This window comes from Leptodactylus fuscus, chromosome 1 (assembly GCF_031893055.1).
Source record: "Leptodactylus fuscus isolate aLepFus1 chromosome 1, aLepFus1.hap2, whole genome shotgun sequence".
Taxonomy (NCBI): Eukaryota; Metazoa; Chordata; class Amphibia; order Anura; family Leptodactylidae; genus Leptodactylus; species Leptodactylus fuscus.
Genome location: NC_134265.1, coordinates 290,313,834 through 291,467,266, shown reverse-complemented (window position 1 = coordinate 291,467,266; position 1,153,433 = coordinate 290,313,834). Strand labels below are relative to the sequence as shown.

At 40.4% G+C, this 1,153,433-nt stretch overlaps 4 protein-coding genes and 1 non-coding gene across 7 annotated transcripts; 4 read left to right on the top strand and 1 right to left on the bottom strand.

The window, feature by feature from the left end:
• Nucleotides 1-84,575: 84,575 nt before the first annotated feature.
• Nucleotides 84,576-147,695, bottom strand: NPY5R (neuropeptide Y receptor Y5). Of its 2 annotated transcripts, none has more exons than XM_075265755.1 (2): nucleotides 147,620-147,695; nucleotides 84,576-86,249 (listed from the first exon to the last, which is right to left on the bottom strand). In XM_075265755.1, exon 2 carries the CDS (start codon nucleotides 86,238-86,240, stop codon nucleotides 84,861-84,863), a length of 1,380 nt encoding a protein of 459 aa, XP_075121856.1. In that variant the 5' UTR covers nucleotides 86,241-86,249; nucleotides 147,620-147,695; the 3' UTR covers nucleotides 84,576-84,860. The 2 variants fall into 2 exon arrangements, with proteins under 2 accessions (XP_075121856.1, XP_075121848.1); XM_075265747.1 differs by lacking the exon at nucleotides 147,620-147,695 and adding an exon at nucleotides 147,385-147,600.
• A 1,909-nt stretch (nucleotides 147,696-149,604) lies between these two features.
• Nucleotides 149,605-196,516, top strand: NPY1R (neuropeptide Y receptor Y1). The gene is made up of 3 exons (XM_075265734.1): nucleotides 149,605-149,879; nucleotides 193,350-194,190; nucleotides 195,108-196,516. The coding sequence occupies exons 2-3, from the start codon at nucleotides 193,501-193,503 to the stop codon at nucleotides 195,522-195,524; spliced, it is 1,107 nt and encodes a 368-aa protein (XP_075121835.1). The 5' UTR covers nucleotides 149,605-149,879; nucleotides 193,350-193,500; the 3' UTR covers nucleotides 195,525-196,516.
• A 136,404-nt stretch (nucleotides 196,517-332,920) lies between these two features.
• Nucleotides 332,921-376,563, top strand: NAF1 (nuclear assembly factor 1 ribonucleoprotein). Its single transcript, XM_075265721.1, has 9 exons — nucleotides 332,921-333,005; nucleotides 340,861-341,342; nucleotides 345,656-345,800; nucleotides 350,881-350,974; nucleotides 355,444-355,526; nucleotides 361,596-361,756; nucleotides 372,760-372,811; nucleotides 373,842-373,935; nucleotides 375,913-376,563. Exons 2-9 carry the CDS (start codon nucleotides 340,867-340,869, stop codon nucleotides 376,362-376,364), a joined length of 1,557 nt encoding a protein of 518 aa, XP_075121822.1. The 5' UTR covers nucleotides 332,921-333,005; nucleotides 340,861-340,866; the 3' UTR covers nucleotides 376,365-376,563.
• Nucleotides 376,564-591,201: 214,638 nt separating this feature from the next.
• FSTL5 (follistatin like 5) lies at nucleotides 591,202-1,121,784 on the top strand. 2 transcript variants are annotated; one of them, XM_075288178.1, is made up of 16 exons: nucleotides 591,202-591,538; nucleotides 663,097-663,225; nucleotides 758,748-758,781; nucleotides 860,927-861,175; nucleotides 902,087-902,283; nucleotides 909,306-909,426; nucleotides 963,036-963,202; nucleotides 1,021,406-1,021,526; nucleotides 1,028,115-1,028,276; nucleotides 1,042,311-1,042,445; nucleotides 1,067,201-1,067,227; nucleotides 1,084,351-1,084,469; nucleotides 1,095,628-1,095,777; nucleotides 1,104,393-1,104,500; nucleotides 1,117,543-1,117,667; nucleotides 1,121,002-1,121,784. In XM_075288178.1, exons 2-16 carry the CDS (start codon nucleotides 663,103-663,105, stop codon nucleotides 1,121,702-1,121,704), a joined length of 2,541 nt encoding a protein of 846 aa, XP_075144279.1. In that variant the 5' UTR covers nucleotides 591,202-591,538; nucleotides 663,097-663,102; the 3' UTR covers nucleotides 1,121,705-1,121,784. The 2 variants fall into 2 exon arrangements, with proteins under 2 accessions (XP_075144279.1, XP_075144286.1); XM_075288185.1 differs by lacking the exon at nucleotides 1,067,201-1,067,227.
• On the top strand, nucleotides 831,142-831,245 carry LOC142190918 (U6 spliceosomal RNA). Its single transcript, XR_012714564.1, has one exon. It is a non-coding gene; the product is annotated as a U6 spliceosomal RNA (small nuclear RNA).
• Nucleotides 1,121,785-1,153,433: the final 31,649 nt, after the last annotated feature.

The window sequence follows — 1,153,433 nt, the reverse complement described above, 5'->3', positions numbered from 1 at the left end:
GAAATTTGCTTGATTGCCAATCTGGATCCGATCTTTCCCGATTCCGATCGCTCAACCCTAATTGTATATTATATATACGGTAGGGTTGGGCCAATCTTGAGATTTTCAAAATCCGATTCCCGATCATTTTCCAGCAGATCCCGATCGCGATCGTGAAATTTGCTCGATCGCCGATCGGGATTCGATCTTTCCCTATCCCGATCGCTCAACCCTAGTAGCAAAGGTTTTGTTTTAATGGTAGTCATGTACAAAGAGGGGTAGCAGTTTGGACATACACAAATGAGGACACCTGCTAAAAAGCTATGCATTTTGCACTTGGGGAGTTGTGTACTTTTTCATCCCGAATTGATGCGCACGGGTGAACCTAGTGTCTGTGCTGCCTGAGGGGAACTATAGAAAGGCAACCCCCCCAGCAAAAATACCTTATTTGGCTCCCACATAGTATAACACCCCTTTCTTTGGCCACAACATTATATACAACCCTTTTTTTTTTTGGTTCACCACAGGATACATGACCCCTTTTTCTGCCCCCCATCCGCATGGTATATGACTCCCTTTTTCTGACCCATCACACAGTATATGATGACCTTTATTTTGCCCTCACACAGTATATGACTCCTCTTTTTTTTTGCCTTCCACACCCCTTTATTATTGATCCTCACAAGATATGATCCTTTTTTGCCCCCCACACAGTATATATGACCCCTTTCTTATGCCCACCACAATATATGACCACTTTTTATGGTTTTCACAGAAAATATTACACCATTTTTTTACCACTTTAGAACATATGACTCCCACACCGTTTCTAGCCCTTTTTATACCACCCCATACACAGTATATGACGCTCTTTTTCCCCAACCCCCACACAGAGTAGTGGCCAATAATTTTTACTCATTGTAGGTGCATGCTGAAGGATTTGTTGCTGTACGTAGCATTTCAGCATTCTTAAACATTATGATGCAAGTGTAGCATCGCCTAGACTAGGTAGCGGTAGAGGAGGGCACCCAGGATATCCTATGTGGTGGATGGATGAACCCATGCTCTCATTCACTCCAATGGGAGTACCAAAAATAGTCAAAGAACAGTGCTCAGCTATCAGTGGTGTTCCTAGATTGGTAGCATAGCTCCATCCATTCACCAAGTGACACATCTATATTGAGCCTGGATATGGTCAGGTTTAATTGGCTGTGGGGGGAAAAGACTCAATTTTCAGGTTCAGTGGGGATGGGGGGTGTCACCCTCTAATCAGGTGTTGTTTATCCTCTGTCCTATGGATAGAAGAAGTATTTTTCAGAACATTATTTAATTAAATAAATATATAGAGCTTGATTCAGCTGGTTAGACGGGGGGCCAGGAAGGAAGAAGCCAGCAGTGCTAAACTTTGGAGCAGGGAGACCGTAGGAGCCAGACAGAAAACTGTAGAATTGGTTTGGCATCACGTCAGGTCGCGTCGCTCTGGTGATTTGACTGACAAGGTGACGCACAACGTGGGCAGAGGGGCATATTTCATTATACAGTAGACTGAGCAGCGCAGGCCAACACTATACACATCATAAAGATAGTTACTGCAGCAGTGTATAGTGCCTGCCTTGGAAATTTTTACAATCAGTTGTTGGGAGGTGGGTTTTTTGGTTCCCTATTGATCCGATGTTTCCGATATTAGATTATCCTAAGAAGTCATACATACTAAATTCATGGATAACCCCTTTAATATATATTTATAATTACAATGTTTTTCTCTGTGTATGTAGAAAACACAACGTATTCCTAAGTTTGATTTGGATGAAAATGACACAGTGATATTGGAGAAGACAGGTAAGTGGATATGTACTTCTGAAGTGCATAATAATTGGCGTCTCCTCTGTTTGTTGAAAATGTGAAAAAAAGAAAAATGGACTAGTACTAGGAATCATATTAAGAGTCGGTAATAACAAGAAACTAGTGAACCGTCTGTTTTTTAGTGTGCCTCTGTTTTTTTTAGATTGTCTGCTTTTAGCTCTGGACTTCAATAACTAGAGTTCTATGTTTTTCTACGTTCCGGTCCATTTTTCTTTTTCTGCTGTTTGGACTATGACCAAGTATGGACCTTTGTACACAATCGGTGTGCTGGATCTTCTTTTTCTTTTTGAATTATCCTTGATGCTATTGTATATTATTATTGCTCTCAGGCAAAAGTTTTTTTTTGGTTGGATATATTCTTAACTTTTTCTTTCTTGTTGCAGAGAATACAGAGGGTGTTCACAGCCGTAATGATCCTGCTGGAACTGCCATGAAATGAAGGTATGGTTTTGATCATGTCAATCAAGAAACAATCTGTCTCACTTAAAGATGTACTGTGTTTGTTGGTCATGGCTATCAAACAGACCACATGTATCATTTAACCAAAGACTGTTTTCATCTACAAACTTCATTCAAATCCCCACACATTTCTTAAACCTTTTTATTTTCTTATATTCTCAGATGTCAGCTCTATTGAAGATAACAGGCAGGATGAAACAGAGTCTGCCAATGAGCCAGTATCGACCGTTACTGGTACATTTAGACTGGTAATTATTGAGTTATTGAGTTGATATAATTTTTTTCTTCTTTCTTAAAGATAGCAAGTAAAGGCAGCTATTTACATATCGATCTCCAATCCTGTCTATGGCTATCTCTTCAGCCTTTCAAGGGCCCTGTGCGTCCAACATCTTAACAGCATCAAGATTTCACTAGAGGCTTAAGGGAGAAGCTTTAAAGAGACTTTGGCTTGGTTCTTCGGTCCCATGAATGAAGTCACAAACCACTGGGGCCTGTAAATGGGTTTTGCCTGTGTCATTATGCATTGTGACTCCAGCCTGACTCACATGACCCTTGAATCCCACTTACCCTGGACCTCTGCACATTATACTCTGGAGTTATTGTTTGACCCAAAATTAATCTTTCGGCTGAACAATCCTAACCCGAAACAAAACTAATCTTTAGAGGTTTGCCCATCCTTAGCTAGAACCTTACTCCAAAAGGCACCTTTACAACATTGATCAGAGAAATTCTTTTGAAGTTAAAGAGTGTTAAGGCAACTTAACATCTGTATTGGTTAAAGAAACTTGAATGTCAAATGAGATGGGAGAAGACGGGAGCTTTGAGGAAGAATTTAGGCTGGTGCCCCACGTGGTGTAAACGTTGATATAGCAGCATTTATGGGGCAACACGGTGGCTCAGTGGTTAGCACTGCAGCCTTGCAGCGCTCAAGTCCTGGGTTCGAATCTCACCAAGAACAACATCTGCAAGGAGTTTGTATGTTCTCCCCGTGTTTGGAAATGGGATTTCCTCCCATTCTACAAAGACATACTGATAGGAAAAAATATATATACATTGTGATCCCTATATGGGGCTCACAATCTACATAAAAAAAAAACTGCAGCATTTTAAAGTCACTAAAAAGTGAATGGGGTCCTAGCAGTTTCCCTTCAGGTATAATGGAAGCAGAAGGACTATGTGATAAACCGTAATGCAGGGCCGGCGTCAGCGCACGGCATAGTCGGGCAAGTGCCGGGGCCCACAGAGCCCCTGGGGGCCCCCCGGCACTTGACCGCCCCAGCACTTGCCTGTCCTGTCAGATATCCGTCGGACGCCGATGAGCTGAATTAAATGCGTAGGCGATTAAAGCAGGAACTGTGATCTCAGCTCCTGCTTTAAAGCTGCGGCCCGGCTTGCGTGTGTAGGCGCGATGACGTCATCACATCACGCTTGCACATGCACGCCGGGCCACACAGCTCCTGCTTTAATCGCGTATGTGAATGGAGTGAGAGAGAGGAGCGTCGGGGGAACGATGGGAGGTGAGTGTAAGTGTTTGTCTTTGTGAAGGGGAGGGGGGGAACGGCATGACACTGGGGAAGATGAAGGGGGTGGGGAGAGAACGGCATGAAACTGGGGACAGAGATGGAGGGGGCCCAATGAAACTGGGGGGCAAATGGAGGGGGGGGAACGACATGACACTGGGGAAGATGAAGGGGGTGAGGAGAGAATGGCATGAAACTGGGGAAAGAGATGGAGGGGGCCCAATGAAACTGGGGGGCAAATGGAGGGGGGGGAACGGCATGACACTGGGGAAGATGGGGGGGTGGAACAGCATGACTCTGGGGCAGAGACAGGGGACATGAAACTGGGCAGATGAAGGGGGAGAACGTGATGAAACTGGGGACAGAGATGGAGAGGGGGACATGAAACTGGGGGCAGAGGAAGGATGTGTATGAAACAGGGAGAGATGGAGGGGAGGCATATAATTTACGGGTGACTGTAGGAGGATCATACTGTGTGGGAGCACATGATAAATTAATGAGAATGGGCGGAGTCAACATAAGTGGATGGAGCCAAATTTGCCGTGGCACGCAGAGCACGCCGCACATTTTGCCCCTCTTTCTACTCTTTAAAAATTAGGAGGTATGGCGTTGGTGACGCCACACTCCTGCATGACGTCACTCGCTTGATCTGCGACGCACAGTGTCTCAACTCCCCTCCTTTACAAGGGGGCCCACTGAGGCTCTGTCGCCCAAGGGCCCATAAAAACCTGGAGCCGGCCCTGCCGTGATGTGTTGCTGCTGTGGTTTTTCCCACAGCACTTTTTTATGACTTAGCCTTAAACACTGATCAATACACAACATACAGTACAGACAATATAAAGAAAGCCATGCAATAGTGATAGACTATGGAGGCGGGGGGGATATGATGCATGTTATTCTGCCACTCTATATTATAAATCTGATGAAGCAGCAACATGTTTTGTTGCTGTAGAAACATGTTCATATCAAGTGAACCAGGGATAGAAATTGAGTTAGTTACTGCTAATAGCTGATGCTCAGAGAAAGCTCAAGAAGTGAGAGTACAGTATATGTGGTTCTCACTGGTATAACATTCAGATAGTATTGTAGCACCTTCCTATACCATAGCTCAGTCGTGTACTAGCAGCTAGGTCAATTGGAATGTACTGAGAATATCGGGATAGAAATTGAGTCAGTTATTGCCGCTAGCTTATACATAAGAAAACCTTTATAGGTGGATGTATATGTGCTTCTCTGGTTTAGCATTCAGAAAGTGTGTCAGCACTTACCCATACCCTCCACCATCTGTGGTTTGGGATAGCAGTTTTCAATTGAGCATGTTGTTACTGAGAATATGACATCATCTTCCTGCCATTAACACTGTATGTGCGCCCCTAACCTTGAACCGTGTTCAGTGCACTTAGTCTGGCAATGCGTATTTTCAGAACATTCATACTTGTGATTTGCCTGCTATACACTCCGGAGTTTGGCTATGAGAGGTTACATTACATATTCATATGTATTCAATAATAGGTTGAATATGCACATAAAGTTTAATATTGTTATTTAGTATTTATTAATGTTTTTTGCATTTCACATTTGATTTAGAACATCACATATAGGATTAATGGAGGAGGATAATGTTGAATATCCATAGCAACTGATTCATATAATGTTATGAACCATCTTTGTACATCTTAGCTAGAGATGAGCGAACAGTGTTCTATCGAACACATGTTCGATCGGATATCAGGGTGTTCGCCATGTTCGAATCGAATCGAACACCACGTGGTAAAGTGCGCCAAAATTCGATTCCCCTCCCACCTTCCCTGGCGCCTTTTTTGCACCAATAACAGCGCAGGGGAGGTGGGACAGGAACTACGACACTGGGGGCATTGAAAAAAATTGGAAAAAGTCATTGGCTGCCGAAATCAGGTGACCTCCATTTTAGACGAATAGTGGATTTCAAATCCGGGTCATATGAGAATGTGAACTTTGTGACTATGAGACAGGGATAGCTGTACAGGCAGGGATAGCTAGGGATAACCTTTATTTAGGGGGGAATGTTATTAAAAATAACTTTTTGGGGCTCTATCGGGTGTGTAATTGTGATTTTTGTGAGATAAACTTTTTCCCATAGGGATGCATTGGCCAGCGCTGATTGGCCGAATTCCGTACTCTGGCCAATCAGTGCTGGCCAATGCATTCTATTAGCTTGATGAAGCAGAGTGTGCACAAGGGTTCAAGCGCACCCTCGGCTCTGATGTAGCAGAGCCGAGGCTGCACAAGGGTTCAAGCGCACCCTCGGCTCTGATGTAGGAGAGCCGAGGGTGCACTTGAACCCTTGTGCACCCTCAGCTCTGCTACATCAGAGCCGAGGGTGCGCTTGAACCCTTGTGCACACTCTGCTTCATCAAGCTAATAGAATGCATTGGCCAGCGCTGATTGGCCAATGTATTCTATTAGCCTGATGAAGTAGAGCTGAATGTGTGTGCTAAGCACACACATTCAGCTCTACTTCATCGGGCTAATAGAATGCATTGGCCAGCGCTGATTGGCCAGAGTACGGAACTCGACCAATCAGCGCTGGCTCTGCTGGAGGAGGCGGAGTCTAAGATCGCTCCACACCAGTCTCCATTCAGGTCCGACCTTAGACTCCGCCTCCTCCGGCAGAGCCAGCGCTGATTGGCCGAATTCCGTACTCTGGCCAATCAGCACTGGCTAATGCATTGTATTGGCTTGATGAAGCAGTGCTGAATGTGTGTGCTTAGAATGCATTGGCCGAATTCCGTACTCTGGCCAATCAGCACTGGCTAATGCATTGTATTGGCTTGATGAAGCAGTGCTGAATGTGTGTGCTTAGCACACACATTCAGCTCTACTTCATCGGGCTAATAGAATGCATTGGCCAATCAGCGCTGGCCAATGCATTCTATTAGCGTGAACTGAGTTTGCACAGGGGTTCTAGTGCACCCTCGGCTCTGCTACATCAGATTGCTACATCTGATGTAGCAGTGCCGAGTGTGCATCAGATGTGTAGTTGAGCAAAACTGACTCAGCACTGCTAAGTCTGCATTCGCATAGGAATGCATTGGCCAGCCTTCGGCCAATCAGCGCTGGCTCTGCCGGAGGAGGCGGAGTCTAAGGTCGGACCTGAATGGAGACTGGTGTGGAGCGATCTTAGACTCCGCCTCCTCCAGCAGAGCCAGCGCTGATTGGCCGAATTCCGTACTCTGGCCAATCAGCACTGGCTAATGCATTGTATTGGCTTGATGAAGCAGTGCTGAATGTGTGTGCTTAGCACACACATTCAGCTCTACTTCATCGGGCTAATAGAATGCATTGGCCAATCAGCGCTGGCCAATGCATTCTATTAGCGTGAACTGAGTTTGCACAGGGGTTCTAGTGCACCCTCGGCTCTGCTACATCAGATTGCTACATCTGATGTAGCAGTGCCGAGTGTGCATCAGATGTGTAGTTGAGCAAAACTGACTCAGCACTGCTAAGTCTGCATTCGCATAGGAATGCATTGGCCAGCCTTCGGCCAATCAGCGCTGGCTCTGCCGGAGGAGGCGGAGTCTAAGGTCGGACCTGAATGGAGACTGGTGTGGAGCTATCTTAGACTCCGCCTCCTCCAGCAGAGCCAGCGCTGATTGGTCGAGTTCCGTACTCTGGCCAATCAGCACTGGCCAATGCATTTCTATGGGGAAAAGTTAGCTTGCGAAAATCGCAAACTGACAGGGATTTCCATGAAATAAAGTGACTTTTATGCCCCCAGACATGCTTCCCCTGCTGTCCCAGTGTCATTCCAGGGTGTTGGTATCATTTCCTGGGGTGTCATAGTGGACTTGGTGACCCTCCAGACACGAATTTGGGTTTCCCCCTTAACGAGTTTATGTTCCCCATAGACTATAATGGGGTTCGAAACCCATTCGAACACTCGAACAGTGAGCGGCTGTTCGAATCGAATTTCGAACCTCGAACATTTTAGTGTTCGCTCATCTCTAATCTTAGCGTGTCATATATGAGATGCCAAAAAAAATAAACCAGATTCTGTCTTCTATATTTTATATGTCCTTTAGGTTAGGAATTACTCACCTATCCCAATTCTTTTTACCTTGATTGTCGGCGCGTAATACCCCTATATTTCTATACTTACCTTTTGCCTGTCTTCTATATTGCTATATATATGTTGTCTGAGATACTGCATGAATGGTTATTTTAGAGGTATTTACCTTTAAAAGAATTGATAGTGACATGAAGAATAATGACCGTGGTATGTATGCTCATTGATCTGAGGTTACGTCCGGTGGCATATATTGTAAGTCCCGATCGCTCAGAAGACAAATGATTGTGACCTGTGACCATAAACTACTTTGCTCCCTTAAAAAATGATTTTATGTGGTTATGCTCTTTGTACAGCACCTTTTACAATCAATAATTTTTACATTAAGTGTGAATTTAATTTCATTGACTTCTGAAAACAGAATCAATCAAATGGTAACCATAGCATAGTGATAACAAAGGAGGCAAAAGATGCTTGAAATGAGGTTGGGTAGAGAATCTAATGCTCATTGATGTTGATATCAGTTGCCTCTTCTACAATAACATGCAGTACCTGTGTCACAAGCAATCAGGTTAGACTCTTGCTATAATGCTATTTGATGGCTACCACCAATTTTTTCATAATGGCTACTTATGGCACCAGAACAGAAATGATGATATATCAAACAATGTGGGAAAATGATCAAGCTATTTGCTCAAAATGTACTCTTATACAGGTTTGCTGTTTATCTTATTTATGTAGTGCTTTCCTGTGCTTGCCACGTTTCGTTTTTTGCAATTCCGCTACATTTTTGTATACACGTAATACATTCTATAACAACTGTAGCGAATAAAAGGATTTCTACAAATACAAAGGAGCTGTCTACATAAGGGAAGAGATATGTGAAATAAATTGCAAAACATTAGGGAATTTATTATTTGGGAATTCTATACCAGGTATTTTGCACACAGGTTTTTTTTCCGTTATGTCGAAAATTGTGCAAAATTTATCAAAATGGCTAATTTTGTTTTATCGATTTTGTGCCAACTACTCCGCTTAATTATTCCCTTGTATACATGGCTCTCTTGTATTAGGAATGTCTGTTTCCCATGCTGCCTATAGAGTAAACTTGCACAAATATTTTGCACAATTTATAAAAGGAGCACATAATAAGTTACTGTTATATACTGGAGATACTTCAGTAAGACCATGTCTTCTCAGTGAGCAAAAAAAATCAAGCTGATGAGAATAGTGAAACGGTCATTATTTTAACAACAAAACACAAAAGGGATCAAAATAAATTTTTATTAAACCATAAACCATAAACCATATTTTTCGGACTGGACTATAAGACGCACCCAGGTTTTAGAGGAGAAAAATAAAGAAAAAAAAATTTCAGGCAAAAAATGGTAAAATATTTAATGTATGGGAGTTGTAGTTTTGGAACAGCTGCAAGGCCACATTGACAGGTGACCCTGCAGCTGTACGGGGATGTATAGGGTGTTTTTTTTGTGGGGCCAGGTGTACTTTTTAGTTATACCATTTTGGGAAATGTTTATTGCTTAGATCACCTTTTATTTAAATCAGAGGCAAAACGGTGAGAAAAACCCGGCGGTTTAGCACTTTTGATTTTGACGTTCACTGTACAGGAAAAATATTAGTAGACATTTTCAGACACAGGGATACCTAATGTATGTTTCACAGTAATGTTATACTTTTATATGTATTCTAGGGAAAGGAGGTGAACTTTTATTTATTTTATTTTTTATTATATTTTTTTAAGTGTTTTTATTTTTTTTATTTTTTTTTTTACTATTTTATTATCCCCCGCCTAGGGGGCTTGAACCTGCAATCATTTGATTGCAAGTCCCATAGACGGCAATACAAGTGTATTGCCGTCTATGGGAGATTCTATACATTACTATCGTGGAGTGTCATAGACCAGCCGCGATAGTAATATATAGCTATGACAGGCCTGGGAGCCTTCATTAGGCTCCCAGCTGTCATCGGAACAGGTCGGCTCCTGCGGCCTCGCCGTGCAGGAGCCAGCCTGCCTCACTAAAGGTATGGGGCCGGTGGGGACCGGCCCCGGGGCTAACTTTAAACTGCTGGGACCTGCGGAGGAGGAGCGGATTTGCAGCATGGCCGCGCTACTGCCACTGCTGGTTTTCTTCAGCGGCAGGAGAGTGGCAATCTGCAGGCTCCGGCAGCTAAGACAGTCCCCGGCATCTGCTGTAATAGACCGGCGGATGCCGGGGAGTGTTTTAGCTGCCGGGGCCTGCAGTATTGTCACGCACCTACCGCTGCAGAAAACCAGTGGTGGCAGTAGCGCGGCCATGCTGTAAATCCGCTCCTCCCCCCACATTCGGACTATAAGACGCACCCTCATTTTCTTCCAAAATTTTTGGGGAAAAAAGTGCGTCTTATAGTCCGAAAAATACGGTAATTTTTATTTTTTGTGCAAACAGCTCTTTATGCTAAGGCCCCATGTGGTGGAACACATTTACAAATGTTGTGGAAAAAGCTACAGCAAAAACACAGTATTTTTTTCCACAGCATTGTTTATTCAGTTTTTGCAGCGTTTTTTCTTTCTCTATTAAGGATAAGGCGGAAAAGCTACTTTTTTGTTGCAGTTTTTCAAGCCAGTAGTGGAGTTAATAGAAGGGAAAAGTATAAGCGCGTATAAGGGCTCTCTGAAGATATGTGAAGGACAGAGGACCGGACCGGACGAAGAAGAACTGGGAGCTGCAGCTGTGCAGGTAAGCGGACACCGGTGTGTGTGTGTGGGGGGTTAATCACTACACAGTGTGGGGTCCAAAAATGTAATCAATTTTTTGACTACATGCTGTGTAGTGAATAGGATCGTTTTTAAAATCCGATCTCCGATTATTTAAAAAATCCCATTGACTTGCATTGGGATCGGAATTGGGATTGGGTTTGAATGGAAAATGATCGGAAATTGGATTTTAAAAACGATCCTGAAATTTGAAGATCGGCTCAACCCTAATAACTATGTAACTATGGATCAATTTATACGTAGCAATAAAAAGCCAGTGGCAAAACAACCTTTTTTTTCTATTCCTTTCCAGAAAATTTCAACAGTCAGTATATCTACCCCAAAATCCCACAAAAATTTGCTGTCATACTGTTACATTGCTTATATACATCCACCATTTAAAAGAAATATCTTTTTATATACAGTTCTATTGAATCCTGCAACTCTCCACTAGGCATTTCAGTACATCTGGGTCTGAGAGATACTGACATGTTGTGGCCAAACAGATATCCTTCAGGCATACGCTTGCCTGTTGAAATCTATAGACACATTGGCGTACATGTTCTAGTGTGTATGCCAAGAGTAGATGTAATTCCACAGTAAATGTCATTATTCTTTCATACACTATGTAACCTATATAAAATAACATTACTTGGGTTATTGATATTATAGCAATTGACATTTAAATCTAAGAAATAACTCTGCTCTTTGTCCTGACAAAGGAAGTAAAGAGCGATGTTTCCATTCGTAATGAATTTTAATGTAATTTATTCATTGTCTGCTATTGTTATGATAAAGAAGCTAGTGTAGTGAGATAAAACAGAATTATGATTCACAACAACTATTGAAATGATAATTCGAGCAGGTCATTTCAATGCACAAAACTTAAAAGACATATCATGGCTTAAAGCCAGCTGTTTTACTTTGGCGTAAAATCCATATGGAGCAACTCTTGTGACGGAAAAATCCAAACAGACAAAAAGTGAGTTGGAGGACATTTCTATGAGGAATAATCCTAAACATGTTAAGATTTCCACAGAAAGTCATGAGTTGCATCTATAATTAGACGATAAGAACAGTTGGCGGTTGCTGGAAATGAATGACAGCCAGCGGTGAAATTTAGGAATGCGATAAACATCTTTGCCCATTGCTATTCAGACTTCATGTATGTTAAAAGCTGGACTTTAAAGGGTGTCCTAATTTCTGTTTTTGAAACGCAGCAGAAGCTTAAAACAAATTCTATATACTCACTTCTCCATATGGGTCCCCAGTCTTTGAGAACATACGACCCACATGGGAGTGCGTCAGCCAATCTTGGTGGCGATGCTCCATTTAAATCAGCCACAAATTGGATATATCGCTCATGTGCAGTCAAATTCGAAGGTCTGGAACACCAGAGACCGAAACAGAGGCTCTCTGATGGATCTCTGTCCGAATACGATGGTGAGTATGCAGAGTTTACTTTATGCCTCTTCAGGATTATAGATTGACCTTGATAGACTTGTGACTTAATTTTCCACATTATCAACTATTAGAGATGAGCGAACAGTAAAATGTTCGAGGTTCGATATTCGTTTCGAGTAGCCCCTCAATATTCGACTACTCGAATCGAATATCGAACCCTATTATAGTCTAAGGGGGGAAAATGCTCGTTTCAGGGGTAAGCAACGTTCGATCAAATTATACTTATCAAGTCCACGAGTGAGGGTTGGGCTGGATCCTCCGAGAAGTCTTCTCCGTGCAGCGTCCCCGCGGCATCTTCCGGCTCTGAATTCACTCTGCCAGGCATCGGGCCTGGGCAGAGCCGACTGTGCATGCCCGCATTACAAGCGAACATGCGCAGTCGGCTCTGCCCAGGCCCGATGCCTGGCAGAGTGAATGAAGAGCCAGAAGACGCCGCGGGGAAGCTGCACGGAGAAGACTTCTAAAGGTAGGAGAAGAACCAGCGTTGATTGGCCGACTGTATAGCATTCGGCCAATCAATGCTGGTTCTTCATTGAACTTTTACATTCAAACAGCGAGTGGTACTCGATCGAGTACGAGTATTTTGAATACCGTAGTATTCGATCGAATACCTACTTGATTGAGTACTACTCGCTCATCTCTATTAACTATGCAACTATGTCATAAGAACCTTTCTGCATACTCTTGGGTGAACAGTGGGCCAAAATTTGCTGATGCAACACTGGATCTGGATCCAAAAGAACAATAATAGGGATGCAACAGCCTGGGCTGTAATTGGAGACGAGCTCTGAAAGATTAATACCAATTACCAAAATAAATAATGTGTGTAGGTAGGAGTACAAATAGGAAATTGTAGTTTAGAGTGGTGTCACTCAAATAACTTGCTCACAGACCTATGCCTGCTGCAGGTCTTGGAAACTTACAACCCTTAGCTCTGCTGGGGAGTGTTTTCCAAAATCCCGAGAGTGACTTGTGAGTGGTTCCTGTATTATTAGTAGAGATGGGTGAAATGATTCCACACAAACCTGGCTCAACCCAAATGTTCCAAATTGTTTTTCATAGAATGGAACAAATGGCGATTTGTCTCTGATGAACAAAACGGCCTGTCACCACATGTATTGAGCAGCAAATGCAGAAGTAACATTCTAGCACCATGTGACGTGACAGCCTCACAGCCAGTAGACAGTGGTAGGTAGACACGTTACAGTACTATAATATATAAGATGCTGTACGCTGGAAAACAAGGCATTACGGTGATAATGGAGATAGTGAAGGGTCTGTGTTTTATCTCACTTCATCATACAGAGTACTCCGTTCTGAAAAGCTTACAATTACAAGCAATAGTTAGGAATAGGAGGAGAATTTATTCAGAAATAAGCAATTCAGTAGCGATTGAAGTAGACAGGTAGCCATCTTTCTGCTGGGCCATGGAGGTAGGTTTGGCGAGGTCTGAAAGTAGCTACAGGTAGCCAAAATATACTGACTTTCTTGGTATTCTTTCCCATAGTTTAGCATTGGATAGTTGGATAGTAGTGGATTCTTTTATAGAGGTAGCACAGAGTCTGACTTCCTCACAATCTTATAAATTGATTTTTTAAATAAAATGTAACTACAAGTTAGCTTCAACAAAATCAATTATTGCATTCAATAGTTTTGTTTGCCTTAAGTATTGAAGTGGTTTCAATTATGTGATATTTTGAATTATTTTTTCAAATTAAATAATGAATAAAACTCTATTTTATTTGGTTTATATGTTTTGTATACGGGTTATATTGTACAACAGGCAGCATATTTTTTTTAGATCTTTGAAGAAAAGAAAGACTTGGAAAATGAGTGTGCATAGACTTCATTGTTGACTACATGACAGGCTATGGTGAACTATCTTGCTGTAAAATTTGTGACTTTCAAGTGTTAATGACTAAAGACCCAGTCAAACGTGCAATGTATCACTCTGTAATATTCCTTGAAAGTGATGCTAGTGCCTGTCAGTTCTATACATCTAAAAAGTGACCATGCATTATCATTCTAACATGTGCTTACATCTTCATAAAATGATTGTCATTGCCTACAATTCTGATTTTCTGCTTCAATAACATTTACAGATTTGTCATCGCTTCTGCCAGCTAGTGAAGCGCATCATCCACTGAGATCTGTTTAAAGTGCATAACAACATCAGGATGCGTAAGAATTTATATTAATGTCTAAAATGTCAAGGAGAAGTGGCCACTTTAGCAGAATGTTTGCCGTGTTTACCGTGTATTTTCTGTCCAAGGATACAGAAAAACATGGTCAATAACAAAACGTTCTACCATTTTTATTCCCCCTAAGAATATTGTCAAAAGAAGTTTGGTGATCAAGTTCAACTGTCACCACCATGTTACAGAGCACCTTACACTCAAGAACAACATGTATGTAACTTTTGTAGATTGGGAGAAAAACAAGTTTGAAGTCTTATGCAAATGAGTCAGTTGGTGCATTGGAGAAAGGCTTGAGCTCTTGTCACTCAGACCCCTGCCATCTTCTTCCTGCAACACCCTGTGCAGTGAGAGTTAATCCACTCACCGCTATAACACCATTAATTCTACTCGAGCAAGAACAGTGCTTCCATAGCAGAAGGCTCGCCTCCAGTGCACCAGCTCCTAATTTGTGTAAGAGTTGTTCTCTCCAAAACTACAAAAGTGACATACATAACAGACGTATGTTGTTAGTCATTGAATGTGCTCTGTAATGCAGTGCTAGCAGCTGAATATGTTTGATAAGCTCTTTAAAGGGGTTGCCTGAGTGTTGTGAGAAGGTGACAGGCAAAGTGCTGGAGTCTCGCTATATCAGCCCCAGATACCTGACTTATGTGTGGTCCAGTGCGGGTCTGGAATAGGTTTGAGCCCCCAGTGTGGGTCCTAAGGCTCGGTACTGGCCCATAAAAGGTTGCAGAACCTGCATTTCAGGGCAGATCCAAGAAGTGAGGAGGTGGCTGGGTCTGTCCTGTAACCCTAAATCTGGTGAGATCAAATTGTGCTAGCTTTTTTTTTTGTGGCTGGTAGTAAGCCATACATATAGTTAGGTAAGGGAGCGTTCACACTACCGTCGGTGTCCGACATGTAGTGTCCGCTCCTAGTGTCCGCTCAAAATCTGTCACGGACACTAGGAGCGGACACTAGCTGTGTCCGTGACACCTGTCATTCACTTGAATGGGCATCGGGTGCGTTCTTTTGCACTCCGTGCCCGTCCTTTCCTGTCCGCAGGAGAAGATGTCCGACTTCTCAAGCGGACAGAGGAACCCTGCATGCAGGGTTTTTCTGTCCGCTTGAGAAGTCGGACATCTTCACTTGCGGACAGGAAAGGACGGGCACGGAGTGCAAAAGAACGCACCCGATGCCCATTGAGATGAATTACAGGTGTCACGGACACAGCTAGTGTCCGCTCCTAGTGTCCGTGACAGATTTTGAGCGGACACTAGGAGCGGACACTACATGTCGGACACCGATGGTAGTGTGAACGCCCCCTTATTACTTCTTTTTAGTTAATCACTCGGACGAGTAGGGATTGTTTGCATTTTTGCCTGAAGTTAAGGCTGTATTTCTTTTTGCTCATTTGTGCCTGAATTCTAAATAAACCAGTTTGCTGCATATTTTGTGCCTCTGTCTTGACTGTTTGGATCAGCACCACTGCTTCTACCGAGTTATCGTATCCACAGTGTTTAGAGGCAGAAAATTTTAAATGTTTATTTTCTTACCTTTCTACTTGGCTTGAGAGCACAATTTGACTAATTTAAAAAATAAAAAATGAAAAATAAACCTCATGCGATTTCAACAGTAATGCAAAACAGCTGGTTATCTCATGCCAGTTATCTCAGGATATTGAAAGCAAGAAGAAAAGTATGGAAGGAGATATCTGTGCTTCCACATAACCACTGCAGTCTATCACTATCCTCAATAGTGCTGCTAGCAGGTAATACACAGATGAGGCCATTGACTGGCTGCAGCAGTCACATGGATTTATGGTATGTCATTGCTCCAGGAAACTTAAAGGGGTTGTCTGGGATAACTTGAAATCCCTACACTACTCTAAACAATCCCCCCCCCTACTACTTTCTAAGTAACATCTATTATCAAAAATGGATAGTTACTCATATTCCTGGGGCGATCAAGACAATACATTTCCCCATTTCCGGAAACGGATTGTCTCTACTACTCCTTCCTCCATTCTACTCCATTATATTTACCATTCAGACTTCTTCCAGCGAGACAGCTCCTCCTCCTGTAATGATACTGTCTGTGCGGTGCACGCTCTTCTCACTGTGTGTGCCACCGCCACTGGTATTTCACCTCTACTACGCTTCCACACATGTGCAGTTTAGGTGGCTCCTCACTGCTGAGAAGGAGAAGTATGGAAGCAGTACAGAAGAAAGGGCTGTCTTGCCGGAAGAATTGTGGAAGGGTAAGTATATAATATTGGTTGGGCTAAATAGCTACGGAAGAGCGTGATTGTTAGAGAGACAGGGAGGGGTTGTATGGGGGGGGGGGGTATAGGAAGGTGAGCGGGAGCAAGGGAGGGAAAGGAAGGGGGGAGGGGAGTAAGGTGAGAGGGATCATAAGGAAGTTACATAGCAGAAAGCTGAGCATGCAAACAAAAGCAGAAATACCAGAAGCCCTCAGAGACACCCAGAAATCACACAAAAGCTGCTAGGTATATGGGTGCATTTATTAACCCATTAGTAGCACTAACAGATATTTGAAAAACAAACACTTTTTGCCTGTAAAACCCCTTTAAAAGAATGACATGGACCATTGGAGTATTGGGGCTAGCATGGCAGGTACTTTAGAGGGAGTTTTCCTATATTGCTAAAAAGTCATACAAAGTTAGTAATTGTGATAAAAATAGAAAAAAGCTAGCTGTTTACACAAAACTACATCCTCTGGTCTCAGAAGTATTTATGGCGGCAGCCGGCGTGCAGGTGGTTAAGTGGCCAGATGCCGGCACAGATGCCGGCACAGGCTGTGTGCCGGCTGCATCCATTCATTCCTATGGGACCTAGCTAACATTGTTAGCTTTTCCCACAATGCTTGGCCAGTAGCTAAGCATTGTGGGAAATAACCTCTGACCTCGATCCTGCCTAAAAAGATCGGGATCAAAATTCCGATTGTGATTGTGAAATTTATTCGATCGCCGATTGGAATCCAATTTTTTTTCCCGATCCCGATCGCTCAACCCTATTTAAGGCTAATGACCCATGGGACGTCCCGTAGCTAAAAAGCACTGCGGGAAAAACTGCGGTGGCAATGCATCGCGGTTCTTCCCACAGCGCTTTAGACTGAAAGTTTGCAGAGTTTTCCTCCACAGACTTTGTTACAATGATACCTATGGGGAAACTGCCAGCAATTCCAAAGGTATAATCGACATGCTGCAATTTCCAAAACCGTTCCAGTTTTTGTAATTGAGGAGTGTCTGCACCGCAGTTTTTACCGCAAAGTGGACATGGTATTCAGTAGAATCCCATCCACTTTGCACTTACTGTAAAACGCTGTGACTTTTCTGGGGCGTTTCCGTCCCGTGGGGCCCTGGCCTAAAGGATTCTTAGACTAAAGCCCCTTGTTGTGGAAACAGCATTCTGCCTGCTGTGTAAACACATCAGAAAAAAATGCAGCATTTTACAATGCTAACAAAGTGAATGAGATTCTAGTTAACCCCTTCCTACTACGTGCCATAGTAGTACATCATGACAAGTACATTGTTAGCGCTCGGCGCCATACTATTACAGCGCGGCTTCCCAGCTCCCTCCTCCATTTCCTGCCTTAGAAATAGCTGTAATGGCTGCTGTCTTATACAGCAGACCATCACAGCCAGGTTGTAAAAGACAAATTGTAGTGGTCCCACATTGGCTATTAGTCACTGACTGATTGGAGACTAATGGTGGTAATCACAGAAGTGGCATCACCAGTGTTTCTCTTTGACCAGGTATATAAGCTGTTATGGCTGCGGACCATCCCAGCTAATTGCCCTGTGACAAATGTCAGTGGTTCCACATCAGCGATTGCCACCATTAGTCACATGCGTCAGCTGCCACGTGCCTTTATTTCAGCTTGTTTCAGCATTTATCCTGCTGTTTTTGCTGTGATGCCTGTTGTCCAAGCAGAACACCATAGCTTGGTGTAGGAGATGCCAGTGATCCCACAATGGTGATTTCTGCCATTAGTCAGTGATTAGTCAGTGACTACTTTGAGACTAATAAAAAAAAAAAATCTAAAAATATACAGTTTGGTTAGTGTCAGGAGTGTTAGTAATTAGTTTTAATTTCAGGAAAGTTTGCTCCAAATTAGTTAGTGTTATCATCATCTCTCTCCCACGATTGTGGGCGGGTACTGGGAGGGGAGCACTCATGTCTCCCCGCCCTGTACCCGCCCACACTCTCCTAAGCCACAAGCCCCGCTTTCTTCCTATGTCTGTAACACTAACTTGGGAGGCGGGGACAGCAAGGCGAGAACAGGAGCAAGAACAGGAGCGAGAACAGCGGGGACCGGACCAGCGGCAGCGCTTCTGTGCAGGTAAGTAGACACCAGGGGGAGGACTAACTAGCCAGAGGATTTTTTTAAATCACTACACAGCGTGGAGTCTAACAATTAAAGCGTTAAATTTTTAGACTCCATGCTGTGTAGTGAATAGGATCGTTTTTAAAATCCGATCTTTGATTAGTTAAAAAATCCCATTGACTTGCATTGGGATCGGAATTGGGATTGGGATCGGGCTCGAATGGAAAATGATCAGAAATCAGATTTTAAAAACGATCCTGAAATCTCAATATCGACTCAAACCTATTGAAGAGGTATTTCTCCCCCTTGACAGCGATTCTTAACATGGTGCTATACTTTTTATTTGTCATCCTCCTCAGTCTTGATGAGGACAAGGAAATCCCTAGAAAACGCCCTAGACCCACTCTATTTGAGACCACTTAAAGGAGTGATACAGCCACTGCACAAAGCCCAGAGAGAAGAAGCCCCATTTGGACTTCAGTTCCTAAAAAATTATGTGCCCAGATCCCCAAGTACACAGGTACCCTGGGGACCACATTTGACAAGGCAGGGCTGAGTGAATTTGATCTTTTTTTTCACTGAAGACCCCATAGATCTCAAGGTGATGTAGATTAATCTGATGCCCAGCAACACAAGACCAAAAACCCTACCTCATTTTTTTCTCAACCCTGGGCCCCTGTAATATTAAAAGAAATGTGCATATTTTGGCGACTCCATTTAAACATGGGTATTTTGAAGAAGCCATCCATTAGAGCAGGCATGTCAAACTCAGGGTACCCCGAGGGCCACATGAGTAACAAGAGGTTGTTGCGAGGGCTGCACACAGCAGCTAATGTCACACACGTATTTTAACAGCAGTCATGAAAACAAGATATGAAGTAGTAATATGTAACAGCAACTAATATATTTAATAGAGATGAGCGAACAGTGTTCTATCGAACACATGTTCGATCGGATATCAGGGTGTTCGCCATGTTCGAATCGAATCGAACACCACGTGGTAAAGTGCGCCAAAATTCGATTCCCCTCCCACCTTCCCTGGCGCCTTTTTTGCACCAATAACAGCGCAGGGGAGGTGGGACAGGAACTACGACACTGGGGGCATTGAAAAAAATTGGAAAAAGTCATTGGCTGCCGAAATCAGGTGACCTCCATTTTAGACGAATAGTGGATTTCAAATCCGGGTCATATGAGAATGTGAACTTTGTGACTATGAGACAGGGATAGCTGTACAGGCAGGGATAGCTAGGGATAACCTTTATTTAGGGGGGAATGTTATTAAAAATAACTTTTTGGGGCTCTATCGGGTGTGTAATTGTGATTTTTGTGAGATAAACTTTTTCCCATAGGGATGCATTGGCCAGCGCTGATTGGCCGAATTCCGTACTCTGGCCAATCAGCGCTGGCCAATGCATTCTATTAGCTTGATGAAGCAGAGTGTGCACAAGGGTTCAAGCGCACCCTCGGCTCTGATGTAGCAGAGCCGAGGCTGCACAAGGGTTCAAGCGCACCCTCGGCTCTGATGTAGGAGAGCCGAGGGTGCACTTGAACCCTTGTGCACCCTCAGCTCTGCTACATCAGAGCCGAGGGTGCGCTTGAACCCTTGTGCACACTCTGCTTCATCAAGCTAATAGAATGCATTGGCCAGCGCTGATTGGCCAATGTATTCTATTAGCCTGATGAAGTAGAGCTGAATGTGTGTGCTAAGCACACACATTCAGCTCTACTTCATCGGGCTAATAGAATGCATTGGCCAGCGCTGATTGGCCAGAGTACGGAACTCGACCAATCAGCGCTGGCTCTGCTGGAGGAGGCGGAGTCTAAGATCGCTCCACACCAGTCTCCATTCAGGTCCGACCTTAGACTCCGCCTCCTCCGGCAGAGCCAGCGCTGATTGGCCGAAGGCTGGCCAATGCATTCCTATGCGAATGCAGAGACTTAGCAGTGCTGAGTCAGTTTTGCTCAACTACACATCTGATGCACACTCGGCACTGCTACATCAGATGTAGCAATCTGATGTAGCAGAGCCGAGGGTGCACTAGAACCCCTGTGCAAACTCAGTTCACACTAATAGAATGCATTGGCCAGCGCTGATTGGCCAATGCATTCTATTAGCCCGATGAAGTAGAGCTGAATGTGTGTGCTAAGCACACACATTCAGCACTGCTTCATCAAGCCAATACAATGCATTAGCCAGTGCTGATTGGCCAGAGTACGGAATTCGGCCAATCAGCGCTGGCTCTGCTGGAGGAGGCGGAGTCTAAGGTCGGACCTGAATGGAGACTGGTGTGGAGCGATCTTAGACTCCGCCTCCTCCAGCAGAGCCAGCGCTGATTGGTCGAGTTCCGTACTCTGGCCAATCAGCGCTGGCCAATGCATTCTATTAGCCCGATGAAGTAGAGCTGAATGTGTGTGCTTAGCACACACATTCAGCTCTACTTCATCAGGCTAATAGAATACATTGGCCAATCAGCGCTGGCCAATGCATTCTATTAGCTTGATGAAGCAGAGTGTGCACAAGGGTTCAAGCGCACCCTCGGCTCTGATGTAGCAGAGCCGAGGCTGCACAAGGGTTCAAGTGCACCCTCGGCTCTCCTACATCAGAGCCGAGGGTGCGCTTGAACCCTTGTGCAGCCTCGGCTCTGCTACATCAGAGCCGAGGGTGCGCTTGAACCCTTGTGCACACTCTGCTTCATCAAGCTAATAGAATGCATTGGCCAGCACTGATTGGCCAGAGTACGGAATTCGGCCAATCAGCGCTGGCCAATGCATTCTATTAGCCCGATGAAGTAGAGCTGAATGTGTGTGCTAAGCACACACATTCAGCACTGCTTCATCACGCCAATACAATGCATTAGCCAGTGCTGATTGGCCAGAGTACGGAATTCGGCCAATCAGCGCTGGCTCTGCTGGAGGAGGCGGAGTCTAAGATCGCTCCACACCAGTCTCCATTCAGGTCCGACCTTAGACTCCGCCTCCTCCAGCAGAGCCAGCGCTGATTGGCCGAATTCCGTACTCTGGCCAATCAGCACTGGCTAATGCATTGTATTGGCTTGATGAAGCAGTGCTGAATGTGTGTGCTTAGCACACACATTCAGCTCTACTTCATCGGGCTAATAGAATGCATTGGCCAATCAGCGCTGGCCAATGCATTCTATTAGCGTGAACTGAGTTTGCACAGGGGTTCTAGTGCACCCTCGGCTCTGCTACATCAGATTGCTACATCTGATGTAGCAGTGCCGAGTGTGCATCAGATGTGTAGTTGAGCAAAACTGACTCAGCACTGCTAAGTCTGCATTCGCATAGGAATGCATTGGCCAGCCTTCGGCCAATCAGCGCTGGCTCTGCCGGAGGAGGCGGAGTCTAAGGTCGGACCTGAATGGAGACTGGTGTGGAGCTATCTTAGACTCCGCCTCCTCCAGCAGAGCCAGCGCTGATTGGCCGAATTCCGTACTCTGGCCAATCAGCACTGGCTAATGCATTGTATTGGCTTGATGAAGCAGTGCTGAATGTGTGTGCTTAGCACACACATTCAGCTCTACTTCATCGGGCTAATAGAATGCATTGGCCAGCGCTGATTGGCCGAATTCCGTACTCTGGCCAATCAGCACTGGCTAATGCATTGTATTGGCTTGATGAAGCAGTGCTGAATGTGTGTGCTTAGCACACACATTCAGCTCTACTTCATCGGGCTAATAGAATGCATTGGCCAATCAGCGCTGGCCAATGCATTCTATTAGCCTGAACTGAGTTTGCACAGGGGTTCTAGTGCACCCTCGGCTCTGCTACATCAGATTGCTACATCTGATGTAGCAGTGCCGAGTGTGCATCAGATGTGTAGTTGAGCAAAACTGACTCAGCACTGCTAAGTCTGCATTCGCATAGGAATGCATTGGCCAGCCTTCGGCCAATCAGCGCTGGCTCTGCCGGAGGAGGCGGAGTCTAAGGTCGGACCTGAATGGAGACTGGTGTGGAGCTATCTTAGACTCCGCCTCCTCCAGCAGAGCCAGCGCTGATTGGTCAAGTTCCGTACTCTGGCCAATCAGCACTGGCCAATGCATTTCTATGGGGAAAAGTTAGCTTGCGAAAATCGCAAACTGACAGGGATTTCCATGAAATAAAGTGACTTTTATGCCCCCAGACATGCTTCCCCTGCTGTCCCAGTGTCATTCCAGGGTGTTGGTATCATTTCCTGGGGTGTCATAGTGGACTTGGTGACCCTCCAGACACGAATTTGGGTTTCCCCCTTAACGAGTTTATGTTCCCCATAGACTATAATGGGGTTCGAAACCCATTCGAACACTCGAACAGTGAGCGGCTGTTCGAATCGAATTTCGAACCTCGAACATTTTAGTGTTCGCTCATCTCTAATATTTAACAAAAATACAGCAATTAAAAACTAAACATTTATTTGCTATAATTTTTTTCAATATTTTTTAGGGTTTTGTCCTGAGGCTTGACACTTCTTTGTGCTAACAATTGTTGGTATATCAGGCTGAAATGACAACGCAGTGCCTACTTTGATCAAAGATGATAAGTGGTGATCAGTCAGCCTTGTTCTCTGAGAATATTTTGTTAGTTTCATAAAAGAAAATTATCTGTTTACATATACACCCTTCATCTGCCCCAGTTTCATGTCCCCCCTCCATCTCTGCCCCCAGTTTCAATTCCCCCCTCCATCTCTGCCCCCAGTTTCATGTTGCCTCTCCATCTCTGCCCCCAGATTCATATCCCCCTATCTCTGCCGCCAAGATTCATATCCCCCATCTCTTCCCCCCAGATTCATGTCCCCCCTCCATCCCTGCCCCCAGATTCATGTCCCCTCCATCTCTGCCCCCAGATTCATGTCCCCCCTCCATCTCTGCCCCCAGATTCATGTCCCCTCCATCTCTGCCCCCAGAATTATGTCCCTCCATCTCTGCCCCAGATTCATGTCCCCTCCATCTCTGCCCCCAGATTCATATCCCCCCTCCATCTCTGCCCCCAGATTCATGTCCCCCTCCATCTCTGCCCCCAGATTCATGTCCCCTCCATCTCTGCCCCCAGATTCGCTCCCCCGCCGCACTCTCTCTCTCTCGCGCGCGCTAACAGTTGTAGACGCAATGTGACGTCATCACATCGCGTCTACACAGCGAGTAGCAGCGTGAGTTTTGTACATCTGTGGCCCGCACAAAAGTCTCAAACTTTGTCTCTAAACTTTAGAGACAAAGTTTGAGACTTTTGTGCGGGCCGCAGATATGCCTGTAAAGGGCCACATGCGGCCCGCGGGCCGCATGTTTGACATGCCTGCATTAGAGACTACTGGAGCACGGACATGTTATACTACAACCCATTATACTGAACCACAATGTCCAGGATGCATTTTGAGACCATACTTCGATTCCTACACCATTCTGATAATGAACAGTGCCCACCCGGAGATGACCCCAGTTTTGACCATTTATATAAACCCCTAATAGTCCATTTCAGTGTTCGGTTTGCCCAGGCCTACATACCTGAGAAGTGAATTTCTGTTGATTAATCGCTGGTACATTTTAAAGGGAGCCTTCAATTCTACAAATACCTGCCAAGCCAGAGTGCAAGGTATGGCATGATGATGTATAAGCTGTGTGAGAGTGCATAAGGGAATACCTACAGATTTAATATGTTTACAGGAAAGGACACCAGAATTGATCCCCCAAAATGAAGCCCCTTTCTGGGAGCTACCACATAAATTGTGTGGGATTTGGTACACCCACTGCTGGACCTCTACTTGAATAATTTTTATACCAGCAAGACACTCTTCAATAGCCTCACTTCCAGAAGTACTGCGCCATTTGGCATCATAAAAACAACAGAAAGGCCTCCCTAAGACACTTCTTGGACAAACCCTCAGGGTGTTTCAGAGCAGGACTCAATGTACCAGCAATGTATTGTGTATCAAGTACAGGTACAAGTGAGATGTCCCTGTACTGACAACACTACATGGCCACACCAGCACCCATGTACAAGTATGAGGTACCATTACAGACACCCCCACTGCATCCTGCATCCTAGACATCAATAGGAACTTGCGGGGGGTTGACTTGTCAGATTAAGTCCTGAAAGTGTACAGTGCAATGCGCAAATCGAAGGTGTGGTATAGGAAACTGGCCAGGCACAGTGTATAGATGGCACTGTACAATGTATGCATGCTATTCTCATGTACAGTCCAAAGGGGAACTTTCCTGGAGTTTGAAGAGGTGGTTATCAAGAACCTCCTTTTTAGAGACCATTAAATGGAGAAACCCAGGACTTCTGAAAGCAAGGCCACACATATTGTAACAGTAGTGCAGTGCAAAATGCTAAAAAAAATTGTACCAGTAAGTGTGGCCAGAATTATTTCCATAATATTTTCTACAATTCCAGTTTTGGCATTTTTACATCCAATATACCTAGAATCTCTTATTTTCTTCAGTAACTTAAGAAATCTAAGTACATTTTCAATTTTTAGGGATAATTCATCATAACATATTATTAGTAATGGAAGTGGAAATGTTGTTCCTACTGCCGTACTGCTATTTCATTACCAGCAATTCTCTGCTCTCTGCTCAGCAAAGCTCTTCACTTGCATCATATTTGAAACATTTATCTATAGTGGTTCTTATCCTCAGGAATGCTTTGAAGTGGATGTTCTTCATTTATGCATTAATCTCAATGTGTTTGTATATAGAAAGCTTGTATTCAGCCTGTTGAACTGGTATTGCTGGAACTCAAATACTTCTACCATAATCTGTCACCTTCTCATTTGCACACCAAATAGTACAGGGGATGTTTGGTTTTTAAATATGGCTCAATGAAGCCATTAATAGAAGTTCTAGCATTCTATAATTAATCTGTTTTCCCTTAGTCCTGACAGCAGCACAATGTGGGGTATTTCTGCCCCTGTGTGCTGATATTTTAATTAACATAAAATATGGTTGACTACAATCCTATAAGAGGGCAAAGAGACCTCTCCCATGTGTCTGTAATAAAACAAAACCCTTCTTAGAGAACGAAGATTGAGCTGCTGTTAGGACTAAGAGAAAACAGATTAACATCATAATCAATGATTCCCTTAAGTCCTACCAGCAGCACAATGCTGGGATATAGCAAGTAATCCCCTTAAAGAGGGTCTCCTCACCATACAGAATCTAAGACAGAATGTCCAAAGGCAGTTGCCTCTGAACTACGAGAATTTAATCTATAGTGTTTCACAAATGTGATCTGAGATGACCAAGAAGCGACAGACCAACTTTAATCTAAGGGCAGTGCCTGGCTCTCAGCCCAAGACGTAGTTAAAGCCCTGGTAGAATGGGCTGTTAGAAATTCAGGGGAAGATAACCCTTAAGCCGAAAAGTCCTGATGGCTTCCTTAACCCATCTGGAAAGAATAGGCTTGGAGGCTCTCCCACCCTTGAGCCTACCACACGTATTAATAAGGAGGTTCTTAGATCTCTTGAAAGAAAGGGTATGAGAAAGATAAGTTCGTAGGCACTTTAACACATCTAAAGGATGGAGTCTTTCTTCCACCTCAGAGGAAGGAAGTGGGAAGAAGGCAGGTAAGGAAACCAACTGATTAATGTTGGAGGAAGATGGTACTTTGGGATTGAACCCAGGGAGAAATCTGAGTTGGACCCCATCTTCAAAGAAAGATATGTAGGGTTCCTTGGAAGAGAAGGCCTGGAGATCACTCACCCTCTTTACAGAGGTGATTGCCAACAAAAAGGTGTTTTTTGTAGGCTATGAAATTCAGATCCACCTCCTCCAAGGACTCAAAGGGAGGATCACAAAGACCTGAAAGGACCGATGTCAGATCCCAGAAAATTAACCACTAGGGAAACTTGAGACAAATGTCTCCCCAAAAAGGCGAGCAATGCAGAAACCTGTACTTTAAGAGTGGCTAGAGAAAAGCCCTTATCCAAACTGTCCTGAAGAAAATTCAGAATCACACCAACAGGAAGATCTGAACTACCAACCCCACATGTGGAGCACCAAGACCTGAAAATGTTACCAATCCTAAGGTAGCTCCTATTGATAAACTCTGCCCTTCTGACAGTCCACTAGACGGCTTCTGACAGTCCACTAGATCTCTATAGGGACTGGTTAACCTCCAGGATGTTAGGTTGAATCTTCCGAGATCCTGGCACTTCTTAATTCTTTGGGAGAACAGGTTCTGGGTTGGGGAAAGCCTCTAATAAATCCCTCGACTCATGTGCATGAGTTTGGTACACCAAGACCTCTTTGGCCAGAATGGAATGATGGCTATCACAGAGACTTGGTCCTGTCTGGCTTTCCAGGATACATCGAGTATTAGTGAAAGTGGAGGAAAGATGTGCCTGAACCTCCAAGGGATGGACAGGGCATCCACTGCCAAGGGATTGTCCTACTGATACAGTGAGCAGAACCTCTCCACCTTGGCTTTGAGTCTGGTTGCCATGAGGTCCACATCTGGTAAACCCCACTTCAGGGTGATCTAATGGAAAACCTCTGGATTGAAGAACCATTCTCCTGATACAGTAAAACTCCCAAACGACTGATCTGCTACTATGTTTAGAGAGCCCCTGATGTGAACTGCAGATAGATGGGACAGATTTTCCTCCGCCCAGGAAAAAAAAAGATTCACCTCTTTGAGGAGAGAGAGACCTGGTGCCTCCCTGCTTATTCAGATACATTATAGTTGTCATACTGTCTGAACAGATCTTAATAGCTCTCCCTTTGAAAAGAGGAGAGAAGTTAAGCAATGCTAGGTAGACTGCCCTGAGCTCCTTCCAATCGGATGACAGTCTCAACTCCTGTTTGCTTCAGAAACCTGGGACAGTCCTGTTGTCTAGATAGGCTCCCCAGTTTGCTCCAGGTGCCGCAGATCCCCGATAAAATGGCGGTGTGCAAAATGGTGCCGCAGATCCCCGGTAAAATGGCGATGCGCAAAATGGTGCCTTGATCAGCTTTGACCAAGGCACAGAGGGGGTTAATGCCCTGATAGCAAGCATTAATGCCAGGTGTCTACTGTATAATACCTAAGCGGCCACCATGTTTAAACAAGTATTTTTTTTATCGGAAACTCTAAGGGAGCAAATGTTTTCATTCCGCATATTCTTTAGCTACCAAGCGACATGCCCTTCAATTTTAAGTGTCTGCAGTTCCCAATCCAACTTGCATTTGCTATGACTATAAACAAAGCACAAGGTCAATCATTTAAAGTAGCCGCCATTAATTTGGAGAGCCCATGTTTTTCACATGGACAGTTGTACGTTGCTTGCTCTAGAGTGGGTAACCCCCAAAATCTTTTTATATACGGTATGCACCTGAAGGTAAAACCGGAAACATTGTTTAACAAAAAGCGCTACAATAGATAGTTGTGTAACTGTAACCAATGAACTACTTATAGATTACACTGGAGGGAGGGGGGAGGGGCTGCACTATGTTGTTAATTGGGTGTAAATGTTTTATATGTTTGTGTAAGGCGCATACATTTTAATTTTTGATAAAAATAAATGGTTCAAGAAATAACTGTAAGTTTATACTACATAATATGTATTGAATATATAAATTCAATAAAAATGTTGAAATAAAAAAAAAAGTTGTTCACATCAATGTCACAACATATTAGAAAAATGACAAAATAATAAAAATTTAAAGTGGAAAAAAGATTTACTGTAGCATTCTGAAAATGTCAATTTTAGTGTGACACTGAAAATTTTACTTTGACATGACCAACAATGCAACATATTTTCCGCAAGCGAAAATATTCTACTTGTAAGATCTAAAAGGGAGAAGACATCACACTAAGTCCAGGCACTGAGCATACATATGAAGAAGAAAAAGGAGAAAGAGTGGATGAATAGAATTCATCGATATATTGGTCACTGTAGTCAAAAACTATATCAGCGAACAGCTTATTTGATCACCTAATAAACGTAATATGAAGCCTCCCTGACATATATTACCAATAAAGAAAGTTGCTTAACCCCTTCATGCAAAATCATGGAATGGAGAAAGGAAAAATACAAATCTAAAATGAAAATTGGCTGTGGTGTGAACGGGTTAAAAGGACAGAACCATAAGGCGATTATGTCACGTTACACAAACTTGTCAATTGTCACTAATATATATGTTGAATAATTAAAAAAAAAAAAAAAAAAGAACAAATATAACACATAAGTGGAAAATCTTAATGAGTTTATGAATGTATGTGGTGAAAAAGCATGATTGAGGCAAAATGATGTGTAATACATGAATAAATAAAATAACAGTGAGTGTGTACTGTGTGAAAAGAGAAAAAATATAATTATGAATAAACAAAAGGGAATATAAATAATTGATTAAATGTGTGATAGAGTGAAAGTAAACTGTATGTGTAAAAATATTGAATTAAATAAAAAATGTATGATGGGTGAATGAGTATGTGAAAATGAGTGACAAAAATGAGTAAAAATAAAAACTATATACTGTGTGTGTGAAATTGTGATGTGAAATGAAAAATTGGAAGATGCCAATGGCAATGAAGTGAGAAAAAATATAAGAAAATAAAAAAAAATCAAATCTAAAATATGAAGTCCCAGTGGACCCAGTAGTCCCAAACAGTAGTCCTAAACAGCCCAGTAGTTTCAGTTGAAGTATGCTAATGTTCATATCAGTCCTCCATCGTAAAATTTATAGCACTGTAGGAGGATTATAATGTCAAATTTCTCTACATATATACAAAATATTTGCATGGATGAAGTTTCAAACTCTTACTGGACCTACCCAAAAACATGAATTTAAAATATGATAAATACTAATAAAAAAAATTAATAATATGGAGACACACAAGCAAACTTGTGCATCTACGGCTATATCATTCAGATGGGTCAATCGTCGCTAGATCTCCAGTGTGGAATGGCCCTTCAAAAAAGCAACCAAAACCTTGTTGTTTAGCCCTTTTGGTGTCACTGTTTATAATAGACTAATCCATTTGGTTCCTAATTGTAGAAGTCAGGTCATTGCATCACCCTCTCTCACTCCTAAACGTATCTGATCAATGACCCTTACATGTATATTTTGAGGTTTAGATGGATGAAAATCCTTGTAAAGTCTAGCAACCATTTTTAAGTTCGCTGTCCAAAATTGTTCCATGACTTCCAATGGTCTTATAAATATGGATTGTTCTAAAATTCTTGTCCATATCATATACACACACACCACCCCTTAATTTCTACATTTTAAGATGTGTACTATTTTGTACTGTTGCTCACTTTGAGAGTCATTGAAGCCATTAACCTTTATCATATATCTACATATGTCAGAAAAAATAAGTGTGGATACTAGTCGTATATAATGGCTTTTGATGAGACAGTCAACCAAACTTTTACTTTGTTTCACCACCATTTGAGGTTTACATAGTAAAGCTTGCCAAAGCTTAATATTGGCCAAAATTGGTTTACAGTATTGGTGAGTGCAATGACCTGAGCTGGACCTTGGAACTTTTTTAAAATGAGAAGATTTTTCCATTGTTCTGTGTGGGCTTTCTCATATCCATGATCCACACCTATAGGTGAATATCCTTGAGAAATATATTGTTGTCTTAGCTCTTGTGCTTCATTTTCAAAATCCTCATTGGTATCACAAATATGCCTGGCATGCAAAAATTTGCCAGTTGAAATGTCTGGGATCAGTAGATTTGTCATGTAGTAAAGAATTAATGATCATTTTTATTTTTAGGAAAAATAGTCATATGTAAGTTTCCATAGCAACTCGTATCTAAGTCCAGAAATTCAGATTCGTCCTGAGTTACAAAATGTGTTAGTTTGATGGTCATTGTATCATCATTGAGATGAGTGAAGAAATGATCTAGTTGTGGACAAGTGCCCAGACACACAAATAATACATCACTAATAAATCTTATCCAGGACAACACTTGTCCACCATCCCTGGACATGTTCTTGACTGTTTCTCTAACCCAGTACCCCAAAATTAGGTTGGTACATGAGAGCACACATGAAGTTCCCACAGTCACACCTTGGATCTGGAGAAAGAAGTGGTCTTTAAAAAAAAAAAAAAACCTATGAGTCAACACATGTTCAAAGAGTGTTAAAACTAGCTCCATCAGATCCGGACACATCTCATTATCCGTCAGGAAGAATTTGATTGCTTGCAGTCAAAAATGATGTGAAAAATGGTCTTGTATAAGGCTTCAATGTCTGCTGTAACAAAAACATTTGATTCCAAAGTAATTCCATCCAATCTCTGTAAGGCCTCAGTTGAGACCCTAATATAGGAAGGGAGAGTCAAAATAATAGGTTTTAAATAATCGAGAAACTTGAAAACTAGTTCAGATAGATTTCCTTCCTGAGACTAAAGGACATCCCATTGTATTGTTGTGAACCAATGATAAAAAATATATTCTAGGGACAATGGGAAATTCAACTTATAAGTCTCCTGTGATATAACCTTTTGTTCCTGTGCCCCTGATGTCTATTAATGGTTTCTGAAATACCTGTGTTGAGTTGCCATCCGATTTCTTATAACTTCTAACATCACATAATTGTTGGAACGCCTCCTTCTTGTGACAAAGGATGAGGTACTTTTTGAGACATTTTTGTGGCTAAGGAACAATAGTGCTGATACAAGATATTGAACTATCAGCTGTGTGCATGAGATCTTATTACCTACCAAAGGAACTGCCACATGTTATCGTGATAGCTGCGTGATATCCCCCATCTCTGCAAAAACTGTTTCTGTCTGTGATGCCACATTATGACTTCCCTCCTTGTGTCCTCCAACCGCAGTCGGGCAGTATTATCAACATCGTATACATGAAGTAAGGTGGCACTACTCAGACAAACAGGAGCCTGGATAGGGGTGATGAAAAAACGCTATATGAGGGTGGTGCTCTAAGCAGAAAAGAAAAGTCCAGATAATGTAATAATAGAAAAAACTTGGCACTCACCCTCTGCGTTAAATGTCCAAACTTTATTGTAGAAGTCCAAATAAAATTAAATACGGGAGGAGGCACGCTCAATGAGAGAGAGAGACAGCTGTGTCGTGCTGTTCGGCACTTTATCAAGCTCTCATTGAGCGTGCCTCCTCCCGTATATAATTTTATTTGGACTTCTACAATAAAGTTTGGACATTTAACGCAGAGGGTGAGTGCTAAGTTTTTTTCTATTATTATAATATTATCAACATCACTTCACACTAAATGATCCTGCAATGTCTTTTGTTTCTTTCTTTTTAGTTGCAGTTCTAGTATCTCTCTATCTGCCATGAGCTTGTATGTGTAACGCACGTAACACATTGAAATCAATGGGTTAAAAAGCCTCCCATTGATTTCAATGTGTAGCGTGCGTAAGACTGAACTCATTGAAGTCAATGGGATTCTGTTTTGAAGCGCTGACTCTGACACGTGTTTACATGTCATAATGAGCCCCGCGTTACATCGTGGGAACGAGCCCTGATAGTTGGAGGAAATTTGCTCACCTTATCACCTTGTTGCTCCATCAATAGATCTTCTAGACTCTGGAGTCCCTCCAATTCCTTCTAGACTCTGGAGTCCCTCCAATTCCTCCTAGGCTGTGAAATTAGACATGATGTTATCTTTTGAAATGTGCTTAGTCAAATAAAAGTTTTCGAGCAAACAGGAAAACACCTTTGATAGCATCTATGCTGCTGGATAAAATGTTAATCCTACTGATAAATCTTTTTTCCTGGCTGGTTATTAGCACGCAATCAGATAAATTAATTACCTTAAGTGTAGATCCTTGTTCGAGACTTTGAACAAAAACCCAAAACACATTAAATCTTATCCTCTCCTTAGTCCCATCTCCCACTGAGTGGATAATCCAAGGCCTTTCCCTGCTATTGCACTGTGATATAGGTCCAGCAGAGTTGGCACTGTACAATGATGCCTTTATGTCACTTGCACCAGAACATGCTGATCGTCACACTGTCTTCTGTCAGAGCAAGAAATCTACAAATCTTTCCCTGCTCTTTCATAAACTTCATCAATATTTGGGTGCAGAGCACACCAATAAAATTGTTAGTGGAAGAATCAATCCAAGTTATCAATCAACCCTGCTTACAGAACAAAAAACTGTACAAATACTGTTCTCAACGGTTAAAGGGGTTCTTCAGGAATTTGAACAACCCAGTGTGACTGACCCATGGTTTTTCCTGCAAAATGGACATGGCATTGGCTAGAATCCCATCCACTCTACACTTACTGTAAAATGCAGCAATTTTTCCTGAGGTGTTTCTGCTGCGGGCAAATCATGGCGTTTCCAACCCGTGGGGCCCCGGACAAAATCTGCAACAAAAACAAGCTTTCCGCAACTTGGAGCTTCAGCCTTAAAGGGGTTATTCCCATGAACATAACCATATCTACAGTGGCGGCCAAAAAAAATGCACCACCAGTGGATTTTGTCAGATGTATGCAATGTGTATAAATTGAGTCCCAATACTGCTACATCTCGGCATAGGAATGCATTGACCAACGTTGATTGGCCAAATGCCATACAGAGTACAGCATTTGGCCAATCAACGCTGATTCTGCTGGAGGAGGCGGAGTCTAAGATCGGTCCACAGCAGTCTCCATTCTGGTCCGATCTTAGACTCCGCCTCCTCCAGTAGAATCAGCATTGATTGGCCGAATGCTGTACTCTGTATGTTATTGGTGCAAAAAAAGTGCCAGGAAGGTGGGAGGGGAATCTAATTTTTAGTGAGTTTGCTACGTGGTGTTTGACTGTAATCGAACATCTTGAACAGCCTGATACCCGATTGAACATGTACTCGATTGAATGCTGTTCGCTCATCTCTAAACACCAATAAAACTGATCCATTTTTCTAATGACTGTTAACATATGCAAAATGGATGACACTCGACTGTCAAAAATTGACGTACAGGCATGGAATGGCCATTTGTCCTAGCATTTTTTGCTTCTATGGTGCTTTTTTAACAGAACAAAGTCTGAGACTGGCTTTTTCTTAAAAGTTTTCTTTATGACTGAGCCCCCAAGTTGCGGAAACACAGCTTTTTTTTGTTGTACATTGTTATTGAGCTGAACTTAGGCATGTACTTCCTATATATCTTCCATTAATTTTGTAGCAATATTTGGCTATGGCTCGAAAAACTGCACCAAAATCTGGAACAGAAAAAGCTGCATTTCTGTACCATGGGCAAGAAAAAAGCTATAGCAATATAGACCTTTTAGAAATTTGTTAACAAAGTGTTGCTATGAAGAAATGTAAGTATGTTGGAGCCTAAATTTCCTGAAATGTCAAATCATAGTTTAAATTTATGTTTCTTTTTCCAAAAGAATATTGTTGTTCTGAAATGTAAGGCAGTTACATACCCTCGAGACTCGGAATTGGACAACCTTGTATATGACATTTCAAGTGAGTGAAGTCTAATTTCATTTTTTTTCTCTCCTATCTTGTTCTCTAGGCACATCAGCATAAAATAATGATTAGAAAAGTGTTGTCGTGAGTACATACAGCTGTTCAGCTACTCGGTAATTACTTGGCTAAAGTCACATAAACTAAAATTTCATCAAAGCCATTTCTATCTACAAACAAATGTTGCGTTTCTGTAATACGTCGATTCTGTTACTATTCGGTGCATGAGCAGACGGATGATTAAAGGTAAACAGAGATCAATACAGGAAGAAAATACAGTAGGGTTAGTGGGTAGCCACTAGGCTCCAGAACAAAGTAATTGTATACAGATATGGGAGACAATTAAGGTATGTATGCTGAAATACTAAAATGTGTTGTTTTTCAGTTAGTTACATAGATACTATGGTAGAAAAAATACAGATGAATCTTGTCTTTTGAGACATGGAACAGATTTTCTTATATTTCTTCTATGGGCCATTTATATTATATCTCCCCTTAAGCACAAAAATTATTTATAAAGTGGTTATATTACATCCATGTTCTGCCAGTCCATACCCCTTTTAATACATGACAATATCCTTCTGGCCTTTGAAGCAGCCGATTGACATGGCATACTGTTATTTAATCTATGATCTACACATACACCCAGTTCTTTCTCTACCAATGACTCTCCCAGCATTACTCCTCCTAGGACATTTGTTGCATGTGGATTATTATTACCCATATTCATAATTTTACATTTATCCACATTGAACCACGTTTGCCACATGGAAGTCCAAACACTCAGACAGCTGGGTCCCAAGCTACTTGTTCACTTGTTCCACCACATGGTTACTTGGCACCAGGGAGACAGCAAGCCACTCAATTGATGTGGTCTTGGTAAAAAATTATGCAGTCTTCCTGCCTATAGAATTCCCTATAACTAGTCACTACCTTGGCTTACTACACTTCTGTCCCCCAACTATTAGGCTAAGTTCAGACGGATTATTTTGGACCGGAACCTGAGACGGAGGCCGTCTCAGTTTCGGATCCGCTCCGGATTAGGCCCAATGAATGGGCCTACTCTGGAGGAGGGTGTGGTTTCAGGCCAAATCGCGAGGTGAAACGGTGTGAAGAATGAGTACCTCGCTTCTTTTTCTTGGAGCCAGAACAAGCCGGCTCCTGATAAAAACTCCTGTGCAGCTCCTATCCATTTCAATGGGAGCCGTCTTTTCGGTCAGGATTTTGAGGCGGATACAGATAGCTCACTTAAAGTCAATGTCTGATTTTATGGGAGGTTCAATTCTTTTTGGGGTGTCTGCTTTCCTTGATGAAGGGTCTACTATATCAATTCTAAAGTATTCTATTTACTCCCCCCTCCCCATGTATCGCTGCCTGGACACTTTTTTATGTGAACAAGGGCTTATTTTCAGAGTAGGGCTTATATTTAAAGTATACTCCTGAAAAATCATGCTACGCTTATATTTGGGGTAGACCTTATTTTTGGAGAAACATGGTAGTAGTCTGATCACTGAAACAAATGTCCAATCTTGCTAGCCATAATCTTAATTGATGATGATTGATGGGCAAAATAGTAGTGAAAATGTCTTACATTTGTTTTGCATCTAAGGGGAAACCATTTTAATTTTGGTTTTGGCATGCAGATGAGAGGTGGGATGAGTCTTATGTGGCCTTTCATTTATTAGTGAATGAAATTAATATTATTCTTACTTGTATAGCGCCATCATATTCAGCCCATGTAGGGGTCACAATCTGCATTCCCTATAAGTATGTCTTTAGAGTGAAGGAATAAACTGGAGGAAACCCATGTAAACATGGGGAGAACATAAAAAACTCCTTGCAGATATTGTCCTTGGCAAGATTTGAATTCAGGACTCCAGCACTGCAAGGCTACAGTGCTAACCATTGAGCCACCATGCTGAAAGCCATGTTCTATGTCATTACAAAGGTTTCCATGTGCTAAATTCAGCACACTTGTGTTTTCTTCTTAGTGCCAAGTAGGTGGGCTTTACAACTCATCATCATCACTAGGCACTGGAGAATGCCAATCTGACAGTTCAGTTGTATAGCTTTGTACTGTGAAGGAGTTGTGTCCACGTCCCAGTAATGATGGTGTACTATGCCAGTCTTAGCCATCAGTCATGCCGGAGTGAGACACACCTCTTAATTTTAGTGTAAAATATATATTGCGCAGGACATATATAGATAAATTACTCCATTCTGATTAGAAACACATTATCAGTTCATTAATTCTTTTATTTATTTATTTAATTGATTTTTTTTTTTTTTTTTTTTTTTTTTTTTAAATTTGGGGTAATATTCCTTTGTAACTGTATAAAGGTATAAATATAAATGACTGAAATCCCTGCTCAGGGTCACATGCAATTTTAAATGACATCAATAAAATATGTACAGATGTGGTCTTTAATAAATAGTAAAACAAGCAGTGAGTAACAAATCCAACCGCAGGTACTGCATGATGCTACAGCTTCTATACAGATGGCATCCTTATAAAATCATTATGTAGGTGAGCTGCGGTGGCATCTTCCACACAATGCCAGTGTATCACCCAATCACATCAATCTGTGCTTATCTACAAAGCAAATCTGACAATATGTCAGGTCTTGTTTGCCTGTCTAATTGGACTGAGTTCCTGCTGCAGTTGCATCAACATTGTAACATTATAACACCTCTATAAGCCTATATAATGCTGTAGGATAATACGATGGGAAGAAGAGTAATGAAAAGCATGGCTGTTCAGTGTTCAGGGACTTTTTTTGAACCACAAATGTAATTTTAGAGGAAGTAAAAAAATTTGATTCAAATTCATATATTTCTCTGTTTCTGTTGCTTGGTTCCCCCACTGCTGTCTATGAACATTACTATGAAATGCTGCTTAATGTGCACTGGCATCACAATGGTGAACCGCAATTTGTCTCATGAGAAGCTCCTTTCATCACAACCTTGAACCAAGCAATACAGTTTGTTTATAACTAGCTGCGAACACAGAGAACCAAATGAAACTATTTGGCTGTGAGCTCTGCCCATGTCACGGATGAAAAAAGGCTGAGACATGCAGCGAATAGACCATAAAAATGAACTACAGTATTTTTTAATTTGGCAGAACACGGTGTGTAATAATTGCAAAAGAATGAGTTACAGCAAGCATAGCACATAAAAATGATTCTGATGATTTATTATTTCTAGTGTGCTCTGCTCATGTCATAGCCGAAACAACTGGAACGCTGCAAAATAGGACATTTAATGTGTGCCAAAATAGTGTAAAAAGAGATTTTTAAGAGGCAAATGGGGGGTGGGGAGGTTTAAAACTATAGTATGACCTACTGGGAATCTGGTTTGCAGTTGCCCTGTGTAGTGTTTAAGAAAGCCCCAAAATGCATTATCCATACCAATAAAAGTCCTTTGTTGTACTATGAGCATATCATGCCCTACTTGTCTCAGAGAGAGAGCGAGAGAAAGAGAGAGAGCGAGTGAGAGCACATCCTGGCAAATTCGTAAATTTATTCCCTAAAATTCTCTCTGAATATTAGAAAAGAAACATATTAAGGCCAGGGCCCCACGTGGCATAAATGATGTGGTTTGCCTGTGGCAGAAACAAGTTTGGTGACAGCATGGTGACAGCAAAGTGGATGGGATTCTAGCAAATTCCAGCTCCACTTTGCAATAAAAAACACACAGCGGACACATTGCGATTTCCAAAACCCATCATAATTTTGGAAGTCGCACCATGTCAATTATACTTATGGAAATGCTGCCAGTTTCCCTATAGGTATTATTAAAACAGAAAGTCTGCAAAGGAAACCTCTGTGAACTTTTTTGTGAAAAGTGCTGCTGGAAAAACCACGATGTGTCACCGCCGTGCTTTTTCCCACAGCGCTTTTTTGCTATGGGACGCTACGTAAGTGTAATGATGCTAGTTACCAGATTTGGAGTCCAAATGTTGAGGCAAACAGTACAGTACTTAAATAGTAACAAATGCAGGATTAGTACCTCAGGAGTAGAAGAATCCATGGTGAGATGTTTGCAGGGATCGGTACAAAGGAGCAGCAAATCATCCATAGTCAGATATTTGCAAAGTTCAGTACACAGGAGCAGTAGATCAGTCATAGTCAGACGATGCAGAGATCGGTACATAGGAGCAGTAGATCAGCTGTAGTCAGACGATGCAGGGATCGATACATAGGAGGAGTAGATCAGTCATAGTCAGACGATGCAGAGATCGGTACATAGGAGCAGTAGATCAGCCATAGTCAGACGATGCAGAGATCGGTACATAGGAGCAGTAGATCAGCTGTAGTCAGACGATGCAGAGATCGGTACATAGGAGGAGTAGATTAGCCATAGTGAGACGATGCAGAGAACGGTACATAGGAGGAATAGATTAACCATAGTCGGACGTTTGTAGAGATTGGTATATAGGAGGAGTGGATCAGATGTAGTCAGACGTTGCAAAGTTCGGTATTCAGGAGCAGTAAAGTAGTGGTGAGGTTCAGCATAAACAAAGAACAAACAGCCAGAATAATGGGGTACAGGATGGAGTAAGTTGTGGGTTTATATGGGACTAGCTAAACTGTGATTGGCCACAGAATAGGTCATATCCATAAGCCAAGTCATATTACGCCAATGGAAGAGACCAGACCAGGCAAGGCAAAGAACAAACAGGATTCTCAATGGTATAATGGTCAGGGCTGCAGAACATATCCAAGAATTTATGGGTTCAAGACCCAGAGAACTCATTGCATGACAGTGAGTCTGTAGCCTAAGAGTCTATTCAAACAACCAAGTGTATGAACCAGATGGTGCCCAAGATCACAATTTTATATATTTTTTTTAGATTTTAGTATTGAAGTGAATGGGTCTATAAAAAAGGCATGTGCCACACGAATCCTGCACTGAACATGGTCGAGTTAGTTGTGTTACAGAGTTTGCTGCAAATTCGGAAACTTGTACTTTCTAAAACTTTCTATTTTTAGACCGGGTAGTGGAAAAATAATGAGGAGCCTTAATTACATTGTATATGACTGCTAGAATTTAGGGATAACAGCATGAAATATCAGTGTTTTTGTCACAGCAATGGGGCTTTGTACTGTACTGCTGATCCAATACAAAGAATAGTAAAAATTACTGAAAATAAAACTGTAACTTGTCAGGTAACTAGGAGAACTGACTTAGACAGTTGTGTCTGTGCGTTTTTTTAATAAGCTAAAATGTGTCATCTGGTAACACAGATGATCTCTGATAAAGCCTTTAAGTTTAGTCTAAATGTCACATTTGCGATAAAATATTCACTGTGTAGACTGCCTTTTGAAAAATAATCAATCCTTCAATTAGTGCTATATAAATATATTGCGGGGAATGATTCTCGTTTCTATGGAAATAAAACTGTGACACAGATTTCATACTGAGGTTTGACAGATAACAAAATAATTGTTGCATAACCATATATACTGGATATACACAAGTATAGTTTAATATACAAGTTCACTATTATTAAATTTTAAAAAAAATTAGATTAAAATTGTCCAACATACTGTGAGAGTCACATTTCTAGGACTTGACTGAACCCTACTCTATGCGCTATACTGATCTAGGATACTGTGACTGTGCTGTAAAAGTGCACTGACCCCATAGATTATAATGGGGTCCGTGTGCTTACCAGCAGATGTCCGAAGCGATCGTGCGGACAGGAAAGTAGTTCACCATTACTTTCCTGTCCGTATGATTCGTGCAGGCAGCGCACGGCAAGTAAACGAACCCCATTATAGTCTATGGGGTCCGTGTGCTTTTACTGCACAGCGCTTGCAATTGCGTTTGTATACCAACGCAGAGGTGAACCAACCCTTCGTCTGTTTTTATCTCTGCAGCCATATATACCATGGCATACGTTAAAGGACAAGAAAGGACTTCTTAAGCTCAGTTTTCAGTCTCGGATTTACAGCTGAATCTGACTTTGAAAAGCCAACCTCAGAATTAATAGCGAATTGTACTTTGTTCCACTTTTAGTGGCTTATTATAACCACAGTGCTTTTTACCATTTCCTTGAAAAAGCTTATTTTAGAAATATGTGAATAATGCTCAAGTGAAGTGAAGACATGCCAGCTTCTTTTATAGGTCTTGAAATGTCTGTATGATGACTATTCAAAAAAAGCCCAAAATGGCCATGTGAATAAAGTCTTTTTGAAAATATGTTATTTATAATGATACTTTTGAACTGTCTCATGTTTGAAATTTTTATACAGTACATACTATAGGTACTGTACTTCAGCTGTTACTGAAGCATATATAAATAAATCGTACGTGAAAGAAAAGAGCCTTCATGTATTTTTGCACCAAAATGTCATGTTTGTAAAATATTCATAAATGGTTATTCATTCAAGGTCTAACAAAAGCAGATTGGATGCAAAACATTGATATTTATAAGTCCTTCATAGGAACATAAGACAAGACTGAGCTGGAAAGATGGATCCATCTAGTGATAGACTCCAACATATTATGACTATGTTCAGCAACATTTTGCCAGTTGAAAATCATAAATGCAAGACTTTTCTGGTTACAATGGATTCTGTAATGGTGACTCCTAACGGAACCTTCAATGCAGACATGGACTTAACCAGTAGCTGCTAAGGGGCCCCGCGACTTTACAAGTAGCCCAAGCAGGTAAAAGGCCCTATTTACTTACTGATCCCCATTCCTACTCACGGCCGCCTCTACTTCCCTTCTGCCTACCAGGGAGCCACTTGCATCCCATAGCACGTTGCTACCGCTGAACAGCGTCAGAACATCGTTGACAGTGATGTGATATGGGACAAAAGTGTGCTCTGGGACCTAGCCTTTGCTAGTTATGCCCCTACAGAAATGAAGTCTCATCTGCAATAGAACACAAGATGCTGCAGTCAATCATTAGACTGGTAGTGTATAGCTGAGGCCAATGATTGTCAATGTTACCGTATGACCTCATCGCTGAAGTAAGATAATCAGCCAGTGGCAGGGAGGACTGGAGCGGCATCATTGGAACAGAAATCCAATGGATAAGGACTGCTGCTATTGTTATTTTGTACCATTCTAACCACTTTTAGTCATAGACAAACCCTGTGATAAATGTATTTACACATGGATTAAAAATAAAACAAAAAAAAAATGATCCACTAAAACCCTTTATTCACAAAATGGTGCCTTAAAAAATACATTTAAATGTGGGTAATACTATGGGGTGATTTGTTAAAGAGGACCTTTCATGTCCTCATCAATGTGAGGTATTATATACTGCTAAAAAGCTGACAGTACGTTGAATTCAGTGTACTGTGGGCTTTCCCGTTATGCTCCCTGCTGCTGGAGATATCGGTGCCATTAATTTCAACACTGATATCTCCCCACTGTCAGAACAGCTGGCCTTACAACCTATCATCATCTCATCATCCCTGGGCTGTGAGGAATGCTCCTCACCCTCCCCTCAACTGTACTGTAAAAAAGCCCTGTACTCAGTGCTTAACCACTTCCGGACCGCCCATAGATTATATACATCCGGGAAGTGGTTGCCTAGTTCTGACAGGACGTACCTGTACATCCAGTCAGAACACAGCAGCTGCACGGAGATCGTGCAGCTGCTTTCAATAGGAGCCGGCTGTAACTTCAGCCGGAGCTCCTAGAGAGATAGCAGGGCAGGTTTATTACCTCCCCTGCCTTCTCCATCGCTGTGTATACAGAGCTCAATGAGTGCTGTATACACAGCTATGGACGCTGCCATAAATCAGCTGCCCTCTGACCCGGCGGACATGTGTCCTACAACCCGGCGGGAGCAGAGTCTTACAAGAGCTGCTTGGTCCTACAGGACCCCAGATCAGCTCAGTAAGCTGTGTATACAGCGTGCAGGAGGCTGTATTTCTTCTGCAACTGGGGTTAAATGTAGCAGCCCCAGTTATAGGAGAAACCAGCCTCCAGTACAAACAAATAAGTGATCAGATGTCCCCAAAGGTCTCTTATCACCTTATGGGGACACAATCTGGAAAAAAAATAAAATAAAAATACAATAAAAAAGTTTTAAAAAAATGTAAATAAATAATAATAAAAAATAAATAAATAATACGCTAATAAAACGCTGTTATTAAAGGTTATAGCCCCACCCCCGACGACACCATACAAAATAAAAATTACCGTAACGGAGAGGAAAAACTATATTATAAAGTTTTTCAGTGACACTTTGTGTTATTAAATTAAAAAAAATAATAAATTGAAAACCAGACACAATTTCCCTCCTATTTTGTTTATATTTTCCTGGATATAAAAAAAATTAAAACACATTCGAAAATAAAGATAACATAAAAATAAAGCCCTATGTGTCCCTGAAAAAAGATGCAAAAATTAGTTGACTGAGACATGCGAGAAAAATGTTACAGACCTCAAAACTGCACATACAAAATAAACCTAAAATGTGTCTGGTCCTGGACCACAAATTGGCCCGGTACTGAAGTGGTTAAATTAGGAAAAAATTTTAGGGGGAACTCTAGAATAATTAACCCCCCCCCCCCGAATACCCCGACCAACTGACCAACCCCCAGTGCACACACTATTATGGCCGATAGTGTCCCCTGCACATAGTATTATGCACCATAGTGGTGCCTGCACACAATATTATGCCGCATTGTAGCCCCTGACCACAGTATTATCCCCCATAGTGTCCGCTGCACACAGTATTATGTCCCATAGTGGCCCCTGCACACAGTATTATGTCCCTCAGTGGCCCCTGCACACAGTATTATGTCCCATAGTGGCCCCTGAACACTGTATTATGCCGCATAGTGGCTCCTGCACACAGTATTATGTCCCATAGTGGCCCCTGCACACAGTATTATGTCCCTTAGTGGCCCCTGCACACAGTATTATGTCCCATAGTGGCCCCTGAACACTGTATTATGCCGCATAGTGGCTCCTGCACACAGTATTATGTCCCATAGTGGCCCCTGAACACTGTATTATGCCGCATAGTGGCTCCTGCACACAGTATTATGCCCTATAGTGGCCCATGCACACAGTATTATGCCCCACCTATGTGGGTATTGTGGACCACATGTACAATTATTATACATCTTTTTTTAAAGAGGATGAAATAAAAACAAATGTTTTATGTATCCCGTGGCGGGTGAGTGCCCTGTTTTCTATATTTCACATATGATAATTATTATACATATTATATATAATAATCGGAGACCCATGGGAGGATACAAACATAAAAAACACTGTTACTTACCTCTCCTGAGCTCAGGCGCCCTCCTGGCTGATGTCAGCCATCTCCAATGATGGAAAAGATGTTATTTGAGTTGGGCTTGCGTCATGACGCATAAGAACGCAAGCCAGGCCCACGTGACATCTGTGACATCACCAAGTAGGCCCGAATCCTTCTGGAGCCAGGAGAGGTAAGTAATAGGTTTTTTTATGTTCCCTCATCTCTCCTAGCCCTCCGATCATTATACTTGGGGCTCTGAAAAGACCCTGGATATAATGATAGTGGTATTTGTGGGGTTCTTTATACCTAAACGCTGAAAGACAGTTTGTGTTTATGCTGGAACTGAGCTCTGTTGTGTTCTGGTCCAATTTAAGAACTGCCTGTACTATCAGAGGAGCGTTCCTCACAGCTAACCTCACAGCTCAGCAATGACGCAAAGCTGTAAGGCCTGCTGTTCTGACAGTGGGGAGGTATCGGTGCTCGAAATTAACGTCACCAATATCTCCAGCGCTGGAGCTTATACTGGCAGAGTTGTAAGCTTTCTAGCAGTATATAATACCACACATAGATGAGAATGAGAAAAATGTATCGGAATTCTGGCAAATTTTACACCAGAAAACTAATCTAGCATGCTTTATGCCATATTTATCAAGTGTTTTAGACACATTTTAGACACTTTTCCAACATGACATAAAAGGGAGCTTAGCTTTAATTTGTAGAATCCACTTGTATTCTAGAATGGAACGATTATGGAGTACATACTATTAATAGAGATGAGCAAACACTGTTTGGATCAGCCGATCCGAACAGCACGCACCCATAGAAATGAATGGAAGCACCTGTGACGCCGGCCGGCCGCCGGCAAACTCAGCGTCACAGATGCTTCCATTCATTTCTATGGGAACGTGCTGTTCGGATCGGCTGATCAGAACAGTGTTCGCTCATCTCTAACTATTAATTAAAAATCTTTTTTTTTGGGGGGGGGGGATTCTTCCATTTTTGGGGATTTTTTAGTGTTTTTGATATCATTCACCATACAGTATAAATGAGATATTAACTTCATTCTGTGCCTGTCCATTCGATTACAGCGATGCCTGATTTATAAAGTAGTTTTTACAGTTTACTTCATTTTCTACAATAAAAACACTTTTATAAAATTACTATTTTGTTTTTGAATCCCCATATTCTAAGAGTATTAACAAAAATATACATTTTTGTGTTGTTTTCTTTTTTATCTTTTAGACAGTATCCACTGGGTGGATTAAATTACATATTTGCTACTTAGTACAGACTGTTTTGGTCCAGGAATACCAATTATGTTCTAGAAAGGTTATTTTTTTTTATTATTAACTAGCAGAAGGACCTGGCTTTGAACGGGTATATTTAATTTTTTGTTTGTGTAGTGGTGCCCCATAAGAATTGACACTGGTCTATTTTGTATGTCCTTTGTGCGTAGTTTAAATACATTTCAATTTATAAGAATGCCGACATCCCTTATGGCAGTCCAATATAGGTATAGTCTATTTATGGCTGCGTTATGGCTGGTAAATTAAATGTGAAGTGATATTGACTGATACAAATGAATAGTTAAGGACCTGCGAACTGCTATTGACTAATACAGGTCATAAATAGCTTGGTTGGTAAGGAAACCTGGTGTAAAGCTGTGTGTATGTCAAGACTGAAGAACCTGTGAGTTTCCCTTGGTCCATAAGCATCATGTGATCATATATACAGTATATCAGTTTGATCGCGTAGAAATAAGATATAATACAGCTATGTGTTAGGGAAAAGTGTGATTTTTTTCTTACTTTTTTTATTTTAAACTATAAAACTTTTTAATGTTTTTTCAGTCCCATTAGGACACTTGAATCTGCGATCTCATAATCTCTTGCATACTACTCTGCAATACTTATGTATTGCAGGATATTACAAATGTTAATGTTATACTGACATTCAGCCTATTGGACCCAGCCTATGTGTATGAGATACGGATGCAAATAAGACACTATATGTACCTTTATTATCCATTACAGTATTACATTAACAACGACAGTACATTCTATATTCAACCTTGAAATTCACTTTACCCATAGTTCCTTGTTTTCTAATTAAAATGTAAGCAATCTAAATGTAGTGTAGTCATAAACCATGAAGTCAAGTAATTTAAGAAACCCATATGAATATCTGGATGAGTTACTGGGAATAAAAATCATAGTCACACTCATATATATCAATCTCTTATGATCATATGCTCAGCTTAACATTTGACGATGGTTCAAGGACTTAATTTAATCTGATGAAAAAATGACTTTCATAATCACCAAACTGGAAGACTTTTAAATAGCAAGACAAGATGTATTAATACAAGGAATGATCTTTAAGTACATTGAAATTATTCTATTGACTTTAAATAAAGAAGAGGAAACTTTTTGAGGCAAAGAAAAGATATATAACTATAGTATATATTATATTGACCATATTTATTATATTGATTATATTGAGTTCTCGGTAGGAGTGTCCTCCTTAAGGCAACTGTGCAGAATTAAAAAGCTACTAATCTAAAACACTACCTTACCTGTCCTTCGGTTGTGCCTGGTGTCCCAGCTAAGTTGAATGGAACTGAATCTGTGGTTAAGCATGGCACTGATTTTGGAAGAAAGCAGACATGTTTAGTTTAAATTTAAAAATAATATATTATGTATTATTTATGATCTTATAAGTTTAGGATATAAAGTAAATTTTGTAAAAACTTATAAAATTCATCGTCCGACCTTGAAACCTTGATTAAGAGGAATGCAAAATAAACCCCTTGAGGTGGATGCCAATCACTGCGACAGGAGGAAAAATACTTCACAACTTCAAATAAGATAATTATTTAACAGTCCCACAGTGGGGAAATTTCAGCATGTTACAGCAGCATAGTACTACAGATACAGGATAATACACAGTAATATATTACAGACATAGACACACGTATACTGAGAAGAGAAGATATACTAGGAGTCCATAGGAGCTAAGGAAGAGAAGAAAAAAGAAAGAAAGAAAGAAAGAAAGAAAGAAAGAAAGAAAGAAAGAAAGAAAGAAAGAAAGAAAGAAAGAAAGAAGGAAGGAAGACTTCAGGATCATAATCATTAGTTCTCTGTGCAGAGTGATCTTCGCTTGGTCTGATGTAGATTATACAGCCTGATCGCGGTTGGAAGGAAGGACTTGCAATAGCGCTACTTCTCACACTTGGGGTGAAGCAGATGGTCACTTACAGTGCTGCCAAGTGCCGTCAAGGTCTCATACATGGGGTGGGAATTGTTCTCCCGCATGGAGGTCACCACGGACAGTATCCTTCTGTCACCCACGAACTCTACTGGGTCCAGGGGGTTCCCCAGGAAAGAGCCGGCCCTTCTGATCAGCCTGTCAAGTCTATTAAATATGGCACCAGGACGAAATCCCTGGATCAACATTATATTCCAAAAATTCTAATTCCCATAAAATGTTTTTTTTTTTCCATAGTCTCACTGTGCCTACTATAAAAAAGCCCCACCTATGAAAAAAGAATACCACTCTGAATTATTTAATGTACCAGAGGGTGCTTGCGAGATCATATGTCAGAAAAATGAAGTTCACCTGAAACATGCTGCATGACAATGACAAATAACATGAATTAGTAGATTTTAAAGTGATCAAGTCAAAATATACCATACTATCAAGATTTTTGTGCAGTAGCTCATTGAAAGGCAGGCCAGGAGACTGGCAGTAGTAGTTGCTGTGATCATGGTGGCAAAGATTTCTACCGCATCCTCCACATAGGCTGGTGCAATGGTGGGAGATGGAAGGTGTTCGATGGTGTTAGTAGGGTTCCCTCAGGGCATAGTAGTAAACCCTTCCTGAGTTTTATGGTCAGTGGAGTGCTTCTCATGGTAGGTGTAGGAATAAGACTCAGGACTCAATGTATTAATGAAGAACAGGCGTCTAACAACTTCTCCAAGGAGCTAGAGGTAAGTTAAGTGCATCCATTGGAGCTGGAGCTGAGCATTAAAGTAACCTACCTGGTAGCAGTCTGTGCCTCCCTTACTGTATCTTTCTGTTTAACAGTGTACTGAACTCTCTAAAGCCAGCAAAATGTCTGAAATGGCCTAATTACGGGGTGCAGATCCAAAAAGGGTTGCCCAGTTTGATCTGAGGCTAACAGACAGGGTCATAGCTATAAGGTCCTTATAACATTACCCTCAGTTTTGTCTTTCACACAATAGCCAACAAACATCTTTGAGCTAGTCTGAGACCAGCCCAACTAGGGAGAATGGCTCAGTTTCCTCACACTCTCTGCAAATGGGCAGAACTCAATTACTTCCTCCTACTAGCTCAAGGAGGAAGAGACTGTTTTCTCCTCTTCCCTAACTACAAGCTCTTCAGTTATGAGTCACACTAAGTGCTCAGTTCGCAGCCCAAATGGTTTGCACTATTAAAGGGATCATATCATACAGGCTATTCTTCTCCTATCTTTCGTTGTCTTCTCCACACCATCGTTCCGTAGGAATCCCGATTTTTGTCGGCATGCAAATGAGTTCTCTCGCAGCACTGGGGGTGGGTTCCAGCACTCAAATAGCACAGGGGGCATCCCCAATGCTACAAATCTGCTACATCTGCATTACTGTACATTGACTTGTCTATCTACTCTTCTGCTTTGTCCCTGAAGCAGAAGAGTAGATAGACAAGTCAATGTACAGTCATGCAGATGTAGCAAAGTCCAGTCTAAGGCACAGCAGAGAGGAAACAGAAGAGTAGATACTATCTACTTTTCTGTTTCCTTCCTGCTATGACGTAGGAATGAATTGATGCAGCCGGCGCGCATGGGGTTAAGCGGCCGAATGCCGGCACAGGTTGTGTGCCGGCTGCATCCATTCATTCCTATGGGAGCATGCTATTCGAAACGGCAGTTTCAAATAGTACTCGCTCATCTCTAGTAGCTAACATTGTTAGCTTTTCCCACAATGCATTGTGGGCAATAACCTCCGACCTCGATCCCGCCTAAAAAGATCGCTCAACCCTGATCTTGGTCCATGTCCACATACATTTTAAAATATACATTTTAACCTAAAAATGTTTTAACTTATAACAAAAAGTAAACCATTTCATAGTGGTATATACACTAACTTGTGCATTATTTTTCAGTAATGGAATGCTGAAAGTACAAACAATTATGCGTCATCTCTATTGTATTGCATCTTTCGTATCCATCATAATTGTAAAGGATGTGCGGTATTTTACATTCCAAATATAATAATGTAATGTGGATTAAAATGCATTTAATTAGAAACAGAACCCTACAAAATAATATTATTGATATTAGTAAAAAGAGAACAGATCTATGAAACAAAACATTAGAGGAAGTTTGATACTGCAGAACACAACCACATTTGACCAAGCTGTTCCAAAATTTCATGTGTGAGTTGGTTAGGCTGAAAAGCCCTGTGGACTAAAAAAAAGTGAATATGGTTCATTTCTAATCAGAAAAGGCCATCTGCGTCTATGGGAGTTTTGCATTTAATCTGAGAAGCCCTGTATTTGCTTAATTGCTTATGTTCTTAATATTCTGTTCATTTTATTAAATGCAAATATTTTAATTTGTCTTTGCAAATTTTTCGTAAATATGTTTGGTTATTTGAGGTTTTGTCACACTAAAGGCACAACATCTGATAAAGAAAATGAGGTTGTATTCACTTGTAATACAGTACAAGTACAGTGCTTTTATTCACATATAGCATTTCTATCTGCCCTTCTTTAAGGAGCTGTGTCATCCTTTCACTTGGCAGCATTTTAACTTAGTAATAGTTAAACATCACATAAAGACAAGAAACTTCACAATCCCACCAATATTGTAACTGAGTATACCAATATTAATAGTTACATATAAAAAAGATCATTTATTGGATGAGGAGTATTTGGTGGCTTCCATTTTCAGATCGCTGAGATGATTTGGCTTAGTCGAAAAAGATGGGGCCACACGTGGCGTAAAAGCCTCGGTTTGCCTGCAGTGGAACTGCTGCAGAAAAAACAGGGCGTTTTACAGTTCCTGAAAAATGGATGGAATTCTAGCGAATCCCATCCCCACATTGTGCCAAAATACGTGCAGCAGACAAGCTGTGATTTCCAAAACCACCGCGGTTTTGGAAATTGAAGCATGTCAATTTTACCTATGGAAATGCTGGCAGGTTCCCTAAAGGTAACCACCACGATTTTGGAAATCGCAACACGTTACCGTATATACTCGAGTATAAGCCGACCCGAATATAAGCCGAGGCCCCTAATTTTACCACAAAAAACTGGGAAAACTTATTGACTCGAGTATAAGCCTAGGGGGGAAATGCAGCAGCTACTGGAAAATTTCAAAAATTAAAATGGTCGAAACTTTTGGGTGCAGTAGTTGCTGTGTGCTGGGGAAGGGGAGGGGGTGTTTTGGTTATCTGTCTGCCCCATTCCCTGAGCTTGAGGACTGTTTTTTTTTCTTCCACTTGGAATTCAGTCTGACTGAATATAGGGTATCTGCAGTGCTCCTATTAACCCCTTTCCGACAGAAAAGGAGCACTGCAGATACCCTATATTCAGTAGACCGGGCACTGTCAGACACAGGGATACCTAATGTGTGTGTGTTTCACAGTAATTTTCTACTCTTGTATGTATTCTAGGGAAAGGAGTGATTTAGAACTATTATTTGTTTAATTTTTTTTTAAAGCCTCTTTTTTTCCCCCACTCTTTTACGGAAGCTTCTATACATTGATATTGCAGCTGGTCATAGCCCCCCCCCTCCAAAAAAAATTATATATATATATATATATATATATATATATATATACATTTTTTTTCTTTGCTGACTCGAGTATAAGTCGAGGGTGCTTTTTCAGCACAGTTTTTGTGCTGAAAAAGCCCCCCTCAGCTTATACTCGAGTATATACGGTAATTGTACCTTTGGAAGTGCCGGCATTTTCCCTATTGGTATAATGGAAGCATAAAGTTCATAGAGGAAACCTCTGAGGAACTTCTGTGAGAAGAACTGTAGAAAAACCCAGATGCGTTGCCGCCGCAGTTTTTCCTTTTTTACTGTGGTACGCTACGTCTATGCCTTAGCCTAAAGGGGTTGTCCAGTTCCAGCAAAAAGATTTTATTGTTTGTATAGTGAAAAATTATACAATTTTGTAATACAGTATAATTCCTGTATCAATTCCTCATGGTTTTCCAAATTTCTGCTTCCTGCCATGCATTGTTTACTTTATTGGGTAAAAAGCAAACCAATGTCATGTGATGGACACACATGTTGTCTGCTTGTTACAAGACAGGGCTCTGATTATTGTGACTGTGACAAGCTTTGAACCTGTACATCACATAATCATGGACTGTCCATCACATGACCATGGACTGATTTTTATCCACTGAAAGTAAACAAAGAATTACATCAGATTAATTACCTAGCAGAGTGAAGAAACAGCAATTATTTGAATGCCTTTTCTACCCCCTCCCGTCTTCACAGACTTATATGTAGAAAGTAACTGAGCCTGAAAAGTGGAGAAGAAAACACATTTCCTTAATAAGATATATTATAAACTTGCAGATATTAACATGTACTACTCTTTTATAAGAAGTTGTTTATAACTGGAAGTATGCTTTAAGGCTAAACTGACTGCAGCTTTAAGGCCAGGTTCACCTCTGCGTATGGTATTCTGTTCAGGGAGTCTGCTTGGAGACCCTCCAAACTGAATATCTAGCGCATTAAAAAGCAGTTAGAAAAGAACTCACACGGACCCAATAGACTATAATGAGGTCCAAATCGTGGAGAGGAAAGTAGTTCATGAAGTAATTTTCTCTCCGCATGACTTGTGTGGACACCATGCAGAAAACACACGGACCCCATTATAGTCTACAGGGTCCATGTGTTTTCATTGGTCACTGCTTTTTATTGTGTTCGATATTCTGTTTGGAGAGGGGTTCCCAAGCGGTCTCCCCGAATGGAATATGAACGCAGATGTGAACCAGGTCTAAGAGAATGCTACTGGAACCAGGTCAATTTTGGACTTCGGGACATATACATTTTCATTTTACTTTACTGTAAGCAACTTTACGTTTTATAGAATACGTGATCCATTCTCTATGCCATGTTTTAATGCAAACACATTAGGGTTTAATATTATACTTTTAATTTGGTAAAAAAACACAGAGAATAAGTAATTCTTGTATTTTATTATGCTGTAAACTGCTAATAATAAAGTAGGTTAATTTATTCTACATGTTGTTACAGTTTCAGGGACACAATATTATTGTATGCCTTGGGACTTTGGACTTGGATTCTTCGCAGCCTTTTTGTCCCCTTTTGTCTTTTTCATTGTTACATTCACACAGCTGTCTGATGACTTGTTTTCTGTAATGTATTTTCTAATGATCCAATTTAATTTTCCATATAATGCAAAGCTGTAAAACATTATGTCTGAGGTGGAATTGAGACGTCAGTTTCAACAATATCAAATGTATAGAGATTATGTTTTTTTTTTTTTGCTTAACTAACTGTTTTGTTCTGACACCAATAGCTGCAGCTGTAGTTTTTACTAGTAGCATTATGGCGCATACATTATTTTTTTGGTCATTTACTTATCCCATTTTGTTGGGGAGGATAGATAGATAGATCGATAGATAATTTGGGCATTATGACATATATATATATATATATATATATATATATATATATATATATTATATTAGATTTGAATAGATCTAGCATTGGCGGATTCAGCAGTGCCAATATTTTCTTTTGTTTATTTTTATATCTATAAACGGAGGAAATGTGGGTGTTTTGAGTCTTTTTTTCTCATAATATTTTTAAAAACTTTTAACTTCTTCATTTTAGTCCATCTATGGGATGTTTAAAAGGTATGGGCCATGATCATTGAATCCATAACTTCAGTATTGGTGCTATTGTATGCCACTAGAGATGAGCGAACACTAAAATGTTCGAGGTTCGAAATTCGATTCGAACAGCCGCTCACTGTTCGAGTGTTCGAATGGGTTTCGAACCCCATTATAGTCTATGGGGAACATAAACTCGTTAAGGGGGAAACCCAAATTCGTGTCTGGAGGGTCACCAAGTCCACTATGACACCCCAGGAAATGATACCAACACCCTGGAATGACACTGGGACAGCAGGGGAAGCATGTCTGGGGGCATAAAAGTCACTTTATTTCATGGAAATCCCTGTCAGTTTGCGATTTTCGCAAGCTAACTTTTCCCCATAGAAATGCATTGGCCAGTGCTGATTGGCCAGAGTACGGAACTCGACCAATCAGCGCTGGCTCTGCTGGAGGAGGCGGAGTCTAAGATAGCTCCACACCAGTCTCCATTCAGGTCCGACCTTAGACTCCGCCTCCTCCGGCAGAGCCAGCGCTGATTGGCCGAAGGCTGGCCAATGCATTCCTATGCGAATGCAGACTTAGCAGTGCTGAGTCAGTTTTGCTCAACTACACATCTGATGCACACTCGGCACTGCTACATCAGATGTAGCAATCTGATGTAGCAGAGCCGAGGGTGCACTAGAACCCCTGTGCAAACTCAGTTCACGCTAATAGAATGCATTGGCCAGCGCTGATTGGCCAATGCATTCTATTAGCCCGATGAAGTAGAGCTGAATGTGTGTGCTAAGCACACACATTCAGCACTGCTTCATCAAGCCAATACAATGCATTAGCCAGTGCTGATTGGCCAGAGTACGGAATTCGGCCAATCAGCGCTGGCCAATGCATTCTATTAGCCCGATGAAGTAGAGCTGAATGTGTGTGCTAAGCACACACATTCAGCACTGCTTCATCAAGCCAATACAATGCATTAGCCAGTGCTGATTGGCCAGAGTACGGAATTCGGCCAATCAGCGCTGGCTCTGCTGGAGGAGGCGGAGTCTAAGGTCGGACCTGAATGGAGACTGGTGTGGAGCGATCTTAGACTCCGCCTCCTCCAGCAGAGCCAGCGCTGATTGGCCGAATTCCGTACTCTGGCCAATCAGCACTGGCTAATGCATTGTATTGGCGTGATGAAGCAGTGCTGAATGTGTGTGCTTAGCACACACATTCAGCTCTACTTCATCGGGCTAATAGAATGCATTGGCCAGCGCTGATTGGCCGAATTCCGTACTCTGGCCAATCAGTGCTGGCCAATGCATTCTATTAGCTTGATGAAGCAGAGTGTGCACAAGGGTTCAAGCGCACCCTCGGCTCTGATGTAGCAGAGCCGAGGCTGCACAAGGGTTCAAGCGCACCCTCGGCTCTGATGTAGGAGAGCCGAGGGTGCACTTGAACCCTTGTGCAGCCTCGGCTCTGCTACATCAGAGCCGAGGGTGCGCTTGAACCCTTGTGCACACTCTGCTTCATCAAGCTAATAGAATGCATTGGCCAGCACTGATTGGCCAGAGTACGGAATTCGGCCAATCAGCGCTGGCCAATGCATCCCTATGGGAAAAAGTTTATCTCACAAAAATCACAATTACACACCCGATAGAGCCCCAAAAAGTTATTTTTAATAACATTCCCCCCTAAATAAAGGTTATCCCTAGCTATCCCTGCCTGTACAGCTATCCCTGTCTCATAGTCACAAAGTTCACATTCTCATATGACCCGGATTTGAAATCCACTATTCGTCTAAAATGGAGGTCACCTGATTTCGGCAGCCAATGACTTTTTCCAATTTTTTTCAATGCCCCCGGTGTCGTAGTTCCTGTCCCACCTCCCCTGCGCTGTTATTGGTGCAAAAAAGGCGCCAGGGAAGGTGGGAGGGGAATCGAATTTTGGCGCACTTTACCACGTGGTGTTCGATTCGATTCGAACATGGCGAACACCCTGATATCCGATCGAACATGTGTTCGATAGAACACTGTTCGCTCATCTCTATATGCCACCCATTATGAGCATAATTATCATGTGTTGACAGTCAGTTAACATCACCATTTATTGTTTTTGGGTTTGATTGTAGACATTTGCAACTTTTTATCTTTTTATCTGTACAAATGTGTTCCAGTATGGACCCTATCATAATTTGATCTTAAATAATGAAATTATTCACTGTCTAGGGGGCTGTATAACTTGTTCACTAACCTGTTGGGTGTGTTCCTCCTATTGTATTTTGTCTGTGGTGGAGATGATGGACTGCTATGTAGGTATCAGCGGTATAATAACTGGAACCTACCTTGTAGACGGTGTTCCAGTCCAATGAGAGGAGACACTGAACTCACAGTTTAGTTGTTTAAATGAGTCTTCCTTGACCAGCTGAACAGAGCAGACATCATTGCACCCCCAGTTAAGGATAGTGGGGTGGGGTTCTTTTTTACAGCCTTGGCCCTGCAACCCCTACAGCCCTGAGACAGGGAAGAATTTGCTGTCAACCCCTGAGAGAAGTTGAGGTTTACCATATACTCACAGCCTTGGCTCTGCATTACACAGGTAGATAAGGATCTTTGGGTCTTACTCATATCAGCCTGCATATATTGTAGGAGATGCAGGAGTAAATTATACATGAGTAGAGTTATTAGGCATTGGATATCTTATATTGGCCATACCCAATGAATCAATGCCATCAACTATAGTCAAACTACTGCTGCACTACTACATCCATCTGTAAACTGCTTTGCTTGCCATTATCTCAGTGACTGCTGTCTCCTTATTAATTTATGCATTTACCATCCAGGGACATAGGGGGAACTACATCCAACATCAGGTACACTGCAGGCCCCCTCAACACTGCCTCAACTCAGGAGCTGGGCTGGAGGTGTTAGTCGATTGTCCCTGACCACCGTTGGCTTCTACTACTCCCATTCTTTTGTTCCTTCCATTGGATTGTAGCATGTAGAAAGTGAGTAAATAAATTACTAGCTGCCAGCAGCCTTCTCCTCCCCTCTACATGACAGTTCATATCCACTTGCTAGATACAGGTTTTATTAGTGCTATCAGAATAATTGAAGTGAGAGGGGAGGAAAGCAGCCTGATAGATGGAAATGGAAGCAGTTACCAATTATAAGATATATTGCAATGTTTCAATTTTTAAAAAGTTGTTTTATAATTAGGGATATGTTTTTTTTTAAATACAATTTTCCAAGGTTAAATTTAACCTTAAAGAAGCACAGTCCTCTAAACAATACTGTATAAAAAGGGGGTGGATGCATCTCTATGGCATCCATTTGTCCTAAAAGAGCTCATGAGAAGAGGTTGTCTTATTGAGACAATGCCATTGATTCAGCATTACTATAATAAAAGAGTTAAAAAAAATATATCTGTCAAATACAGTGGATATTTTCAACATAGAACTTTGATGTGATTGAGCTGATACAATGAAAGTATTGAATGGATACAAAGACTCCAGTCTGTTATTACTAGGATTAGATGCAGAGGTGTAATCTCGTAATAAATCAGGAGCTTTGTGGTTTCTCTATACAATTATGTGTATTTCTGCTTTTAAATGTTATCAGGACACTCTGATAACAAATGGCTGCATCCCTGGCATTGCTGTATTGATCCTATGTACAAATATTAATGTTGACAAATATCTCTAAATTGATCTACTTGTCATCACAGTCTTTCCCTTGCCATCTATTCATTTAGGATTCACCTAGATAATATCATTCAGTGATTATATAATATAGTCATCTGTGGCAACTGCTTATCACCTTACATAGGCCCTGTCAACAAACTTTGCATAGATCAATATTACAGATGATAACAACAAACTTTGTTTTTATATATATATATATATATATATATATATATATATATATATATATATATACAGTCCTATGAAAAAGTTTGGGCACCCCTATTAATCTTAATCATTTTTTGTTCTAAATATTTTGGTGTTTGCAACAGCCATTTCAGTTTGATATATCTAATAACTGATGGACACAGTAATATTTCAGGATTGAAATGAGGTTTATTGTACTAACAGAAAATGCGCAATATGCATTAAACCAAAATTTGACCGGTGCAAAAATATGGGCACCTCAACAGAAAAGTGACATTAATATTTAGTACATCCTCCTTTTGCAAAGTTAACAGCCTCTAGTCGCTTCCTGTAGCTTTTAATCAGTTCCTGGATCCTGGATGAAGGTATTTTGGACCATTTCTTTCTACAAAACAATTCAAGTTCAGTTAAGTTTGAAGGTCGCCGAACATGGACAGCCCGCTCTCAAATGATCTGAAAACAAAGATTGTTCAACATAGTTGTTCAGGTGAAGGATACAAAACGTTGTCTCAGAGATTTAACCTGTCAGTTTCCACTGTGAGGAACATATGGAAGACCACATGAAATGGAAGACCACAGGGACAGTTCTTGTTAAGCCCAGAAGTGGCAGGCCAAGAAAAATATCAGAAAGGCAGAGAAGAAGAATGGTGAGAACAGTCAAGGACAATCCACAGACCACCTCCAAAGAGCTGCAGCATCATCTTGCTGCAGATGGTGTCACTGTGCATCGGTCAACAATACAGCGCACGTTGCACAAGGAGAAGCTGTATGGGAGAGTGATGAGAAAGAAGCCATTTCTGCACGTACGCCACAAATAGAGTTGCCTGAGGTATGAAAAAGCACATTTGGACAAGGCAGCTTCATTTTGGAAACAAAAATTGAGTTGTTTGGTTATAAAAAAAAGGCGTTATGCATGGCGTCCAAAAAGAAACAGCATTCCAAGAAAAACACATGCTACCCACTGTAAAATTTGGTGGAGGTTCCATCATGCTTTGGGGCTGTGTGGCCAATGCCGGCATCGGGAATCTTGTTAAAGTTGAGAGTCGCATGGATTCCACTCAGTATCAGCAGATTCTTGAGAATAATGTTCAAGAATCAGTGACGGAGTTGAAGTTACGCCGGGGATGGATATTTCAGCAAGACAATGATCCAAAACACCGCTCCAAATCCTCAGGCATTCATGCAGAGGAACAATTACAATGTTCTGGAATGGCCATCCCAGTCCCCAGACCTGAATATCATTGAACATCTGTGGGATGATTTGAAGCGGGCTGTCCATGCTCGGCGACCATCTAACTTAACTGAACTTGAATTGTTTGTCCAAAATACCTTCATCCAGGATCCAGGAACTGATTAAAAGCTACAGGAAGCGACTAGAGGCTGTTATCTTTGCAAAAGGAGGATCTACTAAATATTAATGTCACTTTTCTGTTGAGGTGCCCATACTTTTGCACCGGTCAAATTTTGGTTTAATGCATATTGCACATTTTCTGTTAGTACAATAAACCTCATTTCAATCCTGAAATATTCCTGTGTCCATCAGTTATTAGATATATCAAACTGAAATGGCTGTTGCAAATACCAAAATATTTAGAACTAAAAATGATTAAGATTAATAGGGGTGCCCAAACTTTTTCATAGGACTGTATATATATATATATATATATATATATATATATATATATATATATATATTAATGTTCTTTGATTTCTCCAGTGCGGTCAACACCATTCATCCAGGGCTATTGAGGGAGAAGCTGAACCTTGTAGTAGTACGGGGGCACCACAAGGTACTGTTCTTGCCCCATTTCTCTTCATACTGTACACTGCTGACTTTAGGCACAACTTATCCAGCTGTTACTTACAGAAGTACTCCGATGACTCTGCTATAGTAGGCCTTATCACTGATGGTGACGATAGGGAATACAGAGACTTAAACTGGGATTTTGTTGAATGGTGCCAGCAGAACCACCTTAGGATTAATGCTGGGAAGACCAAGGAGATGGTGGTGGACTTTAGCAAACGGAGAAGTGCTCCGACCCCATTGGAGATCCAAGGGACAGGCATTGAGATAGTCAGGACCTATAAGTATCTGGGTGTGCTCCTCAATAATAAACTAGACTGGGCTGATCACCTGGAGGCACTGCACAGAAAGAGTCACAGCAGGCTCTACTTGCTCAGGAGGCTGAGGGCCTTTGGAGTCCAGGGGACACTTCTTAGAGCCTTTTTCAACTCTGTGGTTGCTTCAGCCATCTTTTTTGGTCTGGCCTGCTGGGGGAGCAGTATATCAACCAGGGACAGAAATAGACTTGACAGGCTGATCAGAAGGGCCAGCTTTGTCCTGGGGAGCCCCCTGGACCCAGTACAGGTGGTGGGTGACAAAAGGACACTGTCAGTGATGAGCTCCATGCTGGAGAACAAATCTCACCCCATGTATGAGACCTTGATGGCACTTGGCAGCACTGTAAGTGACCATCTGCTTCACCCCAAGTGTGAGAAGGAGCGCTAACAGAAGCCGGCTTTATGAGCGCTCCCATTGAAGTGAATGGGAAGTGTTTAGAAGCGCTCACGTGTGCGGCTCGGAATGAGCCGAGTGCTTACGCCATGTGAAGGGGCCCTGTGTGTGAAGACTAGGAAGTGTGGCACCACACTGAGTTGAACTGTCCAGACTGGCCCTCCAAACCAGGTACTGTGCCACCCGTTGTTGTTGCCAAGGTGGGAGACTGGTAGCCAGTCTCCTGTATAGTCAGGGAAAAGTTTTCTTATGTTTAAGTTAGTTTTCTCAGCCGAGAAAGGTTTTGTTTTGTTTAAACTGTGGCTTTGCAAAAGCAGTGTATGCACTACATGTGAATAAAGCCTGAATTCGTGTGCAATCCAGTGTCCGTGTCCCTGTTTCCTGCACTGTTACCTGAGCGGTTCCCCACTATATATATATATATATATACAGTATATATATATATATATATATATATATATATATATATATATATATAATGAGGAAATTATTACTATTTTTCCTTATCAATGTGTTTCAATTCTCCCCTTACCACTGCAAAACCAACTTTCATTCCAAAAATCCTATTATATCTATCTTAAGGCAGACTGCAGGTAGGGGCATGACTTGAGGAGGTGCACAGGGAGCACTTGCACCCAGGACCAGGAGTCTTAGGGGTCCCATAAGTATTGGCATAACTGGTACACTAAGTAGGTGTGCCCAAAATTTTTGCCAAGATGATAGTATGTCCAAAATTTTTCTGCAATTGTTTTCAACTGTCACTCTCGACACAATGATGATGTGGCATTTGCTCCCATACAGGGATAAGCGGCAAGATCATCCAGGTTCTTTTCAGCCTTCCAAGTGTTGTTCTAATGGTCATAGAATCCTTTCTATTTGATAAGATATTTTAGCTTTTTCAGCTGCCAGACCAGGCACATCTACCTTTATCACCATATTTGATTTACTGTACTGCTGCTGATGCTGTCTGCTGCGGTTATTGCCACAGCTACCGTCAATGTCACAACTCAGCCAGACATGTCCTGCAGCCTGGTTCCTCTAGACCACACTTTTGGTTGCCACAGGGATGGTATAAGAAAACTATAAAACCATCTACTCTAATAAAGAAATAACTTTTGGTGTGGTGTTTGTTTTTTTTTTTGAAAAGCCAGTTTTTCATTACTTTTCAACTAGGCTCACAGCCACAAATGTGTCCTATAATAAATTCTCCATTAAATATCATTAGTTGTGGAATGCTTCCGGTCACATAATGTCTATCTTTTTATTATACAGCAAAGCAAAGGATGGAAAAGCTGGAGGGTTTGTTCATACAAGAGAAGCTTTCGTTTTATTCCTTGAACCTGTGGAGGAGTGTAACTCTGATGTTACTAATGTGAACACTACTTAAACGCAACACTATTTTTGTTTTAAGGATAATGCCTATACTGGAACAATTGTGCTGTCCTTTAGCAGGCTTTCATCCACATGTAACTCTCATGTTAGCATAAAGGAAAAGCGAATGTCTGATGGTCCACTGCATCTTCTGAACTGTTGAGCAAGCACACCAGCGCTCACTAGTCCACAGCAAAGCTCTTCAGCACAGTAAAACTGGGTCTAGTAGGTCAGGGGTCATGTGCACACTACACTTAAGCCACAAATAAGGACATCTGGCATGAAATTTCATAAAATGCATTCAGATTTAGGACACCCTCTGAATTATCAATTACACCCAAAGAGTCATGTATGACGTTTGACACCCTACGTCAATTACACCACTATGGACGTGATTACAAGGGGAGATTGGTGACTATTCAATGTTTCTTTGTTTTCCAGATGACTAGGTCAGGTAACTTGGATAAAGAATAAAAATATATTTGTAACATTACCCCCTAGGGTCCATTCACATGGAGGGAAATGGCGCTTTATTTGGCGCTGAATTTTCAGCGTTGAAAAAAAGCCTCCGATTGATTTCAAAGGGTCCTGCTAGCTTTTCTCTCCGCCGGCGTTTCCATAGATATAATTGACATGCTGCGATTTGCAAAGCCGCAACGGCTTTGCAAATCGCAGTGTGTCAGCGCTGCAATCTTTTCCGCAAAGTGGGGATGGGATTCGCATGAATCCCATCCACTTTGCTGCACTGTACAACACCGCGATTTTTCCCGCAGCGTCTCCGTTGCGGGCAAATCGTGGCATTTTTGTCCTGTGGGGCCCTGGCCTAAAGGTGTTAAATTTGTTTAGTTTGAGAAGAGGTGTTTAAGGGAAAACATGATAAAATTGTATAAATATATAAATGGACATACAAAAAATGGGGAAAAGCTGATCTATGTAAAATTGTCTTAAAAAACAAGGGGGAACTCTCTCTGTCTAGAGATAAAGAGGTTTAATCTCCAGAGACGATAAGGCTTCCTCACTGTCAATACTGTAAATCTGTAGAATAAACTACCCCAGGAACTGGTTGCAATAGATGGCAGCTTCAATAAAGGCTTTGATGCCATTTTATAGCAAAATATATTTGCTACTTATAGAAATGTATAGAATAGTTACTTCCTTCATTCTTGCTGTTTCCCATCCCCTGGTTGTATTTTATGGGCAAATGTCTGCTTTTTTTTTAACAATACTATGTTACTATGCTTTTTGGGCTACTTTTTTTTTTTTTTTTTTTTTTTTTTTTTCAGTGATGCATAGGACTTTATTTTTGTTATTTTATTTTTGCATTTTTTTTTTAAATATCTAGTAAATGTAAAAAGGGAAAGCACAAACTACTGCTAAAATATTTTTTTAGAATAGTTTTCCCTCTTTCCCTCTCTGTTCCAATAATTTTGTGTCGTGGATGTGGTAATGATGTACTTTTTTATTTTATTTTTTGGCTAGCTGGGTTTTTTTTTTTACTCCAGTGGCTGGGCCGCTTTTCAACCTTTACATAATGTTGAAAACCTTGCCTAACCCATAGGAAGAAATTGACCTGCTGTGGCCTCAGAACATCTCACTTTGCGCTGCAGTTCTTTTTTCAGCAGTGTGTGAACTATACTGGTACTACTGTATATATTGCATTTCCGCTGGCACTTAACCCACTCAACTATACCACTTCTGGCCTCCGCCTATTTCTTGTAAGTGGTTCCAGTCCAATCTCTATACATTCTGTAATGAGAAAATGAAATTATTTTATTTCGCTCTTGTACTTTGTTTTCTTTTGTTATATAATAATACAGACGAGGTAAGTGCTTTAGTATAAGCTGTAATGGGAAGAATATGCAAATCTGTCTTCCATGATGTAATATAGGGTCTAATAAGGTCTATTGTATATATTCTCTATAGGGTCTAATGTAATAGTCATTTTTAGGCTGAGCTTATGAGACTTTTTACCGCTTTACAAAAAATCCCTGTCAAGTCTCTTGCCATAGGAAATGCTTTAAAAAAATGAAGATTTCTTCAAAATTATTACAATTACTAAATGCACTTCTATAGATGACGCCTTCATCTCATATGTAAGGTCAGCTGTATACATTCTACTAATAAACACAAAAGTCTTCCTGAATCTATACAACATACACAAAGCAGTTATGACTCACTCACTGCAAATGCGCTCCACAACTTCTATGAATCTTTCTTTACCTCAATTAATTTGTGTTACAACATTAAAGCCATAGCAACAGCACTAACAGACCGTTGCCCGTTTCCTGCCTAGTAATTTATTAATTAAATTGACATTAGAGGAACTCAGTAGAAATAATTGAGCTCATTTAAAACATAATAAAGAATAATGAAAAACCTCTTGATGTTGCTGCTGTGGAGAACAGAGACAATAGGATGGCATACTGGTGGTTTTGTTGGCCTTCGCACAATACTGAAGTTATTACGCTCTTCAGGACAGCTACAGGATATGACTAAGGCTTGTAATGTCAATGTTATTTTATTAATTTATTGTAAATATGGGAGAAATAAACTAAAAAAATATTATTTTATCATGCTCATTGAAAGTAAAAACAAAATCCATAATCCCCTTAGGCATTAGAATTAGAGATGAGCGAACAGTGAAATATTTGATATTCATTTTGAATAGCCCCTCAATATTCGACTATTCGAACGAATATCAAACCCCATTATAGTCTATGGGGAAAAAAGCTTCTTTTTAGGGGAAACCACTCTTTGATTCAGGAGTCACCAAGTCCACTATGACACCTCAGCAAATGAGGACAACACCTCTGAAATGCAACTGGGACAGCAGTGGAAGCGTGCCTGGGGGCATCTAACATGCCCAAGTCCCTTTATTACACCACTAATAATGTGAGAGCTGACTTTTTCCCATAGGAATGCATTGACCAGCGTTGATTGGCCGAATGCCATATAGAGTACAGCATTCGGCCAATCAATGCTGGTTCTGCCGAAGGCTCATCTGTGAGGAGGCGGAATCTAAGATTGGTCCACAGCAGTCTCCATTGTGGTTCAATCTCAGGTATAGCAGAGTTGACACAGCTCTGCTACATCTCAGGTGTAGCAGAGCTGTGCACTGAACTCTGCTACACCTGAGATGCAGCAGAGCTGCCCGTGTGGTGAACTCTGCTACACCTGAGATGCAGCAGAGCTGGCCGTGCGCTGAACTCTGCTACACCTGAGATGCAGCAGAGATGACCGTGCGCTGAACTCTGCTACACTTGAGATGCAGCAGAGATGGCCATGCAATGAACTCTGATACACCTGAGATGCAGCAGAGCTGCCCGTGCGGTGAACTCTGCTGCATCTGAGATGCAGCAGAGCTGGTTATGCTCTGAACTCTGCTACATCTGAGATGCAGCAGAGCTGGCCGTGCGCTGAACTCTGCTTCACCTGAGATGCAGCAGAGCTGGACGTGCGCTGAACTCTGCTAACCTGAGATGCAGCAGAGCTGGCCGTGCACTGAAATCTGCTACACCTGAGATGCAGCAATGCTGGCCGTGGGCTGAACTCTGCTGCACCTGAGATGTAGCAGTGCTGTGCGCTTAACTCTGCTATATCTGAGATGTAGCAGCGCTGTGTTAGCTCTGCTACACCTGAGATATAGCGGTATAACAGTCTCATATGAACCAAATCTGAAATCCACTCTTTGTATAAAGTGGAGGTCACCTGATTTAACCAGCCAATTACTTTTTCTGATTTTTTTTCAATGCCTACATTGTCATAGTTCCTGTCCCACCTCCCCTGCACAGTTATTGGTGCAAAAAAAGCACCAGGGAAGGTGGGAGGGGATACAAATTTTTAGTGTGTTTGCCGCGTGGTATTCGATTGGAATCAAATATCTCGAGCAGCCTGATATTCGATCGAAACCAATTCGATCAAATGCCATTCATTCATCTCTAATTAGAATACTTACATCAAGGATGCCAAAAGCCAGTACCTATGGTGGAAAAAACTAGGTAGATAACAGGTGTATGAAAGAGAATAATAAAATTGCTTCTAGCATGAATGATGGTATTGGAAACACATGCCTTTATTTGTTATACTCCTTCCTTACTAATCTGAACTCAGTTTCTAGGGAGACGTTGTTCTCGCACTGTATAATGCAATCTTGAGTACAATATGAAATGGATATGGTCAAGTGATGGTGTGGACTAGTTAGGGAAAGATAGTAGGGATGAGAATTTGCGAAAAAAACAAAACCCTGTCTAATATTATTTGCTCTACATTTTTACACACTTTTCAACTTATATAAAAATAAAAAAAATTAAGATGCACGACTGTGCTCTAAAAAATGTGCCAAGATTTTGGAACATTTTTCTGTCAAGAACTAAGTCAACTAATAAGTAGTGTAAATTTAGAGAAGACAGTCGCATGATAAGCCACATTTATCAAACATAATTTCTAGCTCTCTAAGGCAAACACAGTAAAACATTTTATTAGTGAAATGTGTGTGCCCATGGTTTTTCAGACATACATGGCGGTTATATTGCAAAAAGCAATGGTCTTGTAAAAAAAAAAATAGCTGTTTTGATGGCTTGTAAGCGCTACAGGGAGACACATTTGTGGCTGTGAGTCATTGCCATAATGAGCTCATCCTCCTGGATTTTATTTATTTGATTGTCATCATTACTGCCCGGTTAGGTCTACTGTTCACCCTTTCTATACAAATTTTCTTCTCTGCAAGTGGGAAGTCCACTTAAATAATATACAGTAGAGAAAAAAAGTCTTAAGGTTAGATTTTGTCAATAATCATTATATCAGACTCTTACCATGTTCAGTGGAAAGTCCAATAGTGGACACTATAGGACAGGGGTAGGGAACATACAACTCTCCAGCTGTTGCGAGACTACAACTCCCAGCATGTATACTTGCTCTACTGTTCTTGGAACTCCAATGGAAGTGAACGGAGCATGTTGGGAGTTGTAGTTTCACAGCAGCTGGAGAGCCGAAGGTTCCCTTCCCCTCCTATAGGGCATGTCCCTTGTCACAGACAAGTGATTTTATATTTGTCATTTTATCCAATGCACAACAACTACAGTATCGCACCTGATTGGATGTAAATGGGATATTCCCTATTTACAGATGCAGAAAATGTTAACTTGACTGAAGAGATGTTAACTTGACATTTAAAGCATTACATGTTTTATGCTGGATGTATGTAACATGATAATTGTAAGTTAACATTTTCTACATCTGTAAAGCAAGTATGAAGTTATGTCACACAATCCTTGAACACAGAGATATTATCAAGAGGAGGCAAATGCCAGTGGAATGACATATGAACATGTTCATAATAACAATGCAAAATTCTGAAATTCATGGGATTTGAACATGTTCACCCAAGTGTCTAAAAAGGCAATTTGGGATCAAAGGATACTAAAGAAAGGGACAGAGGATTTACAGTTTGAGCACTAAAGAACAAATTATCTTAATGAGATGTTTTCTTATACAGTGCATGTTCTATTACATATTAAAGGGACACTAAACCCTGTAAGCTAAGCAAAAAAAATCTGTATGATATAGTTCATCTCTTCTTATGTCTGCAGTATAATCTGCTAAAATGTTGCTGTTTGCAGTTAAACAAAAACTGAGGTGGGTCTAAATTCTATTAAACACTAAAAGTGGCACAAATATTTAATACTTAAGATTTTATTGAATTCCTATTAAAAACATATATATAGCCACACACACACACACACACACACACACACACACACACACACACACACACACACACACACACACACACACACACACACACACACACACACACACACACACACACACACACACACACACACACACACACCAGGTTACTCCTATTGAATTTTGTATCACCAGTTCCCATACACAGTTAGTCTGGCAAACCTGGAGTAAACACTCATTACCTGAGTGACCTATTCTGGTCGGGATACAGATACAGCAACACTAGATTGCAAGCCTAAAATTATTTGAGCATTATTCAAATATGGATTGAGCCACAATTTAACTCACTAGCTTTCAGACTGGGATTTCAGTGTGGTGGGGAGGATACTCATTACCATGTCAAATTACAGAGCCGATGGAGCTGCATACCCCCACCCTATCAATCTATTAGCTCACTAATCCGATTATACTGAAAACTTAGGGAAGATACCAAGATCCTAATGATATCAAAGGATATAGTATCTACAATGTCCCTGGATTGATAATATTAATGCTCCAAAGGACACAGCAACTATCAAGCTCACAGCTAACTGCTATGTCCCGCTCAACATTACATATGGTCGGGGGTCAAATAGAGACACATTGTTTCTTCAGCGTCTCTCCTTTTTATAATTGAGCTAGTCAGTCAACCTACTCTGATATACAGCCTTAGCTAGATATATTGCAGCCCGGCTCAGTCGGTGTTTCCATTGTTACTGATCTAGCCCTATCCATTCCTCTCTACGCGTTTCATCTAGTGCAGCCTACACACTAGACTCATCAGGAGACTAATATTTTAGCTAATAACCACACGGTCGGAGATGCGGTTAAAACCGCAGTTCTCGGCGCCCTGATGGTGGACGCCGATACTTTGATATTAAGCCAGGAATTCAATAAAATCTTAAGTATATTTGATTTGAGTATTTAAATATTTGTGCCACTTTTACTGTTTGCAGTTAAGCATTAATCTTGCAGACATACAGTGGTCACACAGTTCCTACCTACCTCTCTGAGGTGCCATTATTGGCTGAAGAATGGCTATGCAAGTATGAGCATGACATCACAGGAAGTTCAGGCGATGGTAGGGCTTTTTGCTGAGGGGTGAAGGTTAACTCCAGTTCACTATAATGCTGTATTGGAGTGCCATTGAGTGTAATGGATATGAAAAGTGAGAATCCCATGTTTGTTGTTTTCATCTATTTTGTGCAAAATATCTAGTTTTTCCAGATTTCTGAAAAACAAAACTAGCTACCTGAGTCATAACTTAGAAAGAGGCTTTTGTAGGTACATATTGCTTCAACAGTCCATATTACAGCACTAACTGGTATATTATCCTGCTTTTCTGGGACCATGAAAGGCACATCTGTCAAGTTAATGAATATTTACAGAGAAACAAGGATGGTTTACTTGGGTACATTTAGTACTCGGCAGTCTTTATTACAGCAGTACCTTGTACCCATCTTTCCCAGCACCCTGAAGAGCAAATCTGACATGGTATAACACAATTAAAGAGTAAGGAAGGAATTTTATTTAGGTAGATTTTGCTTGAGTTGTCTCTATCCCAGTTTACCATGGCATGTCTCCAAGTCTTCCTGGGACCCTGAAATATCTAACAAATTATTGAACAATTTTAGAGCTAGGAGAGATTATTTACATATATTTATTTCTTATTTATGTATATTTAGTACTCAGCAGATTTTTCAGCATTGTCTGATATGTTACTCAGCTCTTCCGGAAAGATGAATCTTCCAAAGCATGGTACAGAGAAGAATACATGACTTTTCACATTTATTATGATTATTTTTTTTTTTGTAATTATTGTATAAAACACTAAAGCACATAAATAAGGAGATGATGGAGATTATTTATTACTTTTTCATTTGTTTGGATTCTGGGTTTAGTCATCCTGTAATCTTAGAGATGCTTTCATTTATTAGTCCCTGTTGAGGAAAAATGATGGCTTATGTTCTGATATCCCTTCATCCTTTTACTAAAACTATTAACTTGGTCAGTCTGAGATTTGTCTTGCTCAGTCTCAGATTTTTCTTGACCTACAATTGTGAGACACTCAGAGGCTTTTGTGCATAACACCTTAGAGAGTCTTTTATATGTCACCAGATGGGACAACGAATATACAGTAGATTTTACTGGATTACAGATATCTTTCCTGGCTGGCATTACAGTGTTTTGCATACTGGGTTCAGGATAAATTCTACAGGGAATGACAGTCATGTAATAAGGGAGTGCCCCACATTCTTTATAGACCATGGTTATCTTTATTTTTACTAACATTAGAAACATCTTGCACAGGAACCCCCCCTTCTACTTTGTAAATATAATGTATGAAACAGCTGGGCAATGTGTAGTCAATCTAATCATAGTATAAGGAGTGCCAGGGAGCTAAGCTGTCATATCATGCTGCATATTAACTAAGACCTAGCATAAGGAGTGCCTGAGTACTGAACTCTTATGTATTATGTACTCAAAACATAGCGCATGGCACGCTTGAGTGCCAAACTGTCACAGCCTTATGCGCAATAAGCATGATAATCACACACATTGGATACTACAATTATCTTTAGCAATTCTTTTATTATGTAGATTGTGAGCCCCATGTAGGGCTCACAATGTACATTTACCCTATCAGTATGTCTCTGTAGTATGGGAGGAAATCTGTGCAAACACAGGGAGAACACTCAAACGCTTTGCAGATGGTGTCCATGGCAGGATTCGAACCCAGGACTCCAGCGCTGCAATGCTGTAGTGCTAACCACTGAGCAACTGTGCCACCCCTTGCATTTCTGAAAAGTGTTGTAGTAGGGTAGTAGTAGTAGTAGTAGTGTATTACTAGCGTAGTAGTAGTGTAGTAGTGCCTTAATTTTGTAATGATGGCGCACAGGGAGCATGAGTTGCATGGTTGCTATGGTTACTGAAATGTGTCAAACTGTCACTTCCTGTCTACCCACTAACTTGGTTTAATGGTTGCCGTGATGCTCAGATCACTGAATGGACTGAGTAGCTCACCCACTGACTTCTTGTGATGGTTGCCATGATGCTTTACTCCATAAGTGAGTGGAAACTTTCCGGTGTTGTTTATATTTTATTGGGGACCTGTTGGCTAGCTTAGCACAGACCCAATACTCTCTTCTTTCCCTCATATGTGTGATCTGTATGATCAGGGGTTGGATCTTTTCAACATGTGACAGCGGTTTGTGAATGGGGTCAGCACCTTGGGAATAAGTAAGGAGTGAAAAGTCTCAAAGAGTTGTTTAGAGTTATTGAAGAGACAAGAAATAAGAGCATTGAAGGAAGCTTGTTTGGCGAGGTTAAGAGCAGAGCTATAGGTTTTGAGAATATACTTTAAGTGGAGGAAGTCTGCAGGTGTATGCGATTTTCTCCACAGACATTCAGGACACCTAGAGAACTACTAAAGAAAACCTGTGTGTGTCAGGGTTACTGCCTCCTGTTTAGAAATTTTGAGTGGAGGGGAGAGCTGCTTCATCCAATACTCTTTTAGTAGGGTGAGCTAGGTGGACAGTAGATTACGGATATACGTAAGGAAAGTGGGTGGAAAAGTCTGATGGCATGGACCTGAAATGAGGGGAAAGTGAGTGAGGGTACTGGGGTAATGACCTGAAAAAGGCGCTGCGGTGATTGAAGTATGCCTATCTGTCCACCAGGTTTAGAAGAGTGTGAGAAATGTAGACCATGAGACAGAGCAGCAGGGCAGGCCACTTCAGACTGCTGGATCAGGTTTCAATGAGGGCTAACAGGTTAAGAGATTTACTATGGAATAAGTCATTAATATATTCTAGTTTGTTAGACACTGAGTGAGTGTTCCAAAGAGGACAGTTAAAGGGATAGGAGAAGGACTATGGTGAATATTGATGAGGTTATTGGAACTATGTGTGCAGGGAAAGGAAAAGTTAGTTAAAGAAGGTGGGTTTGGAGAGATGTCAGCAACCAGATCAGTGATTTCTGTGGGCGCTTCTGTTTAGTTTTACTGATAAAATAAGTATAGGGATTAAAGTGATTAAAGAGAGTGAAAAGTGTGTGAAAGAAGTACATGAGGGAAGGAAAGAAGGGGGGACTGATGTGGATAGTGTGCACTGGTGGTACAGATGGAGGGAAGTTTTGCAGTACAAGAATAGCTAAGAAAGTAAGTGTTAATGTATCTCTATGGAACCCTGTGTAAAATCTTGTTTTCATTGGTGTAAATTTATTTTGAGTACTTTCAAAGCTTACTTGTCTAAGTGTCATGTTTAAGTGCACTTGATCTAATAATGCACTTTGTATGATGTGTGCATCTGTATTAGAAATGCCCTCTTGCATTGAAAATGCTTCCCTCATAAGCTGTCTCTACATTTCTAGGGAAGTTGGGTTTTATTACTTGGCCTAATTCAGATCTTTAAACAACAAATTATGACGAGGAGACTGAGCTATGTACATACAAATAAACCAGCACTGGCCAGGAATTACCATAAAATTACTGAGGATCAAAAGACTGACTTTAGTACAGATAATGAGACATGGAAAACTGATGAAATGCTAGAATAGGGTTCAAGAGACAGTAAAACAGTTGGATAGATTATGAGATAAGAACCATTCAAAGTTACAAGAATGAATTGAAACCAAAGCACAACAAGCAGAGTTGGATGGAAGATGAGATAAGAACCACATACCCTGTGGATATGTCATCAGTATGAAATTGGATTTGGGGCCAGACAACCCTTATAAACAAAAGGTTCTGTTTCCAGGGCTTTCAGGGTTTCTGCTTTCTCTATCAGGAATAAGACTTTATTGATACTGCAGGTCTTTTGATACAAACCTGGCTTTGATCCCAGACCTTCATTTATCTTTCAGTATTTGCTATACTGTATATACTGCACTTTTTTTTAACTGTCTCTGTAATATTCATGGTAAATTAAAATGTGTTAAGACAATTTCTGCTAAAGTTTTGTCGAGCAAAGTTACTTTTTAATGAGACATTATTATCACAGTGAAAATGTATTTTAATATTGTCTTTTACAAACTATAATAAGATAATTAAGCAGAATGTCAAGAATTCTTGACCCCAATTTTCAAACAGTTCCTGCAATTTTGCAGAAAAAAGCTGGGGTTATGAATCACATAGCTAACATTACTTTCTTTAGCATGCAAATATTTAACATTTGAAGCCTATTTATGAAGAATATAAAGCCTTAAGGAGGAACAGAAGAGGTCTCATAAATCACTGAGGTGTTAGAATTGCAAAAGAAAGCCCAAACTTAGTGGCGAATCATGAACTATTTTATACAAAAGAACTCATCTATATGGACACCTACATTAATGGCGATTATCATCTAGTAAATCCTCCAACTATACCAGCAATTTAAGGTGTGTCTGCCCCTGAAAGTGAATGAGAATGTGATCAGATTCCACTCTTAGTTTTTTGATATTCCAACACATTTTTTTATTATCTTAAACTGAGCCTATAAAAATAACAAATAAGTGCTCACTTCTCACCGGTTTCCAGTGGTGATAGCTCCATTCTTCTATATACAGGTCCTCAGGCTGACTTCACCATTGATGTCCTGCATGTGCAAAGGGTCTGCAATAGCTAATCACAGGCCTCAAAGGTGACCTCTTCAAAATGGCAAGTGACTTCTGGGTTGTGTCAGTTGTGAAGAGTTGATCACTGAGGCTTGTGATTCAATTCAGTGGTCACCAGGCACAAACAAGCCAGGGAACCTGCATACAAACGGACCTGCGGCCATTGGAGATTGAGGCCCTGGGACAGGTGGGTACTTGTTCATTAAGACAAGATAATTAGAGATGAGCGAGTACTATTTGAAACGGCCATTTCGAATAGCACGAACCCATAGGAATGAATGGAAGTGGCTGGCATGCAGACTTTGCCGGCAGCTGGCCGCTTAACCCCCTGCGTGCCGGCTACATCCATTCATTCCTATGGGTGCGTGCTATTCGAAACTGGAGTTTCGAAAAATACTCACTCATCTCTAAAGATAATCCTTTAATAGTCCCACAATGGGGAAACTTAGTGTGATACAGCATCATGGATAGTACAGTAGTATATAGCAGGAGAGAAACACATACAAGCTCATGGCAGATAGAGAAATACTAGAAGTCATAGCAACTAAAAAGAAAGAAACAAAAGACACACTGCAGGATCATTTAGTTCTCTGTGCGAAGTGATGTTGATAATACTGCCCGACTGCGGTTGGAGGACACAAGAAGGGCTACTTGCAGCAATATTAAGTAATATAAAATGTATATTAAAATTGTACTAAGAACCCATGAATTGTTTGTTCTATTGAGATAGCACCACATTTTGGGCGATCTCTTTATTTTCTTCAAATAATTAGTTGTTTTAGACCAACAATAGTGCAAAGTGTAGATGTAGCCTATAGAAATCATAGTCAATTCTAATGAGTTCAAGTTAGACTAAGTTATTATTGTTGAGGGAGAACCCCCGTCAGAATACGGGTCACTTACAGTGGTCAGTCACCTGCTCCAAATTAATCATGCATGTGTGCGCTGACAAAGATAAACACTGACATTGATGCAGTTTCAATCTCAGTCCATGCAATGAGCGTGATGCCTGTTCACACAGAACTGAGGTTTATTGAGGAAGTTACAGTTTTTATACAGGAATGCAAGAAAGATAAGAAAAAGGCAGGCTGTAAGCATATACGTCTTGTATCCGAATACACTGGCGATCAGTCATTGGCTGTTAAATTTCAACATCTCTTAGCTTTCGAGTTCCCAGGAAATGATACGGTCTTTCTTGTAAACCACATGACGATCATGTGCGTCAGCATCTGGGTGCGGTACTGGATACAGGCGCCATCTTAATGTATAAACGTTGCACAAAGAAAAATATAATTTCTTAAGCAGTATAAAGCATGTATAAAAATAAGAATGGACATGGTCTACCTTCACATTCCCCCCTAAATTATATTTTTCTTTCCCTACACAGTGTTATCTGGAATGTGAGTACAACATTCTTCACCAATCATGGAGCAGACTCCACCTCTTTCTGCTGTGATCATATCTATAGCTAGTCGGGTTTGGAGAGAGGAGGAGGGTGTGGTAGAGTTTTCCATGCAGAAGTCAGAGCCAAATATGCCTAGTTTGACTCCAGATGTTTCATTGGCAGTAAAACAGGTATAGTTACCAGCATGTATATACACATGACCTTAATAGTCCCCCCTTGAAACAGCTTCCAGACAAAGGGAATGCAGGGTGGGATGTCTGTCCCTATCTCTCACTACCGGACTGTAAGGAAATACCCTTCAGATCTTATAGAAAGCATATACATTGACTATTGTCAGACCTATAAACAATATGAATATAATAACTATAGAAACATAACAGGAATATAAGTTCAGATAGATCCAACAGTCTTCAAATTTTCTCTTCTCAAAGTCCATATCCTCTAACAGTTTATTGTCCCATTTATTTTCAAGAACATCATCAAGTGGGCAAAGGTTTAAGGTTTTCCTTATACTCTCACAGCTGTACTGGCGATCAACAGGAACCGGAAGTGACCATTGAATCTCATATATCTCCTTATCACCATCCAATCTTTGGGTTTTAGTTTAGAAGTTCCTTCCACTGACTTAGAATCTGGAGGGAAAAAGGGAAAAACTCGAGAATATACATTAATCATATGTCTTTGATGATTCGTCACATAGTCAGTCAGCACAACATATTACATCTGGAACATTTATAAAAGAATACAATCCAAAGACAGGGCTAAATATCAATTTTCCTCTTTTCAACTTAGTGTGCAACACACTGCATACTTATGGACAATAGATTCAGGTAACCAATAATGACACGCGTAGACACGTCTGCCCCAGAACTAGTGGACTTTGTACACGGACTGTTTGTGATGGTTTTTCCTCACCAGATATGCCCCAAGCCATCCTGAAGGGAGACAACTACACACAAGCACATACTCATACCGTCTCACTGTATATACTCAACCTGCAATCTCTGGAACAGGTACAAGGGCTTCAGGCCTGGCTCTTTGGCCTAGCACATGCCATGCGGGCTCACATATATATCTGACTATAGTGATGCTAAATCCTGCAGCTGCCCATCCTCCGCTCACCAGGTCACACATGGCTACTACTAAACAGTACACTTAGTAAGAAGCTGCTTATGCCATAAGTGGGAACAATGTTCTCAGTACATACTCTCTTACCACCAGACACAAGGACTTGTACATCCTCTTTCCAAGTCTCCTTTCCTCCTGGACCATCTTCGGTGCATCAGTGTCATAAAACCTGAAAAGAGAGCTAAAAGGTTTGGGTCTTACCAGTAAAACATGTCCCCTAGGCCTATGCAGCTGGGCTAGTGGCAGTGTCTGCCCACATGCTACCTCTACTTTCTTTCGTATCAGCCTTGGTGTGTGCCATGACTTCTGACTATACCACCCTATGAGCAGCTGCAGGGTCTCCATCACACAAAAGTTCTTGCCCTCCAGATCGGACCATAATTCTACTATATCCAACACCTACCCTCAGACATTGTACCATGTTCAAGCGATGGCTTCAAGTTCACCTGAGACCCGTGGAGTCCCATAATAGGTCTCCTTACGCTTGGTTTACCTCATATACGGTGACTGTGGCATATCTGATGCAGGATTCACCATCTTTCCCAAATATAAGACCATCTATAATAGAGCTCAATCAAAAAAGTTATCAACAGATTCATATCAGCAAAGTTTTCTTAACATCACGGTTCGGTTGTGTCAATGCCCAAACAACCATATACTGAATGCTGCATGCACCTCTATGGGAATGGGGTAGGAAAACTCTCCCTGGCGCTACTGGCTGACTAGGCCCTGCCTGCGGGTGTTGGTCAGCTGTTCCCAAGCTAAGCTTGGCCCCGACAACTTCTGGCTCTCTAAACACGAAGACCTAACAGACAGGTGGGGTGAGAGCTGAAAGAGGCTAGGGACTGGGATACTAAAGATGGTCACCCCTAATGAAAGAATAGGTGCAGCTGCCAACGGTAACAAATAGGATGGGGCGTGCTGGAAAACAAACAACAATTTCCCAAACAACTCAGATCCTGACAGTTAACCAGTTAAAAAGAACTTTTAGTGCAGAGTGGAAAGGCTACATTAGGAGACATAAACACGACACACTTCAACAAAACTCATTCCCATCTTTACTTCCAATGTGAGATTTAATCAGTGTCTTCTTGTGCAAGCAGCTACACATCCCACACATGACTGTGCTGTCTTTCCCCCCTGGAAAAAAAACAAAAAACAAAAAACAAACAAACAAAAACAAAACAAAAACCTTCTAATGCAGCAAGCAAATGTGACTTGTCAGAAAAATGAACTTTAACACAATCTTAATGTTACGTGGACTGGACCCTTTTTTTTTTTTTTTTTTTTCCAAAAGTACTTCATGTTCTGTGAGAGAGATACATGTCTGACGGGGCGCAGGAGTCTCTGCAAGGTCAAAGCTAGACAATACAAGAAGAGCCAGTACTATCTTATCATGCTGCAGCTCACATAGCTGCTCATCCCACTCATAGCTGCGGCTGGGTATCCCCCCCTGTATCTCATAGCTGTGTCTTGTGTAGGACTACAGACTTCAGCAATCTCTCTTAAAGAAACAGAAACACATTTGTACAATCTCATAATATCAATACAATAAGGTTAGGCACATATTCAGAACATATATAGAACATATATATATATATATATATATATATATATCAGCAGAGAAAGCAGAAACATTAACTGAGGGATCAAATCAATCTCCTGGTCACACAACAAAATCATACACACAGAATACTATACAACAGGTATGAGAGTGACTTCTAATTCTTTTTTTTTTTTTTTTTAGACACAAAGGAATTTTTCTCTCTCTTTCCTTTTTCCTAAAACCAAAACATCATTACAAAGATAATCTGTTCTACGTCTTTTTTTTTATCAACATACACACACACGTTTTCAAATTCGGACACCTTACTGAGTTTCTAAGTTTCAATAACAGTTTTCCTACAATGGGGGACGATCCTGGTTTCAATCAGCTTACATCAACCTACGTTCACTTTCTTGCGCAATCTTTCCACTTGCTTCACCCTAAAATCCGATACCCATCCTATTATGTGCATGTTGTCACATCACTTTATGGTTCAACATTCCAAGTTCCATCTCTTTGACATCCTAAACTTAGGCATTAAACCTCCTGTTTCATGCCACTTTCTGGCACCTCTTCATTACATCAACATTTTTCAACCATTCATTTCATGATTCACATAATCTAACACATTGTGACCGCTCATTGACTAAAATACATGTTTAACACAATTTCACACTATATTCCGGATTATTGGATGGACGTCTCAGAATTCCAGATTATCAGAATTTACCTAGAATTTTACTTTTAAGATCAAAATGTTGCTAACAACACAGTCCTAACAAGAAAAACCTTCTACCGTACCCCTCTTATAGCACTATATGTTTTCCCAACTATCTTAAGGGGTTGGGTACGGCTTTAAAGAAGGCAATACCAAATGCTTTACTAAGACAATTCTATGTGGGATCAGTGACTACATAAAAAGAGAACGGAAGCTAGTGTGATATTGTGCACACTTCTGTATGATACAAATTATAAAGATTAATATACAAAGATTAAAATACAGCACAGACCAGATGAGTTACCTTCCCTCATAACCGCGATCTGAGTCAGCTCAGGAAAAGGATTCTGGTCTCTTATGGTAAATTTTTAGACAAGAAGAAGACACATTAGAATAATTAGCATAATGGGATATAAAATTCCAACATAAATTTCAACACATAACTATGGGATAAGACACAAAGAAGAAGTTTCATCTCATTATTTCCCACTCCCATAAATAAGACATAAACACATAGAAATATAACCAAACAAGTAAAAATCAGAATATTCTCTGTAATACATAGATGATACCAGTAATCCAATCTCTGTGTGCCGTGAACCTTTGCACAAAGATTTTAACTTGGGGTAAAACCCCAACTTGTAGGTTGGCGAGGCGACAGAGGGTGAGTGGCCGTCTCCCCCTCCGTGACCTCCCATACCCACGCTGTGAAGATTCAAAACTTCTCACTATCACCTTTTTGCTCTTTTGTGGACACAACAGTTTAAAAGACAATAACAGACAAACAATAATTCAAAACATAACCATTACATCATATGCTTGGATATCCCTATATACACATTGTCATTATACGTTACTCAGGTTAACCCCTTTTTTTTTTTTTTTTTCCTTTTTTTGTACCAAATCACTTCTTTGGATATAATGCATAGACTGTGGACTGTGGTGCTGGCACAAAGCCAAGTTTCATCTTCTTTGCTCTTCCTCCAGCATCTGGCAGTCTATGAGATAAACGACCTTGAAGCTCTTGGCAGTCAATTAAAATGCTTTGATTGCCCTCTACAGAAATAAAAATAGGAATAAAACTCAAACAGCAGTTAATATACTGACACCAAAATTACACAATATTTTTGTGCAATTTTTATTTTCATAGGAAACCTCACTCTAGTAATTACCACAAGTGTTCAGAATCTCTTAAACTATACTTGAAGTTAAGAGAAATTTACCAGACCTTCCCAATTTTCCTTTTCTTTACTAGATCCCAACCAAAGTTTTGAACGTATAATCCTCTAAACATCATAATAGTGGTATACAGTGAGGTCCTTTATAGCTGAACTGGGCATAGACACTCGGACACTCAGAAAGGGGGCGGGGGTTTGACCTCTTCCGGGCTTGAGGGTTTGTGATAGGAACTGGATGTGGCTATCACTGGAATCACCGGATAAAGGGGGCGTGATCTGAGGGGCGGTGAGGGCCGGAGATGTTGGTCTGGGTGTACTAACATGGCTGCCAGTGGGAACAGCCATAACCTCACTTCCGCCATCCCTGGGCGTGGGTCCGGAAGATGTGACAACAGGGGATGGGCGGGGAGCTCCACAGGCTACACAGACATCTTGCAAATCAGGATTCAGCTGCCTACAGACGTCACAGATCCACCCATCTCCACTACTCTCGGCGCCATTTTGGGGCAGTGGCGCACAAGCAATTATACTCGGCATAATTATACTCGGATAACCAAACAAAGAAACAAAGGTTCAGCATTTTCATATCCCTCACGTTCTAGAGTCCTTGCGACCCTGTAATGAGCTTGGGCGGCTTCCAGCAAACCTTTATCTTCTAACACTCCCCGTGACTCTTCTAACATTTTTCTCCACATACTAGGTTGCAATCGGCCCGTAGGAGGCACCTCAGCCAGTTTATACATTCTCAAAGCTTCTTTCACGTATTTCTTGCCCTCCCCAACTCGAACCAAATCAACAGCAGTCTGTGCCCCGTCAGGCAAAACATGTTTCCTTTTGAACAACCGCAACATTCTCACGGTCCCAAATATTGCTTATCCGCCTGTGCACTGACGGATATGTGACCCCACAACCTCACCACCAACAAAGTCACCTTTACCGGTTTCAGACTCTTGTTGTCAGGTCCCTGACCACAGGTTGCAGTCACTGGGCAATATCAAAGCCTAAAACAATCCAACAGCACCCGTCCTCCTCCCTGACGGCCTCATGCAGTGGATCAACAGTCAAATCACACCCACCACCGCACCCGTCCTCCTCCCTGACGGCCTCATGCAGTGGATCAACAGTCAAATCACACCACTGCACCCGTCCTCCTCCCTGACGGCCTCATGCAGTGGATCAACAGTCAAATCACACCACTGCACCCGTCCTCCTCCCTGACGGCCTCATGCAGTGGATCAACAGTCAAATCACACCACAGCAAGGCTTAGTGCCAGGGACCACTAGTTGCGACTGTCCAAAAAGATCACATATACTACTCTATATCAAGGAGGGCAAGAAATTCACTTCCTGGAATCTGCAGCACCACAGGTGACTGAACACTCGGTGATATATATATACCGTGAGGAAAAACAAGTTCAGACTACGGCTCTAGGACCCACCTATCTGTATCACTCAGACCGGACAATCGATCCAACTGGATCACCTGTCAGCCAGACAACGACACACCGACAGTCACAGGCAAATGACACATATTCATATGAATATGCATACACTTACCGTGATTCTAATGAGGGTGATCAGGCCTCGGGTCGGTGAGACGTCGTCCGGCGTCCAGGGTCCTGCGCGGGTCGGTCATCCGCGGTGGTCCCATGGCCGTGTTCCCGGGTTTCGGCACCACTTGTTGAGGGAGAACCCCCGTCAGAATACGGGTCACTTACAGTGGTCAGTCACCTGCTCCAAATTAATCATGCATGTGTGCGCTGACAAAGATAAACACTGACATTGATGCAGTTTCAATCTCAGTCCATGCAATGAGCGTGATGCCTGTTCACACAGAACTGAGGTTTATTGAGGAAGTTACAGTTTTTATACAGGAATGCAAGAAAGATAAGAAAAAGGCAGGCTGTAAGCATATACGTCTTGTATCCGAATACACTGGCGATCAGTCATTGGCTGTTAAATTTCAACATCTCTTAGCTTTCGAGTTCCCAGGAAATGATACTGTCTTTCTTGTAAACCACATGACGATCATGTGCGTCAGCATCTGGGTGCGGTACTGGATACAGGCGCCATCTTAATGTATAAACGTTGCACAAAGAAAAATATAATTTCTTAAGCAGTATAAAGCATGTATAAAAATAAGAATGGACATGGTCTACCTTCACATTATTAATACGCGGTATAGATCAAACTTCTAAGCATTTTTATAGATAAATTAATATTAAGGAATGCTCAAAGCCTGGAATTTATTATGCAAGGCAAGCATTTTAGTGAAATCTGACATAATGTTAGAGATATCTGGTGACAGCTCCCCAAACGAGAATTGAAGAGATTAACTTGAAACATAAACTTTCACAGCGTGAACTTCATTTAATTAGTGCTGTGAATTCCCAGAATTTCATGGCTTCAGGAAGATTGCGGTTTTAAATATCTGCTCCTAGATACCTTATTACTTGTGCACAACTTATCATTTACCTAAAAAATGCAATATACTACTTGTTTAAAAAAATAAATGATCTATTATAGAATGTGCTGCTTGTTTTGTATATACCCCAACATGCTATATGAAAGATATATTTATCATGAGCAATGAGCAATTGATGCTCCATGATAAAAATATCCATGAAGTGAATGTTCACTTGTATGCGTACAGCCTTGTCATATATGTCATCCAGCCATGTGTCACTTATCCCCGCTATGTGATATTCCACTTCCAATATTATTGCTTTTAATTCTTCCTTTTATTTTTGAGGATCCTGATATTAGTGCACATACACTTTGGTTGTTTTACTTCATCTCTTTCCTGAATTTCCTTATTAACTATTCTAACCCTTCCCTCTGCTCTATTCCCAGTTTCTTGGCTTAGCCCCATGTTACTATGTACACTATTCTCCTCTTATATACCATTTATGCCTACCCCATTTCCTAGTGTAAACACTCCTCCAATCTTCTAACAATTTTCTCTGCCAACACAGCTTCACCATCCCCATTGGGTGTAGCCCATCCCTACTGAAGAACCTGTAGCCAACACAGAACTCTGTTCTTCAAGAACCTAAACTCATCCTTCCTACAACCAGCTCCTAAACCACTAATTTTCCTCCCTAATCTCCTACTGGCTGGCCCATCGTTTAGGTAGTATTTCAGAAAATACCACATTTAAGGTCCTTTGAGGTCCTTGCCAATGCACAATAAGAGTCTCGCAAACATCAATAAAACATAAGCAGCAGTTACACAAGCCAATCTTGTGTAAGACGTAAGTCATCCACTTAAGGGCAAGTCGCCCACCTAGTATACCACCTTACACTTCTCCGACACATTATGTAGCATATTGGTACAAACTTCCCTCTGAAGTTTTAATACACTTTATATTCAACAGTTCATGAAACCTTCTGTAAAGTAAGTCATTTGTGTGGGCTTCTAGGTTGTTGTTTTCTTTTTGTTTTTTAGCTTACAATGTACATTTAGGGCTCACAAAATATGTTTTTTCCCAATCAGTATGTCTTTGGAGTATGGGAGTAAATCCATGAAAACACAGGGAGAACATGAAAGGATTCAAACCTAGGACTCCAGTACTTCATGGCTGCAGTGCTAACCATTGAGCCCCCGGCTCCCAGGTTGTTGTAATTGAAATCAAGAGTAAAGACAGAGAAGTAGACCAAGAACTGTAAAGAAAAATGTATCAATGTATAAACTCAGGTAGGACCTAGTAGTAGTGACAATGACATTGCCAAGTCACTTCCTTGTGAAATAATGACATGACATCAGATTGGATTAAATTGGCCACAGCATAGTCTTTTATTAGATAAGTATAAATAAACATAAATAACCATTAAAGTGCCAACATTTATAAAACCTCAACATTAACCCTATAGATACTACAAGTGTATATTGCTTTAAATGTAAACAGTATACCCTGATGCTCGACAAAGGAGGTTCTCGAAGCCCGAAAATCAGTTGCAAGCAATATCTCAATATTTCTATCTCAATATTCCTTAACATCAGAAATATCACCCTCAGCGATTCCACTAGCTTGGGGCACCAAGCTCTTAAGGCTCACTGGTGCTTGGCTTCCCATGTACGCCACTGAAAACCAAAACTTTCCAGAAATACCAAATGGCCTAGGGAGTCCAGCCCCTCCTGCGAGCCCCCCCCCCACACACACACCAAAATCCTTTCCATACCCGACCAGCTTTGAGGACCCCTGGTTTAACTACTGTAACATAAGAAACCTCCCAACAATAACCAAATAACTAGGATGGGTGGGGGCTGTTCTAGCTGTGATCTCCTACCTGACTGGAGCCAATTCTCCCTCTCTTTCTTAAATACCAAACCTCTGCCCCTCCGCTCTATACCTCCCCAATGGTCAAATTAACCCCTTCCTTTCTGCTCCTCCCATCCATTTCTGACATGAGTCCTACCTTTAAGGCGTTGCTTTTTAGTCCAACCTTTCTGAATACTAAAGTCTGAACATGGATAAAGCTCTTTCCTGCTGAAACACCTAAATAATATACGGCACTTTTTTTCTTTAGGACATTGTCAAAGCTACATCTTTAAATCAGATAAAACAGATGTGTTTGTGCCAAGAGAAGAGGTGGCAGCAAAATGCAAGGAGCAGACACTAGCTGTGACAAAAGGTGATACATTGTGTTATAAAATTCTACTCCATCGGCCACCAATAAAGCTACTATACTCAGGAGTGGGATCTAGCATGGCCACTTTATTATAAATATTATACAGTATGCGGGCACTATATGGGACATGATATTGTATGAAGGCCATTATATATGGAACATTATACTCCATTGGGACCATTATACTAGATGGAGGTCAGTATACTATGAGTGGGCATAAAACTGTTTGGGACATAAAGAGTATGCTCACATGCTAGTCACATGGCAAAATCTGGTACTGATTTTGAGGTGTATTCCACCCTGAAATCAGTACCAGATTCTCCCCTCATTCTGGCTACCATTATTTTCAGTGCAAGGGCAAGAAAATTAATTTGAATCTTGGGTGGATTCAAATTCCTCTTCATTTTCTTCCATATGATTCTAGACTTAAAGGGATTAAATACCATTCAAATACTGTCTAATACTGATGATGGAATTCAATTGTTATCCTGCATTCCTCAGACAATGAGAGATGCAAATGAAAGACCCTTATGGGTTGCTGCAATCTGTAAACAACAAAGTCTTGACTATTATCAAGATGGTATTTGTCAAATGTGATATGGGCCTTTGTGTTCTTTTTTGGTCTTCAGTGGTTTCTTATTTTGATTGATCCCATAGATCCCATTTTTATCTAGTCTCTTCTGGTTCTTGAATCATGAACACTGACCTTAACTGTGGCAAGTGAGGCCTGCAATGTTTTACATGTTGTTCTGGGTTCTTTTGTGACCTTCTGGATCAGTCAGCACTGCACTCTTCAAGTAATTTTGCGAGTCAAGATTCAACACTGCTACATATTTTCTCCCATTAGTAGATGATAGCTCTCATTGCAGATCACTAGAGTACAAATGGAATTGCGCTCAAACTGTCGTACCTGTGACCTGCAGGCCCTGCCCAATCTGAGTGCACAGGACAAGCTGGGAGAGAAGCAGAACAAGAGTTCTGTTTGCACTTGAAAAAGGGCCCGCAGCGGCCCGAAACGCGTCGTGCTATATCACAATAAATTTATTCCATTGAACCATTTGGTCTCTAAATCATTTCCCCACCAGCGAGCGCAGATTCAACACGAACTTCTGGTTCTTGGTTCCTATTCTTCTTCGTTTATTCGGTGCTTCGTTGTCTCTGCTGCCACTCTCACCTGTATTTCCAATCAAACACATATAGAGGTTGTGACTGCTCACAACCTTTTCAGGTGAGAGGCCAACTGGTATTATTTTTATCACTTATTTTACTCTCATGCCAAACTAATATAACTACTGCACTCAGAGAGCTTGGTGTCTCTCTTTTGTGTTCTACAAATTTGTTTGATAATATGAAACATTTTAGTGTGACAAATGTGCAAAAATACAATAAATCTGTTTTGGAGCAAATACCTTTTCACATAAATATATATATATATATATATATATATCTATATATATATATATATATATATATATATATATCTAGTGAGACGGTAGCAGGTAAAGTGCTGGAGTCCAGGAATATCAGCCCCAGGTCTCTGACATATGTATGGTCCAGGGCGGATCTGGAGTAGACCTCAGTCCAGGTGTGGATCCTTGGCTCATTTTTGAGCCAGAAAAGGCTGCAGCTCTTGCATTGCAGGGCAGTTCCATGAGGTGAAAGGAGGTGTATGGGTCTGTCCTGTAACCCTGAGTCCAGTGAGACAATATTGCTCCTGTTTTGTTTGGTTGTCTGGTAGTAAGCCACATGAATAGTTAGGCTAACTTACTGTTTGGTTAGCTCTCAAAGGAGAAGGTATTTATTCTGTTTTTGCCTGAAGTTAAAGCTGTATTTTTTGTTTTACTTTATTTATTTTGTGCTTTAGGTCAAGATGTATTTATTTTTGTGGTTTTTTTTTTTTCTAAATAAACCAGTTTGCTGCACGTTTTGTGTCCCTGTCCTGACTGTTTGGGTCTGCACCACTACTTCTACCGAGCTAACTTGCCCACTATATATATATATATATATATATATATATATATATATATATATTCTACAAAATATCACCATAGTACTTCTCAAATATGTTTACTGATTTGTTGTTGATAGGTAAACTAAAACTGCTAACTATGAGTATACGTATGTATTTAGATACATTTAGATACATTTAAATATAAAGTGGGTTAACCTTATCTATAGGTTCATTTACTTATAAAATTACTAGAAATCTATAAAGTGTTAATCTTCATTTAATACTAGAAAATGTATGTAAAGTAGAGTGTAACAAGATAATTGCTCATTTATTGTTGCTAAAGTTATGAACAATAACATATAATTAGCTATCATTAGGTAATGCAACAATACAAAGTAATAATTCAGAAATATTGCACAATATATAAGAAGGATTACCTTAGAATATTTTATTATATATATGTACTGCATTTTTATTTATCATTTCCACAGTAAATCCACATCAGCAAAAACATATTTAAAGCTTTGCAAGTACAGTATGAAATAATTAAAAATATAAATTACTATTTTACAACATCAATTATTTATTCACAATTACTAATGAATTTCACCCAGTAATGAGCATAAAACATTGTTATTTCAGATAAAAACAAATCTCATATCATATAAATACAAAAAATGGAAAATAAAGGATCAAATATTAAAATTCTTTTTCTTTCCTTCTTTTTTCTTTTTTTTTTTTTAAAAGACCAAGTGGTAAACACATGGGCAAGTATGGCACTGTTTTATTCATATGTATACATATGAAGGGTTGATATTGAATCAGTAGATCTTATATATAGTTATATTACAAATACTCAATATTGAAGGTAATGCCAATATGCACAACATTGTCTCTTTTTACAGCAATAAAGAGATTAAAAATAGACCTCATGGAGATCATATGCATCCTTAAAAGAAATATACAAATATATATAATGTCCATCATGTTAAAATTAGCTGAAACTATCCATCTTACTTAATTCTGGATAATATTATGCCGTCAAATGAAATTAAACATCAGACCTTGTAAGGTGTCCAAGTGATATGTTTTTTAAAGAAGAAATTGCAACAGCTGGATCAGCCTACGATATCTGGAAACACTGGATAAGCGACATCAAATCTGCTTTTATACCATCATTTAAAAATCCATAGAGTATGGGATTTAGACAACAGGAGACCATGCCAAGCAAGTGACAGATGCAGTAAACTAATTTGAAATGTCGATTGGAAATGAGATTGGCATTAAAGTCAGTCACAAGGTGAAAGAGGTGAAGTGGCATCCAACTGACAGCAAAAGCCAAGATCAATACAGTTAGTCTACAGAAAACGCGCCTAGACCTCTTCTTTATCCGAGTTATAGATTTAGATACAGAGTTAATGTTGTGTAGTTCAGAATTATCTTCTGGCTTCATCTCAAAACATATGGGAACTCCTGGTAGGTAGACGCTCGAAGGTAAAGTGTGGACACTAGTGTGAATACTAGTGGGTAAGGTGTGGCTCCTCTCTGTAGTAGACGTCTCTGGAATGTCACCGGTGTTACTCTCTTGGTGTCGTCTTAGTATTGCTGGGACGACACTTGCTGTCTTTTTGCTGTAACGTTTTCTATGTTTCCGTACACAAGAATAACTCCACTTTCGGCTGCTACAAATTTCCACTTCAGATTGATTTGATTTTGGTTGTTGAAGAGTCAAATTGATCATCTCATTTTCTTCAACTTTCACATCTTTGTTTGGTAATCTTGAACTTATGCTTCTACAAACACTGGTATGGCTAATTGTTAGACAAGACAATGGCAATATATACTGTACTAGTAATAAAGAAATGGTGAAGGCAATTCTGTAGGAATCTGATGGCCACGACTCAATACACAGATAACTGTTCATCAATGGTTCCAAGTTGAAGGCTTCTCTCAAATTTATAATTTTATGAAAGACCGGTAAAGGGGAACATATGGTGAAACCAAGAGTCCAGACGGTAGCAATCAAAAAGTATCCATGGTTTGCAGTTAAATTGGTTGAAAGAGGATGTTTTATCATGTGGTACCTCACCAAGGCAATAGACATGAGCATCAGAGTAGAAATTAGAACAGACACACATTGGAGAAAGGGCACAACATGACACATGACTTCACCAAAGATCCACTGGTCAAGCAAGACACATGTCAAGGTAAATGGAGAGCAGAACAAGACAACTAAAATATCTGAAAAGGCTAAGTTTCCGATGAGGTAGTTAATTATGGTTTTCTGCTTGCGTTTTCTGAAAATAGCCAAAAGAATTAGGAGATTTCCCATAAATCCAAGCAGGCTTACAAATGTATAAAGCCCAATTAGAAAGTATCGTATGTCGTCCACACTGCTATTGTAATCCTCCCAAGCAGGAAAATTGGTGGCTGATGTTGCAAAGCTGCTGTTTTCGTCTTTCATAACAGTTCTGTTATTAAAGTCTTTTATGTCCAAATCCATTTCACAGTCCTAAGGCACAAAGAAAAAGTAATTATTAAGGAACCCATGTGGGAAAAAAAAACGGGCTTTTAAAACCTGAAGACTTATTGATTGGTTACTGGTTCTAAAGTTACAAAAGACCACTTTTAATAAGATACAGACACACAGACTAATTATAAATTGGCAACTACACAAGAATTAATATGACAAGGTAAGCAACGCATATACAAGGTAAGCACATCCATGATTACATATACCGAAAAAGGTTTATTAAATCATAAGTACACTCCACAGATGAAAAAAAGTTGTTAAAAACTTGCCAAAGACAGGAATCTACTGAGGGAGAATTAACTTGCTAACATACTATCCTATGCTAAGGGCACATATAAGTTCTAAAAACAAATACATTAGACCCATGAAAACCCCCCAAAAACTATACAAAATATATATGTTACTAAGATAGCGTATGCAAGCTGGATATGCATGTAGGGTAAATAAAGTGAATAGTGAGTATGTGGCAAAAAAGCAAATAATGTGAAATCGGAGATTGCAAAGGAATAAAATAATGTAATCTCAGATGTAGCAGAGCTTGTAATGCAGATGTATTAGAGTCCAGTATATGGCACAGCAGGGAAGAAACAGAATAGTATAGTCCACTAGAAACAGAATAGTTCACTTACCTGCACAGATCCGCTGCCGCTGTCGCTCCCCGTTCTTTTCAGTCCGGTTCTCTCTCATTTACAGGCTTTCACAGCGCCGTGCGTGCCCCTGCCTCCCAAGTTAGTGTTACAGACCTAGGAAGAAGGCAGGGCTTGTGGCTTAGGAGAGTGTGGATGGGTACTGGGAGGAGAGACGTGAGTGATGCACTCACATCTCCCCGCCCTGTACCTGCCCACACTCTCCTAAGCCACAATAAGCCCTACCTACTCCCAGCATCTCTAACACTAGCCTAGGGAGGCGGGGGCATGCACGGTGCTCTGCAGTCCTATGAATGAGAGAGGAGAGGACTGAGAACAACGAGGAGCAGCAGCAGCAACGATCTGTGCAGGTAAGTGGACACCAGGGGGGACTAAGTAGCCAGAGGATTTTTTTTTTAATCACTACACAGCGTGGAGTCTAAAAATTAACGTGTTCAATTTTTGGACATCACAGTGTGTAGTGAATAGGATCGTTTTTAAAATCTGATCTTCGATTATTTAAAAAAAAAATAGAATAGAAGAACAACTTGCAATTGGCCACCTTAAATACCTTTTCTCATGATTGGATACATCTGGCTATGAAGTTCAAAGCTCAGTGAGGTTACAAAACCAATTTTGTGCTTCAGTAAGTCAGTAAAAAGTAGTTAGGAGTATTCAAATCAATAAAATGATAAGGGTACCAAAATTTTTGCACCGGTCAAATTTTGGTTTAATGCATATTGCACATTTTCTGTTAGTACAATAAACCTCATTTCAATCCTGAAATATTACTGTGCCCATCAGTTATTAGATATATCAAACTGAAATGGCTGTTGCAAACACCAAAACATTTAGAACTAAAAATGATTAAGATTAATAGGGGTGCCCAAACTTTTTCATAGGGCTGTATATATATTTACATTTAGTGATGTACGGGGGATTCAGAAGCTCTGGTTTCTTTCCCAAAAGCAGTCTTTATTGCAGCAGACAAGCTTAAAGGCACAGGTAGTGCTGCTCAGCAGTTCAGCATGTCAAATCAAACAAATGAAAAGAAAGACCTACGCCTCTCCGGCGGCTTACTACACGAGTTATTCCCTCACTAAACAGGGGGTCAGCCTACCGCTGACCTCCTAACAAACAGGGTTCACAAGTAAACAAGGGGTACACATACCCAGCCTTTTAACAGTGTCCTTTTTGGCAGAGCTTTCCCAGACTGGTTGAGTGTGTGTTTCAGTCTCTCTCCTCTCTCTCTCCCACTAACCAGCACACCTGTGCTACTTACAAAGCCCTGCTGGTCTGTTTCTAAGCCTGGAATGGATTGCCCTAAAGGACTGGCCCGAACTTTAATCCAGTCCGGGACCTACATGCTAAACGCCTGTGCATACTGCAACAGTCTTGGGGAAAAATAGTGGTTCTCCCACACTATACCCCTCTCCACTTCACAATATATATATGTATATATATATATATATATATATATATATATATATATATAATTTTATACATTATATTATAATTTTTATAATGACTTTAACATATAACATACAGGTACAGATTAATTATACTGTGAATATTTTATTAAAAGAACAATTTTATGCTATATCACTCCTACATCCACACCATTATAATAGTGTATGTATATATATATTTTGTGTAGTGTTTCTTGGTCTTATTGTATATCAATAAACTGTTGTGCTAGAAGGATTGATTATGAATGGAAAATAGGATAAAAGGTAGCTGTCACTTGCACGTGCTCTTTTGGAGGCATCTGGAGCTGGCATATGGTGATATGGGGACATTAGTGTCTTGCATATATTCTAAGGGGTGATGTGTGTCTGGCACACATACTGTCATAATGATGGTGTCTGTAATTGGCATACACTGTTATGGCTTTTGATAACTGTTGGGGGCTGTGACTAGCACCAACTTTGCGCCTGGATGACTATATGAACATATCTTTGACTGACATACAATTATGATGGCATTTGTAACTCACACAATGTGCAGCACAGTTGCGTCTCTGGATGGCACACACTCCATATGAGAGATTAACAGCACCATTATTTTTAGAGTAAATGTCGGTTCTAATCTCAAACCTGAAAAATGCTACATTGAGCTAAAGTGTCTGTGAAAACGCATGGTTAACTAAGAGTGCTGTGACTCTGACATGGTTGACTGAGAGTACTGTGACTTTTCCTTACTTAATGACTGACACAATTTTTTTTATAGAGCATCTATACCTGCCTTACAATTAAGGAGACATCTGTGGCTGGCATACTTTGCTTTGTGGGCATCTACTGTATGGCTGATGAACACTGTTACATGGACATCTGTGGCTGAACACATGCAGTTTTGAGGGCACTTGTGGTATCTATACTTCAAAAAAATAAGTGAAATTTAGAATACTCTCAATTTCTAGTCTAGATACATTTCTAAGGAGGCAGTTAGTAAGTCATAAAGAATGACACGTACCATTTAAATTAAGTCTGTCAGCAGGAAAATCATTATCAAGTTAATGACAGTACCTTTTAGGGCTGCGTTTAAACACTTTCCAAAAATGCCTTTTCTTATTTTGCATTGCAGCCCCATTTTCATGAAAATCAGAATTTTATTAATATTCAAATGACTTGAAAAGGGCTTTAAGGGCGGTTCTTCTCCAGCTGGGGCCTCATGCTCTACTCTAAACAATTACCCCTAATCTGTTCTGCCCCCAATGTGACATCTCCCACTTTGTTATGCTTTCTCAATAGATGGGTCAGTTATCTGGATCAGAGAGTGAAGGCTCAGCAGGAGAAGAAATGCCCCTAAAGTCTTTTTAAGATATTTTGCATAAGAATAAAATCCTGATTTTCAGAAAAATGGAGCTGCAATGTAGAATAAGAAAGGCATCTTTGGAAAGTGTACGAGCCACTCTACAAGGTGCTGTCATTAGTATAATACCAACGCTTCTGCTCACAGACTCTTTTTGAAGTATACAGTTGAAGAATAATCATAATAGCTTTTGCCAAATCAGATGCTATATTGTTGATATATTGTAATCATATATATACTGTATATATATATATATATATATATATATATATATATATATATATATTTATATACATTTATTTATTCACTCTTTCAGAAATGGATAGCACAGGTGAATTTAAGCAAATCTAATAATATATAGAGATGAGCGAGTAGTATTTGATCCAGTAGGTATTCGATCAAATATTACGGTATTCGAAATATTTGTACTCAATCGAATACTACTAGCTATTCACAGTAAATATTCGATTCATAACCAGCGTTGATTATCCGAATGCTATACAGTGTATAGCATTCGGCAAATCAACACTGGTTCTGTAGCAGGTTCGTCCTAGCTAGGAGCAGGCAGCTTGCTGTTACGAGGGAGCTGACTTTTTCTCATAGGAATGAATTGACCAGCGTTGATTGGCTAGTGTACAGCATTCAGCCAAGCAACGCTGGTTCTGCTGGAGCCTTGTCTGTGAGGAGGCAAAGTCTAAGATCGGACCACAGCAGTCTTCATTGTGGTGCGATCTTAGACTCCACCTAATCAATAATGGAGGCTGAGATCAGTTGATCAGTATAGATTCCAGCTGTTGAAATCCTGCCAATATGATATTGATGACCAGTGGCGTAACTAGGAATGGCGGGACCCCGTGGCAAATTTTTGCCCCCCCCCCCCCCACACACGTCAAAAGTTACTCAGCCGGTTAAAGGCCCATTAAAAAAAAAAAATCTGCAGTAGTAGCAACTGTCACTGCACCCCCCTAACGTCCCGCGCCCTGTGACAGCCACTACTGCTGTTACTCCAGTAGTTATGCCCCTGTTGATGACCTATGTGAAGGATAGGTCGTCAATATAATATGACCAAAACCCCCCCCCCCATTAAATTGTGAAAAATCATTAATATATCATTCATAAAATACACAAAATGCATAACAAAGTATTCTATTATGCCGTAAAGTATGTTGATTATTTTGTACAGCTATTTGTGTTGCCAGAATTACTGATCTTACTGTAATAACATGTTTTTAAACCTATGAAGTACATTTTGTCCTCGCTTGACAATATTTATCTTGTTATTCATGATCACATTCAGTACGGTACCAATATTCTCTTGTAATGTGAAGTATTTCTAAGATGTTTTTAAATACTCTTCAACATTCCTCTTCAATTTTCGCAGTAACCAAGCAACATTTTAAAAGCTCAAAATTAGCTCATAAACTAAAGTACGTCTAATGGCTGCAATTCCTACAGTGGAATCCGTTATGATATCTTTATTCAAGGTTAAGAGTCTGCCAAAAATCTTCTTGAAGGCACGGATGACAAACCACACTCTCGTTTCTAAGTTCTAATTCCTATTCTTAAACTGAATAACGATTTCATGCCTTTACCATTAAAATAACAGAAGTTTTATTTCAAGCACATAAACATCAGTTGTCCACTCTTACCAGAATGGTTTGGAATCATTATATACAGTCATATATAGTCAGCAATAGAGTTCAGTTTCTTTCTTGCATTTCCGCAAAATTGATGGTAAATCTGCTGAACGCTTGTAAGCCAATGGATTGGCACAGATGCTGGCATATATACTAAGTGTGTCCAACAGCAAATTCAGCTCCATCCAATATAGAAACAATATTTTCTATAATATCCATTAGAGAAATGTTTCTGTTTTTATGCAATTTTTAGTAACTCTCTATATAATGCTATTTTTTTTAATTTTTAACATTGAAGGTGGAATTTTAAATCCTGCTTTTTGGGGTAGAAAGTGAAACGCTGTAATTAGAGATGAGCGAGTAGTACTCGATTGAGTAGATATTCGATCAAATACTACGGTATTTGAAATACTCGTACTCAATCGAGTACCACTTGCTATTCGAATGGAAACGTTTGATGCAGAACCAGCATTGATTGGCCGAATGCTATACAGTCGACCAATCAACGCTGGTTCTTCTCCTACCTTTAGAAGTCTTCTCCGTGCAGCTTCCCAGTGGCGTCTTCCGGCTCTTCATTCACTCTGCCAGGCATCGGGCCTGGGCAGAGCCGACTGCGCATGTCCGCTTGTAGTGCGGGCATGTGCAGTCGGCTCTGCCCAGGCCCGATGCCTGGCAGAGTGAATTCAGAGTCGGAAGATGCCACGGGGACGCTGCAAGGAGAAGACTTCTCGGAGGATCCAGCCCAACCCTCACTCGTGGACTTGGTAAGTATAATTTGATCGAACGTTGCCTACCCCTGAAACGAGCATTTTCCCCCCATAGACTATAATAGGGTTCGATATTCGATTCGCGTAGTCAAATATTGAGGGGCTACTCGAAACGAATATCGAACCTCGAACATTTTACTGTTCGCTCCTCTCTAGCTGTAATGAAAACCTATCAACTCCCCAAACCTGACTATTTTAATAAATAGTTGCATATTCCATTAAATATTCCTGAAGTATCATTTCTTATAATTCTCCATTGTGCTGAGGCTCACACATTTCTCCTAGAAATGAATAAATTGACAACTTGACAACTTGATATTATCAGCTGAAGGTTTCTCCCTGCCAAGTCTGACATTGTCCAGTCAGTGTCTCGGGAGAGACAACCAGAGAGAGCCACTGCAGATCTGTAGCAGGTGGGTCCGGCTTCTGAGAACTCTAAAATAGTTGATTTTCTTCATACAGAACCCCTCTACTGAGTGAGACATCCCCTCCTCCCTCCAGGAAGTCAATATCAGCCAACTTGTTAAATGCAAGAATAGATGGCACTTAAAATTGGTCCCTTCTGAAGTAATTAAAGCAAGTATACAATTTCAAGAAGTAAAACTATATCAGTAAAGCAAGAGAAGCATCAAGGTTGACGCTATCCTCCTCCTTTCCCATATGGCCCACCTCTTCACTAGTTCCCACTCTTTTTTACTTATTTCCATGCTCTTTATATGTCTTATACAAGTTATTAAACATCCTGTCCAAGGACTAGCCTCCTCCACCTATACATGGACATTACGAATTTTTCAGTTATAGATTGCAATATTTCATCTCAATGGAAGTGTCTGCCATCTTTCCATTCCAATGGCAGACACTTCCTCAATGGATCCCTTTATGTCATGTTATGTATTATTTAATTATGTTCTTTCCATTAACCCAGTAATTCTTAAGTAATTTATTAGCTATACTGACTGTGTGATTTGTAATAAAATGTATGCAATAAAAAGATTTTGAAGAAAAAATACAGCAAGCAAAGTCTTTAACACACAAATCCCACTTGACGTGGGCAACCACCCATACATTTTCTCTTCATGCTACCCACATTTCTTCAAACCAATGAATTTACGTAAATGTATCTATTTGTATATGTTATTATTCTGTCCAAAGTAAAGCTTGCCACATTTTTGGCAATCTTAGGCTAAGTTCACATGGGAGTTTTTTAGTCAGGATTTTGACGCGGAATCCGCGTCAAAATACTTAAAAAAAACCCCGCCTCATATTCACTTAAATGGGAGCTGGCCATTTCCTTTTTCCACAAGCATTTTTTTCCTGCTCGCGGAAAAAAGAAGCTGCTTGCCCTTTCTTCAGGTGCATTCTGTGGCTGATTCATCTACGGTCGTTTGCCTCGCGACACTCCCTCACAACTAGGCCTTCATTTGGGCCTAATCCATAGTGGAATGCCAGGACTGGATGCGGTGTCATTTTTTTGGACTGTTTTTTTGTCTCCGCCTCAGAATCCAGTCCAAAAAACTCCTGTGTGTTCCCATGTGAACCCGGCCTTAAGGCTAAGGCCCCACACTGAGGTAATACAGCTTTTTTGTTGCAGATTATGTTACATTTTTTTGAGCCAAAGCCAAGAGTGGTTTGAGCAGAAGGGAGAAGTATAAGTACTCTATCTATCTATCTATCTATCTATCTATCTATCTATCTATCTATATATACTGTATATCTCCCTTTCGTCTTTTAACCATTTTTCGCTTTGGCTCAAAATCTGCAACAAAAAAAGCTGCATTTCTGCAATGTGGAGCCTTAGCCTAAAACAGTCTTCCTGAGGAAGAAGAATCCAGTTTAAGTGCCATTGGCTAAATTAGATACAACATGCTCAGTGTTACTGCGCTTATATTCATTTCCTTGTTTGTTATTTTCCTTTTTAATTCATTCTGTACCGTATTAGACAAGCTGTCAAGATATGTTGTCAAAGATTGGTCTTCATGGTTAAAAATGGATCGATGATTGGAAGCAGCAAGCTCAAATTTGACCACAGTAGATGAAAAATGTTCAGAATTGGCAGAAATCCAGGACAGCTACAGAATATTGGAACCATTAGCAAAGCTGGCAGATGATTGCAAACACAAGCCGACAGTCATGTGCCAGCTGGATACATGGACGTACAGGAAAAGCATAACAATTTTGATTGGATCATTTACAAATATGCCAAAGCCTTTACGGCTACACAAGGCTATTGCTATTGCCACCAGTTACAAGGATAAATAACATATCAGAACAAGTACTGTTTTGGCATATATCAAATATATTCTAAAGTTACTGTACATAGCAGACATCACTCAATATAAGCTTTGCGGCAATATCATTTTTACAACATACAGATAATTTGATGAGTTGCGAGACTGACTAAACAACTATTGCTTTTCACTAAAGCAGGGAAAGCTGTCAAATAAAAATCTATCAAGATGCATCTTCACTCACCAGCATCAGCTATGACCAGGTACCTTGTATAAAAATACAGGCAATTTCAGGGGTTAAATGAATAGTCTGCAACATACTTATAGACGTATCTAGGTGTACGTCACTGAATTCTGTTCACCTTCTCTGTCCCTGCACTTCCATACACAAAAATCCTCACTTACCTTAAATTCCCACTGGCAATATGGAACTGTATTATAATTTTTTTTAGAAATGATATAACCCGCCACTAACTAAATTCTTCTGCATTTACTTCTCAGTCTCTTTTCCAACTCTCCATATCTTTCCCGAATTTTATACTCACACTGAGAGCTAAATCCATCTAAGACAGTCAACTTTTCTTAACTAGCCAAAGAGAGGGTGTTACAGCAAATAGTACACTATCTTACCCCAAGTGCTTTATTTTCATCAATACTGCTTAGTACTTTTTTATAATGTAGTCCATGTTTCTGAGTGAGACATTATTTGAGCGGGGAACCTCCTACTTTATCCATGTGCTGTATTTTGGAGACACCAGAGAGGGAAGCTACAGGATACAAGTCATATAATGGTCAGAAATACCATAGCGTTAGTCCTCCTATACACACACATTGCAGTTATTCTGAAAAGTCACCAAAAGTGTACTCTTGTTTTTTAAAACTTCACACAAGGTAACCTTTATTTCCTGGTATTTTACCTTCCAACATGAATAAAAAAATATTAACTACAGTTCACACAAATATGGTTACATTTGATTTCAAACAATAATTTCTAGTATTCCAGGCAGAAGCCACAGAAAATTGTTGGTCTGTCTCAAATTCATTTTCCCCGTTGCCAATTATCTATCGTGTTTGCATTTCTTTTTACTGCTTTGCGAAAAACAAACTGGGCTGCACATGATAATTTGTGAAATCGTGTTTAGATACAGGCCATTTTATCCCCTTGCTTAAACTTGCAGAATAATCTACATTATCTATGAAGTGTGGCGGGATGATGAACACGATGTCCTAATGAAAGTGCAGAAAAATGACTCATTTCTTTCAACAAAGGCTGCTGATAAGACAATGTCCAAAACTGCTGTTCACTCACAGTTTCCTGCAACATGGGAAAGCAAACTGAACCAGTCTGAGTGATAATGGACACAGTATTGCCATGTCCATAGACCTTATAGAGTGATATCCAGTGACCTTACCGGTTTATGCTATTCAATTTTGAGAGCCCTTAGAGCTGCAGTGTGTTACAGTAAAGAGAAATCCATATGAGCAATACTTCTCCATGAGAGTACTGTATACTATTACAAGGAAACCATTTATCCTCATGGATGAAGCGCTGCCTGAATCTGCATATAGTTATAAGCAAAGGATTATTATTAGAGATTAGCGAGTAGTTAAATACTCGATATTCGATATTCGCTTCGAGTAGCCCCTCAAAATTCGACTTTTCGAATCGAATATCGAATCCTATTATACACTATGGGGGAAAAATGCTCGTTTCAGGGGTAGGCAACATTCAATCAAATTGAACTTACCAAGTCCACGAGTGAGAGTTGGGCTGGATTCTCCGAGAAGTCTTCTCCGTGCAGCGTCCCCGCGGCGTCTTCCGGCTCTGAATTCACTCTGCCAGGCATCGGGCCTGGGCAGAGCCGACTGCACATGCCCGCACTACAAGAAAATGGCCGCTTACAGTCAAAGTGGCCATTTTCTTGTAGCGCGGGCATTCCCAGTCGGCTCTGCCCAGGCCCAATGCCTGGCAGAGTGAATTCAGAGCCATAAGACGCCGCAGGGATGCTGCGCGAAGACTTCTAAAGGTAGGAGAAGAACCAGCGTTGATTGGCCGACTGTATAGCATTCGGCCAATCAACGCTGGTTCTGCATCAAATTTTTCCATTCGAATAGCGAGTGGTACTCGATCGAGTATTTTCGAATACCGTAGTATTCGATCGAATACTTACTCGATCAAATACTACTCGCTCATCTCTAATTATTATCACCCATTGCAAACTATTGTAGTCATCTTTGCATAATGGCCAGAAATACCATAGTGTTACTCCTCATATACACACACATTTCAGTTATTCTGAAAAGTCACCAAAAGTTTAGGCTTGTTATAAAAACTTAGATGTTGAACCTTATAAAAATGAAAAATAATAGTCGACTCTCAGCCTGTGCTGTGAACAAGCATTCCGGACACTTGCAGGCCAGGCAGCAGCAGCTCCGGGGATGACGTGCTCCCCGCTCTTAGGGATGGAGGGAGCCGGGATGCTGCTTGTTCACAGTGCAGGCTGAGAGTCATCTCCGGACACTGGCAGGCGGGGCTGCTGCAGCCAGAGCCTGCCAGTGTCCAGAGATAACTCTCAGCCTGCGCTGTGAACAAGCAGACACCGGGGATCCCTGGGCGGCCACAGAACGCCGCTGTCTCCTGCTCTCACGCTCCGCCCGGCCCCGCCCACATACATGCCCACCCTGCCCACAGGCCCGTCCCAGCCCCCGCCCACAAGAAGTGGACAGTAGATCTTTTGCCTTGGTCAGTTTATAAAGTAGCTCACATGCTGAAAAAGTGTGAGCACCCCAGATTTAAGCGTATTAAAAAATAAATATAATTGTACATGCATTTAATGCATTGAATCCAGATGATCTGCAGTAATATTCTCAGCGCTGCTTATTTGATTTCTGTTACTTGCTTTGTCAAAAACTTAGCTCCAAGTATATTTACTGTATTTAGGGAATAACTGTACACATGCAGGGGGGGAATTCCTTGGGAAAGTTAATCTAGTCACTGTTCTGAGATATTAACTCTCTGAGGACCTGAATATTGTCCATTTATATTTACTTCCCGCAGTCCAAAAGCCATAACCTTTTTATTTTTCTGTTCACAAAGGCATACGGGATGGCTTATTTTTTGCACAAAAAAATCATAGTTCATAATGGAACAATTTAATGTTCTTTACAATGTACTAGGAAACTGAAGAAAAAACCCATTTAGAATGGGGTGGAATTGGAGGTTTTATTTTTACTACTTTCACTGTAATATAAAAATGGTATTCACCCTATGGGACAAATGGTTTTAGAATTTAATAGCTCATGCAGTTTTGGACTTGGGGATGCCAAATGGGTTTATGTTTATTTTTGGATATTTATATCTACAGTATAGTGTGCCCTAAGGAAAGAAGGGTAATTGGAACGTTTATATTTTTTAAATATACTTTTCAATCGCTTGTGCTTTAGACTGCAATACAACTGGTAAATACCATATGAAACTATTAAAGTCTGTTACGGGTAGGCTATGGGTAGGGTAGTACTGCTGTGTCTCTGCTGTGTAAAGTCCCCTAGGGGGACAAAAGAATTGTACTTTAAAAAACACAAACACATAAAGTTTAAAAATAAAAACACAGTAAAATCACATTAAGGCTAAGATACCACAATGTGGAAACGCAACATTTTTTTTTTGTAGATTTTGATGCATTTTTTTTCGCCAAAGCCAAGAATGGCTACAAAAAGAGTGGGAAATATATAGGTCATTCTTAGGGAGGGTTCACATGACCGCAAAATAGCGCGGCGCATACGATCCCCGCTCCAATTGAAATCAATGGGAGCGTGTACGGCCCGCAAAAGCTCTCGCGGCGTAGACGTGCCACATCACGCGGCACGTTACACCGTGTGAATCCTCCCTTATACTTCTACTTTCTGCTTAATCTAGTACGGACTTTGGCTAAAAAACTTGCAGCAAAATCTGCAACAAAAAAGGCTGCGTTTCTGCAATGCGGGGCATTAGCCTAACCAATTCACTGTGGAGAATCTTTAAAAGCAATCCTTAAAAGCAATCAAAAAAATAAAATCTAAAACTTGACTTTTATTAAATACTTAATCTTTAAAAATCTTTAAAAGCAATCCTTAAAAGCAATCAAAAAAATAAAATATAAAACTTGACTTTTATTAAATACTATTAAAAAGTTGTCCAAATGGACCATGGTCCATTTGGACAACTTTTTAATAAAATTTAATAAAAGTCAAGTTTTAGATTTTATTTTTTTGATTGACCTTTGAGGATTGCAAAGCTTCTTCACAGTGAATTGGTTTTGTATGGGAATTGTAGATTCATTGGATTTCACAGTGATTTAATTGTCAGCATTAGCCTAACGCATTAATTTCCCCCCCGCTGCTCCAGCATTTTCGTAGTTGTAATTGACCTGCTGTGATTTCCAAAACCACAATGGTTTTGGAAACTGAAGTGTGTCTGGTGCACGTATCTTTCTGCAATGTGCAGATAGGATTTGCTAGAATCCCATCCACTTTGCGGGACTGTAAAGCACCATAGCTAGCCAAACCGTGGTTTTACGCCACATGAGGCCCCGGCCATAAAAAAAAAAAAGGATTTTATTTTGCAAAAGTAGTAAAGCTTTAAATAAATAAATAAATAAACAAATATGGGGACAATTTAATCATATGAACCAGTGAATACTTTTATCAGGGTATTTAAGCTGCATGTCCAATGGTGCAAAATTTATATCATAAAAAGGCAATAGTTTACTTTAATGTAATTATTTTTTTCTATTCCTTCCTAGAAAGTATTAATCCATTTAATTAATGGGGTATATCTACCCCAAAATAGTGACATTATACAATGCCTCTTCTCTCTAAAAAAAAACATGTTCTCATACAGTCGCATTGACTGAAAAATAAAACATCTATAGGGTTTAGTATGTGAAGATAGAAAAATGCAAAAAAATAAATAAAATGGATTGCTGATCAGGGCCTAGAAGAGGCTGGTTACTGAAGGTTAAGGCTGGGGTACCATGGGATGGAAATGCTGCGATTTTCCCATGGCGGAATCGCCAAGGGAAAAATCATGGTGTTTTACAGTACAGGCAAAGTTGATGGGATTCTAGTTAATCCCTTGCCCACTTTGCAGTAAAACGGCTGTGCAGACACACTGCGATTTCCAAAACTTTCACATTTTTGGAGATTTCAGCATATCAATTACACCTACGGAAATGCCAGCAGTTTCTCCTTAAGTTACAGTCCTATGAAAAAGTTTGGGCACCCCTATTAATCTTAATCATTTTTTGTTCTAAATATTTTGGTGTTTGCAACAGCCATTTCAGTTTGATATATCTAATAACTGATGGACACAGTAATATTTCAGGATTGAAATGAGGTTTATTGTACTAACAGAAAATGTGCAATATGCATTAAACCAAAATTTGACCGGTGCGAAAGTATGGGCACCCTTATCATTTTATTGATTTGAATTCCCCTAACTACTTTTTACTGACTTACTGAAGCACAAAATTGGTTTTGTAACCTCAGTGAGCTTTGACCTTCATAACCAGATGTATCCAATCATAAGAAAAGGTATTTAAGGTGGCCAATTGCAAGTTGATCTCCTATTTGAATCTCCTCTGAAGAGTGGCATCATGGGCTACTCAAAACAACTCTCAAATGATCTGAAAACAAAGATTGTTCAACATAGTTGTTCAGGGGAAGCATACAAAAAGTTGTCTCAGAGATTTAACCTGTCAGTTTCCACTGTGAGGAACATAGTAAGGAAATGGAAGACCACAGGGACAGTTCTTGTTAAGCCCAGAAGTGGCAGGCCAAGAAAAATATCAGAAAGGCAGAGAAGAAGAATGGTGAGAACAGTCAAGGACAATCCACAGACCACCTCCAAAGAGCTGCAGAATCATCTTGCTGCAGATGGTGTCACTGTGCATCGGTCAACTATACAGCGCACTTTGCACAAATAGAAGCTGTATGGGAGAGTGATGAGAAAGAAGCCGTTTCTGCACGTACGCCACAAATAGAGTTGCCTGAGGTATGAAAAAGCACATTTGGACAAGGCAGCTTCATTTTGGAAACAAAAATTGAGTTGTTTGGTTATAAAAAAGGCGTTATGCATGGCGTTCAAAAAGAAACAGCATTCCAAGAAAAACACATGCTACCCACTGTAAAATTTGGTGGAGGTTCCATCATGCTTTGGGGCTGTGTGGCCAATGCCGGCATCGGGAATCTTGTTAAAGTTGAGGGTCGCATGGATTCCACTCAGTATCAGCAGATTCTTGAGAATAATGTTCAAGAATCAGTGACGAAGTTGAAGTTACGCCGGGGATGGATATTTCAGCAAGACAATGATCCAAAACACCGCTCCAAATCCTCAGGCATTCATGCAGAGGAACAATTACAATGTTCTGGAATGGCCATCCCAGTCCCCAGACCTGAATATCATTGAACATCTGTGGGATGATTTGAAGCGGGCTGTCCATGCTCGGCGACCATCTAACTTAACTGAACTTGAATTGTTTGTCCAAAATACCTTTATCCAGGATCCAGGAACTGATTAAAATCTACAGGAAGCGACTAGAGGCTGTTATCTTTGCAAAAGGAGGATCTACTAAATATTAATGTCACTTTTCTGTTGAGGTGCCCATACTTTTGCACCGGTCAAATTTTGGTTTAATGCATATTGCACATTTTCTGTTAGTACAATAAACCTCATTTCAATCCTGAAATATTACTGTGTCCATCAGTTATTAGATATATCAAACTGAAATGGCTGTTAAAAACACCAAAATATTTAGAACTAAAAATGATTAAGATTAATAGGGGTGCCCAAACTTTTTCATAGGACTGTATAACTGTAACGGAAAATCCGCAGAGGACAACTCTGCAAACTTTCTGTTTAAAGTGCTGCCGGAAAGTTGCCGCCACATTTTTTTCTGGGGGATATTTCATTGGAGCCTTAGCCTAAAGAAAGTTCATTTCCAGATTTGTCTTTATACAGCTATTAGCATGTAGGGCGATGTCTGTTTGCTGAAATAAAGCTTTTATTCTTCATGCCAAACAGTTCAATGGTGCACCAGGGACATGCCACAGCATTGCCCTACACACTACTGCTAATAGCCGCAAACGGGCCGATCTGGTGGTGGACTCCCTTTACAAGCAGTGATAAAACTGTATTACAGATTGTCTGATATTTCAGTTCTATATTGTATAAACATATGTTCACCTTCACTAGAAAGCGATTTTTTATCTTAGCTTAACAGCTGTTTCAATAAATATATGATGCCATATTGTCTAATTGCTGAATATAATTTATAGCCCCTCGTCGTCAATAATTTAATATCACTTCTATATTTGTTGAAGGATTAGGCCTGACACCTGAGCAGCTACAAGAAATACACAGCAGTGCGCTAACATATGCTACAAATATTTACAGTCACACCATAGTGATGTGATCACTCGTACAGATTGTATAACTAAAATACATGAAGGATGTAATTAAAGAATGAGCAGTTATTAGATATACGGCGTCAACTACGGCATATACGTGTCTTTTCTAAGGATTTTAGTGACTATTCTCCATCCAGTGCTGGTGCACTGATAGTATTCATTCCTATGGCTCCGAGGCAGCTTGCGGCATCAGGACCTCCATCTCACTGCTGAATATACATATATATTATTTTTACCAGAATGGTCATGTGAATGGGGATTTTTTGAGGTTGGAAGCGAATGTCTAAGAAGAGAACTAATGTTCATGAACTAATGTTCATGTTAATGTAAAGTCTTCCATAGCGGCTACGTTTCAGATGTAACAGTGTTTAACATTACAAATGATTACACATTACACTGTGCCATAGAGTGCTAACTTGGTTTTTTCAATAGATTTTCAATGCTTTTTTGATGCCTTGAGTGCAGTGTGTTAACAATGTACTGCTTAACATGCCACATAGCTTGATTCTGCGGAGAACAAATCAGATACATAAGCCATTTCTATGGGAGCACCTTTAGACAAGGAAACAATGACGAATGTCAAACATTTCTAATGCTCTTTTCTCACAAAGGCCCTCAAAGCATAGAGGGCATTGTGGAGTAGGATAGTTAGTGGCCCACAAGGGTCCGATGTTTTACCTATCAGTATATTTTTGGCATGTGTAAGGACACATACAAACACAAGGAGAAAATACACACTCCATGTAGATTTGGGTCAGATTTGAACCCAGGACCCCAGTGCTGAAAGGAAATAGTGCAAAAAACTGAACTACCATGCATAATGATCTTATGCATTTTGTCCCTTGCACAACTTTCTGATAATATCTATCTTTCTGATAATATGAATCAAGTATCTTTTAGGAGTTTTATTGTATTATTTATCAGTTTGATAGTACTTTATTTGTTGAACAAATAACAATTTTATGCTAAGGGATCCTTAAATGTGCTGTCCCGGTAAAGATGGACAACCCATTTAACTTTTAAATCAGCTGAGTACATTGAAAAATATATTTAAAAAAATCATACTCACCTGTCCCCAATGCTCCGGCGGCTTTTCCCGGGTCTCTACTGAAGTTCCACTAAAGCCGCGGATTAGCCTCAGTGGTCACATGACTGCTGAGGCAATCGGCGGCCTCAGCAGGTCTCAGGAAGAGGACCCGTGATGTGGCAGGTAGTGACATTGCAGGCTCTTCGCTGATTGGCCTCAGTGGTCAGATGACGCTACCGGAGCAGAAGAACCGGGATGCGCAATGGCCACAGATGAGTTTATATTTTTTTTATTTTTTTTTCAATGCCCCTGCTTCATTTAAAAGTTAAAAAGGTTGTCCATTTTTGCCTGGACAACTCTTTAATGTAGATTATTACTGTGGAAACAGACAACAGCCCTGTCTTGTGCTTGGTCTGATACTTTAAATACTATTCAAAACATTAATAACATAACTTTGTAACCATTATTATTCATTCTTCTCACAGAAAATATCCATTAAATAGCAAATCCAGTACAGTACCCTTTCTGTAATTGCTGCCTCGCTGGCCTGCAGTGCACCAACACGTTTCCTGCCACTCATTCTACTAGAAGTGGAAAGTGCAAACATGGAGGAGGTAGAAGTGCTTTACTATAAATATACAAATCAGCTAATTATTCAGCGTAACAAGCGATTTCTGTCTACAACTTGTTACTTTGATCTCTCACCAGTCTGATCCATTAGCCCATGTATAATGGATTAGTCTTTTACTCTATTTCAGTTCACAAGAAACATGGAAACAAAAAGATAAATCTCATCATCAACTACCAACGCACAAATCCAAAAATCACACACAATATTATGCTCCATGTCCTATAAATGTTCTTAAAATCTTGATGTCATTTATTTCCTGTTATAGATTATTAGTGACAGTGCCCTGTACATTTTGAAGTCACTTTTAGTGGCAGAACTTCAACGCAATACGCAGTACTATAGAAAGTGTTTAAAGGGGCTCTATGAGCAACATTTTGCTGTATGAGCCCCACATATGAGTGAATAGCCTTTAAAAAGGCTATTCAGGCACTGGTAATCTTATTTTAAACCCCACTCCCGTTCTAAAATAAAACTATAAAAACATATATGTAAATCATACCTTTGCATGCACAGGGGGCAGTCGTGCACGATCTGACGTCATCTTCGATCCGGCCTTCTTCTTCTTTCTTCTTCCAGCAATGCCCTCCTGTCCTGGCTCTTCTCCGCCTTCATCTTCTGTTCTTCTGGCAGGTTGCATTCAAATCCCGTGCGTGTGCAGTAGCGCTTCCTCCAGAGCGCTACTGCGCACGCGCCGGCACCATTTTTGTTGTAGTTCTAAGTATCCCTTAGAACTATGCAAGCATGCGCAGTATGCTCGCGAATGTCTTCACTCTGGAAGAACAGAAGATGAAGGTGGAGAAGAGCCAGGACAGGAAGACGTCTCTGGAAGAAGAAAGAAGAGGAAGGCAAGAACGAAGATGATGTTGAATCGTGCACGACCACCCCCTGTGCATGCAAAGGTATGATTTACATATATGTTTTTATAGTTTTATTTTAAAATGGGAGTCTCCCTTGTCTGCCGGAGACTCAACTGTGAGGAGGCGGAGTCTAAAATCGGACCACAATGGAGACTGCTGTGGTCCGAACTTAGACTCCGCATCCTCACAGACTAGCCTCCGGCAGAACCAGTGTTGATTTGCCGAATGCTGTACACTGGCCAATCAACACTGGTCAATGCATTCTTATGAGAAAAAGTAAGTTTCATGGTCAGCAGGGTTCATTAAAAAAAAAAACTAAACAACTGAAAAACCCTGCGGAGCCCTCTGGGCTAATGACTGCTAAAAACCTGGTGTGAACAGTGTCTGACAGTTGATGTCACTGCCAGCTAAATTAAACAACCAGGTTTGCTCTGTTACCAGTCACAGAGTCCTGTGCAGTCAGAGCAGCCACACAAATAAACAAGCTGGCTAGTCTGAACTCCAGGACAAGCCAGAGACCAAGTAAACCCTGTGTGTAGTTGTTTTCCACCCAACCACCCAGGCAACAACTGCCAAGCCCACTCCCAGTCACCCTGTCTGAGAAGTATTGCTAGCTAAACCTACTGAGTTCTACCACACACATACAAGGCAGCATGCTGCCTGACTAACACTGGCATTGCTACCTCAGGGGTAATTTACTAGCTAGGGCAATTCATGTTTACAGGCTGGAACCCATACATATATACATACATACATACATATACATATACATATACACACACACACACACACACACACACACACACACACACACACACACACACACACACATTATTTCAGGTTTCAGAATGTGATCATAGAGCTCCAAGGTGTCCAGACCAGCCCCCTTATATAGGCAAGGGGTGGTCACCAGCAAATAGCCCAGCTGCCCAATCCGAGCGTCCATAGGTCAACACACCAGTCCATCAAAGACTCGACCACACCCAGCTGTTGCAAGGCAGGTTAGCCCCTGCAACCCTGGACTGTACAGAAGAACAAGCAGCAACGTCCATCTCATGGCCGCAGCTTCTGCACAATCCTAACAGTAAGCTCCCTCATCACAGCAAGCTGTCAGCTCTCCCGACTAGCAAGGACGAGCCTGCTGCAGAACCAGCGTTGATTTGCCGCAGGCTCGTCTTTGCTAGTCAGGAGAGCTGGCAACTTGCGGTTACAAGGGAGCTTACTTTTTATCAGTGCAACTGCAAGCGCTGTGCAGTTAAAGCGCACGGACCTCATAGACTATAATGGGGTCCATGCGCTTTAACTGTACAGTGCTCCTCCTAAACACTCTCCTCCTGCTACTGGTGACTCTCCTTTACGCTAGGTTCACACCTGCGTTCTGGTCTCCGTTCTATGGTTTCCGTCTTCTGCATGCCAGAAGACGGAAACCATAGACCGGGTCCGGCCGTGAGCGGCGGTGAGCATTTTAGGCTCTCCGCCGCGAAACCGGATTTTTTTATCCGGACACAGAGTACTGCATGTCCGACTCTGTGTCCGGATCATAAAACCTGGTTTCGCGGCGGAGAGTGCAAAACGCTCACCGCCGCTCACGGCCGGACAGCTTTCTCACCCATTCAAATGAATGGGTGAGAGACTCCTGCAGGCTTCCGTCTCCTGCCTCTGTTTTAGGCAGGAAACGGAAACCTCAAGTACGGACTGCCAGCGCAGATGTGAACGAGCCCTTAGTCAAATAGTGGTGTCCCCTGAAACAAGAATTTTTTCCCATAGACTATAATGGGATTCGATATTTGATCGAGTAGTCGAATATTGAGGCTCTACTTGAAACAAATCTCGAATCTTGAATATTTCACTACTCGCTTATCTCTATTAATAAACTCAAATGTTTCAGAATATTCAGAAATGGTAAAATGTTTCAGAATTTTGCTCAGTAAATCTCATCCTCTTTTTTAATGAAGACAAAAATTACATTAAAAAGATGTCAATGCATACCTAATTGTAGAACCTAGATAATAGTGATAGTAGGGAAAGAACAGGACTCACAAAAGTACTTCATAACTCAAATTGCTGAGCTCTAATGAACCAAAGGATGACAGAATCTGCACCAGAGATACACCAGACACTGGACTGTGAGTTGTGCATGTCTTCTCACTTTTCACCTTTTCATAAAAGTATAACTATATTGTGGGGAAGTTAGCTCAGTAGAAGCAGAGGTGCTGACCCAAACAGTCAAGACAGGGACACAAAATGTGAAGCAAACTGGTTTATTTAGAAAAAAAACAGGAGAATAAATAAACCTTGACTTCAGGCACAAAATATATAAAACAAAATATAATCTAAACTTCAGGCAGATACCAAATAAATACCTGATAATCTGAGTCACTAGCTAAAGAGAATGGATAACCTAACTATACGTTTGACTTACTTCTTGCCACATGAATAAAACAGGTGCAATATTCTCTCACCAGACTCAGGGTTACAGGACAGAACCAGACACCTCCTTTCACCTTATGGAACTGCATTGCAGTGCAGGATCTACACCTGGGCTGAGGCCTACTCCAGATCAGCCCTGGACCACACACATGTCAGAAACCTGAGGCTGATATACCTGGAGTCCAGCACTTTGCCTGTCACCTTCTCATATCCTCTCCCCACCTTTGTTCGGACCTGTAGGAGCAGACACTTTCTACCCACCTACAATGGGTCCTGGATAGAGCATCTGCATTAACCTGCAGCTTGACTTTCTATTAGGACCTGCTAGAGGTTTGTCCCAGTCGAATACCTGATATAATTCAGTGACAGGCACAATATACTTGAATACACTAGTATTTTAGTTACTCCTTAATAATGTGATAAGGTCAGGATAAAGATGTAATAAAAATAAATGGAATCCTCATTGATTTCCAGTTTTGGTTGGATTCCGAGTTTATTCTGGTCTGGTCTGACTATAGGCTTTGTTCTGCTTCACATCAGTTCATACCCATTTGGCTTCTGTCTGGCATTGGTTTTACTATTACATACTTCACACTGTCTTTTTTTCTATATTCTCATACCTGGCAGGAAGGTTCACAGCTGGAGAAAAAGACTAGCACAGAGCCCAGAAAAAGAACTTTTTATATCTGAATTTACACCAGACAATAGAATCTTTTACAACAGAAATAAAAACAGATCACTGAAAATGGAGACTTAAAAAATTATATATCCTGTAGTAAAGGTGCCATGCTTTACGGTTATGGTGGTTTATAGTTCCCTAAAGGGAGTGACTCTTAAGTAAAAAAATAAAGTACATGCAAGCAAATATAACATTAGAATAATCGTTTGTTGAATAGCTCTGAATCTCCCTGTATTCTGGAAGCTTACCCTGTACTAGAAATTCTTACATTGTGTGTGATATTAAATGTTCCATAGAATTTGCTTTTCTGTGTATTGATCAATAAATAAATATTTACAAATTAATACATTTTTATTGGACAAAAACAAACAAATATGCTGGTCATTTCTATAACATAGTTACATAGTAGATGAGGTTGTATGAAGACATCAGTCCAACCTATAACCCTACAGTCCTCTGCAGGGTTGATCCCGGGGAAGGCAAAAGACCTCAATGTCTTTGTCACTAGTCTGTTGGTTTTCAGCCATGTTTACTAATTCACCCCCTAAAATACAGCATATCTTAATATATGCTGAACTAGGAATTATGACAGAGCTTAACCTCAATGAGCGCTGTATACACGACTATGGGAGCCATGATGCGGCCGCCCTCTGACCCGGGGGTCACGTGATCCGCCGGGAGCAGCGTCTTGCAAGAGCTGCTGGGTTCTAAAGAACCCAGATCAGCTCTGTATACTGTGTATACAGCATGCAGGAGGCTTTCCTCCTGCAACCGAGGCTAAATGTACCAGCCTCAGTTGCAGGGGAAATCATCCTCCAATACAAAAAAAGTGATCAGATGTCCCCAAAGGTCTCTTATCACCTTATGGGGACACAATCTGAAAATAAATATAAATATATATATATATATATATATATATATATATATATATATATATATATATATAGATATATATAGATATATCATCCAAAACTGAAGGGAAGGGGGGTAAAAAGGGTATCCCCATGAACATGACTATACATACATTTATAGACAATGAAAAGTTAAATATTTTTGCAAACTTAATAGATTAAACAATTTGCAGAGTTTCTTAGATCTGTTGTCTTGATCGGCTGCCAATAGATACGACCACGAATACAGAAACGTTCTGTGGTCAGAAACTCAGCCATGATTTCCTTATTTGGCCAGTTTATTAAGGATAGACACTAGATGCACAAGAACATATTTCAGCTACAGTAAGGAAATCATGGCTGGATTTCGGACTATAGAAAGTTCCTCTCTTCATAGTCATATCCATTGGAATCGAATCAAGACAAAACACTGTCACCACTACGATAGTAAGAGAAAATCCTTAAAACTATGCAAATCAAATTAATTACTTGTATTTGCAAAAATGTTTAACTTTTAATTATATTCGAATTTAATCACCGTGGCTTAGTTGCAGTGGAAACACTGTGGAAAAAATGGCACCATTTTACAGTCACTGCATGGTAGAAGGGATTCTAGGAAATACCATCCACGCTTGTGGAAAAATATGTGCAGTCGATATGCTGCAGTTTCCAAAACCATTGCACTTTTGGAAATCGCAGCATGTCAATTATTCCTACGGAAAAACCGCAGTCTGTTTTAGTTTCTGCCCACTATGTAGGACCTTAGCCATAAGGTAACTCATCTGCTTAAGGCTGCATTCACACAGAGTAACGCCAGGCGTCATTTGTGTGTAATTTGTGTGTCTTTTACGGCCGTCATAAAACGTTTACATAGAGTTCTAAAGGAAAAGACGTCCTGAATTTACTGCCGTCATTTACGGCTGTCATTACAATGACGGCCGTAAATGACGGCCGTAAATGACGGGCGTCTTTTCCTATAGAACTCTATGTAAACGTTTTATGACGGCCGTAAAAGACACACAAATTACACACAAATGACGCCTGGCGTTACTCTGTGTGAATGCAGCCTAAGGGTTCATTCACACGGAAAATGGTGAGGAATTTGGTGTGGAATTTCAGCGCTGAAAAAAGGTTTTTTTTTTCAGCGCTGAAATTCCACACCAAATTCCTCACCATTTTCCTTCATGTGAATGGACCCTAAATCTTATGTCATGATGAGGAGAGGTTACAGGGACTGTGCAGTTAGAAAAAAAGGAAAAATGTGCTAAGTACACAAAGAAAAGAGTACAGTACGTTTAAAGGGGTTGTTGACTTTCATACCAATATCAAGAGGCAAATGTTCCTATTTGCATAATATAAAGTTATACAATTTTCCAATATATTTTGTGTATCAAATCCAAACAGCTTTCTAGATTTCTGCTGAGGCAAAGTCAGCAGAGTACAAGAGATTTTTATGATATAATGCTCAAAGCCAAATTGCAAAACCACGTACATATGTAGCAAGGATTAACTTGACCCATTGACTTGATATGTCTGGGCGGTCGGCAGTTATCTCCACAAGGACGTAGCAGCTGGTTTAGATCAGACAGTTGCAAGATTGGGGGTCTAGCTGTTAGTGACAGATATGCCAAAGAAATGGTAGGAATGGATTAGTACTGTCTCTGACTTCCCAATCATGGTATACATAGTACTCAATGCATGCCAGGAACTGCAGAAGCTGCTGCGTCTGCATTGTATACTAGGAGGCTGTATTCCTCCTATAACTGGGACTAATGAATCAGCACCAGTTATATGGGAAATCAGCAAAAGTAGTGAAAAAATTCTCCCCAAAGGTCTGTTATTACCTTATGGCTCAAAAAAAAAAGTAATAAAAATTAATACAAGATATATATAAAATGATTTTATAACATATTAAATATAAATTAAGAGAAACACCACTAAGGGTGCGTTCACACGATGTAACATTGCGCATGATCTGGCACGTATACACGTGCCGCCAGATGACGCGCTCAAAATGCTCCCATTCATTTCAATGGGAGTTTGGAGCGTATACGCCGCGTTATTTTGTGCCTGTGATTTTTTTTTTTTGTATCGCCATCTTCTGAAAGGCATAATATTTTTATTTTTTTGTTGACAGAGCTGGTTGAGGGCTTATTTTTTGTGGGATGACCTCTGCTTTTTATTGGTACCATTTGGGTTTTCATTTGACCATTTGATTGCTTTTTATTGAACATTTTGTAAGGGAAAGGTTGTGAATAATCATTATTTTGTGCGGTTTTCTACGTTTTTTTTTATGTCGTTTGCCGTTCGGGTTAAATAATGTTTTAATTTTATTGTTCAGGTTTTTACAGATGCGGTGATACCAAATATGTAATTTTTTTTCTATTTTTCTTTATTTTACATAGTAAAACATTTTATATGGGAAAAAGGGATTTTTGGGACATTATTTATTTTTAATTTATTTTAAACTTATTTAAACTTTTTTATCTTTACTTTTTTATAACTTTTTTTTCTGTCCTCATGGGGGATTGAAGCAGTGATCTGCTGATCACTGCTTAACTACATGTAAGCTGCAATACACGTGTATTGCAGAGTGTCGGAAGCTCTCAGCTCGTGCAGATGCACGGGGCTGACAGCCTCCATTCCTGGCAGGATCAACCAGGTACGTGGAGGGAACGACATGGGGCAGACCCGGGGTCACTGATCAGTCCCCAGGCTTCCCATTAGCAACACCAGCACCCCCCGAACCTCCCGGGGGGGGGGGGGGGCGATCAGACACAAAACATAGCAAAACCCCTGAGATGCTGGCGGTCATGTTTGATCGCTGGCATCTCAGGGGTTAAGACCTGTGATCGGACCTGGTTCTGATCGCAGGTGTTACAGGGCAGTGCCAGCCGTAAGTTACATCTAACACCTGCAGGCCTTGGTGTGCACACAGTTTCTGTGTGGGCACCATGCAGCCACCATAGTACTACGGCGGTTTGCGGGAAGTCCTTCCCAGCAGCACCGTGGATGTCGGGAAGGGGTTAGCGCTGAGAGTGTCATTGCATACAGGGCCGGCGTCAGTGCACGGAATAGTCGGGCAAGTGCCGGGGCCCACAGAGCCTCTGGGGGCCCCCCGGCACTTGCCTGTCACAATTTCAGCTCATTGGCGTCCGTCCGCCGATGAGCTGATTACATACGCGATGCAGGAGCTGTGAGATCAGCTCCTGCTTTAAAGCTCCGGCCCGGCTTGCGTGTGTAGGCGCGATGACGTCATCACATCACGCTTACACACGCAAGCCGGGCCGGAGCTAAGCAGGAGCTGATCTCACAGCTCCTGCATCGCGTATGTGACTGGAGTGAGAGAGAGGAGCGTCGGGGGAACGAGGGAAGGTGAGTGATAGAAGGTGAGTGTAAGTGTTTGTTTTGTATTACATATTAAGGTGAAACATAATGAAGGGGGCCCATGAAACTGGGGGGCAAATGAAGGGGAGGGGGGGGAACGACATGACACTGGGGAAGATGAAGGGGGTGGGGAGAGAACGGCATGAAACTGGGGACAGAGATGGAGGGGGCCCAATGAAACTGAGGGGGCAAATGAAGGGGAGGGGTGGAACAGCATGACACTGGGGCAGAGACGGGGGACATGAAACTGTGGGCAGATGAAGGGAGAGAACGTGATGAAACTGGGGACAGAGGTGGAGGGGGGGACATGAAACTGGGGGCAGAGGAAGGGTGTATATGAAACTGGGGGAGAGATGGAGGGGGGGCATATAATTTACGGGTGACTGTAGGAGGATTATACTGTGTGGGAGCACATGATAAATGAATGAGAATGGGTGGAATCAACATAAAAGTGGGTGGAGCCAAATTTGCAGCGCCGCACATTTTGCCCCTCTTTCTACTCTTTAAAAGATTGGGAGGTATGGTGTTGGTGACGCCACACTCCTGCATGACGTCACTCGCTTCATCTGCAACGCACAGTGTCTCGACTCCCCCACCTCCTTTACAAGGGGGCCCACTGAGGCTCTGTCGCCCAAGGGCCCAAAAAACCTGGAGCCGGCCCTGATTGCATATTATATGCAGCTGTATGAGTAAGTTATAAATATGTAATAGGAAAGTTTTCATTGTATTATTTACTTTTGTAAAACACTGAAATTAAATTGCAGTAGTCGAAATTTCCATAGTGAGAGGAAATGTATTTTAAGTCAGTGAAAATGACTTTCTCTTGTTATACATGTATTTATAGCTAATCCTTCAGGTAGATTATTGCTGTTTTGTTTCCCTTTTTGAATTTATCTAGACAGAATTATTGATGTGCAGCGATGAAATCCCGTGTATAATTTACAGCATACAAGTCTGCTTCTATTTCTGTCAGTGTAAACTGTTATGTAGTTTGTATCTGTGCCTGAAGCTGGCTTTGCTCTTGCTTGAAAATCCTTTCCAAAATAATGAAGTCTATCCCCGCAAGAGTCTTGAGATTAAGACCGACCACCTGAGTCTTAAAGCGCTAAATGCTTGGATCGTATTTTATTCTAGAAATGTATTATATGCCTGTGATTAAATCAGTTTCTTGTCTGTTTAATATATAGTTTTATTTTCTTGCCAATGCCGTGTTTAATATAGACAATTCCTCGAACATTGTTCTCCTATAATGTGTTGTCAGTTTGCCAATGACATTAATAAGTGTCAGCACCGGCGGCAATTTCTATATCGTAACTAGTTTTCTGCTCAGTTATAGATGTAGCAAAGTATAACTGACGATTATGTGGTGCAGAGCGTTGGCTTAACTTTATCAATGGCTTTACAATGGCTTTTGTTGCGTTCTGTGGTAAGATATCACACTGCAGCTAGTTATCATTGTCAATTAGCGCCAGTGGGGGTTTTTTCCTTCTCATATAACTTTTTTTATTTTATCCCAATCTCAACTTTGTTTTTCAACCAGTGATATCTCTGGAAATTATTTGGATAGCACTGAAACCTTAGTGTTAGGCCCGATTCACATCTGTGTTTGGTGATCCGTTCGGAGAGTCTGCATGGGGACCCCCCGAACGGACTACCAAATGCAGTGGCAAGCTGTGAGTAGTGAAAGCACACAGATCCCATAGACTATAATGGGGTCCATATTCACTTGACCTAGAAGTATAGTACAACAAAGTGGATTTTCTTTGTTAATCTCCCGAGATGTTGATGGTAGTATTTTTACTAACATTTTCAGGAAGGAAACTTCTACAAACCCTCTTCTTCATGCCACTTCTTCTCATCACTATAAAACGATTGAAGCTATACCGGTTAGCCAATTTTTACGTGCAAAACCTATCTGTTCAAGAGAATCTGATTTCAAAATACAAGCAGCTGACCTTGCAGTTCGTTCCATGATAGAGGCTATAAAACCAGGGCTATAAAACATGGATATCATCAGGCCAAACATGGTCTCCGTGAATCATTGCTAGTGAGTCAAACCAATCAGGCAAAAATGTAAAGACAAAGTACCACTAATCAGCAGTTGTGATTTATCACTACTTTTAATTCCAGGTGGAGGGATATTTTGAAAGTTCTTCAATCCCATTGGTCGGTGTTATTCACTGATCCAGACATCGCCAAATACTTACCTGATATACCAATTGTTACCTGGAGAAGATCCCGCAATTTACGGGATCTATTAGTAGATAGTCACTATGTGGTAAAATCAAGCGGCATATTTGGCTGTGCGCACATGGAACGTGCCACTGAGTTCACCGACTCTCAAGGTGTAAAACAATATAAAATTTGACATAACATCACCTGCAATATATCTGCCGTTTATACTATGCTACCTGCCCGTGTGGCAAGATTTACATCGGCATGACCACCAGGCTTCTTAAAACTTGGCTTTCCAAGCACATTAGTAAAATCAGAGCGGCTGCAACAGCAGTAGACTTTAAAGACTTCAGCCTGTCCCTAAACATTTTAGGGAAGCCCACAATTGTAATCCTAATGGACTCAGAGTGCGTGCCATTGATCACGTAAGTCTGGGCTCTAGGGGAGGTGACATCAGGAGAGTTTTACTACATAAAGTAGTAAGATGGATTGTCACACTAAATACGGCATCCCCACATGGGCTTAATGAAGCCATGAACTTTGGTTGTTTTCTATAAATTGGAGTGTTCCCTTTTTTGTTATATTTTAGTTTAATTATTATTTTTTTGATTCGTTCAGCATCATGACGGCCTTCTTCTTCCTTTTTTTGTGTTTTTATGTTGTCTTTATACTTATTTGTTGTGTTTGTTTATGCAGTTATTTACTCTTTGGTAGAGCGTTTTGATCGAATTTGGACATGAAGTATACCCTAGCAACTGTTTAAGAACAAGAATGAAATTCACACCTGGAAATATTGGATCTGCTACAACCATGAATAACATTTATTACAACCACGCATAATTGAGACTTTTATAATAAACTGTATTACTTTTTTTTTGTTAAATGATTTCACAAGTAATTTTAATATTTTGCCATGTCACGTTTTGTATGTCTGTATACATATTTTTATAAATAATTTCATGTTCTATGATGTTATGTCTTTGTATTCACTTTTTCAGCAATTTATTTTGCTGTCTTATTCATATAGCATTTCTTACTATATCTCTTCTTCACTTTTATTTGTATTTTCACTTTTTATTTCTTCACTTTCACTTCATTTATTGTATAATCTTTCATTACATCTTTCATTATCTTTCATTGTATAATCTTTCATCTTTCATTGTATAATCTTTCATAATCTTTCATTTATTGTATAATCTTTCATATATATATATATATATATATATATATATATATATATATATATATATTATCTTTCTTTATATACATTTTCTATAAAATAATTTTCTTTTTTATATTGATATACCCAGGAAGTCTGATGGACTTCTTGGTTCTTTGGTTGTGTATCTAACTCTCTTTTATATGGGTATAGTAGTATATGTGCCTTTTGTTTGCCTTTAATCAGAGGTAACGGCAGGTAAATGTTTTATTTCACGGCCTTTTAGTTTCAGACATGCGCAATACGAGCGGATACTTAGGGCTATGTTATCCTGTGGTATATTGGCTGCTTTGTATCTTGGTGCAGCCAGTACATGTCCTTATACCTACGCTCATCAGTGGGATGCGTGCCTCCTCCGTGCGCTGACCTCATGTGACATGGTAACATTCCTCTGCGGTCAAGTGATCGACACGTCAATGATGCTGCCGACACTGACACACATGCGTGGGCCGTCTTGCATTACGCCATCCTGGAGTGGGTGCGCGCCGGACGCTGAATCACCAATGAATTAATCTAGATGAGAGTATAAAATGGGCTGCTTTGTTCATCTGTATTGTATGCCTCCTGAGGAAGCCTCATAGCAAGCGAAACGCGTCGAGTCGTTCAGATCTTGGGGACTTCATTGTGGGTAGTGCGGACCAGACTTGTCATCATGTCCATAGGTATCTAATATTCAAAACATACAGTAGGTACACTATGTAATTTTTTAGTTAGGACATTGGTATTTACTATATGGGCATAATCTCCAAATCTGCCATTTGTAAGCCTATGTGTTTTATTTATAGTCCCTTTAGATCACATTGAGTGATTTTTACTTTATATAGGGCATTGTATTAGACCGTTGGTGCATAGTTGCTTGCTATAGAGTGTGTATCGTAACCTAGTTGCGGAAAGGAGATATAGAAAAACCGGGAACTGACAGAGCGCTAATGGCAGCAAAATCTGTAATAAACTTGAAAATAAAAATAACGATGTACAAGGTTAAGATGAATTGGTTCTGTTTTATTGCTCCAAGGACATGAACAACAGCTTAAAATAGCTACACGTTTCCACACCGGGCGGGTGTCTTCTTCAGGCCAAGCAGGAGGTGTCCAGCAATTTGGTTCTAAGGCTATTGCTGGACACCTTTGTGAAGTTTTGGCAGGTTGAGAGTAGATACACTATTGCAGTGTAGCTCTGAAAAGAGCTGTTGATTGAATTTTACCTGCCTAGCAGTAGTTAAACTCTCTCTCACCCTCAGCACAATGTCTCTCTATCTCACCAAACCGCATCTGACACGAATATGGCTTCCACTAGTCTTATAAATCCGAGGTCACCTGATTTAGCCAGCCAATGACTTTTTCCTATTTTTTTTCGATGCCTACATTTTCCTGCTTCCTGTCCCACCTTCCCTGCACATTGGTGCAAAAAAAGCCCCAGGGAAGGTGTGAGGGGATACACATTTTTACTGTGTTTACCGCGTGGTATTCGATCGAAATCGAATATGTTGAATATTATTCGATCGTATACCTACTCAATCGAACGGTATTCGCTCATCTCTATTAATGAAGGATCCAAATGAAGCCTAATTTTATTAACATATGTTATTTAAGTTATCGCTACTTTGGGGGTACTTAGTTGAGATATTTTCTCACTTGCAGGTATTTTTCTTCAAAGATTAAGAACCACTGGTTTAAGCCACCTTGTTGTTTTTTTCCCCCTTTTTCTTACCAAAAAGAGTTAATTAAATGAATCAATATCATATATGTACACCAAAATGGGTGTTTTGAAAATGGGGTCACACTTTTTTCCATGACCTCTTTGACTTAAGATCCACAGTACTGAGGTATTCCATTTCTCATTAATTATAGTCAGATTAAGACATATGAGACACATTTGGTTGGTATCCTGGAACTGATGGCATTAAATAGTTCCCAGTATTGGATTGAATGTAAAGGTTATTTTTTGTGCTCAGCTTGAGTCATGAAAATCTATGAGCAATAGTAGCTCATTAAGATGTTATCATCACCATTTATATATGAGTATCTATATACCATCACACTTCAAGTTGACTATCCAAATTTGCACAAAAAAATATCTTTTATAAGGGTGGTCCTCTCAAGAAAAAAATACACAAAATTCAGGTTAAAGGGTCTAAGAGTGTCAGCAAACATGTACAGCGTACCAATACTTGAAATGTTGAAAGAGCCCAAAATCATACAAAAACTAACAATTATAAAATGTCATGGTACTGTACATAAGTCACTCCATATTGGGCCCTAAATACCCCCTTCTTCATCATTTATTCTTGGTACCCAGCATGGTATATTTTCTAAATATTGGACCCCATCATGGTTTACTTTTCATGTTCCTAGTCACAAACATGTCTCCCCTCTCATTCCTGGTTTACAGTATGGCATCCCTTTAAATTGTGGTTCTTAGCATGATTCCCATCTCACCCCTAGTCCCCAGTATGACCCTCCTCTCATTCTTACTCCCAGCATGTTTTCTCTTTAAATCTTGGTCCTTAGCATGGCTACCCACTCATTCCTGATTCCTAGCATAGTTCCCCTTGTATTCATAGACCCCAACTTTGCTCCCCTTTCAATTTTCCCCCCTCACTGCTAACTTTAAAGATACTTGCTGATATTTCATAGGCCAAAATCTGAACTTTAAAGACCACTGAGCAAAGCTGGAACTGTTGGCATGTGTGCTCGAAATCACTGTGGTAGCTTTCACTGGTCACGGCAACTATTTAAGTCCAATGTGTGGTCTTTTCAAACATGATTCCATTGAAAGCATGTCATCAAAAATATTGTCTTTGATTGGATAAGGAATAGTCTGCTTATAGAGAGGTAGCTTCTTTAGAGTATAATTGAAGAAAAATTAGTTACTTCTCAAAGGAGTAGTCTTCTGTAGAGGTTTCATAACTTTTTAGAACATAAATTTATATTGTATGATATCTTGCTATTCTAAGAAGGGTATATAGGTAAAGTCATGGAAGAATGTGAAGTTTTAAGAGTAGATAATAAGATCGCACATAGCGAAGTTTGTGGCTTAGTTGATATTTGGGGATGAAATATATTGAGAGGCAGCTACCCAAGGCCATTGTGATGGCATGGGCAAAAATGAAAGGTGGTTATGGAGGACTTTTAAGTTAGAGATGACACACAGTAAGTGCATAGATATAAGGTTGCAAAGCCAACATGTTTCCTAAGTTGCAGATATGTTAAATTGATGTGAGAGGATAAGGATGTTGTCAGCAAGAATGTGGTTGAACTGCAATACTAGATTCAGCCATTGAAGAGTTGTGCTAGGTCTGCAGAAAAGTGAAAATGGTGTTTTCATACTTGTGATCAATGAGGACAAGGAAATGTCATCAATATTATACATCAAAAAAAGTCCTTAAAGGGGCTCTATAATTGGAAAGTCATTTTTAGCTAAGCACATACTAGCATAGCCTTTAGAAAGGCTATTCAACACATATATTTTGTATGTTACTCACCTCAGTAGTTTTTGAGCCCATTTTTATTCATATGCTAATTAGCCTCCAGCGTGTGCTCTGAAAGTCTCTTGGTGCAACCTTTGCTATTCTCTCCTATGTCTGTGTACAGCACAGGCTGCTGCTGCTGACATATCTCCCTGCTCTCACACACATAGGAGAGAATAGCAGAGAGGATGCACGATGAGAACTTCCTGTGCTGGCTGGAAGCTAATTAGCATATGAATAAAAATGGGATTATTCAAAAACCACTGAGGCAATTTACATACAAAAGGTAAGTGTGGAATAGCATTTCTAAAGTCTATGCAAGTATGTGCTTAGCTAAAAATGACTTATCCCAATGGTAGAGCCTCTTTAAACATTTTTTGCATTTTTGTTCTACATTGTGGTTCAAGGTGACAATGTGACAAGCTGCTGGAAAAGTCCTAGATAGATGAATCCATTACAATTTATGGTAATTTGCTGCTTTTATTTTGCATAAATGCTTTTTTTTATTCTATACATTTTTTCAAAGGTATAAATTAAGTATAAATTCAACATACCCATAAAGATGGGAACTCATGCATGTTGATTGAGGTGGTATGTTGACATAATATATGCTAACATAGTAGAGCAGTTTCTAAACGCTTGAGGATATCTACATAGTGCAACTGGCTGTGAACATCTTTTTATGGCAGTAGTGCATCCATCTGAAGCAAGTTAATGACTATGCCACAAGCTAAGAATCCTTACGTTATACACTATAGAATAAAGACAAATTGTAAGGATTTAAAAAATAAAAAAAAGACCTTATGAAAAAATAGAATTATGGGTCATGGAGAATATTTTTACAATTGTAAGAATTTAGATAGTTTCTATCAAGATTATAATAAGGGTATGTTTGTGTGTTTAGAATTTGCCATAAGTAAATCTGATATAGGTCTTCGAAAGAATCCTAAGCAGAAATTCAAAACCAACACTAGGTGGAAATTGCTCAATCAGGACTAGAGATGAGCGAACACTAAAATGTTCGAGGTTCGAAATTCGATTCGAACAGCCGCTCACTGTTCGAGTGTTCGAATGGGTTTCGAACCTCATTATAGTCTATGGGGAACATAAACTCGTTAAGGGGGAAACCCAAATTCGTGTCTGGAGGGTCACCAAGTCCACTATGACACCCCAGGAAATGATACCAACACCCTGGAATGACACTGGGACAGCAGGGGAAGCATGTCTGGGGGCATAAAAGTCACTTTATTTCATGGAAATCCCTGTCAGTTTGCGATTTTCGCAAGCTAACTTTTCCCCATAGAAATGCATTGGCCAGTGCTGATTGGCCAGAGTACGGAACTCGACCAATCAGCGCTGGCTCTGCTGGAGGAGGCGGAGTCTAAGATCGCTCCACACCAGTCTCCATTCAGGTCCGACCTTAGACTCCGCCTCCTCCGGCAGAGCCAGCGCTGATTGGCCGAAGGCTGGCCAATGCATTCCTATGCAACTGCAGAGACTTAGCAGTGCTGAGTCAGTTTTGCTCAACTACACATCTGATGCACACTCGGCACTGCTACATCAGATGTAGCAATCTGATGTAGCAGAGCCGAGGGTGCACTAGAACCCCTGTGCAAACTCAGTTCACGCTAATAGAATGCATTGGCCAGCGCTGATTGGCCAATGCATTCTATTAGCCCGATGAAGTAGAGCTGAATGTGTGTGCTTAGCACACACATTCAGCTCTACTTCATCGGGCTAATAGAATGCATTGGCCAGCGCTGATTGGCCAGAGTACGGAATTCGGCCAATCAGCGCTGGCTCTGCTGGAGGAGGCGGAGTCTAAGGTCGGACCTGAATGGAGACTGGTGTGGAGCGATCTTAGACTCCGCCTCCTCCAGCAGAGCCAGCGCTGATTGGCCGAATTCCGTACTCTGGCCAATCAGCGCTGGCCAATGCATTCTATTAGCCCGATGAAGTAGAGCTGAATGTGTGTGCTTAGCACACACATTCAGCTCTACTTCATCGGGCTAATAGAATGCATTGGCCAATCAGCGCTGGCCAATGCATTCTATTAGCTTGATGAAGCAGAGTGTGCACAAGGGTTCAAGCGCACCCTCGGCTCTGATGTAGCAGAGCCGAGGGTGCACAAGGGTTCAAGTGCACCCTCGGCTCTCCTACATCAGAGCCGAGGGTGCGCTTGAACCCTTGTGCAGCCTCAGCTCTGCTACATCAGAGCCGAGGGTGCGCTTGAACCCTTGTGCACACTCTGCTTCATCAAGCTAATAGAATGCATTGGCCAGCACTGATTGGCCAGAGTACGGAATTCGGCCAATCAGCGCTGGCCAATGCATCCCTATGGGAAAAAGTTTATCTCACAAAAATCACAATTACACACCCGATAGAGCCCCAAAAAGTTATTTTTAATAACATTCCCCCCTAAATAAAGGTTATCCCTAGCTATCCCTGCCTGTACAGCTATCCCTGTCTCATAGTCACAAAGTTCACATTCTCATATGACCCGGATTTGAAATCCACTATTCGTCTAAAATGGAGGTCACCTGATTTCGGCAGCCAATGACTTTTTCCAATTTTTTTCAATGCCCCCAGTGTCGTAGTTCCTGTCCCACCTCCCCTGCGCTGTTATTGGTGCAAAAAAGGCGCCAGGGAAGGTGGGAGGGGAATCGAATTTTGGCGCACTTTACCACGCGGTGTTCGATTCGATTCGAACATGGCGAACACCCTGATATCCGATCGAACATGTGTTCGATAGAACACTGTTCGCTCATCTCTAATCAGGACAATTGGGACAAACGTCAGCTTTAACACGTGGCATTCATACAAAAAATGAAATTGATGCAGAGTTTAAAATCTTCAGTGGAGATTATATATATATATATATATATATATATATATATATATTTTTTTTTTACCCTATATAACTGGGCCATTGACTTGCATTGGATAGTGAATGTCAGCAGATGAGGTCACATGTTGCACAAAAAGTGTCATATTTACTGCATGATTTTGCTGTGCTTAAGCCAAATCTAGAAGTGGATTTAAGGATTTCCCATTCCTGTTGAAGCTACTTTTGGCACTGCTGTAAGAATCTGCAGTACAATATGCTACATGTAGCCTAGCATAAAATTGGATTTATACGTGGAATTTTCACCTATTTCCTCTTTGAAAGCATGAACATAGGCTTATGCTAGGTTCACACTAGCCATCACGTTTTCATTCTTTGGGTCCACTTGGGGATCTAAAAAATGAAAACCCTATCAGCTTAAAAAGCGATTACCCCTAGATCCCATAGATTATAATAGGGTCCGCCAGGTTTGCATCTGAAATCGGCAGAGAGAAATGTGCTGCGTGAAGGTCTTTTTCTCTGCATATTTTAAACAGAATGGGGGACTCCAACCTCGAACACTAGTGTGACTGCAGCCTTACCTTGTTCTCCTGTTTATAATATACAGTACTGTATTGTGGTAACTATATGAATCAATGCAATGATATGCTGTTATTTATTTTGTTCATAAATTCTATAGTTGTATAGTGAAATATGGTGATAATGAAAAGTATTTGCCCCTTCAGATAATTGATATGATAGTATATTTTTCATATATATGTGTATGTGTGTGTGAAATAGTCTAATTATAAGCAGGAAGTGAAAGTTTCTATTTCATGTTCAAATCTGTTTCTGGCAGAGGTTGTGTCTTTGAATAGTTAGTCCTTTGTGTGCAGTTCCCAGATGTGGTAATCCAAACTTTGCAAGACATTCAGAGTTACATAGTAGATGAGGTTGGATAAAGACATCAGTCCATCAAGTCCAACCTATAACCCTACAATCCCTACAGTGTTGATCCAGGGGAAGGCAAAAAAAAAAAAAAACCCTAGTGTTCCATACTATTTAATAGAGATAGGTTAGACTAAAATATCCCAAATTATTTAATTTTTAACAAAACTGAGCAATTTAGGTTTTCTCTTGCTCGAACTCATTATGGACGCCATGACATACATTGCGGTAAATTCCATGGGCACGTCAAGCATCGTGATGACGCCCAGTGTGCCCATGTCGCTGCAATGGCCAAAGTAAAGGTTTTAGTAGTTACCCAGGGATATGATGTCATCAAGAAGATGGAGAGAATGTACCAGACACTCCGAGAAAGAGGTGGGGGAAGGTGAATATAAGGTTAAGGCCCCACATTGCATGGAACTGCAAATTTTGTGGTGTTTTTTTTAGCCAAAGTCAGGAGTGGCTTAAAAAGAAATGGAAAATATAAATGTTCTTAGACATTTCCCTTCTATTAAGTACATTCCTACTCATAAAAACGCAGCAAAATCTACATAAAAAACGCTGTATTTTTGCAATGCAGGGCCTTAATATTTTTTATTTTATTTACCTCTCCTGGGCCTACATCTATTATACCCTTGAGTCTGAAGAGACACCAGAGTATCATAATTTCACTTCTGATTCGTACCAAACTTGTTCGATCCAAAATGAATCAGGAACCTGAGCCACGCAAACCCAAAACGAGTCTTTGGAGATTCACTGATCACTATTATTTAAATAGGACTGACACTTTTAAAATAATATTTATCTATTTTTACAATTATAATGCATGCTTTTCAGATAGATTTCGAAAGCTGAAGTCATGTACATCATTTTTGTTAATTTTTTTATGATATACAAAGCTACAGCCAAAAGATACGTTACTTTAAACTCTATAGTGAAACATAAGAAGTTCTGGGTGTTTTTAAAGAAACTCAGCATGCTTCCTCTGACTTTGGTGTAACATTAACTGGGTTCTTCACTTCAGACAATAGCGATGCTATTTTTTGTGGGTGTACTTTAGAGTAACATCATTCTATGGCTGGGTTCACACCAGTGTTTGCTCTCCATATGGGGAGTCCCCTCTCTGCTTGAAGCAGCACTTTTCTCACTGCATTTTTCACCCTTTTTGGGTGGAAACCGAGTGGAAACCATGCAAACCCCATTACAGTCTATGGGGTCCATGAGTTTCCGCAAGTAACCACTTTTTTGTTACGTTCGTGTCTATGCCCAGACCCAGAATCTGGACTGCAGACTGCACCGCTAAGGGAACAGGGGAAGGAGACTTTCCCTGATGCTACAGCGGCTAGTTAGGCCCTGCCTGCGGGTGGTGGTCAGCTTTTCCCAAGGTAGCCTTGGCCCCGACAACTCCTGGCTCTCTAACACGAAGGCATAGCTGACAGATAGGGCAAGAGCTACAATAAAGCTAGGGACTGGGGATACTAAGGTGGTCACCCCTACCGAAACCAAGGTGCAGCTGCAGACAAAACAAACAGGATGGGATGTGCTGGACAACAAACACGCAGCACAACACAATACGCAACAAGAGAATGAGGAGAGGGACTGTAAGGATTGGAGTCAGGGTCAGGCAGTGCAAAGTGACACAGCTGGGAAAGCAACACTGTGCAACTAATGACAAAAGGGGTCGTAGGCCCTGCAGCTATGACTATGCTGTAGTATCTGAGATGAGGCAGACCAATGCACTTCCTAATTGAAGTGTGCCTACCACGACTCCTTACGCTTCTATCCCGGCGGCTAGGATAAGGGAAGAGGAGGCCCTGAAAGTCCTAGGGACTGGAGTCACGGGGGTCACACCTAAACAGAAAGCACAGTGTAAATGCAATGCAAAACAAAAGACTAAACAGCATGGAACCAGGGAGGACCACAAGTCCCAGCAAGACACAGAAGAGAAGGCGAGGTCACACGAGCAAGAGGTCGAGCCAGGAGATATAATAAAGGTACCGAATCAAAAGACAAGGGATAGTCAAAAATACAAGCCGGGTATACAAACCAAGGAACAGACCGAATACAAACAGACAGGGAATCAGACTGAGCAGGGGGACCAGGAAACACAAAGTGAATGGCTGGCAAGGATCCATGCCTGGGTGGGGATTAAATAGCAGCAGAAAAACACACCTGATGGCTAATGACATGGAGACTGAAGGCAAGGAAAAGATTAACCCTTAATGACCTAAGCACACCCAATAGAACTCCTAACACGTCTCCCAGGGAGACGCCGCGCAGCAAGGAGACCGCGGCAACTCCGTATCCTGACAGGGACAGTGGAGAGGTGAGGAAAGGGTTAACACAGCACTGGGGCAAAACAAACTGGAACCCAAACCTCACAAACAACCAGATAGTGCCAGGCAAAGAGAACTGAAGGACAGGGTAGAGTAGAAGTGTGGAGGGACAAACCAGACTCACACACAAGGCAACACTCACACCGCTTCCTAGTCAGTTGTAATTCCACAAAACAATCCTCCTCCCAGAGCCACAAATTCCAGTTGGTAACAACAAAAACTGGCAACTAGTGAAGCCAGACCTCCTCCTTATACAGGCCCCAGAATCGTCCCATAGGATAATGGTAACAACCAACACCTGAGGTTCGATCCAAAAAACCTCAAGTAAATTCTGAAGGCCGATGCTCAATGCCCAAACAGATGGCCCAATGGCAAGGAAACCACCAAAAGACCCCAGACCACTGGATCCAAACCCCACCAGAAAAACACAGAGTTTTTATACAAGTCTTCAGGTTGTGACATTTTTTAAGCGGATTAAGTTTCCATTTGGGGGGGGGTCGCCAGGTTGAACCCCCCCAAAGGGAACCCCGAACCCAGGACCTAGCCTATGTCCATTTTGTTCCACTGTATCTTTCATATATCCTTATTTACCTGCTGTTTTATTTTTTTTACCATTATATACTGTATTTGTTATTTTTAGCAGATGCTCATTTATTCATTCTAATATTGTTACTAATTGAGTCTACTATCTCTGAAAAAAAAATTACAGAATTTGAAAGCAACTGTGGAGAAGAACTTCATTAGACTAACCTTTAAGGCTTTCTTTTCTAAGCTGTTCGGAACAGAGAATACATGAATCCCTAGAGAACACAAGCAGAAGCAGAAAGATAATGTTTTCTTGATTGTTTCCCTTACTATAGTGCATGTGGCAATTGATATAAACTGCCAGATCCTAGCAGGATATACAAGTTTGTTTGTTTTTTTATTATTATTTATTTATTTTTAGAATTTTCTTTGTGTGCATTGCTAATATATATTGTGTTAAAGATTTAATATTACATTACAAATGGTTTTTGCCACTTGCTGTGTTACAAGAATTTAACTGTGAGGAAGGTTCAACCAGTTTTCTACTAGACACAAGTTATTTACTATTAATTATGGCTTCTTTTATATTTTCCTTATTTTCTTCATACTATTATTGTGGATGTTGGGTCTTTAAAGATGAAGGCCTCCTACTGCACAACTGCCGCCATAGCTACTGGGTCTCTACTATACATTGCAGAGCCTAACCACTGTATTTTTTCCATTTTGCCTCCCATAAAAATTTGAATAAAAAGTGATCACTGCATCCCTGTACACGAACATATAAAAAATAATAGATGTCAGAATATGGCAATTCCAGTAAAAAATTTTTTTGCAAAGTTTGAGATTTTTTAAGGGGTTAAAACATAAAAAACTGTATAACTTTGGCATCTCCAGAATTTTACTGACTCATAGCATATGTGTGATATGTCATTCTGACTGCACAGTGAACGCATAAAAACAAAGCCTGTAAGAAAGTTGCACACCAACAGTTTTTCTCCAACTCCCCCCATTCTGAATAGTTACGGGGCTTGGAAGATGGGTAGTCAAAAACGTAAATGAACAGCCAAAATTGAAAAATTCCTTGTGGTGGGAAGAGGATAATGTGTCTCATTAACCCCTTCCCGCCGATGGCACTTTTTGACTTCCTGACCAAGCTCGATTTTTCAAAACGGACATGTGTCACTTTATATGGCAATAACTTTGGAACGCTTTAACTTACCAAAGTGATTTTAAGATTGTTTTTTTCGTAACACATTGTACTTCATGTTAGTGGTAATTTTTGGTTGATATGTTTTGTGTTTAATTATGAAAAAATTTGAAATTTGGTGGAAATTTTGAAAAATATGCATTTTATAAAGTTTGAAATGATGTACATTACATACAGATAGTCAGACCACCAAAATTATATCCTAAATCTCATGTCCCAGATCTCTGCTTTATGTCGGCATCAAACTTTAGGCGCCCTTTTAATTTTTACAGACATTATAAGATTTACAAGTGAAACAACAATATTCAAAATTTTCAAGAAATTTCCAAAACCCATTTTTTAAAGGGCCTAATCCAGTTATGAAGGGGTTTTGAAAGACCCTTGTATTAAAGCCCCCCATAAATCACCCCATTTTCAAAACTGCACCCCTTAAATAGCCAAAACAACATATACCTAGTAGTTTAACCCTATAAGTGCTTAACAGGAATTAATACAAAATGGAGGTGAAATTTTCAAATTTGAATTTATTTTACTAATATTTTCATTTAGCCCTAGAATTTGCACATTCACAAGGGGTTAAAGGAGAAAACGCATCCCACAATTTGTTAGGCAAGTTCTCCCGACTACCATAGTACCCCACTTGTGGGTGTAAACTAATATATGGACTCACAGCGAGACGCAGAAGGGAAGGCGCGCCAAAGAGCTTTTAGAGGGCAGATCTGGCTGCGATCAGTTTCAGGAGCCATGTCGCATTTACAAAGCCCTTGAGGTGTCAAAACAGTGGAAACCTCTAGAAAGTGACCCCATTTTGAAAACCGCACCCCTCAAAGAATTTATCAAGTGATGTAGTGAGCATTAGTAACCCCAAAGTGAATGTGTAAGCTGTGCGGAGTAAATTGGGTACACCAAATCCTATTTTATTTTCCCACTAGCTCCTATGACATGGACGGGGAAGAGGGGCATTCTGGGGGATCAGCGCTGGTGTATTATCCCTCATAAGCTCTAAATATGGGGGGTCCCCTGAAAACGCTCGCACCGCTTACACATTTCCTTCTAGTCGCAGCCACTTATGTCCTAATGATTTGGCGACTTTTGGGGTTTTTGTCTTCACATTGTACAAGCTAGATTTTTATTTTTATTTTCTGGCAATGTGGCCATATGAGGGCTTGTTGTTTGCGGTATTAGATGTGCTTTTCAATGCCGCCATTTTGGGGCCTGTAACTTATTGACTACATTTTATTAACTCTTTCTGGGTGGGATGTAAAAGGAAACATCAATTCTGGCATTGCTTTTTAGCATTTATTTTTTTTCCCGCGCAGCATACAGCATAAGTAACATGTTACCTTTATTCTGCGGGTCGGTACAGTTACGGCGATACCTCATTTATATGATTTTTTAATGCTTTGCTATTTGTGCAGAATAAAATTCAATTTAGGGAAAAAAATCATTATTTTTGCATCGCCATCTTCTGAAAGGCATAACATTTTTATTTTTCGCTAGACAGAGCTGGTTGAGGGCTTATTTTTTGCGGGAAGATCTCTTCTTTTTATTGGTACCATTTTGGTTTTCATCTGACCATTTGATTACTTTTTATTGAGCATTTTGTAAGGGAAAGGTGGTGAATAATCATTATTTTGTGCGGTTTTCTACGGGGATTTTTTTTACGCCATTCGCCGTTCAGGTTAAATAATGTTTTAATTTCATTGTTCAGGTTATTACGGACGCGCCGATACCAAATATGTAATGTTTTTTTCTATTTTTCTTTATTTTACATAATAAAACATTTTATATGGGGAAAATGGGATTTTTGGGGCTTTATTTATTTATAATTTATTTTAAACTTATTTAAACTTTTTTATTTTTACTTTTTTCTAACTCTTTTTTTCTGTCCCCATGGGGGATTGAAGCAGTGATCGGCTGATCACCGCTTCAATACATATACACTGCAATACACGTGTTACACGTGTATTGCAGTGTAGAGGAAGCTGTCAGCCTGTGTGGACGCACAGGCTGACAGCTTTATTTACAGCAGGATCAGCCAGGAGCGAGGACGGGGTAAGTGATGGGGCAGACCCGGGGTCACTGATCAGACCCCGTGCTGCCCCCTACGAACACCGGCACTCCCCGAAACCTGCGCGGGGGTTCCGATCGGCACCATACTACACTGTAACCCCGGAGGTGCCGGCGGTCATGTTGATCGCCGGCATATCAGGGGTTAACACCCGCGATCGGACCCGGTTCCGACCGCGGGTGTTACAGGGCATTGTCAGCCGTGTATTACGGCTGACACCCGCTGTGCATGGTGCGCACACAGTTTCTGTGTGCGCACCATGCATCCGCAGTAATAGTACGGCGGTTTGCGGGAAGCCCTTCCCTGCAGCGCCGTACTATTACGGCGAATGTCGGGAAGGGGTTAAAAAAAGTTTTTGCATCTGTTTTCATCAACATTGTAGTTCTATCAATGTGTTTTTTCTGTTCCTCAGATAATTGCATGTTTAATTGTTTGTCTTTTGTTTTTCTTAAAGTGATTCTATCGTTGGCTATAGTTTAGCTAAGCATGTATTTGCATAGCCTTTAGAAAGGCTATTTCAGATATACCTTTTGTTTAGTAATCCTCCCAGTCATTTTTGAATTAGCCCACTTTTATTGATATGCTAATTACCTAGCATGGTGCCCATGGAAATGGATGAGTCCTTATCAGCAGCAGCCTCCCTGCTCTCACCTACCCCCTATGTACACACAACAGACAGTGCTTACTGGACTTCCGGGGCTCCATGATGGATAATTAGCATATCAATTCAAAAACGACTTGGAGAATTACTATATAAAAGGTATGTCTGAATTAGCCTTTCTAAAGGCTATGCAAATATATGCCTAGTTAAAAATCACTATAGCCAATGAAAGAATCTCTTTAATGAGATAAAATTAGTATGGCAGAAAAAAAGAGTTGGTTGTTGTTGGGAGTGAGAAAGGTAAAGTACCTTACCTATACACAAAAATATATGGTTTTACACACAGGAGAAGATTTATCATGAGGGGAAATTTTAGAAACAGTCTTACTATAACTTCTCATGCTGTAATTGATATGGGACAGTATTTTGCTGGGAGGCAGGGACTCCTAGCACAAAGTTCAAGCTAGTATATCTGGCTGACACACAGCCCATGTTTCACATGTGCTGCTCCCCTTAGCGTGAGTCATGGAGAAAGCATATAAAAATAGCAAAATCTCTTTGACATTTCATACTTTTACTTAAATATGGGGTTATTTGCATAAATCCACATGTACTGTATGTTATCACACAATAGATGGACGTACACGATATGTTTGTCCCAGAGTATAATAAGTATTCTGGTGCTAGCACATAACAAACATTGTTTATGTTGTCAATGACAAACATTTGTAATGCACTTTTCTCAAGGAGCTCAAAGTGCCAGGCCTGGGCTTCAGATTTCTGGCATCAACAACAAGATTGTTTTACTTTTTGGCTTTATTTGCAAAGAAAAACACAAACTTGACTTTTTACATTTGTATCTTGTTACCTCCAGTTTGGAATAGTGGGTGAGAAAGTGTACACAGTTAATCTTGCCAAGTTGCATAGCAAACACAGCTCTTTAAAAAGTTGCAAAAATGGTTTCAGTAGCGGGTGGTATAGAGTAACATCTCAAGAGAGAAGTGCTAAACTTAAAAGGACTAGGATATTGATTGCCTTTTCACTATTTATCAGGCACAGTGCCTCACATTGCATAGTGACTATGTTTGGTATTGCAGCTCAGTCGGATTCATTTGAACGGGTCTGAGTTGCAGTATAGCCATTTGACCAATGGACATGATGTTATTGCCCAAGAAAAAGAAGTGGAACTCGGTATCATAGTCATTGATAACACCTTTAAAGACATGCCAAATTTATCAAATGTTCTAGCAGGAAACCTTGGGTCTCAGGTTTTATGTACTATCTACATACATAGACCAAGTACAGTGGCTTCGGTCAGCAAGATAATGTGCCAGTCTTACTGAGATAATTTTTCCAAAATGATTTGAGGATCATAACAGAGAATTGAAAGTATTTATTTGGCCTCCAAATTTCCCAGATCTCAATCCAATTGAACATCTGTGGGATGTGCTGGAAAATAAATCTGTACTATTAAGGCTCCATAATGCAAATTACACTACTTAAAAAATATGCTGTCAAACTTGTCCTGTTCAGTTTAAGGTTGAACTAATAGGGGCCATTTTGGCAACACAATTTTCATCATGTGATCTTAATGTTCTGTCTGGTATCTCTGTATGCAAGATATGCAATATGTGTCTGATACTTTTGTCTAGTTTGAACTAGTTTCATATAGTTTTATATTGCATCCCATAACTATCCATCAAGTCTTCATAAACCATAACCTTCCATATTATTCAGAAAAAATGAGATCTGTATAGATTATAACTATTAACCCCGAAATCCAATTTCAGCTTAGCTGAAACATATTTTCTGTTTCAATAGCAATCCAATTTACCATTTCTGTAAAATGTATCATATTATAAGTCTAAATGACCGTGGGAAGATACAGATCTTGCAGATTACAATTTAATGTTGCACAGCTGCAAGTTATATTATGCAAGTGTTGTAGATGGAACTCGCTGGGCTAGAAATGCTTTACAGATTAAAGCCCCATGTTATGAAAACGCAGCGTTTTACATTACCTGCAAAGTGGATGGGATTCTGGTTAATCCCATCCTCAGAATGTAGAAAAAAATCTGCACCGGAAAAGCTGCATTTTTAAAAACACTGCGTTTTTGAAAATTGTAGCATGTTAATTATAGCTGTGGAAACGCAGACATTTTCCATATAGGAGCAGAAAGTCTGCAGGGGACAAGTCTGCAAAATGACAATGAAAAATGCTGCGGAAGAAAATGTGACCAGGCGCACTTTTTCTGTAGCTTTTTTTTACTTTTCTTTGTTACTTGGGGACTTAGCCACAATCTCTTTAGGGATGAAACTTCAACAGAACCTTCTTCGCCAAGACTGTACAGAGGCAGCTTCTGAGTCAAAGCTTCCTCTCTCATACCCTTCTTATTTTTCAGACACCGATGCACTTACAGTAAATACATGGCACTAATAAATACAATTACATCAAGGGAATAACTCATCAAAGACCAGAGAGATGTCATCTATGGTGTCTCACTTAGAAAACCTTCAACATGAAATTCAATATGTAATTGGACATGAACATTAGACAAATGGTAAAAAATTGACTAGTTATTCAGGTTGCAATCTTCTCTTAATGATATGCAGTGCTAAAGTGAAGAAACATCTATGAATAACAGTGGCTTGTTAGGTTAATAAATGCAAAAGATGGGATCATTACAGTTTATTCGTTTGTATCTTTTCTGTTTGTTTGTTTTTTGCACGCTACATAAAAAATGTCTTGTTGCTTCCTGGAAATCAGCAACAAGCTACTGTTGACAGATCTATTATTTTCATATCCATACTATACAGATTCCAGGGTTTGGATTCAGGTCTAGGAATTGTGGGCTCCTAAAGTTGGAATTGAATAGAATTTGCACACTGAATTTAATGAACATATAAAAAAGGAACTAGTTAATTCATACTTAATATGTATTGTATAAGAAAAATTCTGCAATGACTATTGTATGGTGAATATGGATATGAAATTACATTCTGTAAGAAGGGTGTTCACTCTGGGGGTGACTTCATATTAAAAAATTTTAGCCATAAGTTTTCATTGGCAAATAAAATCTAAAACTAGTACATGAATGGTTGAATACATATTACATTCATTTCCTAGTGGAAAAACTAAGGAAAAACATGTCCTTTCTGAATTGCAATAAGTTTAGATAGAAATAATCACTCCTTTACCAGTCCTCTTAGCTATATGAGGCCAGAATATGCGAATAACAATTTAAAAGGGGTTTTATGGACTAAAAATATTGATGGCCTTTCCCAAGGACAGATCATCAATATCGGATTAGTGGTAGTCTGACATGCATCACCTCCATTGATCAGCACAAAGAATACAGCAGGGAGCAGACAGCTTTGTTCTCTGTACTGGCTGAACTGAGTCACTGCAGTTTAGCGCCCATTCATATGAAAGGGAAATGATCTGTTGTAACCTGGACTGGCTTATACAGAGAACAGAGCTGTCTGCTTCCTGCTCCATTCTCTGCGCATCATCTGATCAATAGAGGTGTTGGGGTGTCCTTGGGATAGGTCATCAATATTTTTAGCCTAAAAAAATCCCTTAAGGGTGAATTCACACTGAGTAAACACTAGCTTATTCTGAACGTAAAACACGTTCAGAATAAGCGGCGTCTAAAGCAGCTCCATTCATTTCTATGGGAGCGGGGATACGAGCGCTCCCCATAGAAATGAATGGGCTGCTTCTTTCACTCCGTGCAGTCCCATTGAAGTGAATGGGGAGTGCCGGCGTGTACGCTCTGGCATGAGCAGAGCTTGCCGTATACGCCGGCACTCCCCATTCACTTCAATGGGACTGCACGGAGTGAAAGAAGCAGCCCATTCATTTCTATGGGGAGCGCTCGTATCCCCGCTCCCATAGAAATGAATGGAGCTGCTTTAGACGCCGCTTATTCTGAACGTGTTTTACGTTCAGAATAAGCTAGCGTTTACTCAGTGTGAATTCACCCTAAAGCTGCTTTTCTAAACACAATGTGATTTTGCGATAAGTTATTACATAGTCATATACAAACTATGATATTTCTGTCTATGTGGAGGAGGGTAAATTGAGTCTTTTGAAGGCTTTTCTTAGCATGTTGTAATATTGTGTTGAACTGGTTAGAAAGAAATATAGATTCTCAACCAAACTAGACATCAGTTAAGTGTGGATTCATCCACAAGTGCGGATTACTCAGAGTTGTCCAGCTTCACCACATAAATGTTATTGTTTATATGATAAAAAATCCTATACAATTTTCCAATATACTTTCTGTATCAATTCCTCAGGCAGAGTTTCAACACAGAATATGAATAAGGTAAAAATGAAAAACAGAAGGGCTCTATCACAGCAGAGCTACAAGCAAATATGCAAATCAGAAGCGTTCCGTACAAATCATGGGGAGAACTTCATCAGAATAAAGTGTACAGAGAGTAGGAGAAACGTGTAAAGGATGGGGAGAACAAAAAGCAAAGGGACAAAGAGAAAAGAGAAGGTAAATAGGGGAGAAGGGGGAGGTGAACGAAAAAGCAGAGAACTGGTTAGTATACCCAAAGTATTTACAGAGTACAAGAAGAAGCCCAGGGACTAGATTTGGTTGAAAACCAGAGGAATACTAAAATGTATTCCATAATAGTCAGACCAGGAGCCAGATCAATATGTTCGGCGGGGGGAAGGTAGTGTACAGTATTTCCACATTCTATGAAGGACGGATGGACATGGCTGAGACAAGCATGAATGCAACTAACCTGCGAGTGTGTTTATAAAAAGTAGGAGAGTTGCAGGATCATTCCTCAAAGCAACACTCATCACTGTCTCAATGATCCCACAGACCTCACCCCAAAAGGGCTGAAAGATGAGGCATTTCCACCAAATGTGCGACATCGTTCCCCTAACAGTGCCTCATGGAGGGGAGATGCCACTCTGTACCATCAAGATGAGATTTTAGACTTAGTTTCCTGCGTTTTGCATCAGGCAGAAATTTTGCACCAAGGTCCTTCTCCCAACCTGAAGTGAAGGCCGATAGGAACCACTGGGAGAGTCAGAGAGCATGGTGTAGATCAGGGATCGGCAATTCCTGGCACTTGTGCCAAGAGTGGTACACATGGCATATTTTGCTAGCACAGCAGCCAGCATGGGACCTGCAGGTATTAAAAGAAGAGGGAGTGTCACTTTAGTTGTCTGCTACAGCAGTGGTATAGGATGCTCCTTCTTCTCTCACTGCCCTCTGTGCCCACCAATGAGAGGGGTGAAGGAAGCCAAGGAGATGGCACTCCTCACTGTACAGAACAAGGTCCCTACCTGCTACAGTGATGAGCTCCTGCCAGTAGGAGAAGGAGGAGAGTGCCCTTCAGCAAAGTGAAAGTGAAAAATACAACAGCAGGTACATGATGGGGTTACTGTTTCTATTAATGTCAGGCACTTGGGGTTATTAATTTAGTTTTATTAACTCCTGGTGCTTCACATTAATAGCAATTAACCCCATCATGTCCCTCATATTAACCCCTTTTTGTTTCACATAATGGTTACTAATATGTAAGACATATGGAGGTACTAATAAAGGCCTCAATGCTGAAGATACTTAATTAGTAACTCCATGTCTCTCACATACTAGTAGCCCTTATGTGAAGCACACAGGGGGTTAATGTGAGGAAACTGAGGGGATTACCTGCTATTAATATGAGGCACATGGAGTTACTAAACTGTAATGCACATGATCATACTTTTTATCCATGACTGTGGATAAAAGTATGGACTATTATATTTCAATGGGCCTATACACAGACATTGTTTTTGCGGCTGTTGTCCAGGCCAAATTGAAGAGCTGCTAACTATATTTGTCATACATTTGCAGCCCTGTAAATTCATTTTTAATGTATAGGTCAGTGAAAACCACATCTGTGCCATTTGTGTGCAGGAGGCCTAAGATGGAGGTTGCACATTGCAGAAACATAGCATTTTTGTTGCAGATTTTGCTGTGTTTTTTGAGCCAAAGCCAAGAATGGCTACAGAGGGAATGGGAACAATCTTGGAAGCTTCTTATACATCTCCCTTCTGCTCAGTCCACTCCTGGCTTTGGCTCAGAATAACGCAGCAAAATCTGCAACAAAAAAAGCTGACTAGACCTCAGACTTAGGGTGCATTCACACGGAGTAATGTGCCTGGCACGTATACACCGTGTGAGATTTTGAGCACCGTATACGCTCCCATTGATTTCAATGGGAGCCTGGATCGTATACGCCGCTTTATTTTACGCCAGTGATTTTGCACCCTTAGGATGTTCCTTTTCGGGTGGTGACACACTGTGTACCCAGGTGCGGCTATAACCAAATCTAGTCCCTGGGCGTCTGTGCTGTCACTTTAGAGTAAATCTAAGTATGACACCCATTAATTTCTGGCTGTGGTTTTGCTATTACCGCACGGCCAGGAATTAAATGTGGCTGAAATTAATCTGTGTTTCACTTACAGAAAATGTGAAAGTACTTGTGGCCGGAGATGCAGTACCCAGGTACATAGTGTGCCGCCCCCTAAAGGTGTGATGGCACTCTGCTCCAAGCTACATACATTTACCACTAATTGGAGGTTGCACATGTACTTACATTACTTCTGATGGAAAAGTAAAGGTGTATCCAGGCAAATAGTGGTAAACACATGTGGCTGGGAGCACAGTATGACAGCACCCCTAGGTTACAGTTTGTGCTATATGACTTTAGTGTAGGTGACATGAGCCTCACAATTATTGCATGCCACTCTAAGGACCTCATCTTTGATTCTTTCATTTAAATTAGCATGCTGAACAAAAAAAGTTCCCTACCACTGGTGTAGATGACTGAGATGATGTGTATAGGTGAAGAAGAGGTGCTACTTAGTCTCTCAATCAGGAGTAAAGGTCTGTGAAGGTTATGTGTGCGCCTAAGGGAAGAGTAGAAGGAGATGGAGTTGAGTGTCTTGCCAATGGGAGGTAAGACACCCATCAGCCGGTGGCACCAGTTCTGAAAAAGAAAGGAGTGCAGTGGGGGACAGAGAATACTCAGCTGAGTTTTTGATAAGATAATGTTCCTGCATTCATGATCATATTGATTGGCAACTGATCAAGACAAAAGACTGTCACCATTACAATGGTTAGAAGTTTTTTTTAGTTATTTACATTAGCAAAAAATTTTCACTTTTAATTGTCCACTAGTTTAATTATACTTTTGTTTTTTTGGGGAAACCTCTTCAAGACTATTTTTGATACAAGATTAAAATAATATGAATAACTTGGTTGTTTCTAAACAAAACTGGAGATTTCTTCACATCTCTTCTCTGAAGAATTCCTCTAGTTTAGCCACATTGGTTTTCTAACCTCAACTGTATTTTTAAGACTCTTTTCCTGCATCTCTGCGAGGATGAAGCTATGGCTTTCACTAAACTACTCCAAATTCTTCATTTTTCTCTTTTGAGTCATTCAGAGGTGCAATTGTTTTGTGCTTCAACTTGTTGTCTTGCTATATAAGTCAACTGCACTTAAGCTTCAGATCACGGACTGTTAGAAATTGTCCTTCGATTTTACTGGGTTACACAGTTCAAGCAGAAAATGTTTACAGCATTGTACCTGCTTTGTGGCCAATTTAGAGGGTGCTTTATATGGATGTCATGTTCACCTATGACAGGGGTCAACAACCTTCGGCACTCCACCTGCTGTGAAACTACAACTCCCAACATGCTCCATTGACTTCCATGAGAGTTCCGGGAACAGCAGAGCAAGTATGCATGCTGGGAGTTGTAGTTTTACAACAGCTGGATTACCAAAGGTTGATTACCCCTGACCTATGATATGTCCACTATCCATTTTGCACATACTTTAGTCCAGATGTTTACCATGTACCATAAATTTATTTTCCCTAGACTGATATCTTTGCTTGAAAATGTCAGTTTTAATCTATGAAACATAATGAATCCGATAATGCCATAAACTAGTTGTAAAACAGAGTGTCCTTTTTTCAGATTTGACCATAGAGTGTAGTTTTTCTTTTTAAAGGCTGCCTTAAACCTGTTCAGTTACCCAAACATCATTTAGATTGAAACAGTTCATAGAAGATGAGGAGAGCAAGAGAGCGGAAGCTTCAGAACGCTATCTCATTCAATGTATGTGTACTGTAAGAAATAAGGGGCAAACAAGTTCATACAATTTCTCTACCAATGACTGCTGTTTATGAGACTATATGAGGGTGAGACAATTGTATTCTTTTAATATTTTTGTTACATTCCTCCTGGATATATCCATAGAACTCCTGGTTATCCGAGTATTCCATATACATCACAATAACACAAAAAGATACTTATCTAATCCCCCTCCCCATCCTTCTTCCCTCCTTTCTCAGTGTCTTCCTCCTCATTCTTTATACTACAAAGGGAAAACTGTCCAGTATAGAGAGAATGCTCTTTTCCATATAACACTTTTTTGATTATATCTAAAAACATCCTTTCTTAATGTATTAGTGATTTCAATATACCAAAAAATATGATATTTTTGGTACAGGGACTAAATCAATTATTCAAAGCATTTCTTCTTGCTGAAAAAAGAACCAGATGACTAGATTACATTATAGATTTATCCTTTCTTGCTCAAAGATCATGGACTAAGCAATACCACTTCTCTCATTGACCAAGGTCACACATTACATGGCAAAATCCACATGTCCCTAAATGCCAGATGTCAGCCTAACTGCTGGCTTCACAGGGTCTGATTTACCATGATGATCACATGACTAGATGAAACTGCTCCCCACGTCACCAGTTAGAGTGAATTTTCATATGCCAACCTAAGTTTCTAAAAGCTTATAACATGACTTTTTTGCCACACAGGAAAGGTCATTTCTTGATTCTGCACATACTGGGCACAGTCTAGGGTGGAAAACCACTCGATAGGTTCTTTTTAAATAACAGTGGAAAAAGTGGGTGTCCCCATTAAGTTCCTTTATACAAAATAAATCTTGGTGAAATTATACCTTATGATGCCACCCATATACAATATGTCTTATCATACACAGCTATAATTGCATAAAATGTTTGGTGAACAAGGGCTAGGCTACATTTCTGAATGTTTTTCAGCATTCAAGGAAATGATAGCTGCCTACTTGTGGTCTGGTTCTGGTATAGTAAAGGTCCAAACAAACTTCTGTGATATTATAATCCCATGCCTACTCTTACTGAACCTGAATCTATTTTTGTTATAAATACATTTTATTGAATTATATCTGGTAATAATTTCAGAAGCCTATCAAGTAAGATCTAAGAATATTTTTTAATCTACTGTACATTTATTCATGGGATACACGTATATCACACTGCTTCCTTTGGGTTCTTATCATCCTTATAAATAACTCTAATATATGCATTTTTCCTGTTTCTAAAGTATCACCATTCTTAAACACATCATTATATAGTCCCAGATGAGAATAAATTAAATGCTCTCTCATCATGCTGAAAAATTTCCCAGTTCATCCATATTGCTCCAGGGACTTTTCCAGCACCAGAAAATTAATATTATTCTGCAGTTCCTGTAATTTTTGCTGATGGAACCTGTTTCATTTGTTGCTTCAGAACTAATATGTTTATCTTTAAAAAAAAAAAAAATCCTCTGGTTGGGGAACAAATATTTATGTCCCAGCATATAACATCTACCAGCATTTAGACAAATTTCCATTTCTATTGGGGGGTTAACTATTTTATCAATACACAGTTTTAGACCTGGTAAAATATCTCCGGAACTCCATAACATTTGTGCAACAAATTTGCAAATTTTTAATTTTTGCACCACTCACTCCACTGTTGAAAAATGAGCGGGAATGTCATCGAGGTTAGACAGTATAGCTGTCTGTACTCCAGATTAATTAACTGCATTTTTTTTAAAAGTTGCAAAAATTTTTGCAACTTTTTAAAATTCAGTGAGGGGCATAAAAAGTAGTGTAACTTTTCAGAACACAAGTCATACTTATAAGTGAATCTAATTTATCACATCGTACTCCATCAAAACTGACTAATAAAAATTTCCCCAAAAGTATTTAGCAGATATAATTCATTATTTCAGTACTTTCTATTCATAAGATTTGGTTCACATTTGCACACAGATTTCCATTCCGCAAGTGGATCCCCCAAATAAAAGAAGAAAAAGTCTCTCCATGTATAAATACATTTTTTTCAGGCGAGTGGAAACCCACAAAACAGTTAAGTAAAATTTTTTAAAAAATTTGGGTTTGAAGAACTACAGAGAAGACAGATCACATGATTTCAGGAATCAGGTGGACTTCCCATAATGCATGATCTCCGTGTTTACGTAAGTTTCCTCCAGGTACTCCAGTTTTCTCCCACAAGCCAAACATATACTGATAGGTAAACTAGCCTCCTGTAAAAGAATTGACCCTTGTGGTTGTTGGAGTGCCTACACATCAATTACTAACTACCATACTCCACAACACTCACTGCACTCGGGGTTCCATGTGAGAGAAAGGAGAATTACAAATGTTTGTCATTGTCATTACCTTGCAAGAATCCCTTATGAAACCAAATAGCCAATCATGAGCGACTACGAGTCAGAGGTCAACAATGACTCATGGACATTATAGAAAGAGGCAGAAGGAGAAGGTGTCTAGTTTGTGGGTAAAGATTAGACAGATAATAGCATCTCAGACAGTCAAACAGAGAGATAAGAAATATTACACATATAATCCAAGGTGAGGTTTCAGGGGAAGTCTAGTGTTCTTAGGACTGGAGAAGGTGACTTTGATGTATTTGATAGAGATAGGAGACTGCATTTACTGTGTCTATCTATTTGTCACATTCTTAAAGCAGCCAGCAGCACAGGATTTGTGTGTCAGTGAAATGTGGTGCTACAGTTACCATGCCACAGCAGATGCATTCATCTCAATCAGAATTCTCAGAGTCAAAACATTCAAATTTATTCTGTACTGTATCCAAGACCAAGAACAGACAATTTTGTCATACCACAAAGCACTCTGCGTGTATCTGGTATAATATAGCTATTTTTTTCCTTGCCAAACGCCAAACCCGAGCAAAGTTATTTACACTGCCTGATTCATTATTTTGTTTTATTAAATATATGGGTTAGGACAGGGATATATCAGGAGTCAGTACTCTCTTTCTGGTTTATTTCATCTGCTTGTATGCGTGAATGTGTGTGCATATATGTATAAAAATATATGGAATTCTATATATTTTAATATATCTTCTACTTTCATAGATGTTGCCACACTATTATATGTGGATTGGATCTTACATTTTGGCTAAGGCCTCACGGTAAAGAAACACAGCATTTTTAGTTGAAGATTTTGCTGTGTTTTTTTGAGCCAAAGTCAGGAGTGGATTTAATAGAAGGGAAATCTCTAAGACCTTCCTTTATATTTTCCAATCCTTTTCAAGCCACTCCCTGATTTAAGCTTAAAGGGGTTGTCCCATCTCAAGGATCTTATCTATACTGGTAGCTTATGTAAATTAAAGCCTTTTCCTAAAGATATTGCTTTGGAATCCTGCTTTGTTTGCCTGCTATGTGACCTTATTCCTCCCATTGTTTACACAGAATTGCAATAACCACGAACCTATAGGACAAGTGATGTCACTTACTCACTGCTCTTGCCAGCAGGACAATCGTTCAGCTAATTGCAGTTTGCTGATAAAGCCCCAGTCTCTTATATAAAAACACAGATAACACTGAGCCTGTTCTGTACAACCTTGTGCATATTACCTGATCTGTATAAGTATTGTGTTCCATTCAGCCAGAGGGAGGAGGGCTGAGAGAAATACAGGAAGTGAGCAGAAGACACTACAGGCAGAGTGCTGAGACACTGAGATGAGAAAACCCCTTTAAAAAACTAAAGCAAAATCTGCAACAACAAACATTGTTTTTCAGCAACATGGGGCCTCACCAATTTTTTCTACAGCAATGTGTGGATGGGATTTGCTAGAATCCCATCCACCTTGCTGTGACTGAAGAACACTGTGACAAACTACGGCATTTACACCATGGTGGGCCCAGGCCTTAAACATGTTTTTCATTAAATAGTCACATCTTGTTTCTTTGCTATTATACCAAGTCTCTTACCGCAGGGGGGAGCAGTGTTCTCAGCTGCAGCATGCACCCCCAGGACCTGAAGGGCATACTTCTTGGGGTACGCATACCATTCATTGAGAATCACTGATCCATTACATATTTTACAACAGAAAACTCAATTTTCTTTTAATACATGATCTATGATTTATTGTGCAAGAAGAGCATTCCACAACTTAGCCTGGCTCCCACGACACCAAAGAACTCTATTAGCAGCTATTCTACAGTGTCCTCCTTTGGGTTTTGTCTACTCTTGTTTACATATCTAATGGTAGACTTACTTGACATTTCATCTTCTTATTGTTAAACACTGTAATGTAAATTCCTTTCCTCTTTGTTATATACTATGGTATAAATAGGCAAACCATAACAATATGTGTAAAGTAGAGTTACAGGGAAATAACATTTCCCTTCATCCACGTCAATTCTCCATGAAGAGAAGCTACAATATAGAGCCCAAATATTACAAACACACTTAAGCAACCATGTAGAGTATACAGTTTAATAACCCCGACAAAGTCTTTTGTACTAGACAATCTATGCATAATAGTACAAGATAGATGATGTATCAAGATAGATTATTTGAGAATATACATTAGATGCTGAGGTCCTGTGAGTCACAAAGTGATGGCAGATTACAAAAGGGGCCACTACTCAACAATGCAGATCTATGCAGAGTCAATCGCATATATTAGGTCATCATAACTGACAGCTTACGTTCCATTCCATGAGGTTCTAGCATTAAGAAGACAGTGATGGTTCCATAAGTGGTAACTCTAAGGTGTAATTTTAAGCTATCTACCTTGTGCTATTTAGAATAGTAGTATATATTATGTGGCAGAGGAAAATTTGGGGACCCTTCAGGGTCCAGGGACCGGTAGCATCTGCTACCACTGCATCCCCTCTAGCTACATCCCTGCTCTAACCATATGTCATAGAAACACTCTGAATACAGAGGAGACCACAACGATTTTTCACCATTCACATTTCTCTCAACCTTGTAGTCCATTTGAGTTTGGAATTTATTTCCTTTTTTTGTTGTGTAGGAGAGGTTTTTGGTCCTTCCCAAGGATAGTTATACAGTCATAATAGCTCCGTATGCTTCAGGAACAGCGTAGTACTATAAGCTATTCTATAAGTCCTGAATTATAGAAACAGTGTAATTCACTCTGCTACACTGTTTCCATAGCTCCTGTTTAATTCTATGAGAATTACCATATTTTCCGGCATATAAGACGACTGGGCATATAAGACAACACCCAACTTTTCCAGTTAAAATATAGAGTTTAGGATATACTCACCGTATAAGACTACCTCTTCTGTGGGGTACCTCTTCTTAATGCACATTTACCCCTTGTCATACTCTTTAATGCTTTTTTTATTTGTTTTCCAGTCCTGAACCATCTTTTCTGTAAAGGAGGGTTCACACTACCGCTGCTGTCCGCCCTGGGGTTTCCGTCCTAAACCCTGGAAAAACTGAACAGGCGGCAGCTTGCCAGCGATCTGCTTTACAACCCATTCATTTGAATAGGTTGTAAAACAAACCGCTGGTGTCCGTATGCGGCCTCTCCGCCTGGATAACCTTTTTTTTTGCACTGACAATCTGGCGGGGCCAGAGTTACCATAGATATACCATTTTGGGGAATGTCTATTGCTTAGATCACCTTTTTATTTTTAAATCAGAGGCGAAACTATGAAAAAAAAATGGCGGTTTGGCACTTTTGATTTTGATGTTCACCATACAGGAAAAATATTTTATAAGTAGACTATGTATCACAGTAGTTTTCTAATTTTAGATGTATTCTAGGGAAAGGAAGTGATTTAGAACTTTTTTTATTTTTTAGATTTTTTTTAAACTTTTTTTTTTTTTAAACTATTTTTATTAGCCCCCACCTAGAGAGCTTGAACCTGCAATCATTTGATTGCATGTCCCCATAGACGACAATACAAGCGTATTGCCGTCTATGGGAGATTCTGTACATTACTATCGCAGCTGGTCATAGACTAGCCGCAATAGTAGTATCGCTATGACAGGCCTGGGAGCATTCATTAGGCTCCCGGCTGTCACCGGAACAGGTCGGCTCTTGCGAACTCGCCATGCAGGAGCCGGCATGCAACTTTAATGGTATGGGGCCACTTTGTGGACGGGAGTGGGGTTAAGTTTTAATGCCTGGAATCAGAGTACATTCTGATTGCAGGCATTAGCATCTGGTCATCACGTATAGCGGAGACCCGGTTGCTCTGGCGACCGCTCTGCAGCAGAGCGGTCACCATTAGCTTTGCATACCCGGCGGATGCTGTGGAGGCCGGGGCTGCAGCATCACTCCACTCCTGCCGCTGCAGGAAGCCATCGGCGGCAGGAAGGTTGCAATCCCATTCCTCCACCCCCTGCCACCCCCGTATACCCGGTGTATAAGATGACCCCCAACTTTTCAGAAAAGTTTTGGGGGTTAAAAAGTCATCTTATATGCCGGAAAATACGGTACTGAAAAAATGGAGCGCCGTGGTGTTAGGCTGTTTCCAAAGCTCCTGACTTCGTGGCCGGACTCCAAGAACTCAGCAGGGGGGAGGGGATATGCTTTCATTTATGCCTCAAATCTAGGGTAGATGGGTGTAAATTTGGCATATCTTTAGCACATGACTCATATTTGCTCTAAAGATGCACCACATGTAATTTCACAACTTCTGTGCTACTTTTGGAGAAGTGGACTAAGTCCAAAAGAGCACCTTGGTCTGATTTATAATAAGTCTAACCAGAAGACTGGCAGGACTTATACCAGAAATCGTCACCGGTTCTAACTAGAACAAATTTCATTTCTGGTGTATTGGATGTTCCTTAATGTGCTAGAAATATTAAGAGCCAGATAATAATAACTATAACCTTTTAATAATTTTCACACTTCTGCTGCCAGCACACAAAATATTAAAAGGGTTTTCTGGGCAATTTTTTCCCCCAAAAAAAGTCTGTTAGTGCTAATAATAGGTTAATAAGTACAACCAAATACCTAGAGGGCGGGTTCACACCTGTGCCCAGTCTCTGCTTTGTGGGTTTCCATCTTCTGCCTGAGAAATTGGACAGGAGACGGAAACCCGGGAGTCAGTGACTGCCCGTGAGCATCTTGGGCCTCTCTGTGGTGAAACCGTTTTGGGTTTTTTTGTAAAAAATAAAACGATTTCGCCGCAGAGAGGCACAAAATGCTCACGGGCGGTCACTTTGCAAACCCATTCAAGTGAATGGGTTTGAAAACTGACTGCTGGTTTCTGTCTCCTGTCAAGTTTCTCAGGCAGAAGACGGAAACCTGCTAAGCGGAAACTGGGCACAGGTGTGAACCCACCCTCCGCAGTGTTTTGAGTGATTTCTGGGTTTCTCTGGGAGCTCCTGGCATCTTATATTTTGCATTTCTTTACATGGGTGTTTTCATTCATTCAGAGCTGACTTCCTCCCCTCCCTCTCTTACTTCCCTCTCTTACTTCTTCCCCTCCCTTTCTCACTCACACCCCCTCCCTGTTTTCCTATCTAGCCCACCCACTACTAGCACTTCCTAACTAACTCAAACTCCCCCCCTTCCACAGTCCATCATACTTACCTATGCTTACAGACAGGATTTTCTTGGCACAGGACTTCACCGGTCCTGGGCAGCCGGAATGTGCAGTAGCTTAGTTTAGAAAGTTCACTTTATCCTGGACAACCCCTTTAAGACTAGGGTATACACCAGTCTTAATAAATCCTCCCTATGTGTTGGGTCATTTTGTTTTATTTTTTTACTTTTCCAAGAAATATGAACATACAGTACTGACAACTAGGTGATGCCATATCCTTTATTCAATCAGTGCTGCCAGTGTCAGGCTAGGTTCACATCTGCTTTAGCGTCTTCATAGTCTATAGGGGGCACGGGTGTCCGCGGGTAACTGCCCGAATGTAAGAGAGATGAACGCTAGTGTGAAGCTAACATCAGACTGCGTAGGGACATACCCTTTTCACAAAGTAATCTTTTCTTGGATGGTACAATAGTAAGGCCTATGCCTTTGGACAAAAGCAATAGAGCCAAATGTGCCACAATGTCATTTACAAAACTAGCAAAGAAGGATGATATTGTCACACATTTGGTGCAAGGCCCTTTCTTGTGCCAGTCGTGTACCACGATTCTCATTCTGCGGTTTACTCACCAAGGTCATTATAGCTTGCGTCAGTTTTCTGGCATGAGTCATAAGTAGCGTAGATTTCCATTATAGTGCAGCTTCTCCATAAATATCTCATTCCTTGCACCAGTCAGGGCCTTTATTAAAACTGGTGTAGGATACCCCAGCCATAATAAATCTGCCCCATCGTGTCCACGGATTCTTTACCACAGGTCCCTGTCACACAAATACATCCAACAATTTATACCCCAGTAGGAGTAAATAGGTTTTATGGTTATTTTATTACTCAGGGGTACCACTAAACATGTAATATACAAGCCCTTCTGAATCCTGAAATACATGGAATCTAGTTTCTACATATAACAGAACTACAGATATTAAAAAACCCAAGTCAATGTAATAGTTGGTAAAATAAAAAATACTCTACAAAATAAACATAAAAATTTACTAGAAATGATATTTTACCGTAAATTAAAGCAAAATATATTTGCTAAAAAAGGATGTGCTATACAGTAAGATAACAGGAAGATTTCTATTAAAAGAAATATTCTTACCATGATAGCTATCCTTTCTTTTTTCTTTTTTTTTTACAAACCTCCATCTTTCTAAGAAAAAGAAATATTACAAAAGTGCTGCTACTTAGTGACCACATATATGTAAAGAGATATACTGCACACTGATGTTTTGTCTCTTGTCCTTGGGGTGTTAATAAGTTTAGCTATTTGTCAGAAGAATGAGTATAATACTTCATTATACAACCATTTATATCAGTCTCATTACAATACTTCATTATATAACCATTTATATCAATCTTATTATAATACTCCATTATATAACCATTTATACCAATGTATAATATATAGGGAAGACATTAAGTACTTCACAAACTTCTGTATATATGGCTCCAAGGACAATGCACACATATAAGTGTCAATGAAATGCAGTGGAGTGTATATATGCATATAGCCGAATAATATTACAAATGCCATAATAAAGTCTAGGAAACAAGTAGCATAAATATATCATAGAATGCACATATTATAAACATGTCAGGATACAAGTATCCCGCTATAGGAAATAATTTGTATAAATATGTCATAGGATATATATATATATATATATATATATATATATATATATCATAGGATTCAAGCATAAATATGACATAGGATACAAGTAGTATAAATATGTCATAGGATACCAGCAGTATAAATATGTCATAGGATACAAGTAGTATAAATATGTCATAGGATACAAGTAGTATAAATATGTCATAGGATACAAGTAGTATATAAATATGTCATAGGATACAAGTAGTATATAAATATGTCATAAGATACAGGTAGTATAAATATGTCATAGGATACAAGTAGTATAAATATGTCAAGTAGTATAATTATGTCATAGGATATAAGTTGTATAATTATGTCATATACTACAAGTTTTATAGTTATGTCATAGGAAACAAGTAGTATACATTTGTCCTATCTAGATTAATTGTAATTTACACATAATGGTAATATGAGAAATTCAACAAATTATTGTGTAAGTAACAATGGGGTTATATTATTATAATAATCTAGTATTTATTCCCCTACACATGTTGCCTAGCATACACTGTTACTATAGACATGTCCATGTATGAAGGCTTACTTAGCTAGGCTATGAGTATATGAATGCTCAGTGCACTGTACCAAGAATAATGAGAAGATGGAGTCTGATAGCTAAGAACTGAGCAGTAGCTACAAATACTTTGTAGAACTCTGGCACACAATACCGATCATGTCATGAGCAGCTCTCATGAAGAAGATGTAGTATGGAAACAATGCCCTATAGGTTCAGTACAGGTTCTGTCACTGACACTATGATGCAATAAAAGTATCTAGACAGTATAACAATTGTAGGAATTGTCATTGTGATGACCCAGCTATTCACCTGTGCAGAGAAGTAAGGAAGTAGAAAAGTACAAGGAGCTATGTACTAAGTAATAAGTAACACCCAAGCTGCAGATATGACAGAATAACACAGTGAGCAGAGGTAATGCTACAAGGACATGCACTGTACCTTGTCGGATCTCAGTTTCAGCTGCTATTTGTAGTGAAGGCTGGACAATGCATGGAGAGAAGGAGAGACTGAGGACAGGGCATAGCTCCAGTTATTTCTCTGCTTGAGACTGTAAAGATTGTAGAAGATGAAGCGACGCCCCTTAAAGCTGAACTCCACCTTACACCAAAACATCACAAGCTGATCTGCAAGGATTCCAGCAGAGCTGGTTAAAGAGCCATTCCCCTCACATTACCTGTCTGGCTGGGTTGCTAAGTAATCCCGAAAGAAATGCAATTACATCTAAAACAACAGGACAATACAGCTATGAGGGATATGGAAGTTTGGATTGCTAAGAAGCTTCAATATGTCTATAGTGTATCTGTTCGTGACTGCCACCTAGTGGTGGAAATGCATTAATGCGTTTCATCAGGTTAATCTGCCAAAATATACATTTGCTACATACATAGGATCTATCTATCTATCTATCTATCTATCTATCTATCTATCTATCTATCTATCTATCTATCTATGTCTGGCTATCTGTCTGTATGTCTGTCTATTTATTTATATCACTCTATCTATCTGTTTGTCGCCCTATCTATCTATCTCTATCTTTTTATCTATCTATCATCTATCTATCTATTTATCTATCTTCAATCTCTACCTAATTATCTATTATTAATCTATCTATTGATCTGTCTATCTATCTATCTATCTGTCAATCAATCAATCAATCAATCATTCAATCAATCAATCATCTATCTCTATCTAGTTATCTATCTAGTTATCTATCTATCTATCTATCTCTATTTATTTATCTATCTATTCATCTATCTGTTTGTCGGTCTATCTATGTGTGTATGACTGTCTATGTGTGCCATAAGGATTGCATATAAAAAGATTAACAGAACATCTTGGTGATCTGTCCTTTCTTCTTCTGTAGTGTTCTATAGAGAGCAATTTCTAAAGAAATAGCTCAGTTGCAAACTCCACATCTTATAGATTTCTTACTACATAAGGCATACTGTGCAAAGTGTCACATTGTATCTTCACAACATTCATCCATAAAAAGAGATGATGGTGATGATATGCCAGAAGACAGCATACGTTTTCTAGGACACACAAAAGCCCAGTACAGCAGCTCCCTATAGGACATGACTATGATGTGAGATATAAGTGCTTTAAAGCCAGAAATGTGCAGCTTCTATGCATGAGCCTCAGTACCCCAAGGAGTCTTGTGCTTGTAAGGGGTAGCTACTGTCTGGGATTCATCTACAACGAGTCTGACAGCTCATGATCAGTTGATGGATAGATCTGTACAGGGAGTCAAGTGAGGAAGGAAATCTGAGAAAATCACATCTGTCACGTATATTTAATGTAGTATATTTCCTGCAGTATATACCTTCAGATATACATATACAGGTAACTTCCCATTTATGAGATCAATACCTATGTGATAAATAATGGTCATCTTGTAAATGGTCCCTTCCTATGCAATAAATAAGAACTATGAAGCAGTAAATCCTGTGTGTGTGTGTATGTGGCTTTAATGAGGGATCACTGGACTTGGCATCACTGCCTGAGCTGAATTTCTAGAGCAGAATGTCTGCTGGTATTTGGAAGGGATATTTCTGTGCTGTTTGCCTGAAGCAAAGCATTTTCTGCCGGATTGCTGTTATATTATGAGATAAGCAACTCTTATCCTATCAATGTAATAATGATGGATTATACCAAGAATCTGGAGGCGCTGTCCAAGGTGCTGAAGGTAGATAAACCCTTTTCTTTCCTTATCTTATCGGTTTTGTATCAGCTCTGTAAAGTCATTCTCTTTGCAAAGTACTAGCATATGAAGAACATGCAGGAAATGACTCAAGCTGTATTCTTTAAACATCTAACTTACAATATCCAGGTGTCTATCTATGTATCTCTCCATGTATCTAGATACAGAATCTGGTGTATTTTACCAGCCATAGTCATAGTAGTTACTTTAACTCTAACAAATAAGTGACTCCAACAAGAAAAACACAATAGACTTTTTAGTGCTGTATCCCTCTTTCCAAGACACACATTACATGGGAACAATAAATAAGTCCAACCACCAGGGGGCAGTGACCCGCACAAATTCTTCAGGGACACAGAAAGTGATTGGCAATAGAAACTTGCACAGACACTTGAAGCTGTTGTCAGCTGCAGCAGGATTCTTCCCATGATTTTAGATCTAATTGCATTTCTCTCAGGATTACTAAGCAACACTCCCCCAGATGGGTAATGTGAAGGAAGGTGATGGCTTTGTAGCCAGCTCTGTGAAGTGTCTTGCAGATCTGCATATGATGGTAGTGTAAGGTGGAGCTGAGCTTTAAGGGGCGTCGCTGAATCGTCCACAATCTTCACAGTGTGAGCAGGGAAATAACTGGAGCTATGCCCCATTCTGCCTTTCTTTCTGTACATGCTTTTCCCATCTATCTTCCCACATATCCGTCATTGGTTTGCATAGGAGCAGGAGTCTCAGCAAGGTACAGTGACAATCTCCTTACTGCAGCTTTAGCTTGGGATAACATTTATAACTCTGCTGTGTTCAGTGCAACTATGGCATATTCTGTGTCCAGTGCACCTTGTCTACTCCTCAAGTCAGGAGGCGTTTATGTGACAGCTGAAATATGGAAAACCTTAGTATTCACTGATAACCTATTATGCATGTATGTATATGAGTGAACTGGAGCTTGCTCCTCTATTTCAGCTCAGTTACTGTATCTGTCAGCAACATTGCACCTTATATAACATCCTGTTCTGTACTATACCCTCAGCACCTGTTCACTCCTAAGTAAGCTGTCTTGGTCTTGATTTCTATGCTATTCTTATTATATTGCAATATTGTGAATTTGGGGAATTTTATAGTGTAATTCAACCTGGGTTACAATATGGTTACATAATGGCATGAAGACTGTTTTTGTCATTGTTATAGTTGCATGTGTTCAGTATATATGGTACATAACTGACATATATAGGAGTATCATGTATGATAGATATAGATACATAGATATAGAGTGTAAGTGAGTAATGCCTAGAGCAGTAAGAAATTCTCCTACTTTGTATACTTCTTGTGTATTCAGGTATGTTTGTTACTAGAGAGAGAGAGTAAAGCGAACACATTTACCTACCAATGTATTGTTCTCATTCATTATGTGATCTGAGCTAGATACAAACTTGTAAGTTCACAAATGGTCATGACCCTGTGAGTCTAATATGACACTTACAAGGCTCAATGTGTTATATTGCTACATCTAGAAGGTGTTAATCATTTGTGCAAGGTTTAGATGACATTTCATGTACTGGCCAGTCATAGTGCTGGATACATGACATAGCCTACTGGTATAATAATACATTCATAAAGGCTTTTCTATTGCTTTGATCTTATCTAAGACATTGCATTTACTGGCTTGTCTTCCCAATTGCATGTATGTTCTGGATTAAGAACTGTTCAAGTGTTCAGAGCTGTTGCTTTCTGTAACTTTACATAGTCAGATCTTTCTAAAGGGATTTTATGGCTATTTTCTGGGGCATTTCTTGTTTGGAGAAAAGTAATAACAACTTGACCTCCATTGCCCAGACTAATATGATTTACTGAATAAAGAGAGCAATGGGTGAATCATTTTAAGCAGGTAGAGAATGTGTGACTCAATGTCATATTGGAGAGTGAGGATGATCACAGTTGTGCGGTCTATTTAATAGGAAACATCTGTCCTGGTTTCATCATAGAAGACATTGCAGTCACCTGGTTGTTCATATCTCTGATATCCAGATAACGGTGGTATCATCCAGACCCGGAACTCATTTGCTTTGTCTATTTTATTTCACTTTATTTTATCCTAAAGGTTTACATTACAAAACAGACTGTATCTGGGAATGTGAAGCAGAGTCCTAACATCCTAAATATTTATCCTGACTGGCTCTGCTTTCCGATAAGATATCCTGTATACCTGACTTTGTGTTGTATTATCTGACCCAGACTGTATGACAATGGGCTCTTACAATATGTTCTGTAATAATGTTGCCATGTCATATTTAACATGTATAGTAAGCATACTGAAACAGTTTAAGGGCAGAGTAATGAGGAATTGTGGGTAGTGTTTTCTTTTTACTCAATTTATTTATTTATTTGCATATTATTTGCCTTACCATATTTTCTTGACTGTGAAGTATATATATATATATATATATATATATATATATATATATATATAAAATACCTATGGAAGGTATCTTTGTATAGATACTATTAATATTTATTTTTTTATTCGTTATTTTTTTTGGCGCCATTGATTCCATGCTGCTTTACATTTGAAGAGGGTTTTTGACCCTGTCAAGGTCTTACAATCTATGAGGTAGATAGAGTAATGGCCTCTAATGGTCATCTCCCCAGATTGCCTTTGTTGACCTGATATAGTAAGCATTGCATAACTAGAATACCATAGTAAGTATCACCGTATAACCAACTGACTGTACACATTGAGGCTACGCCGTGTGCAGGGTATGGTTTACTTTCACTGATTTTCCATGATTGTCATTGACCCATACATGAATTGACCAAACAACAATTAGGGACAGGTATAAGACCTGCTATATATTTTGCCATATGGGGCCATAGAATTGCATTGGCCCCTACTTTTATCTGATATTGGGGATTCACCATTGCCAATAAAAAGTACAGTTATTTGTATGAGACCATATACTCACGTGTTATACCTTGTCATATTTTAGATGTTTAATATGCTAAATATTAGATTTCTAAAGGATTTAGCAATAACTAGATTTGAAAAGGCCTTCTAGCAAAATCTAGTAACTCAGCATGAGCATTAAGTAAAGGTTGGATAGCAATGAATATACTGTATAAGAGTTTCACAAAAACTAATCATTATTCTGCCGCTGAGTCCCTTAGGCTTAGCAGCTGCTATAGCGTTTAGTAAAGTGACTATTCCTGAAACATACAGCACTGTATTGGAAAATCACTGTACAGAGCATGACATTGTCACAGTAAGCATTATCTAGAGAAAGGCTACAACTACTGTACATGTCAATGATGTCACATATTGTCATCATACTATATAGTATACGGTAGCACTACACACATCTGCAAACAGGTCAGAGTCAATAAATGTGGCCTCTGTGCACCAATAAGGTAATGTAACCATTGTAAGTGTCTGTCTTGCAGGCCTTGAGCGGTACATTCAGCCTCTGGGACAGATATCTACTTTGAAATATATTAGGGAACTGTTTACACGCATCTTCTGTGTGAGTACTAGAATCATCTGTCTTGCTGGAGGAAACAATCTACAGCTGCCAGAGATCAGGGCAGTTTAAGACTATAGAAGGTGCTCTGAGAATCTGTCAGCAGACTATACTGTGTACTGCCTGTCAAAAGTTCGCCACGGGGCCCCGCCATTCCTAGTTACGCCACTGCATACCCCATAGAGTGTAAGTGGCACACATGCTAGACCATAACTTACATGCTCAGTACTCTACTTGTTATTGTCAGTTTGTCCTCATGTCTTATGGGAGGGATAGTTATTCATTGAAAACACAAATATTAAAAGTGATTAAATATTTTAACTAGGAAATAGGTTAGTTGGAGCATTATTCTTAATGGCCTACATTGATATCAAATCAGTGGGCATTCAACTCCCAGGACCCCACAAATCAGCACTGTGGCATTGCTACTTGAATGGGACTGAGAGTCAGTAAATGATCACAACCATCACAAAATGATCAGGGGCAACATGGTGGCTTGGTGGTTAGCACTGCAGCCTTGTAGTGCTAGAGTACTAGGTTCGAATCCTGCCAGGAACAACATCTGCAAGGCGTTTGTATGTTCTCCCCGTATTTGCGTGGATTTTCTCCCATTCTACAAAGACATACTGATAGGGAAAAAAAGGTACATTGTGATCCCTATATGGAGCTCACAATCTACATTTTAAAAAAAAAATGATCAGAGCTGTGCCTGCTTCCAGAGCATTGCAGCCTCTTCAATGAACTAATTCATTATTTATGTGCCAAGAGTTAGAACTGATATTAACCCCTTCCTTATACCCGCTGTAATGGTACAGCAGATGCTAGGGCTTCAAACCTGGTTGACACGTAGGTACTGAGCAGGCGCCATCACTGCTGCAGTGACAGATCCGACCGCAAAGTTCACAATCAGAAACTGATCTGCTGGCATTAAACTTTTTAGATGTCCTGATCATTTACAACCAAGGCAGAGTGGCAGTACACAGGTGTTGTCAACTTGATTGTGGTCGCCCCCTAGAGCATGATCTGGGGGTTGCCATTGGCAGCAAACAATAGAAGTGAAGGAATTCTATAATAAACTACAATACGTTATTATTGCAGTAAAAGTATGTGTGATCAAACCCCATAGGACGTCTAAAAATAAAAGTATAGAAAAAAAGGCCTTAACTAAATACAAACATAAAAGTGTAAATGACCCCCTTTCCATAGGTCAAATAAATAAGTATCCCTATGTTCAATAACATTGGAGTTGTACAAATATTTATCCCAGTACAGTGAACACTATAGTGGGAAAAATCTAAATGGCCAAAATACATTTAACTTATTTGGCCTAAAAATTTCTTAACTAATAATGACTTTTGGAGATGAGGAAGTGAAAAAAGAAATGGCAGCAGTGGAAAAGGTTAAAGACTCATTGACTGAACAAATAAATGACTTGTTGAGTGACAGTAGATTTTCTGTTTCCTTGTACAAAATAAAATTATTAAGGTAATTATCAGTTTTCCTCTGCAAGTTCCTCCAATAACTATCTGATCATGATGGTCGCTCTGCGGGGATCTTGCTGGGATCTCACTGGGATCCTTCAGCTGATACTGATGTTGGAATCTGGTGGTGAATGTATTTTTCCTGCATTGTTACTATATGCCATTAATATAAATATATACACCAGTCATGTTAAGTCATTCAAAGTGAGAAATTCTCTTCCAATGGCACTTAATGCTAGCTAATAAAAAATGTACTGCACTATGTACTGCACTATGTACTGCAATGGTACCTGTAACTGTATCCCAGACACCTATGGTCACACGAAGGATTTGGCTCACTAAATACTACTATTTGGTTGTGAAAAACAAGCCATTTAAGTTCTGCCCATTGACCATGAGCCTACTTGGGATTACAGACTTAGGGTGCATTCACACTGAGTAAACGCTAGCTTATTTTGTAAAGTAAAATTACACTTGTAAATTTTGCTATCCCATTGACTTCAATGACATTTTACAGGCGTATTTTTACAGGCGTATTTTTACAGGCGTATTTTTTACAGGCGTATTTTCACACTTGTAAAAAAATATCATTGAAGTCAATGGGATAGCAAAATTTACAAGTGTAATTTTACTCTACAAAATAAGCTAGCGTTTACTCAGTGTGAATGCACCCTTAGGGTGCATGCACACTGAGTAACGCCGGGCGTGTATGAGAGCCGTACATGCCGGCATTACAGCAGACTGCCGAACACTTCCCATTCACTTCAATGGGAGCACTCGTAACAGCGGCGTTTACGAGCGCTCCCATTGAAGTGAATGGGAAGTGCTCGGCAGCCCTGCTGTAACGCCGGCGTGTACGGCTCTCATACACGCCCGGCGTTACTCAGTGTGCATGCACCCTTATTGTGCAGATCCCACCCATTATGGGCTCAGGACAAGACAAATGTGCTGGGATTGTTACTGAAAACTGGGGACATTTCTGGAAAACTTTGGGTTGTTGACAACTATGTGTGTAGAGGGAATCACATTGAAATTGCAGTCCAGTCTGCAGGCAGCATCTTATAAAACAGGAGATGCCAAGCAGATTGATATATAGTCATGCTCCCAGGATAAAGATATGCTTGTTGTGGGCTTAGTTATTATAGGAGAAGTTTTACTCAATAGCTGACAACCTTCGCTGTATGAGTGTGTATAGAGAGATAGCTGTCAATCACTGACTACTAAAGCCACAAATATTAATGAATAAATAAAAGATACATTCAGTCTTTTCTCATAAACTGTATAGCAATCGGCTCAGGTCCTCCTACTCTATAAAATGCTGAAGATGGGACTGAATTTTCAATGTGACAGATTTGCTTTAATATTCATACATGTATTGCAGATTCCACATTCTGTAAATGTAATTACCTAGGTACATTAGCATAATATGGGCCCAGCAGTAAATATATGAATATTAATGATGTGATTTCATAACGATAAAGCCATTTTTAATGGATCTGGTCTCTCCCACTCCCAGCAAACAGCTGATTTTGTGGATAAAATTTCCTTAATTATACTGTACACTTCAATCGCAAGGATAGCTCAATCTGCTTTTAGCAGATCGCTGCTTTGGTTCATGGAAGGGGGTTACAGGTGGGGGTCACATATTTTATCTGTAATCCCATTCTTTTTAATATGGACATGGGAGACAACCCTTTCATTGATCTATGCCATCATTATAGCCATTGGTATTCACTGTCATTCAGCATGATGGTTCTCGGTTAGATTGAATAATTTTAGTATTTCCAAAATGTGTCAATTCTAACAGCTTTTATTTAGATATAAATGGCATTGTCACCAGTAGTGAGATTGCTCTTATTTTTTGAATGTTTCTATAAGAGCGCCCCAATTTAACTATCAATTATCTAGTATTGGGCAGATTTGTCATTTTGGGTCCATGTTTTCTTTAAGTAGATGTGATAATGGTCTTACTAATGGGTACGATTGTTTACTTTATAGGATTTATGTGTTTATATATCCCAAGCATTTGAAGACTACAGTGCGTTGACTATTTTGTCCATAAAACCAGCATGTACTCTAGCTAGCAATATGTGCCAAGAACTCTTAAAAGTAGGAGCAAATCCATTGAGGATGAACTTTTACGTCTTTGCTTTGGTAAATGGCTCTAAGATAATTTTGTAACTTCGGTAAGAAAAAAATGCAGTGGGTTTTTTTTTCTTGCTGTTGGATCATGAAATATTTGGCAATTAGGAAAAAATAAATCTACGTTACACAAACAGTTTTACAAGGAACAGTTCCCTGGTTGTCATCTGGATTCTACATTGTGTCACCATCTGCAGTGGATCATTTGTATTCTGTATTAAACAGGTCATCCTGGTGTCTGCAGATCATCAGAACCTGCTAGAGTTTGGCTATAGAATGTGGATATACTGAATACTAACGCTCCATATGTAGGTCAGAAAAGTACTCTGCGAAAAAATGACATAGTCATGATCTCAAATGTAGAAATTATGCTTTAGCAATGACATCTGTATCTTTTGAGCAATGACATCTGTATCTGTAGTCTTAAGCAACACTTGTTAGTAACACTTACACATATTGTACTTGTTTGTATATTTGACTGTATGTATCAGCCTTGAACATCTGACCTATAGCTATATCATAGATGGCTGAGGGTGTGACAAAGTTACAGTAGGTTGCTTAAACAGCTCTGTAGTGAATTGGTTTGTAAGGTGTTGGACTCGATACAAATTTTCCAAAAAGATTTTTTGGGTTTGCCACACCCAAATCATTATTATGCTCAATGATCTATTCATATAATAATTGGAGGCCCAAGGGAGGATCAGTAGAATATTAAACGTTGATAGTAACTAGTGTTGGCCACATCGGCTCGCAAGATTCACCCTGAATATTCCAAATTGTTTAGCCACAGAAGAGCAATAGAGTTGGCCTCTGGCCCTCTTCTAAGACGTCATGCAACCTGAGGAGCAAGAAGATGCCATGAGGAGGCCCAAAAGAGGTGAGTGAAGGTAAGTATAAATGTTTTTTTTTATTTTTAAACCTCCCTTGGGCCTACTCCTATTATAATCTGGGGTCTGAAGAGACACCAGAGTATAATAATTTCATATCCAGTTCTATCTGAACAAGTTTGGATCAAACCCAACTGGAGGATCACTTTGCCGAAACAACAGAGTAAATAAATCTTTAGAGCCCATCCTTAATACTCACCTCTCTCACTTTCCTTCACCTCCCTTGAGCTTAACTGATGCTCCGCGGTGCATGCTCTGTCCCTGTCTATTAACCTGTCCATAATAATAAAATCATGGTTGGGTTTCTGATTGATAGACCATAGAAAGTTGCTCCATTCATGGTTGTATCCATTGACAACCAATCATGACAATTGACAGCAACATGCTTATAGAAAATCTTTAAAGCTCAGAAAAACTTTTAATTATTTATTCAACTGAATGTGAAACTCATAGTACTCCTTTAATGGAAAAACACAATGGAGGATGGGAATTTATCCTGTATGATATGTACAATAAAAGTTTAAAATTTTGGTGCACAGCTATTTTGTAAAGCAAAATTTTTAATTTTTTGTGCATTTCCTCCCTGGATACCACTTTTTTTTTAAAGGCAGGCATGTGGGAACTTAGTGGGAAGAGAATGTTCTCCACACCCTGGCAGATTTACCATAATTTACTCCAGAAACTGTTACGAATTATAACTCAAATCTCAGTCAGCTAGAAACTAACTATATTTACAGGTGCTTTTCGGGTAAAAAAACTTTTTTTTAGTGCTATTAACGGGTTAATAATTGCATCAAAATACCTTTAGCAGTGGTTTGAGTGATTTCTGGCTTTCTCTGGAAGCTCCTGGAATCCTCTGCATTTGTTTACAAGCTTCCATAGCCTTCAACTCACATGACCCCCTTCACTTTTCCTCTCTCACACCCTCTCCCTATCTTCCTAGCTAGCCCTATCTACAGTAGCGTAACTAGGAATGGCGGGGCCCCGTGGCAAACTTTTGACATGGCCCCCCTCCGACGACCTCGACCGACCCCCTCCTACGCATTCCTGCGCACTCTATTATGCCCCATAATGGCCCCTGCACACAGAATTATGCCCCATAGTGGCCCTTGCACACAGTATTATGCCCCATAGTGGCCCCTGCACACAGCATTATGCCCCATAGTGGCCCTTGCACACAGTATTATGTCCCATAGTGGCCCCTGCACACAGTATTATCCCCCATAGTGGCCTCTGCACAAAGTATTATCCCCCATAGTGGCCCCTACACACAGTATTATGCCCCATAGTGGCCCCTAAACACAGTATTATGCCCCCATAGTGGCCCCTACACACAGTATTATGCCCCATAATGAACACCCATAAACAATTATTATACTCTGGGGTCTTTTCAGACCCCAGAGTATAAGAATTGTTTATGGGTGTTCATTATGGGGCATAATACTGTGTGTAGGGGCCACTATGGGGCATAATACTGTGTTTAGGGGCCACTATGGGGCATAATACTGTGTGTAGGGCCTAGGACATTAGGGGCCCAGTGACAGCCGCTACCACTGCTATTATTATACTCGGGGGTCTTTTCAGACCCCAGAGTATAATAATCGGAGACCCAGGGGGAGAAAAACATTAAAAAAAAAAACCTCTGTTACTCACCTATCTCCCGTCTCCTATGCTGTCGGCCTCTGAAGTAGTCAATCTTCAATTACATCAGACGTCACATGACCCGGGACGCAGGCCCAGCTCATGTGACGTCGGACGACTAGGCCGAAGCCTGCATGGATCGTGGAGAGGTAAGTAACAGTGTTTTTTATGTTTCTTACCTCTCCCGGTCCATCAATCATTATACTTGGGGGTCCGAAAAGACCCCCGAGTATAATAATAGCAGCGGTAGCGGCTGTCACTGGGCCCCTGATGTAAATACAAAAACGGAATGTTACCGGATGATCAGAAAATGTGCCTGGGGCAATTAGAAGTTAGACGGGGGAAGGGGGTTTAGTTTAGGAATTGATTTTAAATTTATGCCAGACAACCCCTTTAATATTCTGATGGAAAGAGATCCAAGACATTTAATAAATTAGGAGCATCTTGTTTTGATGTAGACAAGTTCAAGACTAGAAAAAGAATGCAAATGTTGTTCAGTCTCCAAATGTTCACTCTCCATTAAGCATTTTAAGGCTAAGGCCCCATGGGACGTCCTTCAGCAATAAAACGCTGCGAGAAAAAACGCGGCAGCCACGCATCGTGGGTCTTCCTCCAGCGCTTTAAACAGAAAGTTTGTGGAGTTTTCCTCCACTGACTTTGTGTTAAAATTAAATCTATAGGGAAACTGCTGCCGTTTCTGTAGATATAATTGACTTGCTGCGATTTCCAAAACCGCGCCGGAAATTTGGAAATTGCGGTGTGTCTGCACCACAGATTTTACTGCTAGGTGGGCATGGCATTCACTTGAATCCGATCCACTTTGCTTGTACTGTAAAATACCGCGATTTTTCCTGTGGCGTTTCTGACCCCTGAGGCCCCAGCCTAAAACCTCAAGTTGCTTTGGTGACTTTTTTGGACACTGACTACCGTAGAAATTGATTTTTTCTCCTAAAACTGTAAAGAATTATCTCTAACAACATTTCCTAAAATTGTTTGAATACTGCCCCCACCCCCAAACCACAAAATAGTAATCCATCCTTTGAATCAGTATTGATCCTGCATTTTTTAGTTGTTTTGAGTGGTAATAATACAGTATATAGCTGCACTACTATGGCTACTATGTGAAGGTTTAGCGTAATGTATGTCACTTCAGGCTGCCTAGCAACTACCGGATTGAAACATTTATCATAATAATATATGTCATTTTAATATCTGCATTAAAGAGGTTATAGGTTTGCTATAAATAACACTATACAGTGCTCACAAAGGCACCAGTGTACAGGGACAGTTTCACGCTCCTATTAGCACAAAATACACAAAAAATTAGGCTAATGGGCATAATCAAAAATGTAATTGAAGTCATTCTCCACTAGCTCTGTCAACAGGTATTGATGATCTGTGTGTACATGTAAATTTATATATGTAAATGTAACAGCTGGTCAGGTGTTCAGCAAAGAGAAGTTGGGTGCAGCTCTTATATCTTTGGCAATCTAATAGAGATGCCTCGTGCATACAGTACTTGCAGTTTAATTTACACAGGGAATATGGGACCCCTATTCTTGTGATTAGTGGCATCCCAGCAATGTGGCCCCCCACCAGTCAGGCACTTTGGTTAGATGATATACCTTAAAACTTGATAAAGCTTCTGTAAAGCGTCACTCTAGCAACTTTTACTATCCCTACCTTGCAGTACAGGATATACTATTGTGTAATGCACAATGCAGCCATTCAGTGGGCACATTTATCAGCTTCAGAATGGGTCCCTGAACTGCTATTGTGGTAGGCAAGCTGACGTGCCAATTCATACACCTACTGGAATTCACTTTATCTATGTAAGACAATGAAAGTCTGAATTAGTGGCTTAACTAAAGTCTTATGGGCCCCGGGGCAATCCTTTGTCCAGGGCCCCAAATCTCATCCCTACAACAAATTCTTGATAGTGATGATTATGGATACTAATCCACCTTACTATGGTTAGGGTAATCTGTGGGTCTTCTTGGTTTACGGGCCAGATAGAAGCTGCAATCTCAATACTGATGCCAGCGCTTATGGGCCCCAGAGTAACTGCACCCTCTGCACCCCCTCAAGTTACGCCCTGGTCTGAATGTTACACTTTCATAGACTTAAGGGCATTCACACTGCCGCTGATGTCTGCCGCAGGGTGTCTGCTGTAAATCCTGGGGAAACCAGACAGCAGACGGCTTGCAAGCGGTCGGTTTGAAAACCTACTCATTTGAATGGGCTTTGAAAGGTGACTGCCCGTGGGCGTTTTCAGCCTGGAAACCTTTTTTTTTTCAGCGGACACAAAATTCAGCATGTAGTACTTTGTGTTCCCTGAAAAAAAATGGTTTACAGGCAGAGAGGCTGAAAACGCTTACAGGCGGTCACCTTTTAAAACCTATTCAAATGAATGGGTTTTAAAGCCGACTGCTCGTAAGCTGTTTGTTGTCCGGTTTCCCAGGGGTTTACAGCAGACACCCTGGGCGGACAGCAGCGGCAGTGTGAACGCCCCCTTACAGAGAAAGCAGGTACAGACTTTGTGCAGATCAGTCTGCCTATCACATGATCGGCCAGTGGATCCATTCTGAAGCTGAATAATACAACAATGACCCACTGCTTTGCTTCATCATTTACTGCACATTAGTATTCCATGTATTACAGGGCTAAGGAAAAAATAAAATTTGCTGAAGCAGGACTTCACTTTTAAGCATGCCCTCATGATATTTTATTTTCATCTCTTGAGAATTAATTTCTTTTACTTTGTTCCGATGTACTGTTAAGAATATATTATTAATAAGCGCTAAATTATCTGGATTAATTATTTTTTAATTTTCTGCTACATTTAACAAAAAATTAGAGCTAAATAAGATATGACCAATAGAAAAGATATTAAACCATGAAGACCCTGAAATATAGAGGTAGCTGTGTATAATCATACAGTCAAAAAAGTGAGTCTTTTCACTAAATATAGTTTTATGACATTTTGTATAACAATTAATCATTCTGTATTGTACAATCAGATCCAAAAGGATACCACAGGTCACACGGTTACGTCCATGCTAAGCAGTATTCGTTGGTGTTGGTAAAATCTATAGAATAATCTTAGTGGTTCTTATCACTGGTAGTAACTGGAGTCACTCCATTAGACTGTGGGTGCTGATCACTGTGCAGAAACTAAGGCTTTATGGGCTGTTATCTTCTGTAATGTACGATATATATATTTATATTTGATATTGAAAAATTAGGGGAGTCACGTGGATCGATGTAAAGGTCGTCATAACTTTAAGAGGTACCAGAGTTTTCATGAAAAGTTGAAACACGTGCTGGGTCTTGCTGGCCAGTCTATTCTATAAATGTAGCCTTAACATTTGGTGTCCTATTAGCTGTTCTGCTGCTAATAATCACATTATGGCTACAGCACATTTTGTATTTTTCCCTGTGACAGGGGGAGCAGTTTACCCATTTTCCTATCCATTACTACTAATACTGGTTTTAAGTATAATTCTGCCAAGAGTAAATGTAAAATAGCAAATCATTAAAAAAGCCAAAGTGAGCATAATATAGGAACACTGAACTGCAAACATAAGACAAAAACATGCAGCATGCAGCTAAAAAGATGCCTGACACAGAGCGATCAATCTATGAGTACATTCAGGAAAGCTGCTTGCTGTCTGTGAATAATATCCCATCTGTAACCACACTAACATCCAGAAGTAATACAAAAATAAAGATTTTTCTTACATTACTGTGAGATGTGCAGAATGTTCATTCCAGTGCAAAGAGAAAGCAGTTTGCAGATGTGTGTGGAAGCTTTGAGGAAAATCGGCCCCTCCCTTATTTATTCACTCTGTGAAGGCAGAATAGATCCTCTCCCCTTCACTCACTGTGAAGCTGTCTTGCATATATGGACAGAAGTTCCTTGGTAACAGGAAGTGAACTGCAAATTAGCTAGAAGCGAGATACCTAGTGGCAGGAACATTTTTAATGAAAGTACATTACATCTTGATCCAGAATCACATAATCTATTAAATGAGGCTAAATTGTCTTAAAAGATAGTGACCATTTAACATTACTTTCGGTAATAATGGCAAAACATAAAACGATTACTAAATTATTTATCTAATTGAGGCATTGCATAGCATAGAAATAAGAGTTAATGAATTTCTTGCGAATGAAAGCTTATTTATAAAACTATTATAGCTCATGGCGGGTAGACAGTAGGAACAAGTGTGAACGCCCCTTAGCTGTACATGCGTCAAAATGATGATGTGTATTTCCTCCCATGTGATTGCTGTTGCCAATCACAGGTCTCAGTATTTATGTGGAGGTCAAATTATATTGTCAGGAAAGAAGGGGATCAAAAAAACAGTATCTGCTGTGAAGGGACTAGGACGGGTGATTATGGATTTTTAAGTTCCTTCCAGACTCAGAAAACAGGCAGAAAATGGCAGATACTTAGACTAATGCAGTTCAAATGTTTGGAAAATGAATAACAAATAGATTTTTCTATGAATTATCTGCATATTATTAACTTTTATTATTTTTTGGAGGTGTAGATGAATGCTTTAAAAATCGCAGTGTTAATAGTTTATTTTGTAAATTAAATAATTAAATGAATGAACAAAAAATAAATTTTATATAAAATCCAATCAATATTTGGTGGTATTGTGCAGTCAACATCAAGTCTGTCTAGGATTATATGGGTTTGGGGGGATATCGTCACTCCATAGGGAGAGAATCACCATTTAGGTGTGTGGAGTCTTATTAAGCCATGAGCGCTCCACTGTGCAAAGGAATATGGGAAGAATATGCAAATCTGACTTCCATGATGTAATTAGGATGCTAGTGCCTCAAGTATGCACACCAATAGAGGGCGCTGACTGAGAATGTGCAAGTCTATCTTCCATGATGCTACCCACTGGCTAACACAGTACGAGAACAAACATTTTCCTTATACTATGATGTAAGTAGGAAGACAGAGTCTCAGTCAAGCAATCCAATAGAGGGCGCTCCCTTTAACATCATGCCGACCTTCTCAGAGGCTGTCCTTGGCTGAGAGACTGTATCTGGTAAAATCCCAACATCATTGCAAAAAAAGGCCTCTAAGAAGGTCGGCACGATGTTAAAGGGAGCGCCCTCTATTGAATTGCTTAACTGAGATTCTGTCTTCCTAATTACATCATGGAAGATAAACTTGCACATTCTCAGTCAGCGCCCTCTATTGGTGTGCGTACTTGAGGCACTGGCATCCTAATTATATCATGGAAGTCAGATTTGCATATTCTTCCCATGTAGGATTATATGAAGAGACAGAAGATTTTGAGCAAGAAGATTTGGGGTTAGTTTTTCAAGATGTTTGGAGCAACCTCCCGGCCAAGTTCCTTCAAAAACTGCGCTGTCTACCAATAAGTATTTGGACACCCATGCAAATGAAGATATCTGTGGTCGTGATGTACGTCACACCTTCTGCCATTAAATAGGAAACAGCATTGGCATTAGTCGCATGCAAGATGCCATGAAGTGCAAAGTTGTCCAATTTCTATTGAGGGGTAATTGTGGGGTACCACAGAAATAGTTGATCCTTAAGGAGAAAGAGCAAGTGAACTGAATTTCTCAACATTGACAGTGGCCTATGTGATTATGAAGTAGAAGGTGAACGGTGATTGTCGGAATGTGCCCCAAATCGACAGACCCCTGAAACTGGGAGATAGAGACCGACGAGTGCTGGCCAGAGAAACCGCACCCAACCGATGGCTCACATACACCAGGAGTTTCATCAGGCATCCAGGAGTATTGTGCCATCAATACCATCTGTAAGGAAGCATCTGCTGGGTTCTACCAACTATTGAATATGAATAAATGTTGTTTTTCTATTCTACCACAGGTGTCCAAATACTTATTAGTAGACAGTGTAGAAGAGTTGATGCTATTTTCAAGGCAAAAGGTGTTCACACCAAATATTGATTTCATTAGGTTAATAGTGGTAACTATAATTAATAATGAGTAATAATGGTAATTGCACATTCCTGAGACACAAAGATTGTGAGGGTTTGTGTAGAACAGGAGCATGTGACAGGTGAGTGTGTTTAACAGCTGCTCGTTCGGGTGCCATTAATGTCTAATATGAACCAAGTAGCTAAATTATGCCAGCCTAAATGCATTCCCCAATGGGCACCATAAGTGCCAGGGTTACTAGCAGGCTCCAGCTTCTTAATAATTCTTGTGCATGTACCTGCATCTGAAATTTCCAGCAGTCAGGGCCTGGTGCAGATTACTGGTGTAACTAACTCCTGTTTTCTAGTGTGAGTTATAGTAAATCTGGTGGACTGTGGGATTCTCCCCACCCCAACCAGCCTAGATTCCTGCCTTCTCCAACCAATATCTAAAAAAGTGCAAGTGGGGTGCTGGAGCTGAGATGCAACATCATGTGCCAAATATGTGCAAAGTTGAGAAACATTTTTAGCCACTTTCTAGGTACAGCCCAGTTGCTAAACCGGAGCCATTGTATCCAGTGCTTGACTTTATACTTGCAAACTGCCTCATTCATGGTAAAAGTATATGGCATTGAAAGATTATGTCTCTGAAAAGTTCTGTCACTTGTCACATTCAGTACGATGTAATTCTCTGCTCTTTTGGATTACTAGAGTTCTCCTATTTGGGATTCTGGTTTCATTCGCACTCGCATAATACTATACTATAAATTCTCTCAATTCCTTTACTTGGAAGATAAATTGAAACTAATCCTAGAAAACCCCCATAGAATACAAGTATAGCTGAGTCAAGATATTAAACCAGAGACCATGCCTTTATTCATGCTACGATAATACATGCTTGTTGTAAAATGCCAAATCTAATGGCGGCTGCATTATTTACCATGTACATTAACTCTGCCTTTTAATGCGCTTTATCGTAAAATCAGTAAAATAGATTTGTTTTATGCTGTCAAACAGCAGAACAAGGTAAAAAGAGTTTGCAGCCTGCTAAGTGCATTGCAGTAACTAAAATGGTTTCCTGTGAAACACAAACACTGAAAACATGAAATGAAGATTGACTGGGACTTGTTGCTTTCAATAATTCATGATTTCTTTTACGACTGAACAGCAGTAGTAACATATCATTAAACTGGAATTTGGAAAATGAATAAAATGGAATGTAAAAAGTCTTTACTATTCATGCAACATTACAAGGGAATTACTTTAATCACATGTTGCAATTGTTTCCTGCACCATTGGCCATCATTGCTAGTATGTCTATGTAATAGCTGAATTTACAATTGAGACTGCAATGAAAAGTTAATTTGTATGCATACTTCTCCTCTCTCATAACTATTCCAATATTGGGGTGTCCATTCCTAACAACCAGATGGTCAGGAGCTACTGATGTGCCTAATATATAGCCTCAGTTTTCCTTGCTTGTATAGGCATACTGTATTTTGTCATTGCCATGCCCTTGATCATTCTCTACCCTGAATAGTGTGTATGTGATGTGCCTCTTTGCACTTATATATATTCAATACAATACATAAGTGAGAGGCTGAGATTAAAGTTAAATGCACCAGAACAATGCTTTAAGGGGTTTTACGGGCAAAAAAGGTCTGTTAGTGCTATTAATGGGTTAATAAATGCCACCAAATACCTTTAGCAGTGTACTGAGTGATTTCTGGGGCTCTCAGTGAGTGCATAGCATCCTCTGTGTATGCTTACATCCATAACTTCCTCCTCTGTGTTTCCTACAAGTTCCATGATGCCTCACTTCTCCCTCTCCTACTAACTGACCCCTTTCCTTTCTCCCACACACCCCCTCCCTGTTTCTTTAGCTGGCCCGCCCAATACACCCTCAGCAGCCATCATTAGAATCCTAGATATCCGTCACCACACCTCCCTCTCACACTCATTGTCCCCCTCCCTTTTTCCCTAGCTAGCCGGCTCACGCATGCGCAATACCTCAATGCGTATGTTGCTGATGACGCAACCAGAGAGGAGACAGCAGGAAGGAATGGTAGGTATGCCGGGGCTGGTGTAGTGAGGGGAGGGGACAGGAAGCGAGGAGACTGGAGGGCAGGGCTGGAGACAGGAGCAATGTAGTGAGGTGAGGGGATGGAAAGTGAGGAGAAGGGAGGGGAGAACTGGAGATAGGAGAAGAGGGGAGGAGAGAGAGGGATGATATAGTATGTGATGCCCATCTCCGGAAGCGGTGAGACGGAGAGTCACATGATACTATAATGATCAAGTGACTGCCCCTGCAATCAGGGTAAATATTCACTTTTGTTAATAAAAGTGAATTATAAAGAAGATGGGGAAGGTATTTAGGTTAAAAAATTCTTTTTACCCTGGACAACCCCTTTAAAGTATAGGTGGTAAACTTTGGCCCACGAGCCCAATCTGGCCCACAGTGTATTCATATTTAGCCAACAAGAACATGCCAAATGTCTTCGAGAGTGTCTAGTAGAGTAGATCAGAGTGTAGCAAACTGGATTAAGCTTTACATGTTCCAGATTCTATGTATAAGTAAAACTTAAGTTTGTTTCCACATGAAAAGGTTTATCGTTATAGCTAACAAGAAGGAAAAACATTCTCAATTGTAAAAAATTTTTTCCAATAAATGGATGGCCCACGACTTTATCCAAGTTTTTAATCTTGGCCCACTGTGTATTTGAGTTTGACATCCCTGCAATAAAGTGTACCTTCAATTATAAAACTACTTTTCAATGAATAGTACAAGTGAATATAAAAAACTTGGAAATAAATTTTACTAAATAAAATACTTTGCTCTCCAAGGGTAAGGAGGCTGCTGGAAAAGACAAATTCTTCAACAGGTAAGCTCTGCTACACTTAGTAACTAAGATTAGAGATGAGCAAGTAGTATTTGATCGAATACCTCACACCCATAGGAATGCGTGTAAGCGTCCAAACACCAAGGGGTTAAGCACAGTGAATATTCACTGTGCTTAACCCCTTGGTGTTCGGCCGCTTACACACATCCCTATGGGAGCGAGGTATTCAATCAAATACTACTCGCTCATCTCTAATTAAGATGGCTCTTTTGTGGAGAAGGAAACATTTTATATTAAAATGTATTATAAAATGTCTATTCATTTCTGGAGAATTACTTTAAAATTGGAGGTACATTTTAATTTGCTTTTATATGCCCTGTGTTTTAGACATTTTTTGCACCTAGATAAATAGTTTTAACCCCTTCCCAATATCTGCCATTCATGTATGGTAGATGTCAGGTCTTTGAATATGGTAGGAGCTGTAGGCATCATATCCAGAGGATCTCTGCTGTTTTAACAAGGTGAATATCTTCTAGTAGTCACCACAGCTTCTGAGAGGTTATTTTCCATTAAGGCAGGGGCACAACTACTAACATAGCAGCCATAGCAGCCTAACCTACGTTCACACACACACACACAAACACAATTTATTCACTTATCCTTCCCAAATCCTGTTCATTGCAATCTCCACTTTGCCTTCACCTTCAGGGGGCACTGTGCAACATGTCCCGACATTATACAGTGTTCAGATGTCACATCCTCTATGGCATGGCGCTGTTCAGCTTTGCTATGTAACATGCAGCAAGTGGCTGAGAGGAAAAGTGGAGAAGACAATGAGCAGGAACACAGATGGGTAAGTCAATATCAGCCGTTACCTGCTAGAGCAATCCATTGATGGCCTAAAGTCACTCTGTGGGAATCAGTGTGGGGGCCTGTAAAGAGGGCCTTGCATTATGTGGGACGTGTAGAGGGGGCTGTTACTGTATGGCATTGTTTAGAGTGGGCCCTTGCTGTGTGAGGGAATATATGGGGGTTCTTTAAGTATGGGGGCCTGTAAAAGAGCAGTATACTGTATGAGGGTCTAGTAAAGTTGTAAATTACTGTGTGTAGGACAGAAAAAATATTGTGTGTAGATTCAAAAAGAGGGTGTTTTGTCATGTGTGGGGGTGGGACTGTACATGGGTGTTATACCGTTTGGAGGCCCCAAAAGGTAAACCATAAAAGGTAAGCAAAACTACTGTTAAAATTTTAGTAGTATTGCAGTCAGTGGCATAAACAAATGTAATCAAATTGATATGAAGGAGTTCCAGGAACAAATATCACAAAATAGCAGGATATGGTTGATAACAGAGAGTATTAGAACATCTGCTTAAATATCATATAGTGCTGAGAACTAGGCCCAGACACCTAAACACCTTCACCAGCGCAAGGCCAGATGGAGCCATTAGGAAATGCCATTTGTCTCACAAAAACCAAACCCAATATAAATCCATTGCTGTTTTCCTTATAAAGTGTCCCCTGAATGATATGTAATATTGTCTGCCTCCATGCGTAATTGTAATATTGTCTGCCTCCATCACATAAGTAATGCTATTACATGTGGGGGTGCACTATTACTGTAATAGTACTCTAATAGCACCAGATAATAGTTCCCTCCTCACATGACTAATGCTATTTCCTATAAGGGGGTACTATTTCTATAATAATGCTCTAACACTCCCCCCCCCCCCATTCCCTGCATAGGCAATAATTCCCTTCTCCACATAAGTAATGGAGTGGGGTCTATTACAGTAATAGTGGCCTAAGTGTGCCCCCACAGGTAATAGCCCACCCCATCACTGCTGTGTAAATACAATAATTTTACATTTCAGAGCACATGGAAGTCACTTGAGGGAACCAGTGGCCCAGTACCAGGTGATCCATAGCATGGTACTAGGCCGCAGCCCGGTGTTTGGGGACCTCTGCAGTAGCCTATACCTTCCTATACAAAACAAAAAGTATATTCAGACAAAATGGACTAGCATACGCCAAAAGAACACTCTTATGTTGAGTGCAAAGGGGCACTGATGTTGATATGTTATTTCCCATGTCATTTAAAGCCTGGAAGTATTTTATTTACGGTATTGCTCTTGCGTTATACAGGACAATCACTGTAAGGTTTTGTATTATAACTATCTTATAGTGGCAGTCCAGAGGAATACTTTGAGTAACATACAGCTCAGTGCACTCCCATGGGCTAAGGATGTCACAATGACTGTGTATCCCTAGATATGGGAGGGAGGATGGTGTGTGATTGCTCCTCATATCCTGATATCACTTGGGAGAGTCATATAATAGTTTCTTATTAAGTTTATAGAAGGCAAAGTAACAGAAAACGAAGGTGCATAGTACAACTTGCAACAATAAAAGTCATCATTGGACGACGTGTTGAGGATTAGCTGGTGCAAGAAACAAAACAAGTATTTTACAATATCAAAGGGAAACAAAGGGGGGGAGGGAAAATTTAGGTTCAACTTGCAAAATATATAAAAGAATGATGTGACTCACGTTCTTGAAAGGGTAATGCACGGAGAGTTCTTGCGGCCCAAGAAACTTGTAATCAGAAACTTCTCAAAAATGTAAAACTCCAGCATAAACGTCCTTTTTCATAAAAAATAACTTTTAATGAAAAAACTTTTAGTTAAAAAATCCACAAGTGTCTCTTAAGCAACCTCTGAGAAAACAGAATATACTGTACAGTGAGCTACATTGAAAAACTAGCAAATGCTAGTAGACACTGACTGACGCGTTTCGACACATGATGTGTCTTAGTCGTAGCCTGTCGTAGCTACGACTAAGACACATCATGTGTCGAAACGCGTCAGTCAGTGTCTACTAGCATTTGCTAGTTTTTCAATGTAGCTCACTGTACAGTATATTCTGTTTTCTCAGAGGTTGCTTAAGAGACACTTGTGGATTTTTTAACTAAAAGTTTTTTCATTAAAAGTTATTTTTTTATGAAAAAGGACGTTTATGCTGGAGTTTTACATTTTTGAGAAGTTTCTAAGTATTTTACAACCTGACGCTCACTCCATGGTTCAAAGCCTGAGCTTAAAAAGGCAAAAAGAGAAAAACAGAGAAGAAAGGACAAAAGAGGAGAAGAAATGAAGGTAGAAAAGGGGGAGTGTACAAGATGGAGAAAAGTTGTTAGAAGGGTCAACCAAAATCCTAATACAAGAAACCTATGCATTTTGTAATCCACACAGAATAAAGACGTCAATGTCCAAACAGGCATCAAGTCTTCTTTATTGTGAGTGAATAGGGGGACTATTAAAGGATTATTTTATTTTAACTTATTATCTTAACTTCTACCTTGCAATTGTTGTATATTTAGACATAATGACTCCTATTATTATTAATATGCTTACATCTTTTAAGGATAAAATCAAGATTCACATGACAGCATTTGTAGTGGGAACATTTTATACTCCCTTTCGCTTCAATAGGAGGTTTGGTGAAGAATCTTTGCTGAAGATAGGATGCTATTTATCCCGTTAGCTGAATTTTTCAGCAAGCGGAAATGTAAGTGTCTTTAGATGTGTAAATTGTCGCAAAGCCAGAGATCGCAAGATCAACTAAAGAAAGTAAATGTGATTTCCTTGTGAATGAGCTTGTGTTCCAATGTTGTGTTCTGGTCATGGCGGCTTCCAGAATACAATGAAATCACTTTTACTTCAAATAGTTGCATTGCAGACAATGTAACCGCAATCACTGGTCATGCAATGTGTGCGGTGCGGCCATAGTCACTGTGTAGCCTGCCCTACTTACATACTACCATAGACATACTGGAGAATTATTAGTTTTCAACACAGCAAAATTTTTGCTCAATCTCACACCAGTAGGTGGATAGGAAGAAAGATTCTGAGACATATATAAATATGTGACAATGTTTTGCCTCCAGCCAAACTGACCTAAATATATCACACTTAATAAATGTCTTCAGTTGTATCCAGAAGTCACAATTCTTTTCACTTCAGGTGGGCAAGCAATAAGCCAGACAGTTCATCATTATCGGGAATGCATACAGAGGACCATTTGCCACCGCCACTAATTTCAGTTCTATGCATACTTTAAAAGCACTGCTTCTCAGATTCTGGGAAAGTTGGAATTTTTCCTCTAACTCCACATCTTTCCTAAGCAAGTTTTGATACATAATATGCTAACTAGGCTCTCTACTGACAAGTAGGTGGACTTAGGTAAGTGGTTTTGCATAAAGAAGTGTGATTCAATTATCTCTGTTCAATTAAATGCAGACAGTGAATCATGCCCCCTTGCCTACTCCTGCCTGAGACCACCCACCTGACAGTAGAAAAACTACTGCACTGACTACTCATGAATAAGAGCTACAGGAAAAAAATGAGCTATGTTAGAATCAGTGGAGCACCACCTATTAAAGAAGACCTTTCATGCAATCCCTTTCATCATTTAAAGAGGACCTGTCATGTTCTCAGGCACACATGGTTTTATATACCGCTAGAAAGCCGACAGTGCACTGTTGGCTTTCCCATTATTTTTTTTTCTTTTTAATGTAGATTGTGAGCCCCACAATGTACATTTTTCCCTATCAGTATGTCTTTGGAATATGGGATGGAAATCCATGCAAACACGGGGAGAACATACAAACTCCTTCCCTTGGTGGGATTTGAACACCAGGACTCCAGCGCTGCAAGGCTACAGTGCTAACCACTGAGCCACCATGTGGCCGCCGGCTTTCCCATTATGTGCACTGGGGGAAGAGCTATCAGCACTGTTACCGATAGTTCTTCACTGTCGGAAGGGCGTTCCTGACAATCTAACTGGGCTGTGAGGAACACCTTTCCTGACAGTACTGTCCGTACCTCTGTAATGTCAGAGGGGGTGTTCCTTACTGCGAAGCCATGATGCTGAGTGGTGAGGAACGCCCCCTCCAGGACTCGTCTATGGACGAGTACTTTCGGGGGGAGGGCGTTCCTCACCGCTCAGTGCACTGTCTGCTTTCTAGTGGTGTATAAAACCGCATGTGCCTGAGGACATGAAAGGTCCTCTTTAAATGATGCAAGGTACTGCAGTTGGAGGAGGTGATGAAAGGTCTTCTTTAAATCATCCATAAGACGCACTATAATGCAAAGCTAATAGATGACATGAGTGTATGTACCAGTAGGCATTTAAATCTGCAGGTTCATGTCCACTGGTAAATGATGGTATGGTCCACAGGTGGTAATGGGTTGTATAATGCGTATATGATGCTACCACTCACTTAATCCCATATCACCTTGCTTGAGACACCTATATTTGAAGTGCATCTCCTGGCAGAAGAACTTTTAACATATCTTCGCTCACTTTATTTCAGCGAGCTGTAAATTTAAAAAAAAAAAAACAAACAAAAAAAAAAACCTAATCTAAATGATGAAAATGTTTAGCTACGCTAACACAGGGAATGAATTTGACCTTTGTCAAGCTACTGTACTTCCCTGTGCTTTATCTTATCAAATTAATAAATTGTAAGCTCTCCAAGGAAACTGCTTTGTGATTTCCTTTTCACAACGCTAAGTACATTCTTAGAACTTGGCTGGAAAAAAACAAAACAATATCTGTTTATTTTGTGGCCATGGGGCTTACACATAGGGACAATACAGTGGGCTACTAAGATGGGAGTTTTTACGAAACATATATAATTAAGCAAATCCTTGCATTATCTTATTTAGCCATTGTGTTGCCTTTTGGTAAGCTGTGGAATATACATAAATTTTCGTACAGGATAAAAGAAACATTTAGGCCCTATACAAAACACCTCTTGCTACTGACGTGAATGTTACTCAAACATTGTATATTTAAAGTTGAAGACAGATATGGAAGCTGTCAAATAAAGGAAAGGTCACAACTTGCTAACAGCTGGCAAGAAGTTCACATTTCCTAATGGACGTATTGTAAATGAAAACTGCTCAGCACGAGAAGCCTAGCGTATGCGTTCCTGCAAATTAAACAAGACATGTAGGTGAAAGGGAACAGTAAACATGTAGTTTGTGTCCGAGCCGTTTAAGAAATCAACTTTGGATAGGATAAAATGCTGTCTAGTTTGTCACACCAACATCCCGGTTATTTATCTATACACTATTAAACCATTTCTCCCATTCATGACATTGTGTATTTAGGTTTGCACTTAATCTTGCACATCAATATCAGCTGATATGGAAAATAAAGATAGCCGGCAGCTCATTATTGATTCTAGCCTATAAACAATACAAGTGCAATTAGTCTTAATATAGGACTGTTTTAGATCTGCTCTATTTATTATATTTATAGCAAACACAATTTACTGCCGGGCTCCATCAACAGATAAAGGTGCTGTGGGATATTGCACGCTGAAAAACACTAAAGAGTTGCTTGTTCTAGTGAGACATTGTATTGGCAAAATTCTAAATTAATTTACGTTGTTATGGTCAGGTGCCAGCCGTATGATCCCAGAAATAATATTAGCAAAAAAAAACTATAGACAAATATTGACTAGACATTGGATTTCTTTTTCATTACAGCTGTTTTAAAAATAGATTTCATTAATGGACAACTGTTGCTATATACAGTTATATGTGTTTTATCTATGACTTCGATGTATTGGCTTTAGTAACATTTAGCGATATCAACTTTTATAACATAGATCAACTGCTTAATATGTATCCGTTAAAAAAACAAACAGAAAAAACAACCTACTACAGTTGGAGTACGAGTCGGCCAGAAACATCAATCTTATTCCATTATAGTAAATATTTCCATTGTGGACATATTTTGTCCGGACATGCAGGACCGGACAAAAAAACCCCGTTTCCCCGCAGAGAGGCTGCAGGCGGACACCGGTGGCTTGCTTTTAAAATTCATTCAAATGAATGGGTTTTATAATTCACCGCCAGGAAGCTGTCCCCTGTCCAGTTTCTCCGGGGCTGAGGATGGAAACCCAGAGGCGGAATGACACAGAGTGCTCAGGGGCACAAGTGTGAACATTGCCTAAGTGGCCCCTTTGCAAACACAAATCATGCAACAGCAGAGTTTTCCTGCAATAGTAAAGCAAAAAAACACCAGAAATTGGGTAGTTTTTCCTGCTTCAGCCTGCGGGGATGTTGTGGGTCTTCCATAACTTTGCATTGTAAAGATTAACAACTGTGGGTGAAGTTTACAGCTATGATTCATATGCCCCAACATGTGTAATGACCCCTTATGACCCATAATGTACAGCGGTCCCATATGCCTCCATACAGTATGACAGCCTCCTTATAACCCTATATAATAAACACATATGTTACCATGGCCCCCTTATGGCCTCATATAATGGTCCATTATGTCCCCATACAGTACAATGCCTCCATATAATGATCCCTCATGCCCCTATATAGTACAGTACTCCTTGATCCCCCTAAATAATGCCCTTTATGTTCCTGTACAGTACAGTTCCCCCTAATTAACGCCACTCACTCTGAAAGAGTTTACGTTCAGAATAAGCGGAGCGTTTACTGCATGTGAAGGCTCCCTTATTATGAAAATCTGGTTCACATTAAGCTGCTCTCAGCCTCCTTAACTTCACTAAGTATGTTTGATTACATGGTATCTGTATCCTGTTCACACGCCCAGAACGCTATGGAAAGGGGAGGGGAAGAAGGGGTCTGTTAAATGATTTATTGCCTTATACTGTGCAGTGGTAGAGTCAAACATTATTTGAATAACTCAAAGGAATAAAAATGTTATAACCTTCAAATCCACATGTCCAAAAAAAACAAATATGTTTCTGGTCCTGAACCCTGAAAAGTAGCCCAGTACGGAAGTGGTTAAAATACAGATAATGAGAAATATTTATAAATATATAATGCCAGTGGCATGAAAAAGTCACAGACATCAGGTTTTTTTTTTTTTTGAAAGGCATTTACAACAGGTATTTTTATGCCACCAACATCACTTTGCTGAAAAGTAGGAGTGGTGGGGGTATGTTGAGGGTGGGGCCAGGATTTTTTGTATCATTTATGCCAGAAAACTGGAATAATAATGCTAGAAATGAACACTAGCTATGGACTGGCATAGACTTTATCCCAGATACATGGCCTCATTTAAAAAGAGGGGTTTGCCACGTGATGAATGAGGCACACGCTTCACTGGCACAGGGGATATGAAGACTGGCAATAAAAATGCCAGTCTTCATAAATCATCCCCAGTGACTGGGGAAATAAAATATTCATCAAAAATCTAGTAAGAAATATGTACATAAATTATTTTTGGAGGCCACAGTAATTACTCTTGGACATATAGATAATATTTTTTACACATTTCTAAAACTTCAGCTATTTTTGCTTTGTTGCGTGACATTAATGAAATATATAGAGACGTGTTCCCCTTCTTGGCTCAGCTCATCTATTCTTCAGTTTGATGGCAGCCTTACAGTTGTTTAATTTAGAGACTTCAGTCTAACCAGTGAGTAATGTTAATGGTACTAAATTAATCAGGAAGTTTGCCTATATTTAGAGCAAAACTCATTTCATAAAACAGAGATACAGAGTAAATCTGCTACATTTTTAATTTCTTGCTTTTTATCTAGGGATGCAGTGTGACAGTGCTGCTGTCCATCTTATCAGCTACGTATTGAGAAATACTTGGAAGTGAATGCTGATTCTGGACTTTCTGTGCTGTCTGAACAGTGGAGCTATCACCCCACAAGATTCATTGTAGCCACTGTTGCCCAATGATAAGTCATACAATTCTACGGCAATAACAGCTCCATAGCCAGATGTTATAGCAGGAGGCCCCCACTATGAAGGATAGACAAACTCTAAGAGTAAAATAAGATTCCTCTAAGATGACAGGGACACTGTTTGAGTGAATTCAATTGAACACAATATCTCTTGTATAATGTTTATGTCAAACTACAACATGTCCCCCCCCCCCCATTGCTGTACATAGGGAAAATGTCTGTTGTATTACTTGCTGCAATTCATAAGAGCAATGTTTTGTGTTTTGTAATTGAGAAATGCTATCATTTTTTAACCTAGCCTTATGTGTAAACTGTAAGATGTGTAGAATCTTCAGACCTTCCAGTTTACAGACATGTGTGTGCAGACTATGATGACAATCATCCTCTCCCATCCACATTCACTTTGTGAAGAGAGAAAACCCCTTCCCACTTCATCTCACTGACTTTGTCTTGCTGCTAAGGACGTACTTCTCTAGGAACAAAGTAGTGAACTGTAAATTAAGTAAAAGTATGCAGCCTCTCACTGATAAGGCAAAGTGCTGTATGAGCATTGGGACACATCATCATTAAGAAAGTGATCAAAGGGGTCTGACACTGCCTAGTCTACCTGACTTCAGACTATGACGTCAGGTAGACTTAAGACGTAAGATGCAGTGGGTTTTTTGGCTATTTTTTTCTTGCTAAGTAATATGTTTTATAATCCAAAATATACCAGAATGTTTCCTACAGCTTTATCTCCAAATAATCTGATCTGAGCATGTCATGTTTATCTGGAATAAAAGACATGCAAGCTGCAGCTAACTTAGTTTACCAGAACAATAACAGTTAAGTAAATAGTTACTCCCAGAAGTTAATGCTAATCGATATTATAGGGACATTAGTATGTCAGGTTTCCTTTGGGAGAACATCTGCTGTCTAAAGTCATTATTGACTGATCTCACCACGTACTATATTGCCTATTTCACAATGTGGTCATGCATGTTACGCAACCGTATATATGTGTTTAGAAAACTATATTTATGGGTTTAATGTAGAACTAGAATATATGTTTAACTACTTCTGGACTGCCCATAGATTATATACATCCAGGAAGTGGTTGCCTTGTTCTGACAGAACGTACCGGTACGTCCAGTCAGAACACAGTAGCTGCACAGAGATCGTGCAGATACTGAAGCTGGGAGCCGGCTGTAACTACAGCCAGAGCTCCCAGAGAGATGGCAGGGAAGATTTATTCCCTTCCCTGCCATCTCGATTGCTGTGTATACAGCGCCCAATGAGTTCTGTATACAAGGCTATGGACGCTGCCATAATTCAGCTGCCCTCTGACCCGGCTGTCACGTGATCCGCCAGGAGCAGCGTCTTACCAGAGCTGCTGGGTCCTACAGGACCCCAGATCAGCTCAGTAAGCTGATGAAAACCAGACACAATTTCCCTCCTATTTTTTTTAGATTTTCCCGGATATAGAAAAAATTAAAACACATTTGAAAATAAAAACAACATAAAAATAAAGCCCTATGTGTCCCTGAAAAAAGACGCAAAAATTAGTTGACTGAGACATACGGGAAAAATATTACAGACCTCAAAACCGAACATACAAAATAAACCTAAAATGTGTCTGGTCCTGGACTACAAATTGGCCTGGTACTGAAGTGGTTAAACCATTTTATGTAGTTTATATTGTTCATGTTTACTCTTGGGTAAAGATGAGCTAATTGATTCATCACAAATAAAATCTGCTTAAATTTCCTGAATTTTTAGGATTCAGGTGAATCCAAAACTTTCCGGATTCATTTTGGACAAATCACCAAAACTAGTATCTGGCTATCTAACTAGAAATTCATGGACCAAATTTATTAGGACTAAGTCAAATCTGTTGGCTGAGTTAAGCAAATTGGACCCAAAAGAAATTTAAGGAACGTTGTTGACCTTTGTTTATGCCGTAAGGCCAATTGTCAGTTGGAGGGTCCATGTTCATTACTTCATGGCCTCTTTGATTTCCGTATAGTCATTCCCAGTTTTCCTGGCTAAGAATTTCATGTTGCCTTGGCAATAAAACGCATGCTGATGACTTTATTAAGGCATGGTATAATGTGTCCAGATCCCTCATCCATTGTCTCAGCTTTCTTGAGTTTTCTCCCACACTACAAAGACCTACTGATAGAGAATTCAGATTGTGAATCCTCTATGGAACAGTGACTGACAATGTCTTTAAAGTAGGCTGGTGCTATAGAAGTAAGAGAAATAAATAATTCTGTTTCTTACTTCTGGTGCATCCCTAGTAAAATGATTATCTTTTCAACTCCTGATTTGACTTCTACATTCAATGGATGGGTTCAAATCTGTGTTGGAGTCTCTGTCGCAGTGACTGTCAAAAATTGGATAAAAAAAGGGCTGCAAGTCCTACTTTTTCATCTGGTGGTTTCAGGAATATTTTCCCCTGAAATGGGGCAATTGACATAACACTCATAGGGCTTTTTGCCTTTCTCCGGATCAACATTGTAGGGGATTGTAGGGTTAAAGGTTGGACTTGATGGACTGATGTCTTCATCCAACCTCATCTACTATGTAACTATGTCTAATTAATGTGATCCATCGACACCATTCAGGTCCACTATTTTAGCAGTCTTTGTGTCTTTGGTTCTGTTCCCCGATGGACCAGAACAATTCACACATGGATACAGACGTGAACATAGTGGCAGACTGTGACTACCATCCCATCCTTTATTATTATCTCTGAGTAAGACAATTTACTTTGATTTCAGTATGACTTTAGACTGCTACAATTCCTGCTTTTAATCCAGTTCCTACACAACTACCACTGATCGGAGACTACTTTAGGGACCAAGATCTGGCAGACTTTCCTGCAGCAAAGTGCAAATCACCTTGAAGACCATTGGTTTATATTGCATCAGTCTGATTGCGGCGTGGAAGATGCGCTTATCTAGTATGTCATAACATAAAGGGGACACACACTATTCATTGTTCAGTACTAGAATAATAGTAGGGTAGGTACTCTATATTTTGCTTTTTCTCAAATTTTGTATTTATTTTGTATTGCTCAATATTTATCAGGTCATTTCTTCTTGAGTCATTGAAATTTAATGATAAAAGAGAACCTTTCATGTCCTCAGGCACATGCGGTTTTATATAGTGCTATAAAGCCGATAGTATGCGGAATTCAGCGTACTGTAGACTTTCCTGTTATGTGCCCTGGGGCAAGAGATATCGGTGCCGTTACCAATAGCTCTTCACTGTCAGAAGGGTGTTTCTGACAGTCTAGCTGGGAACACCCCTCCTGACAGAACTGTACGTAGCTCTGTAGTGTCAGAGGGGGCATTCGTTACCGCCAAGCCATGATGCTGAGTGGTGAGGACGTTCCCCTCCAGTACTAGTCTATAGACAAGTACTGTCAGGCGAGGGGGCATGATTTTCACATAGGATAGTTGACTTCATGTTTGTGCACGATGAAGAAATACCTTCATATGATTCTGGCTGTATATTTTTGCTGCACAACAGTTTTACTCAAGTCACTTCTTCTAAGGTAAAATATACATACAAGTACTGTATAATATAATATGAACTGTGCCCATGTATAGAATTTACTTATGCTGTCAAAGGAACCAAAACATTGGCATTCTAAATTCTAAATAGGAAAATTATAAGTCACTATACAATAATTACAACCTGTAATATTCACCCAAATTATAACCCTATAACTGTTCGCCTCATTTGAAAGTTGTTAAATGTAGGTGTAAAATGTTTTCATATTACATTGTATATTTAGGCTCAACTCCCACGTTGCAAAGATGCAGCATTTTACAATACCCGCAAAGTGGATGGGATTCAGCTTAATTTCATCCACACATTGCAGAAAAATATTAGCCGTGGAAAAGCTGTGTTTTCAAATACACAGCAGAAAAAACCACAGCGTGTTACACTACCGGCAAAGTGAATGAGATTCGAGGTAATCCCATCCACACATTGCAGAAAAAAACACAGTGGCAAATCTGAAACCATCTCAGTTTTGGAAAATGCAGCGTGTCGATTATACGTAACAGAAACGTGGTATAATGTAAATCCTTAGAAGAAACGAAGTTTGCGTATCCGCCATGGATTTTCCCACAGTGCTTTTTTAGGGGCCTTAGCCTAAAGCAGATCTTCAGTCTAAGTATGCACCAGATTTAGAAACCGGCATTAGTCACTGGCGTATATTCAGGTTGACTGTCTAAAGGTCCTATTACTATTAGGAATGCTCTTTGCTGATAATAGCCCTGTCTAATACTGCTACCGATCTGCTGACCAGAGAGAAAAACTCCTTGTTCAGCTGATCACAAACCTTATACAGAATAAAAGATACAATCTATTGCCCTATGTAATAATGTAGCACTTTGCAGATAATCCATGCAGATAATCCAAGTAGATATTTCATGCTGCCGATTGGAAGAGGAATGAACGCAGCGGAGATCGTTCTTTCCCCATTCAGTTTGCATTGTTCTGTGTAATTAGACCAATACAAACGAATGCTGATCAACATGTTTCTCATTGATTGGAACTCCCAACCTTAGGTTTACACTGTCTAACTATTAGTAAATGGGTCAATGTGTCTGACATACAACAAAATTCACTAGTTAAACACAACATCACATTACAAAGAGCCAGTTTATTCACTATATCTGGTCACCTTGGATCATTGCTTTCAAATTCATTGAACTCAATGGGAATACGGTCATATAAAAAGTGAAAGGTTTATTGTAACATCTTTAATATTACTGGTATCTAGAAATCAGCTGTGTGTAGGCGACTTGTATCAGCTAGTACATCCCTGCCAAAGGTTTAGCAGTTTAGCATAAAACACACAATATTTCATATGCAATGAATTTCTTTAAATTTTATTTCAATGTGATTGGTAGAAAAAAAAACCTAGTATAGGCGAAGAGCAATAACTCCAAATTAGATAAGACACCTGCATTTTTTATGATTATAACAAAGAGCATTAAGTGCATTGAAGTGGCTGATTCTTGAACTGTGGGCATGAAATTGTGTAATAAAGAGCTAAAATAATTATGAATAATTATAATTATGCAGTAATTTAATTCTTCAGAGTCTTAGCACTGAGGTCAGAACAGATTGACTCAATGTTTAGATTATATTATTTGCAGTACATGGAAAATAAAGAAATTATGTAAATTGCAATATTGTGTTAACAATTTATGATAATCTTATTGTGCTCTTATTTTATGATAAGAATACAGAGATATTCTCGGAATTGTTATAGAGTATATTAGTTGAAAAGATTGAAAAAATTGACTACTTTATGAATCACATTTAAGAAAAAATGTAAATGAAATGTGTAATGGGGAAAAACTTCAGTTTACAAAATGAAAATGTATTAGCAATAATGGCCCAGATTTACTAATCGTCATACGGTATAAACTTAGACAGGCAGTCTGAAAATGTGCCAGATTTATGATTTACTAGCTATAACTTGCGACTTCATCCGCTGTCCCCTCACCCTTGCGCAAACCACCTGCATCGCCACCCGTGGCCCCCATGGCCCTTTCCTTGCGGCCGGCGTGGGCCCCTCCCACAGCATCATGGGCCGGGACCCCACGGCCCCACTGCTGCACCTCCGGCCCTCCCTTTTCCCCCGACCTGCGCCCCCGACTCTCCCCTTCCCCCCCCTTTACAGATTACAGTCATCTCCTACATGTACCCCTCCCCCCCTTTCCACATGTGCAATCTGGCCCCCCTCCCCCCTACTTAACTTCTGCCCTTTGTTGCCAAACCCGCACCCCCTGGCCCCCTCCATAACCCATAGCACCAGCACCATCCCACTGTCCTCTCCTCCCCTCCCTTAAGCATCCTGCCGATCCCTGTTCCCGCAGTACTCACCATTTACATGCTGGGGAGGTGTGTGTCTTGTGGCCGCAGCTTCAGCGAGCATGTGTGGTCCTTCCCGTGGCGTGTGTGTTCCCGGCTGCACAGTTCGCTGGTAGGTGCGGCTGGGATTGTTCGGGCTGGATGCGCTGCTGCATGCTACGCCGGCCTGAGGCAATGTGTGGCCGGCCGGTATGTCAGCAGCGTTTGGAGCGATGCGGGCAGCTGCCATGTTGAGTGTCGGGTTCCCACGCACACAGGCCACGACCACAATTTGGCGACCACCTATGGGCCGCTGTGCTGGTTCCCTTTCCCGCCCACACACCAGCATGCACCAATAGCAGCTGTGTGTAAGTCTCTGCAGTGACGTCATGCCCGGGCTGACAGCGGAGCAGGAGACAAGTTTGGAGGTCACGGTGGTGATTTGGGGCGAGTGAGACACTTTTAAAGTAGCCTATTACCCCTTCCTGGCCAATATGTAGGTGTGTGCAAAATTTAGAGGAGATCCATTCAGCCGTTCGGGTGTGATTGAGGAACAAACATCCAAACATCCAAACACACAAACCTATTAATAGAATTTGTAGACTTTATAGTCTAGGTTTAGCCCACCTTACTTTGAGCCACATCAAGTCATGCCCCTTTCTTGCAGAAGTCATGGCCAAATGTTTAGCATGTTAGAAAAATTTTAGCTCAAACTAGATGCACCAAGTTGCATTAAAAGACCTTAAAAACATCCTGGACATCCACTTTAATGTAAAATTGATAAGATCCATAAAATAAATCTTTGATTGTAGGTAACAGTTCAAATTATATGGCTATCAGTTACTGTCTGTTGCCCATAGACCTCAATTTAAAAAAAAAAAAAAGGACACTTACTGTCCGTTTTTTTTCAAACGGATAGAAAAGTCCTGCATGTAGGATTTTTTTGTCCGCTTAAAAAAATGGACATGGTTGTAAACGGACACTTAAGGACACAAGATAAAATCCCATTGAAATGAATGGAAATTGTAATGGACCAGCTAGTGTCTGTTGCTAAAATCTTGAACAGACAATAACCACGGACACTGCTGTTGGACATCAACGGTAGTGTGAATGCCCCCTAACCTTCTGTGAGCATTTTTATGGAATGTGAGTAGAAACCAAACAACTTGGAGAAAAAAAAAAAAACACAAATAAACCCAGACAGTAGAAAATCCATGTTATCCTTGATCAGATTCTAACCCAGGATCCCAGTTCTGCAAAGCAATAGTTTTGACATACTTGGAGTCACTGGAGCAGATTTATTATGCACTAGCTGGTACCCGCGACTTCGTCAGCGGTGATTGTAGAAGTGGGTATATACAGGCATGGGTAAGGTTTTCGTAGTGTGTATAAGGGATGGGATATGAAATGTAACTTTGTATCTTGTTTTTGCTGTAATTCAGAGAATATGTGAGACTTTTGTGTTGAAGTTAATTTGTATTTCAGCTGCTATACGGTGTTGTGAGAAACTTTACATAGTGACTTTGGGACAGAAGTATTTGAAGTTCCCGCCGATGGCATTTTTTGATTTTCGTTTTTGACTCCCCTCCCTCTAAACCCCATAACTTTTTTATTTCTCCGCTCCCAGAGCCATATGAGGTCTTAATTTTTCCTGGGACAAATTTTTCTTCATGATGCCACCATTAATTATTCTATATAATGTACTGGGAAGCAGGGAAAAAATTCAGAATGGGGTGGATTTGAAGAAAAAATGCATTTCTGCGACTTTCTTACGGGCTTTGGTTTTACGGCGTTCACCGTGCAACCAAAATGACATGTCCCCTGTATTCTGTGTTTCCTTACGATTCTGGGGATACCAAATTTATATGGTTTTATTTACATTTTGACCCTTTAAAAAAAATCCAAAACTGTTTAAAAATTTTTTTTTGAAAAGTCGCCATATTCCGACAGCCGTAACTTTTTTATACATGCGTGTACGGGGATGTATAGGGCGTCTTTTTTTGCGTGACCGGGTGTACTTTGTAGTTCTACCATTTTCGGGAAATGTTATTGCTTTGATCACTTTTTGTTAAAATTTTTATCATAATCAAAACAGTGAAAAAACAGCGGATTGGCACTTTTGACCATTTTTCCCGCTACAGCATTTACCGAACAGGAAAAATATTTGTATAGCTTTGTAGAGTGGGCGATTTCGGACGTGGGGATACCTAATATGTATGTGTTTCACAGTTTTTAAGTACTTTTATGTGTTCTAGAGAAAAGGGGGTGATTTGAATTTTTAATCCTTTTTATTTTTTTTTTATATTTTTTTTTACTTTTTTTAAATGTTTTTTTTTTGCATTTTTTAGACCGCCTAGGGGTATTGACATGGGTGGGGGGTGTCGCGGATTGTCAGAGCGGTGGGGGTCGGCAAACATGGCTGCTCCAGAGCGTTAAAGAGAGCCTCCTGGAGTATCGGTAAGGTGAGGGGCAAAGTGGTAAAGTATATGTATATGTGATTGTGTGGGGTTAGGGGCGAGGCTGTAGAGGGCAATATGAATTTTGTGGCTTGCTATGGTCCAAAGTGTGTGAGATTGCAGAGATGGTGGTGTGAGTTAGGGTTTTGTGGGGGTCCTGGGAAAAACGTATGTGTGCTATTGTGACGAAAAGTAGCCTATTGTTTAATCGGGTGTATTAACTATGTTTGTGGAAAATTTCAGCCGAATCGGTCGAGCGGTTTTTCCGTGATTGAGGAACAAACATCTGAACATGCAAACATCCAAACACACAAACCCACAAACCCACAAACTCACAAACTTTCACATTTATAATATTAATAGGATTATATGCCAGTTTTTATAAAAATTGCACAAAAAATTATGACTTTTTGTTTTTTGTGCCACTTTTATCACTTTCCTGAACAGAGAGCATGGTAAGGGCATACATTGACCCCTCCTGGTTTATTATCTTTTATGCCAGAAATATGTATAAATAATAATGGAATTCTATGCCGGATATGAGCTGGTGTAGATTTGCCCCCAGGTGCATTGTGATACAGTCCTATGAAAAAGTTTGGGCACCCCTATTAATCTTAATCATTTTTAGTTCTAAATATTTTGGTGTTTGCAACAGCCATTTCAGTTTGATATATCTAATAACTGATGGACACAGTAATATTTCAGGATTGAAATGAGGTTTATTGTACTAACAGAAAATGCGCAATATGCATTAAACCAAAATTTGACCGGTGCAAAAATATGGGCACCTCAACAGAAAAGTGACATTAATATTTAGTACATCCTCCTTTTGCAAAGATAACAGCCTCTAGTCGCTTCCTGTAGCTTTTAATCAGTTCCTGGATCCTGGATGAAGGTATTTTGGACCATTTCTTTCTACAAAACAATTCAAGTTCAGTTAAGTTTGATGGTCGCCGAACATGGACAGCCCGCTCTCAAATGATCTGAAAACAAAGATTGTTCAACATAGTTGTTCAGGGGAAGGATACAAAACGTTGTCTCAGAGATTTAACCTGTCAGTTTCCACTGTGAGGAACATAGTAAGGAAATGGAAGACCACAGGGACAGTTCTTGTTAAGCCCAGAAGTGGCAGGCCAAGAAAAATATCAGAAAGGCAGAGAAGAAGAATGGTGAGAACAGTCAAGGACAATCCACAGACCACCTCCAAAGAGCTGCAGCATCATCTTGCTGCAGATGGTGTCACTGTGCATCGGTCAACTATACAGCGCACTTTGCACAAATAGAAGCTGTATGGGAGAGTGATGAGAAAGAAGCCGTTTCTGCACGTATGCCACAAATAGAGTTGCCTGAGGTATGAAAAAGCACATTTGGACAAGGCAGCTTCATTTTGGAAACAAAAATTGAGTTGTTTGGTTATGCATGGCGTCCAAAAAGAAACAGCATTCCAAGAAAAACACATGCTACCCACTGTAAAATTTGGTGGAGGTTCCATCATGCTTTGGGGCTGTGTGGCCAATGCCGGCATCGGGAATCTTGTTAAAGTTGAGGGTCGCATGGATTCCACTCAGTATCAGCAGATTCTTGAGAATAATGTTCAAGAATCAGTGACGAAGTTGAAGTTACGCCGGGGATGGATATTTCAGCAAGACAATGATCCAAAACACCGCTCCAAATCCTCAGGCATTCATGCAGAGGAACAATTACAATGTTCTGGAATGGCCATCCCAGTCCCCAGACCTGAATATCATTGAACATCTGTGGGATGATTTGAAGCGGGCTGCCCATGCTCGGCGACCATCTAACTTAACTGAACTTGAATTGTTTGTCCAAAATACCTTTATCCAGGATCCAAGAACTGATTAAAAGCTACAGGAAGCGACTAGAGGCTGTTATCTTTGCAAAAGGAGGATCTACTAAATATTAATGTCACTTTTCTGTTGAGGTGCCCATACTTTTGCACCGGTCAAATTTTAGTTTAATGCATATTGCACATTTTCTGTTAGTACAATAAACCTCATTTCAATCCTGAAATATTACTGTGTCCATCAGTTATTAGATATATCAAACTGAAATGGCTGTTGCAAATACCAAAATATTTAGAACTAAAAATGATTAAGATTAATAGGGGGGCCAAACTTTTTCATAGGACTGTAAATGAGGCACATCCTCAGCTGGTGATGGGTTTATGAAGACGGTCATTAATAATTCCAGTCTTCATAAATCTCCCCGATTGTGCTGACGATATTACATTTATTTTTGGAATTAAAAATCCGTCTAGGATATCAGAAATCAAAATGTGAAATAGTTTTTAAATTTTTAATTACAGCAGTAACCAGGCATGATCTTTTTTATTTCCATCAATATACCAATCATGGTATTGACAAAATTAATTAATTGCAGTTGAATAATTTCAGGTTTCAATTAAGATTTATTGTAAATACAGGATTAAGTGAGATTCCGAGGTTTCTATGATATTGTAGCATGTGCTTGTTCCATGGAATGAATACATTGTTCTTTGCCCCGTTATTCTCTAATATTTATTTACTTATAAACCATTTCATTTATCAGTTTATACAAAACTCCGGGAAGGAATTTTATGCTACATCTGGCAAATGGAGCAAGATAGATAAAGCAATGTATTGGGTAAAACACTTCAGTTAGCTTAAGTTACAAGCTTGAACATGATTCTTGAAATGTGATACCTCTATTAAATTGTTCCCACATTAGATTTTTGTTCTGTCTGTTGTAAAGACTACACTTTCCAGAAAGCAATTAATAAGCACACGCTTTGTGCAAATATTAAGCCCAGAAGGAATAGGAACGTTTAACTCTAAAGTCAGTATACTTGGGAATTCTCTGGACTATAATACAAACTATAAATCAGGACTGCTACGGAAAGTCTAATTTCATTTTCAGAATTTTATGAAGAATACATTTACAAGTAAATTTGAAAAATGATGTTTAACTGTTTGACTACGATGTGCTACTTTAAGACTTTTATTGGTATGTATACTGTTTAGGAATGTGTGAAAGGTAACAAGTTTATTTTTGTCAATTATGAAAATTAAGGGAATGAACAAAAGAAAGATATAAATTCAATGAAAAATTTGTGTGGTCACGTTGCCTTGAATATTCAATTGCATATTGTTTTTGAAAGGAAGTCACAAGGAGGTTGTTCCAAAAATCTCAGAAAACAGACCACAGATTTTATGTTTATATAGGCTTGATCTAATCCTTCTGTATCTTCATGTAATCCCAGGCAGACTCAATGACGTTAAGATCAGGGTTCAGACAAGTTAAAGTTTGCTAAATCTGTAGTTCAGTGAAATTCGTATTCTGCAACGTAACTAACAGACTTATTGGTTTTATTTAAAAATTGCCTTTTAAATTCAGGTAAATCCTTTATGATGATCAGTGTGTTACCAAAGTAGCTAAGAAATGGTTTTCAATTACAATGTTATATTACCATAGTAAGGGCAAAATAAAATATTGTTCATTCTCCTCCTAGCTTCTACACGAACAAGTAAGAACTGCAAACCTGAAATGCTATTTTTAAATTGTGAAGAAAAATTTGCTTAAGGCAACATAAATAATTGAACATGATCTATATTCTGTTTCATGTTGAATGGTAATATTATTTGTCTAAGGTGTTGTTCTGTAGTAGGACAGGCATTTTTCTAAGCATGACATATCATTTGCAAGGAGGTGCCTAAATTGCTTTTGCAAGGTAACATTTTATGAAGTATGCCATGTAATAACTAGAAACATCAACCACTATAATTTAAAGGTTTATAAAAGAGAAACAGCTAGATATTTCCTAGGATAGATGTGACCTTAAAGAAGCACTCCAATGCTTTTTTGTTCCCCAGCTTGAAAAATGAATTACTATGTGTAATGTAATATTGGTGCATAACTTATTGGCAACTTTACTGTAAAGTTATGAGCTCTCCTTCTGAGCACTAACCCCCTTTCTGTTCCTCTGATGCACACAGTGCTTCCTATATAAACAGGAGCTTAAGTTCACAATGCAAGTCTTTTATGGCCTCAATATGACTGCCATAAGTCTGTATTGATCATTTAACCTCCTGATCATACAGGTTGTATGCATCAGATGAGCAGAGAGGAGGTCAGTACTCTAGATGGAAAGCACATAACTTCACAATAAAACTGTCAGTAAGTTATTGAATACATCATACATATTCATTTTTAAATGGAGGGGACTAAAAAATTTTTTACTACAATTCTTATTTAAAGACAGTAATAACACTGGTTCCAAAGTAAACATTTAAAAGACTTCTCCTCTTTAGACAATATATCTTTGTAAAAGGGTAGTTCATAAATTATATCTTTAATAGGAGGTCTCATTACCTGGTTTTAGGTAAAACAATAGAATGCAGACAGGCCCAAATGGTATATGATGGAGATCACACATGTGCAAGTTACTGATAAAACATCCACTTACACACCTCTAATATATTATGGGATAGAGATGACTAGTATTCCAAGTGCACACAGATAAGGCGTCAGTCACATGACAATGTGAGGTGCACAATGCTGGTTTACAGCCATACTATTATATCAGGTAGGCTGCCCAGCACCTATATTTGTTTATCACACTATTTCCAGCACTTCATTTATCCTCAACCAACATGGAACCTGGCTGTATCCTGTAAAAAAATAAAATAACCATGAGTTAATAGGAGATACTTTGGACAAATATTTTGGCCCGTGTGTCTTGCAAGTCTGTATGCTAAAATAAACAATTCACTGAAATGAACATATCACTGAAAAGAAGCCGCACGATGATCCATGATACCATTGGTCCTGTCTACGTCCTGCTTTCAACTATTGCCTCACCTAACATCAGGTAAATGTGGCCTGTTTTGTTAGAAGGGTACCTTTGACAATAAGCCATTCATTACTACCTTGACCCACAGCAACCAACTGTGATCTGTGGGGAAGTCTTGCTACAAGTAGTCAGTGTTGATGTTGCTGTAGTGCCACCACAGGTGACATGAAGCATTACAACATGACCATTGAAAGTAATGGGCTGTCAAAGCAATCTATGGATGTGCTGAGTCTTCTAGAGTAAGAAATATTTGTTGTGCCAGCTCTCCATTCTGGCTTGTATATGGATCCATAATTTGTTGTTGAAAGTAGGAATTCCATTTCCTCTGTGAGTCACTATAAGACAAAGTGTAATTGTGACTTTGTGAGTCTCGGCTAATTACCACTGCGGGAAGATGATTACACTCTTCCTTAGTACTATTTCATTTGGTCCATCAATTAATTGCTTCAGTCAAGCATTCAAGTAAACTCATTTTTTTTCTGATCAAGCAGCAGTAACTCATAAAGCTTCTTCCACGACGTTCCATGTTTATTTTCAGATAATTACTTTGTTTTCTACATCTGTTTTTTTTTAAATTTGAGCTTAAGAACTTCTTGACCAAACCTTAATGCTATGATATGCACTCTTGACAAACCCATTAGGAGACTATTATAAAAGTATATTCATAAGTACAGTTTCATTAATATAATGTTCTATTATTACTGACCTTATTTCTGTTTAAGTGTAGGTTTATTTCTAATATTTAACCCCTTAACGACATTGGACGTACTATTACGTCCTGTGCGCTAGGTATTTCGCACAGACCAACCAATTGCAGGCGTGCAGGACAGTGTAAACTAACGGTCACTGCTCTGCTTGCATCATTCCCTCTTGGAATTGCGAGCAGAGCAGTGTCCGTGCTGTCCTGTGTGCATTTTGGTGCATTACCGCAGTGATTTACTGTGGTCTTCATCTGTGTCTCCTCCAGTGTTCTCCAGCATTCTCCAGCCTCCTCCAAAATCCCAATACCACTTCTTCCATTCTGGACCTTATATTGTGCCCATACATCACTTTACATCCTCATGTAGGGTATTTCTGTAGTTGGGAGAAAATTCTTAACAAATTATGGGGTGCATTTTCTCTTTTAACCCCTTGTGGAAATGCAAAAATTGGGGTTAAATCAACATTTTACAGAAAAACATCTCATTTTCCTCACTTGGCCCAATTCTGTGAAACTCCTGTAGGGTCAAAGTGCTCACTATATACCTTTATCAATTCCTTGAGGGTGTAGTTTCCAAAATTGTGGAAACATTTTGGGGGGTTTCACTGTTTTGGAACCTTGGGGGTTCTGCAAAAGAGACATGGTGCCTGAAAACTATTCTAGCAAAATCTAGCCTCCAAAACCCAATTAGCACTCCGTCCGTTCTGAGCACTGCTGTGTACCCATATATCAGGGTCATATATCATCATATAGGGTATTGTCATGTTCAGGAGAAATTGTGTAACAAAATGTGGGGTAAATTTTCTACTTTTACCCCTTGTGAAGATGAAAAATTTGGGGCTAAAGTGACATTTTATTGTAAAAAAAAAAAAAAAGTAATTTTTCATTTTCAAATCTCAAAGGTAAAAAGAAATCTTTGAAACACCTGTGGAGTCGAAGTGTTTACTATACCCCTTGATAAATTTCTTGAGGGGTCTAGTTTCCAAAATGGGTTATTTTAATGGGGTTTCCACTGTTTTGACACTTCAGGAGCTTTCCAAATACAACATTTCCCCTCAGCCTTCAAACACGCCACTGTCACTCCTATACTTAAGAAACTGTCCCTCGACCCGTCCTCTCCTGCCAACTATCGTCCCATCTCACTGCTCCCGTACGCCTCAAAACTTCTTGAGCAGCATGTCCACTCCGAACTCTCCTCCTATTTCTCATGCAACCTGCTCTTTGACAGACTTCAGTCAGGCTTCAGACCCCGGCACTCCACTGAAACTGCCCTAACAAAAGTCACTAACGACCTGCTAAGCCAAGCGCCATTACTCTGTCCTCCTCCTCCTCGACCACTCCTCTGCCTTTGACACAGTTGACCACTCCCTCCTGTTAGAAATTCACTCATCCCTTGGTATCTCAGACCTGGCCCATTCCTGGATCTCCTCATACCTCACCGACCGCCCATTCAGCGTCTCCCATTCGCACACCACCTCCTCACCTTGCCCTCTCTCTGTAGGTGTCCCCCAGGGCTCCGTCCTAGGACCCCTCCTGTTCTCCATCTACACCCTTGGCCTGGGCCAACTCATAGAATCTCATGGCTTTCAGTACCACTGCTATGCCGATGACACCCAAATCTACATCTCTGGACCAGACATTACCTCCCTGCTGGCCAGAATTCCAGATTGTTTAGCGGCTGTAGCCTCCTTCCTCTCCTCCCGCTTTCTCAAACTCAACATGGAGAAAACAGAGTTTATCATCTTCAGCCCATCCTGTATGGCCCCTCCACCTGACCCATCTATCAAAGTTAACGGAACCACAATTACCCCTGTCCCACAGGCCCGATGCCTTGGGGTAACCCTGGACTCTGACCTATCCTTCAAGCCACATATTCAAGCCCTCAACACCTCCTCCCACCTCCAGCTCAAGAACATCCACCAAATTCGCCCCTTCCTCACCCAGGAAACTACCAAGATGCTCGTCCAGGCCCTCATAATCTCCCACCTAGACTACTGCAACACCCTTCTCCATGGACTCCCAGCTAACACCCTCGCCCCCCTCCAGTCCACCTTAAACTGCGCTGCTCGCTTAATTCACCTCACCCCCCCGATCTTCATCGGCTGCTCCCCTCTGCCAGTCCCTCCACTGGCTACCTATAGCCCAGCGAATTGAGTTAAAGCTACTAACGTTAACATACAAAGCCATCCACAACCTGTCCCCTCCATATATCTCTGACCTAATCTCCCGCTACCTGCCCACACGTAACCTCAGATCCTCCAATGACCTCCTGCTCCGCTCTGCTCTCATCCACTCCTCACACAACCGTCTCCAAGATTTCTCTTGTACATCCCCTATACTCTGGAACTCCTTACCACGACACATAAAACTGACCCCCACAATCACAGGCTTCAAGAAGGCCCTGAAGACTCACCTATTCAGGAAGGCCTACAACCTCCAATAACACTATCACCACACTGCCATCTATACAGTCTCCCCCTCTCCTTCTGTCTCTAACCCCCTTCCCTCATAGATTGTAAGCCCTCGCAGGGCCCTCTACCCCACTGTGCCAGTTGGTCATTGTTAGTATTATATCTACCTGTATATTCTGTGTATTGTATGTAACCCCCAAACGTAAAGCACCATGGAATTAATGGTGCTATATAAATAATAATAATAATAATAATAATAATAATAATAATAATAATAACATGGTGCCTTAAACAGATTCCAGCAAAATTTGCCCTCCAAAATCCTGATAGCGCTGCTTCTGTTCTTTACCCTACAGTGTCCCTATACATCAGCTTACCTCCTCATGTGGGATAATTTCCTACTTGGGACAAAGTGCATTACACATTGTAGAATGAATTTTCTCTTTTAATCCCTAAAGAATATGTAAATTCTAGGGCTAAATGAATATATTAGTGACAAAAATTGAAAAGTGTAAATTTGACGTCACATTATGTTTCATTGAACAGAAGAGAATTTTTGAAGATTGCAAAATATAAAAGCTGTGAGCAGATAGGTAGCCATTAAGTTACTAATTCTAGTCAATTTCCTTAATACCTTTAATAACCATGAGAATAATATTATGTATTTGTTACCAAACTGCTGTGTAGACAGATAAAAGAAGGATTATATCAAATTCCAATTTAACTTTATTTTGCATTTCATGTTTCCACAGATTATCCATAGTTGGTCTCAGCATGAACACTTTACTGATAACCTCATGCAGAATGGAAGCTAGAAAATCATATTGTTTGCAACATTGAGGCCTCTGAGTGTCCTTGCTACATTTCGTTGTCATTGGTGGTACTGTGAGGACAATTTACAAGATGAATTTTTCAACAGATTACAGCAATCAGCCATCTAATGAATCATTCTTCCAAAATCTAACCAACATACTGCAGCTAGACGAAGACTGTACTTTGCCATTGGCAATAACTTTTACCTTGTGTCTGGCCTATGGAATTGTTATCATACTTGGCCTCTCTGGAAATTTGGCTCTCATAATCATTATATTGAAGCAAAAAGAGATGCGCAATGTCACCAATATTTTAATTGTAAATCTCTCATTTTCTGATCTTTTGGCAACAATAATGTGTCTCCCGTTTACTTTGGTTTACACGTTGATGGATCACTGGATTTTTGGAGAAGTAATGTGTAAGCTGAATGAATATATTCAGTGTGTTTCAGTCACCGTTTCTATTTTCTCTTTGGTTCTCATTGCTGTTGAACGTCACCAACTCATCATAAATCCTCGCGGATGGAGACCAAATAATAGACATGCCTGTGTTGGAATCACTGCAATATGGATTGTAGCCATGGCTGGTTCCTTGCCTTTTATGATATACAATAATCTAACAGATGAACCATTTCGGAATATAAGCATTGATTCATACATTGGGAAATATGTGTGCATGCAAGAGTTCCCAAAGGAGAAATTCAGACTTTCATATACAACTTTGCTATTTGTTGTACAGTACCTTGGACCACTCTTCTTTATATTTATCTGCTATACAAAGGTAACCTTCTCATTTTGTTAACCTCCGTGGTATATTGCACGCAGAATCTGCATACAATTAACATATATGTTGCTACAGTTTATTGCATTATTTTATTTTAATGCTTTAGGATTCCTCCTAACTCCTTCTTATCCAAGTTGAAAAGGCCAATACAATTTTGCACAAACAGTAGTCTTATTTGCCAGTGAGGTCTTATTTGTATCTCTTACTCAGCTTTAATGTATAGAGAACAACTCATTATATTAGTTCTGTCTCTTCTACAACTCTGATCAGCTTCGATTAACAGATAGAATAGAGATAGGATAAAGGTAAAGGTTGGACAACATATTCCTGGGGAATACTCTGCCCAACAGTGACATGTCCCTGACCTTCTGCTCTTCAATATATAAAAATCTATGTGTGTTTGAGATTAACAATGACCTCTACTTCTGTATCCAGCTGGTGTGTTGAATGACCTGTGCTGAAAGGTAGGGAAGGGATAACGCCTTAAATTACTGCTTCAATGCAGATCACTTCTGTCCTGTTATCTTACTTTCTTTTATCCACTCTGCTCTTACAAAGTCTCTATTACCTTCCTACACAAAAGTAAACAAAAGTAGAAAAACTCCAAAAATTTGTTATCACTGTAGCTGAAATGATACAGTTTTCCTTCCTGCATCAACTACTCATTGAGCTCAGTCTGCAGTCATTCAAATGAAACTTTCTTTACTCACTTTTAGTGAAAAAAAAAAAATCTGTCCATAGTCATTGTATGTATGCATAGGTATCTGGCTTGTTACAACTGTGATAACTATATGGGGCTCACAATCTACAATAAAAAAAAAGAGAAATAACTCTATACATTCCTCCAATATGCAAAAATAATTCTAGACGCAATAATTAATATGGATAAATTTAATATTTTTCTTTCCTTTTAGATATTCCTCAGATTAAAAAGACGGAACAATATGATGGATAAGATGAGAGACAATAAATACAGATCCAGTGAAACAAAGAGAATTAACATCATGCTCTTTTCCATTGTGGTTGGATTCGCTTTGTGTTGGCTGCCATTTTTTATCTTCAACTTGGTGTTTGATTGGAACCATGAGGCTATTGCAACCTGCAACCATAACTTGTTATTTTTGATATGTCATCTGACAGCAATGATTTCTACTTGTGTCAATCCAATCTTCTATGGTTTTCTCAACAAAAACTTTCAGAGGGACCTACAGTTCTTCTTTAATTTCTGTGATTTTAGATCTCGAGAAGACGATTACGAGACTATTGCTATGTCTACCATGCACACTGATGTTTCTAAAACATCTCTTAAACAGGCAAGCCCAATAGCATAAAATGAATGATGAGATGCCAGTATATTGGCAGTAAGTGTGTCAAAAGTATGTTCCCCGATAAGCACAAATCCTCTCCATTGAGTAAGACTTCACTATCACCAATCACTTCATTTGTGTTTTTGGAACTTTTTAACTCTTGCATTACATCTGGACTTTGGGAGTCTTTGCATTGTTATGTCTGTATCTCCCACCATTTCAGTATATGTGATTTTGTACAATGACACTTACTGCCATACCTTTATATAATAGGATTTTGCGGCTATGTGCGTTTACTTTGTTCTAGTGGGTTAAAGTGGCTTTTGGCACTTAGAACAACAAAAACTACACTGATCACCCAAAACTGTGAATGTTACAATATTTTATACTTAACACTTAAGCTTGTACTATTACTTATAACCACAATATATCAGATGTGCTATTTATTAAAATTGTTGCTTTTTCATAGAAGTGTACAGAAACACATCAGTATATTTTACAATGTGTTATTAAGGCACTGCTTTATAGGTATATGCTTAATTTTTTTTTCTTTTACTATACACTGCATCTTTAGTAATACCAGGGAAGACAATATTTTAAGGAAGTGTGCCTTAAAGTTTATACAGTGGGAAAATAGTACTGTAGATGTGCATTTCTTTTATATAGGAGTTGTATTATTGGTTTATTTCCCTGTATTTTTTGTGGTATATGTTTTCATGGCTGTTAAAATGAGACATTTTTTCTTAAAAACTAGGTCCATTTTACTAAAATAATAAATATTAAACACTACTGAATAGTCATATCAACTATACCTTACTGTATCTGCTGCCCTGTCTTTGTATACTGTCCTGATACAAACAAGATAACATTTCAGTAGTACTTGCTTACCCGTTAATGGGGTGACTTGAACATTGAATTGCCTCACCCTCGGAGTTTATGCTCTCAACTTCATTCATCTGATGTATTCAGTTATTCCAAGCAACCAGGAAAAAGAAACAAAGAGAAGGCAGCTGTCACCAAGGAATAAATGATGTAAGTCGCTGTCACAGTAATACAGATTAACAATCAACACTAAATAGTATTTAATATTATGTGGCAGTTAATATGTGTGCCTATAGACTTGTACCCACTTTTTATGATTCTGTAGCATTGCACAAATATGGATAATTTTATTTCTACAAACATAACCATATTTAAATTTATAAACCAAAGTTAAACAATTTTGCCAATAAAAATAATTCAAATTTTGCAAACTTTTAAAGATTTTCTCTAATCAGCTTAGGCCTGGTTCACATCTGCATTTGCTATTCCATTCAGAGAGTCCGCATGGGGACCCCCAAACAAAATACCAAACACAATGGCAAGCGGTGAGCTTATAAAAGCACACGGACCCCATAGACCATAATGGGGTCTATGTGTTTTCCGTGCGCTGTCCACACGGAACATTCGGACAGAAAAGTACTTCAACAACTGCCTTCTTTTATGCATGACTCGCGTGGACAGCGTGCTAAAAACACACGGATCCCATTATAGTCTATGGGGTCTGTGTGCTTTCATAAGCTCATCGTTTGTCAATGGGTTCTTTATTCCATTCAGGGGTCCCCCTGCGGACACGCTAAACTGAATACCCAATGCAGATGTGAACCAGGCTTTAGTGGTGAATTTTAGAACCATGAATGCAGAAACCTTCTATGGTTTGATACCAGTCAGAAACCAAGCCATGATATCCTTACTGTGGCTGAGTTACCTTCTCTTGCATGCACTATTCCTGTGTGATAACCTGCCCCCAATAAGTAAAAATAAGTAAATCATTGCAGGATTTCTGACAAGGGCAAGACCATAGAAAGTTCTTGGTTATAGCCATTGTCAACCACTGAGACAAAAAATTGTAACCGATAAAAAAGTTAGAGAAAATGTTAAAACTTAAATTTAAATGGATTAATTTTTTATTTATTTTTTTATTGTTTACAAATTTTAAATATGGTTATGTTCATGAGAAATCTCTTTAGGCTGAGGTCCCAAATTGTAAAAACGCAGCTTTTTTTAGTTGCAGATTTTGCTGCCGTTTTTTGAGGCGAAGCCATGACTGGCTTCAAAAAGAATGGGAAATATATAGGAAGTTCTTATACTTCTACTTTCTTCTAAATCTACTCCTGGCTTTGGTTCAAAAAATCTGTAACAAAAAAAGTTGCGTTTCCGCAACATGGGCCCTCAGCCTTAATATTAACATTAGACAAATTTCCAACTATCAACAAGTTGTGCATCCAGGATCTAATTTTCATTTTCATCAGGACAGTCTTCACTGCTGGATGATGGCTCTTATAAGGCTAAGGCCCCATCTAGTGAAACACAGATAAAAGTAACACTCTCGTGTTTTTTTTAAAAAAAAATGCACTGGTTTTCCCCAACTTTTTTTCTGCAATGTGTATATGAGGTCAAACAAAATCTCATTCACTTTGTTGGTCCTGTAAAAGTTAGTGCATTTTTCATCTGCGTTTCTTCTGTTGCCAAAAACACTACGTTTCTTCAGTATAGGGCCTTATCCTTAGAGTTATTCACTAAGCAATATTTCCCATTGTGGATGTCGATATGAACTTAATTTACATTTTCTGATTGTTGCACTAAATCCGTAGGATTGATGGACATTGTTTTAAAGTCTATTGTTGATCATCTTTTTTCATATACGTTACGTATTCATTACTAAGATAGGCACTTTAGGATGTTAAATGTGTCAGTCCATACCTTTCCTCTCGACTGGGAATGTCCAGATACAGATGTAGCAAAGTTTAATGTTACATCTAAGTTTAATGAGTTAAATAAACAGTTGCAGCAAATGCTAAGTTGATTTTTTTATATCAATGGCTTTTATCGGGTGAGATCATGCTGCACGTTTTATCAGAATCAAGTACAGACTGTCACTAGATGATTAGCTTCTCAAGACAATATTGTTGCGATAAACTACAGTATACATGTCTATATGTGGCCACTCATCGGCTTTGCTGTGAAGGGTTTTGTTTGCATGTGGTAATATTATATTTAGAGATGAGCGAACAGTAAAATGTTCGAGGTTCGATATTCGTTTCGAGTAGCCCCTCAATATTTGACTACTCGAATCGAATATCAAACCCTATTATAGTCTATGGGGGGAAAATGCTCGTTTCAGGGGTAGGCAACGTTCGATCAAATTACACTTACCAAGTCCACAAGTGAGGGTCGGGCTGGATCCTCCATGCAGTCTTCTCCTTGCAGGGTCCCCGCGGCGTCTTCCGACTCTTCATTCACTCTGCCAGGCATCGGTCCTGGGCAGAGCCGACTGCGCATGCCCGCACTACAAGCGGACATGCACAGTCGGCTCTGCCCAGGCCCGATGCCTGGCAGAGTGAATTCAGAGCCGGAAGACGCCGCGGGGAAGCTGCACGGAGAAGACTTCTAAAGGTAGGAGAAGAACCAGCGTTGATTGGCCGACTGTATAGCATTCGGCCAATCAATGCTGGTTCTGCATTGAACTTTTACATTCGAACAGCGAGTGGTACTCGATCAAGTATGAGTATTTCAAATACCGTAGTATTCGATCGAACACCTACTCGATTGAGTACTACTCGCTCATCTCTAATTATATTAAATTGATATCATGAGAAATTGGAGCCTTAACCACATTCAAGCTCAATTATGTGTGAACACATTTGTATATAGAATAAAATAGTCTGTTTTAGTTTATAAAAAAAAATGTTCTAGTAGTAATAAAAAAATTGCACTTTTTGTGACATATGTTAAAAAGTGAGAAAATTTAAATTTCATTTATCCAAAGGTGTTCATCTTTAGAAAGAATCAGACCATGAAGAAAGCAAAAATCAAATCTATTTTATTCCATGTGTTAGTTTAATTAAATACAGTATGTAAAGAAAAATAATATATACATACGTACATACACTAGAAACATACTTTAATAAAAAAAAAGAAAAAATGTTGTGTCACAATAGTCGAAAAGAGACCATTTCTAACAAATTCATCCAGTAGTTCTGTCATGTTGCATTTTGTAGAGCCAGCTAATCATTTTCTATGTGCGGGTATATATGGCAAATAGTAAGGCATTCAGGCATGTGCATTCAGTAATATTCTGGCCAAACGTATGGAACAGTAGATATGGGTACATTTAGTGTATATTTTGGAAGCATTTCAGGCCTACACATCAAATGTACACCAAAAGTATTGTTTGCACAATTTGGTATCCTTGTTGTTTCTGGTTGATTTGTGCAATACCGTAGATAGGGGAGGCAAACTGACACTAGGTACATTTTTGTTGTGCCCATGTACTAAAATATCCACCTAAAATTAGCAAATTTAGCACATAATATTAATTAAAATCTCCCTGTGCAAATCTTTTGTGCCTCCTTGGTTACAAAAACCATGTCTATTACTGCAGTTACATTACTGCTTTTTACATAAACTACCAGTACAGATAGGATTCTTGAGATGGAAATACCCCTTTAAAGCCTCTTAATTCTGGCACAATATAAGAGGGTGCATGATGTGCTGGTCTTAATAAATTCCCCTCCATTATCTGTATTTGGACAACAATTCTGTTAAAAGAAAAAAAAAAGGAAAACATATTACACTATGTTATATCCATTGTAGCACCTGAGGAATGTAAAATAGAGGAATGGTCATGGACCTGCCTTATAATACTGTGTATACTATGTATACTTTATCAGTTTCCATTGGAATGTTCTTTAAACCAGTCCCTTTATATAAAGAAAACAAAGTACGCAATGTCGTATGTAGTCTTAGATTTTTGTTACATTGTGCTTTGTCACAAAATTACTTTAGAGTACTCATGTACTGCACAATTCTAAAATAGCGCACAGTGTCCGCCTTATAATACTGTTCTGTATTGTGCACATTCATTCCTACAGAATAAAAAGATTCTAAATTCTAAAAGAATTCTAAATATTTTTTTTTAGGTTCCATTGAGTACACTGAGCCCCTGAATATAAACACCCCTAATGTTTTGTAAGTAATTTAGCAGTATGTTTCAGTAAAAACTTAGTAGATATAGTATCCGATATATTGTGATAATCTCACACCATGTTGATGATAGAGCAGCCGTATTATTTACTGTCTATTTTTAACATAGAAATACATACAATATAAACGTTCATAGAACAAACTGTTGTTGGTAAGGTTGTACCTATAGGGAATGCGGAGGTAACAGTCTATACTGGGCCCTGGAACCTGAGGAGACTCTAAAGGTCCCCCTGCCACAGAAAATATACCACCATTCTAAATTGTACATTGCAGGTAGGGGCTCCATTTCCAATTCTGAACTGGGGCTCAAGAGCATCACATTATGCCTCTGCTCTATGGTTATACAAATACACTGCTCAAAAAAATAAAGGGAACACTCAAGTATCAAATCCTAAATCTGAATTAATGAAATATTCACATTGAATACTTTGTTCTGTACAAAGTTGAATGTGATGACAACAAAATCACGCAAAAATCATCAATGGAAATCAAATGTATTATCCAATTGAGGCCTGGATTTGGAGTCACCCCCAAAATTGAAGTGGAAAAACGCCCTACAGGCTGATCCAACTTTGATGTAATGTCCTTAAAACACGTCAAAATGAGGCTCAGTAGTGTGTGTGGCCTCCACGTGCCTGTATGACCTCCCTACAATGCCTGGGCATGCTCCTGATGAGGTTGCAGATGGTCTCCTGAGGGATCTCCTCCTAGACCTGGACTAAAGCATCTGCCAACTCCTGGACAATCTGGGGTGCAAGGTGACATTGGTGGATGGAGCGAGACATGATGTCCCAGATGTGCTCAATCGGATTAAGGTCTGGGGAGCGGGTGGGCTAGTCCATAGCTTCAATGCCTTCATCTTGCAGGAACTGCTGACACACTCCAGCCACATGAGGTCTGGCATTGTCCTGCATTAGGAGGAACCCAGGGCCAACCGTACCAGCATATGGTCTCACAAGGTGTCTGAGGATCTCATCTTGGTACCTAATGGCAGTTCGGCTACCTCTGGCGAGCACATGGAGGGCTGTGTGGCCCTCCAAAGAAATGCCAACCCACCCCACTACTGACCCACTGCCAAACCAGTCATGCTGAAGGATGTTGCAGGCAGCAGATCGCTCTACATGGTGTCTCCAGACTCGTCTGTCATGTGCTCAGTGTGAACCTGCTTTCATCTGTGAAGAGTACAGGGCGCCAGTGGCGAAGTTGCCAATCCTGGTGTTCTGTGGCAAATGACAAGCGCCCTGCACAGTGTTGGGCTATGAGCACAACCCCCATCTGTGGATGTCAGGCCTTCATACCATCATCATGGAGTCAATTTCTAACTGTTTGTGCAGACACATGCACATTTGTGGCCTGCTGGAGGTCATTTTGCAGGGCTCTTGCAGTGCTCCTCCTGTTCCTCCTTGCACAAAGGCATCCTACTGCTGGGTTGTTGCCCTTCTACGGCCCTCTCCACATCTCCTGGTGTACTGGCCTGTCTCCTGGTAGCGCCTCCAGCGTGTCACGTTTCAACACAGACTGTCCAGGAGTTTTCAGATGCTTTAGTCCAAGTCTGGGAGAAGATCCCTCAGGAGATCATCCGCAACCTCATCAGGAGTATGCCCAGGCATTGTAGGGAGTTCATACAGGCATGTGGAGGCGCTACAACACACACTACTGAGCCTCATTTTGACATGTTATAAAAACATTACATGAAAGTTGGATCAGCTTGTAGAGTGTTTTTCCACTTTAATTTTGGGGGTGACTCCAAATACAGACCTCCATTGGTTAATAAATTTGTGTGATTTTGTTGTTATCACATTCAACTCTGTACAGAGCCAAGTATTCAATGAGAATATTTCATTCATTCAGATCTAGGAGGTGTTATTTGAGTGTTCCCTTTACTGTTTTGAGCAGTGTATATACTGTAGCATTTACTTAGAAATGATAACTATAAATTAAATATAATGCAAAATTGCACTGAAATAATCTTCTAGGGAAGATTATTTCAGTGCAATTTTGCATAACAATTTTGAATAATATTCATAATATATGGTAAAACTAAAATCGGTTATCTGGTCTGGTTCAGAGGGTGGGCTTCTCAGTGAAGTGGTCTTTTAGAGATATTTCACTGTAAAGACCTATCCAGATCATAGATATAGAAATTTTTTTAATCCTGACCTTTGTAACAAGATCACTACTTCAACAAGGACTTCATGGAAATCTCTCTATATAAATGAGTGTGTATGTACATATATATATAGAGAGAGAGACAGTCTGAATATAAATCCAAATTGTGGGATACGGTATTTAACCACCAGTTATTCTCTTCAGTAAGGAAACATGGAGTTTCTGTATTCACTTATAGACAAACTCGTGGAATCTATTCTGATAGTTCGAGAGATACTTGCTTGAAACAAAACACTTATGGTAAAATTGTGAACTTTCCTATACACAAAGTAAATGACACTTTGTAATAGTTTATTTTAAAGATGACATGATAATTGTCGAGCTATAATAGATTCTCTGTCCATGCATTATGTACAAACAATGCTCTTACAATTTTAATTTGCAAAGCACTGCTGTCTGCATTATTGATTCTCGAGAAACATACTGTGTTCTCCAAATGTGCTCTTCATTGTAACAGCTTTAAACACCCATATGCTTGCACTGTGCCAACAGCAAGCTTAATGTACTGACTCTTTTCATATTCTAAATGAAAAGACTATATTAATAGACTTATTCACTTACTCGTTGAATTATTTATTTTTCCTAATGGATAAAATTACTCTGTCCAGATCCCTTGATATGAGCAAAACAGAATTCGCAAAGTACTTAGATGGATTTATAGAGCAATATTATCCAAGGAACATTGGTTAAGAAGTTGCCAAGAAGTAATTTATCATTTTTTGGCAAGAACATAAAGTAGCTCACAACAAGAGCAGAATCAAGAAGGTAAAAGAGCTTGGAATTAAAATAGGCCAGGAACTATGGCATCATATTGTAGGTTTTATAGCAATCATATTATGGACAATAGAATATTAATGGTCATTTACCTGAAGTAACTGAGATGGATTTGGTTTTAAAGGGAACACACATCAGGCTCTGGATACAGGGGTGTACTTACAGTGCCTGTTATTATGCCTACCTTCAATGCTTAATATGCCATATTATCTGACACAATAGTCCTATGTTACATACCCACAAGTGAGATTTATTCCACCTAATTATCTTTCATCAGTAAGGCCTCATTCACATCTTGTTCATATTCCATCCGGGGGAGTCCACATGGGAACCAAATACCAAACACAACTGCAAGTGGTGTGCCAGTGAAAGTACATGGACCCCGTAGACTATAATGGGGTCCATGTGCTTGCCGCCAGATCTCCGTAGGGATCAGGCAGACAGAAAAGTAGTTCACAATCTACTTTCCTGTCCGCATGATTCACGTGGGAAATTCCCGGTAAGCAAACGGATCCCATTATAGTCTATGTGGTCCGTGTGCTTTCACTGCACAGCGCTTGAAATTGCGTTTGGTATTCCATTCGGGGGGGTCTCCATGTGGACACCCCTGGATGAAATACCAACGCAGATGTGAATGAGGGTAAGAAAGTATATACTTAACTTGGTGCAAGGCTTAGCAGACCCTGTATACCCTTTTGTTCTAGCAAAGGGAAGGAAAGTTTAGCACTCGGACTCACAAATCAAAACTTTCGATGTGTTTCATTGGAAGTTACCTTCTAAATTGAAGCTTTGATTGAAATTTATTGACACAAGCCAAGGCTCTACTCTGAGAACTCCTCATCCATCAGCTGTGTAATGTATGTAGTTCATGAACATATCCATCGTAATGCATAAAAATGATAGCTATAATAATAGTAATAATCCCAGAGATCCCTCAGAGATCATTACGTCGGGTACAGCGATAATAAAGAAAGATTAAATGAACAAATTTATGACTTAATAGTAAAATCTCAATGTCTTATGCAATAAATCTTACTTTTTGTGTTGCCATTAGTCTTATAAAATGATACTAAAGTGCATGTTCCCTGTAAATACATTGCAGGAATAAAGAATATTCTTAGATATATGCTGAACAGTCTTGTATGATACCAATTAAAGACAAATATATAGCATTTGGAAATTACATGGGTTGTCCAAGGCCTTCAAAATAATTAAATAAGGCCTGGAAATTGATGGGGATTTTTTTTTAATAAAAGTAATCGACTGATGTCCTTACAGCCCAGCCTCTGGTGTTTTCAGCCTTATTTTAACTGGTTTCTTAGGTAACCGCTTTTTAATGCGTATAGGTTTCCATTTGGGGGATTCCAGAGCGGACTCCCTGAACGGAATCCCGAACGCAGATGTGAACTGGGCTAGAGTTCAGATTCCACGAAAGGTGCAATGTATTGATTTGATAAAAGGTACTACATAGATAGTACTTTAATAATAAACTTTAAATACCATTTCAATCTATTGCCATCCTTTAGTAAGGTTTCCTCCTATGGTGTTTTCTTGTGCCAGTATTTATGCACTTCGAATACAATCATTATAAAACTGGGAGCATCATATTTTGCGTGTACTGTAAGTGATGGAATTCCTAAGTTTCTGTGTCATTGATATGAGTAACAATACTCTATAGTACAATATCATTGCTTTGATATATTGAAATTCCTGTAAACCATTTGAAACAATCCAAGTTTCCTGATATTTCTATTATTACAGAAGTGGCAGATTGTGTTTGAAAACACAACTACAGAACACCATTAACCAAAACTTAATATTAACTCATCAGATGGCTTCAAAATAGGTATATTATATTGTAGCAAAATAATGAAAATATATATATTTATTTTTATAGTGCTACTAATGTCAATGCCCAGGATGCTGTACATATGAAATACAGAGAGATACTTTTATATAACCTGAGTGTTATTAAAAAAAACAAACAAAAAAAACCTCAGAAATTAGAATTATTGATTTTGCCTACTTATATAGCGCCAACATATTCGGCAGCACTTCACAGATATTGTGATCACTCACTGCCCCAAGCACAATCTAAATTCCATATTAGTATGTCTTTTGATTAAGTGAGGAAAACCAAACAAATTTGGGGACAACATATAAAACTCCATGCTATGTTGTCTTTGGCTGGATTGAAACCCAGCACTACAATTGTAAATCTGGTACAGTAAAGTTGGTGTTTCATACACCTTAATATAAAGCCCACATGCTCCTTAATAAATTTGGTATATCTCTGAGCTAGTTTCTGACACAGACTGAAATCTGCGCAATTTCAGTTATAATTTATGCCAGTTTTTTTGGCGTGAATTATAATAAATCTGTCAGGCCCTTCCTCTACTGCTAAGCAGTAACCACATTTTTCAAAAGTGTTTCAGTAATGGAGAAACATTGTAAATTTTTTGCCAATTCTGTGACTTTTTTTTTAAACTAAGGGATAGATATGTTGTTATGTGTCACTAAGGAAAATGTCTTGTAGGAAGACATCAGGCAGTCTCTTACTGGTCCAGCCTCTTCTGTTTACCAAACTTGTAAAATTTTGGGAATAATTGTACTAGTGGTGCTTAACAGTATTGTTTTTTTGTTTTTTTTTTTATGTAGATTGTGAACCCACGTAGAGCTCACAATGTACATTTTTCCCTATCAGTATGTCTTTGGAGTATGGGATGGAAATCCACGCAAACACGAGGAGAACATACAAACTCCTTGCAGATGGTTTTTTGCCCTTGGCGGGATTTGAACCAAGGATTCCAGCGCTGCAAGGCTGCAGTGCTAACCACTGAGCCACCGTGTGGCCCCTTTAAGACAGTAACTTGTAACACATATCTCTAAACATGTCCAGCTGAGAGGAAAGGTAAGGCAGGATACATCTGTATTTACAGATGGGATATTACTTCTTAATACTCTATTGGCAAAAAATGATAAACAGTGATTTTAAGGATTTACCATGTCTCATCATGTGCATGAGTTGGCACATGGATAATATCTGTGTGCCACCTATGCTTCCACAATAGCCCGAACTACAAAGGGACAGGAGTAGGATCTGAGTTTTGCTTGGGGTTCACAGGCCCAGTATAATATAGGTTGGGTGTATGAGGACGTAGAATATAATGGGTCAGAGTGCTAGTCGAGAAAAACTAGTAGAACAACACAAGTTTTCTACAATGTGCCAGGTATGTTTATAAGCTACAAGGGACACAGATACAGGAAAACATACAAAGAAAACAACATTCCCATGGTACATTATATTTTTTTAATACTATAATTGACATTCTACACAGCATGCACCATATTTGAGGTGTCTCATTTGCCTATTATGACTGTTCCTGCCTAAATCCACTATGGAGATTGAAAATACTTATTACCATGAGATCTCAGATGATCCAAACAAATTTAGACAAACATGTAAATTTATATTTTAATGTTTAGGAAAGATGTAGGAGATATTGCCTTAACTAAATATGTCATAAAGTTATCTAAAAATGTATAAATGTATAAAAATGTAGATAGATGCAGAATAACATCGTAGACAGTAATGAGTATGGATGTCAACAACGTATAATACTCTGGAAATATATACCAAAATGATTTATTTGTAAATGAATAATGTATTGTAGTGTTATTATGCCATTGAAATGAATGCAAGGCAGATTTTCAGGTTTATCAGAAAACATATCAAAATCTGCTTCAAATTTGTGACGTGGGTGTCTTTCTGCCTGGCCAAATTCCTCTGTATGAACATACCTTTATTTTCAGGATGATTTTGGGCCCCATCAGTCATAAAGTGATATCATGCCCCAATAGTTTATGTGATGGGAACGCCCCTTTATATAATGTATAATTGTCTTAATTTGCAATTAGTAGGTTTGCAAATTGTATTGTATGAAAACAGATAATTTGTGAAAATGCAGAGTATATATAAGAAGACTATCATGTCACATAGTATATGATATACTCCGTACGGGATGTATGTATGGTCATTGCTTCCATGGTTACAAGTTACCATGGTAGGGAGAAAATCCAGAAAATAGGAGTTCCATTGTTTGAATAATATAGAAAAGCATTACTTCAGTCTAACTGTATGAGATAACATAAAGGCGCATTCTGCATGTAACCTTGTCCTTATAAATGCGTATTGTGCTAAACTCTATATATTCTCAAATCACGCCTATCAATTCATTATATGTTCTACAATATATAACCGATCTGTATGGATAGTATGATAGTTGGTATACAGTCTTATGTTATATACAGATACTTGAGAAATGCTACTATATTACTGTCTCAATAGTAACTTGAAGGGGTCATTGTAGATGCGTATCCCCTACACACAAGATAGGGGACAGGGGATGGGTGTCTATAGTGACAAAACCCCTTTAATTATGGAGATAATGTCTATTTACTAAAATGTATTTACAGTTGATGTAAAACATCATTAAATTAATGAATTATATATTTATATTGTCAGTAGATTCATTATATAGTGGTAGTCTACAACTACACTGTACCATAGGCTAATTCACTTTATGTTTGTAATTGTTAAGAATGTGTATACAGTATGGTACGAGGGGTAAGAAGTTATATCAAGCGTGAAGTAATGGTCATGCCAAGGGTCATGTCTGGTATCGTAGCTCACTTCCAATAAAGTTAATAGGGTTGATCTACAGTACCACACACCTGTATTGGGATGTGTGGTAGCCATGTTTTTCTAAGCTTGTATAGTTCTTAGGCAAACCCTTGATATGTCAAAAACTGTGTAAATAAAATAATAACTCTGCCCCATTGTGGATGAATAAAATAAGAAAATATATCACAGTTTTGTAATAAACTTACTCAAAAATCAATCATATTACCCACAGCTATTACCCCTATTACCATCTGATATGCTATACTGGGACTCACACATAGGTCTTGACGCTAATACATATGAGTCCATCTGTTTTGCATTTCAGTATTATAGTAATAAAATGAAGACAACCAAGTACTTATAAATAACTATCTGAAATATATGTTTCTTGTAACAAACTGTTGCTTAGGCTTCAGTATTGCCTGCATTTTTGGGAGTATTCCAGACTTTGCAAGTTATCCCCTATACATGGGTCTAATAAGTGGGGGTCCATCTAATGAAACATCCGCTGATAATGAAAACAAGGGCCCAATGTGCCCTGAATAAATGGAGAAGTAAGTCATGCATGTGCTGAAAAGAATCCCAGGCCTGACTCAAATAGTCTCAAAAAATTGTATGAAGTGCCAATACACAAGCACCCATGACCTACAACTCACACGGGATCCCACTAGGACCCTCAATATTCACAAGAACAGGGATCCCATATGATCGGCTAGTTATCCCTTAAAGTTTGTTGGATATGAAAATGTACAGATCCATCTTACATTGCTTGTCCTCTCGCCTTATTGTGAATATACTGCATGTCTCACAAGCAGTTTTTGAAACTGAACATGGTTTTGTGACAAATTTATATGAAAACTACTCTATTTAATTCTTTGTGTTTGTATCCAATGTAGAACACTTTAGTTAGCATGTTTTGATATTGTATTGGTTTTCATACAAATTGGAGAAAAGTTAAGTAAAGACTAGAGATGAGTGAGTAGGATTTGATCGAGTAGGTATTCGAGCGAATACTACAGTATTTGAAATACTCGTACTCATTCGAATACCATCGCTATTCGTAGTAAAGATTTGATTCAGAACCATTGTTGATTTGCCAAATGCTATATACTGTATAGCATTCGGCAAATCAACGCTGGTTCTGCAGCAGGCTCGTCCTTGCTAGTCGGGAGAGCTGGCAGCTTGCGTTTATGCGGGAGCTGACTTTTTCTCATAGGAATGCATTGACCAGCGTTGATTGGCCAGTGTACAGCATTCGGCCAATATACACTGGGTCTGCCAGAGGCTCGTCTGTGAGGAGGCGGAGTCTAAGATCGGACCATAATGGAGACTGTTGTGGTCCGATATTAGACTCCGCCTCCTCACAGACGAGCCCCCGGCAGACCCAGTGTTGATTGGCCGAATGCTGTACACTGGCCAATGCGTTCCTAGCATTTTTTCCCATAGACTATAATGGGATTCGATATTCGATCCAGTAGTCGAATATTGAGGCTCTACTCGAAACGAATATCGAATATCGAATATTTCGCTACTCGCTCATCTCTAGTAAAGACACATCCATAATTTCTAAATTATCTTTTACAAATATGTGGAGATCAATTCTCTTAAATACTTAAAAAATCTTTGTTACTTTGTTTATCCTCTAAGATTTACACTAAAACCCTTAAACCTAGTGGAACACTTAAAGAGAACCTTTCACCACCTCCAATAAGTCCAGCTCTATACATTAGTTAATAGCTGCTGATCCACTGAAACTGGAGCAAGCAAGGTATGTGATTCTCAGCTCTAACACTGGCTGTCTCTGATTGGAGGTCTGAGTCACCCCCCTTCCTACGTGAAACCAACCTATTGACATTATAGAGACTAAAGAGCACATCACACACCAAAACTAACTGCACTTGTTGCTCAGGAATTGCGGGGGCTAGAGAAAAAAATGTATCAGTGCTGGAATCAGTGAGGTGGCACCTATTAACAGAACTAGAATTGGTGGAGGTGGTAAAAGGTCCTCTTTAAACTTGATGATTCAGTTCTACCCTGTCTATGATAAAGCATTAATTTACAAAAATGGAATACATGAGTACTATGACACGTAATTTGATCATGACTACACAACATTTTCATGCTTAGGCTTAGTAGTTATTGTCAAGGTTGTGTCCTGATAGGTCAAATTTGGTTATTCCTTGTATAGTGAAAAACTATAAGATTTTCAATATGATCTTATGAATGCCTCATAATTTTCAAGGTCTCTTCTTGCTGTCATTTACTAGGAATCTTCAATGTTTACTTCGAAGGACTTAAACTCTTTTCTGGTCATGTGATTATCACATATACTGTAGGTGCACAGGTCATTACCAAACATAGATCTAATACAGTGACTATACTGTACCTATTTGTCCATCACATGACAAGGATAGATATTTTCCTTGCAAGTAATGTAATTCGTAAATGTTCCCAAAATGAATGGAAATAGAGACTAACATACCCCAGTAAGCAAAAAACTGGTTAATAAATTAAAAGTACATAAAACTAATTAAACTCCATATTCTATCACCACCAGAAACTGTATATGCATAATGTGAGGTACCAATATGTATGAACAATAATTGTACAATAATCTTGAATAATGTGCTGCACTGTATACAATAAAGTCTTATAGGGGTATTCCCCTGTGGGACAATTATGACATCTAAAGGATGTATCATACATTTCTGCTAGATATGGGATGTACTTCTGGTGGGTCCCATCTCTCTGCTCGGCTCACAGATGTGAATAGAGAAACTAGGCATGTACAACATACTCTCTGCTTACTGCAGTCATGAGATATGGGCCCCAAATGTAAACTGTGGATATACCATAAATGTGCCCAATGGGAATACCTCTGTATAGTCTTTGATTCATTTTCATACGATTTTGTAAACTGCTTATATAGGCGTAATATGTGTGTGTGTGTGTGTGTGTGTGTGTGTGTGTGTGTATATATACAGTCCTATGAAAAAGTTTGGGCACCCCTATTAATCTTAATCATTTTTAGTTCTAAATATTTTGGTGTTTGCAACAGCCATTTCAGTTTGATATATCTAATAACTGATGGACACAGTAATATTTCAGGATTGAAATGAGGTTTATTGTACTAACAGAAAATGCGCAATATGCATTAAACCAAAATTTGACCGGTGCAAAAATATGGGCACCTCAACAGAAAAGTGACATTAATATTTAGTACATCCTCCTTTTGCAAAGATAACAGCCTCTAGTCGCTTCCTGTAGCTTTTAATCAGTTCCTGGATCCTGGATGAAGGTATTTTGGACCATTTCTTTCTACAAAACAATTCAAGTTCAGTTAAGTTTGATGGTCGCCGAACATGGACAGCCCGCTCTCAAATGATCTGAAAACAAAGATTGTTCAACATAGTTGTTCAGGGGAAGGATACAAAACGTTGTCTCAGAGATTTAACCTGTCAGTTTCCACTGTGAGGAACATAGTAAGGAAATGGAAGACCACAGGGACAGTTCTTGTTAAGCCCAGAAGTGGCAGGCCAAGAAAAATATCAGAAAGGCAGAGAAGAAGAATGGTGAGAACAGTCAAGGACAATCCACAGACCACCTCCAAAGAGCTGCAGCATCATCTTGCTGCAGATGGTGTCACTGTGCATCGGTCAACTATACAGCGCACTTTGCACAAATAGAAGCTGTATGGGAGAGTGATGAGAAAGAAGCCGTTTCTGCACGTACGCCACAAATAGAGTTGCCTGAGGTATGAAAAAGCACATTTGGACAAGGCAGCTTCATTTTGGAAACAAAAATTGAGTTGTTTGGTTATAAAAAAAAGGCGTTATGCATGGCGTCCAAAAAGAAACAGCATTCCAAGAAAAACACATGCTACCCACTGTAAAATTTGGTGGAGGTTCCATCATGCTTTGGGGCTGTGTGGCCAATGCCGGCATCGGGAATCTTGTTAAAGTTGAGGGTCGCATGGATTCCACTCAGTATCAGCAGATTCTTGAGAATAATGTTCAAGAATCAGTGACGAAGTTGAAGTTACGCCGGGGATGGATATTTCAGCAAGACAATGATCCGAAACACTGCTCCAAATCCTCAGGCATTCATGCAGAGGAACAATTACAATGTTCTGGAATGGCCATCCCAGTCTCCAGACCTGAATATCATTGAACATCTGTGGGATGATTTGAAGCGGGCTGTCCATGCTCGGCGACCATCTAACTTAACTGAACTTGAATTGTTTGTCCAAAATACCTTTATCCAGGATCCAGGAACTGATTAAAAGCTACAGGAAGCGACTAGAGGCTGTTATCTTTGCAAAAGGAGGATCTACTAAATATTAATGTCACTTTTCTGTTGAGGTGCCCATACTTTTGCACCGGTCAAATTTTGGTTTAATGCATATTGCGCATTTTCTGTTAGTACAATAAACCTAATTTTAATCCTGAAATATTACTGTGTCCATCAGTTATTAGATATATCAAACTGAAATGGCTGTTGCAAATACCAAAATATTTAGAACTAAAAATGATTAAGATTAATAGGGGTGCCCAAACTTTTTCATAGGACTGTATATATATATATATATATATATATATATATATATATATATATATATATGTTTTGTTTCTTATATTAAGCATGCTTTTTTTAAAGTGTACGATTATATATAGAAAAGTCATATTGATTTTTTGCATTATGTGCTATTTTTTTTAGGCTTTTCATAGTCTTTTATCTTGTTATGATTGTATTTCTTTCACAGCATGAAATGCAAGCAATCCATTATAAGGCAATAATGTATAATATAATACCTGTCAGCTCGAAAAAAAAAATTTGCGATAGAGAAATGATATGTTGCTGTATATTGCCATGTTAAAGTATATGCTTTGTTCATTTGTTAAGCGGAAAAATTCACTGTTGTTTACACAAGATGAAATAAATGAAAACATTTAGCCAAAGTAAGATATTGTAATTCACGGATGTTCATTGATGTATGGAATGAAATGTTTTTCATGAACCATCCAACAGTAGTTATTAGCTTAGTAAAGAACGGAGATAGCAAACTGGTAACAAGTAAACTGTAACCTGTGTACTCCTGCAATGAGAGTTCCAACAGCATTGTAACATACAGATGTGTTCCTCCTCACCTGTCTATCTGGCTGGACATATCCAGATAAGCATATCACAAGGTAAGCAGCTTTAATTTAAGTCAAGCCTTTCATGGATTTTACAAGCATGTTGTTATATTGTGTTGATTTGGTTTCATGAGATATTGAAGTCCTTAACCAAACTGAAGATTAATGTGGTGTGGACACATCTGCACTTACCAATTTTTTACATCAGTAAAATAGGAATATTAAAGTTTGCACTAGGAGCCACAAGATTTTAGTTACACCACTCGTTTTGATGCCATTTTTTCCAGTACAAAGCAGGGAACAATGTCAATACAAGGTGACCTTTTTACATAATTACCTTTGTCAGATGATCGTGAAACCCATCATTAAGAAGTACAGTTTTTCTTTTAGTGTTTGATGATTGAATACTATAAAATTAGCTTGTATGGTTTGAAGGAGGATGCCGAGGATGCTTTCCCAGCTCCGAAGTTAAGATTATGTTTACACATAGCTAATCAATGGAAACCACGCTGGAATGTCCTCTTGTGAAAAGGGCAGAGAGCTATAAATGTACAGTTTAGATATATGCTGCAGCACACGCTAGCTGATGTGAAATACTGGTAAAATACAAACATAATCCTAATGATTCTTCATGGAGTTGAAACAAGTTTCCGTATGTGTTACGTGTTTATACATATAAGCCTAAGTTTAGGATGTAAATTTAATGCATTGTGTTCCTAGAGAACAAGGCACAGAAGGAATAGTGGTTCCACAATGAAAAGTAACAGTAAGCTGTAGCTGTAGATGATGTGACCCGGTTGGAGCTGTGACATATACAAGTTCTCTAGTTATATACGCTGCTTTCAAATTACATCCTGGCATACTGTTCAACAGAGTTCTACGCCCCAATGTAATTTCATTATAGCACAAAGTAGCCCCACATGGTAGGTTTCATAACACAATTATCACACCAAAAACGCTGCAGGAAAAACCATGACCGCAACGCAACATGGTTTTTACCGCAGTGCCTTTCACAGAAATCCCAACAGGTAAAAGAGCAAAAAGCTGGCACAACTATAATCGCTAGGCTTCAGCAAAAACATATAGAGGAAAATATATAACTTGTGGTTAGGTTGCAGCCAACGCCTCTATTAGGGTGGTGATCAGCTGCCCAGAAATGTAGTATGTAGAGATGAGCTAAAATGTCCGAGGTTCGAAATCCGATTCGAACAGCCGCACACTGTTCGAACGGATTTCGAACTCCATTATAGTCTATGGGGGGAAATGCTCATTTCAGGGGTACGTAAAATTCGATAAAATTATACTTACCAAGTCCACGAGTGACGGTCGGGCTGGATTCTCCTTGAAGTCTTCTCCCGGCGCAGCGCCCCCGCGGCGTCTTCCGGCTGGAATTCACTCTGCCTAGGCATCGGGGCCTAGGCAGAGCCGACTGCGCATGCGCGGTCAGCTCTGCCTGGCCCGACGCCTGAGCAGAGCCGACTGCGCATGCAAGGGCATGCCCACGCATGCGCAGTAGGCTCTGCCTAGGCCGGATGCCTAGGCAGAGTGAATTCCAGCCGGAAGACGCCGCGGGGATGCTGCACAGAGAAGACTTCTAAAGGTAAGAGAAGAACCAGCGTTGATTGGCAGAATGTATAGCATTCTACCAATCAACGCTAGTTCTGCATCAAACCTTAAACTTTGAACAGCTAGTAGTGTTCGATCGAGTACAAGTATTTCGAATACCGTAGTATTCGATCGAACACCTACTCAATCGAACACTACTCGCTCATCTCTTGTAGTATGTGTATACATAAAAAAAAATTAAAAAAATGGGGGCACTCACCCAGGAGGTTTATAAAATATTGTAAAGTTTATTACATCTTCAATTAAAACCAGCACATCGAGAGAGGGGCATGCTAAGGACAGTGACGATCATTTTGCACCTCCTGGGTTATTTTCACAGAAAGTCCACAGAGGTTTCCGTAGGTATAATTTATATGCTGTGGTTTTCAAAACTGCGAGGGTTTTGCATCTTTTTCCGCAAGGTGTGGAAGGGAATCACTAGAAGCATGAGGAGGCCATAGGCTTTTCTCCCACTTTTCCTAGCACTTGCTGACATCTCTCCCTGCACTAAGTACACTGGAAAATGCCTGAATCCAAGATGGTGGAGGTTATTTATAGGGCCGTGGCATCACAGGGCTGGCTTGCTTCTGATTGGCTGCACACATGGCATTATGGGTGATCCCACATTCTAAGAGTTCTTTGCCCCATGACCTAACATGTGTATCAGCTATTTTAGGAAAAAATGTGATTCATTACCACGAAGCGTTAGGAAATACAGATTCGATACAAATTGAATATTTCCTGAAATTTGGATCAAATTCCATTTGTCAGCTTCGATTCGCTCATCTCTACTAATTAATAAACTTTCCTAAAATTGCTGCTTTAGGCTGGAGCCCCACATTGCGAAATTATTTAGTTTTACAGTCCCTGCAAAGTGAAAGGCTAATCTCATCCACACACTGCAGAAAAAAATCTGCAGTGGAAAATCTGTGTTTTCAAAAATGCCAACATGTCAATTATAACTGGGAAAACACGGGTATTTTCCTTATATGTATAATAAGAGCAGAAAGTCCACAGACGAAAACTTTGTGAAAATGTGATGAAAAACACTGCAGTTTTTTTTTCTGCATTTCGTTATATAGCCCAACTAAGAGCTTTAGAACTTTACAAATAGTCTTGACTATTGTGAATACACAGGATTTGTTTGCACCCCGGCACTATGAAGGCATATATACTGGATAATGGATATATGGACAAAAGAATTGGAGCACACTCCTTAACAACTGAATTTAGGTATTTCATTAGTCTGCCTTTCTAAACATTCATGAAAGAATGGATTGACCTAAAGAATTTACTGAATTCCAGCATGGTACTCTAATAGAATGGCGCTGTTGCAACAAATCAGTTTGTGAAATGTCTTTCCTCCTGGACGTTCCATAACCAACTGAGTAGCATTATTAACAAGTGGAGGCCTCTAGGAACCACAGCAACTAAGCCATTTGGCAGACCATGTAAGTTACAGAGAGGGGGTCACTGGATGCTGAGACGCATTGTGCTTAAGAGTCTCTAATGCTTTGCTAACTCCTTAAAGGGGTTGTCCTATAACAAGGATCCTATCTATACTGCTTGTTAATGTGGATTTAAGACTTTTCCTAAATACACTGCTTCAGCAAAACTGCTTTGTTTGTCCACTTCATTGTTGACACTGCGTTTCTATGGACCTTGGGATTATCTGCTCAAATGTCAAGTGACGTAGCTGCCTGCTCTCAGGGAGGAGGGAGGAGGGGCTAAGAGCACAGGAGCGAGCCTGTGTATCTAGCTATTCCTGTGTCTACACCACGTGACCTAGCTTCCTGCTCTCATGGGGAGGGAGGAGGGGCTAAGTGCACGGGAGCGAACCTGTGTCTGTAGCTGTTCCCCTGTCTACACCACACATGTGACCTAGCTTCCTGCTCTCAGGTAAAGGAAGGGGGAAATGAGAGCTGCTTTCTTATATAAAACAGTCTAAATCCTAGTGGGCTAAAGGACCTTGTCCCTCTGCTCACTAGGATTTAGCTTTCTTATATAGAGCAGGCTAAAAGCTAGTGGGCAGAAGGACCTGGTCCCTTAGCCCACTAGAATTTAGCCGACTCTATATAGAACAAGCTAAATCCAAGTGTTCTAGGACCTTTGATGACATCACAGGCCCTTCAGTCGTTCCATAGGATCACGCTATGTGGTGGGCGGAGCTACACGCTAATTTGGGGGCAGAGCTAAACTGGAGGTAGTCGGACAGTATGGCTTTGCATATGAAACCCCGCCAACCAATTAACATTGAAAACCAGGAAGAAAGAAGTCTTTGCAGCAGCGAAGACTGGTGAGCAAGGGACATGGGAATACCCCTTTAACTGCAAACCTCCTCTAACATAAGCACAAGTTCTCTGCAGGTAGCTTCATGACATAGGTTTCTATGGGCAAACAGCTGAATGTAAGGCTTGGTTCACATATGCACGAACGTTTCTGCCGGGCTGTGCACGGCAAGCACATGGACACCATTATAGTCTATGGGCCCGTGCGCTTGAACTGCACAGCGCTTGCAGTTGCGCTTGTGTTCCGTCCGTAGGAGTCCTCATGTGGACCCTTATGGACGGAACACATCACACATCACATCACATCACATCACATGTGTGAACCTGGCATAAGCCGTATACTAACACGCACAATGGAATGGTGTAAAGCACAACACCATTACTGGACTCAGTGGAAATGTGTTCTGTGAAGTGATAAATAACATTTCTCTATAGAGTAATCTGATTGATGAGTCTGGGTTTGGGAAATGCCAGGGGAATGTTACCTGACTGCTGCATGGTGTCAACTGTACATCTTATTTGAGGTGAGTTTATACTATAGTTTTTTGGGGGGTTTTGTGAAATAAAATAGATGCTTTTCTGTTCCAGAATGATTTTATCCCAACACACAAAGCCAGGTCAATAGTCATGATTGGCTAAGTATGGCGTGGGATTTGACTAACCCACACAAAGCCCTAACCTGAACCCCATCGGGAAGAGCTAAAAAGGAGATTGCAAGACAGTCTCTTTCATCCAAAAGCCTTTCTGCATGAGTGGACAAATATTTGAATAGGAACTTGAAATTCTTGTAGAAAGTGGTCCCAAAAGAGCAGGAGCTGTGTTAGTATCAAAGGGTGAACATATTAATGCCTGTGGATTTAGAATGGGATGTCAGTAAATCTCTAGTAGGTGTGATGTGTAGACATCCCAGTTTGTAATAGTAATACTAAAGATGATTCAGGGAAATACAGCCAATAAACCAGCAACATGGTCATAGATGCCAAGGGCCATTTATGTGTTCGAAGAGTAAAGGATAAGATATCTGGTCCAATTCCATAGAACGAAAGTTAGCACTGTAGCATAAATTTCTGTAAAAGTTAATGATGGCTATGATAACATGGTGTGAGAACACTGTGCATTGCGGTTTGATGCTTATGGGCTGCATACAGTATCCACTAGCCATTCTGACCACTGTCAACTGCCAAGAATATATAAACTGGGCATGTAAGTACTGCATTATGGGAAGAAGTCATCAGAAGCTATTTGATGTTCTGGAAAGCCTTGGGTCATGGCATTCAAGTGAATGATACTTTGACATATGCTAGCTACCTAAGCACTGTGACAAGCCAAATATACCCCTTTGTTTCATGGGTATTCTCTACTGGTAAAGGCCTCTTTCAGCAGTATAATGTACCCTGTAAAAACTGTTATGGAATATTTTGAATTCTAGGTGTTGGCTTGGCCTCTAAATCCCCCAGGTCTTATTACAATTAAGCATCTGTTAAAAATAAGTATGATCCATGGAAGGCCCACTTTACAACTTACAGGGCATCTTTAAAGGCTTTCTATCATTTGGAAAAGTCATTTTGAGGTAAACACATGCCTGAATAGCCTTTACAAAGGATATTCAGGTACTGCCTCCAGTTCTGCCAAAGACCCCCCAGTTTTTAGTAAAAATGGGAAAATAGCATATGCAAATGAGGCTTACCGAGCATCCTGGGTGTTCCCCGGGGCCTCCAAATAACCCCCGCGTCATGCCTTATGAAATGCCCCTCCATAGCTTGTGCTCTATTATGCCTTCCTCCAGACGTCTTGTACCATCTTCAGCATTCTCACTCCGGGTGGTTGAAATCCCATCCCTCTGTTGTGAACATTACTGTGCATGCCCGAGCAACATTTTATTGTAGAGAACTGCACGACCGTACTGCATATGTGCAGATCACTCCTGAGAACATGAGCTTTCTGAGCATGCGCAGTACGATCATGAGACCGTACTCTATGTTCCCCTGAGACCTGCATGCACAGTACAGACCCTCTGTATGCTCAGTTCCCCTGAGAACTACATGAGAGTTCTTCGCATGTGCAGTATGGTCGTGCAGTTCTCTACAACAAAATGGCGCTTGGGCATGCACAGTAATGCTCACAATGGAGTGTTACTGTCCATGCACATGATTTCAACCACTCGGAGCGAGAATGCTGAAAATATGGGCAGTACAAAACGTCTGGAGGAGGGCATAACGGAGCACAAGCTATGGAGGGGTGTTTCATAAGGTATGACATGGGGGTTGCTCGGAGGCCCTGGGGAATGCCCAGGGTGTTTGGTGAGCTTCATTTGCATATGCTATTTAACCATTTTTACTAAAAATTGGTGGTCTTTGGCAGAACTGGAGGCAGGCATGTGTTTACCTCAAAATGACTTTTCTAAATGATAGAATCCCTTTAAAGGTCTTGTGGGGTCTGTGTCTTGACATATCAGAGCTATTTTGACAGCATGAGGGGGAACTGTTTTAGTGTTATGACTGAAAATTGTAAACTCCTAATATAAAATAATATATAATATATATATATATATATATATATATATAGAGAGAGAGAGAGAGAGAGAGAGAGAGAGAGAGAGAGAGAGAGATTTAAATATATTGATAAATATTTATTATTGCATACCTAATTGATACTCCTCTATAATATATATATATATATATATATATATATATATATATATATATATATATATATATATATATATATATATATATATGATATTTAAATATAAAAATTCATCAGTATAACACATGGTGTCAAACAATACATTCACTTTAAAGCGACAATTGAAATGTCATATTTATTTTTGTTTATCAGTTACACAGAATTTAATGTAATGTAATACAATCAATTGCTTTATAGCTCTTGGCTTAAAACCCTTTTATAACATCTGATCAATGGGCAATGATGTTAAACACCTTTCATTGGAATATTCAATGCATCAAGAAAATAGCTTCATTTAAAAAAAAAAATCTTTCTGCATTTAATTATAAATATATTAATATCATGGCTGCAAGTTCTGGCAGTAAAAACTGACAATAGAAAATTTTTGGTTGCTAAGCAACACACTTGAATCATGGACTCACGAAACATTTTATGCACTATATAACACCATAAGGATTATTTTTAAGAACTGTGAAATTCACAGTTTGATCTTTAGGCAGAAAGGATATACAAAAAAAAAAGGTTATTTTCCTGTTGCTTATATTGCGGCAACATATTCCTCAATACTGTACAGATTTTATCACACACATCATTTCTATATTGAAACACACAAAGGTCAATTTCATAGGAAACAGAATAATAGGTAGTTTCTTGGAATGAGGGAGGAAAAGAGAGTTGTAGGTAAGTGTAGAAAAAAAATACTGAAAAGTAAGGAGGCTAATATTTTTTGTCCATTCGCAAAATTAAGTGAATTAATAAAAGAGAATCTAAATCTCAAAATATTTGGTGTGACCGCCATTTGCCCTCAAAACAGCATCAGTTCTTCTAAGTGCACTTGCACACAGTTTTTGAAAGAATTTGATAGGGAGAATATTACATGAATCTTCATGTAATCCCAGACAGACTTGGTGATGTTGAGATCAGGGCTCAGTGGGGGCTACTGTTGAATTGGGTCACCTAGGGCCCCACCAGTAAAATTCATTCTAGAGGCCCACTGTATCTACACTTGTTCCCAAACTCCTAAAATTGCATACACATTTTTTTAAGTAGTAGCTAACTGTGTAGTCCTTGCGTAAGACTTTTTCTGTCCTGGGTTCCCTGTCAGTAACCTGCCAACTGCCTCACACAGGTTATTCTTATACAGTCTCACACAGTAGTAAGTCTCAGGCAGCAGAAAAACACTGCAAGATGTGACATTGGGAAGATAGGACCGGAGAAGGGAAAATACCTTCTATTTTTGAAAGCTTTATTCCATGCCTGCCTAAAACTTTTAGACAGTACTGTGCCTAGTGGAAACCCACACAAACACAGAGAAAATGAATTATGGGGATAATGTCACTCCATAAGAAGAGACCACCTATTAGGTGTGTGGAGACTTATACAGCCATAGTCGCTCCACTGGAATATGCAAATCTGTCTCCCTATTTACATCTTGGAAGACAGATTTGCATATTCCTCCAAAGAGAAAATGCAAATTTCATACAAATGCTGCATTTGGTAAGATTGAAATCCTGGATACCAGTATTTGTACAACTGAGCCAATGAGAAGACAAAGCTATGCTAAGACTTGTTTCAGTTAATCATAACGCAGTTGCATTTTAGTATCCACTATACTGTGCAGGTACAAGACTACCATCCTCACAAAACCAATCTGACAAGATACACTAGAAAACCCATAACAGCCTGCAGTTCACAATACAACAAGTGGAAGGCCACACATACACATACACGGGTGTTATGGTCAGCAGGGTTTATTAAAAAAAACAAATGAAAACCCTATGGAGCCCTCTGGGCCACTGACTACTAACCAACCTGGTATGAACAAAGGCTAACAGTTCCTGTCACTGCAGCTAAATTAAATGACCAAGTGTGCTCTGTTAACAATTCACAGAGCCCTGTGCAGTCAGAGCAGCCGCACAAATAAACAAACTGGCTAGCCTGAACTCCAGGACAAGCCAGAGACCAAGTAAACCTTGTGTGTAGTTGTTCCACCCAACCACCCAGGCAACTACTGCCAAGCCCACTCCCAGTCACCCTGTCTGAGAAGGAATGCTAGCTGACCCTACTGAGTTGCACCACAAACATACAAGGCAGCATGCTGCCTAACAGTGGCATTGCTATCTCAGGGGTCATTTACTAGCTAGGGCCAATTCAGTTTTACAGGCTGGAACCCATACATGCACACACACATCATTTCAGGTTTCAAATGTGATCATAGAGCGCCGGGCGTCCAGACCAGCCCCCTTATATAGGCAAGGGGCGGTCACCAGCAAATAGCCCAGCTGCCCAATCCGAGCGTCTATTGGTCGATTCCTATGTCGATCACCCAGTCGACCACGCCCGGCTCCTGCAAGGCAGATTAACCCTTGCAACCCTGGACTGTGCAGAGGAACTGACAGCGACACCCAGATCATGGCCGCAGTTACTGCACAATCCTAACAATGGGCAGATAAACTAATACTGACTTCTAAGATTCAGACAGAGCAAACTTAGACTAGACAGTCTTAAATTATGTTAGATCTTTCAAAGTGTCTAATGCTGTTTCTATGCCAGTTTCTGGGAAAAAGTACACCAAAATTCTGTTGCATTTTCAATATTTTATCTTCCATACAATATATAGGGTAGACATCTCTTGACAAATTATTAAGAAATCATATTATTTTGAAAAGTTGGTTATCTCATTACTCATATGTGGTCATGTCCAATCTATAGCAAAGGAAAGAAGGGATATATCTGTGTCATAATGCTACAGCTCTACAGAACTGAACTCAGGTTACCATAGAGTTTTATGGTAACCTAAATTCTGTTGTTGTATGTCCACCACCTTTATTGAGTTTGCTGTGAGGTTTAGCCATAGGGGTCTCCATTTTGTGGCCATAAGAGGGGCATTAAAATTTGCCCAGAAAAAGGTTGTCTGACTTAATGCTGTACTACGCTGGTATGTATTTTTATTTAGGTTTTTTTGTATTATTTCCTAACTATGTTGATAGACCATTTAAAATATTTGATATTTCTGCCCCTGTGTGCTGGTAGGACAGAATTGAATTTTTAATAAGTAACAAATGGTTAAATTATTAACTGCCCCCCCCCTGCTTAATATAAGGAAGGAAGTATCAACCCCCCAACATGTTTTTTCTGCTCTATGTTGCTGGAACAGTTGGGGGAAAGGTTATTCCTTCTCTATAGTGAGTTTTTGGTATTTTTTCCTGGATGACTTTCCCTGATTCAGAACCTGGTGTCTCAGAGGCCCAGGCTCTGCCATGATCTAAAATCCTTCAATTTAACACCATGGAAGTTGATCAGTCCATACTACGATCAAATGGACTTTCTGGAGCCGTTCTAAATACTCTCTTTCTAAATCATAATTAGAGATGAGCGAGTAGTACTCGATCGAGTAGGTATTCGATCAAATATTACAGTATTCGAAATACTCGTACTCGATCGAGTACCACTCGCTATTCGAATGGGAAAGTTCAATGCAGAAGCAGCATTGATTGGCTGAATGCTATACAGTCGACCAATCAACGCTGGTTCTTCTCCTACCTTTAGAAGTTTTCTCCGTGCAGCTTCCCCGCGGCGTCTTCCGGCTCTGAATTCACTCTGCCAGGCATCGGCCTGGGCAGAACCGACTGCGCATGCCTGCAATACATTTTCTTGTAGTGTGGGCATGTGCAGTCGGCTCTGCCCAGGCCCGATACCTGGCACAGTGAATTCAGAGCCTGAAGATGCCGCGGGGACACTGCATGGAGAAGACTTCTCAGAGGATCCAGCCCGACCCTCACTCGTGGACTTGGTAAGTATAATTGATTGAACGTTGCCTACCCCTGAAACGAGCATTTTCCCCCCATAGACTATAATAGGATTCGATATTCGATTCGAGTAGTCGAATATTGAGCGGCTACTCGAAACGAATATCGAACCTCGAACATTTTACTGTTCGCTCATCTCTAATCATAATCTATGCCTATATGTTGTAGTAACACTCTGTTTGTGATATTAAAATGTATTTCTGTCTATTAGACAAGGTCATAATTTACATACAATTAACTTTCAAGCATTTACAGTAAAAAGCAAAAGAAAATATAGCAACTATGTCACCGAAGAAATCATAAAAACAAAATAAAGCTTCAGCAAGGTGTTTGTGCGATATGTCAAACGTGTGACGAGAGTAACACTATAATTTCTGTCATACTGAGCAAATTACCAGGTAGAGTTCTTGTCATCTGTGCATTATGGGAGAGGGTGCAGTGTAGTGTTTTACATTTTAAAGAGTAAGAACACAACTCATTTTCATGTTGGTATAAATTCTATAGTACAGAAGACAATTGGGAATGATAAAAGAAAAGCTGTTACAGTGGGAAAAACAAATTAAAATTTGAAATAAAATAGCAAAATAAGTTTGTTTAGAACTGAACAAACAAGAAGAAGTTTTCAGATAACGCCATAATAGGCTGTGCCGTAAAGATATAAAGGTCTCCTGTGTGCTTGTCACATCTTAAACTTAAAAATCTTTTTTTCACTACTCTACAGTATTTTGCTTAGCATGTTGTTTTAGAATATCTGAAAGCTATGATAATAGGTCTACATTAGGTATTATTTATTTTGTAATATATTGCTTGTGTTATGTTCAGTTATACTATAGGGACATTAACTAGATGTTTATTATTTCAGAAATTCATAGAGCGAGCATTAGGTCTCATTTATATTGAGGTCAAAAGGAGCAACAGTCCAGAACACATCATTTAGGGGCCATAATCTCCCAGTTTCCTTCAGACAAGACCTAGGAGTCTCAGATATATATTTTTTATAGAAGTTTTAATATGTGGCAGGAGAGGTCTGTTGTCCTAAATCACAGATCAGAGTGCATGTTTTATTACTATGAGGAGAAAGATAAGCAACTGCCAAATAGCTCTGGCTGTGATCATACCCTGGATAAAGAAAAATTATAGCCCGACGTTCACAATTTATTTATGTCGCTCTGTTATAGAGTAAATACATTTTTCACAGTGCTGTACAGACATAGACAACATCACTTACATGGATCCCTATCCCCACAGGGGATCACAATCCTTTCTTCCACAAATAACACATATGAGGGGCAGTCAGGCTATATCACACGCTTTTAAACCTCCTGAAAACCAATAAAAAAATTGGATATCATATGTGATCCTTCAACAATCTAATGTATTACTGTGTAGAAGTCCCCACTTTAAAGGGATTGCCCAGGAATTTTGTACTAAAGGCCTACCTTTAAGGTAGATAATAAACATCAGATTCATGGGGAACTGTAAAGCTACTGCTGCCTGTATCATCTGTATGGGGCTCTGAAAGCAGTTGGCCCTGGGACCTGTGTGTTGGTGGGGGTCTGATCCTGTAGCTTAGCTCCCTTGCTATTATTATTATTATTATTATTATTATTATTATTAGAGATGAGCGAACACTAAAATGTTCGAGGTTCGAAATTCGATTCAAACAGCCGCTCACTGTTCGAGTGTTCGAATGGGTTTCGAACCCCATTATAGTCTATGGGGAACATATACTCGTTAAGGGGGAAACCCAAATCCGTGTCTGGAGGGTCACCAAGTCCACTATGACACCCCAGGAAATGATACCAACACCCTGGAATGACACTGGGACAGCAGGGGAAGCATGTCTGGGGGCATAAAAGTCACTTTATTTCATGGAAATCCCTGTCAGTTTGCGATTTTCGCAAGCTAACTTTTCCCCATAGAAATGCATTGGCCAGTGCTGATTGGCCAGAGTAGGAACTCGACCAATCAGCGCTGGCTCTGCTGGAGGAGGCGGAGTCTAAGATCGCTCCACACCAGTCTCCATTCAGGTCCGACCTTAGACTCCGCCTCCTCCGGCAGAGCCAGCGCTGATTGGCCGAAGGCTGGCCAATGCATTCCTATGCGAATGCAGAGACTTAGCAGTGCTGAGCCAGTTCTGCTCAACTACACATCTGATGCACACTCGGCACTGCTACATCAGATGTAGCAATCTGATGTAGCAGAGCCGAGGGTGCACTAGAACCCCTGTGCAAACTCAGTTCACGCTAATAGAATGCATTGGCCAGCGCTGATTGGCCAATGCATTCTATTAGCCCGATGAAGTAGAGCTGAATGTGTGTGCTAAGCACACACATTCAGCTCTGCTTCATCGGGCTAATAGAATGCATTGGCCAGCGCTGATTGGCCAGAGTACGGAACTCGACCAATCAGCGCTGGCTCTGCTGGAGGAGGCGGAGTCTAAGATCGCTCCACACCAGTCTCCATTCTGGTCCGACCTTAGACTCCGCCTCCTCCAGCAGAGCCAGCGCTGATTGGCCGAATTCCGTACTCTGGCCAATCAGTGCTGGCCAATGCATTCTATTGGCGTGATGAAGAAGTGCTGAATGTGTGTGTTTAGCTCAACTACACCGGTGGAGTAGTTGAGCTAAGCACACAGATTCAGCTCTGCTTCAATCAGCGCTGGCCAATGCATTCTATTAGCTTGATGAAGCAGAGTGTGCACAAGGGTTCAAGCGCACCCTCGGCTCTGATGTAGCAGAGCCGAGGCTGCACAAGGGTTCATTCGCACCCCCCCTGGCTCTGATGTAGCAGAGCCGAGGGTGCACTTGAACCCTTGTGCACCCTCGGCTCTGCTACATCAGAGCCAAGGGTGCACTTGAACCCTTGTGAACACTTGGCTCTGCTACATCAGAGTTGATGGTGCGCTTGAACCCTTGTGCACACTCTGCTTCATCAAGCTAATAGAATGCATTGGCCAGCGCTGATTGAAGCAGAGCTGAATCTGTGTGCTTAGCTCAACTACTCCACCGGTGTAGTTGAGCTAAACACACACATTCAGCACTGCTTCATCACGCCAATACAATGCATTAGCCAGTGCTGATTGGCCAGAGTACGGAATTCGGCCAATCAGCGCTGTCTCGGCTGGAGGAGGCGGAGTCTAAGGTCGGACCAGAATGGAGACTGGTGTGGAGCAATCTTAGACTCCGCCTCCTCCAGCAGAGCCAGCGCTGATTGGCCGAATTCCGTACTCTGGCCAATCAGCACTGGCTAATGCATTGTATTGGCAGGATGAAGCAGTGCTGAATGTGTGTGTTTAGCTCAACTACGCCGGTGGAGTAGTTGAGCTAAGCACACAGATTCAGCTCTGCTTCAATCAGCACTGGCTAATGCATTCTATTGGCGTGATGAAGCAGTGCTGAATGTGTGTGTTTAGCTCAACTACGCCGGTGGAGTAGTTGAGCTAAACACACACATTCAGCACTGCTTCATCACGCCAATAGAATGCACTGGCCAGCGCTGATTGGCCAGAGTACGGAATTCGGCCAATCAGCGCTGGCTCTGCTGGAGGAGGCGGAGTCTAAGATTGCTCCACACCAGTCTCCATTCAGGTCCGACCTTAGACTCCGCCTCCTCCAGCAGAGCCAGCGCTGATTGGCCAAAGTACGGAATTCGGCCAATCAGCGCTGGCCAATGCATCCCTATGGGAAAAAGTTTATCTCACAAAAATCACAATTACACACCCGATAGAGCCCCAAAAAGTTATTTTTAATAACATTCCCCCCTAAATAAAGGTTATCCCTAGCGATCCCTGCCTGTACAGCTATCCCTGTCTCATAGTCACAAAGTTCACATTCTCATATGACCCGGATTTGAAATCCACTATTCGTGTAAGATGGGGGTCACCTGATTTCGGCAGCCAATGACTTTTTCCAATTTTTTTCAATGCCCCCGGTGTCGTAGTTCCTGTCCCACCTCCCCTGCGCTGTTATTGGTGCAAAAAAGGCGCCAGGGAAGGTGGGAGGGGAATCGAATTTTGGCGCACTTTACCACGCGGTGTTCGATTCGATTCGAACATGGCGAACAAACTGATATCCGATCGAACATGTGTTCGATAGAACACTGTTCGCTCATCTCTAATTATTATTATTATTATTATTATTATTATTATTATTATTATTATTATTACTACGTTAAGATACCAAATGACTGGACAACCCCTTTAATTCCTGCCAAATACATTCTACTACTATCATTAGCTCAATTTTTCAATGCATTTGTATACTACTGTATGTATTGCATCCTAGCTTATATATTTTGTTGCAGTTTATTACATTAGCTGTGTTTTACTGTATGCAAGAAACATAATGATGATAATGTTTAAAGTATAAAGTTTCATGTTAAGGAGTGAAGCAACAATGTAAACCAGTTCTCTACTGCGATAAAATTCACGCTCTTAAAATACAATAATAGAAGCTGAATTATAAAATAATGAAAACCATATTATCCCCATATTTTTTAAGCACAACAAGCAAACACCAAGCACGTAATAAAAATGCTACCAAGATTTTTGCACTGATGGGACATTTTAGTGCCAATTTGCATCAAAGCATAACTTCTTGTAAAAATGCAGTTCATGCATGTGACTAAAAATATCTCAAGAAAAGTGTTAGACACTAGAGATGAGTGAACACTGTTCAGATCAGCTGATACGAACAGCACGCTCCCATAGAAATGAATGGAAGCACCTGGCACGCAGACTTTGCCGGCGGCCAGCCGCTTAACCCCCCGTGTGGCGCCGCTTCCATTCATTTCTATGGAAATTTCTATGCTGTGAGCGTGCTGTTTGGAACGGCTGTTCCGAACAGTGTTCGCTCATCTCTATTAGACACACAATACACATCTGAAAACAAAAGCTGAATGAGCAGAGTTTATACATAAACATGTGCTTCTCTACATACATATAAAAAAAAAAACGCCAGAACAGAAGTGAAGCAAAACCTCCTGCTATTAATACATTTGTAAAAATTCACATCATGGGATTGAGATAAGGAATAAAAGATGGTCACTTATGTAACTGCACATCTTCTCATTTCTTTGGTATAAAAAGAAATCCCCTAGACATATATTTTCTGTGATCAGTAAGGTGGGGTGATAGCATAAAAGTTCCGGAAGAGGGAGAGATAACAGTAGCAAGCTGTAAGATTTCTTTTTGTTGTCACTGTTAGGTTACTCTTACCACACTTCTACATAGATACTAAACCAAGAGTTACATGTTTTCACCTTGCTCTCAGACTTCAAACAAGTGCTGCAACCTGAATATTACACGTAGATTTTTTATCCTGATATCACTTGAAAGCTAAGATTCTGGGCTTTAATATAACCTCATCCAAGCTACAGTTTATGTTCTAGATTTAACAAGAGTAGAAAGTCATTACATATTACTCACATGTTTCTCTACTTTGAAAAACGTTAAAGATAAGTAAATGGAATAACATAAACACATCTATAAGTAAATAGAGATGTGTAAAGGTCAACAATGAGTGGACATCCCAACATACATGACATAGGATACCTATTTATATCTATAATATGAAAGACTCATTGAAATGAAGGTCAGAATGTGTTAAACTCAGCATACTACTTTTGGGTAGTGTATTTATTGGTGAAATATTGTTGACTTTTACACATGACTTTATAAAGCACTGAAGGACATTTAGTCCCGTTAACAAACTTGACAGAGGGCACATCATTGGAGAGAAGCATTGCCCACAATCTAGGCAATTCCAAACTAGCACCTATGAAGTATTGGGGGCAGTGGTTATGTAAGGGCATGCATACATAGGAAATAGGCTCCAGACAGATCACCAGCAAAGAGGGTCAATGGATCCCCTAACAAGCACAAACAAAAAATCTTTTGATTGCTTGTTCACCATCCAGACACAGGTGTTACTTCTGTTACACACCTCTGCCTCTGTCCAGACTATTTCCAGATGTTTAGCTGAAGGAAATTTGGTGTACCCATGGCGTGTCCTCCCATTGACAGCCATCCACCATTTCCTTTGTTTTCAGTGGGGTTGAGAACAACAACTCTGGACTTCTACAGACTCCTACCATATCAGCTTTAGTAATGAATCCAGGTTCTGTATGGGATCCAAAGACAGTTGTGTTGGAGTATGGATGCCTCATGGTGAGCACTTAAATTCTACCCTTGCTGTGGAGCAACACACTACCCCAACAATTAGAAAATTCTCTCTCACTGCTAGACAATGCTTTCCCACACAGCATGGGTTTCCCAAGAAGGACTCTGATTGTCCGGGGTAGAGCATTCCAGAGAAGTGGTGCAGCTCAGGAGAAGTCTTGTATACGAGCGTGGGAGGTTCTGATAATAGAGGATGTAAGTGTTAGGTCATTGAGTGAGCGGAGAGCACGGGTTGGGCGGTAGACAGAGATGAGGGAGGAAATGTATGGAGGTGCAGAATAATAGAGAGCCTTGTGGATGAGAGGGATAACTTTATATTTTATTTTATCCCAAATAAACTTATCCTTTCTAATACTGAAATCACTTACATATATCATCCTTACATTCACACATATAAAGTTTTATTTGATATGAACAGCTCCTCGGGGTGTTATTTTTTTTTTATGTAGATTGTGAGCCCCACATAGAGCTCACAATGTACATTTTCCCTATCAGCATGTCTTTTTTGGAATATGGGATGGAAATCCATGCAAACACGGGGAGAACATACAAACTCCTTGCAGATGGTTTTATGCCCTTGGTGGGATTTGAACACCAGGACTCCAGTGCTGCAAGGCTGCAGTGCTAACCACTGAGCTACCGTGTGGCCCCTTGGGGTGTTATTTTTTTGTGTCCATAAGTGTATATAGATAGATAGGTAAGAGGGTAAGTTCTGTGTGTACCCCTTTATCTTTATTAACCCCTTTTCTACAGGCCGATACACATCTTTAAGTTTGAAATTAACTTAATTCACTCTTAAATGTGACACAGCATAACAACTGCGGTATTAACAGATTGAACAAACTCACCAGACAGATTCTGCTCACAATCTGCACTATTTCCCGGAGCTATGATCAGCCTACAGTAGAGGGAAGTGGTCTACAACAACTGTCGTACTCCAGGAACACTCTCAAGCTTGTCAGTTCCAGCAAGGCTGCAGCCCAACTACAGTTCAAGATAACAAGGTATTGAATTCAACAGAAACTAAAGCTTGCTATCCAGTATGGCTTTTTGACCAGACCCATTCCCACAGTTACAGATGATTGATACTGCAGCTTTCTCATGTAAACTGATGCGTATTGTATCTTCTAGTGCTACATATTGTTTCCCTTACCTTTAAACTTCCATTTGATTAATAAGTTAAATTTCTAATGAAACCAGATTGTCTTGAAAACTGGTCATCTTGTGACATATCTAGAGTAAATGGATGGACACACCCATAAGTATATTGCATTACTTCTTAAAGCTTGTAAAGAAGGTCCATGTCTAGTCTTTAACTGTGCCTGAAGTAGTGTAGCAGGCCAGTATCCATATCGATGACCAGAAATCTGTGCAAAATACATGTCCACCTTTACAAGTACACAAGTAACATAACCAACAGCAAGCTCTTAAAGAAAGACTGCAAGGAATTGTTCTGATACAGCATAACATTACAGTATAAATTCAGCCTCAATTAACTTCACTTGAACAATTGCAGTCCAGTTCACAGTAATAACATCCAGTTAAGACATATACTTGTTAGGGTGTGTAGTTCAAGATGGCAGGGGGTATGTCTCAATCACCCTTTTACATATGGATAGATAGACACAGTAGATAGATAGATAGATAGATAGATAGATAGATAGATAGATAGATAGATAGATAGATTAGATAGATAGATAGAATTGTAAAGTACCGCAAAGTAAAATAAGTATTACAATAGATAGATAGATAAATAGATTGGTAGGTAGAGATAAATAGATAGATAGATAAATAGATAGACAGATAGATAGATAGATAGATAGATAGACAGACAGACAGACAGACAGACAGACAGACAGACAGACAGACAGATAGATAGATAGATAGATAGATAGATAGATAGAGCTAGTAGATAGTTAGATAAATGATTGATAGTGATACCCATATTTTTCTAAATCCTGTTTGTAATAAAAAAAATACATAAAATAAAATTGTAAGTGATTTAATTGAAATATCAAATTTATAACTAGATGAGCTCATTTTCAAGATTAAAGTGTGTTATGCAAATTTATGCAATTATGTTATGCTTACTGAAAGATTAACACCTGTTATGTGGTAATTATTCAAATAAATGTATTACTAACATAAAATGGCATGTTTTGCATTACTTAGCAAGTACCTAATGTTTTTTCTATTCTAAACATAAATGCAAAAAAAAAAAAAATCTATGTAATGAAAAACCAAAAGGAATATTATTTAGAGTACAGTTTAGTGAAAGTAATCCAATAGAAAAAAAAATTAAACAAATACATAGTATATAATCATTATTATAGTTCCACTAAATCTATTAATGTAGTGTATTTTTATAGAGAAATATGTACCTTATATTATGAACAAAATATGTGTCAAAATGATTATGCCCTGGGCACATCCTTAAAGGGGTTGTCCCATCTCAAGGATCCTATCTATACTGCTAGCTTATGTGGAATTAAGACTTTTCCTAAATACATTGCTTAAGTAAAACTGCTTTGTTTGGCTGTTATCTGAGATTCCTCACTTTATTGCTTACACTGTGTTTCCATAACCACAGACCTGGGGATGATCGTATCTCTCCTCCCAGGACAAGTGACGTAGCTCCCTGATAAGTGCTTGGTGCTTGTATTTCTGAGCTGTTTATCTCTGGCTCTTCCAGTTATCAGTCGGCTAATTGAATTTTGTCGATGAGGGCTGAGACAGGGAGTGCATTAAAAACAGACCTAAAAGTGAGTATATTGCAAACTGACTCTGGGTCCTGTAGCATGTAAGTTTGGGATTCTCATCACCTAACAAATCCAGCTTCTATATCAGCTTCATATTGTGCATCTTCCAGTGATACTGTGCTAATTAATTTACAACCATCCCTCATTACTGACTGCAAACATGTACTGCTATGAAGAGAGATAGCAGAGCTGGCTTTGTCTGTGAGATAGCAAGTGAAACCCCGCCCACCAATTTACCAAGGAGAAAACCAGGAAGTGAACAGAGCACAAAGCCTGCAAGGTGGTGAACAAGTGAGTTGGGAATATGTAGCATAGGCTATTATTAAAAAGTAACTTTTGTGTATGCATTGTGCATATCTTTTTTAGTTGACCCACCATATATGATCTGTCTGCCGTGTTGACTGGCCGTACTGGTTAGATTCTTCTAATGACTCTGGCTTTTCTAAGACAGAGGGGCCAGATTCTCATGACACATTCTCATGCTAAATCCTAAAGATAGCATATGATAACACTCTGCTATGTAGAACTTCTATCCCTAATTTTTAAAACCCTCCCACCAAGCAGGAGACATTGGAGAGCAATTTTCGGCTGGCTCTCATAAGATACACAGGCTATTCTGCACACAACACTTACAGGTAAAGACAGGCAGAATAAGTGTAACCTTGAAACTAACCAAAGTAGAGCTTTCTTACATTGTGTAGTATATATATATATATATATATATATATATATATATATATATATATATATACACATTCTTGCTTTCTTGATAGGGAAGAAACTACATCTTTAGCATTTCTTTGTACATGGGGAGCCAAACTAAGCAACAAACAAGTTGAGGTTTTGGTTGGCAGTAGAAATGTCTGAGATGCTAAAAGGGATTTGATATATGATAGAATCCTGTAGATTACAGGAGGTCAGTCACACTGTGGTGCCATCTTATGTAGACAGGAGAGCAAGATCTACATTTGTTGTTAGACTGGAGATCATATAATAAGGCTGCTCATAATGAAGAGGTTCCAAATTTATGGTTTCAGATGGATTTCTGATCATAGACCCTTATTAGAGATGAGCGAGTAGTTAAATACTCGATATTCGATATTTGTTTTGAGTAGCCCCTCAATATTCGACTACTCAAAACAAATATCAAATCCTATTATACTCTATGGGGGAAAAATGCTTGTTTCAGGGGTAGGCAACATTCGATCAAATTATACTTACCAAGTCCAAGAGTGAGGGTCGGGTTGGATTCTCCAAGAAGTCTTCTCCGTGTAGCGCCCCCGCGGCGTCTTCCGGCTCTGAATTCACTCTGCCAGGCATTGGGCCTGGCAGAGCCGACTGCGCATTCCTGCACTACAAGAAAATGGCCGCTTACAGTCAAAGCGGCCATTTTCTTGTAGCGCGGGCATGTGCAGTCAGCTCTGCCCAGGCCCGATGCCTGGCATAGTGAATTCGGAGCCAGAAGACGCCGCGGGGAAGCTGCGCGGAGAAGACTTCTAAAGGTAGGAGAAGAACCAGTGTTGATTGGCCGACTGTATAGCATTCGGCCAGTAAATGCTGGTTCTGCATCGAATTTTTCCATTCGAATAGCGAGTGGTACTCGATCGAGTATGAGTATTTTGAATACCGTAGTATTCGATCGAATACCTACTCGATCGAATACTACTTGCTCATCTCTAACCCTTAGCATTCATCCAGATGAGCATTTGTGAGGTCAGATTCCGGATACGAAGTCCTGGCTCGCAATCTCTGTTCTGGTTTATTAAATAGGTGTTCTATGAGGTTTGATGTCAGGGTTCTGTGTTGGTTGGAAAGGTTCATATTCACTCAACCAACATTTTTTTCCACAATATTTTTCACAGAAAGCCGTTCTGCATTTATTATACCTATACAGAAAAAGTGGGTGTTTTTGATATTGCAGCATTTCCGGTGTAGATTTTTTTGTACAATGTGTGGATGGGATTAGCCAAAATCCCATTGTCTTTGCAGGTAATGTAAAATGCATCATTTTTGCTGCTGTAACCTAAACTTTTGTTATGGGGCCCCAACCTAAACAAAAATATTTACCTGTAGGCATCAGAGTAAACCTGAAATAGAGAGCAATACATAGCAACTAAGTAGATTAACCTTTAACATACAGAAAAAAAGGAAACTAGTTATTTCCTGCTTTAATTTAATATCTATGCTTGACTGTGTTATTTTTCTTGAAATACCTTCCTGTATGGCCATGTCCCTGGAACACTGTTGTTAATGGGAATACTGCCAATGAAGAGTAAAGCTATTTGTTCTGTTTTGTGAGTTTAAAGGGAGGCACTTAGCTAATGGCTGGGGTAGACAGGCTTATATTTTACTTTTATTGCTTTAATTGCTTTAGTGATATAAATGATAAGATCGTGTACGGTTTATTTAGTTTGGCATAACATTAAAATGATGAAATACATTTTTTTACTGCAAACTCATGGTTCATCAGGTGTTTTTTTTTTTTTTCAATAAAAGTATACTGCCTCTTTACAGCTACAAGCATAGAACGACAGGGAACTGTACTGTGTTCTGTTTAAATGACACCCTAGGAGCACACTATTCACTATAACCCAGATTCAGGCATGTATGAAGCAAGCATCTGTTCTCACCTTTATTTAGTGCCTTTGTTCGGGCTGAGTTCACACTGGGTGCCCTGGAGGCTCTTATTTTCTGAGCATTATTTAACCTTACAAAAACAATGTTCTCTAACTATATCTTGTAAAAACTTTGGGCTCATTGAACTCACTGCCACAGTAAGGTTCCCATATTATAAAAGTTTTTGGCTGTTGTCTCCATGACACATTATTTTCACACACCAGGAAATGTGTCAAGTAGATGTTAAATAACATTCGCAACTCCAAAATAGCAGCAAGTGATATGTGAATAAAATAATTTATACCATCAATTTTACAATTATAAAGCTAGATCATCGCTGGTATGATAAGGACTTCATAAATGTAAACTACAGCAGCGGGTAGAATAGACAAATAACTTCTGATCTATGAGGTGAGATGAAATGTGAGGCCTGGTTCAGATCTGCATTCAGTATTCCATTCGGGGAGTCCGGTTGGGGACCCTCTGAGCAGAATACCGAACCCATTAACAAGCGGTGAACTTATAAAAGTACGTGACCCCATAGACTATAATGGGATCCGTGTGTTTTCTGCGCAGTGTCCGAACAGAATATATGAAGAGAAAAGTAGTTCATGAAGTACTTTCCTCTCCACATGACTCGTGCAGAAAACACACGGACCCCCTTTATAGCCTATGGGGTCCGTGTACTTTCATAAGCTCACCGTTTGCATTCAGTATTCTGTTCGGGGTGTCCACAAACAGAATACCAAATGCAGATGTGAACCAGGCCTTAGTGTGTGTGCCTGCCGCGGGTGTTCCCACAAGCAGAAGGATTTACTTGGTATACTGTGTTCCAGTTTTTCTTTTCCATCTGAGATCAGGAGCAGAATTTGGCACATGACGGATACCACATTATCCGCTGAGGCTACTCAGTTGGAACTTTTTTCATGAGGGGATACCTGGATTGAAACTGTTTGAGAAACACCGGACTAGACAATAAAGATACACCAGATTTATCATCCAACATCAACCACTCTGATAAATCTGATGTATTTTCAGACTGCCTGTCTAAATTTGCACTAACTATAGTTTATCAGTAAATAGGTACCAGTATATTGGTAGAATTATTTGTAAGATAACATCATGAGTGGGTCCGAAGAGGTGCAAATAATCCATTATAGAATTTTCTATATAGGTTCCAATGCTAGTTTTGGCTTGCAAATACAGTATTTACGCAAAATACTGTCCAAAGTACTGCTAAGGGCTCGTTCACATCTCCGCCTGTACTCCGTTCTGCAGGTTTCCGTTTCCTGCACAAAACAGAGGCAGGAGACAGAAACCTGCCGACATGTTTCAATCCCATTCATTTGAATGGGCTTGAAAAGTCTCCGGCCGTGCGCGCGCCGGTGAGCGTTTTATGTTCTCTGCGGCGAAACAGTTTTTTTTTTTTTAACTGGACACAGAGTCGGACATGCAGTACTCTGTGTCCGGTTTTAAAAAAAAAAACGGTTTCGCCGCGGACTGAAATAAAACGCTCACCGGTGATCACGGCCGGACTCGGCATGACAGGTTTCCTGAAAACGGAGTTCAGGCGCTGGTGTGAACCCAGTGTAAGAGTCCTTTTAAAGACTGAATATTTTGAGGATTATTTGAAATATTGTTTTCTTGTACATGTGTGTTTTTCAGCTACAGCCACTTAATAATTTTGGCATATCATGGAAGGCCTCAGGTACTAGAAGTGAAACCTATTCCAGTTAGGGAATGATAGGTTTCAGCTATAACTTGCACAAATTCACCAAATCCAACACAATCCACAGGATACGGATAACCTGCAGAGAGTAAAACACACGCACACACAAATACCAAAGGGTTAATAGTCGGACTAAACTCTTTTTTTTAATGCTCAATTGAATATGTCTTCTTTCTTTCTCCCTTCTTCTTTCTTCTGTTCCATTTCTCATATCCGATACTTGTGAAGCTACCCCATGCTTGTACTGTTTGAGAAGTTTATCGCATTTCAATCATTAAATATATAATTAGGTTTCCTCCACTTTGCATCAGTTTTTGTGGTTTAACTCATTAACCTTTTCCCGCCACAGGCATTTTTCGATTTTCATTTTTAACTCCCCACCTTCCAAAGCTCATAACTTTTTTATTTTCACATTCACATAACGAAGTGATGGCTTAAAGAGGACCTTTCACCATATCTGGGCACATGCAGTGTTATATACTGCCAGAAAGCTGACAGTGCGCTGAATTCAGCGCACTGTCGGCTTTCCCGATCTGTGCCCAGTGTAAAGCGCTATCGGTCCCGATACCGTAGCGCTTTACTGTCAGAAGGGCGTTTCTGACCATTAGCCAGAGACGTCCTTCTGCCTCACGGCGCCTATCGCGCTGTGCTGTGGAGCCGGGAGGAACGCCCCCTCCCTCTCCTGATAATGCTCGTCTACGGACGAGCTGTGTGAGCAGAGGGAGGGGGCGTTCCTCCCGGCTCCACAGCACAGCGCGATTGGCGCCGCAAGGCAGAAGGACGTCCCTGGCTAAGTGTCAGAAACGCCCTTCTGACCATAGAAGAGCTACGGTACCGGGCCGTAAGCTCTTCACACCGGGCACAGATCGGGAAAGCCGACAGTGCGCTGAATTCAGCACACTGTCAGCTTTCTGGCAGTATATAGAACTGCCTGTGCCCGGATATGGTGAAAGGTCCTCTTTAATGTTTGCAAGACAAATTGTACTTTATAATGGTATCATTTAATATTCGTATTATGTAGGTAAGCTGTAAAAAAAAAAAATCAGAATCGTGTGGAATTGGACAAAAATTGCATTTGTTTGGCTTTCTTACAGGCTTTGTTTTTACGGAGTTCACTGTGCAGCCAAAATAAAAACTGATCCGTATTCTACTGTATGTGTTGTTACAATTTCGGAGTTGTCAAATAAAGGTTTATTTTAACATTTTGAGGGCGGGTTCACACCTGAACCCCGATCTCCATTTTGAGGTTTCCATCTTCTGCCGACAGGAAACGGAAAGTCGGCAGACCGTATCCGCCTGTGAGCGTTTCATGGTCTCTGCGGCGAAACCATTTTTTTTTTAACCAGACACAAAGTCCAGCATGTCCGACTTTGTGTCCATTTAAAAAAATGCAGCGGAGACCATAAAACGCTCACGGGGGGACACTTTGCAAACCCATTCAAATGAATAGGTTTGAAAAATGACTGCTGGTTTCCATCTCCTTTCCAGTTTCTTGGGCAGAAGACGGAAACTGAAAGCGGAGACTGGGGCGCAGATGTGTACCCACCCTTAGCCCTTAAAAAAATACAAAATTTGCAAAAAAATTTCTTGGAGTCACCATATTGTGAATCCCAATATAATCCTCAGAACAAGAGCTTCAAACCAGGGGTGTAACGTTTATGGTAACAGAGGGTGCAACTGTGATTGGGCTGAAGGTGTAGGGGGTCCATGGCTAGCTGGAGATGACCCGCAGCACTTTCCTTGATCACTTTACCTTTTGTTAATGGAAAGGGGACCAGTGTTATGTGATATATGTACATGGTGCTGGACCCCTTCCTAGTAGAAGCCTGCCCAGGGGAGGTGAGGAGGTGATTAAAAAAAAAAAAACAGTAATACTCGCCTCTCCTGGGCTTTTGACAGTTCCCAGAATCTTCTCTGGGGTTCTTCCAGCCTGTTACTGAGGTCATGTGTCCCAGGTATCACTGCTTGGGCATGTGACTGGGTCTCAGAGGTCATATGAGGCACACCAGAGTAATGATGTCAGCACACATGACCCCTAGTGCGCGTTGCTGGAGGATGCTGAAGAGAGTCAGAGCAAGGATGCCCAGGAGAGGTGAGGCAAGGTGAGTATAACTGTTTGTTATTTTTATTCACCTCCCCTGGGCTTTCACTTATTATGCTCTGGGGTCACTATGAGCATGCTATACAGTGTAGCGGCCACTTTGTAGCATATTATACTGTGTAGTGGCCACTGAGGAGTATATTTTACTGTATGGGGCTACTGTGGAGCGTATTATACTGTGTATGGCTGAATATTGAGCATATAATACTGTGCAGGGCCACTGTGGAGCATAGTATACTGTATGGAGCCACTGTGGAGCATATTATATTGTGTGATACCACTGTCTAGAGTATTATACTGTGTGGGACCACTATGCAGTATATTACACTGTGTGGGGTTCACTGTGGAGAATATTATACTGTGTGAAGTCCACTGTGGAGCATAGTATACTGTATGGATCCCCTTCCCTATTTATATAACATAATATTTGGATTATAGAAGACATGTGATATTATTATAGCTTGTAATTGCATTGCATGACCAATATATAAAAGATCTTATGCAATATAATTAGTGAAAGGGTCAGGCCGTTCACAAAAGCACCCACCACGGTCCCTTCAAACAGTTGATCAACAGGGGTCCTGGGTATTGGACTCTCACAGATCTCTTAGACTATTAGGGTAAGCTGTTTCCAAGAACATGCATCTTTCAGTATTGTTTACATGCTGGGGACTGTGGTGCTCACCCACCATATACTTGATAACCGCAGTTGTGGGTACAATAGTTGTGTCCCTTTCAAGTATCTAAGATACATTTGCAGAACCCATAATCGTTGCTATCAAGAATACATTGTAAGGAGGGGGCCCAGTCAAAGTTTGTACCGGGGCCCACAATACTTTAGTTACGCCATTGCTTCAAACTATACATTTATGAATGTGATTTCAGCCCAGACTTTTACAGGCAATTATACAAGGTAGTACATCTTTAGAAACACAAATCAGTTGCCAAGATTCTGGAATAAGCATGTTCATTGAGTTGTGGCTTTTGTTTACTTGAACATTATCTGATGGATATTTAATTGCTTGTTTTATGTCATATGCTTTGGTGAACAACCTTTGGTGCTTGAAATTGCTAATCATTTTCTTTTTTTTTCATACAAACAGTAGAGGAAGTTGCAATCTACTGTAATTATAATATTATTATATATTTATATAATGTACTATAGCTTTGTGCAATAAAAGAAGTTTAATGTGGAATTCATGTGAAACTCAATTTGTTTGACACAAATATTATAATAACCGAAATTTATGTCCATTTGATCTGCCATATTACTGCCCTTTTGATTGATACAATGAGGTCCACTTTTTGCTGCATTCACTTTGTAGAATACAAACTAAAATAAGGATTTGATCTAGGGGGATTGTGTAATTATTTTGTCTTCTTGTGTCACCTCTAGAGAAATCTTGATAAAGTCTCATTAAGTGGGATTAGACAAGCTGTACAGAAAATGAGAAACTCAGTTGCTCATTTTAGCGTTTGAAGTTCATGAATTGGGAAACATAAGAGACCATTTTGATCCCGCAGTTAATTATATAATGCCAAAAACTACATAGCATTAATATATTACTTTTGCAATTTACTGATTACTAATATGTTACAGAGGTGAAAATGACAGATAAAAACTCTAGAATACCATAAATATGATGGTATCATTAAGCACAAGCTTGTAGTATAACTGCCTGGTATGTTTTCAGATATCGCAACAGGTAATTAATATCCCAATAATCAACAAAGCAGCAATGTTTAACCCCTTAAGGACACAGCCCAAAAGTACGTTAAGGACCAGGCCTGTTTTTTCAAAATTGACATGTGTCACTTTAAATGGCAATAACTTTGAGACGCTTTAACTTACACAAGTGATTTTGAGAATGTTTTCTCGTAACACATTATACTTCATGTTAGTGGTAAACACTAATCAATATTTTTGTATTTACTTATTAAAAAAATAGGAAATTTGATGGAAATTTGGAAAAAATTGCAATTTTCAAAATGTGAAATTCTCTGCTTTTCAGGCAGATAACCATACCACCCAAATACATTAATAAATATTATCTCCCATATCTCTGCTTTATATCGGCATCATCTTTTGATTGTATTTTAATTTATTTTGAACGTTACAAGGTTTACAAGTGTAACAGCGATTTTCCAGATTTACAAGAAATGTAACTGTTTGTTTTGTTTGTTTGTTTTACACACTTTATTTATTTTTTATTTTTTAAACTTTTTTACATTTGTGCTGTAAGCACACTAGAACCTGCGATCAGAGAAGATCACTGGTTCTATACTAACTATAGACTTGCAATACACGTGTATTGCAGTCTATAGAGGAAGCTAGCTATGCAGATGCATAGACTAGCTCCCACTCGTCCTGGCATCCAAGGGGTTAACCCTCCCCCCATCGGAGCTCGCTCCGATGGGGGGAGGGATTAAGGAGCAGCGTGTAGCTGTAAATTACAGCTCACACAGACTCCTGCTGCTGCCGGCACCATGCTTTATAGCCCGGCCAAACCCCTAGGGTGCCATGATCACTATGGATCATGGCACCTTAAAGGTTAAACAGCGGGGGTCGGTGCAATCACCGTCCCTGCTGCTACAGGGGAAGCCTGGCTGTCAGATACATCCGGCCTCCCGTGGAGATCGCACGGGCTCTGCTTCTGAGCCCGTGCAATCTCAATCACGTACAGGTACGTGGGAATGCGGGAACTAACCACATTCCCTGACGTACAGGTACGTGATTTAGCGTTAAGGGGTTAATATACTACTGGTAACATATTTTGCTTTGTAGAAATTCTGCATGCTAACAATACATAGGCAGTCAACTATAAGTAGGTCAACGGTTACGATTAAAAGGGTACAGACAGAGGCATTGATACTGGGGGGTGGTAGCCCCAGTCCCACTAACTCATTTCAAGTAGAGGCAGCTGAAAACACAAGAAGCACTTTCAATTGTATCAATATTTGAAGGACACCAATACAGTTGCAGTACATGGTAGAGAAGGAAGGCTTCCTGCTGTACCTGTGGACTACCATGTGCTGTTACCACAGATAAGATGTCTGCGTACTGTTACAGGTAGAATTGATAAAGTTACTGTATTGTGCCTCCTGGGCTCGGACACAAACTTGTAGCCTAAAGGTCTGAAGTTCATCAGGAGATTAGATACAGGAAAGTACAATTATTTTTTGCACACTTTGGGGATATCATTCATATGTGATGACACTTGGAAGCCTTATAATTAGAGATCAGCGAGTAGTGAAATATTCGAGATTCGATATTTGTTTCGAGTAGAGCCTCAATATTCGACTAGTCAATCGAATATCAAATCCCATTATAGTCTATGGGAAAAAATGCTCGTTTCAGGAGAAACCACTATTCGACTAAAGTGTCACCAAGTCCACGAGTAGCAGGAGGAGAGTGTTTAGGAGGAGCGCTATGCAGTTAAAGCACATGGACCCCATTATAGTCTATGGGGTCCGTGTGCTGTAACTGCAGAGCGCTTGCTGTTGCGCTGATATTCCGTTCGGGGGGATCCTCCTGCGGACTCCTTCCAAACGGGAGGCAAATGCTAATGTGAACCAGCCCTTACTCGTCCTGCAGAACCAGCATTGATTGGCCGAATGCTATAGCATTCAGCAAATCAATACTGGTTCTGAATCGAATCTTTACTGCAAATAGCGATAGTATTCGAATGAGTATGAGTATTTCGAATACCATAGTATTCGTTTGAATGTCTACTCGATTGAATACTACTCGCTCATCTCTACTTATAATAGTTAACAATAAAGAGGGATCTTTTATAGAAGGAGTATTATCAATATAAGGGCCATTGGAGTGTTAAAGGGGCTCTATCACTGGGAAAAGTCAGTTTTAACTAATCACACCTTTGCATAGCCTTTAGAAATGCTACTTCACACCTACCTTTAGTATGTAGATTGCCTCAGTAGTTTCTGAATAAGTCCGTTTTTATTAATATGCTAATGAGTTTCCAGTCAACACAGGAAGTTCCCAGCAGCACTCGTCTCTGCTATTAGCTCCCATGTGTGTGCAAACAGGAAGCTGAGTCATCATCATCAGCAGCAGCAGCCTCCCATAGGAAACAATAGCAAAGGGGGTGCACGATGTATCGTGGAACAGTCTAATTAGCATATGAATAAAAACGGACTTATTCAGAAACCACTGAGGTAATCTATATACTAAAGGTAAGTGTGGAATAGACTTTTTAAAGGCTATGCAAGGATGTAATTAGTTAAAAATGACTTTTCCGAATGATACCCCTTTAATACCACAGGTGCAGAATTTGTGTAAGAGGCATCAGAGGCATAATATAAGGGTGCTCTAGGATGTATTAGCAACTCACACTAATTAGCATATAAAACTTAACATTTATTGAGTCAGCTGTTGTTAAGTTTTATATGCTAATTAGTATGAGTTGTGTTCTAATGTAGCATTTAGTACCCAATTAGTCGTTTTTGTTTTTAGGATGTATTAGCGTTTAAAGAATTTAGCAGTATTTTAGATGGCTCTTGGGCTTTAACCCCTTCCCGCGATGGAATTTTTTGATTTTCGTTTTTCGTTTTTGACTCCCCTCCTTCTAAACCCCATAACTTTTTTATTTCTCTGCTCCCAGAGTCATATGAGGTCTTAATTTTTGTGGGACAATTTTTTCTTCATGATGCCACCATTAATTATTCTATATAATGTACTGGGAAGCAGGAAAAAAATTCAGAATGGGGTGGATTTGAAGAAAAAATGCATTTCTGCGACTTTCTTACGGGCTTTGGTTTTACGGCGTTCACTGTGCAGCCAAAATAACATGTCCCCTATATTCTGTGTTTCGGTACGGTTCCAGGGATACCAAATTTATATGGTTTTATTTACATTTTGACCCCTAAAAAAAATTCCAAAACGGTGTTAAAAAAATTTTTTTCTAAAAGTCGCCATATTCCGACGGCCGTAACTTTTTTATACATAGGTGTACGGGGATGCATAGGGCGTCTTTTTTTGCGGGGCCGGGTGTACTTTTTAGTTCTACCATTTTTGGGAAATGTTATTGCTTTGATCACTTTTTATTCAAATTTTTATCAGAATTAAAACAGTGAAAAAACGGCGGTTTGGCACTTTTGACTATTTTTCCTGCTACGGCGTTTACCGAACAGGAAAAATATTTTTATAGATTTGTAGAGCGGGCGATTTCGGACGCGGGGATACCTAACATGTATATGTTTCACAGTTTTTAACTACTTTTATATGTGTTCTAGGGAAAGGGGGGTGATTTGAACTTTTAATACTTTTTATATTTTTTTATATTTTTTTTTACTTTTTTTTTTATTTTTTTTTTTGCATTTATTAGACCCCCTAGGGTATACACCAGCCTGCAAAAGAGAGAATTTGCAGACTGGCTGGGAGCCCTTAACAAGGCTCCCGGCTGTCATGGCAACGGGGGGTCGGCCCTGGAGCATGCTCCAGGAGCCGGCGATCCTTGCCAAAATGGCGGCGCCCATGCGCCGCCGGGAAGATGGCGCCTCCGGCGCCTTTGACAGCAGCGCCGGAGGGGTTAATGCCTCCGATCGGTCCGAGGACCGATCGGAGGCATTAGAGCTGGTTGTCTACTGCTTAAAGCAGTAGACACCCGGCGGCTATGACGGCTGCCCGGCTCCCGGGCGGTCGCCATAGTTACAGACCCGACACGCGCCGTACTATTACGGCGCATGTCGGGAAGGGGTTAATAATATGAGGGCACACAGAGAGCAATATTAATAAGGGGGAACACAAAAGGTATTATTGACAAGGGGGCCCACAGGGGACATTATTACCGTATATACTCGAGTATAAGCTGACCCGAATATAGGCCGACCCCCCCTAATTTTACCACAAAAAAAATGGGAAAACTTATTGACTCGAGTATAAGCTACTGGAAAATTACAAAAATTAAAAAGGTCAGAGTTTTTGGGTGCAGTAGATGCTGGGTTCTGGGAACGGGGAGGGGGTGTTTTGGTTGTCTATCTGCCCCTTCCCTGAGCTTGAGGACTGTTTTTTCTTCCCCCACTTGGAATTCAGTCTGGCTGAATATAGGATAACTGCAGTGCTCTCATTAACCCCTTCCTGACGGAACAGGAGCACTGCAGATACTGTATATCCAGTAGACCGGTCAGACACAGGGATACCTAATGTGTATGTGTTTCACAGTAAATTTCTACTTTTATATGTATTGTAGGGAAAGGAGTGATTTAGAACTTTTATTTTTTTATTTTTTTTAAATCTTCAATTTTTTTTTTTTGCACTATTTTATGGGAGATTCTATACATTGATATTGTGGCTGGTCATAGACCCCTCCTAAAAAAAATATATATATATTTTGCTGACTCAAGTATAAGCCGAGGGGGGCTGTTTCAGCACAAAAACTGTGCTGAAAAATTCGGCTTATACTCGAGTATATACTTAAGGGGCACCATTAATTTAGGAGGGCACACAGTGACATAGAGGAGGTATTATTAATTTAAACAAAGACAGCAACAATTAGGTATAAACATTGTGAATTCCTCTCACAGGTATATGTAAGACGGACCACGCTCATCACACAATTAATATATGTATACAGCACTGATAAATATTCACAAAACATGACATTTAATGCAAACCCCTAAAAAAACCTGTTTATAGGCACAACAGTGAAAATATTAAACACACATACATAGCTCCAATCGAAAAGAACAGCTTGATAGTAAGTCACAGGGAATATAAAAAATGGTTCAGTCTTACCCCTTCAGATGTCATCTAATGAAGTCACAAGCCACCATAATTTCCCTACTTTTACCCTGGAAACTCTTTTCCTGTGATCCCAAAAGACTCCCACCTTTACAAGGGCAGTACCAAGCTGAGCCCTCAAAAATACAAATACCCTAACAGTCCCTAGTCTTTTGGGGTCACAGGGAAAGTTTTTCACTAAATTTGCATGTACTGTATTCACTTAATAGAGGAGCAGGGTGGCTCAGTGGTTAGTGGTAATTGGTCTCAGCAGTCACTTGGGGTGCAAGACTTCTGGCAACAAAGCACTGGCACAATCCTGAACAGACACCGTCAGCAGACAGCATTGGATTATACATCACTTAATTGGCCACTTTGATCAGATAGTGCTATAGCAATTTTCCATTTACTGTTGCCCTTGGAAAATCCCTCTATAATGTTGCATTTTTGTAACAATTCTGTCCCTGAGAAGAATTGTGCTATGCCCAAGTATAGTCATAGACCATATATAGTAATGTGTAAATGGTACAGTTTTCCATGCACACATGGAAAAACATGAATAATAGAGATGAGCGAGTAGTATTCGATCGAGTAAGTATTCGATCGAATACTACGGTATTCAAAATACTCGTACTCGGTCGAATACCACGCGGTAAACGCAGTAAAAATTCAATTCCCCTCCCACCTTCCCTGGCGCTTTTTTAATACCAATAACTATGCAGGGGAGGTGAGACAGGAAGTAGGACAATGTAGGCATTGAAAAAAAAACGTATACAGTCATCGGCTGGCTAAATCAGCAGCAGTAATAATAATAATAATACTAATACTGGGACTTGGGCGTGTTAGATGCACCCAGCCATGCTTCCCCTGCTGTTCCAGTTGCATTCCAGAGGTGTTGGCATAATTTCCTGAGGAGTCATTGTGGACTTGGTGACTGCAATTGGTGGAATTTTGGTTTCCCTGAAACGAGGATGTTTTTCTCATAGACTATAATGGGATTCAATATTTGAATGAATAGTAGAATATTGAGGTTCTACTCGAATCGAATTTTAGAATATTTCACTACTCACTCATCTCTAATGAATAACATTTTATCTGAATGTGTCTCATGTGTCTACGACTTAGTAACAACCACACAATTTAAAATCCATTAATATTCATGTGTCACTTTAATAATAATAATAATAATAATAATATATATTTAGTTTCATATTTACATACAATAAATATGTGTCAGCTCAGATAGTAACGACAGAATAATAATAATAAAAAATACATCTCTAGGTACAAAGTAAAAGACATTACAGATTAAAGAATGTAAATTAATAACTTGTATTCTGCATCAGGAATAAACCCTCATCATTTCTGTACATAATTATAAAAACTCAAGAAATAATATTGATTTTTGTATTGTGATGTACGGGGGATTCAGAAGCTCTGGTTTCTTTCCCAAAAGCAGTCTTTATTGCAGCAGACAAGTTTAAAGGTACAGGTAGTGCTGCTCAGCAGCTCAGCATGTCAAAACAAACAAATGAAAATAAAGACCTACGCCTCTCTGGCGGCTTACTAAACGAGTTATTCCATCACTAACCAGGGGATCAGCCTACTGCTGACCTCTTAACAAACAGGGTTCACAAGTATACAAGGGGTACACATACCCGGCCCTTTAACAGCGTCCTTTTTGGCAGAACTTTTCCAGACTGGTTGAGTGTGTGTTTCAGTCTCTCTCTCCTCTCTCTTTCTCTAACCATCACACCTGTTCTACTTACAAAGCCCTGCTGGTCAGTTCCCAAGACTGAAATGGATGGCCCTGCAGGACTGACCCGAACTTTACTCCAGTCCGGGACCTACAACTAAACGCCTGTGCATACTGCAACAGTCTCGGGGAAAAATAGTAGTTCTCCCACACTATACCTCTCTCCACTTCACATTATCTTCAAGTTGAGCTCAGTGTGATAAATAATCAAAAATGTATTAATCTGACTATATAGAACTGATAAAAATTAGAGATGAGCGAACACTAAAATGTTCGAGGTTCGAAATTCGATTCGAACAGCCGCTCACTGTTCGAGTGTTCGAATGGGTTTCGAACCCCATTATAGTCTATGGGGAACATATACTCGTTAAGGGGGAAACCCAAATCCGTGTCTGGAGGGTCACCAAGTCCACTATGACACCCCAGGAAATGATACCAACACCCTGGAATGACACTGGGACAGCAGGGGAAGCATGTCTGGGGGCATAAAAGTCACTTTATTTCATGGAAATCCCTGTCAGTTTGCGATTTTCGCAAGCTAACTTTTCCCCATAGAAATGCATTGGCCAGTGCTGATTGGCCAGAGTACGGAACTCGACCAATCAGCGCTGGCTCTGCTGGAGGAGGCGGAGTCTAAGATCGCTCCACACCAGTCTTCATTCAGGTCCGACCTTAGACTCCGCCTCCTCCGGCAGAGCCAGCGCTGATTGGCCGAAGGCTGGCCAAAGCATTCCTATGCGAATGCAGAGACTTAGCAGTGCTGAGCCAGTTCTGCTCAACTACACATCTGATGCACACTCGGCACTGCTACATCAGATGTAGCAATCTGATGTAGCAGAGCCGAGGGTGCACTAGAACCCCTGTGCAAACTCAGTTCACGCTAATAGAATGCATTGGCCAGCGCTGATTGGCCAATGCATTCTATTAGCCCAATGAAGTAGAGCTGAATGTGTGTGCTAAGCACACACATTCAGCTCTACTTCATCGGGCTAATAGAATGCATTGGCCAGCGCTGATTGGCCAGAGTACGGAACTCGACCAATCAGCGCTGGCTCTGCTGGAGGAGGCGGAGTCTAAGATCGCTCCACACCAGTCTCCATTCTGGTCCGAACTTAGACTCCGCCTCCTCCAGCAGAGCCAGCGCTGATTGGCCGAATTCCGTACTCTGGCCAATCAGTGCTGGCCAATGCATTCTATTGGCGTGATGAAGCAGTGCTGAATGTGTGTGTTTAGCTCAACTACACCGGTGGAGTAGTTGAGCTAAGCACACAGATTCAGCTCTGCTTCAATCAGCGCTGGCCAATGCATTCTATTAGCTTGATGAAGCAGAGTGTGCACAAGGGTTCAAGCGCACCCTCGGCTCTGATGTAGCAGAGCCGAGGCTGCACAAGGGTTCAAGCGCACCCTCGGCTATGATGTAGCAGAGCCGAGGGTGCACTTGAACCCTTGTGCACCCTCGGCTCTGCTACATCAGAGCCGAGGGTGCGCTTGAACCCTTGTGCAGCCTCGGCTCTGCTACATCAGAGCCGAGGGTGCGCTTGAGCCCTTGTGCAGCCTCAGCTCTGCTACATCAGAGCCGAGGGTGCGCTTGAACCCTTGTGCACACTCTGCTTCATCAAGCTAATAGAATGCATTGGCCAGCGCTGATTGAAGCAGAGCTGAATCTGTGTGCTTAGCTCAACTACTCCACCGGTGTAGTTGAGCTAAACACACACATTCAGCACTGCTTCATCACGCCAATAGAATGCATTGGCCAGCACTGATTGGCCAGAGTACGGAATTTGGCCAATCAGCGCTGGCTCTGCTGGAGGAGGCGGAATCTAAGGTCGGACCAGAATGGAGACTGGTGTGGAGCGATCTTAGACTCCGCCTCCTCCAGCAGAGCCAGCGCTGATTGGCCAAAGTACGGAATTCGGCCAATCAGTGCTAGCCAATGCATCCCTATGGGAAAAAGTTTATCTCACAAAAATCACAATTACACACCCGATAGAGCCCCAAAAAGTTATTTTTAATAACATTTCCCCCTAAATAAAGGTTATCCCTAGCTATCCCTGCCTGTACAGCTATCCCTGTCTCATAGTCACAAAGTTCACATTCTCATATGACCCGGATTTGAAATCCACTATTCGTCTAAAATGGAGGTCACCTGATTTCGGCAGCCAATGACTTTTTCCAATTTTTTTCAATGCCCCCGGTGTCGTAGTTCCTGTCCCACCTCCCCTGCGCTGTTATTGGTGCAAAAAAGGCGCCAGGGAAGGTGGGAGGGGAATCGAATTTTGGCGCACTTTACCACGCGGTGTTCGATTCGATTCGAACATGGCGAACACCCTGATATCCGATCGAACATGTGTTCGATAGAACACTGTTCGCTCATCTCTAATAAAAATATCAAAACTTAAAGAATCACTTAGAGTATGTTCACATGGCAGAAACCTTTTCCACTGTGTGATTTCTCCACGCAGCTAACTGCTACGGGATGCCAATGCACCGCAGCAAATGAATAGGCCTACTCGGGAGTGAGCCTCGCACCGTGGACCCTGTGGCTGCCTCAGCCGCCGAATCCGTGTCTGGATAGGAGTTAATAATATAATAATAAATTTTATTTATATAGCGCCAACATATTCAGCAGCACTGTACAATTTGTAGGGTTCAAATACAGAAAAAAAGATACATTACAAAGAAAGTAATTTCACACACTGGGACTGAGGGCCCTGCTCGCAAGAGCTTACAATCTATGAGGTAGTGACACAAGAGGTAGGAGTTGGGTAAGTATAACTACAAAGAGATCTCCAAATAGTGAAGAATAAATACGATGTAACCATTAGAACAACTGATGACAGTCAATAAGCATAAAAAAAATGATCTGACCATCAAGGTTTTTTAAAAAGGAATATATCTGACATTTGTGAACAGGCCTCTAGTTTTCCATAGGGTCCATAACATTTCAGTCCTATGTATATATCTCTAGAATTAAAAGGGGCAATGTGACAGGTACAGTCATATAAACATGGCAAATAGACCAATACAACCAGATATGAAAGGTCAACACATTGAAATATCTACATATAGCAGATCAGAATCTATTTATTCACGGGGGATTGCAAAATCCATCCATATCAGCGCAAATAATAAGCAATGGAATAACATCCCAAATCCTTAAACCAATGGTTCTCTATATAAATCGAAATAGATAGAAATACATCAAAGGAGACATTTGAAGCCAATAATCTCAATAATAATAATTGACTCACCCTCAATGTAAAGATCAACAAAGCCTCGCATTGAAGGATCAGATTGTCAAAGTCACCCCCTCTCACTGGTGGAGTGATAGTCTCAATACATACAAATGTCATATGTTTGCAATCCCCCTCATCCTAAATGTAACTTTACACTAGTGAATGTTCTTTTCGAAGGGAATCATTTACATAACCTCTGATACATCTCTTTAATTGTCTATCTGTCATGCGTAAGTACATCTGCTAATACAACGCTTAGGAGTTTCATCAACTGCAAGACAGCAGGGGTAACATGTCTGATAACCTTTTCGTGTGGTGTTCAATATTTGGTCAAGACAGTCAGAAAATTGAGGAAACATATCAGAGATCTTTTATATGATTTGTATGATTCCCCCTGAAAAAAAGGTACACCAGCATCAAGACACATTTGGGATGTTCATGTGGGGGGTTGTAAATATAAGAAAATTCAAGGTAGATGCATCACTGTGATGTGTCAGCCGGAGATTGGCTGCCGTGAGAGCTGCTCCTGCCGAGAGTTTCAGAGTTCTTGTGTAGCTATACATCAGTACCAATAATACCATAGAGATATTCCCTAGTTGCTATGTTGAAATTAAAGCTATTTAGCCAATGGATTTATATAAATAATTATTAAATTTAAATTATTAAATGATTAAATAATTACCGTATACAGGTAGTCCTCGGGTTACGACGGTCTCGGGTTACGACGTTTCGTGGTTACGACTAGAGATGAGAGCTCCCTTGTAACAGAAAACTGCCAGCACTCCCGACTAGCAAGGACTAGCCTGCAGCAAATCAATGCTGGTTCTGCAGCAGGCTCGTCCTTGTTCATCGGAAGAGAGCTGGCAGCTTGCTGTTATAAGTGAGCTTACTTTTTCTCTTAGGTCTTCCGAGCCGCTGCACACTAAATCACGTTGATCTGTTCCTATGTGGCGGCGGTATGGTAGGTTTCCGACTTACGTCGAAATTCGGTTTACGACGCCGCGCAAGAACGGATCAACGTCGTAAGTCGAGGACTACCTCTATACTCGAGTATAAGCCGACCTGAATATAAGCCGAGGCCCCTAATTTTACCACAAAAGACTGGGAAAACTTATTGACTCGAGTATAAGCCGAGGGGGGGAAATGCAGCAGCTACTGGAAAATTTCAAAAATTAAAATGGTCAGAGTATTTGGGTGCAGTAGTTGCTGGGTGGTGGGAAAGCGGAGGGGGTGTTTTGGTTGTCTGTCTGCCCCTTCCCTCAGCTTGAGGATTGTTTTGTTTTTTTTCCCCATTTGGAATTCAGCCTGGCTGAATATAGGGTATCTGCTGTGCTCCTATTAACCCCTTCCCGACAGAACAGGAGCACTGCAGATCCCCTATATTCAGTATACCAGGCACTTTCAGACACAGGGATACCTAATGTGTATGTGTTTCACAGTCATTTTCTACTTTTATGCGTATTCTAGGGAAAGGAGTGATTTAGAACTTTTATTTCTTTTATTTTTTCATTATATTTTTTTAAAGCTTCTCTTTTTTCACTATTTTATGGGAGATTCTATACATTACTATTGTGGCTGACTTGAGTATAAGCCGAGGGGGGCTTTTTCAGCACAAAAACTGTGCTGAAAAAACTCAGCTTATTCTCGAGTATATACGGTATAAAATTTTAGTGTACTACCGTATTTTCCGGACTATAAGGCGCACATAAAATCCTATGATTTCCTCAGAAATCGTAAGTGCGCCTTATAGTCCGGAGCGCCTTATATATGGAAGTTAAGCGGCGGCCGCCGGCAAAGTCTGCGTGCCGCTTCCATACATTGCAATGGGAGTGCGCTATTCAAATAGTATTCGTTCATCTCTAACTTCAGTTGTAACTTCTTACAATTGAAGTTCGAGATGCGCGAATACTATTTGAATAGTGCGCTCCTATTGCAATGTATGGAAGCGACCGCCGCCGGCAAAGTCTGCCTACCGCTTCAAACGATTCTACCATTAAAATAAGTTCTTTCCTCAGACCACGTCGGAATAGCCTTAAAGGCTATTCGTCTCCTACCTGTTACCATAGCCAGCCGCCGCCTTCTTCCCGAGCTGCGTCCGCCCCCTCTGTGTTGTCTTCTATGGGCCTCATGGATGACGCATGCGCAGTCGGCTCTGGCTGCGAGAGCCTGTTAGAGCCGACTGCGCATGTGTCATCCATGAGGCCCAAAGAAGACAAAACAGAAGGGGCGGACGCAGCTCGGGAAGAGGGCGGCGCTGGTAAAGATAGGAGACGAATAGCCTTTAAGGCTATTCCGACGTGGTCAAGAGGACAGAACTTTTTAATGGTAGAATCCCTTTAACTCCTCGCGTGCCGAGCACTTCCATTCATTTCAATGGAAGCGTGCCATTGAAATGAATAGAAGCGGCTGGCACGCGGGGGGTTAAGCGGCCACCGGCAAAATCGGCGTGCCGCTGCTTTCCATCACATATAAGGCGCACCGGACAGCGCTGCACCTTATAGTTCGGTGCGCCTTATATATGGACCTAGGCAGGACTATAAGGCACTCATGGGCAATGCGCCTTATAGTCCGGTGCGCCTTATAGTCCGCAAAATACGGTATTTAGGCAGAATATTCATGCACAATATTTAGTGCCATACATCTTTCCTGCCAGCTTATCTGCACTTTAGTTGGCACTTAGAAAATGAGGTGTAAAATGTCTTTGCCAGTTTTTAGTTACAATTTATGCCAGAATTCTGGGGCATTGTCATTCACTTCTCTACTATCTATTCTTTACATGATGGAAAGTTCCCGTGTGGAAAATTTTGTAAATAATATGTGCAGTCACAATGAATTAAAAAGGAAAAGGTCATAAGATCTTCATAATGTCTTGGAATATATTGAGTGTCTGATGTGCTTTTCTTTAGGGCTTTATTAGAAATCCGAGATCATGGAATTAGACTTATGTTAAAAGCACATCAAGCCATTTAAAAGAATGCTTTCCACAGTCTTTAACATCTTGCAATTTAATGCATTATGACTATTATTCATGAACCTCCACCTTGCAGATGGTAATAAGGCTATATGGCTATATACAGTATTCCTCCTCTTGTTGAAATGATACAAGTTTACAACTAAATGCAAATGGGTTTTCCTTTTAACAAGTTAAGTTAAAGATGGTCAAAGAATACTTATAATAATGACTATAATCACACCAAAATATAATAAAACAATGTGTTTAATACATGAAGAGAGATAATACTTAGCTGTGGTAACAAATGACATAAGAGTTCACTGGATGGGGAGCCCATTATATATCATGCACTGATATATGCCCATTATTCGATGACTTCTTGAAGTGCATGGCGCGCATTTCCAATGCAGAAGCTGAACTATACGCCAATTTCCAGGTCTTTATACCAATCTAAACTAGGGGCGCTAAGCTGTTGGTCTAGACATGGCAGCTGCCTGGATAGCTGGACAAATGTATTAACATGAAAGGACCAAAGAAAATCACTCCTTGTCCAAAGAATTTGAGCATTAACAGGAAGCCTTAATAACGGCCATAACAAAGGGTGACAAACCAAATGAGCAGGAAAGAACCACAAATTAACTAGGATTAAAATGATATCTAGATAAAGGATACATGGATAGTACAAATCCGCATAGATTGATCAATAAGACATTAACCCTGTCATATCACACCAATAAGACACTAAAGACACTATGATTTCATGGAGAAAAACATGTCCTGTTACAACAACCTGATACCATGGTACTGCATAATGACATCACAGAGGAAATATATTAAGGTAATTATAATTAACCATATTTCCTGACTCTCCAAATGATAATAAGGTCGCACTCTAATACTTATGAAAATGTATGATGTTTGTAGATGATGCAGACACGTCGCGCAATATAGTAATAGCAGAATAGTTTCCATGACAATGTAATGCTGCTTGTACTTAAAGAGATAGACTTGCGTAACCACAAACACTCAAGGTCCAAAGCTTTACTATGTACACTGTCAGTGCCAACGGATCTAATGCCCAGTAATGGCAATATTTCACAATAGGTAACAAACATTATGTATTCATTAAATAAATGCTAAGGGCTCGTTCACATCAGCGTTGTGAACTCCGTAGTTCAGGTTTCCGTTTCCTGCCTAAAACAGAGGCAGGAGACGGAAACCTGCAGGAGTCTCTGTCACCCATTCATTTGAATGGGTGAGAGAGATGTCCGGCCTTGAGCGGCGGTGAGCGTTTTAGGCTCTCCGCCGCGAAACCAGGTTTTATAATCCGGACACAGAGTCGGACATGCAGTACTCTGTGTCCGGATAAAAAAAATCCGGTTTCGCGGTGGAGAGCATAAAACGCTCACCGCCGCTCACGGCCGGACCTGGTCTGAGCTTTCCGACTTCTGGCATGCAGAAGACGGAAAGCTCAGAACGGACAGGTGAACTCAGGTGTGAACCTAGCGTCAGGTGAGCTGTTTATATTATTAAATAAAATGCTCTTTAAGTTTTATTAACTTCACTGCAGATGACTGTGCCAGTGGAGATGATAGTTATATCACTCAACAGCTAACTCTTAGGTCTTCTAACAATGGTCAGGGGATAATCGTACACAGCAGGGAGAGTGTTCGCCTACATAGGCAGTATGGAGACTTACAAGTCATTCCTGCTCCGCTAGGGATTCTGGGTAAAAAATACGCAAATCTATTCTCCAGGATGTAATTAGGAAAACAGTACACTCTGTATGCCGCCCTCTAGAGGGCAGCATCCTTATCATGCATGACTCAGTTAAAAAGTCTACTATCATGATGCGGATTTAATTGCCAAATTAGTATTTCTATTCCAAAAGGAACAGATTCCCAGCTATGGACAGCGCTGTTTCGGCCTATTGGGCCTCCTCAGCATAGCACAGGGATACTGATTTGGCAGACTGAGAGACTATAGACCAGGGTCAGGGGATAATTGTACACATCAGGGAGAGTGTGTGCCTACATAGGCAGTACGGACACTTACAAGTAATTAATGCTCCGCTAGGGATTCTGGGTAAAAAAATATGCAAATCTATTCTCCAGGATGTAATTAGGAGAACATTGCCTCTGTATGCCGCCCTCTTGAGGGCAGCATCCTTAACATCATACATGAGTATGATTATCCCCTTACCCTGGTGTATAGTCTCTCACTCTGCCAAATCAGTATCCCTGCGCTATGCTGAGGAGGCCCAATAGGCCGAAACAGCGCTGTCCATAGCTGGGAATCTGTTCCTTTTGGAATAGAAATACTAATTTGGCAATTAAATCCGCATCATGATAGTAGACTTTTTAACTGAGTCATGCATGATGTTAAGGATGCTGCCCTCTAGAGGGCGGCATACAGAGTGCACTGTTCTCCTAATTACATCCTGGAGAATAGATTTGCATGTCTTCTAACAATTTAAGAGAAGATATAAAGCTAGCACTACCACTGAGATAACCAAGAGCAGTGGTTCCCAAACTGTGGGTTGCGGTTACTGGGGGTTGCGAGGCAATCTGCAGTGCCAACCACCAGGAGGCGATCTAGTTCTTATGCAGAAAATCAATGATGTTACGACATGGGAATAATAGAGTCCATCAACAAATGAGGTACCTAGCAGAACCTGTCTATTGTAGTAAATACTGAGAGGATCTCGATGGAATAAAAATTCTAGAGGATCTATTTTAGAACTCTATGCTGTGCTGTCTCTGTGAAATATTGCGATTACTGGGAATTAAAGACATTAGCACTAACAGTGTACATAGTAAACTTTGGACCTTGAGTGCTTGTGGTTACTCAAGTCTATCACAAATGAACAAATACATGTACAACTGGGTGTTGCTGATTATGGGTGTGACCCTAGATACTATGACACTGTCCTATCAGTGATCATAGTACCAGACTGTGTAGCGATAAAGTGAATGGTCACAATTTATTCATACTAATTCAGGAAGATTAACAGAATATTATTTTATTTTCATACATTTTAGTTACTTGGGTGTCTTGATATAAGTAACTTAATCTCTTGGTATCAGTGATAAATAACATGACATCTTTACTATAAAAGGGCGTTCACACTACAGTCATGGCCAAAAGTTTTGAGAATGATACAAATATAAACTTTTACAAAGTCTACTGCTTCAGTTTTTCTAATGCCAATTTGCATATACTCCAGAATGTTATAAAGAGTGATCAGCTTAACAGCAATTACTTGCAAAGTCAATATTTGCCTAGAAAATTAACTTTATCCCCCAAAACACATTTCAACATCATTGCAGCCCTGCCTTTAAAGGACCAGCTAACATCATTTCAGTGATTGCTCCATTAACACAGGTGTGGGTGTTGATGAGGACAGGGCTGGAGATCAATCTGTCATGATTAAGTAAGAATGACACCACTGGACACTTTAAAAGGAGGCTGGTGCTTGGCATCATTGTTTCTCTTCTGTTAACCATGGTTATCTCTAAAGAAACACGTGCAGTCATCATTGCACTGCACAAAAATGGCCTAACAGGGAAGAGTATCGCAGCTACAAAGATTGCACCTCAGTCAACAATCTATCGCATCATCAAGAACTTCAAGGAGAGAGGTTCCATTGTTGGCAAAAAGGCTCCAGGGTGCCCAAGAAAGACCAGCAAGCGCCAGGACCATCTCTTAAAAGTGTTTCAGCTGCGGGATCGGGCTACCAGCAGTGCAGGGCTTGCTCAGGAATGGCAGCAGGCAGGTGTGAGTGCATCTGCATGCACTGTGAGGCGGAGACTCTTGGAGCAAGGCCTGGTCTCAAGGAGGGCAGCAAAGAAGCCACTTCTCTCCAGAAAAAAACATCAGGGACAGACTGATATTCTGCAAAAGGTACAGGGAGTGGACTGCTGATTACTGGGGTAAAGTTATTTTCTCTGATGAAGCTCCTTTTTCGATTGTTTGGGACACCTGGAAAACAGCTTATTCGGAGAAGACGAGGTGAGCGCTACCACCAGTCTTGTCTCATGCCAACTGTAAAGCATCCTGAAACCATTCATGTGTGGGGTTGCTTCTCAGCCAAGGGAATCGGCTCTCTCACAGTCTTGCCTAAAAACACAGCCATGAATAAAGAATAGTACCAGAATGTCCTCCAAGATCAACTTTTCCCAACCGTCCAAGAGCAGTTTGGCGATCAACAATGCCTTTTCCAGCATGATGGAGCACCTTGCCATAAAGCAAAGGTGATAACTAAATGGCTCAGGGAACAAAACATAGAGATTTTGGGTCCATGGCCTGGAAACTCCCCAGATCTTAATCCCATTGAGAACTTGTGGTCAATCATCAAGAGACGGGCGGACAAACAAAAACCTACAAATTCTGACAAAATGCAAGCATTGATTGTGCAAGAATGGACTGCTATCAGTCAGGATTTAGTCCAGAAGTTGATTGAGAGCATGCCAGGGAGAATTGCAGAGGTCCTGAAGAAGAAGGGTCAACACTGCAAATATTGACTTGCTGCATTAACTCATTCTGTCAATATAAGCTTTTGTTACTCAAAATATGATTGCAATTATATTTCTGTATGTGATAAAAACATCTGACAAACACACATAAAAACCAGAGGGCAGCAGATCATGTGAAAATATAAGATTTGTGTCATTCTCAAAACTTTTGGCCATGACTGTACTGTTGCTAATTAGAGATGAGATTCTATCGAACTCATGTTCGATCGGATATTAGGCTGTTCGGCATGTTCGAATCGAATCGAACACCACGTGGTAAAGTGCGCCATTACTCGATGGGACAGGAACTACGACACCGGTGACGTTGAAAAAAGTAGGAAAAACCCATTGGCTGCCGAAAACATGTGACCTCTAATTTAAAAGAACAGCGCCGCCCAGGTTCGCGTCATTCTGAGCTTGCAATTCACCGGGGACGGAGGTTTCCGTCTAGTTAGCTAGGGCTTAGATTCTGGGTAGGCAGGGACAGGCTAGGATAGGAAGGAGAAGACAACCAACAGCTCTTGTAAGAGCTAAATTCCAGGGAGAAGCTTGTCAGTGTAACGTGGCACTGACGGGCTCAATCGCCGCAACCCAGCTTTCCCAGGATCCTGAATGGAATACACTGACAGTGTATTCCCGTATACCCTATATATACCCCCGATCCCCGTTCCAACAGTGTGCCCCCCCACCTTCACCCCAGAAATACACTGCAAGTCCCCTAGCAATAGAATTGGGGCTATATACACCCACTATTTTTGCTACTGCCATATAGTGCCATTGTCTGACTGGGAATTCAAAGAATATATTGGGGTTACATATAACTTCAATTCCAGGGAGAAGCTTGTCAGTGTAACGTGGCACTGATGGGCTCAATCGCCGCAACCCAGCTTTCCCAGGATCCTGAATGGAATACACTGACAGTGTACTCCCGTATACCCTATATATACCCCCGATCCCCGTTCCAACGGTGTGCCCCCCCACCTTCACCCCAGAAATACCCAGCAAGTCCCCTAGCAATAGAATTGGGGCTATATACACACACTATTTTTGCTACTGCCATATAGTGCCATTGTCTGACTGGGAATGCAAAGAATATATTGGGGTTACAAATACCTTCAAGTCCTGCCACTGCCATATAGTGCCATTGTCTGACTGGGAATGCAAAGAATATATTGGGGTTACAAATACCTTCAAGTCCTGCCACTGCCATATAGTGCCATTGTCTGACTGGGAATGCAAAGAATATATTGGGGTTACAAATACCTTCAAGTCCTGCCACTGCCATATAGTGCCATTGTCTGACTGGGAATGCAAAGAATATATTGGGGTTACATATAACTTCAATTCCAGGGAGAAGCTTGTCAGTGTAACGTGGCACTGACGGGCTCAATCGCCGCAACCCAGCTTTCCCAGGATCCTGAATGGAATACACTGACAGTGTATTCCCGTATACCCTACATATACACCCCCAATCCCCGTTCCAACGGTGTGCCCCCCCACCTTCACCCCAGAAATACCCAGCAAGTCCCCTAGCAATAGAATTGGGGCTATATACACCCACTATTTTTGCTACTACCATATAGTGCCATTGTCTGACTGGGAATTCAAAGAATATATTGGGGTTACGTGCACCCACAATTTTTGCTACTGGTATATAGTGCCAGTTTCTGAGTGGAAATTCCCCAAATAATTTGGGGATTCATTCACCCTACATCTCAGGCTCTTGCCATATTCACCCAGGTTGTCAGTGCTGCACCAGCTCGTTCCCAGACAGCTCGGCCCGAAAAACACATTACCTATATAGAGGATTTGGACAATGAAGACAACATGTTCTAAATCTAATGTCTGCACCTTCTCCAGAATTAAAATAAAGGCAGCATTTAACTTTCAAATAGCACTGCACAAAGGAAGATCTTATCAGCTTGTCTCATGACATGCTACTAAAGAGTGTCATTTGTGTATCTTAATGTAAATATAGTTGTATAAGCTTTTTGGGTTTTAGGCACTGCCAAGTTATTTATTACCACCCGCTCCCTTATAATGATGATGACGCCAAAGTCACTGTGGGTGTTCAGAGCTCACAGCTTTGGTTGACATTTGTCTTGCTCTCTGTCGGTACCAGCTGTCTTTTTGGATACCGTAAAGTTATGTTGACTTTATTAACAGCTATAGAAGCTTTAGCCAGGTTGTGACGGTGTGTAACCCTAACAACACTAAGTGGGATACACATTAATAGTCAGTCTATGTACGCTAAACGTATCACTGAAGTAATTTTTTTTCCCTCTCCCCTAATATAAGAAAGGAACAGACATTAGACCTAGACCGGTGTTCGAGGCTTGTAAAAATCCAGTATTATTTGTTCTTCATGATGTGAAATATGTGTTGAAAAGCAACCCAAGATGAAGTCAGCCATGTGTGCCAGTGTGTTACTTAGCATGCCTTTGCTGGCCCCAACTGTAAGGGTCACTCTCCATTTCCTCCATTTTCCACTCCCCTTCACACCATTTGTGGTGAAGCAATGGGATGCACTGAAGTGCACCCTCTAGCCTCGTGTGGGACAGGGACATCAGATGCCACTCCAACCCCCTCGTCTTCCTCCGCCAGCCAACGGTGCGAAGATGAGAGGAGTGTGCTCTGAATGTTTTCTGCCTAGCAGAGGCTAGTTCTCACTTACGAAAATGGCCCCACTTTGACCTGTATATCAGGCACAATGGTGTAGGTTTCAAAGAAACATGGCACCAACAAGTTGAAAAACGTGGGACATGCGTGGACCGTGTTTGAGTCTGGCAAGCTCCAGATCTGCTACCAGGTTCCAGCCATTATCACAGGCGCAAAAATGCCAGGCCCCATGTGTAGCAGGGAAAAAAAAATGCCATCTTAGCCAGGATGGCATCCCTGACCTCGGAGGCACTGTGCTGTCTGTCCCCCAAGCTGATCAGCTTCAGCACGGCCTTCTGACATCTCCCCACGCCAGTGTTACAGGGTTTGCCGCTAGTAGCTGGGGTGGAGGTTGCAGCATCATAGGGTTTCAGTCTACTCCTGCCATGAATTTTGGCCTGGGAGAGGAGATAGGCCACCTCAGTTTGCACCCGGGGACCAGACTCCACCACATTCACCCTGCCTGTCATTAAAGATAAGCACTGCAGCATCCCTGACCACAGGCGCTTGTCCATGTGTCGGTGGTCAAGTGGACCTTGCAGCAAAGCGCAGAGTTCTGGGCCCGACTGATGTTATGGGACACATGCAGGCGCAAGGCAGGGACAGCACACCAAGAGAAGTAGTAACGGCTAGGCCCAGAATAGGGAGGTGCCCCAGCTGCCATCTGCTGACGGAAGGCCTGGGTATCCAGAAGCATAAACAAACACCAACATCTCCAGCTTGGGAGATGTGGAGTGGCTGGGAAGAGGCGCATGATGGTGCAGTCCAAAAGGGCGCATGAGGGTGAACTCCCCAATGTGTCAGAGATAGGTGTGTAGGTGTCCTTGCATCATATACTTGCACCATACTTGGCTTTGGAAGTTAATTTTGTGCCAAAAAGTGGTTAAGACAGCGATACCTCAGCTACTCCCGTTACACTGTCTATTGACAACTCCAGCCCTGAAATTACCACCTTTGGAAGTGGACCACCACTTCTAAGATCCCAAAGGAAGTAGGCAAGAGATGTGCAGTGCAGAAAAAAAGATGAAAAAATAAGTGTAGGCAGTAGAGCACAGAGGGATCGGAGAGGACAGAGCTGGTGTCGGCCAGGTATTCCCACAACATGCGCCTATACTTGTCCCTCCTGGTGACACTAGGCCCCCGAGTGGCAGTAATTTGTCCAGGAGGGGCCATTAACGTGTTCCAGACCTAGGAATAAGTCTTCCAACAGGGTAGAGTTTTGCATGCCTTTGCTTCTACCCACTGTTTTTGCTGCTTAGCTTCCCTCCACATCTACACTGCTTTAGCCCCTAAACATCACCCCAGTTTATGCCTTTGCTTCTACCCTGTTTTTTTGTTGAATTAGCTTCCCTCCACATCTACACTGCTTTAGCCCCTAAACATCACCCCAGTTTATGCCTTTGCTTCTACCCTGTTTTTTTGTTGAATTAGCTTCCCTCCACATCTACACTGCTTTAGCCCCTAGACATCACCCCTGTCCATGTGGGGTCGGTGGCCTCGTCATCCACCAACTCCTCTTCCAATTGCGCACTGCCCCCTTTCTGCAAACCGCACATGACCACAGCTTGCCCTGATGGCAACTGTGTCTCATGATCCCCACTGAGGTACAGACAAGTCAGTGGCAGGTCCAAAACCCCAAAATTGGAAGGAAATGGCGGATGCTGCAGTATTTCTAACACCTGTTCCTGGTGCTCGGGCCTGGTCTGTGTTGTACCCTGCACCCTGCTTAACGCAGCTGCCATATCCGGAGTTGTGCTGAGCGCATGCTAATGTTTCGTGTCCAGTGCAATGGATGGGATGGGATTTCTCATAAGTCTGCCACCCATGGCCACTCATGGTTGAGCAACTGAGGGAGTTGACTTTGACGAACCCGAGGGTTTTGGAGTTGGAACTACATCAAAGGTCTGTGCTGCTCACACACTCTGCTCAACGCATGATATGTTTAATGCCAGCAGTGTGGAGACGTCGCACAACAGCCGTTGTTCCAGCAGGTACAAGCGTTGTAGGAGTGCATAGAGGCTAGCAGCGGCAACTATAGACTTTAAAAACTATCCGCACAAGCGCCACACTTTCACCAGTAGCTCAGGAACATTGGGGTACCTTTTTAAAAAGATTAGCAGCAATGAGTTAAAAACGTGGCCCAGGCATGGAATATGTTGCAGGCTGCCAAGCTACAGAGCCGATCCCAGGTTACGGCCATTATCACACATGACAACATGCCTGGGCCCAGGTGCAGTGGCAAAAACCACATTGCCGTCTCATCGAGGATGGCATGACTCACTTTTTAGGCAGTGTGCTGTCTGGCCCCCAAGCTGATGAGCTTCAGCACGGCCCGCTGACGTCTCCCCACACCAGTGTTGCAGAGTTTCCAGCTCGTAGCTGGGGTCAATCTAACAGCGGAGGAGGAGGAGGGTGGTGTTTCAGCCCTCCTCCCAGGAATATTGTGTGGGGAGACAAGTCAGTCTACCACATTTTGCGACCCGGTCCATGCCTCAAGTACATTCAACCACTGTGCCAAGATTAAAAGTTAGCGTCCCTGTCCGCATGCACTTGTCCATTCATAGCTGGTCACGTGGAACTTTTGGGCAAAGCGCTGAACTTAGGGACCGCCTCATGTTTGGGGAAAAGTGCTGGTGTGGACGGCACAGTGAGGTGGCGCAGTAGCCAGCAGGCCCAAAAAGGGCAGAGTGTCCACAAGCCGGGACCCCAACATCTCCTGGGCCAGAATTTTTGAGATGAGGCCGTTGAAGCCTTGGGCATGTGGGTGGGTTGTGCTGTACTTTAGCCTGGAATGAAAGGCCTGGGAGATGGGGAGTCGCATTGCAAAGTGTGTAAACCACACTCAGTTTGTCCTCGACCTATACATTTAGAAATTATCTCCCCCAGCGAGGAACGTGGCCTCGATGGGGGAATTTTTCTAAGAAAGCTAGAAAAGAGGGCATCTTGGGCCTTGCTGGCTCAGGCCTAGCTTCTGTCATGCAGCTGTCTTCTGCCTCTGGACATCCCTTTGCCTCTAGCCACCTTTTTCCCTGCTTAGCTTGCCTCCACATCCACACTGCTTTTGCCCCTAGACATCACCCCAGTCCATGCCTTAGCTTGTACCCCCAGTTTTTGCTGCTTAGCTTGCCTCCACATCCACACTGCTTTTGCCCCTAGACATCACCCCAGTCCATGCCTTAGCTTGTACCCCCAGTTTTTGCTGCTTAGCTTGCCTCCACATCCACACTGCTTTTGCCCCTAGACATCACCCCAGTCCATGCCTTAGCTTGTACCACCAGTTTTTGCTGCTTAGCTTGCCTCCACATCCACACTGCTTTTGCCCCTAGACATCATCCCTATCCATGCCTCTGCCCCTAGCCATAACTCTGCCACCCCTGGAAACTCATGGTGCAGAAACTTTGGGAGCTGACTTTGAGGAACCCTTGGGTTTTGCAGATGGAACTCCATCAAAGGTCTGTGCAGCTCACACACCCTGCTCAAGTTATGGTATTGTAGGGTTTCAGCGTGTGAATGACGGACAACAGCCTGTGTTTGGACAGATGTAGGCCTTGCTAGAGTGTTTTTAGGCTAGCAGCGACTCCTGTACACTTGCAAAAGTGGGCGCACAAGCGCCGCATTTTCAACAGTAGCTTCAGTACATTTGGGTATGTTGTCAAAAAACGTTGCACCACTAGGTTAGACGTGGGCCAAACATGGAACGTGTTGGAGGCTGGCAAGCTCCAGAGCCGCTACCAGGTTCCAGCCATTATCACAGGCGTAAAAATGCCAGGCCCCAGGTGTAGCAGGAAAAAAAAAATGCCATCTCAGCCAGGATGGCATCCTTGACCTCGGAGGCACTGTGCTGTCTGTCCCCCAAGCTGATGAGCTTCAGCACCGCCTGCTGACGTCTCCCCACACCAGTGTTTTAGCGTTTGCCGCTAGTAGCTGGGGTGGAGGTTGCAGCGTCGTAGGGTTTCAGTCTACTCCTGCCATGAATTTTGGCCTGGGAGAGGAGATAGGGTACCTCAGTTTGCACCCCGGGACCAGACTCCACCACATTCACCCTGCCTGTCCTTAAAGATAAGCAGCATCCCTGACCACAGGCGCTTGTCCAAGTGTCGGTGGTCAAGTGGACCTTGCAGCAAAGCGCGGAACTAAGGGCCCACCTGATGTTGAGTGACATGTGCTGGTGCAAGGCGGGGACGCCACACCGGGAGAAGTTGTGACGGCTAGGGACGGCATAGTGAGGTGCCACAGTTGCCATCAGGTCCAGGAAGGCGGGAGTTTCAACAAGCCGGAACGCCAACATCTCCTGGGCCAGCAGTTTAGCGATGTTGGCGTTCTAGGCTTGCGTGGGTGGGTGGTTAGCGGTGTATTTCTGCCGGCGCTCCAATGTCTGAGAGATGGTGGGTTGTTGTAAAGAAGCGCCTGATGGTGCCTTTGATGGTGCAGGAGAAGGAGATAAGACAGAAACAGGGGAGGATGAGGGAGAAGTCAACAAAGTGGCGGAGGCAGATGAAGTGATGTCCTGGCTCGTCCTCTGGAGTGCATCGCCAGCACTGTGAGCAGAGGCAGTGGCATGAACGGCGGGCGATGTTTGTCCTGCCGTTGCTGCCTGCCACTGATTCCAATGCTTGGATTCCAAATGACGGTGCATTGAAGTGGTGGACAGGTTGCTCTTCTCAGGGCCCCTACTCGATTTCGAGAAGCAAATTGTGTAGACGACACTATATCTGTCCTCGGCGCATTCCTTGAAAAAACTCTACACCTTCGAGAAACGTGCCCTCGATGGGGGAGTTTTTGTGGGCTGGGTACAAAAGGGAACATCTTCGGACATTCCGGGTCTGGCCTGGCTTCGGCAAAGCAGCTGACCTCTGCCTCTGGACATGTCTCTGCCTCTAGCTACCCTTTTTGGTGCTGCACCTGCCTCAACATCCACACTACTTTCCCAGCTTGATATCCGCCTTGTCCAGGTGGGGTCGGTGTCCTCGTCGTCCACCACCTCCTCTTCCAACTCCTGTCTCGCCTTCTCCTCCTGCACAATGCGCATGTCAACTGGCTGCCCTGACAGCAACTGCGTCTCATCGTCGTCGATGAGGGTGGGTTGCTGGTCATCCGCCACCAAATCGACCGGAGATGGAGGAGACTCTAGTGTTTGAGCATCTGGACACAGATACTCGTCTGTTAGGTCCGTGGAATTGCGAAATGGAGGGGCAGGTTGCGGTACAGTCAAAGGAAGGGAGAACAGCTCTGGGGAGCAGGGACAGTTGGGGTTATTCTGGGAAGATTGGGAATTTTGGGTGGAAGGAGGACAAGACTGTTGGGTAAGAGGAGGTAGAGGCTGACTGGCTGGTGGACAATGTGCTTTAAGCATTATCCGACAGCCATTGCAAGACCTGTTCCTGGTTCTCGGGCCTACTAAGGTTTGTACCATTCAGCCTAGTTAATTTGGAACTTTTGTGCAAAGCGCAGAACTTAGGGCCCGCCTGATGTTAAGGGACACACGCTGGTACAAGGCTCAACTCACCCTAAGTGCCAAAAACACTGCTGGTGCAAGGCTGTACTCATGCCAAGGGCCTCAATCTCTGCTGGTAGCTCAGCTTAAGGTCCTGTAACTTTGTTTGGAAGGGCTCATGTTAAGGGCTAGAAAAGTGAATTTTGGAAGGTCTTACCACATCTCACACACACACACTCAAAATGACAGTTAAGGGTGAGGGCTTTTGGATTTCCCATTGTCTATTCCATCCGTGGTTGTCATGGGGAACGTGATTTAAAGGGGTGGTTGTTACTGTTTGTTGAGCTTAAATTGGGGTTTGTGTCCATCCATTTGGGGAGTAAAGAAGGTTTCCAGGTATTTTCCCACTTTGATAGATGTTTTTTTGAATGTGTAAAGTGTGTAGTTGTTAGGCTGTGATGTTGGGGTAATAGAGGGTCTTTGGTGTGTTAGATGCCCCCAGACATGCTTCCCCTGCTGTCCCAGTGTCATTCCAGAGGTGTTGGCATCATTTCCTGGGGTGTCATAGTGGACTTGGTGACCCTCCAGACACGGATTTGGGTTTCCCCCTTAACGAGTATCTGTTCCCCATAGACTATAATGGGGTTCGAAACCCGTTCAAGCACATGAACATTGAGCGGCTGTTCGAATCGGATTTCAAACCTCGAACATTTTAGTGTTCGCTCATCTCTATTGCTAATGTCTGTTGCTGTCTTCTGTCACAGGATGACAGCAATGGACATTAAACTGTCCCAGATAACAGTCACAGACAGATTCTGTGTCCGTTCTCGTTGACAGTAATGTAAAGAACATGATGGAAGCTAGCTTGCTTGTTTGCTTTTGTAACCTGCATGCAGGATTTTATCTTCCTTTACAAAAGTAAACAACCATGATCGAAGATAGTTTCCTTCATGTTGTTTGCATGTCTTTCAGTACAGTTTCTGTAAAAGTAAATTTGCAGAACATTGTTTATGTGTATGTTGTTAGCTAAACTAAGTTATTTTCCAGGATCATCAAACGACTGCATTGTAACACTTCTATCACTCAAAAGGGATAGACATCAAATGAAGCTTCAATGCTTTCAATCTATTACTTTGGTTTTATGAAACCACTAGTAACTCAAATGCTTTGCACACACAGACACAGTGTCTATGTAATTACATACATGAAGGAATGCTAAAACACTTGGGGTTTTTTTGTTCCTTGAAAAGATGCTGTGTTTATTGTTTTTTAGTATGTATCAGCAAAATGGAGTAGAAATAAAGTAACCAAGGAACAAAGAAGTCAGTCATACACCCCAGTGGTATAGAAAGACATTCTTGGTAAACACATTTGTTATCGAAAGGATGGCATGGGGAAATTAAAAGCAGCGGTTGTATATAATCCTAACACATCCTTCTAGAAATTTGATTGCACAACAGTTGATTTTGTGATATATATATTAAAGTGACAAAAAATAATGGAAAAAATTTAACATGCAAAAATGTTGACATACTATTCTCAGCAACACCTCCTTTGGTAAAAATCTAATTAAACTAAGTTTCTGAGGTGTAGAACTTGACTGCACCAATATAAATGAAACAACATGGAGATCTACAATGCTTCTTGAAGAATAAAAGTTTCCACTCATGACCAGAAAATGGTGTCAGATCCGAGATGCAACCCAGAAATGCGAGCAGAATCAGATGCCAAAAGCACAGCTGAATGTGAAGTTAGATAGTGGTCCGCCTCACTGGATCCTTTCTGCAAAAAAGCACCCGGTACAGCTGTGAGCCCTATTCACTTGGAATTAGATGATGTCAAAGCCAAAATACAGTCAGTAGGCAACCAAGTTTCCAATTTAGAAGATGTATACTTGTCAGTGAAAAGTCATGCAGAGGTTGTAGCAGAGCAAATAACCTATCATAAAGAATATGATGACTGTTCACTTACCCTAATTGAAGACAAGGAGAATAGAAGCCACAAGGGGAAAATAAGGCTGAAAGGCCTGCTGGAATCCTGTGGGCCTGAAGAATTCCCTAGAATAGTGGAACAATTTTTTTTTCTGATCTGCAGGGGTCTGTGCGTGCTGTGAAGGTGGTTATAGAAAGAATACATAGAGCGCTGATACCAATGCCTAAACATGGAGACCCATCAGGAGATGTCATTTGTGGCCTCTTAACTTATGAGATACAGTTCCTTCTATCTTAGTAAAGAAGAGACTCATGAGACCTCTCCCAGAATCATTACATACTAAGAACATACAATACGCACATACAATTACTTACTGTGTAAGCGGCCATTTTTCTTGTGGCCACAGGCATGCGCAGTCTGCTCTGCTCGAGGCCTGAGGCCTAGAAGTTTGAACCCAGCTCCGGAAGAAAATGCACAGAGAGGTTGTTCCTGAAGAAGATGGAGGCGGCGCTGGAGATTCCTCTCGCAGCATTGGGGACGCCCCCAGTGTTGTTTGAGCGCTGGGGACCACCCCCAGTGCTGCAAGAGAACTCATTTGCATATAGACAAAAACCGGGATTTCTACCGAACGGCAGCGCGGAGAAGACATCTAAAGGTAGAAGAAGAATAGCCTTTCTTAAGGCTATTCCTACGTGTTATCGAGAAGAAAATGTGATTTGAATGGTAGAATCCCTTTAAAGCAAACCACCTGTGTCCGTATGCAGCCTCTCCACGGTGAAACCTTTTTTTTTGCATGGACACAAAGTCCTGAATGTCCAGCAATGTGTCCGTGCAAAAAAAATGATTTGCATACGGCCACCGGCGGTTTGCTTTAAAAACCCATTCAAATGAATGAGTTTTTAAACTGACCACCAGCAAGCCATCCACTATGTAGATTTTCCAGGAATTTAGGCGGAAACCAAAAGGGTGGACAGCGGCAAAAGTGTGAACGTTGCAATACATGTAAATAACCCCAAATACATCCAGAAAGGAACAAAACAATAGACAACCCTGATATAAACCCACCTGGATAACTCAGAACCCCAACACACATTTTACAAAAAGGCTTCACCATATGTTGGCACGCCATACTTTATTTCTAATACCCCCCATGTTATTTCATCCCTGTATGTCCCTCTGGTGTATTTCCCATTGTGGTATGTCCTGTAGTTATTTGTCCCCCGTTGTAGTTATGTTATGTGATCGTGTTATTTATTTAATAAACATGAATTTTGGTTTATTGCATTTCTATAATGTGTGGTCTTAGTCTTTGGCTGATCTGAACTCAGCATGTCAGTTTAGTTGAGCCAGGCTGCTTTCACACCAGTAAACTCAGCTAGTACATAGAACATTTTTTCCACCATCCCTAAGGGTTTCATGCAAGTTGATGCTAATTTGTCAGTATTCAATCAGAAAAAAACGAATTTTACATCAATGTTTTTACATCATTGTTGACTCATATTTTTTTATAAGTACCTATTTGGCTGAGGTCCCATGTTGCAGAAATGCAGCTTTATTGTTGCAGATTTTGCTGTAGTTTTTTGAGCCAAAGCCAAGAATGGCTACAAAAGGAATGGAAAATACATAGGAAGTATTTATAATTTTAGCTCAATCCACTCCTGGCTTTGGCTGAAAAAAAACACAGCAAAATCTGCAACATAAACAGTAGCGTTTCTGCAGTGTGGGGCCTCAGATTTTGTCTGTTTTTCATGTCACAACGTCAACAGTTTTTTGACTGAAGTTTGCAATCCGCTGCATACACAAGGCTGTACAGCAGCACCCAAAATACTCAGGAGTTCTGTAATACAGAGAAAGAGGTACATTATAATATACCATACTCAGTCCAGTCAGTCCCATATGTATCATCTACTGAAGAATAGGTTCATACATACAGAATCCAATGATTACTTTACAGATCCTGAAAAATCTGTAAAAACTCACCTCAAGGACTCTGTGATCTGCCACCTGAGGCGAGATTCACATCTTGACTCAAAGCATTGGCAGGCTTGTATGTAGGATTAAAACCAGTTTAAAGATTTATGTTGCATACTTTGACATATTTTATCCTATATTAAAAAATTAACCGGTAAAGATAACATTTATTTTAAGTCCATAAATATTCCTCAAATTTTGATCTATATCATACTGCAGGTTTGTTTCTTATGCGTTGTGCTATAAAATATAGCAATCTACACTGCAAATCCATAGCAACCCCACCACATCTGAACTTGCCCTTAAAAGACACTTCCGAAGAACATGAATAGAAAACATTGACATGTGTTAATAAAAAATAAGAACTGAACATACAGTATTTCCATCAGTATAGTGTAAACATTTTATCCCATTGACGTAATGCTGTGCATTCTGCATTTAAAAACCATTTTATGTAAATCAAGATAATGGGAAAGACCTCGGGTTAAATGCTCTTTATACTGTAATAATCTGTCAACTCAATGCAGGCTATTTATTTTCTTAGAATCTTGGCAGAGAATGGAGCCATTTGGATGATTTTGGAGAATGAATGTTGACAGAGATTGTGAGCATGGGAGAAAATATATTATAATGCAACGTGATTGACAGAAAATGAATTTGCAACTATATGGGCAGACTCCAACAGATTTAATAATTAGCAAATTCATATAATTTGTGAAAACCACACAATTTATTAAAAGTATCATCTCATTATCACAAAAAGACAATCCAATACATAGGAACAAAGGAACTTTATAAATAAACATAAATTGTAAGTTAATATACTACACAAATTAATATTATAAATGATTGCCTATTTATTTATCAGTTAACTCATTAGTGGCGCCAAGTTTGTTACTTAAATAAGCACTTGAGATGGATGAACCGATGCGTTACAAACCAGTTTCAACCCGAATATTTCAAAGTGTTTGGTTTTTAATGAACAAGTTGTCCTGGAAGAACTAAAATGGCTGCTATCACATGTATTGCACAGGAGAAATACGGAAGAGGAACAAGTCTTGTGAGTCAGTGTGTTGCTCTAACACAACCCCACATCATTTTTAGAGATGAGCGAACAGTAAAATGTTCGAGATTCGATATTCGTTTCGAGTAGCCCCTCAATATTCGACTACTCGAATCGAATATCGAATCCTATTATACTCTATGGGGGGAAAATGCTTGTTTCAGGGGTAGGCAACATTCGATCAAATTACACTTACCAAGTCCACGAGTGAGGGTCGGGCTGGATCCTCCGAGAAGTCTTCTCCTTGCAGCGTCCCCGCGGCGTCTTCCGGCTCTGAATTCACTCTGCCAGGCATCTCAGTGCACTGAGGAAAGAACGATGGTCCCGCAACGCGTCTGCGTTTTTTAGGGGGTTTACATTTCTTTTCTTTATTTTGTGATCGACATCAAATTTTTTGTCATTTTATGATGTTTTCTGATTAAAAGTTATATTTTATCATCGGAGAGTTGCCGGAGAAATTTGTTTTTGCCGTGAAGCTTGGCACAGTGTCTACCCACAAACATCAAAGTGGGATTCACAGCAATTAAGCCAGGCTGTATCTGCGCAACCCAGCTTTCCGCGGTGGGGATTAAGCTAAGTGGGATACACTGAAATTGTATGCCCATATACCCTATATACCAGGGGTAGGGAACGTACGGCTCTCCAGCTGTTGCAAAACTACAACTCCCAGCATGCATACTGGCTCTGCTGTTCTGGGAACTCCCATGGAAGTGAATGGAGCATGCTGGGAGTTGTAGTTTCACAGCAGCTGGAGAGCCAAAGGTTCCCTACCCCTGCTATATACGCTTAATCCAAGGTTCAACAGTGTGTTTCCCCCCCCCCCCTGAAACTAAGGGGTATACACTGAAATTCACAGCCCATATGCACTATATACGCTTCATCCAGGTTGTCACAGTGTGTACCCCCAAGAAATCAGTGGGATATACATTCTAATTCTCAGGCTATATACGCTTCATCTAGGTTGTCACGGTGTGTAACCACAAGAAATCAGTGGGATATACATTCTAATTCTCAGGCTATATACGCTTCATCCAGGTTGTCACGGTGTGTACCTGCCAAACCATCAAAACCATCTAAAAATGCGCAAGGCTACCGGTAAGGGACGTGGACGAGGCCGTGGGTGAGGCCGGGGGCATGGGAATGCTGCTGGGGAGCAAGGTCGCGGTGAAGCTGAGGGGTCTAGTGTCACCAGGCGGGAAAAGTATAGGTGCATGTTGCTGGAATGCCTGTCCGACCACAGCCCTGTCCTCTCCGATCCCTCTGCACCCTACACGTATTGGATGTCGAAATTGTACCTGTGGCTTGAACTTGCCCTATACGCCTTGGAGGTGCTGTCCTGTCCTGCCACCAGCGTGCTATCTGAAAGGGTTTTCAGTGCAGCCGGTGGTATCATCACGGATAAGCGCAGCTGGCTGTCAGCTGAGAGTGTCGACCGGCTGACTTTCATTAAAATGAACAGCCACTGGATAGACCCATCATTTTCGTGTCCACCAGTTTCAAGCACCCCAACATGAATTGTCATGTCTGCGCTCAACCTCTACAATTCCTCCTCATATTCCTCCACCATCTGCATTGCACAATTCTGATCCTTCTAGGCTCAATCCACCCTGATTTCCCCAAACTCTGCTGGTTAGAGGTTGAATCCACCCTGATTTCCCCAAACTCTGCTGGTTAGAGTCTCAATCCACCCTGATTTCCCCAAACTCTGCTGGTTAGAGGCTGAATCCACCCTGATTTCACCAAACTCTGCTGGTTAGAGGCTGAATCCACCCTGATTTCACCAAACTCTGCTGGTTAGAGGCTGAATCCACCCTGATTTCCCCAAACTCTGCTGGTTAGAGGCTGAATCCACCCTGATTTCCCCAAACTCTGCTGGTTAGAGGCTGAATCCACCCTGATTTCACCAAACTCTGCTGGTTAGAGGCTGAATCCACCCTGGTTTCACCAAACTCTGCTGGTTAGAGGCTGAATCCACCCTGATATCACCAAACTCTGCTGGTTAGAGGCTGAATCCACCCTGATTTCCCCAAACTCTGCTGGTTAGAGGCTCAACTCACTCCAAGGGCCAAAAACATTGCTGGTGCAATGCTCAACTAAGTTAAAGGGCCTAAAACTCTGCTGGTAAGAGGCTGAAGTCATCTAAAGGGCCTCAATCTCTGCTGATAACTCAGCTTATGGTCCTCTAACTTAATTTGGAAGGGCTCACGTTAAGGACCAGAAAAGTGAATTTTGGAAGGTCTTACCACATCACACACACACATCCACAATGACAGTTAAGGGTGGGTACTGTTGGATTTCCCATTGCCTATTCCATCTGTGATTGTCATGGTCAACGTGATTTAAAGGGGTGCTTGTTAAGGTTTCATTAGAGTAAAATTTGGGTTTCTGTCCATCCAATTGAGGAGGAAAAAAGGTTTTCACATATTTTCCCACTTTCATAGTGGAGGTTTTTGAGTGTGGAAAGTGTGTAGTTGATAGGCTGTGATGGTGGGGTAAAACTGTGACTTGGGCTTGTTAGATGCCACCAGGCATGCTTCCCCTGCTGTCTCAGTTGCATTGCAGAGGTGTTGTCCTCATTTGCTGAGGTGTCATTGTGGACTTGGTGACCCTCCTGAGTCGAACATTGGTTTCTCCCTAAACGAGTATTTTTTCCCCATAGACTATAATGGGGTTCGATGTTCAATCGTACAGTCGAGTATTGAGCGGCTACTCGAATCGAACTTCGAACTTCGAAGTTCACTCATTTCTAATAATTAACTCATTTTAAACAGTTTTTTATTCAGCATTTTTAAATAAACCTATAAACAAACCACAAGGTATATCTGTCTATCTGTCCCTCAATCTTGACAACAGATTACTGGTAAAATATGTTAATTCATGTCCAAGTTTATAGTAAAAGATAAATATACAATGGCATCATGGGATTCTATTTTTGTAGGCTAGTAGTAAAATATTCTGTATCTATAACATCCATAACCGACTTTTATATCTATTTTGTAAAAAAAAAAATAAAAAAAATAACTCAATAATAGACTGACATAAGCGTAGGGATAATTCTGTAGGGATTGCTTTTGCAGCAGTCATCACATTGTTATCACAAAGAATATAGATAGGATTCCAATATAAAATAACACCTCTGCAGATAACACCACTGACCCACTCATGCATACACTTCTGACAATAGATGCTCCATTCTATTGCTGCCTACGGCCTATACTGTAAAAGATTATCATTAAATTGCTGTTCACAGAACAAAGGGTCAGTTGTGGTAAGATAGTAACTATATGATCATATACAGAATAGAATAAGAAATCTACTTTCAGAAACTATGAACAGATTAGAAAAAGTGGTATATTTCACTATTTAGTTTTTAATAAACAAAAGAGCAATACATTCCCATCAATAAGTCACAACGTCTGGTAAGAGGGTCCTGAACTGCATCATGTGAAACGATACATAGTCATTACATGGTTGAGAGACCTTTTGAAACTACTGCACTTGATATCTAAGACATGTTTCAATCTTGCCCTTCATAATGGATATAGATATGTTACATATAGTCACATAGTTGAGACATTTCAGTTTTTTAGAAACAGTTATTAAAAGATCTCATCACTGACAATCGATAATAGTCACATCTCATCTCCATCTGCTCCCTGCACAATGATCTCTGCTCTGATCTCCGAGAATTGTCCCATAGAAATCAATGAGTCCCTAGATTCTTCCCATTTTCATCTTCCCATTTTCATGTGGCTACTGTAAATAATACTGTATACCTAAACTCTGTTATAGCTCGGTACAGACGGGTGTCCCCAAAAAAATCATCAATCAGCAAATAAAACCAGATAAATAAATTCAGTATTTGGTTTTAATGGGTTAAAAAAGGTGAAAGCGATCATTAAACAATGTACAGTTACTCATACATACAATATTGTCATCTTACTTGTCACACATTGTCTATTGAAGTATGAATCACACATTATTCTCCAAATTGTACATGGTGCGCTATACAAAATGTTACACAAATATATTGTTCATATCATTTTAGACTGCACTACCTTTAATTACTTGTAAAGTTTTACTGTTCTATCTTATAATTTATACAGAGAATGTAATAATTTCTGAATCAAGAAAAAGCGTTTTCTTGGAAAGATGTTATTAGAACTGAAATAGCAGGACAGTGATATGCATATTCATGAAGGTGCATATTAGTGGGAGTTTCAAAGGCTTAGTCAGTATCTCCTGTGACTAATGGTTATCTGGAATATTAGACATTGCTATAGCAATAGTACACCTGTTACAGCATTCATCCAAGGCAATGATTATCTTTAACTGTGTGTTTACACTATTACCAAAGAAAACACAGCAGTATCCTATTAATATGTGTACAACATTGGGTAGAATTTAAGATACATAAAAAGGTTGAAGGGTACCCCAGCCAAAAACAACATTTTTACAAACTACTTAAAATCCTATAAAATAATTAGAGATGAGCGAACAGTAAAATGTTTGAGGTTCGATATTCGTTTCGAGTAGCCCCTCAATATTTGACTTCTCGAATCAAATATCAAATCCTATTATAGTCTATGGGGAGAAAATGCTCGTTTCAGGGGTAGGCAACATTCGATCAAATTATACTTACCAAGTCCACGAGTGAGGGTCGGGCTGGATCCTCCGAGAAGTCTTCTCCGTGCAGCATCCCCGCAGCATCTTCCGGCTCTGAATTCACTCTGCCAGGCATCGGGCCTGGGCAGAGCCGACTGCGCATGCTCACACTACAAGCGGACATGCGCAGTCGGCTCTGCCCAGACCCGATGCCTGGCAGAGTGAATGAAGAGCCGGAAGATGCCGTGGGGAAGCTGCACGGAGAACACTTCTAAAGGTAGGAGAAGAACCAGCGCTGATTGGCCGACTGTATAGCATTCGGCCAATCAATGCTGGTTCTGTATCGAACTTTTACATTCGAATAGCGAGTGGTACTCGATCGAGTATGAGTATTTTGAATACCGTAGTATTCAATCGAATACCTACTTGATCAAATACTACTCGCTCATCTCTAAAAATAATAAAAGCAGTAATACCATACTGATCCCCTGCCACTCCTGTTCTGGTGCTTCCTGAGTCATCAGTATCTCTGTATCCAGTCTACAGCAGACAACAACCAGCGATCGTCTGAAGAAATCACTTGTTTGTATCGAAAAATCTTCACTGGAGACCACAATACAGGGATCAGCGTAAGGAAGCGGGGGTCAATAGGTATAGTATTGCAAGGTCTCCAAAAAGGAGTTTGGCTGTCATCACTAAAGTTTCTTTGGGACTGTATGACTTTGTATTTTTTGTATTTTTTGTGCTGTATTCTTTACATTCACATAATACCAACATTTTTTTCTACTAAAATGTAGATAAAAATTATTTTAGAATAGTATTAATTTACAATATTAAGATCTATTCTCCCTTCTGTCTTTTTTCATTAATAGAATGTATCCGAGCCCAATGAATAAAGGAAAACATTAGCAAAGGAATTTGTTTTCCCACAGGCTGGGACCTGTTCCCATTTTTGGTGAAAAAGTCAAACATAAGGAAGAACAAATCACAGTACAGAAACGTGAGAAATGTTATGTATGACAACATTGCAAGCTAACTTGGATTTTACATTATTGTACATTACTCTATGGTTACTTCATTCTCTATATTGCCCACATTACCCCACATGATATGATGTCATCTCAGGATAACTTTATAGGTCCAAGCTCCATCCACATGTTACAGGACACGACTGGTGACGGCTCATAAAGTCTTATGTTTGTGTAATGACAGTCACCTCTATTACAAAAGTGTCTGACCTCCGTATAAGTAATACCGCCCCTGCTACCTCTTGTGTCACCGCCTCTACCTCATAGATTGTAAGCTCTTGCGAGCAGGGCCCTCAGTCCCAATGTGTGAAATGATTTTCTTTGTAATGTATCTTTCTGTCTGTATTTGAACCCTACAAATTGTACAGCGCTGCGGAATATGTTGGCGCTTTATAAATAAAATGTAATATTATTATTATTATTATTATTATTATTATTATGAAACCAATTTTGTGATCTTTTTTTGTGGTTCAAAAATGTCCACTTGAATACTTGTTAGTCCTATCATTATTAAACCATAGAAATATATAGAAACCGAACTATAAGTATCAAACCATAGAAATATAAGATGAAAAATAAGTCTTGCAAAGCAACACCAATGTTGTATAGGAGCAATTTTTACAATATTGATGCTTCTGAACAGTTCTAAAGTTGAAAAGAGTTGGACATTTGTGTGGCCTCAAATATATTGTGACTTGTCTGCTATAATAAACCATTGTATGTTTTAAACCATACCTCCTAATAACATTTGAATCTTCATTTACAGGACATTTTTAAACCCTGCTCCCACCAATGTTAATGTTCATAAGTCCACCATCAGGAGGACACTGAAAAACAATGGTTTACCAGAAGAAAATCCCTGCACTCCAAAGAGAACCTTGCTGCCCAACATGTCTTTCTGCAATACAATGACCCTAAGGCCTGGTTCACATCTGCGTCGGTATTCCATTCGGGGGAGTCTGCATGGGGACCCCACTGAACGGACTACCGAAAGCATTGGCAAGCTGTATGCAATAAGAGCACAAAGACTTGATAGATTATAATGGGGTCCATGTGCTTTCCGCATGCGGACAGGAAAATAGATCATGAACTACTTTTCTGTCTGCATGTTCCATGCAGAAACCGTTTGGAAAACACACGGACCCCATTATAGTTTATGGGGGCCATGTGCTTTCACTGTGCACCTCTTGCCAATGCATTCGGTAGTCTGTTTAGGGGGGGTCCCTGTGCAGACTCCCCCAAACGGATTACAGAAGTGAACGAGGCCTAAGTATGTAAGTTATTCTACCAAAGAATGGTTAAAGAAGAATACATTTAAAATTCTGGAATATCCAACTCAAAGTCCTGATCTTAATCCAATATTGTGGAAGTTCCTGAAGTGGGCCATTTATTGCAGGAAACCAACCAATATAACAGAGTTGAAGGTGTTTATAATGGAGAAACTGGTTAAAATTCCTCCAGCCCTTTGTGAAGGACTAATCAATAGAGATGAGCGAGTAGTACTCGATCGAGTAGTTATTTGATCGAATACTACGGTATTCGAAATACTCGTACTCGATCAAGTACCACTCGCTGTTCGAATGTAAAAGTTTGATGCAGAACCAGCATTGATTGGCCGAATGCTATACAGTCGGCCAATCAACGCTGGTTCTTCTCCTACCTTTAGAAGTCTTCTCCGTGCAGCTTCCCCGCGGCGTCTTCCGGCTCTTCATTCACTCTGCCAGGTATCGGGCCTGGGCAGAGCCGACTGCGCATGTCTGCTCGTTGTGCGGGCATGCGCAGTCGGCTCTGCCCAGGCCCGATGCCTGGCAGAGTGAATGAAGAGCTGGAAGAGCCGGAAGACGCCGCGGGGACGCTGCAAGGAGAAGACTGCACAGAGGATCCAGCCCGACCCTCACTAGTGGACTTGGTAAGTATAATTTAATCGAACGTTGCCCACCCCTGAAATGAGCATTTTCTCCCCATAGACTATAATAGGGTTCGATATTCGATTCGAGTAGTCGAATATTGAGGGGCTACTCGAAACGAATATCGAACCTCGGACATTTTACTGTTCGCTCATCTCTACTAATCAACAGTAGTTTAGATCATTTATAAAAACTAAGATATATAAGTACCTGTTTTAGCCAAGCATACACTACTGATATGTATATTTCTATATATGGGCCCTGGCACTTTTTAAAGCAAGGCTTCAATTCCACCAGCACCTGCCAAGTAAGAGAGCACACATGACATGAAACAATATTAGCTATATGAGTGCATTAAGGTATACTTACAGATTAAGGATATATGAGGGAAAGTACACCAAAATAGAGCCCCTCATACGCCCCTTTTTAATGGAAGTTCATATTAAAATTGTGTGGAGTTTTGGTGCACACACTGGACCAGAGTTACAACTTCTGCTCGGATAATTTTTATACCAGCATCCCCCTCTTTAAGTGCCTTGCTTTCTTCTGAAAGCAACTCTAAGAAAAGATGAAATCCTGAAGCCCCACATGCTGAAATTGAGGATATTGTAAAAGAAGCTGACCATTCACATCATACATATGGCACAATGTACCATGATTAAAGGGGTTGGCCACTTTCAGACCAATATTGAGAAACAAATGATATTGTTTGTACAATAAAAGAATATACAATTTTCCAATATACTTTCTGTATCAATTCCTCATGGTTTTCTAGATCTCTGCTTGTTGTCATTCATTCTGTTACTTCTACTGGATAAAACTCTGACCATGGTCATGTGATTTACGGTCCATGGTCATGTGATGAGCACACAGGTGCACAGCTGATTACCAGGCAGATGTCTGAATATTGTGCTGTGACTATAATGAGCGACACCTGTGTACTCATCACATGACCATGGACTTTAAATCACATGACCATGGTCAGAGTATTATCCACTTGAAGTAACAGAATGAATGGCAACAAACAGTGATCTAGAAAACCGTGAGGAATTGATACAGAAAATATATTGGAAAATTGTACAACTTTTTATTATACAAACCATAACATTTGTCTCTCAATATTGGTCTGAAAGTGGACAATCCCTTTAAATACTACATCGATGTGCAGGCCAGAGGGGAAATTTCCTACAATTTATTTCAAGAGATGGTTACTAAGAGCTGTATCTTTAAGAATCAGAAAGGGGAGCACCCAATACTTCTGCAAGTGAGATCACATTCATTCCAGAAGTTCCTAAAACTGGTAAAGGGGGGGGGGGGAGAGTCCTCAAGAGGGAGATAAAGAAGGATATCCTATAATAATGTGACAAACCAAAGCTTTGTATGAAAGAGTTTATAACACACCGGGCATCCCTTGATTTTTCTATTTGCTTGAACTTTTTATTACTTCTCCTGATGTATACTGCGCCCAGCTTATTCCCTAGCTGCAATATCAAGAACTGCAATGTATAACACTACTTTTAAGGGATTAAGATTTACCACATTCTACTAAAATTTTGATGTGCAAAAACAGGTCTAAAGTAAGCCATAAGCCAAACAACAAATGACTAAATGAGATGAAGACGAAGAGAAAAGTTAGACAAAAGTGACTAACAATAAGCCACATTTATCATCCAGCATGAGTGTCTGAAATAAATTTGGTCATGCTCTAAGCCATCTAAATTTAAGACACTATTAATAAATCTGTCAAATTATTATTTCCAGTCTTGTGAACCAGAAATGTATTTCCTCTCCGCTTAAGTTATGCTATTGCAACTATTGTAAGATCATGCCGCACTCATAAATATAAAAAGCATTATTATAATTGAGTTATTCAAAAATTATGTAGTCCATTTACAAAGTTGAAACATTACCAGTACACGTGATTGATGAAACAGTGCAAACGGACCAATAGATTCTTAACTTCAGGCTAAATTTCTTTATACATTATTAATAGGAAGTCATGATCTGTCTGACATCATATGATAGTAAACCATTATGATTTCATTATTCTGAGTGTGAAGTCATTAATATTGATGAACTTAGTCTGCAATCCAATTATGAGATAACTAATGGTCCAATGCACATAGTGATATTTTAATTATTATAAATTATTATAAACCTTTATTTTAATATTATAAATAACATTGGCTTACCCAATGTGGCTTGTTTATGAACATTTGTAATTTCATCATCATTTAAGAAATATATTTTTATTATCTAATACTTTAGTATATTTGGGCATAAATATTGTATATCCAGCAGTAGTTTATATACAATAAATAATCTGTCCTTCAAATATAGTGAGCTATGATGAATATGAAGATGTACAGTAGGGTACATAAATTCCACAAACCACCACCTTGACTTCTGTTCCTAGATAGACAGCTGCAGTCCTTCCTATCTTATACATGTCCACATAATATAAAAGTACCTTATGTTATTGTATAATGTGAGCCATACGACTTATGTTCTATCTTCAAATCTAATTTATTTCATCTCTTTAGATCATTGCTTTTGGCAAAGACATGCATAGCAATGGCTCTAGTTTTACATGTACTGCTTTCCCTTACATTTCCTTCTTGGAAATCTTAAGCAATAAATATGGTTTTCTCATAAAACCGATGACTACGTGACTATGACATCTAAATATGTTTTGTATTTCACTAAAAAAGACACTAATATCTGGGATTTTTTCCAACATAAAAATTATATGTGATATCTTCTCTTAATGTCCAAAATCATCCACTGGCAGTCTCTGCTTTCACTGCTGCACCGACACATGAGTGTTGCGAACAATCACTAGCCGCTCCTATGATGTCATAGTATGTATGACATGCCAGAATGTGATTGATAATAACAAAGAATTTCAGTCTGTTGTAAGTAAAATATCATTACCACATTGTAAGACCTCCAATTATAAAATAAAGACACATGCGTTTCATCTGTCTGTGCCATACAAATACCATAAATTATGAAGCATGTCCAATTTTTGCCCACATTTGTGGCACATGCGAGTTTAGGGGATCACACAAGTCATTTTGTGGATCTGATTGTGGATGACATGCAGACAAGTTTTTTTGCAGATTACGGATCAATGTTTGCGGACATTAAAAACCACTACGTCGTGTGAAGGAGGTCATACAGTGTCCCATATAATCCAATGTAAATTCAAGTATTGTGGTAAAATTCCGATCTGTCATATGTGCATATTATATAATGGAAAAAAATTTTATGATTGTAACAGATTATGGACTTGTCAATGATAAAACTAGCAGTGCAATTTTCATATTCAAGAATACATACATAGCAATAAATATGTACAATATTATTATCATTTATCAGAATTTCCAGTATTTGTGAAACTACAAGATTATGCTAAATCTATGGACAGGCAGGACACAAGAGAGAGCTGCACAGGGGGCACCCGATGCTACTTCCAGCCTTTGACTTACTGCCTAGGTGTCCATTTTGTATAAGGAAAAATATCTTTGTATCGTGTTAGACACTGGATATGAAATATAAAAAACAAAAAACTGGAGAGTCTTCAGTAGTTGATACCTTTTTTAATGGCTAACTAATAATGATGACAGATTACAAGCTTTTGGGATAACTCTGATGCCTTTCTCAGGTATAGTATAAAAACAATTTCTGAAGGATGCATATTTATGTACAAGGGGACACATAGGAATACAATTTTAGGAGGGGAGGGTGGAAGGTTATTGGTACAGGCAAGTAAACAATTAATCAGTTCCCAAGTTCTTATCAGCTCAATGAGTGGTCTTTTATGGCTGCTTTGATCAGTGATGATTTCTGTAGGGTGCCATAAACCCATGTGACAAATTCATCCCTTCCTGGAGAGTTTGAAGCAGAGTCATGAACTTGTACTCATAAATCCTCCTCTCTTTCTTTGATTTGAAATGTCCTCTTAAAACCAAAATTTTCATGTTATTGGTGATATTGTGATCTTCATTGCAGAAATGTTTTGACAAAGGATAGTCAATTCTTCATTCTCTAATTGTATGGCCATGTGAGTTCATCCACATTCTAAGCTTCTGACCAGTCTCTCCAACATACAGATCTTCAGTGGAACACTTGGTGCATATTATTAAATACACTACATTAGGTGTGTTACAGTTGAAGGTACCTGGGATTTTATATTCCCTGTTAGAATTTGGTATCTTTATCTTGTTGGTGGTCAGTCTGTGAGGGCAGGTTTTGCATCTTTTCTGTCTGCATGGAAACGTTCCTGTTGTGGTTGGAGGTGACAGTGAGCTGCTAATAACCATATTTCTGAGATTTGGTGGCTGTCCATAGCACAGGAGAAGGAAGTCTGGAAATATGAATTTTAGATGGCTGTCTTTTTGCAGTAGTGGATCTAATTTGCGTGTGATACCTCTCAGCATCTCCAGGTGGGGGTTGTATGTAACGACCAAAGGTACCTGATTGTTTTCCTGTTTGGTATTGTATTTTAATAACTCCGATCTTGGTATTCTCGTGGCCCTGGTGATTTGGTTTTCAATTGTTGTTGAATGGTAACCCTGCCTCAAAAATGTGTTTTTGAGGCTCCCAAGGTGTTTGTCTCTATCTGCAGAGTCTGAGCAAATGTGATGGTATCTGATAGCCTGGCTGTAGACAATGGAGTTCTTTATGTGTTTAGGATTAAAGCTATCCCATCTTAGGGTAGGTAGGGTGGTCAATTGGTTTCCGATACAGTGATGTCTCAATTTTGTTGTTCTGTATCTTGATGACTGTGTCTAGGAAATTTATTTCAGATAAGGAGTAATTGAGCGTCAGGTTGATGGTGGGATCGAACAGGTTGAAATGTTCATGGAAGGTTTTCAGCTGTTTTTCAGACCCAGTCCAAATGATTAGGATATTGTCAATAGTAGGCTAGAGGCCTGGTGGTGCAAGTGGATAGGAAGTTGCCCTCTAGCTTGGCCATGAAAAGATTAGCGTACTGTGGTGCCATTTTGCTCCCCATTGCGGTGCCGGTCTGCTGTAAGTAGATGCAATCACCAAAAGAAAAGTAATTATGAGTGAGGATGAATTTTGTGAGTTTCACCACAGATTCAGCATTCATACTTAGCTTTTCAATGAAAAACTGGCAGGCATTTACACCGTCCTGGTGTGGGATGTTGGAGTACAAGGATTCTACATCCATGGTGGCCAGGATGGTTCCATCTGGAAGGGGACCTATATTTGATAGTTTATTTAGTAGGTCTGTGGTGTCCTGAAGGTAGCTGGCTGTATCCTTCACTAAGGGTTTGAGAGTGCCCTCCACCCATCCAGAAATCTGTTCAGTGAGGGTGCCCACACATGAAATAATCTGTCTCCCTGGGTTCCCAGATTTGTGCAGTTTTGGAAGCATATAAAAGGTCCCCGTCCTTGTACTTGCTGGTATGAGGTCGCTTAAGCTTTCTGTTCCATCAGATAGGCCGGAGATAACCTTTTTCAGTTTTTTGGAATACTCCTCTGTGGAGTCTGAATCCAATTTGGAGTAATAGTGCATGTCAGTCAGTTGTCTATGTGCCTCCTGTAGGTAGTCTGATGGTGTCCAGTAATAGTACCTCTACCAATCCCCAGCGTCCCATAAGGCACTTTCCCCCACTGGAACATGTCGGCTCAAAGTCCTGCAGAGTTATTTTGCTATTAGTCCTGAATGCCTGCAGCCTCACTTCTGCTTGTTTACCTATCTCTATACTGATCCTGTGCTGCCTGCCATAAAACCTGTCTAAATAATATGATGAATGAATTTCACCTGCTCTAACCTTGGTTTGTCCACTGACCATGGCTCAGAATACATTCTGAATCAACCTTTCATCTCCAAAAATCCGGTAACTATAACTTGTGATAGGAAACTTTTACAATACATGATTATTACAGCATTGCGGGACAGAGAAAGATCGCTGCACTGTTTATTCACATACTTGTAGATTACAATTATATAACCTTTAAGCCTCCTTTTTAAACTAAGTGAATAACCTCAAGTTTGATAGCCTGTCTCCAATCAACCCATTTTCTTAATTACATTTGTTCCTCTCCTTGGCACCACTTGAGACCAAGAACTGCACAGTATGTCCTTGCACTTAGCCGCATTAAACTTAATTTTCCATTTTTTCGTCCAGGGCTCCAGCTTTCACATATACAACTGTATCAAGAAGTTTTATTCCTATGTATTCATTACTTTAAAAAGCTCAATATCAACATTTTTGAAAAAAAAAGATACCTGCACATCCCGGTATTATACAATGATCTGTGCTTCTCAGCAAAGTCTGCAACAATGAACATAAGATTCTTAGTATACACTTGCTCAAGGTGTATAAGTCCACTAGTCACTTCATGCAACCTCCATATAGTGGCTCCCTATTGCACTAGGTGCAACACTGCACAGCCACCATCACCACCCACCACCAAAGAATAGCCAAACAGGAAAATAGGTCCGCAGTCCTTTTCGGATACGTTTAAAAATTAACTTTTAATCCATTATTAAAAGATACAGATTCCAAATAGAGATCAAAAAAATAAAGTTCCAAAGTGAAAAAAGGTTAGAAAAACATGTACATAGTGGTTAAAAAGTATGGAACGCCGACGCGTTTCGAGGTAGAACTACCTCTTACTCACTTTGGAACTTTATTTTTTTGATCTCTATTTGGAATCTGTATCTTTTAATAATGGATTAAAAGTTAATTTTTAAACGTACCCGAAAAGGAATGCGGATCTATTTTCCTGTTTGAATATTACTGATTTGGAGTCTTGCTTCGAGGGTCCAGAAGCTTCTAGGTCGTGCACCCCAGGGGATTATGGTGAATACATGGTGAGCCTCAGTGTTTATCTTTTGCTTGAATATTTTTACTACCAAAGAATAGCACCCACATGATGAGTGACCCAGTAGCCAAACAGCACCCAGGGTACGAGGAAGAGGAAGACCTATCAGCAGACAACTGTTTTGGTGTGAAAAGCAGGTAATAGACTGGTTAAGTGAAAGGTCACAGCACAGGTCTCTGTAGACTGAATGGTGGCCAGCAAAGGCAGTTTCTTTAAGGAAAATACCTTTCTGACCCATGTCTATGACCTCTCACCTAGCGATTACCCTGCTTCACATTTATAATGCCAATATAACTGTCTGTGGCTTTGTTTACCTGCCTTTTGGAGAAGATATTCTGGCTTTAATTCCAGATCATGCCCCTAGGTTGCGGGATTGACTTATTGCATTGCATTGACCTGTAGGGAGAGCACATTTTCTTTTTGCAACCCGAGAGAACTTATTTGCATATTTTTGACCCTTGGTACAATATAAATAAAATTTTGACACACAACCTATTACTCAAGTGGTTGCACGATCTAAGGAAATGAGTATAAAATACTGATATTGTATATACAGTGAATATACAAATGAGATAAATGTTCCACATGTCTGTTAATGTAATTATTCTTTCAGAAAATAAAACAACTGTTATGTAGGACCAGAATGTGACGTTTCAACATTGGAGTAATATATTTCTGGTAATATTGTACATTTGTATACAACACATAACATATCTGCATCTACATATAAGTGTTATTTCCTGTCATGTAGATATTTAATTATATCTACTGCCTTTCAAAAAAGCTGTATAGCGTTGGTAACTACAGAGTATGATATAATGTATCTTCATTGACAGATTTCTTTGAGCACAATGAGAAGAAAATTTGCTTTCAAGATCATCTGAAATATCCTTCAGAGTTATTAGAAATGATGGAAGATTAACCAGTGTGAAATTTCTTCTACCGATACTAATGTGTAACAAATGTATCTATGAGTGTTCACTAAAGGTACATTAATTTTTTTCCACAATTTTTTTTTTATTACACATCCAATAAATAATGTATTTCTCTAAATCCCCCCTCCTCAAACTCAATACAAGTAAGAATAACCCTTATTGCTATGCAATGTCTGTTCACAGCCCCCACATGGTGTTTATAGGGATACTATCATTTACCATGTAAGTTGCTTACCCTGTATGTTTGATTGTATTATCTTTATGGATGCATATACTGCCCTGTTTTGGGTAGAGGCTCGCACTCTATGCATAGAGTTGACACTATGGAAATGTATGTGTAAGGGGTTATAGCATCTGAATTCTTTCTGCATTATTACTATGGAGTACATTTCAATGTGGTTTGTATCCCTGCCCTTAGTATGTATTTATTTATTTATATATTTTTAATAAAGATGTATCACATTTTGGAAATATATTTGTGTGTATTTGTTTTTGTTTTACAGTATATGACATGATGGCACAGATAAATATTTTTATCTGTTTCTCTTCTTTGTTAACAATAAGCATTAGAGAGAAATCATTTTAATTCTGAACTAAAGTTTTCATCTGCTGTCCTGTCTCTGCTCCCCTCCACTTTCTGGCTTCAGTGACAGATTTGTGGTTGGGCTTAGTCTGTGTGATGTACAGTTCAGATCAGCAGTGTCTTCTGAGACTTGTTCTAAACTGAAGACCATTGTCTCTGGATTTCCTATACATGCAGAGATAACAGAGGCACTGATCTAGCCCTTCGGAGGACTCAGTGGCTAAGTGCACCTTGCAGCGCTGCCAGAAGGCTCATATCAGCCATCAATCACAGTAAGGCCGGGTTCACACGGAGTTACGTGCCGCGAGATTTGGCACGTAGATGCCGCGTGACCCTTTGCGTGCCGTACACGCTCCCATTGAGTTCAATGGGAGCGGGGAGTGTATGCGCCGCGCTAGTTTGCGGCCGTGAATAAATGCACGGCCGCAAACTAGCGCGGCGCATACGATCCCCGCTCCCATTGAACTCAATGGGAGCGTGTACGGCACGCAAAGGGTCACGCGGCATCTACGTGCCAAATCTCTCGGCACGTAACTCCGTGTGAACCCGGCCTAAGAGAACAGAGGTGGCCAAAATAGGGATTGACCTTTAGGAGAAAGGGGGTCATCTCATGTATGACAAAAAACAAGATGAGAAAATTTAGGAAAAAGGTGCATACATATGTTTGATATGCTCAAACCATCATAGACATACATTTAAAATGACTATATTTTATTGGCAAAACTAGATAAAAATTTATAGTGACCTTCTTGCAGGTCACTTGAAGGTCACTATATACTGTTTACTTGATGGTATCACACTCCAGCCTGGTTGTACCACCATTTTCTATCCTCTTCGGAAAAGTGTCGGCGTTGTAAGACTCACATGGGCTCATACCTGCATATTTGGTGGCAATGCCTGGCCATCCAGCCTTTTTGGGAAGAGATCCAGACCTCGATCCAACAGATTGTCAAATCTCCATTTGTACTAACTCCAGAGATACTATTCCTCTCACTACCCTCCCCATAATATAACCCCTCGAAGATGAACTTAGCTACTCACTTACTGTCAGCAGTGAAAGCACTTATCCCACAATTTTGGCTCCAAATGGATATACCTTCCAAACAACAATGGATCAATAAGGTTTCCCAAATAGCTAGTTTTGAGGAACTCTCTAGCTGGCATAAATTCATGAAAATATGGTCCCCCTGGCTTGATCGTCCCATCTGAGAACACATATCCCTTACCTCTCCCTCTTTTTGTCTCCTAGATCTTTTTCCCCTCCCTCCCTTCCAACTAAACATACTAACCACATATAAAAGACAACAGATCAAAGACTATCCATCCATTTGTCCTCCCCCCCCCAAAAAAAACGCGCCCACCTCCCTCCCTCCCTCTTTTCCCGTATCAATCTTCTCCCCAAAGGAGAGAGAGATCACAATGGAAGGCCGCCTCTTCGGCATAGTACTCCATTTCCTGGCCTCCACACAACACACTCAGTACAATGTCGCATAGCAGACCCTCTACACAATATAATATCCCCTACCAGGCCCTCCATACAGCATAATGTCCCATAGCAGTCCCTTCACACAGTACAATGTTCCACAGTGACCCCTCCACACAGTATAATGCCCCACAACAACCCCTGCACACAGTATTATGTCCCACAGCGGCCCCTCCACACAGTATTATGTCACATACTTATGCCTCACATACTGATACCTGCTCCTGCTCACAGCTGCATCCACATCCCCTTTTGACCTCCTGGGGGACCGCCGGGCCCCCTAATGTTCCAGGAACTATGGAAGCCGCTACAGCAGCTACTCAGTACTTACACTACTGATTACAAGTTATTTATTATTGACAAAAAGATTATCAATCAAATGACTACATTTATACCATAAGGAAAATGCTACTAAGAATATGTGGTTGTTTTCAGATATATGTCTAAAATATCTAAAATATTAAAGATGCTTTAAAATTCTACAGTATTAATGAGTCAAAAATGATTGTTTTATCACTTGTATGAAAAGGTCAGCTATGTATGTGTGCATGTGAATGTGTTCGTCCCTCAGGAATATGCGTTCCCAGTGATATAAAAATAAATATTCTTCATTTATGTTTGCATGTCTGCAAAAATGATATTTATAGTGCAGATGACTGTATGCATTAATCTCTCACTACAGCACGAGACACAGCAGCAAGAGCAGCAGTGAGATAAAACATCTACAAGCTAAACCTATAAAGAGTCTGTTACCAGAATTCAGCTTATCAACCCAAACCCACACATAGATAGGTTACGGCCGATAATTTTTAGTCATACAACACTATGGTCTCTAGGATTTATACTGCCTGATCATCATCATGGAAACCATATTAGAAAATATATATACTTGTACTATGTCTTGAATATTACTTATATGACTATATATCATCTTGTTTACAACAAAACAATAAAAAATCATTGAAATAGATCTTGAAGTTTCCTTAGTGATATAAAACAGGAGCCTCACTTGCTGGATGCTACAGATGGTTAGCTTTTATAGAAAGCTCAATACTGGAATCAGATTCACATTTACAGCTCTGACCTATTAAAAGGTTAAGGTTTAATGATGGAACATCAATTGTTGAAATATAATATAGAAGACACTTTGGATACAACTGGTATGTCTTTTTTATTTCCAAGAAGGCATAAATGTTCTATATTTGGATATTAATACTAACAATGTAATGACATAAGTTAAATGGCAAGTAACTTGTAATAAGATACAGTGTGGGTGTAATAGAAAAAAATACAAAGCAAACACAAACAATGCTTGTACGTGTTAAATGGAAATGTTGCTTTTAAATCAATCTTCGGGTCTTGGAAAGCTGTTCTTTATGTGAAACAAAACAATTTACACCATAAGTCAAAAGGCTTGCATGAAGAATGACAGTCATCAAGTATTGTACAAAGGAATCTGACACTAACTTCTGATCAAAGCAGTCACAAATCCTTCTGACCACTGGTTCACATCTGCGTTTGGTAATCCGTTGTGGGAGTCCGCATGGGGACCCCCTGAATGGACTACTGAACACATTTGCAAGCGGTGTGCAGTGAAAGCACATGGATCCCCTTAGACTATAATGGGGTCCGTGTGCTTGCCGCGAGATCTCCGCACGAGTCAAGTAGATTGTGAAGTACTTTCCTGTACACTTGATTCGTGCGGGCAGCACGTGGAGAACACACGGACCCCCTTATAGTCTATGGGGAACCATGTGCTTTTACTGCACACCGTTTGCAAGTGCGTTCGGTAGTCCATTTGGGGGGGGTCTCCAAGCGGAATCCCCCGAATGAATTACCGACGCACATGTGAATCAGGCCTTACTCATCTCATATGGTGGAAGACAAGTACAATGTTGGACACATTAAAATCTTACTAGCACAATTTCACTACCAAAGACCCAATAGCAGACTTGAGAATCCAAACATGTTTTATCCATGGTGTTCGTTAGAAAAAACATTCCACATCTTAAAATGTTGGTGTCCAGTTATTTTATAATTTTATATAACTACATCCAAAGTGGCAACCTATTTTTGCAACAGTTCACATAATTTCTACTTTTGTACATGTCATGTTAGCTCAGGAGCAAATTGGTCTGGCTGTCTAGCAATGACTGTCTTGACAATAGACTCAGCTTTTTACAGCCTGAAGCTTTGATAATATATAATGAAATGGGTTATTAATAGTCTTCCTTGTGCTTTTGCTGTTGTACCTTTATATTTCTTTGTAAGTAAATACTGACATAAATGATGAGTCGCTCATGCAGCCAATAATTTTTATTTTTTTCATGTTGGTTGAAAAATAAAACTATTTCGAAAAGCAATGTTACACAAATTGATGTGTCACACACTGCATGTTAGCTATAGAAAAATACAGTAATTGAATAGGGAAATATCTTCAATACAACACTTGTTTGGTTTTTTTGGTGCTATGATTGGGTTAATTAATTCAATACTTATTTGGGTAATGTATAAAATTGTACACCATAAATGCAGAGGAATGAGGATTCATGACACTTTTGGGTCACTCCCCCAATATATTTGCATTGCTTTATAGATGTCATTACTCACTGTCCCTAGTAGGGCTCACATTCTAAATTCCCTATCCTACCACATTGAAGTGTGTGGTTACTGATATATCAGAGAAAACCCAGGGGAAAAAAACAAACTCTATGCAGATCTTATCCAGTGAGTGTGTGAGATAACTGATGTTTCCAGAGGGAACCCTGACAAACATGGTTTAAAAATAAAAATTACATGAAAATGTTGCCCTTCGACAGATTCAAACCCAGAACCATAGTAATGTATAGCAAGTGTTAACCAATGGGCTACTTGACAAAGCATATGACTTTGAAGAAGAAACTAATTAGTTTCAAAAGTTATGCCACATATTCCTTTAGACACGTGCACTTCTTAGAAGTTTCTTTCACCAAGTGATGGCATATTACTAGGATGATGCCTACCCACCTGTTCCAATACTATGAATGAACACTGCCTGCCCAGACCCTGGCTTGTAACCAGACTATTCTCTTTCCTGACCTGTATCACTTTTACTTATCCAAAGGGAGGTTATTACTAAGAGTGGAACCACTCCAATATGTAGCTACTTGGAAGCCACCCCGCAGTGAAGCTTCCTGTATAGGGGTTAAAGGGCGAAGATTAGGGAGGTTACTTAGGAGTGGCCCAAAGTCAAACTGGTTTGGTGATATCTTCTCACATGCACTGACAACACATCAAAGTCACAATCAAAGTCCTGTTGAAGCTTTGGGGGATATAATTGTTATTCCAAATTCGAAAAAACCTGGTCAAGGATTTTAGATGGATCAAGAAAAACTAAACAAGGCTCTAGACTGACTTTGTCAACAGAATCTCTTTACCATTCAGAGATTATTGGGTTCGCCAAAATAAAATAAAATGTTAAAAGCTTTTCTCCTTCGCTAGATTTTAAAAAGGCCTTCATATAACATTCCATTCTTTACCATCCCAATATCTCCAGGCAGTTCTTTCTAGAGCTTGATGTTTCATCCTTTCGGACTGGTGTCACCCTGAAAGTCTAAAGGGAAAATCCTTTAAATTGTGGCTTCTTCACCAAACTCTTCACTCTTTTAGAGAAAAACTAGACCATTGGGCATAATAGCTAGAAGCCATAAAACTTTCTCTGGAAGAATTTAGATATTTATTTATAGGAGCTACACAGCCAAAAATCATTTTAACTGACCAATGTATTTACAGACTGCACAAAGACAGAGAATTGAATTTCTTCCAGGCCAAATGGGCCTCTTTGCTCAGTTTAGTTTCGTACTTCACTTTGAACTGGATGAGAAAAATCTCAAAGCTAATTTTCTATACAAAAGTTTCTGGCCACGTGAAGAAACCCTGATATATCAATGTGTTCATGCGTTTCTCTGGCATTGGTTCAAATGAAAGACATCCCTGCAGGTAAAACATTTTGTTCATTTGGTCAGAAAAGGAAGAGTACTATTCTGGGCTCAGTATTTCAAGATGGCTGGACATCCTGGAATGTATAAAAATCATAAGCTTGTGTCTCATCATTTTTGGTTGTTGTCCCATGACAAAAACGTACACGTGACAAAAATGTAACTGCCTGCTCCTATTGTTTGTAGAATAAGTCCTCCAAAATCAGATCCACTAGTTTACTGTTTCCTCTCCCAGTTCCTGATTCTGTTATGTAAATAAAATATAAAGGCAGGGTTCAGTACCAAGAGATTATGTCAGAGGCAGAATCTAGAGACAAACAATTAACCAGAAACAAGTCAGGACTCTGAATAAAGCAATCCAACACACACATGATCAGAGAACAGAGCCAAACTAGAGTACTAAATTAGCAGGTCCCTGATTCAGGAGGAAAGGGTTCTTATATGCCTCCACAGCTGCTAATTGGGCAAGCACAAGGAACCTCTGATACTGCCAAAGCTTCTCAGGTCGGCAAGGTAACATTAAAGGAATAGCAACTAAGTTGAGATTCCTGACACATGGATTTTGTGACTCATCTGCCTCCTTCTGACTGCTGTGCCAACATTTCGGTTCCAGGTGTCTCACTACTTTCTGCTGATCAGTCTATCCTCTACCACCTTTCTTGTTGTCCCTTCATAAAACTTATCTTCTATTTACTTCGGCCACCTTTACATATCATCTTTGGCTGTGAAGTAGAATTAACAGTTCTAAAAGTTATGGAGGGCACTCTCGGGATTGTTGGAGGTCAAGCTGGTCTGCATATCATCCACAGTACAATGTGTAAGGACAGCAAATCAACTTTGTCACATCTCAGAATGACAATTGGGCATCTTTACTTCCCTGAGTAGAATTTTCCACTCAACCATTTCTACTGGCTCCTCTCCATCCTTCATCATCTATGTCCAGTCTCTGCTTCCAACTCACTTATGGAATTTTCTTACACATTTGACACATTTGAACATGTTCTTGTTCAAGTTGTTTTATCAAGCAGACATGAAGCATAAGGCTCCTCAGTTTTCTCCAAGATACAGATAAATTTGAAGGTTCCCTATTACATGTTTGCTTCTCAATTTTTTGGACCATTTGAAGTAAAAAGAGTTAAAGGGTGGAGAATCGGGAAGATATTTAGACAACACTCTCTGAAGTCAAACCAGATAAGACCGGGGTTTCCGCAACCTGCTGACTGTCACACTCACTAGATGTAGCTTTCTCTAAGCAGCACATGACACATTATGTAGATATTCTGAGATGGAAACAAAATAGCAGTAGGGGCTCTGCAACAAGTAACAGTAATATCTAGACACAAGAAAAAAATTTGTAAAAAATTGTACCATTTATTAAACTTGCTATATTTTGCATGATCTAAAAGAGAAATGTAACATCTAATTGTGGAACAACTGCTTAAGGAAAAAGCTAACAGAAATGGGGAGGGCTTTAGCACAGAATGTAAGCCACATTTTGCTAATGAAGCTGAGGAAACGCTACATAATCTATAATAACTAATTTCAACATTATTTGGCAAAAAACTAAAAAAAGAAAAAGTTACAGTATCTAGAGTGACCCCAACTGCCACAAACAATATTAACATTTCCAATTGTTTTTTTAAGTAAATATCCAAATATCCATAAAACGTGTTGTTCTGAATCCTAGCTATATAATTACATAAAAGATTTGTATTATAATTCATCATTTATAAAAATGTACTTTAGGAACTTTCCATACACTAAGAAAACATGAAATATTATTTACTTTTCTTACCTCAGTGTCATCTAAGGCTGCGGCAGCTTTCTAAAAGCTTTAAAAGAGAATAAATTGCACATGATATATAGAACCCACATTTCCATCACTTATAAGACATGAATGCATACTTTACTAGAAGAGAGAAACAAGATTATTAAGAATATTCAAATTTTTCATCCAAAAACTGAAAAATTATCATAACATCACGGAATAGTAAGCAATGCACTATGCAATTACTAAACATCCCAAGGCTTCCCTAGATATATTTAGTTGAGCATTCAAGAATGTATATGTGAAATACTTTTAAAGATAGTACATGTCTCTAGGACGATATTAGAGAAAGGAAAATTGATATATGGCAATAATCATAGGAGAGGTCTCATATTCTCTATTTAGTCAACGCGTTTCTAGTGTCTGTAATTTTGTTGATCCAAAAGACCGCTCTATGTTTCAGGATCTATATATGGTTTCCAACATGACTGGGCAGAGGAGATGCTTCAATACCTGAAACCTAAATTGTACAATGTTATTTATTTGCCTTTCAAAGCATGCTGGGATGGGAAGAAGTAGATTTTAGCAATAGATGTGTGATTTATGTTGTTTAATGCGGTTCGCACATATTGGATAATTTCCCCAACATATACGAGACCACATGGACACTTGGTTAAATATATAAGGAAATTACTGTTACAGGTGAAGAAATAATTTATGGGGAAAGACTGACTTGTGAGTGGATGGTGGATCTTATCTTAAGGAAATTGAAAACATGACGGACATGGGACTGTAGCCTACTTTTAGGTACTAAAGAATCATTGCCAAGGTGGTTTAACTGCTGAACATACGTCAGCCCTGACCAGTTTATCACGAAAGGAATGTAGAAGTGTTCAGAAGGAAAGATTTGGTTTTATTGATCAGGGGTTTAAATATCTTCTCCATGAGGGTAACCAATGGGGACAAGACCAAATCTGTTGAATCAATTAATTGTTTTTAGTCTTCTGGGTGTGTGGTCCAAATGCTTATGTATCTTTGGTAGAACTTATAAAACAGGAGTAAATGGATTGATTTTCTCAAGAAATTCACTGTATCAGTTTCTTTGATACCTAGGTGAAGATGATGAGACAGGATTTTCCTAGTAATGATGTGAATAGGATCAAGTGGTAAGGCTTTATATAACCATTAGTGATGAGCAAACACTGTTCGCCGTTAAATTGACTCCAGCTACAAGCTGGAAACGTTGCAGCACTGGCATGGGTAGACGTCAGCAGACCAAGCTGAAGCTCATCAGCTTGGGGGACAGACAGCACACTGCCTCCGACGTGAGGGATGCTCTCCTCGATGAGACAGCAATATGGTTTGAGCCGCTGCACCTGGGCCCTGGCATGGTCGTATCTGATAATGGCAGGAACCTGGTAGCAGCTCTGGAACTTGCCAGCCTCCAACATGTTCCATGCCTGGCCCACGTCTTTAATAGAGATGAGCGAACACCATTCGATCGAATAGATATTCGATCGAATATCAGGCCGTTTGAGGTATTTGATTCCAATCGAATACCACGAGGCAAACAGTGCATATCAGAGATGCACTGAACCCTGCTGCACACTCAGCTCTTATTTTATCAAGTAATTCAGTATATCAACCAGGGACAGAAATAGACTTGACAGGCTGATCAGGAGGGCCAGCTCTGTCCTGGGGAGCCCCTTGGACCCAGTACAGGTGGTGGGTGACAGAAGGATACTGTCTGTGGTGACCTCCATGCGGGAGAACAAATCTCACCCCATGTATGGGACCCTGATGGGACTTGGCAGCACTGTAAGTGACCGTCTGCTTCACCCCAAGTGTGAGAAGGAGCGCTATCGCAAGTCTTTCCTTCCAACCGCAACCAGGCTGTATAATCTACATCAGACCAAGCGAAGACACTCCGCACAGACAACTAAATGAATGTCCTCCTTCTTTCTTCTCTGTTCCTTAGCTGCTATGGACTCCTAGTATATCTTTCTCAGCATATGTGTGTCTACTTCTGTAATATATTACTGTGTATTATCCTGTATCTGTATTACTTTGCAGCTGTAACATACTGAAATTTCCCCACTGTGGGACTATTAAAGGATTATCTTATCTTATCTTATCTTATAAAGTAAGTCTATTACCACCAAAATCATTGCTAAATTTGTGCCATGTCTTTCTATTTGGACTAAGGCTCTCAGAAATCACAATGTGACCTATCACATCTTTATGTAAGGGTGCAGCACTGGGTGGCAAGTAGAGATAAGCAAATTAGGAATGTACCATATTTGGCATGAAAGTTTTAATAAGATATATTACAAAGTTTCTTATATTCACCTGAACTATTTATTTATGCAAAGTTGTTTATTACTGGAGGTATGGATTAAATAATTCTTGGTTGACTGTGAAGACTGAAAATACTCCTTAAATGGTCACTAATTTTTCATACAACTTATTTTTATTTCATAGAGCATATGATTCTGGACCAAAATGTAATGCACCTTAAAAATGTCACTGCTTTTTGCCTGAAAACCTCTTTAAGGTTCATGCCACTAGGTGTCTCACTTCTAGGCCTGAAGTTCATACAAGACACATTCACACTGACTGGAACTGGAGGTTCTGATCTGTCTTGACACAACCTGCACACACATTTGCAAACTGCTTGCTCAGTGCAAAGGACTGAATATTCAGAAAATCTCTCAATATACAATATAAGAAAAAATAATTCTATGTTATCATATCTATGTCTGGCTGCTTGAGTTATTACTGATGGTTGTGATATTATTCACAGACAGAAATCAGTTTTCCTGACTGTGGTCATAGACTGTTTTCTCATATGTATTAGCTGCTTGCCTGTGTGTATGTGCCCTATATTTGCAGTCCAGTGTTCCTGGATATCATATGTTATGTCACTTAGGATTTTCTCAGCTATTTGTTTGCTATTATACAGTTATTCTTGGCAGAAATACATATACAGAAACCAGTATTGGTAGTAATTATTAGGGTAGGCGAGCAGACTGCTCCTTATTGTACATACCCACAACCGAGACGAACGCAAAAAGTGCTGCAGCCATAATGTAATTATTAGCGGCAGAAAAAATGTTAGGAGTCAGGACACCATGTATGACGGTATATATATTCATAGAATAGACTATCAACTTTTCATGAAAACTCAGGCTCTCTTTAAAACTTTGCAAAACATATTGATAGCAAAAGAACTAATTCTCTCAAAACTGCCTCGGAGGTCTGCTTTTTCATATATTGACTTTATTTGCAGCATTGTTGAATGAATCTTGATTAGCTTCTCCTGATATCTGCCGTAATAGTACAGCAGATGTTTGGTATTTAATATGGCGGCTCCTCTATTATACATTAACATGCTGTATAATGATGCTAATGCCCACAGTGCCAACAATGATCGTGGGCATCAAGGTACCTTGTGCCTAGGTCAAAGGTGACCGAGGCACCAATTTCCCATCAGCACTATGGCACTGTCATTTTGGTGGCAATCGCTGGCAACCAGAACAAGATCTGGAGCTGGCAATCCATTTCCATGACAGCCAGGAGCCTATTGTAAACTCCCCGTGTCTGAAAAATCCCAGTCTACAAACTTCAAAAGTGTCAAACCGCGTTTTGTTTTGGTTTATGAAGTTTCACATTTCATAAAAATTTGAATAGATAGAAATCAAAGCAATAGACATTCCTCAAAATGGTATAGCTTAAAAGTACACCTGGTCCTGCAAAAAAGACGCCCCATACATGTACGTACATGGCAATATAAAAAGATTATGGGTGTCAGAATATGGCGACTTTAAGAAAAAACATTTTTGCAAAGTTTTGGATTTTTGTTACGGGGTTAAAATGTAAATAAAACCATACAAATTTGATATCCTCAAAATTGTATCAAAACATAGAATACAGGTGACATGTTAATTTGGGTGCACAGTGAATGCTATAAAAATTAAGCCTGTAAGAAACTCGCAAAAATATACTTTTTCATCAATTCCACCCCATTCTGATTTATTTCCAGCTTCCCAATACATTGTACAGAATAATAAATGGTTACTATGAAGAACTATTTGTCCTGCAAAGATTAAGCCCCCATATGGCTCTGTGAATGGAAAAATAAAAAGTTATTAGGTTTTGAAGGGGGAGTCAAAAACAAAATTGAAAAATGTATCTATAGCGAGAAGGGGTCAAAAACAAGACAAAACAATAATACTATGTGATATTTGAGGATTCAGTAATATATATTTTTTTATTTCTTGCTCTTTCATTTTAGTGAAAATTTTTTACAGCTGTGGAAGCTCCTCTCTCCCTATGGAATATAGTACACAAACTCCAGATTAGTCAATGGTGGGAAAATAATCATTCAGCAAAAATATGTTATCCCAAAGGAATGGAGTGCCATATTTGACATCAGGATAGAAAAATAAATCAAAATGTGACCCAAATGTTGTGTTTTGAAGTTTTACTTCTTTTAAATTAAAAGTTTTTTGTCAATTTGTGAGGTGTCTGATATGCATCAATTTCGTATGCATAATGATTATTAAACTATTTCACACTGTAATTTTGGGTACACTGCTTATTGGGTACACTGTTTGTGCCAATTTTTCTACTGGATTTTAAAATAAATGCAATAACATGTATTGACTGCAAAATATTAAAAATCCCACATGAGAGAGGGTGACAGTGACATGGATAGGGAGTAATGAGAATATGCTGAAACAAAAACATAGGTCAGCAAGTTGCGACAAGTTACATGTAAAACTCTGCGGATCATCAGGTACTTTTATCTCTCTTCTGCAACTGCCTGGCATCACTGTCTCCCGGGTAAATCACAGGCCTCAGTAGTGACCCTAGAGCAAGTGATGTCAACTAGAAGCTTGAAGAGGTCTGAAGAGGGAGCCATACATCCCAAAGAGGAGAGGAAAGGTGAGTATAGCTGTTTGTTATTTTTACTAACCTCCACCTAGGTCTCCATTCACTATCTGAGTAGACCCTAGAGTAAAAAAGTGTTTTGTGATTTGGGCTTGGTCAAGTCCAAAACTATTGGAAAATTTGGATCAAGTCTGGCACTGTCCCTTTATTAATTGTCACTGATATTAATGCCAGTGAATACTAACAAAGCAGCTCAGCTAGGTGTCGCAACTCTGTTGTACTGCAGCAAGAAGGCTTCTATTGGCAAGAGGACTGGAGTCATGAGCATACATCAAATGATGCCAGGCCCATTTCCATTAGAGATGTGTCTGGGCCCTGGTCTTGTCTGGGCCTACTGGAAGATCCTCCAGTCTTCTGGTGGTCTAATCCGATGCTGTGTATAACAGTTAATTTTTAGTTTTGGTTAAGGGGGAAGGAAGAGCTACTACTAGTATTGTAAGGAAAAAGTAAATAGAGAGGGGTAAAGGCTAGGGTTGAGCCGATCTTGACTTTCAGGATCGATTTTAAAATCCGATTTCCGATCATTTTTCATTCGAACCCGATCTCAATCCCAATTCTGATCCCAATGCAAGTCAATGGGATTTTTTTATTAATCGGAGATCGGATTTTAAAAGCAATCCTATACACAATTGTTAGAATCCATGCTGTGTAGTGAATCACTAAAGTAGCCAGAGGATTATTTTTTAATCCTCTGGCTACTAAGTACCCCCTGGTGTCCACTTACCTCCAGAGATGGCTGGTCCTGTGCCCCGTGCCTTCCTTCTTCGCCTTGCTGCTGCTCCACGCTGCTTTTCTTCCTTTGCTGCCCCCTTCCTGCCAGGTTAGGAGAGTGTGGGTGGGTTAGGAGAGTGTGGGCGGGTACTGGGAGGAGTCACGTCTCCCCGCCCTGTACCCACCCACACTCTCCTAAGCCACAAGCCCCGCCTACCTAGCGCTTTAAACACTAACCTGGGAGGTGGGGCAGCGAGGCAAGAAGAAGGAGGGCACCGGAGCAGCCATCTCTAGAGGTAAGTAGCTGCTAGAGATATTTTGTTTAGCCTTCCATTCGAATGAATGGAGGCAGCCGGCGCGCAGGGGGTTAAGGCTGTGTGTCTATGGCCATTATATTTTCATGCAACTGAATAATGATAGAGCATATGATTCTAAACCACAATGCAATGTTTAGGTACCCTTAAAAACAAAGGAAGGAGTAGGGGCTGTTCTGTCTTCACACAGTGAATGGAGAGGGCTCTTTTTTTCTAACAGCATGTCTGCACAGCTTACGATATTAGAAAGGTTTACTTATGTCCTTGTATCACTCCTGCCACCAGTGACCTCTACACAAACAGAATGTCCCCAACAGATTTCTCTCGAATGAAACAGAGCAATTATTAGTACATGAGACAAAGTGCAGACTGCAAAGTAAAAAGAGTTGAGAATTTTTAATAGAAATATGATAAAACCTTGTAGTCCATAATAGGTACAATGTGATAATAACTAAATGTTCACAGAGATGTATGTAGCCTTTAAGATATGATCACTCGTAGACAAAAAGGCAATGAATCAATTAACCAGTTGACAGAAGAATTCCACCCTTCCCCTCTCCATAGAGCTCTGTGTGTAAGGCCTCATTCACATCTGCATTGGTATTCCATTCGGGGGACTCCTCCGAATGGAATACCAAACACATTTGCAAGCAGTGTGCAGTGACAGCACACGGATCCCCATAGACTATAATGGGGTCTGTGTGCTTTCCGCAAGATCTCCGCAGGGAACATGCGGACAGGAAAGTACTTCACAATCTACTTTCCTGTCCGCATGACTCATGCGGAGATCTCGCGGTAAGTCTATGGGGTCCCTGTGCTTTTACTGTACACTGCTTGCAAATGCATTCAGTAATCCGTTCGGGGGAAGGGGGGGGTGTCGACATGCGGACTCCCAGAATGGATTACCGAACGCAGATGTGAACCAAGGTTAAGGCTGAATATAGATATAGAATGTTAAACAAGAAGTCAGACTGAAAATACATTGCAAGATAATAGCTTAATAAGCAGAGAAGGAAAAAGTTCTCTTGTATAAGATATAATGCAAAGTTTCTTATTTTCAACTGAACTCGTCTGTGACGAGGCGGAGTCTAAGATCAGAACACAATGGAGACTGCCGTGGTCCAATCTTAGACTCCGCCTCGTCACAGACGAGCCTCCGGCAGAACCAGCGTTGATTGGCCGAATGCTGTACACTGTATAGCATTCGGCCAATCAACGCTGGTCAATGCATTCCTATGAGAAAAAGTCAGCTCCCGCATAACCGAAAGCTGCCAGCTCTCCCGACTAGCAAAGAAGAGCCAACTGCAGAACCAGCATTGATTGGCCGAATGCTATACATTGTATACCAAAGAACAAAGTAATCAGCGGCACTACTGCGGCAACGCTTGTATTCACAATCTTGTGTCAGTATTGGCAAAAATTCCTGGCTGTAACAGCCATGGAATAAATTAAATCCCATGGTGGTGCTCACTGTGAAAAAACCTAGACAGGCAGTGACATATCGATGTGAAATGTAGAAAACAGGGCACTCACCCGCCACGGGATACATAAAACACTCGTTTTTATTTCATCCTCTTTAAAAAAAAGGTCAAACCTTGACCATCGGGGTACAGAAGACGGAATGATGCAAAGAAACAAACAGCGACGATCGTTTCGTGCTTAGTGCACTTCGTCAGGCTTCCTTCAACTGCTAGCAACATCATTGATTTATCCAGATGGAACAGGTCAACACGCCTACTTTTGACCTTACTACACCCAAGTTCAGATAATTACATTCATCAGTTAAAAACAAGTTAAAATACACAATCGATGTAATGTTGATAACATGTAATACATCATACATTATTAGCCTCAATTTGTGACATTCTTCTCTATAGAGCGTAATTCTTTTATTAAATGTTCACCAATTAGCGCTACCCCTAATTCACCTTCCGCCACCAGCACATCTATACAACGGATCTATAAAAGGGAACTACATTGCTATTCCTATACTGAAACTGTAACATTTGTCATGGTCCCTGATTATCAATCTATTAGAGGCGAACCCAAACAGGAACTACATACATAAAACTACCTTTATCCTCGTTCCTGTGCTATGGGGCAGGGAAAGTAACCTAGCCTACTCCAAACTCCTCCCCTTCATTCTTTTAAATAATATAGGACTAAACAACGTTATTCCGTTTAGGTCTATAGCAGTCTCTTGTTGTCTACACCTAATTCCCTATACCACAGGATTATAAACGCCTATCGAAAAAAGAAGCTGAGTAAATTTGTCTAGCTACGTATATTAATCTATGGAAAACTATAACGGATCGTACCAGATATCGCTAGATGTAAACAGCGATTTATCTTGTACTCCTTACTAGCGGAAGTAGCTGAAATAAGGACTTTTTTCCTATATTGCACATTATAAGACGTGTCAAAGCTCTTCTAGGGGATAACATAAGAAAAACAAACAGGACAAAGCCGACACATACTGTTCATGTGAAGATTACAAAAAGCGCTCATATCAACCCTCTCATTGAGACCAAGTGGTCCCATTGCTCCCGTGCGCAGAATGATCTTAGCCTCTTCCTGTAATAACTTTCTACCTCTATCACCTCCTCTGGGCAGGGGTTCTATATGACGTAACCCACAGAAAGACAGACAATCAGCTCTCCCTCCGTGGGCCTCCCTAACATGTTCTATCAGTCGTGGCGATCCTTTGCCACTGCTGATAGACCGAACGTGTTCCCTGAACCTATGATGCATCGGTCTAATAGTTTTGCCCACATAGAACTTCCTACATGGGCATGTAATCACATAGACCACAAAGGACGTTTTACACGTAATGAACTGTCTAATATTAAATTCAATACCTCCTCTATTCATAAATTTCGCTTGATTATTAAACTGACAGTAGGAGATAAACACCAGCCAGACACCGGCAGTGATCAATTTAACCAATGAAATACTGGATAAGAATTGTATAGCAGTACTGCAAAAAGGACTGAACTTTGGCATAACTGAGACGTTTGATCCGGTCGACTTTGAAGTCGATCTTTACAGGGCTATCAGAAAAATGAATCTGATGAAGTTTTACAGCAATAATAAAAATACTGCTGAGAGTGAACAAGTGCATACTATAGAAAAATTTGAAATTGGCCCATTAGGTTTTTTCTCGAGCGAATGGTCAGAACAAGAAAAGAGTGTCATGATAGATCTAGACATGTTGAAAAATGAGGAGAGTAACAGTGTCACAGTTGACACTAGCGATCGTTTCAGAGGAGGAGTGACATCACGATTTGATCCCCCGATCGTCCCTGGGAGTAGTTTAGATATGTTCCACACACAGGTGATGAAAGATGTAAAATCTTTAATCTACGAAAAAAATCCCCCGAATTTAACAAAAGAGGAAAGGGAAGCACTGGCATGGCTAAAAAAACAGGACCACCTAGTTTGTAAAAAAGCCGATAAAGGCGGGAATATAGTAATCATGAGTAAAGAATATTATATGAGAGAGGCTTCCTGTCAATTGTCAGATCTAAGTACATATGATAAACTGCCTAATAATCCTACTGAAAGAATAAAGAAAAAAGTTGTGGCCTTCTTGCGTAAATACGTACAGAAGGGCGTGGTACCTAAAAAAAACGACTGAGAAATTGGTTATCGAATATCCAGTTCGACCATGCTGGTACTTTGTACCAAAGGTTCATAAATCGCTTATAGATCCACCTGGCCGCCCGATTGTGGCCAGTATTGGCTCAGCAATCGAACCAGTGTCCCAGTTCATCGATTGGATGCTTAGACCAATCTTGAAAAATATTCCCGCTTATGTGCAAGACACTAAAGACTTTCTCAATTTAATTAAAAATGTTGTTTGGGAAAAAAATGATAAATTAATGTCAATAGACGTTGAAAGTCTTTATTCGCGGATCCCTCATCAGAAAGGGATCGAAGCAGTTGTAAGTGTATTAGAATCTGCGGGTGAGGATCTAGATCGAATAGAGATGGTAAGAGATGGTCTGGGATTGATCTTGAATAATAATTGTTTTATATTCGATAATCAATGGTTCAGCCAGAAAACAGGAACGGCAATGGGCACGCCCGTATCGTGTACATACGCAAATATATATCTGGCGGTATTTGAGGAAAAAAAAGTGTTTTCGACATGTAATAGATTTGCCAGATATATAAAAATGTATTTGCGTTATGTGGATGACGTGTTCATCATTTGGTCTGGTTCAGACGAGGAATTTGTTCAATTTGTGGATTATCTTAATGATAATACATTCAATATGAAATTTACATACAATATTGGGGGCTTAGCTTTAGAGTTTCTAGATGTCCAGCTTAATATTGAGGAAGGAGAGGTTAGCACTTGGGTACACCGAAAGCTAACAGCAACCAACTCACTATTACATTATAAAAGCTTCCACCCTGAACATGTCAAAGAGGCCGTACCATACGGCCAGTTTATTAGGCTAAGAAGGGTTAATAGTCAGTTCCAACAGTTTGAATTACAAGCACAAGATTTAAAGAAAAGACTAAGAGAAAGAGGATACCCTAAAAGAATAATCGATAAAGCCTATCATAGAGCCAGCAATATTGATCGAGAAAAACTGTTTCATGTGAAAAAGAAAAGCGCACCAAACAGGTTCGTGTTTTCCTTTAAGTTTAGCCCACTGGCCAACCAAATTAAAAGCGCGATTCATAGAAACTGGCACTTGTTAGAAAATGACCCTATATTGGCGAAGACAGCAATTAATCGACCATTAATAACTTTTAAAAAATGTCGAACAATTCGAGATAGTGTTGTATCTAGCAACTTTACATCACAAAAAAATACGTGGCTAACCGGGTTAAAACCGCAAGGCAACTTCCGTTGCAAAAACTGTTCCTACTGTCAGTTTAACAGTCAAGCAAAATTTATGAATATAGGAGGTATTGAATTTAATATTAGACAGTTCATTACGTGTAAAACGTCCTTTGTGGTCTATGTGATCACATGCCCATGTAGGAAGTTCTATGTGGGCAAAACTATTAGACCGATGCATCATAGGTTCAGGGAACACGTTCGGTCTATCAGCAGTGGCAAAGGATCGCTACGACTGATAGAACATGTTAGGGAGGCCCACGGAGGGAGAGCTGATTGTCTGTCTTTCTGTGGGTTACGTCATATAGAACCCCTGCCCAGAGGAGGTGATAGAGGTAGAAAGTTATTACAGGAAGAGGCTAAGATCATTCTGCGCACGGGAGCAATGGGACCACTTGGTCCCAATGAGAGGGTTGATATGAGCGTTTTTTTGTAATCTTCACATGAACAGTATGTGTCGGCTTTGTCCTGTTTGTTTTTCTTATGTTATCCCCTAGAAGAGCTTTGACACGTCTTATAATGTGCAATATAGGAAAAAAGTCCTTATTTCAGCTACTTCCGCTAGTAAGGAGTACAAGATAAATCGCTGTTTACATCTAGCGATATCTGGTACGATCCGTTATAGTTTTCCATAGATTAATATACGTAGCTAGACAAATTTACTCAGCTTCTTTTTTCGATAGGCGTTTATAATCCTGTGGTATAGGGAATTAGGTGTAGACAACAAGAGACTGCTATAGACCTAAACGGAATAACGTTGTTTAGTCCTATATTATTTAAAAGAATGAAGGGGAGGAGTTTGGAGTAGGCTAGGTTACTTTCCCTGCCCCATAGCACAGGAACGAGGATAAAGGTAGTTTTATGTATGTAGTTCCTGTTTGGGTTCGCCTCTAATAGATTGATAATCAGGGACCATGACAAATGTTACAGTTTCAGTATAGGAATAGCAATGTAGTTCCCTTTTATAGATCCGTTGTATAGATGTGCTGGTGGCGGAAGGTGAATTAGGGGTAGCGCTAATTGGTGCACATTTAATAAAAGAATTACGCTCTATAGAGAAAAATGTCACAAATTGAGGCTAATAATGTATGATGTATTACATGTTATCAACATTACATCGATTGTGTATTTTAACTTGTTTTTAACTGATGAATGTAATTATCTGAACTTGGGTGTAGTAAGGTCAAAAGTAGGCGTGTTGACCTGTTCCATCTGGATAAATCAATGATGTTGCTAGCAGTTGAAGGAAGCCTGACGAAGTGCACTAAGCACAAAACGATCGTCGCTGTTTGTTTCTTTGCATCATTCCGTCTTCTGTACCCCGATGATCAAGGTTTGACCTTTTTTTAAAGAGGATGAAATAAAAACGAATGTTTTATGTATCCCGTGGCGGGTGAGTGCCCTGTTTTCTACATTTCACATCGATACATTGTATAGCATTCGGCCAATCAATGCTGGTTCTGCAGGATGAGTAAGTTCACATTAGCGCTTACCTCCCATCCAGAAGGAGTCCGCAGGAGGACACCCCCCCCCCCCGGACAGAATATCAGTGCAACTGCAAGTGCTGTGCAGTTAAAGCGCACAGACCCGTTATAGTTTATGGGGTCCGTGCGCTTTAACTGCACAGCACTCCTCCTAAACACTCTCCCCCTGCTACTCGTGGACTTGGTGACTCTCCTTTAGTCGAATAGTGGTTTCCCCTGAAACAAGCATTTTTTCCCATAGACTGTAATGGGATTCAATATTTGATCGAGTCTTCGAATATTGAGGCTCTACTTGAAACGAATATTGAATCTCGAATAGTTCACTACTCGCTCATCTCTAAAGGTAACCAGTTTAATTTTAATTCAGATGCTTAGAGTAGCATGGTGGCTCAGCGGCTAGTGCTGGAGTACTGGGTTTGAATTCAGCTAAGGACAACATTTGCATGGAGTTTGTATGTTCTCCACATGTTTGCTTGGGTTTCCTCCCATAGTTGAAAGGCATACTGATGAGGAATTCAGATAGTGAGCCCTACCTGGGACAGTGAGATGCGACAACATCTGCTAAATGCTGTAGAATATGCCGGTGCTATAAAATAAAATGTTTATCCAATGCAAAAATCACTTAAGTTCAACGTAGGAATTACATTACTAACGCTGGGTTCACACCTGCGTCTGGGGTCTCCGTACTATGGTTTCCGTCTTCTGCATGGCAGAAGACGGAAACCATAGATCGGGTCCGGCCGTGAGCGGTGGTGAGCGTTTTAGGCTCTCCGCCGCGAAACCGGATTTTTTTATCCGGACACAGAGTACTGCATGTCCGACTCTGTGTCCGGATTATAAAACCCGGTTTCGCGGCGGAGAGCGCAAAACGCTCACTGCCGCGCACGGCCGGACAGCTTTCTCACCCATTCAAATGAATGGGTGAGAAAGTCTCCTGCAGGTTTCCGTATCCTGCCTCTGTTTTATGCAGGAAACGGAAACCTGCAATAAGGACCGACGACGCAGATGTGAACGAGCCCTAATCCTGCATGAGTCAATAACATAATACATCATTGTAATATGAAAGCCTGGAATCTAGCTAGAAAAGAATCACATTTGTTTGGCTTTAGAAGCAGTAACCTTGGCTTTATGCTAGCCTTTCAAGTTTCTATACGAAATTGTATTGCATATTTTCCGATGATTGACCTTCACATTCTAAGTGATTAGCAACACATCACTTCCGACAAGATGTTCAATTAAACAGTCTTGAACCCCTGCCCTCGCCATATCAAGACATCAATCATATAAACTAGAAATGATGAAGATCTAAAATGAATGTTATTATGATAGAAACAGGATGTTCCTCTTTCACCATGTTCTGAAAGATTGCCTAAACTGTCACCACATGCAGAACCGACTGCAAGCAATTACTTCTGTTGAATAATATTTGTTTAATCATAATTGATATTGCCTGCACACATTGCTAATATGTTAGCTACTGCCTGAACTAGCGGGTAGGACAGTTATAATGAAAATGTCAAAAAGAGGGGAGACCACCCCATTGTGATTGTAGTCCATTCAGATGACTGAGGCCCGGTTCACATCTGCGTTCAGTATTCCATTCGGAGAGTCAGTTTGGGGACCCCCTGAATGGAAACCTATATGAATTAAAAAGGGGTTAGCTAAGAAACCACGTGGACCCTATAAACTATAATGGGATCTGTGTGGATTTCGCTCGGTTTCCTCATAAATTATGCGGAAAGAAAAGTGCTGCTTGCAATGTAGTCTATGGAATCCGTGTGGTTCCTTAGCTAACCGCTTTTTAATGCATATAGGTTTCAGTTCGCACAATGGAACTGAGGACCCTGCTCATAAGAGTTTACAATCTACAAGGTAGAGGGGGTGACACAAGGTAGTAGGGAGTCATAGGAGGTAAAATACACACAACAACTTAAAATGTATTTTCAGTGGAATCTACAGCAGAACTTCACATAATTCACAGTCTGAGCTGCTGTGTATCCACATCCAGATAACATGCAAATTCATTCAGTGCTAATCCGCATGTAGTGCAAATCCGCAGAATTTGTATCAAGAAGTAGCATATGACCTTTTTCTTTGTAACAAAGAAGCTTTAGGTAGAAAAATGTGTGGCCTTATGAACATCAATGTGGATTTCTTATTACACATTCACTGCTTTCAAAGATAAAGGTACCTCTAGATTGCAAAAACAATTCACTGACAAAACTTCTGGAAGAAAGATATCTAAAACTTCACTTTTATTGTTTCATTTAAAATACTTAAAAAAGTGCAAATATGAAATTGTGGATCACTGCAAATGGTCACCATATATATAGGATTGTATCAGGTATCCTATCTAATAACCAATGTGATATTCAATATAAAAAGGGTGTAGGTGTAAACAGTAAAGTGTAAGTATACTGACTAGGGGTATAGGACATATATCCGTTCGGCTATTATTGGAATAACTAGTATCCCCACAACACTAATAGCCTATCTCCCTCAGTCATAGTTCAAACATGTCAGATAAACTAACAGCCAGGTATAACACGTGCTCAGCTCACTATAGATAATTAAAAAGTTCTCCAGAGCCTGTCTCACCCGAGGTTACTGGCCTAATGCCACGCCAACGGGGTCTGGCAGACTTGGAAGAGCTTTGTGAGCTGCACAAACCTGTATGCTGTCAGTCTAGTCTATAAAACATGAAACTAAATACACTGACCATCACCCTATAGTAACTGCCCAACGCTGCGTTTCATCACAGTTGGAATCATCAGGGGCAGATGACAAGTATTAAGAATGAAATCCTCTGCTACATCACAGAGTGACCGCAAGTGACCGCACTGATATCGGCGGTAACGCGCCACTCAACAGGACCCATCTTTAAAGGGATATCTCCTCCCCCATTCTGACGTCACCTCCAATAAGAATGTTCAATTGACAAACCGATACAGTTAACCTATCATAGCACATCTCGTGGACATGCCCACACGCAGAAAACTCAGTCTCTCTTTCACTAGCTCAAAGAACCCGCTGCGCGCATGCTTGGGTGCTCGTATCCCGAACCTGGAAACTGGCTGGCAGGACTTCATAACAAGCATCATACCAGTCCCATCATTGTTAAAAATATAGCAACAATGATGCAATCACCATTTATTTAAGCCAGCGCTACTGTTGTGTGTAGTTTCATATGTATGCTGTTATATATACAGTATAAGAGGTAATAAGGTAGCGTAATAGGACTATATAACTACAGGCATTATCTTCCATAAGGACACATTTATTGGATGGAGCAGATGAACCGTTCCCACCACAAGTCACCACATGTACCATATATACCCAAGCACTATCATGCTGCACACTATTATTAACTATATACCAATAGAAAGGTGTACATAACTACTGACCAGGTAGGTAGAATGTGATTGCATAATTTATTCTCCAAACAGCTTCATCCACCCCAGAACACCTCTTAGATGAAACAGGTAAGTAGGTAAGTATTAGGGGTGGGGGGAGATGGATGCTAAAAACCTTACCTTAAGTCTCCGCTTATAAACATGTGTGCACATGCCAGTGCTAAATATTACACGTGTACATGTATCCCTATCTATTATAAATATGCATATGGACTCCTCTAGCACTATATATAAATCCCACAACAAACCCCTATAGAACGTCAAATGGGGGCCTACAAGAGGGAAAGACATTATATAGTGATAAATAAGGGAATAAACTGACCTTATGGTCAGATCATAAAGATAGCCGAGAAAATCTCACAGATCAAAATCCTAATAACTGGACAAAACAACAAATAAACTACTCCTAAGATAGAACATGAACAGAATTCAAATGTGTAGCAGAACCTATCCAAATAAGATCAGAAAAATAGTGACCCTTTTTTCCAGGAAGACAGAGCTGCTGTGCTACTTATCATTATAGGCACATTCTAGATATAACATGAGAAATCCATGGTCTCATTTATCCCCATTGGTCGAAGTGTATCTAGTCTATAGATCCACTGCACCTCCTTCCTGAGAACAAAATTGTCCCAGTCTCCTCCTCGTGCATGTGGTCGCACGACCTCAATGGCTTGGAGTTATGGTACCTCTTAAAATGCCTCGCTACTGGGTTATCTCGATCGTTCAGAATATCACAAACGTGATCCCTGATCCTCCTCCTGAGCTGTCTGATAGCTTTGCCTACATATCCCATTGGGCATGGACAGCTCAGGAGGTAGATCAATCCCATTGTAGAGCAATTGGCAAAATCTCGACAATGAAATATCCGATTGGTGACAAAGTTGGTGAATGTTTTAGATGAGTCAATAAACCCGCAAGCCAAACATCCTCCACATCTAAAGGTGCCAGCAGGTTTGCTTTTATTCAACCAAGTTTCTCTATCTATTTCTGGTTGTAGAAAGCCGGTCCCTAAGAATAGATCCCTATTAGCCGGTCCCTAAGATTCCTCCCCCTCCTATATGCCACCAAAGGTCTAGACCCCAGTACCTCCTCCAAATCTGGATCTGATTGTAATATTCTTCAGTGTTTTCTCAGAGTTTTCATAATCATCTTGTGCTGATTGTCATATGTGCCTATAATCCGGAGATTACTATCCCTCTCCTGTCTCTTTTTGGGTACAAGCAGTTTCCTGCGATCCGTTATTTTGGCTTTATTAAAGGCTCTGTTAATAGTACTCACAGGAAATCCCTTTTGTTCGAATCTAATGGCCAGATCTTTAGAATGATGTATAAATTCCCTAGTACTAGAGCGGTTTCTTCTTGCTCTTAAAAATTGGCCCACTGGTATCCCTTTCTTCCAAGGCTCTGGATGGAAGCTTTTCCAGTTCAATAGGCTGTTCGTTGCTGTTGATTTGTGATATACCGTGGAGGAAATCCTCCCATCACTATTCTTCTTCAAACTGAGATCAAGGAAGGTCAACCCTAAATCATTCACATTTAGCTCAGCCACAAAGGAATCAAACTCATCTTTGGAGCCCGTCCACAGAATAAATACATCATCGATGTATTTGAGCCATAATTCGATGTTAGGTATCCAGAGCTGATTGTCCTCCGCAAACACCATGGTTTCCTCCCACCAGCCGAGGTACAGGTTGGCATAAGTGGGGGCCACAGGGCTCCCCATTGCTGTACCCCTCAGCTGGTGGAAGGTCCGCCCCTCGAAAGTGAAGATGTTTTTTTCAAGTACGAAAGACAACAGCTCTAGAATAAACGCACTATGTTGGCTGAGCTGTACCCTGATGGCCCTATATCCCTGATTGTGCAGGATCGAAGAATAGAGGGCCTCCACGTCTAAACTTGCAAAGTGAACCTCTTCATCAAGGACTATCCCCTCCAGTTTATTCAAAACCTCCACAGTGTCCCTTGTGTATGAGGACAGTCCCTCCACATATGGTCTCAAGATCTGATCCAAATAGATGCTCACATTTTGAGTGAGACTATCAATCTGTGAAACTATCGGTCGTCCCCTTAAAGGGGAAACCCCCTTATGAGTTTTGGGGAGCGTGTAAAAGCATGCCATCACTGGATGCTTGGGAATAAGGAAAGCCTTCTCATTTTTATTAATCAGTTCATGCTCAAAGGCTCTATTGATGATACTAGATAGCTCTTGCTGATGTTTCCTAAGTATCTCCCTTGATACAGTATTATAACAGTCTTTGTCCCCCCAAAATGTTCCAATTTGAATATACTGCTGCCTGTCTAGAACCACAGTGCAGGCTTAAAAACTATATCCTGCTTTCTTTCCAGTGTCAATAGGGCATCTATCTTTTCTCTACTCAAATTAGAAAAATGATGATGAGTTTGTGAGAGATGCTTTAGGTCCTCTATAACTAGTTTAACAAAAAGATCTATGTGTACTGAGTCCACTGGTGGTGGTTGATGCCTATTAATAGCTTTGCATTTAGAAAATGGGCCTTTATCAAAATCCCGCTCAGACTCCTCCCATAATTCTTCCAGGGCCAGAAGTCCCTCTAAATCTGTAATCTCAAGTCCCATTTGCTCACATTTCTCCATATTTTGTCTTTTATAATACTTGTGCCATTTGAGCTTCCTGGCATTCAAATAGATGTCTTTAGTCCACTGAAATGGGTCAAAACGGACTGTCGGGACGAAAGACAGTCCTTTCTTTAAAAGGGATAATTGAGATTCTGTTAGTTGATAGGAGGAAAGATTAACTATCTCATTCATGTCCCTATTACTGACTTTATCTCTCCTTCTCAAGTCCTGCTGGCCAGTTTCCAGGTTCGCGATACAAGTGCCCACGCATGCGCAGTGGGTTCTTTGAGCTAGTGAAAGAGAGACTGAGTTTTCGGCGCATGCATGTGGGCACGTTCACGAGATGTGCCATGATAGGTTAACTGTATCGGGTGGAGCCTTTGTCAATTGAACATACTTATTGGAGGTGACGTCAGAATGGGGGAGGAGATATCCCTTTAAAGATGGGTCCTGTTGAGTGGCGCGTTACTGCTGATATCAGTGCGGTCACTTGCGGTCACTCTGTTATGTAGCAGAGGATTTCATTCTTAATACTTGTCATCTGCCCCTGATGATTCCAACTGTGATGAAACGCAGCGTTGGGCAGTTACTATAGGGTGATGGTCAGTGTATTTAGTTTCATGTCTTATAGACTAGACTGACAGCATACAGGTTTGTGCAGCTCACAAAGCTCTTCCAAGTCTGCCAGACCCCGTTGGCGTGGCATTAGGCCAGTAACCTCGGGTGAGACAGGCTCTGGAGAACTATTTAATCATCTATAGTGAGCTGAGCACGTGTTATACCTGGCTGTTAGTTTATCTGACATGTTTGAACTATGACTGAGGGAGATAGGCTATTAGTGTTGTGGGGATACTAGTTATTAGCCAAGCAGATATATATCCTATACCCCTAATCGGTATACTTACACTTTACCGTTTACACCTACACCCTTTTTATATTGAATATCGCATTGGTTATTAGGTAGGATACCTGATACAATCCTATATATATGGTGACCATTTGCAGTGATCCACAATTTCATATTTGCACTTTTTTAAGTATTTTAAATGAAACAATAAAAGTGAAGTTTTAGATATACCGTATATACTCGAGTATAAGCCGAATTTTTCAGCCCAGTTTTTGTGCTGAAAAAGCCCCCCTCGGCTTATACTCGAGTCAGCAAAAAAAAAAAAAAAAAAAAAAAATTTTTTTTTTTTTTTAAGGAGGGTGAGGGGGGTTTAGGACCAGCCACAATATCAATGTATAGAATCTCCCATAAAATAGTGCAAATTTTTTTTTTTTTTTAATAAAAGTTCTTAATCCCTCCTTTCCCTAGAATACATACAAAAGTAGAAAATGACTGTGAAACACATACACATTAGGTATCCCTGTGTCTGACAGTGCCCTGTCTACTGAATATAGGTTATCTGCAGTGCTCCTGTTCCATCAGGAAGGGGTTAATAGGAACACTGCAGATACCCTATGTACAGCCAGGCTGAATTCCAAGTGGGGGAAAAAAAAACAGTCCTCAGGCTCAGGGAAGGGGCAGACAGACAGACAACCAAAACACCCCCTCCCCAGCATCCAGCATCTACTGCACCCAAAAACTACGACCATTTTAATTTTTGAAATTTTCCAGTAGCTGCTGCATTTCCCCCCTAGGCTTATACTCGAGTCAATAAGTTTTCCTAGTTTTTTGTGGTAAAATTAGGGGGGTCGGCTTATATTCGGGTCGGCTTATACTCGAGTATATACGGTAGATTCTTCTAGAAGTTTTGTCAGTGAATTGGATTTCTTATTAAAGTCAAAGTGACATGGAATTGCTACAGATTTTAATACAAATTGTGCATGAAAAAAAAACAAAAAAAACAAAAAAAAAAAACAGTGGGACTATACCAATAGACAAAGGGCTAGTTCACACGGGGCACATACGTTGGTTCTGATTTTGATGCGGGAAGCCACATCAGAATAGGACCAAAATGTGCCTGCCGCGACTGTCGCATCTTCCAACAGTCACGGCTTCCTGCTCCGGAGTAGGCCCAAATGAGGAGGGAGGGTGCTGTCCGGAGGGTGCTGTCCGGAGGGTGCTGTCGCGAGGTGGACGCCGGGGTTGAATCAGCTGCAGAATCTGCCTGAAGAAAGGGCAGCTCGCTTCTTTTTTCCGTGAGCCAGAACATACCGCTCATGGAAAAAAAGGAAGCTAGTGGTCTACATAGACCTCCATTGTGAGGGGGCGGATTCTGAGGTGGATTCGGCGTCAAAATCTTGCCCCGTGTGAACGAGCCCAAAGAAGTCTTCTCATTTCTTGGAACGTCAAGCCAGCAGGAAAAGGGAAAGACCCACTCTGCAGAAAGCTAAGCATTTTCCTATGTAGCAGACTATATTTCATGCACATGTAGTAATTGGCACTGCTAAGGTTTCAGTTGTCACCCAGTAGTTAGGCTTTGATAATGCTAAAACCAAAATGAGGTGCCAAGCCTTACTGACTCTATTTGACACATTCATTTTTGCACACTCATATTCATTTGCAATTTTGCATATGAACTGTTATTATTACATATTCTGAAAAATTCTGAAAAATGGAACAAGTTAAAATGATTTACCATACATGTGTATGTGTTAGCAAATATGTATATGCTGGCATTTTGTTTGTGATGAGCTATTAGTAATTGCTGACCCTATGTTCTCAGCATGCTTCTGAAATAACTTAACCATCTGGAAATTTAACATTTTTGAACAAGAGCCTATTTTTCGGTTTATATAAATAACATCCTGATATTTTGTCATGAAAAATGTAAGTGACTGATTTGGAATATTCTCGGCTGTGAAATGGATAAATAGAGTGGTAAAATGTTCGCTTCAAATCCTTTAAATAGAAAGCAAAATAATATAAGCAGGTGCACATGGTACACACCATATCTGCATACTGTATAGATCTGCAGATGAGAAGACTGGGAAACTGTTGCTATATTCTATTCCTCCTGGTGTTTATGAATAGCAGGCTGATGCTACTGTGTTGAGATGTCTATTTTTAGGGTTGGATTCAGAGCTACAATATAACTTTGATATTTCACTTTTAACGCGGAAAAAATAGACTTGAAATACAATGATTCCTGAGTGCACAATATGAGTTTGTTCATAAGCCACCACTGAAATGTGGAAATACTGTAAAGTAATAGCATAACTATATGCTAAGGTGTTGTATAAGGATCACTGGTTGATTGTAGGGTGCCAATCACACAAATGCATAAAAAGACAGCCAGCAATACATGAGACCATTAGATCTCAGGCAAACCATTATACAGCCATCCAATTGATAATGGGTTAATTTATAGTAACAATGTCACCACCATCATTAGAGTGGTTAGTGATTACATGTAGGCTATATGTGCATGTGCCACAAGGCAATAGCCAATTCACAGTAGTGCTGATAACCTTCATACCTAGATAGTTGACGCTGGGTTCACAACAGCATTTGTATTACGTTTGGGAATTCGGTTCCCCTCTCCGCATTTTTTACCCTTTTTGGATGGAACCCAAACGAAAACCACACAGACCCCATTATAGTCTATGGGGTCTGCCGGTTTTCACTGGTAACCACTTTTTTATGTGGATTAGGTTCCATTTGGGGGAACCCAACCTACGGATGTCAATCCTTTTTATATCAGGTAAAAACAGATCCATTCATTTCTATTGGGTCCGTCTGTCTGTGAAAACAGACAAAAATAGAGCATGTCAGGTTTTTTTTTTGATGATCATTAAAAACAGTCAGTCAAAAAACAGACATGCTAATAGACACACTGAGCATTTCTTACACATACGTCATACATACATTTTTCACTGCCTTTAGTTTCATCTGCCAGGGTAGAGCAAGCACTGCTGAATGAAATATGTAATTGAATCAGGCTTACAAAATAAGGGCTAGTTCACACGTGGGCAAAGGGGAGGTTTTTGACAGCGGAATTCGCTTCAAAAACCTCTCCTTTAACATGGTGGTCTATGTAGACCACTAGCTTTTTTTTTCCTCCTAGCGTTTTCCGCCTGAAGAAGCGACATGACCTTTCTTCAGGCGGAAAACGCCTGAAGAATTGCATAGAAGTGAATGGGAGGCGAAAACCGCGCGGTAAAAAACCGCGCGGTTTTTTGCACACAAAACCGCGCGTTTTTTTGCAAAAAACCGCGCGGTTTTCGCCTGCAGTTTCTATAGCACATATAGGAAAAAAAACCCTAGCGAAAACCGCTAGCGAAAACCGCGTCAAAAACCTCGTCAAAAACCGCGTGGAATGCAAAAAACAGCGTCAAAAAAACTCCTCGAGGTTTTTTACCTCGCACAAATAAGCTAGGCGGTTTTCACGTGTGAACTGACCCTAAGTCCTAACCCATTGACTTGGTTTTAAGACATTATGTTGAAAAAAAAAACAAGTTTATTTTGTGCAACAGAGACCACAAAAAGCATTGTTTGCAGAACACTCAAAAATGAATGTTTGTATTTAATGTAACAGTGCTGATGCAATGCCACAATCCAAGAATCCCACATGGATAAATCATTAAGGCCATCAAATGGTGTCAGAAACCAGCTGGGTGTTAAATAAAGCAACAGTCTTTACTAATACAGAATGAGAAAATGAAATAAATGCATTTTTGATTAAAAAAAAGCAGTTTTTGCTATGCTGGATTACTAAAGACTGGTGAATTTTTTAACACCCGATGGATGCTGTCACCATAAGCTTTTTTAGTGAAAGAGGCACAGGAGCCAAAGTAAACCACACAAAATCACACCAAGTATCCTAAGTATTACCTGCAATCAGTGATGTAACTACCGCCATAGCAGCTGTAGAAACTACTACGGGGCCCACAACCTTATGGGGCCCGGCAGACCCCTACTGCTTCTTTTTTTTTATAAATAGGCCATTACCTGCTGTAGAAATACCAGCAGGTATCAGGCCCTATATACCTATTCCTGCTCACAGCCGCCCCCACTACCCTTTCTGCCTTCCAGGGGGCCCCATGCGTCCTATATCACATTGATGATGCTGAACAGTGCCAGTGAATATTCTATGGAATATTAAAGAGGACCTTTCACCATATCTGGGCACAGGCAGTGTTATATACTGCCAGAAAGCTGACAGTGCGCTGAATTCAGCGCACTGCCAGAAAGCTGACAGTGCGCTGAATTCAGCGCACTGTCGGCTTTCCCAATCCGTGCCCGGTGTAAAGCGCTATCGGTCCCGGTACCGTAGCGCTTTACAGTCAGAAGGGCGTTTCTGACCATTAGCCAGAGACGTCCTTCTGCCTCGCGGCGCCAATCGCGCTGTGCTGTGGAGCCGGGAGGAACGCCCCCTCCCTCTCCTGATAATGCTAGTCTACGGACAAGCTGTGTGAGCAGAGGGAGGGGGCGTTCCTCCCGGCTCCACAGCACAGCGCGATTGGCGCCGCGAGGCAGAAGGACGTCTCTGGCTAATGGTCAGAAACGCCCTTCTGACCATAGAAGAGCTACGGTACCGGGCCGTAAGCTCTTCACACCGGGCACAGATCGGGAAAGCTGACAGTGCGCTGAATTCAGCGCACTGTCAGCTTTCTGGCAGTATATAGAACTGCCTGTGCCCGGACATGGTGAAAGGTCCTCTTTAAATGATACCATCAGGAAGCAGAATTTGTATCACAAAAACAAGCCCTCGTATGGCTATGTGAATGGTAAAATAATAAAAAGTTATGGCTTTCGGAATGTGAAGAGTAAAAGATGTAAATGTATATACCGTATGTTAAATGGTTGGAATAGGTAAAGATCACTAAGCACAGGGGCATACAAAACGAAAATACAGTAGAAAAAGAAAAGATGTTCCAGCAAGACCTATATATAATGCTTCCCTTGTGAGCAATTCTTGAGTTAATAGAGTCATGGTTTTACAAGCACTTTACACATTAATAATTCTATATGTTAGAAAACACATCATGGCCATCTTAAAATACTGCAACGGGAGAAATCTGATTTTCTAATTATCGGACTAAACTTGAGTAAAAAAAGAAAAAAAAGGAATGACCCCATGAGGTCATGGGAACACATTATCTGACTCGAGCTTACTATGCATCCTGGAAATAGGAGATGTGTATTAGCACTTAGATCTTAAATGGACCAAGTTCGAACAATAACAGTGTACACTAACAGCAGTGCTTTTCTCAGATCAATGGACTCAAACTGTTTTCTGAGTAAAAAAGTCATACTAATGATGCAGTAGCTAAACTGGAAAAGAAAGAAAAAGACACAAATGTAATTACAAATCAAAGTTGCATGAACACAACCAGTGACCTTCGTGTCATTATTACATATGTGCTTCAAGGGTGACCTATGATTGAATTGCCCAACTGTTCAGCTATTATCTCTATGTGAGCACACAGCATATGATGCATCATACATTTTCTTTTTGGACTTGGTTTTAAAAAAAAATCTTCTCGTTCCTACTTATTGCAGTTGATAAAACATAATTCATATTTTTCATGTTTTACTAACTTTTAATTCAAGTTTACACAGATTTATTTATTTAGCGATTAAAGGGGCACTCTTATTTAAGACAGTCAGATGGGTTTTCTAGAATAAATTAAAGGAGGAGAAAAAAAGAAAAGATTCTCAATAACACTGGTCCTCATTTTGGGTGGCTCTAACCCTGTACCTTCTCTACCTGAACAAATAATAATAATAATAATAATAATATATTTTATTTATATAGTGCAACGTATTCCGCAGCACTGTACAATTTGTAGGGTACAAATACAGACAAAAAGTATATTACAAAGAAATAATCACTTCACACAATGAGACTGAGGGCCCTGCTCGCAGGAGCTTACAATCTATGAGGTAGAGGGGGTGACATAAGAGGTAGCAGGGGGGCATCGAGGTAGCATTACTTATCCAGTGGTCAGACAATTTTGTAATAAAGGTTACTGTCATTACAGAAACATAAAACTGTATGATCGGTCACCAGTCGTGTCCTTTAACATGCAGATAACATGGACATATAAAGTTAGCCTGAAGCGGCATCACATCTTGTTGGGTAATGTGGGAGCTGGAACAGAGGAGGGTTTAATTTAAGGATTCTAATTATGGTACGAAAGGGTTTACATTAGGAATTGTGATAGGCCTGTCTGAAAAGTTTGCACCTGTCTTTAGTTTGTGCTTGAAGCTGTAGAAATTGGGAGTTAATCTGACTGTCCAGCATAGAGCATTCCAGAGAAGTGGTGCAACTTAGGAGGTCTTGTATACTAGAGTGGGAGGTTCTGATAATAGAGAATGTTTGTCTTAAGTCATTGAGTGAATGTAGTGCACGGGTTGGGCGGTAGACAGAGATGAGGGAGAAAATGTAGGGTGGTGCAGAATTATGGAGAGCATTAAGGATTAGAGTGATAAGTTTATATTGTATTTGGTGAGTGGGTGGCATCATCCTCAGAGGACACCTCAGTATCTTGAGTATAGTGATGGCATCCAAAGTGGATGGAGGACTGACTCCCAAGTCTGGGCATCTAGAGGTACAGCCTTGAGAGGTGTAAATAGGATTTCTGGGTCCAGATTTGAAACCCCTGTGGCAGCCCGCGATGCATAGATGCTTATGCTGGTAGTGGCTGTGAGGAGCAACAAGGGATCTGGCAAGATGGCTGCTCCTTTCCCACCAAAAGTGGAGGAGGGATGAAGACCGGTATGGTAGACAGGCCAGTTCTCAATGGAGTTGCCTGCTCCTGCAGGTTAGCCTTGATGTCAGCATGGGTCTCTCTGGCAGTGAGGATTGGTGTTGTGTGCCAGATGAGGCTACACAGCAAATGTCCTGCTCTGCTGGAGCAACGGGACTGTCTGCACCAGGGGAAAAAGCGGCCGCAATTAAAAGTCTGTGAGAGACAGTGTCAAATGGCATTGCAAAGCCAAGGAACACTATATTCACAGTCTCCCATTTGTCCAAACATCTATTCAGTTCTTCATAAAAACTATACTAAGACCATGCGGTCTTGCACTTAATATATTATGAAGTCATATACTCTTGTATATAGTCGCTTTAAAGCCCCTCAGACAGTTTTCTCACAATGGAAGTTAAACTCTTTAAGGGTGCATGCACACTGAGTAACGCCGGGCGTGTATGAGAGCCGTACACGCCGGCATTACAGCAGACTGCCGAACACTTCCTATTCACTTCAATGGGAGCGCTCGTAAACGTCGCTGTTACGAGCGCTCCCATTGAAGTGAATGGGAAGTGTTCGGCAGTCTGCTGTAATGCCGGCGTGTACGGCTCTCATACACGCCCGGCGTTACGTAGTGTGCATGCACCCTAAGATCTGTAATTATCTGGGGAAGACCTGGAGTCTGCTTTTCAGTTTTTCAGCAACATGGGGCCTTAGCCTTAAGCTCAAAATGAGTAAGATGAGTAAAATTAGTTGTGTCATTTACAAAACCAACCTTCAAATATACTTTTCAAAATCTAGGTCCATACTAGCGTTTGAGTCGCTCTAGGAGACTCCATCCCAGATTCTTCTTAAAATTGAGAAAAGTCCTGTAAGGCCGGGTTCACACGGTGTATTTTGGCTCGTGATTTGGTACGTAGACGCCGCGGGAGCTTTTGCGGGCCGTATACGCTCCCATTGTTTTCAATTGGAGCCGGTACCGTATATGCGGCACTATTTTGCGGCCGTGATTTTGCGGCGGCCACAAAATGAAAACAATGGGAGCGTATACGGCCCGCAAAAGCTCCCGCGGCATCTACGTACCAAATCACGAGCCAAAATACTCAGTGTGAACCCGGCCTAAGGAGGACCTTTTTCTCAGTTGTTTCAGTATAAAAGTGGTGGAAATATGGGGCAACATGGTGGCTCAGTGGTTAGCCCTGCAGCGCTGGGGTCCTGGGTTCGAATCCTGCCAGGAACAACATCTACCAGGAGTTTGTATGTTCTCCTCGTGTTTGTGTGGATTTCCTCCCTTTCTACAAAGACATATAGTATAAGGAAAATGTTTGTTCTTGTACCGTGTCAGCCAGTGGGAAGGAAATATAAAAAAAAACAAAAAACTTGATAGTCTTCAGTAGTTGATACCTTGTTAATGGCTAAATAATAATGATGACAGATTACAATGTTTCAGAACTCTAGGCTCCTTTCTCAAGTAAATTTATTGAAATTTCTCAATTTCAAATCAAAGAAAGAACGACGGATTTATGAGTGTAAATTTATGACCCTGCTTCAAACACTGGAGAAGGGGCTAAATCTGTCACATGGGTTCATGGCATCTTACAGAAATCTCTGACCTGAGACCCTGAGAACTGATAAAAACCTGGAATGTTTACATTGCTTGTACCAATTACTAATGACCCTCTACCCCCCTTCCTCCTGGAATTCTATCCCTATGTGTCCTTTTGTACATAAATATGCATCCTTCAGAAATGGTCTTAAATTTACTTGAGAAAGGTTGTAATCTGTCATCATTATTAGTTAGCCATTAAAAAGGTATTAACTACTGAAGACTATCAAGTTTTTTAGGTTTTTTTTTTTTCATATTACAAGGACATACGAATAGGAAAAAAAAAGTACACTGTGATCCCTATATGGGGCTCACAATCTAAAAAAAAAAATTGCAGAAATTCTTTGTGTAACTGCTTTTTAGGCAGACAAGGTTTTCCGTCTTTCTGGTCTCCATGCAGACCTGAAGGACAGAAACCTGAATACTAGTGTGAACCTACTTAAAGGGATTCTACCATTAAAATCAAATTTTTTTCTAGTTTACACGTAGGAACAGCCTTAGGAAAGGCTATTCTTCTCTAACCTTTAAATGTCTTCTCCACGCTGCCGTTCGGTAGAAATCCTGGTTTTCATCGGTATGCAAATGAGTTCTCTCGCAGCACTGGGGGTGGTCCCCAGTGCTCAAACTCATTTGTATATCAACGGAAACCGGAATTTCTACCGAACCGAAAGGTAGGAGAAGAATAGCCTTTCTTAAGGCTATTCCTACATTAGTAATATATATATATAGTAAAGGAACTGCGTCTTACCACTTCCTATGGCTTTGTTAGAGGTGCAAGACCTTGCCCCCTTTAAGGGGGTAACCCCGAAACGCGTAAGCGTCTTTTTTTTAACGCACCGTGTGTTTTTCTGATGGACACTCTTTGTATACTATCCTTTTAACTTACTATGGAATAAAGAATCTGATGTTTTAAAGGCTCAGGAGTGTCTGCAGACCATCTCTTCACATTTATATCTTCATCAGCTATTCCTACATGTGAACTAGAAAAAAATTGGATTTTAATGGTAGAATCCCTTTAAAAGAACAGGTCCCCTATTGATAAGCACGATCAATTAACCAAAGTGAATGGCTAAAAACAAGGCGCTATATCCCAGAATGTATTCTTCTTCCAGGTAAGTTGGTCAGCATTATTTGAAGAACAAGTCATATCAAGCAATATACCTGATTCACTGCTTGGAGTTTATTCTTGGAGTAATCTTCTTTTGTTTTTATTTTAATCTAGGATGTTAGGAAGTTGACCCCTTAGAACTTACATGATATTTCTCACCAATTTGTCCAATTCAATTTACAAGCAAAACAAATCTGCCTTCTGGATAGTGTGGGAAGTTGTTTAAATTATTCACAGCATTTTCCCACAAAGAAATGTAATCTCTTTCTATCAGACATCCCACTCTATTTTGCTAAGGAGATATTAGCATGATGTGTCACAATTCTTATAATATTACATCGATTATGATTCTTACATCATTTTTAGTTTTTTTCTGACAGAAATGGGTCAAGCTTAAAAGATATGCCACTACAAAACTAAGCATGGTGTCGTCGGGGCATATCCTTAAGTGTACTATGGGAACAAATTGATAGTGTAAAGGTGACTACCCTTAGCCCAGCTAATTATATTACTATAATTTGATTTTTTTTTCTCTGCAGTTCATAAAGACTCCAGGTATACCACTCTAATAGTGCTGTATATTGGATCTGAGGCTATACAGAAATATGCAGTCATGTATAGTGGCTTGCAAAATTTTGGACACTCCTGGTCAAAATGACTGTTATTGTGAACAGTTAAGCAAGTTGAAGATGAAATGATCTTTAAAGAGGACCTTTCATGGTTTGGGGCACAGGCAGTTTTATATACTGCTGGAAAGCCAACAGTGCGCCAAATTCAGCGCACTGTCGGCTTTCCCAATCTGTCCCCTGGGTGAAGAGCTAGCAGTCCCAGTACCGTAGCTCTTTACAGTCAGAAGGGCGTTTCTAGCACTCTGTCAGGACCGTCCTTCAATACAAGCAGCGCCTATCGCGCTGTACAGTGTGAGTGGGGAGGAATGCCCCCTTCCTATGCTCACAGTACTCATCCATAGACGAGTATTATCAGGAGGGGAGGGGGCGTTCCTACCTGGTCTCAGAGCACAGTGCTATTGGCGCTGCTTGTACAGAAGGACAGTCCTGACAGAGTGTTAGAAACGCCCTTCTGACTGTGAAGAGCTACGGTACCGGGACTGCTAGCTCTTCACCCGGGGCACAGATCGGGAAAGCCGACAGCGCACTGAATTCGGCGCACTGTCGACTTTCCAGCAGTATATAGAACTGTCGGTGCCCCAAACCATGAAAGGTCCTCTTTAACAGGTATAAAGAGTAAACACACTTGTCTATCATTTTAAGTAATAAAAGTGTAGTATTATTATGCTTAAAATTTTAGAGTTAAAAAGGAAAGGATTACCTTGCAAAAGTTTGGGAACCCTTGTAGATTTGTTAGGCCGTAGTTAGGGTGCATTCACACAGAGGAAAATGGTAAGGAATTTGGTGTGGAATTTCAGCACTGAAAAAAAGGCCTCCCATTGACTTCAATGGGTTCCTTTTTCTGCTAGCAAAGGTGTTAGACTATGGTGACCTTTAAAGGGGTTCTATCATCAAAATTATGCCCTATCAGCCTCACATATGCCTGAATAGCCTTTGAAAAGGCTATTCAGGCGCCACTAATGGTATTTTAAAAGCCCCCTCAACCTGTTTTAAACTAAGACCGTAAAAACATATATGCAAATTTTACTTACCGTGCACGGTGGGCGGTTCGTGCACTGGTGGACATCATCTTTGGTCCCGCCTTCCTCTAGTGTCTTCTTCTAGCGATGTCCTCCTGGGCTCTGTCTCCCACGCCTTCATCTTCTGTTGTTCCTGGGGGTTGTGTTTAAATCCTGCGCATTTAAATCCCGCTACTGCGCATGCTCTGGCGCCATTTTTGTCAATGGAAGTTCGCGACCGTACTGCGCATGTGCAGTACGCTTGCGTGGTTCTAAGGGGAACTGAGCATAGTGAGCATGCTCAGTATGCTCAGTTTCCCTTAGAACTACGACAAAAATGGCGCCGGAGCATGCGCAGTAGCGCTCCGGAGGAAGCGCTACAGTGCACGTGCGGGATTTAAACACAATCCGCCGGAAGAACAGAAGATGAAGGCATGAAAGACAGAGCCAAGGAAGACGTTGCTGGAAGAAGACACCAGAGGAAGGCGGGACCGAAGATGACGTCCACCAGTTCCCGAACCACCCACCGCGCACAGTAAGTATAATTTGCATATATGTTTTTATGGTCTTAGTTTGAAACGGTGGGGGGGACTTTTAAAATACCATTAGTGGTGCCTGAATAGCCTATTTATTCAGGCATATGGTATATGGGGCTCATAAGGAATAATTTTGATGATAGAGCCCTTTTCAGAAAAAAAAATAATTTGGGATTTGGCGTTTTGGATTTTTGTTAAGGGGTTAAGATGTAAATAAAACTATTTAAATTTGGATTTCCCCAGAATCATACTGAAACCTAGAATCCAGGTGACATGATATTTTGGCTGTAGAGTGAATGCTATAAAACGAAGTGGTAAGAAAGCTGCACAAATGTACGTTTTCCCCAAAAGTATTAAAAACTAAAATATGGGGAAGAAGTTTCCAATTGTAAGAAAATTGACAATTTAAATATGGATTAACCTTTGCTTGCTTCTAAAGCACAAAAAAATACAATAATTTATTGATCTTGGCAAAAGAACAGGAAACATGCGAAGTTTACCGCCAATAATTCCGACAATGTTTAATATCTCTAACATATTTCTAAAGAAGAGTTAAATTTGCTTAAAATAATCTTTAATACCATAATCTACAAGAGCCTTTCAATGTAAAATATGATATACCAATACATGGGATGCTGAGAATGGTTTTGACTTTGCAGCGCAAGATTTGATTTTCTATAATCTGATATTCTGTATGACTTACATGATTGATGTGCTCACTTCAATGAACGCTACAGCTTCTAATCTTAGGAAAATCATCAGCCTAATAACAATTATGCTTTTTCCTCTAAAGTACAAAAGAAAATACAATACTTTATTGATATTCAACTTGCAAAATGAGAGTAGAAAACATGTCTATAATAGTCTATGGTCAATAGTTTCACCAATCTGTTAGGTACATCTTTCTAGACAAGTTTTATGCTGTTAGAAAATAAACGGCAATCTTTTACAGTGCTACAAAAACCTTTCACCACCTCAACCAATACTAACTTCACATTGTTTATTAGGCTCTTCTTCATTGACTCTGGCACAGTTGGAATTTGCTCTCTAGCTCCCACCATTCCTGAGCAATCATTTTTGTTAGTTTCCACACCAAATATGCTAATTCGCCTTTCTATTGTTAAATGGCAGTCCTAGGCTGTCTGCTCCAGCTCAAGCCCTCCCAGCTGAATAACAGCTGAATAACAGAATCAATTACTCAGGAACAGTGGGTGCTAGAGAAAAAATTCTAACTGCACCAAAGTCAGCAGGGTGGTGTCTGCTGAAGGAAGCAAACAGTTGAAGTTAGTGGAAGTGCTGATATGTCCTCTTTAAAGGGATCTTATCATTAAAATCACATTTTTTTTCTCGATCACACATAGGAATAGCCTTAAGATTCTCTATTCTTCTCCTACCTTTAGATGTCTTCTCTGTGGCGCCGTTTGGTAGAAATCCCCAATGCTGCAACAGAAATATCCAGCGCCGCCTCCATCTTCTTTTGGAACGGCCTCTCCCTGCGTTTTCTTCCGTCCTGGGTTTCAATCTTGTAGTCATGCGCAGTCGGCTCTGCCAACTGCTCATGTCTAGAAGATTGAAACCCAGGATGGAAGAAGATGCAGGGAGAGGTCGTTCCTGAAAAAGATGGAGGCGGTGCTGGAGAGTTCTCTTGCAGCACTAGGGATGACCCCTGTGTTGTTTGAGCATTGGGGACCACCCCCAGTGCTGCAAGAGAACTCATTTGCCTACAGACGAAAACCGGGATTTCTACCGAATGGCGGCGCGGAGAAGACATCTAAAGGTAGGAGAAGAATAGCCTTTCTTAAGGCTATTCCTATGTGTGATTGAGAAAAAATGGGATTTTAATGATAGAATCCCTTTAAATTGTAAAATACTAATACATAGGGCATCCAGATTTTGACTTTTCATTTCTCTATAATCAGATATTCTATTTGACTTACATGACTGATGTGTTCCCTTCAATGAACACCACAAAAAGATAAAATCTATTGACCTGAAAAAAACATAAACAATTTAACAGTACAAATAAGCGTGCTATATTTTCCAATCAGATCTGACCTCGGAAAATAACATGGTTGAGATAAAAAAAAATTGTAAAATACTTTGATCCTTTGAGCATTACATTGTCCTGACAAATGATCAGATTTGTCATGTATGAATTGATAAGGTTATCAATATTTCCATCAATCCTAATATTAAGGATGAAGTAAAATAAAGACTCTGTTTCAAAATTGCTTGTCATCTAGTAAACAATATCTCTCTATAGAAATAAGAGTTATAGTAACTGTATAAACAGTACTATATGGGTATGTTCACTTGGCGTTTTTTGAAGGTGGATTTTTATGCGGAATCTGCCTCAAAATTCGTCTACAAAAATGCCTCCAATTCATTTCAATGGGAGTCACTTGCAGTTTTTTTCTGCTAGTGATTTTTTTCAGCTAGCAGAAAAAAATGTGACATGTCCTATCTTCATGTGGATTCCGTGGCTGTGCCAACCTTGGCTCGAGACTCCCACCTGATTAGGCCCATTTATCTAGGCCTAATCAGGAGCAGGATGCCGCGAAAAAGCCACATGGTGGAAAGGGTTTCCACTGTGTGAACTAAGCCTATAACTGCACAGCTGTTCAGCTCTACTTTGCTTATATAGAAAATGACTGCAATAGCAATGAAAGGCCATGATCCAATAATCTTTGAGTTAGTAATACATAAATAAGGTCAATAATACCTGTCCACAAAAGTACCACATTTACAGGAGGTTTATATATTTTGTTCAGTGCTCTATAAAGCCTATAATACTGTACATCCACAACATAAGTTCACTATTCTAGTTGTGCTTTGGTGGATCTCACCCATAAGGTTGATGTTGAATTTGCTTATATAGAGTCTATCAATGGGATTTTTTAATTTTAAAGGAATCCTATCATTTAAACTCAACTGGGACAAAACTCTAACACGTAGGAATAGCCTTAAGAAAGGCTATTCCTCTCCTACCTTTCGTTGTCTTCTCCGCGCCGTTCGCATGAAATCCTGTTTTTTGTCGGTATGCAAATGAGTTCTCTTGCAGCACTGGGGGTGGGCCCCAGCATTCAAACAGCACGGGGGGCGTCCACAATGCTGCCAGAGAACTCTCCAGCGACGCCTCTATCTTCTTCAGGAATGGGTCTTCTTCGTGTCTTCTTCCGGGGGTTGGCTTCAAACTTCTAGGCCTCGGGCCTAGGACAAAGCCGACTGCGCATGCCCATCGGAGACAAGAAAATGGCCGCTTACACAGTATTGTAGAGGCAGCACTGGAGAGTTCTTTGGCAGCATTGGGGACACCCCCAGTTCTGTTTGAGCATTGGGGCTCGCCCCCAGTGCTGCGAGAGAATTAATTTGCATACCAACAAAAACGGGATTTCAAGTGAACGGCAGCGCGGAGAAGACATCTAAAGGTAGGACAAGATTAGCCTTTCTTAAGGCTATTCCGACGTGTGAGAAAAAAAGGCGTTTGAATGATAGGATCCCTTTAACAACATATTGTTTTTTATTTTTTTTAAACCATTTAGTTAAATTTCTGCAACATGAAGTTATCACAGAAGAAAACAAAACCAAATGAAAAGGCATTGGAAAAACATTTTTTTCTAATTGCAATACATTCAGAATTTTTTTTACTAATTAAAATTTTACACTTCAAAAAGATATACAAAACATATGAATAACCCCAAGCAAAGAAATGGTTTGTTTTTGTTTTAATTTAATTTTTTATTGAGGAAAAGATTTTTGTCATTAGAGAAATATGACACAGGGATAACCAAGTACCAACAATCATACAGTATGTTGCTGCAGCAGATTATGAAAGGGTCACAACTCATAACTTAAAGGGGCTCTATCAGCAAAATCATGCTGGTAGAGCCCCACATATGCGTGAATAGCCTTTAAGAAGGCTATTCAGGCACCGTAAATGTTATATTAAACTACCCCACCCCCACCCGTTTTAAAATAAAACCCTAAAACAGAATGTGATCAGCTTACCCACAGTGGGAGGGCATTGAGGGTCTGCCGTCTTCTTCAGCCACGCCTCCTCTTCCTGCGATGTCCTCGGGTCCCGTCTTACTCGCGAACTGACATTCATAAAAAAATGGCGTAGGCGCATGCGCAGTAGACATAGTAAAAGCAGCATGCTACTGCGCATGCGCCCACACCATTTTTTATCAATGTCAGTTCGCGAGTAAGACGGGACCCGAGGACATCGCAGGAAGAGGAGGCGTGGCTGAAGAAGACGGCATACCCTGAATGCCCGCCCACCGTGCACGATGGGTAAGTTGATCACATTCTGTTTTAGGGTTTTATTTTAAAACGGGGGGGTTGTTTAATATAACACTTACGGTGCCTGAATAGCCTTTTTAAAGGCTATTCACGCATATGTGGAGCTCTATTAGCATCATTTTGCTGATAGAGCCCCTTTAACATGAGTGCTAATATAATCTGTGCTAATTACGGCCGCACACTTTTCAAACCCATTCAAATTAAATGAAACTTGCAGAATGGAGGCCGGGACGCAGATGTGAACGAGCCCTTAGTGGATTAATAAGTACAACCATATACTTTTAGAAGTGTTTTGAGTGATTTCTGGGTTTCTCTGGGAGCTCCTGGAATCCTCTGCATTTGTCTACATGGGTAGCTTCCTACTCTCTTACCCTACAACCACCATGATGCATTGCTCTTCACTCAGATACCCCTCTCTCGCCCAAACCCCCTCGTTTCCCTAGCTAGTGCGTGGACTACTAGCCTTACCTAACTCACCTCTGCTCCATCATAGTTACCTGTTCGGTTCTTCTTATCTGCTGCGCCTGCGCAATAGAGCCATCTGTAGATCTTCGTGCCCAGAAGATCAGGACATGAAGACAGGTAAGTATGATGGGGTGGGCAAAGGGATAGTATCATTGACGTTACGTTTCTGGAAAAAGGGAAACGGAAATCAGAAGATTTGCTTGGCGCAGTCACATGACTTCTCTAGCGATATGGGTAAATATACATTTTTGATAAAGTAAGTTAGTTAGAAGTTGGGGGGCTGTTTAGTTTAGTATTAAATTATCTTCTATCCAAGACTACCCCTTTAAAGGGGCTCTATCATTGGGAAAAGTCATTTTTAACTAAGCACATACTTGCATAGCCTTTAGAATGGCTATTCCACAAATACCTTTTTATATATAAATCATCTCAGTAGTTTTTGAATGAGCCCGTTTTTATTGATATGCTAATTAGCTTCCACCGTGTACCCCAGAAGTCTCATCGTGCACCCTCTGCTATTCTCTCCTATGTGTATGTACAGCAGAGGCTGTTGCTACTGTTTCCACGCACACCCACACATAGGAGAGAATAGCAGAGGGTGCAGAGGATGAATAGCAGAGGGTGCAGAGGATGAAAACTTCCTGTACCACTTGGAAGCTAATTAACATATGAATAACAACACGCTCATTCAAAAACTACTGAGGCGATTTACATACAATAGGTATGTGTGGAATAGCCTTTCTAAAGGCTATGCAAGGATGTGCTTAGTTAAAAATGACTTTTCCAAATGATAGAGCCCCTTTAAGAACACTTTCCTATAACATGAATGATGGGAGGAGAAAAAACACACAAGGTTGGATGCGTTCCTTGGAAGGCTGTTGTATTCAGAGACCTTGAGAATTTCCAATCTGACCCTCCAGAACCCACACATCCCAAAGTCCTGGGGAAAGACCATGGATTTGTTGGGGACATTAAAGTGTCCTCATAAGAGTATGTTGCAGAGTTCCAAATTAGATAATTAATTAACAGGCCTAGATGGACTGCAGCCATTTACTTTAAGCCTGGAGAACTGATTAAAGACACAAGATGATAGTGTATCAAAAGAGTTCTGATTTTATTATAAGAAAAAGGTAGTTTAAATATATTACAGACAAAGAGCTGGCTTGGCTATTCTAATTAGTATACCATATGATTGGTTATAGAGATATAAGACAAGCCTGGCACATGGCTATTGGCTGAGGCCTGATATGATCTGCATCTCATTATAATTTTCCAAACTGGGATGGACTTTCCCATGAAACAAAGAAGGATTCAAAATACTTATGTGTGAGCTAACATCCCAGACTGTCTATATGTATATATCATGGCAAAAGAGATAAGATGACATGTTCCATAGACCCTGTGTCTATAAACTCTAAGTGACCTTCATATACCATAAAATATGACAGAATGCCCAGATACTATAAGATTAATACTTTTGTTGGTTATGTGTCCATACATCATGTAAAGGAGATAAGAGATATACAAAGTCAGCTGCATCTTCTCAAAATGAGGTCCTTGAGAGATAATGATTAGCAACCTCTGCATTAACGTTCATTATCACATTTCTTAAAGTCTAACAAAGGGCCTCCTTGACTTAAGCAGAAAAATACATACTTATACAGTTTATATGTGAAAGATTACAAGATGGCTGCCAAAATTCAAAGATGGAGGACTTAACTCTAACATTTTCCGACTGGCAAGCACGGCCGTATGATGTTGGTGGATGAACAACGGTGTGGGCAAAATGAATTTCAGTATACAAAAGTAGGTGGCACACGCCTCAATCACACGGAACCGGTGATGTATGTATATGAAGTATTACTTATTAAACAGATAATGCGTTTCGGGGTTTTGCGTCTAGAGAACACACCCCTTTGTCAGATCTATGTAAAAAACGTCAAAAGCAAAAAATACAGATAAGTATGTGTATATGATGTACAACATTGGATCATAATAGGCATAACTACAAGTTGTACATCTTACGCTAGGTTCACACCTGCGTTCTGGTCTCCGTTCTGTGCTTTCCGTCTTCTGCATGGCAGAGCGGCGGTGAGCGTTTTATGCTCTCCGCCGCGAAACCGGATTTTTTAATCCAGACACAGAGTGCTGCATGTCCGACTCCGATGTCCGGATTAAAAAACCCAGTTTCGCAGCGGAGAGCGCAAAACGCTCACTGCCGCACAGCTTTCTCACCCATTCAAATGAATGGGTGAGAAAGACTCCTGCAGGTTTCCGTCTCCTGCTCTGTTTTATGCAGGAAACGGAAACCTGCAGAATGGACTCCTGGGCGCAGATGTGAACAAGCCCTTATACACATACATTTCTATATTCTTTTCGGTTTTTTAAATACACCTGACGAAGGGGTGCGTTCTCTAGACACAAAACCCCTAACGTGTTATCTGTTTAATAAATAATACTTCATACCCACCACCGGTTTTGTGTGATTGAGGAGTGTGCCACCCAGTTTTGTATACTGAAATTCAGTTTGTCCACACCGTTTTTCCTATAACATGGTGGATGTGGTGAAATCTGAACCATCAGAAACATAAAAGAAGCCAATTACAGTACATAGCTCTGCTGCACGATGTTGTTACTTCGTAGTGTCACGTGACCACCAGCCATGAAGATGGGAGTTCCTTACGACTTACGGTGACGTCATTCGAAGTTCCTGCAGGCTTGTTTTAACAACGGATCAACAGGAGGGAGCCCCAATGAGAAGGAAGGATGGTATCGTGCGCCGAACATATCAACCAATCACAGAGCACGAAGGAGTGTAGCTCACAACGAGGCTTGGAACGCAAAGCCGGACAACGTGTAGTGCACGCGTCTTGTCACAGAATTTGTTGCTGCTGCTGCTATGTTGGAGGAGTGAGTGCTGCCTGGTGAGTGTGCGGTAGGTGGTGGCTGATGTGTAACACTGCCCCGTTATCGGGCTCCATGTTTATGTCGGCTATAGGTTGTGTCTTGTTGGTAGAGCCCTCTCTGTGCTGTGCCACCTGTGCGGCTATAGAGGTGGGGATTCTCTCGCCATATCTCTAGTGATTTGTGAGACGACTTTCCTGCATATTACTGAGGGGGGCAGTGTGCCAGTCACAGCAGGGATGCCTCTAATACCAGGGCTAGAAGGGCACTGAACGCCATGAACATCATGGTTCTTGTCACACGGTGATGGCACACTGTACTGTGGTGGTAAGGAGACCAGCCCATCTCTTCCTCTACACTTACTATAGCATAAGACATTTCTGCTCTGAAAACTTGCAGTGGTCTAACAGTCACAACCATTGGAAGACTTTAAAGTGGGTGTACCTGCCTGCCCGCTCTATTCAGGTGGAGCTGTACCTGGTTCAGTCCACAGGATGGGTCGTGCGTTTCAGATCGCTTGGGGTCCAACTAGCTGCTTTGGGCGCTGGAAGCAGAATACCAGGTATATGGGCAGACCCAGCTCTTCTCCTGTTCAGGTGAATGGGAGTAACGCTGAAGCTCCTGGCGCTTACTGCTGTAGTGTATGGCCAGAAACCAGTATGAAGTTCTGTATACTCTAGCCATGGCACTAGGAGCTGCAACTTTGCTCCCGTTCATGTGAATAGTGGTATATGGCTTCCAGATGTCAGAACCCTGCATCAGTCTGATAGTGAGGGTCTATCGTGTAGATAGGTTGTTAGTATCCAACTTTTTTAGGGTGTGGACAACCCTTTAGGCTAAGGCCCCATGAGACGTCCCACTGCAGGAAAAACTGCGGCGGCAACGCTTCACGGTTCTTCCTATAGCATTGTAGATAGAAAGTTTGCAGAGTTTCTGTTACAATTATACCTATGGGGATACCGCTGACGTTTCCGTAGGTATAATTGACATGCTGCGATTTCCAAAACCGCGCTGGTTTTCCAAATCGCGGCTTGTCCACACCTCTCTTTTTACTGGAAAGTGAACATGGGATTTGCTAGAATCCCTTCCACTTTGCCCTTACTGTAAGGCTCCAATCTCACAGAGTAACGCGCTGCTCATTTAGATACGTAAACACGTGTCAGAGCGAGGCGCTTCAAAACAGATACCATTGACTTCAATGGGTGCCGGCTTACACGCGCTACACAGGTTATAAAGCCTCCCATTGATTTCAATGTGTAGCATGCGTAAGGCGGCACCCATTAAAGTCAATGGTATCTGTTTTGAAGCGCCTCACTCTGACACGTGTTTACGTGTCTAAATGAGTGGCGCGTTACTCCGTAGGAACGGAGCCTGAAATACTGTGATTTTTTTTCCGCAGCATTTCTATCCCATGGGGCTGTGGCTTTAAATTGTTTTTCCCATGGATATAACCACTTCTAGACTAATAAAAGTAAATATTTTTGCAAATTTAATTGACTTGGTTTTGCAGGATTTTAGAAATTTTCTCTTATCATCTTCATGTTAACAGTTTACTAGCTTGATTGGTTGCCAATGGCTATGACTAAGAAATGCAAGAACTGTCTATGGTTTGGCTGATGTGACCAGGTTGCCTATTTCATGTATGTACGGTCCCTGCCTGATAACCTGGCCACAAAAAAAGATATCTGGATTTCTGACAAGTGGTTAACCATAGAAATTCTCAGTCAATTACTACTAAGGCCCACGCTTATGGACCCCACGAATGGAAACCTATACGCATTAAAAACCACATGGACCCCATAGACTATAATGGGGTCTGTGTGGTTTTCGCATGAATCATGCAGAGAGAAAAGTGCTGCTTGCAATATAGCCTATGGGGTCCATGTGGTTTCCAGGTAACCGTTTTTTAATGCGTTTAGGTTTCCGTTTGGGTCGTTCCCAAGCAGAATCCCCGAGTGGAAACCTGAACACAGGTGTGAATAGGGCATAAGATGAGTAAAATCTTTAAAACTTTTTTTTAATTACATTTGCAAAATGTTTTACTGCCTAATTTTATATATAGTTATGTTCTTGGCAAGACACCTTTTAAGTCCTTCCTCCATGTACCTCTGTGGGACGTGATGAAATGACTGAATATGCCTGCTTGACTCACTCAAGTAGAAGTGAATGTAGAGAACCAAGTAGCTGCTGATTTATTCTTCATTTTGATTTAGTGACCACCTCACCAGTTAGTTGAATGGTTTGGAGACCCCTTTAACAGAAATTCATGGCCTACCCTGTGGAAATTAAATAAGATGGGAATGCCCCTTTAAAGTCAAACTGTTGCCATATGGAGCACTGTACAGTCGCTATACTATAAACATCTGGATCAGTTATTGTTTGCATGACAATCCTGCATCTTATATGGACAGCCACAGTATCTTGTGATCATTGGTGTTTTTGTACAGGCGGGTTTTCATCTGCATACGGCCGTCTCTATGTTGGAAAAGTGTCTTTTTTTGTGTACTTGATAGATACAAATGAGCTTTATTCTGTTCCTCAGTATGAATGCAGCAATACCTAATAAGTGTAGTTTTACAGTTTAGAACACCACATTTTAATACAGTCAGTATTTTTGCCTTCCGAGATCCAGTCATTGCAGTGAATATCACTACAGTTGCAATAGTGCTAAGTATGTATTTTCTATATTTTTAAAGGGAGTTTTAATATATAATACTAACTTTATAGATCAACATATTTCATAGCACATAAAGAGGAACTTTCATGGTTTGGGGCACAGGCAGTTCTATATACTGCTGGAAAGCCAACCGTGCGCTGAATTCATTGCACTGTCGGCTTTCCCGATCTGTGCCCCGGGTAAAGAGCTTTCGGTCCCGGTACCGTAGCTCTTTACGGTCAGAAGGGCGTTCCTGACAGTCTGTCAGGTACGTCCTTCTTCAAAGCAGCGCCTATAGCGCTGTACAGTGTGAGCGGGGAGAAACGCCCCCTCCCCTCTTGATAATACTCGTCTATGGACGAGCACTGTGAGAAGAGGGCGTTCCTCCCCGCTCACACTGTACAGCGCAATAGGCGCTGCTTTGAAGAAGGACGTTCCTGACAGACTGTCAGGAACGCCCTTCTGACTATAAAGCGCTACTGTACTGGGACCGAAAGCTCTTTACCAGGGGCACAGATCGGGAAAGCTGACAGTGTGCTGAACTCAGCGCACTGTTGACTTTCCAGCAGTATATAGAACTGCCTGTGCCCCAAACCATGAAAGGTTCTCTTTAACAATACCACCTGTGTGTCTGTATGATGTATATGATGTTTATTTTTTTTATAATCTATAATGACCTGTTCTTAGGCTATGCCATTAAAGGGGCTCTATCAGCAAAATTATGCTAATAGACCCCCACATATACGTGAATAGCCTTTAAAAAGGCTATTCAGTCACCGTAAATGTTATATTAAACCCCCGTCCCGTTTTTAAATAAAAGCATTAAAACATATATTCAAATCTTACCGAACATGCACCATGGGCGGGGATGCACGATGCGATGTCAGCTTCAGGCTCGCCTGCCTCTTCTGTCTTCTTGTAGTCACGCCCTCTGGTTCCGTGTCTTCTTCCGGCTTCTTCTCTTAAAATCCCGCACCTGCGTAGTAGCACTTCCCTCCGGAGCGCTACTCCGCTGGCTCACTCGCGAACTGCCATTAAGTAAAATGGCGAGTGAGCTTGCGCAGTAGCGCTCTGGAGGGAAGCTGACATTGCATCGTGCATCCCCGCCCATGGTGCATGTTCGGTAAGATTTGCATATATGTTTTAATGCTTTTATTTAAAAACGGGACGGGGGTTTAATATAACATTTATGGTGCCTGAATAGCCTTTTTAAAGGCTATTCACGCATATGTGGGGCTCTATTAGCATAATTTTGCTGATAGAGCCCCTTTAATATCTAGGCCCCGGTTCACAGCTGCGTTCGGGCCATTCTGTTCCCCTCTCTGCATGAAAAATGCGGAGAAAAGTCCTAAAAGCAGAACTTTTCTCTCTGCATTTTTCATGCGGAAACCACATGGACCCCAATATAGTCTATGGGGTCCACAGGTCTCCTAAGATAACCGCTTTTTTTTTTTTTTTTTTTTTTTTTTTAAATACAGATTAGATTTCCATTCAGATCTGTTGTAGATAAGAAAAAATTTTGATGACAAAAGGATAAAACATACAAACTTATAAATATAGGCGAAGAACAATTTATTATACTCCACTGTCCCTGGACAGAGGCAGGAGAGTATTGTTTTTTTTTTTTTTTTTTTTTTTTTTTTTTATTCTTTCTTTTAGGTTTCACCTTCCCTGGTCTCCTGCCCTGAACTAATATATCCTGACCAACCTCATTAAAGGAGTATTCCCATGTACATAATTATTTTTAAATTTGTAGATAATTAAAAGTTAAACATTTTTGCAAATATAAGTAATTAAACATTTTGCAGAGTTTTAAAGCTTCTCTCTAAATATCTTGTGGTCATAGTCTCTTGTCTTGATCGGTTGCCAGTGGATACGACCATGAATGTAGGAACTTCCTAAGGTCAGAGAATCAGCCATGATTTCCTTATTGTGGCCGGGATATCTCCTGATACATGTCGTGTCTCTGCCTGATAACCCACCTACAATAAGAAGATCATAGCTGGGTTCCTGACAAGTCCCAGACCATAGAAAGGTTCTGTATTAGTGGTCGTAACCATTAGCAGCCGATCAAGATAACAGACCGTCACCACTAAGAAAGTTAGAGAAAATCTTTAAAACTTTGCAGAATTTTCAATTACTTATATTTGCAAAAAATGTTTAACTTTTAATTATCAACAAATCTAGATATGATTATGTAGATGGGAATACCCCTTTAATGATACGCATGAGTCTGTAGCCAGCGCTTGAATACCTAAGCTTCAGGGTGCAGCAGCTCTGTCCCTTGCTTGGGATATCATTGTCATAGCAGGGAGCAGAGCTGCTGCGTGCTGATGTTTAATAAATAAATACAGCATTTGTTAAAATGTTCTTTGCCAATGCCAGATGCTGTAGTCAGCCCATTGCTAGCCCCTGTGGTACTTTTACAGCAGGCGTTGGCATTTTAAATTTACTGACCACTCAGAGGTGAAGCAGACACCATTACTAACAGGTCTCCACTGGTTTACATTGCAGAAAAACTGTGGCTAATGATGATGATTAGTGTCCTGACCCCTGCAGACATATTCCTCCTACTTTTACACTTATCAGCTCCCAGATTTATCATAGAAAAACAACTTTTATGGCTTACCTGTGGCAGGCCTCAAAGCTTTTCCAGTGTTACTGCCATAGTCTACAATACAATTGTATGGCAAACTATAGGACAAGTGAATTAATGATCACTGGTTCAAGCTAAGCAACCAGTGTGGCCTTAAAAAGGAGGGAAAGAAATCAGGTGTCAGAAAATGGCAGTTAAAACGTTTTTTTTTTTTTTTTGGCATTTTCAAAAGTTTGGACTTTTGTAAAGGTATTAACCCCTTAGCGACCCTTGACATAACTGTACGTCATGGGTCGCATGGGGATGTATGGAGCGAGCTCACACGCTGAGCTCGCTCCATACACGGCAGATGCCGGCTGTATCATACAGACAGGACCTGCCAATAACAGCAGCGGTCGGTGCCCGAGCTGATTGCTGCTGTTAACCCTTTACACACTGCGGTCAAACGTGACCGCAGTGTGTAAACGGCACCGGCGGCATGGGCGCCGCCATGTTTCCCCGATCGCCGCCCTCCTGAACGTCACATGAGGGCGGTGATCGGTTGCTATGACAGCCGGAAGCCTATTGAAGGCCTCCAGGCTTGTCTCTGCACAAGATCTATTAGACGATGCCAGAGGCATCGTCTAATAGAAGTGCTGCGATTTTCCTATTCACTGCAATACTGTAGTATTGCAGTGAATAGTATGAGCGATCAGACCCCCTAGGTTTCAAGGTACCTAAGGGGTCTGATCATAAATGTAACAGAAGAAAAAAAAAAGTTTTTAAAAGTATTAAAAAAATTAAAAAAAATATAAAAGTTCAAATCACCCCCCTTTCCCTAGATCAGCTATAAAAGTAATTAAAGAACATTAAACATAAACATATTAGGTATCCACGCGCTCCAAAATGCCCGAACTATTAGAATATTAAAACATTTATCCCGTACTGTGAACAGCGTAGCGGCAAAAAAAATAAAAACAGCCAAAAAGCGTTTTTTTCAACACTTTGCCTTCTATAAAAAGTGATCAAACCATCAGATCTTTCCCCAAATGGTATCAATAGAAACGTCATCTTGTCCCGCATAAAAAGACACCACAACCAGCTCCACACATGGAAATATGAAAAAGTTACAGGTGTTAGAACATGACACAAATTTTTTTTTCTATTTTGCAAAGTTTATCATTTTTTTTAAAAGTATCAAAACATTTCAAATACTATATAAATTTGGTATCACCGCGTTCGTACTGACACGTAGAACACAGGTAACATGTCATTTGTACCAAACAGTGAACGCTGTAAAAATTAAACCCATAAGAAAATGGCGCAAATGCATTTTTTCTCCAATTGCACCTCATTCTGAATTTTTTTCCAGCTTCCCAGTACATTGCACAGCATATTGAATGGTGCCATTACAAAGTACAATTTGTCCCGCAAACAATAAGCCATCATGTGACTCTGTGAACTGAAAAATGAAAAAGTTATGGCTCTTGAAATGTGAGGAGGGAAAAACGAAAATGCGAAACCAAAAAATGGCCTGGTCCTTAAGGGGTTGACAAAACCTAGATACATTTGGTCTCCCTATGATCCTGCCGAACTGAACACTAAAAATGAAACCCTAAATTTGCTATTTATACGTGGCCAGTTATAGCAATGGCGAAATAGGGATCTCTCAAATTTTATATATGTATTACTGTATATACTCGAGTATAAGCCGAGTTTTTTAGCACAGTTTTTGTGCTGTAAAAGCCCCCCTCGGCTTATACTCGAGACAAGCAAATGACCAGCCGCAATAGTAATGTATAGAATCTCCCATAAAATAGTGAAAAATAAATAAATAAAACTTCAAAATCTCTCCTTTCCCTAGAATGCATGTAAAAGTAGAAAATGACTGTGAAACACATACACATTAGGTATCCCTGTGTCTGACAGTGCCCGGTTTACTGAATATAGAGTATCTCCAGTGCTCCTGTTCTGTCGGAAAGGGGTTAATAGGAGCACTGCAGATACCGTATATTCAACCAGACTGAATTCCAAGTGGGGAAAAAACACCAGTCCTCAGGCTCAGGGAAGGGGCAGACAGACAACCAAAACACCCCCTCCCCTTCCCCAGCATCTACTGCACCCAAAAACTCTGACCATTTTAATTAGTGAAATTTTCCAGTAGCTGCTGCATTTCCCCCCTAGGCTTATGCTCGAGTCAATAAGTTTTCCCAGTTTTTTGTGGTAAAATTAGGGGCCTCGGCTTATATTTGGGTCGGCTTATACTCTAGTATATACGGTAGGTATATTAACACTGTCTCCGTTACTTTGAACTTCCTACTTCACCGTGGCTAAAAATTTTCCTCAAAAATAAGGAGCTTTTTTCACTCTTTTGGTAAAAATGTAGCGTGACCTGCATCCTGTAGAGTTGGTTAGAATGACTGAGGATTCTCCGCTGGCGCTCCATTCATACAAGTTGGATGGGGTCCTGTGAATAGGAGATTACATTTAAGCCTTGGAAGGCAGTGTTGCACTTTGTGTGGTTATCTTTTTTTCCCGGTTAAAAGCTTACATTCCTAAAACACTGATATTTTTCAATGGTTTTAGTTACTTGTTCAATTACTGTAACCTGTGTATTAACTGTACTTATCATTGTGGATTATAGAATACCATGGAAACTCAGCAGGATATGGCTTTACCAGAAGAAACTACAGATGTAACGCAAAACAACAATAACCTTCCCGGAGGAGAAGATGAAGTAAACTCTCTAGTGGTGTCACATAGTCCTGACAAAACACCTTTACCTGTATGTAATGATAATATCATACAAACTATCTCAGAACACGATCATGATGGATCCAATGAAGGAGTTTCTGCTAATGACAATGTTGGAGTTCAGATTTTGACCCCAACATCTCAAGTCCCTGAAGAGGATAGAAAGACTGTCACGATTCAACCCTCGCCTTGTGAATTGCCACCTCTGGAAGATATGGAGGTAGCGGAGCAACTAGAAGGCTTACATTTCAAAAACCATACGATGGGTGAATATGAGCCGGGTAACCAAGTAAATGAGTGCCCTCCATCTATTGTTAAGATACAGGCTGATGGTGGTGAAGAAAGCTCTTCAGAGGACTCCTCTTCAGACAGGTAGGCTCTGGGTTTTCTATATTAACTTATCCTTATATATCAATGACCTGACCTATCTGCAGAGCACTGCTGCCTCTACCCTGTGCCAGTGACATCACTTTTATAGGTGACCTGGTTCAAGAACAGCCTCCTCTTATTCAAGTAATAGGTGCAGACCTGCAGCCCTGTCCAATGTATAGCGGTGGAGCCGGGGTGCAGCAACTCTGTGCCTATTACTAGATTTCTATGAAATACTTGGTTGTCAGTCTCCCACAGATCAGATACTAATGACTTATCCTGTGCATAAGATATACCGTATTTTTCAGACTATAAGACGCACCTAGGTTTTAGAGGAGGAAAATAGGGAAAAAAAATTTTGAAGCAAAAACTGGTAAAATATTTAATATATGGGAGTAGTAGTTTTGCAACAGCTGCAAGGCCACATTGACAGGTGACCCTGCAGCTGTACGGGGATGCATAGAGTGTTTTTTTTTGCGGGGCCAGAAGTACTTTTTAGTTATACCATTTTGGGGAATATCTATTGCTTAGATCACCTTTTATTGAAAAAAAACCCGGTGGTTTATGATATATGAATTTCTACTTTTATATATATATTCTAGGGACAGGAGGTGATTTATAACTTTTATTTATTTCATATTTTTATTATATATTTTTAAAGCTTTTTTTTTTTTTTTTTACTATTTTATTCCCCCCCGGGGGGCTTGAACCTGCGGTCACTTGATTGCAAGTCCCATAGACGGCAATACAACTGTATTGCCGTCTATGGGACATTCTGTGTATTAGTATTACGGCTGGTCATAGACCCAGCCGCAATACTAATATATAGCAGTGACAGGCCGGGGAGCCTCATTAGTCACCCGAACAGGTCGCCCCCTCCTGATAATACTCGTCTATGGACGAGCTGTGTGAGCAGAGGGAGGGGGCGTTCCTCCCCGCTCCATAGTACAGCGCGATTGGCGCCGCGAGGCAGAAGGACGTCTCTGGCTAATGGTCAGAAACGCCCTTCTGACCATAGAGCACTACGGTACCGGGCCGTAAGCTCTTTACACCGGGCACAGATCGGGAAAGCCGACAGTGCGCTGAATTCAGCGCACTGTCAGCTTTCCACCAGTATATAACACTGCATGTGCCCAGATATGGTGAAAGGTCCTCTTTAAAGGAATGATATTTCTATAGAGATCTGAGCTCTTGTATGATATGTTGCTTTACCGATGTAGTGTATTATAATGCCTGTCATATTCTTCCTTAAATGAAGAGACTTTCTCTTGGCTATCTGTGCAGAGAAGCAATATTAGTTTAGCTTTGTTCTGTTTTTTTTTTTTTTTTTCTCATGATGATGGAGAAAGGTTGCTGGGGGAAAATGTATGAAGGCTGGCATTAGCCCCATTGCTGATGGAGGGTTAAGTGCCTTGTCTTAAATGAGGAGCACCCTCAGCCGGGCCGTTCACCCTCATAGATGCCATCATTTATGCTAAATTTCTGGTGTAAATGATGATCACTCTGGCAGGGCCATTACCTGCTGAGAACCTCATCGCACAAGAGTATGAAGTCTTGCTGTGAGTCAAGCAACTGTATGCGTGATTTTTTTTTTTTTTGTGATGTTTAAAAGGAATCTATCATTAGGTCTAAGCATTTGTCAATAAGCACATGTTTGAATGGTCTGTGGAAAGTCTATTCTAGTCCTACCCTCCTTACTTCTGTTCCTGTCTGCCATTTTTGAATACAATGCTTTTCACTGATATGCAAATTGAGCTCATGGAGCACCAGGGGCGTTACTGCATGGTCCTGGCCTGCATTCCTCCTCCTAGTCTCAGGTAAGCCCCCTTCTTGGAAAGTGAATCCTCTTCCCTGCGCTTTCTTCATGAATGAGTGTACTTTGCAGTTGCAGTACGCTCATGTAGTTCTGAGGAGTATTTGAGCATGCTCCTTACAACTACATAAGTGTACCTGCACCTATGCAGTACACTTGTTTGTGAAGAAAGCACAGAGAATTTAATTTTCAAAGAAGTGGGGTACCTGAGACGAGGAGAAGGCGGAATGCAGTGCTCGGAGCAGAGGGGTAATGCCCCTGGTGTTGTGTGAGCTGAATTTGCATATCGGTGGAAAGCATTTTATTCTAAAACGGTGGAAGGAAGGTAGAACTAGAACAGCCTTTCTATAGCCTATTCCAACATGTGCTTATTGATAAATACTTAGATCTAATGATAGATTCTCTTTAATTTCAACATTCTTTAAACAATATTGCAAAGTACTACAGTGATAGTGAAGAGCCTTTCATTGCTTCTAGAGCTTCGTCTTGCTTGTACCAACCATATGACAGCCGGTTATAGACTGTAAGCGCTCCTGTATACTGTGTGTGGGGTCTGGCCGTGTACTGGTTGAGATCAGAGTCTCTGCAGAGAATTTCTTTTTCATTGAACTTGCCTTTCAGTTATGCTCTACTTACTTTATAAGTATTTCACTGTAATAAAGGCAAGCTAGTCAGAAACTTTCAGGTGTCAAGTGCAAGCCCCTTTTTCATCATAAAAATACTTTTATGATTTCTTTTATGCCTCAGTTATTCCTAAGGAACATCTTTTTAGTCATTCAGTCATGATAGCGGTAAATAAAGGCTTTTGTCTTCCTCTTGCTAACCAATGCTTCATTGAATACATTTGGAAAGATGTCTTCTATTTTTTTTTTTAATTTAGGTTCTCATCTGCATTGGATATTCCATCACAGTGCCCCTCTAAATCACTGGTGGAGAAAGTCCTGCAAGCCCGACTACTTAGTTCAGTTAAAAAGAACCGACCCCATTATATTCAAAGGGGTCCCTTGAGCTCCATTGGTGTCTGCCATTTTAGTGGTCCGCGTGTCCATTCTTTTGGTCCTTGGACGGACCTGTCACTAACTTGAAACTAATTTAACATTAAAGAGGACCTTTCACCATCTGGGGCACATGCGGTTTTATACACCGCTAGAAAGCAGACAGTGCGCTGAATTTGGCTTTGACGTTCTGTGACTCCGGTGAAGAGCTATCTGTGCCGGTACCGTAGCTCTTCACTGTCAGAAGGGGGTTTCTGACAGTCAGTCAGGAACACCCTTCCTCACAGTAGTGCCTATTGCGCTGTACTGTGAGAGATTAGAGGAACGCCCCATATCGCTCAGTGTCATCGCTGGGCGGTAGGCAATGCCCCCTCTCACAGTATAGTGAAATAGACGCTACTGTGAGGAATTCAGCACACTGTTGGCTTTCTAGCAGTGTATTACACCGCATGTGCCCCAGGAGGTGAAAGGTCCTCTTTAACATATCCATGGAGCCATCACTTTAGGTCTGTTTGTAGCAATTCCCTGTCAGTAAGGGACAGAAAGGGATTACTTCACATGACAAACCGTAGCAATGGTTCTGAACCAGGCACAGTGTCTGGCTCTGCTCAGTCTCTTTCACAGCAGTTGTTTGAAGCCACATTGGATGTATTCTACATTTAGTGTTTAACCCCTTTCTGGGGTAATGTAGTACAGCACTATAATACGCGGGCACAGAAGCTGTACTTACGGCGTTACTTGCAACACTTGGCTTTGTTGAACTAAAGGACTAGTTGCCCAAGTTGCAAGTTACTCTGGAGATTAAACTCATGGTTTAGTTCCAAAAGTTTATTAAATAAAGAATGAAAAAAATAAACAAAATAAAAAGTTAAGACATTATTAACAAAATGCAAAAAAATGAGTCAAGGAAATAAGTATTGGGAAGTTGTCAAACTGTAAAGTGTGCTTTATATAATTATATTTACTTCATACACAGGACAATGGACACATTTACCATCACTATGCACAGATGAATTAGGGGGTTAATGTTAAGTTATAATCTAAAGTACTAAAAGAATACAAAAATGAGAAGGTTTGTTTCATTTTTTTTTTTTTTCTCTCTGTTTGGGCACATTTTCCCTTTTCATTGTAATACAAAATAAAAACATATCCTCTGTGTTAGAGAAAATTGGGACACTCTATTTTTTACATAAGAAAAAAATAATAAACACAAAACAGCACTTACTTGGACAGACTAATGCTAGGTTCACACTAGTGTTTGGGGGCTTTAACTATAAAATCGGTGGAAACCCAGTGGACCCCAATTAGTCTATGGAGTCCGTGTGTAGCTTTTTTAAGTGGGCCCGAAGAACAGAAACCCTGAACGCTAGTGTGAACCTATCTTAAGACTGAGAATCAAAGTTCCCCTTAGAATGCAGCCTTCTGGTGTTTCACATTTTTGCTTTGTTCACCGGAACCAGAAATGCCATTGGTCATGAGGGAAATTAAGAAGTCAGTTTGTCTTTCAGTGACTCGGATTCAGATTCATCATCATCATCCTCTTCTTCAACATCATCCTCTTCATCTTCTCTGGCTTCAATGATTCAGCTTGATGAAGAACCAATAGAGAACAATGACGTTCCTTTGAAGACTAAGGATGAGCTACTTGTGGATGTGAGTACATTTTGTGAGGATGATATTTTAGAGTCTTATGGCCCTTTTTACATGGGCAGCCGAGTGTGGCTTAGGACAAGAATGAACTGTCTCACGATTGTTTATTCCAGAATTGCTATTTGGCTGCATGTACATGTAGCAGTAGTAACTAGTACATGTAATCTCCATGCAATTTGTCCTTGTTGGGAGTCCCTCACCCTATTTGTATGTGGCGATGTACTGCTGACATTTTCTTTTTTAGAGGTGTTTTCTTTCGTCCGCTGATTATTGACTCTTTACATGTCCCAATTATCTGAAGCTACAATTCTGAGGAAGGGTCGATTGCTATAATTGACCATCACCATTGACCTCTGTAAATTTACCTCAACCAATTTCCATTCTAGACCAAGATCTTTTCTACATAATGAATTATTTTTTAAAAAAATTTGTTTTCTATAATTCTGCCTGCAATATATTTTCTATTTTTCTAAGTAAATATTAAAGATCAGGAATAAAAGTCCAGAGCACCAGTGTGTATCGTAACTACCAAATTGTTGTATTTGTATGAAAATAACAAGAACGTTATTAAGCTATTATCACTTAATTAGCCAATTAAACTGTTTACAGCATTGCGTTTGTTGCTTGAGTAATTACACAGCAACCGTGTAGTGCTTGGTTATCGAGTAGAACGTCATAAAAGCTAAATCTGAAGACATTTGCCACTTCATCAGGTTGTTGATGCAGGCTAGCATTCTAAAACTACTATATTACATGTTCGATTTTTACTTACCAGATATCTTGTGTGGGTTTTGTCTTTATATCTTGTAAACTACTTCTTCTTGTACGTTAAACTACCGGGGCTTTTATCATATCCTTTCTACCTATTAAATCAATGGTAGAATCCCTTTAAAGGGGTATTCCCACGTCGCATACTCACCAGTCTTCGTTGCTGTAAAATCTTCTGTCTTCCTGCTTTGTTGCGTCATTGTTAGGCGGGGTTACATATGCAAAGCCAGCGGCGAGATGCCGCTGGCCCTGCGTGCACGCTCATAGACCAGTCTAGCCTTCACAATGCGAATACAGACCCGGCATCCGCCTCTCTCTATTACAGCGGATGCTGGGTCTATATTCGCATTGTGAAGGCTAGACTGGTCTCACCATCTATGAGCGTGCACGCAGGGCCAGCGGCATCTCGCCGATGGCTTTGCATATGTGAATACAGACCCGGCATCCGCTGTAATAGAGAGGCGGATGCCGGGGACTGTTAGACGCCGGCACAGATGCCTGCAACATTGCTATGCTCCTGCCCTGCAGCGGCAGGAGCGATGCTGTTACAACCCCTTTAAGTTTCCTGCCTGTTTCTATCATTGTGATTTTATAATTTTAACTAAGCCTATGCTCAAGTAGCCTTTAGAAAGGCTATTGTAGACATACCGTTTATTTGCAGATTGTTGCAACTGTTTGCCCCCCCCCCCCCAAATCTGCGTTATTGTTACGCAAATTAGCCTTCTCTGAGCATAGGGAGCCTTTCCCTTTTGCTCCGAGCACACCAGCGTATCAGCAGGACCTGCATCACCCATCCCCTTCTTGATAGAAGTTGACTCTTTCTGCTCCTCTTCTTAGCTTCTTCCTCTCATTGGCGCAAACGAAATCTTGCACATACGCTATATACTCGGCCGCGCAAAATTTGAGGTCACATGGTAGGCAGCACCGAGAGAGGCCTTCTGTTTACATCGCAACCCATGCTGGAAAAAGGTCACACTGTGATTGTGTGACCTTTTGAACAAGGTAAAAATCAGGATAAGGAAAGACCCTGTAAGCAGACAACTAATGACTGTTGAGAGCATGGTCTTTCAGACAAAAAAAAAATCACCAACGTGCCCCTTTAAGGGCTACATGCTGCGTTTGTTTCAGTTAAGTAAAAGGCTTGATTCTGGTCTGGATACATTACGTCTGCCATATTTATAGAAATCTCCCATCTATTTGCTGCATCATGGACTTTTTCTTTCTGGATGTTCTCTTGGATATGGCCAGCTTAATTTTGAGTAAGCTCAAAGTATGAGGCCATAAATACTTTGTCCATTTATTTCATTGGAATACAACCTGTGAGCTTTCCCGCTGTTGTGATAGCTTAACTGGTTTAAATGGAGGCTAACGTGTATGTGATGTAGATTTTCAGAATCTTCTACGACTTTAAATCAGCAAAACTGTGGCAACGGTCAATATGTCAGCAGAGACCAAAATACTGTTGAATTTGGCTGTATGGTTGGAATATTCCAAGCACCACATTCATTGTTCCGTTCACAAGGGCTGCTGTAAAACTTGAAGCTATCCTCATTTAGAGAGAAGTATAGCATATAGACACTATATGCCATAAGAATCTGAAAATGGGGTTCCATATTTGGGGTCCCAGCTATCAGGAAAGCCAAACGAGATTTTATAATTCCCATTAACCACAAGTTGTAAAGTAGCATGTATGCTTAACCATCTTCTTCTCTTTGGGGAAGGGGGGGGGGGGTGTACCATATGTCTACTATCAGTTTTGTCTGGATTGCTTCTTTATAGTCCTTTTAGAGTAGCACCGTCACAGTGGCTTGGTGCCCTAAAATAGGATATGTTCACACGGAGGACAAGGTGGCGGAAATCTTTTCTGCTGTGTGAACATTCCGCACCGCTCGCCGCGATGGATCGCCATTCCGTTGCGGCATACTGCTCTTGTGTTAGTCCCAAATGAATGGGCCTACACTGGAGAGTGTCCTCAGCCGCGGAATTGGCAGCAATATAGGGCATGTTGCTTCTTTTTTTCCTGTTACTAGCTAGCGGAAAAAGGAAATGATCGGCTCCCATTGAAGTCAATGGGAGCCGTTTATGGCAGTGGATTTTGAGGCGCTGCCAAAAAAACTCTGTGTGAACTAGCCCTTACTCAGATGCAGAGTCATCATATGCACCTGCACAGATATGTGTAGGACAGAGAGAATAGAGCTGGCTATCGGCATCAGACCGATGCTGCAGTCTGTTGTTCAAGTAAATGGGATTTTTGGAATTGCACGTTGTATTTGTAGAAGGGGATATGGTTCAATCTGTTACTAGTAGCTGCCACAACCACTGTGCAAATAAGTGATGTCTGTAATGTATGATATGAAGAAATGTGTGAGGCGTTCAGAAAAAAAGCCATCTTTTCTCATGCTATACACATCTGATGATAATATAAGGGCCACTTTCCCAAGACTCCAAATTTTATTTATTTTTTTTTAACTAGTTCTGATCACCAGATGGTATACTGTCTAGCTCCCCTAGGTCCTTTTGCAGGCTTGGTGTAATTACATTTAGTGCACTAGAAAGCGAGGTCTGTTTTAATTTCAGAAGTAGAGACCGCTTCCCCCCCCCCCCCCCCTTCATTCCAAAATATTTCTGGTCAGTGTGTAAAATGAACTGCATTGATGAGGAAATATCATAACAGTTTTTTAAATTCACAATAGACAGAGTGCACATCAGAAGTTTTTCCATTCCATTAAAGATATTTAAATATATGAAATTTCGACATTGCCGGCGTTGGGACGGGGGCTGCAGGCCATGTAAATAAGCATACAAGTGAGGCAGCAAACAGTGTGAATAATGAGGGGTGGCCTTCCTTTTAGAGACAGCAGGCAATGTTGGTGTTATGTAGATGAGGGGTGGCATAAATGATAGTATGGAAGGGTGACAAACTATTCTTCACACCCCATCTCTTATCAGCTGAATCACTTCACTTTTTCATGAGACTGATAAATAGCTGTCCTTGGTCCTATAAAAGTGATTGGAGCGGTCACACTTTTAAATGCCTCAGGTACCACCTCCATGGATTTTTTTTTTTTTTTTTTATAAAAGGGGGTCAGATACTGTGTGATGACCATAAAAAGATGTGACTCGGCATCCGAGTTACATAAGTGTGGTGTTTTGTTTTTTTTTTGTTTTTTTTTTAACAGATTTTGACACAACAGCTTAGCCATCACTGGTATAGAATAAACCATTGTTATTTAGACTCCATAGCCCTGGTGATATATTATAAATTTATTACCGATCATTATGGATAATGGGGACACAACTGTTAGTTGTAGATATTCATGCAATGTATTGCAAATTAATGAAAACTATTTAATACAGTATATTCCTCTTTGTTATAGCAATACATGTATGTGCTAGAAGAATAAATGCAGAGTCGTTGAGGAGGTCTAGTGCTGGTATTAAACGTTTGTACTGGTTTTTGCGGTCTGCAATTTGCTGATCAGCAACACAGAATTTCACTCCAAAAAGTCATTCTGCAGACGTCCGTGTCCAGCCGCACGTGCCCGTAGAGTTCTATGGGACAGTCCATGCCATGAATTCATGGCCTTTGCGGAGCTCGGTCACAGCACGGCACACCACGGATAAAATATCCGATGGTGTAAGTGGCCGCACTGAATACAATGTGTCCGCAATTGAGAACCCACAATTGCGGACTAAACTTACTGTCATGTAAGACCAACCTTAATCTAGTCTTACACTGACTCTCACTGACTTGTGGTCGGTAGAAGCTGCAGGAAGTTTCCAGCTGTGTTTCTGATGACTTGACACTCAGTGATGGAGTATTGGTAGACCAGCTGAAATGTTATAGCAGGCTATTAATGGTTTTACAGTGAGCATTTGCTTTTATGACTTTCTGTTCATGTGCCAATAGAAGTTTAGTTGGCATTTTCTAACATTAGCACAATTGTTGAGCTGCCCAAATCCTCCAGTCTTCTGTTTCTGTATTTACTGCAAATAAGAAGTTGACCTTTTACTTCTCCTTGCCAGCAGTTGAGTATTTAAGGTCTTCTGAGTTCTGTAAGTTCATAATATCCCCTAGGAATAGAAAATGATAATGTGGAGCTGCTTATGTCAATGCTTTACCTTTTAGCCCACTAGTCTGAGAACTTCTCCTACTGAATATGATCATCCAGTAGCTTGAAACAGCTTTTGCATTCTGTGGTTAACCGCAAGTTTTCGATTTCAGAGGAGTTTCTTTATTTTTGTGTGAGAGTGCAAGGATTGCTTACATTAGAGAGACTCAATGGGTAAAATTGCTTTTGTTTTTCTTCCCTAGGACTTGCCCGCAGTTGAAGAATTATCCATTAGCCTGCCAGACCATGTTGAATTAAAGCCATTTGGAACCGTCTCCAGTATTATTGAGCAATTGGGTATGTCTTACAAATCTTCAAAATGAATCTAAGATGATAATTATTAAAGAGGATCTTTCACCACTTCCGATAAGTCCAACTCTTTATATTGTTTAATAGTCACCTCTCTACCGATTCTGGTGCAGATGGATTTTTTTTTTTTTTTTTTTCCTCTAGCCCCCACCATTTCTGTGAAAGCAATGCTGTTAGTTGTGGTGCCTAATGTTGTGCTATATTGTTAAGAGGGCAATGTCAGGCAGTAGCTGACAAGGAAAGTGGCTCTAACACTGGCTGCCTCTGATTGGAACTCTGAATCCTTCCCGTTTAAACAGTCGATACACTTGAGGAAGGGCATAAGCCCGAAACGCGTTGTGTGACGTCAATCAGAATAAAGAATGTCCATTTTTTTCTAACTAATTGAGCGCGGTGATCCCCTTTTTTTCTCGGGTCCTCCAATCATTTACTGACCCCAAGGGTGATACGGATCCTGCAAGCTCAGCGTACATTAAGTGGTTCAAAAGCGCATTGAATGGTTGTAATCACAACCATAAAAGGTGAGGAGAACTCTTACCTTTGTCTCTATAATAGTGCCATACGGTACCTCACTATTGGCAGCTCGGTGCTGTTCCCTGTTTTTCATTCTGACATTACAGAGCTTACATAGCACATCAGGCACAAAAATTACCTGTATTTTCTGCTCCAGAATGGTGGGGGCTAGTGGGAAGATTCCAACTGTGCTGGAATCAGTGGATTGATACCCATTAACTTGTTAAGAACGTGAATTGGTGGAATGTGAAAGGTCTTTATTGCCGGATTTCTCAAAAAGCCAATGTTTGCGGAAATAAATGAGGAAGCACTGTGTGTGTGATCGTTTTTTAAATTTAATGGAACACTAAACTTGAAAATGAATGCCAAAAGTGAACAAAACAAAATGGCTTATCTCCTGCTGATCACTCCTATTTTCAGCTGGAGAGTTGGGCAAATTTTAGCGCTTTTCTATGAAATCCTGCGTTACTTTATTCATTCTCTTATTTCTCAATTGGAAGCTCTGGTGTCATAACAAGCTGATGACCCATATACAGGTTACACAGTTCTATCTTTATATCCAAGAATATCACTGTTTGCAAATGGTCAGGATTGGAAGCAGCTGTCTATAAATATTGCTGACTGTCTTTAAACCATTGATGTCTCTGGAAATGATACAGGTAGATCTTCAACCTTAGTGTCTTGAAAGTTAACATTTTATTTTATGAAATAAAACCATTTCAAGTAATCCCCCCCCCCCCATCCTTATTTTCCCTGCTTTACACACACATGCCCATACACAGTGAGAAGCGTGGGAGAGTGTAATAAATGCCGGATTTCACAAGAAAGCTAAAGTTTGTTGTAAAAGTAAACTACCAAATGTATTAATGACACAGGTACGCTATAAAAATCTTATGTCGCTGGGAGGAAGGCCAATCTGATCTAGAGCAAGGATGAGGAGGAGAGAATAGTCAATTTTCTGAAACAAAAAGATTTTTGTTCATTTTGTGTGTTCTTTTAACCTCATTTGCTTCCTACCTGACTACCAGATGCTATTATGATAACAAATTGATGCAAATAAAAAGAAATTCTCATTAAAGAGCAGTAATTGAAATGGCTGTTTCTCTCATAGAGCCATAACTGTATACATATAGTGTGATGAAGCGGAAAATCTGGCTCAGATAAAGTAATGGCTTTAGTTTCCGTTATAGTTACTTAATTTTTTTTTTTTTTTTTTTTGAAAAGCAATCTAAAGCTAAACCGTGTATGCCGTGTATGAAAGTACAACTTATATACTGCTAAAAAGTTGACAGAATGCGCCCCCGGTGCCTGAGAAATCGGTGCTGTTAGTTTTGGTAGCAAGAGGAAAAAGGTTGAGGCACCACGCTTCTTCCGGTAGCTTAAACCTCCAAAGCGAGTGAAGAAAGTATTCTGCCTCCTTTTGAAATGAATGAGTGGTGGATTTTTTTTTGTTTTGTGGTGCATTGTCATGTGAACTTAAAGGGGTATTCCCCTGTACATAATCATATCTATATTTGTAGATAATTAAAAGTTAAACATTTTTGCAAATATAAGTAATTAAAAATTCTGCAGAGTTTTAAAGATTTTCTCTAACTTTCTTAGTGGTGACGGTCTGTTATCTTGATCGGTTGCCATGGATACGACCACCAATGCAGAAACTTTCTATGGTCTGGGACTAGTCAGGAACCCAGCTATGATGTCCTTATTGTAGCCGGGTTATCAGGCAGAGACACGACATGTATCAGAAGATATCCCGACCACAATAAGGAAATCATGGCTGATTCTCTGACCTTAGAAAGTTTCTGCATTGGTGGTCGTATCCATGGCAACCGATCAAGATAACAGACTGTGACCACAAGATATTTAGAGAAAATCTTTAAAACTCTGCAAAATGTTTAATTACTTATATTTGCAATAATGTTTAACATCTAATCATGTACAAATTAAAAAATAATTATGTAGATGGGAATACCCCTTTAACCTTAACCTGCCTGGAGATAGAGGACTACAGATGAGCGAGTACTATTCCATCGAGTAGGTATTTGAATGAATACTACGGTATTCGAAATACTCGCACTTGTTCGAATACTATTGCTATTCGCAGTAAAGATTTGATTCAGAACCAGCGTTGATTTGCCGAATGCTATACACTGGTTCTGCAGCAGGCTCGTCCTTGCTAGTCGGGAGAGCTGGCAGCTTGCGTTTATGCGGGAGCTGACTATTTCTCATAAGAATGCATTGACCAGCGTTGACTGGCCAAATGCTAGACAGTGCAGAGCATTCGGCCAATCAACGCTGGTTCTGCCAGAGGCTTGTCTGTGTGGAGGTGGAGTCTAAGGTCAGACCACAGCAGTCTCCATTGTGGTCCGATCTTAGACTCCGCCTCCTCACAGACGAGCCTCTGGCAGAACCAGCATTGATTGGCCAAATGCTCTGCACTGTCTAGCATTTGGCCAGTCAACGCTGGTCAATGCATTCCTATGAGAAAAAGTCATCTCCTGCATAACCGCAAGCTGCCAGCTCTCCCGACTAGCAAGGACGAGCCTGCTGCAGAACCAGCATTGATTTGCCAAATGCTATACAGTGTATAGCATTCGGCCAATCAGTGCTGGTTCTGCAGGATGAGTAAGGGCCGGCTCACATTAGCGCTTGTCTCCTGTCTGGAAGGAGTCCTCAGGAGGACCCCCCGAACGGAATATCAGTGCAACTGACATTATAGACTATAATGGGGTCCGTGCGCTTTAACTGCACAGCTCTCCTCCTGCTATTCGTGGACCTGGTGACTCTCCTTTAGTCGAATAGTGGTTTCCCCAGAAACAAGTATTTTTTTCCCCATAGACTGTAGTGAGAGTCGATATTCAATGGAGTAGTCAAATATTGAGGCTCTACTCGAAACAAATATCGAATCTCGAATATTTCACTACTCGCTCATCTCTATAGAGGACAGTAATGTTTTCTTTCTGCTTGCAGAAGATGGTAGGTAGTTGATGTCTCATTACTGTGAATGGAAGACCTTTTTCTTGGAGAAGATTTTCAGACACACACCTTAGAATCTGTTCCAAAAAACCTCAAACTCCTTAAGTACTTTTTTGAAAGACCACGTCAGTTTAACCCTCGGACTTGTCTCTTAGCAACCATGCTCTCAGAAAAACTAACCTTTCCAAGTGAACTTTCCCTGCGTCTGTTCAGATATCTGACTGGATTTGCTTTTAACGCGTGTTGTCTGATGGAGCTTGTAAACGCCATCTGATAGGAACCCCGTGTCCCTGCCTTACTGTATATGTACGTGTGTGTGTGATATATATATTTCCTCTGAATTACTCATTTAGCAGATTCCTAAAACAATTGCTGGACACCTCTATAGTCTTCTAGAAGTCTTTGACATAAAAAGCCTTCTAAATGTACCCTTCACATATTAATTATAGATTGCAGTAATGACTTGGAACAGGCCCATCTAAGTACTGTGTCTTGGCTTTATTTTGTGCTGAAGTCTTCAGTAAGTGTGTCAGGGCAGTAGTACGTGCTTATTAAGGTGCAAAGTTCTGTAGGTTGCATTTGGAGAACTGTAATCTGGCTCTTTTGCAGAGTCCTAGGTTTACTGCCAAGATTTTTTTTCTTTTTAATAATAAAGGTTCTCCTGATTTTTTTTATGTCATTGACTCTGGTCCAGTGACTTGGATCTGGAACGTCCATGGATCAGCTACTTTCGGTCAGCATGACTCTTGGTAATATTTACATGCCAGGAGCTTTGTACATGCTCACTCACTGTGAAAGACTATATGAGAGCGCTGCGGTACCTAAATCCACTGCTATACTTTGTACAATGAGTGTCTAGGCACAACTGATCTGCGGGGGTCTTAAGTATAGGCTATCAATATTAGAAAGTGGATAACCCTTTTAACTTTTTGCTTAACAATAATTGATTTGTCTGTTTTCTTTTTCAGTTATTATCGAGTCTTTGCAAGCCATTCAACCTTTAAATGAAGACACTGTTGTTTTTAAGGAGGATCGAGGGGTTGTTGGCAAGGTGAGCTTTGTAGATATCTTAAAATTAAAGGCTATGTACCGTATTTTTCGGACTATAAGACGCACTTTTTTCCCCCAAAATTTTTGGGGAAAAGGGTGCGTCTTATATTCTGAATGTGGCGCCTGGCATCCGCTGTAATAGAGAGGCGGAAGCCGGCAAGTGATAGACGCCGGGGCCTGAGACATCGCTGTGCTCCTCTGCCCTGCATGAAGCCAGCAGCGGGAGGAGTGATGCTATTCCGCTCCTCCATCCCCCCGCTGCTGGCTTCATGCAGGGCAGAGGATCGTAGCGATGTCTCAGGCCCCGGCGTCTATCCCTCCCCGGCATCCGCCTCTCTAGTACAGCGGATGCCGGGTCAGTATCCGTGGCCCCTTCTCCCCCGGGGCCGGTCCCCACCGGCCCCGTACCTGTGAAGTTGCAGGCCGGCTCCTGCGCGGCGATATCACAGGAGCCGACCTGTTCGGGTGACAGCCGGGAGCCTAATGAGGCTCCCAGGCCTGTCACTGCTATATTAGTATTGTGGCTGGGTCTATGACCAGCCGTAATACTAATAGACAGAATGTCCTATAGACGGCAATACACCTGTATTGCCGTCTATGGGACTTGCGATCAAGTGACCGCAGGTTCAAGCCCCCGGGGGGAATAAAATAGTAAAAAAAAAAAAAAAAAAAAAGCTTTAAAAATATGAAATAAATAAAAGTTCTAAATCACCTCCTGTTTTTTTTTTTTTCAATACAAGGTGATCTAAGCAATAGATATCCCCCAAAATGGTATAACTAAAAAGTACAGCTGGCCCCGCAAAAAAAAACGCTCTATGCATCCCCGTACAGCTGCAGGGTCACCTGTCAATGTGGCCTTGCAGCTGTTGCAAAACTACAACTCCCATATATTAAATATTTTACCAGTTTTTGCTTCAAAAATTTTTTTCCCTATTTTCCTCCTCTAAAACCTAGGTGCGTCTTATAGTCCAGTGCGTCTTATAGTCCGAAAAATACGGTACATCTTTCTTGTCAATTTTTACGTGGTATATTACACCTATTGTATCTATCTAAAACACTGTTCAGGTTTTAATACAGTTTTGCTTTCCTTTTTCTTCTCCAGCCTTTACTTGCTCTCATATGATGCAGACTAAACTGTCCCCTTATCAGAGAGATCCGTCTTAGAAGCTACCTGGATCTTTCTGTGACTCTTATAAAACAACATAACATTTCGGGATAAATGAATGTCTGAATAGTTGGGAGAACACAGACAATTCACAGAACGAGCCATCAGATATCTGCTCATATGCATCTTTCTGAAAAGCGGGCAACCCTGGAACAACATTGCCATACACTTTTTAGTGGTGACGCTGAGATTACCGTATATACTCGAATATAAGCTGACCCAAATATAAGCTGAGGCCCCTAATTTTACCACAAAAAACTGGGAAAACTTATTGACTCGAGTATATGTCTGGTGGGGGGGATTCAGCAGCTACTGGAAAATTTCAAAAATTAAAATAGATGCCCATAAAATTACATTAACTAATCACCTATCTTTACATTAAAAATGAATTGATAGGGCTGCAAATGCAGACACATATAGGACCTGCTCCACCTGATCCTGTGCTCTATGACTCGAGTATAAGCTGAGGGGGGCTTTTTCAGCATAAAAACTGTGCTGAAAAAGTTGGCTTATACTCGAGTATATATGGTACTTAAATTGGCTTAGCGCTGCGCTTGTTCCTTGTCCACTATCGGCTTCTGTCATCTCATAGCTGCTCACAGCTGATCTGCGCTGGTTCAGACCCCCACAGATCACATACTGATGGCCTGTCCTGTGGATAGGGCATTAGTATAAAAAAATCAATGTCGGTTGGACTCCACCTTTTATAAATGCAGCATTATGTAAGCTTTTCTTGTTTTATGTTATGCTGCTTGAGCATTTACGTAGCCTAAAGTTATAAAAACCTATTGTATAAATCAATCCTTACGCCCCTTCTTCTGAAACGTAATATATTTCTGGTATTCTAGCTGTCCAGAACTGTTTAGACAACCATGAGTGTGTCGCCTCGCACTATGTAATGACGGTCGCTTAAAAAGCAGAGCACTTTACCTATTTTTACATCATCCTGTATTGATATTCCAATAATAGTTACTGCTTGCAATCTCATTAAAAGGCACACAGCAAAGTTTAATCTATATTTCGTAGAAATGTGCTACAAGATTCTACTCTAGAGAGGTAGGTCAATATTACATTTTTAACCATATTTACAGTTGTAGACATTTTAAAGTTTAACACTTTGCATAAAAAGTTAGAATTATTTCAGGTTTGATAGAGTATTAAAGATTTTCTCTGACAAGTGCCAAATCATTCACGTTCCTATCCACTTTTATAGAGAAAAACGTCAAGAAAATCTTTGCCAACGCTTAATTTTTTTTATTTGCAAAAATTTTCAATTCTGTCTACAAATTTTTAAATATTTTGTTCATGAGAAAAATCCCTTTACTGTTTTAGAATATTTCAGTTGCATTTTAATGGTCAGAATAACATGGCATACTTTATCAGCCTGTTGTAAGTCAAAGGGATCAGTACCGGAACTGATCCTATTAACCACTTCCGGACCCCCCATAGACTATATACGTCCGGGAAGTGGTTGCCTTGTTCTGACAAGACGTTCCGGTACGTCCAATCAGAACACAGCAGCTGCACGAGATCGTGCAATTGCTGAAACTGGGAGCCGGCTGTAACTTCAGCCGGAGCTCCCAGAGAGATGGCAGGGAAGGTTTATTCCCGTTCCTGCCTTCTCGATCGCTGTGTATACAGACCTCAATGAGAGCTGTATACACGGTTATGTGAGCCGCCACCTGACCCGGTGGTCACGTGATCCGCCAGGCTCAATGTCTTGCAATAGCTGCTGAGTCCTACAGGACTCATATCAGCTCTGTACACTGTGTATACAGCGTGCAGAAGGCTGTATTCCTCCTGCAACTGGGGCTAAATGTACCAGCCCCAGTTATAGGAGAAATCAGCCTCCCTAAAAAGGAAAAAAGTGATCAGATGTCCCCAAAGGTCTCTTATGACCTTATGGGGACAGCATCTGAAAATTAAACAATTAATAAAACAATTTAATAAAAAAAAGGTTTTTAAAAAATTTAAATAAAATAAGTAAAATAATGCGCTAATAAAATGCCGTTATTAACCCCTTAACGCTAAATCACGTACATTGTACGTCAGGGAATGTGGTTAGTTCCTGCATTCCCACGTGCATGTACGTGATGGAGATCGCACGGGCTCAGAAGCAGAGCCCGTGCGATCTCCATGGGAGGCCGGCTGTATCTGACAGCCAGGCTTCCCCTGTAGCAGCAGGGATGGTGATTGCACCGACACCCCCCCCCCCCCCCCCTGTTTAACCCTTAAGGTGCCATGATCCATAGTGATCATGGCACCCTAGGGGTTTGGCCGGCTATAAAGCATGCTGCCGGCTGCATAAGGAGTCTGTGTGCTGTAGTTTACAGCTACACGCTGCTCCTTAATCCCTCATCGAAGCGAGCTCCGATGGGGAGAGGGTTAACCCCTTGGATGCCAGGACGAGAGGAAGCTAGTCTATGCATCTGCATAGCTAGCTTCCTCTATAGACTGCAATACACGTATATTGCAAGTCTATAGTTAGTATAGAACCAGTGATCCTCTCTGATCGCTGGTTCTAGTGTGCTTACAGCACAAATGTAAAAAAGTTTTTAAAAAAAAAAAAATAATAAAGTGTGTAAAACAAAACAAACAGTTACATTTCTTGTAAATCTGGAAAATCGCTGTTACACTTGTAAGCCTTGTAACGTCCAAAATAAATTAAAATACAATCAAAAGATGATGCCGATATAAAGCAGAGATATGGGAGATAATATTTATTCATGTATTTGGGTGATATGGTTATCTGCCTGAAAAGCAGAGAATTTCACATTTTGAAAATTGCAGTTTTTTCCAAATTTCCATCAAATTTCCTATTTTTTTAATAAGTAAATACAAAAATATTGATTAGTGTTTACCACTAACATGAAGTATAATGTGTTACGAGAAAACATTCTCAAAATCACTTGTGTAAGTTAAAGCATCTCAAAGTTATTGCCATTTAAAGTGACACATGTCAATTTTGAAAAAATAGGCCTGGTCCTTAACATACTTTTGGGCTGTGTCCTTAAGGGGTTAAAGGTTATAGCCCCACACCCGACAACACCATACAAAATAAAAATTACCGTAATGGAGAGGAAAAACTATGTTATAAAGTTTTTCAGTGACACTTTGTGTTATTAAATAAAAAAAAGAAAAGTGAAAACCAGACACAATTTCCCTCCTATTTTGTTTATATTTTCCCGGATATAAAAAAAAAAAAAAATTAAAACCTATTCGAAAATAAAAACAACATAAAAATAAAGCCCTATGTGTCCCCGAAAAAAGACACAGAAATTAGTTGAATGAGACGTATGAGAAAAATGTTACAGACCTCTAAACCACAAATACAAAAAAAAACCCTAAAATGTGTCTGGTCCTGGCCACAAATTGGCTCGGTACTGAAGTGGTTAAATTGATTATTATACCTATCATGTATCCTGTGAAAACATTGCATTTTTCAAGTATGAACAAAGCTGGAGAAACACACACGATAGATCAGTATTCCTTCTGGTACAGAAAGTTTTAGCTTGAGATAAATGTTGAGCTGCAATCCGCTGGCTCCAGCTTAGAGTTTAAATAATACCGTACATGGAAAATTCTTGCCCCAAACAAGGCAGACATTAATCACGTAAAAACGGCCTGACATTATATATTACATGTTTTTATTATGATTGCTTGACTTGGAAAATACCTTGTTTTAACTATGTTAAATGTGAGTGTTTATTTTGAAAGCAGACGTGGTAATAAAGCAGTATGGCTATAGGTCAGTCATCTATACTGGTGCTTAGTAGTGCGGTGGAGAGACACAGACTTCCACCAGATACAAATTAAGCTGCAGCTCCCTAGGGTTTCTGGAAACGTGCATGCTTCTGCAGGCAAATCAGCATAGATTAACTATTGGAACTGTGTACTCATGAGAAGTTAGGATCTTCTTCTTAATAAAATAAAAAAATCAGCAAGTGCTCTTTACCAGGCACGGTGTCTTCTCTTGGCAGCACTGTTATCTGCCTTTTCCTGATGTTTTTTTTTTTTTTTTTCTTCTTCTTCTTTTTCCCTGTGTATTTCTGCTTGCATTGTTTAGTTGCCTGTCATGGTGTACCCTGCCCTCCAGTATGCAATGGGTGGCTGCCAGCGAAAAGGCCCAACACAGCCAATGATCAATAGTGGATAAATCCATAGCACATTACTTTACCATGCAGTCTATGGTTTATTCACATAGAAATTAAATCCAGAATATCTCCATGGCATAAAGTATCTACAAATTCTTTATATAGGTAGATTGTTGAAGGTGCCCAAAAAAGTTTGTCTGGCTCACCTTCCTCAGTGGTTTCCAAGGTAGAGGTAATTCTGTAGATAAACAGTTCATATGAGAGATATTGAGTGACCATAATGCGAAAGCAAAAGGATACTAAGGAAAAAACAAATAGATGATCAAGTGATGTACAAACGAGACATACTAAAAAACAAAAAACTTGAGGTCCCTAAAAATAACTGCTAATGGGGGGTATCTATATGTATGAACTTTAGGGCTCATTCACACGGAGTCTTTTGACAGCTGATTTTGACGTGGAATCCGCCTCAAAAATGACTCCCATTGACTTCAATGGGAGCCGCTCGCCTCTTTTTTTCCACTAGCTAGTAGCAGTAAAAGAAGCGACATGCCCCTTCTTCCCACAGATTCCGCAGCAGAATCGTCCGCGGCGTGAGGCTCTGTCCCGATAAGACCCATTCATTTGGGCCTAATCCAGAGCGGAATGCCACGACGGGCGTAATGTTCACACACAGAATTCATGTAACTCTGTGTGAACTAGCCCCTGCTGTGTATAAGGTCTCAACAAAACTGCCTCTAGTGCTATCTATATTTGAGACCTCTCTGTACAACTGACTAATGTGTTTCTCTTTTATTAATTTGTTTCACAGATATTTGAGATATTTGGGCCTGTTCCGCATCCGTTTTACGTGGTTCGCTTTAATTCTAAAGATCATATTGAATCCAGTGGAATTAAGATGAAAGATACCATGTATTTTGCTCCATCTGTTGAGGACTTTACACAATATATAATCCCTGATGCCTTGAAAAGGTATGTTATTATTTTCCTTTACAAAGAGCATTTCCTTCTAAAGGGGCGACTCACGCGGTAGGGGCTGTATTTGTTTGTATTTGTCAGCCTCATAGATATTGATTGGAGCAGCATATGTGACCCTCTTCGCAATCAAATCTCAGAGGAATAGGGGATTTGGGACTCCCTTCTGGTGATCATAGGGATCACCACTAAGGATAGTTGCTAAAAGTTGGGTAACCTTTTCCAGTTGTTGGGACACACGTTTACAGTTATATAGAATCTGTCTGCGAAAAAGTAAAAGAAAAGTTCCCCTGCAAATTCCAGTCCAAACTTTTCACGCTACCAACATTTCTTAACGAAATCTTGTGCTGACCTTTTGTTTACTTATTAACTCCCCCCATCATTACATTTTAGCAATCATAACTTTTTTTTTTTCCATTTTTCTATCAACAAAGCTGTATAAATCAATCAATAAATAGAAAATAGACCTAGGAGGCCTAGGTTTCTAAACTTAGATATTTTGGAGCCAAAACAAATTTTTAGTTCCTAAACCATTTAATCCTTGCCAGTCACGCCCCACACAGTATAATGTTCCCCTCCCACACAGTGTTATCCCCCCGAGAATGAATTTGTGCCTTCTCTCTAAAATGGTTTTTCAATGTGCTATCCTAATTTTGCTCTATATTTTTGCATATAATTGTTTGTTTGCTTATGGTGCCTTCAGCTGATATGCAAGTGATTCTAGAGTATCCTACTTGTGGATGCCAGTTTACTTTTGTTTTATTTTAAGATATTGGCATAAAGTGGTAGTAGCTTTCCCATTATGTCAAAGGCAAAACAAACATTTATGAAGTGCTTTTCTCAATGAGACTCAAAGAGCAGGGGAGTAAGTGGCTGTCATACAGGCACTTTTCCTCAACACCAATAAGGGTCAGTTGTTTGTATGGGGAGCCAGTTTACCGATCAGTATATCTTTGGCTTGCGGGAGGAAACCAAAATACCCAGAGGAAACCCACACAAACACAGAGAGAACATATAAACTTCATGCGGGTCTTGCCCTTGTTTGGATTGAACCCAGGACCCCAGTGCTGCAAGGCAACAGTTCTAACAACTGAAACACCTACTGCCCAAAAAGAGGCGTATGTAAAGGTAGGCCCTTAAGTTCAGTCCAGGGTGTACTCAGTAACACCTAGATTTTTGCCCTGTGAACTTACCATAACTTTCTCTGATGCCGGCTGTTACAGCAGGAGCTGAACTGTCAATCTCAGATCCTGGTGTGAAATGCACAGGCCTGTACATCAGGGTGCCTTCATGCAAAGCCCTCGGTGTATGTGTGCTTGTGGTAGACTAAGGGGTTAAGTGAGGCTACTAGCAGTGAGGACAGTTTAGTTTTGCGAAGAGGTGGTCTGTAAGTGTTTGGAGGTGCAGTCTCTATACTAAGTGTTCTCCATGACATTTCTTTGGATAATTTCTAGTGACTATTGCATTAGTCCTTCCATGGTTATTCTGAAGGTTTCAGTGCCTAGAACAGTTTACAGATGGAGAGATAATCTTCCACTTAAGACATTAATGATTATACTGAACAGATCTTGTACCCGAAGGGTGCTTTTTTTTTTTTTTTTTTTTTTTTTTTTTTTTTCTCTCTCTTTAAAATCCTATAAAGGTTTGAGAATGCTATGAAGGGTACTTTATTTACAGGCTGCTGTGGAGTTTTCCATGATTTATATAGACCCTGTATTTTAAGATCCCTGTGAGGAAGAAATGGTTTACAAGCTTAAAAGATCACAGTTGGATATCCCATACACAGCACTTTTCTCAATTTCTCTCAATGCTTGTTCAGTTATTTTCATATGTTGTATAATTTTATTATATACTTTCCTTATCAATTCTTCACGGCTTTCTAAATATCTGCTTGGTGCAACAATTTCTGCTTGATTTCTGTGGATAAAAACTAGGCCATAGACATGTAATGAGCACACATGCAACTCTATATATACTAATGCAACAGTTTGTTTAAAAAAAGAACTATGTATTTTATTAGACATTTTTGTTGTGTGAGATTTTTCTCACTCTACATGCACACAGCATTACTCCAGGTGTATCCAACACTGATATCCAACCATGAGAGGATTAGATACACAGCATTACACGTCGGAGGATTAGATATACAGCTTGGCATACAACATCACACGTCTGAGAAATAGATACACAGCTCGGCACACACTATCACGTTGAGGATTAGATACAAATCAGAGCTTTACTCCAGGTTTCTATAACAACCCAGCCATTTTTTCTTCACTGCTATAGGTCAGCGTTAAGGGAACTGATACTGTTACACAAGTTCACATTCACACAGCTTTACTCCAGGTATTCATAATAAGCTATCATAGGTTTTTCACTGATATCCAAACGGAGATACACATGATCACATGACACTTATGGACACACACACACACACAAGTGACATGCAAAATACACCAATTAACAACTGGGCTAATTCTTATGGGGTCACTAGACAAACAAAAAATGAAACCTACCCGTGCAAAGCCGGTCCTCCTGATAGTAATCTACATATAACACACATGCTCCTACACAATTTGTGCAAGTTTAATTTATTTTTTTAAGCGTTATGTATGTTGTTAAAGGGATTTTGTTACCAGATCCCTACATATTAACTCAGCCCAAATGATAGGTTAGTACATTGAGTGTGACAATTGAGTGATGAGTACAGGTATGGGGAAAAAGTGCTTTTGCTGGATGTCGTATTTACATGCGTTAAAGGGGTTTTGTAATTAGAGTCAAACCGCCAGAACCCCAATCAATCAGGGGAGTATGGTCTCAAAAATACCCTTGCATCCTCCATGCAAATAAAGCCCCAGTATGTCTACTTGGTTTGCTCCCATAGAAGTAATACTTCATTCACATGGAAGACGCAGTGAGTCCTCTGTTCTTCTCATCACTTGGGGCTCCCAAGGTCGGACCCCCAACCATCTTATTCTAATCCACTGGAAAAGGAATAAGTATCTTTAACCACATGAGGACCGCCGTACGTAAATTTACGGCCTCATGTGCTGGTACCTAAAGACCGGACTATTGCCGAAATACGTCCGGCCTTTAGGTACCTTTCTGGCGGGGGGAGGGGTGCGGGGGGGACAGGGGTTAGGTGTTACTAACACCTAACCCCTTCCTCCATAACGTCCAGTCGGAACTGAGTCCGGCTGGACGTGTTAACCCTTTCGATTGCGCCGTCAAACATCGCGGCGCGATCGAAAGGGATCCGCCAACAGGTTAACCCGATCGGCACCCCCCGCGGCGAGATCGGGGGGTGCCGATGTCAGTACAAGGTAGTCTGGGGTCTGGCCAGTGACCCCAGACTACCGGAGCCCCCACATACCTGGTGATCCTGCCAGGCGGTGGAGGAAGTGAGCGATGTCTCACACTTCCTCTGCAGCTTACAGGACACGAGCAGGCTCATGTCCTGCTCGTGTCCTGTCTGCTACTGTGCTGAATCAGCTGATGCTTTCATCAAAGCATCAACTGATTCAAGTGTCCTAAAGGGACACATGAAAAAGTTAAAAAAAAATAAAGTGTATGAAAAAAGTAGTAAAGTTCTAAAGTCCAAAAATCCCTTTTTTCTATACAAAATGAATTATATAAAAAAAAGCACTAAAAATTAAAAAAAGCAATGCATATTTGGTACCGCCGCGTCCGTAACAACCTGTACAATAAAACTGAAATAATATTTAATGTACACGGTGAACGTCGGGAAAAAAAAACGGAAAAAACTCGCCGGAAATAATGATTTTTTGCCATCTCATCCTACAAAATATGCTATAAAAAGTGATCAAAAAGTCATATTCACCCCACAACAGTGCCAATAAAAAGCGCACATTTTCCCGCAAAAAATAAGCCCTCAACCAACACTGTCAACCGAAAAATAAAAATGTTACGCCTCTCAGAAGATGGCGATGCAAAAATCACTGATTTATGTCCCCAAATGTGTTTTTGTTCTGCAGACTTAGTATCGCATAAAAAAATAACATAAATGAGGTATCGCCGTAACCGTACCGACCCGCAGAATACAGGCCACATGTTACTTATGCTGTACGCTGCATGGCGAAAAATTTAAAATGTAAAACTCTATTCAGGATTGATTTTTTTTTTTTTTTTTTTTTTAATCCAGCAAGAAAGAGTTAATAAAATGTAATCAGTAAGTTGTAGGCACCCAAAGATGGTGCCATTACAAAATGCATCTCATCCTGCAAACAACAAGCCCTTATATGGCCACATCACCAGAAAAATAAAGAAAATATAGCATCTAGCAATGTCAAGGCAAAACCCCCCAAAAATCGCCAAATTATTAGAACACAACTGGCTGCGTCAGGAAGGGAATATATAAGCTGTGCGAGCGAATATCAGGGGACACCCCAGATTTACAGCTTATGAGCGAAAAAACACCAGAAGTGACGCCCAAAGTGACCCCCAGAGTGACTCCCCCAATCATAGGAGCTACTGGGACATAGTAGGGAATTTGGTGTCTGCAATGTTCTCCGCACAGCTTATATATTCCCTCTTCGCCATCCGCTGTGCAGTCACGTCCGGATACTAATACTCACTACACCCCCTGATAAATTCTTTGAGGGGTGCAGTTTTCAAAATGGGGTCACTCCTTTGGGGAATCCACTTTTCTGGTACCTTACAGGCTCTACAAACATGACATGGCGTCCAGATACCAAACATCCAAATCTGTGCTCCAAAAGCCGCATTGCGCTCCTTCCCTTCTGCGCCCTGCTGTGCGCCCAAACTGCAGTTTATGACACATGTATGACACTGGTGTACCCGTTATATCGGACGTAATGTCATATGTGAGTATAAACTGATATTAGGGCACAGCTGGACGCAAAAGGGAAGAAGGGTTATTGGGTTTTTGGAGCACAGACGGTTTGGTTTTTGGATGCCATGACACTTTTGTAGATCTGAAACGCCAGTAAAGTGGAATCCCCTGATATGTGACCTTATTTTGGAAACTACACCCCTGAAGGATTTCTCCAGGGGTACAGAGAGCATTTTTAACCCCCAAGTGTTGCTATAACTTATTATCCATAAATGAATACGAAGCTGATTGTGAGAGGTGAAAATGACAATTTTTCCAGGAATACGTCATTTCAGTGCGTAATATGTTGTGCCCGGCTTGTATCAGAGATGAACGCTCTAAAAGCTGTTGTGCCCAGGATACCCGCTTACCAGTTTTTGGAGTGTCTCTGCTGACATAAGTTGGGCACAACATATCGGGCACTAAAATGGCGAATCTCTGGAAATTTTTCATTTTTAACTTCTCATTATCAGCTGTGATTTCATTTCTGGCAACTAAATAAATGCAACACTCAGGGGTTAAAAATGCTCGCTACACCACTTGATAAATCCCATGAGTGGGCTAGTGTCCAAAATGGGGTGACATGTCTGCGGATTCCACTTTATTGGCAATTCAGGGGCTTTGCAAAAGTGGCATGGTGTCCTAAAACCAAACTGTGCTCCAAAAACCAAAATAGCGCTCCTTCCCTTCTGTGCCCGGTTGTGCCCAAACAGCCATTTATACCCACATATGGCATTAAGTCCGTTATCCGGGGTACACCAGTGTCATACATGTGGGCATACACCGCTATTTGGGTACCCAGCAGGGCGCAGATGTGAAGGAGCGATATGTGCTTTTGAAGTGCAGATTTATATTCTTTGTTTTTGGACACCACATCACATTTGCAGAGGCCCTAAAATTGTCCCTACAAAATGGGGTCACTTCTTGGTGAATTCCAGTTTACTGTCACCTGTGTAGTTTCTAAAATGGGGTCACAATGGGGGGTTTCCATTGTATTGATACTTTAGGGGCTCAGCTAATGCGACATGGCACCTGAAAACTATTCCAGCCACATCTGCTTTCTAAAAGCCAAATAACGCTCTTTCCATTCTGAGCCCCACCGTATACCCATACAGCAGATTATGGCCACATATGGGGTATTGCCGTGTTAAGAAGAAATTGTGTAACAAACTCTGGGGGGCTTTTAATTCTTCAGCTACTTGCAAAATTAAAAATATGGCGCTAAATGGACGATTAATTGGAAAAAAAAGTAATTTTTCATTTTTACGTCCCATTGTTAATAAAATCTGTGAATCAGCTGTGAGGCCAAAATTCTCACCAAACCCCTAGATAAATTCTAACAGGGGTGTAGTTTCCAAAATGGGGTCACTTTTAGGGGGTTTCCACTTAATTGGTACACTAGGGGCTCTGCAAATGCGACATGGCACCTGAAAAATATTCCAGCAAAATCTGCCCTTCAAAAGCCAAATAGCGCTCTTTCCATTCTGAGCCCCGCCATGTTCCCATACAGTAGATTATGGCCACATTTGGGGCATTTCTGTGTTCAGGAGAAATTGTGTAACGAACTTTAGGGAGCTTTTTTTCCTTTATCCTCTTGTGAAAATGAAAAATTTGGGGCTAAATTGACAGTTTGTTGGAAAAAAAGTAAATTTTCATTTTCATGTCCCAATGTTAATAAAATCTGTGAAACAGCTGTAGGGTCAAAATGCTCACTCTACCCTTTGATATGTTCTGTGGGGGGTGTAGTTTCCCAAATGGGGTCACTTTTAGGGGGTTTCCACTGTATTGGTACTCTAGGGGCTCTGCAAATGCGACATGGCACCTAAAAATTATCCCAGCAAAATCTGCCATCCAAAAGCAAAATAGCGCTCCTTCCATTCCAAGCCCCTCCATGTTCCCATACAGCAGAATATGGCCACATATGGGGTATTGCCGTGTTCAGGATAAATTGTTTAACAAACTTTGGGGGGCTTTTACTCCTTTAACCCCTTGTGAAAATGAAAACTTTGGGGATAAAGTGACATTTTAGTAATTTTTCTTTTACACATTCCAATGTTAGTAAAATCTGTGAAACAACTGTACGGTCTAAATGCTGACTATACCCCTTGATGAATTCCGTGAGGGGTGTAGATTCTAAAATGGGGTCACTTTTGGGGGGTTTCCATTGTTTTGGTACGCTAAGGGCTCTGCAAATGTGACATGATGCCTGAAAATTATTCCAGCAAAATATGCTGTTCAAACACCCAGTGTCACTCCTTCCCTTTCGTGCACTGCCGTGTGCCCAAAAATCAGTTTACACCCACATGTGGGGTATTTCTGTGCACGGGAGAAATTGCATAACAAAATGTGAGATGCATTTTCTCCTTTAACCCTTTGTGAATGTGTTAATTTTAGGTCTAAATGAATGTATTAGTGAAAAAAAATGAAATGTCTAAATTTGACCTCCATATTATTTTTATTCTTATGAAATGCTTAAAGGGTTAACAAACATCCCAAATGCTGTTTTGAATAATTTGAGGGGTGTAGTTTTGAAAATGGGGTGATTTATGGGGGTTTCTATTATATAGGCCTTTATAATTCCTTTCAGAACTGAAGTGTTCCCTAAAAAATTAGTTTGAGGAATTTTCTTGTAAATCTGGAAAATTGCTGTTACACTTGTAAGCCTTGTAACATCCAAAATGAATTAAAAGACGATCAAAAGATGATGCCGATATAAAGCAGAGATATGGGAGATAATATTTATTCATGTATTTGGATGGTATGACTATCTGCCTGAAAAGCAGAGAATTTCACATTTTGAAAATTGCAATTTTTTCCAAATTTCCATCAAATTTGCTAGTTTTTTTTATAAATAAATACAAAAATATTGATTAGTGTTTACCACTAACATGAAGTATAATGTGTTACGAAAAAACAATTTCAAAATCACTGGTGTAAGTTAAAGCGTCTCAAAGTTATTGCCATTTAAAGTGACACATGTCAGTTTTGAAAAAAGAGGCCCAGTCCTTAATGTACTTCTGGGCCTGGTCCTTAACCGGTTAATAATAAACACATTTTAATTAGTTTTGTCATAAATATGAAGCTCACCCCTTTCCCCAGTTTCTAGAGAGTCCTGGTTATTTTCTCTCTGAATAAAAGCACTTTTCCTGCAGTCTATGTAACTTGATGTGCGGCGGCGTCTGGTAAAAGGCAGCCCCAGACTGCTTCTTAGCATTACCTACCACCCACCGTGAAGGGGATTTTGAAATTTCATTTATTCATCGACTGCACCTGTAAATGGTGGAAATGGCTGTCATCTAGTTGTCCGCAGAGTCATTGCACAGAATATTGTGTACAGAACACTTTTTATTCCCCTCTCCTGAGATCCAGAAAAAGAGAAAAGCAGCGCACTCTTATAAATCAAGAGCCGCCGCTATGTGGAACACGAAATTGCCTTTTCGTATTTCCATTTTATACTTGCTCTTCAGCTGTGCCATGTAAGAGCTTTGAGGGGGAAAAAAAAAAAAAAGCTACTGGCGGTGTTCACACACACAACAGATGCCAAGTAAAAAAAGAAAAAAAAAAAAAACCTTGCTTGCTGTAGTCTAGTACAAACTCTCTTCAGCTAGCACGCAGTTGACTTGGGTACCTTATTGATTCCATTTCTCTGAACTGTAGTCCCGACTGTATAATCTGCACAGGAGAGGTTTTCGTTGTGGGAAGCCATTCTCTCCGCTCAGTCCACTTGTTAGTTACTGATGGTTTCAATTTATATAACATTTCTAAGGTAGGAGTCTCACAATGGTACTGTTGAGAGTTTTGTTAGGCATAGGATATACTATTAATACGATCAGGTTTGCAGTTTGTGTGCTGAAGTTCTTTCCTCTCCTTGGGTGACTTGCACATATTGAGGCTACTCCATATTCTTATTACAGCTTTAGGAAATTATAGACTGTAAGGGAGAACAAAAGAGGTTGCGAAGAATTCAGAAATTTGGCCGCAGCTCCACACTTGTCTGTAGGATGTGGCTGGTATTGCAGCTCTGCTATATTGAAGTGAATAGGACTGGACTGCAATATCGCAAACAACCTGTAGACAGATATGGCACTGTTTTTGTTAGGAAATGGCCAGATCTTTCTAATCCTCATGGCCATAGACAGCAATGGACTTAGAGCCGGCTCATTGAGGTCTACGATGGGCCAGTGATGGTTTCTGTAGAGGTGTATAATCTATTGTAATTCTGTCTGTCTTGGCGAATTCACAAGGAGAAAACACTTATTGGTTAGCGTTACCTGAATTAATCTGCAGAGCAGGGTTCTGACGAAAGAAAGGAGTCTGACCTTCACTATTTCTCACTATGGCAGTTTGTTTTTTGTTTTGTTTTTTTGTGTGTGTTTCTAAGCCTCCTCTTTTCATGAAATCCTCATTATTTGGAACAGACATCCAACATCATGGATTGTTTAGGGAGCGGATGTTTCTTGTACCTGTACAACCTCCACCATTTACCACTTGGACCTGACTGCATCCTGCAGTGAATCATTGCCTTCATCTAACGTGATTAAATATGGCCCTTTCTCTTATTTAAAAAAAAAAAAAAAAAACCTTTTCATGTTAGATGAAGACAATGATTCGCTGCAGGATGCAGTCAGGTCCAAGTGGTAAATGCTGGCGGTTGTACAGGTGCAAAAAAACATCTACTCACATCCCTAAACAATCCATGAAGTTGGATGTTCTGAATGATGAGGATCTCTTGAAAACAGGAGGCATAGGGGCTTACAAGATATGAGGACTCTTGAAGCAGGTTGTGAGCTTGGCTATTAGCTCACTTTTTGCCGAATGCAGCCATATACTGGATAGTGTGTGTTGGGGCTCACTTTACAGTTGTGTTTGGTGTTAAAGATAAGATCAGCCATATAATGGCCATAGTTATATCTTTATTGTTTCCAGATATATCCCCAATTTAAACCACAGTCTGCATCGGGAGTAGCTGTACATAAATGTCAGTCCTGGTTGTGTTTCCTATTTAAAGTACAAGTAATGTTATCATGTTCTTTATACTTCTGTGTATATGTAGAATATAATAGAGTGGATTAGCTGGAATTTAAAAGAAGAAAGAAAAAAAAATATTTTGGTTCCCGTAATTTAGTGGAATGCCTTGACTTGTTCATTCCTTCATAGCGTGATATACATTTGGGAGTGTATCACTCAGGAAGAGACAGATGAAAGGGACTATATGGCCCTTTAAATGCTGTCATAATTCCACTCTTTCTACAAAAAAATAAGCCCTCCTATGACTTTTGTCAATGGAAAAATAAAAATAATCACTTATGGGAAGCAGGGATGAAGAAAAACTAAAACTGACGACAATGCCAAAGGGGTTAAGAATTGACATTAATGTGACCTTCACCAACCCAAAGCTACTTCATTGTTTGCCGATTTCCCCTGCAACAAAATGAAATGTAAAGTTCATGCTTTTTGTGTATGAGAAGATGTTAATCTGCTCTGGTGCTTTTGTGCGCTCTTATTAATATTCCAAGAGCCGTTTTACAATTAATATTGTGCTAGGTCAGCAGTACATGAAACCATTTGCTCCCTCGCTGCTCTCTTATCAGTAAGTGGATGGCTTCAGCTTAGTACTTCATGGTTTTTGTTATGAAATCATAAGCCGGCCGGCATTGTGAAATCCTTGCTGATAGGCAATGTAGATCATTCTTTGTGTGTGAAATTCATTAGCAGATAACTTTTCACGCAAAATAACCAAGTCATTGTTTAGTTGTGACCATGGCCGAATGCTGATGACTTCCATTCTTGTTCAATCTCCCATGTACCAGAGAAAGTGACTTCTCTTTGTGTATTGTACGGCTTTATTCTTTATGTTGCCTGTGCCATACCTCACCGCTTTGTCATTCATGGCTCTCCATGTTATGTAATTGACAGAAATATGTCTATAGTAACCTTTCAAGAAGCTCAAGGGCCTCACTTCGGGGACTTATTTCATATAGAAAACTTAACACTTTCACTTCTAGTCTGTATGCTCATTTAACTTTGTCTAGTTTCGACATAACCTACCACTTGCAATGTTCTGTTGACCCTGTATTTGTAGGTAATGCCAAAATATGTTAGCATTGTTTCACATTTTCTTCTAATTCTGGACTCTTCTTGCTTGTAGAGATAAAGGTTCTGATGCCTCATGGACAAATGACCAAGAGCCACCCCCAGATGTAAGTAGGCACTTTAATGAGGGTAAATACTCGGGCAATATGGCTGCCCCTATAATTCTGTTTAGATAAAAGAATAAAAATCTACCATCTGAAAAGAAAAACTTTTAGAAGAAAAAAAAAAGAAGACATTAGTTAGACTGATGTATACTGTATGTCAGTCTTAACAAGTTTCCTCTCTAGCATTTGGTACACCAGAATTAAGAGTCTCAGGGACTGGCGTAGATTTAAAGAGGACCGTTCATCACTTGGGGCACATGCGGTTTTATATAAAGCTAGAAAGCTGACAGTGCGCTGAATTCAACGCACTGTTGGCTTTCACGGTCTGTGCCCCAGGTGAAGAGCTATTGGTCCCGGTACCATAGCTCTTCATCGTCTGAAGGGCGTTCCTGACAGTCAGTTAGGAACGCCCTTCTTTACAGCAGCTCCTATAGCGCTGTACTGTGTGAGTGGGGAGGAACGCCCCCTCCCCTCCTGATAGCGCTCGTGCAAAGACGAGTACTGGGTTAGCTTTCTAGCGGTATATAAAACCGCTTGTACCCTAAGTGATGATAGGTCCTCTTTCAGATATAACCAGCATCAGTTTTCTGTTGAGTAAATTTGCCAGGTGGAGGAGTCTCTATCCTCATTTGCAAAATGTGGCGCCAGTTTTCTTATGTAGATGAGGTTAGTGAATTTCCCGCCATGTGTATCCACTGAAATATATTTAGATGATGCATGTTTATAAAGATGTCAGACGTGTGTATTTGGTGCCGAAAAGAGATCCAAAGATAGTACTGTATTGGGATGAAGGAACTAACCTCTCCAGATCCCTTTTTAGAGGAACTCGCTCCTGCAGATTCACTCAGTAGAGGCTCATAGTCTTAGACTTTCTACTGGCTAAAGGGGGTTCAGCTCAACCATCAGTGACACAGCAGCAGTGAGCTGAGTGGATATGTCCTCATATAGGAAAGTGGTATAGAGGATGTACAGTGGTGGAGATTCGTATTTAACTTTAAGCATTGCGTCTCTGAAAACTTTTTTTTTTTTTTAGGTAGTAGATTACAGCGATGATGAGAAGGAACGAGAAGCAAAACAGAAGAAAAAAGCACAGAACCCAGGAAAAAAGAAACAGAAATTTGATCCTTGTAAGTGGGCAAACACTTTTGACCAGGTTAAATTCATAATCGCCACAATGTTAGAAATGCTTAGAAAGCAAGTGATAATAAGAATAACCTTTCACCATCTCCCACCAACCCCAAATCTTTGCATCCTTCAATAGGCTTTGCTTCACTGTTTTTAGCACAGCTGAAATGATTTCTCTAGCCCCAACCATTCCTGATCAATCTTTGCTATTGGCTTCAGTATCCAATATGCTAATTAGCATTTCTAATATCAAAAGGGGCAGTTCTGGGCTGAAGCATATAATCTGGGACCGCCCACCTAACAGAGCGTAATGAGCATATTGGATACTGAAATGATTGTTCAGTAATGGTGGTAGAGGGTAGAGCATTCCAGCTGTACCCGAATCGGTGGAGCAGCGCCCTTTGAAGGATGTAAAGAGTTGAATCTGGTGGAGATGGCGAAAGGATCCCTAGAAAGCTTGGCATTTTATTGGGACAGTATATAGAGCAGCAGGCAACAAGTTTAGATTTACTGGTCTTCAGGTTTCCTAATCATGGCAATAGGTTTAAAGATTAAATTTATGCTAAATATAAAGAGATAGAAAGGATTGACTGGCTTTGCTCCTCCCACTACATAGTGCAGTTCGTTACATAGTAGATGAGGTTGAATGAAGACATCAGTCCATTAAGTCCAACGTATAACCCTACAGGCCCCTACAGTGTTGATTCAGGGGAAGGCAAAAAAAAAACCCATAAGGCTCATGCCAATCTGATGGTCAGTATATATCTACACATACGTATCACTGAAGAGAAAATAACAGCGTCCCCGAAATCAATACATGCTCACAGAGGGAAAGTGACTTTCCTTCAGAACCCTTGAAATTGCAGCAGATAACAGCCCCCCGCTAGTATCAGAGCGGTCCTGCTGGCGGTCAGAGGTCTTTACTGCTTTACATCAGAAAGATTACATTGTAACAGCAATTTTTACTGCTCCTGTGTGCTAAATGAATTGCTCCTGATAATTCAAACGAAGATGAAACGCGTAGAAATCATATTTTCTCTAGCTAGTGGGTGTTTGGGGGTGCTTATTTCACGAACCTTAAGTGTGGCTAATTTTCCCCGTCTTATCCTGTTGGTGTGGCACAAGGCCAGTATCCTCAGGAGAAAGGGGATTATCTGCTGTAATTTCAAGGGTTCTGAATAGATATTCGTTTGCAGCCTGTGAGGCACTACCTGCACTGCATGCTCTTGGGGAGTTGGCTATTTTCTCTCCTCTCTTTCTCTCTTTTTGTGACTAGGGATTTGTAAAAAAGGCATTTATTCCATGTTAGTAGTATCCATAAGGTAGCATTGGGTGCAAACACTAGCGATGACATTGTTGTTATAAATAGAGATCAGCCGCTTTTTGATCTTAAAGGAGACTCTCTCCTGTGTTTTTAATAATAAAGGTGAAGTTTTGTTATTCTACACATATGCTTTTGAAAGCCCAGTTGGCAAATAGATCCTTTGCATATATCAATCTACTATCTTAGCTTTTTGTAGTAAACCCTGGTAGCATATTAAGATGAAATAGCATAGTAATGCTGGGTTCACACCTGCGTTCTTCTTTCCGTTCTGTGCTTTCCGTCTTCTGCATGCCAGAAGACGGAAAGCACAGACCGGGTCCGGCCGTGAGCGTTTTATGCTCTCCGCCGCGAAACCGGATTTTTAAATCCAGACACAGAGTACTGCATGTCCGACTCTGTGTCCGGATTAAAAAACCCGGTTTCGCGGCGGAGAGCGCAAAACGCTCGCTGACGCTCACGGCCGGACATCTCTCTCACCCATTCAAATGAATGGGTGAGAGAGACTCCTGCAGGTTTCCGTATCCTGCTCTGTTTTATGCAGGAAACGGAAACCTGCACAACGGAGAGGGCAACGCAGATGTGAACGAGCCCTAAGATGTAAGTAAATTAAATATATATTTTATTTTTTTTAATTTTGTTTTTGTTTCTTTTGAAGCAACAAGTGCCCATCAGTCACATCATTTCTCTGGTGCTCAGACATATTCAAGACCTTATTCAAGAAATGGTTCTGCACCACGTTCTTCTAGAGGACGGGGTTCACATACATCAGAAACTGCATATGGACAACACCAAACATATTACCCTTCAAGCTATCCAGGATCGCATATGGAGCAGCAATCCTATACATACCACAATGCTAATCCTCAAGAATATAATATGGCACTGTCAAACAATGGTTACCATGCCCCTATGCCAAATTTCTATGGACACTATGGTAATATGCAAGCATTTCCTCCTCTGCCACCACCGCCTCCAGATATGAATTGGCCAGCACAAAACTTGCATTTTTCTTATATGCAGAACTCGCACATGTACAATCTGCTGCCACCACCACCACCTCCACCGCCACCACCTGCCCCTCCAAATTCTGGAGAGCCTAGCTATTAAAGTATCATTTTGATTTTTGCAGATCTAAAATGTTATTTTAATAGTGTTTCATTTGATAATAATAATAGTGGTGCATTTGCTGGAAGCCAGAATATATTGTAAAGAAAATGTTTGTATGCAAGCTACTTGTTGAGTAAAGTGCATCAGATGACCAATATTTCTATAGTGACGTCCACAGATTTTTAGGAGTTTTTATGTTTAGACAGATGTGTCCTACTATTTTGCGACAAGTCATCTTTTGTATAAAGTTGATATTTTTAACAAATTGAATCTCCAAATTTTGCTTTCTGAAAAAGATGACGAAATCTTATATCTAATTTTTTTTTGTACTTGGAATATTATCAGAAATATTTATAACATAACTGTAAACATTAAATGATCTCTATTACAGTATTGAACAGTGTATTAAGGTTGTAAATACATTTTGTCTTTATAAAAAGCTTTTGCTGTTTCCGTCTCTTTGTTAGCAGTGTGTGATTTCCCATCAGACGATTGAGAAGTTTTACATTTTTTTTTTTGTTTAAACTGTATCTATGGGAAATAAAAATTCCCCGTAGTTGCAAGAGGATTGCAATTTATCAAACATCCTTTCAGTTACTTCTACAGCTACGATAGCATCTCCGTCTCCTAAAGTAAGTTACTGTTCAGCATTTATTAAGTAGTCTTTCTTTCCTGGATGGTTTTGTAGGTTGTGAGCCCTATACTGGTCAGTGATCGCCATTGCAAAGTCAGGAAGATAGCTTAAGGTCCTCAATGGTCTAATGTTCAGTGTCCAACAAGTAGGAGCATGTGAAGAACGATAGCCAGAGTAGCCATTTGTATGACTCCAGAAAGGAAGCACTGCTACAGCAACCATATGCTCCCACAGGAGAGCCACAGCCAGATTAGCTGAAGAGGAGTATGGGGTGGGGATGCGCAGCAGGCCATCCAGTTGCTTAGTAACTAAGCAAAGACGTTTGTCAGAAATTTAGGATGACAGCATGGGGACAGAGAGATGTGGTTACGGTTATCTAATGTTTTAAAGTGTAGATAGACTGGAAGTTAGATTTGTTGCAATTCTTGACATAGACTTCACTAGGATTTTACATAATGGAAAACTTTTGCCCTCGGCATTCATTTACCACTACTTGAACTGAGTCTCATACTTGTACCCAGTCGTACTTAAAGGGATTCTACCAGTAAAGAAACTTTTTTTTCTAATTACCACGTCGGAATAGCCTTAAGAAAGGCTATTCATCTCCTACCTTTAGATGTGGTCTCCGTTGCGCCGTTCTTTAGAAATACCGGTATTCACCGGTATGCTAATGAGGTCTCGGCAGCAATGGGGGCGTCCTCCTTCTTCATCTGCCTCCTCCCCTTGTCTGTAGTCTTCTTTCTTCGTCATGTCTGACGCCTGCGTCGGAGGGCTGTACGGACCTTACTGAGCATGCGCAGTACACTCTGTTCGGCGAAGACGTGAGGAGCGTACTGCACATACGCGCAATTGCAGCTTTGGAAATATGGCCGCCGACTGCGCAGGCGTCGGACATGATGAAGAAAGAAGACGACAGACAAGGGTAGGAGGCAGATGAAGAAGGAGGACGCCCCCATTGCTGCCGAAACCTCATTAGCGTAGCGGTATTTCTAAGGAACGGCGACGACGGAGACCACATCTAAAGGTAGGAGACAAATAACCTTTCTTAAGGCTATTCCGACGTGGTAATTAGAAAAAAAGTTGCTTTAATGGTAGAATCCCTTTAAGATAAGATAATGCTTTAATAGTCCCACAATGGGGAAATTTCAGTGATACAGTACCATGGATAGTACAGTAGTATATATCAAGAGAGAAACACATACAAGCACATGGCAGATCGAGAAATACTAGGGATCATAGCAACTAAAAAGAAAGAAACACAGACACACTGCAGGATCATTTAGTTCTCTGTGCGGAGTGATGTTCATAATACTGGTACCTGGTTGTACTTGTACCCAGTACCCATATTCTATCTCTGTTAGTTTTGGATTTTTTTTTAAGGGGTTAAAAAAAAATAATAATATGGACCCATAGAATACAGGTGACATGTCATTTTTGCTGCTTAGTGAATGCCGTAAAACAAAGCCTGTAAGAATCCAGTACGTTGTATGGATTATTGAATGGTACCATTAAAGTATACTTTTTAGTCCTGCAAACATTAAGCCCTCATATGGTTCTGTGTAGGAAAAATAAATAGTTTATGGTGGTTGTCAGGTGGGGAGCCGAGAAAGAAAGTCGAAAAATGTCTGTAGTGGGAAGGGGTTAAATAATATGCCGTAGGCAGCAATTTAGTTAGAAGAAGAATAATAACCACGATGGCAAGTATGAAGATTTCCTCTACTGTTAGAAGATATTCTTGCATTCTGTGTTAAAATACATGAGAAAATATTTTATAACCTTTTTTTTTCCCCTCTACCTTAAGTCTAAATGCTAGTATTTTGAAGGTCGTTGTCAAGGATGTCACTTTCAGTTACCTCATTGTTACTAAGCCATTTATTCTGAAACCTTCTATCCTGCACTGCTCTTCAGATACATATGACATTCAACAGCTCTGAAATCATTTATTGGAGTGATAATTTCCCATCCAGCCTCTGAAAATTGACACTTCTGTCTTGTGATTTAATGTAGTGTTATTAAGGATATGTGGTGATATACCTCCTGTTGGTTAAACTATATCTGTATGATGGTGCTATGTGTTTAGTGGAATAATGAATTCCCATCAAATAGTTGACAGCTTTTATTCTCCTAAGTTGAGCATTTTACACTTTTTCAATAGAGTAGAAATTTCAGGATGCTGCACATACCTAATAACTTACTCCATATGCTAAGTCCTCTCTACATAATGTGGAGGGTCCCAAGCTAATATCTGACTTCTAGGGTATTATATATTCATTGCCAGTGGGGCTTTTTTTCTGCACATACAGGATTTTAAGGTCTACCAATGGAGGTGTTTTCATTACCAACAAAATGGACAATTCTGCCAACTTCCAGGGTCCTAATGGTGTTGGGCAGCCTGTCTTAGGATGTATAGAATAAATGACTGTACCTTTAGAGCAGAACCATTCTGTCTTGACTCAAAGCCACCTAACTTTGAGTACTCTCACTCTGGTGTACCCATTGTTGCTGCACAACAGGTTCTGTCAATCTTTATTAGAGGGCTGCACTGGATGGAAGAATCAGCAACACCACATGTGCTCCAAACAGCAATGCCTGAGTGGTTGCCATGTTTTTACCGTTAAATTCCAGTAAAAGGATCTGGACTTCACCATAATAAATCAGCAGGTTGCTTCATCTTCGAGTAGTCTAACAGGTGACCCAGGCAGATCAAGAGATTCCAACACACAGCACCAAAAAGGCAGGTAGAAATGTGGTGAGAAGACAGACCAAGGTCAGGGCAATTATAAAAAAGAGAAAATCTGACCTGGCGCCCGTCTGGTGGAAATAATAAACTGCAATAAGAGCCCACTAGACCAGTTGCAGCTCTTACCCGGACACCGTCCCACTGTACTCTCATATAACTTTAGCAGTGTTTGGAGTGACTTCTCAGTGTCTCTAGAAGCTGCTAGCATCCTCTCCTTTTGTTTACAAGGTGTTCACTTCCTGCTGTGTAGCAGCTACACTAGTTCACTCTCACTCAGCCGCCCTCTTCTCTCACTCCATTACAAAACCCACCCTGTCTCACTAACCTAGCCCCTCCCACCCTCTGTCTCACTAAGACTAGCGATCCCACCCAGTACTAGCCCCTCCCATCCTTCCCGTGTCCCTAGCTAACCTATTCTGCCCACTGCTAGAAGACCGAAAGAGGAGAAGAGCTGTCTCGGACACAGGAAGACTTGGTAATTATTGATGGGGATAGGACATGTAGAAAGAGTAATGGTGACGTTTTGGAAGCGGTGAAATGGAACGTCACCAGATTATCAGAAAGTGTTACATGACCGCTCCAGGGATATTGGTAATTTATAGTTTTGGTTTTTTTAATTGAAATAAATTAAAAGTTAGGTGGGGGGGGAATTTAGTTCAGGAATGAATTCTCAGTTTATCCTAGGCAACCTCTTTAATGAATTGGCTCCCATTTATAAAATTTTTTTTTTTTTTTTCTAAAAATCAAAAAATAACAGATTAGAGAAAGTTATACAATGAAGAACAAAATTAGAGAACAATGGAACACTTTTTTTTTTTTTTCTTTTCCAAAAATTAAATTCTTTTATTGCTCAACAGTCGAAGGGATTTTTTTTCTTCTAGATCAGTATTTTGCAATGTATAATATACAAAGGTATGTATTGCAAGTTATTTTGCAGAAAACTCGTTGTTCAAGCCCACATTTAGCAATTATTAGGACGTGTACTGGAGAAATATACAGGCATTAGCTTTGAATGACTTCAGTACATTTGTGGCCACAGGATATCACTAGTATCTCGCACTATATACTAGTGTGATTTTGGTCTAGGCTCTTCCACAGTAGTGGATTTCTTGGCTATAACTTGTAGCCAAGAATTTTACTGAGGTTTTCTATTAGGTTAAGATGAGGACTCTCATTTTGTTATTTCAGTGTTTTCAGATTCAGGGTAAGTTCAAACTGAGTTTTTTGGTCAAGAAAAATCTGTTTCAGGAAAATTCATGATTTGTTTTTGGAAGTGTTTTTTGACGTGTTTTTCGGGCTGTTCCGCCTGAAAAAAAATCAATGCAAGTCAATGGGAGGTGTAAAAACGCTAGTGGTTTTTGGCAAAAAAAAACTAACGGTTTTCCCGCCTCCCATGGATTTGTATTGATTTCCTGAGGCGGAATCCGCCTGAAGAATGGACATGTCACTTTTTTCTGCTAGCGGATTTTTTTATGCTAGCGGAAAATTTGGTAACAGAAAAAAAAAAATTACATAGGCCTGTATGGTGAGGCGTTTTTTGGTCAGGATTTTGAGGCAGATTCCTGACCAAAAAACTCTGTGAACTTGGCCTCAAGAAACTGTTTTACCCCTTTGCTGAGTGATAGAGGGCAATACTCTGCTTGAACATTATTGATTCGTTGAGTGATGAAAGCAGGAACGGAACCATATTTTGTCAAAGAAGCTTCTGATAACCATTTCCATTTACTTTGCAATGTGGCTGTACAAGAGGCCTAAATCCTGCTCCGAAAACGTTACCTAAACCATGACTCTTCCTCCACCTTTGACCAGTTTCTTTACACACTTTGGGTTCAGTCTTTTCAGTTTGATGACCATGGTGTTTTCCATTCCAAATAAATCAAACTTTCTTTCATCCCTAAAATGAACTTTGGAACGCTTCTCCATACAACATGCTCCTCAGCAAAGGTGAGTCTTTCATTGTGATAATCTGTGCTAATGAAGCTTTGGTGACTGCAGATTAGGTTCTTAAAGGGGCTCTATCAGCAAAATTATGCTAATAGAGCCCCACATATGCGTGAATAGCCTTTAAAAAGATGGTAAATGTTACATTTAATCCTGGTCCCGTTTTTAAATAAAAGTATTAAAACATATATGCAAAACTTACCTGAACGTGCACCATGGGCGGGGATAAAGGATGCGACGTCAGCTTCGGGCACGCCTGCCTCTTCTGTCTTCTTGGAGCGACGCCCTCTGGTTCCGTGTCTTCCAGCTTCTTCTCTTTAAATCCCGCGCCTGCGTAGTAGCGCATCCCCCCCCGAAGCACTACTGCGCAGGCTCACTCGCCATTTTACTTAATGGCAGTTTGCGAGTGAGCCTGCGCAGTAACGCTTCGGGGGGTGGGGGGGGATGCGCTACTATGCAGGCACGGGATTTAAAGAGAAGAAGCCGGAAGACACAGAACCAGAGGGCGTCACTACAAGAAGACAGAAGAGGCAGGCGAGCCTGAAGCTGACGTCGCATCCTTTATCCCCGCCCATGGTGCACGTTCAGGTAAGTTTTGCATATATGTTTTAATACTTTTATTTAAAAACGGGACCGGGATTAAATGTAACATTTACGGTGCCTGAATAGCCTTTTGAAAAGGGTATTCACGCGTATGTGGGGCTCTATTAGCATAATTTTGCTGATAGAGCCCCTTTAAATGTGAAGACACTGTATGAGACAAGTTCTTTGAGCCGCAGTGTTGAACAGTTTGCCTATTGAGATTCTCCAAGTTATCCTGTCCTCTCGGGGTTTTTGTTTGTTTGTTTTTTGTTTGTTTTTTGTGGACGACCAGCCGTCTTGGGGCACTTCATTTGTTATGTTGCAAAGATGCAATATTCAAGAGATTACAGATTAGGAACAACCAATTTGTCTTGCTATGGCTGCTGGTCATCTCTTTGGCCATGGTCTGGACAACCTGCTTCCAATAAGTTTGTCACTTTAGTACAGCTCGCCATTTTACATAAGGACTTTTCACCATTTGAGACACGTGGTGTAATACACCACTAGAAAGCTGACAGTGCACTGAATTCGGCTCTCCCGTTCTATGCCCCGGTGAAGTTATCTGTACCGGTACTGTAGCTTTTCCCCGTCAGAAGGGCGTTTCTGGCAGTCAGTCAGGAACACCCTTCTTCACAGTAGCGCCTATTGCGCTGTACTCTGAGACCAGTGAGGAACGCCTCCCTCCCCTCCTTATAGTACTCGTCCATAGATGAGCATTGGGGGGGGGGGGGGCGTTCCTCACCGTTCAGCATCATGGCTGGGCAGTAAAGAACGCTCCTCCTCTCACAGTACAGCGCAACAGACGCTGCTGTGAGGAAGGGTGTTTCTGACTAAAACGCCCTTCTGACAGTGAAGAGCTACGGTACCGGCACCCATTAGCTCTTCACCAGGGGCACAGAACGGGAATGCTGATAGTGCGTTGAATTCAACACACTGTCGGCTTTCTAGCGGTGTATTGAACCGTATGTGCCCCAAATGGTGAAAGGTCCTCTTTAATGAAAACTGAAGTTAGGCAAACATGTAGGTTTTGTCAGATAATTAAGGAAATTAGTCCCTAGTGCCAAATTAACACCAATAATTGGGAGGTATCTGAAAGGATTCACTAATTTTGTTCAGTTTTTTTTTTGTTTATAGTTCATATATAACACACGCTTTCAGAATATATGTCACTCATGAAATATACTTAACATACTGCTCTTTTTACTATTGTTTGGAGCATTTCAAATAGGACTATACAGTGACCTTAACATCTAGGAAATTGTATGTTGTTCTCTAATTTTGATCCTTGGTGTATGTTTCAATATCTGGTTTTAATAAATTTAATTTTTTTTTTTTTTTTGTACGAAAAAACACTCCACTTACAGATTTGTTACCTGGTTTCTTATAAAATATAATTAGCAATCAGGGCTTTTTACAAGAATTGCAGGCTTTATATATTATTACTATGATTGTATCATCTTAAGTGAAATTTTGTAGTTGCTCTTATAGAGGTCATTATACATATATCATTGCCACCTTTTAGCTGTAAATTGTACACAGTAGGCGATCGTCTTTATAAGTGTGGAATTAAGTCGGAGGAAAAACCCAGGCGGTATTTCATAAATTCATTGCAAGTCTTTTAATGTTTTGTTAATCTCCTGATTTGCTGCAAGATTAAACATTCATAAGGTAATCAGAAAATAATGTTTGTGGGAAGTAATAGTTATGATAACGTTAAATAATATACATTTCCATATCATGCTGTGCTTGAATCAGTCTATCAGGGAATATCCTGTGAAGTTTAGAGCTGAAAGTCTATTCTGAGTATCGTATGTTTAATTTATCGACATAATCTGTAGTGGTGAAAATGTGATTCAATCTTTAAAGGGAATGGTTATTTAAACATTGATTGGTGCTGATAGGGGATTAATTAGGTTGTTTTGGGCTCGGGGGCTCAAACCTCGTCCAAAAAATAAATGGAACGAATAAGGGGTGCACTGCTCCCCTTCATTCTACTGAATGGTTCCTAGAGGTCAGACTCCCACCAGTCATTTCCTTTATGTATTCCCTTCCTCCATCAGTGCTGCTTCTCTGTCTTCCAAGTACACTACTTTGCCATTGCCTGATTATCAGTAGGCATCCCTGGATGCTACCTCTAGTTTGTAATTCTATTTGTAAGCACGAGTTCACACAGGGTATTTTGGTCAGGATTTTGAGGCTGAATCCACCTCCAAATCCTGACCAAAAAAACGGCTCCCATTGAAATCAATAGGAGCCGGTCAGTTTTATTTTCCGGGAGCCATTTGTTCCGCGAGGCGAATCCGGCTGAAGACACTCCCTCCTTCCTACTAGGCCCATTCAGATTGGAGTGCCACGGGATCCAGTCGCGGCTACCCAGATTTTGGAGTGGAAACCTGAGGTGGCCTCTGCGTCAAATTCTGGTCAAAAATACCCCGTCTGAACCCGGCCTTAGCCTGCTTGTGTCTGGACTCTCCCTCTGTTCGCTTCTGCAGTTTCTCTCTGTATTCATCACACCTTGTTCTAACCCTCAGCTACTACTTTCTGTGTCTCACTGCCAAACAGCAACTATTCTGAGGGTCCCTGGTGAAGAGCGGTAGGAGCCCTTAATATCAATATTTCACTTTGTTTGGTGCCAGATCACCAAACAGATAACTTCACTTTGTAAGTTATGCCTGCTTAACAATTGGGATCCTATAGGCCATCACTGTTTATTCAAGGAAACCCCATTTAAAGGTTAGATTTTTAAGGTTTGCTTGGCTTATATACTGGCATATACAGACATTTATTAAATGATAAGAAAAAAACAAGCACAATCGTGTAAGCATATAGGAGAAGGTGTGCTAGCATTAAAGGAAACTGTTACAGACAAACTATAATAACCATCTAATTAAAACAAATGAAATAAAAGGTAATAAAACACTAAAAATGTTTGTGCTAAACATAATGCGAGGAAAGGTAAGAAAGCACCATCTCCTGTGATATGGACTCGACCTTATCTTTCTCCACTCTAATGACAAACTTTACATAGTTTTCATTTTCAGAATAGTTTAACAAATGAAAGTTGCTCCAATCCTTCTGTCTCCGTGAAATCCTAGACAGACTTGATAATATTGAGATCAGGACTCTGTGTGGTCACATCATTACTTCCAGGACTCCTCCTCCAAAGGGTGGTCACACCAATTATCCATGTGATTTACACTTCAGTTTTATTTGTTCACTAAATTTTGTTAATTGACAAAAATTAATGAACACTTCTATTTTTTAACTTTGCATTCTAACTTTGCAGCGATTTTTCAGTAGTTAGGATTATGTTGGGTTTGGGTAGCCATGGAAGTTTGGAGTCTTTTTGTGAAGGTGAGTCCCCATACTTTCTGGTAGCCATTTACCTGTTTACCTTTTAAATGACTCTATAAAGAGGATGTCATGTGTGCTGGTGCCCAACCATCTAAACTAGTAATGGTGGGTGGTATTATGATATATCCATATGATATACACAGTCCCATCATATTAATGTGACCGCCGCCTACTTTTGACGTCAACATTAAATAACCAATCGCAGAAGGCACGTGTCATCAGCCATCTGCGTGCACTCATCATTGTGGAAGGCACGATGGATCAACACAAGTATGCATCTATCCTTGCGGACCATGTTCACCCCTACATGCAAATTGTTTTTCCTCAGGATGATGGCATCTACCAGCAGGACAATGCAACGTGTCATAAAGCTCGCAGTGTACGTGCGTGGTTCGAGGAGCACCAGGATGAGTTTACCATACTCCCTTAGCCAGCAAATTCCCCGGACTTGAACCGAATCAAGAATCTGTGGGACCACCTCCATCGGGTTGTTCACACCATGGATGCTCAACCGCGTACCCTAGCGCAGCTGGCCACGGCACTGGAGTCGGCATGGCTCAACATCACAGTGGACATCATCTCTCTTCCTGCATCTCTCTTCCTGCAGGTCTCGCAGGGGTCCGCTCTGCCAAAGGTGCTTATTCTGGATTTTGACAGGTGGTCACATTAATGTCACTGGACTGTGTATATACATGTGTGTTTCATGCCCATACACAGCTATGAGATGGATTCTATTGCAGCATTCTTTCATGATAGTAGTCACATTATTTACAACAAGTAGTTAAGCCTTTTACATTTACTCCGATGATTCTAGGAAGACTTCTCTTATCCTTCATAGCTCTTTGGCCTATAAATTCAATGATACGAAGAATACAGAATGTACTAACATTTACGTAGCTAAAACAATCCCAACAGAATACGGTATTTCAAAACATTTACAACTCTTTAAACAATTTATTTCCCTTATCCACAGTGAGGGATTTTGTAGATTGGTTTTATATATGCCATTTTTCTGGCCTAATGGCAAACTTTGATTATGTAACAGGAGAGATTGTAATCTTAAAAGGATGTGGATGTGCCTGGAGAGTAACATTGTCTTTAAAATATGCTGCATGAGACGGCTATCCTCTATACCTAAGTAGCCTTATTAATCATTCATTGATAGAGGTTCCATTATTCCATTTTTTTTTTTTTTTTTTTTTTTTTTTTTTAAGCTTGCCATTTGTAGATTCAGTGTGAGACTTTTCTCTTATCATTATTGTATATTGTTTTAGGATGTCGTGGGGTATATTAATCCTTAGTGGAAGTTAAAATAAAAAATAAAAAAACTTCTCCACCATTTGGATTTAGAATAGGGCAGGAAGAAAAATTCTGGTGAGTGATATCACATTTATCATTAGTACACATACTACCATCTCCTCTAGATAGATAGATAGGTATAGATTATATATATATATATATCCGCTGTTAAACCTTGATTATTTTATTGGAACATTTCTCTACAGCGGTGGTTCTGCCAGCAATGGACACGTTCACAATTCCTTGCAAAAGTCAAATTATTGTTGGCACAAGGCTTGGTTTTGAGGGCCAGATGTCTTACAAGATATCTTGCTTGATTTTTATATGCCAATGTATGACCGGTTCTCATGAAACAAGCCAAACACTTCAAGAGAATCACTTCATTCGGCTATGTTAACCCTGTCACCACTACTAACACGGTAAATGCCATGGAAACAACTGCCTTTCTTATAGAATACCATTACTATACGATAATATGCAAGAATAAAACGTGAATTTGACTATTTTCTTGTACTAGGTACTGATTTCTAAACATAAGTGTAACTATAAATTCTTCATTATAATTGCGAATTGTCTATAAAAAAAAATTGGTTCAAGTTAAAAAATAACACATACCGTATATGTATCCTACAAACCATAGCTGAGTACATTCTATGTCTATCTGCTAGACCACTGGCTTAGTAAGTCTTCTTTAACATGAATGTACAGTATTATAATGATTGATTTGTATAATAATGACTGTGGGATAATGATTCTTTCCACATATAATAAGTCTTGATTATACAATCAATGTCATTGTATAGAGTAGACTTAGTTCTACTTAATTTTAAGGAATATAGAATTTCAATTTATTTATTTATTTTGTTTAAATATTATAGCATAGGTTGGACATACCAGTAGAAAGAAACATGATGATGACCCCCATTATTTCCACACATTTCATTAAAGGGATTGTCCTTCTAATGACCCTTGGAAATGTGACACTTATCGCCCTATGGAGAGGAGATAAATGTCATTAGTGGCAGAAGTTAGAACCTCTTTAATTATGTATAATTATTTTTATCTCTATGGTAAACTATTGTATTGAGGTATACAGATCAATGTATACACAAGTATGCATAGAGGATATTTGTGTGGTATTTCTGAATTTGATTTACGATCGTGTTTAGGAAAGGGCTTCACAATGATCTATTACATTCCTTTGCCTGCTATACGTAATGGATTATATTTCACTTACTCTAATTATATGATGTACAGTAAGTAATGTCAGGATAATGAAAAGACAAAATCATTAAATGGAATGTAAATCTAGTCAATTAATCTTATTATGTTGGTGCTACTGACTCCAGATGTTCCCTTGAAGAAGAAGAAGAAAAAAAAAGATAAAATAGGCAGATAAGGCAGACTGAGCATTTAATGTAAAGTGACTCGCTGCACTGGCTGTATGGGACTGTTTAGGATGTAAGTGCGGGCAAAGACATGAACAGATTGGGAAAAAGTACAAATGTACAAGATTTGTGAATGACCGTAAAGTGGAAATCCCAGCAGTAAGATATTTATTACACAGATCCTGAAAAAATAAGATTCATTGAAGAGTTAGAGCAGATTCACCATTGTTTATTCAATATCTCTAGTGTGTTATAGGATTAAACAGATCTGTCTAATAACGGACAACGATTCCCGCTGGACTTCATTGACTTTAATGGGGTCCATCAGGTATTAGTTTTTTTTGTTTTTTTTTCCTTTGCTGGATGAAAAAAAAAAAACAACGAAGCCTTATTTAAATGTATGTAGTAGGTATGTATGTAGTATTGCACCACTTGGTGTTCATAATGTGTGTCAGTATGCAAGTTCAACTCCTGAACTCTTTTAGACTGCATAGTCTATGCTTATACAGCCTATTACAGCAACATGGTACAAATGGGTGATGTTGATTAACGTCCTATACAGACAAGTGTCCACCCAAAATAATAGGCTCCATTGTAGTTCGTACAATAAATAAACCCCAAAAAAGAGAAAACTGAGTATTCTTATAAAATGACAAAATTTATTCACAGTCCACACCAAAGTCCCCTGATCTGCCCCAATGCGCGTTTTGGATAAGTGCCTTTTTCCAGGGCAAAAATGTAGCAGTATTCAGCTCACCCTGTAAACTTGTAATGAAGATCTCCTGGAGAGCTCGGTACACAGGTGGACTCCAACCCGTTAACACATGGTAATGAAGGAACTAAAGGAAACCAGCTGCATCCAGGAAAACGGTCACGTAAACTCCACGTTAATTAAAATTTAACTTTTATATTCCATACATGAATAAAAAAGTTACATAGTAACTATTGCGGTTAGTCAGGCAAAAAAAGCGACGTATTTCGGGAACACATGGTCCCTTCCTCTCGGCTCAACTATCTGGCTATAATGCAAACCTTATAAACATACATGTCTAACTAAACCACTCCCACCATTAGACTAATTAACTCTTACATTTCCAATACATTAAATGAAATAAAACATCATAAATATCACCTTACATTATATGAACACTTCTAATTGTGAACAATATTAATACAAACATAGTCAAATGTAAAACATATCTATTATGTATTGTCTACCGTGTAGAAAAACTGCTGAAAAAATGCAGCATGTGTACAATAACCAACCTGATGCCTGAAAAAAAACAACCAAAAAAAAAAACCTCAATTCTATATAACACTGCTACAAATCAACACAAGTAATAACCTTATGCATGCCTGAATGGAGAACCATAGCTGACTTTAAAGGATAAACTATGGAACATGTTGAAAAAACCTGCTCAAAAAACGCAGCATGTGAACTGTGACCAACATGATGCCTGAAAGGGCAGAAAAACTTTCCAGCAGGTTATTTGTGTTGATTGGTAACTATGTGATATATGGAGAGGAAGTTTTTCTGCTCTTTTAAGTATCATGTTGGTCATTGTTCACATGCTGTGTTTTTGAGCAGGTTTTTGCAGCAGGTTATTTGTATTGATTGATAACTATGTGACATATAGGAGAGAAGTTTTTCTGCCCTTTCAGGCATCATGTTGGTCACAGTTCACATGCTGCGTTTTTTGAGCAGGTTTTTTCAGCATGTTCCATAGTTTATCCTTTAAAGAGGACCTTTCACCATATCTGGGCACATGCAGTGTTATATACTGCCAGAAAGCTGACAGTGCGCTGAGTTCAGCACACTGTCGGCTTTCCCGATCTGTGCCCGGTGTGAAGAGCTTATGGTCCGGTACCGTAGCTCTTCTATGGTCAGAAGGGCGTTTCTGACCATTAGCCAGAGACGTCCTTCTGCCTCGCGGCGCCAATCGCGCTGTGCTGTGGAGCGGGGAGGAACTCCCCCCTCCCTCCCTGATAATGCTCGTCTATGGACGAGCGCTGTGAGCAGAGGGAGGGGGCGTTCCTCCCTGCTCCACAGCACAGCGCGATAGGCGCCGCGAGGCAGAAGGACGTCTCTGGCTAATGGTCAGAAACGCCCTTCTGACCATAGAAGAGCTACGGTACCGGACCGTAAGCTCTTCACACCGGACACAGATCGGGAAAGCCGACAGTGCGCTGAACTCAGCGCACTGTCAGCTTTCCGGCAGTATATAACACTGCATGTGCCCAAAAGTGGTGAAAGGTCCTCTTTAAAGTCAGCTATGGTTCTTCATTCAGGCATGCATAAGGTGATTACTTGTGTTGATTTGCAGCAGTGTTATATAGAATTGAGGGTTTTTTTTTTTTTTTTTTTTTTTCAGGCATCAGGTTGGTTATTGTACACATGCTGCGTTTTTTCAGCAGTTTTTCTACACGGTAGACAATACATAATAGATATGTTTTACATTTGACTATGTTTGTATTAATATTGTTCACAATTAGAAGTGTTCATATAATGTAAGGTGATATTTATGATGTTTTATTTCATTTAATGTATTGGAAATGTAAGAGTTAATTAGTCTAATGGTGGGAGTGGTTTAGTTAGACATGTATGTTTATAAGGTTTGCATTATAGCCAGATAGTTGAGCCGAGAGGATGTGTTCCCGAAACGCGTCGCTTTTCTTGACTGACTAACCACAATAGTTACTATGTAACTTTTTTTATTCATGTATGGAAAATAAAAGTTAAATTTTAATTACCGTGGAGTTTACGTGACCGTCTTCCTGGATGCAGCTGGTTTCCTTTAGTTCCTTCTTCCAGGGGGTGGAGTCAGAGGAGCAAAGGCCAGAAGTTATACCTAAGGCCCACCAATCAAGCGTGGGTATATAGGTCACATGAGAAATATAGCACCCAACCTGCAGCGTTCACCAGTGTAGCGGAACCACCCCCAATTATATTGTCACAGAAAATCATGTGACGCAATGTCCTTAGTGACAGTGACGTGGGCCACGCCGCCCGAAGCAGGGAAGCACAGCAGCATATACCTAATAAGCCACATGTCAGATGGATCGTTAGAAGAAGAGAATCTCCCTAATGAGCATAGCGCAAGACTGCATAACTAATGGCTAGTGCATAACAATGATTGCATGTGTGTGATGAATTCTCAGTGAATGCTAGTGCCAACGAGTCAGAAATAGAAATAAGCAATACAGAAATGAAAAAAATAATGAAGAATAAATGAATAATAAAAAAAAAAAAAAAAAACACAACAAGTTACTAAGGAGTTTGAAAAAATTCCTAAAACCGTCTATAAGAACAATTTATCACAGGAGAAGAGAAGTAGTCTCATGTCACTGGGCCAGTTGTTGGATGTGGTTATTAAACCTGCTGATAAGGGCAGTAATATAGTCATCTGGCCCAGTATGAAGCTGAAGCTTTTAGACAATTGAGACAACCTGGGCATTAAAAACATTTAACATCTAACCCCCTTGCTTCATTCAGTAGGGATCTGGAGATGATCTTGCAGACAGCACTGGATGAGGGTGTGATCAGTAGAGAACTATATAAGGCCTTATTGTTTGAAGATCCCACCATTCCAACACTTTATTTATTACCTAAAGTGCGTAAGAAAAAGGATGTTCCCCCTGGCAGACCGATTATTGCAGGTACAAACGGTCCCTTTAACAATGTGTCTAAGTTTATTGACCATCATTTGAAGGGGATAGTGGAGACGCTACCCTCCTATCTTAACCCCTTAAGGACACAGCCCAAAAGTATGTTAAGGACCAGGCCTATTTTTTCAAAATTGACATGTCACTTTAAATGGCAATAACTTTGAGACGCTTTAACTTACACAAGTGATTTTGCGATTGTTTTATCGTAACACATTATACTTCATGTTAGTGGTAAACACTAATCAATATTTTTGTATTTACTTATTAAAAAAATAGGAAATTTGATGGAAATTTGGAAAAAATTGCAATTTTCAAAATGTGAAATTCTCTGCTTTTCAGGCAGATAGTTATACCACCCAAATACAGTAATAAATATTATCTCCCATATCTCTGCTTTATATCGGCATCATCTTTTGATTGTATTTTAATTTATTTTGGACGTTACAAGGCTTACAAGTGTAACAGCGATTTTCCAGATTTACAAGAAATGTAACTGTTTGTTTTTTTGTTTGTTTTACACACTTTATTTTTTTTTAAAAAAAAACCTTTTTTACATTTTTTTATTTGTGCTGCAAGCACACTAGAACCAGCGATCAGAGAAGATCGCTGGTTCTATACTAACTATAGACTTGCAATACACGTGTATTGCAGTCTATAGAGGAAGCTAGCTATGCAGATGCATAGACTAGCTTCCTCTCGTCCTGGCATCCAAGGGGTTACTCCGATGGGGGGAGGGATTAAGGAGCAGCATGTAGCTGTAAATTACAGGTAACACAGACTCCTTATGCAGCCGGCAGCATGCTTTATAGCCGGCCAAACCCCTAGGGTGCCATGATCACTATGGATCATGGCACCTTAAGGGTTAAACGGGGGGGGGGGGGGGGGTCGGTGCAATCACCATCCCTGCTGCTACAGGGGAAGCCTGGCTGTCAGATACAGCCGGCCTCCCATGGAGATCGCATGGGCTCTGCCGGCCTCCCGTGAGATCTCCATCACGTACATGCACGTGGGAATGCGGGAACTAACCACATTCCCTGACGTACAGGTACGTGATTTAGCGTTAAGGGGTTAAAGACACCAGTGATTTGTTGAGACGGGTTGACGAGCTGCCCTTGGACAGCGACTCCATGTTAGTTACTTGTGATGTGGAGTCGTTGTACAGGAGAATCTGCCATGAGGATGGGCTTAGAGCAGTGAAATTCTTCCTAAAAGGATGAGTAATGTTAGGACAGCTGCTACTCACTCTTTTGGAGTTTATTTTAACTCTTTTTTTTTTTTTTTAAAGGGTCCTTCTACCTACAGCTGCAGGGCCCAGCATTAGGGAGATTCTCCTCTTCTAACGATCCATCTGACATGCAGCTTATTAGGTATATGCTGCTATGCTTCCCTGCTTCGGGCGGCGCTGCGTCACATGACAATATAGGTGGGTGTGGTTCCGCTACACTAGGGAACCGTGCAGGTTGGGTGCTATGTTTCTCACGTGACCTAAATACCCACGCTTGATTGGTGGGCCTTATGTATATCTTCTGGCCTTTGCTCCTCTGACACCACCCCCTGGAAGAAGGCAGTTATCCAAAACGTGGGTTGGGGCGGATCAGGGGACTTTGGTGTGGGTAGGTCATTTCATTTTGAATATTACTGTTATGCTTATGGTGCTTAGTGCATTCACAGGACCTTTTTAGACACAATTGGCTATCTATGGGTTGTTATTATTTATTACAAGGTTGTGTTTTTTATTCACTTGGATCCTTTTCCCATGTGAGAGAGACTCTATTAGGTATATATACAGCTTTTTTTTTGATAGTCTCTTGCACTACAATTGTGCTATTTAATATTGGCTTGGATGAATAACAGTCTTTTTTGGACTATCTTTACATATACTTTGTCTAAGGGCGCGCACACTGCGTGTTTCTACACTCTTATTACACTTTTTTTTATCTGTAAACTATCCTAATATTTGATTATTTATACTGTGTGCTTGTGTCTATGTGCACGTGCTAGCACCTTTTATGCAATAATTCTGTGTATGTATCATTCATCTTGTCTTCGCCCATTTTTTCTGTCTATTTGTATTTCTTCTCTTTGTGTTATGACATTAATAAATTTTGTAATTTTATAAGAATTTTATTTATGGTGAGTACTTCCTTTTCTCTTTTTTGTGGTTTATTTATACAACCTATTAGTTGGTTTATTTTATACTAATATTTTACACCATTATTCAATTTGTTGCATTTAAGCCACTCCTTCTGTTAATGAAGTATGAGAAGACATGCCCACTTGTCAAGGTGCTCTGCATTGTATACCGGGGGCTGTGTAACCACAAAGGCAAATCTACTCCTTTATTTACAGCTGTCATAGCGGGAGGAAGCTGACTAAGGAACATGCAGCAATGTGGAGAGTGATTGAAAATCACAGGATGCATAAAATAGGATTTTACACCGAAAACAGTCGTGTAACACCTCCTAGCAGCATGCATGAATTAGCAATGGTGCTAAGGGGTCAGAGAGAAGGTAAAAACTTGACTCCTTGATGTGGATAACCACATTAACATGCACATAAAATGTCAACCATGTGGGAATAAAACTAACATCACGTTTCCATTTCATGTACTTATTTCTCCATCTTTGCGGAGCAGTGATTTTTTTTTTTCATTGCTTCGCTATATATATATATATATATATATATATGTATTATTTCAGTACAGTAACATCAGTCCCTCATTTACATACACTCCATTACAACTGAATCGGAAGCTTGTTGTTCTTTCACTTGTGTCCATTTTTAAAACTGAAAAATAGAGAAGTCAGAATTTTGAAACCATTGAGAAAGGGTTAAAAAAAAACAGGTTTGGCACCTTCCTTACTTTGTAACCTGGTTCATCTGATTTTACTGTATCCACCACTTGCTGCATTCGATCTGCTAACCTAGATACATTTCTGACTTAACTCTTCCTTGCAGAGCACCTGTCTCAATGACTATTCTAAGGACTGTGGCCTGTGATTTTGTCCAAGAAGACCATACCATCTTGTGGGGGTTAAGAGTAAAGAATGAGGAGATTCCTGCCACATACAAGTCTAGCCTGAATAACTGATTGTAGTATAAAGGATTTACCTTTTTGGTGGATTGGGCTGATCACGTGGATGCACTGCACAGAAGGGGTCACAGCAGGCTCTACCTGCTCAGGAAGCTGAGGGCCATTGGAGTCCGGGGGCCATTTATGGCCCTTTTCATCTCTGTGGTAGCATCAGCCATCTTCGAAGAGGACTGTGGGGGGAGTAGCATACCAGCCAGGGATAGAAATAGACTTGACAGGCTGGCTAGAAGGGTCAGCTCTGTCGTTGAGAGCCCCCTGGACCAAGTATAGGTGGCGGGTGACAGAAGGACACTGTCCGTGGTGAGGTCCATGCTGGAGTAGAACTCCCATCCCATGCATGAGTCCGTGATAGCACTGGGCAGTACTGTCAGTGACCGACTGCTTCACCCCAAGTGTGAGTAGGAGTGATATCGAAGATTCTTCCTCCCAACTTCAGTCAGGCTACATAATCTACATCAGGCTAAGCGAAGATCACTCCGCACAGAGAACGAAATAATCCTGAGTCCTTCTTCTTAGTTGCTATGAATCCTAGTATCTTTTTCTATCTTTTTCTGCTATTCTGAGCTTGTATGTGTTCTTTCTTGTAATATATTACTGTATTATCTATGCTGCTGTAACACACTGAATTTCCCCATGGTGGGACTATTAACCCCTTCCCGCCAATGGCATTTTTTGACTTTCGTTTTTCGTTTTTGACTCCCCTCCTTCTAAACCCCATAACTTTTTTATTTCTCCGCTGCCAGAGCCATATCAGGTCTTAATTTTTGCAGGACAAATTTTTCTTCATGATGCTACCATTAATTATTTTATATAATGTACTGGGAAGCAGGAAAAAAATTCAGAATGGGGTGGATTTGAAGAAAAAAATGCATTTCTGCGACTTTCCTACGGGATTTGGTTTTACGGCGTTCACTGTGCAGCCAAAATGACATGTCCCCTATATTCTGTGTTTCGGTACGGTTCCAGGGATACCAAATTTATATGGTTTTATTTACATTTTGACCCCTAAAAAAAATTCCAAAACTGTGTTAAAAAATTTTTTTTCTAAAAGTCGCCATATTCCGACGGCCGTAACTTTTTTATACGTAAGTGTACGGGGATGCATAGGGCGTCTTTTTTTGCGGGGCTGGGTGTACTTTTTAGTTCTACCATTTTCGGGAAATGTTATTGCTTTGATCACTTTTTATTCAAATTTTTATCAGAATCAAAACAGTGAAAAAACGGCAGTTTGGCACTTTCGACTATTTGTCCCGCTACGGCGTTTACCGAACAGGAAAAACATTTTTATAGATTTGTAGAGCGGGCGATTTCGGACGCGGGGATACCTAATATGTATATGTTTCACAGTTTTTAACTACTTTTATATGTGTTCTAGGGAAAGGGGGGTGATTTGAACTTTTAATTCTTTTTATATTTTTTTTATATTTTTTTTAACTTTTTTTTTATTTATTTTTTTGCATTTATTAGACCCCCTAGGGGTGTTGAACCCCAGGGGGTCTGATCACTAATGCAATGCATTACAATGCTAATGCATTGCAAAAAAGCATCCTTTCTTTTGCAGGCTGCATAGACCAGCCTGCAAAAGAGAGGATTTGCAGACAAGCCTGGGAGCCTGTACAAGGCTCCCGGCTGTCATGGCAACGGGACGTCAGCCCTGGAGCATGCTCCAGGAGCCGGCGATCCCGGCCAAAATGGCGGCGCCCATGCGCCGCCGGGAAAATGGCGCCTCCGGCGCCTTTGACCGCGGCGCCGGAGGGGTTAATGCTTAAAGCAGTAGACACCCGGCGGCTATGGCGGCCGCCCGGCTCCCGGGCGGTCGCCATAGTTACAGACCCGACATGCGCCGTACTATTACGGCGCATTTCGGGAAGGGGTTAAAGGATTATTTTATCTTATCAACATAACAATTTCTAGGCAGGGCTTGTGATCCGTCAATATTACATTCCGTAACAGAAAGTACAGATACTGCACCATGGGGCATTAGATTACGTGGAGGCAAAGGGGACTTTATACAATGATATAGGAACATAAAGAGGCATAACATAGTGGGGGTACTAAATAGGACATTATACTGTGTGAGGGCACTAAACTGACAAAATGCCATTTATTGATGGTTTTCAACTTCTTCAATGCAAAGGTTTAATGTAGAAGACCTACAATGATCCGAGCAGGTGTACAGCAACAAAAAATATCTGATTTTGGGAAGTTTTTTGTTGTTGTTGTTGTTTTTGCTGCAGCTTTTAAAAGAATACAAAGCCACCACATGGATTGCACTGCAAAGGGGCCCACTAAGACTCTATCACCCAAAGGACCTCACGAAACTGGAGCCCGCTCTGTGTACATCCTATGTAGACTCGTCCATACAGCAGCTACATAAATTGTACATGAACATTCCATCTCATTTCTTCACATTTCCGCAAAGGCATGAAAAAACCTGTATAAATATCATAGAGAGGCATTGGATATGTAGCTGGCAGCTGCAGTACCTCTTGATATTTTTGCATTTCATGGTCTAAGTTGTTCCTTTGTAGGTTGAAAATCTTTGGTGGTACATGATCGTTTAGAGATTAATAATATGCAGAGACCAACTGTTCTTTACCTAAAAGGTTTGTGCTACATTTACAATGTATCACTATATATACAAGATGGTGAATAAGTGTCTGATCATTTGTCTTGATGTTTTTCCATTAATGTCGATGTGACTGCTGATAACAATCCATATAGAAAGCTTGTCTATCTCCAGAGGAGGCAAGGTGTCTGTATGATGCATCTTCATTCTGATGAATTTTAGGGGAGCTCCCATCAGTCAATCCCTACTGATCAGACTAGGTGGTAAGTTGTAAATTTGACCTTCTCAGGCTATAATAGAAGTTCTTCCATGCTCCTGAGTATTGGTTTGCAACAATGCCTCAGGTGAGCCAAGTAAGGTAGAGAAACTAGCACCTGAATAATTGTATACAATCTTCTATAGACATATTTTCATATCCTAGAGAAAATTGAAAAGGGAATTTATTTTTCGCAGCCTTCTTTTTACCTTCCCTTTATCTTTTAAAGATTTAACAGGACAAGTTACACAAATGCTCCCAAGTTTCATTATTTTTTGTTTCGCACATCTAGAGGGCTTGTTAAGAGCTGTATAAGACTCAAATATTATGTCTTATATTTTAATTGGAATTCCCCAAAATGTAACCTCAAACAGATGCTGCAGATTCAATCCCATATAATTCCACTGGGATGTAGTTAGTTTCAATCGCTGCAAAATGTTGGTTTTAAGTCATTTTGGCCTTGTAATATATTCTTTTTTGGTTATGATTAGTTACTTTATTCAAGCAATATTAAAATCAAATACTGTAGTATAGTATATTTTTGTTATTAAGATTTATTTATTGCCCTTTTCCTAGCGGTAAAAATTTTCAAGTATATTAACATGGTGATGAGTTTTTAGGTGATACATTACATTTTTAGCTTTTACTGCATCGGTAATTACAACATAAATATGAGACAAAATATGAGAGCAGAATAACAGCATCGCTCCTGCCGTTGCTGGCTTCATGCAGGGCAGGAGCAAAGCGATGTTGCAGGGGAGGCCGGGTCTGTATTCACATTGTGAAGGCTAGACTGGTCTCACCATCTATGAGCGTGCACGCAGGGCCAGCGGCATCTCGCCGCTGGCTTTGCATATGTAACCCCGCCTACCAATGATGCAACAAAGCAGGAAGACAGAAGATTTTACAGCAACGAAGACTGGTGAGTATGCGACGTGGGAATGCCCCTTTAAAGGCTGCAATTTACCACCTCTCCCTGGTGGTCACAAATAGGTTACGTTGGGTTCACACCAGCATTTGATCTCTGTTTTCAGAAGATGGAAACCTGTCATGCCGAGTCCAGCCGTGAGCGCCGGTGAGCATTTTATGCACTCCGCGGCGAAACCATTTTTTTTTAACCAGACACAGAGTGACATGCAATGAATGGGCTTGAAACATGCCGACAGGTTTCCGTCTCCTGCCCTTGTTTTGTGCAGGAAACAGAAACTTGCAGAACGGAGTACAGGCGCAGATGTGAACAAGCCCTCAGCATATCACTTTGTCATAACTTGTCACAAAATCTCGTATTTCCAAAAGCAGCTTAACTTGTAGTAAACATATCTGGACAGGTCCAGCCAAATGACAGATAACGCTAGGTTCACATTGGCTTTCAGGGACTTTGTCCCCCATCCCACTTAAAATAAGCGGAGAGAAATAATCTCTGCGCTAATTACGGACGGAATCCGGACAGAAAGCCGGTGGACTCCATTATAGTCTATGGGGGTCCGTGGGTAACCACTTTTTAAGTGGGTTGGGTTTTTGTTTTTGGGTCTCCAAGCAGACCCAAAGAACGGAAACTTGAATGCTAGCTAGAGATGAGCGAACAGTGTTCTATCGAACTCATGTTCGATCGGATATTAGGCTGTTCGGCATGTTCGAATCGAATCGAACACCGCGTGGTAAAGTGCGCCATTACTCGATTCCCCTCCCACCTTCCCTGGCGCCTTTTTTGCTCCAATAACAGCGCAGGGTAGGTGGGACAGGAACTACGACACCGGTGACGTTGAGAAAAGTAGGCAAAACCCATTGGCTGCCGAAAACATGTGACCTCTAATTTAAAAGAACAGCGCCGCCCAGGTTCGCGTCATTCTGAGCTTGCAATTCACCGAGGACGGAGGTTTCCGTCCAGCTAGCTAGGGCTTAGATTCTGGGTAGGCAGGGACAGGCTAGGATAGGAAGGAGAAGACAACCACAACAGCTCTTGTAAGAGCTAAATTCCAGGGAGAAGCTTGTCAGTGTAACGTGGCACTGACGGGCTCAATCGCCGCAACCCAGCTTTCCCAGGATCCTGAATGGAATACACTGTCAGTGTATTCCCGTATACCCGATATATACCCCCGATATCCGTTCCAACGGTGTGCCCCCCCACCTTCACCCCAGAAATACCCTGCAAGTCCCCTAGCAATAGAATTGGGGCTATATACACCCACTATTTTTGCTACTGCCATATAGTGCCATTGTCTGACTGGGAATTCAAAGAATATATTGGGGTTACGTGCACCCACAATTTTTACTACTGGTATACAGTGCCAGTTTCTGACTGGGAATTCAAAGAATATATTGGGGTTATAAATACCCTCATTTCTTGCTACTGGTATATAGTGCCATTGTCTGACTGGGAATTCAAAGAATATATTGGAGTTACGTGCACCCACAATTTTTACTACTGGTATACAGTGCCAGTTTCTGACTGGGAATTCAAAGAATATATTGGGGTTACAAATAGCCTCATTTCTTGCTACTGCCATATAGTGCCAGTTTCTGACTGGTAATTCAAAGAATATATTGGGGTTACGTGCACCCACAATTTTTACTACTGGTATACAGTGCCATTGTCTGACTGGGAATTCAAAGAATATATTGGGGTTATAAATACCCTCATTTCTTGCTACTGCCATATAGTGCCAGTTTCTGATTGGGAATTCAAAGAATATATTGGGGTTACGTGCACCCACAATTTTTACTACTGGTATACAGTGCCATTGTCTGACTGGGAATTCAAAGAATATATTGGGGTTATAAATACCCTCATTTCTTGCTACTGGTATATAGTGCCATTGTCTGACTGGGAATTCAAAGAATATATTGGGGTTACGTGCACCCACAATTTTTACTACTGGTATACAGTGCCAGTTTCTGACTGGGAATTCAAAGAATATATTGGGGTTACAAATACCCTCATTTCTTGCTACTGCCATATAGTGCCAGTTTCTGACTGGTAATTCAAAGAATATATTGGGGTTACGTGCACCCACAATTTTTACTACTGGTATACAGTGCCATTGTCAGACTGGGAATTCAAAGAATATATTGGGGTTATAAATACCCTCATTTCTTGCTACTGCCATATAGTGCCAGTTTCTGACTGGGAATTCAAAGAATATATTAAGGGTTACGTGCACCCACAATTTTTACTACTGGTATACAGTGCCATTGTCTGACTGGGAATTCAAAGAATATATTGGGGTTATAAATACCCTCATTTCTTGCTACTGGTATATAGTGCCATTGTCTGACTGGGAATTCAAAGAATATATTGGGGTTACGTGCACCCACAATTTTTACTACTGGTATACAGTGCCAGTTTCTGACTGGGAATTCAAAGAATATATTGGGGTTACAAATACCCTCATTTCTTGCTACTGCCATATAGTGCCAGTTTCTGACTGGTAATTCAAAGAATATATTGGGGTTACGTGCACCCACAATTTTTACTACTGGTATACAGTGCCAGTTTCTGACTGGGAATTCAAAGAATATATTGGGGTTACAAATACCCTCATTTCTTGCTACTGCCATATAGTGCCAGTTTCTGACTGGTAATTCAAAGAATATATTGGGGTTACGTGCACCCACAATTTTTACTACTGGTATACAGTGCCATTGTCTGACTGGGAATTCAAAGAATATATTGGGGTTATAAATACCCTCATTTCTTGCTACTGCCATATAGTGCCAGTTTCTGACTGGGAATTCAAAGAATATATTGGGGTTACGTGCACCCACAATTTTTACTACTGGTATACAGTGCCATTGTCTGACTGGGAATTCAAAGAATATATTGGAGTTATAAATACCCTCATTTCTTGCTACTGGTATATAGTGCCATTGTCTGACTGGGAATTCAAAGAATATATTGGGGTTACGTGCACCCACAATTTTTACTACTGGTATACAGTGCCAGTTTCTGACTGGGAATTCAAAGAATATATTGGGGTTACAAATACCCTCATTTCTTGCTACTGCCATATAGTGCCAGTTTCTGACTGGTAATTCAAAGAATATATTGGGGTTACGTGCACCCACAATTTTTACTACTGGTACACAGTGCCATTGTCAGACTGGGAATTCAAAGAATATATTGGGGTTATAAATACCCTCATTTCTTGCTACTGCCATATAGTGCCAGTTTCTGACTGGGAATTCAAAGAATATATTGGGGTTACGTGCACCCACAATTTTTACTACTGGTATACAGTGCCATTGTCTGACTGGGAATTCAAAGAATATATTGGGGTTATAAATACCCACATTTCTTGCTACTGGTATATAGTGCCATTGTCTGACTGGGAATTCAAAGAATATATTGGGGTTACGTGCACCCACAATTTTTACTACTGGTATACAGTGCCAGTTTCTGACTGGGAATTCAAAGAATATATTGGGGTTACAAATACCCTCATTTCTTGCTACTGCCATATAGTGCCAGTTTCTGACTGGTAATTCAAAGAATATATTGGGGTTACGTGCACCCACAATTTTTACTACTGGTATACAGTGCCAGTTTCTGACTGGGAATTCAAAGAATATATTGGGGTTACAAATACCCTCATTTCTTGCTACTGCCATATAGTGCCAGTTTCTGACTGGTAATTCAAAGAATATATTGGGGTTACGTGCACCCACAATTTTTACTACTGGTATACAGTGCCATTGTCAGACTGGGAATTCAAAGAATATATTGGGGTTATAAATACCCTCATTTCTTGCTACTGCCATATAGTGCCAGTTTCTGACTGGGAATTCAAAGAATATATTAAGGGTTACGTGCACCCACAATTTTTACTACTGGTATACAGTGCCATTGTCTGACTGGGAATTCAAAGAATATATTGGGGTTATAAATACCCTCATTTCTTGCTACTGGTATATAGTGCCATTGTCTGACTGGGAATTCAAAGAATATATTGGGGTTACGTGCACCCACAATTTTTACTACTGGTATACAGTGCCAGTTTCTGACTGGGAATTCAAAGAATATATTGGGGTTACAAATACCCTCATTTCTTGCTACTGTCATATAGTGCCAGTTTCTGACTGGTAATTCAAAGAATATATTGGGGTTACGTGCACCCACAATTTTTACTACTGGTATACAGTGCCAGTTTCTGACTGGGAATTCAAAGAATATATTGGGGTTACAAATACCCTCATTTCTTGCTACTGCCATATAGTGCCAGTTTCTGACTGGTAATTCAAAGAATATATTGGGGTTATAAATACCCTCATTTCTTGCTACTGGTATATAGTGCCATTGTCTGACTGGGAATTCAAAGAATATATTGGGGTTACGTGCACCCACAATTTTTACTACTGGTATACAGTGCCATTGTCTGACTGGGAATTCAAAGAATATATTGGGGTTATAAATACCCTCATTTCTTGCTACTGCCATATAGTGCCAGTTTCTGACTGGGAATTCAAAGAATATATTGGGGTTATAAATACCCTCATTTCTTGCTACTGGTATATAGTGCCATTGTCTGACTGGGAATTCAAAGAATATATTGGGGTTACGTGCACCCACAATTTTTACTACTGGTATACAGTGCCAGTTTCTGACTGGGAATTCAAAGAATATATTGGGGTTATAAATACCCTCATTTCTTGCTACTGCCATATAGTGCCAGTTTCTGACTGGTAATTCAAAGAATATATTGGGGTTATAAATACCCTCATTTCTTGCTACTGGTATATAGTGCCATTGTCTGACTGGGAATTCAAAGAATATATTGGGGTTACGTGCACCCACAATTTTTACTACTGGTATACAGTGCCAGTTTCTGACTGGGAATTCAAAGAATATATTGGGGTTACAAATACCCTCATTTCTTGCTACTGCCATATAGTGCCAGTTTCTGACTGGTAATTCAAAGAATATATTGGGGTTACGTGCACCCACAATTTTTACTACTGGTATACAGTGCCATTGTCTGACTGGGAATTCAAAGAATATATTGGGGTTATAAATACCCTCATTTCTTGCTACTGCCATATAGTGCCAGTTTCTGACTGGGAATTCAAAGAATATATTGGGGTTACGTGCACCCACAATTTTTGCTACTGGTATACAGTGCCATTGTCTGACTGGGAATTCAAAGAATATATTGGGGTTATAAATACCCTCATTTCTTGCTACTGGTATATAGTGCCATTGTCTGACTGGGAATTCAAAGAATATATTGGGGTTACGTGCACCCACAATTTTTACTACTGGTATACAGTGCCAGTTTCTGACTGGGAATTCAAAGAATATATTGGGGTTACAAATACCCTCATTTCTTGCTACTGCCATATAGTGCCAGTTTCTGACTGGTAATTCAAAGAATATATTGGGGTTACGTGCACCCACAATTTTTACTACTGGTATACAGTGCCATTGTCAGACTGGGAATTCAAAGAATATATTGGGGTTATAAATACCCTCATTTCTTGCTACTGCCATATAGTGCCAGTTTCTGACTGGGAATTCAAAGAATATATTGGGGTTACGTGCACCCACAATTTTTACTACTGGTATACAGTGCCATTGTCTGACTGGGAATTCAAAGAATATATTGGGGTTATAAATACCCACATTTCTTGCTACTGGTATATAGTGCCATTGTCTGACTGGGAATTCAAAGAATATATTGGGGTTACGTGCACCCACAATTTTTACTACTGGTATACAGTGCCAGTTTCTGACTGGGAATTCAAAGAATATATTGGGGTTACAAATACCCTCATTTCTTGCTACTGCCATATAGTGCCAGTTTCTGACTGGTAATTCAAAGAATATATTGGGGTTACGTGCACCCACAATTTTTACTACTGGTATACAGTGCCAGTTTCTGACTGGGAATTCAAAGAATATATTGGGGTTACAAATACCCTCATTTCTTGCTACTGCCATATAGTGCCAGTTTCTGACTGGTAATTCAAAGAATATATTGGGGTTATAAATACCCTCATTTCTTGCTACTGGTATATAGTGCCATTGTCTGACTGGGAATTCAAAGAATATATTGGGGTTACGTGCACCCACAATTTTTACTACTGGTATACAGTGCCATTGTCTGACTGGGAATTCAAAGAATATATTGGGGTTATAAATACCCTCATTTCTTGCTACTGCCATATAGTGCCAGTTTCTGACTGGGAATTCAAAGAATATATTGGGGTTATAAATACCCTCATTTCTTGCTACTGGTATATAGTGCCATTGTCTGACTGGGAATTCAAAGAATATATTGGGGTTACGTGCACCCACAATTTTTACTACTGGTATACAGTGCCAGTTTCTGACTGGGAATTCAAAGAATATATTGGGGTTATAAATACCCTCATTTCTTGCTACTGCCATATAGTGCCAGTTTCTGACTGGTAATTCAAAGAATATATTGGGGTTATAAATACCCTCATTTCTTGCTACTGGTATATAGTGCCATTGTCTGACTGGGAATTCAAAGAATATATTGGGGTTACGTGCACCCACAATTTTTACTACTGGTATACAGTGCCAGTTTCTGACTGGGAATTCAAAGAATATATTGGGGTTACAAATACCCTCATTTCTTGCTACTGCCATATAGTGCCAGTTTCTGACTGGTAATTCAAAGAATATATTGGGGTTACGTGCACCCACAATTTTTACTACTGGTATACAGTGCCATTGTATGACTGGGAATTCAAAGAATATATTGGGGTTATAAATACCCTCATTTCTTGCTACTGCCATATAGTGCCAGTTTCTGACTGGGAATTCAAAGAATATATTGGGGTTACGTGCACCCACAATTTTTACTACTGGTATACAGTGCCATTGTCTGACTGGGAATTCAAAGAATATATTGGGGTTATAAATACCCTCATTTCTTGCTACTGGTATATAGTGCCATTGTCTGACTGGGAATTCAAAGAATATATTGGGGTTACGTGCACCCACAATTTTTACTACTGGTATACAGTGCCAGTTTCTGACTGGGAATTCAAAGAATATATTGGGGTTACAAATACCCTCATTTCTTGCTACTGCCATATAGTGCCAGTTTCTGACTGGTAATTCAAAGAATATATTGGGGTTACGTGCACCCACAATTTTTACTACTGGTATACAGTGCCAGTTTCTGACTGGGAATTCAAAGAATATATTGGGGTTACAAATACCCTCATTTCTTGCTACTGCCATATAGTGCCAGTTTCTGACTGGTAATTCAAAGAATATATTGGGGTTATAAATACCCTCATTTCTTGCTACTGGTATATAGTGCCATTGTCTGACTGGGAATTCAAAGAATATATTGGGGTTACGTGCACCCACAATTTTTACTACTGGTATACAGTGCCATTGTCTGACTGGGAATTCAAAGAATATATTGGGGTTATAAATACCCTCATTTCTTGCTACTGCCATATAGTGCCAGTTTCTGACTGGGAATTCAAAGAATATATTGGGGTTATAAATACCCTCATTTCTTGCTACTGGTATATAGTGCCATTGTCTGACTGGGAATTCAAAGAATATATTGGGGTTATGTGCACCCACAATTTTTACTACTGGTATACAGTGCCAGTTTCTGACTGGGAATTCAAAGAATATATTGGGGTTATAAATACCCTCATTTCTTGCTACTGGTATATAGTGCCATTGTCTGACTGGGAATTCAAAGAATATATTGGGGTTACGTGCACCCACAATTTTTACTACTGGTATACAGTGCCAGTTTCTGACTGGGAATTCAAAGAATATATTGGGGTTACAAATACCCTCATTTCTTGCTACTGCCATATAGTGCCGGTTTCTGACTGGTAATTCAAACAATATATTGGGGTTACGTGCACCCACAATTTTTAGTACTGGTATACAGTGCCATTGTATGACTGGGAATTCAAAGAATATATTGGGGTTATAAATACCCTCATTTCTTGCTACTGCCATATAGTGCCAGTTTCTGACTGGGAATTCAAAGAATATATTGGGGTTACGTGCACCCACAATTTTTACTACTGGTATACAGTGCCATTGTCTGACTGGGAATTCAAAGAATATATTGGGGTTATAAATACCCTCATTTCTTGCTACTGCCATATAGTGCCAGTTTCTGACTGGGAATTCAAAGAATATATTGGGGTTACGTGCACCCACAATTTTTACTACTGGTATACAGTGCCATTGTCTGACTGGGAATTCAAAGAATATATTGGGGTTATAAATACCCTCATTTCTTGCTACTGGTATATTGTGCCATTGTCTGACTGGGAATTCAAAGAATATATTGGGGTTACGTGCACCCACAATTTTTACTACTGGTATACAGTGCCATTGTCTGACTGGGAATTCAAAGAATATATTGGGGTTATAAATACCCTCATTTCTTGCTACTGCCATATAGTGCCAGTTTCTGACTGGGAATTCAAAGAATATATTGGGGTTATAAATACCCTCATTTCTTGCTACTGCCATATAGTGCCAGTTTCTGACTGGGAATTCAAAGAATATATTGGGGTTATAAATACCCTCATTTCTTGCTACTGGTATATAGTGCCATTGTCTGACTGGGAATTCAAAGAATATATTGGGGTTACGTGCACCCACAATTTTTACTACTGGTATACAGTGCCAGTTTCTGACTGGGAATTCAAAGAATATATTGGGGTTATAAATACCCTCATTTCTTGCTACTGCCATATAGTGCCAGTTTCTGACTGGTAATTCAAAGAATATATTGGGGTTATAAATACCCTCATTTCTTGCTACTGGTATATAGTGCCATTGTCTGACTGGGAATTCAAAGAATATATTGGGGTTACGTGCACCCACAATTTTTACTACTGGTATACAGTTCCAGTTTCTGACTGGGAATTCAAAGAATATATTGGGGTTACAAATACCCTCATTTCTTGCTACTGCCATATAGTGCCAGTTTCTGACTGGTAATTCAAAGAATATATTGGGGTTACGTGCACCCACAATTTTTACTACTGGTATACAGTGCCATTGTCTGACTGGGAATTCAAAGAATATATTGGGGTTATAAATACCCTCATTTCTTGCTACTGCCATATAGTGCCAGTTTCTGACTGGGAATCGAAAGAATATATTGGGGTTACGTGCACCCACAATTTTTACTACTGGTATACAGTGCCATTGTCTGACTGGGAATTCAAAGAATATATTGGGGTTATAAATACCCTCATTTCTTGCTACTGCCATATAGTGCCAGTTTCTGACTGGGAATTCAAAGAATATATTGGGGTTACGTGCACCCACAATTTTTACTACTGGTATACAGTGCCATTGTCTGACTGGGAATTCAAAGAATATTTTGGGGTTATAAATACCCTCATTTCTTGCTACTGGTATATAGTGCCATTGTCTGACTGGGAATTCAAAGAATATATTGGGGTTACGTGCGCCCACAATTTTTACTACTGGTATACAGTGCCAGTTTCTGACTGGGAATTCAAAGAATATATTGGGGTTACAAATACCCTCATTTCTTGCTACTGCCATATAGTGCCAGTTTCTGACTGGTAATTCAAAGAATATATTGGGGTTACGTGCACCCACAATTTTTACTACTGGTATACAGTGCCGTTGTCTGACTGGGAATTCAAAGAATATATTGGGGTTATAAATACCCTCATTTCTTGCTACTGCCATATAGTGCCAGTTTCTGACTGGGAATTCAAAGAATATATTGGGGTTACGTGCACCCACAATTTTTACTACTGGTATACAGTGCCATTGTCTGACTGGGAATTCAAAGAATATATTGGGGTTATAAATACCCTCATTTCTTTCTACTGCCATATAGTGCCAGTTTCTGACTGGGAATTCAAAGAATATATTGGGGTTACGTGCACCCACAATTTTAACTACTGGTATACAGTGCCATTGTCTGACTGGGAATTCAAAGAATATATTGGGGTTATAAATACCCTCAATTCTTGCTACTGGTATATAGTGCCATTGTCTGACTGGGAATTCAAAGAATATATTGGGGTTACGTGCACCCACAATTTTTACTACTGGTATACAGTGCCAGTTTCTGACTGGGATTCCAAAGAATATATTGGGGTTACAAATACCCTCATTTCTTGCTACTGCCATATAGTGCCAGTTTCTGACTGGTAATTCAAAGAATATATTGGGGTTACGTGCACCCACAATTTTTACTACTGGTATACAGTGCCAGTTTCTGACTGGGAATTCAAAGAATATATTGGGGTTACAAATACCCTCATTTCTTGCTACTGCCATATAGTGCCAGTTTCTGACTGGTAATTCAAAGAAAATATTGGGGTTATAAATACCCTCATTTCTTGCTACTGGTATATAGTGCCATTGTCTGACTGGGAATTCAAAGAATATATTGGGGTTACGTGCACCCACAATTTTTACTACTGGTATACAGTGCCAGTTTCTGACTGGGAATTCAAAGAATATATTGGGGTTACAAATACCCTCATTTCTTGCTACTGCCATATAGTGCCAGTTTCTGACTGGTAATTCAAAGAATATATTGGGGATACGTGCACCCACAATTTTTACTACTGGTATACAGTGCCATTGTCTGACTGGGAATTCAAAGAATATATTGGGGTTATAAATACCCTCATTTCTTGCTACTGCCATATAGTGCCAGTTTCTGACTGGGAATTCAAAGAATATATTGGGGTTATAAATACCCTCATTTCTTGCTACTGGTATATAGTGCCAGTTTCTGACTGGGAATTCAAAGAATATATTGGGGTTACGTGCACCCACAATTTTTACTACTGGTATACAGTGCCAGTTTCTGACTGGGAATTCAAAGAATATATTGGGGTTACAAATACCCTCATTTCTTGCTACTGCCATATAGTGCCAGTTTCTGACTGGTAATTCAAAGAATATATTGGGGTTACGTGCACCCACAATTTTTACTACTGGTATACAGTGCCATTGTCTGACTGGGAATTCAAAGAATATATTGGGGTTATAAATACCCTCATTTCTTGCTACTGCCATATAGTGCCAGTTTCTGACTGGGAATTCAAAGAATATATTGGGGTTATAAATACCCTCATTTCTTGCTACTGGTATATAGTGCCAGTTTCTGACTGGGAATTCAAAGAATATATTGGGGTTACGTGCACCCACAATTTTTACTACTGGTATACAGTGCCAGTTTCTGACTGGGAATTCAAAGAATATATTGGGGTTACAAATACCCTCATTTCTTGCTACTGCCATATAGTGCCAGTTTCTGACTGGTAATTCAAAGAATATATTGGGGTTACGTGCACCCACAATTTTTACTACTGGTATACAGTGCCATTGTCTGACTGGGAATTCAAAGAATATATTGGGGTTATAAATACCCTCATTTCTTGCTACTGCCATATAGTGCCAGTTTCTGACTGGGAATTCAAAGAATATATTGGGGTTATAAATACCCTCATTTCTTGCTACTGGTATATAGTGCCATTGTCTGACTGGGAATTCAAAGAATATATTGGGGTTACGTGCACCCACAATTTTTGCTACTGGTATATAGTGCCAATTTCTAACTGGGAATTCAAAATGCGCAAGGCTCCCGGAAAGGGACGTGGACGAGGCCGTGGGCGAGGTCGGGGGAATGGTTCTGGGGAGCAAGGTAGCAGTGAAGCCACAGGGTGTCCCGTGCCTACTCCTGTGGGGCAGCAAGCATTGCGCCACTCCACAGTGCTAGGGTTGCTTGCCACATTAACTAAACTGCAGGGTACAAACCTTAGTAGGCCCGAGAACCAGGAACAGGTCTTGCAATGGCTGTCAGAGAACGCTTACAGCACATTGTCCAGCAGCCAGTCAGACTCTGCCTCCTCTCCTCCTATTACCCAACAGTCTTGTCCTCCTTCCTACCAAAATTCCCAAGCTTCACAGATCAATAACCCCAACTGTCCCTGCTCCCCAGAGCTGTTCTCCGCTCCTTTCATTGTCCCTCAACCTGCCTCTCCACGTCACGATTCAACAAACCTAACAGAGGAGCATCTGTGTCCAGATGCTCAAACACTAGAGTCTCCTCCATCTCCGTTCGATTTGGTGGTGGATGACCAGCAACCCACCCTCATCGACGATGATGTGACGCAGTTGCCGTCAGGGCATCCAGTTGACCGGCGCATTGTGCGGGAGGAGGAGATGAGACAGGAGTTGGAAGAGGAAGTGGTGGATGATGAGGACACTGACCCGACCTGGACAGGGGGGATGTCAAGCGGGGAAAGTAGTGTGGATGTTGAGGCAAGTGCAGCACCAAAAATGGTAGCTAGAGGCAGAGGCAGAGGTCAGCAGCTTAGGCGAAGCCAGGCCACACCCGGAATCTCCCAAGATGTTCCAGTTCGTACCCAGCCCCGAAAAACTCCCACCTCGAGGGCACGTTTCTCGAAGGTGTGGAGTTTTTTCAAGGAATGCGTCGAGGACAGATATAGTGTTGTCTGCACAATTTGCCTCTCGAAATTGATTAGGGGCTCTGAGAAGAGCAACCTGTCCACCACTTCAATGCGCCATCATTTGGAATCCAAGCACTGGAATCAGTGGCAGGCAGCAACGGCAGGACAAAGGCCGCCTGCCGTTCACGCCACTGCCACTGCCTCTGCCACTGCCTCTGCCACTGCCACTGCTGACTGTGCTGGCGATGCACTCCAGAGGACGAGCCAGGACACCACTTCATCTGCCTCCGCCACTTTGTTGACTTCTCCCTCATCCTCCCCTGTTCCTGTCTTATCTCCTTCTCCTGCACCATCAAAGGCACCATCAGACGCTTCTTTACAACAACCCACCATCTCTCAGACATTGGAGCGGCGGCAGAAATACACTGCTAACCACCCACACGCGCAAGCCTTGAACGCCAACATCGCTAAACTGCTGGCCCAGGAGATGTTGGCGTTCCGGCTTGTTGAAACTCCCGCCTTCCTGGACCTGATGGCAACTGCGGCACCTCGCTATGCCGTCCCTAGCCGTCACTACTTCTCCCGGTGTGCCGTCCCCGCCTTGCACCAGCACGTGTCACTCAACATCAGGCGGGCCCTTAGTTCCGCGCTTTGCACAAAGGTCCACTTGACCACCGACGCGTGGACAAGTGCATGCGGACAGGGACGCTACATTTCACTGACGGCACACTGGGTGAATGTAGTTGAGGCTGGGACTGCTTCCCAAACTGGCCCGGTGTACCTCGTCTCCCCGCCTAACATTCCTGGCAGGGACACGAGAAGAACACCCCCCTCCTCCTCCTCCGCCACCGCCTCCTCCTCCGCCACCGCCTCCTCCTCCGCCACCGCCTCCTCCTCCGCTGTTAGATTGACCCCAGCTACGAGTTGGAAACGTTGCAGCACTGGCGTTGGTAGACGTCAGCAGGCTGTGCTGAAGCTGATCAGCTTGGGGGACAGACAGCACACTGCCTCCGAGGTGAGGGATGCCCTCCTCGATGAGACGGCAATATGGTTTGAGCCGCTGCACCTGGGCCCAGGCATGGTCGTTTGTGATAACGGCCGGAACCTGGTAGCAGCTCTGGAGCTTGCCGGACTCCAACATGTTCCATGCCTGGCCCACGTCTTCAACCTAGTGGTGCAACGTTTCCTAAAGAGCTACCCCAATGTTCCAGAGCTACTGGTGAAAGTGCGGCGCATGTGCGCCCACTTTCGCAAGTCGACAGTAGCCGCTGCTAGCTTAAAATCTCTCCAGCAACGCCTGCATGTGCCACAACACCGGCTTTTGTGCGACGTCCCCACACGCTGGAACTCAACGTTTCAGATGTTGAATAGAGTGGTTGAGCAGCAGAGACCTTTGATGGAATACCAGCTACAAAACCCTAGGGTGCCACAAAGTCAGCTGCCTCAGTTTCACATCCATGAGTGGCCATGGATGAGAGACCTTTGTGACATCCTACGGGTCTTTGAGGAGTCCACAAGGAGGGTGAGCTCTGAGGATGCGATGGTGAGCCTTACAATCCCGCTCTTGTGTGTTCTGAGAGAATCCCTGATTGACATCAGGGATAACTCAGATCACACAGAGGAGTTAGGGATAGCATCCGATCCGTCACAGCTGGAGAGTAGGTCCACACATCTGTCCGCTTCACTGCGTTTAATGGAGGAGGAGGAGGAGGAGGAGGAGGAGGAAGAAGAGTTGTCCGATGATGTGATGGTGATACAGGAGGCTTCCGGGCAACTTCGAATCGTCCCATTGTTGCAGCGCGGATGGGTAGACATGGAGGATGAGGAGGAAATGGAGATTGAACTTTCCGGTGGGGCCAGAGGAGTCATGCCAACTAACACTGTGGCAGACATGGCTGAGTTCATGTTGGGGTGCTTTACAACCGACAAGCGTATTGTCAAAATCATGGAGGACAACCAGTACTGGATCTTTGCTATCCTTGACCCCCGGTATAAAAACAACATCTCGTCTTTTATTCCGGTAGAGGGGAGGGCCAATCGCATCAATGCTTGCCACAGGCAATTGGTGCAGAATATGATGGAGATGTTTCCAGCATGTGACGTTGGCGGCAGGGAGGGCAGTTCCTCCAGTAGGCAACCAAGTTCTCACCGGTCCACACAAACGAGGGGCACACTGTCTAAGGTCTGGGACACCTTGATGGCACCCCCTCGCCAAAGTGCCGCCACGGAGGGTCCTAGTGTCACCAGGCGTGAGAAGTATAGGCGCATGTTGCGGGAATACCTTTCCGACCACAGCCCTGTCCTCTCCGACCCCTCTGCGCCCTACACGTATTGGGTGTCGAAGTTGGACCTGTGGCTTGAACTTGCCCTATATGCCTTGGAGGTGCTGTCCTGTCCTGCCGCCAGCGTCCTATCTGAGAGGGTGTTCAGTGAGGCCGGTGGCATCATCACTGACAAGCGCACCCATCTGTCAGCTGAGAGTGCCGACCGGCTCACTTTGATAAAAATGAACCACCACTGGATAGAGCCTTCATTTTTGGGCCCACCTGTGTAAAGCACCCCAACATGAAACTCCATGTCTGTACTCAACCTCTCCAATTCCTCCGCATCCTCATACTCATCCACCATAAGCGTTGCACAATTCTGCTAATACTAGGCTCCCTCCACCCTGATTTCTCCCAACTCTGCTGGTTAGAGGCTCCCTCCACCCTGATTTCCACCAACTCTGCTGGTTAGAGGCTCCCTCCACCCTGCTTTCCCACAACTCTGCTGGTTAGAGGCTCCCTCCACCCTGCTTTCCCACAACTCTGCTGGTTAGAGGCTCCCTCCACCCTGCTTTCCCACAACTCTGCTGGTTAGAGGCTCCCTCCACCCTGATTTCCACCAACTCTGCTGGTTAGAGGCTCCCTCCACCCTGCTTTCCCACAACTCTGCTGGTTAGAGGCTCCCTCCACCCTGATTTCCACCAACTCTGCTGGTTAGAGGCTCCCTCCACCATGAATTGGTCCAAACTGGGCTGTTTAGCGGCTCCCTCCACCATGAATTGGTCCAAACTGGGCTGTTTAGAGGCTCCCTCCACCATGAATTGGTCCAAACTGGGGTTTTTAGAGGCTCCCTCCACCATGAATTGGTCCAAACTGGGCTGGTTAGAGGCTCCCTCCACCATGAATTTGCCCAAACTGGCCTGTTTAGAGGCTCCCTCCACCATGAATTTGCCCAAACTGGCCTGTTTAGAGGCTCCCTCCACCATGAATTGGTCCAAACTGGGCTGTTTAGAGGCTCCCTCCATCATGAATTGGTCCAAACTGGGGTTTTTAGAGGCTCCCTCCACCATGAATTGGTCCAAACTGGGGTTTTTAGAGGCTCCCTCCACCATGAATTGGTCCAAACTGGGGTTTTTAGAGGCTCCCTCCACCATGAATTTGCCCAAACTGGGCTGTTTAGAGGCTCCCTCCACCATGAATTTGCCCAAACTGGGCTGTTTAGAGGCTCCCTCCACCATGAATTGGTCCAAACTGGGGTTTTTAGACGCTCCCTCCACCATGAATTGGTCCAAACTGGGGGTTTTTAGAGGCTCCCTCCACCATGAATTTGCCCAAACTGGGCTGTTTAGAGGCTCCCTCCACCATGAATTGGTCCAAACTGGGGTTTTTAGAGGCTCCCTCCACCATGAATTGGTCCAAACTGGGGTTTTTAGAGGCTCCCTCCACCATGAATTGGTCCAAACTGGGGTTTTTAGAGGCTCCCTCCACCATGAATTTGCCCAAACTGAGCTGTTTAGAGGCTCCCTCCACCATGAATTGGTCCAAACTGGGGTTTTTAGAGGCTCCCTCCACCATGAATTGGTCCAAACTGGGGGTTTTTAGAGGCTCCCTCCACCATTAATTTGCCCAAACTGGGCTGTTTAGAGGCTCCCTCCGTCATGAATTGGTCCAAACTGGGGTTTTTAGAGGCTCCCTCCACCATGAATTGGTCCAAACTGGGGTTTTTAGAGGCTCCCTCCACCATGAATTGGTCCAAACTGGGCTGTTTAGAGGCTCCCTCCACCATGAATTTGCCCAAACTGGGCTGTTTAGAGGCTCCCTCCACCATGAATTGGTCCAAACTGGGCTGTTTAGAGGCTCCCTCCACCATGAATTGGTCCAAACTGGGGTTTTTAGAGGCTCCCTCCACCATGAATTGGTCCAAACTGGGGGTTTTTAGAGGCTCCCTCCACCATGAATTGGTCCAAACTGGGCTGTTTAGAGGCTCCCTCCACCATGAATTGGTCCAAACTGGGGTTTTTAGAGGCTCCCTCCACCATGAATTGGTCCAAACTGGGCTGTTTAGAGGCTCCCTCCACCATGAATTGGTCCAAACTGGGGTTTTTAGAGGCTCCCTCCACCATGAATTGGTCCAAACTGGGGTTTTTAGAGGCTCCCTCCACCATGAATTGGTCCAAACTGGGGTTTTTAGAGGCTCCCTCCACCATGAATTGGTCCAAACTGGGCTGTTTAGAGGCTCCCTCCACCATGAATTTGCCCAAACTGGGCTGTTTAGAGGCTCCCTCCATCATGAATTGGTCCAAACTGGGGTTTTTAGAGGCTCCCTCCACCATGAATTGGTCCAAACTGGGGTTTTTAGAGGCTCCCTCCACCATGAATTGGTCCAAACTGGGGTTTTTAGAGGCTCCCTCCACCATGAATTGGTCCAAACTGGGCTGTTTAGAGGCTCCCTCCACCATGAATTGGTCCAAACTGGGGTTTTTAGAGGCTCCCTCCACCATGAATTGGTCCAAACTGGGCTGTTTAGAGGCTCCCTCCACCATGAATTGGTCCAAACTGGGGTTTTTAGAGGCTCCCTCCACCATGAATTGGTCCAAACTGGGCTGTTTAGAGGCTCCCTCCATCATGAATTGGTCCAAACTGGGGTTTTTAGAGGCTCCCTCCACCATGAATTGGTCCAAACTGGGGTTTTTAGAGGCTCCCTCCACCATGAATTGGTCCAAACTGGGGTTTTTAGAGGCTCCCTCCACCATGAATTTGCCCAAACTGAGCTGTTTAGAGGCTCCCTCCACCATGAATTGGTCCAAACTGGGGTTTTTAGAGGCTCCCTCCACCATGAATTGGTCCAAACTGGGGGTTTTTAGAGGCTCCCTCCACCATGAATTGGTCCAAACTGGGCTGGTTAGAGGCTCCCTCCACCATGAATTTGCCCAAACTGGGCTGTTTAGAGGCTCCCTCCATCATGAATTGGTCCAAACTGGGGTTTTTAGAGGCTCCCTCCACCATGAATTGGTCCAAACTGGGGTTTTTAGAGGCTCCCTCCACCATGAATTGGTCCAAACTGGGCTGTTTAGAGGCTCCCTCCACCATGAATTGGTCCAAACTGGGGTTTTTAGAGGCTCCCTCCACCATGAATTGGTCCAAACTGGGCTGTTTAGAGGCTCCCTCCACCATGAATTGGTCCAAACTGGGGTTTTTAGAGGCTCCCTCCACCATGAATTGGTCCAAACTGGGGTTTTTAGAGGCTCCCTCCACCATGAATTGGTCCAAACTGGGGTTTTTAGAGGCTCCCTCCACCATGAATTTGCCCAAACTCTGCTGGTTAGAGGCTCAATCCACCCTGATTTTCAAAACAAATGTTGGTGCCAACCTCAACTTACTACAAGGGCCAAATTCACTGCTGGTGACAAGCTCTCCTCACTGCAAGTGCCAAATACACATGTTTCAAGGTGTTTTCCTACTGTCAGAGAGGTGGTATTGAGTGTGTAAAGTGTGTAGTTGTTAGGCTGTGATGTTGGGGTAATAGAGGGTCTTTGGTGTGTTAGATGCCCCCAGACATGCTTCCCCTGCTGTCCCAGTGTCATTCCAGAGGTGTTGGCATCATTTCCTGGGTTGTCATAGTGGACTTGGTGACCCTCCAGACACGGATTTGGGTTTCCCCCTTAACGAGTATCTGTTCCCCATAGACTATAATGGAGTTCGAAACCCGTTCGAACACACGAACATTGAGCGGCTGTTCGAATCGAATTTCGAACCTCGAACATTTTAGTGTTCGCTCATCTCTAATGCTAGCGTAAGAGAAAATACATCTGTATTAATGTTATAAGGAGTTCTGAAAGAATTTTATAGTTAAAATATAACCAACCATTTATTAGTAAAAATCTTTATCAGTAAAACTTTATTTGCCTCTTTCTGCCACTGATCAAATCAGTACAATAAAAATCTATGGAGAGGTCCTCATAGCAGAGAGACATCTGCACTATAGAGAGTTTTTTTTCATAACAAAACGGGGTTATCAAGAATTGCTATCTAGTCTTCTCCTAAAAGAAACAACTCATTTCATTCTGTAGATGGCCTCATATCTCTGTCTCACTCCCCTCTTCAAAGAGTTTATTGTAAACTCATTTGCTTGTGTACAGAGTACAGACAAAAATCACTCAGGTAAGGCCTGGTGCACATCTGCGATCAGAATTTTGTTTGGGGACCCCCAAACGGATTGCCGAAAGCAATGACAAGTGGTGAGCAATGAAAGCACATGGACCCATAGACTATAATGGGGTCCGTGTGTTTTTCACACGGTGTCCGAACGAGTCAATCAGAGAGGAAAGTAGTCCATGAAGTATTTTATCTCCACATGATTCGTGCGGACACCACACGGAAAACTCACGGACCCCATTATAGTCTATGGGGTCCGTGTACTTTCATTGCTCACCACTTGTCAATGCATTCGGTATTCCATTTGGGGGGTCCCCAAGTGGACTCTCCGAACGGAATACCAAATGCAGATGTGAACTGGGCCTTAGAAGTAAAGACAGGAGTAATATGTAAAGACACAGGTGCTTATTTTAACAGAGAAAATGGCAAAGTTTTTTTCCCTTCACCTGTGCTATTGATGTATGATAAATAAATGTTTACTTACTATTAAAGGGATAGTTCCACGAACTGAAGACCGCAGGACCTTTTTTTCCGCTCCGCACTCAACCTGAGCAGTGCCATCCTGAATATAGTGGGACTGGTGGCCAGCGCTGCACCTCCCATGAGGCGACCTGAAGCGGGGTGCTGTGCTGTCCCCGCCTTGCGCCTGCAGGGTTTCCCTGAAAGCCTACTCCTGCGCTGCAACCTCGACCCCAACTACAAACTGGAAACGCTGTAACACTGGCGTGGGGAGATGTCAGCAGGCCATGCTGAATCTCATCAGCTTGGGGGATAAACAGCACACTGCCTCCGAGGTGAGGGATGCCATCCAGGATGATATGGCAATATGGTTTTCCCCGCTGCACCTGGGCCCAGGCATGTTTGCGTATGTGATAATGGCCGGAACCTGGTAGCAGATCTGGAGCTTGCTAGACTCAAACACGGTCCACACATGGCCCACGTTTTCAACTTGTTGGTGCAAAGGTTCTTTGAAACCTACACCATTGTGCCTGATATACTGGTCAAAGTGCGGCCATTTTCATTAGTGAGAAGTAGCCTCTGCTAGGCTGAAAACATTCAGCGCACACTCCTGTCATCTTCGCACCGTTGGCTGGCGGAGGAAGACGAGGGGGATGAAATGGCATTTCGTGTCACTGTCCCACACGAGGCTTGAGGGTGAAGTTCAGTGCATCCCATTGCTTCAGTACAGATGATGTGAAGGGGAGTGGAAAATGGAGGAAATGGAGAGTGACTCTTACAGTTGGGGGCAGCGAAGTCATGCCAAGTAACACACTGGCACACATGGCTGACTTCATGTTGGGTTTCAAGAGACAAAGGCATAGTTCACATCATGGAGAGCAAACAATACTGGATTGAACAAAAAATTGGATTGAGCTGACATAGCATGACTGAATTGCTGTGTCTCCCACTTATCATCAGGGACCGTTTACAAGAATGTATGTTATATCATATCTATGAAAATTATTGTCACTAGTTTTTGTTTCACGAGCCTGAGCCCTATCAGCTTTTACACCTAGAATAAAAATGTCTATGCCTATTTCTATGTGCTTTATGCCTGTTTACTGAGCCATAAGCAAGATAGAGGTGTCCATAGTTTTTGGATGATGGAAATGATGTAGTTGAGGTGAAGTACAAATATGGAAGGGTGTAAGGATTACCCTATTGCCTTATATAGTTAAGCTAACTACATTCAATTACTTAAAGGGGTTGTCCCATCACAAGGATCCTATCTATACTGCTTGTTAATGTGGATGTAAGACTTTTCCTAAATACATTTCTTCAGCAAAACTGCTTTGTTTGTCCACTATCTTACTTTATTCAATTCTTTGTGGCCACAGCCCTGACTTAGCTGCTCATGAGTCAAGTGATGTATCTACTGCTCTCAGGGGGGAGGGAGGAGGGGCTAAGTGCAGGGGAGCGAGCCTGTGTATCCAGCTATTCCTGTGTCTACACCACATGACCCAGGTCCTGCACTCAGATAGGGGAGAGGAGCTGCTTTCATTTCTTCTGTTCTCCCAGTTATCAGGTTAGCTAATTCAATTGTGTTCATTATGGCAGAGACAGGCAGTCTCTGTATTTAACACAGAATGGAGTTGCTGCTGCCTGTACTTCATAGTCCAATATGGGTAGGCGGAGCTACACGTGAATTTTGGGGTGGAGCTAAACGGCAGGTTGCATGTGAAACCCCGCCCACCAAATGATGCAAGAAACCAGGAAGAAAGAAGATTTTCTTCAGTAAAGACTGATGAGTATGTGACGTGGGAATACGCCTTTAAGCAAAAAAGAAGGAAATTTGCATTGTTCCCATTTTCATTTTTTGCCTACATAAGGCTTAAACAAAGAAATTACCCCCAAAAAAACCTAAACAGCTATAGTGTGAAATTTAGGACAGTATCACCTACAAAGACATTGGTTTTGATGGGGTGCCCAGCCAATACAATCCAAGGATTATAGGGAGACCAAAAGAGGCAAGTTCTACTGCACTTAGGGGGTTCCTCCTTCCACATCCCCTAGGAACTTTTCAGATACGTCCATACTTTTTAAACTTTAGTTTTTATTAAGAATTTTTAATTACAAACAAAAATCCAACAACAAAAAAAAAGAAATATCTCAGAGGGGAGAGGCTCAAGACCAAACCCCCTAAAATGGTATAAAGAACCTGGAAAAAGACAAGACAAGGGAAGAAGGAGGGAATCAGAAAGGAAAGAACAAGAGGGTAGAGGTCAGAAACTCTGCAAAGCACAATCCAGGTTCCACACATCCTTCATCCTAGCCAAATGGTCATAGGCAGACGGAGGAGCCACATTTTTCCAGCGTTTAGCAATCAGAGTCTTTGCCGCAGTGCAAAGATATAAAAATAACCTGGACGTCATTTTACCCAGATGTCTAGGAGGGAGGTTGAGGAGGATCTAAAGGGACCATCATCAATAATTCTGAAGTTCAGCTATGTGTCTCTGAAAAGGGACCAAGTGCTGGGCCCACAGGTTCAGCAGGTACACGATGCCACACAGACGCACGCAGTGTTCTAATTCCCAGGACAAAGTTTACTGACTAAATCACAGAATAGAGATCTGGGAAAATATGCAACAAGGTGTAAACAGAGAAGAAATACAAACTAATATGGAACAGAATATTGCAGCAACTAACACTATACTTCTAGTTCCCACAGTTACTTAACAGGTAACAGATACAAGTCCTTTAAGAACACGGTTCTCCTGGATCGGTCCCTCATTGCGGTGCACCCTAAATATTGCGCAATACTATTTGTAATCCACAGGGAAATGGTGTCTTCACTTACAAGTACAGTTATATCCTTTGCTCCAGCTCTCCACTTACCAGACAGGCTAATTTCTCAGATGATAAGGTGTGAGCTTCAGAGTCCCTTATATATCAACACGTGGACGCGGCCAAGCCATACTTGCAAGTCCTTAAGGCCTTTCTCTCATATGGTCTCCTTTACCTTCTGAGCTTCAGAGCTTTCCAGACTCAGTCCCAAAAGTGGCACCACAAACACTGTGTCTCCATTCTCAGTCCACAGCCAGCATGGCAGTTCCTCCATCCAGCACAGCACAGGCTGCCATCCAGCATATCAGATCTCCATCCAGCATATCAGGCCTCCACTGTCCCCTAAGCACATGTCTTGCTCCAACAGCACAGGAACCTTCTCCACACACAGAACTCACTTCCTGTTGATGGCGATGCAATTGACTATCTCCAGTTCGAGGCATCAAAATTGCAATCCCAGCACGCTGCCAGGCTTGTAGGAGTCCAAAATGTCCCAGTAATTACCTCTAATCAGACTTTGCATCCTAGAGCAATATTTATATTCACAATAATTAATTGCATTAATTCCCTATGGGCATTTATCAATTGGCTGCCACCTACTGACCAAAGTTAGTTACTGAGGGTTTACTACATCACCCCCTTACATTTCCACAGACAAACATTGGTAGCATTGTGAGTTGTACTAACTAGCTGCAAGACTTCAAGCATGGCACCATCATAGGATACCAGCTTTGCTACAAGTTAGTTTGCTTAATCTCATTTTCTGGATCACATTTTCCTATTGGCACTTTGATGTATGAACCTGAGCTTAGCAGGTGCCTGGAGAATGTTAGCTACTTGAATACATAGTACTCACTGTAACATTTGGTAAGGGAGGGGTGAAACAATAGGACCACTTTCAGGTTTTGGGTTACAGGGATTATTGTGAATATCTATATGTGGACATCTAGTTTCAGATATGAAAAATCCCAATTAGGAAAGTCAAGCCAATCCACCGGAAGGCTTAATATGTGCACTACATGTAGAGAAAATCAGATACAGATAGCTTGTGAGAATGCTACCTACTAACCAGTGCACAATGCTAGTCTCTTAGGTCTTATCCTAAAACGAGCAAATGATCCTGATGTGTTTTGCTGACACATGACCAGTACTTTGTCTTGCCTTTTAAGAACAAACATAAGCCCTTCTTCATTCCCTCCATTTTAGGAACTAGCTGTAGGGAATAAAGAGAGAAAATTCAGCATTAATATATATATATATATATATATATATATATATATATATATATATATATATATATATATATATAATGAGGAGGGTGTTAGTGAGGACTTATGTCCACGATGTTTTACTTTAGTACAAGATTTCTCCTTAATAACTGTGCTACAAACCAGTTGATTTCTCATTATTCTTCACCTCTATTATCTCCAAATAATTGAAATTAAGCTAACAAAAAGTTCATTGACAGCTTCTGAAAACGACCATCAAATCCATTTATCATGGGAGATTATTATATTTTTCTAAGTTCTAAGAATTCACACTGAAGTGAATAAAATTGAACTTGGAAAAGGTTATATCCTTATAAATAATTCCATCCAGCAGGTTCTTCTACCCAAGTGTCTTGTAAAATGACATTATACAAACTGAAAGTTTAACACCAGATCACTACAAGAGGAGCAGCGAGAGAATAGAAACAGATTGAGGGAAAATCACACAACGTATAATTTTCTCTTACTTACCCTTAATTATTTCACTTTTCCTCGAGCTCCTTGCTTCCCTATCTCCTATTATGTCTAACTGTGCTTTCTCTCACTTTGACAACCAAATTCTTTCTTTGTACAGCACATTCTCTCATCATTAATCGCTCCTCTCACTTTTCTCCTCCATATTATTAGCTCTCTATATGCATAACACTTTTATACGTTTCCTTTCCTTAGGTGCTACAATTAATTTTCTTCCTAACCTTTGTGCTGCCAACTCTCAGCATCGCCCTGTTTTCACTCTCTCATGTTTCTTCTAATCTACTGTATCACTTAATCTGCCACCTTTCATTGTGTTGCTTGTCCTTAGCTCTATTTACCTCTTACAGTAATCTGACTACCTAAACTTAGATATTTTTGTAATGATTCTCACATGGCTTCTTAGTCACATACCTAGTTAATGCAATAAAAAGAAATCCGCATCAGAATGAAGCTTGTGTTATAAATATACAGATTACAGAACTCATTCGGGGTCATTTCAATGTCTTAAGGCTGTAGCCTTTTTGATGTCTTCATAACTAGTTGTTTTTCAACTCAAGTTATTACAATTTTATAACAATAAAACAAGGTCTGAAATAGACCAAGAGTACAGAAAAAACACAAACCTACAAAGCAGGCCAGAGCCACCAGGGGAGACCTCCAAAATAACCTAGCCAACAAGGGTACGGAAATATTAAGAAGAAGAAGAAGAGGGAAAAAGGGAAGAAAGAATGAACGTGGAAGGAAATGAGAGCTAGAAGAAAGGAAGAAAAGCAGAGGAGGGAGGGCAAGAGGGGAGAGAAGAAGAAAAAGAGAGAAGAGAAAAAACGGGGTCAGGGTAGCTAATGGGTGTGAGTAGGAGGCGAGCATGAGTCAAACCATATAAGGGCCCCAATGAGGGTCCGGAGAGCCAGCCGTCCAAGGGTTCCCATCAGAAGGACTGTCTTCATAACTAGTTTGTTCATTACCGTTTTCCAGAAGCCATAACTATTTTCCGTTTTTTTCCCATTTTGGTTATGTATAACTTGTATTCACTTTTCACTGTATGTGAGGTTTGTAAGGATCGGAGTCAGGGGCAGGCAGTGCAAAGTGACACAGATGGGAAAGCAACACTGTGCAACTAATGACAAAAGGGGTCGCAGGCCCTGCAGCTATGACTATGCTGTAATATCTGAGATGAGGCAGACCCATGCACTTCCTAATTGAAGTGCGCCTACCAAGGCTCCTGACACTTCTATCCGGCGGCTAGGATAAGGGGAGAGGAGGCCCTGAAAGTCCTAGGGACTGGAGTCACGGGGGTCACACCTAAACAGAAAGCACAGTGTAACTGCAATGCAAAACAAAAGACTAAAACAGCATGGAATCAGGGAGGACCACAAGTCCCAGCAAGACACAGAAGAGAAGGCGAGGTCAGACGAGCAAGAGGTCGAGCCAGGAGATATAATAAAGGTACCGAATCAAAAGACAACGGATAGTCAAAAATACAAGCCGGGCAGATTAACCAAGAGAACAGACCGAATATTAACAGACAGGGAATCAGACTGAGCAGGGGGACCAGGAACCACAAAGTGAATGGCTGGCAAGGATCCATGCCTGGGTGGGGATTAAATAGCAGCAGAGAACACACCTGATGGCTAATGGCATGGAGACTGAAGGCAAGGAAAAGATTAACCCTTAATGACCTAAGCACACCCAATAGAACTCCTAACACGTCTCCCAGGGAGACGCCGCGCAGCAAGGAGACCGCGGCGACTCCGTATCCTGACAAGGTTAGTGTAAAGTCAGAATTTTTTTTTTTTTTTTTTGTAAATTTGTGGTACAAAAAATAAAAACATTTTAAAGGGGTATACCCTGATAGATGTAGGTCCCACATCTGCCCACAAGTACGCACATTCTATTCACTTGTATAGGAATTACAGATATAGCCACACAGGCAGCTTCAGCTATTTCTGAAACTTCTTCACAAGTGTATGGAGAGACATATGCATGCACAATCCCTCTCCATTGTCTCGCGGGCACAGACAAGGCCCTGTTCTCAAGATTGCTGTTGTTTCTAAAGGTAGTATAGGGTGCAGCAGGATGGCCAGTTTATTACTAATATAGATGCCAGTGCCTTGGCGCACCAATGCCAAGCTTTTAACAGTGCTGTCAGGGGACCAGAATCTTGCTCTGCTGACACTGACTCTTCATCACATGACTGACCCTGCAGCAGGATTAGAGTGGGGGTCTAATAATAACATGCCAATTCTGTGGGCCTATTCTTTGCAGCAGTCATCTCATTTACATTACACATCTAGAAAACTCTTCTATAGACTTCAGTGAGTCAACTCCAGTCTTTTGCTGCCTATGGTCATAAAATACGGTAGTTGTGAAGAAAAATACTAAATGAGGCTGCCTTCACACGGAGTAATGCCGGGCTTGTAAAAATCCTCATTCACAGCCGTACACAGCTCGCGTGTACGGCTGTGAATGAGGATTTTTACAAGCCCAGCGTTACTCCGTGTGAAGGCAGCCTTACTGTTAAAAGAGCATTGTAAGTTGGGCCCTTATAAGCAAAGAAAGTAGAATAAAAAAAATTTGCAATCAGAAAATAAAAATTCAGAAAAAGGGACATATTTCAATATCTGGTTTTAATAAAATACAAAATGGAGATACATTCCCTTTAATACAACTGCTATCTGAATAGGTCCCTTTACAAGTATAAGCTTTTCAGTTGTACGTGTGGCCTTAGCATTGTCTATAGAATACTCCAATTTACTTGTAAATAGCATTGTAGGTAAAAAAAAACTATCAGAGAGATTAAATTGGAGACTAAAACATGTTTTTGAAGCTTTTATTTGAATTGTTTAGTGATAAAAAGAAATGTATGAATATTTTGTACTGAGAACAACAGCAGCATGAACTTAACCATATTTATATACAATTCCCATACGTTTAATTACATGCCCCACTGATCTCTCTGTTACTGTGGTGAAAATAAGTAACGCCATCTGGTTATATGAACAATAGATAATGAAATGTTCTACATCCAAGAACATTCTTTGACTGGGATAAAGTTTTTGTTAAAAGAAAGTGAAGTTAGTGATCTTAAAGATTTTATTTTTAAAGGGTGTCTACCACTTTACCATGGAACACTTCTCTTGCCACTCAGACCCCAACTGTCTCCTGCCTGCTCTAGCCCATGCAGTGGGAGTTGATCTTCCCACTGCTATGACACTACCCATCCTAATTGAACAGTGCTCCTAGAAATGAAGGCCCACCCCAGCGCACCAACTATGGTACCTTTTTTGCATAAGACCTCAAAATTGTTTTTCTCAAAATCTACAGAAGTGGCATGCATGACTCTGGTATGTTGTTTGTCGCTGTAATGTGCTCTGTAATAAAGTGGTTACAGTTGAATGTGTTTGAGGGAGGTCATAGTCTATAAATATAAATTTATATTTTTCCATATATGTATATTTATCATATATTACATCATTATATATTATTAAATGTATATATAAATATATGATATATATACGAGTATGTATATTGTTTTAAAAACATATTATACTAGAAGGAGAACCCGGCTTTGCACAGGTATATTTCATTTTTCGTGTTTGTGTAGTAGCCCCATAAAATTTGTCCACTTTTGCACTGGTGTATTTTCCATGTCACTTGTGTTTGTGTCCATAAGCGTCATGATCATGTGTATCTCAGTTTGGATATAAGTGACAAACCTGCGATTGGTTGTTATGTATATACCTGGAGCAAAGCTGTGTGAATGTGAACTTGTGTAACAGTGTCATCAACGGTGCCCTGCCCCTTTAAAGCTGTCCTATTGCAGTGAAGAAAAATGGCTGGGTTGTTATGGAAACCTGGAGTAAAGCTCTGACGTGTGATACTGTGTGCTGAGCTGTGTATCTAATCTTCCGATGTGTGATACTATGTGCTGAGCTGTGTATCTAATCTTCCGATGTGTGATACTATGTGCTGAGCTGTGTATCTAATCGTCTTATGGTTGGATATCAGTGTTTGGATATCACTGTTAGATATCATATTATACTAGCAGGAGGACCCGGCTTCACATGGGTATATTTCATTTTCTGTTTGTGTAGTGGCCCCATAAGAATTTTCCAGTTTTGTACTGGTGTATTTTGTATGTTGTTTGTGTGTGTGTCCATAAGCGTCATGTGATCATGTGTATCTCAGTTTGGATATCAGTGAAAAACCTGCAATCAATTGTTATGGAAACCTGGAGTAAAGCTGTGTGCATGTGGAATATGAGTGAAAGACTTGCAGGTTTGTATTGGCTAATGTAGGTCATTGTTTTGGGAATACTGTATCTCAGGAATGGTATATCTGAGAGAGTTGAGACCCAGTCTAAAACCTTCCCGGACACCTAATACAGTGCCTACAAGTAGTATTCAACCCCCTGCCGATTTAGCAGGTTTGATAAGATGCAAATAAGTTAGAGCCTTCAAACTTCAAACAAGAGCAGGATTTATTAACAGATGCATAAATCTTACAAACCAAAAAGTTATGTTGCTCAGTTAAATTTTAATAAATTTTAAACATAAAAGTGTGGGTCAATTATTATTCAACCCCTAGGTTTAATATTTTGTGGAATAACCCTTGTTTGCAATTACAGCTAATAATCGTCTTTTATAAGACCTGATCAGGCTGGCACAGGTCTCTGGAGTTATCATGGCCGACTCCTCCATGCAGATCTTCTCCAAGTTATCTAGGTTCTGTGGGTGTCTCATGTGGACTTTAATCTTGAGCTCCTTCCACAAGTTTTCAATTGGGTTAAGGTCAGGAGACTGACTAGGCCACTGCAACACCTTGATTTTTTCCCTCTTGAACCAGGCCTTGGTTTTCTTGGCTGTGTGCTTTGGGTCGTTGCCTTGTTGGACGATGAAATGACGACCCATCTTAAGATCCTTGATGGAGGAGCGGAGGTTCTTGGCCAAAATCTCCAGGTAGGCCGTGCTATCCATCTTCCCATGGATGCGGACCAGATGGCCAGGCCCCTTGGCTGAGAAGCAGCCCCACAGCATGATGCTGCCACCACCATGCTTGACTGTAGGGATGGTATTCTTGGGGTCGTATGCAGTGCCTTCCAGTCTCCAAACGTCACGTGTGTGGTTGGCACCAAAGATCTCGATCTTGGTCTCATCAGACCAGAGAACCTTGAACCAGTCTGTCTCAGAGTCCTCCAAGTGATCATGAGCAAACTGTAGACGAGCCTTGACATGACGCTTTGAAAGTAAAGGTACCTTACGGGCTCGTCTGGAACGGAGACCATTGCGGTGGAGTACGTTACTTATGGTATTGACTGAAACCAATGTCCCCACTGCCATGAGATCTTCCCGGAGCTCCTTCCTTGTTGTCCTTGGGTTAGCCTTGACTCTTTGGACAAGCCTGGCCTCGGCACGGGAGGAAACTTTCAAAGGCTGTCCAGGCCATGGAAGGCTAACAGTAGTTCCATAAGCCTTCCACTTCCGGATGATGCTCCCAACAGTGGAGACAGGTAGGCCCAACTCCTTGGAAAGGGTTTTGTACCCCTTGCCAGCCTTGTGACCCTCCACGATCTTGTCTCTGATGGCCTTGGAATGCTTCTTTGTCTTTCCCATGTTGACCATGTATGAGTGCTGTTCACAAGTTTGCGGAGGGTCTTAAATAGTCAGAAAAGGCTGGAAAAGGAGATAATTAATCCAAACATGTGAAGCTCATTGTTCTTTGTGCCTGAACTACTTCTTAATACTTTAAGGGAACCAAACAGAATTCTGGTGGTTTGAGGGGTTGAATAATAAATGACCCTCTGAATAAACTTTTCACAATATAAAAAAAAATTAAACAAAGAAATAACATTCTTTTTTGCTGCAGTGCATTTCACACTTCCAGGCTGATCTACAGTCCAAATGTCACAATGCCAAGTTAATTCCGAATGTGTAAACCTGCTTAATCTGCAGGGGGTTGAATACTACTTGTAGGCACTGTATATCTACGTGCCAAATTTGGTGAAGATCAGTCTGGTCATTTGATCGTACAGGCAGACAGACAGACAGAAACTCATATATATATATATATATCATATATATATATATATATATATATATATATATATATATATATGAGATTAATATAATTAATAAATAAATATAGCCTATAAACAATTAAAGTAATTTATTTGGAGTGCCCATGCTCTGGAATTATCATGAGGTACTACAATCTCTGTTTCTGGTCCTAGAGCAGGATGAGCTGTTCTTGTCCATGAATGTGACCATAAACCTTGCAGATGTTGGTCCTGGCAGGATTCAAACCCAGGACTCCAGTGCTGTAAGACTGCAGTGCTAACCACTTGAGCCACCGTGTTGCCTTGATAGAAATGTAAATTGTGCTGTAGCCATAATGGGGCTAGTAGCAGCAGAACTCCCTTTTATATCCCACTCGACTAGTAGGTGAGTAGTACCTCCAAACATCGGTCACATCAGTTAGTAACAAGATGCCTCTAGAAATAGCTGTTTAAAGAAGATGTATTACTGCTCCTGACTTGTCTATATGTGTATTCCTCATGAAGAACAATTCCAACTAAAATGTTATAGCATAGTATTATAGTACTGTGCTTTTCCTATGTTGTTTGTAGAAATCTATAAAAAAGATATTTCCTTTATAAAAAGGGGGCTCCTATAAGAACTACTGCTGATAATAAGATAAAACTCTAGTCATACAGTTATAATGAAGGGGTTTACAGCTTGGACTTTCTAACAATAAAATTAGGCTATTGAGAATATATAGAGAAGAAATAACCACACTGTCTCCAGCAGGCACAGCTAGTACTGTCTCTATCTGTGCATGTGATGCTGTGCCAATGTACAGTGGGATTGATAGGGATTCTCAGAGAGAGAGAGTGAAATCTAAAAAAATCAGATCCCAAGCTGCAAGGATGGTAAACTGCATGGATATGAGTGCAATATACATCAAAGAAGTGAAGCGAAGGAAGGGATTGACGGAAAAGTATTTTCGTTGTGTTAATATTTTCTGTACTATAAGAAGTAAGTACATTTTTATTAATTACATCCAGGGATAAAATCTATTTTTGATATTCTTTGTGTTGGGTTTTATTAATAAGAGTAAACACTGTAGGATAGAAAGGATATAAAGAATACTCATAAAGAAGTCACTATTCCCGAAGAGGGTCACGTAAGCGTAAAGCGCATACTGTATTGTCTTCGCAAAAATGAAGTTACAAATAGAAAATATTAAAACTAGATGAAATGTCATAGAACAAAGATTCACAAAAAGATTCACACTAGAAAGATTTCTAATACTGAGTGCTATACAAAACGTGAGCTGTAAGCATCCGCTATCTAAGGCTTTTTGTGGCTTTTTAAAGAGTTTGAACAATGCCCAGGGCATCTCCCTATATTTCACAAGTTAAATAAGGAAAAATACATTTGAGGTAAATTTTCTCTCACATTCTGCCGACACCATGGTAACAGATATAGTCACATCCCCGTATACTGCTACCAGCTGTTTTTCCGTGATCATTAAGCGGTCCTATTAAAAAAAAAATGTCCTTTGATATTAAGTTGTTATAGAATATCATGCAAATAGTCAACAATGCTAATAACAAGGACATTCATTATTCTAAAAAAGTGTCAATTACAGATTAAAAATATTGAAATGTGTGAGTTCTAGTCATTTTTGCCAAATATCAAAAATCTATATGACTTTTATCTGAATATGCACTGTTGGCATATTATATTCATATTGTATATTCATTATTATAGATCCAAAATCATGTCCTTTGCTTGTTTTTAAATGTTTTAAAAAATTTGAAATATACGCTCAATAAAGATTTACTTATATTTTTCACTATTTGGGTTGGGTCACGAGTCCTCTGAAGACCTTCATCTTTTTCTTTGGTTTTGTGTATACATGGTCTTGATGCACTCCATAATTTTATTTAGTAAGTGGTTCCACTATACAATAGTTAACTAAGTTATACCTGCGAAAACACTGTGTAAGGGAATTGCTAGGACAGCAATTCCCAGTAACTGTTAATACCCTGGGAGGGGCACAAGAGACAGTCAGTCCTAAGCTGAAGCCCCCAACTTTCCCTTCCTATTGCCAGACCTTATCCTAGGTAATAGGCGGCAACCATGAAGACAGTCCCTCCCTGAGTATGTGAAACACCAAACGCAGACAAGATGAACAACAACAATGGAAGGTCAGATAGCCAAGGGTCAGTAACAGTTGAGTGATGCAGTACCAAATCGGAGTCAAAAGAATAGTCAGTAGGGAAGCCAGAGGTCAAGGATAATAGTGTAAGCAAACAGGGACAGTAAAGAGCAAGTATGCACACGGCAATAGCAAGCACCGGTGTGAATGGGAGCCAAGGCTATATAGGGAGGAAGAACCCGCCCATGGAGTTGACAGGAAGGCAGGCTGTCAATCACCGGCAAGACAAAATTAACCACTTAATGGACAGAGGCAACAAGGGCAGAAGGTGGGTGTGGTGCAATCACAGAACTAGAGCAGAGTTCACACAGTGCGACCAAAAACTTTAAGCCAAGACCCAAACTGCACCCGCCTCCTGCGCCGCAGCACACGAGCAGAGGGTAGTGCAGTGACGCGAACAGGCAGAGATGTTACACACTGGCTGTTTTCATATAGGTATAATAGGGGCAGAAAGTCAGCAGATGAAAGCATTTCCCAGTGATAGAGCCCCTTTAAGAATTTGTTATGTCTGCTTCCAAACTGATGTGGGAAATCTGTGATCTAGACCTGTGGTTTTTGTAACTACAGATATTTTAGGACTTTATACCGCAGATGTCGGAGTTTAGGTGAAGGGAAAGGATTTGTGCTGATATTTTCCAATCATCACTACTAGCTGAAATAAGAATGCACTTGTAGAGACATTATCATGTGTTTCTGCTTATATAACCATTACCATGGAAACAAAAACTGGAACCTGTATCCGCGCTGCATGAGTAATGCAACACTGCCTGTAAATTATTTAATGAACTGTCTACTTGAGAAGTTTTTTCTACTTTTAATATTAACATCAATTTGCATGTTTTAAGTTACTTTTGGTAATGATTTAATTTGTTATTGCTATAGTAAAATGAATTATGTCCTATTGTAAGGTTTCTGCCTGTTCGGGTCTCTGCGCCACCCTCGGCACGCACTCTGCGACGCAGGAGGGGGGCTCATTTTGATTCTTTGCTTAGAGTTTTTCATTGCACTGTGTGAATACTGCTCTATTACCTCTCCTTTGTAATTGAATTTCCACCACACCCATCTCCTGCACCTTGTTATCTCTGATAATCAAATGGTTAATTCTAGTCTGGCCTGTGTGATTGACAGCCTGTCTACCAATCAAGCCTAGGGTAGGTATTTGGCTTCCTATATACTAGCCATTAGCCCACACAGCCATGCTGGCTATTGAGACTCTGTCCTTAGACTTTGTCCCTGCTAAGCTACTCTGTCTGCTACTATTATATTTCTGACCTCTGGCTTCCCTTTTGACCATTCTCTTGTATTTTAATTCTGTACTGCGTTGCTCGACTGTTATCAGACCCTTGGCTAGCTGACCTCCCGTTGTTGTTTGTCTTATCTGCCTTCTGCGTTGTCACCTATACAGGAAGGGCTATGTCGTCCAGTTGTCCTCTGCCAAGTAGGGTAGTGAGGCAAGCAGGTAGGGGCTGCGGTGGGTTCAGAGTAGGGCTCACTGTCTTGTTGTGCTCCTCCCTCCAGGGTTTTCCAGCAGCTACTGGGGAATTGCTCCTCTAGCAATTCCCTTAGGGTAAGTTCACACAGAGTTTTTTGGTCAGGTGAGGCGTTTTTTGGAGGAGGGTTTGAGTCAGTTTCCTGACCAAAAAACTCCATGTGAACGCAGCCTTACACCTATCTGTAATTTTCTTGTTGCAGCTTGGGGAAATGTTCATAATCCCTTCAGAATCTATGAACTCCAGTGATCTTACCATTTATTTGAATAGACACTATATGTAATATACTGAAACACATTCATAAATTTAGGCTGTGTGCGGTGTGTTAATAAAGATACATAAGTCTATGTTTTATGGATCATTATGAATATCTTTGACATTTTATGATGGGCTGCCCCTAAATGAAAATATTGGTGATGCATTCCCTTTAAACCCACCAACAGGTCTATATGGATCAGGGGTTAAGTGTCCCAAATATTACCTGAAAGGTTCTCTCTAAGGCTAAGGACCCACGTGATATCCCACAGCAAAAAAGCGCTGCAGGAAAAACTGCAGTGGCAACCTCTGCCAAACTGTAGGGAAACCGCCAGTGTTTCTGTAGGTATAATTGACAAGCTCCGATTTCCAAAACCACAATGGTTTTAAAAATTGCATCGTGTCCGATGCATGTATTTTCCTGCAAAGTGGGTATGGGATTCACTAGAATAACATCCACTTTGCTGTGACTGTAAAACACAGCATTTTCCACTGCGTTTCCACCGCAAGCAAACCACAGAGTTTACGCCACTTGGGTTTCATAAGCTCTCAGGACAACAGAGATAAGAGCTAAAGATTGAGCCATCAGACAGTTTTTGGGGCACAGCAACTTGCGATCTATGGAAAAATAAGTAGCCTTTACAAGACAAAAAAAGCAAAGAAATTCTTTAGGCCAAAATTAGTATAATACAATAAAAATGATATCAAAGTTGCCCATACCCTTTAAGTTAACCTGTTTTACCCCATTCTGAGAGAGTTAGTGTCTTGGAGGCAACAGTTAGCATGTCAGAAGACAACATCAACACTGGAGCACTGAGCAGGCATCTAGCATTGGAAAAAAAGGGTACATTTCTAAATGCACTTAGTTAAAAACATCGCTGCATGCACGCAACATTTTATAGAATTTGGAAAGCCCCTTTAACTTTTAATGGATATTTACAAGGGGAGGCCAACATGCCAATCTCAAGTTGGGATAACTTTCCTGGAGAAATAATGGCAAAAAAAAAAAACACCTTCTGTTCTCATTCAATGCTTCAAGAAAAGGTAGAAGAAGAAATCTTGTGCCATGAGGAATATCTTTCTCAACAAATGTCACATGACTACTAGATAATGTAATCTGAAGATAAAGAATAAGAATTGCTTGACAGTACAGAAAGATAGCACGATAACTTATGTGTTACAACAGAGGAAGAGAAGGCACACACAGAACTCCACATTTGACACATTTGTTTTTTACTGCTTTCAAAAATGTCTTTATTCTCAGCAACTGCTTTGCCACCCACATACTTATTGTCAATACTTGCACAAGTGTTCCCTCCCTCCTCTTTTTGCTTTTCCCATGCACTGTTTTATTCCAGTCATTTTATTAATTATAATAGTGGTTCACAACACCTCTGACACTTTTTTTGTTTTATTTTTACATAAAACTATTTCAAGAAAAATACCAAAGCACTAAAAGGGTGACGTGGTCATTAAGTATTAGACTAGAACTGCAACAGTCATCTTGATTTTGTTTATTTTTTTTTTTTTTTTGTCGTTCCAATGGCAGCAGTTTGTATGCATGTTGGGTAACCAAAAAAACCCAAACCCTTAACGATTGAAGATTTTTCAGATTATCATGGGCTGAATCAACAGCAAAAATTTTTTAAGTATTGCTTAAAAAAAAACCTTAAAGAGGACCTTTCACCATTTTCCCCACAGGCAGTTCTATATACTGCCGGAAAGCTGACAGTGCGCTGAGTTCAGCACACTGTCGGCTTTCCCGATCTGGGCCCAGTGTGAAAAGCTTACTGTCCGGTACCGTAGCTCTTCTATCGTCAGAAGGGCGTTTCTGACACTCAGTCAGAGACGTCCTTCTGCACAGCACAGCCAATCGCGCCGGGAGGAATGCCCCCTCCATCTGCTCGCAGTACTCGTCCATAGACGAGCATTATCAGGGAGGGAGGGGGGAGTTCCTTCCCGCTCCACAGTACAGCGTGATTGGCTGTGTTGTGCAGAAGGACGTCTCTGGCTAAGTGTCAGAAATGTCCTTCTGACTGTAAAGCGCTACGGTACTGGGACCGTAAGCTCTTCACACTGGGCCCAGATTGGGAAAGCCGACAGTGCGCTGAACTCAGTGCACTGTCAGCTTTCCGGCAGTATATAGAACTGTCTGTGGGCAAAATGGTGAAAGGTCCTCTTTAAAAGATTTTTCTCTAACAGGATTTACTTTGTCAATAAAAACAATGTAAGACGCTCTGTCACAGATCAAACTGCTCTATTGCAAAACTGACAGGCAAAATTAGATTATTAGCAATGAGAAGATTTTAATGTGTTGCTGCAGGAGTCTAGCTCACACAGCACAGATCTTCTTCCTTACTGCTATCTATTATTTCTATCACTATCTGCCTTTAACTAAATCTGACTAAACTTTGTTCTACTTCACCTACTCCTAAGATTCTTTAGTTCTATTTAAAGTTTGCAAGGTGAAGAATGAGGCTGAGAAAAATTGCCAAGGAAATTAAAAATAATTCAAAATTATTCTTCAATTACAGAAATAAGAGATTAAAAACTGACAATGTGGGCCCTCTCAAAAATAATTTGGGTGTAATGGTGGAAGAGGGTGAGGAAAAAGCACAACTATTAAACAACTTGAACGACGATGTTTACACAAGAAAATCCAATAGCCAGCAATATGATTAGGGGTAATGTTGACTCCAATTTAACTAAAAATAAATGGAGATGTCCCTATCCACAAAAGGGCATAGTAAAACAATAAACAATAAACTTTATTAGAACAATTAAAAATACTGCTTAAAAACTAGGATGCAGACACTAGAAAAACAGGGCAGGCGCTAAGAGAAACTGACCAGATGGTGATCAGTCACTCGACAACACCGCCTATGTATTACACTATGGCCATCGCAAATTTAGTCCATATTAGTTGAAGCCCCCCAAAAAAGGTGAAGATGGTGTATATGCAAAACTTTATGGGGTGGGTGTCAAAATAATTCTAAAGCTCCGCACCTCACCCCCATACATAGAACGCGGGCAAACAACTCTGAGAGGTAGAAATAAAAATCAGGTGCCAGGGCAAATGAGCCCTCAATATACTGTCAGTGCCAATGCAGGGATAATTGATAGCAAAACTCCTACAGTTCACAGCTAGAGATGAGTGAGTACTATTCAAAACTCCCATTTCGAATAGCACGCACCCATAGGAATGAATGGACGCAGCGGCACGCAGGGGGTTAAGCGGCCGGCCGCCGGCAAATTCTGCGTGCTGGCCACTTCCATTCATTCCTATGGGTGTGTGCTATTCGAAATGGCCGTTTCGAATAGTACTGGCTCATCTCTATTTACAGCAGCTGCAGTATAAAGGACCTGATAAGTATCAACTAAGATCTCTCTATTTTTTGGGAGATCTAACAAGTATACAGGCACCTAATGCCTGTGTGCTGGCTCTGGCTAGGGAGATCAAAAATTCTCCCACATAAGTGGACACACTTGAACAAAGTGGATTACCAAGTAAATGTCATCTGTTTAACCCTGGAGGAAGTGTGGTGTGTTTCGCCTTCAAAACACTAAAATAAAGAAATCGCCAAGTCCAGATGGCATACACCCCCAATTTCTGAGCAAATTAAGTATTGTGATAAACTCTTATATATAATATTTAAGGATTCAGTAATGACTGGGTCTGTGCCACAGGATTGGCGCATAGCAAATGTGGTGCCAATTTTCAAAAAGGGGTGTAAAAGTGAACCTGGAAACTATAGGCCAGTAAGTTTAACTTCTGTAGCAGGTAAGATATTTGAGGGCTTTCTAAGAGATGCTATCCTGGAGTATCTCACTGTAAATAATCTTATAACACCAAATCAGCATGGGTTTATGAGGAATCGGTCCTGTCAGACTAATCTGATCAGCTTCTATGAGGAGGTCAGTTCAAGACTGGACATGGGTAATGCAGTAGACGTGGTGTACCTGGACTTTTCAAAGGCTTTTGATACTGTTCCACATAAACGGTTGGTATGCAAAATGAGAATGCTGAGACTGGGGGAAACGTGCATTTGGGTTAGCAACTGGCTCACTGATAGAAAACAGAGGGTACTTGTTAATGGTAAATATTCAGACTGGGCCACAGTCACCAGTGGGGTGCCACAGGGTCAGTATTGGGTTTTCTCCTGTTTAATATCTTTATTAATGACCTGGTAGAGAATTTACAAAGCAGGGTGTCCATATTTGCAGATGATACAAAAATTTGTAAAGTAATCAATAATGAGGAGGATAGTAGAATATTACAAGGAGATCTAAGGATCAGGCGGCTAGGGTTAGGGAAGAGGAGGCCCTGAAAGTGCTAGGGGCTGGAGTAACGTGGGTGACACCTAAGCAGAAAGCACAGTGTAAAATGCAATGCAAAACGAAAGACAAAATAGCATATAACAAGGGAGGACAACAAGTCCCAGCAAAAACACAGAAGAGAAGGCGGGGTCGGACGAGCAAGAGGTTAAGCCACGAGATCAGAATAAAGTACCAAATCAGAAGACAAGGAATAGTCAAATACAAGCCGGGTCTAAAAGCCAAGAAACAGACAGAAAGACACACAAACTGGATATCTGGAGGAGACCAGGAAACACTAAGTGAATGGCTGGAAAGGATCCATGCCTGGGTGGGGTTTAAATAGCAGCAGAGAAAACAATCCACAACACCTGTGATGACTAATGGCATGGAGAACTGAGAGCAAGGAAAAGATTTAACCCTTAATCACCTAAGCACAACCAATAGAATTCTTAACACGTCTCCCGGGAAGTCACCGCGCAGCAAGGAGACTGCGGCGACTCCGTATCCTGACAAAAACCTTTCAAAGCGAATAATAACATACTGTATATGTTTCAGGAGCTTCCACTGTGAGGATGACATCACCACAGGTCCTTGCATCAACTGGTGAAAACACTGGAGAAATTAATGGGGCATGCTGACCTGACTGTGAGGGGCGGGGAATATGGGCAGTATGTTAGAGATGGGGCAATAGGAAGCATTATGTAAGAATCAAAGGAGGTATTTTCACAGAAGAGATAAGACAGAACAAAGGATCATATATTAGCTCTAAAAAGCATCTGTGTGCAACCCATGCTAGAAAAAAGAGGTCACACTGCGATCCTCTAACTTATTGAAGTAGGTGAAAGCAGGATAAGGAAAGACACTGTGAGTAGATAACTATTACTATCGAGGGAATGGTCTTTAAGACAATATAATGATTAAAAAAAAATTTCTGGAATGTCCCTTTAACCAATGTTTATAGGTTTAAAGAGAAATCGAGATCTTTATTGCATTTGGTTTATTGCATTATTTTATCCTGGAATAATGGTGATTAGAATAAAAACTTATATTTACTGCTGTGTAGCCTTACTTAGTATATTGATGCTGTGTAATAATTAAGCCACCCCTTATAGTCAATCAGATGGTAATTAAATTTCCCTGAAGCCATGTTCTTTGTGTACTTCAGCACTCAACAGCACGACATAAGAGGAGCAGGAGCATATGGCCAATTGACTATGTGATTGCAGTGTAAAGATAACACTGACCACAAAATGTGTTCTTATTTCTTATATTGATTGACTTTAATATGTTTTTTTTTTTTTGTGTATTCAAGTGACACAAAAGAGATTAAATAATGCAGTAATATCTAGGACAGAATACTCCTATAAATATCTAGTCCAAGCCTTCTGGTCTGAAGGCCACTTCCAAATGTTATTCACCTTGCCCAGATTCAATGGTAATACATAAACAGTTTTAAAGTGATTGTTGCATTGAATACAATATTGTAATATTTAGTAGAGATGGATGAACTGAGAACAGTCAGCATTGTTTGCAAGTAGAGGAGCTAGACATGACTGCTGGTGGTGGATGTAGTTGTGGCAGGGGTATTGTATTACTAATAGTAGTTCTACTGGTTAAAGGCTCAACTCACCCAAAGGACCAAAAACTAAAACTGCTGGTTAAAGGCTCAACTCACCCAGAGAACCTAATACTTTGCTGGTGCAAGGCTCAACTCACCCAAAGAGCCAAAAACTCTGCTGGTTAAAGGCTCAATTCACCCAAAAGGCCTAATACTCTGCTGGAGCAAGGCTTAACTCACCCAAAGGGCCAAAAACTAAAACTCTGCTGGTTAAAGGCTCGACTCACCCATAGGGCCAAAAACTAAAACTTCTGGTTAAAGGCTCAACTCACCCAAAGGGCCAAAAACTAAAACTGCTGGTTAAAGGCTCAACTCACCCAGAGGGCCTAATACTTTGCTGGTGCAAGGCTCAACTCACCCAAAGAGCCAAAAACTCTGCTGGTTAAAGGCTCAATTCACCCAAAAGGCCTAATACTCTGCTGGAGCAAGGCTTAACTCACCCAAAGGGCCAAAAACTAAAACTCTGCTGGTTAAAGGCTCGACTCACCCATAGGGCCAAAAACTAAAACTTCTGGTTAAAGGCTCAACTCACCCAAAGGGCCAAAAACTCTGCTGGTGAAAGGCTCAACTCACCCCAAGAGCCAAAAATTAAAACTCTGCTGGTTAAAGGCTCAATTCACCCAAAGGGCCTAATACTCTGCTGGTTAAAGGTTCAATTCACCCAAAGGGCCTAATACTCTGCTGGTTAAAGGCTCAACTCACCCAAAGGGCTAAAAACTAAAACTGCTGGTACAAGGCTCAACTGACTTCAAGGGCCTAATACTCTGCTGGTTAAAGGCTCAACTCACCCCAAGGGCCTGAAGCTAAGTTTGGGAGGGCTCACCCCAACTGCCTAAAAAGTAAATTTATGTATGGCTCAGCTGAAGGGCCTCTAACTTAATTTGGAAGGGCTCACCTCAAGGGCCAGAAAAGTAATTTTTGGAGGTCTCCCCACATCACACACACATATACTATAACAGTTAAGGGTGGGGGCTGTTGGATTTCCCATCGCTTATGCCATCTGTGGTTGTCATGGGCAACATGATTTAAAGGGATGCATGCTAATGTTTCTTTAGCTTAAAATTTGGCTTTCTGTCCACTCTAATGTAGAGGAAAGAAGGTTTCCAAGTATTTTTCCACTTTCATAGAGGTTCTATTGAGTTTGGAAAGTGTCTAGTTGATAGGCTGTGATAGTGGGGTAATACTGGGACTTGGGCGTGTTAGATGCCCCCAGAAATGCTTCCCCTGCTGTCCCAGTTGAATTCCAGAGGTGTTGGCATCATTTGCTGAGGTGTCATTGTGGACTTGGTGACTCTCCTTAGTTTAATTGTGGTTTCCCCTGAAACGAGCATTTTTTCCCCATAGACTATAATGGGATTCTATATTCAGTCAAATAGTCGAATATTGAGGGTGTACTAGAAACGAATATCGAATATTTGACTACTCGTTCATCTCTAGTAATAAACAATATTATGTATATATCTTTCAACGTATGTATTTATATTCACACTATAATGATGGAGTCTTGCTTGGGTTGGGTAATCAATATGATGAGGCAATCTTATTCCGCATGAAGGCAACAAATTAATTTCCCTGCTTTTCTAAGTATTGAGTCATAATAATAATTGATTTAGCGGCCTACAGCTACTGATCAGCTCCATTAGATCAGCCAGATGTACGCTAAGGGAATGTGAACTGAATGTGAATGATGCGATTTCTTAGATTGTTTCTAGGAGGGATGGTCATAAGGCAAGTTCAGAACAGAAAAATTGGTCACAAAGTACATTACAATGTTAGTGAATTGGGTATTCAAACCAAAAACAGCAGGGCTTTTTAAATTCTACTACCATAGCGCAGGAAGGTGGCAGATTTACCACCACACATTTCACCCTCAGAGCCCTTGCTCATGACTTAGTCCCATTGATGGAAAACAGTCCATGTTTGAGCCTTGGTACCTGCTGTGTGCATAGTAGTCACCACATTATAGTCACTTATGATAGTGAGTTCCTGATCAGCCTGATAGCTACAGTATTAAACTGACAGCATTATGTCAGTCCATTACTGTAATGATCGGGCTATTCTAGAACTCTTACCCGGTCCATTGTCACATGGGTAACAAGATGGTGAATCTTACACATGTGACAACAAACCGGGTAAGATCTGACCATTTTTTCTTTCCTTGGTATACACTGGGTTGTCTATTCCACTATTGTACTGACTCTATAGTTACTGGGATCATTATCCTGATGGTTATACATTATTCTCTGGCATATATTGCTTACATTTTTATTGATTTAGTTGCTTTTAGGGGTATTTAAATGCTAAGTTTTATATATATTTGCGCATCAGTGCTCAGGTGCTATATAACAATCTGATGTAATTGTGACATTTTCCTTCACCTATTTGATGGATTATCATCTTATTGTGCCTCATTGCTTTATTTCTAAAAATACATGACCTAGATTTTGACAGTTTGTGATAATGTATGCTCTTGTGTGATTTCCATTTTTTTTAATCATTATTGTATGAATGTGGCGTAAGACAGTACTTCCACCATTAGACAAAATGAGTCCACCTTTGAGAAGTAAATTTGGCACATTTGTCAATGCTTGACTGTGATTTCCATGTCAGAGACACAAAGTGGCTGAGCCTTCACAATTGCTGCATTGTATGTGATCTAGCCATGAATTGCCATGTTGACACGGAATCCGTCTCAAAATCCGCTGCCAAAACCGTCTGCAATTGACTTCAATGGGAGCTGTTCACTTCTTTTTTCCGCTAGCTAGTAGCAGAAAAATAAGCGAGATGACCCTTCTTGCCGCAGTGTCCGCGGCGCGAGGCTTCCTCCCAATTAGGCTCATTCATTTAGGCCTAATCTGGAGCGGAATGCCACAACGGGATGCCGATGCAATGCAGAGGCTAGATGCGCGTAATGTTCACACATGGAATACAAATTCTGCCATGTGAACATACCCTATAACAGATATTCATATACCCTTCTCTGGTTTTCCATGACAGTAGTGCACCCCCATACACCAATCCATAAAATTACCCTTGCCTGTGATTTTGGAAATTTTGTTAACAAGCTATTTGAAATATTATAAACTTTTAGAATTTAATGGATGAATAATTTTTGTTCTTTTCTCAGTTCAAAATACCTTTTCTTCAAGTGTGTTCTGCTAATATATCACTTGCATAAATATGCTAATCAGATACATGCCAACATTTCACTGCTTAACATCTCATTTACATACGAGAAGTGCAAATGATTGCAAATTGCTTCTATTTTTGTTGCACCTCTTTACTTTTGATTTACAAAATAATTTGATCAAATGCAAAATATCTGTACAATGTCCTCCACTGAAATAAAGTCTACTTGTAGAAATATGTATATAAGTAAATGGAGTAAATGTTCTGCAGTACAGATTGTACAGTGTGTCCTCATTAACCCTTTCCCATGCCATGATGTATTAGTTAGGGCCTTATGTAGTTTACACAGATCTCAATGACAATATGCAATACAAAAGGCTAAAAACAACAAAAACACACTATTTTTTATTACAGCTATTTTCACTCTGTGAGAGACAGTATCTAATATATACAGTAGATTCTAGCAGCTGTGCGCTTGTCCGGCCTATTCTGTTACAGTGTCACTGTTGTGTCCATAACAAGGAGGGCAGAAATCATCACTGAGCAGATTCTCATAATGGACAAGATACAGGCAAACATCTGCGCATATTCAGCCACCCGGGATTTCCAAGGATAGTGGATTGGAAACAGAGCCCCTTGCTCTTAACCACTGCTGCCTATGCAGACATGACCCCCCAACAATGGAGGAACCTCAGGTGACATTCTATTTGTGGTATTCTCACCTCTCGCATTGGTATGCGTGGATTAGCTGAACTGCCCTTACTACACCTTTTTTGGCATGAGCTCAAATGCCAATGCACTCATCCTGTCCAGGGTAGAGCCGGGTCATGTATAACTATTACGCCACCATTGGGGGTGGGACAAGCATCCCTGCCATACACTACCTATCAATGGAGGCAAGTCATGAAATTTGTCAGCTCACTGATCAGGGATGGGTCTATCACCTCATATTCCCACTGGATAAAACAGCCCCCCTCCACATTGCAGGATTCCCATTGGTTTAGGTGTTATAAGGAAGGTGAGGGCTATATCTACTGGTGGATGTAGCAATAACTGATGGTACACCAGAGGCCATGCTGCCAGGCTGAATTAATCTTCTCTGCACCTATTACCTTGTACATATTCCCTGATGAATCACATTTCAGAATGAAACACATATGGACAGGTTCTGCTTTCTGGCCGGTTTGACCAGATTGTCATGCTTTATTTATTAAGCATTTGAGCCTTTTTTTCAGCGGTTATGCTGCCCTTACTACTTTTGCTTTATATTGGGAAAAGGTGACATGGCCTTAATCGAGATCTTTTTTTTACACTGTATTTATGACTTGTGGATTTTTAAAGAAGAGCAAAAATAAAAGTGCAAATGCGCTGCAGTCCATGAACATGGCCGTTGAGGTCAGACAGCATTTCAAAAAGGGCAATAGCACCTTTTTAAATAAAAAATGGGAAAACTACACATAGCTTATAATGGCGCATCAAGCTAATATATGTACACAACGTTTAACAAGGAGGTGCACCTACATCAGAAATAGACACCACAGTAAAACTAGTCTACAAAAAGGCCCACCTGCGAAGAATATGGCCAAAAAATGGCATACGATAAATAACCCCCAATGTGTTCTTAAAACAGACGTGTGATGGACATTGCAAAAGCGGCCATCACATGTCTGTTTTTTTTTTTACTGTTTTGTGAATAAGCCTTGAGCATGTGATATCTGACTATGAAGGAGAAGAGACTGGGCCCCCCAATATGAAAGTGCAATCAGGTGACCATTGTGTGTTGCTTAGTTAGTATTTGTATTTGGAGGTTAGCAATTTATCAGAGTGGGAAATACTTAGTGGGGGTCTGATGACTGGCAGCCTAGTCCTTTAGGATTGATGGGACTGGGGTGAAATAGCCATTGATACAGCACCTAGCCCAAAAATCTGAACCCACATTCAGTATTTGTTGATTACTATATTGAGATATACAGTCTGGAATGCTAGTAGACGAAAGTAGGGCTACCTAAGGGAAATATGGTGGTAGTGCACTGACTAAATGGACAGTGGTGACCGCAAGAAATATATTGAGGGTCGAGTCCCACATACCATACACCTTTATAGGAGCCCCTACTGATATCCTAAGTGCGGACAGTCTTCTGGCGCCACCAGTTTTAATTTTAATGAAGGGATTTTCGTTTTAATAGGAAGCATTAAAAGTTAATTTTTAATAGGGACATTTTTGTGTATAATTTTTAGTTAGTATTTGTACATTGATTTGACTTGTGCTTAAACTATATATACCAGGCTCTATAACTTGCAATATACAGTGTAGTACATTCTCAGCACTGTCTTGAGTGTGACCAGACCACGTAACTCTAAAATATATGCGGTAGTGCCTCAGTGATCATATGGGGCATGATCAAAAAAAGTCTGCAAAGGAAAACTTGTGATGCGATCACTTTTTCCATGTTTCTGCGCATTAGTAATAGTAATCCTGTAAACTCAGTATGCTTTCTTTGCACAAGTAGCACTTTCACAGCCAATATTTGGATCCATTACCTGAAAAGGGGTTCGTGATAGCCCTTACTGATCTTCTTTATAGTCCTAACAGATTCTGAGATATGGGGGCTCTTATGCCCTCTCCAGCCTCAGGCAGCATCTTCGGACAGAATAGAGGAGGAGGGGACATAGGGGATGAGCTTCAAGCTGCACAAAATGAAAAGACATAACTGTGCATAAACTGCACACTGAAACCTGAGTGGCAGGGGTAACATGTACTTTTACCATAATATCCCCTCTCCTGGGGGCCACACGGTGGCTCAGTGGTTAGCACTGCAGCCTTGCAGCGCTGGAGTCCTGGTGTTCAAATCCTTCCAAGGGCAAAAACCCATCTGCGTGGAGTTTGTATGATCTCCCCGTGTGTGCAAGGATTTACTTCCCATATTCCAAAGACATACTGATAGGGAAAAAAATGTACATTGTGAGCTCTATGTGTGGCTCACAATCTACATTAAAAAAAATAAATAAATAATATTCCCTCTCCTATCAATCAGAGAGAATACTATACGTTTGTATACTTTACTACTTCTCTGATTGTCACATAGGGATAATATAATACCCTTCTGAGCCTCATCACAGGGGCTTTCTTCTGAAATACCCCTCTGAACATAACCAGGAAGTTTATTGGTGCTGTGACCCAGATGTTTATGATTGTCCAGATTGCAGTGTCAAAAGAGTTATACCAAACACTTACACAGCACATACACAAAGTCATCAATAAAGTTTACATTTGACCATCTTATCCTAGCCATACCTCATCTTTATATCATAGGCTATTGTGCGCAATTTTGGGCTCCGGTATACAAGAAAGACATAATCAAACTAGAAAAAGTGCAAAGAAAGGCAACCAAAATTATTAGGGGAATGGATGGACTGGAGTACAACGATAGATTAACAAACTTGGGGTTATTCAGTTTAGAGAATAGACGTCTAAAGGGAGACCTAATAACAATGTACAAATACATGAAGGGACAATACAAAGAACATTCTAAGGATCTTTTTACTCCTAGGCCAGTGACAGTGACAAGGAGACATCCTCTACGTCTGGAGGAGAGAAAGTTTCACCAGAAACACAGAAGGGGATTCTTCACAGTAAGAACAGCGAGACTCTGGAACTCTCTGCCCCAGGAAGTGGTGATGGTGGATTCATTGAGCAAGTTCAAAGAGGGTGTGGATGCCTTTCTTGAAGAGAACAATATTATGGATTATGGATTCTAGATTTGATCCAGGGTTTTATACTGACTGCTAGATTGGAGTCAGGAATGAATTTTTCCCCCTGAAATGGGGCAATTGGCATTCATGGGGCAATTAGCTTCATGGTTTTTTTTTTTGCCTTCCCCTGGATCAACACTGTAGGGTTATAGGTTGGACTTGATGGACTGATGTTTTCATCCAACCTCATCTACTATATAACAATGTAACTATGTAAAATACTCTGACCATCTCTCTAGCGACATCCATTACGCGCTAAAATAATAGCAATAACTATTATCACTAGAGATGAACCTATAAAATATTTCTGACATTGGGAAAAAGTTTCACCCATTCACCATAAAAAAAAAAAAAAAAAACAGTTTTGGGCTGCTTTCAGATAGGTATAATGTGTTTTGCACCCATAGTACAAATGAAACAAATGGTCTTCCATCCGGTCATCAGACCTAGAATTCTGGCTCTCTAACTACAGTAATGATGAACTTCATAATATATTCATAATATTTGAGCAATAAAGTGCACATATTACACCAATCTGAAACCTGCCCTAGTTACCACATTAGTTAGGCATAGAGATTATAATTATACATTAGAATTACAATTTGTATAGGGGGATGGAAAATTATATTCTAATGTAAGCCTCTAGTTAATTTGCATGCACAAAATTAATTTGCGCTTTTTAACACCTGCACCTGTAAATATGTAGATGTGTGTAATGTAGGAATTCCTCCCATCTTATGGGTTTTTTTGGAAAGTACATTTTGTTTGCTGAAAAGACTTGCTCGAGCATGCATTTTAGTTGCAAATTAGAATTTTGGTGCAATTTTTGCTTGTAATCTGTTTGCTGCAAAAATACATGAAAGTGGTTGTGTATATAAATAATAAATTGGATTTTTATATATACGGAATACTGTGCATTCTCAAGAAATCTAGATTTTGGTATCACAATAATAGTTTTAGTGAATGACTGGACGATATTGCTCGTCTTCTGTTTCAGTGTTTGAGACTAGGAGCTCTTGTTGATGATACGGTATATATAAATTGTGTACATCTTGATCTATTATTTTGTATGTGTTGTGTGATTGAATATAAGTTTTAGGTGCAAATATATGTGTTAATGCATTTTTTCGGGAAACTATTTTATGTTTGTCACAAAGTTACATGAAGATGGACATGTACATTGACAACCCATTGAGACACATGTAATCCTCCAGATGTCTACTTTCTAGAAATATATAGGGTTTAGGGGCACATTTGCTTTTCACAGTGTAATCCCTACAAGTTTATAAATTGATGCTTTTTATATTTCCAGTTTAAGCCTGAGGCCCCATGTTGCACAAATGTTTTTTTTTTTTGTTGTTGTTGCAGATTTTGCTGCGATTTTTTGAGCCAAGGCCAAGAATTGCTACAAAAGGAATGGGAAATGTATACGAAGCTTCTTATACTTCTACCTTTTGCTCAATCCACCCTTGACTTTGGCTCAAAAAATGCTGCAAAATCTGCAACAAAAAATTCTGTGCTTCCGCAACATGGGGCCTAAAAGAAGATTTTTGTTCTTCCCAGTTCTGGTGATTTTATGAAGATATGCGCATGCAGGTATTTGTAGGCTATAATGATATGCGTGAACTGTGCATATGTAGGAGGTGCGGTAAATATATTTAGTTTGGTTACACTTTTAGCAGCTGATATAAATTTATTTGCATTTTCTTTTTATTAAACACACACTTTAAATCAAAACTGCATGAAGGTGTCTGTTCATATACAGTGCAACTGGCATTTTGACAGTGTTGCAGGTATCTACTTTCAGAAAATATATGGGTTGGGGGTTTATGATTTTTTTTAATGTTGTAATTTAGGTTTTATTTGTACTTCTCAAAAAAGTGGCGCAAAATGTTTAAGAACCCCTGGCAACGAAAGAGTTAAAACATTTATAGATATTTTTCATTTATCTGTTAAGAACATTTGAAGACAATCACTCATGTGTAAAAGACATTGCAGCTTGTCAACGTGCCATCTGGTTTTTATGGTATTTGTTGCAGTTGTGTCAGTTACTGTAAGTGGCAGATGAACTATACATAAGGTCTAGGTCTTTTGTCTTATGTTATTATTTTTGAAGGAACATGTTTTGTTTATGCTCAGAATAAGATCCACATGTAATATTCTTGTTTGCCATGCATTATTCTTTCAGTCATTGGAATTGAGGACCCTTGATCCTGAGCAAAGATGAATCAATAAATTAATGGACTTCTACAATAAGGACATTCAAAGTCATACACTATATCAACAAAAGTCTCCAGACACCTAGATATTACCGTAACTTACAGGAGGTTTTATAACATTCCATTCTAAATCCGTAGACTTTAATATGGAGTTGGCCACTTTTTACAGCTAAAACAGCTTCCACTGTTTTAGGGAGGCATTTTAAAAGATTTTAGATTGTGTATGTGGGAATTTGTGTCCTTTCATCCAGACACTCATATTAGATGAGTGGGCCAACTTGCTATCTCTGTTGTAGTTTATCCCATAGATTTTAGTATAATAAGGCATTATGATTTTCCTTCACTAGGAAACTAACGGGCCTAGGCATTCCTCTGAAAAACAACTCTATAGAATTATCCTGGTGGTGAAGACTTGCATGCAGCTGCTTAGCCATGAAAACCCAAGTTCTAGGAGCACAGTTTTTGAGCTGGCCCCTTCTTGGTATCACCCCATCACCCTCTTTGCTTCTTTCTCCTATCAGCAAGATTTTGTTCAAGCTGACAGAGGAAGAAGCAAAGAAGAGGAGGAGAGGTCAGCAATGCGAGAAAGAATGAAAGAGGAGGACGTGTTAACCAGAAGGAAGAAGGGGGCGGAGATGCAGGGAGAGTGTGATGACTCAGGTGTGCTCAGAGCACAGGAGGAACAGTTCCGGTGCTTCGTGGAGGCTAATTTACATAACAAAAAAAAGCTTTTTCTGAAAAATTCTGGCAAGAGTAAGGAAATAAAAGGTAGTCTTTCTAAAGACTATATGAATATAGCATTAGCTAAAAATTATGTTGGTTATGTTCCGGAGAAGCAAGAATGATTTTGTATGGGCTCTCTTTCCTTGACTATTTTATAAACTTTATCAGGTCCTGTCCTGCTCCATGTCAATGGAACAGAGCAGATCAGAAGCCCCCCATAGACATGAATGCATAACTGATGACACTCAGATGTTAGTTCAAGTGTTATCTGATTATATTCCACTGCAAACCCCATCCCACATCAGAGGCACACTTGGTTGTGTACATGGGGTTTAAAAGTATTTAAGGTCATAGACAGTGGCATACAAATTCTGTCATGCACCTCTTTGAGAAGACCTAATCCCTTAGAGTAGGTTCACAAATAGGAATCTGCCATGGATGTTTTCGATGGGAGGCAGAGATAATAGGAGGGCATGGAAAAAAGTCATTGTTCTGCTTGATCCTGCTATGGATTCCTCAGTTCGGGAGTCCCTGCCAATTAGGCCCATACATCTGAGGAAAGTCTTAACAGAATACCAACCGCCTACATCAGCATTCTATAGCGGCAATCTCATGGTGGAAAGAGGAATTTCGCATTTTGTGCTGTGTGAAACCAGCCTTCCTCTGATGGATTTTGAGTTCTCCATATTAACCATCTTCATTGAGAAGACCACCGCATTATCATTGATGGTCTATTTCTATTTTTCATTTTTACCCCAAATATGACACATAGCAAGGTAAGGTTGGATCTGATAATGTTTTTGTTGCACATCACCAGGCTGCTAAATGCAACAGGAGGGCATTATACCTAGCCACAGCTACACAACGTAAATCAACATTGCATTTAGATCGCAATAATGTAATTCACCAGTGGTTGTTACATTAGGTACTTGAGTCTAAATATACTGAAGCACTTGTAGCCACGGTGTTACGATACTGGATGATACAGCTGGAATCCGATAGCCAGGAAGGACGGCAGACACAGCGGAGTAGGAGACTTCATCGATGGATAGCCAGAGGTGGGTGCACAGAGCAGGTAGTCGGGTGAAGCCAGGAGTCGGTACACAGAGCGGGTAGTCGGATGAAGCCAGGAGTCGGTACACAGAGCGGGTAGTCGGGTGAAGCCAGGAGTCGGTACACAGAGCGGGTAGTCAGATGAAGCCAGGAGTCGGTACACGGAGCGGGTAAGCAGGAGAAGCCAGGAGTCGGTACACGGAGCGGGTAAGCAGGAGAAGTCAAGGTATACTGAGCAAGAATACCTCAGAGCTAGAGGACTGGGAACAAACACAATACTCAAGCATTGGTTATAATATGCTCTGGGTATATATAGGCCTAAACAGGAAACAAGATGGCCGCAAACAGGAAACAAGATGGCCATGGTCATGAAGCAATACTCGCCACATTAACTGTGGGCAAGAGTACCTCCAGTGGTAGGAGTAATAATGACACTTGAATAGCGGCCACTAGTGGAGATCCTTGGAACAGTATCTTCACATGATGAAACAGAGGTTCTAACACACAGATTCTGACACACGGTTGTGGTGATACTGGTAGTGGCACTAGGTCAAATCTAGAGGTAGAGTTAGTGATGAAAGGCAGGAAGTCCATATTCTGGTGTATGACATATTATAGTCTTTAAAAAAGTGGTAGGTATGTTGATGATAACATTAACAATGATGACTTTATGTTAGACGGTACCTGGGAAATAGATCAGGGTGATGAGTAGCTGATGACATCAGAAAAGGAGGGTGGTGGCAGCAATAATAGTAAGAACTCCTAGTCTTCCTCCTCAGTTCCATTGTAAGTCATCAATAGCCAAATGTATGGTCAGGAAACGACGATAAGCATCCAGTCAACTGAACTCACAAAGCAGTTGCTGCAATATCAGTTAGTGGATTCCATTGTGTTTTGGCAAATTATGGCATGTGCTCAGCTTTGATGGAGGATACTTAGCCAGCATTCTTTCTGAAAGACACTTTACAGTCCGCCTCTTCATTATTCTGGTCCTCTGATAGAATCTAGCATTAGAAAGGTGTCCTTCCCTATAACATGGTGGAAAATGCTCATTACAATTGTCCGCATGCAGTGAGATGCACACCACTGTCAACAAATGTAGAAGATATTAAAGTGTTTGTCATCTCAAATATTTTAGAATTTAAATAGGCCAGGGAAAGTGAAAAAAAAAATATCATACCTTTCCCCAGGGTTCTGATGTCTCCCAGCTCGTTCCGGTCCTGCAGGTCCATTGTTTTCTTCTAGACAGAAGTACCCACCCCACGTGACCACTGAGGCCACATGTGACCGTTACCTGTGATGTCTCATGGGCAATTCCTGATGTCGCTCAGGCCGCTGATATGAACAAAACTTGAACAGTGACTAATTTACCTCTGGCTGATTCCTCCCATTGTTTACAAATTATTTCCTTGGTCCACTGCCTGTATCTCTCCTTATCCAACATTATATGATGGATGATGTCACTCGTTGCTCTCTGGAGGGAAAGGGGGCTGAGTTCTCTGGATTAATCTCTTCCAGGCTGCTTCCTGTTTTGTGTAGAGGTTGTAAATCTACTGCTAACTATTCACCTCTGTGCCTTACTGCTGTACCATGGAGTTTGTGCCCTGACTGTGACAATGAATGCATAGGCATAGCTTATAACTTTTGGTATATTTGAGATGGTCCTCCAGAATCAAGCTCAGACTTTAGAATGATCTATATAAGAATAACATCTTCTATATGTGTCTGCACACAAGTCTGTTTGTGATGCCTAGGTAAAGCATTGTGGAATGGTTAATCACCTGAGAACTTGACCTGTCATCCAAAATGAAGGTCACAAACATAATCTGAAGTATTACTTCTGAACAAGTCTGTGGTTGCATGAGAACAAGGAGCACTTTTGGGCACCATGGAAATGATTTCTTGTGTCTTTTGGATTTTAGCCCATATCACAAACTCCAAGCACAGGGAAGATTCCCCTCTTTTGATCACACACTGGGTTCTCTCTCTATGGCATATTCTATGAAGAGTTCAGCTTGGACTTTTGACTCTTATTGTTAAACAACATGAGTTAGTAAGCCTGAACTCTGAGCCAGACAAAAATTCACTGATTTCAAACAAATGTGTGTATATTAGAAAGTTCACAGAGGGACAAATGACACTATCTGCCCAAAAAAATAAACACATAAAATTTCACTTTTATTGATATCCTTTAAAACCAATCCAAAAAGTAAAACAAAATGATTGTGTTCCACCTGTTCAGTCCATACAAAAGTGAAGAAATAACTAGGGAGGGGCAATTGTATATACACCTATATATGCCCTATAGGATATTGAAACCCTCACTCCCTAATAAACCACAGTGGCTTTTTTCCAAACAGCAACTTGTGAACAGGACCCAAAGCATGAACTGCCAGCAAATCACTCCCCCCCTCTGAGGTTACTGGCCTATTGCCACGCCAACAGAGAGGAGAGAGGCACTGACAGTCAGGTCACCGTACAAATGCTGAACTGGATGATAAGTCCACTGACTAACTGGGAATTTATGACCCTACGCAGCGTTTCTTCTATTAAAAAGAGTCATCAGGGGTCTTTTTCTCACTTCACAAAATAAACAGCTTAACACTGTAACACATGATAGCGGTGTGGTGTGCTGACCGCTGGCAGGACCGCCGCTCAAAGATTCAGCGGTGAGTTGCCCTGCTCCACACAGATCTTTTAAACCTCCTACTCCGCCCTCCAGGCTGTTGTGATCCAATCTCCATCATGCTGAAAACACACCTCTTTCCTGTCACTCCCCTAGTCCACGTGGGGCACATCTCCCTCATGCATTACAATGTATCACCCACTAGGCTGAACTTCAGTCCAAGCGCAGAGGATTATACCGTTCTGTTTCTTCACACATGCGCATTACATTCTACATCGTGCCAAACCTTTTCACAGTCAGCACGCTACCAATATACTGTACCTGCGTCTATGCATGTGAACGGTCCCCATATTCTAAAGCGCTACCAAGCCTGGATCAATAGATCCACATACATATTAAAAAAACTCAAAAAAAAAAAAAAACTCAAAAAAAAAAAAAAAATTAATTTTTTTTTTTTCTTTTTCTTTTTTTCTCCTTTTCCCTTTCTTCTATCCTCTTTTTGAGTGTTATTGGGACGTATCCGGGAACAATTATCCCCCTAAATAGAGCGCCCCTTTTATATATATACCAAAAATACATGAGCGAAGGTAAATATCACCAATAACTAGATATAACAACCTAAATGCTGCAGTCATTAGTAACATGCAGCAAGAGGATGAAAAGGGGGAGAACTAAGGTGTGAAATAGCAGACCTGTAAGAATATTGAGTAGGAGAACCATATTATATTGGGACAACAGCATATCATGCCGGACACGTTTATGTAAAATAGATTCCATCTGAATAGTCTAAAAGGTTTTATTCAACACCATGCGTTATCTCATTGGAAAGCCAATCTAAGAGTACCCATATGCAGAGTTAAATGTCCGTGTAGGCACCATTCTAAGAAAAAGGTGTTTTATTCTATAAAGCAAGTAAAGTCCAGTTGTTCGTTCAGTCCCTTTGGTGATATAGTGTCTAGTTTAAAAATCCATTTTGCCTTCTTTTTCAATATGAATCTGTCCCAATCACCCCCCCTGGGAGGTGGCTTCACAACTTCTATCACCTGCACCTGTACCCCATACGTATCTCCTGCATGACATGCAGAGAAGTGACGTGCAACGGGGGTATCTCTACCATTCTGTATGTCACAAATGTGGTCTCGTATACGTCTCCTCAGCTGTCTTTTGGTTTTCCCTACATATACAAGTGGACATGGACAACTAAGGAGGTACACCACCCCCATGGTAGAGCAGTTGGCAAATTCCCTACATTCAAAGATAGCCCCCGTGGATGGACTAGAAAACCTAGGGTTACTGTTAACAAAGGGGCACGCAGTGCACCTGCCGCATTTGTATGTCCCCAAAGGCTTACACTGTGTAAGCCAATTGCCATCTTGCAGGGCTCTAGGTAGGCAACTATGCACTAATCTGTCCTTCAGATTCTTTCCACGTCTAAAGGTGACATTTGGTCTATCACCGATCTCATTTGCTAAATCCGGATCTGCCTCCAAAATACTCCAGTGCCTAGATAGTAATTTTCTAACCTCGCCATGATGCGTATCAAAATTACCAATAATTCTGACTGGACCCTTTTCCTCTGTTCTGCTACGAGGTACCAATAGCTCCCTGCGTTCTGTTCTTCTTGCCCTATCAAAAGCTCTTTTTATGACAGGCTTAGGGAATCCCCTATTTGAAAATCGTGTAGAGAGTTCTTCTGATTCACATAGGAAGTCTGTGTAAGTAGAACAATTGCGTCTGGCCCTTAAAAATTGGCCCACCGGAATCCCCTTCTTAAGGGGCTCCGGATGACAACTTAGCCAATTCAAAAAGTTGTTTGTTGACGTAGCTTTCCTATGGACCACTGTATTTATCCTTCCATCCCTCTGACGGCTCAGTCTCAGATCCAAAAATGTAATGGAATCCCTATTAAATTCTGCCGTGAATCTCAATCCCAAATCATTCTTATTGAGATTCTCCACGAATAATTCAAATTCCAGTTTCGACCCTTTCCATAGAATGAGAATGTCGTCGATGTATCTGATCCACAGATCAATATGCTCTGACCAATTGACATTGTCTTCTGAGTGCACTACGGTTTCCTCCCACCAGCCGAGGTATAGGTTAGCGTACGTGGGGGCCACCGGGCTCCCCATCGCTGTACCCCTCAGCTGGTGGAAGGTCCGCCCCTCAAATGTAAACACATTTCTTTCTAGGATGAAACTCAATAGCTGTAGGACAAAGGTGTTATGGTCCCACAACTGTATTTTCCTTGATCTAAGATAATAATTGATAGCCTCATACCCTTTAGCATGTGGGATGGAGGAATAGAGCGCCTCGACATCCAGACTGGCAAATGATGTACCCGCCTCTAAAACCACACCCTCCAATTTATTAAGAACATCCATACTGTCCCTAGTATAGGAAGCCAGACCCAGCACGAATGGTCTTAAAATCGTGTCCAGATATTTACTAGCATTTTGGGTCAGGCTTCCTATCTGGGACACAATGGGTCTGCCCCTTAATGGGGCAACCCCTTTATGAATTTTTGGTAGGGTGTAGAAAGAGGCCATGACTGGATGTCGAGGCGCCATGAAGTCCCTCTCACTTTTGTCAATAAGTCCCTTTTGGAGGGCATCCTCCAAAATGGTCCTGAATTCCAAAATAAACCCATGAACCATTTCTTTCTCAATGATGGTATAACAACTAGTATCCTTAAGAATAGACCAACACATGTCAGTGTACACTCACCGGCCACTTTATTAGGTACACCTGTCCAACTGCTTGTTAACACTTAATTTCTAATCAGCCAATCACATGGCGGCAACTCAGTGCATTTAGGCATGTAGACATGGTCAAGACAATCTCCTGCAGTTCAAACCGAGCATCAGTATGGGGAAGAAAGGTGATTTGAGTGCCTTTGAACGTGGCATGGTTGTTGGTGCCAGAAGGGCTGGTCTGAGTATTTCAGAAACTGCTGATCTACTGGGATTTTCACGCACAACCATCTCTAGGGTTTACAGAGAATGGTCCGAAAAAGAAAAAACATCCAGTGAGCGGCACTTCTGTGGGCGGAAATGCGTTGTTGATGCCAGAGGTCAGAGGAGAATGGCCAGACTGGTTCGAGCTGATAGAAAGGCAACAGTGACTCAAATAGCCACCCGTTACAACCAAGGTAACCAGAAGAGCATCTCTGAACGAACAGTACGTCGAACTTTGAGGCAGATGGGCTACAGCAGCAGAAGACCACACCGGGTGCCACTCCTTTCAGCTAAGAACAGGAAACTGAGGCTACAATTTGCACAAGCTCATCGAAATTGGACAATTGAAGATTGGAAAAACGTTGCCTGGTCTGATGAGTCTCGATTTCTGCTGCGACATTCGGATGGTAGGGTCAGAATTTGGCGTCAACAACATGAAAGCATGGATCCATCCTGCCTTGTATCAACGGTTCAGGCTGGTGGTGGTGGTGTCATGGTGTGGGGAATATTTTCTTGGCACTCTTTGGGCCCCTTGGTACCAATTGAGCATCGTTGCAACGCCAAAGCCTACCTGAGTATTGTTGCTGACCATGTCCATCCCTTTATGACCACAATGTACCCAACATCTGATGGCTACTTTCAGCAGGATAATGCGCCATGTCATAAAGCTGGAATCATCTCAGACTGGTTTCTTGAACATGACAATGAGTTCACTGTACTCCAATGGCCTCCACAGTCACCAGATCTCAATCCAATAGAGCATCTTTGGGATGTGGTGGAACAGGAGATTCGCATCATGGATGTGCAGCCGACAAATCTGCGGCAACTGTGTGATGCCATCATGTCAATATGGACCAAAATCTCTGAGGAATGCTTCCAGCACCTTGTTGAATCTATGCCACGAAGAATTGAGGCAGTTCTGAAGGCAAAAGGGGGTCCAACCCGTTACTAGTATGGTGTACCTAATAAAGTGGCCGGTGAGTGTATTTCTCCCTGTCAAGGGCCACGACATTGCCCCCCTTGTCCACCGGTTTAAGGACCAAATTGTGATCCTTCTCTAGACCAAGCAGGGCAGCCATCTCCTCCCTATCCAGGTTTGACACACCAAATTTTTTGCCTGTCTTTTCCATCTCTCTCAAACTCTTAGTAACTAACTGGACAAAGAGGTCAATGTGCGTATAATCTCCTGAGCGAGACAGAAGTAAAGGTCCGTTTACGAACTTTAGACCCCCCAATAGGAAATTGCCCCCCCCAGGAGATTATACGCACATTGACCTCTTTGTCCAGTTAGTTACTAAGAGTTTGAGAGAGATGGAAAAGACAGGCAAAAAATTTGGTGTGTCAAACCTGGATAGGGAGGAGATGGCTGCCCTGCTTGGTCTAGAGAAGGATCACAATTTGGTCCTTAAACCGGCGGACAAGGGGGGCAATGTCATGGCCCTTGACAGGGAGAAATACACTGACATGTGTTGGTCTATTCTTAAGGATACTAGTTGTTATACCATCATTGAGAAAGAAATGGTTCATGGGTTTATTTTGGAATTCAGGACCATTTTGGAGGATGCCCTCCAAAAGGGACTTATTGACAAAAGTGAGAGGGACTTCATGGCGCCTCGACATCCAGTCATGGCCTCTTTCTACACCCTACCAAAAATTCATTAAAGGGCAGACCCATTGTGTCCCAGATAGGAAGCCTGACCCAAAATGCTAGTAAATATCTGGACACGATTTTAAGACCATTCGTGCTGGGTCTGGCTTCCTATACTAGGGACAGTATGGATGTTCTTAATAAATTGGAGGGTGTGGTTTTAGAGGCGGGTACATCTTTTGCCAGTCTGGATGTCGAGGCGCTCTATTCCTCCATCCCACATGCTAAAGGGTATGAGGCTATCAATTATTATCTTAGATCAAGGAAAATACAGTTGTGGGACCATAACACCTTTGTCCTACAGCTGTTGAGTTTCATCCTAGAAAGAAATGTGTTTACATTTGAGGGGCGGACCTTCCACCAGCTGAGGGGTACAGCGATGGGGAGCCCGGTGGCCCCCACGTACGCTAACCTATACCTCGGCTGGTGGGAGGAAACCGTAGTGCACTCAGAAGACAATGTCAATTGGTCAGAGCATATTGATCTGTGGATCAGATACATTGACGACATTCTCATTCTATGGAAAGGGTCGAAACTGGAATTTGAATTATTCGTGGAGAATCTCAATAAGAATGATTTGGGATTGAGATTCACGGCAGAATTTAATAGGGATTCCATTACATTTTTAGATCTGAGACTGAGCCGTCAGAGGGATGGAAGGATAAATACAGTGGTCCATAGGAAAGCTACATCAACAAACAGCTTTTTGAATTGGCTAAGTTGTCATCCGGAGCCCCTTAAGAAGGGGATTCCGGTGGGCCAATTTTTAAGGGCCAGACGCAATTGTTCTACTTACACAGACTTCCTATGTGAATCAGAAGAACTCTCTACACGATTTTCAAATAGGGGATTCCCTAAGCCTGTCATAAAAAGAGCTTTTGATAGGGCAAGAAGAACAGAACGCAGGGAGCTATTGGTACCTCGTAGCAGAACAGAGGAAAAGGGTCCAGTCAGAATTATTGGTAATTTTGATACGCATCATGGCGAGGTTAGAAAATTACTATCTAGGCACTGGAGTATTTTGGAGGCAGATCCGGATTTAGCAAATGAGATCGGTGATAGACCAAATGTCACCTTTAGACGTGGAAAGAATCTGAAGGACAGATTAGTGCATAGTTGCCTACCTAGAGCCCTGCAAGATGGCAATTGGCTTACACAGTGTAAGCCTTTGGGGACATACAAATGCGGCAGGTGCACTGCGTGCCCCTTTGTTAACAGTAACCCTAGGTTTTCTAGTCCATCCACGGGGGCTATCTTTGAATGTAGGGAATTTGCCAACTGCTCTACCATGGGGGTGGTGTACCTCCTTAGTTGTCCATGTCCACTTGTATATGTAGGGAAAACCAAAAGACAGCTGAGGAGACGTATACGAGACCACATTTGTGACATACAGAATGGTAGAGATACCCCCGTTGCACGTCACTTCTCTGCATGTCATGCAGGAGATACGTATGGGGTACAGGTGCAGGTGATAGAAGTTGTGAAGCCACCTCCCAGGGGGGGTGATTGGGACAGATTCATATTGAAAAAGAAGGCAAAATGGATTTTTAAACTAGACACTATATCACCAAAGGGACTGAACGAACAACTGGACTTTACTTGCTTTATAGAATAAAACACCTTTTTCTTAGAATGGTGCCTACACGGACATTTAACTCTGCATATGGGTACTCTTAGATTGGCTTTCCAATGAGATAACGCATGGTGTTGAATAAAACCTTTTAGACTATTCAGATGGAATCTATTTTACATAAACGTGTCCGGCATGATATGCTGTTGTCCCAATATAATATGGTTCTCCTACTCAATATTCTTACAGGTCTGCTATTTCACACCTTAGTTCTCCCCCTTTTCATCCTCTTGCTGCATGTTACTAATGACTGCAGCATTTAGGTTGTTATATCTGGTTATTGGTGATATTTACCTTCGCTCATGTATTTTTGGTATATATATAAAAGGGGCGCTCTATTTAGGGGGATAATTGTTCCCGGATACGTCCCAATAACACTCAAAAAGAGGATAGAAGAAAGGGAAAAGGAGAAAAAAAGAAAAAGAAAAAAAAAATTTTTTTTTTTTTTTTTGAGTTTTTTTTTTTTTTGAGTTTTTTTTAATATGTATGTGGATCTATTGATCCAGGCTTGGTAGCGCTTTAGAATATGGGGACCGTTCACATGCATAGACGCAGGTACAGTATATTGGTAGCGTGCTGACTGTGAAAAGGTTTGGCACGATGTAGAATGTAATGCGCATGTGTGAAGAAACAGAACGGTATAATCCTCTGCGCTTGGACTGAAGTTCAGCCTAGTGGGTGATACATTGTAATGCATGAGGGAGATGTGCCCCACGTGGGCTAGGGGAGTGACAGGAAAGAGGTGTGTTTTCAGCATGATGGAGATTGGATCACAACAGCCTGGAGGGCGGAGTAGGAGGTTTAAAAGATCTGTGTGGAGCAGGGCAACTCACCGCTGAATCTTTGAGCGGCGGTCCTGCCAGCGGTCAGCACACCACACCGCTATCATGTGTTACAGTGTTAAGCTGTTTATTTTGTGAAGTGAGAAAAAGACCCCTGATGACTCTTTTTAATAGAAGAAACGCTGCGTAGGGTCATAAATTCCCAGTTAGTCAGTGGACTTATCATCCAGTTCAGCATTTGTACGGTGACCTGACTGTCAGTGCCTCTCTCCTCTCTGTTGGCGTGGCAATAGGCCAGTAACCTCAGAGGGGGGGAGTGATTTGCTGGCAGTTCATGCTTTGGGTCCTGTTCACAAGTTGCTGTTTGGAAAAAAGCCACTGTGGTTTATTAGGGAGTGAGGGTTTCAATATCCTATAGGGCATATATAGGTGTATATACAATTGCCCCTCCCTAGTTATTTCTTCACTTTTGTATGGACTGAACAGGTGGAACACAATCATTTTGTTTTACTTTTTGGATTGGTTTTAAAGGATATCAATAAAAGTGAAATTTTATGTGTTTATTTTTTTGGGCAGATAGTGTCATTTGTCCCTCTGTGAACTTCCTGAACTCTGAGCCAGTATGAAGATGGCTCACTGAGGTCAATAATCAACTTCAACGGATGGGATCCGTGACGTCACATACGGCGAACAGTTTCACTTTGAGAAGACGCCAGAGCAGCAGAACTGCGATAGGAGGACACTGGAGCATCCGGGACAGGTGAGTATGATTTTTAACTTTTTTTTTTCGCCTCCCCCATCCTATATAAAAATTAACAATTTGTCTGGACAACCTGTTTAAATAATAAGTAAGCTCTTTCATTGTACTGTAATGTTTGCAAAATTCAATTCCCTATGATGCCAACTGAACTGAGAACCCCAGCAATTAGACATGTGAATAATGCCTGAGTCTGAGCAGTATATTTAATAATAAGATATAAAACTAGCATGTGAAAACTGATTTAACACAGGTATTTTTCATATAAAATCTCTACGAGGATAAATGCCAGAAAAAAGTAAAAATTTTATTTCATTTTTTTTAAATCCCTTAAAACACTTGAAAATCGTATGTGTTTAAGAAGCCTAAGAGGTGACTTATTCAATAGACTCCTGAAATGTAAGATTTTAGATTCCAATAATCAGAGGTCACTAAAGCTACAACAAATGTGATTAATAAGCAAATGTCTGCAATGGGATGGAAATCAGACTTCAACCTGTCAGTGCATGCTGTCAAAATGTTTTATGCCTATGTAAAGACATATTGAAATGAGGTCTGATGCACATCTTGTTTGTCTTCTAATTAGTAATGAATGCTTCTAGTGAATATTATGTATGGTGAATACAATGTCAGGATATATAACCACTCTCAGAACTTCAAGGACTATAAAGAGAGTAGAATAAGGAGATTATTAAAAGCAATGATTGACCAGAAAATTACTTATTTTTTAAGAAAGTTAAACATATTTTTAAACATTTTTGGTGGTTTTTAAAATTGCTATTATCTGTATTTTAGGAGATTTCCTCACTTATCATTACACTGATGATGGCAGCTATCATGTATATGTAGATAAGGCACAGAATCCACCAGTCCCAATAGAGGATTTTACAGCCTACTCCGCTCCCTACACAATGACCTCTGCCTAGGTTACAGAGCTTGTATTGCAAACTCTCTCATACAAGTGAATATGTTCTGCTCCAGACCATTGTGTCTATGGCCCATGATCCTTCCATAGAAAACAGGAAGTTACAGAGGGTTTTAGGCTTAGTGATAAAAGCAAGGCCTGGTTTACATCTGCGTTTGGTATTCCATTCAGGGAGTCCACATGAGGACCCACCCGAACGGAATACCAAACGCATTGATAAGCGGTGAGCAATGAATGCACACAGACCCCATAGACTATAATGGACTTTGTGTGTTTTCGGCGCAGTGTCCGCACGAGTCATGTGGAGAAGAAAGTAGTTCATGAAGTATGCGGCACAGTGTGAAAAACACACAGATCCCATTATAATTAGTGTTGAGCGAATAGTATTTATCGAATACCTCGCTCCCATAGGAATGCATGTAAGTGGCCGGCAAATATTCACTGTGCTTAACCCCTTGGTGTTCGGCCGCTTACACGCATTCCTATGGGAGCGAGCTATTCGACGAATACTATTCGCTCAACACTAATTAGAATCTATGGGTCCATGGGCTTTCATAAGCTCACCGCTTATCAATGTGTTTGGTATTTTCTTTGGGGGATCCCCATGCGGACTCCCTGAATGGAATACTAAAGGCAGATGTGAACCGGGCCTTAGAATTGCAATATTTTTAGGATTTTTATGTAATATGGCTATTAATTCAGAGAAATAAAAACATCACCAAAAATTCTTAAAATATATGTTTAACATAAAAAGTGATCTAAACAATAGGTCATTTGTCTTTAAGTTCATTTGTGATCAGAGGTAACAACTTCACCAGCTACAGGCTACTGATTAGATTGTAATGTTAACCTATTTTATATTGTGCTATCACGCTATGTTAACAGAAACCTTTACCAAGGTTTCCTATATGGAAAAAGAAATTAATGTATAACAGTATTATATAGGAAAATATATTTCTTTTTGTGAGCATTATTACATTTTTACCTTCCTCTAGTAAGTAATAGGTAATCTTACATGACAGTGACAGGTTACACTGAATACTCACTTTGTCCTGTTTTTTTTTCTACAATAAAAGCACACTATTTATAGGTTGCCAAGGCTAAAAGCACTGAATATAAATTCACTTCATAATTCGATTCTGTAATCTCCATTCATATTCTTGTTTACTTCTTTGCTATGGCTTTCCAAGGTTACATCAAAGTCATGCAAATAAATGACCTTTAATGACATTCCTGCGGATAACAAATAGCAAATCTCATAAATAAATGGTAAATTATTAAATATAATATGCAAAATATACTCCCTTGCATATGTTTAAAATGTCCTTTCATTTTTTCCCATTAATTAATACTATAAGTGATGAAATATATTTTATTACGTACTTCTTTTGGTACTGATTTCTATCTCTAAGTTCACTGATAAAATCTGTCTTCGATAAATCAGAATGATATGTAAAAAGATAGGAGATAGATTATAAAATCACTGAGAAATTAGAATACAAATCTATGAGGGTAAGGACTTGCACAATAGGATTCTGTAGAGTTTGATGTATCTATTCACATAAGTGTTGTTTTAAAAAGGACCTTACACGTCCACATGAAAGTGCAGTTTTCTATACTGCTAGAAAGATGACAAAATAGCATGTTCTATCTTTTTTAGAATCACTCACATGGGCCTTTGAAGGGAACTTTCAGGTCCTCATGAAAGTATGCTTTTATATTCCACTAGAAAGCCGACAATGCGGTGAAGTCTTGGTAGGTGCCCCAGTGTTGGAGATATTGGTGCCGTTAGTTTCACCATATCTCCCCACTGTCACAAGGATATTCCTCATAGCTCAATGGCGAAAAGGAGTGCCCCCTCTGACTGTATAAGGCTATGTTAGAGTACAGTCGGGGTGGGGGTGTTCTATACAGCCCAGTAGTGACACCGAGTTCTTAATGTGATAAAAAAGTTCTTAATATTTGTAGAAATAATTACTAGAGATGAGCAAGTAGTGTTCGATCAAATACTATGATATTCGAAATACTCGCACTTGATCGAACACTACTAGCTGTTCGAAGTTTAAGGTTCGATGCAGAACCAGCATTGATTGGCAGAATGCCAATTCTGGGTTCTCCTTGAAGTCTTCTCCGTGCAGCGTCCCCGCGGTGTCTTCCGGCTGGAGTTCACTCTGCCTAGGCATCCGGCCTAGGCAGAGCCGACTGTGCATGTGCGGGCATGCCCTCGCATGCGCAGTCGGTTCTGCTCAGGCGTCGGGCCAGGCAGAGCCGACTGCGCATGTCCGCGTATGCGCAGTCGGCTCTGCCTAGGCCCCGATGCCTAGGCAGAGTGAATTGTGTACCCCTGAAACGAGCATTTCCCCCCCATAGACTATAATGGGGTTCAAAATCCGTTCGAACAGTGTGCGGCTGTTCGAATCGGATTTCGAACCTCGGACATTTTAGTGTTCGCTCATCTCTAATGATTACATTTTATTTGCCACAATCGTAAATATGGTCATATTAATGGAAATACCTACAGCCATGTTTAAGGGGCATGATATATAGCCGTGCAGCTCAACTACGAAAATATCAAAATAGGAACATAAATTTGATATTTGAAAGCTTTGAAAAAGAGTTTGTTGGATTTACAAACTGTTGGGTTCTTCCTCCTGTCATATTATATAAAAATATACACATGTACATGATGAAAACTAAAATACAACATGTTCATGCTCATCAGAAAATGAAGCAATGCAGTTGAATTCTTGTGGTGGGTGATGGCCCTCATGGGCTTGTGAACTTATTATGATTTACTTACACAACTCTGTAATACAGTCAAGTATAAATGATCTGTTATCTGCTAACTAATTAATGACAAGTAATTTTCACATTTTTGGGGGGCAACATGGTGACTCTGTGGTTAGCACTGCAGCCTTGCAGTACTGGAGTCTTGGCTTCAAATCCTGCCAAGAACAACATCTGCAAGGAATTTGCATGTTCTCCCCATGTTTGCGTGGAGATTCCTCCCATATTACAAAGACATACTGATAGAAAAAAAAGTACATTGTGAGCCCTATATGGGCTCACAATCTACATAAAAAAAAAAAAAAAAAAAAAAAATAAAAAAGAGGAATTTGCACATTTTTGGATAATTAGGGAGACCTAGGGGGAATTAATCAAGCCTGGCAAAAATTATTATTTTAATTTTATTCTACTCAATCTACTTTTGAAAATTGGGGTAGGGGGGAAAGATTTGAGTGGTTACCTTGTTGAACTGATGTACACTAGATTTGAAAAATTTGCAAAAATTGTCTCATTGAATCCAGTAGGGAAGTGCTGTAGAAAATGGATGGTAATGTTAGACTTCCAAATACAGCAAATTTTTGAAGCATTGTGTGAAATTTGATAAATTTAGTTCAAATGATCACAATGGAAACAGCAAAAGTGACTGTTTCATGATAAATCTCTATGTTTGTATGCACAAGTCACTGTGTATCTGGTATATGATATGTATATCAAATTCTAATCATTCTTAAAGCAATGCATTGTGGGCAATGAAGACATTGTCCAACTCCAAACACAGTAGGGGTCTAGTTACTTTAAACATTTAATACATTTATGATTTCTGTTCAGTTTTGATGAATATTCTTTCAATTAGCTTAAGTTTTCACTATATGATTTGCCTATTTAATTATTGTCATTATAGTTCTTTCCAAACGTTTGAAAGTAAAATTCCAGCAAAGCCATGGCTCCTTGAATAAAACTTAACTTTTACTGATTGAAGACAAAGTTCATAAAATCATGATGGTCAGTGCGGTAAGAACATACTAGTTACAGCTGTCCGTCCATCGTCTGCATGTAACTAGTATGTTCTTACCGCACTGACCATCATGATTTTATGAACTTTGTCTTCAATCAATAAAAGTTAAGTTTTATTCAAGGAGCCATGGCTTTGCTGGAATTTTACTTTCAAACGTTTGGATCCAAGCTACCCTAGCCGAAATGGCATTCTTCCGGGCAAAATCCATCTCCCTCAGGATTAACGTGAGTGCAATTCATAGAAAACTGAACTTTATTTTTCTGTGCACGAAGGGCTGCGTTTTTTTTCCCTTATCCCTTTCCTGCATTGCTCTGAATCATTATAGTTCTTTAATAGAGATGATCGAGTAGTGAAATATTCAAGATTCGATATTCTTTTCGAGTAGAGCCTCAATATTCGACTATTCGATCAAATATCGAATCCCATTACAGTCTATGGGAAAAAATGCTCGTTTCAGGGGAAACCACTATTCGACTAAAGGAGAGTCACCAAGTCCACAAGTAGCAGGAGGAGAGTGTTTAGGAGGAGCGCTGTGCAGTTAAAGAGCACAGACCCCATAAACCAGCTGTTCTCAACCTGTGGGTCGCAACCCCGGCGGGGTAAACACAGGGGTCGCTTAAAGCATACCTCCCAACCATCCCGGTCGGCAGGAGGTATGTCCCGGTTTCAACTGATTGGTGCCGGAAAACGCCGATGAGTTGAACACACAGGTGATTAAAGCAGGAGCTGTCACAGCCAGCTTTAAAGCTGCACCGCGGCTTCTGTATGTGTAGCCACGATGTGATGACATCACATCGCGCCTACAACTATATGAGTAAGTGAGACTGCAGAGAGAGCGGCGGGGGAGCGTTGGAAGGTGAGTATAAGAGTTTTTTTTGTTTTAAACATTAAGGTGGAACATAATGAAGGGGGGATGGCATGACACTGGGGGCAGAGATGGAGGGACATAAAGCTCTGGCAGAGAGGGGGGAACATGAAACTGGGGAGCAGATGGGGACATGAAACTGGGGGAAGAGATGGGGGGACATGAAACTGTGGGCAGATGAAGGGGGGGTATGGCATGACACTGGGGGCAGAGATGGGGGACATGAAACTGGGGGCAGATGAAGGGGTTATATGAAACTGGGGGAGAGATGGCGAGGGGACATATAATGTACAGGTGATTGTAGGAGGATTATACTGTGTGGGAGCACATGAAAAATGAATGAGAATGGGCGGAGTCAACATAAAAGCGGGTGGAGCCACATATTTTGTCCCTCTTTCTAATCTTCAAAAGTTGGGAGGTATGCCTAAAGTCATCAGAAAATACATATTTCCAATGGCTTTAGCCACTCAGAAGCCACGCTACTGTCTGCGGCAATGCTATTCAGCTGGAATGCACGCCGTTATAGACGCACATTCCAAACTGAATTGGGTCACCGCAACATGAGGAACTGTATTGCGGGGTCACGGCGTTAGAAAGGTTGAGAACCACTGCCATAGACTATAACGAGTCCGTGTGCTTTAAATGCACAGCACTTTCAGTTGCACTGATATTCCATTCAGGGGGTCCTCCTGCGGACTCCTTCTGGACGGGACGCAAGCGCTAATGTGAATTTACTCATCCTGCAGAACCAGCAATGATTGGCCGGATCCTATAGAGTGTATAGCATTCGGCCAATCAACGCTGGTTCTGCAGTAGGCTCTTCTTTGCTAGTCGGGAGAGCTGGCAGCTTTCGGTTATGTAGGACCTTACTTTTTCTTATAGAAATTCATTGACCAGTGTTGATTGGCCAAATGCTATACAGTGTACAGCACTCGGCCACTCAACGCTGGTTTTGCCGGAGGCCCGTCTGTGAGGAGGCGGAGTCTAAGATCGGACCACAGCAGTCTCCATTTGGCCAATCAATACTGGTTCTGAATCGAATCTTTACTGCGAATAGGAGTAGTATTCGAATGAGTAAGAGTATTTCAAATACCGTGGTATTCTATCGAATACCTACTCGATCGAATAGTACTCGCTCTCTATTCTTTAACCTACAAAATGTGTTCAACTATAAGCATTTTTCACAACGTAAGAAAAGTGGCTCTAATACTTTCTTCTTTCCTTTTACACTCATTCGAAGGAATTAAATCTTCTACTTTAATGAACACAATTTGCTCTTGTTGAAGACAAATCACTAAGAAAAAAAAACAATATGCTGTAAGCAATGGTAAAGATGTAGGGAACATTGCTGACAATAAAAGGAAACTAGAAGGCTAGACTGACTACTATTCAATAGATACTTAATAACATCCAAACTGTTTTCCTGTTCCTATGCAGATAACATATACCTTTTTAATAAATGAAACTTCAATGTAAAATAGTAGAATTTAATTTTCACCATCAGTTGAAAGAATGGGTGAACCTCAGATCCCAGAGCAGTGGCATAACTAAAGTCTTGTGGGCCTGGGTGCAAACTTTTGTACGGGGCCCCCTGCCACCTTTCTAGAGAAAATTCTTGATAGTGGTAGTTACTGGTGCTTAAGCAATATCTCAGATACTTGAAAGGGTATTATGTGTGCCACAGTGGCCCCTAAACAGTATTACATGCTGCACTGTGGCTCCCACACATTATTATATGCTCACAGTGGCCCCATACAGTACTATTTGCTCACAGTGACCCCTACACCATATTATGTGCTCACCAGTGGCCCCCCCCACAGTATTAAATGCTCACAGTGCCCACCCCCAGAGCCTAAATTCCCCATTACCTCTCTTGCTCACACAGCCTACACCCCCATATACTCCTCTTGCTCACACACAGCCTGCACCCCCATTTTCCCCTCTGACTCACACATGTTCTCTTCTCTCCTCCTTACCTTCCATCAGTCTCCATTCCCAGCAGCTTCCTCTTCCTGTATAACACCACACTGTCCTGTACAATCCAGAATAGCTCCGTCCACACAAGAGTCTGATTGCATGGTCATGATGTCATCAAAGGTCCTTTAGCCCTCTAGGATTTAGCATCCACTGCAGGAAGAGCCCCGAAGTGGATGCTCAGCCCAGGACAGGTGAGTATACGTATTTTTTTTATTTTTATACACCTCCCCAGGCTTAATTGGAAAGGGGCCCAATCAGGTGCTTTTCCATTAACAATATGTATAGTGGTTGGGGAACAAGGCTTTCCTCAACCAATATTACGGTGGTCCGGGGCCCTGGCCATTGGCAGCTTGCCGCGGACCCCATACTCCTTCCGAGCCCAGTCGCAGTCTCACTCCATGATTGTTACACCACTGCCCCAGAGTATAGTAGGTGAAGGGCCAAGGGAGGTGCCATAAAAAATAAAGAGAACATTTATACTCAGCTTCTCTCACCTTTTTCAAGCCTCCTTGTTGCATCCAGTGTTCTGTTTCTTTTGATATGTCACGTATCTGAAGGAGGAAGTCAACTACCACCTTGAGGAGGCCCAAAAGAAGTGAGGGAAAGTGAGTATAATTTCTTTTTCAATTTTTTACACCTCCCTTGGGTGTACACTTATTATACTTAGTGGTCTGAAGAGAACCAGAGCGTAATAATTTACTGCAGTTTATTTCAGTTTACCCGAGAGAAATTGTTAGGTACGGTAAATACTGAACAATTTAGAATATTCCAGATGAATCCTAGTCATTGCGTGCTAATTCGCCCGATACTAGTTGCTACTATATACTTATAATCTAATTATATACATATAATGTTATACATTGTTATATGTATATTATTACACAATATCATATAAATATAATGCTATACATTAAAGTTACCCTGATTCATGTAACTGGCCTGATTCTTGTACCTATTGTAAATGCAGAAGGCATATTTGGATAACTGGATTGATGGAGGTCATTTTACATGACTGTGCTGAAAATGTGATCATCTTGAAGTGTTGGCTACAAATATACTATCCTGTAAGATATACATCTTTGTTGTATCAAATACATGCTTCTCTTAAATGTTGTGCTTCCTTTGACTCTTATATCTTCCCTCTTCTCTCTGACAATGACCTTTTACCATTTCCAATTCCTTACACGAGCATTTCCTGGCTTTCAATTTCCTCCAAGCACACTCCTTACTGACCTTCATTCTTCCCATCTGAATATTGACTTTAGCTGGAGACAGAAATCTTCTAAATCATTTATTCTGTTCCCATTTGTGCAATGTAAAGCATATCAGAATAGTTGTGCATTATAACATGTTCTGCTATCAATTAAATTACTGCAAACATGGCTTAACTTCTGTATTATCCTCTTTACCTTGCAGTCTATATATCTGCTTGTATACTGTATGTTTGTCATTTAACCAACATACTGTAACAACAGTGCAACACTCTTTATAACCTTTCTGCTTACTTATATGTATATTGAAAATCTATTGTGAAGAATGTGAAAATGTAGTTTTTATATTAGTACAGTTTGCAAAGTCTACAATATAATGAACACAACAGATTGCTGTATGTACTGTATCTTGTCATGTCATGTGTGTGAAATAGGCAAATATTACTTTGGGAATTCTAAGTTTAAAGAGGATGTCCCATCTCAAAGATCCTATCCATACTGGTAGCTTATGTAAATTGAAGAGTTTTCCTAAATATATTGCTTTAAAAATGCTTTGTTTGCTTGCTATGTGAACTTATTCCTCCCATAGTTTACCCATAATATATAACCCAGCGCCGCACCTCCCATGAGGTGACCTGAAGCGACAGCGGCCGCATTTTTGCTGACCTAAGCCAGTCCAGGAAAAGCTGTCCTGGACTGGCTTAGGGTCATCGTCACTGAGCGATGGATTGGTCCAGCGGCCGCCAATCATACTCAGGCAGAGAGCAGGTCCTCTCCCTGCCTGCTCTCTGCCTGCTAAAGACGCTCGCTCCACTTGGCCCCGCCCCCTCTGCGCGGCCACGCCCTGCCCCCTTCCGCTCGGCCCCCTTCTCCGGGGGTTGGGGGGGCGGCTTTCTGACGTCCGCCTCAGGCGGCAGAAACCCATGGTTCACCCCTGCAATAACCACACACCTATAGAAAAAGTGATGTCACTTATTCAGTGCTCTATCCGGCAGGAAAATCGTTCAGCTAATTGCAGTTTGCTGATAAAGTTGAGTCTGTTATCTCTCTTTGTAACCACACAGGTAACACTGAGTCCATTCTCTACAAGCATGTGCATATTATCTAATCTGCAGAAGTATTGTAATCCTTCTCAGGCCCGTTCTTCAAGGGGGGAGGGGGGAAAATACACGAAGTGAGAAAAATACACTCCAGGCAGACTGCTGAAACACTGAGATGGGAAAACCCCTTTAATACTCAGGAACTCAATTTAGTTTCCATTTTATGGATTTCTAATATATCTACAGGATGTCTCAAATACCACAATTATTAAAGGGGCTCTATCATTGGGAAAAGTAATTTTTAACTAATCACATCTTTGCATAGCCTTTAGAAAGTCTATTCCACACCTACCTTTAGTATGTAGATTGCCTCAGTGGTTTCTGAATAAGTAAGTTTATATTCATATGCTAATTAGACTGGTGCACAATAGCTCTTTGCTATTGTTTCCTATGGGAGGCTGCTGCTGATGAGTCAGCTTCCTGTATACACACACACATAGGAAATAATAGCAGGGACTAGTGCTGCTGGGAACTTCCTGTGCTGGCTGGAAGCTCATTAGCATATGAATAAAAACGGACTTATTCAGAAACCACTGAGGCAATCTACATACTAAAGGTCAGTGTGAAATAGCATTTCTAAAGGCTATGCAAGGATGTGATTAGTTAAAAATGACTTTTCCTAGTGATAGAGCCCCTTTAATAAATTTTAACCCTTAAATAAATAAACAATCAACTGTTACAATAGATACAAATCACTCTTTTGTCTGCATAGCTCCACTACTGTTAACCCCTTCCCGATATGCGCCGTAATAGTACGGCGCATGTCGGGTCTGTAACTATACTTTAAGCAGTAGACAACCGGCTCTAATGCCTCCAATTGTTCTGGGGACCGATCGGAGGCATTAACCCCTCCGGCGTCACAGTCAAAGGCGCCAGAGGCGCCATTTTCCAGGTGGCGCATGGGCGCCGTCATTTTGCCAGTGATCGCCAGCTCATGGAGCATGCTCCAGGGCCGACGTCACGTTAGCATGACAACCGGGAGCCTTTACAAGGCGCCCAGGCTTGTCTGCAAATTCTTTCTTTTGCAGGCTGGTCTATGCAGCCTGCAAAAGAAATGATTTTTTTGCAATGCATTGCAATGCATTAGCATTGTAATGCATTGCATTAGTGATCAGACCCCCTTGGGGTTCAACACCCCTAGGGGGTCTAATAAATCCAAAAATAAAATTTTTAAAAAAAGTAAAAAAATAAAAAAAAAAATATAAAAAGTATTAAAAATTCAAATCACTCCCCTTTCCCTAGAACACATATAAAAGTAGTTAAAAACTGTGAAACACATACATGTTAGGTATCCCCGTGTTCAAAATCGCCCGCTCTACAAATCTATAAAAAAAAATTTCCTGTTCAGTAAACGACGTAGCGGGAAAAATAGTCAAAAGTGCCAAACCGCCGTTTTTTCACGGTTTTTGATTTTGATAAAAATTTAAATAAAATGATCAAAGCAATAGCATTTCCTGAAAATGGTAGAACTAAAAAGTACACCTGGCCCTGCAAAAATAGACGCCCTGTGCATCCCCGTACACTTACGTATAAAAAAGTTACGGCCGTCGGAATATGGCGACTTTTAGAAAAAAAATTTTTTAACACAGTTTTGGATTTTTTTTAAGGGGTCAAAATGTAAATAAAACCATATAAATTTGGTATCTCTTTAACCGTACCGAAACACAGAATACAGGGGACATGTCATTTTGGCTGCACAGTGAACGCCGTAAAACTAAAGCCCATAAGAAAGTCGCAGAAATGCATTTTTTCTTCAAATCCACCCCATTCTGAATTTTTTTTTCTGCTTCCCAGTACGTTATATAGAATAATTAATGACAGCATCATGAAGAAAAATTTGTCCTGCAAAAATTAAGACCTGATATGGCTCTGGGAGCGGAGAAATAAAAATGTTATGGGGTTTAGAAGGAGGGGAGTCAAAAACGAAAATCAAAAAATGCCATCGGCGGGAAAGGGTTAAAGGGTTTCTGCTGAATTCTGTTCAATCTGCAGGCAGCATGTTACAGAGCAGAAGAAGCTGAGTGGACTGATATATAACTTTATGAGAAAATATAGAGTATAACTTGTTATTTATATATTATGCTGAGAAGCCAACAAGGCAGTCCTATCAGTGATTGATGCCTATGTGTATGCACATCACAGATAGGACCGCCTCCTTGACTTCTCAGCATAGAAAAAGCAGAGATTTAAATGGATAAATGACGAGATATATTGGATATTTCCCTACAAACCTATATATCAATCTGTCCAACTCCTTCAGCTCTATAACATGTATACTACAGATTGGACTGCATTTTTCATGAGACAGATTTCCTTTAACCTCATGGAAAGAGCTATAAACATTCACTCACCAGCTATTACTGTCAAAAGGTAGTGGATTATATAGGAGGCTACATCAGGGTATATTTATTACCTACAGAGCTATGTACAGTACATTTTATAAGCTGCAAAAGTCATACATAGTACAGTTGACGTTGACCTAGATTAGACTCCAACAGAAAGGGAGGTCTTTTATGGCCACTCCACATATAGACAGTTTCATATGGATAAAGGACATAAACCTGTTCATGAGGAAATTAGCCCTACACATATTACTGTATATATTAATAAACTGAGAAGCAGAGAAGAGACTAGGACAATTACTATCCTGGAAGATTAAGAAAGTGGATTGATGATCAAAAGTTTGTATAAGTTTGTATGCCTATGGCTATAACAAACATTAGATGATCGTAATACTCTTTCCATCATTAAAAGTGACCCAACTCTATCTTACTTTATGGAATTAAAAAATATTTTACAGGAAGGTAAAACATAGTCCTTAATTATAAATTATAATTATATATTCAATATAATGGAGACTCTGGCACAGATGTGAACTTAGCCCAATACCAAGCAGTATTTGTGAGAAAGATGTACTGCTCTTCTGAAGTTACTTTTCATAGAAAGTTCTATAAAGCTGGGTTCACACTAGAGTAGGTGTCTGACAGCTAGTGTCCGTAGCTAATGTCCGCACAAGATTTTAGCATCAGACACTAGCTGTGTCCATTTACAACTTCCATTATTTTAAATGGGATATTATGTTGTATCCTTTAGTGTCCATTTTTCAAGCGGACAGCAAAATCCTATGGACACTAGCTGTCGGACACCTATGCTAGTGTGAACCCAGCTTTATTTGTATAAAAAATTCAGAAACCATGGTTATGTGGTTAGGCTCTTGATACAAATTTATCACTGGACATTTTATAGACTTTGGTAAAACTATACAATGTATTGTACATTTGGTTCTGCAAATTCTAGTATATATAACAATTTAAGGCCCCACATTGCAGATCACCGCTAAAAAATGATTTTCGATTTTGACTCCCCGCCTCCCAAACCCCATAACTTTTTAATTTTTCCATTCACAGAGCCATATCAGGGCTTAACCCCTTAAGGACCCGGCCATTTTTTGGTTTCGCATTTTCGTTTTTCCCTCCTCACATTTCAAGAGCCATAACTTTTTCATTTTTCAGTTCACAGAGTCACATGATGGCTTATTGTTTGCGGGACAAATTGTACTTTGTAATGGCATCATTCAATATGCTGTGCAATGTACTGGGAAGCTGGAAAAAAATTCAGAATGAGGTGCAATTGGAGAAAAAATGCATTTGCGCCATTTTCTTATGGGTTTAATTTTTACAGCGTTCACTGTTTGGTACAAATGACATGTTACCTGTGTTCTACGTGTCAGTACGAATGCGGTGATACCAAATTTATATAGTATTTGAAATGTTTTGATACTTTTAAAAAAATGATAAACTTTGCAAAATAGAAAAAAAAATTTGTGTCATCATGTTCTAACACCTGTAACTTTTTCATATTTCCATGTATGAAGCTGGTTGTGGTGTCTTTTTATGCGGGACAAGATGACGTTTCTATTGATACCATTTGGGGAAAGATCTGATGGTTTGATCACTTTTTATTCAATTTTTTATAGGAGGCAAAGTGTTGAAAAAAACTCTTTTTGGCGGTTTTTATTTTTTTTTCCGCTACGCCGTTCGTAGTACGGGATAAATGTTTTAATATTCTAATAGTTCGGGCATTTTGGAGCGCAGGGATACCTAATATGTTTATGTTTAATGTTCTTTAATTACTTTTATAGCTAATCTAGGGAAAGGGGGGTGATTTGAACTTTTATATTTTTTTTATTTTTTTAATACTTTTAAAAACTTTTTTTTTTCTTCTGTTACATTTATGATCAGACCCCTTAGGTACCTTGAAACCTAGGGAGTCTGATCGCTCATACTATTCACTGCAATACTACAGTACTGCAGTGAATAGCAGAATCCCAGCACTTCTATTAGACGATGCCTCTGGCATCGTCTAATAGATCTTGTGCAGAGACAAGCCTGGAAGCCTTCAATAGGCTTCCGGCTGTCATAGCAACCGATCACCACCCTCATGTGACGTTCAGGAGGGCGGCGATCGGCGAAACATGGCGGCGCCCATGTCGCCGGCGCCGTTTACACACTGCGGTCACGTTTGACCGCAGTGTGTAAAGGGTTAACAGCAGCGATCGGCTCGGGCACCGACCGCTGCTGTTATTGGCAGGTCCTGGCTGTATGATACAGCCGGCATCTGCCGTGTATGGAGCGAGCTCAGCGTGTGAGCTCGCTCCATACATCCCCATGCGACCCATGACGTACAGTTACGTCAAGGGTCGCTAAGGGGTTAATGTTTGCAAAACAAATTAGTCTTCATAATGGTAATATTTGATTTGTTTTTATGGCGTTCACACTGTAGATAAAATGTCACATGTATTCTATGCAGAAACTGATCACGGGCATTAGCGCCGGGTCTCTGCTGTATAGTACAGCAGAGACTTGGTGGCTATGTTGGTCACTGAGCTCCTTAGCAGCCGCCATATTTAAATATCTGACATCCACTGTGCTATTACAGTGGATGTTGGGAAGGGGTTAAATGATGTGAAGAGCTGGGCATGGCAGAGCCATATCCCTCACTGTATAAATTCCAACAGTGACTAGCCTTTGCTGGTTTTTACTTTCTGGTGTTTAGTAACGCACATACACACAGGAAATGCCTGCGGTTGCCTATCCAGCTAATCCCTATTTGAAGTCACCACTGTGGCCAATAATTGTTTGTGTGCCAAGTCAACTGGAATTAAAGAACAGCATAGACACAGGCATTGCTGCAACTGGAATGTTGGTGAGAGGTGACTTTTTATGTTACTACTTAGAGATGAGCGAACAGTAAAATGGTTTAGGTTCGATATTCGTTTCGAGTAGCCCCTCAATATTCGACTGCTCGAATTGAATATCGAACCCTATTATAGTCTATGGGGGGAAAATGCTCGTTTCAGGGGTAGGCAACGTTCGATCAAATTATACTTACCAAGTCCATGAGTGAGGGTCGGGCTGGATCCTCCGTGCAGTCTTCTTCGTGCAGCGTCCCTGCGGCGTCTTCCGGCTCTTCATTCACTCTGCCAGACATTGGGCCTATGCAGAGCCGACTGCGCATGCCTGCACTACAAACGGACATGCGCAGTCGGCTCTGCCCAGGCCCGATGCCTGGCAGAGTGAATAAAGAGCCGGAAGACGCCGCGGGGAAGCTGCACAGAGAAGACTTCTAAAGGTAGAAGAAGAACCAGCATTGATTGGCCGACTGTATAGCATTCGGCCAATCAATGCTGGTTCTGCATCGAACTTTTACATTTGAACAGCGAGTGGTACTCGATCGAGTACGAGTATTTTGAATACTGTAATATTCTATCGAATACCTACTCTATCGAATACTACTCGCTCATCTCTATTACTACTCCATCTTTAGCTATTTCAAGTACACATTTAATTCTTTGGCAACTCTCTTTAATGCCTATTGTTATTAGCATTGACTATTTATATGTTTAGACATAGTAGTTTTAGAGTCTCACAATATAAATTATGTCTCACTTTTATGTTTGTTCTGTGTTTACCGTAGCAATTTCTTACAATTACATTTTATAATCAATATTGAGCAAATAGTGTTTGACTGCTCTGTTATACTCTGTGCAAGGGTTGTTTGCATATAAAATCAATTTATATTTCCGCAATTGTAAAAATCAGATTAAACTATACAGCTAGTTTGGGGCAATATTAAAACTTGCCTCATTTTGTAGCCTAAATTAAATACTTGATCACCAAATGAGGTGATGTCTTTGCACTGGTGAAAGAGTCAGTAAATATAACTGATGATGTATTTATCAGTGTTACAAATAGCTTTTACGCAAATGTGCAGTTTGTTCATGACTTTCCAGTCATTAATCATTAGGGCTGTCGAAATTAACAATGTGCAGCTGCACCTTTCCCACTTCTCAGCTAACCATTCCAACCGTAACAACTCCATCTCTAGGAAGTTATGGATTCTACACATAAACTGGGCACACATAAATATAACAATACGTACTAACACCCGTAGAAAAAGAAGAACAAATTGAGGAGAAAATAGTAAGAGAAATAGTGATTGTTGCAATTCGACAGGTCCCACACAACACAGACATAGAGTAATGTTTCTCTTTTGATATGAAACCTTCTTCATATTCATATTAGCAATTTAATTCAAGAATCCACTGATATATATATATATATATATATATATATATATATATATATATATAGTTGTTGGATATTTTTATATTATTTGATAATATAGAATTCAGGTTTGGTTTTAGATCCATCGGTTTTCTTTGGTTTTAGAGCCATTGGTTAGTCTAACACCAGAGTCTCCAGTAAGTTGCAGTACAGTGTGGCACAGATAAACTATTCAGATAAAGTATAATACAGTGCGAGTTTTTTTTTTCAGGTAAATTCTCTGCTGGCACTGTTAATGGGTGCACTGCTATGACAATATTAACCCCTTACTACCAGTGACATTTCAATTTTCGTTTTTGACTCCCCACCTTCTAAACCCCATAACATTTTTATTTATTCGTTATTTGAGCCATATGAGGGCTTAATGTTTGAGGGGCAAATTGTTCTTTATGATGCAGCCATTTATTATACTGTACAATGTGCTGGGAGATTGAAGTAAATTCAGAATGGGGTGGATTTGAAGAGAGAGTGCATTTGTTCAACTTTCGTATGGGCTTTGTTTTTTATGGTATTCACTCTGGAGTCAAACTGATATATTATCTGTTAGAGATGAGCGAACGGCGTTCGATCGAATTGATATTCTGCTACCAGCAGAGATTGAGGCTCTTTAGGTGACTTCAGCCTCTTACCAGCAGAGTTTTAGGCCCTTTAACTTAGATGAGCCTTACACCAGCAGTGTTTTTGGCCCTTGGGGTTAGTTGCGCCTCTAATCAGCAGAGTTTGAGGAAATCAGGGTGGATTCAGCCTCTAACCAGCAGAGTTTGGGGAAATCAGGGTGGATTCAGCCTCTAACCAGCAGAGTTTGGGGAAATAAGGGTGGATTCAGCCTCTAGACAGCAGAGTTTGGTGAAATCAGGGTGGATTCAGCCTCAAGGCTCTACTCACCCCAAGGGCCAAAAAGAAAAACACTGCTGGTGCAAGTCATACTAAGAGGGATCCAAACCTCGAAACGCGTAAGCGGTTCTTTTAATTCACGATGCATGTTTCTTGATTCTACACTACTTTTGTCTTTTCTGTGTGCTGTGATTTTAAATTTTTGTCATGGAATAAAGCTTAAAGATTTTAAGGCTACGGAGTGTCGGCAGACCATCTTTCCATTTATGCTTCAATTTATCGACTTCCCTCCATAGTCCGGAGGTAAGGTCTTGCACCTCCTAACAAGCCTATGATGTGGTAAGATACAGCCCATACTTTCATATTATGGTAAATTTAAAGCAATAAATACTAGTCTTTTATTACAAAGTCACTCACCCAAAGGGCCTAACATTCTGCTGGTGCAATGCTCAACTCAATTAAAGGTGCAACGTTTAGATGGCTTGTTTCCAAACCGAGGGTGATTCCTTTCGGTAAGATCTGGTGGCTGTTTCCAGCCCTGATTATCCTGGTTTTCTGTATAGGATAAATGCACTTAAATTTTTTGACACTTTCGGATGCAGCAATACTAATTTTACTTTTTTTTTATTATTATTATTTAGCTTTATTGTAAATGGGGAGAGAGGGTGATTTGAATATTTCTTTGAGAGACTTCCGAAGCTCATGGTTACAACTTAGTGGTTTAATGTCTGTAATAAGAGTTCTTTCTGGTCTATATTAACTAGCAGTCCCCCATACAGCTATTGTGTCACTTAAGTTTTTGAATTGGCACCATGTTTAAAGACCTGACATCTACTACACATGTACAATGGATGTTGGGTAGGGTTAATGCCCCTTAAAAGTCAATCAAAGGCTCTATTAATATATGTGCTGAAATATTCAGAAATTCTATTACGTAGATTAAAAATAAAGTAAACCATCACAGAACTACAACCAATACATTGTAAAACAATGGGGTGTATCAAATGAATTGTTGTAAAGATTGCCTAACATACATATACACACATGGACAAAATTGTTGGTATCCCTCGTTTAATGAAAGAAAAAGCCATAATGGTCACAAAAATATCCAGTGGATGTCAATTGTGTAACATAACAAGCACTTGACATCTATGGCTGAGGATCAGCTACTGGGCTTGTACCACTTTAGACTAGCATACATTCCCTATACACACATGGACAACATTGTTGATACACAGAAATAACTTGAATCTGACAAAAGTAATAAATAAAAATTCTATGAAAATGTACTAATGAAAGTCAGACATTGCTTTTTGCTTCAACAGAATTTAAAAACAAAACAAAAAAACTCATGAAACAGGCCTGGATGGAAATGATGGTTCCTTAACTTAATATTTTGTTGCACAACCTTTTGAGGCAATTGTTGCGATCACACGATTCCTGTAACTGTCAATGAGACTTCTGCACCTCTCAGCAGGTAATTTGGACCCCTCCTCATCAGCAAACTGCTCCAGTGGTCTCGTGTTTGAAGGGTGCCTTTACCAGACGGCATGTTTCAGTTCCTTCCAAAGATGCTCAATAGGATTTAGGTCAGGGCTCATAGAAGGCCACTTCAGAATAGTCCAATGTTTCCTCTTAGCCATTATTGGGTGTTTTTAGCTGTGTGTTTTTGGTCATTATCCTGTTGCAAGACCCATGACCTGCGACTGAGACCAAGCTTTCTGACACTGGGCAGCATATTTCTCTGTAGAATCCTTTGATAGTCTTGTGATTTCATTGTACCCTGCACAGATTCAAGACACCCTGTGCCAGATGCAGCAAAGGAACCCCAGAACATAACAGAGCCTCCTCCATGTTTCACAGCAGGGACAGTGTTCTTTTCAAGATATGCTTCATTTTTCCATCTGTGAACATAGAGCTGATGTGCCTTCCCAAAAAGTAAAATTTTTGTCTCATCTGTACATAGGACATTCTCCCAGAAGCTTTGTGGCTTGTTAATATGTAGTTTGGCAAATTACTTTTGTCAGATTCAAGTTATTTCTGTGACCATTGTGGGGTTTTCTTTCATTACAATACAGTACAATACATGTACAAAGGCATTCACATGCAGTCCTGAAGTATTTGGACACAGTTTTGATAATTTATTCTCGGTACACGAGTACTATACTGTTCTGAGAACTCACACAAAACTAAATGGAACATTCTGAGAGCCATAGTTTGACAGAAGCTAAGTGCCCAAGCTTGCTGACCCTTACTGTATTCAGTAAATATTAAGAGTATACCTAAACTATGATCCATATCTTGGATACAATCCAGCATTACTAAGTTAGCTATTGAGTAGGTGGCTTTGTTACTATTAGTCATTTTGTGGTTTTTCAGCTTATGATACCATTCATGAATGTTGTTCACTTGGATTCATCCTCAGTGATTAAGTTTTATAATTTTGCAAGCCTAACATATGGGGTAAATCACTGTTACATGGAAATCCATAATACATAGATAATATGATATCTTGGACATTAAATAGGCTTGATAGCAGCATATGTACTAACATATAAATTAGAAACATTTCATGTGAGTGCGTTTGTGGTGGATGCTAGAAATAGTTTATGCAAAGCAGATGGTTTCAAAATTGCATGTGTATTTCAAAAGTGTCAGTGACAATAGAAATTCACACTTTTCAAGGACCATGGTATGACAAGCAGATTTAAATATTTCATATACTAATTCCAGAGGAAACAAGTAAACTGGAACAATGTCATTGTGATAGCAGGCTCGATAATTCTAATGGTGTTTAGCATCCCTACAGAAATACATCTAAGTAGACAATCTGCTGTTAGAAATTGATGCGATTTGTCAATTTCTAATATTTTTGTTTACAAGTTTTCATGCTAAAACGTAATCCAACAGGCCAATGAATTGTTGGCGATTGTTACTGTATATTCATCTACATATTGTACACATTTGTATTTGGTAAGAAGATAATCCAGCAATTAAAATAATAATTTCTCTCAGGTTTAAGATTTATGCAACAGTTCAACAGAAACATTCAAGGGGAAGGACGAAGAATTCATAAAGTCTTGTGAGGTAGTCTTTTGACCCCCAAAATTGCAAAATTTGGTACATGCCTTTTTTGTACAAAAGTTTGTGACTTTTTTACAATTTTGTGCCAATTTATAAAAAGAGCATTAAAAGTGGGGGTGTTTAAAAAGGCAAGCAGATGTATTATTACTGTGTCCATATTAGGCAAAGGCTCCACTGTTAGGCCTTGGGCCAGGTCCTTTGCTGCGATGCACGGAAGCTTCCGGCCCTCTCTACTTGCTGCGCTGGTTCCTACAGGGGGAAGACCAGAAGCACCGCAATAGTCTTCAGGGGTTGCCGGTCTCCTCTTGGGACCAAAACCAGGACTTCTGGGGTTAGGGGGTCGGCGGTGAGCCGGAGGCTATTTAGGCCACATTCTGGCTTCGGCTTGCCACTGGTTATTCAGTTTATCTGTGATCAGCTCACCCTATGCTCCTGATTTGCTTTTCCTGCCTCATACTGTGCTCCTGCTATTGGCCTTCCATGTATGACCCTGCTTGCGTTCTAGACCACCTTTCCTTGACCTGCAACTCTGTACCTCATGTTCTCCAGTGTATGATCTAGCTTGTTCGACTACGTCCTGCCTAATACCTGGAACCTGCGTGACCTCCTGAACACCGACCCTGCCTGTACAACTACCCTGCGGTGTTTCCGCCATCTCCTAGCGAACTCCTGTTACTACACTCAACTCTGCTGATGAGCCTCATCTGTTTCTTCACCCACCTAGGTGAGTGGTTTTCGGGTTTTCTGGTTTCACTGTAACTTGGGGTGCACTCTGTGTGTGATGCTTTCTGGGCAGCTGCGGTTCTGTGTCCCAGAATTTACCAGTCCATCTCCACCATCAGGAGCTCTGGCAAAGACCTCTGGGGCCTGGTTCTGCTCTGGTTTGGAGGGCGTTGGACACTCAGTGCTGTTTTGCCTTGGTGTACAGTGGAGTCTGGTTTCCTGGGCCTAACTGTTCATTATATATTGTATTTGGTTCCTAACACCCATGCTGCATAAACGCTGCTTTTTTTTTGTTGCTGCGTTCATTTGAGCCAAGCCAAAAATGGCTAAGAAAGGAATGGGAAATATGTAGAAAGTGCATATACTTCTAAATTCTGCTCAATCCATTCCTTTCTTTGGCTCAATAATGTGGGGCCTTAGAGTCAAATATCAGATTAAGGCCGGAGCCCTACGGGCCGGAAACGCCACGATTTACCCGTGGGGCCTTAGCCTAATGGAAGTTATAGGCAAGGTGACAGCTCTGACATCTGACTTCTGATTTCTTACTCTGACTTCTGATACCTGATTTCTGACACCAGACTTATGAAATATTTTCCATCTGTATTGTTCAATCTGTTGACTGGTTGAGAAGATCACATAATTTCTGACTTTCATCTCTGATTGAAAGCCAGCAGTCAGTTATGCAGCACATACAATGTATTTTCTACTCCCTGTATATGCTTGCTAGGTATTTGAGAATTTGGACGTCTGACTGACCTCACTGCTTACACTCACTATGAGTAAAGAATATATTGTATGTGCTTCATAGCTGACTTTTAGCCAGAGAGGGAAGTCAGAAATCATTTGAGTAACTAAACCAGCCACCAGATTGTGGATGGGACTTGTTTCAGAAGTCAGGTGTCAGAAATCTAAAACTTGCTTAAAACTTCCACAAATCTGATGTTTGATGTTCCACCTCTGAGAATGTCCTAATATGGACATCGTATAGTATTCACAAGAGAAAAAGAGATCCAGCACCAAAATTTGTTTTTGTTGAATTTAAAACATGTATTTTAATTATTAATTTCTAAAAAACATTGCGTTAACACCAAAGTGCTTAGAGAATATATAAAAAATAAATTGTATAATTCATACCAGTCCACGAAGACAAAAAAACATCAGACAAGACCTACATCAAACATGGCTGCCGCTGACGCGTTTCGAGGTAGTGTTACCTCTTAGTCATAGCGATAGCAAACTGAACATAAACCCCCATTATATACCTGAAACAGTCTGAGCATAATTAGACGAAAATATGCAACACATGAAACCACAATTAGACATTGAATACAAAAAACTTTAACATAAGTGTGAACACTGGACTGAAATGAACATATAAGTAAATAAATCCGATCATATAAATAAACTCTATATACATAAGAGATTCATGAATAGCGAAGTTAGCATGTATTGTAAAGAATATTAGCAAAGGCTTACCGTAGCGAAAGGGAGTTATCATCACATAATGGGTAGCCCCCGTGAACAGGAAAACTTCAAGGTAAGTGTATCAAAAAAATCCCATAGAGTTATGTCCCCGTTCACATGTCAAAGAATTCCAATCTAAGGAACACATATAGCCGCACCATGCGGATGAAAGCTGCAACCCGGAAGTGGAGATTCAGTAGCAGAGACCCGATCACGTGATGTAACACGTGATGGAAAACACTAGTTTACAATGCGTTGCCAGGACCACGGATACAATAGGTAAGTGTGCGATATGTTACATAATATCAATTGCTGTACTATGCAATATTATCTTTGTCAAAAGACATAATAGCTGTTATATAAATAAGGTGAAACTACTTAAAGGTTATAAAAACCATGTATCCCCAATGCGAATAAGGGGACAATGAACCTTAGTCTAACCCTATGGACTGGAGATGTTACCCAAGAGGATAACTGGAGCTGATATATGAAAAAACACAATGTTGAAAAATATGTGTACCATAAATGTAAACGAGCAATCTAATAAAAATATATAAGATCGGTCTTAAAATTAAGGCCATCCGGATACCGAGTAATTAGCTCGAATATCCAGAATGCCTCACGTTTACGTAGTTTTCTGCTCCAGTCACCTCCCCTGACTGGCCTGTCCACTTTCTCTATGGCAAAAAATTGAAAAGAAAATGTACTGCCACCATGTACCTGGACAAAATGTCGGGAAGCTCCCGACATATTGACCGACAAATCTTTCGCACAGTCTCTCAAATGTTCTGAAATACGTGTTCTGAGATACCTGGTGGTACAACCCACATAATATACATCACATAGTGAGCACCAGATTAAATAAATCACATATCTGGAGCTACAGTTCAGATGACTTTTAACCCCTTAGCGACCCTTGACGTAACTGTACGTCATGGGTCGCATGGGGATGTATGGAGTGAGCTCACACGCTGAGCTCGCTCCATACACGGCAGATGCCGGCTGTATCATACAGCCAGGACCTGCCAATAACAGCAGCGGTCGGTGCCCGAGCCGATCGCTGCTGTTAACCCTTTACACACTGCGGTCAAACGCGACCGCAGCGTGTAAACAGCGCAGGCGGCATGGGCGCCGCCATGTTTCCCCGATCGCCGCCCTCCTGAACGTCACATGAGGGCGGTGATCGGTTGCTATGACAGCCGGAAGCCTATTGAAGGCTTCCAGGCTTGTCTCTGCACGAGATCTATTAGACGATGCCAGAGGCATCGTCTAATAGAAGTGCTGCGATTTTGCTATTCACTGCAATACTGTAGTATTGCAGTGAATAGTATGGGCGATCAGACCCCCTAGGTTTCAAGGTACCTAAGGGGTCTGATCATAAATGTAACAGAAGAAAAAAAAAAGTTTTTAAAAGTATTAAAAAAATAAAAAAAAATATAAAAGTTCAAATCACCCCCCTTTCCCTAGATTAGCTATAAAAGTAATTAAAGAACATTAAACATAAACATATTAGGTATCCCTGCGCTCCAAAATGCCCGAACTATTAGAATATTAAAACATTTATCCCGTACTGCGAACAACGTAGCGGCAAAAAAAATAAAAACAGCCAAAAAGCGTTTTTTTCAACACTTTGCCTCTTATAAAAAATTGAATAAAAAGTGATCAAACCATCAGATCTTTCCCCAAATGGTATCAATAGAAACGTCATCTTGTCCCGCATAAAAAAGACACCACAACCAGCTCCATACATGGAAATATGAAAAAGTTACTGGTGTTAGAACATGATGACACAATTTTTTTTTCTATTTTGCAAAGTTTATCATTTTTTTAAAAGTATCAAAACATTTCAAATACTATATAAATTTGGTATCACCGCGTTCGTACTGACACGTAGAACACAGGTAACATGTCATTTGTACCAAACAATGAACGCTGTAAAAATTAAACCCATAAGAAAATGGCGCAAATGCATTTTTTCTCCAATTGCACCTCATTCTGAATTTTTTTCCAGCTTCCCAGTACATTGCACAGCATATTGAATGGTGCCATTACAAAGTACAATTTGTCCCGCAAACAATAAGCCATCATGTGACTCTGTGAACTGAAAAATGAAAAAGTTATGGCTCTTGAAATGTGAGGAGGGAAAAACGAAAATGCGAAAGCAAAAAATGGCCTGGTCCTTAAGGGGTTAATGCGATATTGTTTGCCATTTTTCTTGTTGTTGAAATTAGATGTGTTCTGTGCATATTTGCAAACTGAACATCTTGTGGTGCCACATTTATGGAAGCCTTGGTATGTCAGCCATGATTTTCTGACATTACCATGATCATCCTTGAGCATACTGGGAGATAACATGTTGCCTAGTGTTTTTCCTCTTCGAGAAATAAAACGGCACCCTGGATCAAGGATTTTGGATGTTGCATCATCCTGTAATAATGTGGGAATGTGTTTTTTAATGATGTTAATGATTTGATTATAATTTGCACAAAAATAAACATTATTATTATCCTTGTTTGACTGGATCTTCATTGTTTTATCTGTAGAATCCAATAAAAGTACAGATCTGTCCTTTTGAGTAACTAATTTGTCCGCTCTCTGGAGAGACCAATGGGGATATCCCCTTGATCTTAGTCTGTCAAATGCCTGTTCTTTTTGAACCTTAAAGTCTCCCTCCCTGGAACAAGCTCTTTTCGTCCTAGTGATCTCTCCTAAGGGTATCGACTTAATGGTATGTGCTGGATGGCAACTGGATGCGTGGAGAATTGTATTACCAGCAGTAACTTTGCGATGCAATGATGTGATAACTTTATGTGAAGATATATCTCCTTTTAATGTTAGATCCAAAAATTGAATGAAATTTTCGTTCACAACATGGGTGAACTCTAAGTTCATATCATTATTGTTAAGATATTCCAAAAAACTACGTAAACGTGAGGCATTCTGGATATTCGAGCTAATTACTCGGTATCCGGATGGCCTTAATTTTAAGACCGATCTTATATATTTTTATTAGATTGCTCGTTTACATTTATGGTACACATATTTTTCAACATTGTGTTTTTTCATATATCAGCTCCAGTTATCCTCTTGGGTAACATCTCCAGTCCATAGGGTTAGACTAAGGTTCATTGTCCCCTTATTCGCATTGGGGATACATGGTTTTTATAACCTTTAAGTAGTTTCACCTTATTTATATAACAGCTATTATGTCTTTTGACAAAGATAATATTGCATAGTACAGCAATTGATATTATGTAACATATCGCACACTTACCTATTGTATCCGTGGTCCTGGCAACGCATTGTAAACTAGTGTTTTCCATCACGTGTTACATCACGTGATCGGGTCTCTGCTACTGAATCTCCACTTCCGGGTTGTAGCTTTCATCCGCATGGTGCGGCTATATGTGTTCCTTAGATTGGAATTCTTTGACATGTGAACGGGGACATAACTCTATGGGATTTTTTTGATACACTTACCTTGAAGTTTTCCTGTTCACGGAGGCTGCTTTCATCTGCAGCTTTCATCCGCATGGTGCGGCTATATGTGTTCCTTAGATTGGAATTCTTTGGCATGTGAACGGGGACATAACTCCATGGGATTTTTTTGATACACTTACCTTGAAGTTTTCCTGTTCACGGGGGCTACCCATTATGTGATGATAACTCCCTTTCGCTACGGTAAGCCTTTGCTAATATTCTTTACAATACATGCTAACTTCGCTATTCATGAATCTCTTATGTATATAGAGTTTATTTATATGATCGGATTTATTTACTTATATGTTCATTTCAGTCCAGTGTTCACACTTATGTTAAAGTTTTTTGTATTCAATGTCTAATTGTGGTTTCATGTGTTGCATATTTTTGTCTAATTATGCTCAGACTGTTTCAGGTATATAATGGGGGTTTATGTTCAGTTTGCTATCGCTATGACTAAGAGGTAACACTACCTCGAAACGCGTCAGCGGCAGCCATGTTTGATGTAGGTCTTGTCTGATGTTTTTTTGTCTTCGTGGACTGGTATGAATTATACAATTTATTTTTTATATATTCTCTAAGCACTTTGGTGTTAACGCAATGTTTTTTAGAAATTAATAATTAAAATACATGTTTTAAATTCAACAAAAACAAATTTTGGTGCTGGATCTCTTTTTCTCTTGTGAATACTATTCTATTGCCCGACCCGGAGGGCAGATTCGTGCACCTGAATGAATATATATAAAATCAATGATTGCGGTGGCTGTGGTGAAACTTTGTTTTGTATGGACATCGTATATTGCAGATTTATCAATTACATTTTAAAATCTTGGTCGATTTTGGCATAACCTCAATTGATCAGGTAACGGCAAAGGAAGACGAGATATTTCTAGATACAAATTATTTTTCAACTCCTTAGTTGAGTGTGATGTACATATATAGGAGATGTAAGCTAGTCTAACATAGCACAACTCAGGATCTGATCCTGAGCCATAAATGGCAAGTGCTGGTTATGTTACACAATTGACATCCACTGGCAGCTTCTAGGATCAGAGACAACTATCCCTGGGTATTAATAGGAATATGCCACTAGAGCTATATACTGCAATATTAAAGTTTAATTGTATTGCACCAGCGATCAAGTCTTATAGTAAATTGAAGAGTTGAAAAAACTGGTAACCTTCCTAAGAGATTCGCAAGATTTCAACTCCTGAGTGGGGGAATAATAGACAAAAAGGAAATAGCTAAATAATCCAATAGACCAAAGATACCAATGAGATTGCAAAAGTCTACAACCTCACAGACACAAACATAGGAAAACACTTCCATCATCTAGGAAATGTGTCTACAGGGACAGGCACAGGCACAATTTCTTAACATGTTTTTCAAAGTTGATACTAGAATTTACTTTTGCATCCAAAGAAAAACAAATTCTGTTACCTTATTAATATTGTTTAGAGATGAGCGAACAGTAAAATGTTCGAGATTCGATATTCGTTTCGAGTAGCCCCTCAATATTCAACTACTCGAATCAAATATCGAATCCTACTATACTCTATGGGGGGAAAATGCTCGTTTCAGGGGTAGGCAACGTTCGATCAAATTACACTTACCAAGTCCACGAGTGAGGGTCGGGCTGGATCCTCTGAGAAGTCTTCTCCGTGCAGCGTCTTCCGGCTCTGAATTCACTCTGCCAGGCATCGGGCCTGGGCAGAGCTGACTGCGCATGCCTGCACTACAAGCGGACATGCGCAGTCGGCTCTGCCCAGGCCCGATGCCTGGCAGAGTGAATTAAGAGCCGGAAGACGCCGCGGGGAAGCTGCACAGAGAGGACTTCTAAAGGTAGGAGAAGAACCAGCATTGATTGGCCGACTGTATAGCATTCGGCCAATCAATGCTGGTTCTGCATCGAACTTTTCCATTCGAGTAGCGAGTGGTACTCGATCGAGTACGAGTATTTCGAATACCGTAGTATTCGATCGAATACCTACTCGATCGAATACTACTCGCTCATCTCTAATATTGTTTCCTGAGGAGACATCTAGTTAAAACACACCACAATAGGTTTATAGAGATTGGATATGCTAAATTATTTATTATTATTATTAATTATTATTATTATTATTATTATATATTTTAGGCTATGGCCATGACATGGTTTGACATAGATTTGGCTTAGATGATTTGGAAATAGATTCTTATTTGTTGTATTATAAAAGCAGAGCCCAATTGTGGTTATAGAGAAGTGTTCATGAAGAGTATTACATGGCAGAATTAGCAAGTATTATTGTAAAACAAACTCTTTTCTAATTATGGCATTACGCTATGCCAGGCTGCCAGTCGTGATTATATGATTCTGAAAAACAGCAAGTTGATAATTATCTGCAATATGCAAAGACAGAAATACAGCTACTCAACTAAAAATGCTGTTAAAAAATAGAATAAATTAGGCTAATACACATGATGGAAGCTTGTTAGGCAGAGTGAGACTGAATATGTTCCACAAACATGTTAGTGCTATGTACATTTGTATTTATGAAATAGAAAAACACTGGGTCATGCTGTCACTGAAATATTTTGGGAGATATTGATGGATTCTACTTTAATAAAAAAATAAAATAAAATCAATTTTAGCAACCAGTGCCAGGGAATTGCAGCAAACACAGATACAATTATGGAACGCATCAAAAGCTGAGAAGAGCAAATCTCTCAAGATTTGTTCTGGGTTCAGGTGGCGTGGGTTAAAGATTTGTTTTGGGTCGAACAATCCTTAATGGTCTGCACATTATATTATAGTCCCTGAATCTCTTTCTGTCTTCAATGAAGTTCTTGCATAAATGTGTCAGCTTGTATAACTGGTTGTACAGTATTTGCAGCCTGTGCTAAAATGCATTACATGAGAAAAGCACAGCTTATTTCATCCAACCCCCAAAGTATTGTAATGAACGTAATAAAACAGTATTATAACTATTCTCTGTAGTTATATAATAAGTGCTTTCTAGGGAGATATATCTGGATTTATGTTTCTAGTACCCAAGCTGCTCACTTGAATGGATTTTAACTACTAGGAAGTAAAAAAAAAAAAAAAAGACATTTAAGGGTGCATTCACACTGAGTAAACGCTAGCTTATTCTGAACATAAAACACGTTCAGAATAAGCGGCGTCTAAAGCAGCTCCATTCATTTCTATGGGAGCCGGCATACGAGCGCTCCCCATAGAAATGAATGGGATGCTTCTTTCACTCCCAGCAGTCCCATTGAAGTGAATGGGGAGTGCCGGCGTATACGGCAAGCTCTGCTCATGCCGGAGCGTACACGCCGGCACTCCCCATTCACTTCAATGGGACTGCACGGAGTGAAAGAAGCAGCCCATTCATTTCTATGGGGAGCGCTGTATGCTGGCTCCCATAGAGATGAATGGAGCTGCTTTAGACGCCACTTATTCTGAACGTGTTTTACATTCAGAATAAGCTAGCGTTTACTCAGTATGAATGCACCCTAACTGTGCTGTATCTCTGATCTGTTGGATTAGTTGCCTTGGGTTGTACTGTGCACACATTACCAGGTATGCTAACCAGGCTTTTTCATTGTCTACACCAGTGGTCCTCAAACTGCGGCCCACCAAGCACTTCTTCTTTTTTTTTTTTTTTTTTTTTTTTAATGTAGATTGTGAGCCCCACATAGAGCTCACAATGTACATTTTTCCCTATCAGTATGTCTTTTTTGAAATATGGGATGGAAATCCATGCAAACACGGGGAGAACATACAAACTCCTTGCAGATGGTTTTATGCTCTTGGTGGGATTTGAACACCAGGACTCCAGCGCTGCAAGGCTGCAGTGCTAACCACTGAGCCACCGTGTGGCCCCTGGCCCACCAAGCACTTCTGTCTGGCCCCGCCGGCAACGCCGGCAGGCGTGCATTTATAATGAAGCTTCTAGGGTGCTTGGGCTAGGCCATGGAGCGCACTACACTTTACCTATTGGAGGGCACCGCTCCCGATGTCTGTGCGACCTGCTCTGCCTCCGGCCCACTGTTTAAAAAGTTTGAGGACCCCTGGTCTACACCATTTGCATATACCTAGAGTCTGTGGGTCCTAAGTTTAGAGTCTCAAAAACACCTATTGCATGTTTTAGAGAGTCAGCTGCTGCACATGTTAAGACATAGGGCAAGAAACTCTGTGATACGTGGGATCACCCAGAATTCCATGCATGCAGCCAATCAGCAGCCAGTCATCCCTGTGATGTCACAGCCCTTTAACCCCTTTGCAACTACCCATGGAATTGGGAGAGGGTGTTAGCTCTAACTGACAGCTAACACTCTGTTCCATAACCCCCGGTCAGAGCACAGCTCCAATCGTGGGTTTTAACCACTTGGATGCTGCAGTCATGTTTTACCACAGCATCCAAGGGGTTAAAACCCATGATTGGAACTTCCATGCTACATGTGCCCTTCAGCACGTCCCGTTGCGAGATCAGGGGGTGCCAATATGCATCTCCTGCGCCTGGTTGATCCTGCCTAGAAGTGAGGAAGTCAGCCTATGCATCTGCATAGGCTAACTTCCTCTATAGACTGCAATACACATGTATTACAGTCTATAGTGCTGATACATTGATCAGTGCATCGCTGATTCAGGTTCTTTAGTGGGGCAGCACTAAAAACCACAGCAATGAACAATGTTCTACTCCACTATACAGGCTCTCTGCAGCCAGGAAATAGCTCATCTCTAGTTGTGGCGTATCTTTGGCACCTGACCCTTTTTTTCATTAAAAATGCACCACTTCCCTCTTTCTGCATCTTGAAAGTGGGCAGAGAGAAAGGTGGGCTTGCCAGAGACAAATTTACTATAATTCATACCGATAAGCTAGAGCTATTAAGATGCTGGAGCCTTTCGATAATTCAGGCACTGTTAGCACTAACAAGGAAATGAATTAAGACTGGTATCCCTTCATTTCTATATGACTAATGGTATTAAATATGACAGCAATGGAAAAGATCCATAATTGCAGAATGATACATGTGTGATAGCATTGTGAATGACAGATTTTGGCAATTATGGAGCTATTTCATTGCTGCCAAATAAAACCCCCACACTCAGTGTGAAAACCCCCCACAATCAAAGAAAAGCTGCAAATAGCAATATGTTTGGCTGGTGAAACCATGGGCAATGGGTCTATATCAAAGAAGAACATATAGACAGCCACAATTTAGTATTACTTGGTTCCCATTCAAATCATTGGGTTATAATGGTGTAACTGATCTTAAAAAGAGTTTCTCTTGGTACTCTGGTTTCCTTTCACACTCAAAAGACATAGAGGTAGGGAAATTTGAGACGTATATGGGACAATGACTGAGGATGTCTGAAAGCTACTGTGGAATATGTAGGAGCTATAAAAGTAGTCTATACATCCTGCTTTATATTTATTTCCTCCCCCTCCTCTTATCAGTATATCTTTGGAGTAAGGGAGGAAACCCACGTAAACACAGGGAGAACATACAAACTCCTTACAGATGTTGTCCTTGGCAGGATTTGAACCCAGGCCTCCAGTGCTGCAAGGCTGCATTGCTAACCACTGAGCCACCGTGTTGCCCTTACATCCTATTTTTTATGTCACAACAAAAATATGTAGCATAAAGTAGAAACTAATAGTAATCTAATGTCTTTTCGACTAGATGGATGGCCAGAATTCAGCTTATCTTGATTCTCTTTGGATTGTGCTTTACAAGATCAATGTAAAGTGTTCCTTTTTAAAGGAAAAATAATAGTTCTTGATCAGTAGAAAGATACCATCAAGAATCCTGTGAACAAGGACATTCAATGCTTTATTGATTGCCAAATGTGGACCATAAACAGAATCGTGTTATGACTAAGGGCCCTTAGACGTGATTAAGTCCCGTCCGTGGAAAATGGTCTATGTGTGGGCCAAAGTACCTGGGCTAAACTCGGGTGTGTGCATAGGAAACACTGCATTGTAGTCATTTATGATGCATGCAGTGAGCTCCTGAACAGCCTAATTGTTCCAGTAATGAGCTGATATAGCAGTTACTGTAGGGATTGGGCTGTTTGGGAGAGACTCCTATGCAAATAGCTGAGCTTAGTCAACACTAGGACAATTTTCCATCGACTAGACTTGGTTGTTTTTTTGTCCATCAGAGCTGAATATGACCATTGCTCGATTTGTTTGCATCATGCTCATTTTCCGTTGGAATCTGAAAGACCAAAATTAACTATATTAGATCTAATTTCGGTTTTGCGTTTTTTTCCACACTCCCAGTTCGACAGATCTGCTATTTTGCATTTTTGTCCTTTTGTTTTCAGCCTACTCCTATGAAATGGCAGTCGAAATGAGTGTTGTGTTCTGCTATAATGTTGTATATTTTTAGAGAACAGAGCCTTGCTTACAATCACGTTCCTCCTCACATTAATCATTTTTGGCACTGGAAATGTGGATTTGTTTTAATTGTCCTGTTATTAGTTTGATTGATGTCTGAATAAAGCTATTTTTACTTTAGGAAAAACAAGAAAACATTAAACACTAATTATGTTCTAGTTATCGAGATTTAGGAATAATTGTTATCTATAGCAATGTAGCCTAAAATAAAGACGATAATACATCAGTTTTTTAATATTACATTGTAATTATGGTTAAGAATTTCTATCTACAAGTGTCTAACTTTATTTACAGTGTTCACATACTTTACTATATTGGTTGGTTTGGTTTCTTGGAAAACTACTTGTTCCCTTTAGATATTAGTGCAAATAATGTGATAAAGATATGAATAAGATACAGAGAATTTGCATACACACATACTCATTTGGCATCTTAGTACATTCATTTCAGGAAACAAATATCTAGTACCTTAACTAGGGCGATTACAGAACCACAGAATCCTCCGGTGCGCCAATGTCTGACACATCAATCTGCAAAGAAACTAACTCAAACACTCTGGGGAATGTGCGAAATAGATGCAGAGAGAAGATGTCAGGCCTGGTGCCAGGTACTAATAGTGAAGGAAGATTTCAATAGGTTTTTCCACTTCTGATAAAAACTTTAACTTTTTTCTGGCTTCAAATTACAAAGTTAAAATGATATGTACATCCACAAAAACAGAATTCCACTAATGCGTTTCAGATCAATCAAGATGCTAAAGGAGCCTATAGAAATAGCAGTGCAATAGCAATACCAGAATAGCATTTTCTAAGGGAATAGCAGTATAGAATGTTCTATCCATACAAAAGGGGAATCAGATTGTAATCCTAATGGAGACATCTTGTTTAAGTTATTTTGTAGAAAGATATTTTACTAACTGATTTAAATCTAAGTCTATATATTTCACTTATAGATTTTAAGGAATCAGATACTGCAATTAATATACTTTTATTTTTGCTCAGTGATATATCTTGAGCAAGGGTGACAGGGGATTCTTCTGCCTAGTCCCAATAATAATAATAATAATAATAATAATAATAATAATAATAATAATAATAATAATAATAATAATACATGTTATTTATATAGTGCCAACATATTCCACAGCACTTTACAAAATGCCAAGACAACAAACAAATATATATCCAAAACTAATATTGTGCCAACTCTGATACAAAAACACTGCCACACCTAATTCACATGCCTTCAGAGCGCCGTGCACGCCCCCGCCTCCCAGGCTAATGTTACTGATGCTGGGAGTAGGTGGGGCTTGTTGTGGTTTAGGAGACTGTGGGAGGGTACAGGGTGGGGAGACGTGAGTGCATCACTCACGTCTCCCCTCCTAGTACCCGCCCACACTCTAAGTCACAAGCTCCGCCTTCTCCTAGCATCTATAACACTAGCCTGGGAGGCAGGGGTGCACATGGCGCTCTGAAGGCATGTGAATAAGAGAGAAGAGGAGAGAGAAGAATGTGGAGTGTCAGCGGCAGCGCTTCTGTGCAGGTAAGTTGAGTGATCAGGATTGGAATTCCGTTCCCGATCTTTTTTAGGCGGGATCGGAACCCAATCGCGTTCGTAAAATTTACTCGATCGCCATTCGGGATCCAATCTTTTCCGATCCCGATCGCTCAACCCTAGCTATTACTAGTAAGGGGAAGGTCATTCACACAATATATAGCAAACCAATACTGTAGTATCCATTTAATTCGTAGTGATTTAACTCTTTGTGCCATTGATTTAATTGCATTAATGCTCTAATGACAGTATTTCATCTTGTTTTTTGTAGATTGCATTCATTTTTATACAGATTTTTCATCACTTACAGTATATATTGTCATGGATGGACATGTCCAGATATGTGTATCACAAGTTAAGCTGCTTTTATCAGAACAACACAGCTTTGTGCCAAGTTGTTATAATGTGATTTTCTTTGTGTCTATGTGTGACCACATGGAGGGAGGATGAATAGCAGACTTGCAAGGTCTTTGTTAACAGATGGCAGAGGTGCTACAGTCTCTTATCAGTCGTGGTGTTGTGTGGAAGGATTCTCTACCCCATAGTAGAAAGTAATAGCGAACCACAGCAAGGCAAAATGTTATGAATTCACATGCAGACAAATGGATACACATAGATCACGTATCTGACCAATCACCAATAGTTAATAATGATAATTACATTACAATCTATTTCACTTCAATAATGTTTCATAACTAGGCCATTCTCTAGACTAATCTGTGGACATATCTGTAAGTAAATTGAGAAGATTAAACCTAACTTCAGACGGCTCTTTATGTGTTCTGTGTACTTTTTAAAGATCTTAAACTTTCTTAAGAAGTTTACGTATGGCTTTAGGAATTAGTTTTGTATTGAGGGCACATTCTTATAATCCTCCCCTTAAAAAATGGTTTATAGGTGAATTCTTAAATCTGAAATATTCTTTCAAATCTTTTTAATAAATTATTGAATATTAGAATTACCTAATAAGTAGGTATTTAAACTCCAAGATTTTTAGGGTTGTGGTATATGGGATTTACTTATTCCAATTTGTATTGGTGCATGATCTGACCACATAAAGTGACCTAGTTTAGCTTATGTAATAGATTGTGCACAATTGAACGGGTTTATTCTTGAATAAAGTGAATAAGTAAAAGTAAGTCTTTCTCATTAGCATGTAAACAATGCCATATATCATAAAGGTCACGTGTATAAATCCATCAATTACATTACCAGGTAGATCCGTCTCTCTGATGTAGTTCCTAATGTTTTGTTTGGGATTATATTGAAATCTCCACACTATGAAATGCCTTAATTTTATTTTGTCAATTTATCTAAATACTTTATTTAGAAATTATATTTGGTGCTTATTTGGAGCTTATACTTTGCAAATAATATCCTGTAATTAGAACAAATAAATCTAACCTTTACATCACACATCACTTAACTGCGATGAAAGCTCCTGTAGAGCTGGAATGAAAGATGAAAGGATGAAAGGAATTTTTTAAGTTGGCAGCGAAACTTTAATTTACCTCATACGACCTTCCAGGATGCCACTTCAGTAGCCAAATTTAACCTTATTCTTCTTATTCTTATGGTAGAGTTGGAAGGGACCTCAAGGGCCATCGGGTCCAACCCCCTGCGAGTGCAGGTTTTCCTAAATCATTCCAGCTATATGTTTATCCAGATTCCGCTTGAAGATTTCCATTGATGGAGCGCCCACCACCTCCCGTGGCAGCCTATTCCACTCTCTCACTACCCTCACTGTCAGAAAGTTTTTCCTAATGTCTAATCTGTATCTCTTTCCCTTTAGTTTCATCCCATTGCTTCTTGTACTTCCTTGTGCTAATGAGAATAGGGTAGATCCCTCTGCACTGTGACTACCTTTCAGATATTTGTAGACTGCTATTAAATCTCCCCTCAGCCTTCTCTTCTGCAAACTAAACAGTCCCAGTTCTTTTAGCCGCTCCTCATAGGACATGGTTTGCAGACCTTCCACCATTTTGGTTGCTCTTCTCTGGACTTGCTCCAATATATCGATGTCTTTCTTGAATTGAGGCGCCCAGAACTGTACACAGTATTCCAGGTGTGGTCTGACCAGGGAAGAGTACAGCGGAATAATGACCTCTCTTGATCTAGATTCAATGCTTGTCTTAATACATCCCAGAATTTTATTCGCCTTTTTTGCAGCAGCACCGCACTGTTGGCTCATGTTGAATTTGTGATCTACTATTATGCCCAAGTCCTTTTCCCCTATGCTATCACTTAGTTCTATTCCTCCCATACTATATATGTTTTTTACATTTCTGTTACCCAGATGTAGAACTTTGCATTTGTCCCTGTTAAATACCATTTTGTTCGCCTCAGCCCATTGTTCCAGTGTGTCTAAGTCCTTTTGAATACACTCTAAACCTGTCCCATATGTCCTCCCAAAATGGCAGTTTGGTAACCAAGGATGTATAAGATTTGTCTTTGCTACTAGAAACCCTTTCTCAGACTCTATACCACCATCAAAGGCAGTTCTGGTGTTATATTAAGGCAGGAATTCTCATCTTTAAGTTGTTGTTCTAGATCTAGTTTTATGTGACATAGTGAGAAATCTATGAAATCTTTTTATAGCTTATGAGAAGGTGACAGGCAAAGTAGTGGAGTCCCGCTAGATCAGCCCCAGATTCCTGACTTACAGTGGTGGCCAAAAAACCCGCACCATTTCACAAAATGTAATGATTGTAGTGAAAAGGATTTCTTGTCTTTTTCCATTTCTATCCTCTTCTCTCTTGGATGACGAGTATTTGGCAATTTTGTACATGATGTCACGTGACATTTTTCATTGACATTGTTTTTCATTGGTAAATGACCCTGAAAAATAAAGAAAGTGACTGTTTTGTGTGTATGTGAAAAAATGGATAGTTGATAGGTCAGAAATAGATACAAAAGGAAATACACTAGGATGTAAACATCCATGTATTTATAGCCCTTCAAATCTCAAAGCATTATGGATGTAATCTGTAAAATACTGGTGGATAGGATAAGGCATAGCAGAGACAGCTATATTTTAACATTTGAGATTATGTGATATGTACATATACTGTACTGTTTCGCATTCCATTTGTGCATTTCTTTAGATCAGGGGTCTCAAACTTAATTTACCTGGGGGCCGCTGGAGGTAGAGTCTGGGTGAGGCTGGGCCGCATCAGGTTTTCCCCAAAAATTTTTTTTCTAAAAGTCGCCATATTCTGACAGCCGTAACTTTTTTATACTTCTGTGTACAGGGATGCATAGGGAGTCTTTTTTTTTGCGGGGTGGGGTGTACTTTTTAGTTATACCATTTTGGGGAATTTCTATTGCTTTGATCATTTTTGATTAAGATTTTTATCAGAGGCAAAACAGTGAAAAAATGGCGGTTTGGCACTTTTGACTTTTTTTTCCCACTACGGTGTTTACCGTACAGGAAAAATATTTTTATAGATTTGCGGAGCGGGCTTTTTCAGACACGGTGATACATAACATGTATGTCTTTCATAGTATTCAACTACTTTTTTATGTGTTCTAGGCAAAAGGGAGTGATTTGAATTTTTAAAACTTTAATTTTTTTATTTTTTTTTTAACTTTTTTTAAATTTCTTTTTGCATCTATTAGACTCCCTATGGGTCTTGAACCCCAGGGTGTCTTATCACTAATGCAATGCATTACAATGCTAATGCATTGCAATACATTGCAAAAAATTGTCATTTCTTTTGCAGGCTGCAAAAGAAAATCACTGCAGACCGGCCAAGGAACCTTTACAAGGCTCCCGGCTGTCATGCCAACGTGATGTCGGCCCTGGATCATGCTCCAGGGGCCGGCGATCACCAGCAAAATGGCCTAGGCGCCTGAGGGGTTAATGCCTCCAATCGGTGCGGACACCGACCGGAGGCATTAGCGCTGGGTGTCTACTCTGACAGTAGACACTCGGCAGCTATGGCGGCCACCTGACTCCCAGGTGGCCGCCATAGTGAAACACCCGGCACCCACCGAGGGCCACAGTTGGAGTTTGAGACCCCTGCTTTAGAGGGTATGCTACGGAATTGCCATAAATATTGCTGGCTTTAGATATATATATGCTAATGTTACAGTTTATTTGTACAAACATATGTAAAATAAATTATTCAATTTTTACTGAAATATTGAATCATACAGACAGTTTCTATGGACAGATTCCTTGGGCTGAGGCCTCACATTGCGGAAATGCAGCTTTTTCTTGCTAGAGATTTTGCTTTATGTTTTGAGCTGGAGCCAAGAATGGCTACAAAAGTAATGGAAATATATAAGAAATACTTAGGGCCCCTTCATGCGGTGTAAGCGCGCCACCCATTTAGACATGTATACACGTGTCCGAGCGTGGCGCTTCAAAACAGAGTCCATATATATATCGGCATATACTCGCGCTTCCCATTGAAATCAATGTGCTCTGTTTTGAAGCGCCACACTCGGACACGTGTATACGTGTCTAAATGAGCGGCGCGCTTATGCCATGTGAAGGGGCCCTTATACTTCTACCTTCTGCTCAATCCATTCTTGGCTTTGGCTCAGAAAACCGCAGCAAAATCTGCAACAAAAAAACTGCATTTCCGCAATGCCATAGGGAGTAATAAGACCCAAACAGAGAGTAATAAATATATTCTACTTAAGGAGTCTTGTGTAAGAAACTTTTTTTTTTTTTTTAATGTAGATTGTGGGCCTCACATAGAGCTCACAATATACATTTTTTTCCCTATCAGTATGCCTTTGGAATATGGGATGAAAATCCATGCAAACACGGGGGGAACATGCAAACTCCTTGCAGATGTTTTTTTTTGCCCTTGGCAGGACTTGAACACCAGGACTCCAGTGCTGTAAGGCTGCAGTGCTAACCACTGAGCCACCATGAGGCCCCCTGAAAACTAGTAAACACATTTTCTCCTGTTACTTGTATTTGTGCACCATACTGTGTTTTAAAATGTATTCAAAACATTTAAGTTGATAATTTAGGTTGATATGTTGAATATCACAAAGCAATGCCCACTTTATTCAGTATAATGGTAGATACAAATGGCAATGAATACTTAGCTTCAACCTTGAGTGATGGCGTATTTACATGAAGAAAGTGCTGAGTTCAGATGTTACAATCATTTAATATTTTCTGTCTCATAATATTTTTGAAAAGAAAAAGGTGGATGAGAATAAAGCGTTTTCATGAAAAATGCATTTGTACTAATGGAACCAAAAAGCACTTTGTAAGGTACAGTGAAATGTACTGTAAGTAAAGCATGAGAATTTAAAGTGCAAGGACAGTGTGCTGGAAATAAATATTTCATTCTGGCATTTCAAGCACACACTGACTCAGTATATAAAAGAGTTTTGTAACTGACTTCAGATAGATTTTGTAAAGTATTTCGGGGTTTAGGAAAGTTCATGCTCTTGTGAAAACTAAAAAATGTACTCAGCAAATCTGGGTATTGTAAGGACACTTTATTTTATCTATAAGCTATGAATTATAAAACATCTACAAAGATATTCCATATATCATAAGCATTTACACCCACACATAAACAGAACCTTTCTGGTGACATAATGTACAAATACATGATTAAGATTGCATCTTACCTGAGACGACTTGAGGCCTCTGGTGGTGCCTCATAGCATAACCTGTGATTCTTTTTTTAATTGGTCGCAACTTTTTGAATTATTGCAATAGGTAATGGTCGATAATTTACTCTCCCATACTGCTGCTGTCCAGGCCAGCCTTCACTGCTACCTGTAGGTAGCGCTGCACATATGTCATGGCTTTGAAGAACACAAGGACGCTACATCCAGTGTTGGGTGCAGCGCACCCTGGAGGAGGCAGCAAAGGCCAGCCTGGACAGGAGAGTGGATGGGTGAATAAATTATCAGCCACTATCTATTGACATAATTCATTAGGTAGTGGCCTAACATATTACTGTGTGAGGCCATAAATAAGGATATCCATATATGGTGTGGGGGCCATAAAATATAGGGGGCTGAAAAAGGGATCAAATACTGTGGGGAGGGCCATAAAACGGTGGGGTCATATACTGTGGAGGGGCAAAAGGGAAGGACACATACTGTGGGGTAGCTAAAAAAGGGAATCATATACTGTGGGGTAGACGGGCCAAAAAAAAAAGAGGTCATGTACCATGTGGGTACCAAAAAAAAGCTGGTCTTATACTGTGTAGGGGATAAAAAAAAAAAAAGCAGTCATGTACCATGTGGAGGATCAAAAAAAGTGGGGTTATGTACTGTTTGAGAATCAAAAAGAGGGGTTCATGTTCTGTGTGGGAGAGAGATAAGGAGAATATTTAATCTGAAAATGGGGTGACATGTCTTACACTTTTAGGGTTCATTCACACGGAGTAAAATGGAGTGTATTTTGGAGTGTAATTTTACACGTGTAAAAAAATTTACGCGCATATTTTGGAGTGTTTTTTTACACGTGGCGTTTCAGTAGCGTTTACGGAGCGTTTTTTTGGAGCATTTACGGAAGTGGGTTTTTTTACATTCGTAAACGATCCAAAAAACGCTCCGTCAACGCTACTGAAACGCCATGTGTAAAAAAACGCTCCAAAATACACGGGTAAATTTTTTTACACGTGTAAAGTTACACTCCAAAATACACTTCATTTTACTCCGTGTGAATGCACCATTGGTTAGCAAGGCCCCATCATGCAACCAAAGACAGGTGAGCTGGGTATCTTTTTTTTTTTTTTTTTTGGGGGGGCACCTTTATACTATTTGCCTCAAGCAGCAAGATTCATTCCTGACGGAGACATATTCTGATACTATGTAAATCTTGGAATATATTTACCACCCTCCTGTTTAGTAAAAACATTGTGCTGCATTTAAATGAATAACATGTTCCAGATACACTGAGATCCAAAATCATTTGGACAGTGACATGATTTGTACATTTAGCCTCTGTACAACACCACAATGTATTTCAAGAAAAAACCATTAAGGAAAATTTAACCATCTCCACTATCTCACATCTCAACTGTTCTGGTGCAGTTAGCAATATTTCTCTAGCACTTTCTATTCCTGGGCAATCATTTCTCCTATTTCAGCACCCAATATGTTAAATAGGCTCTATGCTGTTAGGTTTATGGTCCTGATCTGTCTGCCTCAGCCCAGGACCACCCACCTGACAGTAGAGAGTCTATTTAGTATATTGGATGATGTAAGTAACATTGTAACCTCTGCTGCGGTAACCTCAGAGTAACCTCTGCAGTGGTGTCTGCATTAGGACATTAGTCATCTACTTTTAACCCTTTTCTTGCTGAGGACATAGCGCTATGTCCTCCCAGAGAGGAACTTCAGAAGTGGAGGACATAGCTAATACGTCCTCCCTACTAATACTGATATCTCTGGACTGTATGAACATATCTTGATGCTTTAAGATTCATTTTAAAGATGGGAATGTCATCTTTAAAATGATACCAAGTTCTGCATGATAGAATTTATACTTTTGGAGCGATTCCCTGTTGAAAACGCTATTTGGCATTGAGATCCAATTCCCATTAGCGTTTCAACAGTGAATCGCTCCAAAAACATAAGTTCTATCATGAAGAACTTGATATCAAGTAAAAACTTCCGAACTGTAACAGGAAGGGGAGGGGGGAGGAGCAGCCCTGCAGTGTGCACACTCAGAGAAGCATTATGTGTCTGTGCATAACCTGAATGTGATACCAGGAGGGGGTGGCACGGACTCTTTTGTCCCAATTAACCCCTCTCATGCCAATCAGAGTGCATACTATACTTTTGCACTCTGATTGTCGCATACAGGTATAATGTAATTTATTCCTGAGCTTTACTAGTGGGGTATTCTTATGTAATACCCTCTAAACATAACCAGGAAGTTTATTGGCGCTCTGACCCAGACGTTTACCATTGTTCAGGTCTCAGCGCCAAAAAAAAGTCGCACCAAACACACAACATATACACAAAGTCATGAATAAAGTTTACATTTCACCCAATCCTTGTCCTGTCTATACCTGAGCTTTCTAGAGTAAAATACTTCTCTAGTGATATCTGTTACATGCTAAAATAATAGTAATAACGATTATCACTAGAGATGAACATATAGGTTGCTAAAATTTTTATAGGGGGATGAAAAATAATATTTTTATGTAAAGTCCTAATTAATTTGCATGCACAAAATGGGATGGCGCATTTCTGCGATTTTGGCCTTTCTTTAACACTTGCCCCTGTAAATATATACATATGTGGTATGTATGAACTCCTCACATATTGCAGTTTTATGTACAGTACAGTACATTGTTTGCAGAAAGGGATTGCTTGAGCCGAACTTTTGTGGCAAATTTGAGTTTTTGTGCAATTTTTGCTTGCAAAGTTGCATGAAGGTGGTTGTATATATGAATTATTAAATTGTGTTTTTATATATAGTATGATGTGTAATCTGAAAAAAGTTAGATTTTGGTATCACAGTCACAGTTTGGTAGGTGCAGTATAGCTTTTTAACATATTAGTGAATAACAGCAAAATCCTGCTTGTCTTCTGTATTCGTGTTTCTGGGAGTCCGAGCTCTTGTTGTAGTTAATGTGTGCAGTATATATATATATATATATATTTATATATATATATACATTGTCTACACCTTAAGCTATTATTTTAAATGTATTTTGTATATGAATCTGAGATTGAACGTGAGTTTTAGGTGCAAATATGTGTTTTACTGCATATTTGTGTTTGTCACAAAGTTGCATGAAGGCGGATGTGGCTATCGATGACCCATTAAGACATTTGAAATCTTCAGGTTGTCTACTTTCAAAAAGTATATAGGATTAAAGAGTTCAATTACTTTTCATGGTGTGTAATCCCTACATTTTATAGGATAATACTTTTTTAACATTTCTAGCTTCAAAGCAGATTTTTGTTCCTTCCAGTTCTGGTGATTTTCTGAGGACACGTGCATGCGGGTGTAGGCCTTAGTAATATGTGTGAACTCTGCACATGTTGAACTCTTATTTTTAGGAGATTTGGTGCATATATTTTTTTGCTTGGTTTCCGCTTTTAGCAACTAATATATATTTATTTGCATTTTTTCATAAAACATTCACTTTAAATCAAAATTGCATGAAGTTGCCTGTTTGTATACAGTACCAAGTGGCATTCTGACAATGCTGCAGGTGTCTACTTTAAGAAAATATATAGGTATGGGGGTTTGGATGCTTTTTTTATGTTGAAATTTAGGTTTGATTTGTCCATCTCAAAACTGTGAAAATTGCTGTGGCTACTGGAAGTGCAAAATTTCGAGAGAACCTTGGCAGTGAAAGGGTTAAAATAAGGAAAACTGTAGCTAGGGAATGATGACATTTTCTTGAGGTGGAGCTATGGGGTGAAGACCACAAACCACAAGATTTTGCAAGCTTTCCCTATTTACTAGCTTAAAGTAGGACTAGGAGAGACTCCACTTTAAAGAGGACCTTTCAGCAGATTGGGCATAGGCAGTTCTATATACTATTGGAAAGCTGACAGTGCACTGAATTCAGTGCACTGTCGGCTTTCCTGATCTGTGCCCTGGGTAAAGCGCTATTGGTCCCGGTACCACAGCGCTTTACAATCAGAAGGGCGTTTTTGACAGTTAGCCAGGGATGCCCTTCTGCCCAGCAGCGCCTATCGCGCTGTACTGTGGAGCGGGGATGAACGCCCCCTCCCTCTGCTCACACAGCTCGTCCATAGACGAGTATTATCAGGAGAGGGAGGGGGAGTTCTTCCCCGCTCCACAGTACAGCACGATAGGCGCTTCTGGGCAGAAGGGTGTCCCTGGCTAACTGTCAGAAACGCCCTTCTGACTATAAAGCGCTACGGTACCAGGACCGATAGCGCTTTACACCGGGCACAGATCGGGAAAGCCGACAGTGCACTGAATTCAGCACACTGTCAGCTTTCCAACAGTATATAGAACTGCCTGTGCCCGATCTGATGAAAGGTCCTCTTTAATGGAGAAGCATTGGACTGTTCACCAGTGAAGCAGACTGAAGAAGAGCTCCTCAGATCAAGGGCTCTATAGCAGCTACCTTTTTGTGCTACAATTGTCTGGATTTTTAAGATATTTTCTAGAAATGTCTAATCTGGTCCTTCTAAGGCTATTTTAATACATTCAAACTTTTTGCAAGTAAGCCCCCCACAAAATATAATTTCTCCTTAACTAGACCCCTTATAAGGCCCCTTGCCCACAGAACCACCAGACAAAAAAAAACAAAAAAAAAAAAAAACAAAACAAAGAAATCTCACCTAACCCTCTTCCGCTTTTCCATGAATCTGCAGGCTGCAATGGTGTCTACAGCTCGGTGCTCATTGCACTTCCCTGCTACAGACATCATCAGCTGAAGGCAGAATAATGGTGCACAAAGCTGTATAGCTCCATGCTCCACTATTGTATTCAACCTCTGTGTTCTAAGGAAGATGAAGTCACTGCCTGCCACCCAGAACAGCGGGACAGCACCCAAAATGCACTACATGCATGAGGCCATCTCTTAATACTTTGACATTGGTATGTCCACTTACTCACAGTATGAGACTTAGGTAGATGTTGTGAAGGGTTTTTCTTTATTGATTTATTGATTCTTTATGTGTTTTCTTGTTTTCGGTGTACTTCCAGACCAATAGGTGTAGCTGAGCTCATGGGTGCATAACTTCTACTGCAAGAAATTGTTGCTTTTACCACTAATAAAGATTCTTCTATCCCTTTAATAGGTTTGCTTCACTTGTGTTAAAACTACTTTGAATCGTATATTGAGAGTTTCAATGAACAGCTACCGAATGCAAATTTAACATGATTTGGGTGAAGTCCATTTGTTTCCTTACTGTCATTTATAATGAAATAATGAGGAATCGGGCTTCAAGGTGCGATTAGATTATTAGCCAAAGGTTCAATTATTATTAAAGGGATTCCATAATTAAAAAACACGTTTTAAACTAAAAGCATGTAGGAATAGTCTTTATAAAGGCTATTCATCTCTTACATTTATCTTGAAGGTACTTTATAAAGGCTATTTATCTCTTACCTTTATCTTGAAGGTCCGCGCTGCCGTTTTTGAATGTCTCTTCTTTTCTTCTTTAAGCTAATTGTGCTCAGAAAGCGCAGGAGGAGTTCTCCTTATGCTCTGAGCACAGCGTTGTCATTCATCCAGTGCTGCCTTTCTTCTGCTCCATCGGCTATTCTCCTCCTCTTCTTAAAGGAGACATAATAGACAATTGCACATGTCCATCGGCCATTTAGTGGTGGTCTTGTGTAGGAGACCACCGCAAAATGGCGACGGAACATGTGCAGTCGGCTGTTTGTCGGCCATTTTGCAGTGGTCTCCTGTAAGAAGAGGAGGAGAATGACCGACGGAGAAGAAGAAAGGCAGCGCTGGATGACTAACAATGCTGTGCTCAGAGCACAGGAGGAATGCCCCTGTGCTTTCTGAGCATAATTAACATAAAGAAGAAAGTTAAAGAAAACTTAAAAATGGCGGCATGGACCTTCAAGATAACGATAAGAGATGAATAGCCTTTGTAGAAGCTATTCCAACATGTTTTTAGTTTAAAACATGTTTTTTAATGATAGAATCCCTTTAAGCATCTCAAGATTTGGCATTGATATTTTTAGATGTTTTATACCACATGTTTATGTGGCATACCACGTAGGGTATCATCAGCTAAAGGGCAAGATCATCAATGTTCCTTGTTACCAATAATTCCAAGATCATGTTTCTTCTCCATAGGGGTCCATTTTTCTGATCAGTAGGGATCCAACTGTTGGAGTCCCACTGATCTCGAGAACAGGGTCCCATGTGTGCTGTGAGAAAGGAATGGCAGGTTAAGCTTGTGCGTTGCTACTCCTTTCAAGTATATGGGACTGCTGGAAATAGTGCTCTGCTTTTGATTGGCAGTCCTATAGAGTCCTATTTTATTCATATGGCCCCTATTTCCTTGATCATGTTTGGTCCCAGTAGTCAAACTCCCAATGGTGAGACATTTATCCCCTATATGGTAGGGGATAACTTATAATTAACAGAACACCTTGCAAACAATGAACCTCTGCCATGTGTGCATGCATTGATCCATTACATTGCTGGCACATGATTGGATTCTGTTTATGAGCAGGAAAGTAAATGTACCAAATAAAGAGACTATAAAGTATAATTGTTTGTGTAATAAATGTCTGTGATTGCAATCTATTGTCATAGAGTTTTTAGTGCCATCAAACAGCATTGAAAAATGCATAAACATAATTTATTATGAGAAATTTGTAAAATAAATATACAATGTTCTCACTATTGAAACAATGAATAAAATATGTGTAGTGAATTACCTTTGGAATAGTTCATATCCAGATTTCATGAACCATATTTATTCTTTGCATCCTGGCTCTTGATATTTGTATTTGGAACATCCCTTTTCATCACTTCCTTTAAGTGACGATCCAACACATGGTTTCGATGATTCAGCTACATAGAATACTCTACTGATGGTCATGCAGATAATATTTTCAGATTCTATTTTTATTTCACTTAATAAAGATGGATTACATAACATTTACATTGGGAATGCACTGTGCACCTCAAACCATTTCATGAATCTTCCATTAAACACACAGGTTTGGTCAATGAATATTTCAATCATGAACTGAATAAATAAAAGAAATCTTCTGACAGTTTAATTAAAATGTCATGTCTGCTCAGACAATCCATTTGGACACACATTTAAACACGAGGCTTGAAAAGGCTTAAGATTGTCAATTATGTTAATTCTAAATGTCAATTTCTGTAGAGTCCATCTTTACTTGAAGAGCCATAATCAATAATAAGTAAATGTATAACTAAAGTACCATAAGTAACAGTTTCTTGCCCAGAATTTGACAAAGATGAAGGAAGAAAAGCAGAAAGGAAGGAATGAAGGGAGAGTTCACTTTCAAAATACAAGTGTAAGGGGATTGCTAGAAGAGCAATTCCCTAGTAGCTGCTGGTGAACCCTGGGGGAGGTTCACAATAGACAGTGAGCCCTAAGCTGGACCCCCGCTGTCCCTTCCTGCTTGCTGGTTCTGTCCTAAGCAACAGGTGACAACTTATTGACAAGCTCTTCCTATATATATGTGGCAACACAGACACAAGACAAACAACAACAAAGGGGGATCAGCTAACCAAGGGTCTGGTAACAGTCAAACAACGCAGTACAAAATCGTAATCCAAGAGAGTAATCAAAGGTAAAGCCAAAGATCAATAAGAGTTCAGATAACAGGTAAGCAAAAGTACTGCCAAAGGACAATAGCAAGCACCAATGTAAATGTGAGCAAACAATAAATAGGAAGAAAGAACCTGCCTTAGACCTGATAGGAAGGTAAGTTGTCAATCATACAGGCAAGACCAACATTATCCATTAGGGGGGCAGAGGGAAACCAAGGTGAAGGAGATGGGTGTGGTGGTAAATCAATTACTAAGCTGAGGGAATAGGTGTTCAGACAACACAAGAAGAACCCTAAGCTAAGAATCAAAACTGAACACGCCTTATGCTTCGCAACGTGTGAGTGGATGGTGCAGAAGTTTGAGCGGACGTAACAACAAACATTGAACATATAAAATGTCATGTTTGAAAGTTTATTAATTGAGAAACAAAATTTTATTTTCCCTGTTTCAATATATTTAGATTTTATATTTGTACTTTTATCGGCATACATAAAGCTAGAAACAAGATCAAATGTTAAAGATGAAACAAATGTAAGGCCATATTCTCTGAACAACTATCCTTATACAGCGTTATACAGTGTGCATGAAGACAGATCAAAAGTTTATAATTTTAATGTGGTTCTGAAAATTATTGGAAAACAATGATCAAATGAGTTTTTGATTTTGTATTCCAAGGCATGTGGAAACCCAGGAAACTGATGCTGAGAAAAAGCAGTGTCCTGCAATAGAGGAGGAGGTAGGACAAGTGGAGAAAATAAAATGGAATTCCATTGTGTTATTTTAGCATTGACGTGAACATCTACTTTTACATTTTCAGGCAACAGAACACCTAGGGAATGGCAAGGAAGAGAGTTTTCTTCCAGTTGTTAAACACAAATAAGATTGCATGGACACATTACTGAAAATGCATGGGTCTGGGAGTCAAGTAACCAGTGTGACCAGTGTCATATATTTACAGCATAGGAAAGTAATGAATGAGGGAGCCTTCACACAGAGTTTATGCTCGCTCATTATGAACGTAAAACTCGTTCAGAGTGAGCGGCGTAAAAAACAGATCCCATTGACTTGAATGGGAGCTGGCATACGCGCACTAACCATTGAAATCAAGGGGAGGCTTTTTTACCTATTGATTTCAATGTGATATGCGCGTATCACAATAGGTAAGGTAAAGCAATAGGTAAAAAAAAGCCTCCCCTTGATTTCAATGGGGAGTGCGCGTATACCGGCACCCATAAAAATCAGTGGGATCTGTTTTAACGCCGCTCACTCTGAATGAGCGAGCGTTTACTCCGTGTGAAGGCTCCCTAATAAAGCATTCTATATGATTGTATCTCTGCGGCTGTTCTTCTTGAACACTAGGTCTAGCATCTTAACACACTCATATGGCAACACTATACCTTTGTATGCCTCCAGTGTCATCAGATGTCGAATCTGCATAGCTATTCTTGTATTTCACCATGTAGCAATAGACAAAACTGCTCTGTACAAAAGGCCTTACTGTTAGTTTTCAATTTTCCAGTTCTTCAACTGGCAATGTCCTGAGCAGTCTGCATAAAATTCATTTTTACAATATAAATGCAGCATTTCTTGTCAGCAGGATGTAAAAATAGAATGGGCGATGGTGGATGAGTTCTATAGTGAAATAAATGTACAGTGAACTTTTTCCTTAACACAATGTTTTTTACATTTTTTTTTTCCAAATACAGTAGGTGGAACATGACTTCAATCTTCTGATATGTTTATTGACCAAGTGACATATACCGTGAACATATAGTGATATGTAAATGATCCTATCTTAATACACTTTACAGTAATGTTTGCCTTGTCAATTTTATACTGCACCTTTATCACATTATACTTTATCACATTATTCTTTATTATATTATACTTTATATCAGATTAATTAACACAAATTCTAAATACTGCAATCACATAAAAAACATAAAATATGCAGCGCCCTCTGGCTTTCTTGTTAAAAGCAAAAATAAAAACATAAACATTAAAATTAATTATCTACATCAAAAGAATGAAGATGTCTAAATATTCTCTTTGAAATAACTTACTATAAAGTTCTAATATGATTAATAAGATTTCATTCCTTCCAGACGGAGCAGCATGCCACACTTTCATGAGACAGCTTCTTAAGTAGTAAACCCCATGTAATACATTTACAGTCAGTCATTCAATTAGGTAAAATTGCAGAAATGCTGAAGACAGATGATTATGTTTTTTGACATTAACAACTTGTACAAACATTATTATATGTTTCATTGGTGATGGAAGTGTTAGGAAATTTGGGCACTTTTAATACCAGGGCTTTAATTTCCTAATATAAAAAACTTGTACAACTGCAAAAAAATGGCTGTCAAATACAGACTGTCCTGGTGTGCGAGATGGATGCAGCTGAAAGGTCAATACACTCCTTTCACTGCACTCCTTCAATCACCGCAACACAGTCCACACACGGTAAATGGCACCAGCAGAGGTGTAACTTGAGAAAATGTAGAGGGTGCAGTCGCACCGGGGCCCAGGAGCCTTAGGGGGCCCATAAGCACTGGCATCAGTATTGAGATTACAGCTTCCATGTGGCCCATAAGCCAAGGAGACCCACAGATTACCCTAACTACACTAAGGTTGATTAAGCTCTTTAGCTCCCGTAACCATCACTATCAAGAATTTGCTGTAGGGATGAGGTAGGGGGCCCTGGACAAAAGATTGCACTGGGGTGCCCAAGACTTTAGTTAAACCACTGAGCACCACATCACAGTCCATGCACCCCAAATACACATAATTAGAGATGAGCGAGTACTGATCGGATCAGCCGATCCGAACAGCACGCTCGCATAGAAATGAATGGACGTAGCTGGCACGCGGGGGGTTAAGCGGCCGGCCGCCGTCAAAGCGGAAGTACCAGGTGCATCCATTCATTTCTATGGAGCGTGCTGTTCGGTTCGGCTGATCCGAACATTACTCGCTCAGCTCTACACATAATCAATATAAAATGCCAAAAATCAGTTTATACATCTATGAAACAGTGTTAAACATCCATAATTAATCATAATAAATGGTGTTCAAATTCAATTCATTACCTTCAAGTGAGTAAATATAGTATACAATGTGCAAAAAGTGCAAAATTCATAATCATCAATCAATATACTGTACACATGCAACATGTTAAAAAATTACTTTCCCATTCAGATCCGCGTTCCCTGTTACAACCGAATAACATACCTTCCTCGGCATCTATGGAGACCTACTGCACATGTCCAAAGGATGGCGAAACCCCACAGAACACAGGCGTACACTATGTTATATATCCTGTTGCCTCAACTTAACCATAGGCCTTTATATCAGACTTTGCAACTATGTTCATGCGGGGAAATTCAAAAGCACCATTTTGTTACAGGGCAAAACATCATTAAGTGTATTAACTCTCCTGCAACTGGACAATGCTGCACAATCAAAAAAATAAATAAATAAATAAATTAAAATAAAATATATCTATACATATATATATATCTATATCATGGCTGTAAGTGTCGGCACCATTGAAATGTTTATTTCCTTTCTGCATATATGAACAACACAAAAAAACCCCTAAAGAATAAAAAAGAAAAATAATATAACTTCACGCAAGACTCCAAAAATGGACAGGACAAAATTATTGGCGCCCGCAATTCAATATTTGGTTGCACAATCTGGAAAAAAATAACTGAAATCAATCACTTCCTATAACCATCAACAAGCTTCTTACACCTCTAAAATGGAATTTTGGACCTCTCTTCTTTTGCAAATGGCTCCAGGTCTCTCATGTTTGAAGGGTGACTTTTAACAACAGAAATTTTAAGATCTCTCCAGAGGTGTTCAGTGGGATTAAGATTCGTTGCTGGCCACTACAGAAACTCTGTGCCACCGGTGAAGACCTATTGGTGCCGATACTATAGCTCTTCATTGTCACCCTTCTGACAGTGAAGAGCTATGGTATTGGCACCGATAGCATTTCACCGGGGGCACAGAACATGAAATCCGATGTGTTGAATTCAAAGCACTGTCGGCTTTCTAGCAGTGTATTACACTGCATGTGCCCCAGGAGGTGAAAGGTTCTCTTTAGAAGGTAATACACCTCTGCAAGAAAAGACCATCTCCAGACACTTTCACTAGAGCTCCTTGCAAGAAGAGATGAACTATTGCTGAATCTGAAGACTGAAATTGTCACCAAAACAGATAATTGTACCACAAATATCTACAGCATAAGCCAAACACTAAAACCACACACTTACTCTGAGGAGCTGAGATCAAAGAATGGTCATCAATCATGGGTCAGAAGCTGAAGAGGGCAATGAGAAGTAAAATCATGAGACAAACAGATCTGAAAAACAAGCCAAAGTTAAATCCAATTGGGAACACCACAATAAAATTGCAATACAGAAAGGAATTGAAGAACGCAGCCAGAGGTCAGTATAGGAGTAATCAAAGCAAAGTCAGCAGCCAAACTGGAGTAAAAACAAATTTACCAGCAAGCTTAGTAAGGAAGGAGTGTTTATAAAGGCCTACTGAACAATATATCTTAACAGGAAGCTTCCCCATGTTAAAGAGGACCTTAAAGAGGACCTTTCATGTCCTAGGGAACTAGAAAGCCGACGGTGCCCCTGTTATGTGCCCTGGGGTAAGGGTTATTGGTGCTGTTACCGATAGCTCTTCACTGTCAGTCAGATGGACGTTCTTGACAGTCTAGCTGGGCTAGGAGGAATGTCTCTGCTGACAGTACTCTTCGTAGCCCTGTACTGTCTGAGGGGGCGTTCCTTACTGCGCAGTCATGATGCTGAGCTGTGAGGAACGCGCCCCAGTACTAGTCTATGGGCGATTACTATCGGGGGGGATGGTAGTCGTTCCTCACAGCTTAGCGTCATGGTTGGGCGGTAAGGAACACTGATGCACCCTGAGCTTCTATATAGATCATTATCAATCAGGCCCTTATCCATTGCAGAGTCAAAAATATATTTCCTTTTTTTTTTTCCTGTATCCTAAATTTTGGGTAATGTGACATCTGTTTATACACATCTCCATCACTCAGACAAGTACGAGATTTTGTCCATGACGATGACAGCACCATCCTTGTCAGCAGACTTGATGTTGATGTCGCTGTTACGGACCAGCTCATCTGAGACTGAAATCTCCTGCTTAGTTATATAAGGATGTTTACATTTGTTAAACCAACTAATTTCATGCACATTTGCCACATCTTTTTTTTTTTACTGTATCCATATATCCCTAGATTTCAGGAACATTAATTGGAGGAACAAAATTACTCTTATTAATCAAACTGAAATCATCCAAACAAAACCCTTAGATGTAGATGCAATTCTACCATGTTGCCAACTAAACCGATTTCATTTAATTGAGCGGAAAAAACATAAATTCATCTCAACTTGAAACCAATCATTCTTTGAAGTGGGACAAAAAGAAAGCCTTTTATTAAGTACAGAAAACTGATCCATAGTTAACATTTTAGATGAAATACTGGATTTTCTTCTTTCCTTTTGCAGCTCTTGGTAATACTGGTCTGATTCAGTTCTGTTTTTCGGTTGCTGACATCAATAATGTTTCCCACCTCTTCTTGCATTTTGCACATTGTATACTACAAGTATATTTCTTCATTTGAAGGCAATGAATTGAATTTAAATACTATTTATTATGGTGAATATTAAATGTTTAACACTGATAGATGTGTATTCAGATTTTTTTTTTTTTTTACATTTTTTGATTATCTATGCAACTTGGCATAATTATTAGATCCCTTGCTGATTTTGTATGTTTGCCCACTGACAAAGACATGATCAGTCTATAATTTTAAGAGTAGGTTAATTTTAACAGTGAGAGATAGAATATCAAACATAAAATCCATAAAATCACATTATATAAATTATCTATATGTATTTGCAATTTGCATAGAGAAATAAGTAGTTGATCCCTCTGGCAAACAAGACTTAATACTTGGTGGCAAAACCCTTGTTGGCGCGCACAGCAGTCAGACGTTTTTTGTAGTTGATGATGAGGTTTGCGCACATGGCAAGAGGAATTTTTGTCCACTCCTCTTTGCAGATCATCTGTAAATCATTAAGATTTTGAGGCTGTCACTTGGGATTAAGGTCTGGAGACTGGCTAGGCCACTCCATGACCTTAATGTGCTTAGTTTTGAGCCACTCCTTTGTTGCCTTGTCTGTATGTTTTGGGTCATTGTCCTGCTGGAAGACCCAGCCACGACCCATTTTTAATGTCCTGGTGGAGAGAAGGAGGTTGTCACTCAGGTTTTTACGCTACATGGCTCCATCCATTTTCCCATTGATGAGGTGAAGTAGTCCTGTGCCCTTAGCAGAGAAACACCCCCAAAACATATTTGCACCTCCATACTTGGCAGTGGGGACGGTGTTCTTTTGGTCATAGGCAGCATTTCTCTTCCTCCAAACACAGCAAGCTGAGTTAATACCAAAGAACTCAATTTGTGTCTCATCTGACCAATCTGGATGATCCTGACAGTGATTGGGAGAATGTACTGTCGTCAGATGAGACAAAAAATGAGCTCTTTGGCATTAACTTAACTGACCTGCCGTGGCGAGAGGTAGTGGGTACTTTTCCAAGACAGTTAGGAGCTACAGTATGCCTATTCACCACATCCATGACCTCAGTGACGTCACGTGACATAGTCTAACACTGGAAGATGACTGTAACTACGGCTTATTTTTGGGATAGGGTTTATTTTTGGAGAAAGAGGGTGTGTTTGAGTATATACAGTCCTATGAAAAAGTTTGGGCACCCCTATTAATCTTAATCATTTTTTGTTCTAAATATTTTGGTGTTTGCAACAGCCATTTCAGTTTGATATATCTAATAACTGATGGACACAGTAATATTTCAGGATTGAAATGAGGTTTATTGTACTAACAGAAAATGTGCAATATGCATTAAACCAAAATTTGACTGGTGCAAAAGTATGGGCACCCTTATCATTTTATTGATTTGAATTCCCCTAACTACTTTTTACTGACTTACTGAAGCACAAAATTGGTTTTGTAACCTCAGTGAGCTATGAACTTCATAGCCAGATGTATCCAATCATAAGAAAAGGTATTTAAGGTGGCCAATTGCAAGTTGATCTCCTATTTGAATCTCCTCTGAAGAGTGGCATCATGGGCTACTCAAAACAACTCTCAAATGATCTGAAAACAAAGATTGTTCAACATAGTTGTTCAGGGGAAGGATACAAAAAGTTGTCTCAGAGATTTAACCTGTCAGTTTCCACTGTGAGGAACATAGTAAGGAAATGGAAGACCACAGGGACAGTTCTTGTTAAGCCCAGAAGTGGCAGGCCAAGAAAAATATCAGAAAGGCAGAGAAGAAGAATGGTGAGAACAGTCAAGGACAATCCACAGACCACCTCCAAAGAGCTGCAGCATCATCTTGCTGCAGATGGTGTCACTGTGCATCGGTCAACTATACAGCGCACTTTGCACAAATAGAAGCTGTATGGGAGAGTGATGAGAAAGAAGCCGTTTCTGCACGTATGCCACAAATAGAGTTGCCTGAGGTATGAAAAAGCACATTTGGACAAGGCAGCTTCATTTTGGAAACAAAAATTGAGTTGTTTGGTTATAAAAAAAAGGCGTTATGCATGGCGTCCAAAAAGAAACAGCATTCCAAGAAAAACACATGCTACCCACTGTAAAATTTGGTGGAGGTTCCATCATGCTTTGGGGCTGTGTGGCCAATGCCGGCATCGGGAATCTTGTTAAAGTTGAGAGTCGCATGGATTCCACTCAGTATCAGCAGATTCTTGAGAATAATGTTCAAGAATCAGTGACGAAGTTGAAGTTACGCCGGGGATGGATATTTCAGCAAGACAATGATCCAAAACACCGCTCCAAATCCTCAGGCATTCATGCAGAGGAACAATTACAATGTTCTGGAATGGCCATCCCAGTCCCCAGACCTGAATATCATTGAACATCTGTGGGATGATTTGAAGCGGGCTGTCCATGCTCGGCGACCATCTAACTTAACTGAACTTGAATTGTTTGTCCAAAATATCCAGGATCCAGGAACTGATTAAAAGCTACAGGAAGCGACTAGAGGCTGTTATCTTTGCAAAAGGAGGATCTACTAAATATTAATGTCACTTTTCTGTTGAGGTGCCCATACTTTTGCACCGGTCAAATTTTGGTTTAATGCATATTGCACATTTTCTGTTAGTACAATAAACCTCATTTCAATCCTGAAATATTACTGTGTCCATCAGTTATTAGATATATCAAACTGAAATGGCTGTTGCAAACACCAAAATATTTAGAACAAAAATGATTAAGATTAATAGGGGTGCCCAAACTTTTTCATAGGACTGTATATATATATATATATATATATATATAGAGAGAGAGAGAGAGAGAGAGAGAGAGAGAGAGATAGATAGATAGATAGATAGATAGATAGATAGATAGATAGATATAGATATATTCGCACATATATTTTGCTTGAGGATTTGAGGTGTTGCACTTAAGTCTTTAACCCCTTAGAGACACAGCCCAAAAGTGACTTAAGGACCAGGCCTCTTTTTTCAAATCTGACATGTGTCACTTTAAATGGCGATAACTTTGAGACGCTTTAACTTACACAAGTGATTCTGAGATTGTTTTTTCGTAACACATTGTACTTCATGTCAGTAGTAAATTTTCGTCGATATGTTTTGTCTTTAATTATGAAAAAATAGGAAATTTGGTGAAAATTTTGAAAAAAATGCAGTTTTCAAACTTTGAAATTGCAAGCCTTTCAAACAGAAAGTCATACTACCCGAATTTTTTCATAAATATAATTAACAATGTCTCTGATTTATGTAGCAATCAAATTTTAATCACCCTTTCATTTTTTTCAGATATTATAAGGCTTACAAGTCAAGCAGTAATTTTCCAAATTTTCAAGAAAATTTCCAATATTTTTCAAGGGACCAGTTCAGTTCTGAAGGGAACTTGAAAGGCCTCTCTAATAAAACCCCCCAAAAGTCACCCCATTCTAAAAACTGCACTCCTGAAAGAATCCAAAACAGCAGTTAGAAAGTTTCTTAACCCTTTCAGCATTTCACAACAATTAAAACAAAATGGAGGTCAAATTTACATTTTTCAATTTCTGTCACTAATATATTCATTTAGCCCTAGAATTTACAAATTTACTAAGGGTTAAAGGAGAAACTGCACCCCACATTTTGTTACACAATTTCTCCCGAACACGACAATACCCCATATGTGCTGGTACCCTAATGTACGGGCACACGGTCGCTCTCAGAACAGATGGAGCGCTAATTGGATTTTGTAGGCCAGATTTTGCTAGAATATTTTTCAGGCGCCATGACCCGATTGCAAAGCCCCCAAGGTGCCAAAACAGTGGAAAACTCCAAAATGTCACCCCATTTTGGAAACTAGACCCCTCAAGGAATTTATCAAGGGGTATAGTGAGCACTTTGACCCTACGTGTGTTTCACACATCTTTTTACCATTGAGATGTGAAAATTAAAAATTACTTTTTTTCCAATAAATCGTCCATTTAGCGCCATATTTTTAATTTTTGCAAGTAGTTAGAGAATTAAGAGCCCCCCCACAGTTTGTTACACAATTTCCCCGGAACACGGCAATACCCCATATGTGATCATAATCTTCTGTATGGGTACATGTTGGGGCTCAGAATGGAAAGAGCGCTATTTGGATTTTGGAGGGCATATATTGCTGGAATAGTTTTGAGGTGCCATGTCGCATTTGCTGAGCCCCTAAAGTATCAATACAATAGAAATCCCTCAAAAGTGACCCCATTTTAGAAACTACACCCACCAAGGAATGTATCAAGTGGTATTATGATTTTGAGACTAAAAATACTTCCCAAAAATTGAAATTTTTAAAGAAATATGCCATTTTGGTGTCCAATACATTGCACCCACTTTGTGTTGTCAGAGACCTGCACTTCTAAAACTATTAAGTGGGCCATCCCGAGGGACAAAAAATTATATATGTGGGTATAAACTGCTGCTTGGGCACACAGCAGGGCTCAGAAGGGAAGGAGCATTGCGCTTTTTAGCTTTTGGGGTACATATTTAGAGGGACCCTCTGGGCGCCATGTTGTTTTTGCAGAGCCCTGGAGGTGCCAGTAAACTGGAATTCCCCAAGAAGTGACCCCATTTTGTAGGGGAAATTTTAGAGTCTCTGCAAAAGTGCCATGGCATCCAAAAACCAAACCGTCTAAGTCTGTGCTCCAAAAACCAAATAACCTTCTTCCCTTCTGTGTCCGGCTGGGCCCTAATATCAGTTTATACCCACATATGACATTACGTACGTTATCCGGGGTACACCAGTGTCATATATGTGCCCTAATATCAGTTTATACTCACATATGACATTACCCTGGTTACACCAGTGTCATACATGTGTCATACATGTGGCATAAACTGCAGCTTGGGCACACAGCAGGGGGCAGAAGGGAAGGAGCGCGATGTGGCTTTTGGAGTACAGATTCAGATGTTTGGTATCTGGACGCCATGTCATGTTTTTAGAGCCTGTAAGGTACCAGAAAAGTGAATTCCCCAAAGGAGTGACCGCAGTTTGAAAACTGCACCCCTCAGAGAATTTATTAGGGGGTGTAGTGAGTATTAGTATCTCAGACGTGACTGCACAGCGGATGGCGAAGAGGGAATGTGTAAATTTTGCGGAGTACATTGCAAACTCCAGATTCCCTACTATGTCCCAGTAGCTCCTATGATTGGGGGAGTCACACTGGGGTCACTTCTGGTATATTTTCCCTCGTAAGCTCTAAATCTGGGGTGTCCCCTGATATTCGCTCGCACAGCTTATATATTCCCTTCCTGCGGCAGCCAGTTGTGTTCTAATAATTTGGCGATTTTGCGGGATTTTGTCTTCACATTGGTAGAGGCTATATTTTCTTTATTTTTCTGCTGACGTGGCCATATAAGGGCTTGTTGTTTGCGGGATGAGATGTATTTTGTAATGACACCATCTTGGGTGCCTACAACTTACTGATTACATTTTATTAACTCTTTTTTTGCTGGATTTAAAAGAGAAAAAAATCAATTCTGGTATTGAGTTTTACCTTTTACATTTTGCGCCATGCAGTGTGCAGTATAAGTAACATGTGACCTTTATTCTGCGGGTCGGTACGGTTACGGCGATACCTCATTTATGTTATTTTTTTATGCGATACTAAGTCTGCAGAACAAAAACACATTTGGGGACATAAATCAGTGATTTTTGCATCACCATCTTCTGAGAGGCGTAACATTTTTATTTTTCGCTTGACAGTGTTGGTTGAGGGCTTATTTTTTGCGGGACAACCTGTGCATTTTATTGGTACTATTTTGGGGGGCATATGACTTTTTGATCACGTTTTATAGCACATTTTGTAAGGTGAGATGGCGAAAAATCACTACTTCCGGCGGGTTTTTTCCGTTATTTTTTCCCGCCGTTCACTGTGTACATTAAATATTGTTTCAGTTTTGTTGTACAGGTTGTTACGGACGCGACAATACCAAATATGTATTGTTTTTATTAATTTTTTGTGTTTTTTTTTACATAATTCATTTTTTATAGAAAAAAGGGATTTTTGGGACTTTATAACTTTATTAATTGTTTTCAAATACTTTATTTTTTTTTACACTTTTTTTTTTTACTTGTTCTTGTGTCCCTAAGAGACACTTGAATCAGTGATGATTGCATCACTGATCCTCTACTCTAGACTGAGACACAGGCTGCAGTGACAGCCTGCACGTGTCTCACTCTAGAAACAGGAAGTGAGCCGTACGGATGGGACAGACTCACTTCCAGAAGACGCCGGGAGCATCACCAGGTAAGTGAGGGCTCAGGGCTGTCTGGGGTCACTAACCAGACCCCAGACTATGTATTACAGATACCGGCACCCCCCGATCTCGCCGCGGGGGGTGACGGCGGGGGTGGGGTGGGGGGGAGAGATCGCGGCACCCTTTGTTTGCGGTGGTCATGTTTGACCATCGCAATCAAAGGGTTAAAACCTCCGATCGGTAAAAGTACCGACCGGAGGTTATGGAAAAGGGTGATAGCTGTCAGTAACAGCTATCACCCAGTTCCGATTCCACCTGCTCAGCTAGTGAGCGGGCGGAATCACCATGACGTACTATTACTTCATGGTGCGCGAAGTACCTCGCGTCCATGACGTAATAGTACGTCAAAGGTCGCTAAGGGGTTAACACAATGCTGCAGTGGGGTCTCCATCATGCATTTACACACAAATATGTAAGAAAAATCATACATACACACACCTAACTTCTCTGTCTTTCCTTTTGCATCTTAGTTGGAGGGTGAAGCTACTAAAATTCACTGCAGGAGCGTCCACTGTAGGGAAGCCACCAAGTTTCCGCATTTTGGCATCAGAGACACTGGTTCAGGACACCTAGTCGTTGGTGGATAGACTGAAGTCAGGGCTGGCAGCATATGCACAGAGTAAATCAAGACAGGTAGCATATGTTCAGAGGCTAGATCAGTGACTGGTGTATAGCACACTAGAGGACAACAGGCTGGACATGGTCAGGTAACAAGCTGAGGTCAATGCACAAATAAACAGACAAGAAACAGGATTCCTTAGCAGGAATCTAGAAAGCTAGGATCCTTATTGCTCAGATACCCTTTGACCTATCACAGCATCTAATATAACATTAGACAGTCACAGATAGGCTGACAAAGTATTTAGGTGTGTGCACTAGTCCTTTGAGAGGTGGGAAGAGATCACACACACCCTATAGGAGAACAAGGCAGCAGCAGCAGCATCCGAAGGTAGTACTTGTGCATGGAGAATGGAGGAGTGGGAGAGGTCCATGGTAGAGCAGAGACAAGCCCAGAGAGGCAGTATGTCACTGAGCACAGCCTAATAAAATATGCTTTTAGATTTCAGAAAAATACACATATTTACTAGAACAGACATGTCCTCTTTAATGATTTACAATGATGTTTTTCCTACCTGAGTTTGCAATATGTAGGCCAAGACCACAGAGAGAAAAATCTGCTCTTGTTCAGACATAATGTGAGTACAGGGACCTACCTGAAAGGGGTTAGCATGATAGGCTCACACAAGAAAGCGAAATAAGAGAAATAAGAATTTTATTATAACATAATGTGAATTGACAGTTTTGTATTGTGCAGTTACATAGCTATTGCTAACGACAGGAAATTAAGATGACAGCACCAGCTAACAAAGGGTGCCAGCCAAGGCAAACAGGCAATAGTCCCCTAACCAGACACTTCAACAAGTCAGGCAGCACTCCATAGATAAGTGAAACAAATGGGGGTACTTTATTGACTAATACCAGCAATGTTTCAGCTCAAACTGATGAGCAAAATTATGGTGTACATATAAAGTACACAGTCCAGTCACATTAATGTGACCAACGCCTACTTTTTACTTCACCGTTAACCAATCGCAGAAGGCACGTGTCATCAGCCATCTGGGTGCACTCATCATAGTGGAAAGCACGATGGATCAACACATGTATGCATCTATCCAGGGGAAACACGGAGGCTCAGTGGTTAACACTGCAGACTTGCAGCGCTGGAGTCCTGGGTTCAAATTCTGCCAAGAAAAACATCTGCAAGGAGTTTGTATGTTCTCCCCATGTTTACATGGATTTCCTCCCATTATACAAATACATACTGATAGGAGAAAAAAAAATGTACATTGTGATCCCTATATGAGGCTCACAATCTACATAAAAAAACCCAAACAAACAAGAATGTATCTATCCTTGCGGACCATGTTCACCCCTACATGTGAATTGTTTTTCCTCAGGATGATGGCATCTACCAGCAGGACAATACGTCATGTCATGAAGCTCGCAGTGTACGTGCGTGGTTCGAGGAGCACCAGGATGAGTTTACCGTACTCCTTTGGCCAGGAAATTCCCCGGACGTGAACCCAATCGAGACTCTGTGGGACCACCTCCATCGGGTTGTTTGCGCCATGGATGCTCAAATGCGTAACCTAGCAGCTGGCCACGGCACTGGAGTCGGCATGGCTCAACATCCCAGTGAACATCAACACAACATCCCCTCTCTTCCTGCACGTCTCGCAGCGGTCCACTCTGTGAAAGGTGGTTATTCTGGATTTTGACAGGTGGTCACATTAATGTGACTAGCCTGTGTATAAACTGTATGTGCAACAAGTGACTCATAATTATCAAGAATCAATTGATAAATCAATAAACTGGGATTACAGACTAATGGTAACGATTTGATAACGAAACAAAAAAAAAGTTAAAACCTAACTTTTTTTTGATAATAAAAAAATGTTCAATACCAAAGAATATCCAATATCAACTAAAACACATATGATACACAGATGGTGGGGGCACCTATAGGGTTTGCTCATGTGTATATATGTGGGTTGTTGCTTCTTCTGATGCATCATTGCAGCCTACCACTTCAACAATCCCCAGTAATTACATAACTGCCCCTCAGCAACAAGTAAGGTCCCCTTCAATATTTAAAAATGTGGGGCCAGTGGGGTAGAAATAATGCAATGATTCAAATCACTGCCTGTGCATACCTTGCATATAGATATGTAAACCCCACAATCCTAAGGGGCTAAGTGATGTGAGCACAATTTGCATATACCTTACCTGAACTATTAATGCACTACAGGGAAGATTCTAGAACTAGATAAAGATGTCTGGGGCTAGTTCCATAGGGTTTTACAACCAAATAGCCAACTAGATAATTTCATGGCTATTAGCAAGAAATTCTGTGTGTTTCCCCCTGGTAATTCGTTGAATACAGGTTCATCAGGAGTTATTTAAGCTAAGAATTGCCCCTAATAGGAGAATACTGAAGACTCCAGTCATGAAAAAAAAAAAAAATCTGCAGTTAAAACTACAATTCCTGGTGGCTCTGGCGGTGAGCCCTGGTACTGCCGGCCTTATATCACTGCTGAGCTCCAGTCAAGTGAAAACCACACCCCCTGATGTCATTCCGTCGGGAGCCAATCACACTTAGGCATTGCACCCAACTCACCTAAACACCCCATAGGGGCGTGGTAGCACTTTAGATGTCAACAAAATATCGATTTTGGATATGAGGAAGCCGATTTACAAATAGCATAAAGCTGGTATGATGATAAACAAAATGTCATAACATAGACAGCCAAGTGTCTACAGGATCAGGAGGTCAAATTAGTAGGGTTGAGCCGATCTTGAGATTTCAGGATCATTTTTAAAATCCGATTTCCGATCATTTTCCATCCAAACTCGATCCCGATCCCAATTCCGATCCTAATGCAAGTCAATGGGATTTTTTAATGAATGAAAATTGGATTTAAAAACGATCCTATTCACTACACAGTGTAGAGTCCAAAAATTAAATGCTTCAATTTTTTGACTCCATGCTGTGTAGTGATTAAATGATCCGCCGGCTACTTAGTCCCCCCTGCTGTCCACTTACCTGCACAGAACCACTGCCACTCCCCATTGTTCTCAGTCCTCTGCTCTCTTTCACACTCCTGCAGAGCGCTGTGTGCACCCCCACCTCCCTAGGCTAGTGTTACTAATCCTGGGAGTATGCGGGGCTTGTTGTGGCTTAGGAGAGTGTGGGCGGGTACAGGGCGGGGAGACATGGGTGCATCTATTAATCCCCAGACAGCAGTGGAGGGGTTTTCTGTAGCTGGTTACCACTGTATAATTTTGGGGTAGTCACACAGGACCAAACCTCTTGTGCTGACTTATATAGCGTTCAGCCATGTCACCTCAAAAATTTTACCCACTATCTCGGCTATACAGCTGAGCTTCTGCACCATTCCAGTAGCTGGGAAACTTTTTTTTTTAATTTGCTATTGGCATGAAGAAAGGGTAAAGGAGCTGGAGCTACTCTGCCAAAAGAGACACAGCAAGAGGGATGGGGTAGGGGTTAGTAACTCTACTAAATTCTTTCCATGGAGCAAATCCCCCTCTCCACCTTTCAAAGATAAGCTGACAGAGACTTTAGATAATTAAAATAATGCCTTCGTGAGACCATTACCATTACAATAGCAATATATATATATATATATATATATATATATATATATATATATATATATATATACAAAAAAAAAACAAATACTGAGCCATCTCTCCTCTGGACGGAAATAGAAGTCCCATAAATCAGAATAGAATATTATAGACAAATATCATCTTCTCATCAGTAGCAAATCCCCTGGCTGAGATAAAAAATGATCTATATATAGCAATCCAAATGTCTCTGCTCTACGTAAATCGATATCATATGCTTCTATAGGAGTACAGAAAAAAATCATATTACAAGCCATGTAATAGAATAGAGAGCTATAGGTTTGTGGGAATACGAGAGCAAATTAAATACAAAGTTATATCTTAACCTTTATTAACCTTTATTAGAACTTAACTAGAAATAAACATTCTCTGTCTGGGCAAAGGAGGAGAGGAGAACAGAGGAGAGGAGAACAGAGGAGAGGAGAACAGAGGAGAGGAGAAGAGAACAGAGGAGAGGAGAAGAGAACAGAGGAGAGGAGAAGAGAACAGAGGAGAGGAGAAGAGAACAGAGGAGAGGAGAAGAGAACAGAGGAGAGGAGAACAGAACAGAGGAGAGGAGAACAGAACAGAGGAGAGGAGAACAGAGGAGAGGAGAGGAGAACAGAGGAGAGGAGAAGAGAACAGAGGAGAGGAGAAGAGAACAGAGGAGAGGAGAAGAGAACAGAGGAGAGGAGAAGAGAACAGAGGAGAGGAGAAGAGAACAGAGGAGAGGAGAAGAGAACAGAGGAGAGGAGAAGAGAACAGAGGAGAGGAGAACAGAGGAGAGGAGAACAGAACAGAGGAGAACAGAGGAGAGGAGAACAGAACAGAGGAGAGGAGAACAGAACAGAGGAGAACAGAGGAGAGGAGCCTATTTCAATGATGTCACTCTGATAATGAACCAATAATAATTGTTCCTTAGTGGATTAAGGACAGGTATTCTCAGTGTAAATGATAAACAATACCAAAGAAGCCTCATCTAACATAATCAATAGTGGTCACAGACTAGATGGCGCTACTCAGAATTCATCAATAGCCCAAACCACTACACAGACAGTCTCCATAGTAATGAGCATGAGCAGCCGCCACTGTTGACATATGTCTTAGACCTTAGCGGGACAAGGGAGGAGTTACCATCTCTTTGTTGAAGCCCCCTTGACTGACAATAGGTTGGTTAAGTGATCAGTTATCATTGGTGGGGGGATTAGCCCTACATATAGCTGGACTGAGCGATACTCTAATGCCACAGCCAATCTGATTGCCTAGAAGTATGCATTACTGCAATGTCTTTCCCCTGATGATCCAGCTGACTAAATGCTGTCGAAACACATCAGATCTTTGTCTTTCGTAACTTTGGGGGCCTTCCTGCTAAACAGACTCCTTATCCTGACAGTATTACTTTAGTATAGAGGGCAGAAGTATGACCTTTTCAGGACATGCCTCGCAGGGTGAATCGAAACTTGTGATCCATTTCTACTAATGTTAGGTATCAGCATAGGGACTCAAAACTAGCAATGAAAAGGCTCTATTCAGCTGATAAGTAACATTATTGCTGCTAATTTATCTTCACGTTGGACCATCACTACTGTTGATAAATGGAGTCTTAACTCTGCTACTAACCCAAAACTCAAGGGAGGGCTAAATTCCATTTATCACAATATAAGACTATAGTGATTTGGGCCATGGTGACTAGTGCTATGTAATCCACTACGGAACAATTATATATGGTACATCATCAGAGTGACATAAAATATACATTTCTCGTGTTTTTTTAAAATCCTTTATTTTATCCAGACTGGGAAAGTTTATTTTTGGTAATTTCTAATAAAGGTTAAGTTTTAACTTTCTATTTAGCTTGCCCTCATATTCCCACAAACCTATCACTCTCTATTCTATCTCTTTGATATAAAGTTACGGTTGATGTATTGAGAGTGACCTTCCTCAAAGTAACCATCTATAGGTCAAACACTTGCTTTACAATCCACGCAGCAATAACTCATGTTGGCTGTGTAATGGCCAGATGAGGATAATACCATCAAAATAAATGCTTGTCACAAGACATAGCTTATATGTGTACATCAAGACAATTACTCCTAGCGAGAGCTGACAATCTAGAACATATACATACCACGGGCCTGGTTATAAGGCGGAACAAGGAACTCCACATAAGGCCCATAGGAATGGCTAAACGCACCTTGAAGCGTGTTTTCCCATATAACTGGCTTATTTTTTTTCATCTTTTGCCCATATTGCATCTCTCATTGTATATACACATATGCATGTTTTTCTCACTATCTTACATTAAACCAGAATGAATTTTTCCCATTTTAGGTCAATTAGGACTACCAAAACGATGTATATTTGTCAAATGCTAGAATAATGAAAGAGAGAGTTTTTTTAAGGCATTTTTATTACTTTCTGCAAAGTCAAAAGTTTACATACACTTAGATTACTATGACTTTAAACATTTTAGGCCAACCCATATGTCAATGTCATGTCTTTGGAGTTAATTAGAGACATATCTGTGGATGTATTTTAAGGAACACCTGAAACACACTGCTTCTTTGTGTAATCTCATGGGAAAGTCTAAAGAAATCAGCCAAGATATCAGGAATAGAATTGTGGACTTGCACAAATCTGGTTCATCCTTGGGTGTAATTTCCGGATACCTGAAAGTGCCTTGTTCATCTGTGCAAACATTTATACGCAAGTACAAACAAGATGGGAATGTCCAGCCATCATACCACTCAGGAAGGAGACGGGTTCTGTGTCCCAGAGATGAGCGTGCTTTTGTATGAAATGTGCATATCAACCCAATAACACAAGTAAAAGACTTTGTGAAGATGCTGACTGAAGCTGGTAAGAAGGTGTCATTATCCACAGTGAGATGAGTACTGTATCGACATGGGCTGAAAGGCCGCTCTGCCAGGAAGAAGCCATTACTCCAAAAGAAGCCAGATTAATGTTTGCAAATGTGCAAATGCACACGGGAACAAAGGCCTTAATTTTTGGAGACGTCTTATGGTCTGATGAAACTAAAACTGAACTGTTTGGCCATAATGACCATCGATACATATGGAGAAAAAAGGGAGAGGCCTGCAAACCTGTGAACACCATCCCAACTGTCAAACAAGGGGGTAGTAGCATCACATTGTGGGGTTGTTTTGCTGCAAGAGGGAGTGGTGCACTTTACAAAATAGATGGCATCATGAGGAAAAAACATTATGTGGTCATACTGTAGCAACATCTCAAGACATCAGCCAGAAAGTTAAAGCTTGGGCGCAAATGGGTCTTCTAAATGGACAAACACCCGAGGCATACTTTCAAACTGGGGTTACGAAGTTGCTTAACGATAACAAAGTCAGTGTTTTGGAGCAGCCCTCACAAAGCCCTGATCTCAATCCTATTAAAAATTTATAGGCAAAGCTGAAAAGACAGGTGCGAGCAAGACGGCCTACAAACATGGCTGAGTTACACCAGTTCTGTCAGGAGGAATATGTCCAAAATGCTACCAATTATTGTGAGAAGCTTGTGGAAGGATATCCAAAACGTTTGACCCAAGTCATACAGTTTAAGGGCAAAGGTACCAGATGCTAATGAAGTTTATGTAAACTTTTGACTTTGCAGAAAGTAATAAAAATGGGTTAAAACATTATCTCTCTCATTACTCTGGTATTTGGCAAATATAAATAATTTTGGTAATCCTATTTGCCTAAACAGGAAAAGTTTATTCTGATTTCATCTCAGATGGTGAGATACAGCGCCGCACCTCCCATGAGGCGACCTGAAGCGAGCGCTTCAGGTGGCGCTATGTCAGGGCCCCAGGGAGGGCGGCTTTTTTGCTACCCTAAGCCAGTCCAGGACAAGCTGTTCTGGACTGGCTTAACACCGAGCGGTGGTTTGGGGAGGCTGGCAGCAGGCCAGCAGCCTCCCCTCACGCTCAGGCAGAGAGCAGGTCGTCTCCGTGCCTGCTCTCTGCCTGCGAACGGTGTTAAGCCCCGCCCCTCCGCTCGGCCATGCCCCCTCCTCCCGGGGGAGGGGGGCTTTCTGTAGTTCGCCTCGGGTGGCGAAAGGGGAAGGTGAACCCCTGGAGAGATAACATGCATATGTGTCTTTTTATATCGTGTATGTAAATCTCTGGTTTCAACTATATATATTGTTATTTTCTCAATAAGGGATCGTTCACATCTGCGCCCGGGACTCCGTTCTGCAGGTTTCCGTTTCCTGCCAAAAACAGGGCAGGAGATGGAAACCTGCCGCCATCATTCCAAACCCATTCATTTGAATGGGTTTGAAAAGTGTCCGGCCGTGAGCGCTGTGAGCTTTTTATGCTCTCCGTGACAAAACAGTTTTTTTTTTTTTTTTAAACCAGACACAGAGTCGGACATGCAGTACTCTGTGTCCGGTTTAAAAAAAAAAAAAAACGGTTTCTCCGTGGAGACCATAAAACGCTCACCGGCACTCACGGCCGGACTCGGCATAATAGGTTTCCGTCTTCTACATGCAGAAGACGGAAACCTGATAACGGAGTCCAGATGCTGGTGTGAACCCAGCGTAAAGTGTTATTTTAATGATGTATACTTGAATATGGGTTTCTCCATAACTGTTGTTGGGTTAGTGTTTATATTGATTTTGGTTTCCCAAAGTAAGATTTTTATTTTTTTTTAAATGGTATTTAGACTGTGAGCCCTACTTGTAAACAGTGCTGTGGAATATGTTAGTACTATATAAGCAAGATAAAATAACAAAAAAAAATTGAGGAAAAGGCTATGAAAAAAAGATGGACGTCACATGACATTATTCAGTTCAATGTCATAGAATGGGGAAATTCACATTGTGACAGACCCTCAAAATTTAGGTCATGTCCTATTTTTGTCCATTTTGAAAGATCACTCCATACTTTGCAAATGTATAGGGGATCTGTGAAAACAGGCGCCCCTTGGGTGCAAGACGGCCATGAAAAATAGTCGTTTTTCACAGCCATTTCCCATTGTGGATCATCTGAATGTAGCAATAGTCGCTATCCAATTTTGGCATAGGGTACAAAAGAAAGATAACCAACTACAATTAGTTTACATTGTCATTTGTTTTACTAACTGTAATGATGGTTCTACATTATTCACTACAGACGTGTGGGATCAAATATGGTGGATAGATAAATAGATACATAGATGTGATACATAGAAACAGCACATGCAAAATACAAAAATGTACCTTATTTTACCAAACCAAAATGTATAAGAAAGATTCATGTATATGCACAATTCAACAGTAGGTGCACAATTCCAAGCCTGTTATTGTGATTTTTAGGCCTATAGTGCTACCTTGTGGCTAATTTTGTGTTTGCAATTGTATTTATTGTTAATAAAGGTTTCACTTCCTGACATTTATTTAATTTTGTCTGTTAAGAATAAAAATGATGAATGATATATGCAAATAGTAATGCTGTGTTAATGTTTTTGTCGTATGCCTTAGGAAAGTGCAATGTAACTAAACCCTAAGGGTGAGTTCACACGGAATTAACGTGCGCGCATTCTGGCACGAATACACGTGTCAGAATATGAGCGCTCAAAACAGATCCCATTCATTTCAATGTATCGTTACGGGCATATAACGTGCGTAATTTTGCGGCCGTTCATACTCTTTAATTCCTGTTTTATGTCGGAAATCCATTAAAAGTTACGTTTTATACAAAGACGCTGGAAGCTGGATTTTTATAACTACATATTCATTCCCTTCACTGACCCACACACAGTATAATGTATATTGTCCACTTTTTTGGCCACTACACAGTAAATCGCTCCCTTTATTGAATTACTCTCCATACATTAACCCTTTATTGACAACCATACAAAATATTACCCCTATACAGTATATTGTCCCTTATATTGATCTTTATACAGTGTACTGCCCCTTTACCAGATCTCACAGTAAATGTTCCCTTTATTGTCCCCCATGTAGAAAATGCCAGATTTATTGGCTCTCATACTATCAGTGCCCCCTTTACTGGCCCTCACAGAGTGACCTTAGGCTGCCCCCTACTGCATTGTTTCAGCAGGTTAAGCAATGTCTAAATGAGTCAGAACATAAACTGTAGTGCAGTCTGGAAGGTGGCTGGAAGCAGAAGCAGGGATGGGTATATGAATAATGGCCATTACCTGCTGGAAAAAATGGTCTGAAAAAAAAATCACTCAGAATTGTTTTGTGGAAATTGCATTTTAGAAACCACAAGCTGTTTTTCAGAAACACAATTGATGGAATTGTATACACACAGGTCTTTTTCATTAATACAGAAATGATATGAGAATAGTGAACAACAATAAAGTATTGTCTTTGCAGACTACTGCACTAATATTGGCCATTATCTGCTGGAGGGCGCCAGGCCCCCTAATCTCATGGGCCTCATAGAAGCTGCTATGGCTGTGGTTCCGCCACTGACTTCATATATATATATATTTGACTCAAAGGCATTTTGCTTGAAAAAAAAAATGTCTCATCTATATAAAATAATGTTGAGTGTTGTTTCATGTACATTAAATTTTATAACCTGTCAAACTGTTTTTCAGAAACACAATTGATAAAATTGTATACACATACATGGGTTTTTTTTTTTTTAATTTATAAATGATATCAGAGTAGTAATAGTAAATGATTGTTCTCTTAGACTACTGTAGTAACTGAAGCCACAGAGTCAGGTACTGGTGTTCATTAGTCATCTAGAAGGTTGTACAGTATTCACTGTGGGGAGAGGCAATGTTTAATGGTTTCCAATAGGGAGAAAGGGCTATTAATTTTGTTGTAAATGGTGGTGATGAGTAAGAAAATGAAATCTTGGTTTCTATGTCAATTATATAGGTGAAGGGTTTCTATAAAAGAACCACGCAGTTAATAGGAAATATAATGTTCACATTTGCGCTGATTCTACAGATGTCCAAAGGGATTAGTAAGTAAGACTACAAATATGTGAAATAGAATAATGGAGAATTGCAACAGGAAAGACTGCGCTCCTTCTGTTTGTTGAGTTAAAGCAAGATCTCCCTCAATTCTCCTCAAATCTTGCGATGACTCGCTCAGTCCGAGAGGGAGTGTGGAGTTAGGACTTGTGTAATAGACTTGTAAGTTGGGCCTGTATCCGTCTGGAATACCGGGTCGTTTGGATGACTGACCACGTGACTGACCACGTGGGCAATTCAGAACTTCTGTGAGCCTATGGCTCGCAACTCCCAGGAATGATGCGCTCCTCTTGAATTAAAACAACGAACGCCTTCCCATATGTGAAATAGGATAGGTATGAGAAAAATACATTACAGGGAGTTTGTCAGCAGGAAAATTGATATAAAATAATCAGTAACTTATAGCTCTGTTTCTATGCTTTCCAAAAATGGCTCTCATTCTGCATTACATCTTCATTTTTGTAAAAATCAGTATTTTATTCTTATGTAAATTAGCTGCAAAGGGGTTTATAGGTTCTTGTTCTCCTGCTGCTTCATTCTATGTTCTAGAGATCCATTATAACTTGGGGGGGGGGGGGGCACAATAAATAAAATATAAACAAATAAAACAAGAAAAAGCTAAAAAAGAAAGAATAAAAAAAATAAAAAAATAAATAAATAACACCACATCCACGTTACAGGTTCTAGCCCTGACCCAAGTGGCACAACACAATTAGAGATGAGTGAATCAAAGCTTACAAAGTGGAATTCAACCCAAATTTCAGGAAATTTTGATTCTCATTAAATCTAGATTTCCACATCAAATCAAATTTTTTCCTAAAATGACTGTTGCACATGTTAGGAGATGGGGCAAACAACTCTGGAATGTGGGATCACTCACAATGCCATGCATGCAGCCAATCAGCAGCTACCCCTATGATATCACAGCCCTTTAACTCCTTCGCAACCGCCCACAAAATCAGGAGTGGGTGGTAGCTGTAACTGACAGTTAATACCCTGCTCCATAACCCCCAGTCGGAGCACAGCTCCTATTGGGGTTGTTAACCCCTTGGATGCCGTGGTTAAACATGACCACGGCATCCAAGGGGTTCCGCCATGCTACATGTCCCCCTCAGCATCCCCCACAGCGAGATCAGGGGGTGTCGATATGCATATTCTGCAGCCCGAGGTCTGTCCAGTGACCCTGGGCTGCTAGTAGCCCAGAAGTGAGGAAGTGAGGAAGTGAGGAAGTCAGCTTAATCACTTGCATAGGCTGACTTCCTCTATAGACTGCAAGACACATGTATTCCAGTCTATAGTGCTGAACCGACGATCTGTGCATTGCTGGTTCAAGTCCCCTAGGGGACATCACTAATAACCACAACAGACTTCCTATGCGCGTTACTGCAAAGCACAGTGTTCTACAGTGTAGAACCTACACCACTATACAGGCTCTCTGCCACCAGGAAATAGATGTTTTTTTTAACACAATTCACTAAAAATTAATACAGATTGAATCAGATTGGAAAATTTGACATAACTGCCAAATCAAATTTTTTAAAAATTTGCTCATTTCTAAACGCAATATTTCACCTTACATAAAAATTATCCTAATGGAGAGGTAAAACTATTTTATAGAATTTTGGGGAGCATTTTGTACTATTAAACATAAAATTTTAAATAGATTAAAAAAAAAATAAAACTCTTTATTAGGACAATAAAAGTATTACAGTATACAATATTATGATTCTTCCCTTGTGCATTTACTGATGTGCATTAGATTGTTGCTGCAGATAAAAATACTGTTCTATCATGTGAAGGTTCAGCAAACTGTATTTAAATTTATTTTACAAATTGTCTGCCGAACAAAGCAACTGAAAGGTGGTAATATTAATGATACAGCCCCTGGTCCTGATACTGCTTATTTGTATAGAATCTGTCTCTGTACTCAGTCAGAAGTCTATGGGGAGGAAGAGGATTAGGCTAATTAATTGATTTATTGCCTCATTCTATGCAGTGGTAGAAGCTTATCATGAAAATACAGCAGTGTGAATGGAGTTCCCTCCAAGTGTAGTAGAGTATAGCAGCTGTAGTTATTTGTGTTTCTTTTTACCCGCAGCTTTCTCCCCCTGCCCTGTCTATAGACATCTGGAATTATGAGTCAAGCCAGGGCTCCACGAGGTGTACATGCCACAAAAAAAAAACGTGTTTTACAGTCTCTGGTTGTACAGTTCTAGCGGAGCTGATCCCATCTACACATTATAGAAAAATACGCACAACGGACACATTGTAGTTTCCAAAACCAATGCGGTTTTGGAAATCGCAGTATGTTAATTCTACCTCTGTGGATTTTCTGTGAAAAGAATCTATATTGTAGAAAATTATCTATATTGTAGAAAATGAGAATGAAAATCAAGAAAAGCTTGGGATGAAAAGGTGTTTCCAAACTTTTGATCAACAAAGTAATTTCATTGGGTCTTCTTGTTGTTTGGCAATGAAGCAGGCCATGTTACTGAATGATTTTCTTTTTTTATGTAGCAAAAACTCAGTTGAAGGATAAAGAGGATTACCGTGCTACTAATATACTGCGTAATTTCACAAGTATTTCACTAGGGAAAAAACAGGCTTAAGTATGCTAGATGCATACAAAGGAGCTTGTTTGATGTGAGTAAATTGTCTGTTCTTGGTCTTGGACACACACAGTACAGATTGAATTTACATGGCAACTGCCATTTTAGCCAGTTTGTATAATCTTGTTTTTTTCTATTCAAGTAATATCTCTGGCCTCTTAATAAATCAGACACAAGCCCATGCACGTGAATGGAAGACTATGTCAGTCATGAACGAGTGTAGAGTGTTACAGTAAAAAACATAGCACAGAAAAAAGGCCACACTTACCCCAAACCAGATGAAACAAGGCATTTCAAGTGCACACAGATAAAACTTATACAAGGCGCTGTCACATGATAATCTGAGATGTACACAACACCAAAGAACAGCTGATTGGCCAAGCCCCACATGACCCACACTATTAGATCAGGTGGGTTGTCCATCACCTCCAAACCTGCACCTTAACAGCTCCCTGCAAAAATCTACCCACCCTATGTTTCTGGTATTGGGTAAGTTTGGCCCTTTTCACTGATTTGTATTTTGTGTATTATGTATATATTTTCGAGTTACAATACAGCAGTCAATGTATCCAACCCCATTCCACCCACATTCACAGAAAATGAGGAGTCAGATGCAGAACGTGGTAAGTGCCACATCTTTGGCGCGAGAAAGGATCTGGCACCAGAGATACGATAAATTATCACAAATTTATGCAAGAAAAGTATAGCATTGATGGGTTGATAAATTCCCCCTATGTATATGTGTTATTTTAATTGCCAGTTAGTCACGCTGGGTATCTTTTACCCCTTTTTTTTCCTTTTTTTATAATGTCATCATTTTTCCCCTGTGATTTCCCAATTGTAAACCCCACTTTAAAATAGAAACATTCCATATTGATATACCTATCAACATACTAGGGAAGATTTATCAAGCAAATGCACCAAAATAATGTCTAACATGGTGTACACCACATTTATCAAGTGTTGTAGACACTTTTTAGACACTTATTACTTGTAAAGGGGCATGGCCTATCAGGAACGGGGTATGGTCTTACCAGAAAGCATCATCTAATAAGAGGTGTAAAGGGACACTATACTATATCATTTCTAATGTGATTAATCAACCACAAGGAAAATTCTGCAGAATTTCTGTTAAAAATTTTGTGCAAAAATATTGCAATGCGTATCCACTGCAGTCTTTTCTTCTGCGCTTTCTTGTTGCAGCTCTCTACATGGAGCCTTAGCCTTTGTGTCTTTCAGTCTGATCAGGGGTGTAACTTGAGTGGGTGCAGAGGGTGCAGTTGCACCAAGGCCCAGGAGCCTTAGGGGGCCCATAACCACTGGTAGTATTTAGGTTGCAGATTCCATCTGGCCCATAAGCCATGGAGACCCACAGATTACCCTAAGCACACTAAGGTTCTTAGCACCGATAACCATCACTATCAAGAATTCGCTTTAGGGATGAGGTAAGGGAACCGCAGACAAAGATTGCACCAGAGCCCACAAAACTGTAGTTACGCCACTAAGTCTGAGAAAGGGCCTGTCACTGTGTACAGTTAGTCTGAGGCCACATGATGCGGAAAAGCTAGAAAACTTAGGCTGGAGCTCCATGTGTCATAAACACAGCTTTTTACAGTCCCTTCTATCTAGCGAATCCCATCTATACATTGAAGAAAATTACGTGCAGCTGGCACTCAGCGATTTACGAAACCATTGCAGTTTCAGACATCACAGCATGTCAGTTATACCTATAGCTGGCAGTTTTCCAAAAGGTATAATGGAAGAAGAGAAAACCGCTGCAGACTTTGGGTGCGTTCACATGGAGTAACGTGCCGCATGATGTGGCATGTATACAGTGTGTGAGACTTTGCGCGGCGCAAAATCACGGCCGCAAAATAACGTGGCGTATACGATCCAAACTCCGATTGAAATCAATGGGAGTGTATATGGTGCGCAAAGTCTCACACGCCATATATGTGCCACATCACGCGGCACGTTACTCCGTGTGAACGCACCCTTTCTATGAAAAGCCCTGATGGAAAAACCACAATGCGTTGCCGCCAGTTTTCCACGTAGCACTATGTGTGGCCTTAGCCTAAAGTAGCTTTAAAGGGAAGAGGAAATGTAAGGGAATAGGAAATGTAAAGGAAGAAATGATATGTCTTCCTTCTGCTAAATCTACTTTTAGCTTTGACTTTACAAACTGCTGACTATTAAAGCCCTTCTTATTACCCAGGGCAGCTTTTAGATGTACCTGTAAAGCAATTCATTACTGCAGCTAGTGAACAAAGACCATCATTGTTCATGTCACTTGCCTGTTTAATGTTATATCCCTAATGGGTAACTATGCAGCAAAAGACGGAAATGCTCCAACATAATTTCCTATCCTTAGACATCATCCATAAGAGATAGCTTCCATATTTCATGCAGTAGATGGCAGCATTGACATGGAAATTGTGCATACAAAATACCGTATGCCTGGATTGATCTATCTCCATGATAGATTAAGTTTAGAAACAATTCTGTTTGACATTTAATATTTTTTGCTATATTATTATATGCCAGCACAATGGATAGCTCACAACTAGCGATCTCTTAGATTAAAACTTGCCCTAAATTTTTAAACTTTTTTTTTAGCCATAAATAGTAAAGAATATGCCAGTCACATGTTTTTTTTCTAAGGTAAATCTTCAGATCTTTAAGTCTGATTCATGTTTTCTCAGTATAAAATCATCCATAAGACTCTGCAACGTTTTAAGTTTTGTGAAGCGTTTTCTTACATCTTTAGTAGCCTCAGGAGGACTTGAAATGACAGCACAAAACAAGAAATATCATCTAATATCAGCTTGCAGAAAAAAAGACAACATTCCTGATGTTCTTTAGGCCACCCTTCAACAAAGGATACCTAGTAGTGTTGAGCGAGTAGTATTTGATCGAATACCTCGCCGGTATAGGAATGCGTGTAATCGGCCGAACACCAAGGGGTTAAACATTACACGCATTTCTATGCTGGCGAGTTATTCGATCGAATACTACTCGCTCAGCACTAATACCTAGCATTATTTTAGCAAGTACATACCTTTGAAGGCTGAAACTCTTTAAGACATCTTGTAATATCAATAATTTGTAAATTGCAAGGATACAGCTTTACACTTTAATGTTAGGGCTGGAATCTAAAAGAAGAGTCCAGATCAGCAGCCCATGCCCCCACACTAATACCCTAACATTCATACAATATTCTGGAAAGTCAATATTGGTAATATTGTAGTAATTTCCTACCTTTGCTGGTAGGAAATACACTAATAAGCCAAGTGTGTTAGAATACTCATTACTAGAGATGAGCGAGTAGTACTCGATCGAGTAGATATTTGATCGAATACTACGGTATTAGAAATACTCGTACTTGATCGAGTACCACTCGCTGTTCAAATGTAAAAGTTCGATGCAGAACCAGCATTGATTGGCTTAATGCTATACAGTCGGCCAATCCATGCTGGTTCTTCTCCTACCTTTTGAAGTCTTCTCCGTGTAGCTTCCCCGCGGCGCCTTCCGGCTTTTTATTCACTCTGCCAGGCATCGGGCCTGGGCAGAGCCGACTGCGTACGTCCGCGGGGACGCTGCAATGAGAAGACTGCTCGGAGGATCCAGCCCGACCCTCACTCGTGGACTTGGTAAGTATAATTTGATCGAATGTTGCCTACCCCTGAAACGAGCATTTTCCCCCCCATAGAATATAATAGGGTTTGATATTCGATTAGAGTAGTGTAATGTAAGGCTACTCGAAACGAATATCGAACCTCGAACATTTTACTGTTCACTCATCTCTACTTATTACAGATGGAAAATACTATGGTCAATTTGTGATGCTGGAGAGAGAAGGATGATGTATTAATATGATTGCAATGGTGTTCTATGGAATTCAGGTCTGGACTCATTGCTGGTCACTTTAGAAGTCTCCAGTGCTTTCTCTCAAACCATTTTCTAGTTCTTTTTGAAGTGTGTTTTGGGTCATTGTCCTGCTGGAAGACCCATGACCGCTGAGGGAGACCCAGCTTTCTCACACTGGGCCCTACATTATGCAACAAAATTTGTTGGTAGTCTTCAGACTCCATAATGCCATGCACACGGTCAAGCAGTCCAGTGCCAGAGGCAGAAAAGCAACCCCAAAATATCAGGGAACCTCCACCATGTTTGACTGTAGGGACCGTGTTCTTTTCTTTGAAGGGCTCTTTTTTTCCCCTGTAAACTCTATGTTGATGCCTTTTCCCAAAAAGCTCTACTTTTGTCTCATCTGACCAGAGAACATTCTTCCAAAACATTTTTGGCTTTCTAAGGTAAGTTTTGGCAAACTCCAGCCTGGTTTTTTTTATGTCTCTGGGTAAGAAGTGGGGTCTTCCTGGGTCTCCTACCATACAGTCCCTTCTCATTCAGACACTGACGGACAGTACGGGTTGACACTGTTGTACCCTCAGACTGCAGGGCAGCTTGAACTTGTTTGGATGTTAGTTGAGGTTCTTTATTCACCATCCGCACAATCTTGCGTTGAAATCTCTCATCAATTTTTCTTTTCCGTCCACATCTAGGGAGGTTAGCCACAGTGCCATGAGCTTTAAACTTCTTGATGGGACACTGCGCACGGTAGACACCAGAACATTCAGGTCTTTGGAGATGGACTTGTAGCCTTGAGATTGCTCAGTTCTTTGGTCTTCTTTCTTTTCTCCATGCTCAATGTGGTACACACAAGGACACAGGACAGAGGTTGAGTCAACTTTAATCCATTTCAACTGGCAAGTGTGATTTAGTTATTGCCACCACCTGTTAGGTGCCTCAGGTAAGTAACAGGTGCTGTTAATTACACAAATTAGAGAAGCATCACACAATTTTTCAAACAGTGCCAATTCTTTTGTCCACCCCCTTTTTTATGTTTGGTGTGTAATTATATCCAGTTTGGCTTTTTGACAATTCTTTTTATGGTTTTCCATTGAAGACAAATTAAATGAAGATAAAAATACCAAAGAATTTGTAATTGCAATCATTTTCTGGAATAAAATGAGTATTATCTGACAGAATTGCAGGGGTGCCAATACTTTTGGCCAACACTGTATGTTCACACGGAGGTTTTTGCAGGTGGATTTTGACACAGAATCTACCTCAAAATCCACCTGAAAAACTGCCTACCATTCATTTCAATGTGAGTCACTAGCAGTTTTTTTCCACTAGCGATTTTTTTAAGCTAGCGGAAAAAAAGCCCCATGCCCTATCTACAGGCGGATTCTGTGGATGAATTAGCCGTGGCGTCCGCAGCTCCAGACTCCCTCCTGATTTGGCCCATTCATCCGGGCTTTATCAAGAGCGGGATACCTCCATTGAATGCTGATGCACTTCATCGGCATCCCATTATGGCTAGCCGCGCGAAAATGACGACAGCGGAAAAGGTTTCCACCATGTGAACTAGCCCTTAATCAGTTCTTGCAGGATTGGTGTCAAGTGATCTAGCAAGTTGGCTTCGGTATAACTCTTATGTATAAATTGTACCTCTTAGATCTATAATCCAATACTTTGCCAGAAACTCTACTTAACTCCTCCTCTGATATACAGTCATTCATTCTCCTCCTGTATGCAGTGTTCAGAAGCCAAATTAAAAGGCAGGCAAAAGTTTGGGTAGTCTCTTTTTTTTTTAGGTCCAAGAAGTGAAACTCACATATATCAGGCATATATGGCATATCCTATGAATATTTTATACATGTATAAGGTAGGATTTACTTGTTTAGGGTTTATAAGAACATTGAAAGACTCTGCAAAGCTTGCCATTTTTGTTTTTTATATGGACTCTGTGCCCACTAGTTGGTGCAATTTGCATTTTATGTTGGGCATGTGTCTTAGGTCTGCAAAAAAAAGAAATCTAGAACATTAAATCATCAGCTCTTGTATATTGGTTAAGGAAGAGAAGTTATTATTGGTGCCTATGGAGAGTATTCAGTTGAATTTGTAAATTTGCAATTGTTACATGCAGTTTGCAGTCTTCACAAGAAGACAGTAAAAAAAAAACAAAAAAAAAAAAAAACATGAACTTGGGATACATTCATGAGTTGTTTAAGCTCTAGTAGGGTTGATTCTTAAAGAGGACCTTCCATGGTTTGGGTACAGGCAGTTTTATATACCGCTGGAAAGCCGACAGTGCGCTGAATTCAGCGCACTGTCGGCTTTCCCGATCTGTGCCCCGGGTGAAGAGCTATAGGTGCTGGTACCGTAGCTCTTCACAGTCAGAACGGGGTTTCTGACACTCTGTCAGGAACGTCCTTCTGCACAGCAACGCCTATAGCACTGTGCTGTGTGAGCGAGGAGGAACGCCCCCTCCCTCTGCTCACAGTGCTCGTCCATAGACGAGTATTATCAGAAGGGGAGGGGGCGTTCCTCCCCAGTCTCACAGTACAGAGCAATAGGCGCTGCTGTGAAGAAGCATGTTCCTGACAGAGTGTCAGAAACGGCCTTCTGACTGTGAAGAGCTACAGTACCGGGACCGATAGCTCTTCACCCAGGGCACAGATCGGGAAAGCTGACAGTGCACTGAATTCAGCACACTGTTGGCTTTCCAGTGGTATATAACACCGCATGTGCCCAAATCCACGAAAGGTCCTCTTTAAGTTATTTTGTACATTAATCATACAGGCTGAATTTGAGGGCTAGGAATACAGGGATTGGTCGGTATGTGCTTCCTTGACTTGCCTTGAAACCGAACTGCAAGCATCAAACTGATCTTTCTGCTGAATAATATATATATATATATATATATATATATATATATATATATATATATTTATAATACTATATATATATATATATATATATATATATTATATACATTTTTTCAGATTTCTTTGTCATTTGCATACTTTTAGTCATAAAATAATTTAAAATAAATGACTATATATGAATATATATTCTTGTTCTTTTGTTATCATATTATTATTATTGTTATTATTATTATTATTATTATTATTATTATTTTATCATGATATCTACATTCATTTGATATACATTGGCAAAAATCATAAAATACTATTTTGTTAATGTTATATCTATTTTATTATACTTAGATATAAATCAGTCTTGAATATTTTTTGTTAATAAAAAAAACTCCAAACTTTTCCTTTAGTGATAAGCACAGGAAGCTTTGCTCAGATATCAGTTTCTGCTAAATTAAAATGTACTTTTATGTAAGGTGCAGTGCGCTACAACTCATTCTGATTAAGATATGTCAGAAATCTATAAAATAATCAAAACTCTAGTAAGATAAATGACTTCTGTAACTCAATCAAAATGCTAAACAGGAGGAATATGTGAGAGTAGTTTGTCACAATCATAAATTAGCTATCTTTTACACCCACGTCTATTATTGTTTGTTTTATTTCTGCAGAGCCATTACTCTGTGGGATGACTTTGCTGCAGAGAATCCTATTTCTTATAGTGGTATAAGTTGCATTTTAATTGCAATTTTTACTAAGATGCAAGTCAGCTAAAAGGAATTTGGAAAGTGTTATAAAAATGGAACTGACTTTATCTTCTTCTTCCACTGCTACTGCAAAACACTGATATTACCAGTACATTTATTTCATTTGTTGCTTTAATGGCTGTTATACATAAGAATGTTTTGTTAAAAGTTTCCCCCAAAAATAAACAGATTAATAAAAGTTCCTTTTGGGTTATAGCTATAGGGGGTGCAGACGTAGCAATCGCTATAAAGGCCTAACAACTTGAGCAGACGTCAGTATTATAAATAGCACATGGTCAGTGGTTGCTGTATCACAGATTCTGCGGCTCCGCAGCTTCAAATTATGCTCATGGTTCCACTGTTTGTACCTCTTACAATGAACTGCAGTCTAAAGGGGGATACATAGCACTGTTAAAAGTGGGATTCTAGATAACACCTCAAATCAATATGATAGTAGTAATGATATTAAACAGCTATACCTCATGAAGAGTGGCACATAACAAATGACTAAAAATATTTCTAGTTATCTAGCTTCATATAGGCAAATTTTATCAGAGGATACTGTGTAATTATGTTGCAATCCTCACAGTGGATACTTATGTGAAAAACTCTGAACTGGTAGTCAGATTGGAGATCACCACACAAGTCAATGCACTTGGTTTTCCGGACATTCAAATAAAATACTTATAAAAGTTACTCAGGTTACAAAGTGCCCTCTTAAAATATATGTAATGTACACAATACAAAATGCTCAGTGACCCATACACATTAAGTGACAGCCGAAAACCTATAGGAGACAAAAGAAGATCTATAAGCCAGAATAAATATATAAAAGGGTGTATATTCCACAAGTCCATCTGAATCCAAATGCTCCAATAGGTAGTAGTGGTCCTAAGGGTGGAAAGGTGAGCTCTGCCCATTCATCTACATAGTGACTGCAGATTCCAGCAAAGGAGACAGCCTGATGAATGTGTCTTATGTGCTTATGTGTAATGTCTGCGCTCTACCAGTTCTGTGCACAGTCCAAGGATCAGCTAATAAATCCTATGAAATTATTTCTCGGTGCCCCTGTTCCTGATTGTATTTATTTTCTTATTTCTGTGAATAATCTCGTCACTCTTTGCTGGACTCAGTACTCTGTCTCGCTTTTGCTATTTAGCTATTTCCGTCCTGTTTTGTATAATTGCCTGAGAAATTCTGGTTATTAATTTCATTCTTATTTTTGAACCTTTTTCTTTTTTCCCCTTTCCCCAGCTTTGACCATGTTGTGATGGGAGTGTTGTCTGGGGCACACAGCTGCTTGTGAGGGGGGAAGTTCAATGCCAGTTTGTATATGTACATTGGACATATTCACCATTATATCACTGATAATGCTTCTTGATAGCATTCCTGTGAACCTCCTTATTTCTCAGGAAGTCTTCCTTTGCCTACATATTTCTACTTTGGAATATGTGACACATATTTTAGCCACATGGTCATTATGCATTTTCTATAGTGAACACTACAGTGAGTCTTTCCCCAATGAGATACTACAACACATCATCACCACCTTTCCATAACCCAGTACACCTCTACCTACACCAGGAACCTTCTATTCTATCTCTTTTCTTAATTGTGATAATTATTTGCTAAGATACTTGATTACATTTATAATCAGCTTTTGCTCACAGAGATTGGTCAACCTTACCTTCACTCTTGGCTGGAGATGTCCAGATACAGATGTGTCTTCCCTTTCCTTTACACTCAGCTTTACATATTGGAATATGAATGTGTCCTCCTTTATTTTTCCTTTTGATGGGACATTGGATTATGTGTATCACAAAGTATTATCCTGTATGTGTGATTATCCATTTTTTTGTCAGCTGCAGCATTTTAAAGCTATTGCTAATATATTGTAATTAATGTTGGGTGACCCAGTTCATAACAAGCCAGGTTTGTTCTGAATTTTCCCAAAATTTTGGTTTCTATTGAACCTCAAATTTTGTGATGTTTGCCTTGTATGAACTCGAAAAATGACAGCCATGGAAGGTATGTAAAGATTAAAAACAAAATGTACTCACCTTTACTGGGCTTTGCTGCAGCATCTTCTGGTGTTCCATAGGGGGCAATAACATCATTACACTTTAATGTTGAAGCCTCCATGTGACTACTGAGGCCCCACACAATCCTCAGTGTTGACCTGAGGGCCAAAGAAGATGGTGGATGGCTGGGGAAGAAGACTGATGCTATGGTGGAGCCAAGAAAAAGTGAGTTAATGCATGTTTATTTATTTTTACACACCTTCCTCTTTCCTCACCCACAATATAATAATCAACTTTATCCTACATTTCTGGTTCGAACTGAAAATTAATTTTACTGGCAAACCTAATCAATATTCATAAGAAAAAATGTCAGGTTCTCCCATCACTAGTTGCAATAGAGTGTTGAATTGGTTTCGTGAGGAATTGAAATGCTAAGTTAAAGCTGGAGACATCTGTATGTATAAGAAGTCACCTAGTGTCACCAACTCTAGATTTTTAATATAACCCCTAACTATTAAAGGGATTCTACCACTAAACCAACATTTTTTCTAATTACCACGTCGGAATAGCCTTAAGAAATGCTATTCATCTCTTACCTTTAGACGTGGTCTCCGCGGCGCCATTCCTTAGAAATACCAGTTTTAACTGGTATGCAAATGAGTTCTCCGCAGTAATGAGGGCGGGTCCCAGCGCTCAAAGGGCAATGGGGCGTCCCCACTGCTGCCCAAGAGCTCACTCCAGCGACACCTCCATCTTCAGCTTCAACCCCGCCTCTTCTGCCTTCCGTCTCTGTCCAACTTCCGATGCCTGCGCAGTACACTCCTGTATTGAACTACAAGAGCAAGAGCGGCCTCCCAAAAATGTCCACCGGCCATTTTTGGGAGGCCACTCATGCTCTTGTAGTTCAATACAGGAGCATACTGCGGCCAGCCAGCGGCCATTTTTGGGAGGCGAATAGCCTTTCTTTCTTAATAGCCTTTCTTTCTTCAGGCTATTCCGACGTAGTAATTAGAAAAAATGTTGGAGTTCTGTAGGTGAAGCAGTACTTGTACTGCTAAAACATTGCTGGTAAACGAACATAGTGGGACAGATTTATTAGACCATTTTTTTTCTGTAGCATTCTTGTTATCCCCTGCACCAGTGAATGATATTCCTTGTCAAAAATTAAGTACATTCTCTGGCATTCTGTGAGCTTAGCTGGGGGTATATTTCAGTCATCATTTACCCCAGAAATTTGGGGTAATTGATGATAAACCCAGCACAACATGCTACAGCCATGTCCCCTTTTAAAATTTTATTGCACAAATGGCATTCAAAGTAATTTTTTACAAGTTTTCTGGCATAAGGAGATAATAAAATATAACTTAAACAATAATAATAATAATAATAATAATAATAATAATAATAATAATAATAATAATATAATAATAAATCCTCTTCTATATGTGATTGTGGGGATAACGTCTTTCCTTAGGGAGAGACCACCTTCTCAGGTGTGTGGAGACTTATACAGCCATAGTTGCTCCACTGCAAAGGAACATGGGAAGAATATGCAAATCTGTCTCCCAAGATGTAAACAGGGGGACAGTGCCTCTGTTATGCTGCCCTCTATAGAAGGTGGTCTCTCCCTAAGGAAAGACGTTATTCCCACAATCTGGTCTTTCAGCCTCTCACTTAAACCAAATCAATTCTCTCTATGCTGCGCTGATGAAGTCCAAAGAGACAGAAACGGTGCCGTCCATAGCTGAGAAATTGATTTGGTTATAACCTCGCAACATGCAGCAAAGGCTTCTGGGAAGTCGGGCATGTTGTTCAGGGTGCTTGCTATAGAGGGCAGCATAACAGAGGCACTGTCTCCCTGTTTACATCTTGGGAGACAGATTTGCATATTCTTCCCATCTTCTATATGTGCAAATGGTATATTAAAATAGTAAAATACTGCTTTGTGGAAATGCAGTGTAAAAAAATAATCTACACATTGAAAAAGGGCTGCGAAAAAGCAGCATTTTCAAAAAAATGTATGTTTCTGAAAAACGCAGCATGCTAATTTTTGCCACAATATTGCAAGTGTTTCCCTTAATAGAGGAAGAAAACAGGCAGAAAAAAATGAAGCAAAAAATGCAACACCTTTTTACATATTTTTACTGCAGCGTTTTTACAGCTATGTATCGCTATGCGGGGTTTTAACCTTAATGTTTTTTTTTCTCATCCAATTTTCCATACTAATTAAAGTTACATGCTAATCATAATAAGCTATCCATATCAACAGCTGTCCTGCACAGAACGTGATCTTGGAGATCTCAGATTGTGCATAAATGAACACAAAATTTTGTCAGCTTAAGTCTATGGGAAAATAAGCTTGATTGATTTTTATGATGCAAGTCTAATGACGGAAAATGAGAATTTGTCAACAAGATGTTTGACAATACGTTAGAGAGAAATTGTCATGAATTCTGTTGAGTTAATTAACATGTAACTATGTAATCATTATATCACAGGGAACATCAACACTAATGGTCTTTTTCTGCATTTAAAGTTGGTTTTATGTTCCTGATGGAAACATCAATTCAATGAGGCCTTCTTTTTCAAATCTGTTACAAAAGATTCCGATGTGATTTATTTTAAGTGCTTGCATTTACAGACATTTTGTTCTAAGTAACATTCACCAGAATGCAGGCGTGACAGCAATACTGCGAGCCATTACATTTGCTTGAACTAATAAATACAATATCACTTTCTGCAGACGGGATTTTTCCTCAATGTAAATATAATTTCCACTGTATTCGAGTGCATTGAAATTTAATGTTCATAAAATATAAAATTCTTAGCACAAACTGCTTTACATATAAACATGAATAAAATGCATTTCCAGGTTGTCAGTCAGACTGTACAATTCGAAGCGAGAAAACTATTTTAAAGAGCACAAATTTCAAAGGTCGGCAAAAAATATGCAATAGAATTGAATTGTCCTGGCGACAGGGGGACATTAAAAGTTAAAGCCCAAGGAAATGAAGATTATTACTTCTGTAAATTCCATTCCAATGTATACTCAAGAGCAAATATAACAGTTTTATTGAATTTTAAATAAGTTATATGAATATAATTCAGTAATTGTATCCATGCTTACAGGTAGTAAAACGGCAGTGTGCCTTACAACGCGACCATTTCTGTGCCAAATTGTTCCCATATTATCAGTATTATTTGTGAATGATTCGTTTTCTGACTGTTCCAAGTAGATAAAAACTAATTAGTTCATCTTTACACTGATTTGGCTTATGTAACATGGAACTACAATCTCCAGGGATTTTATCAATTTATTGGACTCTCTAACCATCACGAAATTAAGATCTTTATTACTTAGGGTAAGTATACACGTTCACGTTTTATTAATGCAGTTTTTGAAACCAGCCAAAGCCGTGTGTGGATTATAAAGGAGGAGAATGTATAAGTGACAGATGGTTATCTCCTCTAGTTTTGGTCTGAAAAACGGCATCGACAAAACCTGAACTTGCGTCTTTAATCTCAGAGTAGTTAAATGACCCACATTAATTGGTTGGTAATAAGTCAGAAGGCAAATTTTTAAGTGTAAAAATCAATTGCATAAAGTTGTAAAATCAAGGGAAAATTACCAAAGCTTTTTGAAGTAACACTTTTAGGTGATGTTTCAACTCATAATGATCACGTATTTTTGCTTTTTCGCTTAGTTTCACACTTGTTTTTATCAGTCTGAAAAATAATGATCTATTAATATGCTTTTGTCGGTCTTTGTGATGCTAAATGTTAATTGTCTCTGTGCAATGAAAGCATTTTATGTGAAATTTATCATGATTTGGATGTACACTTATGCAAAGTTTTATCTATCAGTAGAGGAAAAAAAGGAGGCAGAGGAGCATGATTCATCCAATTGAAACAATCCTTTATTGTCACACTATGCATTTTGGGCATTGGACCTTTGTCACCCTACACCCTGATGGGGGGCCAGACAGCAGCCACGCCCACCTCGTGCGACAAGGCTGGGAGTAGGGCGACAAAGGTCCAATACCTGAAACGCATTGTGTGATAATAATGGATCATTTCAATTGGATGAAGCGTGCCCCTCTCCCTCTGGTCTGATCTTAGACTCCGCCTCCTCACACACGAGCCTCCGGCAGAACCAGCATTGATTGGCCGAATGCTGTAAACTAGCCAATCAACGCTGGTCAATGTATTCCTTTGAGAAAAAGTAAGATCCCTCGTAACAGCAAGCTGCCAACTCTCCCGACTAGCAAGGACGAGCCTACTGCAGAACCAGTGTTGATTTGCCACAGGCTCGTCTTTGCTAGTTGGGAGAGCTGGCAGCTTGCGGTTAAGAGGGAGCTTACTTTTTATCAGCACAACTGCAAGCGCTGTGCAGTTAAAGTGCACGGACCCCATAGACTATAAACACTCCTCTCCTGCTACTCGTGGACTTGGTGACTCTCTTTTAGTCGAATAGTGGTTTCCCCTGAAATGAGCATTTTTTTCCCATAGACTATAATGGTATTTGATATTCGATCGAGTAGTCGAATATTGAGGCTCTACTCGAAACGAATATCAAATCTGGAATATTTCACTACTTGCTCTTCTCTATTTAAGATGCATTTACAAAAAAAGTGGTGAAATTTTGTGGAAAATAGCTTGCCCTAAATTGGAACATAGTATAACAAAAATTTTCCAAATTTTGGGACATTGGGAGAATGTCTTGTCACTATTGCAGTAATTGCAGTTCCTCTGGGCATTATGTCTGAAATTATATGTAACTATATAAACCCCTCAAAAATATCACTTTCATTGAAATAGTAAATACGATTTATATATTGACCAACATCACAAAATTGTAGACAAAACTACTGGTCAGAGTAATACACAGTGTGTTACTGAAATTATCCCAAGATCCCAACTGCAAGGCCACCATATCTAAAAGGCCTTCACAAAGAGCTAACACAGAAGGGTGCCCTCACTAAGATTAAAATGAAACTTTTATTCCATTATACTAAAATATTGACGTCACACTTAAAAGTTGAAAGAAAGCAGAGTGGTGCTGCTTAATAGCTATTACCTACACCATTACCAGTTATTATATCACAGACAACACTTAAACCAGCTAGGGAAATTGCCCTAGACACACTAATCCTCTATTCATCTAGCTGTCCCAGTTGCTGTGAATGGGGCTAATTGGTCAGAATGTTGCTCTGTGCCGTTCATTCTCCTATGGTGCAGGGTGAGATTAAATATTTCACCTCACCCATCATATATTATTTTGGACAGGTAAAGTATCCAATTGTCAAAAAATCCACTAAGACTAAGGTCAGTCTTACTGAGTACCGTGAACCACCACCAGGTTCCCGGGAAATGCAGGAAACATCTCTATTAGGGCATTAGTTCACCAGTCTCCTGAGGATTTTAGAAATAAATGAAGCGCATAGAGACAGATTGAGACAGACCAAGGGAACATAGCTGATAAGAATGCATCGTTCCCTGTGATCTTGCTAGGCTCTGCACACTTTAGTTCACTCATTTTCTGCTAGATGGTAATATGACTGTACGTAGATATAAGTCTAGAGCATATTTACATATTTAGAGTAAAGTTGGCCCACTCTTGCACATTGGGCTATAGAGTGGATTTTTTGACAATTGGATACTTTACCTGTCCAGAATAATATATGCAAGGTGAGGTGAAATATTTACTCTCACCCTGCATGCCGTGTAAACAGGAAAGGGCTTATGGCACTTGCATTAGGGCTCCAGCCTGTACAAACAGATGATCAAAAAGGATCCCAAATGTCAGACCCTTAGGGATTTGTTATTGATGACCTGTGCCAGTTTCAATGGGCTACAGAGACACAGCCATGGAAGGTGGATGATTGGATGAAAGTGATATTCAGTATTTATGATACAGGTATGTGTGCCAGGTAAAGTACTGTACCCTGTACCATGGGACATGACACTCATTTCAGCATCAGTTCATGCATAGGTGTAAACTACAAAGAAATTGTGGACACATTTGTCATTCCTTTGATAGAAAACAGGTTTGGTGATTCCATACTTTTTGCCAGTGGTTGTAGCTTCAATCCCTGAATTCATAGCACTTGTTCAATGCTTTAATATAATACTTAAAAACTTAATTTATTTGCAAAATATATTATTCCATTACAATCCTAGAAATAACCATGCGCATTCCTATGGAGAGCTTCCTTTGTGTCTGGTATTCATTACATATTCCACTATAAATGCCTTTAACATGCCAGTTCACTTTATAGCCAGAAGCACGACCCTGTAGCAGCAGCTTCAAATACAGATTATACTTTCCCTGTCATCTTTATTTCCTTCTTTCAGAAAAAGCTTTTTTTCTAGTATAATTTTAATATAAAAGTCTATCCTGTGGCTTTCACTTTGACATTAACTTTTGTGCTACTTTGGATAGCGCTAGTATATGTGACCATGTCTGATGTTGATGCCTTTTTACCATTCTGCAAATTCTCAAAGCCTCCACATTGAATGCTTTAAGACTCATTTTCTATAAAGTATTAAAGACAACATACATTTTTTCATTACAAAGTCAAATGTAAATTCTGTATAACTAATATTTGCAGTGCATTTCCATAAAGTTGGTACCATTTCTTTATTTTGATTGGTTATTTAGTGCCAATCTACCCCGAAGTGCTTTATGTTGTCTTCAGTCCCATATAGCTCTGACAATCTACTTTCCCTATCAGTCTTTGGACTGTGGGATGAAACCGTAATACCCCGAGGAAACCCCACGCAAACACGGGGAGAACATACAAACTCCTTACAGACGTCGTCCTTGGTCAGATGGGAGCCAAGGACTCCTGCCTTGCAAGGCTACCATGCCTTTTTTAACAGTAAGGTCATTCTCACATGGTCAGTATTTGGATCATTACAAAACCAGGATTGTGCCCAAAATATGTTAGGTACACATTTTTCTACACTTTCTGTCTGTATATATTCAGTTTCTGTTTTAACTTACAAATATTGATGGAAAATCTTGACCAAATACTGAGTATAAATTGCTTAAGTGAATATAATGACAGGATGTATAGCAAAAGCCGAGTAACATGTTAGACACAGCATTGCAGCTGAAAACACAACAAAAGCCTATTTCCCAATAGACATATTTGTGTCTCAGAGGCTTAGGTCATATCTTTTTTAAAGGAAGAAATGGCAGAGGGGGGACAGCAGAGAATTAGTGTGGATTGTGGCAAGGGCAGAATATTAGCATATTACAGGGACTGGTAAAATATTGTTGCACTTATCTAATATGAACAACAAAGAATACACTGGATTTATAGTTTTGTCCACCATATTCATGAAATGAGAAAACCGCTCAACTCTCCCGACCTAGGCCTACCATTTTTAGTAGAACTTGATGGTCAACCATTATGTATACAGATATAGAGGGGTCTGCCAAATATTAGAAGGAAGGTGGAAGAAAGCTCGCAAATATAGGTAAATATGAGTCCCTTATGATCTTTGATCCAGTTAGCTAAATGGAACAATTTCAGCTAATAGGTTAGTGGGTTTGCTCCGGACATTAAACAGTAGCATATTCTGTAGGAATCCCGATTCTTGTCAGTATGCAAATGAGTTCTCTCGCAGCAGCACTCTCACAGCAGCGGGGGCGGGCCCCAGCGCTCAAACAGCACTGGGGGTGTCCCCAATACTGCCAGAGAAATCTCTCCAGCACCGCATCCATCTTCACCAGTAACGTACTCTTCATCCTCTTCTTCCGGTGCAGGTTTCAGACTTCTAGGCCTCGGGCAGAGCAGACTGCACATGCCTACAGGCCATGAGAAAGTGGCCACTTGCACAGTATTGTAAGTGACCATTTTCTCGTGGCCTGTGGGCATGTGCAGTCTTCTCTGCTCGAGGCCTAGTAGTCTGAAACCTGCGGTGGAAGAAGAGGCTGAAGAGGACGTTACTAACGAAGATTAAGGCGGCTCTGGAGAGAGTTCTCTGGTTCTCTCTGGCAGCATTGGGGATGCCCCCAGTGCTGTTTGAGTGCTAGGGCCCGCCTCCAGTGCTGCAAGAGAACTCATTTGCATACCGACAAGAATCGGGATTCCTACGGAACAACGGCACAGAGAAGACAACGAAAGGTAGAAGAATAGCCTTTCTTAAGACTATTCCGACGTGTTACTAAGAAAAAAAATGTGTTTGTATGATAGGATCCCTTTAAGAGCTCAACGTATAATTGAATGCCCTCCACCTCCAACAGTGAACTGCTTCACCATGACATGGTCTTTTGTCACAGCAAATTCAGAAGAATTTGAGTTTAAAAATTTCATCTTTGAATAGCGCCAGTGCTGTGATACGTGCTGTATGCTAGGGTTATCTTAAAGGGGTTGTCTGGTCACTGGAACATATTACCCACTATCCACAGGATTCCCACTGATCATAACAATAGGTGTTTTGTACCCCAGTTTGAATGGAGTGGTTAGTCAGAATTCTGTTTCATTCATTTTAATGAGGACCACTAGAGATTCAAAGATAGTCAAGCCGAAATTCAGTGCTGGACTATCTTTGGGTGTTCCCAACTGAAAATAATGGTGCATTGGTACACATTTCGACTAGGTACACAACACCCCAGTTTTCACAATCGGTGGGTATCATAGCTAAAATAGTATTTCCAGACATCCCACTGCAAACCTGTGCCTAGAAATATTATTTTCCATGCAGAGTCATCAAAAGTGTTAAAAATGCAGTCCCCATACTATAGTAAGCTCACCTGTACCCCAAAAAATTATTCCAGCGACCTTTTGTGGCAAGAGGAATAAATACATATTTGCCAAAAATTGTACAATAAGGGATATCCCTAATGGTTTATAGATACTATGTGGCAGCCAGAACTAGGGATAGTCTTTTACATGACAAGTATGGGGAAAAATGAGACAGCACTTACATTAGTTTTATGTGTAGCCCATGTAGAATAAATTAAACCAGTAAAATTAATCTTTAACATGGCAGCAAATATTTTTGGGCAAAAACAGGTTTTGATAAAACTATTAGACTAGAAGTTAAATGTCATCCCTAAAAATTCCCCTATTTTTGGACAATACTTTGTAAAGTGAAGCCTAGCTTAGTACCAGTGGGTACGGAAAGGAAGGATCTGCAAGGAAGAATGGCAGAGGATCCCCAAATCCAGATGTGAAAAACTTATTGCATCATTCCCAAGAAGATTCATGGCTGTACTAGCTCAAAAGGGTGCAAATACTCAATACTGAGCAAAGGGTCTGAATGCTTATGACCATGTGATATTTCAGTTTTTCTTTTTTAATAAATTTGCAAAAATATCTACATTTCTGGGTTTTATTAGAGATGAGTGAACACTAAAATGTCCGAGGTTCGAAATCCGATTCGAACAGCCGCACACTGTTCGGCTGTTTGAACGGATTTCGATCCCCATTATAGTCTATAGGGGGAAATGCTCGTTTCAGGGGTACGCAAAATTCGATAAAATTATACTTACCAAGTCCACAAGTGACAGTCGGGCTGGATTCCCCTTGAAGTCTTCTCCCGGCTCCCGACGCCTGAGCAGAGCCGACTGCACATGCGAGGGCATGCCCGCACATGCGCAGTCGGCTCTGCCTAGGCCGGATGCCTAGGCAGAGTGAATTCCAGCCGGAAGACGCCGCGGGGACGCTGCACGGAGAAGACTTCTAAAGGTAAGAGAAGAACCAGCGTTGATTGACAATGTATAGCATTCTGCCAATCAACGCTGGTTCTGCATCAAACCTTAAACTTCGAACAGCTAGTAGTGTTCGATCGAGTACGAGTATTTCGAATACCGTAGTATTCGATTGAACACCTACTCGATCGAACACTACTCTCTCATCTCTAGTTTTTATCTGTGAAGATGGGTGAAATAAAATGAGCATTTTTTGCTTTTAGAAAATGGCTGCAATGAAACAAAGAATTAAAAATTTAAAGGGGTCTGAATATTTTCCATACCCACTGTATCTATGGCCACCGACATTATATCTGTAAGGTATTTTGGCATATTACATGTAATAAGGATGTTAAGTCAGTAATGATAGGAATGATAAAAAATTACAACATGAATTGTAATAAAATATACTGTACATATATATGTAGGAAAGACTTAAAAAACACTTTTTAAACAGTGCGGAAAAAAATATTCTATTAATATGTCAACCGTAACCAAACATTTCCAAGCACGTCATGGTGGCTATACAAGGGACCTTTGTGTAGCAGTTATTGACAAAATGTTACGCCCTTCTGTAGAGGTGATAGGGGGAGTATGGTTTTACGACCCCCCTCCCCGTCCTTAGTGAGTGGTCATTACGCTAATGATTCTATTTGTGATGTAACATTCTTGTATATCTGGCATGTTATGAGTGAGAGAAGTTTAAAAAGGGTGACCTGGCGCCCGTCTGGTGGAAATAGTAGACTCCAGTCAGGAGCCCACCGGGCCAATTGCCCAACAGGCCAATTGCAGCTCTAACCCGGACACCGTCCCACAAAGTGGGTGGTGAAAAAATTGAAAAGATATATAGAAAAACCGGGAACTGGCAGAGCGCTAAAGGCAGCAAAATCCGTAATAGACTTGAAAATTAAAAGTGACGATATGCAAGATTAAGATGAATTGGTTCTGTTTTATTGCTCCAAGGACATGAACAACAGCTTAAAACGGCTACGCGTTTCGACACCAGGCGGGTGTCTTCTTCAGGCCACTAAAATATACAGTAACAGACAAATACTAGAATTAAAATCAATAATCAAAACCTGATAAAACGTAATCATAAATAAATAAATGAATAAATACATAGATAAATAGATAGAAAAAAACAGTGGTAGTAATCATAATAAAAAGTAACATAGTACATATAAAATATCAGGTGTAGGCAGTGCCGCACCTCCCATGAGGCGACCTGAAGCGAGCGCTTCAGGCGGCACTATGACAGGGCCTCAGGGAGGGCGGCATTTTTGCTAACCTAAGCCAGTCCAGGACAAGCTGTCCTGGACTGGCTTATCACCGAGCGGTGGTTTGGGGAGGCCGCTGGAGCAGCGCTGCTCCGGCAGCCTCCCCTCACGCTCAGGCAGAGAGCAGGCAGTATCCGGGCCTACTCTCTGCCGGCGAACGGGGCTAAGCCCCGCCCCTTCACCGGCCACGCCCCCGATCCACCCGGCCACGCCCCCGATCCGTCCCCTCCTCCCGGCAGGGGGGGGGGGGCGGCTTTCTGCAGTTAGCTCGGGCGGCGAAAGAGGAAGGTTCACCCCTGGGTGTAGGAGATATGATTGTCTCAGCAGCTCTAAGCAAAATTTTTTAGAAAAAGAAACAGAGAACCAAGGTAAGATTTGGTTGACAGATAACTAGATACATACATGAGTAAACAGATAGATGGAAAGGTGGTAATGGTCATAATAAAAAGTCATATGATAGATATCAAATATCAAGTATAGGGGAGCATGCTTGTCCCAGCAAGCTCTGAATAAAGGGAAATAAAAAAAAAAAAAAAAAAAAGTACAGTCATGTGCAGTTCTACATAGGCTAAATCAAAAACTTTTGACATATGAAAAGTTGGGGGTCCCCAAAACCTAGACCAACATCCTAGTAAAATGGTGATGCGTAAACTTAAAGTTGCTAAGTAAGGTGGTAAAGTGGTAGTATACTGATAAAACAAGAAATCCCCATATAGCATGTCATAGGTTGCAATAAACACATTCTTTTGCATATTGGTTGTGGATCCCTGTAAGGGCTACAGTGTAATGCTAATGGGTAATGAGGAATTACTTACAGCAGGAAGTGTCCAGCAACAGCCTTAGAACCAAGTCAGGCCTTGTAGTGCCATGAGGGGTATATATACCCTGATGTGGGAGGGGAGAAGGAAAAAAAAAAAAAAAAAAAAAAAAAAGGGGGGGCAGGTATAAGGGAGTAAGCTTGTCTCTGCAAGCAAGCTGTGAATAAAGACAAAAAAAAAAAAGAGGGACAGGAGCAAAAAGTAGCAAATATAATGCATGTAAGGGCATAAAGTGGATAAACAAGTAGATACTGAGAGTAGCAAAAGCATGACGCATGTCAGCGAAGTGGAATAGACAGTTTATGATGTATAACAATACATAAATATATCATTAATGATATGGAGGTACACATAGTAAATAAAAACAATAAATTGGGAAATCAAGATGGATATAAATATTGAAAGGTCAAAGGCGACAGGTAACAGTGATAGTGGTAGGGGGCAGCAGGAAGATGAATCAAAAGGACGATTCTACAGTGTCATTAAGACCATTGGGTTCTAAGGTTTGAAGCTTAAATATCCAATAGGATTCTCTCTGTCGTAATTTTTGAAACCGATTTGGGATGGCTGTAGGAATCTGTTCAATTGGCATAATAGTAATATTGGAAAATTTGCTGTTATGAGTGCTGGCAAAGTGTGCTGACAGGTTATGTTTCAGATACCCTTTTGAAACGTTAGTTCTATGGCCATTGATCCGACAATGGAATGACTGGATTGTCCGACCCACGTATTGGCGGCCACAAGGGCATTCTAATAAATAGATCACATAGTCTGATCAGCAGTCTAGATGTGTGAGAATGGGGAAAGACTCATGTGTTACATTTGATTGAAAGGCTGTGGCTTTGTGTTTAATATTAGAGCAACAGAGACATCTAGGGTGGCCACATTTGTATACCCCCAGTGGTTTTTGGACAAGGTTTATGAGTGGGGTAGGGGTTTTATTCCGGAGTCTACTTGGTGCTAGGATGTTGCGTAAGGTTCTAGACCTTCTGAAAGTCAGAGTTGGTTTGCTGGGGAGTAATTTTGTTAGGTGCTGGTCACTGAGAAGGATGTGCCAATGTTTATTGAAGATCGCCCTGATTTTGGTATGCTCTGAGTTATAGGTGGTGATGAAATTCCTTCTACATGGGGGAAGGGAAGTGGGTGGGCTGGATGAGTGGATCGTAGTGGTCAAACATGATTCCTGGCTGAGTACAGGCGCTCTATTGAAGGCATGTTTGACAATGGAGTTAGGGTATTTTTTCTCTTGAAACCTTTTTTTGAGAATAAGTGCCTGCTGTTTAAAAGTCTGGTCATTGTCACAGTTTTTGCGGATTCGTTTGAACTGACTGTAGGGTATGTTTTTCAGCCAGGGGCCATAGTGAGAACTGGTATATTCCAGGTAACTATTAACATCAACTGTTTTAAAATGTGTAGATGTAGAAAAAAAGCCGTCGGGTGTAATAGTGATCAGTAGGTCAAGAAATTCGATTTGTTCTGTGGAGAAGTGATGGGTAAATGATAGACCTAGGTCATTAAGTCCTAGAGACGTAATGAAATCTCTGGCCGACTGCTCATCACCATTCCATATGAAGATGAGGTCATCGATATACCGTTTATACAGGGATATGTGAGAATCATAGAAGGTGGAGCTATAGATGTACCGTTCTTCGAATAAACCCATATATAGATTGGCGTATGAGGGCGCAAAACGGGTCCCCATAGCACAACCCCTCGTCTGTCTATATATACTGCCATTGAATGAGAAGATGTTGTGTTCAAGTATGAATTTAATACCAGATAGCAGGAAGTCTTCTTGGGTATCCGGCATCAGTGTGTTGGATGATAGAAAGTGTTTCACAGCTGATAGGACTAGGTCATGGGGGATATTAGTGTAGAGCGCTGAAACATCTGCTGTCAACAATGTCCAGTTTATATTGGGTGGGCGGTTATTTTTAAGGTGATGTAATTCTTGAATCAACTGTGTGGAATCTTTTAGGTATGATGGTAATTTCAGTACTATTTTTTGGAGATGTAGGTCAATAAAATGAGAAAGGTTGCTTGTCAGGGAACCTATCCCAGAGATAATGGGTCGGCCGGGAGGACAAGTGAGGGACTTATGAATTTTTGGTAAATGATAAAAAAATGGAAGGGGTGGCTCTGTGATGGACAGAAATTGTTTTTCTTGCTTGGTTAGTAGATTGTTGTTTGAGGCCTGTGAAATAAGGAGTCAGTATTGATTATGGTAAGTGGAGTCGGTATTGATTATGGTAAGTGGATAATGGATTGTTGGGTAGTAGTTCATAGAACTCAACAAAATGAAAAACAGATTCAGAGGGTGTAGAGGGGGAAGAAGAAAACAAAAGACCCAAAAGGAGGAACCTCCCTTAGAGCACCCTCCTTCCTCTTCCACCAAGATCTTTAACCTTTCCTCCCACTCCCTCACACCTGATGAAATCAAACTACTCAATAAGGGACTCTCATTTTGTCCAACAGCCAGACCGGATGGGTTTCAACTTTTCTTAGACCTCAACACATTCACCCGCCAAATAACACTACTACGCCACCCAAAGGAGGTTCCTCCTTTTGGGTCTTTTGTTTTCTTCTTCCCCCTCCCCCTTTTCTTCTTCCACCTTGTCCAAAAACCACTGGGGGTATACAAATGTGGCCACCCTAGATGTCTCTGTTGCTCTAATATTAAACACAAAGCCACAGCCTTTCAATCAAATGTAACACATGAGTCTTTCCCCATTCTCACACATCTAGACTGCTGATCAGACTATGTGATCTATTTATTAGAATGCCCTTGTGGCCGCCAATACGTGGGTCGGACAATCCAGTCATTCCATTGTCGGATCAATGGCCATAGAACTAACGTTTCAAAAGGGTATCTGAAACATAACCTGTCAGCACACTTTGCTAGCACTCATAACAGCAAATTTTCCAATATTACTATTATGCCAATTGAACAGATTCCTACAGCCATCCCAAATCGGTTTCAAAAATTACAACAGAGAGAATCCTATTGGATATTTAAGCTTCAAACCTTAGAACCCAATGGTCTTAATGACACTGTAGAATCGTCCTTTTGATTCATCTTCCTGCTGCCCCCTACCACTATCACTGTTACCTGTCGCCTTTGACCTTTCAATATTTATATCCATCTTGATTTCCCAATTTATTGTTTTTATTTACTATGTGTACCTCCATATCATTAATGATATATTTATGTATTGTTATACATCATAAACTGTCTATTCCACTTCGCTGACATGCGTCATGCTCTTGCTACTCTCAGTATCTACTTGTTTATCCACTTTATGCCCTTACATGCATTATATTTGCTACTTTTTGCTCCTGTCCCTCTTTTTTTTCTTTTTCTTTTTTTTTTGTTGTCTTTATTCACAGCTTGCTTGCAGAGACAAGCTTACTCCCTTATACCTGCCCCCCCCCTTTTTTTTTTTTTTTTTTTTTTCTTCCTTCTCCCCTCCCACATCAGGGTATATATACCCCTCATGGCACTACAAGGCCTGACTTGGTTCTTAGGCTGTTGCTGGACACTTCCTGCTGTAAGTAATTCCTCATTACCCATTAGCATTACACTGTAGCCCTTACAGGGATTCACAACCAATATGCAAAAGAATGTGTTTATTGCAACCTATGACATGCTATATGGGGATTTCTTGTTTTATCAGTATACTACCACTTTACCACCTTACTTAGCAACTTTAAGTTTGCGCATCACCATTTTACTAGGATGTTGGTCTAGGTTTTGGGGACCCCCAACTTTCCATATGTCAAAAGTTTTTGATTTAGCCTATGTAGAACTGCACATGACTGTACTTTTTTTTATTTTTTTTTATTTCCCTTTATTCAGAGCTTGCTGGGACAAGCATGCTCCCCTATACTTGATATTTGATATCTATCATATGACTTTTTATTATGACCATTACCACCTTTCCATCTATCTGTTTACTCATGTATGTATCTAGTTATCTGTCAACCAAATCTTACCAATGTTCTCTGTTTCTTTTTCTAAAAACTTTTGCTTAGAGCTGCTGAGACAATCATATCTCCTACACCTGATATTTTATATGTACTATGTTACTTTTTATTATGATTACTACCACTGTTTTTTTCTATCTATTTATCTATGTATTTATTCATTTATTTATTTATGATTACGTTTTATCATGTTTTGATTATTGATTTTAATTCTAGTATTTGTCTGTTACTGTATATTTTAGTGGCCTGAAGAAGATACCCGCCCGGTGTCGAAACGCGTAGCCGTTTTAAGCTGTTGTTCATGTCCTTGGAGCAATAAAACAGAACCAATTCATCTTAATCTTGCATATCGTCACTTTTAATTTTCAAGTCTATTACGGATTTTGCTGCCAGTTCCCGGTTTTTCTATATATCTTTTCAATGTTATGAGTGAGGGTCTATACCCAGAATGCATCAGAAATGTCTGTTATGGTTTTAATTTGTCTGATCCATAATAAAGCTGCAAAGAGAAATACATATAAAAAAAATAATCTTCATATATTTGGCATGATTGTAACAATGTTTACCAGGTCCGCCTCCAGGTCTGTGTGAGCCGTTTGTTGATTCTATCTTTTCTATGATAAAAGTATATATGCAGCAGAACGTCCCTGGGGAGGACTGGGATTTTGTTCAGATTGGGAAATTTCCTTCACAATCCCTCTTACATTGATGGTATTCATTCTTGACTAACATATTTTCTCAATATATTTATCTTTTATCCACTTTACTGCTTCCCCCAAAAGATTGCGGATGTCGACTAGGTCATTGGGAGCAGTGGTATATTCACTCATTTCATTTTCCACATGATCAGTATGCACCCCCATGTCATCTATATGAACCCCCATCTTATCTATATGACTTCCATCTCATCTATATGCACTCGATCTCATCTGTATGCACCTCCGTCTCCTCTATATGCACCTCCATCTCATCTATATGCACCCCACCTCATCTACAGGTATATGCACCTCCATCTCATCTATATGCACACCCATCTGATCTGTATGCACCTCCGTCTCATCTATATGCACCCCCATCTCATCTATATGATCCCCATCTCATCTATATGCACCTCCATCTCATCTATATGTACCCCCATCTCATCTATATGAACCCCCATCTCATCTATATGCACCTCCATCTCATCTATATGCACCCCCCTCTCAGCTATATGCACCTCCATCTCATCTATATGCACCCCACCTCATCTACAGGTATATGCACCTCCATCTCATCTATATGCACTTCCATCTCATCTATATGCACCCCATCTCATCTATATGTACCCCCATCTCATCTATATGAACCCCCATCTCATCTATATGCACCTCCATCTCATCTATATGCACCCCCCCTCTCAGCTATATGCACCTCCATCTCATCTATATGCACCTCCGTCTCATCTATATGTACCCCATCTCATCTACGTGCACCTCCATCTCAACTATATACACCCCATCTCATCTATATGCACCTCCATCTCATCTATATACACCCCCAACTCATCTATATGCACTTCCATCTCATCTATATGCACCTCCATCTCATTTATATGCACTCCCGTCTCATCTATATGCACCTCCATCTCATCTATATGTACCCCCATCTCATCTATATGCACCCCCATCTCATCTATATGTGCCCCCATCTCATGTATATGCACCGCTATCTCATCTATATGCACCTCCGTCTCATCTATATGCATCCCATCTCATCTATATGCACCCCATCTCATCTATATGCACCCCTGTCTCATCTATATGCACCTCCATCTCATCTATAAGCACCTCCATCTCATCTATATGCACCTCCATCTCATGTATATGCACCCCTATCTCATCTATATGCACCTCCACCTCATCTATATGCACCTCCATCTCATCTATATGCACCTCCATCTCCTCTATATGTACCCCCATCTCATGTATATGCACCCCTATCTCATCTATGTGCACCTCCATCTTATCTATATGCACCTCCGTCTCATCTATATACACCCCCAACTCATCTATATGCACCTCCATCTCATCTATATGAACCTCCATCTCATTTATATGCACTCCTGTCTCATCTATATGCACCTATCATCTCATCTATATGAACCTCCATCTCATTTATATGCACTCCTGTCTCATCTATATGCACCCCCATCTCATGTATATGCACCGCTATCTCATTTATATGCACCTCCATCTCATCTATATGCATCCCATCTCATTTATATGCATCCCATCTCATCTATATGCATCCCATCTCATCTATATGCACCCCTGTCTCATCTATATGCACCTCCATCTCATCTATATGCACCCCCATCTCATGTATATGCACCCCTATCTCATCTATATGCACCTCCACCTCATCTATATGCACCTCCATCTCATCTATATGCACCCCCATCTCATGTATATGCACCCCTATCTCATCTATATGCACCTCCACCTCATCTATATGCACCTCCATCTCATTTATATGCACCCCCGTCTCATCTATATGCACCTCCATCTCATCTATATGCACCTCCATCTCATCTATATGCACCCCCATCTCATCTATATGCACCCCCATCTCATGTATATGCACCTCCATCTCATCTATATGCACCCCCATCTCATCTATATGCACCCCCATCTCATCTATATGCACCCCCATCTCATCTATATGCACCCCCATCTCATGTATATGCACCCCTATCTCATCTATATGCACCTCCACCTCATCTATATGCATCTCCATCTCGTCTATATGCACCTCCATCTCATCTATATGCACCTCCATCTCATCTATATGCACCTCCATCTCATCTATATGCACCCCATCTCATCTACATGCACCCCCATCTCATCTATATGAGCAGAGAAAAACTCACCAAAAACTCAAGGAGAAACACTGTGGAAAAACACTATGTTTTCCCTGACTTTTTTTCTCATAGTCTAATCCTCAACTTGGTTGTCAAAAAATTAAAGTACTTGGGAGGAAACAGTGGAAGGTGGAACATAAAAAAAAAAGTCTTACTCAGCTGTCCTCAGTGTTCTGGTATCCCCCACTGTAATCCAGTCCAGCGATTGCCAAGGCTTGTTGTCGTTCAAAATACAATCAAATAGCAGAACCGGAGGAAAAGTGGTGCCCTGACCCAGTTCTTCTACTGGTAGAATGGATAACCACAAGTGCGCATCCTGTACACAATATGGGACCAGAGGAAGAAATCTTTGTCTGTTGTCTAGAGGTTGTGCCCCTTTGTGTTATCTCATCACTTATTGAAATCACTGTGAGCTGAGCTGCAGCAAAGATGCCCAGCTGCTATACAATGGGTCAAGCTTTTTGCTTGTGGCCCTGTATAGTGTACTAGAGGGAGGACCCGGCTTCGCACAGGTATATTACATTTTATGTTTGTATAGTGGCCCCATAAGAAATGTCCAATTTTGCACTGGTGTATTTTGTATGTGGTTTGTGTGTATGTCCATAAGCGTCATGTGATTGTGTGCATCTCATTTTGGATATCAGTGAAAAACCTATGATCAGTTGTTATGGATACCTGGAGTAAAGCTGTATCTAATCCTTCCCCGTGTAGTACTGTGTTTAGACTCAAGTATCTAATCCTTGTTGGTGTGGTACTGTTTGCAGATGCACATATCTAATCCTCCGGCGTGTGGTACTGTGTGCAGATGTGTATCTAATTCTCCCCTGTGTGGCATTGTGTGAAGAGGCACGTATCTAATCCTCCGGTAAGTGAAACTGTGTGCAGACGTGCATATCTAATCTTACGGCATGTGGTACTATGTGCAGATGCGCGTATCTAATCTTCTGGCGTTGTGGTACCGTGTGCAGACAGGTGTATCTAATCCTCTGGCGTGAGGTACTTTGTGCAGATGCGCGTATCTAATCCTCCCCAGTGTGGTACTGTGTGCTGAGACGCGTATCTAATTATCTGGCATGTGGTACTGTGTGCAGAGGCATGTATCTAATCCTCCAAAGTGTGGTACTGTGTGAAGAGGCGCGTATCTAATCCTACGGCGTGTGGAACTGTGTGTAGACACGCGTATCTAATCCTACAGCATGTGGTACTGTATGCAGACGCATGTATCTAATCCTATAGCGTGTACAACTGTGTGAAGACGTGCGTATCTCATCGTCTGGCATGTGAAACTGTAAGCAGACGCGTGTATCTAATCCTACGGCATGTAGTACTGTGTGCAGACGTGCTTATCTAATCCTCTGGTGTGTGGAACTGTGTGCAGATGTGCGTATCTAATCCTCCCTTGTGTGGTATTGTGTGAAAAGGCGCGTATCTAACCCTACGGCGTGTGTAACTGTGTGTAGACGCGTGTATCTAATCCTACGGCATGTGGTACTGTGTGCAGATGCGCGTATCTAATCCTCTGGCGTGTGGTACTGAGTGCTGAGACGAGTATCTAATTCTCTGGCTTGTGGTACTGTGTGCAGAGGCATATATCTAATCCTCCAAAGTGTGGTACTGTGTGCAGACACATGTATCTAATCCTCCCCTGTGTGGTATTGTGTGAAGAGGCACATATCTAATCCTGAGGCATGTAGTACTTTGTGCAGACGCACGTTTCTAATCCTCCCCGTGTTGTACTGTGTGCTTAGACACGTATCTAATTCTCTGGCTTGTGGTACTGTGTGCAGACACACGTATCTAATCCTCACCTGTGTGGTATTGTGTTAAGAGGCACGTATCTAATTCTGCGGCATGTGGAACTGTGTGTAACGCGCGTATCTAATCCTATGGCATGTGTTACTGTTTGCAGACGCGTATATCTAATCCTCTGGTGTGGGGTACTGTGTGCAGACGCACGTATCTAATCCTCCCTGTGTGGTACTGTGTGCTGAGATGCGTATCTAATTCTCTGGCTTGTGGTACTGTGTGCAGACACACGTATCTAATCCTATTGCGTGTGGAACTGTGTGTAGACGCACGTATCTAATCCTACGGCATGTGGTACTGTGTGCAGACGCGCGTATCTAATCCTCTGGTGTGTGGTACTGTGTGCAAATGTGTATCTAATCCTTTGGTATGTGGTACTGTGTGCAGATGTGCGTATCTAATCCTCTCCTGTGTGGTACTGTGTGCAGATGCGCGTATCTAATCCTCTGGCATGTGGTACTATGTGCAGATGAGCGTATCTAATCCTCCCCTGTGTGGTACTGTGTGCTGAGACGCACATCTAATTCTCTGACTTGTGGTACTGTGTGCAGAGGCATGTATCTAATCCTCCAAAGTGTGGTACTGTGTGCAGACACACGTAGCTAATCCTCCCCTGTGTGGTATTGTGTGAAGAGGCGCGTATCTAATCCTACGGCGTGGGGAACTGTGTGTAGACACACATATCTAATCCTGCGGCATGTGGTACTGTGTGCAGATGTGCATATCTTATGCTCTGGTGTGTGGAACTGTGTGTAGACACGTGTATCTAATCCGACGACATGTGGTACTGTGTGCAGACGTGCAAATCTTATGCTCTGGTGCGTGGAACTGTGTGCAGATGCGTGTATCCAATCCTTTGGCATGTGGTACTGTGTGCAGACGCATGTATCCAATCCCCCGGGGTGTGGTACTTTGTGCAGACGCGTGTATCTAATCCTTCGGCATGTGGAACTGTGTACAGACGCACGTATCAAATCCTTCAGTGTGTGAAACTGTGTGCAGAAGCGCGTATGTAATCCTCTGGTTTGTGGGACTGTGTGCAGACTCATGTATCCAATCCCCCGGGGTGTGGTACTTTGTGCAGACGCCTGTATCTAATCCTTCGGCATGTGGAACTGTGTGCAGACGCACGTATCAAATCCTTCAGTGTGTGGAACTGTGTGCAGAAGTGCGTATTTAATCCTCTGGTTTGTGGGACTGTGTGCAGACACATGTATCTAATCTTCTGGAGTGTGATACTGTTTGCTGATCTGTGTATCTAATCCTCTGATGCATGTATCTCAGTTTGGATATCAGTGTTGTATTGTGCATGTGGAGTGACCGTGTGTATTGCAGTTGGAATATGAGTGAAAGACTTGCAGGTTTGTATTGGCTAAGGGGGGGGGGGCACTGTGTTTGGAATGCTGTATCTCAGCAACGGTACGTCCGAGTGAGTTGGAGTCTCGTCTTAAACCTTCCCGGATACCTGAAGTATCTCTGTACCAAATTTGGTGAAGATCGGTCCAGTCGTTTGGTTCGCATTAGAGCACAGACAGACAGACAGACAGACAGAAATTCATTTTTATAATATAAGGAGAAGGAGATAGGAAAGGTACTGGAAGCGGCTTTGTACAGCTGTTCAGGCCAGGGACTGGGTGTTAGTACCCTACTGATCAGATTTTTATGGCCTGTTTGGAGGAGCCCAGACAACTCCTTTAAAAAGGTTGACCATAAATCGGAGTGACCCCTGTGGCGACCGGGAATATTTGAAATAAAAAAAAGCGTAGTCAACAATCCCAGTGTCCATTTGGTCTCATACTGGCACCTTGTTGCAGAAAATCCTTTACCCCGTGTGACCTGTGAAAGCAATCATTGGAATCAGGGGTCGCTAGAGAGGGCCCGGTGACATCGCTCACATACGTCACTAGTTAGTTACCAGCAGTCGCTGAGGCACAGAACCTCCAGAGAATGTATTGTTGGGGACAGGTGAGTATTTTTTTTTTATTTTATTTTACACCTCCCCATCCACCCCATGAGTTACTCCAATTTCTGGACAACCCCTTTAAAGGGTTTATCCACCTATTGACAGAGGCATGAAAGGGTTAAGGAGATGAAATGTCATGAGGTGTTTCACTTTTTTTATGGAGTATTAATGTAATTTGCCTTTTACTTACAAACATATAAAAATCTACCTTAAGGTTAAAAATACACCCAGATGCCTACAATATGTGACAACATTTTATTAGAAAATCTATGTATATTTTGGTTCAATCTTTTTTCATATAATATAAATTCCCATAAGATTACATGAGCACGTTATTCATATTCTTCAATGCCATGGATAATGAAATATTAGCTATACTGAAAAACATTTTTTTACATCTTCTCTGGCTTTGATAAACTCGCAAAGATTTGTTTATTTTAAATTAAGACTTCCACAGTAAGCATCATAATGCGCCAAAGTTTTTACATTGAGTGTTTTAAGCCTCACATATCGTCTCAAGATACGTAGCTCTTCACATTTTCATATCTTGAGTCCATCAACATTGTAGAGCTTGTTTCGGCTGTGGTCTCAAGAGTAGAAAGAAAAACTTGAAAAGCAAAAGTACTTTAGAAGTCTTTCATGAGAGTCTTGAATCAATCCATTAATTTAATGTCACGGTCACCGTGTTCCACTGCAATTAACCATTTCATGACTGGACCATTTTTCCTGGTTTATGACCAGACACATTTTCAGTATTTTTTGAACATGTGGTTTGAACATGTGGTGAAAGCGAGAACATTTTTTTTTCAGGTTATTCAATAATTTCCAAAGCTGAGAAAAAGTCAACAACATAAACTCTTTGCGTTTTGTCCACATCATTTTTCACAGAAGGTCTGCAAAATTTTCCTCTGCGGACTTACAGCGCACTGTCGGCTTTCACGATCTATGCCCCAGGTGAAGAGCTATCGGTGCCGGTACTGTAGCTCTTCATAGTCAGAAGGGCATTCCTGACAGTCAGTCAGGAATGCCCTTCCTCACAGCAGCACCGATAGCGCTGTACTGTGAGAGCGGGGAGGAAAGCATAGACAAGTACTGGGAGAGGTGTTCTTCCCTGCTCTCAAAGTACAGCGCTATAGGCGCTGCTGTGAGCAAGGGTATTCCTGACTGACTGTCAGGAACGCCCTTGTGATGGTAAAGAGCTAAGGTACCGGCACTGATAGCTCTTCACCTGGGGCACATATCATGAAAGCCGACAGTGCGCTGAATTCAGTGCACTGTCGGTTTTCTAGCGGTATATAAAACCGCATGTTCCCCAACTGAAGAAAGGTCCTCTTTAACTCATGAAAGTGCTTTTGAGATTGTTTTTTCATGACACATTGTACTTCATCTTGGTGTTAAATTTTAGTGAATATGTTTTGTGTTTAACCATGAAAAAATCTAATTTAATGTCTTTACTTTTTGTTAGCATCAAATTTGAATCACTCTTTCATTTTTTTCAGACGTTACAAGGCTTACGAGTCAGACAGCGATTTTCGAAATTTTCGAAAACGTTTCCAAAACCCGTTTTTCAAGGGACCAAGGGATTTTAAAAGGCTTATGTATTACAGACCCCCATAAATCGCTCCATTTTCAAAACTGCACTGCTAAAATAAGCTAAAACAGCATGTATGAAACATCTTGACTTTATAAGCAGTTAACATGAACTAAGAATAATGGAGGAGAAATTTACACATTTCATTTTCTTATACTAATATGTTCATTTAACCCTAGAATTTACACATTCACAAGGGGGTAAGGTTCAGGTTCAGGTACCATGTCACATTTGCATAGCCCTTGAGGTACAAATACAGTGGAAACCCCAGAAATTAACCATATTTTGGTAATTAGACCTCTCAAAGAATTTATCAAGGGGTATAGTGAGTATTTTGATTCTACAAGTTTTTCATTGAACTTAATACCATTGAGATGTGGAAATTAAAAATGACCTTTTTTTCTGATAAAATGTCGCTTCAGCCCAAAAGTATTCATCTTCATAAAGAGTTAAAGGAATTCTACCATTACAATCAAATTTTTTGTGGATCACGCGCAGGTGTAGCCTTAATACAGGCTATTCTTCTCCTACCTTTAGATGTCTTCTCTGTGCTGCTGTTCAGTAGAAATCCCGGTTTTCGTCAGTATGCAAATAAGTTCTCTCACAGCATTGGGGCGGGCCCCAGCACTCAAACAGCACTGGGGGCGTCCCCAATGCTGCAAGAGAACTCTCCAGCGCCACCTCAATCTTCTTTAGGAATAGCCTCTTCACGCGTCTTCTTCTGGCGCTGGGGGTCAAACTTCCGGGCCTTGGGCAGAGCAGACTGCACATGCCCGTGGCCACGAGAAAAATGGCTGCTTACAAAATAATAATGCTGATTATTCATTTTACCGTAGCATCAGCTTCCTAGATATCTCTACCTGCTCATACCTGTCCCTGCTAATCCTGAACTCTCTGCATGTGTATGACCTGGCTTATTTTACAAACCTCTCCTCTGTGAACTTGATTTGGCACCTTCCTGACCTCCTGTGTATGACCCTGGGCTTTCAACTGACCTCTCTTTTGGATCCTGATTTGGCTACTTCATTGATCATCTGTGTATGACCCAGATTCCCTGACCACGCTTCTGCCTCTGCCTCTTGCTTCCACGTGACCTACAGTTATCGACCCGACTTGCTTGACCATGGTATTGTTCCTTTGATCTCTGCGAGAATTCTCTGGATTTCCCTCCTGTTCATCTGCTACTCCATTCCTCCCTTTCTATTGGACTTCACTCTAAGGTTAGTGTCTGGGTCCTTCTGGGTCCTCCTTCTTGGAGTTCCCTGGGTGTGCGTCGCTCTCTGGGCAGTTGCGGGTCTGGGCCTCGGACTTTTACCAAGTCCAACTCCACCATCAGAAGCTCTGGTGAAGAACTCCAGGGCCTGGTTCCGATCTGGTTGGGAGTGCGGGGCACATCCAGGACTGTTTTTGTCTCAGCGTTTGGAGATTATGTTTGCCTGGGACTTATTGAGTTGTTTGTTGCATCAGGATCCTAATATATATATATCCTATTAATATTATAAATGTGAAAGTTTGTGGGTTTGTGAGTTTGTGTGTTGTTTGGATGTTCGGATGTTTGTTCCTCAATCACGCAAAACCCGCTCGACTGATTTGGCTGAAAGTTTCCACAAACATAGCTAATACACCCGATTGCGCAATAGGCTACTTTTCGTCACAATAGCGCACATACGTTTGTGCCAGGAACCCCACAAAACCCAAACTCACACTACCATCTCTGCAATCTCACACACTTTGGACCATAGCAAGCCACAAAATTCATATTGCCCTCTGCAGCCTAGCCCCTAACCCCACACAATCACATATACATATACTTTACCACTTTGCCCCTCCCCTTAACAATACTCCAGGAGGCGCTCTATAACGCTCCGGAGCAGCCATGTTTGCCGACCCCCACCACTCTGACAATCCACGACACCGCCCACCCATGTCAATACCCCTAGGCGGTCTAATACATGCAAAAAAAAAAGTTTAAAAAAAAGTAAAAAAAAAATAAAAACAAATAAAAAGGATTAAAAATTCTAATCACCCCCCTTTCCCTAGAACACATATAAAAGTAGTTAAAAACTGTGAAACACATACATGTTAGGTATCCCCGCATCCAAAATCGCCCGCTCTACAAAGCTATACAAATATTTCTCCTGTTCGGTAAACGCCGTAGCGGGAAAAATGTTCAAAAGTGCCAAACCGCCGTTTTTTCACTGTTTTGATTCTGATACAAATTTTAATAAAAAGTGATCAAAGCAATAACATTTCCCGAAAATGGTAGAACTACAAAGTACACCCGGTCCAGCAAAAAAAGACGCCCTATACATCCCCGTACACGCACGTATAAAAAAGTTACGGCTGTCGGAATATGGCGACTTTTCAAAATAAAATTTTTTAACATAGTTTTGGATTTTTTTAAGGGGTCAAAATGTAAATAAAACCATATCAATTTGGTATCCCCGGAATCGTAACGAAACACAGAATACAGGGGACATGTCATTTTGGTTGCACAGTGAATGCCGTAAAACCAAAGCCCGTAAGAAAGTCGCAGAAATGCATTTTTTCTTCAAATCCACCCCATTCTGAATTTTTTCCCTGCTTCCCAGTACATTATATAGAATAAATAATGGTGGCATCATGAAGAAAAATTTGTCCCAGAAAAATTAAGACCTGATATGGCTCTGGGAGCGGAGAAATAAAAAAGTTATGGGGTTTAGAAGGAGGGGAGTCAAAAACGAAAAACCAAAATCAAAAAATGCCATTGGCGGGAAAGGGTTAACTTCAAATACTTCTGTCCCAAAGTCACTATGTAAAGTTTCTCACAACACCGTATAGCAGCTCAAATACAAATTAACTTCAACACAAAAGTCTAACGTATTCTCTAAATTAGAGAAAAATCAAGATACAAAATTACATTTCATATCCCATCCCTTATACACAGTACAAAAACCTTACCGCGCCTGTATATACCCACTTTTACAATCACCGCAGACGAAGTCGTGGGTACCAGCTAGTATATATATATATATATATATATATATATATATATATATACACACTCACCGGCCACTTTATTAGGTACACCATGCTAGTAACGGGTTGGACCCCCTTTTGCCTTCAGAACTGCCTCAATTCTTCATGGCATAGATTCAACAAGGTGCTGGAAGCATTCCTCAGAGATTTTGGTCCATATTGACATGATGGCATCACACAGTTGCCGCAGATTTGTCGGCTGCACATCCATCATGCGAATCTCCCGTTCCACCACATCCCAAAGATGCTCTATTGGATTGAGATCTGGTGACTGTGGAGGCCATTGGAGTACAGTGAACTCATTGTGATGTTCAAGAAACCAGTCTGAGATGATTCCAGCTTTATGACATGGCGCATTATCCTGCTGAAAGTAGCCATCAGATGTTGGGTACATTGTGGTCATAAAGGGATGGACATGGTCAGCAACAATACTCAGGTAGGCTTTGGCGTTGCAACGATGCTCAATTGGTACCAAGGGGCCCAAAGAGTGCCAAGAAAATATTCCCCACACCATGACACCACCACCACCAGCCTGAACCGTTGATACAAGGCAGGATGGATCCATGCTTTCATGTTGTTGACGCCAAATTCTGACCCTACCATCCGAATGTCGCAGCAGAAATCGAGACTCATCAGACCAGGCAACGTTTTTCCAATCTTCAATTGTCCAATTTCGATGAGCTTGTGCAAATTGTAGCCTCAGTTTCCTGTTCTTAGCTGAAAGGAGTGGCACCCGGTGTGGTCTTCTGCTGCTGTAGCCCATCTGCCTCAAAGTTCGACGTACTGTGCGTTCAGAGATGCTCTTCTGGCTACCTTGGTTGTAACGGGTGGCTATTTGAGTCACTGTTGCCTTTCTATCAGCTCGAACCAGTCTGGCCATTCTCCTCTGACCTCTGGCATCAAAAACACATTTCCGCCCACAGAACTGCCGCTCACTGGATGTTTTTTCTTTTTCGGACCATTCTCTGTAAACCCTAGAGATGGTTGTGCGTGAAAATCCCAGTAGATCAGCAGTTTCTGAAATACTCAGACCAGCCCTTCTGGCACCAACAACCATGCCACGTTCAAAGGCACTCAAATCACCTTTCTTCCCCATACTGATGCTCGGTTTGAACTGCAGGAGATTGTCTTGACCATGTCTACATGCCTAAATGCACTGAGTTGCCGCCATGTGATTGGCTGATTAGAAATTAAGTGTTAACGAGCAGTTGGACAGGTGTACCTAATAAAGTGGCCGGTGAGTGTATATATATTCAAAAGAAAAAAACTGTTTTCCTAACCAAAAAACTATGGTATTTTGGTGCTTCCATACTTTTCTCAGGGTGTATCTGCAATTGGCAATGTTAAAGGTCTAAGTTCAGCTACCACTACCAAAGGGAATCCTTCCACTTGGGAATCACAATAGATAAGGTGTACTGTTTCAATAATAACTTGAAGATGTTTCTTAAGAAAATACACTTGTTTTCTGTGGACATTTCCAGATAATTCTAAGATTGTTCATTACTCATGGTAGTAAATTCTGGTCATTATATTTTGTGTTTTATTTTTTAAAAAAGGGATAATTAACTGAAAATTCCATAAAATTATCACTTTTGAAAGTTTCCATTTATATCACACACAATTGTTAATAATTAACATTCCCCATATGTCTAATTTATGTTAGCATCATTTCTTCAATGGTTTTACTTTTCTAGGAAATTTTTAGACTTAGAAATTGATTAACAAATTCTCAAATTTTCAAGAAAATGACCCCATTTTAGACACTGGACCCCTCAAAATACTCAGACCAGTGTTGACCCTTTAGGTTTTCCATGGGAATCAATGCAAAATGGAGCCCATATCGCACAACTTGACTCAAACACAGCCCTCAGAAATTAAAGAGCACCTTATGGATTTTGGTGTAGTGAATTCATTAGGATAGTTCCTAGACACCATGACACATTTTCAAAGCCCTATAGTTTTCAACAAGGGAAACCCTAAAAAAAAAACCTAAAAAATGACATCATTTTGGAAACTAGACCTCTTAAGCAATTCATCTGTGTGATTTGACTATTTTAACCCCTTCCCGACATGCGCCGTAATAGTACAGCGCATGTCGGGTCTGTAACTATGGCGACCGCCATAGCCGTCGGGTGTCTACTGCTTTAAGCATTAGACAACCGACTCTAATGCGTCCGATCGGTCCCCGGACCGATCGGAGGAATTAACCCCTCTGGCGCCATGGTCAAAGGCGCCGGAGGCGACATTTTCCTGGCGGCGCTTGGGCGCCGCCATTTTGCCGGTGATCGCACCAGCATGAAATTGGCCATGGAGCATGCTCCAGGGCCGACGTCACGTTGCCATGACAGCCAGGAGCCTTTACAAGGCTCCCAGGCTTGTCTGCAAATTCTCTCTTTTGCAGGCTGGTCTATGCAGCCTGCAAAAGGAAGGTTGATTTTTTGCAATGCATTGCAATGTATTAGCATTGTAATGCATTGCATTAGTGATCAGACCCCCTGGGGTTCAACATCCCTAGGGGGTCTAATAAATTCAAAAAAAAAATTAAAAAAAAGTAAAAACAAAAAAATATTAAAAATATTAAAAGCTCAAATCACCCCCCTTTCCCTAGAACACATATAAAAGTAGTTAAAAACTGTTAAACATATACATGTTAGGTATCCCCGTGTCTAAAATCGCTCGCTCTACAAATCTATAAAAATATTTTTCCTGTTCGGTAAACGCCGTACCGGGAAAAATAGTCAAAAGTGCCAAACTGCCGTTTTTTCACTGTTTTGATTCTGATAAAAATTTGAATAAAAAGTGATCAAAGCAATAACATTTCCCGAAAATGGTAGTACTAAAAAGTACACCCGGCCCCGCAAAAAAAGACGCCCTATGCATCCCCATACACTTATCTATAAAAAAGTTATGGCTGTCGGAATATGGCGACTTTTAGAAAAAAAAAATTTTTGGATTTTTTTTTAAGGGGTCAAAATGTAAATAAAACCATATAAATTTGGTATCCCTGGAACCGTACCGAAACACAGAATACAGGGGACATGTCATTTTGGCTGCACAGTGAAAGCCGTAAAACCAACGCCCGTAAGAAAGTCGCAGAAATGCATTTTATCTTCAAATCCACCCCATTCTGAATTTTTTCCTGCTTCCCAGTACATTATATAGAATAATTAATGGTGGCATCATGAAGAAAAATTTGTCCTGCAAAAATTAAGACCTCATATGGCTCTGGGAGCAGAGAAATAAAAAAGTTATGGGGTTTAGAAGGAGGGGAGTCAAAAATGAAAAACGAAAATCAAAAAATGCCATCAGCGGAAAAGGGTTAAAACCAAAAGTTTTTCCTTGAACTTATGTGAATTTGGATGTCAATTTGAAATTCTAATTTCTCCTATTTTATGTACTTTTTATTCATTTTTTTTCCCTTTTTCCATGGAAAAAAACTATCCCATCTTGTTACACAATTTCTCCTGAGTACAGCAATGTGGTCAAAAATGCTGTTTTGGCACAGGGGGGGGGGGGGGGGGGGGTGTCTTAGAAGGGAAGGAGCGTTAACTGTCTTTTGAAGCTCTGATTTTACTGGAATGGTTTATTGGTACTTTGAGAAGGTGACAGGTAAAGGTCTGGAATGTTGCTATATCTTCTTCAGATTCCTTATTTATGTATGGTGCGTGAGGTCACAACATAGGGTTGTAACAAAAACCTTAGCTGACCTTTCTGTTAACTACTTCTTATCCTACAGCAGGAAGGAGCCTTTAAGCACAGGTGGGAGATGGGCCTCATTAAAGGCCTATAAAAGATTCTCAAGACCTTAGTCCTGGGCAGTTCCTGGGGGAGAGAGAAGGAGCCAGATCTTGTCCTTACACCCTGATGACTGGTGAGAAGCCAGTGTGAACTATTGTCTGTTTTTTTTTCTCCTTTTGTGTTGATTGTGTGACTAAAGCAGACCACATGTACAGATAGGGTTTCTTTCTTAAGCTAGTAGCTCAGACAAGCAGGATTCATGTTATTGTTTTTTTCCTGAAGTTAATACTTGTTTATTTTCAACCAGTTTTTATAAAATAAACATACAGAACAACAACAACTATCTGGGTCCACTGTGGCTACTGCTGAATTTATCCCCCCCCCCCACACACACACACACACAGTACCATGTCACATTTATAGAGCTCTAGAGGTATCACAACAGTGGAAAATCTCCAAAAGTGACATCATTTTCAAAACTTCACCCCAAATTGTACTGCACAGCAGATGGTACAGAGTGACAATTTCTATTTTCTAATCATATATACCGTTTCAGTGCCTGATATATTGTACCCATCATATGCTGCTTTAGACATAGACCCCATAAATTATAATGTTGGTTCTCCTGGATATGGAAATGTGCTATATGTGGCTGTTATGTGATGCATGGCTTCATGGCAGGGCTCAGAATGGAAAAGGACCATGGATTTGGCAACCAAAAAGCATTTGACCTAAAACATCCCCTCTTTAGACATTCATCTAGGGGTACCACTCAAGGAGTGTTTCCAAATGGTACTGTAAAGAAGATTGTTCAGAGTGAGAATTGCATTTTCTAATCTTTTTTGCTATTTGAGGTCCCAATATATTGTGCCCAACATATGCCACTGGAGACATAAACTCCATAAAGTGCAATGTGTGTTCTCCAGGGTATGGCAATTTCCTACATGTGTCTACTATGTGATGTCTGGGCAGATGGCAGTGCTCAGGAGGGAAAGAGGCAGCATGTGGTTGGAGGATAAGCTGTGGGAGAGCATCAGGGTAAATTAAGAATCAAGGGATGTATGATATATGCAAAAAACCCCAATCTTTCTTACAAAGCACTGGTTTGACAGGATACATATCACTGTGACATACTGTATAGTGTCCTTCCTTATCGGCTCCTCTTTTGACTCTTTCATAGCCATATAATCATATAATATACCACCTACCAAAGTGAAAAATTTCATGTAGCGACTAACAATGATAAAGTTTGGCGTGTGACCCTACTAATGGTATCTGTGTCTACAGTGAACAAGAAAGCTTTATCTGTAGTGATTGTTGTAACGTTTAACTTTTGTTTAACTTTTCCTTTCTACAAAAACTATGAAATAAGTAACAGAAATTATACAATCATGCAAATTAAACAATACTATTGTGTGTGTTTGTGCATTATATCTCCTATATATACACACACCGATATGTTATATACAGATAAGTTTAACTTGGCAATTGACTTAATAAAGATCTTATTACCTAGCTTTGTATTTGCTGCTCCACAGATTGTAAAAGTTTTTCACTTTTCCATATGTTAATTACAAATGGCCTTAATTTCCTCTCCCTGTATGAAAATACAGAGTAAATCCCCAACTTGGCGAAAATCCCAGCTCTTTTCCCGGGGGGCAGAGTCTTCATCAGAGCTCGGACACTGTCCATTTAATGCACCCCAACTTCAGAGCGCCATGATCTCGCAAGATCACACTTGCCGGAAGATTTAGGGGATCACACTAGAGACCATAGCTTATTTCCCCATAGAACAAAATAATCAGGCATGTTGAATATAAAATAGTCAACCCTTCGTTCCCCCAACATCTTCCATCCGAGGAGAGCCAGAACACCCCTATAGATGTTATATAAGCGGCTGATCTCATCAGCGGTATTGGCTAACATTTATCTAATGTGTATGGCCACTTCTTTTATATTTTCTTGATCCTTTGACCAGTTCTCAATTTAATTTATGTACTAACAATGTCTCTATGGAATGGGAAATCCTTTATATATTTTTGTCAAAAGTTGAGACCAACCAGGACAGGCCTCCTTCTCCCAAGGCCCCAATATCAGCCACATGGTCTATCACTGTGGTATCAATTAAGTTGTCTCAAGAGATGAGCGAACAGTGAAATATTCGATATTCGATATTCATTTCGAGTAGAGCCTCAATATTCGACTACTCGATCGAATATCAAATCCCATTATAGTCTATGGGAAAAAATGCTCATTTCAGTGGAAACCACTATTCAACTAAAGGAGAGTCACCAAGTCCATGGATAGCAGGAGGAGAGTGTTTAGGAGGAGCGCTGTGCAGTTAAAGTGCACGGACCCCATTATAGTCTATGGGGTCCGTGCGCTTTAACTGCACAGCGCTTGCAGTTGCACTGCTAAAAAGTAAGCTCCCTCATAACCGCAAGCTGCCAGCTCTCCCGACTAGCAAAGACGAGCCTGCGGCAAATCAATGCTGGTTCTGCAGCAGGCTCGTCCTTGCTAGTTGGAAGAACTGGCAGCTTGCTGTTACGAGGGAGCTTACTTTTTCTCATAGGAATGAATTGACCAGCGTTGATTGGCCAGTGTACAGCATTCGGCCAATCAACGCTGGTTCTGCCGGAGGCTTGTCTGTGAGGAGGCGGAGTCTAAGATTGGACCACAATGGAGACTGCTGTGGTCCAATCTTAGACTCCGCCTCATCACAGATGAGCCTCCAGCAGAACCAGCGTTGATTGGCCGAATGCTGTACACTGGCCAATTAACACTGGTCAATTCACTCCTATGAGAAAAAGTAAGCTCCCTCGTAACAGCAAGCTGCCAGCTCTCCTGACTAGCAAGGACTAACATTCGGCCAATCAATGCTGGTTGTGAATCGAATAGTTACTGCGAATAGCTAGTAGCATTCGACCGAGTACAAATATTTTGAGTACTGTAGTACTTGATCGAATACTACTCACTCATCTCTAGTTGTCTCGTCTCAGCTGATCTCCATAATTTAACCATTAAATATATAACTCATGCTTCTCATTCAACACTTTTTTGAATAGTGACATTAATAATAACAATAAGCAATAAAACATTTTATACATTGCTAGCAAAGTTACAAATTAGGTCATAAATATTGTTTTCCTGAACGTGTAGCTATATTTGATGCACTCCATTTAACAACGTTGGGAATAGAAGTTTATTTTTACCGTTCATGTAGTATACTGTCTTCTTGTCAGTAGATGTCACTAAAGCTCTCCAGCTTACACAAACCTCAGCGAGTAGGATTGTGATCCAGAAATAATTGGGATTACATTGTGGCGTTTGACGTTTTATTTGCATTTATTAAAATGAAGAGAAATGTTATCACCAAAATTAGTAAAGATTATGTTTTATAAGTTTTCAACATAATTTAATTTTCAAGACTACACAGTACATGGAAATAGATTACTGGTTTTAGCTTAAATATCTTCATCAATGAAATATTTTATCAAAACTTCATAAGTGACTATAAATGAATAAAAGCCTACTGGCTCGTACTACGTCGGCTCTATAGAATGGTTTATGTGCGTCTGAATTCATTTATTGCTGTGTTATTCTAAGTCCATCTTTACACGTGTGCCTTTTAGTATTTCTATTCTGTATTTTTTATGTAAGTACATTTATTGAGATTTTATTTAAATATTATTTTAACCATTAAATAGAATAGATCTTGATATATATATATATATATATCGATTTTCCTACGATTTTTTTTTAAACTCTGTACACCTATAGCAGCCTACAGTAGAGAAGAGTACAGCTCTATAATGTAGTATTTGGTAAAATGTTTAGTTACATATTTATCAGAAGGCAAATGACAGTGAAATAACATTTCGGCCCTCTCTTGTGGTTGTCAGAATGACAACCGTACACCTGACTTACAGGTGCACGAGTCTTATATAATACTGTATTTCAAGAATATGGAGCTTTCATTCCGGTCCCATCACTCTGCCTGACGAAAAAAGTCCTGCATGCATTTCAACTGCAATTTTTGAGTAATACTGCAAAAAATGCTTTTAACGGAGCCACTGATGCAGGTGTAAATATAGGCTGAGGCCCCACGTTGCAGAATTGCAGCTTTTTTTGGTGCAGATTTTGCTGCAGTTTTTTGAGCCAAAGCCAAGAATGACTACAAAGGGAGTGGGAAATACATAGGAAGTTCTTATCCATCTCCCTTCTGCTCAAACCAGTCTTCAAAAACAACAACACAATAGAGGGCCTTAGTCTTAAGGTCTCTTGAATATGCAGAAACACAGTCTTTCATTAGAAAGAAACTGGTAACATCTCCCGTCTTGAGGTTATCTGTATTGCATAGTCCTATACCTAAGGCAGAACAAAACAGGGATCAGTGCAGTAATCTAAATATGTAATCGTGTTCTACAGTATTTTAACAGTACATTACAGGACATTAGTACAGTTTATTAGCTATTTTTTCGCCATTGAAAGAATGGATCAAGACCGCTGAGGCCAATCAGTAGCCTCAGCAAGTCTCAGGAAGCGACCCATGATGCCACCGATATTGATATCGCAAGCCCTTTGCTATGACCGCTGATTGGCCTCAGTGATCACATGTGGCTGAGACTTTCGCCACATGTCAGCATGGGAACGAGAAGACCGGACCGCGCAAGGAGGCACTGGAGCACCACAAATTTTTTTCACTGCCCCCAACCTATTTAAAACTTAAACAGGCTGTCCATTTTTTTGTCTGGACAACTTCTTTAAGCATGTAAATGCCTATATTGCACAAGGCGCAGTAAAAAGACTCATGGTTGAACTTGAGATATTTTGATTAGAATTTTTATAGCGAAAAAGTCATTTTTAGATTGACTGTTTTATCACAAAAACTAACATTTACATTTTACACATATAAAGAGAAATCTGCTGATGCTGAAATGTAAAAATAGCTGAATGTACAGCTGTACACATAGCACTTGCCTGGGAGATGAGCCAACAGGATTGAAGCAACAAACCCACAGTACCTAAGATCTCAGAAGGTTGTGTCACATTTAGTACCTTAAAGGGTATGACCATCATGAACATCATTATGAAATCTACATCAACTTTTTGTGGCAGATTTTTCTACGTTTTTTGACCCAAAGTCAAGAGAAACTACAAAAGATAAATACAGGAAACACTTATACTTCTCTCTTTTTTTCAATCCACTCTTGGCATTGGCTCAAAAAACTGCAGCAAAAAAATGAAAATTTTTACATTTTACCTGACAATCATTTTATACCACTTTAGAATAATGTGTATGCCTAGTGCAAGTCAGGATTAATACAAAACAAGTCATATACTAGGGAAGATTTATTATTCAATAGTAGCACCAAAAACAGTCTTACATGCGTTACACCTCATTTATAAACTGTTTTAGCCACTTTCTGGCAATGTCTGCACCTTGTACCACAAGTGGTCTGTTCAGAAAGGATTGTGGCTGGTTGGGAAAGGGATGGAACATAAGATGAGACCATGTACCTAAAATGTTAAGCCAACTCATAGGTGGTGTAAAACTCCACTAGACAGACCAACAATTTGCCAATTTTACCATCCAGCATCATCCACTGGGATAAATCTGACCTATTTTAAATTAGCGGACAAATGTTTTACATTTTCCTGGGGTTTAACAGAAATGCACATTGATGACTTTCCCCTAGGTAAGACTATAGATGTTTGCTGTGAGTTTTATACCTAAGTCCCCTGATAAATAGCAAACTCTACTGGAGCCCATCAGGTGCTTTTGTAGAGAGATCCGAGCAAGGACTCTTCTCTTTATATTGCTGAACATTGGGTACAAAATGGAAAATATCACAATTTTTTTTAAGCCATTCAAAATATATAGATCCTAGAAGATAATGTCATTTAGCTCTTATTCGGCAAGTGGGCCATAACCTTTTATTTTCTCAGAGAAATTGTAAGGGAATTGCAATAGGAGCAATTCCCCAGTAGCTGCTGGAAACCCTGGGAAGGGGCACAAGCTGAAGCCCCCCTCACTGTCCCTTCCTGCTTGCCTAGTCCTATCCTATGTAATAGGCGGCAACTTGGAGACGATCACTTCCTATGTACGTGAAACACAAAACGCAGACAAGACAAACAACAACAAAGGGAGGTCAGCTAGCCAAGGGTTCCGTAACAGTCAAGCAATGCAGTGTCAAAATCGATATCCAAAAGAGTAGTCAATAGGGAAAGCCAGAGGTCAAGAATCAGAATACACGAATAAACAGCAAGAGACAAAGCCAGCATGCACAAAGCAATAGCAAGCACCAATGTGAATGTAAGCCAAGAATAAATAGGGAGAAAGAACCCGCCCTGAACCTGATAGGAAGGCAGGCTGTCAATCACAGGGCAAAACAAAACTTAACTCTTAGAGGATCAGAGGGAAATGAAAGTGAAGGAGATGGGTGTGGTGGAAAATCAATTAACAAGGGAAGGAATAGGACAGTATTCAGACAATGCAACCAAAAAATCAAAGCACATTATCAAACTGCACACGCCTCCTGCATCGCAGCATGCAAGCAGAGGGTGGCGCAGAGACCAGAACAGGCAGAGATGTTACAGAAATACAAAAAGTTATTATAGTTATTATATAGTTCCTTGAAATCTTCTCATGCGTTATATTCTACATAAAACTGCAAGGTTTTAACATGACTCTTCAATGAACAGTGACAGTGAATACTGGCTATGTGACGTCCATTTTTGTAACGGCAGCAATAATGTTAGTGAATAGGAGCTATTCACATGATCGTCAAAGTATTGGTCATGTCCTATTATTGGGCTGTTTTCACTGAAATGTATGGGGTATCCGTGAAAATGGGTGCCTCTTGGGCACAGCCATATTGCACCTCTTTTGTGTAATAGTAGCCTAACACACCAACAATACTGTTGCACCATGTGTCAAATCAACTCTTTCAATCGGTTTTCAATGGCTTTGTTGGCTTCTCAGATAAGATATCATAGTATGGAAAGTTGGTACACTTCAGTAAGTCAAGTCCAGCCATACTACATCTGTACGTAACTGAAGAGGGTAGAATATCCTGAAAAATCTTCTGCTGGCAGGTAAACAAAAATCTACTGAAAAAAATTAATATATGGTATAATACTGTCTCCATGTGGTAAAACAATCCACAAAATACTGTATGGAAGGAGCAACACTTTCTGCTATCTTTGCTTGAGACACGTTCAGGCTGATGAGACTGATGATGTAACATGTAATTTTAAGAACATCACATTAGCGCATGATCTGAATCTATTAAACCAATTGATGCTTTCCTAAAGGTACTCTACTGTAATGTAAAGGATACTGAACACAACTGTGACACACCAATATAAGTTCACACTTGCGTCCCTGTGTCAGTCCGCCGGTCAGATGGGTTTTAAATGCAAACTGCCAGTGTCCGTATACAGCCTCTTTGTGGGGAAACCATTTTTTTTTTGTCCTGCATGTCCAACTTTGTGTCCAGCCAAAACAAGCTGTTTCCCTGTGGAGAAGCTGCATATGGACACCGGTGGTCTGCTTTTAAGACTCATTCAAATGAATGGGTTTTAAAACTGACCGCCGGGTAGCCATCCCCTATGCATTTTCTTCGGGGGATAGGACGGAAACACAAAGGGCAGACTGACACAGGGTGCACAGGGGCGCAAGTGTGAACACCCCCTAAGCTATCACTCAATGACTAAAACTGCCCACTGGACTCTTAGGCTCAGGATGAGTAGATGTACTGATACTGAAACTGGTTATACTGAATCTTTTCTTACAATACTTGACAGCAATCTGCTCAGCTTCTTCTGCTTTATAATATGCTGCCCGCAGCTCACACAGCATGTTCTACATGACAGTTTTCCTTTAAAGTAAGACATCCTTTTGTGCCTATATAAGTACTGTGGATAATTTACAGTAGTTGTCTTCCATGCATGTGAGCGACAGTGTGAAAACACTAGAATTCTTCAAGCTAACAGTATAACAGAGCGGAGGATTTAGGGACAGCAGAGGTTACTGTAAGTGTGGCATTGCCTTGGTATCAGAATGTGTTGAACTATATGTGTCTTACACAGAATAGAAAATGGGTCTTATCTTACTTAAGACCCCTGAGTGGCACTATTATTGTTTTGGGGAACATTTTAGATTTATCAGACTCCCTTTAAATACTAGTATTTATTTCTCTTGCAATAACAATTCTGAAGAATCTTTTCTTAGAACTCGACCTTGTGTCTTTCCTCAGTACTGCCAGTGTCAAGACTCTGCAAGGACACCCCCTCATCTGACAACACCCATATGTCCATTTATTCCGAAATCTCCAAGACCAATAACAGAGGCGTACTACCACACAGACCAGGGAGGAAAATGTTCTAGAATTATTATTATTGGGGTCACAAGCATTTACTGAAAGACACCTTAGTAGAATATACTGGCATTTTTTTTTTTACAATTCTCTAATGGGGTCCCACCTACCTTTTACTTGTTAGGGGGCATTCACACTACCGTCAGTCTCCGACAGGTAGTGTCCGCTCCTAGTGTCTGTTCAAAATCTCGCACGGACATTAGGCCGATTAGGACATTAAATGGCAATCAGGTGCGTTCTTTTGCACTCCGTGCCCTTCCTTCACTGTCCGCTTGTAAAGATGTCCGACTTTTAAAGCGGACAGAAAAACCCGGCATGTAGGTATTTTCTGTCCACTTGAAAAGTCGGACATCTTTACATGCGGACAGTGAAGGAAGGGCATGGAGTGCAAAAGAACGCACCTGATCGCCATTTAAATTAATGAAAAGTGTCACGGACACAGCTAGTGTCTGCTGCTAATGTCCGTGTGAGATTTTGAACGGACACTAGGAGCGGACACTACCTGTTGGACACTGACGGTAGTGTGAACGCCCCCTTAGAATAGTGGTATATTTTATTTGAAAGAGGGACCTTTGGGGTAGCTATGCCTTGTCTGTAAATACCATTAAGTAACAAGTCTAAATTATTAGATACAAATCTCCCCATATAATATACAGTATAGTATATTCTATACATGTCCTGTGATTGACGTAATAACTCAACATTAATAGTAGGACATCCATTTTAGAGGGGGGAGGGGATATACGAACTACAGTGTTCACCCATGATACTATTACGTAGCACTGGGTAAGACAACTGTTATATTCTAGTATATATTGTATAAGGAGCTCCCACTGTACCATATATTTATATAGATAAAATAATTAGAAAGATTAAAAGCCTTTTTTATAAAATATATTTAAAATTCCAATTAAACCTGCAAATAAATGTAAAAAGAGTGATACAAAACTCAAATAACAATACCTACACAAGTAATATACTAAAAATACATATATCAATAGAAAATAAATAAAGCATCTACTTACATCTGCTATTGTCCAAGAGGTCAAGTACCAAGGATACATATATTACACATGTACTTGTTGCAGAGACCTCTTATACTTAATGTATATATGACAGCAAACACAATAATCCTCCTACGTTTCAATGATACAATTCAAAATGTAACACCGGCTTATACAATGAATAATTCCTGCACAAATCTGATGATGGTCGGTGAATGGAACTGGAATTTACAAGTAAATGCGATACATAGAATATCCACATAATGCTACATTGTATCTCAGCTGATGGTATATGTTGTTTTCTATTGTTCCAATGGATGTTCCAATAAAAAGTTAAACAATAGATTCCAGTTCATGCAATGTGCAAATACCAATTAGAACAATAATTAATTTGATATATAATTAGCAACATAATTTAAAGTGCATGAATAGATAATAATGATCTATGAACCTAATGCAGTTCGCAAAACAGACTCATATAGTGAATGACTGGTTTGTAAATAACTTTGATAACTGTCAGATAAAAGAATTCAATTGAGTCAATATTGTATTTGGCAAATAGATCCTACCATTGGCCAGTGGCATAACTAGGAATGACTTGGCCCCCAGGCAAACATTTGACATATCCCTATCCCTGGCAACTGCCCCTCCCCGCACAAACCTAATTTCTGCACACGGTATTATTTCCCCTAGTGGCCCCTGTACACAGTATTATGCCCCATTGTGAACCACCAATGAACAATTATTATACTCTTTTCAGACCCCAGAGTATAATGATCAGAAACTCAGAGGAGGATACCAACATAAAAAACTGTGTTACTTACCTCTCCCTGGCTTCGCTGCACTCCCTGCTACTTTCAGCCTTATTCAATGTTGGACCAGACGTCACATGAACCAGGCATGTGTCGCAACGCATAATGACGTCGGCCTGGCCCACATCCCAAGGAGGCCTGAAGCCTGCTGGAGAACAGGAGAGGTAAGTAACATTGTTTTTATGTTCCCTCACCTCCCTGGACCTCTGATCATTATACTCTGGGGTCTGAAAAGACCCCTTAGTATAATGATAGTGTTTGTGGGGTTCAAGGTCTGCTTACCAATCCCTACTCCTGCTCAGAGCCACCTCTGCTTCTGCAGAATAGGAAGCGCAGGTGGCCATGAGCAGGAGTAGGGATTGGTAAGTAAATACGGTCAATTACCTGCTGGTATTACTCCAGCAGGTAATGGCCTATTAAAAAAAAAAAAAAAATCAATGGCCCGCTGAGCCCCCTAATGTCCCAGGTCCTGTGGCACCAGCTACCGCTGCTACCCCAGTATTTACACCACTGGATCATACAGAAACAAATTTGTCAAATTTAGTAGCGACTGAAAGAAGGAAACACCATAAATAAAGTTACCAAATGAAGTGTTGACACTAACAGATTCTATTCATTGACAGTTATCAAAGTTGTATATGAATTGGTTATTCATTTTATGAGTCTCTTCTGAATTTGAATGCAATTCAAAGCAATTGAATTTTTTTTTTACTGTATGATCTACTTGCCAAATACAGTACTGACACATGTGAACCAGTCTTTCACTATACAAGTTGTCGCTGCAAACTGGATTTGATTGCTATAGTATCATCTATCCATGCACTTTACATTGTATTGCTACTTTTATATAATTACATTATTGTGTTATAATTGGTATCTGAGCACTATATGAACTGCTGCTATCATTGAAATCTATTTTTATAATCTCTGATAGGAATATCCCTTGGAACAATAGAAAGGGATGTATACTGTCATCCGGGATAGTTTAAAGTAGTATGTGGACATCATATGAATTGCGGTTACAAATGGATTCCATTTACTGACAGCCATCATAGTTATATATGAATTATTTGCTATTATATAAGCTGCTGCTACAATTTGAACGGTTTTACTGAAAATAAGGAGAATTATTGCTGTCAGGTATATTGGGTGTCACCATTACAAGTGCTTTAGTGCTAGAGTCCTGCAACAAGTACATGAGTAATATATCCCTGGCAAGTAACCTCTTGGGGAGGATATCAGATATATGTAGTTATTTTATATATTTGATATTGATGTACATTGAAACCTCTTTGAGACACCCACCCATAAAGGGGTGGGGTGGTGGATTCTTCTCATTAAAGATGTTTCATATAGAAAACGGAAAATCCATCATAAAAATATATTTTAAGACTTTATTCAAATTTTAATATGTTGAATAAAATTAGACATCCAGAGAGCTAGCTTTTACTTTTTGTATTCTGTATTGGTATCCTGTATACAAGCAACTGCATAAGACAACTGTGGTAATGGCATCCTGTGTACACACACTGGATAAGACTGTTTTATTCTCTTTTGGCATCCTGTGAACACACACTAGGTAAGACAACTGCTGTATTCTGTATTGGTATCCTGTGCACCATCAATGACTAAGACAACTGTTTTATTCTCTATTGGCACCCTGTGTACACAAGTACTGGATAAGACAACTGTTGTAGTCTGTGTTGTATCCTGTGTACAAGCACCGGGTAAGACAACTGTGGTAATGGCATCCTGTGTACAAGCTCTAGGTAAGGCAACTGTTTTATTCTGTATTGGCATACAAGTACTGGATAAGACATCTGCGGTAGTCTGTATTGGCATCCTGTGTACACAAGTACTGGGTAAGACAACTGTTGTAGTGTGTGCTAGCATCCTGTGTACACAGGGACAGGATAAGACAATTGTATTCTCTGCTGACATCATGTGCACACAAGTACTGGATAAGGGGCCACACGGTGGCTCAGTGGTTAGCACTGCAGCCTTGCAGCGCTGGAGTCCTGGTGTTAAAATCCCGCCAAGGGCATAAAACCATCTGCAAGGAGTTTGTATGTTCTCCCCGTGTTTGCATGGATTTCCATCCCATATTCCAAAAAAAGACATACTGATAGGGAAAGATGTACATTGTGAGCTCTATGTGGGGCTCACAATCTACATTTAAAAACAAACAAACAAAAAAAAAACAAGTACTGCATAAGACGACTGTTGTAGTGTGTGCTGGCATACTGTGCACTAGCCCTGGGTAAGATAACTGTTGTAGCTTGTGCTGGCATCCTGTGTACACAAGTACTGGGTAAGGTAACTATTGTGTTCTATATTGGCAGCCTGTGCACACAAGTACTGGGTAAGGTAACTGTTGTATTCTGTATCCTATGTACTATCCCTGGGTAACACAGCTGTTGTAGTGTGTGCTGCCATCCTGTGTGCACAAGTACTGGGTAAGACAACTGTTGTAGTGTGTGCTGCCATCCTGTGTACACAAGTACTAGGTAAGATAACTGTTGTAGTGTGTGCTGGCATCCTGTGTACTAGCCCTGGGTAAGGTAACTGTTGTAGTGTGTGCTGGCATCCTGTGTACACTAGTACTGGGTAAGACAACTGTTGTAGTGTGTGCTGGCATCCTGTGTACTAGTACTGGGTAAGGTAACTGTTGTAGTGTGTGCTGGCATCCTGTGTACACTAGTACTGGGTAAGATAACTGTTGTAGTGTGTGCTGGCATCCTGTGTACTAGTACTGGGTAAGACAACTGTTGTAGTGTGTGCTGACATCCTGTGTACACAAGTACTGGGTAAGACAACTGTTGTAGTGTGTGCTGGCATCCTGTGTACTAGTACTGGGTAAGACAACTGTTGTAGTGTGTGCTGACATCCTGTGTACACAAGTACTGGGTGAGATAACTGTTGTAGTGTGTACTGGCATCCTGTGTACACTAGTACTGGGTAAGATAACTGTTGTAGTGTGTGCTGGCATCCTGTGTACACTAGTACTGGGTAAGATAACTGTTGTAGTGTGTGCTGGCATCCTGTGTACACTAGTACTGGGTAAGGTAACTGTTGTAGTGTGTGCTGGCAGCCTGTGTACTAGTACTGGGTAAGATAACTGTTGTAGTGTGTGCTGGCATCCTGTGTACACTAGCCCTGGGTAAGGTAACTGTTGTAGTGTGTGCTGGCATCCTGTGTACACTAGTACTGGGTAAGGTAACTGTTGTAGTGTGTGCTGGCATCCTGTGTACACTAGTACTGGTTAAGATAACTGTTGTAGTGTGTGCTGGCATCCTGTGTACTAGCTCTGGGTAAGGTAACTGTTGTAGTGTGTGCTGGCATCCTGTGTACACTAGTACTGGGTAAGGTAACTGTTGTAGTGTGTGCTGGCATCCTGTGTACACTAGTACTGGGTAAGATAACTGTTGTAGTGTGTGCTGGCATCCTGTGTACTAGCCCTGGGTAAGATAACTGTTGTAGTGTGTGCTGGCATCCTGTGTACTAGTACTGGGTAAGATAACTGTTGTAGTGTGTGCTGGCATCCTGTGTACTAGTACTGGGTAAGATAACTGTTGTAGTGTGTGCTGGCATCCTGTGTACACTAGTACTGGGTGAGATAACTGTTGTAGTGTGTGCTGGCATCCTGTGTACACTAGTACTGGGTAAGATAACTGTTGTAGTGTGTGCTGGCATCCTGTGTACTAGTACTGGGTAAGATAACTGTTGTAGTGTGTGCTGGCATCCTGTGTACACTAGTACTGGGTAAGATAACTGTTGTAGTGTGTGCTGGCATCCTGTGTACTAGTACTGGGTAAGATAACTGTTGTAGTGTGTGCTGGCATCCTGTGTACACTAGCCCTGGGTAAGGTAACTGTTGTAGTGTGTGCTGGCATCCTGTGTACACTAGTACTGGGTAAGACAACTGTTGTAGTGTGTGCTGGCATCCTGTGTACTAGTACTGGGTAAGGTAACTGTTGTAGTGTGTGCTGGCATCCTGTGTACACTAGTACTGGGTAAGATAACTGTTGTAGTGTGTGCTGGCATCCTGTGTACACTAGTACTGGGTAAGACAACTGTTGTAGTGTGTGCTGGCATCCTGTGTACTAGTACTGGGTAAGACAACTGTTGTAGTGTGTTCTGACATCCTGTGTACACAAGTACTGGGTAAGACAACTGTTGTAGTGTGTGCTGGCATCCTGTGTACTAGCCCTGGGTAAGATAACTGTTGTAGCTTGTGCTGGCATCCTGTGTACTAGTACTGGGTAAGACAACTGTTGTAGTGTGTGCTGGCATCCTGTGTACACTAGTACTGGGTAAGGTAACTGTTGTAGTGTGTGCTGGCATCCTCTGTACACAAGTACAGGATAAGACAACTGTTGTAGTGTGTGCTGGCATCCTGTGTACACTAGTACTGGGTAAGATAACTGTTGTAGTGTGTGCTGGCATTCTGTGTACTAGCCCTGGGTAAGGTAACTGTTGTAGTGTGTGCTGGCATCCTGTGTACACTAGTACTGGGTAAGATAACTGTTGTAGTGTGTGCTGGCATCCTGTGTACACTAGTACTGGGTAAGATAACTGTTGTAGTGTGTGCTGGCATCCTGTGTACACTAGTACTGGGTAAGATAACTGTTGTAGTGTGTGCTGGCATCCTGTGTACACTAGTACTGGGTAAGGTAACTGTTGTAGTGTGTGCTGGCATCCTGTGTACTAGTACTGGGTAAGATAACTGTTGTAGTGTGTGCTGGCATCCTGTGTACACTAGCCCTGGGTAAGGTAACTGTTGTAGTGTGTGCTGGCATCCTGTGTACACTAGTACTGGGTAAGACAACTGTTGTAGTGTGTGCTGGCATCCTGTGTACTAGTACTGGGTAAGGTAACTGTTGTAGTGTGTGCTGGCATCCTGTGTACACTAGTACTGGGTAAGATAACTGTTGTAGTGTGTGCTGGCATCCTGTGTACTAGCCCTGGGTAAGGTAACTGTTGTAGTGTGTGCTGGCATCCTGTGTACACTAGTACTGGGTAAGATAACTGTTGTAGTGTGTGCTGGCATCCTGTGTACACTAGTACTGGGTAAGATAACTGTTGTAGTGTGTGCTGGCATCCTGTGTTCTAGCCCTGGGTAAGATAACTGTTGTAGTGTGTGCTGGCATCCTGTGTACTAGTACTGGGTAAGATAACTGTTGTAGTGTGTGCTGGCATCATGTGTACTAGTACTGGGTAAGATAACAGTTGTAGTGTGTGCTGGCATCCTGTGTACACTAGTACTGGGTAAGATAACTGTTGTAGTGTGTGCTGGCATCCTGTGTACACTAGTACTGGGTAAGATAACTGTTGTAGTGTGTGCTGGCATCCTGTGTACACTAGTACTGGGTAAGGTAACTGTTGTAGTGTGTGCTGGCATCCTGTGTACTAGTACTGGGTAAGATAACTGTTGTAGTGTGTGCTGGCATCCTGTGTACTAGTACTGGGTAAGATAACTGTTGTAGTGTGTGCTGGCATCCTGTGTACACTAGCCCTGGGTAAGGTAACTGTTGTAGTGTGTGCTGGCATCCTGTGTACACTAGTACTGGGTAAGACAACTGTTGTAGTGTGTGCTGGCATCCTGTGTACTAGTACTGGTTAAGGTAACTGTTGTAGTGTGTGCTGGCATCCTGTGTACACTAGTACTGGGTAAGATAACTGTTGTAGTGTGTGCTGGCATCCTGTGTACACTAGTACAGGATAAGACAACTGTTGTAGTGTGTGCTGGCATCCTGTGTACACTAGTACTGGGTAAGGTAACTGTTGTAGTGTGTGCTGGCATCCTGTGTACACTAGTACTGGGTAAGGTAACTGTTGTAGTGTGTGCTGGCATCCTGTGTACTAGTACTGGGTAAGGTAACTGTTGTAGTGTGTGCTGGCATCCTGTGTACACTAGCCCTGGGTAAGGTAACTGTTGTAGTGTGTGCTGGCATCCTGTGTACACTAGTACTGGGTAAGATAACTGTTGTAGTGTGTGCTGGCATCCTGTGTACACTAGTACTGGGTAAGGTAACTGTTGTAGTGTGTGCTGGTATCCTGTGTACTAGTACTGGGTAAGATAACTGTTGTAGTGTGTGCTGGCATCCTGTGTACACTAGCCCTGGGTAAGGTAACTGTTGTAGTGTGTGCTGGCATCCTGTGTACACTAGTACTGGGTAAGACAACTGTTGTGTGTGCTGGCATCCTGTGTACTAGTACTGGGTAAGGTAACTGTTGTAGTGTGTGCTGGCATCCTGTGTACACTAGTACTGGGTAAGATAACTGTTGTAGTGTGTGCTGGCATCCTGTGTACACTAGTACTGGGTAAGGTAACTGTTGTAGTGTGTGCTGGCATCCTGTGTACACTAGCCCTGGGTAAGGTAACTGTTGTAGTGTGTGCTGGCATCCTGTGTACACTAGTACTGGGTAAGACAACTGTTGTAGTGTGTGCTGGCATCCTGTGTACACTAGTACTGGGTAAGGTAACTGTTGTAGTGTGTGCTGGCATCCTGTGTACTAGTACTGGGTAAGATAACTGTTGTAGTGTGTGCTGGCATCCTGTGTACTAGTACTGGGTAAGATAACTGTTGTAGTGTGTGCTGGCATCCTGTGTACACTAGTACTGGGTAAGGTAACTGTTGTAGTGTGTGCTGGCATCCTGTGTACTAGTACTGGGTAAGATAACTGTTGTAGTGTGTGCTGGCATCCTGTGTACACTAGCCCTGGGTAAGGTAACTGTTGTAGTGTGTGCTGGCATCCTGTGTACACTAGTACTGGGTAAGACAACTGTTGTAGTGTGTGCTGGTACCCTGTGTACTAGTACTGGGTAAGGTAACTGTTGTAGTGTGTGCTGGCATCCTGTGTACACTAGTACTGGGTAAGACAACTGTTGTAGTGTGTGCTGGCATCCTGTGTACTAGTACTGGGTAAGGTAACTGTTGTAGTGTGTGCTGGCATCCTGTGTACACTAGTACTGGGTAAGGTAACTGTTGTAGTGTGTGCTGGCATCCTGTGTACACTAGTACTGGGTAAGGTAACTGTTGTAGTGTGTGCTGGCATCCTGTGTACTAGTACTGGGTAAGGTAACTGTTGTAGTGTGTGCTGGCATCCTGTGTACACTAGTACTGGGTAAGATAACTGTTGTAGTGTGTGCTGGCATCCTGTGTACACTAGTACAGGATAAGACAACTGTTGTAGTGTGTGCTGGCATCCTGTGTACACTAGTACTGGGTAAGGTAACTGTTGTAGTGTGTGCTGGCATCCTGTGTACACTAGTACTGGGTAAGGTAACTGTTGTAGTGTGTGCTGGCATCCTGTGTACACTAGTACTGGGTAAGATAACTGTTGTAGTGTGTGCTGGCATCCTGTGTACACTAGTACAGGATAAGACAACTGTTGTAGTGTGTGCTGGCATCCTGTGTACACTAGTACAGGATAAGATAACTGTTGTAGTGTGTGCTGGCATCCTGTGTACACTAGTACTGGGTAAGATAACTGTTGTAGTGTGTGCTGGCATCCTGTGTACACTAGTACAGGATAAGACAACTGTTGTAGTGTGTGCTGGCATCCTGTGTACACTAGTACAGGATAAGATAACTGTTGTAGTGTGTGCTGGCATCCTGTGTACACTAGTACTGGGTAAGATAACTGTTGTAGTGTGTGCTGGCATCCTGTGTACACTAGTACAGGATAAGATAACTGTTGTAGTGTGTGCTGGCATCCTTAGGACTGGCTAGGACAACAGTTGCATATTCTTGCTGTACACAGCAGGTTTGCAGGGGGTGTGCGGGGAGCTCAGTCACTACAATCAGGGGCAGTGCAGGCATTCCGAGCCCCCAGCCTCCCGATTAGTCATTGTCTCCCAGTGCTGGCTGCATGCACAGGAGTGAAGGGAGCAGATGGACTGACGCGAGCAGTGGGGCGGGGCGCTGAGGGCGTGGCCATGGCTTGACTAGTGCTGTGCGGGCTCTGTCCACTTATGTGCTGGTGCTGAACTCTGGCCCCTCGCTGCTGTCTCTGCTGCCTCGTGCCTGGATCTCTGCTATCTAGCGCTTTCTGATCACTGGGGATATAACTATATCACACACTGCTTTGGATATCCCTGCTTGGAGGTTTGTGCCTAGTACTGAAGTCTTGGGATTTCTTTCCTATGTTTGTGGATTTCTTGGAATTACTCTGAAGATCTGAAGATCCAGGAGACTGGTCAGAGCGCAGGTATGGTCTCCTTGTTCATGTCTGCTCTGTGATATCTGCTGCTATAGACATAACAGTATATGATTGACATGCTGCTATTGGCATAGTAGTTAATAGCAGAAGTAGGAGTCAGGGATGGCATGATGTGTGCCCTGTGCTTGGCTCCAGCACCCTCACACTTGTCCTCACACTTGTCCTCCTTGGCAGCTCTCTGCTCTCTCTACATTCTCAAACTTTCTGGAAGTTAAAAGTTTCAGCTCAGATAGAAAATCTGAGACAGAATGGCTATAGATTAGATACAGCAGGCTGTGCTTGTGGGCAATGCTTTACATGCCAGTCATTACAGATGCAGCAGACCTGAGTAATTTTACGCTTTGTGGTTTGCATTGTGTTCTGCATCTTGATCTCAGTATAGATAATGCTATAGTGTAGGTTTATTTGCTGTCCTATGTAAGTGCCATACATGTAAAACATGCTGATATTATCATGCATTGCATCTAAACAGCTCAGATGTGCTACATCTATTGTGGCTGTGATCCGGATTGTGTTAGCAGATATAAAAGACAAGCTGGATAAATGGAGTGGCAGAATGGTTACATGTCACATGTATAGCTATTATTAGTGTTTGTATAGACCTGCTAAGTTGACAGTAAGGAGCATGCCCTGTTCTGGATAATGTGATCTGTCTACAATGGCTATGGACTTTTGATATTAAGAGATTTATTATTGCCTGTGCTGCATTTTTATTAACAAGTGGGGTCATGACAGGACAAATGTACCATACCCACACCTTTATGAATTGCACATATGTACAATATTTCCAATATTTCATCTACTGATATACTAACTGAGAACCTTCTGCTTTAAAGGGAATATAGGAGATTAGGAAAAAGGGTATAGTTTCTTTTCCAAAAAAATAGTATTTGGTAATTTTTGTAAAACATTGCCTCTGTAGTTTATAGGTGGTAAATGGTATTGCAGTTTAGAGAATAAGGAAGAGCTGCAATACCAGGCACAGCCTATGTATAGAAGTTGTGCTGTTTAAGCAGATTTTTTTCCCCTAATACTATACAACTATTTCATTAGTTAGTTCATTAGTAATTCAGTATGGGACAAGTTATTCACAAGCATTAAGCATTAGGAAATCAAATGATAGTCCCATTATTGTGTGTATCAGATTCGCCTATATTGCTACATGTGCCCCATAATATTCAATATGCAGAGCTCCTTCTTATCCACATATTGGCATTACTGCTGTCTATATCCAAAGCCAGAGAGACAGTTCCCAGTAGACAGCAGATGATGGTGGTCAGGTGTAAAATATAAATGTCGCTTTAAAATGTCATGATTCCTAAATGCTAACATTATTTATGGCAGGAACCTGTGATTGATAAATGGCTTCTCAGTGGAATATGTGATGAATTGTAGATAAGGGAATGGTTGATCATGTATAGGCTGTCAGACAGCAGTTTTGATACAGGACTGTTGTAATGATATCTGTGTAACCTTCATGTGAAGAGTTTGGAAGTAGCTGATCTGGAAGCATTTTGCATGGGGTGGGAGATTTGCACTAATCTCATTGATCTAGCAGAATAACACTCCACAAACATGACAAACTCATTTGTAAAGTGAATTCCAAGTGTCTGATGGCAATGAAAATCCCAGCTCATTTCCTGACTGTACTGAATCACTGCTGTTTTTTTCCATAAAACATGCACATTACTGAAACCAACCTATATATTATTGTTATTTCTTGGGAATATACAGCACCTCTTAGATCATACTGTCATGATGCCAGTTATATGCATGCACATATACTGTATATACACACATATCCAGGTGTTGTTGTGTTTTGTATAGTTACACTTAATTGCAGCTGACAAAGCACTTAAACCAATAGTAAATGAATAGATTTGCAAGGGATTGGCAGCTCTAACTATTACTATTGTGCTAAGCCAAATGAATGTCACACAGGAATGACAGCTAGTCTATATTTTAGAGAGTTCTCTTTTATTTTACAACCTTCCCGCACAATACACCTGCCTTCTGTTCTCTATTAAATCATGTTCTATTGTGTTCCAAGTAACAATATCCTTATTCAGTCTTGTACTTGTGCCTTCCACATATTTAATATGGATCTAAGGATACGCGTGTAAAATGATGTCTCTCTCAATCATAGAGCACGGTCTGGTGTCATTTCAGTGGACATATAAGATATGATACCATCTTGATGGGTTGTACTTGCAAGTTCTCAGGTTCAAGATTTACATTATTGGGCTCTTGGAAAATGTTCAGGTTTCTTAAGTGCATACTGTGAATAGATAAACATCTCAATGCATGCAGTATGTATGTGCTTTTAAAATATACCTTCATACAGTGTGTGCTATTCAGCCTCATGGATAGGAACACTTCATATCACTGCTAATAGAAATCACTGTTCACATGAGAGACAAATAGGAAGGCAGATGGCAAGAGGAAGAGATCAGATGTTTGAATAAATGCACAGAGAAGAGAGGTCACACCGCATGGTGCAAAAGTCAAGGGAAGGAAGCATAAAGGACACATTGAAACCTGTGGATATTAATCCAATTCTCTACTTCCCTCACATTCATACTGAAGCTTATTACTTTGACTGTACTGACAGTATGATAATGGGCACCATCAATATGTTTGAAAGAGAATATATAAAGACAATGAATGGTCGGAGACTCGACTGTAATTAAAGGATAACTTCATTACAAGCTGAAAAATCTGCCAATTTCTGGCTTGTTGCTCTGTCCATCAGTAGAATGTGTTCCTGCGCCAGGTTTGTGTTTGTAAGAAGAGGAGAATATCTAGTATAATACTATCCCCGAGGCTCTGCACACATAGCAGCCACCAGAAAACTTGTTATGGTACTTGGCACAAAGCACTTACTCTACTGCATACATAGGAACTATTTTCTCATAGGTTGCAATATGATTTCTGTTTCTTGGAGTCATGTAATTTTATTTGTTATCTATTGTGTAGGTGGTATAGAAGGAACATTTTTATATTATACGTTATTAACTTCTTATTAACTAAGTTTTCTTTAGTTAATAAAAAAAAAAAAAAACATGTTTGAGGTCACATCATGCACACCCTGCCTATGGTTCGTATTACTTGCAGATGCAGGCTCCTTAGCCAGCCTCTTCTGTCCCTGCCCTTTATATGTCACTTAATACTAATAATGAATATAATATATAACTTAGTGTAAAGAATAAACACGAGAATATGTCTATTAGTATTCAGTTTTATCCAATTGCAGAATATTTATATATACAGTATACAGAAGGTGACAGGCAGGGGATATATATCCCCCAGTTTCCTGACCTATGTGTGATCCACGGTGGATCTTGAGTAGGTTTCAGTCCCATGTGTGGGTCCTGGGCTCGTTACTGGCCCATAAAAGACAGCAGAGCCTGCACTTCACGGAAAATCCTGAGAGTAGGAGTTAGTGCCTGGGTCTGTTCTGAAACCATGAGTCTGATGAGACTGTTTTGTGCTGTTTTTGTTGATTCATGTGGCTAATAGTAAGCCACACGTACAGTTAGGTTGTTAGGTATTTGTTTAGTTAGTGCTCAGGCGAGCAGGGTTTTGTTTCACTCCTTTTGCCTGAAGTTAAGGTTGTATTCTATTTTGCTGTACCTGACCTGAATATTTATTTATTTTGCAGTTTTTTTTCTAAATAAACTTGTTTTGCTATAGCTATATATAGTTCAACCCCACTTAAATTAGCTTACATAAGGAACCTACCTAATACAGAGGTCAGCTATTGGTACTACTGCCACTCGATATCAGTATACAGACAACACTAATGTTTTAGTAATACAATAAAGAAATATAAAAAACATGTAAAAAGATATATGAATATATTTAACTCCTATGAAAATACATACATAATATAATATGCTACAGCTGAAATGGTGGTGCCTACCCCAGACTCAAGTGTGAGCCTCAAATCAAGGTCAGGTGGCAAATCAGTAAAATGTCTGCTGTGAGGCCCTCACTTAAAATACACCTAAGTGCTAATATTAAAATGTATTGGTATACCAAGTATGGTTAATAAAAAATGAGATGGATTAAATGGAATGCAGAGACAATGAAGCAACGACCGTTTTGTGCTAGACGCACTTCATCACTTGAGGAAGCCTGATGAAGTGCGTCTAGCACGAAACGGTCGTTGCTTCATTGTCTCTGCATTCCATTTAATCCATCTCCGATTGTGTATGCTGTCTAAGTGCCATTTTTTAATGACGATGAATTAAAGCTTGAAAATTTTACTTTTGGTTGGTGAGTGCCCTGTTTCCCTTTACAATTTTTTGCCCAAGACTTTTTTATATATCCTTTGAACAGTGAGCACCACCTATATACCACATCACTTTGCCTGCTATTCATACCTTGTTGCCGTATATACATTGAGGTGTTGTATTTTAACACAGAACGGTGCCACTACCTTCATATATCTTTTTAGTTTATTAATAAAAATTGAGCCCATGATGATAAAACTACAAATGTTATAACAGATAACACTGATATCTGTATTCACTGATCACATGTCCATCTGTGAGTTTCAAGAATGAAATGACAGACCCTTTATAATCAGAATGCACCAGAATTCTGGCTCGCATTGAGGCAAAAACTAGGGTGAACATGCCGGGGCCCCACATGGTATAAACCCTGGTTTTGGATGCAGCGGAAATGCCACGGCAAAAACTATGGCATTTTACAGTTCCTGCAAAGAGGATGGGGTTCTAGAGAATCCTATCCACACGTTGTGGAAAAATATGTGCACCAGACATGCTGCGATTTCCAAAACTGTTGCGGTTGTAGAAATAGGAGCATGTCAATTATACCTACAGAAATGCCCGCAATTTCCCTGTAAGTATAATGAAAGCAGAAAGTCCACAGCGGAAACCTCTATAGACTTTCATTGAAAAGCACTGCGGGAAAAACCACGATGCATTGCTGTTGTGGTTTTTCCTGCATTGCCTTTTTGCTGCGGTCCACTATGTACATATTTAATTATGGTGTGATAAGTAAAAGTGCCTATTATTTCTTACAAAATGCACCAAATCTATCATGCAACATGTTTTATTTGGATGAATTTATACCACCTTATACCTGTCCGGTCTGCAGATGCACTTGATACTTAAAGGGGCTCTATCACTAGATTTTCATGTTTTTAGCTAAAGATATGCCTGAATAGCCTTTAAAAAGGATATTCAGGTACTGCTAATCACTTGTAGAAAGGCCGTCCTGTTTTTGTTAATTACCGTGGAAATCAATATGCAAATCAGCTCCAGGGTGCACAGTGGGCATTCCGTGCACCCCTTGCACCTTACCTTCTGGACACCCACCACTGCCTCCAAGCTCTCCTCCTCCTGCTTATTCACCGCCTCTATCATCGGCGGTTTCTATTGAAGTCACGTGCGTGCGCAGTAGCGCTCCTTCTGGAACGCTACTGCGCATGCTCCAGCGCCAGCTCGCAATGTTCTGTGCAGTAAAATGGTGTTGGAGCATGCACAGTAGCGCATCGAAGGGAGCGCTACTGCGCACGTGCATGATTGGAGTCAGCGGTGGGCATCCAGTAGGTAAGACACAAGGGGCTATTCAGGCATATCTTTAGCTAAAAACACGAAAATCTAGTGATAGAGACTAGAGATGAGCGAACAGTGTTCTATCGAACACATGTTCGATCGGATATCAGGGTGTTCGCCATGTTCGAATCGAATCGAACACCACGTGGTAAAGTGCGCCAAAATTCGATTCCCCTCCCACCTTCCCTGGCGCCTTTTTTGCACCAATAACAGCGCAGGGGAGGTGGGACAGGAACTACGACACTGGGGGCATTGAAAAAAATTGGAAAAAGTCATTGGCTGCCGAAATCAGGTGACCTCCATTTTAGACGAATAGTGGATTTCAAATCCGGGTCATATGAGAATGTGAACTTTGTGACTATGAGACAGGGATAGCTGTACAGGCAGGGATAGCTAGGGATAACCTTTATTTAGGGGGGAATGTTATTAAAAATAACTTTTTGGGGCTCTATCGGGTGTGTAATTGTGATTTTTGTGAGATAAACTTTTTCCCATAGGGATGCATTGGCCAGCGCTGATTGGCCGAATTCCGTACTCTGGCCAATCAGTGCTGGCCAATGCATTCTATTAGCTTGATGAAGCAGAGTGTGCACAAGGGTTCAAGCGCACCCTCGGCTCTGATGTAGCAGAGCCGAGGCTGCACAAGGGTTCAAGCGCACCCTCGGCTCTGATGTAGGAGAGCCGAGGGTGCACTTGAACCCTTGTGCACCCTCAGCTCTGCTACATCAGAGCCGAGGGTGCGCTTGAACCCTTGTGCACACTCTGCTTCATCAAGCTAATAGAATGCATTGGCCAGCGCTGATTGGCCAATGTATTCTATTAGCCTGATGAAGTAGAGCTGAATGTGTGTGCTAAGCACACACATTCAGCTCTACTTCATCGGGCTAATAGAATGCATTGGCCAGCGCTGATTGGCCAGAGTACGGAACTCGACCAATCAGCGCTGGCTCTGCTGGAGGAGGCGGAGTCTAAGATCGCTCCACACCAGTCTCCATTCAGGTCCGAACTTAGACTCCGCCTCCTCCGGCAGAGCCAGCGCTGATTGGCCGAAGGCTGGCCAATGCATTCCTATGCGAATGCAGAGACTTAGCAGTGCTGAGTCAGTTTTGCTCAACTACACATCTGATGCACACTCGGCACTGCTACATCAGATGTAGCAATCTGATGTAGCAGAGCCGAGGGTGCACTAGCTTCCCTGTGCAAACTCAGTTCACGCTAATAGAATGCATTGGCCAGCGCTGATTGGCCAATGCATTCTATTAGCCCGATGAAGTAGAGCTGAATGTGTGTGCTAAGCACACACATTCAGCACTGCTTCATCACGCCAATACAATGCATTAGCCAGTGCTGATTGGCCAGAGTACGGAATTCGGCCAATCAGCGCTGGCTCTGCTGGAGGAGGCGGAGTCTAAGGTCGGACCTGAATGGAGACTGGTGTGGAGCGATCTTAGACTCCGCCTCCTCCAGCAGAGCCAGCGCTGATTGGTCGAGTTCCGTACTCTGGCCAATCAGCGCTGGCCAATGCATTCTATTAGCCCGATGAAGTAGAGCTGAATGTGTGTGCTTAGCACACACATTCAGCTCTACTTCATCAGGCTAATAGAATACATTGGCCAATCAGCGCTGGCCAATGCATTCTATTAGCTTGATGAAGCAGAGTGTGCACAAGGGTTCAAGCGCACCCTCGGCTCTGATGTAGCAGAGCCGAGGCTGCACAAGGGTTCAAGTGCACCCTCGGCTCTCCTACATCAGAGCCGAGGGTGCGCTTGAACCCTTGTGCAGCCTCGGCTCTGCTACATCAGAGCCGAGGGTGCGCTTGAACCCTTGTGCACACTCTGCTTCATCAAGCTAATAGAATGCATTGGCCAGCACTGATTGGCCAGAGTACGGAATTCGGCCAATCAGCGCTGGCCAATGCATTCTATTAGCCCGATGAAGTAGAGCTGAATGTGTGTGCTAAGCACACACATTCAGCACTGCTTCATCACGCCAATACAATGCATTAGCCAGTGCTGATTGGCCAGAGTACGGAATTCGGCCAATCAGCGCTGGCTCTGCTGGAGGAGGCGGAGTCTAAGATCGCTCCACACCAGTCTCCATTCAGGTCCGACCTTAGACTCCGCCTCCTCCAGCAGAGCCAGCGCTGATTGGCCGAATTCCGTACTCTGGCCAATCAGCACTGGCTAATGCATTGTATTGGCTTGATGAAGCAGTGCTGAATGTGTGTGCTTAGCACACACATTCAGCTCTACTTCATCGGGCTAATAGAATGCATTGGCCAGCGCTGATTGGCCGAATTCCGTACTCTGGCCAATCAGCACTGGCTAATGCATTGTATTGGCTTGATGAAGCAGTGCTGAATGTGTGTGCTTAGCACACACATTCAGCTCTACTTCATCGGGCTAATAGAATGCATTGGCCAATCAGCGCTGGCCAATGCATTCTATTAGCGTGAACTGAGTTTGCACAGGGGTTCTAGTGCACCCTCGGCTCTGCTACATCAGATTGCTACATCTGATGTAGCAGTGCCGAGTGTGCATCAGATGTGTAGTTGAGCAAAACTGACTCAGCACTGCTAAGTCTGCATTCGCATAGGAATGCATTGGCCAGCCTTCGGCCAATCAGCGCTGGCTCTGCCGGAGGAGGCGGAGTCTAAGGTCGGACCTGAATGGAGACTGGTGTGGAGCGATCTTAGACTCCGCATCCTCCAGCAGAGCCAGCGCTGATTGGCCGAATTCCGTACTCTGGCCAATCAGCACTGGCTAATGCATTGTATTGGCTTGATGAAGCAGTGCTGAATGTGTGTGCTTAGCACACACATTCAGCTCTACTTCATCGGGCTAATAGAATGCATTGGCCAGCGCTGATTGGCCGAATTCCGTACTCTGGCCAATCAGCACTGGCTAATGCATTGTATTGGCTTGATGAAGCAGTGCTGAATGTGTGTGCTTAGCACACACATTCAGCTCTACTTCATCGGGCTAATAGAATGCATTGGCCAATCAGCGCTGGCCAATGCATTCTATTAGCGTGAACTGAGTTTGCACAGGGGTTCTAGTGCACCCTCGGCTCTGCTACATCAGATTGCTACATCTGATGTAGCAGTGCCGAGTGTGCATCAGATGTGTAGTTGAGCAAAACTGACTCAGCACTGCTAAGTCTGCATTCGCATAGGAATGCATTGGCCAGCCTTCGGCCAATCAGCGCTGGCTCTGCCGGAGGAGGCGGAGTCTAAGGTCGGACCTGAATGGAGACTGGTGTGGAGCTATCTTAGACTCCGCCTCCTCCAGCAGAGCCAGCGCTGATTGGTCGAGTTCCGTACTCTGGCCAATCAGCACTGGCCAATGCATTTCTATGGGGAAAAGTTAGCTTGCGAAAATCGCAAACTGACAGGGATTTCCATGAAATAAAGTGACTTTTATGCCCCCAGACATGCTTCCCCTGCTGTCCCAGTGTCATTCCAGGGTGTTGGTATCATTTCCTGGGGTGTCATAGTGGACTTGGTGACCCTCCAGACACGAATTTGGGTTTCCCCCTTAACGAGTTTATGTTCCCCATAGACTATAATGGGGTTCGAAACCCATTCGAACACTCGAACAGTGAGCGGCTGTTCGAATCGAATTTCGAACCTCGAACATTTTAGTGTTCGCTCATCTCTAATAGAGACCCTTTAACACATTGAACACACTGTTGCATGACACTGTAACTTGACTTTTCCATGTCTTTTTAATAACTTTTGTTGTGTTCTATGATAAGATATCACGCTGTAGCAAGTGTCAAGTTATAGGATGCTATATCTGTAGCTGGAAGCTGTCACAACTTAAGATACTACTAATAAATCTCCACCATTGTTTTATAGTTTTCATAGTTACATGACATTAAGTTCCAGCTGTTGGAAACAGAATTACTTTGCTTACTTGACGACTCGACATATTTTAACAACATTGACGTCAAATAATTAAAATTGCTAGATAGAAAACAGTGAGGTATAGCAGAATTTCTTCATGTGGCATCATAGTTGAGTAAATCCACATTCCCCTAGGTGCCATTTACCATTTCCATATACACTAATGACAGGAAGCATTATGAATTTGCTTCTGTTAGAACAAGCACCAGAGACTTTGACCCTTTGCAGCCAAGGGCAAATAACAAATCGTTTACACAATAAATTACAAAGCCATGAAATGAAAAAAGTAAAAGCTAAAGTAGAACGGATAACTCACCGTGTCTGAAACTGGTGCTTCAGCTGTAAGCTTTACTATGTACTCAGCCCATATTCTCAAAACTGCAGCTTGTGCTTTGTGTCACAAAAGTATTGCAGATTTTATTCTTTGTAGTGCATTGTGAAAAATGTAATAAAACTGCTACAAAACCCTAAGAGCTTGTTCACATGGAGTTTTTTGGCAGCAGATTTTGACGCGGAATCCACCTCAAAATCTGCTGCCAAAACCAGCTTCCATTGACTTCAAAGGGAGCTGCTCGCTTCTTTTTTCCTCTCGATAGTAGAAGCGAGATGACCCTTCTTGCCGAGACTCCCTTCAAATAAGGCCCATTTATTTGGGCCTAATCCGGAGTGGAATGCCACGATGGGATGTCCGTGCACTGGACCAGCTTCCCATTGTGGGTAGCCATGCATAATGTTCACATGCGGAATGCAAATTCCGCCATGTGAACATACCCTAAGAGAGCAGTCTGCAATAGAAGTGCATAAGATCGGATTCTTCAAAAAGCACTTTTGGTAAAATGTCACCTTGGTCAGCTTTGACTGAGGCACTGAGGGGGTTTATACCTGCGATCAGTGGAGTCACTGACTGTATGCATTGCCACCAGGACTCTGTACAATACATCCACCGTACTATTACAGAGTATGTAAGGGAAGTGTTAAAGAGAACCTATCAAGACCTTCTCTTTGAGAATTTGCACATTTCAAGAGGCACCGATCTACTGATTCTAGGTGGAATTTTTCTCTAGACCCCACTTTTCCATAGCAATTGCTATGGTTAGTTCTGCACTCCATACAATAATTAGGCTCTCTACTGTCGTGTCTGGGGTCAATTACACCTGCTGAGGACCACCCACAAAACTAAAAGCCTTATTAGTATATTGGATGATGAAACTAACAGCACATATTGCTCTTGAGTGGTGGGATATCAGTACTGTGGCTCCTGAAGGAGAGAAGGAGTTGGCGTTGGTGTATGTAGTGAAAGGTCCTCCTTTAAGGTTAGCACTGCTCCTTTGAAGTAGTTGTGTCCTAGATTTCTAATGTAACCAAGGGCAAAGCCTCCATCTAGTTTGTGTTTCTCCCCTTGTTTATGTGAATTCTCTGTGCTCTTTGATTTCCACCCAAATTGTCTGACTATAGACACGATTTATAGGCTGATTTCTTTTGAGATGTCTTGCTGTCAATGGGATGCCCTTTTCAGAGCAATAACCTGACACTTAAAAAAAAAAAGAAAAAAAGTAAAGATACTGCTTTTTTATATTTCACGCGGTGTCAACTATTAACCAGGCCTTATTCATATAACAGAGAAAAATGTCCCTCTGATGGCCGTTTTTGTAACGGTCATTGCAAAGCTGGTTTGAAACACATTTATTTCATGTCCATTTTTTTGACTGACTATTTTTAACAGCCATCAAAAAAAACTGGCATGCTCTTTCTTTGAAAGAATTTTTTTGAGAGAAGTCCTCAGTAGTTGATACCTTTTTTAATGGCTAACTTAAAAAGTTTTTTGATGATATATATCGAGCTTTCGGGACTATAGAGGTCCCTTCATCAGGATGGTATAATGCTCTTTCTTTGTCCACTTTCACGGATCAATTTACATCTTTTAAAAACATATGGGGGGGGGGGTGTCAAAAAATGAAATTCATCCAATTTTTTCACTAACGCATAAGAAAAAAAAAATAGATAGATAGATATTTATATAGTGAGAAGGTGACACATGAGGTTCTAGAAGGTCGCTATATCTCCCCCAGATACCTCACTTATGTAACACCATAACGTTGAGATGGCTCCTTCTGTTAACCTCTTCTTGTCTGACTAGGGAGGAGCCTTCAAGCACAGGTGAAGCATGAGGTGGGCCTCATTAAAGGCCTATAAAAGGTTGGCAAGATCTCACTTCTAAGCAGTTCCTTGGAGAGAGAGGAGGAGATGGGTTATGTCCTAACACACTGCAAATTGGTGAGAGTCCAGTCTGAACTGTTGTCTTGACTGTGCTCTGTGGACCATGTGGCTGAAGCAAGCCACACGTACAATTAGGGTATTTACTTTATAGTTAGTAGCTCAGACGAGCAGGATTTCTGTTATTGTTCTTATTGCTGCAAAATAACTGTATAGGGTAAAACCTGTCTGCACCTGAATTTTTGTGTCTGCCTGTCTGGGTCCACTGCTGCTACCACTGAGCCTATCTTCCTTCTCTCTCTCTCTCTCTCTCTCTCTCTCTCTCTCTCTCTCTCTCTATGTATATATATATATATGTGTGTGTGTGTCAAAAACGTCATTGTTGTGTGAATAAGGCATAACTAGACTTAGATTGTGTGTTGCACAGGGCTCATTAGCCTCATTTATTGCCAGGGCAGCATCAACCATGCAGCCTGGTGGCAAACTATAGAGTCAATGGTATTGTGGTACTTGGAGCAACACTGTAAAGGCTGTCAAAGAGGAAGATTGATGTGCCTCAGTCATGTTCACATTGGACAGCACTGACTATTTAACAAGATGTCAAAGACAGTGAATAGTGCTCTATGTTGTTTTGATGGTGGAACAAGGGCTGTGTCTGAGAGGAGAATGAACTTCAAAGAATTTTTCCTTGGTGACAGCTGCACTGCTTAGATGACTCAGCCGGAACAGTTTAGAATAATGATGGTAAGAGGAGATTTCCTGGTACTTAGTGTGTTCCTGTGGTCCTAGCTACTGCTCATTACTCTCCTTGAGCCTGCAGAATATGGTGCTACTAGAAATAAGCAGAGATAAGGTGCTGGAGCTCCAGTGCCTGTGTCTGCAGAGACTGCACAAATAAGCCCATACAACTGCCCTCAAGTGTCTTTCATTCTTTAAATAAAGCTTCCAATACTCAACAGAATAGTTGACCAAACCCTCTGATTTTAGTGGTACCAGCTGGCTTTCTCATGTACATCCTGACTCTCCCCAATGATCTTAAATTACTCGTATCATGCCTATCCCTTCGGTGCCCAGGATATAAGAAACCACCAGAGGTGTCTAACAGAGGTTCACTCTCATGTCCCTATTGAAAACGCAAGTATGTTCTGCCATGCTAACAATTCATGCCTATGGGAGGAAAAATTGTCTTCCTACACCTACTAAAAGTGTTTTAATTACGTTCATCCTGAATTGTGATCAGACCAAGAGTCTGAACATACAAAGTATCCTTATATCAACATGAAAATTTATGATTTGAGATGGTTAAGGGTGAATCCTGTTCTTGGAAACACTAAATCACAGATCCACCAGATAGGTAATAAATGTTTGATTTCTGGGAGCTCTAACATTTGGAGCCTCACTGACCACTATAACACGATCCCAAGCTTCCCATTCAGGGCTGGCAACAGCACCTAGTGCTCTTGACAAGTGCAGGGCCCAGATCACCTGGGGGGGGGGGGGGGGGGCTAGTAAGTGCATCTATCAATACATATGGAAGTGCATTTGCCTTGGTAAGAGCTCAGGAAGTACAGACTTCATTATTAGTAACCGTTCTTAGATCACCAGGTTATCTGCTCTTTTTGTGCTCCAGTGTCAGCCCCGGTAGGGCCAGAGCAAGTTTGGGGAACCAGGAGTTATGAGTAGTGATGAAATGCATACTCACTGCTCATTCCCTGAAGCCCAGCTAACATTATATTGACAGTGGAAGGAGGCATAAGGAGAACCCTTATCCTGTGTTGGGGAATATGGGGGCTTTTATACTGCATTGTGACATAAGGGGGCCATTATACTGTGTGGGGGAGAAAGGGGGCCTTTATACCATATTGTGACATAAGGGGGCCATTATACTGTGTGATGGAATAACGGAGCCATCATACTACAATTCCAGCAGATTTGTCACAGCAAAAACACCAAATTTCACATGTTTTCCACTGGTTTGGCTTTTAAAGGAACACATTGCTGTCGCATTTGTTGTGACACAAACAGGCCTACTATGGCTCTATTGTCCCAAGGGCCTACAGAAACCTGATGCCAGTCCGGCTCCTGTTCTTCCTCAGCGAGCAACCATAGTGAGGAGAAGAATGAATGGAGCAGTTATTATGCATGTTACTCTTAAAGTGTTTGCGGTACTGACAGAAACAGATGAAGGATGAATGGGGACATTTCTGGGAGCAAATGAGCATTCAACCAAGCCTTAGACCCTGATCTAATGTAATGCAGCCATGACCCTCCTTACCGCTATTTTTTAAAGATGTTCATACTATTGAAATTGACAGTTACCGACCTGGGACATACATCAATGTCGCCAGGAAAAAGGGAAGGGGCAAGGAGGGTCTAAACATGTTTGTGCACAGGTTGCTATTTAACCTAATGCCATCTTAACAGATTTATATGTATGACTTCATCTTGAGTCACAAGATAATAGTGATCAGCAACTGGTTAGGGTGGGTTCACACCTGCGCCCAGCCTCCGCTTTGCAGGTGTCCGTTTCCTGCCCGAGAAACTGGACAGGAGATTGAAACTGGCAGGCAGTCTTCAAACCCATTCATTTGAATGGGTTTGCCAAGTGTCCAGCCGTGGGCGCCTGTGAACGCTTTTTGGTTTCCGCGGTGAAACCGTTTTTTTTTTTTGTTTTGTTTTTTTTTAAACTGGACACAAAGTCGGACATGTAGGACTAAAAAAAAGAAAAACGTTTCGCCGCAGAGACCACAAAACGCTCACAGGCGCTCACGGCCGGACACTGTCTGCCAAGTTTCTGTCTCTTGTTGGCAGAAGACGGAAACCTGAAAGCGCAAACTGGGCACAGATGTGAACCCGCCCCTACTTAACATTTTAAAAGTCATGTTAAACTTGGCTATATCTGTATATACTAATATAAAGCAATATAATGTGTAATATGTTGAAGTTTATCAAAGGAAAACATAAAATACATTATTCTTCAGTGCTTCACAAGCAAAATAGCCACGTGTTGTATTTCTAAAATTATTTCAGAATTAAGTCTGAATGTTCAAATAAATTTTGCTGAGTAAAATGAAATTTGGAATCGGACATCAATGGTGATGTAAAATTGACAGCCAGTTGCTCTAGTGGTATATATAGTTCTAAAACCAGCTCAAGGATCCTAGGCTGACTGGCCATATTCCCAGATGTTAGGGCCCAATTTGATATGCTCAATCAACCACCATTAGTACATAGGCTAATGTACTGGCAGATAGATTTGTACTAATATGTAGAGAAAAAACCCACTATGTACTGCTATATTTCTTTTGCAGTAGGTGCTATAAAGGTAATGCCTGGCCTGATGTATCATCTACTGGTGACAATGAAGTAAATGAGTCCATGTACACGGCTGCCACTCAGGCATTTGCGCAGCCGTTTTCACCATTGTTTATGTGAATCCATCCTTAGAGAATTAGTCAGTTCACACTGTGTTTGTAAATCTTAGGATAAGAACCCACGTTCAGGTTTATTACACATTTTAGAAAGCAAAGCCAGGTGTGGATTATAAAGGGTGAAATCTTAGAAGGGACAGATGGCATTTCTCTTTTTCTCAGCCCGCTACTGGTTTCAGCTTCAATAACTGCATCATAAAATCTTACCCTTACTTTGTTTTGCCTTGTACTTTTCCTGACTTTGCAGAAAATTTTAATGTCAAATTCTCTTGTATAACCCCAGACAAAAAAATGTAAAAATTAGATTTTTCATTTCATATATTACTTGCACCAAAACATTTTCTTTCTTTGTCATTGTATGTAATGTATTAGACAATAGCTCATGTTTCTGCATAGATTTTCTCTAGGCCATTATTCTAACACTAATATCTTGTGAAAGATATGTTGTGTTTTGTTACTTTCATATTTTGTGCTGAAATATTCTTTATGACTGCAAAAATAATTATTAGAACGTATGTTCAGACTGAGTTGTTGATGTTGCTTCGTACTTGTGAAGGGCAAAAATTATTATCCTTTTATTTTATATTATTTTATTAAATAAGCAGACCTGCTAGTGACAGACGTATAAGGCCTTTTCACATTGTTGACATAAGTTATTCTGGATAAAATGAATTCAACATCAATCTGATAAATGTTTTTACTAAACAAGAGTAGAATGAAAATTCTTTCTTGGTGTAGTGAAGAATAACCCAGTATAGAAACTGTGACACAATTGATGTAGCGAATCGTCCTCCATTTGTGAGCCATTGAAGTGCTATGTTAGGGTAAGTTCACACAGTGGAAACCTTTTCCGCTGTGTGGATTTTTGGCGTGGCTATCTGCGACGGGATGCATCCCGTCGCGGCATCCCGCTCCTGATTAGGCCTGAATCAATAGACCTAAGCAGGTTGGTGTCTCGAGTCGCGGATGCCACGGCTGACTCAGCCGCGAAATCCATGTGAAGAAAGGACATGCTGCTTTTTTTCCCTCTAGCTCAAAAAAATCGTTAGCGGGAAAAAAAGTGAGTGACTCCTATTGAAATGAATGGGAGACATTTTTGTAAGTGGATTTCAAGGGGGATTCCACGTCAAATTCTGCCTGTAAAGTACTCTGTGTGAACATACCCTTAATTTACCATTACAACTGAACCCATACATAACTTCATATATTGGATGTCACATATTTACTAATATACACTAGAGATGAGCGAGTAGTACTCGATCGAGTAGTTGTTCGATCGAATACTAAGGTATTCGAAATACTCGTACTTGATCGAATACTACTAGCTGTTCGAAGTTAGATTCGATGCAGAACCAGCATTGATTGGCGGAATGCTATACATTGCCAATCAACGCTGGTTCTTCTCTTACCTTTAGAAGTCTTCTCCCTGCGCAGCGTCCCCACGTCCTCTTCTGGCTCTGCATTCACTCTGCTTAGGCATCAGGCCTGGGCAGATACAACTGCGCATGTCTGTGCTACAAGAAAATGGCCGCTTACACCGTAAGCGGCCATTTTCTTGTACGCTGGCATGCACAGTTAGCTCTGCCTAGGCCCGATGCCTAGCAGAGTGAATTCAAGGCTGGAAGAGGACGCTGGGACGCTGCGCAGGGAGAAGAATCCAGCCCGACCCTCACTCATGGACTTGGTAAGTAGAATTTGATCGAATGTTGCGTACCCCTGAAACGAGCATTTCCACCCATAGACTATAATGGGGTTCGAAACCCGTTCGAACAGTGTGCGGCTGTTTGAATCGGATTTCGAACCTCGAACATTTTAGTGTTCGCTCATCTCTAATATACACACTTAGGACATTTAATATAACGTTACAAAAAACCCTTGAATTCTGTTAAAATCACTGAGGTCTGTGTTCAGCCATCTCTCAAGAAGATAAGCAATAGCCCTAAACTCATAGTATGTAAAGTAATACAATACTTTCATGTCCGAGCAGGTGCAGACATCTGCTCTGTGTAAATGGATAGGCTGTATTAGACTGGAACGTAAGAACAGAGGCCATTGTATAAAGATAATCTCTGTATCAGCTCTGTATGTTAAGAACACTTAATAATAGGGATCATCAGGCTCTTTATTAAGTGAACAAGCCTTTTCTTCTAGGATACCATACATTGTAATTCATCTTCTGCTCGGTATATAGATGGAACTATATCCTAACAATGAGATATTATTAGTCCCAGTGGGAGCCGGTGAAGATATTTACATAGTGGTATCCACCAAGCACAAGCTGAATGTGAATATGGATAATCTTAATATTGATAGTGTAATATATGACTTACTGTAAATGGACAAAGAAACATAATTTATAGCAATTAATGTGATATACAGTATATAAGGTGAAATACGCTCTGCTGTCTAGTAATTTAAATTATTGCAATTGCATGTTTTGTTAGACACATGTTTATTTCCTTTGTGTGTATTGGAGCAAAAAAAAAAATGTGAAAAAAAATCCAAAAATTATACAATTTCACACAGAACTCCAAGAATGGGATGGGCAAAATTACTGGCACCCTCAACTTAGTGTTTGGTTGCACACCTTTTGGAAAAAAATAACTGAAATCAATCGCTTCCTATAACCATCAACAAGCTTCTTACACCTCTCAGCTGGAATTTTGGACAACTCTTCTTTTTCAAACTGCTTCAGGTCTGTCATATTTGAAGGGTTTCTTCTCCCATCAGCAATTGTAAGATCTCGCCACAGGTGTACGATTGGATTTAGATCTGGACTCATTGCTGGCCACTTGAGAACTCTATAGCATTTTGTTTCCATCCATTTCTGGGAGTTTTTTGAAGTATGTTTGAGGTCATTGTCCTGCTGAAAGACCCATGACCTAGGACAAACTCAGTTTTCTGATACTGGGCTCTACTTTACGACCCAAAATCCTTTGATAATCTGGACAATAATCAGATTCAATGATGCCTTACACACAGTCAGGCAACTTATCCACCATCCGGACTATCCTGTGTTGCAAACTTTCCATCAATTTTTCTCTTCTGTCCTCAAGGACGATTAGCTTCAGTACCATGGGTTGTAAGCTTCTTGATTATGGTGCACACTGTGCACAAAAGAACATCAAGATCTCTGGAGATGGACTCGTAACCTTGAGATTGTTGATAGTTTTCCACAATTTTGGTTCCCTAGTCCACAGACAGCTCTTTTCTCCTCTTTTTGTTCTCCTCGCTTAGTGTGGCACACCAATGGCACACACAGAATGCACAGATAGAGTCTCTCCTTTTTATCTGGATTGAAGAGTGAACTATAAAATTGGCCACACTAGTTACTTCCCGCAGGTGAGTTTGGATGAGCATCACATCTTGAAATAAAGTTATTCACCTGTTATTTTTAAAAGGTGTCAAAACAAATTTATCTGGCCCATTTCTGGTTATGTGTGAAATTATATCAAATTTGCCTTTTTCTGTTGCCTGTTACCTGCAAAATAGGTAAATGGCGCACCAGGGTCATGCACAAGCCTCTTGAAGCACTATTTAGCTAATTTGCATAAAAAATAGGATGTTTTTTATTTCACTTATTTAATGATTTTGTATCCTTCTGTAATTGGAACGTTATTGTTATAAGTACGTATAAACCTACACTTTTTTTTTGCCAAACCCTCCTGTTTACTATGGAGATTAATGCCTTCTACACTTCCCTCTTCCACTAGCTAGTGGAAGTGAAATTTAGCCCCCTCCTCATATGGATATGTGTCAGCCCCCTAAGGATATTATAGGATTAGGGGTGGAACAGCTGTATCTTCACTGCCCGCCCATCCAATAATATCCTTGTCCTCAAGTTGTAAGCATGGAAAGGCGAGTATCAGCGGTTTTTATTTTGTCCGCATGTCCCTCAGGCCTCCGCTTATTATATACTCTGCTGTCTGAAGAGACCTCAGAGTATAGAAATAGCACTTCACCTTGTAAATATTCATAAAACAAATCTTGTAAGGTTAGTCCATCATTATGATATGTATAGGTCATCCGTATTACTATCCCTTAACACCCCTTTAACTAATGGTTTAGGTATTGCATAAAAAAATTATAATATATTTTTATTTACATTAAGAATATACAATTAGAAGGAAAAATTGTATTCTTTTTGAAGGTCTTGATTCACAATTAACAGAGAAAATTTGACTATTTCCTGGAGATAGTCAAATGTTCATCATTCAATACTCAGCTAGTACTCAACATGGGTGTATAACAGAATAGTAGCACACAGTTCATGAGTGGTAGTTTTCTATTTACAGTTGTCATTGCCATTTGGACTCATTCAATAATATCCAGCTGAACATTTTCCCAAATGAACATTTCCTCTACTTTTTCAAGGGTAACAAAATTAGGCCAGTTGACTTGTGCACGATATCAGTGATAAGCCTGCACTTTGCTCTAATTACTATCGATGGAATAGCTGGAGCAAATGCATGAACTGTACATGTGTGCATCAGATGGTAAACAGACGGATAGTCTTTATCTAGGTCACAAGTGGGAGGAGGTGTGCAGTGGACATATTGGCTTCACTGGACTTATTAAGGGTACTATTAACATATAAGTCATTTAGTTCAATGGCAGACAGGCATGTTGCATCCTGGCACCCTGGCCATGTTTTTCTAGATTTACATATATGTAGCATGCTGATATAAAAACTGTTCAGTGAGCAAAATGTATGGTCAAGTGTCTTCTATCTATGGACTTCAATCACTGCCCTAACAAAATGTACTAAGACTTGGTTATTACAATCTGTAGATCTTTTAGATAAAAACAAATGTGTTTTATGGACTCAGAATGATTTGATATGGCATATCACTGTCACTTTATGACTATTGAGCATGGCTTAAGATCAGCAGCATGGCTTAAGATCACACATATTGGTAAGTTTCCTTTCATAAACTACTCATTTCTGATCCTGCTTCTCTGGTTAGTCAGTTAATTAAAATTTATGGCCCATCCTTAGGACAGGCCATCAATAATAGATCAGTGCCAGGCTACTCTTGACAGTCCAGATGAGCAGTTGTTTGAAGAAGCTGCAGTGTTCCAGTAAATGCCATGTTTCCCTCATTGTTTACCTGGCACAATTCTGTACTTTATATAGCAGCTACATCTGGTGTTTCAGTCTAAATCCATTAACTTAAATAGAATGAAGCTATAGAAATTGTAATACCATTCACAGCGTAGTAGAACCCCTTTAACCAGACCCATACAAAATTTGTAATTTAGTTTCCTCAAACTTGATGATATATTTTGAATCATTGTCTTGTTGCATAACCTAATTTAAAGGGGTTGTCCCATCTCAAAGATTCTATATATACTGGTAGCTTATGTAAATTGAAGACTTTTCCTAAATATATTGCTTTAGAAATTCTGCTTTGTTCTCTTGCTATGTGACCTTATTCCTCCCATTGTTTACAAGCGTTGCTGTTGTTATAACCACTGACCTATAGGACAAGTGACCGTCACTTACCCAGTGCTCCTGCTGGCAGGACAATCATTCCGCTAATTGCAGTTTGCTGATAAAGCTGATTCTGTTATCTTTCTATGTAAACACATAGATAAACCTGCGTAAGTTTTCTGTATCCTATTCAGCAAGAGGGAGAGAAATACAGGAAGTGAGAAGCAGACACTGCAGGCAGTGTGCACAGACATCGAATTGAGAAAACCCCTTTAACTTCATCATATGGACAGATAATGTAAGGCTGTCTTGTACCCAAGGGGCACACGTTTTCATGGATCTTCAATGCATTTGAAAGTATAGAGGGGTCTGTGAAAATGGACAAATATAACACATGAGCTATATTATGACGATGTGTTACAATGGTGAATAATCCCCATTCACTTGATTTGAATTTAATACTGCCATGTGATGACTTTCTGGATACGTTGCAGCACAGTTTTAGAGTAATTTTAACAGGCCTACCAATCCATTCAATATCCAGGACTATTCCAAGCCTCAGTTATTTTTACATAGAGTCATTTTGATCTTAGTAATATTGTGGGTAAGGATGAGTAAACTGGTTCATAAAGAGCTGGGTTTATTCCAAATTTTCAAAAAAAAATATATTTGGTTGAACCCAGAATTGAATGGTTATGTAATGTCTCTTTCTGTGCGGGTTTCTGCACCACCCTCTGCTTGCACACTGCGGCGCTGGAGGCATGTTCAGTTTGACTCTTTGCTTAGAGTTTTTTGTTGCTCTGTGTGAAGACTAGTCTATTATCTCTCCTGTGTAATTGAATTTCCACCACACCCCTATCCTGAACCTTGTTTCTTTCTGTTCATCAAATAGTTAATCTTAGTCTTGCCTGTGTGATTGACAGCCTGTCTACCAATCAAGTCTAGGGTGGGTCCTGGACTTCCTATATACAGATCATCAGCCCACACAGGCTTTCTGGCTATTGTGACTCTGTCCTGAGACTTTGTCCCTGCTAAGCTGCTCTTTCTGCTAATATTGTATTACTGACCTCTGACATTTGGCTTACCTTGTGTCTACTCTTTTGGATTACGATTTTGTACTGCTTTGTCTCTCTGGCTTTCGCCCTTGCTCTTTGACTTCGCTTCTGTGTTTTATCCTGTCTTGTTCTGTATAACACTTATTTCAGAGAAGGCATCACCGCCCAGTTTCTCTCGTTGTTAGGACAGTTGTGGCAAGTAGGTAGGGACAGGGGCTGGGGCGAGTTTAGGTCTCGCTGTCTGTCTTCCCCTTCTTCCATTGTTCCAGCAGCAGCTCTAGGGAATTGCACAACTAGCAATTCCATTACAAGTTAATATACTCTGTGAAGTCTTTAGACCCTAAAGTATAATAAGCGGAGGCCTAGGAAGGTGCAGAAAATTAATAAACACAGATACTCCTCAATTGGACTGCCACATTGTGTGCAGTGTAAATTCCCCTAATGTCTGGTCCTCTTCTGGCCTCTTCCGTTATAATAACAACATATTCGTTCTGGGCCGGACAATGAATCTTGCCCATCTGTGATTGTGGGGTTGTAGAGCTGTGAAAGTGGCCCTATAAATACTAAAAGTCTAAAATGTTTTATGTTTTTTTTTTTTTTTTAAGAATATTTATGATTATTGCATAGTGTTCTTGCAGAAACTTCATTGTAAGATTTAACATTTAGGGAATTTTTAGTAGCGGTGTTAAAAATTAATATCAACTTCTAAGAAATATTTGATTGTAAATTCTATCTGGTAAAAGTGTTACTCCTAGTTATACCTTTAGCTACTCCTCTCACATCCCCCAATTCCAGTTTGTTATATCCTTTAATAGGCGCGTCTCTGTTGCATTTGGAATTTTCTTGCACTCTTCTTGCATAGGGGATCCCCATTGTGTACATCCACACCTATCATATCAGGTTAGTGTGGTAACATTGCGAATAGAATGGATTGTTTGGAAATGGATTCTATATGACCAAGGAATTAGGCTCTTACGATTTTCAATCTTGCTAGTGGGTTATGAGGTAAAGATGATGCATTAAATCATATGTTTAGTTCAGAAGACCAGCAAAGGTTATTACTGGCATGACTAGACCTACATGCCCTGTTCCATTCTTTTTACTAATAAAAATGGTAATGGATTATTGAAGATGGAACAAACCAGTCCCCTGACAATAAGTTAATTGTCTGTTCAATAGATAAGTGCCCTAAGAGGGGATCCCTTAGCTATTGGATTGAATCACTTGACTATTGGATTGAATTTCTTTGATATTTGAAGATGGGTTCTTATTGCCAGCAGAGACAATACCTTGTTCTTGTAGTTTCCCTTGTCCCTTTTTTGCAGGTTTGTATTCACATTAGTGACAACTGTACCTAAAAGATCAAGATACCCCAATAATCTGTACAGTATAAGGAAATAACTGGAATATACAGTACAGTGATCACCAAAAGATATCAGGAAACAAGAAAACCCCAGTCCACGTACATACCATATACTATATACTCTATGTGAATTTACTGCATCTAGTTTGTTACTATTATTAGATCTTACCCGACGCAAGTATAATTGCCTTTTAATTATAGAGATGGCTAATTGTGGCATGTATAATCAGGTATAACTGATTTAATTACTGGCATTAGATAACATTATCCTCGCATGCACTTCGTTCATAGCATAATTCATAGTTCACGTCTTTATTGTCGCCCTCTTGAAGTAGGGTTAACATTGCGCAAACTGTGCTAGGACTGTTCACTTTGAAGAACGTGGGTTGACATGTTAACAGCTTAGCTTTATTTAAGCTGATTGAGACCAATGTCCAGCTGAGCAATCGGTGAAGGTCTAGTGTACAACATTATATTACATTTCTAAATATATTAAGGCAATTTGCCAGATTTTGAATTGTTCTTTTCCTAAGGAAAATACATTGTATGCACTGCTGTTCTTCTTTTATGAGAAAAATAATACAGTTACTCAATATTCCACCAATGGAAAACAATGAAGTCAGTTGTACAATTATGAAAATTATTACAGCTATTGTGGTGCCATAAATATATTTGCACTGCATTTAAAAAGAAATATTGTCAGGCAGCAGGGAATTCTCTTAAATCAGTAGGCGTGGGTTAAGTGCTAGTAAAAGGATTGTGTTACTACATTCTTTTTTCATGCCAAATTTTAGTACAGAGGAATTCTTTTGCATCTAAAGGTCTGAAAATTCTCAAGGATCCACAACCATGAAAACTAATTGCAAATTATATTCACACCTGAATTATTCATTTTATAGCAGGGATGCCTGCACGACAAACATGATGGAGATAATGCTCAAAGACATGTCATATGTCACAGCATGTTGGCACCATCTTAGAAAATACTAGAAAACCTCTGTAATATGTCGTACAGAATGTCACATGTATATTTATTATATGGGCCTATAGCTTTTATGGCCATATTCTATACCACATTTAGACTCTTGAATTCCAAATATGGTTGCAAGATGAATCATTAAAGTACATATTCAACTTTTAACAGCATGGCATCTATTGGTACAACATCCCCTGTTAATTTCTTAAATGCAGTTTGCTGCATAATGTTCATACAGACGTTCCATTCCTGAAGACCTCTTTGTCATTGCAGTCCCATAATGAGCAAATAATCTCTGGCATTCAGTATAGTTATGAGTCTGGTTTTATAAAATCTAGAACTGTGGTTCAAGAGTCATATGAAAGATGAAATTCTCAGCTTTCCTATGCTACCAAACTCTAGCCATGACAAAACCAGAGATATCAAGAGGTGAAGAAGCAGTTGTTTATCTAAGCTATTATATACACTAAATGGCTTTATAAAGGCAAGTATTTCTGCCATAATGTTGTATATTATGCACTTTGTGATGCACCACCATTGACAGCTGTTTTCCACGTGATGCAGGCCTCTGTGGTGCTGTGATCTTCCAGTACAATATTTGGATTTTGAATTAGCAATTTGTGTGACCATGGGCATTCTAGGACTTACTCTTGATGACTGCTCTCAATGTTAGCTCTTAGTGTAGTCTGTGAAGAAAGCAAGTCCGTGTCATATGCTGGCTTGGTAGATATATACGTTGTGCAATAGGCTGTCTGAACACATATCACTCTTTGTTGTGATGGGTAACAGGGACTGTGATGAAAGTATGTGAGTGAACAAATTATATAATTGGGATTAACTAACTTGGAAATTGTGAAGCAACATATGCCATTTATGTGAGATGTTAACGTCGACTACAAATGTGCACCAGGGCCAAGCAACAAACTACAAGGGAACAGCTCACCATGAAAGTTCATCAGCCCTAGTGTATATGGAGCTCTAAAGCAGACAGATGGTCACTACACCTATGTTAACATATGGATTGTGTCAACTTATAGGGTAGGGTCAGAATTGGACCACCGCTGGTTGGCAAAGAGTTGCCCTCTCCAATGAGTCACATTTTCTGCTTCATCAAACTGATGGACATTGCTGTTTCAGGTGAAAAACATCCAGAAGCAAACACCATGCAATCATTGTTGGAAGAATGCAAGCTGGAGGTGTAGAGGCAAAACTTGAAGCTCCTGGGCTTTAAAAATCTGTAAATGGACCCCTACCTATCTTGTGCTGTTTAAAATAGTGGAATATTTTGTGGGGAAGAGGGATCTTTAGGACCCTTCAGGGTCCAGGGCCTTGTAGCGAGTGCTACTCCTGCACCCCATGTGGTGGCTGCAACATTGTAGTCTGGGGAAGTTTTTCATGGCAGTCTCTGGGTCCACTCATCCATGTGGAAGGCACTCTGAATTAATTTGGGGATGAATCCTTGCAGATCATGTACTCCCATACATATTTGACTTCCCTGGAACAGATGGAATGAGTAGTTAGAAGAGCATGATAAAGACTTCCAAGAATTTCCTTGGGCCCCTAATTCTCCATCTTTTACAAGACTCAAATTAGCATCTGTTGGTCCACCCTAATTGTTTGCTCTGTGGATCTTCTCCCATGTTCCAGATATCTTGACCAACCTATCAGTACTCTATTAGCACCTTATTGAGCAAATTCCAACCCGTCTAGCTGCTGTCCATGCTGCACACAATGGTTACGCTGGGTAATAGTTGGTATTAATAATAACATGATTCAATCTGTATATAAATATACACATTAGTGTAACTATAGTGGTTGCAGTGGTTGCCACATGCAGCAACTGAACCCAGAAGCCAGAGGTTCACACAGATCAGCCTACACTATGGCCGGTTAATCTTCCTTTAGTCGTTCTGGTTTCCTTTGATGGCTGGAAGTCTGTGCCAGGGCTGTTTTAACACTTTGGTGGTCCCAGTGCAAAAGTTTCATAAGTGCCCCCCCCCCATCACCACCACTTAGAAATACCTGACCTGCACAAATTATAATGTCCCCTCAATGGCCCCCACATAGTATATTGCCTCTAAGTACCCCTCAGACAGTATAATGTCTCTCTAGAGGCCCCATACAATATAATGCCCATCAGTGGCCATTCATGCATCACACTTTAACCTATTGACCTATTAACCCCCTGCTGATCCTCAGACATTATATTATAATGTCTACCTCCATTTGACCCCACAATGTTGTGTTCCCCATCCAGGTTGACCCCACAGTTTTATGTTCCTCTACCCCTCAGGTTATCCTCACAGTTTCAAATCACCCTCCTGGTTGCCCAAACAGTTTCAGTCCCACCTTAAGATGCCCCCACTATATATGACAAGTAAATAAACCAACCTTAATACTCATCTTTCCTCTTTTCCCTTTTCCCTCTTTTTTCTGGTCCCGCAGTCTTTAAGGAGCAGCAGGCACGATGTAAGTGACGTCACTATATTACACCTTATGTTCCTACGGCTGTGGGAGCAGATACAGGCTGAATTATGAAGGAGGGAGCTTACCTACTTCACCATTGTCTTCAACTCATCGGCATCCTGAGTAGCAGTAGCCCTAACCCACTGCCCAAAACAGCAAATATAGGACTGTCTTACTGTCCCAAGGTAGCCCATGCTAACACAGGGCCCGCTGCAAGTGCACCGTTGGTCCTCTGGTTAAAGAGGCCTGGTTTTTGCATTGTAAAATTATTAGGGCTAGTTCACACGGGGGCATGGAGGCAGATTTTGACAGCAGATTTTGCCTCAAAATCCGCATCCATACAATGGTGGTCTATGGACACCACTAGCATTCTTTTTTCTGCTAGCGGCATGTTGCCACTAGTGGAAAAAAAACAAGCGAGCTGTCCTATCTTCAGGTGGATACAGTGAGCCGCGGCTTCCGCCTGGCGGCAGCGACCTCCGTAGTTGGCCCATTCATTTGAGCCGACTCCGGAGGGGAAAGCCATTACCGCGACAGTCGTGGCAGACGAGTTTTGACCCAAGAGTGACGCGGCTCCCCGCGTCAATGTCGGTGCCAAAATCCGCCCCACCTCCCCCGTGTGAACGAGCCATTAGCCTGGTCCTTTGTTGAACTGGAGTGAGAGGATTTACTTATTTACACAGGAAGAATGTCGTTCTCGAGTCGCTTCCAACAGGGGGGTGGAAAATAAGTTTTCATGATGGCCTCTCTCATATATATATATATATATATATATATATATATATATATACAGTATTGTGCAAACGTTTTAGACTGGTTTGGAAGAAATGCTGCAAAGTAAGAATCCAATCAAAATTAGAAGTGTTAATAATTTATTTTGACAATTGAAAAATGAAAAGTGAATGAACAAAAGAGAAATCAATATGTGGTTTGGACAAGGTTTCTGAAGGAGCGGCAGGGAGGTTGTTCAGCAACTATTGGCAAACTAACCACAGATCTTCTGTAGATCTAGGCTTGCTCAAATCCTTGTGTCTTTTTTTTTTTTTATGTAGATTGTGAGCCCCACATAGAGCTCACAATGTACATTTTTCCCTATCATTATGTCTTTTTTTGGAGTATGGGATGGAAATCCATGCAAACACGGGGAGAACATACAAACTCCTTGCAGATGGTTTTTATGCCCTTGGCGGGATGTGAGCACCAGGACTCCAGCGCTGCAAGGCTGCAGTGCTAACCACTGAGCCACCGTGTGGGCCCCCCCCTTGTGTCTTTTTATGTAATCTCAGACAGACTTGAAGATATTTGAGAAGTCCTCTGTGGGGGCCATATCATCACTGCCAGGACTTCTTCTTCTCTTTAGATGTCTCTTTTGTTCATTTACTTAAGAGGTTATCTAGGGAAGGTGAAGCAAAAAATAAAAATAAAAAGTACCTGTCCCTGGAGCTCTGGTGTCCACCACTGCAGTCAGTGACCACAGGAGAGGATTTGATGACGCATGTGAGTGACATCACTGATTATCTTCCAGCCATTGCTGAGGTCACTGATTGGTCTCATTGGTCAGCGGGGAGTACATTGTGTTGTGTGTCCGATCTGACATATACTACAGTGCTGGGGATAGCTGAGTATGAATTCCCCAACTTCCCCAGCCTCCTCTGTCAATTCCTGCACAATCTCTTTGCTTATTTGTCAAAAGAAAACTATTACCATTTCTATTTTACTTTCCACACTATATATGTCATCTATATAGATTTTTTTTTATTAATAAGACAAAAGTAACAGGAAGGTCAGTAGATTTTGCAGAATCTAAGATATGGCCATGCTTGTGTGACACTGAATGGGTCATTGAATAAAACCTTCTAAGCCAAGTAATGTTTTCAGCAGGTTACTGTAGCACAGCTTTATCATAATCCCATGTTAGTAATTGGCGGAGGTTATCGAGGTTTCTCAGTGGATATGCCACCTTCTTTAAGATAGTGCTTGCTTTGATATTGGATTGTATTTGAATTTAGATCTGTTTTTACTTTAACTCAGTACGGTGTCAAAGCATGGTATTATTTCTTGGTGATGGAAATAAGAATAGATGTTTCCATGTAATAGACAAAGCATTGTAAAGATAATGCAATCGGTAGCGCATGTGTCATCACATTACAGAGAGAGACAGGACTCAGATGTGGCTTTGCTTATTAATTCTCTATTGGTTTAACTATTCTCTACAGCTTTGCTTTGTTTTCCGGAAACAGAGCTTGTTTTTGTCACCATTGTGATCTGACTATAGGCAGTTTATTTATTGTTCATAAATCCATCTTTCAAGGTTACAACTTATAATGAAATGGAATCTCCTTCATTATAGGATTCCTAATGATTTTTTCTTTAATATGTTACTTTGCTATATGTGATAAAATGAACGAGTGAGTTTTACCTTGTTACTGATCAATGTAAGTCACATAGTAGACAGCGGCAGTGTGAAGCACCGGGACAAGCTTAAATCCTGCAGTGAAGGGCAGTGAACTGTAATAATCACCACTGCTACACATAAAATGACATTGATGCCTATTAATGAATTGGGATATGCTTTCAAGCAGCTGAAGGACTAAGGTAACACAGCATGCATTAACCTCATGGCCTAATTCCTTGGTTTAAAAAACATAAATTACAGAATAATGTTACATCCTGTACATGTTAAAATTCTATAAAGTTACTAAGATAATACATCACACGTGTTTTCTGATTTTCCATTTATTTTCCATTCCATTATCTCCCATTTTACTCTACCGATATAGCCATCAAACAACATAAAAGAGAAATATAAGTGAAATCAATATTTGATGTGGCCACCCTTTGCCTTCAAAATAGCATCAGTTCTTCTAGGAACAATTGTACAGTTTTTGAAGGAACTTGACATGGAGGTTGTTCAGATATAGTCAAGAGCAAACAAACTTGATGATAGTGAGATCTGGCGACCATGTCAACACTTCCAGGACTCATCTTAAGATACTTCTTAATCACATTGACTGTATTTTTGGAGTCATTGCCCTGAATAAAGAATACATTTGGAGCCAAGCAGAGGGCTCCATAATGGCATTGAAGAATGGATATGCATCTGCTTGTCAGGGCAGGTTTTAGACAAAATGGGGCCCTGGGCAAAAATAAAAGTGGGGCCCCAAATAATGAAATATTGTACATACAATATAGTTATATTCTGTTAATTTGATGTGCTGCAGTGCCTATCACTGGTACTTACAGGGGTGTTCTGAATGTCTTCTAAGTGGTGGTTTGTAAATTTGTAAGTTTTTTTTTTTTTTTTGCCTAGGCAAACTAGTAGCTTCTGTACCTTATCTTTAAAGATCAGATGCAGAAGCAACAAGGCATATGCCCTTCTCCACACTAAAAAATATGTATATACATACAGTTATCAAATAGGACCGCTATACCAAGTCTACATACTGTCACACCACCTGCTGACTGCTATATAACCAGGACTAAATACCATCACATCAGCTACTGACAGCCATACCAAGACTAAATACCGTCACGTCAGCCATTTACCACTATACCAGGACTAAATACTGTCATGTCAGTCATGACTAAATATTGTCACTTCACCTGCTGACCATTATACCAGAACTAAATACAGTCACGTCAGCCACTGACCGCTATACCAGGACTAAATATTGCCACATCACCCACTGACCGCTATACCAGGACTAAATATTGTTACTTCAGCCACTGACCGCTATACCAGGACTAAATACTGTCATGTCACCCACTGACCGCTATACCAGGACTAAATACTGTCATGTCAGCCACTGACAGCCATACCAAGACTAAATACCGTCACGTCAGCCATTTACCACTATACCAGAACTAAATACTGTCACGTCAGTCATGACTAAATATTGTCACTTCACCTGCTGACTGCTATACCAGGACTAAATACTGTCACGTCAGCCACTGACAACTATACCAGGACTAAATACCATTACGTCAGCCACTGACCGCTATAGCAGGACTAAATACTTTCACGTCACCCACTGACCGCTATACCAGGACTAAATACTGTCACGTCACCCACTGACCGCTATACCAGGACTAAATACTGTCACGTCACCCACTGACCGCTATACGAGGAGTAAATATTGTCACATCACCCACTGACCGCTATACTAGGACTAAATACCATTACGTCACCCACTGACCACTATACCAGGACTAAATACTGTCATGTCAGCCACTTACTTCCAGATTCCCCTTTGCCCTCATAATACAATCCACAAATAGCTGTTGTTACTGTATAATGTTCCCCTCACAGCACTAAACACTTCACGACTATCAGAGCTTCCTGCATTCCCCATATGAAGAACATAACCAGGCCCTTTTATTTGCAGGTTTCCCCTCATAATGTCAGCCAACAATTAACCTCTTCCTGCCCTGCACTGTAATAGGACACTGCAGTAAGCAGGTTGTTCCTAGGAGCCGTGTACTCTTCACTGGTGAGTGGCCTTCCAATGACATACACAGCAACTCTGCAGGTTGGACAATGGTCCTGGACAACCAAAGAACTGATGGAGGTGAAGTGCATTTAAAGAGAACCTTTCATGTCTTCAGACATGAAACACTGCGGTTTGCCCATGGCGTTTTAGGCCTGGTTCACATCTGCATTCAGTATTCCTTTTAGGGAGTCTGCTTGGGGAAACACACGATCCCATTATAGTCTATGGAGTCTGTGTGCTTTCATAAGCTCAATGCTTGTCAATGCGTTCGGTATTCCGTTCAGACGGTCCCCATGTGGACTTCCCGAACAGAATACTGAACGCAGATGTGAACCAGGCCTTACAGCCACATCAATTACAGTTCAAATTTTTTGGATCCTGTGTCTGAATATTGAAAGCTGCATTGTGATTGGTTGCTATGGACAACAAAGACAGTTTCTCTTTCAGATGGTTTGGTCAGTCGGCCTTATGTGTGTAGCTGTATATAGGATCTTCTGACTATTATACATACATATTTTATATTTAACCCTATGGGGCAGATTTATCAAAATGGTCTAAAAGCAAAACTGTCTTAGTTGGAAAGGCAACCAATCACAGAGCTGGTTTCACTTTTCAGAAGATCAATACAAAATGTAAGCTGTATTGTTATTGGTTGCTATGAGCAACAAAGACAGTTTTGCTTTTAGACCATTTAAATCATTTAAATGAATCTGCCCCATAGGGTTAAATGTAAAACATACACAGAAAATCCCCCCACATTATGGGCATATAAAGATACACTGTGTCTGCCAGGGCTGGGCGAGAATCAGTGAATTACTGTGATATTTCTATAGTTACACCATATGATAGATGTACATTGTATATACACCATTCTGGCATCAAAACAACACAACCATAGTGTGAATGCAGCCCAATATAATAGATACAGTACTAAACACAGGACAGGAGAGTTAAAAAAGGGTCTCCGGCTGTAATTAACCCTCTCCTTTCCATGTTATTAATACAACTCATCCTAATGTGGTAAACATGATACATAAACAGCCGTGGCAGTTATGGTGACATCACAAGGCCCCTGACATCACAGATTCCACATGACATCACAATTGGTATAGAATGTGTAAAGTTGTACACTGGCACCATCTTGGGTCACTTGAGCTTGGTTGCTTGAAGAGGACGGTATGACCAGGTAGGTGGCTCTTGTCTCCATGCTAAGGCTTCGTTCACACATGGTATGACTGGGGGTTTGGTGAAGTACAGAATTGAACCATTTGCCCCCAAACAATTCAGTAGGAAGCCCTTTCTTCTTTCATGCAGAGATTGTCAGGATGATGTTACTTGACCTGATATTACACAAAAAGTGCAAATCTGGGCTCTGTATTTTTGGCTTTCCAAAAAGCACAAAAAATTCCATGTGTGAACCAAGCCTTACAAGGGTAGACCTTACAGGGGTAGGGAGGTATGGAAACCTATAGACGATTTATCCCATTGTATAGCTATACAGTGTGATACATCATAGTCTCCCATTAGAGGTACTGGATATCTGGGAACTTTTCCCAATGCAAACGTCAAATGTAGGAGAAAAATCATATTGGTTCTATCCTTGGTACAGTCTTCAGGAACATTTTCCTGATTTTGTTGTGTAAATTCATACCCAAGATGTATTTTTGCCATGGAACCTGCAGCAGAAATCTGAGACCAATCCTTGGGTTTCTGCCGCAGTTTGTCGTTTTCACTTGATTATTGGGGTAATTTGTGTGCGATCACTTGCTGCGGTTTCAGCACTATTTTTGTTGCTGAATCTGCATCAAGATAGAACCGAACCGGCTGCTTTTTTTCCCATGGCAAAATTCAATTCTGTGCATGGAAAATCTACACCATATGATCATTGCCGTGGTTTCCTATTGAAAACTTAGGGGGTCGGGGTGGGGGGCAATAGTAAGTTTTTTTACACTGATACTGATACAGAAATCGTGCTGAAATTAGTGTGAAAACTTTTATAATCTGTGGCAGTGTCATGTACATGAGGGTTTATAGTGCGGATCACTGCTGTATCCTCATCACCCCTGTACGTGGACCTAATGGCGACTTGTTACTTATTGTAAGACTCCAGGCAATAAATTACCTGCCAGTCATCATGTCCTTTCAGATCCTCATATACATCAGATAATGTTGATTGAACCTGACCTAGTGTGTATGACACGTGTCCAACTTTACCCTGACAGTAGACATCACGGGGAGAGGTGGGACATGTTGGATTTCTAGCGGGTAATAATTTAGAATCAGGTCAGAAAGCAGCTTACTCATTGCTTACACTGAAAAAAACATTCACACTCAACTGAGTATACATGTGTATGGTGGTGTATGGGGCAGTCAGGAGGAATAGCTGTCGGCTGAATGAATGTATTCAGCCAATATCTATATAAGGTATATGGGCAATCTTAGCCTATGTTCACACAAAGCAAATTTTTCTTGTATCTGTAGTAGAATACGCAGAACAAATTTCCATTCTGAAGTGCTGCAGGTCCGCACAGGGAATAGCTTTGTTAATTGGATCTAATCCTCATATGGCTTCCTGTCCTGGTTTCTGCACCACTTTCACATGGACTTTGGTACAGAATATGCCCCAAATTTCATGTGAAATGTTCACTTTGTGAACATACCCTAAGTGATAGACTATCTAATGCATTATATTGTATTTATTGCTTTGGGGAGTTTCACACTTGTGCTTGTTCTCCAGTGGCACTTGAATGGGTTTGTAAAGGTGACCGTCTGTGTTCACCTACTGCCTGTCCACAGGGAAAATGTTTTTTTTTTAGCCAGACACAAAGTCTGACATGCAGGACTTTATGTCTTGCTAAAAAAAATTGTTTCCCTGCGGACATGCAGCAGGCAGACACAGACAGTCACCTTTACAAACCCATTCAAGTGAATTAGTTTTAAAACCGACTGCCGAGTTTCCGGAAAACGAGCGCAAGTGTGAAAGCGCCCTTACTTGTACATTAGATTGTAAGCTCTTATAGGCAGGACATGTATTATATAAGATTGTAAGCTCTTAAGGGCAGAATGTGTATTGTATTAGATTGTAAGCGCTTAGAGACAGGACATGTATTGTATAAGATTGTAAGCTCTTAAGGGCAGAATGTGTATTGTACTAGATTGTAAGCTCTTAGGGGCAGGATGTCTCTTTCTTTCCTTACAGGGTCAGCTCTCCACAGCAAATAACAATATACAAAATATATAAGAGCAATATGCAGCAGGACAGTCAGGATCCTGGGAGAAATCTGATCGCCACATCTGGGGTCAGGAAGGAATTTTTTGCCCCCCTGAGGTATAACACTCCGGGGAGTTTGTTTCGCCTTCCTCTGGATCTTTTGGGTCGGATGGCTTTCATCTCAGGACATGGTGATCAGAATGCAGCAAGTTCTATAGTCTGCACCGGCCTGACCTGTGAGTCACTGTCACCCATTTTATAGTTTATCAAAGCACCAGTAATAATTTTATTACAATGTTGCTTATTGCTATTCAATAAAAAAAAAAGAAAAAGAATCTGTATTGTGTTTTTTGTCTTTTGTCTCAATCTCACCTTACACATTGACCATGATGAGAATGATCGCTGCCCATCAATAATGGGGGGGCTAGACTCAGCTGCTAATCCAGTATACGGGCGCCATATACCAAGAACAGATGACACATAACTCCAGGTTATAATGTCGACTCTTGTCCTAGGTCTTATGGGGGTCAGTCTCTGTGATAGGGACAGTAACATTGTGTGGCCTCACTTCTATAAACATCATACTACCTCAAAGAAGACTGAAGACTGGGTCACCTAAACCACCGAATACAGTAGACACAGGGGCTTTGTATAAAAATAGGAATTAAACTAAAGAGGTGTCAAACATTAAGGTGCAACCAGGGTCGGTTTTAGACAAAATGGGGCCCTGGGCAAAATTAAAAGTGGGGCCCCAAATAATGAAATATTGTACATACAATATGGTAACATTCTGTTAATTCGATGTGCTGCAGTGCCTATCACTGGTACTTACAGGAGTGTTCTTAATGTCTTTTAAGTGGTTGTAAATTTGTAAGGTCTTTTTTGCCTAGGCAAACTAGTTGCTTTTGTACCTTATCTTTAAAGATCAGGTGCAGAAGCGACAAAGCACATGCCCTTCCCTACACTACAAAATATTTATATACATACAGAGTTATCAAATAGGACCCCTATACTAAGTCTAAATACTGTCACATCACCTGCTGACCGCTACACCAGGACTAAATACTGTCACATCACCTGCTGACAGCTATACCAGGACTAAATACCATCACATCAGCCACTGACCGCTATACCAGGACTAAATACTGTCACATCAGCCACTGACCACTATACCAGGACTAAATACCATCACATCAGCCACTGACCGCTATACCAGGACTAAATACTGTCATGTCATCTGCTGACCGCTATACCAGGACTAAATACTGTCATGTCAGCCACTTACTTCCAGATTCCCCTTTGCCCTCATAATACAATCCACAAATAGCTGTTGTTACTGTATAATGTTCTCCCCACAGCACTAAACACTTCACGACTAGCAGAGCTTCCTGCATTCCCCATATGAAGAACATAACCAGACGCCTTTTATTTGCAGGTTTCCCCTCATAATGTCAGCCAGCAATTAACCTCTTCCTGCCCTGCACTGTAATAGGACGCTGCAGTAAGCAGGTTGTTCCTAGGAGCCGTGTTCTCTTCACTGGTGAGTGGCCAATGACATATACGGCAACTCTGCAGGTTGGACAATGGTCCTGGACAACCAAAGAACTGATAAAGGTGAAGTGCATTTAAAGAGAACCTTTCATGTCTTCAGACATGAAACACTGCGGTTTGCCCGTGGTGTTTTAGGCCTGGTTCACATCTGTATTCAGTATTCCTTTTAGGGAGTCTGCTTGGGGAAACACACGATCCCATTATAGTCTATGGAGTCTGTGTGCTTTCATAAGCTCAATGCTTGTCAATGCGTTCGGTATTCCGTTCAGAAGGTCCCCATGTGGACTTCCCGAACAGAATACTGAACGCAGATGTGAACCAGGCCTTACAGCCACATCAATTACAGTTCAAATTTTTTGGATCCTGTGTCTGAATATTGAAAGCTGCATTGTGATTGGTTGCTATGGACAACAAAGACAGTTTCTCTTTCAGATGGTTTGGTCAGTCAGCCTTATGTGTGTAGCTGTATATAAGATTTTCTGACCATTATACATACATATTTTGATATATATTGAGCTTTTGATACTTTTTAACTGCACTTTCTCCCCCTATTAAATCTATGTGGAAATACCTTGCCATGGTTTTTTAAACGCACACATTTTAGAATTTACAGCTCTGTCACATCTGTCACATCTGTTGTTTTTTTTTCCTGCAAAGTGTCTAAAAGGTAAATTGAATACATTTCATTAACTTTGCTGGTTCTGTAAAACGTATCCTTTTTTTTCTGCAGTAGCCAAAAACACTTTTTCTGCATGGTGGAGCTCAGCTTAACGCTAAGGCCCCACATTGCAAAAACGCTTTTTTTTTTTGTTGCAGATTTTGCAGCATTTTTCTGAACCAATGCCAGGGGTGGATTGAGCAGAAAGGAGATGTATAAGAAGGTTCTAGATATTTTCCATTCCTTTTGTAGCCATTCTTGGCTTTGGATCAAAAAATTACAGCAAAATCTGCAACAAAAATGCTGCTATTCCACAACATGGGGCCTCAGCCTTAGGAGGGCAGCACATGACCAGCGACATACTGTCCTGTACTGTAAATTATATGGGGCAGAATGTCGCTGGGAGGAAGGGACTCCTAACATCATAGATGACTATACTGCTAGGAGTCCCGCTCTCAGCATGCCGTTCAAGCTGGTAAATCTGGCTGACATATGGACCGTGGTCGTTTGCTGCTCCCCTTAGGCTTCCCGCACAAAAATGGCACGGATGTGGTTTTCACTGACCTATACGTTAAAAATGAATTGACAGACACATATAGGACCTGCTTCATAATTTGCAGCTCTTCAATTTGGCCCAGACACACAGCCGCAAAAACAATGGCCGTGTGTAAGACTCTGACCTGGACTGGTTACGGCTGGGTGCAAATCCAGGAACGTGGGAGGAAACAGATTGGGCAACTTTCCCTAACAGAACCCCTGACTGAACCTGCCTAACCTCAGAGTAATGTCTTTACAAGCACGCCCCTCACAGGAACCTAAAATAGATTCCCTATAGTTTCCCTAACACTGGGCTGAGATATAAAAAGAAACTAACAGAGTATTACTATTAGTGGCAGATAACTACTCTGCTAAGAGTAGTCCGGATAGACCAGTGGTGGATATAGGCAAGCAATAGAATACTGAAATAAGGAAACTAAACAGGCAAAACACAGGAAGGGAAAACAAAGCTTAAAGGCTGTAGCAAGTGTACAGATAAAGTATACAGAACCTGGAAGTAACAAACTATATAGAACCTATAGCAGGCGAATGAAGATGGGGAAGCAGAGCTAAATAGGAACAGAGCTACAACCCCACCCATCACAGATAGGAATGACTGGCCAGACAGCCTGCCAGTCAAACTGACACCAAGGAGGCAACTTAACCCCTTAGTGTACTAAACACAGCCAAAGGAGTCTCTGACATGCCTCCGGGGCATGCGCCACATAGCAGGAAGGCCATGGCGTCCCCAAATCCTGACACCGTGTGTACGGGACCATTAAAATATAATAGTCCATACTTTTATTCACAGTTGTGGATAAAAAGTATGGTCATGTGCATTACAATTTAGTAACTCCATGTGCCTCAGGCCTGGTTCACATCTGTGTTCGGTAATCTATTCAGGGAGTCTGCATGGGACCCCTGAATGGCTACCAAACGCATTGGCAAGCAGTGTGCAGGGAAAATACACAGAACCCATAGACTAGAATGGGGTCTGTGTGCTTTCCACATGGTTTCCACATGAGTCATGCGTACAGGAAAGTAGATTGTTAAGTACTTTTCTGTCCACATGTTCCATGCAGAGACTACACGGAAAGCATACAGACCCCATTCTAGTCTATGGGGTCCATGTGCTTTCACTGCACAACGCTTGCCAATGCGTTCGGTAGTCCGTTCAGGGGGTCTCCATGCAGACTCCCCGAACAGATTACCGAACACAGATGTGAACCAGGCCTCATACTAATAGCAATTAACCCCATCATGTCCTTCACATTATGGAAGTGACATTATGGTTCCCTCAGAGCCCTGATCTCAATATCATCTAGCCTGTCCAAGATTATATGAAAAGACAGAAGTATTTGATCAAGCCTACAACCACATAAGAGCTTTGGTTAGTTCTTCAACGTGTGCCTTCAGAAACTGCGTGTAAGCCCGTGTCCCCAGTCTGCATTTTATAGTCGCTGCAAAGTGGATGAGATTCTAGCAAACAAATTCCATACATTGTAAAAAAATACATGCAGCGGAAATGCTGCGATTTCCAAGACCGTCGCAGTTTTGGAAATCGTAACATATCAATTAGGCCTATGGAAACTCTAGCGGTTTCCCTATAGGTATAATGGAAGCAGAAAGATCGCAGAGGACACAGCAGAATGACAGCTATTAGAGATTTAGAAAACCGTAAGGAATTGTTACATAAAGTATATTAGAAAATTATATAACTTTATATTATACAAACAATAACATTTGTCTCTCAATATTGGTCTGAAAGTGGATCAACACATTTAATTGTTGTATGAGTTGTATTGTTGTATTAAATGTTGCCCAAGCGACTAGTATATTAAAATTTGATTAGCAACCCCCATCTATGTGGCTGGTCATGTAAGACATCAATTATGGCTATAAGCGCGTCTCTAAATTAATATGTATCCAAACCTGTTAGAAGTGCCAATTTAGATGACATAATATCTTTGCAATGTCATAATGTATTTCCCCAAGTTTACTTCTTTTTTTTTTTTTTAAATTTAATCTCTCAACCACTAGTAAAAATTGAATGTAGCTCACACTTAACAGAGATTGGGATCTTAGGCTCTAGAGCTTCTCAAACTAAGGTAAGCGTCACTGGTTAGGGGTGGCTCACTGACCCTGCAAGTGTCAGCTTCAGCATAAAGCAGAGACTTGAAAGCACAAACTACACTGACAATGGAAACCTTGCATTATCAATGCAATCTGTAGATAGGAAGATAAGAAAAGATAATACTTAAATAGTTCCAATATGGGGAAATTCAGTGTGTTACAGCAGCATGGATAATACAGTGATATATTACAACAAAGAACACATACAAGCTCAGAATAGCAGATATAATAGATACTAGGAGTGATAGCAACTAAAAGAAAAGAAGACTTCAGGATCATTTAGTTCTCTGTGCAGAGTGATCTTCGCTTAGCCTGGTGATGATTATACAGCCTGACTGTGGTTGAGAGGAAGGATCTTCAATAATGCCCCTTCTCACACTTGGGGTGAAGCAGTAGGTCACTGACCGTACTGACAAGACTGAAGGACCTGTGATGACAGGTCCTTTTAGAGTCTACAGCTCCTTCATACAAGAGCAATTCAGCCTTTACTGAGATGTTTGGCCCTTCTGGGAGATATTTCCTGCTATTTGGTGCTGTCTTGTAGGTATTTTGTGCTGCAATGTATTACAGTATTTGTCATTGCTACAGGTAGTACATGTGCTGTACTGTGGTATTTAGTTGCCACTTGAAAAGAACACAACAGAAAAATAGCAATGAAACCTTCATATCTGCTGCGGTGTCAAATGTACATCTACATAGGAAATGATTCTATTTTATTTGTACTTCATTTTTAAAGGAAATTGTTATTCTGTAAAGGATGTAAAATATCCAGAGTATTAAATGTCTACCACCTGTCTCAGCTATGTGCCTTATAAAAGGATTCCTTTATTGAATATGGATATATATATATATATATATATATATATATATATATATATATATATAGTCCTATGAAAAAGTTTGGGCACCCCTATTAATCTTAATCATTTTTAGTTCTAAATATTTTGGTGTTTGCAGCAGCCATTTCAGTTTGATATATCTAATAACCGATGGACACAGTAATATTTCAGGATTGAAATGAGGTTTATTGTACTAACAGAAAATGTGCAATATGCATTAAACCAAAATTTGACGGTGCAAAAGTATGGGCACCTCAACAGAAAAGTGACATTAATATTTAGTAGATCCTCCTTTTGTAAAGATAACAGCCTCTAGTCGCTTCCTGTAGCTTTTAATCAGTTCCTGGATCCTGGATGAAGGTATTTTGGACCATTCCTCTTTACAAAACAATTCAAGTTCAGTTAAGTTTGATGGTCGCTGAGCATGGACAGCCCACTCTCAAATGATCTGAAAACAAACATTGTTCAACATAGTTGTTCAGGGGAAGGATACAAAAAGTTGTCTCAGAGATTTAACCTGTCAGTTTCCACTGTGAGGAACATAGTAAGGAAATGGAAGACCACAGGGACCGTTCTTGTTAAGCCCAGAAGTGGCAGGCCAAGAAAAATATCAGAAAGGCAGAGAAGAAGAATGGTGAGAACAGTCAAGGACAATCCACAGAACACCTCCAAAGAGCTGCAGCATCATCTTGCTGCAGATGGCGTCACTGTGCATCGATCAACAATACAGCGCACTTTGCTCAAGGAGAAGATGTATGAGAGAGTGATGAGAAAGAAGCCGTTTCTGCAAGCATGCCACAAACAGTGACCTCAGGTATGCAAAAGCACATTTGGACAAGCCAGCTTCATTTTGGAAGAAGGTCCTGTGGACTGATGAAACAAAGATTGAGTTGTTTGGTCATACAAAAAGGCGTTATGCATGGTGTCCAAAAAAAACAGCATTCCAAGAAAAACACTTGCTACCCACTCTAAAATTTGGTGGAGGTTCCATCATGCTTTGGGGCTGTGTGGCCAATGCCGGCACCGGGAATCTTGTTAAAGTTGAGGGTCGCATGGATTCCACTCAGTATCAGCAGATTCTTGAGAATAATGTTCAAGAATCAGTGACGAAGTTGAAGTTACGCCGGGGATGGATATTTCAGCAAGACATTGATCCAAAACACCGCTCCAAATCGACTCAGGCATTCATGCACAGGAACAATTACAATGTTCTGGAATGGCCATCCCAGTCCTCAGACCTGAATATCATTGAACATCTGTGGGATGATTTGAAGCGGGCTGTCCATGCTCGGCGACCATCAAACTTAACTGAACTTGAATTGTTTTGTAAAGAGGAATGGTCCAAAATACCTTCATCCAGGATCCAGGAACTGATTAAAAGCTACAGGAAGCGACTAGAGGCTGTTATCTTTGCAAAAGGAGGATCTACTAAATATTAATGTCACTTTTCTGTTGAGGTGCCCATACTTTTGCACCGGTTAAATTTTGGTTTAATGCATATTGCACATTTTCTGTTAGTACAATAAACCTCATTTCAATCCTGAAATATTACTGTGTCCATCAGTTATTAGATATATCAAACTGAAATGGCTGCTGCAAACACCAAAATATTTAGAACTAAAAAGGATTAAGATTAATAGGGGTGCCCAAACGTTTTCATAGGACTGTATATACATATACTGTATATATTTTATTGTCAGTTTTATTGGCGATTTTACAAGTAAACAGGGAAGTAAATTAACACATGAGAGAACAAAGGAATGTCACTGTATGAAAATGAAGAAAAATATGTAATGGTGGATGAGACTGATACAAAGTGTCTGCTAATATGCAATAACAAGAAGACTTAGGTCATTGTAGGTGTTGTAGCACCTCTGCAAAGACCATGGGGAAGTATTGAGCAGTATATACAACAGTCCTGCAAATTGACAAAAAAAAGGGGAGGGGGTGTCTGTGTGTGTATTTCCTCCAAGGGGCTCAGATTTTTTTTATAACTTTATGGTGTTTTTTTCTAATTCTAGAACTAGCTAACTCCTCCACCCTACAGATATGATTCACCTTTTTTTTACCCAGTCCCAAATACCAGGGGAAATAGTGGACCTCCAAAGAAGTGTTATTAAGGGTTTAATTGTAATAACTAGGTAATCCCTTGCTGGCTTATCAAAAGGAGTGGGGGCCCAATGCAGTACAGTTGCCGGAGTAGAAATAAAGATATTGATATAGTCGAGTACTGCTTGCCAAAATGGCTTAGTAAGGTGAAGTCTTACCAGATATGAATAAATGAGCCCCTCTCATTATTGCAGTACCAAAACTGGCAACTTGGTTGTTATATAGTCTATGGTGGAAGTCCAGCGTATGGGACCATCTTTTGAGGAACTTAAAAGAGTGTTCCTGGACCCTAACACAGCAAGAGGAAACATAGGACTTTCTCAGAATAGATAAAAAAAGGAAAATGGTGAAAGATCACATGGCAAAAAATGTACTGAGGCTGTAGTGTATCAAAGCATTGTAAACCAACCCACAACACCAAACAATAAAAACTACATTAAAGCTGTGTCTTCTTATGTGGCCTTTGAGTTTTTCTGGTACCAGAGACTAGTTGTGAATGCTACTTATGCAGTCCATAAAGATAGATCCTTGTTGATTGTGGAATACAACATAACTATAACAATAAAACAAGGTTATAGTCGTGTAGGTGCCAGTGACCACAACTTCAAATACGGCAAGGGTTACTCTGGGCTAAGCTTACACCTTAGGGTGAGTTCACACGGAGTAAAGTGGCACGTGATGTGGCACGTAGACGCCACGTGAGCTTTTGCAGGCCATTCACGCCGTCGTATACGGCCCGTAAAAGCTCACGCGGCGTCTACGTGCCACATCACGCGGCACTTTACTCCGTGTGAACTCACCCTTACTCTGACTAGCCCAAAACACAAGGAAACCAGATCTCTGCTTCATGAATGTACTTGTGTCATGGCTGAGAAATACACTCACACAGCCATGTTGTAACCAGTATTCCCTGTTGTAAGCAATGTTTGGTACAATACAGATTAATGTGGGTTAGCAGTAAGAAACAACCAGAATCAACATCATAGGCCCCACAGCGTTAGAATTCACAGCTCTCGCGAGAAGGGTCCTCACTCCTATTGTTTGACATGTTATTTTTTGCCATATTGTAATATCAAATTTAGTCTGTTCGTGCGTCCTCTGACTTGTAAAGTGCTGTGGAATATGTTGGCGCTATATAGATAAAATAGTTATTCATGATTTCTCCGTGTCGCACATAGCCAATGCCCCAATTCCCACAGGGATCCAAGCTCAACACTTATGGTAACTGGTTCCCAGGCACACAGCAGATTCACTAAACTAGCATTCGAAACCAACAGACTTTGCTTTGGAAATGCACTGCATGGACAGAACATCAGACTATTGGCATCGGAGCCTTTGATATATGAAAGTTTTTCAAACTGGCATAACTACGAGCATCAGGCCATAATGCACAAAGATTGTATTGTCGAGCAGCACCAAAAGGACATTGACAGCTGCAAAACCAATCTGCAATCTGCTTTAGTCCCCTCTGGAGACTCGTTGCATCACTCTCTTTCTTGAAAATCTAAACTAAAGTGGATACAATGACTCAGCAACAGAACAACATCATACAATACAAGTCATCAGCATATTTAATGTAATACACATCTTATACTACACAATAGGACTCAGAGCACAAGTAAATATATAGTACAAAACAGTTACACAGGTCAATCCTGGGTATGGACCTAAGTTCATGTTGTAGAAGGTGTTGGCTCATACCATCTCACAGGACTTTTAGGTTACCTGATGTAAACCTGCATGGGGTTGTACAATAGTTAACATGATTTTATGTTACCATACAGTTTGCATTATAGTTGGCAGCACAGAAAGATGTTCTACGAAGATAGTTATTTTTAGGTGGCCATTGTAGGTGCAATCAACCTACAAAAACGGTTTGCCTGCTTGTTGGCAAATTGGAGGGCTGTTTATACACATGTGACAATCAACTAGACAAGTGTTCCAATATAATATATGGTTCTTGTTAAAGGACATTAAATTGTGTTGCCAACAGCTTGCATTGGTGGATAATCCCCTATTGTCTTCTAAGTATGTACATTATCATTGTGAGGATAGGTGATGATTTTCTACTTCTATTACTCTCTTGTAAGTGTATATTTGTTTATCTTAATATGGGTATTTTTCTTAAAGATATGCACATTCTCAAGTGGTATAGGGAGGGTAAATCTCCACATTATGCCTGTCATGTTTGTAGAGCCAATTAATTATATGGAGTACATTCCCAAAGAGATGTTAATACTGAAGAGAAATGAAATTCTCTAATGTAATGTCTAACAGTGTTTTAATATTGGGGTTTAATAAAGGACCAGTCTGCGTTCTGACTTCTTTTCATATAACTCTGTGTTGTGCTGTTCCTCTGCTATTCCTCCTAGAAATGTATGAATAAATTAACCATTGTGTGTTACCATTCTCCTTGTCAATGAGGCTTGTCCGGTACACAGTCTGGCATCATCAAAACTGAATGGACAGTTGTTAATTTATTCATTCATTTCTAGCAGGAATGACATAATGCAGTTATTGTGTAAGAATAGTCACTCAAGAATTGTTATATAATGGGAAGTATGTCAGGCATGTCAGGCATGTTCAAAGAGCTGACAAGTCCTCTGTAAGGTGGTCATTTCCATAAGACAGTTGTCAGACAAATCACTATTTTGTGGGATCCACACCATTTCTATACTTTTTATAATAATAATAATAATAATAATAATAATTATTATTATTATTATTATTATTATTATTATTTAAATAGTGCCAAGATATTCTACACCTCTATATAGAGATTGTCAACCCTCGGATAGGTACTATTGAGACTCATAATTAGGGTTGAGTGATCGTGTTCAGAAAAGATCGGATTCCGATCGGTGATTGAGAAAATTTCACGATCGCGATTGGAATTCCGAACACGATCTTTTTAGGTGGGATCGAGATCGGTACTATTTCCCACAATGCTTTGCTTAGCCTTCACACTGAGTATACGCTCCGCTCATTCTGAGTGGAGTGTATACTCAGTGTGAAGGCTCCACTGCGGTTCCATAGGAATGAATGGAAGCAGCCGGCAGACAGCCTTATAACCCCCTGCGTGCCGGCTGCCTCCATTCATTCTAATGGAAGACTAAACTAACATCTCTAGTAGCTACTTACCTGCAGAGATGGCTGCTCCGGTGACCAGTGTTCTCTTTCTTCTTCGCCTCACTGCCGCTCCATGCTTCTCTTCTTCGCCTCACTGCCACCACCTTCCAGGTTAGTGTTTAAAGAGCTAGGAAGGCGGGGCTTGTGGCTTAGGAGAGTGTGGGCGGGTACAGGGCGGGAAAACGTGATGTCTCCCCTCCCAGTATCCGCCCACACTCTCCTAATCTGGGAGGCGGGGGCAGTCAGGCAAGAAGAGCAGCGTAGAGCGGCAGCAAGGCAAAGAAGAATGGCTGGGCACCAGGCCAGCCATCTCTGCAGGTAAGTGGACACCAGGGGGGACTAAGTAGCCAGAGGATTAAAAAAAATCCTCTGGCTACTTAGTGATTCACTACACAGCATGGATTCTAACAATTAAAGCATTCAATTGTTAAATTCCATGCTGTATAGTGAATAGGATTGCTTCTAAAATCCAATCTTCGATTAATAAAAAAAATCCCATTGACTTGCATTGGGATCGGAATTGGGATTGAGATTGGGTTCGAATGAAAAATGATCGGAAATCTGATTTTAAAATCGATCCTGAAAAGTCAAGATCGGCTCAACCCTACTCATAATCTAAATTACAATTTAATCATTTAATATGTTTTTGGGAAAGTGGGGGAAACCTGAGTACCTTGAAGGAGCACATTATTATTTATTGATTGATTGATTGATTGATTGATAGAGCACCATTAATTCCATGGTGCTGTACTTTTGAGGATTTAGATACAATATATAAAACACACAAAACAAGTACAATACTAACAGTGACCACTGGAACAATGGGATATAGGACCCTGCCCACAAAGCCTTGCAATCTATGAGGGAAAGGGGATAGAGACAGTAGGTAAGGATAGAATCTGGTCAGATGCTGGTGTGGTGACAGTAGTGTTATTGAAGGTTGTAGGCTTTCCTGATTAGGTGAGTCTTCAAGGTCTTTTTGAAGCTTGTGATTGTGGTAGTCAGTCTATTTTTTTATATAGTGTATTTTATTATATGGTGATTTCCAAAGTATGGGAGATGCACGAGATGAGTCTTGGAGATGGTTGGGTGAAGAGCAGATAAGGGCAGAACAGAGTAGGAGGTCTTGAGAGGATCAGAAATTACAAGTGGGCAAGTAGCGGGAGATTAGGTCAGAGATATATGGAGGGGACAGGTTGTGGATGGCTCTACATGTCAACATTAACATGTTAAACTCTATTTCCTGGGCAATGGGTAGCCAGTGAAGAGATTGGCAGAGGGGAGCAGTTGAAGAAAATGGGAGGAGATGTGGATTATGAGAGTGGCAGTGTTTAAGGAGGACTGAGAGGATTGACAAAGCATTTGCTGGGAAGCCATGGAGAAGAGTGTTATAATCTAAGCAGGAGATTTTGAGTGTGTGGACTACTATTTTTGTAGTTTCAGGGGTGAAGAAGGAGCAGATTCGATAGATCTTATTGAGTTGGAGAAGACAGGAGGTGTTGAGGGCGATAACATACAGATGTTGGAGAAAAGAAGGGTTGTACAGTTGCATTTCAGCATGTTCTATCCTATATTCGTAAGAGAAATAAACCAACAACAGAGCTGTCTAGCAGAAGTTTATGCCATGTCAGTGTTTTTATTCTTGTGGTTTGTCAAAGGACATGAAAAATGTATCTGTTCTCTAATGGAAACAAATGGAACCCAAGGAACCCATTGACTGTAACAGAAACAAGGACTTATAGTGATCCTTTGTGTCTCAAAATATTGCAGCAAAATCTGTTTAAGGCCCCAAGGTGATTTGCCTGCAGCGGAAATACCACGGGAAACATCGTGGCATTTTACAGTCAGCACAAGTAGTTGGATTTTTAGCGAATCCCATGCACACTTTGTGGTAAAGACTGTAATATGGATACGCGAGATTTCCAAAACCAGCACAGTTTATAGAAATCACAGCACCTCAATTATACCTATGGAAATATTGGTGGTTTCTCCATAGGTATAATTGAAACAAAGTCTGTGGAGGAAACCTCTGTGAACTCTCTGTCTAAAGAGCTGCTGGAAGAACCGCGATGTGTTGCTGCCGCGTTTTTTCCTGGAGCACTCTTTGCTGCAGGACTCCCCGTGGGACCTTAGCCTAAATGTGCTTGAAGTAATAAAAATTCATAGAGCCAGATTTATTAACACAGTGCAAAAGGAAGCCTGTCTTAGTTGCCAATCCCAGTGCAGTCCTTATGTGTGTCTCCATCTTTAGAGTTGTTTTTTTCTTTTAACTCAAGTCATTTTTTTTTTTTTTTTACACAATTTGTAACCAACTTGTTAAAAGTTTACAATGAGTTTATTTTAGCAGAGGATGTGCAATGTGTTGTCTCTGGGAATTGGGTATTTAGTATGGATTGTTGTAAATAAATGAAGCCGTTTCACTAAGTGAATGGCGTACTGGCAATAGCATGTTTCTGGGGAGCAGGTATATGTGATTGACAGCTTTGCTGATTCACACATAGATTGTAGACAGTGAATTTTAAAAGGGTGAGCCTAAGGATAAAAAGGAATATTCTGAATTTAAAGAGTAATGTTGCTCAGCATGTACAATGACAAATCACTAGCAGTACAGTTTAACTGATATAATCTACAGACTAGCACAATATGTTAAGGAAGAAGATGAGTTATTTTCAACTAAATCACATAGTTACATAGGCAAGCATATTTATTATTCCAAGTTCTAAACTTTTTTGTCTACATTTGTGCCAGAATTCATACTGGAAAGCATTTATGACATATTTATGAGCATTGTGCACCAGAAATAAACTAAAAATACAACAGCCTAGATGCTTTGGAAAAATGTCCCCCAGAATGGCGAGGTTTAGAAGTGTCTCACTTTACGAGACATTTATGAAATGGAAAAGAACAAATATGGTGCAGATTTCGTGTGCAAAGTAGACCAAGTTTAAAATGGTGTCAAGAATTTATGACAATTTACTTTATGCGCCAAAAATTCCTGTTGTGTGTCACATATTTGTCTTCTCAATAAGTGAGAGATTTTTTGTGTATGCTTATGTTATGCCAAGAATTGTAGGGTCTTTGATGTGTGCACCAAATATTTGTTCCTTAAAGCCTACAGGTTAAGATTTTTGTCCACATGTTTTGCGCCCAATATTGTCTCCATTTTTGCGCCAAATATTTGTCTTATGGTAAGTCAGAATTTTGGAGCTTGTGTATGTGAATTGTGAAACTTTACTACAGCGTACCTATAAGAACACTATAAGTGTTCCGGCCAAAGAAGTTCCTGGTGGCCATTTGAGCACAGTAGTTATTCTTGTCTTGTTTTGTTTTTAAAGTCTCTATTCCTGTCTCACTTAATTCCCCCCCCCCCCAGCAATATAAGTATGACCTTGCCTTCATGCATACAGACTTGTCCACTCTTACCTTAGCTTAAAAAGGACCATTCACTGCTCCCCACAAGTCCAGTTCTTCACATCAAGCAATAGGCTCTACTCCTAAATAACATGTGTGGTGAGGTTATCCCGGTAGAAGCAGTGCTTCGGATCTAAACAGTCAAGACAGGGACACAGAATGTGCAGCAAACTGGTTTATTTAGAAAAAAACAGGAAAATAAATAAACCTTGACTTAAGGCACAAGATAAACAAAAAAACAAAACAAAACAAAAAAAAAAAACTAAAGATAAACAAAACAAAATACAGCCTTAACTTCAGGCAATAACAAAATAAATACCTGCTCATCTGAGCCACTAGCTAAACAGAACAGATAACCTTACTGCCATCCACACGAACACAACAGGTGCAATATTCTCTCACCAGACTCAGGGTTACAGGACAGAACCATACACCTCCTTTCACCCCATGGAACTGTCCTGGAGTGCAGGAGCTGCAGCCTTTTCTGGCCCAGTAATGAGCTAAGGATCTACACCTGGAGCTGAGGCCTACTCCAGATCCTCCCTGGACCACATGTCAGAAACCCGTGGCTGATATATCTGGACTCCAGCAATCTGCCTGTCACCTTCTCACACATGTCAGACATCAAACTTAACTGTGCTGTTGTTTGGGAATGGTGGAGGCCAGAGAGAAAATCCCAACTGCACTGGAATAAATCTTGTACTTGTTAGAAATCAAGCCATGATTTCTTTATTGTGTCCATGCTATCTTCTCTTGCATGTAATCTCTGTATAATAACCTGTCCTCAATATGACAAGTTCCAGACTATAGAAAGTTCCTGTATTCATAGCTAAATCCATTGGCAACCTATCAAGACAAAAGACTGTCACTTTAAGGACTCTTCTCATGAAGCTAATTCAGCACAGCATTGTGACATGCCAGCAAAACCCTTGACAGGTTGCAAGCCATATCACAACTACTCGATGGCTGCAAATAAAAAAAAATATAGGATTCTCATCTTATGACAGAATGTTCTAAAATCATGTTTCAGATGATATTCTGATCAAATTGAGACTCATATATCTGGACATGTACAGCCAAGAGATAAAGTGAGGAAGGACACATGTTTGTCATCGGCATGCATAAGAGTAGTGAAAATATAAAATATTTATCAGCATATATGAATAGATAACATGCAGTAGATAAACAATAATATCATAAGATATAATAAAATAATGACTAGAATCAGTTTATTACAGTGAAACAATTATAACCATTATAACAGCAATTGGACCATAAGAAATAGCAATAAACTGATGTCGCTTTGCTGAACTTACATCCCACACATTCTTCAGTTTATTTTCCCAGAATAGTGATCCATTCGGTGTGACAGCTGGGAGCCTATTGAAGACGCCTAGGTCTATCATTAGTAAAGCTCTATTACATGCTGTCAGTGGCAGCATGCTATAGAAGAGCAAGAATTTTACAGTCTAGATATATATATATATATATATATATATATATATATTTATATTATATATATATATATATATATATATATATATATATATATATATGTAGAGTATAATATATATGTTCAAATCTACCCCTTTCCCAGGAACACATCTAAAAATATTTGAGAACAATGAAAAATTTTACATAATGTAAACATGTAAATTTGGTATAATGGTATAAATGGTATAACTAAAAACTACAGCTTGTGTCAGAAAAAAATAGCTTATATTTCTAATTCTGAGGAAATATTAAAAAGTTATGAGTGTCGGAATATGGCAAATCACAATCGCTTCCACTTCATCATACTTTTTTCCAGCTTTGTAGCTCACAGTCAAGAATATAAAATGATACTTTTATTAAGTAGAATCTCTAAAATATAAGACCTTTTCCAGCACTGTGAACAGAAAATAAAATAAAAAATAAAATAAATATAGCCAAAAATGGCTGCGTCAGAAAAAGGTCAATGTGCTTTATTACACTTTAGTTGTAAAAAAAATAAGATGCAGAAAAGATAAGAAGATAAGATATTAAATTGTCAATTAATAAAATTAAGTAAATTAGTAAAAGAGAAGTCAATGTGAAATCAATATTTGGTGTGCCCTCCTTTCATAGAAGGAGCTCTGGAAGTGATGATGTGGCCTCCACAGAGCCCTGTTCTCAATATCATCCAGTCTGTCTGAGATTACATGAAGAGACAGAAGGATTTGAGTAAACCTACATTGAAGATCAAGTTTTGGTTCTCCAAAATGTTTGGAGCAACCGCTCTACCAAGCTCTTTAAAAAATAAAAAAAATATAAATTTTTATAGCACACATACATAATTGTATTGTGAATGTTCTACTCCTTACAACCCTGTAGGACAACCCTAAAATTCCTAATACTGTTACTGTGTTAGAATGTATATAGATGTAAATCTGCATCTCTCCTACTCTTTTAATTTTAGGCTAGGTTTATTTGAATCTTGTCATATGTGCTGGGAACATTTCCTAACATTTATATTTAATCTGTCTATGTCATCCAGACATACGCTAAGAAGTTCCTTGCTAGCATATCTTTGGTCATTATACATACAGTCACTGTTACTTCAACTATATTGAATACGCTTCTTAGCCCATTCTCAGTACTGCTATCCATATTTTCACGTTCTTTTTTTTTTTTTTTTTTTGAGGGGGGGGGCATATTATTTTAACATATATATTGAAATATAAAATGTATTGCATAGAATAAGGGGAACTGAATGGAAAAGCCCATGGGATTGATTTGTATGTAATTCATTTGGAGGTAAGTAGGTACGAGCTATAAATGTTACTGATTTTGTGGTGGTAAGGGTGGCCATGTCCTCACTAATGTATCCTATTTGCTTATCAAAAGATAACCCCTTTTTAATCCCCATCCTCAATATGGGGTTAGTTTTGGTCAGTGCCTTTTTTTTCCAAATGTAGCCTGTTCAGTATAGAGGGTTTTTAGTGATATTTTGCTAAGGTCTCGTTCACATCTGCATTTGGTAATCCGTTCGGAGAGTCTGCATGGGGATCCCCCCGAAACGGACTACCAAATGCATTGACAACCGGTGTGCAGTGAAAGCACATAGACCCAATAGACTATAATGGGGTCCATGTGCTTGCCGCATGGTCTCCACACGAGTCATGTGGACAGGAAAGTAGATTGTGAACTACTTTTCTGTCCACGTGTTCCGTGCGGAGACCATGTGGAAAGCACACGGACCCCGGTATAGTCTATTGGGTATGTGTGCTTTCACTGCGCACCGCTTGTCAATGCGTTCGGTAGTCCGTTCAGGAGGAACTTTGAATTCAGCGCACTATTGGCTTTCCCATTCTGTGCCCCTGGTGAAGAGCTATCCGTGCTATTACTGTCAGAAGGACGTTTCTAACAGTCAGAAAGGAACGCCCTTCCTCACAGTAGCGCCTACAGCGATCCTCTTTAAAGGGGTATTCCCATGTACATAATCATATCTATAATTGTAGATAATTAAAAGTTAAACGTTTTTGCAAATATAAGTAATTAAAAATTCTGCAGCGTTTTAAAGATTTTCTCTAACTTTCTTAGTGGTGACAGTCTGTTATCTTGATCTTGATTGGTTGCTATGGATACGACCACTAATACAGAACCTTTCTATGGACTGGGACTTGTCAGGAACCCAGCCATGATTTTCTTATTGTAGGTGGGTTATCAGGCAGGGACACTACATGTATGAGAAGATATCCCGGCCACAATAAGGAAATCATGGCTGATTCTCTGACCTTAGAAAGTTCCTACATTCATGGTCGTATCCACTGGAAACCAATCAAGATAACAGACTGTCACCACTAAGAAAGTTAGAGAAAATCTTTAAAACTCTGCAGAATTTTTAATTACTTATATTTGCAAAAAATGTTTAACTTTTAATTATCTACAAATTAAAAAATAATTATGTAGATGGGAATACTCCTTTAAGTGTCCTCTTTAAGTGTAAGTAGAATCTGTCTATAATTAGTAAATATGGGCCATTGCATTACATTGAATGGTGTTCTGACACAATTTAATGGAATTGTTCATTTTATAAATCATGTGAACGAAGGAGAAATTCTACAGTAAATGTTACAAAAACAAATGATAAAAAATATTTTAAAATGTAATAACAATACTAGAAAAAGACAACAAAATTGTGTGTTACATTAGAAAGCGCTGGAATTTTTAAAATATTTTTCACGCATTGAAAAACCCCCCAGCAAAAATAAACATTGGTTTAGCATGGTTTGGATGCCAGTTTTCTAGTCTATAAGACATGAAACGTTTCAATGTTTTTTATATGGGTTTTTGTAGACAAAATGGTGAAATTTCCTATTTTAGGCTAAGGTCCCATGGGATGTCCCACAACAAAAAAAGCGTTGCGGGAAATACCGTGGTGGCAACGCATTGCGGTTCTTCCCACAGCTTTTTAGACAGAAAGTTGACAGAGTTTTCCTCTTCAGAGTTTCTGTTACAATTATTGAGGAAACTTCTGGTGTTTCCGTAGGTATAATTGACATACTGCGATTTCCAAAAGCACAAAGGTTTTGGAAATCGCAGTGTGTCTACACTGCAGATTTTACCACAAAGTGGGAATGGAATTCTCTAGAATCCCATCCACTTTGACCTTACTTTAAAATGCCGCCATTTTTCCCATGGCAGATGGCGGCATTTCTATCCTGTGGGGCCCCAGCCTCACAACTAATTTTTTCAAAAAAAAGTGGATGGAATGAGAAAGAAATCTAGAGAGACTGAGGTTCTGTTGCCTCAGCAGGTCTGATTTAGCCCATCTTACTCATGGGCATGAGTTACACCAGCAATCTAGAGCCTTCATTGACTGACATAGATTTAGTTTCTGGTGCGCTGGGCCTACCAGTGGGGGACCAAAATTACTAAGAGGCCTGAGTTGCTTAATAATTCTGGCTTGTCCCAACACGTAAAAGGAATAAAACCAGTGTATGAATCACCAGTGTGCCCCATTGTGTTAAGGAGCCCTTTGGTCTCTTTTTGCCAGGAAAAGGGTCAAATTAATAGTACTGGATAGAACAATTCATTTACACAACAGATCAAGTTCACAATACTGTAGTACAAGCGGTCAGTAGTAGGTCAGTTCTGCATTTTTAAACGTTTTACTATTTCCTTATTGTTTGGTTGAAAAGACCTGGTATTAATTTCAGACATCTATGGTGGATGTAGATAATATCTCTCTTTTCCTAAATTGAAACGTTTCGCTTCTTATATTTTTTTTATTCAATTTAGTAAATAACTAAAGATTACAGAGCTCCTCAAGGTTGTGATTGTCATGTTTCCTAAACTCTTTAATCCCATAGCTGTATGTATGGTATGAAAGCAACCTTTGACTTTTTGTACTGCTTCACTAAGAGCAAAGGGGATTCTGTTAAAGAGAGTTGTCAGTTTGCCAGTAGTTTTCTGCAGGAATCATTTTTAAGTCCTTATTTAAAATTTCTCACTGAACAGATGCCAAGTAATAAGCCCTGGGCTGCAGCGAGATATTTTCAGCAATAAACTCTACTATAAAGAAGAAAACAACTGTGTAGCAAATTAAAATAAAATAGAGTTAACTTATATTTTATTAATTTACCAATTTCACTGTGATATGACTGTATTGGGGATCTCTTTTACTATTATTTTACAAAAAAATAGTGTATTGTGGGGTTTTTAACGAAAAAAATGACAGTACATTTATATCCTGAATATCTTTTAATTAGAATTATTCTGAAACCAACACAAAAATACTCAGAGAACCCGGAGATGACAAAAATCCAAACAGTTTAATTTCCTGCAGTTATTATTACACTATTCATATGGTTCTAGTATTTCAATGCTGCATAGAGAATGGATTCACATTGCTCTGCCCCTGGGTGTTTACAATCTAATTTGTCTAAGTGATACCCGTTTGTTCTTTAGAAAGAAGCAAAAGATGTAGGTTTGTTTTTGAAAACTCCTTGCAATATAACAGGGATAACATGCTCTTTTTGTGTTATTTTATTTTTTTATACATTGGCGCACCCATATTGCCTGAGTATTGGCAACTCCAGAGACTTTCCTTTACAGTAGGCACCTTGAAATAAAAAAAAAGAATGCAATTTGTGCAAAGGTCAACTTCATATTTTAGCAAAAAAAAAAAAAAAAATTGCATTAAAAAGTGTTCCTAAAATGTAACTGTTGGGGGCAACACGGTGGCTCAGTGGTTAGGACTGCAGCCTTGCAGCACTGGAGTCCTGGGTTCGAATCCCACCAGGAACAACATATGCAATGAGTTTGTATGTTCTCCCTGTGTTTGTGTGGATTTCCTCCCATTCTACAAAGACATGCTAATAGGAATAAAAATGTATATTATGAGTCATATATGGGGTTCACAATCTACATTAAAAAAATAAAATGTCCATTTAGGATCTTCTCCTGTTGCTCTAGAACAGCTGAGTATTCGTGGCAATGTGCCAGACTAGCCAGTGCTATGAACTACTCTAGTTAGTAAAGAGTTCATGTTAATAGTCCTTTGATTGACCTCCTTACTTGCCAATCAAGCTTAGGGTGGATTCTTGCTACCCTTTATATATATTTTTCCAGCCCTCTCTTGGTTTCTTGCTATTAGCTCCTCTGATCCTGGCTATCATCTGTTATATTATATTTCTGATGTTATATGTTCTGATATTATATTTCTGACTCCTTTTGACTCTCCTTCTGGTTCTGATTTTGCACTGCGCTGCCCGACTGGTTCTGGCCCTTGGCTCTCTTAATTACCCGTGTCTATTTGTTTGTCTTTCTGTTTACACTTGTATTATAAGAAGGCACAGTCACCCAGTTGTCCTCTACTGCCTAGGGTATTTGAGGCAAGTAGATACGGACTCTGTAATTCCCTTCCACCTAGGGTTTCCACAGCAGCAACTGGATAATTGCTTAACTGGCAATTTCCTAACATAAAATTGCTTAGACTTGTGTGCAATGAAATCCACTTATGTTACAGTAGATTTTCTCATGGATTCTTTTTATTTCTGAAAGACAAGGAGCATAGAAAACAGCATGCTCACTCTTCCGCATGGATTTTTGGCGCTACTTAATCATGATAATAGTAATAATTATAATGATTTTAATTAATATTATAATTATTATATCTTGACGTTGCCACAACATATAAAATAGTGAAGCTCATTGTAGAAGCGACTGCACTCCCTTTGTCATCTAGGCTTAAAATATGACAATTTATTATTCTAATACAGAATACCATAGAGAATGATGGGATCTTATTTTCAAACTACTTCATAGACCTATGAGATTTCATTGCTTAGCAATTCCTATGAATTGAACCTTTAATTCTTCATGTAGTTCATGCAGAGTCGTGTAGCTTGTCACAAAAATAGCTCACTCTCTTTTGTATGCAGATAAATGTCTTTTGTATACTTACCATATTATAAGGAAATTACATAGTGTTACAACATCAACATGGTAATTTCATGGAGTACAAATGTTCAGAACATTGCTATCACTCTACAATCAGAATTATTGTGTGAAATTGTATATCAGGATCTTATCAAATATTTTCCTTTTTTTTAAATTTATGTTAAATAAGTTTCATTTGGTCACAATGGAGATAAACTATCCACGGTCTGAGAACCCCCACTGATCAGCTGTTTGAAGAGACTGGTGAATGTTGTGTCTCTACAAAGTTCAGGCTATGATGTAAACCATACTGCAACAACTTAGGCTAGGTTCACATCTGCGTTTGTGGATCCTGTTCCCCTCTCCACATGAAAAATGCAGAGAGCAAAGCCCTGCAATCAGTTCTTTTCTCTCTGCATTTTTCATGCAGAAACCACATGGATCCCGTTATAGTCTAAGGGTTCGCAGCATTCCTAAGGTAACCGCTTTTTTATGCAGATTAGGTTTCCGTTTGGGGGTCCGAAAACCCGAACACAGATGTGAACCTAGCCTTAGTAGTGACAGTGCAGTTCCCCATTAGGGTAAGTTCACATGATGTAACGCTGAGCGTGATCTGGCACGGCGTATATGCTCCTAACTCCCATTGAAATCAATGGGAGCATTTTGAGCGCGTCATCTGCCGGCACGTGTATACGTACCAGATCACGCTCAATTTTACATCGTGTGAACTTACCCTTAATATGATATTGATTGTCTATCCTGAGGATATAATAGGCCATTATTATTGTAAAACTAGAACTAGCACAAAGAGTATAGCCTCCACTTTAATGGAGGCTAACGTGTAGTACCTGACTCAACCACTACACAGAGATTTATGCTTTTCTTCTGGCTTTATTCTGGCTTCTGCTGAGAACAACTGCTCTGTGTAGTATCCTTGTGTCTGACCTCCCTCTACCAATCTAATATTGCTGACCTATCTTAAGGACAGGTGATCAATATTGGCAACCTGTCAAACCCCTTTAATTCTTAGCTAAGGGAAATGACAAAGAAATTAAAATTTTCTTTTGTTCCTTTTTTGGCTAGCTATGCTTCCAGTTTCAGCAACATATATCACATGTATAACCATAGATTTGGTATTTTGTAGATGTTGCAGATACTGTTACAAACACTGCACTTAAATTTTGATAAAATCTACGAAGTGGGATAATGGTCTACAACCCAATTCCCAAAAATGTGTGATGCTTTGTAAAATGAAAAGATAACAAGAATGCAATGAAAAAAATAATTAATCTCAAAAAAGTTGGGACAGGGTTAACAAAAGGCTAGAAAAGTAAGTGGTACTATTGAAGAATAGCTGTATGGTCACATGACTCTGTATAAAATAGCATGATAGAGAGGCAGAGTCTCAAAGAAGCAAAGATGGACAGAGGTTCACCAATCTGTGAATGGAATGAGGCAAAATGGAAAACTGTTCTGTGGTCAGATGAATCAACATTTGAAATTCTTTAGAGAAACCATGTCCTGCAGACTCGAGAGGAGATTGACTACCCTGCTTATTATCAGTGCACAGTTCCAAAGCCTGCGTGTCTGATGTTATGGGGTTACATTAGTGCCTGTGTCATGGGCAGCTTACACATTTTAAAGTACCATCAATGCTGCTGCAGTATTTAGTGATTTTAGAACCCCATGTACTCCTATGCAGATATGGTCTGTTTCAGGGAAGGACTTGCATGTTTCAGCAATACAATGCTAAACCGTGTTCTGTAAACAGCACAACAGAATGGCTTAGCAGAAGAGAAGTCCAGGTGCTAAACTAGCTTTTCTGCAGTCTAGACTTGTTGCTAATAGAAAACATTTGGCATATTATGAAGCAGAAAATCCAGAAAAGAAGATCCCCGAGTGCGACCTATCTGAAGAACAGTATCATACATGTGCCAGCTGTCTAACAATAGGTACAGATGTGATATTTCACTACAGGCCAAGGAAATACAGGCAAAGCCAGTACATGTCAATCATGCTTGAAGATGTTGCAGTGAATGTCAATAGAAGAGGAAATTAGAGCACTTGTGGCTAATTTGCATAAACATTAAAAACAGATAATATCTTATTGGTTTTGGACCTTCAGGGCATATTTCTTCTCATATTAAATGCCCCTAAGTGACGTAACACTGCCATCATTTCCCAAGCATGTCGTCTGGAGAGAGACTGGTAAAGGAGAAATTGGTGAGACAAAAAAGAAAAGATGAAGGTTCTACCTAGTGTAGTAGATAAGAAAACAACGCAAAAGCAAATATGTATATATTGTAGTTGTACAGTAAGATTGTATTCTAATTATAGACACAACTCCATTGTAGGCAGCATAGAAATGGACCTCACTGCTCCATGGCAGCGGGAATTGTCTCAACGTTATCTTGGAGGGGAAAACTATGACTTTGTTTAGTTGAATCCATCCTCATTCAGAACACCAATGCTCCAGTAATAGGTTCAAGTTGTTGAAAGGATAGCCATGGAGAACATGGGTATCAAACATACACTCAATGTTTATTAGATCTATGCTATCCTTATATTAGCATGTCCAATTATTGGAGCATTGACATCCTGGATGAGGGTTCCTTGAAATACATTCTCATCTAGTTATGGACATCTCATGAGAGGAGCAATATTTCATACATATCACAGACACTACTGTTATATTCTGTCAGATGCATATGCATTCATACTTGAGAAAACAGCTCCAGCCTGATAATGAGCGAATAGGAAATTGGATCCACATTTGGATAATAAATAATGTCATGAAGTATGGCATTGCAAAAACCAAAGTACAGCTACAGTATAATAGTATTGAAGATCATTTTACAACATGTCAAATTATATAGTGACATCATATCATTAATGCAGTGGTGAAAATGCATTGTGTGGTACATACTCTACAGTAGGGTATATTACAGTAATGTAATATATATATATACTAGCCTCTGCCCGCGACTTCATCTGTGTGTTGTTGGCGTTGAGAATCCGCCTATATTCAGCAAATTGTTACTGTCGATGGTTTGCCTGCTTCAGTATTTCGGCAGCTCTCAAGCTGTCCTGCTGCTGAACTTGTTCCTCACACTGTGCCTGTGATTGTTCCGGTATGTCAGCAGCTCGCTGGGACGCCATATAATGAGCGTGTTGTTGGTGTTGATGATCCACCTACTCCGGCGTTTCGACAGCTGTGAAGCTGGCCTGCCGCTGAACTTGTTCGTCACGCTGTGCCCATGATTTTTTTTTGGCATCTCAAAAGCTTGCTGGTAAGCCATATAATGAGCGTGTTGTTGGCTCTGATGATCTGCATGCTCCGGCGTTTTGGCAGCTCTCAAGCTGGCCTGCCGCTGAACTTGTTTCTTACACTGTGCCTGTGATTGTTCCGGCATCTCAGCACCTCGCTGGAACATCATATAATGAACATGTTGTTGGTGTTGATGATCCGCCTGCTCCAGCGTTTCGGCAGCTGTCAAGCTGGCCTGCTGCTGAACTCGTTCTTCGTGCTGTGCCCGTGATTGTTCCGACATGTCAGCAGATCACAGGGACACCATGTAATGCATGTGTTGTTGTTATTGTGTCAATCAATTAAATAAATAAAAGCGTTCATCATACTATATGTTCCATCTGCCATCCTGGCACGTCTTGCCTTATAAGGAAGCTGATGGCCAATCACAGTAAGCAGTCAATAATAATCCAAGGTAATCCAGTACTTGGCTAAAAATGCTTGAGGCTATAGGGGCAACACGGTGGCTCAGTGGTTAGCACTTCAGCCTTGCAGTGCTGGAGTCTTGGGTTCGAATCCTGCCAGAGACAACATCTGCAAGGAGTTTTTATGTTCTCCCTGTGTTTGCATGGATTTCCTCCAATTATAGACAGGGGAAGATAAGGAAGAAAATGTACATGGTAAGGCTCACAATTGGGGCACAGAACGCACTGTCAGCTTTCTAGCAGTGCTGTTTTTGGTTATTTTGAGCGCAAAAAATGGGATATAAAAAGTGATAAAGGTCCCAAGCAACTTCATTGATATTAAAAGAAAAAAGTTTTGACCAACAGAAAATTGCAGTACAAAACTTTTTTTTTTTTTTTTTTTTTTTAGAAAAAATGTTTATTTTGTGCAAAATGAGTAAATCTCAATAAAGCAACATAAATTTGATATCATCAGAATCGTATTGACCCATAAAATTATGTACTCCATGGTGAACATGATTTATCACGTAAAAAACATGAATATTACATTATGTGTTACATGATGTAGTGAAGGACCTGTGTTCAAAGTATGTAAACAGCTGGGATACCCATGTTTGTAGCTAGCATACATTGTGGTTTAAATGGATACATACTGGAGAGGTATTTTAGACAAATTCGAGATTATCTTGGATTATCATCATAAATAATTTCTAAACAACTGTGTTTCATGGTTCGATCTCTTAGGGTTCTTCATTGGTGTTACATTGAGTTACGTGCATTGTGTTTGTCACATTTCTTCATCTTTTTTCAGATTGTATTTCTGTATTTTCTTCCTGTGATGGGATTACTTTACAGAGAGGATTGGCCATGGAATTAGTGTATAGGAGTGAGGGTAATAGATTACTGAGAACAGAGCTGACTGCTATAGCATGACCAAGTGACCTTACAACCTCGCTATATTTATAGATGTTATAGTAGACCATAAAATAAGAAAGCTGTATACCAGGGGTATTTACTTTGTATTTCTAATAAAATATGGCTCTGCTTACTGCATGTTCTAGATTTACCTCTGATTTATATATGTATACAAACATATAGCATGAGAGAGGGCATGTATACAGTATACTGAAAACATGTTAAGCCTTCAATGAGAGGGCTTTATTTCTTAACTTAATTACCATTCAGCATGGAGCAGGACTTTGCAACAGAAGTAACATTAATATTAGAGATGAGCGAACAGTAAAATGTTCGAGGTTCGATATTCGTTTCGAGTAGCCCCTCAATATTCGACTACTCAAATCGAATATCGAACCCTATTATAGTCTATGGGGGGAAAATGCTCGTTTCAGGGGTAGGCAATGTTCGATCAAATTACACTTACCAAGTCCACGAGTGAGGGTTGGGCTGGATCCTCCGAGAAGTCTTCTCCTTGCAGCGTCCCCACGGCATCTTCCGGCTCTGAATTCACTCTGCCAGGCATCGGGCCTGGGCAGAGACGACTGCGCATTCCCGCACTACAAGCGGACATGCGCAGTCGGCTCTGCCCAGGCCCGATGCCTGGCAGAGTGAATGAAGAGCTGGAAGACGCCGCGGGGAAGCTGCACAGAGAAGACTTCTAAAGGTAGGAGAAGAACCAGCGTTGATTGGCCGACTGTATAGTATTCGGCCAATCAATGCTGGTTCTGCATCAAACTTTTACATTCGAATAGCGAGTGGTACTTGATCGAGTATGAGTATTTTGAATACCGTAGTATTCAATCGAATACCTACTCGATCGAGTACTACTCGCTCATCTCTAATTAATATCATTCTAGAAATACCAGATATGTATATACTGTAGGGGTTCTCATGTTTTGACACTTTTGCTGAGCCTATGGAAATATTTTTGGGGTTACCACATAGTTTTTTTTTCTTTTTTTATGTAGATTGTGAGCGCCATATAGGGCTCACAATGCACTTTTTTTGCTATCAGTATGTCTTTGAAATATGGGAGGAAATCCAACACAAACAAAAAAATTGGCAAAACAGCAATTATACTAGTGTTTTTGTGTTTTATGTCACTCAATGTGCAATGTAGTTTAACAATAGACTATATGTTGCATTTTTTCTACAGATCATTGTGATGACAGCAGTGCCATTTATCCATCTTTTACAGGTTTTAGCTTTTTTTTTTACTATACCTTAAATTATTTTATTTACGAAAAAAAGTGGAAATCCTTATTTCATAATATCTTATTGAACCTTAAGTAACTTTTTTCTTATTTTGAGTCCCCATTGTGTACTAAAGTCTGCCATCCTTTCAATTCTTCCATAAAGCTTTGAAATACTGTATATAATATCCTAAAGTATTATTGCCTGTCAAACTAAGCAGACACAGTAGGAGTCTATGCCTCTGACAGATTTAGGGTCCCCTAGATGCCATCTAAACTTATCTGTACCCTGCAATCACATTGAATCAATATCTGTAACACCATATGTAACAGGGACAAATTGAAATGACATGTATGACAGGAAAACACACAGATGAGATCAGTTTTCTTGAAGTCACAATAACAGTACAATATCTATAACTTGTATCCCTTAAAAATAAATGCAATCTTTGCCTACGAATAATAGACGTGTATTGCATATGCCCATTCTAGCCATCAAACCAGCTTTTGTACCACTTCTAAAGGTGCCACCATTCTAATACGCCTATCTATCAGGCTTCTGCAAATTGTAGGTACATGCCTGCAGGGTTCCATATTTATACCTCTGTAATGGACTCTTAGATAGACTCATCTATCAAATAGTGTGTGAAATGGTCACAGAAAAAGAGCTTCATTCAATTTCTGCTGGTATTACTAGAATCAAAGGGATGGAAGCTTACTGTACATGAGAAAAGTCATTAGATCCTAGTAGTCCACCAGATATTGTATTTCATGCTCTTAGCTATACTAGAGAAATGTTAGAATATAGAATTTCGGAACAGTGGGTCACCGGACTGCTGGATAGTTTATGTTTTATACATGTTTGATTTTGTGATTGGAAATCCTGACTTTAAGTACTTAAAACAATATTCAATAAAATTCTTTTTTGAGTGTTCACATTATCGGCATGATGCTATATTGATTTTTTTAGGGAGTTTTGAACATTTTTTCATACTCACTTTGGGAGTGGTAATGAACAGTTACACGAAAAAGTAGTAAAATACATTTCCAATGACAATACAGTATATCTACAAACCTAGTACTACTTTACTATATGTGTACTGTAAATGGCATGTATACTGTATATATTTTACTCCTATACTGAATAGATAGAAAAGGACCATATTCTGTAATTAAAAAAATTCAATACAATGTTGTGACATAATAACAAGTCTTCAATTCATAACTCAGCCACTGAATGGCCATTCATAGGCACTTCTAGCACAGACAATATATGTATTTGTGATTTCATTGCAGAAGTCTGCTTTTCTCATGACAAATATATCTGGATAAGCCATCAGTATTAGAGATGAGCGAACAGTGTTCTATCAAACTCATGTTCGATCGGATATTAGGCTGTTCGGCATGTTCGAATCGAATCGAACACCGCGTGGTAAAGTGCGCCATTACTCGATTCCCCTCCCACCTTCCCTGGCGCCTTTTTTGCTCCAATAACAGCGCAGGGTAGGTGGGACAGGAACTACGACAACGGTGACGTTGAAAAAAGTAGGAAAAACCCATTGGCTGCCGAAAACATGTGACCTCTAATTTAAAAGAACAGCGCCGCCCAGGTTCGCGTCATTCTGAGCTTGCAATTCACCGGGGATGGAGGTTTCCGTCCAGTTAGCTAGGGATCAGATTCTGGGTAGGCAGGGACAGGCTAGGATAGGAAGGAGAAGACAACCAACAGCTCTTGTAAGAGCTAAATTCCAGGGAGAAGCTTGTCAGTGTAACGTGGCACTGACGGGCTCAATCGCCGCAACCCAGCTTTCCCCGGATCCTGAATGGAATACACTGACAGTGTATTCCCATATACCCTATATATACACCCCCGATCCCCGTTCCAACGGTGTGCCCCCCCCACCTTCACCCCAGAAATACCCTACAAGTCCCCTAGCAATAGAATTGGGGCTATATACACCCACTATTTTTGCTACTGCCATATAGTGCCATTGTCTGACTGGGAATTCCAAGAATATATTGGGGTTACAAATACCTTCAAGTTCTGCCACTGACATATAGTGCCAGTTTCTGACTGGGAATTCAAAGAATATATTGGGGTTACAAATACCCTCATTTCTTGCTACTGCCATATAGTGCCATTGTCTGACTGGGAATTCCAAGAATATATTGGGGTTACAAATACCCTCATTTCTTGCTACTGCCATATAGTGCCATTGTCTGACTGGGAATTCCAAGAATATATTGGGGTTACAAATACCCTCATTTCTTGCTACTGCCATATAGTGCCATTGTCTGACTGGGAATTCCAAGAATATATTGGGGTTACAAATACCCTCATTTCTTGCTACTGCCATATAGTGCCAGTTTCTGACTGGGAATTCAAAATGCGCAAGGCTCCCGGAAAGGGATGTGGACGAGGCCGTGGGCGAGGTCGGGGGAATGGTTCTGGGGAGCAAGGTAGCAGTGAAGCCACAGGGCGTCCCGTGCCTACTCCTATGGGGCAGCAAGCATTGCGCCACTCCACAGTGCCAGGGTTGCTTTCCACATTAACTAAACTGCAGGGTACAAACCTTAGTAGGCCCGAGAACCAGGAACAGGTCTTGCAATGGCTGTCGGATAATGCTTACAGCACATTGTCCAGCAGCCAGTCCGGCTCTGCCTCCTCTCCTCCTATTACCCAACAGTCTTGTCCTCCTTCCTCCCAAAATTCCCAAGCTTCACAGAACAATAACCCCAACTGTCCCTGCTCCCCAGAGCTGTTCTCCGCTCCTTTCATTGTCCCTCAACCTGCCCCTCCATGTCGTGATTCCACGGACCTAACAGAGGAGCATCTGTGTCCAGATGCTCAAACACTAGAGTCTCCTCCATCTCCGTTCGATTTGGTGGTGGATGACCAGCAACCCACCCTCATCGACGATGATGTGACGCAGTTGCCGTCAGGGCATCCAGTTGACCTGCGCATTGTGCGGGAGGAGGAGATGAGACAGGAGTTGGAAGAGGAAGTGGTGGATGATGAGGACACTGACCCGACCTGGACAGGGGGGATGTCAAGCGGGGAAAGTAGTGTGGATGTTGAGGCAGGTGCAGCACCAAAAAGGGTAGCTAGAGGCAGAGGCAGAGGTCAGCAGCTTAGGCGAAGCCAGGCCACACCCGGAATCTCCCAAGATGTTCCAGTTCGTACCCAGCCCCGAAAAACTCCCACCTCGAGGGCACGTTTCTCGAAGGTGTGGAGTTTTTTCAAGGAATGCGCCGAGGACAGATATAGTGTTGTCTGCACAATTTGCCTCTCGAAATTGATTAGGGGCTCTGAGAAGAGCAACCTGTCCACCACTTCAATGCGCCGTCATTTGGAATCCAAGCACTGGAATCAGTGGCAGGCAGCAACGGCAGGACAAAGGCTGCCTGCCGTTCACGCCACTGCCACTGCCTCTGCCTCTGCCACTGCCACTGCTGACTGTGCTGGCGATGCACTCCAGAGGACGAGCCAGGACACCACTTCATCTGCCTCCGCCACTTTGTTGACTTCTTCCTCATCCTCCCCTGTTCCTGTCTTATCTCCTTCTCCTGCACCATCAAAGGCACCATCAGGCGCTTCTTTACAACAACCCACCATCTCTCAGACATTGGAGCGGCGGCAGAAATACACTGCTAACCACCCACACGCGCAAGCCTTGAACGCCAACATCGCTAAACTGCTGGCCCAGGAGATGTTGGCGTTCCGGCTTGTTGAAACTCCCGCCTTCCTGGACCTGATGGCAACTGCGGCACCTCGCTATGCCGTCCCTAGCCGTCACTACTTCTCCCAGTGTGCCGTCCCCGCCTTGCACCAGCACGTGTCACTCAACATCAGGTGGGCCCTTAGTTCCGCACTTTGCACAAAGGTCCACTTGACCACCGACGCGTGGACAAGTGCATGCGGACAGGGACGCTACATTTCACTGACGGCACACTGGGTGAATGTAGTTGAGGCTGGGACTGCTTCCCAAACTGGCCCGGTGTACCTCGTCTCTCCGCCTAACATTCCTGGCAGGGACACGAGAAGAACACCCCCCTCCTCCGCCTCCTCCTCCGCCACCGCCTCCTCCTCCGCTGTTAGATTGACCCTAGCTACGAATTGGAAACGTTGCAGCACTGGCGTTGGTAGACGTCAGCAGGCCGTGCTGAAGCTGATCAGCTTGGGGGACAGACAGCACACTCCCTCCGAGATGAGGGATGCCCTCCTCGATGAGACGGCAATATGGTTTGAGCCGCTGCACCTGGGCCCAGGCATGGTCGTTTGTGATAACGGCCGGAACCTGGTAGCAGCTCTGGAGCTTGCCGGACTCCAACATGTTCCATGCCTGGCCCACGTCTTCAACCTAGTGGTGCAACATTTCCTAAAGAGCTACCCCAATGTTCCAGAGCTACTAGTGAAAGTGCGGCGCATGTGCGCCCACTTTCGCAAGTCGACAGTAGCCGCTGCTAGCTTAAAATCTCTCCAGCAAAGCCTGCATGTGCCACAACACCGGCTTTTGTGCGACGTCCCCACACACTGGAACTCAACGTTTCAGATGTTGAATAGAGTGGTTGAGCAGCAGAGACCTTTGATGGAATACCAGCTACAAAACCCTAGGGTGCCACAAAGTCAGCTGCCTCAGTTTCTCATCCATGAGTGGCCATGGATGAGAGACCTTTGTGACATCCTACGGGTGTTTGAGGAGTCCACAAGGAGGGTGAGCTCTGAGGATGTGATGGTGAGCCTTACAATCCTGCTCTTGTGTGTTCTGAGAGAATCCCTGATTGACATCAGGGATAACTCAGATCACACAGAGGAGTCAGGGATAGCATCCGATCCGTCACAGCTGGAGAGTAGGTCCACACATCTGTCCGCTTCATCGCGTTTAATGGAGGAGGAGGAGGAGGAGGAGGAAGAAGAGTTGTCCGATGATGTGATGGTGATACAGGAGGCTTCCGGGCAACTTCGAATCGTCCCATTGTTGCAGCGTGGATGGGTAGACATGGACGATGAGGAGGAAATGGAGATTGAACTTTCTGGTGGGGCCAGAGGAGTCGTGCCAACTAACACTGTGGCAGACATGGCTGAGTTCATGTTGGGGTGCTTTACAACCGACAAGCGTATTGTCAAAATCATGGAGGACAACCAGTACTGGATCTTTGCTATCCTTGACCCCTGGTATAAAAACAACATCTCCTCCTTTATTCCGGTAGAGGGGAAGGCCAATCGCATCAATGCTTGCCACAAGCAATTGGTGCAGAATATGATGGAGATGTTTCCAGCATGTGACGTTGGCGGCAGGGAGGGCAGTTCCTCCAGTAGGCGACCAAGTTCTCACCGGTCCACACAAACGAGGGGCACACTGTCTAAGGTCTGGGACACCTTGATGGCACCCCCTCACCAAAGTGCTGCCACGGAGGGTCCTAGTGTCACCAGGTGTGAGAAGTATAGGCGCATGTTGCGGGAATACCTTTCCGACCACAGCCCTGTCCTCTCCGACCCCTCTGCGCCCTACACGTATTGGGTGTCGAAGTTGGACCTGTGGCTTGAACTTGCCCTATATGCCTTGGAGGTGCTGTCCTGTCCTGCCGCCAGCGTCCTATCTGAGAGGGTGTTCAGTGCAGCCGGTGGCATCATCACTGACAAGTGCACCCGTCTGTCAGCTGAGAGTGCCGACCGGCTCACTTTGATAAAAATGAACCACCACTGGATAGAGCCTTCATTTTCGTGCCCACCTGTGTAAAGCACCCCAACATGAAACTCCATGTCTGTGCTCAACCTCTCCAATTCCTCCGCATCCTCATACTCATCCACCATAAGCGTTGCACAATTCTGCTAATACTAGGCTCCCTCCACCCTGATTTCCCCCAACTCTGCTGGTTAGAGGCTCCCTCCACCCTGATTTCCCACAACTCTGCTGGTTAGAGGCTCCCTCCACCCTGATTTCCCACAGCTCTGCTGGTTAGAGGCTCCCTCCACCCTGATTTCCCACAGCTCTGCTGTTTAGAGGCTCCCTCCACCATGAATTGGTCCAAACTGGGGTTTTTAGAGGCTCCCTCCACCATGAATTGGTCCAAACTGGGCTGGTTAGAGGCTCCCTCCACCATGAATTGGTCCAAACTGGGGTTTTTAGAGGCTCCCTCCACCATGAATTGGTCCAAACTGGGCTGGTTAGAGGCTCCCTCCACCATGAATTTCCCAAAACTTGGCTGTTTAGAGGCTCCCTCCACCATGAATTGGTCCAAACTGGGCTGGTTAGAGGCTCCCTCCACCATGAACTTCCCATAGCTTGGCTGTTTAGAGGCTCCCTCCACCATGAATTGGTCCAAACTGGGCTGGTTAGAGGCTCCCCCCACCCTGATTTCCCACAGCTCTGCTGGTTAGAGGCTCCCTCCACCATGAATTGGTCCAAACTGGGGTTTTTAGAGGCTCCCTCCACCATGAATTGGTCCAAACTGGGCTGTTTAGAGGCTCCCTCCACCATGAATTGGTCCAAACTGGGCTGTTTAGAGGCTCCCTCCACCATGAATTGGTCCAAACTGGGGTTTTTAGAGGCTCCCTCCACCATGAATTGGTCCAAACTGGGCTGTTTAGAGGCTCCCTCCACCATGAATTGGTCCAAACTGGGCTGTTTAGAGGCTCCCTCCACCATGAATTGGTCCAAACTGGGGTTTTTAGAGGCTCCCTCCACCATGAATTGGTCCAAACTGGGGTTTTTAGAGGCTCCCTCCACCATGAATTTGCCCAAACTGGGCTGGTTAGAGGCTCCCTCCACCATGAATTTGCCCAAACTGGGCTGTTTAGAGGCTCCCTCCACCATGAATTGGTCCAAACTGGGCTGGTTAGAGGCTCCCTCCTCCATGAATTTGCCCAAACTTGGCTGTTTAGAGGCTCCCTCCACCATGAATTGGTCCAAACTGGGGTTTTTAGAGGCTCCCTCCACCATTAATTTCCCAAAACTTGGCTGTTTAGAGGCTCCCTCCACCATGAATTGGTCCAAACTGGGCTGGTTAGAGGCTCCCTCCACCATGAACTTCCCATAGCTTGGCTGTTTAGAGGCTCCCTCCACCATGAATTGGTCCAAACTGGGCTGGTTAGGGGCTCCCTCCACCATGAATTGGTCCAAACTGGGCTGGTTAGAGGCTCCCTCCACCATGAACTTCCCATAGCTTGGCTGTTTAGAGGCTCCCTCCACCATGAATTGGTCCAAACTGGGCTGGTTAGGGGCTCCCTCCACCATGAACTTCCCATAGCTTGGCTGTTTAGAGGCTCCCTCCACCATGAATTGGTCCAAACTGGGGTTTTTAGAGGCTCCCTCCACCATGAACTTCCCATAGCTTGGCTGTTTAGAGGCTCCCTCCACCATGAATTGGTCCAAACTGGGGTTTTTAGAGGCTCCCTCCACCATGAACTTCCCATAGCTTGGCTGTTTAGAGGCTCCCTCCACCATGAATTGGTCCAAACTGGGGTTTTTAGAGGCTCCCTCCACCATGAATTGGTCCAAACTGGGGTTTTTAGAGGCTCCCTCCACCATGAATTGGTCCAAACTGGGCTGGTTAGAGGCTCCCTCCACCATGAATTTCCCAAAACTTGGCTATTTAGAGGCTCCCTCCACCATGAATTGGTCCAAACTGGGCTGGTTAGAGGCTCCCTCCACCATGAATTGGTCCAAACTGGGGTTTTTAGAGGCTCCCTCCACCATGAATTGGTCCAAACTGGGCTGTTTAGAGGCTCCCTCCACCATGAATTGGTCCAAACTGGGCTGGTTAGAGGCTCCCTCCTCCATGAATTTGCCCAAACTTGGCTGTTTAGAGGCTCCCTCCACCATGAATTGGTCCAAACTGGGGTTTTTAGAGGCTCCCTCCACCATGAATTTCCCAAAACTTGGCTGTTTAGAGGCTCCCTCCACCATGAATTGGTCCAAACTGCGGTTTTTAGAGGCTCCCTCCACCATGAATTTCCCAAAACTTGGCTGTTTAGAGTCTCCCTCCACCATGAATTGCTCCAAACTGGGCTGGTTAGAGGCTCCCTCCACCATGAATTTCCCAAAACTTGGCTGTTTAGAGGCTCCCTCCACCATGAATTGGTCCAAACTGGGCTGGTTAGAGGCTCCCTCCACCATGAATTTGCCCAAACTTGGCTGTTTAGAGGCTCCCTCCACCATGAATTGGTCCAAACTGGGGTTTTTAGAGGCTCCCTCCACCATGAATTTGCCCAAACTCTGCTGGTTAGAGGCTCAATCCACCCTGATTTTCAAAACAAACTTACTACTTCAACTTACTACAAGGGCCAAATTCACTGCTGGTGACAAGCTCTCCTCACTGCAAGTGCCAAATACACATGTTTCAAGGTGTTTTCCTACTGTCAGAGAGGTGGTATTGAGTGTGTAAAGTGTGTAGTTGTTAGGCTGTGATGTTGGGGTAATAGAGGGTCTTTGGTGTGTTAGATGCCCCCAGACATGCTTCCCCTGCTGTCCCAGTTGTATTCCAGAGGTGTTGGCATCATTTCCTGGGGTGTCATAGTGGACTTGGTGACCCTCCAGACACGGATTTGGGTTTCCCCCTTAACAAGTATATGTTCCCCATAGACTATAATGGGGTTCGAAACCCGTTTGAACACACGAACAGTGAGCGGCTGTTCGATTCGAATTTCGAACCTCGAACATTTTAGTGTTCGCTCATCTCTAATCAGTATCTGTTCTGCTGCAGTGGACAAGAAATATGTGCAGTTTTCCCCTATTCAAGTAATAAAAGCAGAGCAACAGCCCCTTCTACTGTCTAGTAGTGGTGGTCTAGGGAACTTTAGCTCTTCTTCTATTACTGCACATGCTCCCATCCGCTGCAAGCAGCACTTTTCTCTCTGCATGACTCGTGGATACTGCAGGGAAACCACACAGACCCTATTATAGTCTGTCGGTCTGTGTGGTTTCTTATCTAACTGCTTTTTAATGTATTCCATTCGAGGGGTTCCCAAGTGGGCTCCCTGAATAGAATACCAAACACAGATGTGAACCAGTCCTAATAAACGTTATTAACCTGTCAAACATCCTTTTAATAGAAAACAGACTATACAGTTCCCATTAGCAAAAGCTCTGACTAAGTATTGCCAGGGAGTCTATCCATACACATCTAGTATACAGAGCTGAAACATTTACCAAAGAGGGGAAAGTCATAGACATTTGTATTGTGAATAGGCAGAGCTGAAGCATTTACCAAAGGGAGGATGGTCCCTCCAAATAGCTGTATCTCTGGTTTTATCCCACCTTAGAAAATTGTTCTGGTATTATGAACTTAATGGGCAGCAGTTCATGTTACATATAAAAATCACAAACCTGATCCTTATCTTTTATATGCTTCTAAGATTACAGTACTAGTGATAAGGGAACCTGAGATATCACTATTAAAAACACAGGCAAGGGTTGCTAGGGAGTCTATTACAGCCTGTTTATAATAAAAATGAAGTTAGATAGGATAATGTAATAGGATAAAAAAGAATATCTTAGAAAAATGTCACCAAACACCCCCGATATAATAGCAAAAGAAAATAAAAAATTGCAGCTACACTTTATGTCAATGACCGTTCATTGCTGACTATTTGAATACATTTTTAGAATCGTCACATACTGACCCGCCTTATAAATTTCATGACCTGAAAACGACACAGCATAATGTGATTTTGAGCTAAAGTTGAGTTCTGGACTAATTCTGGATAATTACTATTATAAATAGCTTTTTTCATTTGTTATTTTTTTGTTAAGTTTTATGACCTTTTTATGTCTTATCAGAACAAGATGACTAGTTGGCACACAACAATTTTTTGCGTGGGGTTCTTTATCCTATTGGTTCATGGAAAAGCAGCAAAGGAAGAGTTTGGAGTTAAGTCCTTTCCACCATACATAAGACTACGGCACAAGGTGAGACGTTCTTTATGAATATTTATTTTATTTTCTGTTAAATGTTCCAAAAACATCAGAAAACATCAAAAATCCATCAGAGAATTTCACAATCGGATTCTGAATATATTGTTCCTCTACATTGGTCTTAATATAATGGTATTTAATATGGTATAACCTTCCCTCTTGGCTGGACATGTCCTGATATGTATGTTACAAGATGCTTAGCTGTACATGGATAATATTGTTTAGACACATGTGCTATTCTATATGTGTCTACCCAGTCATTGTGCTTTGAGTTTGGGCTTGTAAAATGTTTTGTTAACATGTTAAGATTTTGTATTAAATCAGTTACATGAGAAGTTGTAGATAAAGAAATTCAGCTAAGTTAGGGACGGATAAAACCTAATACCTAAAAGTATTTACATGCATAGAAAGTATGAAGAAATCTATCTGGACATAATATAGCTTTGGGTGTCTGATGTAGCACCCCACAGTATCAGAAGTAGAAGTTCACATCCTGGTAATGCACTAATATATAAAGTATACCATGTTTATAGCTTTATTATAAAACTTCATTCTTTGGGGTTCTCTAGTCATTGTGGGCTTATAGGCAAACTTTTTTCCGATAGTTTTTTCAATATTATTCACCTTCGTAATATATCCCAAATAAATAAATGATATTAATCTCTATTAAGATGATCTTCATGTGACCCTATATCTCTTATTTTTCAAAATAGTTCATATGTTGTACAACCACTATGTGATGTTTCCCTGCCAGATTTCATCCTGGATGTGTTCTCACTAACATACAGGCGGTAGATCTAGCACTGCGTCAGATACAGTCATGATTTGGTATATGTGTTGTGAAGGTGCAGCCCAAAACGTAATATTATACAGTTGCTTAACTGTCAAGTGGAACTGCTGTAGGGGACTGCAGGAAATCTTCAAGGGATTCTGGGTGTCTCATGGCTCATTCCCATGTTTGCTACAAAAACATTTCTATAAAATCTTTTTGAATGGAGAAAAGTTTACAGGAATATCTATATACCTGAACACACAATGAATCAAGGGTATTCCTAAGAAATTCTTAAGAAAAACCAACACTACTTAATTGTTTGAGTTTTTCAAGGTTTAAGAATACCATTAGTAGTGGAAGTTGGACTTTATATTAAAAAGATTAGATCCGTCTTGTTCAGTCTTTTTTTTTAATAATACAATATGTAACTTTTCAATTACAATGTTTACAGAACAGATTAAGGGTGCATTCACACTGAGTAAACGCTAGCTTATTCTGAACGTAAAACACGTTCAGAATAAGCGGCGTCTAAAGCAGCTCCATTCATTTCTATGGGAGCGGGGATACGAGCGCTCCCCATAGAAATGAATGGGCTGCTTCTTTCACTCCGTGCAGTCCCATTGAAGTGAATGGGGAGTGCCGGCGTGTACGCTCCGGCATGAGCAGAGCTTGCCGTATACGCCGGCACTCCCCATTCACTTCAATGGGACTGCTCGCAGTGAAAGAAGCAGCCCATTCATTTCTATGGGGAGCGCTCGTATCCCCGCTCCCATAGAAATGAATGGAGCTGCTTTAGACGCCGCTTATTCTGAACGTGTTTTACGTTCAGAATAAGCTAGCGTTTACTCAGTGTGAATGCACCCTAAGGGAGAACAGGATGTCATGGTTACTTTTGTCTTATTTTTTCCTTTGTATACACTTGGTTGAATTTGGCATTGAGGTAGATTTAGCCTCAAAATCAGAGCCAAATTCCTCCCTAAATCGAAGTGGGGTGTTGAAGAAAGAAACATCCTGCTCGATCATGCTGCAGATTTTGTGGTCATTCAGCCACAGAACTCCCAGGGAGAACTACTCCACTCATTAGGTCTATACACGTGAGCGGGAAACCGAACGGGCGGAAAGTAGAGATAAATTTAAGATCCGCTTCAAATTCCTCTTCCTTTCCATATGTGAACATACCTTAGCCTACATTTACACGACTGTGGGTGAAAATGACGAACAAACCTGTTTTACACATGAGGGTGCCCGTTTTTACAGATCCCTCATACATTACATTGTATGGACAAAAATAGAGCATGACCTATATTTTCATGGTCTAGCATGTGTCACGGTCACGTGAATAGCTCCCATTCACAGACAGAAATCAATGCAACTGTGTGACGGCCATTAAAAAAACCTTCATCGCACAGCCGAGTTTCACTGCCATAGGGTTATTGTCCCTTTAAGGTGGTTCCAAAGGCCATCATTCACTACAGAGTTATGTGTATTGGAATAGAAAACTAAGAATAATGACTTCCATTTTTCACACCATAATGAATCCTAATATTTTAGGAAAGATTATAAACTAAAGTACATCAAGTATGTTATAAATAGCGGTAAAAAAACATGTTCAATAAATGGATATTTTGTTTAACAAGGAAGAAAACATTCAACAAAGGGATAAATGGGTCACGGTAACATAAAGTTCTTAATTCTATTTATCTTTACCATCCAATACATGAAAACTAGCTCTAAGGAAAGGAAAAAACTAAATTGGAATCTGTGTTTTTAAGTCAGGCTGGGTAGCGTGCTGTGCCATAAAATAGTTGCTTGATTACTCAGCAGGAATTTTGTTTTTTTCTTGTGTGTTGTTTGAGAGCTTTGAGAAATAAAGATTTAATATATAATAGTGGTCTCTCAGATAACAGCATATCTATCAGTAGCTCAGCATACCATATGGCATTCAGCACAAAATAGCATTACACATTCTGACATAATGCATCAAAGTTCGGAAACCCTTCTGCAGTTCTGCAGTGAAAAAGCAAGAAGAAATCATAAAAAAACATAGCAGGAAATGTGAGCCACGCAACATATTTAAATGTCACATCCGGAGAGGTTGTTGTCACTGATGTTCATCATCATGGGCATGCTGAGAAAGAGAGAAACGTGATTGTGAGTAACATTTACTAAAAGATAACCTTCTCAATAAACCAGATGGATTATGTTACATTGGCAGACAAATTATTAAATAGATTCCCAATCCCCAATATTAGCAATACTATGTTACATTAACTGTGTAGTCAGTTTGATAATGTGATCATTCACGTGATTGGTCGACTTGGTTCCTCTGATGCTGTTTCATTACAAATGAAAGGCAGATTCCTGCTAACACTTTATGAAGAATTGCCAACAAATGATGATTTTTAGGTGAGCGTAAATTATTATTATTATTTTTTTTTTTAATGTAGATTGTGAGCCCCACACAGAGCTCACAATGTACATTTTTCCCTATCAGTATGTTTTTTTTTTGGAATATGGGATGGAAATCCATGCAAACATGGGGAGAACATACAAACTCCTTGCAGATGGGTTTTTGCCCTTAGCGGGATTTGAACACCAGGACTCCAGTGCTGCAAGGCTGCAGTGCTAACCACTGAGCCACCGTGTGGCTCCTAGGAGAGCGTAAATTATGCTATTCACAACAAATGAATTATTGTCCATCATTTAATAGCTGCATATCATTCAGGAATTTTCACCTTGTGAAAAAGGTCCTTAAAGAAGACCTTTCATATCCTTGAGCATGCGGTTTTATACCGCTAGAAAGCCGACAGTGTGCTGAATTCAGAGGGGGCATTCCTTACCACCCAGCCATGACACTAAGCGGTGAGGAACACCCCACCTCCTTACAGTACTTGTCTATAGACTAGTACTGGGAACGCCTCCTCTAACAGTACTGTCAGGAGAACATTCCTAGCTAGACTGTCAGGAACGCCCTTCTGACAGTGAAGAGCAATCGGTAAATGCACCGATATCTCTTCCCCTGGGGCACACAACGGGAAAGGTGACAATACGTTGAATTCAGCGCATTGTCGGCTTTCTAGCGATATGTAAAACTGCATGTGCTTGAGGACATGAAAGGTCCTCTTTAAACTGTACATGTCTTTTCAGGTGGCTATTCAGTATAAGCTGCCATGTGGGTGTACATGAGGAATATTGACTACCCATTATATGACTTATATTCTTCAATTACTATCAGTTTGCCCCTCTGCATGCTGTATATCTAGTTTTCTCTCCTCTCTGAGTGGGTGGATGGAGAATAGTCTCTATAACTGCCTTTCTCTTATTCAGAAACAGTTCCAGGTCCATGTGGGACATACTAGTATATGGAGAGGTACTGACAGAAGATCCTGGGCCCCAGTCAAAGATCTGTAATGAGGAGCCTACATACTTTGTGTAATTTAGAATAGTAGCATATTTTATGTGCCATAGGGACATTTAAGGGGTCCTCAGGATTCAGGAACTGGTAGTGAGTTAACTGCTAACTTTGCACCCCCTATAGCTACACCACTGAGTACTCACATGTACTGATGTGAATAAAGTGATTTGGTTGTGACAGAATGTTTCTAATCAGCTCCAACATCAGCCAGAGCCTGTGGGTTTTGTCTTATCTTTAACACTTTCTACTCTCTCACCCGCCCTCCATAGACTTCTAAAGAGAGGTATCTGTGTTGTGTGATCTACAGTCCATCTTAAGACACATAGAGCAGTGAAAGGGTTTTTAGCATAGGGAGGGAAACATGGAAACCTGAGCAGAAAGAAGCCGGTCTCACTTACAGTCCTATGAAAAAGTTTGGGCACCCCTATTAATCTTAATCATTTTTAGTTCTAAATATTTTGGTGTTTATAACAGCCATTTCAGTTTGATATATCTAATAACTGATGGACACAGTAATATTTCAGGATTGAAATGAGGTTTATTGTACTAACAGAAAATGTGCAATATGCATTAAACCAAAATTTGACCGGTGCAAAAGTATGGGCACCTCAACAGAAAAGTGACATTAATATTTAGTAGATCCTCCTTTTGCAAAGATAACAGCCTCTAGTCGCTTCCTGTAGCTTTTAATCAGTTCCTGGATCCTGGATAAAGGTATTTTGGACAAACAATTCAAGTTCAGTTAAGTTAGATGGTCGCCGAGCATGGACAGCCCGCTTCAAATCATCCCACAGATGTTCAATGATATTCAGGTCTGGGGACTGGGATGGCCATTCCAGAACATTGTAATTGTTCCTCTGCATGAATGCCTGAGGATTTGGAGCGGTGTTTTGGATCATTGTCTTGCTGAAATATCCATCCCCGGCGTAACTTCAACTTCGTCACTGATTCTTGAACATTATTCTCAAGAATCTGCTGATACTGAGTGAAATCCATGCGACTCTCAACTTTAACAAGATTCCCGATGCCGGCATTGGCCACACAGCCCCAAAGCATGATGGAACCTCCACCAAATTTTACAGTGGGTAGCATGTGTTTTTCTTGGAATGCTGTTTCTTTTTGGACGCCATGCATAACGCCTTTTTTTATAACCAAACAACTCAATTTTTGTTTCCAAAATGAAGCTGCCTTGTCCAAATGTGCTTTTTCATACCTCAGGCAACTCTATTTGTGGCGTACGTGCAGAAACGGCTTCTTTCTCATCACTCTCCCATACAGCTTCTATTTGTGCAAAGTGCGCTGTATAGTTGACCGATGCACAGTGACACCATCTGCAGCAAGATGATGCTGCAGCTCTTTGGAGGTGGTCTGTGGATTGTCCTTGACTGTTCTCACCATTCTTCTTCTCTGCCTTTCTGATATTTTTCTTGGCCTGCCACTTCTGGGCTTAACAAGAACTGTCCCTGTGGTCTTCCATTTCCTTACTATGTTCCTCACAGTGGAAACTGACAGGTTAAATCTCTGAGACAACGTTTTGTATCCTTCCCCTGAACAACTATGTTGAACAATCTTTGTTTTCAGATCATTTGAGAGTTGTTTTGAGTAGCCCATGATGCCACTCTTCAGAGGAGATTCAAATAGGAGATCAACTTGCAATTGTCCACCTTAAATACCTTTTCTTATGATTGGATACATCTGGCTATGAAGTTCAAAGCTCACTGAGGTTACAAAACCAATTTTGTGCTTCAGTAAGTCAGTAAAAAGTAGTTAGGGGAATTCAAATCAATAAAATGATAAGGGTGCGCATACTTTTGCACCGGTCAAATTTTGGTTTAATGCATATTGCACATTTTCTGTTAGTACAATAAACCTCATTTCAATCCTGAAATATTACTGTGTCCATCAGTTATTAGATATATCAAACTGAAATGGCTGTTGCAAACACCAAAATATTTAGAACAAAAAATGATTAAGATTAATAGGGGTGCCCAAACTTTTTCATAGGACTGTATGTAATGTATTACACAATATCACATGTACTATTCATTTATGCAAAGTTTGTTAATTTCGTATGTGTGAATAATAATAACTGTTTTGTTAACACGTTTGTGTGTACATGATATATGTATATGTATGTATAAGGTGGGGAAATGACCCTTTTGTAACCAAATTTTTTTTATCTGAATGTTGCATAAAACTAAGACTTGATTCACTCATAGGCTAGCTCACCATTTGGGGATTCGGCCCCCCAATCTGCTTGAAAAATGCAAAGAGAAATGTGCTGCAAGTAGGACTTTTCTCTCTGCATTTTTTGATCAGAAACCTGTTCAACCCGATTATAGTCTATGGGGTCTACGGGTTTCCATTTTTCAGGTCCTCAAGTGTGCTCAAAGAACCGAAACTCGGGCACAGGTGAAAACCTACCGTAACATGTGGACTTTCAAGTTGTCCCAAGTGGTTATCCAAATATGTAACTTTTCGTGATAATTATTATTGATATGGAAAATTAATTGGCACAACATGTCTCTCTGCTTTGAATGTCCAGGTTTCCTTCAAATGTGCATTCTTGTGTATAAAGGTAGTCCTTGTATAGTAACTAGAGATGAGCGAACAGTGTTCTATCGAACACATGTTCGATCGGATATCAGGGTGTTCGCCATGTTCGAATCGAATCGAACACCACGTGGTAAAGTGCGCCAAAATTCGATTCCCCTCCCACCTTCCCTGGCGCCTTTTTTGCACCAATAACAGCGCAGGGGAGGTGGGACAGGAACTACGACACTGGGGGCATTGAAAAAAATTGGAAAAAGTCATTGGCTGCCGAAATCAGGTGACCTCCAGTTTAGACGAATAGTGGATTTCAAATCCGGGTCATATGAGAATGTGAACTTTGTGACTATGAGACAGGGATAGCTGTACAGGCAGGGATAGCTAGGGATAACCTTTATTTAGGGGGGAATGTTATTAAAAATAACTTTTTGGGGCTCTATCGGGTGTGTAATTGTGATTTTTGTGAGATAAACTTTTTCCCATAGGGATGCATTGGCCAGCGCTGATTGGCCGAATTCCGTACTCTGGCCAATCAGTGCTGGCCAATGCATTCTATTAGCTTGATGAAGCAGAGTGTGCACAAGGGTTCAAGCGCACCCTCGGCTCTGATGTAGCAGAGCCGAGGCTGCACAAGGGTTCAAGCGCACCCTCGGCTCTGATGTAGGAGAGCCGAGGGTGCACTTGAACCCTTGTGCACCCTCAGCTCTGCTACATCAGAGCCGAGGGTGCGCTTGAACCCTTGTGCACACTCTGCTTCATCAAGCTAATAGAATGCATTGGCCAGCGCTGATTGGCCAATGTATTCTATTAGCCTGATGAAGTAGAGCTGAATGTGTGTGCTAAGCACACACATTCAGCTCTACTTCATCGGGCTAATAGAATGCATTGGCCAGCGCTGATTGGCCAGAGTACGGAACTCGACCAATCAGCGCTGGCTCTGCTGGAGGAGGCGGAGTCTAAGATCGCTCCACACCAGTCTCCATTCAGGTCCGACCTTAGACTCCGCCTCCTCCGGCAGAGCCAGCGCTGATTGGCCGAATTCCGTACTCTGGCCAATCAGCACTGGCTAATGCATTGTATTGGCGTGATGAAGCAGTGCTGAATGTGTGTGCTTAGCACACACATTCAGCTCTACTTCATCGGGCTAATAGTAATACCATTAGTATTCGATCGAATACTATGGTATTCGAAATACTCGTACTCGATCGAGTACCACTCGCTGTTCGAATGTAAAAGTTTCGATGCAGTACGAACATTGATTGGCCGAATGCTATACAGTCGCCCAATCAACGCTGGTTCTTCTCCTACCTTTAGAAGACTTCTCCCTGCAGCTTATCCGCGGCATCTTCCGTCTCTTCATTCACTCTGCCAGGCATCGGCCCTGGGCAGAGCTTGTAGTGCAGGCATGCGCAGTCGGCTCTGCCTAGGCCCGATGCCTGGCAGAGTGAATTCAGAGCCGGAAGATGCTGCGGGGACGCTGCACGGAGAAGACTTCTCGGAGGATCCAGCCCGACCCTCACTCGTAGACTTGGTAAGTATAATTTGATCGAATGTTGCCTACCCCTGAAACCAGCATTTTCCCCCCATAGACTATAAAAGGGTTTGATATTCGATTCGAGTAGTCAAATATTGAGGGGCTACTCGAAACGAATATCGAACCTCGAACATTTTACTGTTTGCTCATCTCTAATTATCAAGTGTAGGGGACAGTAAGGGGCATCATACTGTGAGGGGACAGTAAAGGGAGTGCTATACTTTGTGGGGCCAGTAAAGGGGCATTATACCGCGTGGAGCAGTGCTGTATGAAGTATGACGTGGTGCAACATAGGGAGCCTGGCATTTTACTGGACAAGATAACACAGCATGCTGCACTATTTTGTTCAGATTTTTTTGATGGTGGTGGTCCCAATACAAAGGGGTCTGATGAGAAAAGTCTAATTATAGGCTCCCCAGTCACAATTTTGCTTGGAGCCCTCAAAATGATAAGTATGCACCTGCTCACATCTGAATACTAGAAATGTATTCTATAAATGGGGAGGTCGGAGGGGAGTCATGATGAGTAACAATCATTATGGCAGCTCCTTGTCTCTATGGACAGAATTGACAATTTTTCTAATTTGTGTGCTTACTAGTCAGTCAGTGCTTAAATAAGTTACCACTAACACCTTTTCAAGTGGCTGATATAGACCACCACATTTTGGGTGGGATCTAGTGGGTCATTAACTATAGAGAAGAGGCTGATGGATGGGGTATTGATGTATCTCACTATTAATGTTACTTCCACGTTTTACAAGGGAAGATAGCTGCTGGGCCTTATATCTGGGAGGACTACACTTCATGTAGAGTGGGGCACACGGCATTGTCTTCTCAGAGGATTTTTTTTTATTTCAATTATTAATTTTAGTACTATACATTATTTTTGCCATTATTACCTATATTTCCTAAATTTGCATTTCCTCATGCAATGAAGTGAACAGATTGCCTTGTCTCAAAGATCAAATGATAAAGAACATTAGTTTTTCCCAGGAACGTGAAATCATCTTTTACAGAAAACAGAGGTGAGGGAAATATTTATGGTAATGTATGATGAGTAAGTAAGCCTCTGCATGCCTAAAGCTCTCACATGGCAATAATCTTCAAATCTAATATATTTAGAGCAGACAAATATTTTCACTTGTATGATTCCTTAATGCAGCACATTCTGTGCACTTCGTGTCACTCAGTAGTAGCTGTAACTTCAATTACATTTCATTTAAGGAACATTTCTACTGTAACCAAATGTAATCTCTATGGATTACATTTAGTTATAGAACAGCAGAAAGGTATTGGTAAAAATTACCATGCACTATTACCAACACTGCACAGTAGTAGCGATTGAGAGGGATATTCCTAACCTGTGGTGACTTTTATATGTGACCGTATTGGACATAATTATATTTCTAAACTTCAATGGTTTTATATAAATTGCACTTCACAATATCCTTCAGAGGAAAACTTGCAGAAAATACTCATGACTTTAATGGTACAGTCAACTATTTACGAGCCAGAACCTTTTTGATGTTCGGAAATTTTGCTCTTAAACGTTATAGGGAGTATTACGAAAACTGGAGTAAAAGCCATATGTCATAACGGTCCCATTGTTCACCTGTGTGGTGGTCAGCTTCAGTCTTTGATGATTTTCCTGAAGTGGGGACATGCTGTACACTCACGTAACCACTGAAGACAATCATTGACCTCGCACAATGAGGCTGGTATGTATGACACGATTGGTTAGTATTAGTTCACATTGGTTCGCATTAGTCACTTGGGTGTATAGCAACTCACTGGAATGCTATAGGATGTATCAGGCAAATAAAGGTTCTACTTAATTGAATAGTATTTGTTCCCTTCAGGCTAATGCTTACCAATTCCTGCAAAAACATTTGAAAATATACGGGAATCATTTAAAGAATAATCAAACTTTTATTCATTTTTCATAACTCAATAATACAGGCAAAGGGAGCACATTATACTATGGTCATGGGGGCTCTGAGGAGCACTATACTGTCGGAAAGTTATGGGGAACATATACTGTGGAGGCTCTGATGAACATATACTGTGGAGGCTCTGATGAACATATACTGTGGGGGAGTCCTGGGGAACATATACTGTGGGGGAGTCCTGGGGAACATATACTGTGGGGGAATCCTTGGGGACATATACTGTGGGGGAGTCCTGGGGAACATATACTGTGGGGGAATTCTTGGGGACATATACTGTGGGGGAGTCCTGGGGAACATATACTGTGGGGGAGCCCTGGGGAACATATACTGTGGGGGAATCCTGGGGAACATATACTGTGGGGGAATCCTTGGGGACATATACTGTGGGGGAGTCCTGGGGAACATATACTGTGGGGGCTCTGATGAACATATACTGTGGGGGAGTCCTGGGGAACATATACTGTGGGGGAATTCTTGGGGACATATACTGTGGGGGAATCCTGGGGAACATATACTGTGGGGGAATCCTGGGGAACATATACTGTGGGGGAATCCTTGGGGACATATACTGTGGGGGAGTCCTGGGGAACATATACTGTGGGGGAATCCTTGGGAACATATACTGTGGGGGTCCCTTCACTATTGACTTCACACGCCATCTGTTTTATAGTAGCAGTGCAATGTTATTACAGGTTGTAATTACATTGTATGGTCACTATAAAACAGTGAATGTGCTCTGCATTTTTCCATATTTTTCTGGCAGACCCCTTTATAGTCTATGGGTTCTGTGGGTTTCCGTGGTTAACCACTTTTAAAGTGGATTAGGTTTCTATTTCTCGGGTCCCCAAGTGGATCTGAGGTATGGGAAGCCAAATGCAGGTGTGAACCTAGCATAAGGTTACAGATCTGACAAGTACTGATGTTAAAGTAACAATCTAATTCTAAAGATCATTCGAATATTTTTTAAATTATTTTAAATTAAGTTATCTAGAGGTTTACTAAAGTTCACACTGAAATTAACCAATATACAGTATTCATTTGGTTAACCCTTAAATATACAACTGTTATTCTTCTCTGTAAAATGGCTGAGTGGTATAGTAGGTAACATGGAAGTTAGAGCAGTGCAATGTCTGAGTGGTATAGTAGATGACATAGAAGTTAGAGCTGTACAATGATTTAGTGGTATAGTATATAACATGGAAGTTAGAGCTGTACAATGACAGAGTGGTATAGTAGATAACATGAAAGATAGACCTGTACATTGACTGAGTGGTATAGTAGATGACATGGAAGTTAGAGCTATACAATGACTGAGTGGTATAGCAGATAACATGGAAGTTAGAGCTATACAATGACTGAGTGGTATAGCAGATAACATGGAAGTTAGAGTCTCACTCATGGAACCACAGTGATCAGTGTTTATGCCACGTTTCAATGGTGAATGGAGGACATTGAGCTTTAGTGCTATATTGCTAATCCTTTCTAAACCTTTTCCTCCCATCATCTGGCTTTAGATTCATAATTTTTGTCTGTCATTATGATTTAGTAGACCTATGTAATTCAATGTGACTTGTATGGAAAACGGAGGGAAAGGAAGGTCAAATGTAAAATGTCCATCATTTCCTTACTCATACATCCTTATTACAGTTCCCTGTAGAAAAAATACAGATACTACATGAATGTTCAGAACTCATTGGAGTAAAGTAGTAAAACTAGAGATGAGCGAACAGTAAAATGTTTGATATTCGTTTTGAGTAGCCCCGCAATATTCGACTACTCGAATCGAATATCGAATCCTATTGTACTCTATGGGGGAAAAATGCTCGTTTCAGGGGTAGGCAACATTTGATCAAATAGAACTTACCAAGTCCACTAGTGAGGGTCGGGCTGGATTCTCCGAGAAGACTTCTCCGTGCAGCGTCCCCACGGCATCTTACGGCTCTGAATTCACTCTGCCAGGCACCGGGCCTGGGCAGAGCCGACTGCGCATGTCCGCACTACAAGAAAATGTCCGCTTACAGTCAAAGCGGACATTTTCTTGTAGTGCGGGCATGCGCAGTCAGCTCTACCCAAGCCTGATGCCTGGCAGAGTGAATTCAGAGCCGGAAGACGCTGCGGGGATGCTGCGCGGAGAAGACTTCTAAAGGTAGGAGAAGAACCAGCATTGATTGGCCGACTGTATAGCATTTGGCCAATCAATGCTGGTTCTGCATTGAATTTTTCCATTCGAATATCGAGTAGTATTTGATCGAGTACGAGTATTTCGAATACTGTAGTATTTGATCGAATACCTACTCGATTGAATACTACTCGCTCATCTCTAAGTAAAACCTAGCTGTGTCCAGTGCCAACTTGGGCTAAATATACAGCACTTCCACAGATGCAGTGTAACTGTACTGTATAACACAGACTGTATATTCATAAAGCATTGATGTAAAGTTGATATATGAGTTCCCTGATATCCAGGTATAGTGAAGAAATTCTCCGTTTTATAATGGCAGATAATATATGGGATGATGTAACTTTATCACAGACAGTTTGTATAATCATAAACTGAAAGGTGACTTCTAATATTCACACTCTATAAATATAAATTCATGTTGGCTCACCAGTGTATGTTAATATGCATTTGTGTATAGTACTACTGTATGTATGCTCATTAACAAGCTCGTTTTCAGTATCCTAGTTAACATGAATCCCTAAAACCAACATCAGCTGAACTGATCTGATTCATGTACTAATGAGATGGGGTCATTAAACACATAATGAGCTAATCTCAGTCTCAACCAATTCAGAACAGTAAACGCTTGTATTTAGGGAACTAAAATATAATCAAAGAGTAAAAATGACCTAAAATGATAAGAACAAAAAAATAATAAATTCTAAATAAGTCATTGTTGATTATTAGAGATGAGAGAACACTAAAATGTTCGAGGTTCGAAATTCGAATCGAACAGCCGCTCACTGTTCGTGTGTTCGAACGGGTTTCGAACCCCATTATAGTCTGTGGGGAACATATACTCGTTAAGGGGGAAACCCAAATCCGTGTCTGGAGGGTCACCAAGTCCACTATGACACCCCAGGAAATGATGCCAACACCTCTGGAATGACACTGGGACAGCAGGGGAAGCATGTCTGGGGGCATCTAACACACCAAAGACCCTCTATTACCCCAACATCACAGCCTAACAACTACACACTTTACACACTCAATACCACCTCTCTGACAGTAGGAAAACACCTTGAAACATGTGTATTTGGCACTTGCAGTGAGGAGAGCTTGTCACCAGCAGTGAATTTGGCCCTTGTAGTAAGTTGAGGTTGGCACCAACATTTGTTTTGAAAATCAGGGTGGATTGAGCCTCTAACCAGCAGAGTTTGGGCAAATTCATGGTGGAGGGAGCCTCTAAAAACCCCAGTTTGGACCAATTCATGGTGGAGGGAGACTCTAAAAACCCCAGTTTGGACCAATTCATGGTGGAGGGAGCCTCTAAAAACCCCAGTTTGGACCAATTCATGGTGGAGGGAGCCTCTAAAAACCCCAGTTTGGACCAATTCATGGTGGAGGGAGCCTCTAAAAACCCCAGTTTGGACCAATTCATGGTGGAGGGAGCCTCTAAAAACCCCAGTTTGGACCAATTCATGGTGGAGGGAGCCTCTAAAAACCCCAGTTTGGACCAATTCATGGTGGAGGGAGCCTCTAAAAACCCCAGTTTGGACCAATTCATGGTGGAGGGAGCCTCTAAAAACCCCAGTTTGGACCAATTCATGGTGGAGGGAGCCTCTAAAAACCCCAGTTTGGACCAATTCATGGTGGAGGGAGCCTCTAAAAACCCCAGTTTGGACCAATTCATGGTGGAGGGAGCCTCTAAAAACCCCAGTTTGGACCAATTCATGGTGGAGGGAGCCTCTAAAAACCCCAGTTTGGACCAATTCATGGTGGAGGGAGCCTCTAAAAACCCCAGTTTGGACCAATTCATGGTGGAGGGAGCCTCTAAAAACCCCAGTTTGGACCAATTCATGGTGGAGGGAGCCTCTAAAAACCCCAGTTTGGACCAATTCATGGTGGAGGGAGCCTCTAAAAACCCCAGTTTGGACCAATTCATGGTGGAGGGAGTCTCTAAAAACCCCAGTTTGGACCAATTCATAGTGGAGGGAGCCTCTAAACAGCCCAGTTTGGGCAAATTCATGGTGGAGGGAGCCTCTAAAAACCCCAGTTTGGACCAATTCATGGTGGAGGGAGCCTCTAAAAACCCCAGTTTGGACCAATTCATGGTGGAGGGAGCCTCTAAAAAACCCAGTTTGGACCAATTCATGGTGGAGGAAGCCTCTAAAAACCTCAGTTTGGACCAATTCATGGTGGAGGGAGCCTCTAAAAACCCCAGTTTGGACCAATTCATGGTGGAGGGAGCCTCTAAAAACCCCAGTTTGGACCAATTCATGGTGGAGGGAGCCTCTAAACAGCCAAGCTATGGGAAGTTCATGGTGGAGGGAGCCTCTAAAAACCCCAGTTAGGCCAAATTCATGGTGGAGGGAGCCTCTAACCAGCCCAGTTTGGACAAATTCATGGTGGAGGGAGCCTCTAAAAACCCCAGTTTAGACCAATTCATGGTGGAGGGAGCCTCTAAAAACCCCAGTTTGGACCAATTCATGGTGGAGGGAGCCTCTAAACAGCCCAGTTTGGGCAAATTCATGGTGGAGGGAGCCTCTAAAAACCCCAGTTTGGACCAATTCATGGTGGAGGGAGCCTCTAAAAACCCCAGTTTGGACCAATTCATGGTGGAGGGAGCCTCTAACCAGCCCAGTTTGGGCAAATTCATGGTGGAGGGAGCCTCTAAAATCCCCAGTTTGGACCAATTCATGGTGGAGGGAGCCTCTAAAAACCCCAGTTTGGACCAATTCATGGTGGAGGGAGCCTCTAAAAACCCCAGTTTGGACCAATTCATGGTGGAGGGAGCCTCTAAAAACCCCAGTTTGGACCAATTCATGGTGGAGGGAGCCTCTAAAAACCCCAGTTTGGACCAATTCATGGTGGAGGGAGCCTCTAAAAACCCCAGTTTGGACCAATTCATGGTGGAGGGAGCCTCTAAAAACCCCAGTTTGGACCAATTCATGGTGGAGGGAGCTTCTAAAAACCCCAGTTTGGACCAATTCATGGTGGAGGGAGCCTCTAAAAACCCCAGTTTGGACCAATTCATGGTGGAGGGAGCCTCTAAAAACCCCAGTTTGGACCAATTCATGGTGGAGGGAGCCTCTAAAAACCCCAGTTTGGACCAATTCATGGTGGAGGGAGCCTCTAAAAACCCCAGTTTGGACCAATTCATGGTAGAGGGAGCCTCTAAAAACCCCAGTTTGGACCAATTCATGGTGGAGGGAGCCTCTAAAAACCCCAGTTTGGACCAATTCATGGTGGAGGGAGTCTCTAAAAACCCCAGTTTGGACCAATTCATGGTGGAGGGAGCCTCTAAACAGCCCAGTTTGGGCAAATTCATGGTGGAGGGAGCCTCTAAAAACCCCAGTTTGGACCAATTCATGGTGGAGGGAGCCTCTAAAAACCCCAGTTTGGACCAATTCATGGTGGAGGGAGCCTCTAAAAAACCCAGTTTGGACCAATTCATGGTGGAGGGAGCCTCTAAAAACCTCAGTTTGGACCAATTCATGGTGGAGGGAGCCTCTAAAAACCCCAGTTTGGACCAATTCATGGTGGAGGGAGCCTCTAAAAACCCCAGTTTGGACCAATTCATGGTGGAGGGAGCCTCTAAACAGCCAAGCTATGGGAAGTTCATGGTGGAGGGAGCCTCTAAAAACCCCAGTTAGGCCAAATTCATGGTGGAGGGAGCCTCTAACCAGCCCAGTTTGGACAAATTCATGGTGGAGGGAGCCTCTAAAAACCCCAGTTTAGACCAATTCATGGTGGAGGGAGCCTCTAAAAACCCCAGTTTGGACCAATTCATGGTGGAGGGAGCCTCTAAACAGCCCAGTTTGGGCAAATTCATGGTGGAGGGAGCCTCTAAAAACCCCAGTTTGGACCAATTCATGGTGGAGGGAGCCTCTAAAAACCCCAGTTTGGACCAATTCATGGTGGAGGGAGCCTCTAACCAGCCCAGTTTGGGCAAATTCATGGTGGAGGGAGCCTCTAAAATCCCCAGTTTGGACCAATTCATGGTGGAGGGAGCCTCTAAAAACCCCAGTTTGGACCAATTCATGGTGGAGGGAGCCTCTAAAAACCCCAGTTTGGACCAATTCATGGTGGAGGGAGCCTCTAAAAACCCCAGTTTGGACCAATTCATGGTGGAGGGAGCCTTTAACCAGCAGAGTTGGGGGAAATCAGGGTGGAGGGAGCCTCTAACCAGCAGAGTTGGGGGAAATCATGGTGGAGGGAGCCTCTAAAAACCCCAGTTTGGACCAATTCATGGTGGAGGGAGCCTCTAAAACCCCCAGTTTGGACCAATTCATGGTGGAGGGAGCCTCTAACCAGCAGAGTTGTGGGAAATCAGGGTGGAGGGAGCCTCTAACCAGCAGAGTTGTGGGAAAGCAGGGTGGAGGGAGCCTCTAACCAGCAGAGTTGTGGGAAAGCAGGGTGGAGGGAGCCTCTAACCAGCAGAGTTGTGGGAAAGCAGGGTGGAGGGAGCCTCTAACCAGCAGAGTTGGGGGAAATCAGGGTGGAGGGAGCCTCTAACCAGCAGAGTTGGGGGAAATCAGGGTGGAGGGAGCCTAGTATTAGCAGAATTGTGCAACGCTTATGGTGGATGAGTATGAGGATGCAGAGGAATTGGAGAGGTTGAGCACAGACATGGACTTTCATGTTGGGGTGCTTTACACAGGTGGGCACAAAAATGAAGGCTCTATCCAGTGGTGGTTCATTTTTATCAAAGTGAGCCGGTCGGCACTCTCAGCTGACAGACGGGTGCGCTTGTCAGTGATGATGCCACCGGCTGCACTGAACACCCTCTCAGATAGGACGCTGGCGGCAGGACAGGACAGCACCTCCAAGGCATATAGGGCAAGTTCAAGCCACAGGTCCAACTTCGACACCCAATACGTGTAGGGCGCAGAGGGGTCGGAGAGGACAGGGCTGTGGTCGGAAAGGTATTCCCGCAACATGCGCCTATACTTCTCACGCCTGGTGACACTAGGACCCTCCGTGGCGGCACTTTGGCGAGGGGGTGCCATCAAGGTGTCCCAGACCTTAGACAGTGTGCCCCTCGTTTGTGTGGACCGGTGAGAACTTGGTCGCCTACTGGAGGAACTGCCCTCCCTGCCGCCAAGGTCACATGCTGGAAACATCTCCATCATATTCTGCACCAATTGCTTGTGGCAAGCATTGATCTGCTGCTCAACCACTCTATTCAACATCTGAAACGTTGAGTTCCAGCGTGTGGGGACGTCGCACAAAAGCCGGTGTTGTGGCACATGCAGGCGTTGCTGGAGAGATTTTAAGCTAGCAGCGGCTACTGTCGACTTGCGAAAGTGGGCGCACATGCGCCGCACTTTCACCAGTAGCTCTGGAACATTGGGGTAGCTCTTTAGGAAACGTTGCACCACTAGGTTGAAGACGTGGGCCAGGCATGGAACATGTTGGAGTCTGGCAAGCTCCAGAGCTGCTACCAGGTTCCGGCCGTTATCACAAACGACCATGCCTGGGCCCAGGTGCAGCGGCTCAAACCATATTGCCGTCTCATCGAGGAGGGCATCCCTCACCTCGGAGGCAGTGTGCTGTCTGTCCCCCAAGCTAATCAGCTTCAGCACGGCCTGCTGACGTCTACCAACGCCAGTGCTGCAACGTTTCCAACTCGTAGCTGGGGTCAATCTAACAGCGGAGGGCGAGGCGGTGGCGGAGGAGGAGGCGGTGGCGGAGGAGGAGGCGGTGGAGGAGGAGGAGGAGGGGGGTGTTCTTCTCGTGTCCCTGCCAGGAATGTTAGGCGGGGAGACGAGGTACACCGTGCCAGTTTGGGAAGCAGTCCCAGCCTCAACTACATTCACCCAGTGTGCCGTCAGTGAAATGTAGCGTCCCTGTCCGCATGCACTTGTCCACGCGTCGGTGGTCAAGTGGACCTTTGTGCAAAGCGCGGAACTAAGGGCCCGCCTAATGTTGAGTAACACGTGCTGGTGCAAGGCGGGGACGCCACACCGGGAGAAGTAGTGACGGCTAGGGACGGCATAGCGAGGTGCCGCAGTTGCCATCAGGTCCAGGAAGGCGGGAGTTTCAACAAGCCGGAACGCCAACATCTCCTGGGCCAGCAGTTTAGCAATGTTGGCGTTCAAGGCTTGCGCGTGTGGGTGGTTAGCAGTGTATTTCTGCCGCCGCTCCAATGTCTGAGAGATGGTGGGTTGTTGTAAAGAAGCGCCTGATGATGCCTTTGATGGTGCAGGAGAAGGAGATAAGACAGGAACAGGGGAGGATGAGGAAGAAGTCAACAAAGTGGCGGAGGCAGATGAAGTGGTGTCCTGGCTCGTCCTCTGGAGTGCATCGCCAGCACAGTCAGCAGTGGCAGTGGCAGAGGCAGAGGCAGAGGCAGTGGCAGTGGCGTGAACGGCAGGCGGCCTTTGTCCTGCCGTTGCTGCCTGCCACTGATTCCAGTGCTTGGATTCCAAATGACGGCGCATTGAAGTGGTGGACAGGTTGCGCTTCTCAGAGCCCCTAATCAATTTCGGGAGGCAAATTGTGCAAACAACACTATATCTGTCCTCGGTGCATTCCTTGAAAAAACTCCACACCTTCGAGAAACGTGCCCTCGAGGTGGGAGTTTTTCGGGGCTGGGTACGAACTGGAACATCTTGAGAGATTCCGGGTGTGGCCTGGCTTCGCCTAAGCTGCTGACCTCTGCCTCTGCCTCTAGCTACCCTTTTTGGTGCTGCACCTGCCTCAACATCCACAATACTTTCCCCGCTTGACATCCCCCCTGTCCAGGTCGGGTCAGTGTCCTCATCATCCACCATTTCCTCTTCCAACTCCTGTCTCATCTCATCCTCCCGCACAATGCGCAGGTCAACTGGATGCCCTGACGGCAACTGCGTCACATCATCGTCGATGAGGGTGGGTTGCTGGTCATCCACCACCAAATCGAACGGAGATGGAGGAGACTCTAGTGTTTGAGCATCTGGACACAGATGCTCCTCTGTTAGGTTCGTGGAATCGCGACGTGGAGGGGCAGGTTGAGGGACAATGAAAGGAGCGGAGAACAGCTCTGGGGAGCAGGGACAGTTGGGGTTATTGTACTGTGAAGCTTGGGAATTTTGGGAGGAAGGAGGACAAGACTGTTGGGAAATAGGAGGAGAGGAGGCAGAGTCTGACTGGCTGCTGGACCATGTGCTGTAAGCGTTATCCGACAGCCATTGCAAGACCTGTTCCTGGTTCTCGGGCCTACTAAGGTTTGTACCCTGCAGTTTAGTTAATGAGGCAAGCAACCCTGGCACTGTGGAGTGGCGCAATGCTTGCTGCCCCACAAGAGTAGGCACGGGACGCCCTGTGGCTTCACTGCTACCTTGCTCCCCAGAACCATTCCCCCGACCTCGCCCACGGCCTCGTCCACGTCCCTTTCCGGGAGCCTTGCGCATTTTGAATTCCCAGTCAGAAACTGGCACTATATAGCAGTAGCAAGAAATGAGGGTATTTGTAAACCCAATATATTCTTTGAATTCCCAGTCAGACAATGGCACTATATACCAGTAGCAAAAATTGTGGGTGCACGTAACCCCAATATATTCTTTGAATTCCCAGTCAGAAACTGGCACTATATGGCAGTAGCAAGAAATGAGGGTATTTGTAACCCCAATATATTCTTTGAATTCCCAGTCAGACAATGGCACTATATAACAGTAGCAAAAATTGTGGGTGCACGTAACCCCAATATATTCTTTGAATTACCAGTCAGAAACTGGCACTATATGGCGGTAGCAAGAAATGAGGGTATTTGTAACCCCAATATATTCTTTGAATTCCCAGTCAGACAATGGCACTATATACCAGTAGCAAAAATTGTGGGTGCACGTAACCCCAATATATTCTTTGAATTACCAGTCAGAAACTGGCACTATATGGCGGTAGCAAGAAATGAGGGTATTTGTAACCCCAATATATTCTTTGAATTCCCAGTCAGACAATGGCATTATATAGCAGTAGCAAAAATTGTGGGTGCACGTAACCCCAATATATTCTTTGAATTCCCAGTCAGAAACTGGCACTATATGGCAGTAGCAAGAAATGAGGGTATTTGTAACCCCAATATATTCTTTGAATTCCCAGTCAGACAATGGCACTATATACCAGTAGCAAAAATTGTGGGTGCACGTAACCCCAATATATTCTTTGAATTCCCAGTCAGAAACTGGCACTATATGGCAGTAGCAAGAAATGAGGGTATTTGTAACCCCAATATATTCTTTGAATTCCCAGTCAGACAATGGCACTATATACCAGTAGCAAAAATTGTGGGTGCACGTAACCCCAATATATTCTTTGAATTCCCAGTCAGACAATGGCACTGTATAGCAGTAGCAAAAATTGTGGGTGCATGTAACCCCAATATATACTTTGAATTCCCAGTCAGACAATGGCACTATATAGCAGTAGCAAAAATTGTGGGTGCACGTAACCCCAATATATTCTTTGAATTCCCAGTCAGAAACTGGCACTCTATGGCAGTAGCAAGAAATGAGGGTATTTGTAACCCCAATATATTCTTTGAATTCCCAGTCAGACAATGGCACTATATACCAGTAGCAAAAATTGTGGGTGCACGTAACCCCAATATATTCTTTGAATTCCCAGTCAGACAATGGCACTATATACCAGTAGCAAAAATTGTGGGTGCACGTAACCCCAATATATTCTTTGAATTCCCAGTCAGAAACTGGCACTGTATACCAGTAGCAAAAATTGTGGGTGCACGTAACCCCAATATATTCTTTGAATTCCCAGTCAGAAACTGGCACTCTATGGCAGTAGCAAGAAATGAGGGTATTTGTAACCCCAATATATTCTTTGAATTCCCAGTCAGACAATGGCACTATTTACCAGTAGCAAAAATTTTGGGTGCACGTAACCCCAATATATTCTTTGAATTCCCAGTCAGAAACTGGCACTCTATGGCAGTAGCAAGAAATGAGGGTATTTGTAACCCCAATATATTCTTTGAATTCCCAGTCAGACAATGGCACTATATACCAGTAGCAAAAATTGTGGGTGCACGTAACCCCAATATATTCTTTGAATTCCCAGTCAGAAACTGGCACTCTATGGCAGTAGCAAGAAATGAGGGTATTTGTAACCCCAATATATTCTTTGAATTCCCAGTCAGACAATGGCACTATATACCAGTAGCAAAAATTGTGGGTGCACGTAACCCCAATATATTCTTTGAATTCCCAGTGAGAAAATGGCACTATATGGCAATAGCAAGAAATTAGGGTATTTGTAACCCCAATATATTCTTTGAATTCCCAGTCAGACAATGGCACTATATACCAGTAGCAAAAATTGTGGGTGCATGTAACCCCAATATATTCTTTGAATTCCCAGTCAAACAATGGCACTATATAGCAGTAGCAAAAATTGTGGGTGCACGTAACCCCAATATATTCTTTGAATTCCCAGTCAGAAACTGGCATTATATGGCAGTAGCAAGAAATGAGGATATTTGTAACCCCAATATATTCTTTGAATTCCCAGTCAGACAATGGCACTATATACCAGTAGCAAAAATTGTGGGTGCACGTAACCCCAATATATTCTTTGAATTCCCAGTCAGAAACTGGCACTCTATGGAAATAGCAAGAAATGAGGGTATTTGTAACCCCAATATATTCTTTGAATTCCCAGTCAGACAATGGCACTATATACCAGTAGCAAAAATTGTGGTTGCACGTAACCCCAATATATTGTTTGAATTCCCAGTCAGACAATGGCACTATATACCAGTAGCAAAAATTGTGGGTGCACGTAACCCCAATATATTCTTTGAATTCCCAGTCAGAAACTGGCATTATATGGCAGTAGCAAGAAATGAGGGTATTTGTAACCCCAATATATTCTTTGAATTCCCAGTCAGACAATGCCACTATATACCAGTAGCAAAAATTGTGGGTGCACGTAACCCCAATATATTCTTTGAATTCCCAGTCAGACAATGGCACTATATAGCAGTAGCAAAAATTGTGGGTGCACGTAACCCCAATTTATTCTTTGAATTCCCAGTCAGAAACTGGCACTATATGGCAGTAGCAAGAAATGAGGGTATTTGTAACCCCAATATATTCTTTGAATTCCCAGTCAGACAATGGCACTATATACCAGTAGCAAAAATTGTGGGTGCACGTAACCCCAATATATTCTTTGAATTCCCAGTCAGACAATGGCACTATATAGCAGTAGCAAAAATTGTGGGTGCACGTAACCCCAATTTATTCTTTGAATTCCCAGTCAGAAACTGGCACTATATGGCAGTAGCAAGAAATGAGGGTATTTGTAACCCCAATATATTCTTTGAATTCCCAGTCAGACAATGGCACTATATACCAGTAGCAAAAATTGTGGGTGCACGTAACCCCAATATATTCTTTGAATTCCCAGTCAGAAACTGGCACTCTATGGCAGTAGCAAGAAATGAGGGTATTTGTAACCCCAATATATTCTTTGAGTTCCCAGTCAGACAATGGCACTATATACCAGTAGCAAAAAATGTGGGTGCACGTAACCCCAATATATTCTTTGAATTCCCAGTCAGACAATGGCACTATATACCAGTAGCAAAAATTGTGGGTGCACGTAACCCCAATATATTCTTTGAATTCCCAGTCAGAAACTGGCACTATATGGCAGTAGCAAGAAATGAGGGTATTTGTAACCCCAATATATTCTTTGAATTCCCAGTCAGACAATGGCACTATATACCAGTAGCAAAAATTGTGGGTGCACGTAACCCCCAATATATTCTTTGAATTCCCAGTCAGACAATGGCACTATATACCAGTAGCAAAAATTGTGGGTGCACGTAACCCCAATATATTCTTTGAATTCCCAGTCAGACAATGGCACTATATAGCAGTAGCAAAAATTGTGGGTGCACGTAACCCCAATATATTCTTTGAATTCCCAGTCAGAAACTGGCACTATATGGCAGTAGCAAGAAATGAGGGTATTTGTAACCCCAATATATTCTTTGAATTCCCAGTCAGACAATGGCACTATATACCAGTAGCAAAAATTGTGGGTGCACGTAACCCCAATATATTCTTTGAATTCCCAGTCAGAAACTGGCACTCTATGGGAGTAGCAAGAAATGAGGGTATTTGTAACCCCAATATATTCTTTGAATTCCCAGTCAGACAATGGCACTATATACCAGTAGCAAAAAATGTGGGTGCACGTAACCCCAATATATTCTTTGAATTCCCAGTCAGACAATGGCACTATATACCAGTAGCAAATATTGTGGGTGCACGTAACCCCAATATATTCTTTGAATTCCCAGTAAGAAACTGGCATTATATGGCAGTAGCAAGAAATGAGGGTATTTGTAACCCCAATATATTCTTTGAATACCCAGTCAGACAATGGCACTATATACCAGTAGCAAAAATTGTGGGTGCACGTAACCCCAATATATTCTTTGAATTCCCAGTCAGACAATGGCACTATATACCAGTAGCAAAAATTGTGGGTGCACGTAACCCCATTATATTCTTTGAATTCCCAGTCAGACAATGGCACTATATAGCAGTAGCAAAAATTGTGGGTGCACGTAACCCCAATATATTCTTTGAATTCCCAGTCAGAAACTGGCACTATATACCAGTAGCAAAAATTGTGGGTGCACGTAACTCCAATATATTCTTTGAATTCCCAGTCAGACAATGGCACTATATAGCAGTAGCAAAAATTGTGGGTGCACGTAACCCCAATATATTCTTTGAATTCCCTGTCAGAAACTGGCACTATATGGCAGTAGCAAGAAATGAGGGTATTTGTAACCCCAATATATTCTTTGAATTCCCAGTCAGACAATGGCACTATATACCAGTAGCAAAAATTGTGGGTGCACGTAACCCCAATATATTCTTTGAATTCCCAGTCAGACAATGGCACTATATGGCAGTAGCAAAAATAGTGGGTGTATATAGCCCCAATTCTATTGCTTGGGGACTTGCAGGGTATTTCTGAGGTGAAGGTGGGGGGGGGCACACCGTTGGAAGGGGGATTTGGGGTGTATATATGGGGTATACAGGAATACACTGTCAGTGTATTCCATTCAGGATCCTGGGAAAGCTGGGTTGCGGCGATTGAGCCCGTCAGTGCCATGTTACACTGACAAGCTTCTCCCTGGAATTTAGCTCTTATAAGAGCTGTTGGTTGTCTTCTCCTTCCTAACCTAGCCTGTCCCTGCCTACCTAGAATCTAACCCCTAGCTAACTGGACGGAAACCTCCGTCCCTGGTGAATTGCAAGCTCAGAATGACGCGAACCTGGGCGGCGCTGTTCTTTTAAATTAGAGGTCACATGTTTTCGGCAGCCAATGGGTTTTGCCTACTTTTCTCAACGTCACCGGTGTCGTAGTTCCTGTCCCACCTACCCTGCGCTGTTATTGGAGCAAAAAAGGCGCCAGGGAAGGTGGGAGGGGAATCGAGTAATGGCGCACTTTACCACGCGGTGTTCGATTCGATTCGAACATGCCGAACTGCCTAATATCCGATTGAACATGAGTTCGATAGAACACTGTTCGATCATCTCTATTGATTATATAACTTTGTCAAGGAAAGGTGGAGGAGGTCATATGTAAAGACTGAGGGTAAGTCATCTGCCCCCTGCTAATGTGTCCTACAAAGTAATCACTGAGATGTCTCTATGTAATGGGGCTTACTAACAACTCAAACTTCTCTGTACAGGAACAGGCTAAGTTTTGAAAGCAATGATTTTACATATTTTTTATCTTTTGCCATTACTATTGAATTTATTAATGTATTACGTATTGCTTTTTATCCTCTTGGGGAAGGGTAATCTGAGATTTTATGTGTGATATTTTTAATATAAATACTTTAAAATTGTGTGTCTGCTTTAAAATCACCATTAATGAAATGAAATTGCTTTTACATTTGCATTGCAGCTATATTAGTACACTACTCACTATCACTTATTTGCTGAATTTTGCCTAATGGTTCACCTGCATTTTAATGTCTTTGGCAACTTCCTTTTAAAAAAATGACAGAATATGCCGATGTAATTCACAAAGGGTACAATTACTACAGCCCGTAGCCATAGAAAATGAAGAGTCCACAGGATCGTACAATAAATAAATGACTAGAGATGAACAAAACCTACAATGCACAGTTGACCTGAAAGGGTAGAGTAAATTTGTAAATGTGTAGCCCCAGGACCCACAATAAATATAGACGCTATAATATCCTGTTGCTCTATTTCTCTTGCTATTTAATAAGTAGAATATTTCCTTTTATGACCATAATTTCTACTGACTTCTTGCAACCAATTTTTTTTTTGGAGTCCATTTTCAAAAAATAAGTCGTATGTATCAAAACCCTCTGAAGAGTGATTTACAGTCTTTTAATATTTTGCAGTCAGTTTGTGTTTATGGTGGAGGAGACATAGGGCCTATTGCAACTTTTTCACCCTAGGATCCAGATAGCTATAAGGATCATTGTAACTTTTAGAGATGAGCGAACAGTAAAATATTCGATATTCGTTATTCGTTTCAAATAGCAGCTCAATATTCGACTATTCGATCGAATATCGATCCGCATTATAGTCTATGGGGGAAAATGCTTCGTTTCAGGGGAAACCACCACTCGACTCAGGAGGGTCACCAAGTCCACTATGACACCTCAGCAACTGATGCCAGCACCTCTGCAATGCAACTGGGACAGCAGGGGAAGCATGCCTGGGGGCATCTAACAAGCCCAAGTCACAGTTTTACCCCACCATCATAGCCAACGATTGGAATCGAATACCTCGAATGGCCTGATATTCGATTGAATAGCTACTCGATCGAATAGTGTTCGCTCATCTCTGGTAACTTTGCCACCCTAAGATCAACATAGATATAGGGATCATTGTAACTTTGTTGCTCCAGGATTCACATACTCCTCGGCCTTATAATATCGTTTATAATGGAGCAGTCATAAGGCACATTATAACTATGTCACCCTAGGATACACATAGACATTAGGTTCATTGTAACTTTGTAAGATTCACATAATCCTTGGCCTTATAATATCATGTTGTGTTTATGGTGGAGCAGACATATGGGCCATTGTAACTTTGTCACCCTAGCATCCACACAGACATTGGGTTCTTTGTAATTTTGTAGCTTCAAGGTTCACATAATCCTTGGCCTTATAATATCATGTTGCTCCATTCCTTATGCAAAGGATCTCAGTAAGTGGAATATTTCCTTTTACAATCATATTTTGATAATTACATCTTGTAACCAGTTGATGGAATATAAAATAATCTTTATATATCAAAAATCATAACAAAATCATGTCTCTGTAAGCTTGGTCGCCTCATAGCATTTTTTTTATGGTCAGTTCATTCTTAAGCATATTTTACAAAAGAAAAAAAGAATAACCCTCCTTATATCACAATTTTTTGATACACAAGGAATGATTTTCAGTCTGCTGAGAAAGTTAAGGTTATATTCCCTTAATGTTTAGACTCATATGTAGCGGTATATGAAATGTTAATAAAATAAAAGCCACAGTGAAATAACTTTCTTGGAATGTTGAATTTGTTATATTTTTCCACTTACATTCTAGAGACTTTTACAGTACAAAGAAGGTTAAGACTGGAAAATGTGGATTGGTATTTGTGAGTAGGGAACTAAAATATGTGATAATGCAAACCTTTGTGAGACAAGGGACTTCTGTTAGGACAAGCATGTCTTATATTTGTTGGTTATTTAATAAATTGGAAGTGTCTTGGACTTTTACACAAATGAGAAAGAATGGCATATGAGAAACAGCATGTAATCTTTACATTTTTACAATGTTAGCATTTTGCCTCAAAAGACAATACCTACCGTATTTTTCGGACTATAAGACGCACCCAGGTTTTAGAGGAGAAAAATAGGGGAAAAAAATTTTTCAGGCAAAAAATGGTAAAATATTTAATGTATGGGAGTTGTAGTTTTGGAACAGCTGCAAGGCCACATTCTGCCATGAGTAAGGGGCTAATGCCCTGAAACGCGTAGGAAACTAACGCTGGTTCATCTATGCTTTGAGCACGTCTATTTTTTCACCATGCTGTAAGTGTTGTTTTCATATTTTTCAAGTTTTTTGCACTGGTCTTCTGTTTTTGTCAATTTATTTTAATCATGGACATTAAAGGAATATTTTAATTCTGGATACCAATTGGAGTGCCGACTTCTATTCTTTGTTTTTCTGTATGCATTGCCTGGACCGGGAGGTATGAAGCCTTGAGCACCCAAGGAGAGTATTTCCAAAGCATCGTATACCATATAAGCACTTTTTACGAGGGCTGTGTTCATCTTTTTCACATGTTTCTACATTGACAGGTGACCCTGCAGCTGTACGGGGATGTATAGGGCGTTTTTTTGTGGGGCCAGGTGTACTTTTTAGTTATACCATTTTGGGAAATGTTTATTGCTTAGATCACCTATTATTTAATTCAGAGGCAAAACAGAGAGAAAAACCCTGCGGTTTAGCACTTTTGATTTTGACGTTCACTGTACATAAAAATATTAGTAGACCGGGCATTTTCAGACACAGGGATACCTAATGTGTATGTTTCACAGTAATGTTATACTTTTATATGTATTCTAGGGAAAGGAGGTGAACTTTTATTTTTTATTATATTTTTTTTTGTGGTTTTTTTTTTTTTTTTTACTATTTTATTATCCCCCGCCTAGGGGGCTTGAACCTGCAATCATTTGATTGCAAGTCCCATAGACGGCAATACAAGTGTATTGCCGTCTATGGGAGATTCTATACATTACTATCGCGGAGTGTCATAGACCAGCTGCGATAGTAATATATATCTATGACAAGCCTCGGAGCCTTCATTAGGCTCCCAGCTGTCATCGGAACAGGTCGGCTCCTGCGGCCTCGCCGTGCAGGAGCCGGCCTGCATCACTAAAGGTATGGGGCCGGAGGGGACCGGCCCCGGGGCTAACTAACTGCTGGGACCTGCGGAGGAGGAGCGGATTTACAGCATGCCACTGCTGGTTTTCTTCAGCGGCAAGAGCGTGGCAATCTGCAGACCCCGGCAGCTAAGACACTCCCCGGCATCTGCTGTAATAGACCGGCAGATGCCGGGGACTGTCTTAGCTGCCGGGGCCTGCAGATTGTCACGCTCCTGCCGCTGCAGAAAACCAACGGTGGCAGTAGCGCGGCCATGCTGCAAATCCGCTCCTCCCCCCACATTCGGACTATAAGACGCACCCTCATTTTCCTCCAAAATTTGGGGGGAAAAAAGTGCGTCTTATAGTCTGAAAAATACGGTATATGTCTTGGTCGTAAAATTAATTTAAACAAAATTTGTATTTCAAGTAGATCTATTAGTATCTGCTAGATCTGATTCCTATCTGATGCATATCACAAATGTGGAAAGGGGGGAAAGCCACATCAAGGGTTTCTATGGATTTCTGTTTCTTTAGAACTTGTTGTCTTCTAGGGGAGCCTTGATCATGTTTCTTTAAGAAAAGGCATAGATGAGTTGCATAGAGCCCTTATGAAGGTCTTTTTTGAGATTCAACCTTGAATTAATGTACAGGGTGTCCACAATATAACCTCAGGTGTTTGGAGTCGTGTGCAGGCTGACCCAATGGACAGAATTGCCTGAAAATTTGTATGTGTGCTAATCAAGGCATGGGGAAACGGACGGCATGAAAAAAAAAAAAAAAACGAAAACTCCCCAAAAGGGAATATTGTGGCGCTGTACCTGTCTGTCGATACTTGCATGTGCTCGACGCTTGCGTGTAACGTCTCTGGTGAGATGCTGCGCACTTCCAACGTGATGCGGTCTTTGAGGTCAGGCAGGGTTTCGACATTCCCCCAATAAACACGCTCCTTCAAGTGTCTCCACAACCAGAAATCACAAGGAGTGAAATCCGGAGAGCGCGGTAGCCACACTGTAGGGAATGAGCGGCTCAAAATCCTGTTATCGGGAAAATGTGCACGAACAGCGTTCTTCACAGTATTTTCGATGTGAGGAGGGGCTCCATCCTGCATGAAGGTGATCGTCTGCAGACACTGCCACTGTTGGAGTTGGGGAACGACCACTGTTTCCAGCATTTTCCGGTACCTCGCTGCTGTGGCAACCCAGTTAGGCCCAAATCTTCGAAAAAGAACGGTCCGATCATGAACGATGAGGTGAACCCACACCAAACGGTCACCTTGGGCGAATGCAGCGGAACCCCCTCGAGCGCACGCGGGTTTTCAGTGGCCCATATGCGACAGTTCTGTGTATTGACCGTTCCATTCAGGTAAAAATTGGCTTCATCGCTCCACAGGATATTCCATGGCCAATTGGTATCCACTTCCACCCTGGCCAGAAACATTAATGCAAATGTCATGCAGGTATCATTGTCACGAGGAAGCAGTTGGTAAAGATTTTAAGGTTTTTTTTGTTTTTTTTTCATGCTGTCCGTTTCCCCATGCCTTGATTAGCACACATACAAATTTTCAGGCAATTCCATCCATTGGGTCAGCCTGCACACGACTCCAAACACCTGAGGTTATATTATGGTCACCCTGTATTTATGTACCTTACCTTATATAAGAGCTTTGTCTTTATATCTATATATTTGCTATATATCTATAGCCACACTGTACTGTACGTAAAGACTAAGTCGTAAATAAAAAAGTTCATAGAATATATAAAACCGATGACAAAAAAGTCAGAACTTTATCATTAATATTATAATTTATAAGAAGAAAACAAATATTGGGAGTATATGATTTATCACACTAAAATCATTGAGAATCTCACAATTTACTCAGTAATGGAACGTTTGTATGCTTACGAGAGAGGCAACGGATGTTTGATGTCTGCTGTACATCACAAGTTCTTAGAATATTTAGCTACATCAGACTGAATTCAATTTGCCTGTAACCTTCTACTATCAAATATATAGAAGGGTCTGACTGAAGAGAAATGTTTGTTGCTTTGTATCCTTGTATTTTGTAAGGCTTGAGGCAGATTATTGATGCTATAAAATATCTAACTGTGAATTACATTGCCTTAGGGAGCTTATGCCTCAAGGTTGTTAGGTGATCATAAAATTACTTCCTTTTAATTTTGCTACAAATAGGGTAATATCCTACAATTTAATTTTCTGTAATGGCTACATAAAACAAGTCTGTCTTTTTTTTAATCAGAAAGCCTGGCCCTCTCAGCTCTTTGAAATTGTTATATATCCCAGCTTTATATGGTTATCTGGTCATTTGAAGAAGCATTTGAATAATTCTGCAATAATTTGAATACTGAGTTTATTGTACTGTAAAATTGTTCTAAATCCCAATGGACTTCATTTTAACAGAATACAATAAGCCGTTAATAGAGGACTGCAATAATTCTAGGTATGAGGAATGCTTAAGTATAGTTACCGATCTACCTATGTATCTATTGATCTCTTTGTATGAGGTTAACAACTCTCTAAGAATCCCACTGACTTTATACAGTAACTAAATAATCATTAATAGGAGTTAGCCATTAAAAAAGGCATCAACTACTGAAGACTCTCAAGTTTTTTTGTTTTTTTTTAATATTTCCTACCCACTGGCTAACACGGCACAAAAACAAACATTTTCCTAATACTAAATAATCAGAGCCAGGCATAATTCTGTGGGTTAATAATATTGTAGTGATTTATTATAGATTAAATGAGCTAAGGATTACAGTGATACTGGAGATTACAAAAGTGAAGTATGTACAAAGAACACTTCCTGGTGGTAAAGCAACAGCAACAAGTATCAAAGCGACAGAACCTTCTTAGCAAGTTCTGCACTTCACATGGCTTCTGGTTAAAGGGGTTTCCTAAAAACATAATCATGTTTACAATTGAAATTAAATAAAAAAAATAGTAATTAAAAATTTTGAAGAGTTCTAACAATTACAGTATTTTGTCTTAGTTACCAATGGAGGGGCAACACAGTGGCTCAATGGTTAGCACTGCTGCCTTGCAGCGCTGGAGTCCTCGGTTCGAATCCCACCAGGAACAACATCTGCAAGGAGTTTGTATGTTCTCCCCATGTTTGTGTGGATTTCCTCCCATTCTACAAAGACATGCAGATAGCAAAAAAATAAATAAATGTACATTGTGATCCCTATATGGGGCTCACAATCTACATAAAAAAAAAAAAAAAAAAGTATGTTTACAATGGATATAAAGATGCATGCAAGAACTTTCTATACTCTGTGCTTGTCGGAAAGTCAGCTTGCATGTGGGTATGTGCCCTGAGAAGATAATCCTGTGCTATGAGGAAAATCATCACTGGGTTTCTGACCGGACTATAGGTTCCTGCATTCATGGTCTTGTCCATTGACAACAGGTCAAGGTAAAAAAAAAATAAACTGTGCAAATATAAACATAACCTCAATGATACAATGTAGATCAATTAAGCAGTTGCCAATTTATACAAATACAACCATCACATCCCATGGCATAGACACAAAGTAAGTGCACTGACAACCAAGTAAACACTGGGTAGCACTTTTTTTTCTGTAATATGTACTGTATATATATTATTTTCAATCAAGTTTGTTATACAAACATTGACATTTTTTGGTCTATGTATATTTTATGCGTGGTATTTTGTTCTGTATAACAGGGATACTGTCATCTATTAACGCCATGGTATAATAATAATCTCCAAAAACCTGCATACCTGCAAATAGTTTGGCCTCAAACTATAGGCAAGTGAACATCAGAATGTTGAAAAGGCAGCCTGTTATTATGAATCACATTTTTATTTGGGTGATATGGATGGCCATGTGTGTGTCTCACTGACAAGGGAAAGACATATCTCCAGGTTGCACTATGGGGAGAAGGCAAGCTGTGAAGGGAAAGCTTGGATCCTGGCGATCATGTGGCTATTACTTTGCCACATACCACTTAGAGTAGCTAAAAATTAGATCACCAATTGTATATGGACATATTTTATTTTAAGGATGTATGTAAAGAATATATTGATTTATACCCTAATAGAATAGCAGCAAAGAGTGGGAGCTTTTGTCCATAAGAAACCATTGGAGTTGCTGCTTATATTCTAAAAGTGCTTGGAAAAATTAGAGCTGGGATCTGATCAGTTTCTATGGATAAATGCCCCATTTTTACTTTGTGCTTTGTTAAGAAAACATCTGAAATTTAAAAGGAAGAGTATGGACATCTGGCCACAGTGGCCGCAGATAGAAATGACAACAGACAGGTCCAGTTTGCTTCTATTACATAGAAAGTTAATGGAGGATAATATTTTTTCTGATGCATTTATACTGCCAAAATGAGATTCCATTGTTTTATTTTCCTATAGCCATATTCTATGATTTTTTTTCTTATTTAGTTGAAACTGATTAAAATATTTAATGTACTAATATATACATGTATACTACCTTATCAATGATTTCTATAATGCAAAAAGAAAGGTAGACTAGAATCACAAATGAAGATATTGTAGCAGTTTTTGTATCGCTTTTTCAACCAAAGCCAATAATTGATTCAAAAAGAAGAAAACTTAGAAAAACTGGTTGCTTTGCTCCTTTTTTTTTGGATCTGCTCTTGTGTTTGGCCCAATAAAGTGCACACAATTATATGTGTTATTCCAGCCTTAATAGTGGCCTGTCATTTAGAAAAGTTGTGTAGCACAAATTTTTTTGTACGGTGAAAAAAAGGTATCAAGATGGAAACCTGCTCAAAGAATACCAAAAATTAGACACTGGCTATGTAATCATAGACAGTACAAACCTAGGCAGTCTGAAAATGTGCTAGATTTAGCAAGTGGGCAAGGGTGGATAATAAATCAGCCAATTTGAGCCACAATTTTACCACTAAATGATGGCATTATTTGGCTCATTGTGTCAATTTTAAGCCAAAACCTTTTGAGAAAATGATACAGCCACTTACTGAGTCAGAAAACATTGATCTTATACTAAATGCACCAAAATATGCCATGAATAAAACTGTCCATCCCTATCTGCTTTTCTGTCCTCCCAATAAAATGGAAGAACAAATCAGTTTTTTTTTCTTTTTTTACATCCATTCGCAACCATTTTCCGTTTACACCCAAAAACGCTGGGGTATCCATATATATATATATATATATATATATATATATATATATATATATATATATATATCCATATATATATATATACTTCTTCTTTCAGCTTGTTATTTTCACCCACCTCCCCTGGGCCTCCACTTATTATAATCTTGGGCCTAAGGAGACTTCAGAGTATAATGATAGCACTTCCAGTTCATGGCAAACAAATTCGGTCTGAAATGAACCCGGGAGGGGACAATCTCATCTGTTAAAAAGAATCTCATGAGGTTCACCCTGTATGAACCAGTATTCATGGCCCTGTTCAATCAAATGGATGGTTTTTTTTATTATTGTAAAAACAGATGCATATTTGCATCCATTTTCACTATTAACAGATCTGTTAAATGAATCTGCTGAATGGACAGCAGAAACATGTCTATATGTAAGGGTTGGGTTGTAGGAAGGTGTGAATGGTTGCCTTTCAAAACTTTTGTTTGCATGTTGTGAAGTTGTGTTGACTTGGTTTCATGAGAAATTGTACTAGTCAACTGACCTTGAGAACAGTTAAAGAAGTTTTACAGGAGTTAATTTTCTTTTTAAACTGTAATTTTTTAAAAGTTTTTAGAAATTACATTATAGCAAAATAAGAAACGAGAGCAAAATAGTAAGGCAAAGGTAGAAAAGCCACAACATGTGGCCTAAACACCCAAGAATACAAGAACAAACAGAAAAAAATATACGTGACAAACCATCAAATGGCAATGCAATAAAAATGTAAGGGGGGTGCTTACAAAGGAAAGAGCGGAGAGGGGGAGGAGGGAGGGAGGAGTCAGAGTCCATGTAAGATGCAATATGCGTCCCAAGATGACCACACAAAAAGCCTCTACTTTATTATTAAGGGAAGCCGTTAAATGTTCTATACTGCGAACATCCTTCATACGAGCAATAAGATCTAGGCCGGTAGGAGGAGAGGACTTCCTCCAAAGGAAAGCAATAACGGTTTTGGAGGCACTACAGAGATATTGGAATAATTTAGAGGTCTGCTCACCTAAGTGTCTAGGGGGGAGATTAAACAAATAGGTAAAATGATCTAGGGGGACACCCTAAACAAAAAGGGCCTCAGTAAGGGAACTGACTTCTATCCAGAAGGAGCGGATCTGTGGACATCCCCATAAAATGTGGTATAACATACCCATCCCCCCCACTTGGCAACGCCAACAAAGAGAGGAGATGCTAATGTTAAGAGAATGGAGCAATACCAGTGCATAACTAACTTATGCTGGGTTTCCCCAGTTACACATGTTGAGGACTTGGCTGCATGGGACCAAATAATCTGCCATTTCCAGGTGAGATCTGCCTATCCAGAGCTCCAGACCACCTGACCATAGATTAATTAGAGAGGAGAACCCATTTCCCTGGGTAGGAGAGGATCCTATAGATGCTCAAAATCAGGCCAGCTGTGGAAGTGCCAGCTCAACAGACTCTTTCAAAAACATAACAATAACAAATAACAAATTTGTTGCAAAATTCTAAAACAATGACAGCTATGAACGTAGCCAGAAGTCAACAGAGTTCTCCTCAAGTGGAGCTGATGGGGATCATCGGCGCCAAAAACACACTCATAATATGGTGTCCCAGCGAGCTGCTGAGATGCTGTCACAATTACGGGCACAGCGCGAAGAATTATTTCAGCGGCAGCCCAGCTTAACAGCTGCTGAAACGCCAGAGCAAATGGGTCATTGATGCCAACAACACGCTCATTATATGGCATCCCAGCAAACTGCTGAGATGCCGTAACAATCACAGGCACGGCGTGAGGAACAAGTTCAGCAGCAGGACAGCTTAAGAGCAGCTGAAACGCCAGAGTAGGCAAACCATTGACGGCAACAATTTGCTAAATATAAACGGATCATTTTTCGCCAACAACACACAGATGAAGTCTCAGGCAGAGACTAGTCTGATATAAATATAAGGAAAAGTAATCAATATTACAATCCTAGAAAGCCTATTTAAGTATAGTCAAATTAGTATGTGCAACATAAAGCTATGACTGGCACAAAGTACATATAAGTACTTATATTTTTTATGAAGAATTAATTCTGCAGCATCTTTTCTGGATGCTCTACAATTGTTATTTTGTGAAAAATACAGGCATTCACTATAATAGATGTTAGAAATGGTAACAACCGCTTTTAACTTATCCATTTCTTCTCAAGACTGGGAGGCTCAGATGTTAGTCATCCAATAACCAGTATGAGAATATAATACATATTTTGGAAAAATAACACTCAAGTGCTCATATTAAAGTTTCTGACATTTCATGTCTTGAATAGACCGATTCAGCAAAACACTAAAGAAAAGAAAATATTTTTTTATACCTAGCCACAGAATATTGGATTTTGGAATCCAGAATATTAACAAATAGAATGTATTACATGAATATAACTAAATGGAAAAATTTACACAATAACAGTATTTGTATACTAAGAATAGATGTTCTACAAAAAATGTACATTTTATTTCCATTTGGACAATAATAAGTCCTTTATGTTGTTTGCTATTTAGAAAAACCCCTTCTGTCCATGTTAGTGCCAAGCTGCTTTGAGTAGGGGCATCGCTAGGAGGGTTTCTGAGCATATGCCCTGGTGCAGGGTTCTGGGAACTGAAGCCAACAAACTAAATATTGCTCCTGTGAAAACCTAGTTGTTGGTAACTTGAAGTTCTCTGCACCTCGGTGTTCTCGGTTGAACTGTGATCATTCAGTAACATTAAATTGACTTAAATTGTGCCTTTCAAAGCATCCTTCTTAAGGAAAAGGCAATTTCTACTGTGATAATAGATGATTGCCTTGAAAGGTTATCTGAACCATAAAATGTATTTAATGGTATTTAAGGACAATAATCCACATTGTAAAAAAGCTTCTTTTTATTTGCAGGTTTTGTTGCATTTTTTGCGCCAAACTCAGGGGTGGCCCCTCTGTTCAATTCATGAATCAAAATCTACAACAAAAAAAAGCTTTTTCCACAACATAGGGCCATAGCCTAAAAAGGATATCTGTGATAAATGAAAGGCTAATTGAGGACCAGGGGCTTTAAAAAATTTATGAATAAGAGCGGTTTTTAGGCCAATTTTTTAAATGTCTATTGATGCTATTAATGAGTTAATAAATGTACCTAAATACTGTTTGTTTTGAGTGATTTCTGGGTGTCTCTGGGGGTCCCTAGTGTATCCTGCTTTTGTTTACATCCTTATGCTTCCTGCTATGTAACTTCCTAACCTCTCTCACCTCTCCCCCCCCTCCTTCCTCACTCCCCCATGCACCCCTTCCCTGTCTCTTTAGCTATCCTTCCTATCCTAGCTATTCTATATGTCCTTCCCTACTTATTCAGCCCAACCCCCTACCCATCCTATTAATATTATAAATGTGAAAGTTTGTGAGTTTGTGGGTTTGTGTGTTTGTGTGTTTGGATGTTTGCATGTTCGGATGTTTGTTCCTCAATCACGGAAAACCCGCTCCACCGATTTGGCTAAAAGTTTCCACAAACATAGTCATTACACCCGATTAAACAATAGGCTACTTTTCGTCACAATAGCGCACATACGTTTGTGCCAGGACCCCCACAAAACCCAAACTCACATCACCATCTCTGCAATCTCACACACTTTGGACCATAGCAAGCCACAAAATTCATATTGCCCTCTACAGCCTCGCCCCTAACCCCACACAATCACATATACATATACTTTACCACTTTGCCCCTCACCTTAACGATACTCCAGGAGGTTCTCTTTAACGCTCCGGAGCAGCCATGTTTGCCGACCCCCACCACTCTGACAATCCGCAACACCCCCCACCCATGTCAATACCCTTAGGAGGTCTAATAAATGCAAAAAAAAATTTAAAAAAAATTAAAAAAAATTTAAAAAAATAAATAAAAAGGATTAAAAATTCAAATCACCCCCCTTTCCCTAGAACACATATAAAAGTAGTTAAAAACTGTGAAACACATACATGTTAGGTATCCCCACGTCCGAAATCGCCCGCTCTACAAATCTATACAAATATTTTTCCTGTTCGGTAAACGCCGTAGCGGGAAAAATGGTCAAAAGTGCCAAACCGCCATTTTTTCACTGTTTTGATTCTGATAAAAATTTGAATAAAAAGTGATCAAAGCAATAACATTTCCCGAAAATGGTAGAACTACAAAGTAAACCCAGTCCCGCAAAAAAAGACGCCCTATACATCCCTGTACACGCACGTATAAAAAAGTTACGACTGCTGGAATATGGCAACTTTTCAAAAAATAATATTTTAACACAGTTTTGGATTTTTTTTACGGGGTCAAAATGTAAATAAAACCTTATAAATTTGGTATCCCCGGAATCGTAATGAAACACAGAATACAGGGGACAGGTCATTTTGGTTGCACAGTGAACGCCGTAAAACCAAAGCCCGTAAGAAAGTCGCAGAAATGCATTTTTTCTTCAAATCCACCCCATTCTGAATTTTTTCCCTGCTTCCCAGTACATTATATAGAATAAATAATGGCGGCATCATGAAGAAAAATTTGTCCCAGGAAAAATTAAGACCTCATATGACTCTGGGAGCGGAGAAATAAAAAAGTTATGGGGTTTAGAAGGAGGGGAGTCAAAAACGAAAATCAAAAAATGCCATCGGCGGGAAAGGGTTAACTTCAAATACTTCTGTCCCAAAGTCACTATGTACAGTTTATACCAACACCGTATAGCAGCTCTAATACAAAGTAACTGCAACACAAAAGTTTCACGTATTCTCTGAATTACAACAACAACAAGATACAAAGTTACATTTCATATCCCATCCCTTATACACAGTACGAGAACCTTACCCGCGCCTGTATATACCCACTTCTACAATCACCGCAGACGAAGTCGCGGGTACCAGCTAGTATTACATAATTACCCTTCACGATTCTTCCTGTGAGACAGCCTTTTCTCCTCCTGTATTGTGTGCATGCTCCTTCTACATCGACAAGTCACCTCTACTGTGCATGCGTAGACACGCAGTAGAGGTGATTTACTGGCAGCAGTGCGCGCACACTGCTAGGAGAAGAGTAGAAGAGCGTGCACCCTGCCAGTACAGAGGGAGGAGCCATCTCGCTGAAAGAAACCATGGATGGGTAAGTATGAATGGAGTGGATGGGGGGATAGCAGTGACAATCTGTTTCCAGAAATGGGGAAACAGATTGTCACCAGATAATCAGAAAATGTCACAATCACATGACTGCCCCAGAAGTATGGATAAATATACAATTTTTTAAAATTAATAATGTTATTTAGAAAGTAGGAGGGAGAGAGTTTTTAAATGAGTGTAGGTATTTCAAAGTATCCTGGACAAACCCCTTTAAGCAATACTTACCTACCCCTGTCCTCACTTTGGGTAGTGCATACATTCTTCCCTCTGGGCCTTGGACTGCCTAGACAGGAGGAGCAGAGGGTTAGGTGAATATTGTGTCATGGGTCACACGTTGGGAACCAGGATCGTATCACCAGTGATGTCACTGATATCCAGAATGTGACCACTGAGGCCATTGGTTAGATGCAGTGGTTACTTGACCTTCTTCATTTCCAGTTAAAGCAGTTTATGGACCAGAGGGAACATAAGACCTGCTGTCTGAGATGAGGATTGGGAGTAAGTAACTAATTACTATTTCTTTTTTTTTCCTGCCTCCCCATTGAGTATTACACTGTTGAGTTTTTAATTTATCCCAGAAGACCCCTTTAACTTATACTCCACTCAAATAAGCAAATGATCACTAATATAATGAAGGGAATAGTCTTATAAAAAAACAAAAAACTTGAGAGTCTTCATTAGTTCATACCTTTCTTAATGGCTAACTAATAATGATGACAGATTGCAACGTTTTTAAGCTCTGGGCTTCTTCTTCAGGTATATCTAAAAACAATTTCTGAAGGAGCATATTTATGTACAAAAGGACACTCAGGAATAGAATTCTAGGAGGGAGGGTGGAAGAAGGTTATTGGTTATTGGTACATTCAGTACTGCAAAAAGACGACCATCTAAAATCCATATTTCCAGACCCCGCTCTTCTGTGCTATAGACAGCCCCCAAATCTCAGGAATATGGTTATTAGCAGCTCACTGTCACCTCCAACTAACACAGGAACATTTCCATGCAGAAAGAAAAGGTGCAAAACCTGCCCTCACATACTGACCACTGACAAGATACCAAATTCTAACAGGGAAAATAAAATCCCAGGTAACTTCACCTGTAACACACCTACTGTAGTGTATTTAATAATATGCACCAAATGTTCCACTAAAAATCTGTATGTTGGAGAGGTGGGTCAAGAGCTTAGAATGCAGATGAACTCACACCGTCATACAATTAGAGAACAAAGAATGGACCTTCCCATGTCAAAACATTTCTGCAATGAAGATCATAATATCATCAATGACATGAAAATTTTGATTTTAAGAGGGAACTTTAAATCAAGGAAAGAGAGACTGATTTATGAGTACAAGTTTATGACCCTGCTTCAAACATTTCAGAAAGGGATGAATCTGTCACATGGGTTCATGGCATCCTATAGAAATCACTAAACTGAGACAGCCATAAAGACCACTCTGAGCTGAGAAGAACATTGCAAACTGATGAATTGTTTATTTGTATGTACCAATAACCAATAACCTTCTTCCACCCTCCCTCCTAGAATTCTATTCCTGAGTGTCCTTTTGTACATAAATATACATCCTTCAGAAATTGTTTTTAGATATACCTGAAGAAGAAGCCCGAGCTTCGAAACATTGTATTCTGTCATCACTATTAGTTAGCTACTGAAGACTCTCAGGTTTTTTGTTTTGTATGTTTCCTACCCACTGGCTAACATGGTACAAAAACCAAAAAAAAACGGGCATACTCTTATGAATAGTTTAATACGTTCAATAATTTTTAACATATATCTCCAGTACATTTTACTGTTTCTTTCAATATTAATGTAGGAATTATACATGTCAGGTGCAAGTGCCACCTGTTAAGAAAACCCTCAGTTCTAGTTTATCTCTATGAATAATATTAAAGCTTGACTTTCCTTCGGTTAAGCAGCTGATTGTGGTTTATTTTCTTCCTCTGGGCCACTACTATATCTTTATAGCTTCCAAGAGTATGTCATTGACAAATATCCAACAAACAGTGTCTAGATTCATCTTAAAGTGTCTGAAACTATGCAGTTTATTTTCTTCTTAAATCTCCCTTTTACCTTAAAGCAAACTTTGTATCATCCTCAAGTATCTCCTAAAGCTCTCAGTGGGGAGATTTACTAAAGGTTGATATTGCTGTTGACAAGTATGTGTGACATTAAAGTGGATTTAAATCAAAACTTGCATTTTCAAGTGGGATCTTTCCTTAATGCTGCATATTTTACTTGTGGCAAGGTTGTAGATTCTTGTTAAAAAATATTGACAAACTCACCACTAGGTTTGGAAATGAATGTTAAGTGGCTAATTATGTATTCATTGTCACTATATTTATCTTACAGATCATTAAACGGTATTTTAATTAGAAAATATGAACTCATTAGGTTGCATTTTATAGGTATTTATCACTTAAAGGGCGATGGCACATTTCTTATTTTTTTCCAACTCAGTTAAATTGCAGGACAAGGATAATATTATCTTAACCTTTAAGTATGTAAAACATTGTAATGTAACCTTTACTTATGCAATGCTCAGTCAATTTGTCAGATAAAGTAATGTTAGGTGTCACATGAAACTGAAATCTGGTTTGTATGTTGTGTTTTAAAGTTTTTTGTTTTTTTTTCATTGATATTAATGAAAAAAAACCTCACAAAATATTTTTGGAAAAATTCAGTTTGCTACAAAATTGCTGATTATTGTGAGAAATTAAAGCTGCAGTGAAGGTGGAGCTCGGATGACGTTTCAGAAGATCCTATGTTCTATCAATGTACTTCTAAATACCCTTGTGGCCAGAATGCAAAACTGGAGGCGCAGTGGAAATCACAAAATGCCATTCCTGAAAGTCATTGGCCCAGATTTACTATTAGTGTAAATTTAGATATAAATGGTGACTAGGGTTGAGCGATCGGAATCGGAAAAGATCGGATTCCCGATCTTTTCAGGTGGGATCGAGATCGGGGCTTATTTCCCACAATGCTTGGCTACTGGCCAATCATTGTGGGAAAAGCTTAGTACCTATAGGAATGAATGGAAGCGGCCGGCTGCGTCCATTCATTCCTATGGATTTACCACAGCCTGCCACTCTTCTGCTTCGTCCCTGTTTTACTGTATACTCAGCTGAATATGCGGTAAAACAGGGGCGAAGCAGAAGAGTGGCAGGCTGTGGTAAATCACTGTGTGCTGCGCTGCTGTGAGGAAGATGAGGCAAGCTCATAAGTAGATAGATACTACTGTACATTGACTTGTCTATCTACTAGACAAGTCAATTTACAGTAAAATCTATCTATTCGTGAACTTCGCTCAACTTACCTGCTCAGAAGTGCTGCGGCTGCCCTCTGCTGGTCCATTCCTCTGTCTTTCATGTGGCTTCAGAGCGCCCTGTGCCCTGCCCCTGCATCCACCTCCCTAAACTAGTATTATAGAGAAAGCAGGGCTTAAGAGAGTATGGGCGGGTACTGGGAGGGGAGACATGAGTGATGCACTCACGTCTCCCCACCCATACTCTTCAGCCACACCAAGCCCTGCCAACTTCCTGCATCTCTACAATACTAGCCTAGGGAGGTTGGTGGGGGGGGGAGCAGGGCGCTCTGAAGACATGTGAAGGACAGAGGAGCGGACCGGACGAAGAAGAACTGGGAGCTGCAGCTGTGCAGGTGTTAGGATTGTGCAGTAACTGCGCCCATGATATGGGCGTCGCTGTCAGTTCCTCTGCGCAGTCCAGGGTTGCAAGGGTTAATCTGCCTTGCAGCAGCCAGGCGTGTTCGACTGGGTGATCGACATAGGAGTCAACCAATAGACGCTCGGATTGGGCAGCTGGGCTATTTGCTGGTGACCGCCCCTTGCCTATATAAGGGGGCTGGTCTGGACGCCCGGCGCTCTATGATCACATTTGAAACCTGAAATGATGTGTGTGTGCATGTATGGGTTCCAGCCTGTAAAACTGAATTGGCCCTAGCTAGTAAATGACCCCTGAGATAGCAATGCCACTGTTAGTCAGGCAGCATGCTGCTTTGTATGTTTGTGGTGCAACTCAGTAGGGTCAGCTAGCATTCCTTCTCAGACGGGGTGACTGGGAGTGGGCTTGGCAGTAGTTGCCTGGGTGGTTGGGTGGAACTGCACAAAGGGTTTACTTGGTCTCTGGCTAGTCCTGGAGTTCAGGCTAGCCAGTTTGTTTATTTGTGCGGCTGCTCTGACTGCACAGGGCTCTGTGAATTGCAACAGAGCACACCTGGTCATTTAATTTAGCTGCAGAGACAGGAACTGTTAGCCTTTGTTCACACCAGGTTGGTTAGTAGTCAGTGGCCCAGAGGGCTCCGTGGGGTTTTCATTTGTTTTTTTTAATAAACCCTGATGACCATAACAGCAGGTAAGCGAACACCGGGGGGGGGGGGGGGGGGTAATCACTACACCGCATGGGGTCCAAAAATCAAGAATCAATTTTTGGACTACATGCTGAGTAGTGAATAAGATCATTTTTAAAATCCAATCTCCAATTATTTAAAAAATCCCATTGACTTGAATTAGGATTGGGATCGGGTTTGAATGGAAAATGATTGGAAATCAGATTTTAAAAACGATCCTGAAATTTCAAGATCGGCTCAACCCTAATGGTGACTGATTCTGGATTTTAAAGCTGGTATATCTAAGTCTAATGTTAGTTGATACCACCTTTTTAATGCCCATTTTTGGTGCTGAATTTTTATCTTAAACCAGCAGTATCAAGATGTACCTGTTAGGATTGTGCAGAGACTGCGACCATGATATGGGTGTCGCTGTCTGTTCCTCTGCAAAATCCAGGGTTGCAAGGGTTACCTGCCTTGCAACAGCCGGGCGTGGTCAACTGGTTGAGCGACATGTGTGTCAACCAATAGACGCTCGGATTGGGCAGCTGGGCTGTTTGCTGGTGACCGCCCCTTGCCTATATAAGGGGGCTGGTCTGGACGCCCGGCGCTCTATGATCGCATTCCAAACCCGAAATGATGTGTGTGTATGTATGTTTGGGTTCCAGCCTGTAAACATTGCCCTAGTTAGCAAAAGACCCCTGAGATAGCAATGCCACTGTTTGTCAGGCAGCACGCTGCCCTGTATGCGTGTGTTTGTGGTAAAACTTTGTAGGGTCAGATAGCAGTAATTCCCAGACAGGGTGACTGGGAGTGGGCTTGGCAATAGTTGCCTGGGTGGTTGGGTGGAACTACCACACACAGGGTTACTTGATCTCTGGCTAGCCCTGGAGTTCAGGTTAGCCAGCTTGTTTATTTGTGCGGCTGCTCTGACTGCACAGAGCTCTGTGAGTTGCAACAGAGCACACCTGGTCATTTAATTTGGCTAGCAGTGAAAGGAACTGTTAGTCTGTATTCACACCAGGTTGGTTGCAGTAATGGCCCAGAGGGCTCTGTAGGGTTTTATTTGTTTATTTTTTTTTAATAAACCCTGCTGACCATAACAGTACCTAAGATGTGCTGAGATTTGTCTAAGATGAACAAATTCTCACAATTTTCTGCCCCCCCCTCCACAATTTGTTCTTGCCCTCTCCCCTGTTGGCCCTGATCCGCACACATAACAGGTGGGTATATTACCTGTGCATTGTCAAGTTTTGTATCTTCATTTATATTTGTGGCCGTTGTAAAAATTCAATAAAAATTGATTTACAAAAAAAAAAAAATAAGATTTACAAATCTGGGCCATTGTTTTCATCATTAGAATAACAATTGGCTATTTACTGTATCACCCACTTTACAATGTGTAAGTATCAATCTAACGGTATTTTAGCACCAAAACAGGTGTTTCTCAATAGGATAGGCCATGGTGTAAAGCTCAGATCTACAAATTTATTTAGAGACTTTAAACCCTTCAATTTGTGAGAACAGGAGAAATTTATTTTTTTAAAAAAAGGGTCCAACAAAAAGTGGGAAATTGGTTGAATGCAGCAAATCTGGTTGTAGTTCTAATTTTCTTGAGAAAAAATAGCTCTATAACATGATTGATTGTTCTATGTATCTAACATTCTATGTTTTATTTAATGAATTATGTTTTTTTGTAATAACAAAAGAAAAATACTGCAGTGTGACAGCAAAATAATATTTTTAATGTTAGCATAAGGAAAATGTAAATCTATAATTAGTAGCTTTGTTGATTAAAGTAACTGTTACCAATTTCCTTTATGGTAATGTTAATTTTCATCCAACAATAAAAGAAAAAATGAAAACAATCTAATGAGTATATAATTTACTGTATGATTGTTTTTTTTTTCTATATTTATGTTTAGTTTAGTAGTTTATGCAGTTTTAATACTTACAAATACACTAGATCCTCCATGCGTTATTGGGAAAACAATATTTTTTATTTTCCTACTGTAAGAATACATGATATAAAATGGTAACATTCAATCTTTGGGTGACAAAATAACAATAGCAAGATAACCTTAGGGTAACAAGCTGTCTAGTATTATTGAAAAATAGAAACACAGATAGACACAACCAATCATTATATAAATAACTGGGTTATATTTACCATTCCATAGTGAAAACGGTGCTCAACACCCTACAAAAATATGAGATTCAGAACTTTTGGATTATTTGAATATTATGGAATAAGCATGTAGTGAATACAAGAAGAAGCTGTTTTTAAGTTCCATTTGGTGAGATGGTGAAATACTAGATGTAAGAGGGGTTTAAGACATGGCTAAGGTTGAGCGATCGGGATTGAAAAAGATCGGATCCCGATCCACGATCGAGTAAATTTCACGATCGTGATCGGGTTCTGATCCAGCCTAAAAAAGATCATGTACGGAATTCCAGATCCTGATTGCTGAACCCTTATCTGCAACTTAACTTTAACTTACCTGCACAGAACCGCTGCTGCTCCCCTGAGCTCCAGGCCGCTGTTCTCTGTCCTCTTCTCTCTCATTCAGATGCCGGCAGAGTCCCATGCGCACCCCTGCCTCCCTAGGCTAGTGTTACTGATGCTGGGAGTAGGCGGGCTTATTGTGGCTTAGGAGAGTGTGGTCGGGTACAGGGCGGGGAGACGTGAGTGATTCACTAGGGAGGAGGGGGCATGTATGGCGCTCTGCCAGCATCCAAATGAAAGAGGAGAGAAACGGACAAAGAACAATGGCCCGGAGCTCCGGGGAGCAGCGTACATACCAGGAGGGGAGGTGGCAGCGGTTCTGTGCAGGTAACCGGACAGCAGGGGGGACTATGTAGCCGGCAGATTTTTTAATCACTACACAGCATGGAGTCCAAAAATTGAAGCCTGCAATTTTTTGAACTCCACGTTGTGTAGTGAATAGGTTCCCAAAAAATCCCATTGACTTGCATTAGGATCGGAATTAGGATCAGGTTCGGATGGAAAATGATTGGAAATCAGATTTTAAAAATGATCCTGAAATCTCAAGATCGGCTCAACCTTAGACATGGCCTTATATATTTTTCAATTCTGTATTGTGGAGCTCAGAAGCACATAACAACAATGTTTTAGCCTTCAGGCATTCTTCAGTCTGTACATAAAATGTATTTGGCAGTGTTTTGGAACTTTCTTACTGTTATTGTTTTGGGACTACTGTATCTCAGCAATGGTACATCCTAGGGAGCTAGCGGTCTAAAACCTTCCTGAACACAAGATGTATCTGTGTTCTAAATTTGGTGAGGATCGGTCCAGTTGTTTGGTTGCACATAAACAACATACAGACAGGAACTAATTTTTGTATATATGAGATAAATTGGAGCCTTTGTGATGCTTCTGCAAAATTCTAAGGGATCAATTCCATCTTTTTGACAATTGACAAAGGCCGAAGACTTCTGAAGCCGTGACTGCCTTTGCATATTGGCACAACTTCTACAGGGCTTGGACATGTAGTGTTTCACCAAATAAATGTAATGCCATAAATAATAGTTATTACAAGCCCAAATAATCTACCATCTGTTAGTGAAAATGGTAACCTTTACATGATACTACAACCTGAACAGATACATTATCAGAGGAGAGTACAGCCACTCCTCATGAATCAGCGGATTGTGGTTTGAGTCTTCTAGGAAAGAAGAAAGATTCTTTGATTTGGCTTTCTGTGAGTTACCTTCTTTGTACTGTCAATGTGTCCTTATAAGGATAACCCTTTAGGCTGGGTTCACACGGGTCATGCAATGTAATGAGTTGGTATATTTGGTGCTTTTTGCAATGGTAAAATTTTTAGAAGCCTAATAAAAAATCAGCTCTAAAGACAGCCTTTTCTTTATTTTATATAGCTTGGAAATATATATAAAATAAATGAAAATTAATATGTATAGCTTGTCTATTCTAGGAACATTGCATAATTCAGGAACAGTTCATTTAATTTCCTGAGGAAAAGGGGTGTTTTAGCACGCACACAAAAAAAAATATACAGCTTTGTACATTTGTTACTGTAACACAGCCAAACTATTTATTAGTTTTGCAGCAATTTAAGTTGAAAAACCAAAGTCAAGTTCAGCAACTTCTGAAAGACACATCCTCTCATACCCTCAGGATATTTTCTTAATCAAAATAAGAAGATTGCAAGCTTGAATATATTGCTGCCAGTAGTGTATATAGTACATGGGAAGTCATTGTATATGTGTTTAAAAATAATATAAAGCAATCGTTTCTTGTAAGAAAAACATTTTAAGCTACTGGTGAACATATTGATGCTAGTACTTTGGTAGAAGTTTAATCCTTTGTTGAAAAACCAATCTCCAAGCCCTTGAATTTAGAATAGTTTTAAATGGTCAATGGCTACATGACATTTGCATTGTAATTTCTTGGTAACCTATCAGAAAGGAATCAGGATACATATCCATAAAATGTTTATTTCTAGATTATTGCTGCAGCCAGGGATTGAACAGGCACTTTCTGTGTGACAACCCAGGCAGGTGCTGGGGCCCAGAACTGAGGGTTAACAACTGACGCTGGGTTCACACTAGCGTTCGGCAGTCCATTCTCAGGTTTCCGTCTTCTGTATGCAGAAGACGGAAACCTGTCATGCCGATTCCGGCCGTGAGCCAGTGAGTGTTTTATGCTGTCTTCGGTGAAACCGTTTTTTTTTTAAAACCAGATACAGATTACTGCATGTCCGACTCAGTGTCCGTTACAAAAAAAACTGTTTAGCCGCGGAGAGCATAAAACGCTCACCGGCGCTCATGGGCCAGACGCCTTTCAAACCCATTCAAATGAATGGGTTTGAAACAGTCCTGCAGCTTTCCATCTCCTGCTCTGTTTTGTGCAGGAAATAGAAACCTTCAAAAGGGACTCCCGGGCGCAGATGTGAACAAGCCCTGAGGGTGAGCAGTCCTACATATTTCAGCAATAGTCACCACTTGCAGCTCCCCTACTGCCACCCCATCCCTTGCTCCAGTGCTCAGAGAGTTATTTCTAGGTGCAAGAAGTAATGGGCAAACATGTAGCATTGCTCATTTTCTTCCCAGTGACCCTGCCAGGAGCCGTGAACCATGAAACTGTGTATATGAGCAAAAGGGGGTCATTATGTGAAGTGCAGTGGCAAAGTCAGCAATTATAATGAATATGGAACACTAGCTTCTACCCGCAACTTCGTCTGCCTGTTGTTGGTGTTGATGATCCACCTGCTCCGGCATTTTGGCAGCTCTCAAGCTAGCCTGTTGCTGAACTTGTTCCTCATTCAATGCCTGTAATTGTTCTGGTATCTCAGCAGCTGGGATGCCATATAATAAGCGTGTTGATGTCAGTGATGGTCCGCCTACATCGGTGTTTCGGCTGCTCTAAGAGTTGCTTGACGCCTAGCTTGCTCAATCCTCCTCAGCTCCGCTCGAGGAGAAGTATGTTGACTTCTGGCTACCTTCATAGCTCTCTTTTTTTGAGACTTTTGCAACAAATTAGAATTTTGTTACTCCAGCATGTTTAAAACTGGGAAACTGCCAAATTGGATTAAAGGGATTTTCCCATCTCAGTGTCTCAGCTGTTTGCCTGCAGTGTCTGCTTCTCACTTCCTGTATTTCTCTCTCCCCTCCTCCCTCTAGCTGAATGGGACACAGAACACTTATGCAGATCGGATAATAAGTGTTATCTGTGTGTTTACATAAGAGATATCAGACCAGGCTTTATCAGCAAACTGAAATTAGCTGAATGATTGTCCTGCCGGCAAGATCAGTTTAATACTAGTAGGATTGATAAATTGATAACAGTTGTGAAGCCATGTCATTTATTGGGATAAAAAGTATCATATGTGTTAATCCGGGTTACACACCTTCTATGTGCCAAATTTTATCCAAATCTGTTCAGCCGTTTTTGCGTGATTGAGTAACAAAATCCAAATATACAAACTTTGTTATTTGGCAAAAGGAGTCATTATTTTGTGTTTGGGGAAAAAAGAGGGACTATATGGTGTATGGGACAAAAGGGGGCTGTTATAATGTGTATAGCACCAATGGGGGGCACTATACTGTGTATGGGGAAAAGAGGGAGACTATACTGTGTTTCGGGGCCCAAGTGGTCCTTTATACTGCATGGGGGCATATGAGGAACATTATATTGTCAGCTACAGAGAGCTAGATCTATAGATCTATAGCAATTTCTACAGAGGTTTTTGTAGCAAAACCACTCAATTCCATATGTTTTTTTGCAGCAGTTACTTTTATAGGAACACACTACGGCCACATGACTTGACCTACAATGGGACCTACAATGGCTCTGTTGCCCAAGGATCCACACAAGTCTTTCCCATATCTCGAAGCTCCACCAATTATAAAGTAAAATGAAGTATGAAATATTATTGCTAGAATCTGCAGCCCAAACCCATGGGATGTGTTCCCATGAAATGTAAATTCAGTTTTTTACCAAATCACATCCCTTTTGTGCATGAAAAATGCATTGACAATCCCTATGTAGTACCGGAGCCTACCACACAGGCTCCGGGAACTGCAGTTATAACTGCAATATATCTGACTGGAGAATTTTAACTTAGAAGTCCTCCTGATGAAATCTAATATTATGAGGGAAACGCGTAGAGACACTTATTAGTGATTGATGCAGGGTCAAATATACTATGTAGGAGACTTACATTTGCTCTAAATTCTGGAACTGGTTACTGGGAGGTATTTTGGGTAGATTAGTACCCCAATGGATTGACTAATATATACCTTATCCTGCTCCCTGTTTTTAACTGACATGCGCTATACATCTGAATTGCGCCTCTCTACATTTACACCCGCATTGCTAGTTTGTATATTCATAGGCTAACGACTTGAGTACTGGTGTAAGGCTGGGGAACATTGGGATGAAAACAGGTTATTTTTCCTGACTGCATGTGTTATAGCCTAATGTAATGCCTCACTGTTAGCCTCACCAGTCCAATCGATTGTCTTCCTTATTCATGGATATAATGGGGCAAGACTACTGGTTTTAATTGTGGGATAGAAATGACTGATTAGTTTAACAGAATATTTCATAAAAGTTACATTTTAGTTAAACTTTGATTATGGACCCCCTGTGTCTATATGTTAATTTTGGTACCCTCTCACTCAGTGTTTTTTGATTTATAGTTTGTGTAAATGGGGTCATATACTGCGTGGTGGCGCTGTGTTGGGGGGGGGTCAAGTCTTGTGAATCTGAGTGAACAAACTTCAGCATACAAATGCAGTAATATAATAATTAGAGATGAGCGAACAGTAAAATGTTCGAGTTTCGATATTCGTTTCGAGTAGCCCGTCAATGTTCGACTACTCGAATCGAATATCGAATCCTATTATAGTCCATGGGGGGAAAATGCTTGTTTCAGGGGTAGGCAACGTTCGATCAAATTATACTTACCAACTCCACGAGTGAGGATTGGGTTGGTTCCTCCAAGAAGTCTTCTCCGTGCAGCGTCCCCGCGGCGTCTTCCAGCTCTGAATTCACTTTGCCAGGCATCGGGCCTGGGCAGAGCCGACTGCGCATGTCAAGCGGGCATGCACAGTCGGCTCTGCCCAGGCCCGATGCCTGGCAGAGTGAATTCAGAGCCGGAAGACGCCGCGGGGAAGCTGCACGGAGAAGACTTCTAAAGGTAGGAGAAGAACCAGCGTTGATTGGCCGACTGTATAGCATTCGGCCAATCAATGCTGGTTCTGTATCGAAATTTTCCATTCAAATAGCGAGTGGTACTCGATCGAGTACGAGTATTTAGAATACCGTAGTATTCGATCGAATACCTACTCGATCAAATACTACTCGCTCATCTCTAATAATAATAAATAAAACATGGCCATGCATTATAAGGAATTTTTTTAATATTCTTCTGAAAATCTCGGACTATATTATAAAATGTTTTAAAGACAAGTCATAACTGGTACATGATTGCAAGCAAATTTTCACATCTAAGCCTCCAATCTTCAATGAACCAGGATGAAATTCATGAGAAATATGCTTAAATGATAACAGTCAGATTATATTTTCCCAACTTTTATCTTTTATGAATCCAAATGATACAAGGTAGATGACTTCATTCCTTGCTATACAATCTACTTTAGCCAAATCATATCAGGTCAGATTCTGCTGTTAAGGGCAAAATGTACAGGCATGAGGTGAAAGAGAAATAAGTATTCTTCTCCTTCACCTGGAGAAAAACAGGAGCCAATTTTGAATCAGCATCATTAACTCCTTTGAACATTTCCTCGTCTGAATGTGAAAGCTTTCTAGAGAATATTTTATTTTTTATGAGAAGGTCGAATCTTTACAACAGCTTTTGCATTATTTCTTTCCACTATTATTTCCGTCATTTTGTATCAGAACGGTTTTAAAAGCATTTAATTTCACACTTCATAAGGAGTTTTAAACATCAAAGATGAATACCAAGTCTCGCCTAGACAAGTGTGCTACAAAGCAGCTGCTACCCTTGAAAGTAGCAGAACTGTGATTCCTAATTGGTGCAAGACTCCATTAGGTTGTTATCATTTTGCAGGGCAACTGTATTTTTCCTTATATGTTTCGGCTTTACTATAGAAGTACATGGTGTTGTAATAATATTCTTTTTATGTAGCCATAGTGGTTTTCCGGGACTAAAATATTGGTCTATCCTTATAGAAAGTCATGAATTTGAGATGTGTGAGAATCTGACCCCTGGTCATCAATAGTGTTGTCCAGGAAAACCCAATTTAGGCTAAGGCCCTACGTTGTGGAAATGCAGCTTTTTTTTTTTTTTTTTTTTGCAGCTTTTTTTTGCGTGTTTTTTTAGCCAAAGCCAGGAGTGGAATGAGCAGAAAGTAGAAGTGTAAGAGCTTCCTATTCCTGGCTCAGAAAACTGCAGCAAAATCTGCAACAAAAGAAGCTATGTTTCCACAATGTGGGGACTCAGCCTAAGCCCGGGGCACCGTGTTCTGACAATGTTACATTGCATAGTGCAACCAAAAAAAGAACAAAAAACGGAGGGCACTCACCACATAGCTGGATACCTTTTAAGCAAAAGGTACCCAGCTATGTGGTGAGTGCCCTCTGTTTTTTGTTCATTTTTTGGTTGCACTTTTACATGACTACTCATTGGAGTTGAGCACCACATTGACTGCATATGCAGGACTGCTTATTACTATCCTACTGTGGGATATATAGTTATTCAGAAGAAAATATGACTGGGGAATTTATGTGAGGAAGAGGTAGTGCCATCCTCTTTTTAACATTTTACATAGTATAGTACCTGCAATGTGAATGGATTCTGGCTAATCCCATCCACACATTGTAGAAAAAAATCTGCAGCGGAAAAGCTGTGTTTTCAAAAACGCCTATGTTTTTGAAAATCATAGCATGTCGATTATACCTGCGGAAACGCTGATGATTTCTATATAGGTATAATAAGGGCAAAAAGTCCACGAAGGAGTACTCTGTGAAAATCCGATGAAGTACTCTGGAAGAAAATGTGTTGCGTCTCCGCCACGGTTTTATCCAGACCATTTTTTGGCTGTTTCGCTACATGGGGCCTTAGCTTTAAATATATTTTATGCTAAAGATGTTTTCCTTTACTGACATTTTTTTGCACGGTATTCAATTTAACTCATCGTATTTTATATAGGATAGGGTATGTTAAAGTAGTTCAGAGTAATGCCTACCTTGCTCTCTTAGAGGTACGACTATAATTCCCTCCCTTCATAGAGGGAACGTTCCATTACATAACATGACTGATAGATGAGACTTCTGCTTTCTTCTTGGTTATTATACCAATTATATAACACTGTCTGAAATCAATGTATGTGACTGTGATATCTTTCTTTCCATGTGTATCATTAACTGTATCACATTAATTCACTTCCTGAGGCTTAAATTACTATACACCGATGTCCTATGCAATTTCACCCAATTTACTATACTTGTACTATGTTTACAGTTTTTAGATTAAATAAAATAAATCCATAAAATCCAAAACTAAGGGGATTTTTTTTTCCCTTGGTCATTTCATACACAGAAATAATTAGACCCCAGAATGCCCAATATAATGTGATCATTACACAGTTTTTTATGTGTATATAGAGTCTACAGTTTGCACTGAATAAGAACTGTAAACTAAACTTGATTTTTTAGACTTAAAAAAGGTCAGTGACATGTCAGTAGACAAACTTATCTTGGATTCCCAGAGCTGTGTAACTAAATTAACCCTGGATTGTTGCGTAAACACTGCATTGTTCTACACTTTCTAAACTTTAAAAAACAAAAAAAACAAAAACAGAAACCTCCATGAATTTGGGTTAGTTGTCAGAGACTCTTCCATCCATTTAGGCCAAAGTCTTGATTGGAACTAATGACAAACTTTAAGAGCTGAATCTTATGTGGCTTTAAAATAGCTTACACTAGCACTGAGTATCATTGTACCAGTAGATATGTGATAATAAATGTCTTTCCACAACAAAAGTAATCCTACAAACTGCATGCTCTCTGTATGCTAAAACTGTATATTTGCATAATCCAGATTCCAAAGCTCAGAGAAACTGTATAACAGATTCCTGAATGCTTCATTAGCATAAAGTAAATACATATTTGGAACCTGTGGGGCAAACTCAAATGTATAAGTCCTATTCCTTCTCCTGAGTTAGGATTTGGCGGCGCTTCCATCCTTTTCAACCTTTCCTCCCTTCTTTTTTTTCAGTCCGCTCCCCTCTCTGGTTTTCCCTCCCCCTCTCTTGTCTAGTCTCTCCCCCTCGTTTGTGTTTTGGTTTTGTTGCCTTGTCTGTCCTTCCTGCCCTTACGTGGTTCTTGTCTCCCCTTCCCTTTCCCTGTTCTTGCCGTCCATATTGGTTGGTTCGTACCTACCCATTATTACTTTCTTTTCACTTGCCTCGGCAATGAATATACTGTATTGTACTTTGCTGGTCGAGGGTTTCCCCCTCTCCCGTCCATGTTATTTGGGGCCAGCGTACCCTGTACAATGGACTAAAAAATTTGCATATATGCTTCACACCTCATTTTCTGTGTTGCAAGGAGGTGGACTTATTCAAAAATGGATCAAGCCTGTCAAAAAAGGAGTAGGGCTTCATGTTGAACACTATGCACCGAAAAGATGCCAAAGTATGGAAGTATGGAAAGTATGGAAGTATGGAAATCTTCAAGCGGAATCTGGATAAACATATAGCTGGGATGATTTAGGAAAACCTGCACTCGCAGGGGGTTGGACCCGATGGCCCTTGAGGTCCCTTCCAACTCTACCATAAATAAAAAATAAAATAAAATATTGACGCAACTTTTGTTGAAAACTAAGGTTGGGTTCACATCAGCGCTTGAACTCCATTCAGGCGGAAACCCAGCGGACTCCATTATAGTTTATCCATACATTACAGTAGTTGGGTGGTTATAGTGACAAGTTCCCTTTTAGAATTTAACATGACAATATATATCAGGAAAATCCAATTGAAACCTAGGGTGGAAATCTGAGGCCATGTTTCCATACTGTTTATGCCACAGGTCACCAGACTGCTTAGTCCCATTCCTAAACACATATACTGTATATACAGTATACAGAACAAAAAACATGTCAGTTATTTTAATTGTTACCCAATTTATATGTGTGTAGAGGGGCTTACCTCAAAGGTTAAAATTATTAGACAGAAAATAGAACATGGCGTTAAAAATCTAAATCAAAGAACTGCTCATTTCTGACCTAAAAGTAGTGTCGCTGCGGAAAGTAATTAAGTAAAATACAAGAAAAAAGAAACCTAGATTTCTAAAAACAGCATGGGAAATATAATTGGCACAACAATATAAAAACAGATTGTGCTAGTTCTGTATGAAACAGGAACCAGGAATGAGTCACAAATTACTATAAGAAGGTAGGATGAATTTTTTTCTTCTTTTTTTTCTAGTTTTTATTTGTTGACAGTGTTAGGAGCCTCTTTGTAAAAGTGTAACTGTAACGTTACCTGAAGCACCATGTATGAAAACAACATAGTGTAGGATCTAGAGCAATTATATGATGTGATAACAATGTGAAAAAACTGATGCCGTAACAAAAGATCCATAAATCAAAGGGTTAGAATACATTCAAACTACCATACTATGTCGCCATAAACCTTTGACACTTTTGTATAATGTCTTATTTTATCATATATATATATATATATATATATATATATATATATATATATATATACCATTAACTTCACATGGATGCGCAAAAAATGTGACATGTTCCATCAGGCACAATATTTTATGAATATTATATTCTTCCTGACAATGGGAAATACAGATTAGTTGACACTTAGCCAATCTTCTTTTGGTAAAAGATTCCTATTTGTCTTAAAACAATTCAAGACAATATCATGTCATGCTAACAAAAACTTTGAAAAGCTACAATTCACCCTTCTCCCACTGGGTGATCACACTGTGGGGAAGGTAGCTTGGTAGCTGCAGTGAAGACCCAACAAGTCAGAGACAAGGACACAGATCTTGCAGCGAACAGGTTTATTTACAAAAACACAGCAAACCTTCACTTCAGGCACAAAAAAATAAGCAAAATAAAATACAGTGTTAACTTTGGCAAAACAATAAGAAAGAAAATCCTGCTCGTCTGAGCTACAAACTAATCACTTATAAACTAACTATACATGTGGCTTACTAACAACCACACGAACAAACTAATAAGCACAGTCTCACCAGACTCAGAATGTCAGGACAGACCCAGATGCCTCCTCTCACTCCCTGGATCTGCCCTGAAATGCAGGTTCTGTAGGCTTTTATGGCCCAGTAATGAGTCCAGGTCCCACACCTGGGGTTGATTCCTATTCCAGACCCGCCCTGGACCACATATATGTCAGAAACCTAGTGCAGATATAGCGGGATTCCAGCACTTTGTCTGTCACCTTCTCACAACACAGAGACACACATTGAATAGTTAGCATATATCTTTGATAGCTTGTCATTAAACCTTATTAGTTAGGTGGCTTAACTTGTGATATCTAGACCTTGACCAGCCACAAGAATACATCTATAACCTCCAATGTGCATTGCCTCATGGAACACCATACAGTGTCATTGCAGCATTTTAATAAAGGACTCTCCGCAAAAATGTAGTTATATTTTGGTATAGTTTAATTGACAGCAGAACAGGACTGAATACAGTTTAATCATTTCCACTGTATATTCATGTTACTGCTACAACTTTCTTTTAACTTTAACTTTTAACAATATTTCTTATAGATGTATTCCAATATTTTGTAAAGTTACACTATTTTATATTATTACAATATGTATTTTTTGGGAAATTCTTTATTGAACAAAGTTTTAGTATTAGTATAGCTGAGCAGGAAACATTGTATAACACAACCAATAATTACTATAAGTACAAAGTCATTCAACATTTTCAGAACTCAGATAAAAAAAGAAGGAAACGAGAGGAAGTAAAGAAAAAGGAAAAAAAAAAAAGGGGACAGGAAGCTACAATAAGCATATGAAGTAAATTATATAAGAAATCCATAACCACTCAGGAGTCCTCCACGCCAGTTTCTAAGTTGTTTATTTGGAAAAGAAATGAAATTTCATCCAAGGCAGCAAAACTGGCCATGCTTTCCCGAAGACCAGCTTGAGAGATCTTTAAACTTACAGATTTGATGGGTTTTGTATTATTGTAGCTGAGCGCTATTATTATTTTTATTCTTTTTGTTAGAGCATTATTAATTCCATAGTGCTTTTACATTTGAAGACAGGTTTAGATACAAAACACAAAACACAAAATACAAAAAAAAAAAACAAGTACAATAGACATAGTGCCAAATGGTACAAGGGCTTCCAATCTATGAGGAAAAGGTGATAGAGACAATTGGTGAGAGTAAACACTATACAGAGTGTGGTGAAGTAGCAGTGGGGTTATTGAAGGTTGGAGGCTTCCCTGAAGAGATGAGTCTTTAGGATCCTCTTGAAGGTTGTCATTGCAGGGAAAGTCTTATGTATCATGATAACTGCAGTGTAAATTAGATGTGTGGAAGAAGTCATGGAGGTAGTTATATGAAAAGTGGATAATAGCAGGGTGAACTGAGTGGTTTTGTGAGGATGGGACATTATGTGTAGGAATGGTAGCAGGAGATTAGGTCAGAGTTGTACAAAGGGGCCAGGTGGTAGGTGGCCTTGTTTGTCAGCATTAGGATTTAAAACCCCATTCACTGGGCCATATGTAGCATGTGAGGGGGTTTAGCAAAGGGGAGACACTGGTTAAAAAAGGAGTAAGGTGGATTAAGAGAGCGGCTAGTTGGGAATAGGCTGGATGGCATCAAGAAGCCATAGAGAATGGCATTGCATTAGTCTAAGTGGTACATGATGAGGGTGTAGACTAGCTATAAACTGTATCCAATGAGAAGAAACAACTGTTTTTGTCTTTGCTTTTGGGTCTTCGGCATTTTCTCATCATCAGAAAATTAGCTGCTAACATTAAATCCACACCGTAAAAATGCAATGGCAGGAATATTGAAAATAGATTTTATTTACAAAGCAAAAGAGTTGCAACGGGAAACACTATATACTATTGGCTGTTTCTACTGTGTCTAAATTGGTGTTAGAAAATGGTGTAGTATTTTGTCTTGATACATAAACTATTTTTGATTCAATTAGTTTTTGGAATTTTTACCACAACATATGTTAAGAATACATGAAATATGGAGATCAAAATAGTTTATACAAAATGTGTTAGCATTAGAGATGAGCGAACACTAAAATGTTCGAGGTTCGAAATTCGATTCGAACAGCCGCTCAATGTTCGTGTGTTCGAATGGGTTTGGAACCCCATTATAGTCTATGGGGAACAGATACTCGTTAAGGGGGAAACCCAAATCCGTGTCTGGAGGGTCACCAAGTCCACTATGACACCCCAGGAAATGATGCCAACACCTCTGGAATGACACTGGGACAGCAGGGGAAGCATGTCTGGGGGCATCTAACACACCAAAGACCCTCTATTACCCCAACATCACTGCCTAACAACTACACACTTTCCACATTCAAAAAAACCTCAATCAAAGTGGGAAAATACCTGGAAACCTTCTTTACTCCCCAAATGGATGGACACAAACCCCAATTTAAGCTCAACAAACAGTAACAACCACCCCTTTAAATCACGTTCCCCATGACAACCACAAATGGAATAGGCAATGGGAATTCCAAAAGCCCTCACCCTTAAGTGTCATTTTGAGTGTGTGTGTGTGTGTGTGTGTGTGATGTGGTAAGACCTTCCAAAATTCACTTTTCTAGCCCTTAACATGAGCCCTTCCAAACAAAGTTACATGACCTTAAGCTGAGCTACCAGCAGAGATTGAGGCCCTTGGCATGAGTAGAGCCTTGCACCAGCAGTGTTTTTGGCACTTAGGGTGAGTCGAGCCTTGTACCAGCGTGTGTCCCTTAACATCAGGCGGGCCCTAAGTTCTGCGCTTTGCACAAAAGTTCCACATTAACTAGGCTGAATGGTACAAAGATTAGTAGGCCCGAGAACCAGGAACAGGTCTTGCAATGGCTGTCGGATAACGCTTAAAGCACATTGTCCACCAGCCAGGCAGCCTCTACCTCCTCTTACCCAACAGTCTTGTCCTCCTTCCACCCAAAATTCCCAATCTTCCCAGAACAACTGTGGCACCTCACTATGCCGTCCCTAGCCGTCTCAACTTCTCCCGGTGTGGCGTCCCCGCCTTGCACCAGCACGTGTCACTCAACATCAGGTGGGCCCTTAGTTCCGCGCTTTGCTGCAAGGTCCACTTGACCACCGACACTTGGACAAGCGCCTGTGGTCAGGGATGCTGCAGTGCTTATCTTTAATGACAGGCAGGGTGAATGTGGTGGAGTCTGTTCCCCGGGTGCAAACTGGGGTGGCCTATCTCCTCTCCCAGGCCAAAATTCATGGCAGGAGTAGACTGAAACCCTACGACGCTGCAACCTCCAACACAGCTACTAGCGGCAAACGCTAAAACACTGGTGTGGGGAGACGTCAGCAGGCGGTGCTGAAGCTCATCAGCTTGGGGGACAGACAGCACAGTGCCTCCGAGGTCAGGGATGCCATCCTGGCTGAGATGGCATTTTTTTTTCCCTGCTACACCTGGGGCCTGGCATTTTTACGCCTGTGATAATGGCTGGAACCTGGTAGCGGCTCTGGAGCTTGGCAGCCTCCAACACGTTCCATGTTTGGCCCACGTCTAACCTAGTGGTGCAAAGTTTTTTAAAAACATACCCAAATGTACCGAAGCTACTGTTGAAAATGCGGCGCTTGTGCGCCCACTTTTGCAAGTGCACAGGAGTCGCTGCTAGCCTAAAAACACTCTAGCAAGGCCTACATCTGTCCAAACACAGGCTGTTGTCCGTCATTCACACACGCTGAAACCCTACAATACCATATCTTGAGCAGGGTGTGTGAGCTGCACAGACCTTTGATGGAGTTCCATCTACAAAACCCAAGGGTTCCTCAAAGTCAGCAACCAAAGTTTCTGCACCATGAGTTTCCAGGGGTGGCAGAGTTATGGCTAGGGGAAGAGGCATGGATAGGGATGATGTCTAGGGGCAAAAGCAGTGTGGATGTGGAGGCAAGCTAAGCAGGAAAAACTGGGGGTACAAGCTAAGGCATGGACTGGGGTGATGTCTAGGGGCAAAAGCAGTGTGGATGTGGAGGCAAGCTAAGCAGGAAAAACTGGGGGTACAAGCTAAGGCATGGACTGGGGTGATGTCTAGGGGCAAAAGCAGTGTGGATGTGGAGGCAAGCTAAGCAGGAAAAACTGGGGGTACAAGCTAAGGCATGGACTGGGGTGATGTCTAGGGGCAAAAGCAGTGTGGATGTGGAGGCAAGCTAAGCAGGAAAAACTGGGGGTACAAGCTAAGGCATGGACTGGGGTGATGTCTAGGGGCAGAAGCAGTGTGGATGTGGAGGCAAGCAAAGCAGGGAAAATGGTGGCTAGAGGCAAAGGGATGTCCATAGGCAGCAAGGGCAAAGATGCAAAACTCTCCCGTTTCAAGAATTTTCCTGACTTGTTTCCCCACAAAACATTCCTGGGAGGAGGGCTGAAACACCACCCTCCTCCTCCTCCGCTGTTAGATTGACCCCAGCTACGAGCTGAAAACGCTGCAACACTGGTGTGGGGAGACGTCAGCAGGCTGGGCTGAAGCTCATCAGCTTGGGAGACGGACAGCACACTGCCTCTGAGGTCAGGGATGCCATCCTGGATGAGATGGCAATTTGTTTATCCCCGCTGCCCCTGGGGCCAGGTTTTTTAGCTTGTTGGAGGGCTCTGGAGCTTGCCAGCCTCCAACACGTTCCATGCCTGGCCCACATGTTCAATGTAGTGGTGCAATGATTTTTAAAAACATACCCCAAATTAGCTGAGCTAAGGGTGAAAGTGCGGCACTTGGACACCCACTTTCCCAAGTCTACAGTACCTGGAGCTAGCCGCAATACACTCCAGCAAGGCCTACATCTGCCTGAAGCACCTACTGTTGTGCGAGGTCACCACACGCTCTAACCCTAGATACCGTATGTTCAGCAGGGTGTGTGAGCAGCAGAGACCTTTGATGGAGTACCAGCTACAAAACCCAAGGGTTCCTCAGAGTCAGCTCCCTCACTTTCTGCACCATGAGTTTCCATGGGTGGCAGACTTATGGCTAGAGGCACAGGCATGGATAGGGGTGATGTGTAGGGGCAAAAGCAGTGTGGATGTGGAGGCAAGCTAAGCAGCAAAAACTGGGGGTACAAGCAGCCGGTGACATCATCACTGACAAGCACAGCTGTCTGTCAGCTGACAGGCTGACTTTCACCAAAATGAACAGACAATGGATAGACTCATCATATACATGTCAGTTACATGACAAATTTAGTGCAATTTGCAAGTCCAAGATGGTTTGGAGATCTGCGGAGAGGAATCTCACCACCTCTTGCGGGTGCCATCATTTGGAAGGCAAGCCCTGGGCTCAGTGGGTGAGAGCAAGCGCAGGATAATCGTCGTTTGGCCTGGCGGCCACTGCCTCTATCACTGTTGACAGGGCTGGCGCTGCAGTCCAGACCAGGAGCCAGGACACCTCCACATCTGCCTCTGACACTTTGGGGAGTTCACCCTTATCCTCACCTTTTCCTGCCATTTCTCCTTTTGCCCGCGCCATCATGCGCCTCTTCCCAGCAACTCCCCATCTCCCAAGCCTTTCATTTCATGCTAAAGTACAGCGCAACCCACCCACATGCCCAAGGCTTCAACGGCCTCATCTCAAGAAATCTGGCCCAGGAGATGTTGGAATCCCGGCTGGGGGACACTCTGCCCTTTTTGGGCAGAGTGTCTACTGCGCCACCGCACTGTGCCGTCCACACCAGCACTTTCCCCCAAACATGAGGCGGTCCCTAAATTCAGCGCTTAGCCCTAAAGTTCCATGTGACCAGTTACGAATGGACAAGTGCATGCGGACAGGGACGCTACCTTTCAATTTGGGCACAGTGGTTGAATGTAGTTGAGGCGTGGACCGGGTCGCAAAATGTGGTGGCCTGACTTGTCTCCCCACACAACATTCCTGGGAGGAGGGCTGAAACACCACCCTCCTCCGCTGTTAAATTGACCCCAGCTACGAGCTGGAAACGCTGCAACACTGGTGTGGGGAGACGTCAGCGGGCCGTGCTGAAGCTCATCAGCTTGGGGGCCAGACAGCACACTGCCTACAAAGTGAGTCATGCCATCCTCGATGAGACGGCAATGTGGTTTTTGCCACTGCACCTGGGCCCAGGCATGTTGTCATGTGTGATAATGGCCGTAACCTGGGATTGGCTCTGTAGCTTGGCAGCCTGCAACATATTCCATGCCTGGGCCACGTTTTTAACTCATTGCTGCTAATCTTTTGAAAAAGGTACCCCAATGTTCCTGAGCTACTGGTGAAAGTGTGGCGCTTGTGCGGATAGTTTTTAAAGTGTATAGTTGCCGCTGCTAGCCTCTATGCACTCCTACAACGCCTGTACCTGCTGGAACAACGGCTGTTGTGCGACGTCTCCACACTGCTGGCACTAAACATATCATGTGTTGAGCAGAGTGTGTGAGCAGCACAGACCTTTGATGTAGTTCCAACTCCAAAACCCTCGGGTTCGTCAAAGTCAACTCCCTCAGTTGCTCAACCATGAGTGGCCATGGGTGGCAGACTTATGTGAAATCCCATCCCATCCATTGCACTGGACACGAAACATTAGCATGCGCTCAGCACAACTTCGGATATGGCAGATGCGTTAAGCAGGGTGCAGGGTACAACACAGACCAGGCCCGAGCACCAGGAACAGGTGTTAGAAATACTGCAGCATCTGCCATTTCCTTCCAATTTTGGGGTTTTGGACCCGCCACCGACTTGTCTGGACCTAAGTGGGGATCATGAGACACAGTTGCCATCAAGGCAAGCTGTGGTCATGTGCGGTTTGCAGTAAGGGGGCAGTGCGCAATTGGAAGAGGAGTTGGTGGATGACGAGGCCACCGACCCCACATGGACAGGGGTGATGTCTAGGGGCTAAAGCAGTGTAGATGTAGAGGGAAGCTAAATCAACAAAAAACCTGGGTAGAAGCAAAGGCATAAACTGGGGTGATGTTTAGGGGTGAAAGCAGAGTAGATGTGGAGGGAAGCTAAGCAGCAAAAACAGTGGGTAGAAGCAAAGGCATGCAAAACTCTACCCTGTTGGAAGACTTATTCCTAGGTCTGGAACACGTTAATGGCCCCCCTGGACAAATTACTGCCACTCAGGGGCCTAGTGTCACCAGGAGGGACAAGTATAGGCGCATGTTGTGGGAATACCTGGCCGACACCAGCTCTGTCCTCTCCGATCCCTCTGTGCTCTACAGCCTAAACTTATTTTCTCATCTTTTTTTCTGAACTGCACATCTCTTGCCTGCTTCCTTTGGGATCTTAGAAATGGTGGTCCACTTCCACAGATGGTAACTTCAATAGACAGTGTAACGGGAGTAGCTGAGGGATCGCTGTCTTAACCACTTTTTGGCACAAAATTAACTTCCAAAGCCAAATATGGTGCAAGTATATGATGCAAGGACACCTACACACCTATCTCTGACACATTGGGGAGTTCACCCTCATGCACCCTTTTGTCCTGCACCATCATGCGCCTCTTCCCAGCCACTCCACATTTCCCAAGCTTTTCATTGCAGGCAGAAGTACAATACAACCCACCCCCATGCCCAAGCCTGTAACAGCCTCATCGATAAACTGCTGGCCCTGGAGATGTTGGTGTTTGTTTATGCTTCTGGAGACCCAGGCCTTCCGTCAGCAGATGGCAGCTGGGGCACCTCCCTATGCTGGGCCTAGCCGTTACTACTTCTCTTGGTGTGCTGTCTCTGCCTTGCGCCTGCATGTGTCCCATAACATCAGTCGGGCCCAGAGCTCTGCGCTTTGCTGCAAGGTCCACTTGACCACCGACACATGGACAAGCGCCTGTGGTCAGGGATGCTGCAGTGCTTATCTTTAATGACAGGCAGGGTGAATGTGGTGGAGTCTGTTCCCCGGGTGCAAACTGGGGTGGCCTATCTCCTCTCCCAGGCCAAAATTCATGGCAGGAGTAGACTGAAACCCTACGAAGCTGCAACCTCCACCCCAGCTACTAGCGGAAAACACTGTAACACTGGCATGGGGAGATGTCAGCAGGCCGTGCTGAAACTGATCAGCTTGGGGGACAGACAGCACAGTGCCTCCGAGGTCAGGGATGCCATCCTGGCTGAGATGGCATTTTTTTTTCCCTGCTACACCTGGGGCCTGGCATTTTTGCGCCTGTGATAATGGCTGGAACCTGGTAGCAGATCTGGAGCTTGCCAGACTCAAACACGGTCCACGCATGGCCCACGTTTTCCAACTTGTTGGTGCCATGTTTCTTTGAAACCTACACCATTGTGCCTGATATACAGGTCAAAGTGGGGCCATTTTCGTAAGTGAGAACTAGCCTCTGCTAGGCAGAAAACATTCAGAGCACACTCCTCTCATCTTCGCACCGTTGGCTGGCGGAGGAAGACGAGGGGGTTGGAGTGGCATCTGATGTCCCTATCCCACACGAGGCTAGAGGGTGCACTTCAGTGCATCCCATTGCTTCACCACAAATGGTGTGAAGGGGAGTGGAAAATGGAGGAAATGGAGAGTGACCCTTACAGTTGGGGCCAGCAAAGGCATGCCAAGTAACACACTGGCACACATGGCTGACTTCATCTTGGGTTGCTTTTCAACACATATTTCACATCATGAAGAACAAATAATACTGGATTTTTTCAAGCCTCGAACCCCGGTCTAGGTCTAATGTCTGTTCCTTTCTTATATTAGGGGAGAGGGAAAAAAAATTACTTCAGTGATACGTTTAGCGTACATAGACTGACTATTAATGTGTATCCCACTTAGTGTTGTTAGGGTTACACACCGTCACAACCTGGCTAAAGCTTCTATAGCTGTTAATAAAGTCAACATAACTTTACGGTATCCAAAAAGACAGCTGGTACCGACAGAGAGCAAGACAAATGTCACCCAAAGCTGTGAGCTCTGAACACCCACAGTGACTTTGGCGTCATCATCATTATAAGGGAGCGGGTGGTAATAAATAACTTGGCAGTGCCTAAAACCCAAAAAGCTTATACAACTATATTTACATTAAGATACACAAATGAAACTTTTCAGTAGCATGTCATGAGACAAGCTGATAAGCTCTTCCTTTGTGCAGTGCTATTTGAAAGTTAAACGCTGCCTTTATTTTAATTCTGGAGAAGGTGCAGACATTAGATTTAGAACATGTTGTCTTCATTGTCCAAATCCTCTATATAGGTAACGTGTTTTTCGGGACGAGCTGTCTGGGAACGAGCTGGTGCAGCACTGACAACCTGGGTGAATATGGCAAGAGCCTGAGATGTAGGGTGAATGAATCCCCAAATTATTTGTGGAATTCCCAGTGAGACAATGGCACTGTATACCAGTATTAAAAATTGTGGGTGCACATAACCCCCATATATTCTTTGAATTCCCAGTGAGACAATGGCACTGTATACCAGTATTAAAAATTGTGGGTGCACATAACCCCCATATATTCTTTGAATTCCCAGTCAGACAATGGCACTGTATACCAGTATTAAAAATTGTGGGTGCACATAACCCCCATATATTCTTTGAATTCCCAGTCAGACAATGGCACTGTATACCAGTATTAAAAATTGTGGGTGCACATAACCCCCATATATTCTTTGAATTCCCAGTGAGACAATGGAACTGTATAGCAGTAGCAAAAATTGTGGGTGCACGTAACCCCCATATATTCTTTGAATTCCCAGTCAGACAATGGCACTGTATACCAGTAGTAAAAATTGTGGGTACACATAACCCCAATATATTCTTTGAATTCCCAGTCAGACAATGGCACTGTATACCAGTTTTAAAAATTGTGGGTGCACATAACCCCCATATATTCTTTGAATTCCCAGTCAGACAATGGCACTGTATACCAGTAGTAAAAATTGTGGGTGCACATAACCCCAATATATTCTTTGAATTCCCAGTGAGACAATGGCACTGTATACCAGTATTAAAAATTGTGGGTGCACATAACCCCCATATATTCTTTGAATTCCCAGTCAGACAATGGCACTGTATACCAGTAGTAAAAATTGTGGGTGCACATAACCCCAATATATTCTTTGAATTCCCAGTCAGACAATGGCACTGTATACCAGTATTAAAAATTGTGGGTGCACATAACCCCCATATATTCTTTGAATTCCCAGTGAGACAATGGAACTGTATAGCAGTAGCAAAAATTGTGGGTGCACGTAACCCCCATATATTCTTTGAATTCCCAGTCAGACAATGGCAGTGTATACCAGTAGTAAAAATTGTGGGTGCACATAACCCCAATATATTCTTTGAATTCCCAGTGAGACAATGGCACTGTATACCAGTATTAAAAATTGTGGGTGCACATAACCCCCATATATTCTTTGAATTCCCAGTCAGACAATGGCACTGTATACCAGTAGTAAAAATTGTGGGTGCACATAACCCCAATATATTCTTTGAATTCCCAGTCAGACAATGGCACTGTATACCAGTATTAAAAATTGTGGGTGCACATAACCCCCATATATTCTTTGAATTCCCAGTCAGACAATGGCACTATATACCAGTAGTAAAAATTGTGGGTGCACATAACCCCAATATATTCTTTGAATTCCCAGTCAGACAATGGCACTGTATACCAGTATTAAAAATTGTGGGTGCACATAACCCCCATATATTCTTTGAATTCCCAGTCAGACAATGGCACTATATACCAGTAGTAAAAATTGTGGGTGCACATAACCCCCATATATTCTTTGAATTCCCAGTCAGACAATGGCACTATATACCAGTAGTAAAAATTGTGGGTGCACATAACCCCAATATATTCTTTGAATTCCCAGTCAGACAATGACACTGTATACCAGTAGTAAAAATTGTAGGTGCACATAACCCCCATATATTCTTTGAATTCCCAGTGAGACAATGGCACTGTATACCAGTATTAAAAATTGTGGGTGCACATAACCCCCATATATTCTTTGAATTCCCAGTCAGACAATGGCACTGTATACCAGTAGTAAAAATTGTGGGTGCACATAACCCCAATATATTCTTTGAATTCCCAGTCAGACAATGGCACTGTATACCAGTATTAAAAATTGTGGGTGCACATAACCCCCATATATTCTTTGAATTCCCAGTCAGACAATGGCACTGTATACCAGTAGTAAAAATTGTGGGTGCACATAACCCCAATATATTCTTTGAATTCCCAGTCAGACAATGGCACTGTATACCAGTATTAAAAATTGTGGGTGCACATAACCCCCATATATTCTTTGAATTCCCAGTCAGACAATGGCACTGTATACCAGTATTAAAAATTGTGGGTGCACATAACCCCCATATATTCTTTGAATTCCCAGTGAGACAATGGAACTGTATAGCAGTAGCAAAAATTGTGGGTGCACGTAACCCCCATATATTCTTTGAATTCCCAGTCAGACAATGGCACTGTATACCAGTAGTAAAAATTGTGGGTGCACATAACCCCAATATATTCTTTGAATTCCCAGTCAGACAATGGCACTGTATACCAGTATTAAAAATTGTGGGTGCACATAACCCCCATATATTCTTTGAATTCCCAGTCAGACAATGGCACTATATACCAGTAGTAAAAATTGTGGGTGCACATAACCCCCATATATTCTTTGAATTCCCAGTCAGACAATGGCACTGTATACCAGTAGTAAAAATTGTGGGTGCACGTAACCCCCATATATTCTTTGAATTCCCAGTGAGACAATGGAACTGTATAGCAGTAGCAAAAATTGTGGGTGCACGTAACCCCCATATATTCTTTGAATTCCCAGTGAGACAATGGAACTGTATAGCAGTAGCAAAAATTGTGGGTGCACGTAACCCCCATATATTCTTTGAATTCCCAGTGAGACAATGGCACTGTATACCAGTATTAAAAATTGTGGGTGCACATAACCCCCATATATTCTTTGAATTCCCAGTCAGACAATGGCACTGTATACCAGTAGTAAAAATTGTGGGTGCACATAACCCCAATATATTCTTTGAATTCCCAGTGAGACAATGGCACTGTATACCAGTATTAAAAATTGTGGGTGCACATAACCCCCATATATTCTTTGAATTCCCAGTCAGACAATGGCACTGTATACCAGTAGTAAAAATTGTGGGTGCACATAACCCCAATATATTCTTTGAATTCCCAGTCAGACAATGGCACTGTATACCAGTTTTAAAAATTGTGGGTGCACATAACCCCCATATATTCTTTGAATTCCCAGTCAGACAATGGCACTGTATACCAGTAGTAAAAATTGTGGGTGCACATAACCCCAATATATTCTTTGAATTCCCAGTGAGACAATGGCACTGTATACCAGTATTAAAAATTGTGGGTGCACATAACCCCCATATATTCTTTGAATTCCCAGTCAGACAATGGCACTGTATACCAGTAGTAAAAATTGTGGGTGCACATAACCCCAATATATTCTTTGAATTCCCAGTCAGACAATGGCACTGTATACCAGTATTAAAAATTGTGGGTGCACATAACCCCCATATATTCTTTGAATTCCCAGTCAGACAATGGCACTGTATACCAGTATTAAAAATTGTGGGTGCACATAACCCCCATATATTCTTTGAATTCCCAGTCAGACAATGGCACTGTATACCAGTATTAAAAATTGTGGGTGCACATAACCCCCATATATTCTTTGAATTCCCAGTGAGACAATGGAACTGTATAGCAGTAGCAAAAATTGTGGGTGCACGTAACCCCCATATATTCTTTGAATTCCCAGTCAGACAATGGCAGTGTATACCAGTAGTAAAAATTGTGGGTGCACATAACCCCAATATATTCTTTGAATTCCCAGTCAGACAATGGCACTGTATACCAGTAGTAAAAATTGTGGGTGCACATAACCCCAATATATTCTTTGAATTCCCAGTCAGACAATGGCACTGTATACCAGTATTAAAAATTGTGGGTGCACATAACCCCCATATATTCTTTGAATTCCCAGTCAGACAATGGCACTATATACCAGTAGTAAAAATTGTGGGTGCACATAACCCCAATATATTCTTTGAATTCCCAGTCAGACAATGGCACTGTATACCAGTATTAAAAATTGTGGGTGCACATAACCCCCATATATTCTTTGAATTCCCAGTGAGACAATGGAACTGTATAGCAGTAGCAAAAATTGTGGGTGCACGTAACCCCCATATATTCTTTGAATTCCCAGTCAGACAATGGCAGTGTATACCAGTAGTAAAAATTGTGGGTGCACATAACCCCAATATATTCTTTGAATTCCCAGTCAGACAATGGCACTGTATACCAGTAGTAAAAATTGTGGGTGCACATAACCCCAATATATTCTTTGAATTCCCAGTCAGACAATGGCACTGTATACCAGTATTAAAAATTGTGGGTGCACATAACCCCCATATATTCTTTGAATTCCCAGTCAGACAATGGCACTATATACCAGTAGTAAAAATTGTGGGTGCACATAACCCCAATATATTCTTTGAATTCCCAGTCAGACAATGGCACTGTATACCAGTATTAAAAATTGTGGGTGCACATAACCCCCATATATTCTTTGAATTCCCAGTCAGACAATGGCACTATATACCAGTAGTAAAAATTGTGGGTGCACATAACCCCCATATATTCCTTGAATTCCCAGTCAGACAATGGCACTATATACCAGTAGTAAAAATTGTGGGTGCACATAACCCCAATATATTCTTTGAATTCCCAGTCAGACAATGGCACTGTATACCAGTAGTAAAAATTGTGGGTGCACATAACCCCAATATATTCTTTGAATTCCCAGTGAGACAATGGCACTGTATACCAGTATTAAAAATTGTGGGTGCACATAACCCCCATATATTCTTTGAATTCCCAGTCAGACAATGGCACTGTATACCAGTAGTAAAAATTGTGGGTGCACATAACCCCAATATATTCTTTGAATTCCCAGTCAGACAATGGCACTGTATACCAGTATTAAAAATTGTGGGTGCACATAACCCCCATATATTCTTTGAATTCCCAGTCAGACAATGGCACTGTATAGCAGTAGCAAAAATTGTGGGTGCACGTCACCCCAATATATTCTTTGAATTCCCAGTCAGACAATGGCACTATATACCAGTAGCAAAAATTGTGTGTGTTTATAGCCCCAATTCTATTGCTAGGGGACTTGCAGGGTATTTCTGAGGTGAAGGTGGGGGGGCACACCGTTGGAACGGGGATTTGGGGTGTATATATGGGGTATACGGGAATACACTGTCAGTGTGTTCCATTCAGGATCCTGGGAAAGCTGGGTTGCGGCGATTGAGCCCGTCAGTGCCACGTTACACTGACAAGCTTCTCCCTGGAATTGAAGTTATATGTAAGCCCAATATATTCTTTGAATTCCCAGTGAGACAATGGCACCATATGGCAGTAGCAAAAATAGTGGGTGTATATAGCCCCAATCCTATTGCTAGGGGACTTGCAGGGTATTTCTGGGGTGAAGGTGGGGGGGCACACCGTTGGAACGGGTATCGGGGGTATATATCGGGTATACGGGAATACACTGACAGTGTATTCCATTCAGGATCCTGGGAAAGCTGGGTTGGGCGATTGAGCCCGTCAGTGCCACGTTACACTGACAAGCTTCTCCCTGGAATTTAGCTCTTATAAGAGCTGTTGTGGTTGTCTTCTCCTTCCTATCTAGCCTGTCCCTGCCTACCCAGAATCTAACCCCTAGCTAGCTGGACGGAAACCTCCGTCCCCGGTGAATTGCAAGCTCAGAATGACGCGAAGCTGGGCGGCGCTGTTCTTTTAAATTAGAGGTCACATGTTTTCGGCAGCCAATGGGTTTTACCTACTTTTTTCAACGTCACCGGTGTCGTAGTTCCTGTCCCACCTACCCTGCGCTGTTATTGGAGCAAAAAAGGCGCCAGGGAAGGTGGGAGGGGAATCGAGTAATGGCGCACTTTACCACGCGGTGTTCGATTCGATTCGAACATGCCGAACAGCCTAATATCCGATCGAACATGAGTTCGATAGAACACTGTTCGCTCATCTCTAGTTAGCATGCATACAACAGAGAAGGTGAATACAAAATAGACACAGAATTCAAGAGGTCCTCTAAGACTCGATATTGATGGATTATTCATTCAACAGATGTGTTCCCATAGATTAGCAGTTTCCAGAGTAATTTATTGATCCAGAAGCAGATGTGTCCATACCTTGTTCGGTGTCCATGCTGCGCTTCAATTGTGGGCTATGGCCACAACACAATGTACAGAGTCATCTACTTCCAGCTAATCGGTGGGGATGCCATGTGATGGACCCCCACTGATTTAATATTGATAACCTATCCTAAGGATAGTCCATCAATATTCAGCCTTGGCACATCCCTTCAATGCATCTATAGTAGAATGCACCTAAAAAGTCATCATGCGGTGGAGCGTGGCACTATGTTATTCCGATAGATTACTATAGAATTCGAAATAGAATATCCTCCATATGCCTTTATTTAGAGTAATGGCTCCATGTGTTTTATGGGATATACTGATATAGCTCTGTACTAAATCCAGGCAAGTGCATAAGCCTAAAAATGGCAAGATAAATAAGCTACAAAAAACTAAAAAATACAAACTAAAAAAAAGTAATAAATACATTTAGACTTTTATCAACAATATACATTAGAATGCGAAGCTTGTAGAGTAATTTACAATGACCCCAAGATTATATGTTTTATTTATGACTCTAAGGTCAATCTTGTGTTACAGATTAGAGGGAAACTGCCAAACTCCAGCACACCTCTTATTGAGTCTTACTTGATTGAATTATAAAATGTATAGGTCTTTGGTTTCTTGAAATAACCTGGGCATTATAGACCTTTCCACTAAACAATTTAAAACGACCTCCCAGTAAGTTACGATTCCTAGATTTCGTTGCTAACATTTATAATCATTGCTAATATTTGATGATTATATTTTATCTATATCTTAAGGTGCAGTATTGCCATTTTGTTTTGGCTTAGGAGACAACAGGAAAGGCAGCTTTAATGATTTTCACTTTGGCTTCTAAGAAATTAATGATAAATAGTAATTTGGTTTATGTGTCCATCAATAGCAGTGGCAGTTTATTATTATTTTCTATTGTATAGCATTGACATACATAGTCCATATCGCTTTACAGTCAATGTCTCAAAAAATAAAGCATGTCTCTGGAGTCTGGGAAGAAACAAGCATGGAGAGAATATACAAACACTTTCCTGATATTACCTTTGGGTAGATTTGAGCCAGCAAGGCAAAAGTGCTAACCACAGACCCACCATGTTGCCTTGTGACCTGATATTGAACAAAGTTCACTACCAGTTCACTGTAGTTTGCCAAAAGGGCAGTAGACATATTGAACAATCCATTTAAGACCCATTTTAACGTGTTTGTTCAATGTTTTTTGACCTTAGTATTATGCTTATTGTTTATATTTGGTCATCCATTCTGCCCAAATTGTTAGATGATAGTGGTATAATGTTGGAAAGTCAAACATAAGTTATAAATTGAAAAAGTATAGGCAGTCTATGATATGCAGTTTATCTAGAATATGTAAGGATTGGAGTCAGGGTCAGGCAGTGCAAAGTGACACAGCTGGGAAAGCAACACTGTGCAACTAATGACAAAAGGGGTCGCAGGCCCTGCAGCTATAACTATGCTGTAATATCTGAGATGAGGCAGACCCATGCACTTCCTAATTGAAGTGCGCCTACCACGACTCCTTACGCTTCTATCCCGGCGGCTAGGATAAGGGAAGAGGAGGCCATGAAAGTCCTAGGGACTGGAGTCACGGGGTCACACCTAAACAGAAAGCACAGTGTAAATGCAATGCAAAACAAAAGACTAAACAGCATGGAACCAGGGGTGACCGCAAGTCCCAGCAAGACACAGAAGAGAAGGCGAGATCAGACGAGCAAGAGGTCGAGCCAGGAGATAATAATAAAGGTACCGAATCAAAAGATAAGGGATAGTCAAAAATACAAGCCGGGTCTAAAAACCAAGAAACATATGGAATACAAACAGACAGGGAATAAGACTGAGCAGGAGGACCAGGAAACACAAAGTGAATGGCTGGCAAGGATCCATGCCTGGGTGGGGATTAAATAGCAGCAGAGAACACACCTGATGGCTAATGACATGGAGACTGAAGGCAAGGAAAAGATTAACCCTTAATGACCTAAGCACACCCAATAGAACTCCTAACACGTCTCCCAGGGAGACGCCGCGCAGCAAGGAGACCACGGCAACTCCGTATCCTAACAGAATATTTACCAATATACTAGATAAGCTGGCTGGCCACAACTCTTCACCAGGTTTCCAAATTCTTAGGTTTGCAGTAGACAACAGAGGGACAGAAGTCCATTCTTCTGTTTGTCCGACTACCAGTCATGTGACCAACTCTACACTACTCCTGCTACTTGTACATAGAGTAGAACAGAGTCGGTGACATAACCAAGAGTCAGAGTGGCAACAGGGGAGGTAGAGGAATGGCTGCACCCACAAACCTATGAATGATGGTGATGTGGGGCGGGTGGTGGTAGATATATATAGTATATTGGTAAGTAGATTGAGAAACTTAATTTCCCCTAATAACACCCTTACTGTATTTGAGTCCTATGGGTTTTACCTTAGTTTTAGTGTAAATAATGTAGTGTGAATTTAAGCCATGTAGTTTCCTTCTAGCAGTACAAAACATTTTAAGGTTGGTTCTGATGAGCAGAAACCTATACACCGTGTACAATCCATGAGAAGTAATCCAATGTATATTTTATACTCTATATTTCATGTTACTGAATCATAATAATGCACAAACAATACGGGACAAGTAATTAATAATACATATTTATGTTCTCTTGAATGAATGCATCTTCTTTATGATATACAGTCTTTGTGTGACTTTGAGATAGCGATGGTATTTACTCATCTAGATCTACATAATTCTTATTACCGTAAGGGCAGTGTATAAATAATGCAAAGTTAATTAAAATCAGTACTCCATATCTTCCATGATAGCCATTAATATACCTGAACATAAATCTTAGTGCATGAGATATTATAATCCAAATGAGTTGTTAAAGGCACAAAGGCAGAACGTAACTTTGACTTTCACACAATACAGCATTTTATTGTGTAACAAAAGGCCTATTTGATGTATAATTTTGTTCTATGTGTTCTATTATTTTATGTCAATAGTAATTTAGCAATATCTATTATTTATACTGAGGATCATTCCAGCACATATTAGTGCATACTGTATCAATAAAATAAGTGGTACTGTCATGTATTCCTACATAATACACTAATCCGATCTAAAGTAAACCCATATAGCATGTACTGAAACACTATGATTATCATTTGGTGGCATTTCCACGCTACAAAGTCCTGCGAGATACATGAGAATAATCATATTACATTAACTTGTGACCTTTCCAGCCTTAAGGCTGTCTTTGTTTAATTTTCGTTAAAGAGAGTCCAGAACTCAGCATATCATATTGTAGATCAGCATATGTTTTCCCTTTGTGAATTTGTACCCCCATTACTATTTAATCATTACACAAATGAGCAGCAAGGGTGTTGTCACTTACCTCTCTGGAATATCAGCAACACTCTAGTTTCACAAAAAAAAACCTAATTTGCATATTGACAAAAAAGACAATATCTCAGTAATAGAGGCACCAATTTACAAGGGAAAAACACCATTTGACTTAAATGGTCCTATCCTATCTATCGGCAGGGCTGGGTTGATACAGAGGTGGGTTCTGGTTACAGACTCCTTCTAAAGTGACAATTCTAGATAACGCTAGGTTCACACCTGCGTTCGGGTCTCCGTTCTGTGCTTTCCGTGTTCTGCATGCCAGAAGACGGAAAGCACAGACCGGGTCCGGCCAGGAGCGGCGGCATGCGTTTTATGCTCTCCGCCGCGAAACCGTTTTTTTTAAATCCGGACACAGAGTACTGCATGTCCGACTCTGTGTCCAGATTATAAAACCCGGTTTTGCGGCGGAGAGCATAAAACACTCACCACCGCTCACGGCCGGACAGCTTTCTCACCCTTTCAAATGAATGGGTGAGAGAGAATCCTGCAGGTTTCTGTATCCTGCTCTGTTTTATGCAGGAAACGGAAACCTGCAGTACGGAGAGCACAACGCAGATGTGAACGAGCCCTAAGCTTTTCTTAGAAATCTGAATTATGCAATTTCTCTGGATACTATCAGAATGTACAGGGACACGGCACATTAATGAAGGGAAGGGTACCAACCAGTTCTCATTTTATTCATACATTCTGAAAAAGAATAGCATTACAGAACCATAAAGAAAAGGTACTGTACAGTATTGCTATTTCATCATCACGAAGTCAGACCTGCCAGCAGAGCTCAATGGTCCTCATTAAAATGGTTCTTCTGGGCTTTTCTAAAGAACAGATGACTGAATACAGTACTGCAATTTTTTTCTTTTCAGAAGCACATGTTAAAGAGGTGACCCACAATCAACACTTACACCCTATGCACAATAGAGGTGGTGAATACCTGATTGTTAGGGTAGAAGACTGATAGCATAAAAGACCACATGGTCCATCTGGCCTTATATTAGTTCCTTTTATCTTAGGATAGACATGTGTCTATCCCAGGCATGCTTAAATTTACTCAATGTAGATTTCCCAACCACAACTGCTTGAAGTTTGTTCCAAGCCTTAACTACTCTTTCATTGAAATAATACTTCCTGACATTGTTAATGCCTCCCCCCAAACTAATTTCAGTTTGTGCCCCCTTGATTTTTTGTTTTCATTTTTATTAAAAACTCTTTCCTCCTGAACCTTCAATCATTCCCACCATTATTTTTTCCCTCAATGTTATATAGATTAAGTTCTTTAAACCTCAAGATATGTTTTATGCCTCACACCCTCCAACCACCTTTTGTACCATTAATATTTTATCTATGAATTTTTATTGGTGGAGTAGCCAGAACTGGATAAGATTGTCAGGAATCTCCGTTTAGCTGCTGTTGCTTTAAGGTTACCATGCTAACCTCTGAAGCTCCTGCAGACTTCAAGTCTTTCCTATGATAATCCAATTATTTAAACCCTGTTTCTGCTCAGCCAGGTGCCTGCTATTGGTTTGTGCTCACTAAGGCTTCCATATCCTAATCTTTTGTGCTGTACTGTTCTATATTGTCCATTGGATTAACCATTAGGTTTTCTGCTAATTTTCTCATATCTCTTGGACTGATTTTGGCTTGGATGTATTAACTTTCCTGATTTATACTCCAGGTTTTGATCTGCCTTGTAAGTGTATTGTGGGTTCTAGTTAAACTTCAGTGTGTGGAACATTTATTTCTTATACCAGTTTCTGTGGTGATAACATGAGCCCCAAATTTAGCACAAATCTATCTGGCTTTGTGAGATTTAAACTGCTCTCTGTTGTCAGCCAGTTCCTGAAATTTCTGATATTTGCTCCAGAGACGCTATCATATCAATGGTATTCCAGATGTGCCTTAACGCTTCTCTGTACAGTAGGATTACAATCATCCTCTTGCTATTGGTTATATCTAGAGTTGAGCTGATCTTGACTTTTCAGGATCGATTTTGAAATCTGATTTCCGATAATTTTTCATTCGAACCCGATCTCAATCCCATTTCCGATCCCAATGCAAGTCAATGGGATTTTTTTTACTAATCGGAGATCGGATTTTAAAAACAATCCTATTCACTATACAGCATGGAATCTAACAATTGAACGCTTTATTTGTTAGAATCCACACTGTGTAGTGATTTTTTTTAATCACTAAGTAGCCAGAGGATTTTTTTTTAATCCTCTGGCTACTTAGTCCCCCCTGGTGTCCACTTACCTGCAGAGATGGCTGGTCCGGTACACTCACGTCTCCCCGCCCTGTACCTGCCCACACTCTCCTAAGCCACAAGCTCCGTCTTTCTAACCTGGGAGGCGGGGGCAGTGAGGCGAAGAAGAACAAGAACACCGGGCACCGGACCAGCCATCTCTGCAGGTAAGTAGCTACTAGAGATCTTATCTCGTCTTCCATTAGAATGAATGGACGCAGCCGGCGTGCAGGGGGTTTAGGCTGTGTGCCGGCTGCTTCCATTCATTCCTATGGAACTACAGCGGAGCCTTCACACTGAGTATACACTCCACTCAGTGTGAAGGCTTTTCCCACAATGCTTGGCCAGTAGCAAAGCATTGTGAGAAATAATCACTGATCTCGATCCCACTTAAAAAGATTGTGTTCGGAACTCTGATCACGATCGTGAAATTTTCTTGATCGCCGATCGGAATCCGATCTTTTCCGAACACGATCGCTCAACCCTAGTTATATCTCTAGCTATACATCCAGGCATCCTACTTTACCTAAAGAAGCCAAGAGCTTTGAAACGTTATAATCTGTCATCATTATGAGTTAGCCATTAAAAAAGGTATCAACTACTGAAGACTTTCAAGTTTTTTTGTTTTTTATATTTCCTACCCACTGGCTAACATGGTACAAAAACAAACATTTTCCTTATACTTTCCCGGCTGTCATTTTGAAAGCTGTCTGCTATCAGGATCCCTTCTCTTCTGATATCCTATCCAACGAGAATGGGGATTAAGTGGCCCCAGACTGAATGTTAAGGATGTTAAAAGCTTATTTCACCGACTGTGTGGCTCATGAAGATAACTTAACTCTGCTATATCTGCAGTATTATAGATGTTGAAAAGTGTAAAAGCTTGCATTTAAATTAAGATCACCTGACCCAATTTCTTGCGAGTGTCCTAGCAGTTGGTCCCCAGGAATCAAATGCCCATAACCTATTCTGTGCATAAGTGACATATATTGACTCTGGAATAACTTGAATTGAATTGAAAAACATCAATAATTGGCCTCTAGAGACTGATATTTTCATAGAGTACATGTATTAGTCTATTACACAAGGCCCAATTTACCATCTACTACCGTATTCTTTAATAACGTATTCTTGTAACCAGTTTACTGCATTGATATTATGATATTATCGTCAAATGAACTAAACCACATTTAGGTGTAATCAATTTTTATTAAGTTTATAACAACAAAACAAAGGCATAATACAAAATGTAAAAGAATGTGTGCGAATAAATGGGCAATGCTACAATTTGCCAAAAAGTCAGGGGAAATAGAGCAACGACAAAGGTATGAGAAAGAAAAAAGAGAGGAGGAGGAGACGGGAGGGCACAGGGGGACACGTAGACACTAGAGGGGAAGCGGGGGAGACGGGGGAAAGGGAAACAGAGAAAGAGAGTCATGAAAACAAGGTTGAAAATTCAGGTGACTCCTGGAACACTACCCATAGCCGCCAGAGGACCTCAATATTGGAGGAAGAGGGGGAAAGCTCCGCAACCAAAGCCTCCAACTAAACCACATTTAATTACATTCAGCATTGTTGATTTTTTTAGCACAAATACTACAAGAAATCCAGTTCTGGACGTCATCATAATGAAATTTCTATTATTTCTTTTTTTAATGAATGAAGGTATTTAGTTCCAGGCCATGAGTCATTTGCTCTGTGTTATCTTGTACCATTTAATGAACCAGTCTTTAAAAGGGTGATAATTTCTCTTGCTTTAATATTAACAATGCTGAGAGTAGTTAACAGAACATGTTAAAATGCAATAATTTCCCTTTAATTCCTGTTGCTATACTTTCAGTATGTGAACAGACAGAAAGAACCCTGAAGCCTTCTGAATCCCAAATTAAAGCTACTTTTCTACTGCCATTCATACACAGTAAAAACCTTTTAAAGGACAGATTAATCATGAGTTGTGTGACAGCCATGACTATAAGTGTTCCCAGTGGTCACTACCATTTGTGCATGTTTTTGCTTTAGAGAGAAAATAACTGAAAAAACAGACTCTGTTATGTGGTATGGTGGGTGTATTGACATGTTCAAAGAAAAAAATTATAGCTGCATAGGGAACTGACTGTGCCATGCTGAGGCAGGGCAAAGAGCAAACTGCACTTCAAGCACATCCATTCAGTATCGGGTGAATGCTGGTAAAGTCTAGGAGAGAAAAAAGTTTAACTATTAATGGATGTAGGAATTTGATATGTAAAATATGCATAAACTGTCCATTTTGGTCCCCACTGCTGATTTTATACATTTCTTGCTACCCTTGTGCTGACATGAAATTCATTGCAATTACACGTCAAGTGACCACAGCAGGGATGTTGATGGCAGTGACAGGAGGACCACAGAAACCATGAGGAATACATAATAGCATAAATAAGGGACTGGAATGTAAAGTTACATTTATATTCTAATGTCTTTTACATTTATATTTTGAGGGCATATACTTTTTGAAATCCAGGGACTTATCATTGATACAGTAAGGAGCATTACAGAGCTTGACCATGGACAGGTTCTTGGGAAGGGAAATTTTAAAACAAAAACCTGTATTTGTATTTATACAGACACCATGGGAATATCGACACACACACAGATAGATAGATAGATAGATAGATAGATAGATAGATAGATAGATAGATAGATATCAAAGTCTGAGCCCCAATTTATTTTACATCTTGGTGGAAATACTGACATAGTGTAAATTGTTTTTTTTACTTACTTTTACTTATTTTTACTTTTACTTCAATCAATACTTGCTTCACTTTGTGGTTCATGTTAGACACATTTGGGCAATTATGGTTGGGGTTAACGTTTAGCCATATTTGTATAAACTAAGACTTATAATTGATACATAATGGATATTTTGTGTTTAGGCCCACACCATTGTTTGTTAATGACTGTCTATGGACACATGAACTGATAAGTACTTCCAAAGTATAGTGGGTATGGAAAGTCCTGTTGGGTACGGAAACCCAATTGAGCATTTTTGGAGAGGCCTGAAAATGGCTGTCCAGCAATGTTCACCATCGAACCTGACGGAACAGGAGATGATCTGCAAGGAAGAATGGCAAAGGATCTCCAAATCCAGATGTGAAAATGTTTTCCAAAAAGACGCATAATTGTACTAGCTCAAAAGGGTGCAAATACTCAATACTGAGCAAAGGGTCTGAACACTTATGACCATGTGATATTTCAGTTTTTCTTTTTTAATAAATTTGCAAAAATATCTACATTCTGTTTTTTTCTGTCAAGATGGAGTGCTGAGTGTACATTAATGAGAAATAAAATTAACATTTTTGATTTTAGCAAATGGCTAAAGAGTGAAAAATTTAAAGGGGTCTGAATACTTTCCGTACCCACTGTATATGCTCAATATATAACACAAGCATGATGTGAACACAGCCTTACCTAACTGAAAAAACATCCACCAAAACACAAAATGCAGTATCCAATGGGTACTGCCACTAAACAGGTAAATCCAAGAGTGTGGAATATGCTAAAATAATTATTGTAAATAGAGTTGAGCGAGTAGTGTTCGATCGAGTAGGTGTTCGATCGAATACTATGGTATTCGAAACACTCGTACTCGATCGAACACTACTAGCTGTTCGAAGTTTAAGGTTCGATGCAGAACCAGCGTTGATTGGCAGAATGCTATACATTCTGCCAATCAACACTGGTTCTTCTCTTACCTTTAGAAGTCTTCTCCGTGCAGCGTCCCCGCGGCGTCTTCCGGCTGGAATTCACTCTGCCTAGGCATAGCCGACTGCGCATGCGCGGGCATGCCCTCGCATGCGCAGTTGGCTCTGCTCAGATGTTGGACCGGGCAGAGCCGACTGCGCATGCGCAGTCAGCTCTGCCTAGGCCCCGATGCCTAGGCAGAGTGAATTCCAGCCAGAAGAAGACGCGGGCGCGCTGTGCCGGGAGAAGACTTCAAGGAGAATCCAGCCAAACCGTCACTCGTGGACTTGGTAAGTATAATTTTATCGAATTTTGCCTATCCCTGAAAAGAGCATTTCCCCCATAGGCTATAATGGGGTTTGAAATCCGTTCGAACAGTCGAACAGTGTGCGGCTGTTCGAATCAGATTTTGAACCTCGGACATTTTAGCGTTCGCTCATCTCTAATTGTAAACTTGAGATGAGTGAATATCACACATAGCCCCCAGCACCAGAGAAGTGGGAGGGGCAGTAAAAAAATTGATGCCCCGGAACTGTCTATACGGAAGTGTTTATGGCTAATGCTGTGGAGGTATTCGAATGAGCATATTCAAACATCTCTACTAAACTTATAATGTTGTGAAGTACATTTTACAATAAATACACTCATTGACAAAGAATATTGCATCAAGAAGGAGTTGTTAGAATCAAAATAAACTTTATATGTATGAATGTAATGATGATGCATGTAAGACATTACATTACACAGAAACAAATATGTTTATTGTGGAAGACTTCACAATTGAAATGAGAATCTAGTACCCTGTTGGGTATCCTCTAGCCCATATACAAGATGAGATACAGATGAGCATGGCTGCATACAGGTTCCGCATGGTATCCTATGGCACATTGGCTCTTAGATATTGCAGCTGGGCATAGATCCTACACACTCACAGATTGCAGAATCTGGATCTCCGCAGGTCCCATAAATATTGAAATGATAATAAATCTGGAGACCAGGCAGGCCAAGGAAGCATTGAAATTTTGCACAGACATTCCATGGAAACATTTGCTGTGTGTGAACAAGCATTATCTTGCTGAAAAATGCCAGTTGAAAGTCCGGCTATGAGAGCCAAAATATGTGGCCACAGGATGTCCTGTACATATTGCTGAGCTGTTAGTGTCCCTGGTGTCACTACTAAGGGTGACCAATTGTCATATGTGATGGCTCCCCCAGATCATTACACCAGCAGATGGGGCAGTAAATCACCACAATAAAAGCAGGATTGAAGGGCATTCATAATTGTACCTGGCTGTCAGGGTTTGGTCCTAATCTGTAGCAATCCAGGATTCTCATTCATGAAACCACTGAAAACTAGGGCAACTCTGAATTTTTGTCAATGGCAGGACATGAAAGGACACCACATTTCACAGATGCAGGGTGGGGGAGTACATGAACTGTGACATCATCTTTTGTCATGGTTTAGTGGTGTTATTTATAGAGGTGCTTTCCTCTATTGTATCCTGTCTGTGATGTAAATGAAGTGACTACTGCAAAGGAAACCCCTATAAAAGTGTCAAGTGTTAGGATTAGTGACCAGAGTGAAAATTGCTGAATATAATACTTTTATAAAATACATGAAAATGGAATGGAATTTGTTTAAAAAAAAATCAGAATATTATAAAAATATGCTGAACAATTGGATTTAAAATTAGCAATTTACTTTTGTCATATTCCATTTGACGTTTTGGACTATAGGCAATTCTTATGTTTACTGTTAATAACAGTGTCATGGTAGCTAACATTGTAAGTGTAAGAAAATAAAAAGATTACTTTAGTAAAATAAATATCATTGGAGTCGGGAAGGAATTTTTTCCTCTGAAATGGGGCAATTAGCATGAGCCTCATGGGTTTTTTGCCTTCCTCTGGATCAACAATGTAGGGATTGTAGGGTTATAGGTTGGACTTGATGGACTGATGTCTTCATCCAACCTCATCTACTATGTAACTATGTAACAATGAGCCATACCAAGATCCCCATAGCACTCTAAGATTTTAGTTTAGCCCAGCAGAGCTGTAGTGAGTAAGAGCATTGTAAAGTTTTTAGACTTGGTTCAAACTAACCAAGCTTTGGAGGTGAGTCAATGTATAAGCCAGATTTATCAGCTTTCTCACTATGCTGGGATTCAGACTACTTCATTATAGATAGCTATGATGCTTGGAATACCTGTCTGTCCACTGTATACTGTTCCAAATAAGTCCCAAATAATTACGGTATTGGATAGGATGTAGGTGAGAGACAGGGACTCCTAACATTAAAGAAAGCTATAATGCTAGGAGTCTGTCTCCCGACTTAATGTGCAGGTCAGTGACTCTTGAGATACGGTTAGAGTGAAACCAACCTAAATCATACAAAGAAGATCCACGCTATAAGCCTAATAACATTTTGCCACACTCCCAATTTTGCGTCTTTAGTTAGGTACTATGTTTGTCTACTTTAAGAAAATAACTTGAAATTATTTTCCAATATCGGGCTATAGATTTTATGAATTGTAGGCATTTCAAAACACAATGATATTTGTTCTATTTCATAATGTACACTTTCAAATAGAAGGAAGTAGATGGCAAATCAAAGACTAGCCATGTGCTTGATATAGTACGAGATCCCAAGGACAAATACTTTCATTGTAAATCAGGGTCAACCAATACAAGTGATATTCTTACAGAAGATACAAGATAAGTTAATCTTTCTAAGAAAACACGCCAAAAGCAATATAGAGAGCTTTGATTTATACAAGCAATTTCGCTATAATTTATAGAAAAGACAAAATTAGAACTTGCTTGTGTCAGCTTTTCCCAGCCTCTGTGCTAATAGGGCCAGATGGACTCAAATCTTTCTAGGCTGCTGAAATCCCTTAGGATCTATTTGAAACCTGCCGCACATGAGCCTTTTTGTAAAAAAGAATCGTGTTCTGATGTAACAAAATAAGCTTTACGATTGCTAAAAAAAAAAAAAAAAATAGAAAATGTTTCATGATATACAATTTAACAAGAGATTTACATACTGTACAGGCAGACTAAGTGATGATATGCTTTTATTCCCTATTGTTTTTACCTTCTTGGTATTCAAGTTGTAAATTCCTAAAAGGAAATTAAAATGTATAATGTTTGTGATCATCCAGATTTACAGTATCAAACATTATTACATTACTTGGAACAATTGAATAACTATATATTGCCTCTGAATAGTACAGAACCTAGAACACTATCAATAGAAAGTACAAAGACAGATGCTCAAACAGTAAATCAGTACAAGGGAGGACACCAAGAGAAGCAAACAGCTATTGTAATTGAGAGCTGAGATGGTTTTCCCTGGGGGGGAGGAACATAATTGTTTACAGATAAACCAGCAATTCCCTCCAGGGTTACCAGCTGGCAGATACAAGATGAAACCCAAGGTGCAGGGAAGGCAAAGTCATCACTACAGAAGAGCAATTGTTTGGATAATGCATAGTCAAAGTCAAAGTCAACTATAGAGGCAAAGTATTTTGATAGACACCAATATTGTATATTTGTTTGCGATTTTGTGCCAAAATTAAGATTGGATCAAAAAAGAAAAATGACTATATGCAAAAAATTTAGCATAAAAAATTTGGGAAAATTTTCATTCTTAATGTGTTACTAATATGTTGTCACAAACAGAGGACCCAAAGAACTATAAAGACACAAAGAACTTTGGGTCGGATGCTTGTGGCAATAGATTGTTAGACCATGAAGTTTATTTAATAACAATGTAATTGCATGTTTTGGCGATTTGTTACTAATATGTCCAAGATTGTACAGTTACGGATGAGTTTCCATCCAATATGTTATAAGGCTATTGATATGCATCAGATCGGTTGCAGAAATTTCTACTTCGGAAATCAGTAACATTCATCAAAATGGCATTGCTTCTCCTTCATGTCTACAAATTTCAGTAAGGCCCCACTTAGGTGAAGGGAAAAGTCTCAGAAATTTCTGAAATAAATCAGATTACAGGTATGTTACCTGCTAGAAATATTTATAGAGTAGAATATAGTGCCTGGTACAGCATCTCCATAATAGTGAACAATAGGGACAATATATCGCCTTCATATACACAACTTTGTGATGTTCTAGAGGCCTTAGCCTTAGACCACACATGGAAAAGCTTTGTTTCTTGTTGCAGATTTTGCAGAGTTTTTGAGAGGATTTAAAGAAGGGATAAGTATATAGAAATGAATCAGACAGGTTATTGATCATACTAAATAATTCTATATTATTTTATGTCTATTCAAAATCAATGAGTGTTTTTTAACATTTTAAAATGCACTATACTTTTTATTTTTCTGAGTTTTCATATTTTAATTTTTAAGAGTTTTGATGATCATATAATAATATAATATAATATAATATAATATAATATAATATAATATAATATAATGTAGGTACCTAGTTTTTCACACAAGAGACCTCCAATAATAGTATTATAATTAAAAAATAGGGTACCTATGTTACATAACCAGGAATACTTTCACCCTTTGAAGTAAAATTTGTTATTCAATTACTACAAGAAAATAACTTTTTTTTTTTTAAATATAATTTTCCATTATACAATAAGAATGGCATATTAGCTGTTAAGTGTATGGGCATTGCGTTATGAAATAGTATGTAGTTTAATAATCTCTCTAGTTGGTATTTTGTATTGCCTTGAAGAACAGCTGGATTTCTATAAAATCTCTTATGCCCTTGGGATAAATGGTAGAACTGCAGGTAACTAATGGACAAAAATAATATCCTAATATTACTTATATTCTACTGTGTAAGAGTCTAAAAATTAAAGAAATGTATTTCTGAGAAGAAAAGAAGTATCTATCTATCTATCTATCTATCTATCTATCTATCTATCTATCTATCTATCTATATCTATTATCTATCTATCTATCTATCTATCTATCTATCTATCTATCTATCTATCTATCTATCTATCTATCTATGTGTGACAACAGTGGCTGAGATTTAAAGGAAATTGCCACAGTAAATAATCTGTTTTATCTCAGATGCATCTGGAATGAACAAAATAAAATTTTAAATATATTTTTAATTATTTAAAATTTAAATTATTTTAAATTTCTACACTATCTACTAATATTTTTTTACATAGATAAATAGAGATGGATAGATATATTTAAAATAAATATATATTTAAAATTGTATTTTTCTACATGCCAGATGCATTTGAGAGAAAACAAACAGATGATTTACTGTGACAATTCCCTTTAAAATCCCAGACAGTGTTATCACGCAGGAACTTAATCTTCTTTGTTCATAGCTAAATTTATCCAAAGCATCTACCATAATCTGTCCTCGTAACCTTGACCTGGCTTTACGGTTGTGTAGTCACTTTTTTATCCAGTCATCTCAGAGATTATATTTTCTGAATTTAAGAATACCTGAGATTATAGTGATCGGCTCAAGATGCAAAAATGATTTTGGAAGCAAAGGACACTGAAATTCTTATGAAAATTAATAATTAAGAAGTCTGATGCTTGCATTGTAGCTTGTATCATAGAATTGTAGAAGCTGGAATATCAAACTTGTAAGGTTATATATGGCAGAATAGTGAAATAACATAAAGGTAATAATGGGGGATTCTTTTTTTTATAAAGGCTGTTCATGTGAGATATGGGAAATAATGCATAGAAAAAAAATCAACATACACATAAAAGCTAAAAAAATCAAGTATAGTTACATAGTAGATGAGGTCGGATGAAGACATCAGTCCATCAAATCCAACCTATAACCCTACAGTCCCCTACAGTGTTGATCCAGGAGAAGGAAAAAAAAGTGTTTAATGGTAGGTTGTTAGATTCAGAGAAAAACAAAAATATAAAGGACGTTCCACTCCAAGCAAAAATCAGCATAACAAAGTTCTGGTAGTTGCATTCATTCCCAACCACTGGTCCTTATAAAACTGTCGACGATCAGCCAGAAAATTAGAAAAATACTTGTTTGTTCGCTGACTGTATCTTTTATTCTGGTCTTACAATTATTGTTGGCGGCACATTTAGCAAGGCAAGCAAATAATATGCCGCTGATAATGTACATACTGTATGGGGACAATATATTACATTAATGATCAGACGGATGGAGAGGAGACAAGAAGGTCTTGGAAAAAGCAGAGGTTATATGTTGGCTGGTGTTAGGAAATGAGAGAAGAAAAGTTTGAAGACATTGTTGGTCTGGGATCTCTAGGGTCCTCCAGTAATATGTATTCAGGGGTCCCACTATAAAGTTACAGGCAAATATGACCTGAAATTTGTTCACAAATTCCTATTTGTGTCCTGGGGTCCTATCAATAACTGCTGTCTGACTTCTGCATTCAACTAGGGCTATTTTGGATTTGTGAGCCTAGGGTATCAGTATGAAATAAAATGAGTGCCATGCCATGGTGAGTTGTGGGTCCACCTCTGTCAGAGGCCCAGCAGAGTATTTGCCTGTTTACCTATGCACCAATCCAAGCCTACATGGAGGGCTCAGTGTATGAAGTGCATTATATTAGAATATCACTTCTCTATTTCAATATCCTACGACTTAAGTCTTGTACCCCCGTGCAAAGAATGCCTAGATTTATTAACTCTTTCACTGTTAAGTGCAGCATACTATGGACAAGTATGTTGAAGCAAACATATTAGGAGTCTGAATATGCTCTGATGTATAGTGACAAAGTGGTTGTGACCGTAAATGATTTAGTTGTATTATTTATTTTGGCAAGAAGACAATTTACTTTAGGCAATGGACAGGTAGCCCTTTCTTGAGACAGATTAGGATCTCAGAGGATCCTGTTGATGTCAGCTACTGGAATGGATAGATAGATAGATAGATAGATAGATAGATAGATAGATAGATAGAACAGTAGAAACGTTTTCTGTAGTCAAATAGTGTGTTGGAGGCCACAAACCAGGCAGACTCGTAGAATTGACCACAACCTGCTTTTTCAGCTTTTTGCTGCATATGTGATTTGCCAATTTCCACAACTTTCACTGAGCTGTGTAGTTAAAGACTCTGTACATGACAATATAAGAACACTGTAATTTAACCAGTCAGTAACTTTTTATAGAGTTATATGGAAAGCATACATTATAATAGAGCGTAAAAGTAAAACGTCAAGGCATTTAATGTCTTTGCTAAAGCAATTGAAACAAGCTCTTTGTTGAACTGGAAGGTCACCACTCAGAATGGAAGAAAGTCTACCCCGATAGGTTAAACAACACAAGTACAAAGAACTTATAAAGCAAAAGATGAGCGGAGCATTAAACCACTATAAATCCCAAAAAATCTAAGAAACAACTTGGCCCCAGTGCTTACCACTGGGGCCAAGGCATCCATCTGAGTGAATACACAACTGAATCGAGGGCCAAGGCTTTTTTTTGCATAGGGATGTATAAGACCATAGATCAGGTATGTCAGAATTTGGTAAAATCTTATAAGAATTGCTTTATTATATAAATAGATGGATTCACATTCAAGTCATCCTCTTTGTTGAAAGTACTGGGAAGTAATTGGTATCTGAGTATTTGTTTTTTCCCTCTGTAAAGTAAACAAAACATAAGTAATTGTCGGTTTTGTCCTTGACATTACAGAGAATGGGGACAAATGCAGACATAGGGTGCCCCGATGGCATTAGTCATTGTATTGGCCTTTTCAGTCCATTGCACTGATCCTATAACATATCAGAGCAACGTACTGTAATGAAAGTAGTGCTAAGTAACTAACCCTTAGATGAAAACACTAACAAGCAGCAGCAGGGATATATATTTGTTCTTGCTAATGTGTATTTCAGCTTTCTTTTCTTGCAGCATGTGGCTTTACTTTTATATGTACATTTTGTTAAACAAGAAATAAAAAAAACTAAGTCAAATAAAAAAAAGAAACAACAGCTGAAACATTCACAAATCCTCTAATCTGACGGCACAGCTGGAAATTCTGAACTAGCAGAACACTCAAGGAAATGATTGCCTACCTTCAAATGAAAGCAATGTGTTACTGCTATTAGGACAAGTCTATAGAAAGATAAAGGCTTAGATGTTATTTTACACATTTTAAAATTTGATTCCAGTTGTACACAAAGGAAAATATGTATGTTACATAACAATATTAATAATGAGGATGATAATAATAATAATAATAATAATTAATAATAATAATGCATTATTATTATTATTATTATTATTATTATTATTATTATTATTATTACTAGCCTCCTTAAATTTACCAGTCATCAGTGCACTCTGCAAAATATTTTGAAAAGCATTTTTAACACAAAAACACTTTATTATGCATGAAATGTGTATGGTAAATACTTTCAGCTCCATGCAAAGAAAAAAAATAAATAAATCAGGTCTTACTAGCATTTCAGAGCAGAGATACATATGTGATTAAGATTAAGGCCCCACGGACGTCCCGCAGCAACGCATTGTGGTTCTTCTCGCAGTGCTTTAAACAGAAAGTTTGCAGAGTTTTCCTTCTGTTACAATTATACCTATGGGGGAACCACCAGAGTTTCTGTAGGTATAATTGATATGCCACGATTTCCAAAACCATGCTGTTTTGGAAACCGTGGCATGTCCGCATGACAGTTTTTACTAAGATCCCATTCACTTTGCCTGTAATGTAAAATGCTGTGATTTTTCCCGCAGCACAAATCGCGGTGATTCTGTCCCCGACCTAACTCTATCTCTGCCCAATGAATGAGGTACCCCTCTTAGGTTCCATGCACACAAACATGGGTTTTGTCTGAGGGCTAATGGTGTTGTTTATGGCTAATACATTGACCCATTATTTCCGTTGGCCCTATACACACACCTTTGTATTATCAGGACAGATGTTATATCTGTTCATTGGTGGCCTAGGCCTACTGCATCAAATTATCAAATCCTTGGAGAACATGAACAACACACAAATGTCATCAATGTGCTGTCCTGCCATTATTTCACTGACCCATTTAGCCTAATACAGCAAGAAATCGTCCTATATGTGAGGCACCTTTCAGTTGTAAATAATAGTATAGCAAAGCACTTGTCTGAACAAAAAGGGAGTAAGAAATTGTGGGGTTTAATGTCAGGGGAAAGTTTAACTTTTTGCCTTATTTTAGCTTATCCACCATATATAGTGGAAGGAGAAGAATAAGTTATATGTTTTCTTCTAGATTGATAGATTACTGACAATTCACTGTATCCTTACTGTATCTGTATACTCTGCTGCTCAAAGTCACTTTCAATACTTTCTTTGAAGCCTGAACCACAAAAAACATATACTCTGGAATACTAACAAAAATCTAGAAATTGTCCTGTTTAAGCGTTCAGTGGCCTTTCGGGTAGATCGGCTTGAGCTAAATACACACTTCCATATGTTGAGAGGCGTAATTTAGGCAAAATTCTTACACTACGTCTTGCCTAGTTTAGGGGTTGTGCATTACACAGGAAGATAACCAACACCAATGATAGAATGCCTGTGTAACATCCCGTCTAAAACATCTAAAGCCTTAAGGAAAATAAAATGTAACTTTTATTATTACTCAATGTAACCAAACATACCATAATAGCTTGGTACTTGTTAGTATTTTACTTTATTAAAGGGGATCTGTCAGAACAAGCATCAGTTGTAAACTAAATACATATTATTGTAGGGAAGTTCACAAAGGATCCAAAGGTACCTTTATATTGTGATTCTATTCTCCAATATTTATAAATATACAAATAAGCCCCAAGCACTGCTTGTTCTGTTTCCTTACATTCAATTGCCCCTAAGGGAATGCCCCAAATAAGACACAGGGTCTAGTTTGCATATTTAGAAAAAATATTGAACTTCTCAGTATTGGGCCATTGGATTGCAATAAAAAGGTACAATTGGAAATTGTGTGAACTGCTCAGTGCTATATGTTTATTTTATGAATGATGTTCATGATGGAATCTTATATATATTATGAATTTCACTCTCCAAGCAGACAACAATAAATGCTACCTTTTTAATGCACATTGTCCTCATTGTGATATCTCAATATTAGTTATACAGACACTTACCTTCATAGTAATGATCATTGTGACACCATGATATTCACTGGGTCTAATTTCTACAAATACATATCATTGTATAAATAAAAGTACTGTACTGACAGTTGCATATACTATAATGCATATATAGCAGCATTGCATCCATTAGTGCTGCTGTATGCCAATATCGGCTAATGAAAGAAATTTTAATGTCAAAACATGCCACGCCACCTCCATGACATCTTCAGGTAAACAGTACACTTACAGACATGCCTCCTAGCTCTAGTATCTATAGATTATTTCATAAGTAAGATTGTATCATCTTCACACAACATCCTTGCACGATGACATTTTGTGACATTGGTATGCTGTGACCACTGAGGACTACATCATATCATTGCATTGCCTATGTTATTATTATAGTACAGAATATACAGCATATACAGACAGAATATAGACAGTTGAATAACTTTTCATTATTCAAACAAAGACATTTATTGACTGAAACTAGACCCGGTGAGTATCATGGTGTCACAATGACCATTAGGGCTCGGTTCACGTCTGCACATGGGTTTCCGATCAGGGCAGTTGACTTGGAGACCCCAAACAGAAACCTAATTCGCTTAAAAAAGTGGTTACCTAAGGAAACCCGCAGACCCCATAGACTATAATGGGGTCCGAGTGGTTTCCGATCGGTTTCAGTATGAAAAGTACGGAGAGAAAAGTGCTACTTGAACCGGGCCTTAGTATGAAGGTAAATGTATGTATAACTAATATTGTGATGTCACAATGAGGCCAACCTTATTAAACGGGTAAATATACACTCACCGGCACTTTATTAGGTACACCATGCTAGTAACGGGTTGGACCCCCTTTTGCCTTCAGAACTGCCTCAATTCTTCGTGGCATAGATTCAACAAGGTGCTGGAAGCATTCCTCAGAGATTTTGGTCCATATTGACATGATGGCATCACACAGTTGCCGCAGATTTGTCGGCTGCACATCCATGATGCGAATCTCCCGTTCCACCACATCCCAAAGATGCTCTATTGGATTGAGATCTGGTGACTGTGGAGGCCATTGGAGTACAGTGAACTCATTGTCATGTTCAAGAAACCAGTCTGAGATGATTCCAGCTTTATGACATGGCGCATTATCCTGCTGAAAGTAGCCATCAGATGTTGGGTACATTGTGGTCATAAAGGGATGGACATGGTCAGCAACAATACTCAGGTAGGCTTTGGCGTTGCAACGATGCTCAATTGGTACCAAGGGGCCCAAAGAGTGCCAAGAAAATATTCCCCACACCATGACACCACCACCACCAGTCTGAACCGTTGATACAAGGCAGGATGGATCCATGCTTTCATGTTGTTGACGCCAAATTCTGACCCTACCATCCGAATGTCACAGCAGAAATCGAGACTCATCAGACCAGGCAACGTTTTTCCAATCTTCAATTGTCCAATTTCGATGAGCTTGTGCAAATTGTAGCCTCAGTTTCCTGTTCTTAGCTGAAAGGAGTGGCACCCGGTGTGGTCTTCTGCTGCTGTAGCCCATCTGCCTCAAAGTTCGACGTACTGTGCGTTCAGAGATGCTCTTCTGGCTACCTTGGTTGTAACGGGTGGCTATTTGAGTCACTGTTGCCTTTCTATCAGCTCGAACCAGTCTGGCCATTCTCCTCTGACCTCTGGCATCAACAACGCATTTCCGCCCACAGAACTGCCGCTCACTGGATGTTTTTTCTTTTTCGGACCATTCTCTGTAAACCCTAGAGATGGTTGTGCGTGAAAATCCCAGTAGATCAGCAGTTTCTGAAATACTCAGACCAGCCCTTCTGGCACCAACAACCATGCCACGTTCAAAGGCACTCAAATCACCTTTCTTCCCCATATTGATGCTCGGTTTGAACTGCAGGAGATTGTCTTGACCATGTCTACATGCCTAAATGCACTCAGTTGCCGCCATGTGATTGGCTGATTAGAAATTAAGTGTTAACGAGCAGTTGGACAGGTGTACCTAATAAAGTGGAAGGTGAGTGTATTCTTTTGGTTGGTGTTATATGTAAAGGTCCATTTGGTTACATGCATTTTTAGTTTATGATCATTTCTCCCTGTAAGGAATTACATTCTATGCCATGCATTAGTTAGGTCGGCTACGCAAAGACTCCTCAATAGGACATCTACATAGTTACAATTTAACTGGCATAAAAAGAAAAGAAACACAGAGGAGAAGATTGACTTAGGCTGAGGCCCCATGTTGCGGAAATGCAGCTTTTTTTGTTGCAGATTTTGTTGCAGTTTTTTAACCAAAGCCAAGAATGGCTACAAATGGAATGAGAGATGTATAGGAAGTTCTTATATTTCTCCCTTTTGCTCAATCCACTCCTGGGTTTGGTTTAAAAAAAAACCGCAACAAAATCTGAAACAAAAAAAAGCTGCGTTTCAGCAATGTGGGGCCTCAGCCTAATACTATCTAACAGTTAGACATGTAGAAATGTAAGCTTAGAATAGACAGATTTAATTCTGTTTTGCATTATCATACTGACTAGTCTAACTATATTGTACACCTCCTATTAGTTGACTTAGGGTCCATTCACACAGAGGAATGTGGTGAGGAATTTGGTGTGGAATTTCAATGCTGAAAACTTCAATGGGTTCCTTTTTCTGCTAGCAGGATGGGAGGCTTTTTTTTTTTTGCACTGAAATTCCAAACCAAATTCCTCACCATTTTCCTCCATGTGAATGGACCTTTAGGGCTCATTCACATGGGCACAGAGGGGTGGATTATGGCACGTAATCCACATCATAATCCGCCACCTCACAATGGTGGTCTATGGAGATCACCAGGCTACTTTTTTCCGTGAGTGGCATGTTTCTTCAGGCATCCGCCTGGTGGCAGCAACCTCTGGAGTCAGCCCATTCATTTGAGCCTACTCTGGAGAAGGAAGCCGTGACTGTCGGAAGCCGCGACATTCGTGGCAGGCGGGTTTTGACCTGAGTGACGCGGCTCCCCGCGTCACTCTGGGTTCCAAAATCCGCCATTATGCCCATGTGTATGCCTTAGCCTTAGTGTATGCCTTAGCCTTAGTGTATGCCAGAAACATTTGCCACTGTTTTGGCATGCAGTTTCGCAGTTTATCACACACCCACTTTCACACATGGCTACACCTCTTCCTGTAAAGTCATACCCATTTACAAAACAGAAAACTTTCTAAAACAATTGATACATGTGACACTAGGAATTTTGAACAATTTTTGGGGATATTGCTTGATAAGTCTTTCCCTCTATATATAAATTTTATTCAGTCTAGGAGGGTATATGATTTTGAGCCTCTTTTGCTGTTTCTGTTTGTAAAAGATTTTTATTTAGATTACTATTTGCGGATTTGGGGTGGCAAAGGTCCAAGGATTGAATCTTAACAGGATCCACTGTCTGGATATTGAGCTATCACCTCTTGAATATTTACAGTTACTGAGTTACTGTATGTCTTTACCATAGACCTTGATCTGCATTGAGTACAATCTCCACATCTGTGGGAAATAATTTTACGTCTATGTGGTTTTCTCACATTTGGAAAGACGGCTTTTCATATGGTGCCATAGTTTCTTCCCTGTGATACTTTGTTTAGTAGATTACATTTTTGAGGTCATCCTCTAGGGTCAACAGTGTCCAATATTGCTCTGAGATCTGATATATTTTGTAATTTGCAGAATCCTGTAATGTGCAAGAATTTGTAGTGTATGATTGTTTCACCTGCATTTACTCTATGTGAGGTTAATATCTCTGTATGTGATGTGTGACATACCCTATGGTATACTTGTTTTGTGATCTTGTTAGGATATCCACAGTTTTTGATCCATATATATGCCGGCTGTCACAATCCTTTTTGGAAGTTATTTCCTGAGGCCAGTTTCTCCCTGCCATCAGGTATTGACCAGCTGGAAAACCTTTTCTGATCAATGAAGGCTGTTAGCTATTCCAGTATATCAGGCTTGAAGATGTGGGTTTCCGTAAAACCTGTTTGTATACTGAGACCTAAAACTATTACGGGAAAATAGATTTATTTGTCTTAAGAAAACCTTAATCCTAACTAATTTTGAGAAAGTGTCAAAATAAAAAAGAAGCTCCTTCGACCCTTCTTACAAAATCAAAATGTCATCAGACAACCTCTTATACAGAAGATACAGAAGATAATGCCTGTATCTTGTGACATAGGATTATTCCAAAATCATTGTTGTAAATGAGGTCTTACTGAAAGTGTATTGCTGAATTCAGAGAGTGCTAACCATTTAATCATGTAACCACAGTTGGCATATTCTTTGTAAATGAGATCTCACTGAGACTTCAAAACCTTATTTATAAAAAAAAAACCAAAAATCTTTGTACGCCTTGTCTGATAATGGGGTATAAGTTAGTGGGAAAGTGGTATGACTTGCTGTAAATGGGGAGTGGCTTAAGATGCAACACTGTGCACCATAATTGAGCCAAAATCCTGATGCAAGATTCTGGCATTGAGTAAGTCAGGTAATAAGTACAGTATACATTTAGACTAAACCAGACTAAAGATGCAGCAGATCATCCAGAATGAGCAACTGTGATAAAGCTGACAATTTTTGCCCTGTCTAAATCTTAGGTCCAGTTTCACATCTGTGTTTGGAATTCCATAAGGGGAGTCCACTTGGGGACCCCTGAGTGGAAACTTATATGCATTAAAAAGAAGTTATCTAAGAAACCACACGGACCCCATATAATGAGATCTGTGTGGTTTCTGCTCGGTTTCTGCACGAAACATGCAGAGAGAAAAGTAAAGCAAGCAGCACTTTTCTCTCCGCATCATTCATGTGGACACCGTGCGGAAACCACACAGACCCCATTATAGTCTATGGGGTCTGTGTGGTTAAATTAGGTAACCTCTTTTTAATGCGTATAGGTTTCTGTTCGCGAGGGACCCCAAGTGCACTCCCTGAATGGAAACCCAAATGCAGATGTGAACGGGGCCTTGTGTCTCAGTTTTGTCCATGTTCCTTTTATTCATACTTTTATCTTGCTTCAAATTTGTATAATTCTCTCTTCAATATTAGTGTTTGCCCATCATATAATATTTTGTTACATCTAAAATAGATGAAAAGCTATACATATAAACAGACGGGGAATTTCCTGATATATCTAATTGTTATTTGTCTTTTTTTACTTCCAGCAAGACAGAAATCACGAAGTCACAAGGAATAAAGGTAGGTTCGTTTTCCTAGATGATCAAATTAACATATAGGATGTCAACTTTGCTAATTCAGATATAACAATAGAGACTCGTTTACATGTCTGTTTGTGCAATGGAAACAATTTTGCTTCTCAGTTGTGAATGTTGGTTAACTAACTGAACTCTAGGCATTGTGCCCAGAAAACACTCAATTCAATCCAGTGTCACAGTAGGAAAACTGGTCTTTTATTGCTATTGACATAAGTACAGTATAGAGAAACAACTGTTATAAATGACTACCATTTACTTACATATAAATTTTGAATGCTTGTATGAAACGCTTTGACTTTTTTACTAAAATATTTCCTGAAAGGATTACGGAGGAACAAACGTAAAAGGCTTTATCCAGGTTCTATAAAAGAGGTTTATTTAATTCCACTATTGTCACTTTATAGTATGCTTATATTGGAAATGGGGTCCCCAAGCTGAGATACTATATAAAGTAGAATACATAAAAGAGAATTTTTAACATAAGCCTTTATGTGAGTCTACTTAACAGTAGAAGCCGTATTTCTGACCATATTATTCTGTCACCTGTATGATCAAATTTTCAGTGATTTTCCTTTTTATAAATGATCCTTTTTTCCCCTGAGCTCAGGAACAATGTCTACAATGATGTTTCCAACACTCTGGAGCACTGATTCCCCTCCCCCGCTGACATTCTGTGCCTACTTAGAGGATATCCACATGTGGCAGATGGCAGCAAGCACATGCAGGTCTATTCAGATGAATGGGATGGAATAAAACTTTCTGCAATAATCCTGCAAGTGTGATATAAAACTTAGGCCCAGTTAGGGTGCATGCACACTACGTAACGCCGGGCGTGTATGAGAGCCGTACACGCCGGCATTACGGCAGACTGCCGAACACTTCCCATTCACTTCAATGGGAGCGCTCGTAAACGCCGCTGTTACAAGCGCTCCCATTGAAGTGAATGGGAAGTGTTTGGCAGTCTGCCGTAATGCCGGCGTGTACGGCTCTCATACACGCCCGGCGTTACGTAGTGTGCATGCACCCTTACATCTTCATCCAGGCTATTCCATTCCCCTCTCCGCATGAAAAATGCAGAGAAAAGTCATGCAAGCAGCACTTTTCTTTCTGCTTTTTTAATGCAGAAACTGAGCAGAAACCACACGGACCTCATTATAGTCTATGGGGTCTGCTGGTTTCCCAAAGTAACCACTTTCTTATGCAGATTAGGTTTCCGTTATGGAGGTTCCCCTAACAGACTCCCCGAATGGAAAGGAGTCTTAAGGAGGTTTTCTGGACATTTGATGTTGACGACCTATCTTTAGGATGGATTATCAATATAAGATTGGTGGAGATCCAACTCTGGCACACTTGTATATCAGACGAATCGAGGAGCTGACAGCACCAGAACTATATAGTGGATGAAGCCACCAGCAGTTGGTACCATTCACTGGGTAGTGACACTGCCAAACTACTATAGTTCATCTTCTATTTACTTGAATGGAGGCTGAGCTGCAGTAATCTAGAATGGCAACTAAAAAGTGGATGGTGCCATATGTTTCTGCACAGTGTCAGTATCTCCAAGATCACTTAATTGTTAGGAATGCCAGGTGACAGATCCCCACCAATCTGATGATGATGATGATAATCTTAAAGAGGACCTTTCACCGCAGGGGCCCATGTGGTATAATACACTGCTAGAAAGCCAACAGTGCGCTGAAATCAGCTTTCACGTTCTGTGCCCCCAGTGAAGAGCTATCGGTGTCGGCACTATAGCTCGTTACTGTCCAAAGAGCATTTCTGACAGTCAGTCAGGAATGCCCTTCCTCACAGTAGCGTCTATTGCGCTATACCGTGAGAGGGAGCGTTTTTTACCAACCCGGCCATGACGCTGAGCGATGAGGAACACCTCCCAGTACTCATCTATGGACGAGTACTATCAGGAGTGGGGGGGCATTCCTCACCACTCAGCGCCACCTCTGACAGTACAGTGCAATAGACGCTACTGTGAGGAAGGGCGTTCCTGACTGACTGTCAGAAATGTCCTTCTGACAGTGAAGAGCTATGGTACTGGCACCAATAGCTCTTCACCGGGGCACAAAACATGAAAGCCGTTAGTGCACTGACTTCAGCACACTGTTAGCTTTTTAGCGGTATATAAAACCACATATGCCCCAGGAGGTGAAAGGTCCTCTTTAAGGATAGGTCATCATTAGCAAATATCCATACAAACCCCTTAAATGACCTAGCAAAGAGTCCAGTGTTCAGGGTGAGCTCCACAGGTTTTCTCAGCCTAAATATTGCAAACCGTCATGTATATCTGTTTGGATATGCAGATAGCCTTTCCATCTCTCCTCTTTCCTTCTTTCTCACACACGGTCTCTCTGCTCTGTGTAATATGAGTGTTCAATTTAGAGCTCCAGTGACTTTTAAGCCTCACTAGGGGGAATTTATTAAGGGTGTTATGCAAGTAGCCCTTTGTGCCTGGATAGCTAACAAATTAAGTAAACACTTCCAGCCCTCTTGATCTTGACTTTTTTTTCAGCTGCTTTTCATGGCTTTTGTAGCAAGTTTTTAAGATACAGCATCTTATCACATTCAATTTTAAAAGGACTTCATCTTCAATTTCTTTGTGTAATACTATTACAAATGCTGATTCATGGTGTATTTGCAGTAAAATTTGCAACTTTCTCCCCTTTCTTGCCACTTTTGACAAAAGCAGGCAGACTCTTGTAGGGTTGGGCAAGGCCAACAAATTTGTTAAGTCAGAGGTTAAGGCCCCACGGGACATCCCACAGCTAAAAAGCGCATCACTGTTCTTCCTTTAAACAGAGAGTTTACAGAGTTTTTCTACGCGGACCTTCTTTTACAATTATACTTATGGGAAAACTGACAACATTTCCATAGGTATCGTTGACATGTGATTTCCAAAACTGCTGTTTTGGAAATCGTGGCATGTCTGCATGGCAGTTTTTACTGCAAAGTGGGCATGGGATTTGCTAAAATCCCCTCCACTTTGCTTGTACTGTAAAACGCCATGATTTTTTCTGCGGCGTTCCCGCCATGGGCAAATGACGGTGTTTCCGTCCCGTGGGGCCCCAACCTAAAGACAGAAAATGGTACGTAATTAAACTCAAATGTATTACTGTAGTCCGATATGGATAAAGCATACAAGTTTTGTACATAGCTGTCTCCTGGCCAAAAATATCCTGTAGTTATATACTCAGTCATGCCACACACTTAAAATCCTCCATCTTATCTAATTTGACTATTGAAGCAAAACCTCAGAATTGGCCTGTGTAGATCAAGCGTATAGTTTATCCCAGGCATATTGAAACACTGCATGGTCACTACCAAAAATATCAAATTTAAAGAGCATACAAAGCAACACATGTCATCTAGCACACCAAGAGCTTCATAACATTTTAGTTTCAAGGCTCTTGTGACAAAGAAGTCAGTGTTGCGAATCCCTGCCATGTGTTGCTGTATAAGCGTCACAACAGTTCCATGCAATGTTATAAAAACCATATGAAGCAAAAAAGAGGTTTATACTTTCTAAGGGAGTAATACTAGGATACGATGTGGATTTGTGTTTGCATATTTCAGTACATATTTATTCAATGTTGTTCTACGTCAGTAGATAGATCTGCAATCATAGACTGGTAATTCTGATGGTTTTAGTCACATAGATATCAATATTTTCTATTAATTTGAGATTGCTATTTTTGCAAATGTGGTAATGGGAATTGTATTCATATTATTTAAATCCATTGAATTAGTTTTTATTAATGTGCCTTTTTTAGCCACATTTTCATCATATTTTAGTCCTCTCTCCTTCAAATCCTGCCGCCTACTAGTCAAAAACACTCAATCTGCTCTTTCCTCAAATGTGAGTCTACAAAATACTAGTGCATACTCTCATCACCTTACGTCTGGATTACTGCAACATACTTCTCCTATCTAATGTTTTTGCTCTTCTCTAGTAGTCTCATAGGCCGGCCCCACGTGAAGGAAAATCACAGTAAGTGCAAAGTGGATGGGATTCTAACAAAATCCATCCCCACTTTGTGGTAAAAACTGTGGTGCAGACACGCTGTGACTTCCAAAACTGGCGTGGTTTTGGAAATTGCAGTATGTCAATTATATCTATGGAAATGCTGGCGATTTCTCCATAGGTATAATCGTAACAGAAAGTCCTCAGAGGAAAACTCTGCAAACTTTCTGTTTAAATCACTGTGGGAAGAACCGCAATGTGTTGCCGCCATGGTTTTTCCAGCAGCGCTTAATTGCTACGGGATGTCCCGTGGGGCCTTTGCCTTAAAGTCTGTTGCCTGGTTAATTCACCCATCCTCTTGTTCTTATCTGCCTCTCTCCCTTGTCAATCCCTTCACTGGCTACCCATTGCACTCTATCCATCCAGTTTAAAGTTTTAATGCCTAGATACAAGGCCATTCATGACCTGTCCCTTCTATATGACTCTGACCTCCCCACAGGTTATCTCTAATTCTCACAAGACCTTCTTCTTCACTCTCATTTTACTGTATCTATTCAGGATTCTCCTGTATATTCTCCATATTCTCAAACTCACTATCCCAATACTTCCCACTGTCCCCTACACCCTTGTATCCATCACAAGTAACAAGAGAGTCTATAGCCTGCAATAACTCTTGCTACTACAATGTCATGTGAACATCTACTACACTTACCTACACTACTGTCTATTTCCTTCTTCTATTACAGATTTTACTTGCTGTCAGGGTCTCCCCCCCCCCCCTTTACCAAAAAGCTATCATGTTACTTGGTTTATTTTGGATATTTTTATTTTTATATATGTAAGCCCATTTTCATAGGTAAAGTGCTATAGAATTAATGGTGCTCTAAATAGAACTAATAATCAAACATAATAGTAATACCGTGAGAAACAAATTCTCATAAATGACAACTAATGTGGCTGTATTTTCTGTTCAAAAATGGCCGCCACATCTAGACCAAAAAATGGCAATACTTATTTGAAAAAATGCATTGCTCCGTCTGAAAATGTATATGTTATATTTGTATATGAGTGGCTACCCAATGGGTTGTAATGTTACTACCTGTCCAGTCCACACATTTGTATCTAAGTAGAAAAAGTAACATCATTATCACAGCAGTATCTACTGCTATATTGTCTGATTAACTATTTTGAGTGGAAATCCTTTTTAGGCTAAGGCCCCATGTAGAGAGCCGCATCCAAAAAACACTTCGCAAAAGACCATGGTGAAAATGTATTGCTTTTCTTTTCCACAGAATGTTTCACTAAAAGTCTGTAGCATTTTCCTCTAGTCCTTCTGCCCCTATTATACCTAAATGGAAACACCAGAATTTCCATAAGTATAATTAACAGACTGCGATTTTCAAAAACGCAGGTGTGTTTAAAATTTCAGCTTTTCCGCTACCGATTTTTTTCTGCAATGTGTGGATGGGATTAGCCAGAATCCCATCCATTTTGCAGGTAATGTAAAATGCACCGGATTTTGCAACATGGGGCCCCAGCTTTAAGCTTTTCTCAAGCAAACCTTAATTGTTAAGGGGGCGTTCACACTACCGTTGGTGTCCGACAGCAGTGTCCGTGGCTCCTGTCCTTTTAAGATTTTAGCAACGGACAATAGCTGTGCCCGTTACATTTAATTTTATATGTAGTCCTTTGGTGTCCCTTAGTGTCCGTTTGTGTCCTTAAGTGTCCATTTACACCCATGTCCATTTTTTCAAGCAGAAAGAAAAAAATCCTACATGCAGGTCTTTTCTAGTAGTTTGAAAAAATGGACAGCAAGTGTATGCACGGGTTTTTAATTTAATTTATTTTTTTAATGTAGATTGTGAGCCCCATATAATCCCCATAATCCATGCAAACAAAGGGAGAACATACAAACTCCTTGCAGATATTTTTCCTGGCGGGATTCAAACCTAGGACTCCAGTTCTGCAAGGCTGCAGACAGTGCTAACCACTGAGACACTGTTGCCCCCAGCTTCATCCAATTGTTGTACTATACAATGCACAGAGCCAGAAGCAGATGACTCAGTATTCCATATAGTGGCCAGGTAGCATTACTACATCTCAGCTGGTGGTACAAGGTACAGAGCTATCCTATTCCTGCTCTGTACACTAGTGAAGGGATTGGATACAGCCCCAAACAACTGATCTATGTGACAGCTTACTGTCGCCCCCCCCCCCCCATCACATATTTATTTATATCACCATTTAAAAAAAAAACTCCTAGAAAGCCCCTTCAAACCGTGCAATGTACTTCACACAGATGGTTAATTCTGGGCATTATTCCTACTTTGGTTTTAGGAAAATCCATTTCCAGCATTATTTAGAGGTTTGGTGATTTATGAACACAGAATTCATCATTCATACGCTATGTTGCACCAAGCAGCTATGCTGACAGCATGCAAAAACTTTATTTTGAAAGAGGAAAAAAAGCTGCTCTTGTGGAGGGAACAGATGCATTCCTCTGTAACAAAGAGGTCATTCAGCTCCTCGCAAGTGCTTTAGTGAAAACAAATCAAACTTTCTGGCAGACTTAGCAGTAAGCTTTAACTGAGAGTGAAGGACTGCAAATTTATCCTTTGCATGAGCAATCTTTTTGTCTGCCTTTTTTTTTTTTTTACAATTACATATTTTTATCGATTTATAAATAAATCTCATAGATATAATAATACGTGTGGTTTTCTAAACACAAATACATACAGTCAGCCTCTGAACAAAACAGCATTGACCAGGCTTTGATCTGTTTTCCTGAACATCTCCATTGTCATTTCCTGTCTTCTCTTCTGTTATAGGAATAGAACAATGAAAATGATGGAGAGCCAGATCTATCGCTTGATAGGCCTCATAACTTTTATAATTTATGATGGTGTCCCATGGGTTCTGTGATGGTGTCTGCCATTTTACTGGAGTAAAGTGCTGTATACTTTGTTTTTTTTTCTGGCAAATATGAAAGAATCTGTGATGAAGTCTTCAAAGGGAGTCTTGTAAAAAGCTTGAAAAAGCCTTCTAAACAGAGTGTTGTGCGGCTAAAACTTTTTAACGTTTAGGGGGCATTCACATGGAAGAAGTTGGCGCTGATTCTGGCGCGATAACTCGCCTTAGAATCAGTGTGGAAATGAAGCCCCTATTCACTCCAATGCCTTGTGGGTCGCTTTGTATGTGCAGGTTTGTATGTGTGATTCCATTTATTTCTTTATATTTATTCTTCTCTTATAAGATGTTTATTATTAAGGATGTGTATGTTTTTTTGGGGTTGGTTTTATTTGTCAGTATATGCCCTTCAAAAGGGCCTTTATTCACCCGAAACATTGTGCTGTTGTCAATAAAAAAGTTGCGGTTATTACATTCGACTATCCTCCATCTTTCATCCTCTGACCAGTGGGCATAGTCCACTCTCCTTGGTGTTTAGTGGTAACACTTCCATTCTCTTCAGTATATCCTGGTTCTCTGGTGACACCAGTGGAATCCTGCTGCCACTCTCACCCACATTTTGCTTAGTTCTAAGTTTTTTGGTTGTTGTGACATCATCACAACCTCAAAAGATGAGAGGCCAAATGGTCTTACATTTCTAATTGATTTTGATCTTCCCCAATTCAAATCTACACTATTGTGTCGCTCTGTGTTTTTGTCCATTTGTCTTTGTATGATGGTAACTAGTTCAAGTCAGGGCAGACAACACACGGTCAATGAGATAAAAAAAAAAAAGCAACTCTGAAGAGACAAAACATGTTTCGAGTTGACTAAACAAGCAGAGATCAAACTACAGAAAATCAGAATAACATCAAAGAAACACATCTTCACAGGAACAAACAAACAAGGATCCTTCTTTACAGTGGAGGAATAGCTTACAGGTTTAGGGTGTTGTTTGGAACACATTACAGGATTTCACAGGTTCTTAAAGGGCCAGCAAAGCACTTTGAGGGCAGGGATTAAAGCACAATACCCATGGTATAGGAGAGTAGCGTAGCAGGTAGAGAGAATCTGTTTGTGGTCACATATATGTTGCTATGAAAATACACTATATTATTTCAAGGGTCTGTGAGGTGGTGCATGACACGAAGATATAGCGAACACTAAAACCTTACCCTTTTAGACTTCAATTTTACTTGCATTGTTTCTTTAAATTCTAAAAGATATCTACAGTATATAACTTATTATATACCTATCTAGTAATTGACCACTGTTATACAGTACTGTGCAAACATTTAGTTATGTATGAAAAAGTATAACTAGTGTTTATAGTTTATTTTTGTCCATTAACAATATGAAATGTATGAACAAAAGAGAAATCTAAATCCAATCAATATTTGGTGTGACCCTCCTACCTCCTTTGCCTTGAAAACAGTATCAATTCTTCTAGTTACACTTGCACACAGTTTTGAAGGATTTCAGCAGGATTTGTTTCAAACATCTACATGATAACAAAAACAGAAAGTCCAGGGCAACACATATGAAACCTTACAAGGTCCCAGGTGCACTGCTATAGGGCAACAGTCAATAGATCTCACATAAATAGTAAAGGGGAAAAAGAAACAGCAAATAAAGTATTCAAGAATGCAAAGAGTGTTTCTTTAATCCATAGACCTTGGATCATAGAAACACTTTTTTACAATTGTTAATATTTGGAGTGCTGCTTCCTTTTTTCTGTTACCACATATACATGATAGTGTACTTTTTATGGTATATAGCAAACATAAAATGTCTCATAACTTACAGAGAAGGGATATCACTGAATGATGGAATGAAAGCCAAGTATGTTGTGTTGTAAAGAGTAAAGCAGGCAAATTGTCAGTCAACCCAGGGTTTAAGTAAAGTGTATCAGTTTATTGTCTAGCTTAGATTAACTGAGCCATGCTGATAATGGCTTTCAGTGTATACTGTAATAACAATAAGATCATACAGAATAAATAACCAGGAAGCGAAAACCTAGAATTGACATGGAGGTTAAAGTTCTCTGTGAATCCATGGATAGAAGAACAGATAGATAGCACTGGGTAGCAGAAATGTTAATCAATTGCAATTGTTACTACATAGACAATGATTAAATTTTGGCAAACCTCACAGGATTATTTTTGACAAATATTTGTGAAATTCGGCCCTTCAGTTGGTTTCAGACCAAACTTGTTTGGCGTGAACTGAAAGTGTTAATATTGTACAGTTATACTCACCTTTCCTCACCTCTTCTGGACTATGGCTAAAGTCACACACCCTAAAGTCACTACTAAGGCCTCTGTTTGGGTCTCACTATTCATTGGGGCATACTGATGTCACAACACTTTGACCCATGATGTAGGAGAACCTCTAGACACTTTGAGGATGTTAAAGGGGTTTTCCCATCTCAGTGTCTCAGCAGTCTGCCTGTAGTTTTTTCATTTCATTTCCTGTATTTCTCCTCTCTGCCCCTCCCTCTTGCTAAAAGGGCTGAAGAAGTCTCACAATACTTATACAGCTCAGATAATATGCAGATGCTTGTACAGAATGGGCTCATTGTTATGTGTGTGTTTACATAGAGAGATAACAGACTTTGCTTTATCAGCAAACTGCAATTAGCTGAACAGATTGTCCTGCAGCACTGAGTGAGTGACTTGCTTGTCCTATCTCCCAGGCCCATGGTTATAGCAACGCTGTGTAAATAATGGGAGGAATAAGGTCACATAGCAGGAGAATAAAGCAGAATTTCTAAAGCAATATATTTAGGGAAAGTCTTCAATTTACATAAGCTACCAGTATATATAGGATCATTGAGATGGGAAACCCCTTTAAGAAGAGATGAGACAAGGTACGTGTCACTTGTACATGTTTACTTACCTCCCCAAGGGGCTCCAATTATTATACCCTGGGGTCTGAAGAAAGCCCAGAATATAATAGTGATTTATGGGTGACGAACCTCAAAGGTTTGAAAAATTTGGTTTTGGTAAATTTTGGTCAAATCCAGTTTGATCTAAATCGAGTCATTCATCTCTAATGGTGATGCGTCTTTTGTATGTGAAATATTTATTACTGTCTCGTTACAAAGTTATTTAGAAATATGTGATCTGAAAAAACTATTAGTTATTTCTTATGTGAAAAAGCTGAAAACCTAGTGCTCTTTTATTTCCGATCTCAGAGCTGGTGATAGTACATTAGTTATTCTGCCACTTATTAGGGTTAAAACAAATAAATTTCTTGTCCCATTGATCTGTGCTTGAATATAACCTCTGTGTGAAGGATTTCCTGGGGCCTATACACTTCAAATAATAGCACATGAAGGCACACTGTTCTTTCAATGATTTCAATAGTTTCTACCCACTCCAGACTTTTTCAGTTCTTCAATATAATCCTCATCATTTCTTTTCATTGCAAAATTCTTTGTACAATATAATTAACAAATAGAAAAATCTAAACTTTGCAACAGGGAAAATGTATTTTACTCACTGAATCTGGATGTCTGAAACAACGACGGAATTGAAATAACTTCATAAAGTTTCCATCAGAAGCTGTAAATGAATATATGGCATATTTTACAGTAGTGTCACTGTGGAAACCAGATAACACACTGGGAAATCATGGCAGAAAATGACAAGTTTGGTTTGATTACAACCCTGGATATAACATAAGCTGAACAAAGAACGCACTTATGAATAACAGTAATAGATGTGAGGAAAAACGTAAAAGTGTGAATGTAGCATACTTCACCTAGAACCAAGTAGATACTTATGAATAACAGTAATAGAGTTGAGTAGAACTAGGAAGACTTCATTGATGTGATCCATTCATACTACAGAACAAATGTAAAGGCATCAAAGGATGAACAAATACCTGTGTTTATGCCATTGTTTTTGTCGGATGACAAAAAAACTGAGAAAAAATAATCATGATGATCTACAATAGAAAAAGTAAGATCGCCACAAGAATGGTGTTTGTAATCCATGGACCTCCTCTGATTTAAAAAACAAAGGCTCTCTACAGGGCTTACGTAAAAGGAATCTGTCAGTTATTTTTTCACCCTAAACTGTTCCCCCTGTGTGTAGCTTCAAGTAATGACCTTTCCTATGGTGTCTCTCACTAAGATTCATGTTGCTAAAAAGTCAAGGTAGAAGCTTTTAAAACCTTATATGCCATATGGAAATTTATCTCAACTACCGTAGTAGTATCGGGGCCCAGGGAGCAGCTCCGTCTAGTCATGTAATCATTGCACTAATTTACACCCCGTGCAGTGTGATTGGAGTCTCCTTCATAGTCAGACATCTGCTTGATACCCTCGCTATCTGACAGACTCACAGGTTGGAATTTAGTTCAATGACTGCATTACTAGTCCAATTCACATTACTAGTTAAGGTAAATTTGCCTATGCCACCTTAAGGTGCAAAAGTTTATAAACTGACATTTCAGGAATAGAAAGGTTAGTGAGGGACACCATAGGAAAGACCATGCTATATGTGATAAGACTAGTTTAGAGTATAAAAAGCACCTACAGGTTTCTTTTATGGTTTTATCCATTCTTCAGATCGCTTCTCTTTAATGTAGACATTTCTCATTATGTCTCTGGAGTTATGAAAATAGACATGGTGTACAGATGTGTCCTCCTGTACCTATCCTATTGTCTGGACAAGTGTCAAAAGTAAGTTTTTGGAGCGGATTTTGGGCTTAATACGGAGCAGAATGCTGCAACGGGATGCTGATGCACTGCACTGGCATCCCATCATGCAGAAGTGTTCACATGCAGAATGCAAATTCTGCCTAATACCCTAACACTGACCTTTTTTGTAATAGGTAGTTGTGGGAAGAAGGTATGAATTGCAGTATTTCAAGTCTTTTGTTATCATGCCAAAATATTGTGGTGAATTGGTTTCATGAGAAATCACATTAGTTATCTAAACTGGAGATCAAGTCATTAAGTCTGGCCACTTACAGTGGGAGCAATAAGTATTGAACATGTCATTTCTCATTATTACGCATAATTTAATTTATGGACATCTATGGTTTGATTTCTTTGCCTGTGTGGGTTGGATGGGTTTTTACCAACATCTGTTGAGAATTTTATGTCAATAGCACCTTTAAAAATATATTTACTTTGAAACTTGGTGATGTGTTCAATACTAGAGATGAGCGAACAGTAAAATGTTCGAGATTCGATATTCATTTCGAGTAGCCCCTATTTGACAACTGGAATCGAATATTGAATCCTATTAGAGTCTATGGGGGGAAAATGCTCGTTTCACGGGTAGGCAACATTCAATCAAATTATACTTACCAAGTCCACGAGTGAGGGTCGGGATGGATCCTCCGTGCAGTCTTCTCCTTGAAGCGTCCCCGCGGCGTCCTCTAGCTCTTCGTTCACTCTGCCAGGCATCAGGCCTGGCCAGAGCCGACTGCGCATGCCCGCACTACAAGCGGACATACGCAGTCAGCTCTGCCCAGGCCCGATGCCTGGCAGAGTGAATGAAGAGCCGGAAGACGCTGCGGGGAAGCTGCACGGAGAAGACTTCTAAAGGTAGGAGAAGAACCAGCATTGATTGGCCGACTGTATAGTATTCGGCCAATCAATGCTGGTTCTGCATCGAACTTTTACATTCGAACAGCGAGTGGTACTCCATTGAGTACGAGTATTTCAAATACCGTAGTATTCAATCGAATACCTACTCGATTGAGTACTACTCGCTCATCTCTATTCAATACTTCACCCGCTGTATGTACTTTGCTTGCTCTGTTGTATTACTGAGCACTGGTGCATCCTCACTAAACATGCACATCTTGCATTCAGCTCGTCCCCTTGCGCAGAGGGAGTTGATCCTCTTGTGCAGTGGGAGTTGATTTCAATAAACCTCTCTAGTCCTCTTAGTCCACAAAATGTCTTCAATGTCCTGGCTGAAGAGGTACAGATTACAGATGAGCAAGTAGTACTCGATCGAGTAGGTGTTCGATCGAATACTACAGTATTGGAAATACTCGTACTCGATGGAGTACTACTAGTTGTTCGAAGTTAAGATTCAATGCAGAACCAGCGTTGATTGGCAGAATACATTGCCAATCAACGCTGGTTCTTCTCTTACCTTTCTCCCTGCGCAGCGTCCCGCATCCTCTTCCGGCTCTGAATTCACTCTGCCAGGCATCGGGCCTGGGCAGAGCCGACTGCGCATGTCCGCTTGTAGTGCGGGCATGCGCAGTTGGCTCTGCCCAGGCCCGATGCCTAGCAGAGTGAATTCAAGGCCGGAAGAGGACATGGGGACGCTGCGCATGGAGAAGAATCCAGCCCGACCCTCACTCATGGACTTGGTAAGTAGAATTTGATCGAATGTTGCGTACCCCTGAAACGAGCATTTCCCCCCCCATAGACTATAATGGGGTTTGAAACCCGTTCGAACAGTCGAACAGTGTGCGGCTGTTCGAATCGGATTTCGAACCCCAAACATTTTAGTGTTTGCTCATCTCTAGTACAGATGTGTTTTTACCTACCTGTCCTATTGGCCGGATATATGCAGATAAGTGTGTTCGGCACATATGTCTACATTCAGCAATGATAGCTGGGAATGCCAGCAGTCAGATATGGGGATTTATCTATAGGGACCTTTTTTGTCTTAGCTTTGTGTGATATATGATAGGGTCCTCTCTTGATTTGTTACGAGTATTCCCGAATGCAGTCAGATCCCCAACAATCACTTTCCCCTCTCCTATGAATAGGGATAAGTGTTAAGAGTGAGTTAACCCCTCTAATGCTTATGAAAACTACATAAATAGCAATATGTTAATGTGATCTCTTTACAATTATTACTAAGAAAGTAAATGATTCTATATATTCTATATACTAATCATTGATCAGTGTAACTATTTTGTCTTACTAAAGAGCTTTTTATTGTGAATCTACCACATTAGCTTGCTTAAAATGAATTGTAGATGGATGCTTTTAACAGTAGCCATGGGGCTGGAATTGTAATGTTTACACATAAAATCTTTTTTGCATGTTCATCTCCACCTCTCTTTTGCCAGCAACCATTTCAAGGCTATATACATGCAGCTTAGTGGAAAGAAGTGTTGATGTGCAGTTACTCATGCATACAGGATCTGACAAAATGAGGATTGCATACAAAACAGGAGGATCGGGAGGATCTATGTTGTTCTCATAGATACTGAGAAAGTAGTCAGAATAATACTGCATACAAGACAAGCAGCATTCTACTTGTTAACAGCGAGGGAAAATGTGCATAGCCAGTAGAAACAGCAGAGCCTCCTTATTCAAGCTAGCAAGGCGGCAGTGTATTCCATCCATCAATTAAAACAAGATGTGTTATTTTGTAGCTGGCCACAATAACACAATGGCAACCTCATAAAATGACTTTATAACTTACTTGCACCATTCCAGAATTCTGGCTTTCACTAATATTTAGTTACATGCTCCTGGATAAAACTAAGGTTATACAACATCTTGTGGTTGCGTGACATAAGATCAGATGTGCAGCTGCTAAAATTATTACAGTGGATTTCTCATTTAGTTTTGGTCATTATGATATGTAACTATTTCAGGTGACTGAGGTTGACTATGCTGGTGTGTGCTTTTATTCTTTTATAACTTTATGTAGTTTTAGGGGGTAGCAGTCACAACCAGTCACCTAATAAAGTACTATATATTTTGTTGCAATTTATAGGAAGACTAATGTGTCTGTGTACTGTTTATAAGAATCAGATGTTCACACTGTGATGACACTTGTAACTCCACAAGAATATCACTGCTGCTATAGAGAGTACTACATCGTACTTGCTCTCGCTACTTTCATGGTCTGGATAATAATTGTCTTATCAAATTTCATGCTAGCTGAGCTCTTGGAAGTGATAACAGAAACTATTTTTTGCTTCTGTACAGCTACGTCTGGATAACTGAAAATGTTCACTATATACTGTAAAGGTAGTTAGAATTGTGCTCTTTGATACCCATGAGAAAAACAGTTTCCAGAGAATAAGAGAGTTCAGAGAGATTAGAAGTATTTTTTCTACAGTCACTTTTCCCAGTATTCAGTTGACTTTACTGTGTAACGTAACAAAAAAATAACTTTGGACAGAAGAAAATAAAATACAATACAATATCATACCATACAATACAGATGTATCCACCTTTAATTGATCTCCTATTTGGTTAACAACTTGATTTTCTCATGAAACCAATTCAGGACAAATTCACAAAATGTTAGCACAATCTATCTGTACAGTTTCATAAATTTTGTGCATAGGCTTTTACAATTGTCAAAAATTTGTTAATGTTAATGGGGAGCACATGTCTCATTGGTTAGCACTGTTGCCTTGCAGCTCCGGAATCTTGGGTATCTAATATCAAGGGCACCATCTTCATGGAGTTTGGATAGTTTCCCCATATTTTCATGGGTCTCTTCCCACATGGTAGGTAATTTGGCTTCCCATGGACAATTGACCTTAGGCATTGGGAATAGGTGCTTGTATGGCAGCCACTGATTTCACAACTCTCTGCCTTTTGAATCCTTTTGGGAGAATATAGTATTAAAAATATTTCTTATTTCATACTAAACTATATGCCCTGTGACTTTACCCTGTCTTTTTTTGTGTTATGTCTTAAGATGCAGGGCAGAAGTCAGGATAAACTTTTCTACATTTGTATTTATAGAGTAAGAAATCACACAGTCTATTTTTTTATATATACATACAGAAAGTCCTTACCTTTCCATGGGGCTTTACCTGCCTTGAGATGTTTAGCTCACGCTGATCAGCTTTGAAAGTACATGATTTTACAATATTCTATCACAAGATGTCTAGCCCATACCATAAACCTTATACAGTCCTATGAAAAAGTTTGGGCACCCCTATTAATCTTAATCATTTTTAGTTCTAAATATTTTGGTCTTTGCAACAGCCATTTCAGTTTGATATATCTAATAACTGATGGACACAGTAATATTTCAGGATTGAAATGAGGTTTATTGTACTAACAGAAAATGCGCAATATGCATTAAACCAAAATTTGACCGGTGCAAAAGTATGGGCACCCTTATCATTTTATTGATTTGAATACTCCTAACTACTTTTTACTGACTTACTGAAGCACAAAATTGGTTTTGTAACCTCAGTGAGCTTTGAACTTCATAGCCAGGTGTATCCAATCATGAGAAAAGGTATTTAAGGTGGCCAATTGCAAGTTGTTCTACTATTTGAATCTCCTCTGAAGAGTGGCATCATGGGCTACTCAAAACAACTCTCAAATGATCTGAAAACAAAGATTGTTCAACATAGTTGTTCAGCGGAAGGATACAAAAAGCTGTCTCAGAGATTTAACCTGTCAGTTTGCACTGTGAGGAACATAGTAAGGAAATGGAAGACCACAGGGACAGTTCTTGTTAAGCCCAGAAGTGGCAGGCCAAGAAAAATATCAGAAAGGCAGAGAAGAAGAATGGTGAGAACAGTCAAGGACAATCCACAGACCACCTCCAAAGAGCTGCAGCATCATCTTGCTGCAGATGGTGTCACTGTGCATCGGTCAACTATACAGCGCACTTTGCACAAATAGAAGCTGTATGGGAGAGTGATGAGAAAGAAGCCGTTTCTGCACGTACGCCACAAATAGAGTTGCCTGAGGTATGAAAAAGCATATTTGGACAAGGCAGCTTCATTTTGGAAACAAAAATTGAGTTGTTTGGTTATAAAAAAAGCCGTTATGCATGGCGTCCAAAAAGAAACAGCATTCCAAGAAAAACACATGCTACCCACTGTAAAATTTGGTGGAGGTTCCATCATGCTTTGGGGCTGTGTGGCCAATGCCGGCATCGGGAATCTTGTTAAAGTTGAGGGTCGCATGGATTCCACTCAGTATCAGCAGATTCTTGAGAATAATGTTCAAGAATCAGTGACGAAGTTGAAGTTACGCCGGGGATGGATATTTCAGCAAGACAATGATCCAAAACACCGCTCCAAATCCTCAGGCATTCATGCAGAGGAACAATTACAATGTTCTGGAATGGCCACCCCAGTGCCCAGACCTGAATATCATTGAACATCTGTGGGATGATTTGAAGCGGGTTGTCCATGCTCGGCGACCATCTAACTTAACTGAACTTGAATTGTTTGTCCAAAATACCTTTATCCAGGATCCAGGAACTGATTAAAAGCTACAGGAAGCGACTAGAGGCTGTTATCTTTGCAAAAGGAGGATCTACTAAATATTAATGTCACTTTTCTGTTGAGGTGCCCATACTTTTGCACCGGTCAAATTTTGGTTTAATGCATATTGCACATTTTCTGTTAGTACAATAAACCTCATTTCAATCCTGAAATATTACTGTGTCCATCAGTTATTAGATATATCAAACTGAAATGGCTGTTGCAAATACCAAAATATTTAGAACTAAAAATGATTAAGATTAATAGGGGTGCCCAAACTTTTTCATAGGACTGTATTATCATAATTGTACTGGCTGGCAGAATAAAGTTAATATCAACGTCATTACAATAAAGAAAAAGTTATGGCTTTAGAATGTGATAGAATTTTTTTTAAAAAAAGTAAGAATCTAAACTGCACACTTAATGGGTTAATGAGACAAAGGCCATCGCACTGCTGATTCTGTAGGAGAGTATGTGGGATCGTGGGAGCAGAAATAATCCCTTTATGGATACGTTTTCTTCATAAAATCGTTATAACTAGAAAGAGAGGATTCTCTTTTTTTTATAAAGTCTACTTGCCGTAAATGTATTGAGTTGCACAATACAGTTAGCAATTTGGATTACCCTGCGCTAACCTGCATAGGTCTCACATTTCTCTTTCATCGTATAATTGCTAGAAAACTCATAGCCTGCACTGCACAGACATCTGAATTACTGTAATTGTTGATTGTAAGACTCCTGTTATTCCATTTCATGTGGTGATAAATGAGAGCTAGCATTCATAAAAGTGACCCAAGTTCTCATTGGGTAAAATAAAAATACATTAAAGGTTATTAATAAATATGTGAAAATGTATAATTCAACTAATTACATTTTTAAAAGAATATGAGTGAAGTTTCCCTTAGGACGGTGCCTGCTAAAAGCATCATTATTACAATAATGTGTTATTGGGAACTGTCCATCTGAGTTAAAATAGAACTCAATATTATCCAATTTTGTTCCATTACTTTACTTCAAACTTTGCCATCTTTTATTGATTTGCTTGCTGAAGTAATACACCAATTGCATATATTGATTATTGCACAATACACTCAATGGTGCTTTCCTACTGTATTCAGTTTTCATGAATAGGGCCACTATCTGAGCAATAATGGTTGGGCCCAGTCATAGCCCTAATGGAAAGGGTCCCAGTGACTGGAGCCATAAAATAAAATCATGAGATGTATATATATGTTGTCAGACCCCTTTTTGTTATAGCATTGACTTGTCAGAATACGGAGTCGCCGTGGTCTCCTTGCTGTGCGGTGACTCCCCGGGAGACGAGTCAAGAGTTCTATTGGTTGTGCTTACATGATTAAGGGTTAAATCTTTTCCTTGCTCTCAGTTCTCCATGCCATTAGTCATCACAGGTGTTGTGGGTTGTTTTCTCTGCTGCTATTTAAACCCCACCCAGGCATGGATCCTTACCAGCCATTCACTTTGTGTTTTTCTGGTCTCCTGCTCTTTCAGTAACCTGTCTGAGTGTCTTTCAGTCTGTGTTTTGGTTATTGTATACTTGGCTTGTATTCGACTATTCCTTGTCTTCCGATTTGGTACTTTACTCTTATCTCCTGGCTTGACCTCTTGCTCGTCCGACCTCGCTTTCTCTACTGTGTTTTTGCTGGGACTTGTTGTCCTCCCTTGTTCCATGCTGTTTTTGTCTTTGGTTTTGCATTGCATTTTACACTGTGCTTTCTGTTTAGGTGTGACCCTCGTGACTCCAGTCCCTAGCACTTTCAGGGCCTCCTCTTCCCTGACCCTAACCGCTTGGACAGTAGAATAGGAGTCGTGGCAGGCGCACTTCATTTAGGAAGTGCATTGGTCTGCCTCATCTCAGATCTACAGCATAGTTATAGCTGCAGGGCCTACGACCCCTTTTGTCATTAGTTGCACAGTGTTGCTTTCCCAGCTGTGTCACTTTGCACTGCCTGACCCTGACTCCAATCCTTACATGACTAGTCTGAGTCTAATACATTTACCCTCCACCTGTCCAGTGCCATGAGCCCAGGAGGAAGGGTAAGCCTAGTCATCCAGGAGATGGCCTCTACTAATGACTGGTCAACTCACTTTCTTTGTATTATTCACTGATGTTAGTATCAACTAACACTAATAAAGTTGGCAGTGCCATTGCTTGTGGCACTTAGTCCTTCATGTTTCTACCAGAGAGACGTAACAGTGGAAGTGGCACAGGCATTATAATCATTAGTTACTATATATGACCGACCATCACCCTACAGCAAATATTCTCCATCCCCTAGAAGTATTTTAGCAATGTGCATGTAGGGGTGGTGAAGGGTTGAGTATCAGAAATGGAATATATATCAGCAGTGACACCGTCTGCTTTATTAGTATTCACTGACACTGATGAAAGATAATTTATTGCAGTGAATTCTAATGAAGGTGCTCGAGGCTCCTGGGGGCAAGAAAATAAATTAATACTAAAATAGAGTATTACTTTATAGGGTGCTTAATGGGGCATTATACTGTGAAGGGGCACTAATGAGGTATAATGCTGTGTCAAGGAACTGAGGGACATTGACTAAATGGGTGACTGAAGGGGTAGGTTCTGAAAAATTTGGTAGTATAGAGTGCTGAAATTCCTGATAACAGCCCAGTTCAGGAATAATAAAGAATTTTTGGGAGATGCAACTACTGTACATTGCCACATCTCATGCAAAGTCTTACAATATGTATTATAGCAGCATAAGTACCGTAATATTAGGCTATGTCTCAGTGATACTGCTGGCTTTGGTCATTCACACTGCTCTGGTTCTCTCCTCCTAGGTAGGAGGCCATTAGTATGTGGGTTTTTTTTTATGTACTCCATTCCTTTATGTGTGCATGTACAGTATAAACAACAAAACAGAAAGTTCTAACTATGCTCTATAAAGGTGCAGTTAAAACTAGTTATACTGTACATCATTTTACATAAAACAGACACAAAATGTATAAAAGGTAGAAACTGAGGGTAAATGATCACCTACTATAGTTATGAGTATTAGTAGATACATATGCTTGCCTTCAGACATTGTGTTATACCAGCCTGATGAAGTGACCATTCTAGTAGTTCCCAAAAGCTCGCAATATGTCATCATTTTTTTTAAGTTAGCCATTAATAAAGGTATCAACTACTGAAGACTTCTCCAAAAAAAAAATAGATATTCCATAAGCAGATTATGCTGTGTCTATGAATGGCACAGGTTAGATTAGACTGTTTCTTCATCCAAATACAGTCAAACAAATATGATCACCTATGCTGGTATTTGGTTTCTCTTGAATCACTCTGTCCACTCCATTGGCATCCAACATGAAATTGGTATTAGAGTACATGTGGTTTAAAGGTGCAGACAGTAATGTCAAATTATACAGGTGCTTAGTGTCTGGGGCCCCTTTAAAGTACTTCTTAGCAATTTCCCACAGAAAAACACCTCAGCTTGCTTTAAAAAATATTAGATTGATACAAGCGCTTTAATGCACCATCATGCTGTCAGTGCACCCCATGTTACTGCTGAGGCCAACTCATAGGCCACAGTATGTCCTCAGAGTCTGTGATATCACCGTGGAGGTCGGAACAAGCTTGACAGGGCCCCAGATGCCTTAAGGATTCCCTGGAGAGGTGAGGGGCGGTGCGTATAACTGTTTATTATGTTTCTGCTCCTCCTCCAATTATTATTCTGGATCCTGAAGAAGCCCTAGAGTATAATAGTGGTTCATGGGAGAAAATTTTGTGATGAATCTGGTTTGCTGTGAACCAGTTCACTTATCCATGCTCATAACAAAGTATTGCAAGATAGTCAAGAGTAAAAGTAAGGAAGAACACATCTTCATAACCATGGCCGGCCTATGTTAACATGGTGCTTTCAGTACATTTTCTCTTTTCTGTTGTACCATGGTTGTATGGATATCTATACACTCCAGTAAATCTTAATTTTTTTTGCAAGCATTTCATGATCAAATAAAATACTAAAACTTCCTATGAAGCATAAAATTCAAGGTATCGATTGCTAGATTGTTAATTACAATATATGTCACATAGAATATTGATCCATTTAATTTTACGCTTACCTTAACATCTGAATGCAAAATGATTTTTGCTTACAAATCAATTTCAGACATGCAATTCCTGATTGCTTTGAGGACGCTGTCAGCTTTTTTTTGATTAAATTAGCAATCCCTTGTTTATATGTTGATTTATTTTATCTATTTAAATGGGATATTCTTAACTTGATTCATTCTTAACAAGGGATTTTATATTGGAAATAAGAATGTAAGAGTAAAAATATTGAGATAGAAATAAGTTTGTTTCCAATGTAATTGGACGATATCCTATTTGTTTTACTTAACTTGTCTGCAGTTAGGACAATGCTGGAAACTCTGTAGAGTACACCGCAACAAAATTGTCAGATTACCCTTCGTTTTCTTTAAGAATCAATCATTTTGAAGGGATACCATACTACAAAATACTCCCACAAATGTGGACCACACAAAAAATTCAAGACCGTGTTGCAAAAATGAGTTTATCCCAATGAAAATCTCAGGAGCAAAGCTAAAGTTTAGACTACAAAATAATCATTAACAAGAATTCAACTATTGGTGAATCTAGCTGGTTGTCAAACAGGTGTTTAGCAGATTGTTGGCTATAAAAGGACGTTACTTAAACAGGACCTTTCATCAGATTGGGCACAGGCAGTTCTATATACTGCTGGAAAGCTGACAGTGCGCTGAATTCAGCGCACTGTCGGCTTTCCCGATCTGTGCCCCAGGTAAAGCGCTATTGGTCCCGGTACCGTAGGGCTTTACAGTCAGAAGGGTGTTTCTGACAGTTAGCCAGGGACGCCCTTCTGCCCAGCAGCGCCTATCGCTCTGTACTGTGGAGCGGAGAGGAACGTTCTGAATAGTTAGTGTGAAATAAGTCTAAATATAGCCATATTTACTCTTTGGATTTTTTTCATCCTACTGTCCTAAACCCCAAAGAAACTGCATAGATGACAGCTTCACGGCGGTCAGTTTTAAATCCCATTCATACAAACCGACGGTGTCCGACTGCACCTCTCCATAGGAAAACCTTTTTTTTTTTTCTTTTTTTGGCTGGGCACAAAGTCTGCCCCCCCCCCCAAAAAAAAGGGTTTTCAAACTGACCACCGGGAAGCCATCCCCTATGCAGTTTCTATGGGAAGTAGGACGGAGACCCGTCGGGCAGACACTGGCACAAGTATGTCACCTTCTAATTAACAAATGATTTTGCATTGCAATATTTCTAATAATGTCTATTAATGTCATAATAATATATTAACATTGTGTTCTTTGCTGGTTTAAAGAAAACATATTATAGAACACCAATGATATGAGTGTATGTCCCTTATATTTTTTATGTAGATGTCTTTGTTTTTTTCTTTCAATTTACCATCATTATTTTTTTATTATCTATAAAATAAGTGCTCAGGGCTAGACAGGCTACATGTTTTAAATGAATAAATGTGTTGCAAAGTCAAGTAAAGTCATTGATCAGTTTTTTCTATCATCCAATTTATGTGGCAAATGTACAAATCAATATGTCACTGTTGCACATGTATATACCAGGCCAGAGCACAAAGGGCTCATCACACAGTATATAAATACCTGTACTGTAGAAATTCTCGAAGAACCAAGCTCTTCTAACAATTGCACAAGATCAGTTTTTTGTTCAGGAATAAAAAATAATTAAACTCATAAACCATAGACAAAGTATAAATTGCAAAAGTAACTCACTTTATTCAATAGATTTTGGATACTTTTTTTGCGTGTGTGATAAGATATGGTTCTTTGGTGTAAAGGATATTTTTGCTACATCTGTACGTACACATATATGCAAATAAATCATGTTTTCTAAAACAGTTAAAGGGGTTTTATCAGAAAAGCAAGTTTTGCCCTATCCATAGTGCTGCACCACCACTACTTCATTCAGAATGGGGTATGAAGGTCTCCCGATCTTCTGATGGCGGTTGGACCCCCACTGGTCTTCAATGACAGATTCATTGTATAAAAAAAAATCCAACCAATTCTAACAAATCTTTTTGATTCTTGATTTTTACAAGAAAGAGGAACAATGAACGGTTAAATACCTAAATGGTCTACACTGATTGTGTGAACAAAGGTTTAGTTCTCTTTACATCTGAGTTATAACTTTGGTTTATACAGCCTACTTGGCTTCCATTGATTAGTAAATGAACAGTACCTGACAGATCCTATTGACTTATAAGGAGGTCCATCAGGTTCTGAATAGGTTTCTGGTATTTTCATGGCAAGAATAGATCTTCATGCATTGCAATTCACTGTAATTATTAAAAATAACAAAATTCCATGAAAATGATCATCTGGGAATGGCTTTCTTGGAAAAGATGGACAGTATACAGAGTAAATGGTGAAACTGAATATCTGGTCAGGATCAGGTAGTGGTCTTTTGAGGCTAAGGCCCCACATTGCGGAAATGCAGCTTTTTTTGTTGCAGATTTTGTTGCATTTTTTTGAGCCAAAGCCAACAATGGCTACAAAAGGAATGGGAAATATATAGGAAGTTATTATACTTCTCCTTTCTGCTCAATCCACTGCTGGCTTTGGCTCAAAAAACCACAACAAAAAAAAAATGCTTTTCCGCAACGTGGGGCCTTAGCCTAAAAGAGGCTTTTTGGAGAGATTTTACTTTGTTCTACAACAAAACTTCAGCTACCTGAACATAAATATTTGAAACGCAGGTTGTAAGAATGAAGGATTCACATACATATCTACTCACGTCTGATAGTTTTCTAATTAGTGGTAAATTTCTTTGTTCTTTAATTAAACATGCTAATTATCTAGGACAGGGAACATAAGCTTCACTTTCAACAAGGCTATTTTACACAAAAGTACAATGAGAGCGAGTAAAAGAACAAGAATAAAGACATTGTAAAACTTTGATTCCTAAATGTAATTTGCCAAATAATTTGAAAAGTAATAATTTTACAAAATACAATTGCTATATTGCAATATTTTTATCGGAAATTGATAATTACCACACCTCTTGAAACTCAGAACATTTTGGAGCATGTAATTCTAATATTCATGATAAAAATGAAATGCCTTTTTAAAATGGGTTATCTTCTCCTAATACATAATATATTTTTTATTTCTGCTACTGTGCCAGCTAGAAATGTGTGTAGGGGTACATTCAGACATAATGGAAATGATACAGATTTTCCATGCATGTATTCGCATAAAATCCGTAGCTGATTACAATATCAGTGAACAAATGTCATCATTTTTCTATAAAGAAATAATAATTATACAAATAATTTCTGTCACAGATTAAACATAGCTTTGTTGCAGATTTTCCTTGTTAAAGGGAGTCTGTCATCAGAAACTTGTATATCAACCCAGCTCTGCAGATATATAGAATAGGGTCCCCTGGTCTTGTCCTGTGTCTGTTCTTTGTTCCAATCTCATTGATTTTTTAAATCCTGTGATTATAGTATTTTTGCCAAACTTGTCACGCCACATGTTGTGGCTCTCACTTTATACGTTATATGCATTATTTACAGTAAAAAAGAAAAATGGAATAGGGCCCCCTGAATCAAACTGCGTTTTCCCCAGTGTAAATCCATGCCTCTGTTGCCAAGATGTTGCCTTTTTTGTCAAGAGGCAAATAAGCTAGGGGGGGCAACACGGTGGCTCAGTGGTTAGCACTGCAGCCTTGCTGCACTGGAGTCCTGGGTTCAAATCCCGCCAGGAACAACATCTGCAAGGAGTTTGTATGTTCTCCCTGTGTTTGAATTCACTAAATGTGTCGATTTATCTGTTATGTACCCAGCTTGAACATATGAACTTAGAGTAGGGGAGTAAATCCTACCCAAAAAGGGACAATAAAATATAACCTTTATTGGTAAAATTAAAACACCCAAAAGGAACAAAAAAACAAACAAAACAAACAATTCCCCATTTAAAAAGAAAGAGGATTAGGCTAGGGAATATAGGTACTATGTCTGTTTAAACACCTAGAAACCCCTGCTAATACAGGAAATCTAGACAAATAACTTCTTACATCGATTTCCTGTTAGTCTTTTCCAAATGCTGCACTGCTCCACTAAAGGCTCCGTTTATAGCCTATCTATTCATGCTATTGCACACAGCACTAAACATTCGTCTGTGTACACACTTGGCTAGAGCAGAGATCGCTGTTATCTTTCATTGTTTGCTCTACTCCTTTTTGTAGCCTTTGTTAATTAGTAGCCTACCAATTCGTGCTAATGCACACAGCACTAGTCATTGGTCTGTGTACACACTTGGCTAGAGCAAAAATCGCTGTTATCTTTCATTATTTGCTCTCCTCCTCTTTGCAGCCTTTGTTAATTAGTAGCCTATCTATTCATGCTAATGCACACAGCACTAGTCATTCGTCTGTGTACATACTTGGCTAAAGCAGAGATAGCTGTAATCTTTCATTAACAGCCACAGGATTTGTTAGCAGATAAACGAGTGAACCAGGTATTGTACCCTACCTAATCCCAATTGTAACACCTAGTCTGTCACCTGACGCGTTTCAATGTCCCCATTGCATGGGACACATCATCAGAGGTATATTTTCTAACATTTCTTTATAAAACTGGAGTGTCAATTGTCTGATAAATGTTAGCCCCCAGTCCCCGTCGGCATTGATGTCAGCCGCCTGAATAGATAGGCTACTAATAGCATGAATAGATAGGCTACTAATTAACAAAGGCTGCAAAGAGGAGGAGAGCAAATAATGAAAGATAACAGCGATTTTTGCTCTAGCCAAGTGTGTACACAGACCAATGACTAGTGCTGTGTGCATTAGCACGAATTGGTAGGCTACTAATTAACAAAGGCTACAAAAAGGAGTAGAGCAAACAATGAAAGATAACAGCGATCTCTGCTCTAGCCAAGTGTGTACACAGACGAATGTTTAGTGCTGTGTGCAATAGCATGAATAGATAGGCTATAAACGGAGCCTTTAGTGGAGCAGTGCAGCATTTGGAAAAGACTAACAGGAAATCGATGTAAGAAGTTATTTGTCTAGATTTCCTGTATTAGCAGGGGTTTCTAGGTGTTTAAACAGACATAGTACCTATATTCCCTAGCCTAATCCCCTTTCTTTTTAAATGGGGAATTGTTTGTTTTGTTTGTTTTTTTGTTCCTTTTGGGTGTTTTAATTTTACCAATAAAGGTTATATTTTATTGTCCCTTTTTGGGTAGGATTTACTCCCCTACTCTAAGTTCATATCTCCCTGTGTTTGCATGGATTTCCACCCATTCTACAAAGTCATACTGATAGGGGAAAAAATGTACATTGTGATCCCCATATGGGGCTCACAAAAAAAAAAAGAGGCTAATAAGCTCTTTGGAGCAACTTGAGTGTTTCTACTTGCCTCTTTGTAACAACGCCAACCTCCTCATTGCTCCAAAGAGGTAAGCACCAATGATCTTGATGCTCCAAAGAGTTCATTTTTATACCATCCACAAATATATCTTGATATTTGATTCAGTTGATCCCAACTTTGAGTAGCTAAATTGATATGTTGGATTATGGTGACAGATTCCCTTTAAATTCAATAGAGAAGAAGAGATCTGAACTCAAATGATCTGTGGATCTACCATAAGACTGCAGGTGTCATATGGATCATATGGATCATATGGAATAAAAAGAAAAGTACTCTATACTCACATTACCAATCCTCTGGTGCTCTGGAGTTCATGTTTACCTTGTCTTGCTCAAATTTCTTCCATATCACAGGCTGAAGTAATCACACATATAAACACGTCTTCACTAGAGATGAGCGAGTAGTACTTGATCGAGTAGGTATTCGATCGAATACTACGGTATTCGAAATACTCGATCGAGTACCACTCGCTGTTCGAATGGAAAAGTTTGATGCAGAACCAGCATTGATTGGCCGAATGCTATACAGTCGGCCAATCAATGCTGGTTCTTCTCCTACCTTTAGAAGTCTTCTCCGTGCAGCTTCCTCGCGGCGTCTTCCGGCTCTTCAGTCACTCTGCCAGGCATCGGGCCTGGGCAGAGCCGACTGCGCATGTCTGCTTGTAGTGCGAGCATGCGCAGTCAGCTCTGCCCATGCCCGATGCCTGGCAGAGTAAATGAAGAGCCGGAAGACGCCGTGGGGAACGCTGCAAGGAGAAGACTGCATGGAGGATCCAGCCCGACCCTCACTCGTGGACTTGGTAAGTATAATTTGATCGACCGTTGCCTACCCCTGAAACGAGCATTTTCCCCCCATAGACTATAATAGGGTTCGATATTCGATTCGAGTAGTCGAATATTGAGGGGCTACTCGTAAAGAATATCGAACCTCGAACATTTTGCTGTTCGCTCATCTCTGGTCTTCACTGCAGAGACTGACAAGAGACCAGAACACTACCACTTTATGAATTCAGTTCCATACTGTAACACAGTCTGTAAACCAGGATTAGTACGAGATCAGTAATACATTTACAATAATCTACCTTTTAAAACCAGTGAATAATATTGTACTTATAAATGTCATCCAAAGTGATCATACACTTTCAGTATGGACTTGCTTAAGTGTGAACCTGTCCTATATAGAAATATTAGTCCTCAGCCTGATTGATATTGATAGTGCTGTACAATCCCATCACGTTGCTCTATCGGGCAGACAAGACTCACATGCCCTACAGTCCAAGTGTTTGTATTATTCCCAGGAAATTCTTTCTGATTCCTTCACTTACTATTGAATCAGATTTGTATTGTTTCACCGTGAAAGATAGACTAAATACTTGGAAATGGCATTTGTTAATTTAGTTCATTGAATTTTGGAGGTAAAAGGAAACATATTACAGCTAAATGTCTCCCATAATGGTTAAACCATAATATGATTTATGAGGTTGTTTATGACAAAACAGCCTTCGGAGAAAATTATTACACACAGCCACAAGGCTAGCTCTGCCAGTGTTAGCTTTCCATTATTTAATAAATTCTGTAAAATTTGTTTATTTACATTTCAATGATTAACGGACATGACTATGAAAAGATATATTACAGTACACAGCTAGAATCTGTATATAAGAGGTAATATACGCTGTGCAAAACATCCGCACAATGAAGAATTATATTCCTGCAAGGATGTCTTTGGAATACAATGCTATTCTTGTGCCTATCTCCTTGTAAAGGGAGCGTATTTTATATACGGTACATGTTGGAACTCATATACAGAAATGTATGTGTCTATAAATACTCCAGTTAAATGCTCCTAGAGAAGGTCTCATGAAGAAAAGATTTTGCAAATTTACCCATTGTCCGACAAATTCAATTCATGTTAATAAATATGCCATACAAAGCCATCCACAGCCTGACCTCTCTATAAATCTCTGACCTAATCCCCCACTACTTCCACATATAATCTGCACAAGATCTTCTTCTTTCTGCCCTGTTTTGCTTTTCACACAACCATCTCTAAAATTTCATACCCATCCTTATACTCTCGTACTTAGAGGTGAGGCACTTGACTTCCCTGCAGATTCTTATTGTTAACAGAATCACTTCTGCTCACGATGGGCGTAATATTAATTATAGTTTTATGAGAAATCTGGTCACATGGTTTGTCTCTAAGATGTTTTTTGATTTTTATTCCCCTGAGTCTAGAAAGTGATGTAAAATGCAGATAAACAACAGTTCTGTTTTGTCATAGAACAAAGAGTTTTTATACCGTAACATTAGCTTCATTCATATCTTGCCACCTACCTTTATCCACCTTCTGAAAATTATCCTCATTTAACAGAATGAGGTTAAAAGATCAAAGAAAAGAAAAGGCAATTAAAGTAAGAGTCGAGACAGAATTGGGTTATTTAAGTAAAATACAAAGTTTTATTTAATGATATGAATTTTTGAATTTTTACTTGCTATTTGTTGTGGTTCAAGTGATCTACAGAGAATGGATTAATCTACAATCCTTCCAGCTTGAACAATAGGAGAACAAAGGGAAGCCATTATTTTTTCTATCCATAGTAATACAGTTTTACTATGATTTTTTTATTTATTTATTTTTTTATATCACTGCCATCAATATTTTCACTATGCTTCTGCTGTTAGGATTAGTTCACATGGTGGAAACCTTTTCAGCCATGTGGCTTTTTCTCGGGTTGCCGACCCAGATGAATGGGCCTAATTAGGAGGGAGTCTCAAGTTGCGGACACCATGGTTGACTCAGCCGTGGAATCTGTGTGAAGATAGGGCATGTCACAATTTTTTCCGCTAGCTGAAAAAAGTCACTAGTGGAAAAAACTAAGAGTGACTCCCATTGAAATGAATTTTTGGAGGTGAATTTTGAGGCGAATTCAACTCACAGCATAGGGATAAATCAAAGCTGGACCATCACCGGTATTTTTTTCTGTTGTCTCGCTTTTACAGTAAAGCGGATCACCGTTGTTAAATTTAATAGCAGACGTGGTTTTTCTATGGTTGAACCATTAACATTTTGCATGAAAGCAGGTGCTTTGACACCACATTTAAATGGGCCAATGAATCACAGATGAATCGTTGGCCATTGCTGATTTCGATAGTGGCAGCGACTGAGTCAATAGCCGTTATAGAATTCAGTAATGGCAGTGGCTCTTCCGTGATTGGTCTATTTGAATTTAGCACCAAAGCACCTGCGTAGGAGGATGGGAGGAAGGAGATGCCCCCATTTATATTGAGGGACCCCCCTGATAAAATATTTAGGGCATTTCTGAAGCAAAATATCTGTAACTTTTTAGGTTGCTGACATGAATACATTTTCAGTATTTCTTTGCGGTGACATATATGATTTAACATTTTCTTTATCTTAACAGAATTTGTACTTTTGAATACATTTTGAAATAGTTATTAATGGATTCCAGCGCTGAAGGTTCTAAAATACTTATGGATTTTATATCTCATGAGGCAAATTACTTGGTCATTAACTTCTACGGTTGCCTTGGCTAATGTGTCTTATATTATCCTACTTAATGAATCTATCATAAATTTTTAAAATAGTTAAAATGGAATATACTATTCGAAACATCTACTCTTACCATTCTAACTTTGCATTGTCAATATCTGAATCAAAGAGAAAGTGAGACTGGTCCTGACACACCTACGCCCCCTAGTGAGCTCCGCTCTGGACCTCCTCCAGTTTGCCTATCGGCCGGGCATTGGGGTGGATGACGCCATCATCCACCTTCTTCACAGAGCTCTCTCTCATCTGGAGAAACCTGGGAACACTGTGAGAATAATGTTCTTTGATTTCTCCAGTGCATTCAACACCATTCAGCCAGGGCTACTGAGGGAGAAGCTGAACCTTGGTGGAGCGGACCATCACCTGTCCTTCTGGATCCTAGACTACCTGATAACCCGCCCTCAGCATGTGAGAGCCCAGGACTGTGTGTCTGACACTGTGATCTGTAGTACGGGGGCAGCACAAGGTACAGTTCTTGCTCCATTTCTCTTCACACTGTACACTGCTGACCTTAGGCACAACTCATCCAGCTGTTACCTACAGAAGTACTCCGATGACTTTGCTATAGTAGGCCTTATCACTGATGGCAACAATAGGGAATACAGAGACTTAAACCAGGACTCTTTGTTGAATGGTGCCAGCAGAATCACCTCAGGATTAATGCTGGGAAGACCAAGGAGATGGTGGTGGACTTTAGCAAACGGAGAAGTGCTCCGACCCCGTTGGAGATCCAAGGAACATGCATTGAGATAGTCAGGAACTATAAGTATCTGGGTGTGCTCCTCAATAATAAACTAGACTGGGCTGATCACCTGGAGGCGCTGCACAGAAAGGATCACAGCAGACTCTTCCTGCTCAGGAGGCTGAGGGCCTTCGGAGTCCAGGGGACACTTCTTAAGGCCTTTTTCAACTCTGTGGTTTCTTCTGCCATCTTTTCCGGTGTGGCCTGCTGGGGGAGCAGTATATCAACCAGGGACAGAAATAGACTTGACAGGCTGATCAGAAGGGCCAGCTCTGTCCTGGGGAACCCCCTGGACCCAGTACAGGTGGTGGGTGACAGAAGGATACTGTCTGTGGTGACCTCCATGTGGGAGAACAAATCCCACCCCTTGTATGGGACCCTGATGGGACTTGGCAGCACTGTAAGTGACCGTCTGCTTCACCCCAAGTGTGAGAAGGAGCGCTATCGCAAGTCCTTCCTTCCAACCACTATCAGGCTGTGTAATCTACATCAGACCAAGCGAAGATCACTCCGCACTGAAAACTAATAATGATTATGACTATGAAGTCTTCCTTCTCTCTTCTTCTGTTCCTTTGCTGCTATGGGCTCCTAGTATATCTTCTCTTCTCAGCATTTGTGTGTCTACTTCCATAATATGTTACTGTGTATTATCCTATATCTGTATTACTATGCTGCTCTAACATACTGAAATTTCCCCACTGTGGGACTATTAAAGGATTATCTTATCTTATCTTAAAGGGTTATAGATCCAAATTTTGCATTGATTCCTTTTTCTCAGACTATATATATATATATATATATATATATATATATATATATATATATATATATATATTTTATTATATATAAAGCAACAGAAAATATTCTGGATTATTTTGTGTTTACATCTTCTTCTAATCTTACATGAATTGATAAATCGCACACAATTATTATTATTATTGTAGTAATGAACTTTACATGGAAAATACTAAATAGGTGTATTGTCCATAGAAAATGCACAGCAGCTCTGTATAGATGATTAACTTACCTCATCTATGGAATAATGAGTAAGGGCATTCTTAATTCAACAAGGTATGGAATAATCAGATATATTAGTATATTCTTGTGAGCAGTCCTGATTGCAAAACTAATTTCCATGGCAACCATTGTACTGCTTATGCATTTAACATTAATGTGAATTCTTCTTATTAAAGCGCTCTTACATGTTTTATTTCTTCTAAAAGAAACAAGGTTACAAAGCGATTGCCTGCAGTTAAATCTGAAAACAAGCCTGGTGTGTGTTTTAGAATAGACTTCCTCCTTTGATCTTTAGTGCAAATGTTATGGCTGCATGAGTAACCCTTAAACTTATAGTAATGCTCACGACTCGTCTTAGTTGCACTATTATAGGGATATTTTAGTAAACACAGGATAACCCTATCCATCATGGAATCGCAGTCTTGCATGTCCCAAATTAATTTAATCACGCATGAATACTGTACTGCTGCTCTGTTCATCTCTTTGGGACTGCTGAAGAAAACCCAAATACAATGATATACTATCTTCAGCAGTCCTATATAATAGAATGTAGAAGCAGCATCCATGTTTAACCTGCTACTCTATTTATACAGAGCACATGGGGTACCCATTCTCCTGAACATTGGGACCCCAGTGTTCGAAAGGCCATTGATCAAATTAGGTTGTATCACCTGGACTTGTAATTAATAGAGATGAGCGAACACTAAAATGTTCGAGGTTCGAAATTCGATTCGAACAGCCGCTCAATGTTCGTGTGTTCGAACGGGTTTCGAACCCCATTATAGTCTATGGGGAACAGATACTCGTTAAGGGGGAAACCCAAATCCGTGTCTGGAGGGTCACCAAGTCCACTATGACACCCCAGGAAATGATGCCAACACCTCTGGAATGACACTGGGACAGCAGGGGAAGCATGTCTGGGGGCATCTAACACACCAAAGACCCTCTATTACCCCAACATCACAGCCTAACAACTACACACTTTACACACTCAATACCACCTCTCTGACAGTAGGAAAACACCTTGAAACATGTGTATTTGGCACTTGCAGTGAGGAGAGCTTGTCACCAGCAGTGAATTTGGCCCTTGTAGTAAGTTGAGGTTGGCACCAACATTTGTTTTGAAAATCAGGGTGGATTGAGCCTCTAACCAGCAGAGTTTGGGCAAATTCATGGTGGAGGGAGCCTCTAAACACCCCAGTTTGGGCAAATTCATGGTGGAGGGAGCCTCTAAAAACCCCAGTTTGGACCAATTCATGGTGGAGGGAGCCTCTAACCAGCCCAGTTTGGGCAAATTCATGGTGGAGGGAGCCTCTAAAAAACCCAGTTTGGACCAATTCATGGTGGAGGGAGCCTCTAACCAGCCCAGTTTGGGCAAATTCATGGTGGAGGGAGCCTCTAACCAGCCCAGTTTGGACCAATTAATGGTGGAGGGAGCCTCTAACCAGTCCAGTTTGGACCAATTAATGGTGGAGGGAGCCTCTAACCAGCCCAGTTTGGACCAATTAATGGTGGAGGGAGCCTCTAACCAGCCCAGTTTGGACCAATTAATGGTGGAGGGAGCCTCTAACCAGCCCAGTTTGGACCAATTCATGGTGGAGGGAGCCTCTAAACAGCCCAGTTTGGGCAAATTCATGGTGGAGGGAGCCTCTGAAAAACCCAGTTTGGACCAATTCATGGTGGAGGGAGCCTCTAACCAGCCCAGTTTGGACCAATTAATGGTGGAGGGAGCCTCTAACCAGCCCAGTTTGGACCAATTCATGGTGGAGGGAGCCTCTAAACAGCCAAGTTTTGGGAAATTCATGGTGGAGGGAGCCTCTAACCAGCCCAGTTTGGACCAATTCATGGTGGAGGGAGCCTCTAAACAGCCAAGTTTTGGGAAATTCATGGTGGAGGGAGCCTCTAACCAGCCCAGTTTGGACCAATTCATGGTGGAGGGAGCCTCTAAAAAACCCAGTTTGGACCAATTCATGGTGGAGGGAGCCTCTAAACAGCCCAGTTTGGGCAAATTCATGGTGGAGGGAGCCTCTAACCAGCCCAGTTTGGACCAATTAATGGTGGAGGGAGCCTCTAAACAGCCCAGTTTGGGCAAATTCATGGTGGAGGGAGCCTCTAACCAGCCCAGTTTGGACCAATTCATGGTGGAGGGAGCCTCTAACCAGCCCAGTTTGGACCAATTAATGGTGGAGGGAGCCTCTAACCAGCCCAGTTTGGACCAATTCATGGTGGAGGGAGCCTCTAAACAGCCCAGTTTGGGCAAATTCATGGTGGAGGGAGCCTCTAAAAAACCCAGTTTGGACCAATTCATGGTGGAGGGAGCCTCTAACCAGCCCAGTTTGGACCAATTAATGGTGGAGGGAGCCTCTAACCAGCCCAGTTTGGACCAATTCATGGTGGAGGGAGCCTCTAACCAGCCCAGTTTGGACCAATTCATGGTGGAGGGAGCCTCTAAACAGCCCAGTTTGGGCAAATTCATGGTGGAGGGAGCCTCTAAAAAACCCAGTTTGGACCAATTCATGGTGGAGGGAGCCTCTAACCAGCCCAGTTTGGACCAATTAATGGTGGAGGGAGCCTCTAACCAGCCCAGTTTGGACCAATTCATGGTGGAGGGAGCCTCTAAACAGCCAAGTTTTGGGAAATTCATGGTGGAGGGAGCCTCTAACCAGACCAGTTTGGACCAATTCATGGTGGAGGGAGCCTCTAAACAGCCAAGTTTTGGGAAATTCATGGTGGAGGGAGCCTCTAACCAGCCCAGTTTGGACCAATTCATGGTGGAGGGAGCCTCTAAAAAACCCAGTTTGGACCAATTCATGGTGGAGGGAGCCTCTAACCAGCCCAGTTTGGACCAATTAATGGTGGAGGGAGCCTCTAACCAGCCCAGTTTGGACCAATTAATGGTGGAGGGAGCCTCTAACCACCCCAGTTTGGACCAATTAATGGTGGAGGGAGCCTCTAACCAGCCCAGTTTGGACCAATTCATGGTGGAGGGAGCCTCTAACCAGCCCAGTTTGGGCAAATTCATGGTGGAGGGAGCCTCTAAAAACCCCAGTTTGGACCAATTCATGGTGGAGGGAGCCTCTAAACAGCCCAGTTTGGGCAAATTCATGGTGGAGGGAGCCTCTAACCAGCCCAGTTTGGACCAATTAATGGTGGAGGGAGCCTCTAAACAGCCCAGTTTGGACCAATTAATGGTGGAGGGAGCCTCTAACCAGCCCAGTTTGGACCAATTAATGGTGGAGGGAGCCTCTAACCAGCCCAGTTTGGACCAATTAATGGTGGAGGGAGCCTCTAACCACCCCAGTTTGGACCAATTAATGGTGGAGGGAGCCTCTAACCAGCCCAGTTTGGACCAATTCATGGTGGAGGGAGCCTCTTAAAAACCCAGTTTGGACCAATTCATGGTGGAGGGAGCCTCTAAACAGCCCAGTTTGGGCAAATTCATGGTGGAGGGAGCCTCTAAACAGCCCAGTTTGGGCAAATTCATGGTGGAGGGAGCCTCTAACCAGCCCAGTTTGGACCAATTAATGGTGGAGGGAGCCTCTAACCAGCCCAGTTTGGACCAATTCATGGTGGAGGGAGCCTCTAAACAGCCAAGTTTGGACCAATTCATGGTGGAGGGAGCCTCTAACCAGCCCAGTTTGGACCAATTCATGGTGGAGGGAGCCTCTAAACAGCCAAGTTTGGGCAAATTCATGGTGGAGGGAGCCTCTAAAAAACCCAGTTTGGACCAATTCATGGTGGAGGGAGCCTCTAACCAGCCCAGTTTGGACCAATTAATGGTGGAGGGAGCCTCTAACCAGCCCAGTTTGGACCAATTAATGGTGGAGGGAGCCTCTAACCACCCCAGTTTGGACCAATTAATGGTGGAGGGAGCCTCTAACCAGCCCAGTTTGGACCAATTCATGGTGGAGGGAGCCTCTAAAAAACCCAGTTTGGACCAATTCATGGTGGAGGGAGCCTCTAAACAGCCCAGTTTGGGCAAATTCATGGTGGAGGGAGCCTCTAAACAGCCCAGTTTGGGCAAATTCATGGTGGAGGGAGCCTCTAACCAGCCCAGTTTGGACCAATTAATGGTGGAGGGAGCCTCTAAACAGCCAAGTTTTGGGAAATTCATGGTGGAGGGAGCCTCTAACCAGCCCAGTTTGGACCAATTCATGGTGGAGGGAGCCTCTAACCAGCCCAGTTTGGACCAATTAATGGTGGAGGGAGCCTCTAACCAGCCCAGTTTGGACCAATTAATGGTGGAGGGAGCCTCTAACCAGCCCAGTTTGGACCAATTAATGGTGGAGGGAGCCTCTAACCACCCCAGTTTGGACCAATTAATGGTGGAGGGAGCCTCTAACCAGCCCAGTTTGGACCAATTCATGGTGGAGGGAGCCTCTAAAAAACCCAGTTTGGACCAATTCATGGTGGAGGGAGCCTCTAAACAGCCCAGTTTGGGCAAATTCATGGTGGAGGGAGCCTCTAAACAGCCCAGTTTGGGCAAATTCATGGTGGAGGGAGCCTCTAACCAGCAGAGTTGGTGGAAATCAGGGTGGAGGGAGCCTCTAACCAGCAGAGTTGGGGGAAATCAGGGTGGAGGGAGCCTAGTATTAGCAGAATTGTGCAACGCTTATGGTGGATGAGTATAAGGATGCGGAGGAATTGGAGAGGTTGAGTACAGACATGGAGTTTCATGTTGGGGTGCTTTACACAGGTGGGCACAAAAATGACGGCTCTACCCAGTGGTGGTTCATTTTTATCAGTGAGCCGGTCGGCACTCTCAGCTGACAGACGGGTGCGCTTGTCAGTGATGATGCCACCGGCTGCACTGAACACCCTCTCAGATAGGACGCTGGCGGCAGGACAGGACAGCACCTCCAAGGCATATAGGGCAAGTTCAAGCCACAGGTCCAACTTCGACACCCAATACGTGTAGGGCGCAGAGGGGTCGGAGAGGACAGGGCTGTGGTCGGAAAGGTATTCCCGCAACATGCGCCTATACTTCTCACGCCTGGTGACACTAGGACCCTCCGTGGCGGCACTTTGGCGAGGGGGTGCCATCAAGGTGTCCCAGACCTTAGACAGTGTGCCCCTCGTTTGTGTGGACCGGTGAGAACTTGGTTGCCTACTGGAGGAACTGCCCTCCCTGCCGCCAACGTCACATGCTGGAAACATCTCCATCATATTCTGCACCAATTGCCTGTGGCAAGCATTGATGCGATTGGCCCTCCCCTCTACCGGAATAAAAGACGAGATGTTGTTTTTATACCGGGGGTCAAGGATAGCAAAGATCCAGTACTGGTTGTCCTCCATGATTTTGACAATACGCTTGTCGGTTGTAAAGCACCCCAACATGAACTCAGCCATGTCTGCCACAGTGTTAGTTGGCATGACTCCTCTGGCCCCACCGGAAAGTTCAATCTCCATTTCCTCCTCATCCTCCATGTCTACCCATCCGCGCTGCAACAATGGGACGATTCGAAGTTGCCCGGAAGCCTCCTGTATCACCATCACATCATCGGACAACTCTTCTTCCTCCTCCTCCTCCTCCTCCTCCTCCATTAAACGCAGTGAAGCGGACAGATGTGTGGACCTACTCTCCAGCTGTGACGGATCGGATGCTATCCCTAACTCCTCTGTGTGATCTGAGTTATCCCTGATGTCAATCAGGGATTCTCTCAGAACACACAAGAGCGGGATTGTAAGGCTCACCATCGCATCCTCAGAGCTCACCCTCCTTGTGGACTCCTCAAAGACCCGTAGGATGTCACAAAGGTCTCTCATCCATGGCCACTCATGGATGTGAAACTGAGGCAGCTGACTTTGTGGCACCCTAGGGTTTTGTAGCTGGTATTCCATCAAAGGTCTCTGCTGCTCAACCACTCTATTCAACATCTGAAACGTTGAGTTCCAGCGTGTGGGGACGTCGCACAAAAGCCGGTGTTGTGGCACATGCAGGCGTTGGTGGAGAGATTTTAAGCTAGCAGCGGCTACTGTCGACTTGCGAAAGTGGGCGCACATGCGCCGCACTTTCACCAGTAGCTCTGGAACATTGGGGTAGCTCTTTAGGAAACATTGCACCACTAGGTTGAAGACGTGGGCCAGGCATGAAACATGTTGGAGTCCGGCAAGCTCCAGAGCTGCTACCAGGTTCCGGCCGTTATCACAAACGACCATGCCTGGGCCCAGGTGCAGCGGCTCAAACCATATTGCCGTCTCATCGAGGAGGGCATCCCTCACCTCGGAGGCAGTGTGCTGTCTGTCCCCCAAGCTGATCAGCTTCAGCACAGCCTGCTGACGTCTACCAACGCCAGTGCTGCAACGTTTCCAACTCGTAGCTGGGGTCAATCTAACAGCGGAGGAGGAGGCGGTGGCGGAGGAGGAGGCGGTGGCGGAGGAGGAGGCGGTAGAGGAGGAGGAGGAGGGGGGTGTTCTTCTCGTGTCCCTGCCAGGAATGTTAGGCGGGGAGACGAGGTACACCGGGCCAGTTTGGGAAGCAGTCCCAGCCTCAACTACATTCACCCAGTGTGCCGTCAGTGAAATGTAGCGTCCCTGTCCGCATGCACTTGTCCACGCGTCGGTGGTCAAGTGGACCTTTGTGCAAAGCGCGGAACTAAGGGCCCGCCTGATGTTGAGTGACACGTGCTGGTGCAAGGCGGGGACGGCACACCGGGAGAAGTAGTGACGGCTAGGGACGGCATAGCGAGGTGCCGCAGTTGCCATCAGGTCCAGGAAGGCGGGAGTTTCAACAAGCCGGAACGCCAACATCTCCTGGGCCAGCAGTTTAGCGATGTTGGCGTTCAAGGCTTGCGCGTGTGGGTGGTTAGCAGTGTATTTCTGCCGCCGCTCCAATGTCTGAGAGATGGTGGGTTGTTGTAAAGAAACGCCTGATGGTGCCTTTGATGGTGCAGGAGAAGGAGATAAGACAGGACCAGGGGAGGATGAGGTAGAAGTCAACAAAGTGGCGGAGGCAGATGAAGTGGTGTCCTGGCTCGTCCTCTGGAGTGCATCGCCAGCACAGTCAGCAGTGGCAGTGGCAGAGGCAGTGGCAGAGGCAGTGGCAGTGGCGTGAACGGCAGGCGGCCTTTGTCCTGCCGTTGCTGCCTGCCACTGATTCCAGTGCTTGGATTCCAAATGACGGCGCATTGAAGTGGTGGACAGGTTGCTCTTCTCAGAGCCCCTAATCAATTTCGAGAGGCAAATTGTGCAGACAACACTATATCTGTCCTCGGCGCATTCCTTGAAAAAACTCCACACCTTCGAGAAACGTGCCCTCGAGGTGGGAGTTTTTCGGGGCTGGGTACGAACTGGAACATCTTGGGAGATTCCGGGTGTGGCCTGGCTTCGCCTAAGCTGCTGACCTCTGCCTCTGCCTCTAGCTACCCTTTTTGGTGCTGCACCTGCCTCAACATCCACACTACTTTCCCCGCTTGACATCCCCCCTGTCCAGGTCGGGTCAGTGTCCTCATCATCCACCACTTCCTCTTCCAACTCCTGTCTCATCTCCTCCTCCCGCACAATGCGCCGGTCAACTGGATGCCCTGACGGCAACTGCGTCACATCATCGTCGATGAGGGTGGGTTGCTGGTCATCCACCACCAAATCGAACGGAGATGGAGGAGACTCTAGTGTTTGAGCATCTGGACACAGATGCTCCTCTGTTAGGTTCGTGGAATCGTGACGTGGAGAGGCAGGTTGAGGGACAATGAAAGGAGCGGAGAACAGCTCTGGGGAGCAGGGACAGTTTGGGTTATTGTTCTGTAAAGCTTCGGAATTTTGGGAGGAAGGAAGACAAGACTGTTGGGTAATAGGAGGAGAGGAGGCAGAGTCTGACTGGCTGCTGGACAATGTGCTGTAAGCGTTCTCTGACAGCCATTGCAAGACCTGTTCCTGGTTCTCGGGCCTACTAAGGTTTGTACCCTGCAGTTTAGTTAATGTGGCAAGCAACCCTGGCACTGTGGAGTGGCACAATGCTTGCTGCCCCACAGGAGTAGGCACGGGACGCCCTGTGGCTTCACTGCTACCTTGCTCCCCAGAACCATTCCCCCGACCTCGCCCACGGCCTCGTCCACGTCCCTTTCCGGGAGCCTTGCGCATTTTGAATTCCTAGTTAGAAATTGGCACTGTATACCAGTAGTAAAAATTGTGGGTGCACGTAACCCCAATATATTCTTTGAATTCCCAGTCAGACACTGGCACTATATGGCAGTAGCAAGAAATGAGGGTATTTGTATTCCCAATATACTCTTTGAATTCCCAGTCAGACAATGGCACTGTATACCAGTAGTAAAAATTGTGGGTGCACGTAACCCCAATATATTCTTTGAATTCCCAGTCAGAAACTGGCACTATATGGCAGTAGCAAGAAATGAGGGTATTTGTATTCCCAATAAACTCTTTGAATTCCCAGTCAGACAATGGCACTGTATACCAGCAGTAAAAATTGTGGGTGCACGTAACCCCAATATATTCTTTGAATTACCAGTCAGAAACTGGCACTATATGGCAGTAGCAAGAAATGAGGGTATTTGTATTCCCAATATACTCTTTGAATTCCCAGTCAGACAATGGCACTGTATACCAGTAGTAAAAATTGTGGGTGCACGTAACCCCAATATATTCTTTGAATTACCAGTCAGAAACTGGCACTATATGGCAGTAGCAAGAAATGAGGGTATTTGTATTCCCAATATACTCTTTGAATTCCCAGTCAGACAATGGCACTGTATACCAGTAGTAAAAATTGTGGGTGCACGTAACCCCAATATATTCTTTGAATTCCCAGTCAGACACTGGCACTATATGGCAGTAGCAAGAAATGAGGGTATTTGTATTCCCAATATACTCTTTGAATTCCCAGTCAGACAATGGCACTGTATACCAGTAGTAAAAATTGTGGGTGCACGTAACCCCAATATATTCTTTGAATTCCCAGTCAGACAATGGCACTGTATACCAGTAGTAAAAATTGTGGGTGCACGTAACCCCAATATATTCTTTGAATTCCCAGTCAGACACTGGCACTATATGGCAGTAGCAAGAAATGAGGGTATTTGTATTCCCAATATACTCTTTGAATTCCCAGTCAGACAATGGCACTGTATACCAGTAGTAAAAATTGTGGGTGCACGTAACCCCAATATATTCTTTGAATTCCCAGTCAGAAACTGGCACTATATGGCAGTAGCAAGAAATGAGGGTATTTGTATTCCCAATATACTCTTTGAATTCCCAGTCAGACAATGGCACTGTATACCAGTAGTAAAAATTGTGGGTGCACGTAACCCCAATATATTCTTTGAATTACCAGTCAGAAACTGGCACTATATGGCAGTAGCAAGAAATGAGGGTATTTATAACCCCAATATATTCTTTGAATTCCCAGTCAGACAATGGCACTGTATACCAGTAGTAAAAATTGTGGGTGCACGTAACCCCAATATATTCTTTGAATTACCAGTCAGAAACTGGCACTATATGGCAGTAGCAAGAAATGAGGGTATTTATAACCCCAATATATTCTTTGAATTCCCAGTCAGACAATGGCACTGTATACCAGTAGTAAAAATTGTGGGTGCACGTAACCCCAATATATTCTTTGAATTCCCAGTCAGAAACTGGCACTATATGGCAGTAGCAAGAAATGAGGGTATTTGTATTCCCAATATACTCTTTGAATTCCCAGTCAGACAATGGCACTGTATACCAGTAGTAAAAATTGTGGGTGCACGTAACCCCAATATATTCTTTGAATTACCAGTCAGAAACTGGCACTATATGGCAGTAGCAAGAAATGAGGGTATTTGTATTCCCAATATACTCTTTGAATTCCCAGTCAGACAATGGCACTGTATACCAGTAGTAAAAATTGTGGGTGCACGTAACCCCAATATATTCTTTGAATTCCCAGTCAGAAACTGGCACTATATGGCAGTAGCAAGAAATGAGGGTATTTGTATTCCCAATATACTCTTTGAATTCCCAGTCAGACAATGGCACTGTATACCAGTAGTAAAAATTGTGGGTGCACGTAACCCCAATATATTCTTTGAATTACCAGTCAGAAACTGGCACTATATGGCAGTAGCAAGAAATGAGGGTATTTATAACCCCAATATATTCTTTGAATTCCCAGTCAGACAATGGCACTGTATACCAGTAGTAAAAATTGTGGGTGCACGTAACCCCAATATATTCTTTGAATTACCAGTCAGAAACTGGCACTATATGGCAGTAGCAAGAAATGAGGGTATTTGTATTCCCAATATACTCTTTGAATTCCCAGTCAGACAATGGCACTGTATACCAGTAGTAAAAATTGTGGGTGCACGTAACCCCAATATATTCTTTGAATTACCAGTCAGAAACTGGCACTATATGGCAGTAGCAAGAAATGAGGGTATTTATAACCCCAATATATTCTTTGAATTCCCAGTCAGACAATGGCACTGTATACCAGTAGTAAAAATTGTGGGTGCACGTAACCCCAATATATTCTTTGAATTCCCAGTCAGAAACTGGCACTATATGGCAGTAGCAAGAAATGAGGGTATTTGTATTCCCAATATACTCTTTGAATTCCCAGTCAGACAATGGCACTGTATACCAGTAGTAAAAATTGTGGGTGCACGTAACCCCAATATATTCTTTGAATTACCAGTCAGAAACTGGCACTATATGGCAGTAGCAAGAAATGAGGGTATTTATAACCCCAATATATTCTTTGAATTCCCAGTCAGACAATGGCACTGTATACCAGTAGTAAAAATTGTGGGTGCACGTAACCCCAATATATTCTTTGAATTACCAGTCAGAAACTGGCACTATATGGCAGTAGCAAGAAATGAGGGTATTTGTATTCCCAATATACTCTTTGAATTCCCAGTCAGACAATGGCACTGTATACCAGTAGTAAAAATTGTGGGTGCACGTAACCCCAATATATTCTTTGAATTACTAGTCAGACACTGGCACTATATGGCAGTAGCAAGAAATGAGGGTATTTGTATTCCCAATATACTCTTTGAATTCCCAGTCAGACAATGGCACTGTATACCAGTAGTAAAAATTGTGGGTGCACGTAACCCCAATATATTCTTTGAATTCCCAGTCAGAAACTGGCACTATATGGCAGTAGCAAGAAATGAGGGTATTTGTATTCCCAATATACTCTTTGAATTCCCAGTCAGACAATGGCACTGTATACCAGCAGTAAAAATTGTGGGTGCACGTAACCCCAATATATTCTTTGAATTACCAGTCAGAAACTGGCACTATATGGCAGTAGCAAGAAATGAGGGTATTTGTATTCCCAATATACTCTTTGAATTCCCAGTCAGACAATGGCACTGTATACCAGTAGTAAAAATTGTGGGTGCACGTAACCCCAATATATTCTTTGAATTCCCAGTCAGACACTGGCACTATATGGCAGTAGCAAGAAATGAGGGTATTTGTATTCCCAATATACTCTTTGAATTCCCAGTCAGACAATGGCACTGTATACCAGTAGTAAAAATTGTGGGTGCACGTAACCCCAATATATTCTTTGAATTCCCAGTCAGACAATGGCACTGTATACCAGTAGTAAAAATTGTGGGTGCACGTAACCCCAATATATTCTTTGAATTCCCAGTCAGACACTGGCACTATATGGCAGTAGCAAGAAATGAGGGTATTTGTATTCCCAATATACTCTTTGAATTCCCAGTCAGACAATGGCACTGTATACCAGTAGTAAAAATTGTGGGTGCACGTAACCCCAATATATTCTTTGAATTCCCAGTCAGAAACTGGCACTATATGGCAGTAGCAAGAAATGAGGGTATTTGTATTCCCAATATACTCTTTGAATTCCCAGTCAGACAATGGCACTGTATACCAGTAGTAAAAATTGTGGGTGCACGTAACCCCAATATATTCTTTGAATTACCAGTCAGAAACTGGCACTATATGGCAGTAGCAAGAAATGAGGGTATTTATAACCCCAATATATTCTTTGAATTCCCAGTCAGACAATGGCACTGTATACCAGTAGTAAAAATTGTGGGTGCACGTAACCCCAATATATTCTTTGAATTACCAGTCAGAAACTGGCACTATATGGCAGTAGCAAGAAATGAGGGTATTTATAACCCCAATATATTCTTTGAATTCCCAGTCAGACAATGGCACTGTATACCAGTAGTAAAAATTGTGGGTGCACGTAACCCCAATATATTCTTTGAATTCCCAGTCAGAAACTGGCACTATATGGCAGTAGCAAGAAATGAGGGTATTTGTATTCCCAATATACTCTTTGAATTCCCAGTCAGACAATGGCACTGTATACCAGTAGTAAAAATTGTGGGTGCACGTAACCCCAATATATTCTTTGAATTACCAGTCAGAAACTGGCACTATATGGCAGTAGCAAGAAATGAGGGTATTTGTATTCCCAATATACTCTTTGAATTCCCAGTCAGACAATGGCACTGTATACCAGTAGTAAAAATTGTGGGTGCACGTAACCCCAATATATTCTTTGAATTCCCAGTCAGAAACTGGCACTATATGGCAGTAGCAAGAAATGAGGGTATTTGTATTCCCAATATACTCTTTGAATTCCCAGTCAGACAATGGCACTGTATACCAGTAGTAAAAATTGTGGGTGCACGTAACCCCAATATATTCTTTGAATTACCAGTCAGAAACTGGCACTATATGGCAGTAGCAAGAAATGAGGGTATTTATAACCCCAATATATTCTTTGAATTCCCAGTCAGACAATGGCACTGTATACCAGTAGTAAAAATTGTGGGTGCACGTAACCCCAATATATTCTTTGAATTACCAGTCAGAAACTGGCACTATATGGCAGTAGCAAGAAATGAGGGTATTTGTATTCCCAATATACTCTTTGAATTCCCAGTCAGACAATGGCACTGTATACCAGTAGTAAAAATTGTGGGTGCACGTAACCCCAATATATTCTTTGAATTACCAGTCAGAAACTGGCACTATATGGCAGTAGCAAGAAATGAGGGTATTTATAACCCCAATATATTCTTTGAATTCCCAGTCAGACAATGGCACTGTATACCAGTAGTAAAAATTGTGGGTGCACGTAACCCCAATATATTCTTTGAATTACCAGTCAGAAACTGGCACTATATGGCAGTAGCAAGAAATGAGGGTATTTTTATTCCCAATATACTCTTTGAATTCCCAGTCAGACAATGGCACTGTATACCAGTAGTAAAAATTGTGGGTGCACGTAACCCCAATATATTCTTTGAATTACCAGTCAGACACTGGCACTATATGGCAGTAGCAAGAAATGAGGGTATTTGTATTCCCAATATACTCTTTGAATTCCCAGTCAGACAATGGCACTGTATACCAGTAGTAAAAATTGTGGGTGCACGTAACCCCAATATATTCTTTGAATTCCCAGTCAGACAATGGCACTGTATACCAGTAGTAAAAATTGTGGGTGCACGTAACCCCAATATATTCTTTGAATTCCCAGTCAGAAACTGGCACTATATGGCAGTAGCAAGAAATGAGGGTATTTGTATTCCCAATATACTCTTTGAATTCCCAGTCAGACAATGGCACTGTATACCAGTAGTAAAAATTGTGGGTGCACGTAACCCCAATATATTCTTTGAATTCCCAGTCAGAAACTGGCACTATATGGCAGTAGCAAGAAATGAGGGTATTTGTATTCCCAATATACTCTTTGAATTCCCAGTCAGACAATGGCACTGTATACCAGTAGTAAAAATTGTGGGTGCACGTAACCCCAATATATTCTTTGAATTACCAGTCAGAAACTGGCACTATATGGCAGTAGCAAGAAATGAGGGTATTTATAACCCCAATATATTCTTTGAATTCCCAGTCAGACAATGGCACTGTATACCAGTAGTAAAAATTGTGGGTGCACGTAACCCCAATATATTCTTTGAATTCCCAGTCAGAAACTGGCACTATATGGCAGTAGCAAGAAATGAGGGTATTTGTATTCCCAATATACTCTTTGAATTCCCAGTCAGACAATGGCACTGTATACCAGTAGTAAAAATTGTGGGTGCACGTAACCCCAATATATTCTTTGAATTACCAGTCAGAAACTGGCACTATATGGCAGTAGCAAGAAATGAGGGTATTTATAACCCCAATATATTCTTTGAATTCCCAGTCAGACAATGGCACTGTATACCAGTAGTAAAAATTGTGGGTGCACGTAACCCCAATATATTCTTTGAATTACCAGTCAGAAACTGGCACTATATGGCAGTAGCAAGAAATGAGGGTATTTGTATTCCCAATATACTCTTTGAATTCCCAGTCAGACAATGGCACTGTATACCAGTAGTAAAAATTGTGGGTGCACGTAACCCCAATATATTCTTTGAATTACCAGTCAGAAACTGGCACTATATGGCAGTAGCAAGAAATGAGGGTATTTGTATTCCCAATATATTCTTTGAATTCCCAGTCAGACAATGGCACTGTATACCAGTAGTAAAAATTGTGGGTGCACGTAACCCCAATATATTCTTTGAATTCCCAGTCAGACACTGGCACTATATGGCAGTAGCAAGAAATGAGGGTATTTGTATTCCCAATATATTCTTTGAATTCCCAGTCAGACAATGGCACTGTATACCAGTAGTAAAAATTGTGGGTGTATATAGCCCCAATTCTATTGCTAGGGGACTTGCAGGGTATTTCTGGGGTGAAGGTGGGGGGGCACACCGTTGGAACGGGTATCGGGGTATATATCGGGTATACGGGAATACACTGACAGTGTATTCCATTCAGGATCCTGGGAAAGCTGGGTTGTGGCGATTGAGCCCGTCAGTGCCACGTTACACTGACAAGCTTCTCCCTGGAATTTAGCTCTTATAAGAGCTGTTGTGGTTGTCTTCTCCTTCCTATCCTAGCCTGTCCCTGCCTACCCAGAATCTAAGCCCTAGCTAACTGGATGGAAACCTCCGTCCTCGGTGAATTGCAAGCTCAGAATGACGCGAAGCTGGGCGTCGCTGTTCTTTTAAATTAGAGGTCACATGTTTTCGGCAGCCAATGGGTTTTGCCTACTTTTTTCAACGTCACCGGTGTCGTAGTTCCTGTCCCACCTACCCTGCGCTGTTATTGGAGCAAAAAAGGCGCCAGGGAAGGTGGGAGGGGAATCGAGTAATGGCGCACTTTACCACGCGGTGTTCGATTCGATTCGAACATGCCGAACAGCCTAATATCCGATCGAACATGAGTTCGATAGAACACTGTTCGCTCATCTCTAGTAATTAACTGAATACCCCTTTAATATTATATTACCTGAGATATATGTATGAGAAGATAAAAAGTTGTGAAGGGCAGGAAGATTCCATTGGCTACCCTTTTGCCATCATTTATTTAACTTACTTATATAGTGCCATCATATTCTTCAGCACAGATATTTTTTCATATAGGGATCACAATCTATATTCCCTATCAGTATGTCTTTGGAGTGTTGTAGGAAACCAATGTAAACATAGGGATAACTTGCAAACTCCTAGCATATGTTGTCTTTGGCTGGAATTGAACCTAGGGCTCCAGTGCATCAAGACCATAGTGTGAACCACTGAGCCACAATTTTGCCCTATATCATTTGCTGAGAACTGTTGCAATACATGTTTTTTAAATGTCTATGTCCTTCAACATTATGAAAGTCATGTCTGCTTGAGAAAACAATATTTGTCTTATTGTATATAAGATATGTCTTTAAGGTTTGATAGATGAGGGTCCCACCTTTGGCATTTCCACCTATTGAAAGTTGGAAAAAGTTGGATGAGTGTCCCTGATTCTCTTTCCAATTAAATATATGGTGCTATAATTACTAAAATAGCTGGGTATTTGCTCTTCCTCATGTCCTCCAAATTTTAGATGCCACTGTCCAATTTGTTTTGCCAAATAGAGCTCACAGTAGACCACCACCAATAGATGCCCTAAACATCAATAAGAAATTACTAACCACACTTAAAAAGAACCTGCCACCATGAAAAAGTAGTGTAATCTGCAGACTACATTAGGTTACATAGGACAGAATATACTGAGCAGATTGATATATGGTAATATCCTTGTCCTTCCGGGCTTTGACGCTATCCTCTGGCCGTATGTTGCAGCGCAGGAGACGTATCAAGCTGTGTTTATTTTTTTGGGATTTTTCTGGTATTGTCTGAACCCTTTCCAATTCCCTCACCTTGATAATTGATTATCCACCACACCCATTTCCTTCACCTTGGTTTCCCTCTGTTCCTCTAATAGTTCATTTTAGCCGTACCTGTGTCATTGACAGCCTATCTTCCTATCAGGTCTGGGACAGGTTCTTCTTCCTTATTTATTCTTGGCTCCCATTCACATTGGTGCTTGCTATTGCCTTGTGCGTGCTGGCATTACTCTTGCAGTTTTGTTACATGTATTCTTGTTCCTGACCTTAGGACAGGATAAGCAAGTAGGAAGGGACAGGGGATGGGTTCAGCTTGGGGCTCACTGTCTTGTCATGCCCCTCCCCCCAGTGTTCACCAGAAGCTACTAGGTAATTGCTTCTCTAGCAATTCCCTTACATGTATAGTTTTGTGGGAAAGATCCAGTATAACTTGTTATTTATCCATTTATTTTTCTGTTCTTTTGTTGCATAGAAGGAGTAATTGGGTCTAGTGGGCAGTTCCAACAGATACTGTGCATATAGAGATAGCTGTCATCTACGATTAGGACGACCCCCTGGTCTTCTAAGCATAGAAAGAACAGAGAAATAAATGGATATTTGTCAAGTTACGCCAACTCTTTAGCCACAAAGCTATATATCAATCTGCTCAGCTCCTCCAGTATGTAAAAGGTTGTAAAGGGCTTTTTTTTTTTTTTTTTTTATAAAGTCATCTCATTACAAAGAAGACAAAAGAGAAAGCCTTTTCCTTTATGTGTCTTCCTTTGAGAATCCACTTCTGTCTGTTTTTTTGTGGTTTTACATATTGTGCCTTGTGCACCTATTTTGAATATTATTTTGGATTTCCTAATATTTATGGACTAAATAACGTATGAAAGCCTCATGAATTCCCTAAACATCCATAAACAGAAAAGTAGTTTCCAGATTGCATACAGGTGTTTAATAGCAATTTATTTTACTATGACTTTGCTTCCATTATGTATTGCAAACCTTGCATTTCTGGTTTTACCGTACAAATCATATTTATAAATTGTAAAATCAAGAGGTTTTTCACAATCGCAAGCACTTCTATGCCCTTTAAAAGTGCTATATAATAAGTACTACGTTTACTATCATAAATATTTTGCAATGGGATTTTATTTTCATCTTTAGGGTCAGTTCACACGTGAAAACCGCCTAGCTTATTTGTGCGAGGTAAAAAACCTCGGGGAGTTTTTTTGACGCTGTTTTTTGCATTCCACGCGGTTTTTGACGAGGTTTTTGACGCGGTTTTCGCTAGCGGTTTTCGCTAGGGTTTTTTTTCCTATATGTGCTATAGAAACTGCAGGCGAAAACCGCGCGTTTTTTTGCAAAAAACCGCGCGGTTTTGTGTGCAAAAAACCGCGCGGTTTTTTACCGCGCGGATTTCGCCTCCCATTCACTTCTATGCAATTCTTCAGGCGTTTTCCGCCTGAAGAAAGGTCATGTCGCTTCTTCAGGCGGAAAACGCTAGGAGGAAAAAAAAAGCTAGTGGTCTACATAGACCACCATGTTAAAGGAGAGGTTTTTGAAGCGAATTCCCTTAGATGAGTTACATGATTTTGTCTTTGCAAAGTTTGTACCGTTTATTTGGCTTACAGGAGCAATACACTATTTAGTATCAATCAAGCCAATATAGATCTGCAATGGTTAACCAGCAATTCAATTGAACCAGCTAGTGGAACACTCTATTAATTCTGTGTATAGATATATTCCAGCTATTCCTCTCAGTCTAAAATATACCTGCATGCCCATCCATCAGTTTCCAATAGGGAATAAGCCCCCAGACTATCTTATTAGTTTATCTCCCATGAGCATTCTGTAATCTAACATGTTAGAGTAGAGATGATAATGTACATATCCTGTAAATGGTGATTCTACCATCTTATACTTTAAAGATAACACATTACCATTTTTTTATTAAAACCAGATAGTGAAATATATTACTTTTTTCTAATCTGATTTTTTTTAATTCTGTTCTATGTACATGAGGACGCTTGGCTGAGCTTCTTTTCTGCTCTGTTTAAGGATACCCAGTAGACCCATAGCCATAAGCAGCAATAGACTAGAGCCAAGGTCTATGGGCGAGAGAATATAGTCACATGTAGAATAATAATAATAAAAAAAGAAAATATATTTAACATAAAATTTGGTTTAAACAAAAAAAGGTCTTTTTCTGAGGTCACATTGCTCTGTATACACGACCTCTGTTACACACTGGTTTTTGAAGGAGCATCTTTACTCTATCTCTTCTTGGAGACTGTAATAGTGTCTAAGAATGGAAGCTCATAAGCGCATCCACAGCGGATGCATACACAATGCTTCACTGTCTATACAAGTGTATAGCACCAATGCAAAGCCCTAGGATAATAGCTACTCAGTTACAGAATGATTATTTCTCTACTTCCTTACATTTAATTAATCAAATGAAAGTGAAATACTTGGCACACTTCCTTTACCCTGTAATTTACTAATAACTTGCCATAAAAGAAACTTAGCTTAATTATTGTACATTGACAAACTCATGTCCATATGTATATCCTTTCACAGTACATATAGGTTATCTCTTACCTGTCTTCTTGGTCAAACATGTTCAGACGAGTGTGTCACCTGCTCAGGTGGTTGAGGGCCATTGGAGTCCAGGGGGCACTTCTTAGGGCCTTTTTCAACTCTTTGGTAGCATCAGCCATATTCTTCAGAGTGGACTGATGGGGAAGTAGCATACCAGCCAGGGATAGAAATAGACTTGACAGGTTTGACAGCTCTGTCCTGGGAGGCCCCCTGGACCCAGTACAAGTGGTGGGTGACAGAAGGATACTGCCCATGGTGACCTCCATGCTCCATCCCATGTATTAGACCATGAAAGCACTGGGCTGTACTGTCAGTGACTGACTGCTTCACCCCAAGTGTGAGAAGGAGCACTATTGAAGACCCTTCTTCCCAATTACGGTTAGGCTACATAATCAACATCAGGTTAAGCAAAGATCAATCCCTAGAGAGAACTAAATGATCCTGAGTCCTTCTTTTTCTTCTTAGTTGCTATGACTCCTAGTAACTTTTCTATCTGCTATTCTGAGCTTGTATATGTTCTTTCTTGTATTATTACTGTATTATCCATGCTGCTGTAGCACTGAATTTCTCCATGGTGGGACTATTAAGGGATTATCTTATCTTATTCTATCACAAGTAAAGCAGACTTTTTAAACATAACATGGTATCACAAAGAGACATGCTAACTATGCTGTTTGTGTCTATGTGTGAACACCCAGTATGAGAGGGTGAATTGTATTATTTTGTCATTTTATTGTATTGAATTGGTTTAAGGTCAATTTGGAATCCTTAACTAAATGGAAATAGTTAAATGTGGGCATACCTCTATATCCACAACTTATTAAAGTGCATGCTTACAAGTACATAGTTACATTCAATAAAGAACAGCTCTATAGGAGATGTCGATCAGTTATCCCCATGTATAAGAAGGCATGACAAAAGTGGAAAGCAGTGATGTCTAAAAAAAGAGTTAATGAACTCGAAAGAAAAGCAACATAATCCAATTCCTACCATCATGTTGTATGTGAGCCAGATTATTCTTTGTTTTAGACCAGCATGGACATTCTAGCAGCTGAAAATGAAGCAGTGCTGGAAAAGAAGAAGCCGGTGGGTGGGCTTCATTGGCATGGGGATTTGTAAATAGTAAGTTTCATGTATGTGTTTGAGAGACAAGCCACCATAAATATATTAATAGCATTGGAATAGACAGGCACAGCACCAGCAATTCATTTGTTTATTTTCTCATTAGGATTTCCTAAAATATAACATGTTGATTATATCATCATGATGTTAAGGAGCTTTCCCCGGAGGCATTGATTACCAATTAATTATTGTTGCATGATGTTTCTTTCCCTTGAATAGCTTGATTTGATTACAACCTTTCCTCCAAACCTTCTTCTATATTTCTAAAGCTTTGTCAGCTAAAATTACGACTTTCCGAGTAAAAAAGGATGTGTAAAGTACTTTAGACTGAGTCTCTATTGGGTGTAATAAGAGGCCTTGGAGTAAACTTTTAAATTGATTCATCTAAACACAAAATAAAAAGAGCAGAATAGTAACTCTTGTATTATAGCCCCATTAAGTTGTAGGGTTACCATAGCTGAGATAATGACATATTTTATCTTATATAGACAACAGAATGTGACACATAAGTTTGCCTAAATAAAGATTGAGGTTTCTTAACTCTAGTACTTACTTTTGGACATACTGTAGGCCTTACTTTTACTATAATTCAATTGAAATTTTCTTCCCATAGTATTCTCTTTGTCTGCTAAAGATATTTTTGCTCCAAAGTAGTTCTGGTTTTATCCCTGGTATTAAAGGGATATCCCCATCTTCAGCTTAAGCTTAATTTAAGTGTTTAACTCCTATACATTGGCTTTGGACTGGTAAACATCTGCGTTCAGTATTCCATTTGGGGAGTCCTCTTGGGAATTCCTCGAATGGAATACCGAACATATTTACAATCCGGTAGAAATTAGATTATATGGGGTACATGTGTTTTCCGTGTAGTGTTCTTACAGAACATGTGGAGAGAAAAGTACTTTATTAACTAATTTCAGTGTCTGTATGACTCGTGCGAACACTGTGGGGAAAACACACGGACCCCATTATAGTCTATGGGGTCCATGTCCTTTTATAAACTCACCGCTTGTCTGCGCTCAGTATTCTGTTCAAAGGATCCCCATGTGGACTCCCTGAATGGAATGCCAAATGCAGATGTGAACCAGGTCTTATCTTTATTGTTCTATTGGCCAAATACAGCAAAATACTCCTCCTTAGGGTATACAGCTCACTTCCTAAGTTACATATCATATCTTTGGTTGGGCTGATGAGTCAGTTCCTGTTCTTGGTCACACATATTCTCTTCTCTTTATCATCTGCAAAGTTCTTTCATTTGCTGAGCCCTGATACAGGCTAGGACAGTTGCTTTATTATTGCCTCTGTTGTATGTGGATGTAAATCCAGAGATAATTGCAATTTAGAAACAAGCACATAACCCTCTGCTGGAATAAGCTAAAAACCAGGAAGTGGAGGGGAGAGAAGATAGAAGGGGAAACCTGAGAAGTAGCTAAAGAAATTTAAAAATAAGTATGTCCACCACATTTAAAGGTACAACCAGCACTGACTTTGAATAGTGTATAATGTTTACAATGTACAGTTATTAGATTTATTTATATGTATGCCTGTTGTCATCAGTGCCATCTATTTTTCTGGGCAACTTTCATGAACAGGCATATTATTTTTAGACACATTAAGACAACAATAGCGCTAAATTATAAAGATGATATACAATATGTATCACAGGTTAGACAGCACAGTTTTTACAGGGTGTTTGTAAATGCATGGGGGGATTGGAAACCCTTCATTGTCTTATGATATTTATTTTATGTAACATAGATCATTTTGAAGGACTATATTCCCAGTATGTGAAATTTTTCCTTGAATTCTAGTTTTTTGGCTATACTGGACTTACAAATTAAATTTTTCATTGTGGCATTTGGCCTAAGAACATGTCATGTATATTTCAGGATAGAGAAGAATACTATATTCATCAAATAACAAGACTCCAGTGATATACTATGTTCACCTGAGCAATTTGAAATACCACATTCAATCCATATATATTAGATAGGACTCTATTCAGACTGAAAACAGACATCCATCAAGTTCAGCTCATTATATTAATCTAAAAAAAGACAGAACACCTATGTGTCAGAAATCAGTGTTTATATCTCAGGGAAATTAATTTATCATTATAGTTTGGAAAAATATCCACAATCTTTAAGCTCTTACAGTAAGGAAATCTCCTCTATAATGACATTGAATCATCATTTATAGAGATGAGTGAGTAGTACTCGATCGAGTAGGTGTTGGATCGAATACTACGGTATTTGAAATACTCGTACTCGATCGAGTACTACTAGCTGTTCGAAGTTAAAATTCGATGCAGAACCATCGTTGATTGGCAGAATGCTATACATTGCCAATCAACGCTGGTTCTTCTCTTACCTTTAGAAGTCTTCTCCCTGCGCAGCGTCCCCGCGGCGTCTTCCGGCTCTGAATTCACTCTGCCAGGCATCGGGCCTGGGCAGAGCCGACTGCGCATGCCCGCACTACAAGCGGACATGCGCAGTCGGCTCTGCCCCGGCCCGATGCCTAGCAGAGTGAATTCAAGGCCGGAAGAGGACGCGGGGATGCTGCGCAGGGAGAAGAATCCAGCCCAACCCTCACTCATGGACTTGGTAAGTAGAATTTGATCGAATGTTGCGTACCCCTGAAACGAGCATTTCCCCCATAGAATATAATGGGGTTCGAAACCCGTTCGAACAGTCGAACAATGTGCGGCTATTCGAATCGGATTTCGAACCCCGAACATTTTAGTGTTCGCTCATCTCTAATCATTTATAGACACTTCAGACTGACTCAAAAACCAAGAAAGGCACCACACAGCTGATAACACTGAGGCGAGCTTCACATTATGTTTTTGCTTCATTTTCCCCATACTGTACAATAACATTCCTAGCAAATACAGTATAGTCCTCAGTACTCCATTCACCTAATGGATTCTCTGTCAGGCTAGGAAACTGAATTACTATTTTATTCAACTGCATAAGCAAATAAGTTGCATGTATGTTTTTTTTTTTTTTTTTTAACATTAGAGCCTATGGCTGATTTATGATACTGTATACCTACCTATTAGAGATTAGTAAAACATTTCTATTTTTTTAATGTAGATTGTGAGCCCCATATAGGGCTCACAATGTACATTTTTTCCTATCAGTATGTCTTTAGAATATGGGAGTAAATCCACACAAACACAGGGAGAACATACAAACTCCTTGCAGATGTTGTTCCTGGCAGAATTTGAACCCAGGACCTCAGGTTTGTAAGGTTGCAGTGCTAACCACTGAGCCACCATGTTGCCCCACCTTTTAATGAGACAGATTTCTGAGAAATTTTTCCAAAATCTTGGATTTGAACAAACCTAAAATTTTCTCAGGTTTTCCACCCAGAAATCACTATTATATTACTATTATACTCTGGATTCTCTTTAGACTCTGGATCTACAGGGTTTTAAACACACAAATATTTGCAAAGCAGGCAGGCGAACCTCATGAATATTTGCAAAACTACAGTAATGTTGCATGGTTCATCTATCTCTTCTACCTATCCATTGAGTACATCATTTTTTTACGATCACCTCCTTCTTCTTCATGTTTATCTATGAAGAGGATGCTGAAACCCTCTGCGAACATAATTTATTACTTTTATTACTTAAATTGCTCAACTATTACTAGTTGCGTAATTTAAGTCAAGAAGCAAAAGTACATTATGTTACATTACAGGAACATATCAGTACTTACGATTCTTTATCTCCTCCCCTGTTATTTGAAGGGATCCTTTGGAGCATAACACATCTCTCTGTACAACCATTCATAATGGAGTTATCTAATAAGTGAAAGACAAATATCCAGTCTCCTAAGATTAGTCCGCCTGTCCCTTGTAAATACAGTTAACCTGTAAGTCAAAATGTAATAGCACTAATATTCTTGAAAAACGATAGAAACTATGACAGAATATCAACTGTGCTGTCCTTCTATAAATAAATTATATCCAAAACTGACCTTTTTCATATGCCACATTCATTTTTTAGCCATTGAAACAATTTAAAGGTTAACAGAATCATGCATGCTAATAAGCTATAGAGCAGACTTATTGGGCATTAACGTCAGTTCTCATACTCCTCATTGAATTCTATATTCCCAGCACATATTGTTAAAGCAATCTGTTGGTTCTTCTGATTTATTTGGCTTTTTTTTGTTAGAAAAGTCAATATTTGCATTGAGCTGAATATTCATACAATGAAGTCTTACAATTTTTCTTAGACTTGTCCCTTGTTCTCTTTTGCCCGGTGGTTGTTTCTACTCTTTAAAGACTTTTATCTAAGTCTTCATTTATTACTAGCATTACCATTTGCCATATGTACAATGATCTGATTTTGCAAGCTGTAATAATAGCTTTTGTGCAGCTCATTATATTATTAAGATGTCGCTTTTTTTTATTTCCAAACTCAATTTAAATAAAGTTCCTCCAGAGTAGCTGCACCATGGAAACAAAGTCTCTTCTACCGATCTCTTCTTCTAAAGAGCAAGACTAAAGTTCGGCTCACATCAGCATTGTTCACATGGCTTTGTTATGGAAATAAAACACACTGTACCTCTAATGGTCATAAAGAAACCAAAAAAAGTATCATATTGCTTACAGACTGGTGGGATTCATCAGGTTGTGTTGGGTTATCCACGAGAGATTGGTGTTACTGAACATTCATGGGTTCAACCGGTAGTTTCATTTTAGTCCATTCTTTCAGTTCCAGTTTGGACTGGAAATAATATTATTACACTGCGGGGTTTCTTCCCTAAGCTTAATAAGCTAGGCCCAACAGAGGTGAGTAAACCTAGCAGACAGTCTTATTCATCTCTTGTGAGCTTGTTTGACGTGTCCGGTGATCCCTCAGAATCCTTTCTGGACCTCTTGCTTCCAAAATGATGTAGTGGCTCCAGGGGACCGCTGAGGATAACCTATTGTCAGCATATGTAGATTTTATTTTGCATTTTCACAGTATTCAACTGTAGAACTTGTGAACTTAGCCTTAAAGTGTACTTTTCAGCCTGGTATATTTAGGCTAAATCTATATTGAGTTTTCTATTTCAAAATAATTGGTGGCACAGAATAGCATTACCTATTGGCCTACAGTAACAAAGACTGGCATCCAATATTCAAACTGGCTGGAATAATAAAGTTAATAACTATATTTATTTAACCCTATAATAATCTTTGTTCAGTTCAATAGAATTTTTGCAATACCTTTAAGAATGCTTTAAAATTTTTCTTTAAAGTACAAGAACTGATAGTAATGGAGGCTTATCTTTTGATCTGATGAAGTAAAATGATCTTACTTTTTAATTCAATAGGAAATAATGACTTCAATTGAATATTTGGTATTTGTTCTTATACAATCAAAGGACCTTTAACCCCTTCTCACTTTATGATGAGTTTAAAGTGCCTAGCTGTAAGCTGATATACTATTATGTCTGGATGATCTCACAGGCCCTTGCCATCCACAGCAGACATGCTACATGACATATGTAATGTCAATCCCAGCAGTTTGACACCTAAGATGCCATGGTCTAGATAGGGGGAATGGGCTCCGTTTCTCACTGCATTGCTCCTCCCATAAGTGACACAATTGTTGGTTTCCAAATGCATTGTTATGGCCCCGGAAGGCCTAATAATAGCCTCCAAGACTGCCAGATACAGAGGTCTATTAGGCTAATTGAAAAGTCAAAGGTACATATGAAATACTAAAATAAAGAACTAGTGTCTCAAGTCCCATTGTGGGATTAAAAGTATTCTTAAAATTAAGGCTAAGGCTCCACGGGACAATACACAGTGCTAAAGCGCTGCAGGAAAAACCACAACGGGAACGCATCGTGGTTCTTCCCCCAGCACTTTGAACAGAAAATTCATGGAGCTTTCCTCTGCTGACTTTCTGTTACCATTATATCTACAGGGAAGCCACCAATGTTTCTGTAGATATGACATGCTGCGATTTCTAAAACTGCGCCAGTTGTGAATATCGCAGCTTGTCCTCGCTGCGGTTTATACCACAAAGTGAGCATGGATTCGCATGAATATTTTTCCTGCGGCGTTTCCAACACAGGAAAATTGTGGCATTTCTGGCTTGTGGGGCCCCGGGTTAAAACTGTCTTTAAAATAAAAAAATGAAATTTTAATTAATTAATTAATTAATTAATTAATTTAAATCACCATTTATGTCATAAAATAAGAAACCCATCACTTAGGGTCCCAGGAAACTGAATAAGAAATAATGTCATATATATGCTCTAATGATACCAATGACGACTATATCTCATACCAGAAAAGAACATTTATTTCTGCAGCCCCACCTACAAAAGAAAATGTTATTGACTTAAAAAAAAAAAAAAAAATTGCGAAGCTGTCCCTGGGGAGGATTACTTGTATAAACCCTGTTAGGGGTATATATTTGTCCCGTGTATTTATCCATCCATTAGGACATTCAACTATATGCAGCCTGTAATAGAAGTGCCAGTATTTTACAATGCATTAGCTTTGTAATTCATTGTAATAGAGATCAGATCCCCGGGGTTCCAAACTCCTAGCTATTTGAATAGCTTCAATAGCTATAGCTCCATTCTTATATCTTTTTTAACTTATATTATAAATCCGGACTTTGTGTATTTATTTATTTATTTATTATTTGTAAAAGTTAAGTTTTAATTTTTCTTTTATAATCTCAGAATATCAATCCCAAACTTAAGTTTTCTGTTAAAAAAAAAATAAGGATATTGCTCTTTCAGTGTCTTTGACTCATAAGACTGGGTTTTTGTTTGTGTGTCAAAACTTGCACCAGACCCAGAGAGTTAAAAGAAAAGGCATTAATGGTGGAGATTGTTGTTTTCATTCTAATTCATTGAAAAATGATCTAATCATGTAACGCCATAGCCAACCCTAGGCCAGCAATGTTTCAGCTTTATTAGGTCATTTAGTGAGATATCTTAACTCTGCAGTCTTGAGACCAAATGTTGTATCCATTGTTATATACTCGAATATAAGCCAAATTTTTCAGCACAGTTTTTGTGCTGAAAAAGCCCCCCTTGGCTTATACTCGAGTCAGCAAAAAAAAAATAAAAAAAATATAAATATATATATATATATATATATATATATATATATATATATATTTTATTTTTATTTTTTTTTGGGGGGGGGGGGGTCTATGACCAGCTGCAATATCAATATATAGAATCTCCCATAAAATAGTGGGGAAAAAAAGACACTTAATAAAAAAAAAAAAAAATTCAATAATTTAAAGTTCCAAAACACTCCTTTCCCTAGAATACATATAAGAGTAGAAAATTACTGTGAAACACAAACACATTAGGTATCCCTGTCTGAAAGTGTCCGGTCTACTGAATATAGGGTATCTGCAGTGCTCCTGTTCCGTTGGAAAGGGGTTAATAGGAGCACTGCAGATACCCTATATTCAGAGTGAATTCCAAGTGTGGGGGGGGGACAGTCCTCAAGCTCAGGGAAGGGGCAGACAGACAACCAAAACACCCCCTCCCCTTTCCCAGAACCCAGCAACTACTGCACCCAAAAACTCCGACCATTTTAATTTTTAAAATTTTCCAGTAGCTGCTGCATTCTCCCCCCCCCCCCCCCAGGCTTATACTCGAGTCAATAAGTTTTCCCAGTTTTTTGTGGTAAAATTAGGGGCCTCAGCTTATATTCAGGTTGGCTTATACTCGAGTATATACGGTACATTATGTTGTTTGTTTCTCTGCATAGGACTCTTTTTATTTGCTCCAATTAAAAATTAATTTTTAAGTGTTACATTGCTCATTAAAATGATTTTTCAAGAAAGATTAGGAAATTGACATACAGTATGTTATTTTCTTTGTCTATTACTCCAGAACACACACACCCACACATAAACACCCACACAGACACATATATATGTATATGCATGTATATATATATATATACAGCAGGTGTTTTGTTCAGAGTGCACTTCTTATATAAATTTATAACATAACACAATTTGTTATATCTCAAAATATCACAATAATACTGGTGATTTGTTGCCAAATTATCTGTGTCTTCATACATAATAACTTAAATGATGCAGCAAATGTGATCTCAATGTGCCAAGTCCAATTAGCATGTGGTCCCAGTCTTGCAGCAGTGTGTGAGGTTAACACAGTCTAATCGTCATATCTGCTATTAAGAAGGACTTGGATGAACCTATACAGTAGGCTTCAATATGATTTCAGTTTCATAGACATATTGAAGATATTAGACTTGTAGAAACAACCTATATAACGTATTGCTCATTTAAACAACATGCAAACCAGAACTGAATTACATACATGTGTAAATGTCCATTAGCTAGACAAGGCTCCAGTGTAAACTTAAATGTCACAACAATGGCTGAAAAAAAAAATATTTTTTCTTACTTTGTGATGCTGACTTTCTATTTTTGGATTCTATTTTTGTTTGTTAGCTACATAACATACAGTATTCAAAATTTCCGTAATTCCACTGAAAACATCTCCCTGTTTACCTGTATAGGGCGGGTTCACACCTGCGCTCAGTCTCCACTTTGTGGGTTTCCGTCTTATGCCTGAGAAACCCTGACAGGATACAAAAACCTGGTAGTCAGTGTCCGCCCATGAGCGCTTGTGAGCGTCTTCTAGTCTCTTCTGTGAAACCGTTTTTTTTTTTAATCGGACACAAAATCCTGCATGCCCAACTTTGTGTCCGGTTAAAAAAAAATGGTTTCGCCACAGAGAACAGAAGATGCTCAGGGGCGCTCACGGGCAGACACTTTGCAAACCCATTCAAAAGAATGGGTTTGAAAAGTGACTGCTGGTTTCCGTCTCCTGTCCGTTTTCTCGGGCAGAAGAAGGAAACTCACAAAGTGGAGACCGGGTGGAGGTGTAAACTCGCCCATAATACTTGCACTCAATGCAGTATTTAGAGCAAAGACATTTGCCAAAGGGGAATGGTCACTTCAAATAGCTGTATCTTCATTCTTATATCTTTTAAAACTAGAAAAATGATTATGGTGTTATACAGCGGAGAACCTGTAGGAATGCCTGGGATCATTGCCCGCACTTATTACAGGCATTACGCCATTATCCCCCCTGGTACATCAGTCAGAACTGACTGAGGCACCACTTTCACAACAGCACATGGGTACTGCCATTTTGGGATGAATTGATAGTCCATTTGCATGACTTCAGGGAACCTATTGAAGGCTTCCAGGCTTGTGTGCGATACACTTCTATTATAAGCTGCTCTAAGTGCCAGTATTTTACAATGCATTTGCTTTGTAATACATTATAATAGCGATCAGATCCCTGGGGTTCAAGACTTCTAGGAGTCTAAAAGTTATAGTTAAAAAAAAGTTATAGTTATAAATAAGTTAATATAGGTGGTCTAGGTCAGCAATTGAATGAATACCCAGGTATTTTATGGAGGATGTAGACAATTTAACAGATGAATTAAATGTCATTTCTGTATATTGTGTGTGTGGTGGGTAATATTGTTATATTTAGGGCCTTAGACTTCATTTTAAGATTAGAGATGAGGCTGAACAAAAATTTGCCTTACCCTATGTAAGAATTATTTAGGATTAGTTAGAATAAAGAGCAGATTGTTGGCAAATACCATTGTTATGTGGACACAATTACTTTACCTGACTTGAGTCCATGTATGTTTGTTTCTTGTCCTGTTTTTAGTAAGGGATTGTAAATTATAGATGGTTGGTAGGGTTGAGCCGATCTTGAGATTTCAAGATCGATTTTAAAATCCGATTTCCGATCATTTTCCAGCCGATCTCGATCCCGATCTCGATCGTGAAATTTGCTCGATCGCCGATTGGAATCCGATCTTTTCCGATCCCGATCCTCAACCCTAGTCAATGCTTTTCTATGGGAAAAGTCACTTTTAGGGTTGAGCCGATCTTGAGATAACCTCTGATCTCGATCCCACTGGAAAAGATCGGGTCGTAATTCCGATCGCGATCGTGAAATTTACTTGATCGCCGATCGGAATCCGATCTTTTCCGATCCCGATCGCTCAACCCTAATGGTTGGTAAAAACAGGTGACAGTGCCAGCTGTCAAAGGAACCAGACATGATGCTATTGACTTGGGTTTTGGTAGATGAAGATAAATATAATGTGAAAAGTTTTATTGTATCTAGTTAAGTGGATGACGTATAGTACCTTGCAAAAGTATTTGTACCCCGTTAACTTTTTCACATTTGTCACCTTATAACCACAAACTTACATGTACTTTATTGAGATTTTAAGTGATAGACCAACATAATGTAGCAGATAATTGTGAAGTGGAAGGAAAATGGTTTTCAAAATGTTAATCAAATAAAAATCTGAACAGTGTGATGTGCAAAAGTATTCAGCCCCCCTTATATCAATACTTTGTAGAGCCCCCTTTCGCTGAAATTAGGGATGCAAGAAAGCCTTTTGGAGTATATCTCTACCAGCTTTGCACATACTGAGACTGTGAGATTTTTGCCCATTATTCTTTGTGAAATAGCTCAAACTCAGCCAAATTGGATGGAGATAGTCTGAGAACAGCAATTTTCATGTTTTGTCACAGATGCTCAATGGGATTTAGGGCTGGTCTTTGACTGGGCCACTTAAACACATGGATCTTCTTTGATGTAAACCATTCCACTGTCTTTTGCAGTCTCCAACAGGTTACAAAAGGAGAGCGCTTACTATGTATATATCCAATGCAATATTGGCAATTGGGCCCATGATGAAAGCAAACTTTCAGTCTAGGTGGATTTGAGAGACTGTGTGAAGAAGGGGAATGCTTTTACTTGTGTCTATAAAGCCTTCTCTAGAGGCAAAGGCAAAATAAATGTTTCAGATTTAAAGACCACATAGTCAATTATTGTATAAAAAAAATGGCAAATGCAGTATAACTGTATGCAGATATTCTTCAGAAGTGGTTTTGGTGAGTTTCTAAGGGAGCGTTCACACTACCATCGGTGTCCGACATGCAGTGTCCGCTCCTAGTGTCCGCTCAAAATCTGTCACGGACACTAGGAGCGGACACTAGCTGTGTCCGTGACACCTGTCATTCACTTGAATGGGCATCGGGTGCGTTCTTTTGCACTCCGTGCCCGTCCTTTCCTGTCCGCAATGCATGCAGGGTTTTTCTGTCCGCTTGAGAAGTCGGACATCTTCTCTTGCGGACAGGAAAGGACGGGCACGGAGTGCAAAAGAACGCACCCGATGCCCATTCAAGTGAATGACAGGTGTCACGGACACAGCTAGTGTCCGCGACAGATTTTGAGTGGACACTAGGAGCGGACACTGCATGTCGGACACCGACGGTAGTGTGAACGCTCCCTTAGCTACATCTAAACCAAAATATTTGGCATTTTCTCTTATCTCCATATATGTGTGTCATGAGATGAACAGCCCTTCACACTAGCACCGTCTTTCAAATAAAATTGGGGACATTCCCTTTAAGGCTGGATTCATATCTCATTCAATCTCATATCTGAGATTCCCCTGCAAATTCCACTTAAAATCAGCGTAGAGAAAATACTTTTTTCTGCATTGTTTTCAGTATAAATCTGGTGGAAACCAAACACTTTTTAACCAGAATGCTAGGTTGATCTTAAACTAAAGTCCCACGTTGCAGAAATGCAGCTTTTTTTGTTGTTGTAGATTTTGTTGCAGTTTTTGAGCCAAAGCCAGGAGTGGATCAAGCAAAAGGTAAAAATATAAGAATTTCCTATATATTTCCCTTTCCATTCGTAGCCATTCTTGGTTTTGTCTCAAAAAAATGCAGCCAAATCTGCAAAAAAAAAAGCTGCATTTCTGCAATGGGGGGCCTTGGTTACATTTCTACTCTAAGGCTAAGGCCTCATGGGATGTCCCACAGAAAAAAAGAACTTCTGGAAAAACTGTGGTGGCAACGCATTGCGGTTCTTCCTATAGCGCTTTAGAAAGAAAGTTTGTAGAGTTTTTCTCCACGGACTTTCTGTTAAAATTATACTTATGGGGAAGCCGCTGGCGTTTCCATTGGTATAATTGATATGCTGTGATTTCCAAAACCACACCAGTTTTGGAAATCACTTTGTGTCCGCACTGTGGTTTTTCCCACAAATTGGGCATTGGATACACTAGAATCCCATCCACTTTGCCCTAACTGTAAAATGATGCTACTTTTGCCCCAGCATTTCTGCCGCGGGCAAATCGTGACCTTCTGTCCTGTTGGGTTCCGACCTAAGGATGAGAACATCTTTAGGGGGCATTCACATGATGTAACGCGGTATTGATTCTGACATGATAACTTGTGTCAGAATCAGCGCTGCAAAACAGAATCCTGTTGACTTCAATGGGTTCTGTTTAGCGCGCACAACACATTGAAATCAATGGGAGGCTTTTTAACCCATTGATTTCAATGTGTTATGCATGTTAAATGGAACCTATTGAAGTCCATGGGATTCTGTCTTACAGTGCTGATTCTGGCACAAGTTATCATGTCAGAATCAATGCCGCGTTACATTGTGTGACTGCCCCCTTATACTAAAAACATACCAGTCTTAAAACTCTTTATTTTGAGCACCTTTTATCAACTCTTGGCATATTATTATTAAACTGTTTAATTTGGCAGAAAAATAACAAAATTAGGAAACAAAAATATCTGTTTGGAAATTGAAGTTAGAAAATAAGTAAACACACTGCAAATGACTAGTACTAATATTAAAGTACAAATAGGCTTCCATACTACTTTCACATTTGCTGTTTGAGTCACTGTGAGAATCAAAATTTCTTGCAACGGCTTCAGATCACTTGGTGATAACATATATAATAGAAAAACAGTGGCAGCGAGAATATCAGAGAAAGTGCTTTCAGCTGTAAAAACACACACCCTGTGAGCATGATAAGTTGATAATTATGTTATTCAGCACATTTGACAAGAGGTCATTAAAAATGTTCCACATGGCTGGAGCATATCTTTGAGGTAGCATGGAGGTCCAGAATTGATAGGTTTGTTCTTAAAAATAGTTTACAATAAAATCAGTTGAGCTCTTATGAAAAATATGGTTGATGCATTTTACCCTAAAATAACTGAAATGCTAATATATATATATATATATATATATATATATATATATATATATACTGTATATCAACTATATTATTTATTTTGCGGAAAATGTGATTGTTTTCAGCAATTTGCAAAAGAGCCTATCAGTTAAAAATGCACCGGCATCCAGTCACGGCATTCCACTCTGAATTAGACCCAAATGGGCCTAGTCTGGAGGTGGGGGTGTCACATCGCAGATGCTGCAGCGGATTCTGTTGCAGAATCTGCGGCAAGAAAGGGCAGGTCGCTTCTCTTTTCCGCGAGTGGCACAAAACTGCTAGGAGAAAAAAAGAAGTGCATGGCTCCCATTGAAGTCAACGGGAGTTTTTTGGAGCTGGATTCTGACATGGATTCCACATAAAAATCCAGCAGAAAAAAATCCCCTGTGTGAACCCAACCTTATGAAGTGGTAGGGGAAGTTGTGTAGTACGCAATAATAACAAAATATTAGTGTTATATATTAATATGATATGTGGTTTATCCCTTATATTTGATATGAGCTTTTTTCTGAATTGATAAACTGAAAACTTTCACTTCCTCTTCTGTTTGAAGCTTTGAATCTTTATTCTACCTGAATTTTCACTGTATTTTTGAGACAGTTTCCACAGAAAAAAGGTCATTCATTAAAAGGGGCATTTGGTTTATAAGGGCCCATTCACACTACGGATACGCTGACTGATTCTGAACGTTAAAACTAGAGATGAGCGAACAGTAATATGTTCGAGGTTCGATATTCGTTTCGAGTAGCCCCTCAATATTCGACTACTCGAATCGAATATCGAACCCTATTATAGTCTATGGGGGGAAAATGCTCGTTTCAGAGGTAGGAAACATTCGATCAAATTATACTTACCAAGTCCACGAGTGAGGGTCGGGCTGGATCCTCCGAGAAGTCTTCTTCGTGCAGCGTCCTCGCGGCATCATCCGGCTCTGAATTCACTCTGCCAGGCATCGGGCCTGGGCAGAGCCGACTGCGCATGCCCGCACTACAAGCGGACATGCGCAGTCGGCTCTGCCCCGGCCCGATGCCTGGCAGAGTGAATTCAGAGCTGGAAGACGCCGCGGGGAAGCTGCATGGAGAAGACTTCTAAAGGTAGGAGAAGAACCAGCGTTGATTGGCCGACTGTATAGCATTCAGCCAATCAATGCTGGTTCTGCATCAAACTTTTACATTCGAATAGCGAGTGGTACTCGATCGAGTACGAGTATTTCAAATACCGTAGTATTCGATTGAATACCTACTCGATCAAGTACTACTCGCTCATCTCTAGTTACAACATGTTCAGAATCAGCGCGTATAAAACAGATCCCATTCATTTCAATGGGAGCCGGCATACGAGCGCTCCCCATTTCGAGTTAGATGTTGTCCCAGAATCCTTAATATGTGACCTGTTTAAGAAGACATAGTACCCCTTATAACAAACAACTATGAACTCTCATATCTAGTCACAAGGACCCTTCTTCACACTGATTAGGGGGCAAAACCCTAAAGCAGCTGTCTGTGGATCGGTCTCTCTTCCTTTTGGAAGAAACAGAGTGGATATATGACTTTAATTCCATATCAGCTCACTAGGTCTAGGTCTCTAGAAAAACAGGCATTAACGTATAGTAGGTAAGACTTATCTGCATATTTGTTCCATAAATATATAAGGTTAAACAAAAGAGAACAGAAAGGAAAGTAAGTGTGGAGGTGGGGTTCACAGGGGGAATTAAATAGCTAAAAGAAATCATAAGTCAATAATATCAATAACAGATAAATATAACTAATCTAGCAGGAAAGGTCTTCAAAATTTTGGAATATTGAAATATGAAGTTGGTTGAATGGCTACCCCTAGAATATAGACTATCAATACTATTTGGAACTGCCAGGCAAAAGCTCCACGGCTTCTTAAAGATATTGTAACGTCTTTGCCTGTTCTGGTCTCTGCACCACCCTCCGCTCTCATGCTGCAGCGCAGGAGGCATATCCAGTTTGATTCTTTGCTTAGTATTTTTAATTGAGCAGTGTTCATACTGTGCAATCTCTGTAATTGATTTTCCACCACACCCGTCTGCCTTCACCTTCATTTCTCTTTGCTCCTCTAATAGTTAAGTTTAGCCTTGCCCTGTGATTGATAGCCTATCTGCCTATCAACTCCAGGGCAAGTTCTTCCTCCCTATTTATTCTTGGCTCACATTCACATTGGTGCTTACTATAGCCTTGTGTGTTCTGGCTTTTCTCTTGCTGTTTATTCTTGTATTCTGATTCTGGACCTCTTGCTTTCCCAATAGACTATTCTTTTGGTTATCGATTTTGACACTGCATTGCTTGACTGTTACCAAACCCTTGGCTTGCTGACCTCCCTCTGTTGTTGTCTTGTCCGCGTTTTGTGTATATAGGAAGGGCCCGTCTCCAAGTTGCCGCCTATTACGTAGGATAGGACCAGGCAAGCAGGAAGGGACAGTGGGGGTTTCAGATTAGGGTTCACTGTCTCTTGTGTCCCTTTCCCAGGGTTTCCAGCAGCTACTGGGGAATTGCTCCTATTGCAATTCCTTTACAGATATATTCCCATTTTGTACAGTGAGGGCGTATCTTCTTGGACTCCAAAAAAATCTAACAATGAAGTTGCCTTGACATTGTATTTTCCCCTGACTCATGGTCACTTGGCTTTTCAGAAAACTGCAGCCAGCCCCTGGTGATATATAGTGGAAGCCACTGCATATTTCTGACTCTCGCAGAAAATTAGAAATACGTCCTGATTTTCCTTTCCTCTTGGCTGGACTTGTCCAGATGTTGGTATCACAAATTAAGGAGCTCTTGTAATAGTAACACGTTCTCCTAAAAAGTAAATAGGAAATATGTTAAATATCCTATCGGTGTCTATATGTGGCCAAACTCTGGCTGGTGATATCAATTACAGCCTTACAAAGCTTTTCTTAGCATGTTGTGATATTAGGTTAAATTATTTAATGAAGAATTGCATTAGTTGAAAAACCTGGAGATCAGTCTGGTCACATCCGCACTGCTGTGAATATTACTTAAAAGAGAGAAGTACAAATGAATATTACGCTGCAGTCCTATCTCCTGCTTTCAGTTGTAATTTCTGCAAATTCATCACTTACATGCTTTAAAGCCATTAACTTTATGTTGTTACGATAGATAGATAGATAGATAGATAGATAGATAGATAGATAGATAGATAGATAGATAGATACCTTGACACTGAAATGCCTCTCTATGGAAACTCTTCATAACACTCAGCAACACAATCACACATGTATGCTTTATTAAACGGGATTCATGACTTTAAACTCTCTTCTCATATGTCTGAAGTATTTCTATTATGTCACAGTATTCATTAAAACATTGATTTGTCATTCTTGTTACAACTGGAGATCAGTCTGGTCACATCCGCACTGCTGTGAATATTATGTGGAAGAGAGAAGTTCAGATGAATATTACTGTACAGTCCTGTCTCTTGTTTTCAATTGTAATTTCTGCAAATTCATCACTTACATACTTTAAAGCCATTAACTTTATAATATATATATATATATATATATATATATATATATATATATTTCATAGTCAAGGTACATATACAGTATATATGAAATATATGAAATGCCTTCATAACACACAGCACCACATATTGATACTTTGTTGCCAAAAGATATTAGATGGTATTCTTGACGTTAAACACTTTATTTATATACATCAAGTATTCCTATTATTCTACAGTATTCATTAAACATTGATTTGTTTTTGTTTAAATTTTTAATCCAATATGGCATTTCAAGAGAATATTATACATAAATCTTAAGGTTTTTCCCGATGATTTGTAAACTCTATTGTACAGTCAATATTAAATCCATGACAGGAACAACACCGAGGATTATGTAATGATACCTTGATCCAAAGAACAATTTTGACCTTCTGAAACATTAAATTGTCTACAGTATATGCGATCGTGTTTGGATCATGCCCTTATAACCACTACTTACCTTAGAGCTGGAATAGCTAGCCTTACAGACGTTGTCATGGCTACAACATTGTATCATTTCTAATTGGAAATTAAATTGTCTGTGTGTTTTATTTTGCAAATATTAACAGTGTATCAAAATCTAAGCTTATTGGTTAATGGATGAATATATCTAATGCAAGGGTTGGGTTTTCAAGGCTAAAATACCTAGTGATTTACTTTTACTTCTTTCTGTACCTCTAATTCCTAGTCAATTCTTCATTTTTGTAAAAGAGTCACCAATTTTTCAGAATTCTCTATAAACACTGGGGAATGTATTACTGTTTCTTTGAAATTAGTGAATTTCAGCTTATATACACCTTTCACAACCTCCACCAATTCTAGTTCTTAGCATCAATTCATAGGAGATGCTCCACTGATTCCAGCGCAGTTGGAATTTTTCTTTAGTTCTCTCCATTTCCAAGTAACAAGTGCAGTTAGTTTTGGTGCCTGATATGCTATTTAGATCCTGTAATGTCAGAAGGGTGGTGTCAGGCAGGCAGGGGGTGTTATTCAGAACTCCAAACAAAGGCTGTCTGTTTCAGAGCTTGGAATCTCACTCCTTGTCTCCTCCTGTCTGATGCCGCCCTCTGGACTGCACAGAATCTAAATAGCATATGAAGCAGAAAAATTAACAGCATTGATTGCTAGGAAATGGTGGGAACTAGAATAAAAATGTGCTAGAATCAGTGAAGTCTTACCATCTATTAATATAGATGGTAAGGGCCCCTTCACACGGCGTATACGCTCACTGCTTTGGAGCGTGTAAACGTTCCGTAGCAGCGGCGTCTAAAGCACTTCCCATTGTTTTCTATGGGAGCCGGCAGACGCGCGCTCCCCATAGAAATGAATGGAAAAAGCAGCCCATTCATTTCTATGGCCGGCTCCCATAGAAATCAATGCGATCTGCTTTTAGACGCCGCTGCTACGGAACGTTTACACGCTCCAAAGCAGTGAGCGTATACGCCGTGTGAAGGGGCCCTAAGACTGAATTGCTGGAGGTGGTGAAAGGTCCTCTTTAAAGTAAGTGGGCAAGCATGAAAAAGAATGCCTGGGGCTTCATTCCTCAACACTTATTGGCATAAATAATGACTGAAATCTATGCCAACTCCAAGCAAGGATCACCAGAAACGCACCAAAAATATTAAGAACATACAGTATATATCTTCATTTTGGCGCATCTCACTCCAACATAGACTGGCATACCAGAATCCACTCTGTGCTTTTGTAGTGTTATCAAAAATCAGAAGGACACCACTCCAGACCTCGATCTTCAAGAAGTATAAGGCTTTATTCACCCGGGTGGGAGAAAATGCTTATTACATGAGTAAAGTCAGATTCTCTACAGATCAAAGAACTCAGGACTTCTTATACATCAAAACTCTCGCTTATGACATCATGCTCAATTCCTATTGGTTGAAGCTTACATCAATTATTATTAATCAACTTAAACAAAGAACATACTCATTATTCAAAGCACATGGTTTCATCTTAAAGGGCCCCATAGTCTAGCCGTTACAATAACAATCAAGAATGACCTTTGACATAGGCATCGGACACCCCGCTCCCATAGGGACATCTGGCAGGATATAATATTTCTCAGGACACATATGGTTACAATCGCTAACTAAGAGTATATATATATATACATACACACACATATATCCAGACGGGTATTACAATGTGATATTATGGCACCACAAGCGGATATATATCATATTTTATAATATTTCTTATCAGTAGTCTGAGTGACTAAACTTTTCCTCTCTACTGGTCCACCTTAAGGCTAAGGCCCCATGGGTCGGAAACGCAGCACTTTGAACAGAAAGTTCACAGAGTTTTCCTCCGTGGACTTTCTGTTACAATTATGTCTATGGGGAACCTGCTGGTGTTTCCGTAGATATAATTGACATGCTGCGATTTTCAAAACCGTGACAGTTTTGGAAATCGCATCGTGTCCGCGCTGTGATTTTTTCCACAAAGTGGGGATGGGATTTGCATGAATCCCATCCACTTTGCAAGTAGTGTAAAATGCCTCGATTTTTCCTGCGGCCTTTCTGGCCAGTTGGACCCCAGCCTAAAGGAGGGAAGAGTCTCTCAGACTACCAAAGCACAGAGCAAATAGATTAGTCTGAGAAGCTGGTGTAAGGTTGCTTTAAACCAACTTTGCATAAATTAGTAGTAAAAGCCACAGAAGAAACTTCGTGGTGCATGGATGCTATCAGACGTAACTAATCTCTTAATAAGATGCTGTCATATCTAATCCCCCCTCCCCACACAGCGGCCACACATAGGCACAAATGGGATTGTTATCATATCCCTTTGTGTTATCTTATCAGAAGATTATGCTGCTTTTATAAAAAGAAATACCAAAAAGGAGATGAAAACTACTAATGTATATGTAGAGGGAAAATTTATAAATTTACTAAAAACTAACTAAATAAGAAATCAAAGTATATAAAATTAATTTATGTGACCTAAATTCCTAAAATCTTATAACATGCAGCAGATGTATACGACAGAATTTTTTGAGACTGAAAATCCATTTCATACAGCTGAGCGAAGCTAACTATTTAGCATGCGCATGGGTTTGTGCACACGTCAGTCAGATGAATGGAGAAGAGGCTGAAGTCTCTGCAACAAATTGCAAGCGTCCAGATGCAATATGTACATCATAAGATACGTAATACGCATTGTGCACTACAGAAGGAAACAAATGTTTCTATGGTGTAACAAACACTTGTTTGGTGAAAGTTACATCTGTAAAGAAGGACACATCTGTAATTGATACAGAAGAAGTTGTTACTTACCACTGGGCAGAACATGCAAACATTTCTGAAAAATGACAGAATGAAAATCCAGGAAACCAAATCTAGCCATTTCTGGTAAATGTGTGGCCAAACAAAGACTGCTTCATTTGTTTATTATGATAAGTAAAACAATGTTATATAGACAGGCAAAACAGGTTCATAAAGTAGATGTTTCTATATAGCTAGCAAAACCCTTAATATCTTCAATTTACAACATAACCACTAAGCAGTCACAAATAGTCATGTACTATATAGCATATCGTTTTGTGGCACAGTATTGCCGCACCATAGCATGCTTCCTGAATAATACATCTATAAGGAAGGACACATCTATAAATGCCATAGTAGATGACGTTGTTAACCATCAGGCAGAGCATGTGAAGATTTTTGGAAAATGACATAGCCCAGCAAACAAAAATATAGTGCTATATGTGCTAAATAATGGCTTCAGCTTGTAACCCTTCCAGGACCAAATGAATAAAGTGGATGTTTTAATTCATAACACAGCAACATATGGCAACATAGAGACACATATGGCATATTATTTTGTGGCACGATATTGCAGAATCATAGTGTTATCTCATGACACACATATCTGGACTTGTCCAGCCAAGTGGTACAAATGTAGCCGGTACCAAAAAAACTTTCATATCATGTGGTCACTTTGGCAGCACATATACTAAAAAAAAATTGGAACAATACAGAGAAGATTAACATGGTCCCTGCATAAGAAAGATACGCAAATTTGTAAAGTGTTCCATATAAAAAAAAAAACCTTTCATATCACGCTATAGAAAATGTGCTAATGTTATGTGCATAGTGTGGTTGCCCATTCACTTTGTATGAAAGTGGCTATGCTGTACAATTTGTATAGTGCACTATAGTAGTTATGGTGACAAACTTTTCCTTGCTAAATCTAAGGCTAAGGCCCCACGGGATGATCTGCAGTGCTAACACATCGCGGTTCTTCCAGCAGCGTTTTAAACAGAAACTTTTTTTCTTCTGCGGAATTTTGGTTACCATTATATCTAAGGGAAATCCACCAGCAATTCCGAAGATATAATTGGCATGCTGCGATTTCCAAAACTGTGCCGGTTTTGGAAATCGCAGTGTGTCTGTGCTGCATTTTTTACTGCAAAGTGGGCATGAATCCCATCTACTTTCCAATTACTGTAAAACTCGCTTACGCCTCGGGCAAATTGTGGCGTTTCCAACCCGTGCAGCCCTGGCCTTAAGAAAGAACATCGCTTTAATTGCTATAGAACATGACATTTCTAAGTTCAGGCAGAATATGTGAAGATTTCTGAAAAATGACATGAGGGAAGCCCAGTAAACCATAATATAGCACTACTGGGGAAATGTGTGGGCAAGTAAAGACTGTTCCAGCTTTTTATGAAGAAAGATAAGTTAAACAATGTTATATGGACAGGGAAAACAAGTTCATAAAATGGATGTTACTATACAGCGCTCAGTTTTGCTTAAGTCGTTTTTATTTACTTTAATGATTCTGGAAGTCACATTTACTGGATCGTTTTATACGGCTTGCAAAATCTGTGGTATTTAATATGAGCAGAGTGCTCCAGTAAGGGTAAAATATACGGCGAGATCCATCCATCATCGCCCTGCTAACAGAGGCTTGGCCAATGTTTAATCCAGTAACTGTCCTAACAAGAACATTTATAGCACTCGGGATTGCCAGCAATAAGAGTGAAAAACTGTGCCGGAGTTTGGAAAGTTTAGACATCAACAGCTCTTTGGAGAGAATATCACAACAATCTAAAATTGTTAAAATCATCTGCTTTACTACTGTTTTGACAGCAGTTGCCATAGCTCCCATCTTTAAATGAGGGCAGCAAGAAAATTTGGTTTAGAAAACAGCTGATGGATTCTAAGTTTAGACTACAAAGTTCGGAGAAATGTTCAATTCCAAACTGTATGCATAAGAAGACTGTATGAAAATACTTAGAAGTGAACAGATTGTACAAAACATAATAAAGAAGCAGCCTTTTTCGTTTCTGGATTGGTGCCTACATTTGACATACATAAGAGCTAAACATCCGTTATGTAACTAATCGTACACATAATAGATGTAATATATTGAGACGTGATATAGACGGTTATTACAAGTAACAGATAAATGGTTTACAAGACAATGTATCTAATGGCTTCAGTAGTAAAATACATCAATGAACCATACATGATAAAATGAAAATGGAAGTGTGTTGTATTCACATGTATTGTATTGTATTGTATTGTATTGTATTTCACATATCCATATGGCAGGTGAAGATAACAGACTTGGTAAAATAGTTTATTAAATAAAAGTGCCTGCTTTTTCACTTATTTGCCTCCTTCTGCCACAGATCCATTCAATAGACCTCTATGTAGAAGGAAGGGGGGAGAAGAGAAGAGACAGACATTATATAGTGACTGTGTAGTGACTACACAATTAAGTGACTCATATCTCTGTCTCTTTCTCCACCTCCCTGTCCTCTCTCCATAGACTTTATTGTAAACTTATCTGCTTTGTGAATGAAATACAGACAGAAATCACTCAGATAAGTAGGAACAAGGGGAGAAATACTTAAAGGCTCACAGGCTCTATCACAGGCTATCATAAAATGAAGCTGATCTGGTGATCAGCTGAAGGCCATAGCTAACGCTAGGTTCACACCTGCATTCGGGTCTCCGTTCTGTGGTTTCCGTCTTCTGCATGCAAGAAGACGGAAACCAGAGACCGGGTCCGGCCGTGAGCAGCGGTGAGCGTTTTATGCTCTCTGCCGTGAAACCGTTTTTTTTTTTATCTGGACACAGAGTACTGCATGTCCGACTCTGTGTCCGGATTTTTAAAAAACGGTTTCGCAGCGGAGAGCATAAAACACTCACCGCCTCTCACGGCCGGACAGCTTTCTCACCCATTCAAATGAATGGGTGAGAAAGAGTCCTGCAGGTTTCCGTCTCCTGCCTCTGTTTTGTGCAGGAAATGGAAACCTGCAGAATGGAGACCGGGCACAGATGTGAACGAGCCCTAACCCCACTGATGTAGCTAAGTTTAACATGACTTTTACACTGTTAAATAAACAGTTTTTAATCACTTTAGCTCATCTTTATTCAATTACTTCTATTCCTTTCTTATTGAGCCACTGCATAACTGTTTATAGCAGAATTATAGAGGACGTCAGCTCTTTTTCTCATGTCTGTTTTAGTAAACAATTGTATTCCCCATGAAATAACATTCCTGACATGACACTTTGTAAAGCATCTTAGTAAAGAACTAGGATGTTTTCCACATGTTCTCTCTCTCACAGTATAGCAGATTGTAGCAGGTGCAGTTGCTATATCTGTGTATCTTTTCCAGCAGCTTCACCTCACACTTTCTCCTCTCAGTAAACTTCTATGTGAAAATTAACAGAACCTAGTAAGTAGAGATGAGCGAACACTATAATGTCCAAGGTTCGAAATCCGATTTGAATAGCCGCACACTGTTCGGCTGTTCAAACGGATTTCGAACCCCATTATAGTCTATGGGAGGAAATGCTCGTTTCAGGGGTAGGCAAAATTCGATACAATTATACTTACCAAGTCCACGAGTGACGGCCATGCTGCATTCCCCTTGAAGTCTTCTCCCGTCGCAGCGCCCCCGCGACGTCTTCCGGCTGGAATTCACTCTGCCTAGGCATCGGGGCCTCGCATGCGCGGTCGGCTCGGCCCGGCCCGACGCCTGAGCAGAGTCAACTGCGCATGTGAGGGCATGCCCGCGCATGCGCAGTCGGCTCTGCCTAGGGCGGATGCTTAGACAGAGTGAATTCCACCCGGAAGAAGATGCGGGACGCAGCACGGAGAAGACTTTGGAAAGGTAAGAGAAGAACCAGCATTGATTGGCAGAATGTATAGCATTCTGCCATTCAATGCTGGTTCTGCATCGAACCTTAAACTTCGAACAGCTAGTAGTGTTCGATCGAGTACGAGTATTTCGAATACCGTAGTATTTGATAGAACACCTACTTGATCGAACACTATTCGCTCATCTCTACTAGTAAGTTATTAAGTCAGTGAATTATGAAAAATGTCAGGGATATGACTTAGCACTATCTAGTTTTCTAGTTTTGTAGGTTATGAGTCACAAAAATAACACATACATAATCGTTTATATCCAAGGGCAGACACAATAGTGCAAAATAACCACAGGGTCAGTGAAACAAACAGCCTGCAAACTCGACCATGACCCCCTTTTTAATCAAGTGAAATTCACATAGCCAGGATATATATATATATATATATATATATATATATATATATATATATATATACAGTCCTATGAAAAAGTTTGGGCACCCCTATTAATCTTAATCATTTTTAGTTCTAAATATTTTGGTGTTTGCAACAGCCATTTCAGTTTGATATATCTAATAACTGATGGACACAGTAATATTTCAGGATTGAAATGAGGTTTATTGTACTAACAGAAAATGCGCAATATGCATTAAACCAAAATTTGACCGGTGCAAAAGTATGGGCACCCTTATCATTTTATTGATTTGAATACTCCTAACTACTTTTTACTGACTTACTGAAGCACAAAATTGGTTTTGTAACCTCAGTGAGCTTTGAACTTCATAGCCAGGTGTATCCAATCATGAGAAAAGGTATTTAAGGTGGCCAATTGCAAGTTGTTCTACTATTTGAATCTCCTCTGAAGAGTGGCATCATGGGCTACTCAAAACAACTCTCAAATGATCTGAAAACAAAGATTGTTCAACATAGTTGTTCAGCGGAAGGATACAAAAAGCTGTCTCAGAGATTTAACCTGTCAGTTTCCACTGTGAGGAACATAGTAAGGAAATGGAAGACCACAGGGACAGTTCTTGTTAAGCCCAGAAGTGGCAGGCCAAGAAAAATATCAGAAAGGCAGAGAAGAAGAATGGTGAGAACAGTCAAGGACAATCCACAGACCACCTCCAAAGAGCTGCAGCATCATCTTGCTGCAGATGGTGTCACTGTGCATCGGTCAACTATACAGCGCACTTTGCACAAATAGAAGCTGTATGGGAGAGTGATGAGAAAGAAGCCGTTTCTGCACGTATGCCACAAATAGAGTTGCCTGAGGTATGAAAAAGCACATTTGGACAAGGCAGCTTCATTTTGGAAACAAAAATTGAGTTGTTTGGTTATAAAAAAAAGGCGTTATGCATGGCGTCCAAAAAGAAACAGCATTCCAAGAAAAACACATGCTACCCACTGTAAAATTTGGTGGAGGTTCCATCATGCTTTGGGGCTGTGTGGCCAATGCCGGCATCGGGAATCTTGTTAAAGTTGAGGGTCGCATGGATTCCACTCAGTATCAGCAGATTCTTGAGAATAATGTTCAAGAATCAGTGACGAAGTTGAAGTTACGCCGGGGATGGATATTTCAGCAAGACAATGATCCAAAACACCGCTCCAAATCCTCAGGCATTCATGCAGAGGAACAATTACAATGTTCTGGAACGGCCATCCCAGTCCCCAGACCTGAATATCATTGAACATCTGTGGGATGATTTGAAGCGGGCTGTCCATGCTCGGCGACCATCTAACTTAACTGAACTTGAATTGTTTGTCCAAAATACCTTTATCCAGGATCCAGGAACTGATTAAAAGCTACAGGAAGCGACTAGAGGCTGTTATCTTTGCAAAAGGAGGATGTACTAAATATTAATGTCACTTTTCTGTTGAGGTGCCCATACTTTTGCACCGGTCAAATTTTGGTTTAATGCATATTGCGCATTTTCTGTTAGTACAATAAACCTCATTTCAATCCTGAAATATTACTGTGTCCATCAGTTATTAGATATATCAAACTGAAATGGCTGTTGCAAATACCAAAATATTTAGAACTAAAAATGATTAAGATTAATAGGGGTGCCCAAACTTTTTCATAGGACTGTATATATATATATATATATATATATATATATAATAAATCTCACATAGTATACTGCACAAAGTATAATAGCACGTAGCAAACTTCGGAGTATTAAACATACATGCTAACAGTGCCAACTATAAGTCAGAGCAAGAAACATACCCATAGTGATGAAGGTAACGGGAGACAGAGGGGAGAGGCTGAGCGCTGACCACACTGAACGCACATTTCGGCTGGAATACGCCTTCATCTGGGGGCCTAGTGATATGGTTTTTACACTAGTGTTAAAGGGACTTTGTGGGGGTGATTTGGGAAATATGTCTTACATGTTTAGTGAGTTTAACAGAATCTAACAAAGTGTTCCCTACATATCTTTTAAAATTAGAACTATGTATTTGGGTCAAAGTCATATAACAGGTAGTTAAAGGGAACTATCAGGTTAATTTGGGATAATAAACACCCTTAGGGTGCATTCACACTGAGTAAACGCTAGCTTATTTTGTAGAGTAAAATTACACTTGTAAATTTTGCTATCCCATTGACTTCAATGATATTTTTTTACAAGTGTAAAAATACGCCAGTAAAAAATACGCCTGTAAAAAATACGCCTGTAAAAATACGCCTGTAAAATGTCATTGAAGTCAATGGGATAGCAAAATTTACAAGTGTAATTTTACTCTACAAAATAAGCTAGCGTTTACTCAGTGTGAATGCACCCTTAGGGTGCATTCACATGGAGTAAAATGGAGTGTAATTTGGAGCGTTTACGGAGCGTATACGGAGCGTTTACATAAACGCTCCGTAAACGCTCCGTAAACGCTCCAAATTACACTCCATTTTACTCCATGTGAATGCACCCTTAGGTCCTTGTAAAATGGGGGTTTAGTGTCCCAAATAGCCCTGTTATAAATCCATCAGTGCCTGCAATAAAAAAAGCTTCATACTCATGCTGCTACTGTAAGCTTTGTGCCGGATCAGTTCTGTCTTCAGTGTGCATATCCCAAACCTCTGGCACTTGTGCAGTGAAACTAGAGTGTACGTCTTCAGATTCACTGTAGAACTGCACACGTGACAGGAGCACCAGAGGTGCAGGTATGAATGGATTTAAAACAGAGCAATTTGGGACACTAAACCCCAGTCTATAAGGATCTGTGGGTGATTTAGTGTCTCAAATTGACCTGACAGGTTCCCTTTAACTACCTCTTATATGGCTTTGACTTAAATACACAGTTCTATGTTAAAATATATATAGGGAACACTTCCATAGATCCTAAAAGCTCACTAAACATGAAAGACTTGCATTGTGATGATGCGACAAGGACAGCTTTGACAACTTCATATTAGCTGATTTTTGTGATAAATAATATGCTAAATTTACATCACTTTGTGGAGAAGTGTTTTTTGTTTTTACTTCACGCTAGAGAGTGTGATCACCAAGATCAAAGAAACATCATTAATCCTCAGTGATTCACTCTTGTACTACAATAAAACATGAAAATTTCGAAGGAAACAAATCATTAAATTTAGAGGTCAACCAAAAAGCCTCTTCAGATGATTTCTGTGCGTTTATAGCATTTTATTAATTTGAAGACTAGAACTGATGGCTAATAACCAGGGTGATTAAAAATGGTGAAAAATAATTTTATTTTATTATTTCACTCATTTTGTGTTCATGTTCTACGGCAATGCCATACGCTTACATTTTAGTATATAAAGAAGTCAAACACTGCCAGGTTTCCATTATGATCAAGCTTCTATGAGCTGTATCTAATGTTTATATCATACTAGTGCCAAAGATGCCTTCAGTATGATCACTGCTGAAAAAAACATCAACTGCTGTTTGTTAAGATGACATGATTTTCCTATATTAAAAACAGACCATAAACAAGCACCAATCTTCTTTATAAATATATACACCACCCTTCAAAAGATTAGGAGCACTTAGAAATTTCCTTATTTTTGAAAGAAAAGCACAATGTTTTTCAATGAAGATAATATGAAATGTATCAGAAATACACTCTATACATTGTTAATGTGGTAAATGACTACTCTAGCTGCAAACGTCTGGTTTTTAATGCAATATCTACATAGATGTATAGAGGCCCATTTCCAGAAACCATCACTCCAGTGTTCTAATGGTACATGGTGTTTGCTAACTGTATAAGAAGGTAAAAAAGGTATCATCTACTGAAGACTCTCAAGTTTTTTTTATGTGTAAGAAGGCTAATGGATGTTTAGAAAACCCTTGAAAACCCTTGTGCAAGTATGTTAGCACAGCTGAAAACAGTTTTGCTGGTTAGAGAAGCTATAAAACTGACCTTCCTTTGAGCTAGTCGAGAATCTGGAACATTACATTTGTTGGTTTGATTAAACTCTCAAAATGGCCAGAAAAAGAGAACTGTGAATGGATATCTCGACAGTCTATTCTTGTTCTTAGACGGCTATTCCATGTGAGAAATTGCCAAGAAACTGAAGATTTCCTACAACGGTGTGTACTATTCCCTTCAGAGGACAGCACAAACAGGCTCTAACCAGAGAAGAAAGAGACGTGGGAGGCCCCACTACACAACTGAGCAACAAGACAAGTACATTACAGTCTCTAGTTTGAGAAATCGACGCCTCACAGGTCCTCAACTGGCAACTTGATTAAATAGTACCTGCAAAATGCCAGTGTCAACGTCTACAGTGAAGAGGTGACTCCGGGATGCTGGCCTTCAGGGCAGAGTGGCAAAGAAAAAGCCATATCTGAGACTGACTAATAAAAGGAAAAGATTAATATGGGCAAAAGAACACAAACATTGGACAGAGAAGATTGGAAAAAAGTTTTATGGACAGACGAATTGAAGTTTGAGGTGTTTGGATCACACAGAAGAACATTTGTTTGATGCAGAACAACTGAAAAGATGCTGGAAGAGTGCCTGACCCCATCTGTCAAGCATGGTGGAGGTAATGTGATGGTCTGAGGTTGCTTTGGTGCTGGTAAAGTGGGAGATTTATATAAGGTAAAAGGAATTTTGAATAAGGAAGGCTATCACTCCATTTTGCAACACCATGTGGGCAGCGCTTGATTGGAGCCAAATTCATCCTACAACAGGACAATGACCCAAAGCCTCCTCCAAATTATGCAAGAACTATTTAGGGAAGAAGCAGGCAGCTGGTATTCTATCTGTAATGCGGTGGCCAGCGCAGTCACCAGATCTCAACCCCATTGATCTGTTGTGGGAACATCTTGACCGTACGGTACACAAAAAGTGCCAATCTAGCCAATCCAACTTGTGGAAAGGGTTTCTGGAAGCACAGGGTGGAATTTCTCCAGATTACCTTAGCAAATTAACAGCTAGAATGCCAAAGGTCTGAAATGTTGTAATTGCTGCAAATGGAGAATTCTCTGACGAAAGTAAAGTTTGAAAGAGAAAATTATCATTTCAAATAAAAATAATTATTTCTAACCTTGTTACTAACCTAGTAATAGTATGGGGCTGCCGGAAAGGACTTTCCGCAAATCGCCGCAGTACTACAGTTTCTGTGTGCGCACCATGCCCTGCGGGTGTCAGCCGTATCATATGGCTGACAATGCCCTGTAACACCCGCGGTCGGAACCAGGTCTTATCGTGGGTATTAACCCCTGTGATGCCGACGGTCAAACATGACCGCCAGCATCTCAGGGGTTTTGGTATATTATGGTGCGGGACGGTTTCGGGGGTGCCGGTGTTGGTAGTGGGCAGCCCGGGGTCTGATCAGTGCCTCCAGGGTTAAAATAATTGGTATATGTTGTTTTTGACTTGTTTAAAGGGTGCAGTTTTGAAAATGGGGTGATTTATGGGGGGTTTTAATACAAGGGTCTTTCAAAACCCCTTCATAACTGGATTAGTCCCTTAAAAAATGGGTTTTGGAAATTTCTTGAAAATTTTGAATATTGTTGTTTCACTTGTAAATCTTATAATGTCCGTAAGAAATAAAAGGACGCCTAAAGTTTGATGCCGACATAAAGCAGAGATCTGGGACATGAGATTTAGGATATAATTTTGGCGGTCTGACTATCTGTATGCAATGCACATCATTTCAAACTTTATAAAATGTATATTTTTCAAAATTTCCACCAAATTTCCTATTTTTTCATAATTAAACACAAAGCATATCAACCAAAATTTACTACTAACATGAAGTATAATGTGTTATGAAAAAACAATCTCAAAATCACTTTGGTAAGTTAAAGCGTTCCAAAGTTATTGCCACATAAAGTATAAAATATATATACACATACAAACACACACATGGTATATATTTCATTTTCTTTTATTATTTAATAGTATACTGTTTCACTTCCCTGGGCTATCACTAGAGACAATATTTAACCTCATATATAAAAAGCACTGGTTAAATACTTATGATTGGAGATGGGCTAACCTTAGATTTTGCAAATATTTGGAGGTTTGCCAAAAATGAACTTGTTTAGTCCAAACTAGAATTGCTATTTTACACTACGTTCTCTTCAAACCACAGAGTATAATAAGATAAGTCCTGAGGGAGGTGAGGAAACATAATAAACATTGTTACCCTCACTCACCTCTTTTGGGCTCCCTTGATCTCCTCTTCAGATGTCTTTCAGCCTCTTCCTACCTCCTGGGTGAAATCACAGACCTTGGTCTGTTATTGGGACTCTACGGTCACATGGGATGAGTCAGTGTCATGGTGACATCACACACCCTATGACAAAATGTATTGATTTGTAATCTTATAATGCCATGCAGGGATATGAATGTGACCGTATTTACTTCATCGCTAGTTTAGTTAACTAATCGAGTTCTCATGAAATAATGTTTTGCTACAACTAACACCCTGTGTAATGTTTGAGAGCTGTGGGGTCCTGTACAATACATCTGTAGGTGAGCTGAAGCAAAACACTTCATTTCACATGGAGATTGCCATGGTAACTTGTAGAAAAACATGACACAGTTCTTCCCTATAGGAAATTACTTAAAATTAAGTCCCAGGTGGCCTTAGGTTAATTGTTAGAAAGTGTAAACTTAGACTAGTCAGCCTTCACACTTATCACATTAACTCAGGCGGAATGAAAAATCCTGCATATTTTTAGCTTATGTAGTGTAAACATTTGTGACCTATCTGTTGACTTAGTTACACCAAAAATATACCCATTTCTGGTGTGCAATATTACTACTTAAGTCACCGCTCTTGTCAAACAGTTATAGTAAGTACACAGTCCAGTCATATTAATGTGACCACCGCCTACTTTTGACGTCAACGTTAAATAACCAATCGCAGAAGGCACGTGTCATCAGCCGTCTGGTGCACTCATCATTGTGGAAGGCACGATGGATCAACACAAGTATGCATCTATCCTTGCGGACCATGTTCACCCCTACATGCGAATAGTTTTTCCTCAGGATGATGGCATCTACCAGCAGGACAATGCAACGTGTCATAAAGCTTGCAGTGTATGTACGTGGTTCCAGGAGCACCAGGATGAGTTTACCGTACTCCCTTGGCCAGCAAATTCCTCAGACTTGAACCCAATAGAGAATCTGCGAGACCACCTTGATCGGGTTGTTCGCGCCATGGATGCTCAACCACGTAACCTAGCAGCTGGCCACGGCACTGGAGTCGGCATGACTCAACATCCCAGTGAACATCATCACAACATCCCCTCTCTTCCTGCAGGTCTCGCAGCGGTCCGCTCTGCCAAAGGTGCTTATTCTGGATTTTGACAGGTGGTCACATTAATGTAACTGGACTGTGTATCTAAACTGTTTGATAAATGTGGTGCTAGACCCATAAGCCTGCTTTTTGGCACATATCGCACTAGAATTATACATATATTTATTATTAATCTGCCCATATTATTTCTATTATATATTATTTCAAGATACTGAAATATCAAGTGAGATGCTATCGATGTGTATGTGTGAGGTCACCCAGTGATTGCGTTGAAACCTGTCAAGTGTTTTGTTGCTATGTAGCAATATTATATTGAAATGATATCATGAGAAATTGGAATTCTTAACTTAAGTCCTCAAATTCAATTTCAGTTAAGGGTCCACAAATCTATATGCAGAAAATATGATAACCAAGATGGAGTCTTTACCTGAGATCCCTCAGTATCTGCGCTGAGTTAAGTTATGTCATCTTACATCCTATGTATGCAGAAACCACAGTCCTGCAATGTTTATATAGTCCACACCAAAATTGTGTCTCGAGTAAAATGTAAAAACTTTACACATTAAGGGCCTTTTAGGAAAAATATATTAAAATGGTGAACTCTTTACAATGTAAAATTTTTCTTAATATGGTGTTTACTTAAATACAATATTATTTTTTGTGGAATAACATCTGTGGGATAATTTGTTCTGTACTTACTTTAATATCTATCTTTGCTACATGTACTGCACTGTCATATATTACTATCCTCATTTTGTACTGCTCTCTGTATAACCTGCAAAAACCTTATTACACAAGACGATGCAACTTGAATGGGAAAGGAACCACCTCTGCTGCGATAGTTGCTTCCCCATTCTGCTGCAAGGATTATTGGCAGGACTGCTTGTCCACATTGAACCACATTTGCGAGTCTTTTGACAGTCACCCCACACATAGTAACGGTTTTTGTATAGTGTTTTTGCAGTTTTTTTTCCTGATGTTTCTAACTCAGGTGAGATGTAAGCAGTAAAGCAGTAACTATATGAAACACTGTACAAACAGTGGCCCATATTTACTATTGGCTAGACATTGTTGACTGCAGCACGCAGGCTGAAAATGTGGCACATTTATCACAGTGTCTGGTACTAAATAATAAACCTGAGGCATCAGTAGACCGACTATTATATTATTTATACCACCTATTAGTTGGCTTTCATTGGGCCAGAATTTAAGTTCACTCTTTTTGAGCTAGTCAGATAAATTTAGTCATTTCCATCCTAGTCCCGGAAAATCCTATTGAGGTTACCTATAGATGTTTGGAATTGATTGGAGTTTTGAATATACATTTTATATTTCACATTTTTTATTGTTCAAAATTTCAGTAAAACAGTTATGCTGTAAAATATGATTAATATATGTGGTTATGTTATGTAGTTATTATGACGCACCTATTACTCAAAAATCCATATCTCAGAAATGCAAAATGCCTTTTCCTGGTTCCCATATCCATGAAACATACCAATTTAGAAAAGCTTGTCCCCTAAGGCTATGCTGCGCCTATTGATTAAATTACATATATGTCCAGTATAATCCATCTCCAGATTGCAATCATTTTCCCACTCATTCTAGCTTACCATACATTCTATATACATTGTAACAAAACAAACACATTTCATGCGCGAATGTGCTTAAATATGTTTTATTTCACAAAATGGAAAACCAATATAGATTGGCAAGATGGAGACATGAGACATTCCATGTTATATATGGCATTGGAACCTACTCTATTGCTTTCTAGAAGAGTATTACTGTATGATAACTTCTACTGTCCATATCTTTGCAGTATAATTTCTAAAATATAGCTATTTAGGTTGTGAAATTTCTTCTCATGTGCTTAAAAGGCCTTAGACTGACCTCAATATCCCTTTCGTGGCTTCATTCTGCTTTTTTATATCATTTGAAAGCAACACCTATTTTAAGAACCTTTCCCTAAGCTACAAAGTTGTGAGACAACAGAGATTTAACTTTTGTACCTGCGGGGCACAGAGAACAAGGGTGAGTAATGACAGCCACTCATTTCATGGCTCTTTTCAAGAAGAAATAGCCTTTTTTCATAGCCTTCTCCGAAGGTATCTGTAAGTTGACTACAAATTCAGTTTTTGCAACATCAAAGTGGACTCAACTGAATTAATAAGTATTCCTCCTGGGCAGATATGTGTTTTTTTCTTATCCTCCTACATTTTCTATTTTTCAAAATATATTTATTCATTATATTGTCATGTCTTAAATGCATTCCTTAAATGATATAGTCTTTAAAATAAAGAGTTGAAAAGACACATTGCAATAACATCTTAAATGTAGATTTAGTAGAAAATTCAGTGTATCATTACTTCTTGGGACTGCAGTTTTAGTGATTTGTGCAAAGCTGACAATGTTGGAAAATGAGAATAATACTACTACTAATAATAATAATAATACTTCCAGATGCCTGGGGCAATGCAGTGGTTCAGAGGTTAGCTTTGCAGTGCCGAAGTCCTGGGTTCGAATCCTGCAAGGAGTTTGTATGTTCTCCCTGTGTTTGTGTGAATTTCCTCCCATTCTACAAAGACATACTGATAGGGAAAAAATGTACATTGTGATCCCTATATGGGGCTCAATCTACATGAAGAAAAAAAAAAAAACTCCTGGATGCCTGTTGAAACTCCTGGTGTATGTGAACCATTGGTTGGGTGCGGTTTCTCTGGCCAGCACTCGTCAGTCTCTATCTCCCAGTTTCAGGGGTCTGCCGACTTGGGGCACATTCTGACAATCACCGTTCACCTTCCACTTCGTAATCACATAGGCCACTGTTGATTTTGGATAATTCAGTTTTCTTGCTATGTCTCTTAAGGATTTACCATCTCTGTGGTACCTCACAATTACCCCTTTCTTGAGATCGGACAACTCTGCACTTCGTGGCATCTTGCATGCGACTAATGCCAATGCACTAATGCCAATGCTGTTTCCTATTTAACGGCGAAAGGTGTGACATACATCACGACCGCAGATATCTTCATTTGCATGGCTGTCCAAATACTTATTGGTAGACAGTATATATATATATATATATATATATATATACGTGTGCGTGTGTGTGTATGTATATATATATATATATATATATATATATATATATATATATATATATATATATATATATATGTATATTGCAAACAGCACATTACAGTGTGAAAAGGTGCAAAAACTTAGCCAGATAAATTTCACTTTGCCGTATATAAAAAAAATAAACAAAAAACAAACTGTACTATAATTGATAAACTTGATTCAGCTACCATACCCTTGTTGTATAGGTTAAGCAAATAGCCATTGATTTCAATCTCAAAAAATGTTTTTCTTTGTTAGTAAATAAAATCTTATCTGCCATAAACTGGTCCTATCATGTGCAGGATCAAGTAATTCCATTTCCATTTGTGAGCCTTTGCAATTTTTCTGTTGCAGCAAAATGAAGTTGTAAAGTATAGAAAATGCAAATGCGAATAAATCTAAAGTTGTCACTGTGAGCGGGGAGCAGCTTCAGCCTAGTCACGCTGTCCACTTGCCTCCTGGGCGATGATTGACTTCTACCCTTGTGAGATCAAGGTGCTAGGGGAGTGTGATGTGTTGTTAGCAGACTTTTCACTACAGAATTACACCACACACTACCATGGTAATGAGGTTATTACGCAGGAATATTATTGAGTCCATTGTAAACACTCCAGTGGAGTGGGACAAGAAAAAGAATTGAACAAGGTATGGAAGTAGGGCAAAGAGTGACTAGGGAAACATTTGAGAAAACTATGGAGGTATGCATGAAAAGGACCAAATAAGGAGTTGAGCAAGATATGGAGGAGGGAAGTAAAAGGCACTGGAGGAGTTACAGAATGTAGAGGAATATTTGTCTGACTCTTTGAATGTCACTGATGAAAAAGTATCAAAAATGCCATGAACTAACACATGTCTGGAGGATCTTTCACTAAGAGATCCTTTTGGTACCATGGTTTCAACTTTAATAAGCCTCTTCATGTCAATGAAATGAAACTCTCCAAACACTCAAAAAAGATTCCCACCTGGATTTAATAGGGAAGGGGGATTTTGGGTATATCCAGGTGTGTAGAATAATTTTGACTCCTGCCTCTTCAACCACTTGCAGCAAATTTCTAGTCCCTGGGGTCATCTCTATATCAGTGTAACCTAAAATTGCCCAAGTGGAATCAAATATGACAGCAGAGGTAAGATGAGTAGTTGTGAATGTGTGGACTCAAATTGTTTGTACCTGTACACATGACCACAGACCACAATTATACAAGTCTGCACCCTCAACTTGGCAACAAAAGCATTTCTGATTAGGGTATAACTATGTTATAGACCCTTACTGCCATTAGATATTCCCTGTGATATAATTGGAGTTCCATTTCCATGGGATGCTAGATATGAGGTATCTCACACTACTCTCAAGCACCCTGAACAGGGCAGACACCAATAGTGAGGGGATGTCAGCAACCCACTGGTCATTGCTATTTAAATGTGAGTATAGTCTAACAGTGTGTAACGTTTCTGCCTGTTCGGGTCTCTGCCAAACCCTTTGCTTGCACGCCGTGGTGCAGGAGGCTGTTCAGTTTGATTTTTTTGCTTAGAGTTTTTGTTTGCTCTGTGTGAACACTGCTGTATTAACTCTCCTCTGTAATTAAATTTCTACTACACCCATCTCCTGCACCTTGTTTCCCTCTGTTCCTCAAATAGTTGATCTTAGCCTTGCCTGTGTGATTGACAACCTGTCTACCAATCCATTCTGGGGCAGATCCAGGACTTCCTATATACAGGTCATCAGCCCGCACAGATTTGCTGGTTATTTTGACTCTGTTCTGTGACTTTGTCCTTCTCTGGCTTCCCTCTTGCTCTTTCTATTGTATTATTGACCTCTGACCTTTGCCTTCCCTCGTCAGTACTCTTTTGGATTACAATTTTGTACTGCTTTGTCTCTTTGGCTTTGAGCCTTGCTTGCTGACTTCATTTCTGTGTTTGTCCTGTCTTATTCTTTGTGACACTTATTTCAGAGAAGGGCTCGCCTCTCAGTTTCTCCTGTCATTACGACAGTTGTGGCAATTAGGTAGGGACAGGGGCTGGGGCGAGTTTAGCGCTCACTGTCTCTGTCTTCCCTTCTTCTGTTGTTCCAGCAGCAGCAGTAAGAAATTGCACAACTAGCAATACCCTTACACAGTGTATGCATAAAAGTGTAGTAGCAAGAGGTATAGCTTCTTATCAAGGCTGAATGCTGCAGTATAGAAAAAATAGGTAGTGGCGGTATGGAAAAAGCTAATGAGATTGAGATATATTTTGACCAGAGGTCTGTTATGGAAAACACAGCACAGTCCCACCGCTATATTAACTATGTAATTCATTGTGAGGAGAGCCTATCTGAAAACCAGGTTTGGTTCGTAGAGAAAGACAGCCTCATCTACTGCCAAACATTCTGAATGGATATGAACAAGTTGTTGTCCTTGCATGATTTAAGGATCGGTACATATGGGAGGTGTAAGAATTTTATGACTAACCTCAGGCCATTATTAAGCTTGAGTTGTCAGACCATGGAGTCTTATTGGTGGGGGAAGAAGTGATCGCAGAAAGGTCCCGCACAGGTTTTTTGTTAACAGACTCGAGTTATGAAATGCCATACCAGCATATGACTGTTTCAGCCAATCACTGACCTCAGTTGTTGAGTGCTAACTGGCATCATTGCTTACAGCAAATGGAACATCCGTGTTGGACCAGCCCTCAGCTCTTTAGGTGCAGGGGATATTGTTAAGCACTTTGTATTGCAAAGATTGGTTTTGAAGCGTAGGATGGCTGTGAATGTATAGCTCTGTTTGGAGCCTGAGGTATTCATTTCATATAGCAATTTATTTCCTTTTAATTCTCATTGATAGTAATACAGAATAAGAATAAATATAAAAAGCTATATTTCATTATATATAAAGTCTTGTAACTTTCATCAATTGTCCTATTTAGTTGTCTGCATTTTAAAGGAGCTATAGAAATCTATTTGCGAGTTAACAATGCCTGTAGAATACCGTCTTTAAGTTACAAAGGAATAAGTTAAGACTTTAACATGTGAGAGCTTGTCCTAAGCACCCTGGTAATGTGTTATTTAATTTGTTCTTGCCTGAAATTGCTCTGTTTAATTCAGAAAGGTTCTTAAAAAGTTGATCTGCAATTACAGTCTTACAGATCACACATTTGCCGTGTAACTTGACTGTAATGTATATATTAATGCTGTGACATTTAAGGTGTTGTGAACTTCTGCAATGAGTAAGCTAGAAAAACAGCTTTATAAATATATAATGGGAACAATTGATTGAATGCTTAGTATTTTTTTCAGTAAGCACAGATGTTTCATGAATTACCTTTATTGTTTACTGCAATGAAAAATCCCACTGGATAAACCGTATAAATTGGTATAGCTAAAGGTGCTTTTAAATGATTTCGGAGACATTAAAATTCTAAAACCTATATATGTACAGGTATGTTAGTGATGGATGAGGTTCATGAGATTTGTTCCTCTACGATTTGCAAGGTTTGTCAGGAAAATGTGTTTGGTCTGAACGAGTCCCAGGTCACCACTGGGGTTTCTGGTTGTGCCTCAGTGCTGACCTAAGAGCTGGAAGGAATGGTGGATAAGCCTGGAAGAACTCCTGAACATTGGAGGATGCCATGATGGACCACAGGTAAGGTGAGTATTTCTCTTATGTTTAACAATTTTACTGTTTTCAACACTTTTTAAGCCTTGTCCAGTTGGAAAGGGTTGAGGTGTGACTACAGTAAATTGGGTCAGTGCTTAAAATTCTAAACTGTGCCACAAAAAAAATAAACATTTTTACAGTATTCATAAAACAGTGTGTTTCTATTCTATCCAACTGTAAATGTTATATTTATTAGTTTATGTTTAAGACTTAAAAAATAGGTCTAACATAAGTGATATTATGTGCAAGCAATGATTTTTGTTTGGTGATTTTTGTTTGTATAGAAAATATAATCCTACAATATTTTCTAGAATTGATTTATTAGCTTTATTTAGCTTGTTTCATGTCTTTGCCTTGATCCTTTTAACCAAGGCATTGGAGAAGTTTGACCGAGGCTTTAGAGAGTTTAAAGCCAATGATCAGTGTGGACTCTGATCGTGGGCATTGTCACTGGGTCTCCCTTCTATAATCCAACATAATCTGTAATAGTGCGGTGATTCCAATTATAAATTGTATGCTAATTTAAAAGGGATTTCCTGGCTAAGTAATTGATGACCTATCTGTAGGATAGGTCATTAATTAAAGATTGGCATGAGTCGATTAGGTGTTTGATGAGGCTGCAGCTTTCAGGTGAAAGCTCTTCACTACTTACCAAGTGCAGGCTGTACATTTATTTGAGTAAGACTGGCTTACAAATTGCTAAGTGACCGATGAGCGAGATGTCACATGGCTTGTGAAACAGAAGCATTGCTCATGAAGCACCGCTGCATCTTCAAACAGCTGGTCTAGGGAATGTTAGACCCCATGAATCTTCAATTGATGATGTATTCTAAGCATAATTTGTCAATTAAAAACTACTGGTAAAGCCCTTTAAGACTAAGGCGCTAATTACAAGCTTTCACCATTAACCATTTGAATGTGTTGGGTAGGAATAATATCAATACATATGGCAAATTGTCCAAATGAAATCCAATGCACTATTCTGTGCAAAGCGGAGACGAATCTGAACATCTGTGATAATTAACATATTTTTCTGTTGAATATTTGCCTGAAGGTAACACCTTTAATTCCGTTCTTTGATAAATGTGCTGTTAAATATTTAAATGCTTCTCTTTGCTATTTTTGTGAACTGCTCAATGGGTGGTTTTTGTGATGTTCTAAACCAACAAATATATTCAGTTTTACTAGCTCAGAAGGTGTTGTGTAAGTGGAAACAGCTGTTTTACTGTTATTTCTTTTCTTACCTATTTGCTATCTCTTCGTTCCTCTCCAGCATTAATTTTTGACTGATTCTACCTACATTTGCAGCTTCTTATCTCCTTGAAAGCACTTCTCTATTTTCACAAGTACTTGACATACTCATAATTATGGAAAAAAAAAAGTGATATATTCTATGCAGGCTTCTGTATGCAGTTTTCCCCACTGTTCTCCACAAATTATTGATCACTTGTTATTTAATATTAAAGCAATTAGAATCCAGCAGATAGAATATACAGCGGTAAGAAAGCATTCAGATTCCATGTGGTATGCGGCAAATGTTTTGTATTCAGAAATGCCTCTTATTCCGGGTGTTCTCAAAATCATGTGTATGGGAAAAATGGTAAAATAGGCAATGACATTTAAAATTGACAGAAACAAAGTGCATATAGAACAGAGGAGGTGCTGCCTAATGTTAAAATGGGATCGCTAATGTTTTGCAAAATGTTCAAAATAAGAAAGAGACAAATATACTTAGTAACTACATCCATAGTAATACATTTACTGTTACCATTTAGCTTTTAATGTTATGATATGTTTGCATATTCAGGAATAATCCAATATTCACCTACACTCACAAAATACATCTTAAGTTTACAGTTTTTTTCTACTTGCCCAAATAGTGTAACAAGAGCCACACAGAACTGACCAGTAGGGTTGAGCCGATCTTGACTTTTCAGGATCGATTTTAAAATCTGATTTCCGATCATTTTTCATTCGAACCCGATCTTGATCCCAATTCCGATTCCAATGCAAGTCAATGGGATTTTTTTTTTAATCGGAGATCGAATTTTAAAAGCAATCCTACCCCCTGGTGTCCACTTACCTCCAGAGATGGCTGGTCCTGTGCCCCGTGCCTTCATTCTTCGCCTCGCTGCTGCTCCACGCTGCTTTTCTTCCTTCGCTGCCCCCTCCCTGCCAGGTTAGGAGAGTGTGGGTGGGTTAGGAGAGTGTGGGCGGGTACTGGGAGGGGATACGTCACATCTCCCCGCCCTGTACCTGCTCACACTCTAAGCCACAAGCCCCGCCTACCTAGCACTTTAAATACTAACCTGGGAGGCGGGGCAGCGAGGCAAGAAGAAGGAGGGCACTGGAGCAGCCATCTCTAGAGGCAAGTAGCTGCTAGAGATTTAGTTTAGCCTTCCATTCGAATGAATGGAGGCAGCCGGCGCGCAGGGGGTTAAGGCTGTGTGTCAGCTGCTTTCATTCATTCCTATGGAACTGCAGCGGAGCCTTCACACTGAATATACATCGTATACTCAGTGTGAAGGCTAAGCAATGCATTGTGGGAAAAATCACCGATCTTGATCCCACATAAAAAGATCGTGTTCAGAATTCCGATGGCGATCATGAAATTTTCTCGATCGCTGATTGGAATCCGATCTTTTCCGAACATGATCGCTCAACCTTATTGACCAGTTGTCTATTACTTACAGATGTAGCAGTCGCCAAGACAAAAATTAATTGCATTCATGAATGTGTTTTGAAATTTACACGCTATGAATTTTGCATTCCCGTGGAAATGTATACTAATATAGTCCCTATAAAATAGTACTAGCCAACTCTCCTTCTTCCCGCATATTAAAGGGGTTGTCCCATCTCAAGGATTCTATCTATACTGATAGCTTATGTAAATTGAAGACTTTTCCTAAATATATTGCTTTAGAAATTCTGCTTTCTTTGTCTGCCATGTGACCTTATTCCTCCCATTGTTTACACTGCAATGCTATAACCATGGATCTGGAAGATAGGACAAGTGATGTCACTTACTCACTGCTCTGCTGGCAGGACAAACGTTCAATTAATTGCAGTTTTCTGATAAAGCCGTCTCTTATCTCTCTATGTAAACACAGAGATAACACTGAGCCCCTTCTGTACAAGCATCTGCATATTATCTGATCTGAAGAAGTGTTGTGAGACTTCTCCTGCTCGTTTATCAAGAAGAAGAGGGAGGGAGGATAAATACAGGAAATGAAAAGAAATGACTTTAACCAGACTGCTGAAACACTGATATGGGAAAACCCCTTTAAATCTGCAAACAAATAGTATGCATCTCTTTCGAAGTATTAACTTTTGCTCATGATGAGTGCCACCCTCTCTTTTATCACCCAGACATGGCTCCCAAGATTATCCATAACTTTGCCTGTGATTTTGTCTGAAAATATTCTACTGTCTAGAGCAGAGGAACTAGGGTAATGTGGTCTGGACTGCAGTCACCAGTGGTCTAAAGTTGTACGACCACACAGCTGCTGCAACCACTGTGATAAATTGGAAAAGGGTCAGTGGTTAGGAGATCAGAATTATTTCTGTCAACCATCAGTGTCATTATGCAAAAGCAAGCAGGGAGGTTCTTGGGCCTTCTACCCACATGGCTGTCAGAAGGTCTGCTATGCAGTGGCGGATCCAGGGTTTGTGGGGCCCTGGGCAATTGACTTTGGCGGGGCCCTACTTACTGGGGGGTCTTGCACTTCTAACCTGTACTTCCCAACTGTTGAAGACTAGAAAGAGGGAATAAAACATGCGGCGCGCGCAGTGCGCCACAGCAAATTAGGCCCCGCCCACTTTCTCATTCATTTTTCATGTGATTCCACACAGTATAATCCTCCTACAGTCACCCGTAAATTATATGTCCCCCCTCCGTCTCTCCCCATTTTCATATACACCCTTCATCTACCCCTAGTTTCATGCCCCCCCCTCTATCTTTGTCCCCAGTTTCATGCCATTCTCCCCCTTTATCTGCCCACAGTTTCATGTCCCCCCCGTCTCTGCCCCAGTGTCATGCCATTCTCCCCCCCTTCATCTGCCCCAGTGTCATGCCATTCTCCCCCCCTTCATCTGCCCCATTATCATACCATTCTCCCCCCTTCATCTGCCTCAGTGTCATGTCGTTCTCCCCCACCTTCATTTGCCCCAGTGTCATGCCGTTATCTCCCCCTTCATTTGCCCCAGTGTCATGCCGTTCTCTCCCCCTTCATTTGCCCCAGTGTCATGCCGTTCTCTCCCCCTTCATTTGCCCCAGTGTCATGCCGTTCTCCCTCCGTTCATCTGCCCCAGCATTATACTGTTCTCACACTCACACTCACACACACACTCACCTTTCCTCGTTCCCTCGCAGCTCTCTCCCTCATACATATATTGTAGCCGCGATGTGATGACGTCATCACATCGCGGCTACAAATGCCGGAGCTCTGCGTTAAAGCAGGAGCTGAGCTGTAACAGCTCCTGCTTTAAACGCCTATGTATTCAGCTCATTGGCGTCTGTAGGACGCCGATGTGTTGAAATCAGGACATGCCGACCGGGACCATTTTGTTAGGTCCTGGCCGCGCCGCGGGGCCCCGCTAAGCGCGGGGCCCCGGGCTGTTGCCCGGCTCGCCCGGCCCTGGATCCGCCCCTGCTGCTATGTATCATGATGTATCGCATTCGCAAAAAAGGGCTTGGGTCTGCAGTGACATAGATGGGATTGCTCAACTCAGATCTTTATGTGATGGCTGGTCCAGATCAGGGGACTAAAAGTAATTGAGCGCCGCTGATCTAGAGGTTAAGTTTAATGAACTTGCTTATGTTAAAAACCTATGTCCTACAAAGTTGAATGTTCATAAGCGTCCCTTTGTCTCTTTATTCAATAAATATAATTGTTATATTTTCTTTTTGATATTGTTTTTATTAGTTTAGGAATGTTGGGATGCAACGATCTAGGAAGTTGTTGTTTAGAGTCTATAAAACCTCATGACATGTTCCACATAGACCTGTAATAAAGGGGAAATATAGAGTAGGTGGCAGAAACCTAAGATTTTTTAGGATTTGTAGTGGGCATTAAAACAGGAATATGTAACAATAAAAACATAATTTGACTATTTTCATAAAATTATCTTATAAAACAATACATTTAGTCATCTGTTAGTCAATAAGTCAATAAGCCCTAACAGAAATTGTGGTGCCCTTTGACTAAAACAGAAAACCCTGTACAATTTGCTGCCGAAAATGTTGAAAAGAAGATAATTGAGTTTAAACAAATTTGTCCTTGTATGTTGTGAGGAAATACAATTACATAAATTGTTCTTCCTTACTTCACAATAATAGCAGCAATGAGCATAAAAACATACGCAACATTTCTTAGTACAGGGGCATGTTCTTGGTTATACTTCCAAAGTAAAATGCCTCCAAAATACTTCCAAATTTGCAACATCATGTCATTCGTTATATATTATTTTAGTGAGAACAAACCTCCAAGCATAAAATCAAAGAATTGTGGGGTACAGCATAGTCCTAAACATTTATGGGGCTGTATTTAAAGATCTCGTATATGGCTGAGAGTTTGTGCCCTTAGGGTATATGTTTAACAGAAATTTCTGAAATGTTTTTACTGTTTTTGACAGTTTTTGATATTTAGCTCAAAATTGGATTGTTGTCATCTGCCGAAAAGCTTGTCATTTCTCAAGCAATGCCATTCTCCAGCTTAGTCTGTAATATAATATCAGTAAAGATTTTTTTGAAAACAAATAAAGGTGGAGAACTTCTTTAAAGACTGTTTACACTCACTCTTTAGCACTTTAAAATGTAATAAAAATGTCAAACATTTTTGTGAAGCTTTTTATTCCTTTTTGTTTTGTTTTTTAATTTAAAATTCTGACACTTTGCAAGCTCTATAGAGAAAAGGGCTGAAAAGCTTAAGAGTATTCTGCATTTTGGTAAAAACACCACTGCCCCCCCCCCCCCCCCAAACAAAAAAAAACAAACAAAAAAAAAGAACACTACATAAATGACAAAATGCTGTTTGAAGAACACATTTATTTCAGGGAGTCTATTTACAAGACTGATTTGTCCTACTTTTATCTGTTTTCACAGATCCCTTCAATATACTTAAGACTATGGGATCCATGAAAACAGATACTCCATGGATGCAAAACCGCTGTGACCTTATGTCCTTTTTTTTAAGGCTGTTTTTTACAGTGTTCTTTTAAATGTAGCTTTGTGTGAGTGTGTTTGTGTGAAACTGCCTTAAAAGAGAGAAATAGTATAATGACACTTCCTATTTTACTGTCTGAAAAATGATGCAGCACTGATACCAAGAGGAAACAACCTCAGAAATCCAGGAACTTTAAGGCCGGGGCCCCACAGGATGGAAACACTGATTTGCCTGCAGGAAAAATCATGGCATTTTACAGTCAGGGCAAAGTGAATGGGATTTTAGTAGAGATGAGCGAGTAGTACTCGATCGAGTAGGTATTCGATCGAATACTACGGTATTCGAAATACTCGTACTTGATCGAGTACCACTCGCTGTTCGAAGTTAAGATTTGATGCAGAACCAGCGTTGATTGGTAGAATGCTATACATTGCCAATCAACGCTGGTTCTTCTCTTACCTTTAGTAGTCTTCTCCCTGCGCAGTGTCCCCGCGGCGTCTTCCGGCTCTGAATTCACTCTGCCAGGTATTGGGCCTGGGCAGAGCCAACTGCGCATGTCCGCTTGTAGTGCGGGCATGCGCAGTTGGCTCTTCCCAGGCCAGATGCCTAGCAGAGTGAATTCAAGGCCGGAAGAGGACGCGGGGATGCTGCGCAGGGAGAAGAATCCAGCACGACCCTCACTCATGGACTTGGTAAGTAGAATTTGATCGAATGTTGCCTACCCCTGAAACGAGCATTTCCCCCCATAGACTATAATGGGGTTCAAAACCCGTTCGAACAGTCGAACAGTGTACGGCTGTTCGAATCGGATTTCAAACCCCGAACATTTTAGTGTTCGTTCATCTCTAGATGAAATACCATAGCAAGTATAGTATTTTCCTAAAATCAGTTTCCGTAACACATACAAATATCAATAGGAAACTGTATCCGGGTGTATTTCTTGCATATCAGCATGAAAAACACAATAAAAACGCAGTAAAATCTGCAACTGTTTTCTGCAATGTGGGGCCTCAATCTTAAATGGATTCTATCATTAGAATCCCGTTTTAAGCTAAACCCACATCGGAATAGCCTTAAGAAAGGCTATTCTTCCTCTACCTTTAAATGTCTTCTCCGTGCTGCCTTTCCTTAGATATCCTGGTTTTCGTTCATATGCTAATTAGTTTTCTCACAGCACTGGGGGCAGTCCCCACGCTCAAACAGCACTGGGAGCGTCCCCTTTGCTGTGAGAAAACTAACCAATGCTGCCTTCTCCTTGGTCTCCACCTCCGCCTCTTCTTCCTTGTTCGTCACATCTTCTTCAGAAAGCGCCAACTGTGCATGTCCGTCGCCATGGCCGATGGACATGCGCAGTGGGTGCAGTCACCCATTTTCCTGTAGCCAAACAGAAAAGAAGAGGCAGAGGCGGTGAACAGAAGAAGGCATTGCTGGATAGTTTTCTTGCAGCTGTTTGAGTGCTGGGGACCGCCCCCAGTACTGTAAGAAAACTAATTAGCATATGGATGAAAACCAGGATATCTAAGGAACGGTGGCGTGGAGAAGACATCTAAAGGTAGGGGAAGAATAGCCTTTCTTAAGGCTATTCCAACATGGGTTCAGCTAAAAACGGGATATAATTCCTTTATCCTAACTCAGTATTCTGCAAACGTGGTCCTGATTATCAGCTACAGTATAATACATCATAATGGTGCAACAATAAGTTGCAAATAAGTCACACGTTTTTTGACTGCGCGACTGGTATACAATTTGATGCCAAGCAACAATTGTTGCTATGTAGCCCAAGCCTGATAGCTGATGGGAGAAATGAAATGTTTTTTTTTTACAATTTTTTAATGTGAATACAGTTATGTCAGTTAAGATTATCTGGTTGTTCGCTATGAAGTATAATGCACTCAGTATTACATTGGTGGAAATATAGTAAATAAAGTATCATTGCCTAGTAGTTATTTAGATATATTTCTGATCATGAACAGTATATTTGTAATTGAATCCATATCTGCAAATTGTCACACAAAATAAATCTGTGAAAATATTGCTCGGTATTGTACCAGTTCTATATAATATGGTCAATTAATATATGCCTGTTGGTGATATAAAAAAAAAAAAAAAAACCTCCATCATTTTAGTTCTCCCCAGCAGATACTGTGCCAGATGTTTCCTCTTGCTAAGTTAAATGAGTTCTGACATAAATAGCTATGAAACAAATCACAGCATGTCTCATATATAGACAAATTTCTCCACTATTCACATACCATGCTTTAGCACTTTGACATATGAAGGCTGTAGGATTTTAGAGGTGTTTTCAATAGGAATTTTCAGCGAAACGTTATGTTTGATACTACTAGCTGTGTCAAAACCGTAGAAATATTTCCTGTTGTGCAAAAATATTTAATGTTGGAAAATGTCTAATAATGAGCATTACCATATAACCAATCTGAAAGACCAAAGCTAAAAAGATGCATCATAAAGATGTAAGAGGAAAAACCCTGTGCTGTTTTTATTCCAAAAATCATAACAGTATATTATATATTCTGGCTTAAATACATATGGAAAATACAGTAATATGGTCAAAGCACCATCTTCATGAAGCCCTGATAGTATTTACATAGTTTATATAGTAGATGAGGTTGGATGAAGACATCATTCCAACAAGTCCAACCTATAACCCTACAATTCCCTACATTGTTGATTCAGAAGAAGGCAAAAACCCCATGAGGATTATTCCAATTGTCCAATTTTTGGGATGCCACATTTTTGTCAAATTGTTGAGGCCCATGAGTGTGATTTATTTTTTTTACAACTAGAAAAGTGTTGAAAACCAATGTCTGACCCGGCCGGGCAAAATTTTATCCCTGTAACAGATTCCTTAGGACATGTACTGGCATCTGCTGCCTTTTGGGAGTGAATGATGCAACTTAGAGCGTGTTCACATCTGTGCCCAGTCTCTTCTTTGTGGGATACTGTCTTCTGCTGACAGGAGATGGAAACCCAGCAGTCACTGTCTGCCCGTGAGCGTCTTCTGGTCTCCGCTTCGAAACAGTTTTTTTTAACTGGACACAAAGTCCTACTTGTCCGACTTTGTGCCCGGGTAAAATTAAAGTGGTTTCACTGCAGAGACCAGAAGATGCTTACGGGCGATCACGGGTGGACACTTTGCAAACCAATTCAAATGAATGGGTTTGAAAACTGATTGCTGGTTTCCGTCTCCTGTCCAGTTTCTCAGGCATAAGACGGAAACCTTAAAGCGGAGGACGGGTGCAGGTGTGAACCCACCCTCATATGTAGTATGTTCTTGCCGTTGCTCAAAATCTCCCGGTTTCATGTATATCAGAGCACATACAATCTCTAGAAGGTCCTAATACCACATTGGAAACATAAACAGAAGTGGCCATTGGGAAGCAGCAATACCTCCCTGTACCATAAATGCAATGTTGTGGCAATGATTAGAAATATGGGTTTTGGATGTTATCTTGACATAAGAGTCATGTTTAACCACAGTCTGAGCACATTCGGTAATAGTCATGCATAATTACTGTCAGATGACTTTTTTACTTTTCATTTTTCACATAAAGACAACGGTGCATTAGCAGCCGGTCAGATAAGACTTCTCAAAATTTTTCTGGCTATCAAGGTTAATTATCTGCAAATACAAAATGAGCGTAATATTATATGTCATGTCTATTTAACAGCAGGCTGTTAGAAAGCTATTAGGCACTATGCTGACTGAATATGCAACAGTCACGCTAAAATACATTTCTATATTCTATTATATTATTAAATATTTGAACAGTAAAATAATGTTGAGCAAATTTGAGCAAATACCGATATTATTTGAAAATAATTTTAACTCTGATTTTTTTTTTTATTTTATTAGACTGTGTTCACACTGGCATCTTGGTTTCTGCTAATAAAAAAAAAGCATAGCCACATTTGTCATCATATTTATCAGAACAGTCATAAAATGCTCCTGAATGGTGCCTCTGAAGTCAGTGTGAACAGATATGTCTTCACTTAAAGGGGTTGTCCAGGACAAAGTTGGATATGGGTAACCTATTCATAGGCATATGACTATAATCAGCTATTCCCCTATTCAAGTCAATGAGAGCAGAGCTGCAGTTCCTGGCACCACTGCTACATTGTACAGACAGGAAACTGCATGCAGTATATGGAGCTTGTGACACTGTACCAGAGCCACATGAACTGCAGCTATACTCCCATTCACTAGAACAGGAGAAGAGCTAAATCCTGCCATGTATCTGGTATATGGCTTCCAGCAAGCGAAACAGTTGATCAACAAAGAGGGATGGGTGTTGGATCCCGACTGATTTGATATTGATGTACCCTTGTTGATCAACTGTTTTGCCTGCTGGAAGCCATATAGCTAGCTAGATAGATAGATAGATAGATAGATAGATAGATAGATAGATAGATAGATAGATAGATAGATAACCAAATGTCAGCACTCCAGGGTTTAGCAAAACAAGTTGATAGTTTATTACAAGTGGTTCTGAGATTAGCTAGTCTTCTTGGATTTTGCACCTATCTGCCTATGGAAGGTTGTATACTCAAATGTGCTGCCATAGACTCTTGTTTTTAGATAGATAGATAGATAGATAGATAGATAGATAGATAGATAGATAGATAGATAGATCCTATATATAGGTCATCTATATCCAACTTTGCTTGGTCCTGGACAAACCCTTTAGCTGATCCCCAATTTGGTTAAGCATTATCAATTTATTAAAACCAATAAAAGCATTGAAAGTATGCAACTCGCCCTCCTCCACTGGATTGTCACTCAGACACATATAGGATAGTTAGCAAGTCACTTTGTAATATCTTGTAACAAAACCATATTGTGTTGAGAAAAGCTGCTTAACTTGTAACACACATACAGTATATGGACACTTACAGCCTAGAGGTGAGATGAGGGAGGACACAACTGTATTTAAGAGCTTAGTTTTTCTAACAATGTAAAATATGGCTGTCAGCAGCCACTTGTAGAGCGAGAAAAGTTACACTTCTAGTACATCTTCATCGCATGAATATGCAGGTTGTCTGTGCCCCTCCCAGCATTCCTCCATTCTGCCTATTTCATCTTTTCTACACCAGTGACCCTACTTTGCTACACCTATGGTCCAGCGCTCCTAAACCAAATCTGCTACATCATTAATATAATTCTGCTATATTTGTCATCCAACTCTTGTATACCAGTCAGCTTTGGTACACCAGTTGTTCCAGCTTTGCTACAACAAGACGACCACAGTTCTGCTTCATCGCAGACAGACTAAGATATTTTTTGCAACAAGTAAATATAGACACATATTTGTGGCCCCTCTTCATTCACTTGTCACTGCAAATGGGGGCCCGCATCTACCCTCTGGGTCTTGTACTAGTATCTATTAGCTTTAAGTACTTAAATGGGAATACCTCTTTATGGGGCATAGGTCTGTTAAAGAGTTAGGTACATCTCCTGTCCTCCATGTGTCAGAAAATCAATGCTGTTATAGATTTTAGGAATAAGAAGAATAGGTTGAACTGGAAGGAGGTTTTTATGTTCTTCAAACCGAGATATTATGTTTGTATCCAAGTCATGGCAAAGTCATAGTCTCAGGCTTCATTTCCACTATTGTATAACCACAGACGAGTCTATATTAACTAGAGATAACTAGCGCATACGGTATGTCTTTCAACTGTTTGACACTTAACTTTAAGCCATAGCTAGGCTTTCATTCACCCAGGTCAAGGTTTCGATTTTCACTCCTCACCCAGTAGCTAAACATGATGACCCAGGCAAACTGGTGTATTATTGCTTCTTTCACCCGATAGCTCCCAGGTTGCCTTCTCTTCTATATTACTGATGTTTAACACAATTCTCCATGTATGGTTTCGATGATTAAAGTACTAAGTAAGCGAATTTCACAAAGTTAATTTTTTGCTTTCTTTCAAAGGTTACTTTGATCAAGAGGATGGACGTGGATCTTGTGAAAATAAGTATTGTGGTCTTGGAAGGCACTGTGTAATAAACCAAGAGACTAGACAAGCAGAATGTGCATGCATGGAGCACTGCAAACCACATTACAAACCAGTTTGTGGTTCAGATGGAGAATTCTATGAAAATCATTGTGAAGTCCATAGAGCTGCTTGCCAGAAAAAGCAAAAAATTATCATGGTTCACAATGAAGAATGTTTCTTCAAAGGTAAGATGGAAAGAGTGAGATTTTGCTTCTCTGCTATTGTTTTTTAATTGTCCACTTTTATCTCAGTACTTCATACATTGGTTCTCTGTCCTGCCATGCATGTATGAATATGAGTAAGCTTCCCATTCACTTAAGTTTAATATACATATACACATCGATATTTGTCTCCAGTAGGAAAACGTTGCGTGTGTATGTGTCTTTAAAATTTAATGTTCCATATTAATGCTCATTATAGTTAATTTACGTTTATATATTTTGCTGTAGACCGTCACATTACAACATTATAATTTTAATGTTTCTATAATGTTTTTGCTCATATCTTTTTTTCTTGCTTTTAATTGAAGTCATTGAGTATTATTTTTATAAGGATGTATACTGACCCTGATGCATTTTATGAGCAGCAGCCACAAACATAAGAAATATTGCAATGAGCTAATGGATATTTCACAGATGAAATGAACTGCACAAACTGAATCATTTAATAGAAATATAAATAATAAGTGGACGTTTTACATAAAGGCTACCAAACACAGATATAAAGGAAATTCTGTAGTAAATACACTATAATTGTGGCATCACTGCTTTACCCGCCTCCCTGGTTCTTCTCTGTACTGCCAACCTTCCTGCCTCTGAATATTGTTTCCTTCCTTCAGTTCAGGCTTGCATATTCCCTATCTACTTGTTAAAGGGACAGCAGTCCCCTGTAGGACCATACAATGGGAACTCATTTTGCACCATCTGACGATAATCTATTTATGGGTTATTTTGACAAAACCCACGTCTACAGTCACTACCATTTCATGTCCAAGATACTATTTTTAGGAGATACACTGATGACTTGTTATTCATCTGGGATGGCGGCAAGTCCTCCTCAAACACTTTTCACCAAATTCTGAATAACAACTCTATGAGGTGTCCTTTACACATAAATATAACAATATCAAGCTCCAAACCTGCTTCAGGTACATGTTCCATTAGTACTTTTTTTTAAAGCCATAGATGTCTACAGCTAAATTATTTTTCTAAATAATTTTCTATAATATTTGCTTGGTCCAGTCTATCAGCACTCACTAGTCACTATTCTCCTCACCATTTACCTATATTTATGTCTAGACTCCAGATATGTGTCTCCGCCTAGGGTAGGAGCAATGAACTGTGGATGTTCATCACCCACCAAGAATTCTACTGTTACTAAATTTCACCAGAGTTGTGTCTGTGTACACAACCCCCTAAGGTGACTATATTCACCTACCATGATTCACTGTTGTTTTTTGTTTTTTCTTTCTAAAAAGGACTTTTACCTGAACACCATTGTGAACAAACTCTACCTGCCCTGACATTGTCTTTTCAATTGACTGTCTCACACTAGCAGCTCCTGATCCTTCTGGGTCAATGACCACTGAACTAAGACTACTCTTGGCGCAACATGGTGGTTCAGTGGTTAGCCTTGCAGTGCTAGAGTCCTGGGTTTGAATCCTGCCAAGGCAAACATCTGCAAGGAGTTTGTATGTTCTCCCCATGTTTGTGTAGATTTCCTTCCATACTCCAAAGACACACTGATATGGAAAATGAAGGTTGTGAGCCCTATATGGAGCTCACAATGTACATAAAAAAAGAAATATTGCTACTCTTAGAGGCAGCAATCTGGTGGATCCCTGAAATGATGACCAGATACCTGACATTAAATATTGAAAACCAGGTGATTTTTTAGATAATACCCTCAGGAGTAAACTCAAAGCACAACAGTTTAGTGCCACAGTAAGTCCACAATAATTATGATGGTTATGCTGGATTAAAGGGATTGTATTATCTAGATAAAGAAAAAAGCTGGCATCAGGCAAAGAAATATAAAAACTTTTGAAAAAAATCAACTTTATTTCTTTATTAAAAGGCGATATTTCAGCTAAACAAAGCCTTTTCAAACATAGGCAAAACTAGACATGTTAATACATTAAGAAAGTTTATAAGTCCTAGGAGTACAAACCACATATTCACTTTAATATTTTAGGTCACTCTCACATTAAGATGGATAATAGTGTAACATTGCCCTGCAGCTCTTGCAATGTCCACAGCAAAATACAGATGAGTTGTCAGTAACATGGTGGAAGGTCTTCCCAAAATTTCACAGATTATTCCAAGTGGTTTGTAGAAATCCACATAAATATACCATAGACCTTTTGTTAATAGCAGAGGACTTTTAAACATGTTACACAGTGTAGACCTACTTTTGAAAGGGAATGTCCAAATCCTATCCATGAACAAAAGTTATATAACTAAGATGTGTCTAGGAGTTTGAGCATACTGTATACTAACAGAGAATTGTATGATTTGGAGGGTGTATCATCTACAATGGCTTTAAACCATTAAAACCGCCATTGTTGTAGGGATCGCCAGTATCATAATGAGTGTACCAAAGTGCAATTGTGCTGCTGGGAAAATCAACCTTTAATCTGTATGCAAATGAGTTGTCCAGTGCACTGAGTGTGGTGATGTCTGCAGGAGCAGAAAAAAATTACAGCATATATTATTCTCATTAATTCTGCAGACAAGAATAACAAGTAAAGCTCATAGCTTACTGTGTCAGAAACAGAACTACTGATAGTCTGACCCTGTGTTGCTTCTGGCTATTAGGGCTTCTGACAGTAGCAGTGCTAGTACCGAGCATAGGGTCAGAGCAGTGGTGAATAAAGCGGCCAGAATGATGGAGAAATAGCCATCATCAAGGGCAATGTAAAAAAAAAAAAGCTCTAGAAGAAAATTTATTTTGAAAAAGAAAAAAACTGGGTTTGGGGTGTTTGAGATAGAAAATTGTGTAGGGGTTCATTGCATGATTTAAAATCCTTAGCCACAAATATGAGACAGAATTAGTCAGAGGGAAGTATAGTTAGTGGTTAATAACTGCTAGTAAAGCTTCTCAAGGCCACGTGTTGCATATTACATACAGTTTTGAGAAGAGACTCCAAAGTTATGGCTGCCACTTTTTAAGATATTTTTTTACATTTTTCTAGACCCCCTCACGGGACTTGAACATACGCTTTTTGCCATAGGCTACAATACTACTTCATTGCAGTCTATGGAAAAATCCCTGTATTACTATTAAGGCCTGCTTTGCAGACATTGCTGCTGGGTCTTTACTGTATAAAATAGCTTTATGACTCTGGTATCTGCTCAGCTCCAGAGTAGACACCATATACAAAGCTTGAAATCTGGCAAAATATTGTACAGTGTTGGCCAAAAGTATTGGCACCCCTGCAATTCTGTCAGATAATACTCATATTCTTCCAGAAAATGATTGCAAGTACAAACTCTTTGGTATTAATTTCTTCATTTATTTTGCTTGCAATGGAAAAACACAAAAGAGAATGAAAAAAAGTCAAATCATTGATCATTTTACACAAAACTCCAAAAATGGGCCGGACAAAAGTATTGGCACCCTCAGCCTAATACTTGGTAGCACAACCTTTAGACAAAATAACGGCGAACATCCGCTTCCAGTAACCATCAATAAGTTTCTTACAATGCTCTGCTGGAATTTTAGACCATTCTTCTTTGGCAAACTGCTCCAGGTCCCTGAGATGTGAAGGGGGCCTTCTCCAAACTGCCATTTTGAGATCTCTCTACAGGTGTTCTATGGGATTCAGGTCTGGACTCATTGCTGGCCACTTTAGAAGTCTCCAGTGCTTTCCCTCAAACCATTTTCTAGTGATTTTTGAAGTGTGTTTTGGGTCATTGTCTGCTGGAAGACCCATGACCTCTGAGGGAGACCCAGCTTTCTCACACTGGGCCCTACATTATGCTGCAAAATTTGTTGGTAGTCTTCAGACTTCATAATGCCATGCACACGGTCAAGCAGTCCAGTGCCAGAGGCAGCAAAGCAACCCCAAAATATCAGGGAACCTCCACCATGTTTGACTGTAGGGACCGTGTTCTTTTCTTTGAAGGCCTCTTTTTTTTTTTTTTCCCCCCCCCTGTAAACTCTATGTTGATGCCTTACCCAAAAAGCTCTACTTTTGTCTCATTTGACCAGAGAACATTCTTCCAAAAAGTTTTTGGCTTTCTCAGGTAAGTTTTGGCAAACTCCAGCCTGTCTTTTTCATGTTTCTGAGTAAGAAGTGGGGTCTTCCTGGGTATCCTACAATACAGTCCCTTTTCATTCAGACGCCGACGGATAGTATGGGTTGACACTGTTGTACCCTCAGACTGCAAGGCAGCTTGAACTTGTTTGGATGTTAGTCGAGGTTCTTTATCCACCATCCGCACAATCTTGCATTGAAATCTCTCGTCATTTATTTTTTTCCGTCCACATCTAGGGAGGTTAGCCACAGTGCCATGGGCTTTAAACTTCTTGATGACACTGCGCACGGTAGACACAGGAACATTCAGATCTTTGGAGATGGACTTGTAGCCTTGAGATTGCTCATGCTTCCTCACAATTTTGCTTCTCAAGTCCTCAGACAGTTCTTTGGTCTTCTTTCTTTTCTCCATGCTCAATGTGGTACACACAAAGACACAACACAGAGGTTGAGTCAACTTTAATCAATTTCAACTGGCTGCAAGTGTGATTTAGTTATTGCCACCACCTGTTAGGTGCCTCAGGTAAGTAACAGGTGCTGTTAATTACACAAATTAGAGAAGCATCACATGATTTTTCAAACAGTGCCAATACTTTTGTCCACCCCCCTTTTTTATGTTTGGTGTGGAATTATATCCAATTTGGCTTTTGACAATTCTTTTTGTGGTTTTCCATTGAAGACCAATTAAATGAAGATAACAATACCAAAGAATTTGTGATTGCAATAATTTTCTGGAAGAAAATGAGTATTATCTGACAGAATTGCAGGGGTGCCAATACTTTTGGTCAACACTGTAGCACATGTCGGGAAGAGGATTTAGGTATATAGGGATATAGGATTTGAGTATCTATATATAGCGCACAAAGTGCTGGTGATTACATACCTGTACAATGATATCTGTCCTGCATCTTTAACAGACCCATCATTATGGTCAGCACATTTTCCAAGTGTCTGACATCAGCGGCTTGGCGCTAGTCTCATTGTCATGACAACATCTTTGTGGAGAAAGTTAATTCAGCGAGTCAGTGACTGAAGAGTAGTCAGATGTCTGCATCACTGAACAGGGGGCTGTGTAGTTTTAGGTTTTCAAAATAAGTTGGGTTCATGTTCACAATTTATGAACATGGGTCTGTTCATGTCACCTAAATGAACGTGCACAGAATTCAGTAAACCAAAAATATGCCTCAGGCACAGCAGACCTTGTTTTAGGGTTTAACCTTAATTGTATTCTCTGTCCTGATTTGCATACGGAAATTAAATTTTTTCTTAGCAAAATTTAACTTTAACACAAAAAAATGTATCTTCATTATGCTACTAACAGACCCTTTAATGGCATATAAGTGATTTGGAAATAATTTAGGTGGTGGTAGACTCCCTTTAATTTTGAAGAAAGAAAGAAAGAAAGAAAGAAAGAAAGAAAGAAAGAAAGAAAGAAAGAAAGAAAGAAAGAAAGAAAGAAAGAAAGAAAGAAAGAAAGAAAGAAAAGTTCATTTATGTTAAAACTAATTGAGTATATATATAACTGAAGTATTTGGAAATTTTTCCTTACACTGTAGGACAATACAGTCCGGTATATCCACATATATTACTGTATTTATTGATTTATTGTTGCTATTCCTGTATAATTATATATAATAATGTTTTAGAACAATTGCTATGATCTTGTAATGCTAACCAATCCAACTCTTGTAGCGGTTGGATGTTTTATATTTCCTGACATATTACTATATTTACACAGCTTTACACAAATATATCTGAAGTTTGACGGATACATTTTTACTTATATTGTTATTTGTACTGTTTTATGTTTACTTGATGAGAAATGCTGTAATGTACCTTTAAGATGTTTTAGGCATATACTGCTGTGACTGGATTAGGTCCCCTATCTATGGGTCAGTGCACACAGAGTTTTTTGGCGCTGATCCTGACGCTGAATCCGCTGCAAAAAGGATTTTTTTGGAGGCTGATTTTGAGGCAGATTCAGAGTCAAAATCAGAGCCAAAAAAACTCTGTGTGCACTGACCCTAATATAGGCTTGCCTCAACCTTTTGAGAGGGATAAATCCAGTATGAGTTAGTCTGAAGAGAAGCCAGTCAGGGCCCAATGATTGCTATAGTAGCAATGATATATTTGTTATTAGCATCAGTATCTAGACACAATGGTACATCCAGCAAGAGGTTATATGCAAGTACCACTGTCAAATAATTCCGTTATATACCTGCATGCTTCTATACCCTTGTCAGAGATAATAAATGGTGATATGCAAGAGGGGAAGTTCATCAAAACATCTTGTCATATCAGGGTTTGGAAAGGAAAATTGGACTTGCACTCACTAGAGATGGGTGAACCTGGTTTGTTTCTGGCTGAACTTATTTGCCACAAGACAAAGTGCTATTACTATAGTCTGGGGTCTATTCAGATCCCAGAATATAATATGTCAAGGCCTAGGTGAGGTGAGTAAACCAATTATACTCACCTTGCCTCACCTCTCCTGGGCATCCTTGCGATATCCAGCAGCATCCTGCAGTCCCCCAGTGTACTATTCAGGTCTCTGACAGAGGTCACGAGCCCTCGAGTCAAAAGCTAAAGGCCTGTGATTTTAAGCCTACTGGTTCAAGCAAGTCAAGCAACATTTTTCTCGTATGTCTCAGTCAACTAATTTTTGTGTCTTTTTTTCTGGGACACATAGGGCTTTATTTTTATGTTATCGAATGTGTTTTAATTTTTTTTATATCTGGGAAAATTTAAACAAAATAGGAGGGAAATTGTGTCTGGTTTTCAATTTATTTTATTTTTTTAATTTAATAACACAAAGTGTCACTGAAAAACTTTATAATATAGTTTTTCCTCTCCGTTATGGTAATTTTTATTTTGTATGGTGTCGTTGGGGGTGGGGCTATAACCATTAATAACAGCGTTTTATTAGAGTATTATTTATTTAAATTTTTTATATTTTTATTTTTACATTTTTTTAAACTTTTTTATTTTATTTTTATTTTATTTTTTTTCCAGATTGTGTCCCCATAAGGTGATAAGAAACCTTTGGGGACATCTGATCACTTATTTTTTTGTACTTGAGGCTGATTTCTCCTATAACTGGGGCTGCTACATTTAACCTCAGATACAGGAGGAATCCAGCCTCCTGCACGCTGTATATACAGCTTACTGAGCTGATCTGGGGTCCTGTAGGACCCAGCAGCTCTGGTAAGACTCTGCTCCCGGCGGATCACGTGTCCGCTGTGTCAGAGGGCAGCTGAATTATGGCTGCGTCCATAGCTGTGTATACAGCGTTCATTGAGTGCTGTATACACAGCGATCGAGAAGGCAGTGGAGGTAATAAATCTGCCCTGTCTTCTCTCTGGGAGCTCCGGCTGAAGTTACAGCCGGCTCCTATTGAAAGCAGCTGCACGATCTCCGTGCAGCTGCTGTGTTCTGACTGGACGTACTGGTACGCCCTGTCAGAACTAGGCAACCACTTCCTGGATGTATATAGTCTATGGGTGGTCCGGAAGTGGTTAAAAGCCTTGTTATGTCCTGAAGAGCAAAACTGTCCACATCCTGCCCTAGACGGTAATGTAGTGCAGTCTGTTCCACCACTGGTTACATAGAATCATAGGATTTGAAAGTAATCTCTAAATGTTGCTAAACCTGTAGGTACAGTGTACATCCAATTTTAGCCCATTATTTGCTTTATGTGCTGCAGAGCAGATGTCCATAATGTCTTCCCTAAAAAAAACCCCTTTGGTTAAAATCATGAAAAAATGGGGAAAATTCCAAAAAAAACTACTGAGATCACACAACCATCAGAATAGTCACCAAGTGAAGGCTGATGATGATTTCACGTAGGAATGATCTAAGGTTTATTCAATAGATCTCCGTAGGAACACGTTTCATTTTATGTTTAAACCAATAGAGAATATGGATAAAACACAACATAGAAGTGAGGTTTAAGACCCCAAAATGATGCTGCATGAGAATGACAACCGATTCTCCCCACTAGGGGAGCAGGAGATCAAATCAGAATACAGTGACTTAATAAGCAATTTAACCGATCCTTATTCTGTGGCTGATGGGCTCAAAGTATATGATGGATATGATAGTGACACAGAGATAAGAGATACGTAAAGCCGTGGAGGAAGCGTCACTCCATCTGTCTCTACTGGGAAACATGACTGATACATGCCCTCTATCATTACATAATATGTAAAGAAATGACAAAAATTGTCAGATTTTATTTAGCAATTGTGTGATGTTCTCTTCAGTCAACAAATCCAATGTAAATCTTTCTGGTGCTAGCAATAAAAAATGATGAGCACAGCAGTGTTAGCGAGTGAACAGGGTATGACATGATGTGTGTAAGTAAAATGCTAAATTTTAGCTTTACTAGTATTACTCAAAACTCAATTGCAATGGCAAAACTTGATAAACCCCTTGGGCAAATTTAAGAGAGCAAGTTAAAGTTTAATAATAACAGCTATTCCAAACTCCCCAAGATAAGTGTCTAGCATTATTCAAATGATTGGCAAGACAAGATGTCTTAGATGGATTCTAAACACATTTCTACCATCAGGAGATTTCTTTTTTTTTTTAAAGATCTTCTAATTTCTACGCACACCAGACATTAAACCCTTGAAGGATGACTTTTAAGGTTGAAAATACTGTCAGCGTTCTTTTCAGCTATCAATCCAATGGTGTTTTAATAAAATTAGCGGTATTATCTAAGCCATTACAGCACTGAAGAGTCAGGGAATTGTATAATCATAAGGTAAATGAAAATGCAGAGCAAAGATTTAGTTGTTCCAACCATATGAAGAAAATGGTATTTTCAGATCAGTGTCAAGTTATCATCTAAAAGCAATTTATGTATCAACTATTGTCTTAATGTTTCAAAATTAGTTGTCGGGAAAGAGCGACTAGTGTGAGAGGAGCAATTTATGTATTACAAGAAAAATACACTGGGCAGGATTCATTATAACCCTTTTTGATATAAAATACTTGTAAGTTGGTGATTGAATCTATTTAAGATAGCCTGCAACTTAAGTGTTTCTGAAAGTGAGTGGGGTCGGGAATGAGCCACCACAAAAGTGGTGGAAATGATGATGAGATATCCATAAGCCCCGGGGCTACCATAGACTTATTCCTTGGTGGAAAGGCATTGGAAGCATGTGCCTAATTCATGATCAATTCATGAACTAAGCACTCAGGACTAGAGATGAGCGAGTACTGTTCGGTTCAACCGATCTGAACAGCACGCTCGCATAGAAATGAATGGACGTAGCCAGCACGCAGGGGGTTAAGCGACCGGCCGACGTCAAAGCGGAAGTACCAGGTGCATCCATTCTTTTCTATGGAGCGTGCTGTTCAGATCGGCGGATCCGAACAGTACTCGCTCATCTCTACTCAGGACCTCAAGACCATTGTACAATACATCAGTTTGGTAAACTCCCTCCACTGTCTTTGAACTTTGTAAATCCAGTTGCCACTATGTCTGAACTGCTGACAATAGTATATTGCTATAGGTTACAGCCTACAATGAGAACTTCCCAGAAGTGGATTCCTTGGGAAACACAACCTGTGTAAGGGTGGGTTCCCATTACTTTCATTTAATGTCCATTATTCTGATCTATCACAGGATGGGAGCTACGGAAATTTCAGCAAATCTCATCAACACATTGCAGAAAAATATGTGCAGTGTAAAATGCTGCCTATATACAAAACCTTTTGGAAATCTCAGCATGTCAATTATACCTCGATAAATGCTGACGGTTTCCCTATAGGTATAATGGAAACACAAAGCATTGTAGGAAAAACTGTGATGCATTGCCGCCGCAGTTTTTCCCACTGTGTATTTATGCTGTAGCCTGCTACATTCGGCCTTAGCCTAAAAGACCAATGCAGACAGAACCCCTTCTTGTCAGGTGTCTGTCTGCGGTCTCCCCATATAAAAACATGATGGCAACTTTCCTCCAGTATGTTTTTTATTTTTCAGACAGAAGAAAATGTACTTTTTCTTCCATTACAAAACTAAACAAATATAACATAAGACAATGTCTGTGATTTGATTTTTACATTCTAATCCATGGGAACGGAAGAGGATCCATCTGTGCCTGGTACTCTATTAACATTAAAGTCCATTGTTGTCATTCTGTGATGTGACATACGCTTACATGTAATGTTCCTGGTGGTATTTTATAATAAATTAAGGCGAGGAGAAAAAAATTTTGTCTGATTTTTCCCTGAGAAAATGAAAGGTTACCACACATTTGGAGGATAAAAGTTGATTCCCTTGTAACCTTCAAAGGGCCAAAGTAAAAGAAAAATAAAGCCAAATTGTTCAGTGGTACATCGGCAATACAATGATGCATTGTTGTTACAGAATTGCTAGGACAGCAATTCCCCAGTAGCTGCTGGAAACCTTGGGGCGGGGCACAAGAGACAGTGAGCCCTAAGCTGAAGCCCCCACTGTCCTTTCCTATTGCCAGGCCCTATCCAACATAATAGGTGGCAACTCGAAGACGATCCCTTCCTATATATGTGATACACAAAACGCAGACAAGACGAACAACAACAAAGGGAGGTCAGCTAGCCAGGGTTCGGTAATAGTCGAGCAATGCAGTGCCAAATCAGAGTCCAAAAGAATAGTCAGTAAGGAAAACCAGAGGTCAAGGATTAGAATACACGTAATAACAGCAACAGAAAAAAGCAAGTACGCACAAGGCAATAGCAAGCACCAGTGTGAATGTGAGCCAAGCCTAAATAGGGAGAAAGGCAAAAATTAACCACTTAATGGACAGAGGCAACAAGGGCAGAAGACGGGTGTGGTGCAAATACAATCACAAAACTAGAGCCATGTTCATACAGTGCAACTCAAAACTCTAAGCAAATTATCAAACTGCACCCGCCTCCTGCGCCGCAGCATGCGAGCCGAGGGTGGCGCAGAGACCCGAACAGGCAGAGATGTTACAATTGTATACTTGGTTATTTGTCCTCTTTAAGATACTTTCAAAGCCAATTGTCTTGTGAGAACCTAGGCATACAGAAGTAGCCTCTGGTAAGATATTTTATTTTTGTATCCATTTTTATTGAAAAGAACATAGATACAGTAGTTTTTGATACACATGACTATACAAGCCACGTTTCCTAAAATACCTCTGTAAATCGGGGATGTGTCAGACAGTGTTTCCTTTCACCGTTTCCTTAATATTCAGTGGTTGTCCTCAGTATCATAGCCATATGCTCTCTGCGCAGGGGCATAAAATTGTTGCTAACTAAAAGCAAGCTGTGGCATTAATACTGAACCCTGAAAACATTGGTAGTGGTACATTGGTTTTCTGTTTTACAGAAAATCTGATTTAATGAACTGTTGTACTCAATCCAGTATTCACATTTTCTTTCACCTTAAACTTTTCGATGAACATGTAGCTGTGCCAGTATATTCTTACTAGTTTTCTTAAAGTAATATTGATAACCTAAAGAGACCCTAAAATGTACATTTACATATAATATCTGGATTCCATTATTTTAACAATAAATTTAAGTTAAAAAAGTTTATATAGTATATGTAGCCAGACAGGATATTTGAAATAAAGATGTCTTCTACCTTACCATTCCTTTTTGTTGGACATGTCCAGATATGTGTGTCACAAGTTAAAGTGATTGAACAAGATTCCTAGAATAGGTCATGAATATGTCATCGTGGAGGGGAGGGCTTGATAGGGGAAAGGGGCCCAAAGTAGTTGGTTTCATGCCCTATATATCGACCAGGTGCCAGTACTGCAGCTCAGCTCCCATTGACTTCATTAGAAGCTGATGAGCTGCAGTACTGGTTACAGGTCACTTTATTGGGAGCAAAGATATCTGCTTCTGATCTCATGTTGTGCATAATACGGCCGTCAGGATGAGCCATGAATAGCTGGCCAGTGCATGGACTACCTGCTGGCCACCGACAATCACATATTATGGCTTATCCTAGGGATAATTGTATACATGTGGACATGCAGTATTTGCTGAAAGTAAGGATCCAGGCAGCTGCAGCAATGCCCCGTGCCACTACTCCTCACACCAGCATGCTCTGAAGAACATTTTACTGCTTTTTTCCTGCCTGGATCCTTACTTTTGGGCACATACCGTATGTCTGGTTGTATGAGGTTATGTCTGGCTTCAATCTGATATTATTACTATTTACCTAATCTTAACCTGTCCTGTGTAACAACTACACTGTCTATCAATAAGTATTTGGACACCCATGAAAATGAAGATATCTACAATCATGATGTACGTCATGTCTTCCACCGTTAAATAGGAAATAGCACTGCCATTAGTTGCATGCAAGATGCCATGAAGTGCAGAGTTGTCCAATTTCGAGAATGGGGTACCACAGAAATGCTAGATCTTTAAGCGACATAGCAAGTTAACTGAATTACCCAAAATCGACAGTGGCCTATGTGATTACAAAGTGTAAGGTGAATGGAGATTGTTGAAATGTGCCCGAGTCGGCAGACCCCTGAAACTGGGAGATAGAGACCGACGAGTGCTGGCCAGAGAAACCACACCCAACCGATGGCTCACATACACCAGGAGTTTCAAGAGGCATCCGGTAGTATTGTGTCAATCAATACCATCCGTAAGGAAGCATCTGCTGGGTTCTACCATGAGAAAATGGCCACTTGCACAGTATTGTAAGCGGCCATTTTCTTGTGGCCTGTGGGCATGCGCAGTCTGCTCTGCCCAAGGCCCGAGGCCTAGAGGTTACAAGCCACTGCCGGAAGAAGAGGCTGAAGATGACGCTGCTGAAGAAGATGGAGGCAGCGCTGGAGAGAGTTCTCTCGCAGCATTGGGGCAACTCCCAGTGCTGTCTCACATACCAACAAGAACCGGGATTGTAGGCGAATGGTGGCACAGAGAAGACAATGAAAGGTAGGAGACGAATAGCCTTTCTTAAGGCTATTCCGATGTGGTACCTACAAAACATAGTGTGTGAATGATAGGATCCCTTTAACAGATGAAACTCTGTTGTGAGAATCTATGCATAGTATGTCTAAGTGGAGATGGATATGGATCCCTTCAGTTGTTGAGCCCTGTAGCAATTGTACAAGTTACATTCGTAGGTACACGCTTGTCTGATGAATTGGGAGCATACCGTAGATCTTAGACTAGGAGACAGAATCCAGATAAGTAGAAAAAGGGGAATGGACATAACCAGGGGCATAACTTGAGGGGGTGCAGAGAGTTCCCAGGGGCCTTAGGGGGCCCATAAGCACTGGCAACAGTATTGTGATTGCAGCTTCCAACTGGCCCATAAGCCAAGAAGTCCCACAGATTACCCTAACCATAGTAAGGTGGATTAAACTTCTTAGTACAAATAACCATCCCTATCAAGAATTCGCTGTAGGGATGAGTAAATATACCAAAAGTATAGCACATCTATTGGAGGAATAGGTATAACCCATCATAATTAAATCCTACCTCCCTCCCTCATTAAGCCCTTCAAACCTAGCATGTCTTAAACCACAAACATAGATATACAAACACAAAACTGGAACAGGCCAGATGGTTATCGACACTCAACATATCCAACTACAGGTTCAAATATAAAAAATATATACCTTTATTAACACAATGTTAAAATTATATACATCAATATAGAGGAATACACATATACTGGACAGATGCAAAACACCGTATAAAACAGTACACATAGATGAATCTTAGTGAAATAGTATTGCACATATATATATAGTAAGATGAACTACACCTGATGCAACCTCCACAAACAATTTATTAAATAATCACACTACCCGAATGCAGCTAAACTACTCTCCTAGTATTGACTAAGCATGTATATAGTCATAATATCCTGATTGCAGAAAGAACACTCTCCTTAATTCCACATAAAGTCAGAAAATGACCAATAATATATATTTCCAAAGCAGGAACAGGGATAAACCCATGTTTACAACATATTGTCATCAGGGAGGCAGAGCCGCAGGTATAATGCACACATAATGTAAAATACAATAAGGATAGGTCTACATCAAGAGGAAATATGCCATCTTACCCATATAGAATCACTGTGATGTAAGGCAAGAACACCTAGTGTCTGTTTGTCAGCCCGGAAGAAGGCTTAGCGTGCCGAAACGTACGTCGGGCTGACAAACAGACACTAGGTGTTCTTGCCTTACATCACAGTGATTCTATATGGGTAAGATGGCATATTTCTTCTTGATGTAGACCTATCCTTATTGTATTTTACATTATGTGTGCATTATACCTGCGGCTCTGCCTCCCTGATGACAATATGTTGTAAACATGGGTTTATCCCTGTTCCTGCTTTGGAAATACATATTATTGGTCATTTTCTGACTTTATGTGGAATTAAGGAGAGTGTTCTTTCTGCAATCAGGATATTATGACTATATACATGCTTAGTCAATACTAGGAGAGTAGTTTAGCTGCATTCGGGTAGTGTGATTATTTAATAAATTGTTTGTGGAGGTTGCATCAGGTGTAGTTCATCTTACTATATATATATGTGCAATACTATTTCACTAAGATTCATCTATGTGTACTGTTTTATACGGTGTTTTGCATCTGTCCAGTATATGTGTATTCCTCTATATTGATGTATATAATTTTAACATTGTGTTAATAAAGGTATATATTTTTTATATTTGAACCTGTAGTTGGATATGTTGAGTGTCGATAACCATCTGGCCTGTTCCAGTTTTGTGTTTGTATATCGCTGTAGGGATGAGGTAGGGGGCCCCAAACAAAAGATTGCCCTGGGGCCCACAAGACTTTAGTTACACCACTGGATATAATTTATTATGCTGAATGTTAACTTTTATAAAATTAACTTATTTTGTACATTTTAATTGTACTGTATTCCTACGCTATAAAGTTATTTTAATACAATTTCTAGTGTTAACATTGTCTACAGTATAATGTGAAAGTTAAAATGAAAAATCCTCCTGAGCATTGTTTCTTCCAACCTTGTACACTGGGAATGATAGACTTAAAAATTCTAATCCTTGTAGACAGGTAAACCTGCTTTTGGATTGAAAGGGAACACTGGTGAAAACCCTTGAGTTTGTTACTTTTATAATAACAGCTTATTGCTAATATACAGTTGTGTTCATATGTTTACATTGCCAGGCAGAATTTATAAGACTTTGCATGAAAACTGAACTGATCAGACAAAACACATCTGTTATTTTTAATGTGTTAGACATGAAACTATTATGCCTCACAGAATGGCAAAGATCTGTTTTCTTGCATACAATACGCTTAGTTCTGAATATCTGTTTACATCATTACTCACTCGCAGTTGTGATAGTTGTGAATAAGGCCCTTCATAGTATGTACAGTATATAACAAATAGAGCTAAGGAGACACCACTTATTCCACAATAACACTAAGTCATTGAAGCAATGAGAACTAAACGTACACTGGTGTATCTCCCAAAATAGTCAAGCTCTAAATTTTTTCATAGAGTTTTATTAAGACATTTTTTTTGGAACAAATAGTACTTTGTAATGGTCCATTTAATATTCTGCTCAATGTATTTGAAATCGAAAAAAACAGAATGTGGTGAAATTAAAAACAAAACAAAACTGAATTTCACCTGTATATTTTGGGTTTGTTTTTACAATGTCCCCTGAGCAGCAAAATTATATGTTCGGCATGATTCTTCAGGTTGATACAATAGCAATGATACTAAATGTGTATAATTCTTATAATGTGTCAATACCTTTACAAGAAGCTATAAATATATATATATATATATATATATATATATATATATATATTTTGGTCGCCATATTTTGACACGTTATGTTTGTATATTTCTTTGTAGGGAACTGTATAATGTAGAATATTGTAAAATAAATTGACCTCCTAGAAGGGGAAGGTAACTTACAGTTCCTGGGCCCCAATGCAAAATCTGTAATAGGGCTCCTAACTACATTGAGGGTGCATTCACATAGAGTAACGTGCCGCGTGACCTGGCACGTATACGCCGTGTGAGATTTTGAGCGCCGTATACGCTCCCATACGCTCCCGTTAGTCTCGTACACACCGCATTATTTTGCGGCCGTGATTTTGCGGCTGCAAAATCACGGCCGCAAAATACTGTGGCGTATACAATCCAGGCTCCCATTGAAAACAATGGGAGCATATACGGCGCTCAAAATCTCACACGGCATATATATAGGTCACGCGGCACGTTACTCTGTGTGAATGCACCCTTAGGCATTAAGAATAGAGGTATATTTCAGGGTCCATTCACATGGAGGAAAATGGTGAGGAATTTGGTGTGGAATCTCAGCGCTGAAGAAAAAGCCTCCCATTGACTTAAATGGGTTCCTTTTTATGCTAGCAGAAAAAGGAACCCATTGCAAAAAAAGGAACCCATTGAAGTCAATGGGAGGTTTTTTTTTTCAGCGCTGAAATTGCACACCAAATTCCTCACCATTTTCCTCCGTATGAATGGACCCTGAGGGTCCGTTCCCACGATGTAACGCGGTACTGATTCTGACACGTAAACTCGTGTCAGAGTCAACACTGCAAAACAGAATCCCATTGACTTCAATGGGTTCCATTTAGCACGCTTAACACATTGAATTCAATGGGAAGCTTTTTAACCCATTGATTTCAATGTGTTATGCGCGCTAAATGGAACCCATTGAAGTCGATGGGATTCTGTTTTACAGCACTGACTTTGACATGAATTTACGTGTCAGAATCAGCACCATGTTACATCGTAGGAACGGACCCTTATGTGGCAGAGGAACCTTTGGGTTCAGGGCCCTGTAGTGACTGCTACCGCTGCACCACCTATACTTTTGCTTAGATGTTTACAAAAGGCTCTTAGCTGCCATGATAATAGATTGCCACCCCTAGTGCTTGCTCTTGGGATAGTGATCTGCATGAACATGTCTCTATGCACCATAGCTCTTCAGATCCCTCAGTTGTATTTGTCCATAACATTTGAAGGGTTAATGCCTGCAGAGAAGACTCAGATCACAGGCATTTCTACCAGATATCCACTATTGCAGTTTTCCAAAGGACACTGTTTAAATTGTTTTGTGTTGTTTTATTGTGTCATTTGCCAATATGGCTTTAGATATTTATATATTGCATGTTTTGCATATTCCCCATGTTGTTTTACTGCTGTTTGGAGTGTTCCACTGTGAAAATATACACCCCTCCTTTTAAGGAAAGCTTCGTTCAGTCCAACTAGTCATTGACTGGGGCAAGTGGGGGAGACTCCAAGTCTGCAGGGCAGTTCAGTCTAGTCTTGCTGAGTTCTCAATGAGATGAGTTGTTATTGCTGAGTGAATAACCATTGCAGTCCTTGAGAGAAGTGTGCAGAGTTGAGCCATTGCTATAGTCCTGAGACAAGGAATAATTTGCTGTCAGTCCTGTAAAAGAGAATTAATTATTTATTTATTTATTTTTTTTGGGGGGGGGGATATAATCTGCTGTGTACTATAAAATCCTGAATTGTTTGGTCACATCTAAAAGGTAATAATAAAACTCTAAACAAAGATAAAATGCAAAAGGAGAACCCAAACATAAAAACTATTTAAAAAAATCCAATACATTTACAAATTAAATAAAAAAAAAAACCAAATTCAGGTTTTACATGAATGAGAGCCAGATGGAAATATAATATAAAGAGCCAAGAAGACTGGAACTGCCAAGACAGATGCAACTATAATAAGAAAGTGTGAAAGCAACTCCAGTGCATTGAATAGAGTATAATGTAAAGTATCATCTAAATGTTACTGGAGGTTTATTTTAGGCTGCTTCACCTAGGACAGGACCTTCCTCTATCAAATGTCCAGATTCTAAATATATGTAATGAAAAAAAAAAAAAAAACTGACTCAACTTGAAAGAAGAGACCAATTTCTCTTTTTGTTTTCTCTTGTGTAACGTCTCTGCCAGTTCGGGTCTCTGCACCACCCTCCGCACGAATGCTGCGGCGCAGGAGGGAGGCTCATTTTGATTCTTTGCTTAGATTTTTTAATTGCACTGTGTGAATACTGCTTTATTACCTCTCCTCTGTATTGAATTTCCACCACAGCCATCTCCTGCACCTGGTTTCTCTCTGATAATCAAATGGCTAATTCTAGTCTGGCCTGTGTGATTGACAACCTGTCTACCAATCAAACTTAGGGTGGGTCTTTGGCTTCCTATATACAAACTATTAGCCCATACAGCCATGCTGACTATTGAGATTCTGTCCTTAGACTTTGTCCCTGCTAAGCTCCTCTGTCTACTACTATTGTATTACTGACCTCTGACCTCTGGCTTCCCTTTTGACTATTCTCTTGTATTTTGATTCTGTACTGCGTTGCTCGACTGTTACTGGACCCTTGGCTAGCTGACCTCTCTTTGTTGTTGTTTCTCTTGCCTTCATTCTGTCTTGTCACCTATACAGGAAGGGCTGTGTCTTCCAGTTGTCCTCTGCTGCCTAGGGCAGTGAGGCAAGCAGGTAGGGGCAGTGGTGGGTACAGCTTAGGGCTAACTGTCTTGTTGTGCCCCTCCCTCCAGGGTTTTCTAGCAGCTACTGGGGAATTGCTCCTCTATCAATTCCCTTACATCTTGATCCCTTTTCTGTCTTTAGTTGTTGAGTATGGGATTTGTTTCCCTATTAAAGACTTTATCTAGTAACTTAGCTAAATATCCGCTTTCAAGAATTCTTGTGCTTAGATTGGTGTCTTGCTGTAGCAAACTCTCAATACCACTGTTCACAAGATTCTTTGTACTAATGTAAGTTTAAAGTTATTGAGAGATATTTATCAAGGCCAGCATTTTCTTAAAGCTCAAAGTGGGGATGAAGATAACCTTTCTACTTCTGAGTGCTGGTTGTGTTATTGCAGATGAGATGTGAATCCTGGACAGCAAGCAGTTTTTCTGGTCTCTGTTTTTCTGTGTCCTGACATTATGGCTTGTAGTTGCCAACATTCTAGCACAAATTTGTGGTGCCAAACAAGCTAATAGGTGGTATAAACATAGTCTAGGAATGGAAAAAAATGTGTAATCCAGCAAAGACTAAATCTTATCAGTCTTGTTTAGACTGATGAAATGAAATTATATATTGGTTGGGGAAAGTTCATTTTAATTTTGGGATGGATTTGATTGTAACAATTTGTGAGTTGTATTAATGGTTTTATAAAATTAACATTAAAATGAAAAATAATAAAATGAAATATTTATTTTAATTGGATGACTATGGCTGGCTTAGGCTTGGGTTTCCATTAGGAGGGGGGGGGGGTCCACTTGGGAAACCTAATCCGCATAAAAGAGCAAACCCCATAGACTATAATGGGGTCCGCATGGTTTCCTTTCAGTTTCTGCCTGAAAAGGGTGAAAAATGCAGAGATAAAAGTGCTGCTTGCTGAGAGGTGAACGGAATCCCTGTATGGAGCCTGGGCGCAGATGTGAACCGAGCCTTACTTTTGGTTTATATGAGTGAAGGGAGGACCTAGTGGCGGCTTTGACTTTAAGTATGTGATTAGGGATCTTAAAAAATGGCTGCATGTGTAAAGAATATTAGAATAACCTTTCCTATTATGTAACAATGCGGAATATGGATTACATGAGGGACCAAACAAAAATAGCGGCGTACTGAGGAGATACAGTAAAAGGACTGGTATTTGCAGACAATGTAGAGTCAGTGATCAGAGCAGCTAATATCCCTGAGGAAGCAAAATGCAGGGATTTACAAGGGATGTTCACAAAACTTGTGTCATCAGTGAAGTCACTGAGCTTGTGATGTGAATGTGTAATCTTCCAAAACCCTGGGAGAGCACATGGAACACCTCCAGCCAGAAGAATGAAGGTTCTTACTTCATCGCTATTGAAGCAGTATTTGGGACATTATTTTTGCTAGGCAGACCTGGATCCCTGCACTCAGGCTACTTGTTAGTCTTTTTCTGAATACTATGTATACATGTGTGGAATGGATTCAGTATAAAGTGTCTGGAGTTGGGGTTTTTTCTCATTTGCTTGAAGATCTGTGTTACAGTGGCTCATAGAGATAATGTTTGCCTGTCTACCAGGCTCTGGTGAATTAACCAGGGATACTTTGTTGCATTTTTATGGTACGAGTGATACATTGATATTTGCCCACTACACTATTTACATTTGATAGTCATTAATATTATTGGAGCGTCAAGTTTACAATGTTTTGGTCATTATACTGTTATTCTTTGATAGATATTTCATTAACAAAACATTAGTTATCAAAGAATGTGTGCAAATTCCCATTATTTTATGGCTGAATATGTACATATCAGAAGAACAGTGTCAGGAAAATATTTATCATAATAATTACCTGCAATTAATAATCATACTCATAGTTCCCCTTTAATAATTGCAGTGCTGTTCCAAGTCATAAATTCCCGCCTTTCTGAAGTACATGATAAATTATTCTCATATTCTTAGCAAATGAGACTAGTAAGAATGCAATATCTTGGCTCACATCTCATTTCTGCTGTAATTAGAATATGTGTTTGTATACAGTATATACTGATAATGAAAAACCTAATGTATGTCAGCTTTAATGACCTATGACCCAAACCAAGCTGTGTAGTGGAAGAAGCCAATTATTACAAATATAGACATTTTGTTAACCAGCAGATTTTAGGAATAACTTTGATTCTTTGAGGATATGTAATTCAGGAAAGCAATATCTGAACTGAATTGTGGATTGGAAATAGACATCAATGCAATGTTACTCAAAATGTATTCATTGTCATCTATTTTAAGGATTCTCTACTCTGCCAGTCAACAGTCAGCACCATAGAGAAACAAGCATTCTCTCACTATATGGTTGTGCCTTGTACTGTCACTCAGCCCATTCAGTTCCAACTGAAGTGAAAGGTATATGTCACAGTAATAGGAAGAGCAGCTGGGAGTATTGGAAAAAAGGATACTACTACAGCTTCACCCACTCAGGATAATAGGAGAGACCTATAGCAATAATCTGAGCTAGAGATAATGGACTGAGCTCTGCTATTTCTTGGTAGGGTAACCTATTAAATCAACTTATCCTGGGGGTGTCAGAGACCTATTAAAATTTCAAATCCCATGAAGCTAAGCACCACTACATAACATATAAACATTTCCTATATTGTGCCCCCCCCCCCCCCCAATATAGTACAGTGCATGTGTCATCATATACTTGTCAGGTACTTATGCATGAAGGTATAGTTCCCTAGTTGTAATGCCCAGAAACAATGGTCCAAGAAGAGAAACTCACCCTACGTTCGGAATCTGAAGGAGCAGGCTACAATGTATTTTCAGTTCAATATGAGGCAAGAAGTACAATGCATTGTTTTCAATTCAGTATTAGGTAGCTGCTTATACTATAAATGCTTTTTATTATTACTATATTTTTGGTTTGACGCTTGTAATAATATAATATTATAGCCAATTTTCAGTTTTTAAAATACATTGTAATACGGCACATAATAAATAAATCGTGTTTGATGTATTTCCCAGCTCTGCCAATCATCTCCTATGAATTGTTGACAGCAAGTGAAGGATTGAAGTAAAACAATTGTTAATCTCATTATACAGTCGGGTTTCTATTTATAGAATTCAGTTTACACTTTATTAGCAGGCCGGGAAAGAAAAAACAGTTGAGTGCAAAAAAAAGCAAGACTTCTACATATTGTATTTCAGTTCAATTCATTTCAATTGTAACACTATTCATTCATTTCCTGAGATTGAAATCAGAATTAAATTGCTAACAAATAATAATCTTTTATATGTACTTTGGATTTAGTGAAGTCTCTTGACATTACTGGTTTCTTCTTATTAATAACATTGGTTGCAAGTGGGAATATTCTCTTCTTTAATAAGATGTTCTGTCATTTGGATCTCTTCTTATAGATTAGTTTCCTTATTGATTTATGAGAAAAGTAAAATAGTTCATGGCCACATTGGTTATATCACTTTAAAAGTTTGGGTTGGCTGCGTAACAGAATTCATTTGTAAATTGTTATCAATGGTATTATTGTTTTCCCTTAGAATAATACATTATGTAACATAAATATTGGTTATGCAGGTTTGATCAGAAATAAAGCAAAGTGAAGGCATACATAGCAATGTTAAAAATTTCACTGTTTAACCCATTTATGCCGGTGGTTGAATTTTTTGGGTTCTAATAATGGAACTCTAGGCATAAATGGGATAACATCATCACATGGCACACTGCTCTGGACTCTTAATGAATCAGGAACATGCATAGATTCTAGAAATGTAGATTTACTGTATAGTTAACACCATTTCTCTGGCTTGAGATACTATAACTATGTTGGGCCCAGGCTGCTATGGCCATCTCTTTATCTCACTCCATCCACTTTCACAGACAGGGACAAGTGAGGTGCTGACAATGGGATGTGAATCAACATTGACACAATAAAGGGCCTTGTGCCAAAGATGCACCACATTATATACCATTTATGCAAGAAAACTGGATTAGATGGAAGAATAAACCCCCCTTCGCCTCATGTTTCCATTATTAACTATTTATCTGTAATGAGATTCAAAAAATGTTCTGGCATTTAATCTGTTCTTTCTATGAACATACAGAATTCTTGAAATGATACTATCGTATCTAAATCATTATATTTTAAGGATAATATGATAATCTTAACTACACATATACAAATAAAAACATACATATTAATATTAATATTAATATGTTAAAGCACAAAACTGCTAACTCTTGACTGAAGTACTGTCTGTAAGGCTAGCTGCACATTACCAAGTTTCACTCATGATTAATCTACTGGCTTGAACTTCATGCTGGAAACAGGACTCTTAGCAGTATAGTCTAGTAGGACCCAGCAGCTCTTGTAAGACGCTGATCCTAAAGGATCACATGACCACCAGGTGAGAGGGCGGCCACCTCATGGCGGCACACATAGCTGTGTATACAGAGCTCATTGAGTGCTGTATACACAGCGATCGAGAAGGCAGGGAAGGTAATAAACCTTCCCTGCCTTCTCTCTGGGAGCTGCAGCTAAAGTTACAGCCGGCTCCCAGTTACAGCAGCTGCATGATCTTGTGCAGCTGCTGTGTTCTACTTAGACATACCAGTACGACCTTACAGAACAAGGCAACCACCTTCTGGACGTTTATAGTCTATGGGCGATCCAGAAGTGGTTACAACTGGTAAATCTGGCTAACAGACAGATTTTTACAGGTTTCTAGCTTCCGCAGCCCCATTCTTTAAATGAATAGGAGCCATACAAGCATGGCCCCAAAACTGGACAGGAATAAAACCCATTGTATATTTGCGGTCTGGACTGTCAGCCCACACAACGGGTGGAGTAATTCATGGTCATGTGTACAGGCCCACAAAAATGAATGGGTCAGTGTGCTATCCAGGCTTAAGTCACAGACACAGTGCTGAAGTCGCGGGGAAGATGTGTCTGACTTACAGACAGAGCACCAGAGAGGGCCAGTGGTCATTCATTCATGGTAGAGATAGGAAACCAAATATGGCAGAAGTATGGCAGGCATTAGGTAAGAACTCCACATGTACATATTAATGCAAAGTCATTTTTTTTAGCATAGTGGAGGGTCACTTTAAGAAAATCTCAAATAAGGATTTGCAAGCAAAATAAGCATCAAAATATCAACACCTTATAATCTTAAAATTCACAAAAACTTGCATTTCTATTTCTTGAATTAATCAAGCAGAGAGTTCCTCATTTATTTCTCAGCTAACATTTTATCTAGAGCCAGAGGTTGATATCACTCTTTTCACAAATGCACGACACCTCCACAAAATCCTCGAGCCATCTGCCATCAGTCAATAAATCCTCTTTAATTTCCATTAATTCTTATTAAAAAATCAAAGAAAATCCACTCATCTGGCTGAGAGGAAAAACAGACCCAATGCGAGAAAAGATATCAAGGGCAGTTTGTGATTGTATATGTGTTTCTCAACTAGATGAACGTTGTATAGGAGGAAAGTTTGTTTTCTATTCTCTTCTTTGAAAAACATTTTACTTTATAATTTGTAAAGGGACTTGAGTTATAAGTCAAAACATTTAGAGGATATGTCTCCCTCCTTTACATCACATTGTTACAGGTTTTATATTGATAGATTCTACATAAAAACTAGATTGTTGTAAATGTCAAGTTTTAATCAGATATACTGTCCTTGGGCACATGCAGTGTGATACACCGTTAGAAAGCCGACAGTGCAATGCATTCAGCACACTATCAGCTTTCTTGTTCTGTGCCCACCCTGAAGAGCTATCAGTGCTGTTACTGTAGCTCTTCAGTGGAAACCGATAGCTCTTCAGCAAGGGCACAGAACGGGAAAGCCAATGGTGCACTGAATTCAGCGCACTTTTGGCTTTCTAGCAGTGTATTACACCACATGTGCCCCAGGAGGTGAAAGGTCCTTTTTAATATGCTGCCCTATATGAGTTGAGCATGCTCTGTTTAATGTTTTATACTACTACTACTACTACATGCACAAGAAGGACACGTTCTCCTCCTGCCAGGGCTTTTTATACTGCCTATGAGTCATCAGTGATCTCTAACCTATAGTCTCTCATGATTGGCTGTTCTCTTTCTTGAGGGCTGCTTATAAGGCATTATGGTGAAGCCAATCTGAGGGTATGTAATTATTCTCAGTTTATTTAATGCTTTCACAAGGCAGGTGCCAATGTAGCTAGTTGGTGAGAATTGAATCACGAAAAGTTCAGGTTCATTTGAAACGAAAATTTTTGGAAATATTGCACCAAACCTAGCTTGTTCCAAATTGACACAATTACTACGATCAGTGCTCTCTGAGGAGCTTTAATATGTTTCCATAATGTTAATATATATATATATATATATATATATATATATATATATATTTATATATACAGTATATATATGATTTTTTTTTTTTTTTGACTTGACAAATACTGAAAACCCCAGTAAAATTATGTAGACTTATAGAATAAATTAGTACATATGTTATTGCATTTTTGTTGCATTAAAATTCTACAAACAAACTGGCTCATGTTTCCCTTGCCATTTTTTTTTTTTTGAAATTGTGACATTATGAATTCTACTTCTGCAGTTACATTTTTGTTGTATCTTAGTGGTACAGTAAAATTTCACCTACTTTTTTTTATCTTGCCAAACACCAAACCCACTGAGGTTATATACAGTATACTATCTCTGCAATTTTGTTTTTGTTGCGTTAAAAAGTATATATATAAAAAAAAAACTGATAGTGTAGGGCTGTGCATAATGAATATATTATATAGTGAATATATAGTATGTTTTTACCAGCCACAATTCGTATATATATATATATATATATATATATATATACATATGTATATATATTCGTATATATATATATATATATATATATATATATATATATATATATATATATATATATATATATATCAATCAGTATCTGTTGCTGTCACTTTGATGTTACCAAGTCTGTGTGTACATGTAAGATAGAGAACTAGGAGCCCTCACACTGCACTTTTGGTTCTCAACAAAATGGTTTGACTCCAATTAAACCTTTGGCATGAGCCATAAAATTATAAAAGAAACACATTTTGAAAAGTGTTCACATCTATATACAGTATATAAAGGAGTATTTATAATGGAACATGTTTTGGGGCTGCTAGTTTTTGTGGAGTAGGATGGCAGGTGCTCTAAGTGCATCAAGATACACATCTGGTAAGATCAATTTCAATATAGACAGGACATGCTGTCTTTATAAGAACCAAGCTGTGTTAGTGGCCACAATAAAACACATATTGCACAGATTCCATGACATGTTTATTACATGGGAATCCAAGTCAATTGTAAACCACAAAATAATACTGTCCAAGTTCATTTATGCCTATACCTCTCTCCCATAGTCTATGCCAGGACAGCATAATGAATTGGAATTATACTGTTCTTTTTTTTCAGAACGCCATAGTAAGTTCTTCCATGTCAGGGCAGAATTGATACTACCAGACATATAATAGTTTATTTTAAATGACAAGTAAAAATTGACTGTGAACTGCTTGTATGCAGCTTGTGGAGGCATGCACAATCTGTTATATGGTATAGGTTAACAATAGTGACATCTTATATAAACCATTGAACATATCTATTGGAGGAAACCAATTACTGTGTACAAACAACATGTAGGACTTAAAAACACAACTCTAAGCAAGCAACATCATGTCTGGAGGTTATAGAGATGAAGGAAACCCTAGTAAGTCACCCCCACTGATTGGTATTGCCAACTGTTGAAACACTTGGTCTCCTGAATCACTCATTCCATCACTCTAAACAACCTTAAAGGTGATATTAGCAAAATAACTGTGCATTGGGAGCTTCATGAAATAGGTTTATGTGAAACTACTCAACCATGAAAGCCTAAGATGAATATGTACATTGCTAATTGCTGGATACAGTGGTCTAAAGCTTGCCACCATTGACCTCTAGCACAGTCCAAATGTGTTCCCTGCAGTGATTAAATCTATTTCATTATATACCAATCTAATATATGAATCTGGGTTTCACATTATCTACCAGAATGCAAAGTAAAATTGATAGGGAGGATAATAGTATGTATTGTTTTTTATGGTTTAGGCCTTTGTAGTCCTTACCTTAGACAGTTGTGACAAAAAAAAAAAAAAAAAAAATCCTTGTATATTATAAAAATAGACTTTGAGACTATCTTATGACCGGTAGGACAGATTGACTTTTATGTAAGTTGAATTTGGAGCACCCGTGTGACATGCCGTCAAGGTTTCCTACCGTCTGATAATTTAAACATTTCTTAAAAATAACAGATAAAAAGAGGTTTGGAAATTATTGTAAATGTAATTGTCACCATTTTACAGCTCATAGTAAATGCTGGTAATATGTTGATATCAGTATTTTGAGCTATAGAAATATCATTTGAATTCATTTGTGGTGTTTCATTTTGTGTGTAAAAAGTATTTGTCTATTTGATAGAGAAAAAAATGTCTCTGTGGAAGCATGGTAAGTCTTCTGTACAAACCCATGTAATGAAATAGACATTTATTGTGTATATGTTCGTTCATATTATTGTTCTAGTAATCATATTAATCTGAAATAGTAAAGGCAAAGTCTATATCTATTGTAATACTTCATAGTGTCCTGTTCAACAAGCAGTCAGTCATTCCGGACCAAAAAACTCAGTGTGAACTCAACCTTACTGAATAACTTGGAAAAGAGCTGATGATATAAAGAATGTGATATTTGATCATTAATAGAGATGAGCGAACAGTAAAATGTTCGAGGTTCGATATTTGTTTCGAGTAGCCCCTCAATATTCGACTACTCGAATCGAATATCGAACCCTATTATAGTCTATGGGGGGAAAATGCTCGTTTCAGGGGTAAGCAAAGTTCGATCAAATTATACTTACCAAGTCCACGAGTGAGGGTTGGGCTGGATCCTCCGAGAAGTCTTCTCCGTGCAGCGTCCCCGCGGTGTCTTCCGGCTCTGAATTCACTTTGCCAGGCATCGGGCCTGGGCAGAGCCGACTGCGCATGCCCGCACTACAAGCAGACATGCGCAGTCGGCTCTGCCCAGGCCCGATGCCTGGCAGAGTGAATGAAGAGCCGGAAGACGCCGCGGGGAAGCTGCACGGAGAAGACTTCTAAAGGTAGGAGAAGAACCAGCATTGATTGGCCAACTGTATAGCATTCGGCCAATCAATGCTGGCTCTGCATCAAACTTTTACATTCGAACAGCGAGTGATACTCGATCGAGTATGAGTATTTTGAATACCGTAGTATTTGATCGAATACCTACTCGATCGAGTACTACTCGCTCATCTCTAATCATTAATAAGCCAGCAGAAGCAGAAAAGACAACTTATTTCATATAATTGGTGACAACTATTGTCTCACCTTCTGCTTCAACTGCAACAACAGTTGGCTCTGGAGGAAGAATAAGCAGTTCAAGGCTCATTTATGCGTTTCTATAATTTTGCAGTTTGTTGTGGAATAATTTAATTACTTTGCTTTCTATTTCCAGATCCGAAGGCTCTTATTACCTTCATTATTAGTTTGTTAGAAAATATGTTTCACAATAAAAAAAAGGAATGTGGTCAAATCATATTAATATATTAAATCCTTTACTATATGTTGAACATGTAAGAAACCTTTTTTTGTGGCAGGTTATTACACAGCGATATGATAACTATGCTATTTGTGTCTATGAGTGACCTGGTAGTGGGTGAGGGTGAAGTTTAGCCTTTCAAGGCTTTTATTAGCATCTAGAGATATTGCGTTGAACTGTTATAAGACAAATTGGAATCCCTGGCCTTTTCACAACTACAGGCATACCTTCCTTCACCTTTCTACTTGGCTCATCATGTCCAGATATCTTTGTCATGAGATTGAGAACACTAATTTGCTGCAATGGTCACATCCCATCAATCTGATGCCACTGCAGCCAGATAAGAAAAAAGCCCATCCAGTGGAAGAGAGGTGACAGCACAGATACCAGCAGGAAACAAATGTATTATTATTATTATTATTATTATTATTATTATTATTATTATTATAAAGCACTATAGCCACTCTTTAAGAAAAAAAAAACCCTAAACTTGGGCAACCCCTTAAAAAAGTTTGTTTACGTGATAACAGTCATGATGGCAGTATTTCTGTCACATCTTTTCCACTGCCATGAAAATAAAGCATTGGCAGTTTAAAGATGGGGGATGTAACGGGTCTGAGTTGGGGTTTTCTCACATGATGCTGCCACATTTTTTTTTTTAATCTACTGTATTATGAGTTCTTGAGTAGTAGAATTGTGTATTAGGAGATGCTCCACCATGCATGGTGTATATTCTGTTCTGCAGCAGATTTGGTGCGTATCATGAGGTTCTGCAGCATATAAGGTACATATAATGAAATTTTACAGCAATTTAATGGGCCAACTCAAAATAACTTAGCATCAGGCCCACCAATGGATTTGCAAGACCCTATGGGGATGGAGAAAACCTCACACCCATCAGTCACAATGGGCATTGCTGTACTGGAGAAGTGAAGATAGGGAGTTACATTGACACCCTTTTCATTCGTGGCATTAATGATATGAAGGTCCCTGATTCAATAATCCACTTTTTTGAAGAGGGAAATAAATTTGTAAGAAATTTATAGGATATCCTATAATAAATGTATAAAATGTAAAAATACCTTTAACAATTCATCGTTGTGTTGGCATTTTATTTTTAATGTAAGGACATCTTGTGGATCTGAGTTATTGTTCACATTATTGTTCCTAAATGAATGAAAGGAAATGAATGAAAGGAAGTTTAATATGCTTTTAATAATTTGAAAGCCCTTCCAGAAGTCATTAGCATGTACCAGGCTATATTATGGCATGGAATCATACATATGGATATTAAAAGATGATAATAAAACCCTTGAAAGGCTGCATTGTCCCCTTCCCCACTGGGTAGTCATGCATTGACATAAATCAAATAGTCAGTATACTAGTATCACCCTGTTTAGAAAAGCTGCTTAAGGCTAAGGCCCCACAGACCATATCCACAACGCTAAAGCGCTGCGGGAAGAACCGCTGCGTGAACGCATTGCGGTTCTTTCCGCAGCGCTTTTAAGAGAAAGTTCAGAGTTTTTCTCTACGGATCTTCTCTTAACATTATATCTACGGGAAAGCTGCCAGCGTTTCCGTAGATATAGACATGCTGCGATTTGCAAAGCCGCAACGCAAAACGCAGCGTGTCCGCGCTGCGATCTTTTCCACAAAGTGGGGATGGGATTCCATCCACTTTGCCTGCACTGTACAATGCCGTCTCCGCTGCGGGCAAATCGCGCCGTTTCCAGTCCGTGGGGCCCTGACCTTTTTTTTTAGCCATAGCCAATCACGTTTAGAAAAGGAATGGGAAATATAAAGGAAGTTATTTTTTTTTTTTTGGAATTCTTTATTTAGAAGATTTTTTTCATCTTTTGTACAACATCTTACATGTGAAAGAGAAAAAAGGGAGTAAACATTTCAACGTTTATAACAAATACAACGTAGAGGGTTCATGAACGGATGCACGCCCAAGTAAGGACGTTCTACGGAGTCCAGTTCCATAGAGAGAAGGGGGGGGGGGAATAAGCAAAGTTTATAGGTACAATGTCCAATGCAGGGGAGGTGTCCCAAGATCTCAGGCTTAAACGTTGGCTCAGTTAGGATGTATAAACAGTTGTTGAGGATGAGGCGGCCTGCATGGGGAAAAAAAAAAAGAAAACAAAAAGCAGAGAAGACAAGAGGAAAGATGGAAGGGTCTGGGGAGTCGGGGGATCTACTTATAATGGAAGAGGGGGGGATAGCCAGTTGACCTCCTTGTCTGTTTAGGTATCAGCAGTTAGGGTAGCATCATTGAATTGAAGCCATGGGGACCAGACACGTAGAAATTTGGAATGTTGACCTTTTGATCTATAAAGCATCTCTTCAAACCTTGAGATTTGAGTGACCGTTTGCTTCCAGTGGGAAATGGGTGGAGTAGTCGGTTGTAGCCAATATTTTGGTATTAGAGACTTCGCTGCCTCTATGAGATGGGTGGATAAGTCCAGTTTGTTTGGAGATAACTTTGGTTGCGGAAGGGAGAGCAGGACTAATTCTGGAGTAAGGACAATCTGGTTGGTCGCAATATCGTTAATTAGACTTTGAATTTGTCGCCAATAGGGCTGTATTAACGGACAGGTCCACCAAATGTGTAGTTGCGTGCCCGGTTCTGCTGTACATCTCCAGCATGCATCAGTGTCTGAAAGTTTGTGAGTGTGGAGCCATGAGGGAGTTCTGTACCATCTAGTCAGGGTTTTATAGTGTAGCTCCTAAATAATAAGGAATAACTAATAAAGGAAGTTATTATACTTCTCCCTTCTGCTTATTCCACTCCTGGCTTTGGCTCAAAAAACTGTAACAAAATCTGCAATAAAAAAAGCTGCGTTTCCGCAACATGGGACTTTAGCCTAACTTGTGATACACAAATCTGGGCATGTCCAGGTTAGTGGACAGGTATTGAAGTACATATAATAGGATATTTGTGAATCACCTCATAAGATATAGATACTACCTGAGTTTACAGATGTTTCTGAGCAACATTCCTCCTGGGCAAACACAGAAATCTCATATGATTTTACTATGATGTGATGGACATGCCAATTCTACCCAGGTGTGGTGAAAAGTTGACCATTGATCTATCCACCAGCTTTATATTCACTGTTCTAATTCATTGAGGAAGTGAATACGTCGTTATCCATTTAGCAATAAAAGTCATAAGCAAGCGAATGGTGCCAAAGTCACTTCTAAATATGTCTGTCTTTAAGGAATGTCGTATAAACCATTATTGGGTCAGACCCCAGGATACACTTAAGGATTCTCTGGAGTGTCCAATGCTAAATGTGTATCACATAATGGTTTGGTAACATAGAATGACACTGTGAGGATACCAAATCCTCAGTTCTTTCTGATATTGGTAACTTTAGCAAAAGCACAATTTGTTCATAAATTTCCAAAAAGAAAATGTTCAACCTGTCAATGATATGTCACAGATAAAAAAGCAATTTATTTTATTCTATTTTATTCATTTAATCTTAGAAAAAAAAAAATATAGTGCAAGCAAAAAACACTGTTTCAGACCTACGAATAGGAACTCCTGTCAGCAGGCCAGTTTACATCACACAGATAGAAAGAAAGGAAGAAGCTCCATTGTCGGGTAAATTATAACAGTGCTGTATCATATTAATGGTCCTGGACAGTTTTATCCGTGAAACATTCGCTTTGCCGCATTTGTATGTTTAATTGGACATCACTGAATCCCTTTAGGATGAAAATAGTGGTGGCAGAAATCCTTACAGCTTATGGTATATTTAGCAAATATATAGAGTCTGTCACATAGGAGTTATCGTATCTAGTGATTTCACGGGGTAAATTATATTAATATGCATGAGCTTAGTTTTTAGCACATTTTGCAAAAATTCTGAGAGCTGTAAATGAATCCATACAATGCACCTTACTAAAGCCGTGCCATTAAATGAAATGATCACTGTTACTAAGCAACAAAAAAATCAAAAGAAATAGAGAATATATACAGGAAACTAGTAATCCGTAAAAGGTTATACTAATACTTATTAATAATATTGTGCCGTGAAGAATGTAACTCTTCCACTTATTTATGGTAGTAGAAATGCTAATGGAAACTATATATATACAGTGTCATAAATAATAACTTTATTGTGATCACTCCAGTCATAATGGAATCCATTAGATGCCATATATAGCAAATATTCCAATAATCGTAAGCATAGCATAGTTTTATACATTAATAGAGTCTTCAGGGATTATATAGGACTACCAATTCTGTAACACAGACATATTATAGGCATGTACAGCGGGTCAACTACACAAGCCCTGAGAGGGAGGAACTCCCCTTTGTCACATTAGTAATAGGGAAATGACTGTGTAAGGCCTGGTTCACATCTGCATTCAGTAATCTGTTCAGGGGAGTCCGCATGGGGACCCCCCAAACAGAATACCGAACACATTAAAAAGCGGTAAGTATAATGGGGGTCCATGTGTTTTCCTTGCGGTCTGCACACAAGTCATGTGGAGAGGAAAGTAGTTCTTGAAGTACTTTCCTCTCTACATGATTTGTGAGTACACCGCGCGACAAACACATGGACCCCATTATAGTCTATGGAGTCTGTGTGCTTTCACTGCTCACCGCTTTTTAATATGTTCAGTATTCCATTTGGGGGATCCCCAAGTGGAGTCCCCAAATGGAATACCGAATGCAGATGTGAACCAGGTCTTAGGTTACTAATCTATAGTGGCATAACTTTTTTTTTTTTTTTTTTAATAGTTGAATACTTAATTTTTTGTGTGTGCCTTTGTTGGGGGTACACTCATCTTGAACAGGTTTCTTTCCTTTTTATCACAAATAATTCATCCCGTTCCAAACAGCAATGCAACAATAGATGAATGATTACTATTCCTACTTCACCAACCCCAAAAAACAAAGAAAAAACGGATCTCTGCCTCTCTCCTCTCAGTTCTTATTACAATGAAACATACTTTCTTAATTTGCCATTGTAATTAAAATTGATTAATGGATCCCAGATCTTCATGACGTTCTCCCTTTTATCATATTTGACTTGATGCCTGGTGTCTTTTCAGAATTTTGGTGTCAAATGATACTTATCTCTGCTACTATATCTCTATCATGCTAATAAACGCCACATTTGTGTATGTGCCATTGACACACTACAATACAGTAATAGAAGAGTAAGCTGCTTATTTGATCGCCACTATATAAGAAAACATAGCATGACCATATTACTACATAATATCGATTAGAAAATAACTTTATATTACTAAAATTGTCATTTGAAATGAAAACATGAGATTTACGGATGAGTAAGACAAGAGTGCGGTGTTTGCCGCACCAGATGATAGGCCTTACAATGATGGATTGGATTACACACCAGGCCTAAATTGTTTGTGGTCTGCTTGTAAGCGATAAGACACCTAATTAGCTCGAATCAAACCTAATTCACAATCTGTTTAGCATGAATGATTGTTCGGTATTTTACTAAGATTTATGACTCTTGTTAATAAGCATAATAGTTTTATTTTATCTCCTATACAAATTGATGATACCATTAATGCTGACTACAGAGATAAACACAAGAGCAATGTCCATGTGAATAGCAGGTATTTAACAGTAATGTGCCTCTACTAAACAGAATGATTTGGGTTATGTGACAAATCAATTCTCTTGTCACTACAAATGTTTGCTATGGCAGTGGTAGTGCGGTACGTTCATGGGCATTAGTCTTCAAACCTATTAGCGTTATTTGCTTGCTATGGCATCTTATTATAACTGCTTTATTAAGACTTCCATATTACTAAATTATAACAAGGCTAGATGGTCTGTTATTCATTGAACATAGAAGTGCTTACCACTTATTTAGTAGACTAAGGGACATGCTCCCATGTTAGACAATTACTCAATACATCAGTTGGGAAACTGCACTTTATCGCAATCTGCTGACTCAAAGCAGCTATTACTTTCCTCCATTATGCCTAATGTATAGGTTGTTGTACTGGTCTGAGTCTCTCTCCTATGAATTCAACAAAAATTATAAGCAAAGCAAAACCACCTCCCTATTGAATTTTATGAACATAACATACAGCCAGAAACAGAATATTGGGAAGTTGCGATAAGGCAGGGTTCACACTACCGTTACTATCTGCACATTGGTGTAAAAAAAAACAAAAATGGACACCTATAATCATGACACAAATGGACAGTAACTGATGGCTATCAGTTACTATCCATTATATGTCCATTGCCCATAGACCTCAATGTTAAAAAAAAGGACACTTATTGTCCATTTTTTCAAACTGACAGAAAAGTCGTAGGAATTCTTTATCTGCTTGAAAAAATGGACATGGTTGTAAACAGACACCAAAGGACACAAGATAAAATCCCATTGAAATGAATGGAAATTGCAAATGGACCAGCTAGTGTATGTTACTAAAATCTTGTATGAACAATAGCCACGGACACTGCTGAGTGAACACCAACGGTAGTGTGAACGCCCCCTGACTCCATTCTCCAGATGGTTGAGGGTCCCACAGGTGTAATCTGCACCTATCATTGCCTTTATGGAATGCCATGGGCTATATATTCTACAATGTGTAAAATGAAAATTCCTTCTACATGACCAATTACATCAATTGTACACAGGCAATATTCACATATAACAGTGAATACAATGAAACAACAGTGAAAACAATTCTTATCTTTCGAATGACTTTTGGCAATTTTCTGTAAATTTGTCAGTGTCATCATTCTTGGCCCTTTCTGTAAAGTCCTAAGCTTCTGAATTCTTTCCTTGTTTCTATATTGAGAACTGAAGTCTGTGCAATGCTAAGTGTACACACTAAGTGTACAGAGGAAGCTGAGGCTGTGTGGGTCAGTCAGACAGTTTTATCCCAACCATGTTAAAACATAACAGTCTTATAAAAATTAGATTATCTGTATTATTTCTGGATATATCACTAGTTGAATATATAAAAGGATTTGGGACTAGTTGTTTTTGCACATTGGTGTATCAGCGTTTTTAACTGGTGATGTCTGTAATACATACAGGAAGAACTGCAATTTAGGTGTCATATGAAACTCAGAAATCTAATTGACCCCACCTCCCCAGCGTCACCATCTCTCCAATATAAAAGAACCAGTACAGTAGTGAAAACAGTTATTCACTAGAGATGAGCGAACACTAAAATGTTCGAGGTTCGAAATTCGATTCGAACAGCCGCTCACTGTTCGAGTGTTCGAATGGGTTTCGAACCCCATTATAGTCTATGGGGAACATAAACTCGTTAAGGGGGAAACCCAAATTCGTGTCTGGAGGGTCACCAAGTCCACTATGACACCCCAGGAAATGATACCAACACCCTGGAATGACACTGGGACAGCAGGGGAAGCATGTCTGGGGGCATAAAAGTCACTTTATTTCATGGAAATCCCTGTCAGTTTGCGATTTTCGCAAGCTAACTTTTCCCCATAGAAATGCATTGGCCAGTGCTGATTGGCCAGAGTACGGAACTCGACCAATCAGCGCTGGCTCTGCTGGAGGAGGCGGAGTCTAAGATCGCTCCACACCAGTCTCCATTCAGGTCCGACCTTAGACTCCGCCTCCTCCCACAGAGCCAGCGCTGATTGGCCGAAGGCTGGCCTATGCATTCCTATGCGAATGCAGAGACTTAGCAGTGCTGAGTCAGTTTTGCTCAACTACACATCTGATGCACACTCGGCACTGCTACATCAGATGTAGCAATCTGATGTAGCAGAGTCGAGGGTGCACTAGAACCCCTGTACAATCTCAGTTCACGCTAATAGAATGCATTGGCCAGCGCTGATTGGCCAATGCATTCTATTAGCCCGATGAAGTAGAGCTGAATGTGTGTGCTTAGCACACACATTCAGCTCTACTTCATCAGGCTAATAGAATGCATTGGCCAATCAGCGCTGGCCAATGCATTCTATTAGCTTGATGAAGCAGAGTGTGCACAAGGGTTCAAGCGCACCCTCGGCTCTGATGTAGCAGAGCCGAGGGTGCACAAGGGTTCAAGTGCACCCTCGGCTCTCCTACATCAGAGCCGAGGGTGCGCTTGAACCCTTGTGCAGCCTCGGCTCTGCTACATCAGAGCCGAGGGTGCGCTTGAACCCTTGTGCACACTCTGCTTCATCAAGCTAATAGAATGCATTGGCCAGCACTGATTGGCCAGAGTACGGAATTCGGCCAATCAGCGCTGGCCAATGCATCCCTATGGGAAAAAGTTTATCTCACAAAAATCATAATTACACACCCGATAGAGCCCCAAAAAGTTATCTTTAATAACATTCCCCCCTAAATAAAGGTTATCCCTAGCTATCCCTGCCTGTACAGCTATCCCTGTCTCATAGTCACAAAGTTCACATTCTCATATGACCCGGATTTGAAATCCACTATTCGTCTAAAATGGAGGTCACCTGATTTCGGCAGCCAATGACTTTTTCCAATTTTTTTCAATGCCCCCGGTGTCGTAGTTCCTGTCCCACCTCCCCTGCGCTGTTATTGGTGCAAAAAAGGCGCCAGGGAAGGTGGGAGGGGAATCGAATTTTGGCGCACTTTACCACGCGGTGTTCGATTCGATTCGAACATGGCGAACACCCTGATATCCGATCGAACATGTGTTCGATAGAACACTGTTCGCTCATCTCTATTATTCACTCTAAATACAGAAACAAGTGAAAGAATAAAAAATGTAGGTTTTTAGAAAGGAGTCAAAATTTGTTAATACATTAAAAAACATATTAAAGGGAGTCTATCAGCAGGACAATCAGTATCATACTATGATAGTACCTTATAAGGTGGCTTCTACACTTTCCAAAGATGCCATTCTTATTCTGCATTGCAGCTCCATTTTCATGAACATCTGCATTGTATTTTTATGCAAATTAGATGAAAAGGGCTTTAGGGGCATTTCTTCTCCCACAAGGACTCTGCTTTCATCTTGGGCCCTGTTCATATGTGTATTATTTGTTGGTCTGCTCCGTCTTATGAACAAAACAGCAAAAATTATGGAAATGCCGAATTCCTGACATAACTGATACTAATATCCCCCATTGGCTATAATAGGGTCCATCAGTAGGGTTGAGCAATCGAGATCAGGAAAGATTGGATCCCCATGGGCGATCGAGGAAATTTCTCAATCGCGATTGGGATTGGCATCGGATAGAAAATGATCGGAAATCGGATTTTAAAAACGATCCTGAAATCTCAAGATCGGCTCAACCCCATCCATCAGGCCAGAACTCCACAGCATGCTGCACTATTTTGTTTGATGTTTTCAAGAACAGACCCATACCAGTGTGTATGTGCTGGTATACTGTGTGCCGGTTTCTACTTTGTGAGAATTAGTTGTTTTTTTTTCCATTTGCTAGAAGCATTAGTAGTAATTACCACATCTAATGTATAACCTTTCGTACTGTATCATGACATTTTAAAATATGTATAGCTAGAACTAATAAATATTAATATTTTACAATTAAGCGGAAAAGCTTAGATTAATGTTCAAAAGCCACTAGTCATTTCCCAGTGTTATCTTTGTTCAAATCCAAAATATATCTGTCAGCTTTTAATTATAATATATTGGATTTTAATCCGAACAAGTTGTAGGGAGATACAATAAGCTCCATTGTATCTTTTAGTAATTATTGTAGTATGTTCTCTTCATGTCAGGCTTCTGCTAATAATGGGCTCCTTTCAAAGTTTCATAATGAACACTTACCATTTGATTCCTTGCAGTCTATTCAAATCCATGTACCAGAGGCTGGTCCTGCTTCTGTGTCTGGATAATAGATCTATATGGATAAACTGATTTATCTGACTGTCTGCATCATAATTTTATAATCTTAAATTGAAAAGGAATCTTTTGCCGTGCTAAGTTAATATTAAAAATTATGGTTAATGCATATTAAGAAATGGGAGAAGAAAATGGATTATGATTAAACATAACAGCATACACTTCAGATAATCTTTTCATAAAACCTAAAAAAAAAATATGTAAAATAGATTCTGTCTATAGCAGGTCCTCTACCTACTATGAGCCGTTCATAACACAGGTGGCAGTACTGTAGGTGGCAGAGGCCAGTTTGGGTCATATCTTACAGGCAACATAAAAAAGAATTTGAAGTTCTTGGTGAGTGCTGTATTTATGAATATGCCCCCCTTTCAAAATATAGGAGTGTTGATCATGATTTGTATTTCATTTTTCTTGTACAAGGCATGAAAATGTCACAATTTTGGTTTTACATACCTGGTTTGGCACAACAATGTGACTTTTTGCCATTTTGCCCACCACTTTTAAATAAATTGCGTGGACTTGGGATGAAAACACGCCAGGGATGTCTCAACCTGACAAGGCACAAGTTGTAATTCAAAGCTATGCCAATTTTAGACTGGATAAGGGTTCAATTCTGACATATGGGTCCTGCTGTGTTTCACTTGAACTATTAAGGGATCAATGCCTCTTAAAGAAGACCTTTCACCACCTTAACCAATTGAAGTTTTTAGTATCATTTTTATAGTTGGGGCTATACTGATTCCAGTGAGTTGGAATTTTCTCTCTGGCCCTCACCATTCCCGAGCAACAAGTGCAGGTAGTGTTGATGCCTGAGGTGCTATTTAAGCTCTGTAATGTCAGAGCGGTGGTGTCAGGCAGGGAGTTTGATTCAGATCTCCAATCAGAGGCAGCCAGTATCAGAGCTCAGAATCACACCCATTGCTTGCTCCTGCCTGACACCGCCCTCCTGACAGTACAGAGACTAAATAGTATATCAGGCACCAAAACTAACAGCATTGGTTACATGGAAATGGAGGGGCTAGAGAAAAAATTCCAACTGGACCCGAATCAGTGGAGATACACCTATAACATGCTAAAAACTGGAGTTGGTAGAGGTGGTTTAATAAACCTGGATCATCTTGTACCCACAACCAAATCAATTAAGACATAAAGTACCAGTCTTAATAAATCAGTCCCAGAGTCTTCAATGTCACTCCATGAATAATTCCACAAAGATTTACCGCATGTTTCTAACTAAAAGTGATTGACTTAAGCATTGTTTTAAGGCAGCAGCAGATTCCTCAATTGGGTGTGGACATTGTTGATAAAGCTGTTGCATGATGCACTGGACCTGAGATTATACCAGTCAAATGCATAGACTAGCTTTTTTGTAAAAATATGTAATTATTGGTATTAGTTGTGTTTGTGGTTTCTCACTTCCATGTCATGTTTTTTTTTTTACTTTTGGTACACCACAAAATAATGCAAAGAAAAACATGAATATGTTCTTTCTATGTCTATTATTTTATTTCAACCCAGGCCAACTTAGGTTAAGCTATTCACTTCTTTCTAGAAACAAACTGTTCTGTATGAAGAAACTGAAGTTGTATGAAAAGAAATATACTGTATATTTTTCAAATAATTTTATGGCAAGATGTTTCTCTATGTCTGTGTTACTGTAACCTGTTTATCTATTTAAAGGGTTTCTGCCTGATACAAAACCTTTGTACATGTGCTTGCATGATCATGTCTGGGGTGACCCTTCAGACTTAGAACCTTATTCTATTATCTAAAGAAAAAAACAACAACTCTATCTTGTCCATGCATAATAAAGGTGTTTTGTACCAGTATCTCTGTAGGAAACATGAACACTAACCACCTGTCCTAACCCCACAAAGTATTGTTATTCCTGGAGATCCTTGTATTTAAATTCCTACAATGTTAAGCAAATGGTCAGAACACAAGCACATGTACACAGTTAATGTGACCATTATTGTGACCATTAATGTGACCACCTGTCAAAATCCAGAATAAGCACCTTTTGTAGAGCGGACCGCTGTGAGATGTGCAGGAAGAGAGGGGATGTTGTGATGATGTTCACTGGGATGTTGAGCCATGCCAACTCCAGTGCCGTGGCCAGCTGCGCTAGGTTACACGGTTGAGCGTCCATGGCATGAACAACCCGATTAAGGTGGTTCTACAGATTCTCGATTGGGTTCAAGTGATTTGCTGGCCAAGGGAGTGCAGTAAACTCAACCTGGTGCTCATCGAACCACGCATGTACACTGCAAGCTTTATGACACGTCGCATTGTCCTGCTGGTAGATGCCATCATCCTGAGGAAAAGCAATTTGCATGTAGGAATGAACATGGTCCACAAGGATAGATGCATACTTGTGTTGATCCATCGTGCCTTCCACAATGATGAGTGCACCCAGATGGCTGATGACACGTGCCTTCTGCGATTGGTTATTTAACGTTGATGTCAAAAATAGGTGGTGATCACATTAATATGACTGGACTGTGTGTAAAGCCTTGTAGACCAGTGTTCTGCCAATCAAGGCACGACAGAAGTCATCATTTTTGGCTTACGCCACTATTGGCCATTTTTTCTAAGATCACTGTCTATTAATAATTCTAGCACATCTCACACCAGCACAGAACGGATTTATCATACCATTTCAATAAGCATCAGAGTTAATATATCAGCCGTATAGTCTTCACATGTAATTTTGTTGTCACTTGCAATTGCAGACTTATTAATAACCAATACTGTCTAGCATTTTTTGAGATGCTAATATAGAAAGTTCTAGAGCCATTTTATTCTTAATGTTCAAATTGTTCTTGGCACTAACTTAAATATATATTAAACAAATCTATATTTATTATTGCATTTCAGGAGAGAAATGTAAAGCTACGGAATATAGCAAAATGAAAAATGCATTATTGGAATTGCAGAATCAAAGATATGTCAGAAAGGAAAATGAGAAGGAAAATATGGACAAATTTGGTCTGAAGAAAACTTTAGTCGACCAGATGTTTAAGTATTTTGATGAAGATAGCAATGGATTAGTGGACAGTAATGAATTATCTCAGGTAATTATTGATTTGTGTATCCCATATGTAATTTTGTCTTCCTATGCCAACAGTAAAGACCTGAGTAATCTCTGAAAAATCTGCATCTGAATGGACTGATGTCTTGGGAATTACAGACAAATCTGTTGATATATTTTTCTGATTACGTTTAGTTTGTTGTGTAAATTCTTGATTCATTTCTATGACATGCTCAGAAAATATAGAAGGGCATTTTATACCATTTTAGCCAATAATTTAGGAATAAACTTCTTAGTTATAGTGAAAGGTTTATCTGCTAAATAAATTGAGTTTTTCAGCAGATAACTTGTTTTAGAGATGGGGCCAGAATATATACAAAAAAAATAAGGCTGTGGTTTTAGGAAATTGGATTCCCAAAAATTATATCAGGATGCGCGCTCTCTTGGTACAGTAGGATGCGGTACACATGAGTTTTAACAATGAGAAGTTTACCACTCGTGTGTACCGCATCCTACTGTACCGAGATCAATTTTTGGGAACCCAATTACCTAAAACCACAGTCTGCGTTCCATTGACTCTCCTGAGACGTGAATCCAGTGGACGCTGCCCATCGATCTCGGATAACACTAATGACGCTTACTGTTAACCGAAGCGTATGACCCACCTACCAAATTCCACGCCACACCCAAAAGACACGGTGGTAGGATTTTTCATTTGACGGGTTCTTATGGAGCGCGGCCATTCTTGTTCCACACTCCTATAATGTACAGTTAAAAAAAAGAAAGAGCATTCACCTTACTGATCCCCAACCACTGGCATTCCATCACTGTCTTGACCCTGAGTCTTTACTTTCTGATCCCCATCTCAATATCCAGGAGATTGCTAGAATGTCCCACTCAGCTAACTAACGCAGACCTGCCTCAGCTATTGACTGACTGAAACAGCATTTCCAGCAAGTCCCTTCCTGTTAAGATAGGAACAAGGACATGGAGAGCAACAGGGACAATGTGATGTCAAAACAGCCATGTCAGAATGACAGTGTCAAGAGATTAGCACATACTTTTTTTTTTATCTTAAGCATATTTTTGTAAAGAAGCATTATGCCCATTAACCCATTTGAATTTCTGATTTCTTCTTATGCAAGAAACCTAACGGTTTTCAAATGCTAGTTAGCCACTAAAAGCTATCAGTCTTGCTGAAACTTTCTAAACATTCTGTAAACTGCTTCTGATTCAGGGATGTAAAATAAGTCTCCGTTTTTATAGACGCTGACAGCATTGCAGCTCATCCAAATTTTGTTGGTCATGTAGTACTCGTAATGTCTGTTTAATTACCAAGATTACTTAGTCAAAAACTGATAGATTTTTTGCTGCATAAACAGGTAAGTATTGCAATTTCAGGGGTTACTTTTCAAGAGGTTTAATTAAACTCATAAAGCAGTTTTAATGTTGGAGGAGTTGAGACAGCAGAAAGATAACACAATGATGATGTGACATTTTCTTGTCTCTAACATTCTAGAAAGTAATGATCACTTTCACCCAATGTTAGATTAATGTCAATTGCTACGAGTAATTGTTAATCAGATTAGCTGTAGACAATGTCTGTCAGGGAAAATGAAATAAACATATATGATAATTCATGAAATATTTAAGCATACTCTAGTACAATAAGAATTTGTTGCACTTTATTCATGATAGATATGACAAATTTATTATGATCTGTCAGGATCCTTAAGGCTGTCCAGTAATAATGTCTTTTAGGGCATACTTGGGTATGCCCTAGCAAAAGTTTGCTCTCTGGGTACTATTGTCTGGGTCTTAACTGCATACTTTAGTCTAAAGAGCTGTGGCTCCAGTCATACGAGTTTTCTGGACTTGTGGCCTAAGCTCTCCACATGGATCACTACTCCAGTAGCGGCCATTAATGTACTCCATCCCTGCTCGTAATTAGAGGGCTCCACATATACCTAGAAAATGTCAAGGCCTTGCTGCTCAAAAGGAGACCATACTTAAGATAACTGAAGTCTCTGGCTGACATCTGCTACAATTAACAAAGCTGCAACAATTTGTTCATTTTGCATAGTATATCCATAGTTTTTCTGTCTTGCTGAGATTATCTACTGCCTTGAGTGCATCTCCTTTTCTATTACACAGTAATCTTCATAGAAACCCAATTTGGTGATTTATAATACACCATCACCATTTAGTGCTGAACAGCTGCTACTGCATCTTAATAGTACTGTGGCTTTTTACAGCAGGTGCTAAGATGTGATCAGATTCCTAACCAAAATCTAACTATGATTCTGGGCGGTACAATAGTATTTTAGATACAGGCATTCCACCCATTACCAATAACTAAGCTTGGTCTTATTTGGTACATCGATTATGGCCAATGTAGGAAGGTAATCTAATAAAGAACACAATTTAATCCAACTACAGTAGGTTGGATTTTATCACCTCCCCACAAATTATGGACCATAATTGAACTATGACATTTGCCTTATTTCCTTGACATCTTTAATCTTAAAAGGTCCCATGACTTCAGTCTTAACTCGGTTGTTTGTCCAGTTACTACAGTCACATTTCAGGTCTTGGCATGGTTTCAGTCCTCTGCAGTGAAATTTCTACTTCATACCCTACTCATTCAACTGCGAGACTTTGCATACTTATTGATAGCATCCCATTCCATGTGTTATGGTTCTCTCTCTCTCTCTATATATATATATATATATATATATATAATTATAAATTTGACAGAACCTATTGACTACAGTACAGATTGCAGTCCAGGTCCACAAGCCCCAGGAGGGCAGCCATGAGCAAAGCAGCAGTCTGTTTGTGCAGTTCTAGTGTGAACAAAGAGCAATATACGTTCACCAGTTAACGTCACTGGGTAAATGTGTTTGTGAAGCTCTTAATATGAACGGGCTGCAATGAGGTGTTTCACCAGTTGACTTCACTGGGTAACTGTGCTTGTGCAGCTCTGATGTGAACAGGCTGCAATGAGGCTTCCACCAGTTGACTTCACTGGGTAACTGGGCTTGTGCAGCTCTAATGAGAACAGGCTGCAATGAAGCTTCCACCAGTTGACGTCACTGGGTAATGCACCTGAGTATAGATGTTGCAGTAAAGGATGCCAAGTGTTAACTTCACCCCTGGTCAGCAACGTAAACCTGCTTCAGCAAGCCTGGAGCTGCCGTGTCAGTGCACGGGTGTCCGCATACTCACAAACCCCTGGGAGGGTTCTGACTTAGAGGACCGTTCAGCAGGCTACTAGTCCCTACCAGCAGTGCCCTGGTTGGGGCCAAGGAAACCTAACCTAGAGCCCTATACTGGCAACCTGCCTACACTGGAACCTATCCATGAAATCCTGCCTTACAGGCATATAGTCAAAGTGTGAGCACCCGGCGTGCGCAAACTCAAACTATAAAAAGGCAAGTCCCCACCCACGGGCGGTGTCCCTAACTTCACTGCACAGTATGAGCAAACTGGGACTTAGCCTCCAAGTGGTTCCAAAAGGTCCGAGAATGCTCAGTAGGGGGAGAATGGGACTTAACCTCTAAGTGCCTCAAAAAGGTCTGAGCATGCTCAGTAGGGGAAGAGTGGGACTTAGCCTCTGAGCACCTCCAGAAGGTCTGAGCATGCTCAGTAGGGAGAAAACTGGACTTAGACTCCACACACCTCACTGTCCGACGCCGAGGGCGAGGGTTGGATTGACCCGCAGAAGAAACCCTGCGGGACCCCATCTTAACACCATGTTAGTAACTCATAGTCTATGACAACAAGCTTAGTGTACTATAATCATTTCATTCCAGACATGCCAACCCTTGCTAAAAAACAAGAGTCTAGGTCATCTAACACTTCTAGCCTATCTTAAAACATTGATCGTGAACATCAATAAAAAGCCTTTCCCATCAGGCATCCTTCCTTGCTTTGACCAAAAGTCATCCCCTTAATATACAACTATCATTCCATACTTACTGTCTCTGCACTTCACTACTATATTTCTTTGTATGTTGAAAAAACCTTTTCCTCACATCCTGGCATTCCCGCACACTATCTCCTGAATGTAAAAGAGTTATTTGGTGCTGCATTGCATTACCTTTGATCAGATTGCTCTGTTCTCTTGTGGCTTCCTGTGTGTGTGTTGGAGTTGTTTTAGAGTAAGAGGTATCCTGGTGCATATTTGGTGGTCTTATGACAAGGTTTCTTCCTGATGTTCAGAAAGTTCTAGACTTTGCAACCATATATGTAACATTTTCCTGGTATCTCTAGGTCTTTTTTCAGTTCATATTTTTATTGCAGATTTTTAACAATACAATGGGGTCTAAAATAGTCCCACGAGAAATCAAAAAGGAAACCAAAGGAACACAAGAGAAGGATACGCAATTATACAAAAAGTACAAAAAAAAAACAAAAAACATCCACAGACCGCCCGGAGATCCCAAGACGGTCCAACCGTACAAAGTGCTAAGTGGGAGAAGAAGGAGGAAAGGATAAATAGGTAGAAGCAGGAGAGAAAAATGAGGGAAAGAATAAAAAGAAAAAAAAAGGGTCTGGAGGGCAGTTAGGGGAGTGTGAATAGAGGGCGAGCGAAAGACAGACCAACTAAGAGGTCAACAGTTGGTGGACCGCAAAACCAATATCAAGGATCACAGTTCAGCAAATTTGTCGTAGGAAGGGTGCAACTACCTGCGGCAGCCATGGGCAGAATGTACTACACAGGTCTAGGAGGAAGCTCCAGAGCCCAGGAACATCTGATATTCCCCAGAGCATTGAAATACAAACCAATAGAACCAGGTCTTAGTGCAGGCTTCAGTTGTGCCATGCAGGAAAGAGGTGACATTTTCCATACGCATGATCTCATTGACCTTCAAAATCATCTCTCCAGGTCTAATTCACTCTCCCTTTCTAAAGCCACTGAATCCTCTGTTTAAGAACTGGAATCCACTGGAAATCTCATTCCAAAGATAGATTTTTGTATTTTTGGCAAGTCTGGAGAGAGTATAGTGGGTTCAACTGGCTGTCAAGTAGGTTATGGGAATTAGCTCTTTTCTTTTGCATCTTTCTGCTGAAATTTTGACTTCCTCACAATCCTCCCCAAGGAGGAGTTCATCTTATTTTATGGAATGCTTAGATTAGTATATGGTTATATAATTATAATTATACATCATAACCATTGTATGATATTTCTATTATTTTTTCATGGAACTTCTAATAAAAAATAAAACTAAAGGTTCTTAACTGCACTGCCGTAAATGAAGTTAGCATAGATTAAAAATAATAGCTTGAATCTAAAGCTAAATTTTTTAAAAACTTTGATATAAAAAAAAGCAAAACGGTAAAGATAAAATAAAACTTTATTGAATTAATTGAAACCAAAGAAAATGGCTATAATTAGAGTAAAAAACTAAGTTGTTAAATACAGAGAAGCAAAATGCTATGGTTGCTTCATTTATAAAGGGTTAATACTAAAATTTTAGATTTGCATTACAGACAACATTTTTTAGCTGGTGTAAAAATAATGATGCTGTTACCATTCCTTTATTTATTGTTATATTTAATAATTGTAATTACAAAAGAGGAACAGTTGCAAAGCCATTCAATTACACTTAACAAAGCTTTCATGAATAAAGGACATCAAACCAGACTATTGTACATATGTAAATTGTATTATACATTTAGGATGCTATTACACATGATCAGTGGTATCAGTAGTGGTTTAACTGAAATTTCCACTCGGCCCTGCAATTAGTGGTAATGAGCATATGGTATATGTACCTGCTATGTCATGTGTAGGGGTACTTTAGGTCTTCTTGGATGCCTGCCTTGTTTTTTAATCTCTGTCAAATTTCTCCTTCTAAATCAATTATGATCCTTAAATAGTGACAATTTTTAAAATTCAGATTTGTAAAATTGTCACCATTTTATTTGGTCTATAATTATATTAGTGTACACAAAAGTATAAATATGACAAATATTGCTTACACCTTATTAGACTGTTTAAGGGATCTTCACAGAGGAAACACAGAAACTGTGTAGGATATTATATCAAATTATTTCATTACGCTACTTTATAAACCCAGTCCTAAGAGATAGATAGATAGATAGATAGATAGATAGATAGATAGATAGATAGATAGATAGATAGATAGATAGATAGAGGTCACATGAATCAAACTATGTTTTTCCCTTGTGGATCTGTTCCTCCATTGCAGATATATTTTCCCAGTGTGCAAGTGAGCTCTTTGGATCAATGAGTGTGTTGCAGTCTGTGCTGCCCTTTGCCCTCCCCTCCGTCCACTGATTAGCTTAGCCAGTGAGAGTATATCTAATTTTCATTCACACTCACCACTGCTCATATTCTCTTTACATGCATTGTACATGTAACTTGGATCAGGCAAGCCTCACAGCAATATGACATATGTTCTTAGAATATGATCAGTGGTGAGTTCAATAGACCTCACGGCCAGACGAGGTTCGCTAAATATTGTACGGCTCTGTCAATCAGAGGAGGCAGGGATATAGGGCAGCTCAGAGTGGTGGAAAGCTTACCTATTTGGAGCAACAACTCCCTCTTTTCTCCAAAGTGCTAATTTGCATATTGACAAATATTGTGATATCTCAAACATGGAGATCCAGATTTACAAGGTGACCCCTACCTTTCTGCAGGGCTGGGATAGTTTACTGGGTTCTGGTGACAGTCACCATTTAAAGGGAATCTCTAAGTTTCATAGTCACTCCCAAAGAAATAATATCAACAAAAGCACCAGCTCCATCACATGTATTGTCATTCCCAAGTGTGCTTCCACTCCCACACTGATATATTGTGTATGCACTTTATGGTCAGCATGTATGGCACTATGTGCTTGTCTTCGCCATCCACTACTGCAGCTTTTGAGCACATAGCATATACTGTATTTCATTTGTGAAAACATTATAAAACACTGCACATGATCCAGTAGTTACAATCCTTTTAACACAATGTCAGCTATTTTTATTACATTACAGAAATTTCTAATTCACTTTTGTTTTACTGTATATATTGCAATTTTCTGTTTCTAGGTGATGAGACAGGAAGGCTTTGGGAAGAATATGTATGAATGTTCCTTATTTGATCTAATAAAATATGACGATTTCAGTGGTGATAAACATTTATCCTTGGATGAATTCTACCGAGCATTTCGTAAGTATACATTATAAGTACACATTTTTTTTTTATCCTTCTATATATGTGGTTAAGTACAGTTATGTGTTAAAGTTGTGTTTTCTTTTTTTGTTATAATACTTTTTATAAGCTTAACATCACATACTGTCTTTCCCTACCAAAAGCGATACAGTTTTTTGCAAACATGACACAAAGTCATGTAAGAGCTTGTTATTTTGTAGGATAAATTGTACCACTTAGTGGTACATCTAGCGTTTCATATACAGAGAAGCTTGAAAAAAAAAAACTTTGAAAAAAACTTTGAAAAAATTGTTACTATCCTGAAATTCTGATAACTTGTTTTTAAAATTTTCATCTACAGAGTCATATAAGTTCTCTTTTTTGTGGTAAAAGTTGAAGTTTTTATAGTTATAATTTTGTAAAACATATTCAATATTTTTTGGACTATTGTGAAAAAAAAAAAAAAAACACAGAGCCAGGCATTTTAACTTTGTTTTCCTATTATAGAGTTCACCTTAAGGGTACAAATACATTTTAAAAGTTTTAACATTTTTGGACACAGCCATGCATTTGGTCACCTTACCTCAAAATAACCTCTAAGATGCTGTGGTTGCATTTAAGTTGTTTCTGTTCACATAAACTGGTGGTGGACAATATCTCTGATCTGTGAAACAGTGAATGTCAGATCTGCTCAAACAGCTAATTGATGCAGTTCTAGTCTACATCAAACTAATTAGTTAACCCTTAGTGCTTTGCTTTTTTTCTTCAAACTTGTTGTAAAACCCCCAAAACAAGACATACACAGTCTCAGAATTGTTACCTATTGTTGCCTATTGCCTATTGTCACTATTATTGTTAAGCAGTGGGCCATTGTATTACTGCAAAAAAAAAAAAAAAAAAAACAGGGTAGGGAGTGAGCAAAAGGAGCAGGAGGAGGAAACACTTGTGCAAGTACTAACATTAAAAATGTGGATGGCAACAGTAACACTATGTTATGGTTTGCTGGGTTTATTAAAAAAAACTAACAAAAGAAACCCAAAAGGACCCCAGAAGCGCCCTGGTGTGAACAGGGTCTGACAGTTAGACATCACTGCCAGCCCTCTACACACCCTAGTTCGTTCTGTTAAATCACAGCGGCCTGTGCAGGTCAGAGCAGCCGCACAAGGACTCAATCTAGACAGCACTTTGGTGCTAGACTGCCCACAATTAGCTAGTGTGCACACAGTGGCTTCCTGAGGCACACCTAGCAGCTACCAACTTAAAGTTTTTCTTGAAATAAATCTTTCTTTGAAATAGAGTTCTACCTGAACTACCAAACTGCCTAACAAAGTTTCTATCTAGCTAGCCTAAGCACACACAGTGCATTTGTGAATTGACATTAGGGCAGCGGGCTGAGGAACCTCCCTCTTTATAAAGGGAAAGGGCGGTCCACTTTCGGCCAAGCCAGCTGCCCAAGGCGGAGGTTATTGGTCGATACGACTGTCAGTCACAGCCTGACCACACCCTCCGGCTGCAAGAGGGTTTAACCCTTGCTAAACCTGAGTGCCGGCACAAGGGGGAAGTGACAGACGGCAATACGCTACCGCAGAGAGACGGGCTGCGACCCGACCCCTCGGCCGCAGTTGCCGCACAGTCCTAACACACTACCATTAGCTGTAGTGTTGTACTTCCTGTGAATAAAGACATATTTGAAAGCAGTGAAACACAAAAGTTGTCAAGGTTATGTGTGTTCTTCCTCCTTCTCTGTGGTAACATGTAATTTAACACACTTTTTTTTTGTTTCTGTCAACCATGTCTTTTTCACTCCAAATATCCCATTTTCTAGTAGTCATGTAGCTTCTGCTGAGAGAGATATTATTCATAGCCCAAGACTTCCTGTTTTTTTTTTTTTTCCTTTTAATGATTTGAATGAGAACTGCCAATGTTCTTGAATGTAGAGGAGGTAGAAGTGGAAGACGGGAGTATTGATGGTCGAAGTAGTTGTGGCAGGAGTTGTACTTCTGGTAGTCAAGCTAGTAGGAGCACTAGGGGGAAATATGTTAGTAATTGTGAGGGCATTACTGAATCTGATGATGATTCTATTGCAGATAAGATGTGGAAATAAGATAGGATAACATTAGAGGAACAGAGGCAGCTAAAATATTAAGAATTCCAGCCCCAACATCTCAAAAGACTTGCCTGGGGTATATCTAAAACAAGCTCTAAGGGTGGTGGTGACACTGTCAGACACATTTCCACTGTTGCTAGTTTTAGAGGCAGCAGCTAAGTGTGGACATTTCCTGCATGGAACATTAACAAATGACAAATTGATAGCAATATTGACTCACTGGCAATAAGGCATTTAGCAGTCAGGATGTTAAAGTGATTCTATCATAAGAATCCCATTTTAAGCTAAACCCACATTGGAATAGCCTTAAGAAAGGCTATTCTTCCCCTACCTTTGGATGTCTTCTCTGTGCTGCCGTTCCTTAGATATCCAGTTTTTTTGTTCATGTGCTAATTAGTTTTCTTGCAGCACTGGGGGCGATCCCCAGTGCTGTGAGAAAACTATCCAGTTCTGCCTTCTTCTTGTTCACCTTCTCCGCATCTTCTTCCTTGTCCTGTCAAATCTTCTTCAAAAAGCAACAACTGCACATGTCCATCACCATTTACCTGTGGCTGAACAGGAAAGAAGAGGCGGAGGCTGCGAACAAGAAGAAGGCGGTGGTGGATAGTTTTCTCACAGCACAGGGGACACCCCCAGTGCTGCAAGAAAACTATTTAGCATATGCATGAAAACTGAGATATCTACGGAACAGCAGCGTGGAGAAGACTTCTAAAGGTAGGGGAAGAATAGCCTTTCTTAAGGCTATTCCGACATGGTTTTAGCTTAAAACAGGAGATTAGATTATCTCCTGCCTATTAGAGATGAGCGAACACTGTTAAACTCAGCCAATCCAAACAGCACGCTCCCATAGAAATGAATGGAAGCACCTGGCATGCAGACTTTGCCGGCGGCCGGCTGCTTAACCCGGCCACTTCCATTCATTTCTATGGGAGCGTGCTGTGAGCGTGCTGTTCGGAACGGCTGTTCCGAACAGTGTTCGCTCATCTCTACTGCCTATATTTTTTAACCCAGGCACCCTATTTGACTCTGTGTTGTCTTTTAATATAATAAAACAATGTTTTCATTTATTTTCTTTTTACATTTTTATATTGGCCTTCTTTTCATTTTACCTGTTTTTATTGAAATTTGAAATTTGAGAATCAAAGAAATGGTCTTTTTTTTTTTTTTTCATCACTGGAGTTCTCTGTGTTCAGTATAAATGTAATATAACACAATTTGCTATATTGTCACTAGATCAAATCAAATCAAATCAAAAAAGCTTTATTGGCACATCCGAATAGATTTTTGGCTTTGCCAAAGCTAGTAAAGTGTGTGTGGGGGGGAATTGGATTCGGGTGGGGCGGGTGGTTTGGGGTATAACAGTCTGTGGAGTCTCATCTTCCTCTTCGTTGGTGACCGCTATATGGGGAGGTGGGGGTGGGGGTGGGGTGGGGCGGGTGTATTGGGATAAATATAACAGTCCGTGGAGTCTCATCTTCCTCTTCGTTGGTGACCGCTATATGGGGCGGTGAGGTGGGGCGGTTGGTTTGGGGTATAACAGTCCGTGGAGTCTCATCTTCCTCTTCGTTGGTGACCGCTATATGGGGAAGTGGGGTGGGGTGGGGCGGGTGTATTGGGATAAATATAACAGTCCGTGGAGTCTCATCTTCCTCTTATTTGGTGACAGCTGGACACGTATTGGGCAGCGATCTCCACAGTAGCCTCTTCTTCTCCCAGTAGGATGTAGAGTTTCCTCTTCTCATCTGCAGATATGAAGTCTGGGATGTGGGCAGAGAGTCTTTGGTAGTAGACGGCCCTCACAGCTGAGTATTTGGTGCAGTGTAGCAGGAAGTGGGTCTCGTCTTTTAGGGCCCCCTGGTCACAGTGCTGGCACAGTCTGTTTTCCCGTGGCTTGTACGTCTGCCTGTATCGCCCCGTCTCTATCTCTAGGTTGTGGGCGCTCAGTCTGTACCGGCTCAGGGTCTGTCTGTGTTTGGGGTGGCGTATTCTCTCCAGGTAGGTGGCCATGGTGTAGTCCCTTTGTAGGGATTGGTACACGGTGAGTTTCTTGGAGTTATTTATTTCGTTTCTCCATTCTTCAATGTACCGCTCTCTGTTTGCCTCTGTGGTCGCCTTTATTTCAGCCTTGGTTATCATCTGTTGGTGTTTTTGGTTTGGTGGTTGTCTGTTTGGTTGGTGAGTGTCTGGTTTGCTCAGGTGGCTTAGCCATGCTTGGTGGTGGTAGGAGTCAGGCTTGCCCCCCTGGATGTGTGCCTGGAAGGCTAGCGCCCTCTTCTGTATGGTGAGCCATAGGGGGAGTCTGCCTAGCTCTGCCCTGCAGGCCATGTTGGTGGTGTTGTGATGGACATGGAGCAGGTATTTGCAGAACTCCAGGTGGAAGTTCTCTGTTGGGCTGGAATCCCACTTTGACTGGTTTGGGTAGGTGGCTGGGCCCCAAACCTCGCTGCCATAGAGAAGGATCGGGGAGATGACTGCATCAAATATCTTCAGCCAGACCCTCACCGGTGGTTTGAGGTGATACAGTTGTCTTCTGATGGCGTAGAAGGTTCTGCAGGCTTTTGCTTTCAGGGTTTCTATTGCTGCTTTGAAGCTTCCTGATTGGCTGAGCTCCAGCCCCAGGTAGGTGTAACTGTTGGTTTTCTCCAGTGTGGAGCCGTTCAGTGTGAATTGTGGGGTGGAGGCTTTATTGTGGCCTTTCTTCTGAAATACGTGAAATACCATGACTTTAGTCTTCTTCTGGTTGATGGGTAGGGCCCATGTGGTGCTGAATTTTTCCAGCACTGACAGGCTTTCTTGGAGGTCTTTCTCGGTGGGGGCCAGGAGTAGGAGGTCGTCGGCGTATAGCAGGAACTTCACCTCCTGGTCGTTCAGGGTGAGGCCTGGGGTTGGTGAATAAAAGAAAAGATAGATAGATAGATAGATAGATAGATAGATAGATAGATAGATAAAAGAAAAATGTTAATGCAAAGTCATGTGCAATGTATTCTTGATACAGCTAGTTTAGCAATAACAACCAAACCATTTTAGTGGACAATATAAGAGGACCGATATAGAATTGTTTATTTGCAAGTTAAACACACTGATGCAACTGGTGCAACATGGCTAAAAAGGTGCAGTGAAAAAAAAAAATGACCAAATCAATGGAACAGGTGACCAAAGAAATGTAAATTCTATTACATTGGTTTGGAGCTGTGTCACGTTGTCATTTCTGATGCATTTCTAGTGGCTTCCTAGCCTTCTGCTTATGCAGCACTTTGTCCTCTTCATTCTCAGGATTAGTATGATCTCTGAAGTTAAACTTCAACTCAGATATATCAAAGTTATGATATATTTTAGCAAATATCTATATTCCATCACTTCATTGGGTGGGAATATCAGTTTTAATAAACTGAAGAAGGCTGTTGATGGAATATTTTTCAACTACCAATTTTTTAACATTGATCTGTCACACAGCACTCAACAGAGAAGGCAATAATCTGTTAAAAATAGACTAGATATTAATGTTTACATTAGCTGAATGAGAAATCCTCCTTTATATAAGAATCAGGGAATCTTTGTATTTCTCTTTGTAAAAATCCACAGTAGTTATTATGCATGTAAAAATATTCAATGGGTGCTGGCATTGTGAAAGCATTACCACTCTAAGTTCTTAGACACTTATGTTTAATTTATTAATAATAATTAAATTGACTTACAACAATCCAATTTCCATCTATTAGATAATTGTGTTGGGTAGATATGAAAGAGGTTGTTCAAGACTACACTATAGTCTGAGGTTCAAGTTAGATGAGAAAAAAATAATAAACATTCATAATCACCTTCCCTCCCTTCACTTTGGCTCCCACGTGACATACAATGATCTGTCCAGTGCATCTTCCTTCCTCTTTTGGCGTTCTGGATGATGAAAGTGGCGCCGGGGGACCATAGAGGGCATGTTGAAGTTTTTGGAAGATTAGTTACAAACTGGTTCAGTCATCTTTACTGTATACATAGTGTGGTGGTTGTGCCATGCTATAGTAATCTGGTTCCCATTCAAGTGAATGCAGTGTATTTCATATGTTATGAGGAAATTTATTAGTAAGTGCTGTAGCCATGTGGTTTACCATTTGGCATCTGAGCTATTGCCATGCTTAGAAGTCACAATAATAACAGAGCTCATCACAGCAACTGCAGCTCGGCACATTAGATAAAAAGATTTGCTGGAAAGTTGACATCCTATGACACTAAAGAATACAAAAAGATAGAGACACAGAGCTCCAATATGGTGTAGTATTCAAAAAGTGAGGAATAGCTCAAACCAAATATGGCCTCTTACCTTTGTGTGTTGTGAGGAGTCACAACAACATAAGCGCATATATAAAAAATGGTGGCAGCAGCTAGTCCCCTTGCGTCAATAAGAGAATGCAAACAACAATGGAAACAAGATCCTTCAAGGTCAAAACCAATCAGGTGAGGAGGAGTGGGGTGGAGCTCACACAGATCAACAGCCAGACCGGTACTTTTAGAAACTTTATTGGTATTCAGGCAGACACGTTTCGGGAAGGATAGATTGGATTACTGCTCGTAGGCTGCCAGCCACCTCACCGGATTGGTTTTGACCTTGAAGGATCTTGTTTCCATCCTATGATAGTGTCAGGCTAAAAATCACTCATCTTAGAATAATTCTATTGTTAATGATGATAGCCACTATTTGGAATGACCGTGTATTTTCAACTTTTGACTTAAAGGGGTTTTCCTATGAACATAACCATATTTAAATTTGTAGATAATTCAAAGATAAACATTTATGCAAATATAAGTAATTAAAAATTTTGTAGCATTTTAAAGATTTTCTCTAAATATTCTGTGACCTCAAGTTGTTGTCTGGATCGATTGCCAATGGATATAACCATGAATGCAGGACCATCCTAGGGTCAGAAAATCAGCCATGATATCCTTGTTGTGGCTGGGATATCTTCAGATACATGAAGTGTCTCATCCTAATAACCCAGCTACTATAAGAAAATCATGGATGGGTTCCTGACAAGTCCAAGACCATAGAAAGTTTCTGCATTCGTGGTCGTATCCAATTGCAACCTATCAGAATTTTTAACTACTTATAATTGCAAAAATGTTTAACTTTTAAATATCTCTGAATATAAATATAATATGATAATAACATGCTATATAGTTCTAATACATATGTAGGTAACTTTGCTAATACATAATAATTACACAGAACCTTACAATTCAAGGTGTAGATTGTCTAACATTACATACAGTAGTGACAAATAGGGCTGAGTGATCGTGTTCAGAAAAGATCGGATTCCGAAAATTTCACGATCGCGATCGGAATTCCGAACATGATCTTTTTAGGTGGGATCGAGATCTGTACTATTTCCCACAATGCTTTGCTTAACCTTCACACTGAGTATACGCTCTGCTCATTCTGAGTGGAGTGTATACTCAGTGTGAAGGCTCCACTGCGGTTCCATAGGAATGAATGGAAGCAGCCAACACACAGCCTTAACCCCCTGCACGCCGGCTGCCTCCATTCTTTCTAATGGGAGACTAAACTAACATCTCTAGTAGCTACTTACCTCCAGACATGGCTGCTCCGGTGCCCGGTGTTCTCCTTCTTCTTCGCCTCGCTGCCGATCCACACTGCTCTTCTTGCCTTGCTGTCCCCGCCTCCCAGGTTAGTGTTTGAACAGCTAGGAAGGCGGAGCTTGTGGCTTAGGAGAGTGTGGGCGGGTACAGGGAGCAGGGGGAGGCAGGGGGCAGCGAGGCGAGAAGAGCAGTGTGGAGCGGCAGTGAGGTGAAGAAGAACACCGGCACCGGAGCAGCCATCTATGCAGGTAAGTGGACACCACTAAAAAAAATCCTCTGGCTACTTAGTGATTCACTACACAGCGTGGATTCTAACAATTAAAGCGTTCAATTTTTAGATTCCATGCTGTATAGTGAATAGGATTGCTTTTAAAATCCGATCTCCGATTAATAAAAAAAAGCCCATTGACTTGCATTGGGATCGGAATTGGGATCGAGATCGGGTTCAAATGAAAAATGATCGAAAATCGGATTTTAAAATCGATCCTGAAAAGTCAAGATCGGCTCAACCCTAATAACAAATAAATTGATATATCCAATAATAGGAGTATGGATCCTGCTTAAAGAAGTTTTCTACACTGGTCTTGCCATGGTTTATAAAAAAAAATGTTAGTAGACAAAAAGCATACATGTATGATCTAGTGATCCACCCAGTATCTGTGTCTTCAAACATATAAAGGGTATTAAGATGCGTTGGTGTAAAATGAAGGGATCAGGTTCTTAGGAATAATGTAAGAAGGAGGGGGTAAATTGAGATGGCTCTAGAAAAGGTGATTGGTCTTCCTATGAAGACACAAATATGTAGTTGCAGGGAATTATTTTGAGTAATACCATTTCATTTTACTCCTCAAAATGTCATTTATAAAATAATTCTAAATGAATACATCTACTTTATGATGTAACTTAAAAGGAAATGAAATATTATTTTAACAGAAATCTAACATAAACTTCAGAACTGGAACATAATGCCACTTTTTACATTTCTACCTGAACTTCACAAAAGAGAGTTGTTCTGCTTTATGAGCAATGTGAAGCGCCTGAGAATGAAGAGTTACAAGGTCAGAACATCTGTAAGAAGGTGCCGTGTTTAAAACAATAGCCTCATTACTGAAGTGCCTATGAGAAAAGATTGAAAACAAAGAAACTGCGAACAGAAATTTCAATGCCTCTTTTTTTACTTTATCCAATATTAACACCTTCTGAACTATCCATAAATAATATATGCCCAGGCTGTCCACCTGCAAAAATTTCCAATGTGGGGGATGCAATATATATATATACTAGAGGGAGGACCCGGCTTCGCACGGGTATATTACATTTTATGTTTGTGTACTGGCCCCATAAGAATTGTCCAATTTTGCACTGGTGTATTTTGTATGTTGTTTGTGTGTATGTCCATAAGCGTCATGTGATTATGTGTATCTCATTTTGGATGTCAGTGAAAAACCTGTGATCAGTTGTTATGGATACCTGGAGTAAAGCTGCATCTAATCCTTCCCCGTGTAGTACTGTGTTTAGACGCAAGTGTCTAATTCTTGTTGGTGTGGTACTTTGTGCAGATGCACATATCTAATCCTCCCCATGTGATATTGTGTGAAGAGGCGCGTATCTAATCCTCCAGTAAGTGAAACTGTGTGCAGACACGCGTATCTAATGACTCTGGCGTGTGGTACTGTGTGCAGATGCGCGTATCTAATCCTCCCCCATGTGGAACTGTGTGCTGAGACGCGTATCTAATTCTCTGGCATGTGGTACTGTATGCAGAGGCCTGTATCGAATCCTCCCCTGTGTGGTATTGTGTGAAGAGGCGCGTATCTAATCCTCCCCCGTGTGATACTGTGTGCTGAGACGCGTATCTAATTCTCTGGCTTGTGGTACTGTGTGCAGAGGCATGTATCTAATCCTCCAAAGTGTGATACTGTGTGCACACACGTATCTAATCCTCCCCTGTGTGGTACTGTGAGAAGAGTCGCGTATCTAATCCTACTGCATGTGGTACTGTGTGCAGACGCGTGTATCTAATTCTATGGCATGTACAACTGTGTGCAGACGCACGTATCTAATTCTCTGGAGTGTGGAACTGTGTGTAGACGTGTGTATCTAATCCTACGGCATGTGGTACTCTGTGCAGACGTGTGTATCTAATCCTATGGAGTGTACAACTGTGTGCAGACGCGCATATCTAATCCTCTGGAGTGTGGAACTGTGTGTAGACGCGCGTATCTAATTCTACGGCTTGTGGTACTGTGTGCAGACGCGCGTATCTAATCCTCCCCCTTGTGGTACTGTGTATAGACGCGCGTATCTAATCCTACGGCATGTGGTACTGTGTGCAGACGCGTGTATCTAATCCTATGGCGTGTACAACTGTGTGAAGACACGTGTATCTAATCCTCCCCTGTGTGGTATTATGAGAAGAGGTGCGTATCTAATCCTACAGTGTGTGGAACTGTGTGTAGAAGCATGTATCCAATCCCCCAGCATGTGGTACTGTGTGCAGACGTGCGTATATAATCCTATGGCATGTGGTACTGTGTGAAGATGAGCGTATCTAATCCTCCTCCGTGTGATACTGTGTGCTGAGACGCGTATCTAATTCTCTGGCTTGTGGTACTGTGTGCAGAGGCATGTATCTAATCCTCCAAAGTGTGGTACTATGTGCACACACACATATCTAATCCTCCCGTGTGGTATTGTGTGAAGAGGCGCGTATCTAATCCTTTGGCGTGTGGAACTGTGTGTAGACGCGCGTATCTAATCCTACTGCATGTGGTACTGTGTGAAGACGCGTGTATCTATTCCTATGGCGTGTACAACTGTGTGAAGACACGTGTATCTAATCCTCCCCTGTGTGGTATTGTGTGAAGAGGTGCGTATCTAATCCTGCAGTGTGTGGAACTGTGTGTAGACGCATGAATCCAATCCCCCAGCATGTGGTACTGTGTGCAGACGTGCGTATATAATTCTATGGCATGTGGTACTGTGTGTAGACGCGCGTATCTAATCCTCCCCCATGTGGTATTGTGTGAAGAGGCGCATATCTAATCCTTCGGCGTGTGGAACTGTGTGTAGACGCACGTATCTAATCCTACTGCATGTGGTACTGTGTGAAGACGCGTGTATCTAATCCTATGGCGTGTACAACTGTGTGCAGACGCGCGTATCTAATCCTCTGGAGTGTGGAACTGTGTGAAGACGCGTGTATCTAATCCTATGGCGTGTACAAATGTGTGCAGACTCGCGTATCTAATCCTCTGGAGTGTGGAACTGTGTGTAGACGCCTATATCTAATCCTTCGGTATGTGGAACCGTGTGCAGACGCGTGTATCAAATCCTTCAGTGTGTGGAACTGTGTGCCGAAATGCGTATTTAATTCTCTGGTTTGTGGGACTGTGTGCAGACCCGTGTATCTAATCCTCTGGTGTGTGATACTGTGTGCTGATCTGTGTATCTAATCCTCTGATGCGTGTATTTCAGTTTGGATATCAGTGTTGTATTGTGCATGTGGAGTGACCGTGTGTATTGCAGTTGGAATATGAGTGAAAGTCTTGCAGGTTTGTATTGGCTAAGGGGGGGGGGGGGGGGCACTGTGTTTGAAATGCTGTATCTCAGTAACGGTACGTCCGAGCGAGTTGGAGTCTCGTCTTAAACCTTCCCGGATATCTGAAGTATCTCTGTACCAAATTTGGTGAAGATCGGTCCAGTCGTTTGGTTCGCATTAAAGCACAGACAGATAGACAGACAGACAGACAGACAGACAGAAATTCATTTTTATAATATAGGGAGATATATATACACTAGAGGGAGGACCCAGCTTCGCACGGGTATATTACATTTTATGTTTGTGTAGTGGCCCCATAAGAAATGTCCAATTTTGCACTGGTGTATTTTGTATGTGGTTTGTGTGTATGTCCATAAGCGTCATGTGATTATGTGTATCTCATTTTGGATATCAGTGAAAAACCTGTGATCAGTTGTTATGGATACCTTGAGTAAAGCTGTATCTAATCCTTCCCCGTGTAGTACTGTGTTTAGATGCAAGTATCTAATCCTTGTTGGTGTGGTACTGTGTGCAGATGCACATATCTAATCCTCCGGCGTGTGGTACTGTGTGCAGATGTGTGTATCTAATCCTCCCCCATGTGGCATTGTGTGAAGAGGCACGTATCTAATCCTCCGGTAAGTGAAACTGTGTGCAGACGTGCATATCTAATCTTACGGCATGTGGTACTATGTGCAGACGCGCGTATCTAATCCTCTGGCGTGTGGTACTGTGTGCAGACAGGTGTATCTAATCCTCTGGCGTGACGTACTGTGTGCAGATGCATGTATCTAATCCTCCCCCGTGTGGTACTGTGTGCTGAGACGCTTATCTAATTATCTGGCATGTGGTACTGTGTGCAGAGGCATGAATCTAATCCTCCAAAGTGTGGTACTGTGTTCAGATGCACGTATCTAATCCTCCCCTGTGTGGTATTGTGTGAAGAGGCGCGTATCTAATCCTACAGCATGTGGAACTGTGTGTAGACGCACGTATCTAATCCTACAGCATGTGGTACTGTATGCAGACGCGTGTATCTAATCCTATGGCGTGTACAACTGTGTGAAGATGTGCGTATCTAATCGTCTGACATGTGGAACTGTAAGCAGACGTGCGTATCTAATCCTACGGCATGTGGTACTGTGTGCAGACATGCTTATCTATTCCTATGGTGTGTGGAACTGTGTGCAGATGCACGTATCTAATCCTCCCCTGAGTGGTATTGTGTGATGAGGCGTGTATCTAATCCTACGGCGAGTGGAACTGTGTGTAGACGCGCGTATCTAATCCTACGGCATGTGGTACTGTGTGCAGATGCGCGTATCTAATCCTCTTGCGTGTGGTACTGTGTATTGAGACGCGTATCTAATTCTCTGGCTTGTGGTACTGTGTGCAGATGCACATATCTAATCCTCCAAAGTGTGGTACTGTATGCAGACACACGTATCTAATCCTTCCTTGTGTGGTATTTGTGAAGAGTCGCATATCTAATCCTACGGCATGTGGAACTGTGTGTAGACGTGTATATCTAATCCTTTGGCGTGTGGTACTGTGTGCAGATGCGCGTATCTAATTCTTCCCTGTGTGGTACTGTGTGCTGAGACGCGTATCTAATTCTCTGGCTTGTGGTACTGTGTGCAGAGGCATGTATCTAATCCTCCAAAGTGTGGTACTGTATGCAGACACACGTATCTAATCCTCCCCTGTGTGGTACTGTGTGAAGAGGTGCGTATCTAATCCTACGGCATGTGGAACTGTGTGTAGATGCGCGTATCTAATCCTACAGCATGTGGTACTGTGTGCAGACGCGTGTATCTAATCCTCTCTGTATGGTACTGTGTGCTGAGACGCGTATATAATTCTCTGGCTTGTGGTACTGTGTGCAGAGGCATGTATCTAATCCTCCAAAGTGTGGTACTGTATGCAAACACATGTATCTAATCCTCCCCTGTGTAGTATTGTGTGAAGAGGCATATATCTAATCCTACGGCATGTGGTACTGTGTGCAGACGCGCGTATCTAATCCTCTGGCGTGTGGTACTGTGTGCAGATGCGCGTATCTAATCCTCTGGCATGTGGTACTGTGTGCAGATGCGCGTATCTAATCCTCCCCTGTGTGGTACTGTGTGCAGATGCACATATCTAATCCTCTGGCATGTGGTACTGTGTGCAGATGTGCATATCTAATCCTCCCCCGTGTGGTACTGTGTGCTGAGACATGTATGTAATTCTCTGGCTTGTGGTACTGTGTGCAGAGGCATGTATCTAATCCTCCAAAGTGTGGTACTGTGTGCAGACACACGTATCTAATCCTCCCCTGTGTGGTATTGTGTGAAGAGGTGCGTATCTAATCCTACGGCATGTGGAACTGTGTGTAGATGCACGTATCTAATCCTACAGCATGTGGTACTGTGTGCAGATGTTGATATCTTATGCTCTGGTGTGTGCAACTATGTGCAGATGTGTGTATCCAATCCTTTGGCATGTGGTACTGTGTGCAGACGCATGTATCCAATCCTTCGGCATGTGGAACTGTGTGCAGAAGCGCGTATTTAATCCTCTGGTTTGTGGGACTGTGTGCAGACGCGTGTATCTAATCCTCTGGCGTGTGATACTGTGTGCTGACCTGTGTATCTAATCCTCTGATGCATGTATCTCAGTTTGGATATCAGTGTTGGGTTGTGTATGTGGAGTGACCGTGTGTATTGCAGTTGGAATATGAGTGAAAGACTTGCAGGTTTGTATTGGCTAAGGGGGGGGGCATTGTGTTTGGAATGCTGTATCTCAGCAACGGTACGTCCGAGCGAGTTGGAGTCGCGTCTTAAACCTTCCCGGATATCTGAAGTATCTCTGTACCAAATTTGGTGAAGATCGGTCCAGTCGTTTGGTTCGCATTAGAGCACAGACAGATAGACAGACAGAAATTCATTTTTATAATATAGGGAGATATATAGCTTAAAAAATTATGCTATACCACACACACGTCTCTTGTCCCATCTGTTTCGACACAACAGGGAAAAAGATTTTAATGAATATATTTAATAAGTAAGTCAGTGTTTAGATCTTAACCAGTTCCGGACCGCTCACATTTGATCGGCCTACTATTCACTCTGCAAGGGTATACCCATACATCCTTCCAGTGCTAAGCAACTCTTGTAGCGACACCTGGACCTCCTGTAGAGAAGGCAGGGACTGTTTCTAACCTCAATGAGTGCTGTATACACAGTTATGGAAGCCGCTATGATGCAGCTCCCCTCTGAGCCATCGGTGAGGTCAGCCATTGGGGACCAGTGACTGTTGGAGCTGCAGTCATGATCAGGAATCTGCATTTCTCATATATATATATATATATATATATATATATATATATATATATATATATATATATTTGCTGTTAAAAGGTACTGTTAAGATAAGGAGGCAGAATTTTCAAAACAATCAAGAAAATAAAGAGGCAAATGAAAAATAGAAAGTGAAATAATAAAAAAAAAAGTTAGAACCACACTCACATTATAGGTACTAGCCCTGCCCCGGTAACACATTACTACATAAAAATTTCCATAATGAAGAGAGAAAACTATTTTAAATATTTGTTTAGTAGCACTTTGTGCAACTTCAAAAAACATGAAAAATAATTTTTTCCCTCCTTTTATGCTTACATTTTTCTGCACATATATGTTACATATATGTATATGTATGTAAAGAAAAACATGCAAAAATAAAAATAACATAAAAATAAAGCCCTATGTATCACTGAAAAAAGAATCAAATATTATTTGACTAACCTGAATGAAAAAAAAAAAAAAAAGTTTTAGCCCTCAAGACAATGTATACAAAGAAAAACCCAAAAATGTGTACAGTCCTGAGTCAAGGAAACAGCCCTGTACTAAATTGTTCAAAGGAGTTTTACAATATTTTAAAATTGTGCGCAGTTAGATTAGATGGGACTTGTTTATCTCATGATTTTAGTCTCCACCTCTTCCTGGTTCTCACTCCTCCATCTCTGCCTCCGAAGGGATTGTGTTTCTCATGATGGTCAACAGTAGCTTTTCAATAGGTGCTCAGTAAGCTTTGTTAGTACCAAAGGCAGTAGTTACAAAATGTACTCTTCTTTTCAAAGTTCTTTATGTTCTTGCATAGGCAATTATTCATGGAATGGTTCCCTGTTGCACCTTTTCCCACCAATCCCTATGTATGAAGAAAACAAATGTTGGTGAATCATTTTAAAGCCAAATACTGTATTGATTTTGAGAAACAATCCATAAATCACTCATTCTCCTTGAAGGAGCCCATGGCAACTGTTTACTGCTTCTAGCCCTTAAACTGGTCCTCAGTCATACTAATATGTGGTGACAATATCAATTGCCTATAGCCCTAAGTGAAGTATTATCATGGTGCGACATCAAAAATTTACTGATCAGCAAATCTTTGCAGTTATTGATGACACTGCAAGTTATTGTAATTTACTACAAAAGCCTTTATTTAGCCGTAGGATGCAATTTCTGATTTGTAATTTCATTTTTTTTCATTTCTATTAGAGATGGGCGAGTAGTATTCAATCAAGTAGGTATTCGATAGAATACTACAGTATTCGAAATACCCGTACTCATTCGAATACTACTCGCTATTCGCAGTAAAGATTTGATTAAGAACCAGCGTTGATTGGCTGAATGCTATACAGTGTATAGCATTTGGCCAATCAATGCTGGTTCTGCAGGACGAGTAAGGGTCGGTTCACATTAGTGCTTGCCTCCCATCCGGAAGGAATCTGCAGAAGGACCCCCCCGAACGGAATATCAGCGCAACTACAAGCTCTGTGCAGTTAAATACTGGGGTCTGTGTGCTTGCCGCACACTGGCCGCACGAATCATTCATGTGGGCATTGTGCTGCAAGCACATGGACCCATTATAGTCTATGGGGTCCGTGCGCTTTAACTGCACAGTGCTCCTCCTGAACACTCTCCTCCTGCTACTTGTGGACTTGGTGACTCTCCTTTAGTCAAATAGTGGTTTCCCCTGAAACAAGCATTTTTTTCCCATAGACTGTAATAGGATTCGATATTCGATTGAGTAGTCAAATATTGAGGCTCTACTCGAAACGAATATCAAATCTCGAATATTATATCTCTAATTGCTATCCTTAATAAACAATACAAACAGAGAATAGCTTTCAAAGTGACTTCTAACATTTATTTTATTTATTTATTTATGATTAATGTGCTATATTTGTCTATCTATCTATCTATCTATCTATCTATCTATCTATCTATCCATCCAATTTAGCTACACCAGCTACTATGTACTATAACAAGAGTAGGCAACCTTCGGCACTCTAGCTTTTGTAAAACTACAACTCCCAGCATGCATTCTTGCTCTGCTTTTCTTGGACCTTCATTGGAAGTGAATGGAGCATGTTTGGAGTTGCAGTTTTACAACAGATGGAGTGCTGAAGGTTGCTGACCCTTGTACTATGGCATCATGCTATCATAGAAAGCATCAAGATGGCACCTGCAATATATTTCAGTATCTTTCAATGTATTAAATAAACATATGTGCTATTCCTTGAACCCTCCTGTGTCTGAGTATTAAAATGAGAGGTGACAACTCCATTGCCGTAATGATTTTATAATAAAATTGAGACCATCTTCAATGTAAATTATTATGCAATGACTTACCACATTAGTGTATAAGAATGTAATATGAAAAATCCATATATTTGTCGTCCTAGTCATTTGGTTTTTCCATCGTTCTTATTACTTCATTTTTAAAGAGACCTTGCTCCCCCCTGCCAACTCCAACTCTGTATAGGTACGGCTCCATTGATTCCAGTACAGTTGGATTTCATTCTCTTCCCCTCACTGTTCCAGAGCCATCATTCCTGTTAGTTTCAGCACCATGTATGTAAAGCAGTGCTTAAATAAGAACTCAAAAGTTTGTAGTTGGAGAAGATGGTGAATCATTTTCTTTAAGGTTTGCTGAACTATCTTGACACCAGAGGACTCCAAAACAAACTACCTTGTTATTATACACCTATACATTAAATTTAATGAACATCTAAGGCAATATACAAATTACTGTACAACTAGAATTATGTACAGGAGTATGTCATACAGCCTAACACTGCATACTACTTGAGGCTTGCAGGAAGTCATACAATGAAAAAGATCAGCCCTTCTTGTATTGCTGAGTTGTTTGCTGACAGTAAATTTGCCCATGTCCTGTCTTTTTTATAGTAAGATAAAGTGGTGTGCAAAATTCATAGGCTACCATTCATATAATCAATAGTTAACCCTTTAAGGAGGCAACATTGTTTGGAATTTTGAAAGCCATGACTTTTTAATGACTTTTGTTATTTTCTACAGCGACAAACATACTGTATGTGTAAGCTGAGCATTTGTTCAGGGGTCCAGGAGATAGGGGTAACCCACTGTCATGTTAAAAGTTTCGGCTATGCTATGATTTTGGTAAACCTTTTTTTTTTTGCAATCAGAAGTTGCAGTTGCAACATGCTTAAGGTTGCAATGTGGCTATATTCACTTATATTAGTAAAGGAGTCGCAAGGCAACATGGTAAAGTCTGTTCAGGCAGCAGGAGTTTTATTCAAAATGGTAATGAAGCCCCAGCCAAAATGTAATCTCCTTCTGTCTGTTAGACTGCATGCAAGGGACTGAACTAATGGATTTGAGGGCTCACAATTACTAATGGTTCATTAGGAAAATATAGGTGGGCTTCTGTATGCTGAGCTATTTGAGAAGGGTCCCATACACTGGTCTTGCACAGGGATCCCCTACAGCCCTGATCTTCTGTGATATGATACAGTAGCATGCTACATCAAATTATCATGCAGCAGAAAGACTATCTTTGCTGCTTTATTTCTAAATTATTGTTGTTGTTTTTTTTGGAATAAGTTGTGTTTTTTTAGTAAAATAATTTTGAATGCAAATGGTTTTGCTGCGGAGAGGCAGAAGATGCTCATGGGAGGACACTTTGCAAACCCATTCAAGCAAAAGGGTTTGAAAACTGACTGCCCGTTTCCATCGCCTGTCCAGTTTCTTGGGCAGAGGACGGAAACCTGCTAAGCTTTTGCAAACCTCTCCTGGGCTCCCTCACAGTGCCTGACATTACATTATGGATCTTGTCCTGCGTATTCTGACCTCCTGGCTGACATCATAGGCTCTGGGGACTGCTGAGGTCTGTCAATGAACATCAGACTCTACGAATGAGTTCAGGAGATGTCAGGGAAGGTGAATATAAGTGTTTATTATCTTACTGCTCTCCAATTTTTATACTCTGGGTTCTGAAGACACCCCCAAATATCTTGGGTTCAGTCAAACCCAAGATTTTTAGAAGATTGTGAATGAACTTCTCTCTTTACAATCCAGTTTGCTTATCTGTACTCAAGACCATTGTCCAAGACCCTGAATCTTACGACGAATGGTAAAGGATGGTAGTTGCAATTGAGAAAAATTAGTATTCAATAAGTATTAATGAAATATCATCAAAATTAGCTATATAATAAGTTGTTAAGTTGATGTCTAAAAAGAAAATAAGCCCTATGGATTGTGTACAGTTGTTAGTTACCATACTATATGTGGAAATAAAAATAAGATACTTGTGTAAATAAAAGAAAAAAAAATGTTCTATGGGAATTGCTAAGATAGTGAAATCTCATGCTTACTGTTAAAGCTGTGTACCTAAACAGAATGCATATATAGTGCTCTACTACTTTCTAGCACTGCATGTTATTTTTCATTTGAGAAAGGTCTGTTGTGGGACCAAAGGATCATGATTCTTATGTTTATTCTAAGATCACGCTTCTGTAATAAAATAATTTCATAAAGGCAGAGAAACAAATCTGGATGCGTTTGTCACTGGAGGTGAACAAATAGATCTATGAAATTTATTTTAAAACTGCTTAAAGACTGGGGACGCATAGGCAGTAGTCGCAGCGGGCAAGCAGCCATGAACGCACCATCAACTAACCCACTATACACAGATACACAGTAGCATCATAATGGATAAGATTCCTACAAAGACGAGACTAAAACCTGAAACATAAACTGAACTACACAGCAGGTCCAAATACTGCTGCACATATCACCCACGGCCACGGCCTGCAATTCCTGAAGGTGCTGCAAAATTCACAGTGGTGGATTTAAAGAGAGATTATGTTATGGTCTGGGGATCCCTGACCACGGACTGGCCCTGGACTGATAACTTCTCAGTACAGTACAGGAAATACATATATAAAAACAAACAATAATAAGTATGAGCAGTTTGGACTTCTAGTGTGGATACTCCTACACCCTGCCTCGCACAACTAGAAGTAGCCGTGGGCCCGACTAACTTGCCTGAAGGGGCACGAGCACAGCCGGAGAAGTAGCTAACCTGCAAAGGGAAATAGAGCCCCTGTCTAGCTTCACGTTTACGAAGGAGAGGCAGATACAGAACAAGCCCCCCACGGATGTCCAGACTTGGACTAACGGTGAACATGAGTAACGCAAAGCATAGGGAGAAAATAAACGTGAAACACAGAATAACTGAACTAAGCAAGGGATAGGAAAAAACAGAACTGAGTATCACACACTATAAAAACCCCTACCAAAAAAATTCCAAACCTCCAAACAGAAAAAATACCTAGGGCTCGCTGCGCCCGGAACACTGTCTGGATAGGAGCTCAATACTTAGCTAACCAGTCTTGTGTGAACAGGAGCAAGAAACTGGATGGGCCGGGATGCAGATGGTAGCAGCTTCAGACAACAGACCATACTAGATCACAGGTACAGACGTTTAAGACCGGCATCAGAGAGCAAGTGCAACAGCCTTATATAGTAAGAGAAGGCCTCGCCCATGGCCTGTCAAGTATTCAGCACTGCAGAGAACTTAACCTCTTCAGAGGCCAAGACACACCAGGCATTGATCCACCAGGCAACTCACCACGTGATCCACGCCCGAGTGCCAGAGCAGAAACAGCATGTCTGGTGTGAATATTCCCCTGCCGTGCATCAGGTGGTTCATGCGCTGAATGCTGTCCGGACACTCTGCGCCTGAACCGAACAGGCCGAGACTGCTGAGACCGGGTCATAACATGACCCCCCCCTTGATGAGGGGTCACCGAACCCTCAAAGGCCGCACCTGGTTTCTCTGGGACTCTCTGGAAAAATTCCTGCACCAGTCTAGCCGCATGCACCTCAGATGCCGAAATCCAAGAATTATCTTCTGGTCCATAGCCTTTCCATTTAACCAGAAACTGTAACCTGCGTCCACGCCATCTAGAGTCCAAGATATTCTCCACTTCATATTCCAGATTACCATCCACCAGAACTGGCTCCGGCGCAGAAACAGAAGGAAAATCAGACAAGTATTCCGGAATTTGATCATCTTCAGTCAGTACAGTAGACAGAGTAATAGTTGAGTCCATACATTTACACCCCCAACTGGTTAATTTCTGGGATTGCCAGTCACATACTGGGTTGTGGGCTTTCAGCCAAGGGTACCCCAAAATAACTTCACTTTGGAGCCCCTGTAAAACCAAGAAAGTACAAAGCTCCTCATGTACCCCTTCAGTCACCATTCTCAATTTGACTAGAAACTGGGGCTTGGATTCTGCAATAGAAGAAGAATCAATAGCCTGAAGATTGATCTTCTCAGTTAGTGGAGCAAGAGAAAAATGACACTGGCGTGCAAAATCATAATTCATAACATTAACCATCGCCCCAGAATCAACCAAGGCCTTAGCGGTACATGAGGAGGACAAACTACAATCAGGAAACGTCACAGACAAGAAAAAGCGAAAACCTGGCCCAAGACAAACCTCTGGGTTGGACTTCACTGGAGGGCGTATCAAACATTGCGAGATTTGATGACCTGGATCTCCACAGAAAAAGCACCTTTTATTTTTGCGCCGATAATCCTTCCGCTGTTCAGGAGTTTTGAAATAATCAATGTGCATTGGCTCAGAAAACTCATTATTTATGGAAGGGAGCACCAAATTGTGATTCCTTTGGCGTAGTTGTCGGTGTACCTGTATGGCTAAAGACATAGATTCATTAAGCGATTTAGGCTTAGGGAACCCCAACATAAAGTCCTTTACTGAGTCAGATAAACCCTTACGGAAGATGGCTGCCAGCGAGGAGTCATTCCACGTAGTCTGTACAGCCCATTTTCTAAATTTCTGACAATACACTTCCGCATTATCAGAACCCTGCTGCAAATTAATGAGAGCATGTTCAGCAACACCTTCAGCATCAGGTTCGGAATAAATCAACCCAAGGCTCTCAAAAAATGAATCAGGATTTAGCAAAGCTGGGTCATTAGGAAGCAAAGAATACGCCCATTGCTGGGCATCACCTCGCAGTAAGGAGATGATGACCTGAACCTGTTGCTGAGGTGTTCCAGCAGAGCGAGTTTTTACTGAGAAATAATTCCGACAGCTATTTTTAAAACTGTCAAACTGAGTATAGTCTCCTGAAAAACAATCAGGTAACTTAATTTTAGGCTCCACACCTTGTGGCAGCCCTGCAGTCTCAAGAGCTTGCATGCGCTGACCTAACTCCTGATTTGAGAGAGTCAGTCTTTTCACCTGCTCAATCAAAGAACAAATACCTTGATCCATGACAAGAAAACTATTGAAGGATCCCACAAAAAAAAATTCAAATGAAAAAGGTCAGCTAGTTTTTTTAGGCCGGTCTTACTGTTATGGTCTGGGGATCCCTGACCACGGACTGGCCCCGGACTGATAACTTCTCAGTACGGTACAGGAAAAACATATAAAAACAAACAATAATAAGTATGAGCAGTTTGGACTTCTAGAGAAGGAATGCCCTATAAGACCTCTAGGGACTGGAGACTAAAGGGGGTCACCCCTAACGAACAAGTGAAGCTGCTACTGACAGGGACTGACAAGGGTGTGCGCTGACTAACAACACAAGCAGCACACAGGAAAAATGTGGGAAAGGATTCCCCCAAACCAATATGGGAAGGAACCTTACACTAGGAAACAAACACAGGGAAACTGAGTAGAAATCAAAGGATAAGGCAATTCACTCACACAGTCAGTTATACACAGAGGGAGGATTGGTGAACACAGAAGGGAAAACACACAAACCAACTCGTTCACCCAAACCTCCCAAAAACCAACCACGGAACTTCCTCTATCCCAGAACACCACCTACTCCTCCTGCTAAGGCCTAGCTCTGTAAAAGCGACACTCAGCACAGAACCATGGGAGGCATGGGTTTAAATACAGAGTAGAGACCACTCCTCCCAGGTGCAAATGGGAGGACAGACTAATCAACCAGGAGATAAAGCTGCCTACCATCAGTGCGCACGTGCAAGTCAGAAGGTGTGCACCAATACTCACGACAGGACAACCCCACAGCGCCAGGATGCCACCCCAGACACTGCGCAGCCAAAAACTCCCCAGGTAAGAAAAATAGAAAGTAAAGAACCTAAATACTCCTAACAGGATCCTCCCCTCAAGGAGAAGACTCCGGATTCTCTAGGAGCATCCTTCTTCGGGAACTCCTTGTGGAATTTCTCCACGAGTCTGGGAGCTGACACATCCGACTCCAGGACCCAAGAATTATCCTCAGGACCGTATCCCTTCCATGCCACCAGATACCGTAGCTTCCCCTGAACATGTTTGCTATCCAGAACTCGGGATATCTCATACTCCCCGGACTCAGAAACTGGTGGAACCTTAACTGGAGACGTTCCCTTCTTGGCCTTCTTTAACAAGGAGACATGGAAGACCCGGTTTATCTTCCACCTTTTAGGTAGTTGCAGCTGCGCCGCCACTTCATTTACCATCTTGATGATCTTAAAAGGACCCACAAATCTGGGACCCAGCTTCTTGCTAGGAACCTTCAACCTGATATTCTTGGTGGACAACCAAACCATCTCACCAGGGAAGAACTGCAACTCTTCTCTCTTCCGATCCGCCTGGACCTTAGCCTGGTGCGACGCCCGCACCAGATTCTCTCGGATACGGGACCATACCCCTTGCAGCTTTTTAGAAAATAGCTCCTCCTCCGGAACTGGGGAAGAAATGGAAGAAAATACTCCGAAAACAGGATGTCTACCACCGGAGCAAAAAAAAGGTGTGGTACCAGTGGCATTGGAATCATGGTTGTTTAGGGAAAATTCTGCCAGGGGGAGAAAGGCAGCCCAATTATTCTGGTTCTCTCGAACAAAACACCTCAAAAACTGTTCCACATCCTGATTCTTCCTCTCTGTTTGTCCGTTAGACTCTGGGTGAAACCCGGAGGAAAACGACAGTGTAACTCCCAACCTGCTGCAAAAAGCCCGCCAGAATTTAGCCACAAATAGCGGTCCCCTGTCCGAAACGATCTCCTCAGGAAGACCATGCAACCTTACAATTTCTTTAATAAACGCCTCAGATAGTGTCTTGGCACATGGCAGCCTGGAAAACGGGATCAAATGGCACATTTTCGTGAAGCGGTCAACGACTACCCAAATGACCGTGAAACCCTTAGACACCGGAAGGCCCGTGATGAAATCCATAGACAGATGAGTCCAAGGTGCCTTAGGAGGTTCCAATGGATGTAGAAGACCGTGGGGACGGGTATGCGACGCCTTGGCTCTTGCACAGACCGAACAATTTTGAACAAACTGCAAGACCTCCTTACTCCACCCTGGCCACCAAAAATTCCTAGACACCAATCTCATGGTCTCTGAAACCCCCGGGTGACCAGCAAGAACCGACTCGTGACACTCCCTCAGGAGACTTTGTCGGAGAGTAGTTGGGACAAAAAGCTTGTTTCTAGGTATCTTGGAAGGTGCAGCGTGTTGCGCTTCGATCAAGGCCTTCTCCAATTTCGCGCCCAATACTGCTACCACCACTCCATCCCCAAGAATAGTGGCAGGCGCCTCTCGTTCCTCCTCAGTCGACATATACCGGGATAAAGCATCAGCCTTAACATTCTTTGAACCCGGCACATAAGTCACGGTAAAATGGAACCGCGCAAAAAATAGAGCCCATCTGGCCTGCCGTGCATTTAATCTCTTCGCCGACCCAAGATAAATCAAATTCTTGTGGTCAGTAAATACCTGGACTGGCCTTCTGGCCCCCTCCAGGAAATGACGCCAATGTTCGAACGCTAGTTTTATTGCTAGTAGTTCCCTATCTCCGATGTCATAATTCCGTTCAGAGGCAGAGAATTTCTTAGAAAAGAAGGCACAGGGATGCGTACCCTCCTCGAACTCCTGAGAAAGTACTGCTCCCACCCCCACCGAGGAGGCATCCACCTCCACTCGGAAGGCCAACCTCTCATCCGGCTGTCTCAAAATGGGAGCGGACGAGAATCGCTTCTTCAGTTCTTCAAACGCAGCTAGCGCCTCTGGTGACCACTTAGCACAGTCAGCCCCCTTCTTAGTCAAGTCCGAGATAGGTTTCACAACCTCAGAAAATCCCTTGATAAACTGGCGATAATAGTTGGAGAAACCCAAGAACCGTTGGACCGCCTTTAGGTTCTCGGGTCGCGGGCACTCCAAGACTGCCCTGACCTTCTCAGGGTCCATCTCGAACCCCTTGTCCGATAGGATATAGCCAAGGAAACATAATTTATTGACCGCGAACACACATTTCTCCAGCTTAGCACTTAATTGGTTAACTCTCAGGAGATCTAAAACCTCTCTCACTCTCTCCCAATGAGTCTCCAAATCCGGGGTGTAAATGAGTATATCGTCCAGATAGACCACAACCCCCCTCCCTATGACGGCACTTAGTACATCATTAATAAAATTCTGAAAAAACGCAGGCGCATTGGTTAGACCGAAAGGCATCACAAGATTCTCAAAGTGTCCTAGGGGTGTGTTAAACGCTGTTTTCCACTCATCCCCCTTCTTGATTCTCAGCAAGTTATACGCCCCACGTAAATCTATTTTACTAAACCAGCGGGCTCCCGTAATCTGGCTGAATAGCTCCGAGATCAACGGAATGGGATAGGGATTCCGCACCGTGATTTTGTTAATCTCCCTAAAATCCAAACAAGGGCGCAACCCTACATCTTTCTTCTTTACAAAGAAAAAACCCACTGCTACTGGGGACTTAGATGGGCGAATATGCCCCACCTCTAGACTCCCCTCAATATACTCTTTGAGCGCCTCCCTCTCCGGAATAGTGAGATTGTACAACCTTGTCTTGGGTAACACTGCATTTGGTATAAATTTAATCGAGCAATCATAGGTGCGATGTGGTGGTAATGTCTTGGCTGCCCTTTCCTCAAAGACCTCCCTGAACTCACATTTCTTGAGGCAAATCGTCTATAGACAAAGACATAACGGATATGGGCAGACATCGACCATTACACCCCTGCCCCCAAGAAACTACTGACTCGGTCTCCCAGTTGATAATAGGGTTATGCTGCTTCAGCCAGGGCCACCCCAAAACTACTTGTGCTGGTAACTTAGACAACAAGAACAAGTCAATCTCTTACCTGTGGCCACCCACAATAAACTCCAAACCCTCCACCTGTTTGGAGATGACAGCTTGCTGTAGAGGGGTCTTATCAATAGCCCACACCGGTATCTGAGACTCCAAGACCAAAGGACTCACCCTTAATTGCTCACAAAACTCTGAGTCAATAAGGTTGACTGCCGAACCACAATCAACCAAAATCCGGCACTTCTGCCCATTTACCCATCCTTCAAGGGTCAACCCGGCAGTCTGAGTACAGGAAATATGCACACCTCCCTCCTTAGTAGGTTTTCTCCCTTTACCCTCATTAGACCTGGGGTTATTACTCTCCTTGGCGAACCATTCTCTGGAGGGGCATACCCTTGCTACATGTCCCATCCCTCCACACACAAAACAGCATACTGTGCGGGACCCTTCACTCTTGGGTCTTGCACTTCGCACAGTGGCCCCAATCTGCATGGGTTGGTCCCCCAGGTCCTCTCTAAAAACAGAGCATTGAGGAGGGCTAAGCCCCCCAGGACTCTTGTCTCCACGCTCCCGGAGGCGCCGTCCAACTCTAATTGCCAGCTGCATGGCCTCATCTAGATCTCCCGGAACAGGGTGAGAAACTAGATGGTCTTTAACCTGGTCCGAGAGCCCTGTCTCAAACTGACTAAGTAGAGCGGGGTCATTCCAGTGTACTTCTGCTGCCCACCTACGAAACTCTGTGCAATATTTCTCTATAGCGTGATCCCCTTGCACCACACGTCGTAGGTTATACTCAGCCGTGCGTACCCTGTCTGGGTCGTCATACAGTAACCCCATTGTGGAGAAAAACGCCTCTACAGTTAGTAAGCAAGCTGAGTCGGCTGGTAACGAATGTGCCCAGATGAGGGGATCATCTCTCAATAAAGTAATAATAATCCCAACTCTCTGTACCTCAGAACCGGAGGAAAACGGCCGTAGCCGGAAATACAAAAGACAGTCCTTTTGAAATCGGAAAAAATCTGACCTCTTACCTCGGAAGGGTTCAGGTAAGCTGACTTTTGGCTCCAGAGGCCGACCCACAGGGGCGCTACTCACCTGCCTCTGTATGCCCTCCACCTGAGAGGCTGTGTGTTGAGCCAACTGCTGTACTTGAGATACGCCAGAAGCTTGGATGGCATCCATTCGTAGCTTGATCCCCTCCATCTCAGTGGAAATCTGCTTCACCGCCTGGTACAACTGTTTCAGGTCCGTCATAATGCAAACGAACCTTTTTTTTTTTTTTTTTTTTTTTTTTACCGGCTGAGTGTACTGTTATGTCAGTCCAGGTAGCTGCAACGGGGCTAAGGGATAGCAGTAGGGAATCTCGCCCTGCACTACTCCCACTAGCTATCCCGGTCCCTGCCTCACGGGTGTGGGTCGGCTGTACTCAGGCTAAGCCTGACCCCGACAGCTCCTCTCTCACTGATTCCGTAGGCCTAGAGGGAAGTGGGAGAAGGAATGCCCTATAAGACCTCTAGGGACTGGAGACTAAAGGGGGTCACCCCTAACGAAGAAGTGAAGCTGCTACTGACAGGGACTGACAAGGGTGTGCGCTGACTAACAACACAAGCAGCACACAGGAAAAATGTGGGAAAGGATTCCCCCAAACCAATATGGGAAGGAACCATACACTAGGAAACAAACACAGGGAAACTGAGTAGAAATCAAAGGATAAGGCAAGTCACTCACACAGTCAATTATACACAGAGGGAGGATTGGTGAACACAGAAGGGAAAACACACAAACCAACTCGTTCACTCAAACCTCCCAAAAACCAACCACGGAACTTCCTCTATCCCAGAACACCACCTACTCCTCCTGCTAAGGCCTAGCTCTGTAAAAGCGACACTCAGCACAGAACCATGGGAGGCATGGGTTTAAATACAGAGTAGAGACCACTCCTCCCAGGTGCAAATAGGAGGACAGACTAATCAACCAGGAGATAAAGCTGCCTACCATCAGTGCGCACGTGCAAGTCAGAAGGTGTGCACCAATACTCACAACAGGACAACCCCGCAGCGCCAGGATGCCACCCCAGACACTGCGCAGCCAAAAACTCCCCAGGTAAGAAAAATAGAAAGTAAAGAACCTAAATACTCCTAACATCTAGTGTGGATACTCCTACACCCTGCCTCGCACAACTAGAAGTAGCCGTGGGCCCGACTAACTTGCCTGAAGGGGCACGAGCACAGCCGGAGAAGTAGCTAACCTGCAAAGGGAAATAGAGCCCCTGTCTAGCTTCACGTTTACGAAGGAGAGGCAGATACAGAACAAGCCCCCCGCGGATGTCCAGACTTGGACTAACGGTGAACATGAGTAACGCAAAGCATAGGGAGAAAATAAACGTGAAACACAGAATAACTGAACTAAGCAAGGGATAGGAAAAAACAGAACTGAGTATCACACACTATAAAAACCCCTACCAAAAAAATTCCAAACCTCCAAACAGAAAAAATACCTAGGGCTCGCTGCGCCCGGAACACTGTCTGGATAGGAGCTCAATACTTAGCTAACCAGTCTTGTGTGAACAGGAGCAAGAAACTGGATGGGCCGGGATGCAGATGGTAGCAGCTTCAGACAACAGACATTCACTGAGAACAGGAACAGACGTTTAAGACCGGCATCAGAGAGCAAGTGCAACAGCCTTATATAGTAAGAGAAGGCCTCGCCCATGGCCTGTCAAGTATTCAGCACTGCAGAGAACTTAACCCCTTCAGAGGCCAAGACACACCAGGCATTGATCCACCAGGCAACTCACCACGTGATCCACGCCCGAGTGCCAGAGCAGAAACAGCATGTCTGGTGTGAATATTCCCCTGCCGTGCATCAGGTGGTTCACGCGCTGAATGCTGTCCGGACACTCTGCGCCTGAACCGAACAGGCCGAGACTGCTGAGACCGGGTCATAACAGTTTAGTCTCGGGCGAACTTAAATGACTGTTGCATTATACTCAGGGGTCTCTTTAGATCCCAAAATATAATAGATGGATTCCCTGGGGAGGTGGAAAAAAAATAAAAACATTCATACTTACCTTCAATTACCTCTTTTCGGCCTCCTCATGGTGTCCAAAGCTTTCCTGGTAACGTCTGGCACTCCTCTGTGATGTCATTGACATAGTTACATAGTTACATAGTAGATGAGGTTGGATAAAGACATCAGTCCATCAAGTCCAACCTATAACCCTTCAATCCCTACAATGTTCATCCAGGGGAAGGCAAAAAAAACCCATGAGGCTCATGCCAATTGCCCCAATTCAGAGAAAAAAATTCCTTCCCGACTCCAATCTGACAGTCAGTATTAAAACCCTGGATCAACATATCCTTAAAATCTAGAGTCTATAACTTTTAATATTGTTCTCTTCAAAAAAGTCATCCAGGCCCTCTTTGAACTTGTTCAAAACTTGTTTAATGAAACCCTGACCTGGGCAAGGCAAGCGTCACAGCCAAGGCTGAAAAGACACCAGATTATAATATCACTTTTGACATAACATTTGCTGTATTTGCCTAGAGAGCTAGAAATTAGATTTCCCTGAGAGTGTCCTACACTATGTTTTAAGGCAAATTATTGTATGGTTCATACTAAACTTATTTGACCAGAAACTAATAAGGGTCGGCCAGATCTAAAACTAAACAAATCTTGAGATGTTTGCCCAACTCTAGGACATATATATATATATATATATATATATATATATATATATATATATATATATATATATATATATATATATATACTACATATAGATATATAGTACATATAGATCCTTGGCTCATTACTGGGCCAGAAAAAAAAAAAAAAAATCGATCCTGAAAAGTCAAGACCGGCTCAACCCTAGTCTAGATATGTTTAACACTAATGAATCTCACTAATGAATCTGCTTGTTGTAACAAATTATCACAAGGTTATATGCTACTTAACTTAATTATTTCTGTGTCTGACCACCCAGTGGGGGAAGGAATTTTACCATTTCAAGGCTTTTGTTTGAATATTGTAATATTGTGCTGAATTGGTTTCAAGACAAATTGGAATCTTTATCGAGATTTGAGATCAATTGTGTGATTTGAACAACAGTTGCAGATGTGCATCGTAAATCCATGAATCTCACAGGACATGCTGAAGAAAAGCTGTCCCAATGCTCAAATGTCCTCGTCAATCCCATAGATATGATTAAAGTAACAATGTGTATTTGTTAGGAACTCATCAATTAAGAGATTGTCAACCATTTTTGTTTTTGCAGAAATTAAAAATTGAGTTGATTTATTTATGGTCAACGAAGACCTTTATCCATGTTAGCAGATGACCTTGAGTTCCTTCTCCTCTTTTCATCATCCCTCTTTCTTCCCTGTTTCATGTCTCATCTTCTCTTCTCTTTTCTTTTACTGTTTCAGCTTTTTTATTATTGGCCAGAGTAGTCTTCCACTCTCTCTGACATACTTTCTTATATTTTAAATATCTTCTGCATAACCCATATTTCTTTGATCTACTAAATCTTATTTTGATCTACTGTAAATTTTGTTTTAGTCTACCTACTTGTGTTTCTATCGGAAACCATGTGTTTACCAAAAGTTATATTTATGGCCGGCAAACAGTTTAAGAACTACCTTGTTCAGATCTAACCCCAAACTTTGACCTGACGCAATGAACCCAAACCTGAACCGAATCCTGACTCTTGAACCAAAAGCTGTTAGAGCTCCCTAAATAAAACTATAATTAAGAAAAAAATAGCCCCAATAGTGCAGGAGGAGATCAAGAGAACAACAAAAATTCTCAAATTTGTTCTTGTTTAAACAAGAAGAGCAACTCTAGAATATTATAATCAAAATTTTATACAATTTAGAAAAGATATGTTACAAAATTACCTTATATAGGTCTGCCATTGACAGTACTGCCCAGTGCTGTCATGATCTCATGCATGGGATGAGAGTTATTCTCCATCATCAACTCACTACAGGCAGTATTCTTCTGTCACCCACCACCTGTATTGGGTCTAGGGGGCTCCCCAGGACAGAGCTGGCCCTTCTAACCAGCCTGTCGAGTCTATTTCTATCCCTGGCTGGTATGCTACTCCCCCAGTAGGACACTCTGAAGAATATGGCTGATGCTACAACAGAGTTGAAAAAGGTCCTAAGAAGTTCCCCCTGAACTCCAAAGGTCCTCAGCCTCCTGAGCAAGTAGAGCCCACTGTGACCCTTTCTGTGCAGTGCACCCACCTTATCACTACTTTATCATATACTTTAGAAAAAAATTGTTAAACAAATTGACAACTATCATGTCATTCATCTTCACTGTAAGCAAATTTTCCTACCAATATCTTGTTCAGTAGTGGACAATTGACAATTGTCCATCCAAAGCAGCAGAGCAGACCAAGGTTTATTTATTGGCTTTCTGCAAAATAGCAAAAGTAGATTCATCACAGACATTCAGCAGCATTGGTTGAAAATTCCTTTTTTGGTCAATTTTTAGTCTATTCCATCTAGTGAAAAATCTGTATTTTATTCAGTTTGTGGATTTAAGAAGGATATGTTTTATCGGAGCATTAATAGTTCCATTACAAAATCTGAAAGGTTCTCTCAAAATGTAAGCACATTTTATTCAGTTTCTTCTATGTTGTTCTGACACCAATAATGTATGTGCAAGGTCTAATAGAATTTGTACCCTAAATTTCTCACAAATAGTGCTTATGTAATTTTCTGTAGCAGCACATAAAATAAACATATGTATATAATTCACGCGCAAAAAGGTTTGAAATACTAAGCAATAAAAGCAAATATTTCAAAGCATGTCATATCGCACAATACAGTTCTGAAATAAGTGTTCAAGCTATTAGCCTTGGAATGCTCAAGTGTTAGTTGAAGTGGGTTTCATAAAGACCCATGTTCTCATCCTGTAACTCTCCAGCTTTTAGGAAAATAGAACTTTCAACCTAGATTGAACTCAGAAGTGAGCCATAGGTTGATGGTGATGACGATGATGATGAAGGCATAAATAGAGATAGACATATAATATAATGGGCATCTTACCTCACCTGGCAAGTAATTGTGCACCCAAAGAACAGCTTGTGGAGCTCAAAATGCGTTGTGAGGTACGTTTTTGTTCAATAAAGGTCATATATTTTATTCACCTTGTCGACACTCCAATCTGTGAACCAGAAAGCACAGATGTCCATCTCTAGCTGCTGTCCTCCTTCTTTGCTTTTGAGAGGGGGATGAGATTTCACAATAAAGATGTTATTGTGTTATTCACTTGGGGTTCATTACACAGGCTCATTTTCAAATTAGAAAGGAGGGGAATTCTGAAACCCCCCTTTAAGAACCAGAAAAGAATGTAATGATTATTTTAAGTATGAAGCATTGGTGATTACTAGAGATGAGCGAGTAGTACTTGGTCGAGTAGGTATTCGATCGAATACTACGGTATTCGAAATACTCATACTCGATCGAGTACCACTCGCTATTCAAATGGAAAAGTTCGATGCAGAACCAGCATTGATTGGCCGAATGCTATACAGTCGGCCAATCGACGCTGATTCTTCTTCTACCTTTAGAAGTCTTCTCCGTGCAGCTTCCCCGCGGCGTCTTCCGGCTCTTCATTCGCTCTGCCAGGCATCGGGCCAGGGCAGAGCCGACTGCGCATGTCCGCTTGTAGTGCGGACACACGCAGTTGGCTCTGCCAAGGCCCGATGCCTGGCAGAGTGAATGAAGAGCCGGAAGACGCCGCGGGGACGCTGCAAGGAGAAGACTTCTCGGAGGATCCAGCGCGACCCTCACTCGTGGACTTGGTAAGTATAATTTGATCGAACGTTGCCTACCCCTGAAACGAGCATTTTCCCCCCATAGACTATAATAGGGTTCGATATTCAATTCGAGTAGTCGAGGGGCTACTCGAAAAGAATATCGAACCTCGAACATTTTACTGTTCGCTCATATCTAGTGATTACATGAATCCAGAGCCCCATGATTTTTACAAAATTGTATCTCAAGGTGCCTCAGCTACAGTTACAGTCCGTCCTCTTGACTTATCATTTCCAGATATTTGCACTACAAGTTAAGCAGCTTTTCCATGATTTAATGATCTTCTTAAAACTGTTATCAAGTCCAGTCCCAGAAAGAAGACATTCGATAGCTGATCTAAAAATAAAAGGCATGGGACTCTTATACTTCTTATACTTTCATCTTTTAATTATTGTTTTACTTTATTGTCATATACATATACGCTCAATACATATTTATTTTTGAGTCACTTTTACTTGACAAGTCACAGTATATAATAGTGTTATCCTGCTTGAGAAATTTCTTTTTACTGTCATTCATTAGTATATCTTGTAATTGTTCTCACATACCAATAACTCCACTGTAGGTAAACAGTACAATACACTACAATTTAGTTAGACATCCAATTTACCTTACTTTATGCTCATAAACACACTATGGTCTACTGTACATTTTTCTGTAATGGGTTTATCTTGGGAATACCTGCTAAAGTCTATCTAAATTGACATACAATTATTGGCGTACATAAGCAGCAATATTTAACTTGGCACTTAGATTTCTGTAGTGTTTCAATGGATTTTGCTGTGATTTGTTTTATACTGCAGCAAGTTAGCAGTTTGAGATGAAACTTTTTTGTTATATCTGTGCTGCCAATGGAGATAGTTCATGCAGTGGCTGCAAAGCCATGGCCAGGTGGGCACTCAAACCTATTAGGGTTGTCGAACAATATGCTATTCATGGTGTCCACAAAGCTGCAGATGCTCTGAAAATCTGAAAGTTGCTGTATCTTTGCCATACTGTTTGTAATTTTGCCAAAACTATAAATTTATTGTTGTGATGAAAGAAATAAAGGCAAAAATTATGCAGTTTTGCAGCTGCTAAGAAAGCATAGCAGTTTTGCTGTTTTGCACAATATGTATGGAGTTCGGAATTTAAAGGGCCAAGGTGCCTGGAATTTAAGGGAAGGGTAGGGGTGGACGTTTTGCTAATGAGCCCCAAGAGAAGTGTATGTACAATAAGGAAAGCTGCTTTTTGTTTATGATGTAAGCAAATTCTCTTTACATTATTTGTGAGAATTGAGCGGGTGCAGATTCCTCTCTGTATGGTGTAGAGGTAGGAAAAACTATGTAAACATACAGAGGTTCCCATCTTGAGTCTGCCAATTTCCATGCCTATTAACATGGAGTGAACAGAAAATTATCTAAATGGAAAATACCTAGAGGCAGGAACTATAGATTTTTTAGACAGAGAACAGAACATTTTTAAATAAAGTATATTTGTCCAGGTTCCTCAGTGTTGTTAACAGTTTGCACAAGAACTCTAGCATGCAACAATTGCAGTTTTTTGAACACTGGTACAACACTAGGCTTAATAATTCAGTTACTTTGTGTCAGGTTAAAAGGAACCTCCAATTATAAAGCAACTTTTCACTAATTTATTGTACAGTGGAATGTAAGAAAGTTTGTGATATATTGTATTTAAGAAAAGTTTTAGGCATGTCTGGAAAACAAACTGAAAAAGTAAGAATGCTTTAAAAAATAAAAGTGTTAATAAAGTGTTAATCTTGTCAATTATCAAAATGCAAATTGAATGAACAAAAGAGAAATCTAAATCACTTCAATATCTGGCGTGGCAACCCTTTGGCTCCAAAACAGCATCCATTCTTCTACACAAATTTACACAGTTTTTGAAGGAAATTGATGGGGAGATTGTTACAGACATCTTGATGAGCTAACCATAGATCTTCTGTGGACGTAGACTTACTCAAATCCTTCTACCTCTGTACGTAATCCTTGACAGATTCAATTATTTTGAGGTCAGAGCTATGTGGGGGCCAGAAAAGACACACAGATGTCTGCTACATAGTCAAAGAGAGAAGGAGAGACAGAGTTCTTTTGTTCTTTTGACACTGTGTTTCATGATAAGCTCCACCACTGTATACAATGAGGCAATAAATCAACTACACAACAAGAAAAAAACGTTCAGTGGATATCTTGGTATACAGTAATCGATCTTAGTCAATTTGAACATGCTGATTTCGAATATGCAAACCGTTTTTCTCTATGACCCTCCATTCTTGAAATATCCACAATCTTAAATTTTATATTTCAACTAATTACTTCAAAACATAAGAAATGTAATTTTTGCACAAAAACTTGTATTTAAAAGTTATAGGTACATGAATTTTAAACATAAACATGAACATTGCTATAGCTAATGAAATTATATATAACATACGTAATTGTATGTAAAGAAAAATTCAGTTTGAAGTCTAATATCTGTAAAATATGTGCAAAAATTTGTTAAACATGTTCATAGTTTAAATTTCTTGGCTGTGGACTTCCACTTATACAGATGAGTCAACAAATCAACAATAATCTGCCAACATCGCTGCACCCCACCGACCCTGATAGCGTGACTCCATCACCTAAATGTCCTGGTGGAAACGCTCGCCATGTTCATCGCTGACTGCACCTAGGTTTTCTGGGAAGAAGTCTAGATGTGATTCAAGTAAATTAATTTTTAGAGACATACTGCAGCCAAGATGTTTTTACGCACTAATGCATTTTTGTACAACATTCACGTAGTCAGCACTTTTCCTATTTCCAAGGAAATTGATTAAGACTGACTTGAATGGCAACCACGCCGCACTTAAAATGTCTTGAAGTGTTCATCAGCCATGATTTCTTTTATTTGTGGACCTATGAATACACCTTCTTTTACCTTTGCATAACTCAACCCTGGGAACTTGTTGCGCAGGTACCAAAATGCATCAGTGTCGCTGTCTAATTTCTTGACATAATTTTTCATAATTCCCAACTTTATATGAAGCGGTGGCATGAGAATCTTGTCACGATCAACCAACGGTGGATGAGGAACATTTTTATTGCCTGGCTGCATTCTGTCTCTGATTGGCCAATTCTTCTTGATGTAGTGTTGCTTCCTATCTCTGCCGCCCCGCTATGCAAGGATGTGATTAGTTAAAAATGACTTTTGCCAATGATAGAGCCCCTTTAATAAATATATATATATATATATATATATATATATATATATATACACTTATTTATTGAGAATATATACAGTCCTATGAAAAAGTTTGGGCACCCCTATTAATCTTAATCATTTTTAGTTCTAAATATTTTGGTGTTTATAACAGCCATTTCAGTTTGATATATCTAATAACTGATGGACACAGTAATATTTCAGGATTGAAATGAGGTTTATTGTACTAACAGAAAATGCGCAATATGCATTAAACCAAAATTTGACCGGTGCAAAAGTATGGGCACCTCAACAGAAAAGTGACATTAATATTTAGTACATCCTCCTTTTGCAAAGATAACAGCCTCTAGTCGCTTCCTGTAGCTTTTAATCAGTTCCTGGATCCTGGATAAAGGTATTTTGGACAAACAATTCAAGTTCAGTTAAGTTAGATGGTCGCCGAGCATGGACAGCCCGCTTCAAATCATCCCACAGATGTTCAATGATATTCAGGTCTGGGGACTGGGATGGCCGTTCCAGAACATTGTAATTGTTCCTCTGCATGAATGCCTGAGGATTTGGAGCGGTGTTTTGGATCATTGTCTTGCTGAAATATCCATCCCCGGCGTAACTTCAACTTCGTCACTGATTCTTGAACATTATTCTCAAGAATCTGCTGATACTGAGTGGAATCCATGCGACCCTCAACTTTAACAAGATTCCCGGTGCCGGCATTGGCCACACAGCCCCAAAGCATGATGGAACCTCCACCAAATTTTACAGTGGGTAGCATGTATTTTTCTTGGAATGCTGTTTCTTTTTGGACGCCATGCATAACGCCTTTTTTTATAACCAAACAACTCAATTTTTGTTTCCAAAATGAAGCTGCCTTGTCCAAATGTGCTTTTTCATACCTCAGGCAACTCTATTTGTGGCGTACGTGCAGAAACGGCTTCTTTCTCATCACTCTCCCATACAGCTTCTATTTGTGCAAAGTGCGCTGTATAGTTGACCGATGCACAGTGACACCATCTGCAGCAAGATGATGCTGCAGCTCTTTGGAGGTGGTCTGTGGATTGTCCTTGACTGTTCTCACCATTCTTCTTCTCTGCCTTTCTGATATTTTTCTTGGCCTGCCACTTCTGGGCTTAACAAGAACTGTCCCTGTGGTCTTCCATTTCCTTACTATGTTCCTCACAGTGGAAACTGACAGGTTAAATCTCTGAGACAACTTTTTGTATCCTTCCCCTGAACAACTATGTTGAACAATCTTTGTTTTCAGATCATTTGAGAGTTGTTTTGAGTAGCCCATGATGCCACTCTTCAGAGGAGATTCAAATAGGAGATCAACTTGCAATTGGCCACCTTAAATACCTTTTCTTATGATTGGATACATCTGGCTATGAAGTTCAAAGCTCACTGAGGTTACAAAACCAATTTTGTGCTTCAGTAAGTCAGTAAAAAGTAGTTAGGGGAATTCAAATCAATAAAATGATAAGGGTGCCCATACTTTTGCACCGGTCAAATTTTGGTTTAATGCATATTGCACATTTTCTGTTAGTACAATAAACCTCATTTCAATCCTGAAATATTACTGTGTCCATCAGTTATTAGATATATCAAACTGAAATGGCTGTTGCAAACACCAAAATATTTAGAACAAAAAATGATTAAGATTAATAGGGGTGTCCAAACTTTTTCATAGGACTGTATATATATTATATAATTTTGTATACTGCCAGAAACTTGTAGTCCTATTTAAGCAAAATAAAAATATTTATTCGACAATATCTTAACAATTTGACCTGATAGAGAAAAACGGTTTTCAGATTTGAAATCAGCATAAAAGATGCTTAAGAAACACCTACTGACCTTTAAGATATCCACAGTGTGTTTTCCAGTGTTAGCATTTCCTCTCCATAGACTTCTGTGTGTGAGCTGTATATGTAGACAGATTTTATAGAGGTAGTTTAAGTGAAGAAGAGAAGAGCTGCCAAATAGGAAACAAATTTCTTTAATAACATATATTACAGTGTCTTATATTTAAATGTATTATTCATTTATATTAAAATGTGGTTTTATAAGTGAGCAAATCTTTAAACTCTGCTACATCTGTAATAATTCAAGTTCCTGTATACATACAGCAATAGATTACCTGGGATGGGGTTTTAATCCAGTGATTATTCTGATTACTGTTCTTAGTCAAGAATGATTTCTCTTGAAAATGAGAAAAATTGACTTCTGCCTCATAAAGGTTTTGGCTTACTCTGAGAAAACATTGCAGGAGAATAGGTTGTATTTGTGTAGATGGGTTGGGTGTATTTTTTTTTTTAACCTTAATATGTTATTATGATCTTCACTGGAGAATTCAATAGAATTTTGTGCTTGGGAATATTCATAAAAGGAGAGGCTATACAGTAAGCCATACAAATTCAAGCCGCAATTGAAGAGATCCTGGCCTTCTATTATAGAAGTATTTGTATCACAAGTATTGTAAAGTACATTTTAAGAAAGTAGCACAAATCTGAAACTAACCTTGGAAAGTAAACGTAAATGAAAGTCTAAGCTAAACAAATAGTAGCTTTTCTGAAAAGTATCACTTTCCTCTGCATTTTTGTTAGTGTGTGATAAAACTAATAGTATACTACAACTGTTAACTACCGGAGCACACATTTCAACAGTTATTATTTGGCAGAACATTCCCTAAAATTGGACTGCAAAGGGATTGGTTTTTCCAAATTTTCCCCCAAAATTCCTATTTTGTAGCATTCCTCGGCGCTCTTAGGGGTGTAGCTAAGATATTCCAGTTTGAAAAATTTAAATATTAAAAGTTTCTAAGACTGTCTTTTGAAAACTTTTCAGGGCATTCCTGAAAAAAAACATTAATCAGAGCACCCCTACTAAATATTTTTTGTCAAAAGACAAAGAAATTTTGTAAGGATACAGATAATTTATAGAGATGAGCGAGTAGTGAAATACTCGATATTCAATATTCGTTTCGAGTAGCCCCTCAATATTCGACTACTTGAATCCAATATCGAATCCTATTATACTCTAGGGGGGAAAATGCTCATTTCAGGGGTAGGCAACATTCAATCACTTACCAAGTCCACTAGTGAGGGTCGGGTTGGATTCTCCGAGAAGTGCATGCCCGCACTTCAAGAAAATGGACGCTTACAGTCAAAGCAGCCATTTTCTTGTAGCGCGGGCATGCGCAGTCGGCTCTGCCCAGGCCCGATGCCTGGCAGAGTGAACTCAGAGCCGGAAGATGCCGCGGGGATGCTGCGCAGATTAGACTTCTAAAGGTAGGAGAAGAACCAGCGTTGATTGGCCATCTGTATAGCATTCGGCCAATCAACGCTGGTTCTGCATCAAATTTTTCCATTCGAATAGCGAGTGGTACTCGATCGAGTACGAGTATTTCGAATACCGTAGTATTCGATCGAATACTTGCTCATCTCTAATAATTTACATGAAGGCATGCAGTCATCTTCCGAATCCTCCTTTGGGTTTCCAAGGCACCATTGTTGGGAATTGCTGATCAAAGTAATAAATAATAAATAATGGATGTATTTAATAAAATGAATATAGCGGTCCAAACATCCTTTATGTCAGAGGAAAACATTTCCTGGGTGGGCTTTAAGATGTACCATAAATAACGGCACCCTGCTATTGAAACAAGTTAGCCTGATATTGAGAAATCTTTGCTTACAAAATGTCTACTTCTGTATGTGTTCATATTAGCAGCTCTATTTTCCAGAATAATTTTCTAAAATGGGAATATGGGAAGAATATGCAAATCTGTCTTCCATGATGTAATTAGGAAGTCAGGTGCCTCAGTGTTGCAAAAAAGGCTTTATGAGTTTCCACACACCCAGTGCCGCACCTCCCATGAGGCGACCTGAAGCGAGCACTTCAGGCGGCGCTATGCCAGGGCCTCAGTGAGGGCGGCATTTTTGCTAACCTAAGCCAGTCCAGGACAAGCTGTCCTGGACTGACTTAGCACGGAGCGGTGGTTTGGGGAGGCCACTGGAGCAGCGCTGCTCCAGCAGCCTCCCCTCACGCTCAGGCAGAGCGCAGGCAGTCTCCGGGCCTGCTCTCTGCTGGCGAACGGTGCTAAGCCCCGCCCCCTTTGAGGTACCACGCCCCCTCCGCTAAGCCACGCCCCGTTCAGCCCCCTCTCCCGGCAGGGGGGGGGGGCGCTTTCTGTACTTCGCCTCGGGCGGCGAAAGGAGCAGGTTCACCCCTGCACACACCTATATGGTGGTCTCTCCCCAAGTAGTGACGATATCCCCCTAAAATGGGAATGAAATAGACTTCCAATTTACAGAAATATTTTGCTTTGCTGAACCAAAAAGTGTCATTTATATTTGTAGCCTTTTAGAGATACTCGGAACTGCAGCTCTTAAAATTGATAGATTCATCTGGGCTTTCTGTAGCCCCCAAGTCTACAGACAGACCCTCACTCATCTGTGGGCCTTGGTTTACCTAAATAAAAGCTTTGTTATTTAACTGCACAGCGCTCTCAAATAGCAATGGAATCATGGAATAGTAGTCTATACCAGACGGGCCCTATTTTTTAAAAAAATCTTCTTTATTATATCAAAATCACATTTTTTTAAACATTACATTTTTATTGAATTTTAACACAGAAATAATATATCAATTCAAAACACATTATTAAAAGCTTATATCCACTATCGCTTCTAATCTTTTTTTTATAAATTGACAGGATTACATAGCTTTTAAGCTATGTCTATCATAACTTTCTATTCTTTATCCCTCTACTGGGTAAACCCCACTCGCTCCCCTGTGTAAAAAAAAAAAAAAAAAGAAAAAATACATAGAAATAATAAAAAAAAGGCAATGAGTAAAATAATTATGAAAGTCCCACATGAAAAAAAAAATTTGAGAACACTCCAGTCCATCTTCTCTTTCCAACCCCCAATCCCACTTTCACTTTACTGCCCTAATAGTCAAAGTAAAATGGCAAAAACCCTCCTGAAAATGTAACTTTTTTAAATTATAGATTTAGAATTTGGGGAGGCTGAACTACCATTTTTTTGTTATAAGTGTGTGCCAGTAACTCTAACTATGATTGTATCCCCTTCCCTTATGGAGAGCCTGTGTGAAATAGTCCATACATACAACTAGAGAGATTATAACTTTTAGACAGCAGAGAGGTATGTGCAATACTTCAATCATTGGGAAAGAATGAAATCATATGACACACCCAAAAAAAAACAACAGATTCCATGGATCTTCAGATATTTAATAAAACTCAATTCACACAAAGGGCCTAAAACACTGCTGCTACAAACTCAATTCACCCAAAGGGCCTGAAACTCTGCTGCTACAAGACTCAACTCAATTTAAGGGCCTAAAACTGCTGCTACAAGGCTCAACTCAATTTAAGGGCCTAATACTCTGTTGGTGCAAGGCTCAACTCACCCCAAGGGCCAAAAAGTAAAACACTGCTGGTACAAGGCTCTACTTACCCTAAGTGCCAAAAAGTAAAACACTGCTGGTGCAAGGCTCAACTCACCTCAAGGGCCAAAAATTAAAACACTGCTGGTGCAAGGCTCTACTCACCCAAAGGGCCAAAAACTAAGCTGGTTAAAGGCTCAACTCACCCAAAGGGCCTAACATTCTGCTGGTTAAAGGATCAACTCACCCAAAGGGCCTAACATTCTTATGGTGCAATGGTCAACTCAATTACAGGTGCAATGTTTAGATGGCTTCTTTCCAAACCGAGGGTGATTCCTTTCGGTAAGATGTGATGGCTGTTTCCAGCCCTGATTATCCTGGTTCATTTTGTTCAGTAATGAGGCCAGCTCAGCATGACGATCTTGTACGTTAGGTTGTCCATGCCCACTAATGTGCATGAAGACTCAATCACAGTAAATGTTCTTATTTTTCTCCAATTCAATTTCTGAATGAACTGCTCTGAAAGATGGCCTAGGCACTGCTGCAATGGCAATCTCTGGGTTTTCCTGTTCTGGTTCCAAAGAATCTTGTGTCTTAATTGAAGAAGAGACAATCTTAGGCTGACTGCTGGTTGCTTGTTCTGCACAGACACATCCACAATGACAGTTAAGGGTGGGTACTGTTGGATTTCCCATTGCCTATTCCATCTGTGGTTGTCATGAGCAACATGATTTAAAGGGGTGCTTGTTAAGGTTTCATTAGCGTAAAATTTGGGTTTATGTCTATACAATTGGGGAGGAAAGAAGGTTTCCAGGTATTTTTCCACTTTCATAGAGGGTTTTTGAGCGTGAAAAGTGTATAATTGATAGGCTGTGATAGTGGGGTAAAACTGTGACTTGGGCTTGTTAGATACCCCCAGACATGCTTCCCCTGCTGTCCCAGTTGCATTCCAGAGGTGTTGTCATCATTTGCTGAGGTGTCATAGTGGACTTGGTGACTCTCCTGAGTCGAATAGTGGTTTCCCCTGAAACAAACTTTTTCCCCATGGACTATAATGGGATTTGATATTCATTCGAATAGTTGAATATTGAGGCAATATTCGAATCGAATATTGAATATCGAATATTTCACTGTTTGCTCGTCTCTATTCAGCACCACTGTGAATGTATTTTTTGGACAACCCCTTTTAAGAGCAAACTCATCAAAAAGTCTGCTTTTTATTATTTGACATACATATGCATAAATGTTATACTTTGATACTCTTCACTGTTAGTGTTCTGATAATTCCGGACCCTTAAAAGCTCTTGGCTAGGAAAGCTGCAAATATGAGAAACAAGAGTTGCCTAGAAACAGATTATTACTTACTTAGATTTTCATGCAATGAAATTTGACTGTGGTTTTTTAAGTTCAAACAATGATGATACACTTTAAATCTGACATTTACATTTTCTAGATTTCAACTGCTTGAATGAGTCAAAAATTTTATACTACTATTGTATTTTAGTCATTTTTCACTGTCAAGCATAACTCTAAAGTCAAACTTTAATCTTTCTGAATTTAATTCCGTTTTTTCAATACATTGGTGTTTTATTTTATAGTGTTAAAGGAGTTTTTCAATCCCTCTGTTCCAGCAGCTTTGCTTGCTGTCTCTTATTCTCAATTCCTGTATTCCTTATTAAACAGTCAAAGCTGCCTCCCCCTAGCTTGCTGAACAGGACACTATGACGTATCATAATACTTATTGTGATTACTAGAAATAGTGATATCTGTGTTTTTACATAGAGATATAACAAACCAAGATTTATCAGCAAACTGCAATTAGCTGAACCGATTGTCCTGCAGAGTTGAAGATAACAGTGAGCGCTCATCCCCCACCCAGAGATCAGTGAGTGATGTCATCTGCCCTGTCTTAGCACACAGGTCCGGAGCCATGGAAATGATGTGTAAACAATGGGAGGAATGATTTCACACAGCAGGAAAACAAAGCAGTATTGCTAAAACAATTTATTTAGGAAGACTCTTCAATTTACATCAGCTAGCAGTACAGATATGATCCTTGAGATGGGAATATTGCTTTAAAAATACAAAACAGTGTTCTTATACCTAATAAGTGCTTTTATTAACATTAGGTTTACAGGTATCCAAAATTGCTGCTCTTCATTTTCTACAATGCAATTAAAACTTTAGGCTGGAAAAGATGGACAATAATGCCTTAAAGAGCAGCTAAATTATACACATTTTTGTAACACTTTATTAACAAATTTTAGCAAATGTTGTGAAATATAATCATTCTTTCCCTTTCTTGTTTATTTAGAGCTATACCCAGTTCTTATTGTATATGGTATACAATAGTTAGGGCAGTTTCAGTGTATTGATGGGGTCTGAAGCCTGACTGTAGTCTGTCAAAGAGCAGGTTGGACGAGGGATGGGAGGAGAGTTCTGAATGGACGTGCTGCTCAAGCAGTTTTTAGGCGTATGGGAGCAGTGAGATGTGGCGATAGTTGGCTGGAGAGGACGGGTCAAGGGACGATTTCTTAAGTATGGGTGTGACTGTGGCGTGTTTGAAGGCGGAGGGGAAGGATCAATTGGCTAGGGATAGGTTGAAGAGATGGGTTAGGGCTGGAGTAATAACTTCAGTGAGTTTGGGGATGAGATGTGACTGGATTGGGTCAAGTGTGCAGGAGGTGAGGTGGGATTTAGAGATTAGGGAGGAGAGTTTTTTGTTAATGATGGTGGAGAAACAGGTCAGGGATGAGGAGCAGCAAGTAGTTGGGTAGAGGGGTTGCATAATGCAAAACAAGTACATTAAGTTAGGTTAGTGACCAAATGGTATAATTGGAGAGACGTCCCTGCTGCCAGGCCTTCTAATCTATAAAGGAGGGGGGAAGGAGACAGTAGGTGAGGGTAAAAGCTGCTCAGATGATGATGTACTGGCTGCAGCGTTATTGGAGATTGGAGGCATGTAACAAGGATGGAGGAGGCATGTAACAAGGATGGTCTATAATCGATGTTGTAGTACTACTTCCAGGAAAATGCTTTGCACTGGCGTCTCTCTGGTCTTTGAGTCAGCTACCACCTACACTGAAACTACTCCTTGAAGTAGCAACCTGGTGATCCCATATTATGAAGACCAAAGTCAAACCAGTTAGGCAGGTCCACAATCCACTGTCCGGTACAGTTTGCTTTGTCCACTGTATTAGACAGCAGATCATGGATCCACTGTGCCACCTAACTGCTTTGACTTTGGGCTACTTCTGAGTGTATTGCCTAAATGGTCCCCTGCTTTTCACGCTTTACCCCTATACATTGATCTGGTCTACGCTGCAGGGGACCACTAGTTGTCCTGGTGTAGGCGGCAGCTGAACCAGAGGCCAGAGAATCGCCAATGCGAAGCACCAGAAGATCAGCAAAACCTTGGTCAAGTCCAGTCTAAAGGTCAGTAGCAGGCCATGGAGAAAAAAACAACAAAATTTTAATAAGATATATTTCAGAGTGTCTTATATTCACATGTACTATTCATTTAGGAAAATTGGTTTTATAATTCGAGGTACACCTTAAGGTTTGTTGCAATTGTTTAACTTGTTAATCTTGAACTTTGTTCCATCTATAATTGTACATTGTATTTATGGATTACAACAGATGAAATAATGTTGATATTTATCGTCTTATTGTCAGCTAAAAACCCATTTAGGTCTCATTTTTGCCTAGTCTATTGAGGATGTTGTAAACCATTCTATCCGCTAATATCTGCTTTTCTGCCTGGAGGATGTGAGTTTGTTTCTGTGTGTAAGTTAAACCATTTCCTACATTATACTTACCATAGTACACCATTGTTAAATTGCTTGATCCGTTAAACCTTAGAACATTGTTCCTACTTATTCTGCCGGCAGCTCTTTTCAGAAGGCTGCAACCATATTACAACCCAGACCCCAGACCTCAGCCATCTATCTTTGTCTTTCTTCTTCGCTTTATACTAGCTGTGTAATAAATACTGTCTGTTTCAGGGTTTGCTGGCTGTCATACTAAGCTGTACATGTTTAGAATGATTAAAGCTTCAATTATTTTTGCATTACATTTGTTTGTGTTTTTCTTCTGCTTTAGTAACCTCTTGATTTGCAGATTAATAATAATATTGTTATTAAAGTGTTTATTCACTGATGCCAAGGATGCAAAACAATCACTGTGGTTATGCATGGAATACATTCAGAATTTTGATAGGAACTCTTTGTTTCAATGCTGTAACTTAGATTTTAGTTATTGAAAAGGCAGCTTGAATGCTTACAATAGAGCGTATTATCACTCCCCCCCCCCACCCCATTCATTCCTGCCATCAACAGAAGTCACTTGGAAGTCTTTCTACTAGATAAACTTGGCTGCACAGATTTGATGATAATAATAATTTGTATTGTGACAAATCATAGGGTACTTATACAGACAACAATGAGAAATTACACACGGGTAAATTGTAAGCTCATGGGAGCTTAAAGTGTATGAGGAAGAAGGGGTTGCACAAGAAGTAAAGGGTAAGGTACTTCCACAATGGTTCCACTTATCTTTTATAAAACAAGTTAGCATAAATAAATCTGCATGAGCCAGTCCTATATACAAAGTGTGTAGTCATGCAGGGTTATTCTAAGATAAAGGTGTCAGGTCCTGAGGGATAATGCAGAGGGGAGGGGTGAACAGTAGACAGAGAAGGACTAGCTCATGGAGGGTAAGTATTGAAGTAGGGAATGTGATAGGCATTTCTAAAGTGTTTTTACTGAACACATGATGTTGTGGAGGTTGTATAATAAGTAGAATCTTATTGTTTGGGGTAGTGGTTTTTATTTTTAGCAATGGCACTGTCTTGGAGATGTTAGCCTTAGATTACTGGTTGAATAGAGAGGTCTCAGTAGGGTGGTAAACAGAGATGGGAGAGTAGATGTGGGGAGGTCCGGGACTATAGAGGGCTTAGTGGATGATACTGAAAAGTTAATAGGTAACCAGTGGAGTGACTGTCACAGACTGAAGACATTAATGTAGTGTTGGGCTTAAAGATAAGCCTGACCACTACATTCAAGGCAGATTGGTGAAGGGAAAGCTTAGTGAGTAATGGACCAATTAGTAGAGTTGAAATAATCAATATGAGAATAAATTAAGATAGCAATATGTGGATTTGAAGTTTCTAAGGCAAGGAAAGGGTGAATTCTGAAGATGTTTTTGAAGTGCAGGTGGCATAAAGAGAGGTCTGAAACAAACTTAACCCAGAGACAATGGGTTTGCTACCTTAGAGTTATGGTAAGACCAGAGACTAAAGTGGAAATATCTATAGTAGATATTATGATCAGGTTATTTATTAAATCTTCTAGTGGCAGCCAAAAAAACGCACCATTTCACAAAATGTAATGATTGTAGTGAAAATGATTTCTTGTCTTTTTCCATTTCTATCCTCTTCTCTCCTGGATGATGAGTATTTGGCAATTTTGTACATAATGTCACGTGACATTTTTCAGTCGATTTCGTAGTAGGAGGTATACATATAATCTGAATTTGACAAAATCCACTGGTGGAGCATTTTTTTTGGCCGCCACTGTATGTTAAAAACCTTATCTATTATTACAATCATGATGCCAGTTTTTTTGCAGTAACACATTAGCCATTTTTCAAGTCCTATATTGAATATCTAAAAACATGCCTAAACCATTCTGCATTTGAAAAAAAAAAAAAGATAAACATGTAGCAAAAATATAATAAAAATGGTTTTGCTTGTATTGTTTTTCATAATACAATATAGTCCCATAAAACTAGGCTGTTAAAGTGTTGTTAAAAGAGATTGGAAAAATACACAAAATTGGTCAAAATGGCAAGAATGCTATTAAAAAACTGTGAGAATCCATGCTATGACTGGGTTGCGATTTGTAATTCATCTAAACGGATTCATAAACTGATGACAAATTGGCATCAGTTCGTATTAGATTTTTTAATCCATCTCCCATAGATATGATTAATAATTACAAAAAGAGATGATGAACTGTCTGATTAAGGCTGATACAAATAAATACACTCTGGCATCCGTTTGAGTACAATGAAAATTAATAGGAATGGTTAGATCTGAATAGGATCTGCATACTGTGGGAAAAAAAAGACATGAACCTAGTCTCTCATATTAAGATAAAGATAAAACTATTCAGATGATGTTTCCTGTAAACAATAGACTGAGTTTATTTTCTTTTTAACTCTTGAAAAAAGTCTAATTTAATTTAACATCTAAAATTGTTTTGCTATGTAAATATAGTAGGGATGATAAGAATAATAAAAAGCAAGGACAATTACAATGAAATATTTCTTGTTGATGAATTGGTGATTATGAGATTGCGGCTACTGTGTGCTTTCTCTGCATGCATTACTTAAATCTACCTACTTAAAACAGATTTAATTACTTTGTTACATTCTGTACCGAGTTCCATTTATTCCATTATATCTTTGATTGCTATTGTGCTAATTATAATGTTCTAGCCTCATCTAGCAGATTGTGCACATATTTCATTTTGAAAATAAAAAATACAAGCAAATTGTTGTATTGTTTTGTTATTTTTAAAAGGTTTCTCTAGAATTATAGGTTTGGGTTCTCTGGCAAGCAGAAACATGCACTATGAATCATATAAAACATGAAACATAATAAAGGTTAAGTGGATCTTTAAAGATCTGTTTCAGGTTTGGGATCACCCATTTGGACTAAATGTTCGGTCAGGTCTAAACTGTTTACGTCCAAACAGTAAGTTCCTTAAAAAGTCATGTATGACATCTAAAAGGCTTCTAGAACTCTATAAGCCATTTCTAGCTCTTAAATGCAAATGCAGACTTAGTAATATGTTTTTCTGTCTGGACTTTTTATTCTGGCTATGAATCATCAGTAACTGCGGACCTATAGTCCCTCTGACAGTAATTTGTTATGAGAGCGACTTTCTCTATGCTCTATGGTGATGCAATTTTAGCCGGTTTACATTAACTGAACCACAAAAAGTTTTGGTTCGTTCTAAATCAAACTTTTAGAAAATACCAGGCCACCTAACAGGTAATGTAAAGTTTAAGTTTTTAAATGGCAGTGGAATTAAAAAAAATTAGAAGTATCCCCTACCCTTCATACTTTGTTTCCTTTCATGACCCACACATGGTGGTGTCCTCAAAAACTTCATAAGAAAGTCTGAAATTGAAGTTTGAAAATGCAAACTTATATATATATATATATATATATATATATATATATATATATATATACACTCACCGGCCACTTTATTAGGTACACCTGTCCAACTGCTCGTTAACACTTAATTTCTAATCAGCCAATCACATGGCGGCAACTCAGTGCATTTAGGCATGTAGACATGGTCAAGACAATCTCCTGCAGTTCAAACCGAGCATCAGTATGGGGAAGAAAGGTGATTTGAGTGCCTTTGAACGTGGCATGGTTGTTGGTGCCAGAAGGGCTGGTCTGAGTATTTCAGAAACTGCTGATCTACTGAGATTTTCACGCACAACCATCTCTAGGGTTTACAGAGAATGGTCCGAAAAAGAAAAAACATCCAGTGAGTGGCAGTTCTGTGGGTGGAAATGCGTTGTTGATGCCAGATGTCAGAGGAGAATGGCCAGACTGGTTCGAGCTGATAGAAAGGCAACAGTGACTCAAATAGCCACCCGTTACAACCAAGGTAGCCAGAAGAGCATCCCTGAACGCACAGTACATCGAACTTTGAGGCAGATGGGCTACAGCAGCAGAAGACCACACCGGGTGCCACTCCTTTCAGCTAAGAACAGGAAACTGAGGCTACAATTTGCACAAGCTCATCGAAATTGGACAATTGAAGATTGGAAAAATGTTGCCTGGTATAATGAGTCTCGATTTCTGCTGCGACATTCGGATGGTAGGGTCAGAATTTGGCGTCAACAACATGAAAGCATGGATCCATCCTGCCTTGTATCAACGGTTCAGGCTGGTGGTGGTGGTGTCATGGTGTGGGGAATATTTTCTTGGCACTCTTTGGGCCCCTTGGTACCAATTGAGCATCGTTGCAATGCCAAAGCCTACCTGAGTATTGTTGCTGACCATGTCCATCCCTTTATGACCACAATGTACCCAACATCTGATGGCTACTTTCAGCAGGATAATACCCCATATCATAAAGCTGGAATCATCTCAGACTGGTTTCTTGAACATGACAATGAGTTCACTGTACTCCAATGGCCTCCACAGTCACCAGATCTCAATCCAATAGAGCATCTTTGGGATGTGGTGGAACGGGAGATTTGCATCATGGATGTGCAGCCGACAAATCTGCGGCAACTGTGTGATGCTATCATGTCAATATGGACCAAAATCTCTGAGGAATGCTTCCAGCACCTTGTTGAATCTATGCCACGAAGAATTGAGGCAGTTCTGAAGGCAAAAGGGGGTCCAACCCGTTACTAGCATGGTGTACCTAATAAAGTGGCCGGTGAGTGTATATACACAGTATATATATATATATATATATATATATATATATATATATATATATATATATATATATATATATACACATTTTTATTTGCCGTCAAAAAGTGTGTTCCTTATGTTTTATTCGTGGAACATATCTTGAAGGGGTTTTCTGGGCATTTTTTAAAGGTATTTTACTGCTATTAATGGGTTGATAAGAGCACCAAAGTACCTTTTGCATTGTTTTGTTTACATGGGTAGCTTTTTGCTGATTTAGTCTCAGATCCTCCTCTCCCTCCCTCCCTCCCCTCACTCTCTCAGACCTCTTCCCTGTTTCCCTAGCTAGCCCACGAACTACCTACCTACCTAACTAACTAACTAACTCAGCCCCCCACCCCATCTTTCTTACCTGTCTTCTTTGTCCTTGAGATCAGCTTCTGCTATCTCACTGACATCTTCTTCTGTGGACTTTTGCATTTGTGGTAGACAGGATCCTACAGCTCTTCACTTCTACTGGTGATTGCGCAATAGAGCTAGTGTCACCGACTCTATTGCGCAGGTGCTGGTAGAAAGGAAGGAAGTGATGCTGTATGTCCTGAAGACTGAAGACAGGTAAGTATCATAGGGCCAGGGAACGGGGAGTATTGGTGATGTTGCGTTCCGGAGACGGGGACGCGGAATGTCACTGGATTATCAGAAAATGTTCCTTCGGTAGTCACATGACCACCATGATGATCTAGGTAATTATACTCTGTTTTTTAAAATGAAGTAATTTAGAAGTTAGGCGGGGAAAAGGGGTTTAAGGTTCAATTTTTATTTAATCCTGGACAATCCATTTAAGATCAATGCAAGTTGATGAGCTGTGTTTGAAAAACACGTTTTTTACACTGTCCAACACTGTCCAAAAGCAGCCTTTTTTGTTGTAATTTTTGCTGCTTTTTTGAGCCATACTCAAGAGTGACTACAAAAGGAATGTAAAATATAAGGAAGCTCTTAAACTTCTCCCTTCTGCTCAATCCACACCTGTTTTTGGCTCAAAAAAATGCAGCAAATGTGCAACACAAAAAGCATCTTTCCCACAACATGAGGCTTTTGCTTTACTGTTTCAGGTATTCTGCATTTCATCCTGAGATATGTCTTATCTCATCCTAGCATATCCTATTAGCTTATAACAGATACAGCAGATTATTTTTTTCATTACTGGGTAGAAGAGGGCATCACCCAATTCTTTTTTACTTGTAAGTGGAAATCTAATGCAAACATGTAAACCAAGTCTAAGATCTAAGTATGGACCTTATTTCATCCCTTCTTCTGTCTTGTCCTTTAGCTTGACTCTTTAGTCTGGATCTTTTTCTTCTTGCTCTTCCTTACTTCCTTTCTCTTTCCTTCTCCTTTTTCTGACATAAATGTCAATTTTTTTTATATCTTTCATTAAATCCCTTGTTTTTCCCATTCTTCTTTATGCACTTTCTTTTTCAACCCTTTGTCTTTTTCCTCCCCCTTCTTTCCACTCATTCTACTTTGTCCTTAACTTTTCCTTTTTAATTTTCATATCAGTTTTTCTTTTTCTTTTCTTTTTAGTGTATTCTTTTTAAGAAGATAAAAAAACAAAAAAGAACTTTCATTTTTTTGTTTTTCCATTTAAGCCTCAGGCTACATTGACAGGGTATCCCTTAAAATAAAAATAAATTAATTAATAAAATAATAATTAGTTATTAAAAATAAACATGAAATATAAGAAAAGAGGTGGTGTCTTTAATGTATATTACTTCACTTTTTTGGGGGGTTGACTTTTGGGAAGGTAATAAATTATTCCAGAAATTCCCAGAACAATGCATTTGGCATGACTAAGTAGTGTGGTCTTCTAAGACATGTACAGTACAGATTGATTTTATGTGATACTGAAAATAGTGATTAATTTGGATTTAACACAAATATTCTAGATCAGGGGTGCCCAATACGTCGATCGCGATCTACTGGCCGAAGGACATATGGGTCGAGTGCGGGATGCAACCAGGGATCCCCAGTGTCTGCTTGTTCACAGTGCAGGCTGAACAAGCAGACACCGGAGATCCCGCCCCCGCCCATATGCCAGACCCCACCCACATACATGCCCTGCCCCGCCTACAGTCCCGCCCCGACCCCACCCACAAGAAGTGGGTAGTAGATCTTTTGCCTTGGTCAGTTTATAAAGTAGCTCACATGCTGAAAAAGTGTGGGCACCCCTGTTCTAGATTGTTTAAGTTTTTAAGTAATCTTGGGCCCTTTCGACGTGGCATGCTGGTAAATGCAGCATTGTATGGTTATAGGTTTGCTTTTCTGCATTTGTTCTTTTCATTTTCATTTCATGCTTTGTGTTTTCCATTATGTCTGTTGCATATTTTACAGTAAAGCAAGAGTTTGCAATGCACTGCTGGCTTTTCTGTCTTGTGATTAGATAGACACTTTCACTCAATCTACTATCTCTCTATCAATTAATTAATTCATTCATTCATTAAACCTAATGATTCTTCACCAGTCCTAAGTGCATTAATCTCCTTAATCTCCCACTCCATATTATCTGTATATTATTTCTTAATTTACTGTGTCATTATTCTCTTTTTCTGCCTGTTTTTTTATACAGCATATGAGTTTTCAGTGAGCTTAGACCTACAGTCCCTCATGTTTGACTGTACCCTGTCATGAAGACTGCTAGGAGGGCATTTTAGGTCAGAGTGCCTGGTCTTGGAGTTTATGTGATCCCTATCCCCATGCCTTTCACGTTTTTAGATGTTTTGTACAAATAAAACAGCAAAATGTGCAATAAACCCAGTTATCTACTTAGACGACTCTACTCTAGAATCAACTCATCTCTAGAATTTTGACTATTTTGTAAGAGTTATTGCATTGTGCCTCTCGTTCTTGGAACTACAGATGGTAATGCTTAAAAAGGACCTTTCACCTCCTGGGGCACATGCGGTTTTATACACTGCTAGAAAGCCAACAGTGCGCTGAATTCAGCGCGCTATCGACTTTCTCGTTCTGTGTCCCCCGGTGAAGCGCTATCGTTGCCAGTACCATAGCTCCCTGGGCGTTAAAGATCGTTCCCCCTCTCACAGTACAGCACAGTAGACAACACTGTGATGAAGGGCTTTCCTGACTGACTGTCAGAAATGCCCTTCTGACAGTGAAGAGCTATGGTACCAGCATGGCACTGATAGCTCTTCACCGGGGGCACATACTGTGAAAGCAGCAGTCGTATTAACATGATGTAATTCCTGCCTCTGTAGCGTAGTAATCTAAATCCGATGGGGAACACCTAAGTGACGGTGTTGGGTTTGCAAGTTTTTTTTTATAGATCATTGTAGCTTCTTGTAATATTTTATGGCAATTCCAATCATTGAAAGTTAATTAACTAATATATTTTATCTATAATATCTAATATTATGCTTGTCACTACTTGGGGTTGAAGTAGAATATCAGAAGGGCAATTCCTATCTGCCAGTTTTGCTTGCTGTGATATAGGTTCTATTCAAATGACCATGGTTTGTTTTCAGGGATCCCTCATATATTTCAGTCTACTGATGGCTCTGTAAAAATGGACAAAAATAGGATATGTGCTATTATTTGACGACCAGTTAAAACGGACCATCAAAAATTCAGTCCTATAAATAGCTCCATTCACGTGAATTGATTTGAGTACATTTGTGTGATAAAGGCTGTCACACAGCCGTAAACATATGTAGCCTAATAGATCTTTTTTTAATAGAAATGTGTTGTAGGATTGTGTTCCCTTTAAGCATTAGCGATTACTTGAACATTTTGTTATTATGCAGAAAGCATTGTTTGGCCTTTAAATAATGCATCTACCTGCAGGTGAAATCTGTCATGCTTAGTATAACTGTGACTCTGTAGCTCTCTCAAGTGAAATGCTCTTCTTATCCTCCCAGGTGATAGTTGTCATTCACTTTAATAGAAATGCCAGGTTGACCTTTTATTTTACATAGTTAAAACAATATTTAATTTATTTAGCATAAAACTTTTCTGTGTATAATGAAAGCTATCATTCTCTTAACAATGCAACACCATGTATCTTACTATAATTGCAGGAATTGTTCAGTTAAGCCTTGCAGAAGATCAGACGCTGAGCTTTACCACAGTAACAGTGGGACAAAGTGTTGTATTGATCTGTGGGATACAAGGAAATATGAGGCCCCCTATTATTTGGAAACGGAACAATGTTATTTTGAACACTTTGGACTTAGAAGACATAAATGTAAGTTGTGAATATTTTACAATGTTTGCAATACTTCTTTCTTATTTTGATAAGATGCCCCTTCTCTTCTGCGAATGTATTAGTTGTGTCTTAGCCAGTTGTTTCTTCTGGGAATGTGTCAACAAAAATGGCTTGTTATGTAAATCACATTTTTAGGTCGAGTAATATTAATTTGGCAATTGTTATACACATTCCCATAAATCAATACACTTTCCCCCATAACAGCCAGCACATCTCCCTTTAATAGTCTACAAGGAACACCATAATAGTTAGCAAAGCCACCCCTAAAAATAGCCAGCATGCCCACATCCTTACACAAAAAGGAAATAAGCCTACTGAGCCTCATTTTGCCATGTTTTAAGGACATTACATCAAAGTTGGATCAGCCTGTAGGGTGTTTTTCCACTTTAATTTTGGGGGGAGTCCAAATCCAGGCCTCCATCGGTTAATAAATATTATGTCCATTGATGATTTTTGTGTGATTATGTTGTCATCACATTCAACTTTGTACAGAACAAAGTCAATGAGAATATTTAATTTATTCAGATCTAGGAGGTGTTGTTTGAGAGTTCCCTTTATTTCTTTGAGCAGTGTATATCTAGTATTTGCCAAATGCTTCTCACTATGCCTCCTATAGTTTTTTCTTAGATTTCAAACCACCTCAGCTATCTAGAATGATGGATGGACTGGTTCATCCACTGTTATACTCTTCACTGTTGATGTTGGCTAACAGTATCTGACAGCTCTTCAGAGTGCCTGTAACTGTATGCATGTTATCCTTAGGAGAACTGGCCAGAGATATACATCACACAGTCTGAGCCCACCTACCAACTTGTCACTGAAACCAGGAAGTGGAGGAGAAAGGGCATAGGAGATGGGAAAAACCCTTTAAGACAGCATATTCTTTTGATCTAAAAATACATACTGTACAGTTGAATAGATTTTCCTATATTTATGTATTAATGACAACATTAAAGGGATATTCCCATGATGCTTGTTCACTAACCTGCAGGCTGTTGTGCTCTCTTCACTTCCTGCTTCTCTCGGCACATAGGTGGGCGGGGTTTCACTTGCATGGGATTGGTTGTAAATGAATTACCACAGGGTGAAGCTGATGTAACAGAGCTGGATTTGAGTCAGTTTGCATTACATACAGAGGTAACGGACTCCCTATCTCAGCTCTTATCAGCCCAATTCAATTAAACAGACTGATAAGAGCTCAGAAATCCGGGATCTCTCACCTCCTGTATCTGTCATTTAAGTAGCGTGGCTTTTCAAACAGCTCAGAGGTGCTCCCAGCCCCTCCCTCCCCCTCTGAGAGCAGGCAGCTACATCACTTGACAAATGAGCAGATAATCCCAAGAACCATAGAAACAGAGTGTAAACAATGAAGTGAATAAATTAAGATAGTGGCCAAACAAAGCATTTTTGATAAAGCAATGCATTTAGGAAAAGTCTCAAATCCACATAAACTAGCAGTATAGATAGGATCCTTGTGATGGGACAACCCCTTTAATGAGACATTCTCATAAAAAAACAAAATGATTCTATGTACAGAATATGTTGACTATAATTAAAGCTGTTGTCACAAGAAGACAGCCCCTTGTCTAAATCTAGTTGCCCTAATGATCAGCAACTTAAGTAACTGCCAGAAATAAAGTTTTCTCACAGAAGACAGGTATATTTAGGTATGTGCTGTTTTCTGTTATTTTGCTCTGTTATAGGAGAAGAACGATGGAAGTTTCAGATCTTTAAAATAGCACACACCAATGGAGCTATAATGGTATTCATTGGGCTTACTTTCCAGCGTTGCTCATTTTCAGTGAACAAAGAAGTCCAGTATGTAGGACCTGTGTTAACAGATATAATGATTTCTAACTGCAGTTGTCAACTTTACATAAAAAGAGAATGGCTATTTGGGTGACATATAGGAGAGCTAAATCCTCTAAAGCAAGATCTGTTGTTATTTAGTTGCTCTCGGGCCTGGATCATAAAGGGGTCCAGGGCATATGGTTAGGGGCCATTTAATACATTTTTACAGTATTACCATTTTACAGTAAGGTAATTTTCTTGTATTAAAATTTTTTAAAAAACAAGCTAAGGAAAATCTTAATGTATTACTGGCACCTACCAGTTCCTTCTTTTCTTTTCAAATAATAGACAATAAAGAACATGCACATTAAAATAATTTCCTATCAAAGCTCCATTTGAGGAAAAGTGCCTTAATGTTACATGACTCTACTGATTATATATTATTTTGAAGATTTCTTCCATATGTCGCCTCTTTGCATTCTTTTGGGTTTTGTTTGTTTTGTGAAAGGAATTGCTGTAGAGATGCCAACATACCGTTCACCTCTTTGAAAATCTTTAACGGTGATTTGTCCCTTGACACAGCACTTATGGCTACAGCTGCACATCTCTTAACATAAATTAGATTTGCCATTAAATACATAAAACAACTCCTTTTTACAGGCAGAACTCCCACTTAAATTTATAGAGCCGCCACCTGTTTTTTCATTCCTTTTAATTAGAATAATTTTGTCTTTCATCTCCTTACCATAATTTTATGAAAATCAATAGCATAATGAAGGTGCATTGATTAAAATAAGGAAACAAGCGAGAGATTCGGTTAATGTAAGCAGAGATATTCTGTAAGACAGATTAATATAGCCAGGAAATAATGGTATTCCTTTCACTTGTTGGAACCTTATTAACAGAGACCGTGGATATAGAGTTCATATATTAGTTGGAAGATTTGCACTGAAATTCTGCCACAAGGTATAATATAATTCAAGTAAATAAGTTTTCAACAAAGCCCATTCAGAAAGAGTGGAAAGTAAGAGGCAGATTTTACATGTGCCAAGATGCTTGAATCCATAGCAATCCACTCTTTTAGAAGAAACACCTGTAGATTTTAGCTATTAAGCGGCTTTCTATTCATTTTATTTTGTGTAAGTGGATGCTGTGTGTCCTTTATAGCACCTATGTATACTCTGTAGCTCTCAAAATATGGCCTTTTCTGTATGAATCTGTCTAAAAATACTTGTAAAATGCTCTATCAAGCTGTTTTGTATCAAAAGAGCGTCTTTTATAAAGTCACCCCTGGCTCCAAAAACACAACAAAATCTCCAACAAACAATGCAGCTTTTCTTCAACGTGTGACATCAGTCTTAAGCAGCGGTGTACAAAGAATCATATAGTAGAACACAGAGTATACAGGCAGTAGCGTAACTAAAGTCTTGTGGGCTCCTGTGCAATCTTTTGTCTGAGACCCCCTACTTCATCCCCACAGCGAATTCTTCATAGTGATGGTTGCAGGTGCTAAGGAGTTTAATCAACCTTAGTCTGGTTAGGGTAATCTGTGGATTTCCTTGGTTTATGGGTCAGATGGAAACTGCAATCTCAATACCAATGCCAATGCTTATGGGCTGCCTAAGGTTCCGGGGCCCCAGTGCAACTGCATCCTCTGCCCCCCCCCCTCAAATTATGCATCCTGTATAAAGGAACTCCACATTCCTTCACATAATCTTCTTGCATATGAATTCAAGGAAAGGAGTGGGGTTTGTCTAATATATTTAATTTAATGGGGCCTACCACTTCTCTATGCATATTTAGCTGTCCCCACCATGTTAGAGAGGACATTTCAGTGATAAATGTATCATATATCATGTCACTTTTGTAGATTTGAGGGAAAGCAACTTTGAAGTCTTGTGCAATGTGAAATTTGATACATTGGGTTAAGCTTTTAGTTCTTTGGAGCACTGTTTTCGCCATTAAGAATCCTGCAATCTTCCGCCTATGCTATCCCATGCAGAGTGAGTTCATCCTCCAACTGCTATGACAATACTCATTTTCCTTGAGTGATGCCAAGGCTAAAGTCCCTTATTTGCATCAGACTTTAAAAATGTTTGTCTCAAAATCTAAAAATGTGACAGACATTGCAATGGTATGTTGTTTATCTTCGTAATATGTTCCTTAATATGGTGTGGAAGATACATGTGCTTGCAGCAGGTGGTAGGATTTCTTTTAAAATCTTGATTGACAAATGACTATGAAGTTTTGCTACAGTATAAGGGATTTTTAGGAAGCTACAATAGTTTTCCTTTTCACACTATTGTGAAAGAGTTTCCAAGAAATTCTGAATGGAGGTTTAGCTGCTAAAATAGGATATATATATATATATATATATATATATATATATATATATGTCCAAACAAAGACAGCACAAGCAAAGGTATGGGTGCCATCCGAAGGATACATGCAGGTCCAGTACAGAAATTCAAAAATAGGCGACAATCCAATGAAGTAATGAAAAAAAGTGAATTTTATTTCACTAAATGCACAAGAAATGTTTCAGCTCACACCTGAGCTTTTTTTGAAGCTTGAAAAAAAGCTCAGGTATGTACTGAATTGTCACTTGTTTACTTGGGGCAATAAACCTCCTTTTTTCACTACTTCATTGGTGTGCTGCCTATATATATATATTTATATATATATATATATATATATATATATATATATATATAGAGAGAGAGAGAGAGAGAGAGAGAGAGCGAGAGAGAGAGAGACTGGTCCTGACACACCTACGCCCTCTAGTGAGCTCCGCTCTGGACCCCCTCCAGTTTGCCTATCGGCCGGGCATTGGGGTAGATGACGCCATCATCCACCTTCTTCATAGAGCTCTCTCTCACCTGGAGAAACCAGGGAACACTGTGAGAATAATGTTCTTTGATTTCTCCAGTGCGTTCAACACCATTCAGCCAGGGCTACTGAGGGAGAAGCTGAACCTTGGTGGAGTGGACCATCACCTGTCCTACTGGATCCTAGACTACCTGACAAACCGCCCTCAGTATGTGAGAGCCCAGGACTGTGTGTCTGACACTGTGATCTGTAGTACGGGGGCACTACAAGGTACAGTTCTTGCCCCATTTCTCTTCACACTGTACACTGCTGTCTTTAGGCACAACTCATCCAGCTGTTACTTACAGAAGTACTCCGATGACTCTGCTATAGTAGGCCTTATCACTGATGATGACAATAGGGAATACAGAGCCTTAAACTGGGAATTTGTTGAATGGTGCCAGCAGAACCAGCTCAGGATTAATGCTGGGAAGACCAAGGAGATGGTGGTGGACTTTAGTAAACATAGAAGTGCTCCGACCCCGGTGGAGATCCAAGGGACATGCATTGAGATAGTCAGGACTTATAAGTATCTGGGTGTGCTCCTCAATAATAAACTAGACTGGGCTGATCACCTGGAGGCGCTGCACAGAAAGGGCCACAGCAGACTCTACCTGCTCAGGAGGCTGAGGGCCTTCGAAGTCCAGGGGACACTTCTTAGGGCCTTTTTCTACTCTGTCTTTGCTTCTGCCATCTTTTTTGGTGTGGCTTGCTGGGGGAGCAGTATATAAACCAGGGACAGAAATAGACTTGACAGGCTGATCAGAAGGGCCAGCTCTGTCCTGGGGAGCCCCTTGTACCCAGTACAGGTGGTGGGTGACAGAAGGATACTGTCTGTGGTGACCTCCATGCGGGAGAACAAATCCCACCCCATGTATGGGACCCTGATGGGACTTGGCAGCACTGTAAGTGACCGTCTGCTTCACCCCAAGTGTGAGAAGGAGCGCTATCGCATGTCCTTCCTTCCAACTGCGACCAGGCTGTATAATCTACATTAGACCAAGCGAAGATCACTCCGCATATAAAACTAATGATTATGACTATGAAGCCTTTCTTCTGTTCCTTAGCTGCTATGAACTCCTAGTATATCTTCTCTTCTCAGCATATGTGTGTCTACGTCTGTAATATATTACTGTGTATTATCCTGTATCTGTATTACTATGCTGCTGTAACATACTGAAATTCCCCCACTGTGGGACTATTAAAGGATTATCTTATCATATATATATATATATATATATATATATATATATATATATATATATATATATATATAATTTTATAGAGGCTACCTACCAAAATGTGTTTTTACAATGTTAATGTGGTTACAGAAGAGTGACAAATTCATAGTTCAAGTTCTGCTGAGCTTTCTTAGCATTGTCTTATCTCAATTCAGTTGAAATTCATCCTTACTGTACTGTAAGTTTCTTACTAATGGGAGACAGGGATAGGAATATCCTTTCAGACAACTTACTTGTTAAGCCTGTGGTTGTTAGTAGATGTATTCGCAGAAGCCACAGAGTCAGACATGATTCCAATGTTCAAAGTAAAGGGGTTATTTGAACTTTCTTTTTTTATATAGTACAATCTGCATTGTTCTTCTAAAAACAATATAATTTTTGTCAAGTGCTTTGTCCGATTTTGCACATGAATGGTTCTGAGCTGTGATATCAGACACGGCTCACAGCAAGAGTGACACTGCTTTTAGATAACTAAGGAGTTTATGTATTAGTGCTTCACCTGTAGCTGGGTTATTGCTGTACTACACTTATTGCAATATTTTTAAAATAAGATTTTATTTTTAATTTTCCAGGAAATATTACTAAGCATAGTAGTTATACCTTGGTTTATCTATTAACTTTATTCCTATAAATGTGAAAAATAACAAAATAAAGCATAGTTTAATAATGATATTGTTTTTGGCCCCCCTTGTATGAATGGAATTGTTACATTACAATTCTGTTCTCTACAAAGTAACACTTGTCCACATCTAGCATTGCTCAAATGTGAAAGAACATATTGGTTAGATGTTTTAAGATCTATTAATCTAACTGAATAGCTATAGGCTATAAGACTAATTCACACTATTGTTACGTCTGCAAAAAACTTTACTAAATTACTAGTTTACAAAAATACTGCTACATTCTTACTGTATATCGGCATATAGTCAGAAACTGGTTCACTATTATACTTATATATTAAAACATTTTATTACCCTCCTCAGTAGTTAGGGCATGAATTCATTTGCCTCAGGCAGATCAATGGCTAGCGCCAGTCACGACCTTTATGTTAAATAAATAATGTTATTTTTGTAACATATGTCAAGCCAAACAACACACAGAATAGAAATCCAGTATCTTATTTATCAAAACACTAGCCTATAAACCAGTAAAAAAGTTAAATATTTACTATCCTTTCTTTCTTTTCTTAAATGGTTGGTAGGTCCAATGAATGAATTAATAAAACTAAATTTGTATACTTATAATTGACAAGTATATGCAAAAAAAAAAAAAAAAAAAGAGAAAAATCAAAAAGATCAAGCATGCATATTAAAACTTTGGATTACCTTTCGAATGTGTAAATGTGATATTGATGTCAGGATCACTTTAGCAACATTTACAATTAAAATAGGCATAACTACTTAGTCTCAGTTCACACAAAATTGGTAGACAGCCATGCTTCTAGTATACAAACAAGGATCATTTGTTTAGGTTTAAAAAGTTATCCTGTTTACAATGTGTAGCAGAGCGGATGATCTCTTAGGGCACCATTGAGACAGAGGCTCAATTTATGGTTTTAAAAACATTAAGAAAAAACAATGTCTTCCTTTTATGTTCAATCTGATTTTATAAAATGTTTCCAATATAACAGAAAAAGACAAAACAAAACAAAGGCATAATGGCAAACATGCCTTGGCTGTGAACAAGAGGATGGAGGTGAGACCCCAGCCAGCATTATAAAATATGCCGAGACAATAAAGGCATGGAAGGCCCAAAGGAAGCGGCCACTAAAATGAAGACATTAAGTATATTGGGGGGGGGGCAAACAGAAAAGGGGAACACACAACAGGGAACTGCATTCAGGAAAACACAGAAAAAGAAAAAAGAGGGGAGTGCAACAGAGGGAGGGAAGGATAACCAGCAACCTCCTCCAGGGGAGGAGGAGAAAGGATAAAAAAAAGTAGTACTACATCAGGAGAAAAAAGAGGAGAATTTAGTCAAATCCTGGAACACCACCCAAGGCTGCCAGAGAGCCTCAAACTTGGAGGAGAATTAGAGTAAGAGTGGAAAAAAAGTCTCTTTAATACCAGCAATGTAGCACTGTAGCAATGTAGTGCTATATTGCTGGTATTAAAGAGGCATTTTTTTCCACTCTTGCATCCTCTGGATTTGTCATTTTCCACCTTTTCCTGTTAGCGCGACTGGTTTTGTCATTCCTCTGATTCTCCTGTTGTATGACGTTTGGCTCAAAGCGCTGGTACTCGTTACTGTCACTTCTCACCTTTATACGCTGTCATTGCTGTCATTGCTGTTGTGACTGATTCACAACAACTTCAGGAGAGGGGCCAAGCAGGCTTTATCCTTGTAATTTATTGTACATCTGTTGCCAATTTTATACGGATCTACACTATGCAAGGCTGCAGTGCTAACTACTGAGCCACCGCGTTGCCCCTGGTTTTAAAGATTTTTTTCCCCTACATAGTTGACAACATAAGAACATTATTATTAGTTGGAAAAGTGCTACTTCAATTAGCATAATGCTAATGCTCAGTGACAAAGGGTGATAGGCACATTCTATAACCATAACCATAATTTTGGGTAGAGAAGCAGAGCTTCTCTTGTCCCTGCTAATACCACATGTGGGCATAGGAGGAAAAATACATAACTCAGATTTCTATCTGCTGTTCTCTTTGGTTACTTCAGAGAAGAGTATATTGAAATATATAAAAATACATATACAATGGATATTAAAATTACCGTATTTTTCAGACCATAAGACGCACTAAGGTTTTAGAGGAGGAAAATAGGGAAAAAAAAAAATTTAAGCAAAAAAAATTGGTAAAATATTTAATAACCTAATAATATAATATTTCACCAATGTAAATAGAACCAGGGGCTTTCGGACACAGGGATACCAAATGTGTATGTGTTTCAATAGTAATGTATTTGTTGAAGCTATGCAAGAAGAGAAAAAGGGGCGGGCCAGATGGGTGAAGGAGGTGTGGTTTTCTAAGCAAACTTGAAAACACGCCTCTTTCACCCATCTGGCTCGTCCCTCCTTCACTGCCTCTCAGATCTTGCTCCTGCAATGAATCCATACAGGCAGGGAAGTAGGGGCGGGCCAGACGGGTGAAGGAGGCGTGGTTTCAAGCTTGCCGAGAAAACCACGCCTCCTCCTCTCGTTTGGCCCGCCCCTCCTTCCCTGTCTGTGTGGCTTCATTGCAGGAGCCAGATCTAAGAGGCAGTGAAGGAGGGGCGGGCCAGACGGGAGAAGGAGGCGTGGTTTTCTCGGCAAGCTTGAAACCACGCTTCCTTCACCTGTCTGGCCCGCCCCTACTTCCCTGCCTCTCATATCTCGCTCCTGCAATGACGCGACACAGGAGGGAAGGAGGGGCAGACCAGGCAGGCACCGTGCTGCTCTCCTTTTGATTCTCATAGACAGGACACAGACGCTGCACACGCTGCATTCGGACTATAAGACGCACACACATTTTCCTCCCATATTGGGAGGACAAAAAGTGCGTCTTATAGTCCGAAAAATACGGTACATATCAAATATATCAAAGGGGTTATCTAGTTTTTTTCAAATTTATATCTTATCCTAAGATAGAACATTCATTTAAGGATCAATTTATATAATAAGATATCAATTTTAGATCTGTGCATCTAAAACAAATCAGTTTTTTCTGTTGCTTTTAACAGTAGCTGTAGTGAGTAGAGATGAGTGAGTAGTATTCGATCGAGTACCACTCGCTATTCGAATGGAAAAGTTCGATGCAGAACCAGCATCGATTGGCCGAATGCTATATAGTCAGCCAATCAACGCTGGTTCTTTTCCTACCTTTAGAAGTCTTCTCCGTGCAGCATCCCCGCGGTGTCTTCCGGCTCTTCATTCACTCTGCCAGGCATCGGGCCTGGGCAGAGCCGACTGCACATACCCGCTTGTAGTGCGGACATGCGCAGTCGGCTCTGCCCAGGCCTAATGCCTGACAGAGTGAATGAAGAGCCGGAAGATGCCGTGGGGACACTGCACGGAGAAGACTTCTCGGAGGATCCAGCCCGACCCTCACTCATGGACTTGGTAAGTATGATTTGATCGAACGTTGCCTACCCCTGAAACGAGCATTTTCCCCCCATAGACTATAATACAGTTCTATATTCGATTCGAGTAGTCGAATATTGAGGGGCTACTCGAAATGAATATCGAATCTCGAATATTTTACTGTTCGCTCATTTCTAGTAGTGAGTAATGCAGCAGTTGTTCCATAGCCTTGAATGGGACAACAATTGCAGTACTCATGGCATCAGATTTTAAAAGTGCAGCGAGTGAGATCAGCTAATGGGGAAACAGCTGATGTTTGGGGGTCCCAGCATTTGGACCTGCATAGATCTAAAATTGATGCCCTATTCTATGGATAGAAGATCAGTTTTATGATTCTGAAACCTTTTTTAAGACAGATTTAGAATTCTCAAGGAATTTAGCATTTTTTTAGTTTTCATAGTGGTAAAACCTGAACAAGACCTCCTGTAAATTATTAAAAGGTCAGAGACTCTTAATTATTCCGGCACATCAAATGCACAAAATGCCGGTCTTAATAAATTGTGCCCATTGTGTTCCATCCATGATTATTTGCTTTTATAATACTAATAAAACTGTGATGTGAAAACTGAGATTAGAAATCAGCATTTTCTATTTGCTTTCTAGACATTGAACTACTTTTAAAACACAGACTAAAATATGGATCGATAGAATAAGTAGCGAGAAATGATGGAATAACCAGCTATCTTTTATGATTACGGTGGTCTAGTCCACAGACATATAACATTAGTTAATCCAAAAACATTTCAAAATCAATAACTTCAAAAGATTGGAACTTGATGCTACATAATAAGCTTTAAAAAGTGGTACTAATGAAAATAGATGGATAAAACAACTATCCTCTAGTCCAATCTGGATATTAAATAAAGGTGTCTGGTAGTCATATTGATCCTTAAAGGCTATCAAGACTACATTTCCGTGCTACTGTATTATGTACCATACTTGTTAGAAACAAAGCTAAAGCTTGTAAAAGGGATATAATAAAGGTTTTATTTAAGAAACGTGAACCAAAAATATTGAAAATAATCACTTTACAGACGTACAAATTGATTTGTTTTTAATGAAATACAAATACTTAGTGATTCTTCTTGGGAAAACTAAAATGGCCACCGCGACTTTCATTGCACAGTGATATTAAAGAGGAGACATGTGTGTGACATCCTGGCATCACCTGACCTTTCAGCCAATAGTGAGTGGTAGATGGAGACCATACAATGCGGATACCGCATACAGAATATAAGATGTTGTGGGCAGGAAGAAGAAGAACCATTTTAGTGATAGTCAAGTTAGGGAACAGATGTGTTATTCATCTCAACACAAGTTTATTGCTTTCATTAAATACATAGAAACTGCCATTTGAACGGAAAAATACTGATACAGCCTGTGCTAATTTGTCAAATATCCGTTTTTTAAGGGGTTTTTTTTGGTTACCTAATATACATACAAATTGTCATTGTAACAGCCATAAATAAAACAAGCTGAATGACATAGTGTGCTTAATCTAATACTGATTGACTAGGTCACCCATTTATTTCTTTGATATTTTTCTTGAAATAGTTTTCTGCAAATGCTAATGATAAGAATGTGGATTGCAACAGTAACACTATGCCTGGTCTTGACAACCCCACCAATTGCTGCAGTGTTATTGTAAAGGGAAATGTCAGTCATGCCTACCATGACAACTTAGGTAAATTTACATATGACAGACATTTATGTATACAGAAGGGCACTAATGGAAAAGTCATTATTTGATCCTGGATGTGATGGACAATATATGGCAGGTTCCCTTTAATGGTCGATGTCAGCTTGTGTAGGGGCACACCTTTAACTGGCAGCAAAAAAATGGTCAATTTATTCATAATGTAACTTTCTGTGAGCAATATGAAACTTATAGTACAGCATTACATTTCAAAGAAAGACGTGCCAGAATTTTTATAATATTTCATTAAAAATACAAGTATTTACTAAAATAGATGTTAGCAATAGTGAAAGAACTTCTCTAAACTGAGTCTATCAGCAAAAACACAATTTTAAACTAAAGACAAAGTACAATAGCCTTTGTAAACACTATTCGAATCCATGATAGAAAAATTGATTGCTTCTTACCACTAAGTTGTAGTGTTGCGGGGTGCTAGACCAGCCTCTGGACCAACGAGGACGTCCACAATGGAGAAAATGTAAGAAGAAATGGCCTGCCACGCTCCGGTACTACAAAAATTACTTCTTTATTTAGTCCATTAAAAACAGATCCACATAGAAGACATCAAAAAAAGATAGAAAAGATACACATGGTGCTGTAAAAATCGCTTACGCGTTTCGGGGGTAAGAAGACCCCCTTAATCATAGCATACAACATATTCAGACTGGACTTCTTTATATAGTCTACTGACCAGTACCCAACTCATTGGGTTTACCTGATTAATCACATTAGTCACAGCTGCAATTGCGTTGTTAGTTTCTGTCTATAATAAAGTTGTGCTGTTCAAAAACATACATGGAGTTCAAAAAATACTCGATTTATGTCTTAAAAGAGCCATAACATTCATGGAGTTTAACAAAGATTTATACCTTGAATCTTTAAATATGTAAAAGATTTAAAAGATTCAAAGAACAAATACAAACCGAAAGAAGAAGCGGATAAATACTATTCAACATGTGAACAATTGAATATAATTCCAATTAGGAGGAGACTTTTCAGTAACTAAACCGGAGGAAATAACTCCCATATAGATAAAGATAGAAAATAAAGAAGCCAAATCAAAACTACCTTATGGTTTTATGGTCGATCCATTGATACTAAACGATAAGCTGCGCATGAATTGAAAAACCTGGAATCTGTAATTATTAAAAGAGCAGATAAGGGGGGAAAAACAGTTGTCCTTAATCGTAGCGACTACGAGAAGGGTTGCTTTGAAATATTGTCAGATGTCACTACATATAAACAACTTACTTTCAATCCAACAGACAAATTTAGTTTGGAATTAAAAACTTTATTGGAGGAGGGGGAATCTTTAGGTTTATTTAACAACTTGGAAGTGGATTTTCTGTTTAACCCCACACCCAGTACCCCTGTTCTTTATGGGCTTCCTAAGCTCCATAAAGAAATACTACCGCCCCCTTTGAGACCTATCATCTCAAGTAATAATTCCCTAAATGAAAAATTAGGAATTTGGTTGGATGGTATTTTACAGCCCCTCGTAGGGAGAACCACAGGGTTTATCAAGGATAGCAGGGAGGTATTACGAAGCTTTAATACATATAAAATCACCTAAACTTATGCCATGTCAGTCAGTGCCTGATGCCTTAAAGTTGAAATTGAAGTTGTTTTGATACAACTTCAATGGTGACTGATGACTTAAAAAAGTATGGAACAAATAGAATTATCTCAAGCAATAAAAGTGCAGCAGAATATACTTTCAGTATTTTGTGCTCACTGTAATCTGTCCAGCATAACATTGCATGTTCCATCTCACAGCATCACAACATGAAGCTCGGTGACAGGCAGTGTTTTTTAGAAGAAACAAATTGCCTGCCAGTATAGATCACAGCAGATTGGGGACTACAAATATAACACTGTGCTGTCTACAAAGAAATAACTGTTGTAATATCATCCAGTATATTGTAGATAAAAAAGAGTGTTAAAGAAGTTCTTGCTAATCCCGTAGTCCTAATATTCTTTGACCCGTATTATTCATGTATTTCTAAATGTATTCAATTTTATGGTTAGAGCTCAACTTTGTAAATGTTCAAAAGCTTTTTCTTAGTCTTTATAGAAGGATCTACAGAAACTCTTTTGGAGACAGAAAACAGCTAAGGTAACTCTGTGCATGAGACAAGCAGTCATGGCTCACACTTATCATATAAAGAATAGCAACTGTGAGGGTGACTGTGAATGACAGGGCATGCAGATCACTGAGAGACATAGACTGCATACTAACCTAGTAGCACAGTGTGAATGGCTAAGAGAAGACATTAGTCTATGCACTTCAGCCAGTTGTGTAATTTACCTAACCCCATGTAGCAGAAGCAAATTTTTGTAATTTAGCAAACAGTATACTATAAATGTCTGAATTGACAACCCATTTACAGTAATCTAATGCATGTAACTAGCGATATTATTAGACTTAAGAAAGGCATTTATGTGCCTTTTAAAGATGACCTTTTATGTCCTCGGGCACCTGCGGTTTTATACACCTCCAGACAACAATGTATCTCTATCCCTTTTATTGATTTCCTTAAGTGCTCGGTTGAGCATCCAAGTTGGGTATCCCCTATTTTTGAAACGTTCTATGGTTTCCTTGTTTATCTGATCATAGTCACTCTGTCTACTACAAGATCTTTTAGTTCTTATCATCTCACCTATTGGGATACTTTTTATAGTGTGATTGGGGTGACAACTGTCAGCTTTGAGGATGGCATTACCCGCAGTTTTTTTCCTATGTAGTTGAGTAATTACTTCACCTGTTTCCACCGAGCCCACCAAAGTGATGTCTAAAAAATCAATAGAAGAAAAATTGTGTGAAAAAGTAAATTTTAAACCAAATGACTGTAAATGAAGAAAATTAATGAACTCTGGTATGGGCGCTACATCTCCGAGCCAAACGATGAGTATGTCATCGATGTAGCGCCCATACCAGAGCAAATGAGACAAAAAAGGATTGGAATTAGAAAAAATAAATTTCTCCTCCCAATAGGATAGGAGGAGATTAGCCAGCGACGGTGAAAAGGGGGCACCCATCGGTGCTCCCCGAACCTGCAAGTAATATGTGTCTTTAAACATAAAAAAATTGTGAGATAACAGATAAGATGTTACAGATAAAATAAATTCACAGGTGGGCTCGGTGAAGGTGCTATATTTATAAAGGTGAAAAGCAAGTGCCTCGAGAGCTGCAGAATGAACGATATTAGGATAAAGTGCACAGATGTCACAACATAACCAACTACAATTTTTGTCCCAGGTGAAGTCTTTAAAGCTTCGTAATACCTCCCTGCTATCCTTGATAAACCCTGTGGTTCTCCCTACGAGGGGCTGTAAAATACCATCCAACCAAATTCCTAATTTTTCATTTAGGGAATTATTACTTGAGATGATAGGTCTCAAAGGGGGCGGTAGTATTTCTTTATGGAGCTTAGGAAGCCCATAAAGAACAGGGGTACTGGGTGTGGGGTTAAACAGAAAATCCACTTCCAAGTTGTTAAATAAACCTAAAGATTCCCCCTCCTCCAATAAAGTTTTTAATTCCAAACTAAATTTGTCTGTTGGATTGAAAGTAAGTTGTTTATATGTAGTGACATCTGACAATATTTCAAAGCAACCCTTCTCGTAGTCGCTACGATTAAGGACAACTGTTTTTCCCCCCTTATCTGCTCTTTTAATAATTACAGATTCCAGGTTTTTCAATTCATGCGCAGCTTATCGTTTAGTATCAATGGATCGACCATAAAACCATAAGGTAGTTTTGATTTGGCTTCTTTATTTTCTATCTTTATCTATATGGGAGTTATTTCCTCCGGTTTAGTTACTGAAAAGTCTCCTCCTAATTGGAATTATATTCAATTGTTCACATGTTGAATAGTATTTATCCGCTTCTTCTTTCGGTTTGTATTTGTTCTTTGAATCTTTTAAATCTTTTACATATTTAAAGATTCAAGGTATAAATCTTTGTTAAACTCCATGAATGTTATGGCTCTTTTAAGACATAAATCGAGTATTTTTTGAACTCCATGTATGTTTTTGAACAGCACAACTTTATTATAGACAGAAACTAACAACGCAATTGCAGCTGTGACTAATGTGATTAATCAGGTAAACCCAATGAGTTGGGTACTGGTCAGTAGACTATATAAAGAAGTCCAGTCTGAATATGTTGTATGCTATGATTAAGGGGGTCTTCTTACCCCCGAAACGCGTAAGCGATTTTTACAGCACCATGTGTATCTTTTCTATCTTTTTTTGATGTCTTCTATGTGGATCTGTTTTTAATGGACTAAATAAAGAAGTAATTTTTGTAGTACCGGAGCGTGGCAGGCCATTTCTTCTTACATTTTCACTATTCGAATCCCTACATTTGTAAGAAAATTCTCACTGTAGTTTTGTAAAAAAACAAAAAAAATCCCACCTTTTTAGCTTTACTAATTAGCTCCACGGAGCACATGGGGCATTATCCTCCAGTTCCGAGCACAGCCATATCATTAGTAACTGCCTCATTTCCTTCTGGTGCCTTTCCCTCTACTCCTTTTCATAGCTGCATTACTTGCAGCTTCTGATGTCCGACGCGTATGAAATCTCACGACTGAGTGTACCATGCATGCTCAGTACGTCATCTTGTTTGGAGCTGCAAATGAGCCAAGTGTCCTATGCAGGCCAAGATTTCTGAATGATTGTCAGAAGCTGCAAGTCATGAAGCTATGAAGAAGAGCTCGAGGAAAGGCACCAACAAGGAAAGAGGCAGAAACCGATGATGTGGCTGTGCTTGGAGCTGGAGGATAATGCCCCCTGTGCTACGTGGAGATAATTAGCATAAAGCTAAAAAGGTGATTTTTAACAAAACTACTGTGAGGATCTTCTTACAAAAGGTATGGGTGGAATAGCTTTATAAAGGTTACTTTATTCTGTCAGTAGTTTAAAATTGTGTTCTTTGCTCATAGATTCCCTTTAATAGTGAGGTTGGGTTCACACCTGCACTTGGTCTCCACTTCAAATGAATGGGTTTGAAAACTGACTGCCGGGTTTTCACCTCCTGTCCAGGGTCTCGGACAGAAAACAGAAACCAGAACGCAGAGACCGGGCTCAGGTGTGAACCCGCCGTAAGACTTTCAAGCGGATCTGTAACCTGAAAATAAAGGGTTACTGCCCACTTTGATAATCAGAGCTAGTTCGGATATAACCTTCAGGGGCCAAATCTTTGGAATGGATGGATAAGAGCACAGTACCAAACAGTTACATATTTCATATTTTAATATTTCTTCTATTTTTCCTTATATAGTAGGTGAATTTCATTGGTTAGTTGGTATATACGTTATACGTTTCTGTAAAAATGAGAGCTGCAAATTCTAAATTGTACTGATCTGGCAAATATATCAGATTACATAAAATTTGAATCATATGGTTTATGAGCATGAGGGTTTTCAGACCATAAATGGCATCTAAATGAAATATGTTGCTGCCATTATTGATGGTATAGCTGTCTGTAATGAAAGACTTACATAAGTCTGCATGTATATCCCTGAATTGTTTGTTATCCACAAGACAGACATCATCTGCCCCTAAAGAATAAATTAGCTTGGAAGAGCTAAATGACATACATGTTGTTATCTCATAACTTACATCCGATAATGAGATTTGCTCTCTTAGAGAAAACACCAGAGGCCTGATTAATGATAACGTTCTACCTGATGAAAACTAATAAGAAGTGTCATCATTTGAAATTATTCTAAATTTATATGTATGAAAGTGTATAACCATTAAATTTGCAAAGACATATATTATAAATACACTGAATATATATATAAATAAAAGAATGAATTAATTTAAACAACCGCACAAAAAAACAGCTGAGTAAAGCTATCCTTATCATCTTACTAACGTTAGATAAATAAACATTAGATATATCCACCAAACTTACAATTATAGTAGGTTCAGTTGACCATCTGATCTTCCCGCTGGAAGATGTCAGGAGGAATAAAGATAGAGCACTTGTAATTTAACTGGCTGATCCAATTGTTTCAAGGGAATTATAGCCTTTACAGTGTGCTGTAACTGCAGTGTTTACCGAGTTACATATACACACCATCCTACAGTGGAAGTACTTACAATAAAAATGTGGGGTGGCAACAGCTACAATTTTTCAACTGGCAGGCCAGGCACGTACACCAAAATTTTTTCTTCAAATTCTGTAATTGTCATTTTCCACCTCCATTGCTATACCACTGCTCCCATGCAGGAATAGTTTTTGGCAACTTGGCCATGGATTAAACTGAAGCCCCTTTTGACAGTGTAATGCTGTGTTTTCAATGAAAACGAATTAAACACTCCCTGATGGCTTCCATCACAGATAACAGATGATCAGTGAAAACTGCGATCAATGTATCCTCAGTAGAACTTTGTAATAAAACAGTTTTATATGAGGAAATATCAATTTCTAAACTTGCTTTAAGCTCCATATGAGTATGTTCCTTTGCTGCATTCCATATTAGAGAGCTGTATGTTTCTGATGTGACTGCAGATACCTGGGGTTTTGATCTTCTACAGTATTTCCAAAAGACCCTTTGCACATTATATTTAGAAGACACATTCTCCAGTACATCTTCTAAGATGAAAGAAGGAGTGTATCACTATGCGCAGCAAAAGAAAATATTATCAAATATTTCCTTAAAGGAATATGTTCTCCTTTTTCAGCCCCACAATCCTGCTTTTGATCTTTAAAAAACATACAAGAGATGTGCAAGGGTTATAATTTTGTTAAAACTGCCTCAAACGATCATACATTAAGTATACTTATTAGCAAGAAAAGCAGATATAAGGGGGAAGTATAAAAACTGATATCATATGGAAAAAAAAAATTATGCACAGAGAAAAAAATATTTCAAGATCGACATTGTGAGAGTAATATACTAAGTAAATGCAGCTATGAAAAACAGAATGACTAACATCTGTACTGGGGATGTAACATCTCTGCCTGTTCGAGTTTCTGCATCACCCTCCACTCGCACACTGCGGCGCAGGAGACATGTTCAGTTTGATTCCTTGCTTAGAGTTTGTTGTTGCTCTGTGTGAACACTGCTTTATTATCTCTTCTCTGTAATTGAATTTCCTCTAAACCCATCTCCTGCACCTTGTTTCCCTCTGTTCATCAAATAGTTAATCTTAGCCTTGTCTGTGTGATTGACAGCCTGTCTACCAATCAAGTCTGGGGCAGGTCTTGGACTTCCTATATACAGATCATGAGCCCACACAGGTTTGCTGGCTATTTTGACTCTGTCCTGTGACTTTGTTCTTGCTAGCTTCCTACTTCTCTTATTATTGTATTACTGACCTCTGACCTTTGGCTTCCCTTGTGACTTCTCTTTTGGATTACGATTTTGTACTGCTTGTCTCACTAGCTTTGACCCTTGGCTTGCTGACTCCTCTTCTGGGTTGTTTGTCTTGTCTTGTTCTGTGTACACTTATTCAAAGAAGGGACTGTTGCCAAGTTGCCATTTGTCACCTAGGGCAGTTGTGGAAAGTAGATAGGGACAGCGGCTGGGTCAAGTTTAGAGCTCAATGTCTCTCTCTTCCCTTCTTCCTGATTTCTACAGCAGCACTAGGGAGTTATGCAACTAGCAATTCCTTTACAGGGGAAAAGTAAGTGGTGCTTCTCTGGAAAAGCTAATCAATATTTCTAAGTACAGAACAAAGGGAAAATTGAGCTATCAATTCTGTATACATCTATGAAGTACTGCATTACTTGGTAGCCCTTTCAGAAACAAAAACACAGCTAGTAATCCATGTATGCATCAGTGTGAGGTGAGACTGAATTATTAAGGAGATCTAGACTCTTTCTAATGCTCACACCTCTTGGAGGTCCTATGGGCAATCAATGTCAACCAGGGGCTATTTTGTTTATAACTCATGCCAATTCCTTGGGGCCAAGGTGTTATGATTCTTTGATCCATACCTCCTCCACCCACTACCCCATCCAAAAGTGGAAAGTGAGGGCCAGAAAGTCGCAATTCTTGCTAAAAAAAAAAAAAAAAACAACCCTGCCATGCATCAAACATTTCTACAATTTTCAGAACACAGACATATAATGTGTGACAAATCAGCTCCATGGAGCTTATGTCAATCTTTACTTACCATCTTCAGTCACTACTCACCATCACTTTAATGTTCTCCTATGGGAACAAAAGCTACAAGTGATCTTGAAACCATTACACAGGTGTCTGGAGTTGCAAGCTACCTTGTAACATGTAATAATATACTTTCTCCTTTGCAAAAATCACCTAAACTTATGCCATGTCAGTCAGTGCCTGATGCCTTAAAGTTGAAATTGAAGTTGTTTTGATACAACTTCAATGGTGACTGATGACTTAAAAAAGTATGGAACAAATAGAATTATCTCAAGCAATAAAAGTGCAGCAGAATATACTTTCAGTATTTTGTGCTCACTGTAATCTGTCCAGCATAACATTGCATGTTCCATCTCACAGCATCACAACATGAAGCTCGGTGACAGGCAGTGTTTTTTAGAAGAAACAAATTGCCTGCCAGTATAGATCACAGCAGATTGGGGACTACAAATATAACACTGTGCTGTCTACAAAGAAATAACTGTTGTAATATCATCCAGTATATTGTAGATAAAAAAGAGTGTTAAAGAAGTTCTTGCTAATCCCGTAGTCCTAATATTCTTTGACCCGTATTATTCATGTATTTCTAAATGTATTCAATTTTATGGTTAGAGCTCAACTTTGTAAATGTTCAAAAGCTTTTTCTTAGTCTTTATAGAAGGATCTACAGAAACTCTTTTGGAGACAGAAAACAGCTAAGGTAACTCTGTGCATGAGACAAGCAGTCATGGCTCACACTTATCATATAAAGAATAGCAACTGTGAGGGTGACTGTGAATGACAGGGCATGCAGATCACTGAGAGACATAGACTGCATACTAACCTAGTAGCACAGTGTGAATGGCTAAGAGAAGACATTAGTCTATGCACTTCAGCCAGTTGTGTAATTTACCTAACCCCATGTAGCAGAAGCAAATTTTTGTAATTTAGCAAACAGTATACTATAAATGTCTGAATTGACAACCCATTTACAGTAATCTAATGCATGTAACTAGCGATATTATTAGACTTAAGAAAGGCATTTATGTGCCTTTTAAAGATGACCTTTTATGTCCTCGGGCACCTGCGGTTTTATACACCTCTACAAAGCCGACAATGCACTGAATTCAGCACACTGTCGGCTTTCTCATTATGTGCCCTGGAGGAAGAGATATCGGAGCACTTACCAATAGCTCTTTACTATCAGAAGGGTGTTCCTGACAGTCTAGCTGGGAACGCCCCTCCTGTCCATAGCACTGTACTGCCAGAGGGGGCATTCCTTACTGCCCTGCAATGACAGTATTTGTCCATAGACTAGTACTGGGAGGAAGAGGGGGCCTTCCTCACCACTCAGCATCATGGCTGGGCAGCAAGGAACGTCCCCTCTGACAGTACAGCGCTATGGACAGACTGTCAGGAGGGGAGTTCCCAGCTAGACTGTCAGGAATGCCCTTCTGACAGTGAAGAGCTATTGGCAAATGCACCGATATGACTTCCCCCAGGCACATAATGGGAGAGCCTACAGTACGCTGAATTCAGTGCACTGTCATCTTTCTAGAGGTGTATAAATCCGCAGGTGCCCAAGGACATGAAAGGTCCTCTTTAAATGCTTTCAGTGAATTAACCATGAGAGGGTATTATGCGGTCTCACTCTTTTTGAAGTAAAGAATTCCCTTTTATGTTGGTATAAAATCTCTTTATTACAAATGTAAAGGATGTACCCTTCTAATGCTGAAAAGCAAGAATACTTTAAGAATTAGGAGTGTTAATAGCTTATTTTTGCCAATTAACAAAATGAATTTAATGAACAAAAGAGAGAATATAAATCCAATCAATTTTTGATGCGGCCATCCTTTGGCTTTAAAACAGCATCAGTTCTTCTACATACATTTGTACATGGTTTTTGGAGGAACCCAATGTAACATCCATGCCCATTCGGACTTCTGCGCCATTCTCCGGCTGCATGCTATGACGCTGGAGGCATATTTAGATTCTAGGTTTCCTATATACAGTCCATTAGTCCACTCTTGGGTGCCTGCTTTTAGCCTCTTTGAGCATGCTAGTGCTTACTGTTTCTCTGATTATCTATATTCTGAGTTTGGCTTTTCCCTTTTGACCATTATTCTGATTCTGACTTTGTACCTAGTTGCCCATCTGATTCTGAACCCTTGGTTAGTTTGACCATCTGTTTTTGTTGCTTGTGTTGTCTGAGTTCAGTGTTCACTTATTATAGGAAGGGACCATTGCCCAGTTGTCCTCTAACACTTAGGGTAGTTGAGGAAAGCAGTAGGGACTTCGGGGTGGGTAGCATCAGGGCTCTCTGTCTCCGTCCTTAACCTTTCTCCATTGTTCCTCCAGCAGCTACTGAGGAATTGTTTAACAGGCAATCCCTTAACACCCAACAGGGATGTTGTTCTTGGAGAACTACCCACAGTTCTTCTGTGGATGTTGTCTTTCTCAAATCCTTCTGTCTCTACCTGTAGTAATCCAACAGATAATTTCAGATTTTAAATAAAAATCTGAATTTTACATACAACCATGAAGAAAAACATGCAAATAGCATATTGGGCAGCAAGATTTATTGGAAACTAATTGTAACACTTAGTAAATTGGGCTACCATTTCCCTCTAGATTATCATGTATGATGGCATGTTCAGACTGGAGACTGAATTGACCTACAGTTATATACTGCATAGGTCAAAAGCAAAGTTTTCAGTACATTGGTTTTCACTAGGGTTGAGCTGATCTTGAAATTTCAGAATCGTTTTTAAAATCCGATATCCAAACATTTTCCATTCGAACCCGATCCCAATTCCGATCCCAATGCAAGTCAATGGGATTTTTTAAATAATCGAAGTCCGTTAAATTGGTTAAATTTTTGGACTCCACGCTGTGTAGTGATTAAAAAAAAAAGCCCCCCTGGTGTTCGCTTACCTGCACAGATCCGCTGCCGCTCCCAGTTCTTCTTGGTCTGGTCTTGGTTTCTCCTTCACAGGCCTTCAGAGCGCCACCTCCCTAGGCTAGTGTTAGAGATGATGGGAGTAGGCGCGGCTTGTTGTGGCTTAGGAGAGTGTGGGTGGGGAGACGTGAGTGCATCACTCACGTCTCCCCTCCCAGTACCCTCCCACACTCTCCTAAGCCACAAGCCCCGCCTTCTCCCAGCATCTCTATAATACTAGTCTAGGGAGGCGGGGGGGGGGGGAATGCAGGGCGTTCTGAAGGCATGTGAAGGATAGAGGATCGGACCAGAAGAGGGTAGCGGCTGCCCTTCTGTGCAGGTAAGTTGAGCAAAGTTCGCGAGTAGATAGATACTACTTTACATTGACTTGTCTAGTAGATAAATATACAAAAAGTATAGCACGTATATTGGAGGAATAGGTATAACCCATCATAGTTCAATCCTACCTCCCTCCATAATTAAGCCCTTCAAACCTAGCATATCTTAAACCACAAACATAGATATACGAACGCAGAACTGGAACAAACCAGATGGTTCTCGACACTCAACATATCCAACTACAAATTCAAGTATAAAAAATATATACCTTTATTAACACAATATTAAAATTATATACATAGATGTAGAAAAATGCACAAAAATCCCGGAAGAAGGCTTAGCGTGCCGAAACGCGCGTTGGGCTGACAACAGACACTAGGTGTTCTTGCTTCACATCATAGTGATTCTATATGGGTAAGATGGCATATTTTTTCCTGATGTAGACCTATCTTTACTGTATTTTTCATTATGTGTGCATTATACCTGCGGCTCTGCCTCCCTGATGACAATATGTTGTAGGCATGGGTTTATCCTTGTTTCTGTCTCCGTAATACATATTATTGGTCATTGTTTGACCCTATGTGGAATAAAGAGGAGTGTATTTTCTGAAATCAGGATATTATAACTATATACATGCTGAGTCAAGATTAGGGGAATGGTTTTGCTGCATTTAGGTATTGCAACTACTTAATAAATTGTTTGTGGAGGTTGCATCAGGTGTAGCTCATTTTACTATATATATATATGTGCATTACTATTTCACTAAGACCCCTTCATGTGTACTGTTTCATACGGTGTTTTGCATCTGTCCAGTATGTGTTTAATGTGCATTTTTCTACATCTATGTATATAATTTTAATATTGTGTTAATAAAGGTATATATTTTTTATACTTGAATTTGTAGTTGGATATGTTGAGTGTCGAGAACCATCTGGTTTGTTCCAGTTCTGCGTTCGTTGTCTAGTAGATAGTAGATAGTAGATTTCAGAAATGCCTCCTCCCGTATTGTATTTTAATATGGATTTCTGAAATAAAGATTCAAATTTTTATACTCTTCTAACGCTGAGTTACTAGCTTCTTCTACTTTTTGCATTGTGGGAAATAACCTCCGATCTCAATCCTGCCTGAAAAGTTTGTGAAATTTACTTGATCGCCGATCGGAATCCGAACATTTCCGATCGCTCAACCCTAATTTTAACCAGTGATTTTCACTTGTTGCATGGTCTTTATTATTCATTAGCTTCCAATATTAAATAGTACATTGTTAATAAAGAAATGCTTATAAATGAATTACACAGGAAGTCTATTAACTATTCTGTAATAGTAATGATACACAATCCAGGGAAAACAACAGAAAATCCTGGTATTGTGCATGGAAGTTATTTATTTCAATTTTAAAATGAGTTCTACATCTTACGATACAAGTAGGAGGAAATTTCAACATATATCTATGATGTGCTGTCAGCATTGAATCAAGTTTGTCATCTGAACTTTATAATAGTTCACAGTAGTTCAAAATGACAAATCTGTAAGGTTGCCAAGATAAATATACTATCGTCTGGTGTAAAATAACCAAACAAAGCATCCCTTCATTTCTGTGCATGACACATTGTTGTAGAACTGCTAGTCTAGACAACATAATCAATGCATATGATTTAACTGAAAAACTTTTAAGTCCAAAATTCCAATGTGATGTGTAACTAAATCAACTTGCAGACAGAAAAAGATGTATTTACCAGTCTATGGCAAGACCCTCCCCGAAGTGGAATACTTTCATCAATTCTCCATAGGATAGCATGTCAAACTACTGTGTCCACTCAGCACTGATATAACAAATTACTTCCCAAGACAATGCAATAGTTACTTGTCTAGAAAGTGATTTAGATTCCCTTTCATTGACATCTGAAAATATAGTACATTAGTTACAGTCTCTCAAAGAGTCTTTACAGAAGAATGTGTTGATTTATTAGCAGTATGTGTACTGTAACTATGTGCATTTGTATTGGTCTAATTGGGACTAATATGGATTTCCTAAAGCAAGTGATATATTATTTTTACATAGTGTATATCTAGATGTGAAGGTAAGACTTTTGTAGTCAGGAAAATGTCAGTTTCTTCACACATGACACAGTATACTCTAATTCCATAAGGTCTCTGTGTCTTAAGGGAGTTTTAAGACCTCGATAAGATATGCTTTAAAGCGACACATCATGTATTTATTGGCCCATATATATCCAATATGTACATCTAGTATTATCTTATTTAGTTATTGCTTCTTATGTGAAAATTAATTGGATCATTGTCTTCAATTCATGTCATGGAATTCTTTTATCTACTATGAATTATATCTCTTTCTGTTCTCTCCAGGAGTTAAAATCGTGTCTCCTGCATGAACCGTTCCATACAGACTCTGCACAGAGGTCACATACTTCATTACTGTATGCATATGTTCTCTGACATTATTTAGGATAATTACACTGTCCCCAATCAAGTAGAGAAACCCATGTGATCCTATACTGAGGCTTCATGGGATTGATAGAAGAGTACAAATAAAGAGAAATCTAATCGAGATGGTGTCTTATAAGAGGGGGGGTGTCTCATGCACTAGATCCTGAAATCTACACCAGCTCCTTTCAGCCAATTTCATTATTTAAGACTGTGTTTTTGGTGCATTCATGGCTGTCAGACTGGAAACCATGTACTTTTCCACCCATGTCTAGCTCACTTTTTTTTTAAAGGGACAAAAGCGGCAGGAAATGAGAAAAGTAAAAAACATTTTACATTACCTATTCCTTTATTGCTAGAGAATATCAATGTCACAAAGCTACATGGGGTGCTTGATGACTCCTCTAGTGTTTGGTAGGTGTAAGGATATATCCACACTAACAGTAACTGATACATTTATTAAGGATTACAATTTTTCTAAAACCAATTCAACACATTATCACAACATACTAAAAGAAATCCCTTGAATGGTCACAATTCACTTTCCCTCATTGGGTCATCACTTATCGATATATTTAGAATACTTATCAAGTCATTTTGTTTTATTTAGATAAGATAAGATACTTAACTTGCATATCTGGACATGTCTAGTCCAGAAGACAGGTAACAGAGAATACATCTGTGACTTTAAAAAATAAACTTTGGAACAGCAGTCTAGCACTGACTAAAGTGAGATTCTTAACCTCTTCCCGACATTCACCATAATAGTATGTCGGGTGTCAGGTATTTAAATATGGCGGCTACTCAGGAGTTGTATTAGAATATTATACAGCAGTAACCCTAGGGCTAATGGGCCTTGCAATCAATCAAAGCTGGAAAAAAGTTTTTAAAAAATGCAAAAAATGTTTAAAATTTTAATGAAAATTTGGTAGTCCCAGAATCCTAGTGAAACATAGAATACAAGTGAAATTTTGGCTTCTGTGATGCTGTAAAAACGAATCCCGTAAGAAAGTCACACAAATGCACTTTTTCTCCAATTCCACCCATTTTTTTTTCCAGTTTCCCAATATACACTATCTCCCAATAAGTATTTGGACACCTGTGGTAGAATAGAAAAACAACATTTATTCATATTCAATAGTTGGTAGAACCCAGCAGATGCTTCCTTATGGATGGTATTGTTCAACACAATATTCCAGGATGCCTGGTGAAACTCCTGGTGTATGTGAGCCATCGGCTGGGTGCGGTTTCTCTGGTAAGTACCCGTCGGTCTCTATCTCCCAGTTTCGGGGGTCTGCCGACTTGGGGCACATTCCAACAATCACTTTTCACCTTCCACTTCATAATCACATAGGCCACTGTCGATTTTGGGTAATTCAGTTTGCTTGCTATGTCCCTTAAGGATCGACCATTTCTGTGATACCCCACATTTACCCCCTTCTCGAAATCGGGCAACTATGCACTTCATTACGAAGAAGACTTTGTCCTGAAAACATTAAGCCCACATATAGCTCTGTGAATGGAAAAATACAAAGTCAAAAATAAAAATAAAAAAATGTAATTGGCAGGTGTTACGGTTCTGAGTGTACAAATAACAATAATGTTTTTTCCTTCCAACTACAGAACCGCCTGACTGCAGGACACTGCAGGAGGTCCACAGGCCCAGATGGGCGGCCGTGTGCCCGTACCAGACAGCAGTATGTCTGAACAGGGAGTAGTAAGGTGTTTGTACCAGTTGACTTCACTGGGTAATGGCTGGTGCAGCTTCAGTGTGAACAGGCTGCAATTAAGGTTTACACCAGTTGACTTCACTGGGTAACGGTATTGTGCAGCGTCAGTGTGAACAGGCTGCAAAGGAGATTTACTCCAGTTAACCTCACTGGGTAAATGGTTTGCGCAGCTACTGTGTGACTAGGCTGCAAGGAGATTTACACCAGTTAACCTCACTGGGTAATTGAGCTTGTGAGCTTCCGAGTGAGTGGCTGTGGCAAAGGCTGCCAGGAGTTAACGACACCCCTGTCAGTAACACAAATGGCTCCGCAAAGCTTGGAGCTACAACACTAGTAGACAGTTACAGACAATCTAGCTAAGACCAAACCTGCTGGAAGCCCCACCGGCTGGTACAGAGTCCACTGCACCGAACCGTAGTGTAGGGCTGCCAGTTCAGGACTAACAGGTCTATCCTACCAGTACCAGATGGCAGCTAAGGTAACCCCACACAGAGGCCTAGCCTAGCACCCTGCCTAGCTACTGGAAACAGCCTGGAGCTACTGTCCTAACCTCCTGTCTCTAGTGCTTTTTGGTGATAAAGTGTGAGCACCGGGTGGGCGTCGCCTCACACCTTATAATGGGAAGTCCCCACCCATCAGGGGCGGTGGCCATGACCTCATCGGTCATGCTCAGTAGGGCCACGATGGGACTTAACTTCTGAGCGTCTCTGAAATGTCTGAGCATGCTCAGTAGGGAAAGACCTGGACTTATACTCCAGTCGCCTAACCGTCCGACGTCGAGGGCGAGAGTTGGGTTGGCCCGCAGGTGGCGCTGTGCACCTGAAGGCAAACCTGCGGGAACCCATCCTAACAGCAGGAAGGGGTTAAGAAATGTGCCTTTTCTTAGCCAGAGAACCCAGTAATGATCAAATAAAAATGTAGACTCTGTAATAAACACCAATACAATTGCATTATCAGTTCTAAATCCTTTAAAAACTATGCTTTATTTTATAATTTTGTATGTTTTTTATCACTAGTTTTAATTATTTTATACTTTTAATCCTAGGGATTATAAATGATTAGAAATACTTTTGTGCATCATAAATTATTCATCCTTTAATCCAAAGTATAGGTTTCATAATGCTGCCCATCTTAAGTTTTCAATAATACACGGTATATTACTTCATTTTGATGAATAATTTTCACATGACAATTTATTAATTAGTGTAATTTGCTCTTAATCCCTACTTGATAAAAAAACAACTGCTGAAATAATTATATTTACTTGTGAATATTTTGGAGGGATAAATAATGTGCATACAACTAGAAAATCTTAATTAAAATGCATCCTATCTGCTTAGCGGAAGGAAGAGGTAAGGGAATCGTGATGGAAATTCCAAATGCCTCAAGAATATTAAAAGATAATAGAAAGATGAAGGCTAAATGAGAGGTCACATACTGAGGATGTAAAGTAATAGACTAGGGGAAAATTCACATAAATCCTCCTTCATGTAAAAGATGCGGCATTGAATAGTCTCCCAGGACAGCCTAACACATTAAGAGAAATCAAAGATAATAGATGCAAACTTATTATAGGCAGGGAAATCTGGAATACAAAAAGAGTTCATGCATACTCTGAATTTCTAACCACAAAATACTACGTACTCATTATGTTAAACCACAGATCGTATTATTTTTCTTAATAAAGGCAAAAAGTTACAATGAAATACAACGTCTCATAGGGAGACATTGCATGTACTGTAACCTCTATATTAATTGAAACTCTACATTCATTTCAATTGTCTAAATTTGCTCTATGGGTTTTTCAGTATACAATACCATATGCAATGAGAATGATAGGTAATGGTGATTTGTTCCAAAAACATGGTGGAGTTTATTAAGGGTAAGGCCCCAGGTAGCAGAAAAGCAGCTTTTTTTGTTGCAGATTGTGTTGTGGTTTTTTGAGCCAAAGCCAGGAGTGGATTGAGCAGAAGGTAGAAGTGTAAGAACCTTCTAGATATCTGCCATTCCTTTTGGAGACAATCTTGGCTAAAAAAAAAGCCAAGAATTGCAACATAAGCTGCAATGAAAAAAAAAGTTGTATTTCCGCACCCTGGGGCCTCAACCTAAGACTGGTTTTGATTCTGTGAGTCTTAATTAATTCCAATTAATTCCCTTACTGGTGTTCCTGAATTTTCAAGAGGCTCTGACCTCTTAATAATTCTAGTACCTCTTACAAGATCCTGTTGAAAATTGAAATCTGCAACAGGACTGGTATATACTTCAGATAACTCTTAGAAGTTTTATCTTCCTGTTTTGTTTTTTTTTTGTTTGTTTTTTTTAGATGTTGGGCAGAGGTCCCTTGCTCAAACCTGCTTTGATGTATTTTCTGCCCAATTCTCTAAAAATTGGAAAACAGTTCAGAAAGTTGAGAACAAAAATGACAGAAATGGCACAATGTGGCAGAAATGTGTCACTTTTGATCCATAAAAATGGCATTCTCTTTCAATAAATTCACACTAGCAAACACATTTAATTATACTATATACTATATATTATACTATACTATTGCTAAAGTACAAGTTCAGAGACCTTTTTCAACTAAGACATGTTTGTTTTAAGACAAATCGTATTGCAAGAAAATTAATGCTTTATACAATTTTCTAATAGGATATTACTGTTTATTACAGATGACTTTTTTGTTCAAAAATTACATATGGCATGGTGACAGCATCTCCTACTAATATAGATGTAACCAATATAACTATTCCCATCTGACAGAAACACTTAAGTCATGTAAACAGTATGACATACATGTTTGATAGATGTGTAGACCCCTGATCCCTACACCTGGCCACTCAGAATGGATATATTACTGAGATAAAAATGAAGAGACCAGAATATTATGAGTGACTGCAAGACAGGGGTCAGGAGATCCCTATTTTTTAGATAGATGTAGATAAGATAGATAGGATACACATCTATTTCACATTTATGACATAGTCCGTGGGATATGAAATATGTGTCTTATGGAAATACCCTTTTACTATACCAATATGTACATATACACCATTAGTGGATACAGTAAGTTCTAACTATAGACATGTGCAACCATCTCTTCATTCTGAGCAGCTGTGAGATGGGGCTCAGGGTACTGATTTGGGAAGCAGAGGAAGGGCCTGGACTTTATCTTGTTTTTAACATAAGAGGCCTGATCACTGGGCACATGTTTACACAGATGTCTTCCACCCTTAGGAGTTAGCAGATCATTTCCTCTAAGTATTCCACTTCTACTCAAAAGACAGCCCTGGAGTCTTTTATAGGTTCTCAGGAATGGTTGCAGAGTTTCCCCTGGTGTTGGCTTGGTTCACATGGATTCCAGTGATCCATTTGCAGGGGGTCATCCCCATTAATCAGCCAGTGCTCACAGACCACAGTGATCAAGGGCTAGCAGCCAAAGTAGGAGCTACCACCAACTGTGGATATAGAAAAGAGGGCTGCACTAAGTACCAGAGCTTTCATTAATGCTCCATTTTTAGTGCAGAAGAGTTCAGTGTAACTGCCCTGTTTATTAAAAAAAAACTACCTCTACTAGCTGGTAACCCTATCTTCCTGGTTATTGGATGTCTGACAAAGAAAGACAGGCAGTGGCTGGATCATGAATTATGTAATTGAGTAATAGTAAATATGCATTTCTTAAAGGAGTTTGAATATGGAAATCTTAACCTGAAAAAAAGTCCTGAAAAAATCTTATTTATGAATATTCAACATCAATCACTCTGAAGTTCATTCTTACTTACTACTACTGTTTTTAATTCATGCGCATGGCTTATCTTCCCATTTTCACTAACCTGTTCCTTGAATGCAGGAAGGTAAACTTAAATTAATTGACCACTTCCAGAAATACACTAACAATATGGTGAAGTTACAATAATATCATCTTTATTTGGAAAGGGCCTGTGCATGAGCTAATGGTGTTTATTGACTGTGTAAACAACAATGAGCTCAATATAAAGGAGCCTTCACACGGAGTTACGCTGCGCTCATTCTGAACGTAAAAACACTTTCAGAATGAGCGCATAAAAAGCAGCTCCCATTGACTTGAATGGGAGCTGGCATACGAGCACTCCCCGTTGAAATCAATGGGAGACTTTTTTCCCTATTGCTTTCAATGTATTACGTGCGTAATGTCACGCTGCTGATTTATTGCATTGGACTGGTTATGAAAAATGGGGGAAACTCCTTAAAATGTTGTCAACTTTTTTTTATGTGGGTGCAATTACCAAATCTTTAAAATAACACAAAAATATGAATAAACAATACAACTAGCAAAGTTAGCCATCATGTTCCAGCACTGCCTATTTCTTGGAGCAAACCATCCAATAATATCTCATTAACTGATTTATAATATGTGATAGTGGTTACTAGTAGAGGTGAGCAAACACTATTTGAAACAGCCGTTTCGAATAGCAAGCTCCCATAGAAATGAATGGAAGTGGCCAACACACAGACTTTGCCAGTGGCCGGCCGCTTAACCCTCCATGTGCCGACTACGTCCATTCATTTCTATGGGAGCGTGCTGTTTGAAACGGCTGTTTTGAATAGTGTTCGCTCATCTCTAGTTACTAGACTTCATTGGTCACTGAATTCTAGTAACTCCTTGGTTACACACCTGTGGTGCATCTTGAGGTCTATGTGAACCAGAGTGTGGGGACTTCTTCTCCTGCTGAAGGGGTCTCTGCACTTTTTTTTAGGACTGCTATTCTGTGTATTCTGAACCCAGAGCAAAACTTGAGAGTTTTGATCAACATGAACACTGGATATTAACTGCTATTCCAGTTGCTGGAAAAATATATTATAATGATTGGCATCATATTTATGTTTGTTATAACAGTTGGCAATAAAGGTTAAGTTCCATAAAGAATTCACATCTCTCCCCAAACACAAATCCCTGCCTCACCCCCTGCCACTTATATTTCTTTGCACCTTTAATATATCCATAATGATGATGCACACCATGGTAGAGGAATATAAATTTAAACTCACTGACAAAAGTCAAGTTAAAACATGCCAAGGGTGGGGCCCCAGGGGCCGGAAACACCGCGATTTGCCCGTAGCGGAAATGCTGTGGGAAAAATTGCGGTGTTTTACAGTATCTGCAAAGTGGATGGGATTCATTCGAATCCCATGCTCACTTTGCGATTAAAACCACAGTGCGGACACTCTGCAATCTCCAAAACCGGCGTGGTTTTGGAAATCGCAGCATGTCAACTATATCTACAGAAGTTCCTGTAGAAAGTCTGCAGAGGAAAACTCTATGAACTTTCTGTTCAAAGCGCTGCGGGAAGAAACGCGATGCATTCCCACTGCGGTTTTTCCCACAGCGCTTTAGAGCTACAGAACGTCCCTTGGGAACCTAGCTTAAGGCTGTTTATTTACCCCATTAACTGTAATGTTTCACTTCGCTACATCTGTAGGTGTTCTTTTATGCAAAAGTCAATTGTTCAAATATTATCTCAATAAAATTCATCTGGATAAAATTGTTTTTTTTTTTTTTTCAAAGCACAAGAATTGACAGAGAATTTTTTTCATTTATAATTGTATTTAATAATTCTCTCTTTAGTTTCTGGCTGACATATTTTGGCTGGATCACATTGTGTGTGTGTCACTGACTACTGAAGGACTAACAACTTTTGCAGGACGTTGCATCTACAGTACTCTATCAAGTGCTTAAACATCTTTTTCCCACAAAAAATGAAATGTATTTTTCTGACTGGTTAATCAAGCTTTTTGGCTGCATATAATTGAATCCCCCACCAGGTGCTGTAGATCTACAGATAAGTATACATCTAGCGGCAGAGAAACTTAGTGCCAGCTTGCTTGTGAATGATTGGGTTGTAATGGTTTATGATTATCTAATCAGATGCAGCTGCTTTTTCTGACACCGTTTCAGTGTTAATATGCAGCACTACATGAACTCATTTCTAAATATCACAGACGCTTATGGACCAAATGCAGCTGCTTCTAGGTCTTTTAAAGAAATATATAGCAATGTAAATTCAATCCACAGAATACTTTCTTCAGGAAAATCTATTTATTTTTATTTATTAGCAACCAATTTCTCAGTAGTAAAGGCCTTGTGTTGCTCCCATCCAATTCATGTAAAAATGTTTTCCTAATATGATGATGGTAATTATTGCCTTATTTTTTTTATCAAAATATTCCTCGTTGGTAGTTGATCTAATGTGCATTTTTATACACGTGGTATAAAACACATTGCTAGGAGTCCTGATGAATTCTACTAGTGAATAGGGAATTAAATACAGTGATAGACAAACCCATATATCTAATATTTCACAACTATATAGAGACAGGGTCTGTCGCACAAGACTGGCTATGTTGCCGGTACAGTGGGTGGAATAGGTAAGTGTCTCCAATAGAACCTGTCACCAAAAGAAAATATATTTATTAAGGTGCTATTGACAGAATTTCATGTCAATAGGATGTTTAGGTTCGATCCACATTGCGGAAACGCAGCTTTTTTGTTGCAGATTTTGCTGTGTTTTTTTAACTAAACTCAAGAGTGGATATAACAGAAAATAAATGTCTAAGAGCTTCCTTTATATTTTCCATTCCTTTCTGCTCCTGACTTTGGCTCAAAAAACCACAGCAAAATCTGCAACAAAAAAAGCTACGTTTCCACAATGTGGGGCATTAGCCTTAGAAACATTTTTACCTAGAAAATTGGTGTTGAAGTCAAAGGGCTCGTTCACACGTCAGCAAAGGGGAGGTTTTTGACAGCGGATTTCGCGTCAGACCACCAGGCTTCTTTTTTCCGCTAGCGGCGGGCTGCTGCTAGCGGAGAAAAGAAGTGACATGTCCTTTCTTCAGGCGGAAGCCGCGCAGACTGAGCCGCGTGGCTTCCGCCCAGTGGCAGCACCCTCCTATGTCAGCTCATTCATTTGAGCCGACAGCGGAGGGGAAAGCCGCGACTCTGTCTCGGTGTCAAAACCCGCGCGGACAGTTCACGTGTGAACTAGCCCAAGAAGTGAACCTGTAAGGAATAGACTGATAGGTCTAACCTATGTGGTGAGTAAGATATTCCAAGGTTTCTAAAGAGATGCTGTCCTAGAGTATCTCAATACAAATAGCACCATCAGCATGGATAATGGGAGTTACTAGGTTTCAGTCACCAGTGGGGTACTACAGGGTTCAGTTTTTGTTCTTTTTGTTTATGTTTGTTAATGTCCTGGTAGAGGATTTACAGAGCAAATTATATTAATCTCCATAAAATAATCAAAACTGAGGAGGATAATAGAATATTGCAGGGTGAATTTGGGAAGCTTGAAGCATGGGAGAGACTTAGGAAATTAAGTTTAATGTAGACAAATCTGAGGTTACACATTTTGATTGAAGAAATAAAATGTGATGAATGATTATGTACTTAATAGTAATTTACTAGCTAAAGCTGCCACAGAAAAAAACGTGGGATTTTTGGTGGATAATGGAAAGCTTGCCATTAGTGATTAGAGATGAGCGAGTAGTGTTCGATCGAGTAGGTATTCGATTGAATACTACGGTATTCGAAATACTCATACTCCATCAATCACTACTAGCTGTTCGAAGTTTAAGGTTCGATACAGAACCAGCGTTGATTGGCAGAATGCTATACATTCTGCCAATCAACGCTGGTTCTTCTCTTACCTTTAGAAGTCTTTTCCGTGCAGCGTCCCCGCGGCGTCTTCCGGCTGGAATTCACTCTGCCTAGGCATCTGGCCTAGGCAGAGCCGACTGCACATGCGCAGGCATGCCCTCGCATGCGCAGTCGGCTCTGCTCAGGTGTCAGGCTGGGCAGAGCCGACCGAGCATGCGTAGTCGGCTCTGCCTAGGCCCCGATGCCTAGGCAGAGTGAATTCCAGCCGGAAGACGCCGCGGGGGCGCTGTGTCGGGAGAAGACTTCAAGGAGAATCCAGCCCAACCGTCACTCGTGGACTTGGTAAGTATAATTTTATCGAATTTTGCGTACCCCTGAAACGAGCATTTCCCCCCATAGACTATAATGGGGTTCAAAATCTGTTCAAACAGTCGAACAGTGTGCGGCTATTCAAATCGGATTTCGAACCTCGGACATTTTAGTGTTCGCTCATCTCTATTAGTGATCAGTGGCAAACAGCTGCTACCAAGACAAATTATGGGATGCATGAGAAGAGGTATAGGTGCTCATAACAAGAACATATGTATGCCTTTATACAAATCACTAGTGTTATAGTCTGACTATACATAGGTAATTATGCACAGAATATGGAACTCACTGCCACAGGAGTGGATTCATTGCGCAAGTTCAGTTTCAATAAACTTTTATAGGCACATGTAAACTGAGTCATATAACTTATAGTCCAACTTCAGACAGATACGAGTATAGCTGAGATTTTCAGAGTGGGTGTCAGTTTAACGGAGGAAGAGGGAGCAGAGAAACAGACTGATAAAAGGAGAAAGAAGCATTTGTCTCTGCTAAGACATATTACAATGTTTCCTAGAATTGCCTGTACTATTGATTTATGCAAACATTCTGGAAACAGCAATGCCTATTTAAGGTTTGCTAAATTAGTGTATTTATTGTGTTAAGAGTCAATGTTTGTAGCATATCCCCTTGTGTTGGCCTATCATGAAATTTTGTTGTTTCTGATTAAGTGATTTAACTTGTGGACAAAAATTAATGGCACATTTCCTATATTAGTGAGGAAACATAAATGGAACATACAGTTATAGCACAGTTTGGCTTGCACTTAAAGGGGTTGTCCGGGATAAATGGAAATCCCTACACTAAACTAAACATCCTCCCTGCCTACATTTTAAATAACATAATTGATCCAAAATGTACAGTTACCCATACCCCAGGGATATTTTCTGGTTATCCACTGATGATCCTTTTCCCTGTTTCCAGAAATGGAACGTCACTACTACTCCCCCCCATCCACTCCATCATACTCCATCATACTTACCTTCCAGGCTTCTTCCTGTGGGAAAGCTGCTCCTTCTTTTCTGACTGCCAACTCCCACACATACGCAGTAGAGATGGATCATCACTACAAAGCACAGAGCAGCACTGGGACAAGAGCGCACACCATCAGTCAGAAAAGAAGGATGAGCCATCCCGCAGGAAGAAGCCTGAAAGGAAGGAAGAGAGGTAAGTATATAATTGGGTCGAGGGTTAGGCTGAGTAGGTTGGGAAGAGCTAGTAGTGGGCAGGGTAGCAAGAGAGACAGGGAGGGGATGTAAGGGTGGGAGGGAGAGAGGAAGGGTGGAGTGAGGTGAGAGGGGTTAGTGTGGAGGTTACATAAAAGGAAGCTGAACCAAGTAAACAAATGCACAGGATACCAGGAACTCCCAGAGATACCCAGAAAAAACTCAAACTATGGCTAAAGGTACATGGCTGCATTTATTAACCCATTAATAGCATTAGCAAACCTTTAAAAAAAATTTAAAAAAACCATTTTTTGCCCACAAAACCCCTTTAACCAGTAAAACACTTGCAGCAAATATTAACAGACTTTAGCAGATTTTTTCAATGGCTTTTGTCGTGTGATATAAAATTGCAGCATGTTAAACTTTGCTACATCTGTATTTTACCATAATACCGATTTCCAATGAGAAGGAGATTCATATACAGTAAGTTCTAAAGTCAATTTTGTAATCTATATATCACTTGAGCAAATAGCATCATAGCTGCTCTGTAAAGGTCTCTGGATTTTCAGTAAATACGTGCTGCAAATCATGAACTATAAAAACATTAGACAATATCCTCCTGACAGAAGTCTGATATATTCGGTAACATCTGTACATGAGAAGAGATTTATCAGGGGAATATAGTCCGTCCTATTTGACCTTGCTAGTAGTGTAACACAAACATAACAGTAGCCATCATTGTTTGCAACCTGACTTTTTACTGTGCATTGCAGATGTTATTATGGAGAATTCCTTCTAGACCAAGCGATCCTGAGCTTTTCCTTTCCTCTTCTGCCCTCTCTTCCCCCTACCTGTTTGTTTTATCCTGAAGTCTCACTTGGGTAATGTTATCTATTCTTTCTCAGCTTGTTGCCTTTTCATGATCTAATCTTGATGTGTTCCTCATGAGATATTTCATCTTAACACAATATAAGTAAACTCTTTTTTTTTCTATAAACCAGCGTAGTGCTGGGAACACTTCCTCTGTCTGTAAGATATAATAAAATCCATCTATATTGTGTTAGTTTTAAACAATTACGTTTAACCATTCTTATGTTTTGACTGTAGTTAGCAGGACAGTACTGCCATGTATGATACATGTGAGATAAAGGATTTCTTACCTAGCAATGTTTTTTTTTTTTTTTTTTGTGGACAAAAATTCACAATTTTTTTTATATGAGCAGAATTTCATATAAGCTATTGCTGTTATTGGACCACACCTTTTAAAAGAAGTGTATTATTCATAGGAATCGCCAATATTTATTGGTACCATCCAGGATAGTAGACTCGTCATTGTCTAGTACTCAGTGGTGTATAGAAGCTCATTCATTGATATCCACTGGTGGACTATTGAGAGATTAACTTTCCTATGGATCAGCATTGTACCTAGAGATGTTGGGAACAGCATGACAGGTAGAAACATACTGTAGATGAACTGAAAAACACAAATCTTCCACACAGAGAGAATATTAGCTAGAATGCAACCCTATGCCCAATAACAAAGTAATTTTAGTCACTGTGTGATATAAAGCAAAACTTTTATTTAAATTTCATAGATGTATAATTGTATATAGTCAGGGAGTTTGGGATATTGTATTTGTTACTATGATATTTGGTCATATGTGGTAGTTGGCTTATATCATGCCCTGGGGGAGGTGCAAAAACAGCTAAGACAATTGATCAGAGAAGGGAAAGACAACTACAGGCGGAAGATGGAACTACAGATGGGGGAGGGTAGAGTCTCAAAGGTCTGGGACAGCCTGAAGGTGATATCCGGACACAAACAAAAGACAGCTCATCAGATCGAAGGTGACAGGAAGTGGCTTAATGAGCTTAATCTATTCTTTAATAGATTCGACTCCAAACCAACTCCCCCCTCACAAGCAACCCTCCTCCCCCCACACACCAAGACCCAACCCCCACTGACTGGCAGTTAATTGCAATCCGAATGCCTGATCCTCAAAGTTTCTCTGGTGTGTCGGGAAATCAAGAGGATTAAAGCAGACAAGGCCGGCGAACCCGATGGGATAAGCGCAAGAGTTCTTAAAATGTGCAGTGACCAGCTGTGTGGTATTATTACGCACATGTACAATATGAGTCTAAAGCTGGGAGTGGTACCTCAACTGTGGAAAACATCTTGCGTGGTACCAGTCCCAAAGAAACCCAACCCAATGGACTACAATGACTACCGACCTGTAGCACTGACATCCCACCTGATGAAGGTCCTAGAGAGACTGGTCCTGACACACCTACGCCCTCTAGTGTGCTCTGCTCTGGACCCCCTCCAGCTTGCCTATCAGCCGGGCATTGGGGTAGATGACGCCATCATCCACCTTCTTCATAGAGCTCTCTCTCACCTGGAGAAACCCGGGAACACTGTGAGAATAATGTTCTTTGATTTCTCCAGTGCTTTCAACACCATTCAGCCAGAGCTACTGAGGGAGAAGCTGAACCTTAGTGGAGTGGACCATCACCTGTCCAACTGGATCCTAGACTACCTGACAACCCGCCCTCAGTATGTGAGAGCCCGGGACTGTGTGTCTGACACTGTGATCTGTAGTACGGGGGCACCACAAGGTACAGTTCTTGCCCCATTCCTCTTCACACTATAGACTGCCGACTTTAGGCACAACTCATCCAGCTGTTACTTACAGAAGTACTCTGATGACTCTGCTATAGTCGGCCTTATCACTGAAGGCGACGATAGGGAATACAGAGACTTAAACCGGGATTTTGTTGAATGGTGCCAGCAGAACCAGCTCAGGATTAATGCCGGGAAGACCAAGGAGATGGTGGTGGACTTTAGTAAACGGAGAGGTGCTCCGACCCCGGTGGAGATCCAAGGGACATGTATTGAGATAGTCAGGACCTATAAGTATCTGGGCGTGATCCTCAATAATAAACTAGACTGGGTTGATCACCTGGAGGCACTGCACAGAAAGGGCCACAGCAGACTCTTCCTGCTCAGGAGGCTTAGGGCCTTCGGAGTCCAGGGGCCACTTCTTAGGGCCTTTTTCAACTCGGTGGTTGCTTCAGCTATCTTTTTCGGTGTAGCCTGCTGGGGGAGCAGTATATCAACCAGGGACAGAAATAGACTTGACAGGCTGATCAGGAGGGCCAGCTCTGTCCTGGGGAGCCCCTTGGACCCAGTACAGGTGGTGGGTGACAGAAGGATACTGTCTGTGGTGACCTCCATGCAGAAGAACAAATCCCACCCCATGTATGAGACCTTGATGGGACTTGGCAGCACTGTAAGTGACCGTCTGCTTCACCCCAAGTGTGAGAAGGAGCGCTATCGCAAGTCCTTCCTTCCAACCGCGATCAGGCTGTATAATATACATCAGACCAAGCGAAGATCACTCCACACAGAGAACTAAATGATTATGAATGTCCTCCTCCTTTCTTCTCTGTTCCCTAGCTGCTATGGACTCCTAGTATATCTTTCTCAGCATTTGTGTGTCTAGTACTTCTGTAATATATTACTGTGTATTATCATGTATCTGTATTACTATGCAGCTGTAACATACTGAAATTTCCCCACTGTGGGACTATTAAAGGATTATCTTATCTTATCTTATCATCATACAAAGCAGTATTATATTGTGGAAAACTACTCTATTTGTAAAATGTACTGCAAAAAAAGATCAAAAACATGCAGAAGTCTCCTTTCTTATATCTCCCCTTGGTTTGGATTCTGCAAGGAGAGTAAGCGCCTTCATACAGCCATACAGTAACCTCTATTACAGAATTATTTGACCCCCTGTATAAGCATTGCCGCCCCTGCTACCTCTTGTGTCACTACCTCATAGATTGTAAGCTCTTGCGAGCAGGGCCCTCAGTCCCAGTGTGTGAAATGACTTTCTTCGTAATGCATCTTTCTGTCTGTATTTGAACACTACAAATTGTACAGCGCTGCGGAATATGTTGGCGCTATATAAATAAAATGTATTATTATTATTATTATTATTATTATTATTATTATTATTATTATTATTATTATTATTATATTAGCTATAATGGCATCGATAATAAGGCAAATATATAACTGTGATTTAAAAAAACTGAGCTCTGAAAACTTTGCAGGAAATTTATGAGACCGGTACCATGGTTTGTAAGTGATGTGGATCATTTCCTAAAATAAAGTGGTACAACAGGTTTATCAATATAGGTATAAATATAGCATATGAATGACCTGGTAAAGTGTTTGTATTTGTTTTAATACTTATTTTGATGCTTGATTTACTGCTGTCCTATCTTGTATACAACTATGATCACATCTTTGAAGACTTATTACAAAATGGTTCACCCATCTCTAAAGTTGATCAGATTCATATATAGTTTTTAGAAAAGATTCACAAAATATGATTTGCTTTAAAAAAAAACTTAAGAGGATTTTTCACCACCTCTGGCATTTCCCCCAGATTACGATTTTGTAGGATTCTTTCATTAAGCTTTGTATTGTGTTGTTCTTTGCTATTCTAACTAGAAGTCCTATAGGGTACATACGCTGGCCCTTTCTCCTTATTAAAAGCCCTTATTCGCACCAAAGAGTCTGTTCTCATCCACTGGTTATTACAAGGATCCTTGTGATCAGCTTCACATCCGACTTACTTTTTGTAGTGATGTTGCATAAATTATGGCACCAATTTAACTTGTTTTATTTAATGAATGAATTAAATAATACAATTGGAATTAAATCTAAATAGTTTCATTTGTTGCATGAGTTCTACTATGCTTTAAGTAAGTGAACAGAAGATTAAAGCATAACTAAACTTTCGGACAACGTTTGATTTTTTTTTCCCCAATCTAGTAGATTGTGAGCCCCATATAGGGCTCAGAATGTACATTTCTCCCTCTCAGTATGTCTTTGAAGCATGGTAGGAAATCCACGCAAAGACAGGGAGAATGTACAAACTTCTTGCAGATGCTGTTCCTGGCAGGATTCAAACCCAAGACTCCAGCACTGCAAAGCTGCAGTGCTAACCACTGAGTCACCATTATGCCCTAGCATTTGATTCCTAACAGTATTTGTGTAATTATTACATTTTTCAATATACTTTATGAACAGATTTTGGTACATATCTGTAAAATCCTGCATTTGTTCACGTTTCCCCTTGCTTCTGTATTGAGAGCTGTTTCTGCTTCCCACTGAATGTTACAGTGTAAATTATAGAGAAAAGGAGAGTGGGGGAGGGTTGCTTCAAACAGTTATATCTCGAACATTATAAAACGTACAAACTTGCTTTTTTGTGTCATAGGAAAGAGGAGATTCTCACTGCAGTGCTATTTAAATATTACTGGGATTATTCATATCATATATATTACACATATAAATATCCTGATCCCAACTGTCTTTTTAACTAGTGATTAGAGATGAGCGAACAGTGTTCTATCAAACTCATGTTCGATCGGATATTAGGCTGTTCGGCATGTTCGAATCAAATCGAACACCGCGTGGTAAAGTGCGCCATTACTCGATTCCCCTCCCACCTTCCCTGGCGCCTTTTTTGCTCCAATAACAGCGCAGGGTAGGTGGGACAGGAACTACGACACCGGTGACGTTGAAAAAAGTAGGCAAAACCCATTGGCTGCCGAAAACATGTGACCTCTAATTTAAAAGAACAGCGCCGCCCAGCTTCGCGTCATTCTGAGCTTGCAATTCACCGAGGACGGAGGTTTCCGTCCAGTTAGCTAGGGGTTAGATTCTGGGTAGGCAGGGACAGGCTAGGATAGGAAGGAGAAGACAACCAACAGCTCTTATAAGAGCTAAATTCCAGGGAGAAGCTTGTCAGTGTAACGTGGCACTGACGGGCTCAATCGACGCAACCCAGCTTTCCACGGATCCTGAATGGAATACACTGACAGTGTATTCCCGTATACCCGATATATACCCCCGATACCCGTTCCAACGGTGTGCCCCCCCACCTTCACCCCAGAAATACCCTGCAAGTCCCCTAGCAATAGAATTGGGGCTATATACACCCACTATTTTTGCTACTGCCATATAGTGCCATTGTCTCACTGGGAATTCAAAGAATATATTGGGCTTACATATGACTTCAATTCCAGGGAGAAGCTTGTCAGTGTAACGTGGCACTGACGGGCTCAATCGCCGCAACCCAGCTTTCCCAGGATCCTGAATGGAACACACTGACAGTGTATTCCCGTATATCCCATATATACACCCCAAATCCCCGTTCCAACGGTGTGCCCCCCCACCTTCACCTCAGAAATACCCTGCAAGTCCCCTAGCAATAGAATTGGGGCTATATACACCCACTATTTTTGCTACTGGTATATAGTGCCATTGTCTGACTGGGAATTCAAAGAATATATTGGGGTTACGTGCACCCACAATTTTTGCTACTGGTATATAGTGCCATTGTCTGACTGGGAATTCAAAGAATATATTGGGGTTACAAATACCCTCATTTCTTGCTACTGACATATAGTGCCAGTTTCTGACTGGTAATTCAAAGAATATATTGGGGTCATAAATACCCTCATTTCTTGCTACTGGTATATAGTGCCATTGTCTGACTGGGAATTCAAAGAATATATTGGGGTTACAAATACCCTCATTTCTTGCTACTGCCATATAGTGCCAGTTTCTGACTGGTAATTCAAAGAATATATTGGGGTTACGTGCACCCACAATTTTTGCTACTGGTATATAGTGCCATTGTCTGACTGGGAATTCAAAGAATATATTGGGGTTACAAATACCCTCATTTCTTGCTACTGGTATATAGTGCCATTGTCTGACTGGGAATTCAAAGAATATATTGGGGTTATAAATACCCTCATTTCTTGCTACTGCCATATAGTGCCTGTTTCTGACTGGTAATTCAAAGAATATATTGGGGTTACGTGCACCCACAATTTTTGCTACTGGTATATAGTGCCATTGTCTGACTGGGAATTCAAAGAATATATTGGGGTTATAAATACCCTCATTTCTTGCTACTGGTATATAGTGCCATTGTCTGACTGGGAATTCAAAGAATATATTGGGGTTACAAATACCCTCATTTCTTGCTACTGGTATATAGTGCCATTGTCTGACTGGGAATTCAAAGAATATATTGGGGTTACAAATACCCTCATTTCTTGCTACTGGTATATAGTGCCATTGTCTGACTGGGAATTCAAAGAATATATTGGGGTTATAAATACCCTCATTTCTTGCTACTGCCATATAGTGCCAGTTTCTGACTGGTAATTCAAAGAATATATTGGGGTTACGTGCACCCACAATTTTTGCTACTGGTATATAGTGCCATTGTCTGACTGGGAATTCAAAGAATATATTGGGGTTATAAATACCCTCATTTCTTGCTACTGGTATATAGTGCCATTGTCTGACTGGGAATTCAAAGAATATATTGGGGTTATAAATACCCTCATTTCTTGCTACTGGTATATAGTGCCATTGTCTGACTGGGAATTCAAAGAATATATTGGGGTTACAAATACCCTCATTTCTTGCTACTGGTATATAGTGCCATTGTCTGACTGGGAATTCAAAGAATATATTGGGGTTACAAATACCCTCATTTCTTGCTACTGGTATATAGTGCCATTGTCTGACTGGGAATTCAAAGAATATATTGGGGTTACAAATACCCTCATTTCTTGCTACTGGTATATAGTGCCATTGTCTGACTGGGAATTTAAAGAATATATTGGGGTTACAAATACCCTCATTTCTTGCTACTGGTATATAGTGCCATTGTCTGACTGGGAATTCAAAGAATATATTGGGGTTACGTGCACCCACAATTTTTGCTACTGGTATATAGTGCCATTGTCTTACTGGGAATTCAAAGAATATATTGGGGTTATAAATACCCTCATTTCTTGCTACTGGTATATAGTGCCATTGTCTGACTGGGAATTTAAAGAATATATTGGGGTTACAAATACCCTCATTTCTTGCTACTGGTATATAGTGCCATTGTCTGACTGGGAATTCAAAGAATATATTGGGGTTACAAATACCCTCATTTCTTGCTACTGGTATATAGTGCCATTGTCTGACTGGGAATTCAAAGAATATATTGGGGTTATAAATACCCTCATTTCTTGCTACTGCCATATAGTGCCAGTTTCTGACTGGTAATTCAAAGAATATATTGGGGTTACGTGCACCCACAATTTTTGCTACTGGTATATAGTGCCATTGTCTGACTGGGAATTCAAAGAATATATTGGGGTTATAAATACCCTCATTTCTTGCTACTGGTATATAGTGCCATTGTCTGACTGGGAATTCAAAGAATATATTGGGGTTATAAATACCCTCATTTCTTGCTACTGGTATATAGTGCCATTGTCTGACTGGGAATTCAAAGAATATATTGGGGTTACAAATACCCTCATTTCTTGCTACTGGTATATAGTGCCATTGTCTGACTGGGAATTCAAAGAATATATTGGGGTTACAAATACCCTCATTTCTTGCTACTGGTATATAGTGCCATTGTCTGACTGGGAATTTAAAGAATATATTGGGGTTACAAATACCCTCATTTCTTGCTACTGGTATATAGTGCCATTGTCTGACTGGGAATTTAAAGAATATATTGGGGTTACAAATACCCTCATTTCTTGCTACTGGTATATAGTGCCATTGTCTGACTGGGAATTCAAAGAATATATTGGGGTTATAAATACCCTCATTTCTTGCTACTGGTATATAGTGCCATTGTCTGACTGGGAATTCAAAGAATATATTGGGGTTATAAATACCCTCATTTCTTGCTACTGGTATATAGTGCCATTGTCTGACTGGGAATTCAAAGAATATATTGGGGTTACGTGCACCCACAATTTTTGCTACTGGTATATAGTGCCAATTTCTAACTGGGAATTCAAAATGCGCAAGGCTCCCGGAAAGGGACGTGGACGAGGCCGTGGGCGAGGTCAGGGGAATGGTTCTGGGGAGCAAGGTAGCAGTGAAGCCACAGGGCGTCCCGTGCCTACTCCTGTGGGGCAGCAAGCATTGCGCCACTCCACAGTGCCAGGGTTGCTTGCCACATTAACTAAACTGCAGGGTACAAACCTTAGTAGGCCCGAGAACCAGGAACAGGTCTTGCAATGGCTGTCAGAGAATGCTTACAGCACATTGTCCAGCAGCCAGTCAGACTCTGCCTCCTCTCCTCCTATTACCCAACAGTCTTGTCCTCCTTCCTCCCAAAATTCCCAAGCTTCACAGAACAATAACCTCAACTGTCCCTGCTCCCCAGAGCTGTTCTCCGCTCCTTTCATTGTCCCTCAACCTGCCTCTCCACGTCACGATTCCACGAACCTAACAGAGGAGCATCTGTGTCCAGATGCTCAAACACTAGAGTCTCCTCCATCTCCGTTCGATTTGGTGGTGGATGACCAGCAACCCACCCTCATCGACGATGATGTGACGCAGTTGCCGTCAGGGCATCCAGTTGACCGGCGCATTGTGCGGGAGGAGGAGATGAGACAGGAGTTGGAAAAGGAAGTGGTGGATGATGAGGACACTGACCCAACCTGGACAAGGGGGATGTCAAGCGGGGAAAGTAGTGTGGATGTTGAGGCAGGTGCAGTACCAAAAAGGGTAGCTAGAGGCAGAGCAGAGGTCAGCAGCTTAGGCGAAGCCAGGCCACACCCGTAATCTCCCAAGATGTTCCAGATCGTACCCAGCCCCAAAAAACTCCCACCTCGAGGGCACGTTTCTCGAAGGTGTGGAGTTTTTTCAAGGAATGCGCCGAGGACAGATATAGTGTTGTCTGCACAATTTGCCTCTCGAAATTGATTAGGGGCTCTGAGAAGAGCAACCTGTCCACCACTTCAATGCGCCGTCATTTGGAATCCAAGCACTGGAATCAGTGGCAGGCAGCAACGGCAGGACAAAGGCCGCCTGCCGTTCACGCCACTGCCACTGCCTCTGCCACTGCCTCTGCCTCTGCCACTGCCACTGTTGACTGTGCTGGCGATGCACTCCAGAGGACGAGCCAGGACACCACTTCATCTGCCTCCGCCACTTTGTTGACTTTTCCCTCATCCTCCCCTGTTCCTGTCTTATCTCCTTCTCCTGCACCATCAAAGGCACCATCAGGCGCTTCTTTACAACAACCCACCATCTCTCAGACATTGGAGCGGCGGCAGAAATACACTGCTAACCACCCACACGCGCAAGCCTTGAACGCCAACATCGCTAAACTGCTGGCCCAGGAGATGTTGGCGTTCCGGCTTGTTGAAACTCCCGCCTTCCTGGACCTGATGGCAACTGCGGCACCTCGCTATGCCGTCCCTAGCCGTCACTACTTCTCCCGGTGTGCCGTCCCCACCTTGCACCAGCACGTGTCACTCAACATCAGGCGGGCCCTTAGTTCCGCGCTTTGCACAAAGGTCCACTTGACCACCGACGCGTGGACAAGTGCATGCGGACAGGGACGCTACATTTCACTGACGGCACACTGGGTGAATGTAGTTGAGGATGGGCTGCTTCCCAAACTGGCCCGGTGTACCTCGTCTCCCCGCCTAACATTCCTGGCAGGGACACGAGAAGAACACCCCCCTCCTCCTCCTCTACCGCCTCCTCCTCCGCCACCGCCTCCTCCTCCGCCACCGCCTCCTTCTCCGCTGTTAGATTGACCCCAGCTACGAGTTGGAAACGTTGCAGCACTGGCGTTGGTAGACGTCAGCAGGCTGTGCTGAAGCTGATCAGCTTGGGGGACAGACAGCACACTGCCTCCGAGGTGAGGGATGCCCTCCTCGATGAGACGGCAATATGGTTTGAGCCGCTGCACCTGGGCCCAGGCATGGTCGTTTGTGATAACGGCCGGAACCTGGTAGCAGCTCTGGAGCTTGCCGGACTCCAACATGTTCCATGCCTGGCCCACGTCTTCAACCTAGTGGTGCAACGTTTCCTAAAGAGCTACCCCAATGTTCCAGAGCTACTGGTGAAAGTGCGGCGCATGTGCGCCCACTTTCGCAAGTCGACAGTAGCCGCTGCTAGCTTAAAATCTCTCCATCAACGCCTGCATGTGCCACAACACCGGCTTTTGTGCGACGTCCCCACACGCTGGAACTCAACGTTTCAGATGTTGAATAGAGTGGTTGAGCAGCAGAGACCTTTGATGGAATACCAGCTACAAAACCCTAGGGTGCCACAAAGTCAGCTGCCTCAGTTTCACATCCATGAGTGGCCATGGATGAGAGACCTTTGTGACATCCTACGGGTCTTTGAGGAGTCCACAAGGAGGGTGAGCTCTGAGGATGCGATGGTGAGCCTTACAATCCCGCTCTTGTGTGTTCTGAGAGAATCCCTGATTGACATCAGGGATAACTCAGATCACACAGAGGAGTTAGGGATAGCATCTGATCCGTCACAGCTGGAGAGTAGGTCCACACATCTGTCCGCTTCACTGCGTTTAATGGAGGAGGAGGAGGAGGAGGAGGAGGAGGAAGAAGAGTTGTCCGATGATGTGATGGTGATACAGGAGGCTTCCGGGCAACTTCGAATCGTCCCATTGTTGCAGCGCGGATGGGTAGACATGGAGGATGAGGAGGAAATGGAGATTGAACTTTCCGGTGGGGCCAGAGGAGTCATGCCAACTAACACTGTGGCAGACATGGCTGAGTTCATGTTGGGGTGCTTTACAACCGTAATTACAATCGTATTGTCAAAATCATGGAGGACAACCAGTACTGGATCTTTGCTATCCTTGACCCCCGGTATAAAAACAACATCTCGTCTTTTATTCCGGTAGAGGGGAGGGCCAATCGCATCAATGCTTGCCACAGGCAATTGGTGCAGAATATGATGGAGATGTTTCCAGCATGTGACGTTGGCGGCAGGGAGGGCAGTTCCTCCAGTAGGCAACCAAGTTCTCACCGGTCCACACAAACGAGGGGCACACTGTCTAAGGTCTGGGACACCTTGATGGCACCCCCTCGCCAAAGTGCCGCCATGGAGGGTCCTAGTGTCACCAGGCGTGAGAAGTATAGGCGCATGTTGCGGGAATACCTTTCCGACCACAGCCCTGTCTTCTCCGACCCCTCTGCGCCCTACACGTATTGGGTGTCGAAGTTGGACCTGTGGCTTGAACTTGCCCTATATGCCTTGGAGGTGCTGTCCTGTCCTGCCGCCAGCGTCCTATCTGAGAGGGTGTTAAGTGCAGCCGGTGGCATCATCACTGACAAGTGCACCCGTCTGTCAGCTGAGAGTGCCGACCGGCTCACTTTGATAAAAATGAACCACCACTGGATAGAGCCTTCATTTTTGTGCCCACCTGTGTAAAGCACCCCAACATGAAACTCCATGTCTGTACTCAACCTCTCCAATTCCTCCGCATCCTCATACTCATCCACCATAAGCGTTGCACAATTCTGCTAATACTAGGCTCCCTCCACCCTGATTTCCACCAACTCTGCTGGTTAGAGGCTCCCTCCACCCTGCTTTCCCACAACTCTGCTGGTTAGAGGCTCCCTCCACCCTGCTTTCCCACAACTCTGCTGGTTAGAGGCTCCCTCCACCCTGCTTTCCCACAACTCTGCTGGTTAGAGGCTCCCTCCACCCTGATTTCCACCAACTCTGCTGGTTAGAGGCTCCCTCCACCCTGCTTTCCCACAACTCTGCTGGTTAGAGGCTCCCTCCACCATGAATTGGTCCAAACTGGGCTGTTTAGAGGCTCCCTCCACCATGAATTGGTCCAAACTGGGGTTTTTAGAGGCTCCCTCCACCATGAATTGGTCCAAACTGGGCTGGTTAGAGGCTCCCTCCACCATGAATTTGCCCAAACTGGGCTGTTTAGAGGCTCCCTCCACCATGAATTTGCCCAAACTGGGCTGTTTAGAGGCTCCCTCCACCATGAATTGGTCCAAACTGGGGTTTTTAGAGGCTCCCTCCACCATGAATTGGTCCAAACTGGGCTGTTTAGAGGCTCCCTCCACCATGAATTGGTCCAAACTGGGGTTTTTAGAGGCTCCCTCCACCATGAATTGGTCCAAACTGGGGTTTTTAGAGGCTCCCTCCACCATGAATTGGTCCAAACTAGGGTTTTTATAGGCTCCCTCCACCATGAATTGGTCCAAACTGGGGTTTTTAGAGGCTCCCTCCACCATGAATTGGTCCAAACTGGGGTTTTTAGAGGCTCCCTCCACCATGAATTTGCCCAAACTGGGCTGTTTAGAGGCTCCCTCCACCATGAATTGGCCCAAACTGGGCTGTTTAGAGGCTCCCTCCACCATGAATTGGTCCAAACTGGGGTTTTTAGAGGCTCCCTCCACCATGAATTGGTCCAAACTGGGGTTTTTAGAGGCTCCCTCCACCATGAATTTGCCCAAACTGGGGTTTTTAGAGGCTCCCTCCACCATGAATTGGTCCAAACTGGGGTTTTTAGAGGCTCCCTCCACCATGAATTGGTCCAAACTGGGGTTTTTAGAGGCTCCCTCCACCATGAATTTGCCCAAACTGGGCTGTTTAGAGGCTCCCTCCACCATGAATTGGTCCAAACTGGGGTTTTTAGAGGCTCCCTCCACCATGAATTGGTCCAAACTGGGGTTTTTAGAGGCTCCCTCCACCATGAATTGGTCCAAACTGGGCTGTTTAGAGGCTCCCTCCACCATGAATTGGTCCAAACTGGGGTTTTTAGAGGCTCCCTCCACCATGAATTGGTCCAAACTGGGCTGGTTAGAGGCTCCCTCCACCATGAATTTGCCCAAACTGGGCTGTTTAGAGGCTCCCTCCACCATGAATTTGCCCAAACTGGGGTTTTTAGAGGCTCCCTCCATCATGAATTGGTCCAAACTGGGGTTTTTAGAGGCTCCCTCCACCATGAATTGGTCCAAACTGGGGTTTTTAGAGGCTCCCTCTACCATGAATTGGTCCAAACTGGGGTTTTTAGAGGCTCCCTCCACCATGAATTGGTCCAAACTGGGCTGGTTAGAGGCTCCCTCCACCATGAATTGGTCCAAACTGGGGTTTTTAGAGGCTCCCTCTACCATGAATTGGTCCAAACTGGGGTTTTTAGAGGCTCCCTCCACCATGAATTGGTCCAAACTGGGGTTTTTAGAGGCTCCCTCCACCATGAATTGGTCCAAACTGGGGTTTTTAGAGGCTCCCTCCACCATGAATTGGTCCAAACTAGGGTTTTTATAGGCTCCCTCCACCATGAATTGGTCCAAACTGGGGTTTTTAGAGGCTCCCTCCACCATGAATTGGTCCAAACTGGGGTTTTTAGAGGCTCCCTCCACCATGAATTTGCCCAAACTGGGCTGTTTAGAGGCTCCCTCCACCATGAATTGGCCCAAACTGGGCTGTTTAGAGGCTCCCTCCACCATGAATTGGTCCAAACTGGGGTTTTTAGAGGCTCCCTCCACCATGAATTGGTCCAAACTGGGGTTTTTAGAGGCTCCCTCCACCATGAATTTGCCCAAACTGGGCTGTTTAGAGGCTCCCTTCACCATGAATTTGCCCAAACTGGGCTGTTTAGAGGCTCCCTCCACCATGAATTGGTCCAAACTGGGCTGGTTAGAGGCTCCCTCCACCATGAATTTGCCCAAACTGGGCTGTTTAGAGGCTCCCTCCACCATGAATTTGCCCAAACTGGGCTGTTTAGAGGCTCCCTCCACCATGAATTGGTCCAAACTGGGGTTTTTAGAGGCTCCTTCCACCATGAATTGGTCCAAACTGGGGTTTTTAGAGGCTCCCTCCACCATGAATTGGTCCAAACTGGGGTTTTTAGAGGCTCCCTCTACCATGATTTGGTCCAAACTGGGGTTTTTAGAGGCTCCCTCCACCATGAATTGGTCCAAACTGGGCTGGTTAGAGGCTCCCTCCACCATGAATTTGCCCAAACTGGGCTGTTTAGAGGCTCCCTCCACCATGAATTTGCCCAAACTGGGGTTTTTAGAGGCTCCCTCCATCATGAATTGGTCCAAACTGGGGTTTTTAGAGGCTCCCTCCACCATGAATTGGTCCAAACTGGGGTTTTTAGAGGCTCCCTCTACCATGAATTGGTCCAAACTGGGGTTTTTAGAGGCTCCCTCCACCATGAATTGGTCCAAACTGGGCTGGTTAGAGGCTCCCTCCACCATGAATTGGTCCAAACTGGGGTTTTTAGAGGCTCCCTCTACCATGAATTGGTCCAAACTGGGGTTTTTAGAGGCTCCCTCCACCATGAATTGGTCCAAACTGGGCTGTTTAGAGGCTCCCTCCACCATGAATTGGTCCAAACTGGGGTTTTTAGAGGCTCCCTCCACCATGAATTGGTCCAAACTGGGGTTTTTAGAGGCTCCCTCCACCATGAATTGGTCCAAACTAGGGTTTTTATAGGCTCCCTCCACCATGAATTGGTCCAAACTGGGGTTTTTAGAGGCTCCCTCCACCATGAATTGGTCCAAACTGGGGTTTTTAGAGGCTCCCTCCACCATGAATTTGCCCAAACTGGGCTGTTTAGAGGCTCCCTCCACCATGAATTGGCCCAAACTGGGCTGTTTAGAGGCTCCCTCCACCATGAATTGGTCCAAACTGGGGTTTTTAGAGGCTCCCTCCACCATGAATTGGTCCAAACTGGGGTTTTTAGAGGCTCCCTCCACCATGAATTTGCCCAAACTGGGCTGTTTAGAGGCTCCCTTCACCATGAATTTGCCCAAACTGGGCTGTTTAGAGGCTCCCTCCACCATGAATTGGTCCAAACTGGGCTGGTTAGAGGCTCCCTCCACCATGAATTTGCCCAAACTGGGCTGTTTAGAGGCTCCCTCCACCATGAATTTGCCCAAACTGGGCTGTTTAGAGGCTCCCTCCACCATGAATTGGTCCAAACTGGGGTTTTTAGAGGCTCCCTCCACCATGAATTTGTCTAAACTGGGGTTTTTAGAGGCTCCCTCCACCATGAATTGGTCCAAACTGGGGTTTTTAGAGGCTCCCTCCACCATGAATTGGTCCAAACTGGGCTGTTTAGAGGCTCCCTCCACCATGAATTTGCCCAAACTGGGCTGTTTAGAGGCTCCCTCCACCATGAATTTGCCCAAACTGGGCTGTTTAGAGGCTCCCTCCACCATGAATTGGTCCAAACTGGGGTTTTTAGAGGCTCCCTCCACCATGAATTTGCCCAAACTGGGGTTTTTAGAGGCTCCCTCCACCATGAATTGGTCCAAACTGGGGTTTTTAGAGGCTCCCTCCACCATGAATTGGTCCAAACTGGGGTTTTTAGAGGCTCCCTCCACCATGAATTTGCCCAAACTGGGCTGTTTAGAGGCTCCCTCCACCATGAATTGGTCCAAACTGGGGTTTTTAGAGGCTCCCTCCACCATGAATTGGTCCAAACTGGGGTTTTTAGAGGCTCCCTCCACCATGAATTGGTCCAAACTGGGCTGTTTAGAGGCTCCCTCCACCATGAATTTGCCCAAACTGGGCTGTTTAGAGGCTCCCTCCACCATGAATTTGCCCAAACTGGGCTGTTTAGAGGCTCCCTCCACCATGAATTGGTCCAAACTGGGGTTTTTAGAGGCTCCCTCCACCATGAATTTGCCCAAACTGGGGTTTTTAGAGGCTCCCTCCACCATGAATTGGTCCAAACTGGGGTTTTTAGAGGCTCCCTCCACCATGAATTGGTCCAAACTGGGGTTTTTAGAGGCTCCCTCCACCATGAATTTGCCCAAACTGGGCTGTTTAGAGGCTCCCTCCACCATGAATTGGTCCAAACTGGGGTTTTTAGAGGCTCCCTCCACCATGAATTGGTCCAAACTGGGGTTTTTAGAGGCTCCCTCCACCATGAATTGGTCCAAACTGGGCTGTTTAGAGGCTCTCTCCACCATGAATTGGTCCAAACTGGGGTTTTTAGAGGCTCCCTCCACCATGAATTGGTCCAAACTGGGCTGGTTAGAGGCTCCCTCCACCATGAATTTGCCCAAACTGGGCTGTTTAGAGGCTCCCTCCACCATGAATTTGCCCAAACTGGGGTTTTTAGAGGCTCCCTCCACCATGAATTGGTCCAAACTGGGGTTTTTAGAGGCTCCCTCCACCATGAATTGGTCCAAACTGGGGTTTTTAGAGGCTCCCTCTACCATGATTTGGTCCAAACTGGGGTTTTTAGAGGCTCCCTCCACCATGAATTGGTCCAAACTGGGCTGGTTAGAGGCTCCCTCCACCATGAATTTGCCCAAACTGGGCTGTTTAGAGGCTCCCTCCACCATGAATTTGCCCAAACTGGGCTGTTTAGAGGCTCCCTCCACCATGAATTGGTCCAAACTGGGGTTTTTAGAGGCTCCCTCCACCATGAATTGGTCCAAACTGGGCTGGTTAGAGGCTCCCTCCACCATGAATTTGCCCAAACTGGGCTGTTTAGAGGCTCCCTCCACCATGAATTTGCCCAAATTGGGCTGTTTAGAGGCTCCCTCCACCATGAATTTGCCCAAACTGGGCTGTTTAGAGGCTCCCTCCACCATGAATTGGTCCAAACTGGGGTTTTTAGAGGCTCCCTCCACCATGAATTGGTCCAAACTGGGGTTTTTAGAGGCTCCCCCCACCATGAATTGGTCCAAACTGGGCTGTTTAGAGGCTCCCTCCACCATGAATTGGTCCAAACTGGGGTTTTTAGAGGCTCCCTCCACCATGAATTGGTCCAAACTGGGCTGGTTAGAGGCTCCCTCCACCATGAATTTGCCCAAACTGGGCTGTTTAGAGGCTCCCTCCACCATGAATTTGCCCAAACTGGGGTTTTTAGAGGCTCCCTCCATCATGAATTGGTCCAAACTGGGGTTTTTAGAGGCTCCCTCCACCATGAATTGGTCCAAACTGGGGTTTTTAGAGGCTCCCTCTACCATGAATTGGTCCAAACTGGGGTTTTTAGAGGCTCCCTCCACCATGAATTGGTCCAAACTGGGCTGGTTAGAGGCTTCCTCCACCATGAATTTGCCCAAACTGGGCTGTTTAGAGGCTCCCTCCACCATGAATTTGCCCAAACTGGGGTTTTTAGAGGCTCCCTTCATCATGAATTGGTCCAAACTGGGGTTTTTAGAGGCTCCCTCCACCATGAATTGGTCCAAACTGGGGTTTTTAGAGGCTCCCTCCACCATGAATTGGTCCAAACTGGGCTGGTTAGAGGCTCCCTCCACCATGAATTTTCCCAAACTGGGCTGTTTAGAGGCTCCCTCCACCATGAATTTGCCCAAATTGGGCTGTTTAGAGGCTCCCTCCACCATGAATTTGCCCAAACTGGGCTGTTTAGAGGCTCCCTCCACCATGAATTGGTCCAAACTGGGGTTTTTAGAGGCTCCCTCCACCATGAATTGGTCCAAACTGGGGTTTTTAGAGGCTCCCTCCACCATGAATTGGTCCAAACTGGGCTGGTTAGAGGCTCCCTCCACCATGAATTTGCCCAAACTGGGCTGTTTAGAGGCTCCCTCCACCATGAATTTGCCCAAACTGGGCTGTTTAGAGGCTCCCTCCACCATGAATTGGTCCAAACTGGGGTTTTTAGAGGCTCCCTCCACCATGAATTGGTCCAAACTGGGCTGGTTAGAGGCTCCCTCCACCATGAATTTGCCCAAACTGGGCTGTTTAGAGGCTCCCTCCACCATGAATTTGCCCAAATTGGGCTGTTTAGAGGCTCCCTCCACCATGAATTTGCCCAAACTGGGCTGTTTAGAGGCTCCCTCCACCATGAATTGGTCCAAACTGGGGTTTTTAGAGGCTCCCTCCACCATGAATTGGTCCAAACTGGGGTTTTTAGAGGCTCCCCCCACCATGAATTGGTCCAAACTGGGCTGTTTAGAGGCTCCCTCCACCATGAATTGGTCCAAACTGGGGTTTTTAGAGGCTCCCTCCACCATGAATTGGTCCAAACTGGGCTGGTTAGAGGCTCCCTCCACCATGAATTTGCCCAAACTGGGCTGTTTAGAGGCTCCCTCCACCATGAATTTGCCCAAACTGGGGTTTTTAGAGGCTCCCTCCATCATGAATTGGTCCAAACTGGGGTTTTTAGAGGCTCCCTCCACCATGAATTGGTCCAAACTGGGGTTTTTAGAGGCTCCCTCTACCATGAATTGGTCCAAACTGGGGTTTTTAGAGGCTCCCTCCACCATGAATTGGTCCAAACTGGGCTGGTTAGAGGCTCCCTCCACCATGAATTGGTCCAAACTGGGGTTTTTAGAGGCTCCCTCTACCATGAATTGGTCCAAACTGGGGTTTTTAGAGGCTCCCTCCACCATGAATTGGTCCAAACTGGGCTGTTTAGAGGCTCCCTCCACCATGAATTGGTCCAAACTGGGGTTTTTAGAGGCTCCCTCCACCATGAATTGGTCCAAACTGGGGTTTTTAGAGGCTCCCTCCACCATGAATTGGTCCAAACTAGGGTTTTTATAGGCTCCCTCCACCATGAATTGGTCCAAACTGGGGTTTTTAGAGGCTCCCTCCACCATGAATTGGTCCAAACTGGGGTTTTTAGAGGCTCCCTCCACCATGAATTGGTCCAAACTGGGGTTTTTAGAGGCTCCCTCCACCATGAATTTGCCCAAACTGGGCTGTTTAGAGGCTCCCTTCACCATGAATTTGCCCAAACTGGGCTGTTTAGAGGCTCCCTCCACCATGAATTGGTCCAAACTGGGCTGGTTAGAGGCTCCCTCCACCATGAATTTGCCCAAACTGGGCTGTTTAGAGGCTCCCTCCACCATGAATTTGCCCAAACTGGGCTGTTTAGAGGCTCCCTCCACCATGAATTGGTCCTAACTGGGGTTTTTAGAGGCTCCCTCCACCATGAATTGGTCCAAACTGGGGTTTTTAGAGGCTCCCTCCACCATGAATTGGTCCAAACTGGGGTTTTTAGAGGCTCCCTCCACCATGAATTGGTCCAAACTGGGCTGTTTAGAGGCTCCCTCCACCATGAATTTGCCCAAACTGGGGTTTTTAGAGGCTCCCTCCACCATGAATTGGTCCAAACTGGGGTTTTTAGAGGCTCCCTCCACCATGAATTGGTCCAAACTGGGGTTTTTAGAGGCTCCCTCTACCATGAATTGGTCCAAACTGGGGTTTTTAGAGGCTCCCTCCACCATGAATTGGTCCAAACTGGGCTGGTTAGAGGCTCCCTCCACCATGAATTTGCCCAAACTGGGCTGTTTAGAGGCTCCCTCCACCATGAATTTGCCCAAACTGGGCTGTTTAGAGGCTCCCTCCACCATGAATTGGTCCAAACTGGGGTTTTTAGAGGCTCCCTCCACCATGAATTGGTCCAAACTGGGCTGTTTAGAGGCTCCCTCCACCATGAATTGGTCCAAACTGGGGTTTTTAGAGGCTCCCTCCACCATGAATTGGTCCAAACTGGGGTTTTTAGAGGCTCCCTCCACCATGAATTTGCCCAAACTGGGCTGTTTAGAGGCTCCCTTCACCATGAATTTGCCCAAACTTGGCTGTTTAGAGGCTCCCTCCACCATGAATTTGCCCAAACTGGGGTTTTTAGAGGCTCCCTCCACCATGAATTGGTCCAAACTGGGCTGTTTAGAGGCTCCCTCCACCATGAATTGGTCCAAACTGGGGTTTTTAGAGGCTCCCTCCACCATGAATTGGTCCAAACTGGGGTTTTTAGAGGCTCCCTCCACCATGAATTGGTCCAAACTAGGGTTTTTATAGGCTCCCTCCACCATGAATTGGTCCAAACTGGGGTTTTTAGAGGCTCCCTCCACCATGAATTGATCCAAACTGGGGTTTTTAGAGGCTCCCTCCACCATGAATTTGCCCCAACTCTGCTTGTTAGAGGCTCAATCCACCCTGATTTTCAAAACAAATGTTGGTGCCAACCTCAACTTACTACAAGGGCCAAATTCACTGCTGGTGACAAGCTCTCCTCACTGCAAGTGCCAAATACACATGTTTCAAGGTGTTTTCCTACTGTCAGAGAGGTGGTATTGAGTGTGTAAAGTGTGTAGTTGTTAGGCTGTGATGTTGGGGTAATAGAGGGTCTTTGGTGTGTTAGATGCCCCCAGACATGCTTCCCCTGCTGTCCCAGTGTCATTCCAGAGGTGTTGGCATCATTTCCTGTGGTGTCATAGTGGACTTGGTGACCCTCCAGACACGGATATGGGTTTCCCCCTTAACGAGTATATGTTCCCCATAGACTATAATGGGGTTCGAAACCCGTTCGAACACACGAACATTGAGCGGCTGTTCGAATCGAATTTCGAACCTCGAACATTTTAGTGTTCGCTCATCTCTACTAGTGATGTCTCTGGAAATAATTTAGATAGCACAGTAGTATTTCTCATGAAAAAACAGAATCTCCTCTTCCATATGACATCAAAAGGAGTTTGTATGTTTTATAATGTCTGGAATATAACTGTTTGAAGTGACCCTCCCCACCCTCATTTTCTCTACATTTTACAGCACATGCACAGTAACATTCAGTGAGAGGCAGAAACAGCTCTCAATACAGAAGCAAGAGAAAGAGTGAAAAAAATCAGGATTTCACAGAAATTATTCTGAATTTATTAAGAAAGTATATTACAATATTTATCAATGACACAAACACTGCCAGAAAATCAAAAGTTGTCCGAAAGTTTAGTTACGCTTTAAATATACTATGTAAAAATGTAAATAATTGTTTTCTACTTGTTACTTGGCTGATTCTGTATGATGACTCTATTCATCATTCATGATTACAGCGAGTGCCTTGCATTGCAATTAATGTGCCAAGTTGAAGAAGATAATTAATGTTACAGTATTAAGATAATTACAATAACCTTGTTTTTCTAAAATTATTCCTTTAGGATTTTGGGGATGATGGATCCTTATACATTACCAAGGCTACCACAACCCACATGGGGAATTACAGCTGTCATGCTGATGGCTATGATAAGCTTTATCAAACTCATATCCTCCAAGTGAATGGTAAGCAGAAAAAGAATTAATTATGGATATGTCCACACGTAATCCAGCTCTAGTTTGGTTAAAGTTTCTAATTTGTCTTCAAACCAACCATTTCACAACATGCTAACAAAAAACTTGAAAGGCGGCAATTCACCATCCCCCACTGAATGTTCACACATATAGGATAGTGACTAGAGATGAGCGAGTAGTACTCGATCGAGTAGTACTCGATCGAGTAGGTATTCGATCGAATACTACGGTATTCAAAATACTCGTACTCGATCGAGTACTACTAGTTGTTCGAAGTTAAGATTCGATGCAGAACCAGCGCTGATTGGCAGAATGCTATACATTGCCAATCAACGCTGGTTCTTCTCCTACCTTTAGAAGTCTTCTCCCTGCGCAGCTTTCCCGCGTCCTCTTCCGGCTCTGAATTCACTCTGCCAGGCATCGGGCCTGGGCCGAGCCGACTGCGCATGTCCGCTTGTAGTGCAGGCATGCGCAGTCGGCTCTGCCCAGGCCCGATGCCTAGCAGAGTGAATTCAAGGCCGGAAGAGGACGCGGGGACGCTGCGCAGGGAGAAGAATCCAGCCCCACCCTCACTCATGGACTTGGTAAGTAGAATTTGATCGAATGTTGCATACCCCTGAAACGAGCATTTCCCCCATAGACTATAATGGGGTTCAAAACCCGTTCGAACAGTCGAACAGTGTGTGGCTGTTCGAATTGGATTTCGAACCCCGAACATTTTAGTGTTCGCTCATCTCTAATAGTGACACAAAACCATGCTGTGTTTGGGTAAACTGCTTAACTTACAACACTTATATCTGCAGATTTCACTGCAAATCCGAAGGACATGCAAATGTGCATTTGTTATGTGTGGTTTCTGCAGCAGTTTTTGTTGTTTTTTTATCACAAATTTAGCCTCCATATAGCCTAACATATTCTAGAGGAGAAAACTGTGGTCAAATTCTGTTACAAATGAATTTGAAAATAGTCAACATGTTGGAGTCCTGGGTTCGAATCCTGTCAGGAACAACATCTGCAAGGCGTTTGTTATGTTACCCCTGTGTTTGCATGGATTTCCTCCCATTCTACAAAGACATATTGATAGGTAAAAACATACATTGTGAGCCCTATATGGGGCTCACAATCTACAAAAGAAAAAAAAAGTCAACATGTCAATTTTATATGCAGATATTTCCCCTTCATGCAGTTACTGGACACACCTCCTGTGCCATAAAATGCGGCCAGAAGATGGCAGAGAAATTCAAATGTGTGGAGACGTAACACTTTGGCTTATTACTTTTCCCTAATTAAAGGCACAGTCTCTCTCATAGCTGTGAATGTGATGAGGTTGTAATTACATTGCATGACCGCTATAAAACAAATAGTTTGTGAAACAGTGATAGTCAGTGACAAAATCCTATATTTATACTGATGACCTTTTAGGAATTAGTGTGTTATTATCAGGCAATATTTGCATATAGCTGTATAGCTGGTCTTCAGAATGTATTTTGTTGGTGGGCTGTAGGCGCTCCAATCCAACACTGCATCATACGGCAATTTTTAGATACATTAGTTTCAATGTACTTATTCAAATATCTATTTTTGGTAGTCTAGTGGACTGCCAAAAAATAGGACGTCATGTTTTTTTTACCATTTTCACTGATCTGTCAAGAAATTCAAATCTATGAGAGATTTGAGAAAATGAGGACCCCACGGATACAAAAAAAAATCCCCAGACATTGCATATGTTTTTTCATGACTGTTTATTTCAGGCCTTAAATTTGTTGACCGTGTTGGGAAAAATATTTGTTTCCTTTCTGAAGAGCTTGCAGCACTTTTTTGTAACAGAATGACTGACACAGTAATTGAGTCTATTAAACTTTAAGGTTAAATGCCTTCTTTTTTGAATGATTGCACTTATGTCTTCATTTTTCAATAATGTTATTGCTAGTATGACTTGCAAAAATTGTGAGGTTGTTATCAAAATAGAGGAATAGCTGACCTCTTTCGGGGTTTTGTGGAGGTTAGTTGTTCTTCCTGCATGCAATGAAACCATAAGCATATTGATTAAAAAGGGTCATAAGCCAAGGTAAAAGCCATGTTGTGTCAAGTAGCAAACACAGCATATTATTTCTCATACACAAAATACAATTAAAAATGGAACACAGAGCCAAAGGGCAATATATAGAGAGAATATTCAGTAGCAACAGCATGTACATGTGCAGACACTGAAGAAATGATAAAGATCATCAATGCAGGGAAAAGACTAAGGTTTGATATAAGACATTCTATATAGGGAAGCACTGCGGACTGCCTGTACAACTAGTTTATGCTTACAGTGATACAATACAGGGAGGGCCATAAGTATGGATACACCAAGATAAAATGGAAGTGGTTGCTGATATCATCTTACTGTTTGTGGCATATTAGTACATGGGAGGGGGGAAACATTGCGGCCAGGTGACACCCATAGTGGCAATTCATAATGTGGTAATGCACCATCTTGCTGGAAGAAATCAGGGAATGTGCCAGCTTCATTGCACAGAGAAGGTAACACATCATCATGTAGCAATTGCAAATACCCAGTGGAATTTAGGTTTCCATTGATGAAGATGAATCCAAAAAAGTGGCTTTGCAGATGGCCGCCATAAGTGTCACCTGGCCTCAAATGTTTCCCCCCTCCCAAGTACTAATATTCAACAAATGGTAAGGGGATATCACCAACCACTTCCATTTTATCTGGGTGTATCCATACCTATGGCCCACTCTGGTTGTATCCATACTTATGACCCACCCTGGGTGTATCTATACTTACAGCCCACCCTCTAGAAACAGCATAACAGGCATATTAGGCTCTATTCACACAGAGTAACGCCAGGCGTCATTTGTGTGTAATTTGTGTGTCTTTTACGGCCGTCATAAAACGTTTACATAGAGTTCTATAGGAAAAGACGTCCGTAATTTACGGCCGTCATTTACGGCCGTCATTACAATGAGGGCCGTAAATGACCGCTGTAAATTACGGGACGTCTTTTCCTATAGAACTCTATGTAAACGTTTTATGACGGCCGTAAAAGACACACAAATTACACACAAATGACGCCTGGCGTTACTCTGTGTGAATGGAGCCCAAAGTTAACTTTTTCAGAAGCCTCAATAGTGCTTGTCTACAATATTGGTGCTTTTATTCAGAAATCTGACATAATTATATTATAAAGGGCACTACCTTGCTTTCTTACACAAAAGACTTGGCATCCATGATAAACAGTTGAGAATACCAGGTGAGATCTGTTGGTTCATACTTAAAGGGGTTGGCCACTTTCAGATTAATATTGGGAAAAAAAATGTTATGGTTTGTATAATAAAAAGTTGTACAATTTTCCAATATACTTCCAGTATCAATTCCTGATGGTTTTCTAGATCTCGGCTTGCTGTTATTCATTCGGTTACTTCTAGTGGATAAAAGTCTGACCATGGTCATGTGATTTACGCTCCATGGTCATGTGATTTATGCTCCATAGTCATGTGATGACTACACAGGTGCATAGCTGATTACCAGGCAGCTGTCTGATTACTGTGCTGTGACTAGAATGAGCTATGCACCTGTGTGTCCATCACATGACCATGGACCGTAAATCACATGACCAAGGTCAGACTTTTATACACTAGAGGTAACCAAATGAATGACAGTAATTACCTGTATTACATCGGGATCCCTGTCAGCTTGCGATATGCGGGAGCTAGCTGACTTTTTCCCATAGGACTGCATTGACCAGCGTTGATTGGCCGAATGCCATACAGAGTAATACAGGTACTTGGGCATGTTAGATGCCCCCAGACATGCTTCCCCTTCTGTCCCAGTTGCATTCCAGGGTGTTGGCATCATTTCCTGGGGTGTCATAGTGGACTTAGTGACCCTTCTGATTTGAATAGTGGTTTCCCCCTAAACGAGTATTTATTCCCCATAGACTATAATGGGGTTTGATGTTCAATCGAACAGTCGAGTATTGAGCGGCTACTCAAATCAAACTTCGAACTTCGAACATTTCACTGTTCGCTCATCTCTAGTGACTACCTCTTGAAGCTCATCAAGAGAATGCCAAGAGTGTGGAAAGCAGGAATCAAAGCAAAAGGGGTGGCTACTTTGAAGAACCTAGAATATAAGACATATTTTCAGTTAATTCACACTTTTTTGTTAAGTATATAATTCCACATGTGTTAATTCATGGTTTTGATGCCTTCAGTGTGAATCTACAATTTTCATACTCATAAAAATAAAGAAAACTCTTTGAATGAGAAGGAGTGTCCAAACTTTTGGTCTGTACTGTATATTGGAAAATTGTACAACTTTTTATTATACAAACCATAACATTTGTCTCTCAATATTGGTCTGAAAGTGGACAACCCCTTTAAGCATATTTGCATTCTCTATAATGACATGAGCTGCCCATTCTGTTGCCAGCTTAAACACTTTATTACTTAATACTTATTACTATTACCAGTATTATGCATACTTACAATATTGTGCCAATGTAAATGAGTTGCAAATTTCTGCTCATTGTCTTGTTTTTCCAATGCTATCCCTGGTTATAATCACATGAAAAAGCTACAGTATACACTTTCAGTGCTTGCACTTAGTTCCAGCATGTAATGTTCACAGCACGTTATCTCTACACAGCTCATACCATTATGTAGTTCCATTATTAGTACCAGCATGTTAAGGACATTGGCTAATGTACCTTGCCTATCACACTGAATTACCAGTATAAGTATGCCAGGCACAAAATTGTTCCTGTTACGCAAAATTCCTCGTATACTAGTGTACCAATTTGCCCTCTAATGTACTAAGAATAAAACATTTCAGCAGACAGCCAACAGCCTCTTCCAAAGACATAGAAAATTCCTTCTCAGTTTGGTTGTATTTACTGAAAAGGGTGAAAGATCATTGTTAAAGAGAACCTGCCCCCAGATTTCACATTATAAACTGCATACATTATCAGGTAGGTCTCATTGACTACAGATGGGCAAACTTCATGGGAGGCATTTAGATGAATATTTGTGATGTTTGGCCCTCCAGTTCATTTCAGTTCAAAGTTGTTCGGCATGAACCATAAGTTCTATTGTTATGCTGTGGAGTTTCTTCACACCCAAAGGTATCATAAGTGGAGGCCCAGGGAAGGTGAGAAAAATTACATGTTTACTTACCTTCCTTCACCCTTTTAGGCATCCTCTTCACATTCAGTGAGCGCGGATACACATTTTGAGCGCGGATCCCTGATCCCATCCACCTCTTCACATTCAGTGACCCCCTGGCATCCTCTTCATGTCCCTTCCAGCCTCTGACTGATGGCACAAACCCTAGGGTCATTGCTGAGGCCTGTGATTGGGCTCAACAGCGACTAAGATTAAGATATCTAAGACTATCTAGTCTATCTAAGTCTATCTAAGACTGAATAGTCTATCTAAGTCTGTCTAGACTAAGTCAATTTAATACTAAGGTATCATAAGTGGAGGCCCAGGGAAGGTGAGAAAATTACAGGTATACTTACCTTCCTTCACCTCTTTTAGGCATCTTCTTGGCATGTATTCACCCCCTGGCATCCTCTTCATGTCCCTTAACAGCCTCTGACTGATTTCACAAGCTCTAGGGTTACTGTTGAGGCCTATGATTGGGCCTCAACAGGGACTAAGATTAAGTGGTTAAGCTGAAATACCAAGCTCAACTGCTATATAATGAACAGCAATGTGGATGGTTAGCAGGGAAGAAACTGCTGCCCTCATCCAAGTGTTGCAGCCTCTTAAAACAATTGATCACTGGTAGAGATGAGTGAACTTCATGAGATTGATTTTATCAAATATTCATGGGTCTGCTCTTCCATTTAGTTTCCGGCGTGAACAGGAATTTATATTATTATACTCTGGTATCTGAAGTGGAGGCTCCGAGGAACTGCAGCAACATAAGAAACATCTATACTCACATTGCCTCACCTCTTTTGAGCTCCATTGTAGTGCCGGAGGTCCTTTGATGCCCTTTGGTTGGGACTAAGCAGTCACTTGTTGCATACTGATGTCATGATACTTAAACGCAAGTGCCATGTCACCAGTACACCCAATCATAGGCCTCAGTGGTCCACAAGGATTTGTGACATTGGATAGGAGGCCAAACGAGGCCAAAAGGGACCTCTGGACACTATAATGGAGCCCTGGGGAAGTTAAACAAGTGAGTATAGGTTTTTACTATATTGCACCGCCTCCCATGGGGCTCTACTTGGGGTTTGAAGAGACCCCTGAGTAAAATATTGATTTATAGGTGGTAAACCTCAAAAATTTGGAGTTTGAAGTGGGCTCAAAACTTCTGCGGAACTCGGGTCAAATCCAGTTCAATCAGTGGGGATTCTGTGTGTTGGAACCCTAGGTCACCAACATCAGAGCTTCAGAAAACCCCTCTAAATAATACCTACTGTGTATTATTCTAATATTTGAAATTATTCTAGTTATCGGTTATTGCTTTTCAATTGTAGGGCATACACTAATGCATTTTTTGCACTTACCTATTTTGTGATTTGTCTTTTTAAGATCTTTAACTTCTTTCTTTTCTAGTTCCACCTGTTATCCGAGTCTACCCAGAAAGCCAAGCCAGGGAGCCCGGAGTTACTGCCAGTCTTAGATGTCATGCTGATGGAGTCCCTCAACCTCAACTCAGCTGGCTCAAAAATGGAATAGACATTACAACAAAGTTATCCAAGCAGCTTACATTACAAGGTTTGATAACAATATGTCAATATGACCATATATCTCCCTATCTTATAAAAATGAATTCTTGTCTGTCTGTCTGTCTGTCCGTCTGTCTGTCTGTCTGTACTCTAATGCGAACCAAACGACTGGACCGATCTTCACCAAATTTGGTACAGAGATACTTCAGGTATCCGGGAAGGTTTAAGACAAGACTCCAACTCGCTCGGACGTACCATGGCTGAGATACAGCATTCCAAATACAGTGCCCCCCCCCCTTAGCCAATACAAACCTGCAAGTCTTTCACTCATATTCCAACTGCAATACACACGGTCACTCCACATACACAATACAACACTGATATCCAAACTGAGATACACGCATCAGAGGATTAGATACACAGATCAGCACACAGTTTCACATGCCAGAGGATTAGATACACGGGTCTGCACACAGTCCCACACACCAGAGGATTAAATACGCATTTCTGCACACAGTTCCACACACCGAAGGATTTGATATGTGCATTTGCACACGGTTTCACATGCAAAAGGATTAGATACAGGCGTCTACACACAGTTCCACACTCCAGAGGATTAGATACGTGCGTCTGCACACATTTGTACACGCCATAGGATTGGATATAACGCGTCTGCACACAGTTCCACATTCCAGAGGATTAGATATGCGCGTCTGCACACAGTTCCACATTCCAGAGGATTAGATACACGCATCTGCACACAGTTGTACATGCCATAGGATTAGATACACACGTCTGCACACAGTACCACATGCAGTAGGATTAGATATGCGCGTCTACACATAGCTCCACACGCCAAAGGATTAGATATGCACGTCTGCACACAGTACCACACGGGGGAGGATTAGATACGCGCGTCTACACACAGTACCACATGCCACAGGATTAGATACGCACATCTGCACACAGTACCACATGCCGGGGGATTGGATACGCGCGTCTACACACAGTTCCACACGCCGTAGGATTAGATACGCGCCTCTTCACACAATACCATACAGGGGAGGATTAGATACACGTGTCTTCACATAGTTGTACACGCCATAGGATTAGATACACGGGTCTGCACACAGTCCCACACACCAGAGGATTAAATACGCACTTCTGCACACAGTACCACATGCCATAGGATTAGATACGTGCGCCTGCACACGGTTCCACATGCCGAAGCATTAGATACAGGCGTCTACACACAGTTCCACACTCCAGAGGATTAGATACACAGATCAGCACACAGTATCACACGCCAGAGGATTAGATACACGGGTCTCCACACAGTCCCACACACCAGAGGATTAAATACGCATTTCTGCACACAGTTCCACACACTGAAGGATTTGATACACGCGTCTGCACACGGTTCCACATGCCGAAGGATTAGATACAGGCGTCTACACACAGTTCCACACTCCAGAGCATTAGATACGTGCGTCTGCACACATTTGTACACGCCATAGGATTAGATACACGCGTCTGCACAGAGTACCACATGCCATAGGATTAGATACACGCGTCTACACACAGCTCCACATTCCAGAGGATTAGATATGCGCGTCTGCACACAGTTGTACACGCCATAGGATTAGATACACGCGTCTGCAGACAGTACCATATGCAGTAGGATTAGATACGCACGTCTAATCATAGTTCCACACGCTAGAAGATTAGATACGCGCCTCTTCACACAATACCACACTTTGGAGGATTAGATACGTGTCTCTGCACACAGTACCACAAGCCAGAGAATTAGATACGCGTCTCAGCACACAGTATCACACAGGGGAGGATTAGATACGCGTGTTTACACACAGTACCACACGGGGGAGGATTAGATACGCGCGTCTACACACAGTTCACATGCCATAGGATTAGATATGCGCACACAGTACCACATGCCGGGGGATTGGATACACGCCTCTACACACAGTTCCACATGCCGTAGGATTAGATACGCGCCTCTTCACACAATACCACACAGGGGAGGATTAGATACACGTGTCTTCACACAGTACCACATGCCGTAAGATTAGATACGTGCGTCTACACACAGTACCACATGCCTTAGGATTAGATACACGCGTCTACACACAGTACCACATGCCGTAGGATTAGATACGCGCGTCTACACACAGTACCACATGCCGTAGGATTAGATACACGTCTACACACAGTTCCACACGCCGTAGGATTAGATATGCGCCTCTTCACACAATTCCACACGCCGTAGGATTAGATACGCGCTTCTTCACACAGTACCACATGGGGGAGGATTAAATACGTGTGTCTGCACACAGCACCACACGCCAGAGGATAAGATAAGCGCGTCTGCACACAGTACCAAATTCCGTAGGATTAGATACGCACGTCTGCACACAGTACCACATGCCGTAGGATTAGATACCCACGTCTACACACAGTTCCACATGCCGTAGGATTAGATACGCGCCTTTTCACACAATACCACAGGGGAGGTTTAGATACGTGCATCTGCACACAGTACCACATGCCAGAGTATTAGATACGCGCATCTGCACACGGTACCGCACGCCAGAGTCATTAGATATGCGCGTCTGCACACAGTTTCACTTACTGGAGGATTAGATACGCGCCTCTTCACACAATACCACACGGGGAGGATTAGATATGTGCATCTGCACACAGTACCACACCAACAAGGATTGGATACTTGCATCTAAACACAGTACTACACGGGGAAGGATTAGATACAGCTTTACTCCAGGTATCCATAACAACTGATCACAGGTTTTTCACTGACATCCAAAATGAGATACACATAATCGCATGACGCTTATGGACATACACACAAACAGCATACAAAATACACCAGTGCAAAATTGGACAATTCTTATGGGGCCACTACACAAACATAAAATGTAATATACCCGTGCGAAGCCGGGTCCTCCCTCTAGTATATATATTTTTTTTTTTTGGTGAGGTAGATTGATTTTTCTTTCACAAAATAGTGTTTTGCATTTATTTATTATCACTACAGGGGCTTAGCTATTCAGTAAAGATATATGGCATATCTGCCTTTCATTACTACATGTGGTGATCATAAAATGTTTGAAGGTATCCTTAAATTGCAAATAAATGCCTAATTTTCATGGCTTATTAGCTTTAGAATTTTACCTTTAGTAGCAAGATTCCAAAAAAAGGAGACTTTATTTGCTCAGTGACTTTAGTGACAGAAAGCTCTCGATATAAGATTCATTTTACATTGAACTATTATTATGGTAGACTATACAAACTAATAGCAGCGAACACAAAAGTGCTTACAATAAAACAGCCGGAGTAGAATGTAATAGAATCTGCCAGTTTAATTTCAATTTGCATGAATTAATTCAGTAGGAAAAAAAAGTTGTACTTTTTTAGGGTTTTAATTTACTATTACTTCTCTATGCAACCATAGAGTTATACACAGACATAATACGTCATCCATAGAAGTCCTCGGAGACCTACTGTACGTCTGTATGCCTTCCATTCATAAAGATACATTTCTATAGAGATTATGTATGAATCTAAAAGAAAAAAATTTGCACTGTTCTATGAGATGCCATGAAAAAGACTTATTGCTGCAGTATGCGCATGAGGCCTTAGAGTGAATGAGAAACAGTGCTAGAATGAAAAAATAACATTTGTCTGTCGAGTTCATACTTAATTTTAAAATAATACGCTATCTCATTAGGTCAAATGGGATGAAAAATTTGTTTTGCAGTAGCAAACTAAACCTAGACTAAAAATAGTGTTCAATAAATCCCACTAAGCTCGGATACGTCTTTTGCTGTTTTCCCATGGCATATTATAAGACTAGTTTATACGCTATTTAGTAGTCATCTATGAGGTTACTATTCATAACAAGCAGTCATTCATTCCATTTTTACTAAAACTATAGAACTGCACTTACATAATCCGAACCATGCCGTCACCCTCTTCACTTCTCTTATGCCAAGAAAGGTCTCATCTTTGTACTTTTCTTCTTTTATAACTCTTTGATGTCCTAAATCCTTTTTACTCATCTCTTCCTTCTTATAGAATTTCTCCACTGAATATTCTTCAAACATCTCTTTCAATTTATAAAATTCAGTTGAAAATATATTTCACTGAAAAGTCTTTCTTTAAATTATTGATTCCTACAGGACTCCTCATGATGTACTTTATCTGTCCAGCTTTCACTTTTAATGAATAGATTTCCGCTCTATTTGAGAGTAGCTTTTTTGCTTTATAGAATCTTTTCTGATATTTGTTGTCATTGACAATATATGGTAATTGTCATCATAAAAATGGCATATACAGTTATTCACTCTGCTCTTAAGCTTGTTTCAAAAAGAACATGTGTGATCTCACTGTTCCTAAAGGAAACTGCATGGAAGATTGAGCTAACTATTGAAATGCATTTGGAGGTATTGGCTTTTGATTTTGTAAAAGCCACAGTCTGAGGGGTTAAACAGCATTTATTCCTATATCCCTAGCTTTGTATCAAAATAAAGATGCATGGCTTAGGCCGCAAGCCTAATCTAATCCACACATCGCAGAAAAAAATCTGCAGCAGAAATTCTGTGATTTAAAAAAAATCCTCTTGTTTTTTGTAAATCGCAACATGTCTGTTATACCTATAGAAATGCTGGTGTTTTCCATATAGGTATGCATGTGGACAAAATTGTTGGTACTCCTCCTTTAATGAAAGAAAAATCCACAATGGTCACAGAAATGGAATCTGGAATCTGGAATCTGACACAAGTAATAATAAATAAAAATTCTATGAAAATGAACAAATGAAAGTCAGATATTGCTTTTTGCTTCAACAGAATTCTTTTTTTTAAATAAAACTCATGAAACAGACCTGGACAGAAATGGTTGTTCCCTTAACCCATCCGACCTGCGACTGAGACCAAGCTTTTTGATACTGGGCAGCACATTTCTCTCTAGAATCCCTTCATAGTCTTGAGATTTCATTGTACCCTGCACAGATTCAAGACACCCTGTGTCAGATGTAGCAAAACAGCCCCAAAACATAACAGAGCCTCTTCCATGTTTCACAGTAGGTACAGTGTTCTTTTCAAGATATGCTTAATTTTTCCATCTGTGAACATAGAGCTGATGTGCCTTGCCAAAAAGTTCCATTTTGTCTCATCTGTCCATAGGACATTCTCCAAGAAGCTCTGTGGCTTGTCAACATGTAGTTTGTCAAATTCTCGTTTGTGTTATTTCTGTAACAATTGTGGTTTTTCTTTCATTAAACGAGGGGTACCAACAATTTTGTCCATTTGTGTATTAACAGATGTTAAGAACTGGAGTTGGAAGTGGTAAAAAGTACTCTTAAATATCTGATTGAAAAAGAAAGAAAGCCAACACCTAAGGGAAAATTCACACTACCATTACTAAAGTCTGTTGCTGTCTTCCATAATAGGATGACAACAATGGACTTTAGTTGTCACAGAGAAAGATCACAAACTGATTCTGTGTCCATTCCCATTGACTCTAATGTAAACACCATGACCGAAGCTAAGTCATGTTTGTTTACTTTTGCAACGGAAGATAAAGTCCTGCATGCATTCCCATTTAAAACAATTATATTCTGTCTAAAGGATAGGGAAAAGGTGTTTTATCGATAAGGTGAATCTGCTGGGACCTCCAACAATCAGGATAATGGCGGTCTGCAAACTCCCTAAGTGCTCCATGGGAAAGCAACTATACTGCTCATATGTGGCTACTACTCTATTCAATTCTACATTGCTGTCAAATTGAACACTCAGAGATACCTCCAATGGAAATGGGATAAAAGTATGTAGTGATACAAAAGCTTTAACAATAACTTGAAAATTCATTTTAGATGCTTTGAAGTGAATAGGGTGTGTTAATGGTTCATTTCCTTTATATTTTTATACAATATATTTAAAATGAAAAATTTACACATTTATAACAAGTCTACTTTGCATATGAATGGAATTCACTACTAATAGACTGATGTGTCTGAAATAAATGAAATAAAAAAAAAAGAAAATTAGACAAGAATCACTCAATTTTGTAAGCCTCTCGGGTGCGCCAATGTATCCCTGTGAAGGCTTCCTGCAATTACAGGCAATTACTCAAAACCTGCAAAACTATTTTGGAATTCGGTACATATTTCTGCATATTGAAGAATGTGCTGTCTCATTAAAACAACTTGGGTTTTAGTTAAAAAACTCCTTAGATATTGATTGACAGGTAATTACTAGACTTTTAAAAGTCATGCAAATTGTATGCATTTAATTTATTGCTCAGCTGCTTCTCTCTTCCACACTGATGCCTACTCCAAGATATATTAATCTTTGCAACAAATGAAACTTAAGACCTGTCATATACCAGATGTTAGGAAACTAGCAGGATTGGATGGTATGACACCTACTGTATAGAGTTTTAGTGTTTTCTCCATTTTTTTACTGAGTGTTTCATAAGGTAAATAAGAAATGTTTAACAACATATTTTTTGATTTAAAAAAGGCAATTAAAATCTGAATACACATTGCTAATTTCATACATTAAGGCTTACTTATACAGTAAGTGAAATGATAATAATTGCTTTTATTCCAATTGGTAGGGAATATATATATATATATATATATATATATATATATATATATATATATATATATATATATAGTGGGAAAGTTAGCTTGGTAGAAGCAGTGGTGTGGACCGAAACAGTCAAGACAGGGACACAAAATGTGCAGCAAACTGGTTTATTTAGAAAAAAAAAACAGGACAATAAATAAAACCTTGACTTCAGGCACAAGATAAACAAAACAAAATACAGCCTTAACTTCAGGCAAAAACAAAATAAAATGCTGCTCGTCTGAGCCACTAGCTAAACAGAACTGATAACCTAACTATACGTGTGGCTTACTTTCAGCCACATGAACAAAACAAGCACAATGGACTCTAGACTATAAGGACATGTTGATCCAGGGTTTTTATACTAACTGACAGATTGGAGTTGGGAAGGAATTTTTTTTCAATTGGTATAAGCCTCATGGGGAGGGGGTTTGCCTTCCTCTGGATCAACACTGTAGGGGGCTGTAGGGTTATAGGTTGGACTTGATGGACTGATGACTTCATCCAACCTCATCTACTATGTAATATTGTCTCATCCGATTTTTTTCCCCCAATATATTTTATGGAACAATAAATGTTGCCATTAGAAAAGTTTTTCTTATATCTTATCCACTTACAATAAAACCAAAGATAATAAAACAAATGAATGGAAAAAGCTGATGGCTAATAGAATGCAGAGAAGGAAATGAGGAGGGGTAAACATCTCTACGACCAAGCAATATTTGATTCCATTTGTAATAGCCCAGGACTCATTGTACTTATTTTTGGTTTATGCACACAATAAAAATAGTCATTAGTTCCACTTTTTGCTTGAGTACTAAAAGAGTTACTATGATTCTCAAGTACAACATCCTATTTTATCATATCACATTCTATCCCATCAGAGCATTAGACTTCTGGAGATTATTACTAGAAATATGCAAATCTTTAGAAATATCTATTCAGCGTTATTCAAAAAGATGAATCACTCTGTTTGTTTCACTGTAGATAATTGGCTAAAAGTAATCCAGTTGAAAAGTGATTTTATTTTTAATTTTGTTTATTGTTATCTTCTGAGAATCATGTTTTTTTTGTTTGTTTTTTCCATTTTCTTAGTAGCATGAGAACTTAGCATTCACAATGTGGTATAAGTAACATACAGATTCATGTATATAGTTTTTTTTTTTGTTTTACTACATATTTACTTTGCTGTTATTTATTCTATAGTTGATGTATACTGCCAACATATTCTACTGTTCTTTACATTCTAAGATGCCAAACTTAGAATACAATAACATTTCTTTCTATTTCTTCAATGAAGCCATGCTTACTTGCTTATCTTGATGTTTTTATTACTATAATTTTTTGGCACAAGTAACTTTTTGATGTAATAATGTTTATACCTACTTTATATTCAGTAGTGCCATATAACACAATAAAAAAACGATTGAGCACAAGCCCGGTTCACTTCTGCGTTCGGTATTCTGTTCAGGGAGTCCATTACCTCTGGCAAATATTATTATGATCCTCCATAGACGGCAGTCCCAGAGACCATGTTTAGGACTCATAACAACCTCAGGGTACTAATGGCTGAAAGAGACAACTCAACTGCATTGCTATGCCATGGCACCCTCTATTGGTTTGCAATACTGAGGCAGCAAACTGTCTTCCTAATTACATCATGGAAGGCAGATTTGCATATTCTTCTCATAGTTCCTTGCAAAGTGAAGTGCTAAAGGCTTAACAAGTCTCCACACACCTATATGGTGGTCTCTCCCTAAGGAGTGACAATATCCCCTTAACCATGGCTGCTATTGATCATAGTATTTAAGAGGTTAAATTGCCATGATTAGAGTTATCTCTAACTAGCCCAGGTAGATGCAGCAGGAGCCCAGCCCTGTGTATTAGCCACTTTTCTGATGCTAATCTCATGGAGACAGCAGCAGTTCTTGCAAGATCACTGTGACATATAGTATATATTGGTCATAGAACACAGTTAGACCTGTCAGCATTTTCTCTCTTGATCTTGTACTTTCCTTGATCCCATTTTTATTGCAAATCTAGAAATAAATTATATAAAGAATATGTGTCCCTGGAGGATAGCTATTGACCTTCCTTATAATTCTGTTATCCTCTATAAGACAACTCGCTGCCAAAGGAGTGTTCTTCATGGCTTGGTCTGCAGTAGGAGACAGAGAATCAGTAAACCCTTGTTTTTATCTATTCACGACTAGAGATGAGCGAACACTAAAATGTTCGAGGTTCGAAATTCGATTCGAACAGCCGCTCACTGTTCGAGTGTTCGAATGGGTTTCGAACCCCATTATAGTCTATGGGGAACATAAACTCGTTAAGGGGGAAACCCAAATTCGTGTCTGGAGGGTCACCAAGTCCACTATGACACCCCAGGAAATGATACCAACACCCTGGAATGACACTGGGACAGCAGGGGAAGCATGTCTGGGGGCATAAAAGTCACTTTATTTCATGGAAATCCCTGTCAGTTTGCGATTTTCGCAAGCTAACTTTTCCCCATAGAAATGCATTGGCCAGTGCTGATTGGCCAGAGTACGGAACTCGACCAATCAGCGCTGGCTCTGCTGGAGGAGGCGGAGTCTAAGATCGCTCCACACCAGTCTCCATTCAGGTCCAACCTTAGACTCCGCCTCCTCCGGCAGAGCCAGCGCTGATTGGCCGAAGGCTGGCCAATGCATTCCTATGCGAATGCAGACTTAGCAGTGCTGAGTCAGTTTTGCTCAACTACACATCTGATGCACACTCGGCACTGCTACATCAGATGTAGCAATCTGATGTAGCAGAGCCGAGGGTGCACTAGAACCCCTGTGCAAACTCAGTTCACGCTAATAGAATGCATTGGCCAGCGCTGATTGGCCAATGCATTCTATTAGCCCGATGAAGTAGAGCTGAATGTGTGTGCTAAGCACACACATTCAGCACTGCTTCATCACGCCAATACAATGCATTAGCCAGTGCTGATTGGCCAGAGTACGGAATTCGGCCAATCAGCGCTGGCCAATGCATTCTATTAGCCCGATGAAGTAGAGCTGAATGTGTGTGCTAAGCACACACATTCAGCACTGCTTCATCACGCCAATACAATGCATTAGCCAGTGCTGATTGGCCAGAGTACGGAACTCGACCAATCAGCGCTGGCTCTGCTGGAGGAAGCGGAGTCTAAGATCGCTCCACACCAGTCTCCATTCAGGTCCGACCTTAGACTCCGCCTCCTCCGGCAGAGCCAGCGCTGATTGGCCGAAGGCTGTCCAATGCATTCCTATGCGAATGCAGACTTAGCAGTGCTGAGTCAGTTTTGCTCAACTACACATCTGATGCACACTCGGCACTGCTACATCAGATGTAGCAATCTGATGTAGCGGAGCCGAGGGTGCACTAGAACCCCTGTGCAAACTCAGTTCACGCTAATAGAATGCATTGGCCAGCGCTGATTGGCCAATGCATTCTATTAGCCCGATGAAGTAGAGCTGAATGTGTGTGCTAAGCACACTCATTCAGCACTGCTTCATCACGCCAATACAATGCATTAGCCAGTGCTGATTGGCCAGAGTACGGAATTCGGCCAATCAGCGCTGGCCAATGCATTCTATTAGCCCGATGAAGTAGAGCTGAATGTGTGTGCTAAGCACACACATTCAGCACTGCTTCATCACGCCAATACAATGCATTAGCCAGTGCTGATTGGCCAGAGTACGGAATTCGGCCAATCAGCGCTGGCTCTGCTGGAGGAGGCGGAGTCTAAGATCGCTCCACACCAGTCTCCATTCAGGTCCGACCTTAGACTCCGCCTCCTCCGGCAGAGCCAGCGCTGATTGGCCGAAGGCTGGCCAATGCATTCCTATGCGAATGCAGACTTAGCAGTGCTGAGTCAGTTTTGCTCAACTACACATCTGATGCAAACTCGGCACTGCTACATCAGATGTAGCAATCTGATGTAGCGGAGCCGAGGGTACACTAGAACCCCTGTGCAAACTCAGTTCACGCTAATAGAATGCATTGGCCAGCGCTGATTGGCCAATGCATTCTATTAGCCCGATGAAGTAGAGCTGAATGTGTGTGCTAAGCACACTCATTCAGCACTGCTTCATCACGCCAATACAATGCATTAGCCAGTGCTGATTGGCCAGAGTACGGAATTCGGCCAATCAGCGCTGGCCAATGCATTCTATTAGCCCGATGAAGTAGAGCTGAATGTGTGTGCTAAGCACACACATTCAGCACTGCTTCATCACGCCAATACAATGCATTAGCCAGTGCTGATTGGCCAGAGTACGGAATTCGGCCAATCAGCGCTGGCTCTGCTGGAGGAGGCGGAGTCTAAGATCGCTCCACACCAGTCTCCATTCAGGTCCGACCTTAGACTCCGCCTCCTCCGGCAGAGCCAGCGCTGATTGGCCGAAGGCTGGCCAATGCATTCCTATGCGAATGCAGACTTAGCAGTGCTGAGTCAGTTTTGCTCAACTACACATCTGATGCACACTCGGCACTGCTACATCAGATGTAGCAATCTGATGTAGCGGAGCCGAGGGTGCACTAGAACCCCTGTGCAAACTCAGTTCACGCTAATAGAATGCATTGGCCAGCGCTGATTGGCCAATGCATTCTATTAGCCCGATGAAGTAGAGCTGAATGTGTGTGCTAAGCACACTCATTCAGCACTGCATCACGCCAATACAATGCATTAGCCAGTGCTGATTGGCCAGAGTACGGAATTCGGCCAATCAGCGCTGGCCAATGCATTCTATTAGCCCGATGAAGTAGAGCTGAATGTGTGTGCTAAGCACACACATTCAGCACTGCTTCATCACGCCAATACAATGCATTAGCCAGTGCTGATTGGCCAGAGTACGGAATTCGGCCAATCAGCGCTGGCTCTGATGGAGGAGGCGGAGTCTAAGGTCGGACCTGAATGGAGACTGGTGTGGAGCGATCTTAGACTCCGCCTCCTCCAGCAGAGCCAGCGCTGATTGGCCGAATTCCGTACTCTGGCCAATCAGCACTGGCTAATGCATTGTATTGGCGTGATGAAGCAGTGCTGAATGTGTGTGCTTAGCACACACATTCAGCTCTACTTCATCGGGCTAATAGAATGCATTGGCCAGCGCTGATTGGCCGAATTCCGTACTCTGGCCAATCAGTGCTGGCCAATGCATTCTATTAGCTTCATGAAGCAGAGTGTGCACAAGGGTTCAAGCGCACCCTCGGCTCTGATGTAGCAGAGCCGAGGCTGCACAAGGGTTCAAGCGCACCCTCGGCTCTGATGTAGGAGAGCCGAGGGTGCACTTGAACCCTTGTGCACCCTCAGCTCTGCTACATCAGAGCCGAGGGTGCGCTTGAACCCTTGTGCACACTCTGCTTCATCAAGCTAATAGAATGCATTGGCCAGCGCTGATTGGCCAATGTATTCTATTAGCCTGATGAAGTGGAGCTGAATGTGTGTGCTAAGCACACACATTCAGCTCTACTTCATCGGGCTAATAGAATGCATTGGCCAGCGCTGATTGGCCAGAGTACGGAACTCGACCAATCAGCGCTGGCTCTGCTGGAGGAGGCGGAGTCTAAGATCGCTCCACACCAGTCTCCATTCAGGTCCGACCTTAGACTCCGCCTCCTCCAGCAGAGCCAGCGCTGATTGGCCGAATTCCGTACTCTGGCCAATCAGCACTGGCTAATGCATTGTATTGGCGTGATGAAGCAGTGCTGAATGTGTGTGCTTAGCACACACATTCAGCTCTACTTCATCGGGCTAATAGAATGCATTGGCCAATCAGCGCTGGCCAATGCATTCTATTAGCGTGAACTGAGTTTGCACAGGGTTTCTAGTGCACCCTCGGCTCTGCTACATCAGATTGCTACATCTGATGTAGCAGTGCCGAGTGTGCATCAGATGTGTAGTTGAGCAAAACTGACTCAGCACTGCTAAGTCTCTGCATTCGCATAGGAATGCATTGGCCAGCCTTCGGCCAATCAGCGCTGGCTCTGCCGGAGGAGGCGGAGTCTAAGGTCGGACCTGAATGGAGACTGGTGTGGAGCGATCTTAGACTCCGCCTCCTCCAGCAGAGCCAGCGCTGATTGGTCGAGTTCCGTACTCTGGCCAATCAGCGCTGGCCAATGCATTCTATTAGCCCGATGAAGTAGAGCTGAATGTGTGTGCTTAGCACACACATTCAGCTCTACTTCATCAGGCTAATAGAATACATTGGCCAATCAGCGCTGGCCAATGCATTCTATTAGCTTGATGAAGCAGAGTGTGCACAAGGGTTCAAGCGCACCCTCGGCTCTGATGTAGCAGAGCTGAGGGTGCACAAGGGTTCAAGTGCACCCTCGGCTCTCCTACATCAGAGCCGAGGGTGCGCTTGAACCCTTGTGCAGCCTCGGCTCTGCTACATCAGAGCCGAGGGTGCGCTTGAACCCTTGTGCACACTCTGCTTCATCAAGCTAATAGAATGCATTGGCCAGCACTGATTGGCCAGAGTACGGAATTCGGCCAATCAGCGCTGGCCAATGCATCCCTATGGGAAAAAGTTTATCTCACAAAAATCACAATTACACACCCGATAGAGCCCCAAAAAGTTATTTTTAATAACATTCCCCCCTAAATAAAGGTTATCCCTAGCTATCCCTGCCTGTACAGCTATCCCTGTCTCATAGTCACAAAGTTCACATTCTCATATGACCCGGATTTGAAATCCACTATTCGTCTAAAATGGAGGTCACCTGATTTCGGCAGCCAATGACTTTTTCCAATTTTTTTCAATGCCCCCAGTGTCGTAGTTCCTGTCCCACCTCCCCTGCGCTGTTATTGGTGCAAAAAAGGCGCCAGGGAAGGTGGGAGGGGAATCGAATTTTGGCGCACTTTACCACGTGGTGTTCGATTCGATTCGAACATGGCGAACACCCTGATATCCGATCGAACATGTGTTCGATAGAACACTGTTCGCTCATCTCTATTCACGACCCTTAGTCATTTATCAACCAAAAATAGAAGCAATCAGGTTAAAACTAATACCAACCTCTGAAGGATTTCTACAAAGTTGTTTATTTCAGGAATATGCAGAAATCCTGCAGACTGGCCACCATGAGTAAGTTTATTTCCTCTTAACTTGTATGATTCATACCTAGCTTTAATGTTCAAGCAACTAAACAATAAAGTATTATTTTAGTATGCCTCCCATAACAAATCTATTGAAATTAAGAAAATTGTCTAAGGAAAAGAATATTTAGAAAAGTCATTCCCATCAGTTATCAGTTTGTAACACAACTGCTGTTCCATTCAAGTTTAATAGATATCTAACCTATATTGTACATGAGTTTATAACATACTTCATAACACATAGTAAAGATAGTAACTGCTGTTACTCAACAAATCAACATGATTCACCTTTTTTCTCCCCTAGCAAATGGCAGTGAAGTGCACATCAGCAACGTACGCTATGAAGACACCGGTGCTTATACTTGTATTGCTAAGAACGCAGCTGGAGTGGATGAAGATATTTCTTCCCTCTTTGTGGAAGACTCTGCTAGAAAGACACGTATGTAATATATATTTTATTTCTTAAGGTTAACATAGGGGCTTTATATACGTACAGTTTTTTTATAGTCATTTATTAGCTTCATCACTGGTACAATGGAAATGTTTTAGCCCCCAATAAGTGACAACAGAGACATTTGTATCTTTGAAGCAGACTGGGAAGCTTATACATTGCCATTGTTAGCACTATTATTGTGATTTTTAACTTTTAATGCTGTTCTAGCTTCTGGCCTTATAAGCACTCCATTAAGTACAGTTATATGTCATTTTCTCTAAGGACCTACTAATACATAGGCGAGGAAGTTCAACACATGTAATGCCCTGACACTTTGTATTAAATAGAGTATGTTTAAGTTATCTCTAAATAACATACTGTTGCCAATATGTTGTTAAGTTCAATTAATGCAATATTGCTAATTAAGTTATCTGAATGTGATAAATAATAATGTTCAAATTAATCAAATTCATTGGGGATGTTTTCTAGTGTAGATGAATGTAGATGTGATATATCTGTGGTCAACAACACTTTTTTAGGTCCTAAGATACTCCACATTTTTGGTTCTGAGCCCTGCTTGACACCTCTTATGAAAGTAGGCGGACCTGAACACAATGCGCCAAAACTGTTCATGCTCTATGAAGCTGTATGGAGACATTGAGTGAACAACCATATTCAAACCAAGCCACAAATTCTTAGTTGGAATGATATATGTACATATTAAATTTTTAAAAGATGTTTTTGCATTCTTCATTTGTATTAGGCCTTATCCTTGAGATTGTTGTCTTGCTGTAAATTGAATAATAAAAATAATCTTTATATAGCGCCAACATATTCCACAGCACTTTACAAATCAGAGGACATACTGTATGAACAGACATTACAATGTGACAAAGAAATTAACATATCAAAGAATAGGAGTGAGGGGCCAGGTTGCAAGAGCTTACAATCTAAACTCAAGAGGTCCGAGGTCCAGCCATCTTTTAATAAATAAGGTCATATAAATTAATCTAGATGCGCCTGCCACCAGCTGGAATCTGGGAATATACAGATACTAAGTGAAGGGAACACAGGTTAACTTCTAGGAGGAGGACTCAAGTTCTGAAGAAAAGAGTAGGAATGATCTTAGGATAAGAAATTTTAGTGTAGTGGCCGGAGGTGTAGAAAAATGTCAACAGGTTATGTGATAAGCCTGCCTAAACAGATCCTAAGCATGGGTGTAGCTCAAGAAACATCTTGGAGATGCGAGTGGGATGTTTGAATAACAAAGGATACAAGTTCAAGGTCATTGGCAGAATGGAAAGGATGGTTAAGGTGGTAGATATAATATGAGAGGAGAAATAGAGGGGTGCAGCTTTACGGGTGGATTTATATGTGTGTGATATTATATTTTATTCTGTGAGGGATGGGCATCTAGAGCAGTGACTAACACAAGGCAGATGCATTTGTTTCACAGAAAGCTAAGTCTGGAGGCTGCATTCAGAAGTCATTGTAGAGGGGAGTTTAGTAAGAAGAAGCCCAATTAGAAGAATCAGAGAGATAAAGAAGGATTTTCATGCTGCCTGAATATGTCAAATACAACCCTGAGACAAATGATACACTAAATGAACAGTTAGAAACCAAAAGAGAGAAATTAAATATCTTTTAACCAACTGTGCCAAAGATATCAGTATTTGTCGGTGGAGGCTTTTTATTAGTACTTACATAAGACAAAATCCTGCATGTAGTACCTAGGAATCGATTACATGCAGTGTCACCAACACAACCATAAATATAGTACTTGTCAGCCTTATCAGTGTTGTCATAGAGTTCTTGGTTACTTTGTTCACTTGTGCCCTTCTTCTGTCACTTTAGGACTACAATTTAAAAAAAAAAATCAATTAATGAAATATTTACATGGATAATTTTTTATAGGGAACCAGTGACAAGTAATAAATACTTTACTATTCAGGTCTAGTTAGATCACAGGATCAACCATTTCAATTGGCAATTTTAAGATTTTCATACCATGAATGGATCTTAGCTGGAATATCTCACATCTACTGTATTTCTTTTGTAGATTAAAAATGTGTTGTAGAGATAATGTTGCAATTTGGAAATCACAAATCACACTCTATTCACTAAAAACATATATATAAGATATAATTAAAAACAAATACTGCAACCAGATCTTACATGTACCGTATATACTCGAGTATAAGCCGTCCCGAATGTAAGCCGAGGCCCCTACTTTTACCACAAAAAACTGGGAAAACTTATTGACTCGAGTATAAGCCTAGGGGGGAAATGTAGCAGCTACTGGAAAATTTCAAAAATTAAAATGGTTGTAGTTTTTGGGTGCAGTAGTTGCTGGGTGATGGGAAAGGGGAGGGGGTGTTCTGGTTGTCTGTCTGCCCCTTCACTGAGCTTGAGGACTGAGTTTTTTTCCCCCATTTGGAATTCAGTCCGGCTGAATATAGGGTACCTGCTGTGCTCCTATTAACCCATTCCTGACGGAATAGAGCACTGCAGATACCCTATATTTAACCTGGCTATAGTCAGACTGAATTCCAAGTGGGGGAAAAAAAAACAGTCTCAGGGAAGGAGCAGTTAGACATTTTTTTTTTCTAGCTATGACGTTTACCGTACAGGAAAAATATTTTTATAGATTTGTAGAGTGGGCTTTTTCGGACACAGGGATACCTAACATGTATGTGTTTCACAGTATTAGTTTTATATGTGTTCTAGGGTGATTTGAATTTTTGATACTTTTTTTTAACTTAAATTTTTTTTTTTTGCATTTATTAGGCCCCCCGGGGGTCTGCTCACTAATGCAATGCATTACAATGCTAATGAATTGCAATACATTGCAAAAATCGTCATTTCTTTTGTAGGCTGCATAGAGCAGCCTGCAAAAGAAAAGCACTGCAGCCAGAGAGCCTTTACAGAGACGCTGAGGGGAATCCCCGGCAGGAGCACTGAGGGGTCGACTTGAAGGAGAACCTCGACTGCCGGACCTGAAGGGGAACTGTGGCCGGTTGCCGGCAAAAGCGCTAAGAGGAATCCCCGGCAGACTCGGCTGCCTGAATTTCCCCTCAGTGCTTCTACCGGCGGCCGGCCGCAGTTTCCCTTCAGCTCCGGTTCAGGGCCGCATTTGAGAGAGCGTTCGTTCCCTCCTCTCTCCAGGGGCATGGCGGAGGGCATCTTTCCCGCAGCAGAGGGCATCTCCACTGTAACTCCAGTGCTCAGGAACTCCGGCATTACCACTGTAAGAGTTATAGTGGATGTGCCGATTGCAATGGCGACCTCTCTGGAGCAGAGCGGCGCCATTATAGTTAGAGACCACTACAGACTACAGCTACCGTAGTTACAGACCCGGCATACAGACAGCGGTGCTGTTCATTTCAAACTACAGAAGTACTTATGGTACTTCTGCTAGAAGGCCCGGCACTTCTGCCAGGAGCATGGCAGCCATTATGAACTAAATGCACCAAGATGCGCTGAGATGCACCAAAGATGCACCTAAGATGTACCACATTTACACCAGAGTCTAGTAACCACAATAGTAAATCTGTCTTGTAGTGTTTTAGTTTTTTGTGGTTTTGGTCCATTATTTTTATGTTAAGGTTAGAATTTAGAATGCTTTCAAGCAAGTCATATATCATGTGTTGTTTTTTTTTTCTTTGTTTTTTTGCATAACCTTCTTTGCATGATTTCTTTTTGCAACATCACAAACATTTTTGCAAAATATTACAAGATAAAATATCACCAAAAATATAAAATTGCCATTAAAACACTGTGATTATTTAAAAAAAAAAAATGTTAGTATTTTTTTAAAATATATTTTTAAAAATATTTGTGATGGAACCCAAAGAAAACAAAAGTAAAGCGTTCACAATAAATGCTAGGTATTGCTTATAAACACTCTGTGATAGTTTATTTTTATCATTACCTGGCGTTTGACTTTATTGATGGTATTTTCTATTGTTGTTTTGGAACCTTCAGTCAATTTGATGAATATCATTGAGATGATCATACAATATAATATGGCAACGTGAGGTTAATAATGTGGTGTATCTTATTATTACCGCTCCATTTAGCTTATTGCTTACACGTAAACATTTATACTTTTTTATTCCCCACGCACTGAAAATTGCTTTTTATTTAGAGCTGATTTATTTATAATAATGATCACATCAGCATTTTGTCTCACCAGAAATTAAAGTGCAATATTTTACTGAGGGCGACCGCCATTCCTCTGCGTTTTATTTTACATCTAAAAAATAAGCCTGTCATCTTAGCACTTAACAATGCCTTTTTCGCTAATTTCCTAAAGCATAATATACACAGATATCTAATTTTATGCCTGTGCCTGTGCTCTATATGTAAACAAAATTATTTCTGCATTATGACTTTCTGAGACACTAATGTATGCAAAGAAAATCTCTGAAATATAGTACATCTTTTTAAGGAGCTTTTACGAAGTGAGAGTGGAAGTGTATAATCAATCACATCAGTTTTATATGCAAACACCTACACATTTAGAATGGCCATTAGTATTTATGTGGAATTACTATTGTTCCATTCTTTACATTGAGCTTCTTCCAGGAGAATTATAGCGGAATACTGTATTTCAAAAAGATAAATGTATAAAAGATAAAGTCTGGCAACTTGGGCTCTGGAGACGATATGAAGTAACTGACCCACAAGTTAAAAAGCAGTAAGTGAGACTGATTGATGGATCACTGCTCTCACCCCTGTGTGCTAACAGTGTTCTGACAATGCTAAAGCATCGTGCTGATAGCTGGCATATAGTAAAACTCCAGTAATTCAATTGTCTGAATATTTTTAGGAGAATGGTACAGTATGTACATTCCAGCATACCCACAGGGTTTTATGCTTTTTATGGCATGCATTTCTCATTTAAACTTCTGTATATCTGTTAATTCTTAGCTATATTAAAGGGGCTATGTCAAGATAGGTGTTTTTATCCTCTATCCATAGCATCTAGAATAAATACCTGACTGCCTGAACTCTAAGAATCCCACTGATCCCAAGAACAGGGGTCCCTTCTCCCCACTACACATTCAGTCTGACCACAACCACATGAATGGTGGTGGACAGCATTCCCGTAGACTTCAATGAGAGCACCAGAGATAAAGTACAGCACATGGCGTACTCCATTCTTTTCAGTCTACCACTAGTCACACTCACATTCAGTTAGCCCATACTCACCTCGTGGCAAAACTCAGAATTATTGTTGTTAAAGGGAATCTGTTAAGCCCAAAATTCATTCCCATACTAACAATAGTGCTGTACCATATACAGCAGAAACTTACTTTTGTGCCCACAAACTAAAGCAATGCTGAAATAATCATCTTTTTTTGGACATTGTGAGAGAGTGAAGGCTATCGTGTGGGAAGACAGGTATGTTCCAGCCAGGCAGCTAAAGGGTGTTTGGTAAAGACCCACACCAGGGACGTCAGCTGACTAATCAAGGCCTGATATAGTCTGTGTGTGAGGACTAGGAGTGGTGGCACCACACTGACAGAGCTAACCTGTCCAGGCTGAACCTACAAAGCAGGAACTTTGCCACCCGTTGCTGTTGCCAAGGCGGGAGTCTGGTAGCCAGGCTCTTGTATAGTCAGGGGAAAAGTTTCTTATGTTTAGTTAGTTCTCAGCCGAGAAGGTTTTTGTTTTGTTTGTTTATGTACAGTAAACTTGTGCAGCTTATGCACAAGAAGTGAATAAATACTGAACTTAAGTGCAACCCAGTCTCTATGTCGCTTTTTTCTCCACTGCTACTGAGCATCTATCTGAACAATTCCCCACAACATACAAAACAGCATGTGAGTGCGTTGGGGTGGGCCTGATTTACTAGATTTGCCTACAGACACCCCTGAGGCTGAAAATGTCAATCAAAGCTGTAAAACTCAAATTCCAGACAAAATTTAAGCATTTACAACTGTCTGAAGGTAAATGTGGTAAATCAAGCCCGCGTCTGAGGCTTATTTGCTTATGTCACCAGTTTCTGGCCACACATTTTCTGCTTCTATTAAAGACCTTTACATTGCATTGTTATTGGCTTCGGAGGCATTTTAGACATGACAGATCCCCTCTATGATTAAATATTAATCAGTTTTCAGAAACAGCAGATATTATGTTATATATTCACAACAACTTTGCCATCAATATCTCAGATACTCCCTCAATAACTGATATAATAGCAAAGCTTAACAATAACTTTATGAATAATTGTGTCCTTATTGACACAGATGTGACCAGACTTAACGTATATAGTGACAACACCTTCCACAACCCTTCAGAATTTAGAGAGGACACGTACAAACAAAATTAGATATTAAATTCAACATTTTTGCAAAAAACAGGAGTGAGTTCCCTCCTTGTAAGAGTTTAAAATCTATGATATGTCTCTATGAGTATCTCTTCAATTTCTTTCTTCACTCAGATTTTTCTTTCTTTGCGATTGTCTGCCCAACTTTTTAGAACACATATTGCACAGCTTCATCTACCTGCTGACATTTTATAGGTTTATCTCTCACAAAGGGTGCACAGTGGGGTTGAGATCAGGGCTGTATGCGAGCCAGTCAAGTTCTTCTACACTAAATTTACCCATCCATGCCTTTATGGACCTTGCTTTGAGCACTAGGATACAATCATGCTGAATCAGAAAAGTTCCTTCCCAAAAAGTGTCATGACCTGGTTGCTTGTGTATTTTGTTTCGGTTGGGGATTTGATCCGGGCTCCTATTATCTGCTGGTGGTTGCTTTGCCACTGGACCATCTGGTAAGTCCTCTTAGCATACTTGAGGCTCCAGGGACCTTTTGTAAGGAAGAGGGCTGGCCCCACATGTTACCGGTTTTCGTGGTTTACACTTTAGGATTCTTGGCTCTAGGAGGAGGATTGTTTTTGGTGAAAGTTCCAACTGATTAGGAAGTGGTGTGAGAGTTGCCTGTTGTGTGTATCTGGTTTGTTCCCCCATACTTCATCTCCACCCTATCCTTCTGCTCTGTTTGCCTGGCACTTTCTTGTGGTTTGAGAGGTTTTGGGTTCCAGTGTTTTCCCCAGTCCTGTGTTTACCCTTTCCTTACCTCTCCACTGTCCCTCTCCTCATTTTCTTGTTTTGTGTTGTGCTGCGTGTCCGTTGTCCAGCCACTCCCAGCCCGTTTGTTTGTCTGCAGCTGCACCTGGATTTCTGTAGGGGTCACCACTTTAGAAACCCCAGTCCCTAGCTCTCCTATAGCTCTTGCCCTATCTGTCTGCTAGGTCTTTGTGCTAGAGAGCCAGGAGTAGTCGGGGCCAAGACTAGCTTGGGGACAGCTGACCACCACCCGTAGGCAGGGCCTAGCTAGCCACCGTAGTGCCAGGGATAGTCTCCCTCCCCTGTTTCCTTAGCGGTGCAACCTGCAATCCGGAATCTGGGTCTGGACTCAGACACGAACGTAACAAAAAGGCTGTAAAAAAGTTGAAAGCACACAATTGCTCATTTCTTAAAAAACTTGTTTTATTAAACAAGAAAGTTAAAAACATCCAAATAAGTGGCCTTAACAAATGTGTGTACTATACAGACTTAAACTCCAATACATTTAAAAAATTGGCACCATGCAGAAATACTAGGAGAGTGACATGAAGACAATTGTCAACACATAGGTGGTAGAAGAGTAACCATTAGGAGCATAATCTTTGCACTCAATACAGGAATGAACCCAATATATAACTGAAAGGGCTTCCCGGTTTCTGCCAACACAATCCTTAGAATGCGGACACTAAAAAGTGTCATTGGGGGAAAACATAACATAGTCCGTACCACATAGCCCATTCCTGCTGTACAACCCCTATTTTTATACACCATATTTTCATAAAGAAGAGCATTGTTTAATCAGCTTCCTGCATTGATAGAGCATAGGTGATCTATTCATTTCATTGCTATTATGAGATGTATTTTTTGCCATCAACGACATGGAGCCTAGCATAATAGCAATATCTTATGGTACTGTAGATGCAGCTGTCTGATTTGTCTCTTTAGCTGATAAAAGGATGAATGCTGTCATTGTAATTCAGGTGAGAAATCAGGAAATATGGAGATAGCAAAATCTGTAACAAAAAAAGCTACATTCCGCAACATGGGGCCTCATCCTAAAGAAGTGTTTTTGTCAGTATGCACTGGATTAGGAGCTATTTTTTTCATTGCAGATTTTGTTGCATTTTTTTGAGCCAAAGCCAAGACTGGATAGAACAGATGGGAGAAATATAAGTAATTAATTTATACTTCCCATTCTTTTTCAATCCATTCTTGGTTTTGGCTCAAAAAAACCTCAGCAAAATCTGTAGCAAAATGTCAGCCTTAGCCTTATAGTGGAAACCATCTACCATCTTGACTAAAGTGTTAAAATTCCTTAGACATTATGCATATGGAAAAGCATATGCAATCCATATGGTGTTTATATTTCTATAAGGAGAATTCATACAATAAAATGTGATGGAATATGACAGTGTATCCTACTTATCGTATCTATACAGCCATAGCTATAAACCCTTAATCCTTAAAGTGTATCTCTCATTTTTTCACTATTGTGTACATCCTGCATATAAAATCACAATCCCAAACATGTTTGTAACTAGTAATATGTCTAATTCTTTTACAGCTAGTATGTCAATCTTGACAGAAGAAAGCTGAAAATTTCATTTCCCTATGTGATATAAAATTGAAGATGCAGCTATTTTAAGTGACTATCCCCTCCTTTGGTAAATGCTTCAGCTCTACATGCTGCATTGAGTATGGGTGTATGGACAGAGTCTCTCTGGCAATGCTTAGTTAGGCTTTGCAGCCTGTTTTCTATGAAAAGGAAATTTGATAGATTAATAATGTATAGGACAAAAATGTTCACAACACACACCCTTGACCCAAAAGCAAAAAAAAATTAAGAAAATTTTTTAAAAAATGGGAGTTAAACTTTAAGGGCAGTAACAGTAACTAGTTTTTCCCTTGCAAACTCACCTGTACAATATGTGTTCCATGATGATTCTTAACATATAAATATATTGAAGGAAGGCGTGGAAGGAATCATTTTTATTAGTAGATTACTTTTTCCCAATCAAAGATCTTAAAGGCTGTGAGCATTTCTATTGAGACAATCTGTAAAAAAAAAAAAGTAAAAATACAAAATTATCAAAAAGTAATAATGATCATAAGTGACCTTTTTTTTGTTTTGTCTGCCAAACTCATTAAAAAAAACTTATGCAAAATATTATATGAACCCTTAAAGGAAATCCCGGTCACAAAAATATAAGCTTTATTGGCTTCACCAGTGAAAATATAATATAATATATATATATATATATATATATATATATATATATATATATATATATATATATATATATATATATCCAAAAGAGTTAAAACTTCCTATCATTGTGTTTCGATAAATTCAACATATGGCATGTTAAAGATCAAGATTTTCAAACATAAAGATCCCATTACTGCTGACGGCTTCTAATAATTCAGCTGGGACTTTAAGACCCGAACAGCTTTGTAAACTTGAACATATTTTACAGTATTTGAAGTGGTGCTGTGATGAAAATCTTTAGTCTTTTTCTGTTTTTTTTATGGTCTGTGATCCTTTTGCCAACTCATTTCACCTATACCTCTTCATTTTCTTTTTTCCCCGTTATTGACTCTTAGAATGTGCAGAACTGCTTTCTAGACAAACGCCATCTTTCCTATTACATTATTTCAGCTCTGCTAATTTTTCAATCTCTCACCTCTGTCATTCAAAATTTTTTCAGACTGCCATTTTTTCTTTTTTTGTATTAAGTCAAGTCAACTGTAAAATGGGAAAAACTGAAAATGTTTCTTTTTCAAACTTTATCATTAACGTTTAATCCTCTCAGATCCTTCACGTTGTTTTTATCATCTTTACCTGGGTTTTTTGAACAGTGATACATACTAATAGCATTACACCACCATTTTGGCCTTTTCTGGACAAATACTACAATTTATTTTGGAAAATACTGGTGTTCAATGGAATGAAAAATGTTCCTATTTTTAATTCACAGTCTTGAGAAATAGTACTGAAAGCCTTATAAATTATCCTGCCTGATAAACACGTATGCAATCAGTTGTGCAGTGTTATATATGGCAAATAGTACCAACACTTACAGATTTAGCAAAGGTCAGGGAATAATAACACTCTTTGAGGAGTGTGCATCTTTGCAGGCGTATGGAGACTTACCAAGCCATTTTCGCTCCACTAGGGGTTTATGGGAAATATGCAAATCTATTTCCCAGGATGTGATTAGGAAAACAATGCCTCTGTATGTTGCCTCTTAGGGCAGCCCCCTTAACATCGTGCATGTCTTTATTAATAAGCCTAATAACATGATGTAGGGTTATTGCCAAACCAGTATATCCATTCCAAAAGGAACAGAATTCCTAATTACATCCTGGGAATCAGATTTGCATATTCCCCAGATTTTACAACTGATGTGTTAACTACATTGTAGTACAGAGAGTGAATTTAAAAATCCATATCTTTTTAGACAGATATCTGTGAAAAATATCTGTGCATGTCCATTTTTTATGACCCTTGTGCATCCATTTTGAATCTGTTCCATTCCATTTTTCCATTTTTGGTAGCAGTTTTGCATCCATTTTAATGCGTTGTTAAAAAAAAATGCATGAATTTTATTGGTCTTTCTTTCTTGAACCAACTCACTGATCTGTTTTTAACGGATGTAACTTGAACATAAATCTGCTTTACTTATGTTAAAAATGAATCTATTAATTTTGCCATAAAAACAGATATAGCATGTCTTGTTTTGTTGCCCCTTTTTTTTGTTTCTCAGTAAAATGGACATCTGAATACACTCCCTCTCATTTTAAAATGGGCATGTGACAGTGGTTCAAAAAAGGCTGACACATGGACTGCTTTCACTGTGATGTTAAACATTGCTATATTCGTAGGTTGCTTTATTCATTAAACATGTAGATGAGAAATTTAAAGCACCATGGAATTAATGGTGCTATATAAATAAACAATAATAATAATAATTTCTAGAAGTGCATAATGGGCATTATACATATGGAACTATAATTGTACAGCAAGTGCCATAACAGGGCTGTGTACTGCAGATTGCAGTATATATATATATATATATATATATATATATATATATATATATGCAATATCTGTGTTCATTTGCCACCTGAATATGCTGCCCCGTGTACAAACAGCTGCCCTGTGTACATAAATACCTGTTTTATCTGGTGTGGGGAAGGTAACTCAGCACAGTCAAAGAAAGGGACACAAAATATTCAGCAAACAGGTTTATTTAGAGAAAAACAGGACAATAAATAAACCTTAAGTTTAGGCACAAAATGAGCAAAAAATGTATTTTATTTTGCTCATTTTGTGCCTGAAGTTAAGGTTTATTTATTGTCCTGTTTTTCTCTAAATAAACCTGTTAACTTCAGGCAAAAACAAAATAAAAACCATCTGAGTGACAAACTAAACAGTACCTAACTATACGTGTGGTTTACTACCAACCACATGAACAAAACAAGCACAATATTTTCTCATCGAACTCAGGGTTACAGGACAGACCCAGACGCCTTCTCTCACTCCCTGGATCTGCACTGGAATGTAGGATCTGCAGCCTTTTTCAGTCCCAATATGATCGAAGGACTCACACCTGGGGTTGAGGCCTACTCCAGACCCGCACTGGACCACACATACAGTCCTATGAAAAAGTTTGGGCACCCCTATTAATCTTAATCATTTTTAGTTCTAAATATTTTGGTGTTTGCAACAGCCATTTCAGTTTGATATATCTAATAACTGATGGACACAGTAATATTTCAGGATTGAAATGAGGTTTATTGTACTAACAGAAAATGCGCAATATGCATTAAACCAAAATTTGACCGGTGCAAAAGTATGGGCACCCTTATCATTTTATTGATTTGAATACTCCTAACTACTTTTTACTGACTTACTGAAGCACAAAATTGGTTTTGTAACCTCAGTGAGCTTTGAACTTCATAGCCAGGTGTATCTAATCATGAGAAAAGGTATTTAAGGTGGCCAATTGCAAGTTGTTCTACTATTTGAATCTCCTCTGAAGAGTGGCATCATGGGCTACTCAAAACAACTCTCAAATGATCTGAAAACAAAGATTGTTCAACATAGTTGTTCAGCGGAAGGATACAAAAAGCTGTCTCAGAGATTTAACCTGTCAGTTTCCACTGTGAGGAACATAGTAAGGAAATGGAAGACCACAGGGACAGTTCTTGTTAAGCCCAGAAGTGGCAGGCCAAGAAAAATATCAGAAAGGCAGAGAAGAAGAATGGTGAGAACAGTCAAGGACAATCCACAGACCACCTCCAAAGAGCTGCAGCATCATCTTGCTGCAGATGGTGTCACTGTGCATCGGTCAACTATACAGCGCACTTTGCACAAATAGAAGCTGTATGGGAGAGTGATGAGAAAGAAGCCGTTTCTGCACATACGCCACAAATAGAGTTGCCTGAGGTATGAAAAAGCACATTTGGACAAGGCAGCTTCATTTTGGAAACAAAAATTGAGTTGTTTGGTTATAAAAAAAGGCGTTATGCATGGCGTCCAAAAAGAAACAGCATTCCAAGAAAAACACATGCTACCCACTGTAAAATTTGGTGGAGGTTCCATCATGCTTTGGGGCTGTGTGGCCAATGCCGGCATCGGGAATCTTGTTAAAGTTGAGGGTCGCATGGATTCCACTCAGTATCAGCAGATTCTTGAGAATAATGTTCAAGAATCAGTGACGAAGTTGAAGTTACGCCGGGGATGGATATTTCAGCAAGACAATGATCCAAGACACCGCTCCAAATCCTCAGGCATTCATGCAGAGGAACAATTACAATGTTCTGGAATGGCCATCCCAGTCCCCAGACCTGAATATCATTGAACATCTGTGGGATGATTTGAAGCGGGCTGTCCATGCTCGGCGACCATCTAACTTAACTGAACTTGAATTGTTTGTCCAAAATACCTTTATCCAGGAACCAGGAACTGATTAAAAGCTACAGGAAGCGACTAGAGGCTGTTATCTTTGCAAAAGGAGGATGTACTAAATATTAATGTCACTTTTCTGTTGAGGTGCCCATACTTTTGCACCGGTCAAATTTTGGTTTAATGCATATTGCACATTTTCTGTTAGTACAATAAACCTCATTTCAATCCTGAAATATTACTGTGTCCATCAGTTATTAGATATATCAAACTGAAATGGCTGTTGCAAATACCAAAATATTTAGAACTAAAAATGATTAAGATTAATAGGGGTGCCCAAACTTTTTCATAGGACTGTAAGTTAAAAACCTAGGGGAGATATAGCGAGATTCCAGCACTCTGCCAGTCATTTTCTCACATTGGACATGACCAAATACGTGTTATAAGATAAATGACTTTTCCAAACACAATACGATTTCATGACAAGTTATTACACATTGATCACAAAGTCCTATTAACAATTGTCAGACAGACAAGTGCTGGTGTTTTTCTATTCTACAGAATATTAACAGATTTCTATACAGTGTTAGAATGTAAATGTTCATGTCATTATTATCTTAATGTAATACTTATATAAGGTATAGCATTACTTTGATGATACCGAGCTCACCGGATAAATTACCATTTTAAATTGAATGTCCATAACTGAACACGATTATTTTTCTACATCTAAAGAAGTTCATAATTGCTTTCTAATAAATTTCAACTATATCTTTATAGCTGTTAGCACTAACAGAACATACAAGCTCACTGCTTAGTGTTTTACATTTCTATCTCAGACATATGTGGACCTTTACTTATCTTGAACACAGAGGCACCTTAACTCTTTCCATGTGATTAAACCTATAGGAACAAGCGAGAGACACATCAAAAATTTCCCTTGCTTTTTCTTGAGGCAAACTAAGATTAAATTCAAAGTAAAAAGAATAAATCTTTCCCTTCATTTTCTCTATTAAAGGGGTTTCCTGACAAAACCAAAAAATTGCCAATGGCAGGGAAGAGTGTAAAATAAGTGACTTTGAGACAGTGAAGCCCTGGTCCTCTCTCACAGTCTCTTGTTCCATAACTGCACAGTTAGGCTACATGCATATCCTTGGTAGTATATACTGTACTGTTACTATATACTGTAGTAACAGAAAAAACATGTTATCTGTGTTATCCAAAGGGAAACTTTACTTTATCGTTTTTAATCATCTTGACTAAGATCCTTGTAACTTTAATTTCATGTATTCATTGTTTTCATAAGTAAATACATTTAGAAGTCAAACCAATACCAAATCCTGTTAATTTTATTGCAAAACTAGTATGGACAATCTTAGGGCAGATTTACTGATCCTTTCTAGGATTTAGATAGACTTAGACTAGGCAATATTACAGTGTACCAATTTTATGTCAGTAGCTTTAAACTACTTGGTGCAACCTCATACCAAATGTTAGTTTACTTGCTATGCGGCAGATTTTTAAACCAGAATTTGGTCCAAATTGTCATATGTTAAACCCCGCTGCTCTCCAATTAAAGGGAATCTGTTAGGTCCAAAATGCCTTCCAAACCCATAATAGTGCCATTTCGGATCCATTAATAGAAGTAGAAATATAATTTTGTGGCCACAAACTAGTGAAGAAATGCAGTGATGATCATCTTTTATGGATATGAACCTGCAGGTGTATCAGGGTAGGGCCTGCTTTGCCAAAATTGCCTGCAGACAGTTGTAGATTCTCTGGCTGTCTTCTGGGTTAACAATTTCATATTCTATCTCCTTCACAGTTGTCTGTAGGTAAAAAAGGCCCATCCCCAATGCACTTACAGATTGATTTGTATATCCATAAAAAGATTATTATAAGAGATGAGCGAACAGTAAAATGTTCGAGGATCGATATTCATTTCGAGTAGCCCCTCAATATTCGACTACTCGAATTGAATATCGAACCCTATTATACTCTATGGGGGGAAAATGCTTGTTTCAGGGGTAGGCAACGTTCGATCAAATTATACTTACCAAGTCCACGAGTGAGGGTCGGGCTGGATCCTCCAAGCAGTCTTCTCCTTGCAGCATCCCCGTGGCATCTTCCGGCTCTGAATTCACTCTGCCAGGCATCGGGCCTGGGCAGAGCCGACTGCGCATGCCCGCACTACAAGCAGACATGCACAGTCGGCTCTGCCCAGGCCCGATGCCTGGCAGAGTGAATGAAGAGCCGGAAGACGCCGCGGGGAAGCTGCACAGAGAAGACTTCTAAAGGTAGGAGAAGAACCAGCATTGATTGGCCGACTGTATAACATTCAGCCAATCAATGCTGGTTCTGCATCAAACTTTTACATTTGAATAGCGAGTGGTACTCGATTGAGTACGAGTATTTCAAATACCATAGTATTCAATCGAATACCTACTCGATCGAGTATTACTTGCTCATCTCTAATTATTATGTCTGCATTGCACGGACCTGGCTGGTGGCCACAAAGGTATGCGTTTCTGCTCCTATAAAAGGCCAAACCAATAACACAAAAAATAGCCATAAATAAAAATCCTGGCCAACTCCTTTAATAAAGCCAACACCCATAATACTAGATGGAACATACAACAAACACAGGTAAAACGCTGTGCACCAAGCGATCAGCCCTATTGGTAACATTCTGCTGAGCTCATATGCCAGTGTCTGGTAATTGGTATCTAATAGTAATTGGTATTAAATAATGTGATTTAACTAAACACAGAAGCCCCAGACCACAGTTCAACTCTGCAATGCTATCAATCTTTCTACTTCTTCATGACGTCACCATAGCTAAAGGCCTCAATTGCGGACATACCTCTTCCAATGCCTTTTTAGGAACCACTGTTTCCTTCCTAAGGCATATAGTAGATCCTTGCACTGTGGATTTAGAGATCACTGAACTGTGAATTGAATTCTGAGATTTCCATTTCTACAGGCACAATCTAGTCATCGATAAACTCAACTAGCATCATTCTTATACACTGTCTACCAATAAGTATTTGGACATTTGTGGTAGATTAGAAGACAACATTTATTCATATTCAAACTCCTGGTGTATGGGAGCCATCGGTTGGGTGCGATTTATCTGGCCAGCACTCGTCAGTCTCTATGTCCCAGTTTCAGGGGTCGGCAGACTCAGTACATTCTGACAATCACCGTTTACCTTCCTCTTCATAATCACATAGGCCTCTGTCAATATTTTGGGTAAGTCAGTTCGCTTACTATGTCCCTTAAGGATCGACCATTTCTGTTGTATGCCAAAATTACCCCTTTCTCGAAATCGGACAACTCTGCACTTCGTAGCATATTGCATGTGACTAATGCCAATGCACTAATACCAATGTTGTTTCCTATTTAACGGCGGAAGGCGTGACGTACTGCAGATATCTTCATTTGCATGGGTGTCCAAATACTTATTGATAGACAGTGAATATCATTAAGCTCTGGTCATGTAGAGTGGTCAGAGTTAGGTTTGCTTTTGGTACTATCTCTGTATAGTACTGTAATTGTGTTTATATTCAATTTAATCACAACTAATTTAGATCAATTAATAAATTCAATACTTCTATGATATGAATTTTATCTTGTTAGGCAGGTTTGAATAATAACATTTTTATTGAAATATCGATAATTTGTGTTCATTTATTCTGTTATGTAAATATGAATAACATGCTATTTTTGGTATTTTCACTTTAATTTATTGCTATTTTTCATATGCTATGTTTTTGAACGCTCCAAGAAAGCATTTGCTGAAGCTTGGTACAAAATATCTTAGCAGCTCTTGTACAATTATGTAATTAAAGCTTTCTGCCAAGATGAGTTCTACATCCTGAGGACAAGCACATAAAAAAAACCTCCTTACTATTCACTGATCATCATAATATCATTAATATGGAACTAAATGCAAAAAATGAAAACACTTACATTACCACTCTCAGAAGCACATGTTCATTCGATCTCATAAAAGTATATAAACCGATCAGCCATAACATTAAAACTATAGAGAAGTTTCATGAATGACATTGATCATCTCATGAAAATGGCACCTGTCAAGGATTGGGATATATTAGGCAGCAAGTGAACAGTCAGTTATTACAAATGGTGTGTTGGAAGCAGGAAAAATGGACAAAGATAAAACGATTGCTAGATAACTGAGTCAGTGTTCACACATGAAGGCTTTGTGTAGTTTTTTTCTGGTATACAGTAGGTAGTAGGGATGAGCGAACATTGAGAGAATGGTATTCAATTGAATATCAGGCTGCTCGAGATATTCGATTCCAATCGAATACCACGCGGCAAACGCACTAAAAATTTGCATCCCCTCCCACCTTCCCTGGCGCTTTGCACCAATAACTGTGCAGGGCAGGTGGGACAGGAACTACAACAACGTAGGCATAAAAAAAATTCAGAAAAAGTAATTGGCTGGCTAAATCAGGTGGCCTCCACTTTATACAAATGGTGGATTTCAGATTCGGGTCATATGAGACTGTGAACTATGTGACTGTGAGACAGGGATAGATGTATTGGCAGGGTTAGATAGGAATTAGCTTTATTTAGGTAGGAATGTTACTAAAACAGCTCTTTGCGGCTCTATCTCGTGGCAGCCCATTATATGCTAGTAGGGATCCCTGTCAGCTTGCATTATGCAGGTGCTGACTTTTTCTCATAGGAATGCATTGACCAACATTGATTGGCTGAATGCCATACAGAGTACAGCATTCGGCCAATTAACGCTGGTTCTGCCGTAGGAGGCAGAGTCTAAGATCGATCCACAGCAGTCTCCATTGTGGTCTGATCTCAGGTATAGCAGAGTTGACACAGCTCTGCTACACCTGAGATGCAGCAGAGCTGGCCGTGCACTGAACTCTGCTACACCTGAGCGCACAGCACTGCTACATCTCAGGTGTAGAAGAGCTCAGCGCATGGTCAGCTCTGCTGTATCTCAGGTGTAGCGAAGCTCAGTGCATGGCCAGCTCTGCTGCATCTCAGGTGTAGCAGAGCTTAGCGCACAGCCAGATTTGCTTCATCTCAGGTGTAACAGTGCTCAGCGCATGGCCAGCTCTGCTTCATCTCAGGTGTAACAGAGCTCAGCGCATGGCCAGCTCTGCTGCATCTCAGGTGTAGCAGAGCTCAGTGCACAGCCAGCTCTGCTGCATCTCAGGTGTAGCAGAGCTGTGTCAATTCTGCTATACCTGAGATCAAACCACAATGGAGACTGCTGTGGACCGATCTTAGACTCTGCCTCCTCACAGACGAGCCTCCGGCAGAACCAGCGTTGATTGGCCGAATGCTGTACTCTATATGGCATTTGGCCAATCAACGCTGGTCAATGAATTCCTATGGGAAAAGTCAGCTCCCGCATTATTAGTGGTGTAATAAAGGGACTTGGGCATGTTAGATGCCCCCAGGCATGCTTCCCCTGCTGTCCTAGTTGTATTCTAGAGGTGTTGTCCTCATTTGCTGAGGTGTCATAGTGGACTTGGTGACTCTCCTGAGTCAAAGACTGGTTTCCCCTGAAACAAAGCTTTTTTCCCCATAGACTATAATGGGGTTCGATATTTGTTCGAATAGTCAAATATTGAGTGGCTATTCAAAACGAATATCAAATATTTCACTGTTCGCTCATCTCTAGTGATTAGTACCTACCAAAAATGGTCAACAGAAGAACAACAGTCATCCGGTCACAGGGTCACGTAAGAAAGATTTACTTATGCACGTAGAGATTAAAATCTATACCACCTAGTTCAATCCTACAGAAGAGGTGCTGTAGCATAAATTTCTGATTAAATTAAATTATTGGTTGTGATACAAAAGTGTAGGAGGGGCAACATGGTGGCTCAGTGGTTAGCACTGCAGCCTTGCGACGCTGTCGTCCTGGATTCGAATACCGCCAGGAACAACATCTGCAAAGAGTTTGTATGTTCTCCCCGTGTTTTCATGGATTTCCTCCCATTCTTCAAAGACATACAGATAGGAAAAAAAGGTACATTGTGATTCCTATATGGGGCTCACAATCTGCATTTTAAAAAAAAGTGTAGGAATAGAGATGAGCGAGTAGTACTAGCTGTTCGAAGTTAAGATTCGATGCAGAACCAGTGTTGATTGGCAGAATGTTATACATTGCCAATCAACGCTGGTTCTTCTCTTACCTTTAGAAGTCTTCTCCCTGCGCAGCGTTCCCGTGGCGTCTTCCGGCTCTGAATTCACTCTGCCAGGCATCGGGCCTGAGCAGAGCCGACTGTGGTGCGGGCATGCGCAGTCGGCTCTGCCCAGGCCCGATGCCTAGCAGAGTGAATTCAACGCCGGAAGAGGACGTGTGGACGCTACGCAGGGAGAAGAATCCAGCCCGACCCTCACTCATGGACATGGTAAGTAGAATTTGATCGAATTTTGCGTACCCCTGAAACGAGCATTTCCCCCCATAGACTATAATGGGGTTCGAAACCCGTTCGAACAGTCGAACAGTGTGCGGCTGTTTGAATTGGATTTCGAACCCCAAACATTTTAGTGTTCGCTCATCTCTATGTAGGAACAAGCAGTTCATATTACCTTGCTGCTTATGGGGCTCTGTAGCCATGAACAGAGTGCTCATATTATCCCCTGGCCATTACTCAAAGCATCTACAATAGGCACATAAGCATTAAAAATGGATCACAGTAGAAGAAGTTGACCTGCAATAATAACTTATTTTTATTATTTCTAGTTATTTTTTTTTAATCTGAGAATGAGAACAATAACAGAATTCATAGTTGATGGGGTTGGATAAAGACATTAGTCCAACCTATAACCCAACATTTTATTCATTTCACTGAAGGTTCTGCCAGTTCCTGTACCGGCAGCAGGATCAGGAGCTCAATGACTAACAGTAGAGACAGTTCAGAGTTCAGACTTCATTTCTTCTCACTTCCACTCACTACGCTCCTAGACTATGGTCCTGCTGCTGTTATCTCTATTTGCTTTCTATAGGCAGGATGTCACATTGCTGGAAACAGGAGTAAAGATGTGGACACTGCAAAGATTTTCCACTGCTGTGGTTTTAAATTAAGTCCTGTGAAGTCAGCATTAATAGAGGGCCAACTACTGAATATGGGCATTTGGGGTGACCATGGTACCCCATGGAAATTAGAGCTCAGCTGCCCAAAATACCTATTCGATTATCTATTGTTGCACATGTGCATTTGTTTCAAAGTACAATTTGCATAAGGTTATGGTTGAGTTAGGATTTTAGTAGCAAAGATGAATTTTTTTTATTTGTATACTTAATAAGGCCTCATGCACACTAATGTACACTTACATGTATGGGCATAACTAGCAAAGACTGGTCCCCATAACACAGCACAGAGCCTTCTTTCCTGGTACCCTCATGGTAAAGAGCCCCCTTATCTGGCCCCCATGCAGTAAAATGTTCCCCTTATTGGTGCCCACATGGTATAACGCCCATTTAGCCAGTATAATGTCCCATATTGTCCCAATCACACAATATAGTGATCCATAGTGGCCCCTTCACATTGTATAATGTCCTATAGTGGCCCACCATACAGTATAATGTCCCATAGTGGCCCTTCCATGCAGTGCAAAGTCCCACAGAAACCCTTAACACAGTAAACTATTCCATAGTGTCCCCTATACACAATACAATGTCCAATAGCGGCCCCTCCACACAGAATAATGTCTCATTGTGACCCCTCCGTACAGTGCAATATCCCATAGAGACCCTATGGTGTTTGTTACTAATTTTGCAATCATTTTGGTTTTGGCTGACACCAAAATTTGGGCTCTGACGTGGGTCTTCATTTGGGTCTGAGCAGTCACGTGGGTCACGACAGCATCACAATGTGTAGCCTCAGCAGTCACAACCCTCATGATCACTGAGGCCCAATTACAGGCTTCAGTAGTTTGTAACTTCATTGCAGATGCCAAAAGACCTGTGTTGAAGCCCAGGAGAGGTGAGTAAAACTATTTTTTTTTTTTTGTTTGTTCATCTCTCCTAAGCCTTTGTTCATTATTCTCAGAAGCCTGAAGAGACCCCCAAAGTATAATAAAAGCAGTTATGTTTCAGACGAGTCCACCTTACCAATACTCTAAGTGCTGCGACTCTCCTTACTGATCCCCACTCCTGACCATGGCCACTTTTTCTTCAGCATCCAGGAAATCCTGCGCACCATGATAAAAAGTGTCAACAATGTCCTGACGCTGTATAGCGACATGATGTGGAGGGACCTCCTACAGGGTTGAAGGGGAACCAAAAGCAGCAGGAAGCCAACAGGTCTCATTAAGGTCACAGCCCCATAACATCTGCTACACTGCTTATGTGGAAACACTTAATTTAGTTTAGTGAGCCCAGCTGCAAAACAGATAGGAATATGACCTGTCCTGAATTTTGCCCTGGACTCATGACCCCATACACGGGCCCATTATAAAACCTGAATGTGTGTATTGGCCATATAATATAATAGGTCAGTGTGCTAGCCATGAAAAACACAACTAGATACATGCATAGTATATTTTGAAAACATTTGTGGATGAAGGACAAATATTGCATGCTCTCTGTTTTGCAAGCCCAAGCTTTTCTTTAAGTAAAGTACAGAATATGAACTTGATCTGTTATTTTTACATAATTTTTTCTACATTAATACAGTAAACTTTTTCTTATTTGTGACCATAATGTGCAAATATATGTGATGCATTCTTTGTCACCAAGTTATATGAAGTTGGATATGGCTGTCAACAGCATGTCATGATGACTTCAAGGGTCAGGGGATCTATTTATAGAGTAGGAGTATGCTCTGAAATGTAGTATGTAGAGTGTGGGGGTAAACTCACTTTTCAAGGTTATTAAGCTGTGTGACTTAGATTTTGTATGGTAAAAAAAAAATTCTGTTGAGGTTACATATATTGGGACTCCACGTGACTCCAGTTCTGGCATGGGAGGTCCGCTAGGGGCCACACGGTGGCGCAGTGGTTAGCACTGCAGCCTTGCAGCGCTGGAGTGCTGGTGTTCAAATCCCACCAAGGGGAAAAACAAAAAACAAAAAAAAAACCATCTGCAAGGAGCTTGTATGTTCTCCCCGTGTTTGCATGAATTTCCCTCCCATATTCCAAAAAAGACATACTGATAGGGAAAAATGTACATTGTGAACACTGTGTGGGGCTCACCATCTACATTAAAAGAAAGAAAATGTGAAGAGAAAAACACTGCTTCAAGTGCTTTTTTTTCTTTGCATTTTTAAAGTGGAGAGGGGAACAGAATCCCCAGGCAGAGCCTAGGGCAAGGGTGTGAACAGACATTGTGGAAAAACTTGGTATTTATGCTTATCGAGGTTAAGTTAACTCCTTCTTTCATAACCAACAACTGAAACACAATGGGGCCAATATATCATAACATGAAAAAGCCACGATTTTTGGGGGGTTTTTTTGTGAAAAACATAGCTTTTTTCTGATTTTGAGCCCCACTCACCATATTTTTAAAAAAGCTATCAGAACAGAGCAGGAATCTAGGTGGGCCAAGGTGGGTAGGTCTGTCAGATTTAATATAACTCATGCCAGAAAATTGTTGTGAAATCTATGCTATTCCCTGGCTAGTATAGATTTAATTTCTGGCACACGGGACATCCCGTGTTGTACTGGAGGTATTAAAAAGTCAAAAACCTCTAAATAATGGTGGAGCATCTCAAGCCAGCACACAAAACTGATTAAGATTGGCGCACAAAGCGGTGATCTAAATAAATCCATCCGACTTTACTTTCCTTAAACTTAAATATAAAATCTTTTTCTCTTGGCAGCGCTGGTTTTCAATTTTGCTCTGTTCTTCATATAACACAGATTAGACCATATAAAAGAATAGGTGGTACAATTTAGTAAGTAATAAGAAACATTACCCTTCTTGCAATTCTTACATATTCCTTCCTCCTTATGAAACCTCTTTGTATATCAGGTAAAATACTGTAAAACCACTATTCCAATTGAAGGCATCAAGGATTTTGATTAATATTAAAGTCAAGGCAGCTACTATTCTATAGCTCTGCACACCGTGAACAAATGCTTCATTATTTGCTATAACACTCATATAGTCATGCTTCGGCATCCATAACTTGTCTCTAAAATAACTTTTATAGTTTCCTTGTACCATCAACTGTTAATAAATCATATTATCAAATCATAAATAATATTGTATTATCTGTCCTAGCACATTTTCATCACACTTGCTAAATCATCTGGCTCTCTACCTTTATAGAAAACATTGTGTTCAAGCTTTACTGTGATAATACATGCAACATGCATTAAAGGGGTTGTCCCATCTCAAGGATTCCTTTCTATACTAGTAGCTTATGTAAATTGAAGCCTTTTCCTAAATATATTGCTTTAGAAATGCTGCTTTGTTTGTATGCTATGTGACCTTATTCCTCCCATTGTTTACACAGCGTTACCATAACCACGGACCTATGGACTAGTGACGTCACTTGTCTGCTGTCCAGACAATTAGCTCAGCTAATTGCAGTTTTCTGATAAAGCCCGGTCTGTTATCTTTTTATGTAAACCCACAGATAACCCTGAGTCCATTCTGCACAAGCGTGTGCATATTATCTGACCTCCATAAGTATTGTGATACCTCTCAGGCCCATTCAGTAAGAAGGAAGGGGGTGGGGGAGAGAAATATGGGAAGTGAGAAATAGAGACAGCAGGCAAACTACTGAAACAGTGAGATGGGAAAACCCCTTTAAAGGGAGTCTACCACCTTGCCCCACTCAACTGTCATCACCATATTACAGAGCACATTGCACTGAAGATCAAAACACTTTTGTGATGAATGCCACTTTTGCAAATTTTATAAATTATAAAAAAAAACTAAGACATTTTATGCAAATGAGGCATTTGGTGCACTTGGGGTGGCCATTCAGCCCTGGCAGCACTAGTCTTACCACTCAAACTCTTAGCATTTATTGCGTGCACCATCCCATGCAGTCTGAGTTTATCTTCATCATCACCCATTCTCCTTGAGCATGAACAGCAGTGCTCCTGGAGTTAAATACCCGCCCTCAGTGCCCCAACTTGTTAATTTGCATGAGACTTCAAAGTAGTTTTTCTCCAAATCTACTACTTCACATACAATGCAAACGTGTGCCAGTTGTGTAAGCTTGGAGGAGCCTGTAAACTCCCTTTAAACCCTCAATGCTTACAAACTATAACTAATGGACAAAAAAATATTACCAGTGTATAGTACATAACACATGTACAATATACAGTAGAATACAGTTCTATGGTTCATGCTGCTGCTACTTTCATAATATATTTTGCTGCAATATTATTGTATAAGTTTTTTTTCAGGTTAAGTTTTGGTTAATAAGGCTTTATTTGGAATTTTAGCTTACTCACTGGCGTAACCTTAATCACGAGAGTACATAATTGGAGATGGCAGGAAGACGAGATATGACTTTCTTGATTTCAATATTAACAAAGCCCTTAATGTTTTCAATTAAAAAAAAAATCTATTTTGGATAAAATAATAAGAATAAAAAGTAATGCTTCCATTAAGAACATTTTGTATTAGCCATCTGTTCATATTAAAATATAATTATTTTCTTTGCTTTTGTGTAAACGTTTGCTGTCATTTCATTCAATTAGTTTACAGTGTATATAAATGCATGTACTTCTCATCCATTGTTTTACATATTCACATTTTATTTGTTTCTACTGTTTTTTTTTCTTCCATACATGCTGCAGTGTCGAATATATTGTGGCGCAAAGAAGGTATTCATAAAATACTTTCCATCTTTCTGAGTTTTTTTTTTTTTTTCTTCATTCATTTACAAATTTTAAAGTTCATTTTTAGATTGTGGCTACGATCTTATGTAGGAAAACCAGATATGTTTATATTAAAATTGTATTTCACAAAAACCATGCCATTCACAGAATGGAAGTTTACCTTAAGGCTGCCTTCACACGGAGTAACGCCGGGCTTGTATAAATCCTCATTCACAGCCGTACACGCGAGCGCTGCGGAAGGCTCCCGAACACTTCCCATTCACTTCAATGGGAGCGCTCGTAAAGCCGGCGTTACGAGCACTCCCATTGAAGTGAATGGGAAGTGTTTGGGAGCCTTCCGCAACGCTCGCATGTACGGCTGTGAATGAGGATTTTTACAAGCCCGGCATTACTCCGTGTGAAGGCAGCCTAATTCAGTTTAAAAAAAAAAAAAATCTTTCTCCAAATGTGACCCAGGGTCTGAGCCAGTCCAGAACAACCGGGGTTTGTTGCATACAAAATCATGACGGCAGTAAGGGATTATAGACTCCTTTTAGAGCTCTTTTAGGCCGGGGTTTCCACAGCATGGAAACACTACAATTTGCCTGCAGCGGAAACGCCATAGGAAAAATTGTGTTTTACAGTAAGGGCAAAGGGGGTGGGATTTTAGCGAATCCCACATCCACTTTGCAGTAAAAACCGTGGTGGAGACACATCTGGATTTCCAAAACCGGCGTAGTTTTGGAATTTGTGCATGTCAATTATACCTACAGAAAAGTATTAGAGGAGTTAATCAAGAATGTGTAGTGACCTCAGCAATATAATAACGGGAACAGTCTGGGATTGCCAAACCTCCTCTCTATTTAGGCCTGATCATGGTCTGTTTGGCAATCCAAAGGGGGTTTCAAATCCCAGATAAATATGGAGAACATGTTCTGGTTTGTGGCGAGGAAGTCTTTAGGAAGCATTATAGAGATCCTTTTAAATGGTTAAAGGAGTCTGGTTCATGAGGCCTAACCACAAGAATCCCCTGGTGTCCTATCAAGCAATGTTAGATTGGAGGGAGCGTAAAATAGGGAGGAAATTTAAAGAATCAGTGTCAGAAAAGGTTCTGGGGAGGTGAACTCCCAGGTACATGATGGCCTATGGAAACCAAGTTAAGGGAAAGATACTGCAGAGCGAGTACACCAGGAATCCAGGAGGGAAATATTGAGAGATGTGTTTTAGAAAGACTTATTTTATAATTGCTGAAATAGCTGCAAGTGGCAATTTGCAGAGAAGGGAGGGGAGTGATTTCAGTTTTTGGGTGACGAATAACATGATGATGTTCATGAATGCCAAAATGTTTAAGTGTAAATCCTGAACTCGCAAATTCATAATGTCTGGGTTGTGGAGGATGGTGACCAATAGATGTGCCATTACTAAAGGATAGTGGATTGGGGTAAGAGGGCACCCTTGGCGGGTACCAATATGAATAGTTATAGGGGATGAGAGAGTGCCATTAATCCAAATTTGAGCTTGGAGGGAGACATATAGTACCTGGATTCCCAAAAGCATGGCAGGGCCAAGGCCTATTTGGGAGAGTACAGCTTCAAGGAATCTATGAGCGTGGGGCATGGTAGATAGCAGAGAAGGCCTTCAGAGTGTTATCCCACATGTCCCTCTGTGGGATAAAACCAACTTGGTCTAGGTGTACTAGATTCCCCATGTGGCATCCCAATCTGTTGGCAATCAGCTTGGCAAAAAGTTTTGAGTCCATATTGATTAGGGAATGGTTCTATAGCTGGGGCATAGTAGAGGGTTTTTGCCCTCCTTAGGTAGGACTGTGGCATGCGCGTGTAGTGAGGAGGTGGGAAGGGTGTATTAGGGGAGACCATGTTAGTAGAATTGGGGATAACTTTGGTCAAAGGGATTTGTAGAAGCGCCCCATGAAGCAATCAGATTTTACCTCCTATAGGGAAGCCTTATCCATTTCAATGTGAGGTAGAGCTGTGTTAGAGATGAATTTAGGGAGAGAGTGTGGGAGGTCCAGTTTCCGGTTGAAGATATGGACGGCGGCAATCTATAAAGAAAGTTATAGTAATAAAAGACAAAGGCTATGTCAATAGTGACATGGGAGGCCGATTGTCTCTCCTGGACCCTTGTGCTCAAGTAGTGACCTGATCTTATGATGAGTCAACGTTAAGGTGGCAAGGGTATCACTCTGGAGGGTTTGTTTTTTTTGTGCCTCCAGGGTGCTCAGGGTCTGCAAGAGGGATTGTAGCTTGTGACCTTCATCACATTTGATCCTGCCTCCGTGTATGATCAGAACTCCTCTCAAAACACATTACAGGACCTCCCATTTGGTAGGTGGGGAGCTTGTATCCTGCAAATGGTTAGCAATCAAGCATTTAAGGTCAGTCAAGCATTGAGCATCAAGGAAGAGCGATTCATTGAGTCTACAGGAGCTAGGGCTAGTAGGTGGAGATTGGAGGTTGAGGGAGCAAGTTATAGGTGTGTGGTCAGACAGGAAGGCATTACCTATTGAGGCTGTGGTCACTTGCACCAAAGGGCATGTAGTATAAAAATACATTACAGTGTTCTGTATGAGTTATGGGAATGAGAATAAAATGAGTAATCCTTCACATATGGGTGGAGGATGCACCAAACATCACACAGCAGCATTGAATGTAAAGCCTACAGATTTTATTGAGTGTTATAAGAAATTTGGGTTTTATTTGTATAGGAATATATCAGGGGGTTAGTAGTTAGGCTTGGATTGCCATAAAGAATGAGGTGACAACATGTAACAACTTGTGATGCGCAGAGGAGGAAGGGAACCTAGCCACAATTGGGGAGTAAACATTGGTAATAGTGTAGGTGATCCCATAGATTTTGCACACTATAAAGAGATAACAAGCATCAGTGTTAGAGAGGGAACGAAATATACATTTTAGCAGATTTTAGAAATTTATTAAAAATATGTAAGGGTGTAATGATAGCAAAAATGGATAACACATGGAACACAATGGAAATCACATTTGTATTTTAGAAAAAGATGGTATTCTGTTAATGTAAAGAACAAATATAAAGTAAATGACAACTGTGAGAGAGAAGAAAATACAATGTTAATGTAATAGTAGAGGGAGCGAACTAGACAATCTAAAAAACTATTAATATATAGCACTTACCTACCAAATGTATTAGAAGTATTTTTACTAAAATGCAGTATTCTAAAAGCATTCAGGAATAATCAGATTAAATATGTACTTTTAAGAACCATCTTGACATCCAAACAATACAATTGGATTTAGAGTGATTTCCTCATGTTTTACTAAATCTAATGCATTTTTGTAAGTCATTATAGAACATGCAGATCTTTTACCATAAAATAAACTAATTACACAAGCCACTACAAAGTGTAAAGCAGCTATTATGTGGCAGTATATGCACAACACACACATTTTTTGATAGGTAAAGGAATATTGATATAACAAGGCAATGTTTGCTAGTTACAGATGCATCATGAGTGGCTAGGTGCCTCCTACAGTGCCTTAGCCATGGATGATACCTGTCACAACTCTTGTCAGAGTGCCCGCTGTTCATATAGTAGTTGTAAACATTCAAAGAAATTTCCAGGGAAACTTATGAATCATAACAAGAACCATGGGTATTATAAGGATAGGTACACATTGGTAATATACACTCCATTTTTCTGTTACATCATAGGAAAATAAAAATGGGATGCATGCTATAGATTGACCCATTAAATCAGTGATTCCCAAAGTGGTCCGGGTGGACCAGGAGACTCAACGGGGTCTACGTTGCGTAATCTTCACATTTTTTGACGAGTTTTGGGAATATGGTAGAAATGTAGCAGCAGGGGGTCCACAGAAACCAGTAAAATTTTGAAAGTGGTCTACGAGAAAAAAAAGTTTGGGAACCTCTGCATTAAATGATGGATATAAACAAATCCCGACAGATCACAATGATTGTAATGGGTCCATCCTGTAATGGGTCCATCAGGATTCCATTTTGGTGTTATTTTTTTTAGATGAAAAAGTTTATAGGACTATTTTGGTCAGGACTTTTGACAGAATCTGTGCAGAGATTTGAACATAATCTAAGGCTGGGTTCACGCCCGCCCTGGAACTCCATTCGGGGATTGTAATCCCCTCACCACTTGAAAAATGCGGAGAGAAAAGTGCTGCAAGCAGCATTTTCGGGCAGAACCTGGGTGGTAACCCAGCAGACCCCATTATAGTCTACGGGGTCCACAGGTTTGCACAGGTAACCACTTTTATAAGCAGATTAGGTTTCCATTTGGGGGTCCCCAAGTGGACACCTGGAGGAAAACCAAACGCATGTGTGAATCTAGTGTAAGCTAACACAAGAACAAATGCCTTTCTTTGTCGACTTTGCCGATCTACAACCTCACAATAAACAGGATACTAGCAGATAAATAATGAATATATTGCTCAGAAGAATAGCTAAAATACTGGGGTCAAACACTGTGTACCGCAGTCAGGTAAATGGTAGATACAAGAGTCAGATAAAGAGAGGATACAGCAGTAAGATAAATAGTGGATTCAATACAATGGCCAGATTATTGTTGGTTTAAGGGCTCAAATAAATAGTGGATATAATACAGAATGTGGAGGTCAGATAAATTGCTTATACTGTACTTTAGTCAGCACAAAACCCTTTTTTCCTTTAATCTCATACGGATAAAATATTATCATTTTTGATGTTCTGCCTTTACTTTAAAGTCATTGGTTTTCTGTGTTTTGATCCCTTTTCCTCCTAGCTATCTTCTAAGTGCCTTGTTCCATTTCTTTAACCACACATGTAATATCATAGTCACCATGGTCATAGGTTGCATATGTATCATATTGTCATTGTGCCATATAGAATTTTCTGACTTCCATGTCATCCACGGCAGCACTAACAGCATCTTTGACATAGTTAGCTAATGATTAGAGATGAGCGAACACTAAAATGTTCGAGGTTCGAAATTCGATTCGAACAGCCGCTCAATGTTCGTGTGTTCGAACGGGTTTCGAACCCCATTATAGTCTATGGGGAACAGATACTCGTTAAGGGGGAAACCCAAATCCGTGTCTGGAGGGTCACCAAGTCCACTATGACACCACAGGAAATGATACCAACACCTCTGGAATGACACTGGGACAGCAGGGGAAGCATGTCTGGGGGCATCTAACACACCAAAGACCCTCTATTACCCCAACATCACAGCCTAACAACTACACACTTTACACACTCAATACCACCTCTCTGACAGTAGGAAAACACCTTGAAACATGTGTATTTGGCACTTGCAGTGAGGAGAGCTTGTCACCAGCAGTGAATTTGGCCCTTGTAGTAAGTTGAGGTTGGCACCAACATTTGTTTTGAAAATCAGGGTGGATTGAGCCTCTAACCAGCAGAGTTTGGGCAAATTCATGGTGGAGGGAGCCTCTAAAAACCCCAGTTTAGACCAATTCATGGTGGAGGGAGCCTCTAAAAACCCCAGTTTGGACCAATTCATGGTGGAGGGAGCCTCTAAAAACCCCAGTTTGGACCAATTCATGGTGGAGGGAGCCTCTAAAAACCCCAGTTTGGACCAATTCATGGTGGAGGGAGCCTCTAAACAGCCCAGTTTGGACCAATTCATGGTGGAGGGAGCCTCTAAAAACCCCAGTTTGGACCAATTCATGGTGGAGGGAGCCTCTAAAAACCCCAGTTTGGACCAATTCATGGTGGAGGGAGCCTCTAAACAGCCCAGTTTGGGCAAATTCATGGTGGAGGGAGCCTCTAAACAGCCCAGTTTGGGCAAATTCATGGTGGAGGGAGCCTCTAAAAACCCCAGTTTGGACCAATTCATGGTGGAGGGAGCCTCTAAAAACCCCAGTTTGGACCAATTCATGGTGGAGGGAGCCTCTAAAAACCCCAGTTTGGACCAATTCATGATGGAGGGAGCCTCTAAACAGCCCAGTTTGGACCAATTCATGGTGGAGAGAGCCTCTAAAAACCCCAGTTTGGACCAATTCATGGTGGAGGGAGCCTCTAAACAGGCCAGTTTGGGCAAATTCATGGTGGAGGGAGCCTCTAAACAGCCCAGTTTGGGCAAATTCATGGTGGAGGGAGCCTCTAACCAGCCCAGTTTGGACCAATTCATGGTGGAGGGAGCCTCTAAAAACCCCAGTTTGGACCAATTCATGGTGGAGGGAGCCTCTAAACAGCCCAGTTTGGACCAATTCATGGTGGAGGGAGCCTCTAAAAACCCCAGTTTGGACCAATTCATGGTGGAGGGAGCCTCTAAACAGCCCAGTTTGGACCAATTCATGGTGGAGGGAGCCTCTAAAAACCCCAGTTTGGACCAATTCATGGTGGAGGGAGCCTCTAAAAACCCCAGTTTGGACCAATTCATGATGGAGGGAGCCTCTAAACAGCCCAGTTTGGACCAATTCATGGTGGAGAGAGCCTCTAAAAACCCCAGTTTGGACCAATTCATGGTGGAGGGAGCCTCTAAACAGGCCAGTTTGGGCAAATTCATGGTGGAGGGAGCCTCTAAACAGGCCAGTTTGGGCAAATTCATGGTGGAGGGAGCCTTTAACCAGCCCAGTTTGGACCAATTCATGGTGGAGGGAGCCTCTAAAAACCCCAGTTTGGACCAATTCATGGTGGAGGGAGCCTCTAAACAGCCCAGTTTGGACCAATTCATGGTGGAGGGAGCCTCTAAACAGCCCAGTTTGGACCAATTCATGGTGGAGGGAGCCTCTAAAAACCCCAGTTTGGACCAATTCATGGTGGAGGGAGCCTCTAAACAGGCCAGTTTGGGCAAATTCATGGTGGAGGGAGCCTCTAAACAGCCCAGTTTGGGCAAATTCATGGTGGAGGGAGCCTCTAAAAACCCCCAGTTTGGACCAATTCATGGTGGAGGGAGCCTCTAAAAACCCCAGTTTGGACCAATTCATGGTGGAGGGAGCCTCTAAACAGCTCAGTTTGGGCAAATTCATGGTGGAGGGAGCCTCTAAAAACCCCAGTTTGGACCAATTCATGGTGGAGGGAGCCTCTAAAAACCCCAGTTTGGACCAATTCATGGTGGAGGGAGCCTCTAAAAACCCCAGTTTGGACCAATTCATGATGGAGGGAGCCTCTAAACAGCCCAGTTTGGGCAAATTCATGGTGGAGGGAGCCTCTAAACAGCCCAGTTTGGACCAATTCATGGTGGAGGGAGCCTCTAAAAACCCCAGTTTGGACCAATTCATGGTGGAGGGAGCCTCTAAAAACCCCAGTTTGGACCAATTCATGGTGGAGGGAGCCTCTAAAAACTCCAGTTTGGACCAATTCATGGTGGAGGGAGCCTCTAAAAACCCCAGTTTGGACCAATTCATGGTGGAGGGAGCCTCTAAAAACCCCAGTTTGGACCAATTCATGATGGAGGGAGCCTCTAAACAGCCCAGTTTGGGCAAATTCATGGTGGAGGGAGCCTCTAAACAGCCCAGTTTGGACCAATTCATGGTGGAGGGAGCCTCTAAACAGCCCAGTTTGGACCAATTCATGGTGGAGGGAGCCTCTAAAAACCCCAGTTTGGACCAATTCATGGTGGAGGGAGCCTCTAAACAGCCCAGTTTGGGCAAATTCATGGTGGAGGGAGCCTCTAAAAACCCCCAGTTTGGACCAATTCATGGTGGAGGGAGCCTCTAAAAACCCCAGTTTGGACCAATTCATGGTGGAGGGAGCCTCTAAACAGCCCAGTTTGGGCAAATTCATGGTGGAGGGAGCCTCTAAACAGCCCAGTTTGGGCAAATTCATGGTGGAGGGAGCCTCTAAAAAACCCAGTTTGGACCAATTCATGGTGGAGGGAGCCTCTAAAAACCCCAGTTTGGACCAATTCATGGTGGAGGGAGTCTCTAAACAGCCCAGTTTGGACCAATTCATGGTGGAGAGAGCCTCTAAAAACCCCAGTTTGGACCAATTCATGGTGGAGGGAGCCTCTAAACAGGCCAGTTTGGGCAAATTCATGGTGGAGGGAGCCTCTAAACAGCCCAGTTTGGGCAAATTCAAAGTGGAGGGAGCCTCTAACCAGCCCAGTTTGGACCAATTCATGGTGGAGGGAGCCTCTAAAAACCCCAGTTTGGACCAATTCATGGTGGAGGGAGCCTCTAAACAGCCCAGTTTGGACCAATTCATGGTGGAGGGAGCCTCTAAAAACCCCAGTTTGGACCAATTCATGGTGGAGGGAGCCTCTAAACAGCCCAGTTTGGACCAATTCATGGTGGAGGGAGCCTCTAAAAACCCCAGTTTGGACCAATTCATGGTGGAGGGAGCCTCTAAAAACCCCAGTTTGGACCAATTCATGATGGAGGGAGCCTCTAAACAGCCCAGTTTGGACCAATTCATGGTGGAGAGAGCCTCTAAAAACCCCAGTTTGGACCAATTCATGGTGGAGGGAGCCTCTAAACAGGCCAGTTTGGGCAAATTCATGGTGGAGGGAGCCTCTAAACAGGCCAGTTTGGGCAAATTCATGGTGGAGGGAGCCTCTAACCAGCCCAGTTTGGACCAATTCATGGTGGAGGGAGCCTCTAAAAACCCCAGTTTGGACCAATTCATGGTGGAGGGAGCCTCTAAAAACCCCAGTTTGGACCAATTCATGGTGGAGGGAGCCGCTAAACAGCCCAGTTTGGACCAATTCATGGTGGAGGGAGCCTCTAACCAGCAGAGTTGGTGGAAATCAGGGTGGAGGGAGCCTCTAACCAGCAGAGTTGTGGGAAAGCAGGGTGGAGGGAGCCTCTAACCAGCAGAGTTGGTGGAAATCAGGGTGGAGGGAGCCTCTAACCAGCAGAGTTGTGGGAAAGCAGGGTGGAGGGAGCCTCTAACCAGCAGAGTTGTGGGAAAGCAGGGTGGAGGGAGCCTCTAACCAGCAGAGTTGTGGGAAAGCAGGGTGGAGGGAGCCTCTAACCAGCAGAGTTGTGGGAAAGCAGGGTGGAGGGAGCCTCTAACCAGCAGAGTTGGTGGAAATCAGGGTGGAGAGAGCCTCTAACCAGCAGAGTTGGGGGAAATCAGGGTGGAGGGAGCCTAGTATTAGCAGAATTGTGCAACGCTTATGGTGGATGAGTATGAGGATGCGGAGGAATTGGAGAGGTTGAGTACAGACATGGAGTTTCATGTTGGGGTGCTTTAAACAGGTGGGCCCAAAAATGAAGGCTCTATCCAGTGGTGGTTCATTTTTATCAAAGCGAGCCGGTCGGCACTCTCAGCTGACAGACGGGTGCGCTTGTCAGTGATGATGCCACCGGCTGCACTGAACACCCTCTCAGATAGGACGCTGGCGGCAGGACAGGACAGCACCTCCAAGGCATATAGGGCAAGTTCAAGCCACAGGTCCAACTTCGACACCCAATACGTGTAAGGCGCAGAGGGGTCGGAGAGGACAGGGCTGTGGTCGGAAAGGTATTCCCGCAACATGCGCCTATACTTCTCACGCCTGGTGACACTAGGACCCTCCGTGGCGGCACTTTGGCGAGGGGGTGCCATCAAGGTGTCCCAGACCTTAGACAGTGTGCCCCTCGTTTGTGTGGACCGGTGAGAACTTGGTTGCCTACTGGAGGAACTGCCCTCCCTGCTGCCAACGTCACATGCTGGAAACATCTCCATCATATTCTGCACCAATTGCCTGTGGCAAGCATTGATGCGATTGGCCCTCCCCTCTACCAGAATAAAAGACGAGATGTTGTTTTTATACCGGGGGTCAAGGATAGCAAAGATCCAGTACTGGTTGTCCTCCATGATTTTGACAATACGCTTGTCGGTTGTAAAGCACCCCAACATGAACTCAGCCATGTCTGCCACAGTGTTAGTTGGCATGACTCCTCTGGCCCCACCGGAAAGTTCAATCTCCATTTCCTCCTCATCCTCCATGTCTACCCATCCGCGCTGCAACAATGGGACGATTCGAAGTTGCCCGGAAGCCTCCTGTATCACCATCACATCATCGGACAACTCTTCTTCCTCCTCCTCCTCCTCCTCCTCCATTAAACGCAGTGAAGCGGACAGATGTGTGTACCTACTCTCCAGCTGTGACGGATCGGATGCTATCCCTAACTCCTCTGTGTGATCTGAGTTATCCCTGATGTCAATCAGGGATTCTCTCAGAACACACAAGAGCGGGATTGTAAGGCTCACCATCGCATCCTCAGAGCTCACCCTCCTTGTGGACTCCTCAAAGACCCGTAGGATGTCACAAAGGTCTCTCATCCATGGCCACTCATGGATGTGAAACTGAGGCAGCTGACTTTGTGGCACCCTAGGGTTTTGTAGCTGGTATTCCATCAAAGGTCTCTGCTGCTCAACCACTCTATTCAACATCTGAAACGTTGAGTTCCAGCGTGTGGGGACGTCGCACAAAAGCCAGTGTTGTGGCACATGCAGGCGTTGCTGGAGAGATTTTAAGCTAGCAGCGGCTACTGTCGACTTGCGAAAGTGGGCGCACATGCGCCGCACTTTCACCAGTAGCTCTGGAACATTGGGGTAGCTCTTTAGGAAACGTTGCACCACTAGGTTGAAGACGTGGGCCAGGCATGGAACATGTTGGAGTCCGGCAAGCTCCAGAGCTGCTACCAGGTTCCGGCCGTTATCACAAACGACCATGCCTGGGCCCAGGTGCAGCGGCTCAAACCATATTGCCGTCTCATCGAGGAGGGCATCCCTCACCTCGGAGGCAGTGTGCTGTCTGTCCCCCAAGCTGATCAGCTTCAGCACAGCCTGCTGACGTCTACCAACGCCAGTGCTGCAACGTTTCCAACTCGTAGCTGGGGTCAATCTAACAGCGGAGAAGGAGGCGGTGGCGGAGGAGGAGGCGGTGGCGGAGGAGGAGGCGGTAGAGGAGGAGGAGGAGGGGGGTGTTCTTCTCGTGTCCCTGCCAGGAATGTTAGGCGGGGAGACGAGGTACACCGGGCCAGTTTGGGAAGCAGCCCCAGCCTCAACTACATTCACCCAGTGTGCCATCAGTGAAATGTAGCATCCCTGTCCGCATGCACTTGTCCACGCGTCGGTGGTCAAGTGGACCTTTGTGCAAAGCGCGGAACTAAGGGCCCGCCTGATGTTGAGTGACACGTGCTGGTGCAAGGCGGGGACGGCACACCGGGAGAAGTAGTGACGGCTAGGGACGGCATAGCGAGGTGCCGCAGTTGCCATCAGGTCCAGGAAGGCGGGAGTTTCAACAAGCCGGAACGCCAACATCTCCTGGGCCAGCAGTTTAGCGATGTTGGCGTTCAAGGCTTGCGCGTGTGGGTGGTTAGCAGTGTATTTCTGCCGCCGCTCCAATGTCTGAGAGATGGTGGGTTGTTGTAAAGAAGCGCCTGATGGTGCCTTTGATGGTGCAGGAGAAGGAGATAAGACAGGAACAGGGGAGGATGAGGGAGAAGTCAACAAAGTGGCGGAGGCAGATGAAGTGGTGTCCTGGCTCGTCCTCTGGAGTGCATCGCCAGCACAGTCAGCAGTGGCAGTGGCAGAGGCAGAGGCAGTGGCAGAGGCAGTGGCAGTGGTGTGAACGGCAGGTGGCCTTTGTCCTGCCGTTGCTGCCTGCCACTGATTCCAGTGCTTGGATTCCAAATGACGGCGCATTGAAGTGGTGGACAGGTTGCTCTTCTCAGAGCCCCTAATCGTGCAGACAACACTATATCTGTCCTCGGCGCATTCCTTGAAAAAACTCCACACCTTCGAGAAACGTGCCCTCGAGGTGGGAGTTTTTCGGGGCTGGGTACGAACTGGAACATCTTGGGAGATTCCGGGTGTGGCCTGGCTTCGCCTAAGCTGCTGACCTCTGCCTCTGCCTCTAGCTACCCTTTTTGGTGCTGCACTTGCCTCAACATCCACACTACTTTCCCCGCTTGACATCCCCCCTGTCCAGGTCGGGTCAGTGTCCTCATCATCCACCACTTCCTCTTCCAACTCCTGTCTCATCTCCTCCTCCCGCACAATGCGCCGGTCAACTGGATGCCCTGACGGCAACTGCGTCACATCATCGTCGATGAGGGTGGGTTGCTGGTCATCCACCACCAAATCGAACGGAGATGGAGGAGACTCTAGTGTTTGAGCATCTGGACACAGATGCTCCTCTGTTAGGTTCGTGGAATCGTGACGTGGAGAGGCAGGTTGAGGGACAATGAAAGGAGCGGAGAACAGCTCTGGGGAGCAGGGACAGTTGGGGTTATTGTTCTGTGAAGCTTGGGAATTTTGGGAGGAAGGAGGACAAGACTGTTGGGTAATAGGAGGAGAGGAGGCAGAGTCTGACTGGCTGCTGGACAATGTGCTGTAAGCGTTCTCTGACAGCCATTGCAAGACCTGTTCCTGGTTCTCGGGCCTACTAAGGTTTGTACCCTGCAGTTTAGTTAATGTGGCAAGCAACCCTGGCACTGTGGAGTGGCGCAATGCTTGCTGCCCCACAGGAGTAGGCACGGGACGCCCTGTGGCTTCACTGCTACCTTGCTCCCCAGAACCATTCCCCCGACCTCGCCCACGGCCTCGTCCACGTCCCTTTCCGGGAGCCTTGCGCATTTTGAATTCCCAGTTAGAAATTGGCACTATATACCAGTAGCAAAAATTGTGGGTGCACGTAACCCCAATATATTCTTTGAATTCCCAGTCAGACAATGGCACTATATACCAGTAGCAAGAAATGAGGGTATTTATAACCCCAATATATTCTTTGAATTACCAGTCAGACAATGGCACTGTATACCAGTAGTAAAAATTGTGGGTGCACGTAACCCCAATATATTCTTTGAATTACCAGTCAGAAACTGGCACTATATGGCAGTAGCAAGAAATGAGGGTATTTGTAACCCCAATATATTCTTTGAATTCCCAGTCAGAAACTGGCACTGTATACCAGTAGTAAAAATTGTGGGTGCACGTAACCCCAATATATTCTTTGAATTCCCAGTCAGACAATGGCACTATATACCAGTAGCAAGAAATGAGGGTATTTATAACCCCAATATATTCTTTGAATTCCCAGTCAGAAACTGGCACTATATGGCAGTAGCAAGAAATGAGGGTATTTATAACCCCAATATATTCTTTGAATTCCCAGTCAGACAATGGCACTGTATACCAGTAGTAAAAATTGTGGGTGCACGTAACCCCAATATATTCTTTGAATTCCCAGTCAGAAACTGGCACTATATGGCAGTAGCAAGAAATGAGGGTATTTATAACCCCAATATATTCTTTGAATTCCCAGTCAGACAATGGCACTGTATACCAGTAGTAAAAATTGTGGGTGCACGTAACCCCAATATATTCTTTGAATTACCAGTCAGAAACTGGCACTATATGGCAGTAGCAAGAAATGAGGGTATTTGTAACCCCAATATATTCTTTGAATTCCCAGTCAGAAACTGGCACTGTATACCAGTAGTAAAAATTGTGGGTGCACGTAACCCCAATATATTCTTTGAATTACCAGTCAGAAACTGGCACTATATGGCAGTAGCAAGAAATGAGGGTATTTGTAACCCCAATATATTCTTTGAATTCCCAGTCAGAAACTGGCACTGTATACCAGTAGTAAAAATTGTGGGTGCACGTAACCCCAATATATTCTTTGATTTCCCAGTCAGACAATGGCACTATATACCAGTAGCAAGAAATGAGGGTATTTATAACCCCAATATATTCTTTGAATTCCCAGTCAGACAATGGCACTGTATACCAGTAGTAAAAATTGTGGGTGCACGTAACCCCAATATATTCTTTGAATTCCCAGTCAGAAACTGGCACTATATGGCAGTAGCAAGAAATGAGGGTATTTATAACCCCAATATATTCTTTGAATTCCCAGTCAGAAACTGGCACTGTATACCAGTAGTAAAAATTGTGGGTGCACGTAACCCCAATATATTCTTTGAATTCCCAGTCAGACAATGGCACTATATACCAGTAGCAAGAAATGAGGGTATTTATAACCCCAATATATTCTTTGAATTCCCAGTCAGAAACTGGCACTATATGGCAGTAGCAAGAAATGAGGGTATTTATAACCCCAATATATTCTTTGAATTCCCAGTCAGACAATGGCACTGTATACCAGTAGTAAAAATTGTGGGTGCACGTATCCCCAATATATTCTTTGAATTACCAGTCAGAAACTGGCACTATATGGCAGTAGCAAGAAATGAGGGTATTTGTAACCCCAATATATTCTTTGAATTCCCAGTCAGAAACTGGCACTGTATACCAGTAGTAAAAATTGTGGGTGCATGTAACCCCAATATATTCTTTGAATTCCCAGTCAGACAATGGCACTATATACCAGTAGCAAGAAATGAGGGTATTTATAACCCCAATATATTCTTTGAATTCCCAGTCAGACAATGGCACTGTATACCAGTAGTAAAAATTGTGGGTGCACGTAACCCCAATATATTCTTTGAATTACCAGTCAGAAACTGGCACTATATGGCAGTAGGAAGAAATGAGGGTATTTATAACCCCAATATATTCTTTGAATTCCCAGTCAGACAATGGCACTGTATACCAGTAGTAAAAATTGTGGGTGCACGTAACCCCAATATATTCTTTGAATTACCAGTCAGAAACTGGCACTATATGGCAGTAGCAAGAAATGAGGGTATTTGTAACCCCAATATATTCTTTGAATTCCCAGTCAGAAACTGGCACTGTATACCAGTAGTAAAAATTGTGGGTGCACGTAACCCCAATATATTCTTTGAATTCCCAGTCAGACAATGGCACTATATACCAGTAGCAAGAAATGAGGGTATTTATAACCCCAATATATTCTTTGAATTCCCAGTCAGACAATGGCACTGTATACCAGTAGTAAAAATTGTGGGTGCACGTAACCCCAATATATTCTTTGAATTCCCAGTCAGAAACTGGCACTATATGGCAGTAGCAAGAAATGAGGGTATTTATAACCCCAATATATTCTTTGAATTCCCAGTCAGACAATGGCACTGTATACCAGTAGTAAAAATTGTGGGTGCACGTAACCCCAATATATTCTTTGAATTACCAGTCAGAAACTGGCACTATATGGCAGTAGCAAGAAATGAGGGTATTTGTAACCCCAATATATTCTTTGAATTCCCAGTCAGAAACTGGCACTGTATACCAGTAGTAAAAATTGTGGGTGCACGTAACCCCAATATATTCTTTGAATTCCCAGTCAGACAATGGCACTATATACCAGTAGCAAGAAATGAGGGTATTTATAACCCCAATATATTCTTTGAATTCCCAGTCAGACAATGGCACTGTATACCAGTAGTAAAAATTGTGGGTGCACGTAACCCCAATATATTCTTTGAATTCCCAGTCAGAAACTGGCACTATATGGCAGTAGCAAGAAATGAGGGTATTTATAACCCCAATATATTCTTTGAATTCCCAGTCAGACAATGGCACTGTATACCAGTAGTAAAAATTGTGGGTGCACGTAACCCCAATATATTCTTTGAATTACCAGTCAGAAACTGGCACTATATGGCAATAGCAAGAAATGAGGGTATTTGTAACCCCAATATATTCTTTGAATTCCCAGTCAGAAACTGGCACTGTATACCAGTAGTAAAAATTGTGGGTGCACGTAACCCCAATATATTCTTTGAATTCCCAGTCAGACAATGGCACTATATGGCAGTAGCAAGAAATGAGGGTATTTATAACCCCAATATATTCTTTGAATTACCAGTCAGAAACTGGCACTATATGGCAGTAGCAAGAAATGAGGGTATTTATAACCCCAATATATTCTTTGAATTCCCAGTCAGAAACTGGCACTGTATACCAGTAGTAAAAATTGTGGGTGCACGTAACCCCAATATATTCTTTGAATTCCCAGTCAGACAATGGCACTATATGGCAGTAGCAAAAATAGTGGGTGTATATAGTCCCAATTCTATTGCTAGGGGACTTGCAGGGTATTTCTGGGGTGAAGGTGGGGGGGCACACCGTTGGAACGGGTATCGGGGGTATATATCGGGTATACGGGAATACACTGACAGTGTATTCCATTCAGGATCCTGGGAAAGCTGGGTTGCGGCGATTGAGCCCGTCAGTGCCACGTTACACTGACAAGCTTCTCCCTGGAATTTAGCTCTTATAAGAGCTGTTGTGGTTGTCTTCTCCTTCCTATCCTAGCCTGTCCCTGCCTACCCAGAATCTAAGCCCTAGCTAGCTGGACGGAAACCTCCGTCCTCGGTGAATTGCAAGCTCAGAATGACGCGAACCTGGGCGGCGCTGTTCTTTTAAATTAGAGGTCACATGTTTTCGGCAGCCAATGGGTTTTGCCTACTTTACTCAACGTCACCGGTGTCGTAGTTCCTGTCCCACCTACCCTGCGCTGTTATTGGAGCAAAAAAGGCGCCAGGGAAGGTGGGAGGGGAATCGAGTAATGGCGCACTTTACCACGCGGTGTTCGATTCGATTCGAACATGCCGAACAGCCTAATATCCGATCGAACATGAGTTCGATAGAACACTGTTCGCTCATCTCTACTAATGATATGTTCATATTTGTAATATTAATCCATCCTTCTGGTTATAGGAAGAGAAGAATGCATTAAACAGAAACATTCATGTAATGACGTATAACAACAGATTCTAAATGACCCTTTGACTATAATGAGGTCCATTGGTATATATTGTTTTTGAAGGCATATGGCCGGACAAAAAAAAAAGTCATGCCAGAAAAACTTTTATGTCTGTGACTTTAGACAAATTCCACCAGATGGTCTTCAACACTGATGTGAACAAAGCCTAAGGATTCAACTGTGATCTAGCAGTAGAACAGTGATGGATCTTCAGAACTGCTTTTAATTAAGTAGGCCAAGATCAGAAGGATAAGGTCTGCCAGGAAATAAAATTCCTTCGGTTGTATTGCACAAAATTAACAGTTAGATCATAAAATTCAAACTAAAATTCTGATGCTTTTCTTTTAAATTAATGTAATGTAAGGTTTCAGGTTTGTAATAATATCATTACATGTATGAAAGTACAGAAAAAACATTTATACAGTATTTTACATGATGTGCCTAATAAGATATTCACATATGAAGTCCCAATTATATGAATAACATGAATTATTCTTGTGACATTGTAAAATATTTTATTTTTAAGGTCTTGGATTTGGAAACCTGTTCTACGTGTTTAATGAAGATGGTATCAAAGTAATCCAACCCATAGAATGTGAATATCAGAGACATATTAGGACCACTGAAAAAATTTTTGGAACCCAGGTAATTTCAATACTGCCATTAAATATGGGATAGTGTATGAATGTGGATAAGTAAAAATATAAAGTCATATATTTGTTATAATATGAATGTTGACAAAATAAATATAGCACATGACTCAAACTTCAACGGATTCTTCAATGTACGCCTGAAATCATCGGATAAAAAAATTCCTGAAAATATTGCATTTTTTGTCCACTGCGTTTAGTTTTAAAATGACAGATACCCTACGGCTCCCATTATAATCAATGGGGTCTGTTGGAATCCATATGTTTCTGCCATTTTAGTGGGCTGGTGCTAATATGAACTTAGTGTAAGAATACGGCATAATTTAAAAAATAGCATACGGGTCTTTTGTTGTCACATATTGAACAAATAGATGGAATCTTTTATAACAAGTTTTAATTTATTATGAATGCTATGTATAAATAAATAAATGCATTCAGAATTATTTACAATGTACCACAAAATGACAGACGTTTCTTATACTTTACCTAAAAATTTCTAATCATTTGCTTATCCAGAGTTTTTTTTTTATGACATCTATTTATGAGAACCTTTCTCGAAATATCTGTCATTTCTCTTAATGTTCCTCTTGTGAATATTGTATTTTTCCATTTTAAAAATTAAGTGGATATAAACTAGACAGGAATTTGATTGTTATCCATTTAATCTATCTCATTTGGTCAAATGAAATAAAATGAGGTCCAGTAAGGAGGAGACCAAAACTAGATTAAAATGGGATTTTTCAAAACCAATTTTTAATCTTTACTAAATTGGCCAGAGTATCAATATTTTTTCATTTTTTATATACTTAAATAGGATTCCCAGAAATATAGTATTGATGTATCCTTATGATAGGTCATCAATATTAGATTGGTTGGTTACAATACCTGTCACTGCCATCGAATAGTTGTTAGTTAGTGTGTTTAGGCTACACTTTTAGATAAGCTTAGTGAATAGGAACAAGAGATGAGCTACAATATTGCATTATAACCACTACATAGTGCATAGAGCAGCTCTGTATACTGCACTGAGAACAATGCAATGGAGACTGCTGTGGTCTGATCTTAGACTCCGCCTCCTCACAGACGAGCCTCCTGCAGAACCAGCGTTGATTGGCCGAATGCTGTACACTGGCCAATCAATGCTGGTCAATGCATTCCTATGAGAAAAAGTCAGATCCCTCGTAACAGCAAGCTGCCAGCTCTCCTGACTAGCAAGGACGAGCCTGCTGCAGAACCAGCGTTGATTTGCCGCAGGCTCGTCTTTGCTAGTCAGGAGAGCTGGCAGCTTGCTGCTACAAGGGAGCTTACTTTTTCTCATAGGAATGCATTGACCAGCATTAATTGGCCAGTGTACAGCATTTGGCCAATCAACACTGGTTCTGCCGGAGGCTCATCTGTGAGGAGGCGGAGTCTAAGATCGGACCACAATGGAGACTGCTGTGGTCCAATCTTAGACTCTGTCTCGTACAGACGAGCCTCCAGCAGAACCAAGGTTGATTGGCTGAATGCTGTACACTGGCCAATCAACGCTGGTCAATGCATTCCTATGAGAAAAAGTCAGCTCCCTCGTAACAGCAAGCTGCCAGCTCTCCTGATTAGCAAGGATGAGCCTGCTGCAGAACCAGCGTTGATTTGCCGAATGCTGTACACTGTATAGCATTCGGCCAATCAACGCTGGTTCTGAATCGAACATTTACTGTGAATAGCTAGTAGTGTTCGATCGAGTGTGAATTTTTCGAATACCGTAGTATTCGATCAAATACCTACTCGATCGAATACTACTCGTTCATCTCTAGTCATTACCTATCTCCCTCTGATAAACGTACTGTTTGTCCATCAATATTCTGCCTTGGACCTTGTATAAATGGTATGAGGCTAAAAAGTGCTGTGGTGTTAAGTTATCAAGTCTTAGCAATGTGGGAAAGGAATATAGAATACAAAATACTTGTAATTATTTTCAGAAAATAAAAGTCCCTCAACAGTATTATAAAATTAACTACAGTATACTAGTTTTAATATTTTGTACCCTAAAACGGTGCCCAAAAAATATGTGCTTCACCCCAAAAATCACAAGGCCTAATATAGCTACAATGGAGCAGATTTACCAATACTATTGTAACATCTCTGCCTGTTCAGGCCTCTGCGCCACCCTCTGCTCTCGTGCTGCGGCGCAGGAGGCGTGTGCAGTTTGATAATCTGCTTAAAGTTTTTAGTTGCACTGTGTGAACACGGCTCTAGTCCTTAATTGGATTTGCACCACACCCGTCTTCTGCCAAGGTTGCCTCTGTCCATTAAGTGGTTAATCTGGCCTTGCCCTGTGATTGACAGTTGCCTTTCTGTGAACTCCATGGGCGGGTTCTTCCTCCCTATTTAGCCTTGGTTCCCATTCACACCAATGCTTGCTATTGCCGTGTGCATACCTGCTCTTACTGTCCCTGTTTTGCTTATACTATTATCCTTGACCTTTGGCTTTCCTCATTGACTATTCTCTTGACTCCGATTTGGCACTGCATCGCTCTCCTGTTACCGAACCCTGGCTAGCTGACCTTCCGTTGTTGTTGTTCGTCTTGTCTGCGTTTTGTGTTTCACGTATTCAGGGAGGGACTGTCCTCGTGGTTGTCGCCTATTACCTAGGATAGGGTCTGGCAATAGGAAGGGAAAGTGGGGGGGGCTTCAGCTTAGGGCTCATATCTCTTGTGCCCCTCCCAGGGTTTAACAGTTCTGGGAATTGCTGTCTGAGCAATTCCCTTACAACTATCTACAAGTTAACCCCTTCCCGACATGCGCCGTAATAGTATGGCGCATGTCGGGTCTGTAACTATGGCGACCGCCCGGGAGCCGGGCGGCCGCCATAGCCGCCGGGTGTCTACTGCTTTAAGCAGTAGACAACCGGCTTTAATGACCGATCGGAGGCATTAACCCCTCCGGCGCCGCTGTCAAAGGCGCCGGAGGCGCCATTTTCCCGGCGGCGCATGGGTGCCGCCATTTTGGACGGGATCGCCGGCTCCTGGAGCATGCTCCAGGGCTGACGTCCTGTTGTCATGACAGCCAGGAGCCTTGTACAGGCTCCCAGGCTTGTCTGCAAAGCCTCTCTTTTGCAGGCTGGTCTATGCAGCCTGCAAAAGAAAGGATGCTTTTTTGCAATGCATTGCAATGCATTAGCATTGTAATGCATTGCATTAGTGATCAGACCCCCTGGGGTTCAACACCCCTAGGGGGTCTAATAAATGCAAAAAAAAAATAAAAAAAAGTTAAAAAAAAATATAAAAAAATATAAAAAGAATTAAAAGTTCAAATCACCCCCCTTTCCCTAGAACACATATAAAAGTAGTTAAAAACTGTGAAACATATACATGTTAGGTATCCCCGCGTCCAAAATCGCCCGCTCTACAAATCTATAAAAATATTTTTCCTGTTCGGTAAACGCTGTAGCAGGAAAAATAGTCAAAAGTGCCAAACCACTGTTTTTTCACTGTTTTGATTCTGATAAAAATTTGAATAAAAAGTGATCAAAGCAATAACATTTCCCAAAAATGGTAGAACTAAAAAGTACACCCGGCCCCACAAAAAAATACGCCCTATGCATCCCCGTACACTTACGTATAAAAAAGTTACGGCCGTCGGAATATGGCGACTTTTAGAAAAAAAAAATTTTAACACAGTTTTGGAATTTTTTTTAGGGGTCAAAATGTAAATAAAACCATATAAATTTGGTATCCCTGGAACCGTAACGAAACACAGAATATAGGGGACATGTCATTTTGGCTGCACAGTGAACGCCGTAAAACCAAAGCCCGTAAGAAAGTCGCAGAACTGCATTTTTTCTTCAAATCCACCCCATTCTGAATTTTTTTCCTGCTTCCCAGTACATTATATAGAATAATTAATGGTAGCATCATGAAGAAAAATTTGTCCCGCAAAAAATAAGACCTCATATGGCTCTGGGAGCGGAGAAATAAAAAAGTTATTGGGTTTAGAAGAAGGGGAGTCAAAAACGAAAAACGAAAATCAAAAAATGCCATCGGCGGGAAGGGGTTAAACAGTGCAAAGTTAGACTTCACAGTCCTAAAATAGTCCTGAAATAGTGTGTGATGATTGATAAATCTGTCGCATTATTAGACTGGGTAGTCTGACTTCACACCGCTCACTAGCTTAGTTACCACCAGAAAATTACACTAAACTTTGGCACATGACAATTGAAAGACGTTGAAAGACGTTGCATGCTGCAATTTACAAAAATGTGATACCCTGGCCTTGGATAGGAATTTCTGTTTTCATTATTTTAATTATTTTAATTGTTTTTATTTCTGAATTGTAATATAGTAAGAAAATACATACACATATATATTTATACAACAGATATATATATATATATATATATATATATATATATATATATATATATATATACTGTATATAGGAAATGTTTGCTTTCATTTTAACCTTTCACTTCTATTACATTCTTGACATCAGTGGTTAAATCCAATATATTTGTATTGCTGTGTACTGAAACTCATATTGCACTAAGGTAAAAAAAAAATAGACTCTTGAGCTAATGGTAAAAAATGTCATAGTTTGTTGTTCATGAAATAAATTGCATCTGAAATTAAATGACACAGATAGAGCTAGAATAAGCTAAGATATATTTTAAAGGTTATGCTAGCAGAATGACACAATGTTGGCAGATAGAAAACAAAAACAGAGGTCTACAGATTGGAAAAACGAGCAACATCCAACATGTGTCAACTTTTTCATTCTTTGAGCAAATTAAAGTTTTATTGCCCATTTTCTTAGTGTTGTACTATATCATTTTTATTCATTTGGGAGTGCTTACAAAGCACATGGTTCCTACTGGACTTCATTGACTTACTGTCAAATTACCTGTGTAGAATTGCAACGAAAACTTACAGAAAACACAAGTTTTGTAGCTCCTATGTGAACTATTTTGAACAATAATTTAAAAAAACGATACCTCTAAACCCCAGTACAGTAACACATACTGGCTGTATGGGAGTAAATTATGAAATATATCATGTTTAAATTGTATATTTTATATACAGATAATCCATTATACTAAAATCCTTAAAAACACAATATAACACATAATCCTGTGACAAATACAGAATTTTCCTTGTTTCAAGTCACATTAAAGTTTAATGATTATGATTATAATGAAGACTCGCAAGTTTAAACTATAGGGATGCACTATAGGGACTGTTGCTTATAATAATGTAAAAAACAAATGCATGTGAAAGATAAAGATATTAGGGCTGATTTATTATTCCATTTTCCCTTGTGTTAGGGTATGTTAGGAGTTTTTGCACTTTTCTTCCTCATTGTGCCAAATTTATTATGGCTGTATGCCACTTTTATATAGCTGTGCACCTAATACACCATTTTTTTAAAAAAATTGTCTTTCAAAGTGGGCATGGTTTACATTTTGTATAGGTTTAAAAGGAGCTTTCACCTCCTCCAACAAGTGTAGGTATCTATGTCAACTAATAGGTGCCCCTTGACTGATTCTAGATAAGGACCGAAGTACAAATAAGAATCACCGCGCTCGACCAATTGTTCGGACAATGCTTTAATTCAAAAAGATGGAGCACAACGCGTTTCGGGCTTATGCCCTTTTTCAAGTGCAACAACTGACTACTGTCATTCACTCCATGGACTTAGTGGAGATTTTAGTCAAAGTGTGAGCCCACACTTGGCTCACACTTTGACTAAAATCTCCACTAAGTCCATGGAGTGAATGACAGTAGTCAGTTGTTGCACTTGAAAAAGGGCATAAGCCCGAAACGCGTTGTGCTCCATCTTTTTGAATTAAAGCATTGTCCGAACAATTGGTCGAGCGCGGTGATTCTTATTTGTACTTCGGTCCTTATCGAATTTTGCTAACACCAAGAGTGGTACGGATCCCGCAGCTTTAAGAACTGGGGTAAAATCCCCCCTCCATAAGTGATTTACAAGTTTATTAATTGGTTGTGATATACAACCATTAAAGGTGAAAAGCTCTCTTATTACGTACATTTCCGTGAACTTACGGTACCTCATTATGTGCAGCTCGGTGCTGGCTCTGTTTCTTTGTTTACCTTGACTGATTCTGGCACAGTTGAATTTTTTCTCTAGTCCCCACCATTCCTGAGCAATCATTGCTCCCTGATATACCTCTTTAGGTTCTGTACTGTCAGGAGGGTGGTGTCAGACAGAATCAGATAAGGGGTGTGATTCTGAGCTCTGACTCAGGCTGCCTCTGATTTGAGCTCTGAATCACACCCCCTGCCTGACAACACCCTTCTGACTTTACAGAGCTTAAATAGCACATCAGGTACCAAAACTAACAGCGCTTGTTGCTTGGGAATGTTGGGGGCTAGAGAAAAAAAATCCAATTGTGCTGAAATGAGTAAAGCAGCGCCAATTAGCAGATGTTAAGAAATTGAATTCCCTTGAAATGGAGCAATTGGCATAAGCCTCATGTTTTTTTTTTTTTTTTTTTTTTTTGCCTTTCTCTGGATCAACAATGTAAGGGATTGTAGGGTTATAGGTTGGACTTGATGGACTGATTTCTTCATCCAACTTCATCTACTATGTATGTAACTATGAATTGGTGGTGGTTGTGAAAGGTTTTCTTCAAGCCTAATTACTTACTTGCAACTTTTCAAATAAGTCGCAAAATTTTTGCTCAAGCAGGTCTCTACCTTGGCTTATGGAATACACAAAAAATGCATGGTGAACTCTGTTGTCCTCCCCTTACAGAATTTTAACAAATGTTTGAATCAGCATCATTTTAATTAATCACTAAAAAACACAATATAAATTATCCAAGTTAAAAAAGTGCCATAATGAATCTTCTAACATAATTGTTTATACTGTCAATATGGTTAGGATTGAGCAATTGGGATCGGAAAAGATCGGATCCCGATTGGCAATCGAGTAAATTTCACGATCGCGATTGGGTTCCGATCCTGCCTAAAATAGATCGGGAACACAATTTCGATCTTGATCGCTCAACTTACCTGCACAGATCCGCTGCCGCTGTTGCTCCCCGTTCTTCTCGGTCCGGTTCTCTCTCATTTACAGGCCTTCAGAGCGCCGTGCGCCCCTGCCTCCCAGGTTAGTGTTGCAGACCTAGGAAGAAGGCAGGGCTTGTGGCTTAGGAGAGTGTGGGTGGGTACTGGGAGGGGAGACATGAGTGAAGGCCTGTAAATGAGAGAGAAGAGAGAACAATGAGGAGCAGCAGCAATCTGTGCAAGTAAGTCGACACCAAGGGGGTACTAAGCCAGAGGATTTTTTTAAATCACTACACAGCGTGGAGTTTAAAAATTAAGACATTCAATTTTTGGACTCCATGCTGTGTAGTGAATAGGATCGTTTTTAAAATCTGATCTTCGATTATTAAAAAAATCTCATTGACTTGCATTAAGATCGAAATTGAGATCGGGATCGGGTTCGAGTGGAAAATGATCGGAAATCGGATTTTAAAAACAATTCTGAAATCTCAAGATCGGCTCAACCCTAAATACGGTACAATATATGAAGATATATAAAAGAATTAATGAATTTAATTGGTCAAGGTGGTTTCTAGTTCTTCATTGTGTTGGCCATAACTAGTGTTGGGCAAACCTTACTAGATTCATTTTGAAATATTCGTAAGGTTTTCCAGATTTTTTTTTTTTTCTGAACGAAACCTCCAAGCTAATGATAGGGACATCAATGGATCCCTCCGTATGTTGTAGAGGTCCTAATTAGAGATTAGATCGCAGGCCTGCAGAAGTCACACGCACACAGCTGATGGTGTACCAAGTGAATTCTAATTTTATTGTAAGAAAAAGGTAGTTTAAATACATTACAGACAAAGAGCTGGCTTGGCTATTCTAATCAATACAACATGATTGGTTATAGAGATATAAGATAAGCCTGGCACATGACTATTGGCTGAGGCTCATTATAATCTGCATCTCATTATAGCTTTCCAAACTGGGATGGACTTTCCCATGAAACAAAGAAGGATTCAAAATACTTATGTGTGAGCTAACATCCCAGACTGTCTATATGTATATATCATGGCAAAAGAGATAAGATGACATGTTCCAACTTAATTAACAATAAGCTACATAGATTCTGTCTATACACACTCTAAGTAACTTTCATATACCATAAAATATGACAAAGTGCCCAGATACCATAAGATTAATACTTTTGTTGGTTATGTGTCCATACATCATGTAAAGGAGGTAAGAGATATACAAAGTCAGCTGCATCTTCTCAAAATGAGGTCCTTGAGAGATAAGGATTAGCAACCTATGCATTAACGTTCATTATCACATTCCTTAAAGTCTAACAAAGGGCCTCCTTGACTTAAGCAGAAAAATACATACTTATACAGTTTATATGTGAAAGAGTACAAGATGGCTGCCAAAATACAAAGATGGAGGACTTAACTCTAACACTAATTTTTCTAAACCAGAACTGACTCTTTCAGCTTTCAGCCTCATGAATGATGTTGGTGACCCTGATGGACCAATGGGCCTCAGCAGTCATGTGGATGGCTAAAATAACATGTTGCTTGCATCAAACTATCATGATGTTGGTGCAGCCCTAGTGATCAGATTGGCACTATGATGGCAAATCCCAAAAATGTCAAGTTCAGTTTGAAATCTTTGGAAAATTAGTAATAAACCTAGCTTGTCATAGACTGTTTTCTCATCCATAGTTGTAGCTGATTCTACACAATTCTTGACCTCGAAGATCAGGTTACGCTAGGGAAGATACAGTAGAGTGTGCACAGGCAATATTTGGCTATACTACACATTTTAAGGTGTACAATGTATCTATATTTTTTATTTGTTATTCATTGTATGGTATTAAAATGGAACCTTTACTTTTTTGCTGAATGTTTGGCCACACTCACAATCCTGTACTGACTGAACTGTTGAGTCGCATAATTTTATTCCAGATCACATCATTTGTCTTATGAATTAACACTGTACAATGCAGTAAGACATATGCTATCGTTTTCCCCTCAGGCTACAGAAAATTGGCATGGACAGTTGAATGACACAGGTCTATTACGTAACCTATAAGGCTTATTGCCAATATATCCTTATTGTGCTCATTATGCCAATATTTTGTAATTCGTATATGTTAATTTCTTAATATATATTGTATAAAAACTTGTGCAGGAGAGAGGATATTTTCACTAAATTATTGATCATTACTATTGAGATGGATGTCAAAAAGAGTTTACATTAGATAAGTTATACAACTATGATAACAATGGGTTTAACCTAATACTGAGAATAATAAACTCTCAACTAGATGGTTGGTGGGACAAAGAAATTAATAGGATCGTCAGAAACTTCTCCCCACTCAGATATGGATATTTTCAGAGAGCTTGAACCTCACCTATTATCATATCAGTTGTTCTTAATTTATATCCGATTACAGCTCAAATTTTTTATGTATTATTCATATTTCAAATGTTGAATTCCTGGATTGCTTATTATTGCCCCTGTGTGACCTATGTATGAAAAGAATTAAGGAGATACCTAAACAGCTGAAATAAAGTGTTCTCTGTTTAATGTTCTCTGCTAAATATTTTAACATGTTGAAAGGCTCAGAATAAATGTGTTTTTGAAAGATTTTTCTATAAACTTTCAGAAATGTGTGTCCCATCTGTGATCGGCACTCTCAGCACAGTTGCCTATGCATTAGATTTATGAGTGTCTAAAAGAGAAATTGTCTTTGATACCCGTAGCAACCAAATGCAGAAAATCATTCACTTATAGAGCTCTTGAGATGGAAAATTGAACATGGGTGTTATCTAGTGATGTAGAGTAAAAAAAATGTCTCATGCAAAGTTAAATGGCTTGCACTCGCTTCTTATTGCTGTGCTAAATGTAGGTATAACAGTATTGTAAGCAGCATATCTATAGACCTTCATGCTATGGGCTAGTGAGGAATGTCCCACCTTCATCTTGGATGAATGCCCGGATGACAATACTTTAATAAGGGCTCGTTCACATCTGTGCACCGGTCTCTGTTTTGCAGGTTTCCGTTTCCTGCCCAAAACTGGACAGGAGAAGGAAACCTGCAGTCATTTTTCAAACCCATTCATTTGAATGGGTTTGGAAAGTGTCCGGCCGTGAGCGCCTGTGAGCATTTTGTGCTCTCTGTTTTTTTTTTTTTTAACTGGACAAGAAGTTGTACATGCAGGACTTTGTGTCCGGTTAAAAAAAAAAAAAAAAAGTTTCGCCGCGGAGTGCCCAAAACGCTCACCGACACTCACGGCCGGACACAGTCTGCCAGGTTTCTGTCTTCTGTTGGCAGAAGATGGAAACCTGAAAGTGGAGATTGGGCACTGGTGTGAACGCAGCGTAACAGGTCCAGGCAACTGAAAGATTGTCTATGGAGTTTGAACCACCGGTTTTAGTTAAAACGGTCTCTTTTTCTATATACAGTAACCTTTGTACATACAGATGTTTCCTCCCTAACCTATCCCCTTAGCTGTACGCGTTCACATATGTGCATCACAAATTTAGCTCAACACAAAATGATTTTGAGAATTTATTATCACAACTATAACTATGCAATGTATGTCTTTGGGAAACCACCCCGTAGAGAAGAGTGAACTGCAGCCTTTCGATTCTTTTATTATCATGTTGAGATATTGTGTTCTGCTGATTACAGGACAAATTGAAACCTTGAACCAAATTGTAGATCAGTTAAGTGTGGACATATCTGTAATGTAAACTATACCTGACACAGAGCCAAAACACATTAAATTTAACCAATAAACCTGAAGTGGTTTTCAATGCCATTGTCCTCCATGGCTATCTCTAAAATGATCTGTTCCTATTTGTGAACCATTGACAATGTAGATAAGGATTCCTTAATTTAAACATTTTTTTTTTTTTTTTTTTAAGTTTTATGAATCTGTCTTAATGTTTCAAGGTGTCTTACAGTATGTCACAAGTGCTTATTTTATATTGGTTGCCACAACAATGTGCTAGAAAGCTACATTTAATAGAAAGTATCAGAAATGGGTCCACAAAATTAATCAATATTGTCAAAATCATAAAGATCAATCTTTATTATATGCAGTTAATACAACCAATTACTAATTAGTGTTCTTGTTTCTTTCTATTTCCCAGGATGAGGTTTGCCCCAAATTAGAAGGACATGAAACTCAAGGATGTGTATGGGCATCTGCTGTTATTGTGAAGGATAAATTTATATATGCTGCTCAGCCTATGCTAAACAGAGTTATCCTTGTGGACATGCAAGCTCAGAAAGTTGTGCAGGTAAAAATATCATTATGTCAATACTACAAAAAGAATTTTAAATAGAGATGTGTCAATTCCTGAATTTGCATTTGTGACAATCTAGAATTGGTAAATTTTCGGGTTTGAAATATATTGGACTTGTGTAAACAAAATGTGATTCTGGTCATGTCAGCTAGTCTCCTGAAATGAAAACATGAGTTCGGAAAAGTGTCATCTTTCCTCCTTACTCTACAAAATAGTCCTCTAGTGTAAAATAGTGAAGAGGAGAAAGTGAAGACGGAGAAATAAACGTAACTTACAATGAAATACAGTAGCATGCAGGGAGTTGGAAGGTCTTCTTCGTCTTTACATTGCACTGTTGTGGCCAAAAGTTTTGAAACATGAATATTTTTTTCACAAAGTTTTCTGCTTCGGTGTTTTTAGATCTATCAGTGAAATGTTTCTATGGTTACTTAAGTGCAATTATAAACATTTCATGCATTTTTAATACATTTTTATTGAAGGATTTTATAAAGAACATAAACAAAGGTACAGAAATAAACAAAATAAGAATGGCAATGCAGTAACTAAGTTAAGCATACAAAGAGTGTGAGTAGTTGTGTGATCCAGCATCAGGAAGACATAGCCTTATATCAGAGATAGCCATGTGGACCAGTGAATAGAAGGATTTCAGTTTACCTCTTTGAATTCATTTTTTTTTTTTTTAATGGACACAAAAGTCCAGCATGTACAATTTTTTGTCCATGAGAAAAACAGACATGTGAAGGACTGGGTGTATAACTGTCACTAATGGACATAAGTGGAAACTCATAGAAATTTTAACTGATTTGTGATGGTTTGCCTAGTGTCTGTTGCTAAAATCTTGTAACAGACACTACTGACGGTCACCAACATTAGTATGAACGCCCTCTTAGTTTGCTCACCAGCTTTTTGAGAATTGACCACAGGTTCTCACTGAGATTGAGATCTGAGAAGACTCCTGGTTATGGACACAACATTTCAATGCCACTTATTTATCACTTTTGCCTTGTGACATGGTGTTCCATCATTCCGTAAAAAATTTTTGTCGGTCTCCAAACTTTTGGCCACAAATACCTACTATACATTAAGTCACATTTTAAAAATGTATCTATTTTTAATTTTGTAGAAAGTAAGTACCGAAACTTCATAACACTTCCTGCCCTTTTGCTGCGTATTCAGACTTTATTGTAACTCATTCTTAATAGTTTATGAAGAAGTTCTCTAATATTTTCCTACGTACATTCTTTGAATACTTAAATTGAAGTCATTTGACCTGAAAGGTTAGCTTTGTTTTGCTTACAGCTGCAAAAGAGGTCAGCCAATTACAGATATTTCATTTTGGATGTCAAAAGTCCTTTCCCATCAACATGGACTTTAGACTACGTTGCGGCAATACTGAAAGTGATTTTAAGCCTGAAGTTATAAGGCCGTAGAAATAAATTAACTTATATCAGGTGCATCTGTGCTGTTCAGTGCCTCAGAAATTGCATAGTCTTGATAATGCCTGTGTTTTATTGCAAGTTGTAACAAGTTTTGAGTGTGGAGATTTATCATGTTTTGTGTGTCAGGACTCAGTATTATGTGTTATGTGCACATGGCTCCTATAGTAAATGTGATGTTTTATTTATACTCTGTTGTTTTCAATTTAATCCAACCATTAGGTTCATAAATCAAATATGTTGATATCTACATTATGTTATGTTATAATTAGACTTGCCGTGATATTCTGCGTATCAAAGAGGTCTTTATAAGAGTCATTTCTGTACTTTCCATTTTATGTCATTGAGCTAAAGTATGTAATTGAACTACACTTGACAATATGTTTGCTGGAACATTTCAATTTTGTGAAATATATGGCCCTATAAATAATACTTACTTGTTGACTAAAGTTGAGCAATGTCTATAAATGTTCTGAGATTTATTATGCTTAGTATCACCATGGGAAGAAATGCAGTGGAAGAAAAACTTGAGAGAAGTCATACTTTACACTCAAGTGAGGACACACAAAGATGTTTATTTCTAAGGTTTTGAGCACATGTTTATCTCTCCCGTAATAATTCAGAATATAATAGTTGGATACCCAGGGGAGTTCTGGAAAAATAATAAAAACTTTATACTTGCCTTTCCATACCTTTCCAGTGCTCCGCTAGTGCATGCGATCTTTCCTGGTGTTTTTTGGCCTCCTAAGTGGCATCAGTACCTCCTGGTCACCACTGAAGCCTGTGACTAGGCCTCAGTGGTCATGTCATGATGTTTGCATCAAAATATCATGATGTTGAAGCACCTCATGTGACTGCTGAGGCCCATCACAGACCTCAGCAGACACCCAGTTCCACTGACATCATCTGCAAGAGGCCAGAAGATGCCGGGAAACAAGAACATACTTACCGGCTAATCCCCAGATAGGTGATGAAGGTGAATATTAGCTGTTTATTATTTTTCTGCATCCCCCTGGGCCTTCATTTATTATACTCTTGGGTCTGAAAAGCCTCCAGAAAATAATACCACTTCCAATTCGGAAGCCTACAACTTGCGGCTTCATCTATCACCAGCATAATTTTTTTAAAAAAATAAGGACAGAAAAAAAATCATGTAAATAGTGATCCATTTTCATGTACCATTAACTACTGTTGTACATAATGACATGCCTGGTTTCTTTATGACAATGACAATGGATTTGTACTATTTTGCATGTTGCCTTTATTTTTACAAATTCTGGTCAGGTTTTCAGCAAAGTATCTAATAGTTTACCATAAGCTGAATAAAGTAAAACTGCAGAAGTAGGAGATCACACGTATACATAATTAGAATCAGAGCTAGCGGGTAACATGTCACAAAACCATATTACGTTGAGAAATGAAGTTTAACGTGTGATATGCAAGTATAAGCATGTCTAACCAAGAGGAGATATAAGGTTAAGTTCACATGGCAGAAAGTAAAGTGGATCACTTCCACCGCTGGCTTTTTCATATGGCTAGCCGCGACAGGATGCCGTTACAGTGCATCGGCATTCCATTGCGGCATCCCGCTTCTGATTATGCATAGATGAATGCACCTAATATGGAAGGAATATCGAGCCATGGACATCGTGGTTGACTTAGCCGTTGAATCCGCGTGAAAATAGGGCATGTTGAATTTTTTTTACGCTAGTTGAAAAAAATTGCCAGCCGAAAAAAACTGCGAGTGATTTTGAGGCTGATTTTGCGTCAAAATACGCCTGCAAATAACTGAACAGACCCTTAGAGCTGACACAATATTATACCAATACAAATAAAAAGTTGCCTCATAAAGCCATGTCAAAAGAAAAGAAAAATTGTATATGTATACCTGTAAAACACAAGGTCTCTAAAGATCTGAAAAGGGTTAAAATAAAGCATCAGAGTTAAGTGTCAGGCCAGCAATATTACTTTAAACATAAATCCAAAATTTTAAAAAAATGTAATATTTTCACGAAGGTTATTGCTATTTTAATGTGACTGCTCGGTGTAAATAAGTCATTATCTAGATTATCTAGAGAATGTATATGAATAGCCACAGGTCTTAAGTAACATATTATAGATCCTTGGAATGCAAATATGTTTGAGCTGAAGCAGCTCAAAATAGAAAATTTGTATTGTGTTTTCTAATGACTTAAAAAAACAATAAAGGGAAAATACTTCTTAGCTTTAATAACCCATAATGTTTCTATAAATTACTTGGTTAAATAGCACAATTCACGTTAAAACACCCAGTAAGCTTTTATGCATGTGTAGTATACATAAATGGGCAACTAAAGGATAGAAGAAATATAGAGCCAACAAATATTAAAACTTAAAATTTAATATAATACATAAAAAGTTGGCTTGTCCTTCTAATGAACTGGCTGCAGGTGCCATTGTACTTTCTATAAAGCAAAGCTAGGATAAACAACTGCTCTATTTTCACGGTGAAGAGGAACATTAGTTCAGTTGGGATATAGGAAAGGCTTGTTGAAATAGCCCAAGAGTGCTCTTATGTGTCATCAGCAATCTCAACTAGTCATTAGTGCATTATCCCGAGGATCTATATCATTAGTTTAAATTAGCTGATCTTAATTAGCCAGCTGGTACCTTCCTTGACAAACAAGACAAGGAATACAATGCAGGAATATAGGAAATGTGACACTAGTTTATTGGCATCCTTATTTGCTTTCTTTCTAGGATATGATCTATGATGCAAAGTTTTTAAATATATAAATAGTTATGTAACATAAGTTAGGAATTTTTAGGATTCAACGAGATGTCTGTGGAAAGTATGAAATGCATTTCTAAACTAATTTCCTTATATGTAAATCTTTCAAGAATATATTTCATTTATTATTTAAAAGGGGCTGCCAAGGATTAAACAAAAAGTATTGCCTTTTTTTTTTTTTTTTTTTTTTTTTACCTCTTGCCTGCTATCTATGATATTGTCACTTATCCTCAGTCACTTGAATAAGGCTGAGCTGCAAAGCTGCAATACCAGACAAAGCCTGTGGGAAAGCATAAAAATAAAAGGCATAGGATTATGGCTCCATAAGATAGACATATGCATGAGGCCTAGCTTGCTGTATAAAGTACTAAATGAAGTTGCTCAAATAGATCTTTATAATCTATTTGACTTTTCCAAGCAATGGTAAGTGATTTACATAAAAATACAGAAATAAATAAATGCTAAGTAATAATAGTTTTAAAAGGTTGTGGCATTAGAGACACTTATCCTCTAACTGCTGGGTCTCCCCAAAACAAAGACCGAAAGTTCCCCTATATTGTTTCTGTGAATAAAGCACCATGCCTGCACGACTGGTGCTTCATTTGCTGCTGTGTGGCTGCATGGACTGCAATCCTCATTGACCTTGGCAGCCCAATAGAAGTGAATGGAGCAGCGGTCCATTAGTTCCTTACAGGGGAACTAATATTTACCCTTTGTTCATATCTACATTTGGTATTCCGTTCGGGGAGTCTGCATGGGGACTCCTCGAACAGAATACCGAATGCATCTGCAAGCGCTGTGCAGTGAAAGCACACAGACCCCATATAGACTATGATGGGGTTCGTGTGCTTGCCGCTCACTGCCTGCACAAATCATGCTGACAGCAAAGTAGATTGTGCTCTACTTTCCTGTCTGGATGATCCCTGCAGAGATCTGGCGACAAGCACACGGACCCCATCATTGTCTATTGGGTCTGTGTGCTTTCACTGCACAGCACTTGCAGTTGCATTTGGCATTCCGTTCAGGGGGAATACCAACAGGGGGGAACAGAATACCAAACGCAGATATGAACGAGGCTTTAGTCCTCCATTTTCCTGACAGCTGGGGGTCCTGGAAGTTGACACTACAGAATATGAAACTTATCCCCTACCCTCTGAATAGGGCATACATGTCTCTAATGACACAACAACGTTAACAGGAGTTAACTCAAGAATGAAAATCGCTTGATAACATTTAATTGTCTGGATATAGTAACACTTGTGTATGGTATGGCAGTCTTAATAATTAGCTGCTCCATAAATAAATTCACTACATTATCAAGAGATATACACACCTTTTAATTATTTTGGAGTATTTTGGGTGGTCCACGCACCTGAAGCTAAAATCTACTTTAGGCCACATGTAGCGAATCACTGCAAAAAAAAAGCTGCTGAAAAAAAAAGGTGGAAGCGCATTGCTTTTTTTACGCCGCATTCTTCTTAGCGATTTTGCAGAGTTTTCTTCTGCAGAACTTAGTAACCTATTATACCTATGTGGAAAATGTCAACACAAACATGGCACAGTAGATAGAAATAAATAAATAAATAAATGAAACGGACAATATAAAAAATTATCAGACAAAAGACAGAGACTAAACGAGTAAGCATAGCTAGATAATTGGCTAACAAAGTGCCTATCATGTATGTACTGAACAACACAAAACTATATGTCGAGTAAGACAGTGAAATAGATAATCCAAAGGTATTATAGGAGGTAACCATATCCATTAGCATGTATATAAAGTGAGGCCTCAGGCTGCTGATACCCACCCGATGCGCAATTTTTGCAAAGTCTGGTCTTAGATGATTTACGTTTTAGCTATTACTTGTATCTTTGTATCATGCAAATGATGATAATTTGCTGGGCTATGAAACTCCACAATTATCTTTCTCCACTCACAACACACACAATTTTTAAAAAAAGTGACAAGCACAACAAGTTAGTGTCCCCTATACAGTTAAAAGTCATGTTAGTGTCCCCACACAATTTAATACATTAGTGCTCTTCCACATAGTATAATGCTCCTTATTGCCCCACGTACAGTATAATACCATGTTTGTGCACTCCATACATTATAATGCTCTTTAAAGGGATTCTATCATTAGAATCTCGTTTTAAGCTAAACCCACGTCAGAATAACCTTAAGAAAGGCTTTTCTTCCCCTACCCTTAGATGTCTTCTCCACGCCGCTGTTCCTTGGATATCCTGTATTTGTCCATACAAATACATCACTGAAGGCATCCCCAGGACTCAAACAGCACTGGGAGCATCCCCTGTGCCGCAAGAAAACAATCCACCACTGCTTTCTTCTTGTTCACTGCCTTCACCTCTTCTTTCTGGTTTGGCCACAGTAAAATGGTTAACTGCGCATGTCCTTTGGCCATTTTCCCGTGGCCTCTCCTGTTCAGCCAAAGGAAAATGGCAATGGACATGCACAGTCAGCACTTTTTGAAGAAGATGTGATGGGACAAGGAAGAAGACATGGAGGAGGCGAACAAGAAGAGGGTGGCGCTGGATAGGTTTCGCACAGCACTGGGAATGGCCACCGTGCTGTTTGAGTTCTGGGGACCGCCCCCAGTGCTGCGAGAAGGCTCACTAGCATATGAACGAAAACCAGGATATCCAAGGAACGGCGGTGTGGAGAAGACATCTAAAGGTAGGAAAAGAATAGCCTTTCTTAAGGCTATTCCGATGTGGGTTCATCTAAATACAGAATTCTAATGGCAGAATCTCTTTAATTCCCCACACACAGTATAACACCTTGTTATATTGTATGGAGACATTATTAGGACATTACACCATCTGGAGGGCACTAGTGGGAGTTTGTGTATGTATGCCATAACTGTTAGCTAATAGCTTTATCATTAATATGAGATTCAATTAATTATTCCTTATTTTTTATGCCCAATCTTGGAATGTGTATTATAATCAAACGCATCTTATCTTCTAACACATACTATATATTATTAAACATAAAAATAAATAAAATTAATTGAACAAGAATAGCAAAGTTTGGTATGAAATATTCTATAAGAACATAATGGAATAGTCATACCAAGCACAATGCCACGATGGAATAAGCCCTTTAAAATCGCCTTTATAAAAGATTAACTGGCTGCCAGGCAGGAGTAAAATCAAAAGTGGTCAACAGCAATCAAAACTTTGAAGAACAATTTTCCAGATGTACAGTAAGAAAATTGTCTGCTTGATTAGATGAAAGATTTAGATTCTAGGTGTGAAAACTTTGAAGTGTCCTTCAGTATCTGAACATGACTTTACTGTATGAGTTTTAAGAACAAAAATCCTTCAACAAAATAACTTGAGATTATTTCCAACATAAATCTTCCAAATTACAGGCTTTATATGTTTGTTTAGCAATAAAATACATTGCTAAAAAAGAAAAGTTTGGTTTTACCAAACTAATGTCACTTGATGAAAACAACACACAAACAAGAAATTTGGCAGTTTCTAAAAAGTTAAAAATTTTAATATCACCAAAATATGAATTTGTATGTGTTTAATTAGTAAAGATTTTGAGACCATGTTAAAAAAAAAAAAAAAAAAAAAAACCTGCTGGATTTTGCATTAGATGTACAATACTAGACAAAAGATTTTGGCAGTGGTAAGGAATTCTGCAAAGTGGGAATGCTCTAAAAATAGAACAGTCAATTATCAATATTAAGTGAATGAACAAAATAAATCTAAATCCAATCAACATTTGGTGCTTCCACCCTTTGGAGGAGGAGCCCTGGAATTGATGACATGGCCACCACGGACCCCTGACCTTAACATCATTGAGTCTGTCTGAGATTTCAATATGAGGCAGAAGGATCTGTGCAAATTATATCCACAGGTGACCTGTGCTTAGTTCTACAAGATGTTTGGAACAATCCCCCTGCCGACTTCCTTCATAAGCTGTGTACAAGTGTATTTAGAAGAATTGAGGCGGTTTTGAGGGCAAGGTTGATGAGAACTAATATTGATTGGATTTAGATTTGTTTATTTATTAATTCAGTAACATTTCCATTTCTGAGTGTATTCTTACAGTACATTTTTCCACACCTGCATTAGGCTAGGTTCTTATAATGGAACTTGCAGATCCAGGTTCTAGATTTCCATTGTTTTCAGGACATTGATAAAGAAACCTCTGCTTGATCATCACACAGGGTGAAATTCAGACTGATTAGTCTTACTATAAATCCATAGGGCTGAAATTTGGAGAGGAAACTGATGCAGAAGACTTTCTCAAGTTCTTTTCAATATTAAAACATGTGAATCTAGCCTAAAAGTTTTGCACAGCCCTGCTTATCTTGCTTATGTATTTACTCATTTTGTTTATAATGATTCTAATTAAATATTTGCAGGCAGTAAATACAGATCCTGTTCCTGTAAAACTACATTATGATAAGTCACATGATCAAGTCTGGGTTCTCAGCTGGGGTACTGTAGAAAAGTCTTCTTCCACATTACAGGTATGTATATTGTATAAATGAATTGCCATCAATCAAATATTTTGTAAACGTTTTAGATTATCAAAATGGTACTAGTTTTGTTAATGAATTACAAGATTTTTACTGCTTTTGAATGACCTGGGCTGTCAGCCATTTATGATAAAGTTGAGCTGTGGAAAATAAAGGACAGGCATCTACTGGGGGATTCAGAGCGAATGCAGAGTTGTTAGGGTGACATAGAAACGTTGTACATCAGGAAATACACTGAACTACGCATTCCTCTGGACTTCAACAACCTATCCAATTTTATGTTATTATGGAAAATATGGCCGCGTTGTGATGTTTTACTGTTTGAGTTATAGTGGTAGATTTTTAATTAATTTCATAAAAGATTCATTGCTTTACCACCTGTTGGTTCTATTGTTAACTTTTGTGGTGATTTGTACCCAGATTGGACTGTACTAGATTCTTGTTTTCTGAGAGTGTTTTCTGGTCAACAATTGCCCTTCTACAATGTTGTGGTTAACATAAGTCACAACTAAATTGAAATAAGAGTTTTGAGGGCTCACAAACACCTTATAGATTCATATAAAATGAAGAGTCCCAAAACCAAGTATCAGTCCAAAAACTAGAAAAACGGGCCATTTAGAAAGTTTGATCCTTGCAGTAAATGGAAGCTGAGCTTCAGTAATGTCACACGACCTCTTCCTGCTCTATATACTGTATAATACTGGGTTGATTAATACCGATTGAATAATTGTGTTTGTTACTTTTGCTCTAATCTACTACAAAAATGTGCAATAAAGATTTCTGCCCATATTTTTTATTAGCATAATGGAGCAAATCTACTAAAACTGTCTGAAGATTAGACTAGACATTCTTAATTAAAGATGGGTGAACCCCAAAGGATTTATTTCAACCTGTGTTCAAATGAAGCAAACACTTGGTTTAGTCCAAATTTGGATAAAACCAGAAGGAAAATTATTATACTCTGGGGTCTGAAGAGGCCCACAGGAGGAAGCACCCAGAACTCTGTGTCTTCCTCCTTGTGGTGTCTGGCACTGTTCCATGATGTCATGGAGCCTGTGATTGGTCCTCAGTGGTGACATTATGTCATTATGTCATGAAGAGACAGAGCACCAGATTCTGTGAAAATACCCAAAAGAAGTAATGGAAAGTGAGTATGATTTTATTTATTTATTTTTCTTTAACTTTTGTGACCTCCCCTGGGCCTCTAGCTATTATACTCTTCTGAAGAGACCCCCAAGGTATAATAATTTACTGGCAGCAGCCACTTTAGTTTGTCTGAGACAAATCCCAATTTCAAAGTTTTTATGGCAACCTAGGGGCTAGTGACTCTGGGTCTGCTGTTTTCATCCTTGCCATTGATTCTGTCAGAAAAAAGATCAAATAGTGAGAGTTATCAGCTTATGCATTATACACTGCAACAAATGAGTATTGCAGTGTAAGGGAGCCTTCACATGGAGTTACTCTGCACTCATTCTGATCGTAAAAACACGTTCAGAATGAGCGCTTAAAAAGCAGCTCCCATTGATTTGAATGGGAGCCGGCATACGTGCACTCCCCATTGTAATCAATGGGAGTTTTTTTCCCTATTGCTTTCAATGTGATACGCACATAATACATTGAAAGCAATAGGGAAAAAAAAACCACCCATTGATTTCAATAGGGAGTGCACTTATGCCGGCTCCCATTCAAGTCAATGGGAGCTGCTTTTTACGTGCTCATTCTGGACGTGTTTTTACGATCAGAATGAGAGCTGCGTAACTCCGTGTGAAGGCTCCTTTAGACAATAAATAAGTGAAGAGATGGGATTTTATTTTAGAAGGGCTAATTTCAAGGAAATGGGGGAGGCTTCACTAAGACCCCATATTGTGGGCCGTATCAAAAAAGCTCAGTGATTTTCACTGAAAGTTTGCAGATGTTTCATCTGTGGACTTTCTGTTTTAATTATACCTATAGGAAAACTGCCAGTGTTTCTGTAATTATAATTGACATGCTGTGATTTCCAAAAGTGTGCATATTTTTCTGCAATGTGTAGATAGGATTACCACATATTTGGCCTTAAGGGGGAGTTCACACGGAGTAACGTTGCACGCAAAATCACGGCCGCAAAATGACGTGGCTTATACGATCCCGGCTCCCATTAAAATCAATGGGAGCATATACGGCGCTCAAAGTCTCACACGCCATATATGTGCCACATCACGAGGCACGTTACTCCGTGTGAACTCCCCCTAAAGGGGATCTATCATTAGGAAATGTCAATTTTAGATAAGCACATCCTTGCATAGCCTTTAGAAAGGCTATTTCACACCTACCTTTTGTATGTAAATTGCCTCAGCAGACTTTGTATAAGTCCATTTTTATTCACATGCTAAGGAGCTTCCATCCGTGCACCAAAAGTGTCTGTGTCTGTGTATGCTCTGTGTATGCACAGCAGAGGCTGCTGTGCTGTTAACTCGTCTCTGCTATGCATACACATACAGCGCACACAGACACTGTCTTATCTAAAAATGACATTTCCCAATGATAGAGTCCCTTTAACCTAAACTTAAAAGGTGGAATAGAACAGCAGTGGCAAATGTCCAGTGGACACTATTGAGTTATAAAGAAATGAGAAATGTAACTGATAGAGAGCTGCTTAAAATTAGAAAGATTCCAAAAATAGAAAATATTAATGCTGCCAAAGCATCAAATGAAAAAAATATGGGATATTAGTGATAGAAAAACTGTGGAGGAACAAAGAAGAAGAAAACAGAATGTGGAAAAGAAGTACATTGATGGGAATAAGGCTGTTGCCGACCATTTGAAAAGTTACTTATGATCAGTATTTTCGAAAAGCGATTTTCAAGATCATAACTTGCATGAGTCTGGCATAACAACTAGTTATAAGGGTTCAGTCCCATTGGTTTTGACGCTTAATGTTATGAGTTAGTTGGCCACATGTCAAATAAGTCCACATGCAAATAAGCTATTTGGTGCACTTGGGGCAGGCAACGCTTGCCAAAGCCGCTGTTTTCTTTTATTGTCCCCACTCAATGTTGCTCCCAAAACAGAAATCCCACATTTGGTGCTCCAGGATGCTTGGCCCTTCTCTAGGTGCACCTAACAGTTCAGTTAAATTTGGAATAATAGATGACATTCTTAGGAGCAAGATTGTATTTTGACACAGGAAAAGTTTGCTGAGTAATATGAATAACCACCCTTACAACAACATATACGTGATTTTAAAGTAGTTTTGTTGGGGGAAGACTATGTTTCATATCATAAGACTTTTTGTCCTCTTTATCTTATTCCATTATTTTTACATAAAATGTAAAATTGTTAAATGGAGTCTGTCAGCTATTAAGCCATTAGAAACCCAATCACAGTATATTGCAGATGTTATTCTAAAGTTTCAAAATACATTGTTATTTAGTTCTGAAGTTCAGTTTTCAAGTAATTTTCTATTTTATTCATATGCAAATGAAGGGAAAATTACTTTCAGTGCTTGTTTAGTTTGCTGCACATGAATAAAATGGTGATGTACATGAAAATGGGGCTCTGAAATGGAATAACAGGTGTTTTTGGAATCTATAGAATCACCACTACAAGGTACTTGTAAGTGAATTGCTAGAGCAGTCATTTCCCAGTAGCTGCTGGTGAACCCTGGAGGGAGGGGCACAATAGACAGTGACCCTAAGCTGAAACCCTCCACTGTCCCTTCCTGCTTTCTGGTCCTATCCTAAGCAATAGGTGACAACTGGCCGAAAAGAGGTACATATATATATATATATATATATATATATATATATATATATATAGTGACACAGAATGCAGGCAAGACAAACAACAACAAAGGAAGGTCAGCTAGCCAAGGGTCCGCCAACAGTCATACAATGCAGTACTAAATCATAATCCAAGAGAATAGTCACAAGGGAAGCCAAGGGTCAGAGATCAGTAATACACTTATAGCAGAAATATGAGTTTAGCAGGGACAAAGTCTAAGGACAGAGTCACAATAGCCAGCAAGCTTGTGTGGGCTGATGACCTGTATATAGGAAGCCAACAACCTGTCCTAGGCTTGACTGGAAGACAGGCTGTCAATCACACAGGCAAGGCTAGAATTAACTATTTGATGAACATAGGCAAACAAGGTGCAGGAGATGGGTGTGGTGGAAATTTAATTACAGAGACAGGTAATAGAGCAGTGTTCACACAGAGCAATGAAAAACTCTAAGCAAAGAATCATACTGAACAAGTCTCCTGCACCACAACATGCAAGCGGAGGTTGCCACAGAGACCCGAGAAGGCAGAGATATTACACTATTTTGTTTAGTTTTGTAACAAATTTTCTGCTGGTAGACTAACTTTAAAGGATTACTGACCAGCTTATCCTTATATCTGCTCAGATGATTCTACTTTGTTTTACCACCACTACTACTGTCAGAGCTTTTGCAATTCATTTAGTTTTACATACTCTACAGACTGAGCAAATCTTGTGTTCAGATCAAGAGTATTTTTAATAATGAAATAAATATAGAAAGATGCATTAAAAAAAGGGTTTTGTTATTCAGTCCAAAGCTGTGAAGCTGTAGTAAGGCTATAGCAGTAACACCTGGAGAAAGAATGCAACCAACCAACACAATGGACAGTTGCTAAAATTCACTTAATTTCACAGATTGTCTATAACTTAATAGAGTGTCCATTTGGGCCCCATACAGAGCTTTTCATCCCTCAATAAAAGCCACAGTAATACTATAATACTGGCCTTAATGTATGTTGCATACCTGTGGTCACATTATTGTAAGGTTTGGAAATGTAACATTAAAAATACAGCACCCTGGGCTGCTCGATATAACAATTTAATTCAGTAATAATTATAATATATTAAAAAAATACATTTGTTAACTCTACTTAGTAGCAAAACACACGGAAAGTGAATTATCTAATTATATGGGTATGGCAAGCATACATTTAATTTTGGCACTTTCTGTTCCCCATGAGACTCCTGACTAGCAAATAATACAGTATCACAGTAGGAAAGGTGTAAATGAGAGCAATGCATATTTATTAGGAAACACTTCAGTGCCATAAAATGTGATAGCTGAAACACCATATGTTACAATGGCATGTGTTACTTATGTATACAACACAAAATATGACAAATCTACACATTCTACACATATTAATGATAAATAATAATTAATTTATGATATGCTTTATTAATCATAATGAGACATAACCTTTTTAGGATGGTTTCTAAACAACCAGTATTATATTCTATTTTATTTATTAGTGCTACAGCTTATTAAATATACTTGTCCTGCCTTTATAGCTTGTCAAACTGTTTTGAATGGGTGCAGAGGACAAGTGTGATAGAAAATGTGGCTGAAAGATATGAAAGATATAAAGATTAGAGATGGGCAAGTATTATTCAATCGAATACCTCGCTCCCATATGAATGCGTGTAAGTGGCCTGAACACCAAGGGGTTAAGCGCAGTGAAAATTTGATGCGCTTAACACCTTGGTGTTCGGCCGCTTACACCCATTCCTATGGGAGCGAGGTATTCGATTCAATACTACTCGCTCATCTCTAATAAAGATATATTCATAGATGCCTAAATTTAAGATTTCTTCTCTCAGCAATTTAAAACCCAAATTTACATTAAAAATAGTAAAATTACTGTTTAGTTTCAACTCATGACATAACATCCAGGTTGTTGTAATGTTTATGAATAGAGATGAGCGAACACTAAAATGTTCGAGGTTCGAAATCCGATTCGAACAGCCGCACACTGTTCAACTGTTCGAATGGGTTTCGAACCCCATTATAGTCTATGGGGGGAAATGCTCGTTTCAGGGATAGGCAACATTTGATCAAATTCTACTTACCAAGTCCATGAGTGAGGGTCGGGCTGGATTCTTCTCCCTACGCAGCATCCCCGCATCCTCTTCCGGCCTTGAATTCACTCTGCTAAGCATCGGGCCTAGGCAGAGCCGACTGAGCATGCGCAGGCATGCGCAGTTGGCTCTGCCCAGGCCCGATGCCTAAGCAGAGTGAATTCAGAGCCGGAAGAGGACGCGGGAACACTGCGCAGGGAGAAGACTTCTAAAGGTAAGAGAAGAACCAGCGTTAAGGGGCCACACGGTGGCTCAGTGGTTAGCACTGCAGCCTTGCAGCGCTGGAGTCCTGGTGTTCAAATCCCGCCAAGGGCAATAAAACATCTGCAAGGAGTTTGTATGTTCTCCCCGTGTTTGCATGGATTTCCATCCCATATTCCAAAGACATACTGATAGGGAAAAATGTACATTGTGAGCTCTATATGGGGCTCACAATCTACATAAAAAAAAAAAAAAAAAAAAAAAAAAAAAAGAACCAGCGTTGATTGGCAATGTATAGCATTCTGCAATCAATGCTGGTTCTGCATCAAATCCTAACTTCGAACAGCTAGTAGTGTTCGATCGAGTACGAGTATTTTGAATACCATAGTATTCGATCGAATACCTACTCGATCGAATACTACTTGCTCATCTCTATTTATGAATATTTTAAGTATGATGTGTTGTAAAAGCTTTGTGCATATAGTGATGCATTCACAACATCTGAAGGACATTAACTCCGTAGTTTTTATATTTTTTTATTTTGTAACTGGGGCATCCATAGTAATGAGTACAGTGCCATCACCTCTGTTCACTATTCACTTGATCACTTTACTACAGTAGTATACTGTACACTGGGTAGGATGACAGAAGGCAGAAAATTGGCACCCAACCTGCTCCTGCTACTTTGCAGGACAAAGAGCTTAAAGGGATTCTACTATTAAACTACCTTTTTTTCTAATTACCACGTCGGAATAGCCTCCTTAAGAAAGGCTATTCGTCTCCTACCTTTAGACATGGTCTCCGCCGCGCCGTTCCGTAGAAATGCCAGTTTTAACCGGTATGCAAATTAGCTCTCCGCAGCAATGAGGGCGGGCCCCAGCGCTAAAACACCGATGAGCGCATCCCCATTGCTGCCACCCCAAAATGGCCGCTGGCCGGCTCCTGTATTTAACTGCAAGAGCGGCTACCCCAAAATGGTCGCCGGCCAGCTCCTGTATTGAACTGCAAGAGCGGCTACCCCAAAATGGCTGTCGGCCGGCTCCTGTATTGAACTGCAAGAGCGGCTACCCAAAAATGGCCAGCGGCCATTTTTGGGTAGCCGCTCTTGCAGTTCAATACAGCAGCCGGCCGGCGGCCATTTTGGGGTGGCCTCTCTATGCTCCTGTATCAAACTACAAGAGCAAGAGAAACCAGAAGAGGCGGAGTTGCTGCAGAAGAAGGAGGTGGTGCAGGAAAGAGCTCTGGGCAGCAATGGGGATGCGCTCATCGGTGTTTTAGCGCTGGGGCCCGCCCTCATTGCTGCGGAGAGCTCATTTGCATATCGGTTAAAACCGGCATTTCTACGGAACGGCGCAGCGGAGACCACGTCTAAAGGTAGGAGACGAATAGCCTTTCTTAAGGCTATTCTTACATGTTCATTAGAAAAAAAAGTAGTTTAATGGTAGAATCCCTTTAAACCCATGATATACATTTACAATGGGAAACAGAGACTCTCACCATACATTTCTGGTGACTAAACATGATAATATATTTTATTTTATATAATATAAATATATTTAATTATTTGTTTTAGGTTTGAGTACCACACATGTATATTCTGACACTTAGCCCCAATAGCTTGCCATTATGGATTGGACTACTGCCTTGCAATGACTGACCTGACACTGTAAACCTCAGCCGCCCTTAAGCTCCAACGTATTTTATGTTAGGATTAACACCAACAAGGAAAACAATTGAAGGCTTAGTGCATCTAAAGTACAGTACAAACCAAAAGTTTGGACACACCTTCTCATTCAATGAGTTTTCTGTATTTTCATAACTATGAAAACTGTAGATTCACACTGAAGGCATCAAAACTATGAATTAAAACATATGGAATTATATACTTAACAAAAAGGTGTGAAACAACTGAAAATATGTCTTATATTCTAGGTTCTTAAAAGTAGCCACCTTTTGCTTTGATTACTGCTTTGCACACTATTGGCATTCTCTTGATTAGCTTCAAGAGGTAATCACCTGAAATGGTCTTCCAACAGTCTTGAAGGAGTTGCCAGAGATTATTAGCACTTGTTGGCCCTCCACTCTGCGGTCCAACTCACCCCAAACCATCTCGATTGGCTTCAGGTCTGGTGACTGTGGAGGCATGTAGAGTCCATCCGTTCACCTTTTCTGCATCATACAAAAACACGGTGGTTGGAACCAAAGATCTCCAATTTGGACTCATCAGACCAATGCACAGATTCCACTGGTCTAATGTCCATTCTTTGTGTTCTTTAGCCCAAACAAGTCTCTTCTGCTTGTGGCCTGTCCTTAGCAGTGGTTTTCTAGAAGCTATTGTACCATGAAGGCCTGCTGCACAAAGTCTTCTCTTAACAGTTGTTGTAGCAGCGATGTGTCTGCTGCTAGAACTCTGTGTGGCATTGCCCTGGTCTCTAATCTGAGCTGCTGTTAACCTATGATTCCTGAGGCTGGTGACTCGGATGAACTTATCCTCTGCAGCAGAGGCAACTCTTGGTCTTCCTTTTTTGAGGCGGTCCTCATGTGAGCCAGTTTCTTTGTAGCGCTAGATGGTTTTTGCAACTGCACTTGGGGACACTTTCAAAGTTTTCCCAATTTTTCGGACTGACTGACCTTTATTTCTTAAAGTAATGATGACCACTCGTTTTTCTTTACTTAGTAGCTTTTTTTTCTTGCCATAATACAAATTCTAACAGTCTATTCAGTAGAACTGTCAGCTGTGTATCCACCTGACTTCTGCACAACACAACTGATGGTCCCAACCCCATTTATAAGGCAAGACATTCCACTTATTAAACCTGACAGGGCACACCTGTGATGTGAAAACCATTTCCGGTGACTACCTCTTGAAGCTCATCAAGAGAATACCAATAGTGTGCAAAGCAGTAATCAAAGCAAAAGGTGGCTACTTTGAAGAACCTAGAATATAAGACATATTTTCAGTTGTTTTCCACTTATGTGTTAAGTACAGTATATAATTCCACATGTGTTAATTCATAGTTTTGATGCCTTCAGTGTGAATCTACAATTTTCATAGTCATGAAAATAAAGAAAACTTGAATGAGAAGGTGTGTCCAAACTTTTGGACACACCTTCTTTTATATCTATTGTATGTCTCCATTTTGACTATCAACATATTTTCTTTCATATGGTAAACTAGCCTTTGTATTCAATGTCTAGTTCTTAGGGAATATCTAATTATGTCTTAACAATATGAACCCTGAGCTATCTGCCTATACATACTATGAGTACCCATAGTTTCATAGATATTTCCTATAATATGAGAATAGAAAAATGTAAAAAAAAAAAAAAAAAAACAGCCCTACTCAGTTTCAGACACTTCAAAAGCAGTTATCTAACTAGCTGATTGGCTTCATCCGAAGAGTTGCAACTCTTCAGATCAAGGCTATCGGCTAGTTAAATATGCACTTGACATAGGGCTCTGCCCGAAACATGATGTGCTTTTTACAATAAAGATATGGAAGATTCTGTTATCCTGACTCCAGTCAGTTACTGTGCACACTTTACCCAGACTCCTCCTCACTAGTGCGGACTTCTGCCATATTGGTCATCCATATATACTGATTATGCCACCTTGTGTAGGGTGAAGGGGAAAGTTGCTGCCATCATATTTTGGGCTACTATATGCTGGTTTTGATGTTGTGACAATTTCACAACATCAAGAGGTAAGAGACAGTTTTGCGGCAAATTTGCTAGTCCCTTTTTGTTGGTATACTACACTATATTATGAGATTCTCATGAGATTTGTCAAAAACATACCAAGTGATAAATGATGTGTTTTACCTAATAGGGTTTTAAAAGTAGGTGTGTTTTGTTAGTGTTCAGGCTGTGAGTAAGGGGAAACATGTAAGCCAGACATCAATTTTTCCTGTTCAATAAGAAGTGTTTTTTTTTTTTTTAATTATTATTATTATAGTGGTGATATTCACCTATTAAAAGTTAAGTTTTACTTAATTTCTGAGTCTACTGTGTGTTGGATGCCATGGGACTTTCTATTATATTATGGGGATGACCACCTTCACTGTTGTGTGCCATTGATCAAGGTATATAATTGTTTATAACTGCTACCTTGATCTTGATCATACGAGCAGTGTCAATTTATGACCACTTCTCGAAGAGAGGAGGTGTTCAGGTTGCCAGGACAATAGTACAATGCCAGGAGTCTTCCGCCATTATGCTTATTTTGTATGTAACAAGCAAATGGCCTGTTCTCCTGGTTACATCTAACAACTTCACATCCAAAATTGTGGGAAAATAGCAACTCCAGAAGCCGGAACTATTCTCTTTTTTGTGTGTCAAAAGGCTTCATTGGGAAATAGCTTAAAATTTTTAAATAAAAATAGATTCACATTCAAAATTCTATACCCAAAAGTACTTCACTTTTATCTAACTTTAATTTTTCCACATTTCAACAGACATCAGTAATGTGCTTACAATAGCATAATGCTAGTTTACTAGTGTTGCAGTAATAAAAATCTAATAAAAATGCAACATAAAGAAGGAGCATATTGTGAGTCACATAATAGATACTGTACAGATTTAGCAAAGGCTATTGTGCCCATGGGAAACATTAACTGGGCATACTTAATGCATCAGCATGAGCAGAGTATATTTACTATGCATTAAACATTAGCTAAACAAAGGGAAGACTTTTCTTTTTTTGTAACAAGACAAAAACAACTGATATGATCCACAATCAATTTGCAATTGTTAAAGATGACAGTATTAGAATTGAGATGGTTGTCACTAAAGCAATAAAATATGTGAGAAACGCAGAGGATTGGACAAACAGAAATGACATGATTATCAGTGTTGGAAAATCTGTAAATGTCCTGTGTTTCCATCCACACCACTTATATCTTAGTGTTAAAAATGCACCCTATATCTTTCGTCAACTCTGGTACCCGTCCACCAAAATAATTGGGACAAATTTATCAGAGAGACCTTTTTATATATTTGTCATATTACTTTTATAACTTGTCACAGGATGAGAGAGCAAATGATGTTAGAGTGATGGATGCAGATATTCTGACATCCATTCTTATTGAGTCTAATGTAGGGGCATATTGGGACCTGAAAGTGACCCCATTTTATAGGTAGGCTAAGTGCAACCTGGTTAGAGTTAATACAAGTACACAGGCCCAGCATAAGTAGCTCCTCCATGTAAAGCAGCCCTGTGTAAAGTAATATTGCATAAGACTGCTTTACATGGAGGGAGAGGCAGCAGTCCTATGTAAGATGTCATGTCAGACTGACACTAACTTACACAGGACTGCTGCCTCTCACTGCATGTAAAGCAGACATTTCTGTGATATAGGGCTGCCTGCTTTATATGTAAAGGCAGAAGTTCTATGTAAGTAAAGTTAAACTCAGTAGGGTCAGCATGGCACTTAAACTATAGGTGCTGTATCTGCCATCACACTCACAGTCCTCTGACTTCTCAATATACAGGCTTTGAGAGTTTGGACAAACTCCAGAGGAGCTGGAGGCAGGAGTAACATAAAAAGAGAAAAACATACTCCCTGGCACTCTGGTGTCTGCTGCCAGAATCCATTATTCGGTCCTTAGAACCTATGCAACCCATGTGACTGCTGAGGCAATGGCATCATGAATCAAACTGACACCAGTGTAACATTTGGGTAACATTTGCGTCATGACGCCGACGGGAACACTGAGATCCAATCACAGGCCTCAGTGGTCTCTGATGTCTCTAAGACCAGATGTAGGTTAAAGGCCCATGCCGAAGTCCAGGAAAGGTGAGTTTATTATGTTTGCTCACTTTCCCTAGGCCTCCACTCCTTATATTCTGCAGTCTGGAGAAATCCCAGAGTATAATAGCAGTTTTGGTTTGGACTTGTTCATTCTGAACAAAACTGCTAACACTTTTGGTGCTGGCCTCGGCTCTAGAGGTATAGAGCAGAGGCCACTGAGCTACACTATTCATCAATAGTCAGTGTAAGGGACCTTGGGGTAGGTCACATGCCGGGTCATTGGCCCATTTTCCAGGCGGCACAACAATCTAATGCAAAAAACATGGCAGAAGCTTTTTCTCCATCAAGTTTATTTACTTGTAACAAAAAAAAAAAAGTCCTGCATGCACAACTTTACTTTCTCTCAGAAAAGTAAACAGACATAATGGAAGAAAGCTTCTGTCAATGTTTTTCACATTAGTTTTACATGCATCAGACATTCTATGACACATGAGAGCAACAGACATTTTCAACAATAGTGTGAACTTAAGCTTGCGGGTAATTCACATGACTGTGTGTGATCCGCTGCCTGTGATTAACAGAACAGACAGCACATGGATGTGATCAATGTGCCACCCATGCAAGAGCTGTGCTTCCACTAGGGCCAGTGCGTTCATTGGGGCAGTGAGCATGACCGTAAAACCGGACAGGAATAGGACCTTTCCTGAGTTCTGTGGCATGGACTTTTCCCTGCACACGGATAAGTGGAAATTACCTTATGTGCACGAGCTGATAGAAATGAATGGGTCAACATACTATCTGGTAAAAACCCAGATAGTTGAGCTAGCACATGGTCAAATGCATGAGCCCTAAGTCAGAAAAGTGGCATAAAAATCCCCTTGTAACATCTCAGCCCCATAGTGGTTTCGTCATACAGAGGTACATTTCAAAAAATATTTTGATGTCGAATTTCATAGAGATAAGTCTTTTCTTTTATCCAACTGTGGGTCTTACACTGTATGTTCACATACTTGGATATCTGTTACGCAATAAGAAGTTTAATTTTGAATGGCGACTGCCACCATGATTCTTCTTCCTCACTTGTATATACTTTATGTACACTGATTTAATTTACTAAATGTGTTTTTGGATGCTGTACTACTGTGTAACGTTTATGTCACAGTCTGCTATTTTCTAAAGAACATGTTTTTGTGTTTGTTCTCAGGTCATAACCCAAGCAAGTGGAAGTGTCTCACATCATACCATTCATACTCAGCCAGTTGGAAAGCATTTTGACAGAGTTGATGACTTTTTTATACCTAGCACAACATTGATTATCACTCATATCAGGTATGAAACATGATGCACTCCAGAGACATGCAGAGTATAAAGTCATCTATGCATTGTACTTGTCAACACAACAGAAAATTTAAGTTAGGAGTCTATTAAAGGGTTGTTTTTTTCCTGCAAAAATAGGTATACATAAGTGATAAGACATTGAAATAGTGTAGATTAGCAAGAAAGTTATTACAAATGAATTATAAATAAATTTAAAACAGTTCTTTCAGATTTTGGGATAAAGAGTGGAGTGTATAGGCTCCACAGTTATCTCTAATATTTGTGCTTTTAGACTGAAATAGTTAAAATTCCAAACTCTACAAACAGATGAAGCTGTTTTGTGATTCTTATTAGTATGTTGTTTTAAGGGTAGTTTCACATTTTAGTTTTTGGACATGTTTAACTCCCAACAGAACCATTAAACATGTGCATCAATTGTCAGAGAGCCCAAAAAAAGTCACTTTCGGCTCCTTCCGGTCATTATATCTCAAGATAATGTTAAAAAAACAGGATGGAATAGCGGAGTCTAGATTGCAGGATACAGTATAGAAAGTTATCTATTCACTGGAGACAATAATAATCCATCAGTGGTGGATTCCATTGTATGACATCTGTCACCATTAAAAAGAGAACTCAAGCTGTGGTAAAGACACAAAGCAGTTCCAGTTCTTGCAGTTGAGCAGCCCCAGACAGACTATGAGCTTAGGGAACTGGACAGACCAAACCAGTACCCCTCAAAGTGTTAGTGGGGACCATAAAATAAGGCACAATGCGCACTCCAAATTTTATAAAATATGCAAAACTTTAATCCAAAACACACATGACACTAACAGCGTTTCGTGGTAACACAACCCTTTTTCAAGTGAGACAAGGTAATAGAGAGGGATCTTCTATCAGGAGATAGCACTGCATGAGAATCCTTTCAGTGTAGCTGCGTGAGAAGAGATGTCTGCATATGTAGCATCTCTTATAAGCCACTGGGCTTGTAAAATCAGCTCAAGAGACAAAAAATATATACAAATGGAGTGTCTCATTCCTAAGTTACTGTAGTGTGGTGACATTCCAATGTAAACATAGACGTCACTGACTGTGTTATACCATGTGCAGACATCTCTTTTCATGCAACTACACTGAAGAGATTCTCACGAAATGCTATCTCCTGATAGAGGTTCCCTCTCTATTACCTTGTCTCCACTTGAGAAAGGGGTATGTTACCCCGAAACTCTGTTTAGCCTCGTGTGAGTTATGGATTAAAGTTTTGCGTATTTTGAAACATTCGGAGTGAGCGCTGTGACTTATTTTCTTGTCCTCACCAAGATTTTGAGGGGTACCGGTTTGGTCTATCCAGTTTCCTGTATCATTTTATTCCATCCTGGGATGTAAAGGCTTCTTCTTCTGTTTATACACCCAACAAGATTTGGTGGTCATCCCTGGGATACATTCATTGCTCTGTGCTTCTTCTCTTTATAAACTATGAGCTCAGAGCTGGCGATGATATTGCTTGGATCTCTCAGCAGCTCTCCAGATACCCTCATAATCACAAAAAAATAAGAGGGGCTGTATGTGAGACAGCTTTTGTCTGCAGATGTCATGTTGTCCTCCCGCCCTACCCACATGACCTACGATGACTAATAAGAGGCCTCAGAAAATACCTGAGATCAATTACTTCAGAGAGAGGGCTAGAACACATTAAGAATGTTCAAGAGAGAAGACTATAATTGTTATGAAGCTCAGGAAAGTTTTATGGATTAGGGTTTTTTTTTTAATTACATGGCTTCCAATTATTATACTCTGGGACCTAAAGAGACCTCACAGTATAATAACAGCACTTTCAGTTTAGATTAAACAAGTTCATTTGGAAATAAATCTTCTCACCAAACCTGGCAAATATTCACAAAAAGAATCTCACAACATTACCCATTATCCCAGCCCCCACATATTAGGACAACTATATATTTGTATACTTCTAACATAACACTTTGTACCTTTCCTGCTATTTTTGCTCCTTAGAACCTATCATGATGCTTGCATGGGTCATTGGTTCCTGCAGCTCTATTTACCAGCCACTTCCATTTAAATGACTGGCTGGAATGACCTGACTGGCTATTTTCTCTTTGTCTTAACAATTTAATCAGCTTAAGGCAGCATTCAGACAACTGTAATACAACTTTGTACAGCAGCCATATGTTTGGTCTCAAAAGTAGGATGCAAGGAAAACCTTATACATTTTTTTTCTGTCAGAACAGTTCTTGTTTTTTTCACTGGTGGGATTTGCTCCTGTCATTGGCTTCTAATATACAAAACTTGTAAAACAAATCCCAGAAGGCCTTAATCGTAACTAAAGTCTTGTGGGCCCCATTGCAATATTTTGTCCAGGGCCCCCTCTCTCATCCCTATAGTGAATTCATGATAGTGGTGGTTATGGATACTAAGGAGTTTAATCCACCTTAGTATGGTTAGGGTAATCTGTAGGTCTCCTTGGCTTATGGGCCAGATGGAAGCTGCAATCTCAATACTGATCTCAGTGCTTATTGGCCCCCTAAGGCTCCTGGGCCCGATGCATCCTCTGCACTCCCTCAAGTTATGTCCCTGGTAATACCCAGATCTCTAATTGTTGTGCTTGAATTGAATTATAACATCATACTTTGGATTCCCATGTTCAAATAAGTAAAACCATAGTATAATACATCCACCTGTATAATATTTAGCTTCTAAGTCTTAAAAAACAGGGTTTTATTATTTTTGTACCATTTTAATACCTGATGCTGACAAGAATATCAGTCACCAATTTATATGCTTCACAGCTTCCACTAACTATGAAGCACACTGAAATATACAGATTTAGTTGTATATGATAAATGCTTTAAGTAGAATTTTATTTTTATGCTAGCGTTCACACATTTTTGCAAAATAAAGCATAGACAAAGCAAAACAGCTGTGCAGCATAGAAAACCTCTGTAGAACGTCTCTCAAAGAGAAAACCCATTACCTGTAACCTGTCATTATGCCGTAGTGATGAAAACATTAAGTCTTCAGATATTAATAGTTGAGCTGCCAGCAGGCTTTCCTCTACTTTGTATTACGGAAAGACACATCTATCGGAAATACTATTTACTGTGTAGTTCATATAATGATGTACACTAGGACACTCGGCTCTAAGAAGCTTAATTGGTTATTTAATAAAGGATTGTGTATTTTGAGTTATTATAAACCGTACAGTCATTAGTATTAGATATCAGAGCTTCAGGCTGGATTATTATACTGTACACTATTTCTAACATTTAAGCTCACCTTAAAAAGATGAAGTATTAGATTCTCCTTCAAGCTGCCTTAATTTTGCTTTCAGGTTTGGATTTATCCTTCATAAAGATGAGCAAGCTCTACTGAAAATTGATTTGGAGACCATGTCTTATATCAAGACAGTAAGCTTAAAAGACTATAATTGCATCCCTCAGTCTTTGGCCTACACTCACCTTGGAGGATATTACTTTATTCATTGTAAGCCTGATACAACTGGTGCAATTCTTCCTCAAGTAATAGTTGATGGTGTAACTGATGCTGTTATTGGATATAACAAAGATGTGACCGGCACTCCTTATGTCTCTCCTGATGGCCACTACCTTGTGAGCATTGATGATATAAAAGGGATCATGAGAGTACAGCTAATAACAATTCAAGGAGAAATCCAGGACTTATTTGACATTCATACTAACTTGCATATATCTGATGTGGCCTTTCAATCATCATTCATAGAAGCTCATCAATACAATGTCTATGCAAGCTCCAGTACACAAACTGATGTGCTTTTTGTAGAGCTCTCATCTGGAAAAGTGAAAATGATAAAAAGCCTTAAAGAACCAATGCAACTAGAAGAATGGCCATGGAGCGCAAAAAATCGAATTATCATCGAGAGCGGTCTCTTTGGACAGTACTTAATGACACCCTCTAAGGAATCCTTGTTTATTCTAGATGGACGACTCAACAAATTAAACTGTGAGATCACCGAAGTTGTAAGAGGCAACACAATTGTTTGGTTTGGGGAAGCATAAAATTGCAGCTTAGGCACCAACATTTCTTTCTTTTTTTTATTGTTAACTTTAGATAATGTATTTCTTTCCACCTGTTCAGCTTTAGCAAATTTAAGTATTTTAAGATAATTTTGCAAAGCCCAGGATTTAATTTTTTTCATATTTTCATGGATTTAACTAAATTGTTTATTGGTAAAATTGTACAATTCTAGAACTTTTTATAGTTTTCATAAAATGATGTTTAAAATAATAAAAACAAAGAAAATTAATTGATGGGGAAGAGGGGAAATTAATTTCAATTTTTAGTTAATGTTTATGGTTCATAAATCAAAAAGAATAAAACCTCCCCAAATCCCTTTTTTTTTTAATTTTTGAGGGCTTTATTTTTTTGTTTGTTTTGGATTTAAAGAGCCAAATTCTGTCCCCTGTTCGTTTGTGCCTTGGGTGGAATATTTTATAAGAAACACATAAAAAAGTAAAGAATAACAAATACCCATTTGGTATCATGTTGTGATAAAGAACATACATCCATAATATGTGTTGTGAATTGTCAAATAGATTGAAACATTTAATGTATCATACTTGTCAAATTGTATGATCCCATCAAACTTCTAAATTATAGTTTGAAGTAATGTTCACATACCATCACAGTCTTTAAAGTAATGTTCTTTTTTTCAACATTTATGTATCAGGGACTGATTTCAGGTATAACATGTTATTACTTTTAATGAGTATATTTTTCATGTCATAAATGTTGAGAAAATGTTAGAATTTTGATGTTTCTGTCAATATATTTCAACTAATTTACAGTACTTGTGTAGTCCATAGTTGCATGGATCGTTTCTGAAGTTATATATTTTCCATTTGAAAATATTCCTATTGAACAATAATTTCTCTAAATATTATTTTCATTTAGAAAAAATTATAGTGTACTGCTCTATTTTACCATTTACAGATAAGTTGATTAATCAAAATTAAAATTTTATTAATTCCTCTAAAATGAATAGAAGCTATATAAACCAACCTAATTTAATAGATTATTTCATTAAGTAATGTACAAACTTGCAGTAATGGTCTTTAGGAAATGCAAAATGATAGACTTTTATAATAAGCAAAAGTACTGACATTTTTAGAATAATATTAATGTTTTTGTTCATTAATATTTTATTTAATTTTACTATATTGTATTCAACTATAAACCAATCCTTCAGCACTGCATCAATTCTAAATCAAATATTACATCGATTTTTATTTTTTGTTAAATAATTGCAAATAGAAAATATCTACTTTGTTATGTATTACCAAGTCAAAATTACTGTATTCACACTTAAAAGTTTTTGTGAAATACTTGCATCCATATTAGTGCTCAGATAAAAAGAGTAATAGGATGAAAAGGAAACACTGCAGATTTCGGCTAAAGTTAATTACATATTGATAATTATGTCTCATTGCAAGTCATGGGATACATTTTGAGACAGATGAAAACTTTTTTTCTCTTTGATTAATGTTGGAATGAAATTGTACCATGTTTCATATCTTTCCTTACTATGAAAGTAATGCAGTGTCTCTAATACAGAGACATGCAATATAGAGTTACCATACATCAGCAAACATAGTACCTACGGTTCAATATAATCTAGTACTGTATAGACTTTATATGCCATTTTATGGAACCCTTGCACATGGTTCTGCATTGTCCATAGTGACAAATGAAATAATACCGAATAATAAAAAGAATGAGTTTTACTCTGATTCCTTAGAGCAAGATATAATATACATGTGATAGAGCAATCACTATCCATTATTTAATTATTTTGTAATATAGCTTTCTCTTCAGAAACCAGAAAACCACTTTGGCAAAATGTAGCAACTTAACATGTGGTGAAATATTTGAGCCTAATGGAAGTGAGTGATGCTAAATTAATGTAGATGGTTTATCTAGTGATGATATCATCAAGGCTCAATTCACATGGCAGTATTTTACTCAGTATCTTGTATCAGTATTTGTAAGCCAAATGCAGAAGTGGTTTAAAAACAGCAGATGTAAAAATATTTTCATTATACTTTCAGTAGATTCCATTTCCAATTTTGGCCTTAAAATACTGATGCAAAATACTGAGCTGAATACTTCCATGTGAACATGTCATCATAAACAGCTTTAGCTTTGATTGCAAAAGAAACTGACAGCCTAAAAAAATCAGATTATTACATTGAAGGTTCTATTATGAACCAAATTAATGTGATACAAAATGTACACAAGCCAAACATGCCAAAAATAGATATTTCTGTAAGCTGCCCCCTGCACCGTGCATTGTACCAATTAAATATAGATATAGGTCTGCTTCAGATTATTGTAAATCTACTGGATATTAAGCCCTATTTCTTGACTGTAACACAGTGTCCTTCGATCATAATAAAAAAAATCTAAAATGGGGACACATTATAACTGCATAAAATGGGCCTCATCAGCTATGTCATGTAATAAATCAACAAATCACTCACTTTATATTAATAGTGTGCGCTAGCTCCAGATCTGGTTATGACCAGCTTTGAAAATTTATTTCTGCTTTTTACTGCATAATATTTGTATAAAAATATGATCAATTTCTCGGCTGTAAGAAGTGAAAAATATATGTTTTATCCAATTTCTAAAGTACAGCAAATTCATCTTCATTACTAGGAAAAGCCATCTATAACTAGCATTTATTTCAATATATATAATATACATCTTATTTAGCTCAAACTCCTACGAAATGTAAGTGCTACAAGGCTGAGCGTTAAAGGGGTTGTCCAGGGAGATAAAACTTAAATTTGAAGAAATAAAACTTAATATATATTATGAAAACTGTATTAATGCCCTGGCTAGAAAGCTCCTATTTCTTATTTGCTGTGACATATTATACGCAGGGTTCTATCTTGAGTCTCTGTGTCAATCATTCTGGTTATATTTAATAACTAAATCAGCCCCCTTCCCCATCGGAGACCCCCTTTAGGGTGCATGCACACTACGTAACGCCGGGCGTGTATGAGAGCCGTACACGCCGGCGTTACAGCAGGGCTGCCGAACACTTCCCATTCACTTCAATGGGAGCGCTCGTAAACGCCGCTGTTACGAGCGCTCCCATTGAAGTGAATGGGAAGTGTTCGACAGCCCTGCTGTAACGCCGGCGTGTACGGCTCTCATACACGCCCGGCGTTACGTAGTGTGCATGCACCCTTACCTTGTTTTTTCAGTATGTGCATGCATTAAACACAATTTTGTCTGTAAAACAATTATCAACCAATACAGTTGGATTACTGCAAATATAGATAGAAGAGATTTTTCTTTTGACAAATATGGGTGTGTGGTTCTAAGGGATTGGTGTAGTCTGGGAGCATTTCTATTTCTTTAGCATGGCAGTAAATAGTAGATATGGAAAAATTAACATTGAAGTATTTTAATGATGTGACTGTATCCTGTTACTTACCATAGTTTTCGGACTATAAGACACAATAGACCATAAGATGCACCTAGGTTTTAGAGGAGCAAAGTAGCAAAAAAAAATATGGGGAGATCTGCTGCTGACTCTTATGGTAGAGATCTGCCACAGTTGCCAAACTACATCTCCCATCATCTCAACTTGTTCAAGCATGATGAGAGTTGTAGTTTTGCAAATGGTGCAGGGTCACATTGACAGGTGGCTAAGCAGTGGAATTTACCTAAGTTAATATGGGACACACCAGTCACATGATGCACAAATGAACGGTGTAGGCTTTCTTTGCTGAATATGCCAGCACTGCCTGGCTCCCACACAGTACAATATGCTGCACACAGTGGCCCCACACAGTATGTTATGCTCCCCACAGTGGCCCTGCACAGTACAATATGTTCTCCTCAGTGGTCCCCACACAGTATTTATCCACTGCCACCAATTGCCCACTCACCCACTTCATTTGGACTATAAGATGCACCTACATTTTTTCCCCAAAATTTGGGTGAAAAAAAGTGCATCTTGTAGTCCGAAAAATATGGTAACTGCATAAACATACAGATTTAGGGTCATGTTTCTCTTAATTTTTTTTTTTTTTTTTTTTTTTTTTTTTTTACATATTGGGAGCTTACAGTTATATTCTCCACCAAGTACAGGTTTTATCAGGCATGCAGCTGAATCAGGAAGAAGTCTTAATGCAGTAGTACAAAAAAATTGAAATTGTATGGACAGAAATCTGAGTTTATGTGAAAATAATTGATATAGTTTATTAACAACATGAGAATTGCAGCATGCTTTCTTATAGTTCATTTAGTCAATTGAAATGTAATAGCTAAAATACCTGTGAAATGTAAAATGAAAAAAATTGCTGCAAACAATTGCAAAACATGTATATTTGTTCAAAACCATAGTAATATCAGTCACTTGACCTGATCTACCCATTCAATTATCAAATAACGCGAACAAATATAGAACATAAATTCATTGTGTTTAATAATATGGATTAAATATTTTCAAAAATATTACTGTACTTTTATTTGAGATAATTTTTTGTAAGGTGTTTCTAAAATATAGTTAATCCATGAACACAATAGTTTGGCATTGGCATGAAACACAACATAGGTATGAAAAGCCATGGAGGTTTTAGGATTCTTTATATACAAAAAAGGTAAAGAGGAATGAATATTTCTAGGTCAGGAACTGGGGTGGACATGGAATAGTTTTGGTCAAGAACCTCTAGTTACCGATCACAGTCATGATAAACATTGCTTTTGAGCAGTATGTATCTCTTTCATTTTTGCTGGATCTGCATTTAAAAGGTTTGCTTGATAAAATCTACCCATTTTAAGTGAATCTGATAAAGTAATCCCCAGGTCACCATAAGTTTAATAACAGAAAGCCCCTTTTGTGAACATCACTTCCTTCTTGACATCAATTTCCTCTAAATGAGTCAACTTATAGCATCAACCATTGTTGCATTGAATTGACGGATTATAAGACACCTTAAGCTAGGGCCTTGAGTCCTGCCCCGAATCCTGAATAACCAGTTCACCCTGGTCAGGATTTGGAATATGGAATCAATGATTACTTAGGGATTATAAAGTACTGAAGACAAATAGTTAAGGTAGACTAATGTAGAATTGGAGTGATAACAAAGATTATGGCAAAGGTATGGTGGAGACATAGTAGTAGATCATATATAATCATCATAGCATTAGGAAAACAAGTTATACACACGTGCTACAATAGGAATAAAACTTCTAAATAAACGTTCCAAAATTAAGTTCAACAATACCATATTAAGACGAATAGACACTAGGGTAGGCTCAAAATGCTGTAAAATGATGGCGGTAGGTCTAAGGTGTGTGTGTACTAGATCTCTCCTGGGCCATAGGGTAATTTCTGGTTAAGACATGTGTTAGCATTATTTTAATTTTTTATGTATTTCCTTTTTCTGAGACTACCATTGTGAAATAAAGCCTAGTAATCCTTGTAAAATCTGTGTTAACTAGTCAGTCTCTTTTACATTTTTGTTATATTACTAAAACCATATTGATGTTCTGTATGTAATAAATGCTTGGAAGAGAATAAATAACCTAATACTGCAAATTTTGTACAAGTATCTGAGTAAGTGTAATGTATAATGCGGTATATGTGATGATAGAGTATATAAAGAGTATAGTTAGAATATAGAATTATTTCCAGATTAATGAGAAAACATACAGAAAGTATTTTATACTGAATATCATCCTACTAAATAGAGATTTTCCCATCACAAGACATAATGGCATGTCACCAGGCTAGAAGATACTCATAAGGGAAAAAACGGAAGGAAAACACAGCCCTCAGATGAAAAATAGTCAGCATTCAATCCTCAATGTAAGTTTCTTTTGATAAAATGGAACACTCACTTGCAAACAGTGGAAACACGCACGTGTCCTCTGGAAATTCCTCTGGCTCGGAATGTGATCACACATATAGGCTTGCGGTAAGTATGAAGTCCAGCGAAATCCACTTTCATTAAAATTCTTCTTTTATTAACTCAAAAAATTCAAATTGTAGACATGTGGATGGTACAGTTATGGACAAAATCTCAGTAGCAAACACTGCTGACTAGCTGACGTGTTTCGAAAATACTACATCAGGCTATTCCATCATGTTAGGATCAGTGGGGACAACCCTATGTGTTCCATTTGAACCTGATCCTGATCCCAATTCAATGGGATTTTTTTAACAATCGAAGATCAGATTTTAAAAATGATCCTATTCACTACACAGCATGGAATCCAAAAATGTAACGCTTTAATTTTTAGACTCCATGATGTGTAGTGATTAAAAAAAAAAATCCTCTGGCTACTTAGCCCCCCCTGTTGTCCACCTACCTCCACAGATCGCTGCAGCTGCCACTCCCCGTTGTTCTTGCTCTTCCTCTCTCTCATTTACAGGCCTTCAGAGCATAGTGCGCACCCCCGCCTCCCTAGGCTGGTGTTTAGATGCTTGGAGTAGGCGGGGCTTATTGTGGCTTAGGAGAGTGTGGGCGGGTACAGGACGGGGAGATGTGAGTGCATCACTCACGTCTCTCCTCCCAGTACCTGTCCACACTCTCCTAATCCACAACAAGCCCCGCCTACTCCAAGCATCTTTAACACTAGCCTAGGGAGGCGAGGGTGTGCACGGTGCTCTGAAGGCTTGTAAATGAGAGAGGAGGAGCGAGAAAAATGGGGAGTGGCAGCAGATCTGTGCAGGTAAGTGGACTATTCTGTTTCTAGTGAACTATACTATTCTGTTACCTCCCTGCTGTGCCGTATACTGGACTCTGCTACATCTGCATTACTGTACATTGACTTGTCTATCTACTCTTCTGCTTCGTCCCTGCTTTACCGTATACTCAGCACAGGAGTTATTCTGTTTGCTCCCTGCTGTGCTGTATACTCGGCTCTGTTACATCTCAGTTGTAGCAAAGCTGAGTATATGGTAAAAGAGGGACGAAGCAGAAGAGTGGCAGGCTGCGGTAAATGACTCTGTGCTGCGCTGCTGTGAGATGAGCGAGTACTATTTGAAACTGCTGTTTTGAATAGTATGCTCCCATAGGAATGAATGGACGCAGCCGGCGCGCAGGGGGTTAAGCGGCCGGATGCAGGCACAGGCTATGGGAGCGTGCTATTCGAAACGGCAGTTTCGAATAGTACTCGCTCATCTCATTGTTAGCTTTTCCCACAATACTTGGCCAGTAGCCAAGCATTGTGGGAAATAACCTCCGACCTCGATCCCACCTAAAAAGATCGGGATAAGAATTCCAATCGCGATCTGATCTTTTCTGATCCCGATCGCTCAACCCTATTTGTTGCAGATTTTGCTGTAGTATTTAAGCATGAAGAAGCAATATAAGTCGTCTTCTATATTCCCTAATGAGTTTTGGTTCAAAAAACTGCAGCAAAGCAACAATAAAACTCCATATGTATCTTTAGACTTACGCAGGTCCAGACTGGACCACAGGGGAACATATGAATTCACCAATAGGAGGCTGATATCACATTTAGGTGCCATGTCCGGCCAACCAGTATCCTTCCTACCTGGGCTCCATTTTCTAAACCACACTGCATTGGCCACAATAAACAATCATTTTGTAGCATCTTGTTGCTGCCTGAGATTTGTTGCTGTGTGGTCACATATACCCTGCTCACAGAGCTAAAGAGAGCATTCACACTACCATTGGTGACCATAAGCAGTGTCCATAGCTATTGTCCGTTACAAAATTTTAGCAATGGACACTAGCTAAACCATTGGTAATCTGTTAATACTTCCATTCATTTCAATGGGATTTTATCTTGGGTCCATTATTGTCTGTATGTGTCCGTTTACACCTAATTTGTCAGAAGTCGGACAAAAAATCCTACATGCAGGACTTTTGTGTCCATTTGAAAAACGGATTCTTGACGAACGGCAAGACAAAGGCTAGGCAATAGGCAACTACTGAGAGAAATTGTTAGCAACATTTTAGGATTTTGCAAGCAAGTATAAGGTACTATTTGCATGTAAGGTAATATTTGAATGTAGATGTATAGTGGCCCCCGGATTTACACTTCAAATTCTATTTCCATTTCTGCCCCTCTGGCATCCCATGATGGAAATCCGAAGCAGAGCTTAAACCATAAAGTGGCTAATGCTGCAGATTCCGCAATGAATCTGCGGCACAATTGAACAGTACACTTATTTTTTCAGCATCCTGCTTTGATTTCTGCCTTCCATTGAATCCAGTGGGAAGCAGAATTAAGACAGAATTTGGAGCAGATTTTGAGGCAGAATCCATTCAAAATCAGCATCAAATTCTGTAATGTGAAAATGCCCTTAGTGCTGAAAAATTTCCCAGTGCAGCGTTTCCAAACCGGGGTGCCTTGACAATCTGGTAAGGAAAAGTAAGCATGTTCCCTTTTAGCTACATCGGCATAGAAAAGTGCAGCAGGAAGGCTTTAGCTAGTGATGATTGGTGAAGATCGGCTGCATCGATCTGCAGAGAAGAAGCAGAACCTCAAAGCTACTGGGAAGTGATTATGGGTAAGTGTTATTTGTTTCTTGTTTATATAGCACAACTACAGTGTGGGGGCCACTGGGGGGCATTATTAGTTGTTTGGGGGCTGTCAGGGGACATTATTTCTTGCTTGGGGGCTACATTGGGATATTAATTGCCTGGTACTGCTGGAGGAGTTTATTAGTGTCTGGGGGACATTATTACTTTCCTGAGGAATCCTGTGGGACATTATTACGTGCATGGGGGCCACTGGGGACATTATTATTTGGCTGCAGGCCACAGGGGAACATTACATGCCTGGGGGTTACTAGGGAACATTATTACTTGCCTTGGGGCCACTGGGGAAGTTATTATTAGGCTGGGGGCCACAAGGGAACATTATTAGTTGCTTGGGGGATATTATTACTTACCTGAGGACCACTGGAGGTAATCCTGGGCCTACTGGGAAATGTTATTAGTTGTCTGGTGGACACTGGGGGCCATCATTTGTTATCTGGGGCCTCCTGGAGACTCTTGGAGGATATTACTTTACTGGGGCTACTGAGAATATTACTACTTGCCTGGGAGTTACTGGGGAACATTATTACTTGCCTGGGGGTCATTGGGGACATTTTTACTTTCTTGGAAGCCTCTGAGGGACATTAGTAGTTGTCTGGGAGACATTATTACTTGCCTTGTAGTATCTAGGGGACATCATTACTTTCCTGGTGACCATAATGTATAAATCCAAGAACTGTGATTATAAGCTAATATATAAAAAGCATCCTATTTCAGTGCTGAAAATATTCATCTGCTTTATAATACCCAAATGGAACCACATGGAGTCAAATGCTTCAAAATAATATATGATGTCAATTATTGGTTCTACAGTATGTAGAAGTAATAGCTATGTTTTAATAAGAAAACCAACATTATACATTTAATGTACTCTGGACATTCTGAGACATTTTGGAGCACAACTATTTTTTTATTTTTTTTACCTAAATGTACTTTTGATACATTTGCACCCCACACACCACTTTTCTTAAAGAGTGCATGCTGGAGGAGCCTGACCTTCCACAGCCTGGTCAATTTACTATAATTTACACCTAAAACTCATATAAATTATGGTTCACATCCATGACAGCATGAACCTGTTAATAAGTCAGAGACTTCTCACTCTAGCACAGGGGAAATCAAGCATAGAAAATGCCAGTCTTGATAAAATTCCCTCATTAAGTTCTGCTATTTCTTGTTTTTGGAAATGCCACAGACAAAGTACAAATATACAAAGCAGATTTTCATTTCGTGAAAGCAATAAAGGTAATAAGAGGAACATTTCTGAATGCTAAAACAGGATACAGAAAATCTTTAAAATAGCCCTGAACAAAGGAATCACACTTGTCCACATACCGTATATACCACCCACAAAGATAAATACAGTAACGTATAGTTGTAATATGTTACACTGTGAAACAGAGTCTTATTAACCTCCATAAATTCTGTTAATGAACATTTAGCATGTGCAGAGTGGAGAGGTAAAACCTATGATGAAAAACAAAATGAATTAATAAAAATGATGCAATTTTCTCTCTACTTAAGCAAAAGTTCCATTGGTACTGAAATCTGAACACTACATCTCACATCCGATACTTTTGATGTCACTTGTCTGGAAAAGTAACAATTTCAGCTTTTCTTCAGCCAAGCAGAAATCAAAAGACAGAAAAGGATATAGAAACAAGAAGAAAGGAGCAAAAATTCTGAAAAGGATAAGGAAAAAACATATAGTCATCAGAAAAAAAGTTAAGTTCTTACACTTGCTCTGATATATATATATATATATATATATATATATATATATATATATATATATTAGCATCACATTTTCCAGGTTAATCATGACTGCAAGTAACCTCTTGAGTATGGTGACCCCCTTACTGCTAATGGAGCTGTGGTGAGTGGTATTAATTGGTGCTTTCTTTTTTTTTTTTTTTTTTTTTTTTATGTAGATTGTGAGCCCCACATAGAGCTCACAATGTACATTCTTTCCCTATCAGTAAGTCTTTGGAGTATGGGATGGAAATCCATGCAAACACAGGGAGAACATACAAACTCCTTGCAGATGGTTTTTTGCCCTTGGGGGGATTTGAACCCAGGGCTCCAGCGCTGCAGTTCTAACCACTGAGCCACCGTGTGGCCTATTCATTGGTGCTTTCTAGGCCAGGATTCACCCAACAAATACCCTTGCCATGGCCCAAGTTACCAATCCCTGCTCCTGCCTATGACCGCTTTCGCTTCCACTTCACTCATTCAGCGACATCCTAACATCCTGAAATAAGCCCCATTATGTGCTGGAGCCCCATGCCAGCTCTGTTAAAGTACTATTTTGTCATGGTAATGTCACCTGCACAAAAGTTGACCTTGATAGTAGTAGTAAATATAATGGAAACCCTCCTGAAAAAGTTGAAAGTCCACCTAAAAAACAGCAGTGTTGAATGAAAAGTAGTATGACTTTACTAGTGGTACATCCTTTAAAACTAATATTGATTTCTTGACTATGCAACAATAGTGTTGAGTGAGTGTAGCAACATCATTTACCTGGATTTCAGCAAGTATCATATTAGGCATCAAAACTTATTGCACTGATTGCTCAGGAACAACAGGCTACTACAGAAAAAATGCCACTGGAATCAGTAGAGCAGAGCTTATTCAAGGATGGAAAGAAGTTTCAAAGTTGGAGTTGGCAGAGATGGTGAAATATTCTATATAAAGATTTAAAGAGGACCTTTCATATCCTCGGGCACACACGGTTTAATATATTGCTGGAAAGCCAACAAGTCGGCTTTCCCGTTACATGCCCCGGGTGAAGAGTTATTGGTGCATTTACCGATAGCTGTTCATTGTCAGAAGGGCGTATATAAAACCGCGTGTATCTGAGGATATGAAAGGTCCTCTTTAAATATGTATATCCATAAGGACAAAATGGAAAGGGAGACATGATTGAAACCTTTAAATACAGTATGTATAAATAAAGGTATAAAAAAGAATCAGGAGAGATGTAGCTTTAATAAACTAAACACAAAAACAAGGGGCACAATCTGAAATGATTTACAGCAAATGTGGGTGGTAAATCTAGAGTGAATTAATTTAATATGCCTGTGATAATCATTACAGATGAGCGAATAGTACTCAATCGAGTAGGTATTCGATCGAATACTACCGTATTCAAAATACTCGTACTCGATCGAGTACCACTCGCTGTTCGAATGTAAAAGTTCGATGCAGAACCAGCATTGATTGGCCGAATGCTATACAGTCAGCCAATCAACGCTGATTCTTCTCCTACCTTTAGAAGTCTTCTCCGTGCAGCTTCCCCGCGGCGTCCTCTGGCTCTTCATTCACTCTGCCAGGCATCGGGCCTGGGCAGAGCCGACTGCGCATGTCCGCTTGTAGTCCGTGTGATGATTTTCTTCACATAATCACATGTCGGAACCCAACTGTACTGTATGTAAAACACATAAATGCTTAAAAATAGAAGTCTGTTAATTTTACATATTTTTTCAATATTTTTTTGCATCCTAAATCTCATTGGCAAATTATAATATGTATCACCACGTGACATACAGTAAGATGGCATGTGTTTTTGAAACATTCACGTTCAATTGACCTTTGAGGAAGGATCTGTTTAGTCATCTCACTGCTGAGCCAAAGTTTAGATGCATTTTGTTTCTCTCCATCCACTGTGGATTTGATCTGCTGTATTCCCAGGCTACCTATATTTGCTATGTCACTTGTTCTATCATTTTCTACAAATGGACCAGTGAGGATAACCTAGCATTTATATGCTAGAAGCAGAGGAAAGCAATATTCTGCTACAATGATTTGATACACTTTATTTCATCACAGAGTACATCATGTAACCCCTGGAAGATTAGCACAAGAAGAAATAACAATTTATAGATACATGTTAAAACTTTAGAAAGTTGATCTTAAGTAATCTTTTTAACCAGATCATATTTAAGCTTAGACTTATAATTATAGGCTTAAAATATTTCACTACATAACAAAGTATCAAATAAAATGATGACTTAAGATGTAAATACAGAAAATAAAAAAATTTAAAATTTAAATTTATTAAAAAACTCGCAAATGCTGAAAATTTTGAAAATTTTTCAATGTTTTCCATTTTTAGCTGCGATATCTCACATATACACAATAATACAGGGCAAAAAAGTTACTAGTTATATATTTCCAAATGTTCCTTTTGTGTTTCAAGCATATTTGAAATAATTTTAACATATTTGAGTAACTTAGACAATTTACAAGTTTATCAAGTTTATAAGCAAATTTTGGAAATTTTGAGTGTGTGATTTTTTCCTGTACCAAGCTATGTTTGCAGACAGGAATAGGTGGCATAATGACAGAAACTCCCATTAAATGACCCAATTTGTAAAACTAGACCCCTTCAGGTATTCTTTGAGGGGTATAGTGAGCATTTTGATCAAACAAATATTGTTTTGCAAGAATTATTACAAATGACGAAAAAAATTACATTTTCATTTTCTTCAAATATATGTCATTTTAAAGACAGTTTTTTTGCACACAACACATCAAAAAGAAGAAACACACCCCAAAATATATCACCCCACTTCTTCCGTGTTAAAAAATGTCCATTTTGTGGCCTTAGTCCTATGTATGCACATATAGTAGGGCCCAAGAGGTAGGGAGGGCCAAATGGATTTCAAAACACAAATTTTGCTTGCAGATATTTTAGGCCCATTGCACATTCAAACAAGATTTGAGTTACCAAAGCAATTGAAAACCCCCATAAATGACCCCATTTTATAAACTAGACCCCTTAGGGTATTCATTGAGGGGTATAGAGAGTACTTTGACCCCAAAAGTTTTGAGAAAATTTGCGTCAAACAAAAAAAATTTTCATATTTTTTACACAAGTGTCATTTTATAGGCAGTTTTTTTGCACATAACACATGAAAATGAAGAAAAACACCCTAAAATAGATTACTCTATTTCTCCTGTGGTCAAAAATGTACACTTTGTGACCTTAATTCTATGTACGGACGCACAGTAGGGCCCAAAAAGAAGGGAGCACCAACTGGATTTCAAGACACAATTTTTGCTTCTAAATGTTTCGGGCCCATTGCTCATTTAAACAAGATTTGAGTTACCAAAATAATTGAAAACCCCAATAAATGACACAATTTTATAAACTAGACCCCTTGAGGTATTCATTGAGGGGTATAGTGAGTATTTTGACCCCATAGGTTTTAAAAGAATTTGCGTCAAACAAAAAATTCTCATATTTTTTACACAAAAGAGTAATTTTAAAGGCAGTTTTTTTGCACATAACACATGAAAATGAAGAAAAACACCCCAAAATAGATGGCCCCATTTCTCCCGTGTTCAAAAATGTACACTTTGTGGCCTTAATCCTATGTACGGACGCACGGCAGGGACCAAAAAGAAGGGAGCACCAACTGGATTTCAAGACACAAATTTTGTTTGCAGATATTTTAGGCCCATTGCACATTCAAACAAGATTTGAGATACCAAAACAATTGAAAAACCCCATAAATGACCCCATTTTATAAACTAGACCCCTTAAGGTATTCATTGAGGGGTATAGTGAACATTTTGACCCTATAGCCGTTTCACAGATTTTACTAACTTAGGGATGTGTAGGTTAAAAATTACTAAAATGTCCCTTTATCCCCAAAGTTTTCATTTTCACAAGGGGTTAAAGGAGAGAAAGTCCCCCCACAGTCTGTTACACAATTTCTCCTGAACACGGCAATACCCCATATGTGGCCATAATCTGCTGTATGGGTACATGGTGGGGCTCAGAATGGAAAGAGCGCTATTTGGCTTTTGGAGGGCAGATGTGGCTGGAATAGTTTTCAGGTGCCATGTCGCATTTGCTGAGCCCCTAAAGTATCAATACAATGGAAACCCCTCAAAAGTGACCCCATTTTAAAAACTACACCCATCAAGGAATGTATCAAGGGGTATTATCATTTTGAGCCTAAAAATGCTTCCCAAAAATTAATGTACAAAATGAAAATTTAAATTTTTAAAGAAATATGTCATTTCGGTGCCCAATACGTTGCCCCCACTTTGTGTTGTCAGAGACCTGCACACCTAAAACTATTAAGGGGCCATCCCGAGGGGCAAAAAATTATATATGTGGGTGTAAACTGCTGCTTGGGCACACAGCAGGGCGCAGAAGGGAAGGAGCACTGTGCTTTTTAGCTATTGGGGTACAGAGTTAGAGGGACTTTCGGGGCGCTATGTTGTTTTTGCAGAGCCCTGGAGTTGACAGTAAACTGAAATTCGCCAAGTAGTGACCCCATTTGGTAGGGGAAATTTAAGGGTCTCGGCAAATATTACATGGTGTTCAAAAACCAACAATCTAAATCTGCACTCCAAAAGCACATAGCGCTCCTTCACATCTGCGCCCTGCTGGGTACCCAAATGGCGGTGTTTGCCCACATGTATGACACTGGTGTACCCCGGATAACGGACTTAATGCCATATGTGGGTAGAAATGGCTGTTTGGGCACAGCTGGGCACAGAAGGGAAGGAGCGCTATTTTGGTTTTTGGAGCACAGTTTGGTTTTAGGACACCATGCCACTTTTGCAAAGCCCCTGAATTGCCAATAAAGTGGAATCCGCAGACATGTCACCCCATTTTGGACGCTAGCCCACTGATGGGATTTATCAAGTGGCGTAGTGAGCATTTTTAACCCTTGAGTGTTGCATTTATTTGGTTTCCAGAAATGAAATTGCGGCTGATAATGAGAAGTTAAAAATGAAATTTTCCAGAGATTCGTAGTGTGTAGTTTCCAAAATAAGGTCTCATATCAGGGGATTCCACTTTACTGGCGTTTCAGCTCTGCAAAAGTGTCATGGCATCCAAAAACCAAACTGTCTGTGCTCCAAAAACCCAATAACCCTTCTTCACTTCTGTGTCCAGCTGTGCCCCAATATCAGTTTATACCCACATATGACATTACGTCCGATATAACGGGTACACCAGTGTCATACATGTGTCATACATGGGGCATAATCTGCAGTTTGGGCACACAGCAGGGCGCAGAAGGGAAGGAGCGCTATGCGGCTTTTAGAGTACAGATTCAGATGTTTGGTATCTGGACGCCATGTCATGTTTGTAGAGCCTATAACGTACCAGAAAACTGGATTCCCCAAAGGAGTGACCCCATTTTGAAAACTGCACCCCTCAAAGAATTGATCAGGGGGTGTAGTGAGTATTAGTATCCCAGACGTGACTGCACAGCGGATGGCGAAGGGGAATATATAAGCAGTGCAGAGGACATTGCAGACACCAAATTCCCTACATTGTCCCATGATTGGGGGGGTTACTCTGGGGGTCACTTCTGGTGTCTTTTCCCTCCTAAGCTGTAAATCTGGGGTGTCCGCTGATATTTGCTCGCACAGCTTATACATTCTCTTCCTGCCGCAGCCAGTTGTATTCTAATAATTTAGCGATTTTGGTGTTTTTTTGCCTTCACATTACTAGATGCTATATTTTCTTTATTTTTCTGGTGACGTGGCCATATAAGGGCTTGTTGTTTGCGGGATGTGATGCATTTTGTAATGACACTATTTTTGGGTGCTTACAACTTATTGAATACATTTTATTAACCCTTTTTTTGCTGGATTTTTTAAAGAAAAATCAATCCTGGCATGGAGTTTTACCTTTTAAATTTTTTGCCATGTAGCGTACAATATAAGCAACATGTGACCTTTATTCTGCGGTTCGGTACGATTACGATTAGCATATTTTGTAAGGTGAGATGGTGAAAAATAACTACTTCCGGCGGGTTTTTTCCGGGTTTTTTTTCCGACGTTCACCGTATATATTAAATATTGTTGCAGTTTTATTGTTCAGATTGTTACGGACACGACGATACCAAATATGTATTGTTTTTATTAACTTTTAGGTTTTTTTTTAATATAATTCATTTTCTATAGAAAAAAGGGAATTTTGGGGCTTTATAACTTTACTCATTTTTATCAGACACTTTATTTATTTATTTTTCACTTTTTTTTTTTTTTTTTTTTTTTTACTTTTGCACTTTTTACTTTAGAAAACTTGAATTAGTGATGCTTTGATAAAAGCATCACTAATTCTGTATTAGACGCTGCAGGACACAGCTGTCAGTGTCTTGCAGCGTCTGGAGGAAGTCAGACGCAGGGGCTGCCTGCGTCTGACTTCCTCTTAAAGCGGCAGGATCAACCAGGTATTGGGGGTCTCTTGGAGCTTGGGGTCACTGGCCAGACCCCAGGCTCCATGTTAGTGACATCGGCACCCCCCGATCTCGCCGTGGGGGGTGCCGATTTGGCCGGCACCGTCACGGAACCGCTTCAGTTCCGTGATCATGTTTGATCACGGAACTGAAGGGGTTAAAAAACCCCGATCGGAGACCCCTCCGATGGGAGGTAATGGAGCAAGGTCTTAGCTGTCAGATACAGCTAAGATCTGCTCCATTTACGTCGGCACTGACAGGGAATCCTTCCCTGACTGCCCGACGTAATTTTACTATAGGGCAGTCAGGAAGGACCTGCAAGTGCCGACGTAATTTTACTATGGGCCGGTCGTTAAGGGGTTAAAGGGTGTGTGTCAGGTTCAGAATACCTCCCAAATCAATAATAGTGATGCATAGCAGAAACATACCTTTGTAGCCACAAACCAATGGAGCTATTTGGAGATGATCTATCGTTAATAATTTATGGATGTGCAAATCAAACTTAAGTGCATCGGTTAGGCCCAATTTTTAGATTTTCTTACAGACAGCTATAAGTCAGGCAGAGGTGGAAAACATAATTTACTGGGCAGCAATTTTGGATTAACCTAGTTGTAGAAGTGTGGCCCCTTCAAATAGCCAATTGGTGGGATACCGAGAGTAGGCCTGCCAGAAATCTAACATTGATGGCCTATCCTTATGATACATCATCTATTTTATCTAGCTGGAAAATCCTTTTTACCCCGTTCCCAATATCTGCTGTACTATTACGGTGGATACTGGGTCTTTATAGTTGGTGATGCAGAGCAACCCCCATAGCTACCTAGTCTACGCTGTTAATGACTGTGATCAGAGTTCACTGTGATCGCAGGCATTGCTGCTCAGGATCAGGGGAACCATCCTATTTCCTTGACAGCCGCAATAGCTATGTAGCAAATCTCCCATAAACTGCAATACAGTTTTATTGCAGTCGATGGGACTTGCCCACAACTAATAAAATAGTTTAACATTTTTTTAAAAAAGTTTGAAAAATATAAAAAAAAAAACTAAAAATTCAAATTACTTCCCCTTCCCTAGATGTGAAATAAAAATAAACAGAAATAAATATAAACAAGTTATATATTCCCAAGTCCTAAAATGCCTGATCTACAAACATATAAAAATATATTTGCCATACATCAAACACTGTAGCGCAAAATAAAAACGAAAGTTCATTTTGCTTTACATATAAATTTTAATAAAAAGTGTTAAAAACACCAGACATTCTCCAAAATGGTATACCGTATATACTTGAGTATAAGCCGAGTTTTTCAGCACAGTTTTTGTGCTGAAACAGCCCCCCTCGGCTAAAACTCGAGTCAAGCAAAAAAATAAATAAATAAATAAAAATAATATATATATATATATATATATATATATATATATATATATATATATATATTTATTTATTTTGTATTGTTTTTTTCTTTGGGGGGGGAGGGTCTATGACCAGCCGCAATAGTAATGTATAGAATCGGCCATTAAATAGTGAAAAAAAAGAAGCTTTAAAAAAATATAATAAAAAATAAAATAAATATGAAGTTCTTAATCCCTCCTTTCCCTAGAATAAATATAAAAGTAAAAAATTACTGTGAAACACATACATATTAGGTTCCTTGTGTCTGAAAGTGCCCGGTCTACTGAATATAGGGTATCTGCAGTGTTCCTGTTCCGTCGGGAAGGGGTCAATAGGAGCACTGCAGATACCCTATATTCAGCCAGGTTGAATTCTAAGTGGGGAAAAAAAAAAACAGCCCTCAAACTCAGGGAAGGGGCAGATAGACAACCAAAACACCCCCTCCCCTTCCCCAGCACCCAGCATTTACTGCACTCAAAAACTCTGACCATTTTCATTTTTAAAATTTTCTAGTAGCTGCTGCATTTCCCCCCTTGGCTTATACTCGAGTCAATAAGTTTTCCCAGTTTTTTTGTGGTAAAATTAGGGGCCTCGGCTTATATTCGGGTCAGCTTATACTCCAATATATATGGTAACTAAAAAGTACATTTCGCCCCACAAAAAGACAACTTATTCCTCCTCGTACACACAAATATTAAAAAATTACAGGTTGTCAGTATATGGTAACTCCAAGAAATTTTCTTGGATTCTTTTAAAGGGTTAAAGCGTAAAATAAAAAAATAAAAAAAACACTATTTAAGTCAATATAAGTTTTGGTGGATTTGTTCGAGCCAATGCCAAGAAAAGCTACAAAAGGGATGGGAAATATATAGGAAGTTTTTATACTTTTACCTTCTGCTCAATCCAAATCCTGACTTTGACAGTGGCAAAATTTGCAACAAAAAAGCTGCATTTCTGCAACGTGGGACTTTAGTCTAAATTTGTTATCCCAGGAATTGTACTGACCCATAGAATAGAGGTGACATGTCATTTTGGCTGCACAGAGAACACGGTAAAAACAAAGCCTATACGATAGTCGCACAAATGCAGTTTTTCTCCAATTTAACCCCATTCTCAATTTTTACCAGCTGCCCAGTACATTGTGCAGAATATTAAATGGTACCATTACAAAATACAATTTGTCCTGACATTAAGCCCTTATATGGCCCTGTGAATGGAAAATTAAAGTTATTGGGTTTGGAAGGCGGGGAGTCGAAAATAAAAATCGAAAAATGTCTTCGACGGGAAAGGGTTAAGGGTATGCAATAAAATTGTCAGCCATTAAATTAATTAGTGTTATATATTGCTTTCTTTCAACTTTAGTTGGTTTGTTAATTCTCACGGTAGAGTGTATATTGATGAGGCTGACCGCTAATATAACCGACTGTGTTTAATGAAGTGTAAGTAAGCTTTTAGCTATTTTTTCATAAATCAATAGTGCACTTGATGGGAACAAACTTTACAATATAAGTTACAAATGAAAAGCGTTTGTATCTTTAATTGTTACTCCTGCATTTACTTCTGAGTGATATCAGTCAGTACTGCATAAACCGGCAGTGTCGATTTACAATGATGCTAGATTCCCACTAGCACATGGGGACCCGAACGACGAAGAGCCCATCTGTTAAAAATGTGGTTACCCATGAATCCCATAGACTAAAATGGTGTCTGCCAGGTTTCCATGCAGGACTTTTCTCTCCGCTGATTTTAGGCAGAATCTGCAGTCAAATGTTCTACGGAGACTCCAACTCAGATGTGATCCTAGCCTAAAGTTGATTGAACTGGACAGATATATGAGGCCGCTTACAGGATTAGATGAGTCTTTTCTTTCAGGTGAAGGCTGGAAAATAGTTCTTGATAATCTAGCTGTGATATAAAAGAGAACTCTTTAACTTTTTGTAGTGAAGACCCCTTTTGAGGACCTGCTTTACAGGTCACGGGAAAATGCCAGTTTGCACAGTATTGTAAGTGACCATTTTCCCATGGCCTGTGGACATGCGCAGTCTGCTCTGCCCAAGACCCGAGGCCTAGAAGTTACAAGCCACCGCCGGAAGAAGACGCTGAAGAGGACGCTGCTGACGAAGATGGGGGTGGCACTGGAGAGAGTTCTCTCCCAGCATTGGGGATACCCCCAGTGCTGTTTGAGTGAGGGGACCGCCCCCAGTGCTGCGAGAGAGCTAATTTGCATACCGAGAAAAAACAGGATTGTAAGCGAACGGCGGCGCCAAGAAGATGACGAAAGGTAGGAGATAAATAGCCTTTCTTAAGGCTATTCCGACGTGGTACTTAGAAAAAAATCATGTCTGAGTGATAGGATCCCTTTAAGGCAAACACAGTTATGTCAAAGTGACATGTATGTCTATGGAAAAATATATGGTAAGCAACGAATAGAAACTTTGAATTGAATTGAAAAAAAGACTCTTTTTGGAGGAAAAAGTGATGGCCTGTGGTTTTGAAGATGCACATGTTGGTTATGTTATAAACGGCAATTTTTTTGTAAAAAAAAAAAAATAATTAATAACTTCTAATTGCTACAGACTTGTGCTACCCATGCCTTTAATGCAACTTGAATTTGTCTTTTTCCCCAAGTGATTATAGTATCAAGTTCATTGGCCCATTTATAAAAATATAAATATAATATAAACCAGACAATAACACCATACAACTGCCACTGCCTAGTTTAATGTGGTGCAAGTTACTTGCAGTCATTCATCTACTTTGAAAATACCCATTCAGAACCAGGTTATTGTACACAAATAATTCAATATGTGCCACAATTATTAACAAATGCTAGGCATATCAGATGATTCTTTTGCCAAAAATGCCAGTTTCAAGCACAGTCAGCAACTAGTGCAGGGTCTCCTTCCCTGTGTGTGAAAAATAGGGACATTTCAGCACTGGATTTAGACCAAAATGTTACAGATCCAAAATCTATATGACTCCTTAATCTAGTGAATCTTATCCAAAGCAGAAACCAGGAGATATCGACATCTGCCGTCTTTCTTACATAGACACAGATATAGAACAGATATCTTTTTCCTAGCATACTGTGATATACTTTATGTAGACATGTACAGCCAAGAAAAAAAAAACAAAGAAGGACACAAGAAAACAAAGCCAATGGATTTAAAGATTTTTTTTTAAAGATTGGACTTGAAAAATTATTTTTAATCAAACAAATAAATAAAACAAATAATAATAATAATAATAATAATAATAATAATAATAATAATAATAAAACAAATTCACCCAAAAAAGCAAGACAAACATGCAAAAATGAAAGCTAAAGAGTTACCAACTGTATGTTAAGACGTGTAAATCTATTACAAAAATATTTTGTATTTATTTTTTGGAAGACATTTTATTCAGTTCCCCGGTACAAGATCAATATTTAGAAGTTTCCTTAAACTTTCAGGTGAAAACTGTCATTTAAACACTATAGACTGGAACTGTTGCAAGCAGCTTTGGTGAAAGTGCTGTAAAAGAATACAGTCAGTTATTTCTAGCACACTGGTGCATTGTTGTTATTATTGCTTTCCCACCTGCTGAAGTCAATGATCTTAAGACGGAAAGGAAAAAAAAAAATAAAGAGAAGGGGGTCACATAGAGTTTCAAGAGTTCAAAAACATGTCTAGTTTTAGCATCTGTATAAGCAGTATCCTTTGAAATACTGTCTGAAATGTAATATTGTGCATATGTGTGCTGAACAACTGACAGTAACTGTATGTCTGTTTCCAAAATCAATCTATATTAAATAACAACATTATTTTACTTATGCATTTTGGTAGAATATTAGTTATCACTAAGATCAGAAATGAAAAGAAGGATAAAACCAACCCACTACAGTAACTCAAATAACTCCAAAGTATAAAAATAGTATAAATGTATTAGTACATATAAATAATAAAAAACTACAGCAGGGCAGATGAAAAGTGCCACAAAGAGACACATGAAACCACAAAGACCAGGCCCATGGGCATAAATACACTATACATATCAAAGAATATATATATATATATATATATATATATATATATATATATATATATATATATATATATATATATGTATTAGCAGGTACCTCCTGAGGAAGCCTCCAAGGTGAAACGCGTTGAGGTGGGCTATAGTTGAAATATATGCAAAATACAAAAATAATGAATAATAAAGTATAGGGCCCTAGTTCAAGGCAAGAGCTATGCAGCAGACTATTGACAGAACCCCAGTACAAAAACAATCAGTTGTAAGCAGGAAGCATAAAAATTATGTTAGCAATATTTTTGAAATTTGCGGAAAAGTATCAAGTAATATTGGCATGTAGGTGTATAGTGGGCCTCCAGAATGACTTTTACTGACATGCCCTAGGGACCTCAATCTGACACTGCTCCCTGACAAGGCTCTGGAATCTCTGGAATCCCTGATTCTAGAACAGGAACAGTTAAAAGCTCACAGACGGGCTAAGCCAATTTAATATTGATGTAAAGCTCTTTGCTGAGACCCTTTACGTAAGCCTTGCTTTGGTAGTTCATTCATCTGGACTAGAAGGTTCCATGGTGTGTAGAAATATATAAAATTGATTATACTGATCTTTTGGTTTTATCTACTGATTCGGACAAGGCCTTTGAAAGAATTGTACCTTATTGTCAGTAAGTAGTGACTACAGAAGATTGTATAATAACCATGTAGCATACCAGCTCAGCTTCATTGGAAAGCATTGAGTTCACAAAGAACTTAGAAGTCAAATTTCCCTATTTAGGTCATATAAAGGAGGATTCTTCTTAAGGTGAGAATATTGCTCTTTCCATTATACCATTTTTATTAATATAATATATAAACTCGATCAGCTTATAGTAATAGCTTTCCAGTGTTGTTTTGAATTCTCAACATGTTTCTTTTTCTTTAAGACTTTGTCTCACAATACAACTGCAGTAAATTCTTCTTTGATGTCCCACCGACTTTGATTCATAAGAAAAGATTACCTTTGCTCTATGACATTATAGTAAGTCCTTTTTCAGTTACTTCAATTAACTCAAGAAAGACATTGACTATGGTGTTACTATAATCTTTTATATTCAATAATCCAATCATGAAAGCTACAAACAGCTTCTTGAGAAAGTCAGCATAAAAAAAGTGATTTCACATACTTACAATACTAAATCAATGGTGCAATGTAGAAGTCAATCCTTCATTTGCCACTAAACCTTTATTGAATTCAGCACAACTAGGCTACCTTTGGTTACTGATATTAATCTAATAGAATAATGAACATTTCTATGCGATATCAAGGAAAAAAGAGACTTCACTCAATATAAATGGCAAAGATTATATTAACTGTTAGCATCTTAAGTAATAAGTTATCACTGAGATATAGTATGCAACAAAGATTGAATAAACTGTAAGTTATTATTAAGTGACAAGGAAAATATTTAACCTCACAGTAGTTATGAAAATTATGCTCTTCACATTATCATCAAGCTACGTTATTAATAAATGACTGACTTCATCTGAATCTAAATGACAGAGAAATCTCAACACCGTTAATGCAAGGATTATTGAACTGTAGACAGGAAAATAATTATATCAATTTACAATTATATAAGTTTGAGCCTTCGTTGTAGTTACATGAATATGCGCAAATGATGATGTTAATGTAAAAATTGTAACCTAGAAAAAAAACACAATTGTGAACTATTGTATAATACAGGATATTACTAGATATGTATTACAAATAATTGTTTTTAGTATGAATATTAATCTTAACACATATTCATTTCTAATTTTTTATATTTATTCAGTCTGTTCTTATTGACATTCTCTTTTTGGGACCATAATGTTTTTTAAAGCATCGTGCAAGGCAAAATATGCTATAGTAGAACATGTAAGGAGTCATCCAGCCTTTTATATTGAAGGACTATACTTAGGTTAGTCATCAATATTAGATTGGTGGTTCTGACTACATACCAGCAGATCAACTGTTGGAATAGGCTACTTTTCATGACAACTGTTCTGAGCATTGTAGCTTTTTCTAACTGATTCAAATGGGACAAAATGATATAACTATGGACAACAGCTACAAAAAATAATGAATCAAAGCTAAAGTGACAATGATAAACATTAGAGATGAGCGAGTAGTACTCGATCGAGTAGGTATTCGATCAAATACTACAGTATTCGAAATACTCGTACTCGATCGAGTACCACTCGCTGTTCGAATGTAAAAGTTTGATGCAGAACCAGCATTGAATGCTATACAGTCGGCTAATCAACGCTGGTTCTTCTCCTACCTTTATAAGTCTTCTCCGTGCAGCTTCCCCGCGGCGTCTTCCAGCTCTTCATTCACTCTGCCAGGCATCGGGCCTGAGCAGAGCCGACTGCGCATGTCGGCTCTGCCCAGGCCCGATGCCTGGCAGAGTGAATGAAGAGCCGGAAGATGCCACGGGGACGCTGCAAGGAGAAGACTGCTCGGAGGATCCAGCCCGACCCTCACTCGTGGACTTGGTAAGTATAATTTGATCAAACGTTGCCTACCCCTGAAACGAGCATTTTCCCCCCATAGACTATAATAGGGTTCGATATTCGATTCGAGTAGTCGAATATTGAGGAGCTACTCAAAACGAATATTGAATCTCGAACATTTTACTGTTCGCTCATCTCTAATAAACATTACTAATACCTTTCTCACATAGCAGACTCAAAGAACATAGAAAGTTGTTGAGTGAGGGAGTCATTCAGGCACTCATCCTCAACAAAAGCAAGGGACTGCTGTTTTTTTGCGGGAAGCCAGTTTACCTATCGCTAAATTATTGGTATGTGGGATAAAATCAGAGTACCAGAAGAAAACCAATGCAAACACGGATGGAACATACAAACCATGCAGTCCTGAGAATAAACCAGTCTGTATCCTGATGTGTAGCAAACATTGAAAAGACACAGGACTTGCATGAACACTCAGGCTCATTCAAACAGATGCTGGGAGTGACAAGTCAGAACCCCACTGATCTAATATTGATGGCTTTTACAAAGGAAAGGCCACAATTTTGAAGAGTTTTAAAATACATTGACTTCTCCTTTTGACTTGTATGGGACAAAGTTCTGCTGTGAAATAGGCAGCGTACATTGTGAATAGTGAAAAGGTCATGAGTCTAGTACAGTGATACCCAAAGTGGTCCAGGTGGATCTCCAGGGGTCCATGGGAGACTCGACGGGGGTCTACGTTAGATCTAATCTTCACATTTTTTGACAAGTTTTGGGAATATGGTAGAAATGTAGCAGCAGGGGGTCCACCGAAACCAGTAAAATTTTGAAAGTGGTATACGAGAAAAAAAAGTTTAGGAACCTCTGGTCTAGTAGGATTGCTAAAACTGAGCAGAAGGAGCACTGGGTGTTGGACAGGTCATCAGTAAAAATGAGTTGGAAAACCCAATTATCAACACACTTGCAGTGCCATAAATTAATAGTGTGTTAATACACGATGTTACATTGGTTTGTGAAAAATATGATTTCAATTAGTCAAACCATTGATTATAAGGTGTAAAATAAAGTATAGATAGAGGTAAAGCTGCGAAATCAAAAGATTTCCGTGTCTCGTCTCTGCGACTTGTTAAGTCTCAAATTTAATTCTATAAAGAATACAGGAATGAAACAAAATAAAATACTAGGGAAACTCTAACGGATTACTACTGTATGCCTGAAAATATGAGAAGAAATTTGACTGAGATGAATGCATTATATCTTCAACAATATTATACCAAAAAAACCTTTGACTGACTGAGAAGCCTAACTCAATGACTAGGAAATATATGCCAATTCTAAGAACATATCCCAAATTGTTTAAGATATTGATCTCAATATAACCATATTGATATTCAATTGCTAAGCATATAGACCTGGAATAGCTTGTGTGCACTGATTAATTTCTTTCACTGGCTTATCTGCTTTACACTGCAGCAGCTGAATCTCTCAGATAAGATTAATGGCAAACCTTACAAAGAAAACACTTATAGTCAAGTTCTGAAATGTAGAATAATTGCATGACCGTCTATAGGCAAGTTACATATTGCCAGCAGAAATTCATGTGAAGTAATCCTTCCTTAGTTTGAAACAATTTCTTATTCAGTAATACTTGCAATATGCTTTGGTACATAGAGAATATACATTTTATATATATGACAAGTCTTGAGAAGCATAATAATGAGATTGTTTTAGGAATCACATAAAAGCATTATCCCGTGAGTTACCGTACATATTACATTTCTGTGTTACTGAGCCTGTCTGAGATACATATTTTAATTGAATTATTTTACTCATATGCTCGGGAGCAGTTGGTTAAAGTGAAGGAAATAATTTTTCTGTAAATAGGCATCTAAATTGTTTTTGAAGAAGTCATTGCTGCTGTGACAAAGCTTGTCATCTTTGTAGATTAAACCATTTTTACTCCAGATAGAGGGAGTACCCATTTGTCTTTAAGGCTAAGGCTCCATGGGATGTTCTGCACCAAAAAAGGGCTGCGGAAAAAAACGCTTCAGCAGCATACTGTGGTCCTTCCCACAGCCCTTCGAACACAGACTTTCTGTTACAATTATATCTATGGGAATTGGTATGGGGATGGCGTTTCCATAGGTATAATTGACATGCTGCAATTTCCAATACCACACTGGTTTATAGGGTCATGAGGCCCCAGCCTAAAGGGGATTTTACATGGAACACTTTTTCTCCATATTTCTTGTATGGGCTATTTATATATTTATATATTGAATCTACATTATATCTCCCCTTAACCCTCTGACAGTTTTAAACATATCCTTGCAGGGGTTTGAGCAAAGCACATTATAGTTTACCCTAGGCAGGAGATGTTCAGTTTACCCCAAGCAGCAATTACTTAAATGACTCTAACTCTGGAGCCATGAGGCTAGAGTCACAATCTTGCTTTGGTTTTGCAGATACAAATCTTGGATGTAAAATAGGACCATGCCTATACCTCCAGAAGATCTCAAGATATCACTGATGGAAGTGGAGGTACATATACTTGCAGCTTTCACTTCAACCAGTGTGCAAGGGAACACATGCAGCTGCAAGGAGTCGAGAATAATTCTTACTCTCCTGTCCGTAAGACTTCAGATTACCCCAGGAGAAAGGCAACCATGGACATTTGTTCATGATATTACCCAATATCATGAATTAGAATGCATACTTGCCATTTAACCCTGCTGCTGTCAATACTGACCACTGGACTTGATAGTTTTACATATATACATTAAAAGTAGTATTTTTGTCCCCATTATTAATGAAAAAAATGAAAAAAAAAGTACATTTTGTTCTGCAAAAAACAAACCCTCATATAATTCTGAACACAGGAAAACAAAAATAAAATATGACTTTTGGAAAACGGGGAGTAAAAATCAAAAAGTTTAAACTAAAAATGATGGTGGTAGGAGTGGAGTAAGAAAATCCAACAAACTGCAAAAAGTTATGTAGCAGTCTGCAGAATGGTAATTTACTTGGATGGAGAAAAATAACTACTGGTGCTTTTGAAAGCTTCAATATGTCTCAAAGATTCAGAATATATAATTAATAAAATAAATACAGATGTTTAATAGTGTTGTCTGGCTATGAAAATCATTTTCCATATACTTCACTCTGAGGGACCTGGCCTGATTAGGTAATCCATGAACTGCTCACTGATTTCAATAAGGACCATATTATGCATCTCATCAATATTCACAATGTAAGTTAGGGGACAATTTCCTGCATATTTACTTGTGTGTATAAACACGAGCCTATAATAAGGAAGTTAATGCATAGAGAGGTGATTTCTGCTGCATCAAGTGCAGAATTATTATAAAGCATATTAATCCACCAGTGAATAAAATAAACCTTATCTGGTAATTGCAAGTTACAGAATATGTACTGAAAAAAAAAAAGAACCTCAGTAAGGAGAACTCTAGAGGATCCCTTTAAAACTCTATGTAGTGTTGCTGTGCAGGAATTGAACACTTGTCAACTTCTCCTGAAAATTTTGAATCATTCCAGGGTATTACTTACAAAGTTCTTAGCTTGTTTGTTGTGTGGCAATTCTCCTTATAAGGGTCTGTTCACACAGAGTTTTTTGCAGGCAGATTTTGAGGCGGAATCCGCCTCAAAATCTGCCTGCAAAAAAAGAGTCCCATTCATTTCAATGGGAGACTCTCACTTTTTTTCCCACTAGCAATTTTTTCAGCTAGCGGGAAAAACAAGCTACATGCCCTATCTTCCTGTGGATTCCGTGGTTGACTCAGCCATGTTATCTGCAGCGCGAGACTCCCTCCTGATTAGGCCTATTCATTCAGACCTATTAAGGAGTGGGATGCTGCGACTGAATGCCGATGCACTGAAAAGGTTTCCGCCCTGTTAACTAGCCCTTAAGAGGAATATTCTTAACTTTAAATAAAGTAGCAAATGCGCCATAAACATAATTGACAGTACTGTTCCCCAGGGATTCAAACTCCATGTGAAGTCTTTCTGACTTATGGGTTCTATGGGCGTTAATAGTTTAATGTAAAAAGTCATCAGACTCAATATTCAATCCTAGGAAAGAAAACAGACTGTGTGTGATCATTACATAGATGCCCTCTGTGCTTCAGAATTAATGTAGAAATGCATGTTAACTGTTTCAATTCGACAAGTTAAATACCAAGTTAAAATTTGCTTGAACTTTACCTTATATTCTAAAGAGGTATTATTAAAGCCCAATTAATTTGTTTAAAATTGAGTTTTTTTATTTATTTATTTATTTGCATGGTTATTATAGCTGCAGTTTTGTCTTTAGGAGTTGTTGAGAAAATGTTGCGAGTTACTTCGAATCTTCAACATATGTCACTTATTGTGCAATAAAACAACAGTTTAGATATTTCCATATCTCCAGGGAAAGGCATATCATGCAAATATCTTTCTCAGTTCGGTGTTACATTCAGGTGGCATCTGGCATTTAAAATAAACAGTATAAAGCAATGTCTGAGTGACCAAATGGCAATCCATTTTAGCTTTGCTTCTGATAAATGGAGAGCATGATGACAGCTTCACGGATACTTGGTAAATTTATAGCTGTGAAACAACAAAATTGAATCTATAAATGTGTTACTTTATGATGGCAAAAAGATATAAATCTCCTCAACAGTAGTTTAAATAGAAAAATGCAAATCTATAGAATCGAAACTAAACATCTATCTAAACAAAATAACTTTATTAAAAGTATGGCAGCATATAGATGTCTTATTATATTTAATTTTTATTCGACTGTAATAAAACAGGATGGCATGTACAGTTCTCATAAAACTACAATTGGGAAGAGTCCATGCCAGAGAATATTTTGGAGGCTTTTAACTACATAAGAAAGGTTATTTAGCTTTATCCTTAAAATGGTTCTCCAAGTATTAGTAAGAAAACGTAAGTACAAAATATAATTCAGCTTGCAGATACCTGTAAGTCAACAGTAACTCATTTTGTTTACGTAGTATCAGTTCAGAAAATTAATATAGCTGCCAAAGCTGTCATTTGTGATGCCCCCCCAAAACAAACAAAACAAACAAAAACAAAAACAACCCCCCCCCCCCCACAAAACAGGTTCTAATGTATTATATGATGGGTTACATATAGTTATATATATATATATATATATATATATATATATATATATATATATATATATATATATATACACTCACCGGCCACTTTATTAGGTACACCATGCTAGTAACGGGTTGGACCCCCTTTTGCCTTCAGAACTGCCTCAATTCTTCGTGGCATAGATTCAACAAGGTGCTGGAAGCATTCCTCAGAGATTTTGGTCCATATTGACATGATGGCATCACACAGTTGCCGCAGATTTGTCGGCTGCACATCCATGATGCGAATCTCCCGTTCCACCACATCCCAAAGATGCTCTATTGGATTGAGATCTGGTGACTGTGGAGGCCATTGGAGTACAGTGAACTCATTGTCATGTTCAAGAAACCAGTCTGAGATGATTCCAGCTTTATGACATGGCGCATTATCCTACTGAAAGTAGCCATCAGATGTTGGGTACATTGTGGTCATAAAGGGATGGACATGGTCAGCAACAATACTCAGGTAGGCTTTGGCGTTGCAACGATGCTCAATTGGTACCAAGGGGCCCAAAGAGTGCCAAGAAAATATTCCCCACACCATGACACCACCACCACCAGCCTGAACCGTTGATACAAGGCATGATGGATCCATGCTTTCATGTTGTTGACGCCAAATTCTGACCCTACCATCCGAATGTCGCAGCAGAAATCGAGACTCATCAGACCAGGCAACGTTTTTCCAATCTTCAATTGTCCAATTTCGATGAGCTTGTGCCAATTGTAGCCTCAGTTTCCTGTTCTTAGCTGAAAGGAGTGGCACCCGGTGTGGTCTTCTGCTGCTGTAGCCCATCTGCCTCAAAGTTTGACGTACTGTGCGTTCAGAGATGCTCTTCTGGCTACCTTGGTTGTAACGGGTGGCTATTTGAGTCACTGTTGCCTTTCTATCAGCTCGAACCAGTCTGGCCATTCTCCTCTGACCTCTGGCATCAACAACACATTTCCGCCCACAGAACTGCCGCTCACTGGATGTTTTTTCTTTTTCGGACCATTCTCTGTAAACCCTAGAGATGGTTGTGCGTGAAAATCCCAGTAGATCAGCAGTTTCTGAAATACTCAGACCATGTTATGGTTTGGGGATCCCTGACCACGGACTGGCCCCGGACTGATAACTTCTCAGTACGGTACAGGAAAAACATATATAAAAACAAACAATAATAAGTATGAGCAGTTTGGACTTCTAGTGTGGATCCTCCTACACCCTGCCTCGCACAACTAGAAGTAGCCGTGGGCCCGACTAACTTGCCTGAAGGGGCACGAGCACAGCCGGAGAAGTAGCTAACCTGCAAAGGGAAATAGAGCCCCTGTCTAGCTTCACGTTTACGAAAGAGAGGCAGATACAGAACAAGCCCCCCACGGATGTCCAGACTGGACTAACGGTGAACATGAAAACACAAAAGCATAGGGAGAAAACAAACGTGAAACACAGAGTAACTGAACTAAGCAAGGGATAGGAAAAAACAGAACTTAGGATCACACACAAAAACCCCTATCAAAATTCCAAACTTCCAAACAGAAAAATACCTAGGGCTCGCTGCGCCCGGAACACTATGTCTGGATACAAGCTCAATACTTAGCGAACAGTCCTGTGTGAACAGGAGCAAGAAACTGGATGGGCCAGGATGCGGATAGTAGCAACTTCAGACAACAGACATTCACTAGAAACAGACGTTTAAGACCGGCATCAGGTAGCATGTACAACAGCCTTATATACTGAAGAGAAGGCCTCGCCCATGGCCTGTAAAGTATTCAGCACTGCAGAGAACTTAACCCCTTCAGAGGCCAAGACACACCAGGCACTGATCCACCAGGCCACTCACCACGTGAACCACGCCCGAGTGCCAGAGCAGAAACTGCATGTCTGGTGTGAACATTCCCCTGCCGTGCATCAGGTGATTCATGCGCTGAATGCCGTC

Coding starts and splice junctions, on each gene's coding strand:
- NPY5R (XM_075265755.1), bottom strand. CDS start 86,240: ATGGATTTGGACATAAAAGACTTTAATAACAGAACTGTTATGAAAGAC.
- NPY1R (XM_075265734.1), top strand. CDS start 193,501: ATGAATTTTTCAACAGATTACAGCAATCAGCCATCTAATGAATCATTC. Junction 194,191..195,107: donor TATTTATCTGCTATACAAAG/GTAACCTTCTCA, acceptor CTTTCCTTTTAG/ATATTCCTCAGATTAAAAAG.
- NAF1 (XM_075265721.1), top strand. CDS start 340,867: ATGGAAACTCAGCAGGATATGGCTTTACCAGAAGAAACTACAGATGTA. Junction 341,343..345,655: donor GAGGACTCCTCTTCAGACAG/GTAGGCTCTGGG, acceptor TTTGTCTTTCAG/TGACTCGGATTCAGATTCAT. Junction 372,812..373,841: donor ACCAAGAGCCACCCCCAGAT/GTAAGTAGGCAC, acceptor TTTTTTTTTTAG/GTAGTAGATTACAGCGATGA.
- FSTL5 (XM_075288178.1), top strand. CDS start 663,103: ATGACTAGTTGGCACACAACAATTTTTTGCGTGGGGTTCTTTATCCTA. Junction 663,226..758,747: donor ACATAAGACTACGGCACAAG/GTGAGACGTTCT, acceptor TTTTACTTCCAG/CAAGACAGAAATCACGAAGT. Junction 902,284..909,305: donor ACAGTAATGAATTATCTCAG/GTAATTATTGAT, acceptor TTCTGTTTCTAG/GTGATGAGACAGGAAGGCTT.